The 1,093,769-nt window shown below is 43.2% G+C and overlaps 8 protein-coding genes, 1 long non-coding RNA gene, 1 other non-coding gene and 3 pseudogenes across 18 annotated transcripts; 3 read left to right on the top strand and 10 right to left on the bottom strand.

The window, feature by feature from the left end:
- The first annotated feature begins 721 nt into the window (after positions 1-721).
- Ints2 (integrator complex subunit 2) lies at positions 722-47,379 on the top strand. Of its 2 annotated transcripts, none has more exons than XM_029483658.2 (25): positions 722-789; positions 1,979-2,285; positions 2,826-2,964; positions 5,754-5,856; positions 7,199-7,312; positions 8,978-9,108; positions 9,347-9,520; positions 13,669-13,895; positions 15,234-15,359; positions 19,652-19,723; positions 19,815-19,929; positions 21,812-21,880; positions 23,633-23,767; positions 25,141-25,317; positions 26,288-26,396; positions 29,018-29,122; positions 31,527-31,691; positions 33,203-33,404; positions 36,111-36,236; positions 40,106-40,304; positions 42,273-42,524; positions 42,817-42,924; positions 43,051-43,156; positions 45,016-45,192; positions 45,282-47,379. In XM_029483658.2, exons 1-25 carry the CDS (start codon positions 771-773, stop codon positions 45,449-45,451), a joined length of 3,627 nt encoding a protein of 1,208 aa, XP_029339518.1. In that variant the 5' UTR covers positions 722-770; the 3' UTR covers positions 45,452-47,379. The 2 variants fall into 2 exon arrangements, with proteins under 2 accessions (XP_029339518.1, XP_021032121.1); XM_021176462.3 differs by having other exon boundaries at positions 746-1,107.
- A 4,161-nt stretch (positions 47,380-51,540) lies between these two features.
- Positions 51,541-55,148, bottom strand: LOC147001432 (uncharacterized). The gene is made up of 2 exons (XR_015045007.1): positions 54,952-55,148; positions 51,541-53,933 (listed from the first exon to the last, which is right to left on the bottom strand). It is a non-coding gene; the product is annotated as an uncharacterized LOC147001432 (long non-coding RNA).
- A 2,562-nt stretch (positions 55,149-57,710) lies between these two features.
- On the top strand, positions 57,711-186,060 carry Brip1 (BRCA1 interacting DNA helicase 1). The gene is made up of 19 exons (XM_021177469.2): positions 57,711-57,827; positions 58,719-58,830; positions 64,465-64,638; positions 67,622-67,749; positions 70,099-70,227; positions 91,703-91,993; positions 96,648-96,869; positions 101,035-101,234; positions 103,069-103,201; positions 105,843-105,997; positions 107,275-107,440; positions 107,551-107,691; positions 111,681-111,842; positions 140,520-140,679; positions 142,077-142,198; positions 169,434-169,546; positions 173,063-173,145; positions 182,292-182,615; positions 185,291-186,060. The coding sequence occupies exons 1-19, from the start codon at positions 57,735-57,737 to the stop codon at positions 185,905-185,907; spliced, it is 3,525 nt and encodes a 1,174-aa protein (XP_021033128.1). The 5' UTR covers positions 57,711-57,734; the 3' UTR covers positions 185,908-186,060.
- On the bottom strand, positions 71,706-71,993 carry LOC110305477 (ATP synthase F(0) complex subunit g, mitochondrial pseudogene; annotated as a pseudogene).
- Positions 186,061-338,520: 152,460 nt separating the features above from the next.
- Tbx4 (T-box transcription factor 4) lies at positions 338,521-363,377 on the bottom strand. The gene is made up of 8 exons (XM_021176896.2): positions 363,145-363,377; positions 362,456-362,550; positions 354,701-354,820; positions 353,503-353,650; positions 341,948-342,100; positions 341,206-341,294; positions 340,889-341,124; positions 338,521-339,137 (listed from the first exon to the last, which is right to left on the bottom strand). Exons 1-8 carry the CDS (start codon positions 363,343-363,345, stop codon positions 338,521-338,523), a joined length of 1,659 nt encoding a protein of 552 aa, XP_021032555.1. The 5' UTR covers positions 363,346-363,377.
- A 45,679-nt stretch (positions 363,378-409,056) lies between these two features.
- Positions 409,057-418,161, bottom strand: Tbx2 (T-box transcription factor 2). The gene is made up of 7 exons (XM_021176853.2): positions 417,465-418,161; positions 416,119-416,386; positions 415,049-415,195; positions 413,858-413,934; positions 413,598-413,761; positions 412,513-413,150; positions 409,057-410,454 (listed from the first exon to the last, which is right to left on the bottom strand). The coding sequence occupies exons 1-7, from the start codon at positions 417,857-417,859 to the stop codon at positions 410,008-410,010; spliced, it is 2,136 nt and encodes a 711-aa protein (XP_021032512.2). The 5' UTR covers positions 417,860-418,161; the 3' UTR covers positions 409,057-410,007.
- A 201-nt stretch (positions 418,162-418,362) lies between these two features.
- On the bottom strand, positions 418,363-419,800 carry LOC147001433 (uncharacterized; annotated as a pseudogene).
- A 5,054-nt stretch (positions 419,801-424,854) lies between these two features.
- Bcas3 (BCAS3 microtubule associated cell migration factor) lies at positions 424,855-906,453 on the bottom strand. 8 transcript variants are annotated; one of them, XM_021178141.3, is made up of 28 exons: positions 906,399-906,453; positions 906,008-906,235; positions 904,249-904,336; positions 899,305-899,359; positions 893,281-893,356; positions 889,108-889,214; positions 864,352-864,433; positions 845,018-845,090; positions 814,036-814,143; positions 807,497-807,573; positions 798,626-798,702; positions 794,031-794,114; positions 788,116-788,286; positions 781,932-782,025; positions 769,314-769,447; positions 756,096-756,360; positions 726,786-726,936; positions 714,784-714,828; positions 703,922-704,046; positions 700,753-700,918; positions 699,096-699,196; positions 681,565-681,665; positions 677,017-677,213; positions 674,252-674,349; positions 449,130-449,297; positions 436,784-436,849; positions 428,804-428,894; positions 424,855-425,706 (listed from the first exon to the last, which is right to left on the bottom strand). In XM_021178141.3, the coding sequence occupies exons 3-28, from the start codon at positions 904,329-904,331 to the stop codon at positions 425,670-425,672; spliced, it is 2,832 nt and encodes a 943-aa protein (XP_021033800.1). In that variant the 5' UTR covers positions 904,332-904,336; positions 906,008-906,235; positions 906,399-906,453; the 3' UTR covers positions 424,855-425,669. The 8 variants fall into 8 exon arrangements, with proteins under 8 accessions (XP_021033800.1, XP_021033799.1, XP_021033803.1 ...); XM_021178140.3 differs by lacking the exon at positions 428,804-428,894; XM_021178144.3 differs by lacking the exon at positions 714,784-714,828 and having other exon boundaries at positions 906,399-906,452.
- Positions 906,454-912,085: 5,632 nt separating this feature from the next.
- Ppm1d (protein phosphatase, Mg2+/Mn2+ dependent 1D) lies at positions 912,086-945,541 on the bottom strand. The gene is made up of 6 exons (XM_021178199.2): positions 944,857-945,541; positions 933,337-933,565; positions 927,878-928,002; positions 922,825-923,015; positions 919,903-920,145; positions 912,086-913,715 (listed from the first exon to the last, which is right to left on the bottom strand). Exons 1-6 carry the CDS (start codon positions 945,305-945,307, stop codon positions 913,158-913,160), a joined length of 1,797 nt encoding a protein of 598 aa, XP_021033858.1. The 5' UTR covers positions 945,308-945,541; the 3' UTR covers positions 912,086-913,157.
- Positions 945,542-1,015,388: 69,847 nt separating this feature from the next.
- Positions 1,015,389-1,062,362, top strand: Appbp2 (amyloid beta precursor protein binding protein 2). Its single transcript, XM_021177544.2, has 13 exons — positions 1,015,389-1,015,860; positions 1,033,147-1,033,235; positions 1,034,308-1,034,459; positions 1,035,209-1,035,332; positions 1,039,202-1,039,370; positions 1,045,536-1,045,625; positions 1,048,396-1,048,463; positions 1,048,545-1,048,650; positions 1,049,619-1,049,743; positions 1,051,655-1,051,740; positions 1,053,580-1,053,770; positions 1,055,094-1,055,259; positions 1,057,723-1,062,362. The coding sequence occupies exons 1-13, from the start codon at positions 1,015,723-1,015,725 to the stop codon at positions 1,057,974-1,057,976; spliced, it is 1,758 nt and encodes a 585-aa protein (XP_021033203.1). The 5' UTR covers positions 1,015,389-1,015,722; the 3' UTR covers positions 1,057,977-1,062,362.
- On the bottom strand, positions 1,053,739-1,053,825 carry LOC115032740 (U2 spliceosomal RNA; annotated as a pseudogene).
- Positions 1,062,363-1,068,124: 5,762 nt separating the features above from the next.
- On the bottom strand, positions 1,068,125-1,077,779 carry Chct1 (CHD1 helical C-terminal domain containing 1). Its single transcript, XM_021177974.2, has 6 exons — positions 1,077,632-1,077,779; positions 1,075,942-1,076,043; positions 1,075,513-1,075,688; positions 1,074,812-1,074,911; positions 1,070,865-1,071,060; positions 1,068,125-1,068,364 (listed from the first exon to the last, which is right to left on the bottom strand). Exons 1-6 carry the CDS (start codon positions 1,077,680-1,077,682, stop codon positions 1,068,279-1,068,281), a joined length of 711 nt encoding a protein of 236 aa, XP_021033633.1. The 5' UTR covers positions 1,077,683-1,077,779; the 3' UTR covers positions 1,068,125-1,068,278.
- A 9,417-nt stretch (positions 1,077,780-1,087,196) lies between these two features.
- Positions 1,087,197-1,087,299, bottom strand: LOC115032591 (U6 spliceosomal RNA). Its single transcript, XR_003838236.1, has one exon. It is a non-coding gene; the product is annotated as a U6 spliceosomal RNA (small nuclear RNA).
- Positions 1,087,300-1,093,769: the final 6,470 nt, after the last annotated feature.

The following is a 1,093,769-nucleotide window of genomic DNA, read 5'->3' on the forward strand; positions in this document are numbered from 1 at the left end:
AGTCATCCTTGTCTACATAATGAACTCCAGGCCAACAAGGACCACATACACCTTGTCTGAAAAACAAAACCAACTTCGAATGCAAGCCGGAAGTGGTAGCACGCGCTTGTAATTGGGGTACACACCATAAAACTAAATAATGAAAAGATATTACACTTTGGCCATAGTGTATAGACTTATGATTACATTACTTTTTTTTGTTTGTTTGTTTGTTTCAGAGACAGGGTTTCTCTGTGTAGCCCTGGCTGTCCTGGAACTCACTTTGTAGACCAGGCTGGACTTGAACTCAGAGATCTGCCTGCCTCTACCTCCCAAGTGTTGGGATTAAAGGCGTGCACCACCACTGCCTGGCTTCATTACTTTTAAAATTCCTCTACACACGGGTCTTGGGATTCTAGAACTTTCTAGACCGCACCGGTAGGGGTTTAAAGGAGGCTGCAATCGGGTTCCATTAGGCAAGTTTCTGTGGAGGAATAGAGCGGACAACTTTTGCCATTTAATACAATATTGTTATTTAAATGTCGCGATAATGGGGTCGGGATTTCGCTCTGACCATTTAGGAACTCATCTGACAAGGTTCCAAGAGGAAAGCTCTGGAAAAGAAACAAGTAAGTGTAACGCTCCACGCTTTCGGAAGCGGGGAGGGCGGTGACGGAGGAAGGGGCGGGCCTGCGCATGCGTAGAGCGGCCCTGAAGCTGGCTTTTCTGATCGCTGCGGACGTCTTCTCAGTGCTGTACGGTGGCCGGCGCGGGCCAGAAGCTTGGGATGAATGGAGGTGCAGGGTGCAGGTTGAACTAAGTCTCTGCTTTCCCCTCTCTCCTGGTTGCTTCTCCCTTTTTTTCCCTTTCCTTTTTTCTTTTTCTTTCTTTCTTTTTTTTTTTTTTTTTTTTGCAGTGTCCCCATTCTGATCCTCGGTCTGTCGACGGCACTGTTGGTCCCAGCGTCAGAGTTCTTGGTGCCTGAGTCGACTCCGGGCATTGCCTGGGTTTGGGGATCCGGATAATCACCTAGGCCCAACTTCGGACCGCGCTCTCTCTTTCTGCCTCGTCTGGCTCTCGGAGGCGGAATCCGAGTGGGTCCCTTGAGGCTGGAGGGTTGATCTTAAGGTATGAAGCGTCGGCTTCTCGGGCCCAAGTGCCGCTTTGTCTGAAGTCCGCCTGACTCTTCCAGCCCGGGCCACTCGATTCTCATTGCTGCCTGGCAGAGACCCCTTAGTCCTGTCACCTCTGCCTTGAGCTTACTCTACTGTAAAAGACCAGCGCTTACTATTGAAACAGCAGCATTTCTGCTCGCGATTCTTTGTCCACAGCTCTGCTAGGGAGTAGGTCTTAAGACTGAGTGGTCTCTATTAACTGTTCCATGTCACCTCTCTTGTCTGCTACCTCTTGAAAATTTACTCAAAACCACAGTGCCCAAGTGAGACTCTTTAACTCCCTCAGCTAACTGTACATACACATCTACCCCTATAACAATAGGGGTACAGAATAGCGTTGCGGCTTTCAGAACCATGCCTCTGACATTACTTTTGGCCCGTGAGATGATTTACCAATGTTTCCATGTAGTTGGGAGGTAGAAAGAGAAGCTCAACTGATATTTATATTTATCTGGTAGGCTTGTAAAATGAAAGAGATCAGGCTGCAGCCGTTCATTTTCTCTCCATATTTCATGGAACTCATGTAATGGGCATAATGAGGGAAGTCTTGGCTGTGTTTAGGGTAGAAGGGTTCACTGGGCCACAAAGTATTAGAGCAAATGATCTCTAAATTGAGAAGAAACTTTAATCTGCAGTTTTCCTTCTTATCTTCCAGATGTCAGTAGAAACATAGAGACAGAAAGCTGAGCTTTAATTGTGCCAACAACATTGCCAATGCAAGGACCTACTAAGTATTTAGTATACTTTGTTAGATTTTAACGAAGGTTGTCATATATGTGGGAAGTATATACCAACTTTTCATTTTGTTGTTTTTGACTCCTTAGGATCGAGAGCGATGACGCCCGAGGGTACAGGCCTGCAGTTTGTCAGCCCTTTTGCTTTTGAAGCTATGCAGAAGGTGGATGTTGTCCGCCTGGCATCCTTAAGTGATCCGGAATTAAGACTACTCTTGCCCTGCCTGGTGAGGATGGCACTCTGTGCTCCTGCTGACCAGAGCCAAAGTTGGGCACAGGATAAGAAACTTATACTTCGCCTCCTGTCTGGGGTGGAAGCTGTCAACTCCATTGTTGCACTGTTGTCTGTGGACTTCCACGCTCTAGAACAAGATGCCAGCAAAGAGCAGCAGCTTAGGTAAAGTTCACTTCTGTGTTAGGACTTGGGAGTTACTTGATATTCCAAAGGAGGGGGATGTAACGTTGCTGAGAGCTGCCAGAGCTCCTCCAGAAAAGGGAGAGTCAAGTCTGAGAGACATTTGACAGAGGTCTTTTCTAGTTAAATTCCTAAGAGCTGCTTTCTGTGTTATAAAATGTTGCTCAGAGAAGATTAGCTACATATTAGGTCAGTTACTCTGAGTGGGGACTGAGGAGGATAAAGTCTTCTAGGGTGGAAGGTTTTATGGGAATCACTGAACTTTTAAAATTACGTTGATTCCCCCCCCCCCCCCCCCAAGAGACTCCAGGCTGGTTTTGTATCCTTTCCTGTCCCTGTGTATCTGAAAGCTATTGTTACGGAAGTATAGACTAATTACTAATTTACAGTTTGTGAGCTCTTGCAATACATAGACAAACAGTGTTTCAGAGGAATGGAAACCATTTACAATGAGTGGATTATTGCAGGGAAGGATTGCCTTGCCAGTATCTTAACGTGTTTCCCGTGTTTGGACTTCACTAGGCATAAACTTGGAGGAGGCAGTGGAGAGAGCATCCTGGTATCACAGCTTCAGCATGGACTGACACTAGAGTTTGAACACAGTGATTCCCCTCGTCGATTGCGGCTTGTGCTGAGTGAATTGTTGGCAATTATGAACAAGGTGCTTTAAAAAAACCTCCCTTTTCATCTCACAATATTCATGACTTGATATCTACATCTAGAAAATAGTCAAAAAATGTCAGCAAGAAGGCAGGCAGGTTACGTGTTCTGCTAGTATTTCTGTTTGATTTGTGTTCTTTCAAAGACTGAAGTGATTTATTTTTTATTTTTAGAGATAGTTTCTCTGTATAGTTCTGACTTTCCTATAGACCAGGTTGGCCAGATCTACCTGCCTCTGCTATCCAGTACTGGGATTAAAGGTGTGTGCCACTACACCCAACTATTCAGGAATTTTTTTTTTTTTTTTTTTTTTCCAGACAGGGTTTCTCTATGTAGCTCAGGCTGTCCTGGAAATCACTCTGTAGACCAGGCTGGCCTTGAACTCAGAAATCCGCCTGCCTCTGCCTCCCAAGTGCTGGGATTATGGCGTGCGCCACCACTGCCTGGCAGGATTTTTTTTTTTGTGTGTACGGAATTGATGTAATTGCTTTTAATATCTTCAAAATAATTTTTACATTTTTATTTATTTTATGTGCATGAGTGTTTTGCTTGTATACATATCTGTGTACTCTCTGAGTGCCTGGAGTCTGCAGAGCTCAGAAGAGAACACAGGAGGACTGGAGTCCTTGATTAGGAGCCATCATTTTGGTGCCAGGACCCAAACCTAGATCCTCTGCAAGAGGGAGGAGTGCTCTTAACCACTGAGCCATGTTGTCTCTCCAGCCCCCTTAACATCTGTTAAAAAGAAACTTCACTTGTAGAAATGACGTAAGTTGGGTAGCACCTTTTTGTTGGTCTTGACTTTGAATCTCTAGAACATCTGTACATGGTGTACATCTGTAATCTAGTGGGCCATGGTAAGGTGGGAGACTAGAGAATCCTTGGAAGCTCAAGGCCAGGTAGCTTGGTGTGCACACCAAACAACAGAAAGAGGAATCCATTGGATTCGAGAGATGGTTTATCAGTTAACAGTACTAATTGTCTTACAGAGGACTCGGGCATGGTTTCCACCCCCCACCTGGGGGCTTACAATCATCCATGACACAGGTGATGCACAGACAAATACAGGAAACACACCAGTGTGAACGAAGGACACAAATACATGTACACAATAACACACACACACACACACACACACACAAAGGTAACTTAAGTCATGGACCTTTGGCTAATGGTTAATTGAAACTTTCCCACACTTAAATTTTCCCGAATCTCTTGTAAATACATCCTGGATGTGATAAGAGACATTTTTTTCTGTGGTGATTTTAATGTCTAACATATGTTTTGTTTTTTTTTTTTGTTTTTTGTTTTTTGTTTTTTGAGACAGGGTTTCTCTGTGTAGCCCAGGCTGTCCTGGAACTCACTATGTAGACCAGGCTGGCCTCGAACTCAGAAATCCACCTGCCTCTGCCCCTCTGCCTCCCGAGTGCTGGGATTAAAGGCGTGCGCCACCACCGCCCGGCTGCCTTGCTATGTGAGAAATGTTGTTACATATTACCATAGGAAATTTAAGGAACATAGAGGTCATTGTCTTGATTTTTTTTTTTTTTTTTTGTCTTTAAGTTTCTGCTCCCTCCCCCTTTGAGACCAATCTTCCTATTTTCTTCGGATGACTTCAGACTTCTAATCTTTTCTTGTCTCAGTTTTCTGTGTGCTAAGATTGCTGGGGTGTACCACTGTTCCAGGCTCAACATTGTCATTCCTTGTGGGTTTTTTGTTTGTTTGCTTTTCTGTTGTTTTTCCCTTTGTGTCTATTGATCACTAGAGCTAAATGAATTCTTTTTTTGTCATACTGCTTTAACAGTTAAAAGAGTCATTTTATTTTGGTTTTTGAATGTAGGTATGATGGTTGTGTTGGCACATATGTAGGGGTCAGAGGTTACCTTTCATGAGTTCTTTCTGTGCTTCCTTCCACTGTGGGATCTGGGAGTCACACTCAGTTTTTCAGGCTTGTGTGGCAACGTGCTTTTACCTGCTGAGGCACCTTGCAGACCAATATTGGGTTTTTTTAATCAACAGTTTATACATACAACATTTCTTTTTTTGTTGTTTTTGGTTTTTTGAGACAGGGTTTCTCTGTGTAGCCCTGGCTTTCCTGGAACTCACTTTGTAAACCAGGCTGGCCCTGAACTCAGAAATCCTCCTGCCTCTGCTTCCCAAGTGCTGGGATTAAAGGCGTGCGCCACCACGCTCAGCTCATACAACATTTCTATACTGTTTCTTGGCTGGCCTTATCTTTTAATTTTAAGTATCTCTAAAAATGTAGATTGGAATCAATTCCTCTTACCACCTCTGTCTCTGTCCCTCTCTTCTTTTTTTTGGAGGGGGGACAGAATCTTACTAGGTGCCAGGGTGGCCTTTTAACTTGAGACTTTTCTCCCTCAGCCTCTCAAATGCTGAGATTATACAGTAGCCAGCATGCAGTTCTGAGACTACTGCTACCATGTGTGGATAATAATCATGGTTAACCTGTTCAGGCTGGTAGGACCCCTCAGACTTTGCCTCCGTGTGTTAGCCATATTATACGTAGTGACTTGAGGCTGGTACGGGACAGCACACCTTCAATCCCAGCAGGAGAGAAGCAAGGACAAGATGGTGTGTTTATGCCATCGTAGGTCAATAGATTAAAGGCTAGCATTATCTTTGTACTGAGTTCAGACCAGCCATAGCTACATAGTGAGACCCCATCTCAATGGCAGCATAAACCCATGATTTCTGAGCTCAAAAAAGAAAACGATTACAGTTTACTTAAACGTGTTCTTTCTTCCTTGTTTCCTCCTTCTCCCTAAGGTGTCAGAGTGCAGTGGAGAGTTCTTTTTCAAGTCTTCTGAGCTCTTTGAGAGTGCAGTGTACTTGGAGGAAGCTGCAGATGTCCTTTGTATCTTACAAGCAGGTACTTTACGGACTGACTGCTAAGATGTAGCTCAGTACAGATACAGTGTCTTGGGAAGAGTCACTGTGTAACTACTCAGCCTGCAGAGCTGTCTGTGTCTGGGTGTGCCCTGGATGTCCTGAGACTGGAGGTACAGGCAGCTGAGCTGCCTGATGGGGATGCTGGGGCTCAGCAAGAGCAGTATTATCTCTCCAGCTCAAATTTGGTATTTTAAAGATTATCAGAATGGGGTGTGGTCCCGCATTTGGGACGTTAAGACAGGAGTATTGTGTCAAAATCTAGATCATCTTGGTCTACAGAGCGAGATGATATCTTAAATAACGGTGCTTATTCCCCCCCAAAAACCCTTAAAAATCTAAAAGTTATTTACTAAAAATATGTCTTAAAATTTTAAATTAAAGGTTGGAGGGATGGGAAGCTTGGGACCTAACAGCCTCACTTAGCCACCCACATGTGCCTCACTTCTTTTAAAACAGTTTAAATTCAGAATGACTAGCATTAGAACCGAGACCCAGTGACTTCTACTTTTTGTTTTTTGTTTTTTTTTTTTAAAGATTTATTTATTTATTATATGTAAGTACACTGTAGCTGTCTTCAGACACTCCAGAAGAGGGAGTCAGATCTTGTTACGGATGGTTGTGAACCACCATGTGGTTGCTGGGATTTGAACTCCTGACCTTCGGAAGAGCAGTTGGGTGCTCTTACCCACTGAGCCATCTCACCAGCCCGACTTCTACTTTTTGTTTAGTATGCCATGTTATATAGATGTTAGCAGTGTACATTTAATTTAATGATTTATAACTTTAATGAGCTCATAAATGTTCATAATATGTTAGATCAAAAAGCATAGGGCAGAGGGGAAAAATAAAAACTCCGTTTTAGTTAATATTAAAACTACTAATGAGGGGATTAAACTAGATATTAAATATACTTACTATTGCAACAATATTAAATACATATATGTATTATTAGAACTAACATACATTTTTTTCTTATGTACCTTTTTTGCTTTTCCAGATTCTTTTTAATAGGTATATATGGTTAAAAAAAAAAAACAAAGAAAATATAGAAATGTAAAGATTTTAATTAAAAAGCTTTTTTAGACCAGCACTATTCAGGGAAACATCTGCTGTATTCCGGATTGTGCTGTCCAGTTAGCAGTGTCCCCCCCACCCCCGCCCCCCCCTGCTCCCCTTGCCTCACGCGGCCTGTGGGTTAACTGAAGTGTAGCTACTGTGACTGAGGAACTAGTACTTAAGTTTGGTGACCTCTTGGAAATGTCTGGCTATGGAAAATAGAACACTGTGGGGTCACGTCTCAATAGTGGCTTTTTGTCTTCCAGAGCTCCCTTCCCTGCTTCCTATAGTGGATGTCGCGGAAGCCTTGCTGCATGTTAGAAATGGAGCCTGGTTCTTGTGTCTCCTGGTAGCCAATGTTCCTGATAGTTTTAACGAAGGTAAATATAAATATAATTTAAGAATGAATTATTGGAAAACTTGGATTTTGCATACTTGGGCCTTTTGTTTTTTGGACAGTCTTGCTGTGTTCTCCCAGCTGTCCTTGGGATAACCTGGGAGTCTTTTGCCTCTGCCTTCTGAGTGGGGCTGGTGTTAACAGGAGCATGGCACCATGTTTAGTGCTATGTTTTCCCTCCCTTCTGGACAAGGGTAGGACCCAGTGCCTAAGCTACAGCCCAGACCAGTCTGTCGTTTAACTGAAGTGTGTAAACACGTTATATTAGCCATTTAATACAATTATTGTGGTGGTTAGGTATGCCATGTTATTTTTATCTCTTTCCTTTGTATCATTTTTTATCATATATTTGATTAATGTGTATTATAAGTCCAAATGACATTCTTACTGCTTTTATTTTAACTAGTTAATTCTTTTTTCCTTTGATTTATTTCCTTGTTTAGTTTGTCTGTGTTTGCATATGGGTGTGCATGTGGTGCTAAGCATCTTGTCTTGCTGAGCTATGTCACCAGCACCTTTTTCTCTTTTGTTTTTAGCAGGGTCTCCCTGTGTAGCCTGGGTGACCTTGAACTTTAAGTTATCTTCCTCTTCATTGTGTTGGTATCACAGGTGTATGCTGCCATGCCCAGCTGATTTTAAGTCCTTTTTAAGATGTGGGGAAAAGCTTTATCTGTACCCTTAGTATTTCTGGTGCTCTTCATTGAGCTGCCTTCGTTTCTTGTAATGTATAGTTTATTTACATTTATTTTTATTTTGTTTTTATTTATGTGTGTTTAGGATTGGACCCAGAGCTACTTGCTCTGCCAATGAACTTTGAAGAATAGAGTTCTTGGCAACAATTTTCCCCAGGATTTTGTTGGGAAAAAACGTTTACTCTGATAAAATTTATTTTAAAAGTAAAATAACTTTTCAGTCCTGAGGATTGAGCACAGAGCCTTGTACTGGCCTGGCAAGCCCTCTGTCACTGTTGATCCTCTATATCTCTTTTAACGTCTTCATTCTGAGACAGGGACTCACGAAGATGTCCAGGCTAGACTTGAACTCACTTTGTTGCTCAAGCGGGCTTTGAACTTGTGATCTTTAGACTTGTGAGCCTCAGAGTCTGGAGTAGCTCAGATTACAGTGTTGTTACTAGGCTGCACTAATCGCTGTTTTGTTTTCTCAGCATTGTTTGCAGAGCCTCATCAGTGTTAGCCAGGTGCTCTTCTGCTGAGCTCAGCCTTAGTTTGTTGTTGTTTTCCTTGTGACACTGAATCCCTATTTAGCTCCAGTTTGCCTGGATTCTCCTATGTTGTCCAGGCTGGCCTCCAATTGGAGATTCTCCTCCAGCTCCCTAGAGCTGTGATTGGAGCTGTGTATCTTGGCCAGCTTGAGTGTACTTAGTTGTTCACTGCCTTTGTCCTTGTGGGTTTATAGTAGCAGGTGGGACTAGGTGTTGTCCTCAGGTCGTAATTTGCTAAGGACTGTTTCATTCCTTTGTTCCCGTTGACGTGGTTTTTGTTGCAATGCTATCAAATTCCCAGTGTCTTCCTTCTACACTGTTTAAGCTGCAGAAATGGTTAATTTTCAAGAATGAAGAAGTGATTTATAACACCTTACTTAAAAAAGCTTGACAAAACTTAAAATAATAGAGGCTCTTAAATGATAGTTTGTAGGGGCCTGATCAAAAACGGAGAACGGCAGGATGAAGAAAGTCTCGGAGGGAGGCGCAGGACAGACGCCCTACGCTTCCTATGCAGAATGAATCCTTCTCAGGCCCTGAAGGTTCGGGGCATGGTGGTGAGTGAGTCTCTTGTCTCTTTGTGACAGCACTTTTTATAGTAGGATTTCTCTCAAGATTGTTTGAGAATCCTTTAGAAATGGGGAACTTTATTCATATCCTGAGTATGCTGCCTCCCTCTTGGGTCTTAGGTTTTGTGAGCTCTTTTCCTCTGAACTTGAGGTGCGTTAAATTTTGAAATGTCCCAGACCTTTTCCTTATTGTATTGAGTTTAACTTATTTTTCTCTCTGTGTTAGGTGGAAGAATGTCACTTGCCAGGCCTTGGAGTAGCTTTGACATTGGATCATACTAAAACCGAAGCTTGTGAGGATGGAGTGAGCGACTTGGTTTGCTTTGTTAGTGGTTTGCTTCTTGGAACAAATGCAAAAGTCAGGACTTGGTTTGGAACCTTCATTCGAAATGGACAACAGGTGAGAGTCACATGATCGGAGGGAAGCCTCCTTAGAAGCAGCTTGTTACCCAGGCCTGGTGGCTCATACAGTAAATCCTGCTCTTGCCAGACTGAAGCAGGAGGATTACTATGATTGCCAGACTGAAGCAGGAGGATTACTATGATTGCAAGGATTACTATGATTAAAAGCCATGGGAGTCAGGCATGGTGGCACACACCTTTATTCCAGGACCCTGCAGTAGGAGACAAGTGGATCTCTAGGAATTTGAGGCCAGCCTGGTCTACATATCAACTTCCAGGCCAGCCAAAGCTACATAGAGAGACTGTACTAAAAATACCAAACAAAAGCCATGGTGGGAAGGAGGAAACAAAAGAAAGAAAAGGTATCTTTAGACCAGTGGTTGTCAGACTTAGTTTTAGGAACCTCCTGAAAGCTATATGTTTATATGGCTTTTGTCTTTTGATATTTCCCAATTAGAAATTAAAAATTTTGAAATAATCAGTTTATTAAAAATTAAAAAAACCTCAATCAAATATAAACAGGGAGAGAGAGAGAGAAAGTAAGAAAGTATGTGTGTGTGTGTGTGTGTGTGTCTACTTTTGAGCTTGGTCTTGGTATTTAGTCAAGGCTGGCCCTCAATTCTTCCTTAGACTTGTGCCTAAGCCTCCTGATTACAAAGATCATAGGAATGTCCCACCATGCTTAGTAAATATTACATTTTTAAAAAATACAAGTGTCTAAAAAACCCAAGCTATTGAATAGTAGCAGTGCTTTACAGTTTTAACTCTTCAGAGTCCAGCTTCTCAGAAGGCTTTGGAGAATGTACTGTACCCCAGTGAGAATGGGAGGGGCAAGGCACCGTCTCAATATTGTGACTTTCTGGGCCCCTGAAAGAATTTGGGGTGCTATGTTAGGGTTTTGAGAACTCTTATCATCAAAGTAAGTTATAATCTGTTTTTTTTTTTTTTTTTTTTTTTTGGTTTTTTGAGACAGGGTTTCTCTGTGTAGCTCTGGTTGTCCTGGAACTCACTCTGTCGACCAGGCTGGCCTCGAACTCAGAAATCTACCTGCCTCTGCCTCTCAAGTGCTGGGATTAAAGGTGTGTGCCACCACTGCCCGGCCTATAATCTGTAATTTAATATAGGTGTGTATGTGGTAAAATACATATCAAAGTTTGCATTTATTCATTTTTTTAGATACACTTCAGAATATTCACAGTATAGGGCTGGAGACTCAGTAGGTAAAATGCTTGCTATATAAACATAAGGACTTGACTTTAGAACCATAGTAACCATGTAAAAGTAGAGTGTGGTAGCAGTTGTCTGTACTTCCCGTGTTGGGGGAGCTGACATGTATATGTCCTGGAGGCTTCCTGGTCAGCTGGTGTAGCTGGGATGTCGTGTTTCAGGTTCAGTCTAAAGACATAATGTGGGGCAGCTGAAAGGGTGGCTCAACAATTAGAACTTCCTGCTTTTCTGGAGGACACAAGTTCTGTTCTCAGCACCTGTAGTGGGCAGCTCACAGCTGCCTGTAACTCTGCTTCCAGAGGATCTGGTGCCCTCTGCAGCCTCCCTTTCCTACATCCATATTTACATACACACAGGCAAATATAAAAGATAAATACAGCTTAAAAAATATAAAGTGAGAAGTTGGAAGACACCCAGTATTTGTTTCTGGGTTGTACATATAGCTTGTGTGTATGCACACACACACACACACACACACACACACACACACACACAGAGAGAGAGAGAGAGAGAGAGAGAGAGAGAGAGAGAGAGAAAAGGAACCTTGGCAGTGTTATGCATATATAGCCATTATCTATTTTTAGGATTTTGTTTTCTTTTTTTGTGGTCAGAGTTTATACTGGTTGGTTAAGCACTCTATCTGAGTTCTAGCCCCAGTGCTCTGCAGATTCTGAACCCATTCAACTACCTGTTCATCCTTTTTCCTGTAAACTGGTGATCAGGGCTTTATGTTGTTCTGTGTGAATTCTGGGTGCCTTTGTAAGGACCTCATATGAGTCACATTACAGGATACTTGTATGTTATTTCCTTAACATAAAGGTTTCAAGGTTCATTCTTGCAGCATGTGTCAGAATTTTCTTAGCCAGGCATTGTTACGTATACTTTTAATACTAACAGTAGCTAGAGGCAAGATTATGGGCTAGATACAGATCACATTCTTTGCCAGCTGGACTACATCCTAAGGCCTCCTCCACCATATAGAAGCCCCCCCCACCCCTGCAAAGGAATTTCCTTCCTTTTTAAGGTTAAATAATACTCCATTGTATGTATATATTCATTTTGTTTTTCTATTTACCTTTTGATATATATCAGATATTTTATTGTACATAATAATAATTTAGTGAACAATATAATGCATTATGTTTTGTGGTCCTGGGATTGAATCCAGAGCCTCTCATATCCCAGGTAAGCACTTTCCCACTGAGCTGCTAAATCTCACTAAGTTACCAAGATTGTTCTTGAACTTGGCTTCTTTCTCTAACCTGAGCAGTTGAGGTTACAGGTGTGTCTTGCAGTAGGTTTGTTCGTTTTGTATGTGTGCGTGTGATATAGGCTCTTTCTTTGTTGCCTTGGCTGTTCTGGAGTGTAGTAGCCCAGGCTGACCCAGTCTGAGTCTGAGGGAATCCTTGTGCGTTGACTGCAGGCATATAGCCTCCATTGCCAGCAGTCTTCCCCACTCAACATGGCTTTTTTTTTCCTCTTCTTTACTTTTCCATTTATTTGTTTGTTTATTTATTGTTTGTTTGTAAGCTTGCTTGCTTGTTTTTTGAGACAGGGTTTTTCTCTGTGGTCCTGGCTGTCCTGAAACTCACTCTGTAGACCAGGCTGGCCTCCAACTCACAGAGATCACCCTGCCTCTGCCTCCCCACCCCCGAGTGTTGGGATTAAAGGTGTGTGCCACCATCCCCCAGCTCCACCACTTTGAACACCTTTTTAGTGCTTCTGAGTAGAATTTGCTAGTGCAGAGTGACTTTAACAGTTCAGGTTGAAAGAGGGCAGCCTGTGTATGGGTTAGAAACTAGTTTTGTGCCAAGGTATCACATCATTCTACATTCCAGACTTACTTTCTTATAGTCCACTGCTTTGCTTTTTAAAAGTAAAGGGAACACACATGTATTGTGTGACCGGCATATGGCTGTGTGCTGAGCAGTCAGTATGCTCTTCCTATTCTCCTAGGCCTTTGTGCACCACACATGTTTCTTCTTGGAATTTAACATTGCTGTTCGGGTATGTTTATTATACTTTCCTTAACAGCAGTCTTAAAAATAATAAGCACCGATTACAGTTATCTGCCCCATACGTGGCTAAGGAAATGTCTCTCTGTAGTTTAGCATTCCGTTCTTGTATATGATCTTTCTTTGTTCGTTGGTTTCTTAGTAAGCATTGAGTGCTTGCCACTTGTCAGGAACAGTGTTAGACATGAAGAGTGAGCGACGACTAAAGTATCCCTGCCTGGAGAGCTGGGCTGGGCTGCTGCCTCTGAGGTACAGACTCTCAGTCATGGCATCTCTAAAGGCACGTAATGCCACTGTTTATTTCCTTGTCAAGAGGGAACGTGGGGTTCAGAGAGGTTACCCGATGTACCACGCCGCGCGTAACTAGTGGGAGAGCTAGAGCTTAGGACGGATGTTTGCAGGTTCTCCAAACACGTGCTTGCTGTTGTGCTGCCCTAGCATTGGAAGTACAGTGTAGGTGCTGGGAATCGAACCCAAGTCCTCTGCAAGAGCGACTGCTCTTACTTAACCCCTGAGCCATCTTGGAAGCCTTACTTTGAATTTTCTAAACAAGGTTTTATTCTGTACCCCGGCAGTTTTGGGACTTGCCATGTAGACTGGCCTGGCCTTCAGCAGCTCTCCTGCCTCTGTCTCCAGTGGACTCCCACACTCAGCCCAAGTACTGTTAATTACTGTTCACAACCTAATTATACTAAGTTAGCCTTACCTGTGCAGTCAGTTCAAACTGGGGTGAGTAGAGGAATACATTTTGAGTTTTCTTGACTTGTTAAAACAGAACTGCAGTTAGAACAGGGTCCTCATGTTGGGTCAACTGTAAGTGCTCATGTGACAAGGTCCATTTAGCTTCCTTTTAACGCAGTAACCGCTCCATGCTCTCTTCCTTTGCCGATTACGCTTCTTACAGAGAAAACGGGAGAGCAGCGGTTCCGTGCTTTGGCAGATGAGAAGGCAGCTTCTTCTGGAGTTGATGGGCATTCTTCCTACCGTGAGGAGTACCCGTATTGTGGAGGAAGCCGATGTGGAGATGGAACCCACTGTGTCGGTGTACTCGGGGCTGAAGGAAGAGCACGTCGTGAAAGCCAGTGCACTCTTACGTCTGTACTGTGCCCTGATGGGAATTGCTGGACTCAAGTACTCAATCTGATATTTCCTTCTTTATCTTTTTCTTCTTGGTTCTGATCTCAAAGATGTGGACCAAAGGCCTTTATTAAGAGGGTTCAGGTCTTAATTTTACTAGCTTATATCAAGATTGAAGGTATTAAAGCCAGCTGTCATTAGGGAATATTTTGATCTAATGTGGTCTGGTTACAAATAGAATTATGCAAATATCAGAGGGACAGGAGTAGTTTCTAAATTTTTAGTCCCAGTGTGTGAAAGTCCTGTGATTTTTACCACACTTGAGAAGATACCCCGAGTGACCTGTGAGTGATCCTCTCCCGTCCTGAGCCCCAGACTTGACAGGAACACAAGGTTTCTAAGTTACTGTACCAAATCCTTTGGACTAATGTCCTCAGCTGGTATCTGAGCATTCCTGTGTGTATCTCCCCTCATGCGCCTTTCAGGTCTGACAGGTTAGGTAAGCAAATGCTGGCCCATTAGTTTGGGGCCATAAGTCATTTACAATCCATTAACCCCATAATTGTATAAAGTGCAACTTGCCGTGAACTCTTTAGGACACATGGCTACACATAAGTAATATGTGCTCATCATGTCTAGGACCATTGCTATTACTTCCTTGGAAGTCTGTTGATCACAGAACCCTGATTATTTATTTGGTTTTTGCACAGACAACAAAGTAATTCCAGTTCCCATTCTCTGTGGTAAATCATATGCCATGTAAAAAGGAGACAATTGAAAACGGAGAATTGACCAATAAAGATGAAGGGGTTGGGGATAGGGTAATGACTCAGGGGTAAGAATGCTCACTCTAGGGCTGGAGAGATGACTCAGTGGTTAAGAGCACTGGCTATTCTTCCAGAGGTCCTGAGTTCAATTCCCAGCACCCACATGGTGGCTCACAACCATCTGTAATGAAATCTGATGCCCTATTCTGGTGTGTCTGAAGACAGCGACCGTGTACTCACATACATAAAATAAATGAATAAGTCACCAAGTGTAAATGGGAAGCAAGAGATAGAGCTTGTGGTCAGCAGGCCTAGTGCGGGGCAGCTAGCTTCTGACCGAGGCAGTAAGACAGAGCCCCTTCCTCTGGCCCTGCATGCTTACCCAGACATGAACACCCATGCCTTCATGTGTGCTACTCACCTGCAACCCTCACCCAGCACACAGCACAACACATGCCTATGCATGTGCACACACATACACAAAGTAAGTATAAGGAATTGGATGTAGGTTTGTTACAGTGAGGTTAAAAAGTTTGCATGTAAAGGGTTAAAATGTTGGAACATTTGCTTGTTTTCTTACTGAACTAAAAACAAGCAAAGAAACCAATTGTGTTTACCCTTTCAGACCAACTGAAGAAGAAGCTGAGCAGTTGCTGCAGCTGATGACCAGCCGACCTCCTGCCACGCCGGCCGGGGTGCGCTTTGTCTCCCTGTCCTTCTGTATGCTGCTGGCCTTCTCCACACTCGTCAGGTACCGTGCTCTACAAGTCACTCTGCCTTCCCAAATGGGCTCTTATCTACTTAGCTAGTTGTTCATGTATGGACGAGCGTGTAGTGTAGGTAGCATGTTCGCCTAGAAGGAGTGTTACTACCAGAAAGGGTGTATGAATAGCATATTATTAAAAGTTTACCACAGAAACTGAAATAAAAGGGAATCAGTATCTACTAATGCGAGCCATTTTATTAGTCTTTTCAATGTTTCTTCTGAACATTGTTAAAGGCCAGTAATTCTTTCTCTACTTTTTACCTTCTTTTAGTTCTCGAGTTGTTTTACAAATACTTGTAAAAATTTTTTTAGAATTTCTTTGTTTTTTTTTTTTTCAAGACAGGGTTTCTCTGTATAGCCCTGGCTGTCCTGGAACTCACTTTGTAGACCAGGCTGGCCTTGAACTCAGAAATCCACCTGCCTCTGCCATCCGAGTGCTGGGATTAAAGGCCTGTGCTACCATGCCCGGCTTAAACATTTCTTACTTGTTTATTTATTTCTTACTTGTTTATTTTTTATTATTTGTTTAGTTAGCACATTATTTGAGAGTGTGTGTGTGTGTGCGCGCGTGTGCATGTGCATGTACACGCGCATGTGCTATGGTGCATGTGTAGAAGTCAAAGAACATGTGCAGAACTCACTTCTTCTACCATATGGGCTTCAAGGATTGAACTCTGGTTATCAGGTTTGGCTGCAGTTTTGTTTTGAATTTTCTTGGTGTTCTGTGTAGTAATAATTCAACTCCAAACTAAATCTTGCTGGTTATGGTGTTTCATGCCTCTATTCTCAACCCACATGAGACCAAGGCAAGAGGACTGCCATGTGTTTGAGTCTAGCCTAAGCTACAAAGTAAGACCTTGTCTCAAAATACCAAAAAACCCACTGGCACACAAAACACAACAACAAAGAAACAAGATGAAGCTAAATCTCCTCTGGATGTGTCCTGACTCATTACACAGTTTATTGGTTTAATCTTTTTCAGAAATCTTGCCCAGAGCAGTGTTGTCTGCTCCAGTCTTGGCTGGGTCCCTCTGTACCTGGTGTTCTACAGCTGTAGACAAGACTAGTTTTTCATTTTGAATCTTTAGAAAGCAGTCATGTGGGAGGTAAATTCTTCAGAGCAGGGGTGGATTTCTGAAAATGCCACCATTCTGACATTTGGATAATGGTTTGATGGCATGTAGACGTCTAAGCGGGAAATAATTGGAGGATTTTGAAAGTCTGTCCATTTCCTTGTCTTCTAACTTCTTGCTTTGTTGTCATTGTCTAAAGTCATTCCAATTCCTTGTCCCTTTGTGTGGCCTCTTCTATCACTGTGCAAACATGTAGGCTTGGCTCTTTCTTACATGGTTTCAAAAGTTTTAGATAATATTTGGTCTTTCTCTCTTTTTTTTTTTCTTCGAGACAGGGCTTCCCTGTATATCCCTGGCAGTCCTGGAACTCACTCTGTAGACCAGTCTGGCTTCGAACTCAGAAATCCACCTGCCTCTGCCTCCCAAGTGCTGGGATTAAAGGCGTGCGCCACCACTGCCCAGCCTCTTTTTGTTGTTTTGTTTGTTTATTTGAGACGATCTTTCTGGCTGGCCTGGAATTGACCGTAGTACTCTTGCCGCAGCCCTCCAATGCTGGGATTACACAGCATTGTCATACCCTGCCCCAGTTCGTATTGATCTATCACTGGAGGTGTCCAGTGGGTCCTTTCCAGCTAGAAACCAATGCTTCAGTTGTAGGAGTTGTCCCCACACTGCCATGCTGCTAGTGTCTTCCTCTGGGGTCTCCTTGTCTCAGTCCTTTTGTGAATCTTTCAGAGCAACCAACCACTGGATTTTCTTATCTCAGTGCTTTGCTCCTTCTTTTTGAAAACTACCATAAACCAAAACAACAAATGCACTGTCCACTCGGTGTAGCTCAGGGTTCCGGGCGTGTTAGCCATTATCCCACCATGTGCCCACATCCCACACTGTGCCTCTTGGGCTGTCTGTACTGCAGCTTAATTCCAAGAGCTCTCTTTTTGTCCTTTTATTCCTTCCTTTACTTCATTTTTTTGTTGTTGTTATTTAATTTTTGTAGATGATCTTGTCTGGAACTTACTGTATTGTTAAGATTGTCCTTCAACTCCTAGTTTTGCTGCTTCCGCCTCCCATGTTTTAAGGTAGCTTGTTTGTTGACTGAGTTCTGGTACTGAACTTGCTTTGTTACAGTAGCCCTTGCTTCATTGAAGGCTACTCATTTTTCCTAAGGCCTTTTGTTAAGGAGTTTTTATTGCTTTTATTTTGTGTGTGCATGTGTATGTATGTGGCCATGCATGTGCCCTGCACGTGTGTAGAGTTCTGCCAATGACTTGTGGGAGTCAGTTCTTCCCTCACACAGGTCCCAGGCATCAAACTTGGGCGCTTTTTTTTTTTAACCTTCTGAGCCTTTTCACCAACCTAGAAATTTCTTTTAATGAAATTATAGTGCTGCTCAGGAAAGTATAATGTTAGTAAAATTAAATGTAAGTATTATGTGATAACTGTATGCTTCAGGGTTTTCCGCCAGGCCTTTGTAACCATTACCTCTAGTCCTGGTTCCGTGGAGGCGCCATGTGTACTTGGTAGGAGGGCTACAGTTCAGAAGGGTCAACTTGGGTTTCAGATCACAGCCTCAGAACTGCAGAGAAGGGATTCTCACTGAGTCTGGCAGGCCTCTAGGCACCGTCCATTATAGCACTGTCTTGCCTTAGTGCAATGACTGAAAAATAATTGAGCACAATATTATATTAGGTATAGGTACAAATGGCCTTTTAGATTTTCTCAGCTTAGTGAGAAAAGCACACTGTTGTTTTCTGTTTTACCTGCAGTGAGGTGGAAGAGAGCCGTGACATTTTTACACAAGTTAAAGTCAGAGTGCCTTTTGAGTTTTAAATATAATGATTGTTCTAAAGAAGTTAGTACTGCTGTTGGGTCAGTGAGATGACTTAGTGGGTAAAGGCACTCACTCTGGCCTTTACCAAGCCTGATAATTGAGTTGGATCTCCTGGACTTACATGGTGGAGGGGAGAACTGATTCCTGCCAGTTGACCTCTGACCTCTACACACATGTCATGCTATACACACTCTCACAAAATAAATAAGTAAATGAAGGAAAAAGAAAAACTTAGAAACTGTTATTATTGTTACATTTTTATAACCATTTAAAATATGGTGAGCTCATATTCTTAGGTTTTATGATTAGTAATAATTTCTGACTAAAATTTTAAATTCTACCCAAGATATTTCCATAAATTAAATTTGAATTAAAAGATGTATTAATTTGTTAGATTTTAGAACTTGGTTTGTGAATTTTTAGTGCTTAAGGAGTTTTTTGTTTTTTTTTTTCTCGTTTTTGTTCTTTTGAGACAGGGTCTTACCATGTAGACCAGGCTAGTATTGAATTCATAGAGATCTGCTTTCCTCTGTCTCTCACGAGCTAGGAGTTGAATCACCAAATTTGATGCTTACGCTTTAACTTTAGATTTTTAAAATGTTTTCCTATAGGAAGTAACTGGTCAGTGTTCTTAATATAGTTCTTTTAACATTTTAATCCCAGAGACCTTCCTTTGTTTTTTCAAGGAATAAGAGGGAATGTCACTCTCTTCAACTTACAAATATATAGAATTGAGGAGGTTACTAAGAATTGAGGAGGTTTTGACAGTTCAGGTTGATGAAGGCAAAACCTCATCTTTGAGTTCTCATCTTGTTTGTAGTTAATAGTCAAATTCAGCAAACCATTAATTTGAGTTGGTATTTCAAAATAGAGAAGAAAAAAAAACCCTAGAAAAAATAATTTCAGGGCTGGAGAGACGGCTCAGGGTTAAATAACAGTTCATGCTCTTGCAGAGGACCTGGGTTCAGTTCCCAGCACCAACACAGTAGCTCAGAAGCATCTGAAACTCTAGTTCCTGGGGGTCTGAGGGCAGCAGGCATGCACATGGTGCAAACAGGCAGGATTCTTGTACATATCAAATAAGAATAAATAAGTCTTTAAGAATGAGGAAAAGTTGGGTGCTGGCGAGATGGCTCAGCGGTTAAGAGCACCGACTGCTCTCCAAAGGTCCCGAGTTCAAATCCCAGCAACCACATGGTGACTCACAACCATCCATAATGAGATCTGATGCCCTCTTCTGGTGTGTCTGAAGACAGTTTCAGTGTACGTACATATAACAATAAATAAATCTTAAAAAAAAAAAGAATGAGGAAAAGCGTCTTTCAGCGTGTTGTCACCATGCTCTGGTGACGTGGTGCCATGGTGTCTTGCAGCACGCCGGAGCAGGAGCAGCTGATGGTGTTGTGGCTCAGCTGGATGATCAAGGAAGAGGCGTACTTTGAGAGGTAGGGCAAGCGGCCATTGTTCCTCTCAGTTGAGAAAGCTTTTCTTACTTATTCCTCCCTGAAACTCATAGCTTTTCTTCTGTTTTAACAGTACATCAGGTGTCTCTGCTTCTTTTGGGGAGATGTTGTTATTGGTGGCCATGTATTTCCATAGCAACCAGCTTAGTGCTATCATTGACTTAGTCTGCTCCACTTTGGGCATGAAGGTAACTGTTAATTATCTTTTTTTCTGAAAGAAAGTGTGTCTATGCTAGTTATAGTATATAACTATAATATAACTATATATATACATATATACATAAAACTAGTCTATCTATAATGTTATAAAATAAATACACTGTGTTCATTTAAGTAGTTTTAGTTGTTTGCTAGTTTGAAATTTTACACAGGAATTCCTAGAAAAATAGGAATTACATTTATTCAAATTTTGTGTATGTATGGGTGTCTGTGTGGGCATGTATACATGTGTGTAGCTGCCCACAGAAGCCAGAAGAGGGAGTAGGAGGCCCAGCTGCCAGAGTCTGGGTAACCTGACAGGGATGCCGTTTCTCCAGGCTTCTCTTTAGTTGTTGCTGTTTGAGACAGGCTGGCCTGGAATCCATGCGGGCCTCAATGTTTTTTTTTTTTTTTTTTTTAAATCTCCTGTGTAGATTTTCTAATTTATTCTAAACCTTAGATGAATAAACTCATATAAATGTAAACACAGATAGTCTCACAGCTCTATCCTTAAGCACTTAGTTTATTTAAGATAAAACTGTGGCCAAAGTTACTTAATGAGTGAGAATTTGCCAAGTGTTTATGAGTTCTATCATACTATTTTTTATAGAGATGTTTCCAGTTTCACTGTTTACACTAATGCATCAGAGCCCTTGGTTTCCTAAAGTCTTACCATGCCTAGACAGCTCCATTCTTTGTAACTTTTGGTTTTTAATTTATTTATATATTTATTTATCGAGACAAGGCCTATGTAACCCTGGCTATCTTGGAACTTGGCATGTAGACCAGGCTGACCTCAAACCATAGAGATCTGTGAGCCTCTGCCTCTGCTTCCTGAGAGCTGGGATTAAAGGCGCATACCACCGTGCCTAGCCTGCAAATTTGGTGAAGAATGGTCCCTCTTTTTTATATTTTACTGATTATTAGTAAAACTAGTTATTCCATTCTTTTGTTTGTTTTTGTTTTGTTTCTTTTACACGAGGTTTTGTTTTGTAGCCTGGAGTGGCTCATACTTTTATGTGATTTCACAGGACTGCTGGGTTGTAGGTGTGAGTCATCACACTCAGCTTACCAAACTTTTTTCTGGCTTATTTGTGGCTTTATGCTTTGCATTGAAATCTTTTTTTCTCAGTACTAAAGTACAACATAGGGTTTCACTTGTACTAGCCAAGCACCCTTGCACTATATATACTTCAGGTCTGCATTGATTTTAAGTTAGTCCATTTGAAGTACAGTTGTCTGTGTGTGTCACGTGTGTAAAATGTGTGTGTGAGCTATTTTTTTTTTTTGTCTCCATTTGTTGGATAAACCTTTTCTACCCACTAACTTAAGATGCCAATAGTTAGTACAATTTATTAAGTGGTTTTAAAGTTTTTTTTTTTTTTTTTTTTTTTTTGGTTTTTCGAGACAGGGTTTCTCTGTGTAGCCCTGGCTGTCCTGGCACTCACTCTGTAGACCAGGCTGGCCTCGAACTCAGAAATCCGCCTGCCTCTGCCTCCCGAGTGCTGGGATTAAAGCACTAAAGTCTTACCACGCCCGGCTTTAAAGTATGTTTTATCTCTTTTTTTGATAAGAGGTTTCACTATATTGCCAGGTTGCTCCTGATCTCCTGGGTTCTAGTGACCCACCAGCCTAGCCTCCCAAGTGCCTGTGACTACAGGCCTGCACATGTGTGCACTGCTCTTACTAAGTATGATTTATGTTGGTTCTACTTCAGTGTCTTAATGTCAGGCTTGAGAGGTCACTTATAAGAGAAAATTTAAGTTTCCAACATTAATATTGTACATCATACCATTTTGGGTAATAAATTCATGAGAATAAACATACTTCATATGGTTTTACATGCTACCAAAATTCTCTTAACTGTTTTAGATTGTGATTAAGCCAAGCTCCTTAAGCAGGATGAAGACCATCTTCACGCAGGAGATCTTTACAGAGCAGGTACTTCCCTCTGTCCTTAGCTCCTCACTAAACTACTGAGAAGAATAAAGGAAGTCTTTTTTTTATCACTTTCAATTTGTAGTGATAATTTATTTCATCTTTAAACTATCTGTGAATAATTCATCTATCTCGTTACAAAACGGTATGCTTTGAGTTTATAGATTCTTGAAAACTTTGAGTGGGTATGTAAGAGTGTGGCTGTAGATGTTGGTAATGTACTCTGGGTTAATGATTTGGATTGCTCTTGAGAAAACAGAGCCCTGGGTAACTCTTTGGGTTGTAAAGTATTTGCAGTTACATTACAGACTAGCCTCTGGTTCCTTACTCTTTTTGTTCACACTTACTTGGCTTCAGTACCCTTGTCTCTGAGTAAATCCAAGAATATTTTTCTTTTTTTCTTTTTCTTTCTCTTTTTCTCTTTCTTTCTTTCTTTCTTTCTTTCTTTCTTTCTTTCTTTCTTTCTTTCTTTCTTTCTTTCTTTCCGTCCGTCTGTCTGTCTGTCTGTCTGTCAGTTTTTTAAAACAAATGAGGAACCTGAGGTTTAATATAGTATGAGGGCTTTCCCACAAAACCTGTAGGCTGCCATTTTCCATAGATGTCAACTTCAGGAGGAAGCACCAAAGCTGGGCCCTGTGCTGTGGTGGGTCTGGTCCTCTGAGGGCCTCACAAGTGGCCAGACTGCTGCTGCAACCCACTCCGACTGGAGACAGTCACTGTGCTACCACAGATTCAGCCCCGAACAAAATCAAATAGTTTTCTTTTTAGTAAAGTTCTCCTAAAAGTAAAAATTCTCAAATTCATTTGCCAATTCAAATATAAATATTTCCTTCTGAGACAAGGTCTCTGGCTGGCCTGGAACTTAATATCTAGTAAACCTGTAAATTCTCTGAACTCTCTGCAGTCCTGTCTCAGCATCTTGAGGGCTGGCCCCGCTCATATAAGTACTAGGAAAAAAATTAGCATCCACAGCCACCCTTCAGGACAAGGAAGAATGTAATCTTTTATTTTATACATGTCAAAATAGATTCAAAAGGTAGACAAGACTTATCTAGACCCAATTAGCACAAATAATACATTTTATATTTGTTAGCACTTCTCATGTGTGTTTGTTTATTTATTTATTTTTATTGTAGTTTTTTTGGTGGTCATGGTAGAAACTGAACGATACACCTTTGTATGCTACACTACTGCTGTCCCACTGAGCTACACCCTTTATGTGTGTATGTGTAAAAATAAACAGGAAATTAGAGATCTTTACCAGTTCCTAGGTATATACTCCTTTTTTTTCGTTTCTTTTTTCTCTTTTTTAACTGTACTGGGGATTGAACCCAGGAATTTGCACAAGCATCTTAACCCTGAGTTCTATTCCCAGCCTGAGCTGTTCAAGAGTTAAGCATCTCACTCATCCTTTCTTGTAGCTGAGACAACAGATGAGTGCTACCACACCTAATTTACTTATCATGTAGATATTATATAGAAGTTTTCAGGTACAAGTCTGCAACTCTAACACTCCGGACAAAGAGACAGGAGGAGTAGGAGTTCAGGGTCAGCCTTAGCAGTATAGGGCCAGCCTGATCCACATGAGACCTTGTCTTAAAACAGAACAAAACAATTAAACCTTGTACCAGCTGATTCTCATTGTTCATCCTCATGGACTGCATTTAAGTGTTGATGGTCTATTTGGTAGTCTATATCTTTTTTCAAGCTAATTTTGCATTTGTTATGTGTTTTAATGCTATTTTTCTATTTCAGGTTGTCACAGCCCATGCAGTTCGAGTTCCTGTCACCAGCAACTTGAGTGCCAACATTACTGGGTTTTTGCCCATTCATTGTATTTACCAACTTCTCAGGAGTCGATCGTTTACCAAGCACAAAGTGTCAATAAAAGTATGACTTCATATTTAGATTTTAAGCTGTAACTCAGTTCTCTCCCACTAGTTCTTAGTTTGTTTACTTTATATATATGTATATACATATATATGTATGCCAGCACCCACATGGCAGCTCACAACTGTGTGTAACTCCCAGATCTGACACCCTCACACAGACATACATGCAGGCAAAACAACAATGAACATTAAAAAAAAAAAAAAACAACCCAACTTCAATTTTTTAAAACAATATTATAACTTGTAATGTTGTAAGCTAAATTACTAGGTAATAAGTTACTACTATAAGTAGCTAGTTACTAGTTATTTATATAGTTTATCATTTCTAAGAACTGAACTTGAGGTTCAGGGCTGGAGAGGTGGCTCAGTGGTTAAGAGCACTGACTGCTCTTCCAGAGAACCCAGGGGTTCAACTCAACTTCAAATTTTTAAAGCAGTATTGTAACTTTTTTACAAAGTGTATAATATTATATATCTTATAATAGCATGTTTTTACATTTTTGTTTGATACAAAATGTATCTAACAAACGCAAGCTGGTCTTGACCTTGAGTTGTAGCTGAGGCTCACAGTGAATTCTTGATCCTCTGCCTTCCCCATCCTAAGTGCTAAGGGTTATAGGTGCGCACTAATATGGCTGGCCCATTCTCTAAATTTTACTGTTGCTGTTTGCAAATTTGTCACCAGCATAGCCAGTGCCTAACTTATGTTTTCAGTTTTTTTATATTTGGTTATATCAAAGGGTTAAAAGGTCTCTTAATGAGAAATCTGAAATACAGGAGGTAAGTAAATGGTTTTTGAACCTGTTATAAAAGCCTTTTTTACTTAAAAAGAACAATGAGCAGTTTATATGTGGCATATCTTGTCAGGTGCCCTTTTGACGCTTTTGATGATTTAGTGACATTAATTTTTAGCTACGTTGCATCTTTTGCTTCTTTTTGTGCTTTTATTGAGTAAAACAGTTTTATTGATTAAGAGTCCAGATACACACCTTGAAGTTTTGCATGTCTCCTCCCCTAGGTAAGTGGTATCCCATAGTAGTTCTTTTCTAGTCTCTGGAGAAATAGCCCCTGCTACAGTCCCTCTGCTGGGAAGTCTTCCATGACACACAGAGAGTTTTAAATAGAGACAGAGTAGGGAAGGTTCAGAAACACATTAAACCCAGAGCCAGGCTGCTCACCATCTTAGGTGTATCTTTCAGTAGATAGTGTTTTGGTTAAATGATAGACTACTTAGGAAAAGAGGTAGTATATTTTAGCTCCGCAAACTACTGGTCAGTAGTACATTGACCTGAGGAACATGGCAAAGCTATATGTGTTCTACAGTGTTGATCTTTCTGTTTTTTTTAAATCGCCTCAATTTTTTTCTTGTAGGACTGGATTTACAGACAGCTATGTGAAACTTCCACTCCACTCCACCCTCAGCTCCTTCCTCTGATTGATGTGTACATAAATTCTATACTTACTCCTGCGTCTAAATCCAACCCCGAAGCGACAAACCAGCCGGTCACTGAGCAGGAGATACTAAACCTTTTCCAGGAGGTCATCGGGGTAAATAAAACAATAGTTCTTTCCCCTCTGGCACAGCTCTGCCTCCGTCCATCTTTTTTCCTTAGATGTCTTATAGGTAATTCTGATTTCAAAAGAAGATTAATATGTGGCTATGCACACTTGCACATATGCACACATAAATGAGATTAAATTTTATTAGCTTACTAATAAAAATTATATAATAACATTAGTTCCAAGTAATTTGACAAACAGTACTTTTTGAAGATTATATATATATATATATATATATATATATATATAAAATTTAAAATGATTAAATTATTCTATCTATCTATCTATCTACATAGTTTTGAGACAGTGTCTCACTTTGTAGCCTGGGTAGTCGCAAACTCATCCTTTTGCTGAATCAGCTTCCTGAATACTGGACTAACAGGCTTGCCCCATCATGCCCAGCACAAGGAGTTGTTTTGAAGCCTCCTGTTAAAGTTTAATGGGTGCCTTGAAGATAGGTATTTGCTAAAGGCCTGTGGGATATTTCAACCTGTCCAACGTGGTGGGTGCTCTTTAGCTTCCTGGAAATTGAGAATACACCTGGATTCAATTTTGGAAAGTTTGACAAAAAATTTTTCCTTATTTTGTTAGGGAAAAATAGCAGTTTTCACAGACACAGTTTAATGTACAGGATCTTTTTTGTGAATTGTTTTCTTCATAGTAATTTCAGATAGAACTTTGATTCCTGAAAGTCTTTCAGAAACAGCCTGGTGGGAGTACTACTGAGAAGTAGAAACTGAAGTCTTGTGACATTTCCCCTCATCTGAAATTGAGGAGAGGATGTTTCCTTTTGCCTGTCATGCATGCCCTTCAAGGTTCAGTGAAGCTTGAAGTTGTCTCAGACTGCAGTGAACCCAGCAGTCCTGCTCTCGGTCTAGCTGGGCTGATGCAGCAGCACTGGATAATCTGTCTTATGCTCTTGCTGTTCAGTGTTTTCACCGTTTTTGTATCACCTCAGGGAGACAGCGTCCGCCTTACCCAGCGCTTCAGTATCACAGCGCAGCTTCTGGTGCTTTACTATATCCTGTCTTACGAGGAAGCTCTCCTGGCGAACACAAAGACGCTAGGTAAGCGGCACGGGGCCGAGCCTCTCCAGTAGCTTCCTGATAGTGAGTGGGTCAGAGCCCATCCATGGAAGTCCAGTGAATAGGCAGAAGTGAGATGCTAGGACCTTCAGATGATTCGTATCATATCATGGGACTGAGGTAGTCCTTCGGTGTTTACTTTAGTGAATCAAATTTGAGAGAGAGGAAGGCTAACTTAGAGGGTTTGGACAATGGCATAAATTAGTTTGGACATTAGATAGGTTCCAAGCAATGGAGTATAGAGGATATCAAGGAGATAGGGGTTGTAGATACCAAAGGAGGTTTCCAAGAGGACTTCTTGAGGTCTGCTGTCTGAGCTCTGTTGGATGAACCTGAATGGGGAAGTAAAATGAGGACTAGTGTTCACCCAAGGGCTGCACATAGCATGTGGAGGTTTGTTTGCTGTAGAATGGCAGGATGAAGACCAAACGTAATGAATTCAGAAGGGAGCTGCGGACCCAGTGCTATAGACCATGAGAAGAGACTGCTTTGGGGAGTTGCCAAGGAAAAGAGAAGTGATGTGGTAACTGAAGTGAATAAGGTCAAGAAGCGACTTTAAAATTTGTGTGTGTGAGTGCCCGTGTATACACCACAGGTCTTCTGGAATTAAGAGTGCAAGCAGTTGTGAGTCACTGATGTGGGTGCTAATGCTCTCAATCACCTCTCCACTCTCTAGCCCTGAATTTTTTTTTTTTTTTTTTTTCTTTTTTTGGTTTTTCGAGACAGGGTTTCTCTGTGTAGTCCTGGCTGTCCTGGAGCTCACTTTGTAGACCAGGCTGGCCTCGAACACAGAAATCCGCCTGCCTCTGCCTCCCAAGTGCTGGGATTAAAGGCGTGCGCCACCACGCCCGGCTCCTGAATTTTTAAGATGAAAAGGAGACATGTTATTCTCTTGCTATTGAGAGGTGTGTCCTGCAGAGAGAGGTTGTTGAAGTCAGTCTCTGCAGTTACATCCTTGATGAATAATAGGAAGAGATGAGAGAGAAGACCTTTTCCTGGTAGGAAACACCCTGGTTAGGCGGTTTCCTCTGGTCTAGTTTTTGTCTTCCAAGGGTGTAAAGAACTTCACGCCATTGTTGAGAGGTTTTTGTCAGTAGCCAAAAGATTATTTGCCCCAAATATATTCTTACCTGTGATATTATGTTGTAATCTCAGCATTTCACTTTTGGTTTAATTCTTATAAGAAACATTAGCAGCCACCTGCTAGATATAGAAGCTAGGACAGGAACTCTGAAATCTGAGGTAGAATCACGTATTAGATTGTGATAGCTGTTAAACTACATCAGTGTATATTCATTGTTTATTTAAAAATACTTATGCACATGTGTATATTAATGTGCATGTATATGTATATTGACTCTAGTTAAATGCTCATTTAAAAATATTTTAGAGATAAAAATTGTACATATTTATATTATTTATAGATTTAACTATCCTAAAGAAGATGCATAGTAAATAAAGAATTTCCTGTTTACTTATTACTTAGTTGAAATGTGAATATTCCTTGTATATTTCAAATATTTGTACCTAAAACACTGTGCTATTAGCTGGGCATAGTGCTGCACACTTGTATCAAAATTACCTCAAAACAAGCTGCTTTCCTAGTATAAAAAGTTTCAGATGTACAATTTTTATTTGATTTTTGTTTTTGAGGCAGAGTCTCTTGTAGAGGCTGGTCTTGAACTCTCTGCCCAGCAGAATTGTGCCTGAACTCCTGATCCTCTTGCTTCTACCTCCCAAGTGCGTGCTTGAAATAGAGGTGTGAGCGTCCATGTCTGGCTCCTCCTCAGTGGCTTCCAGTCCTGGAGGGCGCTTAACTCACCCACCGGCTTCATGTCACCTAGAAGAAAGTCCCACCGCTCTCTACTCTGTCCTGTTACATGTAAAATATGCTTCTTGGTCACCAACAGAACAAGATTCATTGTTTCATTGTCTGGTACTTGGTAAACTGGTGCTCAGGTACCACCATGCCCACCCAGCGAGGCAATTTCAAGTGGCTAAGATTATAGTTGTGTGTATTTTATTTATTTATTCATTCATTCATTCATTCATAAAATTGTTTAATGATACAGTTTTATGTACATTGATGTTTTACCTGCATGTGTGTCTGGGTGAGGGTGTCAGATCCCCTCAAACTAGAGTGAGAGACAGTTGTGAGCTGCCTTATGGGTGCTAGGAATTGAACCCCAGTACTGTGGAAGAACAGCCAGTTCTCTTAATAGCTGAACCATTTCTCCAGCCCTTTTTTCTCACCCTGTGGTGTTCTATAATTTACATTAGTATCATTAAGCTCTAAGTCTGTGTTCATGACTTCTTCAGACTTCCTAAATGGATGTGGAAAAATCTCCACTGAGTTTTTTCAGTGAATTCTTCTTTGTACTAAAACCTCCCATGATTTTGTTCCAATTCCAGGCATTTCCTAGGTCTTGCCTTTGTTTTTCCTTTATAGTCACTATAACTTGGTAGTTAATTTTTATCTGTTATACTTTCATATATCAAGTGAATTAAAAGTACCTTCAAAGTGTCTTTATTCCCATTTGTTTTGAAAGTTAAGATTTGTCTCTGATACTCTTTTATTTTATACTTTTTGTTTTTACTGACAGCTTCCATGCAAAGGAAACCCAAATCATATTCTTCTTCTTTAATGGACCAAATTCCTATCAAGTTTCTTATTCGGCAGGCTCAAGGACTGCAGCAGGAGTTGGGAGGTATTCATTTTTCATTTGACTTTGCTAAGTTTTATTGATATGAAATATTTTACTGCTTCTGCTATAATTTATAGTAAGTATTCATTGTTAGAAATGTAAACAGTTGAAGACTGAAGATGCTTTTTGTTCTCTTGCTAAATCCATTACCTCATTTCCTACAGATCACCACTCCCTAGAAAACTCCAGTTGTTTTCAGTTTGACATTCATTTTAATTTTAAGTCATTTCTTTTCATATAGGATGACCCTAATATGATGGCTGATATTTGAGTGTTGGGGTACAGCTTGGTAGTAGAGTGCCTGCCTGGCATGTGTGATGCCCTGGGTTCATTCCCAGCACCACACACGACACATGGGTGCTCACCATTACATACTTCTTATTCCCTTCATCTTATTAGGAGCTTATTTGGATATAACCCTATTGCAAACTTCAGTATATCAAGTTCAAAATGCATTTGTGGTCAGGTATGGTGGCTTAGCCTTTAATCACAGCCCTTGGCAGGCTGAGGCAGTCTGGTCTACATAGTAAGTTCCAGGACAGCCAGATCTACATAGTGAGACCCTGTCTTGAAAACAGAACAAAACAAAACAAAAGGTAAAATTATTTGCCTCCTCTAAGCAACAGAATACTGAAGCTCAGCAGTGCAGTGCACTTCAGCATAGTGCCTGTTTTCTGTTGTGATTGTATGGCTGGCTCACTGAGTTGCCCACTGCTGCTGCCTGGCATAACAGGAGAGTTTCTCATATTGCTAGCCTTGTACAATTTTAGAGTAAAGCCAACTGTACTTCCACAACACTGTAAAGTTAAGAACTCATCAATCCAACTGTCTAAAGCTTCAGACTGTCTTTGACCTAGAGAATGACAAGTTCATACTGTTGAAACTAGTAGAAGCTCACATAATATTTTAAAAAGGTGGATGATATTATACACTACCTCCTTTTCCTCATGTTTCTCTTTTCATTGAGATTTGCACTCAGGGCCGTATGTGAATTAAGCTTGTACTATACCACTGACATATCTTCAGCCCTCTGCCTCTGCTGAGATATCAGCCCGTGTAGATCCACTTCATTATTTGAAACTGTTCCATAATATTCATGATATTCTAATATGTATATAATAGTTTGGTTGTAAATATTGGTAAATAGACCTGTGAGAGTTTTAGAAACTTGATGTTTCTTAATAGCCACCTTTCACGTAACAGCGTGGTTTTCCTGTCTTTCTTTGCTGTGGCTGGTTTGGAAGACGAACATGAGCCTTCATTGGACATGGTAGCCAGATAGATAGCTACATTTATTATAGCTTTACATAGTCTGTTTCTTTAAAAAAAAAAAAACCAAACAATATTTGGCAGTAACATGTTTTACTGAAAAAAGTATAATATGTAGATTGGTTTGCACTTTTCTGTGTCTGTTGGTAGTAGTTTTAGTTGTACATATGTTTAGAAATTTAAAGTTCAGTAATACTTGATTATTACAATGCCTTTTTGAATGTAGAACCATCAGTTTTAAGCAGTCTTGATGGTTAGGCATGGTGGCACATGAAAATCTTAGCACTTGAAAAGCTTTTTTCTCTTCTGAACTCCTAAAAGAATGCTGTGTTAAACAGCTTTCACGATGAGCGTCAAACACTGGGGTGAAGTAGAGGAAAGCCGAGAAAGATTAGCGCAAGGAGTGTTTTTGTTTTTGTTTTTAGGTTTTTCAAGACAGGATTTCTCTGTATAGCCCTGGCTGTCCTGGAACAAACTCTGTAGACCAGGCTGGCCTCGAACTCAGAAATCTGCCTGCCTCTGCCTCCCAAGTGCTGGGATCAAAGGCGTGCGCCACCTCCGCTTGGCGCAAGGAGTCATTCTTGACATACTGTGAAGTAGTTTTCTTGGGGACTTTTATTTAAAATACTACACAGATTTTTTTTTCTTAAAAAAATTATTTTTTGACTATTAGTATTAAACTCAGGCCCCTATACACACAAGGCAAGTCCTCTGTCATTGATCTATCCCCTCAATCCTCGTTTTGAGGTAATATCTCACTAAGTTTTCCAGGCTGGCCCTGAGCTCAGTGTGTAGCTGAAGCAAGACCTTGAATTTAGGATTGTACAGCCTCAACCTTCTGAAAAGCTTGGATTCTGCTCCAGGCCTGGCTAGAACTTCTTATACTGTGATCTACACTTGCAGAAGTGGGCGTGGCTAGAGCTGGGCATGGCATCTAGAGCCACAGTTGAGCCCTAGCTGGGCATGGCATCTTCACTATGCATGTACAGCAAGTTTCCTTAACTCCTGATGCTAGTGGGTGGACCAGTGAGGTGAGAAACACACCACTGCTCCTTATGCCTGCTGGCTGCTAAAATAAGGAGGGGGGAGATTCTGTTTTGAGAACTGAGTCCAGTTAACTTCCTGTTTTGTTTTTTAGGGCTGCATTCAGCTTTACTACGTCTTCTAGCAACTAATTATCCACATCTGTGTATTGTGGATGACTGGATCTGTGAGGAGGAGATCACAGGGACTGATGCGCTGTTAAGGCGAATGCTCCTGACTAGTAATGCCAAAACCTACTCTCCGAAACAGCTGCAGGAAGGTACAGTAACTGCTCATTCCGCCTCCCACTGCTGCTGGACAGAGGGGCTGGGCTGACTGGAATCCTATACTGTAAGCAGGTGTCTTTGGGGGCAAGGATTTCTAACCATCTCTTTGCTATGCTGGGAATTTAGTTGACATGTTTATAGCAGTTTTGTATTGTGTGTTATTATATCACTAAGAAGATGTAGAAAATTCCCAAACTGGTTAGAAATAAATGCAGTAGATCAAGGCAGTGTACTTGCTATTAATGGGTAATGTTCCAGATTAGTATCCCCAAATACAAATAGTGTGGGCTGCATATTAACATTGCATTGCTGTATTAAAACGTTCCAGGTCATACGTCTTCTGAATACAATTACACAATCCGTGTAAGGGTTGCTGTATAATCTTTACTCCTGTCTGCAGTGACAATGCAGGCCTTGGCGCCCCACCCAAACCCAACCTGAATTTTTGTTGTTGTTGCTCTTGAATTCTTTAGCTGTTATTTCTAAGTCTTTTTCTCTTTTCCCTTTGGAGCTGCAGACTGAATCTGGGCCTTTTGTGCGTTCTGGGCCTGTGCTCTGCTACTCAGCTCTACCCCCAGCTCTTGAGGTCATTGTCTTTTTGTTTTCTCTACACAACTGAAGAAATTGTGAGCCAGTTGTCTTTGTCATGTGGATTTTGGACCCAGATACAAAGTGACACGATGTTCTTTTCAGCTTTGGCTAGTTTTCTCCACATTCCTTTCAGGTTCTGTTGGTTTTCCAGGGTGATGTACATGCATGACTACCTGTTTCCCTTGAAGTATAGTTGGTTGGCCATGACCAGCTAGGTGTAGATGTAGATATAGCGTTGTTCATGATGGCAACAAAATGAATTAGCTTTCCCATTTGTTATTACTTTATGCATGTTAGCAGGATGTAATTAGTGACCATTCTAGTAGAGAGATAATTCTAGATATTTAATAACAGCAATCTGCTGGATGCTAATCTTCTGTAATTGGACACCTAGAAGAAAGTGTCAAGGAGCCTGAAACTTCCAAAGTAATAAACTACACAAGCGGTTACCCCCAAAAGTGAGGTTAGCTATTTGTGTCACTACTAGGATTTTTAAAATGAACTTTATGAAATAACATCTGTACTTCCATGGATTTTCATTTATTTTTACTACATTCTAATTTATTTGTTTAGTATATGTTTGTGTGGGGTCTTGCACATGCCATACTGTACATGTGGAAGTCAGAGGACAACATGAGGGAGCTGATTCCATCCTTCATGTGTGTGCAGGGATGGAACTCAGGTTGTCAGGCTTCACTTGCCTTGACCTGCTGGGCCATCTCACCTGCCAACTGTGAGGTTTTCTAATGGCTTTAATATTAGCTTCAGTGAAAAAGAAGCTGTGAGTAGAAGTTTTTAATTTAACACTATTGCTTTCTTGATTTGTTTCATTCCTACTTTTAAGAAAGCAGCATTTATTTCTACTTGGTAAGCATTAGAGGATTTAGGCATGACTGTAAAATGTTGTTTGTAGCATTTTCAGCGGTCCCTGTAAGTCACACTCAAGTGATGCAGGTTATGGAGCACCTGACTCTGCTCTCTGCCAGCGAACTCATTCCATATGCGGAAGTACTGACGTCCAACATGAGCCAGCTGCTGAATTCTGGGGTTCCACGGAGAATTCTTCAAACTGTCAATAAGTTATGGATGGTTCTTAATACTGTGATGCCAAGAAGGTAAATTCTGTCTACTGCTGTATGGACCAGAGAAGTGTATAGCTTTGATAATGCACGGGGAACTTAGTTGTTAGAAAAATATTCACAAGACCAGTCTTATTAATGGCTTTGAGTATGTACAATAAATTCCTTTCTGAACATGACTAAAGATATTACATTGGGGTGCAGTGGTGCTTATCTTTAATCTCATCATGGATTTGGGGAGGAAGAACAGGCAGAGCTAAGTTTGAGGAAGGCATGGTCTGTTATAGTAAGACTTGTCTCAAAAAATGGTTAAATACATTTTAAAGAAAAAAGTATACTTTAAGAAATAAAAACTGTTAGCAATTTGAGAACGTGTTTGAAGGTATTTTCCTCTTTGTAGTTATTTGTGGCTAACTGATTTGGATCATCATGTCTTACATCACTGCTGTGCTTCCAAATTCTGTTGCACCCTGAGCCATTTGGACTGGCTCTAAAACCCTGATTCTCAGGCTGCAATCTATGCAGTTAAAGCTGAGCGGTGCAGCAGGATCAAGGCATACGTTTTAAGAACAGATCCCTCTGGTGCAGCAGAGTTTGGAGAACAGGGTGTGCCTTCACTGTGGTTATCAGTTGGCTGGCTCATAGATTGTGTCAGGCCAGTCTCGAGACCAGAACCCTGGTCTGACTTACCTGAGAGCATGGTTTAGTAGGTCTGGGAACTGCGGATAGTTGTTCTTTCTAAATTCAAGGATTTTGTTGCTATGATTGTTTGTTTTGGTTTTTCAAGACAGGCTTTCTCTGTGTGGCCCTGGCTGTCCTGGAACTAACTCACTCTGTAGACCAGGCTAGCCTTGAACTCAGAGATCCTACTGCCCCTGACTCTCATGTGCTGGGATTAAAGGCGTGTGCTACCACTACCTGGCCTAAATTTAAGTTTTAATTTACATCAAATTAATAAATACACATAATAATACTTCACACTTTTCTATTTTCGAGTCTAGTTACTCAGAGGAAACCGTTATTCAGCTTAAAAAAATTCTAGCATTTACATTTTGTTCCTTATAGCTCAGGAATAGGCTTATAACAAGTACGGCTTCTTGATTTTCTAATTTAGATGTGCTTTGTGAAGTTTAGCAGCCTGACCTGCTTCCTTCCTGTGACGCTTTCCCTTAATTTTCTAGTATAGTTGTATCATTCAGCTAGAGCAATACTCAGTGTTCATCTTATGATTATGTATTTACAGTTGAGCTGTGCAGTATTACAATATTCTTTGGTTACCTTTTCTCTCTCTTTCTTGCTTCTTTTTCTCTGAGTGTGGAGGAGAATCACACTCAGGCTGTGAGCATGCTAGTCAGGTATGCTGCCCCTGAACTACACTTCATAAATGCTTCTTTCTTATACACACGTGCCATTCCCCAAAGTTAGCATTGCTATAGTACGTACCTTGTTTTCATTTGTTATGCTATCAATAACTAATAAATAGCTCATCTTAAACTCTTTATTAAGACTAGGTTTACTTAATAGGAATTACAACAGAAACTAATCTAACAGTAACATGATTTTTATAGGGACATCTCTTTCAGAGCTTTTCATCGTAAACCGCCCCCCCCCCCCCCCCCAGACATGCACGGTTGTCCTAGAATTGCTGTTGTCTCTGCTTTGCTGGGATTCCAGTTTTCTTTCTTGGTTTCTGTCCACATAGAGCACATACTAACTGCAGTGCTTCCTGAGAAAGGCTGAAAGGGGCTGGCGGAGGCTCGGGTGTTCTGTGTGTGACTTTGAAGCTTGCTTTCTTCTCACATGTGGTTGCTGATTTGCTTAAGTGGGGGTCATACATTTGAGAACACCATTCTGACTTGGACTTCACACTGGCTGTTAGTGATCTGGTGTGTTGCTGGTTCCCAGCCCTTTGTATATAGATAGCCATTGGTTTCTTCACTCATAAAAGGCTTTCCCCCTTTGTGTTCTGGAATTTAATGATGTGTTGGTTTTTTTTTTTTTTTTTTTTTTTTTGGTTTTTTCGAGACAGGGTTTCTCTGTATATCTCAGGCTGTCCTGGAACTCAATTTGTAGACCAGGCGTGCGCCACCACACCCGGCTTAATGATGTGTTTTGATGTGGAACTTTTTCTCTTTCTAGTGTGGGGTTTCATAGAGTTGGTTGATTTTCATTTATTTATTTATTTATTAAATTCTTGTGAGCATGTCTTGATTTTTAGAACTTTTTCTTTTTGGAATAAATTAAATTATGTGATTTTAAGTGTTGATATGTGCATGTGAGTAAAGGTGTCTGAAGAGGCCAGATACTGGATCTTGGGGGGTTAGAGTTACATGTGGTTGTGAGCCACCTGACTTGGGTTCTGGGAAATGAATTCCTGTCCTTTATAAGAGCAACAGATGGTCTGAAGTTCTGAACTATCTCTCCAACACACACACAAAGCCGCCTATGGTGGTACATTCTTGTGATCTCAGCACTTGGGAGGGGGATGCAGGAGAAATCAGAAGTCCTGTCATCCTTTGCTATATAGTGAGTTTGGGCCCAGCCTGAAATACATGAGAGCCTTTTTCAGAAACAAAAACAAAAAGAAACCCCAAAGTTTATTTTTATACCTGCTTTGCTTTTTTTTTTCCTTTTTCTTTTATCTTCAAAATAACATTTTTTTTTGTTAGATACAAAGGACCAAATAACTTAGATGTCAGTTATAACATAGCTATTATGAATATGTTATTGTTTCCTCACTAGGCTGTGGGTAATGACAGTTAATGCACTCCAACCTTCCATAAAGTTTATACGACAACAAAAATATACCCAGAATGATTTGATGATAGATCCTCTCATTGTCTTGAGGTGTGACCGACGGGTTCACAGGTAAGTTATGTTTTAATAGTGCTGTACTTTGGAGAATCAAAAGAAATTGAAGAAAATCATTTAAATATCTTATTGTTGTTAGAAATATATAGGTAATATAATTTATGCAGCTTTTTTCTAGGTGCATATATTCATAAATTATAGTCAGTGTAATATTAGTATGTGGATAATGAAATCTGGCTTTAGAGAAAAGGAGTTCTTAGCTGTGGTAGTCATCAGTATTGGCCCTTCTGTCCATAAAATCAAGAACAGAAAAGAATGACCATTAGCTAACCTGCTATCTCATTAAAAAGGTTCTGCTTCATTGTGTTTTATGTTGAAACAAGGTATCACTGTATAGCTGAGGGTGACCTTGAACTCCTAATTTTCCTGCCTCAGCCATTTTAGTGTTAGGATTACAGTTGTGTCGCCATATACATCTTGAAAAAATGATTTTAAAACACTGATTCATTGCAAGCCATCACAATCTTTAAAACTGTGACCCTTTTGGTACAACTTGTCATGTTAGCTTCATGAATTCCACACATGTCTCTAATTCCTAGTTAATTACTTTGAAATGCCTTTAACTCAAAAGGCAGAATTTAATTGTCTCAGACATTAATATTTGAATTTCAAATTGTCGTGATAACGAAGGTAAATAAGTTGAGGTGTCAACCTTAATGCTCACCATCTGCATGGAGAAAGAAGAGAGCTGCATGAGTAGTGTGGTCTTGTGCAGGTGAATGCTGTGCTAAAGGAGTTGTTGTTGCTTTGTTTTTGTTTCTTTGAAATGGGATCTCACAATATAGCTCTGGCTGTCCTGGAACTCACTATTTAGACCAGGCTGTCTTAAAACTACAGAAAATCATAACCAGGTAGTGTTACATAATGGCACATGCCTGTAATTCCAGCACTTTGTAAGTCTAAGCAGATATATCACGAGTTTAGGGTCATTGTCACCAACTATGTAAATGTGAAGCCAGTCTGGGCTAAAATGAATCTATAAAAAAACAAATCAAAACAAAAATGGGCTAGTGAGATGGCTGAGTGGACATAGGTGCCTGCTGCAGAGCCTAATGATCTATCTCAGTTTGACCCTCATGACACACATGGTAGAAGTGGTACACATGTACTCAAACATATACACAAATACACATGTGTATAATGTAAATGAATAAATATAAAATGTAAACAAGAATAACCTCCACCAGCCAAAAGAACAACCACTAGAGATCAAATACCATAATGATAGAGATTAGAGATACTCAAGGAACGTTCGTCGTCTGTGATTGGTCTTGGCTCTTTTGAGACATGTTTACTATCTAGCCTTGGCTGGTTGAGTAGTCCAGGTTGAGTAGTCCAGGATAGCCTTGAACTCAGGATACTTTTCCTGTGCCTCTGGAGGGCTAGGATTCCAGATGTATACCTGCATGCCCTACTCTGATGGGAAGATTCTGAGAAGAATCTTTGGAGCAGAGGGTTAAATTTTGAGAAGAGTGTGCTTTTTGACTGAGAAAATAAGTTAGACTATAGAGAGCCTTGATTGTTAGGCAAGATAGAGTAAAATGTCTGTTGTGCAAACCACAGACCCCATGTGAAAGCCAGGTGTAGCAGCAGACCTTAAACCCACTCTGATGAGGATCGGGGAAACCAGTGTGGCAGATTGATGAGTCACATACACACTAAATCTATAAAGAGGGAAACGAGCTTGCATATATATTTATGCAACTGGCTGGCATCTTACAGTTGATGGCATTCTCAAAGTAATAAAACCTAGAAAAAAATCATCTAAATATAATTTGCTGAGATCAAGATTTCATAGGAAATAGAATCATCAGAATAAATATAGTAGCTAATATATATAAACCAGCAGTTTAGTCTAGAAAGCAGGCATTTCTTTTATTCTAATTTTTACCTTTATTTGTTAGTGTGTGTGTGGGGGGGTTGGTAAGCATACCATGACATATGTATGAAGGTCAGATGACAACTTCATGAAGTTGCTTCTCTCATGCTCCATTTATGTGGGTCCCAGGTCACAGAGCTTTTATGGCAAGTGCCTTTATTTACCTGCTGAGTCACATCACTGATTGGAAATAATGCATTTGTAAAACAATGATCTGTGTTAAAAATCTACTTAGTAGATGACTTTGAATTTCCTCAGGAGATTTAGTTTTCCAAGAAAGCTGTTGAAGTATGCTATCAGAATGTACGGGCTGTTTTTGTAGCTTAAACCTTTCACTTGAGCCAGGTGTGGTGGCGCAAGCCTTTTAGCCCAGTGCTTGGGAGGCAGAGGCAGGCCGATCTCTGAGTTCAAGGCCAGCCTGGTCTACAAAGTGAGTTCCAGGACAGCCAGGGCTATACAGAGAAACCCTGTCTCTAAAAACCAAAAACAAACAAACAAACAAACAAACAAAACAAACCTTTCACTTGAGAACCTTTACTTATGTTAATAGGTGTGCATTCTTAACAATTGGCTACATAGTACTTCATTTAAAATTTGGGCTGTGCTTACCCAGTCCCCTGTGGCTGAATGTTTTAATCTATACCTATACTGTTGTGTATACTATATATTACATTATCCATGTATACTATACTGTGTGCTTCTTTCTTAGATGCTATTTTCTTAGATCAGATTGGTAAAAATAGAATTTTAACAGTGCAGTATACTCAGTTTTAAGATTTTTTTTTTTGTTTGTTTGTTTTGTTTTTGGAGACAGGGTTTCTCTGTGTAGCCCTGGCTGTCCTGGAACTCACCCTTTAGACCAGGCTGTCCTTGAACTCAGAAATCCGCCTGCCTCTGCCTCCAAAGTGCTGGGATTAAAGGTGTGTGTCACCAGTGCCTTGGCCATTTTTAAAATGTTGATTTCTGTTTTTTTTCTGCCATCTAGAAGGGCTCAACCAATTACCATTCTATTACACTGTTTTATGTTGTATATCTTCTTGTACATTTCTTTTTTATACTGTACAAGAAAGTGAAGACTAGATTCCCTTTTTTATTTTATATTTATTGGTTATTGTTATTTCTTGTTTATCTTTCAGAAAAGCTTTTCTATTGTTTTTTTTTTTATTGATTTTAAAGAGTTCTTCATCTATAACGTGTATGAAGACTGTCAAAGGCCAGGTGTGGTGGCCCATGCCTGTAATCTTAGCACTCTGGAGGCTGAGGCCGAGGGGTCATCAATTTGATTGGGCTGTGACTCTTTGTTTAATCAAGTTAGCATATAGATGAGTGCATTTCATTCTGAAGACTGTGCTTCACACACACACACACACACACACACACACACACACACACATGTGTTATCAGTTCTTCCTACATGTGTTGTAGTTTTACATGTTTGGGTGCTAGAGCTTGGGGCTCAGTGTGTCCTCTCCTTTGAGCTGCAGCCGTAGCCCTAGGGCTTTGCTTTACTTTTTTTTTTAAATCTTCGTAAAGTTTAAGTTTACTTTTACCAGGTAATCATTCTAATGGTTTTTAAAAGATATTGTACACCATACATGATGATGAGGATTTGCCTAGTGATGGTGGTAGCAATGTGTGTGGACTTAGATCTCAAATGAGCTAGCCCTGTGTAGATAACTTTGGGAGCTGAGTGAAGGAGTCTTTAAGATTCTTTACTAATATCCATTTTTCTTTGTTCTTCTGATACTTTTCATAAGTACTAGTATGCAAAAACAATGGTATACAGTGAGAACTCTCCCTCTCACAGCTGTGGTAAACCCAAAGCTTTGCTGGCAGCTTTTGAACAATTCCAGTTCTGTATCCTCTGGAGTTCTTTACGGTGTCCATATAGCCTTGTTCATCATCGGGCAGCATGCATTTCTAGTTCTGGTTGTAGCTAGTTTTTATATTTATATTCTCTCTGATACACTTTTTCTTTTTTGTTTAGGTGTCCCCCACTAATGGATGTTACTTTACACATGCTCAATGGGTATCTCCTTGCCTCTAAAGCTTACCTTAGTGCCCATCTAAAGGAAACAGCAGAGCAAGATAGACCTTCCCCGAATAATACAGTAGGCTTGGTTGGACAGACTGATGCCCCAGAAGTGACCAGAGAAGAACTGAAAAATGCATTACTGGCTGCTCAGGTAAAATTTGCTAAAGTAAAGTTTCATCAAATGTCATTTTTGTTTTTAAATAAGTAGATGTTGACATTGTGTGTTCCTTTTATTCTAGAGTCTAAAATAATATTATCTTTGCTTCCGAGTGTCAGGTAGACTCTCATTATGATAACTTAATATAGATAATATAGATTTATATTTATCAAAGTATAAACCTTTAACTAGTCTTGTTATACATCACTTGATTGACATATTACTGGACACCTGTGTGGCAGATACTGTACAAGGACTAGGGACGTGGTGGTAAAGGAGATACAACTTTTAGTTACTTGTTTTTAATGATGAAATAGAAAAAGAAATTGGATGTTGGAGACAGACTTTATAGAGAAAAATAAGTAAATACATGACATTATAAAGTGTCAGGCTGCCTTCCATATAGGAGCTGCAAACAGGTCACCTCTCAAGTCCTGCTCTGTAAAGTGAAATAGAGGGAAATGGAGTGGCACCTGCTAGAATCTTAGAAAAAGTAGGTGAGTGAGAGGAAGGAAGGGATTTAGGCTCGAGTCGGCTGTAAGTGGTAATGTTAATATAAATGTATGCAGTGACTTATTATGCTGGCTGTTTTCTTTATCCTAGCTAGGTCCCCAAGAAAGACAGAGAGACCAAGATGTATTTTCAAACTTTACCTCAATATCTGTGTAGTCAATTATCTGTTCTAATCTCCTAAACTAATCTGGCTACCCCAAGCTAATATCCTCATAATACTGGCATTTAGGGCCTTCTATGCTCCAGCTGAACTCTCCTGTTGTCTCCTTTCGTCCTTACTCCTGGCTCAGGCTGTCTTCCTCTTCTCTCTCCTCTGCCCTTGCTGGCAGAAGTCCTGCCCTGTTCTTGCTTCTGCCAGCCATTGGGTGATCAGCTTTTATTGACAAGGCAGAGAATAAAATGGTAAGAATTTACTTGAAACAGGAGATTTTTGACATAAGAATATTGTGTCTGGATCGAAACAAGATAGGAGAGCAGAGAAATCAGCATTTGATTAACACAAGTATAATTTTTTTTGTTTTGTTTTTTGTTTGTTTTTTTGAGACAGGGTTTCTCTGTATAGCACTGGCTGTCCTGGAACTCACTTTGTAGACCAGGCTGGCCTTGAACTCAGAAATCCACTTGCCTCCGCCTCCTGAGTGCTGGGATTAAAGGTGTGCACCACCACGCCTGGCTCACCACAATAATTTTTACATAGTGCACAAAAACATTATGCCTACAGTCTGCTTTGGAGGCCATTGGCTTTGATTACCTGTCAAGTAGATATTTATGAACTGAAGTCTGCACTTCTGCCTAGTGGTATACAACCCTTTAGAAGTATGTCAGATGCTAATTTACATGCTGTTTTTGTTTGTTTCTTTTGTTTTTTTTTTCAAGACAGGGTTTTTCTGTGTAGCTCTGACTGTCCTGGAATTCATTCTGTAGACCAGGCTGGCCTCGAAGTCAGAGATTCACTTGCCTCTGCCTCCCAAGTGCTGGAATTAAAGATGTATACCCTCACCTCCTGGCTACTTGCTTATTTTTATCTTATGTGTGTAGGAGTTGTACATTTATGTCTGTGCAGCATGTTTATGCAGTGGCCTTAGAAGTCAGAAGAGGGTATTAGAATCCCTGGAACTGGAGTTAGAGGACACTTAGTTGTGAGCTGTCGTGAGTGCTGGGAATTGAACCTTGGTCTTCTAGAAGAGCAGCCGTGTTGTTAACAACCAAGCCACCTCTAGTCTCCTACATATGTTTGTTTGTATGGAAAAAGTGATTTGTTTATTTCAGATACATCAGGAGTTTTTAGCCTTACAATGTGAGACCCTCTGCATTGTCAACCGATTACTTCTGCTCTAAGAATTACCACATTTATGATGTTGTGCCGTTCTGTTCATATGAAAATAGGGATTTCATCTTCAGATGAGCTTCCCCGAGGCTCCTTACATGTACCTTTTTATCTGCGTGTAGGACAGTGCTGCTGTGCAGATTCTCTTAGAAATCTGCTTGCCTACTGAAGAGGAAAAGGCAAAAGGTGCCAATTCAGACATCTCCCTCAGGAATACTCAAGGTGTCGTCACCATCAGCACTCCAAATAAAGAAACAGAAGAAGGAGAAGACAATTTGCTCTGTAACCTTCGGGAAGTTCAGTGCCTTATCTGTTGCCTGTTACACCAAATGTACATTGCAGATCCCAACATTGCTAAACTTGTTCACTTTCAGGTTTGTGTCCAAAAGAATGTGAATGTTCGGGTTTGTTCTTGAAGGCTTTATGTATTCAATTAATACTAGTCATTTGAAAATGAGAAAGGATCATGATCTTTTGCAATATTTAGAAAAATCTAAATTTTCAGTCCTGATAAAATATTCAAATACTTCCTCTCTTTTCTAATTTATCAGGAAGTTCAGTTCCTGACACATATATTTGGTGTTTGGCGCCGATTCTCTAGAAAGGAAGTGAAGCTTCCCTTTCCTCTCCCGCGGTCTTTGACGTCTCCTTTTCCTCCTGAGACAGGGTTATCCATGTGAACTTCTGCCGCTGACAGTCGCAGGGATCCCGTCTATGCACATCTGCTTGGATTTTATACCGGAGCTTATTGCCCAGCCAGAACTTGAAAAACAGGTAATGCACATTTTAAAAATTGAAGAAAATTTTGATCACTTTTCAGTGTGGCTATTAGAGGAGATATTTTATAAATTTTATCATTTAAACTTTTCAAAGATTTAACATGTGGATTTTGTATTCCAGATATTTGCTATTCAGCTGCTTTCTCACTTGTGTATCCAGTATGCATTACCAAAGTCACTTAGTGTGGCTCGATTAGCTGTCAATGTTATGGGGACTTTGCTAACAGGTGTGTAGCCAATCAACATCAACAAAAGTATCTAACACTTATTACATGTATTTTCTGAACTTTAAGACTCAGCAGCTTTGTTTTTTTTGAGATAGTGTTTCTCTGTGTAGCCCTGGCTGTCCTGGAACTCACTCTGTAGACCAGGCTGGCCTCAAACTCAGAAATCCGCCTGCCTCTGCCTCCCGAGTGCTGGGATTAAAGGCGTGCCACCACTGCCCAGCGCTTATTGGTGTTTTAATGAGTCAGTATGACACGGTATATATTGCTCTTATCGTAACCTATGCCATCATTTGAGTTACTTTTCTTTTTTTAATTCCATAACTACAAATATGACTTATAGTATAGAAGAAGCATAGACACCTTTGTTTTGAGAATGTGTATATATATCATAAGTATTTAATAAATATTATGTATTATAATACTTTTTCAATAAATGAAAATAATATCTGTAGAATTGGAATACAAATTAGAAATTACTAAGTGAGAAAAAGAGTAAAAAGAAATAATAAAAAAAAAAAGAACAAAAAATAAAAAAAAGAAATTACTAAGTGTGCTCAATTCCAGAAACAAAAATATTTGAAAATGTCTTAAATAGCTGGATGGTGGTGGTGGTGATCTATGCCTTTAATCTCAGCACTGGGAGGCAGAAGAAAGTAGATGAGGCCAGCCTGGCTACATAGTTCCAGGATAGCCAGGGCTACACATAGAAATCCTGTCTCAAAAAAAAAGTAATAAATTAATGTATACATTAGGTATTTCCTTAAATTCTACAACCTATTCCACAACTTACCCTGTATTTTACCCACCTTCTAGTTGGAAGAGTAAGTGTTATAAAAGAAAACTACTTTAAAGTTCTGAGTGCGATCCATCCTTTAGACGGTTGTGGTCTTTCTCTGTGCTCCTTTAATAGTTTGTTTGTTCATTTTCTTTCTATTGTTTTCACCTCATGTTACAGTAATTTATAGTGGTCCAGGGTTCATGTTGCATTTAGTCCTGGTGTTACCACTGTTAATGTCACCTGGAACAAGCGTTATTTTTTCCTCAGGACCTCAGATTCTTGCCTTGCATGTGCTAGACAAGAACTCTATGATAAGTACCGCTCTCCTTCCCAGCCTTGGAATTGGAATAACTTTATTTTTTTAGAAACTGGGCCTCGCGCCGAGCGTGGTGGCGCACACCTTTAATCCCAGCACTCTGGAGGCAGAGGCAGGTGAATTTTTGAGTTCAAGGCCAGCCTGGTCTACAAAGTGAGTTCCAGGACAGCCAGGGCTATACACAGAAGAAACAGGGCCTCATTATGTAGATCAGGCTGTCCTCAAACTCAGAGCTCTGCATGCCTCTGCCTCTTGGGGGCTGAGATCTTTTAGAGGCATGCACAACCACACTGGGCCTTAGAACAACTTTTACAACTTCTCTAAAGTTTTCTCATCTGCATAACCGGTGTGATCCATTTGTGAGAACTGGGTGAAATAATGCAAGCAGTGTACTTATCATAGTACAGGGTCATAATAAAAATGTGGGTCTTGGTGATGACCAATTAGTAGAGTACAGACTGTTTAAAAATTAAGAGTGGACAGCATCCTATAAAACTTCGTCTTCCAGGGGAACACCAGGGCCAAGAAGTGGGAGTGAGTGGGTAGGGGAGCAGGGCGTGGGGACGGTATAGGGAACTTTCAGGATCGCATTTGAAATGTAAATAAAGAAAATATCTAATAAAATAAAAAAAAATGAGGACCTTAAAAACAAAACAAAAAACTTAGTCTTCCTAGCACAAAGCTTAGTATTAATATGTTGTGTAGGATGCCTGTGTTGAATTTATATTTGCAACTAAACAATTGTGTTGCTTTTCTTCCCACCAGTTCTGACACAAGCTAAGCGGTACTCTTTTTTCATGCCAACTCTTCCAAGTTTGGTCTCCTTTTGTCGAGCATTTCCTCCACTGTATGAGGATATTATGTCTTTGCTAATTCAAATAGGACAAGTGTGCGCCTCTGATGTTGCCACTCAGACAAGAGACATTGATCCAATCATTACACGTAAGTGCTACCTCACTTTAATGTTTCAAACAAGACTATATTCATTTCAGAATATCTTGCCTTAATTATTTTCTCTCCTTATTTTGTAGGTCTTCAACAAATAAAGGAGAAACCTAGTGGATGGTCTCAAATTTGTAAAGATCCATCTTACAAAAATGGATCCAGGGACACTGGAAGCATGGATCCTGATGTCCAGCTCTGTCATTGTATTGAAAGCACAATAATTGAAATAATAAACATGAGTGTTAGTGGAATTTAAAACAACAGTTTTAAGTGCAGCCACTTGCTGCATTTACTGAATCTGGACTTTATGAGAGCTCTAAACTGAATGAGAATAGTGAGATCTTGGAATTGCTGAAGTGACTCAATTCAGCAGGAGGATAATTTAGAGCTCTCTGAGAATTATACTTGTTTGATTGGCATATCTTTGGATGTGCTCTGATGGTATGTTTATATTGTAGCAGCTGAACTTCTTTTCCACTGGAGACACTTTAAGAGACTTGTCACTAGAAAGGGATTGGTTCCTGTGCTTATCATTTGACGTGAGGAAAGACTGCCAGGCCTTTAGTTTAATTGCTTAAAAAATGAGCCTGTGGATATCCCTTATATGTGTGAGCTTTCAACAGAGAGGAGAGGAAGGAGAAAGAGGGATGTAGGGCAGGAATCATTTAGAAAAAATTACCTTTTAAGTACCCAGAAATCTTACAGACTTGTAATGCAAATAACAGTATTACAGGTTGAACTTCTAATTTGTTAGAGACAGTAGTAGGATGGCTTTAAAGAAAAAAGAAAAAAAAAAAAGAAAAAAAAAGGCAGGTAAGGCAGGTGTGGTGGAGCATGCTTAAATCCCAGCCTAGGGAGAAAGGGAGAGGCAGGCAGTCCTCTGACCAGGCCAGCCTGGTTCATGTAGTGAGTTCCAGGACAGTCAGAACTACATAATGGACCCTGTACAGACTACTAAATGACTGCCTTGGAATTACAGATGAAGATGCAAAGATTTCACAAATCTGCTTCAATTTTTCCCAATATATGAAGCCATATGTTTAAAGAGATACTTGAATACTTTGAAATTTTAAGATACTGATTGTAGTTACAGAAACATCTTGTGCAAAGAAGAACCTGAAAGTAAATTTCATTTATTCTTTTTAAAACTTATTTTTATAATACTGTATTATCTAGTTCTCAGAGGAGCAAAATTAAATGAACTTTAGAGCAATAAACCCCAGTAGTGCTCTTGGTTCATCAGCAGGATTATAATTCACATTTTACTTTGAGGAGATCTTTGAGTAAGAAAATACAGTATTTGAACCTCAGGAAAAATTATAATGTGGAAAATGCTGTGTTGCTGACTTTTTCAGCCCTCTGTTAGGAGCTTCACGATTAAGGAGATGCATTCAGATAACCATAATCATTTTTGTAAAATTAAGTACCTTATGTACAAGGTACTTCTTTGCTCTTTGAGAAATACCTCAACCATATGTCACCCTACTCAGAGCAGACCTCTGGTTAAAGAAGGTAGTGAGCTAAAAGGAAAGGTTTTTTTTTCCCCCCAAAAAGGAATTTAGCTTCATCCTTTCCTCTCGTACATAGTCACATCTCATTTTTCTTTGTCACTCCTGACCCTACCTCATGAAGGTGTTCTATTAAAACAAGTTTATAACTGTTTCCAATCATGAAGTGCATCGTATCATGCATGGTGGAATATATATAACTTTTTATTAGATGCTTAATGTTCAATTAATTTTGATGTGAAGAGTAAAAGAATACGCTTCAAAGATATACCACAAGAATTTTCCTATTTTTAAATGAGGCAGTTCTGTAGTCTCTTAAGATTAAATACAACTGCTCCTGTTCTGTTTGTAAATGAGACCTTTCTGGAATATTTTCTGTGAATAGTAGAATCCTTTAGGAATTCTGAATTATTTGAAGTATGTTTTGTAATGAAATACAGTACACATTTTGTGGATCAATTTTCAAAGACTAGTTATAACCTACTGTGTTAAAGTAATAACATAGCCTGTTTTTCATCCAATTTGTTGATGATGTAAATAAAATATGTAAATAATATTAGTAAATGTTAATATCCATATATCTTAAGTTAAGGTTATAAACTTTGTCACAATGTGATTTTTTTTATTCAAGTCAAAACAGATGTGTGCAACTATTTTGGATATTGATTTATAAACATTCATTCTTTACCAATGAACTGTAGTTTTTATGTTTTCTTTCACAACTGTTAATGTAAAATTACCAGGAGGGAGTTAGAATCTAGGACACCCTAGTTCTGGGGCTTTAATATATCCCTTTCCTTAAGGTCACATAAATGAAAGGAGAGTAAGACCATGGAACCCTAGGAATTGTCGTTACCGATGGCTAGGAGTCCCCATGTGGGTGTTAGGAACGTAACCTGGGTCCTGTACAAGAGAAGCAAATGCTCTTAACCACTGGTCCAGCCTCTTCAGATCCTGGAGTCTGCTTTTATAAAACCAGTGTCATAGGACATATTTTTTTCTTGGAAACAGCTTATTTTTAAAAATCATTTTATTACCCAACTCATTCTATGAAGCCACAATTACTCTGATACCTAAACCACAGAAAGATCCAACAAAGATAGACAACTTCAGACCAATTTCCCTTATGAATATTGATGCAAAAATACTCAATAAAATTCTCGCTAACCGACTCCAAGAACACATTAAAGCAATCATCCATCCTGACCAAGTAGGTTTTATTCCAGGGATGCAGGGATGGTTTAATATATGGAAATCCATCAACGTAATCCATTATATAAACAAACTCAAAGATAAAAACCACATGATCATCTCCTTAGATGCAGAAAAAGCATTCGACAAGATCCAACACCCATTCATGATAAAAGTCTTGAAAAGGTCAGGAATTCAAGGCCCATACCTAAACATGATAAAAGCAATCTACAGCAAACCAGTAGCCAACATCAAAATAAATGGTGAGAAGCTGGAAGCAATCCCACTAAAATCAGGGACTAGACAAGGCTGTCCACTCTCCCCATACCTATTCAACATTGTACTTGAAGTCCTAGCCAGAGCAATTCGACAACAAAAGGAGATCAAGGGGATACAAATTGGAAAAGATGAAGTCAAAATATCACTTTTTGCAGATGATATGATAGTATATATAAGTGACCCTAAAAATTCCACCAGAGAACTCCTAAACCTGATAAACAGCTTCGGTGAAGTAGCTGGATATAAAATTAAACAAGTCAATGGCCTTTCTCTACACAAAGAATAAACAGGCTGAGAAAGAAATTAGGGAAACAACACCCTTCTCAATAGTCACAAATAATATAAAATATCTTGGCGTGACTCTAACTAAGGAAGTGAAAGATCTCTATGATAAGAACTTCAAGTCTCTGAAGAAAGAAATTAAAGAAGATCTCAGAAGATGGAAAGATTTCATGGATCGGCAGGATCAACATTGTAAAAATGGCTATCTTGCCAAAAGCAATCTACAGATTCAATGCAATCCCCATCAAAATTCCAACTCAATTCTTCAAGAATTAGAAAGAGCAATCTGCAAATTCGTCTGGAATAACAAAAAAACGAGGATAGCAAAAACTCTTCTCAAGGATAAAAGAACCTCTGGTGGAATCACCATGCCGGACCTAAAGCTTTACTACAGAGCAATTGTGATAAAAACTGCATGGTACTGGTATAGTGACAGACAAGTAGACCAATGGAATAGAATTGAAAACCCAGAAATGAACCCACACACCTATGGTCACTTGATCTTCTACAAGGGAGGTAAAACCATACAGTGGAAGAAAGACAGCATTTTCAACAAATGGTGCTGGCACAACTGGTTGTTATCATGTAGAAGAATGGGAATCGATCCATTCCTATCTCCTTGTACTAAGGTCAAGTCTAAGTGGATCAAGGAACTTCACATAAAACCAGAGACACTGAAACTTATAGAGGAGAAAGTGGGGAAAAGCCTTGAAGATATGGGCACAGGGGAAAGATTCCTGAATAGAACAGCAATGACTTGTGTTGTAAGATCGAGAATTGACAAATGGGACCTCATGAAACTGCAAAGCTTCTGCAAGGCAAAAGACACCGTCAATAAGACAAAAAGACCACCAATAGATTGGGAAAGGATCTTTACCTATCCTAAATCAGATAGGGGACTAATATCCAATATATATAAAGAACTCAAGAAGGTGGACTCCAGAAAATCAAATAACCCCATTAAAAAATGGGGCTCAGAACTGAACAAAGAATTCTTGCCTGAGGAATACCAATGGCAGAGAAGCACCTGAAAAAATGTTCAACATCCTTAATCATCAGGGAAATGCAAATCAAAACAACCCTGAGATTCCACCTCACACCAGTCAGAATGGCTAAGATCAAAAATTCAGGTGACAGCAGATGCTGGCGAGGATGTGGAGAAAGAGGAACACTCCTCCATTATTGGTGGGATTGCAAGCTTGTACAACCACTCTGGAAATCAGTCTGGTGGTTCCTTAGAAAATTGGACATAGTACTACTGGAGGATCCAGCAATACCTCTCCTGGGCATATATCCAGAAAATGTCCCAACTGGTAAGAAGGACACATGCTCCACTATGTTCATAGCAGCCTTATTTATAATAGCCAGAAGCTGGAAAGAACCCAGATGCCCCTCAACAGAGGAATGGATACAGAAAATGTGGTACATTTACACAATGGAGTACTACTCAGCTATTAAAAGGAATGAATTTATGAAATTCCTAGGCAAATGGATGGACCTGGAGGGCATCATCCTGAGTGAGGTAATTCAATCACAAAGGAACTCACACAATATGTACTCACTGATAAGTGGATATTAGCCCAAAACTTAGGATACCCAAGATATAAGATACAGTTTGCTAAACACATGAAACTCAAGAAGAATGAAGACTGAAGTGTGGACACTATGCCCCTCCTTAGAATTGGGAACAGAACACCCATGGAAGGAGTTACAGAGACAAAGTTTGGAAGCTGTGACGAAAGGATGGACCATTTAGAGACTGCCATATCCAGAGATCCATCCCATGATCAGCCCCCAAACGCTGACACCATTGCATACACTAGCAAGATTTTGCTGAAAGGACCCAGATATAGCTGTCTCTTGTGAGACTATGCTGGGGCCTGGCAAACACAGAAGTGGATGCTCACAGTCAGCTAGTGAATGGATCACAGGGCCCCCAATGGAGGAGCTGGAGAAAGTACCCAAGGAGCTGAAGGGATCCGCAACCCTATGGGTGGAACAACATTATGAACTAACCAGTGCCCCGGAGCTCTTGACTCTAACTGAATATGTATCAAAAGATGGCCTAGTCGGCCATCACTGGAAAGAGAGGCCCATTGGACATGCAAACTTTATATGCCCCAGTACAGGGGAATGCCAGGGCCAAAAAAAAAAAAAAAAAGGGAATGGGTGGGTAGGGAAGTGTGGGGGAGCGTACGGGGGACTTTTGGGATAGCATTGGAAATGTAATTGAGGAAAAGATGTAATAATATATATATATATATATAAATCATTTTATTGAATAATCTATTGAACTGATAAATCAGAACTTGTACCCCATTACTAGACTAAAGACTATAAATTTTCAGTGTTACAACTGACACTTGTCAACTGAGGAATTCACTTTTAGAATATGCTTTTAGGATAAATTAAGGGCATTGAGCTCACTATGTCAAAGGTAATATATTTTATGATTACAAATTCCATCATTTTAGGAAGCTGCATAACCAAAAGAAAGCAGGGAAAACAACCAGTCTTGCTCTCTACTTAACTGAAGAAAAGTACTTCACAGTTTTGCCTTTTGGAGTTTCTATTAGTTGGATCAAGGTTAGGCTACAAACAACAACAACAATAATAGAATATCTATTAAAACAATCTAATGGCCAAGAAATTAGTCAAGGACGTGGTTAAACCCCTTATAATTGAGGAAATTGTACTTCTTGGCAAGGAATAAAATGTTATGTAAGTTAGGTGAACTCTTATTAGATCGATGTGATCTGGAGAGATTATCCATCTCAGATTCTATCCGAGAAAGCCTTGAACATCAAGGAAAAACATACAAAGTACCACAGGACCTTCTCACTAATTTTAGCATTGTAGTGACAATTCTGGTGCAGTCTGCATACCTCTTTCTTCGGATACTGTAACCATGGGAGGTTACTTGCATGATAGACAACAGGAAAAAGGTTTCCTTTTCATTGCAAATTAGTCTTCCAGTCATAGGGAACTAGTTGTCCAGGTTAAATCATCCATTTCCAAAAGTGGTACTGTAAGACCCTAGAGCCTTACGTCCAGGGAGTCCCATTCACAGAAACAGAGATGGAGATTGATGAAACAAGCAAGAGGTTTAATGATCCAGTGCATTGGGGCCAACCTGCAATCAGGGCAGAGGCTACCGTGAACATTTCAAGCATACATCTTTTATACAGTTCTTGGGGGCAGACTTCAGCAACAGTATGAGTTGGTTAAAGCTTATTAGTAGACCTTTCTAGGCATTGGTTGTTCTAAGTGGGGTGAAGTCTTTGTTATCTTCAAAGGGAACTGAATTATCTGCACCTGGCCCACCCTGCTCTGCAGTAAAGGCCTTCCTGTTTTTCTGGGACATTCTGGGAAGAGGAGTTAGTCATAATCCTTCTGTACCCGAAGTCTTATTTCTGGCAAGATCCTCAGTCTAGCAGCCATTTTGTGCTTCTTAAACTCTCGCATTCCCCCCTTTTTCTTGTATTTCAATCATGAAATTACTGTTCACTCTGACTTAACTCTTGATACTGCTGTCTCAGCATTACAATCTGAACTGTGCCTATGTGTTCTCTAATAAAAGCTAGCAAGCAATTTAAAATGCAGGGACCAAAAGTTAAAAGCAACATCAGGCTTAGCAATGGTCCCAGAAGGATAGAAGTCAGGGTGGTGAGCCACGGGGAAGAGTTAAACCAAGGTTAAACCACCCTTGGTTCTGTTCTCTTTCTCTCTTTTCGCCAGCCCCTCTCACACTTTGGCCATCGAATCTTTTACCACTCCAGAGTGGTCTATGTAGAAGCAGCATTCTTCTTTTAGGGCTGCACACAGATCTTGTTGGAGGAACAGGAGATCCAAGCCTTTCCTATTTTGGAGGACCGCTTCTGACAGCGAGGTCAGAGACTCCTGGAGCTTAGAGATGGAGTTTTCCATCTCTACAATATCAGCATCTATGGCAGCCCTCAGACTTTGCTAACTCTGGGTCTGCAAGGCCAGTGCAGATGATCCTGTAGCATCCCCTGCCATTCCCAGCCCCACCCCCAACAAGACTGAACTTTTCCCACACACAGTCCCTGCCCAGTTATAGCTGACAAGGTTAAGTCTGGCGCTCTGCTGCTGCCACTGGTATGTTGTGGCATCATCAGAGTGATTTGAGCATTTTTATAAATACCTTGCCTTCATAGTAAGGAGGAGCCACATCATAAACAGAGTCAACATGATTTAGTGGCTTCAGGATTGGTGCTGTTGATAACTCTGAAAGCTTCTTGAACTAGATTGAGTTAAACAAGATTGCCCAGGCAATTAAAGGGAAACAGTCTCCGTGATCCTTTTTGAAGGAGCCACAGTATCTCGAGAATTGGGTGGGGGTGTTGGCCTGGAACTAGAAGGGGGTGTTGGCCTGAGATTTATCTCATCTGGGGCCAAGACTTTGTTGGGGCCTAAAGTATTGTAGGGGGTCTCTATTTTTAATCTGATAGTGAACAATAATCCCTCATCATATCTTTCCTTGTAAAGCCTAAGACCCCAGGTGTATCCTTTTGTCCATTCTAGAGCTCTTTTCCCTGGTTCAGTGAAGGTGACACGGAGCGGATGGCACCAGTCGGTACACTCGTCTAGGTCAAATCCTCCAGGTACGTAAGACTCTAGGGAATAGTTGGCTGTTACTTTAATATAGTCCCAGCTCGAGGAGGGCTTCCAGTAGACTTCACCTGAAGTCTCGCAACCCCAGCTCTTGCAGAAGAAGTCAGTCTTACCTCCGCATTTTGAATTGAGGGACTGACTTCGGTGGGGCCCGGGGCAGACATAGAAGGGGTGGATTCGAAGCATGCTTCTATCCCTTTGGTTAGAGCAACCACCCCATGGGTCTCTCGGATGTTTTTCTACATACGGAGGGGGTGTTGAAGGTGCCCTCTGAATGTCAGAATACTCCTTCAAGTCCCAACCAGGAGGGGCTCCTATAGCCAACTTACAGACGTCAGGGAAAAGGTCAGGCCACCAGGTAGATGGAGTGGTAACCTTGGATAGACTCCAAATAGTGTCTCCAGCCCCTGATATCACCTGCCACGTTAGGTTGCGTGGCTGGAGGGGACCAAGGTCTGCAGAACATAAGGAGAAGAAACTAAGATACAGTACCAGGGGAAGGGCTTGCATTTTTGGACCCTTTGACGATCTTCACTTTCAGAGGGTTCTCCGTAGCCTGGGCCTTCCAGACAGGGTGGTCTTCTGGTCTCAGCTAAGGGGGCAGGCTTCACATGTGAGGCATGTATCCAGGCAGCAATTCCGTCCACTTTGACAGCCGTTGGAGTAGTTAGCAGTACTAGATAGGGTCCTTTCCAATGGAGCTCGAGCCTCTGGGCACGATATCGCCTTACGTAGAATGAATCTCCAACCTGGAACTGATGCGATGTCTTAGGAGTACCAGGCTCATATGCAGCTGCCGGCTGTGATCACACTTCTCTCTGCACCACCTGCAGGCCTTTTAACCTGGCATACAAATCATTGTTACTATGACAAGTGGGCCCAAGGATGTCCCCCAGGAAAGTCAGGGGAGCAGGAGTTGTCTCCACTGTCTCTGAGTCCCCTGAGCAGGTCCCTCTGACCTGGGGAGGGATGAGGGTCAGAGTTCCCCTGATTCTCTAGGCGGAATGGGCGGGGCCAAAGGCCCGGCAGCTTGAGTTGCATGAGGACAGAGAAAGAGGATAAAGGGGAGGGAGATAAAGAAGGAGAAGATCAGTATCCGTGGTGGGGAGAGCATCTTTCTTGGGCCTGTCCTGAAGGGCGAAGATTGGCACAGCCATTGGTCCTGAAGAGGAAATGGGTGAACCCAGGGAGGGGGATCGGTGACTAAATCGTCCCACACTATGATACATGGGACCTGATCAGGGTGGCTCTTTGAGCCAGCACCAAAAATGCACCTCTTGACGGCTAATATAGGAGGCAGTGAGAAAGAACCCTCAGGAGGCCATTCAATCTGGAAGGTGGGCCACTCTGATGAGCAAAGAGTAATCCATTTATTTTTCTTCACATTTACTGAGAGATTGTGAGCTCTAGTCTTAACCTCCCTCCAATGTTCTAGAGTAAAACTCGGAGGGGTGGAAGGTCCGTGTCCCATTCTGTCCAAAAATAACGTCAGTCCCAGTCTACACACAAAAAGAAAAACAAAGTAAAATACCAACGCGCCCCTGCCACGAGCGCCACAGAAGATACACTGAATAACTTGGTAGTGGTCTCTTTGCCACTGACCCCCAGATGAAGTCCAGCCCTCCTGGATCTCGTGGATCGGATCCGACTTCCCACTGAGAGTCTGGAGCGTCCTCCAGGACTCTTCGTTACCGCGGCGTTGAGGCCGCTTCTGGCAACCCCCGGCAGACAACTCCTTGGTCGAGTTGCAAACCGAAACCAAACTGACTTGCAGCCGACCCAAAATAGAGGGAACAGACGGAATAGACGCGCGGAACAGACGCACGCCGAGGGCAGACACAAAGAGACACAGCCGCGGTACCTGCTCGAACAATCCTCGGGTCTCCTGTCACTGGCCCCGCCAGCAGGACGATTCCCGGTCAATGCACCAAATGTAAGACCCGTCTAACGGCCATTTTGTGCTTCTTAAAGTCTCACAGTACAAGAATTTTTTTTTTCCCTTCAAGCAAATGTGCGGAATTTGCCCCGGTCTTTCTCGCGGGGTGGGGGGTTGGGGAGGGGCGGTGCTCATCTTCCGGTGCCGCCAAGTACTTGGGGGTTGATTTTACTTCGCGGACTCCCATTGGGCGGTACAGCGTTGGTCTCGTACGATGATTGGCTGTTTCCTTTTCCGGCCTGGCTGTGTGATTGGCTGATTGGGAACCGAGGGGCGGGAGGCGCGAATTCGTCTGTGTGGCGCTGCGGAGTGCAGCCCGGAGAAGGAGGAGTGGCTGTACCCTTGGTACCTGGCTGCGGCCGAACAGCCGGTGAGGGAGGACTTTTCGTACTCGCGAGCTTTCCTTGTAGGTCGGCTCCGCGTAGCCTTCTGTCAAACGCCAGCCCTTCCTTTTCTCTGGGAGCGGGAACCAGCCGCGGGCGAATGGAAAGGAGGGCGCGGGGAGGGGACGGGCTCCTGCGGGCTGGCGCTGGCGGGCTCTCGGGCTCTACGGTGTGGCTCCCCGTGGACGTGTGAGAACTGGGAGCTTGGGGAAGGAAAGCTGTGGGGCAGGGAGCCTGTCCTTACATTCTGTGAACGCAGGCTGGAGGTAGCCCCGGCTTCCGCCATTCTTCTGGAAGGGCGACAGATTTGTTCCCCTCCACCCCTCGTTCTCTTAAAGAGACAGGGTCTCACCCTCCAGCTCCGGCTGGGCTGGAACTTGGTGTGCAGACCTGGCTGCCCTCGATCGTTCATACAGAGATCCACCAGAGATTGTTGAGGGCCAGGAGAATTGCGCCACCACATCCGGAAGTGTGAGAGGAATGTTGCCACAGCTTCAGGCATAGATTGCCATCGATTAATTTTAGTAACACAATATTGAGTTTTTGCTTCAGAATAAGCTGTTAGTGTCCATTAAACCTCAGAGGTTTACAGATAAAAATCAGTGATTGGATACTTTTTCTAACAATATCTTTTATTTATTCTTTGATAGTTTATGCATATATACAAGGTATCTTTTTTTTAAACTATTTTTTTTAAGATTTATTTATTTATTATATGTGAGTACACTGTAGCTGTCTTAAGACACACCAGAAGAGGGCGTCAGATCTCGTTACGGATGGTTGTGAGCCACCATGTGGTTGCTGGGATTTGAACTCCGGACCTTTGGAAGAGCAGTCGGGTGCTCTTTCCCACTGAGCCATCTCACCAGCCCTATACAAGGTATCTTGACCTATCCCTAGTACACCCTTCACACTGCTTCGGAGACCCCTTCACACGCCCCTCCCACCCAATGAGTCCAATTAGTACTGCCTGATGGGATGTTGACAGGTCTCGTTGGCTTGATTTTATGCAGGTCTTGTCTGACAGAACAATATTTAGAAATGAAAAATAACTTAGAGTGGTGGGTTTTTTGGAGCACAGAAGCTGTGGTTAAATTTATTAGTGACTTCATGACCTGTTGTACCTTCTGTCTTAACCATCTCCATTCACAGACTGAGTTTACCAGATTTTCTCACCATTGTCGAAATTCTTCGGTCAATAAAAGTGTCTGGGAGGTTAGGTGATGCAAACAGTGGGATTCAAATCTATTTTCTTTCAATTATAGTCTCCTGATTTCAGAATTACTGAGCTGGCTCAGCAGGTGAAGGACTCAACCGAGCTAGCAGTGTTTAATTCCTGAGACCCACATGGTGAGAGGAGAGAACCTATTCTGGCTCCAGAACATTGTCTTCTCACTTCCACACATGTGTCATGCCATGCGGGTTCTCCTCCCCCAGTAAACTAAAAGATGATTAGAAAAAAATTAAGTGAATTTCTGTGGAAAGATACTTTCTCCCTTACAACAATTTTTAAAGTAGACATTATTGCAGAAAAGAATTTTAGACTTACAGGTGAAAAATGTTAAGTCATAGATACAGCCTGTGCTTCCTGCCCATTCATCTGCCTTTTCCTTCTAACTGGGAGAGGGCGAAAAGGGCAAACAGGAATGTACAGAATAAGAGGAAACAGTGAGGCTATGGAATAGCAGAGCTGCTTCAGAAATCTGTTGTATCTATAAGTTGATTATATGTAATCAAACTTGTCATAGGAGCTTGTGTTGCATCTGTCATGTACAGTATGTTTTTACATTATTTAACTTTTACAGCAGTCCTGTAAGGCTTGTTTCTGTTAGGACTCCTATTCTGTACCTGAGGACATGGAGTTCTAGAAAAGTCAAGTGACCTGCTTTGCATCACATAACTAATACATCATGGAGTGCCAGTCTAGACTGGTCAGACTCTAGTACATGCTCTTGACCCTGAGATTTCTTTATAAGACCAAGATTTTTTTTATTTCTATTACTTTTATATATGTGCTTATTAATTCCAGTTTTTATTATCAGACTTCAGCTCTATTGCTAGGTGTCTGGTTTTCTTTGAATGACATTATTTCGATATGTAAACTGTAATTCTTTTTATATTTGTGAGTGTATGTGTGGATGGCTATTCCAGGTAAATGCAGGTTATTGCAGAAGCCAGATAAGGGTGTGAGAGTCCTTGGAGCTGGAGTTACAGGCATTTGTAAGGTGCCTGATGTGGGCTCTGGGAATCCATCTAGCCAACCCTTCGATACTGATTTTATTGTTTCTGTTGTAGTGAAGCACCTAAAGTATAGAAGAAAGCAGAATGTCTTCAGTGTCGTCTGAATACACCATCAGTGGGGTGAAGATCCACTTTCCCTGTAGAGCCTATCCAGCACAGCTTGCGATGATGAATTCTGTAAGTCTTTTACAGCAGTTGAGTCTTTACCAAGAGGCTGTGGCTTGTGATTCCAAGTATACATTGAATTTGTGACTATTCACAGGTACAAAATGATGGCTAGGATTTGTTGGATTCATCTGGAAGAGCACCTAAGTTCTAGGAAAGTGATGTGATAACTCTGAAGCTGTGTGTATTTAGGTTAGGATGTAGCAAGAACATCTGAAAAACAGTTTCAGCTCCTTTAGAATTTTGGTTTTTATTCTTCATTTCTACTACCTTTATGTTTCTATTCAAAGTCATTATAACCCCTTTTACTAGCAGTATCTCTCATCGAGTGTTTCTCATAGATATTTATAGGTATTAGTATTGCAGTCTTTTGTTTGTTTGCTTGTTTGTGTTTTTAGATTATTTTTATGTGTATGAGTGTTTTGCCTACATGTGTATCTGTGCAACTTATGTGTGCCCGAGGCCTGAGGGGCCTAGAATAGGGCATCAGATCTCCTGGAACTGGAGTTACAGGTGGTTGTAAGTACCACGTGGTGCTGGGAATTGAACCTGGGTCTTCTGCATGAGTAACAGCTGCTCTTAAGTGCTAAACCACCTCTCTAGCACTTATCACAGTTCCTTAGAAAATGCTTGTGCTTGTATAATTAAATATAAGTTGCTTTTTAAAATTCTCATGCTTGACATGTTTATAAAACCAGCAGACTGTTCAGAAGAAATGTAAAGGAATAAAGTCTTAAATTTTAATAAAATTCTCTAGTTCTTCCCGTGCTGTAAGCGTGTTTCCTGGGGTGCATCCTGACTCTGCTGTGCTGTTCTAGTCCTGGTCCTGTTCCATGGAGAGAGATCTAATAAAGTAATCACTTATTATTTTCTTCCTTTTAAAATTGACATCTTTGTCCACAGATTGTCAGAGGACTAAACAGCAGCCAACACTGTTTGCTGGAGAGTCCCACAGGAAGTGGAAAAAGTTTAGCCTTACTTTGTTCTGCATTAGCATGGCAGCAATCTCTTAGTGGTAAGTAAAATTCTTATTTAAGAATTATTATATTTATTTTTGTATGCATATATGTGTGCACATGTGCTGTGGGGTGGAGGTCAGAGGACAAGTTGCTAGAATCACTCCTCACCTTCCACCATATGGTCAGTGCCACCTGTGTGTCTTTACTGAACCTTCAGGCCAGGCCCAGGAAATAGTTCTTGATATTTCAGACTGCTAGTTGGGACCTGAGAAAAATATAAAAAACTATACTTTATTCAGATCGGTTCAAACATTGTTCTAACTGTTAAGACATTTCCTCAAGATACCTCATCTGTGCCAGGCATGGGGGTGCACATGTATAATTCCAGCATTTAGGAGCCAAAGGCAAGATGATTGCTGCAAGTTCAAGACCAGCCTGGTCTATGTAGGAAGTTTCAGGTCAGCTAAGGCTATATAGCACCGCCCTTTGAAACATAACACAAACACACATGCATGCACGCACATTATGTCTTCCAAAAGAAATTGAATGCATCAAAATTAACTTTAATATAATTTAGTCCTTTTACTTGGTCAAGCAGAGATTGTATGAATGTTTTAGATATTTAGAGTTCTTATAAAAATAATTAGATGATAATTTGTATCTAATAGGAGATGGAGCTCTGATGGTGCTGATACATATACTAGTTGCTTGTATATATCTTGAATATATTTGCTTATATGACTCATTAAAATGTGAAATATAGGATAAAGAAAATATATGTCTTAGTTAGGGTTTTACTGCTGTGAACAGACACCACGACCAAGGCAGTTTTTACAAGGACAACATTTAATTGGGGCTGGCTTACAGGTTCAGAGATTCAGTCTAATATCATCAAGGCAGGAGCACAGCAACATCCAGGCAGGCATTGTTCAGGAGGAGCTGAGAGTTCTACATCTTCATCTGTAGAACTTCTAAGAGAAGACTGCCTCCCAGGAAGCCAGGACAAGGATATTAAAGCCCACACCCACAAGGCCACACTTACTCCAACAAGGCCACACCTCCCAACTTGCTACTCCATGGGCCAAGCATATACAAACCATCACAATGTACAGAACTAGCATAATGGTACGTGCTAGGAAGCCTAGTACTTAGGAGGACAGTGAGTTAGAGTCCAACCTGGGCTACATAGCAAGAGCCTAGTTCTAAATAAATAAATAAGATTCTGGTTGTTCTACTTGTGTGAATGCCAGATAAATAGAGGCTTGTTGTAACAATGCTTGTATAAATTTGTTATGTCCCATTCTGTTAGTTATTGCCATAGTTACACAGTAAGACTTTGTCTCAAAAAACAAACTTAGCTAGGATTTATCATATGCCTTCATTCCTAGCACTATGGAAGCTGAGGCCTGAGAACCAGGTCTTTGAAGGAAGGAAGCCTGGGAGACAGCAAGAATCTGTCTTAAAAAATAAAAAACATGGTACATTTACACAATGGAGTACTACTCAGCTATTAAAAAGAATGAATTTATGAAATTCCTAGCCAAATGGATGGACCTGGAGGGCATCATCTTGAGTGAAGTAACACAATCACAAAAGAACTCACACAATATGTATTCACTGATAAGTGGATATTAGCCCAAGATATGAGATACAATTTGCTAAACGCATGAAACTCAAGAAGAATGAAGACCAAAGTGTGGACACTGTGCCCCTTCTTAGAATTGGGAACAAAACACCCAGGGAAGGAGTTACAGAGACAAAGTTCGTAGCTGTGATGAAAGGATGGACCATTTAGAGACTGCCGTATCCAGGGATCCATCCCATAAGCAGCTTCTAAACGCTGACACCATTGCAAACACTAGCAAGATTTTGCTGAAAGGACCCAAATATAGCTGCCTCTTGTGAGACTATGCCGGGGCCTAGCAAACACAGGAGTAGATGTTCACAGTCAGCTATTGGATGTATCACAGGGCTCCCAATGGAGAAGCTAGAGAAAGTACCCAAGGAGCTAAAGGGATCTGCAACCCTATTGTTGGAACAACATGATGTACTAACCAGAACCCCGGAGCTCTTGTCTCTAGCTGCATATGTATCGAAAGATGGTCTAGTCGGCCATCAATGGAAAGAGAGGCCCATTGGACTTGCAAACTTTATATGCCCCAATATAGGGGAATGCCAGGGCCAAAAGAATGGGAATGGGTGGGTAGGGAAGTGGGGGGCGCTATGGGGGACTTTTGGGATAACATTGGAAATGTAATTGAGGAAAATATGTAATAAAAATATTAAAAATTAAAAAAAAATAAATAAAAAACAAAAATAAATTTGAGTCCTGGGCTAGGGGTGTAGCTCAGTGATTGATGTAGCTCTGTGGTGTAAGTTTTAACTAGCACGTGTAAGGTCCAGGGTTCAGTACTCAGAACTGCCAGGAAATAAACATTTAGCATTTATACCTAGATAACAAAGATACTGGAGTACTGACTCCCATCACACCCTTTTTCATGGTGAGTCCTGGACTTAGATGTTTGTAAATTCCAACAGGTGATTCTGAATTAATGCTTCTCTTTGTAAAAACCAGGGTTTTGCGGTAAAATGCACTTAATTGTTCATGTACTTGCTGATAAGTGCTTCTGTATGGTTGTTTTTATTAAAACAATCTAGGTAAACACAGAAATTGCTATTAACATTTATTTAATAAAATACTTCAATTTTTCTTAAAGGTTTATTTTCTTTTCAGTGATATATGTATAGGTATATGTAAGCTGCTCACAGAAGGCAGGAGACAGCTAGATGGCCTGGAGCTAGAGGGACCGGACTTTGAGCCTCTCAGTATCTGTGCTGGAAACTGAACTTGGGTCCTCTGGAAGAGCAGGACATGCTCTTAACTGCTGAGCCGTCTTTCTAGTCCCAAGAGTTTGTAATTTTAGTAATGAATCTGAAATATAGCATTGACTATTTCTCAGCTACATAAATAGATAAGCATTAGAATAGTGTGACATTAATCATAGGAATGTATACATGTGAATACATTCCTATGTATGTATGTATAGGAATGTATATATGTGTACATTGTTGTTTTGGCTGTTCCTGGTTGTCAACTTAACTACATCTGGAATGAGCTACAATCCAGAAATGGAGGGCACACCTGTGATACAAATCTTAAGGCTGGAAGACCTGGATCTTGACATAGGATTACAGACGCTTTTGACGGAGACCCTGAGACATAGTAGTCATGAAAGGCTTAGGTTTAAGCAAGGTAGTACAAGTCTTTAATCCCAGGAGAATGAGGCCAGCCTGGGACAGAGCAAATTCCAAATCCAGCCATGGTGGTACACACCTTTATTCCGGGCCATACATTCTCCTGAAGGCCTACATAAGGACAGTGACAGAAGGAGGCCTCCCTCTTCTTCTCCTGCTTGTACTTACTTGCCAGCACATCTGTTGGAACCCTACTTCTTCAGGATTCCAGCTTATGCAGAAGACCAGCTGAAACAACTAACCTTGTGGGACTGAGCAACTACTAGACTTCACACTCACAGCTGCCCATTGTTGGGCACGCTGGAAAACCCTGACTAATATAATTGTTAAAAGAAATGTTTGGGCTGACAAGATGACTCAATATGACTTTAGCCTTTATTTCTAAGCCTAGTGATCTGATTTCAATCATCAGAGCCCATCTGGTGGAAAGAGAGACCCGGCTATTGCAAGTTGTCCTCTGACCGCCACATGCACACTGTGGTGCACACACATAAACACATACTCATAAATAAACATAATGGAAAAGAAATGTTTGTGTTATTGATAGAGCTGGGAAGCAAGGGGTGGACAGATGGCTCAGTGGTAAGGGTGCTTGGTACTGCTCCTGATGACCTGAGATCCATCCCTGGAGCCACATGGTAGAGGGAGAAAGCTGGCTCTTGCAGATTGGCTTCTTTTCTTCCCCACTTTAAAACAGACAAGAGATCAAATAAAGAGTGTTAACAAAAAGTAAACATTTTCTGATCTGTCCGTTTTGGTTATTATTGGTGTCATTCTTTGGGGGAAAGTGACACTTCTGGTCAATAATTGAAATTTATGACAGTTATCTGGGATGTTTTTAGGTTGTAGATGAAAAGACATTGTCATCAGCATGTTCAAAAACATGTCACTTGTTTTCCTTCTGTTTTTATTAGCATATATTAATTATATGTAATGGGTTTCATTATGAGGTTATCATACATGTTTATAATATGTCTTCAAGTTGCTTCCTTTTTATCCTGAGGCAGATTTTTACTGTGTCGTCTGGGCTGGCTTTCCCCTTCCCCCGCCCCTTCTCCTCTGAGAAGATGGAGGCGTTCCCTGGGTGTCCCTCCCATGGTGACCTTTTGAGAAGGATGAGTTGTGTATTTCTGTATCATGTGAGCACACAGTGTAGACCCTGTAGTTTTCTAAAAGAGGATTTATTTTTATTATATGTGTGTGAGTGTATTTTCTTGCACTACAAGCAAGCCTGGTGCGTGAGCAGCCCAGATGAACGCATTGGAACATTTATAACTGGAGTGACAGGTGATTTGGAGCAGCCATGTGGGTGCTGGGGACTGAACCCCTTCCAGGCCATCTCTCAGCCCCCATATTACAATTTTTAAAAATTACATTTAAGTATCTTAATTACCTTTTAATAGCATTTGAATATTATTTTAAAATGTATTCTGATACTTGAATCAGATGGTGTAGGTGATACAAGGTTTCTGTTTCATTTTGTTATTGTTTGTTGAGGGAGGGTTTCTCTGTAGCCCTGGCTGTCCTGGAACCCACTGTATCCCAGGCTGACCTCTAACTCAGAGATTTGCCTGTCTCTGCCTCCTGAGTTTTGGAACTAAAGGTGTGAGCCACCACTGCTCTGGCTGGAATGTTTCTGATTGAAGTAGAAGTATAATGTGAGCCTGGATATGGTGGTGGACACCTCTAATCCCAGGCACTCAGAAGGCAGAGGCAAGTACATCTTTGTAAGTTTGAGGCCTGCATCTTCTACTTAGTGAGTGCCAGGACAGCCAGGGCTTTGTAGAGAGACCCTATCTCAAAAAAGAAATATAGTATGGATAGTGATAAGACTTGTCTTTATTACTTAGGACGCTGCAATTTCAAATTCTTCCCTTAGGGAAACAGCAGTAATGAACCATGTATTTCCCATGATTGTTTCAATCCTCTTTTTTGTTTGATTTTGAAATAAATCTGATTAAGAGCAAATACAAGAATGGTGTACCTTGAGCCGGGCGTGGTGGCACATGCCTTTAATCCCAGAACTTGGGTTTGGGAGGCAGAGGCAGGCGGATTTCTGAGTTCGAGGTCAGCCTGGTCTACAAAGTGAGTTCCAGGACAGCCAGGGCTATACAGAGAAATCCTGTCTCGAAAAACCAAAAAAAAAAAAAAAAAAAAGAGTGTACTTTTAGTTACATTATTAATCTTTATTGTTATATTTTTGTGGTTTATAAATTGGTAACATTTCTGTACATATTACAGGCATAGCCTTTCCTCCTGTTTTGATTTGATACTGTAGATAAGGTTCAGAGAGATTGTCTTTCTTAGTTTTATCTTGTAACCTGAGAAACTTCCAATCCTTGGGAACTGTGGTGGTTGCTTACTTTAGCTGGAAGGAAGGTTACTCTTCAGTCAGTTAGTTGTACTGTAAGTAGAAGGTGTCTTCTTGTTTTTAGAGAAGCCAGTGGATGAGGGCCTGAATAAAAAGCCTGAGGCACCACCTTCATGTTCGTGTGCATGCCATTCAAAGAATTTTACCTACAGCGACACAAACCTGGACACTTCACCTCATTTCAGTAGTCCAAGCAAACCATCTTCTAGAAGAAATGGAGTCTCATCACCCTGTCAAGGTCAGTTATATTTTGTTGTGTCTGTTGGAGTTATTACTGCCGTGAAGCTTAATTAGGATGGCTTTAGCTAGTATTATTATATATTTCTACCTAATTTCTCTAATATTCTTTTGTTTTAATTATTTATTTTGTTTATATGAGTATTTTGTCTGCAATGTATGTCTGTGTAGCATGTGTGTGCTGATGGCCTCAAAGGCCCTGGAACTGGACCTTCAGTCCCCCTGAAATTCTTTTTAAAATTATATATATATATATATATATTTTTTTTTTTTTTTTTTTTTTACTTTGTGTCTGTGTGGATGGGTATGTGTGCCACAGCACTCACGTGGTTGCCAGAGGACACCTTGCTGGTGTCCATTCTCCCCTCCCACCATGTGAGCCCTGGGGATTGAACTCAGGTCTTGACTGCACGTGCATTTACACACTGAGCGTCTCTGAAATCCTTTAATTTATATTACTTATTGTTGCTGCTGCTGACAGAACTTCAAGCTTCATTCATGTCAGAGGATGGGTTTTGAAATGAACAATGTGTCCTACTGGAATAATTTTTATTGTAACATTGACTGCTTAAAAACTCTTGAACTTTTTGTGTTCTCACTTTACTGAGATATTTGCTAGGTTAAACCTTTTTTTTTTCTTTCTTTTTTTCCCCAGTATTTTTTCTGTGGTGTTGTCTGTCACCATTGATGAGCTTTGCTTTTTATGGAAGTGGAATTTTACATGTGGTCTTATGTCTGTCTTTTACTTGATATTATATTGGTGAGAATATATTGTTTTTATTCTTTCACTTTTTCCTGTAAACTGTTTTCTTGTATTAATATACCAGGATGTATTCATCTAGTCTGTAGTTGTCAGATAATTGGGTTTTTTCCACTTTTGTTTAGCATGATGGACTTTCTCATTTGTATGAGTACAAACAGATATTTTCTGTTGTATTCATACTTAGGAATGGAGTGCTATAGCACACACATTCTACCAGCTGTGGTAGATAATGCTGGCAGTTTTCCCATTTTTGTGCCCTTTCCTCTAGCCCTCCCTCAGTAATGCAGGTATACCTTACTTTATTGTACTTTGTGTGGATATTGTATTCTCAAATCAAAAGTCTGTGGAACTGTTAATTGAACACATTTGTTGATTCCATGGTTTTCTAAAACCTCAGATTTTTTTTTTTATCAATAAGGTATTTTTAAAATTAAAGCATTTTAAAACTAAGTTACCTCTTTGTGGGTTCAGAAAGACCGTTCATTTGTTAAAATGTTTGCTGGGCAAGCATGAGGATCAGAATCTGATTCCCCAGCACCCACTTAAAAATCTGAGTGTGGGAGCTGGAGTGATGGCTCAGAGGTTAAGAGCAAGAACTGGTCTTCCTGGGAGCAGAGTTCAGTTCCTACCACTCATGTCCTCTGTGGGCACCTACACTCTTGTTATGTACATAATCAAAAATAATAAAACGAGTCTAAAACAAAATCTGAATTCACTGATGTGGATCTAACTCCAGCATTGAAGAGGTGAAGACAGGATTCCTGGAGCTTGCTTGTTAGTCAGTTTAGCCTACCAGTGAGCTCCACATTCAGTAATGGACACTGTATCCACACCTCCCCACGCGCCCCCCCCCCCCCCCGAGAAAAACGTCTTACTTCCATGAATATGCATATATGGGCATGTGCACATGTGTGTATCCATATGTGGATACCCACATGCATGAACATACACGTGCATTCTGACAAACACAAACAAAACCACGTGAAAAGACTTGGCATATGGTATAGATTCCATTCTGTATTTATAGGCTCAAATTCTTGGACTTGCTTCTATAGATCTTTCTACCCTGTACGTAGCCTGTAAATCTTTTCAGTCAAGGCATTGCTTCACTTACATTGATTTTCATGCTATCTGGTCATTGTGTGGACTCAGTATAATGAAGGACTGTAAAAGGGATTCAAGCCACAGAAGTTGAGAAAATGAGTACAGGAATAGAGGAAGGAGGTGCCTTTAAGAAAAGGTACAGAGGAAATGGGAAGAACTAATGTATAGGATAGTGAAAAACAGTGTTATGGGCATTGAGGAAAAGGAAATGTGTTTGCCATAGTTCCAGGAAACGGGATGCTGTGTTTGTCAGGACTGAAGTTGTAGGATGATGAAGTAAAATGGCAAATCTATTGCCCCTAAGCGCTGTAAATTATTAACTTTATGTATTGGACGACTTTCTTTAAAATTTACTCTTCACTTTTGTAAGATGGGAGTACTTTAATAATTTAGTAGTTATGAGGGTTTTGGTGGTTTTAAGAGTGAGCTTTCAGGGTTGTGAGATTAAGACATTATATTAGTTTATTCTATGAACAGTATTTTTAGCCTAATGACCCTGATGAAGCTTAGTAGGACAGGAGCATGAGGTTTTCATGGAAATGAAGTAACATTTGTGGAGTCTTGAGGGACTCAATTTGCATGTTTTGTCAGGGTCCTTTGCATTAGGCACTGAACCTAAAGCTTCCCACATGCCAGGCAACTGCTCTACTGAGTTATATTCCCAACACTTGCAGTTATATTTCTTAAACCATTAGTAGAGTATAGCCTACAAAACATGAATCAATGGGAAAGACAAATTGGCTGTTTCTTGTTAAATGTATGTTTATCAAAATGCTTGTAATTATGATAAAAATAAATTGATTGATCAAAAGTATTTTTAAAAGATACCTTGCCAGATGTCCTGTCACATATCTTTACTTTCAGAGGCAGAAGCAGGAGACTTTGAGGCTAGCCTGATCTACCTAGGGAGTCCAGGACAGCCAGGGATACATAGTGAGATCCTGTCTCAATCAGCCAATGGGAAAAAGAAAACTATAAGTTTTAAACTATCTTATCAATTTTATAGAAATGTCTTAAATCTTAGTTTTCTTCTAAAAATATTGCATAGAATAAGTTATTTAAAATACTTTCATTGTAAATTTGCCATATTAATTATAAAAATTACTTTTTATATAAGACTCTCCTGAAAAAAATACTCTGGCTGCAAAGTTATCTGCCAAGAAACAGGCATCTATACACAGAGATGAAGATGATGATTTTCAGGTAGAGAAGAAAAGAATCCGACCCTTAGAAACTACACAGCAGGTAAGCAGTTTATTGGCTGTTAAAATAATGTACTTATCTAGTTAGATATAGTGGACTATGAAGTTGGGCACTGGTAGAGAATAGTTAAATGTTATCATGGCTATAATGTAAATGGACATTTTTATTGTTACTTGTTGAAAGGAAATTATTAGTGTATTAGGTTGTTAACACGAAAAATGTCAAAGCAGCTGTGTGATGTTTTCTTCTGCATGAAGAATTTGATAGTATTTACTCAAGGCATATCTTAAACATTTAGCAACTTCAATAGTTTTTTGGTATTATTTATTTTCAAACTTGCTAACATGTCATTATATAAAATAATAGGTTTCATGGTACCATTTTTATGAGTAGGTATTATGTGTTTTGAGCATAGTGACCTGCTCCCATTTTCCCCACCCTGCTGGGCTTCTTTTCTATAATAGCTTCCCTTTTTTTTTTCACATCTGATTTTATTTTTTATTCAACTAGACCTTACATGTGAGAGAGTGTTAGGAATGCAGAAAGCTTCGTGACTCTGTGCCATCCGTGTCCAGGGGCCATGTTATTCTGTATTGTTCTGGTGTTGGTATCCATGCTGCTGAAGAGTAGTGCGCTTAAATTTTCATTTCAGTGTAGTTTTTAAATTTTATTTTATGTGAGTAAATGTTTTGCCTGTATGTATGTATGTGTGTGCACCACATGTATGCCTAGTGCAGCAGAGATCAGAAGAGGTCATCAGATTCCCTAAAACTGGATGTTTGTGATGTGCCAGCATGTGGGTGTTGGGAACTGGACTTGTGTCCTCGGCAACAAGTCCTCTTACCCACTAAGCTCTTTCTCCAGCCCCATTACTGTGCTCTTTAAACTCTTCATTACTTTTTACCTAATAACGGTATTTTCTTTTCTTTTTTTATTGGTTATTTTATTAATTTACATTTCAAATATTGTCCCCCTTCCTGGTCTCCCCTCTGCAAACCCCCATTCCATCCCCCCTCCCCTTTGTCTCTAAGAGGGTGCTACCCCCACCCACCCACTCCTGCCTCACTGCTCTAGCATCCCCAATACTGGGGCATCAAGCCTCCATAGGACCAAGGGCCTCCCCTCCCATTGATGCCGGATAAGGTCATCCTCTGCTACAGATATAGCTGGAGCCATGCACCCATCCATGTATACTCTTTGGTTGGTGGTTTAGTCAAATACCTTTGATAGGAATTGTATTAATAGTTTAAAAATAATGATGAAACTTATTCTTATTTATTGAGGTTTAATGTTGTTCTAATTGATGTTTTGGTGTTTGTGCATGTGCAGGTATTGAACCCAGGTCCTCCAGCATGCTAAGCAATGCTATGCTCTTCCCACAGAGCTTACATTTCTTAAATTTATTTTAAGACAGGATCTTGCTGAGTTGCCCAGATTGGCATTAGACTGAGATTTTTAGTATGCAACACTCCTATGTCTGGCTACGTACTTTTTAAGATCAATATTTGATAAGGCATGTATATTTCTGAAACTTATTTAAAGACCTGAATTACCAGGTACTTCATATGGAATGTACTTTTTCCCCCTGATATTTATTTATTTATTGCTTATGGAATGTACTTGTAGAGGAACACAGTCTTCTTGAAATGTATGCTACTGAGGTAGGGAGATTGGGAATTTAATATGTTTAGTTATAAATATGAAAGGGATTATTAATTAATATGTCACTTGTACTTTCCTGTGGATATACATAAATTTCTTGTGTTCTACATAGTACTTAAATTGCTTGTGTTCTAGTTGTACATAGTTTAAACATACATCAACAATTTCTAAAATTAAATCTTGTTTTTAGAAGTATAAACTAGCTTATTTTTATAAAAGTATAAATTATAAATAAAGCTGGAACCTAGAATTTGGCTGAATTATTAATGTATTTTCCAATTTGGTATGTGCTTGGACTTTGCTAAACTGCTGTATTTAATGGCTACATGGTATGACTGTTTTATAGGATGATCATTATAGTGCTGTAATTTTTGTTGTTGTTGTTTTTGGTTTTTTCGAGACAGGGTTTCTCTGTATAGCCCTGGCTGTCCTAGAACTCACTTTGTAGACCAAGCTGGCCTCAAACTCAGAAATCCGCCTGCCTCTGCCTCCTGAGTGCTGGGATTAAAGGCGTGCACCACCATGCCTGGCAGAGCTGTAATTTTTACACGTTAATACTTAAGACCCATGAGTTGTTACTATATATTCTTGACCTAAATGGTGTTATGAGGTCTATTTGTTTGGTCTTTAAGATTTTATTATTGCTAAGTAGAAATAGCTTTTTGGAAGAAGAAGGACTGTAGAAAGCTTCACAGCAAAGCTGTCTTTTATCTGGTTCTGTGTTTACAGATAAGAAAACGTCATTGTTTGGAAAAGGACGTCCACCATGTAGATGCACGACTAGCTTCAGAAAAGAGAGTAAAGCCTGAGTCTCCGATAGGAAAGTCTTTCTCCGACAGGAAAGACTCTTTTCAAAATGTATGTATTTTTGCCATTGCTTAGTTTAAAGAAGGAAAATAGAGAGTTTTATAAATCTGTTTTTGAAAGTAGAGAAGGAATGGCATGTCTTGAATAGTAGAAGAGTTCCCAGACCTAAACCGTGCTGCCCCATTTGTGGTCACTACTGTGTGATATGTCGCAGTTTTTTGTGTATACAGTGAATGAAAGAGCTCTTCTAACTGGTATCTGGAAGGTCTCATTCCTGGGTTTTTTTTTTTTTTTTTTTTTGGTTTTTCAAGACAGGGTTTCTCTGTGTAGCCCTGGCTGTCCTGGAACTCACTCTGTAGACCAGGCTGGCCTCGAACTCAGAAATCCTCCTGCCTCTGCCTCCCAAGTGTTAGGATTAAAGGCATGCGCCCCCACGCCCGGCTTTGTTCCTGTTTTGATGGTTATTGTTTCAAAGCTTCTCTCTCTCTCTTTCTCTCTCTCTCTCTCTCTCTCTCTCTGGGTGTGGGTGTGGGTGTATTGTTAGAGGTCAAAGACAGGTGTCTTCTTCTATTGCTTCTAATTACAAAAATTACATATATCCATCTGTCTACTTGTTTGTTGGGCGGGAGTCCACATATATTACTTCAAGCATGTGGGGGGGTTCTCTCTATTGTGTGGGCTCCCAAGAGTGACTGCAGAAAGATGGCATCAGAGTCTCTGGAATCGCAGTTGCAGATAGTTGTTAGCTACCATTTGTGTCCTGGGAATTGAGCCTGAGCCCTCTAGAAGAGCAGCCAGTGCTCTTAACCACTGGGCTATCTCTCTAGTTCTATTTCCATTTTTTAATACTTTTTACTTTTCTTATTTATATTTTTTGTTAACTCAGGCTAGCTTGAACTTACTGTGTAGCCCAGCCCAGCCCCTAACTCGTGATCCTTTTGCCTCGAGGAACTTGAGTTAAACACAACTCTCCTCTGAGTATATATCCTGGGTTATTTATTTTCTAACTCTTACTACAGTACTTAGCTTTCCCATTTGCTAAATGTGGATACAAGTGTCTGTCACACGAGGCAGGTGCAAAGATTAAACCATTACAGAGATGTTAGGATATTTTAGAATTTAAGCAGTCTATAGTAGAAGAAATAGTAGCAATAATGTACAGAGGGAATAGCTATTATCTGAAATGGTTGAGATCAGAATTTTAAGAATTTTTATTTATTTATTTTTCAGATTTTAAATGTTTCTTTTTAAAATTTATTTTTATTTTACGTACATCGGTGGTTTGCTTGCATGTATGTCTGTGTGAGGATGTGATCTTAGAGTTACAGAGCCACCATGTGGTCGCTGGGAACTAAATCCCGGACCTCTGGAAGAGCAGTCAGTGCTCTTACCCATGGAACCATCTCTCCAGCCCCCAGTGTTTCTTTCTTTTTTTCCAACACCTAGTATTTTATTCAGACAGCAGTCCCGTTACACATGGTCAAAGAACGTTCAAATAAGAACTCAAATCAGAAATTAAAGATTGGTCTTCAAACATCATAGCCAACAATGCCACGCTTGCCTATGATCTCTCCGATATAAAACCACATCCACACCTCAGTGGCCACCAAACCATTCAGCACAGCTTCCTTAACTGTAAGGTGTTTGAAGCTACCAGTTTTAGCACTTTGAATGATTTTTTTCACATTCTGAATAGCTGTAGGGATTTCAACAGGGGTTGGGGGAACCAGCTCAACCTTGGCGTAGTGCCAAAATGTGGCGGCAGCGGCCACCATCGATGGTGCCTTCTCCGCGAAGTTACGGATGAACTTGGCCATGGTCTAAGGTGGAAGGTATGCCTCCCCGAACCACCGGCTGAATCCCAGTGTTTCTTAATGTGTATAGATTGGATATTCCTTTTCTATCTGAAATGCTTGGTACTGAAGATGCTTCACATTTTTCAGTTTTCCTCATTTTGGAATACTCACATAGACTTTGAGTAATAAGATTTCTTAGTAATGAGACCCAAGTCTATAATCATGAAAATTGTTTCATATACATAGTATAAAGACATAAACCCAGGGTAAAAGTCTATATTTTCAGTTGTTTTGCTTTGATAGTAGCATACCACATGGGTCAGGTGTGGGGTTTACTACTTTTAATGCTGAGTCAATGTTCATGAAAATGCTAAGAACATGCTTGTGTTCTTAAGATTTGTTCTTAAGATTTGCAAGTGCTCTCAACTACTGGGCCATCGCCTCAGCCCTGTATGATAATTTTTGAAGTTAATTCATCATTAGATCTTTTTATGTAAAGTAGAAAATTAAAGTTCTGTTTTGGAACTTTACATGTTAAAAGATTATATGCCTTATCTTTCATCTGTCATATTTTAAATTGTCAGTTATTATTGCATACATGTATGACATTGGACATGCACATGATACAGAACATGTCTGACATTAGAGGACAGGATTATGGGCTCAGTTCACTACTATTTTTATATGGATTCAGGGGCTCAGTCTTAGGTTGTCATGCTTGTTACTGCATGAGATTTTTAACTATTGAGCCATCTCAACCAGCCCTCATCTTTTTTTTTTGTTTGTTTAATTTTTATTTATGTATATATATGTATGCTGATTGTGTTCAGGAGCCTATAGAAAACAGAAGAGAGCACAAAATATAGGCAAATTTGAGCCATTCAATGTGAATTCTGGAAACTGAAATCAGATCCCCTGTAAGAGCAGCAAACATGCCATCTCTCCAGCTCTCATTTTGCATCTTTTAATTTACGTGCTTGAGATGAGTATTTTATCATACATTCAGTGCTTTATATTTAGTACTGTATATTCAGTACTTCACTGTTTGATTCGGTGCCAGATGTTCTATTAGTGAGCTCCAGCCTAGCCTCTAGCTTCACTGTAGCCAAGAATGACCTTGAACTTTGATCCATCCTGGGAAATGCTGGAATTACACACATGTGTCAGTAAGCCTAGTTTATGTGGTGCTGGGGATAAGCCCAAGGCTGTGTTTATTGAACAGTACAGGAAAAGTGATATGGGAAAGGAATGAGGGAGTCTTACAGAAATCTTCAACAGAGGTTCACAGGGAGACAGGAAGAAGAGAGAAAACAAAGAAAATAGAGTCAATACCATGTTGTATTTAAATAATAGTTTGTTACCGACATCTGGTTCACTGAACATTGTAGATTGACTTTTTCATAAAGCAGAGTAAACATAGATTTATTTTTAAAGATTTACTAATTATTTATTTTGTATGTATGTATGTATATATGTATGTATGCATGCATGTATGTGTCTCTGTGTGTGCATGCAATGTGTGCAGGTCCCTGTGGAATTCAGAAGAGGGTATAAGATGCCCTAGGGTTGGAGTTACAGGAGGTTGTGAGGTGCTCCGCATAGAGGTGAGGAACTGAAGTCAGGCCCTCTGTAAGAACAAGTCCTCAAAACATCTGAGCCATCTCTCCAGCCCTAAGTGTAGATTTGTTGAAGGAAAGAAAGAACAGAGAGTGGCAGGGGGCTCCAAGTTCTTTTTCTGTTGTTGTTGATGATTGTATGTATGTGGGTGTTTTGTCTTCATCTCTATATCTGCACCATGTGTGTGCTTCACCCATAGGGGTGTGAAAAGAGAATCATCTTAAACTAGTGATAGAGTCAGCTGAGAGCTGCCATGAGGGTGCTAGGAATCTAATTTGGATTCTCTGGAAAAGAACCATGTACTTTTAACTGCTGAGCCATCTCTTCAGCCCATATTTTTTTCTTTTTTAATTTCCCTTCCCTTCCCTCCCCTTTCCCCTCCCCTCCCCTCCCCTCCCCTTTCCCCTCCCCTCCCCTTTCCCCTCCCCTCCCCTCCCCTCCCCTCCCCTCCCCTCCCCTCCCCTCCCGTCCCCTCCCCTCCCCTCCCCTCCCCTCCCCTCCCCTCCCCTCCCCTCCCCTCCCCTCCCCTCCCGGCCCTCAGTTGCTTTTGTAACTTAACAGTGACCTTGAACTTCACTAGCCTCCTGCTCCTGAGTGCAGGGTGTGTACCACCACACTTGGCTTTTAAATTCCTTTCTTGTGATAATTTATATATTAGCGATCTAGTGAGGTTTCAGTCTTCACATGGTCAGAACCTTGACAAGAGAAACACTGTTTTGGGGAATATAATGTTAATTTAATACTGCTTTGTTCCAGCATTTATGATCATTTTCTTAGGAATTGATTTACATTTTAAGTAAATCTTTATAATGAGTAAAGTATTAGTACAGACATGTTGTATACTGATTCCAGTTGTTTTTATTTGTTAAACAAATGTTAGAATCAAATACATTAATAACAGTAATTCTATTTGAGTTAGTGTAGCAAGCAGTAGCAACATTTTTGTTCAGTGTAGGAAAGACTTAGGTCCAGCAGAGTGCGCTGTTGGCCTTTGTCAAAAGCTGATGCATGGAGCCCTTGGGCTCCTCCCCCTTCCCCACCCCCTTTTGATTTTCCTGTACTCTTGTCCTTCCCTTCTCCCCATGTCCTATGTCTTGTTCTACTTAAAGATATTCTAGAATCTTATGAGAAAACTAACGAGTTTTCCTTGAAAGTGCTTATAAGTCATTTTTTTTTAATTTTAATTTTATTTAAAATGATTAGTTATTTAGCTGTATTATAACTGCATATGCATGCTAATGCTTATTTATATGATGATGCTTATTATGTATGAGGACATGTCTCTAAGTTGTTTAGAAATGTTAATTCACTTAGAAAATACAGATTTATTTGAGTGAATTTTTATTGATTATATTAATTTATCTTTGTGCTTAGTTTCAAAATCAAACAAAAGTATTTGATTTAGTTATTTTATCAGTCTTATAGGGAAGGTATTGTTTCCCTTAGTTCTACAAGAGGAAATTGGGGTACAATCTTAAGTAACTGGTTCATCTCATAAGTCTGTTGAGTAGAGAAGCCAGATTAGAATGGTTAAACTCCTGCGGAGCTGGGATAAAAATCAGTTCATATCTGTGCTGTCACAGGTCATATCTGTGCTGTCACAGGTCATATCTGTGCTGTCACAGGTCATATCTGTGCTGTCACAGGTCATAGCTGCGTTCAGGACTCTGTAAGTGTTGCTTCATGATAGTTTCTTGTTTAGTTTCCCAGCATCCTGTGTATTTTCTTTATAGTGTTTTTGCAAGCTCCCGATGGTGGGCATGTTTAAGTGCCTTGTTTGCCTTGTTGGCAGGTTGTTCATAAGAACAAGTACAATATCTATTGTCCACATTTTTTTATGCCCAGTTTCTAGCACAGTCTGTACTTAAACTCATATGGTTCTCGAATAAAGTAAATGAAAAAAAAAGACCTAAGTTAAAAACAACAACAACAACAACAACACACGATTCTCTATTATTTGTAGCTTTTGTTGTTACCTGGTAAGAAAAAGACACATTTGAACTTGAACTCATAGAGATCCACCTGCCCCTGCCTCCCAAGTGCATGAGCAACCACTGCCTAGCCATTAAAATATCTTTAGCTAGGGTAGTTCAGGCCTATAATCTCACCACTCAGGAAGCTGAAGCAGGAGGATTATGAGTTGAAGGCCAACCTGGGGGCTTCATAGCTAGTTTGAAGCCAGTCTGGTGAGACCCTATGTAGAGTAAAAAAGAAGACAGCAGAATAGAACCAACTAGTCTTTAGTTGTCAGTCTGTGGGTTAGAGAGAGCTGATCACAGTATAGGTGTGGCAGCTAGAGAATAACCTTTTTTTCTTTTTTTTTTTTTTTTTACTATTTTGTCTTATGTGTGTGGGTGCTTTGTCTATGTGTATTACTCTGTACTGCCTGTGTGCGTGGTGCCTGCAGAAGCCCAACTGGCTCTTAGTATTTAATGTGTGAGGGTAGGCTCTAACTATATGTTTTTTAAAGTAGACATCTGTTTTTCCCAGGATCATTTAAAGAATAATCTCTCTTTAAATTTTTTGCTATTTTAAGTTGTTATATACATTTGAATTGGTTTCTGGACTCTCCCAATATATGTGTATATAGTAAAAACCAAAGAGCCCAACATCGCTTCAAACAGAACCAAGAGGCCCTTCTCTGGATGGGTCCTTTGCTCGTTTTCACTCCTAAGCTTGTCTGTTCTAATAGTCATCTTTTTTTGGAATATGCTTATTTTGCTTTTCTCTTCAGTTATTAGTTTTATGTACTTTCCTTTCCGTCTATCATTACTTCTCTCCTGAGCCTTCCAGTACTTGCTGTTTTGCTATTATAATTCTAATACCACTTAAGTTTGATTAGCATCTCCTCAAACCATGATTTTTTTTTTAAATGGTTTGTCATTTTCCCAGTTCTCTGAATACTTGTAATCATCCCCAAACTCTCTGTTAGAACTTAAAATCTGTTAATTTCTTCAAGAATGTTTGTGTTTTTAGATTTTCAGTATTTACTGGAAATAATGAGAAATACTTTTTGAAATTGAACTTTTTTTTTAGCAGACCAATATAGAATAAAAGGAGTTGAGTAGGCTCTACATCCCATGAAAACCAAAGTTTCCATTCTTTGCCCTTAAGAGAAAATTGCCAATTCTTGTTCCATTTTATTTCAGTCTTAGTTACTGAAGCAAGAAGTTATTTCAGAGATCTGCCTGACTCTGCCTTTTGAATGTTTAGATTAAAAGGTGTGTGCCATTTAATTAAGGTAGATTTTTTTCTTAAGATTTAGTTTTTATTCTAATTTATTTGTATGTTTGTGTGAATGTGTGCCATGTGTAAGCATGTGCCTGTGGAGGCCAGAAGACGGAGTCAGAGCCCTGGAGTCAAGTTACAGGCAGTTGTGAACAGGGCAGCATGGGTGTCAGTGATCAGACTTGTGTCCTGTGGAAGAGCGGGAAGCAGTGCTCATGGTTGAGCCACCTCTCTAGCTCAAGATGCAAATTTTTGCAAAAAACTTATGGAAAGACGAAAGGCCAAGGTCCAGGATAAGGAGGGAATTTCTCTTGATCAGGAAAGACTGATCTATGCTGAAGAACTAATGCACTTTGACTATAACATCCAAAAGGACTTTTTATTCCATTTTGTGTGGAGACTTTATGGTCATATACCACTTATAAGAAGAATGAGCTTATGACTGAGATGTTTAGGTCGGCCGTCCTAAAATCCTATAACGTACATGACGATGACAATATCAGTCACCTTGGTTGAGCGTGCCCTCTTTATGGCCAGTGACTTTGACAGACATATGGACAATCTTATCTGACTTACTGCTTCAGTGAACCAGAAGACAAGTGAATGTGTGTGAGTTAATAAAGGCCATGAAAGACAAGGAAACAAAACAGGGCCACAGATGGATTCAGTGTTTGCAGGGCACAGTGTAGGAGGGAGCATGACACACCTCGTGCTATATCTCTTCAGCTATGCTACCTCTTTTCCATGCATAGCCACGTTACCCTAAACAAGCACACCCACAAAGGCTAATAAACTGGTTGGTGGTGCACAAACATCAGGTTCCTCCTGAGATTCGACACTCAGTGTTTTCTTCATTATGTGTGTGGCATACATATTTGTTGTTGGGAATGTGTGAAAAAGCCTGCAAATATTCCTTTGAGTCACGGTGATAAGCAAAAAAGGACGCATTTATATTTGTAGCATGAGGACTGAGGCTGTTAGAGAGTGGATGGGAGGGTGGTGGTGACTGCCACCTGAGAAGTGAAGAAACAGAAAGACTAACTGTTTAAGTTCTGTTACAAATGGAAAAGCACTCCATAAAGCTAACATGCAGATCTTGGTCGTGTATTAAAGGTATCTCTGTTAGTGTGGACACGCCACTCAGAGGTGTGCTCATAGTGAAAGATGCAAAGATGTCCTGACAAACTCCAATACTGAAAGAAGCAGTATTCTATAGGCAGACTTAAGAAAGAACAAGATGTTAAGAGTTCAAGTTTTATAAGTGCATCTGCTGAGCATAGTTTTTGCTGATTAAAATTTGACACCAGAACATGTCTATAAATGCTGATGAAACATGCCACTTTACAGCTGATAACACAACCTTCACAGGGTCCAAGAGTACCAAGGACAACTCAGCTGGATTGTGCTAATGCACTTACTGTGACAGGAAATAGCACGTGCCCGTGCTATTTAAAGGACTGAATTTCTTCCCAGTCTGTTGTTACAACAAAAAGACACAGATCACCAGGGATATCTTTCTTGAGTATTTCACAAACATACATTTCAGTGGTCTGTGCTCAGTGTAGGAAAGCTGGCTAGGATAACAACTGGCTCCTTCAGTTAATTAAACTTCACTTAGTTACACTAATTACTTTTCAAGTGCTCTGTGTTCTTATCTGGGCCAATGGCAAGTCCATTGAATAGTCAGATATCAGACCATTTATCACTAGAGAAAATTCTGTTGGGGAAGGCACTGTGTTAGAGGTTTGTGTGTCGATGATGACAACTAATTTTCACTGTCCATGATAGAAGCAAAACAATTTTGTGTGTTGTGTGTATGCATGTGTGCACCTGCAGATGTGTGTGCATGTGTGTATCATTTGTCTGATGTCATCCATCTTCACTATTGAGACAGGGTGTCTTCATTGTCTTGGAGTCCTCAGATTAGGCCAGGCTGGCTGCTTAGTGAATCCTAGTGACCATGATTTCCTCATCCCAGAACTGGGATTATATGTGCACTTCAGCTTTATTATGTGGGTTCAAGGGGTCAGACTTAGGTCCTCAGGCTTGAAAATCAACTGAGCCATCTCCCCAGCCCACAAGATGACGTTGTGTAAGTTCTGTTGATAGCATTTTGGTCAATGTATACAACAAGATGAGTTGATAGCATCATATTGCGCTCGTATTTAATTATAAACGACTCATTGATAAAGTCTGAAAGATACCAAAATGGACCTTTGAGAGAGTGTCAGCAGTTCAGAGCACTTGCTGTCCTTGTGAGGATGCAGGTTCCATTCTCACCACCTCCATGGAGACTCACAACTGCTATGACTTCAGTTCCAGGAGCCTGATGACCTCTGCTGTTCTCTGCAGGCTCCTGCATGCAGTGGTATACATACATATGTGCAGGTAAAACACTCAGACAGAAGAAATGTTTTCCTGCATTTATAGTACTCAGGTATTATAAAGTAGAAAATAAAAATCACTTCTAGTCTTGAGGGGTAGTGTTTTTAAGTACTTTGAAATGTACAGGTGTACATATCATAAATGTACAGTTTGTTCAACCATGTACAACTAAATATATTGTGTCTTTTTATCATTAATTCCCTTTCCATGTTCTTTCTCGTGCCTTGTTTGAATTTTCCTGTACTTTGATAGGTATTGAGCATGTCTCGCCTGTGCTAAACAAGCACTAATCTATAATCCTGGCCTTGATTGTTGGCTTTATAATCAAGGTGAACTCAGAACTAGGTTTCTTTTATGTGTCAGGATACATATGAGACACTTTCTGATCATTGTTTTGTGGTCAGATCTCTCTATGTAGTCTAGGCTTGCCTAGACCTTACCATGTGACCCAGACTGGCTTCAAACTTGATGTTTCTCTCTTAGCTTTCCTGAGTGTTTGGAGTATAAGCATGAATATTTGACTTATTTCAACACTGTTGATGCTGAATTTAACCACTTGGTTAAAACTTTCATAATTGTTAAAACAGGGCCTTACTATGTATGCCTGGCTGGTCTAGAACTTGCTATATGGACCAGGCTGGCCTCAAACTCACAGTCATCAATCTATCTACCTCTGCCTCCCGTGCTGGGATTAAAGGCATGTGGTACCACACACATGGCTATTTATTTATTTTATGTTTATATATATGTGCTTGCAAGTATGTATGCGCACCATGTCCTGGTGCCTGAGAAGGCCAGAAGAGTGTGTCAGATACCCTGTAACTGGAGTTTTAAATGGTCATAACCACCCAGTGTGGTTCTGAAAACCATTCTTGGGTCCTCTGCAAGAGCAGCAATTACAATTAGCTGCTGAACCATTTCTCCAGTCCCACAGTGATCTTTGAAACTATGTGCCTATATTGTTCCCCAACAGCTTTTCATTCAATAATGTCTTTGTTATTGGTGGTCTCACTATATAGCTTTGGCTGTCCTGGAACTCGCTACATAATCCACGCTGGCCTCAAACTCACCTTGGATTAGAGGTGTGGGCCACCAGGCCTAGATAACCCAATGATTTTTTTTTAATTATTTTAATTTTATTTGTATTGGTGTTTTGCCTGCTGTATGTCTGTGTGAGGGTGTTAGATCCCCTGGGACTGGAGTAACAGATACTGTGAGCTGCCATGTAGGTGCTGGGAATTCAACTCCAACCCTCTGGAAAATTAGCCAGTGCTTTTCTTTTTTTTTCTTTTTTTTTTTTTTTTTTTTAAGATTTATTTATTTATTATATGTAGGTACACTGTAGCTGTCTTCAGACACTCCAGAAGAGGGTGCCAGATCTCATTACGGATGGTTGTGAGCCACCATGTGGTTGCTGGGATTTGAACTCTGGACCTTCGGAAGAGCAGTCGGGTGCTCTTACCCACTGAGCCATCTCACCAGCCCCGCCAGTGCTTTTCTTAACCACTGAGCCATCTCTCACCCAGTGATTTTTTAACACCCACGTAGGCAGCTTGCCTGAGTCACATAATCAGTTGTGAGAGCTGCAAAGTGGTGAGCTGAGAAACTTCACTTACAGTTTTCTGTAGTCCTCTGTAAGGAATTTCATTCCCCTCCTTTTTCATTTTCTTTTTAGATAAGATCTAATGTATCCAACTTGGCCCCGAATTCCTTATCATCTTGCTATTAATTCCCCAGTGCTGGGATTATAGGTGTACATCACCATGTCTGGCTTTTGGATATCATTTCTGGTTGTGTATTCCAAGATGGCCTTGAATTTGGAATCTTTCTGCCAGTCTCTTGCATGCTGGGATTATAGGCTATGCCAGCTTTTTATTTTATTTTTTCAATAAACTTCATGAAGTCACTCAGCGGGGCTCATTGCTATTTCAGGACTTACTGCTACAGTTGTGTCTGCATATAGTGCTATCAGGAAAAGTTTATAACAGGTAAGTCTTTGTCGTATGTTTGTTAAAGTGAGACTCCTTATTGCATGAATTTTTCTTATGTAAACTTAGATAAAAATTATCCTACTTTGGATCTTTTTGATTAATTCTACCGAAACAAGACTTTTTCAGAAACTAGGGCAACTGTGTTGAGGAATTTCCATTTACACTAGGCAAGAAAGTAAACAGTAAGTGGAGAGTAAGGTAACAAACACTTACGGTATCAAAAACCAACCGTGAAAAGGATCTGTCTTAATGTGCTAGCCCATTGCAGTTTAACATATTGCTTACAACCTTCACAATAGAATTTGAGTGACTTCAGTTACACATTCCAGGAGACTGGCAGTCTGTTACAATCAGAGTCTGAACTTTAGAGCAGGCTAATTTACAGAGATGGATGAAGAAAGTTGTGGCTTTGTATTACACACTCTCACCTGACACTGTATCTGATCCCATACCTGCTGATTGACATCTTGAATGAGCTCTTTGAAGCAAGTTCCAACTTAATTAAAACGTTTGCTTGGTTAGCAGTGATCTGTGAAAGCCTGTGATAAATATTGAATCAGGTTCACCTGCTGGTTGCTGTGAGTGGATAAACAGCTGCTTTGTGCAGTTTAATCATGAAGCTGGCAGTAGAGTACTACTGTTTAATTTTTTTTTTTTTTTTAAGAATGATTGAAAAGGTATAGTTACGTCACACTTACTATCTTATTGAAGTGTGTGCTTATGTGAGATTTTGTACACCAGGCATTTGGTATCTGTTTAGATGGCATAGGGTACAGCCAATGGTTGATAAGGTTACAGCAATCCTTCTTTTTATGCCTCACAGCTTGTATTATAATTCTATGTTAATTGGCCTTTTACTAATGGCTCTTTATGTGTGTGGCTTTTTACAGTAAACCCATGGTCACACAGCCAGCCCTGGTTAGACTGAATCGATCACAAAACACAGTCCTGAGTGTGAGAGAGACTTGTAGGGAGGAGGGGTCTGCCAGGGTGAAAGGGGATGGGGGAAGTGGGGGATAAGAGTAACCAGGTGTGTGATGTACATGAGTGAAATTATCAAAGAATACATTTTTAAAAAGCAGAGCAAGGCTGGAGAGATGGCTCAGTGGTTAAGAATGCTTCCTGGCCTTTCAGAGCTCAGTTCCCAATACCAACATCAGGCCGGTCACAGTAGCCTGTAACTCCAGTTTCAAGACCACCTTTTTCTGGCCCTCCTCAGTTGCCCATCTATACATGGCATATATTCATAAACACATACAAATAAAAAATAAGTCTAAAAAAGAAAAAAAATTTTTTTGTATTTTTTTTTTTGCTGTTATTTATCTTTTTGAATTATTTATTTAATCCCAAAATGTTGCCCCTCTCCCCTGGTATACCTCCCTGGGACATCAATTCTCTACAGGATTAGGTACATCCTCTCCTACTGAGGCCAGACAAGGCAGTCCTCTGCTACATATGTGCCAGGGGCCTCGGGCCAGCCTATGTGTGCTCTTTGGTTGGTAGCTTAGTCTCTGAGAGCTCCCAGGGGTCCAGGTTAGTTGATACTTTTGGTCTCCTATGGGGTTGCCGTCTTCTTTAGTTGCTTCACTCCTTACCCTAACTTTTCCATTGGGGTCCCCAACTTCTCTCCCATGCTTGTGTGGGTATCTGCATCTGTCTCAGTCAGCTGCTGGTAGACCTCTCAGACTACAGCCATGAGAGGCTTCTGTCTGCAAGTACAACATGGCATCATTAATACTGTCAGGGATTGGTGCCCGCTCGTGGGATGGATTCCAAGTTGGGCCAGTCACTTAACATCCAATCCTCCAGTCTCTGCTCCATTTTTGTCCCTGCATTTCTTCTAGACAGGAGCAGTTTTGGGTTGAAAATGTTGTAGGTGAGTTTGTATCCCCACTCCCCCGCTGTGGTCCTGTCTGGCTACTGGAGGTGGTCTCTTTAGGTTCCATCTCCCCATGTTTGGGCATTTTGACTGAGGCCAACCACATTGAGTTCTGGGAGCCTCCCCCATCCCAGGTCTCTGGGACTTCCTGGAGATTCCCCACACCCACTCCCCAGCAGCTGCATGTTTCCATCCCTCGCCTGGTCCTCTGCTCCTCTCTCCTGCATGTTTCTCTATTTTCATTTGCTTAGATTTAAGGTTTTGACTTGACCTTTATATTTACTGTGGATTTTGAAGTGGCTTTAAGAATTCCTTTTGATGATCTTTTTGACAATAGAAAATAGAAAATAAAATACAACTAGAACACATCTCAAGTTTTCTTAGCCTTATGTTATATTAGGTAATTGATGGAATTAAAACTGAGGTGGTGCTGGGCGTGGTGGCGCACGCCTTTAGTCCCAGCACTTGGGAGGCAGAGGCAGGCGGATTTCTGAGTTCGAGGCCAGCCTGGTCTACAAAGTGAGTGCCAGGTCAGCCAGGGCTACACAGAGAAACCCTGTCTCGAAAAAAAAAAAAAAAAAAACTGAGGTGGCTTTAAAAGCAGTCAAACCTCTATGAAATTATCTTATCTTGACTATCACCTTTTTTATTCCTGTCTAGAATAAATGTTTTTGGCCAAGTTGGTTGTCAAGGAAATGCTGTTGCTATTTTATTTCCACTGTAAAGTCTGACAGATTGCGAACTAAAGCCCTCCGTTCCCCAAATTAGTCATAGTCCCCTTTGAGCACCTGATAACAGTTATGGAATCACTATTTTAAAAACTGATTTTCTAGGCCCAGCATAGGTGTTCCATACTTTTAAGCTTACTGCTAATAGGGCAGAGTCAGGAGAATCTCTGAGTTTGAGGCCAATCTGGTCTACACATAGTGACTTCCAAGCCAGTCAGGGCCACTCAGTGAAACCATGTCTCAAAAAACAGACAGACAGGGCTGGTGAGATGGCTCAGTGGGTAAGAGCACCTGACTGCTCTTCCGAAGGTCCAGAGTTCAAATCCCAGCAACCACATGGTGGCTCACAACCATCCGTAACGAGATCTGGCGCCCTCTTCTGGAGTGTCTGAAGACAGCTACAGTGTACTTATGTATAATAAATAAATCTTAAAAAAAAAAAAAAAACAAAACAGACAGACACACACACACAAAATCACTCAAACAAAAACAAAAAATCGCTCAGGATTACCCTGAAATTCTGATCCTCCTGCCTCTACTTCCCAAGCTGTACAGTTACAGATGTGTGTGCTGGAGGTTGGACCTAGAGGTTTGTCTATGCTAGGCAAGTACTCTGCCCACTGAGTTACTCCCCATATGTATTGTTTACCTGTGATTATTTACTGTAGTAGTCTTTCCTTGTTCTCTACTTAAACCTTTCACATTTTGCCAGGCGTTGGTGGTGCACACTGTTAGTCCCACCACTAGGGAGACAGAAGCAGGAGAAACCCTGAGTACAAGGCCAGCCTGGTCTACAGAGTAAGTTACAGGACAGCCAGGGCTACACAGAGAGACCCTGTCTTGTAAAAAAAACAAAACAAAAATTTCATATTTTTATCCCTTCCTTTGATTTATTTGGAATTTTTGGAGAGTTAAATTTAGGTTATACTCAACTTGTTCAACATTGATATGTTGGATATATGCTCATACATAATGTTATAGTTCATTTTTACATATGTTTTTCATTAGTTGGGGGAAACCTTATTAATTGTCTGTTCTATGAAAGATGTAACATATTTTCCTCACTATTAAAACAATGAGGTTGGACATGGTGGTTCATACCTCAGCACTAGGGAGGCTAAGACAGGAAGATTTCTATGAATATGAGGCCAGCCTATGCCAGTAGTGAGTTCCAGGCCAGCTTCTACAGAGTAAATACCCTATCTCAGAAAACAAAAACCAACGGGTCATATCATAACCCTTGTGTAACTGTCTTCGTATTTAAAGATTTATCTAACATGTGTACTGGTAGTCTCATGCTGGGTCTAAAATTATTTTATTAAATAATAATATTTTATTAAATAAAATATTTTATTAAATGTCTTCATATTTAAAGATTTATCTAACATGTGTACTGGTAGTCTCATGCTGGGACTAAAATTATTTTATTAAAGGTTTATTTATTTATTTATTTTTGGTTTTCCGAGACAGAGTTTCTCTGTGTATCCCTGGCTGTCCTGGAACTCACTCTGTAGACCAGGCTGGCCTCAAACTCAGAAATCCGCCTGCCTCTGCCTCCCAAGTGTTGGGATTAAAAGCATGAGCCACCACTGTCTGGCTAAAGATGTATTTTTAATTGCATGTATGCATGTGTGTCTGTGTGTGGACCCAGTGTGTGAAGAGAGGCTAAGAGAGGGTGTTAGATCTCTGTCTGAATCTGGAGTTACAGGCCATTGTGAGCCGACCGACCAATGTGCGTGCTGGGAACCAAATTCAGGTTGTCTGGAAGAACAGCAATCGCTGTAACCACCAAGCCATCTCTTGAGCCCCCAAAGAATTTGTGTATCTTTGATTTTACTAGTGTTTTCCACTGTATGATTTCACTGTGTTTTCCAAAGTGGATCTGTCAGTTTGTATGTGTATTCCTCCCTTATGAAAGCTGTTTCATACTCTTTCCAACACCCAGTCTGATGGGTGTAAAGAGGAAATTGTGATGTTTTCTTTGTTTTGTTTTGGTTGGTTCCTTGTAGTCCTGGATGTCCTAGAACTCACTTTGTAGGTCAGGTTGGCATCAAACTCAGAAATCTGCCTGCCTCTGCCTCCCGAGTGCTGGGAAATTGTGGTTTTAATTAGCATTTTTCTAATAAATGAGATGGGCTAAGCATTAGGTGGTTAATGTATTCAAGTACTCAACAGCCTTTCCACTTTTGTTTAGTGTGATTCCCTATTCCCTGCTGTCCACTAGGTCTGCCTTTTTAAAGTGTATTACAATTCTTGTTTTAGATACCTTTACTTATTTTTATCCATTGCAATTATCTTTTCTTAGTCTCTGCCTTCCTTTTACCTTATTTATTTACCTAGGGAGGCATCTTCTTGCTGCTGCTGCTGCTGCTGCTGCTGCTGCTTTTCTTTTTGTAATCCTGGGTGTTGTCTGTTGAACCCATGCAACTACTCTGCCACTGAACTACAGTGCCCAGATCCTTTAAAGTTTTGCTTTGAGATAAGCTATCCTTGAACCAGTCTGGATTCCTCCTGCCTCAGCTTCTGGAGTAAGTGGGATTGTAGCAGTTGTAGGCATCCAATGGCCCAAGAAAGATGTCTTTTTAAATAGAAGTTTTTACATATTAATGAGAATATGTTTTTAATCATTTTTGCTATTGGCTTATTGTTTTTAAAAAACCTTTCCTGAGACTGGAGAAATAGCTCAGCAGTTAAGAGCACTGTTCTTGCAGGGCATCCAAGTTCAATTCCCAGCACCACGTGGCAGCTCATAACCATCCATAACTCTGGTTCCAGGGGATCAGGTGACTTCCTCTGACCTCCCTGTGCAGCAGGCACACATGTGATGCATATACATATATGCAGGTAAACATTATACATATAAAAGAATGCTAAACCAACAAATGAATAAATATATTCTTTTTTTTGGGGGGGGCTCCTATAATGTCAGCATTCTAGAGGCTGAGGCAAAGGATCACGTTAAGAACCATTTTGGGTTTCAAAGACAGAATTGAGGTTAGCCTGGGCTACAAAGTGGGACCCTGCCTCAAAAAACAAAACAAAACCAACAAAATCCAAAACCCCCAAAAACCTTACTCACATATGACTCTCATGGATTTTTTTTTTTAATATAGGAGCTTATATCCTTCAAAACTTGAAATATTTATTCTCTAACCCTAGATGAAAAACATTTGCTGGTGGAAAAAAAAGCTCCCTGACTCTGTAAAGACTCTGTTAACTGAACACAGTCCTTCTCTTCCATTCTTTTGTTATACTTATCATGGATCTTGATAGACAATATCTAATTTAAAAGTAAGTTTAAGTAATTTTTACGAACTGTATACTTTAATTCATAATTTATCCTTAGGAATATTTTGTAATTGCATCAGAGAAATAATGCACATAGAACAAACTGGAAACAATTCTGTAATTCATGAAACTGGCATTGCTAAACTCTCCAAACTGCCCCTTGTAAGGCAAGTAAAGAGAGAAGCCTTTTTTGTAGATGAGGTTGGGTGGCCCTTGTCATTGTCTTCTGCTTGGCTTGGTGGAAGCAGAAGTTCTAATGTTTCTTGACTGAATGGATGGATGGAATGTGATACTGCATGTGAAGTGCCTCATCTGGGGACAGCTTTAATAAGTGGTAGTTATTAATATTGAACCTCTGAGGATATGTATGTGTTACTCACAGCAAAACCGCCACAGATATTAGCCGGGAGTAGGAAACTATCCCGTGCTTTTGCTTTAAAAAGCTGAGCGTTTGATTTTTGAAGTATCTATCATATTTAAGCCACTTTAAATTGGTACTTACATATTTGCTAGAGTTTTAAAATGTGGTATTAGGCTATAGTAGTTTGTTTTGGGACACCAAGTCATAGTCCTCCAAGGGAAACAGATTAGGTTATACTTACACACTCAGTGAATGCGTTATGGGAAGAAATGTGAGCTGCTGTCCTTAAGGAAGCTGTAGTGGGACAAAATAGCTGTACCTCTGGGAAGTCGGGGAATGAGGACTACTGTTTTCTTTCATTTATTAGTCTCCTCCATATAGTTTGCTTTTCCTTTCATGTGTGTGTGTGTGTGTGTGTGTGTGTGTGTGTGTGAGAGAGAGAGAGAGAGAGAGAGAGAGAGAGAGAGAGAAAATATGCAAGTGCACACATGAATTTGCAGACTGAGTTTCAGTCCTGACTGTCTTCGACCTCTCTTTGTAGCTGAGGATACCCTTGGAGTGCTGATACTCCTGCCTGCCTCCACTCCTCAGGTGCTGGATAGCCAGTGTGTGCCGCCACACTGTGCTTAAAATATGTTTTGTTCATAGTAAATATGCTCTTTTTGTTCGGCTTTCTCCAAAGACTATTCAATCCATAGTCTCCTTTTAGAAGTTCTGTAGTTCACAGTTCATCAGAGTAACTTGATGAATTCCATGAAAATATCATAATATGATTCGCTTCCCGTTTTCTCTGTGATCCTATTAGATATTTCAGTATATGTGACACTGACTAATGCTGTTTATTTCCTGCCTCACTGTTGGCAGGGACATTAATTTCTGTTTCCTAATTTTCCTTTTCTGAAAATTCGTGGCCTTACTCATTTTATTTTTCAAGTGGTTAGGCATACTGTTTTAAAGGGGGCGTGTTGGGAAAGTTTGCAGAGAGCTGTGGGATTTGAGCAGCTGATGTCTTAGTGTGTTACACTTGGAACTTCCTCACAGCTTTATGCAGGGAATAGTGGGAAGGCTCAGCAGCTGGCCTGTCTCTCATAATCAAACTTCTAATCCTTCCCCCTTCCAAAGAACTGATGTGTATATAGAGGAGCTGGAAACTGTTAAACATGTGGACAATTTTCTAGTAATCCTTGGTCTCTAACTCCCCAAAAACAGTATTGGCCAAGAGTTGAAAGGAATTTTCGAGCAGGTGAGTTCTGTCCTGTCCACGGGTGTCCTCTGTGTTTTTCTTTAAATGATACTGCACTTTTGCTGCTGTGGATCGTGGGTTTTCTTGCCTTCTGTTGAAGTAAAGACAGTTTCCAGATGTGAAGAGGAAGCCATTTTTACAGAGCTGGATCATAACTCATTGACATTTAAAGACCATAGAGTTGACTGTTTTGGAGAACAGGTGTTTCACCTGCTGGCCTTCAATATACTGGATGAGAGTTTATAGTTTTAAATTTTATTTTTGTACTGTCCTGATAGAAATTCTGTTAAAGAGCATAGGCAAAAACAACTATTCTATGAAACATAAGTCTATTAACAGGAGAATCAGGCAAGGAGGCTGCTAAGTTATTTTTTATTCATTTGATTGCTTCAGTACTCCCAAGTCCAAAGGTTTCAGAGAGTGGCCATAGAGTAGGAGCTATTCACAGTTCAAGGAGTGTTCTGATGTCCTGTCATTGCTATTCAGATCCTATCTCATGTATTCTTTCAGTGTTGAAAGTTAATAATTTTGGTTCAAGCAGCTCCTTTTGTTATTAGCTAAATGCTTATTGAAGAGCTTCCTTTCTGCTGTCATGCCACTTTTTCATCTTCAAACATTCTCTCAAATCCTTTAAGTAGTGACCTCGGAACTACATAGGAACAAGATTCAACTGTCTTAATTTCAGTCTTATTTTTTCCTTGCCTAACTCCCTACTGAGAACTGTCTTAAGGATCTACCTTGAATTCATAAATACAGAATCATTTCAGATCACTTTAAAAGTTAACAAACAAAACACACTTCGTATGAAAATATCCACAGTTTATACTTTTCTGAATTAATGGTGTAAAAAAATTGGTGGTATCTAAATCTATCTGTTTAAATTTTTTTTAATCGTAAACTTTTGTTAGTAGAGCTACACATAACATTTAAAGATGAGAACTGATTTATTAATGCCAAATTCACCCACCTTAACATTTAAAAATATGAATACAAAATAGCAAGTTGTAGAACTATGTGGGAGTGTTTGTTTGAAAATATTTATATGAAAAATATGTTCACATATATGTGAAGATCTATAAATTAAATGCATTTGTAGTAGTTGATTTATTTTATATATTTCTGTACCTTGTTTTTTGAAAGGTAGTCAGGAAACAGGTGAACTTAAATATTAAGTGAAATTAATGTTGAAAGTGTTCTCTCAAAAAGTTTTCTAAGCCTTGAGCGTCATTTTAATGAATTACTTTTAGGGTTCTGTTTAATGTATCCATATAGAACACAATGATTTAATGAGTCCTAGTAGTCTAATAGTCTAAATTCAACAGCATTATAGGAAGAGAAATAGTATAATTGAGTAAAAGGTCTGAAGGCATGAAAAAGTAAACTAATTCTGTACTTGCAATTACCTTAGTTTCTTAGTATGTTAATTAATTAACGTGATCGCTGTAGAAACTAAAGAAGAATCCAGTGCAAATGTCATGATATAGTTTGCATTCCGTTTTCCCTGTGAGTATGAGTTGTTAGATGTTGCATCATATGTAATATAAGCCACACGTCAGCTGCTTCCTGCTTCACTGCTGACAAGGGCCCCATTCATAACTCTTCTTTTATCCCTTCAGTGAATAAGTAATTATTCAATATAGAGGCAGGATATTTGGAACTGGCTATTTAATGTGGCAGCACTCTGTAATGAAATCTGCTGTTACTGGCAACCCGAGAGGGGAATGTAACAATTCCAGCATGACTGTAACTTTATCTGCTTTGACTGAATGTTTATTTGGCACATCAGTGAACCTTTTATCCCAGTGAGTGACAGCTCCAGAAGGGTCACATTTACATCCATTCTATCATGTATTGTAATATTTAATGGTGGACAAGGTTGAGTGAGACTAGGAGTAATTTGAACTTGCTTTTCCACTGAACTGAGGCTAAAAGACAGCTTGATCTCCAGTATTGTGGTGTAACATACTATGACTTAGCATTTGTTTATGAAGGCTAATCTTACTGATTACAATTTTTTCTAATGCAGTAAGTAGAGTATTTGTTCTACAAAACCGAATATTTCCAGTGTAAATTCTTTTAAATGGTTGTGCTGCTTACCTTTTACCCTACCCATGACCGTTTCCCTACATTTCTCTTACATGAAGCTTCAGTCTTTCTCATTTGGTGGAGGAATGAGAGCTTTGAAGGGAGTGTTTATTAAGAATCTGTGAATTCTCATAGCATTAAACTTGCAAAAAAAATGGGGTGTGGGCAGAATTTGGAAGCAGGAATTAAATCAGGTAAATTGTAGACTGTATTCTTGAGGTTCCTTTGCTGTATTTAAAGAGACATTTGTATGATTTAATTTATGATACTGAATCACTAGTGAGCCTGTCCAGGATGAGCTATTTTGGTAACAGTTTTCTGGTGGGTTTTCATTTCACACATGTAATTGGATTTCGGACATACTCGTTCCATGCAATCAGCCTGCTTCCACTCACTATAAAATGCTGATATTTTTGCATTCATTTTCTTGCCTTTGCTAGAGAATAACTTTCTTTACCTTTTGTAGTGATGCTTAACATTCAGCTTGTTCTATCTATTCTTTTGTTAACCACCTTTCAAATGCTTTTTTAAAAAAAACATGTAGCATATTTGAGCTGTTCTGTGAGAAAAATGATCAGTTTTATAATGTCACAAGTTCTCATGAGACCCAGGATAAATTGATGGTTTTTCAATCTGTCATATCATTTAAAAACTATAAATTATTGAAGAGAAGGATTAAAATGTACTTTAAACATTTGGAATTGAAGAGTCAGTATGATGTCAGAGAGACTATAAGTGTGGAAACACTGTTTCGAAGTTTGAGAAGACAGAGGACTAATTTGTATATGAGGCATAGTTTCTTCAGCCGTGAATTTAGAGACTGTAATATCTGAAAGCTTCTTGAACCATTGTGATACATTCTGAGAGATGTTCTAACGTTTGCTGTGGTGGCCCAGACAGCATCTGTTTTCTTTCCTTGTTTCAGGTGGATGGCCTTTGTTCCAGGTGCTGCTGTTCTGCTAAACAAGGAAACAACGAAGAGTCTGCAAATACTGTTAAGAAAGATCACGGGGGACAATGCAAGAGACCTAAAATTTATTTTGGGACACGGACACACAAGCAGATTGCTCAGATTACCAGGGAGCTCCGTAAGACAGCTTACTCAGGGGTCCCGATGACTATTCTTTCCAGCAGGGATCACACCTGTGTCCATCCTGAAGTGGTGGGAAACTTCAACAGAAAGGAAAAGTGCATGGAGCTGCTGGATGGCAAACATGTGAGTAAAACAACTGTGACTTCAAAGGAAAAAAATAAGGCTGAAAAGACGCAGACTGCTTGATGCATGCGCTATGTATTTTTAGTGACCATTAAGGAATATGAAAATCAAATTAATTACTGGCTTTGATATTTTTTGAAAAATATTTTGCTGTAAGAAAATCTTGACTCACATTTAAACTGATAGATTTTGGTTTTAAAACTTAGAGATATTAATTTCTGTTGTATTCAGATATAATCTTTTTTTCTTTTAAATCCCTCTATCCAAAATAGTTGAACATGGGTGATGTCATATTTAAGTATAGTTTAAACAGCAAATGTTGAAATTTTTAATATTGAGATAAATGATTATTCTAATTTCTAATTCTAATTAGTACATATTTTTTCAAAAAAATTATATGAGATTATTAAGTTTAAAACAATGTCACACATGGTCTTAAGTTTTTCCAGGGAAATTGGTATGGTATGAATTTAAGATAGGTAGAATGACATAAGACATCACTTTAATTCTGGGCAGTATTATTTTGGGAGTCTATAGTGTAGATAACGTGCTTAAAAATTGAAGTTGTAAGTATGAGATTATACTCAGGAATATTCAGCAAACCAGTGTATAAAGTGAGCAATAGCTGTATATTTTGAGAATTTTTTTGTCTGTTATTTTATCAGAGTTGATTCTACATAGAAGACTGTGAGTCCGAGTCCCAAGAGTTTTGTTTCACTGATAGTCACCTCCTACCATAGAATATGAATAAATTATGTTTTATTGTTCTTTCTCTCTCAGTGTTTTATTTTAACCAGATGAGTGTTTACTAAGGTTTTTAAGGCCTAGTGAAGACACTTTGACAGCTGTTTAGCTTTGTAGTAGAAGAGACTGTACAGTATAAGAGGGACTATGGACAAGCTTGAGAGACTTGTTCAGAGTAAGAAAGAGAACATAGACTTAATCAGAATCATTGTTGAAATTCTGTACTCGTATTTGTTGCCATTCAAGTACTTTCTCATTAGCTGAAGAATTGTGTGGAATCTCTTCACTGTTTATGTTTCAAAGGTACTCAAGAAAAAGGGTTTTGTGGTGAAACTGCAAATACCAGGTTTAAATCATTCTCTATGAGTTACTAATTGTTTTGCTAAACTCAGGTGCTGACTGCCATTGTCATTAAGACTATTTTCACTTGTTCTTGACGAAGTATGCATTTGTAGGAAATACATAAGTTAAAATATATTGGTTAAAGCAATTAAAAATTTAAGGCAGTCTTTTGTATAATCTAGAATTCTGCATTTGATCTTTTATCTTCAAGTTTGAGTCGTGTAAAAATAGTAGACTTCAATGCTCAGAATTTTCCATTGGCTTGAAATGAACATGTATTTTGTTTTTGAAGATTAGTGATGTAAGTAAACAAAGATGGTTGCTGTGGCTTTCTCTATCTTCGCTCCGTGGGTGTACATGAGCGTTCTTTTCCTTGTTCCCAAGCCCTTAGAGTAATTTGGTATTGTAATGAGGGCCAATTACAAAGTCACCATAGGTGTCTATGTTTAGTATGGCTGATTTACCAAAGCGAAATGATAAATAGATAACCGACACTGAGTGAAAGGAGTTTAAAGTGTGATAACGCTCCAGCCAGCAGACTCCTTTCTGGGTTCTGTTACAGAGCTAAAAGGGATGCGCCTTTGGCTTCACTATCAGCCTGCTCAGGGCTGTCGTTCTAAGAGCCCTTCAAGTGTAAACTTTCTGATTATTTGGCTTGATCTGAAGGCACATGTGCTTTTTGTTCACCGTCTCTTTCAAAGTGCCTCCATACTGGAAAGATAGGCACCTGCCTGCCAAAATTAATTTTTTGTTTCAGTTGAGAAAAGAAAATTAAAGTTGAGCCAGAAATGCCAATTCTTTAAAAAGTTTGAAATATAGATCATCTTGTTTTTAAAAAATTCAAATGAAGTAGTTGGAAGGATGGCTCAGAAGTTAAGAGCCCTTGCTGTTCTTTCAGAGGATCAGGGTTCAATTTCCAACACCCACATGGCAACTCAGGTATGTCTGTAAATCAGGGTTTAGGGAGTCAAATACCCTTGTGGGCACCAGAAATGCATGTAGTGCACATACATACATGCAGGCAGCACACACCAGTAAAATAATGATAAATAAATAAATAAAATCTGGGTATTATGTTGCACAGCTATAATCCCAGCCCTTGGAGACATGATACAGGAGGATTCAAATTTAAGGCTAGCCTGGGCTATATAAGAAGATCCTGCTTTCCCTCACACCCAAAAGAAAAGAAATAAAGGACATGGAATAAGAGTCAAAGCTAGCCCAAGACGAGGAGTCCTGTTGTCCAGTTCCCCTGTACTCAAACCCTTCAAGGAAACCACTGTAAAGTTGTATGTTTATTTTGCCAGAATATTTCAGAAGAAAAGTCATTATTTGCTAGAGTATATGTGCATATTTATTCTTTGAGTAAGAGCACTTTATATAAACTTAAGCATATTCTACTCTATACATTCAATGCCTATTTTTCTTATTATAATATCATTAGAGAACCTAACAAATAATTTACTCACTCAAAAGGGTATATATCATTTGGTTTGCCAGTTTTGAGACAAGTTTTATTATGTAGCTTTGGCTGGCCTGGAACTCAATCTGTAGACCAGGTTGGCCCACACAAAAGATTCACTTGCTTCTGCCTTCTGAGTGCAGAGATTAAAGGCCTATACTGTCATCTCCAGCCTTACAAGGGTATATCTTTTGTATAAATTTAATTAACATGTGTGCTGTTGGTCATAGAAAGTGAGTTTACAGATTTTTTGTTGTTGTTGTTGTTGTTTTGGCTTGGTCTTTTGCTATTAAATTCTTCCCAGTCACATTGATGATAAAAATTAGAATTTTTTTTAAACTTGCTATCTTTTTTTTTTTTTAAGATTTATTTATTTTATGAATGTGAGTACACTGTTGCTGTCTTCAGACATACCAGAAGTGTGCATCAGATCTCATTACGGATGGTTGTGAGCCACTATGTGGTTGCTGGAATTTGAACTCAGGTCCTCTGGAAGAACACTCAGTGCTCCTACCTGCTGAGCCATCTTTCCAGTCCCTAAAAATTAGAATTTTGAGGTCCTGGCAAATTGCCCATTATTCAGAGCTTAAACCGTTGTTAAATTTTTGGTTATGTGACTATTAGTTTCATACATTTTATTCATTCACCTAATTAATTAAGTTATTTATGTTAGTTGGAAAATATTGCTGTGGCACTCAGGTAGACCTACTACCTTACTGTCTCAGGCTCCCAGGTTCTGGAATTATAGATGCTGGCCACCATTCTGGGCTGATTTTACACACTGTTTATTTCTTTCTAAAATTTATGTATATGTGAGGAGCCTGCATGCACACTACTACATGGAGGCCAGGAAAGGGCATCAGGTGCCCTGAACAAGAGTTAAGATGGTTATAAGTTGCTGTGTGTGCTATAAACCAAACCCAGGTCTTCTGCAAGAACAGTAAGGTGCTTTTAACCACTAAGGCTTCACTCTTGCCCCCATTTTTATACAGTTTTTTAATATAGGACTTTCATACTTGGGGTAAGTTATTAAAATTTTAATAACTTACAAAATTGTTTTTCTTTTGATAACACAATAACAAAGACATTAATAGATAGTCATCAAAAAATAAGGATTATCGTTGGACATCTTGAATGTTCATACAAGGACTGTGACTCAGTGGTTGAGTCCTTATCTAGAATTCTCGAGGCCCTAGATTCAGTATCCATTACCACTCAAACAAGAATAGCCATTCAAAGAAATGTCATACCTTAATGGAAACTACAAAAAGTACAAGTTAAAACAGATTTTTTTCCCACATGTAAAACAGGGAAAGATGGAGACAGAATAATATGATTTTGAATCTTGGGGATATTCTTATATTTTATCCTTGTAATTATTCTTCTTTATTTTTCTCTCAAGATAGTCTTCTTCTTCCCTTTCTCCCTCCTCTCCCTATCTAGTTTCCTTATTTCCAATATTGTCACATGGCTTAAATTTGAAAAGGGACAAGAGAGTGAACAGAAATTTTCTCTTTGTTTGTTTGCTTGTTTGTTTTTTCAGACAGGGTTTCTCTGCATAGCCTTGACTGTCCTAGAACTCACTCAGTAGACTCGGCTAACCTTGAACTTCCAGAGTTATGCCTGCCTCTGCCTCCTGAGTGCTGGGATTAAAGGCGCGCTATAGCACCACCCAGCATCCTAATTCTGTTCTAAAAGCAACAAGAGATACCATTGCTTTGTCATTCCTTTCAGAAATGTTATGGCTAATGTCATGACTACATCAAACAATTTAAGAATATTTTTCTCATTTATTTTGTATTTAAGTTCTCTCTCATTCTGAGACAATTACTATAATTTAAATGGTTTTGAATATGGCCTGTAATTCCAGCTCCGTGAGATAGGAGGATCACCCGAGCCCAGAAGTTCAAGGTCGATATGGGCAACATAGTGAGATCCCTGTGTTTTGGCAGGAAGATATGATTGTGATTATAAATATGGAAGTATTTATTTTCCCTATAAAGTATTAGCTTTTGGGTTTAGTAATGTTTTTTAAGTTCTGAGATAATCTTATTTTACTCCTTTGACTCCAGAGTTGGTTCACATATCACTTATGTCTGTTTTCAGGGGAAGTCCTGCTATTTCTATCATGGTGTTCATAAAATTAGTAGCCAGCAGACACTGCAGCATCTTCAGGGGATGTCCAGAGCCTGGGACATAGAAGAACTTGTCAGCCTCGGGAGGAAACTGAAAGCTTGTCCCTACTATACAGCTCGAGAGCTGATAGATGATGCTGACATAGTTTTTTGTCCCTACAACTACCTTTTAGACGCACAAATAAGGGAAACTGTGAGTATATATAGAGATTAGAACTTGCTTACTGAGATAAGTGATGAATGGAAAAGCTTTTGGTGTTTTTTGTCTTTTTCCCCCTTTGTACTGAATGTACCTAAACGGAGAAACAAAAACATGTTCAAAGGTGAATTAAGAGGTGACTTTTAAACCCAGACTTGACTGAGTCACATCAGGCTAGAGGAATCTTGGTTGTGCTGAGCTGTTTGTGCTTTGTGATGTTTAGTGGCATCCCTGGGTCTCTGAGATGCCAATAGAATCCTCACAGTTGTTACCATCAGATATCTCTAGAAACTGCCATATGTCCCCTGTGGAGCAAAATTGTTCCCCTTATAAGACCATTAGATAACCATGGTTCTCTCCACTCATGAAGTTAAGAGTTGTTTGTTTGTTTGTTTGTTTGATTTTTGAGACAAGGTTTCTTTATGTACTCCTGGCTGTCCTGAAACTCACTCTATAGACCAGGTTGGGCTCAAACTCAGAAATCTACCTGCCTCTGCCTCCCGAGTACTGGGATCAAAGGCATGTGCCACTACCACCTGGCAAAGTTAAGAATTATTTTAAAAACATTTCTCTGGCAGGGGGAATAACTATCTTCAAGAACTTATATATGTACTATGAAAGTTGTACATTGTAAATTTTTTTAGTAATGAACTTTTATTTTTTAGTAATGAAGTTTTATTTGTTCGCCTGATTCTTATTATAATTACTACAGCCTAAGACAAAGAGTAAAGTTAGGTGTAGCTAGTTACTGCTTTCTTTTTATGTGACTGTACAGTTCATGCTTGCTTTCTACTCTTTTTTTCTGTTCCAGGGTTGTTTTGTGTTGTTTTGTCTTTGGGAGAGGATTTCATGTAGCCCAGTAAATTAGCCATGAATTTGCTATGTAGCTGAGGATGACCTTGAACTTCTGATCCTCCTGCTTCTACTGTCCAAGTGCTGGGCTTGCGGGTGCCTGCTGCCACACTCAGGTCTTGCAGTTCTAGCAATCCAGCTCAGGGCTTCATCCATGTTAGGCAAGTACTCTACCAGCTGAATGAATCGTAGCTGCAGCTCCAGTTTTTAAAGTTCAAAATTAATAGGCACTTAAATTTTTTAATATTTCATTTTTTTTATTTTATGTGTATTGGTTTGCCTGAATTTGTGTATGCCTGTGCAAAATATGTGTGAAGCGTCCATGATCCAGAAGAGGTTGTTAGACTTCCCATGAACTAAAGGTACAGACAGTTTTGAGCCCTCATATGGGTTCTGGGAACTGAATGCAGATCTTCTGGAAGAGTAGTGAGTGCTCTTATTCACAGAGCCATCTCTTCAACCTCAAAGAGGCATTTTATATGCTACCATACCGCTAACCTCTGCTACTGTACCTTTTATTGGTTAGCTCATTTTTTTAGTCACTTTACACCTGGCTCACTGCCCCCTCCCACTCACCCCCTCCCACAATCTTTTCTCCCATCCCCCTTCTTCTCCTCTGAGCAGGTGGACCTCACTTCCCAGGTATCCCCCCATGCTGGCACATCAAATCTCTGCAAGGCTAGGCACATCCTACTGAGAGGCCAGACAAGGCAGCCCAGCTAGTAGAACATATCCCATAGATAGGCAACAGTTTTTGGATAGCACCTGCTCCAGTTGTTCTACACCCACATGAAGACTAAGCTGCATATCTGCTGTATATAAGTGGGGAGGCCTAGGTCCAGCCTGTGTATGTTCTTTGATTGGTGATTCAGTCTCTGAGAGCCCCAAAGGTCCAGGTTAGTTGACTCTGTTGGTCTTCCTGTGGAGTTCCTATCCCCTTTCGGGCCCTCAATCCTTCCTCCTACTCTTCCATAGAGTCCCCAAGCTCCATTCACTGTTTGGCTGTGGGTATCTGCATCTGTCTGAGTCAGTTGCTGGGTCGAGACTCTCAGAGGACAGCCATGCTAAACTCCTGTCTGTAAGCATAACAGAGTGTCATTAATAATGCCAAGGGTTGGTGCTTGCCCATAGGATGAGTCTCAAGTTGGATCAGTTATTGGTTGTCCATCTCTCTTGTTCCTCCCTACACCTGATCCTGAACACACCCCCATTCCCTTCCTCATCTCCTCTTCTACCCAGCTCCCTCCTTCTTCCTGCCCCTTATGACTAATTTTTAAAGATTTGGTCATTTACTTATTATATGTATAGTGTTCTGCATGCATGTATACATACATGCCAAAAGAGGGCATTAGATCCCATTACAGATGGTTGTGAGCCACCATTTGGGTGCTGGGAATTGAACTCAGTGCCTCTAGAAGAACATTCAATGCTCTTAACCATTGGGCCATCTTTCCAGCCCCTCTTATGACTATTTTATTCTCTGTTCTAGGTGAGATTCAAGCATCCTTACTTGTGCCTTCTTTCTTGCTTAGTTTCTTAGGGTCTGTGGAGTGTAGCATGGGGATTCTGTATTTTATGGCTGATCTCTATTTATAAGTAAGTACATATCATGCTTGTCCTTTTGGTCTGGGTCACCTCACTCAGGGTGATATTCTCAAGTTCCATCCATTTGCCTGTACAGTTCATGATGCCTTTGTTTTTAGTTGCTGAATAGTATTCCATTGTGTAGAAGTGCCTCATTTTCTTTATCCATTCTTCATTTGAGGGACATCTAGGTTGTTTCCCGTTTCTGGCTATTATGAGTAAAGTTGAGCAAGTGTCTTTGTGGGATGGTGGAACACCTTTTGGGTATATACCCGCTGTGGTGTAGATATAACTATGTTAGTGACGGTGGTCTTTGTGTTATTTTTATTCTATCATTCCCTTACTTGAAAATTGATTTCTCCCTTTGCTCTGGCATAGGATCCATATATATGCTTTATTTTCAAGATGCTCAATAGTCTGGTATAGAACTGCCCTTCAACCCTCATTAAAACTCCTATCTGAAGGCCTTGAGTACCCTGAGAGTCTTTCAGAAATCCCCGTGTCTCTGATTACACTTGCTGAAGTGCTCTGCCTTGTCCCTGTCCTACTGGAATTTCTGCCTTTGATACTCGGTCTATTTCTGTTCTTCTGTAGTTCTTTTTCAGTCACTTCCAGACCTGTATATGTTATTACTTTCTCAAAATAATTTATTGGTGATTACTTTAATAGAAGTTCCATGTTTTTTTTTTTTTTGGTTTTTCGAGACAGAGTTTCTCTGTGTAGCCCTGGCTGTCCTGGCACTCACTTCGTAGACCAGGCTGGCCTCGAACTCAGAAATCGGCCTGCCTCTGCCTCCCGAGTGCTGGGATTAAAAGCGTGCGCCACCACACCCGGCTGAAGTTCCATATTTTATTACTCAGGATTCTCTATTGTAAATTACACAAACCCAACTTGAAAAGAGTTTTAAAAGAATTAGCTTTCTCTTCATTATGATGGCTTTGTCCTCAGAAAGTCCTTTTCTTGTGGGATCAAGAACAACCACAAGCAGTTAGCTGATCTGGAGAAAAGACCATGAGCTTGCTTTAATCCCACCAGTCACTCTGCTTGGCCCAGCCTGGATGACATATCCATTACTGTATTTGATCTGGTCTCTGACCACAGAGCCTTGGAATACTTTAACTGATGAGCCTGCTTATGAGCTGTCTTTTACCCTTATTGTAGGAAACATGATGTCACTTGATTTACAGATTCATGATTTTCCAGGTTCAAGCTGGAGAAGAAGGGTTCAAAATGAAGGGTCATAGGTCAGGCAGAAATGAGACAAACATGTATATTGTTTTAGAACTATTGAATCTGCCTTTTTGTTTCTCTTCTAAAGATTTTCTATTCAGCGATACAGATGTATCCTCATTTATTAAAGGGCTTACATAACGAGCATGAAGCCTTGTGCTTAGTCATGACACCACACACACACACACACACACACACACACACACACGGTGTTTTGGTAATCATGTTAAATTTTGTATTGAAAGCTTCCTTTTTGTACAGTTGTATACCCTCTGTGTAGCCATTGGTGCCTTGATCCAAGGCACATTTTCATTGAGAGATTGGCTGCCTGGTGTTTTAGAGTGAGAAGTGGTGGGCTCTGGCTTGAGTGTCAACTCCTTAATAGAAAGTGCACAAGCAATATTGGCCTATATTGTGAATTTTTAAATGAAATCTTTAACCTATTAAATCCACTTTATCAAATGTTTTAATAGAAAATTATTTTATCTTACAGATGGATATAAAGCTGAAAGGACAAGTTGTCATTTTAGATGAAGCTCACAACATTGAAGACTGTGCTCGGGAATCAGCAAGCTACAGTGTAACAGAAGTTCAGCTTAGGTTTGCTCGGGATGAGCTAGATAGTTTGATCAACAGTAATATAAGGAAGAAAAGCCACGAGCCCCTACGAGATGTGTGCTATAACCTCATCAAGTAAGAATTTTTGTCTGTCAGTGTGTTCATAATGTCTTTTTGTATGAAAGACATGGGTTTTTTTGTTTTGGTTTTTGTTTTTTTTTTGGTTTTTCGAGACAGGGTTTCTCTGTATAGTCCTGGATGTCCTGGAACTCACTTTGTAGACCAGGCTGGCCTTGAACTCAGAAATCCGCCTGCCTCTGCCTCCTGAGTGCTGGGATTAAAGGCGTGCCCCAGCTCTCATAATCCATTCTTCGTAGGAAGTCTGAATCATCCTTTGAACACTTAAAATACTCACTTTCTTTATTTTTTTAAAAAAGATTTTAGGGCTGGTGAGATGGCTCAGTGGGTAAGAGCACCCGACTGCTCTTCCAAAGGTCCAGAGTTCAAATCCCAGCAACCACATGGTGGCTCACAACCATCTGTAACGAGATCTGGCGCCCTCTTCTGGAGTGTCTGAAGACAGCTACAGTGTACTTACATATAATAAATAAATAAATCTAAAAAAAAAAAAAAAGATTTTATTTATTTATTTTATATATATGATGAGTACGCTGTAGCTGTCTTCAGACACCTCAGAAGAGGGTTGTGAGCCACCATGTGGTTGCTGGGAATTGAACTCAGGACCTCTGGAAGAGCAGTCAGTGCTCCTAACCACTGAGTCATCTCTCCAGCCCCCACTCACTTTCTTATTTAAAACTTTATTTCAAACTTTGGATAAATCCCAGATTTCTTGTCCTCGTGCTGACCAGTCAGTCTGTTTCCAGTTTAATTCTGTAACACTGTTTGTACCATTATCTCTACTGCCCATTGTGATTCCCACACTGGCTTTCTTTCAGGCCCTCAAACGAGCAAAGTTTAACTTTGTACCAGCTATTCTTTCTGTTTTCAAACATTTTTTTTTTTAAATCCCCTCTGGGACTGGCCACTTTTCTGCATTCCGTTGTTAGAAAATCAGTTCCAGGAGAACCTCACAGACATAAGATTACAGTAACCACCAAGATGTGATTAGCTTTATTTTCATGTGCAGGGCTCCCTGCTGTGTGCTGGGGACTGAGCCTACAGCCTCATGGGTTACGCAAACACTCTGCCCCGGGCTCTGTCTTTTACCCTGATATTCCCTTTCTTACATTTTTGTTTGTGTTTCTGACTCCTTTTAATAGACTTGGATTTCCAGAGTAGTGAGGACTTTGCTTACGTTGAGTACTGTCATCACTTTTACTCAGATCTTTGCTACAAAATGACATTCAAGCTTTTATTTTATTTTATTTTATTTTATTTTATTTTTTTAAAGATTTATTTATTTATTATATGTAAGTACACTGTAGCTGTCTTCAGACACTCCAGAAGAGGGCGCCAGATCTCCTTACGTATGGTTGTGAGCCACCATGTGGTTGCTAGGATTTGAACTCTGGACCTTCGGAAGAGCAGTCAGGTGCTCTTACCCACTGAGCCATCTCACCAGCCCCTCAAGCTTTTATTAAGTGAGTGTGCATATCAATATATAGTATTTTCAGGTAATTCTTTTGTTGTAGATGTTCACCATAAATACCTGTTTCACATTCATTTTATGTGATTTGATATAAACACCTCATACCTATGAGACTTAGTAAAGCAGTGCAAATCCACAAAAAGCTCACACTTGTTTCTTTCTTAATAAAAGCTTACTTCTACTATGTCAGTGCTTGTTTTACAGAATGAAATGTGCGTTTGTGGAGATGGGTTACTTGCTTATGTCTTAACAATGTCAATGGATGCATACAGATCCATGTATGAGTAACAGTTCACTTCTGCTAAAACAGTACAGCTAAGGATGACACTGGTTAATTGAATTGCTTTGTTTTAATTCCAGTTGGTTAGAAACAAATTCTAAGCATCTTGTAGAAAGGGATTATGAGTCGTCTTGTAAAATATGGAGTGGAAATGAGATGCTCTTAAACTTATACAGGATGGGCATCACCACTGCTACTTTTCCAGTTTTGCAGGTAAGATGCTTTTTCTCTACCCATGATGTTTATTTAGCCAACTAGGTGTCATTTAGGAGTGAGAAAAGCCATAGCATATCCAGTAAAATGTCTAGAATTTTAAAAATTAATAGTTTAAAAGTTGTTTTAAAATTTTCTTATCTAAATCTGATAGTCTTTAGGTGATGGCACAAATATATTATTCAGTTTGGACAAAGTAAGACTTTAAAGGAGTTATTCCTTTATTCACAGCTAAAAGAAAACAATATTGTAGGACCGTGAAAGGCAACCTGGTCCCTGGTTGAGCACAGGCTTGAAACCCTGGTGACCTTTCAGGAATGGTAGGCATTTTGCCACGTTCCTGGACAACAGGTCCTGGCCTGAGGCCACAGCTCTCCATAGGTTTGTGACCATCAGGCCGAAATGCCCCAAACACCTCCACAGGTAGAGGATGTGAGGTCACTTAGTCTCAAGACAGATCTCCATTTTAATGAGGTACCTAAAGGCCTGGAGGCTTAACCAGTAAACTCCTCTTCCCAGACACTCTTCTCTGCAAAAGGTGTTTGTTTAACCCTGGGCCCACCCTGAGAAAGTGGGGTACAATTTTACTCATTGCCACTGTCCTCCATGACAATAAAGAGTCATAGAATATACTTCTTATAGTTCATGAATCAGCATTAGTGTGTTATTGTCACCCAAAGGCCATGGTTTTTCTGACAGCTTAGTCCCCATGTTGTTTAGTTCAACTAGGATTTGCCTAGTCACCCACCATTAAGGCATCATACAGAATAGATTTGCTGTCCTAAAACATCCTCTATATTGTACTTCTTCATGCCTCCTGTACCCGTTGACACTCCTGAAACCCAGACAAGCTCTCATCTCCTTGCTGACTCTATAGCTTTGTCTTTTCTAGAATGCCTTGTGATTGGAATCATACTATATATAAATCTTCCCTGTAGCAATATGTAGTTAAGTTTCTTGCATGTAGGGTGTGTGCGCGCACAAGTGTGAATCTGTGTCTGCATCTGTGTCTGAAATAGGTGTTGGATAATCGATTGGTGCCCTCCTCCTTGGAAGACTATTTCTTCCCATTTTCCACAGTTCTTTGTGTAGGATTGAGGCCTTCTGCCCTGTCCTTCCACATTAGCATGCCTATTATCCTTGTTCAATTCTTGTTTAGGCCTTCATGTTGGTGAGACTTTATGGGTATGGCCTAGCACACAAAATCTCACAGCAAATTCCTGTTTCTCCAGTTTTATAGTCTTTCCACATACCCATTGTCTTCTACAGTGATCCCTGACTTAGATGCAGCAGTTACCTTGTAGATGTATCTTTTGAGATTGGGCTCCATAACTCTGCCTTTTGATTCACTGTGGTTTTCTGTGATGGTCTCTGACTGTTGCAAAGAGAAGTTTTCTTGGTGTGAGGTAAGGTCTACGTTTAATGGGCTAAACCTAGAAGAGGGATTTCAAGGAGGATTCTTTTTTTGTTATTTAAGATTTATTTATGTGTGTGTGTGTGTGTGTGTACCATGTGCATGACTGGTACCCATGGAGGCAAGAAGAAGACTTCAGATCCCCCTGAAACGAGTTACAGACAGTTGTGAGCTGCCACATGAGTGCTGGAAACTAAACCTGGGTCCTCCTCCAGCCTTGTTTCTTTTCTTTTCTGTTTTCTTAAGACTTAATAGTATTGTATATGTTCTTGTTTTCATTTTTGCAGATAAGGTCTTATGTAGTATAGTCTGTCCGTGAACTTGCTAGATCCCCCGACTAACCTGAACTCATCACTAACCATATCCTTACTTTTCCTCATGGAAAGGTTTGTATGTTGAGGAATCCTTGGGTCACTGACAGCAGTCTGTGCTTACTCTTCAATGCCTCTGCTCTTAGTTTTAGTTCCTTTTTTATTGTTTCTCTAAACTATTTAAATTTTATTTAAATTTTATTTATCAGGTGTGGCTCATTAGAGTCCCTGCCTAGTAGTCTTTTTGTTGTTATTCAGTTTTGTTTTTCAGAAAGTTTTTCTGTGTTGTCTTGGCTGTAAACCAGGCTGGCTTCAAACTCACAGAAATCCACCTGCCTCTGTCTCCTGGGTGCTGGGATGAAAGGCTCTCAATACCATGCCCTGCTCTTACTACTATTCTTGAAGACCTGGATTCATCTACCAAAATAATAGCAAGAAAAATGGATGTTAGTAAAATATGTTTATCCTGTGACAGCCTCGTACCTGAGTTACTTCCTATATGTAATCCAGGCATTGAGGGAAAAAAACTACACTATTCAGATCCACTGGTACTTTCAAATTTTAGTTCATTGCTTCTGAAAGGTATTAAAAAGCATGCTAGTTGCCTGAAGAAGTTATTCTCCTAAATGTCTTTATTAAAGTGTCTGGCTCAGAGGAATATTTGTTAACATGGAAATCCAAACTCCATTGCTGGGCTTGGGTAGGTCAGTTACAGAATGTCTAGTGTGCAGAAAGCCCTGGAGTTCCATCCTAACTACTGTGATAGGTAAAGAGGCAAGACCAGAAATGCAAAGCGATTTGAGGTTTTGCCTTCATGAGTACCTGCTTCATTTTGGTTTGTATTAATACTCTGCAAGGGATTTTCCTTCTGTCACCCCTCTACCCACTTTATGAATGATACGGTAATTTCTTACAGAGGCATCTCTCAGCTGTTCTTCAAAAAGAAGAGAAAGCCACATCAGTCCATGGTAAAGAGGAGGCAATACAAATCCCTATTATTAGTGCATCAACTCAAGTCGTGCTCAAAGGACTCTTTATGGTGCTTGACTATCTCTTTAGAGAAAATAGCAGGTAAGCCTGTTTTGTTGGGATGTTGTTGTGGTGTTTTTAGCCTTTGGTTAGTCTTAGTCAGGGTTTCTATTCTTGCACAAACATCATGACCAAGAAGCAAGTTTGGGAGGAAAGGGTTTATTCAGCTTATGCTTCCACATTGCTGTTCATCACTAAAGGAAGTCGGGACTGGAACTCAAGCAGGTCAAAAATTAGGAGCTGATGCAGAAGCCATGGAGGGATGTTCCTTACTGGCTTGCTTCCCCTGGCTTGCTCAGCCTGCTCTCTTATAGAACCAAGACTACCAGCCTAGAGATGGTACCACTGACAAGGGGACCTCCCCACTAGATCACTAATTGAGAAAATGCCTTACAGGTGGATTTCATGGAGGCATTTCCCCAAATGAAGCTCCTTTCTCTGTGATAACTCCAGCCTGTGTCAAGTTGACACAAAACTAGCCAGTACAGTCAGTAAAGTCAGTAAGATGTCTCAGCAGGCAAAGGTGTTTTTTTTTTTATATATAACATGGCAACCAGAGTTCCATCCCTAGAGCTACATAAAAGTGGAAGGAGAGAACAAGTTCTACAGGCTGTCTTCTGACTGCCACATGCATACTGTAGTACACATGCACACAGTAATAAATGAAAAAAAATTTTTTTATGGTTTTAGAGCTTTATTGTAGAAAGGCAGAGATGAAGACAGAAGGTAAAAAGAGGGAGAGAGAAGCCGGCCATGGCCATGTGGAGGGACGGGGGAAGGGAGAGAGAGAAGGAGGGCTAGAGATGAGAGTAAGAAAGGTGAGAGCTTATAGAGAACATAAATGAAATTTTTAAAAATCAGCTAGATGAGTGTTGTTTTTAACTTAGTAGGGAAATCTTAAATGTTACAGATATATACATATATATATATATATATATATATATATATATATATCTCATACAATAAAATAGCATCACTTGTCTATGACTTTCTTTAACTATAATTCCTATTTTCTACTTAGCAGATATAAGTTAAAAGGTTCTGCCATGATTTATTTTACATCATGTTTAAAAGAAATTGGAAAAGTGGCTAATGAAGTTAGCTGATTAGATTTTTAATATTTCTTGTAAGAATTTGTTGAGTCTTATGATTTCATGGCTTACTTTACGTCAGAATTCCTGAGTTAACTAGTGATGGGGACGGCATTTCCTCCTTGTGGGAAGGCAGGACACTGCTCAGTTTTGAAGTTACCAGGTTTGATGTGTGTCTAGCTTGATCATTATGTTTTGTAGTTCAATTAGCATTGTCTTTCCATTTAGATTTGCAGATGATTATAAAGTTGCTATTCAACAGACTTACTCCTGGACAAATCAGATTGCTATTTTTGATAAAACTGGAGTCTTGGCTGTACCAAAAAATAAGAAACATTCACGACAGAAAATTGGAGTTAATGCAGTAAACTTTTGGTGCTTAAATCCAGCTGTGGTAAGCTCACTCTGTCCAAAGCGCAACTTGTCTTGACTAGGACCAGAAATTAAATGGCTATGTTTAGCTTTTTAAGAAGATGATCTCATCTGTCTGGTGTTTCCTTGTAGGCCTTTTCAGATATTAATGACAAAGTACGGACCATTGTTCTAACATCAGGAACACTCTCACCCCTGAAATCCTTTTCATCTGAGCTTGGCGTCACATTTAGCATCCAACTGGAGGCTAACCATGTCATCAGTAACTCACAGGTAAGCTGTTTTGTCTACCATATTGATGCTCTCAGTCTTTTTACCTGAGTGTAATTCCATATAAATATAAAGAATACCATAAATTCTTATAAGCAAAGTCTGATAGGCGATTCCCATGTTAGTTTTAGAGTAAAAGAAAATCTTGTCAGCTGCTTAACAGACTCACAGGGTCTGTGGAAGGGCGTACTGACGATGCCCTGGAAGCGTTATTGCGTTGGAATCAATGCCTGCAGCAAATGCTTCCTTTGAGTACAGTTTGGGTTCTCTACAGGATCTCAAGACAAGAAAATATTTGCTTTTGTGTGATAGTTCCTACTTGTAATTATGTTTCTATTTTCTGTTAGACTATGGTATATATATTTCATTTATTCTTTTTTTGTTTTTTTTGAGACGGGTTTTCTCTATATAGCCCTGGCTGTCCTGGAACTCACTGTGTAGACCAGGCTGGCCTTGAACTCAGAAATCCGCCTGCCTCTGCCTCCCAAGTGCTGGGTCTAAAGGCGAGCACCACCACACCACCATGCCCGGCATATTCTTTTTTTTTTTTTAAGTTATTTTGTACTTATACCTTCATGAGTTTATGTGTGCTGTGTTCATGCAGATGCCTGCATGGAACAGAAGAGGAATCCCAGGAACTAGAGGTGCAAGCAGTTGTGAGCCAGATCATGTGGGAGCTGAGGACCAAGCTCGGGTCCTTTGTAAAACCAGTACATAGTCTTAATCAGTGAGCCACCCCTCAATCTCCGCTTTGTTTTGTTTTGTTTTGTTCTGACAGCATCTTTTATGGCCCACACTAACATCAAACTTGCTATGTGGTCAAGGGTGACTCCTGATCTTCCTACAATCACCTTTCAAATGCTGAGCTTACAGGTTTGAGCTAGTACTTCTGGCTCTGTTTTATGAGTAATTTATATACACACACACACACACACACACACACACACACATACACATATACATATATACATATACACATACATACATACAGGTTTACTTGTGGGGACATTGTAGTTGCTTGAAAACACGCTGACATTTGATGGTTGGGGCCCATAATTCTACACGTCTGTCACTAAGAATTTGCTTTCCATTTCCAATGTGCCAGAATGTGCCTTTGACAAGCATTGCTCTGAGCAGGAGTGAAGTGAGAACACAGGTTCCACATTTCATGCTGCCTCTCTTAGAAGCATAAGTAAATGCAGGCTAGCAAATTCAATATGATTTTTTTCATAAGGTGGCTAGTTTATACTCTAATTAATTATGTTTCACCCTAATGTACATGGTCCATTTATCCTGGACTGTCATTGAATCATAATAATAATGCTTATGGTGTAATTGAAGAGTGTTTTTCTTTCCCTTTTTTTTTTTTAAGATTTATTTATTTTTGTAGCTGTCTTCAGACACACCAGAAGAGGGCATCACATCTCGTTATGGATGGTTGTGAGCCACCATGTAGTTGCTGGGATTTGAACTCAGGACCTCTAGAAGAGCAGTGATCTTAACTGCTGAGCCATAGCTCCAGCCCAAGTAGTGTTTCAATATTGTCCATCAGCGTAAAAATTACTCTTAAGTCTCAATTAAAATATCCATGTAGGCCAGACATGGTGGCGCACACCTTTAATCCCAGCACTTGGGAGGCAGAGGCTGGGGGATTTCTGAGTTCGAGGCCGGCCTGGTCTACAAAGTGAGTTCCAGGACAGCTGAGGCTATACAGAGAAACCCTGTCTTGAAAAACAAAAAAATCAAACAAACAAACAAACAAAATTATCCATGTAGAATAAAATCACCATCTGACCATTTTCAAGTGCACAGCTTAATATTACATATAGTCACTTGTTGCACAGTCAATCTCAAGAACTTTTTTGTTTGTAAGCAGAATCCTTGTCTTTTTGTGATTGGCATTTTGTTTTGTTTTTGTTTTTACTTGGCATAACATTTTGAAACTTTGTTATACTGTAGATGTCTTCAGTGTTCATCTGCAGCAGCGTGTATCAAATTTTCTTGTTAGGCAACATAATATATCACTGCACTGTATGACTATACCAAAATTTGTTTAGATTTCTGTCTATTGATTTTTCTTAACTTTTTCTTTAGAAAAATTGTAAAATTTAAGGCTGTAGAGATACAGCTCAGCAGTTAAGAGAACTTACCGATTTTTCAGAGGACCCAGGTTTAGTTCCCAGCATCCACTGTAGTCGGTGGTTCTCCAACCTGTAACTCCAGCTACAAAGGGATCTGATACTCTGGCCTTCATGAAACCTACACATAAACTATATGAAATTAAAAATAGTAAAAATAAATGTTTTTAAAAATTATAAATTTAAGAAAAGTTGAAATAATGGTCTTACCATCTTTTGTTTGTTGGTTGTTAGCATTTAATAATGTTTGCTACTCTTCCCCTTCTTCCTTTGGATGTGTGTAGATGTCAATGGAGAAGAAATATATTGTCTACAGAGAGTAGGAGGTGGGTTGTGTCCTCTGTTATGGGTTGTGAAGGAAGAGTATTCCCCAAGGCTGAATAAAGCCATCAGTGTTTGAGAGCTCAGTGTCTGTCCCAAGCTGTAGGAGCTCACTTTCTTCCGACCAGTGCCCTCACTTTAACTGCCAACCCCCTTCCAGGATGGCCACACGTCTGTCTTGTTATGTCTGCCAACCCTGTAACTAGGACTTGGATTTGCTTTTGACAGCTTGATCTTTCTGGCTGAGGGAGAGAAGACTCCTCCAGACACACTTAGAAACTTTTCAATTGTTTATACTCTTCTGGAACCAGTTAATTTTATCACCAAACTTATTCTTCATTTTCACTTCACCCAAAAATGCAAGAAGCAACAGCCAGCATCATTGCTTTCTTGTTTTTCTACAAATTGTCAAAAATTTATTTGTAGAGTTATTAAATTCCTTGTTCCTCCCAGAAGGTGAGCCAGAAATATGCAGTATGTTTATCTCAGTAATTTCTTTAAATAGTACTTACTTTAGGGCTTTCTATGAAACCAGTAGTGTCTCTAGTAACTTAAGTTTCATTGAGTTAGTTAGCCACCTTCAGACACAACAAACCCACTAGAGAAATTCATCCTTAAAATTCTATTTCTCTATAACTACTCCCTACTCCTGGTGTTATAATCTGTGTTGATCGTGGTTTTCTAAAGGGAGAAAATTGCTAAGAATGAATATAAAATTTAAAGGGAGATTACAAATTGGCTTACTGATATGATCTAGGTAGTCTGACAATAACCATGTCACACCGAGAGGCTGAGAATCTGTAGTTGCTCAGCCCTCAGGGCTGGATGTCTCCATAGTCCCAATCTGAACCTGAAGGCCTAGGGAGGTCCTGGAGAGCTGCTGGCTTTAGGTCTATATTAGAAGCCCAGAGAACCTCATTTTAATCAGTGAAGGAATGCCACAGCAACAGGATAGATCCACTTGCCAACAAGATTGAAACCAAACAGGCAAAAAACCATGTTTGTTTGTTTTTTAATCTGGGCTACCACCAGAAGTTGCCATTCATATTTAGAGTGGGCCTTCCTACTTCAAATAATCTGGCCAAGCAAGTCCTTCCCTGCAGTGACCAGCACCTTGTATGTTAGTTAATTCCAGATCTAGTCAAGGAGATAACCAAGATTAACTATCACATGTACAGTTTTTTAAATTGTACATGTGTGCAAGTATTTTTTCCTGGATGTGTAAGTGTGCCCCATGCCTGCAGAGGCCAAAAGAGAGCATGGGATCCCTTGGAACTGGAGTTCCTGATGGTTATACCTTTGTAGTTACTGTGAGGATTACAGTATTATTCAAAAATTATAGTAATTTGATTTTGGATCAGTATCAACCTAATTGTACTCAATTAATTAAAGGTATTAAAGAAAATTTCTAGTTTCAATGTAAATTTCTGCTAAGTTTGTTTGATCATCTTTTTCTATAAATCACTCCCAATTAAATATTAATTTTCCTGTTTTATTTAGACATAACTCTAATACTAAGATGTTCATTTCTAGGTTTGGGTTGGTACTGTTGGCTCAGGCCCTAAGGGTCGGAATCTCTGCGCTACCTTTCAGCATACTGAAACATTTGAGTTCCAGGATGAAGTGGGAATGCTTCTGTTATCTGTGTGCCAGACTGTGAGCCAAGGAATTCTGTGCTTTTTGCCATCTTACAAGGTAAGAAATTGTTTATTGTTTTGGGGGGTTGGTTTTTTTTCTCTCTCTCTCTCTCTCTAAAAAAGATATCAGATTACCATGATTAACTTCATAGAGTGAGAAACAACAAGGTAATTATAATTCCTCCAGTATCATGTTATTTTATTTATGATGATTGTTGCCTGATTATCTTATTACTGCTTCACTTAAAATTTTAACATAACTTAGGAAAGATAAGACCTTTTTTGTTTTGCTATAAAACATGTTAGTTATATTAGAGGACTATTCATATGCGATTTTTATTCTTACAGGCAGTTTGTAACTTTCACAGGTGAAGGAGAGAGGAGTATGCTTTTTGACTTGAGGAAGTGAATCTAAGCGTCCTTTGTGCCCATTGTTTTACATCATGCCTCTCTCTGGCCAGAGGTGATTGTGATCCTTTCTCCATCTCCCCACGGCTTCGTTGTGCTGGGGGAGGGGTCAGTCTCAGAACTGTGTACATGCTAGGCAAATATTGTTCCCTTGAGCTACATCCTGGGCTTTTAGCCTTTAAGTCTCTTGATCTAACATTGATCCTTTGTCCTCACTGTACAGTTGAACCATGGTGGTTTAAGATAAACTCTTTCAATGTCTGCACTTTGGTTGAAAAGTTTACTCTGTGTATACATAAAGCATCTACTATTAAGGAAGGAGCTCTGTGTTGTGTTTTTTTTGTTTGTTTTTTTTTTTTTTCTTGAGAAACCGTCTTTGTATCCCTGGCTATCCTGAACTCTGTACCAGGCTAGCGTCATACTCACAGAGGTCTGCCTACCTCTGCCTCTCTAACCTGTGAGTAAAGGCGTGTGCCACCACAACCTGCCACTATGCCTGCCACCATGCCCAGTTGCTTCTGCCTTTGTTTTCTTGGTTTTCTCTTGCCCATCTCTATTTGCTCAATCATTGATTTTTCTTTTTTCTTTTGTACTGACATGCAGTGATTTCCTTCTTGTTTTATCTCATGTATATTTTCAGTAACTTTTTAGATTTATTTTATGTGTATGGATGCGTTGTCTGTATGTGTGTCTGTGCATTGCACGTGTGCCTTGTGCCCAAGGAGGGCAGAAGAGGGCATCAGTCTTTTGACCACTCTTCTATCGTTGGCAGCATGGATGTAGCCCATAACTTATAGAACCCTTTTCTAATAGTAGAAATGACTACACAGAGTAATGTATTCTTTTCCAGCTTTAGTAAGACAAAATACCATGTATGGGATGACTTAAACAGAAGAAATGTATTTTCTTTTAGCTTTGGAGGCTTGAAACCCTAGATCAGGCAGGTATTGGCCAGTATATTTTATTCAGAAATGTCTGACCTAGACTTGTGGTAGCTACCCTTTTGCTGGGTTCTTATACAGAACTTATCTTGTGCTTTAGTGTCCTTGGTATTTCTTAGTGTTCAAATTTCAGCCTTTTAATATCAGTTAAATTGAGTAGGATCCACCCTGAAGAACTCATTGTAAGTGGCTTAGTGTCCAAAGATGCAATCGTATCCTGAGGGAGTGGTGATTCAGGCTTCACTGTAGAAACTTACAAAAACAGTATAGCCCGTAACTGAGGAAAAAACCTGGGGGTAGAGTTGCAAATGTCTTGTATTGCAACTATGGTTGGTCATTTTAGGTGCCTTTTGTCAAAACTCACTAAGCTTAATATGAATGTATTTTCTTTTTTTTTTTTTAAGATTGATTTATTTATTATATGTAAGTACACTGTAGCTGTCTTCAGACACCCCAGAAGAGGGCATCCGATCTCATTACAGATGGTTGTGAGCCACCATGTGGTTGCTGGGATTTGAACTCAGGACCTTCAGAAGAGCAGTCAGTGCTCTTACTCACTGAGCTATCTCGCCAGCCCATGAATGTATTTTCTAATATGTAAATTATATCTTTTTTGGGTTTGTAATTTTGGCTGTCTTGGGACTTACTCTGTAGACCAGGCTGACCTCAAACTCATAGAGATCCACTTGCCTCTCCTCCCAAATGCTGATATTAAAAGCATGTAACACTACTGCCTGACTTACATTATATCTTCAGAAAGTTTTTTCAAATTGTAAAATGTCAGCCCAAATATAACAATTTTATATTGTAAACTTCATTACAATGTGTTTTTGTGGAAGGAATTTAAGGTTTTTTTACCTAGGAACATGGCACGTTCATATATCTTACTAAAGTTAAATAGTGAAACCAACAATACAGTAATATTTATCACTTCTCCTAGAAAAGTATATAGATTGGGCTGGAGAGACGGCTCAGAGTTTAAGAGTGCGTATTGCTTTTGCAGAGATGGGAGTTTGGTTCCCAGCACTCATATCTGGCAGGTTACACTCCCCTGTAATTCCAACTCCAGGGACTCTGGCATCCTTTTATGACCACAGACACCTACAGTCTTGTGCACATATCTACACATAAATGTAATCAAAAATAAGATAAGACTTAAGAAATTAAGTTTCTTTTAAAAATGTGTATGAACTAATCTTATCCTTCATTAAAATAGCTAATATCTCAGTATTGATAAATAACAAAAAAAAATAGCTTTTTGATATTATAATTTAATACACATAGATGCAGTACAAAGTGAGCCTTAAAACTAATACTGAGACTTGTACACAAGTTAACACACCTCATTTTCAGGTAGGTCAGTTTTGTAGTTTACACTCCCAGCAGTCTCCTACTTCATGAAATGTGTTTGTACAGCACACATCGGAGACAAGCGGGGGTTTAGTGAGCAAAATATGAGGAAGACTTGAAGTCATAGTGTTAAAGATTTTTAAATGGCCGGTGTTTCTAACTAGGGATAATAATATCTATCGATGACAGCTTTTCAGAATGTTCTTAACATACTGATACTAGACACCATTCCATAACTGTGGCACAATTGGAATACCTAATAAGGCATTATTCTGGTCTTTTGTCTTGTGACTCAGAGTTATAAATCCTGTTTAATCACAGTGTGGCCAGTGGAGAGGTCGGTAGCCGTGAGGGGGATACTGAGTATTAGTTTCCATGGAAGGAAGGCAGTGGCTGCATCGTACCATCTGCCTACCAGCCCAGCTGTGTCTCACTACAGACATGCTGTTAACATGCCTGCTGCTGTTGTCTGTCTTAGCCATATTTAAATGCACCCTATATTTCTAAGCAATTTTTCCTTACTCTTTTTTAAAAGGTTATTTGACTACCATTAATATTGATACTTTTATCATAAATAGACTCTTTCATGTACTTTCCCTTTATTTTCTGACCACTGAAAATTCTGAAAATGTCATACATTTTAACATGTAAGACACATGTAAGACTATAGTAAAAATATTAAAGTTTTTCACAGATACAGAACAGGAAGAGGAAAGGGCTAGAGAGAAATGATGGCCCTACACTGTAGTTAAAAAGTAAGTGCTTACTTTTTACTTTTGCATTACAAGGTTTCACAAGTTAAATACTAATTGCTGGGATACAGCATCTCAGAAGCATGCAGAGATGCCTGGGCTTCTCATGGCCTAGGCAAGTTGATATATATCATAAATACAGTTCCCAAATAAATAAAAATCAAAGTTAAGCTTATAAATATTGATTAAAATTCAATTGTACTTGTAAATTTTACTTTTAAATACATTTTTGTGTCATGTAGTTGTACAGTTGGCCCACACTATATGTTATTTTTTTCTATGTAGAAAGCTAAATGATATGCTAAAAATTAATTCATCTTTAGGCTTGAAAAATAAGAATTCAAGAAGCTTTGAGATTTTAGTGTCATATTCATAGCAGTGGCTTGTGTTTTAAGCAAAGATATTCTTTCTGTCAGGAAAAAGTTCCCTAGCTACTAGTTTTGATCACTATTAGTTTATCAAAACTTTGGATTTTTTTAAAATATAGAAAGCCTACTAATTACTTTTCCCTTAAAACATTTTTTTATATATATATCAATCTCTTGTTACAGTATGACTGGAAGTATCTGTCACAGGCTCATGTGCTGAGCCCATTTTCCAGTCACTAGGAATATTTCCAGAGGCCTTTGGGGAGTGGAGCTTAGCTGAAGGAAGGAGGACATGCTGGGGCATGTGCACAGGAAGCCAGGCAGCCTGTTGAACCATGAGCTAAAAGAAATAGTCCTCCTTTTACACCGTCGTAGATACTTGAGTCATGGCTTCATAAAATAACTAATATAGAAAAGTACTGTCAGAGATCCAGGTCGTTGCTTTGACTGACTCTGATCATGTGGTTCTTCACCTTCTGAAGTTGATTTGTAGGAGACATTTGGAAGCAGTTCAGTGAGCAATTCCAGAAGGAACTTAGAAGACCAGAATACCTAAGAGAAATAGGCAGAAATGGCTGCAGGACCTCTGTTGGTAATTAGCCTAGAGACCTTTTAAATTGTGTTCAAGATTTTTAAACATTTTTTTCACATCCTAAGACTGTCTGATTATAACAACAATGAAAAAATTAATTTGGTGAAAGAAATTTCAAGACAGAATTGTTTTCAGGCTATGTCATTTTTACTCCTGGGACCTTTCGATTGTAGAAAGATTTGAATAATACTCAGTTTGGTCAGAAAATGAACACATGTAAATTCATGAAAAGAGAGCATGATACTTGATTCCCACTGTAAAACAGGCTAAAAGTAGCTAGGGTCCAGGAAGTAGAAATTTCAACTCATCTGAAAAACTTTCTCTTGAGAAGACAGCGCACCACTCAAGAAAGAGCTGCCTCAGAAAGCACATGGCTTCTCAGAGGCCACTGCTCTCATGGTCCTTAGGGGCAGCTACCGCTTGATCTGGCAACAGATACTTCGGTTGCTGATTTGATACTCATTTTGAAGGATACAAAATACAGGAGTGCAGGGTCATTGTAAGAGTCAGTGTTGGCTCAGGACACGCCAAGACCAAGTTCTCAGCACAAAGATTCATTTGCCCCAGAGGGACGAAGTGCAGAAATAAGAGACAAAGACAGGAGATAGAGGATGAGAGAGAAGGGGAAGGGAATTATGGAGATGGGGTAGAAGTATTTGTCCCAAATAGGACAAAGGACCACCTCTGGATAGAGAAGAGACAGACATGGCCTGTAGGCAAATGACAGTTTATAAAGGCACAGGAGAGACTCTTTGTTAGGATGAGGTATTTAATTTTAATTGGGCATGTTAATTAGGTGAGCCAAGGTGGGTTTTTGGTTGCTGGACTTAAATACTTTGATAGCAGGAACTTGGTAGGTGCTACAGGAGGAGGAAGCGACAAATAAGGGAATAGACCTTGGTGGCCAGCTTTTGTAATGTGGTTTTTAGCAAGGTAGAAAGAATCAGGAAGATGGGCCAGGCCTGCCAGAGCGGAGCCTTGTTTGCCATGCTCAGGCCAGCTAGAGTCCCTTTGTTATGAAGCATTCTGTACTTGTTTCTCTTTTTCTTGCAGTGCTGGTAATTGGCCCCAGGCACTTGTGGTAGGCAAGTGTCCAGTGAGGCCCCACTATATCTTTTGAGACAGGTTTTTGCCCAAGTTGGCCTTAAACTTGTGATCCTCTTGCCTTTGTCTCCCAGATGCTAGGATTATAGGCATGAGCCACTATATCTGGCCTCTTCCATCCACCCATCTTTCAAAATAATTCCTGGAAAGTTAGGCAAATGTGAACAGAGTTGGGTCCCTTGAACAATCTCTGAGCTACGTGCAGATAAGAGCGTGGAAGCTAAGCTATAGTGGAAATTCCAGGATTTTAGGAGATTCAAAGAACAAAAATATTTTCCAAAGATAGCCATGAATGTAACCAGCCTTAGCGGGTGGCCATATCAAGTACAAGACATAGAACTACAAATTTTAACATTTGCCTTGCTAGGGATCATGGCCCTCTTTGAGTCACAATCTTTCTTCCTATGCCCAGATTCCTTCCATTTGTACTATGAATTTTAACTTAGTATTGATGGTATAGAACTTGGCTTTTAAATTTTGTGTAAGCACTTGTAGCTAAGAGTTTGATCTGACTCTCGGGGGAAACTGAATTTGAATTTTTGAACAATGTTGGAACTGTTAAGACTCTGCAGTCCCTTGGGGATGAACTAATTGCATTTTGCATTATGACACAGCCGTGAGCCTTTGAGGAATGGGAGAGGAATGTTATGATCCTCAAGTGAAATTCCCCTAAAGGCACATGTCGTGGACAGTTGGTCTCCAGTTGGAGAAGCAATCGTAGGTTTATGAAACATTAGGAGGTGGAGCCTAGTAGGTTCCTCTCTCCCTGTCTCTGTTTCCTTTCCGCTCTCATGCCACACATTCCTATTGCCGTGATGTTCTGCCCGAGTGCATGAGACCAGGCAGACATGGATTAAACCTCCTGAAACTATAAACTATAAGCCAAAATAATTATTCTTTTTAAACCATCCTTTCAGCCATTTTGATCACAGCTGCACAAAGTAACTAATAGAGTCTTCTTTTAAAATGTTTTTACAGTGTAAGTCCCAACCATATAATTCACTTGTTTAAAGTATAGCATTCTGGGCTGGAGTGGTAGTTTAATGGTTAAAGTACTTACTGCTCTTTTAAAAGACCTGCGTTCCATTCCCGGCACCTTTATCAGGAGAATATGATTCTCTGTATTTGCATGCATGTGGTGCACATAAACTTATGCAAGCACAAACACATAAATGTAAAAATAAGTCTTTGAGTCTGGAGCTGTGTCTCAGTGATTAAGGGAACCTATTGCTCTTGCAGAGGGCCTAGGTTCAGCTTCCAGTACCCACGTGGTAGCTCCCAACCTTTATAACTCAAGTTCCAGAGGATCTAATACCTTCTTCTGACCTCCATGAACACCAGACACTCACACGGTCCATAGATGTACATGCAGGGAAAACATTCCTACACATAGAAATAAATATGAAAAGTAAAGAGTAGGACTCAATAATTACTAATACATACAGTCACAAAATTGTGAGCCATCACCACTATCACAAAATATTTTTTCTTACTACAAAAAGAAATTCCTTACAATCATTAGCATATCTAATTTCACCTTCTATTCCCTGTAAATACTCTCCTATTTTCTGTCTTAACTGCCTTCTTTGGCATTTTCATATAAATGTAAATATATAGCATGTGGCCTTATATGTTTGGATTCTTGACTTAGCATGTTTGCAGAGTTCTTTGTAGTAGAATGTCAATGTATTTTTAGTGGCTGAATGATGCTTTATTCTTTCAACTTGTTAAGAACGGTAGCTATATAGCACAGCAGTAGAGCACTTACCTAGTTTCAGTGTATTCAGTTGCTACTTGTTTTCTTTGTTCCTTCTTCCTTCTGTTCTTCCCTTACTACCTTTTGTGTTAACTAGCTATTCTCTAGTATTCCGGGTAAACTTTTCTTACTATGTTTGTTTGTTTGTTTGAGACAGTTTCTCTGTGTTGTACTAGCTAGCTGTCCTAAAACTCAGAGATCCACCTCCCTCTCCCTCCTGAGTGCTGGGATCAAAGGAGGACACCAGCCCTAGCAGGCCAAGTAAATTTTTCTAATGTGCCATTTCAATTCCCTTGGCTTTGTTTCTTTGTTGTTTGTTTATTTAAGACTTGCTTTCCTTGTGTAATTCTGATCAGTTGCTACTGTCTATGTAGATGGTCTTTTCTTGCTACTGTCTATGTATAGATTGTCTGTTCTTGCAACTGTCTATGTAGATTGTCTGTTCTTAGGGCAGTCTCTGACTCAGCTTCCCAGATGCTGGGAGAGCAGGCATGTACCCAGTCTCAAACCCTTGGGGTTTTTTGTTTGTTTGTTTGTTTTATTTTGGGGGTTGTTTGTTTTTTAAGATAGGGTCTCACTATGTATCCCTCTGTCATTCTTGAACTCACTCTGTAGACCAGGCTTGTCTCGAACTCACAGAGATCTGCCTACTTCTGCCTTCCAAATACTGGTACTGAAGGCATGTATCTTGGTTTTTGTTTTGTTTTGTTTTATTAGTGTGTGTGTTTGTGTGTATGCATACTCAGGCACATGTGCATGTGACTGTATTACCTTAAAATTTAATGATATAGTTTATATTAATACTAATTACATTATTATCAGTAATATATAAAGGCTTTGATTCTACTAGCTTTGTTCTGTCCCACTTACTTGTATACTACTGTTATATGACTAAATTGACTTACACTGCCTATTAAATTTACTTAAGTACTTATCTGTGCCAGTGCTTTTAACTCTTTTTGTTTTGCTTTGTTTTTTTTTTTGTTTGTTTGTTTGTTTGGTTTTTGTTTTTCTTTTTTTTGAGGAGTTTGAAGGTTTGTTTGTTCGTTCATTTGTTTGTTTTTGAGACAGGTCTCATCATGTAGCCCTGAAAATTTCCTCACTGATCATGCTGGCCTCAAATTCTGAGAGATCTACCTGCCTCTGCCTCCTGGCTGCTTTTTAATTTTTATGAGGATTTGAGTTTCTCTATAAAGTCCCTTGATCCAGGGTCCCACATATGTACACTCCCAGGGAACCACTTCCCCAGTCCTAACGTGGGCTCTTAAGAGTCAGTCTTGTGGCAGCAGTTCAGAGCTGTTCCACTGGAGCCCAGCTGCAGTGTTGGGCATAGGGAAGAGGAGCACCGTCTGACCTCTCATTGTGCCATTTACTTGGACCATGATCCCGTGCTGTAACCTTCCGAGTGCTTCAGTGTTCTTCACTGATCTCATTAGATGACACCGGAAGTCTGGAGGAAGCTGGACTTGAGGTAATCCCCCCCCCCCCCCCCATGCTGGGTGCAGCTCTTATAAAGTCTTCCTTACTAGTGCACCACCCTTAGGTTTGGGGGATGGTTTGAGCCTATTTTAAAATGGTTAGCAGCCGGGCGTGGTGGCGCACGCCTTTAATCCCAGCACTCGGGAGGCAGAGGCAGGCGGATTTCTGAGTTCGAGGCCAGCCTGGTCTACAAAGTAAGTGCCAGGACAGCCAGGGCTATACAGAGAAACCCTGTCTCGAAAAACCAAAAAAAAAAAAAAAAAAAAAAAAAAATGGTTAGCTTCCCCCCTTTCTTGCCAGGAACAGGAAGGTTTTTCTTGGCTCTTTATTTTCAGAGCTGTGGGGTTCCAGGAAGGAATAGCTTTAAGAATGAGAGAGCCTTCCCAGACTCTAGCCCCCAGAGCTTCTTGCTTTCAGTCTACATTTGTCTCCAGCAGTTTCTCACAATCATCTTTCAGGTTGTTCCTGTCAGCTTATGGCTTTAGTTTAGTGCCCTACTAAATACAGCTCAGTGGCAGTTCTCTGTATGTGCCTTTTGCTTAGTTTCAGGATGGCAACTAGCTCTATGCCCTTATTTCTCAATTGGTATCCACTAAAAATTACTGATTTTTGGTTTGCTTAGCTTTTTTCTTTTTTCTTCTCTTTTTTTTTTTTTTTTTTTTTTTTTGTTTTTTGTTTTTGTTCTTTTGTTTGTTTGTTTGTTTCGAGACAGGGTTTCTCTGTATAGCCCTGGCTGTCCTGGAACTCACTTTGTAGACCTGGCTGGCCCTGAACTCAGAAATCCGCCTGCCTCTGCCTCCCGAGTGATGGGATTAAAGGCGTGCGCCACAGCTTTTTTTCTTATAAGGCAGGCGTTGATGACTTCAAGTTTTTTATATATTGGAGCTGAATTTGTAAATCCTAATTTTATCTTTGGGAAAAATACATTTTTTTCAGTTGAGTTTTATAATGTTCTTATAGTTTACTTGAAAGATCAGAGTGCACTTCCTCAGTCACACAGCACAGTGATTAAATTTTTTTTTTTTTTTTTTTGGTTTTTCGAGACAGTGATTAAATTTATCAAATGTACTGTCCTTCAACGGAGATTAACACTGACCATGTAGATGTACTGTCCTTCAATGGAGATTAACACTGACCATGTAGATGTACTGTCCTTCAATGGAGATTAACACTGACCATGTAGATGTACTGTCCTTCAACGGAGATTAACACTGACCTTGTAGCAGACAAAGAACGTCTGTATTAAAATTTCCTTCCGAGCAATATTAGGGACCAGATTGAAATATAAAAAAAGGAATTGTATTGGTTTTTTGTTGTTTCATAGCAAACAATCACTAGCTTAGTACTTTATTTTTTGTTTTTTTGGTTTTTTTTTTTATTATTTTTTTATCTTTTTTTTTTTAGCTTAGTACTTTAAAACAGTGTACAGTCTCTCTGAGTCAGGGGTCTGGGCATGACATGGCTATTTTCTTCTTAGCGTATCAAACGTCCATGTGTCAGAGGTCAGCTGGAGCAGCACTCTCAAGAGTTTTAACTGGGGGAAGAGTGTCACAGGCTTAATCTTTCAATGAAGAAATGATGTGGAATAAGTGTTCACTGCTACAGTAATGAGAGTGATTTTGAGGTGTTAGATAACAAAAGCTAACAGAACAATAGCTCTCCATAAATGTTTTTCAACACGTGAATGGCCAGATACTCAGTGGTCTGTATACCATGTCTCTTTGTCTTGCTTTATCTGACAGTCTTCATTTGTGGCCCAGGATGTTTAGCCTCAGCAGGCAGTTCATGCAGCCTGGTTTCTTGATCATCTTGGGGTAGCCATCACAGTGCTGAGATTTCAGGCCCACACCACCACACCAGGCCTGTTTGAAATGAGAGATATTTTTCAACTACAAACTAAAATTCTCTGTAGTTCACATCATCGATCAGTATATCTTAATTCCATATACTAATATTTATTCTATTCTAAAAAAGAACTTTTAATATTTTAATTGGATTTCTTTGAAATATTGAACTATTTATACTGAGAACTGTGTTTATAGTACTTTCTGAAAATTCTAATTTTATATCTCTCTTTTTAATTTTTTGAGGAAATAATTTTTGGTTGCATACTTTGTAGTTTGCTAAGCCCTGTTTAAGATTCAAATGTGTATTACTGGGCATGGTAGCACATGCCTTTAATCCCAGCATTTGAGAGGCAGAGAAATGTTAGAATTGTCATGGTTGGCTGCCTCCTTCTTGGTATCCATCTAGGCACCTAGTCTATTAGATGGTATGGCCCATATTTAGGGTGGGTCTTCCTACCTTAGTTATGACTCTGTGAGTGCCCTCACAGACGTGCCAAAAGGTATGCTTTACTGACCTAAGCATCTTGTAGGCATCTTGGGGAATAGGAGGATAGTATCAGAAGAGTCACAGGAAGTACTTTTAATTTAAAAATTTATTTATTATGTGTGTTTTTGTGTGCACACTCATGTGTGATATGTATGTATGGGTACATACACCATAGCATACATGTGAAGTTCAAAGGCTAACTTTTGTAGAGTCTTTTTTCTCTTTTCCCCTGACATGAGTTCTGGAGATCACACTTGGTTTACCAGGCTTAAGTGTCTTGACCTAGTCTGCCATCTCTCCAGCCCAGAGATTTATAGATTTTTGTTTTGCTTAATTTTATTTTATTTTATTTTTTTAATGGGGTTTCTCCGTGTAGCCCTGGCTGTCCTGGAATTCACTCTGTAGACCAGGCTGTCCTTGAACTCAGAGATCTACGTACCTCTGCCGCCTGAGGGCTGAGATTAAAGGTGTGTACCACCACTACTCTGTCCACAGAAAAATTTTTATAGTTACAGTTTTACTTAGCTTTTGTGAACAGAAGACGGGAATACTGGAAAGGAGATGCAGATTTTCATAAAAGAAACATAGAAGGAAGTCTAAAACTTTCAAAACAGACGTTTCAATGTAAATTTCCCCTGAATTCTAAGATGGATTACTTGTGTAAGGGTTAAGGTAAGAGGATTACTTTAAATTCTTCCCCTCCACATTGCTTTTAGAGCTTGCCGAAGTTACTAGAAATTGCAAGTTTTGTGAAGAATGTCATTCTTCCTCCAAGATAAATTTGATTTGACTCTATTGTTTAACTTGGTAGTACCACTGCCCTCGAACTCACTGAGAGATCATTTTTTATGGACTGAGTGGGCTGAAGACTTTAAACTCTTTTTATAAATGGAAGGATTCCATTGAATAATTTTGAAAAGAAATTTTATGGTGCCAAAAGAAGCTTGGAACTTTTTCTTTTTGTTACAGACTTTGATGTTCCTTTACATTTTTATGACTAAGTTAGTTGCATGACCCGTTTTCCTTGAATATCTTTTCATTTACCACTGAATGTTAGATAAAGGATAAAGTGCAGCTTTTCTGTTAAGTCTCTATTAAGAGTTTTTCTAAGTATTATTTTGCGTTAAGTTTTTACATTGAAAAGTTTGCAATGCTACTTGTTTGATGTTTTCCATTTTAAAGCTAATCTAAAGGAGAAACTAAATCACTACATCCAAGTTTCATTATTTTTATTTGGATGTTTGAAATTTCTGTAGCTAGAACACTACTTCTCCTGTATTAAGTAGAAGAAATCTGTATGGTTTTGGGATCTTGAGGTTGTGATATGGTGATTGTACAATTAGAGGTTAGGTAAATATAGTTGAACTCAACTGCTATCTAACCATGAATTTTTGCACACTTCTTCTTTCCTCTGGTCACTAGAAAATAGTTGGGGAACACATATCACATTTTGGTAGATAATTCAAATAACTTGGTGTCTTAGTTAGGGTTTCCATTTCTGTAAAGAGATACCATGACCAAAGCAACTCTTACAAAGGAAAACATTTAATTGAGGCTAACTTACAGTTTCTGAGGTTCAGTCTATTGTTATCATGGCAGGAAGCATGGCAGCATCTAGGCAGGCATGCCACTGGAGGAGCTGAGATTCTATATCTTGTTCTGAAGGCAAATGTTAGAAAACTGATTTCCAGGTATCTAGGAAGAAAATCTCAAAGCCCACCCCTACAATGAAACACTTCCTCCATCAAGACTACACCTCCTAATAGTGCCACTCCCCAGGCCAAGCACATTCAAACCACCACACTTGGTTAAGGGTCCTCTAAGATTGAACCTTTGTTCCTGGCACTTCTCACCCAGGCTGCTTGGAACTTCACTAAAACTTTATGGCACCCAGGGTCTCATCTCCCCACCTACTGAAGCTCTGGTTGTCCCCAGCCTGAGTCTGACCTGCTCTCCACCCAGACTTTCAACCAAGACTCAGAAGCAGGAACCAGGTCCTAGGTTCCTCACTCTGGGGGATGGGAGACTCTCATCTCCCATCCCCCAGGTCCCTTTCCTGAGGGTGGCTCACCAGTCTGGGTCTATTGATGGTCTCCAGTTGTTTGCTTGATTTCTTTCCCTCTTCTCCTTTTCTCTTTCTCAAATTCTTTTTTCTTTCCCTTCATCTTTTAAATTTTCTTCTCTTGTTTCCTTTCCTTCCTCTTCCCTCCCTCTTTACTTTCTTTGCTGTTGTTGCTATTGGTTACATATTTTTGATTATTAAGTTTTAATGAATATAACTTTTTCCTTCCAAATCTATGAGCTGTCTCTTCAGTCAGTAAAAAGTTCCTTTGTTTCCTTCCTTTCGTTTTAATAGATCATTGTTAGCATATAGAAATACCGCAGATGTTTTTCTTTCATTGTGTTTATGAACTAGAACCCAAGACTTTGTACATGTTAGGCAGCCAAACTTTGCCTCTGCCTACCTTTCATCCCTATACTACAAATTTCTACAAGTTGATTTTGTATCCTACAACGTTGCATTTTTAAATTACTTTTTAGCATTTGGTTTTGGTGGTAGGATTAGAGTTTTCTATGTATTACTTTATGTTCTTAGCAAATAGTAACAACTTCAGTTCTTCCTTTGAAGAATATGTCTTTGGATGTCTTTTGTTTCTTTCTCCTGACTAAATGCCCTGACAAGGACTTCCAGTACAGTGCTGAATAAATGTGACAAGAATGGAAACCTCATGTTGTTTCAGACGGGACCAGAAGCTTTCAATTCTGTCACCTATTGTCACCATGGTTTTACTGTGTGGTGGTGAATTCCTTCCATGTCTATTTTGACAAGAACTTGTATGTGTTTTCCTTATCTAATAAGATGGTCATGTGGTTATATTTGTCCTTCCATCTGTTAAAATGATGTATCCTCTCTACAAATGTGTGTATGTTGAGTCTCCCCTACTTCTCAAGGTACTTCTATGATTTTGGTGGCTAATCTTGAACTTAGGTTGCAATATTTTGTCCAGGAGTTTTACTTGTATGTTTATTAGTGATATTCATCTGTACTTTTCCTGTAATGTATTTGGCTTTGGTATCAGGGTAATGCTGTTTTGTTGAGAGTTAACAAGTACTCCCTAACTCTTTTATGAAGGATTAATATTAGTTTACTTTTGAATATTTGATCAAATTCAGCAATGAAGCTAGTGAACTCCTGGGCTTTCCTTTTGATAGAACATTTTTTTTAACCTAGTCAGTCTCCTAATAATAAGAAGACTGACGAGGTATAAATCCATCTATAGCTATAAATCTATCTGCTCAGATTTGTTCGAGTCTTCATAATTCAGTGTGAGTGTATTAAATGTGTCTAGGTTGTTATCCATTTCTTCTAGACATTTAACTGTAGACAGTAGTCTCTTGCAACCCTTGACAATGCCATCAATTTTACCTCGGGTTTTGAGTCTTCTTTCTTTATAAATTAATCAATCTAAAGTGTTATTTCTTTCTCTTTTCAACATCTCGGTTTTTTGTTTTGTTGATTTTCTTTCATAGATTCTAGCCTCTATTCATGTTTTTGTTTTTATAAGAAACATTCACTCTAATTTATTAAAATAGTTTTAGTTCACATATAATCTTAACAGAAAGTGTTCCAAAATCATTTGTGTCCTGATCACTATTACTTTCTTCTGCTAACTTGTACTTATATATCAAATAAATATCTATGCTCCTAAAAAGCAGTGTTTAGTTATTTATAGATTAGACTGTCTTCCAAGTCCCCACATCTAACCTTTTATTTGTTTTCCTTTTCTTCTTTGTGTAGATATTCATTGCTATAAGTTTGTTCTTAGGATTTTTTTCTGTCCCATAAGTTTTAGTTTGCTGTGTTTTCATTTTTGTTTGCCTGGTTATTTTTAAATTTCCTTTTTAATTTCATCATTGAACCATTGGTTGCTCAGCAGCAATCCTAAAATTCTGCTATTTGTGAATTTTCCAAAATTTTCCCTGTTGATCGATTCCCAGTTTCTTATGTCTGTGGCTGGGAGAGATCCTCCTTGATTTAATTCCATTCTTCTAAAATTGGCTAATGCTTAGTTTTTACCCTGATGTAATTTGTCCTAGGGACTCTTCCATGGGAGTTTGAGAATTATGTGTATTCTGTTAATAGATGGAATATTGTTTATCTATTGTTCCCTTGGCTCTAATGTGTTGTTCAAGCCTAATGTTCACTAATTTTCTGTCTGGATGATCTGTGCATTGTGGAGGGTTAAGTCCCCTGCTAACATTGTATTGCAAGCTATCTCTCCTTCAGATCTTTAAATATAATATATATGTTTATATATGCATACATATATATTTATCTTTTGAGACTGTGTCCCATGTACACTTTCTTCTAACTTACAGTAAATTACAGTGTAGACAAGGATAGCAGTGTACTTATAGCCCCCTGCCTCTGCCATCCAGGTAGTGAAGGATAATGGACATGCACCATCATGCCCTCTGCCATCCAGGTAGTGAAGGATAATGGACATGCACCATCATGCCTCTGCCATCCAGGTAGTGAAGGATAATGGACATGCACCATCGTGCCCTCTGCCATCCAGGTAGTGAAGGATAATGGACATGCACCATCGTGCCCTCTGCCATCCAGGTAGTGAAGGATAATGGACATGCACCATCGTGCCTCTGCCATCCAGGTAGTGAAGGATAATGGACATGCACCATCGTGCCCTCTGCCATCCAGGTAGTGAAGGATAATGGACATGCACCATCGTGCCCCTGCCATCCAGGTAGTGAAGGATAATGGACATGCACCATCGTGCCCCTGCCATCCAGGTAGTGAAGGATAATGGACATGCACCATCGTGCCTCTGCCATCCAGGTAGTGAAGGATAATGGACATGCACCATCGTGCCCCTGCCATCCAGGTAGTGAAGGATAATGGACATGCACCATCATGCCCTCTGCCATCCAGGTAGTGAAGGATAATGGACATGCACCATCGTGCCCTCTGCCATCCAGGTAGTGAAGGATAATGGACATGCACCATCGTGCCCCTGCCATCCAGGTAGTGAAGGATAATGGACATGCACCATCATGCCCTCTGCCATCCAGGTAGTGAAGGATAATGGACATGCACCATCATGCCCCTGCCATCCAGGTAGTGAAGGATAATGGACATGCACCATCATGCCTCTGCCATCCAGGTAGTGAAGGATAATGGACATGCACCATCGTGCCCTCTGCCATCCAGGTAGTGAAGGATAATGGACATGCACCATCGTGCCCTCTGCCATCCAGGTAGTGAAGGATAATGGACATGCACCATCGTGCCCTCTGCCATCCAGGTAGTGAAGGATAATGGACATGCACCATCGTGCCCTCTGCCATCCAGGTAGTGAAGGATAATGGACATGCACCATCGTGCCCTCTGCCATCCAGGTAGTGAAGGATAATGGACATGCACCATCGTGCCCTCTGCCATCCAGGTAGTGAAGGATAATGGACATGCACCATCGTGCCCTCTGCCATCCAGGTAGTGAAGGATAATGGACATGCACCATCGTGCCTCTGCCATCCAGGTAGTGAAGGATAATGGACATGCACCATCATGCCCCTGCCATCCAGGTAGTGAAGGATAATGGACATGCACCATCATGCCCCTGCCATCCAGGTAGTGAAGGATAATGGACATGCACCATCGTGCCCCTGCCATCCAGGTAGTGAAGGATAATGGACATGCACCATCGTGCCCCTGCCATCCAGGTAGTGAAGGATAATGGACATGCACCATCATGCCCTCTGCCATCCAGGTAGTGAAGGATAATGGACATGCACCATCATGCCCCTGCCATCCAGGTAGTGAAGGATAATGGACATGCACCATCGTGCCCTCTGCCATCCAGGTAGTGAAGGATAATGGACATGCACCATCGTGCCCTCTGCCATCCAGGTAGTGAAGGATAATGGACATGCACCATCGTGCCTCTGCCATCCAGGTAGTGAAGGATAATGGACATGCACCATCATGCCCCTGCCATCCAGGTAGTGAAGGATAATGGACATGCACCATCATGCCCCTGCCATCCAGGTAGTGAAGGATAATGGACATGCACCATCATGCCCCTGCCATCCAGGTAGTGAAGGATAATGGACATGCACCATCGTGCCCCTGCCATCCAGGTAGTGAAGGATAATGGACATGCACCATCATGCCCTCTGCCATCCAGGTAGTGAAGGATAATGGACATGCACCATCGTGCCCCTGCCATCCAGGTAGTGAAGGATAATGGACATGCACCATCATGCCCTCTGCCATCCAGGTAGTGAAGGATAATGGACATGCACCATCATGCCCCTGCCATCCAGGTAGTGAAGGATAATGGACATGCACCATCGTGCCCCTGCCATCCAGGTAGTGAAGGATAATGGACATGCACCATCGTGCCTCTGCCATCCAGGTAGTGAAGGATAATGGACATGCACCATCGTGCCCCTGCCATCCAGGTAGTGAAGGATAATGGACATGCACCATCGTGCCCCTGCCATCCAGGTAGTGAAGGATAATGGACATGCACCATCATGCCCTCTGCCATCCAGGTAGTGAAGGATAATGGACATGCACCATCGTGCCCCTGCCATCCAGGTAGTGAAGGATAATGGACATGCACCATCGTGCCCTCTGCCATCCAGGTAGTGAAGGATAATGGACATGCACCATCGTGCCCCTGCCATCCAGGTAGTGAAGGATAATGGACATGCACCATCATGCCTCTGCCATCCAGGTAGTGAAGGATAATGGACATGCACCATCGTGCCCCTGCCATCCAGGTAGTGAAGGATAATGGACATGCACCATCGTGCCCCTGCCATCCAGGTAGTGAAGGATAATGGACATGCACCATCGTGCCTCTGCCATCCAGGTAGTGAAGGATAATGGACATGCACCATCGTGCCTCTGCCATCCAGGTAGTGAAGGATAATGGACATGCACCATCGTGCCTCTGCCATCCAGGTAGTGAAGGATAATGGACATGCACCATCGTGCCTCTGCCATCCAGGTAGTGAAGGATAATGGACATGCACCATCGTGCCCTCTGCCATCCAGGTAGTGAAGGATAATGGACATGCACCATCGTGCCCTCTGCCATCCAGGTAGTGAAGGATAATGGACATGCACCATCATGCCCAATTTATCCAGCGCTGGTGATGGAACCCAGAGCTTTGTACATGGTAAGAAGCACTCTACAAATGAGGCACATTCATAGATCCTTACTATGTATCTCATTTTGGATGGATGGATGGATACACACACACACACACACACATGGAGAGAGAGAGAGAGAGAGAGATTAATCTATCTCCTTTTATGGTATTTTTTCTTAAAAACGTATTTTTGAGATTATATTACAATTACATCATTTTCCTCTTCCTATCCTCTCTTCAAACCTTTCTACATTCCCCCACTTGCTATCTTTCAAATTCACTGCATCTTTTTCATTAATTGTTGATATGTGCGTGTATATTTCTATCCAGCTCAATGTATAGATTTTTAATTGTACCTGTGTTTTCAGAGCTGACCAATTTGATACTGGATTACTAGTTGGTGTGCACTTTCTCTCACTCTCAGTCTTCTTTAGTTGCTTGTGGTTCTTTTTATGGGGTTGAGGCCTTGTGATCTTCCCCCGGCTTTGGCATCCCTATTGTTCTCCTTGCTAGCTCATATTGAGCACTCATGTTGGTGAGACCTTATGGGTATCGCTTCTGACATCCCTAGGAGACACAGTCTCACAGCCAGTGCTCTGATTCTCTGGCTCTTACCATAATTCCACCCCGTCTTCTGCAATGCTCTCTTAGCCGTGGGCACAGGAGTTGCTTTGTCGATGTATCCATTAAGAGTGCCCCACAGTTCTACGTTTTGATTGGTTGTGGTTTTCTATAATGGTCTCTGTTTATAATGGTCTGAGAGACTTTTTCTTGATGAAGACCACACTTATCTGTGGCTATAAGGGCAAATGTTTAGAATGCAGTTAAGTATATTCTGGCTTTGTAACTTATAGTAATTGAGTGCGTGTGCGTGTGTGTGTGTGTGTGTGTATCAGAATTTCCTACAATATGTTTTAATCCTATTTGCCCCCATCCCCACCCAGCTATTCCCAGGCATTCGCCCTTTCCTACCCACGTAAGTTTTTGCCTTGTTTTAACCCATGATGTCATTTTTCTGCTCATATATATTTGGGTATTGTGGTCTTTCTTTGGGACATGGTCACCTTACCCAGAGGCAACAGCACTCAGAGAAAACTGACTCTCCCTCTGTCAGCTGACAATAGTTGCTCAGCTAAGGGTGGGACTTTGTGTCCACTTTCCCTCTCTGTGCTGGAATTTGGTCGGGTTGAGCTTGTATGTGGCTTGTGCATGCTGTCGAAATCACTGAGTTCAAATGTGTGGCAGCCCTATGGTGTATAGAGGATACTGTTCCTTTTATTCATTCACTGCGTGTGCTACTTACATTCTTTCTGCCCCGTCTTCTGCAATGATCCCTGAGCCTTGAAAGGAGGGAATCTTTCTACATGCCTTCCTTATTTTCATATGTCCTTTAGGGGGAGGTAGGTCTCTTCTAAGGCTGGCTGGCTTGGTTCCTTCCTTCCTTCCTTCCTTCCTTCCTTCCTTCCTTCCTTCCTTCCTTCCTTCCTTCCTTCCTTCCTTCCTTCCTTCCTCTCCCTCTCTCTCTCTCTCTCTCTCTCTCTCTCTCTCTCTCTTTCTCTCTTTCTCTCTTTCTCTCTTTCTCTTTCTTCTTTTCTTTCTCTCTGTCTGTCTCTCTGTCTGTCTCTCTCGTTAACAGAGCTTTGAACTCATAGAAAGTTGCCTGTTGCTGCCTCCTGACGTGGGATTAAAAACATGCACCATCATTCTGAGCTCTGGGTCATATTTGTTATGCATCTCCTTCTATGACTTTTGAGTTGAATTCATTTGTATTCAAGATAATTATTGGTGTGTATTTGCTTTGTATCATCGTGGTGAAATACCTGAGAGACTGTTTTAAAGGAGGAAATCTGCTTTCGCCCAGTGTGCTCTTCAAGGTTGTAATAGAAGTGACCTACTTGCTTCAGCTAGGCCTTACTGCCTTACATGCTGCCGACTGAGCCTTCAACTCCTGAGTCTTAGGTGACATGTGAGTTCTGGTAGGTGAGAATCTGCTACTGTCATTTTCTGATTTGTTCTGGATATTTTGCAGAAACTGAGTCTCTTCTCTTGCTGATATCTTTTATGGCTACGATTTTCTCTATCTGTATGATGCTCTGCATGCTTCCTCGCCTGTTTTTTATCACATGATATTTTCAGTATTTTTTGGTACAGTCTTTTAGATTGTAAAATGAAGCTTTTCTCGATGGTCCCTTTAGGCTGCATAGTGTAGGTTTGCAGCAGATTCAGCCTAACAGCATCTGACAGTAGTAACTTAGGAAACATTGCAGTATTTGTTTCTCACTCATTTGATTTTCTTCACCTATAGTCTGTGTTATTTCTCACAATGTAGCTGAACTGTTTTATTCTAATTAACATTAGTTCTTGTCTTTGTACAAGACTGTAGATAAGTAGCTGATTTTCTTTTTTAGCCTCAACTTGATATCCTCACAAAATCAAACATGCAGCTGATTTTTGTGGGAATAAATGTATTCATCTAGATTTTATCCAACATTTTCTAAGCCATCACTTCTTAAAATAACAAAAATCATCAAATACATACATTTTAATCATATGTTTAGTGCATATATAGATGATTCAACAAAAGTTCAGAATCCATTTTTCAAAGAGTTAAAAGTTTCTTCCATGCATGAATAGCTATAGGTTCTAGGTTTCTGTTCAAGAAATTTCAGTTAAATAGATTGTTCCAAGAAATATATGAGTTTTACTTGTTTTTTAAGTTCACATTATAAGTATTATGCTTTCATTTATATCTGTGAGAGAGTATAAAATCAGTTGTTCTTAGAAGTACAGTTCTAACATCTTCAGACTCCTTGGTCTTTTAATGCATTAATAAGAAGAATACTTTTTTTTTCAGACTATTTCAGGATCTTTTGTTTCTGTTTAGATTGCCAAAAACTTCAGAGAATCTTATATTCACTTCAGGGTAGTATTTGCTCATATTCTTTCTCCAAGTGTACTACTGACTGTATGAGCATTCATCAACATTTAAACCTGAAATGTTGAAGTAAAAAATTCTAAGTCAAATGTAACCACATGCTTACATAAAAATGACTGGAGCCTTTTTATATTTCACATTTGAATACTGAAAAATTAAGGCTGTACTCATAGTAACTAAACATTTTATTAAGAAACACTACTAATTTTTCATTTTTATTAGTATTTAAAATACTCTTATTTCTAACATACCACCCATAGGTATATATCAACTAAAAAAAATAAAGTAAATATTTCTCATATATTAATACCTCTCGAAATGAGTGTCAAAGAATCATCTTCTGATGGAAAACTATGATTACATTTTACCTTCGAAACAAATGATATGAATAGGATTATGTGAAATAGTCTATTTAGGCAGGACCATTAAATGCATTAGGGCTTGAGTACTGGCTATTAAAGTGAGTCCATGGCAATACAGGGAGAGAAACACAGGCCAAAAAACATTTCCAAAGAGCTGGGACTGTAACAATACCAGTAACGAGGGCAAAGAGGTCTTAATGCAATTTGCACTTTCTAAAGTTTCAAAAAGAGACTCTGCGTTAGTGCGTTATTAATGTACTGAACATCTGGTGCAGCATAAAAGCTATGGACGTTGAACAAATACAGGATTCTAACTTATTGCCTCCCTAGTGGCATACTGGTTTTTAAGAAGCTTGAAAAAGTGAAATGACAATGTCCAGATAAGACACAGGCATTCCAAAATATTCTTTTAATTTGTGAGATGTGACTTTTCAAAAACTTGCCTCAAATGCTAATGAATCCAAGCAATGTGAACACCAGTTGGTAAATTGTCTCTATCATTGTGTCAGCTAGTCTCTGTATGTGACTAGTATTTACTTTTCATGATCTATAAAAATAACTCAGACATACCTTGTGGGTTTTTTTTTCTCTTGTGTGGTAGGCCTGAAAAACCGGGAGACAGGTCTGAGTAGTTTCCTTTAAGCTGTTTGAGAGAGTGAACAACTGAATTGTGTGTCCAGTCGGCAAGAGGGAATCACTTGAGCCGTGTACATGCGTTCTTTGAGTGTCACCTGCAGTTAGAACAGAAAAGCTGTAGACCTAAGGATTTGCTTAGTGAAACCGAAAATGAGGAAGAGAGAGAGTGACTGGAGGAGATAGGAAAAGGGAAAGGACTAAAAAAAGGAAAGCGAAAGGCTGATGCAGCTCACAGCAAACACCTCCAGGCTGAGTCTGTGCTTTCATGCTTCACCCCTCCTTCCTGCTCTGTTGTCATCTTACTCATCACCTGGACAGTCTTTGTTGAAGATTTTGGCCTATGCATTTGTAGTTGTGGGGTTTTTTTTGTTGTCCTCATCATTTGGTTGGTTTTTGGTTTTGCCTTTCTTTATTCTCCTTCCTGATCAGTCATTGATTTGAACTTGGTTGATTTATTAGGTTCACCTAAGTTGTTTATTGAGCATTTTCTTTGTGAAATGTGTTGTACTTACTGGACAATCATTGGCGAGCTAAACAGAAAGAAAGCTTATCACCTTCCTGCATTTCCAGGGGTGAGGGGCGGAAGTAAAGTGTAAAGATAACACCATGGACTGAGTGTGTGTGTGTGTGTGTGTGTGTGTGTGTGCTAGCAAACTTCTCCTGTGGCAACCCTAACCCCAGTGTGCTTACACTTGAGATAGGGCAGGCCTCTAAGGATATACTTAAGGTCACCTGAGGATGGGACCCTGGTTTCATAGCATTGGTGTCTTTGTACTAAGAGGCATCAGAGAGCTCATTGCCCTCCTGTGCCTAGGCACAGGCAAAAGACCATGTGAGAGTGTAGAGAAAAGAAGGCCATCTGCCTGAGAGGAAGAGAGCCCTTCTTTCTAGAAATCAAGTTAGCTAACGTCTTGATTTTGTTTTTCCCATCCTCTAAGACTGTGAAAAATACATTTTTGTTGTTCAGTTGTTTAGTCCTTTATATTTGTTATAGCAGCTCAAGGGATATAATTATGAGAAAAGAATTCTAGGGATATAGAAAGATGGTGATAGGACGATTTGGGAGTTTGAGAAGGTGACATTGAATAAAGGGAGGGAAGGAAGGAAACAGTTTTGATTGCTGGTGGAATGGTCATGAGGAAAGAACCTTGTAGTAGGAAAGGCTAGTGTGCCTGTGGCAGCATGTGAGATGAATAGAGGACTAGAGATCAGAGAAGGAGCCGAGGCAAGACCACAATGCAATAAGGGTTTGGATTTGATTCGAAGTACAATAGGAACCCTTTGGAGGCTTTGACTTGAGTTTGGGTGTTCTATTTGGAGCAGTATCATGTGTCCCTGGATGGCTTTGAACTTTTGTCTAGATAAGGATAACCTTGAACTTCAGATCTTCCTGTGCCTCTGCCTCTGAGTACTTAGATTATAGGTGTGCCTCACTATGTCTGGTTTATGTTTTGCTAGGGATAGAATCCCCAACTTGAGTGTGCTAGACAAGTTCCCTGCCACCAGAGCTCCATGCCCATCCCTACCTTAGTTGTGAAAGGGTGTACTGGATCTGTGGGGGGAAAGGGTGACTTCAGAATACATAAGAAGAAACAAGGCAACAATTTAGCAAGATCTAGTGAAACAGTGACAGATGACTGGTGACTTAGGGACATAGTAGGGGCAAAGCGCATGAGAAATGTTTAAAGCCTAGATATCATTTTAAGGTGATTTTTAGCAGGATTTGCTGGTGGCTGAAATGTACAGTGATCATGAGAAGGAAGGTTTTCTTTTCTAAGACTTATTTACTTTTATGTGTTTGGGTATTTTGCCTCCATGTGTGTGTGTGTGTGTGTGTGTGTGTGTGTGTGTGTGTGGCTGTGTCCTACCAGCATGCCTAGTGTCCTAAGAGACCAGAGAAGGGAGTCAGGAATGAGTCACACGTGGGTCCTGGGACTTGAACTTGGGTTCTAGAAGAGCAACCAGTGCTCTTAACTTCCAAGTGATCCCTCCAGCCCCAGTTTTATCTCTTAAAAATAGGTATGTAGTGGCTAGCAAAATGGCTCAGCAGATAAAGGTTCTTACTGCCAAGCCTGACAACCTAAGTTGAATCCTGTTGAATCCTCAGAACACACATGGTGTAAAGAGAGGACCAACTCATGCAGGTTGTCCTCCTACTGCACACATGTACCATGGCACCTGTATGTATGCACACACAAATGTAAAATCTAACATTTTTCTTCGTAAATAGGACTTTGTTTTCAGTGTTAAGTGTTTTAAGTAAAATCATATTATTTACTTTTTTACACAATGTGTTTAGTTTTGTTATTCGCTCTTTTGGGTTCATATTTGCTTTTTTTTTCTTTTTTCTTTTTGTTTTTTGAGACAGGGTTTCTCTGTGTAGCCCTGGCTGTCCTGGAACTCACTCTGTAGACCAGGCTGGCCTCGAACTCAGAAATCCTCCTGCCTCTGCCTCCCAAGTGCTGGGATCCAAGGCGTGCGCCATCACTGCCCAGCTGCTAATGGTTTTTAAAGAATTTTTCTTACATTTTTTCCTTACTCATTTAATCAATATGGGTGCTCTTTTTAGAAACCAACTCTCACTTTTGTTCATTTACTCAACATTTTCTTATCCTCTTTTTTTATTTCGGTTCTAATCCTTCCTTCTTTTACCTACGTTTTTACTCTGTAGTGCAGTGTGTCACACACAAGGCTTTGGACATGCTAGGTTAAGTGTCCTATCACTGAACACAGCACTTTTTCAACTCATTGTCTCACTTTGTAGCCCAGGCAGACACTGAACTTGCCATTCTCCTGCCTCAACCACCCAAGCAGCTGAAATTGCATAGCTGCACCATCGGGTTGTATTTCTCTTAATGCAGACGTTTGTGTCATCTGTACACTTCTCCTTGAGTACCCTGTTGTTGTGTTCCTCATGTTTGCTATGCTGTGTTTCATTTTTGTTGATTTCAATATAATTTCATAATTTTCTTTTTAATTTCTTCTTTTGACTCATGCTCATTGTTCGGAAGTATATTGTTTAATTTCCACATCTTTCTAAATTCCTTAGTTTTCTGTTGAATTCCAGTTTCATTCTTTTGTGATTGGAAAAAACATGTGATGTTGTTTCAATCTTGTTACATTGTATGTGTGTGTGTGTGTTTGTGTGTGTGTGTGTGTGAGAAGGCCTAAGAGCAGCATGAAGGAATCAGTTCTTTCTCTCTACCATGCAATGGAATCCAAGTCCTTGGGCTCAAAGGCAAGCGCCTTTATCTGCTGAGCCGCCTTGCTGGCTCTGGTTAAATTCATTAAGATTTGCCTTAGGACCTGACACATAATGAATATGTACATTTCAGAATGCGTGTGTCTCTTAAGCTTTGCAGACTGTGGGGTTGTTCAGGTTTGCTACTTCCTTACTGATCTCTGACTGCATTGTCTTCTGTCTGGATATCTTATGATTTGTTGAAGCTTGGGTATTTCAGTCTCCTGCTAATATTGTACTGGAATATGTTGTCAATATTCACTTGAAATACTTGGGTCTTCTTACATAAGCTTATATAAATGTGCACTTGTTGCATTTTTCTTGGGAAATTGGCCTTTTATCCTTACACAATGTCTTTCTTTTACTCTGTGATTGTTTTTAACTTATCTGTTTAGTTTGGTGTGGATTATGTTAATGCTTATTAGGAGTATTTTTTTCCAGTCTTTCACTTTGATCCTGTTTTTAACCTTAAGTCCAAAGAACGGATAAAGCAAGATGCTAGTACGATTTTCTCATTTTCTGGCTCTCTACCGTCTTTTTTCCTTTTCCCTCTTCTTACCCCCGCACCTCCCCCAAAAACAAAACCAAAAGACAGTGTAATAACTTTTTTGTTGTTTTTAGATGGTTAAAAAAAAATCCTCAGTTTGACTAAAGCAAATCTGAGTGTTATTTTCTTTTTAAGATGTTTTATGTAGTGTTTATATATGATGTTATGTAGTTTGTGTGTATATGGTGTATGTATGTGTGAGTGTGGTGTGCTATGTTGTCTAAATATGTGCACATGATGTGCTGTTTTATTCTGTGTGTGACGATTTGTATGTGTGTGTGCATGTGTGTAATGCAGTATGTGTGTACTATGTATGCTGCATGCATTACCACAGTAAGTTTATGGAGATGAGCATCCATTCTCTCCTCCTGTCCTGCTGCTGGGGCTTGGGTTCGAGCAGTCAGGCTTGCACAGGAAGCTCTTTACCCTCTCAGCCAGCTCACCAGCTCAAGAGTAATTTCTGCCGAAGGTAAAGTGTGCATAATACTTTCACCACCAATAAAGCTGGAGAAATGAGATGTGTTTGCTGTGTTGCTGTTCTCCTTTTGACTCCTCACTGAGTCTCAGAGTTACAGTCTTACTTATGTAATTAGGGTACTCTGGCAGTTTTGTTTAAAATCAAATGCAATCAATAAGCTGTGATATGTCAGTGAGCTCAGTGGCTTATTTTTCAGACAAGTCTTTAACACCACTCTCTTGTTCTGTTTTGTGATACAAGAGGTTGGACGTTGGGTCTTGGAACATGGCAGGCAAACACTGTGACTCTGAGCCTTATCCACAACCCCTCCCTTCCTTTCTTTTCCTTTCCTTTTTCCTTTCCTTTTTCCTTTCCTTTTTCCTTTCCTTTTTCCTTTCCTTTTTCCTTTCCTTTTTCCTTTCCTTTTTCCTTTCCTTTTTCCTTTCCTTTCCTTTCCTTTCCTTTCCTTTCCTTTCCTTTCCTTTCCTTTCCTTTCCTTTCCTTTTTCCTTTCCTTTCCTTCCCTTCTTCCCTCCCTCCATCCCTCCCTCCCTCCCTCTCTCTCTCTCTTTCTTTCTCTCTCTCCTTCTTTCTTTTTAAGATTTATTTATTTTATACATAATGCTCTGCCTGCATGTCAGAAGAGGGTACCAGATTTCATTATAGATGGTTGTGAGTCACCATGTGGTTGCTGGGATCCTTTCTTACTTTTTAGTTTGAGACATGACTGTACTAAGTTGCCCTATGTGCCTTCTGACCTAACTGTGCATCATGTATAAATGTCTTAGCTGAGTAGAGTGAGTTTGGTCAAGAGCTTGGAACATTTACGACCTGAAGTTTGGTTGTAGTTGTTATCTCTGAGTCAAGAAATCAATGATGAAATATTATCTTTATTTTTAAATTCAAAGAAAATGGTACGTTACCATATTAAATTCCACTAAGTGTCAGCAGCCATAGAAACCTGTCAGACGTTTCCTCTGATTCTGTTTCCTCGAGAGATGATATTTTTATCCAGCTATAGGCTAGCTCCTCAGCAGAAAAAGTTAAGTAATTTAATGCTGTTCTGTACTTCATTGATTTTTTTTTTTTTTTTTTGATTTTTCAAGACAGGGTTTCTCTGTGTAGCCCTGGCTGTCCTGGAACTCACTCTGTAGACCAGACTGGCCTCGAACTCAGAAATCCTCCTGCCTCTGCCTCCCAAGTGCTAGGATTAAAGGTGTGCGCCACCACCGCCCAGCGATTTTTTTTTTTTTTAATATCAATCTTTTCCCACCAATTAAAGACCCAGTTTGACCCCTTCATATACACTGTTTCTCTGGATTTGTCAAGATGTGTTTCCAAGTATTACTCTTGCTTTGTCACATATATTAAGCTGTAGATGCTTATATCATTCATATTTAAAGATTATTTATTATATTCTTCTCTTGTCCAGGTCTTTAAGATTGTTTTAAGGTTGAGTTTTTCACTGGCTGTTATTTATTTTTAATCTAACAATACATTATTAGAATGTGTATTCATAATATAGGTTGAATTTGATTTTTTTTTAACTTTTTACATTATTTTATTTTTCAGTTTAAATAACTTTTTTATTGCTGTGCTAGGAATTAAACTTAGAGAATCACACATGCTAGCCAAGTGTTCTACCACTGGACTATACTTCCTGCCAATACTAAACATTTTTTTAGTGGATATTTCCTTTACTTACATTTCAAATATTATCATCTTTCCCAGTCTCCCACACATACCCCTAGAGACCCCCTATCCCATTCTTCCTCTCCCTGCTTCTATGAGGGTGCTCCCCCACCCATCCACTCCTGCCTCCCTGTCCTGGCATTCCCCTATACTGGGGCATTGAGCCTTCATAGGACCAAGGGCCTCTCCTCCCATTGATGCCCAACAAAGCCATCCTCTACTGCATATGTAGCTGGAGCCATGGATCCCTCCATGTGTACTCTTTGGTCGGTGGTTTAGTCCCTGGGAACTCTGGGAGCATCTGGTTGCTTAATATTGTTCTTCCTTTAGGGTTGCAAACCCCTTTACCTCCTTCAGTCCTTCCCCTAACTCCTCCATTTGGGTCCCCACGCTCAGTCCAAATGGTTGGCTGCAAGCATCTGCCTCTGTATTTGTCAAGCTCTGACAGAGCCTATCAGGAGACAGCTATATCAGTCTCCTTTCAGCAAGCACTTCTTGCCATCCATAATAGTGTCTGGGTTTGGTGACATTTATAATTTACAAACATTAAGTCTTTGTTCAGCTAGACTGCAGAAATTAATTTTCTCCATCTCTTTTTAGCTATTAGAGAAATTAAGAGAACGTTGGATTTTCACTGGCCTATGGCATAGTTTGGAGTCAGTGAAGACAGTCATTGCAGAACCCCAAGGAGGAGAAAAAACTGATTTTGATGAATTGCTGCAAGTGTACTATGACGCCATCAAGTTCAAAGGAGAAAAGGGTAATGTGAAATAATTTCATGTCATGGCCAGCAAAAGGGCTTCTTCTTTTTTCTTTTTTCTTTTTTCTTTTTTTTCTTTTTTTTTTTTTTTTTTTTTTTTTGGTTTTTTGAGACAGGGTTTCTCTGTATAGCCCTGGCTGTCCTGGAACTCACTTTGTAGACCAGGCTGGCCTCGAACTCAGAAATCCTCCTGCCTCTGCCTCCCGAGTGCTGGGATTGAAGGCATATGCCACCACACCCGGCTCTCAAAAGGGCTTCTTAATTTATAAAGAGAGATTAGTGCTATTAAAAGGTCATTCATATTACCAGGCAGTGGTAATATGAACTCCAATTCCAGAGATCCACCTGCCTCTGCCTCCCTACTTAAACGTAAGTTTGTAAAACCCCAGGAATAGTGGTGTTTGGTGGTAATCACTGCACTCAGAAGAAGTGGAGGAAGGAGGGTGCACACTGAGGCCAGCCTAGCTTCTAATGCTGTCTCAAACAACAGAGTAGCAGCCTCAGCTGTCACATTTACAAGAGTTGGATATAAAAGCTAATTGCAGTAATTGAGGAACAATGCAGCAATGAGAACACTGTCATATGATTGTTAATCAGTTTATAAAGATCTGTTTTATGATCTTATGTATATGAGCCTGACTATATGTGTGTGCACACATGGACAAGTGTAAAAGGAGGTCAGAAGAGGGCCTTGGATCCTCTGGAACAGGACTTGTGAGCAGCTGTGAGGTACCATGTGAGGAAGAAACTGAGGCTGAGTCCTCTGCAAGAGCAGCAAGTGTAAATACAGTTGGTGACAAGGTGACAACCAAGTATGAGAGTGTGTACTTTCAGTTCCTGGGGATCCGAGGGGTAGGATTGAGAGTTCAAAGCCAGGGTGGTTTATATACTGAGATCCTGTCTCAAAACAAACAAAAACTTCGGGCACAGTGGTACATGCCTGTGATCTCAGCACTCTAGAAGCTGAGGCAGGAAGATTGTTGAAAAGAGGCCAGATTTATTTTATTTTATTTTTTGTTTGTTTGTTTTTACTTTGGGTTTTCTAGACAGGGTTTCTCTGTGTAACAACCCTGCTGACCTGGAACTTGCTTTGTAGTTTGTAGACCTGGCTGGCCACAAACTCACAGAGTATCTGCCTGCCTCTGTTTCTTTCCCACATGTTGAGCTGAAAACTGTGTGCCACCACACCTGGCTATAGGGAACTTTAAATGCACAGGTTGTTAATTGACTTGCTAACATTTCCATCTAATTTTGTTCCTTCTTTATTAAAAGATAATGAGATTTTAAAACCGTGTCTCATAAAGCAATCCACGGTTACTAAAAGAAATACTATGACAATAAGCAATTTTGGAGAATTTTAGTGCACTTTTCAAAATGTTTAATTTCTGTTGCTTAAGATGGAGCCCTTCTCATAGCAGTTTGTCGCGGCAAGGTGAGCGAGGGTCTGGATTTCTCAGATGATAACGCCCGTGCTGTCATAACCGTAGGGATTCCTTTCCCAAATGTGAAGGATCTTCAGGTAAGCCACCAAAGCCTTGAGAAGTTCTGTCTGCATGCTATGTGTAGAGTCAGTTATATGTTTTCTTGTATCCTTAGATACTCAATCTCTGGAGAATCTGAGTGGATGGAAATATTTTTGTAGGGAATGTTTACTTGTAGCATACTCTTTTGTACAACAATGAATAATTTTGAAAGTGTGGCCTCTATCAGGTTGCATCAGTATCGTCTGTGAATTTGATGAAAACACAGTGGGTTTTTTTCCCCCTCCAGTCTCTATCAGGATTTTCTGAGTTAGAAATGGCTCCGGAGAGGCCCACAGTTTGTGTGTCATCAGCTCCTAGCAGGACATTCACAGGATCCCCAAAGGATTCTAAGGTCCTTTCTATATCTCACTCTCTAGTGCTTTGCCTTGTAGATCTCACGGTTTCAGCTGCTCAGATTTCTTCCAGTCTCTTCCACTTGAGCTCAGTAGGACTGGCCTTGTACTTCAGAGCACGTGTGCTGCTGTCAGAGAACTGGTCAGACAGGGCTGGGAACAGTGAACACCACCTAATGAATTCCCCAGTCTCCTGAGCAAATCTATGCCCTGAAAATGTTGGCTTTATTTTGCTCAAATTTTATTCTTGGTTTAAGTAGAGGAGTTATTTCTAAAGCAGTTATTTCATTTAGACCAGTTATACTCAACCCCTTTGGGTCACAACCCCTTTGACAAGCCTCTATCTCCAAAAATGTTTACATTATGGTGTTTGTGTTTTCTTAGGGTCTGTATGACATCTGCCCAGGATCTTCTAGTTTTCATAGTCTCTGGTGAGAAGTCTGGTGTAATTCTGATATGTCTGCCTTTATGTTACTTGACCTTTTTCCCTTACTGCTTTTAATATTCTTTCTTTGTTTAGTGCATTTTGTGTTTTGATTATTATGTGACAGGAGGAATTTCTTTTCTGGTTCAGTCTATTTGGAGTTCTGTAGGCTTCTTATATGTTGATGGGTATCTCTTTCTTTAGGTTAGGGAAGTTTTCTTCTCTAATTTTGTTGAAGATATTTACTGGCCCTTTAAGATGGGAATCTTTGCTCTCTTCTCTACCTAGTATCCTTAGGTTTGGTCTTCTCATTGTGTCCTGAATTTCCTGGATGTTTTAGGTTAGGAACTTTTTGCTTTTTCCATTTTCTTTGACTGTTGTGACAATGTTTTTTATGGTATCTTCTGCACCTGAGATTCTCTCCTCTATCTCTTGTATTCTGTTGATGATGATTGCATCTATGACTCCTGCTCTCTTTCATAGGTTTTCTAACTAAGGGCTGTCTCCCTTTGTGATTTTTTTATTGTGATTTCTTTATTCTATTTTTAGATTTTTGTATGGTTTTGTTCATTTCCTTTGGCTGTTTGTGTTTTTCTGTAATTCTTTAAGGAATTTTTGTGTTTCCTCTTTAAGGGCTTTTAGAGCTTTACCTGTGTTCTGTATTTCTTTAAGGGAGTTATTAAAGTCCTCTATCACCATCATGAGAAGTGATTTTAGATATGAATCATAGTTTTCTGGTGTGATGGTGTATTCAGGACTTGCAATGGTGGGAGAATTGAGTTCTGATGATGCCAAGTAACCTTGGTTTATGTTGCTTATGTTCTTACCCTTGCTCGAGTGACACACTTACTCCAACAAGGCTATACTTCCAAATAGTGCCACTCCCTGGGCTAGGTGTACTCAAACCACCACACCATCTCCCTAGCTCCAGGAGTATTTCCTCGTCAGCAATATCAGGGGTAAAGGAAAGTATGTTTCACAGGGTCATTTGTCCTTACCAGTCTTGTGCAGCAAATCTAACCCTTAGTGACTTGAAATGTTAATTATTTGTTGTACGTCACGCATCTACAGAGTGTGTGTGCCTGACCAGTGCCAAGTGCTGGGAAGGATTTAATCATATGCCACATGGAGTGTAAAAGAAAAATAAAAATTTCATGTTTTGGTGAAATTATGTCAAACTACTGTTGTTTAAGGAAACTGTTACAAATCCAAAACCATGAAAAGTTTGCCACTAATATTTTCTTCTGTTTCTTTATACAAATTTTAAATGTTGACGTATGATCCTTAGTGAGTAGATTTTTCTATCCAATACAAAATAAAGTCCTTTCTTACATCAAAAGTGAGTTCTCTGTAGACAAAAAATTGTGATAGAAAAAAATTCTTTTCAATTTATTTGCCAGTCTCTGTCTTTCAGTTACAGAGTTTAACTTGTTTATATTTAAAGTGGTCACCACTGGGGAAGGACTTGCCATTGGTTGTTCTTGTCCCGTGCTTTTTGTTCTGTAGATCCTTCACCATTGCCCTTGTATGCCCAGTTGCTTTGTAGTACACCAAGAGGTTGAATGTCCTTTATCCAAAGTGCTTGGGACCAAAAGTATTTCATTTTTGAGTGTTTTAAGTTTTAGAATATTTACAGAGTTTACTATGAGCATCTTTTGTCTGAAAATCTGAAATGCTCTGAACACTGAAACTTCTTGTGTTCCATATTAATCACCATGTATTCAGACGTCAGTGCTCAGACTTCCCCCTCCTTCCTTTTGTGAGTAGGTCTCAGTCATTTTGTTAGTGTTTATGGTGAGAGTTATGACTATAGAGATTTACCTGCCTCTGCCTTCCAACTGCTGGGATTAAAAGCGTGTGCCACCATACCCAGCTATTACTTTTTAATTTTTTAAAATTAAAATATACTTACATCTTCTTCCTCCAACCCCTCAAATCTCTTTCAAATTCATGGCCTCAAATGCTTTAATTATTATTGTTTTATATGTATGCAAATAAGTATGCTAGTGTAACCTGAGCCTCTTTATGAACTTGTATGGACCTGTTTTAGGACAACCACTTAGTTTTAAAAAAAAACAAAAAACAAAAAACAGAGTCTCACTATGTAGCCCTGATGGGCCTGGAAATTTCTATGTAGACCTGACTGCCCTCAGACTCAGAGATCTGTTACCTCTGCCTTCTGAGTGCCAGAACTAAAGACGTGTGCCACCATCCCAGCCTTTATTACCTCCTAAAGCACACACCCAAGGATTCATTCATTGTGTTATTCTGTTTATGTCTGTGTGATCTGCCAGGTGGTTTGCATTGAAGATGTTGGCTTAGCTGAGTCTTCTCAGGCTTCTATAGGCTGCGTTCTCAGCTGTAGTTTGAAATTCACATCCAAGCTCATTCAGGTTAATTGACAGAATTCAGTGTCTTGTGGCTAGAGAACTGAGATTCTTTAGAACTCAGGAGCCACTAAGTTTCTTAGAAACTACTCAGTGGCACTTCTGTGGAGCCGTCTTGGAGATCCTCTCCAGCAAGGTCTGTAGAGAATGTATTGATGTGACCACTCATTAGTCACCGTGGAGTGTGCTACCATAATGAGCCTCATAACTACATCCTCTAAAACTACTTCAAATTGCTAGACTCTAAACTAGAACTTTATATTTTTGTGATAACTGTTTGTCATGAAGAAATAATGGAAGCTATCTATAGGTGAAAACTGTTTTAATATTCCAATAGAAATGAAATTGATTAATTTCTGCATTGTTTTCTGTATTACATTTGAATTCACATTTTTTAAAGTTCAGGTCCATGTCTGAGTTAGAAAAGTAATTTGAGCGAGAAGAAGGAGGCAATGACATTAATTTTATGATACTAATTTTTCTTAAGTTTAAGGAAGATTATGGAAGTAAAAAATTTAAATAGAGCTTAAAATACTGACCTAAGACTTCACTGCCTCCCTAGCGGAGCCTGGCTTTTAGACAGACAGGAAAATGGATATTAGCGCCAAAACTAGGACTTCGTTGGCTGTGACCGGGATTTCCTCTTCCCACCGTGGGGACTAGAAAGTAGAGGTAGGAAAATTTCATTTTGGAGCCAAGTGTGACTTGTTTAGTTCAAGTCATAATTTATTACTCATTCTTTAGGGACCTGGAAATAAAGAACCCCACTATGAAATGCTGATAATGGGCCACTCTGAGGGCCGAGCATTAAGCTGACTTTCCCGGTGAGAATCTTTTTTTTTTCACTTCCACCTTTCCCAGATGCTTCTGATCATTCTGTGAGAACTTTATTAATCATATGATAGTGTAAAGGAAGACTTTCTGTGCACTAGACTGAAGCACTTGTGGGGCATGAGAGGGAACCCAGGCTTTTCTGTAAGTGGAAGTCGTAGGAAAGCATACCTTTAAGAATTATCTTCTTTTAATGCAATTAAGTCACACAGAGCACAGCTGCCTTCTAAACGGTTACCTGAAACAAACCCATTAGCAAATTACAATTACAAAAGCTGCAACATTAAAATTCAGTCATCCACATCTCATATTGGTGATATAGACATAGATACCAGGTTATGACAAAACTATTCACATTATTAAGACAGGTCAGAATAATGAAACAATCTCTCTTTCTCTCTCTCTCTCTCTCTCTCTCTCTCTCTCTCTCTCTCTCTCTCTTTTAACCTAGCTAGAAGCACAAACTACTATAATAGGTTCTGGGAACACAGTAACAAAATGTCTATAGCCCCTTGTCTGAGGCAGATTACAGTGAAAGTATCCTTCCTGACGTGAAAGTAAGAAACAGTCGGCGCTGTGATGAGGGCTGTAAGAGAGCGTGCAGGAACCATGAGAACATTACAGCGGGTCTTTATGGGTCAGGAACAGCTTCCTGAGGAAGTGTTATTTAATCTGACACAGGAAAGAAGGTGAGAATGGTGTAGGTGAACAGATCGAACAGCGGTCTTCTCAGCACAGCAGCGTACGCTAGGGCCCTCATAGGTGAAAGAGGAGAGGAGACAGTTTCCAGGAATTGCAAGAGCACAGACTTGGGGAACTGGGACAATGGCCTGTGAACTCAGGCTGGGAGAAGCACTTAGAAGCCAAATCACCTAAGGCTCCGTATGCCAATTTCAGGACTTGGGATTTGATTCTGTATTATGGGAAACGTGATCCAGGAACAGAGCCTAAGGTCAGAGTAGAGTGGAGTTCTGGTTATAGTGTAGCATCTGACATAGAAACCCACCTGGATCTAGCCCCAATAACAACATATGCTTCCCCATGGGGGGTGGCCATGTATATAAACTTAAAGCACTGGAACACTAAGCTCAGTAACATGTAGGAAGCCGACAGTTTATAGTTGGAATGGCTGGAAATCCTCAGGCTGACTGAGTTGGGTCTGAATTACTTACACCGTACTTTTGCTCAGTTTTTCTAGCCTTAAAAAAAAAAATAATTATTTGACTAGAACATTGAAAAGGAATTTATAAATACATCTTAAATTAAAAAAAAAAAGTTTAAGTAAGCAACCTAAGTTGACCACTTGTATATTTGCCCTGGGCAATAAAAATGAGAAAACAACAGACTCTGAAAGACAAATAAATAAACCAAACAGAAGATCCGTAAGAAGATCCGTGGTCACTTTCTCTCCTCTCCCTACTCCAGGCTAGAAATTGGACCCAAGGATTTGCACACAATAGACAAGCACTCTGCCACAGAGCCTCATCCTCTGGATCAATTGTCTGTATTCTTTAAAGGGATAAAGACAGATAGAAGTTGATAGTTCGACATTTTCTTAATTTATTTTCTTTCATTCGCCTGGTGTTTTTGCAAACACAGGAACTTTGTATATGGGTTTTGGTCTCAAAGTTGGCCTAAGTCCTAGACTCACTTGTCACTGTGGGCACAAGTAGATTGATTGAGATTTTGTTCCCACTGATTTGTTGACACAACATAATTAGCAGCACTTCCTCAAGGGGAAGTAGGAAACTGGGCTTTGACTTCTCCAAAAATAAATGTAATCCCATTCCTCAGCAGTGAATTTGAGTTGTGGATTTCAGTTACACCGTCTTAGCCACAAGGCTGAGAGGCGATGAATTAATCCTGTTAGTTCCTGTTCATTCTGTCAGATCTCTTCTAAAACTATAAGTTGCAGACACATAGAAGGGCTTCAGGTATGTCACTCAAGTTTTCCAGTTATAAAAATCTTGAAGTATCAAATAATATAATATAATATTTACAATATTAGTTTTCCTGGTTTTGACTGAATTTAATAGTTTGATAAAAGCAAGTGTGGCACTATTTCCATAATCCTAGAATTTGGGAACTGAAGCAGGAGGATCTCAAGTTCAAGGCCAGCCTGCTCCATAAGGAGCCTTCAGTAAGTAAATAGGTAATTGTTTAAAGCCTTAGACGAGTAGTGTAAAGCTTTCTAACTATAGGACTTAAAGTCAGTATGCAAGGGTGTACAGAGGTACAGCAACTTGTAATGTCTTTTTCTACTGTATCAGTTTAGTGGATTTGTGGCCTTGATATCAGAGTTTATCAACCTTGGCACTGTTGATCTTTTGCCTACTACAGTGTACAATCTTTAGTCAAATCTCTGCCTTGTCTCACTGTATGCCAGTAACCCATCTCCTGCCCTTACCTGCCATGAGACAACACAAAAGTACATCCGTATTGCGGATAGCCCCAGAGGGTACTAGCGATCCAAACTCAGCTCCCTTAATTGTACAGCAAGTAAGCACTTTACCCTCTGAGCCATTTTCTTAGCTCCCGCATTTATATTACGTTACTTTTTACCAAGTTGGAAAACAGTCGAACAAAGCTTTTACTAAGAGTCTAGTACGTACTAAGTACAGCAGATGGCTTATTATAAAATCTCTTGGTCCCGCCCGCCGCAGTCACAGCCCCACTCCTGAGAGGTGGTGGCACTTACGTTGTTAGCTGTCTCATCACACATCTATCTACAGTTCATCGTTACTTAGGGAGTTTTAGAAATTGCTGACTTCCTATTTGAAATAAGGATTTTAGCTCAGTTAATCTACTTTTCTCTTTTATATATCCTTTCACATATCTTAACATTGCATAAAACCTCAATTGTTTTTTGAAAACAATGATTGAAAATACCGTTCATTATAGTCAACATTTTCCTTCCTGTCTTAAATTGGAGAGGTAATAATACTGTTTATCCTCTCTACTTCTTAATTTCTGACTGGTTTGTGTAGCCCAGGCTAACCTTAAACTTGGTGCCTTTCTGCCCCAACTTGCATATGTCATGTGCTAGATCTCTGGTTACCTGGGACCTTCCCTTTCTTCTATGGTTTTGGCTGCATTCTGGGAATGGAACCCAACCGTCGAGCCAGTGCTCTACCACAAGCTTTACTCACAACGCCCATAGTTTTGCCAGAAGGAACAGGGTTTTTGCTGTGTTACTAAGGCTGTCCTTGAAGTCAGAATCTTCCTGCCTCAGCCTTCCAAGTAGGCAGAACTGTTAAGTTTGTGGCACCATACCCAGCCTGTCTCTCTTCTCTGCAGGGTGCACTCTCTCATAGTTTTCCCTATTAGTTCCTCACCCTCCTGTTCGTGGAGTGTTTCTGTGCTTTTACAGGCTGAACTGGCTTGTTTTTAAGAAGAGGCTCTAAGGGTGCATCAGTTTGAACTTCTACTTTTCTGTGTAATCAGTTGCTCATCTGTGTTTTCGATGTGGGATTTGGGGTGAGATCTATTTCAACATAACTGAATTAAACACCTTGTCTCTCTTGTTCATGTTAATTTGGGAAAGTTAGAAGAGAGAGTTGTTTTTTTAAAACTTTTTAAAAGCTCCTAAGTTTCCAAAATGCTATGATTCTGTGTCTTATTCCATATGCACATGTTCACATGTGCGAAGCTTTGAGTGACACATTCCTGACAATAATAGAAAATAATAGCTTTTAAAATAAAGTTTTCAGTTACTTTGTAAAGGCCTTTTTTCCTGTTTTGGGTCTTAAAAGTGCTTTATTTTTGTGTATTGTGTGTGTGTCTTGCATGTGTGTGTGTCTTGCATGTGTGTGTCTTGCATGTGTGTGTGTCTTGCATGTGTGTGTGTGTCTTCCATGTGTGTGTGTGTCTTCCGTGTGTGTGTGTCTTGCATGTGTGTGTCTTGCATGTGTGTGTCTTCCATGTGTGTGTGTCTTCCATGTGTGTGTGTGCACCGTGGCACACATGTGGGAGGCAGAGGACAACTTTCAAAAGTTGATTCTCACCTTCCATTTTGCTGAAACAGGGTCTCTTGTTTCTGCTGCTCTGCAATGCTCTCCAAGCCAGCCAGCCTGCTAGCCTCAGGTTCTCTGCCTCCCTCCCATCTCACTGGGAGAGCACTGGGGTTACAGGTGCAAGCCACCGCATCCAACCTTGTGGGAGCTCCAGGACGTGAAGTGGTCTCTCAGGTCTTTTGACAAATGATTTCGCTCACTGAGCTGTATCTCCAGTTTATTATTTTAGGAGATAATTGGATATAATAGGGATGGAAAGCTGGAGAACAGTTACTGCATTCCTTGAACTCAGAATCCTCCTGTGTAGCCTCTAGAGCTAGACTGATGGGTTATAGGTGTGAACTCTCATGCTAGCTTCCGTGTTTTCCAGTATTCATTTAATATTTTTTTCTTACACTTCTATCTTATTGTTTGTCTTCTTAAACGTTTGATCTTGTGGGGGCTGGAGAGATGGGTCAGCAGTTAATAGCACTGACTGCTCTTTTAGAAATTCTGAGTTCAATCCCTAGCAACCACATGGTGGCTCACAACCATCTGTAATGGGATCCAATGCCCTCTTCTGGTATCTCTGAAGACAGTGACAGTGTACTCATATACATAAAATAAATCTTTAAAACACACACACACGCCCATGGACATACAAGAAGCCTACAGAACTCCAAATAGACTGGACCAGAAAAGAAGTTCCTCCCGACACATAATAATCAGAACAACAAATGCACTAAATAAAGATAGAATATTAAAAGCAGTAAGGGAAAAAGGTCAAGTAACATATAAAGGCAAGCCTATCAGAATTACACCAGATTTTTCACCAGAGACTATGAAAGCCAGAAGATCCTGGACAGATGTTATACAAACACTAAGAGAACACAAATGCCAGCCCAGACTACTATACTCAGACAAACTTTCAATTACCATAGATGGAGAAACCAAAGTATTCCACGACAAAACCAAATTCACACATTATCTTTCTATGAATCCAGCCCTTCAAAGGATAATAACAGAAAAAAAACCAATACAAGGACGGAAACCACATCCTAGAAAAAGCAAGAAAGTAATCCTTCAACAAACCTAAAAAAAGACAGCCACAAGAACAGAATGCCAACTTTAACAACAAAAATAATAGGAAGCAACAATTACTTTTCCTTAATATCTCTTAATATCAATGAACTCAACTCCCCAATAAAAAGACATAGACTAACAGACTGGCTACACAAAAAGGACCCCCTTCTGCTGCTTACAGGAAACCCATCTCAGGGGAAAAGACAGACACTACCTCAGAATGAAAGGCTGGAAAACAATTTTTCAAGCAAATGGTCTGAAGAAACAAGCTGGAATAGCCATTCTAATATCTAATAAAATCGACTTCCAACCCAAAGTCATCAAAAAAAGAAAAGGAGGGGCACTTCATACTCACCAGAGGTAAAATCTTCCAAGAGGAACTCTCAATTCTGAATATCTATGCTCCAAATACAAGGGCAGCCACATTCATTAAAGAAACTTTAGTAAAGCTCAAAGCACACATTACACCTCACACAATAATAGTGGAAGACTTCAACATACCACTTTCATCAAAGGACAGATCATGGAAGTAGAAACTAAACAGGGACACAGTGAAACTAACAGAAGTTATGAAACAAATGGACTTAACAGATACCTACAGAACATTTTATCCTAAAACAAAAGGATATACCTTGTTCTCAGCACCTCATGGTACCTTCTCCAAAATTGACCACAATTGGTCACAAAACAGGCCTCAACAGGTACAAAAATATTGAAATTGTCCCATGCATCCTATCAGATCACCATGGACTAAGGCTGATCTTCAATAACAAAATAAATAATAGAAAGCCAACATTCACATGGAAACTGAACAACACTCTTCTCAATGATACCTTGGTCAAGGAAGGAATAAAGAAAGAAATTAAGGACTTTTTAGACTTTAAATGAAAATGAAGCCACAACATACCCAAACTTATGGGGAACAATGAAAGCATTTCTAAGAGGAAAACTCACAGCACTGAGTGCCTCCAAAAAGAAACTAGAGAAAGCACACACTAGCAGCTTGACAACACACCTAAAAGCTCTAGAAAAAAAGGAAGCAAATTCACCCAGGAGGAGTAGACAGCAGGCAATAATCAAACTCAGGGGCGAAATCAACCAAGTGGAAACAAGAAGAACTATTAAAAGAATCAACCAAATGAGGAGCTGGTTCTTTGAGAAAATCAACAAGATAGATAAACCCTTAGCCAGACTCACTAGAGGGCACAGGGACAGCATCCTAATTAACAAAATCAGAAATGAAAAGTGAGACATAACAACAGATTCTGAAGAAATCCAAAACACCATCAGATCCTTCTACAAAAGGCTATAGTCAACAAAATTGGAGAGCCTGGATGAAATGGGCAAGTTTCTAGACAGATACCAGGTACCAAAGTTAAATCAAGATCAGGTTAATGATCTAAACAGTCCTATATCCCCTAAAGAAATAGAAGCAGTCATTAATAGTCTCCCAACCAAAAAAAGCCCAGGACCACATGGGTTTAGTGCAGAGTTCTATCAGACCTTCAAAGAAGATCTAATCCCAGTTCTTCACAAACTATTCTACAAAATAGAAGCAGAATGTATTCTACCCAGCTCATTCTATGAAGCCACAATTACTCTGATACCTAAACCACAGAAAGACCCAACAAAGATAGAGAACTTCAGACCAATTTTCCTTATGAATATAGATGCAAAAATCCTCAATAAAATTTTTGCTAACTGAATCCAAGAACACATCAAAACAATCATCCATCCTGAAAAAGTAGATTTCATTCCAGGGATGCAGGGATGGTTTAATATACAGAAATCCATCAACGTAATCCATTATATAAACAAACTCAAAGACAAAAACCACATGATCATCTCATTAGATACAGAGAAAGCATTTGACAAAATCCAACACCCATTCATGATAAAAGTCTTGGAAAGATCAGGAATTCAAGGCCCATACCTAAACATGATAAAAGCAATCTACAGAAAACCGGTAGCCAACATCAAAGTAAATGGTGAGAAGCTGGAAGCAATCCCACTAAAATCAGGGACTAGACAAGGCTGCCCACTTTCTCCCATCTATTCAACATTGTATTTGAAGTCCTAGCCAGAGCAATTCGACAACAAAATGAGATAAAGGGGATACAAATTGGGAAGGAAGAAGTCAAAATATCACTTTTTGCAGATGATATGATAGTATATATAAGTGACCCTAAAAATTCCACCAGAGAACTCCTAAACCTGATAAACAGGTTCAATGAAGTATCTGGATATAAAATTAACTCAAACAAGTCAATGGCCTTTCTGTACACAAAGGATAAACAGGCTGAGAAAGAAATTAGGGAAACAACACCCTTCTCAATAGTCACAAATAATATAAAATACCTTGGTGTGACTCTAACTAAGGAAGTGAAAGATCTGTATGATAAGAACTTCAAGTCTCTAAAGAAAGAAATTAAAGATCTCAGAAGATGGAAAGATCTCCCATGCTCATGGATTGGCAGGATCAATATAGTAAAAATGGCTATCTTGCCAAAAGCAATCTACAGATTCAGTGTAATCCCCATCAAAATTCCAACTCAATTCTTCAACGAATTGGAAAGGGCAATCTCTAAATTCATCTGGAATGACAAAAATCCTTGGATAGCAAAAGCTCTTCTCAAGGATAAAAGAACCTCTGGTGGAATCACCATGCCTGACCTAAAGCTGTATGTGATAAAAACTGCATGGTACTGGTATAGCGACAGACAAGTAGGCTAATGGAATAGAATTGAAGACCCAGAAATGAACCCACACACCTATGGTCACTTGATCTTTGACAAGGGAGCTAAAACCATCCAGTGGAAAAAAGACAGCATTTTCAACAAATGGTGCACTTTACATGACAAACTGGCGGTTATCATGTAGAATAATGCGAATTGATCCATTCCTATCTCCTTGTATTAAGGTCAAATCTAAGTGGATTAAGGAACTCCACATAAAACCAGAGACACTGAAACTTATAGAGGAGAAAGTGGGGAAAAGCCTCAAAGATATTGGCACAGGGGAAAAATTCCTGAATAGAACAGCAATGGCTTGTGCTGTAAGACCGAGGATTGACAAATGGGACCTCATAAAATTGCAAAGCCGCTGTAAGGCAAAAGACACTGTCAATAAGACAAAAATACCACCAACAGATTGGGAAAGGATCTTTACCTGTCCTAAATCAGATAGGGGACCAATATCCAATATATATAAAGAACTCAAGAAGGTGGACTCCAGAAAATCAAATAACCCCATTAAAAAATGGGGCTCAGAGCTAAATAAAGAATTCTTACCTGAGGAATACTGAATGGCTGAGAAGCACCAGAAAAAATGTTCAGCATCCTTAATCATCAGGGAAATGCAAATCAAAACAACCCTGAGATTCCACCTCACACCAGTCAGAATGGCTAAGATCAAAAATTCAGGTGACAGCAGATGCTGGCGAGGATGTGGAGAAAGAGGAACACTCCTCCATTGTTGGTGGGATTGCAAGCTTGTACAACCACTCTGGAAATCAGTCTGGCGGTTCCTAAAAAAATTGGACATAGTACTACCAGAGGATCCCGCAATACCTCTCCTGGGCATATATCCAGAAGATGTTCCAACCGGTAAGAAGGACACATGCTCCACTATGTTCATAGCAGCCTTATTTATAATAGCCAGAAGCTGGAAAGAACCCAGATGCCCCTCAACAGAGGAATGGATACAGAAAATGTGGTACATTTACACAATGGAGTACTACTCAGCTATTAAAAAGAATGAATTTATGAAATTCCTAGGCAAATGGATGGACCTGGAGGGCATCATCCTGAGTGAGGTAATTCAATCACAAAAGAACTCACATGCTATGTACTCACTGATAAGTGGATATTAGCCCAGAAACTTAGAATACCCAAGATATACGATATAATTTGCGAAACACATGAAGCTTGGGAAGAAGGAAGACCAAGGTGTGGATACTTTGCCCCTTCTTGGAATTGGGAGCAAGGCACCCATGGAAGGAGCTACAGAGACAGAGTTTGGAGCTGAGATGAAAGGATGGACCATCTAGAGTCTGCCATACCCGGAGATCCATCCCATAATCAGCCTCCAAACGCTGACACCATTGCATGCACTAGCAAGATTTTACTGTAAGGACCCTGATATAGCTGTCTCATGTAAGACTATGCTGGGGCCTAGCAAACACAGAAGTGGATGCTCACTGTCAGCTATTCGATGGATCACAGGGCCCCCAATGGAGGAACTGGAGGAAGTACCCAGGGAGCTGGGGGGATCTGCATCCCTATAAGTGGAACAACAATATGAACTAACCAGTTACCCCCCCCCCCCAAGAGCTCGTGTCTCTAGCTGCATATGTATCAGAAAATGGCCTGGTCAGCCATCAGTTGAAAGAGGGCCCATTGGTCGTGCAGACTTTATATGCCTCAGTACAGGGGAATGCCAGGGCCAAGAGGTGGGAGTGGGTGGGTGGGGGAGTGGATGTGAGAGGGTGTGGGGGACTTTTGGGATAGCACTGGAAATGTAAATGAAATAAATACCCAATAATTAAAAAAAATTAATATACCTGAGGATGGTAGGTGTTTCATCTACTCCTGACCACGTCCTGTCCTGCAAAATATGACCACAAAAAAAAAAAAAAAAAACCCACACACAAATTTGATCTTGCAAAATATGACTCTGAGTTTGAGTCTTTTGTCACCCAAATCTTCCAGTGTCACGCTCATTAATGTATCATATGGCTTCCACAAGCCTTCTCCATAAGAGTTCCTGCTTTTCTGCCAAGAGTTAGTAGTTGTGGACATGAGTAAACATAGATCTCTGTAGCATGCTGAATGGAGTACTGCTCATTCCCCTCAGTGAGGCCTCTTAACATAGTGCAGTCTTTAGAACTAGTGTGTGTGTGTGTGTGTGTGTGTGTGTGTGTGTGTGTGTCGCAGGGGCTAGAGAGTGAACTTACCTCAGCTAAGCATAGGCTCCACATGGAGCTTCTCCCTGCACAGAAAATATTTCATCTTGCATAGCTGTGATTTCTAGATTTCTCCCCACTAGTTGTGAGACTTCTACAAGAGAAATAGTAGAATGTAAAATACTTGAATGAAACAATATTTAAATTAACGCTGGAGTAATCATATCCTCACTCTCACATCTCTGCAATCCCATATTTTAGGTAACTACTTTAAAAAACAAATAGATTGGCTAGAGTGTAAAGTGACCCAAAAGTATTAGAAAACATACTAAAGAGTATTTATATAAGCCATAATTTTTCAGGACATTTGTTGAACAATTACAAAAGTTATTGAGAAAAGGATGTTTCAAAACTAAACAATGTTCTCTATATAGAATGCCAATGTACCTATTTTCATTTTTTTATGCAAGTGCAATCAGTTCATAAACTAAAGAACTTTATAAGTCACCTAAAATAACCTATGTTTATTCCATAGTACAGTTAAATAATTAAGTGTTAAAACCCTGATTTGGGGTGAAGAGCCTAAGGCCTTAACTATATAACCTACATAATCCTATGACTTTTTCATGTCTATGCAACAGTGTATTACAACTAAACATAAAGTTCACAGAAAATCTCTATTGGATCTTAGAAAATATGAGAAAAATAAAGACTTGAACACACTTGCTTTCCCCTCCCTTTCATTCTGGACGTGCATCCTAGGCCTTACACACACCCTAGGCAAGAGCACTAGTCCTAAAATATGTCCCCTACCCCGCCTCCTTTTCCCTCTCTTCCCTTTTCTTTTGTTGTTCGGTTCTTGCTAACTTATCTAGGCTGGCCTTGAACTTGGAATCTTCCTGCGTTAGCCTCCTGAATAGCATGGATTACTGCTGGCTTGCACCACCAAGGCCTTTGTCAACTCACTCAATATATAATGCTTTCCTGTTTCACATTCATTGACTTTTTATTCAAACAGTGGATAAGGTAAGGTTGGCAGAAATCATTTTCCTCTTTTTTTAGAGGAGAGGAATCTCAGAAAAGAAGTTTTGGGGGGAAATTGTGGTTATTCACAGTCTGCAAGCCATGTGCGTTTGCATCTGTTTCCCTCAGAATTGATGATAGCTTAAGTGGTAGAATTTTTCAAAGCTGCTAACTGAAGTATTTGCATGTTTATCTAACATCTTGGCATGGTTAGCCTAACTAAATTGCTGTAATGCCTATAACTCTATTAAAGTCTTAAACTAAGTCCTTTCCAGAATAGGAACGATATAATTTCCTTTATAACTTAAAGAATTAACTGTTTTGCTTTTAATAGAAAAATAGTAATTTCATCTTTTGCTCTATGCTCTTACCTTGACAAATTGTTTGGATAATGAAAAACAGAGACCTCACTTCCATTCTGGGTAAGATGGTTTTGTGTCATTATTATAAAAGGATTAACGTGGGGATGTTTAAGTGTAACAAAGTACCCGGGTAAGCACTCTGAGGAGTAGCCCTGGCTAAGTTGTTTTAAATAATGGTGGTGACTATGTAAACAAGGGAAGATACCCAGGTTCTCCATGGTCTCTTACCTGAGGATTGAATCTAGAGCCTTGTATGTGCGGGACAGGCATCTATCCCTGAGCCTCAGCCCAGCTGTTTCTTAAATTTCAAATGGTCAGGTGTCTTTTTCAACAGCTACAGTTTATGACACAAATTTTAATAGATTTCTCTAAAAAATTATTTTATCTAGAAGCAGTCCTGAAGGGTGTATGAAGTAAGTTATGTTGTTATTACTATGTCTTAGTTCTTGTTTCCTGTTAGATTTGTGGTTAAATCCTAATGTAACAGAAAGTAACAATTGGAAACTGTTCCTAATGTGCTTTTTTAAAAAAAAAAAAAATATTATTATTTAAAGGAGAGCCTGGCTTCTTAACTCTTGGCAAAAACTTTTTTCCCTCATTTAAAAAATGTTCTATATTTGGCTAAGTTGGTGTTTCAGAAATGTTGAAAATATGCCAAATAAATAAAACCAGTTACACTCCTTTTATCTAGCCAAAATATTCCACATTACAAGGTCTTAGGCTCAGTTGAGAGCTCCAACTGTTGGAATTTATATTGTGATACAATGATAACAGTGTTTACACTGCACTGTAACTGAGCTGTAAATGTCTCTCCTGCACAGTCTTTGTCTCCAGCTTGGGTATGCTGTAAATGCCAGGGTTTAAAGCTCTGCCTTGACCAGAGTTAGAACTAGTCTTCAGTACTTACTAGAAAAGTGTGTTTATTTTCCTCAAGGAGGCTTTCTTAATGCTATTAATTAGTGGCTTTAGATGATAGTTTGTTCTTTTTTATTTGGTTGTTTGAACTTTAAATGCTTTTAATTTAATTTGATTTTTATATAGGAAAATATTACATGTTTAACATATTTCCCCACACCTCCTACCCTGACTTTTCTCACCTGCCCTTCTATTTGTCTCCTATGTTTCTCCAGACAGTTTCACTTCTACTTTCATTTTTCATATGCATGTAACTATATATAAAAATCTAGGAATCACAAGAGAAACATACAACATCTGTCTTCCTGAGACTGGCTTAATTCATTTAATATGATTATCCATTTGCATCCATTCCCCGCAAGTAGCATAGCTTCATTCTTCTTTTTAACTGAGAGAATTGCATTGTGCACATGTACCACATTTTCTTTCTCCATTCCTGTCGGCTGACACCTAGGTGATTTGATACCTTTGCCATCGTGAGTTATGTGGTAGTTAACATTGTATACAAGTATCTCTGATGTATTGACTCAGAGCCCTTTGGGTAAATACCTAGGATATATATTTTATATATATATATATATATATATATATATATATATATATATATATATATATCACATACATTTACATACATACATAGCTGGACTTTGTGTTAGTTTGTTTGTTTGTTTGTTTGTTTGTTTTTTTAGTTTCTTGAGAAATTTCTACACTGATTTCCGTAGTGACTGAGCTGGGTAGCATTTCCACCAGCCGTGTGTAAGAACTCCCTTTTCTCCATCTCCTTGCCAGCATTTGTTGTTATTTGTATTCTTAATGACTGGCATTCTGACTGGGGTAAGATAGAATCTTGCTGTAGTTCTGATCTGCATTTCTCTGTTGGCTAGAAAGATGGACTGTTTATTGCATTCAACTTTTGAGAACTGCCTGTTCATTTCCTAAGTCTGCTTATTGACTGGGTTTTTAATTTGTTGTTTAGTTTTTTTTAATTCTTTGTGTATTCAACACATTAATCCTTGTTGGTTAGAGAGCTACAAAAGATTTTGCTCCCATTGTGTAGGCTTTTTTTTTATTTGATTGTTTCCTTGGCTGTATAGAAGGATTTTACTTTAATAAGGTCTTTGTTGTTGATTGTAGAACTTTTCTTGTTGTTTTGTTTGAGATAGGGTCTCCTGTAGTCCTGGCTCAACTCATCCTGTAGCCCAGGCTGTCCTTAAAGTCTTTCTCAGCCTCTGGAGTCCTAAGATTACAAGTTTATTCCACCACACCTCAATTGGAAGCTTGAGGCTTTAGTCCTAACAGAAAAGAAACTGCTTGAATTAATTGCTTTCATGAGGGCATATATTGCTGAAATCATAGTACACATAGCTTTGAATTTAAATAAAATTTGCTTTCATGTAGAATAGTGGTAAAGTGAAGAGATTCATTTATAGTTCTAACTCATTTTTGTCAAACCATTTTATTTCTTCAAAAACTACTTAAAACTAATAAAAGGGGGCTGGAGAGATAACTCGATATTTAAGAGCACTTCCTACTCTTTCACAAGACCAGAGTCCAGTTCCCAGCACCCAAAGGGTAGCTCACAACTATCTATAATTTTGAATCGCTCTTTACTATAACTCCAGTGCCCTGTTCTGGCCTCTGCAGGAACATACACAAACACACACAAGTGAAAATTTAGAAGTAAGTCTAAAATTTCATAGAAGATTCCTGTTACATATGGGCTATTTACTTAAGACTAATATTGTTGGGGGTTAATGGAAAATTGAAAAATAATGTAAGGTTCAAAATTGCAATATAAACTTGATATAGTATATAATCCTTTGAATATGAATAATTCCTTTTATTTCAATTAAGTGCTCTTTTGTTTTTTGTTTTTTAGATAGTGTTGCCCTGGCTGTCTTAGAACTTGTTCCGTAGACCAGGTTAGCCTTGCAAGTTCAGCCTGCCTCTGCTTTCCATGTGCAGGGATTAAAATGTGCACCACCATGCCTGGCTTCACATACATTTTTATTGTGAATTATATCTGCTTCTAATAAAATTGAGACATGGATAATTAAGGAACTTATTGTTTGGTCTCAAGTATATTATGATGTAAATCAAAATACAAAAATACAAAATCATTCAAAACAAAACTGTTTAAAAAAAAAAAAAAAAAGCCCTGCAGTGGCACATGCTTTTAATCCCAGCATTCAGGAGGCAGAGTCAGGCAGATCCCTGACTACCGAAGCAAGCCTGATCTACAGAGCAAGTTCCAGGACAGCCAGGGCTACACAGACAAAGAAACCCTGAATCAAGAAACCAGAAAAAGCAGGGCGTGGTGGCGCACGCCTTTAATCCCAGCACTCGGGAGGCAGAGGCAGGCGGATTTCTGAGTTCGAAGCCAGCCTGGTCTACAAAGTGAGTGCCAGGACAGCCAGGACTACACAGAGAAACCCTGTCTCGAAAAACCAAAAAAAAAAAAAAGAAACCAGAAAAAGAAAAGAACAAGAAATGCTCTAACGCGTGCTTGAGTGCTAGCCGTTGGCCCTTTACACGGTTTTGTAGCTACCACCCTGCCTTGGTTATAGGTACCTTCACTTGCCAACAAATCTGCAGCCGTCTCCTTGCTGTTCTCTTGCTTATATCAGTTAAAGTTTGAGAATATACATACATCTTTTTAGATACATTTTATTTCTCTAGAAACTACCAAAATAAGGATGCCTTTCGTTTTGAGGTGAATTGTGAAATCTGGTAACAATAAAAATGATGTTTTGACAGCCCGTGCAGCATCTGATCCTTGTGTGGTGCACACGTGCTCAGCTGTGATAAACAGGGCGATTTAAATGACTGGGCAAGCTGAGGGAAACAATGAAAAAGCCGAGTATTTAGATGATGGTGAAAGTCCTTCTTTTTCTAAGCCATGACTAAGAGGCACGTCGAGCATGTCCTTGGCTTTCATTTGTATCTTTTGATAAAGTAACTGCCCTCTCACTTCTGTTTACACACTTTTCCAAAATTACACATACAGTAATTTTATTATGAATGTGGAGTGGATGGTTTACACTTTTCCCAGATAGCATAGCTGATTATAGTTTTCAATTTGAGGGAAGGCTTGTAAAAAGTATTTGAAAAGTTATGGTAGATGATCTAAAAGATCATCTTTCCAGACCGTCTTGAGCCCAGTTTATGGTGTTTACTTGCTGTCAAAACTTAGAAGAAACATTCAGAGTTAACATCCATAATGTAAAATGTCTGTCTTGTTAGGCATTAAAGGCGCATTGGTCAACAGGTATAATGTTATTCAACTGTGTGGCTGATGTGCATGTGGGCATGACCTCCCAAATAGATGAAAGACTAATGGCTTTGACAGTTACTAGATGGCAGAGCTAGCCTTGGGCCCTTTGCTGCTTCATATCCAAACTGTTTGTTTGGAAAGCATGCCTGGGGAATAAGAATGTTTATAAGGATGAGCAGGTAGAAGTAAAAAGGTTGTCTTTTGACATTTCAGTAATCCCTTCCAGCCCTGGCTTTACTTAGCATTTAGGCCATTTGCTGGCAGGAGAAACTGGCTTTTTCACATATGCTATGTGTCATTTTAAATTGAGCATTGGTTTTCATGGCTGATGATCATTGTACATACAGTGAAATTCTAGAACCATTTCTCATCTAATTTAGTTTCCCAGACTCCTGTTTTTAAATAGAAAAAATAATGCAACAGACTTGACCTACCTAATTACGTTAGCGAGGGTCATTCAGAAAAGCTATGCAAGTGTTCAGCTCTGCAGCTTTCAGTCCTTAAGAATGCTAGCTCTGAACTCGACTTGATCCAAATCCCAGCCCTACTTTAGTCTTTTCACTCCCCAATTTTCTAATCTGTAATATAACGTAATATCTTCCTTGTAAAATTATTAGGAAATTATGTTATTATGGTTAAGCAATATAGATCTATAAAGAAACTCACTGGATATTCTATAGTAAAGACTTTGGTTCTCAGGCTTTCCAATTTTGAGATTTCTAGCTAATTCTTAATCTCAATTTTATTTCAAAAACTTTTTTCCTTATGTTTTTCTTGGTTTGAGACAGGGGATTGTTATTTTGGCAGACTGTCCTTAAACTCTTAGCTATCCTGCTGCTACACCCCCAGCTTAGATCGCAGGTATGCACTGCTGTGCCTGGCTTATTGTCAACTTTTACTTTTAGTTTAGACTCTAACCTGGGCTAAGTCAATTTTATCTTTTTCTTTAAATGTACTTATCTTCTCTGGTGCCTGCTGGACCCCTCTCTAGCTGAAAGTTTGAGAGCGCTTGGGCATTTTCCATCACTTGTACTCGGTGACTCAGTGCTGTAGGTTGATGCTGTTACAAGCTGGACGCTTCTGTTCCTTTCCTTCGCCAAGCCTGGCCCTCACTATTTTTGTACTACATTCACAGACTAGCTCCATTTCTAACTATGCTTGCTCCCATACCCTGTAGCTGACATTAATTTTGTAACATTATTTATGTTGTAATAACATAGCATTTATTTGATAGCCATTCGTACTTACAATCTTTTCTGTTTATTTAAATTCTTGTGAGGCAGAAAACATCTTTACCTCGCCTTTACACTCCGATTCTCTAGAACAAACAGCTACAGCTAGTCCAAACTGCATATGTTTAACTGAATTCAGTGTTTCAGTTTCCATAATTTTCCTGCACTGTTTCGATTCTCATACTTTCAATGCTTTTTAAAATATATTTTCTGTGGCATTCTTAAGAGCTACTTCAGGCTAGCTCCTTCCTTTTTTTTTCTACACTCAATTAGTATAAAAATTCTGAAATTGTAATCCAGTCAGTCACCTGTCAGCATCTGTGGCAGATTGAATCCAGAAAACACGGAGAAAAGACCATATTCAGATGGTCAGTTTCCTGTGTAAAATAGTGTAGTGTTGCATCTAATCTATGCCTATTCTCCAGTGCACTTTAAATCATCTCTAAATTATTCATAATACCTAGTATAATGTAAATGCTATAGAGTTGTTTTACTGCATGACTTAGGAAATAATGACAAAAAGTTATAAATGTTCAGGATAGCCCGGGGGGGGGGCGGGTCCTCCTCACTCCGATATTTTCCATCAGTGGTTGGTTAACTCCACTTTCTTAGAACATATTAGAATGGAGGAACAGCTGTCCACTAGAATATTTTGAACTTGAATTATTTTAAGGAGGATTTTTTGTTATGTAAAAAAGCAGTTCATTCTTAGGATGAATAAAGATTGAACAACAAACACTTATGAGGCTCTTGGGAGTGGGAATAATGGTACTGGGAATTGAATAGACAGCCTCACACATCCCAGCTAAGCACTGTACACTGAGCTGCCCTCTACCAGCCCATACATAGTAAATGCATTGGTACTATCTTTAACTCTGGCTTGTTTACACTGCCACTGAATGACAGGCTTGGAATCTTTACAGTGTCTTTTCGGCGTCCGTGCATTTACTGTGTTCTTACTGAGGTGCTGGCTGATCATTGCCTCTCTCTCTTTCTATGTTTTTCACTTGTACCATTCCCATTTGAATTTGTAAACTTTCTACTTCCAGGGTTAAAGAGATGGCTCACTGAGTAAGAGTGCTTGCTCTGCAAGCATGGGATTTTAAGTTTGAATCCCCGGATCCATCTAAAAAGCTGGGCATGGACAAGTGTAGCTGTAATCTCAACATTGTGGGGGTGTAGACAGACAAGCTATATGGCCAGCTAGTGTAGCCTGAATGGCAAACTTCAGTTCAGTAAGAGACCCTGTCCCAAGGCAATAATGCATAGAGAGCTAGAGGAAGACTCTTGAAGTCTTGCTGTGATCTGTGCATGTGTGAATATAGGTGGGTAAACCCATATACTCACCTGTTTGCAACACATGTACAACACACACACACAAATTTTAAAATAAAATAAAAATGTTCACTTCTGCCAAGATTATCCTGAGTTTAGACATTAAAGTGTGTGTCTTTTTTCTTAAGATTTGTGGTGCACGCACACACACACACACACACACACACACACACAGGTTTATTTGAACCACTTGTATGCAGGTGCTTGACATAAGGGAGATAGGTTCCCTGAAATTGGTACCACAGGAGGTTCTGAGCCACCTGATATAGGTGCTGAAAACTGAACCCAGTTTTTCTGGAAGAACAGTAAGTGCTTTTTAAACTATTGTGCCACCATCCCCCTGAACTATGTGTTTTTGTGTTACTTAAATACATTTTCAATGGCTGCTTTAAAGTCCTTGTCTGTCATCCTCAAAACTGCCGTCATGTTTCCCAACTGGTGTGTTGTTGCTGACTGCCTATTTTTCCTCTTTCCTTAATGTGTGCCATGCTTTCTTAGTAACTTTTAATTGTATATAACACATTATGGTACATTATAGAGATGTTAAGGCCTATCTCTTCTGTGGAATATTGAATTTTGTTTTTATAGGCAATTCAGTTAACATCTGGTCATCTTGAGCTTGTGTAGGTGTAGGTGTGGTTTGATTTGTTATTGAGATCTCAGAAAAACCATCTTTATATTGTTTCCTCAGGGTCTAGTCAGAGTTTGTCTTAATTCTTTGTTGGGGTTGATTGAGAATAGGCATTACTTTGAATTGCCTTTATTGATAACATAGCACATGGCCTTTTTGATATCTTAAAAGCCTGTCAGGGAGTTAAACCAGTAATTATAGCTATCACCAGTCTGGCAATTACAACATCCGTAAGCATTCTTTGACTGTTTATTTGCTGTTTTTATTCTTAACCTGAGTTAGGTGCTGTCTGATAAACCATGGGTGCGTCACTCCAAACACTCACTGTTGAACTTCAACCAGCGGCTGACAAGCTTGCCCAGCCGGCTGAGACTTCCCCTGTGGCCTCTGTGTTGTAGGCTTGCTAGGATTAGGATGACCTTTCCCACCCTGGGATTATAAAGAATTCGTTGTTTTCCTGAGGATATGTATAGGGATAGGGTTTGAATTGTCTTAAGTGTGTCTATATAAATGATACAAGGACTGTAAGTTTATTACATGTTTCTTCACGTTTCCAAAAGCTGTTCCTAACAGTATTTAATAACTTATCCTTTCTCCACTGACTTAAAATTGCCCCTCATTATGCCAACTGTTAGACAGTGGTCTGTTTCAGATCCTGTTCTATATCCTGGTGTTTGATTTATCAGGTCCAGTTTTGATATGTTCACTGACCAAATCACTAGTGCCATTGTAGAATAAAGTGGCTAAATAACTGCAATTAGAGTCTAAGAAGAGGAAAAGGTGTGGAAGCAGAAAACAATTATAGTAATGGTTAAAAGTTTTTCAGATGTTCTGGAAACCATAACCCACAGATCCTCCAGCCTACACTCAGAAGACACATACAGGTACAGGTACACTACAGCTCGACACAGAGCTAGAAAACAGCAAGGCGTCATACAGAGGACAAGAACAACAGCAGACGTCTATCTAAACCTTCACCAGTCCGAGAGTAACTTAGCACTGTGTTCACGTACTGAAAGAAAGAATGTCAGCATAGAATTCCTTGCTCAAAAATGAAGACATAGCCTATAATCCAGCACTTAGGAGGCTGAGGCAAAAAGCATGAGTGAGGCCAGCCTGAGCTACAGATTAAAGGACCCTGTGCCAAAATACACACACACACACACACACACACACACACACAAACACGGATGGCTAGCTAAAGTTAATTGCCAGCTAACCTGTTTTGAGCAATGTTTATCTCCCTTTATTTATTTATGTAGAGGTAGGGTCTCACAATGTAGGCCTGGCTGGTCTGCCTCTGTCTCCCTAGCGCTGGAATTAAAGGCACGTACTACCACTTATGGGCAGAATCCTTTTTAAAATAGTCTAGTTTCACACAGAGTAATAGATTCCCCATGGTGTCGTCACACACGAGTCATTATGTTTTGTTGTGATTTGGAAATTAAATCTATAGAAGAAAACAAGAAGTTCCAGAAACTTTAAATCCGCTAGTAATCATTTAAAGACACACACACACACACGATATTTATTACTGCAAAGGGTAAAAAGTGAGTAAAGCGCATAGACTAAAGTAATATTCCAGTACTTGTTTCTGATTTTGAAGTATGTGCCATAGTAATGTGTTAACATTGGGAGAAATTTAGTACAAAGCATCTGAAGTTTCTGTACTTTTTTTTTTTTTACTTTTATGTAAATATAAACATTCTAAAATTTAAAAATAACTTAAAATAAGTGGTATTGTTTAAAATAAGAATGTGCTATGGTTCTATACTATTTGTCAAAGTAAAATGGCATAAAATATATAAAAAGAAATTAAATTCTACTGTGTCCTCATGCCATTTGTGAAGCAATAAAGTAGTATTTTAAGGCAGATTGTGTTGTTAAGATGTGTGTTGTAAATTCTAGAGTAGTGGTTCTCAACCTATGGACCGCAACCCTTCCCCCTTCTAGGGTTGTATATCAGATATCCTGCAAATCAGGTGTTTACATTGTAGTTCAAATCAGTAGCAACACTACAGTTGGATGAAACAATGACACAGTTTTATGGCTGGGGTGTCACCTCAACACGAGGAACTGTATTAAAGGGTCACAGCATTCAGAAGGTTGAGAACCACTGGTCTAGAGCAATCTGTAAAAACAAAATGGAAACACTAAATGCTGGAGATATGGCTCAGCAGTTAAGAGCACTGACTGCTCCTTCAGAGCACCTGGGTTCAGTTCCCAGCACTGACATGGTGGCTTACAACATCTGTAACTTCATTTCCAGGGAATCGAATGCCCTCTTATGGCTTCCAAGGGCACTGTAAACATACACATAAAATTTAAAAGTAAAGAGAAAATTAGAGATGAAAACACTAGAAAAAAATTTTGATACAAAAAAACTGGAATCACAGATGGGACAAAGGAAAAATAGCACTATAGTAATTTTAAGTCTGATTATAGCAATAACTGCATTAGTATGAGTGGCATAACATTTCAAAAGCAAGGTCATGGCAGGGCCCAGACATTCCAGGAAACACTGAACCGACACCATAGGCTACATGCCCGGCCTGCACCAGGCTGGATGCAGAAGCAAGCAAGTATGGCAGAGTGATGGGAGAGAAAGTGAGCAAATAGGTGGTGGAGAGAAGAAAAACAAAGAAAAGCCAAGTGGTTTATGTGCTCTGAAAAGAGGCGAAGCTGTAGTGGAGACACAAAGGCAGTTGCTGTTCTTGCTTCTTGAGAAACAGTGAATTACACTGCCCATCAATAGATCCAGCAGCAAATGCAAGTGCCAGTGGACCTCTGCCTTCTTTCTTTGAGAAAACTGACTGTTCTGTGAGTCACTGTGACTCCCAGAACACATGTCCTAGCCCAGGAGGAATAGTACCTGCAGAGTGAAGATCCACAACTTAATACATCTACTCAATTCTAGAGCTGACATAAGTGAGCCTCCCTGAGGGTATGAGAGGAGAACTGACCCCACCCCTTATCCTGGAAGTGTGAGAGAGTTGACCCTGGTAGAAGGGGTACATGTGAGCCAGTCCCGCCTCTTGCTGGTTGCCACAGACAGAGTGTTGGCCTCACCCCTCATCTGGGCATTGTGGAAGAGCTGGCCCTCAAGGCATGGGTACAAGAGAGCCGGTGGACAGACCAGCTCAGCTACCACCTAGGCCCAGATCCAGGACTTTGAGGTAGCCTATCCCTACATCTCCATCTATGAACTGCACATGGAGGGGACAGTCTTAATGCTGCAAGATCTCAGTGACACAGGACAACAACAGAATATTCAGAGGAGTCCCAGTAAAGATCTAGTATAGAAAGTGTAGCAGAAGCTAGAGGCCTTGAACCAGACCAATGACTCACTGCAGTGAACAGTTACAAGTGAAGCGGTGTGGACAGAAGGGTGTATTTTGTGACACTGCAGCTACCACAGAAGAGATGGGGGTTTGTTTTGTTTTGTTTTGTTTTGTTTTGTTTTGTTTTGTTTTGTTCTGTCTATGGAGAGAGGTTACAGAGGTGGAAGACAGACATGGGGGGGAGGATCAGAGAAATGAGCGGGATTGGGGTACATGATGTAAAATTCACAAAGAATTAAGAAATGTGGTTTTTAAAAAGCAATAATCATGAAACTAAACTAAAACATAAGTAACATAGGTGTGTGTATTAGTCACTGATCTTTCGCTGTGAAGAGACTGTGACCAGTGCAGCTCTTTTAAAAGAAAATATTTACCTGGGGACCTGCTTACTGTTTTAAACGTTTAGTCCATTATCATGGCAGCAGGCTGCTGTGCTCCTGGGGAAGGAGCTGAGAGTTGATACACAAGCAGAGAGTGGGTCTGGTGTGGGCTTTTGAAACTTCAAAGCCCACACTCCTATGATACAGCTTTGCAACAAGGCCACACCTACCCTAACAAAGTCATACCTCCTAATCTATCTAAATGTTTCAAACAGCCCCACTCCCTGGTGAGGAAGCATTCAAACGTATGAGCCTATGAGGGCTGTTCTCATTCAAACCACCACTGTACATATTGGATATATAAATAAATGGAATATGTGTTTCATTTATGTATTTTAATATGGACAACTTCCCAAAGTAATATATAGTTTCTATAGACACAAATATATACTGTCCAATAGCACTTATTTGAAATTTCAGAAAAGGCAAAACCAAGCAAGTCTGTGGCTGCCACAGTCAATAGAAGGCAATCGACTGACAAGATAGCAGTGCTGAGGATGATCTGTGGTATCAGGATGGCAGCAGACTGTGCAGTTTCTAGGACTTACGTTATACACTGAGAATGTGTGGGTCTTAATGTGTGGAAGTGCTCTCAGCCACACGAGAGAACTGTGGAAATGTAAGAATGAACAAGACTTAAATAAGCTGAAAAACTCACACGTGCAAAACAAAATACCCTAAATCAAATGTAGAATGTTAGATATTCATATGATGTTTAAAATAAGCTTTACTCATCTACTGCACTTATAATGTTTAAATTACTAGGTGGAGCTAAAACGACAATACAATGACCACCACTCAAAATCGAGAGGCCTTCTGCCTGGCCGTCAGTGGTATGAAATTCAAGCATACCGAGCCTTGAATCAGGCTCTAGGCAGGTGAGTAAATTAAAATGGATTACGGTATTACTGTCTGTGGTTTTGTCTATGCCCAAGGAGAGGAAGTCACATTTGCTACTTTTAAAAATCAATGTGGTAAAATTATATTTATAGATCAGAAGTGGGAGTTGAAAACTGTGGCAAGGACTTTGCCAACTGAGACATCCTAGCCTGTGGAATAACAAAAAATTACTGTCTCAAAATTGAGTTTTATTGTAGGACATAAGATTCCAGTGTATAAACACAAAGTAGATTTGTGCAAACCGGTTTAAAAATTAGTACGCTCTGTATGTGACATTACAGTTATCCACGCAAGCTTTTGTTTTCTAGTGGAGCTATAAGATGTTCAGGTAATTCAAATAAAAGAAACAGAGTCCTGACAGGAGGACACTGTAACATATTTAGGGTTCATCAGGAGATCTGTAACTAACCCTTATCTGAACCAAACAGATCCGGAAAAGATTTTTCTCAGGTGTTGGGTGCACTCACATTGCACAAAGTTGACAAGATTGTGTTTGCATTCATTTACATGAAGCCAATGACATAGGACATTGGGTAGGACATTCCTGGAACACATCTCTCATGCCACTCTCAGGACTTTGTGTGAACTCTTCAGAACAATTACATTGTGAAGCTGCTGCACGGCTGCCTTCCTAGCTGGACGGTCCGTCTCCTTGGCACCCAGTCACACTGCATGTTTTTATTGAAGGCTCTCACTTTCTCTTCCCGATGACTGCCTGTTTTCATTTGAAATTACAATATTCAGCTAATAGTTTTTAGGAAAGCTTGAATGTAGATTTTTAAATTCTTAACTTTCATTTGTTACACTTATTTTTATAAAAATAGGTGTTCTTCCTCCAATGATTTTTCTATTACTTTAATATACATAACACCTGAGCTTCAAGAAAACTTGTGAAGTCCAGGTTCCCTTTGCCTTCTTATGATCTATAAACTCTTTGTACATATTATCACATTTGGTTCTTCAGTTGATAACACTAATAACAATGCAAGTTTAATTTTCTTGGTTTCTTTTCTTTTTTTTTATAGATTTATTTATTTGTTTGTTTGTTTATTTATTTTATATGAGTACACTGTAGCTGTCTTCAGACACAACAGAAGAGGGCATCGGATCACATTACAGATGGTTGTGAGCCACCATGTGGTTGCTGGAAATTGAACTCAGGACCTCTGGAAGAGCAGTCAGTGCTCTTAACTGCTGAGCCATCTCTCCAGCCCAGTTTGTTTTCAAACTGAAACTGAAACTAAATTACGTTGCTGAGCTCACATAGTTATCAAGTGGTCCTTCACATATTAGCCCCATCTGCACTTTTGAAGCTACAGACTTGCTTTTTCATCCATAACCCCTACCTCTATCCTCTAACACTTTCACCATTACACATAAATATATTATTATTAAACCTATCATATTCTGGCATGACTTTACAGTTGAAGTCATGTCCTATGTGGGTGCCTTCTGTTTCTTCCCCTGGAGCTATCTATACTCTAGCAAACACATGAGACTGTATGTTTTCCTGTTGTAGCATATATCCCATCATCAGACAGTAGCTTGTTTATGTGTTGTGTTCCTTCCCAGCATGCGTTCACACTTGCACTCTCAGCAACCTCCTGGGTCTCAGTGTGACCTGGATGCTCCAGATTTGCTCTGCACATGATGGGAATGTAATGTTTGCTGCTTTGCCACTGATCTGCAAAGGACCACAAACGTCATGCATTTGAGTATCAACATACAGTACTGTGCCATTTTTCATAAAGAGCATATACTTTTAGTAATAAAAGCTTTTAAGGGCTGGCAAGATGACTCAGTCGGTAAGAGCACTGACTGCTCTTCTGAAGGTCCTGAGTTCAAATCCCAGCAACCACATGGTGGCTCACAACCATCCATAATGAGATCTGATGATGCCCTCTTCTGGTGCATCTGAAGTCAGCTACAGTGTACTTAATAATAAATAAATCTTTGGAGCAGAGCAAGTAGGGCCAACCAGAGCGAGCAGAGGTCTTAAAAATTCAATTCCTAACACCACATGAAGGCTCACAACCATCTTACATACATTTAAAAAAAAAAAAAAAAAAGCTTTTTAATGAAAAAATAACTATCAAATGAATGTTTTGTGTCATTTCATAAAGTTCATGTGTGCTAACTGATATAACAATGCACTCTTACGAGACACATAGAAAAACCGAAGTAGCTGGAGAGATAGATGCCTGAGAGGTTAAGAATGCTGGCTGCTCTTCCAAAGGTCCTGAGTTCAATTCTGAGCAACCACATGGTGGCTCACAACCACTTGTGATGATATCTGGCGCCCTCTCCTGGCATGCAAGCGTACATACAGGCAGAATGCTGTATACATAATAAATCAAAAAGAAAAAGAAAACAAGAACCACCAACCCCCAAAAGAAAAACTGAAGTAAACAGAAACCAATTGTGTTAATGCTGTGTGTGCATATGGGGGAAGAATATGGGTTATGTGCCCATGTGGAGGCAAAGACTGACACTGGGTATCTTCCTGTCACTCTCCACTGTATGTTTTGGATGGGGGGGGGGTGTCTCTCTCATTAAATTTGGAGCATAACTTGGAGTTATTTAGACCTACTAGCCAGAGAACTCCAGGATGTTCTTGGCTCTGCCCAGCCCAGCCCAGCCCTGGGGTTACAGGACTATGCTACCATCCTGGCTTTTATGTAGGAATATCAGCTTAGGTTCTCATGCTTGCCCCCATAAACATTTTACCATCAGAGTTATCTCCCCAACCCCTTCTTGTTACCTTTTTTAAAGGCTACAATGAACATTATAATTATCTGGAGTAATAAAGTCTGAAATATAACAATAGCCTTCTGAAATATACCAGATGGTTTAACAACCAAGTCACAAGTAAGCGTTTTCTCACTCGCCTGCTTCCCTTAAAGTATAATATCATTTTTCAGGTGGTCATGATTCATTTGAGCAAGGCCATATGAAAACAATGGAAAAAATGAAATCTTCTTTCTCTTAAATGTTTTGTTAACTTAAATACCTCTACCGAAAGCTACTTTAGACATAAAGTGAACCCAAAATAGATTTCCCTGCCTTCCTGTTGGATTGTCACCACCATTCTGTAGTGGTGACAGTATAGAACCTCCTCCTGCCCTGCCTTATATTATAGGATCTGTTGTCCTGGAACCTGTAGCTTACTTTAAAATATGTGAAAGAAGAATGTCATATGAATTAAAAAATTTAACTGCAAAAGTTAAACATTTATTATCTTCATTCTCTCAAAAACCTCATCTCGGTGTAGGAGTAAAAACATCATATGACAAAGAGTGAGGGGAGAGCAGCAGTCAGAAATGTCATCACCCTTTAATACTGAAAATCAATTGAGAGACTAGATGCTTAATAGACTAAATTGATTAGTGACACATAGCTAATACACCATTTTCTTAATTATTAATTAATGTTCTTAATTTTCTCCCCAAAAATCTGGCTTTATTTTCAGTATTTTATTTCCCCCCTTTTTATAGATGTATTCGGCACAAAAATGATTGGGGAGCTCTTATTCTAGTGGACGATCGCTTCAATAACAATCCAAACCGCTATATATCAGGTAAGAATTTCAGTTTAAAGTAAAAGTGACTAATATGCTTTGTGTTTCCTTAGTGGTTTAAAAAGAAACCGCTATATGAGATCTGCTTATTTGTATAATACATAGTGTTTGTAATATAATACTAACTGTAAATAATATTGTACATTAAGTCTGTAGAACTTGAAATCTTATCCCTGAAACTTTACACTAATTGGCCATTTCACCTTCCCCCATACAGTAGCAACTGCCATTTCTCCTTTGAGTTCAGCAACTTCAGTGGCTCATGCAAAGTTGAGTCCTGCAGTATTTGTGCTGCTGTGACTATCATGTTTCACTTAGTATACCTTCCTCAAGGTTCTTTCCACCTTGAAGTATCCAATTGGACTTCTTCATTGTCTCTGGCTGCATAGTACAGTGTGTGCAGGGTACATTTCTGTCCATCTCTAAGTGGGCATGTAGGTTGCTTCTACCTCTGACATACTGGGGACTACAGCAAAGATGGGCAAGTGGACACTTTATCATATTTAAGAATGAGGTCACTAGATCCCATATAAGCTCTAGATCAACAGATATCTATGAAGAGCAATATTTTGAAGATTTCCTCTTTTTCTCCTATGATTTTTACAGTGTCAGACTTAGGCTTAATTAGAATACATTTTAAGTAAATTTTTGTGAGTGGTTAAGAATAAAGATCTAGTGGTGATGCATGCCTTTAATCCTAGCACTAGGGAGGCAGAGGCAGGAAGATCTCTGTGAGTTTAAGAACAGCCTGATCTACAAGGGTAGTTCTAGGACAGCCAGGGCTACATAGGAAACCTGTCTTGAAAAACCAAAGAAAAAAAGAAAAGAATAAAGCCCCAATCTCACTTGTTGTATATGCATGTCCTGTTTTCTCAGCATCTTTTCACCTCTTTCTTTTTGGTTTGTGTTGAGGTGCCCCCGACCAACCGCCAGCATAGCTGTAGCCATTTTGTTCCATGCCCACCATGGAACAACTATTTCATATTGTTTCTATATATGCCTGTCATTGATGCAGAAAAATAACTTGATTCAGAGGAGGGTCATGCTGACTATATGACCATCTGAGGTTTGTTACTCTTAAACTCTACAACTATAAGCTTCACATAGGACCCATCAAGTTAAAGGTCAACATGAACTGTTATGTTGAAAATAGCTTGAATCAGGGCCGACCACCAGGCACCTCATTGTGCTCATTGTGGGTTTTGCAGTTTAGCCTTTATAAGCTGGCCCTGAGAAATGTCCAGCACAACCTTTGTGCTCTTGAGCCTGAGCTGTTGCCCTGGTGGGTCAGTCGTTTAGTATGTGTTCCATACCATCCCTGTCTGACTGAGATCAGTGTTCATGTGGTCTGTGGAATGACTCCTGAACCCCAACAGTTTTTTGAGTCAGTGCCTTTTTAGGGAGCAAAAGTTGGCCTGAAACTTATATATAACCCAGCCTGACCTAAACGTGAGTTTCTCTTGCCTGAACCTCCTAGTGCTGTGATTATAGGTGTGGTGTACCATTGGGCCTCGCTGGAAATCTTGATTTTATTTTGGGTTTTTTGTTTGCTTGTTTGTTTGTTTGAGGTAGGATCTTACAATATAACTCAGACTGGTCTAGAATTTACTATATATAATTTAGGCTGGCCTGAAATTCTTGCCTTTCTACCTCTGTTCTTGGTGTACAGGGCTTATAACCATGTTTGTTACTGGCATATGGAAAAGCTATGTTTTTTATATGTTAATTATGTATCCTACTGTTGTGTGACACTATTCCTAGGAAGACATGAACAAAAATTTACTTACTCAGCCAGGCAGTGGTGGCGCACGCCTTTAATCCCAGCACTTGGGGGGCAGAGGCAGGCGGATTTCTGAGTTTGAAGCCAGCCTGGTCTACAGAGTGAGTTCCAGGACAGCCAGAGCTATACAGAGAAACCCTGTCTCGAAAAACCAAAAAAAAAAAATCTACTCACTCCAGATAGGGAACCAACAATAGGCCAAAGTAAGGATACTACCAAAGCCCAACCTAGTGAGCCACTGGGTTTACTTAGGTTATTTACAGGAGTGGGAATGACCCAAAGACCGCTGCCTCACCAAAAGCCCACCCCTGCATGGGTGGAAACCAGGCTCACTGCTCAGCCTGCAGGCACTCAACAGACTGCAGAATACATTTTCCAGGTGGCTCTGTTGGTCTGAACCTCTTCCAAGCTGATTGGCTGGAATCTGTCTCTTTGGGCAGCTCAGGCAGTCTCTGCCCCTTCCAGGCAGCTTGGCTGGTCTGAGAGTATTTTTCAATAGTTCTTACTGCTTATATACACTTGGAGGAGGAGGAAGCTGGTATATCCAGTCAGTTTCAGGAACTTCAGAAGCCTTTGAGCTGTTTGCTTCTAGAGTAGATAGGAATGTTATACCTCTCTTTAAAACAGTGGTCCTCAACCCGTGGGGCACTTTGGGGGTCCAAAGACCCTTTTACAGGGGTCGAATATCAGCTAACCCTGCACATCAGATATTTACAATTCATAACAATAGCACTGAGAATATTTTTATGGTTGGGGGTCACCACAACATTAGGAACTATGTTAAAGGGAAAGTTGAGAATCATTGCTTTAGAACATTCTGTGTTAGTGAGCTTCCCTCTTAGATGGAAGGTTTTTATCTCAGAGGAAAATGCTACACAACACTTGGCACTCTACTAAACATTTGTGTGTATGTGTGTCCAGTGTGTATGGAGGAGGGTGTTCTTGTGTGAATGTGGGCACTCACATGACATGCATGTGTAGAGGTTAGAGTACACCCTGGGATATCTGTCCTCACCTCTACCTTGTTTAAAGCAAGGTCTCCATTATCCCACTGTGTACACCAGTTTAGCTGGACCAAGGACTCCAGGGGATTCTCCTATCTCTGCCTCCCATTATCGCTGTAGGAGCACAGGGATTGCTCATCTGGTTTTCACATGGGTTCTGAGAATTAAAACTCGGTTCCTCACTGTTGTATGGTAAGTGTGTTTACCCACTGAACCATCTCCCCAACCCAAAAATTTACTTCCCTTTCACCAATGTTTATTTTAAAGTTGAAAATCATCCCTTTTAGATGGACAGTGGTGGGGCACGCCTTTAATTTCAGCATTCAGGAAATAGAGGCAGGAGGCTCTCTGAGTTTGAGGCTAGCCTACTTTACTGAGTGAGATCCAGGACAGTCAGGGCTACACAGAGAAATCCTGTCTTGAGAAAGGGGAAAAAAGGAAAGAAAGAAAGAAAGAAAGAAAGAAAGAAAGAAAGAAAGAAAGAAAAGGAAAGGAAAGGAAAGGAAAGGAAAGGAAAGGAAAGGAAAGGAAAGGAAAGGAAAGGAAAGGAAAGGAAAGGAAAGGAAAGGAAAGGAAGAAAAAAAAAGAAAGACAGACAGAAAGAACAAATTCCCCTTTTAAAATTATGTATGTATCTATATATTTTATACTAATTATTTTTTATACTTTTAGATTCTGTGCCAAAATTAAGTGATTTGTGATGCTTGGATATAGCTCAGTGGTCAACTACTTACCTAGTATAAATGGGTCCTGGGTTCAGGGGGAGGAGGCGTCATTACTATACTTAGGTATTTGCTAACCACCTACATTTACCTTCATTGGCAAGCTGTACTTGAATGCACAACTGTGTTCCTTTTGCCAGTTATGAAGAAGATCTAGTCATGAACTCCCTCCGCCTTTGTTAATCTGGGAAAGCCTTTATCTCACCTGCAGTTTGATGGACAGTTTTGTCAGATACAGCATTGCTAGTCAGTGGTTAGGGCTTTTCTTTCCAGCACTTTGAATGTGTCATCTCATTCCCTTGTAGCCTGTGAGCTTTCTCCTGGGAAATCCAGGCAGTCTTTGGAAGTTTACTTGCTTTTCTCATGCTGCTTTTAAGTTTTCTTTTGCTTTGTCCTTAGACAATTTGATTATATTTTATTTTATTGCTCCTTTTAAGAGAGAGCCTTACTCTGTGTACCAAGCTGGCCTAGAACTCGGTGTGTACTCCAAGGTGGCCCTGGACTTGTGGCAGTTTGTCTACTGTGGCTTTCCAAGTACTGGCATTACAAGCACGAAGCCATTTTGCGTCACTAAACTTTTTGTTTTGTTTTTGTTGTTTTGAGACAGCCTCTTCTTACTCTAGAGCCCAAGCTGGCCTAGAACTCACTATGTAGACCAGACTGGACTCGGAGATCTATTTACCTCTACATCTAGAATGTTCTCATTAAAGGCATGTACGTGTGTTTTGTTTTGTTTTGTTTTGTTTTGTTTTGTTTTGTTTTGCTTTGAGGGCTTCACACAGCTTAGACTGGCTGTAAACCTATGGGTTTACAAGTCAAGGTTGTTAGACTCAAATTCCTGATCCTTTCACCTTTCTATAAATGGACTTCCCAAGAGTCCCGAAGTACGTGCTCTCCTCTGCTGTTTTTTTCTCTCTGTGATGATTAATTCTCACGTGCTCTCGCTAACTCCCTCCCTCCTCTCATCCTTTTCATGGTTAGCTTGCTCCTGTGATGGAGCTATGCCCCATGTGTCTTTGTAATGTTGTATTGGTCTCTACACTTTTGATTAAAAGCAGTCAGCCACCTCTCAGTTCTTAATACACCAGCTTCACACAGAAAGACCTTCACTCATCAGCCCTGCTAGGCGTCTGGTAGCCCTTGGATCTTTTGTTTGGATCTACTGTTTCTGGACTCGCCTGTGTGCATGCCTGATCAGATGACTAGTTTCTTAGCCCTTTTCTTTTCTTTTCTTTTCTTTTCTTTTCTTTTCTTTTCTTTTCTTTTCTTTTCTTTTCTTTTTCCTTTCCTTTCCTTTCCTTTCCTTTCCTTTCCTTTCCTTTCCTTTCCTTTCCTTTCCTTTCCTTTCCTTTCCTTCTTTTTTTTTTTTTTTTTTTTTTTGAGACAGGGTTTCTCTGTGTAGCCCTGGCTGTCCTGGAACTCACTTTGTAAACCAGGCTGGCCTCGAACTCAGAAATCCGCCTGCCTCTGCCTCCCAAGTGCTGGGATTAAAGGCGTGTGCCACCACACCCGGCTTCTTAGCCCTTTTCATCTCCCTGGATATCAGAACCTCTTGTACATGCTTGTCTGCCTCTTGTGTTGTGAGGCCTCTTAAGCAGCAGCGTGCTCCCCAACCAACTCCTTTGTTCTCAGTGGCCTCTGTGTTATGTACTGTCTGTGGTCCCTAATGACTACGACCATCTAGTCCTAGGCAGTTCTCTAAAAAGCCAGCATCCCTGATACACCAGTCTCTTTCCTGAGGTACCGCTGGGCTGTACAGCCTGTCTCCTATACTGTCATTCTGGAGCAGCCGCCCGCTGTCGGCTCTTTTGTTCTTAGTTGTCTCCAGGCATGAGTCTGCCTGTTCATGTCAGCATTTCAAGACAGACAGAACAGAAGCAACGCTTCAGAACTTTGGGGTTAGTCCAGTCTTCTTCCCAGGGACGTCACTCCTAGCCTCGTGGCTCTGTTCCAGGAGAGGGACTATGGTGAGAAGGCTCCATACATTTTCCTGCTTGTGTTGATGCAGCTGGTTTTGCACTAGCCTGGGTTCCAGAACTTTTTAACTTGTTTCTGGATTTCTCATAAAGGGATTTAGTCCACGAATTATTGAATCCATAGGAGGAACGTGGGATCTGGGGTTTCCTGTTCTGCCATCATAAATCTTTTGTATTTTATGGCTTCTATTTTTATTACTTGTGTGCGCAAGTGTGTGCGTGTACATGGGGATACAAATGCACATGTGTATGGCGATACAAATGCACATGCCTCAGCTGTGGTTTCTCAGAAGCCATCAGCTTGATTTTGAAATAGGATTTCTTTCACTGGCCCGGGGCTTGCTCATTAGGCTAGACTAGCCAGCCACCGCGTCCCAGGGATCTGCCCGTTTCCACTTCCTCAGCACTGGAATTACAAGTGTGTGCCATCACTTCCAGCTTTGTTATATGAGTTCTGAGGACCACATTCAGGTCTCTGCATTTGTCAAGAAGCACTGTATTGACTGAGCCGTCTCTCCAGACCTCCATAGCTTCATGTTTAAAGATTAATAGTTGGAGTGAGCATTGAATCACGAGATCAAACATGAATAATTCCCACTACCTGGAAGACTAATCTTTGAACTTTTAGAGTCATCAACTATTAAACCAATTATTATTTTTCAGTTTATAAAATGTGATATGTAATTTAATATAGCAATATTTTGTTTACCATTGTCAAAGAAAAGATTTTTCCTCAAAAATGAATTGTTCAAAAAATTCTAAATCTTTTCACTTATGTAAGTACATCTCTTTTGGCTTCTTGACTGATTTATTTCCAAGTTTTTTATTATATTTATTTGCGTGTTTCTTTAAATATGTTCCATTATTTAGAAGTTGACTTAAGGGGCTAGGGAGATAACTCAGTTGGTAAGTGCTTGTAATGCACACTTTAGCACCAGAGTCTCCAGCACCCACATAAAAGCCTGATGCAGGGGACACTTCTGTAACTTCTGTGCTGCAGGGAAAGAGGCAGGCAGATTGCTACAGCCTCGCTTGATGGCCACGCGAGATAACCAAACTGGGAAGCTTTTGATTCAGGGAGAGACCCTGTCTCAAAAAATAAAATGGAGAACAATCTCCAATGTTCACATATATAGTCATGCATTCAGTTGTGCACGCACATATACCATACACATACACAGAAAATGAAGTTCATGTTAATCAGAGCAAGTATTTCCTAGAGGGAGATACAGAGCACACGGGCAGATAAGTGGGTGTTACTTAACCGATATTCCACGCCCATGGTTTTCATCCAGCAGTGACAGTCCCTTCAGTCGACATCAGAAACACGCTTGTTGTCGGAGCTGTAGTGCTTTTAGGGTTTTCCCCTACTGTTTTGTGTCTTAACCAAAGCAGCACCTCAGACTAAGCATAAGACAGAAACACAAAGTACTAGTGTTTAGTCAGTAGGTGGAGCTCAGACTCTGCAAGTGTTCAGAGACCAGCAAAGACAGCTTGTGCTGAAAAGACTGTCTTTGATTATAAAAAAGTCAAAATGAAGAAACTATAGTACTAAAATTTTCCAGTTTCAGAGAATTTCACATTTTCATTTTATATCATTTTTTCAAAATAAAGTTAATGTGAGTGCTTTTTTAAAAATACTCACATTTTTATTTCATAGCTCAGATTTGTTAATGTTTTAGAATCAAATCTTTCCCAATTTCTAGATTATTTTAATTTCTTTTTTAGACATTCATAAATTATAAAGTGTTTTCATAGTTTGGTAATATTAACATGATGAATAAATTTAATGGCAATTTTTGCTTAAATTCAGTTTTCATAAATAGATAACTCAGAAAAATTCTGTTTTAAGAACACAAATATACAGAAGGACTAGAGAGATGGCTCGGTGGTTCAGAGCACTGGTTGCTCTTTCAGAAGTCCTGAGTTCAATTCCCAGAACCCACATGGTGGCTCAGAACCATCGAGAATGGGATCTGATGCCCTCCCTGTTCTGTCTTTCAGACATACAGGAAGGCAGAGCACTCATATACATAAATAAATAATTTAAAAAAAAGAAATATACTTGAGATTACAATATAGTAATTTAGGTTACATGGGGCCTTGTTTTATCTTTCTGAAGTTTATAAATCCATGGTGACGTTTTAAGCAATTTGTTGCAGGGCCAGGGAGATGGCTCAGTGGATAACATGCTTGCTGTTCAAGCCTGTGGAGCGTGAGTGCGGATTCTCAGCACATGTGTAAAAGCCAACTTCAGTTGTGCACAGTTGTGATACAGAGCAGGGAAGGGGATGAGCAGATCTTGGGGACTTGCTTGGCCAACCAATGTAGCCAAAACTGTGACCTCAAGGTTCAGTGAGGAAAGGCCTTGTCTCAAAAACCCAACATCAGCCTCAGACCTTCATGAGCACACTAGCCACATTCACATGTGAATAGACAGACAGACAGACAGATAGATTTTAGAAGCCTAATTGTTAAAAAGACAGTGCTTTTTTTTTTTTTTTTTTTAGCATTATCCAAGGAACATTTATTTTATGATAATTCTGGGCATTTTTTTTATCCAAATAATTTTTATTTTGGTGTAAAACTAACCACACTACAAAACACCTTAAGCTCTTAATATGGTTCGCTTTATACAGTTTCATATACCATTATAACATCCCTGATCAAGTCATATCTCTTTCATTCACTATTGTGTAAATAAATAACAGCGTACATAGACATGATTTTTCCAGGACAGTGTTGCTTCTTCACTTCCACAGTAGTTTAAGGAGTGAGTAGAAGAAAGGACAAAAAAAGAAAAAAAAAAAAAAAAAAAAACCCAGCTTTGAGACTGGCATCTGGAATTCATTTCTGGAAAAGGAACCAGATTTTGATAGATGACATGGAAAGTTGTGTTACAACTGCTTACCCTGCATGGTACTGATAGGCAGTACTTGAGGGGTTTGGATGGTTATTCTGCCCATCATTACTGTTTAGGAACATGTATGGTGTCGTGTTAGTGAGGGTGCCATGCTACATGTGTGGATGCCAGGGCACAACTTGGCAGGGTTGGTTCTCTTCCATCTTTACATGGGTTCCAGGGGTTGAACTCAGGTTACCGGGCTTGCACAGGACTTATACACAGAGTCATATTGCCGACCCAGTTCTGATAGAACTAAATGTGTCATGTTCCCCAGCTCTCCTCACCTGAGCAGTACAGACAATTCCCAATCTACAGTGATTCAGCTTTGCAGCACTGTGAAAACAACACACATTCAGAAGAAAGGGCACTTCAGAGCGGTTTGCCCTTTTTCTGGCTGGTGATCAGTGTGTCCTGAGATGCCAGCACCAGCAGTGAGCTGCAGGTCGCCGTGTGTCCCTTGATCACAGCAGCAAACAGCTGGTGCTCTGCAGTGCACTGTGTGATTAAGCTCTGACTGTGACTTACGAACACTACCTGCATTTTCAACTTTCAATACTTTGAAACCAATGATTTATTTATCAGGCTATAATCTCTTCATAACTCTTGTGCATGAAAAGTATCATATTAAAAGATTGGAAGCTATTCCACATGTTGAAATGCAAATGAGGTTGTTTCACTAGAAAAGGTAAAGTTTGTCTTTACTACATGAATGTTTTGGTAACTGAGTAACCAGTGTCCCCCTTGGACCTGCTGTTTCAGGACTTTCTAAATGGGTGAGGCAGCAGATTCAGCACCATTCAAGCTTTGCAAGTGCCCTGGAGTCGCTGACGGAGTTCTCCAGAAGACACCAGAAAGTTACTAATAGATCCAAAAAAGACGAAAAATGTACAAAAGACAATGAGCCTACCCTGGAAGTGTCCTGTTTGGAGGATAGCACTTTTACAAGTGTGTCAGAATCAAGTCATCAGTCACCAGAAAACTCGACAGAAGAAGCAGAAGTGTGTATCCAGGAGCTGCAGTGTCCCCAGATGACTACTAAAAACCCCTCAATACCAAGTCACGGCACTTCCAGAAGGAAGAAAAGTATGTTAAATTCTGCCCATTTACAGTAGACAGAAAAATCTTCTATTATGTAACAGTGAAATGATAATGGTTTAGGTGCACATTAATTTCCTAAAATATATGGGTTTATGACATAAAGTTTTCACAAAGTAATACTAGGTATGCTTGAATGAGAACAGATTTTTTTTTTTTAGGATACCAAAGTATATTTTTGTGGTTTCCATTGGCTTTGCCACTTATATAGCGAGATTGTCAATGCCACTTAACCCTTTAAGTTATAATAGAAAAGTGGATATCCCACCTACTTGTCCCTCTGAGCTGGAAACCATCTAAACTGTCCCATAACCCCTAAAGAAATAGCCATAGTCATTAAAAGTCTCCCAACCAAAAAAAGCCCAGGACCAGATGGTTTTAGTGCAGAATTCTATCAGACCTTCAAAGAAGATCTAATAACAATTCTCTTCAAACTATTCCACAACATAGAAACAGAAGGAACACTACCCAGTGCATTCTATGAAGCCACAATTACGCCTGTACCTAAACTGCACAAAGACCCAACAAAGAAAGATAACTTCAGACCAATTTCCCTTATGAATATCAATGCAAAAATACTCAATACTCACAAACTGAATCCAAAAGCACATCAAAACAATCATCCATCGTGATTAAGTAGGCTTTATCCCAGGAATGCCAGGATGGTTCAATATATGGAAATCCATCAATGTAATCCACTATATAAACAAACTCAAAGAAAAAAAAACAACACATGATCATCTCATTAGATGCGAGAAAGCATTTGACAAAATTCAACACCCCTTCATGGTTAAAGTCTTAGAAAGATCAGGAATTCAAAGCCCACACCTAAACACAGAAAAAGCAATATACAACAAACCAGTAGCCAAACTGACTAAATGGAGAGAAACTTGAAGCAATCTCACTAAAACCAGGGACTAGACAAGGCTGCCCACTCTCTCCCTACCTATTCAATATAGTACTCGAAGTCCTAGCCAGAGCAATTAGACAACAAAGTGTGGAGCAGAAACTGAAGGAAAGGCCATCCAGAGACTGCCCTACTTGAGGATCCTTCCCATATACAGTCACCAAATCCAGACACTATCGTAGAGGCCAAGAAGTGCATGCTGACATCCTGATGTAGTTGTCTCCTGAGCAGCTCTGCCAGAGCCTGACATATACAGAGGCGGATGCTTATAGCCATCCATTGAACTGAGCACATAGTGCCAATGGAGGAGTTAGAGAAAGGACTGAAGGAACTGAATGAGTTTGTAATCCCATAGGAAGAACAATATCAACCAACCAGAGCTCCCAGGGTCTAAACCACCAACCAAAGAGTGGTCCCACATAGAGGGACCCATGGCTCCAGCTGCATATGTAGCAGAGGATGGCCTTGTTGGGCATCAATGGGAGAAGAGGCCTTGGTTCCATGAAGGCTCGATGCCCCAGTGTAGGGGAATTTGAGGACGGGGAGGCGGGAGTGAGTAGGTGGAGTGAGGCAGGAGGATGGGGTAGGGGGGATAGAGGGTTTCAGTGGGAGAAATTGAGAAGGGATAGTATTTGAAATGTAAATAAACAAAATATCCAATAAAAATGCAAAAAAGAGGAAAGAATAATGTTATAAAGTATTAGAAATCATGGTCTGTACCAGGGATTGATGAACCTGTTGGCTTGTGTTGTGTTTGAAGTTTAGTGCAACTATTCATTTGCTAATTCTAGAATAACCTACTTCAATGGTTGAAGCAGACATAATATAGACCACAAAGCCTAAAATATTTGCTATCTGACTTGTAACAACAACAACAAAAATCAAAACCTGCCATATATAGTGACTGGATATAATTTTAATTTGTGTATCAATGTAGCTTAACATACCTATTCAAATAATCTGTGCTATGTGCCTTTAAATAAATATCAGAGTGACTTCAAGGCTATTACAGTGGTGGTCTAGAAATCTAGGGTCCACTTCTGGTCTTACATGCTGACCAGCTCTGTAATTTGACAAATAGCACACATAGCTTCACAAGTATCAGTGCCCTTATTTTTCTTAACTAAGAAGGTTAGGTTACCCTTGGGCAGATTTTCTTGGTCACTAATGAGTGGATTTTTGAGGCAGATTTGTCCTTTTTCTCTTCCCTCTTTCAGTGCTGGGGTCTGGCACACGCTAAGGCATTGCTCTACACCGAAGGGCTTTCCCAGGCAGGGCCTGTTCATCCTTCACTGGGTCATCTTCCTCTTTTTATCCTTCTTCCTCTTGTGCAGTGTTGTGGTCTCCATTGTGTTTATATGATCATTTGCAAATAGCATTATAACTCAGGACAGGAAATACTGGAGACCCACTGTTCTCTTCAGGGTTAACATTCTCTCCTTTAAATTCTAAGATGAAAGTGGTAGTAGGTATTGAACTATTGCTATTAAAAAAATATTTCTAATAAAAAATACTTTGGGCCTGGCGGTGGTGGTGCATGCCTTTAATCCCAGCACTTGGGAGGCAGGAACAGGTGGATCTCTTTGAGTTTGAGACCAGCCTTGTCTACAGAGCAAGTTCTAGGATGGCCAGGACTACATAGTGAGCCTGTCTCAAACAAAAATAAAATGAAATAAATACACTTAAAATAATAGTTACTGTTACTATTATAATAGCAGCAGCACAGAGTTGACAATTTAAATTTTTGTATTCTTAGGTGATCCAGGACTAAGAGGAGAGTCTCTTCAGACAATGAAAACAGAAAAAAATGAGATTTCCCGATCTTCAAGCCCAACTTTCGGAAAGCAAACAGAGCCAGTCAACTGGCCTATCTTTAATTCTCTAAGACGGCATTTCAATAGTAAAGTAAAAAATTGCACACCAGTACTCAAGTCATCAAAGAACCATGCCCCTGGTTCTTCCACTTTCAATAAAACTGCTTTGCCACTCACAGGTAAATGTGTGCCCTCAAACGAAACAGCAGACACATCACTGGGACCTTGCCTTCAGTCAGAAGTCACAATTTCACCAGTGAAGATTAAAGCTACTCCTGCTACAAATTATTCCAAACAGGTGTTCTGCTGTGAGAAAGACCTACTCCCGGATACTGAATTGTCTCCAGGAACTGAAGAAGCCAAGTGTTCCAGCTCAAACAAAGCTGCTGAAACAGAAGTGGATGACGACTCTGAGTGTTTTACACCTGAACTTTTTGATCCTGTCGATACCAACGAAGAAAACGGTGAACTGGTTGAAACTGATAGATCAAGTCATAGTTCAGATTGTTTTTCAGCGGAAGAGCTTTTTGAAACTGCAACTGGATTTGGGCAGAAGTGAAAGTCGAAGGTTACACAGACACATAGTTGAATGGAGTCACACATAGTGGAAGAGAGCAGCGCTGGCAACTTGTATAAGTGAATTAGATCTGGGGAAACTCATGAATAGACACGAGGGCCTGTAAGCAGTGGGGGTCTCCCTGGAGTTAGCTGATGCTGGCGGGCTTTTGTTAAGCCTTGTGTAAATAATAATTTGTATACTGGATAAATGTTATCATTTTAACTTTTAAGATATATTCTTCATTGGAATTCATTATCGGATTTTAAGTATGTTATTTCAGAAATACAGGTTTTATTCTAGAGTTTTAAGTAATCGATACAAAGTACTTTCCTCTGATACTTAGTTTCCTGGGACACTGATAGTCTCACACAATTACTCATATTTTGAAGTTCACTTAATGTAGTTTCATACTGATACAGGAAAATTAATCTCAGTTAAATCGAGGCTGGAGAGATGGCTCAGTGGTTAAGAACACTGACTGCTCCTCCAAAGGTCCGGAGTTCAAATTCCAGCAACCACATGGTGGCTCACAACCATCTGTAACAAGATCTGATGCCCTCTTCTGGAGTGTCTGAAGACAGCTACAATGCACCTACATATTATAAATAAACCTTAAAAAAAAAAAAACTCAGTTAAATCTAGCCACACTTTAGCCATATGTCACTGTGTATTTTAATTCACAGGCTATGTTTTTTAAAAATCATAGTTTATCTCAATAACCTTCCTTAGATCAGGCATAGAGCACACAGCTACTATCCCAGCACGAGGAAGACAGGTTTACAGCCAGCCAGGGCTGTGGAATGAAACCGTTTTAAAGTCAAAAGAAAAAAAACTGATTAAAATTAGTTTACTAAAAAAATTAAAGGGAAGAACATTCATATTTAACTGAAGTTGGGGTTTTGTTGATGTAGTTTTTTGCTAAGACTAAAATATCAGAAACAAAATTCTATGCAGCTATAGAATACCATTTGGAATATTCTAAATAGCAGTTCTAATAATTTCACTTTACTGTCCTCATAGAAAGTGATGTGCCTCAACCTCTGGCCTCCATACACAAATACACAGATCCTAGCAGTACCAAAGACATACTGTACTGGCTGGTTTTGTGTGTCAATTTGACACAAGCTAGAGTTATCACAGAGAAAGGAGCCTCCCTTGAGGAAGTGCCTCCATGAGATCCAGCTGTAAGGCATTTTCTCAATTAGTGATCAAAGGTGGGAAGGCCCATTGTGGGTGGTGCCATCTCTGGGCTGGAAGTCTTGGGTTCTAAAAGCAAGCTAGGGAAAGCAAGCCAGTAACATCCCTCCATGGCCTCTGCATCATCTCCTGCTTCCTGACCTGCTTGAGTTCCAGTCCTGACTTCCTTTGGTGATGAACAGTAATGTGGATGTGTAAGGTGAATAAACCCTTTCCTTCCCAACTTGCTTCTTGGTCATGGTGTTTGTGCAGGAATAGAAACCCTGACTAAGACACATACATTCTAGTATAAAGTTTTAATTCCATAACTATTAAGATAGAAAACTTGCCGGGTGGTGGTGGCACATACCTTTAATCTCAGCACTCAGGGCAGAGGCAGCTCTCTATGTGTTTCAGGCCATCCTGGTCTACATAGTAAGTTCTAAGACAGCCAGGACTACACAGAGAAACTCTGTCTTGAGAAACCAAAAAAGGGAAAGGAACATTTGGTATGTACATTTAATAAATAAGTAAATGTTGCATACACACACACACATATAAAACAGACCCTGAAATAATGGTCCATTAAAGAACAAGAATCTACTGTGAATTTTGAGTGCATGTTTTAGAGAGCGAAACAATGTCTGATCAAAAATGTTTATAAATGATGGTCATCTCTGACATTCCAAAACTACACTGATTTACCCACCCCCAAAGAATGGACATTTAGACTCTTTATATGGTGATTTGAATTGAGAGTGTGGTGTAGTGTGCAAATGCAACTTTTATTGTTGTCTCGGAGGCTTACTGCCTTCGGCTGCTATCCTAGGCCTACGCCTGGAAGCGTTTAGCTTCCGTACAATCTTATCTAGTCCTAGAATATCTGCAGCCTCTGAGACTTACTGCTGAATAAGCGCACCCCTTCCTAGTTCTTTCTGCGCTCTGGCTGGCTGATTCAACTCAGCTTTTCTGGCTCAAACTCCTCTCCAAGCTGATTTAATCAGACTTCTCACTCTCAGTCTCTCCTGAATTGTTCTGTTTGGCCTCATATTAACTTTGGCAATATGTTCTAACCTTCTGACCCTTCATTTTCTAGCTCATTCTATCTTTACCTGTGTCTAGCTTGTTCTTTCTTCAACCTGTTTCTGTAGAACTTTCCTGGTGAAACCGCCTGGCTGCCGCTTCCTCACCACACTGTTCTGGTACGTAGTCTCCCTTTCTTCTCTCATGAGAGCTCTGCAGATCCTATTCTGTCAAATGTTTCTCTGATTCGTAACTTTGTCTGCCACTCAATTAGACATCACTTTCAAACATGGGTGCCTCCTTCTACAAACTAACTTTCATTATTTATGACTAAAGAAAGGTGTGTACTAAGGCCATGTTTGTATTCCAGCCAGAAGAATTAAAGGTGTGTACTAAGGGCTGAGCCATGCCAGAACTAAAAATAGGGCTTTTTAGTAAATAACACAATCTCAGGGTTCAAATTTGGTTAAATATCCTACAACATGTGTGTATGTGTAGCTGGAGATCAAGCCCAGGGCCTTGTATGCTAAGTAGGGGTTCTAACTTTAAGCTGTCTCCAGACTCTACTGAAATTTTGTAAGCTGTTTAACTACTCATGTTTTATTATCAAGTCAAAATTCCCAGTAATTCTATTTCTATGTTCATTTGAATAAGTGAATTATTAAGTCTGCACATGTTTGCTTTCATTTTAATAGCATTTAGATTTGACACATGAATTTTGAATTAATGGATTACCAAGTAAAGGATGTTTCTGTGGATTTAGAAGGTGATTTCTACATTGTTTTGAAAAAGAGAAACCATTTTTCCTATTATGAATCTTAAATCTTAGATAGGGGAGTAGTCTGGTCCTGGAACAAATTTGTGGTAGAAGAGGAAACACAGCCTCTGTCCCTGGTTGTACCTCTGACTTGCCATTTATATCACAGTACTATGCCTTTCATGGAATTGGTTTCATTTATAAAATACAGACTTTAATAATATAAAGATTTGCAAATCTCTTTAGGCAATTTAAAGAAAATCTGTTGGTATTTTTTTTTCTGAGTCAGTTTTTGTTCCAAAATACTTAGAATAAAGCGAATCATTATGTGAAAAAGGTCAGATGACTTACCTACATTCTGGGAACATAAGTACATGCAGTAACTTAGGGAGCTGAGTATTTATTTTAACTGATACGGCTTAAACATCTTTTTATATCTTTGGAGCCCCCCCCCCCATACACACACACACTTTTATTGTTTGGGTGCTCTGGCTTTGGTTTTGAGGTTGGGTCTCATATATTCCACTCTGGCCTTGAGTTCCCAGTCCTCCCATGTTCCCCTCCCTGTGTGCTATCTTACACCAGCTTGAAATTGCATTTAGAAGAATCACTAAGCTACACGAAAACATCAAGCAAATCATTTTACAGCCAGGCACCCAACTTAATCACAACTACCATTAGTCTTAGTTTAGGTTTTATTGCTGGAAGTAACATGATGATCACAGCAACTCCTATAATTAGGGCTGGCTTACAAGTTCAGAGGTTGACTATATTATCATGTAGGAAGCATGGCAGCATGCAGGCAGACATGGTGCTGGAAGAGCCAAGAGATCTACATCTTGATCCACAGGCAACAGAGAGAGACTCTGTACCACACTGGCATAGCTTGAGCATAGGAGACCTCAAAGCCCACCCTGACAGTGGCTCACTTCTTCCAACAATACCACACCTCTTAATAGTGCCACTCGAACACGTGAGTCTATGGGGGACATTCCTATTCAAACCACCAGACAATCTTTTTCCCTACATTATTTTTTCCCAAAAGCTAATACTCTCTGCATATTATTAAATAGTTCGCAGAGATGTTCCACAAGGTCTCAGTATTTCAAAAATGTTTACTTTTCAATACAATAGATCAAGGAGTCTCCTCAGATCGTCATTCTGAACAAGGTAATCTCCCAAACAAACTACTGGCCTTTCGAGAGTAAGAAACAGGTCATTCTCACTAGTGATAAAAAGATTCTTTTTGAGTTAAAATGGAAACATAGAAAGTCCCTTAAGGGAGCAGGAGAGATGGCTCAACAGTTAAGAGCACTGACTGCTCTTCCAGAGAGGTCCTGGGTTCAATTCCCAGCACCTACATGGCTGCTCACAACTGTCTGTGACTCCTGTTCCAAGGGTTCTGACACCCTCTCAGACATGCAGGCAGGCAAAACACCAGTGTAAATAAAAGAAACGAGACAAGAAAGTCATGTAAAAGTGTACCTAGCACATGGTAAGTCACAGTCATTACTGAGGTCACCCAGGCCTCTGCAGTGCACCCTGGCTTCTATGATGCCTTCCCTAACTACGGACAGATCAACTGGCAATAAGGATCTGTTAGAGACCAAAGGGAAAAGTCTCTGGCTGGTTTGTTTTTCAAACTTGATATATGTAGTAGAAATTACCACATAGTTTGTCTGAAATGTTTAATACATGTAAAGTGGTTATTTACCATTGCATTTATCCAAAGATTGAAAGTATATACAGCACATAGCCATGCACCATGGAGAATGGCCTTTGTTCATGAAAGGTAGAATTTAAACAGTAGATTCATGATTCAATAGCTGAAGAATCACAAAAAGTTTTCTCAAATTGTGTAGACCTCTTACCTATTTTCCTACTGTTCATTTTATTATTGGTTTTGAAATTGGGTATTGTTGTGAGAAATATTTTTAAAAAGCCGGCTTGTCCCTGTACTAGTGCCACTAACTCTGTCCCAGTGGCCTGGCTTGCCATGCATTGGCAGGCAATGGCCGACTTGGTTTTATCTCATGGAGACTCTGACTCAGGGCTCCAAAATCTCTCCACCCAGCTTGCTAGGTACCCACTGGCCGGTCATTACCACGCCAGCACCATGCTTCAAATCCCCCCACAGCCTTTGTGGTACACCTCAGGTAAACCCTTGCTTTACCACTGTATCTTTCTCTCTTGAACCCGGATGAGCTGCCATGTGAAGGAAGACACAACACAAACTTAGTTCTGAAACAACACTCAATCGCTGGGCACAACAAGTAAAATCCTAACTTGTAAGCCTTATTAAATCTAAATCCTCCAGTGGTGAATCCTGAGGGATCCACCATTGAACCCGGGAGACACCAGTAATTACATCTTGTCCTCAGGCTACCCCCAGCCAAAAAGAACCTCCCTCTCTCCTGCTTCCTCTCTTCCTCTGTCCAACCCGGAAGTCCCTCCTACTCGCCCAGTGATTGGCTCCTTTATTCATTAGGGATTGGTTCACATGAACAGCACCAGGCCCGTCCACAACAGGGTACTGTGGTTTCTGTGTTTCCCCAAAGCTTTATTTCTCTTCTTTCGGTCTTTATTTTCAATACATTAATTTTTTAAAAGGAGCCATTCCCACATTTTTTTTTTTCTGAAATAGGGCTTTGCCATGTTTTCTGCTTATAATAAAGCACGTTCAAAGTATTTAATCTTTCATGATTCCTTATAAATGTCTCTACAAAGTGATTGCTGTGAAATCACTTGAAGGTCTGACTATTGTAGCTATCAGAAATTAATGGTGTGATTCTTATATTGGATTGCCACACAATTCTCTTTAATTTTGGCTTTCTCAGTGAACTACACAGAAATTTGATTTTTATGAATTTTTGGTAGTCTTGGGTATTTGCATAGGAAAAGGCACTGATGTCTTTTGCAAAGAAGTATTTATAATGAAATATTAAGGTCATATCAGACAGTGCATGCTTAAGGAAGCTAAAGCCTTCTTGTGAAATATCCATACTATGAAACAACATCACAGAAAGGGTACTTAGGACAAAAGTGGTATGATCCACTCAACCTAAATGATTTCATTTTAATTTTTTAAATTTTGTATTTATTTATATTGTTTGTGGTTTTTCAAGACAGTGTTTCTCTGTATAATAGCCCTGGTTGTCCTGGACTTACTTTGTAGACCAGAATGACCTCAAACTCACAGAACTCTGTCTGCCTCTGCCTCTCATGGGATTAAAGACATGAGCCACCATGCCTAGCTTGCCATGTCTTTTTTTTGCTTTGTTTTTTGTTTTGTTTGTTTGTTTGTTTTTTCGAGACAGGGTTTCTCTGTATAGTCCTGGCTGTCCTGGAACTCACTCTGTAGACCAGGCTGGCCTCGAACTCACAAATGCGCCTGCCTCCCAAGTGCTGGGATTAAAGGTGTGTGCCACCACGCCCGGCACCATGTCTTTTTTTTAAAGAGTTGTTTAGCAAGGTTTCATTTGATAGCACAAATAGTAAGCCTGCCTTGCTGTGTCTCATTTTGGAGCTTTGCTATAATGTCAATAGGATTTGAGCTATTGGATCATCTTATTGATAAAGCCACATTTAATAACTCAGTGTTCTTGGAGTAGATCCAAATAACCCATCTTAAAACAAAGTCCACTCTAATAAACAAGTTTCCTTGCATTAGAAAAAAAAATTACATGAAATTTGCTTTTTTCCAGATACAAATAATTGAAAATCTAACAGACATAATGACTAAAGGAATATTTTTAACAATTAATACTTTTTAGCTCATTTATTTATTTATTTATGGAGATATAATATCACTAAATTGTTCTTAGGCTTGAACTCTGGATCTTCTTGTCTCAGCCTCCCAAGTGCTGGGGATCGCAGGTATGCACCATTTTCACAACTGTGTGTGTGTAGCTCGGTGGTGGAGCCCATGCTGAGTATGTGTGAAGCCCTAGGTTCAGTCTCCAGCAATGGAAAACAGTAAGAGTTATGCATATAGATACAGACAGACAGACAGACGTAGGTGCTAGAACTAGAACTCGGATCCTGTGGAAGTGCAGCCAGAGCTATTAGTCACTGAGCCATCTCTCCAGCCCAAGATTTTATTCATTACTGTTGTCAGAGTTTTTGTTTTCCCTAATGTTATAGTTGCTGACTAAATGGATTGAAGGGAGTCTTTGCTGTTGTTTTGCTGTTTTGTGGTTTGGGGCATGGTCTCATGCAGCTCCAGCTGGCTTTAAGTTTGATACATAGTTGAAACTGGTCTCGAACACCTGAGCTGCCACTGCTTTGTACCAAGTGCAGGAGTGAGAGGTGTGTGTTGCCACACCCAGCTTGAGTGGAACACCCTCCTATAATGCATTGCTTGGCCCTCACTTGGGCTCACTTCATTTGGCTGGCTTCTGGACTCTTAACTTTCTTTTTCCCAAATTCTTTTCCTAACATTTAATTCTTCTACTCCTTCTCAAGTCATATTATTAGACCTTTATCTCTTTAATGTGGGCCAGAATTTTCTTTACAATGAAGAATGTATCTTTATCAAATTTAAATATAAAAGAATTCTGGGTTCTTGCAATTTTGTTGGAGAAAAGTAGCATTAGTCTGATGTAGTTGAATTCTAAAATATGAATTGGATTTCAACTAATTGATTAGCTATGATATCAGCCTTTTGGTAAATCTCATTATCCTGCAACAAAATTAATTTTCCTTGTTTACTTACATCCAAAGAAATAATCTATTGTTTGTCATATCTTGTATATTTAAACTATATGAATGTGCAATTCATTATTTAATTTATGATATACAATTAATTGTCCTACATATTGTGACACTTCTAAAATAAGAATAGCTCTATGCCGGGTAGTGGTGGTACCTTTAATCCCAGCACTCAGGAAGAAGAGGCTGCCTCTATGAGTTCCAGGCCAGCCTGGTCTACAGAGTGAGTTCCAAGTCAGCCAGGGTTACACAGAGAAACCGTCTTGAAAAACAAAAACAACAACAACAAAATAGCTTTCCATATGACTGCCATGGATCCATCCACTCATCCAGCTAACATACTTTGTCTCCTTTGCATCTAGAGCTGTGCTGCACACAGGATGTCAAAGCTATCTCCACCAGGAATTCACATTGTAGTTCACACAGAAGTGAACATGGTGAAGGCTGTAATGGGAACATGGCACAGAACACTGTTTTGTTGAGTGTGGGCATATAGCAGTATGTATGTACTAAGATTATGCTAGATCTGTAGACAATTTTTTTTGGCGTAGGAAACATCTTAACAAATTTTCTATTTTAATTACTTTGCTACATGTTTTATCTGTGTGTGTCCAGTCAGGAGTACAGCGGTTCCAGGACAACTTACAGGAGTTAACTCTAGCCTTCCACCACGCGGGTCCTGGGATCAAACTTGGGTTGTCAGTTGGTAACAAGTACCTTCAACTACTGAGCCATCTCACCAGCCTTTGACTTATTTCCTGTATTTTTAAAATTGAATACAGTGCTTACAGCCTTGCAGTATGTTCTTGAATCCAATACAAGATGCACTGTTTTTCCTGATTCTGCCTTCAGATCTTGTAGGCCCTCTCCAGGAAGAGTTTGTGTAACTTATGAATGGGAAAGCATGAGACTGAATCTTCCCCAGGAGCTGCTGAGCCATGAGTGCTGCCATGCTGTAGAACTTTCCTGACCTTGGCTTGTTTGGTTATCTCAGCAGCCTGACAGAGCCAGTAACACACCTGAGACTTTGTTATATTAAATGACACTTTGTTATATTAAATGTGAGGTAACCAAGGCCCAGAGAGACTCATGCTTAGAGCAGAGTCAGATCACAGCAATGCCCTACATTGTTTTTAGTGTAGTTGACCTCATGCTGACTTTCTCAAACCACTGTTGGGGGAAAGTTACAACTGCAGATAACCCAAAAGTGAAAGAGCTGATAAGCTAATTAGAAAGACACAGTCACAATTTTTGGAATGGCATATAGCAGTAAGTTATTGTGGCAAGCAATAGAGTGTTAACAATAAATTGTAGTGATATTGTATCTGCCCATTTTACTGTTATCACAATAGGATTATCTTCTGATTAGTTAACAAACATCTACAAACATACCTTAACAGATTACTGTGGGGTACAAAGGTACCCGCTTATTTTGCTAACTGCTTAGGAGCCTGAGGCAACAAACAAACAAACAAAACAAAAACAACACTTGAACCCTGGAATTAAGGCCAGCCTGTCTCATGACAAAAACCCTATTGCACTCAGGACTACTTTTCAAGAAAATCAACATGATTATTTCTGTGATATGCCTTCTCTAAGTCATATTTAACCTTATTTTCAGGAATAGTCTTAAAGCTTTGTCTGAGACTATTGGGCTGATAAAAATCTAAAGTGTTCCTAAATGCTAGTTAGACTAGATTTAACAAAATCCCTTTGTCAGAGCTTAAGTGAGTCAGTACAAAGCAGAAACAAAACTGTGTGTTCTCTATGACAGTTCTGCTTACACTCTCCCAAATGACAGCAGCTCACTGGGCTTTCCTGACGATTGAACTTAAGTTAGTTGCTAAATTGCTTACAGTTTTCTGAAAATTTTAAGTGAATAAGTCCTCTTTTTCATTTTCATGGGAATTCTGAACTGAAAAGCAATATTGAAATTATTTTTAAAAATAATTTCACTGGTCTGGAGAGCTGGGTTTCAAGCACTGGCTGCTCTTCCAGAGGACCTGGGTTCGATTCCCAGCCCCCACATAGCAGCTCAAAGCTGTCTGTAACTTCAGTTCCAAGGGAACCAACACCCTTTTCCGCCTCCTCAAGAACCAAGCATGTACATGGTACACAGAGGCAGCGCAGGCAAAACACCTACCTATACAAGGAAAATCACATCTCTTAAAGAAAATTCTCACCATCCTAAGAATTTTGAATTAAAAACCAAGACAGAATCTCAAGTTCAGTTTATTCAAAACAAAGAACTGTGCAAATATCCACACCATGCTGGCACAGACAAGGCATTGATCCATCTGTTTCTGATCACCACTGCAAAGAGAACTGCGGCAAAGGCTTGGAAATCCACTCCTGTGTTAGCAGGCTCAGCCTGCAAGGAGGATGGGCAGTAACTCATGGGGACAGCTCACGGGATAAAAGGGAGGGGGTTTTAGCAGCTGTTCTGAAAAGACAATGGCGGTGCCTGTATACAAATGACCTCATCCCCTTTGTGTGGACTTACCACATTGCTTACCGCCTGTTGTGCTTTCCCAACTGATTTCCAGAAGGTTCATCATGTTCCTTTCTATCCTGCTAATATCTGTCTCTAATGTTGGCTAGCAGTGACTAGTATGTATTTACCCCAGACCTCGCGAGTACCCTGAAATACACGGCTACATTCCATGCATTTCTGGCAGCTATTATGTCCCTGTTTTCAAAACTCAGTGGATCCACTTAAACTCTCTTGGCCTGTTTAAAACAAACATAGCAAGTTCTATGATAATATCCACCAATCGACACTTTATATGAAAGACTCAGCTAAAACCTGAAGTTTTCCCTGCTGCCTTTCCTCTCAAAAGTGACCCATTCAGGACAAATTTCAATGTTTACTTTGCTTACAAATGCCTGTGGGAACATATGGTCAGATCATATGGTTCTAATCATTTTTCCCTTTCGTACTTTGCAGCTTTGCCCAATTTCAATATTTTTTCTGGAGTTGGGAATTCTTTCTTGTGGTAATGTACTCATTTATCAAAAAATGAATATGTGGTTGTAAGGAATTTCGGGCTTATTGCAATATGGAAGATTGTAAGACGTTCTTCTGAGAACTCCAACTTTACACAGTCTCATGGTTGTACACAAATCCAGTCCATGTTCAGCTGAGTACCCTTGAGGTTGAAGTGAAGGGCCGTGTTGTTACTTCTTCTCTGAGTGGCCTTGTTAGTGTCTTCTCAGTTATGGGTCTCCACTTCTCTTTGTAATCAATGCATGGTGACTTCCAGCATAACGGTAGTTCCATCCCAGATAAAGCAGAGGTGGTGGGAAGCCAGGATAAGTGAGGGAGGTTTCCTTTTTGGTCTGCTGTCTCTTCCAGGCCAAGAGCACTAAAGTTCTACATTCCACTGATTACCCGGGAAGGCTGAATCACTGAGTCATCTGGCATCTGCAGCTCTCACGTCCTCCATAAAAACTTGTAATCGAGGCTAGAGAGATGACTCAGGTTAAAAGCACTCTGAGCTCTTCTAGGGAACCTAATTTGGTTTCCAGCACTTGAGGTAGGTGGTTCACAACATCCTATAAGTATACTCTAGGGAAGCCAAGCTTAGTGATACATGCAGAGGAAGAGCTCTGTGAGTTCAAGGCCAGCCTGCTCTGCATAGTGAATACCAGGACTGCAAAGCTACATAGTTGAGACCCTGTCACAATGATGATGATGATGATGATAATTTAATATTAAACCTTCTGGACTCTTTTGGGTACCTGCTTTCACATACATATACACAATGCACACATCTACACACAAATAATATCTTTTTTTAAAAGATAACACTTTAGCAGGGCATGCCTGTAATCCTAGCTCTCTTGAGGCTAAGGTAGGAGGGTCACAAGTTAAAAACTAGTTTGAATTGCAGAGCAAGTCTTTGTCTCAAAAACAAAATAAAACTTGTAATTGCACAAATAAAAAAAAGGTGACTCTGAAGGGGAAGGGGAAGAGCTGAGATGGCTCAGTGGGTAGAATTCGTGTTTGCACACATGAAGACCTGAGTTTAATCCCCAGAACACAGAGAACACAGATGTGGTGGTATGCTTGTTATAGCCCCAGTACTGTGGAGGCAGAGGCAGACACATGCCTGAGGCTTATGGGACAGCTAGTCTACACTACTGGCAAGCTGAGGAGTGTAAGAGAGCCTGTCTCTAGAAAACAAGACTGATGGCACCTGTGGAACACCCAAAGTTGACCTCTTCCACATCCATCTCCAATTCACACATGGAAATGTCCACCTACACACACGCCCAAGCATACACAGAAAATGTGGTCCTTACGACTCGGAAACCCGAGTCATTTGATTGATTGTTCAGTTGAAGAACATGCAGAAACTTCTTGTCTTGAAACCAGATACCCAACAGCGATCCTTGTTAGTGTTGGGAATGCACTGTAGACCCCCACAGAGGTGTGGCCAGATGGACACATCAGCAAAATTACTTAGCTATTTCTAAATTCTGAGGAAATAGTTACGTTTTTAAATTTTTCTTTTAAAATAACCTTTTCTTAGATTGTATATTTTCAGGGCCTGTTGTTCCTATTACAGCCTCTATCTCCAGAAAGATTATCTTCTCTTTTTATATGATAAAGTCCTGTTTAAAAACTGCTATTAAATGTGTCTTAGTCTTTGTATATGTGAGAGCATGTTCTGGTTATGCACATGCCATGGCATGTGTGGAGATCAAAGGGCAAACTCAAGTGTCAATCATTACCATCTACCTTGTTTGAGACAGGGTCTTTTTGTTTTCGACGATACATAGACCAGGCTAGCAAGCCCATGAGCTTTAGGGAATTCTCATGCCTCTGCCTCCTGTCTCACTATAGAAGCACTGGGATGCAGGTACACACTGCCACACCCAGCTTTACAGAACATCTAGGGATTCAGGCTTACATCCTCTCACAGGCAGGGCAAGCATTTACCCACTGGGCCATCTTCCCAGTCCCTAAAACAAAGTATTGAAAGGTTCTGTAACATATTTAACCAATGTACACAAATTTTCTTATTTTAGAATATGGTAATTTTAGGATAGTTTTATTTAAAAACAAAGGTTTTTTTTTTTCCTTCTTGGAAAACAAAACAAAACAAAGCTGATTCCTAAGTCAATTAGGACTGAGTGTGAATTTTAGCTTTGTACATTGTAAGCCCAGACTAATAGTTTGTAAAGTATTTCATAGAGGAGCTGGCACGATGATTCAGCAGGTAACTGCTCTTCTGAAGGTCCTGAGTTCAAATCCCAGCAACTACATGGTGGCTCACAACCACCCGTAATGAGACCTTACACCCTCTTCTGGTGCATCTGAAGTCAGCTACAGTGTACTTATGTCTAATAATAAATCTTTGGGCTTGAGCAAGCAGGGACTGAGTGAGTGGGGCCGACTGGAGCAAGCCGAGGTCCTAAAAAAATTCAATTTCCAGCAACCACATGAAGGCTCACAACATCTGCACAGCTACAGTGTACTCACATACATAAATAAATCTTTAAAATATATTTCATAGAGCAACTGTGGGGATAAAATTTATACATCAGGCATTTTTAAGAACCCATCTATAATCTTTTGTACCATGTTAAACTCCAGACTCTTATAGCTTTTCACCAAAATAGATCAAGCTACTGCTTTTCAAAGGGTGTTTCACAGTCTTAGCATCCAATTCCACTTTCTATTAGACACTCCCAAATGGAACTGAGATGTTGAATCTAGTATGAAAAGTTTTTAAATATTTTGTAGGTGTGGAGACAGGTTTATCTTTAAATGGCACCTGGAATAGCCAGCCACTTACAGTGTAGAAATTGCATAAACCAGCTCATATTTATGTATCCTGTATCTTTTCATTGGGGCTGAAATAACTGGCCTTAGACACTACTGACTCAAGGGTGAGTTTATATATGTTTGTGGTCAAAATCGCATATGTAACTGTTTATATATAGCTATCTTATACAATAACAAGGTATAAACGTATCTCTATGCTGTGGGTTAGCATGGCCTAATTCTCTTATTGTACAATATACAATATGGTATAATATGCAAAGAAAGAGGAGTTATTATGAGCTACAGTAAGTACTTCAGTAAATATATAATTAAATCGTAACTATCATAACTAAAAAGTAACTGTCTTAGTCAGGGTTTCTATTCCTGTACAAACATCATGACCAAGAAGCAAGTTGGGGAGGAAAGGGTTTATTCGGCTTACACTTCCATGCTGCTGTTCATCACCAAAGGAAGTCAGGACTGGAACTCAGACAGGTCAGGGAGCAGGAGCTGATACAGAGGCCATGGAGGGATGTTCTTTACTGGCTTGCCTCCCCTGGCTTACTCAGCCTACTCTCTTATAGAACCAAGACTACCAGCCCAGGGATGGTCCCACCCACAAGAGGGGCCTTTCCCCCTTGATCACTAATTGAGAAAATGCCTTACAGTTGGATCTCATGGAGGCATTTCCTCAACTGAAGCTCCTTTCTCTGTGATAACTCCAGCTGTGTCAAGTTGACACAAAAATAGCCAGTACAGTAACGTTGTGAAGCAACATCAAAAGCCTACATGTGTGCCTCTGCACTGCAGTGAAACCACACTCAAAAAACTTGCACTGGTAGTTTAGACATCTCCTCCTGTGTGTTGTTAACCTGCTCCTTTAAACCTAATTAGGATTGAATATACATCAAAGACAAAGATGTGATCTCATGATTAGCTCAGTAAAATAAGAGTCGAATTTTTGACTCAATATGTATTTAGATCTAAAGTAGCAGCAGTAGTGCAAACTCTTTGGCTATAAGTATAGACCCAGCAGACAATATTTTCTATGGATAAAAAAATGGGTCTATTCTTAGAGTCTATAAATGATGACATTAAATCAAGTTAAGGGTTTTTTTAATTAAAAACAGTTATGTGTATAGTTATTTTTCCTGCATACATTTTATGCACCATCAGTGTGCCTGGTGCCCAAAACGGCAAGAAGAGGGTGTCAGATCTTCTGGAACTATATAACAGTTGGCTGTGAGCTGCCATGTAAGTGCTAGAATTCAAATCTGCATCCTCTGGAAGAGCAGCCAGTGCTCTTACCCTCTGAGCCGTCTCTCCAGCTACCACCCCCGCCCCGTGTGTGTGTGTGTGTGTGTGTGTGTGTGTGTGAGAGAGAGAGAGAGAGAGAGAGAGAGAGAGAGAGAGAATGGTGTGACATCTAACAATGTGAATAGTAAGACTGGCTGGATGTAAATGCTCACCTATGCCATTTAAATCAATCGAAAGACTTTGGGGAAGGCTGCTAACTTTTTTTGCTTTATTTTTGTGCAAATTATGGAAATTACGCCTAAGCAGAATTGTTATGTGGATTTCAAGAGTTCATTCACGCAAGCCCCTTAGAGCAGTACTGGTGCGCAGCCATTGCTCTGTAGTTATTAGCAACCGTGATTATACTGACAGGTCGTTCGTTCTTACCACTGACACTACCTTAAACTACCTTTTAGTTCTAAGAATTAGAATTCTTATTTGTCCCAGCATTAAATACTCTAAAGTTTAGAACATTTTATTGTTTGATGTTTAAATCATCTCCTGATAACAAGATGTATGAACAATTCAAAGTATAATTCTCCTATTTTAACCTCGTGCATGACATCATTGTCCCTGAGCAACAGGAAAGGCTCTGCCTTGGGGACATTTTATAAGGTGAATTTCAGTACACAGTTGGGGGAAATGCTGCTCATAAGCATATTAATTGAGTGCTCATAAGGAAGAGCATAATTAAATACTATTCCTTTGTGGGCTGATGAATTATATATTACAATTAATACCCCTCTGTGGGGAAAAAAATAGAACTTGTCTTTCTTCCCAGGAAGGAAAAATTGGCAGCGTGGGATGTTTAAAAGTTCTCCTAGTGCTGCGTGTTTTATTCTCCAAAATTTACCCTTCCCAATTGGAAATGTAATAAAGATTCCACATTAGGGTTTTGTTCTATTGTCTTGCCTGGTATAAAATTTGGATCTTAGGGTAAACATAACCTTTTCTACATGAAGATGGGTGAGAGTTGCCTTTCAATTGTGGCTTTCTCTTATTCCACTTTAAACTCACTGTTTCCTAGTTTGCTAGCTAGCGTTTGTCGAACAAATCGGCAGAGATACTCTTCCTCACGGTTGCTGAAGGTAAAGGCCTGTGATAACGTTTGGGTGGGGTTGGTTTCTTCAGAGGCGTCTTTCCTGCTGTGGGATGCTACCTTTTTCCTGTGCTCTACTGAGCCCAACCCTTGATGAGACTGCATATGTCTAGGAGTTCTGTCCATATCCCAGTTTCCTCTCATAAAGACATTGGATTAGGTCAATGACCCCAGTTTAGCTTAACTAATTCCAAAGATCCTGTGTCTGATTGCAGTCACATTCTAAGGCACTGTACATCAGGAATTCACACAGAAATTTTGTGAGCACAATTCAACATTAATTTACATCCTTTTTTATTCTTTCTAAAGAGTTCCTTGCCAGGTCAGTGTCCTGGAGACAAATTCCATCATTTCTTATTTATCTCAGGAAGAATTTATTTATCCTTTACTTGAAAAATAATTTAGCTGGGTATAGAATTCCAAGTTGGGAGTTGTTCTTTGAGCAGTTTAGATATGTCTTCTTACTTGCATGCTTCCTGAGGAGAAATTCCCCTTGCCTTTAGCAATGTACACCCTTCTCCAGGCTTCTTTGAGGGTTTTGATTTTCTGCAGTTTGGATACATTTTGTCTTAATGTACAGAGTGTACACTTTGGATACATCTTCTGTAGAAAGGATACAGGTCGGATACATTATGTCTTCATGTATACACAGTGTGAGGCTGAGATAGGTTATGTCTTACATATAGAACTTTCCATGGTACCTCAGTTATCCTCTCCTACCTTCCTGCATCTATCCTTCAGTTGGGAAAGGTCTCAGTCATTGAAGATCTCATTGTATCAAAGATTTCTTCTATTTCTTTTTTTTTAAAAGAGTTTTTAATTTAATGTATGAGTGTGTACACCTGCATGCCAGAAGAGGGCCCAAGATTTCACTATATATGGTTGTGAGCCACCATGTGGTTGCTGGGAATTGAACTCAGGACCTCTGGAAGGGCAACCAGTGCTCTTAGCCTCTGAGCCATCTCTCCAGCCCTCTTCTATTTCTTTTTTTCTTTATTTTTTCCATGTCCTCATCATATCAATATTATATCTTTTGTAGTTGTTCCATAGTTTTTGTTCCTTTATTTATTTATTATTAGCTTCTTGCATTTTGGGCACTCAGGATTGAACCCAGGCTGCTGCACACGTTAGGTGAGCACCCTTGGCCCCTTAGCTAAACCCGAGTCCCTGATTCATTCTTATCGTTGTATTTCAGGGATTTATACTTGGGATTAACACTTCTTGAGACTCGCTGATTATTTCCTCAGCTCTGTATATTGGTGAGTCAAATAAAAGCATTTTTAATTCACACTGCTCTGGGTGTCAATCATTTCCCTTTTTTCTTTAGAACATCCATCTGCATATTTTCTATCCTCACACAGTTTACTCTCCATACTACAGCCATTAGTTATGCTTTTGTTATCTTATTTTATTTTATGCATATAGCTATTTTTTTTGTATGTATGTGCACCATGTGAGTGCCTGGTGTCCAGGGAGAACAGAAGAGGATACTGGATCCTCTGGAAATTATATTACAGATACTGTGTAATGCTGGGAATTGAACCTGGGTCCTCTGGAAGAATAGCCAGTGTATTTTCTGACTTATTATTATTAATTATTATTACTATTATTACTGACCCAATGATTTCAACATCTCTCCCACATCTGAGTCCTCTTTTGATACTTTTCTGTGTGTTTTTATCATTTATCACTTTTTATTGTTTAACATTCTTTGTGATACTTTTATTACAAATTACATGTAGTATCTCCTCCTTAGGTTTTTAAATTTTTGACTCTCACTAAGTTGCAGCCTAGCCTTGATATTCCTGGATATCCCAGACAGTCTTCACACTCGGGATCTCCCTACCTCAGCTTGAGTAGCTGCTATTCCAAGTGTGTGTCCCCATGCCTGGCTTCAGACTTCTTAAATGATACATGGGATCTTTCGTTCCTATTTCCCCGTTATCAAACAGGAACTCTGCAAGTGTAGTAGCGGTATGGTCTGTAGGAGGAAAATAACTCTGTAGTTTTATGAGTCTTCATCTCTTAATAAGCCTGAGCCTCTGAGATGTATGTAACCTTTACAACTGCTCTTCAGTGTGACTTTGTTTTCTTTTCCCCAGCAGGTTAGCCAGGAAGGCTAGACCAAGTTACAGTCCAATATTTCCTCCCCATAGATCAGTTAGGCTCTAATAAAACGCCCCATGCTTTGTGCATTAAGTTACATTCTCTATAGAAAAGAACCAATGTGTGCATTATAAAAGCGACTTACTGTGTTGGCTTACATGATAGGTAACCCTGCTAATGGCTGCCTCCACACAGGACAGGCAAAGAACTAGGTGGCTGTACATTCTAAGAAGCTGGGCATCTCAGCTATCCTAACCTAGCGCCGAAGGCCTGGAGGCTCCCTGGAGAGTCCCTAGTGTGAGTCTATGCTGAAGAGTTGAAGAAGCTGAAGTCTGATGTCTTCAGACCATAGAAGCAGGCGTATATGCTGTCACTTAGTTGAGAAAGGGGCTCACTAGTGCGCATGTTCACTGCCTTCTCAGAACTTCTTTTCACTCAGGTCGCCAGCCAGCCTGTGGGAGGCACTGCTCACGTTCAAGGTGCGTCTCCCCGTCCCCCATTACTGTGCCACACATCAATCCTTTCTGGAAGGGGATTCGCTGGCACAGAGGTGTGTTTCTCTTGTAGGGTGACAACCAACCAACCAACCAACCAACACAGACTGATAAAGCGTAACGTTAGACCCTAAGAGCAGACGCCCTGAGCCTATTTCATAATGACTGTTTTCCCCTTCATCACTTGAAAACAATAGGAGTTTGTCCTAATTTTAAAACCGAAAAACTCAAACTTACTGTGTCGGCCAAGCTGATCTCAAACTTGAAATCCTCCTGCCGCAGCTTTCCAATATGCTAGGATTACAGGCATGTAATCCTAGAGCATTGTTCATCTTCATTTTTGAAGGAATTTTCAGTCTATAAAGTTCTAGATTGACGGGACTTTTCTCCCCTTAGCACTTTTTTTTTTTAAACTCTTATAAGGACATCATTTAACTGGGGCTGGCTTACAGGTTCAGAGGTTTAGTCTATTATCATCAAGGTGGGAGCATGGCAGCGTGCAGGCAGACATGGTGCTAGAGACAGAACTTAGAGTTCTATATCTTATTCTGAAGAGAACCAGGAGAAGACAGTCTCAATCAGCTAGGATGAGGGCTTGTTTGTTTGTTTGTAGAACATGATTTTAATATTTTTAGCTGTTAACAGTCAACAGACAGAATAAGTATTTTAAGATATATTTCATTGTTATGTCTCCCTTTTCATTTCTGATTTTATTAATTTGGATACTGTCTCTGAGTCCTTTGGTTAGTCTGGCTAAGGGTTTATCTATCTTGTTGATTTTCTCAAAGAACCAACTTCTGGCTTTGTTGATTCTTTATATAGTTCTTTTTGTTTCTATTTGGTTGATTCCAGCACTGGGTTTGATTATTTCCTGCCATCTATTCCTCTTGGGTGTATTTGCTTCTTTTTGTTCTAGAGCTTTCAGGTGTGCTGTTAAGCTGTTAATGTAAGTTCTCTTCAGTTTCTTTTTGGAAGCACTTAGAGCTATGAGTTTTCCTCTTACCACTGATTTCATTGTGTCCCATAAGTTTTGGTTTGATGTGTCTTCATTTCCATTAAATTCTAAAAAAGCCTTTAATTTCTTTCTTTATTTATTTCTTCCTTGAGCAAGTTATCATTGAGTAGAGCATTGTTTAGCTTCCATGTGTATGTATGCTTTCCGTATTTAAGATCAGCCTTAGTCCATGGTGATCTGATAGGGTGCATGGGATTATTTCAACCTTCTTGTATCTGTTGAGGCCTGTTTTATGACCAATTATATGGTTAATTTGGAGAAGGTACCATGAGGTGCTGAGAAGAAGGTATATTCTTTTGCTTTAGGATGAAATGTTCTATAAATACCTGTTAGATCCATTTGGTTCACAACTTTTCTTAGTTTCACTGTGTCTCTGTTTAGTTTCTGTTTCCATGATCTGGCCGTTGGTGAGAGAGGGTTGTTGAAGTCTCCCACTGTTATTGTGTGGGATGCAATGTGTGAGACCAATGAGTGGGGGTGCCCTTGCATTTGGAACATAGATGTTCAGAATTGAGAGTTCATCTTGGAGGATTTTTCCTTTGACCAGTATGAAGTGTCCTTCTTTATCTTTTTTGATAACTTTTGGTTGAAAGTCAATTTTATTCGATATTAGAATGGCTACTCCAGCTTATTTCTTGGGACCATTTGCTTGGAAAATTGTTTTCCAACCTTTTACTCTGAGGCAGTGTCTGTCTTTGCCACTTATGTGCATTTCCTGTATGCAGTAAAATGCTGGGTCCTGTTTACATATCCAGTCTGTTAGTCTATGTCTTTTGTGGGGAGTTGAGTCCATTGTTGTTAAGAGATATTAAGGAAAAGTGATTGTTGCTTCCTGTTATTTTTGTTGTTAGAGGTGGAATCATGTTTGTGTGGCTCTCTTCCTTTGGGTTTGTTGAAAGATGACTTTCTTGCTTTTTCTAGGGTGTAGTTTCCCTCCTTGTGTTGGTGTTTTCCATCTATGATCCTTTGTAGGGCTGGATTTATGGAAAGACTGTGTAAATTTGTTTTGTCATGGAATATCTTGTTTTCTCCTTCTATGGGAATTGAGTGTTTTGCTGGGTATAGTAGCTTGGGCTGGCATTTGTGTTCTCTTAGGATCTGTATGACATCTGCCCAGGATCTTCTAGCCTTTACCTGCTGAATCATCTCACCATCTCTGGTCCAAAAGTTTTGTTCTCGTTTTGTTTTTCTTTTTTGAGTTTTTCAAGATGGGATTTCACTGTGTAGTCCTGGCTGTCCTGGAACTCACTCTGTAGACCAGGCTGGCCTTGAACTCAGATTTCCCTACCTCTCCCTCCCAAATGCTGCGATTAAAAGTGTGAGCCACCACTGCCCGACTTGGTCCTAGTTTTTATGAAAGGTCTGTAGTTGTGCCTATGCTCTGTTTGTTGTATGTTATATATTTTCCTGCCTAGAAAAATTTTGTCTTTGATTTTTGTTAGTTTGGCTATGATGTTTCTAGGTATGATTTTCTGTGCAATCTCCTGTGGGACTGACTGGATTTCTTGGGTCTGAGGGTAGATATCTTACATAAAATTGGAATTTTTTTTTTCTTATTTAATCTCTCCTCCCCGCCCCTTGAAGCTCTAGTTGTGTGTGTTAGGCCAGTTGCTATCAGCCTTCGGGTCACTAAAGCCTGTTTATTTTCCCTCAGTGGGGTTTCTCTTGGAATCTCTATTACTTTGTCTGATTTGCTGATTGCTGGTTTTGCTGTGCTGTCAAAGACCACCCAATACCATGTGCACTGCAGATATTATTCATCCCTGTGGGGTGAATATTTGTTTTCTCCAAGTCTCAAATATTTCCTAAAAGTCCCCTGTCAGTTTGCTCATTATATCCATCCTTTCCTGTAAAATCTTTAACTCATTTACAGGTATTAATTTAATGCCTTTGTCAGGTAATTCTGACATTTGGTCACCCATGGGCCCCTTTCACTTTGGAGCTCATTTTCATGTTTTTATTTTATAATGAAAGTTTGGGTAATAAATTATAAGACTCTGTTCTGCTCTTTCCCTCTGAAGAGTTTGGTTTTCATTTTGAAAGGCAGTTAATTGCTGGAGGACACACTAAGGTAGAAGTTTGGTTTCTAACAGGATTTCCTTCCCTTACCGTTAGTAGCTTTCATCACTTCACATGAAGGAGTCTTGATGCTGTTTCTTTTCAGAGTCTCTAAATGCAGCATCACTACCCGTGAGCTCTGGGACCACTAAGGAAAGGAAAGGCTACTGGAACTCGGGTTCCAGGGGATCCAATGCCCTCTCCTGACTTCTGCAGGCATCAGGCATGCAGAGGGTACATGGACATACAATCAGACAGAGCATCCATATCTATAAAATAAATAAAGGCAAAACAGTTTTTAATCTAAAATAAAACAAAAACTCAAATTGTACTTAGTCACTACTTAATATAAACACATTGAGGAATTGTTATGGTTTGTCTTTGAACACAAAATGGGAATCAAAGGCACAAATGGCACTTTCATCAGGAAAATGCAAATTAAAGTCATGATACATCACTTTCCACCCACCAAAATAACTAAACTAAAAGCAGACTATTCTAAGAAATTCATAAGAATATAGAAGAATGGAATTCTCATTACTCTGTTAGTAGCAATGTGAATGTGTATAATCATTTTAAAAAACTATTTCAAACTACCTACTACAACTAGCACATGTGAATTCATGCCCTATCAATATTCTTGAATATTCCTAATAGAAACACACACACATATATACACAGAGACACACACACACACATGCACACACACACACACACACACACACACGCACACACACACATGCACATACACACACACACACACACACGCACATGCACATACACAGAGACATACACACACACACACACAGAGGCACAGGCACATGCACACACACACACTCATGCACATACACACACACACACACACTCATGCACATACACAGAGACATAAACATATACACACACATACATACACAGAGACATACACACACACACACATGCACACACACACACATGCACATACACAGAGACATACACACACACACGCACATGCACATACACACACACACACATGCATGCACATACAATTGTAGCAGCACAATTCATAATAGCAAGAAAGAAGAAACAATAATTCGAAAGCTAAGTAATAAAAAATTATTATCACCAGTATGCAAAAATTATGGTATATTGACATCTCAGAGAATAGATGAACTATGCTTACATTCAAAAACACATATGAACCTCACAATCATAATGTTGAGAAGAGTAATGGAAATGTAAAAATAGACAAAACCATGTATAGTATTTAAAGTTGGGCTACTGGGCTGTTGGGTGGGAATCTGGTGGTCAGAAATGGTTTGCAGGACACTGTGAGTGCTATTTTATTTATCTGATTATACATTAAGGGGTAAGCTCACTGAAAAAAAAATCTGTTGAATTCTTAAAATTATTTCTATACTTTGAAATGTATTTATTTTTATTTCTGTATATGAGTATTTTGCCTGCATGTATACCAGTGCACTGTGTGCCTGCAGAGGCCAGAAGAGGGCATAAGAACCCCGGGGGACTAGAATCCGACTGATTATGAACTATGATATAGGTGTTGGGAACCGAATCCATGTCCTCTGCAAGAGCAGTAAGTGCCCTTAACTGCTTCACCATCTATCTGTTTTCTGTAAAGTGTGATTAAAGTACATGGCATAGTCTCACCTAACTAGTTCTGTACCTTATTAAGCAGTGTTTATTTATAATAGGAAACCATTCTCAAATCCCATCAGACCCAGAGCACTCTAGGAATAAAAGTAACACGGTCCTTCCAAGTTGCTCACAATGTGCCATTGACGGGAAGTCTGGAGCGACGCATCCGCTAAGTCTGTGACATGGTATCACCATGCTCTCCCTGTTTGGAGATCAAGTCAAGCTATTTTAAAACTACTTTAACAATTAAATGCATGCAGCTCGTAGGAAACGTTTAGTCTGTAAACTTCACATCTGCTCAGGCATGTTAGCTACAGAAGGCAGCCCTTCTGGAGCGCTGTACAGGTTCCTGGGGGATCCACGCTAACACATTTGATGACCTTTAATACGCCTTTCTGGAATTCCAGCCTGACCCGAATCTGAACAAAGCCTTAGTTGATGGTGTTTGCAGGAGGCTGGCTCTGTCATTTTCTCTGCCTGTGTGTTTATTATTGAGTGTTAATCAGATTCATCATTAGAGATTTCATCTGCCTCACGAATGCATAATTGGCTCTGTCTGAGAGACCATCCTTTGTCTTGGGCAGATTGCTAAAACTGCCTTAAGCATCATTAGACCAAATGATGACCATATTAATTTGTCTTTTGCTTGGTTTTCAACAGATTAGGCCTCATTATTATGCAAGCACACTATGGAGAATTGTCTGCAGGAAGGCTTTTATGCTGACGGATATGTGAAATGATAACTGTTTATCATTAAACCATCCCAATTATTCTATGCATTATAAAACAGCATTAGAGGTTAGAAGTGGAAATGTGAGGAATTTGCAAGCTGGGGATTGCTTTTCCATTTTATTCTGTTACCATCTACTTAAAGGGGGAAACGTCTAACTATATTACTTGTTGGTTTTCTCATAAGATGAATCAGCGAGATCAATAATCATGGAAGTATAACTTTAAGCAGTGCATCTGTTAAGTGCTCGGTCTCCTAACGTGTGTTTTTATTAAGGTCACGTTTGCTGAGCTGTTTCAGATACGAGCCTCACAGCTAAATACTCATGGCTGAATGCTCACGTAAGGTTTGAGTTTCCCCATGAAGTTGACCTGTGACGACAACTTTCTTGCTTTATTTCTTTTGCCGCAGTTATGCAAGTCTGGTGGAAATGTAATACACAAAATTGGCTGTCACCTGCTATCTAACAATATCCAGCATAATTGGTTTGAGCAGAACATGCTTTGTGGTGACCGCCAGAACGTCTCCGCAATCTGTCTGCCCCTGAGCTGAGACTTGGCCACAGATGAAGTTATTGCAGCCTTAGCCATGAAATCCTCGCCCAGTACGGGTTCAGGTGGGCTTAGCGTTATAATCTGGCTTAAAAGCCCTGAGTAGACAGATTTAATGTTTATCCTTCTTTCCTGACCAGTAAGTCTCAAGGAAAGAAAAGGTATTTATGATTTTATACTTTATCAAGGAGCCAAATCCCCTCTCAAGTACCACAGATAAGATTTTGTCGAGAATCTTATAAAGTCTGACCGTGGGGTGTGCGATCAATCACTGTTACAGTATCCGCTTAAGCACGACTACTCACTCTCGGGATGAATTTTTTGTTGTTTTTGTAGTATCTGAACCAAGTATTCCCAGAATTGTGTTCAACAGAGCTGATGTGTGGGTGCTGTGGGTGCTGTGTTTGGTATCTAAGTGACATAGATTAGTTGTTAAAGTGCAGGAAGAACTCATTGCGGGTTAGCAAAAGGTATACGAAATTGATGAAATACTAAGATGATTAAAACAAAGCAAGTGTGATTCACTATAGCCTAAACAAAAGCCATTCAACAAAGCTAACTTGTTTCCTTTTACGGGTTTTTGGGTGTGTGATTGTTTTTGTGTAAGTTTGTCTCTGGATTATACCTTTCCTTCCATTTTGACTCTCTTGCTTTTCCTATGATGATGGTAAATTTCTTATTATTTAACTTTTTGATTATTGTTTCCTCTTTCATGCTACTATGAATCGTGCTGCTACAATTGTACATCCCCTGTCTCTTTCTGTGTGTGTGTGTGTGTTAGGAACACCCAAGAATAGATTCACCTATATCTAATTATAGTAGGTAGCTTGGATTCATTTCCTTTGTGATTTCTGCACATTTAGTAACTTAATCATGTGTAGCCTTGTATTCACTGTTTAAGTGGCTTTCTACTTCCCTTGAGAAATGGTTTCAGAAACAACTACTTGAGAATGGATGGATAAATAGGTGGGTAGGTGAGTACATGGATAGATGAAAGAGTGGGTGGATATGTAGATGGATGAATAGATAGATAGGCAGACAGATAGATGATGGTAGGTAGGTAGGTAGATAGATAGATAGATAGATAGATAGATAGATAGATAGATAGATAGATAGATAATACTCAGATAGATAATACTCAGCATGCATCAAGGTAAATTTCATACCCACTGTAAAAGTTCAGTCCTGGTTCTTTCTCCCAGCCCCATGCTCCCAAAAAATAAGACTCAGATTCAAAATATATTTACAAAGCACATTTAAAACACAAATTTACCTTGGCCATATAGCTAAGCTCTTCTCTTGCTAGAATAATAACTTATGATAACCCATTTATTTTAATTCTGCCATGTGGCTGGTTACCTGTGCTCAGGTACCATGTGTCTGTCTCCTCACATCTTCAAGGGCAAATCTCCCACACCTGGCTCTATCCCAGAATTCTCTCTGCCTCTTGGATGTCCCACCTCCCATATCCTGTCTAAGCCACAAACCATAAGCTTTTTAATTGACAGTCGATGCAGCCATACAAACATAAGGTATTTTCTCTACCCACTACAACCTCTCTTTTTTTATCTCTAAATTAGCTATACCTCAAACCTCTCATTATTTCTGGTCTTACTTCTTGGGGTTTCTTGGTTTTGTTTTTACTGACTTGCCCACCTCAAGCTTTGGAGTTAAAGCAAGTTTCCTACTTTAGCCTTCTGAGTAGCTAGGACTATGTGTCCATGGCACTGAACCTATATTTTACTGCTTAAAATGATATTTGCAAGTATAAATGTCAATCAGGTGTAGGTGGAAACCTGTATATAATATGTACACAATGTATTAGTTCACTTCTAAATGGTCCTGGCATTCAATGGGGTAATTTTGTGCATAACATTTAGTGGGTAGACAACTAGCAAGTAATGTCTGATTTTTTTTTAATCTTCATTATTGTGTGTATAGGTGTTTTGAATGCATGGGAGTCTGCGTACCAAGTACATTTTAGATATACTTTCTATAGACTTTGGCTTTTAATATATTTTTCAAATCTTCTATATGGGTATTTATGTCTACGGGTATGCCTGTGCATCGCCTGTGTGCCTTGTGCCTGCGGAGGTCAGAGAGGGCGTTAGACCCCCTGGATCTGCAGAGTTACATGTGGTTGTGAGCTACCATCTGGGTACTGGGGACCAAATTAGTTCTCTGCAAGAGCGTAAGTGCTCTTAACATCCAGCCTATCTCTCCAGCTCCTTTGTACACCTTCTTTATGAAAAACAAATACATCAAAATCCCGTATCTAACTGCCAGGAAAGTCAGCTCTAACCTGTGCTCCAGAACTGGCGAGCTTGCTAGTCCAGACCATCTATATCAACAGTTCCAAGTTATTGAGAAATATTGAGATGTCAAGCATTGTCAAAATACTAAATCAGCAGAGTATAATATTTTAGAACTATTTAAAACACAAATTTTGGAATGTTCTAAATAATTACATTTCTCCACTTCAGAACTCTAGTTTTGAAGAACTAGGCTAATTCATGGAGATTTTGATATGCTATTTTTTTTGTCTCTTAAGAAGCTTAAAGCAAATTTTGTGATATATCTCTCACTGTACAGATGTTGACAACTGAAGCTAAGAGGACTAAAATAATTTATTGATACTCTAAATATTCATTACTATCTAAACAATCTTTACTGTTTATACTCTATAGCCCAGGCATCAACACTTCTGACCAGAATTCAAAATCCTGGCAAGATCCTTTAAACGTAGATAAGTTAGGAATATGCATCAACTTATTTGGGATTGCAAAGTAAATAGATGAATATTAAACAACATTTCTAACACGATAGGTATGTAATTTTCTTTGATCATTATGTTCTAGCTGAAACTTTTAGGTTCTTTTTTTTAGCTAACATATACATCGTTGTACTTGGGGCCACCACTTGGCTTCAGCCATTAAAAATACATTTATATATAACATTTTTTATAAACTGCTCTAATGGCTCAGTGGGCAAAAGCACTGGCTGCTCTTGCAGAGGACCTGGGTTCAATTCTCAGCACCCACATGGCAGCTTGCAACTGCCTGTAGCTCCAGTTCCAGGGGATCCATGGCACCAGGCATGCATGTGGTACATATATCTATGTATGCAGGCAAAATACTCATACACATAAAATTATTAAAATAAAAAAAGAAATCTTTCTAAAAAAATAAAGAATGGTCATATGTATTTTTTGTCTTTTATTTATTTAATTTTTTTACACTCCAGATTTTATCCCCCCCACTCACCCTCCCCTCTGACTATTCCACATCCCATACCTCCTCCCTATAACCCCACCCCTGTCTCCACGAGGATGTCCCCCTCCCACCCTCTCACCCAAACAGACCTCTAAATTCCCTGGGGCCTCCAGTCTCTTGAGGGTTAGGTACATCTTCTCTAACTGAACCCAGACCTGGAAGTCCTCTGCTGTATATGTGTCGGGGGCCTTATATCAGTTGGTGTACGCTGCCTGGTTGGTGGTCCAGTGTTTGAGAGATCTCAGGGATCCAGGTTAATTGAGACTGCTGGTCTTCCTACAGGATCACCCTCTTCCTCTGCTTCTTCCAGCCTTTCCCTAATTCAACCACAGGGGTCAGCAGCTTCTGTCCATTGGTTGGGTGCAAATATCTGCATCTGACTCTTTCAGCGCTTGTTGGGTCTTCCAGAGTGGAGTCATGACAGGTCCCTTTTTGTAAGCGCTCTAAAGCCTCAGTGATAGTGTCAGGCCTTGGAGCCTCCCCTTGAGCTGGATCTCACTTTGGGCCTGTCGCTGGACCTTCTTTTCCTCAGGCTCCTCTCCATTTCCACCCCTGTAATTCTTCAGAGGTTTGACTGTGGGATGGCAGCCCCTTCCCTCACTTGATGCCCTGTCTTCCTGCTGGAGGTGGGCTCTGTAATTTCCCTCTCCCTACTGTCTGGCATTTCATCAAAGGTCCCTCCCTTTGAGTCCTGAGAATCTCTCACCTCCCAGGTCTCTGGAGGGTCCCCCCAACCTTCTACCTCCTGGGGTTCTGTTCCTGTTCTTTCTGCTGGACCTCGGGGTTTCAGCGCCTTTCCCTTGCCCAATACCAGGTCAGGTTCTCCTCTCTCCCCTCACCCCTGTTCACTTTCCCTCCCAGGTCTCTCCCTCCCTCCCCACTTGTGATTGTTTTCTTCTCTCTCCCTAGTGGGACTGAGGCGTCCTCACTTGGGCCCTTCAGCTTGTGGACCTTTTTGAGTCCTATGGAGTGTATCTTGGGTATTCTGTACTTTTTTATTTTTGATTAATATTCCACTTATTAGTGAGTACTTACAATGCACGTCCTTTTGGGTCTGAGTTACCTCACTCAGGATGATATTTTTGCATTTGTTTTAAAAAATTAAATAAACTGCTTGAAAATGAAGCTGATAAATTTTGCCTTGTAATAACTTCTTAAGTTCAAGCCTCTTCCGGTCAGAAAAGCACCGGGGTAGCTAGGGCGCAGAGTCGGCTGACACTCGCCAGCTACCCACAACACCCGCCACAGGATCTTAAGACTTCTGGTGAGTGGAACACAGCTTCTGTTCCAATCCAATTGCGCGCGGGACCTGAGACTGCATTAGTTAGGGAAGCAGAAACCGGCCTGAGTAGGGCCACAGGCCTCATCCGGCCGGAACAGCACCGGTGTAGCTAGAGCGCAGGGTCGGCTGACACCCGCCAGCTACCCACGACCCCCGCCACAGGATTTTGAGACTGCTGGTGAGTGGAACACAGCTTCTGCTCCAATCTTTAAACAGTGACAACGGCAACAACTAACCCCAGAGATTACCAGATGGCGAAAGGTAAACGTAATAATCTTACTAACATAAACCAAGACCACTCACCATCATCAGAACCCAGCACTCCCACTTCACCCAGTCCAGGGCACCCCAACACACCGGAAAAGCTAGACACGGATCTAAAAGCATATCTCCTGATGATGGTAGAGGACTTCAAGAAGGACTTTAATAACACACTTAAAGAAATACAAAGGAACACTGGTAAACAGGTAGAAGACAATAAAGAGGAAGCACAAAAATCCCTTAAAGAATTGCAGGAGAACACTGCTAAAGAGTTACAAATCCTTAAAGAAAAACAGGATAACCTAATCAAACAGGTAGAAGTCCTTAATGAAAAACAGGAAAACACATCCAAACAGATGATGGAAATGAACAAAACCATACTAGACCTAAAAAGGGAAGTAGACACAATAAAGAAAACCCAAAATGAGGCAACACTGGAGATAGAAACCCTAGGAAAGAAATCTGGAACCATAGATACCAGCATCAGCAACAGAATACAAGAGATGGAAGAGAGAATCTCAGGTGCAGAAGATTCCATAGAGAACATCGGCACAACAATCAAGGAAAATGTACAATGCAAAAAGATCCTAACTCAAAACATCCAAGAAATACAGGACACAATGAGAAGACCAAACCTACGGATAATAGGAGTGGATGAGAATGAAGATTTTCAACTCAAAGGACCAGCAAACATCTTCAACAAAATTATAGAAGAAAACTTCCCAAATCTAAAGAAAGAGATGCCCATGAACATACAAGAAGCCTACAGAACTCCAAATAGACTGGACCAGAAAAGAAATACCTCCCGACACATAATAATCAGAACAACAAATGCTCTAAATAAAGATAGAATACTAAAAGCAGTAAGAGAAAAAGGCCAAGTAACATATAAAGGCAAGCCTATCAGAATTACACCAGATTTTTCACCAGAGACTATGAAAGCCAGAAGATCCTGGACGGATGTTATACAGACACTAAAAGAACACAAATTCCAGCCCAGGCTACTATACCCAGCCAAACTCTCAATTAACATAGATGGAGAAACCAAAGTATTCCACGACAAAACCAAATTCACACATTATCTCTCCACGAATCCAGCCCTTCAAAGGATAATAACAGAAAAAAACCAATACAAGGACAGGAACCACGCCCTAGAAACTACAAGAAGGTAATCCCTCAACAAACCTAAAAGAAGACAGCCACAAGAACAGAATGCCAACTTTAACAACAAAAATAACAGGAAACAATAATTACTTTTCCTTAATATCTCTTAATATCAATGGACTCAACTCCCCGATAAAAAGACATAGACTAACAAACTGGCTACACAAACAAGACCCAACATTTTGCTGCTTACAGGAAACTCATCTCAGAGAAAAAGATAGACACTACCTCAGAATGAAAGGCTGGAAAACAATTTTCCAAGCAAATGGTATGAAGAAACAAGCTGGAGTAGCCATTCTAATATCTGATAAGATTGACTTCCAACCCAAAGTCATTAAAAAAGACAGGGAGGGACACTTCATACTCATCAAAGGTAAAATCCTCCAAGAGGAACTATCAATCCTGAATATCTATGCTCCAAATACAAAGGCAGCCACATTCATTAAAGAAACTTTAGTAAATCTCAAAGCACACATTGCACCTCATACAATAATAGTGGGAGACTTCAACACACCACTTTCACCAATGGACAGATCGTGGAAACAGAAACTAAACAGGGACACAGTGAAACTAACAGAAGTTATGAATCAAATGGATCTGGCAGATATCTACAGAACATTCTATCCTAAAACAAAAGGATATACCTTCTTCTCAGCACCTCATGGTACTGTCTCCAAAATTGACCACATAATTGGTCACAAAACAGGCCTCAACAGATACAAAAATATTGAAATTGTCCCATGCATCCTATCAGATCACCATGGACTAAGGCTGATCTTCAATAACAAAATAAATAATAGAAAGCCAACCTTCACGTGGAAACTGAACAACACTCTTCTCAATGATACCTTGGTCAAGGAAGGAATAAAGAAAGAAATTAAGGACTTTTTAGAGTTCAATGAAAATGAAGCCACAACATACCCAAACTTATGGGACGCAATGAAAGCATTTCTAAGAGGAAAACTCATAGCTCTGAGTGCCTCCAAAAGGAAACTAGAGAGAGCACACATTAGCAGCTTGACAACATACCTAAAAGCACTAGAACAAAAGGAAGCAAATTCACCCAAGAGGAGTAGACGGCAGGAAATAATCAAACTCAGGGGCGAAATCAACCAAGTGGAAACAAGAAGAACTATTCAAAGAATCAACCAATCAAGGAGCTGGTTCTTTGAGAAAATCAACAAGATAGATAAACCCTTAGCCAGACTCACTAGAGGGCACAGGGAAAGCATCTTAATTAACAAAATCAGAAATGAAAAAGGAGACATAACAACAGATCCTGAAGACATCCAAAACACCATCAGATCCTTCTACCAAAGGCTATACTCAACAAAACTGGAGAACCTGGATGAAATGGAGAAGTTCCTAGACAGATACCAGGTACCAAAGTTGAATCAAGATCAGGTTAATGATCTAAACAGCCCTATATCCCCCAAAGAAATAGAAGCAGTCATTAATAGTCTCCCAACTAAAAAAAGCCCAGGACCAGATGGGTTTAGTGCAGAGTTCTACCAGACCTTCAAAGAAGATCTAATCCCAGTTCTTCACAAACTATTCCACAAAATAGAAACAGAAGGTACTCTACCCAACTCATTCTATGAAGCCACAATTACTCTGATACCTAAACCACAAAAAGACCCAACAAAGATAGAAAACTTCAGACCAATATCCCTTATGAATATTGATGCAAAAATCCTCAATAAAGTTATTGCTAACCGAATCCAAGAACACATCAAAACAATCATCCATCCTGACCAAGTAGGTTTCATCCCAGGGATGCAGGGATGGTTCAATATACGGAAATCCATCAACGTAATCCAGTATATAAACAAACTCAAAGACAAAAACCACATGGTCATCTCGTTAGATGCGGAAAAAGCATTTGACAAGATCCAACACCCATTCATGATAAAAGTCTTGGAAAGATCAGGAATTCAAGGCCCATACCTAAACATGATAAAAGCAATCTACAGCAAACCAGTAGCCAACATCAAAGTAAATGGTGAGAAGCTTGAAGCAATCCCTCTAAAATCAGGGACTAGACAAGGCTGTCCACTTTCTCCATACCTATTCAACATTGTACTTGAAGTCCTAGCCAGAGCAATTCGACAACAAAAGGAGATCAAAGGGATACAAATTGGAAAAGATGAAGTCAAAATATCACTTTTTGCAGATGATATGATAGTATATATAAGTGACCCTAAAAATTCCACCAGAGAACTCCTAAGCCTGATAAACAGCTTCGGTGAAGTAGCTGGATATAAAATTAACTCAAACAAATCAATGGCCTTTCTCTACACAAAGGATAAACAGGCTGAGAAAGAAATTAGGGAAACAACACCCTTCTCAATAGTCACAAATAATATAAAATATCTTGGCGTGACTCTAACTAAGGAAGTGAAAGATCTGTATAATAAAAACTTCAAGTCTCTGAAGAAAGAAATTATAGAAGATCTCAGAAGATGGAAAGATCTCCCATGCTCATGGATTGGCAGGATCAACATTGTAAAAATGGCTATCTTGCCAAAAGCAATCTACAGATTCAATGCAATCCCCATCAAAATTCCAACTCAATTCTTCAACGAATTAGAAAGTGCAATCTGCAAATTCATCTGGAATAACAAAAACCCTAGGATAGCAAAAACTCTTCTCAAGGATAAAAGAACCTCTGGTGGAATCACCATGCCGGACCTAAAGCTTTACTACAGAGCAATTGTGATAAAAACTGCATGGTACTGGTATAGTGACAGACAAATAGACCAATGGAATAGAATTGAAGACCCAGAAATGAACCCACACACCTACGGTCACTTGATCTTCGACAAGGGAGTTAAAAACATCCAGTGGAAGAAAGACAGCATTTTCAACAAATGGTGCTGGCACAACTGGTTGTTAACATGTAGAAGAATGCGAATCGATCCATTCCTATCTCCTTGTACTAAGGTAAAGTCTAAGTGGATCAAGGAACTTCACATAAAACCAGAGACACTGAAACTTATAGAGGAGAAAGTGGGGAAAAACCTTGAAGATATGGGCACAGGGGAAAAATTCCTGAATAGAACAGTAATGGCTTGTGCTGTAAGATCGAGAATTGACAAGTGGGACCTCATGAAACTGCAAAGCTTCTGCAAGGCTAAAGACACCATCAATAAGACAAAAAAACCACCAACAGATTGGGAAAGGATCTTCACCTATCCTAAATCAGATAAGGGACTAATATCCAATATATATAAAGAACTCAAGAAGGTGGACTCCAGAAAGTCAAATAACCCCATTAAAAAATGGGGCTCAGAACTGAACAAAGAATTCTCACCTGAGGAATACCGAATGGCAGAGAAGCACCTGAAAAAATGTTCAACATCCTTAATCATCAGGGAAATGCAAATCAAAACAACCCTGAGATTCCACCTCACACCAGTCAGAATGGCTAAGATCAAAAATTCAGGTGACAGCAGATGCTGGCGAGGATGTGGAGAAAGAGGAACACTCCTCCATTGTTGGTGGGATTGCAAGCTTGTACAACCACTCTGGAAATCAGTTTGGCGGTTCCTCAGAAAATTGGACATAGTACTACCGGAGGATCCAGCAATACCTCTCCTGGGCATATATTCAGAAGATGTCCCAACCGGTAAAAAGGACACATGCTCCACTATGTTCATAGCAGCCCTATTTATAATAGCCAGAAGCTGGAAAGAACCCAGATGTCCCTCAACAGAGGAATGGATACAGAAATTATGGTACATTTACACAATGGAGTACTACTCAGCTATTAAAAAGAATGAATTTATGAAATTCCTAGCCAAATGGATGGACCTGGAGGGCATCATCTTGAGTGAAGTAACACAATCACAAAAGAACTCACACAATATGTATTCACTGATAAGTGGATATTAGCCCAAAACTTAGGATACCCAAGATATGAGATACAATTTGCTAAACGCATGAAACTCAAGAAGAATGAAGACCAAAGTGTGGACACTGTGCCCCTTCTTAGAATTGGGAACAAAACACCCAGGGAAAGAGTTACAGAGACAAAGTTCGTAGCTGTGATGAAAGGATGGACCATTTAGAGACTGCCGTATCCAGGAATCCATCCCATAAGCAGCTTCTAAACGCTGACACCATTGCATACACTAGCAAGATTTTGCTGAAAGGACCCAGATATAGCTGTCTCTTGTGAAACGATGCCGGGGCCTAGCAAACACAGGAGTGGATGTTCACAGTCAGCTATTGGATGTATCACAGGGCTCCCAATGGAGAAGCTAGAGAAAGTACCCAAGGAGCTAAAGGGATCTGCAACCCTATTGTTGGAACAACATGATGTACTAACCAGAACCCCGGAGCTCTTGTCTCTAGCTGCATATGTATCGAAAGATGGTCTAGTCGGCCATCAATGGAAAGAGAGGCCCATTGGACTTGCAAACTTTATATGCCCCAATATAGGGGAATGCCAGGGCCAAAAGAATGGGAATGGGTGGGTAGGGAAGTGGGGGGCGCTATGGGGGACTTTTGGGATAACATTGGAAATGTAATTGAGGAAAATATGTAATAAAAATATTAAAAATTAAAAAAAATAACTTCTTAAGTTGTGATATGATCCACTTTCAATGGATCCAAAAAGAAAGCTCTTTTTGTCTTCAAATTTCATTATACAGAATTGTCACATGCAAGTTGCAATAGAGTGCTAAAAAATTAGCATATTGTTTTTAGAAGTATTATCCCATATCTGCCGTCCTGAACTGAGATGTAGGGTTCTGTGGTCCTAAGCAAATTTTTAAAAAAGGAAAAATAGGAAATTAGGATATATTTAAATATTATAAAACAGCTGGAAAAATTAGGAATTGAACAGCCTGGTGTGCATAGTGCTGCATTCCCATAAATCCTAGCACTAAGGAATCGGAGGGAAGTGGGGAATATGACCATATTTCATCCGATGCATATATGAAATTCACACACACACACATTTAGAGTAAAGTAAATAGCAACACAAAGTTGAGGCTAGCCTGGTCTACATAGTGAGACCTTGTTAGAAGGAGAAAAATTAAGTTGAGTTAAAAATGTAAACACAGGCCGGGTGGTGGTGGCGCACACCTTTAATCCCAGCACTGGGGAGGCAGAGGCAGGCGGATTTCTGAGTTCGAGGCCAGCCTAGTCTACAGAGTGAGTTCCAGGACAGCCAGGACTACACAGAGAAACCCTGTCTCGAAAAACCAAAAAAAAAAAAAAAAAAGTAAACACAGAGTTGTTGTGTATGCTAACAAGTGTGGATCGGCCAGTGCAAAATCAGCAGGCAGTTTCTGTGGCCTCCCTTAAGTTGGGTTATTCTGATGCTGGGAGGCACAGCTAGAAGGATCACACGGAACAGTGTTCACACTGATGGAAGTCAGAGAAAGATTAGAGGTGAGGCAGGATGGAGAAGACATCTGAAGGCAGTGGGAAGTCTACTCCATCCGAAGGTTGATCAGTTAGTGATCAGTGGGATCTCTAAGAACGGCATGTGCCACCGTCCCCAGCTTTTACATCAGTCAGGAGACCTGACCTCGGGTCCTCAATGCTTGTATGGCAAACACTTTAACTCTGAGCCACCCTTACAGACTCTGCTCTCTTGCTTTTAATTGATACATAACTGTCTCATATAACCTTATGTTTAAATACTAAAGGAATTAAATATAGTTTCAGGCTTTTAAAAGTAGATAATAGGTTTATCCCAAGAATATTCGTTAATACTACACCCAAAAAACAAATCACTTGTGTGTGTGTGTGTGTGTGTGTGTGTGTGTGTGTGTGTGAGACAGACTGGTACTTGTATGCCTCAGGATCTGTATGGAGGTCAGAGGACAACTCCGTGTAGGATGGGGGATCAAACACAAGCAGTCAGGGCTGGTGTTAGCACCTCTACCCAGTGAGGCATCTCACCGCCTATGAATCACTTTTAACAACAGTTTGAATGATTCACCAAGTCAAATAGCCCCACCTGTTGACATTTCATGACAAAGGACAACTGCCACTATTTTACAGACATGCTTTCTACTACCCAGGTGTCAATGCTCCCCACACCTCCCTGCCCTAGGGACATCCCTCCTCTACTTATGTCCCTGTGGACTGCTATCCTGCCTTGTTTTCTAGTCCCTTATGGGGTTAGTGAGGCCCGCTTTCCCTTTTCTCCAACAGATGAGATGCCCCAGTTCCCACCTGCTAAGAGTTCCTGAAGGACAAAGATCACTGCTACACACTGCATATCTTATTCCCTTTTAGCCCAAGGGCAGGGGGTGGGGGGTGATCAAGCACACTGTGTGCAGGATTGCTGAGGTAATCAGCCACCTTCACTTTGTGAGCTAGTGTTGCTCCACTCTTGCCTGCAGCCAGCCCAGAGACTTCTTGGAACACTTCAGTAAGACCTACTTTTCAAGCCCCTCCTCTGGACCCAACAGTCACGCTGCCTTTGAGAGTTAGCTTGCTCCTTACCTCACAGAGAATTTTATCAGTCTGAGGTTTCCATCAGCTGCCTCCAAACTTCCACCAATTGCTTTCTAGGCAGATTCAGCAGGATTCACCCATGTCCAGTCTTTCTCACCTGTCTTGGCATCAAGGGGTTTGTTTGAAAACAGTGGCTTGGTTTTGTGCGAGGTCTTGGGTTATAACCACAAGGGACTTGAGGATGAGAATTCTCTTTGGGTTTTGTATGTTTGTGTGTTGTAGTAATAAACAACAATGGAATCAGAGGTAACTATTTAAAGAAGAGGAGGGAGCAGCAGCAGCAGCAGAAGGGTGACAAGTGACAAGAGGCAGAGTTGCGATGGTTGGTGTGACTGTCAACTGCCCTGGATTGGGGATATTCAGATGGCTGAGGAGTCGCTGCTGGTTTCCGGCGTTTCAGCAGGCCTGTGACCACCTCTCTTTCACTGGAAAGGAAATGCAGGTTTGCTTTAAGTGACAGCTGTCAGGATGCTCCGGAGAGGCGGTCTCCAATGTAGATTGGTATGTAACAGATCTGCCCTCATCGGAAACCAGTACTGTCCAAAGGGTGAGCCTGGATGAAGTGAAATGGTGGAGAGTGAGCCGTTATCTCTTCCTTCCGGAGTTCAGACACCTTCTCCTTTTGCGGTTGGACATCAGAACTCCAGGCTCTCTGCCCTTTGGATTCTAGGACTCACAGAAAATGGCCTCCCAGACTCTTAAGCCTTTGGCTCAGACTGAGAACCGGCATCAGCTTCCTTGTTATGCGGAGGCCACTGTTTCCATACTCCACTGAGCCACCATGCTCCAGCTGAGCCACGGTACACCTGCTGAGCCAGATGGAGCCTGTGAGACTTCCTCTCTGTATACGTATATGTGGATATGCACATGAGTGTGTGTACATATGTATACATATAAGTGTATTATCCAAACATATGTATCCCTTCCATGGTATATTTATTGTGCATGTGTGTCATTGGTTCTGTCTCCCTGGAGAGCCTTAAGTAAAACACACACTGTGTGAGTCTGTTTCTATGATGCTCTAGGAATGACAAAACCACTAATTTTTTAAACAATTTTTTAGAGGTCTTTGGAAATTAGAGTTGGTAGCAAGGATGGAAGTTGGTATGGCTATAAACAGGTAGCATAAAGGAGTCCTCTGTAGAATACTTCTGTGTCTTTGTTGTAATAGCAATGGTTACATGAATCTATGGAAACATCTCATGGGCCCATATTCACACTTTAAGACCATTCTCAACTTCTTGATTTTGATATTTGTGTTAGTTAGCTTTCTATCACTATAACAAATACTTGAGATAACCAGGTATTTCTCCTGATAAATAAAAAGGTTCTTTGGGCTCACAGTTTAGAGATCACAGTGTACCATTTGACCCTATGGCATTCGACAGGGTGGCACATCACTGCTGAGGAAGTACCCGGTGGAAGCAAAATGGACTCCTTGAAAGTCAAGGAAGTAAAGAAAGAAGGGGGCCAGGGATCCACAGTAGCTTTTGAGGATATGCTTAGGGTGATCTGAAGTCCCTCCACTAGACTGTCACCTCCCAGAGGCGCTACCACACCTCCCGAGAGCTCCAAGTTAGGCACCAAGCCTTTAACATGTAGAGGGAGGGATGCCAGGTTGGAATGCAGCAATAGTGCACTGTAATTATATACCCAGGACCACGGTGTGTTGATTTAGCAATTTCCACACATCTTTAACTATGTTCTTTCAGATTTTTTTATTGGATAATTTATTTATTTACATTTCAAATGTTATCCCATTTCCCGATCCTCCCCCCAGAAACTGCCTATCCCATCTTCCCTCCCTCTGCTTCTATGAGGGTGTTCCCCTACCCACCCACCCACATACTCCAGCTTCCCCGCCCTCACATTCCCCTTCACTGGCGCATCGAGCCTTCACAGGACCAAGGGCCTCTTCTCCCACCGATACCCAACAAGGCCATCCTCTGCTACATATGTGGCTGGAGCCATGGGTCCCTCCGTGTGTATATTCTTTCAGTTTTTAAATGCTTGATTAATAAAATCATATATAGTATGGCAATATATTAAGAAAAGTCATTTGGGCAGGGCAGTGATGGCGCATGCCTTTAATCCCAGCGCTTGGGAGGCAGAAGCAGGTGGATTTCTGAGTTTGAGGCCAGCCTGGTCTACAAAGTGAGTTCCAGGACAACCAGGGCTATACAAAAAAACAAAAAAACAAAAAACCCAAAAAACCAAAAAACTGTCTTGAAAACAAACAAACAAAACAAAACAAAACAAAGTCATTTGGCAAATCTACCATCCACTTACTTTCAACAAGTCAGGAAAAGGAATCTATGAACCCACAGCTAAGAGCATGTTTAGTTATGGTAGAAGAGTGCATGCTTCCTCATAGCAGAAAGAGTGAGAGCACTTTCCTAGCTACTCCTCTTCATTATTGTATGGAATGTTCTAGCCATACAATAATGTTTCCTAGGATTACAACAGACCCCACACACACACACACACAAAGCAAAACAAAACCAAAACAATAAAAAAAATCTATTCGAACTAGCAAGTGTCTTTACAAAGGTTATAGCATGAGATCAAAGTCTGTAGAAAGAAGACCTTGTGTCTGCATGAATGTGATACCTGTTGTTTAAAAAAACAGTGGTCTATAGGAAAGGGTAGAATAGAAGGTGGGACCTCTGGGAGGCAGAAAGGATTGTGGGATAGAGTGAGGTGGGGAGATTCGCCCAGGAAGATGGTGAGTAACAAGACAGACACATGATACCTGACCACAGTTAACCAGCCACATGGCAGAATGTAGATTAGAATAAATGGGATATTTTGTTATGATCTCACCAGAAAAGAGCCTAGCTGTATGATCAAGGTATTTGTAGATATATTTTGAGGCTGTTTTATTTCTGGAAGCATGGAGTTGGGAGGGAAAACCAGATGTAACTTCTACAAAACCCCAAAAGTAAATGATATTTTATAACAATACTTTAATATTAAATTGCTGGTCATGAATTCTTTCAGTGTTTAATTGTATTTTTAAAAGGCTTTATTATGTTCATTTTTTAAAAAAAAGAATATTTTCACTTAGTATAAAAGTCTAGAGTAGCATGGGGAAGGAGACTGAAGGGATGGCTCAGAGGTTAAGAGTACGTCTTGTTAGCCGGGTGTAGTGGCGCACGCCTTTAATCCCAGCACTTGGGAGGCAGAGGCAGGCGGATTTCTGAGTTCGAGGCCAGCCTGGTCTACAAAGTGAATCCCAGGACAGCCAGGGCTACACAGAGAAACCCTGTCTCAAAAAAAAAAAAAAAAAAAAAAAAAAAGCAAAAAAATCAATAACAACAAAAAAAAAGAGTACTTCTTGTTTTTGCAGAGGTCCTGAGTTTAATCCCCAGACCCACATGGTGGCTCACAGCTGTCGATAAGTCCAGTTCCAGGGGATCCAGTGTCCTCTTCAGACCTCCACAGGCACACACGTATATATACATACATACAACACATATATTTGTCACTGCTGGGAGTGGAGCAAGCCCAGATCCTTGAACAGGCTAGATAACCGCGATCCTAGGAAACAGTGCCCACCCCCCAGCTCTTGGAGCGATTCTCTTGACTTTGAGCGGCCTCCAGCGATGGCCAACTTCCGTTGTTTTCATTGGAGTGTCAAGTGACCTGTCTTCAGCTACTCACGGCTTTTTCTCTTCGCTTTTGGTTTTCAGTCCTTTTACCGTGATGTTACGACTGTCATTTATTGGCGTTTACTGCTCCTGGGGAATATACTTCTCCTGGCTGTCTACCTTGATATCTCCACTTCCAGGGGAGTCTCCGCCACCCCCATCCCCACATACTGCTTCTGACACATCCACAGTCCTCTCTTCTTCTGGAATTTCAACATGAGTCCCCAAATTTTGCACACACCCCATGCACACTAGAACAACCCATCTCACGGGTCCTTTGTCTCGCCATATTAATGCTCTAGACCATTATATCATGGCTATGTTGCATATCATAAAGGAAACAAGCCTTTACTCAAGGATGGATCCAAAGTTTCTGTACAGGAATTACAAAATTCCTTTCAAGGAATTAGTGTACAGCCTCTTTATTTGATTTTTTTTACCTTCTCGGGAATTAAATGTATGCTTCTGCTTTAAAAAGAAGAGAAGCATCAATCCCAAATGCTGCTTTCATACTTAAACTGTACTTTACAAGCACTAGCCTCTACTCACCCACACTGACGGAAAAGCCTGTATCCTCCATTTACTGCCGACAGCCAGACATCTACGGTTGTGGATGCAGATTTTCTGTTTCAGCCTTTGTTTGGACAGCTTCCAAAACATCATCCTATAGGTTTTTGGAATCTGTGCCAAGTTCAGCTCGGATTAAGTTTCTTTGTTGGAATTGCTTTTTAAAGCATCTGGACCAGAAATCATACACTGCGCTGCACAGCCGAGGAACATTTGGAAACCATCAGAGACATCATGATGAGGGGTGACTACTATTGTGTGCTGTCCTTAGGGTAGGTAAAGACTGTCTCACACACACACACACACACACACACACACACACACACACACAATGATCTCATTAAGAATTTAAGGAATGCTAGGCTCTTAGCATGTAGAAGTGAAGCCCCTCATGACTTTACTTGAAAGTGATATTATTCAACAGAATTATTTGTTTCTAAAGACTTCAGAGTAAAAAGGAGGATGTCTTTTTAAACCTCCTTTCAGCAGCATGCACGCGGGTTGCCGGCAAGATTTAGATTGTGTAGGTTAATATCATCATTTTTATTTTGCTTTCTTTTTCAAACTTCAGGTTGCATCATTTGGATAAAGAGGTTGGCTTAGATCTCTAGCCAGTAATATTCTACCCACTTTCTTAAAGATGTAGGATCATTCTTTAACTTAAAAAAAAAAGGAAACAACTCGCATTTCTCGTGCGATAACTGTGTCACACTCAGAAGGCCAAGCCAGACATTCACCATGAGCCTCTGGGCTCTTGTGCTCCTGAAAGGAACCTCGGCTATGAGTTTTAAGCTTTTCAATAGTTTCCACAGTGATTGATGGGTCTTGGAGAGATCATTTGATTATCCCGTATATCACCACAAGGAGAGACATTTTAGGTTGACATCCAAGTGATTTAGTGGCTAAGCTCTAGACCCAGAAACCAAAAGAAAAGAGTTCTTTTTCTGTTTGGAGGGCGGCCTTTGTCATTCTCTCTTTTGGGTTACTCTTGCATTTAGAAATAACTCTCCCCTCCATGTTCACTTCAAAAGGATAGTGTGAACCTATGAGCTCGTATTTCAACCTGAGTGGACCTTCTCATGCCGCATATGGGGTAATCCAAGAATCCCTTCAAAGTCCCTTCTACCAGGAAATCATCCATTGACCATTTGAGTATTAATTAAAATGTTTATAGGTTGTGTGTGCATGCCTCTCTGTATGTATATGTACATATGCATGCACACATATAAATATATGCGTGTCTATGTGTAGGTATGTGTGTATTAGATCCCTCATATGGAGGTAGTTTTTTTCTTTCAAAATCCATAGTATATGTTTATTTTTCATCATCTCATAAGCAAGAAAATATTACTGGAAAGGGAAGGTGGACAGATCCTTCAGAAAATGAGGAAATAAATTTCTGTGTCTTCACAGCCTCCCTTATCTCTGCCTCAAAGTGTGACCCTGAGCTGTATGCTGCAATGAAGTTTTTATAGATGGATGTCTATTTGGCTTTGTTCAGCTGAATGCCACTGGTAGGAGTTCCTGGAGTATGTAATACATTATCTTATTACACTCATTTTTATGGAAGCTGATCCTGAAGGGACAGTGGAAAGAGAGCTTACTCCAGCTTTCTGGAAAAGCAATTAATGCTGCCGCTCCTGCAGCAGCCATGGCCTGGCTGGGGCCAGCGTGCTGGCGCCCTCTCTCCTTTTATTAAAGCAGAGCTGCAGCTGCTGAGCAGAGGGGCAGCTCCACGTGGTACTTTCATCACCGCTAAGAGATTCCTACCCAGGGCTGACATCATTTCAGTTGTGGCCTTCTCATTATTAGAGTTTGGGGCTTCTACTTTGTTTATTAAAGATTTAAAGCTATAGGTTAAATCACCAAATTGAAATCTACTTATTTTCCTCTACTACAGTAAGTGGATAAGGTGTGCTGGGAAATGTAGTGTTCAAATCTTAGCGCCAGCTGAAATCCTTCCGAGGTGAAAATACTTGTATCAAAAAGAGGTGGAAGGCCCCATCTCTCTTTAGTGTTTCTTCACTGTAAGGAATGCTCACACCGTCTATTTTATATCCATTTTAGCAAATGCTTTAAGGCTGTTGACTATTAAATGTTAGTAAAAATAGTGGCCCGGACTTTTATTTAGCCCTTGTGGCAACTTTACTGTGTGCCTCATCTGTTTCTTATCAGCCTCTAAAATCGCTAATTCTTTAAGACTCACGGAATCCACGGTGTTTATGAAGATTTTTAATTCTCCCTATCGTCTTGTCTTCAGTGTCTCTTCACATATGAGTCAACCTTTATCATGGTTGTGCATCTTACATAGAAAAAACATAAACTAGGACAATACTTTTTTTGTCTATGTTCTAATGTAAATTCTATTTTAAGTAGAATCAACATGGCATCTGTCACAAAGACTTTTATAATGACATTCATGAAATAAGAAGTTCCTAATTTAAAACACCTCCCTCTGGGGGGTTAGAGCTTTTGCCTTCTTATTACATCATAGTAGTCTGTTCTGTTGGGCTCGACTTCTGATCATCATAAAAATTATCTTAATAAATTATTATTGTTCAATGGCTCTGTGTGTGTGTGTGTTCCTGTCCAGTGCACTCTTCATTTGTTGGTAGTTAAATGGACTTTGTTGTTGATAATTATTAATTAATTGATAAATATTGATTAAAGTTAATAACTATTCATTACATGTGAGAAAAAACATTTAGGAAAAATGGATTAGGGACTGTGATATCAAACTGATTTATTTAAAAGCCATTGCAATGTTCAGTCACCCTTCCGCTGGCCTCCCTTCATGTGCTTAACCTCCTTCAGACTCATGTGAGACCTGCCGCTGCATTGTATCCCCCAACTGTGTCTCACTACAGGGCACTCTGTAGGCCCGTGCAATTCTGCTGCCCTTAATGAATTTGTGGGCTCCCCTCCTACTCAGCTGTGTTGACAAATAAGCCATCAGCACTAGCAGTAAGCAAGAAGTTTTATTAAAGACCCAACAAGCGACGTGAGGAGCGCGCACACTGTAAAAGCACCTTCCCCCTGAGCAGGGCTTGGGTTTGTTTTTTTTACAACTGCTTGGATGTCAGGCCATGTGGACACTAGCACTGACTGCAACTTCTTACAGGAAGGGAGGGATCGGAATAACGACCTCGTCTTTTCCCCCGTGTGAGCATGCTCAGATCTGTCACGGCACTGGTGGGTGTGGGTTTCACCATTATAAGAAGCCCTGGGTCGTCCGGGGTATGAACATGAGGTCCAGACAAGATTGAGCCAGTCTGGAGCTTCCTTAGCATTTGGAACTATGTGATGGGTTGATGGGGAGGAGCTGGGGTGTTAAGTTTTCACTACCCTGCCATAACTTCCTGTAAGCAGGCAAACAGCCCGCAGAACAACGAATGGTTAGTAATCTCAGCTGGCAACAAACCCCTCCTCTCTCTGCTGTTGTTCTTGGAGGGTCATTGGGCAGTGATGGCCTATCTTCTGCTGGTTACCATCCTTTCCCAGTTAGATGGCCAAAACCTCCCCCGACTGCTTGTAGGCAGGTGTGTCATCAGGCTGTAGCTTCAGCTGTTTGTTTAGGAACATCAGTAGTGAAGAGATGGCCAATTGCCTGGGCTATCTCCCAGATGAGCAACATGCAGCCTAATGGGCTAAAAGACTATGCAGGTAAGTGCTCTACAGCTATGCTGTATCTCCACACCTGAGAGAAATATAAAGAAATAGTTAAGGATGGAAGTCCCAGGCGGCACACAAGCCTGAAGGAAGCTAAACACAACAGTGGAGGCCAGCAGAAGGGTATTTCCCAAAACTGAGGTGAGATCTGGCCAACTATTGGGAAAGGGGCGGGTATGGAGGTGAGCATAGACTCCCTGTCTGCATTCCAAGTGTTGGGATTTATTTTAAACACTGAGGCATGAGGTGGGCTCACAGGTGAAAGGCCTTTTCTCTATGAGCAAGGCTTAGGTGAAGCACCCGCAAGCCTCATGCAGGTCACCTGATGTCCTCCTGACCTACAAATGATACCAGCGTGCAACACAGGAAGCCAGAGACTCTCCTAATGGCGGCCAGGCTGCTTGAGTAGCACTTTCAATGCAGGTCAGGAATCCTGTCCATCTGGAAAAAGCTTCCGTAATTGCCAGAAGGTCCCTGGGGTTTCTGGGGACCCAGGACACAGAAGTTCAAAGTCAACTTGACAGTCTTCTCCTAGGTAAGCCCCCCTTATCTGGACAGTGAGGGTTGGTAACTGGTTTGGTATAAAGGGCAGCTCTCTGAAGCCCATTGTACTATTTCAGATGGGTTAAGGGCTGTCGTAGGTGTGTCACTTGGGAGTTCGTGTCTTTTCTATACCAAGTGTTCTGTGCTGCCTTGGTAACCTAGGTAGCTGTTGCTTAAACCCCTCACCCATGCTGGTCTTCAAACCATCCTGGGCATTGGCTGTTCCTTTAAGTCCCTGGATAGCCCTCCTTTCTTTTCAGAACATACTCACTACTTCATAGGTCAAAGGTCTCAGAGGTATAGGAACACACATACCACCAGAAAACTTTTTTTTCTGGGTAGTGTTGGCACACACCTTTAGTCCCAGCACTTGGGAGGCAGAAGCAAGAAGATCTCTGAGATCAGGCCAGCCTGGTCTACAGAATGAGTTCCAGGACAGCTAGGGCTATGCAGGTCCTTTGCAGTGCATGGTCAGCTGTTTCCCGGGAAGCTGCACCAACTCTAACCATGTTAGTACAAGAGGGAGCTGTTGTTTTCTGATACCAGCACTCCTCATCCAGATGGGCCTGTTGCATGCACATCAGAGAGGAGCCCATTAATGCTTTAGTGTGAAGGTCTCCATGGGGAGGCCTGGCTTCAGCCTTTTCCTCCAGCGCCACACCCCATATTCAGCCATCTTTGTTCTACAACATAGCTCCTCCCGTCTGTGACTCAGGCATCCTGTATGAATTGGTGGACTGTTTAAAAGATGAGGCCTATACAAACAGATTTACTCAGTAACCTCCAGGCACCTGCAAGCCACCTGGTAGAACCTAACAGGCAGTGAAGGGCTAGGTTTAGCATTGCCCATTAAGGTCATCTCTGGGTTATCCAAGAGCATTTAATTCTAGCTTTCGGAAGTTGGCGGATAGGACCTCCTCTAAACGATGCATGTAGACTCTTAAGTGGCTAGGGCAGGACCATCCTACAGAACTGATGCTTTCGGGTGAGAATGCTGAATCCTGAGAGTGAGCATCAGGCCACACAGTTTCTTTTATCTATCTATCTATCTATCTATCTATCTATCTATCTATCTATCTATCTATTTATCTATCTATCTATCTATCATTCCTGTCGTTTGTATCTCAAATGACATCCCCCTTCCCTGTTACCCCTCCACAACCCTCCTCCCCATCCCATCAGGCCACACAGTTTTAACAGCATGTTTTGAACTTGAGGAAGGGTCTCCAATGTAAGGAGTTAGCCAAACATTGCTTCATGGCCCTCTTGTAGTGGGTGTTTGGTAGGAGCAGCAGCTGCTGCAGCCTTGAGAAGCAGGCCTGGCTGTCTGGCCCAGTTCCTGTGGGAATTATGCTGCTATCCAGTCTCACAGTGCTGTTAGAGGAAGCACTCTTGGACAGTGGCTTGTCTCCCAAGACCGGGTGGGTCAAGTAGTTCAGGGAACTCAACCCCCTCCCCCAGTGCAGGAGCCGATGATTCAGCTCTTGGAAAGCTGCTTTCATGCCCCAGTCCACAGCCAGGCTCATGGTCTTTTCCCTTCAGATATTCATATGGAGTTTCTGTCATCGAGCCAAAGTGGAGAACTGTGTGCTGTGTAATCGTGCAGGGCCTGGAAACTGCTGCAGCCACTTTAGAAGGGGCTGCTGAACTGCAGACGGCCTCAGTCTATTCCACAGGACACCTCTTCATTCTGTCTCTGAGGAACCCCAAGTAAGTGACGGCTTTTTGAAATCTAGGCGTTTTAAAAGGTAGTTTATATTGACCACGCATGAGTTTGCATTTGTGAAGGTGAGAGGCCACCTTGCAGGAGTCAGTTCTCTGTGTCCATCATGCGTGTTCTAGAGATCATTAGCTCAGGTAGTCAGGCTTGGTAACAAGTGTCTTTACCAGCAGCACTGTCTCAAAAGCCCTGGGACCATGCTGCCGCCACTCCCCCGCCGCTTCTGTCCCTGTGGAACCAGGGTGGGTCACTGGCACCTCTGCGAACTCACAGGCTAGGAAACCCACCCCTCTCAAGACTGAATCATTATGAATCATTATGGAACCTGGTGGCCATTTGTTTGAGCTCCAGCTCACCTCCACAACTCCCCTACGACTGGGCTGGTTCAAAGCTTCAGCTCCTTTTGCTACAGCATCTCCGTTTGTATCCCAGGAGTTGGCCTCCAATGTGGGATGTTCCTGCCTCCGTTACAATCACAGGCATCTGCCACCATGTAGGCTTAGCTTTTGAGCCCAATGGTTAGTCTTTCCGACCACCCCTCATCCTGACGCTACCCAGCAGTCACCATATGAACACGAAAAATAGTCTGTGCCTTCTGGGGGTGAGGGGCGGTCAGAACTAGAAATTGGGAGGGGGACAGTATACATGCATTCCCTCCCACACACATTTCAAAACCATAATTTGTTGTAACAATGGCTACAGTTAGAAATACTTATTTTGGAAGAAATAAAGAGACACTATCTATAATGCAAGGAAATTTTATATGCACTGGTTATCACTAAATTAATTGTAGTTGCACTGGATAAGTCTGGAGTGAGAGATGCAATGTTTTCTACTTTAAAAGTACGTTTAAAGATCCATAAAGCCAGGGCTATGCAGAGAAACACTGTCTCAAAAAAAAAAAAATCCCCCCCCCAAATCCATTAAAAAATGCTTTTTTTGAAGTGGAAATGGCATTTTGAGTCCCAATTTCTGTTTTTTAAGACCTTAGATTTACAATAGTCACAAAACACCATTTAGGATACTTCTGTCTACTGGAAGATTTATTTATCAGTAGCCAGATCACAGCTAGGGTGTGATATTTTGAATGATAATGGCCCCCATAAACTCATGTATTTGAATATTTAGTCCCCCATTGGTAGAACTATTTAGTGATTAGGAGGTGTGGCCTTGTTGGGGGGGGATGTATCACTGGAGATAGGCTTTCATCTTTCAAAATCTCACAGTATTCGCTGGTAGCTCTCTCTCTGCCTTGTGGTAACTGTCTCAAGATGTGAGCTCTTGACTCTTGTTCCAGCGCCATGCCTACCTGTCTGCTGCCATGTTCTTTATCAAGATAACCATATACTTTACTCTCTGGAACGATAAACCCCAAATAAAGTCTTTCTTCTAAAAGTAGCCTTGACTTCATAGTACCAAAAAAGGAAAAGAAAAAAAAAGGTAACCAAAACATAGTTTTCTCACTGCAGTTTGCTAATGTAAGGTCCTGTGTTTCTTCAGGCACACATTGCTGGTGCCAGTGCCATGGTGTAAAAATTGAGCGTCCCTCCCCTCCAAGGCATGTATGTCAAAGGCTTGGTTCCCAGGATGCCACTATGGGGAGGTAGTGGAACTTTTGAGACATGAGTCCTAGAAGCAAGTGTTCCAGTCACTGGGCCTTGTCGGGATTATGTGGCTTTCTTTTTGACTTTGTTTCCTGGTCATGAGAGGGACAGCTGTGTCCTTTACAGCCTCCTGCTGTGATGTAGCCTTACTACAGGCCCAAAACAGGAAAAAACCAGCTGTGGGCTGAAACCTCCAAAGCTGTGACACCAAATGAACCTCTCTTCTCTTTAAGATCACTGTCTCAGGTCTTTTGTTACACTGACAGAAAGCCATTTAATGCAACCCAAAACTTGAATCAGAAGACCACATTGTATCAGCATATCTAAAAAGAGCTTATCAGTAGGACAGTTCCAATTTCAGAAACAATTTCAAAATACGTTTATGCTCAAATTATAGCATGATAGATTAGTGGTTTCCAGGCAGTATTCATTGTTTGCTAATATGACAACCACCACAATAGATTTCTTTTTTAATCATGAATGAATGATAGTATCCAATATTTTAGCTGCAGAAACTGAGCAACCAGGTAGGTTTTTTACTTAGGCTTATTTACCATGTGTGCATATGTCATGTCACAGCATGCATATGGAGGTCAGGGGACAGTTTATGGAAGCTGGTTCTTGTATTGGTTTCTTTGATAATGATTTCGTCAAACATGGCAATCAAGGCAATGCATAAAACAACTCATTTAATTGGGTTTAAAGTTCTAGAGGGTTGGAGTTTATAATGGCGGGCAAAGACATGGTGCCAGGTGGCTGGAACAGCAGATGAGAGCTCACATCTTGATCTACAGCCAGAAAGCAAGGGACATAATGGAAATGGCAGGAGCCTTCTCAGACCTCAACCCTACCCCCACCCCACCCCATCCTGCCCAGCAACACACCACCTCTAACAAGGCCACTTCCTAATCCTCCCTGAACATTTCAACCAACTAGGGACCAAGTATTCAAACATATGGGCCTATGGGAATCCACTTCATTCAAACCACCAGAGTGTCCTTCCACTCACAGGAGAGGCATGGGTTCTACTGAGTGAACGCGGGCTCTCAGGGTTGACAGCAGGTTGTTGTTTTCCACATCTCAGCAGCCCCACAATTCTAGGTTTAATATTGTAAAAGTATGGGTTGAATTTAGATTCCTCGAGTCCTAAGTCTCCATATGAATTTTTAGGTTAGATATGTTTTCCAAATAATCGGGAATCTCAAGTCCTGTGTTATGTGAGGGATGGCCTTAGGTTCACATAAGATTGCTAACACCACTGGTAAGAAGATGAAATAAAGAACTTTTTTTTTTTTTTTTTTTTTTGAGACAGGGTTTCTCTGTATAGCCCTGGCTGTCCTGGAACTCACTTTGTAGACCAGGCTGGCCTCGAACTCAGAAATCCACCTGCCTCTGCCTCCCGAGTGCTGGGACTAAAGGCGTGCGCCACCACGCCCGGCAGAACTTTTCTTTTTCAAGATAGGGTTTCTGTGTAGCCTTGGCTTTCCTGGAACTCTTTGTAGACCAGGCTGGCCTCAAACTCACAGAAATCTGCCTGCCTCTGCCTCCCAAGTGCTGGGATCAAAGGTGTGCACCACCATACCCGGCTCGAAATAAGAACTTTTCATTTTTTTTTTAAATTGTAGTTTAACTTGATAGCTCATCCCTGTAATTCTGGCACTCAAGAGGCTGGGGGAGGGGGAGAGATTCCATGAGTTGAGGCCAATATGGGTTCAAAAGTGAGACTGTTTCAAAACAAAACAAAGAGGAAAATCCTCATGTTGTTATCAACTGGTTTTCTTCAATGGAATTGGCAAACACATCAGCACATACTTTACAAAGAGCTAATAATATTAGACATTTTGAGTAAGGAAAGTGGCATTGATAGAATCATTGTTATGGTCTGGGATATGTAGAATAACTGTCAGAAGAAAAGATCCTCTATTTTAGGGGTGAAAATGAATTTAAGATAGCCCCCAAATAATTTGTTTAAATTTCTTCTAAAGTAGCAAAAGCAAAATATGCTCAGTGTTTATATATAAAGGCAATAATCAACTATATTGATTAGATCTTAACTAATTTTGTAAGTATGTCATACTTGATTGTGTGGGTATGTGTGTGTGTGTGTGTGTGTGTGTGTGTGTGTGTGTGTGAAGAGAAAGAAAAAGGACAAAGGCTCTGATACAGGAAAAGACAGGCGCACTTAGACAATTAGTGTATGAGAGTGGCCACATATCTAGGTTTTCAAGTAGATGAATGGCAGCAGCCTCACACTAGCTACACTCTGTGCTTAGCATGGCACTGATATGGGAACTGAAGGGAATCTAAGGCCTGAGCCTCACTTTCCAAGAATGTAAGGTGAGTAGATAGATCTGACCAGACTAAGAACTAGGAAGCAAGAGGACTGAGTTCCATAGTGCTGGGCACAGTGAGCCACATTTCAAATGAGGTACACTTGGCACACAGCTGTTCTATAATCTGCTCCTTTCTGCATCCACTTGAACATTTTAAGCCTTTTGCTTAACAAGGGTGATATGTTACAACTCCTTGTATGGAGAAGCAAGTCTGTTCCAAGGCTCTGACATCACTGTCATGTTTCCTGCCATGGAACACCTAAAGATCTGTGTATCCCTACTGGCGTGTACTCTCAGAACCAGAATGGGAAAATCAGCCTGGTGTTGTGATTTGAGCCCTGGAAGAGGAATAGACACCCTTGGTCTTTTCCCCCATATATCCATGTACATTGGACAAAGAAAAAATATTAACAGAGAGGAAGATAAATTTGCAGGGAAATTTTCCTCGAGTCACTGCAATACTATTAACATCAGACTTATACAAAGACTCAAATTAGCATCTTGATGAATGCCACTGCTTCTAGGACTGTTTAGACCAAGATTGTCTTACAACAGGGAAGTCATTTGCGGTCAGTGGTGTATGAAATGTGGGTTTCCATGCCAAAGTGTAATGAAGTCAAATTTATGTCACACTCCCTTTCTCCCTAAGAACTACCATGAATCTAATATGTTGCTTGAGTTCACATAACAGCGGGTGCTGATGAAAAGACACTGGTCTTAATATATAGTAAGGATGGTTATATAAACCCAGTACAATATGCTGAAAATGTTTATGATCCAATTCGTAATGTACATGTGAACTTGTCAAAAGAAATCAATATTTTATTGAGAGTAAATTGGGTGGAGGAACGTTCTGAGCCAGAATGGATTATTCTTTCTTTTTTTTTTTTTTTAAAAAAAAGATGTTAAAATTATATGAAGACTACATTTGTATACTTCTAACTGTTGTTTCACTTGCTTAGCAAACAAATACAAAAATTCCTTCCTAGTAATCTTGCCCCAGTCAGATGGCTCTATATGTTTAAAAAATTAGGTATGATGATATTAATTTACTGTTAACTAATGTCGTACAATGTTGCTAAATGACACTCCATCTGTCACATTAACGTCACGACCTTCTACTTGTTGTTTTAATATGCTATGAGGATGAAATGTGGTTTTTAGATATGTTTTACATTTGCACTAAGTAATGGAAAGTACAATATATTATGTGCCTGCGCCCTGAGGAAAGTTTTTAACCAAAATAATTGAAGGCAATAAATCTTCCCCACCCCTTCCCCCATGTGCCCCTCCTCCAGCATCCTTTCTGGAGTTTTCTATCTTCTAAACCCAGCAAGTCTCTTAGGTAGTGACAAAGGCTGGGCATTACTGTCCAGAGCAAAGCTGACTTTACCTGACAAAGGTTTTTGTTGCCCTGGAATGTTGATTTAACCTTCTCTATGCCACGCTGGGGGCCTGACCGGATTCCCTTTCCTAAGATCGAAGTGCATTCTCGAATGATGTTGGGAGCGAACCTGAGACAAGTTTTTCAAATAATTAGGAACATCTCCTTGCTAATAAATCTCTCCTACAGCTTTAATTTGATTGTGCACTCGGTAGGTGTTTGACTTAAGAGAGTGTGGACGGAGTGGGTGATTTATAATGTGTTTGGGGGTTTTGTGTTGAGATTGTCATAGGCAGCGGTGGTAAAATTTGGTGCAGAGAAATGAGGCAATTCGTGTTTGATATATAACTTACTGTCTTTAATTACTCCTCGCACATGCTGCCAGTCCCCAGTGTGGATTTGTCAGGTTGGGAGATGGTTCTCTTTCAGACATATTCCTGAGCAGTCTCCCTCAGAGTGTTCATTTGCACATCTGAATCTACCACGCATTTGGTTTTTTTTACGTAGCTTTTCAGACACAACGGTGGGGTCTTGAAGTCTTGTGTTACACTATGCAAAGCGTTCTCCTTCTGTGACAATATATTGTGCAAATTGAATTTTCAACTAAATGGAATGCTTTTCAACAAGAATAATGACGAGGATGTAAGCTAATGCGATATATATGAGAGTAGCTCGGGCTTGCAATATTGGTTTATCCATTAATTTTCCTAGCCCAGGTGTTTGTTTAGTAGGATGTCACCTCGAGACTCGATGATAGATGTGTTTGACTTGGGGCGGTTATATTAGTCCCACATCTTGTACTTCTTATGCTCAGACTTGTTTGTTTAAGAACTATCGCCCATAAAGCCTAAAAATTGCCATTCAAGAACATTATTTGTGGTCTCTCAGTAGAAGACACTCTGTCTAAAAGCTTTCAGTGAACAAAATAGACCATTTAAAACCCTCGGCATGAATGAATTTTACTGAAAAATTCTTATTGGATATATTAAGCCAGATTTTTTACCCCAAAATGAATTCATCTACTAACTTTTCACACTTAAAAATGATACTTTTTTTTCCCATAAAACTCATATGTTGCAGAAACTTCAAGAGTGGAAATTCCATATGCAATCTCACCATGGTTAACCCTTTACTATACATCCTGTATAAGATTTTAATTTTTTTTTCACAAAATAGTTTTCAAATTTCATTATCCTCCTGCATTATACTTGTTTTTTTGAGCCAAGATCTCTTTATCTACATAGTCCTGGCTGTCCTGGAACTCACTGTGCAGACCAGGTTGGCTTTAACTCACAGCAATCCTCCTGCCATTGCCCCCACAAGTGGCACGAGCCATGATGCCTGGCTAGTGGTACATTTTATGTACTTTTTAAATCTATTTTATGTGGATGGATGTTTTGCCTGCATGTATGCCTGTTCACCATATGTGTGCCTCGTCCCTGCAGAGGTCATAAGAGGGCATCAGATCCCCTGAGACTGTTCTGAGCCATGAGGTGCTGGACATTGCAGCGTGTCCTCTGGAGACCGGGCAGAGCTCCTAAACACTGCACCATCTCTTCAGTTCCCCCACAGCGCTTTTAAAACTATTATTTAGCACTTAATGGCTATCTTTCCATGTCAATGTGTGCAGATCTCAATTTTCTTTCTTTGTTTCGCTCTTCTTTCCTGTGCTGGGAGCTGAACCTAGGCCTGGTGCGTATAAGGCAAGTGGTCCACCACTAAACCGAAATCCTAGCCTGGGGCTCAGTAACTTTTCACGATGACATGGTAGCTCAGTCAAGATTAAACCACATATAAATAGCCACAATTTTCTTAATGAATATTTGTATTGATAGGCATTTAGGCACCCCCTTCTTTAAATAAAACTTGTATTTGGCCAGGTGTAGTGGCTTAAACTCCGCCCCCCTCCCCAGGACTCTGGAGGCAGAGGCAGGCAGAGCTCTTGTGAATTCAAGGCCAGCCTGATCTACACAGTGAGTTTCAGGTCAGCCAAGTGCGCTCCTGTCTGAAAACAAAACATACAACAAAACCTTTGTATTTAATGATTTACTTTAAGAAAAGTTTGTGAAAATTTAAATTACTTGATTTAAGTGTTGAAATATCTAAAATGTTTATAAGGTTGGACTTGGTACAGTGCTTCGCACACACGAAGCTTGGCTTCTCCACATAGCAGTGCACAGGTGGGGCGGTGCATGCATGCAGTCCCAGCCCTTAGGAGATATAGCCTGCAGAACTGGGAGTTCAAGGTCATCTGTTGCTACTTGAGACTTTGTCTCTGAGCACCAAGCTGTCTCTCCAGCCCTCCTTTCAAAACATTGTACACAGAGACCTTAAAATGCATGTATTTATATATTTTAAATACTTTGGAGTCTGTTTTAAAAACTAGAGTGGGCATGGTGGCTCACACCTGAAACTTCAACACTCATGTGGCTGAGGCAGGAGGATTATTGTGAGTACAAGGCCAGCCTGGGCTACAGAGTGAGACTCAAGTCTCTAAACAAAAGAAACTGTCTGGGAGAGATGGCTCACTGAGTACAAGCGCTAGCTGTAAAAATCCTACACGGCTGCACATGCCTGTAAGCCCTGTGTTTCCAGTAGAAGACAGGCAGACTCCAAGAGCTCACTAGCCAGCCAACCTGGCCAAACAGTGAACCCACAGCATCGAGCCAGCCTCCATCTCAAAATAACATGGCAGACGGTGATAAAGAGAGTTCCCCGCTGTCCTCCTCTGACTTCCATATAGACACATATACCTATACACTCATGTGCACGCACACGTACTCAGGCACATGCACACACAACTACAACTACAGAGTTTTACCATACATAACATTCCCCTTAATATAGAAGTCTGATACTTTCCATGTTGGTTTACAAATTAATATTCATCATAATCCAGTAAATTGATTTAACGACCAATAATGGATTGCCGTTGTTGAAAAAGGCTGTGCACGGATAATAAGGCTGAGGGATTGAGGGCCTCACTAAGTGGAGGAGTGGTGGGAAAGGGCCTGCCTGTCATGTGTAAGACTGATAGCGTTTGCTCCCCAGCACCACAGAAACAAAGGCGGGATTAGAGGTGACGTCAGAGGAGCTGTTTGGAAAGAGAATCAGATATATTTCAGAAGTGGGATGAACTGAACCAAGGCATGGAGAAAGGGGCTGAAGAAATGGCTGTTGAATTACTTATTCTTCATTCAGCAAGATACAAAACCAACTCAACTCACAGGAACAAATCAGGGATTTTTTTTTATAGAAGGAAATGAGAAAAGTCAAAAATTAAATGAAAATGTCTGAGAAGCCTGACTGGAAATGATGGGAGCAGATCAGCTGGAGCTGACTGAGAGCTGCTTCAGGCCATCACCGTGGGGATGGAAGAAGTCCAGCTGGTTATCCCTGTCTCCATCTACTTAGAGTTCAAGTTGGGAGGAAGATGAGGGTTTATAGTGTAGCAAGGAAAAAAGCTGAGTCATGACTTGTCTGGGCAGAACACAGGAAAATACTTTATAGACGTAAAGTCACTAGGATGTTGAAATTAATAGTTTTTGAACCAGGATTTCACTATGTAGCTCCTGACTGGCCTAGATCTTGCTGTGTAGACCAGACTGGCCTCAAATGCACAGGGATCTGCCTGCTTCTGCCTCTCCAGTGCTGAGATTAAATGGGCATATACCTAGAAGAAGCTCCAATTGGTAATAAGAACACATGCTCCACTATGTTCATAGCAGCCTTATTTATAATAGCCAGAAGCTGGAAAGAACCCAGATGTCTGTATCCAACAGAAGAATGGATACAGAAAATGTGGTACATTTACACAATGGAGTACTACTCAGCTATTAAAAACAATGGATTTATGAAATTCTTGGACAAATGGATGTATCTGGAGGATATCATCCTTAGTGAGGTAACCCAATCACAAAAGAAGTCATTAGATATGCACTCACTGATAAGTGGATATTAGCCCAGAAACATAGGACACCCAAGATACAATTTGCAAAACATAAGAAAATCAAGAGGGAAGACCAACGGGTGGATACTTCATTCCTCCTTAGAAGAGGGAACAAAATACCCACGAAAGAAGTTACAGAGACAAAGTTTGGAGCTAAGATGAAAGGATGGACTATCCAGAGACTACCCCACTCGGGGATCCATCCCATAATCAGCCACCAAACCCAGACACTATTGCATATGCCAGAAAGATTTTGCTGAAGGGATCCTGTTATAGCTGTCTCATATGAGGCTATGCCAGTGCCTGGCAAATACAGAAGTGGATGCTCACAGTCATCTATAGGATGGAACACAGGGCTCCCAATAGAGGCGCTAGAGAAAGCACACAAGGAGCTAAAGGGATCTGCAACCCTATAGGTGGAACAACATTATGAACTAACCAGTACCCCCTGGAGCTCGTGTCTCTAGCTGCATATGTAGCAGAAGATGGCCTAGTCGGCCATCACTGGGAAAAGAGGCCCCTTGGTCTTGCAAACTTTATATGCCTCAGTACAGGGGACCGCCAGGGCCAAGAAGTGGGAGTGGATGGGTAGGGGAGCAGGGTGGGGGGAGGGTATAGGGAACTTTCAGGATAGCATTTGAAATGTATATAAAGAAAATATCTAATAGAAAAATAAATTAAAAAAAAAAAAAAACGTGCACCACCACACTTGGCTGAAGTTCAGGTCTGGATGATCTCTCTCATTCTCTCACACTGGAGACTCAGAGATCATCATGTCCTGGTAACACTGCCTTCTCCCTCCCCCTCTCCCTCCCCCTCCCCTCTCTCTCCTCCCCTTCACCCCCCCTCCCCTCCCTCTTTCCCTGTTCCTTAAGTGTGCTTCCATTTTCATGCTACTTCAGGTCTTAACCTCCCTGGGCTGGTGAGATGGCTCGGTTGTCAGAAGTGCTTCCTACATAAGCCAGACAAGAGAGGGACAGACCTGACTCCTTAAAGTTGTCCTCTGCCTGCTACATGCCGTGGCACGCCCCTACCTATTCCCACACACAACTGATAGTAATTAATAAAATAAAACTCAAAATTAAATCCATTAATTTTATCATTAATACTATTGTTTGTCCATTTTATTAAGATTTTTCTTATTTTGTATATATGAGTACACTGTAGCTGTCTTCAGACACACCAGAAAACATCACTGATTCCCGTTACAGATGGTTGTGAGCCACTTTGTGCTTGCTGGGAATTGAACTCAGGATCTCTAGAAGAGCAATCATTGCTCTTAACCATTGAGCCCTCTCTTCAGGCCCCTTGTTTGTCCATTTTTATTATTTTGTGGTTACTCTTTTCTGGTCCCCACCATTTGACCAGGACACCCATATGGTCTTTTCTGTCATCACCCTTTGTCTATAATATGATGAACTAATTTAGTGTCTCAAAATTTTATAGGCAGATCTGAAAGAGGCCAATATTGACAACTTCCCACTGGGTGGAGTAGGAGAGGGTGGGGGTGGGGTGGAGTAGGGTGGGGTGGGGTGTGCTGTCACCATAATTAAACAGGATTGTTAAAGGATGCAGCATCTAAAAGGTGCTGTGGACATAAAGCAAACATCACAAGAGTTAGATTGAAGCTTGAGTAACAGCAGGCATTGCACGGTGCTGGGTCTTAGGTGCTCCTCTGAGTAATTACACAGTCTGACTCAGATCTAAGGACGCTAATAAACCTTCAGCTGGGCCAGGTGTGGTGGCGCACGCCTTTAATCCCAGCACTTGGGAGGCAGAGGTAGGCGAATCTCTGAGTTCGAAGCCAGCCTGGTCTCCAGAATGAGTTCCAGAACAGCCAGGGCTACACAGAGAGAAACCCTGTCTCAAAAAAACTAAAACAAACAAGCAAACAAAAAAACTAAAAAAAAAAAAAAAAAAAAACAAACTTCAGCTGAAATCACAACACAAACCTGTAATCCCAGCACCTGTGAGGCTAAGACAGAAGGACCACAAGTTCAAAGCCATTTTAGGAGAGAGAGATTATGCCTCACACACCCCAAAACAAAGCCTAAAGGGGAGGGATTAATAACATCTAAGCTATAACAAAGGGACTATCGTAAGTCACACAAAGGCCTCACTTATAAATTCTCATCTGTAAGAAAGAAGATTGAATGAATACCATTTCACTGTCAAATATGATCAGAAAAGGAATCAAGATTAGACTTGCTGGAGTGATTTCACCTACCTACAGTTATCAGCTGAAACTTATTTTTGACCAGTGTGGACCAATCATAGGTGACTTTTCCCATTCAAAGGAGATAAATTCTTCCAGGAACGTGGCTGCTTCTCTAGACACAGGGCACATACAAGAGAAGGGAAGAGACACTTTCCCCCTCATGGAAACAGGAGGGCCTAAGCCCTTGACTAGCGACAAAGCAGGAGCAGAGCCTCTATGGCAGATTCCGGAGCAGCGTAATCTCTCCATGGAGACGTGGGAAAGACCCGGCACTTGGCCATCTTACCCAAAATCCGTAAGGACCTGGCACTGGTCCATGGGTTTGATGTGACTTAAACGCATTTGATCAGATGTATTTGTAATAACCTTGCAGGTAGCTAAGGTAGCAAGAGGTAGAATAATTACTGTTAATTGCAGTTAATTTCAAATGACCTCTAACTAAGGAAACTGTCCTTTGAAAATTGGTGACAGCTTTTCCATTTACAGTGCTGAGTCCCTGTGGTGCACCAATTAAAACCAGAGGTAGATGGATATCTCTTTGGGACCACTTACATGAAATGACTAATAGGGTTAAATTTTTTTTAAAAAAAATTAAATCTAAAGACGTTTCCCAGAAGTTATGCATAAGCCTTCATTAGGTACAGTTTCCATTTTGGATTCTTGTGTTTGAGCCAATGGGCTGGCAAAGCTAGCATCACACACTGTATCATACTCAGTATTTGACTGCGAAGTGTTTGAATCTTGGGCTTTTCTGGCTGGGCATAAAGTAATGTCATTCAAGCCAAGTTTGCGTAATAAAAGAAAGGAAACTTTATGGGGAGCAAAATACTTCCCCAATTCTAATAAGATGGACCAATCTCTGAACACTTTGGTACCCAACCCAAAGTTTTTATGGCATGGAAAGATACTTTTCTTTGATGGCTTTTGTTTCTGTTCTTCAGCCTTCAGCCCTAAGTATTTTAATAAAGAAGACAGTAGAGTTAATCCATACTTCAAGTAGCTGAGAGGCTAGTTGAGAAAAACAGTGACCGAAATTAGGATGGATACAAGCTGGCTCTGATGGCTTTCCTTTTGCTTTTCTGTGGCTCCTTCTGAGAAACTGATGCCCGCAGAATGTTAGAGACCAAAGGTGAGCGGGACAGAAATCTTGTTCTTCTTAGCCAGATATCAAGACACAAGCAAAGAGAATACATGCTCTTGGTTTCCAGCTGTCTGTCCAATCTCCTCCCCTCAGAGCCCCTTATTTCTCTTCAATGGTCTCAGTGAGAGAAAAAGTATGATATTGTAGGCATACTCCAGACCTTCACTAAGTCAGACTAGGTAGTGATTGTAAATAGTGACAAATTGTTGTAGAGCAAAACAGACAAGGACTTTTTTAGATTGGAGAGATTCTCAAATGCACAGAAAGGTCTTGATGAGATTTAAGAACTAGAAAGAGCAGTCTAAAGAGATGGCTCAGTGGTTAAGAGCACTGACTGCTCTTTCAGAGGTCCCGAGTTCAATTCCCAGCAACCACATGGTGGCTCACAACCATCTATAATGGGATTCAATGCTGTCTTCTGTGTGTCTGAAGACAGTGACAGTGTACCCACATACAAGAACTAGAAACGAGCCCTTTGCAAGAATGTAGCCCTTCCTGGGGACACAGCCCTTCCTGGGGACACTCAGAGCATCTTGAAGCTCTCTGCCCCCAACAAATAAACAAGACTTTGCTGAACCCTGACCGCTTTTACTGAAATTCCTGGCACAATTTTAGATTTAGCAATTGGGACTAATTATAGATTCATGCTCATTGCCATTAGAAAACTTTGTTTCTCTGTAAAGCACAGAATTTATGTTTACCCAGAATTACAATAATCCCAACCATTAGCCAATTTGCTCTCATTACATGTAAGTCAAAATGTATCCGTGAATCACATACTTTTAGTTTGAATACAGAGTCCGTCCATGACTCAAATCTAACTTCTCAAAAGATGATGGTACCATTCAGCTTCTGCTCCTAGGACTGAAACAGGAAACCAGGCTTCATTCTGATCGCTGCAAAACTTCGGCATTTTAACTTCTGGCCATTGTAGCTTGTTTGGCTAGCCTTGGTGGACAGATAGCTTCAGGCCTCCTCCTAGCTCTGCCTCTCTATAGCTGGAGCTGTGCCCACCCACGTTCAAATAGGGTTTTAAAAGTCTATTTAAAGTTCAGATGAAGTGGATAATAATACCATAGCCATCATAGCTGAGTGTGATACAAAACAAGTAATGAGGTTGAAGTTCCGTCCCACAGAACCATCTGCGTAAAGAATCAGTCCAAAGGAAAAGGGTCGCTCCCATGCTCAAGGTACCAGACACATTCCTTGCTGCCCAAAATGCAACCTACAAATTCAATAGCGCTATTTCCCTATTTGTTAATTCTCAGCGACTCCCTGATGACTCTAAGCCCGAAACCACGCCTCATGGCATTAAACCAATCTGATGGTTACTCTCCATTCTTCCGACTCATCAGCCCCAGTGGCCTTGGTTCTGCAAGCCAGCCAGCTCTCTCCCTGCAGAGTCTTTGTAGTGCCTTTTCCTCTGTCTGCTAGGGTGTATTCTCCCTGTCATGACTCAAAACAGGAGGCGAGAGACAGCAATGCTATCTAAAGCTGGACTAAAACAGACAAGGAGGCTACCGTTAGTCCCAGCATTTGGGAGGCAGAGACAGGTGAGTCTCTGTGAGTTTGAGGCCACCATAGCCTTCATAATGAGTTCCAGGACAGCCAGAGCTATGTAATAGAGAAATCCTGTTTCAAGAAAAATTAGTAAAAATAAAACAAAGGCGGACTCCAGTTCCTGGTATGTTTCCTTGAGACTGTAACACTGAGAAAGTAAATCATGTCTCTGGGCCTCCAATTCTGTCGCAAACAGGAAATGAAATGTGTACCTCATTGAATTGCAAAAATTAAGCTAAAAGCAGATTACAATGTCAGTGACATAGGAATAATTAGCTGCCATTCATTTATTACTATTTCATAATTGTGTTTATGTGTGTGTGCAGGTTCACATGTGTATAGAGGCTGGAGGGACAGCCTTGGGTATCAGGCACTGCGCACCTTTCTTCCTTTTCTTTTAAATATAGGACTTCCTTGACCTGGAGCTCACTAAGTAGGCTGGCCTGGCAGCCAACGAGCCCTAGGGAGCCCTGTCTCCACCCCCTGAGCACCGATTCCAAGTACATGCCACAGCACCTGACTACCTTTTTTTTCCCCCAGTTAACCAGCCCTGGCTGTCCTGGACTTTGTAGACAAGAGGCTGGCCTTGAACCGAGGTTTGCCTGCCTTTGCCTCCTGAGTGCTTGGATTAAAGGTAAGCGCCATCATGCCGTGCTTTAATTCTTTTTTTTTTTTTTTTTAAGCATGGACTCTGGGGTGGAACTTGAATACTTGTGCTTACAAGACAAGCACTTTACCAAGTGAGCCCTCTTCTCAGCCTGCTATTGTTAGCTGTTTCCTGTTCCATAAACTCTTTCCTGACACCGTCAGATAGCGTTGAGGATATATCTTCACAGTGCTTTTCTCACACTCTCATAGCATAAGTAGTTAAGAGAAGTAGCTAGAGTTGTCTTTTGGTCTCTACACATGCATACAACACACACACATACACACACACACACGCACACGCACACACGCACACATGCACACGCAGCCACAGCTTGGTAAGAGCCACTGTGGCTCCTGCAGTCCCCAGCAGCTCTGTGGCAGTCATCCTTAGCTTCCTGGCTGTCATCTCTGTCTCTGTCCTTGTGGCTGTCTTCTAAGCACTCCCTGGAGCTGTCTGTTTTCACCATCACTCTCCTCTGAGTGTGTATTTGTTTGTTTGTTTTTTGTTTGTCTTTCTCATAACTGAGGCTGGTCTCAAATTTGCCTCCCTTTTCGTTCAGCCTCCAAAGTACTACAAGTGCAGGTGAGCACCATCATGCGGGCTTCCATCCTAGAGTTTTATTTAACAGCTTCCCTCCCTCTCCGCTCTCTTTTTCATTCCTCTGTAACTCTGTTTCCTTTCCTCTGCATAGGTTTCTCTCTGAGGTGGTTGTGGTCCTGGAACTCACCTGGCCTCAAACTAGCAACAATCCTCCTGCCTCAGCATTCCAAATGCTGGAATCACAGGTATGGACCACCACATTCAGCTTGCACATGTTTGCTCTGTGTGTGTGTGTGTGTGTTTGTGTACAGGTGAGTTCTTTGACTTGCCCTGTCAGGTCATATATGATCCACTCTAATCTCCCACTGTCTCCCTAAAGCTATAATCACATGTCACTTCTGTCTGTCCTGTAATACCCGTGACTCTTCTGCTCTGATATTAACATTAGAGTTTCTTCAGGGATGCTCTCCTCATCCTCAGACCAGCTTAGCTCTCTCCCTGAGAGAAATTCCTTTTGAGGCTTTTTTTTTTTCTTTTTTTTTTTTTTTTTGGTTTTTCGAGACAAGGTTTCTCTGTATAGCCCCAGCTATCCTGGAACTCACTTTGTAGACCAGGCTGGCCTCGAACTCAGAAATCCGCCTGCCTCTGCCTCCCGAGTGCTGGGATTAAAGGCGTGCGCCACCATGCCCAGCCTTGAGGCTCTTTTTGACAACTGCTCATTTATTGTTTGACTTCCTAACTGGATGAAGCCTCACTTGAGTGTGTACCCTACACACCTTGAGATCAAGTAAGGTTTCCAGTAGACAGGCACTGGACAGCGATGAGTCAATAAAGTTGTTTGCAAGAACAAATTGCCAATAGCTAGCTCTGTCATTCAGTTCTGTTGAATGAACAGTCTAAGGAACAAACAGATACCGTGGCAAGCTTACTGCCATGGGGATGCTATTCTGGTATCTAAGGTTCTACAATTCTCTATGGGACTGTCCCCAGAATATGTGATATCCTCTTCCACATCCTCTGGATAGTGGCAAGTGGGTCTTATTTTCAGATTGGGTTGTTTTCTGGAAATAGCAAAACCATTCGTAGCCAAGGGGGGTGGGGCAGGGGATCAAACTGCGTAATACTATCAGAAGTGAAAAATGGAGTCTGACTGTAAATAAGTCTGACTCTTCATACAGCTCATAAACCGGCAATCCCTCTGGAGAAACTCCTGAGCCATGGCCGGATTGCTAGCATGTTTAACTTCCCAAGGGAATGTCTTCATTCAGTTGGTCATGGTCAGGGATCGGTTAAGAATTAGTTTCCCTTAACGTGCATTCTCTGTGTACGCGTGAACGATTCCTGAAGCTTTGGGAATAGTATAATATAGTAGGCAGAGCCCAGAAATCAGTGAAAACTTGTGAAATTCAAATTAACATCATTGTAATTTGTCCAAATAGCACTACAAAGCATAGTTAACTCTAGTCTGGCCTCCCTGGACAAAGGCATGAGATAGAGACTGATCCTCTGCCAAGAACATGCTCCCTGCGGCGTAAACCTCCGTGGCATGGAATTGGTCAGCTCACTGAAGCTAATGAGAGCCCGGGGTTCACTACCCAGATGATGCCCTTCAACTGGTCAGCTATCTCAAAATATGTCTTGTGGGTCACAAGGGAAATGATGCTGGGAACAGAACTACAGAACGAGCTTTCCCATTAAGAACAACAATAATAGACGTCATTTACATCCCCTGCTGTAGGCCAGAAAACATGCTAAGTGCTTAACGCACAAGTGTTATTTTTATAGTTTGAAGCCAAAGCTCGAGAAGGTTAATGGACTTGGCTATGGTCACACAGCTAGCAGGTGGGAGAGGCAGACTGAGCGCATGTTAGGGACATGAATCCAAAGCCCTGTTCTTCCTAAGTCACTCTAAGCACTTGACCCAGAGCCATGCCATCAGCTGACAAAGATGGCAGGACAGGTCAGACCGCAACTGGATTGCTGTCTGTGGTATCTTGGTGGTCCTGAGAGTCGCCCTTCAACAGTTTTCAGTTATCTTCAACTTCTTGTTACAGAATTGAGTGTTTTCCAGATCTTACCTTGTTGTCCAAAAAAGTTGTTCTGGGACTAAGATGGACCCTGTCTTGGTCATGTGACCTGCCCTATGACTGCCAGCTTACCAGGACCTTTGCTCCTTGTATCATGGCGGCACCACTGGGAAAATTTGTTGTCTGGTTGTTTGTTACTTGCTGAGTCTGGCTTGGGAAAGGACAGAAAATGTCTGCTACTAACCCTGATGCCTGTGAGGGGCTGGATTTTGCTGCAAGGTGATACTGGTCCCCAGGGATCACAACATTTGCCATACCCCAGCTCCATCATGTCTTTATGGGTGTGATACCATATTATCATATGTAATAAACCATATTACACTACTGTTGATTTGTTTAACTTTGTGTCCTTCCTGAGGATCTATATAGAGTGCCTGAGGTGTGATTAGCAAAGAAAAGACTTGGATGCAAGGACCCTTAGTACCAACATCAGGAGATCTCCATGTAGATTCCCTGGTTCTCAGCCTTCCTCAAGCTGTGACCCTCATGTCATGGTGACCCCCACGTCATACAATTATTTTCACTACTACTTCATAAGTGTAAACTTGCTACTTTGTAAGTTGTAATGTAAATGTCCAATATGCAGGGTATTTGATATGTGACCCTGTGAAAGGATTATTTGGGACCTCTCCCCCCAAAGGAGTCACAACCCACAGGTTGAGAGCCACTGATGTAAAGGAAATGAATGAGGGGGAATCAGTAGTTTGGTTCACACAAATGAGCAATATGGGTTTGTTTTGTTCTGTTTTGTTGTTTGAGGCAGTCTCGTGTATCTCAGCTGGCTCGAACTTGCTGTGTGGCTAAGGACAACCTCATCCTCCTGCCTCTACCTCCAAAGTTCTGGGATTTTAGGGCTATTGCACCTCTATTCCTATTTATGCAGTGCTGGGATCGAACCTAGTGCTTCAGGCAGTCAGGCAAGCACCCTACCTACTAAACTAAAGCCCCAGCTCAAGCAATGCTTGTAAATATATACAAAACCACGAACCTGTTTCTTTCTACCAAATTACAAGTGGGTGCACCCCAATCTGGTCTCTTTTGTAAATCTTTTCTTGTGTTTATTCTTGATGAGTTTCTGGCATTTGCTTTAAGGTCAGTGGATTGATTGTGTTTCCAGGTTATCATACATTTTAGCTCTTCATCTATTCCTTACCACCTGCCACTTTATCTCTTGGGTTGGTTGCCTTTGTCCACAGGGCTTTGGGTGGGGGAGGGGAGCCCTAAGCTATGCTCCAGACTCTGTAGGAGCCCCCTATACCTCACTGAGAAGATGGAGCACACTCAGAACAAAACTTACCTAAGAGAGATGCTGCCAAGGCTACAGGAAACCATCGGAGGGAAACCGTACTGAGGAGAAGTCACTGAAGTCTTGTGCCCTGGCAAGGTCTCTCTCCATCCATCTATACATTTAGCCATCATGCCATTCAGATCAGATTAAAAAGTACTGTTAATCTGCTAATATCAATTTCCCAAGCATTCTAGAGCATAACTTCGAAGCAAGAATTGCTGTTCTCATCAAGTGTACATGGGAAGGAAATCACAAAGAGTTTGCACCGTGGTATTTAGGAGTCTTGAAGTTGACATTTAGAGATGCTCCGTTCACAGGTTCCTTTCTTCTCTGTGAGTGTGAGCACTGGAAACTGAATTTCACGATAGGAGAGGGTTGAGAAGCCAAGGGGTGCCAAGAAATGAACAAAAAAGGAGAAATATATATAGGCAAATGTTGAACAAGTTAGATATAATTTTGGCAGTTGTTCTAATCTTAAATCATTGTCTTTCAGACTTTCAGTCACTGTTGATAATAACAAATATGCTTTGGTAAAGGTGCGGACACACACCTGTGATTCCACACTGGGGGAAGTAGAGTCAGGAGGATCAGGAGTTTCAGGTCATCTTTGGCAATATGGCAAGTTCAAGACTAGGCTAAGATACTCGAGACTTCGTCTTAATTTTTTTTTTTTTTTTTTTTTTGCCTTACCATTAGAAGTAGACTTTGCCTTACACAGTAGTTGTCCAAGACAATGCCTTATATATGGCATGCCTTATATACATAGTCTAGTTCACTTCTTAAAATTTAGTTAGAATCCAAAAAGAATGAGTAATAAGTCATAATTTTTTTTAAAAAAAAAATCTGCTGCTCAGAGGTTAAGAGTACTGGCTGCTCTTCTAGAGGTCCTAAGTTCAATTCTCAACAACCACATGATGGCTCACAACCATCTGTAATGGGATCCCATGCCCTCTTCTGGTGTGCAGGCATACATGCAGGTGGAACACTGGATACATAGTGGGTAAATCTTTTTTAAAATTCTCATTTAAATTATTAACAGTTTTTAGTTTGTTTTGTCTTTGAGACAGGATCTTAAACAGTGACCCTGAACTTCTGCCCCTCCCCCTCTGCCTTCCAAGTGCTAGAATTACAGGTGTCCACCACCATCCACATCCACTTTAACATGCTCAAACCTGGACCTTGACACATGCTAAGCAAGCTCTATACCAACAGAGCCACATGAATATATGTTAATGATGACACAGACTGGACCAAGCCAACCTTAATAAGAGAGAGATTTACCATGATCCAAATGTGCACATTTTCTTTAAAAAGAAAACTAGTGTTCTTTGCTTAATATTTTATTATTATACTCATCTGAGAACTGAGAACATCTTGTTTGCCATTTATGGATCAGACAAGAAGCATTTTTTTCTGAATTTTACGCCCACTTTTAAACAAAGGAAATGGTGCAAATGGAATTCTAATTGCTTTTTAAAACTTTCTCAAAGGAAGGGAGCCGCATGCGCTCAGCATTGCAGCAAAGATGTGTTTATTGTTGTTGTTTAATTATTACCCCATATGGATCTTAACAGCAGAGTCTGCTTTCTCAAATACATCACTTGTATCAAATTCATGAAACCTTCTTGCATAGGACAGCCCAGGCCACACACACGTGGGGTACAGCTGGCTGCATTACTAACAAGAACTTGGACTTTACTAACAGCCTCACTGAAAGATCCCTGCCCACTCTGGGGGCTTCTTCACCACAGTACACACTGAACATGGCTTTTTGCACAATTATTTAAAGCTCTTTCAATTAGAAATTGCAAGATAGCTGTCATCAGACTTATATATTTTAGACTCGCCAAGTGTCTGACAGAATTCATATGTGCAACAGATTAAAAACATAGATTGTGTTCTCATCTTGAAGCAAATACATTGCTTTTATAGCTAACAGAAAAGTCAGAAGTATTTCCATTATCTTGGTCTTAAAAATAGACACACAACAGACCGAATATCAAAGTCAAGTGTATGGTGTTTTCTTTTTTAAAAAAAAAAATCACACTTGGAGAGTGGATAAAGTGGCTTTGTTTCCAACTGAGTGAAATTTATCATCAATTTTAAAACATAAAATATAAAAATTACGAGGGATAGGCAGCTTTTGAGAGAGTAGCATAAAGACCTTGCCTGTCTGGAAAGACCATTTAAAATTCACTCTTCTTTTAAAGAACATTATGTCATATATTAGAAGCTACCCAGGGAGGTAGAAAGGCCTGGAGGCTGGACTCAGCTCAGCAGTTCACTGACCGTGTAACCTCGGGTGATTTAATTAACCTTTCTAGGTCTTGGGTTCCTAAGTTTAAGAATGAAGACATGGAGTCGTATGATTTTTCAATCCAAAGTATCTTGGGAATGGTTAGCTTCAAGACCATTCATGACTTAGTGTATGAATGTCGGCAAACAAGAATTCTCCAAAATTATTCAGTCATCCAGTGGGAAGGGCCAGAGGTACTGAACCGAATCAGAGGGGAATACAAGAAAGTTTGAAACATTGTTTTTTACATCTCTAAGCTGTCCTAGAGGCAAATCAAAATGAGGTCCCCACCAGTCAGTCAGTGCTGGTTTTACGTGTGATGGCTTTTCTGAAAGAGTGAATCACACAGAGAAATATATTCGCAAACACGGAAGACAGTGATGTGGTAAAGCAATGTGCTCCTCTGCCCTTAGTGGGAAACGGCCATGTGCTTTTGTACAATTGAATTGAATGAAAATTATGCTCGCTTACGGATTCTAGTACTTCCAGAGGGAGGGAATGGTCGCCATCTGGAGCTAAGAAGTTTCTTCTTCATATAATCACAGTGATGACATCACTCACGAGAGGCAGAACATAGGAAAGCGGTTATCTTTCATTCCGCAAGGTGGTGTGTTTTATGTAGACGCTGGCTGCCGGCGTGGTGTTTTTCTTCTGACTCTAATGGTGTGCTTTTTAAATGGTTCCCTTATTTTTGCCTTGTTTGTACATCACTTACAATCCTGCCTCAGGGTCCAACAAACTGTCTGATACTGACGCAGATCCACGTACTTGCTCACAAATGGATAGCAGATGCCGCGATATTCTGTATTGTCCTCAAGAAACTCAACCTAGGCATGTTGTGGATCCTGGTCCCAGTGAGGACTCCAAATGTGTCCCTTTCCACAAGATCAGCTTCCTTTGTGGTTTTCCAAATGTGCTGAAGGTTTAAAAAAACAACAACTAAAACACATAGAAAAATAATATGCTCTTTTTCCTGTGACTAGTATTTGCATGGACTGAATAGGACTTCTATGGGAAAATACTGCAAAATTACTTGAAACAAAAGTTTAAAATTCACTGGAAATAAAGTTTACAAACTCAAAGAATCTACCTAAGGGGGCGCTGGAGAGATAGCTTAGTGGTTAGGCTCACACACATACAAATAGAAAATAAAATTGACTTAAATCTACCTACGGCTTTTTAAAATTTTTTAAATTGTGTGTGTGTGTGTGATATGCATGTGTGGCAGTCAGAGGACAACCTCAAGGTGTTGGCCCCACCTTCTACCTTGTTGAGACAGAGTCTCTTGTTGCTGTTAGTACCAAGCTAGCTGGCCTGTGAGTTTTGAGGGATTCTCCTGAGCCTCCACACCCTCTCTGTGGAGGAAGAGTGGGTCACAGATGGGTACTTCTGTGTCCACCCAACTTCAGTGGGTGCTGGGAATTCAAACCAGGTCCTCATGCTTCGTGGCTTTTACCCACTGGGCCATCTCCCCCGGCCCAGGCCTTCTCTTCAGACACCTAAGGATCTGCCCTTCCCTCTCCCCTACTCAGCAGTTGTTCATCCATTCTCTCTCTCATTTGTCAGATATCCCTTGTGTTGCTGAGGGCTAGCAACACAAAGGGGCTGGCTACTGATGATTAAGTCAACAAGCTGAACGAATCAGAGAGAGGTCCCTATCTCCTGTAAGGTCCTTGTTTTCTGTTTCTGAGATGGGTTGGCATTTCTTTTCTTTCTACTTCTTTGTGTCACTATAGCATAAGTTCCTTGTGTCTCACGGACTACCTCTTCCCAGGGCCAGGAACCACGGTAAATACATTGCAAAATGTTTTATGGGTTTCACTGTCACTCCATCCTAATTTCTGCTTTTAAAACATTTTATATTCTTGGTGTAGGCTTAAAGTATTTAAAAAAAAATGGAGGGGATGGGAAATGGCTTTCCCCACAGGTCCTTGGGGAACAGAGCTTGGCATTGTTTATTTAGAGGATTGTAGGAGGTAGAGCTCAGAGATCAAACTACAAGAGCAAACACACTAATAGTAATGGTAATGGAAGGTTTCACTGTGTCTACAGCAGACATAAGCAGTCATCGTCCATTCTGAGAGCGGCTGATGTTCCTGTTGAAATCAGTGCTCAAATCCTCTCCTAACCTGGAGATTAGCCCACGGCCTTTCTACCCAGAACATGAAAGATGGCATGTTAGGATGAAAGGGCTGCTCTTTGTAGGGGAGGAAACAAACTGCTAAATGGAAGAGTAAATCTTATTCAGACTGAAAATGTCTGTCTCTCACTCAGATTGAGTCATCAAAATGTATTAGGCTTAAGCCAATAAAAGGAAGAAAGAATAAGGCACTCAGAAGAAAAACATGTCCATACTTTGACAGCTTCAAGTTTGAAACAGTTGAATTATCTTACTCAGTTGTGATCCACTGTCATGCTCTGCGCAAAAACAGTGCACAAAATGACTTATAACACTCTCCAGTGTGTGTGGCTGCTGAGTTCTCAAGGGTGGAAATCCTCTGATCATTGGTGTGAGTGGCCTGGAAGACCTCCAGCAAGGTCAAGACAAACTCATTCACTAGCTGGCCCTGTTCTAGAGGTGAAACACATACTTTGGAACAATGGAGGAATAGCTCAAGATGGGGCCTCATGATTACAAAACACAATAGACCAGCAGAAAGTGGCTGGAATCTGGATCCAAGCTCCATCTTGCTGCAAAGAACTATTTTGTTTCTTTTCTTTTTTTTTTTTCTTCTTTTCTTCCTTTTTTTTTTTTTTTTTTGTGGGTTGGGGGCAGGGAGACAGGGTCTCAGATAGCCCAGGTTGGCCTTGAATTTGAACTGGACTTGTAGCCAAGAATAACCTTCCTGTCTCCGCCTCCTTAGTGCTGGGATTATGGGTACACACACTACGGCTCTGTCTGCCAGGCCAGGATTAAACCCAGGCCATGTAACTGCCGAGTTCCACCCCAGACTGTGTTTTGCTTCTCAGGGAACAGAAGGTCTCAGTGGGCTGCATTTCCTCCTATACCCTAACTGATTGGTTATGTGGAGATCGCAGGAAGGCAGGTATTTTCCTCTGCTGACTCTGAGTACATCTGTAACTGTAACAAACTATACTTTGTACTCAGAGAGCCATTGCTTCCGCAACTGAGATGGGTGGACCCTGTGTATCTTTCCTCAAAGTTAAGACAATGAAATCCATCCACCCTCCAGGAGCAGATCTCTTTTTTAAACCAATTTTGCTCATCCATCCGATTTCTAATGCATTTCTGGACATCTGGTGCAGAGCATAAAGGTACTGGATTTATTTCTGGGAAAAGGAAACCGATTCAAACAGTCCCTCTGAAATTATTCAGCGATGTCAGAAGTCAGAACTTCTTTTTTGTCACTCTGGATTCACAAAATTGCCTCAGGGGAAGACAGACGCTGAGCTGATTGCTCCCAGGCACACATTTCTCTCTTGCACCGAGGGTCTGAAATCATACAAAGACGGAAACCTTCATTCTTGCGGTTGCAGTGGCTCTCTTCCAGAAAGGGTTCCCATGGACTGTTGAGCCCCTGAGATGGTAACACATCCTAACACCATGCTCATACTGTCTAGCACCTACCACCTCAGGTAGCTCTGCGGCGAAGACAACCGGCTCTCTTGTGTTGCTTGTACCCGGTGAGGATTGGAAGGGTGAGTAGGGAAATGTGGACATGAACATATGAAAAAAATCAAAAGGACGAGCAGTCAAAATTGCTCAATAATAGACCGGTTCTGATACCACAGAGAATGGGATTCTTGTGCATTGGGATGAGCAGGGCAAGATGTAAAGCGCACTGTAATTGAATGGAGAGAAAGCCCACGCTGGACCGCTGCGGAGGACGAAGTCCAGGAAGTGTCCCTCCCACATGCATGTGTTAGCCATGCAATTAAGCAGCAGGAGACACTGTTGCACTGTGTTTGGATCCCAGCAAGAGAGGCCTGGGGATGAAATCAGAGATCGGCTGCTTGTGAATACGGGGGGAGGATCCCATTTTTACTGCCCGGATTTAATGTGATGTGATGGTGAGTGACGTGGTCACTGAAAGCAGATGCCATCTGGAGTCTCGCTGATTGATGCGCAAATCTCTGACAGCAGAAACTCGGGCTTGTCAACTTGCCTTCATGCTTGTCTCATTTAGACCTGGTCAGGAAAGGGTCCTTCGGCATTTCAAATTCGGGAGCCTGAGCCATGCTGACAGCAACAGCGTGTTCTTCTCTCGGGCCTTATTATTGCAAAGTGTACACACTAGAGGGACTTTCTCCAAAGGTGAGAGGCAGCGATTTGAAATTCCCCTTGAAAAATTTTCAAGTACATAAAGACTATTTTGGCTTAAAAGTTCAAGGGACCTTGTTTTCTTGGTCAGTGTAGTGTTTTATTAACACTTTAGACAATTCAAGGTGTTTGCTGTCATCCACACGAGGAGTGTGATCACCTCGTTTAGTATGGGGTTTTGTGGAAGAGAGGAGCTGTGGCCCTTCCTACTGTTGTGTGAGTTTAAATGCTGCCACAGCACAGGAACAAAACATGGCTGACTTAAATTAGGAAAGCCTCAGCTGGAGCAGCCCCTCTACCTGAACTGATTTTGGGAGACGTATGCAGTTTACTTTTAATTGGTACTAGCCAATGAAGCAAACCAAAGGAATTACGGATGTATTTATAAGCACAGGAGTGGATGGTATTCTGTAGGCTCTCAAAGAACTTTGTATCACCCGAGGTCTCAATCGTACCTGATTCTGTAAAGAGAAGCCTTTGGCGGCATGATGAGAAATGATGGTGTTCAGTGTGCTGTACAGAGTCCTGTGGTTATAGTTTCAGGTTTCAGTTTTGTTGTTTTGTTTTGTTTTGTTTTATGGACTGGCTGGTTCTATGTTTGTTTCAGTAATAAAAATTTATTATAAATGTTTCTATTACCAAAGCAATATATAGCCAGGCAGTGGTGGTGCATGTCTTTAATCCCAGCACTTGGGAAGCAGAAGCAGGTAGATTTCTGAGTTCAAGGACAGCCTGGTCTACAGAGTGAGTTCTAGGACAGCCAGGACTAAAGCAATATATATTTCCCATCAATAAAGGAGCTATAACAAAACTCACTCCTATTTTGATATCCTAAAACAACTACTATATTTTCCTATGTATGTTTTTACATTAAGGAAAGCACACCATGTAAATAATTTGAACATAGGGCTATAGCACACACATTTTGTATTAAAGTCTTATTTGCTGGAATAATTTCTATGGTATTCATAACTATTCCTCTATTTACCAAACTTTATGTGGGCGGTAAGCTTTGGGAGCACAGGTGGCTGCTGTCTGACCCTTTTCCTCAACCCCTCCCTCTAATCCCAAGTCCAATTGTATTGTGAAATTAATTACCAAATATCTCATGAAACTCCTGCATGAGCAAAAAGGGGTTTTTTAAATGGAAAATAGCTTACAATATTTTACATTAAAAGCACCTGTTGGACACGAAGTGATACTATATATAGTTTGTAAATTGAGAATGCCTAATGTTTTTATGGCAACACATGAAAGTCTAGAGAAGGGGTTCCCAACCTGGTGGTCGAACGACCCTCTTACAGGGCTCACCTAAGACCATCAGAAAAGACAGATATTTACATCATGATTCATAACAGTAGTAAAATTACAGTTATGAAGTAGCAACAAAAGTAATTTTATGTTTGGGGGTCAGCACAACATGAGGGACAGTTTAAAGGTCACAGCTTTAGGAAAGTGGAAAGCCACTGCTCTGGAAATTGAAAGACTGAAAAGCCAGGAAAAGTCAGGAAACAAGAGGCCTCCCCATCTCATTCCTTCATAACTTGTGACCTTTAGCAAACTACTTAACCTGTTTGGACTTTATTTCTTTACCAAGAAGGACGTTGGATTTAACTAGATCATCCCTGACTCTAACTCCCTGATCCTATCAGAACCATTTTTCCAGAATGGAATAATTCTTCTATGTGCTCCCTTTAAACTCCAAGTGGACACTGCCTGCAACTCTTATTCCAGGAGCTGTCATTTAGTCTAAATCTATTCTGTGGCATTCGGTGACTCCCATTTCTATATTATGATGAGACCATAACCCTCACCCAGTCCTTTTGTCAGTTAAACAGAAGCAGGTGACTGTCACAACAAGAAATCCTTCAAAAATATAGCTATAAGGCAGATTGGACCAAATGATAGCCTGAACTTTGCAGCGAATGGCTCTCTGGTTTCAGTGGGAATTTTCACACAAATATTTGGGATCAAAATTGGAGCTTTGTAATTACAGGTCAGAGGACTCACTACTGTAAACAGATAGTGTCATCTCCTCTGGGCTGCAATGAACACTTGTTTATTTCCCTTTTGAATATACTCTTAAATACGGTGTTAGCAAGGGGAAAATTATATGCTATTTTTCTAACAGGATTTTAGTTAGATATGTTCTTAAAAATAGTCCTATTGAGACATAGTTCACCTATCATAAAATTCCCCCCTGCAAGAGTATAATTCCATGGCCTTTGGCCTCTTCACACCACCGAAGATATATTTTTAAAACACAAAATGAAAAGTCTAGACAATGCCCTAAGTGTCTGCTTTGTTTGTTGAACTTAGCTCCATACGTGGGTTGTTTTCCATTTAAGAGCTTGTTTGGTTGTAAACTGTTCAGGGTTAGGGAAATAACTGGGTCTTCATACAGGCATTTGGGTCTAACTGCAAATCTACCACCTACCAAATCTTACCTGGAAGTCTTTGCCATTTACATTAAAAAATCAGAAATTAATGTACGTGGTTAAGATGAGCAAGATGCTGAGGAGAGCTTGTGTATTGCTGAACATATTTTAAATACAATTTAAGTAAATTGACTTGAAAGAGTTATTTGAAATTTTTGGGTTTTCTTATTATTTTAATGGATAGTTTAAAAAAAAAAACAAAAACAAAAAGCATGTCCAGGGTGGGGCGATAGGAAGCGAAACAGCAGAGTTCGTGTCTAGGATCCGTGAGGCACCAGGTTCTACCCTCAGCACAGAAAAAGAAAATCCTATCCTGGTAAAACCACCCCACAGACAAGCATCTGGGCTAAGAAGAATGCTAATTACATTTTCTCTTGAAGCCTTGCAAAGTAAAAGCAAAACAAAAAACAAAACAAACAAACAAAAACCCTGCTCATGTCTTGAAAAGCACAGAGATGATTTAAAATATAATAACTGCTGAAATATTTATATGCTATCCTAAGTATTTTATAAGATACTAATGAAAGCAGTAGCCGGATTGTTCTACTTTGCATTAAAGTTGCCAGCAAACATGTCCTTGGCGTTTTCCTTCACAGGCAAATAATTTGTATACTAAATGTCTGCCTCATAATAGGTACTTTGTATTTTAAAATGGAACAATTTTAAAATTAGACAAGACCCGTTCTCTTAATGCTAAGTAAACTGCTCAGTATATATCTCATTTTCTTATGACCATGAATGGATGCTCATAAGCTGTTTTCATTGTTTCAATGTGAGAAAATATTAGCCACTTTATAACAGATGATGGTCTGATACTCTTGATAGGAGCTAAGTACAGCCCAGAGGTGTACCTCTGCCCTTAGGTATTCCCGCAGAGCACCTGAGATGGCTATGAGGAAACTATGTAACCCATCCCTGTCTTGTCTTATTTTCTCTCAAAGAAGCATAGGCCCATGTTACATACATGTTTGCTCCAGATAGCAAACACGTGTGACATGTGTAACATCCTGTCACTACAAACATCAGTGAGCTCGGGGTCTTTTTGTAAATTTTCTGAGATCTTTATCTGAGTTTTAAAAGGTAGTCGCTTTAAAAAACAAAACAGAAAAAAATCTGGTTGTGCTTGAGTGCATGTGTGCGTGCGTGCATGTGTTTGTGTGTGTGTGTGTGTGTGTGTGTACACCAGCTCATGTGCAAGCATATGTGCACACATGCATGCGTGCAGGTCAGAGGACAACTTTGGGTGTCAGCCCTTGCCTGTTACCTTGTTTGTGACTGGGTCTCTTTTTTGTTCCCAGCTGTGGACACCAGGCTAGGAGTTCGTGGGGTTTCTCCATCTTGGAGGAGCTCTGGGATGCAAGCTACCACATCCAGCTTTGTATGGATTTGGGGGTTCTGAACTCTGGTCCTCATGCCCCTCTGGTGCGTTAGCCACTGACTGAGCCATCTCCTTCTTAGTCTAAGACACACAGGCACAAATGAGCTGACCCAAATGGTGGTGCTTTGCAGAGATCATAAACACTTAATTTTGTTATTCTTCAGTGAGCAGGGAGATATATGAGAAGCAGACTTAGCATGAAGAAAATAAGATGACCCCCAGTAAGGAGTAGGAGAAACCGTAGATGTGGGCTAGGAAATTTAAGTATGATAATTAAATTTATACAAAAAATAAAATAATTAGTAATAATAAGATAAAATACACAGGGGGCGGAGGGGAGGAGAATGGACCGGAAGCAGAGGGAATAAGTCAGAGGCTAGAAATAATAGGCATGTTATTTCTGAAAGTGTTCTGCTTCATGCATGTGATTGACAGGTCAGTCTTGTGCTCACCACTGAAGTAGCATGGCCTTCTAGAACAGTGACAAGGCCCCTCTGCTGTCCTCTTTTCCTCTGTTTGTTGTCAATTTAAGAACTGGAAAAGCTAAAACTGATGTCCAGGGAGTCGGGGATAAATTCTGACGCGTGGGTGCAGTCACCTGACTGTGCGTGACTCTTCTGTGACTGCACTCCAGCGGAAGCTACCACACAGGCTTAGCAGTGGTGTTTGTGGTCACATACCTGAGGTGGCCGCATCTTCCTGGGGTTTTCCTTACAGGGAAGTTCAGATAGTACTAGGGAATTCAGCTCCCCCCAACCCTCAACCCCCAACCCCCAACCCCCCAACACACACACACACACACACACACACACACATCCCTTGGCGAGGACTAATGAGATTAAACCTGATGCTGACTGGACAGGCCGCGGAGTGTTGCTTCTTTTTGTTGTTGATTTATCAAGGCTGTAGATGGCAGCCTCGCACTAAGGCATCCTTCCTAAAACCCCTCCCTTCCCCTCCCCTTGCCTTGCCTCACCTCCCCTCCCTGGCACTTTTGAAAGAAGGAAACTAAAGCTCTATGGTGCCTGGGGACTTTGCTCACTCACTAGAAAACAGCCAGCTTGTCTTTGTTGGGAGTGAAACTGTGAAACTGGCCCTGAAACAGTGAAACTAGCCCTGTGGTCCAGCACCTCTAAATCCACCGCGGATCAGACATCCCCCCACTGTACCCATCCTCCTCTGGGCACTCGGTTTATTAGCGCTCCCGAAAATGCCCACTGTAGGGCTTTGAAAACACAACTTTGTCGGCTCCTCACATTAATGGGCCTTTTATTTGTTTGTTTTTCTTCCTGATTTATAGACGGCACCCCATTATGCAGGCAGTCTATCTTCGTTTAAATAACTCTCCGGTTATTTATGACTAGCACTGACTTTGAGGCGGGAGCAGGTCACTTTATTTGCTTTTGTTAACGGATTCATTCTAGGGCTGTTGCTAACAGTGAGTGGAGCCTGAAAGAAAGGTGGAAGCTCTCTACGGGCCAGAATAATCTGAATTAACTGCAGGACAGATCCCAAATGCTCATGGGAAGGTTTTGGTTTTTTGTTCTTTCATTTCCGGGGATAGTCTAATGGAATGTTTATAACAACAACAAAATGAGTAATTAATAAATGAAGACTCAATGAGTGGCAGGATAGATGAAGCTAGTTTCTGTATTACTTCATTTCACCCGCCACTACATGTTCACTGTGGCTCTTTGTTTTGTACCTGAAAAAAAACAAGAGCAGAGAAACTCAAAGGCTCGCACACAATGATAAAAATTAATAGCAATATAATGTGAAGCTTGATAGAGGAAGATCCTCCCTGCTGACTTTTAACCTCCACACATATAAACATGGGCATTCATGCAAGCGTTGTGTGTGTGTGCGCGCGACCGACACACACACACACACACACACACACACACACACACACACGATCCAAAGACTTGCCTACCCTCTTCTGGTGTGTCTGAAAATAGCTACAGTGAACTCATATACATGGAATAAATAAATAAGTAAATCTTAATAAATAAGTAAATCTTTTTTTTTTTTTAAATCATCCCCTATCTGCTTGGGTTCCATTCGCACCTCCTGCTCTATACTCTCATGAAAGTAACCCTGACTTTATTTGTGACCTTAACCATTTTTTTAAACCAACATAAAGCTTTATTTAAAGAAACAGATGAAGCTAGCCAGGCCCTTATCTTAGAGGATTAACTGGCCAGAAGGAATTAGCGTTCCGCACACATTCAGGAGTGTCGTCCTGGCTCGTTTGCCTGGGCTCTAGGTGAAGGGCACACTCAGGAACCATTAGGGAGCACACAGGAGAACGACCACGCACACCACACTCAGGTGTTGGCCAGATGCTTGCGCAGAGTGCACATTTCACAGCGAACTGGAGAGAGTTAGCTGACCGTGTGCTTGTTTTTGTTGGTGTTTTAGAAGAGGGTGTCTAAAGAGAGGAGTTTGGGCTTCAGGCTCACAGGCTGTGCAGCGAGCCCAGTCTGGACTCTGTTAGATGCATACTCTCTTCTACCAAACATCACAGGGTTTTGGGGACTGACTGCTCTGGAAGATTCAACCAACACTCGTTGGAGTTCTTGCCTGAGGGATAGATCTGCTCAGGGTAGAGTTCAGCAGGCCTCACGACAGTGTCCAGCTGAGGTAATGACAGTACAGAGACTGTCACATTCTTTGACCTTTAGCGCTGTGCATACACACCTTTTCAGTGTTCAGCTTGGGGCATGAAAGTCATGAACTGTTGCTTATATACACCCAAGGTGGACACAGAATGCTTGTGAAGTGATACAGGACAGCTCTCTGAATTCACAGAGCCATCAAAGACAGTGAGCTAGACAGGGCACAGTGATGCGTGCCCATAATCCTAGCACTCCAGAGTCAGGAGGATTCTGAGTTCAAGTCTAGTCTGGGCTATATAGTAAGACCATGTCTCAAAAAAGAGAGGGAGAAAATTTGATTTCATGTTGCGATAGACATACTGAATAGAGCAAAACACGACAGCTCTCAATAAGCGAAAGCTAGCAAAGAAGGGTAAATGTTGGGCAGTGGTGGAGCACGCCTGTAACCCCAGCACTTGGGAGGCAAAGAAAGGCAGATCCCTTGAGTTTGAGGCCAGCCTGGGCTACAAAGCAAGTTCCAGAAGAGCCAGAACTCCACTGAGAAACACTGCCTCCGAAAAACAAAACAAAACAAGTAAAATGTAAATAATTTAAAATTCCATCTAGAGTTACTTATAAGAAAGTCAAGCATCCTGTTTGGTTAGGTGGACTCTGAGGTGGCCCTGGATACTACACATCCAATATGATGCTGACTACCACCACCCTGTGTCATGATGAAAGAATGTACAGTTTGTTCTATACAGCCTATTTACCTATCTGTACAGTGCTTCAGTAAAGGTACAGGCCAACACAGTCCAGATGATGCAATATATGTATATATGTTTAAATATATTTATAAATATAACTATTAATATTTGTACTATATTACATGTCAAATATATTTAAATAAATATATTTATATTTAAGTATTTAGCATATTTAATTTTTACTATATAACTAGTAGTACAGTTCAGTGTGGTTTTAAATTCTTTAATGAAAGGTATCATAGCTATGCCTCTGCAGTTCACTTTTTTCACCCAATACTTTAAGTATATTATAAATTTCATCATGCAGTTTTAAAGTAACAAAAGCCTCAAAAGGGCAGGAAAGATTGCTTAGTCAGTAAAGTGCTTGTTATAAAACCTGAATACCTGCTCTGGAGAGATGGCTCAGTGGTTAAGAGCACTAACTGCTCTTCCAGAGGTCCTGAGTTCAATTCCCAGCAACCACATGGTGGCTCACAACCATCAATATCGGGATCTGATGCCCTCTTCTGGTGTGTCTGAAGGCAGCAACAGTGTAGTCATGTAAATCAAATAAATAAATTTTTAAAAACTGAGGGCCCAAAGTAAGATCCGCAGCATTCCTATAAAAAGCTCAGCATGATGATGGGTGCCCACAGCCCACAGTTCCAGCACTCAGGAAGCAGAGGCAGGAGGATTCCTAGAGCTTGGCTAGGGGCTAGATTAGCTGAGTCAAGTTCTAGATGCAGTGAGAGACGCTGTTTCAAAAACAAGGTAGAATAGCAGTTGGAGAAGGCACCTGATGTTGATCTCTGGCCCCATTTGTATGTCTCCGAACACATTTGTACTTTTACATGTACACACACACACACACGTGCACAGGCACACACAAAAATCCATCCCAACTGTAAGATGTACTCCTGCCTGTAGTGCTCAGATTGCTACAGTGCAGCTCTGGTTCCCTACGCAGCAGGCAAAACTTACAGTTAAGGTGGTACATGGTTGCTTTTCATAACCTGTATGCTTATCAAAGACAGCCTGGCCTTTGACACAGAGTAGCCACTGCTCTGCTGTAGGATGGGGGGTGTCTCCCTGGTCTTCCTGTGTTCACACTGTCAGCAGTAAGAACTCAGAGGTTTGACAGGACTCCCTGTCGCCTGGCACCTGCGCCATTAGGCTGGCGATTGGCTTATCCACTGTTCCGGCTCACTCTTCCCCATGCTCTCATGCCCGCTGTGGCAGTGGTGCTAAAATGCAGGCTTCTTCTTTTTCCTGAGTCACTGTGTCAACACGGGTGTGGTTGGTTCAGAGAGAAATGAAGTTCACCTGAAGCTGTTGAGACACTCTGGTCTTGATGCTTAGAGAAATGGCTTGCAAACTTCTTTTGTTAATTAAACATATTCTATGACAACTTCATGCATGTCTACAACACATTTGTATTCTCTCACCGCCTACCTTTCCTACGCCCCTCCCACCCCTGAAGCTTGGTGAGGGTGATCTCTCTAGAGGGTACACCTGAAGGCAAGGACACATCTTCCCTCCCCAACACTCTTTCCCCTGAATCCTCCAGTAGTTTACATGGGATGGGATGGGATGGGAAGCCCTCCATCATCTACGACTGATGTTGCACATTTTAATGTTTTTTTTTTTTTCTGGCTCTTTTTCCATGTATTAACTATAGATGTTATTTTGAAGTTTCAAAGGTGGTTTGGGGGTAGTTGGGAGTGTTTCCCATCTCTAGTTCAAGACAGCAGAAATGAAGTTTTGCCTTTGAGTAATAACAAAAGTATGTATTAAACCCTTAAAACAAAAGGCTAGGGATTTGACTCAATTGTCACACTCCTAGGGTTCTTGGATAGCATGCAGCCAGCACAGGGTTTGATCTCCAGCACTGCATGAGCCTGGCTTCAGAGTATATGTGACTTCATAGTATATCCCAGCAAAGAGGCCCTAGAGGCTGAGGATCTGAAATTAAAGGTTATCACTGGCTAAATAGTTTGATGCCAGCCTGGGCTACATAAGACCTTGCCTAAAACAAAACAAAACCAGTTATCCAGTAGGTCTCAGGTAGATTTGCCAGTAAAACGGCATAATAATTCGCTGAATGTCCTGTCTCTTTGGACTTTTAAGTGAATGAAATCTGTGTTAATTATAACGCTTTTTCTTGGAAAATCAACAGGCCAGTCAAAACTGGGTAGAGAACTCAATCTCAGTGTAAATCTGGGGTGTCTGAAACACTCTTAACTTTGAAGTACTTTTAAAGTCTCCAGTCTCTTGGCTCCATGGAACAAAGGTGTTTGTTGAGGAAGACAAACTTTTATTACAGACTCACTGCACATTTTCATACAGATAATAATCCCTAGAGATAATTGTTCCTAGTGAACAGGCCTTTGAATGTGTGTTTGAATGGACCCAAGCCATCCACAGTTACTATAGAGTTGCTCCTATTCAGAGTAAGGGTACACCCTTACTCACCCTCGACTCAGTCTGGCCATTGTTGACATAGGTCCAAGATCAATGACTTAGCCTGACAATGCTTTGCACTTTCAAGTGTGTTTCTTGTTGGCTTACCTGGTTTTAACGTGACGGAGTCATGGCACAAGAGAAAGAAGATCCCCGACGCCCCCATTCTGGGTTACACCCATGAACACAAAAGTTGTAATGTTTTCTGAAACATCTTCATCCAATTACCACGTACCCATCAGTGTGAGTCACTAAAGTGAATGCGACTGGGTGTAGATGAGGACAAAAGAAAGAGAAGATCCAGCCTCCGGGGCAAACGGGGATTTTCAAAAGGCACAAAGAAGTAACCTTTTATTGACTCCCTATGTTAGAAGAGAAGAGCATCAGAAAAGCACGGGAGTGCTGCGCCCTGCAAGCAGACGTGGAAAACAAACAATCCAACAGGTGTGTACCACTTTGTTCCTTCATCCCAGCCACCCTTTGATGAGTCTCTGAAAAGGCTTTCCTTCCCGGACAGCATCACAATGATTTTCCTTAAAGGTACAGGGCATCAAATATGACCCAAGCATTGGTATCTACGGCTGCCTGGACTTCTATGTGGTGCTGGGTAGGCCAGGTTTCAGCATCTCAAACAAGAAGCACAGAACAGGCGGCATTGGGGCCACAGAATCAGCAAAGAGGAGACCACGCACTGGTTCCAGCAGGAGTATGATGGGATGGTTCTTCCTGGAAAATAAATTATATCCAAAAGGCCAATAAAATTTTCTTAGAAGAAAAAAAGAAAAGGTACAGTATCCTTTCCTGGAATGTCTTGGCATCCTTATTCCTTTTTGTCTTCTGGATTTAAAACCTCCATTAACAAGATTTGGGAAGTAGTCACCAGCCGTGGTGAGAATATTTGCTTTACAAATTTCTCCTATTTGCCACTTCTGCCATGAGTCTGCCATAAGCCAATAGAAAGCAATGTCATGGTCAGAGTTATACGATCATAGCATATTAATATCACCAAGCTTCACAAAGTAGCAGGTATTTATAGCATGCCTAATATCCAAGACCGGGCTATGAATTGTTACATAAACAAAAGAAAAGGTACCACCTCTAAGTGTCTTAAGGCCACAGTATCAGAGAGAGAGAGAGAGAGAGAGAGAGAGAGAGAGAGAGAGAGAGAGAGAGAGAGAGAGAGAGAGAGAGAGAGAGAATGGTAGATAAAATAGTTGTCAACAAATAGAAAAGTTTGTCTAGGCAAGCTGGCAGTGTATTCAGTATATTACTGTGTTTGAAGGCAGTTTCCACTACAGACTATTCGCCTTCCTCTAGTTTGGAGCTGAGTATGGATGTTTGTGAGCCACCATGTGGTTGCTGCGAATTGAACTCTGGAAGAGCTCTTAGCCATGGAGCTATCTCTCCAGCCCCTATCACTGAGTTTTTAAGAGATATATCATATAGTCTGGGCTAGCCTCAAACTTATAATGCTCCTGCCTCAACCTCCTGAGTGCTGGGACTACAAGTGTTCTTCATCACACTGCCTTGCCTCACAAAATATTTCTGGCAGTTTTACAGGTTCTGAGTGTCCTGTGGCCACAGCCTAAGCACAGACCTCTCCATCTCTACTATGAGCCTGTATCCTAGCCTCCCCTGTGGATAGCCAGGCTCTTACTTCCCTTTCAGCCTGCCACCTCTGTGTCACCAAGCTATATTCAGAACAACCTGCCTAAACCACCTCACAACTCTAGAGGGGTCTGGAGAGATGGCTCAGTGGTTAGGAGCAATGGCTGCTCCTCCCCGAGGTGGACTTCCATCCTGGTAACAGCAGCTCATAACCATCTGTAACTGTAGTTCCAGATCCGATGCCCTCTTCTGGCCTGTGAAGGCATCAGGAATGCCTGTGGTACATAGACACATATCTAGCCAAAAACCCAAACACACACACACACACACACACACACACACCCCAAACAAATAAACAACCACAGTGCTGACTGATTAAAATCCCAAGTTCTTTCATGTCAAAGAACTTGTGTGTGTCATGGGACATGTGCAGAGGCCAGAAGACAACTTACAAGAGTCCTGCTCTCTCCTTCCATTGTGTTAGTCCCAGAGATCAAACTCAGGTCTTGGGCTCAGCAGCAAATGCCTTTACCTGCTGAGCCATCCTGGTGGCCCTGTACCAGTCAGTAATTTTTTGCTAATTTCCTCCCCACCTCCAGAACCGCGCTTCCCATCCTTGCTTGGAGTTTTACCCATCATTTTAGGATCCATTTAGGTGTCATTGCTCCCTAGGGTTTTAGGGTGAACTTTGAAGGCCCTTTCTCTGCAATCCTATAGCAATCTCTGCAAACCTCTTTCTAGCATTATATTGAAGCTACTGATGTGTATTTAGAGAGCATGTCTTCATTTTGTACCCTTAGAAGATTTGTACATTTTGGGGGCAAAGCATGCTAAATATTTTCTCCCTTTTTAAAGCTTACCTTTTTTCTTAGCTGTGTGCTCTTGGGCTAATTACTTACCTCTTTTTAAAATTATTTTTTAATTTTATGCACATTAGTGCATATGTGTCTGTATGAGGGTGTTGGATTCCCTGAAACAGGACTTACAGATAGTTGGGAGCTACCATGTGGTTGCTGGGAATTGAACCTGAGTCCTTTGGAAGAGCAGCCAGTGCTCTTAACTGCTGAGCCATCTCTCTAGCTCCCAATCGCTTGCCTCTTTAAAAGTTGTGTTGCGGGCTGGAGAGATGGCCCAGCAGTTAAGAGCACTGACTGCTCTTCTGAAGGTCCTAAGTTCAAATCCCAGAAATCACATGGTGGCTCACAACCATCTGTAAGGAGATCTGATGCCCTCTTCTGGAGTGTCTGAAGACAGCTACAGTGTACTTACATATAAATAAATAAGTCTTAAAAAAATTTTTTTAAAAAAGTTGTGTTGCATCTTTGTGTGCACGTGTGTGGAGGTGAGTGTTTATGCTGTGGGTGGGTGGAGGTCAGAGGTCAACATTGGATGTCTATCAATTACCCTGCACCTTATATTCTGAGACAGAGTCTCGCTGAGCCTGGAACTTACCAAACAGCTAGGCTGGGTAAGCAGCAAGCTCCTTAGCATATTCTTTGTCACCTCCCAGCCTTTATTGGCTGCTGAAATCTAAACTCAGGTCTTGTGTTTGCACAACTATCTCCCCAAGTTCATTCATATATACACATAAATACATATATATATATATATATATATATATATATATATATGTACATATATATATAAAATAAAGGTAATGACGTAGCAGTAATGAGAGTTAATATTTTTTTCAGACACCTTCTATGTTAATAAATACTGGTCTAGGTACTTTTCCTATTCACAGAATAGCGTTCTGAGATAGGCAGACACTATTCCCACCTGCCTTCTAGCTAAGAAGCTAATTCATGAGAAAAGAAAAAAAAATTAGCCACTTAGCAAGGATCCGAGGTCACGCTGCCATCAGCTGTGCTACACTAAATCTCAGGAAGGAGACACACTCAGGACACTTGGAAGCACAGAGTGTCATAAGGCTGGGAGTGGCCATCTCGGAAGGCTGGTATTTTGGGCACAATATGCGCGGTAGTTCCCACATGTGTATTCATTTACTCCTCCGAAGTAACAGTCAGCCAGCCAAGTCAGTGTCTGCATGGCAGGAATTGACAGAGCCAAAACTCAAACACAGCAGAAGGGGCCTGCCACCAACACAGAACTGTGAGGCTACCCCACATCCTCCTTAGGGATGCTTTCTGTCCCCAAAACCTTGTTACTCACACTGTGTACCTAAAACTATACATGCTTTGGCCAAAGTGGGTCGAACTCATTGAGAAACAAAAGAAATGCACCTGACCCGCCAGTGAGGACAATCGGCTGGAGACCTGTAAATTACCCATTGGCTTCCTTAGTGCACAGAAATTTAAAGGGAGACATAAACTCACTCATATGTTATCCGGCAAGAACATTTCTGTTGTGTAAGAGCCAGTGTGAAGTTATAACGCCTTAAATAGGAAACAACAAGCCAGGCAGTGGTGGCGCGCGCTTTTAGTCCCGGGACTCGAGAGGCAGAGGCAGGCAGATTTCTGAGATCGAGGCCAGCCTGGTCTACAGAACGAGTTCCAGGACAGCCAGGGCTACACAGAGAAAGTCTGTCCTGAGAAGGAAGGAAGGAAAGAAGGAGAGGAAAGGAACGAACTACCTGTTTTTCTGAATCACAGCATGGGAAGCAGATCGATATCTTTTTATGATCTTAACCTGAGACCCATAGCTCAGTGGAGACCAGGTGTTGTGAACTTCACACAGCCCGACTGTGGACCGGTCGGGTGAGAATAGCAGAGTGCCCGCACTGCAGTGTTGGTTTTAACACTTGATTCCCTTTTATAAGAAGTAGTTTGACCTTTGTGGAACCGCGGAATTGTGGAAAAGCTGGGGAGATTGGGAATCCAAGATGTCCCTCCCATCCTTCTAGAACATCTCCTCCCAAGACCCTGGGAGCAAATCACAGGCTTTAGTCTGCGGCCCTCAGGCAGTGAGGCTTGTGTGTCTCGCAGCAGAGATGTTTCCTGGATCTCTGACCCTGCAGGATGACCTGCTTCTCAGCAGCCCATATTCCTGACACACACACACACACACACACACACACACACACACACACACAGAGTGGCATGTCTCCCTAATAACTCTGTGTGCTTAGGCTGCAAAGTTCTTTTTCATGTCTGTTTGTTTCTGTTGGACTGTATGTGTTTAAAAATAATATAAGGTCAAATTCCATAAGGAAGTATGGTTCTGATTGAATTTCCAGTCTCCAAATCTGGATCTGTGCCAGTGAGACCCGGCCAGCACTGTGGCGAAGATGGCTTGCCTTATGCCAGCCGAGTTTAGGAGTGGCCGCTCAGGTTGATTAACTAGGGCTGGGGATTGGCTTGGAAAGGCATTTCAACCAGGCTAATTAGAAGCGGTCAGACGTGACAGAAAGGGGGTAAAATATATGCGCCCTCTGGAAGTAAGCCCAAAGAGTGTACTGGGTAAAGATGGAAGTGAGGAAGATAAACCTCAAAGCTGAGGAAGAAAAGCTGGCATCATTTGGAGATTCCTGCCACTGGTGAATAGAATCGAGGTCCGTTAGTTCTTTTAAAATTGACACGTATGTGCGAGTGCATGCCACAGTGTGCCTGTGGAGGTCAGAGGTCAACTTTGCCTGGAGTAGTTTTCTTTCCTTTCACCCGGTTTAAGACAGGATCTCTCTTACTGTTCCTGCGTCCTCCAAGCTAAATGGCCTTGAACTTCAGGCTGATTGTCCAGTTCCAGCTCTCTGGAGGAGTGTTGAGGTGACTGCTGTGCACCTCTGCATCCGTCTTGTTACGTGGGTTCCAGGAACCAACCTCAGGTCCTTAGGCTTACATTCACACATATGCAAACACATGCAGACACCACACAGAAACAGGAAAACAGGATGAAGAGGGTTATCACTGAAAATTAACCTGCTAGCCCTGAACTTGTGATCCTCCTGCCTCAGCCTCCTTCCTGAGTGCTGGGATTGTAGGCGTGTACCAGCATACCTGATCCAAACTAGATTTTTAGCTGCAGGGTCTATGGGTCAATTCGTTATATGTAATGATGCCTATTTTAGGACACAAAAATGTAAAGTGTGTTTTCTAAAGCTATCTGATGCTCCCTAACTACTTTAGTCTCTAGTTAAGCTATGTACGGATCCGTTTGCTAGACTTTTAGTTTCCTTTGTAAAGCATGCAGCAAGATAAACACGCCTGCGCTGACTCTGGGAAGTAACCTTGAGGTTTGACAGTTAACCCACCAACACCACCTCCTATACGGTAGGTTAGTGAAGGTGGCGCCTCTCCTTGTCTGGCTCAAACAGTTAAGCGTTTGACCATTGCTTAGTCACTATTCTCCTCAGCATTTACTAATCCTAGTCCTCGGTCAACATGTAGGTTAAATGTTGTCTCCTGTGGACAGACAGTCTCTGTCCCCTGCCCTCCTTGGGCCCAGCCAGTCATTCCTTTAAATGAGGGTCCAGCAGCACTTCTATTGAGTTCTGATTAGATCCTAAATAGTTTGTCAGTGTCTCTGGCTCTATGCTGGTATTTATTTATTTATTGGCCAATTTTACATTAGCCGCAGTTCTCAGGAACCTCAGTTAGGAGACCGCCTCCATCAGATTGGCCTGTAGTAGGTAAGTGAGTCTGATGGAGATGGAGAAGCACTTTGGGTGGTTCCATCCCATGGTAGATGATCCTGGATGGTATATAAAAAGCAGGCTGAGCAAACCTTGGGGAAAGCACATAGTTTGTGGAACTTGTCCTCTGTCACTGAGTCAAGCGATCTTGACAAGAGTTTCCTTTGTCTAACCTGGATATGGCTATGAGTTCACCTACCTGTTAGGACTGCCTTTGAGCTCCAACTAACTTCAATGAATAATGTTGAATTTTAGATTATCAGGTCTCTATGGAATGTGAGAGATCACCTTCCTACTACAGGCCAAGTACACCAGCGTGAGGAAGAGATGCACAGACACGGCTTCTATGCCAGGCACTCTTCATGGATAGCTGAGTGAAAACTGAAACAGCCTTTGTCTTCTGGATCCTAGTTCTGTGTTCTAGCTGCTACCTGGCTACCTCTGGGCACAGTTTGAATATAATACTCTCCATTTTTGTTTTGTTTTTTTAAAGATTTATTTATTTATTATATGTAAGTACACTATAGCTGTCCTCAGATACTCCAGAAGAGGGCATCAGATGGTTGTGAGCCACCATGTGGTTGCTGGGATTTGAACTCGGGACCTTTGGAAGAGCAGTCAATCTTGCCAGCCCTGTTTTTGTTTTTTGGTTTTTTTGGTTTTTTTTTTTTTTTTTTGAGAAACCCTGTTTACTCACACAGTAAAAGAGACCTGACTGATTAATTAGCATAACACTGGTTTTGTCCATATTGTGATTAGTGTATTTATATATTCTCATTCTCTCTCTCTCTCTCTCTCTCTCTCTCTCTCTCTCTCTCTCTCTCTTGTTTGTTTCACCAATGGCCCAGGCTGGCCTTGAACTTTAGACCCTCTTGAGTGTGGGATTGCAGGCATGTGGCCCCTTGTTTTCCTGTTCTGTTTTCCTTTGTCTGCCTTTGATTTCTGAAATGGGTTCACACCCACCCACCCACATCCCCATGATGACATCATTTCTGTGTGATTTCTCTGGAAGATTTTTATCTGTCTCGTTTGTTAATATCAAGTTTTTAAGTTTCCTGGTTTGAATATTCAGAGTCAGCTGGGCAGTCTCATAGTGTTTATTCCTGATCTGATGAGAGCCCTGGGTGAGGCATGCGGGCCATCAGTTGGAAAAACTGGGGATTTTCCATTGAAATGACTTCTTAGAGACACTTGGTGGTGTCCCTGTTTTATGCATGAGGAAAATGAGCTGGGGTGGGGGAGAGGCTGTGTGTGACTGCACTGTTACACAGCACAAGCACAAAACCAGGGCTTGCACAGTGGTTTTCCCCTTTGGCATGTTTCTCTACTGTGTGGGAATAAGATCTCTGACCGAGGAGCTGGAGAGATAACTCAGTGGCGTAGAATGCTATCTGCTCTTTCAGTGGACCCGGGTTTGATTCCCAGCATCAGCATGGCAGATCACAACCATCTGTAACTCCAGTTCCAGTCTCCTGGCCTCCTGGGCCACAAGGCACACACACACCCATACATATTAAATAATAATAGCTTTAAAAAAATCAAAAGTGGAGGCATGCTTAAAATGGCATCAGATTAAAACCAGAAACAAAGCAAAACAAACCCCCTCTGAACAACAAGTGCTTTGCTAATTATGGAGAAGGGAACCAAAGACTTCATTGGCTGTGAAAGCCCCAAACTTCATCATCCCAACTGGTCAAACTTTTAAATAACTGGAGAATTCTGGCCATAAAAGCTGACCTTAATTTGCAACAAACCCTAGACAAGTCTTTCGAAAGCCCCAACAAGCCTTCGATCCTGTTCCAACTTACCAGATTACTCCAAAATGTATAGATTTTTTTCCTTAAGGAAAATGATTTTTATGTGACAATTTCCTGGCACTTTCTTGCCATTTTGTGTTGAAATGGCCATTTTCCTCTCTTCCTGATTCACTGTGGGGAATCTGGTGGTGCCTCACCCAACACCAGCTGAACTCACACATACCCTGTGAACTCTTTGTAATTTATTAACAAGACCCCCACCCACAGCCCGGGTTTTCTAAAGCTGGGTTCTGTGGAGCAGAGTCTTTTGCCTTGATTTAAGATACCTACCTTCAGGCTGAAACTTTCCAGGCTTGGGGGTACTCACATTTTCAGAGCTTAATTGTAAATCATCTTTCGTTGGGAAGATTTAAAGAAAGACTACAGGTCTAAATCTTTTCTAGTCACCTTTCCTGACTGGGAACAGCCCCTCCACGAATCGCCCTATGGTTTTCCCAGTGGATAAGAACCAAGGGCCCGACAGTGTTCAGGTGGGACAGATACAGCAGCAGGAGTGTAAAGTGTGATGTCATCGTTGGGCATTTGGAAGACATCTTGCGTTGCCTACGCAGGCCAATCCACCCGACTGTGATGGGCGGTAAATCAGAACCCGCAGGCCGGCGGGCAAGGCTTGTTGTGGGCTGTTTGTTTTGCCTCGTTCTGCTTGATTATTTTGGCAAGGGCTAGCTGAACCACTCGATGCACCGAAGTTCTCTGTAAACGTAGGCTTTTCTTTAGTAAGAGTCCTGTGCAGCCCTCGTCGGAGCGCTCGCTTTGCGCCTGGGATGCTATATTGCACTCTTGGCTCCGTTCTGAAAACACTTGTGGTACCCTAAACCTCAAGTAGCCATAACCCCCCCCCCCCCCAGCGTCATCTACCTGGCTGTGGTCCTGACGTACCTGACGCATGTGAACATCGCTCGGATTTCTCTGTTCATAGTTCATGATAAAAAGAAGCCAAATGCTACTTCCTAAAGCTAATAATTCCAAGTTTTTCATTTCACATAAACAGTCTTTTTTTTTTAAGGCTTTCTCTCCCCGCCCCCTGACCCCCATAAAGTCAGTATTTTCGATTCTTCTGCTAGTATTTTCTGAAATTTAGTTGACATTTGTTTTTGTAAGTGCAGTTTAAACTAACATACAGATACATTAAAAAGTTGTCAAATGATACTGCAAAGAATAGAGCTAGATGTATTTATAAAAAAAAAGTTTGACAGTCTTGAAATCAGTCTCCCATTTGCATGAGTCAATCTCTAGGGCTGGAAGAGGAGAGTGCAGATGTGGACCTGAGCGATGCACAGTTTGGGAAGGAAGCAATGATAGGACGTAATAAATAGAACAATCTCTCTGTAACTTGTGCAGTTCATTCTAGCTGCGGAAGTCTCTAAACCAACCTCCTTCTGAAATAGTAAATGCTTATTTATGAATCAGTAGCCAGAGTTAGAGGGTACTCTGCCTGTTAGAAGCTTGTCTGCTTTTAAGCCTGGAACGTAACATTATATACATTAGATAAAATGCAGCTACTCTTACGCAGATGAGCCCCGAAATATCTGCATTAATGTCCAAATAAAACAACCCCACCTCCCTCCCGCCCCAAGTAGTGTCTGCTCACTGCTGTAAACATGCCTCAGCTGATTGGTGAGGTTTTTTTTTTCCAGTGTTCTATTTGTCAGGGTTTTATTTCCTGCCACACAGATGTTCTCTTATTTTGAGATTTGTGTGATTAGGTGCACGAAATGACAAACATGGCACTTGTCTTCCCTCCTTAAGCAATGAGGTACCTTTGGATTCTGAGCTCTGTTGGTGATCAAGTCTTCCATGGTATGCTGTATCTTAGCAGCCTCAGTCTTGGGTTGAGATATCTCAGAGGATGAATTTAGTCCGGATTTGTGATGCTATTGTATACAGTTCCCCTGGTCCATAAGAGCGTCTTTCTTCCTACACAGCTCTACATCACAATCCCAACACCACTGTGTGGTCAAGATGTAGAGCTTCAGGAGAGCCAGGTGGGCCAATGCCCATCTTCTCAGAGCAGCGAGATTACTTAGAATTCAGAGCCAGTTATTCTTGAAAGAAAATGTCCACAAAGAGTACCTGAGGCGCACAGTCACCCACACCAGAGTCATTTCACATACGCCTATGTGGCTATGTGACATGCTGAAGGGATGTGCGTTTTCTAGCAGCTGTCTTCCAGGGGATGTCTGCTTCCTGGGGCTGCTGCCATCCTTATGGGAAAGGTGACTAAGATCTGTGCCACACTGTTTCAAGGAAGAATGTAGCATTTGGTGTTCAGAGTCTCCTCCTTTTGGATACAAGCCTGACTTGTCTAAAACATCTGGGTAGGAAAACTGCATTCCCAAAGCCTGCCCGAGGTGAGGTCTTGGAGACTCACTAGAAGTGTGGTTTCAGTCTCTGGTCACTTGCTCTTGTTCTTCTACCTGGTAACCCTTCGATTCCTGGTGCTGCCCCCACTTTGCTGCTCTCAGGCCAGCACACATGGGCAGGACCATGGTAACCACACCTCCCAGCAGTGGAAATAAAGGCTCCTGAGCTCACTTGAGTTCATAGTGTTCACTACATGTGTTTGACATGTTTTGTTGCTGTTGTTAAATAGCAACAGGACATTGTAACAGGATAACCTGTATCCTTCAAGTGAGGTTCCAGAGCTGTGGACTTTTTGGTTAGAGTACCTGTGGTTCCATGCAGTGGGTGTGGCAAGAGGCAGGCTCCTTGGTGTTTGGACTTTCAGGTTCTCTCGATTTCAGCTCTCAGAGGCTCTTTTCCTTCATCATGCCCTGTACTGCACTCACGGTCCACATACGATTGTTTAGTTGACCAGACCTTGGTACAAAAGTAGTTTTGTCTTTGACATCCAAGCTGCTAATAATGCCTGATTCCTTTTGTAAGTAGGTGCCCTAATTTGAGCATTTGTTGTTGTTGTTGTTGTTGTTGTTAAAAAACAAAAACAAAGATAAGACTTGGTTTGCTTCACACTTCTCTTGAATATGTGTTGTTACTAAGTAGCCCCATGTATTTTATTTTCTTTTATCTTATTTTGACAGGGTCTCATAGCCCTGGCTGGTCTTGAACTCCTGATCCTCCTGCCTCCACCTCCCGAGGACTACAGACTTGCACCATCACACCTGTCCTAAACATATTTTTAAACACAGATCTCTCTCACGTTGAATGTATTATTTCATGTGTTCGTTATTAAGTAAAGAGAAAGGAAGAGCAGAAAAAACTGAAACTCATTGAGCATTAATTTAATGCCATGCTCTCTGTATGTTTTCACAAACCCACTTTATCTAAGCTCCATAAACCCGTCAAGATAAATATTATTTTCCCTGATTTGAACAGAGATGATAATAGTGAGTCAGAGAAACTAAGCAACTTAACACAGTCCCTCGCAATCAGCTGATAAATGGCAGAGCCCAAATCTGAGCCTAGTGTCTCTGGCAATTATTAGCCAGACTCTAGCTGGAGAGGCTCATGGGTCAACCTAATGGCCGTTAACGAGCATCGTGGGAAACCTGAGCCATTTAGTTTCCTTTAAGGCATATGCTCACTGTATAGAGAGCCATGCCTGTGAAGATACTAAACACAAACACAAAATAAATATAAATCTCTCCAGCCCTGTACCCGGTGGCATTTGAGACAAGCTTCTCCCAGAGACACACGCTGCCCTTTTTAAGGAAAATACACCACAATGTCTGAGCTAACTGGAAGTACACAAGGAGAATGCCTGTCCCTGGTTTACAGGCTCGGCAGACTCGGGCATCTTTTGGATTCAGAAGTTGTAGGAGCATCTCATTATCATCTTAGAATCTATATTGTTTTGTTTTGTTTTAAACAACAGAAAATGGGAGTGTTTCCATTAGCCGGTTCTGGGCACTAGTCATCACAAACAGAACTGTTCTCTATAAGTTGTAAGTAGACAGATAAAACATAGTTAAATAGTTATATGTATTGCTGGGCAGTGGTGGCACGCATCTTTGATCCCAGCACTTGGTAGGCAGAAGCAGGCAGATCTCTGTGAGTTCAAGGCCAGCCTGGTCTACAGAGTGAGCTTAGGACAGCCAGGGCTACATAGAGAAATCCTGTCTCACCCACCTACCCCCCAAAAGTATTACATTTATTGTGCATGCAGGTGCCACAGCACTGTGTAGAGGTTAGCGGATGACTTGTAAGATTCTCTCCTTCCACCACGTGGATCCAGGGATCACATCATACCATCAGGCTTGGTGGTGAGCGCCTTCCCTTAGTGACTTTCCCGCTGGCCCCTTTGCTTACTTGCTTTCATTCTTTCTTTTTGAGACCATCTCAAGTAGCCCAGGCTGACCTTGAACTGTTTGCATAGCCAGGGATAACCTAAAACTTCTAGTTCTCCTGCCTCCATTTCCCCAGTGCTGGAGTTACAAACTTATATCATCACACCTGACTTATGTGGCAGTCAGGATACGATGCATGTTACGTAAGCACTCTACTAGCTAAGTACAGCCCTGGTCCCAAACACTTCCTTTCTAAACATCTCTAAGCATAAATGAGAGGGCAGTAATTACTATCATCTCCAACCCTCATCCATGAATTTAAACTCTGTTAATGTTCAATTGTCTTATGCGTATACTGCAAAAGAGCCTCAGAAACGCTTTCAATATCAGACCAAATAAAGACTTGAGCACGAGAGAGCTGTGGACACTGGGCACCTGCAGTGAGTAAACTGAGGGGACATAGAGACCAAACCTTGCTTTCTTAGCATCTCCAAACAGGCTCTGTTAAAATGCTAGGCGGTGTGCCTCTGAGACTATTTCTGGAGGCGAGCAGCTGGCTCCTGGCCCAAGCTTTGGGACGCTTTTCTTTCTGCCTGTTTCACCCTTACTGCGGAGCTGTTCTCCTTCTGCCCAGTAGAGGGCCTTGGTGCCACAGTTCTTCAGAGAGACTGAACCATTCCGCCCAGAGTTATTGGGCACTTAGGCTGCTTTAAGGAACTTAAGTCATTTTATGGGCACAGTTGTCTGTTTTCTGTCATTAAAAAAAATAATAATAAAATAAAGCTGTTAGTCCTCATTGTCTGATCTTGGCCTAAAATTTCACAATCTTCCATAACATCTGAAATAATGTGTCAAAAATGAGTTGAGTCAACAGAGGAATATTTGAGGGAAAAAATGTATAAGCCATTCTCTTAAAATTTAGAATAAAAAGCCCCTGAGAGAACATGTAGAGACGATTTAAAAGCTTCTTGGGATGGAGAAAAACAATGGAGGGGAGGGCTGGTCCGTTCTGGTTTTCTGGAAATGGACAATTTACTTATTGTCTATTGTATTTTGAACTACAGAGCTACAACAAGACATGTATGATTTTTTTTCCTCCTTTGGCTTTGTTTTATTTCTTGCTTTTGTTTATGGTGCTTTTATTTGAAGTTTCTGTCCCCCAAACACAATTTACTAAGACCATCTTCATTTTCTCCCTTCTCTTCTTTAAGAAAATATGAGATTGTCCTGAATATGCCCATGTCTCTTACCTCTCACCCCAACTTTCATTAGTAGGACCTCCTATGTGCTGAGTGCACAGTCCCCGTCCTTTAAGCTGTGTGTGTGTTATACATTATAACATTTTCTCGGTGTCCAGGTTCAGTCCACGCCATCCATCATGTATTTGCAAGATGGCCTTTCTTTTCTGTTTGTTTTCTTACTTTTTTTTTTTCTTCTCACTTTGGCCCCGCTCGTTCCAGCCCAAAGATTTATTTATTATTATAAATAAGTACACTGTAGCTGTCTTCAGACACACCAGAAGAGGGCGTCAGATCTCATTAAGGATGGTTGTGAGCCACCATGTGGTTGCTGGGATTTGAACTCAGGACCTTCGGAAGGACAGCCAGTGCTCTTAACCACGGAGTCATCTCTCCAGCCCCAAGATGGCCTTTCATAAAGCAGCCCACTTAGTGCTTCCAGTATGTTGCCATTACTACTGAATGAAGCACAGTTTTTAAAAATTCATTCATTCATTCATTCATTCATTCACTCATTTGTTTATTTATATTTGGGTTTTTCAAGACAGAGTTTCTCTGTGTAGCCCTGGATGTCCTGGAAGTCACTCTTCAGACCAGACAGGTCTTGAACCCAGAGTTGGCCTGCGCTGGGATCAAAGGGCTCATTTCCTTGTTTGGCCTACAGATTTCTTTACAGCCTCGTCCCTAACTGCCCTTTAGCTAAGGGGTTTCTTTGCCCTTTTATCTCAGCCTTCAGCTCTTCTCTGACCACACGGATAAGTGTCCGAATCTCACCCATTTTGTCTTTTTTTGTCTTAGCATACTATTTTTCACTTAGATACGATTGTTCTTTCCTGTCCCTGTCCCTGTCCTTGTCTATCTGACAAACACCTTAACTGTTTCCTAAGACACAGGCCAAGTATCTTCAGCTTTATTATAAGCAGGCTTCCGCAAAGAAATCATTGTTTTCTCTGTGTGGGCACTGTACTGTGCATACAGTCTGGCCCCTCCCACTTCGCCCCTCCCACTTCGCCCCTCCTGACCCCCAATGCACTCTCCACACCACATCCCCACCCTGCTGCCATTCAGTCCATGGTATGCTGTTTATCCTAACAGACCAGTGGCTCTCCATGACAGAGCAGGCTACTGAGGAAGTGTGGTCGTGCCCATGCAGAGACATTTGGCAATAGGGGCTGGGCATTTGTTATCCTCATGGTCAGTGCTTATCACTAGTGGTTTTTAGGATTTATCTTTTTAGAGTTAGAGACATGCCTGTGCCATGATATGCATGTGGAGATTAGAAGATAGTTTGTGGTATCTGGTTCTCTCCTCCTACCATGTAGGTTCTGGGGCTGGAACCCCGGTTATCAGGCTCCGTGGCAAGCATCTTTACCCGTGTGCAGAGATGCTAAGCATATGAACAATCCCCATGACAATCTCCATAGCAAGGAAGTATCTAGACAAAAGTACCAGCAAAGCTCAACACTTCAAACTTGTTCCTGATCACTCAGGTTGGTCTCTCAAGAGCTAGAACATGATGCCAAAAAGTAATTTGACACTACGTGAGTTCTGACTAAGTGAAAACATTTCCATAAGTTTCTAAGAATGGAAGCCATCCAGGCTTAGAAAAATAAGATCTTTGGGGAGGAAAAAAAAAAAAGCAAAAATAAAAGAGGAACTGAATTCATCCAATCATATTCAAGGGTGTAATTTAAAATCTATTTTTAGATGTTCTTAATATTGGATGGAGGGATTTGATCAAAATTATAAACTGATTATATGACTAATCCTCATCCCCCCCAATCCATAAAATGTCATAAAAATATAACGGTAAAACCAGAAAAGGTTAATGGGATTATGTACTTTGAATCACTCCTGAAAGCACAGAGGATATGACAGAAGAAATAATCAAAGAAACAATAGAAGAAAATGTCCAGGAGCTAAGGGAACACAGAAGATTTCAGAGTGTAAGGGCCAACAGCATCAGCATACTTTAGAATATTGAAAGAGAAAAACAAAGTATAAAATAAGATGTATTACACTGGTCGTAAATGTCTCCTTACTAAGACTAGGTACCAAAATTATATTGGAATTTAAAAAAATATCAATATAATGAAATATTTTAAAACTATAACCTTACTCATGGTTAACATTTAGCTTATACTTTATTTTATACTTAATATCTAAGTAGTGAGGCAAGATTAAGACATTTTCAGACACAGCAAGATTTGGAAGCTTGTCACACATAATCCTTGTATATAGAGAATCCCCCAAATCTCTCACTCCCAAAAGCCAGAGGAGTGCAAGAGAAAAGAAACAAATGACATGCAAAGAAACAGTCCAGGGATGCCCTGTGTCCTCAAGAGCAACCACCTGCTACTAAAGGACCAGGTGCACAATAACCACCTGCTACTGAAGGACCAGGTGCAGCAGACAGGGTAGAAGGACCGATGAGAACAGAATAATCGTGGAAGTGTTCTTACCTACACCGCTGTGTTGGGACAGAAAGTGATGAGGATACATATGGATTATGAGAAATAGGATAGAATAAAGACTAGAAATCAACTTGAGAAATAACAGTGGGGCAGAGGTGTAGAGTATTGGTCTGGTTTGTGCAAAGCCCTGGGTTTGTTCTCCAGCCCTGGGTGAGGAAAAAGTGAAAGCAATTGAGAGAAAAACCGAATACATCATTTTCTTTGTGTGTGTGTTTGAGGCACAGTTTTTCCATGTAGCCCTAGTTGTCCTGGAGCTCTCTATGTAGACCAGGCTGGCTTTGAATTCACAGAGATTCTCCTGCCTCTGCTTCCCAAGTACTGGGATTAATAGCATGGACAACCACAGCTGGCTAGCATACAACATTTTCGTGACAATAAATAAAGGGAGAACTGAATTCAGAAAAAAAAAAGAAAGAAAGAAAGAAACAAGAAATCATAATAAATTTAAAAAACTGGTGGTACAAGTGAGTCTAAATATACCAATTATTACAATAAACATACATAGTTTAAGTTTTTTCACTTGGAGGGTAGAACACCTAATTGAGGTTTCAAAGACTTTTGTCATGTGCTGTTTACAAAAGACATTCATATGTAAAAAATTTAAGTGAAAAATAGATCCCATGGAAATATTAAAAATACAGATTAGATAAAAGCCTTAATAAAATATCAGTTTCATTCTAAAATGTTTTGTTAAAAGCAACAAAAAAATTTTTTTTCAATTTGATAAAAGACACAGATCACCAAAGGGAATAAGGCTTTGGGAAACAAGAATGTGGCTTTCAAAAGTGCAGCCTTCACTAAGTGGATTCAAGTAGTCGACAAATTTATAATTAGAGTATGGTGGGTTATTTTAAATTTTTATCTTTTAAATCATACACTCAAAGATACAGGATCTTTGTGGGTTCAAAGCCAGCACGTTCTACATAGCAAGTTCCAGGCCAACCAGAACTATAGAGTGAGACCCTAACTAGCAAAAGATGGGCAGAGGGAGGGAGAAAGAAAGAAATTGAATCAACGATGAATAGCATTCCAAACAGAAGCCAACATTTCTAAACCAGTCCATGGGCGAGTTCTAGACATTACTGTGTGAATGAGGTTTGCACTGCTTTAACAAATGTCTGCTATCAACCCACTGAAGGTTTCTGTTGGCCCGCAGCTTTGACGATTTCATTCCATGGTTGGTTGGTTGGTTTCTATGCCTGTGGAGTTATGGTAGTGCATGCTGGAGGGAGGGCATGCCAGAGGAAGGACAGGACTGGGTTCTGTTGCCTCCTTTTAGAGTACACCTCTAATGGCCACTCAGCCCTACTTTTTAAAGACATCTACCACTTACTTACAGTGGCCGACTTTAAGATCTCACAGCCAACATCTTACTTAACGGTGGGAAAGCCAGAGCCTTCCCATTAAGATTCGGAGTCGAGCAAGGAATGATTGACCAAAACAATTCCCAATGCCAGGAAATGATTATAGCAGAATGCGCGGTTGCAGAATGTGACATTAAATACAAAAGCAACTTGATTTCTTACATACTAGCAGCAACAAGCTAGTGAAACTTAGAATTTAAAACACAATGCCATTTGTAGTAGCATCCTCAAAAGGAAGTACTTTGGTATAAATATAACAAAGTATAGGCCAGTTCTATGTAATTGTAATGTGAAGAAGGAAAAAAAAACCTAAATAAATGGAGAGGGGAGTCCATTCCATGAACAGGAAGATCGAGGTTATGATGACAGCAATTCTTCTCACAAGCTTTACCGAGTCGGTATGATCCCAGTTATAACTGATCCCAGCCAGTTGGGACTTGGGAAATGGCTAACTCTGAAAAGTGTTAGCTGTGCAAGATAAGGACCTGCATTTAGACCCCCAACACCCATATACAAGCCAGGCATGGTAGTGTGTGTTCATAAGCCCAGCACTGAGGAGGCAAATCCAGTCAGTTGGTGAGCGATCTCACCTCAAAAAAAAAAGAGCAGGGGGCAATTGAGAGAGCACACCCAATGCCAACCTCTGGCTTACACACACACACACACACACACACACACACACACACACACACACACAAATTCCAGAAAGTAATTTTGTGGCTGTAGTAGTTTGAATGAGATGCCTTCCATAGTCTAGGATATTTGAATGCTTCGGCCCAAGTTGGTGGTACTGTTTGGAGAAGCTTAGGGAGTATGGCCTTGTTGGGGGAATTGTCACTGCAGAGTGGGTTTTGAGACTTCAAAGTTAAATGCTTTTCCCGGTGGGCTTTCCCTGCTCTGTGTTTGTGGCTGAAGATGTGAGTCCTCGGCTTCCTGCTCCTGTCACCCACCATGCCCGCCTGCTGTAGTGCTTCCCAGCCGTGATGGACGCTCTGTAACCATGGGCCCAAATGAACTCCCCTTCTCTAAGTTACGTTTGTCACTGCGTTTCATCACAGCAATAGAAAGTACCTGACCCAGTTATAAGTCAGACTGATTATAAAGTTTATATGAAGAAGCAAAGATCCAGAATGGTTAACCAAATCGTGACTGAGAGCGAAGTTGGTGGTCTTCGCTCTCAGTCACTCTTTGGTTAACTATTTGGTTAACTCAGTCTCAGGGGATCAGTTCTTAAGCTCGAAGTCTATTATACAGCTAGACAACAGCAGTTGTCAAAGGACAACGTTGGCAAAGGACAGGGAATCTGTCAGTGGGATAGACTGGAAAGTCCAGACATGAGAGAGCCACAGAAATATAGCCAACCCACCCCTGATGAAGGTTCAAAAGCAAGAAATGGACGGCATACACAGACGAGATCTACACGCAAGCCCACTCCACTCAAGCCAATCCACTCTAAAACACCAGACCGCAATTCCTGGTTAAGAGAAAATCTACAACTTGGAACTGGCACTAACTTCTTAAATATGACAATTGCATGACAGTTTGCTGCTTTGTGCTCTGGACAGACAGCTGGACAAACTTGCCCTTAGTGGTTAGGGATGATATGGTGCAGAATGAAAGTCTCAGACTCTGGGAGCAGGTAAGAACTCAGCAGCAAGCTCATTTACTAAGTCTCTAGGAGCCCCCTTTAGACCCTCCACCCGTGTCCCATTGGTCCCAAGCAAGACTGTCTTCCAAGTGGCAGTTCCCAATTGGCTGTCATTGTCATCAATCTCTAGGCTCTCAGACAGGCTTCAGTTTGGCCCTGAGGCAGAAGTTTCCTCAACAGGAGGTGGTCACCACTTTGTCAGTGAGGCCTGACAGGTGGGTCCTCCTACAACGGTTAAAAGAATTGTTTGATTGGGTGGCATTAAAACTGAACTTTTCTGTGTTGTGAAAAACACTGTCAAGAAAGGAAAGAGACAAATCAGAGTGAAAACACGTATCAAAGACTTATCATAAAGGACTGTGGTTCAAAGTCGGGAAAGAACTCAGGACACTCACTCAGAAAGCAACCAGATTTTTAGAAAAGAGGCCATAGCAGACACCTCAGCAAACAGGATGTAGAAGTGCTGGTTGCATACATCACAAAATAAATGTTCAGAATACATGAGCAGGGGAGGACCAGGAGTGTAGTGCAGGTCCATAGCTTCAGTGCTTAGGAGCAGAAGCAGGGGGCTTGCTGCAAGTTCGAGGCTAGCCTGGGCCACATAGCAAGTTCTATGTCAGCCAGGGCTGCATGTCAGATACCCTATCTCTGAAAACCAACACACATGGAAAACACAGTGAAGTGCAACCCTTTCAGAGAAGATTCGTATCAGCACTCATTTGTAATCTCAACACTCCAGTGGCTGACGCAGGAGGATCAAGAGTTTGAGGCCAACCTGGGCAACAGTAAGACCCTGTCTCAACAAATAACAGCAAAAAGTATATAGAGAAGAGTGAGGCTCGCTCGGTTGATAAAGTATCGTGTGCCTTGCAAGCACACGAACCTGGTTTGATCTCAGAATGCGTGTAAAAGGTTGGGTGTGTTGGGATTCTTAATCCTAAGACCGGGAAAGCAGAAACAGCCGAATCCCCGGGGCTCACTGGCCCAGCATGATTGGTGAATTCCAGGCCAATAGGAGATCCTGTCTCACAGGAGGTAGACAGCACTCAAGGTTGTCCTGTGTTCCCCACAGGCACACACACATGTCTCACCTCAAATGTGCACTTGCACACACTATTGTTTATTAAACACAGAGAGAGGGGGGCTGGAGATACAGCTTCATAGAAAAGTGCTTTACCTAGTTAGTATGCTCAAGGCCCTGGGTCCCACCCCTAAGACAAAGGAAGTGTTCATTCATTTTGCTCAATCAATATTGGGGATTCCATTGTGAATGTAAGCTCAATGGGTTCTATTGCCTATTGTGGAAATGTCCACATAACTAAATGCTAGTCATGGTCATTGCCCGAGATGAGAGCCCTCTATTGCTGGCATTGCTCTTGCTGGGCCCAAGATGTTGTGCTTTTTCTAAGTCTTTGATATAAATATTGGTATTTTGTTTTCAAAAGTGCTTTTTAAAATTGCTTTTAGAGCTGGGTGGTGGTGGCGCACGCCTTTAATCCCAGCACTTGGGAGGCAGAGGCCAGCCTGGTCTACAGAGTGAGTTCCAGGACAGCCAGGGCTGTATAGAGAAACCCTGTCTCTAAAAACCAAAACCAAAAACAAACAAAAAAAAATGCTATTAGGGCTAGAGGGACAGTTCTTGGGGTTCGGTTCCTAGCACATACCTGTAGCTCACAATCATCTATAACTCCAGTGCCAGGGGATCAGATGCTCTCTTTTAACCTCCAAGAACACCAGGGATGCACACGATGTACAAACATGCAGGTAAAATATTCCAATAGAATGCAGAGATCGCTGCTGAGCATAGCGGTGTGTGACTTAATCCCAGAAGTTGGGAGACAGAGGCAGATCTCTGAGTTTGAGCAAGCCTGAGCTACAAAATGAGTGCCAGGCTAGCCAGGGCTAAGTAGTGTGAAATTGTCTCAAGAGAAAAATAAAATGAATAACTACTTAGCACTCGCCATCAGTGGCTTAGAGCACTGGCTCCCCATCACTCTGGCCAGTAATAAATGGTTTTAAAACTTGAATCTGAAAAAAATCAAATCTGAAATTCTATTTTTTGCCACTGAAGTTTTTAATTCTTGAATCACAAAGGAAGTTTAAGTGAAAGGTATTGACAAAATACAAATCGATCTTCCCAGTCCCAGATAGTGAACTGAGGTTATGTTTGATTGGTTTTGAGGTTCTGTGTGGTGCTAGTTACATAGGCATGCTACCGAGCATGGGTTGTGTGCTCTGCGTTCACATGAGACATAACACCGTGTACACACACACACACACACACAAATCCCTGTCATATTTTCTTGTGAGAAAATTGATTTATTTTTAATTTATTATTGATACCTTAAAAAGTGAAAAATCTTGAAACCCCCCTTTTTTTTTGAGAAAGAGCTTTCTTTGTGAGAAATTAAAACCTGCTTTAGTGTTTTCTGTGGATTAGGTTTTAAATTAACGTAGAAGAATAACAATATGAATCAATATGATCAAAGAAAAAGTGTCAGTAATCATTTAAACAAGACACTTACAGCAGGGGTTTAAAGGCAGAGAGACGGATTTCCCTTGCATGTGGATCGAATCAGAAGTATCCCATAATTGACTCTTTACAAGACCCCGCTTTAGCATAATGGACTAGATATTAAAGCTTTAAGTATTTAAAGCGAGTTTCCGTCCCTCTCTAAACGGAGACCGCCACTAAGAGCTATTTTACAAGCCTGACACATTAGCTGCATCCAGGGGAAATACACGGCCTGGCTTCCCTGGCCGGGAATTTGAAGTGCTTTCAATAGTTAACTGGTGTGAAATGGGTGACATTGAACCTGTGAGAAGCAATGAGCGTCTTAAAAAATAAATTCCAGATGGGAGAGTTGATAGGAAGGGATATGGATACTGTGATGATTCTTTTCAACAAATTAATTCCAAAAAGAACTCATACCTCATTCATATATATATATATATATATATATATATATATATATATTCTCCTGAGCCAACTTATTTGGTGACTTTGTGAGGGAAAATGCCATTTTTCCCCTCCTCTGATTATTTAACACGATTTGGGAACAAAGGAAGTTTTGTAAACTGTAGCTGTCAGATCAAACACAGGGGCAGAATAAGAGGCGTATACAGAATATTTTATAACTTTGTTACCACAGTGAGTCACCGGGTCAAGGCAATATCACAGATCTCCCTAACAGTGTGTATTAGACTAAACAGCCTCTTCTCTCATATTCTTGCTGCTAATGGAATTTCTGATTCCTGCCACTATAGTGATTGTGTGGGGGAACATAACTGGCCTCACCGTATCCAAATGCCTCGCCCTCCCAGTATCTTCAGATGTTCACATAGCAAACTACTCTGATGAAGTATTATAGTGTAGTAAAAAGGGCTTTAATGTTTAGCCAGATGTCAGTTCTAATCCCAAGTCTGCTTTGTGCATGTGTGGACCTGGAGCAAGTCACTAAGTCTCTGGAGACCTTGGTTCCCCCATTTAGAAAACGGGGGTTGTGTTCAAACCAGCGGGAGCGATAAGTGGGTGGGCATCACATCTGCAAAGACCAAATGGGCATCTATTTGGTAAGCTCTTGGAGATTACTGAGTGTGGTTTCTTGTTCTTTTTCTTCCCAACAATCCTAATATTAGGCTAAATGATACAAAAAGAGGCCCTGAGTTGTGCATGGTTCAGTGGATGAGGATGCTTCCTAATTGCTAAACCTAATAACCTGGGTTTAATTTCTGGGTACCACATGCTCTCTATCTATATTTCTATACCCATTTCTATGTCTATATCTATCTCTCATACACATACACACATAAGTAAATATAATATTTTAAAAAAGAGTCCAACACCCAAACACAGACCGCTGGTTCCTTTTCTGCTATGAAATTGCATGTTAGGTACTAAAATCCTCTGCTCGCTTTAATGACAACAAATAGAACTGGGGGTTAGCTCACCCCCAGAAGGGATCTCTGCTCCCTGTCTTCATATCCCCATATGCCACTCCATCAACTAATATCTCTAAGACACAGCAGCATCCCTTGTGAATGATGCTCCCACTGTCACTGGGGAGTGGGTCAGTGATGGCTGGTTTCTTAGAGCAGGGACTCTGCTGGATAAAAGGTACCCAGGTCTCCAGCTAGTGTTCCCTGTGGTTTTCTAACATGTTCTTTACTTTATTGTTCTTCTTAAGGGTTCCCTCCTGGCAATGCCTCTCACACATCTAAAAGCAGCTTTTAGCCTTGACTAGCAGTGAAGCTGCCTGCAGATGCATTTTTCTTAAAATGAGCATAGAAATGGTTTAAAAAAAAAAAAACAAAAAACCAAACCTGTCAGGCGTCAAGCAGCCTCACAAATCATTTTTACATGGCTTCCTGCATCTTTGTTTTTAGCAAATCCCTTAACGGGAGGGTGACTCATTGTGTATTTCTTCAAAGAAACGATTTTGCAGGTAGTTGACATGATTGGGAGAAAGAGTTTTAAATGAGTCGTGTGTTTATTCTGGGGGAGTTGTTGTTTGTTACCTGTGGCCATTAGCTTGATATCTAAACTGCTGGCAATCTCTGGAGTTAGCGTCTGTCTGGGCAGCCCTGTAAACCCGGCCCCACGGCCTGACTGCTCAGTGCCTGGCTGCTGCAGCGCCCCATTAGCTGTTCATAAATGCCCTTGCTCCCACTAACCCAAGAACTGATCGCACCTTAGTTTACAAACAGGAATTCTGCGGCACCACATCAGCTTCAAAAGCAGAAACCCCCACAGACACCACCAAATTATTTATCTTCCCTCCACGTTGTACTTTTGAAATAAACCCATGTAGGTGACATTTTGATGGCGAGTGCCTCCGAGTTAAAACATAAACAGATCTACACAGCCAAAAACCTCACATTTATCCTCATTTTATTAGGCAGGTGGCGTACACAGCAGCCGATTCCCGCTCAGGTTTTACACGTACTTCATGTGTGTTTCTCCAAAAAACAGGAGTTACTCTGTCAAAAGTGTGGAGGTGGGCGCTGGGTGACGGGGGGGGGGGGGGGATGCTGCAGTTTCTGCTCCCGGCAGATGTGATTTCCAGGTCCTTAAGATGCCAGGGCTCTCTTTGTCTTTTACATTGCAATTTATGGCCAAGGAATTTCCGAGTTTCCCTTCCTCTTGCTGAACAGTCTGAACAAACAAATGGTGTGCACTCGGGGTCTGTTTCCCCAGCCCACGTTCCAGGCACCGGTCTTATTTTTCCTCCCCTGACCTCATGTGTGACATAAACTGGGTTCTGCGTTGCGGTGTTTGAACCCAAAAGGCACATCGTGGAAAACTTAACTGGTGAGAATGAGCTTTTGTGTTGTTGTTGTTTTTCTTAAAACTATGCCTCAGAGCGGCCCATCTGTTAAAACCCAATATTCTCAATACAAGGGGCAAGGAGGGACTCTCAGTGCCCCACACATGCCCCACTTCCCAATACATCTTTGATACACTTAAAGAATGAAGATTTTCCTTTTTTTTTTTTTTTAGATGTTTGCCCTTGAAGTTAAAAATAAACTATATCACACCATGCAGAAAATTGTGTGGAAAAATAATAGAATGGAGGTCTCTTGCTACTGTCTAGGTGCAGGAACCCAGTAGTTCCCATTTCCAGCTGCTTCTGTATATTGTACTGTATACATACTTTAACAATATGGACTTTCAATATGTATTTTTTATATGAACGGTACAATGCTACGTATCTTCTCATGAAGCTTGCTTCGTTTCTCTCCATATTCCAACTCACGCAGATTCGACTCCTTCACTTCCTCTGTGAGACAGTATAATGTCCAGCCACCCTATGGGAACCCATGTATGAACGTCCTGTTGGTGAGGACAGCCTCCTTGCTGCCCCTTGCTACTGTGAACATTCCTGTGCCTGTGTTTCATACACACATTGTAAACATTTCTCTGGGCCATATCCTGACCAGAGACCGAATGCTCACTGCTTCTATTATCAGTGGAGTCTCCAAGGGGGAGGGACAAAGTTACTGTCCATCCTGAGGGCCTGTTTCATTATCTTCCCAACACTCTGGTTACAAGGCCTTTTTATGTTAGCTAATCTGATGCAGGGCAAGTACCTCATTTCCCTGTTTACTTAGTGAGGTTTGGTGTCTATTTCTTTATTGACCACTGTGGTTTTCATCTTTTGTGAAGTTTACGTTTGTAACTCTGTGTCTAGGTGGCATGGCCTTTTTCAGCCTTGTCTGTAGAGATTCTCTGTAAAACCGGAGCCCTTGTCCTTGACTGGGTCTCTGTGTTTCAAATATCTTTTCCTAGGTTCCTTTTCCTCTTTCCTGTGGTGTGTCACTAATAAACTTGAGCCTTTCAAAGCAGTCAAGTAAGCTTTCTCTCTTCTGTGTACACATTTGTGTCTCAATGACTTTGATTTTATGATATGTCGTCACTTCAGGTGGGACAGATGCCCCTCCCTTGTTTCCTTCAAAACGATGATGCCCTTCAATTTATGGATGTATTTCTTATTCTTGCTCCTGGCTTTTCTAGTCAGATGCCTTGGCTTTGAATATCAGTTTCTAGACATCTGATGATTTCCACAGACACACTGAAGATCTTTCTGGAGTGCAGACTGCAGCAGCCATCTCTCCCCTGACCCTGCCTCTCTTCCCTCTGTATAGCTCAGCCCCACTTCTGCCATTTCTGACTTTCAGAGTGTATTCCTCTACATAGCTGGCTAAATAACTGGTCAGAGAAAAAGATCAAAGAACTTCAACTCTGTGTGGTTGATTTTCAGTACTAGGAATCAAACCCCAGAGCCTTGAAGAGTAGGCACACACTCTACCAACCAAGCTCAACCAGCCCGGAAACCGAAACTTTTGCCGTAACCAAAGCAACGAAGATGGGAAAGTGCCTCCTGTCAAGGACAGAGAGTGCTTTAAGACAGCAGAGTTTGCCAGCTGTCTCCAGGTGTCAGGATCCCCACCTGTAGCCTTTCAAGGTTTTTATAAGGGTTATAGGCGATGCCAATAGTAAGCACCATGCTAGAGGAATCTAGGCTTTGTGGGTTGGGGACAGCTTCCCAGAGCAGGCGAGGCCTTGGCTGAGACTTTGAGATCACATAGCAGGTAAGGGTAATGAAGAAAGATGTGGGGTCTGGACAAGGAATAGGGATTGGGAGCTGTTTGGTAATTATGACATGATGTCCCTTAGGTTGTTTGCTACGGTGTCTTGTTGGCTTGGTATTTGTCTGTCTTGCATTGTTTTGCAAACAAGGTCTCTCTCCCTAGGTGTCCCAGACTAGCCTGGGACTTTAGATTGTCCTGCCCCAGCGTCCTCAGTGTTGGGAATACACGTGTGTGCCACCAAGCCCAGCTGGGGCTGTCCTAGGCTTTGGGCTTGGATTTCAGTCCCCCAAGACCCTCTCAGGGTCCCCCAAGGGCAAACCGATTTCCTTTGTAACACTATGGTGTGTTTGGCCCTCCTCAGCCTTTTAACCTTTGCCTTCATGGTTGAAGAACAAAAGCAGGTATGTTATCGCCACCAGATTATAACAGTGGCCACTGAGTTCTTCCCCCACTAACTTGGGAAAACTAGCAACAAAGGAGCAAACGCTGCAGCTGCAGCCGGTTTCCCTGCAGTGAGTCTCTGACAAAGAAGTCACAATTAGCTTAGTAAATCTCAACTCTTGCTACAAGATATTCACTTTCACTCTAAGGGCTGGAGCCAGGCCTTCCTGCATGCTAAGCTAGCCCTGGATTGGAACCATACCACTGTAGCTGTCATCTGTGACAGGATGGGAAATCCACGCATGCGTCTTCAGTCACACACCAAAGTGCACAGCCTGTGCATGGCCTCTCAAGGAAAGTTTCTCGGCAATTGTCAGCTTCTCACAGTTTTCTTCACAAGCAAGGGGGTGGGGCTGGAGAGAGAGAGATGCGCTTGCTGCCCTTACAGAAGACCAGGTTTGGTTCCCTGAGCTCACAACCGTTCACGACTTTATTTTGGCCCCCACAGATGCTGAGGACAACATGGCATACTTATGCACTCACAGGCAGAACTCTCATGCATGCTTAAAACCAACACTTTAACATGAAAGACAGATGGATAACGACACACAGGTTATGTTTACTCAGTTTGGGCCACAGTTTCTCAGGATGGAAGCCTGTCACTTTGTCAGCTACCATCATATTTGGTGCTGATGATAAGAGTTCTCCTTCTGTGTGCAATAGAATTTCGAAAACCTTTATGGAATTTTTTTTCTTAATCACACCAGTGGTCATATTACAAATTTAAATTTTCAATGAGAATTGAAGTGTGATGGACCAGGGTTTATAGGAATATTTAGTTTGGGTTCTGTAACCAGCATTCCGAATAGTAGCTTTCCTTAAGACATTTTCATATATGTTTTGTTTGGGTTGAGCCTCCACCCCTGCTCCTGCCTCCACTCCCTGCTTGAACTCCCCTGCCCTCAACATTCCCTATTCTGGACCAGTGAGATGGGTTTGTAGGTAGAAGCATTTGCCACACAAACCTGACATACTCTGAGTTCAGTCCTCAGGATGTACATGGAGGATACCCCACTGGGTATGCGTGTTGCGCCCACACACACTAATTAATAAAACAAACTTAAAATATTTTCCTTTCCACTGCATGTCATATGTGGAACCAGAACATTCCAATGATTTTCTTTTCCCACTGCTGGGTATCGAACCTGAGGCCGCATGCATACTAGGCCAGTAATCTCCCACTGAGCTGCATCCCTAGCAAAGCACTATTTTCCAAATTACTAATGAATGAAGTTGTGAAACCATTCATGAGTGAAAAACCCACTCAGAGTGCTTGAGAGAGCAGTGATCTTAAAGTCACACAGCACAAGACGCCCTTTCATAAGATTTTAGAGTCTACCCTGTAATTAACCTTTTAGACAGTACTTGACAGGCTTTCAAAAGAGCAAAACCATCTGTGGCTTTCTCCCACAGCTGCTTAGAAAACACTCTCTGCCTTTGAGTCCCACCTCTGTAGGAGGCAGCTTTCTCTTGGCACACTCCAACCAAAACCATGTTTCAAAAACAGATAAAAATGCAGAAGTGGCTATCGGAATCTAATTATTTTTCTTCAGTTATAGTTTCTAGTATTAAAAAAATAATAATGCTGGTAGCTCTAAGTCCATATAAAAGAATCCTTTGAGAGGGCTGAGGATATTCTTCAGTGATAAAATCCCTGTCTGGTACTTGGACGGCTCTAGACCCAATTTCTAGGAACATGCAAAAAAAAAAAAAAAAAAAAGTTTAAAAAAAAACCCTCCACCTCTTTGTTTTTAAAACTAAGGGTCAGGAGACAGAAAAGTTTGATAATGCTGTTTCAGAGGGAGGAATAACTGAGCCCTAAAAAGAAAGTTTGACTGAGAATGGTGGGATTAGATGTGGATGGATGGATGGATGGATGGATGCAGAGGGTACTCAAGTTATGAAGGAGCAGAGCCGTCAGGACCATGTTCAGATGAGGATGGGGATGGGTTTTACAGGTCAGAGGCAGAGTCAGGATGCTGCTGGACTGAGAGTCGATGGCTCCTCTCTCCTACGGTTCAGCTTCAAGTCAAGTAGCTGGAAGGCACTTCCTCTCAGAGTTGCCAGGTTCAGCAAATAAAAGTATAGGGCACCCATTAAGTTAGAATTCCAGATAAACAAGGAAGCGTTCGTTAGTGTGCCTCAGATACTGCATGGGATTCGGCTTTCACGGCACGTCCGTTATTTTATCTGGCAACCCCACTTCCCTTTGCAGGTCTTAATCTTCTCATGGTAAAGGCTTGGGCAAATCCCTATATGTTTATCCTTGTTCTGCTGCTGGCCTGGGATGCCAAAAAGGGAGAAATTAGGAAAACACAGTATGTTCGTGCGTATGCCTTAATAGCAGGCTGCAGCTGAATCGCTGTAGATGGGCATCTATCCTGGTGTCCACCTCTGGCACTAACCGCCTCCTCTTGTGTGAGATGGCAGTGCTTTTGTCTAATGTCCTTTCCTGGGTGACATCTGTAACTCTTAAAATTGTTTGGCAATCTGACTTGCAAATGAAATCAGTGCCTGGAAAAGGAAGCTCTAGGTGCTGTCTAAGTTGTCTCCCAATTTCCACACGCCATGGCCTTTCTGGAGCAGAGGACACAGGACACCCAGAGACTCTTTGACCTGGTGTCCCGTGTGACACTAACAGAATTTCCTCCCTGGGCACGCTCCCTCCACAGAGCGCAAGCCCTGCTCTTCTCTCTGGCTGTTATTGGAGAGCAAATGAAGTCACGTCTGGAAAACAGAGCTGAACTCTTCAGAGAAGGACCTGAAGCGGAGGAAGGAGCGGCTGCCCAGACCTTTCAGGAATACCCAGGCTTTGGGACGAGCCTGAAGGCGGATGGGATATTTAAAGTATTGTTTTTGATTTGCACATCTTTAGTTTGATCCCTAACAACATGTTTGCTCCGGCTCCAGGAATTTTGTGATCTTGGTTCAGTGTTGACATTTTACATCCTTCCCAGCACGCTAAGTACTCTTTCAGGAATGTGCGGTTAATGTTGTAGAGAGAAAAAAAAATCCAAAATTACACTGCAGCTCTGAGCCAGAGAGTCGCAGCCTGTTCGCTGGCTTCCAATGCCAACCTTAAATAAACACGCCTCCTCTTCCTGGAAACACCTGTCAGCTCACGGCGTTTGAGGAGGACAAAGCCAGAATCTTCGAGGTTCGCTGAAGAGCTAAGTCAGACATCATTTCTGTTCTTCCAAATAGTGTAACTATTATTTTTTTCATCCAGTTTCTCAGGCTAGCCTTTTACCAAGATTAAATGCATCATGTGATACCGACAGAAAACCTTTGGTCCAAAACCCCCATAGATTACCCCACAAATGCTGTATTCTCAACCAAAATAGACTTCTTTTTAAAGAGAATCCAATTTCCAATGGGTTTAACCTAGAAAAACAGCACAAAGCTAATAAAAGCTCGAAGGAAGTTCCAAGGAAAGCACATGGTGGCTGCAGGCGTGGAGCCCCGGGCCAGAGCAGAGGTTTGGAAGCTCGGCCGGCTACTCTGGTGAGTGCGCTGGTCCTGGGCTGTGGACTGGGATACTCCTGGTTAACAGATGATCCTTGGTTCCTCCCCTAGCTGCCAAAGCTTAGGCTGTGGAGATAGGAAGTCTATGGCCCTCATCTTTGGCAAGGGAGATTGAGTTCGGGATAAAGCCAGCTCCCTCCTCCTCATTCTTCAGCACCCTAGTTAAAGTTGGGTTCAGACTTCATGGGGCCTCTGACAACCAAGTTTCTTTAAATGCTTGGAATCAGGCCTGCCCTGCCCCTATTTCTTCTCTGGTTTTATATTCCATAGTCTTGGGCTATTTTTCTAAGAAGCAGAACCTCTCTCAGCCCATTCCATCCTAAAACGATTCTTCTGGTATCTGGATAACCTTAGCAACCACCAGACGAGCTTTTTTTCTCTTAAGAATATGTCATCTCTGCCGCAGGGTAGTGGTGGTGCAAGGCTTTAATCCCATGCAGAAGCAGGCAGATCTCTTGAGTTCGAGGCCAGCCTGGTCTGCAGAGTGAGTTCCAGGACAGCCAGAGCTACACAGAGGAACCTCCCCCCCCCCCAAAAAAAAAACCCCTCTCATCCCACCATTGTCACAAGCTTTGTAGAACTTATATCTACGTAAATTCTGTGTTATACAGTGCAGGGAGTTGAACTCAGGGTCTCAGGCCTGCCAGTCCAGTGCTCTAGGCCTGAGCTCAGCCACCACCCTCCCCTGCTGAGGGATGCAGCCCTTCATAGCTACATAAGTTGTGTGGTAAGTTTTATAACGACGGGCTGGTGAGATGGCTCAGTGGGTAAGAGCACCCGACTGCTCTTCCAAAGGTCCAGAGTTCAAATCCCAGCAACCACATGGTGGCTAACAACCATCCGTAACAAGATCTGGCGCCCTCTTCTGGAGTGTCTGAAGACAGCTACAGTGTACTTAGATATAATAAATAAATAAATCTTTTAAAAATAAAAAAAAAAGTTTTATAACGACATTCGTGAATATATCTCATGATCTGATTTATAATTTCTCCCTCCTGCCGGGTTTCAATCCCTTGTATGGGGAGGGGGGATACTCATAATCTTAGCACTCATAAAGCTGAGGCAGGGGGATTGTACAATCTACCTTACTTTCCTATTGTCCAACTGTATTCACTAAAGGCATAGCCATGTGCAATTGATGTCAACTCAAGATTGAGGGGGTCTGGGGAAACTGGCTTTGGGGATCTCACATGTACTGATACTCCCTTAGTATCAGGTTTCTTTGGCTGCTTGTCCACACTTTGGGAGTCAGGTCACATACAGTGATGGAAGAAAGAAGTTCTCAATACCAAGGAGCTGTAAAGCAAACAGTTATGGAGCATGGGACCCTAAGAGTATCACTTGGTTAAAAATCGCACTGTGTTAGGTGATGTGGTGGCGTTGATCTCGACACAGACTGGAAGGTCAGGGGTTCAAAGTCAGCCTCTACTATCCAGTGAGCCCAGGGTGAATTACCTGAGACCCTATCTTAGAAAGCAAGACAGCAAAACCCCACTGAAACTCCGACTGAGGCTATCTCAAGATGCTCTGCTTGTAGTGTCTGGTACCTTTGGATTCTAAGATCATCTGGGGGCCTTAGAGCTGAAAGTCAGACAAGAGAAGTCTGTTTTTGAGTACTTGGCCTCCTGGCTTAATGTTGGTCCTTAATTACTTAGACATGTGTTTAAACAGCTTGAGAAACCTTACCTGTACTGTCAGGGTGAATCTGCCGGGCTCTCCAACAATGGCAGCCATCTTCTTCTAAAACCAAATGGAAAAGGAGCCTGGTTCTTGAGAGACTCCACACAACAGTAATTAGCATGTGCTGTTCTGGCTTTCTATCTTTCTATCTATCTATCTATCTTTCTTTCTTTCTTTCTTTCTTTCTTTCTTTTGAGATGTAAATGTTTAATTTAAGTGTATGACTATTTTGGCTTTGTGTATATATGTAGAGTGTGTACAGTGTGCCTAGTAACCGGCAGGGCTAGAAGAGAACATTGGATGCCCTAGAACTGGAGTTAGAAATGCTTTGCCAAGCCCCCAATGGAGGAGCTAGAGAAAGTACCCAAGGAGCTAAAGGGAACTGCAACCCCATAGGTGGATCATTATTATGAACTAACCAGTACCCCAGAGCTCTTGTCTCTAGCTGCATTTGTATCAAAAGATGGCCTAGTAGGCCATCACTGGAAAGAGAGGCCCATGGGACTTGCCAACTTTATATGCCCCAGTACAGGGGAATGCCAGGGCCAAGGGGTGGGGGTGGGTGGGTGGGGGCCTGGGGGGGTGTATTGGGGACTTTTTGGATAGCATTGGAAATGTAATTGAGGAAATTACCTAATTAAAAAATAAATTAATTAAAAAAAAAAAAGAAAGAAATGCTTTGCCAGCTGTCTGCTGGGTGATGGGAGTCAAACCTGGCTTCTCCATTAGAGCAAACATTGCTTTTGACTGGTAAGCCACCTCTCCAGACTCCCAGGCCATTCATTCTTAACTGAAAACTACAGTATGTGGATTCCTGTTTTAAAGATAAACTTTGCTTCAGAGAGATTAAGGGATTTATTCCAGCTAGTGGGAAAATTTAGAGAATAAACCCATTGCTGTGGCCTTAGAAGTCTGCCTATCTAAACTATCCACTTGTCTACAGATAGGCACAGTGAGTCACAGAGGGCAAATGAGCTTTCCCAAGCCACATTGTGACCGGTGACTCATCACCAGGCACCAAGCACGTCATCTTAGGATCTTCATAATCTGTAGGTCAAAATAGGACCAAGAGAACCACTCACCCATAAATAAATAATGCATGTTAAAGGATAAAGATAACACAGAATATTCTACCATAATGAAATGAAATTAGCAAGCAGGGGAAAATTAGAAAGAAACTGATGTGTTTAAAAATCTATGAGACAAGATTAGAAGATACTTTGAAATGAACGAAAATGAAGGCACAGCCTACTGAATCTTGTGGGATGTAAATGAAGAAATGTTGGGGGGGGCATTTTTAGCCCATATTTTTAAAAGATCACAAAGCCATAGATACTCATCTAAAGATACTAGATGAAAGAAGAAAGCAGCGTTCCGCACATTGGCCCATGTGACTATCACATGCATGCCTTGGCACGTGTACTCATACTTTCATGTATGCATGAATAAATAGAAGTTTTTTTTTTAAATTTCCAAAATAAAAAATAAACCTTTGCTGGGCATGGTGGCGCACACCTTTAATCCCAGCACTCAGGAGGCAGAGACAGGCAGATCTCTGTGAGTACCAGGACAGCCTGGTCTACATACATACATAGAGTTTCAGGATAGGCAGGGCTACACAGAGAAATCCTGTCTCAAAATAACAAACAAACAAATAAACCTTTATCTTGATTGGCTAAGGAAAAAGAGACTCAAATTAGGAGAATCATAAATGAAAAGAGGGGGTTTATAAAGGAATACTATTAATAATTTTATACCATGAAATTAGATAACCTAAATAAAATGAAAGAATCCCAAAAGACACTAAAATTATCAACACTGAGTCAAGATGAAATCAACAATTGGAAAGAGAGAGAGAGAGAGAAAGAAAGAAAACCAAAACTATGACAAATACAAAATGAATAATTTTATAAAATTACTAACAAATTATCCGGGACCAGTTGTCTTTACTGGAGAATCCCACAAAGGTATAAAGAACTAACCTAAATTCCTTTTAGAAAACTGAAGAGAGAAGAAAGAAATCTGTGTTTGCTATTGGTCTGTGTAAAAAAAATCTAAGAAACTCCTTACGATAGAATTAGAACTGACAGATGGGTCCAAGGTGTCGAGCTACTCAGTGAAAAGGAACCATGCGGGCTTCCAAAGGAGAGAAGCAAGCAGCAGCCCTCCCCAGCTCTGATGCCCATGAGCTGCAATAATGATTCGAGAGGCACTGTAACCCAGGGGTGCACGAGTGGCACGCACACCTTGGTGGTAACCAACAGCTCTCTCACTGGAGCTACGGCCTGCTCAACAGGAAGATAAGCATGCCAAGACCTGGAAACCTAGCCAACTCCCCAGGGCTAACATAGTCATGGATCAGCATGTACAACCATCACTGTACTGAGCCAGCATGCTACCTAAGTACATTTTAAATACCATTATACCCACACATACGAATAGTGTTTGTCCCTCATCAAGGAAACTTAGGGTTTTTTTTTGCAACAGATGTAGGCCATTACAGAATGTCATAACTGATTCAAATGCGGAGTTGTGGAGCCCAGCCCCAACAGACAGCTCCTGCACCTAAGGCTCAGGGGTCTTTACAGAAAAGAGGGAGGAAAGACTCTAAGAGCCGGAAGATCAGGACATTTCTTGCGAGATTGTGTCTCATAGAAATATCAGAAGCTACCCTCATCGAAGTCTCACCAACATGGCTGCCTAAAGACCTGAACAAGGCCGATACTAACAGACCTGATAAAACGAACAGAGGAAAGCACACGGGGCCTCAGCCCTACAAAGAACTACCAGCAACTGATGACTGCTAGGAGCAGGAGAGATTGTCTTCCTCAGGGAAGAGCGCGGCAATACCGAATGTCAGTCAGCCCCGAAAACATGCTCACACAGGCAATACTACAGACTAAGATGTAGATGTAAATATATATGTATATATGAATATATTTTTTAAGTCCATGAATTTGAGAGAGGGCAGGGGAGGGACATGGGTGGGATTGGAGGGAGGAAAAGGAAGGACATGATGTAATTATATATATATATGTAATTACACACACACACACACACACATATATATATATTGCAGTCCTGGTACTTTATTTCTTTGTGTACATTAGGCCATGAATTCCTATGGAATGGGCTCCAACAGTTCAGGCTCTTTTCCGTTAGTCCTCACAAAGTGTGCTTTTCTGGGTGGCGCAGGCTGGGGCTTCAGCTGCACCCAGGTGCCCTTCTCTTTGGCTTCCTTTTTCTTCTGGTCCTTCTCCTTCACCCGCTTCAGGAAGCTCTCCCTGCTCTTTGAGTGCTTGATGTGCTCAATCCGCACATTGATCCTCTTGGCCAGAATCTTGCCCTTAATTTGCTTGTTTACAATGATGCCCACGGCATGCTGGGTGACATTGTAGAGTCTTCTGATTTTGCCGTGGTAGCACTTATAGGGCATTCCTTTTTTGTTTTGTTTTGTTTTTGTTTTTTGTTTGTTTGTTTGTTTTGGTTTTTCGAGACAGGGTTTCTCTGTGTAGCCCTGGCTGATCCTGGAACTCACTCTGTAGACCAGGCTGGCCTCGAACTCAGAAATCCACCTGCCTCTGCCTCCCGAGTGCTGTGATTAAAGGCATGCGCCACCACGCCCAGCGGGCATTCCTTTTTGAACAGTGCCCATTCCCTTGATGTCCACAATATCACTCTTCTAGTAGATCCGCATGTATGTGGCCAAAGGAAGAACTCCATGTTTCCTAAAAGGCCTAGAGAACATATACCGGGTGCCTCTCCTCTTTCCCTTTGTGTTCGTCATTTTGGTGAGTTACTGAAAGATGGCTGCAGTAGCCCGTAATTATATTATAATCTCAAAAACTTAAAGTATAAAAGAAAAGTGAACTAACACAGTCGATAAACAATGTGAAAAAGAGAATTTGTCAAGTGTTCTAAAATAGTCATTCAGCACTGGGTGTGGTCGTGTTTGGTCATAATCCCAGCACAGGGGCGATGGAGGAAGGAGAAAGAAGCATTTCAAGCCAACTTCAACCACACAGTTAATTCAAGGTCAGCATGGGCTCCATGGGACCCTGGCTTAAAAAAAAAAAAAGAAACTATTCAGAGCTTCCTGGTCCAGTACCTGCCCACAGGATCTTCCTGTGCTGTCTAGGCTATCCTTAAACTGTCACCGTTTCCCAAGTAACTGGGATTTCAGGCAAGTGTTACTAGGCTTGGATTGCAGAGCCCAGGTTTGATCTCCAAACACCACCACCACCAAAGACATAAAAATAAAATAAAGACTTAAGTAAACACCCAGCGATTCAGAAACACCGTAAAGTGTCTCAGAAGCCATAGCACTGCACTGCCCCCTAGATTCTTGATGAAAAACCACAAACTGACTCTAAATTTCATAGAGAATTTTGACAGACTTTAAAGTAACCAACACAATGTTGAAAAAGAACTCCAGACATAAACCTGCAATAACAAATTTTTCAACAGAAGCCCCAAGTCCATCCCCCAGGGAGAGTTGACTTTTCAACAATGGAAGTGTAAGTCTGAGTTGTCTGGCATGTTCAACACCCTGAGTTCCATCTCCTGCCCAGGGTGAGGGGTGTGGTTCCTGCCTGAGACCTCAGCATTCAGAACCAAAGCAGGACAGTTGCAAGTTAGAAGCCGGCCTGGGTACGTGGTGACATCCTGTCTCCATAAAATAAAATAAAAGCCCATTTGCTTCAAAGGACACTGTCAAAGACAACCCAGTTATAATTGTATTTCTGACTTGTACTTAGGGTTTATACTTAGGATATGGAAAGAATTCTAATATCTCTGGGATAAAGTGAGTAACAGCCCAGTTTTTAAGGGGCTCCAGAAATTGCTACAAAGAAAATGGACAAATGGCTGACAGAGATACTCAGCATCCTTCATTTTCAGGTAAACAGTCAAATGCTCATGTACATTTGTGTACACATGCACACACACACATGCACACGCACACACATGCACACGTGTACACATGCATGCATGCACGCACACACACTCACACACACACATACACACACACACACACACACACACACACACACACACACACACACACACACCAAGAGACTAGAATCGGAACAGTCAGATACCAGTAAGTCTCAGGCTGCGGGGGTTGTGCCAAATCAGTTCAGCCTCAGGCCTCTGGGAGAGTGGAAAACGTGCAGCCGGTTTTGGCTGACGCTCTGGAAGTTCCTCAGGCAGTTGCCATAGCTAACATACAGCCGGGCAACTCCACTCTTAGATATCTACCCAACAGCAACAAAAACATGTCCACACAGAACTTATGCTTGGCTGAGAAAGTGGCTCGGGAGCAGAGCACATGCCTGGCACGTGCAAGGCCCCTAAAGCTCGCACCCCAGCACACAGGCATGCACATGTGCACAGTACACAGGCATACGCGTGCACACATGCACACAGGCATGAGCATGTGTACATGTACACACTAGAGTTTTTAAAACTTGGACTTGAATATTCAAAACTATCACTCATAAGAGGTGAAATGTGAAAGCATTACAGATGCCGGCTTGGGTCAGGCCTATGACGATCGCTCCAGGAGTTCAGTGCCTGCTGCCCAAGCAGGAAGAGTTGAGCTGGGATCCCCAGCAGCCATGTTCGTCTCCAAGCTCAGCTTCTAGACCTATGACCCCAGTTCTGGGGGTAGGGCAGCATAGAGAGCCCCAGAGATCGCTGGCCAAATTCTCAGCGAGCTCTGGATTCACTGAGAGTCCCTGTCTCAACAACTACGGCAGAGAGTGATAGAAGAAATCCACTATCAACCTCTGGCCTCCGTGTCACATGCATGTGTGCGCACGCACACACACACACAGCATATGATAGACAGTATTATAGTTACAGCTATTAACATTAAGTACTACAACACCCAATAGGGAGCTGTCAACTAGAAGCTCTTTGAAGGTGCAGAAGAGGGACAGAGAGAGGAGAAGGGGAAGGGAAAAGAAGGAAGGGATGAGCCTTTTCTTCCTTCAGGCTCTGTCCTTTGAAGTTCATCTTTCCTTGTGTTTCAGCATCTTGGGGCTGAAGCCACGTGTGCTGGGTCACACCTGTAATCCTAGCTCCTAGGAGGCTGAAGAAAGAGGAGAGCTAGTTAGATAGAGGTCAGCCTGGTGTGTAGTATATATGCAGTGATGGGCAGAGGCTATGAGGGGGTAGAGTAGGGTGTGTGTGCATGTGGTAGAGGTATAGGAGTGTGTGGTATGTGAGTATGGTATGGGGGTCTCAAGGGCTGTATAGATGTGTGAGTCTGTGTGTGTGTGTATGTGTTTGGTAGGGGTATTGGGCTGTGTGTATGTGAGTGTGGTATGGAGGGTTCAGAGACTGTGTGTTTGTGTGGTGGGGCGAAGTTATTTAATGGTAACTATGAAAGAAGAGGGAGGTAGAAGCCTTCTGTGAGATTCCTATATGGTTTTGTGCTAGATTCGATAGTGAAAATAAAGGTGAGTAACCTAATACTTTTGCTCATAAAGGACATACAGACTCTAGGATACATATACTAGAGCATTGGGGCTGGAGAGAAAAATATCTACCATGATATTTCCTGGCAAACAAACCTCCAAGGTTTAGGAAGGAAAAATCACTGAGTGGGGTGTTCAGCTTCCAGCTCAGGACAACCTAAACTTTCCATTTAGACTTGAAGAGGAAGAGGAGCAAAAGGAGGAGGAGGAAGGAGAGGAAGAGGAGGAAGGGAGGAGGAAGAAGAGGAGGAGGAAGAAGAAGAGGAGGGAAAAGAAAAGGGGAAGAAGAAATCCACTGTGTAGATTCTCCTCTGGGCCAAATCTTTTTCTTCATCTTGCACATCTAAAGGGCCTCAGCCATCATATAGATGCTATGGAGGCCTGTCTGCATCCCCAGCCATGGATAACCCCTGGGAACCTCAAATTGGTGACTTGTTACTCTCAGGGTTTCTGTTGCTGCTTTTTTCTCTTGTTAACGGGGCCTGCGATGCTCTGATGACCCTGCGGTTAGCTCTGGACTGCCTCTGAATCTCAGTAGTTTTATTAGCTGTGTGTTTGGTTCTGGGATATTCTCTGTAGCTATTGTCGTTGTTAAGATGACTAGTGTCTCCAGTGGATGTCTCCTAAATCCCTGGTTGTTATCTGTCCCGGGTATGAGTGTCTACCAGAAGGCTACATTCTTGTCTGAGACATGTCCTGACTCTGATAGCAGCCACGGCTGACCCGACTTTACTGGGGCCTCAGATTGATATGATTAAGTTTAATGAGGTCCACTTTCTGCCCTGAACCTATTCAAGGATAAACTTGTAAATCCAATGAATTCTGAAGATGACAAGAATCTGCTTACCCTTCAACCTTTAAGGGATTTGAGGGACGATTTATAACCAGCCCTCCTTACAGTATCATTAGAAAGGGCTCCAGAAAGCCAACTGCTATTGCAGCCCACAGCTTCTTATTCATAACAAGGGTGATCTTAGGAGTAAAGTTCATGTATTTGTGCAGATCTTTCTAAAGAAGTCCTGGCCACCAAGGCAGACAGCGTGCACACACACACACACACACACACACACACACACACACACACACACACATTGTTCAAGTACTGTGAGACCCTTCCCAATGGATTTTCTTCCAACTGTGCTCCCAGACAACATGTAAGAGTATCTATAAGAAAAATACATGAAAATGATGTAACTATACTGGAGAAGGAAAGGTGCCGGGACCAGGTTTATTAACCAGCTCCCATCTTCCTGGGCATCTGGTTGCTGTGGGCAGCCAAGGTGTCTCTGGGCTGGCCACTGACGCTCACTTCCTTTCAATTCAACCAAAGCAATTGCCCTGGTTCCTCACACAGTCCTCCGTTATCTTCCTTTAATGACCCAGAGCCATCTCTGTAGATGTGAGGACTCCACTACCCTCGTGGGAACATGCTGGCTCTGGAGTCAGCAAGCCTGCCCCTTAGTCCTGGTTCCCACTGTTAAGAGCGTGTGATCCTGGGCAAACAGCTTAACACTCCAGTTTCTCATCTATAAAATAGGAATGGCAGATCATACTCGCCCATGCTGGCTCCAAGATGATATGACTGCTAATCCTGTTGTTGTTGGGGTTTTTTGTTTTGTTTTGTTTTAAGGGCTTTTCCTTCCAAACATCCTGATCAATGATATCTGCAAAGCCTCCTTGTGAATAAGTGGAAGCCCTGGCTTTTTCTGTTCCATCCGGGCAGAACACAATAGTTGGTATCTAAGCACCATCCTCCTCTGACTTCAGCTTTGCTCTGCTCATCCTGTGACTTCAGTCTGACATCTGCTTTTTAGCATGGTTCTCAGCAATACTTCCAAGCTCTCCTCTGTCCAGTCTCTACAATCAGTACCCTCATTCACAGAATGCTTTTCCCATCTTTGGGTTTTGGTTATTGGGCTTTCCTCCCTGTTTTTGTTTCGCATGCCTTTGGCAGTTCCTAGGGTTGAACCAGGACCTTGGTTTGAGCTAGGCAAATGCTCTTCCACTAAACTACACCCCAGGCAACCCTGTCTTTAGTGTGTGCCTCTTAGAAACAGACAACACATCTCAGAATTAAGTGTAAAGTAAGAGCAGCCATGTTCCACTCAGTCCATGAACAGCGTTCAGACAGCACCCGCATCTAACCATTTCCAATTGGTCGATGATGGGAAAGCCCTCTGCACCCACTAGAAACTTCAAATTTTGAACTTTGATCTTTTCTTAGGGTGGCAAAATATAGTTCAGTATTAGCTCAGGATTCTGTCACCTAGTCACAAGGGGAAAGTGTATTCTAGAGTAGGCCATGTGGCTAGCATGCATTGGACAGATATCCAGTAAAATTACCAGGGAAAGCTGATGTTGCCTTGTTCATTGGCTCCCTTAGATGAATTTACTCAAGTGTTCTCAGCATCTTTGCAGACGGCTGTGCTGAGCTAGGGTGTTGGTAGCTTTGCAGTTTTGACTTAAATCTTTTCAAACCACAATAGCCCCATTATATCTTAAGGGATGTCTCTGCACATGACCATGACATTTTGAACTATGCGTGTAATGGGAATCTTAGCTGTTCTGAGACCTTATGTGGAAGACAGTGTGACATGGTGGGATGAGTCTGAGTTTTGCAGGCAGAGCTAAGTCTGAATTTCCATTCCTGCGCTCATTCACTGTGAGACTTAGGACTTGACCACCCAGGTCTACAAACTCATCATCTGTAAATAGAGATCTGTAAACCCGGTATCACAGAATCACAGTGGTTAAGTGAACGGATCAGTGCGATGAGGCAACATAAAAACTAAAGTGTAGAATGGAGCCCTGGATGCACAGCCAGGATCAGGGACCTTCACTCCCTCTTTGTCAGCCTTCATATTTTCCTTTCCTCCTGGTTTTGAGTCTGTTTTTGGATAGAGTAAGATACTTGCCAGCTCTGGTGAGATTCGTAAATAAATGGAATAAATTATGGACTGTATTTAGAAAGAAGTAGCGATAATATAAGAATAGACTAACCTCAAGACAGGGTCTCATTATGTAACCTTGGCTGGCCTAGAACTCACTGTGGCAACCATTCTGGCCTTGAACTTGCAGCAATCCCCTGCCTCAGCCTCAAGATGCTGGAATTACCACATTCAGCTTGAGCTGTTTATATCATTGGCTAACTATTTTTTGGTGGGGGGGAGGGTTCAAGACAGGGTTTCTCTGTGTTTCCCTGGCTGTCCTGGAACTCGATCTGTAGACCAGGCTGGCCTCAAACTCAGACATCCACCTGCGTCTGCCTCCCAAGTGCTGGGATTAAAGGCGTGTGCCACTACTGCCCAGCTATCTGCTAACTTTTAACATCTAAACCTTGCCTGTCACTGAGCTCGAAGCTATCAATAGAGTAATTTGTCTGTCTGAACTCAAGGTTTCATAAAGACTCTTAAAGAATGGGACTAATCCTTTTAATGAATGGGCTAGACGTGTGACAACTGACTGTAGATCATAGCATAAGGTATACTTTATCAAATAGCTAATTTGAATGAATCTATAAGCATAGCTATGACAATAGTAAGTATCACACCTCTGAAGCCCTGCCAGTCCCCTCACTCTGAGGCTCTGTGCTTTTGTCTCCTGGACCCTGTTGACCATCTAGGTCCCATGGATCTTACACTCCCCACTGGTCCACTTCGTCCAAATGTGTTTCAGTGTTCGCAGTAAATTAGCTTCTCTATTAACTGTTGTTCAAAGTTAACTACTTCATTCTGGTCCTCTTGAGCTGTAGTTCCGCAATACCAGTGGTGCTACTGCCCTCTGCTTCTGAGCTGATCTCCTGGAGGTAGGATATACAATGTTCTCGGTTGTGCATCCTGCAAAATGCATGGTGTACCCTGACTTCCTACCTTGCATGGCATTGGCTGTCGTCTACTTTTAATGATCTTATTTCTGGTTCTTGGTTTTTGTTTGGTTTGGTTGGTTGGTTGGTTTAGAAAATAACATTTATTTGGGCATGGCGCTGTGTACCCACACTGCCAACACTAGATCAGCAGAGGAGAATCTCAAATCAAGGTCAGTCTGGACTGCCTCGTGTCAGGGGAGCAGGGAGATGGGAGGAGGGAGAAAAGGCGGCAATGAAAATGAATCTACAAGGTAGCAATGAAAATGAATATACATGAGAAAACAAGGACAATTTCCAGTTTCTGTAACAATGTACAAAATTCTCCATGTTACAGAAGACATGATGACCCCCGGATGACTCCATGTCTTCCTTTGAGATTCCAGCACACAAACACTGTCGTTCTCCAATTACATTCTGATCATGGCCTAAAGGATTTCTAAGATAACCTCAGAGAGAAAGGTAATCTCTAAAACGAACATTTGAGAAAACATAAAAGAAATGAAGCTCAGAAAAACTAGATATAATTTCTTTTTCAAACTAATACACTGACCTGGTATGTAGCTCAGGGATAGACCATTCACTTAGCATGTGGGAGGCCCTGAATGAATGTAATCCTTAGAACAGAAAAAAAAAAAAAAGCTGGAGGTGCGGGGGGTGAGATGGGGGGAGCTTATTTTCTGAATTCTCAGAGATAAAGAAAATGTGATATACTCTTTTTAGGTAGAGAGCCATTTTTAAAGGTATAAGAATCGGTTTTGTGGGGCTTAGGCTGTGGCTCCTTTGGTAGGGTACTAACTTAACATGCATGAAGACCACCATTTGACTCTCAGCACTGCATAAACAGGGGCATGGTGAGGATGGTGGTCGACATACCCAGCCCTGGGGAGGGAGAGCGGGGTGAAGGCAGGAAGAGTAACAGTTCAAGTTCATTCCTCACTATATAGCAAGTTCCAGATCAACCAAGGCTGGGTAAGACCCTGTCTATAATTAATTCATGCGTTTTTAGACTAAGTCTGTACATTAAGGAGTCATTAGGCAATCAGAACTCCAGCATCCTCACCAGCCTCTGCACTGTGGAATCTGTGAGTCAGTAGAGTGCCAGACTCGGTGCCCGGGTGCTCAGTTCTAGCCTGGGCTCCCCATTTCCTCCCCTTTTGTCCTTGGCCAGGCCACTTAGCTCCTCAGAGCCATACTCTTTAAAGTAGAGGTTAAACTCACCTCCCAGATGTGTTGGGATTCAATGGCTCCAACTGTAAACTGTAAAGCACCATGCAAACAAAACTGCTCTCTGCAGTCATCAGTGTCCAGTCCTCCCGTCCCTCTCCCTCTTGACTTCCCTCATGGGCAGGTCCCCAAGACCTGACCCCTTCAACTCCTGTCCCTTCCTCTCCCCTCCCTTCAGCTCCTGCCCCATCCTGCCTCTGGTGTCCAAGGGCCTTCCTCATCCAGGTCTTCCTAGGGAATGCCAAGCCGTTTGCCTAAATTGAACAGTAGCCCCATGAGGTTAGGTAGTGAGGTTTTGAATCTGGGCAGTATGACTCAGTCTCCATGCTTGGAGCCTGGTTAGCGCTGAGTAACTTTTCAGAGAGCAGTCATTACAGATCTCTTTGTTGCCATGAGAGAGAAAGCTTTTGATACACACTTGCCTTCTAGAGGGACACTAACTCAGTTCCAGCCAGGAGCCATTAGTGAGCCCAACCTGGATACTTTAGAGATGGCAGCTTCCTCAGAGGAAAAGTGCTGACTGGTCCTAGAAAGAACATAGATCTGCAACGTGCCTTGGAAGGCTTCAGGTTCAAAGAGGCTGGGGCCCAGCCAGTCAGGGCAGCACCAGGGAGCCTGGAAACCAGAGAGGCCCCAGCAGGCTGGCCTCTGCAGCCTGGCTGGGCCTCACCCTGAGCATCTCCAGATGGTCCTGGATCTGAGCTGCCTTTTCCAGCCAGGCCACAGTGGGGCTGGGGAGGTCTGAGAAGAGAATCAGAGGCCCCAAAGCTGGACAGGAAGTTTCCTCCTGCTGCAAGGGACTTCCCCACCCCCCACTTCCCTACAGCAGGAAGCAGAAAGCTCTGCCCCCACGGGTCCTTGACATTCTAAGACGTGCAGATTGTGTCAGCATTTCCATTTTAAACCCCTAATTTCATAGGTTTACAGCTTGAGTCGTAAAAACTCACTCTGAGCTGAAGTTTGGCACCCAGTCTCTGAGCTGTTTTTAAGCTGGGCACTCAGAAAATTGATACATTTTGTTTTTCTGTTTTAGTTTCAGACATTTGGGGGACTTCTCTGTAAACACTCCCAAAGCTTTGTTGGGTTAAAATGAGTTTCTAAATCGTTGGTGGACAACGCCACAAAGATCTGCCTCGCAAGTCTCAGTCAATGTGTTTTGAGAGAATAGTGTCAGCTCACCAGAAAGATGGATCCCCGCTACACAAAGCCAAGGCAGTACAGGCCAGCAGGACCAGTGTAATTGCAGAGCAGGGTACTTTGTAACTGGCCTGCCCCACTTCCAGGGCCCCCAGCTGCTCAGCCTTGAACCACATCTAGATTCCCAACTTCAGGCACCCTGACAGGGATGTGTAACTGATTCCAAGGCTTTTACTGTTGTTTAGTTTTCATGTGTTTTATTTTTGAGATGGAGTCTCACTATGTAGCCCCGGGCGGGGCTCGGATTCGTGATCCTCCTGATTTAGTCTCTAGAGTGCTGGGATGACAGGCATGCAACACCAAGCTTGGGCCTCTAAATCAAGTGTCACAGCTTATGTAGCCTAGACCAGTATAGACTCAAACCTCCATTTCCCTTTAAAAAAATAAAGTAGGGATAATTATCCTTTCTTGGAAGTTTAGTGTAAACAGCAACGATTCTATTCATTTACACAGCCCCTGTGCTAGACTGACGATGGGGGGGGGGGGGGGGGTTGGTGCCAAGGTGTAAGCATCAGGGAACAGGAAGACATTTCTGCAGTGGACATCAGGAAAGGATCCTGAAACACTTCAGTGAAGATTTCCACTGCCAAGCCCCACATGGTGGCACAAATCCCAGCACTTGGGAGGCAGAGGCAGGAAGATCACTGTGAATTCGAGGCCAGCCTGATCTACAAAGCAAGCCCAGCACTGCTAGGGCCAGGGCTGATTACACTGAGAAACCTTGTCTTGGAAAAACAAAACAAAACAAAAACAAAACAAAACAATCCACTGCAGATCTCTGTGAGTTCAAGGCCTGCCTGGTGTGCATAGTTCTACTATAAGCATAGCCAGAATGGCTTTCTCTGTGTAGCCCTGGCTGTCCTAGAATTCACTCTGTAGACCAGGCTGGCCTCAAACTCAGAGATCTGCCTGCTTCTGCCTCTTGAGTGCTGGAATTAAAGGCATACACCAGCACTACCCTTCAAGACCCTGCCTTTTAAAACTAAAATAAAATAATTCACCCCTTCTATATTCCCTCAAGCAACTCTCTGGCCACTGAAACCACTAAAGACTTTCAAAGCACCAGCTTACTTAAAAACAAATTGCTTATTTGTTTCTGTTTATCTCTCTGTCCCTCAAACTGTCCTGGACCCCTCAATAAGTAGTCTGGGTTGACCCTGGATTGATGCTCCTGCTGCCTTGATTTTTTTGAGTACTGGAATTACAACTGTACCACCAGACCCAACTTGGAAGAAGTCTTTTCTTCCTCCTTTTGTGTCCTCACATACAAGGCAAATGCTCTAGCATGCGGCTGAACCCATTCCTCCAAGGGCCTTTGAAGATCCCAGCATAACAAGGAGCTAGTGAATGTGTAGCTATGGCAGGGTGCCTGCGGGTATGAGAGCTGAGGGACACACACACACACACACACACACACACACATAACTCTTTGCAATTAATGCACCCTCAGATGACCTGGGTCTCGCAGTCAGCCACCTCAGCTCAAGGCCACTGAAAGAATACCATCTCCTCAAAGGTTTCAAAGGTGGCATTGTCAACTTAGGTCAAAGTTAGGACAAAGTATTGGATGAACATGAACTGACTAGGGAGAACACGAGAGAGGATCCCATTAAAGTGAGTCCTTGTGAACCCTGGATATGACTTTTGTTTGTTTGTTTTTCGAGACAGGGTTTCTCTGTGTAGCCCTGGCTGTCCTGGAACTCACTCTGTAGACCAGGCTGGCCTCGAACTCAGAAATCCGCCCGCCTCTGCCTCCCGAGTGCTGGGATTAAAGGCGTGTGCCTCCACTGCCCAGCTTGGATATGACTTTTTAATTGAGCTTTTAAATTAGTGTCCAAAGGGATATACCAATGGCACAGGTCTATAATCCTAACACTTGGGTAACTGAGGCAGGGAGGACCTTGGGTTCCAGATCAGCTGATGCTACATAATGATCCCCTATCTCTAAATAAACAAACAACCAAGGAACATAAATAATGCATCTATTAGGTGAAAGGCTAAGGAGATAAACACACGTGTTCCCCAAACAAAGGCTTAAAAAAAATTGTCGCCCATTGTCACCAAAGAGTCCTGAGCACCCCCCCCCATTCCTCTTTCCTAGTGACCTGAATCCTGTTCATTTACTTCACATGCCAGCCCCCAGCAGCACCCCACCATAGAAGTACATATCCCTAGCCTGCACTGTTCTGAGTTTTGTTTGGAGTTTCCTAAAATGATGCCATGCTGAACATATTGTCCTGAAGCTTCTAAGTGCCTGTGGTACCCATTCCCTCGAACATGAGCAGTTGGAGTTCACTTGGTTTTGCAGCTGGGCAGTGTTCCATTAGTCAACAATGCTGACGTTTATTTAACCATTGTCCATGCCCCTGCTAATCCACTGCAGATAATCCTGCTCTGAGAAGTTGCCTACCTGTCCCCCTGGCAGGAACATCAAGAGCATCTCTAGAGCCTGCTCATTAGCTTCCCAGACAGCACCACATTGGTTTCCAATAGGTCTCAGGCAGTTGCTAACAGCATAAGAGTGTATCTGTTGTCTTCATTCATATGAGTCACAGCTTCTTTTGTTCTGGGTCTGACCTGCCACTTCAGGCCCTGTTGGTCTAAGGGATGTGAAATGGTCCTGTGGGTCTAAGTTGTGTATCCATGATTTTCAGTGAGGCGGCCTACCTTTCACATTTCTTGGTCAGTTCTACTTGCTCTTCAGAGTCTGATTTCAGATGGCTTCCCTTCAGATGTGATTTTATTTATCGATTTATAGATGTCTTTGCATACTCTCCACCTTGACCAGTGCTTCCCCCTGACAGTGCTGCATCTTCTCTAACTTGAGTCTTGTTTATCTGTGCTGACCTCTGCAAAGCAGAAACCTGAGTACAGTTGTTCCCACTGCCTGCATCCTTTTCTTACATACCCGCTGCTCAAGGAACAAAAAGGAGGCTGGAATTTAGTGACCCTGAATAAGCTGCTTCTCGGCTCCCTCTAAGATACAGTCGACTGGGAGGAATCTGGAGTTGATTCTGTTTATTTTACGCATTTCTTTCTCCAAAGCTGGAGTCTTGTCTCTAGAGGCCCCCCAAAAAGTACAGGCTTTGGTTGATAACTTTCACCTGTTCTAAAGGAAATTCTGGTTAGTATCAGGTAACCAACAGAGCCCCCAAGTTTTTTTTTTCCCTAAGAGTCGGTAGGAAATTGTAAAAAGGAATTCCTAGCTTTCCTTAGGATGGTGGGCAAGTGAAGACCAGAGCTGTAAAAAGCTGGGGTCTATCTTTTTTGTGCATTTTTGAGTGTATAGTCTATGTATGACAAGCCAGAGGAGGACATTTGGGGCCCTCCTGTATCATTCTCTGCTTTATCTCTTTAACACAATCTTTTACTGAACCTAGAGCTTACTGGTTTGGGGTAGGCCAGTGGTCCAACAATCCCCAGCCATCCTCCTATCTCTATACCCCCTCCTCACCAGTGTCAGGCTTTGAAGCATAAGCAGCCATGTCTGCCTTTTTAGGTGGACGCTGGGGATTTGAACTCAAGCCATCATGCTTGCACAGAAAAAAAAAAAAGGGCTTTAACCACTGAGCCATCCTCCCAGCACCATAAACCTAGTGTGTAAACCACACCTCAATTGTGATCTACAAGCTCTTAGGCCCGTGATTGGGCCTGTCTTCCTCCCTTAGGAAACCCGTACAGATGATACAGAAAGTGATCTAATGCTCACACGGAACCCAGCTCTCCAGTCGTCCGTTCTAATCAGGTAGGAGAGGTGAGCCCTGAGCTGCAGTCACAGCTCAGGCCACCTGTGCGCTTGGCCTTCCTTCCACCAGGATCCCAGACGTGGACCGCTCGCCACTAGGCGTATGTGAAGGCTGTTATGTGGCAGCAGAGGAGTTGTGGCCACAGCTTACTGATGCTTCTCTTTAAGCACCGATGCATTTTAAACACTTACAGGAAGCTGTTTTAACTCAGCACACCACGTGTCGTATGCGTGCCCTATGAAACCCTGGCTTGTTATTTATTTTTTTGTTTTTTTGTTTTTGGGGTTTTTTTCCCAGGCAAACCTTAGGGAAGATCTCTTATGGCAAGGTACAGGAGAGCATTCTGACTCACAGACTCTACTCACAAATACCATATAGATTCTCTCTCCCTGTCATGCATAGCATACTACCAAGTACACACACACACACACACACACACACACACACACACACACACACATACACACACACACACACACACACACACACATACACACACACACACACACACACACACACGAGAGAGAGAGAGAGAGAGAGAGAGAGAGAGAGAGAGAGAGAGAGAGAGAGAGAGAGAGACCCTTGCATGGTTGGTACCACAATCTACTCTTCAATGGTGGCTGAGAATGAACTAGACTCTTTTCAGAGCTTTTAGTTCAGAGCCTCCAGCTCCACCTTCCCTACACTTTATTGCAGGCTCTGAGGGCCTTTTCCCCTGCTCAGTCTTTTCCCCCTGCCTCAGCCGGTACCACAACTGCTGATTTTGTTGTTGTCATTCGTGTGTTGGGTTCAGCTTCGCAAGAGCTGGGATTCCAGCCTGATACCACCATGTCTTCCAGATTTCCAGTCTTAACACAGTACTTACATCCACCTAGGTTCTTTGGTGTTCATTATTGAGCATTTTTCCCCAGGTCTCAAATTCTCTCCTCAAGTCATTTGTTTCTTATTTTATTCTCTCCCGATTGGTCTGTGACATCTGTTCATTTATCAGATCCCCATTCCAAGTTACTTTAACAAATTCTTCATTCATTGGTTAGCAAATACTGAGCATAAGTTGGGCTTTTGTTTTGAGATAGAGCCTTGCTGCTCAGTCTAGACAGACCTCACACTCCTGGTCCTTCTTCCTCCAGTATGCTAAGATTACAGGTGGGCACCATGGCAACCGGCTAAGTCTTCCTTTTATAAAAGCAGGGCTTGTGGGATGGTGGAGATAGCTCAGCAGGTAAAGTACTCACCATGCAAACATGAGGATATGAGTTCAAATCCTCAGCACATGCATAAATATCCGTTAGACCTGCCTATGATTCCACATTCAGAAGAAGGAGAGGAATTCCCTAGAGCAAGCTAACTTCCGTAACTGCCTGATACAGTCAGTTCTACTCACCTGAGACTCCATCTCAATGAACAGAGATGAGAGAAGAGAAAGATTCCTGTCAGCCTCTGACCTCTACAAGCATGCGCATAAACATTTGTATGCACCTCCTTGTCACATGCACCCATATATGCACATACATAGACATACATACATACACACACACACACACACACGTACGCACCACACCAACAGACACATTAAACAAAAAACAGTAGGCTGCTTGCCTAACAGGAAGTAGTCTTGAACTGGCTCTGGCCAGAGGCACTGTTAACACTTCTAACATCTCACAGCCTCCCGTGTTGGTCTGTAGGCATTATGCACTATACTTTTTCTCATATGTGGTGTTTTTCGTGTACTTCAATTTCATTTTATTTTTATTACTATTAATACTCTTTCCTGACACAGTGACTTGGTGAGTTACTGTCCTCTTCATAAGCCACCCATCCCATGGTGCTTTGCGGTATTCCCCTCTCTACTCTCCATAAACTTCTGCTCTGCCTCCACCTCAAGCCCCGCCCCAACCACAGTCCTGTTCCTTGAGGAAAGGACTCGGTCCTGAGCTGTCCTTCATGGGCTCTGGGTTGCCGCCAGACCTGCAGCCTCAAGGGAGGTGAGAGAGGTGATGTGAGGAGACCACACTTCGTTTTATTGCCTTCACCCTCAGTTTCCTTCAGCACCACCGCACCAGGCAGTTCTGCATAGTATACTTTTATGAGGGTCCCTGGGGAGTGACCTACACTGCTCCAGCAGCAGCAGAGGCGGAAGTGAGCATGGGGTGTCAATGTCCTAATGTCCCCACTGCAGAGGAGGTTTCCAAGAGAAAGAGCCTTTCTCTGTTCTGGTCTGGTTTTCTGCCATCTTCTGCCTTCATCTTTCTTGTTTCCTTTCCCATGACAACACCATCTTCCAGGTCACCCCATCCTCCATTCCTCCTGATTCTCTGCCCAAGTGCAGGTCTCCTGACTTTATCACAGGCAAAGTGAGCTCTACCAAACCTTTCAGGAGGAGAAACAATTCTGCCAAAGAGTTCTCGTAAGCAATGTTACAATGTTACTGTCTGCTCTGAAAGCCAGCTTTGCTACTTCTTTGTAGTATAATGTTTGTACTTAGTTTTGTTGGTTTTATTTCTGTCTGGGTTGGTTTGTTTTGTTTTGTTGTTTGTGGTCATTTGTTTTGCTTCTGAGACGAAGTCTGCCGTAAGTCAGGCTGACTTTGAACTCACGGTGGCACAGATAAGCTTGATTTCTAGACCCCTTTGCCTCTACATCCGAAATGTTAGGATTTCAAGCTTGCATCACCATACCCAGTTTTGGGGGGTGCTGGGGATTGAACCCAGGGTCCCACGCATGCTAAGAAAGCACTCTGCCAAATGAGCTGCCTCTCCAGCCCTGGTTTCCGTTTTGAACTGTATTTTCTCTTTTTCTGGTTTGATTTTTCAAGGCAGGGTTTCTCTGTGTAACAGAGCCCTTTGCTGTCCTGGAACTTGATTTGTAGACCAGGCTGGCCTTGAACTCACAGAGATCTGCCTGCCGCTGCCTCCCGAGTGCTGGGATTAGAGGCATGCGCCACCATGCCTGGCTTGGACTGTATTTTTGCTCTTGTTCCGATGCATGTTGGGACCATGTCACCTCCATGCCATTCATAGTGACTTGCACAGGAGGAGTTCTGGTTCTGTCCTCCTCAAGCTTTTGTCTTGTATAAAAGCACTTGCTTATCAAACTATGTAAGGAGAGGGGAGAGACAGAGAGAGACAAAGATTTCTGACTCCGATTGGCCAGGGTTAGTAAGTATATCACCAGAGTTGGCCTAGAACCTACAAGGGGAGTGACTTCCTTTGACAGGGACTGAGTTTAGCTTTGAAGGCATCCACTGTGAGTTATCTACAGCATCTCTGATAACAATGTGCACAGGGTAACAGGAATGCAGGCGTCTACGCTCGGGAGAGTAGAGGTCTCTTTATTGGACATGGACGTCATGCAAGCACAGGGTATTAGTTTAGCCATAAACGAAATCATTCAGAAAGGCAAGACAAAGGAACAGTGAGGGGAGATGGATTTTAGACAACAAGCAAATGGAAACAGATGTAATAACCACAGATGCAGTAAATGAAGGCGGAAAGATAAGGCCTTGGGAGCGAGGGGGCTGAGAGATGAGCACCTATGTCTCTAGCACCATGGAAGAGTCAGGAATGGTAGCATTCCTCTGTAGCCCCAATGCTGGGTGCAGAGAGATGGGGGCATCCCTGCTTCTTATTAGTCAGCCTAGCTGAATCAATGAGCTCCAAGTTCAGTGAGAGACCCTGTCTCAAGAGATATGATGGAGAGTGATCAAGGAAGACACGCGATGTTGACTTTTTGCCTCCACATATGTGCTCACACACCAACACGAACACCTGCATACATACCACATATATGCACAGAGAGGAAAGCACTAGAAGGATTTTAATGTAAAAGTCAGGACAAAGGACTGGAGAGCTTTGCTCAGTGGTTAAGAACACTCACTGACTGGTCTTCCAGAGGACCCAGGTTCAATTCCTACCCACATGACAGCTTACTGACGATCTGTAATCGCAGTTCCAAGAGTTCTAATTCTCTCTTCTGGTCTCCATGGGTACCTGGCACACACATGGTGTACATGCATGCATGCAGTCAAAGTATCCTGCACACAAAAAGTTTAATGGAAAAAGTCAGAATGCACAGTCTATTATTATTATTACACTTGGTTATCATTGTGGTCAAAGTCATTTTTTTTTCTAGCAACAAAAATTAGGGGATAAATGAAGGGAGACAAGTGGAACAGAGAAAGGAGAGGGTTGGAACATTACCAATGTTGTATTGTTTAATTGGAAAGGTCAAGAAAACCAAATAAGCCAGGTCTGGTGACCCATGTCTTTCAACCCAAGACTAGGAAGGTCGAGGCAGGTGGCTCTACACAGTGGCTCCCATCTCAAGAAGAAAGAAGAAAAAGAAGAAAGAGGATAGAAAATGACTACCACCAAATAAAACCTGCTGGACCTAAAGATGAATGAGTAGCCACGTTAAACTAGAAAGTGCGGTCCTACTCCATCTTAGAAACACCCACTTAGAAAACCAGAAAGGGAGCATAGTCAAAGAATGGCTTCGCACAACTTAAGCACAAAGATGAAAGCATTAAGTTTTCAGACACGTGGCCAGGGACTCACGGACACTCCTCTCTTGTGGCCCACGCTGTGGGAGATGATCATCCTGAAGGTTTGGCTTTGGTGGCACATGTGACAAAGCCCCTAGGCTGCGGACCTGTGCCCACCTTGCTTCTCAGAGCGCAGAGGAAGAAGCTGCAGCTATTTTTTCCTGGGTTTATGCATTTCTCTCTCAATGTCACTAAAGCTTAGAGTCCAAACAGTAGGGAGGCAGTCATTCTGTAGAATAATGAGAAGAGAATATCAAAAGTATTAACGTAGTTCCCTGCCCCAGCCTGAGACCTAACTGTTGCACACGACAAGATGTGGTGTCTGTTTTCCTGTTACATTTCTTTCCTTCAACTAAGTGCATGTTATTTTTAAAAAGAAAGAAAAAAAAATCTCTTCAGACGTGAATGCGGAGTTTAAGCCTTTGCAGGGTCATTGAAGCACCTGAGTTCTGCTTCCAGGTCTCTGTTCTACCTCCAGGTCTCTGCATGTGGAAACCCCTCCTTCTTGTCTGTGATCCACTGCAGCAACCACTGAAACTTTGATGTGGACATCAGAACAAGTTAGTCAAATCGAATTTCCGTTGTTTGCCTATGTTGTGATCAAAATGCTAAAATATTTGGTGCCCTGGGAGTACAAAGTGGTCAGTCTTAACTGTCAATTTGATGGGACTGAGACTCACCATAGGATCAGGGCTCTGGGGATATCTGCAAGGGCATTTCTAAATCAGGGTTAATTGAGGTATGAAGAGCCACCCAAAGTGTGAGCCGCCATTCCAAGGACTGGAGACCCTGAACTCTATAAAGTGAGAAATCAAGCTGTCCTTACCACCAGTCAGCTTTTCTCAGCTTCCTGACAGACTCAATGGGACCAGCTCCCCCAGGCTCCTGCTGCCCGTGTCTCTCCGCCACAGTGGACCGCACCCTCAAACAGTGAGCCCAAATAAACTCTCCCTTCCTTAAGTTGCCAAAACTCAAGTACAGCAATGGAAAAGGTAACCAATCCAGAATTTCACCTGGGGAAAATTTACCATTTTAAACCATGTTCTTTCTACTGAAGTATTAGAAATGTGTACCACAGTGTGACCTTCTCAAACCAAAGAAGGGAAGATGGAGGAAATATTTATCGTGAGGCAGTCTGAAGATGAAACTATCTAAGAACAACAAAACCATCACTAACATCCAGGATATTAGTGGATGAGAGAATTTCCAAGTCAGTGTAGTTAATGTCCACATTCTTAAAGGACCTCAGTAGTACCTGAAACTTCTTATCTTCCTTACCCTCAGAGATGGCTGTGGGGTGTTGGACTGGTCATGGTCTAAAGAGTAGATGTCATGATTGGTTGAGTTTTGTTGAGCATGGCTACCATAGGCCAATGTAAGAAGTTCTTAGTGCTTTATCAAGACAGTATGGACTCCACATCTGAATGGGTGATGTGTGGTATCTGGTCACATACTTACAGAGATAGGTGTGACAGGAGAAAGACCCGCCCACTGGGGCACTGCAGAATGTAGAGAACTGAAGGAAGCGGGCAAGCAGGAGTGTTCCCAAGAGGTGGCCTGGTGACACTCATCCAGATTTCCCTAAGGATACAGTTACAGATTTTAAAAGTTTGTATGTACTTTGATTAATGAAAGATATGGGGAAATTGGAAATGCCTTCTTGTCCAGTCCCAGAACTGAGGGATGGCTGTTCAAAGGTTTAAAGATACATGGGTCGAGTCCAGGGCTACTTTGAGGAGGCAGACGTATTCAGGTGGCAAGCTACAGCCACAAGTTCCGTGCTGGACATCAGTACTTGGAAACTGAATATGTTGTTTGAATTGGCAGAGAGCAACCAACAGTTGCCTGGAGGCTCTGGAAATGGATCAACCAAAGCACTATACACAAAATTCAAGGATGGCAAGGAGTAAATGAATCTGACCAGGACTGGAAAGATGGCTCAATGGTTAAGAGTACTGGTTGCTCTTCCAGGTTCATCTCCCAGCACCCACATGGCAGGCAGCTCACAACTGTGTGTAACTCCAGTTTCAGGAAATCCATGGTGTGCAAGGTGCACATATATGTACATGCAGGCAAAATAACAACACATGAACTATATCCTTTTTCTTAAAAACTTTAAATGAGTCTGACCAAGGAACTGGGGACACAGTTCAGTAGGTAAAACATCTGCTGTGTATGCCTGAGGGTCTGAGTTTAAATTTCAAACACGGATTTCAGGTTCAGAGAGGAGTAGCCCTGTCTAAGAACAAATATGGTGGACAGGGTGGGGGCAGAGGGGATGGTTTGGTGGGGAAAACACTAGCTACACGGTGTGCCTATATTCTCACATACAGGTACACACACATGAATAGGTAATAAAGTAGAGAATCAATTGAAGACATCCCAAAATCTATCATCAATTACCAATGCCATGTATGAGTCTTTTACTATTCTTCTGCATTCATTCTAGATTTGACTGTAAAGACATGTGTATGTGAATAAACATATATGTATATGTGTATATGAATAAACGTATGTGTGTTTGAATAAGCATGTATGTGTATAAGAGTAAACATGCATATGTGTTTTATGAATAAACATATGTGTACACTTATGCATGTATAACATCTTAATTGTCTTTTGTTCTGCACTGAGCTCCTTGTTGTGTTAGTGGCATATTTTAAAACACATAGTATTTTAGTTGATTATGTGTCAGTTTTTTATGGTGGTTAGTGGACTTTGTGTGACTAAGCTCGAGGTCACGGAGATGTCTTCCAAGTCTTTAAACATGCCGTTGTTTCATATCTGGACCACATCAATTGGAAATGAATGCACACAGTGTGAGTCAGGCCTCACACTTTATTTAGTTTCTTACGAGTACCCATGGGCACAACACCATCCTTCCCCACTGTGACGCTGTCCTTCTGTAGTCCAGACATCACCCATGTGGGTCTGTGTCTGAGTCTGCTCCGTGCAGCACATGGCACCAGTACTATGCCATCTGTCACCGCAGACTTCTGACAGGGTCTCTCACCTTATGTGTAAGTCCTCCACTTCTGTCTTCAGGGAGGCCAGGAGCTTGAATGCTGACTGAGGTAAGCCTAGTAGAAGAGCCGACTCGTCAGAATGGCTAAACCAAAACCAAAACCAAAACCAAAACCAAAAACTCCTACCCACAAGGAAAATCATTTTTTGCAAGTTTATCAGATTTGTGGGCTTGTGTACATGTTGGGGGGGGGTGTGGGGGGTGGAGCAGTGACTACCAGAGGACAACATGCAGGACTCAGCTCTCTCCTACCACCATTCTTGCCTGATTGCGTGGGTCTGGGGCGTGAGCTCAGATCCTCAGGCTTGGACACAATGCCTTTACCTTCTTAGCCATAGTTGTCATCTCAGGACAAAGAAAGTGTGTCCTTCATTATGTTTATGCTTTATACAAACTGAGGAGTCTAATAATCTCCAAGCTGAAAAATCAACAGAAAAGGTTTTTGTTTTATAGCAGCAGCAGCGGCCCCAGCAGCAGCCACTGAGGCCCAGGCTAGCCTTAAGCTTTGGCTTTCCTTTGCCTCCCAAGGCTGTGATTACCGGCAGGTGCCACTACACTAATAACTTTTAGTTTTTCTAATAAAATTGTTCTGAAACAAACTAGCTGTAGGTAAAATCTGGCTTAGGATGAGTTCCTACAAAACGTATAAAATAGTAGAAGGAGATATTCTGTTGCGTAGTGTCTTTTGACTCAGTAAATAGCAGACTCAGTAGTGCCCCTCCTCCCCCCAGCCTGACAGAGTAATTAGTGTCTACAGATCATTTTAAAGTATGTTTAAGAATAATTAAATGCAAAAAGGGAGAGATCGTGAACATCAGAAAAAGTGATTTTTTTTTCTTTTAAGGTTGAGCTGTCTTTAAAAGAAATCAAACTGAGTTTCAGGGGTTGAAACAATATTTCTTGAAATGAAAGTAACCATTGATTGCATGGGAATGGAAAGTCTTAGTTAAATAAATGGCTGGCTTTAACCATAGACACATGAACTTGAGTCCTCATTAATGATCCCTTCCTACTGCGGGCTTCGAGCTGCTTCCTTCCCTCTTTGCCTAATGCCAGCAGACATGAAGCAGGGAGTGCTCTCGTAAGCTACACATCTTTGCCCAGGATATGGTCCTAAACGTTAAAAGTGGTATTTTTTTAATGAGGCGCCATGGAGACAGTAATGCTCAAAAATGATCCGGTAAAGTCAAGAGCAAAAGAGAGATTTCTAGTGGTCAAACAGGTTACCTGGGAAGGGTGGTGATGGTGATGGTGATGCCACCCAAATAGGATGAGGGGCGGAGTCCATCTGAAGCTGCACGACAGAGGCTGGGTTCATGTCAACATGGCCCTGATATGGACAGCAGAGCCTGCCTAGCTTTAGAGCAGATCTAAGTTCCCACTGCTTTTCTACAGCTTACAGTTGCACATGGCTCACATCCTGACTCAGTGCTGGGGCCTCCCATCCCCCAAGCCCTGGACCCTATCTAGAAGCAGCATAATGGGGTGGCTCTCCTTCTGTATGTCAGAGTCCTGAAGTACCTCCTGAAGGCGGGAGGTCTTTGTGATGTATCAACACTAGCACCAGTCACTGAGTCCTCCTGCTGGTTGGTTGGTTTGGTTTGGTTTTAGTTTTCAGTCAAGAGATCAAACCCAGGACCCTGCTCATGCCGGGCAAGGACTGCATGTTTATATATATCAAAGGAGTCCTTAAGATTTTGGTAACAACAGTGCAATATATTCACATGTAATTTTTCTTCACATTTTATCTTATTTAATTTTTAAATATTTTTATTAACTATACAAAACAAAGGATTTCATTCCAACATTTTCATCTAAATATAATCACTCTACTCTGCTTATCTTTGCCCCAACACAATTTTCTCCATAAATATTTGTTTATGGAGATGAGGTTTCACATGCCCCAGGCTGGCCTTGAATTCCCTATGTAGGAGAGAATGACCTTAAGTTTTTTCTATCCCTGCGTGCAGCTCCTGAATCCTGGCATAGGCATGGGCTATCACACCTAATCTTATGTGATGCAGGGGAACAAACCCAAAGCTTGATGCATCGGAGGCCAGCACTGTACCAACTGAGCTACACTCCCAACCCTGAAATTCTTTTTATTTTTGAATGAACAAACTGGGGTTAGGTTTTGTTGCCATCACCTGTCTTGACGTTTGTGCATATGTGCGTGTGTTTCTGCATGTGCACATGAGTGTGCATGCATGCTCACATGCGCACACTTGTATACATGTATGTGTTCTCTTTCACAGAGTAACCTAACTTGTGACTTCCTGTACGGTCTAAATTGAGCTTCCACGTCCAAAACAACAAAATATTTTCATCAACCCTTAAACACTGTCACAGAAACATAGAACTCAGCTGATTTCCTTCGTGAGGTTTCCATGGTCTTCAGACATCCATCTTCCTAAGCAGGTCCAGTCGCTGTCTCCCACAGCTCTTCTGTAAACCCCACCTCCAGGTGACATCTTCAAAGCCAAGGCAACCGCCTGAGACGTCAGAAGTAAAAGATGGCGTTGTGGGGAGCCATCCCAGGTAGGCTATGTTTTTATGTCCTGGCACATTTGTGGGGCAAACTCGTTGCCCTGAGAAGGGCAGTTAATGAATACAGAGTTCAGTTCAGTCCTTAGTGTAAACAAGAGAGAGGGCCCGTGTCTGTAATTCTGACAGCATCAGGGTCACTTCAGAGCTGGTGGGGCTCTATTTGTCTTAGGAAATCTCGAAAACTTTTATAGGGAATTTGGAAAATATTTTTGGCCAGCAGGAAAGATAAAAATCCCTGCACACAAAGTACAGGCATGGGCCCAGAGACTGCACAGACAGACTGCTGTAAAACCCCTGTTTAATAAGGCATTAAAATGCCATCGACCTGGACACATTAAAAAAAAAAGAGAGAGGGAGAGAGAGAGAGAGCTATGAAAACAAATACCATTCAAATAATTAGGATCTTATGCCTGAGGCCAGCCTCGATGCCAAGCAGGGACTCCCCTGCAGGAATCAGAGACCAGCCTGATCCCAAAAGGAGCACTGGGCCAAGACAAAGGCAGCTCAGGCAGGGCCCTTCCCCTTCCCGGGGAGGAAGTCGGGAGAGCACAGAACCCAAGGGTGGGCACCGCTCCTTTCGGCTCGGCAAGGACAAGGAGGCATTTGAAAGCCTGCTCTAGTTGGGCAAATAGGTGCCAAATTGGGTTGAGAGTTGGCAAGTGCCCGTTTGTTTTGTTTACGAACGTAGCTGCAAGGCGAGGGGAAAAGATGTCTTTTCACAAGCTCATACAGGTACGGAAGCTGCTACGGAGAGATTTCCGCTGGGCTGCTGAGCCTTTGGAGGCCAGGTGCCTAGCAGCCCAGTTTCGTCCCCTCCCCCACCCCGCCCCCAGGTTAGTTTCCAAGGACTCAACTCTTAGGGTCTGAAAAATTAAGAATTTGTCCTCATTATTTCTGTAGGATCACCAGTGTTGTGTAGGCTTGGACGGTCCGACAGACCTGATTGAAAAGTACATTCATAAATTGGAATTTTAAATCAGAATGAGTCTCAGGTGCCACTCGAGAGAGAGCTTTGTAGTTCTGCTGTGGTTTTTGCTTTCTCGGTCTCTCTTAAAATTTGTAACAGTGCTCAGTAACACTCCTTAAGGGATCCCACAGAGAAGTTTGTGCCCGATCGGAGTAAGCGGCTTCATCCTTTTCTTCCAAGAGAGACTGTAATTCAGTGAAATTTGAAAACAAGAATGTGAAAAGGGGGAGAGAGAGAAAGAAAGAAAGAAAGAAAGAAAGAAAGAAAGAAAGAAAGAAAGAAAGAAAGAAAGAAAGAAAGAAAGAAAGAAAGAAAGAAAGAAAATTTAAAATCTATGGGGTTTTTTTTCCTGGGGTTAATTTGAATTGGGCCAGTTGGTTTCGTTTTGTAATACAAAAGAAAAATTCAGGCCTTAGGGCCCAAGATTTTCATTAAGTTCAGCTTTAGTGAGCTCTAATAATACGGTGGTTTATTAAAAGCGTGAAAAATGTCATCGCGGAGGCCTTCCCTCAACAGCAGCCGCGCCTCCGACTCTGACTCACGCTTCCTCCGTGGCAGGCTGGGCTGTAAATTTGTGGTCAGGATATTTAAGGTCCACTGAACAGGCTCCTTGAAATCTTTCTTGCCATTTGGCTGAGCTCACGTCCCAATTAGCCATCTATACGGCAGTACGGGGCAGTAGCTGGACAGCAAACTTAGTGAGCGGCTGGGTGCTCGGGGCTGTGGTGAATGATTGGTCTGAGAGAGCAGCAGAGAACTCAGAACCCAGTGCCCGGCAGGAGCCCGCTGGAGGAAATGAAAGGATCAACAGCAGGCAGGGACCGCACTGTGGCCGATTGTTCCCTGCCACAGCCGTGGGCTTTCCTGTGTGTGCCGGAAATTGACCTCCTCAGAAGCCAAGGATGCAGGCGGCTCAAGGATAACGATAAGGCAGGTGATGATGCTAAATCATCTGCCTCTTATAGCCAATGAGATTGGCCCGCACTTCAGTAATGGTTTCCCTGCCTTAAGCTTATTATAAAAAGCCACGTTTTGGGTTGGGTTGGGTTTTCCTCCCATGGAAATACAAAAATGAGCTGGTGCTAATGGGCCAGGAAGTGCCATGGTTACCGCTCTTTTGGTTATTGTTGTTTTATTTAGAAGCATCTCATTTGACCCTTAAATGAAGACTAGAAGGTTGGCTGTTTAAAATGGAAGAAACTAAGTACAAGAGAAATTTGCCTAAGGTTTCTGATCACACCGTGGTAAAGCTGGGAAGCACTTTAGCAAGGGGCGGGGAGTGAGGGTGGGGGAATATGGGAGGGGCTTGTATTTTACTGCAAGATCCCAGACAGCCCAGGCTGATCTCCAGCTTGGTCTATAGTCGGTCTATAGTCAAGACTAACCTTGAACTTCCTGATCCTCTCCCCTCTACCTCTCGAGTGCTGGAGTTATAGTTGTGTGCCACCACACCCAGCCTTCCTTAATAACCGATTTATCCCAGTGTCACCCAGTTTGCTGTGGATTTTGAATGAGAAGCAAACTTTCAAGCAGTCCCTTTCGCTCAGAAGCCTTGAAGAGGATTGGTTAGAAGCAGACCCCTCCCTTCAATATCCTGTGCCACTGAGCCTAAAGACCCAGGTAGGGAGAGGTGCTTCGGGTACTGAAAAGACCATGTGTGAGTCTTCCTTCTCAGGCTCCCCTGCCTGCTGCCTGGAGTTGGCATTGTACACCTACCTACACATGGGTCCAGATCTTGGCATCTGGTATAGGAGGCTTAACTGTGGCAGCCTCCAATAAAGTCCCCAAAAGCAATAAATAGAATTTCCCTGAAAAAAAAAAGTGTCCCACATCTTTTAAGCATCTAAAAGAAAACCGCTGTAGACTGGTATCCCAGGTTGGGGGAAGGGCAGCAACTTGGATTGTGCACATGTTTTATGTGCATTATTTCAGTGTAAGCCTAAGAGATGGGCCGTATTTATTACCCCTAATTAGCATGCCTAGCCACTGACTCACAGAGATGAGGCTCATGCCTACTAAGCGGCAGATTTCAGCTCATCCTCTGCCCCCTGCCTGGCCAGGCCTCTCCACCCAAAGCTCTGATAAACCATCCCTGGGAGGATGGCAAAGAGCCCAGAGTGTCACAGGAGTGGCAGAGAGCCTGCCTTTGCACAGAGCCCCAACTTTGCTTGCTGGTCCCTCTGGAGTCTCCACTTTGGCTCTCGGCTCCCCTGAGGAGGGACGATCATCTCCTATCAATATAGGAGTTATACATTCATCTACAATCCAGATGTGGTGGTGAACACCTGTAAGGGCCAGCACTCCAGAGGCCAAAGGGACAGTTGTTTCAGGGTAGCCTGGGCAACATATGGAGACAGTCAAATATACAAACTAAAATAAACAAGCTTATAAGATAGACAGCCGTCCTAACAAACATTAGCTTTTTGAAAAGAATGAAGTAAAATTCAAAACGTGACTTCTGTCTTTACTTTGGAAAGCACTACTGTAGATACAGAGCCTGGTCATGGCGAAGAAATGCATCACTGCAGGTCTTCTTCATAGGATTGAACTCCCGAACTGCTACAAGGGGTGGAAGAAGGAAGGTGGCTCAGGGAAAGGACAAGTCCCGCAGCCACTACCTAGCCTCATACCCGGTCCCAAGCTTTTTACTGCCTCATACTGATGATATAAAAAGGATGGGAAATGACATTCAGGTCTCCAGTCTACCAGGCCAGAGCTTAGGGCCTGAGTTGGCCATGCTGATTCTGGAGTAGATTGAAGCCCACTCCGCTACCCTGAGGAAACACCAAAACTCTTGGTCCAGGCAGCTGAGCACGTGGAGCCTAGAGAGAGGGAAGGCTGTGCCAAGCTGCATTAAATGCTATTAAATGCGGCTCACATAGTTTCCACTATCCCTAATGGAGCCATGTCATTTTACAGACCCAGCCCTCGCTCCAGGCATCTGGCTAGGAATTATGGGTATTTAAGAGAAGCAATTCCCAAACAAGTCTCTTTCAGGTCACTCTAAGGAAGTATGCTGCATCCAGGCATGGGAAAGGCACGAGAAGGCCACCCTAGCTCTGCTACCTCAGGCACATGGCTTTGAAGCCTTCTCCCAAGAGTACCTAGTTGTTTTGGAGGCATCTTGATAATTTGTCAAGTCTGCCAGTGACATCTCTGTGGAGAGAGTAATACAGCATCAGCTACCTGTATGTGTCCGTTGGGAGCTTCGGGAATAGGCAACCCCGTAGCCTGGTTGGTAGCTGAGGTTTGAGGAGGTCACTGTAAATCATCAGCCCCTAAAAGGGTAAGTTTCTGCCTCTTTGGACACTTTGAGTCATAGAACTAGATATGCATGTTTATTTCCCTGTTAGTTAATGTGAAAGCCATGGAAGTATGCACCTTTTGGACCCAGCAACCTCAGAGGAAAGATGGCAGAGTCTCGGGTAGTAACAGTTCTGTTGCTAAAAATGGCAGAAGTGTCCCAATGCTGGGACCCTTTAACACCATTCCTCATGTTATGGCGGCCCCCCACCCATAAGTTATTTTTGTTGCTATTCATTGCTACTGTAATTTTTGCTATGGTTATGAATCAATGTAAAAGATATCTGATATGTGACCTCAAAGAGGTTGCAACCAGTTGGGGCCCCAAAGCCCAGAGCCTACGGGCTGATGATTAACAAACTAAGTGGCGATTTCAGTTTTCTTCTCTCACAATACAGATGAGAACGATAAATCGCTCTCCATCATCCAACTCCACAAAGCAAAAGGGTTGTCCTTCCCTTAAGGGAAGCAGAGAAATGAGACACAGGGTTGACATCTTTCCTCCATGAACGTCAGGGGTCAGGGTCTATGCGAGGTGCTTTCACACAATGAAAATCACCAGTGGGGGGATTTTAAATTCAAGGCTAATCTGAGCTACATGGTGGAACTCTTTCACAGAGGAGAAGGAAGAGGGGAAGGGAGAAGAAGGGAAGAAACCCTCCACAATCCTAAGAAACGGGTACTTAGACATTATCTCCAAATCCCTAACATAAACAAAGAAATGCCCTTGTTGCTTAAAAACATAAGCAGAAGGTGACAGGGCCAGTCTTAAGCCCGGCATATTTGACTCACAGGTGGCAGTGTTTGGAAGGATGCACTATCTTTAGAATAGAAACAGAGAGAGCAGAGTCCTCTAGGGTAGAAAGGCTCAGTTGTCCACAAGCTGGATGCTCAGAAGGACCTTCTACAGATCGGCCAACTGTGCCAACAAAGACCACTGAGCTTTGATGGCTCAGGCCTGTAACCGTCATACTTGAGAGGCTGAAGCAGAAAGATTGCTGGGAGTTTGAGACCAGCCTTGACTACATAGCAAGTCCCAGACCAACACTCCCCCACACCCCCACCAGACCCTGTCACAACTAAAGAAAAGAAAAGAAAAACCAAAATCCCTTGGCCTCTGAACTCCTGCTTATCCCAGTTCTGAGGAACATCACCTAGACACAGTCCTACTTGGAAAGACGTGCTGGAATCCCCAGACCCAGGAGACCTCAAGCAGCCCCAAGGCCAAGCTCTTCCCCTGCTGCTCTTTCTGCCGCAAGTATTTTGTCCAATCAAAACTCAGAACCACACTTTCCACTTTCCAAACAGCGGCAAAACTCGGGGTCTCAGAGCACTCGTGAGATTTTGTTGGAAAAGTCTTCCAATTCCTTCAACCCAAAAGGTCTAGACGAGAGCCTCCTGGGCTGGGATCCATGTAGCCGCCAGCCTGTCTGAGGGAGGATGGTGGGTGATGCTTGGGCTGTTACACCCCGCCCCCCCCCTTGCACAAGAACAGGAAAGAGATCAGTCTGTGAAGGGATGATGGAGGGAAAATTGATGGCATTTTCTGAGCATGATCCCTTACATGGGGAGCCATGTTTGAATGTGTCGTGTCTTTGGTTAGCATGGATTGAGTGTGGTTCCTGCAGAATTGCCTCCTCTAAAAGAGCAGACTACTTGACATGTCTGAGGGATGAGAGGTGTAGAGGCATAGAGGATAGATACAGGAAACATCCCTGATTGAGTCTTCCTGGGCCTACTTGCCTCTAGGAAACAAGGAAGAATAGACCGGCAGCTGTCATTATGCGCACCAACTAGAGTTGGAGGCCTGTTAGGCAGGAAGGTACTCAAATAGCCCATAATAATCCTATGGGTAGCCTGTGATCAGAAACCTGGGCTCTCTTGCTTCCTATGGGATGCTACCCCTGGCTGAAGGCAGGGACAGCCATGAAGGTAGCACTCCCATCTCTGACAGCACAGTTCCATGGCTTCACAGGTCTCGGTGGCCATTACACATGGATGACACGTACAGGTCACTCAACAATAATCCCAAAGCTCTAACTGAAGGGAGCCGATAGCCCAGATGGGGGTATTTGCCAGTGGATGGAGACACTGTTAGGCCTGATGGATGGAGAGAAAGGCTCACATGGAAGAGAGTTTTGGGAGGCAGATTCTGCATCATTTAGCATGGGCTTGAAGGGAGCACAAGGACTGGGTACCACGCCCAGAACACGGATAGGAAGGTGTACTGTGCTGGCTTGGGTCAGAATAGGGTGGGGTGGAATGCCCTTTGAGTGCTTAGTAGAAATAACCCAGGAGTTGATATCAGGAGAGGAGAATGAGGGGGGACTTTTAGGGTTCATAGGCATGTTTGGTGGGAGGAGCTATACACATAGATGGAGTTGGACCAAATACTCAATGAGCTAGAAGGTTGTAGCCCTAGGCATCACCCAACAGCAGCACTGAAGGCCTGAGTGAGTTAGAAGAAAGGACAAGATGGGGCAGCTCCCAAGGCAGCCTGTCCAGTTGAGTCTCCAGCAGGGGCCTCCCAGCATTTGGGCAGTTTGTTTTAGTTCTGCAAGGAATTCTATAATTACCTTACTTTTCTTTTGTTTGTTTGTTTTTTTATTACATTTGTCATTGCAGGGGTGCTCGTGTGTTTTTTGTAACAGAGAGATGGATGAGAACTCTGAAATGGGTCCTTCTGCATCATCTACCTCTGACGCGTGCTCATTCATGTGGATGCCACACCCACATAGGTCTGATCTGGGTTCTGTGCTGTATGAAAATGGGAGACCACATCATCACTCACTTTTTTCACGTAAGAAAAGAAGCCCAACCAGGCAGTGGTGGCGCATGCCTTTAATCCCAGCACTTGGGAGGCAGAGGCAGAGGCAGGAAGATTTTTGAGTTCTACAGCCTCAGCCTGGTCTACAGAGTGAGTTCTAGGACAGCCAGGGCTACACAGAGAAGCCCAGTCTCGAAAAAAAAGAAAAAAGAAAAAAGGAAAAAGGAAAAAGGAAAAAGGAAAAAGGAAAAAGGAAAAAGAAAAAGAAAAGTGTGTTTTATTCACTTATTAATTACTACATAATGATATAGTTTGGCTACCCCAAATTTTTTATAACCTAAATATTCTGGAGACCATATTCTATTATGCCTCTCCTATTTACTTAATTATTCTGTTCTAGAGACCATATTCTATTATGCCTCTCCTATTTATTTAATTATCAGTCCATTCCCATGCCATTAAAGACTTTGTGATCATAATTCCATTGGCAGCATCATATCCCAGAATATGAAGCAATCATTATTTACCAATTTGTTTTCTGCCAGTGGGGACATTTAAAAAAATTGATAGTACAATGAACAGTATCCGACATCCCACTGTGAACTCATCTCCAGCTATTCTCTCAAGCTGCGAATACTTTTAGAGTCATTATCCAGGCTACCAAATTGCTTTTTCCAGAAAAACTAGCAGTCTGTTCCCACCAGCAATAACCATTAAAGGCTCCCCTTTCTTTTCTTTCTTTTACTAATTGTTAGACAGGAGTGGCAATCTGCCACTCTGTGCATTTTGCGTTACTATGAGGTTGGTTTAATCATCTTTGTAATTCTTGTAAGAGCTGGCACCTCTCTTTCTGGTTCTCTATGTCAGCCCTTTCTCCCTCATGCCCAGCCCAGCGGAGAGCTCTCCGCTCTAACATTGCCTCCAGAATGGCCCTTCCCCTCCTATATCTGCATCCCAGTGTCCTTGCTCACTAGCCTCATCCATTTCTCTATAGCCCTTCACTGGCTGGTCTCTTCTGGCTTCTGTGGCTATGGGCATCCCTTGTTCTGTGTCCAGAGGTCCCCATAGCAGAGACTAGAGCAACCAAATCTGAACCTAGAATGTTGCTGCTGGCTGCCATCAGGCTAGGATTAGTGTTGATAGGCAGCAGATGCAATAGGAGTCTGGTGGCTCTGACCTTGGTCCAGGAAGAGTGGGAGTGGGCACTTCCTGTGTCCTACCTGCTGAGCTCCACACAACCCTCCCATCTTTTTCTCCTCCGTGTCCCTCTCCGCCTCATTATTCTAGCGCAGGCTTTAATTTTCACAAATGATACAGTTTGGAGTTTCTGCAAGAGAATGCCTGTGATCCTCAGAGCCCTGGGGCCTGTTTGCCATTGTTGGAGAAAAGGGACCCTGGATGCTCTGCAGGCCCCATCAGACTGCGGTAATCGGCAGGGGCTGGTGGGCTGCTGTATAAAGTCGGTCCTTCGCAGTGAGACGTTGCAGAAATCCCGCTGGAGCTTTTTCTGCTCTTGCCCTGTCTACTTTCCTTCATAATGATGAATGGCTGAAAAGAAAACTATCTAATCTCCAAACTGCTGGCTTTTTCCCCCCTTCTCTTTCTTCAAGGAAAGGAGGAAGAACACGGTCACATAAAACAGAGTCCTTCATCGCCGGCTCCTCAGGAGACGTCCGTTCTCTTTTCATCCCGGGGCCTGTTTCTGATCTGTGATGGGCTCGCATTGAAAGCTCCAGGCTGGCCCTCTCTAATCGGCAGCGACAGACGCTGCAGTTGCGAGGGCTGCCCATTGAAATTGAATTGATTACCCGGCCCCTCTGCCATTTTGTTCTGCGCGCGATTGCTTAATAGCTGTCACCTTGGCTTTCAGTCCCAGCCGGCTTGGGGCTGACTGGTTCCCATTACTCAGGATAGCCAGTGCAAGTTCACCACCCTTGACAGGATGTCCCTGATTGATTCCGTATGCCTTGGAGACCTGTGAGAGATTTGCATAGGGGTTGCTTTGGGGGGCGGAGGGGAGTAGAAACCTCTGGGCCACAGAGGCTGCCAGGTTTTGGCTGTGGGGCTCACCATATTTGAATCATTACCTGAATGAGTCTGGCCTCTGCTGACATAACTGCTAATGAATTTGTAAATTTTGCAAAACTAGAAAACTTAGCCTGTTCTAACCTTGGCTGTCACCACCTGCCCCTTCCCTACACTCCCTGCCCCGGCCCCACCTCCATCATTGGGGGCCACAAGCAGTGCTTTTCTGGCCTGAGCTCTATGAAATGACAATCTCTCCCTCCCTGCCACCCCTGCCCTAGCAGGCAGGAGAGCCAGGCTTAGAGGGAGACATCTTTCAAGTAAAAATCCTTTGCACTGGGAACTCCTTCAATTAGACAGCAGGCGGAATGTTAACATGCCCTCCGGCCTTTTAAGTGGGTTTTAATTTTATGTTGTAAGATAAGACACTGCACGGCTACTCCTCTAGCAGGCTCCATTAGAGGAGCCAGCAGAGGCCTCTTGACCCTCCGAGGCCCTGCTGAGGCAAGAAATGGCTTTGGTTTTTTAACAATTTGTCAGTCTGACCCAACTTCTCCTTTGTGATTCTAGGACCTTCCGTCACAGAGGGTTGTGGGGTGGCTGCCCGAGGCCGAGGCCTTGAGCCCTTGAGCCCTTGAGCCCTTGGCTATAGTGGAACCCTGGGATTACTGGCCACAGAACGGAGCAGTAATCGGCTATTTTTTTCCTTCCCAAGCAGGGCACAGCAGAAGCAGGCAGTGTCATGTGGCAGGCTTCTGGGCCGATGATGTATGGCCTGTTGGGCTCCTGAATGGTGCTCTTTGTTCCACAGGGTCCCATGTGCACCCTTTTTTATTGAGTTGTTGATTCAGAGGGGCAGGAAAAGTTCCACAAATCTCACTGCAGGCCCTGCTCTTGCCATGCCCAGGTGGGGCAGGCAGGGTAGCTTATGCTTCCCAGAAAGTCAGGAGGACTCTGTGGGATGCTCAAAGCTGAACACCTCTTTTGGAACGATTCTCTTACTGAGCGGAGTAGGTGCTTAGAGAGAATCTAGGAACGCACACCCAGTCCTCCGAGTTCCAGGCGCGAGGGGGGAGCATCCTGGCAGGGTACCATCTTTGAAAAGATACGGGCAGGGATTTTTGTCTGTGAGGGAGTAATACAAAGCTGCCCAACCAGAGGTCCCACAGAGCCACAAGGAAGAGCCAGGGCAAGAGGCCTTAAAAGCATCCCTCTTCTGGCCTCTCTGGGCTTCATGACCATCTTAAGTGGAGACCATGGTGCTAGAGAGAACATTTTAGGGGATGGATGGACGAGCATGTGGGTGAGAGTCACATAGACACTTGTCCACGCATGGCCGTCACCTCTCTGCGGGTTCCTTTTCTTCACCTGATGTGGCAAGCCCACGTTGGAGTTCCTCTCCCTCAATCCCTCCATCCTGAGGCCAGGGTTTCTCTTCATATTTATGAGGATGAAGTTGGCTGGCAGCTTCGCACAGCCAGCTGCCCCAGGAAGTGCCAGGCTGAGGCTCAAAGCTGCAGTTACTCTTCAGAAACAAGTGCACAAAGAGCACCGAAGGCTCTCTACTTAGGAGACTGCCCCCCCCCCCCCCCGAACTGCAGGCTTGTGCTGATGTTAACAGAGATGAGAGCCACACTGCCTGCCTGTTCTGCCTCTCAGGGGTCTTTGTGAACCTAGCCCCATAACCCAGGGAGGAACACGAGATGGAGGAGACTTGGAACGAACTTCACTCTAAGGGCCCATGGTCACAAACAGAGAGGCACCGAGGCCCCACCGGGCACTTGAAAGGAAAGGCAGACACCATTCCCAGGCAGCGGCAAGATGTTAACAAAGGACAAACACACACTTCACAGTTGTAAGATGGCTTTATGTTCCAATATGCAAAACAAAATGTCCATGCTATATATCAAAAACACTTGAAGTTTCATACCGCCTGTCAGCTAGTGTGTTTTCTAATAAAGCTTTATCTGCAGTGTGCATTTATAATATATATATATATATATGTTTTATCTTTAACATCAAACGTAATAAAAATTTAAATAGATGTCTTTCCAAATACTTCCTTCAGCATTTGTTTTCAGTAAGTTTATTTGTAAAAAAAAAAAAAAAGCAAAGCTGAATTTGACATGTGGCCCGCATTTGTGAGATATATATATATTTATTTATATATTTATTTATATAATATATAAATAGCTATTCAGCATGCAAAGAGTGTAGTGATCTCCAGAGTTCATACTGGCCGCCCTGACATTCTGGTGACATGTGATGCAGATGGACCAAGGATACACCCCTCCCCACTCTGAAGGGATGATATGCTCCTCTGAGCTTGAACACTCAAGTACTTTCTCTCAGCTGTCCATTTTCTGCTGGCCGGCATCCTCGCTCCAGGCATGTATGTAGGTTTTCTGGGAGCAGAACCAGTCCAGCTGACATGTGACATCAGTCCAGTGAGATCTCCAAGGGACACTGCCAGGTAAGGGGCATCTGACTGCCCATCCTGGGATGCAGCCGGTGTCTCCCAGGCTGAGAGGGAGGCCACATGCTGGCACTGGGAGGGAGGGACTCTGTACGCATCATGAGGTGATGGGGCATGACTCCTTTTTGAAAGTCATGCTTCAGACCCTGGGGCTTCAAGAATCCAAGTCCAGGCCAACTCCACTCTCAAAATACTCTAAGGCTCAGGTAGTCTCACACAATCTCCAGAAGCTAAGGGAAGGGGGTACTTCTGTTCCCCAAAGTGGCAGCTCACCTTGCTGGTGGAAGACCAGGGAGTCTATGGTAAGCATGGATACCCCACCCCAACCCAAGCAAAAGAAAGGCCCTCCCTGTGACAGAGATCTCACTTGGCCCCTGAGTAAAATCAGAGTATATTTCAAAAAGCTCTAGGTGACTCCTGAGCCCTCTACTTCTATCCCACCCAGGGCATGCCAAGAGATGTCAGCTAATGGTGGACTCAGCTCCTGCAGTCAAAATCACTTCTTAGATAATTGCATTTTTTTTCTTGTTTTGGCCTTAGTTGCATGTCAGAAGACAGTTGCATGTCAGAAGACATGACCACATGTATGTAGAAGTTCAAGCACGCGCACACACACCACACACACATACACACACACACACCCATTCTGAAATACCTTTCTATGTTTCTTGGCAGTGCCGGCCACCCACAGAGGTTAACACTGGATTGACATGGTCCTGGGGCTGTTAAGGATACAGGTAGTCACGTCATCCATCGGTCCAGTTCTCCACAGTCCCCATCCCTGAATGATACTGTAAGGATGACTCCCGGGTCAAGGAGAAGCTCTGTGAGTAGAGAAACTCGTTGGCAGTGTTCAGGTGAGGTGAGGGTGGCTTCCTCTCACACATCGCAGGGAGGCCACGCTCTCTAGGGAAGGAAGCAGAGGGCCCCCGCTCTCGGACCTGAGACTGGGATAGCTGATTGTACACACTAAAGTGGGCATTTCCTGGTGGCTGGGCGCTCTGGGCGGCGATGGTGGGCAGCCGAGGCATCACTGTGGTGGCGGTGAAGTGTGCGGGGAAGGGCTGGTAAGGCACAGTCTCCATGGTCTGAACGCTGTAGCTGGTGTATGGCGACACCGACGTCCACATGTTACAGCTCAGTGGGGGTGGGGGCAGGTCATCCACGGCGGACACCCCTGCGATCTCAGGCCCCGAACTCGAGTACATACAGGCTTCTCTGGGGGTCACCTCACTGCAATAGGAAGGGCTCAGCATCTGCTGGTCGTAGGGAGGGGGAGAACGGAAATAGTGATCGTCCCCCACTGAAGACGGGGTTTCCAGGTAGGATCGCTTGCAGGGCAAGTCCAGGTGGCGGGCACTGTCTGCCGAAAGAGAGAGAAGTGCTCAGAAAGAGGCCGTTCCTGCCAGCCCAGGGCCTGGTGTCCTCCCCACCCCCACCCCCACCCCCTATGTGCCAGGATATCCTGCCCTTTTCACTCAGCACCCGCCCTGGTCCCCCATGTTGCCTGGCACTCCCAGAACCATTTGAATAAGCTGCAGCTTTTATAAAGTGGCAATGACCAAGGAGCGGTCAATTTATGGACCTTTGCCAAAGGCCAAGGGGGATATCACATCCCTGGACACCGAGGGATGTGCTGCATCGGGCAGCACACAGCTCTGATCCTTTGCCAGCCCGACTCTCGGGATGCGAAGGGGCCCTTGTTCACACTGGCATTTCTCAGACTAGTGCAGTCTTGGCCCAGGAAAGCAGAAGCAACTGCCAGGTCGAACCAGGCCCAGAGACCACATCTGTCAGAACTAGCCAGCAAATTAAGGCCGAGATGTTACTGCCTCAACCCTCAGTGCCTGTGGAGAGCCTCAGGAAGTGGGCGGTGGGCCAAAGAGCTTGTAAGCAAGCTTTTGCTGTTTTGAGAAGAGCAGTTTAACCCTACTATGTTCAAAGAAGACACATCAGCTGCTGTCAGGCCAATCCCCACATAACAAGTGAAAAGGCTTATATGTGCAGGCTACTTTGATGCTCTCTGGAAAGATGCCACCGGCCAACACAAACCATCCCTCTGCATCTTCCAACATCCCCCAACTGTGTGGGCTCAACTCTCTAGAGTGGCATGTCTTCTCCTGGGACCTAGGATATCGGAGGCTTGAGGGCTAGGGCGGCAGCCCTCTCAACAAATTTAAGAACACTTTCCTCTTGGCTTTTCTTGGCCGCCCTCCTGTGCTTTCTCTAGGGATCCATTCGGGGAGCCATGTATACAGAGATGGACAGCCTAGAGGAGGGAGGGGCTGAGCACCTAACCCCTCTGCAGATTGATTCAAGGCTGCCTGGGGACACCAACTCTCCTTTCTCCAACATCCTCCCCTGAGCTACATTCCTGTGATTGGCAGGTGACCTATCACTCTGGGTCAGGGAAGACCAGACAGATAGTATATAGGCTTTAAGGCCACCCAGTTTGTACCACAATTACTCACTTTTGTTGCCGGATTATGACAATGACTGTAGAACAAATATAGGTATGGCTAAACTCCAACAAAGCCTTATTTATAGATGCTAAAATATGAATTTTATATAATAACATGAGAAGCCCCCATTTTTAATATCTAGCAGCATCCAGCCTAACTAGGCCTAAAGGCCAGTCTTATGTCTAAGAGTGGGCTGAGAGAACAGTCTGGACGATGAGCAAGAGTCTCCAGACTCACTCCCAAGAGGATCTTGGGGACCCACGAAGGACCTTTGGCAAGGTAACACGAGTCAAGCCCAAATCTGTCTGTGGAAAACACAGGGCTGGCAGCTGAGCCTTGGACGCACTGGTCCCAGGTCAGTGTTGTAGAGAAGCCAAATGCCCAGGGTGTGGTCACCCGAAATCTGTTTCCAATCACTCATTTCGGCACCCAAGAACCTGTGTGCATCCTTAAGGGACCAGTAGAGAGCACCACCCTTGGCACTGTGGCTGCCCACTGCTCTGGGGCTGAGACTACCAACCATCCAGCTTCCCCCTGCCTCCCAACAGGATCAACACTACTCACGGAGGCCCCCAAATCAACCCCTGGGGCTGGCCAGCATACCGGGAACACCAAGGGCTGTTGGGGGTCATGTATCATCCCAGAACCCTACCTCTACGCTTCAGGCAGTGGTAGAAGAGGCTGGAGTCCCTCTGCGTTGGGAAGGTGTTAAGGGGCAGGTCCTGGGGCTCTGAAGCAGCAAACTGCATGTGGGCCCCATTCTCATACTGGTAGTGCTGCAGGGCCTGGTGTGCGCTGTGCAGGGGGCTGACATCCGGCTTAGCCGAGAGTTGGCTGGAAACGAGCCTCTGCCTCATGATGCTTTTGGAGATCACGGGATACTCCTTGCTGGAGGAGCAGGGAGAAAGTGAAGATGCTTTGAGGGTCCCTGGGTCTTCCCTGTCCCACCCCTGGCCAGAGCAGCCCCACCTCTGCAACCGGGCCACACGCAGGTCACTGTCGTCGCTGCCCCGGAATCCCTTGGCAAAAGGGTTGTTCTCAATTTTCAGCTGGGTGATCTGTTAGAAAAGGACACACAAAGTCATGGGAGGAGGGAGGACAAGGTGACCGGTAGCCCTCTTTCCCTAGCTCAGATCTAATGATAACTTAGAACAGCCTGGAAAAGCTACATCCCCCTCTTATGTCAGCTCAGAGCCAGGACCAACTTGGGTCTTCCTTGATCTGGGTGCTTACTGGGAGCTTGTCTTTAGCTCAGTTCTACTGCTTCACACCTTCTAGTGCTTTCTCCAGAACCCTGTGACAGCTTCCTTCCTGTGCATGTCAACCCCCTTACAGATTGTGAAAGACTGTAATCTGACTTGGGGGCTCGGCCTATAATCAGGGGTAAGAAGCAAACAGGCAGGAAAGTGATGTGGGCAGGGGGATTGGCAAACACCTCCTAATTGACAGGACCCAGGTGGCCCTCCTGGATAGGCCAGACCTGTACCTACAGGAAGATTCTAGAAGAGCCCCGCCCCAAGGCAGACTCCATGTCTCCAGGTTTCCGTTGCTGGCCATGGGCTCTGCCCTTACCAGTTAAACGGCTGTTCAGTTTAACTCGCTGGCTCTGTTTCCCAGTATGGCAGTCTCTCTGCTTTTCTGTTCCTCGATTAACGTACCCTGGGGTCACCGGGCAGGTAGGGTGGCGTTCCCGTGTGGGCTGTGGTTATACCTTGTGGTTCTGGTAGGAGGTCACAGAGATGAAGGAGGTCTCTGGGAACACGTGGGTGCAAAAGGCTGTGTTTTTGGAGCCAAAAGCATTGTTCTCGTCGGCCTTAACGATGTGCAGCCTGGGCTGGTACTTATGCATGGAGTTGAGGATGATCTGTGAGAGATGGACTCAGTCAGAGCTCCAGGCCCTGCCCAGCTTCATCCTGAAAGCCTAGGGCCCAGGCCTGAGCCCAGAAATGTCTCAAAGCTCCCAAGGAAAGGAAATGGGGTCCCAACTCCCACCTCTCACATCCCCACCTGGCCTCTTGTTCTAGAGACACCTTACCACAGCTTCTGTGGTGTGGGATTGTTTCCCTGTGACAGTGTGCCAGTCCTACACCTTCTTGGGACCTCCTCTAAGAGATGCTGATATGCAGCCTTCCCTTAAGCCTACAGGTACCCTGCCTTTCCTAGGACCGCTGCTGTAAGTGTTCAGCCACTGCCTCTCATGTCTTCAAGTAACTGCAGGGCAGAAGAAAGTGAGGACATGTCCTATGTCGCTTGGGACCTGAGGGGAGACCAGCTGCTTGCTTCCCTTAAAGCTGCTCAAGGCACTTCCTAGCCTGAGGGGAACATCATCGCAACAAGGGGAGCGCCTGTGCCACTGCCTGGGCCCACTGGAGACCTTGAGCACCCAAGAGCAGCCGGGCTGGGAAGGCAGGTCAGCCCAGCTGACAGGAGCTCAGGGAAGAGCAGACACTTGGTCATCAAAGCCCAGGCAGAAAACACACAGTAGTTATTGCCCCAGACCTGCTTCGTGTGGCTGTGCCCCCACAGTAGTGGCTGCATCACGTGCCATTAAAATGTATTTTTTATCGTTGACATTTGCCAGACGCCCTCTCATTGGAGGCCCGACCAGGAATTTGGGGCATTTTATCAGCGCTGCTCCATCTGTTAACCCTTTGCTTTCTATGTCAGCTGCTGGCCCTCAACTCCTCTTCTCCTAATGCTTCCCTCTGCCCCAGGTGCCCCTTCCAGGCTAGGCTTGCTGCTGCCTCTGCAGAATGAAATATTTAACCCTTAGGTTGCCACAGTGCTGAGAGAATAAGGCCCAGCATGAAAGCTCTTTCCTGGAAAGCCTTGCTGGGTTCTGAGTCCCAGAAGGTTCCACACGTATCCTGTGCCTGGTCAGAGGTTAGCTGTAGGCTTTAGCCTGCTCTGTCCTGCCTTCCGAAGTTCACCTTGGTGGCTTCTGGTCTCAGCCTTTCTGTCTTGTAGACCAGGGGGAAGGTGTGACCCCTGGGGGAAGGTGTGACCTCCCTTGTGACCCTGGACTGGAGCTCAACGAGGCTGAAGAACACAGTCCTTTCCCAGGATCCAGGAGTGTCCTGAGACAGCACCTCCGGATTCTGTCATTATGTACAAGTCACCAAGACACATGTATTCACTGAGGGCCACTATTCCCTGAACTCAGCAAGTGGCTCCCCCGAGGCAGCCTGGGTGTTGCCAGGAGGGCAGGGCTCTCTCACCTGCAATTCCTGCTACTCTTCCTTCTGCAAGGACCCGGCTCCTCTGGGAAATCCTCCTGGTTCTGAAGCTGCTCCCTCTGCCTTGCCCACACCATGTGGCTTCCTGTTTTCTTTTTGACTCTTCAAACTACAAACTCACCCAGGGCTGGAAATAGGGGCTCAGTTCCCAATACCACTAAAATAAGCAAACTTCTGCAAAGAAAGGGCCCTATCTTCTGTTTTTCCGCACCTCGAGCTTCTTGAGTACAGAGTCAGGCTAGGCCTTCATGCCTCTTCTCTGTAAGATCTTGCTTCGCTCACTAGAGACAAGTTAAGCTGGGCATTTATTTCCAGGCAGAATTTAAAAGTGAACATGTATACACTCTTTCTATGGCACTCTCGTGCTGCAGCTCCCCGCAAATGCTGGCAGGACCCCAGGCTTTCTGGTTCTCCTAAGCTGGCATTACAAAGGCAGACCAGCCAGAACCCTAGACCACAGCCCTTGTGCCCACACCCCAGGGACAGACTGCAGCAGCCACAGGCTATTCATGAGTACAAGTTCCTTCTTTTCCCTTCTCCCAGGGCCACTTCTAGCAGCTACTTGACTCTTATGTTCAGAATGCCACCACTTCAGCCTACAAGACAGTGTCCTGGATGACTTGGGTTGAGACTGCCAAAGACACCTTCCAAAGAACAGAACCTGCTGTACCTGCAGAGGCAGGTAGGAACTGCCACGAGAGTAGTGGTTCTCAACTTGTGGGTTGTGATCCCTTTAGGGATCTCACCACTCTTTCACAGGGGTCTTCTAAGGCCATTGGAAAAATGGCCAATCTTTATGATTCATAACGGTAGCAAAATTACAGTTATAAAGTAGAAACAATAATTTTATGGTGGGGGTCACCACAGCTTGAGGAACTGTGTTAAAGGGTCGCAGCATTAGGAAACTTGAGAACCACTGCACTAGAGGGTACAACCAAGGCCATAGAGAAGTCCAGAAGAGTGAAGATGTCTCCATGGTCTCCACCATACCCCAAGTCCTGAGCAAGCTCTTCTCTAGACACAGGAGTCTGCATCTGTTGAAGGACAGCCCTCAACCAGGTGGTCCCATACACCCTTCAAGCTCCTGACAGTCTGGCACCTGTCTAGAGGGAAACCCACCCATCAAACCAATGCCCGTGTAAACCTGAACCCTGGTCCTACCAGCCTGAGAGAAGATGAAAGCAACTAAGTGGCTCACACACCTGGCTTTGGTCACAAGTTCCACGGGCACCATGTTCAACTAATCTGCCAGAGTCTCATGCTTACATCTGTTACAGAGTGATACTGCGCCAAATGGGCTAGCCATGTCAGCCACCCTACTACATGACGAGTCCCATCATCATCATCGTTCCGCAGAAATGGGATTCATTATGTCCTGGCCACAATTCAGAAGCCTGCTCTGTTTTAACAGTTGTAATAGCGCCAAGCATCCGTCTCCCCGAGAGCTTGCCAGGGCATGCTTTGCCACCGAGGTCCAGATTTATCCCTGTTAGAATCCAAGAACTGAAAGACAGAGTGCAGAGAGTGCTCTGACCCAACCCCCTGGATCCGGGTCGACAATGAGGAACAGAAGGTCTGGAGTGGAAACGTGACTCGCCCAAGGACACACAGCTGGATGAAGACAGGCGGCCTGGCGGAAACCAAATGGCCTTGGAAGAGGCAACCCCACCCCCACCCCGCTCTCAATGAACTTCATGGCTAATACTAAGGTGTCTGCTAGACACTGCAAGGGACATGGACTTCTATTCATGTCTGGACACTAGCCATACAATGGTAGACTAACGTACATTTATTCATATGGTAAAACCAGATCTACCCAGCATCAGGCTCTCACTAAGGACACTTCTCTAATCTGTCGAAATTAGAATAGAACAGAGGTGGCATCTGCAGCAGAGTGGATGTGGTACCTCGCACCTGTAACCCCAGGACTTGGGAGTCTGGGGCAAGAGGGACCCCAAAAAATCAAGGCCAGCCTAGGCTGCAGAATGAAATAACCATCAAAAAGAAAGGGGCCGGGCGTGGTGGCGCACGCCTTTAATCCCAGCACTCGGGAGGCAGAGGCAGGCGGATTTCTGAGTTCGAGGCCAGCCTGGTCTACAAAGTGAGTGCCAGGACAGCCAGGGCTACACAGAGAAACCCTGTCTCGAAAAACCAAAAACCAAAAACCAAAAAAAAAAAAAAAAAAAAGAAAGAAAGGGAAGAGAAATGGGAGGACAAGAGAAAGAACTGAATAGAGTCAGGCAAATCTCCAGCCCATTCAAGAAGCCTTGATAAGCCTTGGACCTCACTCCCTGGACAGCAACCTGGGTCTCTCACACATAGCCAGGAACGTTTTGTTTGTTGCTTTTGCCTTCTTCCATGGCAACGGCACTGGCAGTCAAGGGTCAGAAGAATATAAGAATTCATGCCAGGCCTGGGCTAGGTATTTTACATACATCATAATCAATCTTAGCAATGTCTTTACAAAGTCAATATCAAGGCCACTCTCATTTTAACAGACCATGGGTTGAACATTGGAAGACATCTGGACATCTGACAGCAATCTGAGGCAGAGTCAGTACTAACTCCTAAGCTGACATCCCTTTATACAGGCTGTGGAGGGGTGGCCTGATCGGGGGTTGCTGAGGTTCACTATTAGTCAGAAAATGGGGGCCACAAAGAGGGAACACAGAGCTACAGGGGAGGGGAGGGCAGCAGCCACTGGCACAGAAATGGCTGCCTGTCTAAACACCACCCCTCGTGTGGGTTCATTACTCACGTGCTGTCTACCAGCACCCACTGGCTTTCCAGGCGTTCAGACACAATGTGAGTCATGTCATCACCAAGACTCAAGTGAAAATAAGCATCGAGAAAAAAATGGTGGAAGAATTGTAATGGTAGCGGTGGCGGCTGCACAAAAATATGTAGTGCCTTCAGGTGACACCTGAACCTGAATGTGTAGTGCTCCAGAGGGCAGAGAGGTGACTCCAGCAAAGAGGGCATCCCTTGCAATCTTCCCAAAGCCAGTTTATAATTTAGAGGAATTACAGTAGAAACACAAGATTCTTTTTCAGCTCTACATGCTGAGCCTACAGTTCAAATGAAACACACACACATACACAACTCACCAAGAGGACAAGCCCTGCCAAACACTTAATGCATCGAGAAGTCTCAGCAGTTAAAGCAACTGGCATGTGAATAGACAAATTCACATGGGGACCAAAACGCAGAAGGCATCCTACCACAGGAAAAGAGGGCTCTCCTCTACTGATGTTGGAATAACCGGGTAGCTCTCTCAAAAACAGAAAAAAATCAGGATTGACACCTCCCATCAAATGCCAGCATAGTGCTAAAAGGATTCTCATTTTATATTTAAAAATAAATCAAGGGGCTAGCAAGATGGCTCAGTGGTTAAAGGTATCTGCTGCCAAGCCTGACCACGTGAGTGATCATTAGAGTCCACATAATGCATAAAACAGACTCATCAAGGCACTGGGGAAGCTGAAGCAGAAGGGTCGTGAGTTTGAGGTTAACCTGGGCCACTCAGAAAGATTCTGAAAAGCACTGTTCCCTCTCAAAGAAGAAATGACTGAGGCCCTTCCAGAACCTATAAAGGAAGAAAGGATAAATTCAATCAAAAACTTCTTCCAAGGAAAACCACTACTACCGTGGGCCGGATCAAGTGACAAACTGGCAAGCACATTAGACAAGGCTTAAATCTTCCAAATTTATAAAGGTTCCTAAAATTGATGAACTCAAAAATCTGAGAGGAAAATGAAGAATCACAACGGTTCACAGAAAAGGAGATTTGTGTGAAAAGATGTGCGTGCTCACGGGGAAGGAGACGTGAATTAAAACTAAAATTGGTATATGCAGTTCACTGTCAAACTATCCGGAATCTGACAAGCTGGAGTGGGGGGGGGTGGCTCCATCAGTGCAACCCTGAGGACCCACTTTAACCCCCAGTACACAGGTTAAAAGCCAGGCACGCCCAATGCTTGTGATCTCCAAGACCTCTTGTGAGGCAGAGACAGGAGGATCCCTGAGGTTGGCAGCCAGGCTTAGTCAGACCAATGAGCTCCAGGACCAGTGAGAGCCAGTCTCAGCCAAAAAGGCAGATGGGTTCTAAGGGATAACAACCCAGACCAGCTGACCTCTGACCTCCACGTGCGTGTGCACACAAGTGTAAATATACCACAAAAAAAGTTAAGAGAACAAAGTCTGCCATCCCACCCTGCTGGTCAGGCCAAGGTGGGCACACACACACACACACACACACACGTTTGGCACAGTGCAAAACGACACCCATCTAAGCTGAATCAAAAGAATGAAAAGAGTCTGAGAACATCCTGGTCTATATAGCAAGGACCAGGCTAGCCAGAGCTACATAGCGAAGGCAGGAGGATACCAAGTTCAAGACCAGCCTGGGATACCATATCTCAGAAAACAAAAACAAAACCAAAAAACCCTGAAACACATGATAATAAAATACCCAATCCTTTCAGTAAAGACCAGCAAAGTGATTCATGGGACAACAAAAAAGTGGAACTCTGCTAGGGAGAGGAAGGGCTCTCTGGGTGAAGGGCTTCCAGGCTACCTTGTTCCCAGGGCAAGGTCTAAAAGGTGTTGCTGTAGCAGCCTATTCGGCCTCCATGCGCCAACAAGAATGGCTGACCACATCCCAGCAAAGACACTTTAATTCAGTGACTAATTCCTTGTGTGCTGTGCTGTATGAGTGTGTGTGTGTGTGTGTGTGTGTGTGTGTGTGCGCAGTATCCAGTGTCTACCTCGGTTCTTCTTCACCTTACTCTGAGACAGGGTTCCTCACTGAAAATGAACAAATGAATGAATGAATCTGGAGCTCATTCATCTGGTAATTATCCAGTGAGTTCCAGGGGTGCACCTGTCTCTACACCATAGCACTGGGGCTGACTGATACATGGCACTGTGCGGGGCTTTTTGAGATGAATGCTGTGGACCTAGAGCAGGTCCCTCAGGCTTACGGGGGCGGGGGGTGGGGGCAAGGGGAGAGTTGAACCATCTCCCCAGTCTACTTGGTGGCTTATTTTTAAACCATGTGAGTGTATTTCTGATTGAAAAATTAATTGTAGAGGTATAAACACTCAGTTATAACGTTGTTAGCAGAGGATGGAAAGATGTGAGTGCCAAAAGCACACAGAGAACCCACACTTCTGTCCCCAGAGGGACTGCATTTGACCTCAGAACCAAGAATAAGAAATGACGAAGGGTGAAGAGATGGGACAGTCATCCAAGCCTGGAGTGGTGGTGGTGGTGGTGATGGTTTGAATAGGTTTGGCCCCCATAGATTCATGTGTTTGAATGTTTGGCACTATTAGGAGTTGTGTCCTTATTGGAGTTGGTATGGCCTTGTTGAAGGAAGTGTGTCCCTGTGAAGGTGGGCTTTGAGGTCTTAGATATCCTCAAGATCTATGTGACACAGTCTCCTGCTGCCTGAGGATCAAGATCTCGGCTCCTCTAGCACCACATCTGCCTACACTCTGCCGTGCTTCCTGCCATGAAGATAATGAACTGAACCTCTGAAACTATAAGCCAGCCCCAATTAAATGGTGTCCTTTATAAGAATTTCCCTGGTCATGGTGTCTCATCACAGCAATAGAAACCCTAAGACAGGGTGGCAGGATGTTAGGCAGGCACAGTGCTGTATAGGACTGCCCTCTGAGCCAAACTGCCACCATCTTCATGGGCTCAGCTGTGTCTGCTTGCAAAAGATCCTGGCTGGGTTTGTTGACTGTTGAGTCATGGGACCCCCCCCAGCCTGCTGTATGCAATTCTGTCCTAACTGCATGTGGCCTCTGGGGGTGGGGGGTGGGGAGGGAGAGAGAAGATTCCATCTATGAAGCTATGGGGAAGCCATCATACTGATTCAGTATAGATTTTTCCAGGTGTTCTGGGGGTGCAGCACCCACATTCCTGTCAGTAATCCACATCTGTGCTAAGTAAGCCAATCTCACTTTCTCCTCAGGACGCACACTGAGGGACCCGTACCTTGTTATGTCACTGGGAGGGTGAGAAGAGGGGAAGACATCATTGATGCTTCCATCCTTCACCCGCAGTGTACCCTGTCTCCTTAAGAAACCCAGATGAGGGCTAACTCAGTCCCTCCAGTCAGATTTACCCTGTGAGATGGCCCTTTCTCCTCAGCCAGCTGAAAGGCCTGGCACACAGATGGCACTAACCATCTTTCTAACACATATGGATACACAACCTACACGTCTGCTTCCTGCCTCCGGATGAGCAGAAAAGGCAGACCCGAGTGCCAGCCATTGAGGACCCAGTTCAGCCCTACTTGACTTCTTGAAGCCCAAGTATTGCTCGACTCTTCGGAGACTAGGAAAGAGGGGGAGAGGCCGCTTTCTGCCATGTGGTCACCTAACGCGAGCTGCTGGAGGGTCAGGGGTAGGAAGGGAGACGGACAGTTCTGATGTCATCAGATTAACTGGAGCGGGGCTGAAGGTATGCCATGCTGATGCAATGGCTGTCCTGCTTCCCTCCCATGATCCTTTCTGTTCCTGCTTCCTGTTCTTCCTCTAACAAAATCCATACCCTGCACCTGCCCTGCCCTCCTAAGCCGCCTCCTCCACTGTTCTTATGAGAAATTTCCTTGTGGGATTTTACTGCAGATCCCTACAACTTGAGACTGGAGAGACAGCAGCAATTAACATGGCACTCGCTGCTCTTCCAGAAGATTTGGGTTCCGTTCCCAGCACCCACATGACAGCTTACAATAATTTGTAACTTCAGTTCTGGGAGAGCTAACACCTTTAAAAAAAAAGATTTATTTATTAAACACTATAGCTGTCTTCAGAAGAGGGCATCAGATCTCATTATGGATGGGTGTGAGCCACCATGTGGTTGCTGGGATTCGAATTCAGGACCTTCATAGGAAGAGCAGTCAGTGCTCTTAACCGATGAGCCATCTCTTCAGCCCCACCCCACCCCCTTTTTTTTAAGCTCCTCTGGTACCAGACATGTACCCTCAACACCTACATACATTTTTTTTAAAGTTTTTTTTTTTTTTAAACCCCACAGGTCCTCCAACCCTGAATTTGGAAGCATGTAGCCACATGGTCTGAGAGAGAGTCCTGTTTTCAATTCCATCTGCTACATAAGACCACTGCCAAACCCAAACCCTCACACCTGGTTCTAGTCCCCTTTCTTGGTCCTCAGAGAATTAAGAGTTGGGGGCATGGGCAAGATGATTGCCCACCACATACAATGCCCTTCATCCCATTTGAAGAGGAAGAAGAAGAGGGGGAGGAAAGGGGAAGGAGGGGAAGGAAAAAGGGGGAAAGGAGGAAGAGGAGGAGAAGAAAGAAGAGGAAGAGGAGGAGGAAGATGGAAAGGTGAGGAAAGAGGAAGGAAGATGGGGGGAAGGAAAGAAAAGAGGAGGGGGGAGAAGATACCAAAATGAGCATCATGGAGGGAGGAAGTCCCGAAGATGAAGAATCTAAATAAAACAGATAATCCAAAATGGCTGCTAAACACTTCCTACACTCGAGACTCTCTTCTTGCTTTTATACTATGGCAGACACGTGCCCAACCAGTTGGCCACTTCTGAAGTGAGGGGATGGGGTGGGTTGGCCCAGAGGCTTTCTAAGCTAGAGTTCCTAAGCCCACATCGAGGTCCCCAGGGTAATTCACACCACTGGCACTAGCTGTGTCCACCTCTAAGACGGGGCAGTCCCATCTCGTTGTTCAGCTGGTCCTTTCCCAAGGAGAGGTGCCAGCCACGTTGGTGACAGTGGAAAAGACTAAGTAGACCTGCTAGAGGTCTGAGAATCTCAGGAATAAGTCTCCCAGGTCCAATGGGCTGGGGAAAGTTCCTTCAGGACTGGAAGCTTTTAAGTTTGAGTGTGTGAGTTTTGCAGAACAAAGGGCATGTTTGAGGCAAATTCATAGTACAAGATGGCTTTCCCAGGCTCCCAGACTGAGGAGCCAAGAACGATGACTTCTCCTCCTTTCCTGGAAGCTCACAACTCCCTCCCTCTGGCACAAGTCAAGGTTAGAAATCTATAGTCATAAGGGATGCCCTGCCCTAAGGCAGCCAGAAAGTGAACCTGCATAGCACACCCCGTGTCTACACGGCCACAGCCTGCTCCCTCTACAGCAATACTACCAATACCAAAGAAAGATGGCCCGAGCCCTGGATCCAAGCACCTACCCTCTCTACACTTGGCTCCTCAGACATTCTCATCTCCTTGGGACTAACAATGTAACAATGTACCATTGGTGTGGTAGCCAATGAAGTGCCAAGTGCTGGGCACAAGACAGACATAAGGTAGACAGATGCACTTCATCTATCCCTAGGGGGTGAAAGCTGAAGTAAACAGGTAAAATTTCTATTGCCAAAGAAATAAACCTCAGTGGGCAGGACCAGTGGATCCAGTAGCCCCCACAGCCTTACAACCCTGCAAAGTAGCCCTACTGACCCTAACTTTAAAAAGTATGCAGGGTTAGAGAGCTTGAAGGACCTCCAGGAAGATAGGTGGAGAAAGCACAGTCCTCTCTCCTACTTATAAAGAAGGCCCACCTCGGGCACCCTCTCCTCTCACCTTCTGCAGGGACAAGAGAGGCAGAAATGTCTTGGCAAGCATCCTTGCATCTGGAAGCCATGGTAACAGTCAAGTGCACCCAAAATCCCATCCAAACTCTTAATCTCAAGGTCCTTTCAGATGCCCAAAGAGGCTACACCTGCCAAGCTCTGGACTCACCCCACCCTGCCAGGGCAGCACGATACTGCAGGTGTAGTTAGAGGCTGCCTGTCTCTCCATCCCCCGCTGGCCTCAGAAGCCTCATGAGCCTGATACCACAATCCAGCCAGGCAAAGTCCAGCAGGAGTCAAGTGTGGGCAGAGACCTGGCTAAGATTTGCTCTAGGAGCTGGGGCTTGTCTGCCCCTCTCTCCACGGGGATCTTCATGCCCTGCGTGGGGAACTTGTGAAACAGTCAGAGAAGGGTTAATTTAGTCACGTTGGCGTTCTAGGTGCAAACTCACATCACCAATAACCAAGAAGGAAACCGAACAGACGCAGAACCTGAAACCAAGAGCTTGATTGATCAGGATAGAGTGCTTCTGGCATTTTTGCATAGGGAACTTCTCAGAAAAGTTCTGACTACTCCACAGCCTCCTGCCCCGGGGGCTGATCTATGCCATCAAGTCACACCTACACACTCGTCCCTGTCTTCACCCTCAGTGTTGGGTGTGCAGCATATTGAACACCTGGCAGCCCTGCTGGGCTCCCCAGCACCCCTGCCCTAAACTACCAAAGACTCACAGGAGTCCTTGGAGGCAGGGTGGAAGCCCTGGAAGAAAATACCAGCTGCTAGGCTTCTGTTTACAACACATTTGAGCTCAAGATTTCCACATGAAAAGCTCCTTTTTGTGGGCCTGCTAGAACCAGATGGGGAAAGAATGAGCCTGGGAAGCTGGAGTTAGGATGCTCACAGTGGCTACCACTGCCACCTCCTACCACTGTCCTGAGCTGTGAACAAGACCCCAGGAAGCCAGGCAGAGGCTGAGTTAGGAGGCAGAGAGAATATGCCCTTCCAGAGGTCAGAAGGGCAGACCATGCAAAAAGGGACTTCAGAATTCACATCGGTAGAGCCTACCAGGCTTTGGAGAACCAGACATGAGAGATTTAATCTGCTATCCCCATGATCCTGTTTATCACCAGTGTGGTCCTAACCATCCCCATCCCCATTTTCATCTCCATTGACATCACCATCAAAGTTGTCATCGGCATCATTTTCCATCAATGCTCTCCAATCCCCCTCTTCCCCATCAGCATCTCCATTGCCACATCTGCCCTCACTTAGCTCCTCTCTGTAAGGTTCTTCCTGTTTAGTCTCTCATCTAGGCTTCACAGCCACAAAGAGTACTAGTCAACTCCATTCTCTATACAAGGAAAGGAAGACAGAAGATGCTTGCCCAGGCTCACTAGTGAGGAGGAGAGGGGTGTATACAGCTGATCTGCAGGATCAGCTCCCACCACTAAAACCCCCGTTCTTACATGGCCAAAGGGGTCCAGGTGGTTGTTTGTCAGCTTCAGCTTCTGGAAAGAGACCAACTGCCGCATCCAGTGAGCCCCCGTGGCAGGAGAATCCGGGTGCACATAAAGTCTCCCTGGCATGGCCGGCTCAGCCTTCCCTGCGACCATCCTGCCAAAGAAGTAGACAGCAGGAACAGGTGAGTACACCAGGGTCTGTCCCCTCTGAGAGCAAACCAAGGCCCACTGGAATAATAGCTGGTTTTCTATCCAGTACTAATGCAGAGAGGAGGGGAGGGGAGGGAGGAGAGCAGAGAGGGGGAGTCGCACTTCTCAGCTTCTTCCCTGGAAGGCAAGAGGGAGATGCAGGAAAGCAAGATCATCTACTTCCCAGACTGAGGCTGTTTGTGAAGATGCTCCTGGGAGAGTCGGGCACTTCTGTGGGTTTTACTTATGAGTTGTATTTATTTACTGTCAGTGCTTTAACCCCGGAGCTACCCTCACAACCGCCACCCCATGTGTATGTGTGTGTGTATACATACATATATGTGTGTGTGTGTGTGTGTAAATGTATATATATATATATATATATATATATATATGTATATATATATATACTCTAAATGTGTCCACTGGAACTTCTCAAAGAACCTAAACAACTTTTCCAACCCAGAGCTTGTTCTGGCTTCTAATTTAGCTTCTGCTTCTATGACCTCCACCACGGAGCCCAGGGCCCCAGCCCCATGTTCGAGGAACAAGTACAGTTTTAAGGTGTGACACCCACTTGCCCCTCCAACCTGCCCATCTCTTCCCCAGATCCTTTAGCAAACCCCTCAGTCTGAGAAGGTCAGACTCTGAAGCCAGGCAGAGAAACAAAAGAGCCTCAAACCAAGTAAGATCACTAAACTTTTAGTTTCTCAAGAAAAAAAAAAAGGTGGCCACTTTGCACCCCAGTGAGGCATTGCCAGTGTTAGTACCAGATGTTAGTGTTCCTGCCACCAGACAGCACCAGGCTGCCTGTGACTGAGAGAGTATGGCCCCTTGAGGTCCAGCAAGCCTGCGCATCTGCTATAGACAGTGCTGATGCTAAAAGCATCTGGGTCGAGTCTCAGCCCCTGCCCAGGTGCAGGCAGGGGACCAGCGAAGTGAATCTGGGCAGAAGCAGATTGGCTGGGGACAGGAGTACCAATAGCAGCTGAGGAGGAACAGGCCCGGCTCTCACCATTTGTTGTCACAGAACTTGTAGCGGTGGTCGTCTGCGGGGACGATGTCGATGAGAAGTATGTACTTGGTCTTGGGGTTCATGCCTGTGACTTTTACCTTGTAGCTGGGGAACATCCTCCTGAAGGAGTCAAGAGTTGAGGTGGTACACCAGGAGAAGTGTCAAGAGTAAAGCAAGGGCAGACAGCGGAGCCCTTTGACCCATAGGTCCTGACCCATTTCTCTCTTGTCTTCGCTGTACCACAGGACAGAGCTATACCGGACTCCACCAGCTCTCAGTCGACATCCAGAAAGACAATGTATGCCTTTTCCCAAATTTCCAGCTCTAGAAATCCACCCCCAAGATTAGGAGACCCTGGTCAGGATGGTGAGGGAGGAAATCAGTAGCCATCTGCTCGCTTTAAATTGCCCCCAGTCCTTAGTCAGCTTACAATGTGCAGCTAAAATTCTGAGATGCCACCATAGGGTGCTAGAGCAGCTGACCTGGAAGTCCCAGTCAGCTACTCCTATAAACAGTAAGATGCCTCTCTCATGGAAAAGAGAGCTTCCTTGACTAGGAATCAAGGAAGTCAGTGGAGAAGCCTCGTGGATGAGAAATCAGCCTGCCATCCGTAGTTCATAGCCAGGTCCACCAGGGACCACCTAAGGCCTCAGGCCACCTGCCTGGGTCTCCTGTGCCTTGGTGTCTCTGCCTCTCAAGTGAGGATAAGTTAACTCCCACTGCCTCCAGCTCCCCCTCTGTCCCACCTTCCACAGGCCAGTGGTGTGGCCTCCAGCTCCCCCTCTGCCCCACCTTCCACAGGCCAGTGGTGTGGCCTATTTCTAGGAAAGCAGACACAACAAGCACAGTCTTCCGGTTCCCGTAGCTTGTGATGAAGCTGTCTAGAACATTCTAGAGAAGAACTTCCCACGGCCCTCAGCACATACATGCAAGCCTGCAGTGCATAAGTCCCTTGGCTCCTGCTTAACCAGAGGCAGGCAGAGAGAACAGCCACACCCACTCCACACCCCACTCCCACGCGGGTGCCTCTGGTCCCTCCCCAGCTGACTTCCAACAAATAATGGCTGGAGATGGAAGCTCAGATGTAGACCATTTGCCTAGCCTGTGCTGGGTTAGATCACCAATTATACAAGTCACATACTCTGTTTAAACTCAGTAAGACCATGCTGACTTATAATTCTAGTGCTCAGGGAGGCTGAAGCAGGATTGTTGATTTGAGGCCAATCTAGACTACATATCAAAACCTTGTCTGAAAAAAAAAAAAAGGCAAAAACAAAACCAAAAATGGCAGAGTGATGGTGGTGCACACCTTTAACTTGGGAGGCAGAAGCAGGCTGATCTCTGAGTTCGAGGCCAGACTAGTCTACAGAGTGAATTCCAGGGCAACCAGGGCTACACAACGAAACCCTGTCTCTTAAAACAAAAACAAAAACACACTCCAGAAGAGAAGCAGGGTCCAAAGCTGTCTGAAGCTATAAAACGGGGGAACCTCAATCTGCCCTCCACTGTTAGTACTGTGAATCAAGTCAACACCAGGAAGCTGCTCACTGAGCCAAAGTAGGACAGAGAACCTCACGAGAAGCTGCTCTAAACATATTAAACACTTTGGACGCCTCCTCCCCTATTTTGTTATCAATATTAGCTTACCTGAGTAGGGCAGGACTTCCTGAAAGAATAAAGGTCTCCACAAGCTGGCAGACCCCACAGCAAGCTGGGACCCTGAGCAGAAGGGTTCCGGAAAGCTTGGTTCCCTCCAGGACCTGCCTAGCCCGACCAAACCCCTCTCCAGCCCGACCAAACCCCTCTCCAGCTACAGGAGAGCCTGGTACACACGGTGCAGAAAGAAAGGGCCGCTATGCTGGCCCAAGCACCAGGCGCATGTGCATGAGCATGTGGGGGGGAGTGCGCATGTGTGCCTGTATGCGTGCCTGGAGGGCGGGGAGGGGGGGGGTCGGCACAGTTTTAGCTGCAAGTCTAGGGACTTATAAACCGTGTGGAAGAATTTGTCTCAGATGTCAATTGAAAGCGTTTTTCAAATATCCACCCCACCCCCTCTCCAAGGATGAGGAGGAAAGCCAGAGGACTCAGGAACCCAACCCAGCCTCCTCCTTCCACCAAACCCTCTGCTCAGCATAGGGGCACAGCTGGCGTGGGCGCCACCCTGTTTCCTGGCCCTGCCTCACTCCTAGTGGGCCTAAAAACTAAAGGAGGAGGGCAGCAGCTGCTTGGCCTCACCCTCCCTGGGGGAAGCCAAGAACCCTGTCCCCCTTCAGGCCATTTCACAACCGCTAGAGAAACAGCAACAAAATGGGGGCGGCCCTGCTGAATTCGGGCTAGCTAGGCCCAGGTAGTAGCTACAGGTGGCAACAGCAGAGGTCGGCCCAAGCCTCCTTCCAGGGCCAGTGCTCACATAAAAGGACCAGGAAGAAATGCCTAACTTCCACTACAACCTTGTGTAGAGCCTGGGCAGAAAAAAACGGACTGGAGGGCCCTGACCATCCAATTCTCCTCTGTGTCGCACTGGGCCTCAGCAGCTCAGAGAGCCAGGCAGACACTGAGTGCTCCTCAGACACCCTCCACCCACCCCCGCTCCCAGATGCTCAGGGCCTGGGTCTGTCCCCTTCCAGAGGGAGACCACTTTAGGGAGGTCTTGAGGCCCTGGTGTGTAGGGAAAGAAGAATATCTCCTGGCCTCTGCCTCTTCTGTCCACTGATGCCCCTCTTCTGAGGGCAGCAGCCCTCACAAGCCAAGAGGGCAGCCAGGATATCTGGGGTGGGTCCCTCAGCCAACCAAGCCTCTTAGGGCTTGCTTGCTTCAAGGACCTGAAGTTCTGGGGTAGGGGGTAGGGGGAAGGCCTAAATGCTGCCACTCACCCCCATCCAGGCACCCAGTAGTCTGTCCAAGGTGAAAATACTGCTGCGTGAGAAGAGGAAGGTATACCACCCCCAAATGCAAAAGGCTAATGATGGAACCCAAAGGTCCAGCTCACCCGCCTGGTCATCAGGAGAGCAGGCCTCCAAGCAGAGGCCAGACTGAGTTTGGGAGCTATGACTTCCTCTACTGGCAAAGTAAAGGATCCTCCCTAATCAAACACAGGGGCCTATCGAGTGAGCTATAAGTTATTTCTGACTTACAACATTAAAAAACATGAAACGTACCTGAAAACCAACACCCTATAGTGGGTGGGGGGCTGAGGAAGGCGGAGCAGGAGGGGAGGTCGTCACTAGCTCTAGCTCTCGCAGCACCCCACTCGGCCGGCTCCCTTGGCTCCCTTCCACACCCTTCTGCACTTGCCCCGGCGTCTTCTCTGTCCCCTCTGCCCTGGGTCCCCACACCCGCTCAGTCCCCAGACAGCTGCGGCGGCCAGCTCGCTCGGAAGCGGCTCCGCCAGGGGAATAAACACGCCGGCCGCCTGGCCGCCCGCCGGGAGCAGATGAAAGCCCGGACCTCCCCTCTGGTCAGCAGCGGGCTCTGAGAGGGTACAGGCTCCGAGCCTTTATCTTCTTCATACTCGGAAATGGCTTTAGAATGAGCTGCTAGGATAAGCTTCCTCCATGGTGCAGGCCCAAGGCTTGGGGGTCGTTGAGATTTTGGCCACAGATCTGTAACCGTGAACTCCCTGCCGGGAGGGGACGTACTGGGGATGGGATGGGCTCTTAGATCTCAAGGTTGTCAATCCAAGGAGCCTAATTAGTGCACAACTCCTATCCCGAGGACGAGGACGGAGTGGAAATCAAGATCCTAGAACCCACCAGCCTCTCCCTACCTAGCTGGATCCCATCGCAGCCCCAGCTTCCCTGATGGAGGCCTGAAGCAGTTCCGTGTGCCTTCGCTTAAACACAGGCATTAGAACCACCGAGGCAGGCGGGAAGTGTGGAAAGTGGTTTTCAGGGTGGCAGCCTTGGTGACCTGCAGGGCATGCATGAGGAATGCTAAGGAGGTTCTCCCTCATCTGGATGGCAGCTACACCCTGGGTTCGAGTTTTCTATAGGGCTGTAAACTTCAGATGCCCAGTATTCTCTTACAGAAATATTCCACTTCAAAGAAGAAATCTACATTTAGATGATGTAAGCTTTTACGTGTACACACACACACACACACACACACACAGAGTTCCTATCTTAAAACCTTCAAGGGAAACGAAGTGCAAAATGAGTTTCAGGGGAAAGGCGGGGATCACTCGAGAACCCACCAATCATTGTGTTCTTAAAATCTTAAAATTCTGGGGTCTTGCTGGGAAGGGGTGGGCAGCAACCAAAGCTGGGGCACTGCCTAGATTCAGGCCAGATCTTTTGGAGCCAAATGATTTCTGAAAACACAACTAAGAGACTCACTCAGTCACAGAGAGAGAGAGAGAGAGAGAGAGAGAGAGAGAGAGAGAGAGAGAGAGAGAGAGATTGAGCCTTTTTAATATATCTAAAGCATTTTTAAAGACGTGTTCTCCCAGAAGGGAGGGTGGCTGAAATGGATGCTGTTTGGGTCCGGGTTTTTGCCTTTTTTTTTTTTTTTTTTTTAAAGGCACTTCCTTCTGATAGACTTTTGCTTTCAGAAAATACTTTAAGAAGAGATCAAAGCGCTCTCTCTCCGACCCACTTTCCCAGTGTCTTCAACCCTTACTTCTCTTATCATCCACGCCACTGGGCTCTGACGCTCTGTATACAGAGCAAAGGCAATTGGCTTTGAAGCCCGGGATTAAGCCGGGCCAAATCCTTGCCTCAGAATAACAAACAATACAGGTTCAACAGGAGTTCTCATCGGTAGTTCATTTTTCAAACGCAAATTCACTGTCACTAACACAAGCAACATTGAACTCCACAGGCTGTGAAGGCTGATAGTGGAGATTTATCTGGTGGCAAAACCGCGACCCAGGAGTAGGGCAGTCAGATGGGTAGGAAATGTTCATTTTAGGAAGGTTTATATTTAATTTTTTGTGAAGCTCGCTTTTATCTGTGTTTGGGAGAAAAATGCAGTTTCTCACATGTATCAAGAAAAGACAGAAATCCGTTCTCTGCCAACAAGAGCACTCTGGGTACAAGGGTCTGAGAGGAATTGAAACTGCCCAGGGAGGGTTTGGCTCTCCTGTGACAGACACCTGGCATCACAGGTTCTTGAGCATTTTAGTCAAAGCCACCATCCAATGAGGCTGATTCTTTTTCCTTTGGCCTTTGGATTTTTTCAAGAACCTAATGGGCAGGAGACCTGTGAAACCAGGACCTCAAACAGACTTGAGAACACTCTGGTTCCCTCCATTCCCTCCCTTCCCTTCACTCCCTGACTAGACAGCAGTTACCATGCCCTAAGCAGCCAGTCTCTAGCACCTAACAAAGCTCACACTGCACAGGGCCTCCGTTTAAAGGGATTAAAACAAAAAACAAACAAAAACAAAACAAAACAAAACAAAACAAAAACACTGAAAATTTTCAAAGTTAGGGTCTTGTTCTGGAGGGTGGGAGGATATATGAGTTGCTTGGCTTGCATAATCCTGGCAATTCCCTTCTCTGGGGGGTTGGTTTGTTCTTTCTGGTTTTTGTTTTTGTTTTCCAATATTTACATCTATGATGCAGAGTGCAGGAAAAAGTAGCAGGCCATTTGCTGAGAACTGTACACATCCCAGGAAGGGTACTAGTAGACTTGCAGAGTTAGGGAAGCACCAAGTGGAGTGCGGAAAGAGTCCTGAGCTCACACTACCTGGGCACAGTGAGCTGGCAATGAAGGTGGTCTCTGAAGACAGTGGGGGTCGAGGAGTGTAGCTCAGCTCCTTAGCAGCCTGTTTACCACGTTCAGGATGGGGGTGGTGGATCCTAGCACCCTAGGATCCTAGTGGCTGAAGCTAGTGAGTTTTTCCAATTATACTTGGCATATGCTTTCACTGGAGAAATGAAAGGATGTGAGAACCACATCGCTGACCAGCATCCTCACGGTCATTTTTAAACTCTTAGCACCATCCCCAAGCTCCACCCCTGGCCGGAAGGAGGGAGGGAGGAGGGCCCACACAGGTATAGAAAGCCCACTGAGCACCACAAACTCACATACCCAGCGGTATATGCTTCCAAGATGCTAAAAACTACAAATGTCAATTCTGAGGTGTTCCTTATTGTTTTACTCCCCTCCATATCAGCAGGCACAAAGGAACATCCCCCTTCCTCCACTCCTGTAACGCACCTGACATTTTTACCAGCGCCATTCACAGGAACCCCTGGTTTGAGTCCCATAGTTAAGGGGGACAGCAGGTACACCTGCTTCAAACATCTGGTACCACAGAGGCAGGACAGTAGCTACTTAGTGAAGTGCACCCAGCTGGAAAAGGACCATGACTAGCTCACAAGGTCACTCTGCCAGGAATACTAAAGCGTCCTTTTTTTCCATCCCCCAAATGCAGCAAACTTGGACCCTAAAAACAGCCTTCCCCCGCCCCTGATAGAAGCCCTGGGTGACCACACCATTTTTTTTTTTTGACGGAGACAAGAGGGTGGCCAAGTGTCCACGTTTCCAAGTTCAACAGCGAACCAAGTTCACATTGCCTGCCAGGGACCCCTGCACCTGTGCACCGTGCACACAACACAAAACAAGCCCTGGTTTCTTTTGAAACGAAATTTTGTCACGTGCTTTATGGGCAGCTGAGTGATGTGGGACCTTTTCTCTTGTGGGTGAAATGGAAGCAGGTAGAGACCCGCTATGGCTCCTATCTGAGGGTTGCACAGATGGAAACAGTTGCATTGGTAAGAGAACACTCTTCCTACGTTCTAGTCTGACTTCGTAACTCTGTCCCTTGATGGTTTACCCTCTTCTTTCTCCAAACAAATTCTGGGGGAATGGACGTTTCTCATCTAACTTGTCCCTAGAGACCAAAACCAAGTGTGTGGATGCAGAAAGGGCTGAGGACCAACAAGTTTCCTAAACCTTAACTCTCCTGTGTCTGCAGCCTTCTCCTTCACCTGACAACTGCTCTATTGGGCCACGACTGTCCCATGTCAGAAACTGCAGCACAGCCAATGTCTGCTTTACACACACTCACAGGCATGTGACTACTGGAGCATAGCATACATACACACACACACACACACACACACACACACTGCTCTGTCTTTCTCTTCTCACCCTCTCCTCCCTCTTCTCTCCCACAGACACTAGTGCATTTTAAAGATGTTTCCACTTTATAAATCACCCTTCCCTGGCAGCCGCTGAGAGCTAGGGAGGCTCCCCAGCAACACACAAAACCGCCGGCGCCTTCCCCTAGGTTGAGGAGGGTGTTGCCCTGGGATAAGTATCTTGGGGTTCACTCAGCTACCAAAAAGTTAGGGCAATTGAGACACACAACCTCATCCCTTCTAGCAACGGAAGGCAGATCAAACCAGAGAAATTCACCGGAGGGCAAGCATCCCGGCAGGTGGCCCCTGGGCTGTGGCTGCCCTTATTTGCATCAGCCTTTGTCAACAGCATAATATAGCCTTTCTTTTTGAGCCTTCAGAACCTCCTCCCCACTCCCGGGTCCTCGGAAGGTGTAAAAACACTTGAGGGCCCTGACCGCTGCTGTAGGATGTGGTGCGGGGATTCCAGTGGCAGATAAATTTCCCAGTGATCCCCAGACCAGGAACCCAGAGGACCCCAGCCCCTTCAGATCCTCCTGGCTCCCACCTCCGCCCTCCCTGTGTCACTCTCCCCGAGTGACCTGCCTACCTACCGCTGTCCCCGCATCACTCTACCCGGGTGACCTGCCCACCTGCCGCCCTCCCCACGGCACGCTCCCCGGCTGACCTGCCGGCCTTGGTGATGATCATCTCCGTGCCTGCCTCGTGGAACTTCTTCCACAGCTCCTTCTCATGCAGCCCCACCTTGATGTTCTCGATGGTCTGAGGATGGGAGGGAGGGAAACTGGTATGTCTAGCTGGCCCACGGCTGGGCTCCACGCGGAGCCTGCATAGACCAACCAAGCGTGCAGATCTTGCCTGCCCCAGAGCCCACTCCTCAAGATTTCGTTTCACAAAATTATTTTGAACCGTTGGCGAATTGGAAGTCAGATTCAAACTCCCTCCTTTGGGGCTTCACCTACGGATAGGCCTACAGAGGAGTAGAGGCGACACCGCTGGCCCGAGGGACACCGAAAAAGGCTCGGAGGATGTAGGTTGTGGTCGTGTGCAGGGTAGCGGCTCCAAAGCCGCCTCAGTGCCGCTTCTGTGGCCTTCCTGTCTGTCTCCCTCCCTGGCTTTCGCCCTCTCGGGGTCCTCAGAGCTGGACATTGGTTTGGGTTGGTCCCCTGAAGCAAAGATCTCCCTACCTGGGCTGCGGCAGAGTCAGCCCCGAGGGTTCGAGGTGGAGAAGGGCTCTCCCTTGAAAGCAAGACCCATGCCCCGCAGAGAATTAAAGAGCCATAAGACTCTGACCCCTTGAGTCCTGTCTGCGATCCAGGACCCGACCCGCACAAGCAGACAGCCCAATGGCCCTACCTGCTCCGCGGCGGCAGCGGCGGAGGCGGTGACGTCGGCGCCCTGGCCCGGTGGGCTGCTGAGCGCTGCTCCACTAAGGCCCGGCGTGGCCAGTGCGGGTTCGGGAGCGTTGGTGGTGCTGGTGTTGCTGGCCTCCCCGAGAGCTGGGCCCGGGGCCCTGAAGGCCTCCTCGCTCTCGGACAGGCCCTTATCCTGCAGCATCTCCTTCGGGCACAGCACACGCCGAGTCACTCGGCCAGATCCACACTGGCTAGAGGCCCTGTGGCCCTGTGAAGAGTCCCCCAGGCTTTGAGTGGGCACCCCTGCACACGTGGACCCCGCCCCCTTCTGAGCTGGGGGAGGGAGCATGCTGGAGGGCAGGACCCTAGCCTCCTCCCTCCAAGTTCTGGACCGGGGAGGGTCTACGTGCAGTTTAAGGTATGACTGCCCCCAAGGCTTGGGGCTGTATGAGGAGTAGGTCTTGAAGAAAGACCGCCTTCTAGGCATGGTCTCAGCTCATTCGGGATCCCTCCCTCTTGCTCAACTACAGTCTAAGGCCTGGGTCTTCTTGTCCATTCGGAAATAGCTAGGGTCTCACTTTTGGCCCAGGGTATCCAGGACACTCCTGGGACTTACAAGAGAGGAGACCTAGGCCTGAAATTAGGAACCGGGTTCCTGCAGCCCCATATCCGAGGGCCCCCACCCCCGAACTGTGGTGCTTCAGGCCTGCGCTCAGCCAGCACCCCATTCCAGGTTCTCGGAATAAGATGCGCTGAAGCAAAGGCTTCTAAACCTCACACCACATTCTCCTCACCCAAGAAGCACCCTCTCTCTTGGTGATCCAGATCCTGAACTCTGCCAGGGGGCTCCCCAACCTGTCCTCACATTCGCACAAGCTGGCTCACACATTCCCTCTTTAATTCCAAAAAAGAAATCTTCCTTGGGCCAAAGGATTCAAAACCTTGTTAGCTAACCACTAGGCCAGTAGGGCGGGTCCATTTCACAGAGTCTGGTCTTGCCTCAGGGCACAGCTAAAATTTCCCCCTAAGAATCCCTGCCTCTTCACCTGCCTGCCCATGTGCACGGTATGATCTTGGGAGCACCAAAGGAGAACTCTAGCTTACAAGAACCAGCCCGTCCTGCATCCCTCGGAGTCCAGCCATGTACTGTTCTGAGTTTCCCTTCCCGCCGCCACCCCCTACTCTTCCTCCTGGACCTGGCCAAGTTTTAGTAGGTTTTGTGTATCTTGGCTAACTAAATCTCTCCCTTTTCTCCTCCCACAAGCTTTCTGTTCTACCCCAGATCTCTTTGGCTATCCCCAGACTCAGGCCTCTTGCCTACCCAGCTCACCAGCCTCTGCGCCCAGGTTTAGACTCCCAGGGCCTCCAAAGTAAACAAGCCAAGTGCAACTGAGGAGATAAAAGGGGGCCGGGGCCAGCCAGGGCTGGGAAAAGCCCATAAAGATAAGGCTGACAGCCCAGCCGGTCTCGGCCACAGCCCGCCTTGAACAAGCCAGACTCGATGGACCTGGCCTGCCCCTGCACCCGCCTTGAGCCACGTGCTGGTTCCCCAGCGAGCTTCAAAAATCCAGGATTCTCACAAACAGGGACGCTGCAGGGTCCCGGCAAATGCACTGGCTTCCACCCTGTTTGGGCGCCAACCAACGCCCGCCCCAGGTGCGGAGTCTTGTGGGACCAGGAGCAGGGTCTGCCTGCTGCTCCTCGGAGGTCTCCTATCACCCAGAGCCTAGCAGCAGCCTTGCAACTCTTCACCCAGCCTGCGCTGAGCGGGCTGCCCTCCTGCGCCTGCTGGCAGAGTTACTCTGCGCTTTCCTTCCCGACCGTCGTCGTTTTCCTCTGCCTATGAGCTGAGCTACCACTGAGAGACGCCCCTAGATTCCCCTTTTCTCCTTGCCCCTCTGGGCGCTCCTCTATGTCCCTGCATGCTCCAATACTGAGATCTTGGGTCCCACGCTCGCCCCCATCTCGGCACCAGGGCCCTTCACGTCTACCCTTTGCAGAGTGACCCGCGGGCGAGCTCCGCTGCCTCTAAGCCTAGGATGGTCGCTTTGAGCAACTTAATTTTCCGGAGGGGAACAAAAGGAGGTAGCGTTTTTCTTTTCATATTTGTTACTAGTGATTTTTTTTCCTTACACTAAGGGAGTTTTTAATTTGTCTTTCTTTTTTTTTTTTTTTAGTGCTTTGACTGTTATTATTTAAGTAAAACTCTGGTCAGTTTAGTAATTTTATCCCTAGTTCTGGGATTATTCGTGATTTTAACACTGTAAGGGTAAAGCGGAAGGTTTGATTATCATTGTAGACTATGCTGTTGCTTTGCTGTTACTGTTTCGCCCTTCAGGGCTCCCCTGGCACATTAGTAACACTTTTAACAATATCTAGACAATTGGATGCAGTGTTCAGTTAGTCCTGGTAATCAAACACTGTTTTACATCCCATTCCTGTTCCCACTTCTAGCTCTTCAGACTATCTAAATTTTCATACGATGTTATTTAGCTTAGTTGTAATATTACTGTCCCAGATATCTCTCAGGTTAATTTTCTTTATATCATTATAATCGTTCTTGTTATCTTACCACAATTCGTCTTGTTAGGATTGTTTATGATATTCTAGGCATCATTATTCATCGTATCTCCCCGTAACTCTGTCATTATTTGCCACGGTATGGATCTTAATTTGCCTGCTATTTTTTTCATCACATCATGGCTGCCTGTTACTTTGTCACCATCTGTGATACTGCCGTAGCCTTTAATATTCTGGTTATTTTTCAGCGCGTTGGTATAATACTCATTACTTGGACATTATTTACAATGTTATGACTACTAATACTTGCTCATAAATTGTCATTACTCCAGCAATCCTCATCAATGTGTCTCTACAAGCATTAAGGTTACTTGTTAATGTTCTGATTAACATATAATATTGATATGAGATCAACAATGCATATGTGATAGTCTCGCAATGTTACAGAAGGAGCGTCCCATGATATATATGTTGTTCATCTTTTCCCTAGCTCATTTCCCACAGTTCTTCAGTTCAGTAATTTGCTATATCAGTATTATTTCTTATATACTACGGATAGTGACTTTACCGTTACTTTTTCTCCGTATTTGAAGTTATTTTGACTTCAACCCTTTTCAAATTGCTATTACTATTTTCATTTGATCCTGAAAAAAATAAAAACTATTGTTCTGACAAAAATCCTAAGGATTTCATCAGTTAACGGTTTCGTTCTTTCTTTGGTAACTGTTCACATTGTGGTCATTTTGAGCTACTGTTACTTAAGTAACGGCCACTGATTTAAACCTGACGAGCCTGTGGTATCAAACAGCCCACAATTCTGATTACCCACATTTCTGCGTGGATTTTTCAGTTTGCACCGCCAGTCCCAAGACTTTTTCCCCCCTTTCTTATTCTGTAAATTCGAATTTCAAGGCCACAGCTCTTGTCCCTAGAAAGCCGTTTCTTAAGCGATAATACTCTTAGTTCCCTAGACCCATTTAGTCCCATTACTCTAGACAGGGGGCTTGTGCCCTTGCTACTGGGTGTCGGCCGGGGCAAGTACCTGGCTACCGAGGCACGGTCGCGATCCTCCTGCGACTTTTGACTACCCCAGGCCCTTACCCTAGTTGCCCGCTATTTAGCTCATTCCTCTGGATCCTGCTGCTTAAACCTAAGCTGGATGACCCCAGCCCCGCACCCTGCTCACCCGCGACGGGCTGGAGCCCACACTCACCCTAACTGCGCCGCAGCATGCGGAGGCTCCTGCGGCCCCAGGTCTGCAACCAGCTCAGGTCCTAGAGGAGTGGGACAGCAGGGAATCTGCCTGGGCCTCTGGGTCACCGTCCGGCTGCCTGCTGCGCCCTGGGGGCCCGGCACATCCCGGGTGTGGAGCGGGCCCTTGATCTCCGAGGCTGCTCTTTGGGGCCTCTGCTCCCTCCTCCTGGTCCTCCCTCCCTCCCGGGCCGCCCCCCCCCCTCCGTGCTGACGTCGCAACTGTCAATCAGTTCTCGCCTGCCGCCCCCCTGGAGAGGGGGAATTCTAGGGTCCTGGGACTCTTCGGTCCTCCCAGACCCCAAGCCTCAATTGGGCTGCGGGATTCTCAGCAGTACAAAAGGGTGTCCTCGCCTTGGTCCTAGGGCTGGGCAGGGGCCTGGAGCCCCGCATGGTTTAGATTAGAGAGGAGGGAAGAGGGGACGGGCAGCCGGGTCGCTGTGTCCTGTTCCCACTGAGGCTGGACAGCCCGGCCTGCTCCTAGGTCTGGGCCTGGCTACTTGCCGGGTCACCTCCCTACACCGGCTCTCCCATAGCCCCGCCTGCACCCAGTGGATTTAGGAGCCCTGTGACCGAGGGCATATATGCCCTGTACGGGCCCCTGATCACCCGTGCTTACACCTACAGCCCTGCGCCCTAGATCTGGCCAGAGGACCACGGGCTGCCGGCAGGCCTATGAGTCCACAGCAGGGGAGTGCAAGGAGGAGGTTGGATGGCTGAACCTGGCCTGATACCAGAGAGATGCTTAACTAGCCTCAGTGGGAGCTTGGCCCCTAACCTAGTCACAGCTGGATTTGAGGGTTCGGAATAGCTGAACCCTTTGAGGAAACTGCAGCTGAGAGGCAGGCTTGGGCCAGGAGGTCCCCAAGATCCAACTCAATGCATACTTCAGCCTGCAGCACTGAGATGGCAGATGGTGCCTTCTGCTCTGAGCCAGAAAAAGTGAGGCCTGCTTAGTAGTCTAGACCTTGAGACTGCCTGCCTCCCTCTTGATCCACTGACCTTTCTTTTTCTTTACCTCTATGTATACCTCCTACAGCCTCTGAGGTCCAGACTCCTGTGGCCTTGGCCCCATCTCTGTCTGGACTTCATAGCCTGCTACATACCCAGGAAACTTGGTCAAGAATATGCCTATCCAATCATCTCCAAAGGTCCCCCAAATCTGTTAGTGGGGATCCCGGCCATTAGTTTTTAGTTCTCAGCGGGGTCTGTGTCCCTTGACACACTGGGTCATCGCCTGATCATCACCTTCCCAATCCGTTTAGGATTTGTCCTCAGAAGCAGATTGAAGGCACACTACTACCAAGAAGATTTCCTGAAGGGACTTGCCCCCTTTTCAAAGTTGAAAGGCAAGCCAGCATCTGTGCCTCCTTGGCTCAAAAAAGAAGCAAAACAGTGGTCTTGGGAAAAACAAACTGTAGAGAGTATATCTTATGTCTGTATGGACAGGACTGGGAAGAAGAACCAGACTGAACTCCTACAACCAACACCCACTGCTGTTAGGAGCCAATGGCCCAGCTTAGGAGTGGTCTATTATCATCTATGGATGCAATCCTTCCCCCCATAAACCAGACCCTCTTGGCTCACCTTTAATCCCACCACTCCAGGAGGCAGAGACAGCAGATATATGGGAATTAAAGGCTAGCCTGGTCTACAGCGCCAGTTCCAGGGCAGCCAGGGCTACACAGAGAAACCTTGTCTCAAAAAACGAAACAACAACAAAAATTCCTCCCATAGAATCCCAAACTGAGGAGAGGAAGCAAGCTCTAAGAGGGCCAGAGATGCTTTGTTCCAGCACTCTGTCTCCTGGAGTGAAGAAAGAAAAGGCCCTGGTGTTTCAGAGTATGCCCGGGAGCCATGTTTCCTGTGCTAGAGAAAACTGGATGACAGTCCCGCAGCTTCCGCCCCCAGGCCCACACTTGTCTTCTTCAACAGCCTGCCTGTAGGGAAATCTTTCCCATGTCCATAGGCAGGCTGACCAAGCAACTGTGTGGGGTAGGCAAACAGTGCTGGTGGTGAATTAGCAGGCACTGTAGGAAGACCAGAGTTAGGCCAGACCCTGGAGAGAATTTGTTGACAGTCACCCGGAGGAAGTTCCTAATGACACACCATGTAGTGAGGCTCTTAAATAATTAGGCTCTGGTCTTCCTATAAGTGCATGTCTTTCTGGAGACTCATGGGAGATGGTCTAAATCAGTATCAACTGGTTCATGATGATGTGGAGACATGAGATATGGAAGAGACAGGCAAGGTTTTGGCACTGAAAATAAAGCAGCAAACTAGCCAGCAAGGAAGTGACTGAGTGGGAAAGAAAAAGCTCTCTCTCTCTCTCTTTCTCTCTCTCTCTCTCTCTCTCTTTCACACACACATACACACATCATCGTCATCATCATCAAAAGAATAGAATAATTCCTACACACACATTTGTTTTATATTACTGTGAAACTGGGATGTTCCTTATAGTCAATGTTGTGTGATAGTTTAGTGAACTGTGTGGGTTCACAAATATGTTAGCCTATAGTGGATGAAGTACAGTGCTCATCAATGAACATACAGAAAGTGTCTTTACCTTCTCTTTTCTTCTAAATCAGCTTTCAGAAGTTCCAAATACAGGCAAATACACACACACACACACACACTACATCTCAACTAACTAAACAATATCATTATATCCAACAAGCATTAGCACACTGGTTTGGACTGGCTTAGGGGAAAGTTCTCAGGTTTGGTGTTAGGCTAGCCTTGGTTTTGAGCCAGGCTTGAATCTTGAACCAGCAATTAGCAGCTGTGTGACCTTAGGCAAGTCTCTAAACACCCACATCAATGGGGTGATCATGGCCTACCAGCTATGGCAATGACTGGCTGAGTCTGTGCTTGTAGATGCCTGACCTGTGATAGGCGGCCACTTCATAAAGTGCCCAATTTCTAAATTTTACCTCATTCCCTCTTTCTCTAAAGCCCAAGGTGTTTTATAACAAACATAAGCCAGTGAAAATACAAATAGGAAGACAAATTAGGGCCAAGGCAAAGGAGAAAGTGTGTATGTTCTCTTAAGGACAGAAGAGCCGTAATTAAAGCCAAATCTAGCTTACCAGCAGAGAAGAGCAGGGAAGAATGGAGTTACTCCACTGCAGAAATGTATGAGCAATACTTCCTTCTCATTTTTATTTTTTATTTTGTATATGTGCCTGTGTGTGTGTGTATGTGTGAGTGTGTAGGTATACGTGTGTATAAGAGCACATGTGTGAGAATATGTGTATGTGAGTTTGTGTATGTGTGTATGAATGTATATGTATGTGTGTGTGAGTGTATGTGTATGAGTGTGTGAGTGATGTATGTGTGTGTTAGTGTGTGCATTAGTGTGTATGTATATGTGTGTAAGTGAGTGTGTGTGTGTGTGGTCACTGCATTTGTTTGTTGTTTGTTTTGCAATAGGATCTCTCACCGCCCTGGGCTCTTCACATAGGCTAGGCTGGTTGGCCATTGGGCTCCAGGGATTCCCTGTCTCTAGCACTGGGATTACAAATATGTCAGCTTTTTTACATGGATTCTGGAGCTGAAATTTAGTTCCTCAGGTGTGCAAGGCAGACACTCACTGACAGGGCTCTCCCAGCCCAGAGGCAGCAATTCTCTGGTGAAGGATGTAGGAACAGATTTTTTTCCAGCCCTACCTAACTTTTGAAAGTCGTTATTTCCCATGAAAATGTTTATTTTTCTATTTGCACAGAATTTGGTTAAAAAGTGGTTGGTGGCTGCACTCTCATTTGATGCTGGATTAGGACTCCATTTTTTTTTTTTTTTTTTTTTTTGGTTTTTCGAGACAGGGTTTCTCTGTGTAGCCCTGGCTGTCCTGGCACTCACTTTGTAGACCAGGCTGACCTCGAACTCAGAAATCCGCCTGCCTCTGCCTCCTGAGTGCTGGGACTAAAGGCGTGCGCCACCACGCCCGGCTTAGGACTCCATTTTTAATGTTTATTCTATGAATTTACTCTAAATATTTACCCGGTGCTTAATGTGTACCACGTTCATAAATAAGAACGAAAGCTAAGCCATAGTCCTATTTGCTAGCCAGCTAATTACCTGCAAATCATTAAGAAATAACCCATAAGCTCAATCATTCCTGTATCAAAACTTGTGGAGGCGGGGCCTAGCAAACACAGGAGTGGATGCTCACAGTCAGCTATTGGATGTATCACAGGGCTCCCAATGGAGAAGCTAGAGAAAGTACCCAAGGAGCCAAAGGGATCGGCAACCCTATTGTTGGAACAACATGATGTACTAACCAGAACCCCGGAGCTCTTGTCTCTAGCTGCATATGTATCGAAAGATGGCCTAGTCGGCCATCATTGGAAAGAGAGGCCCATTGGACTTGCAAACTTTATATGCCCCAATATAGGGGAATGCCAGGGCCAAAAGAATGGGAATGGGTGGGTAGGGAAGTGGGGGGCACTATGGGGGACTTGTGGGATAGCATTGGAAATGTAATTGAGGAAAATATGTAATAAAAATATTAAAAATCAAAAAAAAAAAAAAACAACTTGTGGAGGGTGTGGGACTCCAGGAAGGGTAGGGGAGCCTCGGCTGGCATACTACGGAGACCTGCCTAAAACCTGAGGTAGATGTGGTCATGGCTGACCACTTGAGCCTGCATTATGGTGTAGTTGTTACAATTTTCGTTTGTTTACTTTACGTGTCTGGGGATTTTGCCTGTATGTCTGTGAACCATGCCTGTGCCCAAGGAACCCTGAAGAGGGCATCGGATTCCCTAGAACTGGCCTTTCAGACAATGTAAACCACCATGTGTATGTAGGGAACCTAACCCCAATCCTCTGGGAAAGCATTTGATGTTCTTAACAACTGAGCCATCTCTCTAGTCCCCTATTTTGCTTTAAAAAAAAAAAAAAAAAGTCCTATGTAGCCATGGCTGATCTTGAACGAATCCTTCTGCCTTCACCTCCCAAGTGATGGGATTATACTATGTGCACTACACCCAGTTAGCTAGCCACTGCAATTTAAAAAAAAAAAAAAAAAACAAATCTGGGCTGGGTTGTAGCTCAGTTAGTAAAGTGCCTGGGTAGCCTGCAGGAAAGCCTGGTTCTGTAGCCTCAGAAGTCTATAGGTAAAGACAGGATGACCAGGAGGTCAAAGTCCTCCTCTTATACACGAGGAATTTAAAGGAGGCATGAGCTACGCAAGACCCCACCTCAAAAAGAAAAGTGGTTTGGGCAACATTTAATAAATGCCTAAGACCAACCCAGTCACATTCTGTGAGCAAAGTCCAAGCGGGAACTGTCCCTCTAAGCCAGGAGGTCCTGATGTCCACTCTCCTCCGATACCCTGCAGCTGGAAATGACACATACATGACCCCTTCACTGGCCAAGGACACCTAAGCAGAAGACTGGAGGAATGACTATTATGAACATCATTTATTTTTTCTTTACAGCAGGGAACAAAGTGAAGCCCTCCATGCTCAACCCCCTCTGCTCCATTCCTTGTGGGTGAGATCCTCAGAGCTCCCATACTTCAGAGAAGGATGAACACTGTTCCGCTGAGGATGTCAGAGCTAATTCAGTGGGTGACTGTGGCATCCCTAAAGGGGAATCCTGATCCAGTTGCCACTTGTGATGAGAGAGACCTAAGCCCCGTTTCTTTCCATCATTGCTCATCTGGACCTGTACTTTTTGGCCAAAGAAACTTGTAAGACCCGTAACTAGGTCCCAGCGCAGCACTGAGCTGTTAGGCACTGTAACAGGGAAAGACCTGTCTGAAGGTCTGAGTGGCCCTTACACGTGTAACATGCCTTCCCACCCAAGACCAGGAAAACAAAGCCCTCCTACCCCTCCTCTCAGTCACCTCAAGTTGTGTGTGCTGGGATCCAAGGCCTGGGATCCTTATCAAGTCTCTCAAGGGAAAGGATGGATGAGGTCATGGGGCTTTACCCATCCCCTGAGGTTTTAGTATCTCCTAGTGGCCCAGGCTCTTGGTTCCAGGGTCCTCAGCCCACATCCCATTGGGGATAGCAAACTCCTGCAGCTGTGTGGGGGCAGGGATTTGAGCCCACTCTAGAGGGTGGGGGATGGGGGACAGGAGAAGGTGGCAGCAGCTGCAGGTGCTTCCCCTTGCTTCCCAGATGAGGGCTGCTCACTGACCTCTCACCCCAGTCTCCCCAGGGCCTTCTTCCACTAGTGAGAATTAGGAAACTTCCAGTTAGAAGAAAGGGAGGCCTGGATGGCTGGATCCCTGAGCCAGTATGTCAGGCTAGGCGGTCTTCTCGGGAGTGAGGTGGTTGTGGTATCTTCCACAGATACACTGCAAAGCCAAAGCCCAATGTGGATTGTGCTATGTGGACCTCAGCTTTCTATGTCCATAGTACCCCACTCATCTAAAATCCCACTTCCTTCTGTTCGCACCAAAAAGGCTTCTCTGAAATACAAGAGTCTTTCACTGTCTGAGGAACGTTTGGGTACTAGGCTTGGGTGAGCTTACAAGTATTCTGAGTTAGAGAAATTAATTAATTAGTTTATTAATTAAATTTTGTTTTGTTTTTCACAACAAGGTCTCACTATGTAACTCTGACTGTCCTAGAACTCACTATGCGAATCAGGCTACTCACAGGAATCCTCCTGCCTCTACGAGAGTGTTAGGACTAAAGGCAATGAGCCACCAAGGCCAGAAGGCTACAAAATTCTTTTCCATTCCATTTTTCTTAAGCACGAATAATCCAAAAAGTCCTCGGGCTCAGAAATGCAAAACACTCAGAATACAGAGCTGTCCGGTTAAAAGCCCTGAGCTCAATTCCTAACGGTGCAATAAATAAATAAATAAATAAATAAATAAATAAATAAATAGTAGGTAAAACCCAGGATTTAGAGCTGGACATGGTGGCATGCCTTTAGCCCTAGCCTAAGAAAGACTGAGGCAGGGAGATCACTTGAGCTGAGGGGTTCAAGCCCAACCTGGGCCATTGAGTAAGACCCAATTTCAGAACAAAGAAATCCAGCCTGATTTAATGCCCTCGACAAGCTGTTTGCAGAGCCGGGGAGCCAGAATACCTTTGAGGCCATTCCTCATCCACAGAGTGAATTTGATAACAATGTCCCAGAACAGCTGAAGGGAAACAATGACTTCCCACAAAGGTGCTTTGAGGTCTCATCAAATAGTTTGCATGTCCTGGGCACCTACACCATGACATCCGAATTCAGGGTACAGTGTCTCCGTTCACCCCTATCATCCTATCAGGTGGGTACTATCATTAACCTCACTTTACAGATAAAGAAACTGAAGTCAGTTTCTTGCCAAAGGTCAGACAGGCAGGAAATGAATTCAGGACTGGAAGTCAATTAGTCTGACTCTTTGCCACCACGCTCTGAGACATATTGCTCTGAGCTCACTTTTACCATTTGCATGGGAAGTATCTCCCCCAGAAAGGCCCACACATTGAAGACTCCCCCTCCCCAGCTGGTGAGATTATCATTACAAGGTGAGCTGCCCAGGATGGCTCTGTCCTGATGAATGGATGGATCGCTGATGAATTCATAATTTAATAGAGTCTGAAGTGGAGGATGGCTAGACAATCATTAGGGCATGTCCTTGGGGGTCTACATCTTGTCCCAAGTACCTCTCTGTCTCTCTTCTTTTCTGCAACCTGGCTGCTATCTGGTGACCAGCTCTGCTCCATTAAACCCTCTCCACTATATGTCCTTTCTTACCATAGGCCTAGAAAAAAATAAAGCCAGTGACCATGATCTTAAGCCCTTGAGACCATGAGTCAAAAAAACAACAAACAAACAAACAAAACTCTCCCTTTTTCAAATAATTTCTCTCGGCTAAGTTGTCATAGCAGCAAAAAGCAAAACATTAACACAGTCACTTAACACAGTTGTTTTACTTATTAGCAGAGGACAACAGTACCTTTTTCACACTCCTGCTGTCAGAGTAACAGGCATGGCACCCTCTACCTTGAGTCCCAATTACTCAGGAGACCAAGGCAGGAGAATCACTTGAACACTGGAGTTTAGAGCCTTTCTGGACAGCACAGGGAGGCTTTGCCACTGGGGTGGGGGGAGACAGTGACTGTGCCTTACACACAGGAACCCTCTAGGACTGGTATCTCCATTACAAGTAAGACTTGCCCAGGGTCTCATGTGAAGGATCATTAGAGTAATAGAACTCAAGAAACAACAACTTAACCTACCAAACTGTTTTATGGTTCATTTTGTTTGAAGTGTTGGGTATCAAACCCAGGTTTTTATAGATACTACATTTTCTTCCTTTTCTTTCTTTCCCTTTTGATGTTTGAGACAAGGTCTCACTTTATAAGTCAGGCTGCTTGGAACTCACTATGTAGCCCAGGTTACCCTCAAGCACTTAGTGACCCTCTACCTCAGCCTCCTATGTGCTGTTAGTACAGGCATAGTAAGTCTCACACCTAGATATGCTAAATTCGCTAATAAAAAAAAAATCTATCCAGAGACCAAAACTTTCCTCTCCTGTTAGACTCCCAGAAGAGAGCCACCTCTTGGGACTGTCAAGGTGGCTCATCAGGTAAAGACGTTTGCTGCACAAGCCTGCAGGCACAAGGTTCAATTCTCAGAACCCATGGAGGTAGGGGAGGAGGGGAGTTCACAAAGCTGTCCTCTGACATCCACATGACCATGAAAAAAGTAAGTGGGGAGACAGAGAGAGGCAAATAGAGAGGAAGAAATCGGGAGAGGTAGGGGGAGGGGAAGGGATGGAGAGGGGAGAGAGAGAGAGAGAGAATGAGAATATGAATCCTTCATGGGCCCAAAAGTATCATGTTCTGTAACCATGCTGATGCCACCAAGCCAGCTGTTCAAGAGAACAGACTGTTCTGTCTCTGGGCCCTGTTGTTGGCAGGAGGAGAGGTTAACACACACGTGCTCTATAGCAAAGTTGCGTGGGGAGAGATGACGTAGAGGGGCCCTTTCTAGTGGGACATTAGCCTTGACTCAGAAGTTAAAATTGTATTGTACCAAACACAAGCAAGGGAAGATGTGCCCACATTGGGTTGAATCCTTCATCACAGGCCATGGAGGGCTACACCCTATATCCTTGGGCCCAGACCTGATACCCCAGAGGAAATCCATCTCTGGACCCAGAGGGACTCAGAAGGTTTGCAAAGAGCTCTGATCGCCCCGCCCCCCTTCTAATATGATTGGCTAGCACAAAGACACCATAGCTATTCAACCAAGGAAAGTGTCCGGGCCTCATTCTAGAAGAGTACTTAAGAATGCCTGATGTAGACATTGGTGGGAAGAGCTGGAAGAAACTGGAAACGGGCGCTTGCTCAGTGTTCAGTGAAGGACAACTTTCTCTAGCATATTACCTGATGAGAAGATGTTGGGCTGGAAGCCTAGTTGAGAAAATGGACCTTGCCTCCAGGACCCATAGGTGTATCCATCTAATGTTTGGGGAAACGCCTTCTAACATCCAGCCCCAACCCACTCGCTGCCGTTAGTCTTTTCCCTAAGGAATCAAGAGGCAAGCTGGAGTTCGGTTAACGGGTTAGACTTCCACAGTAAGAGTTTCCATTCCCTCATTCGATCCCAGAGCCGGGGGTGGGGGTGGGAGGAATGGAGCTGTCCGAGGAATGCCATGCCTCAAAGCTAAGCCAATGCTGGCACAGCAAAGGGTACAGATTCTAGGTTGTAGGCTGGGACTGTGACTTCTCCAAGAGGCGACAGGCCCTAGGCTGGACTCTGCCTCTTCGCATTTTCTGAAGCTCGTTCAGAAACATGTCCTTTTATTTATTGGGCTTCGTTTAACCTCAGCCATGTCCTTCTGGGATCATTTATCTGGTAACTGTCACTCAAACGGCTCTGGCATTAACCTCATAATCCTATCGATTTCTTCCAAGATAGTTGGAGGTTTTCCTATCTTCTCGATGGTCTGGCTAGAGATCGAATCCCAGTTCGGATCACAATCATAGCAGACACCCCAGGTTAAGAAAGGCATCTGCCCAGAAGATATCTGGGGGTCCCTGCTTTCACTTTTGCTCTTCCCAGCCTCAGAAGGCCTCAGTTGCTTACGTCCAAGAGTAGGTGGGTGAGCTTACAGCCATCTCGGCAGCTGTCCACCGCCATCACTAGGAGTGCGCTGAGTGGCTGCTGAGTCTGTCCTTCAGTTCAAAGGGACCTAGATTCACCAATCACAGCACTAATCTTTCAGGAAGGTTGAGAGAGCCAATCACTGAGAACAAAAAGGCAGAGAGGGTGGAGCGGAGGCCCAGGCGTGCGCCACCACGTGGCCTCAGGCCCGTGTCTTCCCGCCACCTGCGGCTGGTAGTCTGGCCCCTGTCGAGCTGCAGCTGCAGCTCCCAGACGCCACCCCAGCCCGTCGCCAGGGGATTAGTGCCCGTCTGTTGGTGGGGACAGCCTCAGTGGGGGTTGTCCCGGCCAGACAAGGGTCGCCATTTCGCCCTTCCATAGACTTCCTTCTTTCAGACCAGTATGGAGGAGGGGGATTGCTTTGAGGAGGAGGAGGGTCTCACTGACTGGGGGTGGGAGGTGCAGATCACTTCTAGAGTGGGGGTGACTGGAGACCCCCACCCTCCCTGTCACGCCTGGGCCACATGTGCTGGGAAGTTCATTTCCCCTTGTCTTGCAGCACAGGCTCTGGGATTGACCCTGAGAGTGACCCCGGTGTCAGGAGGCATTAATGATCTCCATACGGGCAATAAACAGGCAGCCCGGCTGGCTTGGTGTGGAGGGACCCTGCAATGGGGCCGCCTTATTAGCCTCACATTCGCTTGTGGGTATAGGCTTAATTAGCTGGGTTCCCTCGCTTCGGCCTCCTCCCCCAAGCAGCCTGGAGCTCCATGGGAATATAGCTGGAGACCTGGAGTCTTCAGCTAGGTTCCTCTGTTCCTGGTGGACTCCCTCAAAAGGCAATGTCTCCCCAGGTTGGATCAGCCATTTGCCTACCTCGAATAGAACCTGAAAGTCTCCCGGATAGACACCATCTTGGGTTTTAAAGCCTCCTGTGAGCCAAGTCCTCAGGCATTTCAAGTCAACACCCTTTTGTCTACCCAGACCCAGGAACAAGACGGTCTTCCTCATAGTTAAATGAAAGCCCTCCTCCCACCTGGGTTTTTGAGTCAGCTGAACCTTATTTTCCCACTAAGAAAGTGGCTGGTGACCACCCTTCCCCTCCAGTGTCTACCAACTTCCCAGGCTATTACATAGCACAATCTGATTTATCAGTACGTTCTCAGAATCCATTTCCACGGATGAAGTGGCTGGTCCCTAAGTGTGTGACTTGACCTCTTAGGGCTCCAGTTTCCTTGTCTGGACAGCTCATTGGACCTACAAGCTACTCACAGTGCTAAACACTAGAGCTGGGGAAGGCTGAGAAAACAGGCTGCAGTCGGGGGGGTCCCCTAGCTCCAGAAGGAACCGGATTCCTTGTGAGTGTATGCTGCTCAAGGCTAAAATCAGATCCCTACTGAAGAGAGCAAGGGAGAAGGACTGGCCAGTTCATCCTGGCTGGCCGAGGCGGGTTTCTTGAGAGAAGATCATTTGGATAGAATCCTGTGAGGCAGAGAATAGTGAAGGACATTGGGAGAAAGATTGTGTGCAAACCAGGGAGAGTCACGTTTAAGGAGCGAGCAGGGGGGAGCCAGGAAGAAGAGGCAAAGACTTGAGATTTGTGTTTTAGAAGACTTCTGTTGGTGAGGAAGGTCTGTGTGTTCATGTGTTCGTAGGGACTGGAGCTGTGAAAGCAGGAAATCACCAGACAGATGTTTAAAGTAGAGTATTAAGCGGCAGGAAATAAGGATGCCTCTGGACTTGTAGGATGGATTGTGGCATTCAGGGTCTGTTCCCCTTCTTCATGTTCCGTGTGGGTAGTGGTTTGAAGGAGGATGGGCCTCTGTCTGGCTAGTTTTATGTAAACTTGACACAAGCTAAAGTCATCTGAGAGGAGGGAACTTCACTGGGAAAAAAACACCTCTTATGAAGGCTGCAGGCAAACCTATAGGGCATTTTCTTAAGTAGTGATTCATAGGGATGGGCCTGGCCCATTGTGGGTGGCGCCATCCTTGGGCTGGTGGTCCTAGGTTCTATAAGACTGAACCAAAGCCATGTGAAACAAGCCAGTAAGTGACACCCCTCCATGGCTTCTGCATCAGTTCCTGCCTCCAGGTTCCTGCCCTGTTTGAGTTCTTTCAATAATGAACAGTAATGTGGAAGTGTAAGCCAAATAAACCCTTTCCCCCCAACTTGCTTTAGATTATGGTATTCCATCACAGCAAGGATACCCCCATAGGTTCATATGTTTGAATACTTGGTCTCCAGTGAGTGGAACTCTTTGGGAAGGATTAGGGGGTGTGGCCTAGTTGGTGGGGGGTGTGCCACTGCAAGGTGGGGGCTTTGAGATGTCAAGACTCCTGTGATTCCTAGATGCCTCTCTGCCTCCTACTTGCAGATCAAGATGTGAATGCTTAGCAGTTCCTACTGCCATGCCATGCCTTTGCTGGATCATCAGTCTATAAGCTTGTAAAAACATAAACCCAATTAAATGCTTTCTTTTATAAGTTGCCTTGGTCATGAGGTTTTGTCACAGCAATAGAAAAATAGCTAAGTCACCTAGTATAGTTTTAAGAGAGAAAATTGTTCCTAATGAGTACAATTTAGTCAAACCGTCAATGCAGGAGGTCTGCCTGGCCTTAGCCAAGACATGTGACTCACATGTTCCCTTCCTAGAATTCTGATCTTGTTCATCATGAAAGAAAGAAGTTGAGCCATCCTCCTTTGGCTAAGCCGATACAGTTTATTTTAGACTCAGCAAAAGCACTACACCGTTAGTAGCATTCTTTTACTGTGTTCTCTGTGTCCTAAAGAAGCTGTATGGGTGTGCCCAGTGCTCAGCTCTCCCTTTCTAGGCCTGAATCCTCATCTTTCCAATAAGTCCCGCCCTGGTAAGGTCAACCAAGGGCGTCTGCAGAGCTTTGACAACGGAACCCTACCTAGTCATGGAAACTTTAAGTGAGACAGTGAGTGTGGGCAAAAAAGGTAAGTTTCACGTTGGTCACGGTGCCACTAAAGTTAGAACTGTCGGGGCTGTGGATCCTGATTTAAGGCACTTAAGTACATGGTAGGAGTTTATACTGGTCATGGAGAGGCCTCTACGGGTGAATTCGTAGAAAGAGGAAAAGAACCCCAAGAATAGATCCTTTGGAGATGTGGAAAAGGAAAACAGAAGAAAAGTTAAGGTGAGCCAAGAAAGAATGCAGTCCTGCAGAGCGAGGGAACCCTGTAAACTACGGATAGGATGTGAAGGAGTGAAGTGGATGCAATTAGGGGAGGGGGCCATTGGAGGCCAGTCAGAGCAGACTGCAGGCAGGGGGATCACAGTTCATCTCCTTCCCACACGGCTGGTCCAGGTGCAGTTGCTACCAAACATTAGGATCAGCCCCCATCAGAAAGGCTCCGACTCTTGATTTCCTTGGACTTCTGGATAGCCCCTCCCCTTGTGGGCGTGGCTGAGACTTAGCAACAGACTCCTGCAGATCTCTGGAGTCCTCACCTGCCTCAGAGGGGTTATATATCATGAACCTAGGCCCAATAGAGAAACTAAGATAAAGCTAAGAAGAAAACTAGACATCCACACAAAAGAAAGAAACCAGACCGTCATACTCCAGCCTGTATAAAACTAATTCAAGGGGCTGATGGGATGAGTCGACAGGTAAAAGCACTGGCCACCAAGACTGGTGACCTGAGTACAATCCTGGGACCCACACAGTAGAGAGAGAAAACTGAGTCCCCAAATTACCCTCTGATCTCCACACATGTACCATAGTGTGTCCACCCCCATGCCTGACACAATGAATAAACGTAATAAAAAGCTTTAAAGTAACTTAAAAATGGATTAAATTCATAAATGTGAGATATGAAACCAAAGATAGCCTAGAGGTTAACCCAGGAGAAATCTTTGATACTGGCAACAGTTTCTTTGGAAGACCCCACCAAATGCAGAGGCAACCAACACTAAAAGAAACAAATAGAACTCTCTCAAGTTAAGCCTTCTACACAACAAAGGAGACAATAAAAATGAAAAGGGAAGCCTGAAGAGTGGGAGAAAATATTTGCAAACCATGTAAGGGAGTTAGGAGGTTAATAAACAAATATAATAAACTCACACCACACAATAGCAAGGTTTGAAACATAAGGCAAAAGGACTGTTTGCTTGTTTGGTTGGTTTTGGTGCTGTTGGTTTTTGTTTTGTTTTGTTTTAGTTGTTCAAGACAGGGGGTTTCTCTGTGTAGACATTTTTATAAAGAAGATATACAGAGGGCCAGCAAGATGGCCCAGCGGGTAAAAGCGCTTGCCCTGTGCCTCGCTTTGATCACGGGAACCCATATAAAAGTTCAAATGAAGTGGCTCCCATCTGTAATCCCAGCCAGATGAGAGAGGAATCGTCCAGACGGACACATTGGCAGAAAGGAGGAAAGAGACCCTTCCTCAGAAACAAGGTAACAGGAAAGAGCTCCCACAAAGTGTCCCCAGCCAAAAGTGCACACAATCTTTTTGAAAAAGAAGATAAATGGATAATGACTACATTGCTTAACATGGGTAATCAGAGAAATGCAAATCAAAGTCACAATTAGGAACTCCCTCACACCTTGAGAACGGCTTGCTTTATTTGCATAGGGGCTTGGTTTTGAGACAGTGTCTCCTGAGCCCAGGCTGGCCTTGAACTCACGGTTATAGCTAAGAATGACCTTGAACTCCTGTTTGTTTGTTTGTTTTTGTTTGTGGAGACACAGTTTCTCTGTGTAGCCTTGGCTGTCTCAGAATTAGTTCTGTAGACCAGGCTGGCCTCCAACTTGGAGATACATCTGCCTCTGCCTCTGAGGGCTGGGATTAAAGGCATGCAACACCACACCCAATTTACAGGGGTTTTTTTTAGGTTTTTTTTTTTTGTTGTTGTTTTTTTGTTTTTCAAGACAGGGATTCTCTGTGTAGCCCTGCCTGTCCTGGAGCTCACTTTATAGACAGTACTTTTTAAAATATCAAGATAGGCGGGTGGTGGCTCACACCTTAATATTACCACAGTAGTAATAGTAAGCACTCAGGAGGCAGAGCAGGCAGATCTCTGTGAGTTCAAGGCCAGCCAGCCTGGTGTCTGGTGTGTGTGTGTGTGTATGTGTGTGTACTGTGTTGCTGAGGATATAGAAAGGGGAAATTTTATGCCACATGGGAATATAAATTTATTCAGCTGCTATGCTAAGTAGTATGGCGGTGCCTCTGTAATTAATGGAACCACCGGCAAGCTCCCTCCTGAATCCAAAGGAGTTGAAATCAGATTTTTTGTTTTGTTTTGTTTTGTTTTTTTCAAGATAGGATTTCTCTGTGTAGCCCTGACTGTCCAGGAACTCAACTGTAGACCAGGCTGACCTTGAACTCAGAGATCTGCCTGTCTCTGTCTCCTGTGTTTAATATCACTACTGCCACCACCCAGCGGAAATCAGATATGAAAGTGAATCCTGCTGGAATAGTCTCCATGAGAGACTACTAATGGTTTGAATGTGCTTGGCCCAGGAAGTGGCACTATTAAGAGGTGTGGTCTTGTAAGAGTAGATGTGGCCTTGTTGGAGGAAGTGTGTCACTTTGGGGGGTGGGCTAAGAGACCCTTCTCCTAGCTGTCTGGAAGACTGTCTTCTCCTTCTCCTTCAGATCAAGATGTAGAACTTTCAGCTCCTTCTGAGGTGTACCTGCCTGGACATTGCTATGCTCCCACCTTGACGTTAAAGGAGTGAACCTCCCAACCTGTAAGTCAGGCCCAATTAAATATCCTTTATAAGAGTTGCTGTGGGCATGGTGTCTCTTCATAGCAGTGGAAACTCTAAGACAACCACTGTGGTAATATTAAAAAGTAGGTCTCCACCTAAAACCTCACCTCTCTGGTATAGCTGAGGCAGGAGAAAAACAAGTGGGGACCTAGGGGAATCGATTAAATCCTAAAGGGTCAGCTGCCACAGGTGGCTCCCATCAAAGGCTGGCTTTCTGCTCTTCTTTCACTACTCGAGGCTAGTGCTTGTTTCCCCCCACCCCCACGTTCTGTTCTGTATACCGTTAATGGGCCTTACAGTGACTCTGCTGGCACCTTGACCTCAGATATCCAGCCTCCAGGACTGTGACAGAAACCTCTCTGTTCTTTGTTACCCAGTCTCATGGATTTTGTTGTAGGAAGCACAAACAAGGGAAAACACGAGCAGCCCTGTGCTCACGGTGGTATTTGTCACAAACAACCTAAGTGTTCATCAATAGATTGGTAGGTTAAATCAGATGTGATTGTGTGCATGTGGATGTATAAGCACAATAAAATAGTTCTTAGCTTTAAGAGACGAAAACCATGCCAGTCACAACAGGATGAACGGATCGGGAGGGCATGATGCTAAGCAGAACAAGAAAGGCACAGAAAGACGTGAACTATATCATCTCACTTAATGAGTGGAATTTGAAATGGTCAAACTTACAGAAGCAGAGAATGGACTCTAGAGGAGAGGAAACAGGGAGGTTTTGGTCAAGTAGTTAAAAAATGTAGCTATGCCAGATGAATATATTCTGGAGCTCTAGTGTGTATTGTGATTTGGAAACAATACTGTATTGTGTAGTAGTTGACATTTATGAAGAAGGTAGATCTTCAGTATTCTCTCTCTCACACACACACACACACAAGTAATGGCTATGTAAGATGACAAATATGCTAATTAGTTTTTTTAATTTACTGTAGTGATTTCCATTATATAGAATATATGACATATAATATATAATACATGTCATATATTTAATATATATTTGTATATATACACATATATGTATATATGTATACCTTCCATACACACCATTCTATTCTAAAAGATAAACTGGGAACAGCACTCTGTGAGTTCAAGGACAGCCTGGTCTACAGAGGATTAAAGAATTCCAGGACAGCCAAGATTATTCAGAGAAACCCTGTCTTAAAAAAAAAAAAATATATATATATATATATATATATATGTCGAGGTGGAGGAGGAAAAGAAGATGAAGAAGGAAGATGACAGTGGCTTGAAGAGATGGCTCAGTAGTTAAAAGCACTTGTTGCCCTCTTGAAGGACTGACAACTGTCTGTGACTCCAGTTCTGTGGAATCTGACACCATCTTCTGAATCTCTGCAGGCACAAAGCACACACACACACACACACACACACACACACACACACACACACACACGGGTCACACACACAGGCAAAACACTAATATACTTCAAATAAATAACTACATCTCTCAAAGAACAAAAGGTGGAATGATAAGCTGGCCGTTTTGGTGCACACTTACATAATCTCAGGACTCAATAGGTTTAGGAAGGAAAATCCCTGCAAGTTCAAGGCTACCCTGGGACACACAGTGAGATCTAGGCAAGTCTGGGCCTGGGTCACACAGTGAAATCAAGGTCTGCCTGGGATACAGAACCTATCCTAGAGACAAGTAAACAAAATGGTGAAATGCCTAGAAATACAAGATAAAATAACACCTTAAAATAAATAAATATGGCTGTGCACTTGCCTGGGACACAGAAAAGAAAATAATTACAAAAGAATGAACAAGTAGGAAGAAAAGCCCACACAATTCCTCCACTGAGCAGTTTCATGTCTTTCCCACAATCCTCACAATCCATCAGTGAAATGGAGTGGTCATCTTCTGAAAAAGACTCGGCAGGCAAAGGCCTTGCCATCCAGGCAAGGGCCTGATGTTCCCCAGGACCCACATGGTGGAAGGGGAGAACCAACTCCAGCAAGTTGTCCTCTAACCGCTGGTGGCATATTTGAGTGTCCATGTGTGCATCCGCACATGAACAAAATAAGTATATTTTAAACAAAACTTATGATTCTATTTTTTAAAGATTTATTTTATGTATAATTACAGATGGATGTGAGCCACCATGCTGTTGCTGGGAACTGAGCTCAGAAAGCAGTCAGTGCTCTTAACTGCTGGGCCATCTCTCCAGCCCAGATTCTATATTCTTTTTCTTTACTCTTGTTTTGTTTTGTTTCAAGACAAGGTCTCTCTGTGCAGCCCTGGCTGTCCTGGAACTCAGTTTGTAAACCAGGCTGGCTTCAAACTCAGAAATCTGCCTGCCTCTGCTTCCCAAGTACTGGGACTAAAGGTGTGTGCCAGCAAAAGTATTTTCTTAAATATTAGACAGAATTGGTACAGGTCATGGTGGTGGTGCACACCTTTAACCCCAGCACTCAGGAGGCAGAGGCAGGCAGATCTCTGAGTTCAAGGCCAGCTTGGTTTATAGAGTTCCAGGATAGCCAGGACTACACAGAGAAACCCTGTCTCAAAAAAACAAAAACAACAACAAAAAAAAAACTAAACGAAAAGTACATTTACTCTTTCTGAACCTGGCTATTCAGAAAGCCTCGTAAGGAGAGTTTCATTGGTGGGGACACGGATGGAGAGACTTTAGTGCTTACACAAAGAACTACCCCGGAGTTGTTGGACAATCTGCTCAAGGTCTGGCCAGATGAATCAGTCCCATCTTCAACCACAATGTTTGGGAGAGATTGTCTGTGTGTCACATCAACCTACCAACTGCAGTTCTGTTCCAGATAACCCCAAAGGAGAGACTCTGTCCCTGAATTAAAGTGGCTGTGGGTCACTGACAGTGTACAGATCAGAAGGAGCCCAGACAGCAGGAGTGGTCCTGTACCCAGCATCCTTAAGGGCTGGACAGCTCAGCTTCACCAACTGCTTGTGGAGTTTCCCCCAGGCCTGAGGGACCACCCAGCTCTATGGGCCTTGAAAGAGCTAAGAGGTGAGGGACTCTGCATTTCAGCAAGGCCCCAGTGTTTGGCACAGCCATGGCAATCCCTATATCCACTCAAGGGCTGGAAGTTCTAAATTCAGGCTACCTAGCTAACAGCAGCTAAAAAATCTAGCTGGGGACTTTACACTAGAAGATGTCTGGCAGGCTAGCAAGATGGTGTGGCAGGTAAAGGTGCTTGCCACCCAAGCCTGGCCACCTGAGTTTGATTCCTGGAACTCACACAGGTGGAAAAAGAGAGCAGATTTACAGAGTTGTCCCCTAACTTCTACAGCATGGCACACACACACACACACACAGAGAGAGAGAGAGAGAGAGAGAGAGAGAGAGAGAGAGAGAGAACTTCATGATAGTAAAGATTTGGGGATGCTAAAAATAAATCTTCTAATTTTAAAATAAATTACAGATCATACACAGAATTAACCATGCTTCTTCTTTCTGGGGTCCTAACCAAGCTAGCACATACTTAGTCACCGTGTCTCCTTAGGCTCCTCTCCTCTGTAACAGTTTCTCACTTTCTCAGATTGTCTTGTGTTTGTTTTTGACTGTTTTGAGACAGGATCTCCTGTAACCCAGGCTGGCCTCCAACTCTCTGTATGGGTGAGGATGATCTTGACAATTTATTTTATTTTATTTCTTATTTTATATGCATCGATGGTGTGCCTGTATTTGTCTGTATGAGGGTATCCAATTCCTCGGAACTGTAGTTACAGTCAGTTGTGAGTGCTGGGAATTGAACCTGGGTCCTCTTGAAGGGCAGCCAGTGCTCTTAACCACTGAGCCATCTTTCCAGCCCCGACCTGACAATTTTAAAGAGGGCTGGCCACATATTTTGGAGAATGTCCCTTGGTTGGGGGTTTTGTTTGATTTCTGCTGCTTTTATGATTAGCTTGGGGTTGTGGTAGAGGGAAGAAGACCCCAGACGAGATGCATCATCTCCCCTCGTAGCAGAAGTCTGACAGCCTGGCTGTGCTGTCCTCTGCCGGCTCATTTGTACCTGCCTAGACACTGATGTTATCCCGAAGACTCACTGTTGCACAGCCTCACAGGTGAGGGGGAGAGTTGGTCTCTGCCTCATGTGACAGAGGCCTGTGCAAACACCTGGGATTCTCCCCACCACCGATGTCTTCTTAGTCACTTATTTACATCAGTGTAGCCTTGGATACTTTTCTATCTTTAACTTAAAATCCAGTACCATGATTTTGTTACCCAAGGATTCTATTTTGTCCACTAAGTGCTCTTCTGGGTGACTTCTGCCTCCCTTGTATAAAATGTCACTATCATCCTCCTTTTACAGATGACAAACTAAAGTTGAAGTGGAAAAGCCACCCAAGGATCACACTGAGGACTGCTATGCGGCAGCAGGTGTGACCACTGTAGACACTGCTCCTTCTAACACACACGGGCATGAAAAGGAAATCACAGTCAAAGATTAGGGATTAAAATAAATTATAAGAACCGGAAGTAGCTTAGTTGGTAGAATGCTTGGTTAGCATGCATAACACTATTGATACTTGGTACAGACAGGCAGATAGCCAGACAGATAGAAAGAAAACAAGGCTGAGGGGCTTATAGCCCAAGGATAGAATACTTGCCTAACGTATACCTAGAATCATATAATAAATAAATAAATCTTTGGGCCAGAATGAGCGGGACTGTTGCAAAAAGAAAAAAAAAATTAAAACAAAACAAACAAACAAACAAAAAACCCAAAGTTTCAAACTCCTGAGATATTAAAAATATGGTAGTGTGTGTATGTGAGTGTGTGTGTGCGCGAGCATACGAGCACTGTATTCCTGCAAGTCTTCACTGTTGGGTATTTCATTTTGTTCTAACAGTCTTTTTTTTTTTGTAGCATTTTTAAAAAAAGATTTATTTATTATTATACATAAGTTCACTGTAGCTGACTTCAGACGCACCAGAAGGGGGCATCAGATCTCATTGCTGGTGGTGTGAGCCATCCATCATGTGGTTGTGGGGATTTGAACTCAGGACCTATTGGAAGAGCAGTCAGACCCACTGAGCCATCTCACCAGTCCTCAACAAAGTCTTAATTCCTGGTCAGGGTTGTATTTTATAAAACTGCAGTATAGGGCTGGAGAGATGGCTCAGCAGGTAAGAGCACCCGACTGCTCTTCCGAAGGTCCGGAGTTCAAATCCCAGCAACCACATGGTGGCTCACAACCATTCGTAACAAGATCTGACTCCCTCTTCTGCTGTGTCTGAAGACAGCTACAGTGTACTTACATATAATAAATAGATAAATAAATAAATCTTTAAAAAAAAAAACAAAAAACTGCAGTATAGTGTGGCAGGAGGGAACGCCTCAGCGGGCCTAACCAAGGTGTTTCTCTGATGAATCATCACCTAGTACAAAAGGAAGTTTACCAGGGGAAGGGAAGGGGACTTGGAGAAGGGGTAGAAGCAGAGAAAGGAGGGGGCCTGAGAAGGACAGACAGAGACAGGGGTGGGGAGGTTGGGGGGAGAGAGAGAGAGAGAGAGAGAGAAGGGCGAGAGAGGGGAAAGAGGAGATGAGGGAGGGAGACTGAGAGAGGGGAGAAGAATCGGGGGAGGGGGAGAGCATACTGTGTGCAAGTATGCACTGCCCTTCTTAAATGCCATGTTGGTTCACACCTGGCAGGTGGCTACCAAAGCTGTTGCTAGGTAACTGTTGGGCAGAGCCTAGAGGAATGCCAACAGTCAGTCCAAGTTTTTGCTAATTTACACAAAAGAATTAAAAAAGATTAAAAAAAATCGCCCGGCAGTGGTGGCACACACCTTTAATCCCAGCACTTAGGAGCCAGAGGCAGGCAGATTTCTGAGTTCGAGGCCAGCCTGGTCTACAAAGTGAGTTCCAGGACAGCCAGGGCTATACAGAGAAACCCTATCTCGAAAAAAACCAAACCAAACCAAACCAAACCAAACCAAACAAACAAACAAAAAAGGGTCCTACTTTAATTCCAGCATTTCTTAGACTGAGGCCGGTTGGAGCTCTGTGATTTCAAACCAGCATGCTTTACCCAGAGAGTTCAGACCAGCCAAGACTGCACAGTGAGACCCTGACTCAACCACCACCAACAAAAACAACAAACTAGGGCAGGTGGGGTGGGGTGGGGTTGAAACTTTGGGGAGGTTTAAGAACATTTAAGTGTTTAAGAGCATTTCTTGCCCTTCCAGTAGACCTAAGTTTGGTTCCGAGGACCCAGGTCAGGCTGCGTCCAGGGCCTCAGACGCCCTCTTCTGGCCTCTCCTGGAACTTGCGTACATATGGCATACAGTCACACAGACATGCATATACAAAAATAAAAATATTTTTAAACGTTAAAATGTGTTTTAAAGCCGGGCAGTGGTGGTGCACACCTTTAATCCCAACACTTGAGAGGCAGAGGCAGGTGTATTTCTGAGTTTGAGGCCAGCCTGGTCTACAGAGTGAGTTCCAGGACAGCCAGGGCTACACAAAGAAACCCTGTCTTGAAAACACCAAAAATATATAAATATTTTTTAATGTGTTTTAAACACCTTGAAAAGGTAAAAAGAAATAGTTAAAGGCACACAAAGAGCCCTTTTCATAGGAAACTTAAAGTATCAATACTTTCAAAACCAGAGCTGGAAGTATCTCTCTCTGTGGCTTCCCAGGTCCCACGCGATTTATCAGTCAGCATGTAGCGGTGGATACAGGTTCGGACTGCTCCAGCCTCTCCGCGCAACTCTCACCTCCGCAGGGGAGCTACCTTGATCCTGCACCCTGGCTCCCTGTGTCGCGCCCCCCCCCCCCCCCCCAGCAAGTAAAGCAACCTCCTCAGGCACAAGGCTCCACCTGCTGCCCAGCCGTGGACAGCCTGCTGCTCCTCTCTGCACAGCCCAAACCCGGCGGTTGGTTAAGTCTCTGGAACTACAGAAGGAACACAGAATGGATTATGGTATCTGTTCTGATCAAAACGACCTTCCTGCCTGCCAACCCACCGAGGAAACTTCTGCCAGCATAACGCTTGGTAACTGTTGCTTCCCAGTCTCCGTGCTTTCTGCCTGCCTGTCACAGGCCTCATCTCCCCTAAGCTCCACTAGCCTATGAGGCAGGCAGGGAGCCTCTACGCTGAAACACAAAGGAGGCATCTGAGTTAGAGATTAAATGGGCAGATAGAAGCAGCCGGCCTTTCCCTCTGACCTGGCAGTCTTCCTGTATAGCAGGCTGTATCCAGTATCTTCTGGGGAGTATGTTCTCTCAGCACCTCTTTCCAGGCTTGGCTTGAGACCTGGGAACCTCTTTTGGGGCAGTTCTCTTTGCACCTGCCTATAGAGGAAGGAGCTGTGGGCCTGGGGATGCAGCTAATGGGTAGTGGGGTTGTGTAGTTGGTGCAAAAACTGGGGGTTGGTCAAGGAGAAGAGGAGGAGAGGGAAAGGAGGAAGGAGGGAGGAATAAAGAGGCCCAAGCTCCTTTCCACTAATGGCAACAGCAAGGCCAAGCCCACTACAGATGCAAGGAAAAGTCCGTCCAACATTGACACCCAGAGGCCCACGCAGCACCCACACGCCAGGGGTTCTCAAGCTCACTGCTGTCAGTCTTGACCCCACTAGGAATTTGGGGTGCCGACCCTAGGTGGTGGGGGCACCCTGTGTATTGCAGTAGGTTCAGCATGATCCCTTTGCCCCCTAGATGGCAGAGGCAGCCTCCACCCCAGGTTATGAAAAAGACATAGGTCTCCAAACACTGTCAAATGTCCCCAAACCTCCCCCAGTTAGACCAGTCCATTGTAGGTTGTCTGGTGTGATATCTAACTTACTTGTGTTCCTTTCCAGGAATGGGAAGTCATTAATATATACTTCATTAATATATACTTCATTGATATATAGGCTGAGGGGTTTATAGCCCAGGGATAGAATACTTGCCTAGCATATACTTGGCCCCAGATTCTATCTCTTCCTAGAATCACAAAGCAAATCTTTGAGTAAACAAATAATGAAGAAGTTTCAAGGGCTGGTAAGATGGCTCAGTGGTTAAGAGCACTGACGGCTCTTCCGGAGGTCCTGAATTCAAATCCCAGCAACCACATGGTGGCTCACAACCATCCATAATGAGAAACAAATAAAAAAACCTATGGGCTGGAGCGAGTGGGGACTTAGAGAGAGAGGGAAAAAAGGAAAGGGGGGAGGGGCGAGAAAGTTTCAAACTCCTGAGGTATTGTATCAGACTATATACAGCTATCCCTTTTTAATCTGCCGCGGACTATTGAGAAAACTGCTTCCCCAGGAAGGTGTAAGCAATACCTACCCACTTCATAAGGCTCCAGGGACAAACCCAAGTACAATCCCACCAAAGTTCATTTGAAGGAACTAATGCGTCAATGGTGAGTCCCACAGACTATGGGTGAGGTGAGGTAGGTGATCCCAGAGCTGCCACACTGGAAAGTCTTCAGCCCACGCAGATGACGGCTTCCTCATAGCTGCATAGATGGCCTCTCCTTCTAGTACCTTCCCCAGCTTTTGTTCCCTAACACCTCCAGAGACACCTACCTGTCCCCACCCCCACCCCACCCCCACCTCCGCCAGTGCAATTTCGGCAGAGTAACCTACAAATGCCTGGGGGGAGTGGTTGGATTCTCATATGTGGATCCAAGAATCATGTTGCTACTCTAGAGAACGTCAACAGAACAGTCAAGAAGCCATTGTGGACGCCTGAGAGAGGACAGAGCTGCTGAGGAAGCCAACAGCTGTTTTACCAGGAAGGCTGCATTCTGCTAGAGGAACTTACCCCAGGGTCTCAAAGATATCCAGATCTGCAAGTGTCCAGTGTCTCATATAGAATGGGGCCACGTTTGCATAGGCCCTGCATCTACCTCTGTGCACCTCTGATCATCTCTGTATCGCTTATACCACCTATGGCAGATAGTGGGGGGCTATGCATGTTCTTACATTGTGAGGGCTTGGGATTTTTTTATCTACTTTATTTTCTATGTATGTGTGAGCTTGCACGTGCACATGTATATGTGGGCAACCACGCAGTCCAGAGGTGGCCATCAGATCCTTTGGATCTGGAGTTAACTGTCCCACGTGGGTGCTGGAATCTCCGGTCCTATGGCAGAGTAGCAGGCACTCTTAACTGCGGTCTCTCCAGCCCCTCGGATTGCTTTCATTTTGCTTTTTGAGATAGGTTCTTACCATGCAGCTCAGACTGACCTTAAAGTCGCCATTTCCTTCCTTGGCCCCTCAAGTTCTGGTTTTGCAAACGTGCACTGCCATGCCCAGCTTTCTTACCCTGTTTAGGGAGTAATGATAAGAGGAAAGTCTGCATATATTCAGTGTAGACACATTCTTCATTGGGTGATATATTAGTTAGGGTCTTACTGTTGTGAACAGATACCATGACCAAGGCAACTCTTACAAGGACAACATTTAATTGGGGCTGGCTTACAGGTTCAGTCCATTATCATCAAAGCAGGAGCTTGGCAGCATCCAGGCAGGCGTGGTGCAGGAGGAGCTGAGAGTTCTACATCTTCATCTGAAGGCTGCTAAGAGAAGACTGGCTCCCACTGTGGTTAGGAGGAGGGTCTTAAAGTCCACGCCCACAGTGACACACTTCCTCCAACAAAGCCACACCTCCAAATAGTGCCATTCCCTGGACCAAGCCTATTTGAACCACTCAGGTGATGCTCTAACTTGTAATATTAAAATCTGGTCTCATGGCATATACCTAGAGCACAGTTGTCCACTTCTATGGAAGAGGAGGGCATCAAAGACATGAAGCCCTGGGCTAAGGGAAGCCCCTTGGTCCATTGCCTGGTTTGTAAAAAGTCCCAAATTCAATCCCTAGTACTCAAACATGGGGAGGGTAGCTACTGGAAAATCTGAATACTTGTCCCCCAGCCAAAGCCTGTTGTGTGTCTGCGGTGCTCTCTCCCAGTCTTCGCAGAGGACTTAGCTGCTGACTCTGCAGCGCCCTGGCTAAGGGACACTCTTTCCCTCACCATCTCTCATCATCAACAAGCTTAACTCATGAGAACAAAATGGCTGCCTGCAGTTCAGGAGGTGCCATGGTCCCGTTTATCTCCAGTAAACAAAAGCTGGTTTCCCTAAATACCCATATACTCACCATTCTCATCCCGTGCACTTCCTAGATGAGCCTGGAGTCCTCAGGCCAAGGGAGCAAAAGCTTGGTCAACTCAAAGGACCCCATGGGAGCCAGGTCTACAGAGCCACGTCCTCGACCTTTGCCCTCTGAAGACAAGGAGGGATGAAGAGGGAGGGCTCTGTTCTAGCTGAGCATGGACTCAGGGTGTGATCGTTCCCTGGAGGAAATTTAAGTAGCCTGGGCAGCTCTTGGCAGCCAGGGTATGAGGCTGTGATTGTGGAGAGAAGAGATGTTGGATTCCTTTTGGTGGAGTGTGGATGCGTGACCCTGACCACTCGAGAGGTTCGAAGGTCTCTCTTTGACTTTGGACAATGACCGTGATCTAGGCCTGAGTTGGAGACATAGCCACACTCTTCCTGACTCTGTTGGTCTAGGGAGGAGGCCAGGTGCGTCAGTTACTGTAACTAGCATCCTGGGCAAGGTTGAAAACATGGAGGACCCAGATCAACCTTTGGCTTTGGCATGTCCTCCTCACCTCAGCTCCCCTGACTCAGAACTTGGCATGTTCTGCTGCAGTGTTGGCCCTTCTGAGACCACCTGTGTTACCACCCCCCGCTATGCCAACCAGAGCTTGCCTTAAACTGTGCTTAATGCATATGTGTTGGCAAAACAGGTTGTCAGATCGCTTGCCAAATGCTCGTCCTTTTGAAAAGAAAAAAAAAAATTTTTTTTTTTTGAGACAAGGGTCTCATGTGTCCCACACTAGCCTCCAACTTACTGTGTGGCTAATAGCTGTGAACTTCTGATTCTCCTGCTTCCACGTTCCAAGTACAGAGATTACGAGCATGTGCCACTGAGCCCAGTTTATATTGTGCTGGGGAATATACCCAGGGTTTTGTATATGCTAAGCAAGCATGTTACCAAATGAAGTACACCCCCAGTTTTTATTATAAATAATATGTATATATAAAATGTTTAGTGGATTTCTGAGTTTGAGGACAGCCTGGTCTACAAAGTGAGTTCCAGGACAGCCAGGGCTATACAGAGAAACCCTGTCTCAAAAAAAAAAAAACCCTCAAAAAAGTTTATATAATAATAATGTTTATATGTAAGTACACTGTCACTATCTTCAGATGCACCAGAAGAGGGCACCGGACCCCATTACTAATGGTTATAAGCCACCATGTGGTTGTTGAGAATTGAACTCAGGACCTTTGGAAGAGCAGTCAGTGCTCTTAACCGCTGAGCCATCTCTCCAGCCCTTACACCACCAGTTTCAAGTTGATACCAAATGAAAGAAAAATGCAGACATGCCTTCCCAATCATCAGTGTCAATCACCACAGTCCTGTCCTATTTGTACTGAAATGGCAGGCAGAGTATGTAGAGTCCATGGGTTTACAGGGTTTTTTCCTTTTTAATAATAATAATAATGACGACACCATTATTTGTGTGTGGTATATGCACATGTTTATGTGTGCACATATGTGTGTGTGCATGTGTGTCTACCTTGATCACTACTTTTTTAAAAAAAAGATTTATTTATTAACATTGTAGCTGACTTCAGACGCACCAGAAGAGGGCATCAGATCTCATTACAGGTGGTTGTGGGCCACCATGTGGTTGCTGGGACTTGAGCTCAGAACCTTCGGAAGGGCAGTCAGTGCTCTTACTCGCTGAGCCATCTTGCCAGCCCCCTTGATCACTAACTTACCTTACTCTTTGAGACAGGGTGTCTCAGTGAGCCTGGCATTCACAGACTTGGCTGGATTAGCCAAATGAGCTCTCTGGGTCTGCCTGTCTCTGCCCTCCATTCTCTAGTGCAGAGCTTCAGGTGTGCATTGCCGCGCCCAGCTTTTTCTCCAGTGCAGGGCTTGGGTCTTGACTGACTGAGCCATCTCACCAGCCCCTTATTCATTTAAAAAATAGCCTTTAGTTTAGGTTAACCATATTCATTGGTATCAATTGAATGAGTTTTGAGAAATGTATTACCTGGTATAACCATGATTCCATTGGTGACAGAATATTCCCATCATCCCCAGGAGTCCCATGTCTCTTTGCCGTCACTCCCTACTTCCCAAATCCCCAGACAGCCTCTGATCCTCCAGTCCTCGTAGCCTAATTTGCATGGTGGAGAACTTCAGGCAAACAGCCTCACCATGGTGGTGTGTGTTTCTTTGTGTCTGTCTGCTTGTCTGCTTCCTGAGCACTTCTGCATAATGACTTCAGCCTTCATTCCTCCTGAGGGGCAGAGCTGTCCTTCCCCCCTGACGTGCAGTATTCCACTGTGCAGAGACACTGAATATTTGTTCATTCACCTGTTGGTGGCCTTCTATAAACATCTGTGTCCCAGTCTTCTTGTGGACCTATATTTTCAATTTTCACAGAATTTTCTAGACCAAGGACCAAGACTGGCGCATCAGGAAAAACAAAACAACAGCCCTCCAAGAAACTCACTCAGTAAGTCAATAAATATTCATTAGGACAAGTGGGCGTGAGGCTTGCAGTTCAGGCTACAGAAAGCCAGAACAAAGCCAGCTCTCATCATGGCTGCCTGTGTGGTCAGCCTGACTGAAGAGCTGCTGCCCTCTGTGGTGGAGCCTGCCTAGCCAGGGAGACCACCAGGGAGTCAGGAATCTTCGCCTTCCACTCCACCAGCTCCACATTCTGAAGACAGGTGTGAGGGAAAGGTTTCAGTGGCTCCAAAGGAGAGAATGTTACCTAAATTATCACCCCCCCACACACTCCACACACACACACCCACACCCACACACCCACACACACACACCCACACACACACACCTCTTAACCCCAAGGTTGGCTTCTCTGAGCATGGGACCTCCGATTGTGGGGAAGGGAGCTACACCTACAATCCCAGCACTCCTGAGAAGGCGGCTTTGGCCTTCCAACCTTGACCGAAGACCAGCTCGCTAGCAATCCGCTGGCCTTCAGGACCAGTTGGCAATACTTGATATCCTCAAGGACGGAGCAGTTACTGGGGTCTCAGCCCTGCTCAGTAAGGACAGCTATTGTTACACTCCCAAGACAGCATCATGCAAGCTGGTCTGGTAAATCCCTCTAGGATGTGTATCAGTCCATGGGCCTTGCTCCTCTAGAGACTCCTGACTAATACAGAATTTTACTTTTAATGTTTGTACATCATATAAGGTGAGGCTCCAACTTCATTCTTTGGCATATACAGTTTTCCCAGCACCATTTGTTGAAAGGGGTGTCTGTCCTTTCCTCCATGGGATATTCTTGTCACTACTGCCAAAAACCAAACCCCAGGGATGGAGAGAAGGCTCAGTTATTAAGAAAACAAATTGTTCTTCCACAGGACTGAGTTTGGCTTCCGGCACCCACATTGCAATTCATAACCAACCATTTCTCCAATCCCGGGGTCCAATGCCCTCTTCTGGCCTCTGTGAGGCTTTATACACACATGGTATATACACACTTACACACACACACACACACACAGAGAGAGAGAGAGAGAGAGAGAGAGAGAGAGAGAGAGAGAGAGAGAGAGAGAGAGAGACTAAATCTTTAAAATTATATAACCAGAGAGCAGTTCAGTAGTTAAGAGCATTTGCTGCAGGGGACCCAGGTTCAGTTCCAAGCATACTCACAGTGGCTCACAACTGTCTATAACTCCAGTTCCAGGGGATCCAAGGTCCTCTTCTGGACCCCACAGGCACCATGTGGTACATATACATACATGCAGACAAAACACTTATACATATAAAAAGTTAACAAATCTTTTTAAAAAGTTTTAAGTACTCAAGTCTCTAAAATTAAAAAAAAAAAAAGATCAAATCCTGTAATCTTAGAATTTAGAGAGCCGAGGAAGGAGGGTAACAAGTCAAGGCTAGCCTGGGCTATATAGCATGATTTTGTGTGTGTGTGTACCTGTGCGTGTGTGCATGTACCTGCGTGTAAAATCAGTGTGGAGTGACAGACCACTGAGTAAGAGCCTTGCTGTATAAGCATGAGAATCTGAGTGTGGAGCTCAGCATCCGGGTAAATAGCCCAGTGTGGACAGGTGCACTTAGAACCCCAGCACTTTGTGGGGTAGAGACAGGAGGATTGCCGGGGCTACCAGGCTGCCAGCCTAGCTCCAGGTTCAGTGAGAGACCCTGTCCCAAATGAATAACACAGAAAGTGATAGAGTGGGACACCAAATGTTCTTCTCCAGCCTCCATAGGCACACATGCGCATACACACACAGAGAGACACATATATACATACATGCATACATACATACATAGACACTCATACAGATACACACAGAGACACATATATACATACATGCATACATACATACATACATACATACATACATAGACACAGACACTCATACAGACAGACACACACACAGAGACACATATATACATGCATGCATACATACATACATACATAGACACTCATACAGATACACACACACACATATATATACATACATGCATACATACATACATAGACACAGACACTCATATAGACACACACACACACAGAGACACATATATACATGCATGCATACATACATACATAGACACAGACACTCATATAGACACACACACACAGAGACACATATATACATGCATGCATACATACATACATAGACACAGACACTCATACAGACACACACACACAGAGACACATATATACATGCATGCATACATACATACATAGACACAGACACTCATACAGATACACACACAGACACATATATACATGCATGCATACATACATACATAGACACAGACACTCATACAGATACACACACACATATATATACATACATGCATACATACATATATAGACACAGACACTCATATAGACACACACACACAGACACATATATACATGCATATATACATACATAGACACAGACACTCATACAGACACACACACAGATATACATACATGCATACATACATACATACATACATAGACACAGACACTCATACAGACACACACAGACACATATATACATGCATGCATACATAGACACAGACACTCATACAGATACACACACACACATATATACATACATGCATACATACATACATAGACACAGACACTCATATAGACACACACACAGACACATATATACATGCATATATACATACATAGACACAGACACTCATACAGACACACACACACAGATATACATACATGCATACATACATACATACATACATACATAGACACAGACACTCATACAGACACACACACACACAGACACATATATACATGCATGCATACATAGACACAGACACTCATACAGATACACACACACATATATATACATACATGCATACATACATACATAGACACAGACACTCATACAGATACACACACACAGACACATATATACATACATGCATACATACATACATACATACATAGACACAGACACTCATACAGACACACACACACACAGAGAGACACATATATACATGCATGCATACATACATACATAGACACAGACACTCATACAGATACACACACACACATATATATACATACATGCATACATACATACATACATACATAGACACAGACACTCATACAGATACACACACCAAACATTGTGTAGATTATTAGTTCAAATGGACAGTGGAGTCAGTAGCCTTAAAGACCCTTTCTGGCACAGAGAAGAACGGACAGGACCTTTGAGAGACCATCCTTTCTGTGACAAGGGGCACAGTAATGTGGCTTGACTGTGAAGTGTCCCCCAGAGGCTCACTTGTTTGAACACCCGGAGTCCGAACGCTTGCTGTTTTAGAGGTTGTGGAACTTTTAGGAGGCAGGGCCTTGCTGGAAAAAGTGGCTCATGGGAGCCCTGCCTTGAAGTTTTATAGCCCAACCTCATTTCCTGTCCACTCTCTGCTTCCTGACTGCAGATGCGTGTGATCGGCCGCTTCACACTCAGGCTGCCGGGCCTTCCCCACCATGAGTGACTGCGTTCCTTCTTAAAGTGCAGGCCAAAACAAACCCCTCTCTCCTTAAAATATGATATTTTAAACGTTTTTAAATGTAAATGTCTCCTTAAAATAAAATATAATAAATGAATAGAAGTAAAAGCAAGCAAGGCAGAGTTCTGGGAGGAGCCGGTGGACCTGCATTTAAGGTTCTGTCACTCTGTGCCTCAGCAAGTGACCTAGCTCTTTGTACCACATTCTCCAGGCCTGGAGAAGAAAATTCAGGCCAGCTAGAGATGGCCATATGCCATCTGTCTGTCCCTTCCCTGCTCTGGCAGCCAACCCCCCACAGCCTGTTTCTCAGCCTCTTACCTGAAGGGTGGATAGATGACCCAGCCTGACCAATTTTCCTGTCTCTCAAGGGAATATATGACCCTCACTGGGGCCAACAAGTCCTCAAGTGATTTGTTCTATTCACAGAGAGCAGGGGACTTTCTCACCCCATGAGAATGTGTGTGTGTGTGTGTATATGTGTGCTTGTATATGTATATGTATATGTATATGTGTATATATATATATATATATATATATATATATATATATATACTCTTGCTTTTCTCATTCATGTAGAAGAACACATTCCACTTTTGACTTAGGTTCATTTGAGTTGGGCTTTGATGACCAAGAATCCACCCATCCCTGACCGGTACATCTCTCTAGTGACACTGTGGAATATCTGGCTCTGACCAAACCTGGCTTTGTGGCATAGCCATCCCTGACCGCAGTGATGGAAAGGGGGTTGTTTGTGTGGAAGTAGGTGGGATGTAGGCATGTGACTACAGAGGGGCCATCGCTCTGGGATTGTCAAGGTGGGGCTAGAGAGAGATCCCCTTCCCTCTCAGCCCCTCAGCTGAGTTCCATAGCTCCCAACTGTCTGCAGCCAGACTCCCTGTCCCGAGAGGTTCATCTGGGGTTGGAGAGAGTGACACCAAAACAGAAAAGAGCAGGAGAAGGCATGAAGGTCAGAGCCCAGGACACACGTGGCTGGGCCCCCAGCCCTCTGCAGGCCACTCCCCCTCCCAGCCACTCCCCCTCCCAGCCACTCCCCCTCCCAGCCACTCCTCCTTCCAGGGGTGTGAATGATGCCCTGGATCTTCTCAATAGCTGGGACTTTCTGTCCTGGTGCACGACATGGAAAAGGCCAGCATCTCTCTGGCCACATGGCTCTCGATGCCAGGTGTCTGAAGGAGACCAAGTCTTCGACAGAAGGAGGTAAAGCCGAAGTGCATTTGGGACCCTTCTCTGCCACCTTACTGAGCACTTACTATGTACCAAGCTCTGTCACATGAGCCACAATTCACTAGTAGACAAAGTAACACTAGCGTTGTGGTGGGAGAGGCGTGCAAACAAGCAAATAGAGCACAACATGACTAAACGGGAAGGCAGGGCAGGCATGCAGATGCTGAAGTGATGATCAAGGACACCATCCCCAAGAGACAAAGCTGGGACCAAGGAGGAGTGTGCATTCCTGGCAGGATCAGGAAGTGCAGGGTTGGAAAAATCACAGTGGTTCCTGCCAGGAAGCGAATCCCAGGGGGTGGAGAGATGGCTCAGTGGTGAAGACCCAGGTTCCCTGCCCAGTACCCACAGGGCTGCTCACACACACCATCTGCAAACACTCGCAGCTTTAGCGGCTCTGACGCCCCCTTCTGGCCTTCTCAGGCTCCTGCATGTCTGTAGTACATGCAGATTAACTCCTGAAGGGTTCCTGCATACATACACCAAAAACAAAACAAAAATCGTCTTACAAGCCAAAAAAAAAAAAAAAAAAAAAAAGCATAGGAAAGAAAAGGGCCTCTGGGAGAGAATGTGCACTCTTGGTGTAGCTGCATCAGGGCCTATGGTGGTGGTAATACACAGCCAGCTTGTTACCATGGGAATAGAGAACCATAGAAAAGGGGCTGCCTCTGGGTGAAGCAAGCACATGAAGCCTTCCACTTAGATGTACGTGAGCCTGAGTCTTCATCAAGGACACCCGACATGAAGGAACAATCCCAGGTGCCTTCCCTGTGCCCCAACACTACCACCACTTCCCTCGAGTCACCCTTTATAGAACCTGCCCTGGATCTGGGTTTTCCCTGCCTGGAATAGGGAGAAGGAGAGACCTGAGCACTGGCCCAGGGTATCACAGAGAACCATTACCCTGGCAGTGGGAGAGGGCCTAGAAACATTCTGAGCTTCTAGAATGTTGTCAGGAACCCAGACATTTGTCTGATCGCCACAGGCACTGATGGGAGCCAGAAGGCGAGCACCTGGAAAGAACATATATCAATGAGGAGAAGGAGTCCCTTTATCAGCAAGACCTGGAGAACTGGATTGTTGATAGGTCAGTGTGCCCCAGCAAAGGACAGGATAGGATAGGAAGGTTCCCAGAAAAGGTCTGCAGGGAGTGCAGGGCACAGAAAAGGACACAGGCCACCCAGAGGTTGAGCCCAGAAGAAAGACAGCTGCCCTGTGAAGGTGACAGTGGAGGACTGGGTACACCAGGGACACTGTGCAGGGAACAGCAAGTACAGAGATCTCTCAGACTTAGCTGTCTGCTCCACAGCAGAAGGACACAGCATCCTGATGAAGCGAAGTGGTTGCTTCACTATCTACACACTAGCAGACTTCTCCCTTGGCCCTCTTCAAACTAAGGAGATATAGTCTATTCCCAGACAAGAACACTTTTTGAGGCTCAAGACAGTTAAGACACAAGTCGGGTGTGGTGTTAGTCCCAACACTTAAGAGGCAGAGACAGGAGGATCTCTGTGAGTTCAAGGTCAGCCTGATCTACAATTCCGGGACAACCAGAGTTACATAAGCAGACCTTATCCCAAAAAAAGAAGAAAGAAAAGAAAAAAAAAAAAAGAAAAGAAAAGAAAAGAAAAAAGAAAGGAAGGAGAGAGAGAAAGAATGAATGAAAAGGAGGAGGAGGAGGAGGAGGAAGGGATTTGAACCAGGGTATCACTGGCTGCCGCACAAGGCCCGTGCATGTAGTCACGTCCTGCAGCACTGCTAAGCAGAATGTGGAGGGAGGCACCTAGAGAGGGCCAGACCAGGGTAGGCAAGGAAACCTTGGTTTTTGCCTGTGACAAGACAGATAGCGACTGTCTGGACGACCCTAGATCCCCACCTAGTGGTCGGAAAGAGCCATTGTTTTTAATGGCTGGCGATACCGATCCAGGCAGGTCATTTCACCCACCGGCAAAGGAACACATTGGCCTGAGCCCGGAGTTCAGGAGAAAGAGTTCTTCCAGCCGGCGCAGGCGCACACGCACTAACACTCGTAATCTTCCTTCTGGGAGGTGGCGAGGAATTTATTAACTTCTAGATTTTGTCCCCCAGTCTTCCACGCAGGCTTGCCCTTCATGAGAGGCAGTGCGCCCCCAGGCATTATACACAGAATCGCCTGATCTAATGTGATCTCTGCTGAAGTAACTGAGGATGGTAAAATGACACAGTCAATGACAGCTATCTGCAAAACATTGTGCTAGGTACCCAGCTCAGAACAAAGGTGGCCAGAAGAACCCTGGAGGAACCCAGTTTTGAAGAAAGACAGCCCAGCACTTTGCAGAAGAAGGCCCTGAGACAAGGTCACTAAGAGTAGGCTAGAGCAGAGCCTGGAACACGGTTCTGGGAGTAGGCAGGACCCACAAGGACCCCATTGCTAGGCTAAAGGGCCAGGACCACCCTGAAAATTCTATAGCCTTTGAAGGGCTTCCTCATCTCAGGATATGCAGGGAAGGCTTAACCAGCAGACAGCAGGGAGGCTTCCCAAAGGTGGCCGGCAGAGACACATGCCCTGGGTGGCAGGAGCAAAGTTTTTGCTCCAAAACACATAGGGTACCAAACTCCCAGGGGACAGAGAATTATCAGCCTTGCTGGAGAGCACGGTTGAAAGACTAGTCGTACATGTAGATAGCCTGGAACCTTCTATAGCAGAAAGACGTCCTCTGGGACACGCACACGCAATCACCCAACCTGAGCCTTGGTTCTGAGGAGGCCTTGTCTGGCTAGGACTGAAGCTGAAGGCTAAGAGGAATTCTCTACAACTTACTCCAAGTGGGCTTGGAAGACGACCTTTGGTCTAGGGCTTGAACAGGGATGTCCTGTAGGCCCTGCTTCCAGATGGTAAAATTCATTCATTGGTTCATTCACTCATTCATTTCTTCTTTGAATGCTTTCTGTAGCCCTCTTCTTTGTTTGAGCAGTTTTCAGTCTGGGGTCTGAGCAATGAGCAAAAGAAACACCAACTTGGGCTGGAGAGATGGCTCAGTGGGTAAGAGCACCGACTGCTCTTCCAAAGGTCCTGAGTTCAAATCCCAGCAGCCACATGGTGGCTCACAACCATCCGTCTGACTCCTGGAGTGTCTGAAGATGGCTACAGTGTTCTTACATATAATAAGCAAGTAAATCTTTTTTTAAAAAATAGAAAAGTTAAAAAAAAAAGAAAGAAAGAAACACCAACTCTGCCTTAAGGGAGTCAATGATCTTGTAGGTCACAGAGATTTGATGAAATATCTGCCCTCCCCAGAGGAGACATGGCAGACATGGGGTCTGGTAGAAAAGACTGAGCCTCAGAAGGCAGGGGCAGGAGAGAGCCTGCCTGTCTGTCTTTAAGACAGGATATCATTATATTGTACAGGGTAGCCTAGTGCTCCCCCAACCCCAGTCTCTCTCTCCTCTCTCTCTCTCTCTCTCTCTCTGTGTGTGTGTGTGTGTGTGTGTATTGTTGTTGTTGTTGGAGGAGGGAGTTTGTTCTTTGAGATAGGAATGTCACTGAGTAACCAGGCTTTCATCTATTGGCAATCCTCCTGCCTCAGCCTTCTAAATGCTGGGATTACAGGCATGAGGCACCACACACAACTAACCTCAAACCTTGTACTCTCCTGTCTCTGCTTCCTCTATGCCTAAGTGTATGCAAACAAGACTGTGTTTGCATATGGTCCAGCGGGAAGGGGCACCTGTACAGATGTATACTTATGGCTATTGGTGTGCATGTGGTCTCTCCATGCGCCTGTGTGCACAGGTGACTGTGGAGGTGTGGGGGATGGGTGAGGGATGACTTGCTCCGACCTAAAAGGTGTCTATTGCACAGGATATCAGTGATGCGACCAGAAATCTTATGGGCAAACCTGGAAAGCCTAAGGGCAGACACAGCTGCTCTGAGAAGGGAGGAAGACCCTGGGTGGGGACAAGAAGGAAGGACTGCGCATGTGCTCTGCGACTAGATAAAAATTACCCAATGACATCTGTCATGTCCAGAGACCACGGAGCAGGAACCCTCGAGGCTCTGGGAAAGAACACTGGCTTGGGAAGATTCTGTGACCTCTCTTCACCCGGAACAGGTCTAAGCCTTGGTTTTTCTCTCTGGAACGGAAGTTCCCATTCCAAGAATGAGAAGGAAATGTGTTTGGCATGGGGTGGGTGGCCCACAGCTCCTCTTGTCAAGCTGAGGAGCAGCTGCCATGGAGCCAGAGGACATCCTGTTCTCAAGAAATAAAAACAAGAGTGAAGACGGGCCATGGCTAAGTTCCCCTGCTAGACTGATGTGAAGCCAGCAGCCATCTTGGTCTCCTGGGCTTGTCTCTAAATCAGGCTACTTCTCCCACAGCCAGACCCTGGCCAGGACACCAGGGCTCAGCATCCGGCAGTCAGCAGAGGTCATGCACCCAGCCCTTTTGTCCCTTCCCAGCTGGGAGCCTGACTTATACCCACCATCACCTCATTAGCTGCTGCTGCCAAGGGCCCTGCCCACTGAATTGTGAAAGAGCCTTTTCCTTTATTTACTGGAAATCCCGGAGCCCTTCATTTCTCTGAACCCCAATGTCATCTCCCATGGTTCATGGTCACTATACTGCCCCTGACTTGGCCTTCACTGAGAGCGAGCAAGCCCTCATGAGAGAGTACTCTGAATGCCATCAAGCCTTCAGTTCAGGGAAGGATTGAGCCCATGTAAATAGCCCAGATCTAGGGGATACCCTTTAAGAAGGGGCCTCAGAAGACCCTCCACCGGTACCGTTTTCTCTCCTTGGGGAGAACCTGCATTCAGTCTGTCAGCAACCCCATGGTGCTGGAGGCCAGAGTCACCTCACAACCCATAGGATGTGCCCCCTCCCAACTGTGCTTGGTGGGAAGGTTGAACTGTGACAGCCACATCCCACAGGGACTGGAGGCAGCTGGAGCCAGCTGGTTCCCTGAGGGTTTCAGAACCTGGAATGTTATTTCCTAATCGGGAATTCATCCAGGCCACCAATCCTGACCCCAGTCCAAGAAGCTTAGCAACAGTCAAAGTTCCCAAGGTCTGTGAGTGGCTCTGCCTATGTCTCAGGCCTAGGTTCCTCAAGGGTTAGGCCCTTGTTCAGGAGCCGTTGAGGTCGGGGAGGGGAACGCTTCAACTAGTCTCTCACACATCACTTTGGGTTTGGTCCACACCATTTACTTTGCCAATGGAGCTCAGAAAAGAAAGTCGTACTGTTCAGGATTTCATGGCTAGAGGCAAAGGTTGGCTTTGAACTTCTCTCTCATTCAGTTTTCCTACTGAACATCTGCTTTGCAATAGATGGGCATCAAGTGACTGTTAGATTACCAAAGGTTTCATCCTATCCTCTGGCATGCCTTGAAGGGGAAAGGTGCTGAGACTCTGGCTGGGGGGAGGCAACAAGTTGCTGGCTAAGGAAGAGAGGCAAGACTGATGGAAACTGGGCAGGTTTCTATCCGTGTGCTCTTAAAGAGCATATGTAGACTTATTCTGCCCGTGCGTCGAGCTGCTGGCATCTTTGGTACTTAGCTCCCAAAAATTTTCCCCACTCTGAGTGTGCCATTTGTTAGTGACCGGGTTTCCCCTCTTTACCCATGAGCGTCCAACTCAAACCTGACTCAAAGTCTGGTGGCTCACCTCAGAGTCGTTCTTAGCATCTTCGGGAACTACTGAAGACCCAAAGCCTCCTCAGGACCTTTGGTTGTCTTGTAAGATTTAACCCTTGGTCCTCAAGTGCACTGGTCCCTGGTGCATACCTAACAGTCTCTTCATGTGACCTTGACGAGCTGAGGAGGTGGAGGTAGGAGCTGAGGAATGTCTTAGCCAACACTTACACCCAAGCTTGCATGGTTCAGTGGAGCCTCACACTCCAGAAGGGCCAGAGGCGTGTTTTCCAGTGCTCATAGCCCTGACTGTGTTTCCAAGAGGCCAGGAAAGCCAGAGGCAAGCTCCTTCCCTGTCCCAAGAAGAATCTGAGTCCAGCCAGGCACATCGAAGGCCATAGCTTCTAGGAGCTGGCACTGCAGGGCAGCTCCAAGAGAAAACCCCACATTAAGTTTTGAGCTCCCTCGTCGGTGCCCGCAGTCGGCAGCCCACTCAAGTCCCTGGGCCTGGACCTACAGTGGATCTGAGATCCCTCTCCGTGCCCATTTCCCTGGACTCACTGCACCTCGGGCTCTGGCAGGGAGTGCTGGCCGGCTGCTTGACCGGGCCCTGTCCTGGAGCGCCATCTCGTGGGAACCTGGGGAGTCCTGAGCAGCCAAGTGAGTTCGGGGTCCTTAGCCCAGCAAACCAGATGGACAGACACGCACTCCAAGGGGCCTAAAAGAAACTCGGAGGGGAAAACAGTCCTCCGGGCACCAACACTTTCCCTGGTGGGTAACCTATCTGCTCTCCAGAGGACGCGGCACAATGCCCTGAGATCACCCAGAGCGCCCAGCCCCCTCCAACGCACGGGGTCGTTCTCCCCGCTGACTCTTGATGGTTGGCTGGACTCAGCCTACCGGGAGAGTATTCCAAACTTCTCGGTCAAGGGCGGAGAGGCGGAAGGAGGATGGGAAAGGAAACGAAATTGGATTTAGGGTCGCTCCCAAGGTGGGAAGGAGGGCTCAGAGTAGCAATTCTGATCTCTCCCAAAACCTTCCCTCCGCAGCGGCCTTCGCCTAGAGAAGCAGGGGGCGTGGCCAGAGCCCAGGCGGGGCGGGGCCCGAGCTCAGCCGGGGCGGGACCGCTGTTCGGGAGATCCCGCGGCTGCTTGCTCCTCCCCGCGTCCGTGAGTCCGCAGCCGCCTGGGGAGGCTGAACCGGGTTCCACGCCCTCCGGGAGGGCAGGGCCTTCTGCCGAGGCTCAGAAGCCCTGCACCGCAGCGGGAAGTTTGGAGGAAAGAAATGGCTCGAGGGTTCGGAAGCCTCGGATTAACCGCGTGGAAAATGCAGTGTCCAACATCTCGGGATCCATTCAGTTGCGCTGCTAGGGGTCTCAAGGAGGCTCCAAATTCTGAATCTTCGAGTTCTCGGGTGGATCACACCCAGTCCTAATACAGCGCACACAGTTCTCTCAGACCCCACACTCCCCCATTGAGTCTCTTGGCGACACGCTTGGTCATCCACTTAACAGACCTCAGAGGCCCCTTGGTCACCCACTTAACAGACCTCAGAGGCCCCTCGATACCCATCGCTCACACACTCCTCTCTGCTGACGGATTTGCCATCCAAGGGCCCTGGTGGCAGGTCCTGAAGGGTTAAGGCAGCGGGTACACGGGCGCTTGAGCTAATTGGCGACCCCCAGAGACAATGAAGGCTGGAAGGCTGGGAAGGCTGGTGGCTTAATTGGGCCTGGGAGTGGCCAGGCCTTTGTCTGGGACAAGGCCCAGCCCGTCGGCTGCAGGATTCCCCAAGCCGCACTTGGCCTTGCAGCTGGGGCCCAGCGGAGCACTGGGGCGGCAATCTCGGGAGGGGGTGTGTACGGCCGAAAGCAGGGGAACGGGAGGATTTTCCAAACCTCGCTGCAGGCTCGGAAATAACACCCTACCCGAGTTGCTGCGGCCCTGCCCACCACCTCGTGTGCTGCCCCCTGGTGTCCGCAGGCCGAGGGGGGCCCACAGCCAAACTCTCGGCATTCTTTCCTGGTTGAAAGCGAGAGGCAGCAAGATGCCAGTGCACACGTTGCTTTTTTTTTTTTTTTTTTTTTTTTTACGGGGAGTTTCAACCCAAAGTGACCTCAAATAAACGTAGAGATAGGGAGAGATTCTATGCGAAGTAGGGAGGGACTTTCCTTGTTCCTGCTTGGTTCGTGAACCACATTGCCTAGTCAGTCCAAGCTGAGCAGAACAGGGGAGTCATAGCTCACCTAGGGTTGGGATGAGACCATCTACACACAGGCACGCACACGCACGCGCGCGCACACTCCACACTCTCTACCGAGGGAAACTTGAGGCAGCCCTCTCTCAGAGGAGTTGGACAAAGTTTTTTCCTCGTAAGTGTGTCAGCCCAGGAAGGTGTCCGGAGCATTTGGAGTTCCTGAAACTTTCAAGTCTACCTACATCTTCACTCTGCCCTTCAAATCATTCCTGATGTCCCTGGGCGAGTGGAAAGTCAGACACGCCTCAGAGGTTCACAGTGTCTAACAAGGCAATCTTTTGGGTTGGACGTCAAAACCTCCTGGACTTAAAGGGATGAAGACGGGGTGCTCAACGACCACAAATCAGCTCCTCTTTACCGACTGCTTCGGTTGAGGACAGAGGCACCTGCCAGCTGGATGAGATTACTAGCTGTGGCCTTCTGGAGCGACGTGGATGGAAGAACCCAGCTCTCCTTAACAGAGGGGGTCTTAGGGAAGCACCAGCCCAATGGGACCAGTGGGACACAGTGGGATTTCCTTGAAAGTCGCCAGCAAGTTGATGCAAGGAGGGGACTGGAGATAAACGAGCTGTAAGGAGGGATTTTTAGGCCAGATTTTCCCAGCAGCCCAAACACCGAGTGATTCCAGAAGGCTGGGTGATGGGACAGAATTCTGGAGTTGGTGGTACTGAAGAAAGATGGCCGCTACCTCCTCCCCAACACACACACACACACACACACGAAAGGAGAAAGAGAAGAGAGCAGGGCCCGGTTCCCCGGATCATGTACCCAGGAAGGTTGAAAGGAGGGGTGATGAGCAGGTCCACAGTGTCCTAGAGAGGGAGTCCGGGAGTCCAGGCCACTCTGTTTTGCGTTAATCCTGTGACTAGGTGCGGGGAGTGGCAGGAGCTGCGGTCACATAGAGTGACCAGCAGGGGGAGCCCGGGCCGCGGGCCTGGGTCGCGGGGGCTGGGGGCGGAGTGGCGCCTCCAGGCCGGACCTGAGCCGGGCGCCGACGTCGGCGCCTCGGAGCCTCGCGGATCTGCTCGCGGCCGGGCTGCGCAGCCGCCGTCGCCCAGGTGCAGCTGCGGGCCAGAAAGGGGCACCCGTGTCCCCGCCTCAGTCCCTTCTTCAGCGCCCACAGAGCCCCAGCCCCGCGCGGCCCACAGAGCGCACAGCGCGGGTCACTTCGCATGATAGCGTTTTTATTATTTTCTCGCTTCGTTCTCCCTCTGGAGCAAAAAGTGAAAACCTGAGGTGGGGCCCGTGGGCCGGGCGGGCAAAACCGGGGTGCAGAGGCTGAGGGGTCCGCAGGGTGGGCCTTCCCTGGGGTTCGGTGCCTCCCCCTTCCCCAGCAGCCAAGGATCCTGGGGCCCTGTACAATATAGATGCTCATGTAAAATGAAAAAAATTAAATGCTATGAGTTAATCTCTAAATATATGTACACAGCAATGTACACCTTCGAATAAATTAATACGAATTTGTATCTTCTGGGAACCTTAAAGCTTATTTACACAAATTACCATTTATTTCATAAATATCTTTTGCCCCCTGGGGACTCAAAGAAGAAGTGCAACTTCCTCCGCTGATCCAGAAGTGGACGTAGGAATGGCGCCTGTCTTTTGTGGGGTAGAGGTGGGAAGACCAAGCGGACAGGACTCCTCCTAGCTCAAGTCTACGCTGACTTCAGGCTCCCCAGGTTCCAGCATCCTCCACACCAGTTTCTCAACGACATTCAAGCCCAAGGCCAGGGATCCTGGGATGCTTTCCGAAGGAACACCTCTACCCTATGCACCTTTTGGCTTCCAAAGGGACCGCTGGAAAGAGGCCACCCCCACAGTGTTGAAAGAAGGAGGTACCCTGGTAGTTGACTCTCGAACAGAAATTTGCATCAAATCCAGGGACTCCAGAGTGACTTGTGTTCCGGATAGACTGACTCCTCATTTAGACCCCAGGGTAGCGGCCCAGATCCCCGACCTGCCACGCGAGGCTCTATTCTGACCGCTGAAGCCTGCTTTTGCTTCTTTATTTAAATAAATACCCATTCTGTGCTGTACACGTCCCAGACAGCCGAGGCAGAGAGCCCAGCCCGGGAGGCTCGTGTGGCAGCGCAGCAGCCAAGCAGCCCCTCACTTGGGCGACTCCCGGCCGGGGGAGAGGGCTCGCTGACTCTCTAGCCCACTCACCAGTCTCTGGATGCTCTGCAGTTCACTGGCCACCTCTTTGGCTGAGCCGCTGGGCGATAGGGCCCCGCGGGATGGGCCCCCCACTTTTCGGAGAGCCAGCTCAGGCAGTGGACTGGGCTCACGGCTATTTCCGCCCTTGGAGCCCTCCGCCGCCAGCCCGGTGGTAAGGAGGCTAGTGCTAGGTGGGATGGTGACAGGGATCTGGTAAGGGCTGAAGCGCAGGCGGGGCCGGGCACTGCCCAGAAATGGGCTCCGTGATAATGAACCAGCGGCTGCTGCGGCGGCAGCTGCAGCGCTGGTGGCGGGTAAAGCGGAGGCGGCGGCGGCGGCTGCTGCCATGTAAGTGTACGGGTAGGGAAAGAGGCCTCCGAAAGTGGGCATTGGGATTCCCTGGAAGAAACAGAAGGCAAGAAGGGTTAGACATCTGTCCGAAGTGTCTTTAAAGGTGGTAGCCTGAATACTGCAGATAACCTTTGCCTTACACCTTTAGGCTATAAAGCCAGAATTCACATAGCTATAAAACCTCATGCTCACATGAGGAGATAAATGAGCCAGCGTGCCAGGGCCAAATCCAGTGAGTGTGTCCATCACCTAGGGTGAGATGCAAAGGCCTGGTGTCTCCCTGCTCTGTGCTGTTTGGTGCAGTAGGGATAAGGGAATAAGCAGCAGTTGGCTGAACTAGTATGGGCCTAGAGAGAAAAACCAAGACAGGCATGGGGCCAGGTGGCAAGCAGGCAGCTGGGACTGTCATATGAGGTCCTGCTCATTTAGGACAGCAGTTCTTCCATGCCTTAGAAACACAGGCTTAGAAAACAGGATGATCAAGTCTCTTGCTTGCTCGCCTGTCCAGGGGTCTCCTGCCTCAGCTGGGATCAAGTCACAAGTGACAACCAGTTCATAAACTGGCCTGAACGTTTGACAGAGAACTGGCAGGACTTCTGTGGCAGCTGAGGACGGAATGCAGGCTTTACTGGTGGATAGCAGAGCAGCCAGGACACCCTGGACACAGGACACTCAGTTCATAAGGCCCCGATTGCTACAGTTTGACCTTCGAGATAATGGCTTATATTCTAGAATGTGTGCCTGTGGAATGGGTGATACCCCTCCACCCCCAACAGTGCTAGAGACAGAGGAAGCCCAAGTCCTGGTTCAAACAGGGAGAGCCCAAGAAGCAGCTTAGTCTGTAGGAATAGAAATGCTTGCAAGCCCCACTGTGTACTTCAGACCTGGCACCTCAGGTTGGAAGGAGGGGAGGAAACGTCAACTTTCCCAAAATTTGGCTTTACCTGACATACAACTATGGCCTTATCACCTAACAATTATACCAATTGATTTCTCATGAGTTCTGGGGTACTCTTTCCCTGGATTTCTGCCTATTGACCAGGCCAGAAGCCCCAGGCTTCCCCATGTCCTCTGTAATGACTATGGTTTATTGGGAAAGAGGCATTCACATCCATAGAAAGCCAGAGCTGCAGCTCAACCCTCCAGCCCAGAGTCATGGGGATTCGTGTATCACAGGCATTACACAGACCCAGATGATAAGCTCTGTTCAAAACTCATTTCAGACTCCCCCTTACACACATATTCACTTCTGAACCAAAGCCATTTTCTCAAAAAAAAAAAAATCTAAACTCCTGTTTTCCTTCCCTGGAGATATGATCTCAAGGGTTCAATTTGCCAGAAACCTCAGAGGGAAGAAACCGAATGAAGGGATTCCAAATCTTTCCGCAGGGAATATTCCACCCAAGTAACTAAAGAGGTTGCTGTGCGCATCCGATCTCCTTATGCCTCTGGCCACAGTTTCATAAACTCTCCCCTGGGAATTTAGAATTTCAGTAGGAGGTTGTGGGGGAGCTAAGGCCCCTTCCCTGGATGTGGCGGGAGAGTTAGGGACTCGGAGTAGGGCAAAGACCAGTCTTGTCACTTGTCACTAGACAAGTGGTCCTAGAGGACCTCATAGGGGCCAGGAATATCTGAGAGGTGAGTCATTTGGGGAGTCAACTGTCCAGAAAATAACTCAAAATTCCCTCCTTCGTTCGTCCAGCCTACAGTTTTTCAGAGCCAATCATGAGATAAAGATTTTTCTTTCTCAAAAATTTCCTAAGACCAGAAAAGTGAACCCCATAAAACCCAGGAGCAACCCTCATTGGTCATTCAGAAGAGTTTTTGAAATGTGCTCTCTCACTTCTTGCTGGGGTTATAGAGGAGCAAACAGGTCCAGAGAGGACGAGGAACATTCTTAAGGTCACACAGGGCTCAGAAACAATGTCTTGGTTAGATCGTGGGCAGTTTTAACCTTTCAGGTCTAGATGGCTTTCCTGCCTATAGGTTTTGGTTTCTCGGAGGATCTGAGTACCTATAACCTCTCTCAAGTTCTCCCGCGCACCTCAGCCACCAACAAGCCGCTGCGCCCCCCTCCTTCGGCTGCCGGCAAATCACAGGCCTTACCTGAGATGCCAGCATATGCTGGGAGAGGTGGAACGGGAAGGGAGCCGCGGTGCTTGCTGCGCTGGCTGCGGGACCCAGCCCGCCTGCGTCCAGCCCCGTCGCGGTTCCAGGCGCGGCGCCTCCGCTACTGCCACCGCCGCCTGCCACCGAGGCTAGCAGATGACCCATGCCCATGGCGGAGAAGGCTCCGGGGCCCATGGCGAATTGTCCTGGGTGCAGGAAGAGGGGCTGGCCAGCTCCCAGCGGCCCAAAGAACTGCTGCCCATGCAGGTGGCTGGAGAAGGCCAGGCCGGGCAGATGGCCCGCACCCAGGGGGGACGCACTGTCTGTCTGCACCACCAGCGGCGCCAGGCTGGACTCCTTGCCCTCACCCACGTCCTTGCGCCCCTCGTCCTTCCTCCGGGCCTCAGCACGCTCCTTCTCCAGGCTCCGCAGGCTAAACGGGCCGTCCCCACCGCCCTCCGTCGGTTCCTTGCTGCCCCTCTCCGGGCTGCGCCGCTCCCGGGAACGTTCGGGTTCGGTCAAGCGAGCGGGGCTGGCATCCCGCGAAGGGCTGCGGCCCAGGGACGCTGCGGAGCGCTCCTCGCCCGGTCGCTCCGGCTCAGGATCGCTGTCGGCTGCGCCCGGCTTCTCCTCCGCTACAGAGAGGGAGGGAGGGATCACGGGTTATCCGGACGCCGCCGGAGACCGACGTGGCGCCCAGTCCCTGGGAACCTGGACCTGGTCACCGCTACTTTAGACAGACCAGCTGTTAGGAAGGTCAAGTTGGGAGAGCTTCTAGGGGCAGCTGCAGGTCACATAAATCAAGACCCCATTCTTACACTGGAAGAAAACGAGCCCTGGAGGAGAAAGCTTATTTCCGACCACATATCCCACAAGGGGTCCAGCTCAAAATTCTACCAAATGTCCTGGCTGCCAGGGAAAGTCCTTATATGGGAGTACCAGTTTGGAAGTCCTAGCCACATTCCGGTAACTTTTATCCAGGACTTTGAGATTAGCTGAGCAAAAGACCGACTTTAAGGCGCACCCTAAGGAGACACTTCCTTGGTCCTTCCCTCCAGACTCGGATCAACTATGCCGCTCACCTCGGGCCCGGTGCAGGCGCAGAGGGCTGGGCGCTGCGCTGGGGGAGGGCAGTGGTTCTCGCGCAGGCGGAGGGTCGCAGGACGAGGCATCGGATTCAGCGCCATCACGTTCAGGCTTACAGTGCTCCTCATACAAACGGAGAGTGGGCAGCGTTAGCTGCTTCCTGTGGGCGAGCAGAGGGAGCGGTCAGCCACCATTGCATCCTCCCTGCTTCCTGCGACCAGGGGTACGCGCAACAGGCCATCGGCTCCTGTCTCACCTTTTCTCCCGACGGCCGTTCCCAGTGTCCCGGAAGCCCTTGGCAAAGGGGTTGTTGTCGATCTTCAGCTGTGTAATCTGTGGGGCCGAGGAAGCAGTACTAAGTCAAGACCTGATTCTTCAAAGCTGGCCGGGGGCACCCCGAGGTCAGCAGCTACAAGCTACACAGTAGAGAGCCGGGGTTGGGGGTGGGGTCGTGCCACCCGCCTGGGATAGTACGCAGAGAGGTGAGGCTGGCAGGCAAGCATCTAGGAAAATGACGGGATCTCTGCATCTCCAAAAGCCTTATTCAAGAAATAATCCCTCAACACGTACACACAGGCCAGAGCAAGCAAAAAGGCTCACGTAGTCACAAAGGTTAAACTATTCCTCACTGAACACAGACAAACACAGTGCCCGCACACCCAAGTCCGCAGGTCTAGGCAAAGTCAAGTCATTGAACCACTCACAGGCCCAGAAGGGCAAGTTCGCAAAAAAAATTAAAAATAAACAAACAAGCTTGTATAGAATTCAACGAATTCACTTGCTTCCACATAGAGCTAAGACACTCCATACAATGTACCTGGCCAGGCAGACCCCTGGTTTACAAAGACACAACCAAAGACACTGGGACCCTCTCATTTAATCCATGGAGATCTATGAGACCATTTCACCTAAAGGAGAATTCTCTCAGCCTCCCCCAAAGGGCCTAGGGCCTGGATGGACCCAGACAAGTGGCTTAGAGGAGCTCGCCAGGGCTGTGCCACCTGTCCCACTCTTTGGCTCCCTTGGAGAATAAAATTTGGACCCTGAGTTCCTAGCATCTGTAGAGCTTGGGCAGATTGCCCCAGGCGCCCTCTTTTCATTTAGATTCCCAGTCCTGAGCCAAGAAATGAAGGAATAAAATGTAAAAATGTCAGCGGGAGCCTGAGTCTCTACTAATTGCTAAGTAAACATCTCCACTCCAACTATGGCCCAGCTGTGTTGAGTGCCTCGGGGGAGTATGTGTGTCTGTGTGGGTATGAGTGGGAACCCGGGGGATTTATGTGGGTGCTGCTCTTCTGAATCTGAGTGGGTGGTGAGTTCTTGAAGCTCTCTGCAATGCTGCTGCTATCAGGTGGGTTTGAATGGAGGGTTGGTGTCTGCAAATGTTGGGGGGATAGAGACAGAGGGGAGGTAGGGGCCAAGTCCACTCCCCACTCCCACAGCACACCTTGTCATTCTGGTAGGCAGTGACAGCGATGAAGTCAGTCTCTGGGAAGACATAGGTGCGGAAGGTGCTGTATGGGAGCTTCAAGATGTCATTGGCTCGCACAATGTGGAAGCGCGGCTGGTACTTGTGCATGGAGTTCAGGATGGTCTGTGAGGAGCAAGGATTCAGCCAGCAGTTCCGTGCTATTGAACCGACAGCTCTCTCTCTCTCTCTCTCTCTCTCTCTCTCTCTCTCTCTCTCTCTCTCTCTCATTTTTTTGTTGGTTCACCTGCACTTCATTTTATATTTTCTCATGCTTCCCCCCTCCCTTCTTCACAGCTATTCTTTCTTTCTTTGTCGCTGCCCAGTTGGAAAAAGAAATGAAACAAAACGGAAAGAGACAAATAACACCGCCTCCGTTCTTTGACTTCACTGTCCCCTAGCATTTCTGGGTCCTGAGATACAAGGGAAAAAAAGTGTGTGTGGAGGGGTGCTTGAGGAATGGCTATAATACACTGGGAGGTTCTCTTTGTCCAAGGAACCCCCCATCATTTGCTAGGAACTTGGCTCAGGTAGAAATGAGGAGTTCCTCATTACGTTCCCTGGCTGGACATCTGCCTTAATAGAGCAGAGATCTCCAGAAGGCCGGAGGAGAGCAGATTTAATGTCTGGATTCCCTCACCATAGGGTAAGGGTTAGCTACAGGAGACAGGCAGGTGTCCAAGCTGCATATCTCCAAGTCCTTAGCAGGGTGACCTCCACAAGACCCGGGCGGCTTGACCCATTCCTTACAGTGCCTGCTTTACCCTTGATTCTAGGAGGGGGCTCTCAAAATTCTTTCAGAAAAGAACTGAGATTGAGAGCAACCCCCCCCCCCCCCCGGAGCTTTCCACAAACAGTCGACATACTTTTCCTCAGGCTTGCAGAACAGGGCTCTGGAAGCCTAGGCCCAGTTTGCCTGGGCCACAGACAGGGGCACTGGGGGAGGGGGCTCAACTAATGATCCCCTCTAGAAATCCTCTAGCTTCCTTCCACCCACTCGACTGTGGGGGCCCAGGCTCTCAACACCTTCCCAACCTGCCCACACTCACAAAGCCATGCTTGTCAGAAATGTTGTTGGTCAGCTTCAGTTTGTGGAAGGCCACAGGCTTGGCCATCCACTGTTCCCCTGTGGCCGGACTGTCCGGGTGGATGTACATGCGTTTAGGCATCTCAGGGTCAGCTTTGCCTGCCACCATCCAGCGGGAGTTGTGAAACTTATAGCGGCAGTCATCAGCAGCCACGATGTCCATTAGTAGGATGTATTTGGCTTTCTTGTCCAGGCCGCTGACTCGCACCTTGAAGGGGGGGAACATCCGCCTCGGAGGGAGGGAAGGGGGACATGCCATTGGGACCCGGCTCTTCTTTGTCCCTTTACCTTCCCGACAACGACGCGACATCCCACCTGAAGCTTCCCTATCTACGTTTGTCACAATGTCCTCCACTTGTGCTGTGTTCCTACTGCTACCCGGAAAGACCCAACCTGTGCTTCTTACTCCCTAGACATCCTATTTCTGCCGGCCAGAGCCTGTTTTATAAAGCTTTGATGCGTTTTGCACTCAGTCTGGAGACCTTTCCTCCACTCTGATCTGAGATGAGGGTTGATGCCCAGGAAAGGAAACTAGGCCCTTTAGAGATACGCTGGGCTTTTCTGAATTGCCTTGAAATTCGTTGAGAGGAAACAAACTCTTGGGACAGGAGTTTAGCAAGGTCTTTGTCTGGGGGAAACGATTTAGAGGCTTAATCAGGGAACCCTAGCCTAGAATTTCGGGGGAACAGGGTGAACCTGAGGCCTGGACTTTCAGAGACTGATGTGCTGGGAAGATTGGGGATTTTATTTTTCTTCTGGCTTTAAGGCCTCAAGAGGTGGCTGGTCCAGTGCTCCAAGCTCCAAGGACAAGCAAGAATCTCTCCAAGGCCTAGCTGTGGGCTCAACAACTCTGCCGGAACCAAGTGGTCAGCCTGGAGCTAGCAGGAGGCGGGATGCTAGTCCCACTATGGACTCTGGTGATCGGAGCGGAGAATCCGGGAAAGGTCCCTTTTCTTAGGAACTTCCAGACCGTCCAGGAGACGGAAAAAAAAAAAAGTGAGACTGCAAGGGGCTGTGGAGACCCGCCAGAGTCTCCGGGGCTTTGAGACTCAGAACGGTTGGGACTATTCTTTAGGAACGTGTTTTCGTTTTATTTCAATCGAGAGATGTTTGCTTTTCTTTTTCTTTTTTAATTCGCTCCGGAGCCAAACGAAAAAAAAAAAAAAGTCAGCTTGCTTGTCTGTGGAGAGGAGTGTGGCGCCAGGGCCGGAGCGGGGGCAATCCGAGAGAGCATCGGCCCAGCGGTGGTGGGTGCTGTGCGGTCCCCGAGCCCGCCCGCCCAGCCGTTGGCCGCCCGGCCCGTCCTACCTCCCGGACTTGGTGATGACCATCTCGGTGCCCAGCTTGTGGAACTGGTCCCACAGCTCCTTGGCCTCCAGCGTCACCTTGGGGTCGTCCTCCACCTCGTCCTCGGGTTCCAGGCTCTTGAGCGAGCGCAGATGCGCGGCGGGCGGGTGCGGGCCGAGTGCCGAGACGTGCAGCCCCGCCTCGGCCGCCGCCGCCGCCGCTGCTGCCGCGGCCGCCGCCCCCGCTAGGCCCGGGTCCGGCAGAGGCTTGGCTAGCGCGCCGGGCGGCAGCGCTAGCGCCGGGAAGAAGGAGGGCTGCGCTGCCGCCAGGAAGGCGGACATGGGGAAGTCGGCGGGCCGTGGCGCGTGGAACGGGTGGTAAGCCATGGCGCTGGCTGCCAGCGCCGGCTCTCTCATCGGGACATCCGGCCCAGGCTCCTGGGAGCCGGGGCCGGGGCCGGGGGCGCGCGCCTCGGACCCCCGGCCCGGGCGGCGGCGCGCGCGGAGGACGGACGGCCCGGGCGGCGGGCGCGGCAGCGGCTTCTCCCGGCTCCCCGTCCCGCGCACCTCAAGGGGCGCGGGGCTCTGGACGCGGGGGCGGAGGGGGTGCTGCGCGGGGCTGGGCTGGGCTGGGCTGGGCTGGCTTGGCCGGCTCCGGCGCCGGGGACCACGCGCGACTGGTTAGATCTTGTCCTGATCTCTGGAAAACTGTGACTATCTCACATGTCCTGCCCTGTTCGGATCCCCTGCGCTAACGAGCCAGGCCCCCCTTGATTGCTGATTTTACGCTTTTTGGACCAATTGTGGGTCTCCGGGGGCGGGGTTTTGACAGCTCAGGCCAAGCTCTGGACGGGAGGGGAGGCCGGGGAGAAGGTGTCGGAAGCCTCAGCAGTAAGAAAACATGTCAACAGAATAAAATATTAACCAATGACGGGCCAGCGGGCCTCGAGACCCCTCCCCCTGGCCTGGCCCCCACCTCGCCGCCCGCGCCCGCCGCTGCCTGGGCGAGGGCTGGAAAGCGCAGAGGACCGATCTGACCCGCCGTAAGGGCCTGAGGCAGGGGGCGCCCGGGTCCCGGGGCCTTGGGGAAGGACCCCCTAGCCGCATGCTGTCCCCAAGTGCAAAGCATTGACACGTTCCGGAGAGGAGAGGGGGCGCCCTTTCCCTCCCGCGCCGGGAGGCCCGGCCGCTCTTGCCTGCGCCCCAGCCTGGCCTCCCACCCCACTCCCGGTCACCGCCCCGGGTCCATGCACTTCAGAGGGAGGCTGCGGGCACTGGAAAGCGAGGCCGGTGGGCGGGCAAGTCAGGAGGCTCGGGCGGCCGAGGTCCGGGAGCCGAATCAGGTGGCCGGAGCCGGTGAGTGGGGAGCCATGGCAGAACCCTGATGGGGCCGGCACGGGCGGGAACGGGACGCCGCCTTGCGCTGGGGAAACGAAGGCCGCCCCCCCCCGCCCTCACCTGCTCCTCCCCTCGTAGACTCAGGAACCTGGGGTTCCAGAAGGGCCCTGCATTTAGCCTAAAGAAGGTCTGAGTCAGGTCACTAAGCCAAAACCTTCTGGCGAGTGGGAAAATGGATCCTTGGGACCAGGTAGGTGAGCGCACCTTCTACAGAGCCCAAGGCGGTGCCGCGCTAGTTGATCCTAGAACTCAGATTTTCCACACGCGCCCGAAGGAATTTTCGCCGCATCCGGTACTGGAGATGCAAGCCCATCTCTTCCTAAACTCCCGGCATCTTTTCTTCACGTCCAGTCACTTCTCTAGAGATTGTTTCCGTCCCTTGGAAGCTCAAGGCTCCCTAGTTCAGGAATGCTGAGTAATGCGGGTGGGAATCGAGGTGTTTGCCAGCAAGTGTGAACACCCCCTTCGACGATCAGTCTTCGTTATCTCTCTGGCAACAGCCCCAATGCATCTTCGTGTGTGTGTGTGTGTGTGTGTGTGTGCGTGTGCGTGTGCGTGTGTGGCGTGTTTTGCGCCCAGGGAGGTGTCCTCGGTACACATTGAGAACCATAATCAGTTGTGTCCAGAGTAAAAAGATCATACACTTGCCTATTTAGGGTTGAGGCTCGCACCCTGGTGCTTGTTGGGGAGGGGAGGCAGAGTGTGAACTAGCCACAGTGGATACTCCCACCCTCCCAACCAGTATAAGCGAATTCTGCAGCTCCAGCCCTATGTCCCCGTGGTAGGCACCTACATCCGTGTAAGTGGCCCAGGCAGCTTGCCCCTCCGCTGCATACACCAGGTCTTCAGACCCTTGGTAGCTGACCGCCCAGAAAGGCGTTTAAAAGCTAGTCGCCCCAGGCAGTACGGGGTTGAGACCAGCAGGAGTCGTTTGGCCTCCACGACCTTTTTTCCTATACATCTGAGCCAACACCAGGCGCTTGTAATTCTTCATAACCCTGTGCGCGCCTGCCTCACTGGGTTTTTCTTCAGGACCTTACTCCTAGGTCGCTTTTCTCACTCTTTTCTCTGCCCACAGTGAATCTTCAGCTCTAGCTTCGCGGTGTTCGCAGCCAGGGTGAGATTCATTACATCTTTGCACTGCTTCCAATTCAGACAGGATGTGGCTCCTCCAGGAGAGGTGTGTCTGAACACACTTGGACAGTTAGTGAGGTGAGCAAGAAGTAGTCAGGTCAGCTTTCCGAATTGGCAGGACATTTGCTAAGTTGTGTGTATGGGGACAGGCACTTTTTAGTACCTTGTAAAAATGTGTATGTATCGAAGTATGTATTTTGGTCATTTTCCTGGGTAGCATATAGTAGCTGGTCTACCCGTTTAGGCCTGAGAGTTGAAACATGAAGGTCTGAGTTATTGGCCCACGAAATCGGACAGCTGTCGCCCAGTGGCTACATTAGGGGATCTGAATCCTACCTATAGAGCTAAGGACCTGACCTGCGACTGGTCAGAGACGTTTTCAGGGCAGGTTGAGTTTCCACCAACCGCTCCAGCCACCCCACCCCCCACCCCCATCACGTAGTCACCTGGAAGACCTGCTTTAGCCGCTCCTACGATTCTTTATCGACCCATCCCCAATAAAACTTTCTTAGAATATCCTTGTATCATCGAAAACTGGTGCTGGGCGGCCTAAGCAGTCTCTGGAGCGGCGCCTTGCGGCTCCCAGCGCCTGCTTCGCCCTACCCCCGCCTGGGTCTACCCCCACTCATCTCCCCTTCCCAGGAACAGGCGCTCCTGGGGGAGTACCCCAGGCAGAGTGTGCGTGTCTCTTTAAGAGGCCCCGGGGGGCGCCTCGCGGGCCGCCCGGGGCTGGAGGGGGAGGGCACGGACGAGGGCGCCTGGCGCCAGGCGGCCGAGGCTCCACAACAAAGCTCCGGCCCCTGTCACTTCGCATCGGCCGGGACCCGCAGACGGGTGGGGGACGCGCGCTCAGCCGCCCCTCCTTTTCCCAGGCAGTCCTGGGCGGGGGCGTCGGGCAGGCGCTGGCTTCGTGGTCCCAGGCCCCTTTCACGTGGTCTGTAGTCTTAGCTTCCCGCAACAATCAAATCCAGCACCAGTAGCCTGGGCCGGAGGAGACTGCCCTCCCAAGCCTGGCAGGGCTGCGGGGTCCGTCTTTTGGCCGAGTTACATCGAGAATGGTCAAGAGATAAGGCTAAGTCCTCTCTCAAGAGTTGATCTCTAAATCGCATAGGTCCCTGCGGATGTCTGCATGCATGTAGATTTGCCTGGGCCCTCATAGAATGGATGCGGGAAGGCTGGGGAATGTGTAGTCCTGTGGCAGAGTTGAGTGAGGGCACGTGAGCACCAACAACTGGGTACTAAGCGCGCCTTGATTTATAAATGTGCCCGGGAAAAGCTGGGGTGACATGTGTGGCCCTATGCTTAGGAAAAGTGGTCGGTAGAAGACACTAGGCGCATTCGTTGTTCCCATCCATGGCTTCTCCACCGGACCCGCGCCTCCCGGAGCCTTGGCGCCAGCTAGCCCGGTTAAGCAGTAGGGCTGGGCTCCCCCGCGGTCCTGGGTCTGGCCAGGCTGGGGGCCGCGGCCTCGGTGACCCCAGCCCCTGGCGGCCCAGCCTGTCCCGTCCACTTAAACAAATTGTGGCTGACAGGCTTGCAGTCTCCCTGGAGCCGCTCGCCGGCCGGCTCTCTTCGTCCCAATTACCCAGCGCAGGGTCTGGCCAACAGGCTGGTGGGGTGCGGCAGGCGGCCCGGGAAGAGTGGGCTGCCCGACCTTCTTCCTGGTGACGGTGTGGCCCTAGTCTGGTGCCAGGACCAGCCGCGGGACCACTTCCTCGTCAGGCTCTGGAAAGTATTGGAACAGTTACCTCCTGTATGGCCACTGCCTTCTAGATTAATGCAAAGGCGAGGCCCAACTAAACTCTGTCAGGGACACACTTGCTCCGGTGGGCGGGCATTTCTTTGCATAGTGAGAGATCACACCATTAGGAAGATAGGTTATAGTCGATTCGGGGGAGCTTTAGGAATCCTATAACTCCTCGAAACTGCTAAATACTCGCTACCCTGAGCCTTGGTTCCAGGAGGTGCAGCTGTTGCTCTTGGTACACACCGGGTGGCAAAAGTGAGGTGCCAGTCTTGAACTTGAGCCTGGACGTGGTGCGTGTTTGGGATCTCACAAGAGCGAACCGAATTGAGAAGGGTCCCCAATATAGGCCCACCTACAACAGTGGGGCGGGGCTGGTCTGTGGGCACTGCAGGGTGGTTCTCAAGAGTACCTGGGGAACAGCGCGGTCACAATCTGTGGGTGTCCCCGCAATCCCACCCCTACCAAAGAGCTACGGGGCAGTAGCCTCTAAGCACCTTTCTGACCCTCAGCGGTCCCTTTTCATCTGCCATGCCAGTCTCTGCTGCTCTTCACAGTCCCTCTCCTTACAGACGAGAATCCGAAGCCTACCTAGAGGTTAATTTGCCTAAGGTCACATGGCTCCAGGTGGAAAAGCCAGAATGGAATCCCACATCCACTCCTTAGAAAAGGTGGTATTGCTGTCCTGCTCAGAGAGCAAAGCCACACTGGCATTCCAGAACCTCCACTGGTTCTGGCTTTACGGACCAGGTCTGCGGGAGGGTCTGCAGGTGTGTGTGTGTGTGTGTGTGTGTGTGTGTGTGTGTGTGTGTGTGTGAAGATGGCTATTCAGGGAGCAGCTTCATAGTGATATGAGTCTGGGAATGTCGTGGGGGCACCAGAGAGAGAGCGAGCGATCAGCTGGGATTCAGGTGGCTGAACAGGAACAAGACAGAGCTCAAGGGGTAGCAAGGTGCAGACAGGGGTCAGCTGACTAGCTGTGACTCCATGACCTTGGGAAAGTCCCTGCCCTTCTGGGGGCTCAGGCTTGTCATCAATAAAAGGAGGGTGGAATGAGTGGGGTTAGTCTCCGATCTTTAACATTTAGAACCGATCACTGGGAAATTATCCTCAGTTACAGCCCAGTGGCTGTCTTCTGCATGCTCCGGGCAGAGTCGGCCCTCGTGTCTGTGTTTTATGTGATTTTTGCTCTTGGACCACTGGGCTTTTTACTGAATCACTCCCAGACAGTGCCATACCTTTTGAGTAGCCAGTTCCCAGCAGCCTCTTCCACCCAGATTGAAAGGGAGCCCTGTAAGTGGGTAGTACTGTGAGAAGTAGGAGGTCACTTGCCTTCCTCAAGGTCACCTGGCCCAGTCACAATTAGATTCATGTTCTGATGGCTTTCTGAGTGATGGTATCATGAGGTCTAGGGGTTAAGGGGGGGGGAGGCTGAGGTTGTTTTGGATGTTATCTGTAGAGGATAAGAGGCTGGCCCCTCTAGGGTTAGTGGCAGCAAGGTCCCCAGTCTAGCTCTCACCTTCAGCTGATTACAGGCTGTGGCTGGGTCCCTAACCTTCCCAATTAGCTGGAGGCCAGGCCCAGGGCCTTTCAGATAACCTGAACTGCAACCGGCAGCCGCTATGGGGCCGGCTTATCTAAGCTCTCTGATCCTCACCCTTCCCCCATTTACTTAGACTTGCCCTGACTGCAAGCAGATGAATAACCAGATTGTCCTGCAAGCTCAGCCAGCACATCCAGCGCTACACCCACTGCTTTCCCTGACTGGAGGAGGCCACATCTGTTTTTTTGCCCACTGTAAAGGGCTGGGCCAGGGTCCTTAGGTCCCCTGCGGGGCTGAGAAAGGTCCCATCTTTGTGTAGCAGAAGGGTGGGTGCAGGGGTCATGCTTTGCAGAGCTTCTCTACCATCTCTGATCAGCCAAGCCACCAGCTCTGTGCACAGAGCAGCCCATGGCACCCTCCTTTTGTCCTCTGTTGACTAAAGAGCTGCTCCAGCTGGGGACAGGGGCTGTGCCAGACATATCTATGTTGAATGCTCCTCAAATGGGAAAAGCTGCTCCCCTGGGGAGTCCCAGCTTGCTGGGCCTAGGTCTTGGGTTGTCACTCCTGTCTTTCTCCCAAGCTTTCTTCTGACACAGGGTTTCTCAGCTCCCAGGAGCCCAGGTAGGAGCAAAGTGTGATTTCAGATCTGGTGAAAGAGCCTAAATATTAAATTTTCTCTTCAGGTATTAGGGGTTGAATGCGGGCTATGGAGAGGACAGGGGCCCAGACGCTGGCCCTGCTCTGACTGGGAGGCTGCTTGTCTGTGAACTTAACCCTTCCATTAAAAACTCCACCTTAAAGCACACCTGGCTCAGTGGGTTTCTTTCCGTCCTTCCAGGACTTCTCTGGGGTCTCTGGGAGGTGCAGGTGAAGGAAGAGGGGCCAGAACTGCATTAGCCTCTTTCCTGATCACCATGCTTTTCTGTTGACAGCTGTCTCTCTGTCCACTCAGGTCCACAATAGGAGGGAGGGAACAGAAGCAAGAACTTAGGTATATGGTGGCTCATGCCTCAAATCTCAGCCCTCGAGGGATGCCAGCACAGGAGGTAGCAAGATCAGGAGTTCAGGGTTATACTTGGCTGCACAGAGGTTAGCCTGAGCTACCTGAGGTTAGCCTGAGCTACCTGAAACCTGGGCTCAGAAGCAAAACAAAACAACAAAACCCAAGAACTTGGAACACCCAAGTTGGTGTTCAAACTTTCAGAGGATACCCAGCTTTAGTCAACAGGCTCTCCATCTTCTGGGAGTGAGAGAGAGGTCCTCAAATGCACTAAGACAAGGCCACAGGCAAGGGCAAGCTCTCTTCCTTGAGCAACCCACCACATAGCAGGGGCAGGACTTGGAAGGAGGTCCAAGCTTGGCTCCTCCAGAAGTCAAAGGCTCTGGTAATAGGCAAGAATCTTAGAGACTGGACTTCAGTGAGGCCACACCTAAATTCCAGTGGGAAGGTTTTCCTCCCCTTTTCTTCCCAAGACAGGCTCCCCAGACACTTGTGTATAGTGAGGGTGTGGGTGTTGGGAGCCAGTGCCACGGTCAGACCTACAGGACTTTGCTCCGTGTTTGGATAGGACCCTGACCCCAGCAACTCAGGAATGAACACCAATTGCAGCGAGATTTATTGGACAAGACGTGCACTTTTGACACGGCCTCGGTAACTGCACTTCCCTTCATGGAACAGTACAGGACCAGGGGACAAGGGCTTAAAGATAAGACAGACAAATCTCCCCATGAGCCAACAGGGAAGCAAGGGGCAAGGGGAGGCCTCTTTCCTTCTTCCTCCCTATCGCTCTAGGTCTCAGTTCACTCCTGTTTTAGAACTGAGCAGGGGTACCTGGGGGCAATATGCAGCCTGAACTAGGTTAGGGCTGATGTCCATCAAAATGCTTGGCTGGATCTTTCAACTCTCCCCTACCAGAGATCCTAAGATCTGGCCCCTGTTCCAGTCCCCTGTGAGTAGTTAGAAAATACAAAAGCGGATCCAGTGCGGGATGTTGTGTGCAAAGAGAGAAGGGACTGAGTTTCTGCAGTCTCTTTGGGCCACAGCCCCCACTGACAGGAGTGGGGGAGGTCAGGGTGTACCAAGGTGTTCTGAAGGTCTCTTCTCGTCCAGTTAGGGATGAACAGCTGTTGTCACTAAGCTTAGGGAAGGTGGGATTGAGGAGACTGAAAAGGGTGGGACCAGAGGCGTGCGGGACGGGGTGGTGGTGGTGGTGTAGGGAGATGGGGGTACTCCCCCCTCCCAGTCAGTCCCTCTAGGGGTGAGCGGGCCAGCCAGTCAGAAGCAGGTGGCTGGTGCCTAGGGGAAGCCCGTGGGGAAGAGGCTGAGCGGCTGGCTCTCGTTGGTAGGGAGCGGAGATCGGTAGCCATCGAAGTTTCTTGGGATGCTGCCACTGGTGGAGCCTGAGCTGTTACTCAGAGTCTCGATGCTTCCCTCTCGCTGAAGTTCTGCAAAACAGAGGAGAGGACCAGGCTTGGTCAGAGTCAGCTGGAGATGGGGGCACACCCTGGACTTGGCCTCTCACTATGAGGCCCCATTGTGGGTCCATCCATGTGCTTTTGTAGGGAGGCTCCTCCCACCTGCTCTCCATGTGGGCCAAGTGGCAGCTCAGGTCACAAGGGGCTCAGTTGGGAGAAGAAGCCCCCCTTGGCTAGCAGCCTCTAGCTTTTTACCTGGGTGTTTCTTTCACTGTGGGGAAGTCTTCAGGCCATTAGTATAAAGCCCTATGCGATGACACTGCTTCTCATGGGGTGCTCCTGCTCATGCACTCATGCTTGGCCAGCATTCTGCCTCAACCCTTAGTCACACTATCCAGAATCAGTAGGTGGGCACAAACCAGGACAAGAGAGGAGACAGTATGCCTGTCTGCTCTGTCCCGACTGCTCTTCCAGCTGACTTGTCTCGAGCTCCGTCCCAGCTTAGCCCCACTGTTCCCTTGCTCTCACTCACAAGTTCCACCTGCTAGCAGAGCTTGAGCTTGTAGAAACTGTGTGGCTTCTCTGTATAACGGGATCCTTTGTGGGAGTCTCTTCCACTGAAGAGAGAGGCCCTTACTTGCCTCAGTCTTTCCTCTTAGCCTTACCCCACCGCAGCCAAGTTTCCTGGGGACCCACAGAATTTATATGCTGAGTTGGTCTGTAGAGTAGCAAGGCCTGCTGCCCTGGTTCTTGTACCTCCACACTGCTATTTTGGATATGGAAGCCAGATCTATTTACCTATGATAATCTTAACTGATTTACCATCTCTTCAACCAACTGGGGTGGGCAGAGGGCTGGGAATAGGAGACCCTACTTGCTGGATCCATTCCCTGGCTTTCTAAGGTAGTCCGTTCCTGCTCTCTCTTTGCTTTGAGCTGTTGCCTCTAAAACATGGGCAAGCACAGGCATAGACATTTCTGGCGTCTTCTCCAAACTCAGATGTGACCTACAGCTTAGCTTCTTCCTCTGCAGTCTGTCTGTCTGTGTTTTACAGTTTTGCTTGCCGACCTCAGGAAAACAGAACCTTAAGAAGTTACTCGAAACATCAAGGTATATTCAGCGATACACTCATCTGGTTTCAGAGCTCAGTATCCAGCCTGTACCTGCCCCAGTCCCCTGCCACCAAACACATGCAGCACAGCTGGCTTTGGTTAGGGAGTGAGGGTCATGGCCCCCACTAGGCTGGCCATCACCATCCAGCCATTCCTGCCCTCTGAAGGCCACACTGTAGCCCAAGTTGGGCTGCCCAGAAGCAGCAGCCGCCGCCACGGAATGGGTCAGGGAAATGCTAACCATGCCAGTCATGTCTGGGCCTAGCCCAGTTGGATGGGTACACAGCATTATCACTCCTAGCAGGTTGGGACTGTTGTGAGGAGGAGGAGGAGGAGGAGGACTGTGGATACAGGCTGAGGGACTGGCTGTGGTGCCTGATCCCCAAGAGACACTGGCTTCCTGCGGGGGCCTTGGCTCTGGGAAAGCCATGAGATAACTATATGGACAGAAAGATGAGGCAGAGAGCTGCTCAGATCTTTTCCTCCAGCTTGCTTTCGGGTTCAACTTCATCTGGGGACAGGAGCATTGTTCCGCTTGAGGGAGAAGGCTAGAGAGCAAAGGGAGGCCCTAAGCATCAGCGAGCAGAAGGGCTTCCCAGGAGGAACCGCCAATAGCGTCCATTTTCTCTCCTCCTTTCCCCACAAGCAAGCCCAGGAGTGCCCCAGAGAGACCCGAAGGACCTGAGAGGCTTGCAGAGGCCATGCCCTCCCGCGCAGCCATCCTAGCACTAGGGGGCGCTGACAGCAGGGCCAGAAGGGCAGGAGAGGAGCAGGCAGTAGTAGCAAGAAAAGCAGGGGCCTCTTAGTGATACAGATAGGATGGATGCAGGCCCAAGGAAAGATGCCCCAGATAAAGGAGCAGGAGAGGCCATCAGTGAGGGAAAAGGGGCTTCTTTGCTGAGCAGAGAGAGAGTCCCAGCAGTCTTGATACAAATGCAACATATCCACACTGCCAAGAAAGCTAAGAAATCCACAGCCCAGGCCCCAGCTCCGCACCCCACTGTCCCTCTGCACAGGCCCCAGCAACATCCCCAGCCATCCTGGTGACCCCACCACATGAGTCTGAGTGAACGCACCCCATCCATCAAGTGACACTGCAGGGACAGTTGCCAAGGGGTTACAAGATGGAGGCCAGGTGTGGCTGAGCTGCCTGGCCCATTCTTTCTCTTGGTTGCTTAGGCCTGGGAGAGATGGGGCCGGACAGGAGCGTTTAGCGGCCCCACATCTCAGGGTGCCTAAGATTTTGCTGACTGTCTTCTTTACACATTGCACTGGTTAGTCTGAAATGGCCGCTGGGTCCCAAGATCTCCATATTCTCACTCCAAGCCAGGAAACTGTGAACCTCATCTTGTTATCCCTCTAAAGACATCCATTCATGCCTTATGGTCCCCAGGTATAAATTCCCTGGCACTACCAATGGCTGTTCACAGCCTGCCACCCTGTCTGACCTCACTGGTGTTTCCTATTTGAATGAGGAGCTTGCTGTGGACAGCTTTAGGCTGCCAAGCTCCAACATGTCTGCTTCTCTTCCTGAGCTTTCCACGAGTGTCTGCTCTTCTGCGAACCACAGTGTCCACTGCAGAGCCCTAGGCTTGGAACTTCTCACTTGACTCCTAGTTAGCTCTCAGGAAGACAGGCCCTGCTCGGGAATGTGTGCTTCGTCCCTGCTTCTCCAGTCACAATCCCCAGGCCTGAAAAGTAGCTTGTGCTGAAAAATAATTTCTGGAATGAATTAATGGTGTGGTGGGAGACATAGGACCTCTCTCCAGCATGGACAGTCAGTGAGAGGCCCAGGGGCCCTGCTGGTCCTGCCGGGACGGTTTCTTTGGCGCTTTTCTAGCGACTTCTATCAAACCCAATCTCTTTCTATTCCTCCAAAGACACCAGAGTGAGAGTGTGTGTTTTGTGGGGCGTGAACATGGAGGAGGGCAGATGCACACGGGATCCCCACTTGAGTCACCCCCCAGCCCTGGAGCAAGCGGCGAGTAGAACCGCGTGGAAGTGCGTGGCCTTACCTTCCTCCGTCTCGAACGCACGCTTTGTTACTGTTGGGCTGTTCACGCACGCTGGGCTGTTGGCATTGTTTTTTTTTTCCTTTTTTTTTCCCTTTTGGAAAGAAAAGCATTGAGGAATCTTTTTCTGTGTTTTCTTTGAGAGATCTGGACAATGCTCCAGAAGTACACGGAGCTCCACAAGCAGGAGGAGGAGGTGGAGGGAGGTGCAGGGGTGACACACGGGCAAAGGGCGGTCTTGCAGGGACACTCTGCTGTCCAGGACACTGACATGCACGTGAGGCGGCAGGAGGCTGACTGGTCATGGAGGGGCGGGCCCAGAGGCAGAAGTGTTGTGAATCTTTCAGTATGGGGGTAGGGGAAGAGGAGTCACACAGTAAGCACAGAACACATAAAAAGACGGTTTCTAGAAGGGGATAAACAGGGACCTATGGCCCATGCAGTGACAGACAGGGCCCCATGCAGGTGGGTTGCTGGGAGAGGAAGAGGAAGGAGGCAGGCTGACAAGTTTTCGGAGGGAACCCTGGACATTTTAACATAGTAGCCTGGTTTTGGTTCACCATTGCCCTCCCTCTGTCCCCGCCTCCCCAACCCCACCTTCCCTAAGTCCCAGCAGCTTACTGCAGTATAAGTAGACACCAGATAAAGCCTAGCAGAACCAGCTAGGGCCAGTCAACTAGGGAGGTTCTCCAAGCAACACGGAGTCTGGCCCATGCTTTAAGAAAGCTTGTTCTCCTATCCCCAGCCCTCCCGATAGCAGGGCAGCACATAAGGAGGAGCCTCAAGCAAGTTCTCAGACTCAGGCTGTGCCCTCGCATTCTCCAGGGACTTGGTGACCCTGAGCTCACCGGAGGGAGAACTGGTCCTAGGGCAGGCCACTAATACTTACTACTGCCCATGATCCCACACCACACTGGTCTTACGAGAAACCAGGCTTGTTACCATAGCTGATCCCCAGTGGCAGAGACTAGGCAGGCCACAGGGGACAGGAGTGGACAGCAGGGCCAGCAATGAGAAGGGCGAGGCCTCTGCTTTCATGAAATAAATAAGCCTGAAGCAGAGGAGGCCTTGTCTGCATGTTACCCCAATTCTACACTGTGCCTGTCAAATTCCTAAGGCATATGAGGGACAAAGAGGTGGCTGGCCTCTCAGAAGGTCTCTGGCTACTTGGGAACATCTGCGAGGAACAAGAAAAGGAGCCACAGTCAATCTCTGAAGAGATAGGTACAGCTGCCCCTGTTCCTTATCCTAGAGTGGGCACAGCCCTTTGGCCAGGCATGAATTGCTGTGCCTGGCTCTTGGAAGCTCTAGGAGGGAGCTGATGAGTGAAGGGGTGTGTATGGGGGGGGGTGTACAATGACTTCATGCATCATGAGGTCTGACTTCCCATTCCCTGAGGAGGGAGGGAGACACTGAAGATACCAGGCCTTAGTGAGGCCTGAGACTGCTGTGGAAGACTTAGTAGGAAGAAGGCTTCAGCAGAAGGCTGAAGTAAATTCTGCTGTGGGCTGGGTAGTTTTCAGGTCTGTCTAGTCTAGGGATCCTGGGCAGTACAGCACTGTAGGGACCCCAAGTCTCCAGGATCGAGAAGGACCCCAGGGACCTGCAAAGGTAATGCTGTGTGTGTTTGGAAGAGGGTGCCTGGGGCCCAGGCTCAGTTTTGGAGCAGCCCTGGGACTTCTGCCACCATTAATCCATCAGCATCTACTGCCTGCCCCAGCCAACCTTGCTGTGTGCATGAGTGCCAAGATGCTGCTCATTAAAAGGATTAGCAGAGCGTTTTTATTAGGTCCTGGCTGTAGCAGCATACCCTACTCCTAAACTAACCACCCAAGCAGCCCAGTAGGCCTGGGATTAGACCTGGTGGGAGGGGGAGTCTGCCCCTGCTGAGGCTCTGACCATTTCCTGCGGTGAAGAGGGGGTAAGCCTTCCCTAAATGTCTGACTTAGAATTTCAACCTGAAAAGACAGGTAGGATGGAGCGAGCAGTCTAGGCAAGCTGTTAAGAGCACAGGCTCTGGCCACCTGCTTCCTGGGTGACTTTGGGCAGGGTGCTTTGGGTTCCTGAGCACGAGGATAACGATGTCTGTTTTATAGTCTGGCTGTAGGAATGAAATTAAATAATGCATGGGGAGCCCGTCCCAGAGTGCTCAAAGCTTCCAGTCAGCAAATGTGAGTTACTATTATTGTTGCAATCGAATTAGTCACTGTGATTATCCCCAGGACTTCAGGGGCCCTCTGCAGCCTCCTCCCCAGCAGGTGGCCCTGCCACCCAGGCCCCTACCAGCTCTGCCTCCGTTGCAACCTGGGCAAAAAGTCTTTTAAATCAAGAAATGGCCCAGGGCGGTTGGCAGATGCCCGTTCACAGGTTTGCATTTCCTGCCTTCCCTCTTTCCAAACACCCTCTCCCAAGATGGAGAATAAATCCCCAACCCTGTTGACACGCATTGATTTCTCTCTCCTCCTGCATCTACCTCCCAGTCCTCCTTTCTTGGGGTTGGCTTGGTGGGGAGCTCAGGGCAATGAATGGATACAGAGAAGCCAGCCAAATGCCCTGTCTTACCCAGTGCCTAACATAGGAAAGATTTGTAAAGAATAAAACAGTTTTCAGTTCCTTTCTTCTTGAAGGTTCTTGGGTGGGAAGTCAGGTATGTGATGGGTGGGGGTGGGGGTGTTCTCTCATTAAGAAGTCAGGGTGATTTTCCCTTGAAGGGATAAAAATAATGAGGAGACCAGATGACCACAGGACAGTGAAAAGTTCAGTAAATTGGTTCAGAAGAGGTCTGTCCCAAGCAAGCCATTTTATTAATAAGAAGCTTACACACAGGGGCAAAACAGTACAGAAAGGAAGAGGGGGAAAAACGGAGTGGGGGAGGGAGGAGGGAGAAGGAGGGAAAACCAGATACACAGAGAGACAGACAAACACAGAGAAACAAACACAGACAGACACAGGGATAAATGAGAGTCCTGAGTGCTTCCTGGGGCTAAGACCTGCGCAGCTGGCCCTGATGTCACCTGGGAGGTGGCTGGGCCTGGCAGACATGGTCAGGGCCTGTATGAGGCCATTCCCTGAGTGTGGTGAGGAGGTAGGGGCATGTTCAGTGGGGACATGGGGATATGGATGGTGTTGGCTGAGATCCCTGAGACTGTGACCATCATCAGAGACCATACTCTGGGCTGGAGGTAGCCTCAGCCTCTGGGGCCTTTTCTTAGGAGGTTAAAAGTCCTGCAGTTAAAGGGAGCATCCTGGGAGAGATGGCGTCCCTTGGCATTTAACACACCTCTCAGCTCTAGGGTTGGCTGCCTGGCTCTCTAGACCTTCCCTCTGTGCCCTCTCCAGCCTTCCCTCCCCTCAGGCTTCTAAGCTTGTAAGGATGCCAGTAGTCAAAGGGCTTCTGATCCTGGGGAGGTCTGGAAAAACTGGGGGCTAAAGCTAGTGGAGACAGAGACAGGAGTCACCTTAGTCACCTTGCTCCTCCAGCAGGGCCTCTGGGACCTTGCCAGGCTCACCCTCAGAAGCTGCAAGGCAAAGGCTGAAAAGGCTCCACCCACTCAGATCACAGGAATCCTGGTTTGGAGATGAAAAGCAGGGCTAGCTCTGGCCTGCTCTTATCTCTGGGGCTTAACACCTATGTCTGAACCCAGATCCCTGGCTGGCTGACGCCAGTCTTCTGGTGTCTTACACTACACACATGCCTGGCGCCCTGAGTGCTTTCAGAATGGAGCTGCCTGGGGCAACAGAAACCTCCTTCCTGGACAGGTCAGCCCTCCAGACCCCATCAACACACTTCCCCTTCTCTCTGCTCAGCTTTTGTCCCGACTCAGATACACAAAGGGACACAGTCCACCATGAGAAAATGAGGCTATTTTTCTAGGGCCTATCCTGACTCCCCAGCTGCCAGCTGCCAGTGGTAAAGGCAGATCTCAGGTGCTTTCAGCTCAGGGAGCCTTGGTCACAGGGCCATGCAGGGTGACTAAGAGCCTCAGCTACCACTGAGGAGAGACCCAGGCCTAGAAGAACCTAAATGCTCCTGCATATGCAGTTAGACCTTGAGAGTGGTGGTCAGTACGCAGGAAAACAGGTGGAGCAGCAGAGCTGGGCTTTACCTTCAACCCAAATACCTGGCATAGAGCCCCTGAGAACTTGGTTCTCAACAGCAGGCCAGGGTGGTGCCAACACCATGGCTTGGGGCCTGAGGCAGACCAGACAGTTTAAGCCCTCCCTGGTGGGTCTATGTGAGAGGCACATGGTGACAGGAGACATGTGCATGGGAAACCAGAGGTAGGAGAATAAAGAAGCTGGGGAGGGGAGGAGTTCTCAGAAGGAGACCTCTTGCAGAGTCCTATGCCATGGCCACTCGGTCTCTAGCCTCTCTGCTAGAGCTGACTAAATGTGTCTGTGCATGCACATGCGTATCCTTATGTGTGTGGTGGGGGCAGGGCACTGAAGTTCCAGGCAGAGCTGATTACAGCATGGCCCCACATCTATACAGCTTTTGACATGTCATGAGAACCGCTGGTCGGGCTGGGGGCTGGAGCCTAACCCACCCAGGCAGTCATAGTCTTGAACCATCAAGTATGGGTACTTTCAGAAACTGATTCCCAGGAAACCCACAACATCAGAACCTCCCTAAGTCTTAGCTTCCAAGGACAAGGCAGAACAACTAGCAACATGCTACATCACTCAACACTCGGTGACCCTCTCAGCACCCACCATATTAAAACAACACTAAATGTTGACCAAGGCCAAATCCATCCAGTCACAGGAATCTGTGAAGGGACAGAAAATGTGGAGTTGACCTGGCTCACACTTCCTCTCTGAGGTGTTTGATGACTGGCTAAAACTAAATTTTAGTTGGCCCTGACTGAGCTCCATATAGAAAGCCATGAGGAAAAAGGGGTGTAAGAGGGTCATTGTTCTGGCCCTAGGACATCAGAGAGTGCTCAGTAACCTGGGAAAGCCATTTGCATCTGCAGACCATGAGGGGAGGGAGGGAGGGAAGATGCCATGGGCTGTGTAAGGCTGTCAGGCAATAGGGTGCTAGGGGCCTTCGTCAGAGAGTACCCCTTAGATGCCTGGGAACGGGACCTAGAGTAGACACCTCACAGGGGGAACACTAGATCCTGGTGCCATTTAAGGCTGACTCAGAGTTGAGCAGCATGGCAGATACCTCTTTGGAGATGGAGAATGCCAGGCCTGGTGCTATGGCATAACCTCTTCATGTAGGCACTAACAAGGGGCTGGGATGAGTCTTGTGGGCTGGGCACGTGGGTCCCATTTCACACAGTCCTAAAGAAGACACAGGGCTGCAAGACCTATCTTAAGCCCCAGTCAGGGTATATCACAAGTTAGTCTCCAGTCTTATGAGATAGCAGAGCCTGCAGACCACAGGAGAGATGCTATTGACCGGTGGGGGCTGGAGCCACATCTGGTCCTCATTCAAATGTCCAAGCGTAATTAAATTCTCTACGACGCAGCGGAAGAGTTTGCTAAGATGTGGCTTACCCCTTTTCCATGAGGGCTAAGAAATCACAGTTCTTGTTCTATCAAGAGACTCACCCTCTTTCCTGCCACTATCCTGTCCTAAACAGAGAGGGCAAAGGCCTACCCCACCCTCATCTGTTTGTCTCTATGCTTCCTTCTCTCCCTGTCTCCTTCCTTCCTTCCTTTCCTCCCTCCCTCCTCTCTTTTCCTTCCTTTGGCACACAGGCTCTTACTATGTTAAAAAGGCTGGTCTTGAACCCTTACATTTAAGGGATCCTCCTGCCTTGGCTTCTTGAGTAGCTTGAACTACTGGTATGTGTTTGGCCTCTCTTTCTGTTTTGTAGAATGGACAGGCTGGGGCCAGCATTAGGTATGTGATTTACAGGAGACCCTCTTCCCCCTCAACCATGCTGTCTACCCATCTGAGAGGACTAAACCGGAGACCGAGACCAAGCAAGTGTCCACTGGGGCTTGTGGGAGGGGGAGGCTACTGTCACCATTCCTCTTGTGAGGCTCTTCCCTGGACCTGAGGAGGCAGACCCTGTAAGAATGACTTACTTCAGTGATGCCCATCTCCGTCCATGGGATATACGGGGTGTCCTATAAGGCTGTGCTAAGGGAGTACTAATGACAGTGACTGAGAAGGACACTTCTGGAGGGCTGAGACAAGAGACTCTTCCTACCCTGGCCCTAGAGCCCAGAGCAGGGTGAGCGTGCTGCCCTAGTACACTACCTGTCCCTCACTCTGTCTCTCAAGACTGCTGCTTGGTGAGGGAGTGCCCCTTCCCCAGCTTTCCATGCCCTCATCAGAGGCATCCATCTGCAGATGAGGCCAAGGGTGATCTCCTGAAAGGAGAGCCTAAGAGTGTGGAACAGCAGGGACAGCAGGGCCTGAGGAGACTGCCCAGCTCCCTTCCACAGCTTCAGGCAACTTCCTTCCAGGCTCCCCTCAGTACCTCCTTACAGCCAAACAGAAGGCTCCTGGGATGGCTACTTCCCCAGCCTCCCTGCCCACCCGAGCATCTTCGGTTTACAGTGTCTTTTTACTCAGGGATTTATGGCTTTCATGGTAATGGCTTCCATTCTATTTCCTCCATGCTGATATTTTGACTCATTATGGTGCAGGCTTTATGAGTGTTTCTTAATACGTAGAGGTATTTTGTTTCCCCTTTGAAACAAACTGTCCTGTGAGTTAATGACTTGTGGGTGTGGGTGCAACCCAGAGACAAGCAGGAGTTGGGGAGAGGATGACAAGGTCGGGGCCATGCAGAACCCTCTAGATTTAAAAACAAAGCTCTGTCGAGGTCCTTTAAGTCTCACTAAGCACTCACAAGCGACCAGGACCACTCAGTCAGTGGGCTGGACAGCACTTCCCTGGAGGATGGGCAGCTACACAAATACCTGGGTAGGAACCCATCAATCTCAGTGTTTTTGTGAGAGTTGATTTAACTTTTTGGTGGCATTTAGCTTAGGGCCGCATGTTTGCTAGCCTTTTCATTGATGAATAAAGTTTTAAGGAAACTGACCAAATTCCCTGTCCGGCAGTCCTATGCTAAATCTGACAAAAGATACACGTCAGGATAAGGCCTCTGTGGCCTCTGTTACGGTCTCAGGCTGTACTGTAGAGCCTGTGCGCCTGTGCCATGATGAGCGGGGTAGGTGGGGTGGGGGTGGGGTCTCATGTAACTGCGGTGGTGCCACCCTTCCCTGACTGCAGCCCAGGCTGGGCTGGTATGGCTCCCTCTGCCTCTGTGTTGATCTCACAGACAGGCTGCTGGTGCCGGACCCTATTCATTATTCAATTCAGCTGGCTCGGACTTTGAGCCTTTCCATTTGCTCCTCCAGGAGGGATAACAAATCTAGAAATGCAATTCCACTTTGGTGTATTAAGATATTGATTTGCCTGTCGAGCAGAAGTGCATTTGTTCTGCCAGCCCTCCCATGGGTAGGAAGGGGTTAACCAAATGTTTATCACAAGGCTGGCTTCAGAGTTGAAAGTAATGTGATCAGTAATGAATTTTGTGTTACATTAGGTTGTATAAATGGACAGACAAGCGCAGACAACAAGTGGCCAGGAGTCGGGGCTAATCTAATGATGTAAAAATAGAGACAGCACCAATTATACTAGGGGCCAGCTCCAGGCTCCTGCAGGGACTGCAAATGAATAGGTACAAATCAAATTACTCACTAATAGACGCACTACAAGAGGGGCAGTCAATGGTAAATGCATTAGAGCCCAGTGACCTCTCTGCTCTGCACAGCAGAGTCCCAAAATTTGACTTGCATCTTCAGAGTGGGGGGCAGGGAGTGGCACTCTCAAAGAAACTCTTGTTGGGTGAAAGATGGCCACCACTCCCCATCCCAGTCCCCTGCAGAAGAGACCTCCTGTCCTAACTGACTGAGGCCTGAGTTCTGGGGGCAGAGGACACCCACGTGAGGGGATGGGAGCAGTGGGACCAAGCCTTCTTTCTGTGTAGGCAAAGACAGGAAGTTACATACCCAAACACTTCACAGCCATGGGTCTCTCGGGGGTGCTGATTTTGACTGCTACGTCAAGGGCTGTGTCTGCATTGGAAATAAAATAATTCTTTAAAGAGCATCAGACAACGGACCTTCTAAGAGTCCAACAAGAGCTGAGATCGAACTGAGTAGATATCAAATCTGGTTTGACCACTCATATTTGTAGGGGAGAATTCTGGGGTGTGTTCCAAGGTCCAGCACATCTAGATTTTTCATTAGCCAAAGCTAGCAGTCTCCATCTCTTCCTTCTTCCTCCCCGGTCTCCATGGACTGAGTTCCTCTATTCCTGCCTGCTATTGGGGGTGGGGAGGGAAGGATGAGGATGTAGGCTCATGTTGGGGCAGCTCCTTGGATTTTCTTTAATGGTTCTGCGGATTTCGACGCCAGGCCTGAAGTCCAAAGCTGCTTGACAATGTGGGGGCTGCTTTGCTTTGTGGAGATATGCTCAGAGCTAGCCTGGTATCCCCAACAGCAGTTCTTAGTGGCTTGTGCACGACTGAACAACAAAGCTCTTAGACTTCTGAGGACCGTCCAAGCTCCACGGAGGTGTGGCCCCAGAGGCTTGGTTCACACTACCCAGCCACCCCCACCCTAAGGCCAGCACCACACAGTCGTACACAGAGTGGAGATGGTATGCTGGTCCTGGCCAGGGAGGCCTAGAGACACAGGGAATGTGCCAATATAATGGGCACAGGGGAGGTAAGGGGAAAGAATGGAAAAAGTCGTCCTGAATGAATGAAGCAATTGGAAGGCCAGTCTCTCCAAACTTGATTAATTACAGAGGGGTAAACTACAAGCTACTTAGCTACAGTAACAGGACATATGTGGGGATGAGGAAGGAGACAGCTATGAGAACTGCTGGAGGATTCAGCCCCCAGACTTAAGTTGTCTCAGGCAGTGGGACCTGCAAGTTCCTGGGGCCAGGGTCGTACAGGAAGAGCAAGCAGCAACAAAATCAGCCAAGGCTGGAGACGCATCCACTATCTTTGCTATGGGCAATCCACAATGTCTCATATTTAGTGTAACCAAGGGCCATGTCTAACCTTTCTTTCCTGTGGGTGTACCTGTTTTGTAGCCCATAGCTCCTTGCCATCTGAAAAGTTGGGCACCTAAGCCACTGTGTGCTGGTGCTCCGCTTTGCTGGGCCTCACACCTTACACAAGGGCCAGTGATTAAAGGTGAAGTCAGGCAGAGGAGGAGGCACCAAGGAGAATCCTCCCTTGGGTTAACCATTTACCCATTGTAACGATCTAGGGAAGGCCCCTGGCAACTGTCCTGCAGCCCGCCACCCTCTGCTCAAGCCCGCACACGCTCCACAGTTGCTTTACTTGGGCAGCCCGTGGAAAGGGTATGCCAAAGAGTCACCAAAGAGTCACCAAAGCGGCCACACCAGCACTTCCTCTTTGTGGACAAGAATCAGCATGCTATGCAATGGGCATACATGGAAAAAAATGTATTAGCCTGGACGTCTACTGTGGCTCCTCCTCTGGATGCAGCTCCGGAGGGGGCAGAGGAGAGGGGCAGAGACAGAATCTAGCTGGAGCTGGATCCAAGCCTTGGCCTGGAACTAAGAAGTATGTCTTTTAAGCATGAAAATTATTCCCATGGCTCTGGCTGCCTTTCATTTACCTCTCAGAGGCCACAAAAACCCAATCAGTCATTCAACAAACATTAACTGAGGTTCAGCTTGGCATTCATCCCAGGGCTGGATGCTGGGCAAGGAGAACTGGTGGTTGAAGGTAACAAAGAGGAATCAGGTTGGGTCCAAGGAACAAGAACTGGGTCAAGATGCACTCTAGGCTATGGATGAGGGAGGAGCTGAAGGGCCCACGGAGCTGGCCCTTCCCTAAGTGGCATGAGAAGGATGTCAGCCGTGGCTCGTTAATGGGAAAGTAAGATCCTTGTCTGGGGCCAAGCATCCTAGATGCAGTTGGCTCAGGGACACTATGTGAATGAGGAAGTTGAGTCACAGAGGACACTATGAATGTGGTCTGGAGAAATGACCTTGCCCAGAGAGTGGTCAGCTTTAGGGTGGTCCAGCGTGCTGGCAGGGTTGGGAAGCTGGAGTCACATGCTTACAAAGGAAGTGGTGGGATCTGAAGTGGGATGGGGAAGGTCAGTCAGGCAGGAGAGGTCACAGACATTGAAAAAAAAACACAACAACAACATGGTAAAAACCTGGGTTGGGCTATGAAGGCAGCTAGCATTTCTAAGTAGGGAAGTGACCTCGGCCTCCCTGGGGATGGGGTCCCCTTCCTCTATGGGAGTCCCTGTTTTGAATAAAAGGCAGGTCACATTCTGAGTAGGTGAGGCTAGCAAGATGGTCAGCATTCGGTACTCCTATTTGAGCAATAATGTTTCCTTTGGTGATGCTGGAGACTGAACTCAGAACCCTGTGCACTGTGGACCAGCACTCTATAGTGAGCTCCATCCCTACCCCCTTTAGTGCCTGTCTTAATTCCTTTTAAAAAGATATTTCAAGCATGTCATCTCTTGCTTTGGAAGCTGAAGGGAAGACTACCTCCCAGCCAGGTAGAACGTTCTGAGAGGACACTGCCACAGCAGGCGGGGTCTCCAGCACAGGAGTCCTTAAGGATCCGTTCTCCTGTTCAGAGGAGGGTGATAAAGACCACTGTGTGCAGTGATCAGGGTGGGCACAGTAGGAGAGGAAGCACGTGCTCTGGATTTCCCGTTTCACTCCTACTAGCAGAGGAGAAGGAAAGGCCCGGGGGCCACATGCTTTCCTCTATTTCTTGAATCCAAATCTTGTCAGAAGAGAAACTGACTTTTCCCAGCAGTAGCAATTGGCACTGGAAGATGAAGGGACTCAAGGCTTGGTCTTTGCTCCTGCTGGAAAATAGCTGGGGACAGGCGCTAGGACACTGAGCTGGGGGCAGGCGCTAGGATACTGAGCAGGGACACTAATAGCAACACCCATGGCCACCCTTGAGGCTGTAGCTCTCCACAACCCCACAGCTGTGCTCCCTCACTGTACAGGGCCCTGGCCTTTGGAAGCTATTTCTTCCCTCACTCTTAGCAATCAAGGTATTGGACCCGTTGTGGTTTGCATGTGAAATGTCCCCAAAAGGCTCTCATTTTGGGCATGTGGTTCTCCAGCCAGTGGTACTGTTTGGGGAGGTGGAAGTGGTTCATTCTGCTCTTCTGTCTGACAGGAGGTTAAGATGCTTCTCTGCCATCCACTCCGGGAGCAAGCGTGGACTGACCCCTCTGACACCAGGAGCCAAAATGAACCTTTGCTTTATTTAATTTGTTCTCCCGAATCTCTCATAGCAGTCAGAAAACTAAGACAGCGTGATGATTATGTTTATGAACCGACAGTTTTGAAATCACCTGGACTCCATCTGGGCATGTCTGTCAGGGCGTTTCTAGGGAGCTTTAGTTGAGGAGGGATCCTTCCCATGGCCTGGGGCTCCGGAAAGAATAAAAAGGAGGAAGGAGCAGCTGCCAGCACTTCATCCCACTCTCTGCTTCCACAGATATAACGTGATCAGCTGCCTAAGGCTCCTGTCTGTCACTATCCCGCCACGATGATGTTCCTCCCCCTTACACCATGAGCCCAGATCAATCCTTCTTGCCATTAGTTGCTTCTGTCACAGCAGTGAGAACACTGACCATGACATAAATGCTCTAGAAAGACCATGCACACCCTGTGGCTAGGGAGAGAAGCCAGAGAGGAAAAGACCACAGCTCAGTGCCACTACCTCCCCTGGGGCTTTTGTCAATTCCAAGAAAGGAATTGTGGCTTACCTATTCTCGCCTACTCTTGTAAGAGATGTGACAGATGCTTAGAGAGCCAGCCTGCCTATCGCAACCACAGAGAGGGTGTGTGGGGCCACCAAAGAGGCCGCTGAGAGAAGACACTAAAACCATTCTTTGTGTGTGTGTGTGTGAATGCTATAGAAGGAAAAACCCTGGGTCCATACAGATAAAGCAGAGGAGAAGGCCCAGACACCTGGCTAAATTAGCTTGATGATAATGGCATCTTCCAAGGAACCTGTTACTGAGAGGAACAGGCAATAGTGGGCACTGAGACCAGAGATGCTCAGAGTCCTTGGTAAGGGAGCAAGGCCCAGCCTAGAGAATGGTGGGTTAGATAGATCACACTCTTCCATCTGGATAAAGGAGAGGAAGAGAGGTAAGAGAGTGAGAACGTAAGAAAAGACTGGAGACTGGGCCATATGCACTTCTACACTGGTGGTCGGGGGAGGAGAGATATTGTCGTTCTCAAGAGACCAGAAAGAAGCCCAGAGAGATGGCTCAGTAGGTGAAGGCAACTGCCAACAAGTCTAACAACCTGCATTCAGTTTTCAGGACCCACATGGTGGAAGGAGAGACTAGTTTCTTCAAGCTGTCCAGTACTTCTATATGCACCTCACTCTTAAATAAAAAATAAATAAAGTCATTTAAAATATTTTTAACGAAGAGGGTGAAGATGGAAACCTTTCCCTGGGTACTTTGGAGATAACCACTGAAACGCAGAGGGGCTGAGGAGAAGGAGGGGACAGGAAGATTATATGGGGTGATCAATCAGAGCAGCTTGGTGGTCATGCATGGCAGATAGCGCATGTGACCTATGGTGCAAGGAGCCACCCTGGCCTTGTATCTTGAGCCTGCTCAGGATAAGGATAGGTTGGCTAACCTGGGACTGGAGAAAGGCCCAACCTTCACTAATATCATCTCAGTGTTGTTTGTCTCTGTCTTCTCTTACATGTTCCTATGTGGGTGGTATGTATGTGTGCATGTGTGCATGTTTGTTGTGTTTAGGCACACGTGTGTGCACATGCTCATGGAGGCCCAAGACTGATATCAGGAGTCTTCCCTAAATCACTGTCCATCTAGTTTTTGAGGCAGTGTCTCTCAATATGGCTAGTCTCCTAGCAGCTTGCTTCAGGGCTCCTTCTATGCTCTTTCCCAGTGCTGAAACTGTGGCTACGCCACCATGCCATCTGGAATTTACATTTTACACAGGTTCTGGGATTTACACTTTAGTTCTCACATTTGCATGAACAAGCACTTTGTCCACTGAGCCTTCTCTGCAGGCCCAGCACTGGTCATCCCTGCCTCTGTCTACCACAAGGTAAGCATTCTCATTTTGCCTGATGCTCTGCCGCACCACAGTTTAGAAACAACAGACCCATGAGATCACGCATGGGAACTTCTGAACTCTAAGTCCCAATGTCTGTTTCTTCTTTTAAGAATGAAAAAGAAGAGAGAGAGGAAAAGAGAAGAGAATGAACCACAGCACTGGAAAAGGAACACGAGGGACCCATACACCATACTGCTAGCTCCTGCACCACTGGCAAGGAGAGTGCTCCAGGTCATAGCATTCTCCCGAGTTGTAACTTTTTCTGAGGTATATCAAAAAGAAAATATTTTATTTAAAATATTTAAATAGAAAATATATTTAAAAAGAAAACATTTTATTTATTTTTATCCATGTATATGAATATTACCTACTTGTATGTATGTGTACCACATACATTCCTGGTGCACACAGTTGCCAGAAAGAGATGTTGGATTTCCAGGAACTTGGATTTACAGATGGTTATGAGTCACCATGTGCGTGTGGTAGGTCCTATACAGAAGCAGCGAGTGCTGTTAACCACTAAGCCATCTCTGCAGCCCTCTACCTGTACAAGCATGACAAGATCTCATGTAGCCCAGATGGGCCTTGAACTCACTACGTAGCAGAGAATGACCCTGTACTTCTGATCCTCTTGCCTGTACCTTCTGGGATGTACAGATATGCACACCAACATTTTTCTATAAATTCTTCACCTTCTGATTGTCTACAAAGTCCAAAATGAGTAGCTAGATTTATTGAAGAACACTGATGACCCAATTACCTGCTTTGAATATGGGGTAAAGCAACAAGTTGGATCACGTGAAGCTTGGCAAATGAATTCACTATCTGAGGACTTGTAATTGTCACGACCTGTGCAGTACCTTGTGATGTGATGGGGTTGTCTCCTCCCAGAAATATAAGGAACGATCTCTAGTCATCAGCAGGGGGACAAGCAAGAGGCCCATGGCCTACTGGGATTGCCAATCTTCATGGCAGCATTGGGCTGCAACACACAGAATTAGTATAGACACTTAACCATCTCTTCACAAAAGCTCCCATTCATTTTTATTTACTAATTAAAAAACCCAGTATGGGTGTTTTGCCTGCATGTGTACCTAACTGTGCATTGTGTGTGTGTGTGTGTGTGAGTGTGTGTCATGTGCAGAAAAAAGAGGGTATCAGATCTTCTGGGACTGGAGTCACAGACACAGATATGCGAGCTATGTATGAGTGCTGGGATCTGAACATGGGTTCTCGGAAGGGGTATCCAGTCCTCTGAACCACTGCGCTCTCTCTGAGACTTACCTTGCACAGCCCAGAGTGAAGGTCAGCAGTGAAGCATGTGCTCTCCACGTGCACACCGAGCTTATTAAAATCATCGTTTGCAAAGCATGGGAAATCACAGACAGTTGTTAATGAACTGACTGAAACTTCCTGTAACCATCGAAAACTTATGTGATACTCAAAATATGCTTCTCATATTAAGAAGGGGGAGGGGGGTGAGAACAGTCCTTTCAATAAATAAAAGTTAACTGAAAATAGTTTTTCAGGCTTGGATGCCGGGTCACTGATATACAGATAGGGAACTTGGAGGATCTAGCAGAATCAACTACAGCCTTGGTTTTCAAGTAGCAAATCTTAATTCAGTGAAGTATCATGAAATCAAAGCAGTGTGCCTAGCGTGCACATCTGGGGCACTGTACTGTGAAAGCCTGAGTGTTTGGCAAACTGGGTCAGGGTGTGATCCGTATTTACAGCAGAAAGTGTCAGGTGGAGCTTCAGCATTTCTGGATAGAGTTAAGGCGATGGTGGATGGAATAAGACGGCGCCTCTCCTTGACTGATAATTTAGTAGGGACTGGAAAGGAGACTAGAATGTCACAGGCAAAGACAGCCCTTCTTGGCCTCGAGAGCTGCTTGTGGATCTACAATACTTAAACTGTGGTCTGTGTAAGTGGCTTGGGCTTCTGATGTTAGGTGTTGGAGAAGACAAGAAAGAATGAGGGTTTGAATTAGTGATCAGAAGAGCTTAAGTTTAAAATGGACTCTACATATATCCAGGCGTTTATTTAAATTCTCCCTTTAGGGGGCTGGTGAGATGGCTCAGTGGGTAAGAGCACCCGACTGCTCTTCCGAAGGTCCAGAGTTCTAATCCCAGCAACCACATGGTGGCTCACAACCATCCGTAGCGAGATCTGGCGCCCTCTTCTGGAGTGTCTGAAGACAGCTACAGTGTACTTACATGTAATAAATAAATAAATCTTTAAAAAAAAAATAAATTCTCCCTTTAATAGGGAGTAGTAAATTATATATTTACCTAGCCAGAAAACAATTGTGATAAGTCCATATTTTGTTTATTTAAAGAGTGCTGCTGGGTGTGGTGGCGCACACCTTTAATCCCAGCACTTGGGAGGCAGAGACAGGTGGATTTCTGAGTTCGAGGCCAGCCTGGTCTACAAAGTGTATTCCAGGACAGCCAGGGCTATACAGAGGAACTCTGTCTCAAACCCTCACCCCCCAATTCCCCCCCAAAAAAGAGTGCTATGTTTTTGAAGTAAAGGCAGTATCAAATGGAATGTCTGCTAAGCAGCAATTAGTTCAGTAATTTTGGGGGAGACAGTTGAGAGGGAAGAGGGCTCAGGGAGACAACATTCCAGACAGGAGGAAAAGGATATGCAGAGAGCCTTACATGTGTTCAGGGTCCCAGCCTGACTAGCTCAGAGGCAGTGGGGATAGGTCTGGAGAGAGAGTCGCCTAGTCAGGATGGCTTTGTATACATGGAGTAGAGAAGGAACAGCTAAGGCTGTGGGTTAGCTCTCAGAAGTGTGGATTTACCAGCAAGTGACTGGATAGACTGTTCTGGATATCAGGTGAGAGGCTGGCTTGGAAGCCAAAGAAGCAGAGATTGTCACGTGCTGAAGGAGAAGGAAAGGGCCTTTAGAAGCATTCTGAAAGATGGGAAGTGATAAAGGACAGTCAGAGGCAGCAGAAGAGCTAGGAGCTGGAGAAAGATGGAGCCAGCCCTGGAAGGGTGGGGGCTCACAGGCCCAGATACAGGCACCCCAGATGTCCAGTGATGACTCCAGGGGGAGCAGTGCTGGGCTGGGGTCAGAGAATGCTCCTCTTTGGCAAGAGGGATAGTTAGGATCTGGGTGGTAGGAAGTTGACAAAATTCTCAAATGATAACCATTCTCTGACAGTGTGACTTGAAGAGAGTGGGGCAGCTGGGTGGTGGTGGGCGGGCTGAAACAGTGTCACTGCAGAAGGAAAGCGGCTGATGTTAAGGTGGAGACTGAGTATTGGACTAAACAAACAGCAGTGACAGGATCAGGGAGCTGCTGGGGCTGTCTGCAAGAAGGGAAAGGCCAGAAACCCCATGAACAAGGAGGGGCTGTGTAGAGCTTCAGGAACCTAGGTGGGCATAGATGCCCATTAGTAAGCAACTGACACCTAGCTGGGTGCAGACCTCAGTAAACAGCATTCAGGTGGAGGCAGACCTCAGTCAGTAAACAGTATCTAGGTGGAGGCAGACCTCATCAGTCAGTTGGCATACAGGTGGGTGTAGACCCTCCTTAGTAAGCAACTGGCACTAGGTAGATGTAGACCTCAGGAAACAGTGGGCAGACAGGTGCTGTATCTGTGATAAGCACGATTCTTTTCCAGGTACTGGTGTCTGCAGCAGACAGGTGCCAACTGAGAATGGAAGAGGGGACACTATGAACTGCTCAGCTCAGCTCAGTGGCAGGGAACCACTGTGCAGGCCTAAGCGAACAAGAGCAGGGCTAGATGGCCCTCAAGCTGGCACATTATAGAAAGGATGATGCAGAGGTGGGTAAGATGGGCGCTGGGCGATCGATCAGCAAGAAAGCCATTTGGCCAATTACATCACAGATGGACTTGCAAATCACATGTGGAAGCTAGTCAGATCAACTGGCCAGCAGCCACCACAGAGGGCTGAGCTGACATCTGCAGTTCATGTTCACCACATTTTAAACAGATCTTCTCAAACGTTAATATATGCATGTTAAGATGCAGATGCTGGGCTGGAGTTACAGCTTAGTGGTAAAGTGCTTGCCTAGTGTGTGTGAGGCTCTGGGTTCAACCCCCAGCACTGGAAGAAAAAAAGACAAGTGTTGATGCTGATAGACCAGGGCTGGATTCTGCCTTTCTCCTCTTCCCTCTTTGGCTCTGAGGATCAAACCGAAGGATTTGTACAGGCTACACCCTTGACCAACTTTGCAAACTTCATCAGCTCCTGGGCAAGTATGGTACTGCCTTCTGCAGAGCACTTTAGAAAATGATTTGAATAAAACAAGTACATTCCCATTATGTACAGCATGATGTTTGTAACACACAGACATTGTGGAATGACTAAACAGAGCTAATTAACACGCATTACCTTACATACTTACCTTGGCTTTTGGTGGTGAGGACATTTAACATATTTGACTCGCCATTTTAAGAACATGGCACGTTATTATTCTCAATGGCTAACACATGGTGCAACAGCCCTCAATGCACTTGTCCTATTTAACCAAAGTTTTGCTTCCTTGATCAACAGCTCTCCACCTCCTGGCATTGGACAGGAGGTCTTTCCTTTCCTTTGTGAGAGCTCATTTGTCCTATGGCTCTTCGGGAGATCCTGGAGCCAGCGACTGTTGACTGTTACGCTTTCAGGCACCCAGTGACCTGTCTGACATGCTGATAGCTTTTAATAAACAACGATAATAGGAGTTTTCACACTGCTGATATCTACAAGTCAGGGTGCTGTCTGTTTGGGGGAGGGTTGCTCTTTGCATCCCTTTGGAGAGCTGGGTGTTAGGCAGTTTGTATACCCAGTGCAGGCCAACCCAGCCTTGACAGTGTTAACACGACAGGAGGGCCACTGTGTGAGAGGTCTGGAGAGCAAGCTCTGAGATGGCCTCAGTCACAAGCAGATAAGGGGTAAATTTAGTCACATGACATAAATCAACACGAAGGTGCCTGGGAAGGCACAGGAGGCCCAACTTATCTAGTGCCAGACTACCCAACAGAGGCACGCACCCAGGACTGCCCTATCTGTGTGCTGGTGAGTCACCAAGAGAAGCAGAGCTGGGGTGGAAGAAGACCAGAGGAGTGGTGGGCCCAGGGACTCGCTGGAAATTCTCATCTACAGGCACTGCACTGTCTTGCCTTTGTTGTACCAGGTGGACACATCAGCAAAGAAGGGGGGGCGGTGCATGGCAGCCACAGAGAAGCAATGAGATAGTTTTTATCTGATTTGCTTACTGACCTAAAAAATGGAGGCAAGTTAAAACCAAACCAAACCAACCAACCAACCAAAAATTCATCTAATATGGCCAAGGAAAACCAACAGAATCCCTTTTGGTAACTATGTGAGGAAAACAATGGGAAGCTAGCTGGAATAAATAAGGGGGCAGGGGCGGGAAATCTATTTTTTTTAACCTGCCCTCTGCCTTTTTTCTTTAAATTCTTTTAAATTTCACATCCTAGTTATTAAGATCACAAACTCCTGTCCCTCAGCTATCTGACAGATGAATCAGGTTACTCTCTGAGAAGCAGAAGCGCCTGTGACTAAATTTACCTGCTAAACTGCCCACAGATGCTGCTGAGGTGTCCATGAGACTTTGAAGAAGGTGGTGGCAGTCGGGGTCATCCCAGGAGCTCCCAGCCCCTAGAAGAGGGAGGCTCCTGGTGGTGGGGGAGCTGTGGGACAGAGACTCTAGTTCTTGGGAACCATGGCTGACCAGAAGTGCTGACATAACAATACTGTTACTGGGTTAGCTCCCAGGGTGATATCTGGGAAGGGGATGAGCTGCTATCTCTGGGATTAGAGGGAGGACAGAGGCCTTGGGATAAATCTGATAAGCATTTGGGGTGTGAGGATGCAGGTGGTCTATGCATGAATGTGTCTGATGGAGGGGGTACAGTTTGCTGTAGCTTTGGAGGTCCACATCTCCTTTTCCTGCAGGGAAGATGGGGTTTAGGGTACACTAGGCCTCTGAGATAGCTGTCATCCAGGACCTAGTAAGTACTCCCTATCTCTAGCTTAACCCCTAGTGGGGGCATCCACTGCACTCTGCAGGAGCCAATGGCTATCTAGGCAGGAGCCACTAAGCTATACAGATGCTACACTCTGTCCTCCTAGTAAAGGAACAGAAGAACTAGACCAGAGGTGTGTGTCTGTGTGTGTACATGTGTGTGTGTGTACGTGTCTGTGTGTGTGTACGTGTCTGTGTGTGTGTGTAGGCTCACTGTTGAACCCCAGAACCCACAGAAACAGCAGGACAGATTAACAATGTCAGGCATGTCACACCCAGCCACCCAGGGATTCTAAGTTTCTCTTTACTAGGACCCTCTTCTATAGTAGAGTGGGGCCAGGATGGGACAGGTCACAGTGGAGATGATGCTCTTAGAGGACTCAGGGGAGAGAGAGAAGGCCTGAAATCAGGGAACCAGAGTATATTTAACCCATCCACTCCAGCAAACTGGACAGGGCCTGTTAGGTGGGTGTGAATGTAGGGATGGAGCATTAGTAATGAGAGAGAGAGAGAGAGAGAGAGAGAGAGAGAGAGAGAGAGAGGAAGGACACAGAAGAATCCTGTATATAGTTGAATAGTGATGGATGACTTCGGTGTGTGTGTGCGTGTGTGTGCGTGCGCACTTACGTGGGGTAGAGCTCATTTCTAGTCAAAGGATGTCTTATAATTAGCATATGGATGCAGGAAGCCACTTTGGACTTGCTGGACTCTCAGGTACTAGTCCTGGGTTAAAGGGATATGAAAAAAAAAGCTGTGTGTGGGTGTGGGTGTGGGTGTGGGTGTGCACTTGAGCTTGCTCTGCCTGCTTGCTGGCAGGTCCTGGTCTGTAGAGACTGGAGCATGAAGGAAAGCTATGCTACTTCTTAGGTCTTTTTTTCCCTTGGAGATGGTTTTGGGAATGACTAATAAGTACAATTGTCTGTCTGTCTGTCTGTCTGTCTGTCTGTCTGTCTTGTGGTGTTAGGGACCATGCACGCCATGCTTTGTATTTCCCCAGGTATCTTTGTATGCTGCTCTAGGTAGGAGAGGCGGTTCTGCTGGGATTTCCCAGTAGCAGAGGTTTCTATAATGGGCAGCACTCAGGCTGCCTAGCCATGGAAACATGGTTAAAAACCAACAGATGTCCTCTCCCCTCCAGCTCAATGCCAATGGGTTCCAGTCACAACCAAGTCAGGCTACAAGTCTGTTGACGCCTTTACCTGTTCCAGATCCCACAACGTCTCGGCTTGGTGACTCGGCCATGGCATCTGCAAGCCGTTCCCGGAGGCCCTCCTCTGTGTGCTCCATGGAGGACATATGCCGCAGCCCGAAGCCCTCGGGCCAGCTCCCGCACACCTCCAGCAGGGTCACGCTCCGGTCAAAGGTACCTGTGATACAGGCAGGACAGGTGATGTTGAGTCTGTACCTTCAGAGGGCAGGCTGTTCTCTGTCTACCCACCCTTGTGGCCTGTCGTGTCCAGGGCCACTAAGTCTTTCCACCAGAAGAATGAGGGGTGTGTGTGTTCCCCAGGCACAGGAATGTGTATGTGGAGTCCAGCAGCCTGTGCCGCTGGATCTGAGAGTACACGCGTAGGGCTGACTGCTACATCAGAGAGTACACATGTAGGGCTGACTGCTATATCACAGGAATGCGTATGTGAAGTCCAACAGCCTGTGACAGCAGATCGAAGTACACACGTAGGGCCGACTGCTGCACAGTCTGAGGAATTATGGGAGTCAGAGACTGAAAGCTAAGGCAGAGGAAAGGAACCCTCCCCGGTTCAACCCAAACAACCCCGCTTTTCTCTGACATGATCGCTCTCCATTTACAACCTTGAATGGTTACAGGTTACAGGCGAGAGATGTAGCTCAGCTCAAGGAATGCTCTCCTAGCATGCATGAGGTCATACAGTTTCCCCCACCAAATTCAGATATGGAGACCTGGTGGCACACCAGCACCTGGGAGGCTGAGGCCAGAGGATCAGAAGTCCAAGGTCATCTTCAGCTCTACAGTGAGGTTTAGGCCAGACTCTGATACTCTATGACACTTTAGACATTGTCTAAAATAAAAGAAGGCCTGGGAGGATGGCTCAGTGGCTAGAACCCTTGAACTCAAGTGTAAGTACCCAGGTTTGGATCTCCAGAACTTGGATAGAGCTGGGTGCAGTAGAGCAAGCACCTTTAATCTCAGGACTCCTATGGTGAGACAAGAGGCAGAGACAGGAGAGTTCCTAGAAACTTGTGGGCTGGCTAACACAGTGAGCAACAAAGACACTCTATATCAAGCAAAGTGGAAGGTGACGACTGTCCTGTGAAATACATGTAAGTGTGTACACACACACACACACACACACACACACCCACCCCACCACTATCAAGATCAATAATGAAGGGGATGTTTGCACAGACTAACTTAAAAGCAGAAATCTTCCTAAGCCACTGTCCTTTATAACCTATCCCCAGCCTCATTTAAGGTGAGGCTTAGAGAGGTCAAGGGCTTAGCATGAACAGCAGGCCATGACAGACCTGGTGCCAGGACGCAGATGTGCTGATGCCTAGGTCTGGAACTCGTTCTGCTTCACTGCAGCTTGGCTCCTAGCCGTCAGGGACATAGGCATATCCGGGATACCGTTTCAGGGATGTGAGCGATACAGCTGGGTGATAGCATCTTCAACAAGGATCCTTCCTTAATCCAAACCTGGTTCCCAAGTTCCAGAAAGTACACGGTGTTCCGCTGGATGCCAAGATTAGATGTTACGTGCAAGGTCACTTCAAAGACTGAACTGAAGTGATTTGACTTTATTCTACGGCAAGTTCACTGGGAAATCTTATTTCATCCAGTCTCTCTTGGAAAGAGATTATGGTCATGGTCTGCTGCTTTAAGCACATACCATTTCCCCAGCGATTAGGTAACTGAATCCACTACATTTATTGAGCTTGGTTCCTGCCAGCACCAGGAAGACCAGAAAAAAATGCAAATGCCGATGTTTCCCCAAAGTTAAAAGTACACGAAACGCACACTCTTTATCAGGTCTTGTTTCTTCTCTTTGATCAGCCGTCAGAAACTATCTTTCCTTGCCGGGCAGGACTGGGCAGTGTCAGCGCACACTCGCGGCCACTGACAGGTGGTAATAGAGAGGGTGCGAGCCTCGGCCCCGGCGGGCGGCCCTGCCTGTGATAACGGCCAAAGCATGGAGGTGATAACCGTTAGTAAACACTCCGACAGCCGGTGCCTCCATACATCAGCAAAGTGGGCCTGATAATCCTGAACTCTTTGACCAGACAAAGGCCCTTGGCCAGCCTGCTGGGATTTATATGTGTGGCAAGGGTCACTGCTGGCTCCTGAATTTCATCAGGCAACTTTGGCTTTGATTTATTTCTCACCTAATTGTGAGGTAGATTCCTGGCACAGGGCGAGTGGACAGCATCTACCGATAAACCTCCTCAGGAAGGAGCCTGACGCGAGGGCGTGGTACTTGTGCTCAGCTTATCAGGTGGGCCCTTAACATGCAGAGCTGCCCTCCACTGGGCAGGGTTAGAATGGGGGGCTGAGGAACCACGCACTGGACTTGGGGGGTGGGGAATGAGTGTCACTGGATCCTCAAAGAGCCTAAGCTGAACTATAGCTATGCACTAGCAGGAGCCAGGGCCCCAGCTGACACTCCAGTGTTAGCAACTGCTCCCAGGAGTGTGTCCTCAAGGACACCTGGCTAAGGCAGGGATTAAGCTTGCAGATGTAGTCCTACTCCACTAGCTGCTTCATCCATGTCTGAGGTGGCAGCCATGACTCTTTGGGACTGACAGGAGAGGTACTCTCTACTCCTGTCTCAAGAAACACACTCAACAAGGCTCTCCTGAGGAAGCTGAGCTCTTCTATGCTCTAGTGAGAAGATCCAAAGAGTCAACCTGGGGCATCTACACTTAGTAACATCAGAAGAAAAGGTGGCCATTCTTTCTCTGTTTACCTAGCTTCCTTTCAGAGCTTGGAAGCCTAGGCAAGGAGTGACCCACTCTCCTGTCACAAGCGCAGGGTGCCTGCCTCTAGAAGGGTGTCCACACATGCTGTGTTTGCAGGTCAGGGAAGGGAGCTAGAAGTAGGGACAAGAGGACTGAAGTTAAGAAGGGGAAAAGAAAAAAAAAATCAGAAAAAAAGTTATAGCGAGAAGGGTTGGGAGAGAGGGCCCAGTCCACAGAGGGTAAAAGCCACAGCAGAGTGTACTCTTTTGGTGTCTTTGAGACCGGCTCTTACTTGGTAGCCCAGGCTGGTCTTGCACTAGCAACCTCAGCCTCCTATGGGATGAGGTTGTGGGGCTGGAAACTGACCTTGGCTAGAACACTCATTCAGCTGTACTAGCTGCCTAACTTAAGAGCCTCGGAATCCTCACCCTGCAGAGCACAAAAGGACCCGAGCCTCAGAGCTGTGGCAGGGATTGTACTCGTTAAAAGAAAGCACCTGGCACATGAGGGTGCCACACAGAATGGGTGTGTCTGCAGGCATGTTAATACCATGGGGTATGGCTCAGTGGCAGGGTCTTGGCATAGCATGTGGGAGGCCCTGGGTTTGATTCCCAGCACTGCAAGCAATGACAACAGTACCTGTCTTGATGGTAACAGTGCCAAGTAAGTACACCTTTCACCACTGGAGGCAGCGCCATACATTCTGACCATCACAATGACCCCGGGTGTGGTACAGGTATTGCCTTAATTTATAGGGGAGTTGAAGCATGGGAAGCTTAAGTGACACATTTGGAGTCTGTAAATGACAGATCTGGAACACATCTCTTAATTCTTAGTGTGGAGCTTGTCCCATTAGCTCCCATAGCGCTTCTTTTAGTGGCATCTGCTGTGGAAAAGTTATATGTAAAAATCAACTCCATCTTCCCTAATGTGTGTTGAAAATACATGTCACCTTCAACGGATGCCTTTCAAAAGCCTGCACACCCTGAGACCAGTCCACGTTCCTTACAATATTGTAGTCACAGCGATGAGTCACCCTGTCTACCTGATGGCACTCAGGAGAACACAAACCAATAGATCTAGTCTCTTAACACAGGCATAGCTAAGGAGCCGAGGGCAGGGTGTGGGGGAACCCAAGAGTGCTCAGTGATGGAGCTCTCAGCGCTTTCCATTGTCCTGAGATGCTGCAGAGAAGAAACAGCCTCCCTCATCCTGCTAGGAGGAGGCCCTAAGGAGGCTCTGAGACCCTTTCTTGGGGCAGCCCTAGTCTGATGAGCCTCCCACAGTGGAATGTGAGCAGGGTTGCAGGCATGTAGGGATCAGCAGGTGCTGGGTGAAGAGGCTAAGCCCTTGGAGGATGAGGTCACTTCTGGCGCTTAGGAAACTGCCCATCTTGTCAGCATTGTCGTTTGATTAGCCCAAGACACTCCTTTGGACAGGGGATGTTTGTGTCCCATTATGGAGACAGGACTGTTTCAGGGAGCCAGGAAATGCTCACCTAGAGCAGGCTATTTGGAAAATTCAGAGTACACTGCTTAGCAACAGTGTTGGTTCATAGCCTGGTGCTGAAGCTGTTTACAGACTCTCTCATGCCCGCTGTTCCATCTGACTCACATTCATCAAACATTGATTAGTGTCCACTCTGATATGAGTCAAGCCTTGTTCTGAGGAATGGGGAAATAGTGTAAGGGGGAAAGGAGCTGAGTTCACAGGACTCTGGGAAGCAGCAGCTACTAATATCTGAGCCAGAGAGACAAAGGTTAACTGGCTTTAATTGGTCTTCATTTGGGAAATGTTCCCTCTCGGGTTGCCTTCTCTGCTATAATTCTCGAAATCTCATTTTCTAAGGTTGGGTTCGAGTCTGACCTGCTCGGGGAGACCCTGGGCAATGACCCAAGGGGCAGTAAGCACAGAGCCCCAGAGTCTGACAGTGCAGAAGGTGACTTTATCTTTCGGAGTAGAGCTGGTGAAAGCTATGCATTTACCAATTAAAATTTGTAACTGGGTCTGAGGGTACAGCTCAGGGGTAGGATGCCTTCCCAGCTTACTTGAAGCTCTACATTCAACCCCCCACCTCTCCCACACACAGATGAGGGGGAGACAGACATGTACCTGTAAGGGCTGGGATGTGGCTCAGTGGCAGGATGCCTGGCTAATACATGTGAACTACAGGAGACTCTGGGGTTTGGTCTCTAGCACTGGGGAAAAGTATGTTTGCATATAAAAATTATGCAAGTGATTTCAGGGTGTTTAGGGATGGTTTGAAGCTCATGTGTGGACTCAGGCTAATCTGGGGAGCCAACCGATCATCCCCATCCATGTCCCCATGCTGTTTACACACTTGGCCCTTCCGGATAGCTCAGAAGTTCCTCGGGGGCTTGAATTCCTCTAGGGTCCAAGGAGTCCAGACTTCACTGGTCATGCTCACTCCAACAGATCTGGGAAATGAGTGATCATGTTCACCTGGGAAAGGTGACAGTCACTTGAGTAGGGAGCCACTGGACTAAGTGCCAGAACCTAGTCATCCGGGGCCAAGACAGGCAGAAGACAAAACTAAGATGAAAAAAGAGGAAGGAGTAAGATGATAAGTGGGCAGGAAGGGAAAGCAGTCTCCTCCCCTGCTCCCTGTGCACTTAGGAGTTGATGCTGAGATTCAGAAAGCACCAGGCCTGGGGTGGTCCAGTGTCTGTAGCTCCCAGCTTGGCAGCCTGTGCTAGCCACTCTTTCCAGGTTCTTGAGTTTCATAAGCTCAGGGTGGCCTATCCATCTATAGAACCCCCAGTGGCTCTATCCCCCAGAGGACTGTGACTAATATGACTGGTTACTAGCTGTCCTGTGTCCCCAAGCACACCGTTAACAAGTCAGCAGTATGTTACCTATACCAGCGTGGCTCCTGATAGAAGGGTAGGTAGGGTGAGAGGATGTGAAGATTTCATCTTCTCCTCTCCATCCTCTAGGCTGGCTCCCAAAGTAACTCCATTCACATGCCACACAACATAGAAGATGGTGTTCCACGAGTTAATGGAATTGGACAGCCCATCATCAAGTGACACACAGCCATTATCCCAGGGTAACGCATCACGGACAGGTCTGTGGGATGTCAGTAAAAGCACAGCCCCCCACCTCCCACCCAACCCCCGGCCCCATGCTTTCAGTCACCCAGGAGCATGATTTGAGCAGGGCTCATGCCTGTAGCTCCAGTACTCAGGAGGCTGAAATAAGAGGACTGCCATGACTTCCTGGCCAGCCTAGGCTACAGAACAAAGCCCGTCTAAGTATATTATATGCATGTACTGCAACATCCTTCTATAACCCAGTACCATGTACAATGAAGATACTTCAAGGAAGGACAACTGTTAATTGTGTGCAGTATACTTGGTAGTGATAATGAGCAGCTGTTACTAGTTTATATATCATTGCTACTTTAGAGAGCATACTTCTATTTATTAAAAAGAAGTTGACTATATAATAGTTTACTGGGTTCCACAAGCAGCAGCCTCCCATAGCTTGTGTTTACTGTATCTCCTAATTCCAAGAGATATCAGAGCTTGTGCCTGTAATCCTGATACTTGAGAGGCTGAAGCCAGTGGTCACTGTGAACTCCAGGCCTCTCTGCACCACATATCAAAATCCTGCCATACAACAAACCAAACCCAACCAACCGACCGACCGACCAAAGGGGGGGGGGGGCAACACCAGTGAGTGGCTTGTGTGTGCTATTTTGACTTGTACCAGAAAGTAGGGTTAGGATATTCAAACAACAAACTTCCAGACGGTGAACCTACCTCTGTGACAAATGCCTGTATGATCCACACACAGACAGATGTGCTACAGAGAAAAGGGGCCTGGACTCCAGCAATCTGCCACGACTTGTGAATGTATGTATGACATACACATATTTTTACTCAGATTATTTAATGATTTATGACAATCAGTACGCCATGCTAGTCCCATGCACAGCCACTTGATTGTGGGGTTTGGGCTATGGCCATTAGGTTATTTTGAAAAGAAAGTCTTCCAGCTTTGGAAGTGAACTGAGAGAAAAGAAAAGAAAAACACAAAATAAAACAAAACAAACAACCCCCCAAGCACCAGCATGATAAAGGAACACCAGCACTAACACTGACTGCCAGGTATGTTGGTGGCACATCCTCCTGCTTTGCACAGGTCCTTATAACTGCTGTGAGAAAGGGGCGGGTTGCTGGTCAGAGGCTCATGGACCAGCGAGCCACGTGTGGCCATGTTTATGGGGTTGGGTTTGGGGTTGCTGAATTGAACACGGGAAATTACCAGGCACTGTTAAACAGTGACGGATGCACTAAGCACTTCGTGGTGAATTAACACAGCATAGTCACCAGGACAATCAAGCTATGTTTATAATTTGTAATATCATTGACAACGCACATGTTAAAAGTTAGACTAGAGATTGTGAATCAAAATGTTACAACCAGAATTCCTCCATAACTTTTCTGGTTACTCTAGACAAGTCACCCAGGTCTGGTGGGTGAATGTCACCATATGAATATAAGGGAGTGACTCCCACTTAAGGGATTCCATCTGCACTAATGGCTTCAATGTCATTGTCAATAATACAGTAAGGGAGCAATGGTGAGAGGATGTCCAAGGTATCTTAGGGTAATAGCCACCAAATCTCATTTCCTACGAGGCAGATAACAACATAACCAAGCACAATGGGGCTGCAGTCATGTTCTTAACAAATTAAAGGCACACGATAAGCAGAGGACCTGGGTTCCAATGCCAATTCTTGTTACTTTCTCACTTTGTGACCTGGGGGAAATCATCTCCCCAGTGGCAGCGACCTTGGTAGCTTTACCTACTGCAGATTTACCTTCCCAAACACATGTCCAGCTGCAGACTCTAGAGGTGACCTTATTTAGAAAGAACATCTTTGTGTTGGGGAGATGGCTCAGTGGGAAGAACATTTGCCATGCAAATAATACACTGTGGGGTTCTGAGCTTGGTTTGGGCTCCCAGAGCCCGGGTAAGAAGCTGCACACATTTGCAATTCCTACGGGAAGAAAAGGGAGACAGAGCTAGGAGAATGGAGGACAACTCATGGGCCAGGTAGTCTGGCTCAGCCTCAACATGATGGAGAGTGAGGACAGACAGATATCTGAGCAGACACACATACACTCCCACACCCCTCAGGTGAGAAGACAAGTAGTTTGAGGAACAGTCTTGAGGCAGGTGGTACCCATATCAGCCTCTGGCCTGGGAATCCCTGCACTGAAGGTGATTGCTGAGGTGTGAGGTGCACAGCAGGAGCCTTGGACGTGGGAGGTGGGTATGTCTACCCCACTTCACTAAGACTATCTGCCTGGGGCTCAAAAGGTAGGTGAAGTGGCTCCAATGAAGGCCATGTCTCTCACATCCAATGGTCATCCACACCTGAGGGTGGGAACATAAATTCCCAAGTCTTTTAGTTATATTTAAAGGCAGGCCTCACTATGTAGCCCTGGCTTGCCTGGAACTCACTGGCCTTAAACTGGCAGAGAACCAACCAACCGTCTCTGCCTCCCAAGTGCTGGGATTAAAAGTGTGCACCAGCACACCCGACAGCTTTAAATAAAGAAGTAAGTAAGTAAGTAAACAGAACTCGGGACTGAGGCTAGAAATGGCTCAGGGATTGGGAACACAGGCTGCTTTTCCACAGGACGTATGTCCACGCTCCAGTATCTACATGGTGGCTCGCAATTGTCTGTAACTATACTTTCAGGGGTTCTGGTCTTCTGAGAATACCTTGGAACATGAAAATGTGTGCTTGTGCGGAGGAGGGGGGGGTGGGACACACACGTAATTAAAACAATATGAATTAACAGATAATAAAAACTTAAGACAAATGTTAAGCACGTTTGCCTCTGGGCAGGTTGGGTTCTAGGACATCCTTTTGCTATTTGCTTTCCACCGTCTTACATGTGTTTCCTATAGTTTTTATAATCAGGGGAAGAATGGTTGAAGAGAGAATGGGCCTGAGAAAAGCATACAGGCTGGGTCAGGAGGCTGCTAAGCACTGGAGGGAGCCTGGACCTGCCCAGCTGGCTCCCTGGTAGTTCCTGCACAGGGCTTGCCTCAGTGGGAGGCAGGTGAGCTCGCAGCTCCGTGGCTGACTCTTCTCCCAGTGGCCACGGCTGGCTGCACGCAACGTTGACTCACCCCTGTGTACACACATTATTTCTCTTTAAAGTGTGTCAGGAATGTGAACCAACTTGCACTGAAGGATGGCGAAAACTGTTTTACCTTTGAACAAACTTCATATGCCAGATCAGGAAGCACCAGCACAACCCTGGAAGGAGTCTGTCCATCCCCCCACCTCAATCCTCTGTCTGTTCAGGCACAGCTACTAAGGAACCATCCTTCGATGACCAGCCAGGGACACGGGCCCTTTACACATCACTAGGTCACTTACCAGAGCCCCTGTTGTCTGCCTGTGGGTCTGAGACCAATCATCAGTAAGGCCCCAACACAGGCAGTTCCCATGGCTCTATAGTCACACAGTCCGGGGCTGCAGAGAACAGGCGAGCTCTGCAGACCAGGCAGTTGCTGGCTGTTTCCTGAGTTGGAAGCAATGATCTCCGTAGCTAGATTGCAACGGCACCATTTCCTCCTGTATGCTCTGGTCTGCTGCTGAGATCGCGGGTCAGTGTCCACCATGTGCCATGTCACAGGTTCCTATGTAGCAAGGCTGAACTCTCTGCTATGCCAACTTAGGAACCTAGCAACTCCCTGGATAGAAAAACTTCTCAGAACTATGTATTCCCAGGACAGTAAGTATCCATGCTGGTTTCCCTAGGACAGTTCTCATAACAAAGAATAAGGTCTGGGATCAGAGGGGTATCAAATGAAGAGAATAGACATTGGCTGAGCCTGTTGTGGGGCAGATACAGGCAGCTGCTTTATGTAGACTGTCTCTCAATCAGAGGCTGCCCACAGCTGAGACCGACTCTATGACTTCCTTTACATACTGAAGAATGGAGGCAGAGAGAGGCAGAAGGTGATGGCGTGAGGGTATAGCCAGGATTCTGGCTCCAGGTCCACCCAGAGCCAAACCCTGTACTTTTCCCCACTAAGACCTTTGATTGGATTCAGTTTGGATGAAACCGGAGCATACCCACTAAAAATACAGCTGTGACATACAGCTGCAGTGCCAGCAAGGGGCTTGATTTCCTCTTCTGGCAGCAAGCATTTCCCACTGAGCCACACCCCTAGAGTTTTCAAACTACTCCAGAGTTTGAAAGTGGTTCTTGCAGCTGGGCAATGGGAGTATGATTTCTGTTCCCTATAGCAAAGCTGATGTGAAGTGCTCACCTGGGAACTCTGAGGTAAAACCTGGAGCTGAGAAGTCTTCTGCTTGCAAACTCAAGGATGATGTTTTAAAACCATCAGTATCGGCAGGGAAAGATGGCCCAGCAGGTTAAGGTGCTTGCTGTCAAGCCTGATAAACTGAGTTCAATGCCCACATGGTAGAAGGAAAGAATCCACTTCTATTAATTGGTCTCTGACCTCTACATAAGCATTCCATGGCACTCCCCCAACTCCCAAATAAAATGTTAAAAAGAAAAAGGTTTTTACGACAACTTCAGGTGTGAAGGCAACATACACAGACACAGTGGCTTGTCCTTTAGGACTGTACTTGACTGTTGGCTCTCTTTTCTGAGAACTCTCACTTCCTCAGGTGAGAAGCCTTTATTTCCTCAGTATGCCAAGGGTGTTTGCAGGCCTGGCTTTGCAAGGCCCGGTTGCTGCCTGACCTGAATGGTTTTCAAAGGCCTGGGAGGGACAGCGGGCAAACTGGCTGCTGAAATGGAGGGAAGGTCACTTGCTCCTGTAAGCTTGCAGCAAGCAGTGTTTGTGAAAAGGAAGGGAGGAACCTGTCTTGCAGGAAGGGGCAGGTCCTGGATGCTGCTGAAGGTACTAGAGTTGACTGGTTTGAGGCCCAGCCATTCTTTAATTACACTAATCTTAATAGTTACCTAATTATAAAACAGACTTTAAAAATTGTGTTCTCAGCTAGATGTTATGGCGCATGCCTGTGACCCCAGCAGACAGATCTCTGTGAGTTTGAGGACAGCATGGTCTACATAGTGAGTTTCAGGCTAGTCAGGACTATGCAGCGAGACCCTGCCAACAAAACAAACGATTTTCTTTTGAACCTGGGTTTTGGTCTGTTGATCAGGCTGGCCTTAGATCTCCTGGGCTCAAGTAATCCTCCTGCCTGACTTTCACATACCCTCACAAACCAGTATTACTTTTGTCTGTAGTGTGGTCAGCTGTCCCCTTCTGCCTGCCATCTGAACCCATAGATGCTCTCACTCTTAGGTGAAGCAAACCTGGTGTTAGGGTTGAGGTTTAGCTGGGAAAGTGCATGCCTTGATTGCAAGAAGCCCTGAGAGTGACCCCCGCCCTGCATAGACTGGGCTCAGTGGCCATGCCTGTGACCCTAGGGCTTGGGATGCAGAGCAAGAGGATCAAGCGTTTGAGCTCATCCTTGCTACACAGGGAATTTTAGAGTTTGAGGCTAGTCTTGGCCAAAGATTCTGTTTCAAAACAAATAAGCAAGCAAGCAAGCAACAGGAACAGCAGCAAGGGAAGCAGATTCTGAGTGGCAGTGAAGGGTTTTGGAGGAAGAAGGTCTGGCCTGGTCTGCTATCCACATGCCAAGTGCAGTATATTAGAGCAGCTCTTTGCTTCTGAGACTGCAAAGGGGTGGTACCAGGGCCTGTGCAGAGATAACCACAGGCAGCTCTGTTTGCACAGATGGGTGTTCCCCGGGGCTGGGGTGACTGGGGCAGAAAGTTGGGACAGAGTGGGTAAGAGGCGTCTGGAACCAATGCTGCTCACAACAGCTCACACTCTGACATAATAACTTCACCTGGACTACAGAATCACTGCTGCTTCCTCCACAGGCCGACCCTGCTAACAGCTCCATTTTGCACCTTAGGATACTAAGGTCCTGGGCAGTCTCTCACCTACCATGGCAGTTCAGAAATCACCTGTGAGGCCCCCAGTGGCCGCCTGAGGTAGGCAGAAGTTGGATCACTGGGTAGATTGATGACTGACAGGTACCTGCTTGGACCCTTGTCTTACAGGGACTTTGCTGACAGCCTCACCTCTTGGGCTTGGTCACATATGGGTATGGCATGGGGCTCAGCCTGGGACTTTCTTGAATTATCACACGAGCAGTGTTCCAGGCCCTTCCGTGCTTGAAACGGCTAGTACCTGGGAACTGTCATTTCCTGTCCTGACATGTCAAAGCTTTCTGGCCGGTCACACTGACTCAGCTAGCGAGGCATGGAAGCCAAGGAGGGTGTACGGAAAAGCTGAGAACCGTTAACAAAGGCAACCCTCAAGCCTGTGCCCTTCACCGAGCACTTTCCCAGGCCTGGGGAGAGAAACCAGGAAGCTGTCTTCAGTTCCCACCTCAGGCCTGGGGAAGCTCAGGGAATTGAAGGGTGGAGCGGGATCTAGGATGAAGAACTCAGTCTTGTGCTGCCCACCTTTGCTATTCGGCGTGTGCTCCATCCACTGCAGAGGGATCTGTGGTGGTTGGAGGTTGGTTAGACAAGTTTCAAGCCAGGCATGGAGGTGATTATCTGTAATTCTGGCAGTTTGGAGGCAGAAATGGGGGAGGACTGTATGTCTGAGGCCAGCCTAGGCTACAAAGTGAGATCTGTGGTCGAAACCAACCAACAACCAACCAACAACCAAACAAACAACCAAACAACCAAACACCCTTGGGGGTAAAGAGGGAAGAACCACCTCAGATCCTACCCAGGTTTACTGCACATGAACCTGCATCTCATAAGATCTCTGGGACAGAGGCTGGGGACGTAACCTAGTAGAGTGTTTGCCTGGTATGCAAAGAGTCCTACCCTGGGTTGAATCCTCAGCATCACATAAACTGGGTGTGATGACACAGACCTCTAAGCCTAGCATCTGGGAGGTAGAGGCAGGAGGACCGGACGTCCAAGGTCATCCTTGGCTACATGGTGATTTTGAGGTGAGCCTCGGCTATATGAGTTCCTGTCTTCAGAAAAATAAAAATACTTCCAGGGCACATAGCACACACTAAAACTGGAGAGTCACTGCATATCTCACCATAGCCTGGTTTTCCCATAAAGTAATTACCAGCTGTTGGTCTCTTAGGGTTGGTCTGGTTCTCAGAACTCTTAAAAACAAGGCCTATGTTAGGGGTGGGGCATGGGCTGAGACAGAAGCAAGACAGGTATGTTTGTCTTGAGAGCAGACCTGGGTCTGTCCCATTGGCTGCTCTCAATGGGTCTCCCTTCCCGTCCTCCCCACTCTATGCTCAGGTTCAACTTCTGGCTCCCCGTTGCAGATTGCCCTCAGTGTTGTGTCTTAACCCAGGTTTCAGGGACCTCAATTAACACTCTCTTTAGGCAAACCAGGGAACTTCCAGCCTTGTGCTCCAATATAAGCTTCGGATAGGGCTCCTGGGCTGTCTGCATACACACAGGGCAAGCCAAGGCTCCTGTCATTTCTTTTCCTTCTCAGGCCTTCTTGCTTAGAGGGGAGACTTTAGTAACCCCAGCTAATATTCACAGGCCTGTTGAGAGCCTTTTAAAAAGTTTACTTCATGAGTAAGTGTGAAAAATGCCCAAACTACAGTGTGAACCTGGTTATGATTTCCTGGGGCCATTCGCCTCACGGTGCCAAGTTTGATGTCTGTGGGTAAAGAGATTTTTTTTTTTAGGCCAGAGCCTGCCCCTGCCTCCAACTGCTTCCCCTCACTTCTATCCCATGGAGGCCAATCAGGATGTTATTCATATTCCTCTCTAAGAGGCCAGTTCAAAAAGGCCAGAAGATACCCCCTCCCATTCCTTGTTAAAAAAAAAAAATGCCAGTTCCTCCCATGAGGAGGAAGCAACATATTTTGTTTTTGCTACATCTAGGCAAAGATCAGATTTATAGTCAGCCCAGAATGACTGTTGGTACATGCAGCTACCTATCTATCTTTGCATCTTTGGATCTGAGGTATGCCATGGTTTAGAGGAAGAACAGATTTATGTAAGGAGAGGGGCACCAAGGCATCCCAGGAGGGGCCTGGAGACCTCATGCTACTCTATCGGACACAGGCCTGACATCTAACCGTGAATTAGGGGGAACAGCTGGGTGAAGAAATTAACTTCCTGTATTCATTTGAGTTTTAGAAATGCCGTTAGGGTTAAAAGCTACTAAAATAGCTTCCTGCTATCCCTCAGCCTGAGGGTAGAGAAGCATGTAAAAGTGTGTTTGTAGTAGAAATACTCCACCACTGGCTCAATGAACCTGCAAACTCACCCCCTCCTTCCTTGGCCAGCCATTAATTCCTTCCAGGCAGCCCTTTAGGAGGCCTGGCACCAGCACTGGAATCCTGATGCCGGAGGTAGCTCCCTCTTCTCAGGATGCACAGTTGTGGGGAACATCCCTGTCTGCCCAGTCCTGCTTTGGAGCCTGCCCTTGGGGCTTATGGAAGCTGCCTGGAGCCTATGGATCTGGCTGGAACCACTTGTCTTCACTAGGCACCTTCTTAGACCTTGCCTCTGAAGCCACCGGAGTGGAGGTGGACCCTCTGCGGAGATGAGAGATGGTGATGAGGCCACAGGCTTGCTGCTCTGCACAGTCCTCAGGTCAGGACAGGAGGAAAAAGGGGAATGCTAATCTTATGGGAGCTGGTGTAAAATAGCCTCCTGGAACCTTTGATTTCTCCGCTGGGTAAAAAGAACAATAATGCTAGTTGTTCATAAGTCTAAATCACACTGACATTTAAGTGCATGTGTATGCTGCGGAACCTTCAAGACTAACATGGTTATCGGAGTGTAGCAGGCTAGGTGGCCTTAGGCTCATTCTTGAGACAGTCTATTCGAGCTTCTTTGACACACAAGGAATACACTTAGCTGCTCCTTAGACTCTCTTTGTTCTTTATTTTTGAGAGGGTCTCACTAAGTAGCTCAGGCTGTCCTCCAATTTACAAATCTGCCTGCCTCAGCCTCTCAGGTGCAGGAATTACAGGCATGTGATCCTGGAAATCCTTACATCGCATTAGGGGTATATTCCTGAGTTTTCTATTCCATAGGTCCAGTCTTCCCGATATATTAAAATAAGTAAAACGTATGCCTCTGTGCATCTTGGAAGGGTAAGATTCTAGTTGTTTGGAAAGGATTATTTAGGCCAACTATTAAAAATACATGGCAGTATATGAACTTTACAAATTGCAGTTCCAAACACTGGGCACGTCTTCCAGACTGTTTACTTATTTATTTTTGAGATGTCTTCTTGCTTTGCAGTACAAGCTTGCCTGAAATCCACTCTGTAGCCCCTGGCTATGAAGATCCTCCAGTTCTTGCCTCTGGGTGCTATGATTACAGTGTGAGCTGGCCCTCTGAACCACCTCTAGGCCTAGTAAAGACAAAGACTTTATTTACACAGGAGTCCTGAGAGTGTATGAATAAGGCATACATCATGAACTCACCACTAGGGACACTGAGCACATTAGGCCTGAAACATGTAAACAAACTGAGCCTGGGTTTTCCATGGCAACAACCCAAAAGTGTCCTTTGTCTGCATATGGTACTTCATCTGCACTTCTCTTACAGTTAGTTTCTAAACATATGGTGCCTTGGTTTTGAAATGCTGGATCATGTTCAGATTTGTTACTCCAAAGACAAAGTGGACAAGCAGACTGTCTACAGCAGAGGGCAGTGAGAGGCACCAGCCCAGGCCAGTCAGTACGTGTGCCCATCTCTGCTGTACTCCTGAATGTCTCCTCTCTCTGGAACTCTCATGCAGGTCAGCAGCTGAGCATGTCCGTCTCCAGGTGTCTAAGGGACTCACAACACCAGCCTTATCAGGTACACTGGTACAGGCCATGAGAAGTATCCATAACTTGGATGGGATCTAACTTTGGAAAGGTCAGGTGGTGTCTGTGTGCACACTGGAGAGCAGGAGTGACCTGGGTGGTTGACGGGGGCCCCAGATTACTGTAAAATGACCCTAGTTCAGGGCATCTTTCCTAGACTTCCTTAAAGAGAAAAGCCAAGCCACAGGGCATGGTGATGTATGACTGCAATCCCAGCACTTGGGAGGCAGAGGCAGAAAGATCAGGAATACACGCTGATCCTCAGCTACATAGTGAATTTGAGGCCATTGTGGGCCACACAAGATTTTGTACAATAGAAAGAAAATCCAAGATAGGAAAAAAAAAATCACTGAGGCTAGAAAAGCCTGTGGGTGTTTGTTCACAGTCACGGCAGCTTAGGGGACAATGGGGTCCCTTGAGGAGCTGCATACTACAGAGAAAAGCAGGCTTTTTCGGGGGTCCTGTGAACTATCTCACCTCTCTTCTGTGCCATCTGGCTCTCTTCTCCTCTCTCACTGCCCTTAAGCCTCTGTGAAGCCTTGTTTCTGCGATTCTAGGGACCCAAACTTGTCTGGCTAATACAGCAACTAGGAGACATCAGAGTTCCCTAGGGAGAAACTTGTGGGCGTGTCTGTGAAGGAATGTGTAGGCTTGCTGACTGAGGTGAGAAGACCCACCTTAAGTGTGGGTAGCCTAACAGCAGCCTTCACTGCGCTGGTTCCTGACTATGGGTACAGAGTAACCAGCTGCTTCATGCTCCTGCCTCTGCCTTTCTTATTATGATGGACCTTGGAGCTGTGTGCCAAAATGAATCTTTCTTTCCTTAAGTTGATTCTGTCAGGCATTTTGCCGGAGCAGTAAGAAAAGCAATTAATACGGATCTCTTCTCTTTCCTCCTTTGCACACTTTTCCTGGATGGGCTCCCCAGCCGTTATGTCACAACAACAATCACTTACATGCAAGAGACTTCCCAAACTGTCTCATGAGCTTCTCCTTCGGGCTCCAAGTACATCCCTGTAGGAGCAAATGCCTTCCTGTGAATGCCCACAGGCACCTCCAACCTGGAGGCCTCAGGGCAGTTTCACCATTGCCCTTCCCCCTTGGGTGACTGGCAGTGTTCTTCTCACTGTTCCCACGGGCTTATCCCTTCCTGTTTAGGCTTCTCTTGAGTCTATCTCTTGCTCTCCACAGCCCTGGCCTTAAATGCTGGTCCTCACTGGGATCATTTTAAGCCAGCCTCCTGCTGTGTTCATAGGGTTCCCTCCGATCTCTTCCTTCAGCAACGACACTGACCTTCTCTGTGATGCAAATCTGAACACTTTGCTCCTCTGTCCTTAGGAAGAAGACCTCGCAGAACAGCCACCACCTTACCCCACTGGCTCTCCAAACTCTACCTCTTCCTTGCCTCTGCATCTGGAATGTTCTTCCCTGACCAAGTCCTATCCATTCTTGATAACCTGGATGGACACAGGCTTTCCAACAGCCCCCTAGTACCATAGCCTCGATTTCTACTTTGTACCATAGATGAATCAGGGTAAACACCGAAGGTGCCTAGTGGGATGCTGATAAGGATTTTGATAAAAGTCACAGATTTGGAACAGGAGCAAGAACCATAAAATAGTTTCTGCTCCATCCTTCCCAGGAGATTATGAGTCCCTGAAGGGCAACATCTGTTCGTTCTTTCTTTTTTTAGGACTGTGTCTCCCATGCAGGCTTGTTTCCTGGCAGCTGACAGAGGGAGAGCAAGGAAGAAATCAAGGTTGTCACCCTGAAGAAGAGGGTAAGAACATTGTGACACCAGGATCCAAATAGTTATCATGTGAAGAACAGCCTTATAGAGAAGGAAACAGCTTTGATTGTTTGTTTGTGTGGCTTGAGACAGTGCACAGTGAGGAGACTAGAGTTTCAGATCAGTGTGAGAGGGGGTGCCAGGTGAGCAGACGGGTACCCCCTGCAGCTTCAAGGCTCAGTCCCAGCACCAGCTCCTTGGGAAGTCTTTCTGGGGGCCCACTGCCACTTGCCTACAGCATGGTCCTACCTACTGCCTTCTATGTGGCACAAGTTGGGTTCGGGGAATGATCCACTTGACTTCAGTTCTGTAGACCCTGGCAGAACATTCCATGAAATGGTGAATGGGCTTCCCGGTCCCTTGTTCTATCACTTATGAATCGTGTAACTAGAACAAGTTCCTTACCTCTCAGGGCTCGCTTTTGTCATCTATAAAATGGGAATAGCAAAATATACTAGAGCTTAGATACATGGGCTCATAAAAGTGTCTGGAATCTAGTAAATATTCCATTGTGCCCCTCCTCGTTGGTCTGCATGGTAACCTGTGATACTACTCCTCTGTCTCAGGTCTGCAGAGACTGGACTCAGAGGCCAAGCCTATGGGCATTTCAGACAATTTTCTCCCTGGTTTTTCAATTACACTAAAAATAATCCATCAATCAAAGGACTTGCTTCTCCAAGGGAATATAAATGCACTGTGAATTACACCACCTCTTCCTGAGGGATGGTCTGCCAATCGGGAGAGAAGATCAGTGCTCACATCTGCAAGGGACCAGTGCTTCCCTTCTTTGCCACTGGCCTTGGTAGATCTTCTAAGTCAGTCTCTGACTTCAGTGAGGACTATGGTACCTCCACGACAGTCACCTCCTCAACCATCCCTGACAACTGCCAGGGAAGTGTGATGCTCAGGTGCAGGACTAACTTTGGCTTCAACTGGTGAGATGCTCAGTAGGGAAAGGCGCTCGCTGCCAAGCCTGATGCCCTGAGTTTGAGCCCTGGAACTTGCGTGGTATGAAGAGAGAACTGGCTCCTAGGAGTTCTTCTCTGACACAATGTGTGGTGTGTGGTGCATGTGCTTGTTTGCAGTCACATCTACAATGCATACTCACAATAAAGAAAGTGCAATAAAAATCAATGAACTTGACCATGAACCCCACACACTAATGCCTGTCACCTCCACTCCAGCAGGCCATTTACCTGGATCTTGACATGTGCAATCGGCACACTTAGTTATTGTAAGTTTAGAAATCCCATATTTTCTCATGAACTTCCTACTGGTCCAGCTCTGTTGCTTCCTTACTCTTAGTAATAAGACTGTCTGACCTCACTGAACTAGCTCGCTCCTAGAGCCCTCCCCACAATCCATTGGCTTTCTCTTTTTGACAGTTTTTCAATCTGTGCTGGCTAGTTTTATGTCAACTTGACACAAGCTAGAGTCACTGGAGAAGAGGGAATCTTAATTGAGAGAATGCCTCCATAAGACTGGGCTGTGGCAAGCTTGTCGGGCTTTTTCTTTTCTTTTTGGTTTTTTGGAGATAGGGTTTCTCTGTGTAGCCCTGGCTGTCCTGGAACTCACTTTGTAGACCAGGCTGGCCTCGAACTTAGAAATCTGCTTGCCTCTGCCTCCCAAGTGCTGGGATTAAAGTTGTGAGCCACCATGCCTGGCATAGGGCATTTTCTTAATTAGTGATTAATGTGGGAAGGCCTGGCCCACTGACATTGGGGCCAGCCATGGGCAGGTGGTCCTGGGTTCTATAAGAAAGCAGACTGAGTAAGCCATGGGGAGCAAGGCAGTAAGCAGCACCCCTCCATGGCCTCTGCATCAGCTCCTGCCTCCAGGTTCCTGCCATGTTTGAGCTCCTGTTCTGACTTCCTTCAGGATGAACAGAAGTGTAAGCCTAATCAACTCCTTCCTCCCCACGTTGTTTTGGTCATGGTGTTTTCAACGTAGCAATCGTATAACCTTAACCATACCCAGAGTTCAGGCCTTGTAAGGATCCACTGGAACCACCTGGTTGCATCCTTTCCCCCTCGTGGTGTGTTTGCCATGCCTGGGGTTTGCCACCCAACCACACATTCCCACACTGCTCAGCTCCAGGGCTCCAGGGCTGTGAGGCAGGAAAACTGCACTTAGGTCAACCGGCACCATGAGAAATTTATCAGATGGACCCTGCTTGCTCCCAACCTTTATTTAGTCCTTCCATTTGTTTCTGGCCAGTTCCCTCCTGTATTTCCCCCCTCTTTCCAAGGCCCCCAAACCTGTCACTGCTCTCTCTTCATTCTTGGCAGATGACCTACTAACTGCCTTTGGGATTTCTTTTCTAGTTCTTTCTTTTAAAGATTCAGAAGTCCGTGCATCTTAAAAGCGACTCAATGTAGGAGTGACAAACCCGGAACACAGCCCCTGAACAATGTCCCAGCAACCAACTGGGCATGACGGAGTCACCTCTGATGATGAGGAGGAGGTGGGGGAAGGAGGCAGGGCACCACAGGGCTTCTCTGCCCGCCTCTTCTTCCCACTGAACACGCTCTGCAGAGGTTTGGGTTTTGCCCTTGTCACTTCCGTTCTGTATCAAATAGCGGGTGCTGTGTGAAGCCAAGTGGCATCCTAAGATGGTGACAATAATGGCAGCAGGCAAGCCCCTGACCTAGGCAGAGGGTTCATAATCCAGTTTACCCTGAGTCTTCTCTAAATGAGAAGGGGTAGACTAGCCATGGCTTCTGAAAGGGGTGTAAGAGTGTATGTGTTCAGTTTATGAGAAAATACCCATCCTGGGTGGCAAACACGAGATTGGAGTGACAGCCCATCTTGGCCATGGCCACTAGCTTTGTTGGTAACATGGGCCCTGGAACTCCACCAGACTCATCTTTCACACTCTTTGCCTTTTGGTAAGCCCCCAAAACACCGTGCTTCCTTCCACCTTGGACCTTACAGTTCCTCATAGCTCTTCTTTTGATCCCAGGCAAACAGTTGCTTCTGGGAGGCCATCTCTGACCGGCCGCATTTGGGTTAGGTCAGGTGTGCATGTCAGTGAACACACAGTCTGCTGGCCCCACTGGCTTACCTTCTGTTCTAGAACATCAACCTCACGAGAGCAGAGAGATCACCTGCCATGTTCTCTGCAGTAGCCCCAAAACTTAGCAGCTGCTGCCTTTCATGTCTGGGTATTGGTTTCAGAGAATTAGTTTCTACAAGTCAATATAACAATCATATCCATGCACAGAGGGAAGAAAGTCTCGGTGAGGTCACAACGGAGCCTGAGAGAGTTGCAGAATCACACTTGGTGTCACATGTATGGCTGCAGCTCTCAGCACAGGAGCTTGAAGGAAGAAGTAGCAGCTGGTGAGCGGCTGGGCTTTTTTAAACCATCAGAGTGATCAGTGCAGGTGAGCAGGCTCCTTTAAGTGGAGAAGGCTTGCTGGCTTCACTAGGTTTATTATAGAGAGGCTCCTTGGGAGGGTCCTCTAGGCTTCACCAAAAAGTTCATTTGGATTGGAGCTTTGTGCCATTCCTCAGTTTCCTCTACTTGCCCCCTAGGCTTCCAGCTCAGGTCATCTTAGCAAGTGACCTTACTACTGACTCTTGCCCGACAGCCCAGGCAGGGTTTTCTTCCCACACACATTTCAACTGGCCAACTGCATATGTGCCTGCATCCAAGTCGGGGTAGAATGACCTTACTTCTGCACCCAGGTACCCCAGAGCCCCAAACCTTGTGGAAGGGGAAGGATTGGGGTGGGGTGGTCTAGAGAGGCGTTCATGGAGGCTGAGCTGAACACACACACTGACACAGATTCACTTCTTTTTCTAGGCAGAACGCCCAACTGGCACTGTTTTTAGAGGAATTAAGCAGCTTTTGACTTAGACAGAGGATAATCACAAGTTCCTGGAGGATAATGCCGAGAAGGGAATCTGTCAGGGGAGACATCTGATCACACTCAGAACCAGGAGTGTGGAATGTTAGTGCTCTTGTAGCCATTTGCTGGGCACAACCTCTGCATGTGCCTGCACAACTGGTACTCTGTTTTGTTTTTATTTTGTAGCACAGGTTAGCCTTAAACTCCTGGTGACTCCCCTACCTCAGCTCTAAAGTGCTTCGATTGTAAGCATGAGCTACCATAATTGCCTTTAATTAGTACTTCTTGTACTCTATAATTACTTTTAGTTAGTAATATTAGTGATTAGTAATAACTACTAGTTATTACTATGATAGCAGTACTATGGATTGAGACAGAGACTTGCCCAGCGTTCTACCACTGAGATACAGCTCGAGGCCTCTCCGCCTGTACCGCTCACGTGGGGCTATCCGTCAGCTGGGGAGCTTTCGTAATCGTTTGTTTTGTAGTCGGAGACAGGGTAGTGCTGTGTAGCACAGGCTTTGCTTGTCTCGAGCTTGGGAGCCCTCTCACTCAGCCTTTTAAGAGTTGGTATTCCAGGTGTGCACTTTCATATCCAGGGAGCTTTTCAAATCTATGGGCTAGAGCACAATCAGGATTAGGTTTAAGCCTGGGGCTCTGGCACCCAAGTCTGTAAAAGGCTCAGCAGGTGCTTGTCTCTGTCACCTGAAACCAGGCCCAGATCTCAGTCCTGTTAAGTTGGGGCATCACTGTCTTGGTTCATTAGTACACAGAGACAGGGGCAATCCTGTAAATGTCTATCTGAGGCCACCATGGCACCATATACAATGGTGGGTTCAATAGAAGGGCTCATTCTGCTGGTCTGAATGGCATTTTCTAGAAACATTACCATCCCTAGCCTGTAGAGCACTGGCCCTGGCCAGTGTGCCAGGAAGAATCACAGAGGCCATGCTGTCCTATATACTGAGTACAGCTAGGGCTTTCATCGAGAGACCTTGTCTCAAAGCAATCATCATCAACAACAATTTTGACCCCAATTTGACCCTCATGTTGTGAGATTATACCACCTACTACCACTCCTAGTTAGGGTCTAGTTCCCCACCTCGGTGACCTCTCCACTGATGCACTAGGCTCTGCCCACTATGCACTAGGCCATCAATATACTAGTATCCTTTCCATTAATAAAAAGAGACTTTCTAGACCCAATTGCCACATCCTCTAGCCACTGCCTCATGTCTCTTCTGCCTCTAATGAAAATTGGAAAGAAAAAGCTGGCCTTGATGTCTAAGATTTCTTTTTCCTTTCCCTTTTCTCTTTGAATCCGATCCAACCAGGTTTTTGCCTCTCCCTCTCCTGAATCTACTCTTCCTAAGTCACTGGTTGCTATGTTTTAAATCCCCCCAGCAGTTTCTCACCTGACTGGGTGTATTAGCAGGCCACGTGTGCATCTGAAAGTGGACTCCTTGCTAGGATTCGACATTTACCCACTACTCCTCCAATCCACACCTACCTCATTATCTATCACTTATTTCTTCTCTATGCCTGTAGCACCTCCTATCCCCAGGCGGCCTCCATTCCAGGCTAAGGAAGTTTGATCTGTTTTGCTTCCGTGGCCAGCCCAAACTGGGCATAGTCACCGAGTATAGTGCATCAGTGGAGTGGTCGGCATGGTGGGGAAAGGTGGGGAATACAGACTCCAAATCCCTTCTCCCCTCCTTGTCCCTTCCTATTCTTGGTGAAGTCATGGTCTAAGCCCTCAGCTGAAAGTGAGAATGGCCGAGAGGTGAGAGATGCCAATCTTCAGGTGCTAAGATTCCCAAGTTCCCATGACAAGCTGTGGTCAGTCGACACGGTATCAGAAACCCACAGGTGTTTGAGCTACGTGAGTAGAGTGCAGTGATAGTCAGGAAGATGAGGCATTTATAACAACAAACAAACAAACAAACAACCTAACATTACACAAAAGAGGAAGAATCTGAATGCCCAGGACTCTGAGACCCTGTAGACTGTCTCTCCCATCACGTCTTCTGATGTGACCCAGTGTCTGGTTCTTACTCACTGAGCCCCAGCCTTTCCTTCACTGGCTTCTTAGGGTACCCTAGGGATGGAAGATGGGTGGACACCAGGAGTGTGGCAGTAAACCAGACCAAGGGCAAAGGGGTAACTGCCACCACTGGTGTGTGGGCTCAGGCCAAGTACTACGGATGCCTATCTGATGCAAGTTCTTCAGAACGACTGTACCAGGAGGCAGTGCACAAAAGGACACAAGGAAATGGGAGAGTCAGACCAGCTTTTGCAATGTTCTGTTTGGAGATCAAGATATTAGACTCTGGCTGGAACTGTGGTGTGAAGAGGCCTGGTGGTAGAGACAAGGGTTTGTTCTTTTGCTAAGGGCCCCAGTCAGCCTTTCCATTCTGAAGACTGATAATGGTGCACAACTTTGTCAATGTCCCAGAGGAAAACTGTACCCTTCCTGGGGAAGGAAAAAAATCATAAATCAGGATGTGGATGGCTGGTGCTATGCCTCCCCCCTCCAGGCCCCCTTTGCCAGGGCTATGGTGATGGTAGCCTCCTACTCTGGGAAGAGCCTTCGCCTTTAGCCTGGGTGGAGTCCAACTCAGCTCAGCAAGCCCTACCTCCACTCAGCCAACAATGCTAGAGAAACATCTGCTACCCCTAACCTTCTCCTTCCCCAAAGAAATGATTAAAAAGTTAAAGAAACACTTCCATCTGGAAGACTCCAACCCCAACAGGTCACCACAGATGCTTCAAACACAATAAAACAGGAAGAGCTGAAAAAAAAAAAAAAAAAAAGAAAAAAGAAAAAAGCAGAGAGAACCCACATGATCTTTTATATAAGAAAAAAGAACAAAATAAAGCACTGGGTAACTGGGTAACTTTACACAGTTCAGAACACCATTTGGCAGTTAAGTATGTCCTTAATCTGCCCAATTTGCTTATTACAGTCAAGGTTTAAAGGAACGAGAGCCTTGGCCAAAAATGCTGCACTAACTTCTATTCCTAAAGTAAACTCACAAAGTGAATTAACTTGTTCGTCTGAAATACTTCAAAGTTGAAAGTGTTCCTTTCCCCCTCCCCAGCATGCCCCTGACAGAGACTGTCCTAGGAAACACAGAGTCCTTTTAACATCAGAACCACTTGAGTGGATTGATGGGTATTCATCCAACATCCACTTACTGGGGGCCCCTGTAATAAGCGGGATCCAGGGCTGGTCGTTGTGGTACCACATCAAGGGTGACTCTCGGACTAGCTTTGAGGGGCTTAGACATGGGGAAGACACTGTGGTTCCCAGGTCAAAACTCAGACCAAACATATAAGCAGAGTTTGAGTGCAGGAGGGGAGAGGCTGCCCGGAGCCAGACCTGGCTGACTCAGTCTTAGTTCTGAACCAGCTAAGGACTGAAGCCAGTGAATCACATCATCTCCAGTTCCCCCTGGGCATTCTGACAGCTGTGAACTTTAATCCCAATCTCTCTCTCTCTCTCTCTCTGGCATATGTAACAAGCTTCATCATAAACACTGTGAACATTTTAAAACCAAAGGGGGCAGGGAGAGATTGGATCATCAAGAACTTTTAAGGAATGAGCAAAAAAGAAGAAAACGAAAAGAAAGACAGCACCTCCCCCCAGATTTCAGCTGTCTTCACCCTAGAAGTAATGGTGGTCTTCTTCAGAGAGGAAGCAGCTCACACAGAGCCTGGCGAGTCAAAGGCCAGCGGGGAGTCTGTCAAGAATTGGCAGAGAGATGGCTATGAGTTTTCTGCTGCTCCAGGGGGAAGTCCTGGGGCATTGGCATTCCATGGGCAGAGGTGAGCCTCCTATCCTGGAGGCTGCAAGCTGACTTCTCTGGCCACCTCCCCTGGGCCTTAAATTGCTTCCTGAGGTGAGGACCCTGGCTAATGGTTTATTTACAACAGGAAGAAGCAATTACCTTGGGGAACACTGAGTCATCTGTCCCACCATCAGCCAGGACACCGGCACTCTTTACCAATAACCCCCAAGATATATGAACCAGTAATGGCCTCACTTAAAGACCTGACCACGGCTCCCTCCTCCTCCTCCCCCCACTCAGGTGAGAGGTTTAAATAAAGCATAAGAAGGGCAACAGAGCCAGCTTTGAGTGTGGCTGTCTTCCATCTGCTGAGGCCTTTTTTGTTGGGCAACATGATGTGGTTGGTGTATTCCTGCTTGCAAAGAACGGTCAGGGATGCTAAACTAAAAAGCGGGTGCAGGAGACCCTTGCAAATGGACCTAACAGCACAAAATACTAAGTGCATAGGGTAGGGTGATGTGTATTTTCCTCATTAGACTAAGACTGTCTGTTAGGTAAGAATTACCACGGCTGATACCAGGATGGCTGGGCTGGGGATGGAGATAGGGGGAAAACTTCTGGGAAGAGCATGGAAATTAGGAGAACCTGAAGTGCTTGGAGGGAGAAGGCTGACAAGCCCAATGACAAGGAAGCTTGAGAGCACGCAGGCTGTCTGTCCCGATATTTAACACACGGAAACTAAAGGCAGAAGAGGTGCAAAAAGCTTAATAGTATTTGTAGTTTAAATTAAAGTGTTCAGAGCCCGTTATAGAGCAGGGTAATGTACGCAATGACATCTGGGGCTGTAATCAGCGGAGCGCTTTCAAGAGCTGCCAAAGCAAACAGCCAAATAACAAATCCACTTTACAGATCATCAATCCGGCCCTGGACTTGCCAAGGTAAATAGTAAAAGGCTGAAGTTTGCTTTGCAAACCGGGGAGCTGGGAGTTGAGCAGGGCCCTGATCCACAGCTTCACCGCTGGGGCAGGGCCCCTGGAGCTCCAGGCATGGAAGAAGGCCAACAAGCCAGGCAGCCCAGCTTCTTGAGGTGGAGGCTGCCATAGGTCTGGATACCTATCAACCCAGAAGATAGATAGACATGGCTGCCCGGTGAGGTGGGCACTCTCCATCCAGCCCAGAGATAGGGTCAGGGCTTGGCAGTTTATGGACTTTGGAGAAGAGAGCATAACCCAAAGCTGCTGTCTTCCTGCTTGCTGCCAGGCTTCATGAAAGGGAATTAATTAAAGCTCCTGGCCAGAAAGGTATTTTTCTGAGAAGCCAGTCAGTGTCCAGAGGAGAAGGTGCAGGCCGAAGGATAGCTGCTGTCCCGTAGATCCAAGTGCCTGGAGATGGACACTGGCTGCTTCTGAGTCCAGGACTTTCCAGAAGGAATGAGGGTTATGGTTACTGTAGGGTCATTGTGAGATTCTTAAAACCTGAAGTGCTAAAGCCTTTGGTTAATCCCCAGCATTCTGGGTTGATACAGGGAGGAAGGCTTGCTCTGAGAATATCAGTGTCCTGGCAAAAGGCAGGTGTGAGCCAGCTGGAAGAGTAGAACTTTGCATGTTTAGGCCAGAGAGGAACGTTCCCTCTATACCCTGGAAAGAAACACTTGCTTTGATTTTCTATCACAGACATAAGACCGCAGGGCTTTAAGGGAAGCATAGCCACAGAGTGGGGCTCCCTAAAGGGCAGTTTGCCTGTGTCACATGGGTGAGAAAAGGGAAGAGCAGAAAATGATGCAAGGCTGAAGGAAGAGGCACCCTCTGGCTTGTTCTGAGTGCCCCAGGGTAATGACTGAGCCTCTGGGCTGGATGCTGGAGCCTCTGGGCTCTCTATACCTACAGACTGACACTGTTTAGGAAGACTGTGCAGAAAAAGCCCCAGCCTCAGGGCCTGGGAGCCACAGGCTATGAATGAGTCACATATCTACTTGCACTAATTAACTCTAACTGCTGTTGTAATTAGTTGTCGCTGTCACATTTTTTTTTAAAGATTTATTTATTTATTTTATTATATGTAAGTACACTGTAGCTGTCTTCAGACATTCCAGAAGAGGGCACCAGATCTCGTTGCGGATGGTTGTGAGCCACCATGTGGTTGCTGGGATTTGAACTCTGGACCTTCGGAAGAGCAGTCGGGTGCTCTTACCCACTGAGCCATCTCACCAGCCCTCGCTGTCACATTTATTCGTTGACTTTTTTAGCATACATATGTGTAAAACAGTATTTTTTGGTGGTTCTTTTGCCCTGTCATGTGTAAGGCTCAATGACTGAATTTGTTGTTGCCCTTACATTTTAACTATTCAAGGCTTATATCATCCCATTTTACAGGTACAGAAACTGAGGGTTCATAAAAGTTCTGTAACTTGACCCATGTTGTCTAGCTCAGTACTATCCCCTACGTGATTTTCTTTGAAGTCTAAAGGATAAAATATTGATCCCCACATCCTCTTTCTACCAAGGGCTTTCCCAGGAAACAGTTGGCACGTGCAGGGAAGCCCTCTATTGATGTCCCTATTGTACCCTGAGCCTCTGTTTACACATCTGTCTTCCCTGTTAGACCTCGGACATCTGGAGATTATGTCTAATTACCCTCCCGAATCTGAGGCTTCTGTTGGGGGATTCCCTACACTGTATGTTGAAGAAATGTGCACGAGAGGATGATCTGATGAACACATGCACGCAGGCTCATCACCCCAGCAGAAAAGAAAGGACCCGAAAGGGTCAAGAACACGCTAAAACTTTAGAGCTAGCAGAGTGGTCAAAGCCTGGGCTCCTGGGCTCAGAAAGACAATGAGAGCTGAGAACACTGTGTGAAATCCACAGGATGGCAAGTGCTGGGTGTGGGAAAGAGGGTGGTGAGAGGGGGTATGACTGATGTTGATGAGGGGCAGGACCCATCTCCCTTACAAATGTCTCCATTTTGTCCTTGCTCTGGCTTGAGGTCATGGTCAGTTCATTCCAGTAACAGATGGTGTCTGTTCTGTTAAGATTACAGTTGGATTTAATCCTAGTAGCTAGAAAGCTGAGGCAGGAGGATTGCCCTAGTTTGAGGCAAACTTAGACTACACAGTGAGTTACAGGGCACCTGGTATATAGTGTTAGACCCTATCTCTCTAAAAAAAAAAAAAAAAAAAAAAAATTTAAGTGGGAACCAGCGTGAACACAAAGGCCTCTGCCCCGACTCCTTCAGTCTGTTGCCACAGAAGCTGCCAATGACCTCTCTGTCCCTCACAAACATGGCATGCAGGAATTCCCAGGAGGAGGAGAAGGAGAAACATGTAACCACATGAGCAGGAAGTTCCTTCCTGGTATAAGGGTCACCTTACTTGAGAGCTGAATAGACCTTAGCCACACTGTGCTAGAAGTGGGCTCCTAGGCAGGATCTGTTCAAACAGATTTCTCACACCCACAAAGGCTCGAGGAGAGACCACCTGGGTGTTCCTCCGCAGAGGCTTCTGGCAAGAGAGGTGGTAAGAGGCAGATTTCCCCTGCAAAGAGTGGCCAGAGGCTTGGCTCAAGCATCAGTGGGATGATGGGTGGCTACTCTGACTCCACACTCGTCTGAGGCAGCCTCTCCTTGCTCATGGGAGGTCAGGACCCACATGCCAAGCCAGACATACATATGGAAAAGATTAGCCCAAACATGCAAACAGGCCGACAAGCACAGGATGATACATGGAAAAGGATGGTTTGGGACAGACCAAAAAGCACACCACCCAAACCCATGTGCTTAATTATAGGCAGACAACGCTTCTGTCAGCCCTAGTGAGGGGCTGAGGGTGTGGAAGGGTGGGCACCTTGAGCCAACAAGTATAAGCTGCACACCTGCCACATGGCCCTGCATCCACAGCGGGAAGCCCACAGCAGACTGAAATGATGCTAAGACATGCTCTTTGATCACTGGCTTTCTTTACAGGGATTCTTTTCTCTTGCCCTCACCTCTAGAGCAGGAGGCAAAAACAGCTACATCGTTTGGTTCTTTCCCTGTCTTAAGAGAATGTAGGCTTACTCCGGGCAACCTTCTCTGCCCAGGTGGGCAGTTAGGGTTTTCTTTGGAATAAAGGTATGGGGGACTGTGGCTAATTTCCAACCTTCTCTACCCTTCCAAGAGGATTTCAGAATTACCAGTGTCCACACCTTGCAGACGCTGTAACAGAGAATGCGGCATCCTGGATGAAAAAGGGGACAGAGCTGGCCATACACCTCATGAAAGTGCATCTCCCAGGGTCAGCCAGCACCCTTAGAAATCTCCCTAAGAGACCATCTCCTAGTCCTCACCCCCAGTCTCCACCATGCAAACCCTTTGTTGTTCTAAGATGGCTACCATTTGATGAGTTCTTCCCAAGCCTTGTCCTGCTGTGACACTCAGCACACACAATAAGTTTACAGCAAGGACTCAAGAGCCTGCAGGTGTTACTGTGCTATGTGCCCAGCATGGTTCTAGGCTCTGTGCACTCCCAGGACTTAGTATTCACTTTTAACCAAGAGGGGCCCATGGGAAATGGCAGGCTTATCTCTCCATGATTATCAGATGTCAAAACTGACAAAGTGGGAGTAGGAGGAGAAAGAGAGACTATATGAATATAGTTTTTTTTTCCAGGTCAGGCTATGAGCAGAGTGGTAATGCTGGTGTTAGCAGTTGGGTTTCTTCCCTATATGCTCCTTGGCATGTGTTACTGGAGTAATTGGGAAGAGTGGGGGCCTCTTCAGGGTAGAAGGCCTGTGGGGAAGGAACGCTGATCTTGGCTTTATCACCAGATTAGCCAATTGGCTACATATCCCTTGGGGCTTCCTCCATGAGGTCCCCCTGTAATACAGCCCCATCACACTTGAAAAACATAACAGATTTGTAATACACTAGTTGGTAAATGTCTCCTTGACTTTGCAGTCTTATTACCTTTTCATATGTGTGTGTATACATGCATATAATACATACATACATACATCTATATCTATATCTATATCTATATCTATATCTATATCTATATCTTGAGTCAGTGTGGGACCATGAAAGGCAATCTGGTTCTCTGTTGCACTAAGGCTAGAAACCCCGGTGACCCTGAAGGGACGGTAGGTGCTCCTGATTCCGGGGCACCAGGCTCCTGTCACTAGCCGCAGCCCTCCATAGGTTGTAGCCATCAGTCATGTAAAGGTAATTCCCCAAGCCTCTCCACAGGTAGAGGATGTGACCACAGCTCACTTAGGCTCAAGACAGATCTCCATTTTAATGAGGTACCTGAAGGCCTGGAGGCTTGGCCAATAAGCTTTTCTTCCCAGACATTCCTCCCTGCAAAAGGTGTTTAACCTCAGGCCCACCCTGAGAAGTGGGGTATGGTTTCACTCATCCACTTTACTGTCATTGACAGTAAATGCCTTAAAATCATGGACTGCCTCTTTTCGTCGGGATCTGCCGTGGGGAACCATGGAGATGGCCTTTGCCTATAGAGCTGCTGTCTTATCTTCTGCAGAAAGCCTCTCTGTGCTCCCAGTCATGACTGCCACCAAGCCAAGCACAAACCTATTGCCATCAAACCAAGGAATCCCCCAGTGGAACCAGCCAGAGCTCCTCCCTTCTCCGCCTCACCCTAGCCCCCGTTAGATCCAGCCCGAAGGCCCCTACTGCATTCATTCTCAGCCCTTCTGAGGCTCCTCCCAGCAGCGCCTCAGTGTCCAAGAGCCTGAGAACCAGATGGCCCCGGCCTCCTTGTAGGCTCGGGGGACCCCTGAGCCAGCTCCAGCTGTCCCACACCTCAGACTGTGCTTCCCCACCCCGGAGCAGAGTGGTGCCCTGTGGCTGCCTGATACCTGCCCGGCATGGGGTAAGCGCAGTCAACTTCTAGTGTCCTGTCTCTCCGAGGGGCCGAACCCTGAGGGGGAGCAGATTCAGGACCCATAACCCTCCAAGAAAGGGTTTATCATGTCACCCAATCCTCCCGAGCACTGAAAATAATCATCTTTTTTTTTTATCCTCTTCCTTCCCAAGGAAACACCTAGCCCAAATGCCTCTGCTGTTCTGCAGACCCCTGGATCCAACTGTGGCTTCACCACTTCATCTTCACTGGCAGCTGTCAGTGAATGAGGAGGACCACCCTCAATACCTCCTCCCCTTCCATACAGGCATCTCCTCTCAGTGTCTTCATGGCCATAGATTTCTTTTTTTTTTCTTTTTGATTTTTCAAGACAGGGTTTCTCTGTATAGCCCTGGCTGTCCTGGAACTCACTCTGTAGACCAGGCTGGCCTCGAACTCAGAAATCCGCCTGCCTCTGCCTCCCGAGTGCTGGGATTAAAGGCATGCGCCACGCCGGGCTTGGCCATAGATTTCTATCCGTGGGTGATACCAGTCTAATCCTCTCCAGCATCTTTTCTGCTGGACTTTCAGAGTCGTCCTCTGCCATGCTGTTACTAAAGTGATCTTTAAAACCCACTAGGACCAAGATATCACCTTCAGATCAGAGAGTACATCTCCTTGTTCTCAGTGTAAGATTCAGATACAGTGGCCTACAGTTTATGAGACCAAGATAGAAGGACTGCTGAAACGAGGGCAGCATGGGATACACAGTGAGTTCAAGGCTAGCCTGGGTAACCATGAGAGACTTTATCAAAACAAAACAAAATGAAACACAACACAACACAACAGTGAGATCCAGGTGATCAGAGAGTCCCCAGTGTTCAGCTCCTGACACTGTCCCTTGGGTAACACAGACACTTCTGGACCATTTAATTTCTGTTCGCTCTGTACCCTGTTCCCTCAGCTTGCATGTTACTGCCTCAGAGAAATTCCCTAAGCATTCCTTTCAGACTGCATGGACATGTTTTTCTTTACAATATTTCACATATTTTATAATTTGAATAATGTATTTTACCCTCCCTTATCCACCCACTCCACATTTCCACTGTCTGAGCACAGCTGTATCACACAGGGGTACCTAACAGACACTAGTTGGCTGCTGAACGGATGATATTTTCAGCTATTATTACGGTATTTCCAGACACTGAACTTTTGATGAGAGAGGCACTCATGGATGGCAATGGGGTCCAAATGACAGCCTCCAGGGCCGACCCTATTTTGTTTATTCTGTCAGAGAAGAAACAAGATGCTCTTCAGAGCTCCCTCCTTGCAAGATCCTCTATGGAACCAGTACGCTGTCATGGTCAAGCTGGTCCTTCCAGAGTTTAGCCAGTCATTTTCTGAGAAAGAAACCCTTGTCACTTTAAGATTTCAGTCCCTTGTTGGGGTCATATATCAATGCTCCCTGTGGTCATGGCTGTGCTGCCTGCTGTTCAAATTTGTCCAATTAGACACAGTCCCGTGTGCTAAAATTCAGTGTGAGATGTGCCTGCCACTGAGCCAGTGCAGGTCTGCTGGGCAAGGACCTTCACCTTGGGGCCATGTCTCCTGAGGCTTGATAACTGCTAGGGCCAAGTCCCGCAGAAGCTGCCCTGAGCATGGGTGGGTTGGGGTAGAACTTGAGAACTAGCCTTCACACATAGGGAAGGGTCATATGCTACACGTATGGGGGGACGGTGTCTGGTAACGGTCGCTATAGACCTCAGAAACCTGCTTTAAATGTGACAATGATACAGCCAATGGCTAGTGCTGTGAACCACAGAGACAGTTATGAGGTCAGAAGTGACCAAAAGAAACTCAGCTGACAGCACAGGGGAGTGGCTTCTGTAACAGGCAGACTGTTTGTATATGCGGGAGGTGGGTTTATTTAGACAAGCTTTATTTAATCTGTCCCTTGGGCTCGTGTCATGAACCTGATATATAGCTCTAGCTGGCCTCAAACTTTTGGTGACTCTCCTGCCTCAGTCTCCTAAGGGCTGAGATTACAGGTGTGCACCACCAAGTCTGGCTATGGGGTTTAAGATAAAAAAAAAATTTTGCCGGGCGTGGTGGCGCACGCCTTTAATCCCAGCACTCGGGAGGCAGAGGCAGGCGGATTTCTGAGTTCGAGGCCAGCCTGGTCTACAAAGTGAGTGCCAGGACAGCCAGGGCTACACAGAGAAACCCTGTCTCGAAAAACCAAAAAAAAAAAAAAAAAAAAAAAAAAAAAATTTTAATAACTTTATCAAAAACTATTTTTTGCAGTCTCTCTCTCTCTCTCTCCCTCCCCTTCCCTCCCTCTTCCACTCTGTGCATGTGTGTGTATATGGGGGGCTATCATGTATTTCAAGATGACACAGAATTCACTACATAGTGAAAAAGGACCTTGGTTTCCACCTCCTGAGTGCTGAGATTATAGGTGTGTGTGCCTGCAGGCTGGGTCCATGCTGGAGATCAGATGCAGGGCTTCATGTGTCTGTCCTCTCTTTGTTTTTAAATGTTCTATTTCTCCTCAAGAAGCTCAACTTTGTCCAGGACAGCCAGGGCTATACAGAGAAACCCTGTCTCAAAAACCAAAAAAAAAAAAAAAAAGAAGCTCAACTTTGATATCTGTAGAACATCAGACTTTGGAACATAGAAAACTCGCTAGAGCATGTCATCGAAACCCTAATTTCATAAATGAGGCGGAAGAGGCTGTGATTAATGGAGGCCACAGACTTGGTCAGTCAGCACAGGGCTGTCAGCAGCGGGGTTACACTCCAGGCTAGTTCTTGCTTTACTGTTGAAAGGCTGCTCTTCTTTGGAAGGTAATTGATTAATTAACTAATTCCTTTTTGAAACAGTTTTACTCTGTAGCCCAGGCTGGCTTTAAACTCACAGCAATCCTCCTGTCTCAGGCTCCTAAGTATTGTCATTACAGGCATGAACTACTCTACTCTGTCACCCTCACTTTACTTTTAGAAAACATTTATTTATTTTATTTATGTGTGTGAGTGTTTTGCCTTCATGCGCCTATGTATGTGTACCATGTGGGTGCCTGGTGCCTGTGGAGGCCAGAAGCAGGCATGAGATCCCCTAGTGTCACGAGAGGATGCTGGGGATTAGAACTGTGTTAACTATTGTCTCTAGCCCCTCACTATATATTTTTTTCCTAAGCAGGAGAGCTAATTCTCTGCTCTAATTTTCTCTGTGGTCAGTTCCCATGTCAGCTTTGGGCTTGGGATCTGCTGATGTATACAGTGGAGGAGGCTGGGCCCTTCTCATATCCATCTATCCACTGTCCTGAGCATTATGGAGTACTGAGCCATAATGTGACAACTGTTCTCATCACTACAGGGCGCTTGCCCTGTGCCCATTGCTCTGGAAGCCAGGGTGAAGGAATGTTCTTCACCTTGCAGACACTAAGGGTCTCATCTTTCCTCCCCTATCCTTTCACAGGGAACCATCACTTTCTTCCAGGGAAAACATAAAATGAGAATGGAGAAGTGCCTAGGAAAGAGGAGGGAGAAACCCACCCGGGCACACAGGAGCTCCGAGGATAAGTGAGGGGTTGCCCCACTAGCTGGGCAGCACCACAGGTCAATCACAGCCTTGGCATCAGGAATGATTAATCTGGGTCCTGGGAGGAAAGGGCACATTCAGGAGGCTGAGACCCACCATCTAGACTGAGGTCACCAGTTCCCTCTCCATACTCATCAACCCTGCACATCTGTAAGACCGTAACTTGGAGAAGATCTTCGCTGCTTCTCACGGTACTCTGACATTCCCAACTAACCTTTCCTTCCAAATCAATCTTCCCGTTTCAGTTCTCAAGGGAGAAGAGTAAGGTTGGGCTCGCTCCTGGACGGGGCAGCTTTCTGGGTAAGGTCATATCTTCAACCAGAACCCTGGGCTAGGCCTCTCATGCCAGTCTCTCGTGGCTCTATATTTCCACAGTGTAGCCCAAGGCTGCACAGTGAACTTGTGAGGCTTAGGAGGAAAAGACTCATCAGAACGGGTTATAAATGAGTCCTCCCTCATCAGAACGGGTTATACATGAGTCCTCCCCCTGGGGAAGTTTAGGCTCTAGACAAAAGTCTTCTCAGCTTTAAGAGACTCTCCTTTGTAAAATGAACAATCTGGCCTGTGGTCATCTGCTGTCTGAAAGGCTGTGGGCTCACAGTGAATCTCCCCTTGTGATGCTAAGTCCATGTGACTATTATCCTCTCTTTCTCTCCTCCTTTTTCCAGAGCCAAGTGCTTAGCAGCTCAATCAAATTAACTGTGGCACTTTCAAAAGCATCAAAATAGCTACAAGTCTCCCTAAAAAGAAGGCAGGCGCCTTGTTTTCAAGAAAAGATACGAAGTCATCACCCGGAGATCAGGAAACAAATGTTCATTCTATGCCGGCACACATCCCCCCCCCCCCCCTCCATGGTCCCCTCTCCCCCTGAAAAAAAGAAAAGGTTTAAAAATATCAGCACCAACGCTTACTTCTGGCCAAATTTATTTCCAGCTTTGAGTAACTGGGTGTTCTTTATGGTCAAGGACAAAAAACCCAAGAGGCTGGAAAAACCTCATTAAAAAATCCACAAACACAACTCATTTGTTTGAAATGAAGTGGAGGCAGGAGGGAAGGAAAAGAACAGGGAGTAGGAGGGAGAGTGAACCCTCCTTCTTAGCCAAGCCTCAGTTCTGAAGAACTGTCACAGCCGAATAGTGGCCAAAGTACAATTTCACTCCTAAGAAGATGGTGGAGGCTTGGCCGGATGGGTGGGAACCACAATCAGTAACACGTCTCCTCACAGGAGAGAGGAGACAAAGGAATTCTTTCTGATCTAAAGAACTGCTCAGTTTGGCAGTCTGTGTGAAACCGCCTCAGGCTGAAGGAGTAGCCAATGGTGGAGCTCTGGCCTAGAGTGCATCAAGTCCTGGGTTAGATCCTGAAGTGGGAACACGAGGGAGGAGTCTAGATGCCCAGAGCCTTGCAGTTACACAGAACGGGTCTGCAGACTTCAGCAATCAGCAAATTGCCTCCATACAAGAGCTCAACCTGAGAAATGAGCAATGACTGGTACAGCTACACACACTGCATCTCAGATGAGAGCAGGCTAAAGCTAGGAGATCAAAGGATTCACCTAAGGTCACAGAGTCTGAAAGCACTAAAGTCTAGGCCACCAGGGTTTTCCAAAAGCTTTTCTCTTGTCTCACAGCTAAAGTTTGGGCCAGTGTGGACATACTCTAATCTCAAGAGTCCAGGGTAGCGGCCACATTTGACACAAGCCTATGGCTTGTTCCAGTGGGAACAATTCCTGATGACAGGGACCAAATATCAACCTAAGTGACAGTCAGGTTCCCTGAAGTCAAAGGAATAAGGACACGAAGAGCCCTGGCTTGCAGGGCTATCCAGACAGTCTTGAGGAGGAAAGCCCCTGACCTTCCTCAACCAGGGGCCTCTTCTCAGGGCCCTCCACCACTCACCAGCCCTGCTTTTGCGCCTGCATTTCCTCCCAGTCCAGACTCACAACCAGGCTCTGAAGACAGAGGTCAGGAGCTTCCCTCCAAGAAGTCAGAGGACAGGAGGATAAGGAAGAGCTGAGGTGGGTACATACAGCACCATGACATACATAAACAATTTAAAAATAATAAAAATACACTACCAAGCCTGATTTTTAAAAATTGACAGAAGTCAGAAATAAGAGATATATGCCTTTAATTATGTTTGTAAGACTCATGGGGGTAGGAAGGGGACTAAAAAGAACCAGGTTAAAGTCTTTGAAGATGTGAGCTCTAGCCTCAGTGTTACTATTTACTATTGTGTGATATAAAAAATACCTTAAATTCTCTGAACCTCTTTTGCCACAACCCAGCATTTGTTAAGGATCATTCGAGCTCCGTGTGAAGGCTAAAACATTTAAACATGTGATCTATGGTTATTATGGCTGAAGAGCTGATAACATGTGTTTCAGGCAGCCGAGGAAACCCTCTTGCCAATTAGGAAAACATAAGAAACATCCAAAACAAATACTCAAAAGGTCTAATTGCACCCTCTGGGTCTTGTCATTAAAGTCAGTAAATGTTTTGTGACTTGAGAAAACTGAAGAGAAACTGGCTGGAAAATGTATCGTTAAATATATTCCTTCAGCAGCATTCCCTGCTAGGAACCTAGGGGATGAATCAGGGAACCTAAATCTTTTTGGTTCACCACACACCTCTCTGGGAATAGTTTATCCTACAAAGAAGAAAGACAGAGCTTGACAGTGAAGGTCCCACACTCAAAACCCACCAGAAAAATTATATAATAAATGTACACGAAAAAGAACCCTGACTGCTCTCTGAAAAACTGTGAGGTTTTGCATAGAAAAGGAACTTTTAAATCTGCCTTCAGAGAGTCATCCCATGCCTCCCTCTAATGTCATTACAGCTACTTAGTCTGAGCAAAGGCTAAATACAGATTTAGGGAGAAAAAGAAATTACTTTAGTCAATGTCAAAATGACAAACCATCAAAAAAAAAGTGTGGTTTATTCAGGAAAAAAAATCTCTTAAATGAACTTAGATGGCTTGGCAAACTTTTGATTTTAATCTTGTGATACAGTATAACAACAGAAGGCCACTGCGGCATATCAAGCAAATGTATAAGGATATGATCAATATACTTGACATATTATTTAATTACAATCTTTAGTGACAGAGACAGTATGGGAACCTAGCATCAACATTCTGACAGTAGAATGAATAGATAGGATTATTCTTCTTACTAATACAGCAGAATTGTAAGCTATCAAGCCGGACTGTAGATGTGAGCCCCAAGGTCACCTCAGTATAGTAAGTTTGATGCAGGGTGCCAGAGCACCATTGCCATGCCCTTTGTAAAGAACTAGAAGCCGAGGGTTACAAGTTCAAATGTTTAGCAGGTCCTTATTCCTACCTGTCTCTCCAAAGTCTCCTGTAGCCCAGGATGACCTTAAACCGGCTATGTAGTCAGAATAACTTTGAAGTTCTGGTCGTTCCCACTCAGCCATCCATGCGCTGGCACTAGAGTCAAGTGCCAGCATGGTTTTTACATGTTAGGAATCACACACCAGGTTCTGTTCATGCTAGAATAGCACTCTATTCCAGGAGCTGATTCTCAGTGCACTGCTTTCATGCCCAGATCCCCTTGAGCTACTGGGGCTTACGGAGATGAGTAAATGTGTGTCCTCTAACTCTTGGGACCACAGCTTACATATGCAACAGTTTCAGAGCTCTGTGAGTCCTATGCTTCCCTTCACAGTGCAGGGCAATGAGGACCAGAGGAGAGAAAAGACATGCACAAGATCACATGGCTTCCCAGTACAAGCAGGTCAAGACCCAGGTTTCAGGATGCCTGGTACAAAGCTCTTTCTGTGCTGAGGTGGTCAGCTAGAACACAGCCAATATAGCTGTGGTGATTATCATGCCAACAGCAAGGAATGCACTCTCCAGCATGGGCCAAGGGAATGATGGTTAACATTTAACATCATGGAAACAACTTCAAAGACACTGCAGCTGGACTCTAATAATGGGGATGAAAATGCTGAGACGAGCAGAAAGCTGCAGGTGGACATCTTCGGCTGGAAATAGCATATGGCCCCAGAGCAGGAGTTCTCAGAAGCCCGAACTGGTCCTTACCATGGGGTCAGGGGATGGGAACTGTCCCACAGTCTGTGGTTAATGTGCTCTTAAGCTGTGTACCCCTTACTAAGGCCACAGGAAACTGATGAATGTCTATGCCTGCCATCTAGAGGAGAGTGTGGCTGCAGTGGACAAGGTGGGGGAAGGAGGGGAGAGATGGCGCTTCCTGGGTGGGCTTCTAGAAAGGCCAAGGATGGCAGGAAGGCTGGGATCAGAGCCTTTCTCATAAAAGCCTAGCAATGACATGCACCAATTAATCAAATATAGGGGTAGGAGTGGGGAGACAGGACAGGGAAACTGAATGCAATACTGATGTACAGTCGCCCCTGTGTTCTGCAAGGTATCGGATCCAGGCCCCACTGAAGATACCAAAATGAGTGCTGTGCAAGACCCTTGTATAACACAGTATAGTATGTGCATGTAACCTCTGCATACACTCCTGCAACTCACACATCTCCATGGCCTCTGATACCTAATACAGCATGAATGGCATGTAAATAGTTGTTAAGTTGTATTACTTAGGAAATAATTACTACAAGAAAAGTCTTTAAAACTTCTATATAGATGCATTTTCCCTGAATATGTCCACCCACCCACCCACCCATCCACCCACCTACCCACCCTTTCATCTATCTAGATAGGGTCTTTTTATGTACACTGGCTGTCCTGGAACACCCTATGTAAAACAGGTCATTTTCTTTTGAGACGGGGTCTTATGATGAATCCCAGGCTAGCCTTGAGCTCATGACAGTCCTCTTACCTCAGTCTTCTAGTGCCTAACTGCAGGCATGCACTAATGCCCAATTTTTTTTGAATAAATTAGATTCCGAGATAAGACAGTAGTCTTTAGATTCTTAGAATTCTCCAAAGTACAGTGGCACATATGTCTATAACCCTAGTACTCAGAAGGTTGAGGCAGGAGAGTTGCTAAAAGCTTGAAGCCAGCCTGGTCTATATGTAGCTCTGTGTCAAAACCAAACTAGTGGAGTGTGGTGAGGCACCTCTGTAATTCTGAAACCTTGGGAGGCTTGCGCAGAGGAACTGCTTCAATTGTAGCCTCAGACGAAGAGAAGGGAGCTCAGAGTTTTTAAGAACGCAAAGCAGTGAAAAGAAGTACGCACACGATATTCACCTCGGGACTGCGGAAGGGGTTCCCAAACGACACCAGCATTATCAGAGTCTTGTGTGGAAAAAGGCATTTTGTATCATGTGATAGCAGTTTCATAAAAGGGCCAGCAGTAGTTGGCGTGAGCTTCTTGCTATTGAACACATGAGAAAATTCCTTCTAGGGAAAATGGTGAAACATAATTTAAGTTGAAACTGTTAATGTGCTAATCTTAAATAGCAGAACTGTTGAACGTTTCCAGAGGAGCCTAGCCCAGTGCGTAGTCCCTTGCATGCAGTTTAGCAGATGGATGCTGGGGAGAGAAGGAACTGCAACTATTCTATTCATCTCCTCCTTCCATCTCAGAAACCAATGAAGTACAGCTCTAAGAGCAGCCTTGTGATCATGGCCTCTGCAGCTCTAAGAATGGCAGCTGAGATCCTTGTCAAAGTGTACCTCCCACTGGGGCAAGGAGCTGTGGGGCTTTAAATCAGACATTATTCTAGGGAGCAGAGGATAGCAAATATAAAAGGAAAAACCCTAGCCTTGAAGTACTCAGAGAAGAAGAGACAGGGGACCCTCCGTGACTAAGAAGGTGGCACCAAAGTGGTGGTACTTAGGGTGATACAGGAAGGAGAAGTGAGTGGCATCTGGCAATGGAAGACAAGGTGTGGTCTAGGACACAACAAGGGACATCCTAGGAACTGGTGTGAGCAAAGGCATGGGTACCAAGCAGGGTCGTGGTAAGAACACAGGCTCCATGTCAGGGAGGGTGGAGAATGGAAGCTGCAGAATCCTCGATGTGAGGGTGGAGGCTGCACAGGATCCCAGGAGTTGGGAGCTTGGAATCCTGCTTTGTCATTAATAGGTGGCACTGGGCCACCTTTCCTAGGGGCTTCTTTGCTCTCTGGGAAGCCCACTAACTGAGGAGAGAACAGAGGCTACACAGTTGAGGCAGGTGAGTCTGTGAACACAGAGTGTGTGCCAAGCAGGTGGGCAGGAGTGCAGAGGGCAGCACGGGGATGCTTGGGATTAAACGCATGTCCTCACAGAAGGAAGCTGAGGTCCAACAGCAGCAGACAGATGTGGTGGCTTCTGACAGTGTTTGCATCTGGAATCCCCTCCCCCACATAGTGGCTCTAATCAGTAATGTCTCCTAAAGGGAACCCAGATGAAGATGGTGTGTGAAGAGGATTATCTCCTCCCTGTCTATAATTTATTGGTCCTGAATATCAGGTTAGCAAGCTGAAGCAATTAAACATCAGGCCAGCTGTTTCAGGCAATTAGGTAACATTTTTCATTTAGAAGACCACACAACAGAGAAAAGACTACAGAGATAAGACCTGTGTTTTGATTTGCTAAGTCTCTGCTGCAGATAAAACCCAGCTTTTTGGAACCCTTCAGGCAATTACTATTTCAGGCTTGGCAGGAACTGGAGTCTGAAAGTAACTATTGGGCTTCTCTTGGCAAGGCTCAAAGCCACTGTAGCTGTGTGAATGTCCTAGGCAGTGGTAGAAGGGCAGGAGGAACCCAGGAGCCATAGAGCTATTAGGATGGCCGCTGCAGGCCCCATGGCTCAGAGGAGGCCAAACTGGGCCCTCCCACATGTTCTTAGAGAGGGAGTGTGGTCGGATGGTGGAGGCCTAGCCTGCTCATGGGGATTCTGTGGCTGGCTGCCTGGCATGTGCTCTCGGCAATGCTGTGGGCCCTGCCTCCCCTCCCAGCCTTAGCTTCTTTTCTTTCAGAAGAAGACTGAGGAGAATTCTTCTGCCTGAGGTGGGGGTGAGGGGTGTCAGAGGAAACAGGGGTGACTGGCAAGGTGCCAACTGGTACAGGCTTAGTACAAAAGTGGAGGAGGTAAAGGGTGGTGGAATTTGATGTCATCTCTGCCACTACTCGACAGGGGTACGTTTTTCTAGCCGCTTGCCCTGAGTGGACCTCAGTTTCCACAAAATCAAAGTGTGAGGGGCTGGACCAGCACAGCTGGATTCTTAAGGAGCCTTCGAGTTTTGATATTCTCCTATTCTGAGATGCCAAGAGAGATAAATCAGCAGGCTGAAGGCAAGCAGGCTTTTCTTTGAATGGAAAAGGGGGACAGGCTTTATGCTGCCAGCTGACTTCCCCACAGGATTCTGGGGCTGGCCCGGAGCAGGGAGACAGGGGCAGCTCAAGGAGACAGAGGGCCGCGTGCGGTTGCAGGCTGCCCTGCCTTGGAACCTCTCTTGCCTGAGCTCTTCCACTTAATTGGGAGCTTGCCTTCCCAGCTGTGTATTTTTATCCTGGGCCCCAGAACCCAAACCCTGAGGTTTGTAGCCAGAGGCCGCTGCTTGTTTTCTCGTTAACCGCCTCAGCTCTGAGGTGCTTCGCAGGAAGTCATCGCCCCGATGCAAGGCCTCTCCAGCAAGCAGGCCTCCAGGGAGGATGCTGAGTGAGAGGCACTGGAATCCAAGAGCTGTCCTCCAGCCTCGGAAATAAATCCCCCACACTGTCTGGCCCACACAAATCCCAGTTCAGCCCGGCCTCTCCTGTGGGGTTATTCTGGTAACAAAATGCTTGAGATCAGCAATTCTTTTCTACTCTTACCCACTCCCAGAGAGGAGCCAACCGGGCTATTCCTTAGGCTCTACTTTCTGTGTCTGAAATGTGGTTGAAAACTAATATTCCAGATGTTTCCTCAGATTTTAAGTTGAACCACAGATTAAGCTTCCTATAGGAAGACGGTCTGGCACAGGCTGGGAGGACAGTAAGTCTTCACGGCTGGGCGTTTAAGCCACTCCACCCTTTGCCAGCTGCCTCGCCTTCAGAAGGTGCTGTAGAGTTTTTTTTTTTCCAACCCCAGTTTCTTCTAGCAAAATAACAGCCTTTCCCTTTCTACCACACAGTAACCACTGTGAGCCCAAGGACTGCTTAGTTCAACACTGTGCAGTCTAATGTTGATGGCTTCCTTAGCTGCTGAACCAGTGAGATCAATAAGACCAGAGGTGCCAAGTGTCCAGCATCTTAGGGAAATCCATTTCTTTTCCCCAAGTGGTGGCTTCTCAGTGAAGAAGGAATTCCTTCCTGTGACTATGGAAGTTACAGAAGGGCCATCACATGGGAGAAAAGATAGTTAAATTTCTTTCTTCCTCCTCTTTCTTTCTTTCTTTCTTTCTTTCCTTTTTTTTTTTTTTTTTGTGGTGTTAAGAACAGAGCCCAAGGACTTCTATGTTAAACCAGCTTTCTACCACTGAGTACATCTCTTGGCGCCTATTATTTATTATTTTATTTTGAGACAAGATCTTACAAAGTTGCTCAATTGGCCTTGAGCTTGCTTGATAGCCCAGGCTACAAATTCCAACTTGCAAACTTCCTGCCTCAGCCTCCTGAGTACCTGGGATTACAGGCCCATACTGTTACATCAAGCTTTAGAGAGCCCCTTGACTGGGTAGTGTTATCTGCCCATGTCAGTGCTGACTCTGCAGCTATGGCTAGAGCCTATGCTGGCAGTGGAAAAGGCTGATCATGGACTGATATTACACAGGGTGGCAGGAGCGTCTTCATTAGACCAATGGCTTCCTGGCCTTAGGGTCTTCCAAAGAGACTCACACAACCAGACTCGGGCACGGAACCCGGATTCTCGAAGGCTGCCAACACACTGGGCCATTGTTCTTGGACAGCAGCAACTCAGATCAAACTGGTGAGTGGGATTTTCCTTGCATTGGCTACAATACACATGTTTGTTCAAGAAAAAACAGTTGGAGCAAGAAGGCATGAATGTCTGCTGTGAAAGAAAAGCCGGTTTGTGTCAATTACAGTGGCAGATTATTCAGAGAGTTCATCCTGAAAGTCCAATTACTCCCCAAAGCATGAGCAAGGTCAGTGTCACTCTGCAGGGCACCAACCATTCCAGCCACTTAGGCACAGATGTAAACTACACAGATATGCCTGTTGGGAGAGGAGAGCGGTGGCCCACTAGCTTCCTAGCCATTCTCTTTATTCCTGGGAGGATTTATCTGTCCAAGGAGGATCTCTGCAATGTGTAGATCTGGGACTCATCTTATTGCACTGTATCCACTGTTACTGGTGTGTGTGTGTGTAAGCTTCAGGAGCAAAAGGTCAAAGATCTGTCCCTGTTTTATTTTGAGCAGCACACCCCAAGCCATAGCCATTAGTAGATGAGGTGTGAAATGATCTATTTACCTTATACTAGACTGAACTATGGCTAGGAAGCCCTAGGGATCTGCTTACCTTCACCCCCCCCCCCACCCCCGAGTGCTGGGATTGTAATGGTGTGCTACTATGCCTTGCCTTTCTAATGGAGATTCGCCTAGGGTCTTTGTGTTAGCAAGGCAAGTGATGACTGAGCCATGTTCCCAGTCCCCTTTTAGGGAGATTTAAGAGCAGCATTCCCCCATACCTGCTACTTCTTCAAGCAACACAGAAATTATTATACAATAAGTTTCTCAAAACAGTGAACAGCATATCCTAATATGGACTTCAAAACAAATATGTAATATTTTCACAAGCCAGACAGCTTCAATAGAGATTCTAAATTTAGACAGTGAAGGATCCATCCATCAACCACAGCAAGATCTAGTCTTTGAGATATGCTATTGTATAGAATCTCTCTCCTCTGCTAGAGTTAGCTGTTAAATTCCCCAGGACAGAGTCACTATTTTAATCAGAATCTAACCTCTATGTATAATATCTCAAATATGAGGAAAATTTGTATATTCATAAAGTAGGAATAAAATAGTTAACACTACTGAGAGCTAAACATTAAAAAAAATAGCTTTATTTATTTTTATGTGTATGAGTGTTCTGCCTTCATACCTAGTGTCCTCAGAGGTGGGAAGGGGGGTCAGACCTGAGACTGGGGTCCGAGATGGTGGCAAGCCATATGTAAGTGCTGGGAACTGAACCTGCGAGTGTTCAAGAAAAACAAATATTCCTCACAGCTGAGCCATCTCTCCAGCTCTGCAAATAAAGTTCTTATAGGTGGCTCCAGGCAATATTTTAAGTGTTCTACACATAGGAACCCACTGATCATCCTAACAATGCTAGAAGGAAGGTATGCTATGTCACAGATGCAAACAGGGAAGCAGAAGTAGACACACATAAGGACCCCAAGCCATGCAAGGGAGAGAACCAAGGATACAATTTTAAAGATAGACAAATGACCCAAATCTGACACTGCTTAAAAGAAAACATACCAGTGAGCAGTGAATGCAATCCAAACCACTACGGAGTCATCATCTCACCCTGGTGAGGATAGAGAGATGCTGGTGAGGGTAAGAAGGGAGCTCCCACACACGGTGGGGAGAAGGTGGGGTTCCCACACACGGTGGGGAGAAAGTGGACTCCCACACACTATGGGGGGGGATAGTTTGGTATCACTGTGAAAATAATATGAAGGTTCAGAAAAAACAACCAAACAACCACCATCACATCATGTGGTGATTCTACCACTGGGTTTGTAGCCAAAGGAAATGAAGTTAGCATATAAAGAGGTATTTACACTCTCATCTTTACTATAGCCAAGACAGAATCAACCAGGGTGTCCACCGATGGGTGAACGGATGAAGGTATGTTGTATTCTAAAAAACTGATCTCATAAAAGAGTAGAATAAAGGCCAGTGGAGTCTAGGAAGGAGAGGGAGATGGAGGATGCAAAGGGGGTTGCAATAGAGAGCAAACTACAGTTAGGTGGGAGGAACCAGTTTAAAGTCTAATTAATACTTTCCTAAAGATTTCCAACAGAGAAAATTATAAATGCTAATTACTCAGAATTGATCATTACATTTACATATATCTAATTGCCATAATTTACCCATGAATACATATATGTCATTTAAAAAAAAAAAAGTCAGAGATGGGAACTGAAGTCCAGGGTCCAGGTGTTGTCCACTGAGGAGCCAGACGGTCCTCACAGGTCACTTGGATCTTAGCCCTTTCTCTTGGAGACACCTCCCTCCTCCTGGCTGCCCTGCTCTAGACACAGGGCCCACAGCCTTGACAGCCCACCCTCTGGAAGAGGCTAATGCACCACACGACTCTGCTCAGACGCCAGCGTCTGGAACGAGACTGAGAGCGTTGTCAGGTAGCACAGGCTTGTTCCGTCTTCTAAGCCATTCACGCCTCAAGAGTTTGGTCAATTCCTTGACTCCATAACTGAGTTGGAAATATTAATTCCTAAGAGATACAGGCTAGACAGGCAAGCAGGAGTCAGGAGAGGAAGAAGGCCAAGGACATAGTTCTATGCCGTGTCCTTCCTGTCACCATGTCGGGCCCACAAGTCTAACCCTTTGAATGGTTCCTGATATCTCCTTGAGAAAAGGCAAACTTAGAGAAGTGACACTGAGGTTAGCATTCAAATGTCCTATCTGCCCATACTTTCTCTAGACATTCCTACTACCCGTCACGCATCCCTTATTATCCTGTTCTGAATGGGCAGGAAGATGGAGGCTGCCTTATGTCTTGAAAACTCTGAGAGATGCTTACAAATCAGTGAAGAATCAGTCGAGCCCTTTCTGTCCAACCCACACAAGCTAAGGCTCTCTCCCCCTTACACTCAAGGCAAAGCTAAGAAAAACATCATTTCTTACAGTGGGGAGAGGATGAGGGTAGGTGGAACTAACCCTGTTTGAATCATGAATCCAAAGGCAATAGGATTCCACACTGAAAACCCTTAGAGGACAGGGTGGGAAAAGTCCCCAGGATCTGCCTGAAGCCACATGGACAGAGGGAGTCATGCACAGTACTTCCCCAGCCTACTAACACTTTGGTACATAAACTTTATAAGTATAATGTTGGCAGATTCTAGTGCATAAAAAAGTAGCTAAAAAAACTCAAACCATAAATAATGCCAAGTAATAAAGGAGGTGAATGTTTCTGTTATTAGATTCTTTCATTGTATAAATCTATTTAATAAGCTGGCTTGGAATCTCTGATAGAAAACAGACTTAGTGTGGTGTTACAGACCAATCTGTTCTAGAAGGCTAGCACAGGGGACTCATGCCAAGTTATACTTCTCTGTTCTTAACCATTGCAACTTAAAATGTAATTGTTGTTTCCTTGCTCAGAAATGGAAAATGTCCTGGGAGGCTGCGCTTGCAGGGAGAGAGCATGCTCTGTGGGTGTCACAGAGCGCTCACTCCTGCTTTCTCCCTCTCGATGCCATCTGCAGCCGCATCCTTGAAAGCACTGTACTGTATTTATAGATCCTGCTGCCTTTTGTCTTACTCACCGAGAGGGGCCGGGAGTTTGTGGATGCCTCCTGGTTTTTAGAGTGTGCTTTCTCAACATTTAATAGAATGTGTTTAGAAAAGTTCCTCCAAATAGCCTCCTTTGACCCAAGACCCATGACAACCACTTTGGGTAGAAAAATTCACTGAATGTGTGAGGGGGGTGGGGGAGTGGGGAGAAGGGGATGGGATGGGGCCTCTGGGGTCACATCCATCTTCTGACACCATAGTTTCTAACGGCTTGTTGATGTTTGCTGGGGTTACTATCATTATGATGGGCTGTAAAATGAAATGCTATAAACCAACCGAAGGCCTGAGTAGAAATATTTGCCGAATGGCATAAGCGACACCTTCAAGAGCCCCCACATACTCAGCCATGCTTCAGGGCTTGGCTGGTTATATCCACTGCTGTTTATAGCACTAGGATGCACAAATTCTATCACCTGGCCAGCTTCTGACCCAAATACCCTGGTCCCACACCACACTCTCCCAAGTGGTTGTTAAACAGGTAAAACAAAAATCAATGAGACAAAACACCTTACTTATTTGCTCAATTTTACCCCTGTCTGGAAGCTGTAAGACACCATGGTATAAAGCTGCATTATTTAGCATTTGTGTCACATCTGTCTGTAAATAGCTGACGTTTTGCAATACACTTTATCTAGAGAGTGTTAACAATAGCGTTTGGTGACTCTTGCCCACGGTCTCAGCACTCGGGAGGGAAAGGAAAGAGGACCTGGGTTCAAGGACAACTACAGAGCAAGTCAGAGCCCAGCCTGGCACACAGGGGACCTTGTCCAAAAAGGAGAAGAGAGAAGAAAGAGTGCTGGAGAGATGGAAGGCTCTACAGTTAAGAGTGCAGTCTGCACTGGGCGGTGGTGGAGCACGCCTTTAATCCCAGCACTTGGGAGGTAGAGGCAGGCGGATTTCTGAGTTCGAGGCCAGCCTGGTCTACACAGTGAGTTCCAGGACAGCCAGGGCTACACAGAGAAACCCTGTCTCAGAAAACCCCCCCCCCAAAAAAAGGTATATTCTGCTTTTGTTGAGGACCTAAGTTCAGTTCTCTTGTTGTGTGATTCCAGCTCCAGGGGATACAGTGCCCTCTTCTGGCCTCCACAGGCACTGCACTCCTATGCACAAATCCATACACAGATACACTCTTTTTAAGAATAAAAAGTCTTAAAAATCTGTAATTTTTAAGACAGTGGTAGCGCACGCCTTTAATCCCAGCACTTGGGAGGCAGAGGCAGGCAGATTTCTGAGTTCGAGGTCAGCCTGGTCTACAGAGTGAGTTCCAGGATAGCCAGGGCTACACAGAGAAACCCTGTCTCAAAAAAACCAAAAAGACAAAAACAAATCTGTAATAGAAGGTCATATAAAATTAATCACAAGTTTGAATTAGATACTTTATCTAGTTATTTCCTGAATTAGTTATTAAGTCCTTATCCAGGAATGTTTGGGGAAATGTAGAACACTTAGACATGAAATTAGCCAGAGGTCCCTCCACGGTTTCTCAGGATCATAGTCTCTTTTATTTCTGAATACTTCACTAATGTACTCTGGCACACTCCCACTGAGGAAGAACGGGATTATTTCTGTCTTATACAACTAGAAAGACATCAAATAGAAGAAGATGTAGTTCAAAGGGACTGCTTGCATCTTAGCTGGAGGCCAGACAGAGGCCAGGCAGCTCTGGTTAGGCTCTCTGTTGTTGTGAACCCCGTGGGAAGGGAAAGCTGGACCACACCAAGCCCCCAAGTATTCAAGCAAACTCCAGTATCTTTTGTAATAGAAGCAAGGAATGGGAAGGCTCCTTTGTTCCTCAAAAAGGAACCTGAAGACAGTCAGAGACATCCCTTAGGGTGTAGCTCCAAGGGAGCCCCAGAACCAAGGCAAAGAACACTGAAGCTGGGAGGCACAAGGGTGGGCACCACTGAGCCAGGCCCTGGACTTGGCCCCTTCTTCTCTCTGATCAAGCCAGCTGGTCTTTGAGAGAATCACAAAGCTGGTGAAACTGGCCCAACGATATCAAGCCTAGAACTGTTCTAGAAAGATCTGAGGCAGGAAAAATGACAGATTTGGAAATAATCATCTAATTGAAGCCTGAAGAAAAACCCAGAGTTCCACTAAATAGCAGTTAGCAAAAGTCCCTAGGCTTTCCTGCAGGGCAGTGTCTTAGAGAGCAGCCTTCTCAGGTCGGGTTCATGCTGCCTGTGCTAATACTTAGCCCAAAACTTGTTTTCCTTTAAAAGCCAAGAGGCAACAAGTCAATGGCCTTTCTCTACACAAAGAATAAACAGGCTGAGAAAGAAATTAGGGAAACAACACCCTTCTCAAAAGTCACAAATAATATAAAATATCTTGGCGTGACTCTAACTAAGAAAGTGAAAGATCTGTATGATAAAAACTTCAAGTCTCTGAAGAAAGAAATTAAAGAAGATCTCAGAAGATGGAAAGATCTCCCGTGCTCATAGATTGGCAGGATCAACATTGTAAAAATGGCTATCTTGCCAAAAGCAATCTACAGATTCAATGCAATCCCCATCAAAATTCCAACTCAATTCTTCAACGAATTAGAAAGGGCAATCTGCAAATTCATCTGGAATAACAAAAAACCTAGGATAGCAAAAACTCTTCTCAAGGATAAAAGAACCTCTGGTGGAATCACCATGCCTGACCTAAAGCTTTACTACAGAGCAATTGTGATAAAAACTGCATGGTACTGGTATAGTGACAGACAAGTAGACCAATGGAATAGAATTGAAGACCCAGAAATGAACCCACACACCTATGGTCACTAGATCTTCGACAAGGGAGCTAAAACCATCCAGTGGAAGAAAGACAGCATTTTCAACAAATGGTGCTGGCACAACTAGTTGTTATCATGTAGAAGAATGCGAATTGATCCATTCCTATCTCCTTGTACTAAGGTCAAATCTAAGTGGATCAAGGAACTTCACATAAAACCAGAGACACTGAAACTTATAGAGGAGAAAGTGGGGAAAAGCCTTGAAGATATGGGCACAGGGGAAAAATTCCTGAATAGAACAGCAATGGCTTGTGCTGTAAGATCGAGAATTGACAAATGGGACCTCATGAAACTGCAAAGCTTCTGCAAGGCAAAAGACACAGTCAATACGACAAAAAGACCACCAACAGATTGGGAAAGGATCTTTACCTATCCTAAATCAGATAGGGGACTAATATCCAATATATATAAAGAACTCAAGAAGGTGGACTCCAGAAAATCAAATAACCCCATTAAAAACTGGGGCTCAGAACTGAACAAAGAATTCTCACCTGAGGAATACCGAATGGCAGAGAAGCACCTGAAAGAATGTTCAACATCCTTAATCATCAGGGAAATGCAACTCAAAACAACCCTGAGATTCCACCTCACACCAGTCAGAATGGCTAAGATCAAAAATTCGGGTGACAGCAGATGCTGGCGAGGATGTGGAGAAAGAGGAACACTCCTCCATTATTGGTGGGATTGCAAGCTTGTACAACCACTCTGGAAATCAGTCTGGTGGTTCCTTAGAAAATTGGACATAGTACTACCGGAGGATCCAGCAATACCTCTCCTGGGCATAAATCCAGAAGGTGTTCCAACAGGTAAGAAGGACACATGCTCCACTATGTTCATAGCAGCCTTATTTATAATAGCCAGAAGCTGGAAAGAACCCAGATGCCCCTCAACAGAGGAATGGATACAGAAAATGTGGTACATTTATACAATGGAGTACTACTCAGCTATTAAAAAGAATGAATTTATGAAATTCCTAGGCAAATGGATGGACCTGGAGGGCATCATCCTGAGTGAGGTAACACAATCACAAAGGAACTCACACAATTTGTACTCACTGATAAGTGGATATTAGCCCAAAACTTAGGATACCCAAGATATAAGATACAATTTGCTAAACGCATGAAACTCAAGAAGAATGAAGACCAAAGTGTGGACACTGTGCCCCTTCTTAGAACTGGGAACAAAACACCCATGGAAGGAGTTACAGAGACAAAGTTTGGAGCTGTGACAAAAGGATGGACCATTTAGAGACTGCCATATTCAGGGATCCATCCCATAATCAGCTTCCAAACGCTGACACCATTGCATACACTAGCAAGATTTTGCTGAAAGGACCCAGATATAGCTGTCTCTTGTGAGACTATGCCGGGGCCTAGCAAACACAGAAGTGGATGCTCACAGTCAGCTACTGGATGGATCACAGGGCCCCCAATGGAGGAGCTGGAGGAAGTACCCAGGGAGCTGGGGGGATCTGCAATCCTATAGGTGGAACAACATTATGAACTAACCAGTACTCCCCAGAGCTCGTGTCTCTAGCTGCATATGTATCAGAAGATGGCCTGGTCGGCCATCAGTGGAAAGAAAGGCCCATTGGTCATGCAGACTTTATATGCCTCAGTACAGGGGAATGCCAGGGCCAAGAGGTGGGAGTGGGTGGGTGGGGGAGTGGGTGTGGGAAGGTGTGGGGGACTTTTGGGATAGCATTGGAAATGTAATTGAGGAAAATACGTAGTAAAAAAATATTTAAAATAATATTAAAAAAAATCTTAACTAAAGGTAGTCTGGAGACTATCAAAATAAAGTGATAATTCCTAGAGAAAAAAAAAAAAAAGCCAAGAGGCAGGCAGGGGAATGGTCAATGGTTTGCTGCTCTTCCAGAAGACCTGGGTTCGATGCCTAGCAACCACATGGGGACTCTAGATGACCCCTCTTCTGGCCTCTGTGGGCACCATGTATGCACACTGTGCACAGGCATCCATACGGACAAAATACCTATACACAGAAAATAAAAATAAGTGAAAAAAGACAAAGAGTCTGCAGTTTTTCAACAGCTATATGTCAGACTATATTCCAACTAACAGAGTTGCAGACAGAGTACCACACCAGTGCCAAGGCACTACAATCTGAAGTAAAATGTCCATAGGGTGGACTTGCGGGCATGAGCCTCAGGGCCAAGTTCAGAGTTCACAAACCCAAGGAATATTCTTATTTTATTCACTGTATCAAGACAGGGAAAATTGTACCAAATACAGCCATCACACGTAATCTGGTTTGTAGTTCACTGTGTTAGACAGTATGCACATTAACACACTGGAAGATGGCTTAAGAAGTTAACTCAAGTTTACATGCAAAGCGAGAAAATATGGCTTTGAACCCATGTTTGTCAGTCTTTCAGAGTCAGTGTCATGGAACCGGTAAGTGGAATCCAATGTGAAGGTCAGAAGACAGTCACACTGCCACTCACAGTGAGGCTCATAACTCTAGTCCCAGGGGATCTGATCCCTTGCATGCACATGATGTGCACACACATGCTAGTGAAACACCCATACACACTAAATACAAAATCAAGTTGTGTGTGTGGGGAGTGGGAATGGGAGGAAAGGAAAAAGACCTAATATGAGAAGTATCTGAAGTGTAATTATCCTTTGACATCGAGACATTAGTGTTGTTATCTCCAAAGAACTGCACACAAAACTACAAACATGAAACAAACTCACAATTTTTTAAATTAAGGGTATAATTGTGTTGGGCTGTATTCATAGCTACCCTGGGTGCAAAAACCCAGAGGCTGAAGGTTGGGTACCCGGAGAGGGTGGAAAAGGTAGCAGGAACTGGGGGCTTGTCTTATGGAGACACGGAGGAGAACGGGGCAATGTCAGTGTCATCAGCTGGGCCTGGGATTCAGACCTAACCCACAGGGCTCTGAGGAGGCGTAGGTAATGATTAGAATAGAGAAGTCAGGGACATTATGCCTCCCCCATTCACCTACTGAAAATGGTCCTGGGTAGTCTCAGCTTTCTAGGAGTTTAGGATCCAGGAGGTCAGAGACATTCACAGGAAACCCCAGCACAGGCTCCATCGGCCCAACCCAGGAGAACCGAAATGGACTGGAATGACACTGCTGCTTCAAGCTGTGCCAGTCGGACACTGGCAACTCGAGAGGAAATGCTCACGTGTACCTGCGCCCTCTTTTTCGGGGCTGGCCAGGTCCCACTCTCCCACTCCCAGAAAAGGAAGTCAGGGGCAGTAATGAGAGATGACAGCGGGAGGAGAGAACACAGGCATCCAATGAACAACAGGTGGGAAGGCTGTCAGTTGAAATCAGCATCCTGAAGCGGGGCAGGGCTGGAGCCACAGCGAGATGGCTCTCAGATAAAAGTGGATCAGTGACACTCACTGCTCAGAGAGCTTAGTGGGCTTCTGCCTACCCACTGCAGCCCAGGGCAGCCCAGACGGCACAGGCTGTTGGCACCCCAAGCACAGGCTTGCATTCTTTCCCCACTCTCAGATGTGAGGAATTGTGTTGGGCTTGTGTCTTTCCACTTGTGTTTAGGCGCATACAAGATGTCAACAGATCGGGGCTCCTGCAGCAGCAGCCTGCAGCTCTAGCTTCCCATCAATCCTCTTTATTTGATCTCAGTGAGATGACATTCAAATACTATCTGGAAAATCAATACTCTCTGAGCTTTGCTGCATCAGCAGGATCACTCGGTGTCTGGGAGAATGGCCACTGACCCATCTCAGGGGCCCACTATCTGGCAAGGGTTGCTTTCCTAGGCAGTCTGAAAGCTGGGTAAGTTTCTACAAGTTGGGTTGTCTCAGATATCTGAGGATCGCAGCTGATCACATGGCCCTGGGAGGGATCTTATGGGGGTTTTCCCTCTACAAGTCCTTAATTCATTGAAATGAGAGGAAGGAAGCAACGAAGACCCTAGATCTCTCAGTCAACGGTCAGAGCCGGTCCATCTCACTGCCTTCTCCACAGGGCTTAAGCTACAGGATCCTCTGAGGAAGCACAGCCAAGGATGACAGCTGATCCTGGAAATGAAGGCTGAGGTGAAAGTAAGACTGGCTTTTTTTTCCTGAAAGCTGGGGAAAATGAATTCTAGAATCCCAGCACGCATCACTGTCATCTAAACTCCTGGCACCTTCCTCTTCTGAGCAGCACAATAGGAGCAGTAATAGCAGGGACCTTGTAGATTAAACCAGATACTGGTTTAATGGGGCTATCTGTTGTAGTCTGGATGTAGGACAGGAGGGTGGCCACGTGGGAGGTATGGAATCTGTAGGAGGAGGTCCTTAGGTCATTATGGTCAAAACCCTAATCTCTGTTCTCTCTCCCTATTTCACAGCTCCTGTATGAACACTTATGTCTATGCATTCCCACCACAGCTCCAAAGCAATGGGGCTGGTTTATTATTAAAACTAGATCCCTCAAACTGGTCCAGGCTGTACCTTTTTGCTTTACAAGTTCCTGTGTGTTATACTGATGTAACTACACTGATATGGCTGATTACCACACTAAAGTTAGTTGTCAGGTATGGCAACAGATAACTATAGTCCCTAGTCTTGAGAGGTTAGGGCAGGAGAAAAGACTTTGGGTCAGGCCAGGCTAATCTACATAGTAGTACCTTATCTAAAAACAAAACAAAACAAGGGGCTGGAGAGATGGCTTAGAAGCTAAGAGCATGCACTGCTTTTTCAGAGGACACAGCGCCAGGGACTCTGACCTCTTCTGGCCTTCATGGGTACCCGCACTCAAGCGCAGACAAACACACACCTCTATTCGAAAATAAAATATATCTTAAAATAACAAAAAAAAATCAAAATAAAATAAAATTAGCATAAGAATATTCTGAATCAACTTTTGGCTCTAAATTTACATTAAAGAGAATATTCTAATAGCCAAGAGTTTAAAATGTGCTAGCCAAATGCGCACATGGGTGCAATGTTGGTATGTCTGCTCTCTGGTGACCAACTGCTTTCTCTCTGGATCTAAGGCCTGCTCCACAGGAAGGAATCCATGTCTGGCACTGGGAACCCGGTCTAAAGTCACAGCTGGAGGGGACACATGCCCTTGCAGAGGAATCTGCCATGGTTGTTTTCATAAGTGGATATGCTGTTTTCAACCTTCATTAGGGTAGCTAGCGTCTTTATGTAGTGGGCAGAGTTGATGCAGAGATGCGTAACTTGTCAAAGTGCAGAGAATAAGAAACTGTTGGGCGCTCAGCCCTAAGCAGAACATCTCCATCAATTCATACAAGGCTCAGGGAACCATGAAAGAGGGAGTAGAAAGAACCTAAGAGCTATGACATTCTGTCTTCTGGGGACATGCCAGGCCCTTTTCAGGTATGACGTCACTACAGCAGTTCCAGTCTCCTTCAGAAATGCACACCAGATCAAGCCAGTCAAGAATTCCAACATGGATTCTGGAGGAGCACCTGTGGCTCCACATCTGAAACCTGGAGGCTGTTGGGTGGGTGGGTGTGGTCAGGGTAAGGTAGCCATGCTCAGGAAGGGAGCACTGATTGGACCCAGTAGATTACAGAGGAAACAAAGGACACAAAGATGGGAGAGACCCAGGGAAGGGGAAGGAGATGTGGGATGGATATAATCAAGATATACTGTATATATGTACAACATTGTCAAATAATTTTTAAAGAGTCTAAAACAATCACATTATGAAAGCAGACAAATTTGCATTTTATTAGTGAAATGGTGTGGTTAGCATGTTGAAGGTTCTATTAGATGGTACCAATTTTCACATTAGGTGGACATGAGTTATTGCTGATTACTAGAAACATTCCTGGAGAAAAAAAAGACATCAGAGCCACCACATAAATGGAAAGCCAGGTTCTGTGGTACATCTCGATGTGACATTAAAAAGCAAGATGAGAAAAACCAAGTTCTATATCAGAGAGCAAAGAGCAGCCTGGGAAAATTCTGTCCTTGTATCCTGGCATGGGAGGAACAGGGGGTTGTTGTTAATAACTATTTGTGTAAAGAGGAATCTCAGGGCTATTCTGTGTGTGTTATATGTGTTCCTGTGCATGCACATGTGTGTTGGTACATGTGTATTTGGTTGAAAAAGCCAGGGGCTCATGTTGGATATCTTTCTCAATCCTATTTTTAAGACTGGATCTCTCGGTGATTCTGAGACTGACTGACCAGTGAGCTTTGGGGATGCCTGACTTTGCTCCCACAGTGCTGGGATTATAGGAGCAAGCTCAGGTTCTCATGATTGTGTGGCAAGCACCTTGGTTACTGAGCCAGCTCTCCAGTCCCAAAACTCAAATTTTCTATATGTTAGATGGCAGAACTGGACTTCTTTAAGCACGACAGCATTGTTGTGGCATAGAGCATACATGCAGACGTTGCTGCTCACCTAATCCTAGAGAAGACTTGACTTCTCTTTGACTTACTACCTAAAGCTCCTTTATATAAAAATATGCTGAACAGAGAGGAATGCAAAGGTGCAGGTGTTTTACATGTCAGAGGCATGACCGACTTCCTTCTGCGAAAACATCTACTCAACTTTAATTCCATTCAGAAATCCCTAACCCGGGACCACAGGCCTCTAAGGGATGCCTGAATGGAATTCAGGTGGTCTCAGATGGAAAACAAATCACACCTCTATTTTCACAAGCTTCTCACTGTAGCTGAGCATTTATATCATTGATTAATGTGGGGGAAACCCAGTAGCTAGCAGGTCCTGTGACTGTCAGCAATAAAAATTGGTATGTTTATTGCGAACTATTATTGTTGCAATTTAAACCAAGGATTGAAAGGGTTTTTCTCTGTGAGTCCAGATGGCAAATATCTTAGGGTTTGGGGACCATACTGAACTCTGCTCCTGAAGAATGAACGCAGATCTGATAATATACAGAGATGTGTACATGGCTGCATCCCAGTAAAACTTTATTTATAAAAGCAAACTGTGGATTATTGTTTGCTCATTCTTGGGTGTTCACAAATTACAGCTTTGAAACTATGGATATAATTCTGTTCATTTACTAAGTTAAAAAAAGTGTATATATTAATACTTCATAAATATGTGGTTATTTAAAATGTTACTAATTATGTTCCTAAAATTTTATTTTATTCATTTAAAAAATTCTGAAAGGCTAAGGATATAGCTCACCTGAAGGAGAGCTTGCCTAGCAGGCACAAAACTCTGGCTTTGACCTCTACCATTACATAACCGGGTATATGCCATTACCCCAAGACTCGAGAGGCAGAGAGGCAAGGGGATCAAGAGCTCAGTGTTATCCTCGGATGAAACCCTAGTCTGAGGAGAGCCTAGGAGAGGTAAAAATCTGCCTCAAAAATCAATAACCAGCCGGGCATGGTGGCCCATGCCTTTAATCGGGAGGCAGAGGCAGGTGGATTTCTGAGTTCGAGGCCAGCCTGGTCTACAGAGAGAGTTCCAGGACAGCCAGGGCTACGGAGAAACCCTGTCTCGAAACCCTCCCCCCAAATAAATAAATAAAATGAAAATCAATAACCAATTAGGGGCTAGAAAATTAGCAGCTAAAAGCTCCTACCGCTTTTGTGGAGGACCTGAGTATTCCTACAACCCACCCCAGGTAGCTCAGAGCACTCGAAACTCCAGCTCTGAGAAACTGACACCTCTGCCCCATAGGCACCTACACGCACGCCCTCATGTCCTCCCCACCATGCAATCATAAAAAAATAAAAATAAAAAAAGTGCCAGATACGGTGGCACAGCTTTAATATCAGTTCTTGAGAAGCAGAAACAGGAGGATCTCTGTAAGTTTGAGGCCAGCCTGGTCTACAAAGTGAGATCATGTCTCAAAAGCAACAGACAGACAGACAGACAGACAGACAGACACTATTCCAAGTATGAGGATGCCTTGTGTCATCACAGCAACAAGGCTGATTTATGAAAGACTGCAGACAGAGAAGGGATGAGGGAGAGCACAACAAGATCCCCGTGGCCTGAGCTGAGCCAGCTGAAGCTAATTAGACCGGAAGTAGAAACTTGGCCAGACTCTCTGCGGCAGTTGACAGACTGAGGAGAGCAGGCCTTCTCTCCTCCGTTTCAGCAGCTGCATAAGCTCCAGCCTTTGCGCATTTCTTCTCCCATCCTGCCTCCCCGTGCCATGCTGTGGTCCTGAGATCTCCCAGCCGCTTCCTCCATGCTGTTACACACCATGCCCTACAGATCCCAAATCAAAATCCACCATGCTGATCCTCTCCTGCCTCAAGAGTCACCTGAATAATGTCTCCTGCAGCCTGGTGGGAGCTGAGCGAGCCAGCCTGCTCTTTGAAGGCGTCAGGAAGGAATTGCAGGGGTGGAAGGCAGGCATGGGGACCAGACCCTGTGTATGCCTGATCAAGGCACATGGAAACATGGACAGCAGAGCCCTGTGGGATGGCAGCTAGTGAGCCCCATCTTTCTCCCTGAAGCCCGGTTCTTTTGTCTTTAGCTGTCTTTACTTCTAATAATGTGAAGGCAAAGTCTAATGGGAGGAGAAAGGCGCCTCCTGCTTGGAGCTGTACTAAACAGCTCTGGGTTACATTTACAGTTTTAATAAACTGATTTGTCAAGACTGTCAGAATCAAGGGGGATCATCTGGATACCAGATGAACGAAAATATCTGTAATTATAAGTTGTCCATTTTTCTCTTTCATCTTCTATATATGTATCTGTGAGCGGCCACATATTTTCATGCACGTACATATACATAAATTTTACATCATTTAAAAAAAAAAAACCCAAAGCTGTCATACTAGAATTCAGGAAAGTAGAAAATACAGTTCCCCTGGGAGAGCAAGGGGACCTGGAGGTGATGCTGCATGCCCCTTTTGTGGACTGACATCCTTTTCCTGAACTGTGCTGTCAGAGTCCAAACATTTCAGTTTTGCTACCACCTGGATCCTGTCTGATGCTTTCTGATCACTTGCTGTGTGACCACAGGCCTGTAACGCAACCTCTCTGGATCTCTGATCTATGTGAGAGAAACAAAAATTTGATACAGGGCAGTTGCCACCAGAAGATGACAATGGCTTCCCCTGAAAAGAATCCCAGGCCCTCTAAAGATGGAAATGGCCTGTTATATGAATTAACTCAAATGCTATCTCAATCTTACTCAGACTCCCATCTTTTTCAATGTAAGATGGTTTTTGTTTCTCTCCCCGCCTTACTCCATGGCCCAGCCCTTAAGAAATGGTTTCATAGATCCCAGACTGCCCTCAATTTACTATGTAGCTAAGGATGACATCTGAGCTTCCCGTCTCTATTGAGGACTGGGATTCTAAGTGTCTACAGCTATGCCCTGTTTGCAATGTTAAGTCTTAAACTATGTGACTTTCAAATGGCCTGCATTTTGAGGGCACTAAGCTGCCTGTTGCCATAGAAGCAGGGGAGCCATAGGAATAAATATGGAGGAGGCACCCTTAGCTGCAAAAGGTGACAGGGCACGGGGACCACATCTCAGGTCTCTCTCTGGGGAGGTCTGGGTTCTGAGTCTCCTTTGGAGGAACGTGGAAAAACTGTACCTCGTCATCCACTGTCTCCATCGACACCACTCCCGGGGGGGGGGGGAGTGAAAACCACGGGCGTTCACATGGACACAGGCACATGCTTTGGGCATTGTTCCCCTATACTGGATACTACATTCTGTTCACTTGTTTTTATTTAAGCCTGGTCTACAGAGTGAGTTCCAGGACAGCCAGGGCTAAACAGAGAAACCCTGTCTCGGAAAAAAAAAAAAAAAAAAAAAGATTATAAAGCAATACATAGACAAAACCGATTCAAAGTCTGACTATCTGTTGTTGTTATTGTTGGTTATTATGGGGGGATGGTCTGCAGTTGATGTTTAGTCCTAGCGTCCTCTATGAACCCCAGTGGATTCAGACCTGGTGACTTCCCAGCCCCAGTACTTACACCTGCACAGCATGTACACGGTCACTGCAGTGGTCTGCTGCTGTCCAGGCCTGCATCTCTGGTGAGAACGGAGAATCTTACTATCTTAAGCAGGACTCCTGGGCTTTTCAAACCACAAGTGGACAGATATGAATGAAAGTGCTGAATTCGACCCTAGACATCTGCTAGGATGGGTGGTTAACTTTGAGGATAATTTACTTGCCCATGCCCTACCTGAAGTTATAGGTTTATTTTGCTTTGACTAAATGTCATCCATTGCTTCTCTGCAGCACTTGGAGACTATTGGTTTTTGGAGGTTTGACAAGGCCTTACTTTATAGCCCAGACTGTCTTACAAATTTGATCCTAGTGTCTGTTCTCCAAAATGTTAGGACTACACCAAACACATTTAGCCACATCCACCTTGAACACATTAGAAATATTTAACTTTTTTTTTTATTCTCTGTGTATGTGTTCTGCACGTGTGTGTGCATATGGCTGTTTTACTGTTTGCTTCTCTGTGGCTCACCAACTTGTATGCCAGGCAAGCCTCTGCAAGTCTCCTGCCTCTATCTCCCATCTCCAGGTAGGAAGGCTGGAATTATAGACACCCAACTGTGTGTGGGTTCTAGGGCTCTGAACTTAGGTCTTCACCCTTCTGTGGCAAACACTTCACCCATGGTACCATCTCGCAAGCACAAATACCATCTTTTAAAGTACTGAACTAGCTTACAATGTGTTACTAACTATGGATGGAACAACTAGCCCCTGGGCAGATGAGATCCTTAGAGTGAACACAACACTGGTACTCCTTCTATCCTCCCTGATCGGCCCTTTCCTGATCCAGCTTCCCTGGATTTGGCTCTGCCCATCCACCTTCAGGGACCCCTGGCAGACTAAGCTCTCTACCCGTGAGAACACCAGGGCAAGGCTCTCTCTTAGTCTTGCATCTCTGCTGATTCCCACAGGGGTCTAGGTCTAAGCCGACTGCTGCTTTAATCATTTGCTAATTTGCTTAAACATCTGGTCAAATTTTGGAAAATAGTCTCAACAAGAGGATTTATGCTAACTTCTCTTAGATGCTGAAGAGTTCCCACATGCCCTTCTCCACGTCCCCACCCCCAACAAAGCATTACATAGTCTACATGAATAAAGAAAAGTCAAAAAAGGTGCATGAACCTGCCCTCTATTTCTCTTAGTAGAGATGATGGTACCCCCTCCCTTCCTTCTCAGATTTTTCAGAGCTGGGTGAAGAAGCCACTGCCCATGAATCTCATACATACTAAGTGCTCTGTCACTGGGCTGCACTCCTAGTTCTCCTTTAAGCTCCCTAGATCCACTGTGTTCCAAAGTCTTCCCTCCACCCTCCTCCTCTGTGCACACCTCTGCTCTCTACTGAGCTGTGAAGCCAGAACCTAACTTTCCAGGTTTCTTGCTTCCTCTGGCCTCCACATGTACATCCGCCCCTAAGCACATAACGTGGACTGCTGATCTTCACTGTGCAGACTCCCAAGCACACACACACAAATGTGAAGAATTAGACAAAGAACTTTCTTCTTTGTCTGAAGGTGCGCCCAGGCACAGGACTGACACAATAGCTTCCCCCAGAGAGACACATTTGGTCATGCAACAGAACTCTCACCCTGTCCTTCGCCTTGAGGACAGTGCTAAGCAATGGCAGTCTCAATGACAGAGCTCTCCATCCTTGTTCTCCCCTACAGAGTCAGACTGCTCTGAGGAAGCTCCTGTCACACACACCTCTGGCTGTGATCACCTGCTCCTTAGATCACAAGCCCTTTACCTGAGACTTAGGTTTCAGGAAGGATGGGATGACTGCACCATCACTCCAGATGTCGGGACCACTTCAAGGATGTTCCCTGTCCAGACATCCTGGGAGAACTGTGGTCTCCTATTTAAAAGGTGGGATTCTCAGCCTATCTCTTCCCTAAAGTAGCAGCCCCTCAGCAAGAACTACGGCATTGGCCACATGGGTGTTTTTAACTCTATCACCACGATGGCTGAATGCTTAACTGCTCTGCCATTCTGTAGACTCCGATGGAGCAGAGTGGACTAGCCTGGGGCAAAGGACTCAAATGCAAGAAACCATTTCAAAAGAAACATCTGTTTGGGAAAGTCTCCTATCTTTCAAGCTTTATCAAATGCAGGCTAAACCCCAAGGGCAGGCCTGGATGGTGCAGGCTAAATCCTAATGGGTAGGGGGATGCCCCACTCCATTTTGTTACTCTTATTCCAGAATCTTGACAAACTGTGGGGCAGGAAAGACGAACCACAGGACTACCTAGTGGGACCCACCACTGCTGCCACCCAACCTGGGTCTGAGAGCCATCTGTGCTTCTCAAGGTCTTTCAAAGCCAGCTTGTCCAACACCTGAAGCGGTTCATTAAAACAGCACCAGACAAAAGCCCCACTTCTTATCCCTGCTCAGGCTTCCTGAACCCAAACGACCAGTGTGGAATTTTTTAATAACAAAAGGAATTCTGAATGCCATGCTGTGGCTAACATAACTCTGCTCATTCCTCATTGGGCTTAGTCTGATGTTTAAAGAGACTTGGGATGGGTGAGCTTTCCCAGGCAGGGAGGATGTTCTCTGTCCTCCCGACAGGTACAACCTCTGTGAGGGTAGGGCACTATGGTCCTACTGCACAGCTCGGAGCAAAATGAAAACACAGGCATTCTATTTTAGGAGTTGGTTCTTCTTCTATACAGTCATTGTCTTCATTTATTTAATTAAAAAGACAAGAAATGATCTATTATAGAAGATTTATTTTATGTGTATGAGTGTTTGTCTGCCAGAAGAGGGTGTTAGAGTCCCTAGGACTGGAATTACTGACAGTTGTGAGCCACTATGTGGGTGCTGGGAATAGAAATCTTGGTCTTTTGGTCTTACCCCAGGCATCTCTCCCGTCTCTCCAGTTTATTGAGCTTTACATAGCCCAGGTTGACTTCAAATTTATAATCCTCCTGGCATAGCTCTCAAGTAGCTGGGATTCATTAAAAGTACATATTTCTGTGCTTACTTTCTTCTTCTTCTTCTTTTTTTTCAAACAGGCCTTAAGTTTGGTGGTCGGAATTCTGTAGGGAACCACTACGTTGCCTTGGTCACAGACACTGTGACCCACCAAAGTACAATTTCTAGTTGATCTCCTGAATCCTACTGCACAGGATGGAATGGAAGCATATGGCCATGTGCAGTTCTATAACTCGGTCTACCAAAACCGGTGGCCTTGACCATTGTTGATCCCTGACCACATGGTAATGGCCTGAGGGCATGTGAGCAGTGAAAATCTCCAGCCCACATGTAAAAGCCAGGTAACCTGTAACCCTAGTGGTAGGTGACAAAGACAGGTAGAACTTGGGAGATCACAGGCCAGGCAGCCTATCAGTAATGGTAAGCTTCAGGCTTTAGTGACATTAACAGAGAAAGACCCCAGACATCCTCCTGTGGTTTCTGCCTGCACATGCACGAAGATGCACACCTACATATTCATGTGTGTATACACTATACCACACCTACCGCACAGCAAAAGGAATTCAAAGTCATCTTTGACCATATAGGAAGTTTGAAGTCAGATTGGCTTACTTGAGACCCTGCCACAAACAAACAAACAAACAAACAAACAAACAAACAAACAAACAGCTAGAAGAAAGTGACCATGTATCTATGCTCGAATAAATAACCGTTAACTCTTGTTCATGTAAGCAGTCAGTTATTCAACTCAGTGAGTCATGTATACACAAAGACTTGAAAGTGGTGGGAGGAGGGCCTGTTGGAAAAAGGGCTTCCAAGATGGGGGTTGGGTGATGAGAGAGGGTAACAGGGTAAACATGACTAAGACTCACTGTACATGCTTGACACCGCTATGGGGGTGGGGGCGGGGGATGTTAAAGGACAGTTCTTGACTTGTCTCTCCATCTTAACATGGCTGAAGTATGCCCAGCTCTCCAAGGAGTTGGAATGGGGATGGCTTTTAAACTGTATAGACCAAAAAAAGGAGGAGAAATGTGACCAGCCTCCCTGGAGTTAGATGCACAGAAACGGTTCCTCAGGCTATGAGAAGAGTACCTTCTAAATATGCATTGTGACTGTTACCACACCCACCTCCTAGCCCTCCCCCACCCTGTCCTCTGCCCATAAGGCTGGGGCCCCATCACTTCCAGAGTCCCATCAGCAGTCACGGACATGCCGCTGGTCTCTGAGCATGCTCACAGCTCACAAGAATTCTCCCAGCCAACAACCTTCATTCTTTGGCATTGGCTCTTTGAGAAAGCGTTATCAAAATTTTTTACATACATATCAAATAATGCATTTGTCAAGAATAACCCATCGTAAATAACTTTTCTTCTGGCTTATGTGAACAATGCTTATTGCTTGACTTTATAGGATTTAATTGGAGAAATTTAAAGTTGAGGGGTTCAACTTTGCAAGTACTCTCCATGTGCTGATGAGAAACAGACATGCCAGGTAGATTTCACAAAAAGAAACTCACACACTTTGTTACTTTCATGACATCATGCAAGCAATGGTCTGCAAACTAAGGCAACTTATTAAGTGTAGGCACTGTGGGCAAGAGTGGGGCGGGTCCCTGAGTTCTCCCAACCCAGTCTTACCTGCCCAACCCCCAAGCATGCAAGATCTTTCTTTTCTCTTTAAATCACACTAGGGGGCTGTCCGTTTCTAATTCTCTCAAACCTACCTGAAAACAAAAGAGAATGAATACAGGAACCGCAGTGAGAGCAGGGTAGGAACTTATCTAAAGAAAACACTGGTGACCCTAGAGTCCCACTGCTGTGGGAGTGGGTGCCAAGTTCTGCGTCTCCACTGAAGGATCCCAGCAGCTGCAGTGTGTTACTTGTGGCAACTCTTCTAGGATCGCAAAGGGTTTCAAAGTCATCTTGGCAGCTGCCTCCTGTCGCCCACTCTGTAATGATTGAACCTCTTGTTCCTTTTATAGACTTGTTCTCTCCTAATAAAACACTAAATGCTGCTCTGAGCAACTGTTCCAAGATGGTTAGGTGCAGGTCTCCCCCTCTTCCTCCTCGCCCTCCACACCAGGCATTTGCTCTCACAATGGATCCTGTGTAAATGGTCCTATGGAGCACACACACAGTCACATGAGTACCCACACAGGCATGCAAGTGAGCACACATGCAAGCGCCTGCAAATCCCTTTAACTAAACCTGAACTCCGCATCCATTTCCAGCTATTTTAAGAGCAGCTACTTTAAGACTGGGCAGCCATCCTAGACCCATGAAAGCTCGTGTGCAGCACAGCCCGCCATGAACGAAGAACCATGTGGATTCACTGTGGCAGGACTCTGCAGAAACAGCATCTCCAGACTGTCTCTCAGAAGAAAGCCCTTCGACCTGTGAGGTCGTGGATGGGAAATGCTGCAAAACAGGCTGGTTTCCCCACTTGGCAAATGTGAACCACATTTTAAAGGTGTGAACCCCTTTTACAGCTGAAAATGCAGAAGGGAATCACATCATACCAGAACAATGCAAGACTCGGCTCAAACAGGTTCATTAGATCTAAACACATTGTATTCATGTATGAAATACCAAATATTAAATAAAATAAAAACTGAAGAATAGAAATTCCTAGCCCCTCTCAAATCTCACACTTTTCCCTTAACTCGTACTCTGGCAGCTCTACAAACAGAGTTGATATCTCCCTTCAGTTGAGTACAACAACATTTGAAACTGACCCTTACTCTTCAAGCTTCACTGTGACTTTACGTTTCATCTACATTCCATTTTTCTCGCCTTTGAAACAGAATCTTCCTTATGTAGCTCAGGCTGGTCTTGAGCTTGGGTCTCCTCTCTCAGCCTCCTGAGCTTACAGGCACCAATCATCACAACCAGACTCATTCATATTTTTACCGGCCTGCTGAAGCTTGCAAGCTCCTCACACAGCGGGAGCTCTGCTGGCATAGCTGTTGTTAGTCAATCGTTTGTTGAATAAACAAAAGAAACTTTAAAAACAAAATGCTCTTGGCTAAAACAGGCAAGCTAACAAAATCCCTTGAACACTTTTTGTTCCTTAGACTCTGAAGGCTTTTAATGAGGAATCCTACCCTCTTGAAATAATTCTGCTTAAGTAATTGCCATTTGACTGAAAGAGACAAATACAAGGAACCTTTAGACTCTAACTAATAGAAAGTTAGAGGCAACCAAATTCTTTGTGAGGCTTTTGTTCATCCTAAGACCTCTCTGAAAGTATAAATTAAAATGCTGTAATTGGTGATTTAAGATGTTAGCTCAAGTCAAGTTTATTTTTGCATTTAGTGCTAAGTATTTTACTCAAACTGATTTGTTTTTCTGTCATAACAGTTTAACAAATCCGTAAGCAGAGAGAATGGCGTAATGAGGGCCATACACTCAGCATTACCTTTACAAATTAGCAGCTCTCGCCACTCTGATTTCACCTTTAGAAACTGGTTCCGACTTCAGCTTTGTGACAATCAGATTGCTGCCAGTGCTAGCCAATTAGTTTATAATTACTATGGACTTCTAGGTCTCAAGAAACCTCCCACTTGGAAGGTGGAAGTTTTGAGCCAAAATATGACATCTGACATGGTTGCAGCTGCTTGAAATATGTCTTCATTAAAGTCAGATGAAGGAGATAAGCCTAGCCTCAAACCAACACAGTCTGCATTTTTTCTTTTAAGTACAAAAGTAGAACTCTTTCCCTGACTGTACTCCCTCCTGAGCCCCCTCCTCTTCTCCTCTCCTCGCCCTTCCTAATTCTAAAACATTTAGCCACAAAAGTGTATTCCCAGACTCGCTCTTGCTCTCACTAATGTTCACGCCATTTTCCCAGGGCCTCAGCTCAGCCTTTGAAGAAGCTAGAAGGCAAGGACACAGGGTGACATAAACTCTCCAGCAAGTTGATTCTAAGGAATGGACCTTTATACTTCTCTCTTGCTCTCTCTTTTATGGCTTAAGATGGTGCAAAAATGTTACTTATTCCCTAAACAGTTATTAGTCTCCGTAATGTAACCTAACAGATACTTTCTAAATCCTTTTAGCCTTCTCCCCCTTACTGGAAAGATCATCTTTTATATATATATATATATTTCAAAGTGGATTTAATAAAGAAAGGAGTGCTGTTAAAGTAATGCGTGAGGCTTTGACATTAAGCAGTGCAACCCCGCGGAGTCGGCAAGAACAGGGCCTCTAATCTCCAGTGATTTATAGAGGCTCTTCCTTCATCTCTGTACTTGGGGAGGGCCAAAAAGTTTAGAGACAGCCTGGCGTCCCTTGTACTCCACACTACTAACTCCTGCTGGCCAGTCTGCCTGCTAAAACTTTTAACCCTGGAGCTGCCGCTGTAGCTGAACACCCATTAAAGCCAGTTTATTTGCTGTCAGAAGACAGAGCGGTTTCGTGTTGCAGTAATGTACAGGGAGGTAAACATCCACGCTGGAGGTTGAGAAGTTACAAATAAAGAGCAGAAGGGAAGCTCAGAATCAAATGGGGGCTGGAGATGATCAGAAATCCTAGCCAGACTGAGAGGGACTGGCTCGTCGTGACCACCCCACAATCTCAAGGAGCCAGCTGAGACATGGAGACACATCCTCTCCTCCACAACATTTAGAAATATAACTCAAGGTCGAAGTTAAAGTTCCAAAATGACATTAGAGAGGCAGGAGAACATGGACAGTCAGAAACAACTTGTTCTACCATTGGGACTAAAGGGTGGGAAAATGGCAAGCTTGCCCTGTGTGGTTCATCTAGCAGGAGAGATGGCTGAGTGGGGAGAGGGGTGGCTTTAAATGTTTTGTTGGTTGGCAAATACTATGAGCGTGTTTCTTTCTCCACCTCACCCATATCCTTCAAGATCCTAATGTGGCCCAGGCCCTTTAACACCAAGGCACCACCAAACTTCCAGTAACCACCTGAGCGTCACCAGGATCTGGTAGTTCACAGCACAGCACAAGGCCTGCTGTGAGGACTGGCATCCATAGTCCCCTCTCCGAGCTCTGCATCTTGATGGTTGGGTCGATCCTATGTTGTGATTGCTGTCTGTGCACCTCGTCTTCCCACCCCCCCCCCTTTCATGGGTCTAACACAGGCTGGCCTTGCAGGTGTGCATGGGCCGCCTCTACAGTTAAATGAACATTCACACCTCCTTCCTAATCCACCAGGAAAGAGAAACTTACCTTAGCAAGGCCTTAGCCTGAAGAGCATCTCTTAAAAGATGACAGTGCTACTTCAGCCATTACGACCTGGGGTTTGAAGGAGGTGCAGGCTGGCTTGAGGCTAGGGCAGTCTGTGGCAGAGATGGCCCTGGATCAAAGCTCTTGAACTTGATAACTTGGGCCTCACTGCTTAGTCTATTTCTGACAAGAAAAGACACTGAGTCCTTTTAAAGAGGCTTTCTGGAATCAAGTACACAGGTCAAGAAGACGAACAAAGATCAATATTGCCCTTAGGCCAGGCAGAAGGCAGGCTGAGGTCACAAAACTCAGAGCTGCAGCACCAAGGGCAAGCAGTGAAAGGCCCTCACAGCCTAGCCAAGGCCTCATCTGAAGAGGGAACCCGGGCAGAGACTGGGAGTGACTTTCTCAAGAGGTCATAGCCAGGGCCTGGGATTTCTGGGATCACTCCTCCACTAAGGAAAGCGATTTCCAGGCGCACCTGTAAGAGCTGAGTTCACATTCCTGCTCCTACACATATGTGAGATCACTGGCGAGGTACTCATCAATTCTGACATCACTGGACCCCTTGAAACAGGAATAACTACATGGTCTAATGCTCTGAAGTCATGGGCGAGAAAGAAAGTGCTAAAAACATTATCCGACATATCTGCACACTAAATAGATGCTAGGATAGTGTTTTATGAACTTTCGGAGACAAGATGGAGCCACTCAAGGACTAGCAAGTGCACTCTTCTGGAATAGCACATGGTCCTGAGCTGACTCTGAAATGCTTTGAACCTGTGACGTATGACAGACAACAGCCCATTACCACAAGCTCCTGACTTCTGCCACACACCACACACCACACTCAATTGTCAGAGCATATTCCTAGCTATATCTCTAGGTTGTGGCTCAGTAGGTAGCTCATGAGTAGCCCCTGAATGAGAAAGAAATGGATGGAGTTTGGTGGGCCTGCAAAGCATCCCCGTCTTGTACCAGCTCTGGCCAGCATCTCTGCAGTGTAACTTGTCTAAATAGGCTCTGCCTTCTCACTCCAAGCCCAGGGCAGAGTTTAGAGACCCAACATATTTATGGTTGAATGTCCTCTGAAGGTGACACACTCAAGGAACCCTCTGGTTGCTCTGGGCGCCACTTTCATAGGGTGTGAACTGAGTAGTTAACTCGCCCTGCTAACAGCATTCCCACCGGGGCTGGCAACTGTTAGCACTCTTGCCTGGTGTGAAAATCCCTCTGCCATGCTGGGTTTCTGGGTCCACACCAAGCAGTAGCATGCTAATGTGCAAGATAAACCTGGAGAAACCCCACCTAGAGCTAATTGTGAAAGGTCTCCAGGGTCATAAACACCAAGTCCAACCCTGCTCTTACTTCCCAGGCCTTTCATGGAACCAATCTTCCCCAGGACAGAAAGAGCCAATACACATGCAGCTATTGCTGCTTTGATCTGCCACAAATGCAAATTCAGAGACCTTGGGGATTAGATGAAATGCACAGTATTCCAGGCTCGCCAACGCAAAGACCCACCCTTGAACTTGTGCAAAGCCATCCTGCAGGAAGCGTTGAGAGGAAGCTGTTCTGAGCAATTTGTTGATTCACACCACCCACTGGGAACTTTTCTGGGGGGTGATCTTCCCATCAGTTGTTTGCCTTTTTAAAATGTTTCTGGTTTCTCACGAAAAGAAGGTGCCGTGCTATTCTGACAGCCAGTGACTGGTGCTGGTTTAGTCTCCAAGGTCTCACGAGGCAGACTTCAATGTGCCAATGATCCACTTATTTATTTATGTACTCATTTTAATTTTTTTGCAGACAGGGCCTCAAGTAGCCCAGGCATCCTAGCTGAGGATGCCCGTGAACTTCATGATCCCCTGCCTTTCAGGCATGCACCACTACACTGGGCTTTAATTTATGTGGTGCTGAGGATAGAACCCAGGGCTTCTTTATTCATTGCTGGGCAAGCATTCCTCCAACTGAGCTCAGCCAGAGGTGAGACCAGAAGTAGGAAGGGAGCCGTCAAGAGTGTCAGCTCCAGACTCTCCACCTTTGGGAAACTGCAGATCCCAGCTTCAGCCTCAGCTCCTGGGTAAACAAACCTTATCGGCCACCCAGGGTACTTCAGTTTGTAAAAGGGCTTAGGAATGTAAATCACACAGGAGTGAAGTGTGATCCTAATTTGCACTTAATCAAAGCCAATTAGAGGTACATTATTTACACAAAGCCCATGCATCTCAATTATACATAGCATAGGCCTAGACAGTTTGGAGCTCAGGCCTTAATTCTGCTTAATTAGAGAAGTAAACATTTTCACTGCATGATCCCTCAGTCTGGTCTAGAGTCCTTGGGTAAATGCAACCAAGTTTGCAGGGTTTCACTTCAGGGCCAAGGAAGCATTCCCACCGGGAATGCTCCACTGTCCTGTCATGTGCACCTCTGGCTTGCACTGAATGTTAATGTTTAGTTCCGCTTCCTCCTCTGCATTTTAGGTTTTGTCATTTGCCAGGAAGGTAGGCGAATCAAAGAACCCAACTGGCTTGATCAGTGCTAACAATCCATTTCCCAGAGTAAAGTAGCCCCTGGCCAACACTTTCAGGGCAGCTGGTTTGGATCACTAGGTGGCAGAAGATGCCCTGAGGTCAGTGCCACCTATAGGCCTCAGGGCCACAGTACATTAATGGGGACAAGAATTCAGGGTAGCAAAGCTCTGGGAACACAAAATCCCATAGCCTGCTGAGGGCTTCGGTTACAACTGCTTCAAAACCTCTCTCACACTCCATTTAGCAAATGGACATTAGCTAGGAGCTAGGAGAGCTCCTGCTACCCCTCAGAACAGGCTCTGGGTCCCTGGGAGGCCTGGCCAGGCAGAGTTCCTCTCTGGAGACTGAGACCCAGACAGATGGACTATTCTCCTCAGGCTGCAACCATCACCATGGCCTTGGGGACAAGTGAGCACGGCTGGCTGACTGAAGAGCCTGTGAGAGTGAAGCCATGACCTGCACTGCTAACTGCAGAGCCCAAATGTGCGTCGTGCCACTCCATCAGGTCTCCAGATCTTCCCACCAGTCCTACAGTTAAAGATGCCAGGGAACAGTGACTTCTTACTTCTATGACCACATCTGAACATAGGTGTCCTCTAAATCCATCTAGCCATCCCTCAGTCACCCCATTTCTTCCCAAGGAGGAACAGTGGGACTCTGAAAATAAATCATTGAAAAGTGCCTGGTGGTCTGGAGAGATGGCTCAGCGGTTAAGAACACTGACTGCCTTTCTAGAGATCCTGAGTTCAATTCCCAGCAACCACATGGTGACTCACAACCATCTGTAATGGGATCTGATGCCCTCTTCTGGTGTGTCTGAAGAAAGTAACAGTGTACTCACATAAAATAAATAAATAAAATCTAAGAAAAAAATGCCTAGCATAGGGTGAGTTAAGTATTTGGCAGTGAATTATTGGAAATGGAGACTTTGGACTCAATAGTACTTTTCCAGCATGGATTATCACAGTTGTATTAAGATATAAATGGAACAGTATGACTTCTCTCTCTCTCTCTCTCTCTCTCTCTCTCTCTCTCTCTCTCTCTCTCTCTTTTACGAGACAGGGTTTCTCTGTATAGCCCTGGCTGTCCTGGAACTCACTCTGTAGACCAGGCTGGCCTTGAACTCAGAAATCCACCTGCCTCTGCCTCCCAAGTGCTGGGATTAAAGGTGTGCACCACCACTGCCTGGCACAGTATGATTTCTAAAGGTAGTGCCATGTCCTGGCTGTCCAAAGGGTTCTACTATACAACAGAATAGAGTGCAGCAAGATAACCCCAATTCCCATACTACAGTGCTGTTTCCACACAGCTTTTTCAGGAGGGCAAGACATTTGGGATTAGTTTGGTTGGCAGAGTGCTTATCTAGCATGTCCAATCACTTACGACACATCCAACTGGGAGCATGGTAACACTGGTCTGTAATACCAGGTCTTTCAAGTTGGAGGCAGGTAGATCAGAAATTCAAGGTTGTCCTTAGCTACACAGTGAGTTTGAGGCTAATCAGGATTAGAAACCCTTATAAAGAGGGGAGCATGAAGGCAAAATCACATACATTTCAGCTTGTTAGAATGTATTCAATAAAGTTTTAATTCAGCCAGATGCTTAAAATGCACATTTTTGGTAGATAATGATTCAATGTAATTTGAACAACTCATTGATCTGAATGATCAATAAATATGAATGATGCTCCCAAAGTGAGAGCTGAAAGACTTGTAAAAGGGCCTGTTCCATGATCTACTGTGTTGTGACCTCCTCCTTCTCTAGTTAATTATTTTGTTTTCTGTCTTTCTACGCAGCTCAGGTTGGCTTGTGATCTTTCTGCCTCAGCCTCCCATCCTTCCTTTATGATACTTACTTACAAGGGCCAATCCAAACACAGAGTTTAGCTTGGATGTTCAAGCCATCTTTGAAATCCCCACAGGTCAAGCTGTAGAATGTTCCCTCACTGACACAGGAAGTCCCATCTCAGAGTGACCAACTTCCCAAGATTCTGCCTTTGAACTCTTTCAGCAAAATACAAACAAACTGGGCTCTCTGATCCTGAATAGTTTCCAAATGTCCCGCCTACTTTTCCTGACTTCCTCCAACTGTGAAGAGGCTCAGCTCTCAGGGAAAGTCTCTGCAGGCTCATTCGCTCCTCATTTTTCAGCTCCCACCCAGGGCTCAGGAAACCCTCTTATTGATAAGGGAGTCCTATGAAAACAATAGAAGAAATTCAACATTTGTGAGATTTGCTCTTTTATAAAGACAGATTTTACTTCAAACCTGAGACCGATTATGGCAAAAAATAACAAAATCATGTGTGAATGTGTTCACTAAAAAATGGTTCCAAGTTATGCATTATACGTTAACAGGACTTTCTCATATACAACTTTTGAGATCTTACAAGTATGTACAGAAATAGAAGAGGCAGAGCATGGTGTGTGAGTGTGTGTGTATGTGTGTTCATCAGTGAAGACTTCAGAATTCAAATTTAATGTGTCTTTTCCTAGACCGAGTTGGAATGGAAATTGGAAACGAGTCTTTGACTCTCTACTACAAGTGCAAGGTTCATGTACAAAGGAAGAGGGAAGGAAAGACACACACAAAAGCAATCTTTCAACAATAGAAAAATGGAAAATGACATTCCAAATGTGAGGCAAACCCCAGAAACCATTATAGTTACTGAAAATTTAAAATGCTGTGTGGCAAAAATCTTAGAAATATACTCTAGGATAGTGACCAACTTGAATGAATATAATTATGTCGAGCAAATTAAGAGCCAATTTGAAGAGAACTCCTTTAAATCGATGAAAGTCCAATAAACCCACAGATAAACGGGCAGGGGCTAGAGGGATGGCTCAGTGGTTAAAAGCACCACAGTCTACTGTTTAGGGGAATATAAATTAATATAGCTAATATCTAGTATCTGATGGGAAACTGATGTTATGTGAATTACAAAAACATTTTGTGGTCACATATCTTTTACCTTGTGGATTCTGCTTCCAAGAACTAATTGTAGCAGTGACTAGATGTTTATAAGTTTGTTATGAATAACACAAGTACTCAGATCTAAATAATGACATATTTGCCAAGCTATGGCTATAATGATACCCATTTAGCCCTATTATAAAAACAAAAGACCAAAAGACTGAGCACTCCCTGTATGTCCAATAAGATGTGCTAAGTGAATCTTGAAAAACCACAATTCTCTTTAAAAATAAGAAGAAAAATCTTATAAATATTAAGAAAAGTAAACATTTCTAACACATACATACACACACACACACTGAAACAGTGTTCCTAGGTATGGAGGGTGGTTCATGTCAATATTCCCAACATTCAGGGAACTGAGGTAAGAAGATCACCACGGGCTACAGAGTGAGTGCTGATCAGCCTGAGTGTGAGACACTTGGTCTTAAAAAACAAGGAAAGAGAAGATATATACTAGGATGCCCTTTTAATGTAAAATGTAACAGTGATTCAGTATGTGGTGGGTACTAGAGAGGTGGGTTTTTGGTTTTTTGCTACTTAGTCTTTAAAATTTCAAAAGCTGAGAAAACATAGGAATCAAATAAGCAAACGAGTTGGGAGTCCCCTCAGAAAAACTTCAGCTCCATCTTTAATGCCCACATTAATGAGTCTGGTAGACCCCTTTGCTCTGGCACTGCCCATTTAAGAATTCATCTCTACTTGGAGGAGACCCCTCTCGATGGGCGCACGCACACACACACACACACACACACACACACACACACACGACACCATGTGAACAAGCTTTTCATTTCAGGTAACAAAAAGTTTGTACAGCCATCCGTTCATCAAATCCATAAACACTTTCCAAAGTAAGTACAGCACCCCTCCCTGTCACAAAGATCTGACAAGTCATCACCTAAGGTATAAAATCGTGGCAGAGCTGTGACTTGAGCATGTACAATATCAGATTCAAACCTTGTGTTCTCTTCCAGAGACAAATCTGGTTACTCCCTGGTAGCCAGTCAGTGGTATCCAACAGGCCTTGGCACAAGAAACATAACTGCCTGTGAGGGGTGCTACTGCCTGTCCTTATCTTCAGGGACACTTCCAAGTGGTGGGAGCATGCCCACTTTTAGACAAAGTCTCATGTAGCCCAGGGTAGTCTTGAAACCCACTATGTACCCGAAGGCAACATTGTCCTTCTGACCCTCTTGTCTCCACCTCCCAAGTGCTATTCCAGGCTTGTGCCAACCCACACATGCTTTTATGTGGTGCTAGGCACTCAATTTAGTATTTTATGTGAACTAGGCAAGCACACTACCAAATTCCCAGTCCCAAATTCTGCTTCTTAATAGAGTGTGCATCTTTTTTTTGGAGGTGGTCCGTGTTTAGCATGTGCAAGGCCCAGGGTCTAATTCTCAAGAGGTCTATTAAGACAAAGTGCCTAGGTACTATTCACTCATGTGGGGAGACAAAGCAGCAGAAGACAGAGCCAGAATTAACAGCACCAACCTCAGTTTTACCTTAACTTGCTGGGTAAATCTGATGTGCAAAGTAGTCTGCATGGACGGTTTGGACCGAGAGGGTTCTGAGGTCCCTCACAACTTGCTCTTTGTTAAGCCTGAGTGTTTGAGTTCTGCTGACAGTGGAGAGTGAATTACCAAAGAGATGAACATTTCACTAAAGGGAAGTACCCAAGCTCTAGGGCCAAGCTAAATAAAGAGTTAATGTGGGGAGAAAGACGGGGGAGGACTTGAGCCAAAGGAGGCTTAATGGTCTTGCCCTGCCACCGCCAGCCAGGAAGCTGAAACAGCCAAGCCCAACTTGGCTTGTGGTGACCTGCCTGGTTCTTTTTTCCTTCTTCACAACTCAAGCAGAAGGGACCAGTGCCACCTCACCATGGAGGCCTGACAGCTGGGCCCACTACTTTAAGCATGGTTTGTGGTCTACACCAGGACGGACTGAACAACAACACTGTGTGCTCCAGGATTAGGACTGAATGTAATGTATGCTTATCCCAGTGGCAGCAATGGGCACTAATAAACAGACACAGGCCACATCAAAATTAGAACCACAGTTTTTCCTAAGAATAACCTCCACTAAAGCTCTGGGAGAGACACTGCTGAACTGTGAAGCCATTTGTGGATGTCCTAGTCGCTAAGGCTATGAAGAAGCACCTTCAAGAAGCCGACTGACAGGGGTCAGAACTTACCATTCACATCCATGCACACAAAGCATCAGTGAAGAAATAAGCAAGAGCTTTTATGATGGTAGGTATGCAACATTAAACCCCATGCCCCCAGACTTCCTAAGATACACCTTACCTATCACACACTTCATCTATTTAAAACAGCAATTCTCAACAGGTGGAATACAATCCCTTTGGGGTTGCACATCAGATAGCCTTCATATCAGATATTTACACTACAGTCCATAACAGTAGCAAAATTATAGTTATGAAGTAGCAACAAAAGAATTTGATAGTTAGGGGTCATCATAGCATAAGAAACTATAGGAAAGGGCCATAGCATTGGGAAGGTCGAGAACCACTGATTTAAAAGATATAATTCAATGGTGTTTCAGCATTTTTTGGAATTGAACAAAGATTATTATAATCTAGCTCTGACCATTGTGCATACTTTCAGGAGCTCTGTACTCCTCTGCTGGCACCTCCTCATCTCCCTGTGCTCCTAGCTGTGGGAGTACAGTCTCTCACTCTTCCTATATCTTCCATCTATAAGATGGAACCGTATAACATGGAGTCCTTTGTGACCAACTTCTCATTACAGATGTTTACACAGTGCATCTATGAAGTGGTTTGTGTGAGAACTTCATTCCTAGCAGAATGTGATGGTGCACACCTGCAATCTCACCCACTCAGGAAGCTGATGCTAGAGAGGACCTTCAGTTTGAGGCCAGACTAGACAACTTACTGAAAGTGTGGTTGAAAACAAAATTAGGGGTGGAAATGCACCTTGCTAGTAAGTGCTTGCCATGGATATGCAAGGCACTGAGATTAACCCTCCTTACCACATATAAAAACATCAAAGTCAAACCAAAACCTTAAGCACTGAGCTTCATTTCTTTGTATGTAATAATGGTCCATTGTAGAGACATAGCACATTTTGTTTCATCTGTTGACAGATATTTGGGTTGGTTCTATCGTTTGGCTACTTCAATGATACTGAAACAAATATCCTTGTACACACACATACAACCCCCCCTCCCACCTCACATACATATACCTTCCCACCTCCCACACCATACACACCACACACACACACACACACACACACACACACACACACACACACCACATACACCACAAACTACAACATACCACACACACACACACACACATTCACACTCACCACACACATGATTTCTATGTCTATTTTCAATTCCTTTGGGTATTTCCATTTGCCAATTGATAGGTCTGCGTTAATTCTTTGGGGTTCATACAAGAGTCTGTGTGGCTATGTGGCATGTTTTTGGATTGTTGTATAATTTGGTAACACCCCCCCCTTACCCGTTTTAAGAATTCTCAGAGTTTGCTCCAGAGGCAGCACCATCTCATATTTCTGCCAGTAAACCATGAGGGTCACAACTTCCTTGCCATTGACCACATCTGCCACCATCATCGATCAGACACCTGGGTGCCAAGCTATGGTAACTCAAGGGAGTCTTGAGCTGAACAGCACCAATGGCTAATCATGTTAGAGTCATCTTTTCTTTTGTCATTTAATTTTGAGAACTTCACAGATTGTTCTATTTCAAGTTTTATTTTTATGTGTTTGAGCATTGTCTATATGTATCTATTATGCATAGGTGTAATATTTGTGATAATTTTTTATTCTATATTCTTAAATTCTCATGTTATATATGCTACTAGAAATGGTATTGCTTGTTAAATGTACTATGCATTATGACAACAAATGGCTTTAAGGACTCACTGTGCCAAAATGTGCCATAACTAATGTTACTGATTTCTGCAACATGTGCTGTGATTTTCAGTGTTAAATCTTTGTCATGTACATAAACACATGTTATTATATATTAATTTTTATACACAGACACAAACATGTAGGTACATATTTCAAATTGATGTAAAGTTGACACCAATTTTATTAAAAGTATATGCATGAAAAAAAGAAATGGTATTGCTTTTAAATTTCTATTTCAGATGGCTGATATATATATATATATATATATCTGATAAGTTTTATTAGTTATAATAACTTTTAAGTATCTGTTCCATAAGATCTTCTATTTAGGTAAACTGTTATCTATGTATAAGACCAGCTTCATTTCTTCCCTGCCAGTTGAGTCTTTGTCTCCCCTTTCTGTCAGAATATCCAGCACATGACTGGTGAGGTGTGGGGGCTGGAGAAGCAGCTTAGTTGTTAAGAGCACTAGCTGCTCTTCCAGAGGACCAGGGTTTCACTTCTAGCACCCCCATGATGGCTCACAATGGTCTATAAATCTAGTTCCAGGGGATCCAGCACTCTCTTCCCTCTTCTGTGAGCACCAGGCACTCACATAGGGTACAGACATACATACAGGAAAAATACCCATACCCATAAGAGGAAATTAAATATTTTTAACATGAAGAAAGAAAGAGAAAAAAAAGGAAGGAAGGAAGGAAGGAAGGAAGGAAGGGAGGGAGGGAGGGAGGGAGGGAGGAAGGGAGGGAGGAAGGTGGTAGCCAAGCAGTTGTGGCACACATCTTTAATCCTAGCACTCAGGAGGCTGAGGCAGGTATCTCTAAGTTCGAGGCCAGCCTGGTCTACAGAGCAAGTTCCAGGGCAGCCAGGGTTGCATGGAGAAACCCTGTCTCAAAAAGAAACAAAGAAAGGAAGGAAGGAGTGACAGTGAACATTACTACATCTTTCCTGACCATAGAGAAAACATTCAAATTCTCTTCATTATGTATAATGCTTACTATAGAATTTTCATAAAATGAGGTTCTAATAGTATTTAATACATGTTCAGAGATTTACAAGGACACAATGAAGATATATAGGAGATATAAAATGTGAAGAGTTCACTGTATAGAGTCAACAACTGATTAAGCACTGTAGAGACCTACAGACATAAAGACACATGCAAACAGACTCAAAGAGACATAGACCAGCCCACAAATAAACAGACAAGAGGAATGAAAGACCTGGCGATGGCACAGTAGCCTAAGCCATGAAACTGGACTCTTCGGAAAAGTGTTAAGTATGAATAATACTTGGAAAAATAGCCATACGAATGTAAAACTTGATGAAAATTATAAACTCAAAAACTTAAGTTCAACAAGTTGAGAAAGGGGATAGATACACATAAATAAGACAGTGCCAGGGCATGTTGTCAGAATGAGAAATAACAGATTAGAAACAAATTTTAAGAGAAGCCACAGACAACAAAGAGATAATAGTACACACTGTCTACGGTTCGGTCAGAATCCATCATGTCTGTAAAAACAGACATGTTTTTCACTCTAACAGAAGTGTCCCGAATGCTGGATGTACAGTGCTCTAGACCTAACAAGTAGCAAATATAACGAGCAACTTGCACTGTGAGACAATAGCCTAATGTTTTGTTCCCAATTGTTCAAATAGAGTCTATTAATTTCATTTCCCTGTATTTCTGGCCACACACTCATCAACTGTCTCTGTATAAACCAGGACATTTACAATAATTTCTACAGAAAACAAAGATATTTTAGTTTTTTCTAAACAACAGTCTGAAGAGGATCTCTCCCGTCAACAGTATGGGCAAAAACTGGCTGCCACCTATTAAGTTCCATGTTTTCCCTATACCATGGGCAAAGACCATCTTAAAATGGATGAAAGACATAAATTTGAATTGGCAAAGTGACTAGAAACTTCCCCAAAGAGAAGCTTTCTATCATAAGATTTCTGATGTCTTCTGAAATACGACATCAAAAGTATGGGTAACACAAGAAAACTAGAAAATGGGTCACATGACGTTCAAAAGCCATGCAGTCAAGGAGTGAAACCCCATGGGGTGTGAGGAAACACTTTAAGCCTCAAGGATGACGACGAGCTAAGGGTAGAGAATCTAGAAAGACCTAGCACTTAGCAGCACAGCCCACTCCCAAGTAACTATTAAAAAACAAGCAAGCAATTCCAGTGGCCTGGTGTGGGCGTGCATCTATAATCCCAGCACTAGAGAATCGGGGGCAGGAGAACTTCAGTCCAGGAACCTCACTACACAGCAAGGAAGAGGCCAGCCTGGACTACATGAGATTCTGTCACAAAGACTCGAAAAGATATTTACATGAAGAATATAAATAAATAGGCAACAGGAATATAAAAAGACACTTAGCACTAATTACCAGGGAAATACAAGTTAAAACCACAAAGATATATCATTTCCCACCAATATCAAAATATATACAAGCAAAACCCAGGAACAGAAAGTACCCATGCACATTAGAGAAAGTGAAACCCTTATGCACTGTTGTTAAGAATATAAAATACTTCCAGCACAGGTCCTGTGGAAAACAGTATCAAAAACCACAGAACTATCATATAATCCAATGCAAGCCTATTACTGGGCAAATAGTTGAAAGAACTAAAATTGAATTTCAAAGAAATAACTGTATACTTGCACAGGGCAGCATTACTCAAGATAAAGAAACCACCTACTGTGTAAGTGAAATATCTCACACCGTAAGAGGGAAATCCTGCCCTAAAGTACAGCGCGAATGAACAAACCCCATGGACGTTATACAAAGTGAACTAAGCCAGTCACAAGAGCGCCAGCACTATCAGTCACTTCTATATGGGATCTAGTCACAGCTATAGAACTATAAAGCAGCACCAGAGTGCTGGGACTGAGGGGTGCGGAAGGGGTGGGGTTAGGTACTGAGTAGTAGGTACCGAGTTCTTATGGGCAGAAAATATGATGAGCATCGTCTGTCACCCTCCACCTTATCTTCAGAGAGAGAGACAGACAGACAGACAGACAGACAGACAGACAGACAGACTCTCACTGAGGCTTACTGATTGGCCAGACTGGCCAGCAAATGAGCTCCTGGGATTCTGCTGCCACTGTGTGTCAGCACTGGGGTTACAGTATGCACCGCCATGCACAGCTTCTTCTTATATGCATGCTGGGGATCTAAACTCAAGTCCTCATGCTAAGAGAATCTTCAGCTTATAAGAGAATGAAGAATGAATGAATGAATGAATGAATGAATGACAAAATACAAGACAGCCAAGAGTGGAAGGAGTTGAGTTATAGAAAGAACTCAAGAGTAAATATAACTGAAGACACTGAATCTGTAGCCAATGACAACACAGCTGAGACCCAAGTGACGTCTACAAGGCACAAAATGTAGGCCATGACATTAAGTATTCAAGAGCCCCGTGGCCTACATTTTAGCTTGGTGAGAGTCGGGTGTGGACTTCCAACTAGCTTTAAGCACAGGCACACCTATGTAGGACAGGGTCTCCTCACAGAGGAGGAGAACCAGGGGAGAGCAGAGTCTTTCGTCCCATGGGTCAGGTTTCAGGTCAAATATCTCTTTCTGGTATAATCCTTCTCAATTTTGTTCTGGAAAATTCCACGTATCACTTCCTTGCCACCTTCCCTTGAGTTCTGAATCCAACTGTAAACCTAGAGTCTTACATGGCATTCAGTCAGTCGCTTGTTCTCCCACAGGAACTGAGATAGAGGAGCCGCGGTCACTGCAGCTGGTGGGGTCTGGATGTGTCTGTGGCCAGATGATCACTGTTTATTTCCAAAGAAACGAAAGCCTTCACATCACCACCCACTGTGGCAATGGAAAAATCAGCCTTCCCGCCTTCCCGCCTTCCCTGAAAGGGGACAAGAAGACAAGGACCCTGCTTTTGTTAATTCTGGGCCATCTTTAGCAGTGCGGAGTGTGCGTGTGAGAACACTGTTTATTCTGGCCCTTCTCAAAATTTACAAATTGAAACAAATAATAGTGGAGACATTTGCAACTATGGAAAAAGGGTGTTTACAGAGTGGGAGAAAACAGACTAAATAGGCTTAGATTACCGACAATTTCTAACACGGCATGGATGGGCTGCACAAGCGGAGGTGCAGAGGGCACTGAGTCAGCTCCCTGCAGCAGCCAGACGCCAGCATCCGCATGTGACGTTGGCTGGGTAACCCCGGGGACATGGACAGGAATATTTTCCTAAGCCTCCTGTTTCATCGCCCCTCTCTTAGATACTACTTCTCGGATGCCCGTCCTAGTGGAATGTTAAATCATTCAGGCCCGGGCGCTTCTCACACTTGCCCCTGGAAACTAAGTCTCCAACCTTTTCTGCAAATGAGATTGCTCGGGAGAACGTCCCTGGTTCCAGGAGCCAATAAGGACAGTGACCACTCTTTTCAAATACCCACCTGCGGCCATTTCTTTGCTCACTTATGGGTCAACAGTAACCAAACACTGCTTTAGTGAGCCTCTGTGAAAGCACATGGGCTTCCACAAGATGCAGACCTGGCCATCACAGAGGAAAAGGACATGTGCACAGTTAGCAAGTGAAGGTGCATGTTTACAAGTGCTTATTATGAAAATCTGTGAGGATGAAGGTACAGGCCATAGATACTTTAGACTTTTATACAGAGAGGCACTAGCAACACTACATCAAACACAGGGAACACAAACTTACTAGGCAATGATGGCTTTATATGGTATGATCCTGAAGTTCATTCCTTTTTTTTTTCCTGGTGATTGTGGTGTGTGTTTGTGTGTGACTATGATGTGTGTATGTGTGTGACTGTGGTGTGTGTGTGTGTGTGTGTGTGTGACTGTGATGTGTGTATGTGTGAGACTGTGGTGTGTATGTATCTAGGAGCACACTGGAAGACCCGCTCAAGCACTCACTATCTTAGTCCTTTGAGACAGGGTCTCACACTGAACCTGAACTAAGACAATGGTTAGTAATGGTTAGTAAACCCCAGATATCCTGTTGTCTCATTAGGGTCACACTCAAATGACCACATCTGGCCGCCCTCACTGGGGCTAGGAATGGAACCTGAACTAAATCTAGGCATGGGTCATAATCCTCACATGAGGTCCACATGCATCCTAGCCCAGCAGACCACACTATCGAATTGCTGACTGGTTCAGGAAGGAAAGGAAAGAAACAATTGCTAGGTATCTGTTACCTTTGGTGACATGCATTGCCTCAGCTAATCTTCAAAATGTCCCAGTGAGGTACCCAACATTAAGGAACGAAGTGGACCATTGAGATGGTTCAGTGGGTAAAGGTGCACACTGCCAAGCCTGACCACCTGAATCGTTAGAACCCACAGGTGGACGAGGAGAATTAACTCCTACAGGATGTTCTCTGACCTCTACACATGCGATGGTGTGAACAAATGCAGACCCATATGTACTTACAAAAAATAATAAATAGCCGGACATGGTGGCACACGCCTTTAATCCCAGCACTCGGGAGGCAGAGGCAGGCGGATTTCTGAGTTCAAGCCCAGCCTGGTCTACAAAGTGAGTTCCAGGACAGCCAGGGCTATAAAGAGAAACCCTGTCTCAAAAAAACAAAAAACAAAAAACAAAACAAAACAAAAATAATAATAATAAATAAATCTACAATTAAAGTATAGCTGTCCCCTGAGAGGCTTTGCCAGAGAGGCTTTGCCAGATAGAAAGGCTCTCAGCCAACCACAGACTGAGCACAGGGACCTCAGTGGAGGAGTTAGGGGAAGGACTGAAGGAGCTGAAGGTGTTTGCAACCCCATATGAAGAACAACAATACCAACTAACCAGATCCCCCACCCCCAGGTCCCAGGGATTAAACCACCAACCAGAGTACACATGGAGGGACCCAAAGCTCCAGCTGCATATGTAGCAGAGGATTGCCTTATCTGGCCATCAATGGGAGGTGAGGCCCTTGGTCCTGTGAAGGCTTGATGTCCCAGCATAGGGAAGAGGGTGAGTGGGTGGGTGGTGACCCCCTCGTAGAAGCAGGGAGGTCTCCTCTTTTCCCTTTCCTATAGGATTATCATTTGATTATAGAGTAACTGCTGAATTACTTACTCTATTGGGTTTATCCTTTTATTTCTCATCACTGCCGACTTAGGTACAGACTGAAACCAGGGCTTCATGTGCTCAGCAAGTGCTTGGCAGCTGAGCTACACACCCAGTCTGCATTCTCCCAGACTTTCCAAACAGCAGCTACATGGCCTCTAGAGAGGCCAAGGCAGAAAGATGAGAGTTCAGCTTTGCCCTTTCAATTTATTTTTTTTTGTCTTCTGTTTTTGAGACTGGGTCTCACTTTGTAGCCATGGCTGGCCTAAAACTCATTATGTATATAGGGGCTGGCCTTGAATTCATAGAGATCTGCCTGCTTCTGCTTCCTGAGGGCTGGGATTCAAGTCCCCATACCTGGCTTTGTCTCTCTCCATTTCTTATCTTTTCTCAATATACTGTATAGCTCGCATAGAAATGGTGTGAATAGACACCCTTGTTTCATTTCTCTCACGTGACAGGTGGTGGCACACACCGTTAATATTAGTGCTCAGGAGGCAGAGGCATAGGGCCAAGGCTACTGAGGGAAACCAGGTCTTGGAAAACCAACAAAACAACCCCCCTAAAAAACAAAACCACTTCTGGCTTCATAAAACCAAAACAAAGCCCACCCTAAACACCAGGGCTCTGCCTGTTTCCTTCTATCTTCAAATCGTTAAACTAAGCCTAAAGTGCCGAGGAGTCATGCTAACTCCACACCAGTCGCTGGGCCATCTCCGGATGCCTCCTAAAGAACACATTCGAGGTGTTGGTAGCCCAGGCTAGCCTTAGAACACTCGAGGTAGCCAAGGTGCTCTTAAAATTCTGGTCCTCCTGTCTCAGCCTTCCAAGTTCAAGGGTGATTAAGCATGAACCTCTGTGCCCAGATTCTAGAACCAGAAGCCTGCCAAGCTCCGGCCCAGCTCTGACCCCTGACTCAGGCATAGCTAGTTCAAACAAGAAGGTTCAATCTATTCCTGTGCATTTATGCGAAGACCAGCATGTCCGCCTGAGATCATGAAGATGGTCCCATCCAACAGCACATCAGTTACCATTTTAGGGTTTGAAACTCGAGGGGAAAACATGCAGGGAAGAAATAAACAGCTTTTTTTTTTTTTTAAATGAATGTAATAACTGAAGAGTAATGAGGTTGGAAAACAGATGTGGACAGAGGGGAAATCTTGCTACAGTGTGGCCCACACAATCTGGGGAGGAATGATAAAAAGAAAAAACAACACAACTTTACAAGCTGTTTTGAGCCTGGAATTAAAAGGAGTAATCAAGCAAGGCTGCCTTATAAAGGGTCAAGGGGTAGCATCCTGCAGCGGAGAATAAGCAGAGCCCCTGCTCCTGGCCGGCTCCGGGCCTCAGCCTGGGAAGAAAGGCTTCCCGGGGCAGCAGCTTTGCAGAGCAGATTCTTGATTCAGTGTTTAATAACTGCCATCTAACCTCCTTCCCCTGCCCACCCGCTCCCCAGGGAGGTACTTCCCTAATGGGTTAGCCCTTTTTAGTCTGGTTTTAGTCTCTGGCTCTTTATATTCTGAGTCGGGCAAGGGGGGTGGGGTGGGGACCTCAGTCTATTCCTGTGACTTCCAGGCAAAATGTGTCAAATTAGATAAATGTGTAGGAGGCTGGGTTGGGAGCAGAGCACACTCACTCTTTAAACGGTCTCTTCCCACACCCCTTTCACCATGTCTGCCTCTCAGAGTCTATTCAAATGTATGAAACAATTCCAACTGAATCTTCACATGGGGTGTCTGTTTTTTTTTTGTTTTTTGTTTGTTTTTTTATTAGCTTAGTATACATCACATTTGGGGAGCAACAGAGAGATGTGAATACAGAGACCCCAAGCCTGCCCCTGTTTCTGAGGTTACCCACAGGAAGGTAACTCCCTTCTACGCCTGTGGGCATTGTTTTGTTTATTAGGCAGCGACTGTCAGGACACTTATCAGTTTACTAAACTGTGTTAGTCTGTACAGAGTGCCTCCTGATGTGGGACTGTGAGAGAGCAGCCCTTGCAGTTGTCTGACTTGGCTTCTGAAAGCCTTCAACTACTGAAGTCCAGCCAGCATCTAATTTTACCCGTGAGTTCCAGGAGAGAAGAAAGCTGGTGGGAAGATTACAGAGTTCCTTGAAGCCCTGACCTACAACAGGAAGAGAGTTGTCAGCCGTCATGTCTCTCACCCTAAATTCCAAGGCAAACAACAGTGGCTGAACATTTTATAACACGTTCCCATTGTAAAATTGCATATTCCAGAAACCCGATGCTGGCTCCCTCATTTTCCATAGACCTCATGTAAGTACCAGCGCATGATCTTAAACTGAATACTTTTACTTGAGCTTTTCACTTCCAATTTGTCGAATGTACTTTGGCTTCTCTGACTTTCTTGTAAGGTGGTGGCAATCTGTTTTCACACTGACTAATTCTTATACGCATTCGGCTCATATCACTGAATTGGCGACCTGGGAATCTTATACGCATTCGGCTCATATCACTGAATTGGCGACTGGTGTAAACGAATCGCCACAGGGATCTCAGGGGCTTTTTGTAAAGAGGGAGAAAAGGAGACTTTGCAGTTCTTTTGGCTGACCCTCAGCGAGTTACTTCACTTCTCCTACACTCACCTGTGAAACGGTGAACAGCCAGCAGGGCTGTTGTGAGGACTGACCACAGCCTACTTTGAGGGAGCTGCACAGTGCTTAACACAGAGAGGTATTGTCAAGTCTGTCCAAAGCAACGGGGAGAGTACCCACAGTCCCGCTTGGTGAGATGCCACAATGGCACTCCTTTGGACAAAAGATGACCTCAAGTGCCCTAGAAGCACTAAGGAGATCAGCCAACAGGAGAGTTGGAGAGATAGGGAATATCTGGTGTCTACGGGAGATCTCCAACCTGATTGCCCTAGGCCAGGAATGGACAAGTGCCCACTCGAAGGCTGGTGCCCTTGGAACAGAACATGAGCCTCTTCTTAGAAGTAGGTTGATGGAAAGGAAAAAAACAAAATGGCTGGAAAAGTTCAACAGGATCATTGAGCTCCAGATGCTAACCAACCTGCTTTCAGGGGTAGCACTTCCCATTGTTGCCAGAGACTGGTAAAGGACGGTAACAGACAACCTCAGCTTGGCCGGTGAGACAGATCACCTGGGCCCAAGCCCTGCAGCAATTACTGTGCTATGAAAGGCAGAGCTGGACTCTAATAAGTGAGAACAAAGAGCCAACCACCCTGGAACATTTAGCAGACCTCTGGGTCATTATCTGGCTCAGTTTCAGTGTTCTCAAATTCTGTGTGCTCTCGAGAAGAACGGAGATCCACAGATTAGTCCTCTGGGCACCCCTTATTATCCTCAGGTCCCTTCAAAATAAAAACACAAGTAAAAGTAAAACCCATATACCAGCTGCTACCACTTCAGCACTGACAGCATACTGGGTGCTACCTTTGCAAGAGGTTAGAAAGGGCTCAGATATAGAAAAGTGATATCCAGTACCAGCCAGAGAACAGCAAAGTTCTTTCTGGCACCCAAACAAGCTCTTTAGGAGAGAAGGGCTGTGCATACATAGACCCTTGGGTTTAAGAAGCAAACTCATCATCTAATCAGAAATGAAACAAGAATCCTCAAGAGCTCAAGGCTCATGGCAACATCTGTCAGTCTAGAATGGATTAATAAAATTACAAGGGATGGTAAAAATCTTATCTCAGAGGAATTACAAACACAAGTCCATATGCTACAACAGGATGGGACAGTCAATGGTCAATATTTGGCCAGTGTTCTGTGTTTCCTCCCCTGTAAGACCAGGCTTCCTAAACACATGACAGAGGGCATATCCCAGGCCCATCACCCTTATTAGAAGGCCAGGGCATAAGGAGTGCACATCTTTCTGCTATAATACTTAATCCATTCTGTGATGTGTTCATGGGAATTTAGGGGAAGACCCTGCTGGAAGGAGGGCTCGTCAGAGACGAGGGGCATGAGCACATGAATGAAGCTGAGAAGGTAAGGCATGCTAGGGAGATGCTTAGTAACAAGTCTGTCACACGCACAGAGCTCCTCTAGGCAAGAAGTGGGAGTCGAGACAGAAAGCATCAGTTAGAACTGAAGTGGAAACAAGGGTTTGAGAAGTGTCTCCCAGGTCCCCACTAGGAGTGTGCACACAGCATGTACATTTCACTGAACAGTCATGAGCCCCCTGAGCAGCTTGTTGCTTGTGTTTGAACAGACTAAGTCACAGGCTAAATGAAGGCCTCATATTTGTTGCAAGGCTGTCACTTCTCGGATTATATGATGGGTGGTCCCAGATCCATTTCTTCCATCATACCTCAACCGAGACATTATTTAAAGGCAGCAACATATAAGTCAACTGTCTTTCATCTCTAGGATGGAACCCCAGGGTCCTGAACATGTTGCGCAAACCTTTACCACTGAATTATGTTCCTAACCCTTGGCTTTGAAAGACAGTATATGTTAGACTTGAACTTGCTAAAAGCCCTGAATGGCCTTGAGCTGACAATCCTCCACCTCCAACTCTAGAATGCTAGGCTCACAGGTGTGTACCACCATCTGGTTCATTAAGGTTTTTGAGGAGAAAAATGCGTTGACATGAGAAAACTTCAGTTATTTTGGTTAAGACTCTTGCATGACTACTGGAGTATTCTAGTTAGGAGAGATTGAGTATATTTGTAAAGAAATGATTGAGTGCATGTGAAGAAATGACTGAAGATGTGTCAAAAGCCAGGATCCTTCTCTTTATCAGCTATATCATTTTAGTGCTGTTTTCTAAGCTTTAAGGCAAACATCTAGAGGTTTTTGAGAGGACCTGATGACTTTCATGGAACCATACTTAAGAACTACACCGAGTTCTTGCCTTTCTGCAGGTTGAGGCCTGGGGTTGCTAGTAGGTCTTGGGCCATAGGACAGAAATAACCCTAAACCCCTTAGGTTCCTTATGAAGTGACTGTTTTATGTGGCCCTGTCTCCAGCTGGCATTACCATCTAACTCCTCTGTGCCTTCCTGGCAGTCTTCAGCTGGCATTACCATCTAACTCCTCTGTGCCTTCCTGACTCAGTGTCTTCAAAGGAACCAGGCAGACATTGATCTCTGACACCTTGAACTCCCCAGACAAAGACATCCACAGAAAGCCAACCAGAGAAGAAACTGCTTAGGGCTTGATGGCAAGAGACTTAATGACCTCTGTAGGGTGGTCTAGGCCAGGGCCTCTGAAAGTAAATCTACAGCTTTCCTGTCAAAAAGTGCCTCCATCGCATAAAGCCACTGGGCCACTTGGCTTATGCCTACCAGCAGAGGTTGAGGGTGTGGTGGGTAACATGCAGTCACTATGAAAGGTTTAAGAAAAAGTCAGAAAGTAAAATATAAAGGATATAATTGTGATTTGGAGGTTCAGAAATCTGTTTAACCAGGATCCATTTTTAAGGGGAAAGAGTGGTACAGTCCTTAAAAGTCTAGGAGGAAATATGTATACAGTAGCTTGCCAAGAAAACCATCAAGAACTCAAGTTTCCTTCAAGTTAAACCATATCACTTAATAAAATAATAAGGTATCATTCACTGAACATCTAAACAAATTGCTAGGATGTTACCACAAACAGCTCAGGGAAAAGAACACTGTGGTGAGCTTCCCACATAAGCAGCTACATCAGAAATCCTCTAAACCCTACACACAGTATGGCTAAAACAGTCTATAAAAGAATTCCGAAGAACGACCTTTCTGTTGGAAAAGCTTCACACTCAGCAGACACAGCAGTAAAGCCAGCTACCCAGAGAGAGGTGCGGAGCCAAGTCTCCTCTGATTTCAGGGCTGACACCTACTCCTTGCTCATGAGGACATGCCCACTGTGGTGCAGGAGTCTCTGCCTCCTTGGTAGCTGCATGTGATGCTTTGGCAACAGTGGCATGGAGAGGAAACAGGAAAGCAGAATGCAGAACCAAATAGAGCATGGCTGGGGAAAGCAGTTTAGTCCTGCTCATCCAACTGCCCTCCTTCCTCCCTCCCGCTCCCCCGATTCTCTGAGACAGTATCTCAGTCCACACCTGGGGCAAGCTTGTAACCTGTGATCCAAGGCTTCTGTCTCCCAGCTGCTGGGGTTACACACCCACTCCAGTGCATCCAGCCTCAGGTTCTTTGCGGCACATCTAACCTCAAGGTCTCTTCTTACCTTGTCCGAAGTAACCCAGAGGTGAGTAGTGACCCCCTGTGCTTTGGTTCTGATCCTTGGCAAATCCTATGTGAGATTAGCTTGGGAAAGTATTTGTGACAAGTGACAGAAGACGGAAACCGCTGATATTTTCATCCACTTCTGGGGTGGAGAAAAAGGTGAAGGATCTTTGCTGATCTCTGGTAGTTGAGAGCAAGCAACATACGAAGCTTCAGTAAGTCATTGTGCTCCTTCTGAGGCAATTACAGCTTTTTGAGAAAAATGTCCCCCAGTGCCTTCAGAACAAACTCAGATTAATGTAATGAAACAAGAGGCCCACAGAGGAAGGTATCAGGAAAAAAAAGTGAGGTGACAAAATAGGTCATTTCACAGTGACCAGGCAAAATACAGAAGCTGAATAAGTTGGAAAAAAAAAGTTCTCACTGAAGTCACATGAGCTTGCAGTTGAATTTTTTTAGGTAAAAATGATGGCTTTGTTATAGCCCTGCTGTCGGGTGGTGGCAGAGGGATAGGAGCGCAAAGGGAAGGTCACCGAGGCACCGGCTGAGGTAACAATTCTACTTCCTAAACCCATGAGTCTTGTATTTAAAAAGAAATAAGCTGCTCATTGCTGCGTAGGCAGTTAGAAAGTTAGGCCTGCTTCAGAGTCTTATTAGCGCAGGCCTCCAGGTCCTGCTGAGGGAGGCCGGCGGCAACCCAGCAGGGCTAAGCCTCTTCAAGGTTTTCAATGAAAAACATCCACTTAACTTTTATAGGGGATTGTTCCCTAATAACACACGAGGAAGGCGGCTGGCTCTCTTGAGTTTTCCAGCAGGGTTGTCTCTATGTTGACTAAGGAACAAGGGTACAACTGCCATTTTAACTAGGGTCCCAGTGGGCCAAACAGAGAAGAAAACCTAAAGGATTTAGGTCTCTGGCAAATTAGCTGAAGGCTCTTTCTCCCACAGAGTTCCTTTTATATGTAAATTAGACAAGATTCCATCCAATGACTACGCTAGGCTAGCAGAAGTAAAGCCAGGCTAGGTCTGAGCCTCAATTTTCCCAGGGAAGCCAAGGAGAATGAATTACAAAAGATACTCCACAACTCCGGAGGAACAAAGTTAACCCAGGAACCAAACAGAACAGCAACAAGGAGGAGCCCTGGGGACTTGGGTTCCACAACTGGCATCTGATCGCAGGATTCCCGGCAGCCTTGGGCTAGACTTTTGGTGGCTTATGACCTCTTTACTCTCTCTGTCTTAGGCAACCCTGGTTCTGACAGTCTACTCACAAGGCCACATTCCTAACAGTGACTCTGAATACAGCAACTGCACAAGTTAACAGTAGTGGAAAACACAAACGTGGCACAACCTGAATGGTATTACTAACAACAGACTCACATCGAGCCAGGTGCTGGAGTATGTCTGTCACACGTACTTATTTAACCGTCCTGATGACGGTGAAGCAGAGGCTCACAGGATGGTTTGTAGAAGCAGCAGCTGAGGCTGAGTCTCAGAGAAGTTACAAAGTTTGTAGGTACAACATGGGGTGGACCCCTAGAGTCAAAACCAAGAGGGAGAGGATGGAAGACAATGAGGCTGGCCCCGAGAGCACTCTGGAGCACACAGGACACCAGGCTGAAGCCAGTGACAGTGAGTCTAGCAGCCAGAGAGCTCAGGGATAGGGACTTCAGGGCTGCTCCCATGCCACTGCCAAGGAATGAGGACAGAGAATGAGATAACCTTTAGGGCCCTTTTACCCCTAACACTTGGCACAGGGGACCCTGTTCTGTAAGGATCCAGGAACTGTTTAATTCCCAGGCTTAAAAAAAAAAAGTTCTTCATTTCTATTTTAAAAATTGCTTGTTCCCGTGGCCCCGGAATGCCTGCCTCTGGCCCCTCTGGAGCTCTGGGTTATGTGAAAGCCGCTGTGCCCAGCTGGCCCAGGGGCGGGGCTAAGCCTCCCTGGCTGGCTTGTGACATGCTCCTGACGTACTGTGTGGTCAAGGAGCTGGAACTGGGGGGGGCTGAATAAGGGCCAAGCCTTGCACTTCAGCTTCCTGACCTGGCAGCCATTCAGAGAGACCCTGCTAAGTGCTATTTCCTAAATACACTCTCTTTTCATAACAATCTTACCACATTGCTTTCCTTTACAAGCGCTCTTAAAAAAGGGAACTGGACTCCTTCTGGTTAATCTACACAGACTACATTTGGAAACCATCAGAAACTGAACTCTAAACAAAACGTTATTAATGTGTTGTAATCTGCCCTCTATGTTGCAGATGAAAAGAAAATGTTTTATAGTTTTGGAGCATACGTTTTAATTGCCTTTTAAGAGTGCATATACTTTTAGTACTTCATGTTATAAAACTGTAGTATCTGTTTCTTGATAACTGTTGAGTGATCTCAGCTATTTTTATTAGTTGTCCCGCCCCCCTCCATTTCTCATCCTTTGCTCCCTTTTTCTCCTAAACTGCCACCCATGGGAAGTTCCTTTAGATCAAACTTAATATGAAGCTCACGTATTTGGGGTCTTCATTATAAATAGCTTCTTTACAGCCTCCGCCTCGCTATAAAACACGTGTGCCTGAAAACGAGTTCCATAAACAAAGATGGACCCGGTGGCTTTGTACAGTAATCCAGCCGCGCTGGGAAGGCAGCAGTCTAGCCTGTTCCCCCGTGCGATGGCTGTTTTATGGGGGCCAGGTGACCTGTGGAGATCTGATGCTCCTGCTACTTTTCTCAACTGTGCAGCCGTGTCCCGGGAGACTACACATCAGTCAGCAATGCCAAGTCTTGGATGCACCAGGATCCAGTCTTTTTTCCAGCAGTGAATCCCAAATTCATCCACAAAATCTCCGCCAGCCTGCCACTAGGCTGACAGATCCTTGGAAAGTCAGGTCACATGCCAGCGTCTGCGGGAGCCGAGACTTTAGTTGTTTTTTCCTCCAAGTGGGCTTACAATACCTAGACCTAGCACTAGTGATCTGTGACTGGTGTATAGGAAATGACATGGCTGTTCTGGGCTAAGAGTTTGCTGGGGTAGGGCCAGGGCATGGAGGCAGTGGTGGAATTGTTGTGTTGAGCTCCTGAGTCATCTCTAGCATGAAGAGTGCCTACCGCTCTGAAGCATCTCAAGGTAGCCATCAGTCACAAAAGCCTTCGGAGATCAGCCAATATAGGACTCATTTTCAAAGGCCAGATTCACAGACTCCTTGAACCAGAAAGACATTCCTAGTAGTTATCTGGCCCACCTCGCTTTTGGTTAGGGAGCAGAAGCTGAGGTCAGTAACTCTTAAAGAGCTCTGAGTGTTTCTTACTATCTAGAGCTCAGCTGAGAAGCCTGGCTTCCAGGTCTCCCCACCAGCTCTCGGCCCAACCCATGTGCTCATGGGAACTCCTTGCTGAGAGTGCCCTGCAGTGGTCTTAAAATGGGAGGCTGCTTTCTTTCTCTTTCTTGGTTGTACCATCACCCTTATTCTTCTGAGGTCTCTGGCACTCCCTCGTGCTTTCTGAGCCACTGGGCATTAGGCACTGACACTGAAGAGAGGTACTTAGCTATGGCCTAGTTCTCTGAAGCAGAGCCTCTTCTCTCTTCCTATCTCACAAAAGCACTAGAATTTGCCCAACAGCTCAGCAGACCTGATGGCTATACTCATTCATAAGGAGCTCATAAGGGGCGCTTGTTTATAGATCTAGGTTTGAAATCACTAGAACTTGTGTTTACTTATATTAGTTTTAGTGTTGGTGTTTTGAGGCAGAGTCTCATGCTACCAAGCCTGCCAAACTTAACCTGTACCCAAGGCTACTTCCTCCCTCCTGCTGGGATTACAGGCCTGCAGCCAGCACCTTTTAAGTTAGATTTTCATCTCTTCCTTTCTTTTAGTGACCCATTACTTTACATACACACTGGAGAAGACAAATTAATTAGAAATACATTCAGCCAAGAAGACACATCTCTCTCCAGGGCCCAGGCTATGAGCTCTCCACAAAGCTTCTCCCACCAACCCAAGGAGAACAGCAGTTCATTTCATAACCTTCTTCCCTTCTACAGTGGCCGCTGCTGCTCATATTAATTACCTTGATTTGTGTGTGTGTGTGTGTGGGGGGCGCTTTTCAAACTTTCCTCATTTAATTTCAGTTGAGAATCTTTGTGGCAGTGATATTTGAATGCCTTGGGTCATCCCAAAAGAAAGCTTCAAGAACTTTAAGTGTGGTTGTGTGTGTATGTATATGTGTGTATACACACATATACAGAGTTTTGCATCTATCGGCTAGATATAGAAAGGACTTTTTCTTTTGGACACATAACAAGTTAGTTATAAAAACACTGGGAGCTGGGTACGGTAGATCCTAGTTCTAGGGAGGCTGAGGTGAGAGGAATTTTATGAATTCAAGGCCAGCCTGGGCTACATAGTGAGGCTTTATCTCAAAAATCCTAAAACCAAGATATCAGGCAGAGAGAACAGCTACCCAGAGACTCTTGGCCATAACACACCATCATTTTATAAAGTCTTGAGGCCCCCAATGGAGGAGCTAGAGAAAGTACCCAAGGAGCCAAAGGGATCTGCAACCCTATAGGTGGAACAACATTATGAACTAACCAGTACACCCGGAGCTCTTGACTCTAGCTGCATATGTATCAAAAGATGGCCTAGTCAGCCATCACTGGAAAGAGAGGCCCATTGGACTTGCAAACTTTATATGCCCCAGTACAGGGGAATGCCAGGGCCAAAAAGTGGGAGTGGGTGGGTACGGGGGTGGGGGTGGGGTATGGGGGACTTTTAGGATAGCATTGGAAATGTAAATAAGGAAAATACCTAATTAAAAAAAATAATAAAGTCTTGAAAAGAACTATCTTCTGAAACTCCTGAAATAATAAGGGTTTGGGTGGGGGCTTCCCCTTACATCAGTAAGGGAGACTGCTTCCATTCCATAACTTTTGGATTAATGGGGTTTCTGAGAGAGACTCAACAGTTCTGTTGAGACTCTGCTAACATGTCTGCTTAAGACTTCAGCAATACCATTTTGGGGTGTGTGTTTCATGACCTTTTGTGCTAGCGAATAAGCCCTTGGAGGATTAAAATTAACGTTTCTCATCCCTATTTAAGAAGAGCTCGGTGTGGGAACAGAATCCAGTGGGGGAGGGCAGGCCCGAGTCAGATACCAGTGCAGCAGGGAATGCAGCCACTGCTTTAAGGTCTGTATTTTTAAAATACAATTTTAAAGGAGTAGTAGAAAAAAAGAGGAAAATATTAATCTGAAAAAGGTCATGGAAGAATGAACCTTTACGCTTCTAGCGTTCGTATGTATACATTTTTTTGAGGTCATTGGTGGAGCTTGAACACAGGGGTCTCGTTCTTGCTGAGCTGCATCCCCAACCCTCATGAAAACATTCGGAAAAGCGAATGTTCGACTTGAAACTTCTTGACCTATGCACTCAACATATCCTATGCCCCTTGTGCAGACCACACAGAACAGTCAATGAGGTTCTGGTGTCCGGTGCGGTGAGAAGCCTTATTACTGGGCTATCAGAAAGCTGGTCAGATCAATTCCCACAGTGACATGCTCTGGAACTGAGTGTCACTAACACTTCCTGTCTGCTGAAGAACCACAGACCAGGCACATTCTCACATGGCCTCTGCCCTCTGATCTTGTATCTGACCTTTCCTCCCAAGGCCCGAGGCGCTGTGGGAATGTATGCCATGCTTATACCCTCAGCTGCTACTATCTTGCTTTTCTGAAAAGTTCCTGGGAAACAGTCTACAATTATTGAGAATTCTCTCCCTCCTCCTCCTCCTCCACCACCACCACCGTCTTCCCCCACTCCTCTGCTAGGTAGGGGCTTACTAAATAGCTCCCACTGTCCTGGAGCTTGCTCTGTAGCCTAGGTTGGCCCAGAACATCAAACTCAAGGTCTTCCTGGGATCTGGATGTGGCTGGACCTTTCTGCCTTCCTCCTACTGTTGTAAAGTATCAGCTACAATTCACAGAATCATCCCTTTATCCAGGGACAAAGGACTCACAATAAGCATGTCAGAGCAGAAGCAGACCTTTGAATTGCCAGTGTCAAAAGGACCCCCAGAGATCTCACTTAACAGACACTGTCTTAGACTATATCATTTTCTTCAGGGCCTCTACAAGCAAGATTTAAGAAGTGCCCAGAGAGCCAGAGAGGTCTCCAAAAGAAGCTAATTCAAGAGAGATTTCCAAGCCCTCATCCAAACCAGACGAGATGTGGAACTCAGGAAAGTGTCCTAACAAAACAGCCCAACAAGGCGCCCTTGCTCCCTTTGTCAACCCGCAGAAGGGAGAGCAAAGTGCCAACTCAACAGCCTTTCAGAGCAGCCAGTCGCAACCGCAAGTGCGGCTCCTCTTCCAGTACATGGGTGGCTAGGGAAGCAAACCCGACACAGCTCCCGTAGACAAGCCCTGAAGCCTGCCAAGTGAGATGCACATGCCCTACGGGTTGGGCCCGTGGGCAGCCCAGACAGATCCAATGGTGTTGTACAAAGTGGCTGGGATCTCCAGCCATCCTCAGGTAGAATATGCTGCCCTGTATTTGCAAAACTGCTCAATAAAATTTTACTGCCAAGGCGAAAGGAGAAACATCTGCTCTGCTCAGGAGCAGCTGTGGTCAGCAATAAGGCAGCTGGTCTAGGGCCAAGGCCACCGCTGCCCCCCTTAGGTGGTATTGTGGTCACCAGTAATTAGTTTGGAGAATTTCATGGAGTCAAGGTTAACTAAATGGACAAGGAAGATTTTATTTCATCTTTGAGCTTCAGTCTCTAAAGAAGAAAACGGTGACAAGAAATCGGAAGCCCAATGCAGTCTGTACTCTTCATGGATGAACTTCTCATGTTAAGTGCAAGTATTTACATGGTACATGTCTGACAAAGGAAGCCTTACTGCAATCGTTCCTGACTGGACAGCTCCTATAGACAGCATCCGTTTATAAGTGTTTCCTTTCTGATATACGTTATAGAATACTGTAAAGAAATTATGAAAATTATATTGAACAAATCAAGAAGTGGTTCAAGTTTTTGAAAACCTCAATGTAAAGTTTACATATTTTCAAAGTTGAATAATTTTACACTGGGGTGGGAAGTGAAGTATAAATAAACTGAGTTGTGATAATTTTTCATGGAATGAGACTGTCAGGCAGGAGCAGTTAAATTAATATATACTGTACTTTAAAAATTAAACACTTGAGAAATAACCTTTTTAGCCACTGGAAAATGGCAAAGTCTAAGACATTTCAATCAAGTTAATTTGGGTATCAGAGAAATGCATTTTCCCACCAGAAACTATGTGAAGAAACAAATTAAACAAAATGGCCCTCCGGATGCTGGGGTAGCCCTGGGCAAGGAGCGGCACCATTGCTTGTCAATTAGGTTATTATACACACACATTCCCTCATTTTAAATCACGCCAAAGCTGAACAGTCGATGGTATATCAAAATGAAGCATGACTTGCAATTTAAATGTTTTTTTGTTTCTTTGTTTTAACTTTCTTTTTACTCCTGGACAAAGGGTCCTGCTGGGTTTCTCAGGTTGGGTTGGCTAATTTCTTAGCTCCAAAGAGCCTCCTGCCTCAGTCCCCGGCACAGCAGCTGAGACTACAGGCTTGAACGCACTGTAGTAGGCTCAGAATTTCTCTTTGACAAGCACTGACCTGGAGCAACTAGTCTAATTCATCTATGTGTTCCAGGATCTTTCCCTTGCTCACCCTGGCATGCTAAAGTTCCTGGAACAAATTTGAGCAGTCTTGGAAGTAGAAGAGGAGGCCAGGAGGACACTTTAACCAGCTCTGACGTTACCTCAAAGACACCAGCATGGAGACAGATCAGCTTTTCTGGCCACACTAGCTGCAGGGCTCAGTCTCAGACTTCCCAAGACAGGACAGTGGCAATCTGGACAGGTTGCTTAACTCCCCCACCCCACCCCAACTTCTGTTTCTTTTGCATGTCAAGGTCTAGCCTTGGACTGGGTCCCCAACAAATATGCAACAGACCCTGAGAGCTGCTCATGAGCCCCACTACACTGCAGAAGGCGGGGAAGGCAGGCAGGCTGTCCTTATGCTTTTGTTTTCAACACCACCTTGAGACTAAGAAACAACAGAGGTAACTTTAGGATTCCCTTAGGAGCTGAGTGTTTTTGTTAAATTATTTATTTTATTTATATGAGTACACTGTCACTGACACGTCAGAAAAGGGCATCAAATACCATTACAGATGGTGGTGAGCCACTGTGTGGTTGTTAGAAATTGAACTCAGAAACTCTGGAAGAGCAGTCAGTGCTCTTAACCACTTAGCCATCTCTCCAGTCACGGAGCTGAGTTTTTTAAGGGCGAGGTTAAAGCCCTTCATCTAAAACCACTGAACGTAGGCAGGCACAGAAGACCCCGATGACTTCAGTTTGGGCACATAAAATTTTCTACTAAAGAGAAAATTCCACTGACACCAGAGGGGGCAACTTTTTAAAATAAGCAATGTTATATAGATCAATAATATTTGATTAGATACTTCCTTATAGTTGACCAGGCTCCACCAAGAAAGATGAATAGCAAATCAGAAACACCACCAAATGGGAAGTAGATCTAACATCCTGTTGCCTCTTGGTACAGTCTATTGCCTGTTCAAAATGGAGTCTCATAAAGTCAGGTTACCTTGAAATTCTCACATTGAAATGTTGGAATTTATAATCATGAGCCATCAAATCTAACTTAGTCTCTTTTTCTCCTACATGCTCAGTGGGTAAGAGCTTGTTGCTCTTGCAGAGGACCAGCACCCACATGGTGGCTCTCAACTGTCTGTAACTCCAATTTCTGGGGATCTGACGCCCTCTCCTGGACTGCACAGGCACTGCATTCATATAACATACATCCATGCACTCAGGTGGTTTTTTTTTTTTTTTTTAAGGAAGAATAAGTAAAGGATATAAGAATGAGGCAATTTTCCCCGCTGTTCTTGGATGATGTAATTTTTTAACAACTCCTAGTCACTCTGTCTCCAGGCTCATCTTATTCACACCGTCTCTTGAGACTGAATGGGTTTCTCTATCACTTTTCATCTTAACCCACTGAAAACCAATTTCTTTGTCTTTTAGTTAATGCCTTTTAAAAGACTGGCAAAGTAGATCTACAGTTGGAGTATGTGCTTGTTACTAATGATGTTAAACAACAATGGCAAAGGAATTGTAAGTAGTTTCAACTTCCTTCTATTTGTCTTATGTTTTTCCTATAATAAATGCAGCTTGGGAGGAAAAGCGGCTTTTAGATGCTCTGCGTTTGAAGTTCCTATGTAACTGAGGATGGCCTGGAGCTCCTTACCCTCTGCCTCTGCCTCTGCCTCCTAGGGCTGGGACTGCAGGCAAGTGCCATGTGTCGCCTTAACCAGGACATGGGATGCTGGGATTCAAAACCAAGAATTCCTGCACAGCGGGCAAGCGTTCGCATTCCACCAACTGAACGACATTCTCATCCTGACACACTCTTTCTGGGGGTTGAAGCAAACAGTGGCCTGACATCTCCTAGCTCCCCACACAATGAGCAATTAAATTACTCCTTTCGGTTTCTCAAGTTTCAGCCAGTATCCACTCAGGTAAAGGAAAACCCTGAAGGTCCCGACAACGGTGCTCACTCTAGTCAGGAAGTATCTGTGGTTTTGTTGTTGCTGGGTGTGCTGGAATTTTATGTCAAGTTGTCACTAGCTGTAGTCACTTTAGAGGAGGGAATCTCAATTGACAAAATACCTCTATACAGTGATGCTACAGGCAGGCAAGCCTGTGGGGCAATTTCTTAATTAGTGATTGACTGGGGAGGGCCCAGCCCATTGTGAGTGGTGCCATCTCTGAGCAAGGGTCCTGGGTTCTATAAGAAAGCAGACTGAGCAAGCCACGGGAGCAAGCCAATAAGTAAGCAGCACTTCTCCATGGCCGCTGCATCAGCTCCCGCCTCCAGGTTCCTGCCCTCTCTTCCTTCAGTGATAGATTACAATGAGGAATTATAAACCAAATGACTTTCCTCCAGTTGCTCCTGGTCACGTGTTTTGTCACAGCAATAGTAACCCTAAGAAGACATTGCTTGTGCTACTGGAAATGGAACCTAGCACCTTACTCAGGCTAAGCACACACACTGTGCCCTGAGCTGCATCTCGAGAGTCTGCGATTTCTTGAGATGGAACTCTGTAGAAGTCAAAGTCTGTGTGACAAACTGAACAGACATCAGAATTCAGGACTCAGAATTTGGGTCTGGGTTTCTACTCCTAGAGGAGTTTCATGGAACATAATTTCTTGTCTGCTGTGAAGTTTAGGGAAAACCTGCAACAAATAACCTGCAGTTAAAGATAAAGATTATAAATTAATTTCTCAGTAAGAATGAAATTGAGGCAGGCTTGGTGGTACACGCCTTTAATCCTAGCACTAGGGAGGGCAGTGGTAGGCAAATGTCTTCTGAGGTGAGCCTGGTCTACACGGTGAGTTTCTAGCCAAAAAGGAAATTAGGACTCTCACTATGTACCATGCACTCCCCCCACCCACACACAAAGCCTGCCTTTGGTATAGGGCCTGAAAAGGTGAAAGTCGTAAAAGGAAACCAGAAGAGGCAATGGCGCTGGCCTGAGCAATGGCTCTTGGATGTTGGCGATAGAAGCAGGAGCCACAATGAAGGAGGCCCAGCAAAGCCTTGGTCTTTCAGAGTGCAGATGCTGCGGACATTAGCTTGCTTGGGACATGCTCTTAACACATTTACACACTTATAGGTGTGTGGCACCACGTTCAGCTTGTCTGATTCTGTAATTCTACACGCTGAAGGCTGAAGTGGGAGGACGGTGAGCTCTAGGCCAGCCTGGACTACATAGTGAAACCCAGCCTAAAGAAGAAAAAATGGCCAATAAATGTTGGGATGGGATTCAAGGATGGATTCATGGGAGGTCAATTCTTAGTGCTTGTGAGAAAGCTACAAGAAAACAAGACAAGTCTTGTGACCTCAGTTTCTTCAAATGACAGAACTGTTCTTGTACTGTTTCTGTGCTCCTCCCAGGTGTCTTGGAGAAAACTGAGTTTCCAGCAGCTGGTACTCATGTCCTTGTGACTCAGACAGCTTGGGCTCATGAGCTCTACTCAGCTGACCTGTCGTAATCGTCTGGGTATAAATTGTCTGATGTTCTGAATACAGGTGGGTATTGAAGGAGACGTCAGTTGTTTTTGGCACCCCCCATCTCCTAGGTTCATGCAGTAGGTAAATAAGTATTAAAATGTGCTCAGTATCACTAACCAAGGAAACCCAAAGCCAAAGCACAATTACTGCCTCTTATCTGTTATGGCTATTACAAAAACCATAAGAGTAACAAATACTGACACGTGTGCATAGAAAAGGGACTCAAGTGTAGACTGAGAGTGGACTGTGAACTGGTGCAGTCACGTGAAAAACAGTACAAAGCACCTTTTTTTCAAATTGAAAATCTAGTAACTATACTTCTGGGCACCTATGAAAAAAGAACAGAAATCTGGATCTTGGTGAGAGACCAGTCTTCCTGTCTTCACCCTAGCATTTGTCAGTCATCAAACACACAAGCAAAATGAACAGGGGAGAATGGATAATGAAAATACAATATATAGATCCAATGAAATATCCATCTCTAAAAAAGAAATATTTCCAGTTATGACAAACTGGATGTAAGGTAAATGAAATGAAGTGAGCTAGTTACAGAAGGGTGAATCCTACCCGATTCCATTTATATAATAAATCTAAAATCTACGTGGTGGTTACCTGGGACCTAGGAAAGGGATGTTTAGGAGGCATTACTCAGAGGGCACAAAACGTTGGCTATAAAAGATGAGTAAGGAATGAGATGTGGAAACATACACAGAGTGGGAGAGCGGGAGAGCAGGAGAGAGGGGGGAGAAAAGAAGGAGACAGAGAGGGGGAGGGGGAGGGGAGAGAGAGGGAGAGGGGAAAGATTATGGTATGGAGCCCTGCTTCTTAAGCTGATTTAAGAATCCCACATGGAGCTTGGCGTAGTGGCACACACCTTTAATCCCAGCACTCAGGAGGCAGAGGCAGGCGGATTTCTGAGTTCGAGGCCAGCCTGGTCTACAAATTGAGTTCCAGGACAGCCAGGGCTATACAGAGAAACCCTGTCTCCAAAAACCAAAAAAAAAAAAAAGAATCCTACATGGGGTTCCATTTGTCAATTCTTGATCGTACAGCACAAGCCATTGCTGTTCTGTTTAGGAATTTTCCCCCTGTGCTCATATCTTCAATGCTTTTCCCCACTTTCTCCTCTATTAATTTCAGTGTCTCTGGTTTTATGTGGAGGTCTTTGATCCACTTAGACTTGAGCTTTGTACAAGGAGATAAAAATGGATCAATTCGCATTCTTCTACATGATAACTGTCAGTTGTGCCAGCACCATTTGTTGAAAATGCTGTCTTTTTTTCCACTGGATGGTTTTAGCTCCCTTGTCAAAGATCAAGTGACCATAGGTGTGTGGATTCATTTCTAGGTCTTCAATTCTATTCCATTGATCTAGCTGTCTGTCACTGTACCAGTACCATGCAGTTTTTTTTTTTTTTTTTTTTAATCACAATTGCTCTGTAGTCAGGCATGGTGATTCCACCAGAGGTTCTTTTATTGTTGAGAATAGTTTTTGCTATCCTAGGTTTTTTATTATTCCAGATGGTGGTTAGGGGAGCAGGGCAGGGGGAGGGTATAGGGAACTTTCAGGATAGCATTTGAAATTTGAAATGTATATAAAGAAAATAGCTAGTAAAAAAAAGAGAGAAAAAAAAACATTCCAAAGCAATTTTATCTCATGAGAAATAATAATAATAATAAAAAAGGAATCCCACATGGGGATCACGTAAATGAATATAGGGGCTGTGAGATCTTCAGGAACAGTAAAAGGCTTCTGAATGTGTAAAACTTAAGATTTAATTTCATGTCAAGCACAGAATGAATCTGGTGTTTTCTGTCAGCACTCTCCTGTGGTGCACAGTGAGATTTCACTGAGAATTTGCTTCTGAACAGAAGCCAAGGCACCAAGGAACCCTGCCTGAAAACTTCAGCTCGGACTTCAGACAACTGTGTTACAGCACGTACCAATTTTACTACACATCTGACACGTTCTGCTCTTATAGAAACATAATTGTTTAATTAGAGAAAATAAATGTTTTAATATTTTCCTACTATCATTCTTTAACATACAAGTACAAATTAATCTGTGTTTAAACTGTGTTATGTTAGAACATTCATTTTTAAGTGAATATTTTCAAATAATAAATATTTTCATTTTGAAAGGAAAAATTTAAAAATTAAAGGTGCTGAATTGAACCAAATTAAAAAATTATTTAATGAGTTTTTGTTTTAGGATTAGATCAGAACTTCTACCAATATTTAAAATTGCCCTGTATTGTGTGTGTGTATGTGTGTGTATGGTGTTTATTAGAACAGCTTACAGGTTGTGGTACAGCTAGCCCAACTATGGCTGTCTATCAACAGAAGATCCAACAATCTAGCAGTTGTTGGGGCCAGGAAGCTGGGTGTCTCAGCTGGTCTTCTGTATATGCAGGAGTCCCCAAAACGTAGGCTCTAACGCTAGTGAAGGAATGAGAGCAAGCAGGCAAAAAGAAAGCCAGCTTCCGTCTTCCATGTCCCTCACAGAGGCTGCCAGCAGAAGGTGTAGCCCAGATTAAATGTCTTCCTACCTCAAAGATCCAGATTAGAAGTTGGTCTTTCCACTTTGAATGATTTAATTAAGGAAAAATAAAATCTCTAGGACTGGAGCACTGGCTGCTTTTCCAGAGGACCTGGGTTCAATCTCCAGTACTTACACGATGGTTCACACCTGTCTATTACTCCAGTTCCAGGGCTTCTGACACCCTAACAGACACACATGAAGGCAAAACACCAGTGAACATAAAAAAATAAATTATATACTAAAAAGAAATTCCTCACAGGTGTGCCTAGCTATTTGGGTTTTAGTTAGTTCCAGATTGTAATCAAGCTGACGAACAAAATAGCCATCACAGGCCTAATATAGTTCTGCCATTCTGTACTAGAACAGCATTCTCCGCACTGACGATTTAAAATTAAAATATGATGAACTCTGAAAAGTGTTGCATATGCCTGATAGTCTTTAGAGTCACATACTCAGGCAAGACTTAGTTGTTTTATAAAAATTAAAAGGCACATTGATCGAACTCATATGGAAATTTGATTTAAAAATTTTTGAGATACAGTTTCCTGTATTCCAGGCTGGCCTCAAACAACCCTGAACTTCTGATCCTACTGTGCAGACTTACAGGTGTGCACCAGGCTTTACGTGGAACTCAAACCAAAGCCAGGGCTATGCATACAAAGCAAACACTCTAGTAACTGGGCTACTTCCTGCAGGCTTCTTTCATCTTTAATAAATTATAAAATGTATGCATACCAAAGAAGCATTGGGTGTATATTTACTGCTAAACTCATTAAGGTATATACATTAAAAATGTACATCTTGCCAAGTCTTTCATCCCAGCACTCAGGAGGCAGAGGGACACAGACCTCTGTGAGTTCCAGGCCACCCTGTTTCACACAGCAAGTTTTGGTCCAGGCAGAGCTATGTAGTGAGACCCTGCCTAAAAGATGCCTCACAAATCCCCCCACAAAAACCCAAAAATTAATAAAACAATCCTGTCTCTATAAAGCAGTGGAGATTTTTCAAAAACTGTTTTGTCTACACATTGTCTTCAGAAGATATTATTTGTGTCCTTTCCGCTGAGGTAACAGTCCATGCCTAAAAGCCACTTAAGAAGAAGAGAGTTTATTTTGGCTTATGGGACGAGTTCACCATGGTAGGGAGGCGTGGCAGCAAGGGCAGACATGGCGGCAGGAGAGGGAGACTGAGAGACCAATGCTTAGCCACAAGCAGGAGGCGGAGAGTGCTCTGGAAGAGCGATGGACTTTAAACTCTCCAAGGCCACCTACAGTGATGTGCATCTCTCCCAATGGCATCACTAACTAGGGACTAAGTGCTCAAATGCTGAAGCCTACAGGGACATTCTCACTCAAAGCACCATAGAAGAAACTGAGGCTACCCAAAGGAGACGGGGGGGGGGGGGGGGAGCAAGGCTCTGTGCAGGGAAAAGGACAAGTACAGATCTTAAACTGCCTGTCTACTTTTAAATGATTATTGTTGTTGTTTTCTGAGGCAGGGTGTAACCCTGTGTAACCCTGGCTTTCCTGAAACTCACAGAGATCCATCCACCTGCTTCTGCCTCCCGAGTGCAGAGATTAAAAGATATGTGCCACCACTGCCCAACAAGGCTTATTGACTATCACATTTCATCCACCATTAACAGACAGTTGGCTGTGGCTGATGGCTACAATTTAAATTGTAGCAGGAAACAACAAGCAGATAGGCTGGTCCTGGGCTCCTGACTTCTTGCCTCAACCTCCCCGTCCAACCAAAGCCCATATATCTTCCTTCTCCTCCTCGGTTTTTTTCTTTATATCCTAAGCCTCTTGCTTTAGTCTCCTGAGTGCTGAGATGACAGATGTGAGGCACCACCTGGCACTACAGAGCTTAAAGAACAGCAGCTCAAATGTGTTCCTTTCAGTGTCATAGTGTAGCGAAAAGCCTATGGATCTGAGTCTCTAGAACCCAGCTTCAAAGTCGGTCCTTACTATGCATCCTTTATAGGCTCAGCCTTCTTATCTATGGTACAAAAACATTAATCTACCGGCAGGATTACTGTGAAAAGAAGAAACTACACAATGAGGGCGGGGGTCTGCTATGTGTGCGCGCGTGTGTGTGTGCATGTGTGTGTGTGTCTCATGGTGTGCATTGCTTTGGTGGCATGCTCAAAGGTCCCTGACACCCAGACGGTATTCTTAACTTCCCCCAAGTTATCAGGAGAACTTGATCTTCACACTCAACCCCAAGTGAAACACACTTTCCAAAAAATATTTAAGATGCAAGGAAAGGCTTTTAGGGCTGTGAACTTTCAACACAGGAATGATGGTGCCCACTCTTTAAGAAGCAGACTCCCATTTCAAAGGTCGCACTGTGAGCTACCTGATTAACATAGGAGCACCGAGTAACCATTAACCACAGCCCCTCCTTGGTCTTTACTATTCCAAGTGTGTCACCCAGAGTAAGTTGCACCTTAAGACATTTTAGGATTATCTTGATTAAAATCTCTGCGTTCTTAGTTTTAAGTAGGAAAAAGCTAATCTCTGAAAGCCAAGTTTAATACTTTTAGCATGATCGAGATCTTAACAGTTGCATGTTACCCTCTGTTACTCCTGAGGGACGCGCTGAAACATGATCACCAGAGGGAATGAAGTCCTTTCTGTGTTAATCTTGGAGTCACTGATAACAGAGAGATGATTAACATCAGACAGGGAAGGTAACTCACCCTTAGACCACCACACTCGTCAGAGCACTGCAGGACACAGAAAGCGGCTCCCTGCCCTTTTAATAGCTTCTCTGAGGGGCTCAGTGCTTTCGGCTAAAAACTTTGAGGACCGAGTAAAACCAAAAACCCAAAACCGGGAAATCTGTAGAGCTACAGTCAGCTCACAGCCAGGCTTTCCTCTAGGGTAAATGGGTATCTTCCACAGGCCTACCATCGAAACTCCATGCAGGGAGCTGTCCCCTCAGCTAATCAAAGATGGTGGTGTCGATTAACCACATCTATCAATTCTATGGTGGCTTGCACCTTCACATTCCAAAACTGAGCAGACAAAATTAGCTTGGGAGAACTGTATCCCCACCATGTCTACTGCTCAGAGGAGAAGCTGACTTGGAGGTGTACTAGCTTGCTTCAATTGTGAAAAACCAAAAAAAAAAAAAAAAAAAACTACCAATAAAAATGTAAAGTCTTAGGTTTCCAAGCATTTGGATTTCTTGTTTGTGTGTCTGGACTCTGCAATCTCCATTTTGATTTTGCTATTTCTAGCCCATAAAGCCGTCACGGGAGCTTGGCCTCGGCGCCCTGAGAGGAAATCTGGCTTCCACCTCTGGGACACACGTCTCAGTGCTTAAGTCTCTCTGACCCTGCCAATCACTCCTCCCAGAAGCCACAGCCTGGCTTACAATAACAGAGTATATCAAAGAAGACAGGAAAGAAAACAAGACAGTGGCAAGGTCAACAGAGGACAAGAACATGGTGCCGATACCCCACGGAATCTGGGAAGCAGAGAGCCATACGCTAACGGCATCAGATGTATTTCCCAGAAAAGGCAAAGCCATAAAGGCCGATACCTCGCCAAAGGCGGCTCTTGGCTGCTTTCAAAGCTCTGTGGGAAGTAACTATAAGACCGGACTGTGACAGAGTCAGTCAAATGGCAGGGCCATTTGCAGAGTTTCATTGCAGCCCACAAGTTTAAACCAGTGCAGGGTGGCAATTGTCACACCCATGTCCTCTCCAGTATGGCAGTCACCCGTGCACAGAAATCCTCTCACAATTGCCATTCTACACGGAGGCCTCTACATGAAAGCACATCTAGTCCATGATCATAAAGTCAGCAAGATAAAGGGGGAGAGCCTGGTGCTAAGAAGTTGGGATCTGAAGTTAGCTAGGTTTAAAACACCATTCTTGCTGCATGGACTTGGGAAAGTCACTAGGATTCTCTGAGTCTCTCAGAGAGTTATTTTGAGAATTTAGTGTCCTGGCGTATGGTACAGTCCCAATATGTGTTAGTTTATTAAAGATAGCAACTTCAAAAAAGAAGGGGAACTGTGGATGGCCGCTTCCTCTTTTACGGGAAGCAGCTTTCTTCTGACCCCCTGACCTTGATGCAGGCTCTCAGCTACTCTCTCACACTGCCTTCTGTATTTCCTGCCTAAGTTCCTTTGCCCTTATCTGGCCCACCTTGAAGGTTGGTCCATACACAGTGACTAAATCACTCCACAGATGCTCATCTTCACTGACACCAAATCACTAAGGCAACCTTTGCTTAATGGAAGTCTCATTATGCCACTCTCACTGGCCTAGAAATTGCTGTGCAAGACCACGTTAGCTTTGAACTCAGATACCTTCCTGCCTCTGCCTCCCAAGGGCTAAGATTAAAGAAGTGCATCACCACTGCCCAGTTTTTGTAAGCTTTATCCAGCATGGGGCTTTCTCAATCATAGCACTTAATAAAATCAGTTAATGGAATAAATGAGTATCAGCTATTCTCTCTCTAGTATAAGATCTAAGGAAAGGAATCTCTTGCTCTTGCCCTCCTGCCTTCTCACAGAGCAGCAGCAAAATGCGGCTGGTCACCACCTCAGGTACCGAAGGACGCGGAAGTTGCCAGCACTCCAAACTATGATAGTTGGCACACTGCTCTTTGCATCCAAGGAGTTAAATGGAGTCCTGGGGAGATAGAAATCTCTGGTTTTATTGTTTAGTGAGGCTGCCTGACAAATGAAGATCCAGCTGCAATTGGGACATTCCAAGCTCACAAGGCGCCAAGTTTTACTAACTATAATTTAACTGGTCCAACTGCTGCAGTCCAAATTCTTGTTTGGATAATCAGCCTTTGTTTGAATACGCTCACAAACAGCACAGGCTAGCATTAGCCTCTGAGTATGTCATGTGAGCTGATTACCCCAGCTCGCAGTAGCAGAAACTCATACACAGAGGAGGATTATTTTCCTGGTATTACTGTTAGCTAACATATAATCAGTACCCCCACCCCAGTCTGCATCTCTCTTCCATAGTCTTCCCTAACCAACCAACCAACCTCTCCCCCACCTCTCCCCACACTCCCCTCTCCCCACACCCTCCTCTCTTCAAAAGTCTTCCAAGTTCAAACAAAGTTGAAGGGTGAAAAGGTCAGGAAAGTTTCGTGGCTGTGGCTGTTTAGAGAGAGGTAGGTTGAGCCAGGGTCTCGCACTCAACATCCACTAAAAGCTCAAGACTCTCATATTTCACTGTATTCCACAGTGCACGGGCGCCTTGACACAATCTGTTTGGAATGAAATTAAGCCCTTGTTAATAAATTTTAACATAATAGAATAACTCCACCTGCCAAACCATCAAATCCGTGCATGAGCAACTCAAGTGGCTAACTCATTTGTCAAAAATGCCAAATTCTCAAACTTGTCCATTTGAGACAAAAGATACTCATTTGGGACCAGCGCAGTCTGCCTGTCTGCAAGCCACTGGCTATAAATACCTGAGGAAGACCGTGGAAACCCCGTACCTATTCTGTCTTCCAGCCTTTACCTGGCCAGTCACAGAGTCTGGAAGAATCAACACATCTGAAGTGCCTGGGACAGAGCGGGGCTGACTTAGAAAACAGTATTCCTTTTCGGTGGGAAGTTTTGAGTCTGATGTGTGGTTCTCACAATCAGTGCAAAAGTTGTTGGCTAGTCAACACCACAGCTCACGGTGAGCCGGAGGCATCAGCCAAAGGAACGTGGTTGATAACAGTGATGCAATCCAGGAAACTGTGAGTGAGACTGCAAGGCAGTCTGGACGTGGAGGTGCCCGTCCCTCCCAGCAGCCACTGTGACGGCAGCCACAGGACACCCCAGGGAAGGACAGCCCTTTCCTTTGTAGGGAAGCCTGCGATTGATTTATTCCGCAGTCTACAAGAGTCTGCAAGTTCTTTATTGAGAAGACGGGTAGGAATCGAAACATGCCAGCCTGCTCATAGTCCGAGATGGGGGGAGCATGGGGAAGCAAGGCAATCCCTTCCAGCTCCAAAGGCCAAAGCTTTCGTGTGCTCGGTCACGGGGCCTTGGGCAGACAAAGGAGGGAGCTGGCAACTAGGACCAGTGGGCAGAGCCCAGCAAATCCCAGGGTATCTGTCTCCTCTCTCTTCACAGAGATGAGGGTTTCCGCTGTAAATCTGTGATTTCCACATGCTTAGACCCATGCTAGTTCTTTGTGTTGATGAATTACAGTGATTACTACCTTAAGTCACACAGTACAGCTCAAGACATCTCTCCCTCTCCCTGATGTGAGTAGAGAACAAAAAGAAAAAAATATAACTAAGACTCAGTTCACATTAATCAGAATTATGGACTGCCACAGCTGGAAGAAAGCTCACCTAAACTGGAGCAAGAAAGCACCCAGAGCTAGCAGCAGAGCTAGAGAGGGATTCTCCCAGCACCCGCGTTAACCAAAGTGTCTTCTCTCACGTCTGTTTGGGATCCTGCAGAAAATTTTATCAGAAAATAGCATCTGCTGTTCGGAGAGATAGAATGAGAGGCAGGTTCAAAAGTGAAAGAACTTGCCAATATTTCATTTTTAAGTTACACAAAAACAAAACAAAAACTAGAGGGGCAGGGGGACAAAGGCTGCGGCATGGCCAGAGTCCCTGGGTAAACTGGGGAGGATTCCTAGAACCCATTCGGGCTTCAGATCTGGAGCAGGGGGCTTAGCCCTTGTCTTGGTCCTCTCTTTACTCAACCTGGACAGGGAAGATACAGTTAAAATAGAAGCATTCCTAGGGATATTTACCTTGCACAGGGGGCCACACTGACGTTCTATTTTAGAACTGGATGATGACCTATGAGGAGCTGGGCTGATTGGCTGGCTTCAGCTAGAAACTTGTTTCTGCAAAAGCCATTAGCCACACCAGGGTCTGGGAAACTCAGATTTTACTAGGAAATCTGAAAAAGCTTGGGGGTCAAAACTCTTCCCTGGGGCACAAAGGTGTGAAGCTTCTGAGAGGAGACTTGAGCTTTCAGGACCTGCTCTAACCTTCATTGCCCCACCCCACCCCACCCCTCATTTCCACTGCTCCCTTAAGAGTACAGCCAGATAATACAGAGGGGCGGAGGAAGTATTTTCAGAGCCTTCTTAAGTAGTAATGAAGTTTATCACACTCCTACTCCAAATAGCCACTCCTTTAGTCCCCAGGGAGTGTCACTCAGCTGCAGATCCTTGCAAAGCAATGACTTCTTCTAGGCTTGAAACAAACACAGGGGCACAGGGCTCCATCTGGAAACACAGTCAGACTGAGGCAAACTCCATGAAATCCAACTGAGACAGACAAAGCACTTTTACTAGCTCAAATCTTGCAGTAGTGATATGTTAAGCAGATACCTGATTCTCAAACAGCAATAAGAAAGATACTGTAATAATGATAATAACCATCCTTTCTGCAGGTGGCACCACAGGGGATCAAAACATGCATAAGGCAGGAAGAGGAACACTTAACCCAGACTGAAGTAGGTCTTGAAGGAACTGTCCATCACTCTGGTCCCAGACCCCTTTTCTTAAGATAAAGTCTCACATAAACCAGGTTGGCCTCAGATTTACTCTGCAGCCAACTGGACTGTCCTGTTTCCATTTTCCAGTTGCTGAAGTTATAGGTATTGCGTCACCAGGCCTGGTTTATGTAGTGTTAGGGACTGAACCTACAGCTTTGTACATGCTAGGCACCCAAAGGCCTTTATCCACTTAAGAAAACACTGGTCCTGGGTTGACAGAAGTTAGGGGTGTATACCAGGGACTGTGAAAAAATGTAATATTCTCAGGAGTTCCAAAACTAAAAGAAAAATAATCCCCGACTCTGTTAGATAATAATATTTAGGAAAGTGACCCTTTTGTTGATGTGTCTCTAATTCTAAACTACTACCTTCAGTCCCCACAGTTATACAGGATACACTCAGAATAAAGAGCCCCTAGGCTGTACGGAACACACAGCACGGTGCAAGACAACCCACAGCCACCACTGCCTCCTTGCCTTTCCTGAGGACACAGTTCCAACATGCCTAGCATGGGTCTGCATCTCAGCTCTAGACCTGAAGGAGGGACCAGCTTAAATGGCTTTGCCACATGTAGGACACTAAGGCAGTTCTAAAATCTGTATAAACCTGGTTTTGCTCTGTGAAATGGGGCAACAACAGAAAGGTAATTCCTATGTGTGTGTGTGTGTGTGTGTGTGTGTGTGTGTGTGTATAATATAGGATCAACAGGAATTTTTTTAAGAAACCCGGTAGCAGGTTGTGGTCTGGTCACATGGGACACAGTTAGCAGCTCTCTGCTACTGCTCCTCTGCACTGGTGAAATGAGCCAATGTAACTCAGATTAGATTACATTAAAGGCATGTTTATTGGGAAGCTGTTTCACTGGCCCCAAAGATGATTCCAGGGAAGTCGCCATGAGGGGGGCGTGGCAGGGGAGAAGAGAAAGAAAGAAAGGGCAAGGGAGTAGAGAGAGAAGGAGGAAGACAGACCAACCCGTGGGTGGGAAGTTCAGGGCTGGAGGAAGGATATGTATGCCAGGGAGGGCCTGAGGGAGGCTGGGGGGACCTGGAGGCCAGGTCTGCTTTGATGAGTAAAATATGTGCCTCAGTCCCTTGTCCCAGGGTCTGAAACCAAACAGCGGTATTTAAAAGAATAATTTAGAAGCGTAAGAAAGTGATTCACAAATTTGGACTGGGCCTGCCTCAAAACCATGATAAATTATAGTTTCCTGTGCAGGCAGCATCAGTTTAGAGATTTCAGAATGCCTACAGTCTCCATAGGTTTTCAGTATAATTGGGCTTAAGAGAATCTCAAAGAAAAACAGTAAAGGATTTCCCTCTCACTAAACAGTTCAGCTAAAGCCCAAGGCCTTCCAAATAGGAGTCAAGTCTGTTAGAGGGGGGAGGAGAAGGGCCAGAAAAGAAGAGGAAAGGAGGGGAGAAGCCGAGTAGGAGCTGGAGAAAGAGCTTGGATTTTACCGGCTTGCATGCATGTACACCACATGGAGGCCTAGGCCTAGGGATTAGAAGGAGTGAGATCCCCCAGGGTTGGGGACAGGTGGTTTTGAGCCTCCATGTGGGTGGGTGCTGGGAACTAAATTCCAGTCCTCTGTAAGAGCAACGAGTTCTCTGAACTGATGACCCATCTCCCTTACTCCAGGTTAAAATATTTTTGAAATTACGTGAAAGTTTCTTTTCCAACTATGAAAATAAAAGCCCAAACTATTGGCATAGTTTAAATTCTTCCAATATTGCTCCGTTTAGTGGAGGAACGAGCTGGATTTACTTGAAAAGCAGGTAGCAAAGAACTAGTATTTCCTGAATTCTCTACAGAATATTTTGAAAGTGGGGCCTAGGTACACGCAATTGTAGAAGCAGTCCTGTTAGGGCAGTTCACTGTATCTGAACACAGATGATCAAAGTAGGAGCAATATGTGATGTAGAAAATGTGAACCTGTTTCTAGTGTGTAATCTAATACATCTGATAGCTAAGAACAAGATGGCTTATCTGCTTTTTTAAAATTATTATTATAATTCCACACATAAGGAAAATAATGGAGTGTGGTAAAATGCACCTTTAATCTCAGGGTGGGGGGTGGGGGGGCAGAGTCAGGCAGATCTCTGTGAGTTCAAGGCCAACCTTGGCTACAAAGCAAGTCACAGGCTAATCAGAGCTACATGGTGAGTCTGACTTTAAAAATAATAATAAAAGTAGTAAATTCTTTGAGCTATTGCTAATAACTGATCTATACTCTCTCTGCCTGGGTTTCCCTCTTTTAAAATAAGAATTAGTATCTTCTTCAGCACCACACTAGACTGAATGAAACTTTTAGGTCAAAAAATGACACAGAGAGAGCAAACTGCCATCAGGACCATCAAACAGAAGGACACATGAGTGTCTCCAAATGACTCTGGCTAGGATGCCCTGAGCTTACCGCTGCTTCTTGATCCAGAGATTAGGAATCTGTTTTCAATTAAAAGCTCTAAGCTGGTAAAATATCATCCATGAAGACACAGTTATAGAAAGACTTAAGAATAATCAAGATGCCAAGGACGCTGAGGCTGTTCCTCTTGGTTCTCCTCTCCCCCAACTGCTGTTACTGAAATAATAAAGCCCCTTTGAATTTATGAGCAGATCAGTGGCAGCAGAATCAAACAAGCTGACACAGAACCATCTTGGCGCCTGGACACCCTACTGAGAATCTCTGTGAGGAAGTGGACAAGTTCATGACCTCTGACACAATAGCCACCGGCTAAAACCAACACAAGCGTCAAAGGTAAACTTTAGAAGTGACTGGAATTAGATCAGTTCGGGCAATTCGGAAGGTCACGTGCTAAGTGAAGAGAGGTAACATATTCAGCATGTAGTCTGTGCTCCTCCAAGGTCATTAGACCCGAATTCGAAGGCAGGCATGGCCAGGGAGGAAAGGAGAAAGTCCTAGCACTATAAAGAAAGGAAATGGCCGAACAAAGTTCCGGAGGAGAGACTTGCTGCGTGCATTGGCTTCCTCACTATGGAATGCCTTACAAATCTCACACAAATAATGGTGAGCACCTTTTATGTGAATTAACACCTGCCATGTCAGAACATCTATAAATGGTCAACAGAGCTATCAGCAAGCCAGGACTGAGTTCAAGCCTCGTGTTTCCCTTTGCATTCATAAAAGCAAAGCAGGAGACCAAAACGTGGGGTCTGTGTTCCAGCTCTGTGCTAATCAATACAGTAGCTACAAAGCTTTTGGAACAGGCCAGTCTGAGGGAAATGTACTGTAAATCTTAAATATATAGTGGGCTAGAAAACTGAGCATGAAAAAATTCAACATACTCATGCATCATTTTTATATTGATGAGATCTCAACATGACAGCATTTGAGATATGCCGTGTTAAATGAAATACATTCTTAAAATTCACTTTGCTTAAGCTGGGTACATGTCTATAACCACAGCACCCAAGAACAACGTAGAAAGACCCTGCCTTACTCCCACCCACTCAAGGAACAAAACACTCAACCACCACCAATTCCCCCCCTCCCCCGCCCCCAAACGCACGTTAAGTGTATACAGAGAAACTGAAGCACACAGGCAACCTGCAACAAAACCATGACCAACAGGCGGCACATGCCTTCAATCCCAGCACTCAGGAGGCAAAGGAGAACAGATCTCTGTGAGTTTGATGCCAGGCTGGTCTATCCAGTGAGTTTCAGAACAGCTAGAGCTACACAGTGAGACCTTGTCTCATCAACAAACAAACAAACTTCCTATCAACTGATTCCAGAGCTGTAAGAACTTTCAAAGCTATATATTCTCCATTTGACTTCCCAAACCTTCCCTCTGGTCCTTGACACACCCTGTAGAACAGGCAAAAACAACCACACACCTTTTCTGTCTATCTCAGAGTTTAGGCTCTGTCAGTTATCTACTTTAGTACTCAAAGTTCAAAGCAGAAAGAAGGGCTAAATATTCCCATGTCCACTTAATAATGACCATGGTTAATGACAGTTTTCACCTGGACACCCGCAAGTGGTGAATAAAACAGGAGAATGCCAGACTCGAGGGCACAGCACCCCAGGAAATACTGGAGAGGGATGAGGTTGACTGTCCAGAACTTGATGAAAAATGCTTATCAACTTTGTAATGTTTTAAGTATTTCTATTTTTAAAAAGCTTTGTACCCTGTCATATATTGGAAGGAAAATTAACCTTAGCAAGAAACATGTCCCACAATTGTCAAATCCAGTTGTAAAAGGGAAGGCTGCTACACTGTATTCTTCACATCTGGAAATTGTACTAATTCAATGGGGAAGCACCTAGCTAGCATCAGGGAACACCGGTGTGGTGGGACACCGCTACCAAGGGAAATCTAGAGACTCACAGGGCCAGAGATGTTTCTCTCTCAGAGAGGGAGCAAACAGGAAAGCCGTGGGAATCTACTGGGGCACTGTGACTGAAGTGACCCTCAAAACACAGCACAGCCAGGCACACACCTGTAACCCCAGCAGCTGGGAGGTTCAGTGAAAACTCAAGGTTGGTACTAAGATCAAAACCAAAATAAAGAAAGTCAACCAAAACCAAACATCTACCAGGCAGAGGAATCTGCCTGGGGCCATGAAGTGCCCTGCTTCCCCTTATCCAAGAACACTAGGCCACCCTTGTGGAGTTACATGAGGCAGGAGACTGACATATCAAGCCTGCACTGGTTGATGTATGTTATGAACATGTAAGGACAGAGCTTCTCAGAAGGGAACTCTGTCTGACAAGCCTCCGTATGCTCTTAGGCTTACAGGTCCTCAGTTCTCATCCTCTGGCTCCCCACTGCGGTCTCTTGGTCTGCAGGAGTCACGGTGCCACCCATCATTTCCTCTTTTCTTCATGGATCTGTTATTTCCGCCCCACTCATTTATTAGTTCAATTCAACACTCATCCCATTAACAACATTACAATGGGTGAAACCTCTGCCACTTTCTAGAGAATGCTACAGAAGAGGGAGCTGAGAGAGTGTAGGAGCTGCACCATGAGCACCGCGGTCAGTAGCACACTGCAGCCTCGGCTGCTGGATAGCCCCTTGAGAGTCAGGATGTGCTAGAGGGATGTGCTAGGAGGTCTACATGACTTGGAAAGATCTTGTTCTTGGGTGGGTGAGTAGGCTTAGAGGTTCATATTTTAATAAAGGGGTTCTTGCTTTAATCATTTTCTCCCTAAGTTCAGCAGGGAGGAGTACTGAGATGGATTCAGTTGCTTCTGTAATGTTCGTCACTCCAGTGGTGGGGACGGCTAGGATAGGAGAGCCCAAACCAGCCTGACAGCTAGCAATTTCCCTAAAATTCATATTTAGTGAATGCCAGTCTCATGTACACAATGGCTTCAGCCCCTCAAATTAGGGTCTTACTATGTAGCTCTGGCTGGCCTGAAACTAAGTAGACCAGGCTAGCTTTCAATTTACAGAGATCTGCCTGCCTCTGCCTCCTGACTGTTGAGGTTAAACAAGTACGCACCATAGCAGCTGGCTTGTTTTCCTTATAGAGTTTCTTGCAAAAAAATCCCAAGCCAGGCACACCTCACAGGCCCTTTTCCATGATCATAGTTAGGGGTAACAGTTCTAGAAGTGCCCTATGATCAGTACACCAGCTTCAGAAGGGGTGCTCAATCTAAGATAGCAACATTGCAAACAAGGCTTAGGCTTCCCAAGAATCTAGGAACAGCCCCCAGAGGTGTAATGGCTTCTTTTGCTCTCCAGTCTCGATAATCAGATTTATCTCTTAATAGCTAAAGTCATGCCTCTGCTGGTGACAACAGTTAAGAATCTTAAATCTCCAAAGGGCAGACGATAACCCAAGACTGTCAGCGTGCTTTAGAACGAGGATGCTGTGAAATGGCCCTAAGTGTCTGACAGGAGCCTTTTCTCAGGCAGCCTGAAAACACTGCCAAGAGTGATAACGATGAGGGAAAAAAAAAAAAAATTTCTAAGTAGGTAGAGCTTGAAGGGAAGGGTCTGGCTCTGACACTAGGAGGGAATATTCTTAGGTCTCCTTGAAAAACAGCCAGCCAGTGAGAAGGAAAGCAATGCAGAGAAACAATGGCAGTCATGGGGTCTGCTCCAAGGGACCTCCCAGCTCCCAACCCACAGTGAGTACAATACCCCCTAGAGGGAGGACACACCCCTTTCTTCCAGAGGCCCTCTTGACTAGGCTTTGCCACTGTTTTCTTCCATTTTCCCCTGGACTCCTTGGTGTCTGCTCTGCTATTCTTTGGTGCAGGTATGAGAACTCCGGTGTGGCTGGCAGGGAGTCAGCCTCAGTCACTCTCACCTCATTTCACTATGCCATTGTTTGGTAAGGAGGATCCTAGGAGAGTGGCAACTCACCACTCTTCATCCTGTGACATGGCATTGCTGACCCAGATAACAGAATCCAAGTGGGCACAGCTATATTGGTTCACCATGCTTTAACTCTCGGGACTGGATCTAAGATCAGAGAATTATTTTTCCAGTATTTTATGATAAACAAACAAACAAACAAACAAACCAAAAAAACCCCCAAACCTCCATGTGTGGATAGGTAGCTTTCCTCCGTTGCATGCCTACCAGCCATTAAATAAACACTGAAACTGGGTGAGCTACAGAATGGGATTTAAGAATGACAGTCTCTAGATCTCTGTGACCCCATCAAATATGGAAACTGCAGTTGTAATAACACACCAAGATTGTTCTCTGAAAGTTCTGGGAACAGCAGATGTATTTCTAACTAGACCATATTTCTTGCCCTATGTGTACCCCATGTGACCCCCCCTTTTTCCTGCCTTCATCAGGATGGGAAGAAATTGTCCTTAGCAGACCTTTCCTTTTTTATATTACACTCTCATTGCTGGAATTTGAGTCCTAGCCCTCTACAGCCCAAATAAGAAGTGCTTGTCACCAGGAAGGAGACCATCTAAATAAGCCGTTGGATGGATGAGAAAAGAGGGCATGTCAGCCCAGAACAGCGGAGATGGTTTCTCACGGCAGCTATTTGCAACCCTCCAAGGATCTACAGGGGCTGCCCATTAAAACCCTGTTAAAACACTTCTGATGTTGTCAGCAGCAGAAAGCTGAAATAGCCCAGCCATTGCAGAGATGCTATCTGCCTCCAGCAATTCCAGTGCTGTCAATACTATGAGCAGGAAGGTACAAGATAAGCAACAACCTAATTTCTACATCAAAATTTCATAGGCTCTCTGAGTTGGCAGCACTGCTGATGTGGGTATGCAGGGACCAAGGCAGGGACCCCCTTCCAGAGAGAAACATCTGGGTCAAGAGTTGACCCCTAAGTCTTCAATTTACACACTGAGTGACTCAAAACTCCTGCTCTATACACCTCGTGAAGAACTATAGGAATGTTCTTATTCAGGACACTGCTGGGTACCACTTGAAGTGTGTCATTTCTGAATAGAGTTGGATTTTGTTGTTGTTGTTTTGTTTTGTTTTTAAAGAAATATCTAGAAGACAAGCTGTGTGTGCATCACCTATCTAACCTTTACCACCCATGAGAAAAGCCCACTATCACTGAAGGGTTTATAACCCACCTGATTTTTATACTTTGATGTTTCCGATTATCTATTAAAATTTCATTACAGACCTCAGAATTGTAATTCTAGATACCTGCTGTGGGTAAACAAAGAATGAGGAAGATGTCTGTTACTGTAGTCATGTGACACGCTGTACTGAGCAATAGGACGCACATGGTATGTGCAAGGAGCTTGGTATTATTGTAATGACCTCCATAGACACATAGCTTAGAACACCCAGCTCCCCAGCTGGTGGCACTACTGGTGGCAAAGTTATGGAATATTTAGGAGGCAGACACATTGGTTTGATGTGTCAGAACCTTGCCTTACTGCCTGTTCTCACTGTCTTGTGTGCTGATGGAATGTGACCAGTCACTTCCTGCCCCTCCTTCCGGGCCTTCCTTGCCATTGCAGACATTACACCTCTGGCACAGTGAAGCAAAATAAACCCTCTTCCTCAAGCTACCTAACCAAAAATGCCAGGCTTTCTGAAACACTGTGTAGATATGATGCTGACCCTCTTTAGTGAGACGTGATCCAGCAGCAAAATAAAGAAAATGCAACACAATTTCTCCATGCAGCTTTGCCTACAGGAGTGCATTTCCATATACTAATTAGACACCGAGCACGTGGAGGTTTTAGACGACTCCTCTTGGGCTGGGTGGTGCAGCTCATCGGTTAGAACACCTGCACAGCATGTGAGAGATCCTGAGTTCAATGCCCAGCACTGTAAAAATCCCCTTTCTCTGGCTCTAAGAACAGACAGACTGGGGTGGGTTATTTTCTATTTTGTTACAAGAATTTAAACTAATCCCAACAATCTGAAAAAAATCCTCAGTCTTAAGTCTCCGAGACCTAACGCTCTGCCTGACTTTCTGAATGTTACTAGTAGTAGCCACAGTAGTAATGGATTCACAGTGGCCCACCCACAGGGAAATAGGAGAGGACAGAGATGGAGAAAGGCTTGATGAGCCAATGAGGGTCCCAGTTTTAATCTCACAAAGCCAACATTGGACATTTCCTCCTTTAATTGCCTGGGCTCTCCTTGTCCTGGGTGTCTCAATACTGCAATGTCATAAATGGACTGAAACCACAATATTAAAGGGGGAGCTACTTGGACAGGGTCAGATAATCCACAAATTCTACCGAAATTACCAGGAACTTCTTAAGGCACCATTCACACAAAACCGTGAAAGTCTCTCAGTGATATCATGAAGTTTGCCACTGACATATGTTTAAAGAAGCCTGACATTTGAACATCTAACTAGGATTTTTTTTTTAACAACCACATTGAGGAACAGAAGGGAGGGAAAGCATAGGTGAATACAGGCAAAGCAGCCTGGGTGGCACACGATGAAGGAAAACCTTTCTCGGCAGACCAACCCTCCCGAGGAGTCTGGCTAACGGCACCAAGTCAGAAAACCAAACAAAACAAAACCAAACCTAATGGAATAAAACATGGAATTCTGGAGTGCATCCAGGATTTGCCCATCCCTTTAGTGGGTCAAATAACCATGATGGGGTGAAGAATGCTTCCACTCTTACTTCCTGTTTATCTTTTTCAAGAGAGGTTGCATATAATTTACATTATGGGGGCAAGCCAAACTGTCTAAGCCACAGTAACTTCTGAGCCACAGTATTCCTCACAAATGCTTCCAAACCATTATAGAGACTGGAAGCTGTCCAGGTGGAAAAGCAATCTATTCTTTTTAGGAATCTAGACTTTTCCCTATCATAAAAGTAGAAGACATTGTTAAAAGCTAATGGTAGCTTTGCACCATACACACGTGGTAAACATGCAGGCAAAACACCAAACACATGGTAGCTTTCCACCGCACACACGTGGTAAACATGCAGGCAAACACCAAACACATGAAGTAAACAAACCATCCGCAGTGCAGACAGGAATGGGGGCTTTCTGGAATCTTTAAGAATTCCTGTGTAGAGTCCAGGTTAAAAATTATTGCTTTTAGAGAATGACATTTGCAATGAATGGAGTCTGAGTGAAAAGAACTGACGGGCTAGTGGAAGAAGAAGCAACAATGCGCAGAGATGGAGAGCAGAAGTTTCATGTCCATCTTTACCTTAGTCTGCGATCAAGTACCCTAAACCCATGCAAAGAAGCGTCTCTCAGCATCACCAGCACAATGGATGCAGGTTCTCACTCGATGCAGGTATCTGATGCTTCAAGGGGTCTCAAGTGATACATCAACAAAATTTCTATAGACCTAGAAGGGAACTGGGTGTCATCTAGTTTAGATGCTTCCTTCATAAAACAGAGACCGAAAAGAGACAGGAAGCTGGGCACAGTGAAGTCTCAAGTGTTCAGGAGGCTGAGATGGGAAGACCACCCATGCCAAGGAGTTGAAGGCCAACTTGGACAACATAGCAAGACCCCATCCCAAAAATAAAATAAACAAAAATGCAAATAAAAATACAAATAATGGAGATAGGAAGTGTCAAATGGACAGAGGCTGTAGGTGGCAGACAGGAAAGTCAGATATGTAGACTCCCCACTCCGAGCAAAAGCCCCAAGCGAGTTATTGTACTTGGCCCAGTGATCCTAGTGACTCCAGACATTGCCTATCCTGTCAATGTGCTCCAAAAGTTGCCTCCTTCTCTCTCACTAGAGTTAAAGCACTGGGCATGGGTGAAATTTATCCCTGTCCCCAATTCTCAGGGAGCTCAGCCAGCTCCCTAAGCTGAAAAGAATTAGATCAACTCAAGGACTGATTAAGGGAACAAGAATAATAGACAATATGTGAAATTAATCCTGGTTACTTATATTTTCTGCTTATCTGCTCCGGTTCTCGAGAGATCCCGATTAGTCTGTTAATTTCCATCTGTTACTGGCGAAGGCGCTCCATCGTTGTGCAGGCTGTTTCTTGAGGGTGGGCTGTGCCTTAAGTACATGCAAGTGGAAAGTTTGAGATGAAGCCAGCGCGTTGGCTACTGCTAGATGCTGCTCAGCACTGTTAGCACAGTCGGCAGGGCGCATTCTTCTGAGTACTTATCTCTCAGTCTTCCCTAGAAAAGCCACTAATGAGTTAATTCTAAAGACAGAGTCTATTAAAATGTTCCTCTAGTTGGAATGAGCCTCAGAACTGGCTTTAGAAGGAGCGTGAGAGGTTAACGAATTTCTTAAAGCACCACATGAGCCCAGCCATCACTGGCAGCCCTCACTCTCCTTGCCTTCCAGTCTGGGAGACTCTGGCTGCCCTCACTCCGCACTGATCCTTGCTTTGTGCCACATTACTACAGGCCTTTCTGTGCAACCCCGGGGCAGTTACAGAAGGGCAGAAGCAGACTTGAGTACCTCATTCAATTCTTTTCTGGCGTTTCCTTCGAGCTTGCTGGGAGTTGAGATTTGATACACTTCCCGCACTAAACCATAACCTGAAAACCCTAAATCTGTGAACTTTAATCTCTTCTCTGCCCCTCTGTCTATAATGATGATTTTTCTAACGATCATTACTTTAAAAAAACAACCTCGAGACACTGGAGAGACTGAGCTATGAGTTTCACAGCAGCATGGGCCACATAATGGATGTGAAGCCAGTGTGGGGCTAACAAAGTAAGACCCCTGTTTCACATAAAGAAAAGTAAGACAACAACAGACCCTCCAGAAACATGAGGTAGGATGCCATGGCTCTGGTCTGCTTCACGTTCCCCAGGGTTAGACAAGTGGTAAACTGTTCTTCAAGGCTCACTTTACTACATGGAAGGCAGCCTGCTAAGGAAGGGAAAGTAACATGTGTGCTACAGAGTGCTATATGTTTCTGAGGAAAATAGAAGAGCTGTGACCTGGGTCCTGCATCAAAGATGTTTCTACTGAGCTGAGATTCTGTTCTGAAATGTAAGGGCACTTATATGCATATAGTAAAACAGGAATTATCCATCTAGAAAAGGATGGAGACAAGAAGGGCGTGAAGAACATAGAGATAGAGGCAACATTCTTGCAGGGTGCCTAGAGAAACAAGGCTAGCCAAAACACTGCTGGCTAGAAAGGGGCATCCACAAAGCCAATGCATTTCCCATGGCGGTTTACAAGAGGTGCTGAGACAGAACCTGGACACGCACTAAACACTGCAGGCAAAGCTGGCACGGCCTCACTGTGACACAGTAGTAAAGTTTACATTCCGGCCACCTCCCAGTGCTCATGCTCCTATGCCACAGCCAATCCAGGCTGCTCAAGACAAATGACTTTCTCCTCTATAGACTGTTGGTTTCATTGATACACCTTCTTAGGTTAGAACTACTTTAGTGTCAACAAAGAGTGCCTTTCCAATAGAACAGATCTCTTCCCAGGTTTCCATGTATACAATCTTTAAGGAGCAAGTTGAGAATATAAATCTGTCAAGTCTGGAATATTCCTATTGAGTATCCTCCACAAGTGGTGGAGAACAACAGTATCCCAGTTCTTACAACATAAGCTACTTTGTTTCTCCTCGTGGTCTCAGAGAGTATTCACAGTCTTCACATCCCTACAAAATATTCAGACTCCTCAATGAAGTGACTTTCCCACATTGTGAAAACACCCACACAGCAAACTGCACCAGTGAATGAAACGGATTATAGTCAAGTCTCTGGCAACACTCTTTATGCCAAAGCCCTGCTCTGGTGGGCAGCTTTCTCCCTAAACCTATGCCTGGACATTTAACCCAGCAAACATACCCTGCATCCGTCATAAGGAACTGTTTAGGAGTTGATCACAGCATTTCCTGTGTGGGAGCAGATGGCAGTGAAGACAATGATAGCTCCTTGGCTAAAATGTCAGGGGCATCTCGGGGGGGTGGGGGGGGATGGCCTGGGCTCAGCGAGAACATCTTCAGTCTAATGCTGCAGATTCCTACTAGGCCAAGGCCTTTATGCAAGACCGGCCTTGGAGAGCCTGCCGGCTCTCCCCAGCCACCTTTACTCCTGCACAGCATGCTCTTCAGTCCGGCACTCTTACTGGGAGCAACACTCAATTCACATTAGCTTTCCAGAAGTTACTCATCCGAGGGAGGCCAACAGAAAGCGGGGTCAACTTAGACACCAGGATAATTGCAGTCAGAGACATGAGGAATGAAGTCAAAGAGACCAGAAAAGAGGTTCTCAGTACTGACCATAGCTATCGATATATCAATCTATAATCCATTCATCCATCCATCCAGCTGTGTGTATGTATGTATATATGTATGTATGTATTCATGCATGTACATATTCTCTCTCTCTCTCTCTCTCTCTCTCTCTCTCTCTCTCTCTCTCTCTCTCTCTCTCTCTCTCTTGTCTTTTTAGAAAGGGTTTCCTTGTATATTGCTGGCAGTCCTAGAACTAGCTTTGTAGACTAGGCTGGCATTGAGCTTACAGAGATCCACCTGCCTCTGATTCCTGAGTTCTGAGATTAAAGGCATGTACTACCACCACCTGGCTGTATTTTATTTTTAACATAGACTGATTTGCATGTGTGTACATGCACATTTGTGTGTGCAGAGGTCAGATGGCAACCTTGTTCCTAAGGGATTGAACAGTCTACCTATATTTTGTTCTGTATTTGGGACAGCCTTTCGTTGGCCCGGAACTCACTGATTATGCTACGATGGCTGGCTAGGAAGCCACAGAGATCTGTTTCGGCTTCCCCTATGCTGGGATTACTACAAACACTCGGCATTTCACACATGGGCTATGGGGACTGAACACATGTCCTTGGCAAGTATAACCTCTGGGCGTTCTTTGGAGCACCTTAAACACATACACACACACACACACACACACATCTAACAATATCCTTACAATGTATGCATATGTATGTGGTATATATGTGTGTATGAGGATATAAACATACACATGTCATACATTCGCCAAGAGGAAGAAACTGAAAGTATTTACTGGCTGTTCTTTGCCTTGTTCCCTATGGAGTCTCTCACTGAATCAGAAGCTTGCCAGTTTGGGGCAAGGCTAGTGGCTAGAAAGCCCCAGCAATCCCCCTATGTATGCCACTTCACTTCGTTGCTGGGATTACAGGGCTGAGCTGCCACAGCAAGGTTTGTCCATGGCTGCTGGGAAATTGGATTCACATCCTATGTTTGTGCAACCATCTCTTTCATACCCTAAAACTGTATTCCAACAGCCTTCAATCACAAATACAATGAGTGACCAACTGTATCACAGCCAAAGCCTTTGATTACAGAGAAGAGAAAGCACAGGGGGAGCTGAGGGGATGTTAAAATCATTCCCTGTCCTCTGAGGACACGAGAAGGTCTCCTCACTGACCCTTCCCCTCTCTCCTTCAGGGTAAGGAGGCCTGAAGGCAGGGAGCCAATGACCCATGATAGGCAGTGAGAAAATCCTTTTGGTTTTGGGGAATGAGGGCCACACACCCCTTCATCCACCTGTGAGGAACCCGTCTTGACCAGGAAAGAAGGAAGTCCTGGAAAGTGGAGTCTCCATGTCCCTCAGTACTTCTGGATGAGGGACGACTCGGGGCACTAGGAGCTGAGAAGGTCCTTTGGCTCCAGGCAGTATGTAATTACTCAGCTAGAAAAACACCTTATGATCCTCTTTAACAGCAGCTGCTGGCCGGGGAGAACGTTCAGTGACTAGTTAGTGTTCAACACCCTGATTTAGTGGCATTGAGGCTTTTGCTTATCTGACTCTTGGCCACAAGGCATAAAGACATTCAGATTTTTCCTCTTTTAATTCTCTACTACACTGCATGTATATATGTACGTACATAAGCATGCACACACACCACAGCAGTGTTACAGTTGAGGTCAGAGGACAACTTGCAGGAGTCCCAGATATCAAATTGAGCTCACCAGGCATGGTGGCATGTGCTTCTACCCAACTAACCCATCTCTCTCTCTCTCTCTCTCTCTCTCTGACACAAGGTTTCTCTGGGAACTCAGTGAACTCACTCTATAGACTGGGCTGCTCTCAAACTTGGCCATTTACCTTCCTATGCCTCCTGAATGCTGGGTGATGCACTATTACCTCTTGGCTTTTTTTTCTCTTGAGAATAGGTCTTCTTTTGTAGCTTAGGCTGTCTTTGAACTTATAATACTCCTGCCTTCCCCTCTCTACTAGCTAGGTTATAGGTTCATGATATTGTACATATTTATAAGTGTTGCCTTTCTAATGCTAGCTCTTTCTTTCAAAGCTTGTCCCCAGCATTCACTCTTTAAAGAGTACTGAATATAGCTGAGCACACTCTGAAGGAACATTTCTATATGGCTCCCTGAGGGACACTTCAAGAATCAACAAGCCACCATAAGAGAGACACTGAACATGCCTTTGTACAAAGAGACCCCTCCTCTTCCTGGCCATTTCCTTCCCCGTAGCAATGACTTGACACTGAATCAATGGGAGCTGATAGTTCTGATGAGGCAGGGCTACAGTTTAGCCTTTCTACTATTTATTCTATATTTTGGCAAAATCTGACTCTTTCTTCTTGAAACTGACAGGGACAGCTCCCAACCCTGGGTCTCATTAGCACCCGTCCTGCCTCAAATGCAGGCTGCATCGCTTTCACCCCAGCTCAGCCTCTTTAAGAAGGAACCATGCAGTAGTTCCACTACAAAATGGTGCAAGGGAGCCACCTAAAAGGGTGGGCGGTCTTCGTAAATGGACAGGAAACAGAAGATGAATATTGGGCGGATGACAGACCCCTTCACTGGCCTTCAAAATACAAGCTGTTCTATTAAACATAGGGCCATTATGCTGGCTGGCCATCCACTTTAAACCCCACAGTGATTAAAATGCTGGCAGGAAATGAAAGCTCTCTATTGAAGGTCCTTCCCTGAGGTCCTAATTTCAAACCAACTTTTACAGCACCGCACAGGAACAAAGGGAGCCCAGTCTTCTCAGCCCTCTCCTTGTCACTTTGGACAAAGACACCCCCTCATACTCCTCAAGGAACAATGGCCTCTGTAGAGCCATAGCCACGCCAAGAATGGGCACAAACCATACAGCAACACATTTTAAAAATACATTTTACACTGCCCTTGACATTTCAGATAAATAGAAACCACTGCGTTGAAATTCCAACTATTCCATCCTTTCCCTCCACCCTTCGTCTTTATAATGAAAATTTTCCTATTTTCCCAATCTACTTGATCTTTGGCATTCTGGCCTCTGTGACTGGAGGACACAGACGAGTGGTCAAATAAATGAATTATTCAGATAATTACATTCTATTAAATAATCACCATAACTGAGACAATCGCATGGTTTTTCAGTAAGGAGACAAGGTCGCCTCCAAACCTTTTAAAATTGATGTCACTCTGGGGCCATCTGTACTCCACAGCACAACATAAGCAAGGCAGGAAAACATGCTTATCGGAATGGAATTTTCTTTTTCTTCACTAGTTGTTGTTTCGGGGTGGCCTTTTGTTGTTGTTACAATTTTTTTTCCTGCTTCTTCCTCAAACAGCTTTTGGGTTTTTACTTAACCTCCTCAGACTCACCCTTCTACACAGCAATGTTTACTTGGGGTTGGCAAGCTGGGAGCAGCTGCTGGTTTCCGAGGATGGAACAGGAGCCCACATGTTTAACACGGCTGCAGTCTGGAAGGTGAGGTATTACTCGGGGTATCCCTTGTTGAGACCACACATTAAATATCCAAAGGATCGACCCGGGGGTCCATGGGAGATGCCATGTGGTGTTTCTCTGCTGTTTCTTTCTTTCTGTTTCTTTTAGCACTTTGTCTTTAGCAACAAAACTGCTCTTGGAGCACTTCCGTCCGATGTGTGCCATGCGTCTGCAGAGAGAACTCAGTAGGCTGACAAGGTCACTGCCTCAGGGACATTTTAAACAGGAAAGGATAGCTACAAGCACTTTTTCTATATAATCTATTTGGGACCACGGCCTGTCTGAAGCCCACTCTAGCGAATATCAACAACATGCATGCCTGTTTCCCCCAAAGAAGCATGGGCTTCCGAAGTTTATTAAGAGTGTCTGTCTGTCCATCTGATAGGCTATCTCTTAATGGCTCAGGGGTTGGATGAAGTGCTTGCTGCACAAGCCTTAGGACCCCAAGTTCAACCCCGGAATCCCACAGGAGAGGGGGAGAACCTGACTCCTCTGAGCTCCATGAGTGTGTCTGAACATTAAGTCTATGAATTCAATGAATGAATTTAAGTACATAGGTTCAATTGGTTTTCATGAAACAGGGGTTCTCTGTGTAGCCCAAACTATCACAGAACTCACTCTATAGACCAAGCTGGTGTCAAATCCACAGAGATCTACCTCCTGAGTGCTGCAATTAAAGGCGTGTGCCACCACTGCCTGCTCAAGTTAATAACTTTTTAAAAAACTAGTTTTTAAAGCATTTTATTTACTTAATTTATGTATAGTGTTTTGCTTACATGTATGTCTGTGTGCCTCATGCATGCCATGTATCTGTAGAGGCCAGAGGCGGGCATTGAACCCCTTGGAACTGGAGTCAGAGATGGCTGGGAGTTGCCATGTGGGTGCTGGGAATTGAACCCAGATCCTCTGGAAGAGCAGCCAGTGCTTTTAACCCCTAGCAGTCATCTGCCCATCCAGATCTATGCTTTTTAAGGCAAAAGAAAAGCACACAGGGCTGGCAAGATGGATCAGAGGGTAAGGGCACTGACTGCTCTTCCAAAGGTTCTGAGTTCAAACCCCAGCAACCACATAGTGGCTCACAACCACCCGTAATGAGATCTTACGCCCTCCTCTGGTGTGCCTGAAGTCAGCTACAGTGTACTTATGTACAATAATAAATAAATCCTTTTAAAAAAGAAGGAAAAAGCCACAAGGAAATATCCCTGAGGGTGGTCACTGTAATTTTGTTTATGAAGCACAAGGATGAACAGCACTCTACAGAACAGAGGACTGTGGGTGCTCCTGGGCTAGCAATCGGGAATAAGACTGAGGGCCACGTGCTGTCCATATTCATCATCTTAGTTTGGATTGGCTCCCATCTGTCAGAGCAGAAGAGTAACAATGACTACTACATTCAGTGCTATGATGAGCAGTCGATGACTGGACACGCCTGTGCCTGTGCGTTACCCATTACTGCTGATGAGCAGAGCAGACGTGTGCACTGAAGAGCAGGGATGAGGAACACAGGAGACAGAACCACTGATACAACAGGGTGAGGATAGGGAAAGAAGCAGGACTGAGCTCTTTGTGCATGGAACAGTTTGGGGTCCTGTTTTAGAAGCAGCGATTCTGTTGTAATTATTTGGAGTCTGGCTAAGATGGCATCTTGATCTACACAGGACTCACCTGTTTAGTCACCTGGTCATCTGACACATTTAGGAAGTGCCTACCATTAGGATGAACTACACAAATGCAGGAAAGTGGACACATCCTACAGAAGCTAAAGGGAGCCAGAAGTTAGGATTGTACTAGGTGCACATCTCAACTGACACTTCAGTGGGGAAGAAGTCCAAATTCTATTGGTCTGCTGGGGAGAGATTGCCAGGAGCTTTGGGGGCGTAACTACTTTCTCCTTTGATCCTCAGCTCCCAAATATGAGCACAGGCTGAGGGCTCAGGGACCATGAACCCACTCAGCTATGGGTTAAGAAGAGGTGAGCGTAGAGCACTAGCAACTTTCCATTGCCCACTTTAATACTGGGCAGAACAGGCTGTGCCTGCTTGCCAAGGGCTTAAGAACAGGAAAGAGGCATAGCCTGGCTCTCACTGGGCCCAAAGCGGGGCAGGCCTGACAGCATGTGGGAGTAATCACCAACAGCAATTTGTTCCCTGTATGTCAAGGTCATCAACATTCCTGCTGGGGAGCTGTTTCGGCCACTGCACCAGTTCCTGAGGATCACACAGGATCACCTATGGTGTTTGTCTGCCACTTCCCTCTGCTGGCCTTCTCCAGAACGTGTTCTTTCTTCCGTCTGTCCATCCGTCCGTCCTTCCTCCCCCCCCCCCCTTGTTGGCCAATGGACAGTTCTATAGCTGCTCACTGTGTGGGGCCCACCAGAAGACCAGCTGGATTTGTTGAAATAAAACAAATTTTTCTTCCTTCCTAAACCACTTTTCCCCTCTAGCTGCATGGCTCTTAGGCAACACTACTCTGCCTTGGGAAGGCGGGAAGACAGAATTTGATGTTGGTTTTGTTGCTTGCCCCTCCCTCCCCACTTTAAGGCAGAAAGGAGGAAAACATCACACTTCTTTTTATATTTCCCAGTTTTGTAAATTGAAGAGAAAGCCAGGTGTAGCTGATGCTTTTGGAACAGTGGCCTGAGGAGCTGAGGCAGGTGACTGGCAGACTATGTCACAGTGCCCACTCCCTCCTTTCAGGCTTGGGCCTTGATTTCAGAGCGACTCAGTATTCCTAATACTCTCTTCTATCAGCCTGACTTTTTTTTCAAATTTAAAAAATTTACTAGTTTCCACGCTCAGCTGACGAAAAGACGAAGTGATATGGTGGGAAGTAGACCTGAAGGGAGGAAACAAGCCACTGTGTTTTCAAAGCAATTATATTCTAGAAATATTTAATGAAACAGCTATAAATCCTGCTTTTAAGAAAGTCACAGCAACCAATCTTGTTATTTTTAACATGGGTATTTTGGGTTTGAAAGATTCCACTTCAAGTTTCCCAAATTCAAGTTTTTCACATAATGCTTGGTCTGATACGTGTGGGAAAAAGGGACAAATCCAAACATGGAATATTATTTTTGAAAAACCCTGCACTATATGTAAAGGTCCCGTAACATGGGATATCTGAGTCTTCTGAACTGTTCACATGACCTCCCTTCTATTTATAGGCCGCAGCAATTCCCATTTGAATATGGAGGGATACCTTGTAGGAGAGCTTGGCTTAGTGCAAATAAACTTGAGCAAAGTGTTGACTTAAAAATAAAATGCTGGAGAGCATGGAGCGCTTCTTCCCCTCTGTGAAAATTTCTGTTATAGCTGTAAACAAAGGCAGGTTTGGCTCCCGAGGCTCGGCTCGGCTGAGCTGAGGAGGGCTAGGAGCACATCAAACCTCCCAGGGTGAGGAAATGTTTGTAAAACAGTTAGTAAATCACAGGCTGCTTGGGTCACCGTGCTGAACAGCCGGGGACAGACTGCCAAAAGCCCAGCTGGGAACCAAGGGGGCTAGGCACGGCTGCACAGCCTGAACCCCTACTCCTAATGGTCTACTGGTTCCATCCCTCTGCCTCATTAGAGCTTCTGTGGCCATGGCTCATCACTGCTGTCCCCTATGGAAAGCCAAGATGGGACTTCTCCAGAGGGACACTAACTTAGCCCTTGGGTCCTAGGGACAAGACTGAGGGTTCCAGCTGGAAGAAGAACAACCACCAGTGAAAAGAGGAGCAGTTGGCAGAGATGGAGCTAGAGTTGCTGGGAATTACAAACTACCTTTTAAGTGTGTATACTCACTACTTCCCCACAGAGGCCATGCGGTTTCCCTCGGTTCTTCTGCAGATTTTCTAGGAATGTGGAACCAGTAAGCTGTTCACAAGCTCACTGGGCCTCCTCTTCCCCACAAAGAACTGCCCAACGAATACACTCTAAAGTCTTGCTGCAGTGGGGTTTGATGACTAACATTCAGTTCTCTTCCTCCAAAAATACTTTCTTAAAACTGTGTATTTGTTTTCTACAGTGAAAGCAGTCTGCCCACGAGCTGCTACTGTGTACTAAAGCTAGGTTATGAATGCAGAATAAAAAGCAGCCTTCAAAGGAGGATCGTGTAGATAAAATGAATGTGGGATAGACAGAAGGATGTACCCTTTAAAAAAATGAAGGAGAGGGGAAGGGAAGGAAGGGGGAGCAGAGATGGGAAAAGGGAGGGCAGTTCAGATAGGAGGGAAGGAGGGAAGATGACAGAAGGGAGAAAAAGAAAGGGAGAGAGTCATCTTGAAATTGTGAAGAAAAGCCCTCTTCCTAGGAGCTGCCTAAAAAGTAAGCTTTGTTTTTACAGAGTGTGGATAATAGGTACAGGTACAGGTACAGGCACAGGCACAGGCACAGCAGGCACAGCAGGCACAGCAGGCACAGCAGGCACAGCAGGCACAGGTAACTCTTCACAAGCACAGTTCACACCAAGTTCACACAGCATCACGCTTGTGAGGCCACCCATGCTGTTCCCATTCAGAGAAAATTCAGTACCTTGATTTTCCCAAATTGCAACATGACAAACACTGGTCTGTCACCTCTGATAGAGGTGAATGAATCTATCTCTCCCCAGTAGACAACAAGCACAATCAGGGATTACTTGGGGATCTTGTTAGCCCAGGGCCAGCCTGTATCCCAGCACCTCCTATAAGGCAGCCTTCTCAACTGGCATCTAAAAGTTAACCTGCTCTATCCAGAGATCAAATGAGATTTGGGGTCCAATAGGATCATATTCTAATCTAGGCAGGTTCAGTCTGAGAAAAACAATGAGATCCAGAAGCAAATCGAACTTATTACTAGGAAGAAAAAATGAGGAAAGACTAGTATTTTTGAAATTTCTAATAAATGCTTCAGGGCAGGTGACGAAAGGCATAAGGTGACAGACTTGGGACCAGATCTTGACTCAGCCTCTATCATGTTCCAGTCTGGGTTGTTTGTGTTGGACGGGGCTGATCATTTCAGATATATTTGCTTCTGCAAATTGGGGCAAACTCATCACCTTAGGAACTGCTGCCTTACCTCTCTTCCCCGGACCGAGAAGCACAGAGATGAATGTTTTCTATGGGTTTCAGCTGACGCAGCAGAGGAAGTGTACCTACCCACCCTGCACTATGAACCACACCCCAAGCAGAAGAATGTGAACCTCACACAATGGATGGACTTGACTCCGAGTTTGGACATTTAGCAACTCAAACATGTTGCTCACAGCTCATGTTCCCAGTGTCAGGAATTCCTCTTGGATCCTCTCTGCAGGAGCAAATGATGGTTTCCACATTACATGGATCACACCATTATTCAGCTGGCAGCCAAAACAAGTTCAGAACACACACACTTCAATGGGCTTGTGAGTCAAAATGTGGGTGATTAACACTGGGTGGAACAATGACTTTTCCCTAGTCCGATTTGTCACTGGTAGGCACTTGAAATATAGAAGAAACATTGCCCCCACTGATTTTGACACAGAGTTAAATGAATTTATTTATATGTTATATAAAGTTTAAAAAGAAAGAACCTATAATTTTATTGGAACTAAAAGACAATTGAATAATGTCCTATAATTTAAAAAGCTATCAGTCCTCTTTTGTTCAGTTTGGTAGATGATAAAGACATTTAAGTAAGAATACTAAGTGCCTATTTTGCTCAGAGTTCAAAAGTTGTCTCCACAACATATAAGGGCTCTCTAGGTTTTTGAACCAGGGCCTCATGTAACCTGGTTGCTATCAAATTTGCTATGTAGTGAAAATGACTTCGAATTTAGTGTGTGTCACACTACAGTGTGTCAGCCACACCTAGTTTGTTTGTTTGTTTATTTTAGACAACTTGCAGCCCTGGCTGGCCTTGAACTCATAGAGAACTGCCTGCCTCTGTCCCATTCTACTGGGAATGGAGGTCTGTGTGCCACCATACCTGTCTCACACCTAGTTTTATGTAGTTCTGGAGATTAAATCCAAGGTTTTACACATATAGATAAGTGCTAACCAACTAACATGCACAGCAAGCCCCCAGCACTGTGGTTCCCATCCACCCTTTTCTTCTCAGAGAGGTCTTATCATGTTGCCTGGACTGGCATTGGGCTCAAAAGTATTTTACTTCTGCCTCTGAAAAAAGTGCTACTGTTACAGGTATGCACCAGTACACCTGGCTATGTTTTCTACTTATATTTTTCATTATTCAGCTAGAGTGGTGAACTGTACTTGTCTGTAGGCTTATGCAAAGAAATAAAACCCAAATAACTGCCGAAATAAAAGCAATGTGGTAGTAAAAGACAACAGGGCAGTGAGCAAGCTGAGGTGGTCTAGCTCCAAGGCACAGAGCACCTGTCTACACATGTGTGCTGGGTGTGGTTCCTAGCATCTGTGACACGTACAGCAGCAGCAAGGGAGGGTGACAATGCAAAATAAAGACCAGCCAGCTAAACTAAAGATAAAACCACTATGGTTATGAATCAGAAAGGGGTGAGGGAATCAGATCGTTTGTAAAACACCTGCTTGGCACGCACAAAGACCTGAGTTCTATCCCCAGAATCCATGTACAAAAGATGGGCACAGTGGTACAGACTGGTACTGAGGAACTCTGATTGGCCAGGAACTAGCTGACCAGTTCCAGGTCAACCAGAGACACTGTCTCAAAATACAGGGTGGACAGCTCCTGAAGAATGACACGTGAGGTTGTCCTCTGACTTTCACACATATCTGTGGATGTATGTGGACATAGAGGACACACACAGACACATACAAAAGTAATCTGCTCCAATAAGGATCAGGATTAAGGCCAGCGTTCCGTACCAGTACTGCTCTTGGTTTACACAGTCTTAGCACATCCAGAGTGTCTGTGAAACCCAGGTTCTAGTGTTATGAAATGAAGACGGCAATCTCTCTGCATTACTGTGCCTAGAAGATCATAAATGTGGAGACATTTTACCCATAGTGTGTGCCACATTACTATCACGAACAAAATATAACTGGCTGCTAAAGAAGCAAAGACCAAGTAGAGTAAACTGTTCAGTTCATGGGTTTAGTTCTCATTTTCTTAGACTCTGACTTCTTCTAATATCCTGAGCAGGTCACACTGGAGTCTGTATAAAAACATTCTAACTTAAGTCAACAGTGTGATCTCAGTGGTTTTGTTTGTTTGCCTGCTCACTTATTTTAAAAGAGAATATAAGACATAAAGAATCAGTTTCAAACTGGCTCACATGGAAGCCAAAGTTAGTTTTGTTCATTTTTTGACAAAGTGTGTTTCCATTTAAAGTCATCTTTTTGTATTATTCTAGGAGGCAAGTTAACTTATCTCATCCAAAATGGTGTTTCCAATTTCCTTATATAACAAGGCTTGAATGTTTAGGAGGAAGTAGGTAAAAACTAAGGAACCAAGAGAGATCAAAAGGCAAAAGACCTCTAACCTGTAAGGTTAGGAGGTCATGACCCTAGTGCCCTCCACTATGGTGGATGTCTGAAAAGACATCCTCAGGTAGTTTTTAGCAAACCAACTTTCCAGGGCTTTTGAAAGGAGATGGAGATAGGATCTAACACCAAGCACATGACTGGCATGAACACATTTACAAAGATCACAGGATCCAGGGGAAGCAGCTGCCACTGTTGCTGGGGAGGCAAGGATAATGCGAGGAAGCCATTGGCCCTGGAGATTACTGAGAAAATGAACATCTGTGCACACCAAAAGAACTCCCTTTGACTTATTCACTGAAGTTACTGTTATCCCTGACCTAAACCTTTGACAAGGTGCAGTCAAGCCACAAATGTGAGTATGTAATTGCAGGGAATCACAGACACTGAAGGAACAGTGCCAATCGAAGCCTTGCTTTGACTCTGATAGCTAAAGTGACCTCTGAACTAAAAAACGGAAGCAAGGCCTGCCATTACTGTCAAGCCACATGCTGGGGTCTTCCTTGTTTTTCCAGTGTCTGTAAGGGATGCAGCTAGTGCAGTATGGGGAAGAAAGGGCATGGAAGGTGGGGAGCATGTTTGACATGGACAACAGAACAGACCCAATGTCTACATTTTGTGTCTATATATGGCATATGGAAATCTGTAAGAAGAGGGAAAAGTAGAGAGAGGACAGGGAGTGTGTTCTGGCATATCTAAGCACACATGTCTCTTAGGAAGGGGAAATTAGAAAATCAGGTAAAGAGAGGCCTACTTTTAAGTTGAGGGAAGTGCTGACTTTTAAATTTTTTCCTCTTTATGGATCTCAAAGCAGAGAACTTGCTTGCTTCAGTTATGTTATTTCTGGTAATCAAAGTGAGATACATTAAAGATCGTGGAACATATAAGTATGGATGAAAGATACCAGTCCTTAGGGAAGCATCACTGAGCTCTGAGCTTTACCATCTTAAAAGCATCAGGGGCATAGGCCTATCAAACTTTCTCATGACGGAAAACTAGTCAGCAGCACTCTGACCAGAAACAAGTGGTTTCAGGGTCATGTGAGTGGATGGGTGGAGGTCCTATGTGTGGACACATGGGCATGTGTATAGACACAGGGCCAGGGAATGAACCAGTTTTCAAGTTCTGAGCACATTCCTGAACCTGCCTTATTTCCACATTCAAAGTATGTAGTAGATACATGCCAAAGTGCTTGTGGCAAATTGGACAATGTTTTAAAGCCAAATAGGTCGACTGAAATAAAGGCATAGGAAATCAGAGAGATGGCCAGGTGATAGGAGAATGCAGAAAGCATGCTAGTGGGAACCATTTTTGTCTCACACTCCTGCAAAATAACAGACCTACTGTGTAAACTGAGATAATAGATCTGTGGAGGGAGGGGATTTCCTGGTATTGGTATACAATGATGTAACAACAGAAGACCGTACTTAGTTTAAAATGTCCCATGCTTACATCACACCAAGCATTCTTGAGTCGCTCTTACTTGCCAGCATTAGCAGCTACCACATCAGTAATCCTACCTCTCTTGTTCTACAGAAGGTTAAAATCTAGAACCAGATTAAGACTCTCTGACCAGCACCTACTATATTAATCTATAATTTACCCATGAAGTTACCTATCTAACCATTACCTAGAAGCCATCATAATTTCTACTAAAACACTGGGGTGTGAGCAGTATTTGCTTTGCTACTAAAGAACAGAATAAAGCAGCAAGAGAAGCAGATACAAGAACAGAACAAAGCAGCAAGAGAAGCAGATACAACCTTGTTGTAAGCCTGAGGCTGCCAGGAAGCAGTGCGCACATACAGTTATGTATGTCCCACAGGCTCTACACCATTTCTCTTAGCATCTCAGGGAGCAGATGCACATCCGATTTAAAAGTCCATTCCTCCCCAAGTCATACTTACTAATATCTCTCCCATCACCACTACTCTGGATGTAAGCATTCGTGGGGGTTGCGGGGTGGGAGAGGGTGTTTGCTCTCTGACAAGATCATATCTCCTCTGGTCTTGACAGACTGAGAGTAAGGCTCCCTGTTTCAGGGAGAAGACAAATGCATTATTTAACTCCTATGTCAGAGTAGCAGTCTCTAAGGCTGCCTCAACCTTGGGGCATAAGACCCAGCTTATGTCTCTTTCTGGATTCTGACTGACGAGCTCATCCTACAGCTACAAATGCTCTCGTTATGTAAGTGTTCCTCAAGCAAACGCAAGGGCAAGGGGAGGAGAAGCTCCGCTGCTCCATTCGCCTTCTGCAGAGCTCTCAAACATGCGGACAGGCAGTCTGTTTTTTGATAATGAAAATTTTTCCGAACCACTGTGGTCCCTTTTATTTCCCAGCATCACTTCAGAGCCAGAGAGCCCAGGGCTCTCACCTTTGCCTTTCAGAGCATCGGCAGCTTACAAAGATAACACGTGCTTGTGGTGTGCAACCTTAAGGTGAACCCAGGAAAGTGGCCCTTGTTATTCCTCTGGATATATTAGATGTACTATAACGATGCATTATAAAAGCAAATCAAATTACAAAAATGAACCCTATCCTTTGGATAAAATTCTGGGAGTCAGCCAGCACCGCAATTATTATCTTCTCTAGCATTGAATGTTCTACATAAGTGTTTGGAAGATGTAAACAGGACATAAATCTGAGATTGGTTCTTCAATCTGTCTACAAATAACCATGACATTATATATAAACTATACTTTACAGCATATATGCTTTCTGTTTAAGCAGTTAAGGAGTGTATCCGACGCTACGATAAACAGAAAAAACGGAGCGTGAATACCGATAAATGCAAGCCTTCCGTCTCGGAAAGTCTCCGCTTATTTGATTAAGTTAGGTGAAAAACAGAGCAGTCATGCTTGTAGCCTTTCTTCCTTTTCCCTTTCCTCTCCTCTTTTCATTTCTAATGCGAATCGGAAGTCTATGTGGAGCAGCCTGGCTAGCCCCAGTCTAACCTCCCCATCTGGAAGGGGACTAACCAGCCTCGGGGCTACTTCCAACCCTTCCCAGCTGTTGGGTTGGGGTTTTTTGTTTTTGTGGGCTTGAGAAAGCATATTTATATAAATGATTGCCATATCCTTTGCCAGCTGTTGACCCTGCTCTTGTCCCGGTTGGGGCATGGTTTTCATTTTTAGCGGCCACAGACTGGAACTGACCCTGATAGAGTTAGCACGCTATGCAAACAGCTTTACGCGCTATTCTTGTGACAGTTCAGACAATGGCTGCACAGTGCAATCCGTGGGACCGGTGTTTCCCTTTGGGCAAATGTCACCGAATCCAGAACTGGAAGTATCAGTTGAAAAAATAAATTCTGAGATTCACTATGCTATGGAATTGCTTCTCTTCGGACTTCCCTGTTTCAGGGAGGATCGGAGCAGGGCTCAGTCAGCAGCAAGAAATGATACTTGCCTACGTGACTTGTTTCTGTACTTTGGAGAAGGAGAAAAGAATTGAAACTATGTTTCTGGTATCACTGTCTAGCAAGAAACAAATTAGATCCTCATTCCTTAACAGGACACCAAGTTAAAAACAATCAGTCTAGGCTTTGACCATTACTGCTGATTGTAAACACTGCTGCCTAGAGTCAGATCATTACTTCTGCTCAAAGTAGTGAGGGCAAGTCCACCATCAAGCTGCAGAGAGCTGTAATCACTCTGAATCAGAAGCTTCCAAAACAGCTTTGGAGAAAGCATGGGGGCAGGGGTGGGGGTGGGGGAAGGATCGGAAAGAATGGTATAATAAATACTCCATTAGGGACGAATTATCCTGGATGACTTACATTTTATCTGCAGTTAAATGGGAATAAGAAAATAAATAGCACATCTTCACAACTTTCATATATTGTCCTTTTGGCCCAAAGTGCAATTGACATTTATGAAGAAGGAAGAAATGTAATTAAAAGTAAATTTGTTAGTGTGTACAATGTAGTACCTACACCAAAGACTTATTGTATTCATTCATTCATTCTCAGAATCATTCAGTCACTGGCGCCACTCTGAAAGTCTGAGACAGAGAGTTGGTAAGCTGGTTTGTGACAGAAAGGCAACCTTCAACTCTTTCCTCCTCATTTCCCAGCTGGCAGGCTGACTAGTCATGGCTGAGGGAGACTCTCATCCACAACTGTACTTAAAAATGTGAACCCCATCTTAGAGGTCAGAACAGCTGAGAAACAGGGTGGGGATGGGGGGCTGCTCGATGGAAAGTGAAGGTATTTCCTGACACAGGCATTTTCCATCTTTGAAAGCAATCCAAAAGGAAATTTAGCTAAGAGTTAAGAGGCACATACACGGTACAGCGTTAAACCCTCAGAAGCTGAGGTCTGGAAATGCTTGAAAGGCAGCTCCAAAGTCTAGGCTGCTCTCCCAGGAGATGGGAATGTTATCTACTGAGGAGTTCACTGATGGGATCTTTGAAGCCTCTATGAACTCTGATTAGCGAACGATGAACTTGGTGAAACTCCAAGGCTGTGTTTTCTTAATCTAACTCCATGTGCTCATAATAGTGAAGAAAAGAAGATGACTATTTGCTGCTAACAGAACATGCCTCAAAATTTCCAACCACAGTATAAGCAAATGGCATTGCCTGAAGACCTCTTTCCTAAGGTCAGAATTTAAAACTCTATAATGTTATGGACCCTTTGTTACTAATAAATTGGGACAATGTCTATCATGTGATTTTATAGTATCTCCTGCTTTTCACTCTACTACTTGCCTCTACTCATCTTTTGTCTGTGCTTATAAACCCTGCAAGTGATTCCCTTCAATAGCCATTACAGTACACCAGTACACTTCAGCCACCATGCCCAAGTCCCCAGGTTACTCAGCATCTATTTGTTCTTGAGTATGCTTCCACTGTCACTGAGCATCCCCACATCTTCCTCACCATTAATGTCATGGCTGAATAAATTATAACACTGAAGCTACTACTACTGTTATTATAACACTTAAAGTTAATCCTCAATATAGTTCTATAATCTGCACATCAGATTTTTTACACTTATATTTTCATAGTGAAGTATGCCTTTAAAAGATCTCTAGCTGGTACTGGAGTAGTACTAAAGTCCTAGAAGTCTTGCTTCCTTAGAAGGCTGAAGCAAGAGCATGACTTAATCCCAGAGTTGCATATCAGACTAGGCGACAAATATACAGTCTCACAAAAACAAAACACACAAATAGCTTCTTGAGAAAAAGTACAATAGTTGTCAGTTCTTGCCACTGTGTGAAAGAACTGAATGATTATGTTAGCTGGGTATAGAACCGCAACAAAGATTCTTTATCAATAAGTCCCATATATTAACATTTTAATAAGGACTAGGGTTCTTAGCATTCACAAAACCCTAGGTTCAATCCCTCGCCCCTCTCTTTCTGTGAATTCATTCATCTCAGGGCTCCCCTCTGACAAGCTGAACATTAAGCATCGTTTCTTGCTTGTACACACACTGCACACATTATGTGCTTAGTCACAAGGTAAGATGTGCATTCTGCTGAGATTATACAGAGAAAGGAAATCACCAAGAATTGTTAAAGATATATAAAAATTCAAGTAATCAAAAAAGCTGAGATCTAAGAGGAAGACTGTTGGTATAAAAGACCTAAAATCCACTTAGTTCTTCATAGGGCGGCTATACATGCACAAAGTGGGCACTGTCTGCAAGTTCTCTTGTGAGGAAATAGCAGAGAATATACACAATACAAGGAGCCTCTTTCCATTCAGACAGCTTTCAAAGGCAAATGTATTTTAAGAGAGGACACCTCTCCTTGCAGAATAGTTAGAAGAGCTTCCCTACAGTCAGGGCCCAAACAAATAGATCATTAAAGTTAAACTGCAACAGAAGCTGCCAGTCTAAGAGCTGGAGACTATTTAAACTAAGATGAACTGTCCTGGACAAAGACACATAAATGTAACCCTGAAATTTTGCTCTGCACTGGCAATTTGGTGTGGAAGTGCAGAGAAAATCCAGAATGATGACTACATTTGAACACTAGCATCTGGTGCCAAAGAGAGGAAAGATTTTAAGCCTTAGCGCCAGCACAGCTTTATGACCTAGGACATTTGCTAGAAAGGGACTTGGATAGGAAAGAAAAATACCTTGATGATAAAAACTCAGGCCAGAAAGGAGAAACAGTTTACAACTGGGCAAGATTAATTAATTCAGCACGTCACTAAAATAGGAAGAAATCTGTTAAGAAAAACAACATCACAGGCAAGAAACCCCCACAAACTTCTAACCTCAGGTTAATAGCAAGTGACCCATCTACTCTTAACCTCAAAGTCTGACCTCTTGACCCACAGCCAGTGGCCCTATTCAGAAACATGTTGCCACCAGAGTAAATAAAAAAGAATGTAATGTGCTGAAATTGTTACTGCTAATGACAAGTGACACACACTTCATACTGCCCATAGCAAAATCATCAATAAATAACCCAAAACATGTCAGCCCATGGTATCGTTTCCTGCCCTGGGTCTAAAACTCTATTTATTTATTACAGTGAAAGGGGGAAAAAAACATTCCCTTCAGCTCCAGGAACTGAAAGATGAAAAATTTTCAGGCAGAAAAATAAGGGGAAATATCAAGTGTGACTGTGCTGGCAAGCAGTGCTCCTCAATAATTCATATTCATGCTCTCTGTCCCTTGTAAAGGACAATGACAAGAGACTTCCACAGATAGCCCAGAAACCTTTCTGAGAATTAATGCACACCAGAGGCACAGGCCCAACACAGGAGGCTCTGAAGAGCTGATATCGGGAGTATTTTGAGTGACTTCTTAAAATATCTTAGTGAAGGGTCTATCCTGATGTCCTGATAACTTTTCAAATCTTAAGAGTTGGTTATCAAGTTGAGTCTGCAAAGAATTCACATGTAGAAAGCAAAAGCACTTAGAAACTTCCAAGGGCTTGAACAAGTAAGGCTTGTTTCACTCACCCTGACCCTAGCCAAATGTATTCCACATAAACACTTCTGGAAAAAATTCAGAGCAACAAATAGAACGAATTATGAGCATATCTATGACCGAATTTAAACAGCAGGAAAAACCATGGACACATAGGAAAAGGTATAAACAGAGCGGGCTCTGGGCAATGCAGGTTAAAGCTGTGTGCATATACAGAAAAACAAAGTGAAGGTACGGGGACAGGCAGGTATTTCAAATAACAAACACCTTAAAACAAAACTAACTTATACAATGTGTGACTTCATAAAAAAACCTACAGTACATAACATACAAGAAAGAAAACAGACTGTCTCTCAAAGTATCTGGGTTAAGGTGTGCATACGCACAAACACATGCTCTGTCTTCCTATCACATCTCTCATCAAGAAATACTATTTAGGGAAAGACAATAGAGAGGCAAACTATACATCTGTGAAATAGGCTATTTGCTATTCAACTTGAAGATGAGATGGAAAATCAAGGGAATTTGTTTGGCACAAGGCTAATACTTGTAGTCAAATGGAAACACAGAATATAAACTAACCACAATTCAAACAGATGATACTAAATTGTGTTTAACTGTAAAAGTTAAGTAATTTTTCATCGAGGCATGTAATTTTTTTTTTTTTTTACAAATACTTCTGAGCTAAAACTTCTCAAGAGTCAAAGATGCTGTGATATGCTTTTAATTGATTCGTTTTACACTCAGAGGGAGAATAACAGTGATTTGTGAAAGGACCTTTTTCCTTGCCTTGCACACATCTCTCATTTGTCCATCTTAATTCAATTAAAGGAAATAAGGACAGTTTGACCGATGAATGAACCATATTTTAACCGAGGACACTTCTATTTAAACTGGAGTGTATCAGCCACTGTAATTGTCAGTTAGTTACTTCCGTTCCCTAACTTTTGTTTTTTGAGGTCACAGCATGGTCACAGGAGAGAAGAACATGGTGCGATATGGATCACTACTCCAACCATTAGCCTGTTAGCCTGTATTCAAAAAGAGAGAACCTCAGGGAGGATTGCTGCCTTATAGAGAAGGCTCAGCCCTGACCACACCAATGCCCTTGGAAGCCAACTCAATCGTTCTTTATTGGTCTTTTGGTGATACAACTCTTGCCTCTACAGCACTGCTTTTTCTAGACTTTCACAGGGATGGAATTATACATGTTATAGTCCTTTATGTGTAGCTTGTCATTTTGGCACAATGTTTTAAATTTATCTACATTTATGGACATATAAGCATTCCTCCCCCTTTCTACATATGCATAGATCTCACCCAGGCTTAGGATACTACATCCATCACAGCTGGAATTCAATAGTTCCAAGGTTTCATAAGAAATAAGGTGAAAAAAGCCAAGGTTATAGGCAAGGCAGGCTCTGAAAATGTGAGGACATCTCAAACTGTCAGCAAGGTGTTGCCCAAGAAGAGACTCTGTGGAGGAGAGCTTCCATATAAATCCAGGCATGCACAGATCTCAGAGCGTTTGTTCATCCCTTGAGCATGGATGAAATGTTGAGATATTTTCAGTGTGTGACCAAGGCTAACAGGAACGCTAATGTACAAATTCATATACATGCAGATACTTATCCCGCAAGAAAACACAAACTATTTTGTTGTTGGTGGTGGTGTTTTTTTCAGAGATGAGGACCAAACCCAGGGCCTTGTGCTTGCTAGATAAGCTCTCTACAATTGATCCCCAATCCCAACACAAACTATTTTTAAAGGAGATATACCATTCAAAACCTCAAAGATTCTCCCCACCTTACCCACTTTTGGTGCTATCAGGCTCGGACAGTGGCATCTAGTGTCATTTGTCCTAACAACAAGTGACAGAGCATCACTTTCCTTGTGATCTTAAAAATCTTCTCAGTGATTACTGTATCATCACTGAGTTATAAAACTCCTTTCACAATCTACATACAATTTGTTCATGAATATGGTCATCTCTTGTTCTCTGAGGAAGGATGTCATACAAAGTCAGTGAAGGTGAATGTCAATACTCAGGTTTTCCACAGAAAAGACTGGGCTTGCTTTCTTCAAGACTCTGGCCAGACACTCTGTTAACTATTTACATCATATTGGTTTCTCTGCCAATGTCTGATCAGCAAGGAACACGACCAGTCCCAACACTACTAAATTAAGACCCTTTTTTCCATATAGTTTCTTCCATATGGTTTTGGGTAACACCTTGCTGACAGTTTGAGATGTCCTCACATTTTCAGAACCTGTCTTGCTTATAACCTTGGCATTTCTTATGAAATAAGGTAACCTTGGAACCAGCGAGCTCTGGCTGAGAAGGACAAGTGTTTTCCTGAGCCTGGGTCATGTAACTGGCCATGAATCGGCTTCCTGCCCCCAACAATGTGGTTCATTATGTTTTTCTGAAATCAGCTGTTATCTCATGAATCCACAGATTTAGCTGCTCTGCAGTCTTATCAAGTTCTAGACATTTCCCTAACATGCCCCCCATGGTCCCACATGCATTCTGTCAAAGGTCCCTTTACAGACACTGCGGAATCACTAACATCTAATCCACTGCCAACAGCTACACAAAGAGGATACTAACACGTGTAGTTCTCTCCCAGCTTCAGCCAATGAGATACAGAAATTACAGAAATAAGAGCAAATTTCTCATTAATTTAAAACTACATGGACTTGAAAGCAAAGTTACCTAAATATTATACTAAGTGAAGGTCTAGTTCATGATTCTAGCAAGGTCTTTTCCTTTATTGTACTGAGACAAGCTCTGTCTCTATGAATCCCAGGCCAGCCTCAGTTCATGGTCCTCCTACCTCCAGCTCTTAAGTGCAGGGCACTGTGCCTGGCCATAATGAACTATTGATAATGAACTTGGACCCACGAAAACCGAAACATGGAAAAGAAGATGGTTAAAAGTTTCTTTTCGCCGGGCAGTGGTGGCGCACGCCTTTAATCCCAGCCCTTGGGAGGCAGAGGCAGGGGAATTTCTGAGTTCGAGGACAGCCTGGTCAACAAAGTGAGTTCCAGGACATCCAGGGGAACACAGAGAAACCCTGTCTCAAAAAAAAAAAAAAAAAAAAAAAAAAAAAAAAAACAGCTCTTCCGGTCTGACCAGCAACTGGGTAGCTAGGGCGCAGGGTCGGCTGACACTTGCCAGCTGCCCACGACACCCGCCACAGGATCTTGGGACTTCTGGTGGGTGGAACACAGCTTCTGCTCCAACCCAATCGCGCGGGACCTGAGACTGCTTTAGTTAGGGAAGCAGAAAGCCGGCCTGAGTGGGGCCACAGGCCTCTTCCTGTCTGACCAGCACCGGGGTAGCTAGGGCGCAGGGTCGGCTGACACTTGCCAGCTACCCACAACACCCGCCACAGGATCTTAAAACTTCTGGTGAGTGGAACACAGCTTCTGCTCCAATCCAATTGTGTGCAGGACCTGAGACTGCATTAGTTAGGGAAGCAGAAAACCAGCCTGAGTAGGGCCACAAGCCTCTTCCGGTCTGACCAGCACCGGGGAAGCTAGGGCGCAGGGTCAGCTGACACCCGCCAGCTACCCACGACACCCGCCACAGGATCTTAAGACTTCTGGTGAGTGGACACAGCATCTGCTCCAATCTTTAAATAGTGACAACGATAACAACTAACCCCAGAGATTACCAGATGGCGAAAGGTAAACGTAATAATCTTACTAACAGAAACCAAGACCACTCACCATCATCAGAACCCAGCACTCCCACTTTGCCCAGTCCAGGGCACCCCAACACACCGGAGAAGCTAGACCCAGATCTAAAAGCATATCTCATGATGATGGTAGAGGACATCAAGAAGGACTTTAATAACACACTTAAAGAAATACAGGAGAACACTGCTAAACAGGTAGAAGACATTAAAGAGGAAGCACAAAAACCCCTTAAAGAATTGCAGGAGAACACTGCTAAACAGGTAGAAGACATTAAAGAGGAAGCACAAAAATCCCTTAAAGAATTGCAGGAGAACACTGCTAAACAGGTAGAAGACATTAAAGAGGAAGCACAAAAATCCCTTAAAGAATTGCAGGAGAACACTGCTAAACAGGTAGAAGACATTAAAGAGGAAGCACAAAAATCCCTTAAAGAATTGCAGGAAAACCAGACCAAACAGGTGATGGAATTGAATAAAACCATCCAAGACATAAAAAGGGAAGTAGAGACAATGAAGAAAACCCAAATTGAGGCAACGCTGGAGATAGAAACCCTAGGAAAGAAATCTGGAACCATAGATGAGAGCATCAGCAACAGAATACAAGAGATGGAAGAGAGAATCTCAGGTGCAGAAGACTCCATAGAGAACATCGGCACGACAATCAAAGAAAATACAAAATCCAAAAAGATCCTAACTCAAAACATCCAGGAAACCCAGGACAAAATGAGAAGACCAAACCTACGGATAATAGGAGTAGATGAGAATGAAGATTTTCAACTCAAAGGACCACCAAATATCTTCAACAAAATTATAGAAGAAAACTTCCCAAACCTAAAGAAAGAGATGTCCATGAACATACAAGAAGCTTACAGAACTCCAAATAAACTGGACCAGAAAAGAAATTCCTTCTGACACATAATAATCAGAACAAAAAATGCACTAAATAAAGATAGAATACTAAAAGCAGTAAGGGAAAAAGGTCAAGTAACATATAAAGGCAAGCCTATCAGAATTACACCGGATTTTTCACCGGTGACTATGAAAGCCAGACGGGTCTGGACAGATGTTATACAGAAACTAAGAGAACACAATTTCCAGCCCAGGCTACTATACCCAGCCAAACTCTCAATTACCATAGATGGAGAAACCAAAGTATTCCACGACAAAACCAAATTCACACGTTATCTTTCCACGAATCCAGCCCTTCAAAGGATAATAACAGAAAAAAACCAATACAAGGACGGAAACCACGTCCTAGAAAAAGCAAGAAGGTAATCCCTCAACAAACCTAAAAGAAGACAGCCACAAGAACAGAACACCAACTCTAACAACAAAAATAAAAGGAAGCAACACTTACTTCTCCCTAATATCTCTTAATATCAATGGACTCAACTCCCCAATAAAAAGACATAGACTAACAGGCTGGCTACAGAAACAGGACCCAACATTTTGCTGCTTACAGGAAACTCATCTCAGAGAAAAAGATAGACACTACCTCAGAATGAAAGGCTGGAAAATAATTTTCCAAGCAAATGGTAGGAAGAAACAAGCTGGAGTAGCCATTATAATATCTGATAAGATTGAATTCCAACCCAAAGTCATCAAAAAAGACAAGGAAGGGCACTTCATTCTCATCAAAGGTAAAATCCTCCAAGAGGAACTATCAATTCTGAATATCTATGCTCCAAATACAAGGGCAGCTTCATTCGTTAAAGATACTTTAGTAAAGCTCAAAGCACACATTGCACCTCACACAATAATAGTGGGAGACTTCAACACACCACTTTCACCAATGGACAGATCATGGAAGCAGAAACTAAACAGGGACACAGTGAAACTAACAGAGGTTATGAAACAAATGGATCTGACAGATATCTACAGAACATTTTATCCTAAAACAAAAGGATATACCTTCTTCTCAGTACCTCACGGTACCTTCTCCAAAATTGACCACATAATTGGTTACAAAACAGCCCTCAACATATACAAAAATATTGAAATTGTCCCATGCATCCTATCAGATCACCATGGACTAAGACTGATCTTCAATAACAAAATAAATAATAGAAAGCCAACACACACGTGGAAACTGAACAACACTCTTCTCAATGATACCTTGGTCAAGGAAGGAATAAAGAAAGAAATTAAGGACTTTCTGGAGTTTAATGAAAATGAAGCCACAACATACCCAAACTTATGGGACACATTGAAAGCATTTCTAAGAGGAAAACTCATAGCTCTGAGTGCCTCCAAAAACAAACTAGAGAGAGCACACATTAGCAGCTTTACAACACACCTAAAAGCTCTAGAACGAAAGGAAGCAAATTCACCCAAGAGGAGTAGATGGCAAGAAATAATCAAACTCAGGGGTGAAATCAACCAAGTGGAAACAAGAAGAACAATTCAAAGAATCAACCAATCGAGGAGCTGGTTCTTTGAGAAAATCAACAAGATAGATAAACCCTTAGCCAGACTCACTAGAGGGCATAGGGAAAATATTCTAATTAACAAAATCAGAAATGAAAAGGGAGACATAACAACAGACCCTGAAGAAATCCAAAACACCATCAGATCCTTCTACAAAAGGCTATACTCAACAAAACTGGAGAACCTGGATGAAATGGACAAGTTTCCAGACAGATACCAGGTACCAAAGTTAAATCAAGATCAGGTTAATGATCTAAACAGTCCCATATCCCCTAAAGAAATAGAAGCAGTCATTAATAGTCTCCCAACCAAGAAAAGCCCAGGACCAGATGGGTTTAGTGCAGAGTTCTATCAAACCTTCAAAGAAGATCTAATCCCAGTTCTTCACAAACTATTCCACAAAATAGAATCAGAAGGTACTCTACCCAACTCATTCTATGAAGCCACAATTACTCTGATACCTAAACCACATAAAGACCCAACAAAGATAGAGAACTTCAGACCAATTTCCCTTATAAATATTGATGCAAAAATCCTCAATAAAGTTCTCGCAAACCGAATTCAAGAACACATCAAAACAATCATCCATCCTGACCAAGTAGGTTTCATCCCAGGGATGCAAGGATGGTTCAATATACGGAAATCCATCAATGTAATCCATTATATAAACAAACTCAAAGACAAAAACCACATGATCATCTCGTTAGATGCTGAAAAAGCATTTGACAAGATCCAACACCCATTCATGATAAAAGTCTTGGAAAGATCAGGAATTCAAGGCCCATACCTAACCATGATAAAAGCAATATACAGCAAACCAGTAGCCAACATCAAAGTAAATGGTGAGAAGCTGGAAGAAATCCCACTAAAATCAGGGACTAGACAAGGCTGCCCACTCTCTGCCTACCTATTCAACATTGTACTTGAATTCCTAGCCAGAGCAATTAGACAACAAAAGGAGATCAAGGGGATACAAATCGGAAAAGAAGAAATCAAAATATCGCTTTTTGCAGATGATAAGATAGTATACATAAGTGACCCTAAAAATTCCACCAGAGAACTCCTAAGCCTGATAAATAGCTTCGGTGAAGTAGCTGGATATAAAATTAACTCAAGGAAGTCAATGGCCTTTCTGTACACAAAGGATAAACAGGCAGAGAAGGAAATTAGGGAAACAACACCCTTCTCAATAGTCACAAACAATATAAAATACCTTGGCGTGACTCTAACTAAGGAAGTGAAAGATCTGTATGACAAGAACTTCAAGTCCCTGAAGAAAGAAATTAAAGAAGATCTCAGAAGATGGAAAGACCTCCCATGCTCATGGATTGGCAGGATCAACATTGTAAAAATGGCTATCTTACCAAAAGCAATCTACAGATTCAATGCAATCCCCATCAAAATTCCAACTCAATTCTTCAACGAATTAGAAAGGGCAATCTGCAAATTCATCTGGAACAACAAAAAACCTAGGATAGCAAAAACTCTTCTCAAGGATAAAAGAACCTCTGGTGGAATCACCATGCCTGACCTAAAGCTGTACTACAGAGCAATTGTGATAAAAACTGCATGGTACTGGTATAACGACAGACAAGTAGACCAATGAAACAGAATTGAAGACCCTGAGATCAACCCACATACCTATGGTCACTTGATCTTTGACAAGGGAGCAAAAACCATCCAGTGGAAAAAAGACAGCATTTTCAACAAATGGTGCTGGCACAACTGGCGGTTATCATGTAGAAGAATGCGAATCGATCCATTCCTATCTCCTTGTACTAAGGTCAAATCTAAGTGGCTTAAGGAACTCCACATAAAACCAGAGACACTGAAACTTATAGAGGAGAAAGTAGGGAAAAGCCTCGAAGATATGGGTACAGGGGAAAAATTCCTGAATAGAACAGCAAAGGCTTGTGCTGTAAGATCGAGAATCGATAAATGGGACCTCATAAAGTTGCAAAGCTCCTGCAAGGCAAAAGACACCGTCAATAAGACAAAAAGACCACCAACAGATTGGGAAAGGATCTTTTTTTTTTTTTTTTGGTTTTTTGAGACAGGGTTTCTCTGTGTAGCCCTGGCTGTCCTGGAACTCACTTTGTAGACCAGGCTGGCCTCGAACTCAGAAATCCGCCTGCCTCTGCCTCCCGAGTGCTGGGATTAAAGGCGTGCGCCACTATGCCTGGCGGGAAAGGATCTTTACCTATCCTAAATCAGATAGGGAACTAATATCCAATATATATAAAGAACTCAAGAAGGTGGACTCTAGAAAATCAAATAACCCCGTTAAAAATGGGGCTCAGAACTGAACAAAGAATTCTCACCTGAGGAATACCGAATGGCAGAGAAGCACCTGAAAAAATGTTCAATATCCTTAATCATCAGGGAAATGCAACTCAAAACAACCCTGAGATTCCACCTCACACCAGTCAGAATGGCTAAGATCAAAAATTCAGGTGACAGCAGATGCTGGGGAGGATGTGGAGAAAGAGGAACACTCCTCCATTGTTGGTGGGATTGCAAGCTGGTACAACCACTCTGGAAATCAGTTTGGCGGTTCCTCAGAAAATTGGACATAATACTACCAGAGGATCCAGCAATACCTCTCCTGGGCATATATCCAGAAGATGTTCCAACCGGTAAGAAGGACACATGCTCCACTATGTTCATAGCAGCCTTATTTATAATAGCCAGAAGCTGGAAAGAACCCAGATGCCCCTCAACAGAGGAATGGATACAGAAAATGTGGTACATTTACACAATGGAGTACTACTGAGCTATTAAAAGGAATGAATTTATGAAATTCCTAGGCAAATGGATGGATCTGGAGGGCATCATCCTGAGTGAGGTAATTCAATCACAAAAGAACTCACATGCTATGTACTCACTGATAAGTGGATATTAGCCCAGAAACTTAGGATACCCAAGATATAAGATACAATTTGTTAAACACATGAAACTCAAGAAGAACGAAGACCAAAGTGTGGACACTGTGCCCCTTCTTGGAATTGGGAACAAAATACCCATGAAAAGAGTTACAGAGATAAAGTTTGGAGTTGTGAGGAAAGGATGGACCATCTAAAGACTGCCATATCCAGGGATCCATCCCATAATCAGCTTCCAAACGCTGACACCATTGCATACACTAGCAAGATTTTGCTGAAAGGACCCAGATATAGCTGTCTCTTGTGAGACTATGCCGGGGCCTAGCAAACACAGAAGTGGATGCTCACAGTCAGCTATTGGATGGATCACAGGGCCCCCAATGGTGGAGCTAGAGAAAGTACCCAAGGAGCTAAAGGGATCTGCAACCCTATAGGTGGAACAACATTATGAACTAACCAGTACCCCAGAGCTCTTGACTCTAGTTGCATTTGTATCAAAAGATGGCCTAGTCGGCCATCACTGGAAAGAGAGGCCCATTGGACTTGCCAACTTTATATGCCCCAGTACAGGGGAATGCCAGGGCCAAGGGGTGGGGGTGGGTGGGTGGGGGACAGGGGGGGAGTGTATTGGGGACTTTTTGGATAGCACTGGAAATGAAATTGAGGAAAATACCTAATAAAAAAAACAAAAAAAAAGTTTCTTTTCTAAAGACAAGATATTACACATTTTTAATTAAAGAAAAATTTCTTTTTGTAAAAGTGTAATGACAATTAAAAAAAAAAAACTTCTATCTAAGAACCCTAGAAGAATGACAGGAGAACACTCAGTTATTTTCCACCCAGGATCACAACTAAAAGGTGAGTAGGAGACAAACTGTGACAGCTCATCTTCAGGTCACCCTGCCTGGACTCAGAAGAGCCAGGAGACAGTCACGGGTGTGTCTGTGAGGGCATTCCTTCATAATTAACAGTTAGCAGGAAGTCCTGCTCTGAATGTAGGCAGAATTGTCTCATGGGATAGGGTCCCAGACTCAATACATGAGAGAAGATTCTGGAAAAGCCACTAGACACCAGCATTCTTTGGTTTTGCTTCTTGTTCTCCCAGTCAGGAATCCTGGGACCATGGACTCTGCCATCCCCTCCCTGCCCCGTGAGTTCTATCCTCACCTGTACAGTCTTCCCCCAAGAGGTTTCCCTCAGATTATTTGGCCACAACAATGACCAAAGTAATTAACAATTCCTCTACAAGGGAGATATGTCCTTAAACAATGAAACTTTCAGTGTGAACTCACAGGAAATAAGCCATGGAAATACTTATGTCCTTAAATTGATATTGAAAGTAAAAGGAAAGGTATTCAGAACACAGCCTACAAATTCCAGCTACATTTAAAGGCCAAGGACGCTAAGCTGATGGGATCCTCAGCGGAAGCAGAAAATGCTATAAGGCACTCTGCACTCTACAGCGTGGGAAAAGCCAGAAGCAGAAGACTGAAATGGTGTAGGTCCACAGACCAAAAGTGTCTGGGAAATGACAGAGTGACAAACAGGGCCAGAAATCCTCGCAGTGTCTGCCCAGGGAGGGGCAGGTGTAAGGCTTTGTGGTCCAGGGCGCAGGGGAACGCGGTGCGAAAGGAACGTACTCAGACTCTGTCTGTTGTGTGGTCACATGATGCTGAAGGGTTAGGGATAAATACAACTGGGCACTTTGAGTGATTACTGTTATGTACTTACAAAAGATTATTAGAATAAAATAATTATTAAAAATGAAGTAAAATTAAAAAATTGAGCAAAATAAAAAATAATCAGTGAGGTGAAGGGTCAAAACCAAGAAAGAAACAGTCCTTCCCCCTCCACAAGCGACACACTTTCACACACATAGCAATACAATTTACAAAGTTAAACCAAATCATCATGGGCTGGGCATAGTTCCCACTGTTGTCCATACTGTGACAGGTGAGGGCCTGGCCTCACCAGTCACCTTAAAATTATCCCATTGTCTCCTGGAAGCAGTGGGTACAGAAGCAGTTTGTTTGACAAAGGAAGCAAACATCACCTGCCACAATGTTTCTCACTTGCTACCAGACACCTGCTCTGCAGGTGACCTGAAGATCAACCCCAGGATTCTCCCAGAACCTGGCTGCTTCTTTCCCTCTAACTACAGTGCCCACGTGTTAGCTGGGTTTGTCTCTACCTATTGGCTCCCAGTGTAATATAAAATTGGCTCTGTGTTTATTTTTTTATGGCAGCTTGTTGGCTGAACAGTTTGATCTCATCTGTAGGCATAATCATTTTCTGTCTTCCAGGATTTTAAAATATGAAATACTATATCATCTCCTCAGACTCCTCATTAGAAAGAGAAAAGAGAACACTGGGAAGCCCGTGAGATTAACATAAAAACTGTACACGGGCTTTTCTGAGCTCTTAATCGGTCTTTCACAACAAGTCCTCACACTAATGACTTAATAGTGTTTGGCAAAATGGGGAACACGCAATCTGGTCTCTGACTCCATCTCAATACCGAGAATGAATTACACAGAAAATCTGTGTGCATGTTTCACAAGGAATTCCACCCTGCCACAGCTTGCAGGTCCATTTTAATAAAATATGGCATAGCATACACAAAGGGCTCTACAGGAACTTCGGGCAAACATTGTCCTGGATGTGTCTAAAGTGAGCTGTTCCTCGTGGCTACGCCCCCGAGGTGAGAAGTAGGCAGTGACACTTGACGGTGGCTTTGTCCTAACAACAGGACCAGCCTGCCCGGTGGAGGCCATGAGGATATTCTTGGGGTAATGATCACACACCGCAGTCTCTGCTTTTCTGTCATGCAGGGTGATTTCTCTAAAGCCAGTGGTGGGCAAGATGCCACTAATACTGCCATAAAGCCCCTGAGACATTGGGCGGGAGAGGGGTTGGGGGCAATCAAGCTTACAGATTAAGCCTCAGTAAAGCTACAAGATGAACACAGCTCTTGGTGTTGAGCTCTGAGGGTTCCTCCCCCAAACTCTCTGCACCCAGCACAGACATGTCTGTCAAAGGGTCTCAAAGCCTGGCCACTTTAGCCTTTGGCTTCCAGAGGCACAGTTCCCACTGAGAATATCTCCATTACCCTCCTCTGGGGCCCAGAGGAGTCCTCAAGCTCTGCTGTCCCACCTCACGTCATGCACTTGTTCAGACAACATAAACACTCTCCCGACAGGCAGGGTAGTATCTACAACGTACTCCAGACTAAATTAAAAAGCAACATGGTATTTTTTTTCTGTGCCTATAGGATGTGGAAGGTGAAGAAAAAAAAACAAAGCTAAAGGCAAAGAGAATCAAGCTGGAGTGCCACTCACAAGCAGCCCCGCCTGGAGTGACACTCACAGGCGTCCCCAGCACCATGCTTATGTTGCCACTCCACGGATGTTTTGGAAGGGTTGATTTATGCAGACATAAAATACACATATATGCTTTAAAATAAAAGATGCTAATGTTTGGCTGACTGACCTAATATTTCCAGTGATGACACCTTAGCCATGTAGCAATTAAACCAAGTGAGCAGGTTTCTAGCTCTTCAACTCCCCAAGTCCAGATAAAAAACAGTATTATTTAAAGCAAGGACCACCTGTGGGGCCCATAATAAGCTGCACTTAACTATTTGTAGCTTCAACCTCTTTCTATAGGTGATTTAAACATCATTTATCATTTTTACTTTTTTATATCTTAAAAAGCCATACTGAGGTCAATACATTTGGTGATACTAAGATACTAAGTCCTAGGAGACAGTTGACATACTTCTTTGATAAATTATATTCTTTCATTTTACAACTAACTTAAAACAATTCTGTATTGTAACAAATTTGTCTTGTAACATTGTTAAGCAAATGAGCTAACAATGACTACAGCTTCCCAATCATAGCCTGAGACAGATGAATCTCTGCTTCACTGACAGTCGGCACATGGAGGTCTAATAGCGGCACGCTGGCACAGCCTGCCTTCTGTAGGCTAATGACCCTTCTCTACATTCATAACAACAATCTCATTCATCATAATTCACATTTTAAAAAAAAGAAGAAGAAGAACTCAAGTCAAGCTAATGGAGGAAATGTGTGAAAAGTGATTGGCTGGGGGAAGTCAGAACGCAGCTGCAGGGTCCTAATTGATTACACTGTGCGGCAACTCAGCCTCCTGCCTTGGGCCTCAGATCTTCATCTAACTACATTTCAATTGATTTTCACTGATAGTCTTCTTTTTTATGTCTCGGGCTTAAAGTACTAAACCAATAAAAGGATAAAAGACCTTGCAATTACAGATTTCAAAACACAATGTCTGAGCAGAATACATGGAATACAATAGCAGATTGGGTAGGGTGGCTCACAGAGCAGAGCCTGCACATTTGGGGGAGTAATTGAAAAAATTGACTGGAATTTATATCTGCATTTGAAGAGTCCAAAGCAAAGCAAACTGAAACATTCAAAGACACATACCCAATGTCTGTCTTATAATGTACTGACAGAGGGCAAAAGGCTGCCCATATACTAATTGTAATATGCAGAGATTATTGTGTTCATCTTTATTTTTTTCTTGTTTTTAAAACATGCTATACATTCCCAGGATGGCTTCAAAAGAAGTTTCTCCCGCCCCTGCCCTTTGAATGAAGGGATTTGGGTACATACTGTCATACTTTAAAAATATATATTTTTATATTCTCTCTCTCTCTCTCTTTCTCTCTCCCTCCCTCCCTCCCTCCCTCCCCCTCCCTATCTCACTCTACCCCCCCCCCCAGTGTATGCATATAAGAGCAGGTGCCCTCAGATGGCAGTTGTCAGACTTGGAAGAGGAGAACCAGGAGGATGGGAGTCAGCTTCTTTAGATGCAGGAAATGAACCCAGGTCCTCTGGAAGAACATACGTGATGTTGGCCAACTCCAGCCCTCAAACACTTATACTAATTATTTATTCTGAATTCAAATTTCTGTAGTTTTACTTGTCCTATGATGGATGGGTTTCCTCTCAAGTCAGGCACCATGGCTAGACACTACTGAATATAAGCTGAAAGACCTCCCTGGTCAATTGGTCCAAAAAAGCTTCAAGTCTTAAAACAGCATTTCAGTTTAACAGATCTACTGTATACATTTAAAGTGTACAGTTTACACAATTCACCACGAAACCATCACCACTATAAAGACAATGAGCATGCCCATGGCCTTCTTTCCTGATGGCCACAGTGACCTCTCCCCTGATCTGTATATCCAGGAGCCATTCATCTGTTTCCATTATCATGGACTAGTTCCCTTCTTCCAGTACTTCATAGAAATGCAACCAGATGGCACATATCCAGGCCCCTTAATCATTTGACAGCCGTGTATGCTGTTGTGTCCGTCACAAGTTCTTTCTTCAGCAGGAACATCAAAGTCCAAGACCAGCCTGCCACAAACCATGAGACCATCCCAAAAATATCTCTATGCCATCGTAAAGATCTGAGTTGCTCTAAGTCTTGACTACTACAGATAGGTCAGATGGGACCCTTTCACACACCGTATTATTCTTTGGTTATAGACTAGGGAGTGTAATGGCTAGAGCCCATACAAGGTGCATGTCTAATGTTTTCAGACACGTATAGATCTGGCTGAGTAGCGTATGGGTAGAAGATGTTTCACATATGTATGAGACTTAGCTACTTGGGGGTTAGGTTTTCTTTCTCTTTTAGATTTTTCTTGCAAACTTTTTTGCTATCAGGAAAGAACAGTAAAAGCTGTCACTGAATAACAAGGGAATAAATAAGGAGTGTGCACAATTTTGTTGACATTACCATCTCTTCCTTAAATGGTCAGCATACTAGGCTTTCATCCTATTGTTGACTGGTTTGTTTCTATTGTTGTTATAATTGTAGTGGTCACTGTTTCCCTCTGATGGAGTTTTGTATATGCATTTTTCTGCATTATGGTTTGGATATAAACAGTTCCTCACCAGCCAATTCTTCATGCCCAGAAGGGACACTATTTTGGGAGGTTGTTGAAACTTTAAAAGCTAAGGTTCTTACTGAATGGCAGAGGTCATCTGGCAAATCCCCTTGGAGGTTATGTCCGTATCCTCAGCTCCTCACCCCTCTGCTTTACGTGCACTCTCAGGTGACCTGACCAGCCTGCCACCATAGGATGGACAGAACCCCTGCAGCTACAGCTAAAGGAAACAATTCCTCTCCCAGGTGCTTTCAGAGATTCAGGCACGGCGAGGAGAAAAGCGCTGTGGACCTAATCCTTAATCAGATAAGTGGTTTCAAAATATTTTCTCTCAAGAGTTTGTCTTGTGTTAGTAACTTCTTCCAGGACACGCAGAGACATTATTGGTGGAGATACAAGTTAACCCAGTGTAGAAGCACCACGAAAAGAAGAAATACTTCATCACTTGTGAAATGGTTCCAAACACACATGTTACCTGAATGACACGGGCTTTGGTGTGATATGTAGATGGGGTGGGGTATCAAATATTCCTCTCCTTAAGAATTCTGCACCATGTATAATCACACCACTTATGTGAATTACTGGCCTTAGGTGCTGGCTTCCAAAACAAGTATAAACCCAAGATTCCGACACAACACACTGACAGCTTCAGCCACAGAGGGCCACTCTGTGAGGCTTTCAGCCACCTTCCAAACCATCAAGAGATCTGATATGCCTGGGAGCCACATGGCGCTTATCAAAGCATCTTTGCCAAAGACTTCTTGCAGACTCCATGTCCATCGAGGCCTGCTACCAACCTAATTGAGCAACTGGATTTTAAAAATTGGAGGCTAAATGAAATTAGGACTCACTGAATGTGCTTAATATGCCTCATCTATCAGCGGGCTCCTCATAAGGCTTGTTCTCATTATTCCCCGTCCTTTGAACACAGAAAGAAAGAATATTGTTATGGCAATAAGCTAAATGCTCATAATATCTTACTTTGATCATGTCCTTAATTTTAAACATACAAAAACAATACCACAACTGCATACATATCCAGAGAAAATGAAATTAGTGTTGAAGAGGTATGCACACTCCTATATTTGGGGGCAGTGCTAGCTCCCACAGCCAAGCTAAGCACCCATCAATGCATAGACGGATAAAGAAAATGCCCTGTCATTTGCAGCGACATGGATGAGTAAAGAAGACATTATGCTAAGTGAAACAAGCTAGACAGGAAGAGAAAACCACCTGATCTTAGACACGCAATCTACAGGTCAGAGAAGCAAGGAGCATGGTGGCTATGCTGACCCAGGAGGACAAAGTTTCAGGCAGCATGGTAACTGTTAATGCTGTATTAGATACTGCAAAGGTTTCCATTAAACACACAAAGTCATGCTGCATACAAGTGTGACATCCTATTACTAGTACTAAATCACTAGGAGATAATGTTTTTAAAATTGATGAAATTTAATTTCACATGTGTGTGTGCAACAAGATATAGATACCTTGATCTTCATTTTAGATGTTTAAAATTCTGTTCTAGAGATTGAACCCAGAGTCTGCCATGCATCAAGCACAGCGAGCTGATAGCCAGCACCTATTCTAGCCGTTTAAGACATGAGCTGAGGCTGCCCTTGAGACCTGTCTTCTTGTATGAGAGCAGCTTTTAGTGCACAAATTTTCTCCAGGTTCTGTTTTACTATATCTGGCAAACTTTACTTTTTGTTTTCATTTCATTTTTTTGGTCCTGAATTTATTTTCACTTCATTGTAGTCTGAGAATTCTTTTATTCCAATCCTTCCTTTAAATACATCATGGCTGCTCGGCTCAGGAAAGAAATTCCTGTGGAAAAAAAATCTGTGTGCCCCTCAAAAAAGGACGTGACTTTGCTGATTGATTGTAGTGAGCGGGGCTTTATTTTATTTTATTTTATTTTATTTTTTGTTGGTTTTTAATAAATGTTACTTCATTAGGCTGGTGCTTGGAGTGGCTAAAACATCTTTTCTCCTTCAAATTTTGTTAGTCCAATCAAATATTGAGAAAAGGACATTGAAGTCTCTGACAGTAATTAAGCATTTACCTAATTTTATGTACAGCTCCATGAGTTTGCCTCACATTCTACAGTTGTGTTAGCAGAGCACAGATATGCAGTGCTGACATCTCTGTCATGGTCTGACAGCTCTGTACTTATGAAGTGCCTCCTTGTTCTTTGATAATAGTCTTGGTTCTAGAGACTGTCTTTAAGTATCACTATACTTGCTTTCTTAAAGTTGGTATTAGCACATACTCCAGCCTTTCCATACCTTTTTCCTCTTTTTATTTAAGTGGATTTCTTACAGGAAGCATATAGTTGGATACTAATGTTTTGTATCCAATTGACACTTCTTGCCTTTTAGCTGGGAAGTGAGGTTACCTATGTAAAGCATGATTTTTCATATAGCTGGGTTTATATCTGCCATCTTGCTGTTTCCTCTTTGTACATAAGCTCTGTGCTTCCTTTTTCTTTGAGCCCTTTCCAAATCAACTTTTGAGGAACAGGCTTGTACATGGGGTTTTGTGTGCACATGTGGTGTGTGTGTGTGTGTGTGTGTGTGAGAGAGAGAGACAGACAGAGAGAGAAAGAGAGAGAGAGAGAGAGAGAGAGAGAGAGAGAGAGAGAGAGAGAGAGATTGCATGTACATTTGTGTAAGGGTTTTGAAGTTTCCTTTAACACAAGTTGGCTTATGAGCCTTTATCTACACACGGATAGTCTTTCTTAGACTTCTAGAACACTTGTGTAATTTATCAACTCTTTTGTGGGATGTATGGGAATACAGACCTTATGAGATGCTTACATTTCCACTTCATTATTAGTTTAGATGAATTTAATTATGATGTCTTCCTTCTAAGTTAGGGAAAACTGAAAGAAATTTGGCCCATTTTGTGACATAAATCTTCTCTCTGTTTGTCTATAAACCACGAAATTTTCTATTCTGGATGGTGTGACAGAAATGACAGTCCTGAAAGCTGGGCAGTGGTGGCACATGTCTTTAATCCCAGCACTTGGGAGGCACAGGCAGGTGGATTTCTGAGTTCAAGGCCAGCCTGGTCCATGGAGTGAGTTCCAGAACAGCCAGGGCTACACAGAGAAACCCTGTCTCGAAAAAAACCAAAAAAAAAAAAAACCAAAAAAAAAAAAAAAAACAAAGGAAGAAAGAAAAAAAAGAAAGAAATGACAGTCAATCCTGTCTGACAGCCAGTGAATGCTGAATGTCTCCTCTGATATTCTACAGTAAGAGTTCTCTCCTAGGCCTTGGGCAGTTTCCCACGTGCTGAACCACGATCAGTGCTTAGCTGAAGGCTATAGGATCCTTGTTGTCTGTGACTCTCTAGAGATTGATTTTTTATTTATTTATTTATTTATTTTCGAGACAGGGTTCCTCTGTATAGCCCTGGCTGTCCTGGAACTCACTTTGTAGACCAGGCTGGCTTGGAGCACTGATTCTTAACCTTCTTTATACCCTGACACGTATACACTTCCTCATGTTGTAGTGATCCCCAACATAAAATTATTTCTGTTGCTACTTCAACTGTTATGTTGCTACTGTTATACATCATAATGTAAATATCTGTCAATTCTTATAGACTTAGACAAGCCCTCCAAAAGAGTCCTCTGACCCACAGGCTGAGAACCACTGTTCTAGAACATGCATGAGAGTCTGCTCTTGCCTACATTCTTTCCCAGTTTTTTCATATGCACTTTGCTCACGAACAATTTTTTTTCTTTTCTTTTTTTAAAAAAAGATTTATTTATTATTAAATATAAGTACACTGTAATTGTCTTCAGGCACACCAGAAGAGGGCATCAGATCTCATTACAGATGGTTGTGAGCTACCATGTGGTTGCTGGGATTTGAACTCAGAACCTCTAGAAGAGCAGTCAGTGCTCTTAATCATCTCTCCAGCCCGGCTCACGAACTCTTAAGACACCCTGGAACACCAGCCTCCCTTTGTCTATTCAGGGCCCACTTCATCTAATTCCCATCTTATGGTGGTTGGGGGTCATTAGTTGTTAGACATCCAATACTTTCCAAATCATTATTACCTTATAATTATCTAGATTTGTTCTTTAACCAGGTGGAAAGGCCAGCCCCATACCTGCACTTGTTGAAGGTCTCATACAATTTTGTGTATAAAGCAATACATGCTTAGAAAATGCACAGTAGTAATTTCACTTTAGAAAAACTAACATACAAACTGGGAGGAGCAAAGTGCACTGTGAGTGTGACCAGGAAATGGTCACACAAGACTTCTTGGTGTACCAGCATGAATACATTACCTAGCTTCACCACTACTGCCCATTACTCAAACAGTTTTTAACATGTAGCTAACAAATGGAAAAAATGATTTTGAGATTCGGAATTTACTTACAAAAATTAGCATGGAGAGTCTCCTACAAGGAAGAATGCTTACATAAAGAAGTCCCACAGCACAGTTAGCTTATCTAGACACAAAAACAACAAAAAGCTATGCCTCTAGGTAAGGAACTGAGCACAAATATAGTAACTATTTTCATTCTGGATTTTAAAAAAGTATTAAGATTATATTTATGTCATATTGCTTGAAGTGAAATATTCCAAAGGTCTTTTAAAAGTAGACTTATTAGTAAATAATGTCAAAATAGTTTACAGTACTATTTGAGAAGAACAAAAGTAGTATCAGAATTGTTGAGAAAATAGATTTTTAGTAGTTCGGTATTTACATTTACTATGAAATATATTCCAGTTTTAAGTGATGTGTTACCTGAAAGAAGAATGGGGACCTCTGTATATTCATCTTCAAAAAAGATGAATTTGAAATACTGAATTAGACCTAGGCCCTATCTAATTTTAGAATGAAGGGAAGTATTTTCCTACACATAAACCTTTGAAGGTGAGATTATTTTTTTCTTTAAATCCAGTTATGAACAGTAAGAAACTAGGCAAAAAAGCCAGGAATCAGCTAAATGTTATAGGTCATTCAGCATCCGACACATTTCAAGACATAAGTGACATGAACTAAGTCGTCCCATAAGCGTATCATACTGTAATTGCAATATAAGGTATGAGTGGTTATATTTACAATGACCATAAGCCTTTAGGAGTTAATGAACTGAGACTGACCTTGATCACTGACTCAGATCCTACAGCACAGGGCAGTACCCGCTCCCTCGCCCGCATTTGCCAACCTTTGCTACAACAGTAATCAATTTGCCGTCTTGATCTTTCAAGCATAGCAGGCATTTTTTGATCTACCATTAGGCCTCAAACTTGTGGTCTAATTAAATTACTGAGGGAAAAAACACTCTGGAATTCTAGAGTTTGGCAGGAGGAAAAACTTAACATAAATATTTGAAAGAGTGAGAATATTAAGATCTAATCTGTGTACGTTCAAAGTTGCTGTTAAAAAGAAATTAACTTTGATTTGATTGCTTTCTAATAGAATATGATACAAACTCATCTAGAAGCATGGTGAATGCAGACAAAAGGCAAACATGTGTGGGAAGGGAGAGACAGAAAAGGCTGAAGGAACAAACCTGGTGTAGATACAAACAGACACAGGGAGTGGTGTCAGCGTCATCAAAAGGACCTCGAAGTGTGGGAGAGTTACAGATGAGAAACTATGGTAGGGTAGAAGGCCCAAGTTAGAGAGAGAACAGGAAACCTGGGTGAAACAAGGTGACAGTGAGGAGCTCTGTGTGAGCTAAGTTCTTCCTGCTATAAAGGCAGGCAGGGTTACATTATACCAAAAAGGAGGGAACATGTGAGAGCCTGATGAAATGTCTAAGAAGGTTTAAAAAGAGAGAGACACACAGAAAACAGGAGACTAGAGGGAGGGGTGAAGAGACATAGTGCTAAAGAAGAAAGCAGGGCCGGGCGGTGCTGGTGCACGCCTTCAATCCCAGCACTTGGGAGGCAGAAGCAGGCGGATTTCTGAGTTCGAGGCCAGCCTGATCTACAAAGCGAGTTCCAGGATTGCCAGGGCTATACAGAGAGACCCTGTCTCAGGGAAAAAAAAAAGAAAGAAAGAAAAAAAAAAGAGAGAGAGAAGAAAAAAATCAACGAAGAAAGCAACTGACGGGTGAAACTCCTGCCTGCGCCCAAGCTGGGGAATGGCTCCTGGAGAAGCCCTAGGCCTCATAAGCCATTAGACTATAAAATAGTTACACTGGGGAATACTTTGTATAGAGAGAGCCTAGGCCCTGACATCCTGGGCACTGCAGGAGGTCCCGAAGCTAGCCCGTTTAAAAGTTTAGAGGTTTAAAACTACTCATAGCGATATTTAAGTCTCAAAAATGGAAGATTCTACAGGTGGTAGAGGTAGTTCAGGAGAGGCGCCAAGAACAGCTTGTTTGTGGGTGGTGCTGTCTTTACCTGTGTGTGTGTGTGTGTGTGTGTGTGTGTGTGTGTGTGTGTGTGTAAACACCTCTTGCTTGGATGCAAATTACTTACTAGTACTGCAGCATGCTGGGCTATTTCTTCAACAACTAAGTGATGCAAATGCCTTCATGTCTTAAGTTGACAAACATACACTGTCATCACTTCCCATATGATGAAGAGCACAGTAAGCATTTGACAAATATTTATCTATTTCATAAGATGAATGTATGTTCACAGGGCTGTAAGCTAGGGGACCAGGCTCTCTGGTGCAAGCACACTCTTACCTAGTAGGTGAGAGGATCGACTTTGTGAGAGCTATCAGTTATATGAGCTCCTTTATGGTGTAGAAATATGACACAGGGGAATATAAGGCATAAGGAACATGGATGTTGATGTTCCAGCAGAAGGAGCTGCAGAAAAGGCATTTTGTCTTTGCAGAGACAGAAGTAACCATAATGGAGGAAACTTATCACTTAGCTTCATCAGGAAACCAATGTTAGAGCAATGTTAGGACCCCTCCTAAGGACTATAACGTGCAGGAGGTCCACGGCACCTCAGTGGGAGGGACTTCCAGTAGCCTGTCACTCTGTACCTGGGCTAGAGTTAGTTAACACCTTTAGACCTCAGTTTAAAATCATGCAGGTGTTCTGAGTGGCCATTCTCAATGGTGGCAGGGACTACATCATCCCGTGGAGAGGATCTTGAATTGTTAGGTGAATTCTTCTAATTGCTTTGGATCCCAAGGGTTTACCTTTTCTCTGGGAGAGAAGATTCTAACTTAAGAACATTTGTTTCTAACAGGACTAATTTGGAAAATCTCAGGTAACCAGCTTACAGAGGAGTAAGACCTTAAGGGCAGAAACCATTACTGCGTGCATTTTCCTAGGCGGCTCAGCTCAGACACCACCCATAGAGAACCAACTAGGGACTATGACTTTTTCATCCAAATACCCAGTGTGGGGACTTTAGGTTCAGCTTCCTCTTAATGGTCCATGAAACTATTCTAACCGCCCCCTCCCCCCCTAACACACACACACACACATACACACACACCCCGTCTGTCTGTTTGTCTGTCTTTTAAGATAGGGTCAGAAACTCCATGCAGACCAAGCTGTTCTCACAAAGATCCTCCCACCTTTGTCTTACAAACGCTAGGGTTAAAAGGAGTGTCCCATTGCCACCTTTAATCCCAGCACTGGGAGGCAAAGGCAGGTAGATTTCTGTGAATTTGAGAGCAGAGATGGTCTACAGAGCAATTTCCCAGACAGCCAGGGTAGTTATGTGGAGAAATCCTGTCTCAAAAAAAACCAAAAAACAAAAAGCAAAACAAAACAAACAAAAGAGTCTATCATCACACTGGACCTAGCAAACGTTCTAATGGCATATCTTCCCTATTAGATGGGGCTACTAATTCACAGGAACTAGAAAATGATGAAACATCCTTAATACAGAACCCATACTGCGTATCATGTAACACATCTTTAGTGATGTAGACTACACTTCAACATCCTGGTGTCCCAGATTATCCATGTGTATGATTTCATGGTACCCTTATCGCCTAGTTTCAAGTTCTATAAATTCATCAATATTGATGTTTTTCAAAGTTACCATTTTGTTGCTAGATCAACTGCCAGACAATATTAACACGATGATTAGAACTTTTATTTTTTCTGTCTTTTTATTTGGAACCTGGATAAACAGAGTATCACTAATTTTTAAGTCTCTCTCTCCAAAGGACTTTGGAACAAAATAATCTTAATTAGGAGAGTTGCCCATTAGGAAGTTATAATCTCTAGTTATATCTTCAAACTTAAAGGGTTGAGATTACTCAAATGTTAAGAAAATAGAAGTTGGGGGCTGGAGAGATGGCTCAGTGGATAAGAGCACTGACTGCTCTTCCGAAGGTCCTGAGTTCAAATCCCAGCAACCACATGGTGGCTCACAACCACCTGTAATGAGATCTGATGCCCTCTTCTGGTGTGTCTGAAGACAGTGACAGTGTGCTTAGATATAATAATAGTAACTTTAGTGCAGAAGAAGATTTTATTGAATACGATTCCCATATGTGCAGCAGCATTCACTCACACAATGGAAACACTGAGCGTGGCAAATCTATTTTGGGTACTGCCATGTTTCTAGGTACTCAAGAAACACTTGCTAAAGCAATGTAAGCAGTGTGATGGGTGTGACTACGTTCAGAGAGAGATGCTCAACACTTGTGGAGAGGCTCCTGTCTACACAATGTTAAAGAACAATTCTAACACACCTTGGTTCTATTGATGTCCTAAATAACAAGAAAGGGGAGGCACATTAAGAGCATAACACCCTCCTCTCCTCTGGCATTCCACAGGAGCCCTCACTGCTTCTCCCACGCCCCCCACCCCCACCCTCCAGCAGGGCACTAGGACACACAGTCAGTTGCACAAAGAAACAGAGCCCTGGACTGGTTTACTTATTATTTGTCTTTCCAACACAAATAGCTGAAAGCTGCAAAATGCTATCAGAGAAGTCTGCTAAAATAAATGCAGAGTCCAAAAAACCCACTGAACCATACCAATGAGGTCTATTACTGGGATGACCCTGGTCACCTGCAGCCTGAGAAAAAGGCATAAACAGTCTGTCAGGACGTCTCCAAAAAGACACAGACCAGTCTGTCTTTGCTGTCTTCTGCCACAGTGAAAGCTTCCCAAACATTCATTTGTTGGGGATAAGAAGAAACTTACCCGGCAAGAACACTTCAGTGCTTTCGGAGTATCCTCTCCTCAGGTGGCTCTCCACCTGCTGTGCCCTCTTGTCAGGACTTCCCATTCCAAAAGACATCTACATGCCTCTGTACCAGGCATGGCTCCATATGCATTTCATTCACATGACCAGGAAAGTTACTAAGAGGAGCTTCAATTTTTACCTAAGCAGGAATAAAAATGTCACAGACCCAGGATCCAAGTTTCATTTAGGATGGTAAACCGTCTACATATAGACCCTATTTCATACTCTATCGGATACACAGCCAGTCTGTAAATGCAAATCAGCTCTGCAGTAAGCTGGCTGCTGAACATAAATTTAGGGGTTTTTAGTACTGAGGATAAATTCAGTTATGGCATCAAATGTGTGCCTTTCCCCTTCTGGGAGAGTAATGTAATTGGATTGTTCCCGTCACAGCAGACGCTCATGTTTTTCTAGCCCAAGAAGGCAAAACTGATGCTCCCCAGCCCAAGCGGCTAGTTAACTATCAGCTGGGGAGGACGAGTTCAACCAGCCAGAGAGCAGCTCAGGCACCGTGACGCTACATCTGCAGAAGTGGTGGAGGGTGGCTGGCCACCAACCTGCCACACCCTTGCCTCTGCTGATGTCACCTTCAGGTGGCCCTCTAACCCATTACTGCTGTGTCTACACCGGGAATATCTATCTTTCCATTCAGAACTACGCACACTGGAACAAAATGGAAGAAAATAAAATACTGTCTGAACCCACAGTACACTCTGTGCTGCCACCTCTGCCTTTTCCAAGAGTAAAATAGAAAATACTATGGTCTGTGGTAACGAAAGTAAGACAACTGTTTTACATTAAATACAACAAGTGGACCTTGTAACGTGATCAAAATCCACCCCAGGACCTTTTCTAAACTCCAAATGCAAATATAACTGTGCTTGAAACAATATTTGATAAGAAATGTTTAGCACATTTCATGTATTTCCTGTAATTATATATTTATGACAAACTGAGGATTGACGTGGTAGCCAAACCCTAGTGCTCATATGGCTGAGGCTGCAGCCTGTCTGCTGAGGTGCAGATTCCAAATGTGAAATAACAGCCATTTGAATGTGTTCTAAGCTTCCTGCTAGGCTGCCGCCTGATGGAGACCTCTGATGTTAACTCTAAGACTTGCTATCTATCCCTCAGCAGCTGCAGTGTTCCAACTGTAGCTTTCTCACCCTTCCCAGAGTTGACAGAGGGGAGGGGGCAGGGTGGGGAGAGAAAGGCCACTTTATCAAAGTCAGTGGAAATACAAGGTATTAATTACGTTAAATGAAGAAATATGGGCACTTGGTTACTTTCGTGGGTCAGAAGTATTTTAATCTGTGGCTGCCAGTCAGTCACCTCTCCCAGACACCCCTACTGCCGTTTATATCAGCTGCAGGGAAACATCAAAGCTCCAAAAAGTGAGAAACGCAGACCAGGAAGGTCTTTCCCACCAGAAGCCCCTTTTTAAGGTCACAGTTTTAACCAGAGTGATCTCAGTGCTATCTGTTAAGAGTCAGTAGTAAGGCCCTTTTTTAATGTCTATATTTTGGAGGCTTAGATGTCTGAAACACTGGTAAACCTCAGCCTAAGGCAATTAAAAAAAAAAAAAAGGAGGCTCTAGTGAATGGCCAATAAAACTTTGGTGATATTTAGAAATGAAAGCAAGGGCTATACTGCATTGCTCTCGGTCAAAGCAGGCTGCACTGCACAGAAGGCTGATGTCTGTGTTAGCTATGTGCAGGCCTGTGTGGTGCACCGTAGCAGAGAGGGAGACACAGGAGACTGCCATGATGGACGGCTCAGCAAGCTTCTCCCAAAGCAGTGCTCAAAAAGCCCATGTTAGAAACAGGGAACGCAGCAATAGCAGGAGCAGAAATGAAATATACTAGGGCAAAGTCACTTAAAAATTCTTTCTAAAAATCTACTCAGAATATTTCTAATATTTTTCTGATCAAGGAGGAAAGAAATATGTTAAGAAGTCAGATAACTGAAACATTCAACTATTTCTACAAAAAAACCCAAACAAACAAAAACAGCTTTAGATAATAAAAGGCAATTTATCGATGACAAGTAATTTTTCTACACTTAACTGAAATCTGATTCTAGTAATAGAAAGATTTTTCATGACTATAGGAGATTTCATTTTAACCTTTTTTTTAAATTCTTTACTTAAAGATAACAACCACATACTTCCTTTTACTTCTATTGCATAAAACGTCTCAGCTGGGCTGCTTAAATCATGGCACTCATCTATGGAGACCCACATACAAGGCATCAGAAATGACCTGCTCTAGGACTGCTCTGATAATTCTTATGGCAATTTTTATTTAGAACATGGGAATAATTCAGAATGAGGCATGGATGAACCACGTTGGTCTCGAACAGTACGATGATTTTCAGGTAGAAAGAGGCATGCTTTAGGGAAAAATAGAATAAGGAAAACATAAAGCACGAGTTACGAGTGGAGACACAAAGGCCTCCCTGAGAAGCCTTCAAAGCAACAGTCTAGGACAGAAGGCCTCGTCACGGCCTCAGAGCTGGAGTCTGCATCCCCCCCCCATCGACTGACTCAGCCGAGGCTGGCCACCCTCCCTCCACACTTCCTCAGTGATGCACAAGGCTTCTCCCACTCTCCGTTACTGCAGTTTCCATCATCGTAACAATCCACTGAATGCGTGCACACGTGTGGGTTTACTTACAAGTGCTTTGAAAGTCAGAATAACAGGCTTTAGGAGATGTTCCCTTGAAATCACCCCAGAAACTAAGCTCTCATTTCATGCATTACTTCTTATGTGTGTGTAAATTTTACTTTTGTTGATGATTAATTCCTGTTTAAAGTAACTCCCACACGTATAAGGAATGTAAAAATAAGCCAAACACAATCTCTCAAAGCTGACAGTGGGTATAGGCTCTCTGATATCAAACCACAGCAACATTTAATTTTGAAAATGAGTAGAGGAAAACATATTGATTTTCTGTTCCTATGTGTAATTCTTACTGAGTAATCAGAGGCTAAAGGAAAAAGACTACTACTCATGGTTGCGAACGCGAGCACTGTAACTCCTTCTTGGACTTTAAAGGGCACAGATTATGAATACATATTAATTCACAGGCTTGTCCTTGTAGTAGAAAGTTATGGGAACATATTTTAATTTGTTAAATTGTGCCGAGAAAATATATAAGCTGACATATGAATTCCCTCTATACACACAGAGAGGGATGCATTTCTAACAATAAAATGTGAACTTCACGTGAAATATCTGAGCTTAGAATTTGGTCATTTCCTGGCTTTTGTATTTTGGTTATCATTATTTAAAAAAGCATAAGCACCTCTCTTTGAACAGGCTAAGCTGTCCACTGTCTACAAAGGATTCCTTCTGAAAAGCGGCCTTTCCCTCTTTTGTGGGCTGCTTTCCCTCTTCAAACAAATAGCAGTGTTAGTTAACTGGCTCTTTGTGCGACTTGAGTGTTGAAAATACTTAGAAGTCTGGTTGCAGATAACCTGATATTTGATATAATATTAATGTGATCTGCCTAATCTCAAAGATTCACTTCCTAAATTCCCAACAACTGTATCAGCTCCACAAATTCAGTAAAACACTTTGGAGAGGGTGGCAGCCCTGCTAAGTCTAATTTGATTTTAAAAATGACTCAGAGATTTAGTTTAACTACATTATAGCGGTTGATGGTGGGTTAAATCAAAAAACAAATATCAACCACAGAAAGTCATGTGCACACTCTATCACTCTCTCTGAGACATGACTGAAACCCTTGGGCAAAACATGGCACAAAAGGCAACGCACTAACACAATGAGACATTTGATGGGCTCTGCAGAGGATGAGAAATTATCTCTCAGATGTCCGTAAAATGTGGAAACAAATCTTCTCATAGATGTTAGAAAATAAATAAATCAAGCATATAAACAAAATATTCATGATTAAATAAAATTTTAGGTGATTGAAACTGACTAGCATTTTACAATATTAATGCTAATGGAATATTGTAGGCTAATTTACATATTTAACAGCTCCCATTAAAAAAGAAAAAAGGAGCAGAATGCAGGAAGGAGAAGTAAGTGGAAAAGTCCAGCCACACACGATAAGGAGTCAGGACAGGAGAGACATCAAATCAGTCAGAAATACACAAGAGCAGTTGCTAATGCTGCGTCAGGAAATAAGGTAGTTAGAGAAAGGTTGCAATCTAAAGAGAAAACACTTTTAGGAAATGGCAAAATTAAAACAGAAGTAGATATGTAAAATAGATGAATGAAGACAAGGTCTTCCTGCACCAAGGGAGTTGTTTAGGAGAAACAGTGTCCGTTTGTGGCCAGCGATAATACTTTCCATTCAATAGAGTTTGCAGCTTGCTGATTCATATGATTGCAGGCTGGCGCCCTGCTGGCGAGCCTCTCCACTGAAATTAAATCCACTCTCTTCAGTTATAAATTATAATGCTCTATAAACAACACTCCCATTGGGAATGGGGGAGGGAGAGAGAGGGGGAGGGAGGGAGGGAGGGAGAGAGAAAGAGAGGAAGAGAATGAGAGGAACAAGTGAGACAGAAGAGGCAGGCAGGGAGGGAGGCAGGGAGGGAGGGCAAGCTTGCTTTCTGCACAGCCCACTCACTGTTTCATGTCCTGCTCTTCAGCAACAAACAAGGCGAGCAGTCCTCCACACGGCAGGCACTCTGCTGTAATTCATACACTGTTTGATGTGGCGCCCAGAAAGGAACATGGGATAGTAACGCGAGTCTAGAGGGAAAGCACTTAGGAGGCGGTGAGTACTCCCGCACAAGGAGAGAAAGCCCGTTTCATATATGGATTTTTTTCAAATATATTATTGAATAGATCTTTGGAGTCTCCTGGGACAGCCAAAATGAATAAAATCCTGAATTCTACTTAGATAAATCAGACCACCACGTTGGGCATCTTTTCATATCCAAATCAATAGGAGATAGATGTCCCCTCCCCATAAGATGCACAAGAAAAGCAAAGAAGGAGGAACACAGAGTTAAAAATAATCAATCCCAAATGGCTTCAGACGCAGAGTCCAGAGCAAAGACGATGGTCAATGATCTATCTGATCACCATCGCAGCCAGAGATGGACATGTCTGTCGTCTTGTTAGGACATCTACTTCAGAACTCAATGCTCAATTAGTGTGTGATGGTATAGCTGCTTAGAAACTTCAGAGACTATTTCTTCCAGAGAGAGTTTTCAGATGGGGTGGGAGGAACAACCCCACAAAGACTAAATCAGCCAAGTACTCTGTGAAGGGACCTACTGCTGACCTGTCCGCATGCAACCAGTTCCCAGGCTAACCTGGAGCCACAGACCACATTCTTCAATGCAGCATGTGAGCCTTCAAAGGGTTATATATGCTCCAATGAAGGGAAAAGAATAATCCATTAGCTGCCACCTAGTACCCCAAGTTTTACTCCACAACATTACTCATCAACTACAAAAAACACATTTGCAGATTTAAAAAAAAAATCAGCCCTGCAATCCCTTCCCAAATGCTGAAGCTGGACATAAAAATAAAGGTGGGGGAAGGAGCTAGAGAGAGGGAGTGGGAGGGGCAAGCTGTCAAACACAGGTATAAGGATGGCCTGGGAAAGGGGCCATCGACAGAGATGCCACCACCAGTGGGGATACAGGAAGCAGGCCTCCACAAGCTACAGCTCCCATTTCTCCACTTTTATGTGTGTACAGAGCAGACACTGCTCTAAGTTTACCCCAAAGAAGCAGACAGAAGAGATGTCACCTTCCCTGAAGCCACAGAATAAAAAAAGAAAAAGAAAAGAAAAAGGACAGGCAACTGCCATTCCAAGTTTTGGCTGGAAGTATTTTTACCTGGTTAAATTCCAATCCCTGGATAGAAGACTTTAAAATTAATATCACTGACCCAAACCTTAATCAGAGAATTAAGACTTGGTAAAAACTCTAGGTTTCTTCTTTTTGATATTCTCTCTCTCTCTCTCCTCCCCCCTCTCTCCCCCTCCCCCTCCCCGTTTTAAACATGTCTGGCTGACTGACTGTCTCTGCTTTGTCTGTGGCGCACACCAAGTAAATGATTTGCTGACAGGTGAGGTTCAGCGGCTGCCTTTCCCTCTGAGCCTGGTGAGCATGTTGGGAAGAGTCATTTAAGTCACTTAAGACAATCCCATGAAAAGTAAAGCTCCATTCTGAAATAAGAGTATAAGTTAGAGTTTAAAAATAAATTAAATAAAGGAAACATTAAAAGATAAATGGCGCAGGATGCTCTGTGGCTGAGGTAATCGGAGTGGAGAGGGGAGGAGGGTTACGTTAATAAATGATTAAAAGGCCTTAACAAGGGCCTATCAGGTTGACCAGGAAAGCATTCCTCTGCCCTGCTCCTCCCCCAGACCACCTTTTTTACATTTGTTCTCAATGCAGATCAATATGGTTTTCATTTGCTGATTTCCATAATGCCGTATGTGATCTGCCAGCCTGACATAATGAAGCTGGAAAGAGCTGAAGTCATTCGAACGTTCTCGCTTGCATGACTGTCGCCAGTTCTCCAAATGCCTGTTATCCGAGAGCCAATATCTCCCTCCTGCTTATTGACAAATACCAGAAAGGTTTGCCTTGGGGCAGACATCAGAATCCAGTCCTGGGTGGCAGATCTATGTTGAAATTCAGCTAAAAAGCACCCTTCCTCAGTAGCTCCTTTTACCTCATCACGTTAACTGCGGCTTAGCTTGGTTAAATGAGGAAAAAAAAGATTTAAGTGTGAATTATCCATTTCTAAATGCAAATGCTCTGTTTCTTGATCAAATAATAAATCTATAAAAAGAAAGCATGAATACTTGACAGGGGGTGGGGGAGGGGTGGTAACCAAAGCCCAGGGACTAGTGACTGCTCCAGGCCACGTTTTCCAGGAGAAACAGCATAAGAACCTTCGTTAAACTTTATGTAAAAACTAACAATTATAAGTTTTTTCACACTTTGCTAAACCCAAAGTGTGGTTTATGCATGGAACCACATTCTTAACTCTAACACACACACACACACACACACACACACACACACACACACAGTCTCTGTCTCTCTTTCTCTCTCTCTCTCTCTCTCTCTCTCTCTCTCTCGCTCTCTCTCTCTCTCTCTGTAGGTCTCCTATACCTTCTTCATCATACAGTAACATGGGTTTGCTGAAGTCATCCCACGAATCACTTGTATATTCTTTAATTTCCTATTAAAAATCCTCTCATTGTTTGTTGATCACCTTTCGAGGCTGGGAAGACAATTCCTTCAAATGGTACACTTCTGAAATGAACTCTTTTGTCTTTTGCAAACTAAAACCCATAGCAAATGAAACTAGTAAGTGCGCAAGGTAAGGACAATGGGTCAACATTCCCACTGCAGGGACGGAGATGCATTCAGTGCCAGTGTCTGCATTTATGACACAAGTCACTTCTTCTAACTTGAACACATTGAATAAGAAGCTGGGCTGTGGTGGCGCACACCTTTAACCCCAGCATTCAGAGGCAGGTGGGTCTCTGTGATTTCAAGGCCAGCCTTGTCTACAGAGAGGGTTCCAGGACAGCTAGAGTTATGTAAAAAGCTACACAGTCACTCCTTTTTTAAAACAACAACAACGAAGACAACAAAGCCCAAAAGCCAATGGTGGCAGTTAGATCCTACACTGGTTTTAAAAAAAACAACAACTCTACACCAAGTTTTTTTTTGTTTTTTTGTTTTTGTTTTTGTGTTTTTCGAGTCAGGGTTTCTCTGTGTAGCCCTGGCTGTCCTGGAACTCACTCTGTAGACCAGGCTGGCCTTGAACTCAGAAATCCACCTGCCTCTGCCTCCCAAATGCTGGCATTAAAGGCGTGTGCTACCATGCCCAGCTTCACACCAAGTTTTAAAATCAGTTAGGTTTCCAAATATTAAGTGCATTCCAACCTCTGCTCATGTCAGCAACATGAATTTTTCTCTTTCTTTCCCCCTCTTCTCTCTTCCTTCCTTCTTAGCTTCCTTCCTCTTTCCATCTGACGTCAAGCTGTCTCAAGGAAAAAAAAAAAGGCAGTGTGATAAATATGTTAGGAGACCAGGGTGGTCCATGGAGAAGAGCAGTCCCTGAGCTTCCACAAGTGGATGAGAGTGTTGCTGTTATCAAAAGCTTAAAGCAGACTAACAATGAAGCATGTAAAACAGTTATTTTTAGAGCAGGGACTGTCCAGTTTTGGTGTTGGTTGCTCATTTTCCTGGAAAATAGCAGCAGATTCTGCCCCCAAATGGGAGAAGAGCAGTTGACATTACCACAACAATTTACTGTAGAAGCTGACGAGTTGCCTGTGAGGTTTAGGAAAATGAATCAAAAGGAAAAAAAGGAGGAAGGAAAGCGAAGGAAGATTGCAAAGGCACAAGATGCCAGCCAACCAGCACTTGGGAGGTTGAGGCTGGAGGGCGTGGGCTCGAGGAGTTGAGGCTATCCAGGAACAATATTGTCATGGCTGGGGTCCAGGGGCACAGAGATGCTGGAGAGAACACATTTCAGGGAACCTCTGCCATTTCGAAACTGAGTGAATAGAAGTTGCTGTTAACACTGGGGCTTGGTGAGGCTGGGAATGTTTTCGGGGTAGCATCTTTTAAGCACATTGAGCCCCCTCTTCCTGAGGCTCAGAATAAAAACAATGATTAAAATAGCATGAAGGAGAGGTAAGATGGCTTAGCAACAGATAAAGGTGCTTGCTGCCAAGTCTGACAACCTGACACCCTGAGCTCAATCCCCAGAATCCCAGGGTGGAAGGAGAGAACCAGGTTCTGCAAGCTATCATCCGACATCCCCACCTGTGCCTCAACTCTGGTGCTGCACTCCCCCTCCCTGGACAAATAAATGAATGGAAAAAGGGTTTCCAGGAAAATGAGCAACCAACATCAAGTATGTCTTAGAACTCACTCTGTAGACCATGCTGGCCTTGAACTTAGAGAATTCTGCCTGACTCTGACTTATGAGTGCTGGGACTAAAGGTGTGTGTCACCACCACCTAGCTAGGGAAAAAAATGTAAAACTAAGAAAAGAGAGAGAGAAAGTTCTATTGCCGATCGATGAACCAGGATGAAAGGTTCCTGTGGCGCCCTTGAGACCAGTGGAGCTGGAGCGGGGTTCCTTAGAAGAGAAACCCTGATTGCCATGATCAGAGAGGGGCTCCTAGGGGATGGCAATGGTGTCAGGAAGGAAAGACCTGCTATTCTGTGAAACAAGGATGGAGAAAACACTGAAAGTTCTTTCCAGAAGAAAACAACAACAACAACAACAAAAACAAAAACAGAAGGAAAAAAAACCAAAAAAACCCCAAAAAACTCGATATAGAAGGACAGAGGTGTTTTATTTTATTTATTCTATATGCAGCCTAGGCTAGCCCAAACTTGTCATTCTCTTGCTTCAGTCTCCCAAGTGCTAGAATTGTGGAGTGTCTACCATGCCTGATCAGAAAGTGTTTTTAAAAAGGAATGAGGAAAGGTATGGATCCCATGTGGTATTAAAACAACAACAACAATAATAACGCCAGGCCAACAACCAATGGTTTCCTGCAGAGGGCATCTATGCTGAGAGGAGGCAGGCCTGCCTCAACCAGGCTGTCACTCAGCACTCTGTATGGAGACAGGATGCTGTGGAAAGACCCATGAGTTTGGAAGTTATAGCTTCCTCTCTTTTGTTTTTCTGAAAGATAACTTCAATATTTTACTGCTATCTTAAATTTTAAACAAACAAACAAACAAAAAAGCACAGGGGAGGCTGTGGCACTATAGTGCTCACTCAGGGATGTGGCACTGTAGAGTGTGCTCCCTAGAGATGTAGCACTGTGAGTGTGCTCCCTCAGAGATGTGGCACTGTAGAGTGTGCTCCCTCAGAGATGTGGCACTGTAGAGTGTGCTCCCTCAGAGATGTGGTACTGTAGAGTGTGCTCCCTCAGGGATGTGGCACTGTAGAGTGTGCTCCCTCAGAGATGTGGCACTGTAGAGTGTGCTCCCTCAGGGATGTGGCACTGTAGAGTGTGCTCCCTCCGAGATGTGGTACTGTGAGTGTGCTCCCTCAGGGATGTGGCACTGTGGAGTGTGCTCCCTCAGGGATGTGGCACTGTAGAGTGTGCTCCCTCAGAGATGTGGTACTGTGAGTGTGCTCCCTCAGAGATGTGGCACTGTAGAGTGTGCTCCCTCAGAGATGTGGCACTGTGAGTGTGCTCCCTCAGAGATGTAGCACTGTAGAGTGTGCTCCCTCAGAGATGTGGCACTGTAGAGTGTGCTCCCTCAGAGATGTGGCACTGTAGAGTGTGCTCCCTCAGAGATGTGGCACTGTGGAGTGTGCTCCCTCAGGGATGTGGCACTGTAGAGTGCTCCCTCGGGCTGTGATCCTGGCAAGGCCAGGACAATGACAGTGAAGTTTAGGGTTATCTGCCTTTCTCCTCTGCTCATCATCTACTGCTCATGTGATGTCATGGTCAGCATTCTTTAGACATGTAGATGGCAGCCACATCTTCTTCCTGGTTTTAGAACCCTCCTTACCAGTGGTTTTCAAGCTTCTTAATGCTGCGGCCCTTTAGTACAGTTTCTCATGTGGTGATCCCAACCATAAAATTATTTCTTTGATACATTTTAACTGTAATTTTGCTACCGTTAAGAATCATAATGTAGCCCAGCGGTGGTGGTGCACGCCTTTAATCCCAGCACTTGGAGGCAGAGGCAGGCGGATTTCTGAGTTCGAGGCCAGCCTGGTCTACAGAGTTCCAGGACAGCCAGGGCTATACTGAGAAACCCTGCCTCGAAAAACAAAAAACAAAGCAAAACAAAAGAATCATAATGTAAGTATCTTATGTCTGACTTCTGAAAAAGGGTCTCTCAGCCTCAACGGGGGCGTCGACCATTTGTTGGTACAGAGGATCTCTGACCTTGTTGAACTATGTTGCCTGGATGGCTGGGACTTGCCACACTTCCTACAGAAAGAGTTCCTTGTCTTGCACGGGAATCCTGTGGTCCAGCCCATGAGCTCTGCATCCACAGGTGCTAAACAGTGGGTCCCTGGAGGCAATGAGGAGGTGTGCACAAGTTCTTAACCTTTAAACTAACAGTGGTAATGTAAGACTTAGGAAGAGTTAGTAAGAGCAGGAACAAACTGTTGTCACTTTCATTTTCAGGGACACACTAGAAGGGCAGGTGAAAGCTTATGGTCTCGAGGTGACTCCACTGAAAGCTCTTGCTTGAGGGCCACATCTGAGATTCGCTCCCCTTTCGCCAGGCTCCCAGAGAACTCAACTACAAAAGGAGGTTTGAGCAAGGGGAAAGAACCAATATCAGGAGCTCATGGAAGGATTTCTAGTCACGGTCAGTGAGTGAAATGAAATCATGAGGTAAGAGACGTATTAGTGATGCTAAGGTCAGGACCAGGTCAGGATGTGTTAAGACAGAGGAGGCCTGTCATGGGATCAGAGGCAGCCTCGTGACTCAAAAACATTTTGAATTTGGCCTCAGTTTCCTTAACTCTAAATATACCTGCCACCAAATCTAATTATTATTAATTACACGAAGAGGAACTGAAGTCTAGTGTCTGGAGGGGCAGATCCAAGGCAGACTGCAGACCTTTTCCATCTTCGGGGATGGCACTGGTGGCAGCGCTGCTTGACCCAGAGCAGGGAGAACTCCGTCTCACACATCTCCGACTGTTCCCACTTTCCACTTGGGTGGTGGTTATTATTTTTAATGTATTCCTACTGCAGTAAGTCATAAATAAGCTTACCTATTCAAATGACCACAATAAATGATGCGGAGTAGCACACAGGCCGTGAGCAGCAAAGACCCAGAAGGCAACACTTAAAACATAAACTGCCAACAGTAACCTGATCAGGTTTCATAAATCAGAGCAGCAATGGCCCTAAAGAGTGGCAATGAGCGCTCCAGTAATTGCAGCCTCCTGTCTAGGAGCATACTGTAAAAATAGCCACAGTAAGCAATCCTCCTGGCCAATCAATAGACTCCTATTAACCTCCTGGCCAATTACAGGATGATTGCCTAAGCAAACAAAGAATTATTGGCTGTTTAGTTGGGACTTTATTCAGGCCCCCTCTTCCCCTGTTTCTCATTCTGTTCCGCCTCTCCTACCCACCCCCTTTCCTGTTAGGAAAAAACATCTGCAAACACCTGATATTCATCTAAGTCCCTGCAGTTGTACAGTCTTGTTAAATTGTTACCACCTTTTCCACAAGCAGTTTTGGCAATTAACCTCGTGGCCAGAGACTTCAAAGAAAACAACTGTTGAGTTTAACCTCTCTGAGCTACCATAGATTCTTTTATGATTTTTCCTGAGACACTTTCATCCACAGAGGAAAAATGCAGACTGATAAAAATTAATGTTTATTTTAATATTTGCTTAATTTATTAAGAAGGCAAATGCCACAGACGTTGGGCCACAGCAGGATTCACTGAGTCTCCTCGCTACCACAGAATGGGGGCTTATTTTAATTTACATTCCCAGAGCATGTGTGTGCTCCTTTGCTCTTCCACAAAGCCTACGCTTGCTGGAACCCAAGGATTTGATACATTTGACCCCCTCTTGCCCTTGTTCACAAATCTCTCATATGTTTTTCAAAACTGTTTAAAAGTTCAGGATGAAAAATGCATGTGAAATGAATGCTAAGAACCCCAGTTGCCATTAAAAATCTATTTTCATTTTATATTTTTACCCTCGCAGATACACTTTTTACCTTAAAAGCAGGGCTAATCCCCCAATTCTCATGAGAATAAACTACTTGCAATAAAGATCAAAATATATGACTGGGCAAGCAACACAATTCTTCTCCAGTAATCGTGGAGCCTGTGTATTTCTACCCAATTTATGCTGTGTAACCAGCCCTGTCCAGCTGTGGACAACAGCAGCCATGGGCCTATTCTACCAGCTGAAGGCAGGCTTGTGGAGGTAGGGTGTATTAACTCCTTCAGGCTACAGAGTTCATTTAGGATTTTAATAAAAGTGATTAAATATTTAGTAGAATCTGAGAACTACGGAAGCCTCCTCTCTCCCTGGCAATGTGAAGCCTTGGAAAATTGCCACTCTTATGAAATCTGAAGAACTCTGCTAATGATGTGGAATATTCATACTGAGATCTAGACATGAACATGAGGTTGACAGAACAAAAGTGTAGCAAAGTTGAAAGAGCTTTTGTTTGATATTTACGGTCACCAACATCGATATGCTTATAATTAGTTCCACCAAAGCTATATGTAACTGCTTCTCAAAAGATGACACTCTGTGGTGCAATACCGTCTGATCTGACAATCCAGTTAAGGGCCTCCATAGGACAAAACAGCAGGTACTACAAGAGCACCCAAGCATTGAAGAGCGGAGATGGAGGCACAGTAGTCTGCAGGGAGTCAGAACAATGTAGATTCCCCATGAAGTTCCTCGTTCACTGGTCTGTGAGCAGCCAAGCATAGCACTGGGCCTATAAGGGAGACTGGGAGAATAGAATGGAGTTGTGTGCATAAGACAAAAACCACTGAACTATTTTTAAAATGGGAACCATCTATAAAAATGTGAATCCCCTGTCTCTCTTGACTAATAAAGGGTCTGGCAAAAATGGGTCTACAAATCCACACCAGTACTGTGGGATGGATGAGGAGCAAGCTGGAGCCCCTGCCACTAAGCCTGGCCTACCCTGCTCTAACTCTCTTATACATGCTAGAAGAACTGTCTAGCACATAGCATTCAGTACATGGTACTCAAAAGGGGTCTTCAATAGCTGCAATGCCAACTCTATTTGAGGAAAGCATAGAGATGGTTAGGATATTTGCAAGGCAGAGAATGTACCACCTTCTGGACACAGTGGAATGTGTGAGGCACATATAAGGTCTCATTTTATTTGATACTACTTTTTTGAGACAGGATCTGTGCTGTCAAGTTTTATGTCCATTTGACATAAGCTAGAGTCATCAGAGTGGAGGGGGCCTCATTTGAGAAAATGCAACTAGGCTATAGGCTAGACAGTACAGCATTTTCCTAATTTACGATTGATGGGGGAGGCCAGCCTACTGTGGATGGGACCCTCCCTGGGCTGATGGTTCTGGGTTCTATAAGAAAGCAGGCTGATCAAGTCATGAGGAGCAGGCCAGTAAGCAGCACCCCTCCATGGCCGATGCATCAGCTCCTACCTCCAAGTCTCTGCCTTGCTTGAGTTCCTGTCCTGGCTTCCTTCAATGATGAATAGTGATACAGTGTAAGCCCAAAAAACCTTTTCCTGCCCAGTTGCTTTGACTGTGATGTTTTATTGAGCAATAGTAATCCTAACTAGGACAGGGTCTCACCCTGTAGATCAAGCTAGTCTTAAACCTCCTGCCTCAGCTTCTTGAGTCTAAGGGGGAAATACATGAGCCATGATGCCCAGCTCTATACCCAAGAATTTCCTAAAACTTCCATGTTCCCTAGCTAAAATTCCCATAGCAATAAGAATGTTACAATGTTTCTTGTGGAATTTGGTAAACCTAGAATTGGTTTTGGATAAGGACTCTTAGCCCTCAGGTGTGTCTCTTCAGACAACTGGGAAATGGCTAGTCTGAACCAGGGAACCAGGTGAGTGACATTGAAGACCAAGGCCTGAGAAGTAGGTGCCATTAGCTCTGCCTTGATAAGGACAGGGCTGGAGGTAAGAGAGCTTGTTGCTCTTTTAGAAGATCTAAGGCTGGCTCCCACAGACCATGTTCAGTGACTCAGAGCATCCTTTAACCACCATTCTGGAAGTCCAATACACTCTTGGGACATAATCCCTCCATAGCATACAACCACACAAACATGCACACGTGCATCTTGTCATAGGCGCACAACTGTGCAGTTTCCTTTCCTTCAGTTGGTTTCCCTTAGAAATAGTGTTTCTCAGTCACAGTTCACACATTCTCAACATGTGGGTTCCAAAATGGGGGCTTGGTTGTCCATTGCTGACAGTTCCATCCTTGTATTGGATGTGAGGAAGGAGAAAGAAGAACACTAGTGTACACGCAGTCTAGAATCCAGTCTGTCCCCAACCTCGGGTTTCTTTCATGTCAGCCTTTCTAAGCCCCCTCTGCCAGTGGAGCTCAGGAGTCAAGGGTAGCACTAAGGGGATAACCGGGAATGTTGTGAGGACGTGGGCTGCACTGTATCAGGGACTGAGACATTAGAAAATATGTTTTGGAAAGCAGGTTTCCCGGAAGCCCAAACTGGTAAAGTAAGCCACCCTGGAGCTGAACCTCCACAGCTTTGTGGTGATTACACACAGGGTCAGTCTTTCCTGGAGGGAAAGTCCAGCTGCAGGAGGATATAAGGTTCTGGTACTCATGAGGCAGAGGCAGGTGGATCTGTGTGAGTTTGAAGCCAGCCTGGTCAACACAGGGTGTTTCCTATGCAAACAAATATCATCCAAAAGCCAAGAAGAAAAGAACAGGCAGTCTTGTTGAGGAGTAGCCTGGAAGAAGACAGTTGGTGGTTTGTGCAAACTAGTGGCCGGGGCAAGAAAAATAGGTCTCATATATACATGAAGTTCAATCAAATCTAAAACTTCCTCTGTCTACTCTTGTTAGAAAGTTCTTTCAATAATCAACTGACCTCTCTAGGGAACACAATTCCTGGTTATTCTCATGGTAACATGTAGCAGTATGATTCCCTCTTAATTTTCATATTCTTGTTTGACCCTCAGTCGAGGGGAGGGCTATTTGTGCTGAACATTTAAGCACCATTTTTAAAAGCAACATTAAATGACACGAGGGCCTGGTGCTATGCTACACAGTTGAGTGAACTCCTGCACAGATCAGCGAGATGGCTGGAGATGCCTCTCTCCGTCTGTTTTTCATCTCCAAAGTCTATGTATTCAGCAGAGTGTGAAGAGAGCCTCTCTTCCCCTCCCAACCCTCTCCCCACGGTCCTCCCCAGCCCCCACCTCTCTCCAGAGCCCCGCAGCAGAAAGCAGGAACTAGAGCAAATGCTTTTGTGAATTAAGAGATCTCGTGAGCGTAAATTTGGTCAGGCTGCTCCCTTCTGCAGGCCAGCCCCTGCTGCTGCCCCAGGATGTGAACTGTCAGTTTGCATAGCTGGTGATGAGTTGCAGAGCCATCAGCAAAGGTGAGGACGGCAGGAACAAGAAGGATGCAAGACTGGTGGAAATCATTTCACAAGGAAAATTTCAGCCATCAGTGGGAGGAAGCTTTGAAAAATGCTGCCATTTCCGAGTCAGAATGAAGGAAAAATTAAATTACTGCCGGTGAGGCGAGCCAAAGATGCATCTTCCTCCAGGGAGAGGTTTGATAATGGTAAACACTTGACAGCTGGCCTGAGTTGTTATCTTGTTCTAACAGTTGTTATGGTCTAAATGAATATTTCTGATAAGGGAAGAGAAGGAAAAATTTAAACACTTAAATATTTTTAAGTTTTAAAACATACAGTGCTGAGCCAAACAGGTTTGGGTCACTTTGTCACTAGCCACTACTGTCAAGGCTGTGATGACAAGACTGGAGTTTTACCGATAACAGGATCTCAGCTAATCCATAAGAAACAATTCTTTGATGTAAATCAACTTACTAAGAAAATATTTTTAACCTTTGGCTGCCTCAACAACCAGTAAGAAGCACTTCCAAGGGGGCATGAAAATGTCAAGAAAATAAAGTTATTTAAAACAGCTACAGGTGCTACATTAACAAACAGGTAGAAAATACTGTATTGTTGGATGAGCTTTGTAAGCTACTGACAACTGACAATCATCAGATTTCAAACTTTCACAGATCTTATTTTATTTCTTATAAAAGAATTAATCCATATACCTCAGAAAAATAACAGATTAAGGAACCAACATTTTAAATGTTCAAAAACAAAACGAAACAAAACAAAAAATCCTATTTATTGGGTCACTGGCAATTCCACAATCTCCCCCCCCCCAAATTTAGAAATCCTGGAGGGACGTCTTGTTTTAAATCTCCTGCTTTGCTCCTATAGATAGCAAATGAAAAGAGGTCTGAGTTGCTGCCCCGAGTCTTCCCAGCACAGGATCAGCCACAGTGTCTAGACATCTGTGGACGGTCACTGGACAGGTGGAGTCCCTTGCCTTCCTTATACGAGTTGCTATTATGTCTTTACAAAGAGAAGTGGAGTCCTGAGAGTGCCCTCAGGACCCTCAATCTACTGAAACAGTGACAGTCCTAACTTATCCTGCCTTGTGCACTCCACTAGACTTGAGATGGCCAGTGGCCAAGAAACGAAACAGGGTGGGGGGAGGGCGATGCAGAAATGCTGGAGAGGAAGGGCTAGGAAATCTTGCACAGAAGATTATTAAAAAATTAATTTTCATGTCTTTCTTCAACATGATTTGATTGTTAATTGCCTAAAATAGAATCAGCATAAGTAAGGGACTTCATTATTTAATATGTAGAAAAACTCCATGGAGTCCTAACTTGGTGTTCCACATTCGGTGTCTAGCCCATCAGTTTGGGGACATTTTGTATCTTTTTGTGACAGAGTACACTTTAGCATGCATTTGTAAGCACTATGCTCTGTCCAGAGGAAAACTTTAGCCGAATCCTTTCCCCTAAGTATCTTTGCAAACCAAAATCAGAGGATGTATCTTTACTTTGTATTAGTGGAAGTCAGAATTTCATCCCCTCCCCAACTTCATCCCTGACCTGCCTTAATATGAAAGTATATAAATTGATATTAAAGTATGGTATTTTAAGAATGTTTCAAAGTAAGGTCAAACTGGTGTTAAGAACCCTACTGGTGAAGGCTGAAACAACAGTCTGGCTGAGCAGTCTTAAGTGCAGCTGCCTCCAATTACTAAGCACATCTTAGCCTTGCTTTCTACTGAGGAAACAATGCAACCAAGGCCTGCAGTCAAAAAGTAAAGTCAGAGAACTTACTAACAAGACAAATTGGACAAGTGTCAGGGTGCTGTGGCCGTCCCAGCCAGACACTGTTACCTGACTCTCACCAAGGATGAAGCCAAGAGCAAATACTAGAGAGAATGCTTCTGACAGCAATCTCTAAGAACCTGTAACACTACACCAATGCAGACACCCCTACAGCATCAAAGGTTGCTCACAAATACATTGATAGAAACAAAACAAGATAAAGCATATAGTCTATCCTGACACCAACAGCCGCCACACTGGGCCATCCTGCTGCATCCATACCCCTATTTCCAGTCTCCAAATCCACATATCATCAAGTCCATTTTGTCCAGTCCAGTACACAAAACACCATAGATCATCCAAGCACACTATTTCATATCGACTGCCCCTTCCTGCCTTCACTTGCATTCCAAACTCCCTCATGACAACACCCTATCCCAAGTGAAAAATCTTTGGCTAGTACAAACTTGTATCCCTGGAAACACAAAAACGGAGGCCATTTAACTGATATGCCAAATTTTAATTTTATACAAAGGTTGATAATGTCCATGACCCTTCCATTCCTAAAATTCTCTAAGGGCCAAAATGCATTTCAGTTTTCCCTTACCTAGTGCCATGTAAAGACAAACAGGAGGCAAGGCGCCAGCTTCAGTCACTCATGTCTGAGTGACATCTGGTCCTGCTGATGACTAACCCTGTCTTCTTAGTCAGACTATACATCCCTCTAGAGTCTTTTTTCTACAATGAACTTAATCCTCTAACTTCAAAAACTGAGCAGGCAAGAGGATTAAATGAGATAACCTATACAAATGTAATATCACTTCTTTCTCAAGGCTGCCCAACCTTCTGACATAGAAACCTGACATTGTCATTGTCTGAATTGGGGTTTCTATTGCTGCAACAACACACCATGATCAAGCCACTCAGGTGTAACCTGTGGGGTGCCAAATGTCACACAGATGTTTCACAGTAAAAGAATGGATATAAATTTTGTCCAAGAATTATCTACCTAGCTACTAATTTAAAAATCACAAACTAAAAGGTCTCCATTGACTAATAAGAAAGTTCATTTCTGTTTTGTTGTTGTTGTTGTTCTTTGGTTTTTTTTGTACATTTTAACTTTCAGAGATGGCTGAACACCAAAATACAAAATTGGAAAAAAGGAACTAGTATGTGGCTTTAACAAACTGTGACTAGAGAGCTTTGGTTATCTGGTAACTTAGTACACCAAGCTCTTAAATGGACATTCTTTCTTGACATCTTTCCCACATGTACTCCATCCTGTCACTAGGATATGCCACATTTCCAAACCTTCCTCTCTCCTCCCTTGTCCCCACGCTTCCAGCACTTCCCATCCAGTCTAGTCCTAACCTCCCCCGACATTCGGATCTCACCCCTCATCTTCTCTGATATGTATACAAAGCAGGCCTGTCCTTCCCCCAAATTAGTCCAGTATGTGTGGCTCTCGCCAGCAGGAGTTCTCCTCAATCTTCATTTTTACCTGTCAACATCCTCCATCCCTCACAGTCAGCTCTCAGTGGCGCCCTCTTCCCACTGAGGAAACTGACCAGCCATTCCTTCCCTTGCTGAGAGAGATCTGTCAGCCTGTTCTATGCTGAGAACTCTGTCAGCTTGTTCTATGGTTACCAGGATTTTGTTGCCAGCCACTGTGCCCTCTTCTCTTTTTTGTTGCCTCCCAGAGCAAGGAGCATGGCTCTGTGACTCACTGACCTGTGCTCTGCTACTCCTATGACACTGGGAAAGTTAATCAGTGGAACCATTCACACCTCTGTTCAGGCTGAGTAAACACGGGGACTCACTTAATGGAGCCCCTACATCAGCTTTGCCAACAAGAGGCCATTATGGTTCAGATTACAGACAAGGCTTGCACGCACCTCGGATGATATGAGTCCAGAATAGAAACGGGCAGCCAATCTCCCTCCTTTCTTAATTTTTTTTATTGAAAACAGATTTTTTTTTTCAATTCGGTATATTCTGATTATGGTTCCCCTCCTCCAAACCCTCCCCAATCACTCTGATCCGAAACTTATTTGCTCTCATTAGAATACTGCCAATGAGCAAAGACACAATCCCCACAAATACAGAGATGGTATTAGAAACCTCTCAGGCCAACTGCAGCCACTTATAACCTCCTGGCTTTACTGCAAAGGAAGAAGGGTCTTTGTACTTTCTCTCCTCTGTCTCTTAACAGTCTTGCTATGTAATGCTGGCTGACCTCAAACTCAGCAATTCCCCTGATTTAGCCTTCCAAGAGCTGCAATTCTATAATCCCATGAGACACCACACCTGCTTTATACATAGATTTCCCCCCCTTAATTTGGATCAAACGACCTATTAGTTTAAGGGAAAATGTGTACTGTTTAGATAAAAAAATATAACATATCCATAATCCAGAATTTGAAGCACAAGTAACTTATATGAAGTCAGCCTGGGAGAAAATATAAGTAAAAGGAAGATTATTCTTGAGAATCTAAGACTCAAAACCTAACATGTTTTCATTATACTTTAGTTGCTTTTTTTTTCTAGGCATAATAATTTAATGCGTACTTGTAAGCAAAAATATATATCGAGTGTCCATGTAACAAGCAGCTGGGTGAGGGGCCGCACACTTTCCAGCACTCAGGAGGTGGAGCTAGGGTGATCACTGAGCTCAAGGCCAGCCTGGGACATACAATTAGTCCCTACCTTTAAAAAAATCAAAATTCAAAGATTATAGTGAAAGTAGGACAATGCCTAATTTTATATATATATATATATATATATATATAAATATATATATATAATATATGGTTCCCCTCCTCCATATATATATATATATATATATATATATATATATCTCCTTTTCTGCTTGTAAGCCTGTAGTACTGACAAAAGCATATCAGCTACGGTCCCTTTCCATTCACTTTTGTGGAATAAATAATATGGGCATGAAAAGAATGTTCCAAGGTATTGGAACTTTTTTTCCCTGAAATTCTTCAGGGGGAAAAAAGGTCCAATAAGAAAAACTGCTAGTTTCCCACTGAATGCATAAACAGCCACCACATGTGCCGAGAGGCCAGAAGAAACAAATGTTCAAGCAACATACTTTTAGCTTCAAATAAGGAATTCTCTATGCCAACAACATTTCTTACTTGTCTCATAAATCATACCTATCATATAATCCAGATTCTCTTCAATGTCTTAACGCTTCCACTAAGCAGACCATTACTTTGTATTAATAATCAAATACAAAGACACACAAGACTTTTACTCAAAGAAGCTAAAAACTGTTGGAGAAACCCTAGACATGAACTTGCCGTGGCCAGAGAGGCCTGGTCTCCATGAGCAGGTCCAATCAGTCGTGTGTATCGAGGTAGCTCCACACGTTCCCAATACTCAGCACCACTATCTGTTCTTTGTACAGTATGGATGTGTCCAGCCTCTAACATACTAAGGTTATTAGAACTAAGGTTTGTGGTTTTATTGACATAGAGATCTGAACACTTATGTTGTCTAATATGATAGCTATTAGCAACTTATGGCTAAATGTAATTACAATGATATTAACCTGCTCCATAGATCCAGCACTCACCAGGTGTGTGGCACTGTCACAGAGGACAGTGCAGACAGCAGAGTGTTCCCATCATTACAGAAAGTTCCAGGAGACAGAGACACCCCAATTACCAGTTGCAGAGGTTTCATCTTAGCACCATTGTCTCAAAGCGCCACTGATAATGCCATGGACTCATTGTCTTTTAAGTTTTGTACACTGAGTATAAGACTGCTTATTCTCTACCACCTAAGCAGATGAAGACATGTGAGAGAAAATCAGCCCTGAGGACTCAAAACAAACTGCCATGTCAGCAATGAACCCATCTCCATTGTCCTAGCTTGGGTGGCGATGTCCCCAAGACTATTTGCTAAAAGCTAGGTTCTTGGAGGTGGTAGCACCTTCAAAAGATGGAGACTTATGTGATGGGCTTCCCTGTGGACATGTGCTCAAAGGTGACCCTGAAACCCGGACTCTTCCTGTTGTGCTCCCTAGCAAGGAGGCTTTGTCTTGCCAAATGCTCCACCCACAGGCCAGCCTTGCCATAGGCCTAAAGCAAAGGCTCCTGAGTGCTCCAAAACTGTGAGCCCCAGTAAACTTGTCTCTTTAGGAGTTGGTTTTCTTGGGCACTTTGCTCCTGGAATGGAAATCCAAGTGACAGAACTATTTACAGAACATGTGCAGAGTTGTCATGGTAAGAAATGGCATTTCACATTTTGAACAAAATCAATACAACTGTAGTTTGGGACACGAGTTGCTCAGATCTGCTATGTACATATACCATTTTAAGTAGGTACATGCATTTTTACCTAAAAAGGTTTACTGCATGGCAAACATCTGACCAATGTGTAACAGGGTTAAGCAGATGCGGGCTGTGGAAACAAGCACTAAGTCCTTTGAGCCTTGGTAGATGCTTGCTAGTTGTGTGCCATTTGAACAATATACTGGATTGTGTGATTTCTCCCCCCAAAGAAACAATAATTAGGTCATCTTTCATAGCCTACATTCATACTCAGGCTGAGAAACCTCATTCTAGAGAGAGACAGACAGACAAAACACGCTCCCAATCTTGAAATGCTCACAGCCAAAAGCAAAATGTAGCCAGGATGCTGTTTAGGGATGCACAGAGTAAGTGATGCTCGTGCCAAAAATTGGAAGCCATAATACAGGAAGGGATGGCATGGGCAGACATACAGAGAGTGTGCCGGAGTCTGGGATGAACCAGTTATTCAGAATGGCAAGAGGGAGAAAAGGAGGGAGGACAAGGAAGAGGCTTTGTACATCAAGTGTGGAGCTAACCTTTGCTTGGCAAGCACTTTCCATAAAGAGCCAGATAGAAAGACTAGCTGGGCCATATGGTGTCTGTTAACATTGCTCAACTCTGCACGTGGAGAGCGGCCGCAGATACGGACAGCACAAGGATGCCAACTGTGTGGCTGCCATCACCAAACCTTTGGGGATGAGCACAGACATGTGATCTCCGAGAATCGTCAGGGCTTATGAAACTCTTCTTCCTTTGATTTCTTTCCCTATCCTGTTCTTAGCCTCTGGGCTAAATATGAACTTGTGGTAGCAGTAGCTTGCCAGCCCCTGCTAGAGTGTGCACACAGGACTTCAAGGTGACAACTTCACTGGTCAAATAATAAATACAGCAGTGCAGCTGCCCTCAGAGCTCTGGAAGCACCGGGTATCTCGCAGCTATTTTGTGCTGAAGAACAAATGAGCATGACACATGACCTGTCATTATCTTCTCTGTGATACTTACAATGAGATGGGATGCTACTCAGGGGAATAAAAAGGCTTATTTCAGGCCACTGTGGTGAAATGACATTTACCTAATGCAGATACAAATTTTGTGTTAATTAGTGGGCACTTGACATTGATGTGATCTGATTAGTGGGGCAAAGTCAGCCTTAAACTAGCTCGACAGAACTAACATAGTATAGTATGCCCTTGAATTGTGAGAGTTAGAGAAGTGTCAAAAAGCACCAGCCAATGAGAAACCACTCAGAGTCACCTGCTCTACTCTGAGAATACTAACCACCTTAGAATGACCAACTAGTGTCCCCATGCGAATCCTGACACAGGGCATCTGACACATCATTTAAGAGCCTCAGTGCTCTTACCATATCACACAGCCCAGTCTTTATTAGGGACACAATGATGTAAGAAAATGGTATTAGATAAGATGTTTATACATTTATTTACAATTAACTATACATAAGTATATACTCAACTAATGTTAGCTCTCATTAACTTATAATGTAAGCACACGATCTCAGCTCCTTCCTCTTTCTAAAATGTTTCTCCCATGACGGTTTCCCCAACTTTGTAATATTTCTCTATAATTCTAGAACCAAAAAAAATCCAGAACTTTGTCTAGTCCAAATTTCTCATTTTAAGGATTAATTTTCTTTGTAATTACATATTTGAGTGCTACTGTCCTTGGCAGCTAGAAGAGGGTGCCAGGTGCCCTGGAGCTGGAGTTACGAGCAGCTGTGAGCTCCTTTACATGGGTGCTTGAAATCAGTCTCAGGCCCTTGCTAAGAGCAATACATGCTCTTAGCCATTTAGCCATCTCTTCAGACGAAGAGAAAATAATTGGCAAATTCATAGAGGAGGTGACACAACCTGGTCTTAAAGGTAAAGGCCTGGTTTGGAAAGTCTGGTAGAGGAGGAGGAAGAGAGCAGTCAGTGGGTTACGGCTTGGCTGAATAGCAGGAACAACTTGCAGTGTTCTACTGAACAAGAAGGTAAATGGTTGACAGTGACTGCTTGAAAATATCAAACTAGCAAGCAGGATTTTGAATGCTGCCTACACAAAGAGAGATCAATGGAAGAGGTGATGGATAAGATGGTTACCTGAGCATTACATGGAGTGTTTACTTAAAGTCATGCCATCTCCTTACCTGTTTATTACTACGTGACAACTAACCTTGTTCCTTTCTTTTAAACAGGATGTAGAGTGGCCTGTGGAGTTCTGGGTCCTGCCTCTATCAGTCTCAGTGGTCATCATCTAGGCACAAGGCTTCCCAAAGTTCCTCAGAGCATCTGATTCTTCATTTATTAAACGAAGATTAAATTAGAAGTGCCCAGAGAACAAAAACTACTGTACTTAACAAATATTTTTAAAATCATACATGTTCCTGTTACTACCAATCTAACTTATATTGATATTCTATGTCTTCCATTTCCCAAAGGAAGACATGTGTGTGTATATAGCACCTATGTTAATTCATAACATTGCTCTAACCTGTACTTGCCTCACTAAATCTAAAACTACTTTTTTTCCAATTAAGGCAAAAATCTCTCCCTTCGTGAGATAACTCCCCCTTCTTTGCTATATCCCTCAGTTTAAAATACCTTGTGGTCTTTAAATGCTTTCTTTAGGATGCCAGGTCATGGGCCAGTGTTGGGCATTTTCCTGTCTGTGGTTGACAGTGTCTCTTCACAGTGGATGGAGGGGTGGACTATGTCTTTTATTGATCTTTCCTTTGTCTATCTCCACTATGCCTTTTACAAAGGTGCTTAACAAAGTATGCAAAGGTGCTATACAGGTGTATTCATCTTTCTCCTTAGAGTACCGCCAGGCTTCCAGGTCACATACACTCTTCCCCAAGTGTAGCTATCGGTGAAATTTTGACCATTCAATGAAATCTTCTGATTCACTGTGCAAATGTAGCATAATTAATCTCTATTAGCATTGACCTTGCCATGTATACCATTGTTAGAGAACATTCCTAAAGAAAACAGAGTCTGGTGTTCACTTGGTGAGTGGTAGGTAGGCGGTCATCCATGTACAGACTTGAAATGACTGATTTATGAGATGCCCAAAGGCCAAGCTCAAGAAATGGTACTTCTCTGAGAAGTTCTCATTCGTGTTCTCAACTGTGGAATGGTGTCACTAGTCATGGGCATACTGTTACCTGCAAAGCTTTGACCCAGTCACGCTGAAAACTGTCAGTGGACCAGAATTGGTTTCTTTCTTTTTCCTCTGTCAGCATTCTCTCTTGTAAAAATACTAAGAAGGGAAAGTGATTATGGGCATCTAACATCAGATTTAGTAAAAATCACTAGAGAAAATATAAAGAGCAGTGTGATTTAATGATCTGAGAAAGTAGGCGAAAGTGTCAAGTCTAAAGAATTTTCAGTGGTTATAGGTTGGGGATGGAGCAGCTTGGAGGGGAGGGGAACACAGCAAGGCATCTGCCAGGGGTTAATCACAACCCTGCATGAAAAGCAGTTAACAAGTGAGAATCAGAACACCCAGGAGGAAAGGAAAGCCGGCTAGATCACCAGGAGAAATAAACAACAAAGAAGAAATATTTCCTTTGGCTACCACTACCTCCTTTTCAAAAGCTCAGAGGGGCTGCGGGGAATGCCAAGGACTGGTTTTCTCTCAACTCCCTCTGAAGCATTTGTCTTCATTACCACTCTTTTTAATCAGGGGTCCTTCATGAGTGTTGCTGCTCAGCCCCTGAGGGGCAGCTCTGCTCTGTGATAAATCAGAACCCACACCGCAAGTCACTACTCAGCACTCTCGGGGAAAGAAAAACAGACAAGTGCCCACCACAGGCTGAAAAGGCCCAGAGGTCGCAAGAAGGAAAGGCCCCAGTGCAGGAAAAAGGCGGGCAGGGGCAGCAGGACGCCAAGGCAAACAGAGAATGGATAGACTTAATTACAGGAGTCTGGAATATCATTTCATTTTAACTACAAATGATCATGAATTTGTTTAATAGATTGTAATTTGTAGCCTTAATAATTTCATACCTAAATCAAAACTTGGTAGCCCCAATGGAACCTCAGGTAAATTACACTATTACCATCAAAACTTCCTACTTACCTGTATTCAATGACACCACTAAGAAAGAAGCCATTCTGGCCTAAGAACCTTCTAGTATTTACTTTATGTAAGTGGAATCAGCATCATAAAGTTATAAAGATGTAGTATTATCCCCCACTAAAAAGTATCTTGGAGATAACCCAAGTTAACTATAATTGGTTAAAGATCATTGATGATTTCTTTATTCAAGTTAACTGAGCTGGCTAGGGGCAGAAGATTGTTTAGAACGGATGGTTCTCAACCTTCCCAATGCTGTGGCCTTCAACCTTCCCAATGCTGTGACCCCTTAATACAGTTGCTCATGTTGTGGTGACACCCTCATAAAATTATTTTTCCTGCTACTTCATAACTGTAATTTTGTTACTATTATGAATCATAATGATAGTATCTGATATGCAGGTACCTCATATGTGACCCCAAATGGGTCCCAAACCCCAGGTTGAAAACTGCTACTCTAGAGCCTAGAATTCTATTCCCCATATAAACAACCTCAGGTCTTAGGAATGGTTTAAAAGCTGGAAGAACACCAATTATGGAGAAGGTGCAGGCAGAAAGTAGAATATGAGTTATTTATTAACCTGATTTTCTGGCTTTCCCTGTGTAGCCCAGGCTGGATCTCACCCTCATAATCCTCCTACCTATGCCTCCCACACGCTAGCATCACAGACTTGCCCCAACCTGCCAGGTTCTAATGCCCCAGTTCTTTATCTCTAAAACACACTTCATTTATTTCTTATGCATGCTATTGAGTTGCTAAGACTCCCCTAAATTCAGGGAATTTTTAATTTCTGAACATTTTTTTCTAAGTGTCTTAATGGGTTGGAGTGCTAAAAAGATTTATGTAAATACAGAAACTAACTTCCTTTATTTTTAGAAGGAAAATAGTCTAGTATAGTGGTAAGTTCTTCTAGGACACTAGAAAGCAAATTCTTCTATAAACCAACCGAGACGGGGATTCTGCAACGGAACAAGCTAAGAGCTGAGGCCATGACTCCCAAAAGAAAAGTCAGCTTTCCTAATGTGAAATTTAAAACGCCCTTAACCTATCCACCTGTTAAAGACTGTACACAGGTCGGGCTATTCAAAGACATCACAGGTAGCCCCCAGCCAAAGACCTACTGTTTATGTCACACATCTGCTCAGGAGCCAAGACTCACTGTTCCAACTACACTGTACTCTGCTCCTTCGTGTCTGTAAGGTTTCATGGGGGTGACATTTCCCACATGGTTAGGTGCCCCATAGACCTTGCCCTCCATACCGAGGGGCTCGATTCCATGCCAGCCAACTGTGGTTTATAGGCACAAGTATGTGTGTCATTAAATTTTACTGAAGACCCTACAACAACAAAGAGCAAAGGACCCAAAATCATGAAAGCAAGGCCTACCTTCTAATCTATATAAAAAAAAAAACCAGCCCCCACTTTCCTCTTTGGAACTGAAACTCTCACCTGTTGTGATTCTGGGATGAAAAACTCTGCCAAGATCTTAGGATGCTGGGACGGGTGTAAAGCAAGCACCATCTACATCCCCTCTCCAAACATGTCAGGTTGTAAAATAGCAGGCAAGCAAAGGTCCTCGAGGGCAGAAGTGAGATGGAAAAAACTACATTATGGCTAGGGTTTTTGGGGGGCTATACTGGAGAAAGCGGCAGGGTTACAGAGACTAATGGCCTTGGGACCAGTCTGGATACAGTGCTCCAGGCAACAAGTAATTAAGAATCAGTTGTGTGGTATTCTGATGAATGGGGTCTAAGGGTTGTATTAATTATTCTTTTGGATATAAGAGAGTTAAAATGACAAGGAAATTGTAGTGAATAGTTTCCCATAATTACCTGGGAAGACATTTTGTTTGCTGGGTTTTTAGGAGCCCTGTGAGACAGAATTCAACTACTTGTGTGATAAGCAATTGAGTGAGCTTTATACTGAGGTGCCACAAGCATTTAAAAAACGGGCATAGAAACTTGGTAAAGGTGAAGGCTGTTTTTTAGCTATCTCCCAAGTATGTGGCTTTATCTTGCAGATCCCATGGGCCAGCACTAACATACACTCCATGAGGGAAATACCAGCTGTCTACAGAAGGGCAGCCTCAGTGTGGGTGATGAGGCTGTGGGATACGGCAGTACCTCTTATGAACAAACGTAACAAAGCAAGAGGCGCTGCTGGTCTAAGCAGAGCTGCACATACCCCTGCCAACAGAAGGGGATTTTCTTTCTCCTTTTCAGTCTGCAACAGTGCCTTACACAACTGAAACGTTGGCTGTGAGCAACAGCTAGGTCTGGCTCCTGCAGACTCTGAAAGATTGGGATGAATCAAAGAGTCATTTCCAAGGAGAGACAGTACAAAATAATAATAATTTTTAAAAAGTCCGTGGGTGAAAAAAACGTGGGCAAGAAGCTCTTCTCCAACAAGATCCCTAAGAACAGCACAGCCCCTCTATGCTGCCAGAGGGCTTCAGCGATGTCGAAAATCCTAGAAGCTGAAACTCCAATCTGGCTGCTATAAAGCAGCCTGACTCCGACGTATTCTCATTCTTGACAAATACCCACCCACCGACAGGGCTAGGAGACACATGGCGGCCAGGCCAGGTTGTCAAAATCGATCATTATAAAATGTCTATCTTCCAAAAGTACAACCTTTGTTCAGTGTGCTGTTTCCCTTGGAAGAGTGATCTTCCGAGAGCTATAGAAAGGTGGTCGGAAAGGATGGGGCTTGCACTTGTTTTCTAGGTTAACAACCATGTTAAGAATGGAAGGAAAGGTGAACGGTGGCCTTGGAATGTTGAACAGCAAACAAGAAATGAATCATCTAGTAAGGTCCTCTACTTCAAAGAAATTTGTAAATTTTAAGACTCCCCAGAAAATTTCCTAGGCCTTTAGCTCCTTTGATTTCCTTTCCTTCCCTCTCCCCTCAGGTCCCCAGCACAGTGCTGCAAGGCCTAGGCAACATGGAAAGTTCACAGCTAGTCGCCTGATCTCATGATCCTCTATCAAAACAGCACTTTCAAAAGTGCTTCCTGTCTAGCTCTGCACTTGCAGGAGTGTTTCCTTGGCTCAATCAGCTGCCAAACCAAATCCCCTCGGTGCAGAACTGGCAAGCACTCAGCACAGCCCCGTCCCCTCTCCACCTTGGGCCTGACATCCGGAAGTGACTTAGGAAGCACTCTAATGGTTACCAAATTTTTGGAAACCGACTTAGCTTTCCTGGGCACGTCATGTGTTTAGGGGAGATGGAATCACTAATCATCACTTGACCCTGTGACAGACCAAAAGTTGCCCTTTCCCCCCGGGAAACAAAGAAAAGAAATGTACCAGCTAGAACAATGATGCACACGCACAACCATGCTGGAGGAGACGGCAGACATGCCGCCGCCTTCCAGATGTCGGACATGATGGTGCACAGGCAACACAAAGAAGCCAAGAGGTTCTGCTGCACACTCTGCACACTCGCTGGCTTGCTCTTTTTCTACATCCTTTCTTCAAGTGCTGGAACTTTCTATGGCCATCCAGGGACTCAGAACACAGAAGAACTGAAGATCTGACCATCACTTCTCTGTCTCTGAAATACAACTGCATGGTTGTAAGCAGTGACAGAGGCAGTGTGATTTGTCTGAATGCCTCCTGGTGCCCCACACACTCTGCACTTCACTACCTTGTGTATCACTGAGTCAAGCCTGGACCTAAAGGAGACTCTGCACACCCACTAAAGTCACCTCCTGCTTCTGAGCCATGCACAGAACCTGAGTGAAGCCGAAGCTGACTCCACTCAGGCCTCCTGTAGGATTGCTTCTATGTGCTTATTCTTGCTCACACTTCTACTGGTGGAAGGGTTCCCAAAGAAAACCGGATTTAGCTGTCAGACTTAGATTATCAGGGAATCTCTAAGATGAATGGGTCCTTTAAAAGAAAAGCCAAACTTGGGGTAATTAAGTTCGAATTCTTTAATCACTTTTTCCAAGCTCAGGGGGAATTGTGGTGTTTCTCTGAGGAGTGTCTTCCACAATGCCACACAAATGCGCTGCAGGTTCCTCCTTCAGAGGGGTACCGAATAGAAGGGCGTCCCCTGCACAGTGTTCAGGAGTGTGCTTCTTGGCTTATCCTTTTTGGATAGCAGAGGTTGTGTGTGAATGTGCAATTATCAATACAATTCTCATTTTGTCTCCTTTCTTCAACAATAAAGCAATAAGAAACAGGAAGGGAGACGGGAGGGGGGCGGGAGGGAGGGAGGGAGAAAAGGAGGGAGGGAGGAAGGGAGGGACACTTAAGCAAGTACTGAACATGGGTTTCATACCATACCAGCCTTAACAGACCTCATCTAAACTGCTCAGGGTCAGAGTAGCTTGCATTCTAGAATATATATGCAGGCTTAATTAAATATTCCTAATCAAAACCTCCTAAATATTCCAATACCCCAATGTATTGAGTGGTAGATTTCAGATTAGGGATCAGTCTACTCTGTACTATGGTAACTTGTTCATTTCCATCTCTGGGAAATTCAACAAGTGGACCTTGGAATCCCTGTGAAACTGGAGTTCCACTGTATCCCACAGGGCTCTGCATACACTGTGTTGCTCATCATTAGGACATGATATGGTATCATGATAAGATAATGTTGCTGGCGCAATTGGGGAATTAATTACAAGTAGACAATGTAGCTGGAAGCCATTCATTGTACAGCACTACTAGAACAGGAGCAATGGACAGAGATAATCACCAAGGCCACCCTGTCATAGTCATCTGAGATAACTGAACACTAAATTGTCCATCAACCCAGGCCCTTGTATAGAGATAGAGCCCAAAATAGACAAGATTTAACAAAAGCTTGGCCAGAGAGGTCACTAAGTGTACAAGAGAAAATCTAGCAAGCACTGAACTTTGTCCGTGCACCATGGGTCAAATATCACCCATGAAAACGTCAAAGAGCTTCTACCTCATGTGTGGTGGTTAGACAGGGAGAGAGGCAGGACATACGGCTGTTCAAGTGGACTGACCTAGTCTCTAAAGGTATGCATTAATATAAAACTTAAGAGCCTATGATAACGGAGGCTAATCCAGGGTGTTTTACTGACTGCTTGGGAAAATAGCCCAGAAAAAAATCTTAACACATTTGACAATATTGGTGTCATGCAAATAACATACTTCTGCATGCAAAGTGATAACATGAATTTGTATTACTTCCTACAAAGGAAAAGGCCCGGTCCTGAAAGAGTTAAGAGAGACCAAAATTAGACACAGTTCATGTTAAAGGTTAGAAGAATAATCAGTCACTTGAAAAAACGCTACATAAACATTTTTCCGGATGCAATTTTCAGTCCAAGGATACATTTCCCAGTAGAAATCAACAGCTAAAAAGGAAATCATTTCGTCTCCGTAAGTGCCAAATTGTATCCTGATTTTCCCTGGCCTGGCTCAACTTTCAAAACCAGTGGTTCAACTTCTGCAATCTTTCACCCAATGACTATATAAACACATCTTACAAGACAGACATAATCCTTGGGTGGGCCAATTTATGTTGGATTATGAAAATACTTAAAATACAAAATCGTATAATGACTGTTGTCCTTCAGTTTTTCACTAAAGAAAGGGGGTGGAGACATTTAATAAAAGGCCATGGTTTGCACACAGATAACGGGCCACCATCACTTTCTTTTCTTTTTCTCCCCCTCAGAAGGTAAATAATACTAAAGGATGGTGTTCTGGCCTGGTGATGGTCTGGAGTCTATGAATGCAATTCTGATGCACGCAAGGCAGTCACCGGCACAACTGGAATGAGTTACGCTGCTTGCAACAGGCGAGGGAAAATTTCACCCTTGGAAGTATGTTGGATCTTCTGTACTTGGTCAGAGGTTACAGAAACATTAGTTTTAAGGATAAAGTAATCTTAAGTAAAAACCAAAAGATTCATTCAGAATTTATTACTGCTTCACTCCATACATATCTCACAATATACACAAGTCTCCATAGCACCAGTCGAGCAGACGCTCAAGCCCCTAACTAGAGAAATCATAAATTTTGAACATTCATGCAAAGGTGAACTCTGTTTTTCTACTGCTTCCTTGAAATTCCAGAGATTTTAAGGCAGCTACGGAAGCACACAGAAAAGCTCACCCCCAGCATTAGATGGGGAGGGCAAGAATTTTAACTTTTCCTCCAATGGATAAAGCTATGTAAAAGAAGATGTTCTGGAAGTCTTTGGAGAGATCGTAGAATAAATCATAGCTGTAAGATCTGGAAAAGCTTGGTTGGACATAAAGAGAGTTTCACATCTGTGCCTGTACATTTTTGCCTTGGGGATAATGGCTCTTCTAAGCCATTCACAGAACAATGCTGTAATGCCCCATCCTTAACCAGCAAAACGTAAGAGTTGCATTTGCAACTGTGCAAACTCAATGGTGGACTACTCAAATTTGCGTTTTTGGTTCAGATATTTTGCATTCCTTTCTCATTTAAGACACTCGCTCATGAAAGCCACCATTATTTAAAAGTGAAGAAAGAAAAGGGAATTGGTCTCCCTTTTCTGCTGGACCTGCTATTATCACCTGTATCTGTTTCCAGGAAGCCAATCTTCATTAGGGTTAATCTGCCTACTAAATGAATAAACAAAGGATTTCTCTGTCACTTGGAGGCCAGGTGAGCCGATAGCATCTTCTAACACAGAAAAGCATCTGTACTTGACTGCTGAGGAAATTACCTGCTGCAACCCCACACCTGAGGATCACTTGGCAGGCAGATCAGTGATGCTGAGCAACATACAGAAAATGGACTAGAACTATAATGTTCAAAGCATTAAAACCTGCCCTTGTTTTTAAAATGAAGAACAATTTTATGTAAGTTTTCACTAAGGAACACTAGACAAAAAAAAAAAAAAAAAAAAAATCAAGTAATTAAGGTAATTTCCCATTCTGTTCCACTTCTACCCTCCAGCCTCAATAACCTAGGAGATGTGAAAGTCACACCCCAACATCAACACAATGAACAATATAAAGAATTGAAACATCTCTATGTCAAGTACTTGACAGTAACATTCTAAACACTATGACATTAACAAACTAAGGTGTCCTGTTAGATTATCATTCCTTTGCTAGGCTGATAATTTCAGACCAAGAAAACTATATGACCTTAGTAGTTAAACATAGCAAAACAAAGATCCAAGACCAACCATTGTTGACTTATTAAATTATTAATAAGACTATCCCTTGTTTTAACTTGTGGAGCAAAATCTTATTGCCCTGAGAAATGATTTTGCTATCTAAATAATCCAACAGGAAACCAGTGGTGTTAAATAAATAAAGACAAACAACGTGAAAGAAATGAGGTCAAAGATATCTGACCTGGCTCCAGACTGAGTGTGCAGATGTGTGTGTGTGTGTGGGGGGGGGGGGATACAGGCGCAGATACAAGTTAACAGCAACATCTGACAGACTGAAAACACCAGCACACCCATTCCTAAAGCCTGCAAACCAACCATCCTTAGAGATGCTGGACTCAGAAGGACCAGGGTGTGATGCAGAATGAAATAAGAGCAATCCACCAAAACGCTACCCTTGGCTCAGGGCCCCCTAAGTTGCTGACACAGGGGTTGCTACTCTATTTGGCTTCTAATAATAAACATGTAGAGGAAGAAGTCAAACTACCAGGCAGGTTACGCTTGGTTCTCTGGAGGGATCAGGAACTAAAGAATGAGGCAAGAGAGGAGAAAGGTCAGTCGACATTTAATGAGTGCCTACTGTGCGTCAAGTCCCCTGTGAGAATGGCTGGGCTTGCTCAAGAGTGATAAAAGACAGATTGACTCTTTACATGCACTACGTCATCATCGCCTATGGAAGCAGGAGCCTTTCAGGTGCACAAGGGCATCCTAGCAGTTTTCACAGGGCATGGGTAAGATGGATCTCAGAGACAAGAAAAACACTAAGAGGTGTGTTCACCTGGAGGACATCATCAATGGAGAAGTTGCTTGTACACACTGCACTTCCGGAGGTGCACAGGAGAAAAAGCAGAAAGGACGGGCTGAGAATATGCAATCGTTCATGGTCTTCATCTGTCAGGCCAGGTTTTCAAAGATAAGCCATTTAAACATAAATGCAAACTGCTTGTGATCCCCACCAGCCACCGGCCTGCACTGGAACACTGACGACAGATGCTATACACGAATGTCACATATGTATTCTGAAATCTATTTTCACTGAGTGATTTTGGAGTACGTGGGGAAATTCAGCATGTCAGTTTAAGGAAATAGGTAAGGTTTCCCTTTTAAGACCCTAAAAAAACCATATGGGAGCAAGATAATGTTTGCCCTGACCTGCCAAGATTCTGTGGCATTCATCCCAGCCAGTCCGTATTGCATTCCTGAGTACTAAGGCTCACTCTGGGGCCTGGCCAGGTGCAGATGTGTGAAAATGCATGTACTCAGAGAACTCCCTCACAGCTCCACATCTGAGGATGCTCCTCATAAGGCTATTGGAGCCAACAGCCACAGGATGCTTCCAGGTCCACTATACTGTCCTTTAAGCTAGTCTGGACACAGGAATCCAGAGAAGGCTTTGTTACCTGGCTCAAAGAGAAGAGGAGACTCCTGTGCTCTGCCTGCACTTCTCAAGCCACATCACACTCTGCTAACTCTTTCCTTACTCACCAGGCCATTTCAAAAGCACCAAAATTTGTCTGCTCGGAATGAGTCACATACATGATTTCTAACTATTTATAATCATGACCATATTAAATGTGGAGGAGAAAAAAAAGGATAACTAGAAATGCTAAAAAGCAGAGCTGGAGAAATGGCTTAGTGGTTAAGAATGTTTCTCAAGCACCCTTATAGGTAGGTAGCTCACAACTGCCTTATAGGTAAGTCTAGCTCCAGAGGACCTGATGCCCTTTTCTGGCCTCTGATGGTACTGCACTCGTGCAAAAGTCTCTCCCCACTACCCCCATCAACACAAACAAATAAATTATTTTTAAAAATAGCTAAGAGTATTCACATAAAAATATTTAGTATATATTATATAGAAATAACAAAAAAGAAAAAGAAAAAATAGATTAGTAGGGAGAAGTTCTACTTCAATTTTAAATTTTGCTGTCTTGTTAAACAGATCAAACCAGTTGGGAACCTGTGGTCCTTCTGTTTTAGCCTTCAAAGTATGGGCAGTACTGTGAGTATAGGTGCAAAGTCCTACCCAGATCACACTAATGCAGGATGAGCTGTGTGTGTGTGTGTGTGTGTGTGTGAGACACCAGAGGTTGTTGATTATATTCATGACATTATTAGTGACATTGAAAATATACCTCATAATTCATTCATTCATAAATTTAAGTTCTATTCTGAGGATATATCATACAAAGCTACAGCCTTGAATCTTGTGAGCTCACAGACTGTACTATACACAGGTTTTTTTATTGTTGTTGTTCTGTTTTTATTTGTTTGTGTTTGTAGATGAAATTATTTGACATAAAATGTTGGAAAATAAATGTCCTCTTCACTGTCATGCTATTAATTGCTAGCTATTTATACCTTTAGATGCATAGAGGATTCTCAGAATTCATTCATTCATTCATTCATTCATTTATTTATTTATTTATTTATTTATGTACACTGTAGCTGTCCTCAGACACTCCAGAAGAGAGCATCAGATTTCGTTATGGATGGTTGTGAGCCACCATGTGGTTGCTGGGATTTGAACTCAGGACCTTTGGAAGAGCAGTCGGCACTCTTAACCACTGAGCCATCTCACCAGCCCCAATTCTCAGAATTCTAAATATGGTATTTTCATAGGGACTGCATTAAAGTTCTAAATTAAGAAATACCTGCATAAGCCGGGCAGTGGTGGTGCACGCCTTTAATCCCAGCACCTGGGAGGCAGAGGCAGGTGGATTTCTGAGTTTGAGGCCAGCCTGGTCTACACAGTGAGTTCCAGGACAGCCAGGGCTACACAGAGAAACCTGTCTCCAAATAAAATAAAATAAAATAAAATAAAATAAAATAAAATAAAATAAAATAAAGTCTGTATATTCAGAATGTACTATATACATATATATGACTTTGAAGAGATGTGAGGGTTCATTAGTATTTATTTGTATTTCCTTATTGTGCTTACTAGTTTTTACAGCAACATGACACAAACTAAAGTCGTCTGAGAAGTGGAACCTCCAAAAGAGGTGACATTTTCTAATTCAGTGAGTGATGGAGTGATCGTGGAGGGTCCTGTCCATTAGGGGCTACCCTGGGCTGGTAGTAATGGGTTCTGGAAGAAGACAGGCTAAGCAAGCCACGAGGAACAAGCCAGTAAGCATGTTCCTCCTTCATGGCCTCTTTGTCAGCTTCTATATACATCCCTGTGGGGCTGGTTTGAGTTCCAGCCTAGGCTTCCCTTAGTGAACTGTGATTTGGGATAGGAACACTAAATAACCCCTTTCTTCCCCGAGTTGCTGTGGGGCAATATTTCATCACAGCAATATTCATTCTAAGGCATGTACGTTATTGGGCTGGGATTCTAACTCATTGTGTAGCCCAGGCTGGCCTTGAATTCATGATCCTATCTCAATTTCCCAGTGCTAGAACAAACTAGCATACAATTATAAGCTATATGTAGTTTCCTTATACGGTCTCTGGTTTCCTTCTCAGGACCATTCCTAAGGATGATGGTCTTCTGATACTATCGAGCTGAGATCATAAAGATTAGAGTATCTAGTCTTATGTGGAAAAATGATAAGATGATAAGTTTTAAAAGTTGATGGTCTGGAACGTTTAAGGTAAAAATAATGTTTTGTCTATAAATGATGAGTTTTGTAGTTATATCTTTTGTTTTTTAAAAAGTTTATTACTTACCTCTGTGTGGGAATGCATGAGTTTATGTGCACCATGTGTATGTAGATACCCAGAGACCAGATCCTCTGAACTGGGGTTACAGATGAATGTGGGTGCCTTGTGGGTACTGGGAACCTAAGTCAGGTCCTCCACAAGAGCTATCTCTCTAGCATTCTCTATGTTTTATATATTAATACATTGTCTGTAGCATCCACAGTAATTATATAATAACAGCTTTCCTATAATTTTGAAGAGCTTGCTGACAGGAGCCTGATATAGCTGTCTCCTGAGAGGCTCTGCCAGTACCTGGCAAATACAGAAGTGGATGCTCACAGTCATCCATTAGACAGAGCACAGGGTCCCCAAAGAAGGAGCTAGAGAAAGGACCCAAGGAGCTGAAGGGGTTTGCAACCCCATAGGAGGAACATCAATATGAACTAACCAGTACCCCTAGAGCTCCCTGGGACTAAACCACCAATCAAAGAAAACACATGGTAGGACTTGTGACTCTAGCTGCACATGTAGCAGAGGATGGCCTAGTTGGTCATGAATGGAAGGAGAGGCTCTAGGTCCTGTGAAGGGTCTATGCCCCAGTATAGGGGAAAGCCAGGGATGTCAGGAATGGGAGTGGGTGGGTTGGGAAGCAGGAGGATGGGGGGGAGGGGATAGGGGATTTTCGGAGGGGAAACTAGGAAAGGGGATAACATTTGAAATGTAAATAAAGAAAATATCTAATTTAAAAAAGTAAAAAGAATAAATCCAAACAGATCTCCCATTAAATCCAATATTGATCTGTGTCTTAATATAGCAAGTCTTCATTAGGAATACAAGATTCTATCTCTAGTTATCTCAGGTAACTTACAGGAAGAAGTGCTAATCTTAGCAAAGCATATTTTAGCATTGAGAATAATACATTTTTCTTATTGTATCAACTAACAGTGATATAGTATAGTAACAGGAAATATGAAAAACTCCTATTTGATCATGGTAGATAGGACTTTTATTACAGTGTTGGATTTGGTTAAAACTGTATTTGGGTTTCTAGATGGAAATCCATATAAGATTGGTGTATAGCTCCCTTTTTTGTTTTCTAGGACTCTGGCTTGTTTTTAAAAGCCTTGCTTAGAGTGAATTAGGGACACGGGTTGTCAATAGGTGTTGAAAAGTTCCTCAGAGCTGACACTGTTTATTATGGAACAGGAAAAGGCCACAGGCTGTGCACACAGAGGTGAGATAATGGCTTCTGCCTCACTTCACTGTCGGTCTCACTCAGCCTGAAGTGCTGTGTCTGGAGACTCCCAGCCAAGCATCATTTAAGGGCAGAGAATACTGAAGTTACTGTCAACACTCGAGCAGATAATACCAAAGCCATGCTGAACTTCTATAGGGCTAATGTAGACTAAGAAACAGGACAGGTAAGAGAGCAACTGCAAGGTTTATCTCAAACGCTGGCACTAGAGGCTCAAGAAGGTGATCCCAAGAATAGACGGCCATTCTAGGGCTCCCACTCCGCTATGGTTTTGCTGCCATCAACAAAAGGTCACCTAGTCACGTGTGACAGCACAGGCTATAATCCCAAGACTCAGAAAGCTGAGGCAGGACGATAGCAAATTCTTTTCTGAGGTAGAGAAAGATACATACATTTTCAAATTGACATCTTAGAATGAAAAGACAGCACATGCTCGCTCCTGTACTCATGACTACTTGGAAGGTTGAGGCAGGAGAATCATCATTCAGTGCAGGAGTCACAGGCCAGCAGAATGGAGGAACACAATGAAGAACTGGCAAATTAAAACACAAAACAAAGGAAGCAACAAAACAGTCCAAGTTATCTGTCACCACAGGCATGGCAGGAGTTAAGGAAGGATGCAGGGTAAAAAGATATGAGGAAACCAAGGATGGACAATTACCCTACTTCACAATAGATGGGAATCTACATATTGAAGAAGCCCAACAGACCCTCACACACACACACACACACACAAAGCCCATTAGAAGATACAGAGGAATTCTAATTAGTTTCTCTTTTTAAACTACACATATGGGTGTGTGGATGTGTACATGCCAGTGCAGGTGTCTGCAGACACGCTCAATCTCCTGTAAGCTGCCTGATAGAGATGGGGAATTGAACCCGGGTCCTCTGCAAGAGCAGCCAGGGTCATCCTGAGCCATCTCTCCAGCTGCATAGGCTTACTCTACTAGCTTTAGTTTATGGCTGTACTGAGGATCGAACCCAGGGCACTGTGTAAGTTAGGCAAGAGCTGAACACTGAGCCACAGCCTCAGCCCAGGGCTGAACTTCTGAAGACCAAAAACAAGGAAAGAGTCTGGAAGGCAGAGAGGAGACAGGTGCAGATGGGCACATTCTGAATGCTATCAGACTCTTATCAGAAAGGGCAGGATAAAAGGAAGCCACAGCATGTATATTTCAATGCTTTATTTTTTCCCACACATACTTGTATGTATTTGTGGGGTACCGAGTGATGCTTAGATATGACAACATTTTTTGAGTGCTGAGAGGCAAGAACTGTAGACTGTGAACTCACACCCAGCTGGAACATCCTCCAGGAATGAATGCCACATTGGGGGCTTCTCAGATAAAGAAAAATTAGGTGAGTTTACTCCCAGAATAGCTGTTGTAGAAGAATGACTATAGAAGTTCTCCTGACACAAGGAAACCAAAGGAAGAAGCCCGGAGGGCCTGGGGGGAGGGGTGGGGGGAGTAGAGAAGCCAGAGAGGCCAAGGTTAATAAAAACAAGCTTTCCTCTCATGCTTCAATTTCTAAATTATGTGTGACATCACTCGCTGATGCCATCCAAGTTTATATAAGGTAATTTAAAAGATAACTACATTAGAAATATGGAAGAAAGAACCATAGAGGAGAAAATATTACCAAAATTGGTGAATAATGAATAGTAGAGAAAAAATAGGTATTTATACTATAATACCCATAACTACAAAGAAATGCAACATAAACACTGGATAAACATACTGTATCTGCATGCCTAAATAACAAAGCTGCACAGTCATGGGTAATGTACACAGGGCTGGGAGGAGGAGAAGAAGGATCATGGGTAATGTACAAAGGGCAGGAAGGAGGAGGAAAAGGATCATGGGTAATGTACAAAGGGCTGGAAGGAGGAGGAAAAGGATCATGGGTAATGCACACAGGGCTGAAAGGAGGTGGAAGATCATAGGTAATGTACACAGGGCTGGGAGGAGGAGGAGGAGGATCATGGGTAATGTACACAGGGCTGGGAGGAGGAGGAGGAGGATCATGGGTAATGCATACAGGGCTGAAAGGAGGTGGAGAATCATGGGTAATGTACACAGGGGTGGAAGGAGGTGGAGGATCATGGGTAATGTATACAGGGGTGGAAGGAGGAGGAGGATCATGGGTAATGTACACAGGGCTGGAAGGAGGAGGAGGATCATGGGTAATGTACACAGGGCTGGAAGGAGGAGGAGGATCATGGGTAACATACACAGGGCTGGAAGGAGGTGGAGGATCATGGGTAATGTACACAGGACTGGAAGGAGGAGGTGGAGGATCATGGGTAATGTATACAGGGGTGGAAGGAGGAGGAGGATCATGGGTAATGTACACAGGGCTGGAAGGAGGAGGAGGATCATGGGTAACGTACACAGGGCTGGAAGGAGGAGGAGGATGATCATGGGTAATGTACACAGGGCTGGAAGGAGGAGGAGGAGGATCATGGGTAACGTACACAGGGCTGGAAGGAGGAGGAATGCACATGGCTTCTGCTGGAGAACCCATTTCAATAAGCCTCATGCAACATCTGGAACTCCCACATTGCTGATGGGAACAGAAGATGATAGAGCCACTATGATGGTTAGGCAACTTTGTGGAAATTAAACACACAGTCACAAATCAGGTGGCTGTTCAGAGCAATGTTACTGCAAATTGCAATGAACTGAAGACAACAATGTCCAAATGTCCTCCAACAGGTGAAACTTCCGTGGTCCATCAGTGTCACAGAATACCAGTCATCAGTGAAAAGGAAAACTGGGGTATGTGTCCCAGGATTAAACCTATGGTCCAACACATGCTTAACACGTGCCTCCCTCTCCCCAGCCATAAGAATTAATATATGGAAAACATAGATTTACCTCAAAGGCATTATGTTCAGCTATTAAAAAAACAAAAAGGAAGTATCAAAGGCCATATATGGTATGATCTAATTTATTTAACATCCTCAAAATAATAAAATTGTACAAATGCAGACTAGCTAAGTAGTTGCTATGGACTAGGACAGGTTGTAGGGAGGGAACTGAGTATTGTTATAAGGGGGCATATATGAACCTACATGTGTCAAAGATGCTTGTGCTCCATAGCCCAGCGCCAACCTCATTTCACCCTGCCCACATAATTTAGATACTATGGGCTCCACAAAAGAACAACCTTTTATTTTGATCTCCGGACATCAGTTTTTAAATCTCGCAAGCTAAATGGTATCCTTGAAAGCTTGAGGCTGGTGCTGAAGAGCTGAAGCCTCTGGATCCCAGCTCTGTCACTGAATGCAGAGGTGGCAAAGAGGGATCATCTCCCCATGTCAGCTCCCTGCATCAAAGAGGATCCTTGTAGAGAAAAGCGAGACTCGCCTGCCTCCTGCAGTCCTTCCAGCCTGGGCTGGGCATGACTCCTTTGGATAGTGCTCCATAGCACCAATGACTGCCGTCAAACTTTATACAGGAAGGTTAATTAAAATTGAGGTCAGGGTACATAATTTGTAGTACATGCATCAAGAAAAACAGTACATTCATGAAACTAATGGTTTGGAAGGAGGTTTGTGGTGTATTTGGAATAATCACATCTGGAAGGGTCACCTTTAGGGACTGAATTTCATGCCTTTTGACATATTCAGTTCCAGTACCCTCTTCATTTTGTCTTTTCTAGGCATTACACAAACTCTTCTAAGGACAGCCATGGCTCATCAGCAACACCAACAAGTGCACCAAAGGATACAACTCATGTGTGCCTTAGACCAGCAAGGGAAGGAAAAACAGCAAAGCATGATGGCCAATGGTGAACTGGTGAGCCCTTCCTTCCTTTCTTCCTTCCTTCCTTCCTCTTTCTTTCTTTCTTTCTTTCTTTCTTTCTTTCTTTCTTTCTTTCTTTCTTTCTGTCTGTCTGTCTTTCTTTCTCTCTCTTTCTTTCTTCCTTTCTCTTTCTTTCTTTCTCTCTCTTCCTTTCTTCCTTCCTTTCTTTCTTCCTTCCTTCCTTCCTTCCTTTCTTTCTTTCTTTCTTCCTTTCTCTCTCTCTCTCTCTCTCTCTTTCTCTCTCTCTCTCTCTCTCTCTCTCTCTCTCTTTCTTTCTTTCTTTCTTTCTTTCTTTCTTATTTTAGTTTTTTTGAGATAGGGTTTCTGACTGTCCTGGAACACACTTTGTAGACCAGGCTGGCCTTGAATTTAGAGTTCCATCTGGCTCTGCCTCCTGACTGTTGAGATTAATAGATTAAAGGTGTGTGCCACCCATAGCCAGTGAACTGCTATATATTTCAATGTTAAAATCCAATGGAAATAAAATAAATCTCTAAACTAAAATGACTTTCTCCACTAAAGGCAACTTATATATTTTTAATTTGAGGTTAACATAGTATAAAACAAACAAACAAACATATGCTAAAGTTTACTTATTTTAAAAAGGCAGGGTATCATGAGGCCTAGGCCGGGTTGGTATATTACTGTCTATGTAAGCAAGGAAAGCCTTGAGCTCCTGATTTCCTGGCCTTCACACTCTGTACCATCATATAGAAAGTCTGGACACTAAACTCAGGGATTTCTGTATTCCACGCAAGTACACTACCAACTGAGTTGTATCCCTACCCCAAAGTTTATAACACAAACACACACACACACACACACACCTCTTCCACTAATAAATAAAAATAAAATCCCATGAGTATGTAACAAACTCACCACACTAGCTCAGTTTGCCTCTGTCTCCATGAGTCCAGGATGGACCAAAGCACCGCCTCCATTTAATTTTGTCCCAACTCTGAACCCACAAGGTGTAAGAGGCCTGTAGGTTTTCCTCTGGTGTCAGCACAGTCGCCACTTTTCCTGGCTTTGGTTTTCTACCCACGCTCCACTTTGGTTTTATTGAAAACCTCACACATGAAACTAGGCTCCACCCAGGTTCGGCTATGATCATTTGGTTTAAAAGAACTGCAGGCCTAAAGGATGCCAAGTTCAGATTTGGGTTAAACACTTGGTTGGAAAAGCAAGCTGGAGCAAGGCAGTTTTCCAAAAAGCTGTGCCCTACGGTAGGCAGCTTTCAATAAATATTATTAAACACTACCGAACTCATTGTTTTATTTTCATGAGAAGTGGGGAAAGAAAGAGATGGAGGGAAAGAACAGCTCTGTACTGCTGAACCATCTCCTTAGACCTAAGGTGTAAGTTTTTTGTTTTATTTCTTTACTTGCTTTCTCTCGAGCCCAAGAGTAGAAGAATAGTTTGGAGCACTTTAAACATCTGTTTTGAAGGTCATGACGCTAACATGAATCCTAAGTTACCAAGACCTTAAGTCAGTCCAATAATTCAAGTATGAGATTAAGTGCAGATCTGAAGGACACAGATCTCAGTAGCATCAAGGTTTCCTGAAGCTGCCACCACTGCTGCCACAGGGACCTTCCTTCTCACTAAATGTTTTCCTTTATTCAGTTATATAAAGTGGGAACATTCTAGTGATTTATATTTTTAAAATGTTTCTTTAAACAAAAGCAAAAATTTATGACTTGATTACTCCTTCTCAGAGTTCTGCCTATCCCAAACGTGGAATAAAGTCCTTAGCATCTGTCAGTGCAGATGTGGGCTGGGAGGTGGAGGGTGAGAGAGGACACCAAGCCCACAAATCTCCTGAAGTTTCTTCAGAAAAGACAAAACTTTCCAAGTGAAATCGTCATTTTGGTAAATGAAACCAGTTGTAAATTTAGACAAGTTTTCTTTCTTTCATTCCAAAGGATCACAAGAAAATGGTACCCTGTGCTTTAAAGGCCATAAAGCTCTGGCTTAGAGCAGGGTCAACAAGAGCTGAAACCACTAATGTCATACTCTCACCAGCAAGAACAAAGGGCACTGACGCCTCAGCAGCACTGGGACACCCCCCCCAGCAGCCCCGCCCAGGCAAAAACCATGCGCCAAGAACATGCCAGGAACAGAGTTTTACAGCCCAGGGAAAATATGTCCATTTAGGGACCATAATAAACATCCAACATCCTCAAGAGACATAAAACAAGAATATCAAAATAGGAAGAGAGGCACTGGGAATGCAGAAAGGGATAAACAAGGCTGGGACAAAGGTAGACATAGAAATACAAGCAGTGCATCCGGAGAGCGGTCGCTTCTCCAGTCATCTTAATGGCGTCCTAGATTTTACTTGTTGTAGGATGAGAAAACTGTGTTTATCTTTAAAAACGTGTATGACAAAAAAAAAAAAAAAAAAAAAAAAAAGTGTATGACTTGAATCCAGTCTCCTCTGACTGGAAGACATATACAAATGACAAGGATTAACTCTGGCTCTGGGACAGAACTCCAGGATTAGCTGGGACAACAGTATAGTTCGTATTATACACATATGATGCCTGAGAAATGGAAGACTATCCCTTAGCCCTTTAGGTGTTTGAACTGTGAACAAAAGCATTTACATGTCATATTCCAATAATCATCACAACACAGGAGACAGACATTTAGTATTTTTAAAAAATATGTATTTTATGTATGTATGTCTGTTAGTGCATGAACTTATTCTCCACATGCATGCCTGGTGGCCCTCAGGCCACAAGAGGAGGTCAGAGCCTTTGAGACTGGAGTCACAGCGGTTGTCAACTGCCATTGATTTGCATTCTTAAGAACTAAGATCCTGAACTTCATCAGGTATGAGAACAGAAATCAAACCTACACTTAATTACAGAAATCACACATTCTCAGGACAGATCTGACCATTCTAAAAGTGCATTCATCAACAATATTTTCAATGACAACCTGGGTAAAGACATTCAGGGGAAATAAATTATGATGTCTTTGAATTCAGAACTGTCTTTGAAGAACAGAACTAATAACAGCGCCGTTAACTCATGGGATTTTATAAGGATGGAGGGAAATAATGTGGGGAGATGCTTGGCAAAACTTGATAGTGTTTGCTATTGTGAGCTATTTGCATAATTATCATGCATAATTTAATATGTAAATCAGAACTAAGACTTAGAAGCAAGGTACTAATATCTTATTTAGTAAGCCAGCCCAAATCATTTTTCATGAACATGAAAAGATAATAAAAGCTTTAAAAAACTTTAAAAACCAAGCAGTATTTTCCTTTTTAAAAGAACATCTACTAACTTGCATATATCAATAGGTACTTTTTATTGGATTGCTTGTTTGTTTGTTTGTTTGTGTGTTGAGGCAGGGTTTCTCTGTGTAGCCTGGCTGTCCTGGAACTCACTCTTTAGACCAACCTGGTCTTGACCTCCACCTGCCTCTGCCTCTCAAGTGATAGGATTAAAGGTGTGCACTTCCATGCCTGGCTTTTTTGTTTGTTTGTTTTTTAAAGATAGAGTCTCCTGCATCCTGGGCTGGCCAGGAACTAACTATGAAGACAAGAATGACCTTGAACTTCTGAACCTTCTCCTTGGACCATACACAGTTTCTTTAGTTCTGGGAATCAGGGCCATGGCTTTCTGCACTCTAGGGAACAACTCTACAAACTCAGCTACATCTGAGGCCACAAGAGCTTCTTCAACACAATTATTCTTGAAACTATATGTGTTAAAGCAAACTGTAGTGGGATTGCACCAGCAGTAACAATGACGGTTGAAGACATTACCACAGAGCCCTTAGACTTACTAATATTTTGAACACATCAACCAAGCAGTTAGCTTTTTGCAAACATAAAAAAGTGGAGAACTTAAAATTGACTAGGAGTTGCCAAACGTCAATGATCAGGAAATGGAAAATTAATCCATTTGTGTCTTAGGTTTATTTTCAGTTTCTTTTGAGAGGGTATTACTCTCTAGCCCGTGCTGCCAGATAGACCCAAGTTAGCCTTGAACTCAGAGAGCAATGTCTACCTCTGTTCGAAAATGATGAGATTAAACTCATACACACAACTCAGGTACACTTTCCTCTCAGGTTTCTTTTTTAAGCTTATTGAAAAGCTAAGCATTATCACTTATTCTGAGGATGAGGTAGAAGAACAGGTCTGAATAGACACTACAACAAGACAAAAAGCAACCATCATTTTAACATGTGAAAACACAGGTCGAGAGGATGGGATCTGAAGAGCCTTTACACATTTCCAAGTGGCTAAGAGCTCTGCGATCTTTACAGTGATAAATATTGTAGGGGCTGGCAGTCCACGGGGACGCCCCACTCATACGCTATTCCACAATTGAGGAGCAAGGTGTCAGTTCCATTTAGGATCACTGTGCGTTTGGCTTTTTTGAAAGCTTTAACACATATTCTGAAAAAGCAATTAATACTTCTCAGGGAAGCAGCATTCCTTTGCCTCCCTTGCCCTCAGCTCTTGCTAGAAAGAATGAGCTGCGAGCTTCAGACACCTTATTTCTTTTAGTTTTCATTCTCACGCTGGGTGACAGAGAAGACATGTGACCTTGAGTGAGCACTACTTTAGTGGGAAATCTTTTCTGAGTGAAGAGCCCTTACATGTAACCGTGCTAACTGGAATTAGGAACTGTTCATAACTTAAAGATCTCTCTGTGACCTGCATGTGAACCCAGGTGAGCCACTAGTACAGGAGTCTGACATCATCAGGACTATATTAGGGAGGTTTGTCAATGGCTGTCTGAGGTGATACTGATATGACTTTTTCCTTCTAGGATATACACACTCACTATATAATAGTGAATATAAGTATACTGGGAGGCTAAGGCCATGAGAAGTTGGGTAACAAAATGGTGTGTGGGGCTGGAGAGGTGGTGCAGCAGTTAAAAGCACTGGATGCTTTTCCAGAGGACTCAGGTTGTATTTCCAGCATGGTACATAGCGGTTTACAACCCTCTGTTACTACAGTTCCAGGGGATCCAATGTCTTCTCTAGCTTCTTTGGGCATCTTCAGATATCAGTCATTCATGATGTGCACAGACATACACTCAAGGAAAACATCCATTCACATGTAATAAAAATAAAAGAATATTTAAAAGTGTTTATGTGTGTGTGTGTGTATAACACACACTTCCTAGGTCACACACATACCCACACTCCCTGATTACTTCAGGAATATAAAATTGGCAGTCTCAATCAACACATTAGCCAAGATCCTAGAGGATGCAAGGAAGTCCCAGAAGCACACTAGTGAACAACCAATCCTACAGAACTACAGAACAGCAGGCAACAGTCATTGATCTTGACCTTGGCTGCTTTTTTTTTTTTTTTTTTTTTTTGGTAAAACATAATAAAGAAAAATCTGTAAGCACTTAAAATTTTTTCAAATTTTGTTTTTCAAAAATATGATATGTATGTAGTCTAAAAGACTCCAAGGGAAGAAAAATTTCCACGTCTAGCTGCTGCACAGTAGTCTCTCAGTTCCTCTTCTAGAGGTAAGTACTATTTGCATCAAATATAAATATGTGGTTCCAATGTTCTATTTGGAAATGTTGAATTCATTACCCTTACTGTATTGTGGGAACAATTTAGAGGTCAACAGAACATAAAGAGGTGATGATCCAGTTACTTTAATATTTATTTGATAAGTGCTAAGAGTAGATGTTTAAGAAGAGAGGAAGAGGCAACCAAGGCAGCAGAGTAGCAAGAGAGGCCGCAGATAGATGGCCTCCAACACCACAGCAAGTTCTCACTCAGGACCCGGCCCTTGTTTTTTTTGTTGTTGTTGTTTGTTTGTTTGTTTGTTTTCTTTTCTTTCTTTTTTTTTTTTGTTTTTTTTTTTTTGTTTTTTCGAGACAGGTTTTCTCAGCCCTGGCTGTCCTGGAACTCACTTTGAGGACCAGGCTAGCCTCAACCTCAGAAATCCACCTGCCTCTGCCTCCCAAGTGCCCAGCCCTTCTCATGTTATAAAATCAGACATTTCAGACACAGGGGTGGTCGAGGTGGGTGTAAAGGGGTTTTCTGAGACCTCTGCATGCTGAGAAAACCATGGATAAAAGCAGTCTTTTCTTTGGCATGCACACAGTCTACATTTTAAATAATATGGTCTAGAGAAGATGTAATTGGGGAACCGTGCTGAAATTTCAAGCTTAGCTTGCAAGGTTATGTGTCCACATCTATCTGTATGGAAATTTCTCTTTGAGGCAGAGTGTCCCCATGCTGTCCGTGTGAGCTTGAGGAGCCAAGGAGACACCATCGTAATTTTCTTGGACAAGTCTTAACCAGGAGCAACAGTACTTTCCAGATTAGCCAAAGATTTCATACCACACAAAACCCAGCCACACCCTCTCTTGGTGTTGCCTAAAACAAAAGCATGTGCTGATAAATATAATTTTGCAATTTTATTACTAATTCTGGAACATTCTTAATAGTTCTTTTTTTTTTCTCTTTTCTTTTTGGTTTCTCTGTGTAGCCCTGGCTGCACTTGAACTCACTCTGTAGACCAGGCTGGCCTCGAACTCAGAAATCCACCTGCCTCTGCCTCCCAAGTGCTGGGATTAAAGGCGTGTGCCACCACCGCCCAGCTTGAAATAATAGTTCTTTAAACTCCCTCAAGGAAAGCTGAAGTCAAGTTAGTACATCCAGAAAAGCTACATCAAGTATTTTACTGTATGCTTGCTAGCCCTGACCACAGATCCTAGCAAGCAGAAGTGTGTTCGTGTCAATGAGGTACAAAGGTAAATCCAATCCACTGAGCACAGTGCTCTAAAACCTTAAGTTTTATTGTTGCTTGCAATAGGAAACAGTCTGGGTAAACATATGCAGATTTTTTTCTAACTTTAAAATTTTACTTATTTACTTTATGTTTACAAGTGTTTTCCCTACATGTGTATGTATATATGTACTATATGTGTACCTAGTGTCCATGGAATTAAGAAGGTGTCAGATTCCCTAGAACTGTGATCCACTCTATGGTGCTGTGAACTGAAAACAGGCCTCTAAAGGAACAGCAAGAGCTTTTAATAGCCAAGCTACCTGTCCAGTCCCAACACATGCATTTTTAAAAGAATGATATAAAATCTAACTTGAAACATTCTGAACTTTTGTTGTACATGAAGGAACAATGACCATAGTAAAATGACAAGCCTAATTAATAAAGGAATATAAGCCAAGAAAGTTTTCCAGGCTTAGTCATATAATGGAGCTAAAGACTCAGTATACAAACTTCTTACCACTTGATGGTAGAATGCCTCATGTGTGCTTGAGAATCAGTGATTCTGCTCGAACAATCTTTGTTCTGTAGTGTGTAAAGTATGTATGAAGAGATTTTTAGTCTCTTAGACCTTCTTGTTTGTAAAAATTAGATGTATCATGTATTGCCAGATGTATGGAAGTGGGAGATAACTGCCCACTTTCACCATGTGTTCTCTGGGGATCAAACTCCGGCCTTTATCCACTCAACCATCTTGGTAGCCCAGAGAGCCCATTACAAGGCATGGCTTGGCCATTGCCCAAGGTTGGATCATAAGATCCAACAGAACAGAATCCATACCTGCAACTCCCTCTCCACCCACTTCTTTCTGCCTATACTCCACTATTTCATGAGGCGCAGTGGTCCACAGAACAAGGAACCCCATCCTTAACCTTGTGGCTGCCCTTGGATCACACCACAGATTCCGATTTCTCAACTCACTTTCTCAGCGTGGTATTTGATGGTACAGAGAGTGCCAAATCTAAAGTATTATTAAAACCTCCACTCAAATCTAGCTATTTGGCTCAATGAAATTTGAAAACTTCACAACCACAAGCTGTTCATTAAGATTATAACTTGTGCAAGAGTCAAGATGGTTTCAGAGCAGATGCATAAACTTCCTTCTGCACCCGATGTCCTGAAGGTACAATGTTCTAATCTCATCTAATCTAACACTGCCACCCCAAAGCCTCTTAAATGTAATGAAGAACACAGACACAAAGGGTTTTTTTGGTTGTTTTGTTTTGTTTTTTGTTTTGTTTTGTTTTTGTCTCCATGCACAACTGAGCACCACGACTCTGAATGTGAGGGGTTTTGTGTGTGTGTGTATAAATGCCCAAATAATTATAGGTTCAGGTCAAGAACTCCAGACCTCCAGACCATATTGCTTACATCTCCATGGAGGAAGGACCCTCCAGCATAGTTTTTATCCACCCTAACAGGGATGGCTTTTAAGTATCTGTGACACAAAGAATTTCATTCCTATAAGTGCCAGAACTAGAAAGCCAATGACCAGTCAGGCCTGTCAGTTGTTGCCCAAAGCAACAAGGACAAGATGGGAATTCATTGTTCTGGAATGTCATCTGCCAGCTGTGTTCACACATTTTCACCACCCGAATAGCTGATTCTCTTGGCTCCCACATGGCTCATTTCAGCACACATGAATTTGAAATGAATATTTGATCAAGTAGGACAGAAAGAGATTTAGACTTACTGAGGTGTCACCATAATGCACTTTTAAGTAATTCCAAGCACCAGGAGCAAGGTGTCTTAGGATTTATTCTTGGGATATTTGGGAAATGGACCTGTGATCCTAAATGAGGAGATTAAATGAGATAAGACATGTGAAGACACTGAATACAATTTTGAGCATCTTGCTGCCTATAAACTGCTTCCTGATAGTGTTTCCTTCTGTAGGCTGACGAAGATCCTACAAACGTCTCACAAAGCCTGATCTACTATGAGACAGGAGTCTCATGCTGACAGGGAAAGTTGAAAAATCAGCTCCTCTTTCCAATGTCCAGTTTTATCAAAACTGAAAGCCATCACCCAAACCTGGGGAAAGAAAAATACAGTTGGTTCACACCTGGGAAGAGAGAGTGGTGCATTCACACCTGGGGGAAGAGAGAGAGTGGTGCATTCAGACCTGTGGGGGGGAGTGCATTCATACCTGTGGAGGGAGAGAGAGACACACACACAGTGGTGCATTCACACCTGTGGAGGAAGAGAGAGAGAGAGACAATGGTGCGTTCACACCTGTGGAGGGGGGAGAGCATGGTGCATTCACACCTGTGGGGGGAGAGACAGTGGTGCATTCACACCTGGGGAAAGAGACAGGTGGATTCACATTTCTTTCTAGCAATTGCTCTCAGAATTGTGCGTTGATAGCCTCCAGTAGCTCAGTAAAATTCACAGCCCTTCATATATTTCTTTTAACCTTGTAAAAGCCCCTCCCTACCATGTCTGCAAGGCTTAGATGGCTACTGGCAACCACAAACCTGCTGGTGAAGCTGCTCCATTTCTGGTCTACTCTCTTCATCGTTTTGCTAAGTTTTGACCTGTTTTTGAAGGCCTGGTTCTTTCAACTACCTTGGTATGCTACCTTCAATTATTTTTCTTGATTTCTGAGACAGGGTGTTTCAGTTACTTTTCACTTTCTGCATGGAGACACCATGATCAAGGCTACTTATAAAATAAAGCATTTAATTGAGGGCTGGATTACTGCTTCTGAGGGTTAATCAGTGACCATCATGGCGGGAGGCATTGCACCAGGCATGACTGGTGCTAGAGCAGGTAGCTAAGGAATACATCTTTTGGGGGGGGAGGGGGGTCAAGACAGGATTTCTCTGTGTAGCCCTGGCTGTCCTAGAACTCACTCTGTAGACCAGGCTGGCCTCAAACTCAGAAAGCCGCCTGCCTCTGCCTCCCAAGTGCTGAGATTAAGGGTGTGTGCCACCACTGCCTGGGGATCTTATTCACAAGTTGGAGGCAGGGAACAATGGGACTGGGACTGGGACTGGGACTGGTGTAGGCTTTTGAAACTGACACACCTCCTCCAACAAAGCCATACCTCCTAATCTTCCCGAAACAGTTTCTCCAGCTAGGGACCAAGCATCCAATCCCATGAGGCTATGAGGGCCAATCTCATCCAAACTATCACACAGGACTCATGTAGACAGAACTGGCCTGGAACTCCTAATCACCCTGCCCCAGCCTCCCTAGTCACAGTCATGCCTGGCTCAATGAAATATCTCTTGTAACATAGTTATACATTATACTTTTGACTCACAAAATATATAAAAAGTACTTCATTATAGATAATGAAGACTGAAAATAAAATATGCTAACATGTTAGCATCAGGGACATTAATAAATAAGTTGTATTAATGATATAGAAACATACCAGGTAACAGGGAGATTGAAGAAGGTCTAAAAAAGGCATAGCTCTGAGGGGCTGGAGACATGGCTCAGTGGTTAAGAGCACTGGCTGCTATGCATTTAACAATCTGACTTCTTTCAGTACAGGCTCAGGGACCCCTCCTGTCTTGGCCTCCTATACTGTTGTAACTACAGCATGTCTGGCTACATTCAGTATCTTTTTGTGTTTCGTTTTGTTGTGTGTGTTTGTTTTTTGAGAAAGGGTTTCTCTGTATAGTCCTGGCTGTCCTGGAACTCACTCTGTAGACCAGGCTGGCCTCGAACTCAGAAATTCACCTGCCTCTGCCTCCCAAGTGCTGGGATTAAAGGCATGCGCCACCACGCCTGGCTACATTCAATATCTTAAAGATGGCTGCTCTACAAAAGTACAGACATGATGAAACCTCGAGCAAATGTCATCTGAATTTCAGGTCGAGTATTCAGTGTGTGTGTGTGAATTCATACATAGCAGTGATTTACAATCAGTTTTTGTCAGAATTCCTTTGTATTGATCCACAAACCACCCATAGAAGTTTCATTTATGCATCTTACACCAGTCAGCATTTAAAATACTTATGTAATATTTAATCTTAAGGTTAATAAAATCTTTTATGACAGTTTTTTTTAAAATTTTTTTTTGGTTTTTCGAGGCAGGCAGGGTTTCTCTGTGTAGCCCTGGCTGTCCTGGAACTCTCTCTGTAGACCAGGCTGGCCTCAAACTCAGAAATCTATCTGCCTCTGCTTCCCTAGTGCTTTAATCCTCCAAGTGGATTAAAGGCAGGGGCCACCAATGTCTGGCATGACAGTTATTTTTATGTAGCTAGGGCTGACCCTGAATTTACAATTCTCCAACCTCAGCCTCCTTATGGCTAAGACCACAAGATACATGCCACTACACATAGCTAAAATTCTTATAGATTAAAACAGCCTTTGGTTGAACCATGTCAAGAAAAGTTGGCTACACTCAGGCCTGTGATGGAAAGAACAGATCACTAGCAGCATCTTAAATGTTGGATGCTCTATTGATGTGAAGCTGACACCTTAGCTCCAGTGTGGAATCCAACTACCAGTTACTTTTCCTTCCTTATAACATTAAATTGTTTGGGAAGAAATACATAAAAACCTACTACAGAACAACATGAATTTGATCATTTGAAAAGAGCTGCATCTTTCATAACAATGTATGCTTTACTATATGATCTGAGAAATTATACTAGTTAATATTATCACACATTTAACTAGAAATCTCCTCAAGTATTGGGTCCTAAAGGGAGGACAGTAAGATACAAGGTTCTCAGTTTTCTAATTTTCAGTAGAAAGGTCTAATTTGATTTTTAAAATTATTATTATTGGGGGCTGGTGAGATGGCTCAGCAGATAAGAGCAGTGACTGCTCTTCCGAAGGTCCGGAGTTCAAATCCCAGCAACCACATGGTGGCTCACAACCATCTGTAACTAGATCTGATGCCCTCTTCTGTAGCTACAGTGTACCTACATATAATAAATAAATAAATTATTATGATTATGATTAATCATCTTTCTCAAAGTGAAAGAAACATATTTTTAAAAAAATCACCAGCCAGGCATGGTGACGTATGCCTTTAACCCCAGCACTCAGGAGGCAGAGGCAGGCGGATTTCTGAGTTTGATGCCAGCCTGGTCTACAGAATGATTCCAGGACAGCCTGGGCTACACAGAGAAACCCTGTCTCGAAAAAACAAAACAAAACAAAACAAAACAAAGCATCACCAAAACACTCACACACTGTTAACTGGCCTTTCAAGGAGAATTGTATTCTTCAAAAACACTTGCCAAGTCCAAATCAACTCTAATAATTAAATTATTATAGTAGTTTCTATCAGTACAATAGCTAGGTGCATTCATTCTTGCATTAACTAGTGATAAAAGTACAAGAATCTCAAATCATTAACCAAAATGCTTTAAGTATATGTGTGAAATGATTCAATTACATCAAGTTCCAAAAAAGCAAAGCTAATTAGGTGCATTAGAGTCAGTGCTGACATGGTAACTCCTTTATTGATAGAAATATTCTACTGTTGGTCTGAATGGTCTTTATATGATTGTAAAGATTCACTGGGCTGTATGATTAGCATATGTAAAAAGTAGGAAATTGTACAGTAAACTTAAAAATGCCTCCAAGTTGACCCAAAGCAAGTCAGATTTCCAAGCTGAAACAGACTGTATAAACCTAGCTCAGTTCTTCCTTTAAGAAAGGATACTTTAACAAGGGTTTTGTTCATTTATTTGCCACTGGGTCACGCTAGCTGTCCAGGATCCGCTCATATTCATGGGTTCAAGCAATCCTCCTGCTTTACCGTCACAGGGAGCTGTGGGGACACACACCTCGGAAGTGCTTTAATTATGAAATCACTTATTTATAGGTAGAGCTGTGAAAGGAGTCCCAGCGGCCCTTGTTCTTGGCACCACAGCTTCCAGAACTAGTCTTTTCTCAGGGACAACCATTTTCATTTTGATTATTTCCTTTAGCCTTTTCTGTGGCCATTCTCAAGCACGTGCAGTAGAGTATCAGGAGACCAGGTCCCAGCATGTTGTCTTGGACACAACTGAGAACAGCATCACACTAACAATTTAACACTCATGTCACTGAACAGTCTCACTATCGGGGTGGCACTACTGCCTCAGGCCTCCAACTCCATGAATATTCCAACCTCATGCTTTCCTTAGGCTCAAACAGAGGTTTATATTTTGTTTTTGTTTGACCTAGTCTCTAAAACTTACTTTTACATTTTATACAGATGATAGTGTTCAAAGAATGAGAGCAGATATATTGCCCATACTTGAGCATCTCTGATTTAAAACACTAGTCTTAATAACTGAGTTTGGTACATTCCTCCTCAGAAGGGCTGCTCACAGGTCAGCACTGAGCCTTCTCATTTCACCTTAATTCTCATTTCTCCTTAATCCTCTTATTGTTCCAACACAAGCTTTGAAGACCTAAGAGACAAGCTTAGAGTTTTCGTCACTTTATAATCACTCGCAATGTCTGGAACTTGCAAGCCTTATCATTTTTTCAAAAAAACTACCTTTGTATTTCTAAAGAACGTTATATATTTTATATTTGGAAATCACCTTAGGAAATTACTGGAATACATCTCTTAGAAGAGAATCCAAAGTCTGTGTAGGAATTCTCATTTTCCACTTGAGAGCTCAGAGAACAAGAAGCTAGGTAAGAAAAGAGAACTTATTGAAGATTTGAGCATGAATATAAAAATCCCAGCTTCTCAGTCAGCTGTAGTTTTGTAGCCACTGACCCACACTGCTGCACCAGGTAGACCTTCTAGTCAGCACCTTAAATGGTTTAGGATTATGATGGCTAAGAAGGTCTACCTCTGATCCGAATGGCAATTGTGGATCAACTTATAAGCTCTGTCTCCTCCGAATGCAGATCCGGAATATCTGTCCTTTAATCTCAGTCCTTTGAATTTGTTGGTAAGCATCAACCTCTAGGCAAACTAGGACACAATCAGGGTGACCTGGATCTCCAGAAGCTCTTCAATTTAATTATGCAAATCAAGAAACTATGACACCACACTGACTTTAAAACAAGATGGACAAACCAAGGAACAAACAAGCGCATGTCTGTGCTCCCTGCATTGGGAGGGCTGCAGCAGGACCGCTGGCTCTACATGGGAAGACTGACTATAGGAGGGGGAACGGAGAAGCTAAGTTCAAATGAGACACCAATTAAAATAATAGGTATAAACAATGAGAAAAGTAGGGTGTTAAAAGTGAAAAAATTTATAGAGAAAATGTGAAGAAATTAACCTAAGGCTTTGCTCAAAAATATTATTTATTATTTAAAACCACAGTTTCTTAAATTATTTGGGTGTGTGTGAATATGAGCAATCAGGGCAGACCTATCTGCATTGGGTGGCTTGTGCCGTAGGGTAAAAGTGCACAGATTTTGCTCCATAATGGTGCTCTTAAGATGGAAACAGCTCACAACCAAACACAATGTCTGCTATCAGTCACCTGTGGCCCCAGTGAGACGCTAACATGCACATGCGTGCAGAGACAGGGTTCCCTGTGCTTAAACCACGGAAGTTCACAGGCTTTGTGTGTGTGTGTGTGTGTGTGTGTGTGTGTGTGTGTGTGTGTTCTACATGTTTCTCTACATGAAGGAATGAAATGGCAATAAGTACGTGGCAAACTGTGAAAGAAAACTCTTGAGCGAATTGGAATAACATCCAGCTTATCTCTTTTGGTGTCAACATATTGTCCTTTGTGCGGTGCCACATCACACACAAGACAGCCAAAATAAAAATTTCACATACAAGGTTTAAGACTCTTCCCCCTTTATTACTTTACTTTGTGTGTATGAGGTTTTGGCTGCCTGCATGTCTATGAACCACATCTGTGCAGTGTTCACAGAGGCCTGAAGAGAACTCTAGATCCCTTGGTACTGATGGTGGTTGTGAGATGGCATGTGAGTGCTGCAAACTTAACCCATGTCCTCAGGAAGAGCAGCAAGGGCTGCTAAGAGAAGAGACATCTTTCCAGCTCCCAATTACAAGGTTTAAATAAGGTATTTTCACTTTGAAATTTACTGTCAGAAAAGTGTCTCGTGTGTGTGTCTTTGTAAGGTTTTTATATAAAAAGGTTTCCCACCGCGAGTCAGATAGAGAAGGTTCTGTCCCAGAAACTGAAGGCCAGCTCTAACACATGCCATAGGAGAAATATAAATCCATCCCGTGAAGCAGTATAAAATGGAAGAAGGAAATGCAGAGCAATGAAGTCTAAAGGAGGAGCTCCCATGCTGTGGATGTTCTGTACGTAACAGTTCACCAAGCTTCAGGACACAACTCATTGTGTGGGCTGCACTGAAATCTGCACTTCCTGGTTCAGGGACACGTTCAACAAATTTATTGCCTTAAAAAAAAAATGATGGCCAGGCTCTTCATCTTCAGCATCGTCTTCTTGCACATGAAGGAGAAGTCTGACTGAGCCAGAACCTGGGATCCACACAGCACAGCCAAGGCCATCACGAATGGATTGGATGGGTTCTGTTTTATTTTGTAAAGGCCATGGGAAAATGGCACAGCCTTACCTCAGAGGGCGAGGACTATGGGGTGGGGAGCAGGGAACATTTTTTTTTTCTGTAAGTTTTCCAAGTTTGAATCACTCTGTGGCAATTTTTGAATGTGCAGCCACCCCCATTTCTAAAATAAAGAGAATCACTACCCTAAAAAAAAAAAAAAAAAAAAAAAGGATTAAAAAAAATTAAAGTATTTGGGATGGAGAGATGGCTCAGCAGTTAAGAGCACCAACTGCTCTTCCAGAGGTCCTGAGTTCAATTCCCAGCAACTACATGGTGGCCCACAACCATCTGTAATGGGATCTGATGCCCTCTTCTGGTGTGTCTGAAGACAGCAACAGTGTCATGTACATAAATAAATCTTTTTTTAAAAAAATAGGATCTATTCGAATTTACTCACAAATGTCTTTCCACAAAGAACTATAATCATTTAGTCTCACTGTGTTAAACATTTGCAGGACAGTAGTTCTGTTAATAGCAGTGGTCTGACTCAAGAAGATGGAGGCTGGATACAGAATATTATATACTCAACCAAAGTAATGAACAATACAGACTCTTTATCAAAAGGGGCCGAACCATGTGAGGTGTCCCAGGAGAATAACACAGAAATCTGATTCCCCACGGCTAAGGTCTCTTTGCTCACTGTCCTGCTGGTTCATGAAGGAAACAGATTTCAAAAGGAAAAATGGGCCGAGAATAAAAACAGGGCTTAGGCACGGAAAGGTTGCAATTTCAGAGGGTCAAGGCCACAGAACAACAACCCACAAACTCTCAGGCTTTGTCAGTGGTGGAAGCAGATCAAGTGTGAAAACCTACTACTCAGTGCTACTCAAAAATCAACCTAAATTCTGTTTTTGCTACATAAACAAACAAACAACAATACCTAATACAATGTATGAAATGGTTCACTGAACTTTTTCTGTATTCATGAAACAACTTAACCTAGAGCAAAAATTATTTTATGATCAACATAATATGTATTATTACCTCAGGTTATCATATCAAATATGCCTAACACAAGGTAATCACTTTATCAACACATATTACAAGTACCTAATAGTTTGAGAGCAAAATTAATAATATTGTAGAGTTTAAGAATATAACAAAGGCCAAATAAGGCCTCATCTTTTTTTTAAAGATTTATTTATTTATTTTATGCATATAAACATCTATACACTGTAGCTATACAGATGGTTGTGAGCCTTTATGTGGTTGTTGCGAATCGAATTTAGGACCTCTGCTCAACTCTGCTTCCTCAGTCCCTGCTCACTCTGGCCCAAAGATTTATTTATTATTATAAATAAGTACACTGCAGCTGTATTTAGACACATCAGAAGATGGCATCAGATCTCACTATGGGTGGTTGTGAGCCACCATGTGGTTGCTGGGATTTGAACTCAGGACCTTCGGAAGAACAGTCAGTATGCTTACCCACTGAGCCATCTCACCAGCCCATAAGGCCTCATCTTAATCAGCACTCTCTGTTAGCACTGGCAGATCAAGGCTACCCAAATGTTTGTTCCTTATTGATCTCCAAAGTCCGATCTGATGATCTGATGCAGAAACGCCAGTATGGCTCTCACTCACCTCCCTGCCTGTTGCATGTGACAGCCATATTTTCAACTTAGAGCAGAAAAACAAGAAAGAACTTTCTAATAGAAAACCCTACATTAAAGTTAAGGTATAAACCTGGATATAGACAGTTTGATAAGATCTAACGTACAATCAATGAACCCAAATGAGCAAATAACATTAGAAAACAGGCAAAGCCTTTGCATGCTGAGCTAGAGTCAAGCAGCAGTTTTTAACGGTTCCCTCTCTCTTTCAGTTTAAGCCTCAATCAAATCAGCCATTTGTGGGGATTTTGAAACCACCAAAAGATTAAAATTTGCTCTAATTCAACCCTTTTGACTACTGTGGAATTACTGATGAATGCACTTGTGGGAAACTTGGGACACACCCCTCCTGTGAGATCTTTAGATGTTCCCCACTACAGCAATGTTCTCCCTTTCTAACTGATCTTAGACACACAAAAGCTCATTACCACAAACAACTCAGGGATTCACCAGGCTTTGCTGAGAACACCTCTATAATTCAAAGGATGCAACTGTCACCGAAAAAAATCAGAAATTAATGCAACACATGCACAGGCTGATTGCAAGGCTAGGAAATGAATAACTGTACTAGATATAGCAGGGTTAAGCTAATGAATTTCTAGGCTTCATGATCTCCACAGTGAAACTAGCTAAGACAGCATTTGGACTGTCTCCACTGCCACACATCAGGCACGCTGATACTCCACAGGTTGAGTCAATTGAATCCATACATTGTATTTACGCTCTCTGTGGAGGTTGCTGCTTGACATTCCAAGTGATCAAAGGCAAACAGTCATCAACCCCCTAGCCTTCGGTACCATGTTCATTACATTTAATCAAGGGCCAGTTCCACGGCCCACCCCCCACTCACAGACACCAGGAATGTTTGAGTGCCCGGCAGTTTTCAGTAGCAAACAGAGGCACACTGCTGTAAAAAGACATAGAGAACTCCAAACAACAAAACAAAGGAGGAAAGAAAATAAGCATCATCCTCTATAATGTATAAGAAAATAAATTTCAAGAGCAAAGAAATGCTGTGTAAGCATCCTACCTGAGGCAGCGTCGGTCACTGTGGAAACTCCCCTTCGATCAGAGACAGCACGGGATGACCCTGGCATGCTGACTGGGTCAGAGCGGACAGGCTGGATCCTGCAATGCAATTTAATTTAGTTCACATATGTTACTGGCAAGGAAACTGTCACTTCCTACAACAGACCTTAAATCATGAATGCTGGTATGGCTCCATCCATTCAAGAACCCTACCCTTTACTAACAGACAGAAAAAGGAGTCTCAGCCCCAAACTCACACACAAAAGTAAAGTGCCAAGAGCCTGCCATTCTCCTGCCCACCCCACTCCAACCTATTGTTAACTCGTGGTGTTTGGTGGCTTAAGAAAGGAGTTGAAAAGTTAAAACCGAAGTAAAAAAAAGTAATAGAACTGAAAAAGAAGCAAGATACTTTACAGTGAATATTTTCCAAAGCAAACATGCAAACAGCTCTGATACTCTTCAGTTTCATGAACAACATCAAAGAGAACAGCAAAAGTTCAGGAATGTGTGTGTGTGTGTGGTCTCTTTATGTAGTGTAGCCCTATCCTGGAACTCAATGTAGACCAGGCTGGCCTCAAACTCATTGAGATTATTCTGACTCTGCCTCCCCCCAGGGGTTGGGATTAAAGATGTGCACAACCACATTCTGCCATAATTTAAAAAAATCTGAGATACGCCCCCCCCATCATCACTGATAGTTACTTTATTTAGAAGGATAAGACAGGGTAACAGGCTGTGTTATGCCTGTTATCACAGAGGTCAGACCATCAGCTATTAAATAACTTCCTTAAAATTATCAATAATAATGTAATAATCAACTTGAACCTCAGCAAACTGACTTATTAAACACAATTATCAAAAGGCTATCAAAAGAAAGATAATATATAAATGCTGAGTCTCCAGCGGCTTCAGAACAAACACTATTAAGATAATAACTACAATTGAAAGGTCTGCGCACCAGGCAATGTAGAAGAATAATGCATGTATGTACTTCTGACAATTCACACGGTGAGGGTTTACTGCATATATGCATAGTGCTATTTTACAAGCAACAGAATGAAATGTAAAATATGAAGAAGAGAGATGATAGACTGTGGTGAATCAGATCACACTACACTGTGGCAATATACTGTTCACAACAACAGAGTCATCACACGACAATTTGGCACCAAGGAATCCATTACTGCTCACATTAGATGGGCTTCTCTTAGAGGCAAGGCAGGATCTGGATCTGTTCTGCTATGCAGACCAGGCTGGGTTTGAGAAATCTACTGCATTTCTGCTGCGATTAAATGTAACTATACCTTTAGAATTAGAAGTAAATGGGCAACCACACCCAGCACAACACCAACCTTAATGGTATATGAAGCAAAGGATGGTGTAATGAACAAGAAGAATGTATTGTGATTTTTAAAAAATGGATGTCATAGTTTTAAACAAACAGTGAAGCCAATGTCCTGCCATGTGACCAGCGAGGCCAGAAGGACTGAAAGCACACATGATTTCCACGGTGCCCACAGGGGACAGAGTCTCAAATTCCCAGATATACTGTGGGATATAAATGGCATAACTCAATGAACACATGTTCTGGGAGAAAAGAGAAGTGAAGAATAAGCCTAGGCCAGGTGAACTATATCACACCCCAAATCCCAGCATTCAACAGGAGGCTGAGGCAGGAAGACATCCACAAGTTCAAAACCATGTGGACCACACAGTGAATTCCAAGATAACCTGGGCTACAGAATCAGTTTCTAAACAAAGAGGCAAATAAAAATTTAAAAATTAAGAAGACACCCTGGATTCTGACTTCAGCAGCATCTGAGTGGTTAGTGAAGGCAAGACAGCCGGGGGGATGAGAGAGAGAGCTAATGCTTAGACAGTTAAGTGGCCAATGCTCTGGAGACCACCAGAAGGAAAGTCAGGAGGGCTTTTATGTCTCCGCCCCTCTAGACATGGATCCCATTTAAATTTTTGAGAGTCTAATTTAATTTAGCCTGGCAACAATTTTGTTTGTTTTGTTTTGAGAAAGAGTCTCTAGCACAAAGTCCTGCTAGCATCAAACTCACAGAGATTCAGGTGACTCAGTTTCCCGTGTTTGAATTGAAGCTGTGTGCCATCACAGCTAGCTTAGCTTTATTATTTTTAAAAACTGTTATTGCTGTTGACAAAGATAAAGCCATTTTGTCATGTGATTAGAATATAATTTCCTATAATTTTATTGTAAAAGATATACAAGGAAGGTCAGAAGGCTATTTTAAAGCCAAATCTCGATGTATAACAGGTATTTTTAAATTTTGCACAGGATGTTCTTATGCCCTTGTACTCACAAACCACGAGTCGTGACTGCTGAGATTAAAGATGTGGGCAACTACACCAAGTCAAAGCTTATGAACTGACTGGTAATTCTGCTGACGGAGACACAGACTGGACTCATTTAAGGTAACCCACTACCACCTAGCCATATTCCACTCTGATTTGAACAAGAAGATAAGTAGATATTGTATTACATTAAAATGAGCCCCTCAGCACATTCACACATATGCACAAAGCATAAATTGGCTGGCTTTTTAAAGTGTTCCATTTAAGAACTAAAATATGTGTTGCACTGATCAGCTCCTAATCGGTGACAACAAATGACAGGTAACATATGGAGTCAGCAACAGGACACTGTGTCAAAAGGAGATGTGTGAACACTGACAGGACACTCATCTCAAAGGAAGACTTGAATCCTGTCTTGCACGCAACTTCCTGTTTCCCCTCTCCTACCTGAGGCTGTTAAGATCTAGATCATCCGTATCAAAGTCCAAGAGCGGCTGTGGTGTGTCGCTAGGTCCATGCGACTGCAACACAGAAGAACTAGTTGATGAGACTGTGGTCTGTCCTGAGGATTGGATGGTTTTGAAATGAAATTGTGGGCCCATCCACAGGCGCCTATGGGGTCCGGTATGTGTCACAATTTCAACCTGAAAAAGAGACACAGTCATGGTTTCAAGGTACTATGGCCTTAACACCTACTTTCCATCTGAGTGAAATAAAGACAGTCAGAACGCCCAGAGCAAAATACAATCAACATTATGGCCTACATGGGCATTTCTGAAATCTTTTGACCGGATTTCATGGACATTAAGAATAAACCGTAGGAGGCTCGAGAAACGGCTCAGTGGTTTAGAGCATGCACTGTTCTTACAGAGGACTTCAGTTAGTTCCCGATACCCACAGTGGGTGCCTTCCAATGGCGCAAATTCTAGATGACGCAGAACTCTTTCTGAATTCTCAAGTATATAACCCCATACACAAGCATATTAAATTATTTAAAATTAAATCTTAAAATAATCAAACTGTTCCCACAAGAGCCATATATAGTAGGACAAAAACCCCAATACCAGGGATGAGAAGCCTTTTGAATCCTTGGTCAGCGTTCTCTAGGAGACTCACAAAACATTATAGACTATGGCTATTGCCCTGGTATGTGATCAGATGTGAAAGGAAGACACCATGTACTTCAGACATAGAACCCACAGGGTCTGAGCTTGATTTGACCTGAAGGTGAGTACCCGAGGACCAGCTTTAATGCACCAAATTTGTCACGTGAGATCCCAGCTACACAAACCAGCTATGATATTTATGAACCACAATTAATGACCAGCATGTTACAAAACATTAAGGGCACACTAGTGGCACCTTTGCCTTGGTGGTAAGCAATAGCTTGCTAATTGGACCAAGACCTGCTTAAAAAGGAACATCATTCCTGGTACTGAAAGCCCAGCCAACCATCTGGGACTACACCAGGCATACAACTGTGAGGTCAACCTACAGCCTCCACTTTACTAGGCCAGCACAATCCCTAACTATACTTTCAATATTTATCATTATACCTACAGGTAAGTTACTTCTCAACTTTCATCAAGGAAACTTCTCTTTGCAACGGAAGAAAGACCATTACAGAAAACTATAAAATATCAAAATGCAGAGTTGGAGAGCCCAGTCCCAATGAATATATATCTACAACAAAGGCTCAGGGATGATTATGGAAGAGGAAACTGAATGATTCTAAGAGCCAGAGGTACAGGAAGTTTGCTGTGAGATTGTGTCTTCTACAAAGGGTATGCCCATGAAGTCTCACCAATATGGCTGCCTAACATAACCTAGACAAGGATAATACCAACAGGCAAGCTAGTATGGAAAGGGGAATATTCATAAAGCCTCAAATCTACACAAAATACTACAAGCAACTAAGGACTACCGAGGGGGGGAAACAAAATAGTCTTTCCTAAGGAAGAGCACACAAATGACTGCCAATACTAAATGGTCAGCCTGGAAAAGATACAAGTAACATTATACAGATTGAGCAGGCTGTATTCATATTTTTGTGAATAAACATGCACTACCATCACCACCACCACCACCACCAACAACAATTAAAGAGAAAGAGGCCATGGAGTTTAAAGACAATGGAAGGTGGGGGACTTGTACATAGGAAGGCTTGAAAGGAGGGAAAAGAAAGGGAAAATAATGTAATTATATTATTATCTCAAGAAACATTTAACCCCAAATTGTAGAAATATAAACACATTAACATGCCCACAATATACATACCACATCATGTATCCAAAACCACAAAAATCCCATGAAAGGAAAAGGAGCTATAGATTTGAAAATGTGGGTTGTCTGTCTCATGGAACTACTATGAGGTCCTTAGGGACTGACAAATTTGTAGATTTAGCTAAGTCAGTAGTTACCCCATGTGGGCATGCAATGACAGTGACTAAAAGCAATCCTTTCAAGTTCTTGAAAACTGTGCAGTTATTTTTGGCTCTCCAATGCTAAGGTAAGGAATCTAATAATTCCACATATGAAGCTGCTTCCCATATATAATACTGTAATGTATTGATGTTGCTCTCAATTATTCTTATATCTAATTTTATGTAAGTTTTATTTATGTGTATGGATCTGTGTGAGGACATGTCACATGTGTGAACATGCCTAGGGAGGGCAAAAGATAGCACAGGATCCCTAGGAACACAGTTACAGGCAGCTGTGAGCCACCTGATGTGGGAGCTGGGGACTCAGGTCCTCTGGAAGAGTCAGTGCTCTTAACCACTAAGCTGTCTCTCCATCCCTCACATCTATTTTTACATAAAGGAGCTGTTATGTTTTCTCTCATGTAACCGACACTTGATCACAATGTTTTCTCAACTGTCATAAACATTGACAGAGGGATTTACCCACAGTAAAACAGTAATTCAAACTTTTATAAGCATCACGCTCCATGTAAAGGGTAGGGGAGTTGCTAGGATTATACTCAACAGTGTGAGAAAAAAAGCAAATTGAAGACGGGGGGTGGGGGACGACCCAAATATCACTACAAATGATCTTTTGAATAACAGTTTAAACAAATCTTCAGGAAAAATCAACCAACAATACTTCTGCCAAACTTGACAGCGCTGTATTCACCTCTGTGAAAAGGCTTTATGAAGTGGCTTCCCACATTCCTTGAGTCCTTGTCCTGATTGTTTATATTTAATTATGTTTCTCAGATTATGACAATTGAGTCTGAACAAAAACACAACTGACAAGGTTTGGAATGCGGTTGTGTGCAAGGCTGAGAGGGTGCAGGCTCCCAATCGAAAGTAGGGAAAGACAATGCAGATCAAGGACAGTGGTTTCTGGGAGTTGCATTCAGCAATGTAAATTAGGCCACAGATAAAGAACTGTGTGTATTTTAAGCTCCAAACCATGAGTGTCACAGAGCCGAGAGGTAAACAGATGCCTGTGCAATCTCACTGAGGCCAATAGCCAGATGTTGCCATGCTCACGCTCCTGTTGTGTGCAGGACGAACATATTGTATACACTTTCACACTGACAGCACACATTACCCCTGCTTCTAACGGAAAAGCTGAAGTGAAGGACAGTGGTTTCTTTGACAGAGCTCTTGGACCAAGCCTGTGCACAATGGGATATTTTGTCTTGAGATCACAAGGAGAGGAAGGGCCTCAGCATGTGGGGAACTGGACCGCTGATTACAGAGCATCTGTGAGAATAGCTGCAGTCATGGAATAAATACACGCTATGTAGAAATGGTTTATTCCTCCAGTTTCTAGAGTCACTTGAGCTTTCAGGCTATCTTCCCTGAGCCCACCACAAAGGGTTCCACTTCTCAGAGGCACCTGTCTGATAAAAGCTGTCACACTGGTAATGTGATACAGGTCATTATCCTCCCCTGTGATGTCAGACTGGAGACAGACACAACAGCATCTGTAAAGAAGTCACTGTAATCGCTCCCCTGTGAAATCTGCCCAAGTCTCTTTTATTTCAAAGTGCTTCACTTGAAGACCCAGTCACCTGGTAAGGGAAGGAGTGGCTGGCTGAAGCTGTTTTAGGAATGGTTTAGAGGCCAATGATCACAGCACGTCAAGGACAGGAATCCCAGCAGGAACTATGCACAAAATAATGTTCAACTTCCCTTACAAACACATTTGGACATTTGTATGCGCTACGGCAAAGCAAACACTGGAGATAAATGTCAATAAAATCCAATGTGTGGAAACTTACAGCAACATTTCTGAGACATTATTTTTCTCATTAATTTATTTATTCACTACATGTGGATTGCAGACCCTACCTTCTCTTAGTTCTCTCTTCCCCTTCTCCTCTAAGAAAAGGAGGGCCCCTGTGAGTATCAACCAACCCTGATACATCAAGTCACCACGTGTTTATGCACATCCTTTCCCACTGACGCCAGACAAGGCAGCCCAGCTGGGGGAACAGGATCCACAGGCAGGCAACATAGTTGGAGGAGGCAGTGACAGCCCCCTCTCCAGTTGTTAGGGGGCCCACATGAAAACCAAGCTGCATATCTACTATATTAAGTGTGGAGGACCTAGGTCCAGCCCATGTATGCTCTTTGGTTGGTGGTTTAGTCTCTGGGAACACCAAAGAGTCCAGGTTAGTTGACTCTGTTGGTTTTCTTATAGAGTCCCTGTCACCTCCTGGTCCCTCAAACCTTCCCCCAACTTGAGACATTCTTTTTTTTTTTTTTTTTGGTTTTTTGGAGACAGGGCTTCTCTGTATAACCCTGGCTGTCCTGGAACTCACTTTGTAGACCAAGCTGGCCTCAAACTCAGAAATCCGCCTGCCTCTGCCTCCCAAGTGCTGGGACTAAAGGCATGCGTCACCACGCCCGGCAATTTGAGACATTCTTAATATGGAAATACTCATAATACCCAGTGACCAATTCTTTTCGTTTTCCAGTAAGGAAAAGAATAAACACAGATTTCTGTTCTCCCTTATTGTAGTAGCCCCGATATGTTTACCTGGGAAAGCCATTCTTCATCTTCCTGTCCACTATGGTCAGAGGCTAAGCTGTCATAGGACCCATGTCGAGTAATGGGGCCAGGACTTCCAGGGGGAAGAGCTACAGGAGAAAGAAAAAAAAAAAAAAAAAAGAAAGAACTTAGACCTTTGTGCACTGGAGATACAAATAATAACATAATCAGCTCAGATAGATTCTATAACATAAAACACAGGAGCAATTCAAAGAACTAAATGATCACACAAGTTCATAGAAATATTTCCCAGTTAACAGTAAATGCTGGCCAGGCATGCTGGTAAATGCTACTCAGCTACTCAGAAGGCTGCTGGAGAGGATCTCCTGAGGTTGGCTGGGGCAACAGGAGGAGGATTCATTAAAACAAACAAACAAACAAACAACAGTTGTGGAGACTGAGTGACAGGAAGAGCAGAAAAGAGCAACTAAATCCATCGGAACACCCACAACCTCAGTTCACTGAGGTGACACACCTGCCTGCTGGAGGGTGGCCGGCTATGGATTCAAAGAACCCAGAACCCATTCATAAAAATGCATGACATTTGATTGAGAAACACTTTCAATCACAGCAAAAACTCATTTATTCAGATATTGTCTTTCTCGGCTATTTCAAGTAATTTCCAATAATCTTCAGCACTAAGATACAGTTGAAACTAGTCTGTATTCTTCTACAAAGGGAACCTTTAGTTAGTAAAAGCAATAGACTTCTTTTTTTCATTTACTGGTCTCTGCTTGTTGGAAACAGACTTTTAAAATGCAGCCCAGGATGGCCTCAAAGTCACTATGCAGCTAAAGTAAGCATGAATTTTGAACTACACAGGATCTTACTGTGTACCTGTGGCTGGTCTAAAACTCATAGAGAACCTCCTGCCTCTGCCTTCTGAATGTCAGACCCAGGCTTGACTTTTTGCTGGGACTACAGCATCTGAACCAACACTAGGATTCTGCAGTGCTAGGAATCCAACCAAGGGCTTCCTGCACACTAAACAAGCACTGCACGTGCAACCAAACATTTCTAACAGTCCCTGAGTTTACGTGTCCACAACCTCACTGCTCTTCTTGAAGGTACCATTATTCCTGATTTCTATGCATCTCTCTCCATCCCTACTTTAAGAAAAGACTTCATTTCAGGTTCACAGTAAAACTGGATTTCTCCCTCCAGAGAAAACAAGCAATGGGGTTAACTGGGAACAGAACAAAAGAGAAGATATGGGGTACAGGGGAGGGAAGGCAGGAGATGGGTAATAAAGAGTCACAGATTATGACAGGAAACAATCTCACCCAAAATTTCCTTAGGCTAAACTGCTAAAAAGAAAATGAGCAATTTAAATATTCTTCGTACAAATTCCATGAAATACTTAATACATACTCCCAAGTAATACATACTCCCAGTAAAGGTGATGCCAATCTTATTTGATGATGCCAGATAAGGTATGGAGAGAACAAACTCAAGAAATAGATAGAGGAGGAGGAAGAGGAGGAGGGTGAGAAGGATGAGGAGGAGGAGGAAGAGGAGGATGAGGAGGGAGAGGAGGAGGAGGAGAAAAAGACAATGACGATAAATGACAAGATATGACTCAAGGCAAGATTTTAAAAAGCCCATAAGACTTTATCTGAACTTGTTTCAAGAAAAGAAGTAAGATCTAATTTAGTAGTTATGGCCAAGCATGAACATAGTGTTGAAATGTAAGATTTGCAATCATCCAAACCATGAACTGCTAGCTCTTCAAGATCGTGGCTCTCTAGCACAGTCATGCTGATGTTTAGCAAGAAGCCCAAATGATCACAAAGCCACAGAGCCACATCGTTTATGAGGGCAAACAAAAGAGTAACATAACAATTTTCCATTATTTTCCATTGTTCCAACATTCTTCTGGAGCTAATTCTGTTATATACTGCCCAGATGTTAAGTCGACTGATGTTCTCAAGAACAATGCTCCTGAATCATTCATCACCTTTGTTTGATGTTTGTTTGATTCTTGTCACAGACAGAACCAAGAGGAACCCTCAATTTCCTGTCCTCCATTAAGTGTAAGGCTGAAGCTTTCTATTCTAGATAAAGTAAGTGACAGCAACAGATGGTTTGGCACTTCCTAGGACTTATGAAGGTGGCAGGGACGGACTTTGGGCCTGGCTGCAGTGGAACCACAGCCAGAAGGACAGGGGCCTTGAGCTGGCAGTTTATTGGTTTACTGTACTATTGTTATCTGGATATGGGTATGCTTGGAATTTCCCACAGGGGTGGGGAAGGATGAGGAAGTGGGGTGGAGGAGGAGCCTCTCTGTCCTGTCTGCTTTACAAAGGAAGTAGTAAATATTCCAAATATACAACTCAGAAATGAATTCTTTGTATATGTGAAACAGTGACAATAAATAAGTCTCCTTTAAACTGCCAGAAAGACAAGGAAATCATGAATTTGAATCTCCTTCATGGAGATTTTAAGAAGGCCTTTTGCTCACCAGTTTACTCTGGAAATATCACAATATAGAAAATTAAAATAAAGTGTATTTTTCATATTAAATGAGTATCTGGGCTGGAGAGATGGCTCAGCTGTTGAGAGCATTGGATGCTCTTCCTAAAGTCTGGGGTTCAATTCCCAGGACCCACATGGCAGCTCATAGCTGTATTAGCACCTGTTCCAGGGATCCAACACCCTCATACAGACATACCCAAAGGTAAAACACCAATGTATATACAAAATAAAAATAAATATATTAGAAAAACTAAATGAATATCCTTTTTTCTCCCCTAGACTTATTGACATTTTAAATGTTCTCCAATCCCAGCAGGGAGGGTATTCAACATTTATGTCTTAGGGAGGGAATTAACACAGGAGACATTTATCTCTTAGGAGGGAGGTCACATGGAAAAATAACTGCAAACGCTGAAGCTAGTAAGAAGGGAAAACAAAAGTCAAAAGGAAATGAACTTGGACTATACACTTTCGTTAGAAATGAACCCAATCCTATGCTGAGTGATATGGAATGTGCTTGGGAGTTGACAGAATCTCAACCACTCTGTTAGAAACTGCATCACTGCTGAATGGATTTAGGAAAGCAAGACAAACATCTGGTCTATCACCATGTCAAGATGCTCACTTCAGCAGGCAGAGCATTTCCTACACATTTAAAAGTAGCAGGCAAAGTTCAGAGGAGCAAAAAACAAGGAGCAGAGACTGGTTGCTAGGGAACACTGTGTATTGATAACCAATAATCTCATTAGAAACTAGCTGATACCAAAAGGGATGAAATGTCACCAAACCTTATGTTACAGCTTTTTTTATACAAAGTTGAGATGCAACGTTAGAAAGGATTGCAGTGAGTCATTGTTCACATTTTTAATAATGTACACATAAAGAACTACTGTAATTTCAAAATGAGAGTCTTCCTTTAATTCATTTTTATGTATGTGTGTATTCTTGAGTGTATGTTCATATATAAGCCTCACACATTCAAGGGCCTACAGAGGTAAAAAGGGGCTTATAGATCTTTAGGAACTAGAGCTATAGGCTACAAGGGATGCCATGTGGGTGCTAAGAACTGAAACCAGGTCCTCTACAAGGGCAATAAGCAGTGTTATCTACCAAGCCATCTCTGCAGCACCAAAAATGAGACTATTCTTGATCCTACTTAATACTTTGTGTATCTTGCAAGCCCAACCTGAAAGAAACAAGACACAGACCAACTACCTGAAGAAAAATCTTTAGCCCCTTTACAAACATTTATCAGCCTTATTCTTTTCCTAGATTTATTTTATGTATATGAGTGTGTTGCTTGCACGTATCTATGTGTACCACATGCTGTGCCCGTTACCTTCCCACGGAGGTAAGAAAAGAGAGTAAGACCTCCTGGAATCAGAGTCACAGCTGTAAGCCAACATGGAATGCTGGAACCTCTACGAGAGCAGCAAGCGCTCTTAACACAAGCAGCCTTTCTAGTCTCTTATCAGCTATTTTTAGATAATAAACAAAGAAAAGGAGAAGGAACTTCAAGATATACAGCTCACCATTTATATCCCTACTGTAGCTATAGGGGTTAACAGTGCGTCTTATCAAGCTACACGCAAAGGAAATACTGTCAAGTTACTTTAAAATAGCACCAGGCAGACACAGGATGAGCACATGGTTACATGGTAACTGTGAAGCAGACTGTTTACAGTGTGTGTTCTCAGAGAAGCAAACATGCAGAGAGCAAGTAAACAGAAACAACAACAACAAACCTCACCTAGTGTATTTTGATGTCACACATTGACTAATTGCAAGAGACTGAGATAAGGAAGGACTGCTCACAAACACAGCTGACCTCACCCAACCTCCCTTCCCAGGTGACAGAGTCCTTCCTATTTTAAAGCTATGCTGAAAAACTGAACAAAATTTAGATCTACTTAAGAACACAACCAACAATTAGAAATGCACGTCAAGGTCGGGCCAGCAGTGGACTGTTGTGAGTACACTTTAGATTCAGGGTCAGAGCGTTTGTTTTCCATACCCTGTGAAATCCCCACCCCACAGAAAACGATGAAAAGCCCCTTGAAGCTGAAGTCCTTAATGAAGACCTAAGAAGCCAATAATGTGCCAGCAGTTTTGAGTCCTTTAGGTTATTTCAGGGAACAATGAGTCTTTTTCTAGCTACAGAGAACTTTGTGAATTCGATGACATCATGCTGCCCTGAATGAAGCAGCTCCCACTGAAGGTTCACCCAAAGGGCAACAGTGATAAACTCTCATTCAAGGACAAACTTTCACATATATTTGGTTCTTATTAAAAGCAGCATTTCTTTAGTGCGCCTACAATGTGAGTGTGCTTTGAAGCAAACTCTGCTTCCAATGAGAAAGCAGCACTTCAGCCTCCAGGGAGAACTGGTGGGCAATGCAGCTTCTTCTTGTAGAAATGAAAATCTGCCTCTATAAACTAAGTCTCCAGAGCAGACAACCAGCAAAGTGAACACGCCATTCCCAATGAGCCAAGCATCCCAGAAGGAAACACGACCACCGTCTGTGCCTAAAGTAGTAAAGAGTCCAAACACCTAAACGAGCCATTTTATACCTATCAACGTAACAACATTTGTTAATTTTCAATGACTATGAAAAAAAGGAGAAAGTTATCATCTAAAAAGATAACACGCCTAGAATCCCTGAAAGCATTGTTAGTATCAGACTCCACTGCTATAGACACCATGGATGGAGCACCAGCAGCGCACTGAATCTGTGAGGTTGCAACCTCATTTCCGGCCTGCTTATTAGCAGGCATGCTTTGCAACAGCCCAACAGTGGTGTGACAATACATACTGAAACAAGCATCTCCAAGGTTTATATTAAATGGATCAATGATCTTCCCTGCACCTAGGCCCTAGGGTACCATAGATGCTCACTAATTAATTATTAAAGTTTTCTAGCATTCACTCATTGCCCATCTCTGGTTTCACTTTCCTTTTCTTCCACATTCCCAGAAGAACAGTCACCAGCAATGTATAATTAGAAAAATGACATATACTTATTGTCTGCAAGAGAATACACTTCCCTGAATAGCCTTCAAATTCGGGTACATCTTATCCCTCTCTCGCCAGTTTCCTTTTCCAGATTCCCAAAGTCTCATTCAACCACATGACTAAGAATCTTTCATTTGTTATTCTTGTTGCCCTAGAGGTCATTTTGCATTGTGTGTCTGGACAAGTGATATCTGGAGGCAGCCTGGCAGGGCTCAGTACGACCGACCGTAAAGATCTCATAAAGTGAAGTACATAACAGCCTAATGGACTGCCTGCCGTTCTGGCCAGATCAGCAACTCTGCTGAACAAAAGTTCAAAACCATCCCAACTTGGAACTGAACAGACTTTGGCAATGTCTTCAAGACATCTGCAACTAAGGTCAAGGAAGAGCTAGATACAACCACATGTCCATAATGCCAACTTAATATGTGCATCTGCAACTCACTCAGCAGAAGACTTCAACACACACACATGTGCAATGACAGCATGGGAACTAAAAAGTAAGTCCTCCCTTACCGAAGGGTCTACAAAATCTTGCTGAGAACTTCTGAATTAACACTATCAAGTTACAGTGTGGGCACATACAAAGGGGCATGGGTAGGGGGTGGGGGATGGGGCACTGGGAGGTGAGCAGTGGGGAAAGGAGGCTTAGGGTGCAGCTCAACAGTAAAGTGTTGCTCTAGCACATGCAAAGATCTGCATCCAGGCCCCAGGGATTGAAATTAAAGAGAAGAGGGGACAGAGGCAAAGGGAGGAAGAGGGAGGGAGGGAGGGAGGGAGGGAGGGAGGGAGGAAGAGAGGGAGGAGAGAGAGGAGAGAGACATAGACTGATCTGAGTTGATCAGTAACAGAAGCTACAACCTTACAACCAATTACTTTAATTCACATACATGCATTATAGTTGTACTTCTTACACCAATAATCAGGTCTTTATTTTACAGTCAAAGATTATAAATGTGCCAGACTTTATAAAAGAATAACGTAAGAAAGGGTATATACTTTGAACTAATGAAAAATGAAAGAAACACTCATTTGGCTCTTTAATAATCGGACATCAAGATTTTGTACAAAAAACAAAACAAATTCTGGGGTGACAGAACTTGTCTGGAAACTCCGTGGCCTGGGCCTGATCACCAGCACCACGAAACACACCCACAAAACCAAAAGGGACCATTTACAAAAGCAAAAATCATTTTGCACAGAGTTAATGCAGTGTCTTCCATACTTTACTTGTTTATTGCTGAATATTATTCTAGGAAAGTCTAGGTCATTATACAGCAGAAAGAAAGAAAGAGATATTTTCTCTTGCATAAGCGAAAGAGGCAAAGTTATCTTGGCATGAAAAGAGAAAAGCTTTTAGACTCTGGAAGACACCAACATTTTTAACCCATACAAAGGAACACATTTCAGAATCCTTATAAATAATCATTAAAGATACACAACGTGTTCCTTTAGGTCCAAATAGATCAGTTAAAAACACAGAAGCAAGAATCACTAACAACCACCTAAGGGCTCTGTCCAAAAACAAAAGAACACTCTCCAAAGCTGACCTTCTACTGTGACACAAGGCCAGCCGCCAGGAGCTCTCCAGACCACTGTGTCCACCGCACCTATAGTTATAGAGTTTAATCAGCAGATGCACAGTGAAGTGCTCAGGGGAAAGGCACAGTAAAAGGCTGCCCTCTTACACCTTGTGCACGCGCACGAAGAAACAAAACCAAGGACAGGTACCCGGTAGATCCATAAAACAATCTGCTGTATTTTGTGAATTCTTGACCATTTCTATTATTTTCCCTAACTTTATTTTATTCTTTTTCCAATGCTGGGGATCAAGCAGAGAACCTGAGAGGCATCCCCATTCCCAACATTTGAAAAGAACTGAATCTGTGACTTCTCATGGGAAGACTGACCATCATCTTGACTCCTTTCTTAGCTAAGGGGTGAGCTATACGAACGAGGCTAGATTATTCAAAGAGCCACAATTGAACTAATTCAGAACAACGTCTTTCTAAAACATTTCTTTGTGTAACCCTCACTATTGTGTACCTTCCATGTCTTTATGTGAAGACCCCGTGAGCTCTGATCCCCATGCCTGCTGTCTGATGGTGGCGATCCCCATGCCTGCTGTCTGATGGTGGCGATCCCCATGCCTGCTGTCTGATGGTGGCGATCCCCATGCCTGCTGTCTGATGGTGGCGATCCCCATGCCTGCTGTCTGATGGTGGCGATCCCCATGCCTGCTGTCTGACTCTGGCGATCCCCATGCCTGCTGTCTGACTCTGGTGATCCCCATGCCTGTCTGACGTTTAGTGATCTCCATGCCTGCTGTCTGACAGTTGGTTTCTGTCCTCTAACAACCTACTTTTTCCCTCCTCCTCCTCCATCATGCCTGTCCTGTTCTTTACTTCATGTTTACTGTTTCTCATGCATTTCCTTTTTACTTCATAAAACTTTAATTTTCTTGGAAAAAATAAGTTATTAGTGCAGTATGACTTTATTCATTGTTAACTTAAAAATATTGAATTAAAAATGAAAGCTGTTCCAAACCCCCTCAACTCAATGAAACAAATGTTCTTCTTACACTTCAGAACTTTTCTTTTCTTTTTAATATTTATGGGCTGGAGAGATATCTCAGTGGTTTAGAGCACCAACTGCTCTTCCAGAGGTCCTGAGTTCAAATCCAGGAACCACATGGTGGCTCACAACCATCTGTAACAGGATATGATGCACACTGCTGATGTGTCTGAAGACAACTGAAGTATACTCATATACATAAAATAAAATAAATCTTCATTCCACAAAATAGAATAAGACTTCACTCCATTGTGGCTTGTAACAGCAGCCACAATGTTTTAAATGAACAGCCTCACTTAATCTAACAAACCTCTAACAGAGGCCTCACTAATTCCCATTTGATAAAAGGATGCAAGAAGACAGCAAAGTTTTAAGTTAGCTATTGTTATCATTACTTTGGCATTATTAGGGGGATGGAAGCAGGGGTTTGCGTCTGTTAAGCAAGTGCTTAACTCCTTCTGGCCTATACAATGCTAGCAACATTTCCACTTTAATTTGGAAAAGAAGGAACTAATACTAGGAATCCTAGGAATAAAAGAAAGTATGAAAATATTGTTTAAAATGTACAGCAGTTACCTTTGAGTCACTAAATCAAAGTTATATCAATTTTTGGTTAGAAAATAAAAGGTGGCTGATCAGGCACTGTTTATGGTGTTATGTCCTTCTCTTTTGTATATGGCTGCTCTCTGCCTGTATACCTGAATGCACACCCTGTAATTGGTATGCATGATTGGGAGCTGCCATGTGGGGGTGCTGGGACCCAACCCCCAGTCCCATACAAAAACAGTAAATGCTCTTAACTGCCGAGCTTGCTCTCCAGCCTCCTAGGCTCTGAGTTTTTATGAGTTTCAGGATAAGTTACAAAAATCTTGGGTAAGGATTGTACAAGTTATAGAGTTGTCAAGGAGTTTTCATTTCCTAATTATAAAGATGAGAAGCCCAAGGCACAGAAAACATTAACTCAAAGTAACCACTGAAGGAAAATGGAACTACCTCCTTCCAAATTTTCTGTTCCCAAAAGGAAGGCCCTACCTTCTGTGCAGAGTTAAACAAGAACAGACACTAACGTAGAACAGGGCACAACTGAGAATGGAGACCAAGAGCTGAGCTACAATGGTTCTCCTGTAGTCTCCTGGAGCAACAGAAGAAAAAAAAAAAGAGTACTATGGTGGTAGTCAAGAGAGCATTATAGTGTTCACACAGCAGGAAAATGTTTTCATCCACAGGACAGGAGCTGAGAGAAGCGGCTCTGTTAATGGCACAGAGGCGTGGATGCACACGGAAGAAGCACTGCTGGGAGAGGAGAGCTGGGCTGTAGCGAGATCCATATTTATATGATTACCTTTCCCATAGTTGAGAGCAGCTATAATTAATGGCTTTCCCTCCCCTTCTTAATGCAGCCATTTGTCAATTCAAAAACAGAATGCCCAATCAATTTTGATGTATTTAGTAAGCAGTTTGTCAAACAGTGCTATAATCTAGTTAATATATTAATTCATACCATGGAGAGAATGCTAACAACTATTAGGTTTTCTATAACTGGTTTGGGGAGAAAAATCTGTGCCTGGATTCATGGCCATGCTTAAGCCAAAATCAAATCACTCTTCTATCTCCTTCATGATCCATGTCTGTCTCTGAACCGTGAACTAGAAGCAAAACCATTAGCTGTGCAGTGCTTCTTGGGGGCTGCTCCAAATTCACAGCACAAAAGAAACCCGAAGTTGGGCAAAAGACTGGCTTTCCAGTGTCACCAATGATCTCAAGAGCAATCCTGAGTCTATAAAGTTCATTCACTACATCTAAGACAGTGTATATTTCTGCACCAGTAAACGTGAAATTACAGAGGAAGCAAACCACTTCTAGGAGACAAAATTTTCTGAATTGGAATAAAAGAGAGCAACACTGAAGACTACGCTCATGTTCCTTTTATTAGGTCCTCACTGGCCCCTTTCTGAATCAGCGAAGACCAAGGAAGGAAACCGACCTTACTGACTTTGTGCAAGGTTGTGGATTCATCAAAACCTGCAGTGTAAACTAGTCCTCCAGACTATCAGATACGCCAGTGCTTTATGTCTGCTGAGAACGGTGCCCTATGTGTCAGAAAAGCACACTGAATATTCTTCTATGACCCAGAGGGCAGAGGTCACCTATTATAAATGGATAATGAGACCTAATGCAGTGCTCTGAGGATGGACAAAGAAAGGGTCTATCCATAGCCCCTGGTGGATTGGTTGTTGAGGCTTTTATTTCCTCTGCACACTTAATGGAGTCAAACAATTGACAGAAATTCTATAGAGAGGGCTGAAACTGAGAGAAACGACTGTATTCTAAGTCTGACAGACACATACAAATAGTGATCCTGAAACGGCGCCAGAGCTCCTGCTACCACTAACAGAGCAGACAGCTGAAGCATTCCCCTAAATTCCCATTTAGCCATTTCTTAGCAATTAACCGCACTGATGGAGGTACCAGCACATCAAACCATGAGGTCCTGCCAATACCAACCCATTACGTCACTGCAGGTAAGCCAAGCCCTGCCTTTATATTCCAGCCCATGGTTTTTTTTTTTTTTTTTTTTTTTTTTTTTTTTGGAGAAAATGGTGAGCATGTATTGCTAGTACCCTCTCTCTTCTATCCTCCTACCCACCTATGAGAAAGTACAATCCACAGCAGAAGGATCTACTTAAGAACCATAAATGTCACTTGAACAGAGTAAATGACATCAGATGCACAGAGCTTAATGGCCTACAGTCTTCTGACCAATAGTTTCTTTTCTCTCGATCAATATCCTGTACCATTGAAATCTGCCGAGTCACTGCAATAAATATTAACATCATCAATAGAAAAGAGCCTACTCTGAACTATACTTGGAGACATCACAGGTTGTAAAACAATCAGAAAGGATTCTGAGATACTGTAAGAGCACAGGAAGAATACTGTAAGGTTAACAGATGCTTGCAGGATAGACACCTCTTGTAGACACTTTCCCTCTGTTTCATTCAGTTTCAGAGAGAGAGAGAGAGAGAGAGAGAGAGAGAGTGATTTGTGTGTACAAAGATTAATTTGATGCTCCAGGTAAAAATGGGAAATGAATGGAAGCATAGGTGCCAAGTCCAGGGGCTGATATAATCCAAACTGTTAAACTTACATAGTTTAAGTTACCCGTTTCATACCATTTTCATAATGGGAATTAATAATTTCATAAGGGTCATCAGGCCATAGAGCACACGCAGTTCAAATGAGACCCTGTAGGTCTCCACCTTAGTTCCTCACAGAAAAGACACCATTGTATGAAAATAACCTCTCTGTTGGGACAACATATGCCAATTAGACGGTTTGAATAAGTGAAATATTGCAAGGTAATTTACGATTAAGAGTCAAACTGTACAGGGCACCATGACACACCCTGTGGCCAACAATGGACTATAAACACTCTGTAAATAAACCACATTACAAGTTTCCTCTGCAAGAGAAAAACACTCCACTCTTCCTTTTCCACCTCTGCCCAGGACTGGGCAAACATTTATAATGAACAATGTAAGGAAATACTGCCGAGTGCCTCCTCCACACTCCATATTCTACCCCATATACCACACCGTAAGGCAAGGCAAGCCAGGGTGTCAGACCAGCACAACATGACACTGAGGGAAGAAGAAAACCCAGGAGAAAGGCAGCACAGAAGAAAACTGATGCATTTAGATGGTTTCCCATGGCACTGATGTCATGCATGGACAAGAGGGATGTATGTGTGGGGGTGTGCATGCGTGTGTGTGCATGTGCATGTGTGTGTGTGTGTCATCTGTGTGTGTGCATGTGTGTCTATGTGCACATGCATGAAGGCAGAGCCAACCACTCTGTGTCTGGAGTAGTAGTATTCAAAAAGGATATCTCTATTCAATTGCAAAAAAAGTGGAAAGAAATTCACCCAAATACATAAATTAGAACTTGAATGAAAATAGTGATGCTTTGTAGTCTAAGAATTTTATGTGTCAGACAAGCAAAATATAATTTATTGGGAATAAAGATGCTTAAAATGCAATGATTCCTGATTTTTTTTTATTTCATTCATCCTACATATACAGTCTTCATCCAGTAAAAACTATCTTTGTCCCAAATCCAAGATATTACTTATCTGGTGACTACCTCTTTTGTTTTGAAATTTGATAAATGATATGTGTCTGTGTGTATATATATACACATACATATATATACACACACATATACACATGTGTATATGTATATTAAAGCAAAATGAAGCTCAATATTAGATCTGAAGAAAACATTTTTTACAAGCAGACCAAGCAGCAGCAGCACGGGTAGGAGGCCTCAGTGCATACAATGCATGTCATGTAAGCAGGACAATTCTAGCACCTGCGGAGAGAACGCCAGCCTCTCACAGCAGGGCCAACCTTTAAGGAAACAATTTCTCAATAGAGACTCCCTGGTCTCGTGTATGTTATGATGGCAACAAAGATTAGCCATAACACCCTCACACACATAAATATTCACAAAGCTACATAAAGCCACTGATGAGTATGTAGCCACAATTTTAGTAGAGATGCCATGATATTGGCACTGTCAGGACAATGGGATGTCCACACTAAGGAGAGTGGCAAGTGTGGAGTATAGCTGACCTGGGCATACAAGAGAAGGGGTGTGTGTGTGTGTGTGTGTGTGTGTGTGTGTGTGTATGTTGCAAGTGGCAGAACAAGAAAATAGGAGCTGCCCAAGCCCTTTGGAGCCTGAAATATCATGAAAGAGTCCCAGATATTAAATGTGTTGCCTTTTACACCATTAAATTTTGGGTTTGATTTGATCTGAGTGTATCAGAAGAATTGCACTCCCATTCTTCACTTTTGAAAAAAAGATTTATTTATTTTGTTTATATGAGTACATTATAGCTGTCTTCAGACACACCAGAAGAGGGCATCAGATCCCAATACAGATGGTTGTGAGCTACCAAGTGGTTTTTGGGAAAAGCAAGCAGTCAGTGCTCTTAATCACTAAAACATCTCTCCAGTCCCATTTTTCACTTTTTAAATAAGAAACTACATGGCTTAATTTTATTTTATAAGAACCCATAAGAGATATTTTGAAGAGCATTCAACTTTTAAAGCATTGGAATGCTCAAAGGCTAGGGGACACATTTAAAATTATATCTCTTTATATTATAATATAAACATGAGATAATGGGGATCAACAAGAAAAGAAAGGTTACAGCTTAGTCGGGCATATCAATGTGTCACACACAGAAGGCTTAAACTTATAATGGCTAAACTTGGCTGTCGCACTAAAATACCTAAGAAGTGTGTCACAATTGAGAAATTGCCTCCGCCAGACTGGCCTGCAGATGTGACATTTTCATCACTGCTAACTGATACAGAGCTCCTAAGCACCACCAAGGCCAGCAGGCCTGAGCTGTATAAAGACAGCCGAGCAGGACCGTAAGCAGTGCTTCCTGTCTCAGCTTCTCCCAATGGTGGCCTGTAATCTTGGAGATGATATGAACTGTTCCTTTCATGTTGTTTATGATTATGGTATTTATCACAGCAACTCACATTCAAGTTGTACAAATTTGTTTTCAAATCCATGGGTGAATATATAGATTTGTGGTTAAGAACTTGCAGTTCTTTCAAGAGGTACTAAGCTTGGTTCCTAGTACCTACACGTGGTGACTCACACAACCTGCAACATCAGTGACAGTGAATCCAACACCTTCTAGGCTCTTCATGTAATTGTGAAAATGCACAGGCTTATACAAATACACACACACACACAGTGACACTTACTTTTTATTAAAAAAAGGATATTAAATTGTTCCATCAAAATGAAGAGTTACAATGTACCAAGCTTCCAGAAATAAATTCTTCTTTCTTCTACCCCACACAAAGAGAGCCCCATAGAGCTATCAACAGTGAAAATTTTGAGGTTGCTTTTTTTTCTTCTCTCTTTTGCATAATTTCCTTGAGAGTTATCAAACTATGGCATGTACTAACGATTAATTAAGCCTTTCATTTAAAAGAGAAATTCTATTATATGGATATGCTCTCGTTTAAATGTCACTCAGTTCAATACGCTTTATAATCTTTATGACTTTTCCATGGAATATGGGTTCCCATGGGATGATACGGCCATGGACTATTTAGGAAGTGGTCCAAAGTCTGACAGGGACCCAGGGCTGTGGCTGAACGATGCTTTAAGCACTACTTGTCCTCTAGCAAGCTTTCAAAACACTACCCCAGATACTGCTTTACATTTACAAATTAGAAGGGGGAGAGCAGACTAAGGACAAGTTACTAAGTCTTTTCAACTGGTACTCAAATCTGATAGATGGCTACTGGGCACTTTAAGGGCTAGTTTCAGTTTTGGCAAAGAAATATACTACAATGAAATGAGCTTGATTTTGGGAAAAGAAAAACATAGTATGAACAATAAATCCCTTGTCTCTATAATAATTTTATTTTTTATAAATTTATTTATTTATATTTAAGTAACACACACACACACACACACACCATATATAGGTACTTTTGGAAGCCAAAAGAGGGTGTCAGACCCCCAGGCATTTATGATGCCTGACGAGGGTGATGGGATTTGAACTCAGGTCCTATCAAACAGCAGTGAGTGCTTTTCACTACTGAGTGGCCTCTCCCGCTCAGAATACACAGTCTGGATTTCTACCTCTGCTATCTATAAACCTTTTGTTGTGTTTTGTTTTTCGAGATAGGGTTGCTCTTGTAGCTTTGGCTGTCCTGGAAGTCACTCTGTAGAACAGGCTGGCCTCGAACTCAGAGAAATCTGCCTGCCTCTGTCTCCTGAGTGCTAAGATCAAAGGTGTGCACCACCATTATCTGGCTTATATTACGCTTTTTTAAATTATTAAAAACAGCAATCTTCAATGGTCCAACAAAGCAACTTGATGTCCTCTCAGCCTCCAGTGTGACACCTGAATGAACCATTTGAATGTATGTGATCCTGTCCTCCACTGTCAGGGCCCCTCAACATTTTGGTATTCTCCTAAATGCAGAGGGGACAGCGACAAAGGTGAGGCTTTGCTTGCTTCGTCTCAGAGGTGGGTGAGACATCATCGGGATGCAGGGCAGGTCTCCAGTCTCTGCCCTAAGCTGCATCCATGCTTCAGTGTGGAACAAACTGTTTATGAGAACAGTGTATGTGTTGTGCTAACATCCTGCTGTACTGCTCTCTTCCCCAAGACAGTCTCTTTCCTATTTATATTTACATCAGCCTTGCCTATTGCTGTATCATTTCCTGATTTTCTGGAAGTTTGCTACACTTTTTCTACAAACACAAGAAGAACAAAAAACCCAAAATAACCCTGCAACATTTATGAAGTTTATAAACTTCATAATATATTAGAGTACAAAGTTCAATCAAAAATAGTTTTAAAAAGATATTTAAGTGAAAAATGAAGGGTAATTCCTCCCCATCACCTGGTCATTGCTAAGGACCAATCACAGAGTCTAGCACATTGAAGATGAGGATTCTACCAGACATCAAAAGCCCCCGGCTCAAAGGTGATTTTAAACTTGGGTAAGTAAAACACAATAAATACACCCAAAGAACCAGAAATAATAAACATGGTTGTGTGAGGTAGACTATCTTTCCAGAGGGCTTCTGTATCTTTGTATCTTTTTTTTTCTGTATCTTATATCTTTGCAGATGAAGATAGTCACAGCAGCTCCTGAATGAGATTCTCACAGGGGTAAATGGTGTGTGTGTGTGTGAAGGCATGGTTTAAACTGACACTGTACTGCCTGTACTGCACTGGAGACCCAATGTCCATAATCTGCAACTAGTAGCTTCAGTTGCGTAAAACAGTGGCAGACCCAGAACTCTTTGGCAAATACCTTGAGTGTGCATGTAAAACTTTAAAATCCAGGTTGATCCTGTATCATTTCCATCAATGTTGAGAGGCAATAGAAGCATCAGAGATGGTTCACTTGGCAAAGGTCTCTTGGTGTAAGACTGCCTTCAGCATCTCACAGGCCTTCACAGTTGAAGATCTCGTCTTACTTCAGGAGTATTTGCTCCAATCACTGTCTTTTAAGTGTCTGACAGCCAGGAGTGAGCTTTATAAAAATGCCATCCACTGGTGGCAGAGGGAGACTTGGTAGTGAAACACTCATTACTACTATGTGCAAGGCCTTAGGCTCAACCTCCAGTACACGCACAGTAACTTTGATGGTGTCGTTACTGTGCATGAAAGCACTGGATGGGCCCAGTTATCGCCAGCAGAGATAGGTTTTGTTGAATGGGACAAAAGTGTCAGGGGGAGCTACAGTTGAAGGATATCAACTAGCTTACTCTAGTATGAAAAATGAAGAGATGTAGTTGTGGTTTTTAGCTTAGCTTTCCTTTATCTTCTTGATACTTATCACAGTTGTCAGCTAATCAGAACTAACAGGTACCAAATCAACAAGACCAACCCAGATTAACTGAGCCAACCACACTTCATTCAATAACGAGGCTTTTGACTTTTATAAATAAGGAATAAAGCTGGATGGTGGTCGTGGTGCACACCTTGAATCCCAGTACACCAGGGAGGCAGAGAAGGAGGATCTCTGTGAATTTGAAGCCAGCCTGGCCTATAGAGTGAGTCCCAGGACAGCCAGGGCTACACAGAGAAACTCATTCTCAAACAAACCAAAAAACAAAAATGTCATTGTTGATTTACAGGAAATTTCTAAAAGTATTCAGTACTCAGAGCCCTCCAGTTCAATTAGGATTCATTGTATTCTACAAAAAAGTAATAATAATTGTAAAGCATTTTTAAGTCTATGAAGACTGAGTACTAAGTATTAAATTGTCTCTTCATGCCTCTCACATAATGTCTCCATCTGGTTGGGTGAACCTCTATCATTATCTACAAATGGCAAAAGGAACACAAAGCCCCATTTAGAGTGCTTGTACAAAACCCTGTTCTAATCCCAGCATCACATCTTGTCCCAATGAAGCTAGGAGCATGAGCTACGAGTCCAAACGAAGCTGCACCACAGGAAGAGGCTGCTGTCTTGGTGTCCTGTGATGAAGAGCTTGTTCTTGTTCTCTCAGAAACAGGTCCCAGGCTCTGCAAAGCTGTTCTCCATATCCAGCTAGGCCACATATTACAGGTATTTTGTTTGTTTAATGGTTTTTGATTTTGTTTTGGAAAATGCTAGCTGAAGACACACAAGCTATGGCCCTCGCTTGGTGTTGGTGACCCACACCTTTAATCTCAGCACTGAGAAGGCAGAGGCAGATGGATCTGAGTTCAGGATGAGTCTGGTCTATAGAGTAAGTTCCAGGACAGCCAGGGCTACACAGAGAACCCCTGTCTGGAAAAATAGACAAAACAAACAAATACCTTACAGCCTATGAACTGGCTCTATGGCCATTTACTCAGCAAGTTCTGAGATGATCATATAGAAGAAAGCATAATCTGATGAGAAGTACTCACAGCCGGCCAGCAGGAGCTGGTAATACTGCACTGCTTCTGCAGCGAGGAGCAGAGGGTGATTCGCATTGAATGGCGGCTGCAGTTCATTCCACTGAGGCGTTCTAAGGAAACAGCAGAAGAATATTAATATTCAATCTTCAGAGATGGGGTGTAAATCACCACAGAGCCTGACAGAGACTTGCACAAATCAATGTGTAACCATTAAAACCAATGCTCTTTAACCTGACACGTAAATCCAGGAAAACGTTATACACTAAAGTTGTGGTGATGTGCTGCACAGGTAATGTAGATCCTCAGTGAAACAGACAGTTATCAGCTTGGTAAGACAGCCAGAGAAAAGGAACATCAGCGACAGGGAGGCCATCTTATCTCATTGTTGACCAACATCAGACATTGTCAACATGAAACAAAGTAGCTAAAAGTGGTGGGAAGACAAAAGGAATTGCTTAAACAGACAACTTCCTTTGGATCTAATTAGCTACTTCAACAGTGAGACTGCCAAAGTTTAATCACATCTGCCCAATTTTGAATAAGCTTGCTAAATCAGATATGGACCAGATCAATCCAGCACATTGAGTACTAGTAAAGAATGCTGGGGCTTCCAGAAAATCAATAGGCTATTTTAAAATGTCAAAGGAGAGGAGTCGTTTTCATATCCATTTTTATCTGTTTCCTCTCATACATGCTGGGTGATTGCTTTTTTTTTTTCTCTCCCTTGTACAATTCATTATATTAAATGGGCTTTATTCTAGGTTTCCTTTCTTCCTCTTTCTGCTAGCTTATAAAAATTCTGCTCATTGGATCCATTCTTAAACATTTCAAGAGTGCTTAGCCATTGGATCCTGGATTATCACTTAAAGGAGACTGTAGGCTCTCTTTGTATTAGTTTATATTTCCCTTAGTGGAATTCTTTACAAGGAGCATGTGGCACTACAATAAGGGAAACACAAACCAAGAAATGGATACATAGAGAGACAACAAAAAGTTCAAAAGGCTGGAGAGGTAAAGCAAGGCTCACAACCACAAATACAGAACGCTCAAACAGAGATACTTTCTGATTTCATTCCTGAGACAATGCAAAATATCACCATGCACAGTTATGCATGTGAATATTTGCAGCAACAATATTAGTGACAGCTACAGAGTGGAAAAGTCCTCCACCACCTACATAACACACTGCACTAATATGAATCTTCAAAATATGAAAGGAAGAAATCAGATACGAAAGATAGCATAGCACATGATTCCATCATTTAGTGGCCAGAGCAGGCAAAGGCAGGTAATACAGAGTAAGCTGTGGTTGGCTACAGCTCGAGGGGAAATGGAAAGCAAGGGAGCATGATTTCTTTACCTGACAAGGAAAAGTGATTCAGGGGGTGCACACAGGACTTGCAGTGCTTACCTTTCACTGATGTAGACCCTACCCAATAGAAACAAAATGGACTAGAGGCTTCCCAGGTTACAAAGCCAGGAAATACAGTATAATCCCATTTGCACAAGATTCTAAAACCAACGTCAAGAATCAAGGTCAATATATGCAAGGAAGTATATCCTTGTGGATGAATATACTTCAGAGCCAGGTATTTATACTGAGATTTCACAAAGGGCACATTATCTTTTTGCAGCAGGGGTTGGGGGAGGTAGGATGGAGAACTACCTAACAAGTGTCCAGCTGGCACGCGGTGACGTCATTATCTCCAGTGGTGTGTCGTCACTTATCTTGGGAGCAGTACTGATCGGCCGGGGCTCAATCATGTGCTCCACTAAGGTCCCGTAGCAGCTGATGATGTAAAGAGATTCAACTACAACTTGTTTGGATTGATCTGCAAACAGAGAATCAAAATGAGACTTGGAAAGATGTCAGGGAAAGGTCTCAGTGGGACTGCTACTTTCCTGACCCTACTGTCTGACATGGAAAGGTGAAGAGAAAGGGAAGAGCTTTGTCCCACCGCATTAGTTCGTCCTCAGAGGGTGCCCAGCATAAGCAGCTGCCAGTGAACATGCCACCAACATTATGGGATATACATCAATTGGTTTCAACAATTATACCATGATGTTCAAAACTGTATTGTAGATAAACACTATGTTGTAAAATTTTGTATTTCTATACTATGGATTTTTGCATATTTTATGAAAAATATAAGGCATTGGTAGGACGGGAAATGACTACCTGAAAATGAATAATCTAGCCAACAAAATTTCATTACCCTGGCTTAAATAATGAACTTTTCCTTAAATAAGGAAAAGTTATGTGTGGAACTAAGTTGTCTGAAAAGTTCAACTATGTTTTCTTGGTAGAATTAAGTTTGGCAGCTGGGGAGATAAGAATGTTTACTAGGTAAACTCTAGAGCATGAATTTAAATTCTCTAACACAACAAAAAAAAAAAAAAACAAGCCACACCCAAAAAACAAACAAACAAAGGCCAAACCACCAACAGGCACAGTCAACACAAGTCTGTAATCCCAATGCTGAAAAGGGGAAGAAAATGCAGAGAAAAACAGAGCTGGACACTCTGGGATCTGTGCACACACACGCACACGCAGCACACACTCATTAAACATGTAGATAAAAACATACAAGCAAACAACACAAAAACACATTTGTCTGTGGAAGGTCATCAGTTGAAATACAACTAAAACCAAGTGGGACAAGAAGCAAACCGAAATTCTCCAGTAAACAGGGACCAACATGGAAAAAAAAAAAAAAAAAAAGGAAAGGTCCCTCCTCCAATAGTTAGTTCCTAATCCATTTCTCAATGAGATTACGGGCTCCAGTAGTGAAGGAAGGGCAGCCATCCTCAGAGATATCAGTGCTGGGTTTGAATGTCATTGAATGACTTTAAGGAATGCACATGTACTCGTTGCCCAAACAGGCTCAGTGCTAAATCTCACGTTTTACAGTAAACCAAGGAGACTGTCTTATGAAACCTGTGTGGGTCATCTTATCTCTGTGTCAGACGAATCAATTACAGCTGATCTGAGAAAATGCCCAATGACCAGCCAGAGGGACATAAAGGAGTAGCAAGCTAAAGGGGTAATTAGGACAGATGGGAGAAGTATTTGAAATCGAGCTTTGCAGAAGGTTTGAATGAATAACAAAAAGTCCTTTCGATAGCATCATCAAACCAAAGGCAGTAACAAAAAAATAAAGATTGGATAAGAAAATGGGAAACTTGCCTGCTCCACAAACCCTTCCCATGGGAAGGGACTAGCTGTGCTAAGGTCCGATTACAAGGGAGTGGTCATGAAAGGTGATAGCAAGGGAAGAGGCTGAGATCTGACTGCCAATCAGGAGTGGGGAGGAGAGCCACTCACTTTTGCCAAGAACAAAACCAACTGTGGAACATCAGGGGAAAGCCAGTGCATGACCTAATTGAATCACAATAAAGTAATCAGGGGAAAACCCTAACATAGCTATATACTTGGTGTATAAATGTAGACATTCTCTTCTATACAGAGACCACAGACCCTAGTTTCAAGCTCTGTAACTGGAAAAAGAAAAAAAAAAAAAACTCTCTTCCTCTTTCCTCCATCCCTCCCCCCCCTTCCTCTCTCCATATATGCATGACAAAGAATCACAGACTGAAAGAATAGTTACACAAACATTCTAGGTAGTGATTCTGATGATCAGAGCAGGGATGAAAAACAGCAAATGGGGCTAAAGAATGGACTCAGTGGTTAGGAGCATGCACTTGTCCTGCACAGGCCTCAAGTTCAAGTCCCAGCACCCACATGGTGGCTCACTCCTGTTTAGGGACCCAAAGCCCTCTCCTAACTGCCATGATTACCAGTTACACGCTTGGTGTACATGTGCACACACTTAAATTAGAGAAAAACTTCTTAAAAATTTACACTTGATAAATAAATAAATGTAAACATCGTAGTACCAATGACTCAGAGGCCCAGTGATAACCACGGGCAGCGGCACTTATCTCTCAGGAACAGTCTGCCCCCCCCCCTTTTTTTATTTTGGAGCTCAGGGGAGGTTGTTTGTTTTGTTTTCTTTTACCATGTTATTGTTTCTGTTTTTGATTTTAAGTGTGGTATAGCCCAGCAGTTGAGAGCAATTGCCACACTTGCAAAGAGTTGAACTCAGTACCCAGAACAAACAATCTGCAGGTCACAAGCCTTGCCTCTAGGGGATCAGCCAGGGTCCACAGGCAAATGCATTCACGCACGCATGTACATGTACACACACACACACACACACACACACACACTCTCTCCCGTGTGTATAAATTAGCTAACATTAGCGAGACTGGTTGATTCCAAGTCTCCCATGAAAGGCAGAGGTTACAACAACTTTCTCCTTCCGAGATCAGAGGCAACAATGTGAAATTAGCTTGTGCAGAGGTAGAAGAAATGGAGTGGGCACAGCACAGTCAGCCCTGAGATCAATATGTGAATATAATTAGGAATAAGAAGTGAAAGGCAAAAATCAGTCAATGCACCTAGGTGTGGTGGTACACAAATTTAAATGCCAGCACTGGAGAGGCAGAGGATGGAATTCAAGGGCAGCCTTGGCTACTTGTTGAATTTAAAAACAAGGTACAGAGACTTTGTTTTGAAAATAAATGAAAATATCAGTTGATAGCAAATTTATTTCCCTTTTGTGTGAGAAAATAGTTGTAATTCTTTGAGAAACTTGACTAGTGAAGGCCACTAGTGTTTATTTATTTTATTAGTTTTTATCTTAGTAAAAACCACTAGGTTATTAGATATAAAATTATTCTAATATATATATTCATTCTAGAGGAACTCTCAGCGCCGTGCCCTCAGTGGTGAAACACTGCACAGCAAATTTGAGCATCAACAAAGGACATACCTTTTTCCCCTTTCAGGCCAGCGTTGTTTGCAAACCATGACCTGGAAGTCCCAAACACTGCAGCCACGCAAAACTCGCCGCCCATCGATTTGCTTGGAGAAATTTGTGGAGGTGGTTTAACTTTGCTTAAAAAGTAAAAGGACATTTAGAAATTACCATGTGAACCCTCAAGTCTTCCAAATCATGAATGACTTTCCCAAAATTAAGATCTAAGGCACAGTCATGCACATCCCTTCAAAGAATGGTTGGCCAGTGACATGAGATGACACCAATGGGTAAAATTTCAATGATAACAATGTTAAAAAGGTCTTGCTACGGGAGCTGGGAACACTGGCACATTCCTGTGGTCCTGGCTACAGAAGAGCCCAGGCAGGAAGGACACCTTTTTTGGGGCCCAAGTTCCAGTTCTATCCTAGGCAACAAAGTAAGACAGTGAGTGTGTCAACAAAATAAACCAAGTTCTTCGGCACTAGGTGCTGGTTTTGGAATTACAGTCAATCCTTTCAGATGGCTAACATTTTACTGCATAAAGATGGAGTAAAAGAAGGGGCAGACACACCTCCAGCATGAAAAGTTCATTCTGACATCAAGACAAGAGACTACCCACAGAGCACATGGAGGCAGCATGCATGAAATGGCGATGACTCGAAATGCAGACGTGGCAGTGCCTGATGCTCCGAGGCTACAGTGTCAGCACGCTACAAGTTCTAATGCAGTGACCTCCTGCAATGAATCAGCCACATTCCTGGCTCTCCTTTCTTGTCTTCCTGGACTCCTGATTTAACCATTTTGTTCATGGAAAACACTAAAACAGAGTTAAATACTCACAGCTTATCAAACGCATATCTGTTCTCTCTTTGCTGTGGCGGAGGACATGCTAACTGAGGTTGCCAAACGACTTCCGTAAGAACCTGCTTTCCAGAGGGCCCTCCCAACCTTCTATTTCCTGAGGTTACCTGTTTCCTTCCATTCTTTCTGCTGGCCTTCAGGGATTCAGTCCTTTTCCCTCACCCAATACTATATCAGGTTCCCCTCTCTCCACCACTCCCACCCCCACCCTGTCCACTTTCCCTCCCAGGTCCCTCCCTCCCTCCCCACTTGCGATTGCTTTCTTCTCTCTCCCAAGTGGGACTAAGGCGTCCTCAGTTAGGCACATCAGCTAGTTGACCTTTTTGAGTTCTGTGGACTGTATCTTGGGTATTCATTCTATACTTTCAGGTTTTTTTGTTTTGTTTTGTTTTTTTGGCTAATATCCACTTATTAGTGAGTAGATACCATGCACACATCCTTTTGGGTCTGAGTTAACCTCACTCAGGATGATATTTTCTAGTTCCACACATTTGCCTGCAAGACTCAGGATGTCCTCGTTCTTAACAGCTGAGTAGTATTGCATCGTGTAAATGAACCACATTTTCTGTATCAGTTCTGTCCTGGGACATCTAGGCTGTTTATAGCTTCTGGCTATCACAAACAAGGCCACTATGAGCATAGTGGAACATGTGCCCCTGTGGCATGGTGGGGTATCTTTTGGGTATATTCCCAAGAGTCATATAGCTGGGTCTTCAGGTAGATCTATTTCCAATTTTCTGAGGAACCTCCAGATTGATTTCCAGAGTGGTTGTACCAATCCCACCAGCAATGGAGGAGTGTTCCTTTCTCCACATACTCTCCAACATGTGCTGTCACTGAGGATTTGATCTTAGCCATTCTGATTGGTGTAAGGTAGAATTTCAGGATCGTTTTGATTTGCATTTCTATGATCACTAAGGACTCTGAACATTTCTTTAGGTGCTTCTCAGCCATTTGCGATTCTTCATTTGTGAATTCTTGGTTTAGTTCTATACCCCATTTTTTGAGTGGGTTCTTTGGTTTTTTTGGTGATTCTTTTGGTGACTTCTTGAGTTCTTTAAATACTTTGGATATTAGACCTCTATCAGATGTGGGGTTAATGAAGATTTTTTTTCCCATTCTGTACGTTGCTGATTTGTCTTGTTGACTATGTCCTTTGCCTTACAGAGCTTTCCACTTTCATGAGGTCCCATTTATAATTCTTGATCTTAGAGCATGAGCCACTGGAGTTCTATTTAGGAAACTTCCCCCTGTGCCAATGAGTTCAAGGCTCTTTCCCACTTTCTCTTCTATTAGATTCAGTGTATCTGGCTTTATGTTGAGACCCTTGATCCACTTGGACTTGAGCTTTGTACAAGGTGGCAAATATGGGTCTATTTTCATGCTTTTACATACAGACAGCCAGTTAGACCAGAACCATTTATTGAAGATGCTTTCTTTTTTCCATCGTATATTTTTGGCATCTTTGTCAAAGATCAAGTGACCGTAAGTGTGTGGTTTTATTTCTAGGTCTTCAATTCTATTCCATCGATCAACATGTCTGTCTCTGTACCAATACCATGCAGTTTTTATCACTATTGCTCTGTAGTAACGATTCAGATGCAGGATGGTGATTCCCCCAGACGTTCTTTAAGAGACTCTCAGGAATTAAAAAGAGGGACCTTAGATGAAATGTCTGACAGTAGGGAGAGTAACTTATAGAGCCCACCTCCAGCAGGAAGACAGGGCATCAAGTGAAGGATGGGGCTGCCATCCCATAGTCACACCTCTGACCCATAATTGTTCCTATCTGAAAGAATTACAGGGATGGAAATGGAGAGGAGCCTGAGGAAAAGAAGATCCAGCAACAGCCCCAAAGTAGAATCCAGCTCAAGAGGAGGTTCCAAGCTCTGACTCTATCACTGAGGCTATGGAGAGCTTACAAAAAGAGACCTACCATGACCGCACTCTGGAAGACCCAGCAAGCAGCTCAAAGAGTCAGATGCAGATGTTTGCACTCAACCAATTGAGAGAAGCAGCTGACCCCTGTTGTTGAATTAGGGAAAGCTGAAAGAAGCTGAGGAGAAGGGTGATCCTATAGGAGAACCAGCAGTCTCAATCTGGACACCCCCCCCAGATCTCCCAAATACGGGACCACCAAACACACAGCACACACTAGCTGATATGAGACCCTCAACACACATACGGTAGAGGGCTTCCAGGTCTGTGTTCATTCAGAGATGATGCACCTAACCCTCAAGAGACTGGAGGCCCCAGGGAGTTTAGAGTTCAGGTGGGGTGTGGTGTGGGGACATCCACGTGGAGACGGGGAATGGGGAGTGGGGAGGTGGGAAGAGGTGTGGGATATGGAGCATTCAGAGGGTGGATGGGGGTGCAGGGAATGGAATATGGAGTATAAAAATTTAATTAATTTAAAAAAATGAATTTAAAAAATTCTACTTTCCTCTGTTGTCCACGACAGGTTCTCATATCCTTAGTGTTATACTTTCGAGCTTTCATCTTCTGCCAAATCTTGAATTTCTGTTCTCTTGTGGATTATCAAATTTCTCAAAGCTAAATAGAAATTATGTAGCCACCTTCCATAGATTGTCTCTCTAATTCCTTGCCCAGAAAACCACCTCACTGGCAAGAGCATAGGCCTGGATTGATACTATGAGGGTAGCTCTCTGAGCCTCGGCTGTAGTGGGTCCTACTGTGAGCCAGAGTGCCTGCTACTCCTTCTGTTGCCTTTCTTCATCTTCTTATCTCTCACAAGCTGTGCTGGGAAGGGAAGGTTGTTTCTTGAGTTGAGAAGAAACCTGAAATGGAATGTCCCACGCTGCAGTTCTTTGGTCATGATGCTGTTAAGCAGGTACCTTCCCACTCAGAGCTCAGACTCTAGAATGCATAATACAAAAGGGAAGGCCTAGTGTGCACAGTTATGGGCGTATTTGTTCTCACAGTATGATCTCCCAACAGTACAACCACTGAGAATTTCTCAGATACTTGAGTAAATCCTAATCAGTCCACATTCCAGATGTCATAAAGCAGAACTTTACAACGATTTCTGCAAATATAATTCTCTGAGCACCTCCTTATCCCCTTCTTGTGTGTTTAAGATTAAGAACCTACTATGTTAGAGAAAGCAAGCCAGGCTCCCAGGGGTGGACCTCCAGGGTTGTAGAACTCAAGACACATTTCACCTACAGCTAACAGGTGTGTGTGTTTGTGTGTGTGATTGGCCCACCTGGCCTTCCATTTTGAACCATATCCATGGTGATACACACTGCAGTGTATAAAAAGTCTTTCACCCACTATTAATATTCACAGAACACATCGTTCCCACAATATCCAAAGAAAATGTAAAAATCAATTGTGGTCAGACTCACAGAGAAGAAAAAACATTGTGTCCATCGTTGAAGAACAATTTCTGAGACGTCATGGGTATGGTCCTACACTTTCTCTTCTACACAGCTGTTCTGCTAGAGTGACCCACCAGACAGGCAATCACATATGTGCCCATGTACCCTCCTCTGCTATCTTGATCACCAATCTTCTGGCTGCACTTCTCATGAATTACCTTAGAGTGTGGGCTGCCCTCCAACACTTCTCACCTGTCACTGAATCACAAACACTGAACTGACAAGCTCCTGTAACTGCCATCTGTGACAAGCCCCTGGCCACTGTCGCCCTTAGGGGCTTCAAAGGCTAGCAGGAAGAGGAGAGAGAAACCAATCGGAGTTTTTCATTTATTTGAATTAGTGTATTGTACCGGCTATTTTTGTGTCAACTTGACACAGCTGGAGTTATCACAGAGAAAGGAGCTTCAGTTGAGGAGATGCCTCCATGAGATCTAGCTGTAAGGCATTTTCTCAATTAGTGATCAAGGGGGAAAGGCCCCTTGTGGGTGGGACCATCCCTGGGCTGGTAGTCTCGGTTCTATAAGCGAGTAGGCTGAGCAAGCCAGAGGAGGCAAGCCAGTAAAGAACATCCCTCCATGGCCTCTGTATCAGCTCCTGCTTCCTGACCTGCTTGAGTTCCAGTCCTGACTTCCTTTGGTGATGAACAGCAGCATGGAAGTGTAAGCTGAATAAACCCTTTCCTCCCCAACTTGCTTCTTGGTCATGATGTTTGTGCAGGAATAGAAACCCTGACTAAGACATGTATATATAGGTGTATATACATTTGAGGACACCAGAAGCCCACATCAGGAGTCTTCCTTCCTCTATTGTTCCCTACAATGCTGCTGCTGCTGCTGCTGCTGCTGCTGTTGTCAAGACAGTTCTCTCACTGAGCCTAAGCCTACCAACTCAACAGTGGACTAGCAAGATGCAGAGATCCACATATTTGCCTCACCTCCACTCTACCCCCATCCCCAAGCTGGAATTACAGTTATCTGAAAACATGCTTTACTTTTTATACAGGTGCTGGGAAACTAAATTCTGGTCCTCTTGCTTGCACTAAATCCCCAGCCTCCACTAAAGAGTTTCTTAGCAGAGTATCTGCAGTTTTAGGACTACAGCATCAGGCACCCATGAAGCTACAGTGCATGAGCATGTATCCCAGAGACAAGTTCAAATTTGCAAATCACTGGATAAGATTTTGCTGTGGTCAGTGTTATTTAACCCTGCAATAATATCAAGTAGCCATGCCGTCCTGAGAAAAGTTACTATAGATCTTCTAAAGTACCTTTTAAAAAAGATTTATTTATTTTATATATGTAAGTATACTATCACTGTCTTCGGACATGCCAGATGAGAGCATCAGATCCCATTACAGATGGTTGTGAGCCACCATGTGGTTGCTGGGAACTGAACTCAGGACCTCTGAAAGGGCAGTCAGTGGTCTTAACCACTCAGCCATCTCTCCAACCCTAAATAGACTCAAAAATAGAAAGACTGGCTTCCTAACAGAATCATGAGAAGTGGAAAAATGATTGAGTATCAGTGTATTCTTTAGACATTCTATACATTTGTCGTCGTCTTACATTCCACAAGGCCTGGCCACAGCCAAACCTTAATCCCTCCCACAGGCTTCACAGCGCTCCACTGGGAAAGTCAGCACCAATGAGCAGCATTTCATACAAACTCATGTGTGCTATGAGAAAGTATTTTATGGTAAAAATTATGTTGAATTTAAGAAAAAACCTATAACTTTATTCATATATTTCACCATTTATCCTTTATCCACTGATATAGCACCACACAATCTCATGACTTAAGATGTCAAGTTGAATAAAGATCTTTTTCCCCCGATGCATGCTGCACACGAAGGTAGCATATTGGAGGGCACGCAGTCCTTCCTACCAACATATTTCCACCATCAGTCTACATCTGGCATGGTTTTGTCGTTTATGCAAAACAGAAACAGAAAATATGTACATGTATAAATCTTCTAGAGAAATAAAAGATAATGTAATAAAAAAGACTGCTACTTGGAAAACATTTCTGATGTGATCTACTCAAAAGTTAGAAATTCTAACCCTGGCTTTGCTTGTTCCTAATCTTAATTTTAAAAAACTCTGTGCTAGAAAGCCTTGCAGGAGCAAAATAGTCTTTCTCTTCCGTGTCTTCAACAGGCTGCACATGAACCTCTCTACAAGAAGCCAGAGCCTCTCTATCACAAAATGACCTTCTGTTGACAGGAGAATAAGGCACAGAAAGACGTTATGTCAGTAACAGGACAATAAGACGCTGCCCTGTAAACCGAGCAGCAGTACAGCCTGCTGGCCTGACCCACACAGCAGTCTCTACAGGAACCTCATTTCTTGTTTGCTCTCAACATCTTTCTCCTCAGTGAGGGGTATCAACAAGTCCCAGTAGAAAACACTGGACTCTTGTGTGTGTATAACGAACTTAATTTATTTAACCTTATTATACTTATTATACTGAAACACAATGATATCAAATACTACTTCCATTTTAATTGTTGCATAGAAGTTTAACTGGATTGATTATGTGGATTCCTTCATGAGTTTAAAAGAGACCTAGAATAGAACACAACATGCATGCTGATAATTTATAGAGACATATGGGAGAACACAGCACACAGACAGTCCCTCAGATGCCATCCTACTGATATGTCCTGCCTCTTTACTACATCGAGCGCTTAGATTAACTTTTTAGCAAAGCATGAAAGAAAAATAAAACGAACACATTTGCCAATCATGACAAAATAATAGTCATAAAATTCCACATGCAACAAGCCCTTCCTAAGAAACCCATGAGAAAAACAGAACACAAGCACAGAGCAAAATAAACACGTGGCAAATAAAAAGCAGGATTTAATTCTGTCACATCCTCTGAGAAAGCTTCAGAATGGGAACCAGTCTTGCCACCAGCTCACCAATATCTCACCATTTCCCAATTTTTTGTTTGTTTGTTTTGTTTTTTTGTTTTTCGAGACAGGGTTTCTCTGTGTAGCCCTGGCTGTCCTGGAACTCACTCTGTAGACCAGGCTGGCCTCAAACTCTGAAATCCACCTGCCTCTGCTTCCCAAGTGCTGGGATTAAAGGCGTGCACTACCACGCCCCGACATTTCCCAAATATTTGAAGCCTCCATCACTATCAAATTCAATTTCTCTTGTCTGCTTTACAATGGAGTGTCCATGAAAAGAAAGAAGAAAACCCTCACTTCTAGAGACACCTGCTTTATACGAAATAAACGGCAATGATTGCCACCTGGACAACTGTGCCGGGTGGCACCACTCAGCTGCAAGGAAGCCCCAGGTGCTGAGAGAGGGCACATCATGGCAGGAGCTGAGCGACTGCATCTCTTTTTATTTTCAGACAAAAGTGAACTGTCAGTATTAGAGTCTGAATGGTAACAAACATTAGGAACTTCAACAGATACAAAAAGGACTGAAAATTAGTTTCCTTTGTGAGCCTTATTAGTTTCTATGTGATAAATCTTTACAAAGGAATTTGGAAATTTTCTCTATTTTTTTCCCTTCAAATTAGACTTGAGAGGCAATCAGAACTATTTTATTTAAATAATTAAAAACATTAATAATCCACCCAAATCGAATTATGTTGTGAAATCATAGTTATCCTCAAAGGTGTAAGAGATACAGGGAATAAGAGATCTCCCTTACACAAACACTACCTTTCAAAGAGTGAAGCTGTAAAATATTGTCAAAGAACAGGGCTACAGTTCAGCCAAGCACTTTCAGAGAATGGTTACCAAACCAAACAAAAACTGACTACAATTCTATACATAAATTTCACTTCTTTAAATTCTTCTTCATAAATAATACACAAGACATTCATAAATAATGGCAATTTTCCCAGAATATAACCATGACTGTCTGCTACGTAAACATACAGCTTTTGAAAAGCACTTTAGAAACAGAAGCTAATACCTAGCACTACACACACACTAATAGAATACTGTTAACATGAAAATTAAAATCACATTTTAAATGTCCCAACAAGCTGAGGCAGGTGAACTTTCAAATCATTTAGGCCAGCCTGGGCTACATGGTAATTTCTAGGCCAGCATAGGCTATTATAGTATGGGATAGATTTTTGTCTCAAAAATGTTTTTCTATAGTAATTAAAAAATTTTCTACATAAACATAGAAAGTACTGGAAACTCCTAGGTTGCCTACTGATGTCAAAGGTGGCCTGTACCATTTAATTGCCAGCCTGCTGTGATATCAAAGGGGAAATGCTATTTTAAAATGGACTCCTCTGAAAGTGCATTTATCTAAAGACTTTGGAAAGTCCTTTACTGAAGAATAAAGAATTAGTGCAAACTGTGGTATATCAAAAGCAAAAACCTTAACTAGGTACAAATGTTGTAACCCCAAACTAATTTTTGAAAATTGTAAGAAATTTACATTTTAAAAGAAGCTGTAAAGATTTCATGTTCATCCAACATATATGTATTGCCTTACAACTGAAAGTACTATAAACATACTTATTTAGCATAATGTTTTGTTTTAGACCAGTAAATAAAAACATTCCCTAGTTGAATGTGAAGTATCATGGAAAACAGCAAGCACTGCAGAAACAAAGCAGCTCTTATAAACAACATGGAAGAAGTTGTCAAATCTATATTCATTTTGCTGCCTTAATTTGAGGTTTCATTAAGATCTTAATGGAAAAAACATGCACCCTGGTAATGTAACATATTTAAAAGGAGGACCTTTCAGTCTAGTGTAAGTGACTAAAAACGAGTTTCCTGTGGGCTAACGACGGCATCAAACAAACCACAGAGCCGTCCTCTGAAGGACGGGCAGGGATTTAAAAGTCGACCGTATTTCATAGATCCCCTTCTTTAATCTGGCTCTTTTAATCTTGTTTCAACCTCAAATCATTTCTGGTTGACAAGTGCTTTTGCTTAAATGTGAGGAACACATAAGCTGTTGGGGGATGGACTTTTCCTAGTTAACATGCATTTGTTACTCCATCTTTAGTTGCATGTCGAAACTTCAATCTTTATTAACATGCTAAAACTCTGCTTTGTACTCAGAGTGTGGAATTTATCCTCAAATGGAATTTAATTCCACATTTACTACACAAAGACATTTAATACTATTTTGGATGTGGCATTTAAAATGACCTATTCACTCTGAGCCAACAAAATCCATGTATCTTACTTAGTTTTGAGAAGAAATCTGGCTTATAAAAAGCAAGATCAACTTTCAAAGGATCTGTCTCTGTTTACTCTGAATTTGTTAAGAATAGTTTTGTTGACGTTCTTCCAATTATGATGCTGAACAAAAGGTGAATATTTGATGGAAATTCATTTTTCTATTAACTAGCCCTACGTGATCATGAGAGCTGCCATTCCCAGAGTACAGGAACGCTGAATGCATTCTGTGAAACAACAGTCACTGTAAAAGACTGGTTGGTTGTAGAAACAGAATCTCACTACACGCCTCAAGCTGGACTTGAACTCGCTGTCTTACCACCTCAGCTTCCTCCTGGATGCTGCAATCACATGCATGCAGCACATGCCTACATAAAACATGGTTCAAAATACAAAGGCACAGTGAAGACAACCAGACAAAAGTTCACATACCTTACATTTCTACAAATTTACTCTGGCCTCATATGTTCTTAAAAAATAAAGATAGGTGGACATGCTGGCACATGCCTTAGGTCACAGCACTCAGGAAGCTGAGGCAGGAGGACTCTGGTTTATGTAGGAGTTCTAGCAAGGCAGGACTACATGATGAAACCCTGTCTAGAGGGAAAGCCCGTGATCTGCTTTTCAGACAGTGTCTACCCCAAGCACTGAAGTTCTCAGGGCAGTTATTATCTAGTGAGTGGCTACTATGAACACTGTCATTATGGACAGCAATGCATTTATACATTACATTTTATTACATATATTTATAAAAAAAACAGGAAACAGAAAGTTCTAAGTATCTGAGATCACAGCGCTCATAAACGTGTAAGCTGACATGGAAGGGCGAGACAGCTCTTTTCTAGAACCCAGACTCAAAATTAGTAAAGCATTTGATATCAGATTTTAAACCCATCCTAATTGGTATCTTCAAATGAAACTATGAAATATACTCTGTCTTTTCTAGAGTTATCATGCTTTACGCTGACAACAGAACGGCATGGAAAGATCTGTATCAAAATATGTTGACTTTGCATTTTCTTAAATACCTAATCTATTCAAACAGAGTTCAACAGTCTTTGTGACCAAATAAAATACACTGCAGCTTTGCCCTCAATACAGTTGCATTTAAAAACAAACTTCCTACCAGTCTCAACCAGTGCATGTAAGGAACTTCCTATTAAACTCTCAACCTGGGGCCAGACGTGCCGTATAACTCACCAGCATGGTGAGAGAATTCTTCTGCCTTCTTTCAAAGCAAAGCAAAGCAAATCTAATTTTTGTTTTGATTCAAGTAAGACCAAAGAAACTGCTTTTTAAAGATTTAAATATGTCTATTTGTCTGGAAACTCAGTGCATCTATCTGTGATCAGGTCATGCAACTGGAAACAAACTATAGAACAGTTATTCTTTGAGAGTACAGCAAATGAATTAGGCATGCGGGACTGAACGGGACTCACCATGGAGCCTTTATGGAAAAACACCCCGCTCCAAAGAGATAAGGCCTTGGTGGAAAAGGGGGGAAAATGCACAAAAAATTAGAGGAAAACTCATTCAACATTAGTAAATACATGTATATTGTACTGTTATAGAGTATGATAAAAATAACGCAAATTAATATTCATTTGCAATTCTGCCACATATACTGTGATAGAACCAATATATATAGATATATGAGGTACAGAAACAAGGCCCTTAGTTTCCATACAAATGTAGATTTGATTTTTTTCTATTTCTCCCCCTTTTCTGGAGCACCCCCGTTGCACTTCCAGTTTAAAATGAAGTTCATGGCTGAGCCCTTAGACCTGAAGTACACATTAATTAGAGGGATGATCAGAGGGAGAATAATACATACTATATGCCACACAAAGTATCCAGTGTCAGCTGAAGACAACTGCACCATGACATGACAATGTGTACCCAGCGGCTGTCTCTCAGCCACACAGTTGTCATGCTGCTTATCAGCAGTGAGCTGAGCTGCTTGCTATTCTGTGGGTCACTAGCAAAAACAATGGAATGATTTCTAATTCTCGTCACATTCCAGAAAACGAGTACAAGAGTACAGCCTCCTCTACCTGACTGCAAGTGGCGATGATAGACAACATGTTTAGGGATACAAAGTCAGAATTCAATGATACACGTATTTCTGCTTAAAATTCCCAGTTACTTAAGACATGCTATGCACAAATAAACCTTGGTGATTTAATTATATTCATAAAAATTTTTTCCTATGGAATCTGACAATTGAAAGACAAGAAATTGAAGAGGAACACATATTCATAAGCCATGGTTATTTCCTTTTCCAAAACTAGAGACTGGAATATTAAGAAGAAACATAATCCTGCTAATTAGCATTAATTTCCAAACAAACAGAATACATTCCAGAACAAATCAAAGGTTGAGCAAAATGTTCTCATAACAGTGAGCATGATTCTGGGATTCAAAATGCAACAGATACAAAGATAGACAGAAACGTGGGCAGTTACTGGAGGGAGGGAGAGAGACAGGAGCATGAACCATGCATGACAATAGGAAAAAGGTAGGGGGAGGTGGGGGGAGAGGGAGAGAGAGGGAGGGGCACACTAACCTGCCCACACTGAGCAAGATTTAAAGGGTTAGTTACAGACACCTGATGCCTTTAATCCTAGCACTCAAGAGGCAGAGGCAAGGGGAACTCTGTGAGACCTCATCTACAAAGTTACATAGAAAAAACAAAAATAGAAACAAAAAACAAAAACAAACAGACAAAGGTGTAGTTAACTGTCCACCGAAGCAGGAAGATCAACAGTGTGGCCTTGCACTGATTTCCTCAGTGACCCACAGAACATTATCTTTTAGCTGCATTAAAATATCACTGTAGGCCAGGCGTGGTGGCTCACTCCTTTAATCCCAGCACTTGGGAGGCAGAGGCAGAGGCAGAGGCAGGCTTATTTATGAGTTCGAGGCCAGCCTGGTCTACAAAGTGAGTTCCAAGACAGCCGGGGCTATGCAGAGAAACCCTGTCTCGGGAAAAAAAAAAAAAAAAAAAAAAAAAAAAAAAAAAAAAAAAAAAATCACTGTAAGTATCAACATACTGCTGATCTAAATATTGACGAGGCACACTGAATACTCGAATATTCACAGATATACTGCAAAGAAAAGAATTTGAAACTTTGTTTTGAAATTATCCACTCATTCCTCTATACCTCAAGACTTCTTCAAGTGTCAAACAAAAAACAAAACAAAAACAAAAACAATCAAAAATGGAACAAAAACTATCTGTTCCTAACATTTAGAGTTTTAAGTTTCCTGATTTATAAAACAGAAACATACTTCATCCCAAAAAGTGATGAGTAAACTTTAAAACACACTGACCGACCGACCGACCCCCTTGATAATTTCCCAGGAAGTTACACCATGTTCCTAGCTAGCGTCTCCAGTCATATACTCGCCCACCAGGCACAGTGACACCGAGTGAGCAGACCCTTGGTCAGTATCAGCACAGTGTGGCCTGGCTGCTTTAGTTGAAAGATATCCTGGCCAACAGCTCCACAGAAAGGATGATGCTGGGCTGGGGACAGGGCGAGGACCTATTCTGGCATGTAGACCTAGCATGCATCTGACTCTCATTTGCCCACTCCTTGCCCAGTCTGGCAAACTGGACCTCTGCCACACACATGTGAAAGATCTCCCAACTCCACAGGCGCAGAGACTCACATCACTGCTGACTGAGGGTAGTGCCAGCTGCTCTTTTGAAATGCTGCTGCTTAATCTTTCTTCAAGAGCAAAAGAATGAAAAAATGAAGTCACAAAGTCCGGGTCCATGATGCAGCTGTCTTCACCTGTGACTGTCCTCACACACCCGCCTCTGAAAGCCACAGCTGTGGTTCCCACTGGAGTGCAGGAAGGGAGGAGATCACAGAGTGAACTAGTGGGAGTGTTGGGTGGAATAAAGAAAGTCACAAGTCAGCTCAGAGTACTAGAGACAGCTCTGAAGAATCTGCAGTCACTATCAGTTTTTCAGCCTTAACAATCCGATCACAGAAAACAGGCTCCATGTCAATAACATGTTCCCATGGGTCTGGATTCCAACCGACAAACCGAAAGCAAAAATAACTATTCAATGAATGAAAAACCCAGCAGTGGTTATTAGAGAAATATAATCCTTTAGAGACTAATATAAAATTACCTATTAATTCTAAGGGAATTTTCAGAGAATCTCACAAACGGTAATGAAAAGTACTTTAAAGAGAGGCTGGAGGGGTTGTTCAGTGGTTAGAGAACTACTGTTCTTCCTGGGGACTTGGATTCAGTTCACAGCACTCACAGCGGCTCCCAGCTGCCTGTAACTCCAGTTCCAACAGATCTCATTTGAACATAATCCTCTATAATCTGGTTTCAGTGGTAAAAGGTAACTATTAAGATTTGATCAGTAATCAACAGGCTCTAGTGGAGTCCTTGAGAGAGTGGCTTTCTATGATTCCTCGGCTGTTTTCAAGTTTGTGATCCTTCTGCCTCAGCTTCCTGAGTTCTGAGACTATAGAGTGTACTACCAGCCTACCCAAGCCTGTCTGTCCCGCTTCAGAGCTAAAGCAGAAACTGGAATTTACAAGATGAATCTATACACATACTCCATCGTGCTATTCTTTAGCTGATCAAGTTCTGTAATCAACTGAAAAAGCAGGGCTCACAATGATGTGATGATCAGCACACAGAGATGAAGGGTAAACAGAAGGGGAAGGCTAGAAAACACTAGTATGACACTTCAGTGACATGATACTTAAAGCGTCTACTGCCTCTGTGTACCTTCTCTTAAGCAAATGATGTGACCAAATATTTCCTCTCCCAGTCCTGCAAATTAGCCCCAACATTTAATTTGTTCATTAATGGAATTTTAATTTCTTCCTAGCAGACAGGTCTATGGCATTGGTGGTTTTCAATCTGTAGATCTGTAGGACAAACTGAAGCCGAACCAGACAGCTGACTAATTTGAGACATATTTGGCATGCCAATTTAAATTACAAACTCAAGATGTAAAAGATTTTCATTAGAAAAAGATAGATAATGTTGAAGTTCTTCCATATGCAACAGAAGAGAGACTGGCATAGCATAAATAATGTCAAACTTCTGTCGACTGCTATGCCTGCTGACTTTCAATATGGTATATAGTAGACGTCTTTCAAATAAGGAATCCCCAGATTTACAGCAAAATGCAATAAACTATCGTATGGTTTAAGTACTCTACTTATTTGGCGCAAAAACTAGAAACTGAAACTATGGTAAATACATTACACATGTAGACAAAGCACACACACTCAAATGAACACACACTCTATTATCTTATATCTGGAACCAAACACACAGAGTTTAATTAAGCAACCTAATGGCTACAGAAGAAAAAGACAGAGGTGGCGAAATTTCCATAGCTATGATATCCAGGAGACTTCTGTCCACTCTTCCATCCTTACTTCTCTGAACTTGGCCTGTAAGGTTCCAGGCTCAGATGCAAAGGTCAAGGGGAACTGAATTGAACTGAATCAAAATAAGGAATGGACTTTTTCATTTACTAGATGAAAATGACATTTACTGTGAAAAGAAGAATTAATGATAAACCTGCCTTACAAATATCAACTTGAAATGTTCATATAAATGCTATTAAGTGCTTCAATGTATGTGAGAACCACACACCTGTTTACTAAGTGTGGCTCACCAGTCAGGTTTACACAAGGCAATGAGATCAAGAGCCTACATCCACACACTGGCATTCTTGTCATATGAGAAAACTTGCTTAGGACACCGATAATAAGCCCAAGTGCAACACCAGAAGCCAAAGCTACCCAATACTCACTGTTTTACAAGGACATGGCCCTAGGTTTCCAGACACTCACAGAGCAATGAGTACAATGGGGGGTGGGGGGCGCAGAACTGAATCATTAAGAATAAGTCATACTTCTAGTCACTTCCAACAGGGTCCAGCCAGCTACGAGTAAGGAATAACTTCTCTATGAATCTTTATGCCTTCGTCCAAAACTGTTCAACCTCATTCTAGCATCTTCTGTTCTCCTCCTGTGACCACAGGATTTCCATATATCATGTTAGACATAAAGAAAATACGTCTTAATTATTATTCAGCACTTAGATTTTTCTCATTTGATACAACTGAAACAAATGACTGTGAAATGCTGCTCATATATTCTACCGCAAAAAAACTAACCTCCAAACAACAATCCCTAATGCTGGTTCATTTAATGGAGAACCATTCTTCCTTCCTTCCTTCCCTCCCTCCCTCCCTCCCTCCCTCCCTCCCATTCTCCTTCTCATCCTTCCTTCCTTCCTTCCCTGTGGTGCACAGAACTGAACACAGAGACTCATACATGCAAGGAAAATACCATTCCACTGAGCTCAAGGTTTTCTTCTTTATTGAGCTCTATAAAAACCCGGTGATGTGGTGAGGGGCTTTCCAGGCCTCCTGTATTAGACCAACAGAAAATGGACCCTGTTTACATGAGTGATCTCTGAAGCCAAATAATTCCTTGCACTGCTTTTGCCTTCATCCAAGCTCAGCCTCAGAGCTAAGCAGCAGCTGTTGCCATCAGAGGCTGTCCTTCCTCCAAGAGATGCTGTGAGGTATTCAACAGGAAGGTGTAAATACAGCTGTCTTCTGCCATTTGTAGTTATACTGGCCTCATGTGTGCTGAGGAGTGAGACAGATGGTCCCCAAAACTGCACAGGCTTTCAGGGACATGGATTTGCAAAAATAAAAGGGCAGATGTTAAGTGTGGTAAAGACCTATTTTGTACCCTGAAGAGTTAAGCTGAGGTTTGTACATCAACTCGGATGTCTGAACTCTTGAGTCCTAGGCACTCTTCATAATTCTGCACAAAATTCTAATACTTTGTGGCTATCTTATGCCTTCACACAAAATACCAACACAAGACAAATGGCAGGTGCTCCAGGAAACAACAATAACATTACCAGGAGTATCTGAAAGTCACAGCATTTACAGGGCTGCAATAGGTGAGCTCTGAGTGGTCTTTGTAAATCATCTATGGGAAGGAAAGGCACGGGTAATTCAGCATTTTAGGAATGAAGAAAATTGGAAAATAAAAACTCTGCTTGCTTATTACAGTGGTTACCTTCATGAGAAAAATCAAATTTCCCAGTAAATAAAACAAAATGGAGTAGAAATAATTAAGGGTAAATAGCCAGCTGCAATGTTGAGTGTTAGTCACAGTTAGGAAAATGTTTCAAAAGAATAAATAAATCCGTCTGTACACGCTAGCGAGTATAAAATCTAAGGGATGAAACTGTATCTGGCATTGACTTCAAAACAGCCTGTGACAAACTGAGCATTGCATTCTCAAGTCTTCTGTTCATTGGGGGGGCTGCGATGGGACTGAGGCCTCACACATGCTAGGCAAGACAACCAGGCTCTGTGAATCTGACCTTGGCTAGCTTTGAACCTGAGATCCTCTGCTGGGATTAAGATTACAAGTCTGCACCACCAAGCCCAGACAGAAAATATATTCTTATGAATCAAACATTAATCTTGACAAGGCAAAATTTACATTTTAATAAATTCCTTTAAGACAAAAATTAAAAATCACATTCAGAAAACTATCCACAAATAGGTGGCTAGCATGCAGTATAAGAATAAGAAAAGTGACAAGAGCACGTTCTGAGTGTAGTCAACAAACATTTCAGACATTGGCACATAAAGGAGCTACAATGGAAGCTGGATGGATGGCTCAGCATCTAGAGCATGCGACCACCAGTTTGGATCCTAGGACCCAAGTCAGACACTGTAACTCCAGCTCAGGGGATCGGATTCCACCTGCACCCATGCACACCCACACTCCCCGCAACACACAGACACACAGACACACAGAGTATTAATAAAAAGTAGTTGTGATGATGGCGACCGTTTGTAATGTCAGAACTCAGTACTAGGGTGCAGAATCCCAAGCTCAAGGCCAGTTTCAGACAGTTAACAAGACATTGTGAACAAAAATTAGATGGATAGATAGGAAGGAAGGAAGGAAGGAAGGAAGGAAGGAAGGAAGGAAGGAAGGAAGGAAGGAAGAAGGGAGGGAGGGAGGGAGGGAGGGAGGGAGGGAGGGAGGGAGGGAGGGAGGGAGGGAGGGAGGGAGGGAAAAAGGAAAAAAAGAACCAAGTGTCTTCGGTGAACTAACTTGCAATCTGCAAATGGTCAGACATAAACTACAATCAAAGTGCCTATCAGTCACTCTCAGCTGTCACTATCAGGAAACCTGTGCTAACTCAGAGCTCTGCTACAGAAGTAAATAACTCATTACAGACTGCAATTCCCTATAATTATTAAAAATAATGAATAAGAATTCCCCTGAAAGCACACCCAACAACTGTAAACTTTACCTGTACCCTGTGCTCAATTTCCTGCCCCACAAGTCTGCCTCCTTTCAAGATAAGACAACCGCCCCTCCAAGTCTTGCACACCAACTCCCCTGAAAGCACACACACCAGTGGTCCTCTGCAGCCCATACCCAGCCAGGAAACGGAAACAATCTAGACGTCTTTCAACCAAAGAAAAGACAAAGATAATTTATAATTTATAAAATGAAATATCACTCAGCTATTAAAAATAATGCCACCATGAAACTTGCAAGCAAATAGATGGAACTAGAAAAGACCATCCTGAGTAAGAAAACCTAGACCCAGAAAGACAAACATGGTGTGTACCAAGTGGCTAGCTATTAGCCATAAAGTACAAGATAACCATTCTACAATCCATAGACCCAAAGAAAATAAGTAACAAGGAGGAAGATACTTGGATCTTACTGAGAATGAAAAATAGAATAAACATCAGGAGTGGATGGAGTAAGGAGACTAGGTAGGGGAGGAGATGGGGATCAAGTAGAGGGAGGAGAGGGGGGAGACTACTGAGAAAGAAAACTGGAACCCTTAGAACATTTCTGGGACAAGCTAGAAACCTAGGACAAACTCCCAGGACCCTAGCTGGTGACCCACTGAGGTTACCCTAGCTAAGAGGCTATGGAACCTAAAATGGCCTCTCCTATAACCAATCAAGACTTCCAATAGAGGAATTGGGATACCAACCCAGCCACAAAACCTTTGACCCTGCCTACAAGATATGCAGGGGTAAAAGACTGAGCAGAGCTTGAAGGAACAGTCAACCTATGCCTAGCCCAGCTTAAGACCCATGCCATGAGAGGGAACCCACTCCTGACACTATTAATGACATTCTGCTATACTTGCACACAGAAGCTGAACATAACTGTCATTAGAGAGGCTTCACCCAGCAACTGATGGAAACAGATGCAGAGATCCATAGCCAAACATTAGGCAGAGCCTGAGGATTCAAATGGAAGAAGGGGTGGGGGGAAGGAGCCAGAGATATTAAGGACACTATATAAGAGAATCTACAGAATCAACTAACCTGGGCTCATAGGGCCCGGCAGAAAGTGAATGACCAACCAGAAAGCATGCATAGGATGGAGCTAGGCCCTCTGCACATATGTAACAGTTGTATCATTTGGTCTTCATGAAGGTCTCCTAACAGCAGGAACAGGGGCTATCTCTTACTCTGTTGTCTGTCTTTGGATCCTTTCTCCCCAGCTGGGATGCCTTGTCTAGCCTCAATGGGAAAAGATGTACCTAGTCCCACTGCGACTTGATATGCCAAAGCAGGCTGATATACCTGGGAAGCCTCCCCTTTTCTGAGGCAAAAGAGAGGAAGAGGAATGGAGGGGAGGAGAGGAGTGTCTTAGTTAGGTTTCTGCTGCTATGAAAAGACACCATGATCATGGCAATTCTTATAAAGGACAACATGGAGCTTGGTTATAGGTTCAAAGGTTCAGCCCATTATCGTCAAGGCAGGAGCATGGCTGTGTCCAGGCAGGCATCACACTGGAGGAGCTGAGAGTTCTATATCTTCATATGAAGGCCAATAGGAGGAGACTGCCTCTTCTGCACTGGGTGGAACTTCAAAGCCCACCCTCATAGTGACACACTTCCTCCAACAAAGCCATACCTATTAACAGTACCCTCCCTGGAACAAGCATATTCAAATCACCGCACAGGGGAATCTGTGATTGTGACTGAGGTGTAAAGTAAATAATTAATAAATAAGGTATAAGTAAAATGAGGTATAAGGTGAATAATGACTAAAATTCTTCTTTTGATGTTTTCAGTGTAGCCATGTAGCAGAGTGCCTCCTCCAAGTTTAAGATGGAAGACAAAGGGGGAAAGGGTCATTAACCTGAAAGTTATTCTAAAACAATTAGAAAAGTATCATGTTTTGATGCATGAAAAATGTCAATGATAAATTTAGCATTTTAAACATTGGAAGATTTGGGAATACAAGAATTTTTGTTATCAGACTTTGCTATATTGCTGAAATGGAAGCTATGTCAAAAATATTAGAACCAAAGGTTCATTTTGAGACAAGTCTAAAATTATTTGGCAACACTACCTGAAGACAGCACATTCTGAAAGGAATTTGAAATTCCTTTTAACATTCATCAAGTTAAAGGAAAACTGATGAAGTTCTGAGCCTGCTGAAAATCCAAGCATCCCACACCTGTGGTGTCTGAATGAGAATTCTGCCCACGCCCTGCTTAGTCCCCAAGTGGGTCCTTGTTGGAGTGGGTGTGTCTATGGAGGTGTCCTCGAGATTTCAAAAGCCCAAGCCAAGCCCACTGTGTCCTTTTCCTTGCAGATTAGGATGTGAGACTCTCAGCTACTGCTACAGCACCTTCATGCCAGCCTGTCTGTCAGCATCCTCCCTGACAGGAGTGATCAGGAACTAATTCTCTAAAACTGTGAAGCAGCCCCAATTAAATGTTTTCTTTAATTAGAGTTGCCTTGGCCATAGCTGTCACTTCACAGCAGCAGCACAGTGACTGGGGCATATATACTAACACTGGTTTCAAGGCACATAACATTATTCAGATTCCCAATGCATTCATCAATAACTGTTAAAGGAATCTAGGAGGGAGCACAGGGCCAGCCTGCACTGAGTGGTAGAATACTTTGCATGCCTGCATGCAGCCCCATGTACAGTCTGACACTGCAGGGGTAATAGTAAATAATCATGATGAGACACGTAGGGTGTATAGGCTATAAGTCTGAGACTTTAAAGAAACATATTTGATTTGTCTCACTACATAGCCCTGGCTGTCTACAAACTCACAAGGATCCTCTACCTGGGCCTGTTAGTGCTGGGATTAAATAAAGGTGTTCCTTTTATAGGGATGGGTGTTTTGCCTGAATGTACGTTTGTGTACCACAGGAGCGTAGAAGAGGTTGCTGGGTATCCCAACTGGAGTTACAAATGGCTTTGAGGATCTGGGAACGCAAATGCTGAGTAATGATCTCATGTTCTCTGAAAGAGCAGTCAGTGCTCCTAACCATTGAGCTCTCTCCAGCCAAGAAAGTTTTTAAAAGGAAAGGAGATGTAGAATCTTCTAACATCATCTACACCTGCCACTGTGCTGGCAGAGAGCGGGAGAGAGCACAGTGTATCATCAGGGAACTTTCAAATTCTGAGAAAGGAAAATGTACATCCCAACACCAGGCATAAATATGTGTAATTAAACGCTAACATCTGCCCTTGTGTGTCTAACACATCTGCACCAATCTCAGAGCTGTTTAAAAAGCCTATGGGAGAAGAGAGCTAAGTCTTTGTAGTGGATACAGTATGTCCTGTGCTAATAACAACAAGAACTAAGTCTCCAGAGACAAACAACAGAATGTGCTGTGTGTCCCCAGGAAGCTCCTAGGGCGTCTTCTCAGACAGCCCCGCACTCTGAACGGGCAGTCGAATGAGAGGAACATTTTAAAATGTGCTCTCACTGAGATCCAGAAAAATAGATTTCTACCTACACCTATATATTGCTGAAGTAAATAACATAAAATAACATTCAGGCACACTTCAGTGTGTCAAAAATACACTTTAAAATTGTTTTTCGGCCGGGTGTGGTAGTGCACGCCTTTAATCCCAGCGCTCGGGAGGCAGAGGCAGGCAGATTTCTGAGTTGGAGGCCAGCCTGGTCTACAAAGTAAGTTCCAGGACAGCCAGGGCTATACAGAGAAACCCTGTCTCAAAAACAAACAAACAAAAAAAATGTTTTTCAAGGCTAAGAACCATTTTTACTTGATACTACACACAGAGAGGACACTGGTTCAAAGCTTAGGGGAGGAGGGGACATCATGGTCAACATCTCTAAAACCAACAAAAAATAACACTAACACACCACTTAAAATTACATTTCTACTGAGCACAAATAGTTAAACTACATGGCACCCAGGTCTAAGGATGGTGCAATGAGCTGTCATTTGGGAAGTTGGTTTTCAGGAATTTTTTTTCCCTTTTATTCTCCTTAAAATGTTATAAACTCAGCCTACTTCTGTCAACAGGCCTGCCTCACTCATAAACACCATGTCAACTAGGCTGAGAGCCTATGTGACAGTACAATCTGGTACCTGGGAACCATAATAGTTCTAAGAAAAGTGACTTCTATAAGCACTTTTACATTAGCAGTGTATCAGTGCAGTGGCCAGATATTTTAGTCTATCTTTTTCAGGGGGGAAAACTAAGGACTATTTGGGGCCAAGACAGGGCTTTCTCTATATTATTTTAATACAGAATTTAAATATACAGCTTGTCCCACTTCCAACACAATTAAATACTGGTATTGTATGTTGAGTAAAACAAATAATTTGGCTATAGACATGACTACAGAAATACAAATTCAATAGTCCAAAATGGATAGTCAGTATCACCATAATACAGAATATCTAATAACATCATATGTCAGTGAATGCTGTAATTCATTTATAAACTCAAATCTACATATTCCAAGCAGGTAGAGAACAGCTAAAATGAACACTGGAAAGAATTCAAGAATGCTATGGAGGGTCTTTAAGAGTGTCAGGGAATAATCTTGTACTGGTTTAAGTTATGTGCAATAGCACAGTCTCTAGACTCTAACAATAGATGAGGAATGTAAATATGTGGGGGAGGGGTAATACACCCACACCAAATGAGTAGGTGAGTCTCATAAACTTCAGTTGTCATCTAGAAAACTTTTCTTAATATTTGACTCTATCAAAATGCATTGTGCTGTGGGCAGTGTGTTGGCAAGGGCCAAGAAAATCAAACTGTACAATCAGACAATGCCATGCCACAAAGCAGAAAGCATGGCTGCTTGGAGGAGCCTGTTTTTCATTAGCCAATACTGGTTTTCAAAACTTTGTCGCTGCTATAGATCCGTGTACACAGCTGAGTGTGAGCATGTCTGTGTGTGTAAACATGTTTTTGTGCATTCTGAACTCTGTACTAACTCAGTTGCCATTGAGACTCGTGTGGGCTGGAAATGAAGGACATAATCAAAAACACACAATGAAAAGAAAGCACATTCAACTCCTATCCATCCCCGCCTTTCCAGTGGCTGTGGAAACAGCACCAAGCTTGAAGACTTACCCTGTTCGCTTCGTGATGGTCCCCAATGTCATTGGCTGTTTGATTTGTGCAAGAGGCGTCACTACCATCAAGCTGGGGAGGGGAGAAAGCCGGGGATTGCCAGGGTTGTTGTTGGTAAAGTTATTGTAAGAGTCTTGGCTGGTCAGCTTCCCTACAAAAAGAAACAGAAAGCGGAGCATCAGGAATGGAAGCACACCTCCCTCTGAAAAGGGTTTTGTTTATGAAAGAAATCAAGAGCTGGTGTATGGCTAAGTGGGGAATGGCATTGCTCCCGAGTCCCAATAACCTGAGTGGTCTCCAGAGTCACATGGTAAAAGAAATCAACTTCCTACACGTTGTCATCTAGTATCTACACACATACAAATGAATGTATGAACAAATGAATGAAAAAAAAAAGCAAGATAAAATTTAAAGGAAATTGGTACAAGTATTATGAAACTTCATACAGACTGAAAGCAACCAACATTACAGGTCACTGACGTAACCATAGCAAGTAGATTGCAGATGGATTTTTGTTTTTCACTTTGTTGTGTACATGTGCACAAAGGTACACGCATGCATGTGTGCACATGAAGGTCCATGTCAGGTATTTCCTTAGTCACTCTTCACTTTACTCTCTAAGACAGGGCATTGGACTGAACCTAACCCATGCACTGATTCGGGTAAGTAGGCTGGATAGGGAGCTCTCAGGTAGGTTTCAGCCGTCAACCTGGGAAGATATGTGCTGTTGGACATGGCTTTTTAGATGAGTGCTACAGACCGAAACTCAGGTTTTCACACTTATATATCAGCAATTTACCATGTTTCGGAGTCCCCAGAATCTCTAAATGCAGTATGGTTTCTTGTTCATCCTTAGAGAGGCCACTGTTTTGATAAAAATTCACGATTTCACCTTATTATGAGAACTGTAAAAGAAGCGGGTTTGCCTTTTGATGGCACTGAGAAGTAAGGATAGTTTTCCCTTTTTTGTACCACAAATACAGATTCAATTAAAACATAGTGTCAGGAAGAGAATTCCAGAAAGTTCCATGTCCTAAAACTTGATTATATACAATTCAATGAGCACCACCTGAAGACACGTCAATGGGGTGGAATGTAGACACAGCCTGTGGTACGCTCCCACAATTTTAGAGTGTCTCTCTACTATTGCTAAGCATGACCTTGTTTGTGCAGTTAGGCCAAGAGGCTATGACTATATCAATGCTCAGACTAACTATGCAGCCCTGAAAGACAAGAACAGCCATTTTCTAATCCTACCAGGAAGATGCTGACTTCAAAAGCAGACAAGGGTGGCAAAGTGCTGCTCTTCAAGGACACAGGTCCAACAGCTTGTATCATTCCCTGGAATTAATTAGTTAAGCTATGCTAGGGCTGATAAGAAACTCAAGCACAACAATCTCTGACTCCCCATACTAGCAAATTCCAATTTCATAAAAGTAGTTGAAGCACAACAATCTCTGATTCCCCATACTAGCAAATTCCAATTTCATAAAAGTAGTCGAAGCAATTCACACCTTAGCTGTGATACAAAAGGTAGCAGTTACAATACACACAGACAGACTGTGTTACACACACACACAGACTGTGTTACACACACACAGACAGACTGTGTTACACACACACACAGACAGACTGTGTTACACACACACACACAGACTGTGTTACACACACACACACACAGACAGACTGTGTTACACTCACACACAGACTGTTACACACACACAGAGACAGACTGTGTTACACACAGACAGACTGTGTTACACACACACACACACACAGACTGTGTTACACACACACACAGACAGACTGTGTTACACTCACACACAGACTGTTACACACACACAGAGACAGACTGTGTTACACACAGACAAGACTGTGTTACACACACACACACAGACTGTGTTACACACACATAGGAGAGAGTCTTAAGGAAAAGATGAATGGATATTTGTAATACAATAAAGGAGAAAATGTTTTAATAGTTGAGTCACTGAGTGACTTAGAGTCTCAAGGTCAGTAGAGACAATAGTTGACAATTCATTATCAGATGACTGTGACTGTATTGAAATGAGGATCCAACATTAATATGTCACAAGCTAATAAAACTCAGGATGTGTCTGTCATATCCATTTATCAGCTACTAAGCACAGATCTGATGAGTGTCCCAGCCTAAGATAAGGCTCTGTGGGGGCTCTTATCACTCTTATCACAAACCTTACAGCACACAGAATGAAGATAAGTACATGTGGCAACTACTACTTGGAAATGGGTTCAGAGACCACATGGGAAGTAACCTGGGTAGACAGTGGGAGGACAGGGCAGCTCAGAGCCTGAAGGACAACATAAAGGAAAGAAGTGTGCAGGGATGCCATTGTGGGAGTAAAAGTAGTGTCTAAATACTACTGCTCAGGTGTACCATGACACTGAGGGGAGATAAATTTATTTCCCTTTTAGAATCATCCTCCCTCCCTCCCTCCCTCCCTCCCTCCCTCCCTCCCTCTCTCCCTCCCTCCCTCCCTCCCTCCCTTCCTCTCTCCCTCCCTCCCTCCCTCCCTCCCTCCACTATGCATCCTAGGCTGGCCTTTAGCTCAAGGTCCTGCTGCTTTAGCCATCCTAACACTGCAGTTACAAATGTGTCCTATGTCGGCAGGCAGGCTTAGGAAAAACAGTACACACTAACAAAAGTTCTTGAGCAAGCAAACAGCACATAGACGGTGAGTTCACTGAACAGTACTGATCAGACTTTTTTGTTTTGTTTTGTTTTTTCGAGACAGGGTTTCTCTGTGTGTCCTCCTGGCTGTCCTGGAACTCACTCTATAGACCAGGCTGGCCTCAAACTTGGAAATTCACCTGCCTCTGCCTCCCAAATGCTGGGATTATAGGCATGCACCACCACTGCCCCGCTCTGATCAGACATTTTTAAGCTTTGGAATACACCTTAGTGGCAAAGCCCTTGCCTGGCACAGAACTCTACAACAGGAAATAAAAGAAAGACAAGTAAATAATGAGTGAGAGAGGCACAATGTGATTCCATGGGGGTGTTCCCAATGGGATGCTTTCAGTGGCCAGCACTCAGCAGCTTCACTGCCTCCCTAGGAGACAGAACAGCACAGAAGGGTCTAGCCTCTCCTCAGCCTGCTCCTGCATTCTCGAGCACTATTTGTCTGTAGTCTCCTCCTCCTGTACTGTGTGTTTAAGATGTAGCCTCCATCTGCAACACAGTCTGCAGGGGCATGTAAAGCTGTGAAGACTTTATGTTTGTGTTTATGTTAACGGGGCAGGAAGAGTGGTAATGTCTTTCTTACAAAGTACTAGATTTGGCAAGAAGTTTATAAACAGATCTCCTTAATAGCATGGCTTAAATATGTTCTACAAAAGCTCAGTAATTCTCTTTTACATAATTATCAAATAGACTGCCTGAACTCGAATCAGTATATTAACCAGAAATCCTATTTATAATAGCTGTTAAAGAAATAGCTAAAGGCTGGGAATGGAGTTCAACTGGTAGAGAATCACCTCACATTACCAAAACCCTAGGCTTGCTCCCATCACCACATAAGCCAGACAAGGCATACATAACTGTGATCACACCATTGGAAAAGGATACAGGAAGACCAGAATGTCTAAAGCTGTTCTTAGCTATATATTAAGTTCAAAGTTAACCTGGGCTATATAACACTATCAGAAAACACAGAAATGAAGAGGGAATAAAAGGGAGAAGGAATGGGGAAAGGGAAAGAGGGAAGGAGGGAGGGAGGGATAAGAAAAAAAAAGGAGAGTGAAAGAAAAAATTAAAAGAATAAATTTAGCTAGAGAGAAGAAAGATCTCTCAGATGGAATGTGCCTAAGACACAGTATGCTAGGGATTTAAAAAGGAAACAAAAAAAATTTTAGGAAAGCAATCTATTCTTGTGATTTAAAACATTCATCATCATTAAAATGCCCTGCTTCCCAAAGCAAATTTAATACAATGCTTATTAAGTATCTATGACCTCCTTCTCAGAGCTAGGAATGAGAATTCCAATACTAAGGATTCTCAGAAAACAAAGAATATCCAATAGCTTCTTAAGCAAAACCAACCTAGTAGAAAGCGATGCAAAGCTAGGGTGTGCAAACAAGGAAGCCGTCTGGATGCTAATATGACAAGGTGGCTCACAAACACCTATAACTCTACATTCAAAGGATCTAACACCCTCTTCTGGCCTCTTTGGGTACCAGGCATACGCATGGTACACATACAAATACGCAGGAAAAATACTCATAAAAATACATATGAAGTAATAAATAAAAAGCCAAGCTCTACCTGGCACCTGTAAATATGCATAACTTTTATATTTTCATGGACTTGGAGGTAGCTCTGTGCAGAAAGTATGAAGACCTCAGTTCAATTCCTTGAAACCATGAAAAAAAAAAAGGGGGGGGGGTGAGGGTAATGGCCAGGGCTTAAGATCTCAGCACAGGGGAAGCAGAGGCAGGAAGATTACTGGAACACAGTGGTCATTCTGACCTAATTGCTGGGTTCTAAGCCAATGAGAGATACTCAAAGGGTATATTGTGTTCCTCAAGACAGACTGATGGCCACGCACACCATCCACCACCATGTGTACACGGAAACACAAATGAATACAATTTCAACTAAGAAAGAAGACTATGTAAGTTACCAAATGAACCATTAATGAGGCAACCTAGTATCTGGTAAGCTTCCATTGGAAAGTCACACTACACCAGTGGAGAAGCCAACTGTTATGGAAGAGAAACCTTGGATCAGAGATGCCCTGTAACTGGTGTAGACACGAGATTAAATGACTGTGACTGCAAAGAAGACACTAACAAGAGAGACAATGAGTCTCTGGTATCCTTGCCTCTTTAACTCCACAGCAGGAGGCTGACTGGGATCACAGCCTGAGCTCAGCCCTGATCAGCAAGTCCATGGTGGTGGAGTGGGGGGAGGGAGGAGAAGAAAATGAACAGATGATGGGAAAAACATGTTACCACTGACATCTGAGAAACCGCTCGGAGACAAAGAGAAGGAGTTACTGTTATTGTTTTAAAGGACAACTTAAAAAGGGAGATGAAGCACATAAATTTTGCACACACAGGAGTTTCCTTGTCAAATAGAAACTGAAGGATAAAAAGAAAGAATCATGAATGATGGTATCAAGTTAGTAATCGAGGGACAGCACAGACAAGCTTCAGTAGCAGACACAGCGATCAACAGTTCAATAAGCATTGCCAAATGAATTTTCCAGGGGAGGAAGGGGAGAGGAGCTGACAGCCCCCCCCCCGCCCCCCAACAATAGGGAAAAATACACTTTTGGAGAGATCTCAAAATACCTCAGAAAAGACCAAACATGGTAGCATAGGCAAAAATCTCAGCAATTGAAAGGCCCAGGTAGAGGCTCAAAACCAGCAAAAGCTATGTAATGGACCCTGTCACAATTAACAGGGGAGGGAATAAAAAGACAAGTGAGCAAGCCAATGGATTTGTGCCCTGCTCAGACTCATGCTGATCTGGAAAAGGAGTGGCAACTCTATACCTTTAGGAAGACATGGAGACACTTGTCGGTAGTACAGAGGCTAGCTCTCTGTGTCACAGTCTCACAGTGAGAGTGAGCACAAAGGTGTTCTAAGTATAGTGTCTATGGACTTGGAGTCCATCTTCCCTACCCTTTCTTTGTGCCAACTCCAGGAAATAGTTTAGGAAAACTGAAGAATTCAAGAAGATGCCACCGCACGAATGCTTACATCAGCTAGGCGCCTCTCTTCCTGTCCCTGTCTCTCTTCACCACAGAACAGACACTGCCTAACTGCAGCTTCAGAGAAAGACTTCATGAAGCCTTAAGACCCATAAAACACTTCCACACAATCATACTTTCCCATCCCGGCAGACACGAGACCTGCAAGTGAAAAATGCAGTGAGAAAGAATGGATATTCTCACAGGATTCCTGGCACGACCAGACAGAGGAAGTCCCAAAAATCTCCTGAGAAAATGAGCTCTTCTAAGACTCCCATCCAGCTTTCCAGGGTTAGGCTATATAGATAAACTTGCATAAGCCTTCAGGCTTTTGGGTCTTTACCCAAATCCACCAGAGCTTTGATCCCTTAGAGGGAAACCAGTCTGCATGATAGATGGGCATCTTATTGGGGGATGGGGGAGGAAAGACCAAATTCCAATAAGATGGTTTCTTGACAAATTAAAGCAGAAATTCTACGGCAAAACAGGATCATTTAAAAATCTGAATTGAAAGGAAAAAAAAAATCTCATCATGCTGAAAGCTCTGATTCTTCGGTTTGACCTGTTTTCAGTTGTGTTTACTGTCATTGATCTTACAGTGGAAAGTGAAATAGAATCGTGGGCTTCAGGATTCCAGCACTGCCTTACTAAGCGTATCTGAAACAAATTTCTATCTCTGGAAAGAAAACCACCTCACATGGTCTTTCCTGGCTCCTGCCACTTGCACAGAAAGACATGGCTTATGCTTCATACGGACACAAGGTCCCACAGACACAGGTAAGGTGGGCTAGGAACCACATGTTCTTATCACTGTCCCTTACAGCACTTCCTCAAACATTTTATACTACAAAACTCACAGGCAAATGGATTACGTTGAGGATGAAAATGGACAGAGGGGGAAGCACCAGTGTGTTTTGTGGCTGCTCTGGAGGAGCGGCATCCCAGGTCAGGTTTGCAGAGCGTCATATTCCCAAACCAGTCATCATTAACGGACTCACTTCCACAGGAAAGGAAAAAAAAAGCCAAGAGTCTGAAAACTCCGGACAAAAGAAATCCCTGCAGACAGAGTAAAAACAAATTAAAAGACCCATTATAAAACACAGATGCTACAAGGAAAATAAACTTTCCAAGATTTACTGGGCTTTGACAAACCCGGACATTTGTGGAAAAGCCATCAACAGCAACTCCCAGGTAACGTGGGAGGAAGCTTGGCTCCTTTCTGCTTTATCTTTAGCCTCTGTGCAGAAGCTGCCAGGACTGGATTCCCAGCTTCTGGATGCAGGGAAGTGAGAACATGTGAACGAGGCAAACTGCCAAGCACGAGACATTTCTAAGGGAAGCAAGACCCCGAAAGTGCTGAGCACTTCACATTCTGCTGAACGCTAGAGCTACTATCAGCACACTCTGTGCATGGACTTCTTCAGGACACGTGAGAGGAAACAAATGAACAAATGAATGAACAAATGAATGAGGCCATCCCTCCTCCTGATCCTCTTTGCTGCCCAATCACACCATGAAGTAAGGAAACGAAAACCACCAAACATGATGTGCAGCTCTGGAATCTCCTGCAAGGGGGAACTCAGAGTGGGAGACAGACGAGAAAACCCGTGTCAGGCTGACAGAAGCATGAGATACACGTGGTCATGAGTGGGAGCCTTAGAAAGACTCCTTAAGGAGGAGAGCTGTGAGAAAGAACACAGACAACGAACAATGGGGTGTCCAGTGAGACTCTTAGGAGGTCATTGGGGATCTGAGGACAAACAGGCATAGAGATGTTAAGATTCCTTTACAAGAGCAAATTAGTGTACCCATGGGACAGCATAGTTAGGAGGTCTCCTGTGCTCCTTGGACATAGGGCCCTAACCCACATCAGGCAGGCTATTTAAAAGGGCTTATGACAGACACCATCCACGTCTCAGCAAACCAGATGCCTCAGTCCAGTCCGTTTTCATCAATCTCCACACACTAAAGGAATCTGCGACAGTTGAGGGGCTCTGCTTCTCACCCCGTCAAGCTCCTGGCTGCAAGTAATGGAAATTGTATTTGGAAATTAAAATAACAAGGGTACCCCTCAAACCCAAACTTGTGGGTTCCTGGCACTCTACAAACCTATAGAAACACCCTTTCTCCTAATATTTCCTTATCTCCATCCTCCTCCCAACACTCTCCCTACTCTGAGGACATCGTCCAAGTGTCCTCCTGCCTACCCATTCACAGAGGAAAGCTGGGTAAGAAGCTCTCAGAGGCTCTCAGAGCCTCTGCGCATGTGCACAGTCCATCCCAAAAAAAAAAAATATCAAAACTGCCGGTCTGCTTTTACTATCCCGCCCTGGACAGCAAAATTTACCAAGGAGTTTTAAGTTAATTCTGGAGTTGAAAAGTTGACTTCTTGACTCTGTTAAAAAGAGTACAATGGTAGCTTGTTCTAAAACAATCACTGGATAGCTGGGCTCTGCAGAGCTAGAAAGCATGCTTAGCTCTTGCTTGTGGTCTAATTTAACAGTAAGGCATCCTCAACTAAATCTCAACGATTATTTAATCAAAATCAAATAAAATCCTTTAAAACATATATATGTTTTTTTAAGTGCTCAGTGCAAACTGGAATTTCTAGTATACGGGTTGCTTTTGATCAGAACTAGAGTGTCTGTCCCTTGCTCGCTCACTCGCTGGCTTGCTCGCTTGCACCCTCCCTCCCTCAGGCCACTAGCCCGCCTCCTTTCCCTCATAGATGAGGATGACAAGCTTCCCAGCTGCAGTTCCTGGACTCTCAGCCTCCTTTCTGACCTTTTCTCAGGCATGTTCCAGTATATTCTGCAATCTACTCAGTAGGAAAAGGAAACAGCAGCGCCCTGGTGGGAGACAGTGCCTTCTGACCCACAGACCAGGCTGCACAGGCCTGGGATCTCAGCAGGAGATGGAAGGAAAGAAAATTAGCTCTGGACATGGAGGCTGGACACACTTTACCAACTTAAACAGAGGCAGAATATCCAAGGATGATCCCAACTGCAGTTCTTATTGCAGTGATTGTTGCTTCTTGGGAAGGCAGCAGATGACAAAACACTGCAACAGAAATCTAGCAAAAGCATTGGTTGCTTTTTCTAAGAAAGCTTCCTGGTACCCCAGTAACCAGCATGGGTACTTAGGAGGAAAACAATCCATGTTTTTCAGGTGGAGACAGTTATTAGTGATATTCTGCTACTGCACAAAGAACTCACCATCTGGTGTTCTCCAGTGTCAAGGAAAATTAAAAGTATACCTCCAAGAGAACTGGTGGTCTGCCATCATGTGACTGTTTTGAACATATATTTATACACAACACATTATACTTGTGTCAATAGGGCAACAGGTAATTCTCTAGCTGTTCTCTCCTGATTCTCAGAATATCCTCACCCGCTCCTTACTCTTAAAGTACTGCATGCTATTTTAATATGTAATACAAGCACTTCCTGGAAGCTAAAATGAATTTTGGATTTAGGAGCCTGATTTATAAGAATAAAATGTAAAAAGAAAGTCACTATTACAAAGCTTGTATGTACAGTAAGTATAATTTACTCCAAAAGGGCAGTTTGTGGCTAGAATGAGGGGTGAGGGGAAATAGGGAGAAATAAGGCTGCCAGGGGGTTGTACCAAGGAGCTGGGATGGCTGCATGGCTCTAGTACACAGAGGGAGAAAAAGAGCACAAAAGAGAAAATGGGAGAAATTCTACTGAATTTAAAAAAAAAAAATTGAACAACATTTTAACATTAATAAAAAAACTTTCTTTCTTTCTTTCTTTCTTTATTTATTTTGGTTTTACGAGACAGGGTTTCTCTGTGTAGCCCTGGCTGTCCTGGAACTCACTCTGGAGACGAGGCTGGCCTCGAACTCAGAGATCCGCCAGCCTCTGCCTCCAGAGTGCTGGGATTAAAGGTGTGCGCCACCACGCCTGGCTAATAAAAAACATTTTAAGTAAATGTTCTATCCATGACCACACAAACAAACAAGTTAATACCAAATGAATAAAAGCTGTGGCACGTTCCTTCACTCCTTCAGTTTATTATCTCAGAGCACCCTATACTATGCAGCCAGAGAAATGGTTTAAGAGCTCACACTCACTGTTTAACATTAAGACTAGACTATGGTGCTCACTCAACAGAGTTCATTGAAAACCCAGAAAATGACAAATATTTATATGGATATTCATGGAAAAAGTGAGACAGACAGAGATTGATTATACATCCTCTAAACATGATGCATATTCTTCACATAAATATAGAACAAAGAGAAAAGATTCTGAGCCTTTTCCCCTAAGATTCAAATTCCTGCCCCAAGTTGTAGTTCCAACATATCACACCAGCACTTGAAAGGCTGAGGCAGACTTGCCTTGAAATTGAAGCAAGCAATGGCTAAACAGCCAGGGCTACACAGCAATAATCCATCTTGAAATAACCAAAAAGAGCACCCTGGGACTCTCGAAATAACCAAAAAGAGCACTCTCCTCTGAAGCAAGCTCCGTTCAAAGATAAAAACTGTATTATTTCAAAACATCAGAGTCTGACATCCCTGAGAGCAGTCGGGCACAAGCATGGCACAGGCGCAGCATCCCACCTCAGCAGCCCACCTCAGCATCCCACCTCAGCAGACTGCCTCAGCATCCCACCTCAGCATCCCACCTCAGCATCCCACCTCAGCAGCCCGCCTCAGCAGCCCACCTCAGCATCCCACCTCAGCATCCCACCTCAGCATCCCACCTCAGCAGACTGCCTCAGCATCCCACCTCAGCAGACTGCCTCAGCATCCCACCTCAGCATCCCGCCTCAGCAGCCCGCCTCAGCAGACTGCCTCAGCATCCCACCTCAGCAGACTGCCTCAGCATCCCACCTCAGCAGCCCTGAGCACCTACTCCTCATCCTTATCTCACAATTGATTTGTACCATGACACAGAGGAGGTAGATTTACCAAACACTACCTCATTTACACGGGTACACATATGATGTATAAAAGTATCAGGAATTCAGTCAGAAACAAAAACCAACAAACAAACAAGCAACCACACTGTGCACTGAATTAGCTGCAATCCATAAAATATACCTTGTTTTTCTTTATGTAGTTAGCAAGTTTGTTTGAACATTTTCCCAGTAAAACCTTGAATTCATGGAAACCCTCCTTTCTCTATTACCCAAGTTCAGAGAATGCAGAGAAGTACCAGCATAAAACCCTATAAAAAAACAGTACTAAGTAACACGTGGAAAACTAATATGAACGATATGAGTTTTTTTTTTTTAACCATTCCTTCTGAGGGACAATCACATTTTAAAATCAGAAGTTTTACACGGTGACAACACCTGAATCCTGGTACTCCTCGGGAGGAAGCTGGTGGATCAAAGATTGAGGTCAACCTTGGCTACAAGGGAATGTTAAGGACAGCCTGGGCTACAAGACAATTTATTAAAAATAATTTTTAAAAATAGTAAATACATATGTTGTGTTGAATAACAAATATAACTAAAAAATATAACCAACTTTCTTAATAATAAAAAAATTAAAGATTCAAAATTAAAATGGTAGCCTTTCTTTTCCTCACACCCCCCAGGCCCCAGGCACTACTGTTCTCTGGCCCTTCACCCTCCTCCACTGCTAACGGAAGCCTTCCTGCTTATTACCCATGACTGTTAAGAATATTTTCTGGCTCTATTTCAGCATCATGACTCAGGTCATGAGAAGTGTCAAAGATGCATTTCCTTCAGCTGGGAACGAGCACCAGATCTCAAGGGCACAGAGAGGCTGGAGCGTGGTGCAGAAGGCCACATCAGCAGTTCCTGATGAGGAAGAGAAACCCTTTGTACTCGAGTACATTTTCATTCTCAGCTTGAAAACAGGTGCTTACACACACCAGTTAAGGAAAAGAAAACAAACAGGAAACTAATGCTCAATATAGCTCCCTAAATAACTAACAAATCCTGAAATAAAACTGTAAGCAAAAAAAAAAAAAAGATATAAATTTAGCACATTTTACAAATATTAGAATTAAGTCAAGATCTAGATGGCTAGCTCCAAGTTTGCAAAGGTGCATTTATGAATTAACCACTGTGCACTAAAGCCCTTTCTATAGAATATCCTTGAGCACTAGAAGAATGGGGTGCTTCAATAAGAGCCTTGGACACAGCACAGGGAGCAAGCCCTCGTCTCCCTGGCACCCTCGACTGTGAGGGCCTGGGTGACTGCAGGAACGCCATATTCATTTATCTATACGACAGACACCTGATCTTTTTCCCACATCTATGACTTTTATAAAAGGTGACGCTGTTTCATCCTGTGCCATGTCGATGCTAGAATGAAAAGCGATAAATCGTTTGCTACCCAGGATAGACCTTGACACTGAACATGAAAAGCTGGTCTCTGCTGCAGTCACCAGGAGGAGCCATGCCCACAAGACTCCTCTGTCCACTCTGAAATACTTCTCTCTGGTGTCTCATTGTGGCTTGAAAACTTCTCACCTGCACAAACACTTGAGCCAAAGTGAGCAGCTCTTCCAGTGAACCAGAAATCCCTTTCCTTTCCTCGTCACCTCCCAGCTCCCACGCCATCCACCGTGGAACGCGGGGACCCCTCCCACCTCCCACGTGCATATAACCCGGACGCAGTGTGAACCCACTCTTCTTTTTCTCTTGCCTTTCTCATCTTTTAACCATTTTGTAAACTCACATTACCAACACCAGCTTTACAATTCCTCTTCAGATAGTCAAACCGAAATACTACTCCGCTCAGCTCCAACTTGTCACTTGGGCGTCTTAGTAACTAACAGCTCTAAGAGGCATCTGTGCTGAGAAGGTTACTGACTCTCACTGCCTTCTGGACTTTCTTCAAGACGAAGACTAAAAACATTGCTTCCAAATGTCTTTCTCAGGAGTACAAAGGGAACAACCTTCCTGGTCTCCTCTGGGATGAGTTCTCTATCTAACATTTTATCTTTCATGTAAACAACTAAAATGTCTTCCTCTGTGATTCACAGAAATCTCTCTAGAGCAACAGAACTAGGACAGAGTACTTACTCACAGAAAAGGAAAGGATAAGAACAGAATCCATACTTACTCAGAGAAAAGGAAATAACAGTTTTCCAGATCTTTTTTTTTTTTTCATTCTAAACACTGAAATATTTTACCTTCCAAAATTATCAAAACCAGCTTCAGTGTTTGTAGCCTTTTTTTTTTTTTTCTTTTCTTTTCGAGACAGGATTTCTCTGTGTAGCCCTGGCCGTCCTGGAACTCACTTTGTAGACCAAGCTGTCCTCGAACTCAGAAATAAGCCTGCCTCTGCCTATGCCTCCCAAGTGCTAGGATTAAAGGCGTGCACCACCACACCTGGCTCAGAGTTTGTAGTCTTAATCCTGTTTTTGTGCCTGAAATGGAAGATAGACTGATCCTTCACAGGAAAAACAATCAATCAATTTTTATTGACCTTTACTTCACAGGTGTGAGTGTTTACATGCATGAGTTTGAGTGTGAGTGTGTGTGTGTACCACCTGCAATGACATTAAATTCCTGGGAACTGAACTTACAGACAATTGTGAGTCAACATGTAGGTAATAGGAGTTGAACATAGGTACTCTGGAAGATCAGACAGTGCTCATAACGACAGAGTTGGAGGGGCTGGAGAGAAGGCTCAACAATAAAAAAAATTAAATAATGAAATAAAAGCAAATTAGTAAGTAATAAAACTAAAGACTGAAACAGTAATTTTTATGTAGTGGTCAAGGATATTTTGGTTTCATCACAGCAATGAGGTCTAGGTACTATCCAGTCTGAGTACAATGTCAGTCAGGACTACAATGACAAAGAAGAAAATTAAACAATGGAGATACCAGCTTAAAAAAAAAGACAAAAACCTGTAAAAACATTAAACAATAGAAAACAAATAACATAAGAAAAAGACTTGATAGTAAGAGAAATGTTCAAAGAAAAGTCTCTTGATAGAACACACTGTGGGGACAAGAATGCAGTAGGACATGGGACGGTGGCAATGGGGAATCCCTCACAAATACAAAAACACAATCACAAACAGGAGCTCCAGGCCCAGACAGGAGAGCCAAGATTCATCTCACAGCAGCTCTAGAAAGGGGCATACAGGAAAACAGTGGAGAAGAAACAAGAAGTGCAAAGCAGAGGCCACTGGGGAATAGATAAGGGAAGGAAGGACAGAGCCAATCAGTGGTAAGAACAGAGAGATGAGCTGACAGTACTAACAGTGCCTAAATCATGGCATCCAGACAACTGCTGGTTTACAAAAAAGCAGGACACACATGCTCCAGGACAGGAGGGCTGGGACCACACTGACGGCACTTAGGAAATAACACAACTAAAACGTTTCCATCCACAGCAGTCGTCAGGAGTCACACATAGGAAATGAACATCTGCACAAAGTACTCAAAAGAGCTGTAAGTTGGTGGTAATACAGAGTCCACATCCTTGTGAAGAATTTGGAGAAGAAAACACAAGAAAACCAAGAGATGCCATGGCTGTATCTGCTCCCAAGGTACCCAGGTTCAAGCCCTGATGACAGGAACAGAAAAGCTGAGAGCACACTGCCCTCTAGAGGTGGCATGTTTCATTAATGCTATACCCAAACTGTTCATGATTTGCAAATGCAAATTTGTATTCATAAGCAAAAAAAGCAAAATGAAAGATTGTATTTGCATCAAGTGATAATTACATTAAATTGATATTTATTTTCTATTTTCTTGTTGCATTTATTTTAAAGGAGTTTATCTAAACAACATAAAAGATTACAGTAGTTAAATTGGGTTTAATTTTGTGTTTAAAACACTTTTAGTGTGCACAGCACTGTACACTACAGGCTCCTGAGGGTTCTCAGAGCTTACTTTACTTCTCTCACACGTGGGATACGTACGCCTCCATCTGGCTGCTGTGAGTAGCGCCTGTGCATGTGTGTGCACGCAGACCTTCCATGCCATATTTCTTGTTCTAGTGCTTCCCCGCTCAGAGTCTCTCACAGACCCCAGAGCTTTGCAGGCCCAAGACTGGCTACCCAGCCAGCTTGCTCCGGGGATCCTCGTGACTACTCCTCCCAAGTGCTGGAACTAGAGGCAGCTCCTGCAAGATAAACGTCCATGTGTGTAGCAAAACTACACACTGAGCCATCTCCTTAGGCACTATATGTCCCTCCTAATACTTCTGTGAACTACACACCGCTATAAAGATTATGAGCTACAAGAGGCGCTATCTTTCTTTAATAGTTTTTTTTTTTCAATTAGTGACTTAAAAAGGATAATTTGAGATGGGATATCACCTATGAGCATAGGCTGGTCTCAAATTCATGACATTCCTCCTGCCTCAGCCTCCAGAGTACTTAAAACACAGACTTGTGTCATATCTTGGCTTCTTATGTGGTTTTTAAATTAGACATCTTGCTGTGTGAGGCCACACTTTCCCAAATATTTGCATAAAGAACTCATCCTCTATCTCTGCACAATTACAGAAAATGACATGAAAATATTTAAAATGTGGGTGGTGTTGGTGTATAGTAAATGTCAAAATGAGCATAGAGTTATGCCTCGGGAGCCAGGAAAACATTAGGTTTTTACAACAACAGATTAGAAGCAAGGCTGCACTGACCTCAGGCAACAGGCTACAAGGAGAGAGCAAACTCCAGGTGCTAAGCGACCCAAGGAGGGCTCTCCCACATGATGTGTCTGCGCCATTTATATACTCTGTGTCAGATGAGGCATGAAATTTAAAGCAGAACTTCAGTGCACACGATTGATTTTTCTTGGCAAAAATTAAAACACTTATGGAAACTCCACTCCACAAGTAAACAGTGACTAGAAGAACAGTCAGGACACGGCACACTGGTGCTGCTGACTCCCAAGGAGGTGAAGCTATGTGAAGCGGAGCTGGGTGGCTGCTACATATTTATAATAGGGTGCGGTCTGTATCAAGAAAACTCCCTATCGACCAAAGTAAATAACTACAATAAACCATCAAATGAAGGCTGTAAACAGTCTCCAAGTGGTAAGACGGGAGTGCCGTACACACAGATGCTAAAAAGACAGAAAGACTGCTGAACTTGTAAGCCTTTTGCTGAAATATAGCAGTTCTGGGTCCAAGAAATGAGAGGCCTCCTTCAAAGTCCTCAAACCTCAGGTTGGGAGGGAGCAGGGTCTGGAATTCAGTTGTCAGATGCTGCAGGCTTGGCACAACTCCTTCTCCAGACCAAGCCAGAAAGAAGCTGGGTTAGGGGACATACTCAAACCTTGGGAGGTGGAGGCAAGAAGGGGGATCAGTGATAAAGGGTAGCCTTGGCTACCTAATGAGTCACATAGTTACACATAACTACATAGTGAGGTCAGCCTGGGTTATCCAGTGAGACTTAGGAAGAACAGAGGGAGGGAAAAAGAGAGGGACAAGGGGGCAAAGGGAGGTCAGTGAGTCTTTAAAAATCTCAGGACAGGGTAGACACCATATTCTTAAACCTAAAAGGAAAACCTATTTCACAAAATAAAGAAACAGGAAAAGTAAGCAGGGCCAGTGCAGTGGGTGAGCAAGGGCTTACAGCCAAAGTCTGACTCTTCATTTGAGCTCAATCCCTAGGCCCAGACAGTGAAGGGAAGACAGGCAACTCCCAAAGATTGTCAGAAACACGTATATACACACATACAACCATGCACACAAACACACACGCACACACACACCTAAAGAAACAATTGTAAAAAGCAGGTGTGCACATCTATCAACTATGTGAGCTCACGTGTGGAACCGTGACTAGTGTCACTTTCAACTGTGGATTTGTATCATCTCCCACTTCAGAAATACTCACAAGCTAATGTCCATACTGAAAGCAATTAAAAGCAAAGAAATAAATTCAAATTTTTATTTCATTCAGTAATATTGTTTACTTACACTGTTTTGTTAAAAAAAAAAAATAAGAAATGAGCCAATCCTGCACACTGCCGACAAACAGCAGCACAGTTTGAGTGACAGCAGTTGATCCATATGCACTAAGCACTATTCTAAACGCTGAAATTTCAATGGTAACCGTGCAAGACTGGGTATATTATTACCCCTGCTTCATAGGTAGAGAAAACCAGGTCTCAGTAGGGAGACGAAGCAATTTGTCTAAGATTACAGCCCAGAGGAAGTCTAACCCTAGGTCCTCTATTACCTTATCCACACACAGCTCAGTCACAGAGACTAGGAAAGTCATCAGCAGGAAGGTGAAAGGCCCTGGGTTTGATCTCAGCATCACAAATAAACGGAAAAGCCAGATGGAGGTGCTGAGCAATTGATGCAGGAAACAGAACAGAAAAGACAGCTTTTCTTAGGAAAAAGCAGGACTGTAGAACTGCAGGAGGTAAGAGTGAAACTCCAGGTGTAGCAGGACAGACAGACAGACAGACAGACAGAAAGACAGTAAAGCTAGCTGGAAGGCAGTGCCACATCATAATTTAAGTAAGTGGTGAACCTACAGTCTACATCCCACCTTGGTCTTGATCAGCTCCACTGGCCATCATCCATTGTCAGCACCTACATCTGGGAAAAACAGACCACGTCTCCTGCGGCCCCTAACTTTCTCCCACTATCTTGCCCCTGTTAATATTACATTCTAAAAGAAGGAATAAAAACATGACACAATCAATACTTGTGGTGCCAATTTTCTAACTAAAATCCCCTTAGACAAATTCCTTATACCCCAGCAAACTGTTCTGGCTGTCTTCGCTGTTACTAAACTGAATGTCAGCTCCAACCTTCACTTAACCAGATGCTGGAACTTAGCACAGTCACCACCATCCTCCCGGCTACTTCCTGTATATGGTTTCCCACTTCGTGTCACTTGCTAGTAACTTCTGGATGACACTTCTTACCAGGAGCTCCAATTCTGCAGGTGCTGTCGACTGAAGCCTTCCTCCCAGCCACTATCCCCATGCAGATGCATTCCCAGTGATTCCAGCCATGCTAGGAACACAAGAAGCCTTACCCAGTGTCCAGATACACACAGGTCATCCCAGCATGCCACCTGGGGCTACAATAGGAGACCCTGTCTCCCAAGAGAAGACAGGATAGAAAGACCCCGTCTCCACTCTCAGAGTGCGCTCTCCTCTATACAAATCCTCCCTCAGAGCACCCAAACCAGTTTTCTCTCACTCCTGTTTCCAAAACCCACCACTGAGTTCCCATCAACTAGGTACATACATCACTACATGGGGCCCTCTGTGACCAGAGCAGCTGTCTTACTGTCCCCTGAGTACAGCAGGTGTATTCTCAGCTCAGCATTTAGAAGCACTGCTTTCCACTCATAGCCATTAGATCTTTCCTCAATGTCACTGCGGTGACATCCACAAACAGGATGGTAATTTAAAGTTGAAATCATTTCAAGATATTTCCTAACTTCTATTCTTTTTGAGACAGGGTCTAAGGATATATACCTGACTGGCCTTGAACCCACATACATCTGTCTCTAACTCGGGAATTCAAGTATTAAAGGTATGCAATACCACAGACTATATTCCCTCCCCTTCTTTAAATTTGTCAATAGCTGCAAGAAAACAGACTTATTTTGATTGGTCACTATATTTACTTGCTCTTAGAAGAGCTTCAACACATATATTAAAAAATAATAATAATTAATTCACAGTGGCTGAATAAGTGACCATCTTACATGCATCAAATGAAAAGCAATGTTACTATGAATAAAAATCTCTTCAATTTGACAAGTTATTATTTAAATCCAAATTGGTATTTAACACATAAGTGAAAATGCCATAATACAACTGTTTGTGTCAACTTAAAGCATAACTTAGAAAAATATCAAAATACACTGTTTCTCTGGGAATAACTTCTTTGATTCTACATGGTACACAAGGGGCCAAGATAACAGGTGGAAATGCAAAGATTCTGCCATCCCCTGGGTTTGATTTCCAGGATTCACTTGATAAAAGTGATTCACAGCTTGTCTTTTAGCCTCCACACAAATGCAGTGGGGCACATGTGCACACATGCATACAGTATTGCATACATTAAAAATAGAGGGCTGACCCCACTTTGTTAAGGATTATTTTGTTATAGGAATGGTCACACTGGGGAAATGGAGGTTAAGCTTGGCCTTTAAGCAGTTGCTGATACTAGCTGATGGAGGTGGGCTCGGGCAAAGATTACTGCTCAGAAAAAGGCACTGTAGCTGTTAGTTGGTTCAAGTTGTCTAGCCATTGGTTGGGTGTGCATTTCAGTTAATGTTGCCAGGTAGTAGAGGTAAGTCCCAGTGCCTAAAGGATGTTAGAAATAGCAAAAGAGTCACTAAAGGCCAGGCTAATCTTTGGGGAGGGCTGTCGTTTGGGCGTGGCCTTGGTTAATCCTCTCACTAGCATCATCTTCACTTAGGAGTTGTGCAGGGAAGAGGAAGGCTGAGGGAAAGGCTGCTAGTGCCTCTTTCCAGAGGACAGCTGTACCCAGGGGCCCTATGTGCATCTTGGTAAAATCTTGTCTTCATTATTCATAGCTGTCATCTGAATGTTATATCCTAAAGGAGAGCACATGGTTAAGAGCAGAGCTAATGGCTATGGTGGAATTGACAAAAGGGTTCCTCTTGAACATGGAACTGCTAAGCCATGTCTGGACAGTGTGGAGAAATTCATGTTGCTAGGCTGACTGGAGGGACAGAGAAGTTCACAGGGCAAGGTCTGCAGGTGTGTTGAGACTGACATCCTGAGAGCCCCTGCCGTAGGTACGTCTCCGAGCTGTTCCGTGTGGAATACATTTGTTGAGTGGGAAGATCCCTTCTACATATACTACTATATAGATCTGATGATAAGCTTAGGAATGCTATACTTAGTGTGGTCTGTTGCTCTGTGTTTCCTTGTAAGCTGAAACTGAGTGAATGCAGAATTTAATTGTAACTTTGCCAGTACATCTATCTAGAGGCCTGCTGCCATTTTTGTCTTCTATGAAATTTCTGTTGCCAAGGAAGACAGGATTACAATTTTGTCTGACAGATTGAGATGGCATGGTACATACTGTATAATCTCAATTACCCAAGTGTGTGGACGCTTGCAGGATCTAGAACTGCTTATGACTGGTGGCTTTGTTCTTGCTTTCTTGTGTTTTGTTTCCTGTAATGCATATACTAAAAGAATAAGTGAAAGCTTCTTTAAAGAAGAAAAAAGATTCTGCCATCCTTAACATCATTAAGAGATACCAACATGTCAATAATTAATTCCTATATTCAAAAAAGAGCAACACTGAGACTTACACCTGCAATAGCACTAAATAGTACTTGAGAAATGCAGTTGTAAATGGAGTTTGATAAGCAGCAGACCTGCAGAGACATCTGGAGGTAAGGAAACACAAAATGAGGGAGCTTCCATGGGTGACTGCCATATGGACTGAATCCTTGGTAAGGTGCGGTGGAAATCAGATTTGGGACATTCTCTACCCTAACCAGCTAACAGCTTGATGAGACAATTTCCACCAGAGTTAGAGAATCATAATATGGTTCATGAAGAGACCAGTTTCATTAGTTTCTTCCAAATAAGGGTAGAGGTAACTAGCCGGGCGTGGTGGAGCTCGCCTTTAATCCCAGCACTTAGGAGGCAGAGGCAGGCAGATTTCTGAGTTCGAGGCCAGCCTGGTCTACAGAGTGAGTTCCAGGACAGCCATGGCTACACAGAGAAACCCTGTCTCAAAAAACAAAAAACAAAAACAAAAACAAAAAAAGGATAGAGGTAACTGAAATGGGTGAGAAGAAAAAGTCAAAGAGTCACTATTTCTGAATGACAGACCATTTGCAAATCTAGAAAAGGCTGTGTCCTCTGAGAATAATAATTATCAATTATAAATAAATGTAACTATTAAGGAAAACGGCACTCTGGTACAGGCATTCTATGTTTTACCGTGGTGTCACAGTGGTACGTGAGTCACATTAAAGTCAAAGATAACTGCAAAGCCGTGGTAACCTTTACACTCAGTAACTGCAGCCCCTCCATGTATTACCCCAGATATAACGGTTAATGTGAGAAGGGACTAGGGCTCTTGCCGCCGGCCACTGCTCTTGTCACTGTCATGTGTTTCCCACAGTTAGAGTGAAAGCTGAAGACTGCTATGCCTCATGGATCTCAACCTGAGAGAGAGATTTATAAAGAATATACTTCAAGTAAATAAACATCCTCTGGAAAATTAAAAAAAAAAAGAAGATAACATAATCCTAACCTAAACTGGATTGGCTCCAAAGAACAAAAAGGAAATGCCCTATATCAATTGTTATTTAACAGTTTCCTTTACTTTGCTAAAGTGAGCACAGACAAACAACGCAATGCAGCCAAAACATGATTCATTTTCAAGATTAATCCCTCCCTGCTCCAAGGTTTACATTGTTTTTAACCATCATCAGACTGTTTACCCACACAAACTGTAAATACATCATTTTTAGAACTAACCAACAACAATGCCCATTTTGTTTTGACATGAAAGACACAAAGAGAACATGAAGAGAAACAACCACTGATTGAGGTCTGTTCCTCTAAGACAAGATATCCCCAAAAGAGTAAGGGTGAGCTACAAGAAAACGTCATGCCGTGTTGCCAGGAGAAAAGGAGGCATGGAAAGGCAACTGACCAGCTAAGAGGCACAGAAAAAGCAGGGGCGGGGTCTGGGGTTAAGAATAAAAAGGAAGAGAATTCTTGAAGCATAAACGCTCCCTGCTGCGGACGGAGATGTTTGAGAGATGGGGATAGCAGCTGACAGAATGAGTTCACATTTAAATGATATTCTATTTTATAGGAGTCTTTACTGTGGTTGTCATAATCTCTCCATGTAAACTACCTCTCAGTCTTAAAATTGGGCACTCCTAAGGAGACTACGAAACTCTCCAGAAAATAAGTATCAACGAACGAAGTCCTCCTGGAGGACTGAAATGTCACAGCCAGACTCAGGTCGCCTTGGCTGGGGATGCTGCAGCACATCTGTGACATAGCTCTCCAGAGGGAAAGGCAGGAGGGCTATGAGTTCCAGGCCACTGTGTGCTGTCTGTGTGAGACCTTATAAACATGCAACAGAAAAAGAAAATACCATAAAAGCTCCACAGATGGAATGACTGAGAATTTCCTATCCAAAATGAATATATATTTTTAACAAGAAACATTAGAAAATGATCATTGTATCATCAGAATTAATAATTTCCAACTAGAAACCACATGAGTGTACTTTAGTAATGTCAGGCACATTAACCAACAGCCAGTGGCAGCATGTCTGCATACAGAAATGAGGGAGCTGCTGAAGCAGAACCTTTCAAAAGGGTTAGCCTCGAACACTTCAAAACCGACTGAGCTAACTGTCAGCCACACAAAACAACTCAGCACGGGAAGGGGGCAGAGCAGAGTCTAAGGTGGAAAGCACAAACTCAAAGTTAGCCAAGGCTACAATTTGAAGAGTAACCATCTTCCAACATGAACAGAACTTATAAAATGACATTACAGAAACAAAACACATATACACCATAAAGTCCATTTACATCAAATGGAACGTACTTACTTAAGGGCTGCTCTGGAGTAAAAGTATTTTTCAATTTCAAGTGAATACCATAAAAGCCAGAACTATGGTTTAGTATTTTAAAGAAGTAGACAGGGGGACTCCGCTGAACTTAGGAACTTAGTCTGCACAGGTGAGAGTGTGCACCACAGAGGCAGACAGCTTCTGGGACAGGCGGGAGCCACAGAGCTGCTGAGGCAGCACCCTTTTGGAGCGCAGACATCTGGCACCCTCCCAGCCGGAGGACAGTGGTCCACCCTGCACGGGAGCCCTCTGCTTCAGGAGCAGGGAGCGCCATCTTGGTTCCGGGACTCCGCCGAATTTAGGAACTTAGTCTGCACAGGTGAGAGTGTGCACCACAGAAGCTGAGAGCTTCTGTGACCTGCCAAAGCAACACAGTATCTGGGAAAGGTCCTGTTTTGGGCCTTCTTCTTCGGCCAGGAGGAGGTCCAAACACCAGATATCTGTACACCTTCCCTGTAAGAGGAGAGCTTGCCAGCAGAGAGTGCTCTAACCACTGAAACTCAGAGGAGAGAGCCTGTCTCCCAGGTCTGCTGATAGACGTTAATCAGAATCACCAGAAAAACAATCTCTAAACAGAGACAACTATAACAACTAACTCCAGAGATTACCAGATGGCGAAAGGTAAACGTAAGAATCTTACTAACAGAAACCAAGACCACTCACCATCATCAGAACCCAGCACTCCCACTTCACCCAGTCCAGGGCATCCCAACACACCCGAAAAGCTAGACCTGGATTTAAAAGCATATCTCATGATGATGGTAGAGGACATCAAGAAGGACTTTAATAACTTACTTAAAGAATTACAGGAGAACATTGCTAAAGAGTTACAAGTCCTTAAAGAAAAACAGGAAAACACATCCAAACAGGTGATGGAAATGAACAAAACCATACTAGACCTAAAAAGGGAAGTAGACACAATAAAGAAAACCCAAAATGAGACAACACTGGAGATAGAAACCCTAGGAAAGAAATCTGGAACCATAGATGCGAGCATCAGCAACAGAATAAAAGAGATGGAAGAGAGAATCTCAGGTGCAGAAGATTCCATAGAGAACATCGGCACAACAATCAAAGATAATGGAAAATGCAAAAAGACCCTAACTCAAAACATCCAGGAAATCCAGGACACAATGAGAAGACCAAACCTACGGATAATAGGAGTGGATGAGAATGAAGATTTTCAACTCAAAGGATCAGCAAACATCTTCAACAAAATTATAGAAGAAAACTTCCCAAATCTAAAGAAAGAGATGCCCATGAATATACAAGAAGCCTACAGAACTCCAAATGACTGGAACAGAAAAGAAATACCTCCCGACATATAATAATAAGAACAACAAATGCACTAAATAAAGATAGAATACTAAAAGCAGTAAGAAAAAAAGGCCAAGTAACATATAAAGGCAAGCCTATCAGAATTACACCAGATTTTTCACCAGAGACTATAAAAGTCAGAAGATCCTGGACAGATGTTATACAGACACTAAAAAAACACAAATTCCAGCCCAGGCTACTATACCCAGCCAAACTCTCAATTAACATAGATGGAGAAACCAAAGTATTCCACGACAAAACCAAATTCACACATTATCTTTCCACGAATCCAGCTCTTGAAAGGATAATAACAGAAAAAAAAAATACAAGGACGGGAACCACGCCCTAGAAAAAACAAGAAGGTAATCCCTCAACAAACCTAAAAGAAGACAGCCACAAGAACAGAATGCCAACTTTAACAACAAAAATAACAGGAAGCAACAATTACTTTTCCTTAATATCTCTTAATATCAATGGACTCAACTCCCCAATAAAAAGACATAGACTAATAAACTGGCTACACAAACAAGACCCAACATTTTGCTGCTTTTTGTTTCTCTGAGGAAACTCATCTCAGAGAAAAAGATAGACACTACCTCACAATGAAAGGCTGGAAAACAATTTTCCAAGCAAATGGTATGAAGAAACAAGCTGGAGTAGCCATTCTAATATCTGATAAGATTTACTTCCAACCCAAAGTCATCAAAAAAGACAGGGAGGGGCACTTCATACTCATCAAAGGTAAAATCCTCCAAGAGGAACTATCAATTCTGAATATCTATGCTCCAAATACAAAGGCAGCCACATTCATTAAAGAAATTTAGTAAAGCTCAAAGCACACATTGCACCTCACACAATAATAGTGGGAGACTTCAACACACCACTTTCACCAATGGACAGATCATGGAAACAGAAACTAAACAGGGACACAGTGAAACTAACAGAAGTTATGAATCGAATGGATCTGGCAGATATCTACAGAACATTCTATCCTAAAACAAAAGGATATAACTTCTTCTCAGCACCTCATGGTACCTTCTCCAAAATTGACCACATAATTGGTCACAAAACAGCCCTCAACAGATACAAAAATATTGAAATTGTCCCATGCATCCTATCAGATCACCATAGACTAAGGCTGATCTTCAATAACAAAATAAATAATAGAAAGCCAACATTCACGTGGAAACTGAACAACACTCTTCTCAATGATACCTTGGTCAAGGAAGGAATAAAGAAAGAAATTAAGGACTTTTTAGAGTTCAATGAAAATGAAGCCACAACATACCCAAACTTATGGGACGCAATGAAAGCATTTCTAAGAGGAAAACTCATAGCTCTGAGTGCCTCCAAAAAGAAACTAGAGACAGCACACATTAGCAGCTTGACAACACTCCTAAAAGCACTAGAACAAAAGGAAGCAAGTTCACCCAAGAGGAGTAGACAGCAGGAAATAATCAAACTCAGGGGCGAAATCAACCAAGTGAAAACAAGAAGAACTATTCAAAGAATCAACCAATCAAGGAGCTGGTTCTTTGAGAAAATCAACAAGATAGATAAACCCTTAGCCAGACTCACTAGAGGGCACAGGGTAAGCATTCTAATTAACAAAATCAGAAATGAAAAAGTAGACATAACAACAGATGCTGAAGACATCCAAAACACCATCAGATCCTTCTACAAAAGGCTATATTCAACAAAACTGGAGAACCTGGATGAAATGGAGAAGTTTCTAGACAGATACCAGGTACCAAAGTTGAATCAAGATCAGGTTAATGATCTAAACAGCCCTATATCCCCCAAAGAAATAGAAGCAGTCATTAATAGTTTCCCAACCAAAAAAAAAGCCCAGGACCAGATGGGTTTAGTGCAGAGTACTATCAGACCTTCAAAGAAGATATAATCCCAGTTCTTCACAAACTATTCCACAAAATAGAATCAGAAGGTACTCTACCCAACTCATTCTATGAAATCACAATTACTCTGATACCTAAACCACAAAAAGACCCAACAAAGATAGAAAACTTCAGACCAATATCCCTTATGAATATTGATGCAAAAATCCTCAAAAAAGTTCTTGCTAACTGAATCCAAGAACACATCAAAACAATCATCCATCCTGACCAAGTAGGTTTCATCCCAGGGATGCAGGGATGGTTCAATATATGGAAATCCATCAACGTAATCCAGTATATAAACAAACTCAAAGACAAAAACCACATGATCATCTCGTTAGATGTGGAAAAAGCATTTGACAAGATCCAACACCCATTCATGATAAAAGTCTTGGAAAGATCAGGAATTCAAGGCCCATACCTAAACATGATAAAAGCAATCTACAGCAAACCAGTAGCCAACATCAAAGTAAATGGTGAGAAGCTTGAAGCAATCCCTCTAAAATCAGGGACTAGACAAGGCTGTCCACTTTCTCCATACCTATTCAACATTGTACTTTAAGTCCTAGCCAGAGCAATTCGACAACAAAAGGAGATCAAAGGGATACAAATTGGAAAAGATGAAGTCAAAATATCACTTTTTGCAGATGATATGATAGTATATATATAAGTGACCCTAAAAATTCCACCAGAGAACTCCTAAACCTGATAAACAGCTTCGGTGAAGGAGCTGGATATAAAATTAACTCAAACAAATCAATGGCCTTTCTCTACACAAAGAATAAACAGGCTGAGAAAGAAATTAGGGAAACAACACCCTTTCAATAGTCACAAATAATATAAAATATCTTGGCATGACTCTAACTAAGGAAGTGAAAGATCTGTATAATAAAAACTTCAAGTCTCTGAAGAAAGAAATTATAGAAGATCTCAGAAGATGGAAAGATCTCCCATGCTCATGGATTGGCAGGATCAACATTGTAAAAATGGCTATCTTGCCAAAAGCAATCTACAGATTCAATGCAATCCCCATCAAAATTCCAAATCAATTCTTCAACGAATTAGAAAGTGCAATCTGCAAATTCATCTGGAATAACAAAAAACCTAGGATAGCAAAAACTCTTCTCAAGGATAAAAGAACCTCTGGTGGAATCACCATGCCGGACCTAAAGCTTTACTACAGAGCAATTGTGATAAAAACTGTGTGGTACTGGTATAGTGACAGACAAGTAGACCAATGGAATAGAATTGAAGACCCAGAAATGAACCCACACACCTATGGTCACTTGATCTTCGACAAGGGAGCTAAAACCATCCAGTGGAAGAAAGACAGCATTTTCAACAAATGGTGCTGGCACAACTGATTGTTATCATGTAGAAGAATGCGAATCGATCCATTCCTATCTCCTTGTACTAAGATCAAGTCTAAGTGGATCAAGGAATTTCACATAAAACCAGAGACACTGAAACTTATAGAGGAGAAAGTGGGGAAAAAAGCCTTGAAGATATGGGAACAGGGGAAAGATTCCTGAATAGAACAGCAATGGCTTGTGCTGTAAGATCGAGAATTGACAAGTGGGACCTCATGAAACTGCAAAGCTTCTGCAAGGCAAATGACACCATCAATAAGACAAAAAAACCACCAACAGATTGGCAAAGGATCTTCACCTATCCTAAATCAGATAAGGGACTAATATCCAATATATATAAAGAACTCAAGAAGGTGGACTCCAGAAAATCAAATAACCCCATTAAAAAATGGGGCTCAGAACTGAACAAAGAATTCTCACCTGAGGAATACCGAATAGCAGAGAAGCACCTGAAAAAATGTTCAACATCCTTAATCATCAGGGAAATGCAAATCAAAACAACCCTGAGATTCCACCTCACACCAGTCAGAATGGCTAAGATCAAAAATTCAGGTGACAGCAGATGCTGGCGAGGATGTGGAGAAAGAGGAAAAGCCAACATTCACGTGGAAACTGAACAACACTCTTCTCAATGATACCTTGGTCAAGGAAGGAATAAAGAAAGAAATTAAGGACTTTTTAGAGTTCAATGAAAATGAAGCCACAACATACCCAAACTTATGGGACGCAATGAAAGCATTTCTAAGAGGAAAACTCATAGCTCTGAGTGCCTCCAAAAAGAAACTAGAGACAGCACACATTAGCAGCTTGACAACACTCCTAAAAGCACTAGAACAAAAGGAAGCAAGTTCACCCAAGAGGAGTAGACAGCAGGAAATAATCAAACTCAGGGGCGAAATCAACATGTCCACATGTCCATTGTTGGTGGGATTGCAAGCTGGTACAACCACTCTGGAAATCAGTCTGGCGGTTCCTCATAAAATTGGACATAGTACTACAGGAGGATCCAGCAATACCTCTCCTGGGCATATATCCAGAAGATGTCCCAACCGGTAAGAAGGACACATGCTCCACTATGTTCATAGCAGCCTTATTTATAATAGCCAGAAGCTGGAAAGAATCCAGATGCCCCTCAACAGAGGAATGGATACAGAAATTATGGTACATTTACACAATGGAGTACTACTCAGCTATTAAAAAGAATGAATTTATGAAATTCCTAGCCAAATGGATGGACCTGGAGGGCATCATCTTGAGTGAGGTAACACAATCACAAAGGAACTCACACAATATGTATTCACTGATAAGTGGATATTAGCCCAAAACTTAGGATACCCAAGATATAAGATACAATTTGCTAAACGCATGAAACTCAAGAAGAATGAAGACCAAAGTGTGGACACTATGCCCCTTCTTACAAGTGGGAACAAAACACCCAGGTAAGGAGTTACAGAGACAAAGTTTGGAGCTGTGATGAAAGGATGGACCATCTAGAGACTGCCATATCCAGGGATCCATCCCATAATCAGCTTCCAAACGCTGACACCATTGCATACACTAGCAAGATTTTGCTGAAAGGACCCAGATATAGCTGTCTCTTGTGAGACTATGCCGGGGCCTAGCAAACACAGAAGTGGATGCTCACAGTCAGCTATTGGATGGATCACAGGGCTCCCAATGGAGAAGCTAGAGAAAGTACCCAAGGAGTTAAAGGGATCTGCAACCCTATAGGGGGAACAACATGATGAACTAACCAGTACCCCGGAGCTCTTGTCTCTAGCTGCATATGTATCGAAAGATGGCCTAGTCGGCCATCACTGGAAAGAGAGGCCCATTGGACTTGCAAACTTTATATGGGGGGGGAATGCCAGGGCCAAAAGAATGGGAATGGGTAGGTAGGGGAGGGGGGGGGGTGGGGGACCTTTGGGATAGCATTGGAAATGTAATTGAGGAAAATACGTAATAAAAAAATATTAAAAATTAAAAAAAAATAAAGAAGTAGACAGGGAATGATTTTGGTGATGTTTCATTTACTGACCAGGATGATGACATTGGGGTAGGAAATTTTGCCCTGCGATACCATATGAGAGGAATCCCAGAGAACTTTACATAAACATGAAGTACAAGTACAGAGAAAATGACAGGCCCACTGGAGGAAGAACAAATATTTCTCACTGAACGGCAGTACCAGGCCACGACATTAAGAATGTTCTGAAATACATACTTCAAATGCTATGAAAACAGACTCAATCTAAATATCCCTTCCATACTGAGAAAGAAAAGCAGTTAAAATACCATGAAAAAGATCACCGTGATCACTGTGGATCATACTTATTAATTCATTTAATAAATGTGAACTTCTTAACTATGCTCAGCACAAACAGTAAAAATTTGCATCTGATCCCATGTGATAGAGCAAGAATCTACTGGAAAGCAGCATGAGAGGAAAGTGTTTACCATGTAGTGGGGAGCCAGAAGGGCTGCTGGACAGGCCTGGAACAGGACTACAGCGGCCGCCTTGCTTAGATGTCAGCTCTTGTTCAATCTCTTCCAGCCCAGCACTTTTCTGGAAACGGCTCATGCGATTGACTACTCGTGGTGACATGTGTGTTCGGACACAAGGCTGGCCACCATAAGGATTGATGGGGAAAACGTGGGACGTACCCCGGAGGGTACTGACCACCACCCAACGACAATCATGGCTGAAACAGATGTCCTGAACCTAGGAAGGAGGAAAGAGACAAAAACAGCTGTAGTCACTCGGGTGTACCTAAGGACAGGCATAAATGGAAATGCAAATAGAAATGGTTGACTCCTTAGCAGATTTACATAAGAATAGATGACAAACGTATAAAATATTTTATAGGTCACCAGGACTCCATGTGGGGATCAGATAAAACCTGGAGTGAAGGGTTCTATTTCCTGCTGTTCAAAGTGAGAGGCAAGAATTAGGACCTCCATGTCTCCCGCACCTGACCCACAGAGCTTTGTAAAATAGATACTGCATGTTTCAAGGTAGGGCACTGGCTCTGAGTAATGGCCCTGCCACAAAGAATATGAGAGCCTGGGCTCAGAGCACCAGAAGCATTAAAATAAAGTCAGGCATAGCGGTATATAGCTATAACCAAAGTGCTACAGTCGGGAGGAGGGGCCTGGGTGGGTCCCAGAGCTTGCTGGTAACAAATCAGAGCACAACAGCTCAGTGGGGCCTCTCATCTCAAATGGTAAGAGGGAGAAAGAAGGTAGGTGGAGTCTTAACTCTGGCCTACACAGGAGTAAAGACTATACACACTCACTCATATGACACATGCTCCCAAAAGGATTTCTATTAAGTACAAAAAAGTAGATAATGCAGTCAATGTTACTAATTCGATCACTTGCTTAAATACTAATGGCCTACCAAACAATTCACCAGGAATGAAGAGATGAGTGTTTGTGGATACGGTTCTCAGGAGACATGAGTCCTTGTCTCAATAAATAAAACAAGACGAAAGGCCTGAGATGTCCTGTGTATCAATACAAGACACATCAACATAGTTGGGTGTGTGTGGTGTTCAAGAACTGAGGCTGGAGGACTGCAGTGGTTTCTATGTCACATAGACCTACACAGCAAGATTACTTCAAAGTAAAACTTTTTAAATCCAACAAATGTATTTAAAAACTAATGGATTCCTTAGAGACCACTGTTTTCACAGTGAAAATTCTGGTTCCATCTCTGAAGACAGCTTATGAGTCTGTGGTGATTTAGGAAACAATATTTCTATGACTAAAAGAGTCACTGTGCACCTCCTAACTCAGGGCCTAAGTATCACTGCATAGCAGGAAATAAACTATGTTCTTGGTACCACATTCCTCAATGCTATTAAGAATTCGGTATGGTGGTATATACTCCTGGGACTCCAACACTGTGAAGAGGCTGCAGCCAGTGGGATTTCTCCATCAAAGTGAGACCCTATCTCAAAACAACAACACAAGCCCCACAATAAAAAACCAAAACCCTGACTGCTACAGAAATTCAGCGGAGAAAGAATGCTTCTGTGAGTACAAGTCCTTTGCACCTGAGGTCAACAAGTTTGGCCATAGCAAGCTCTGTGTGTAACAGGCCGGACAGTTAACATTTCCCTCTATAGAGGCATTGTGTAAGTGCTTGCCAAAACACAGAAGAGAGTAAGTTATGGCTGACAGAAGAGTTTGGGCTGTTAGATCATCTTCATTATGATCACTGAGGAACTGAAAGTAGAAAAGGCCTCAGAACTTTACATTAAACAGTCAGGGCTTGAGGTGGCTGTAGTTTAGAAGATTCACCACAGCTTGCATGTATACACACACACACACACACACACACACACACATACACACACACACACATATACAATTCACAGAAAGTTTTGGCAGGAAGACCTGCAAAGAGTTAGAACAGGAGGCTTGATGACATGAAGGCTACAAGTTCAACAGCAATAAATGCTTTGTAGTGAAGGTGTAAGATGGCGCATCCTGACTTTAAATGATGGGATACACCACAGGCTGTGTCTAGGAGGATGTTTGCAGAGATGGTTAACTGACACAGAGAGAGAACCATAGGGAATGTGGGTGGTACCAGTCTGGGGTCCAGACTTATAAACAGGAGAAGAAGGGTGAAGTACCCGTGCTCAGTCTCTGATTCCTCTGAGGTCACACTGTGACCAGTCATATCCCACTCCTGCTACCCTGACTTTCCCACCATGGTCTCCACCCACTGTCAACTGTCAGGCAAAACAAGTTTCTGAGTTACTTCTGGTCAGGCGTTTCATCACAGCAGTGAGAAACGTAACTCATACTTGGTAAGAACACATGATATCTATGGAAAATTACATTAAAGGCACACTTAAATCCAACACCCAGAGATGACTACTACTTATTATCTAGAAATACAAGTATTTCTTAATGCATGTGTATGTATAAATACATACCACATAAAACATGAGACTCTAAAAGTAATCCAAAAAAATAACCAGTTAGCCCCCCCCAAAAAAAAAGTTTATGCCCCCTTTTGCCTAATTTTCAGACAGGCCTAAAAGAAAGTTCACCTTCACTGCCTCGCCAACCGGGGCAGATGCTTAGGAACAGCCTGCCCTGCATCTCCTCTCCTACAAGTGTGTGTGGTGACCTCAGAGTCGGTATCAGGTTGGGCTACTGATTCTGGGAAAGTCTCAGAAAATAATAGCACTGGGGTTTGGGATGACAAGACTGAGACAGGGTGGGGTAGCATGCACATGTATGCACGGTAGTATAGTAGAGGCTGAGTCAGAAGATGGAGCCCCCCAAAAGTAAGAGGAGCACATGAAGAAATACAGCAGAAGACTTACATTCTGATGAGAACAACCCAACTTTTGAAAAGAATCTATTGCCTCTGTTCCCTGCTCACTGTAAAAAGCAGAGTATTAGGCTAATGGCTGAACTGGCGACCCCATGAGAGAAGGAGTGAGGCGGGAGAGAGAATGCTCGGGTACCAATTCTAAAGATCAAAAAACCTCAACTCTTAGATGCCCCTGAAAAGGACAACTTTAAAAAACTAAAAATAAAAATAACAAAAAAGAACTCTAAGGCAGCATGGGTTGGAGAGGCAGAAGGATCTCAGGAGGATCTGAATTTGAGGCTAACTTCCTGGAAAAAGTCAGTTCCAGGAAAGCAGGGCTACACAGAGAGAACTATCTCAAAGAACAAACAGATGGAAAAGACAGGAGTTACTCAATACTAAAGAACCCGAATCTAAACCATCAGAGGACATGACATTTATTTAGGGAAATCAGATGAAAGTAGAGAGTGGATATATTGGTATGAGAACTGAAATACAAATTCAGGTCCCAACTACACATTTGAGCTTTTTAAAAATTTATTTATTTATCAATTGGAATCAAGAAAAACACCTTTCCCCCATAAGGCTATATATGCACAAAAATTATGACCAATTTAATTGAAATAAAGGCATGTTTAATGAGAACATTATTGTCATATGAGTAAATGGAGTTTGGAGTTTGATACATAAATGTTTTATTTATTATTTGTATTTCTTTTCTCCTAACTTTATTTGTTCAATATAGGACAGAAAGACCACTGGGTGATTCATAGGTTGGTTTTTTTCCATGTAAAAATTGATATGTAAGTAGTAAATGACTTGAAGCAGAAAAGGGAAGTGGCACTTGGTGTACGACCTCCCCTGTCCTGCAGAGGCGTGCAACCTTCTAAGTGGATACTGACAAAATACTGCACAACTCTAAGACAGTGTTGGCAGAGTTAGCAAGCTTATATTTATGCAAAGCACACAGAAAAATTATACCTGGCTGTCTTCAGTGGTCTGGTGGTGAGTGGTATGGTATGATTATGTCACTGTAACAGACATGTTGGTACACATAAACGTCAAAGTTCAAAATACTTCCTAGGAATGAAGTCGGTGTGCTAAGTGACAGGCTTGGATTATTTTTAATTCATAAGTAGAGATTTCAAAATTAACTGAGATGCTAATTCTGTTTGGTCTTGAAGACTTTTAGCAGAGCTTCAAATAAGGAACTCACTTTGTTAGCTACTTTTCTGTCCCTGTATTTAATGAAAGAGATGAAAACCAATCCTAGGAAGGGTTGGGGAGGCATATCAAATAAGAAATAGGAAAGAGGGAAAAGACAATTTCACCACAGTGCAGACCAGGATCTCAACATTCTCACATTTCTAAGTTGGAAATATGAGCTTAGCCCCCCCCAAGGATGTTAAATATTTGACATTAATTTATTTGAAAAAACCATTATAAAAAGCAGTGACATTAAATTATCTTTAGTACAACTATTAAAATTTTCTTCATCAAAGACATGAAATCCTCCATGTTTTCTGACAATAATCTAACCCCAAATTAACAGAAATAAAGGAATGGGGGGGGGGCTAGCATGGTCATTAAACAACTCATTATTAAGTCACCCACAGATCAAAGCAAAAGCCTCACAAACACTGACAGACACATGGGGACAAATGAAGATGAATCAGAATATACAGCGACCCCAGTGCAGTGTGGGAGAGTCACAGCCAGAGTCTGTTTACCTAGGAAGGACTCAGTGAGCAAGCTCTTACACCCAAGGAATCAGAAGAAGGAAAGAGAGACAACAAGAGTTCAAGTAGGAGAGCGGCCAGGATGAGAGTGAAAAACCAATGGTATGCAAAACAAACAAAACCAAACAAATCAAGAACTATTCAAAACTGGAAGGAAAGGAAAAAGGAAGGGAAAGGGAAAGGGAAAGGGAAAGGGAAAGGGAAAGGGAAAGGGAAAGGGAAAAAGGGAAAAAGGGAAAAAGTGAAAAAGGGAAAGGGAAAGGGAAGGGAAGGGAAGGGAAGGGAAGGGAAGGGAAGGGAAGGGAAGGGAAGGGAAGGGAGAAGAGGGGAGATGGGACAGGGGAGAGGAGGGGAGAAGGGACAGGGGAGAGGAGAGAGGAAAAGAGAGAAGAGGAGGGGAGAGGGGAGGCGAGGGGAGAAGATTCCAAAGAGAAGGGCACTCACAACTAAAGGACAGTGTAGGGGTGAGAGCCACACCCAGCAGGCACTGTGCATGGAAAACAGCCATAACCTGAACATTTGTACCTAAGTAAACGAACAAACTCAGAAAAAATACAGCAGTTCAAAAGCTATAAACTGTCAGGTACAGGAAAGGAACTTAGAGCTCATAACTTCTATTTGAGACATAGAACAGTCCCCACAGTGATTTTTCTGAAGCAACTACACCCTGACTGTGTAAATGTACAGGAGAAAAAGCCTTCAGGTTTGAGGTCAGGTAACCATTCTCCATCCTACTAACATGAGAAGGGTACACTCACAATCTGTGCACATCAAACTAAGTTTTACTCTGAGTTAACATCAGAAAAAGGTAAGAGATGGGCTACTGGGGGGAGGGGAGAGACTGCAAATCACTTGCTTTACACTGCTGGAGAAAGTGAAGAAATCTCATCAAAAACAAAAGCAAGGACTGGGGAGACAAATCAGCCAGACACACACATTCATTGTCTGCCTGTCTGTCTGTCTGTCTGTTTGTGTGCATGTGAATAAATGTAATAATAACTAAAATTTAAGAAGTTATAACAAGAGAATTCCTGGTATTCCTGATCTGCAACTGAGTCTCAGGACTGCACAGTGAGACACTGTCTTTAAAAAAAATAATAATAAAATAAGCCAGGTGTGGTGGCATAAAACATATAATCAGCATTTATGAGGTGGAGACAAGACAAGATTCAAAGACAGCCTGGGCTACAGAAAGCCCTGTCTCAAACACATCAACAAATTCAACAAAAGACCCCAAAACACCATTAAGAGGTAAGCATTCCAACAAACTGAGCAAGGTAGGTAGGACAAGAGATAAGCCTGCCAATCCCAGCACTCGGGAGTCAGAGGCAGGTGGATTTCTGAGTTCGAGGCCAGCCTGGTCTACAAAGTGAGTTCCAGGACAGCCAGGGCTATACAGAGAAACCCTGTCTCAAAAAACAAAAAACAAAAAAAAAAACAAAAAAAAGAAAGAAGCCTGCCACAATGAGGGATCAGGTATTTTAAAATTGGTGGTACAGACAACCTACACATACAAAAATTTTGCTACAAAATTGAATATACACACATTAGAACAATAACTCCATGTAAATCTGGTTTATCTAAAAGAGAATGGTAGAATCAATCAAATGTTGTATAATATTGTGGAACATTTTTCTCTGAAGTTGTGAAAATTATCGGGGCATATTAAAAGGTTTATGGAATCTTCTAATATTTTCTGTAGAAGTGCATGTAAAACTATAATCATTTCAATTTAAAAACAGAATGTGTTGCCATGGACCTGGCTCCTGTGACCAACTATCCACTCATGATAGACATGAAGGAAGGGCAGACAGAAATGCCAGAGAGTGAGGTTGAATAACATTGCTTCTAGAAAGAAGGTATATCCTGTTGTGTGTGGATGCTCCCTGGACCCCACCACAACATCTTGGAGCTGTGGCTCTGAGACCAAAGTTCTCAACCTATCCACAAGTTTGATTCACTTGCCACCCACGGAGTGGATAGCACCACCTCATTACAGTTGTCACTGGTATGAAGGCTAAGGCTCACACTGAATATGCGGTGTTTCCATAAGGGACACACACAGGAACATGTAGGTAGAAGGGTGGGATCACATCGCTCAGATCAAGCAGCTACACACCACTGACGAAGACTGAACTGGTTTAAACGCTTGTTTCAGAAATCTTCACCACCTACAGGCTCACCACTGACCACCAACCAGCCTTCCAGTTCTTTCCTGTGCTGTCCAGCAAGACCAATGTATAGTTCCATAAGGAACTCTGGGTGAGATTAAGGCTACTGAGACCTTGAGGCACTATCTCAGCGCAACATCGCCACCTGCCAGAGGGAGAGGCTAAGTACACATAGATTTTTTTTGTTGTTGTTTTGTTTTGAGGTTAGCTATTTAAAGAGTTGCTTAGTTCTAACCAGGACTGAAGAACTGACCCAAGGAGGACAGGGGCATGCTGGTTCCACTTTGGGATGGGCAACTGTGAAGGTGAAAGAGGTCAGAGAAGTGAGTGGGATCAAAGGCTCCAAGAGGAGAGTGTGATCTCAAGGTCCAGGCTCCTACATCATCTTCTCTGCCATGGGTTCAATAGCCACTTGACCCACAGAGCTCCTTCCCAAAGCTCCTGATGCCTTGACTAAGATGGACATGATGGTTCCCCATGGCCAGGAGAGCTGTGTAGCCTCAATAACCCAGGAAGACAGAGGTAAGCAGCAATTGGCACTGGGGAACCAAAAATGGACGTATGTCTTGCCTATCTGAATCAGAGAAAGACAAACAGTGAACCTGGGCCAAGCATGCCAGCTCACTTAATACTGTCTACAAAGGCTATTGGTTAACAAAATGAGCCAGTCCAAAGGCAGAGACGAGCAAAGATGTGCAAATTAAGTCCAGTAAAATGTATCTAGACACAAAATTAAGAAGGGAAGACGACCCAGACTGGGAAGACCCACAATGACCCCACCGGTAGAACTGGAGAGAATTGCAAGGAATGGCTCCTTGATCATAACCTGTGTGTTTGGACTTCTATGAACGGTATGATCATGGCAACATACATCTCATGTCCCAGCACACAAGCGGTGAGGGTAAAAGGATCAGGAGGAGCCTGTGGTCATCTACACATGGTTCCAAAGTCAAGGAGGTCCAAAGAGGTCCAAGATAGATGGTTTAGCAGTCAAGACACTTTCTACCAACTCTGATGGAAAAACTGGGACAGAAGGAGAGAACTCACTCTAATTTCTACAAGAGCAAGTGTGTGAAAGCACATGCCCACACACATATGCACATGCGCTACACACACACACACACACACACACACACACACACACACAAACACTTTTTACACTGAGCACAGGCATTCATTCCTCCCTGCTCTCTGTGGACACAGGAGCAGATGCCTCTATCTCCTGAGACCATCGCTCTCCTATCATGATGGATTGTCCTCCAGAACTTCCAGACAAAAACGAAGCCTTCCTTCCTCAAGTTTCTTTTGTCAGTGTTCTGTCACACCTACAGGGGTAACTGACCCACTAGGCAAGCACTCTGCCAACCGAACTTGCTGATGGTTCTTAAACGGAATCACAGATGCAAGACAGTCTTCTCCTTCTAATTGCTTCCTTCAGAAGACAAGTGTTTTACTTTAATGAGCCTAAGTTTATAAATTGCATGCTTTAATGGATTTTACTATTAGTGTCACATTTTAAAAAATCTGTGGCAAACCTAAGCGACATTAGTTTCTTTGCTTTCCTTATAAAAGCTATGTGGTCATTGGTTTCACACTTGTCCATCACTCCCCTGAGTTGACAATCAAGTGCCAAAATCCCTCCCAATTATTTGTATTTGTTTGGTGGTTTTTGATTTGTAGTGAGACAGAGTCTCACTACAAATCCTGGAGGGCCTTGAACTCACTATGAAGACTAGGGTGAACTTGCTGTTTTCTCTGTCTTTCCCTTCTGAGTGCTGCAATTCTAGGCATGCATCATCATACCAGACTGGATTCAAGTAAATTCAATAAGGCTTTCTATAAGGTATATACTACAGAAGAAAAAAATCTCACTGAGATTTCCATAGAAATTACAAATAAACTCAGAGGAAACTAATACTATAATGCTATAATGTATTCCAGAGTCAGGCATTTATTGATTTTCAGCAGTGCTTTCTAGCTCTCCCAGGATGGATATAATGTAGTATTTTAGACACTGAGATATATTTAAATTATCAACTAATTGTTAGGAGAGAGTGAGAGAGAAACAGAGAGACAAAGAGAGACAGAGAGTGAGCCCATCCATAACAGTAAGTGAACTCAGGGTTTGGCCCATGCTAGGCAAATACTGTAACTGCTAACCTCCATCCCAGCTCCTTTTTCAGCTTTTAAGGCAGGGTCTTTCTGTTTTGTATTCCTAAATCACTGGGATTTTAGGCCTTCAGATTGGTCTTTATGCTCTAACTTTTACCTTCTAACGTTTTTTAAAATAACTTACTGTGTGCTATTTTAAAAGAGAAATTTATATTTTCTGCCAAGGCATTCATGTCTTCCTTGCATATAGCTTTATTCGCTCATTTCCTGATGACAGATGTGCCTTTCACATTTTCAGATGTCCCTGGCACATCTCTGGCATGTTCCTTCTTTCCAGTTCTCTGTCCTGAGAATCTGTGACTTTGGATGCCTAGAGTTGAATCTCATTAACACAGGGAGACAGCAAACCCAACAGGAGTTCCCTTGCCTGTCCTCAGTAAGCCCCAGTGAACCATCACGTACAGACTACCACTTTTCTAGATAATTAACCTGAAGTTTAAAGAAAGTAATCTGCTTATCTCAGCAAAATACACAGGGCAGCTGGAGGCACGGGATGCAGAAGGAGGGCTATGACGGAGTGTGTGTTTTCAGAGACGAGAAAGGGACAGAAACCAAACACAGATGGCAGTCTAGACTACTGATAATATACTAAGGTGCCTGGGAACTGTATACTTCAATAGTCTGTGAACAATATCTTAATAAAATGGGGGGTTGGCGGATCTATATGAATGACTGGGATAACCAGTAAATCACAGGCTTACCGTGATTCCAAACCACAACAAAGTGGCATTTCTGCACAAGCAGAAGCACACAGTGTTTGGAACATATAGACACTAAAAATTACCTTTTATCTCAAACACAAATAATTTAAAATAATAATATAGTTAGGTTCATTTCAACTTCAGAACTAAAAAGGTATTAATCGTACTACATTGTAAATCTTTTAACATGAAAATATTTACATGTTTCAAAAATGATATTGCTACTTAACAAATAAATTACAAAATGGCAACAGTGGGCTTGAGTGAGACATGATGTAGTCTATGAAAAAGGTCTTGGTATGGAGGGTTGAGCAAGCCAGGCTGGAGCCTACTGACAAGGAATCTGTATAGAGGACCTGAGCAAGCCATACTGGAGCCTACTGACAAGGTATCAGTGAGACTCAAGCCGCTGCTAGAACAAGGGCATTCTCCTCAGAGCATATGTGCTTCAAGGGGAAAATTACTGTCAGATGCAGAGGATATCCCCAGTCAAAGACCACAAAACAACTTAATTCATCGTAATTAGATCCATATACTTTTTTTATTCCCTTGCCTGATTAAAGTGCCCTTGGAGTTCTTGGAAGAATTCAGAATAATATGATTTTTCAAGTACTAAAAGATGGCCAGATAAATCATGTGCCAGACAGATTTCATGATCGGTATTAAATTTTATCAGTTCAAAATAATTTCAGTAGACTTTATAACAATTAATTTTATGGTTACCAACTTAGGTCCTTATAACTTTATGTTTGGTTTTTAGAAATTCCAAATTACAGGGTAGGCCCTGAGCAAAATCATTGTTAGCAATTTCTAGTTCATTTGCCTACCTGATCAATGGACAAATGGCTGGAAATACCAGATATCAAGGAGGGCGGCACTGCCCTAAGACTTACAAGATCATGATTCCTCACGGAATGCCTAGGGTTTAAGTTAAATAGCAAATAATACTCAGAGAAACAAGGCATTAAAAACAGGGGCAGGTGCTGAAACATTCACAGTCTCAATGGTTTTGATGAGGCTGGGAGATGCCTTAAGGCAAAGCAGGTTTTAAAACAGGAGAATAGAACTGTGTCAAGAGATATGAAATAAACACACAGGATGCCTGTCTCACACTGCACCACTGAACAAAGTAAAGCATGACGCTGGACATAAAGAAGTCAGCTCCTTAGCAAAGAATGCTCAAGACATGACAGGTATGTCAAGACATGACAGGTATGTCAAGACAAGTCTGAGATACATTCGGGGCCATGTCAATAGCTGCCCACTTTCCACATCTGGACCACTCTAAATGCTAAAATAACTATCGAGCAAGGATATGCCTTCTAAAGAAGAAAGAAAAATTAAAATATTGGTATCCTGACCAAACAATTAGCAGAACTGAAGACCTGTTATCCCAACAGAGAAAAGAGGAAGGAGGCTTCCAAGCCAGCCTAGAGAACAAAATGAGACCCTATCTCAAAAGTCACAGTCTACCTCAGAATAGAGTGAGGATACAGACATCTGTCACTACTGAGGAAGACACCACAGAAGAAATGGGCTGTAACATTCAATGTGCGGAAATCATAAATGGCTGAGAAATAATGAGCAGTTCCTGAAAGAAACAGACTTAAAATATGACAGCTCACTTTTCTGAGTTAGATCCTTCTGCTACTTTTTGGAACAACAACAAATGACATTGAGCTGGGGTTTGACAGTTAAAAGGTCAGAATTATTTTTACTTAGTCTTTTAGAAGCTCCTTATGGCTATGAGAGAAGATGTTCTCATTTGCAGTAGATGCAGGCTCACAGAGGGAGCCAGGACCATGCTGACCATTAAGAGCTGAGCTGGGCCGCAGCTCAGGGGTACAAGTGCTTGCCAAACATTGTAAGAGGTCCTGAGTTTGACTGCTGGTCCAGCAATAATAAAAATAAATAAAAACCTGAGAGAAAATTATGCCTGGTTTACTGAAAGCCTAAAATATACAGGAATCCTTAAGGAACAACTTATTTTTAAAATAAAATTCCAGAGATACTTGATACTTGAGATAGACAAGTATCATAAAGTTAAAACAGTTTGCCATATTACAAAATAAAGCGCCTCTGGCTGTGCCTCTTCACCTCCTTTCACATGCACATTAACAAGCAAGTGTCACCAGGTGTGGTGGCGCACGCCTTTAATACCAGCACTTGGGAGGCAGAGGCAGGTAGATTTCTGAGTTCGAGGCCAGCCTGGTCTACAAAGTGAGTTCCAGGACAGCCAGGGCTACACAGAGAAACCCTGTCTCAAAAAACCAAAAAAGAAAAAAAAAAAAAACAAAAAAAACAACCAAGCTGGTGTCAAAACACATCATGGAGCCTCAGCTGGTTCCCTTTGCTTTCACCATATCTAGTATTTTAACAATGATGAATTCTAAAATGTAGCTTTAAGTGGTGATGGCTGGGATGCGCAGAGCCACCAGCTTGAGGGAAATAAATCACCATGAGATTTTATGAGAAGAAGAAAACATGGTGCCGGCATTGTGATGTTACAAATATTGGCCAGACATGTTGGTGGTGCATGTCTTTATTACCAGCACTTAGGAGGCAGAGGCAGACGGATCTCCATGAGTTCAAGAACAGACTGATCCACAGAGTAAGTTCCAGAACAGCCAAAGCAAGCCAGTGAAACCCAGTCTCGAAAAAACAAAATGAACAAAAACCAAATCTGAGTACATGTAAGAATCCCGGTACCCTACCTAATAAGATAACCATTAGATTTTATAAAGGAAAGTATTGTGAAATGCATGCTTGCATAGCATTTACATATCTGTATCCATAAGTGTTTAAAAATTAACTCCTGCATACTATGGTGGTACACAGCTGTAATCCAAGCACTGGAGAAGTGGAGACAGGAGGACCTGGAGATCAAGGCTATGCATAGCTACACAGCAAGTTCAAAGCCTATCTGTGTAATGAGACCCTGTCTCAAAATGAAACTGAAAACACACTCTTAAAAGAAAATATGTATGTATCTACAATACTGGCCAATTTACATAAAAAAGCTTAAAAAACACAAAGTGCCTAGCAAAAAGGCCCTCAGAAACAGACCTCGAAGCAGGGTTTCCTTTGGAGCAAAAAAAGGGAGACAGGATAAAGAATAAGGTCAGGCTGATTACTCACATGTCAGCATTTTTAAAAAGAAAACTTCATTATTTAACTGTGTGGATGTTTATGAGTGTCACATGAGTGTGTGCAGATGCCCACAGTTAGTTAAAGAGAACACTGGCTCTCCTTGATCTTCTCCTGTGGCTGCAGGAGGTTGTGAGCTGCTTGGTGTAGGTTCTAGGATTTGAACATAGGTCCAACTGAAGAACAGCAAGAACCATTTCTCTAGTCCTCAATAACAATGAGGTAGGGTTTATTCCTTATGATTCATTAGGTAGACTAGGTATCTTTCCACAATTTACTAGAACTTACTCTAATACAGAGAATATTGTTTTCTCATAAATACTAATCTCCAAATTGATATGAATCTCCAATTACCTCAACTGCCATACTGCACCAAGAAATCAATCCCTTCAGGGAGAGCGCACACTTACTTTGGCCTCGGTCTCTCCCCTGTGAAGTGTGTACAGATGATGGACAGCACACTGTGATGATGACCAAGGATGAGTCAGGATTTGGAAGACATGAAAGTCATGGCCAAGAGTATCTGTTGTGACTAAAAGCATTCCTGGAAGATAAAAAAGTAAAGGATAAAAATAAAAGTGATTATGTATGTGGATAAGATATTTACAGAACAACCAGTACTATTCTTAAGTATTAAGAATGGGGAAAAGGATATTAGTTATAAAATAAAATAATTAAAATAAAGCACATTCTTTCTATAATCTCACACCAGTACCAACAGAGAAGCTACTAAACAGAGGAAGCAGGATGCCCTTTATGAGCAGCAGGAAGAAATTTTATATCCAAAAATTACCAAGTTTTCAGCAATTGTCAGAACATGCTGAGGTTTGGGAAGATGGCTGGGCTGGTGTGGTGATATGATGGTTTTACGTGGATGAAATCAAACCTTTAGAATTCATGTAAAAGTGCCCACCCTGGTGGTGCACACTGAAGACATAGAATAGGAGGATCCCAAACCCACTAGCCAGTCTAGCCTAAGTGGTGAACTCCAGGCCAACGAGAGACCCTGCCTCAATTAATACAGGAGTCCCTGTATTAATTGCTAACCTTAGTTCTGAAATTCAATCCTCCTGCCTGGGAGGACAGGAAAAGCTACTGCGTGGTGCCGCTTCGTCAAATTACGGACCACTGGCATCTCTCTATAATTCAATATGACTTTAATTATTTCATTCCCTACATTCTCATGTAGTACATTAATTAGTGGAGTGAAATATAACTTCATGTTGATTAATTTATCTGCTGTCTGCTTACTTTTTCTTTGCTTGAGTAGAAGAACCTTTATTTTTACTTTGGCTTCTTATTATACTACTACTATTACTACTTGTACTATCCTCCTCTTCCTTTTCCTCCTCTTCCTCCTCCCCCTCCTCCTCCTCCTCCTCATCATCATCGTTTTTTGAGACAAGGTTTCTCTGTGTAGCCCTGGCTGTCCTGGAAATCACTCTATGGACCAGGCTGGCTTCCAACTCAGAGATCCTCCTGCCTCTGCATCATCCCCAAAGCACATAAATCTTTAGACTAATGACACAAGAATGCAGGGGGAAAGGCATGTACCACCACAGGCAGGCTCTTTAGAATTATTTTTTTTTTAAGATTTATTTATTTATTATTATATGTAAGTACACTGTAGCTGTCTTCAGACACATCAGAAGAGGGCGTCAGATCTCATTACGGATGGTTGTGAGCCACCATGTGGTTGCTGGGATTTGAACTCCAGACCTTCAGAAGAGCAGTCGGGTGTTCTTACCCACTGAGCCATCTCACCAGCCCTAGAATTATTTTTAAATGGGCTGGGGAAGAATGAGAACACAGTTTCCAGCTACCATAAATTAGCAGTTGAGTTTCCCGTTTTTGAGGAAATCCCAGGGTTAGCAGAGCCATAGTGCAACAGATGAAAACGGCCTTCTTGGTCATGCTATCTCCTCTTCTAGGGAAATAAGAAAATTTTCTTTTTAATATTGAGCTTTAAGCTGTTGTTCTGAGAAATAATCCCTTTTTATTCTAAATTGACTGTTCCATAGTGCATGCTGCACACACCTAACTTCCAAGGTCTGTTCTTTTCTTTTATTGTGTTGAGTGTTTTGTTGACACACGGTAATAAAGGGCATGAGTAAGTGGCACAGAAGTAAGGGCTATCACTAACATGGGAGGATACAGTCCATCTAAAGGTGACATTTCCCTGGCTAACCATTTTTCTGGCTATATACATTTTAATCAATGAAAAGTAGCAACTATTATATTAATTTAATAATGGGTAATAATTAATAGACACATTAGGTTCTCTCCCACCATATCTAGGTATGGCCATGAGGCGCCCTCACATGCCTGTCTTCCTGAGAGCCACCCTGTGTGTGTCTATGCTCCGTCCCAGCCATGCTGGGACTCAAGGCTTGCATGCTGTTCCCACTCCTGCTTTCTGCTCAGTCACAGGAAGTCTGAATAACCCAACGCAGCTGCCGACTTCTGATTCTACCTTTCCACAAAAATCAGTTTGGGGCACTTAACAAACAACAGAAACATTATTGTAATGGGAGGGAGGGAGGGAGGGAGGGAGGGAGGGAGGGAGGGAGGGAGAGAGAGAGAGAGAGAGAGAGAGCGAGAGAGAGAGACTGTGTGTGTGTGTGTGTGTGTGTGTGTGTGTGTGTGTGTATAAATGTACACTCACAACATTCTCCTCAGAATGAGCAAGTAAATGAAAGGCTGACTGAATCAGGCCACTACTGTTCTACATGTGAGTGGCAATCACAGTTGAGCATTTTAAATATGGTCTTTCTGGTTGTTTCTAAGTCAACCTCTCTTGTAGAGCAATAGTCCTTACCATCTGCACCTCTATAAGCACACAAATCCTACCTCAGATGCTGTCCTCTTCCATTCATCCAAATTTGGCTTCCTAGTCTGTAAATGAGTTTATACGCTCCACAAAACGTTTAGAACATAAACACTTGAAAAGGCAGAGAAAAGGAAGAAACAGCTAGTGCATTTCTACAGAATCAAGTGCCTTTTTTAATGTACAATTTCCTCTTTTACATACATACTGAAAACAGTAAGCTCTTTTTTTTTTCTGGAAAACAAGTTTTAAAGCACATATACATAAAAGGAAAAAGTCATACAGCATAGACTGCGGCTTGAGAACTATTTATGCAGCATCAGAAGACTAAACCAGACGCTGGCCTGGCCATAAACTAAACCCACGCCCCAAATGAGGTGCCAAGCCACAAAAAGCATTTGCGTCATCTGGGAATACAAGGAAAAGAAGGGCTTCTAATTATAGGGCCTGGAAGCGGAAGCCCAGAGTGATTAGCTATTTAGGCGCTGCTGTGTGTTTATCTGGAAGCTTCCTCTCGCTCACTTGAAGCCTCAAGTTTGATAGATGAGCTTCAGTGTTGGCGGGCGGGGGCTGACGCCCTGATAGTACTCGGTGTTCTCTAGAGTCTGAGGGGGCTGCAGAAGAGTGAGCTTAGTTGAGGCTGTTGTGGCTTCTGCAGAGCTAAGTCTTTTCACATGGGCAAAGCTGGTCAGACCAAAGAATGAAATTAAAGACTAGCAAAACAGCAGTGAACACAGGCTATAAAATCTTGGAAACATGATTTGTCTTTTTTTCCAAAGTCCTATTTATAACACCTATCTAATTGAATGGTTCTTCATCATGTACACACACGAGAATTCAAAGACAAATTACCAGTTATTCACACTCTCTTCCAAAGAGTCATAAGCAGAGGACAGGGTCAGACACAAGTCTTAATGGAACAACACACTGTAGTACTCATAAAACAAGGTTTACCAATTATATTTTATCATTAATTTTTGCAAGGTATTATATCTGACCTATACTTGTAAACTTTCAGTGGCATAGAGTCAAATGTGTAAAATAAATAAATAAATAAATAAAAAGTAGAATCTCAGTATTGATAGAAAATCAGCTCAAGTTCACAACAGTGGTCTCAAAGCTCAAAGTCCCCAAGTACAGAGTCCACTTCTGAATTGCTTTTCTTCCACCACCACAGTTGTCTGTCTGTCTCTCTGTCTCTGTCTCTCCCCCTCTCGGAGGCTTTGGTTTTGTTGTTGTTGTTTGTTTGTTTTTGTTTGCCATGTTGTGGCTAGAGCCACATAATGCAAGCTCCCCATTTCTGGCCTAAGCATCTAACCCTAGAGCATGAATTTCTCCAGCAGTTACTTAGGCTTTTTAAAGACACTGATAATCAACCCGGTCATCAATGTACTCTTCCGATTTAGGAGACAAGAATGTAAATCTTTATAAAATGCACTACAAAATATCCTGTGAGAAACACTGAAGGAAACAGCGCTAAGAAAACAAAAGAGATGATTGTGTTGATGTCGTTCCTAGAGTTGTCTATATCTGTAACCAACATAGGTTCAAAAGAAAGACGATATTACACACATACATTGCACTTCTGACTCATTTTTTTCTTTAACATACATCCAGCCACCTAACCTCAGCAGTTAGAGAATAAAAGATTGAACTCTGAGGTTTTTAGGATTATGGAAGTGCCTCTGGCTCTCTCCCTCAGGTTTCAGTGTTGAACACTGTGACCTGGGCATGCCTGCGCAAACAAAACGCCAGGCCTCAGGCCTGAGCTGCACAACAGAGCCTATGTCATAACCCCCAAAATAATTACTGTAACGTTACAATCTGCAGTAGGCCTGTGTTATCAAATAGAAATTGCAGTATACTTATATTTAAGTATATGTTTATAAGTCCCTTATTTTTCCAAATGTTTGTTATTCTTATTATACATCAGAATATATTCCTAATTTCTTGAGCCTTATTACAATGAATGTATTCATTTTTAAAAGGTCATTTTTATGAGTCTAATACATCAACACAGTTGTTATCAAAACTAAGACAGAGGTGTCAGAAATGTATCCCTAATGTGTGCAACTGTCCATCACCTACCTCCCCATCACCAGGCTAACCACAGACCTCTTTCCTAAAATGAATTCATACTGCCTGCTTTAGAACTGAGATGGTATGTAAGACCTTGTCAAAAAGCACTCACACAGGAGTTCTGGGTCTGTTCACCAGAAGTAACTGCAGTTTGTTGACTTGCTTACATCACAGAATAGGACATGCTGCCGTCTCTGTATCCATTCTCCAGTGGTCCCCGTTTTCTGAACACTGTCACTCAAACTGCTATTTATTCAGTATTCAACACTACTTTCTGTGTGGCTGCTTTATTTCTATGAGTTGATTATGGAAAGGCAAGATGCTGTGGTCAGATATTAAATGCTTGACAATGCCAAACTGTTTTGAAAATGACAATCATCTTTTCCCAGATGCTTACAAATTTCAACCATTGTCTATCCTTTGAAATTGTAATCATCCCAGTGGCCAATCTGTTATGTTTCCTGGTTTTACTTTGCATGTTGCTCCACTCTACAGATATTTACATCGTGACTTTCACAAATTTCAAACTGAGTTTTCTTTTCACATATCTGTGTTTGCTTAGAATTTATTTTACTATTTCTAACTCTGAGCGAGCAGAGACACGTGAGTGAGGGCAGTCACACCCCCTCTGAGTCCAGGGGAGAGCACTGGAGCCGCTGGAGCTGCCCTTAGTTTTGGATGACAGCTAATTCTTTAAGAGCGAGAGGCATTTTTCCCTTCTCTGAGTTAAGAGCTATATAACCTGCACTCTCTTTTTTGAAGTTTCCCTGTCTTAGATTTAAAATTCTGTGATCTATTCCAAGTTGATTGTGTGTATGTTTTTAATTAAAGGAATATCCTGTTTTCCCAGCCAAATTCACTAAGAACATTATACTTGTCTTGATAAATTAATTCTATTTTTCTTTAAAAAATTAATAGATTATTCTATTCCTGCCTGTGTTTAACTATACAGTCTTTTATTTTGTAATATAAACAGTTTTATTCATCTTTTACATGATTAGTTTGACTAATTTTATATTCTTTGCAACTCCATATAAGACCAGACATTATCAGCCAGACATTATGCCACATGCCAGCAATCCCAGGATGTGCAGAGGCACAGAGCTCTGTGGATTCAAGGCTGACTCAGTCTACAAAGCAAGTTCCAAGCCAGCCAAGGCTGCACAATGAGACCCTGTCAGAGACTGAGGAGGAGGGAGAAAGAGGTGAGAGGAGGGAAGAAAGAGGTGAAAGGAGGAAAGACAGAGCAGAGGCGGGGAGTGGGAAGACAGAGTCGATTATATTCAGCATAAAAACTCACTCTCAAAAATTAACCATTAGCAAAAAGTAAAGACAGAAAAAAAAAAAAAAACCCTACAAGTGCAACAAGGGATAAACTTGATAAAAGCGTCCCTATCCTACCATTACTAAAGGAAAGCTGATGAGAGGGCAGCAATATTAAATCATAGAAAAGGTGAATCCAGGGAGGTAACTATGGCATAGGAAGGTGGGGATAAATTATAACCTGGTTGACAAATGAGTGGAAACGTCTCAAAGTTTATCTCTGTAAAACCTGAGGAACAGCATGCTTAGCTGCCATCAACATTCAGAAGCATGGAAACCCAGGCAGCAAGCAATATATGTTCTGAAGTCTAAGGAGAAAACCATTTGTGTCCTCTATAAATATGGAACAAAGTAATACTAAGTCCTCAAGATCTATAAGTGGCCAGACCTGGGGAGATTAGACCTCTAAACCCATAGCTTGTATGTTGAATGCATAGCAATTTTATCCCATGGAAAATTATACACAGACATATACTCAACTACAGCTAAGTTAATATCTCAACTAATATTTAATTTATAGCAAGAAAATAGACTAATCTGAACGAGGCAAGCTCCAGGCTGAAGCCCCTCACTGGAGAGCAGAGAGGCAAAGCAAGAGACCAGGTACAGAGTGAGGGCCCAGGTGCTTTAACACACAGGTGGAGTGCACAAGCAGATCATCAAATAAATCTTGGGGTTTTTTTATGTTAATGTATGTATTTGAATATATTTGGGTACACCCCCTCTTTAGGTTCAATAATATGTGTTATAGGTACATCTAGATAGTTACATAATATTGTTCTCTCTCTCTCTCTCTCTCTCTCTCTCTCTCTCTCTCTCTCTCTCTCTCTCGTATGTGTTTACTTATAGAGGTTTTATTTGGTTATCTTTGAACTTAAATCAGTTTCTCTCTATTTTTTGAGACAGTGTCTCTCACTGAATCTAGAGTCCAGCAATTCACGAAGCTGCCTCCCAGCAATCCACACGTATCCTGTGTCTGCCCTCCCAGTAGCAGGATTCTAGACACACTGACTGCCACACTCAGCTTTACCCATATGGGTGGTGGGGATCCAAACTCGATCCTTCATATTTTTGTGGCAAACATTTCACTGACGGAGCCATCCACCTGTGCCTTGTAGGTCCAAGTCTACACAGTACCCACTGCAAACATCCCCACTGCCTACTAATTCAGAGTTACAAAACCATAGCCACTCAATCAAGTAAGAATGGGCTATTGCAAATTCAGAGTTGCTTTAGAATTTGCATAGCACTAACATGAAAAGATATTTGAAATTATGTTATATAGATGTTTTATCATGTTACTTAATATAATAAAATATTTACATTGTATAATGTATCCATGTACATTATGTAATGTATAAGATGTGTAAAACAAAACTACAATTTCTTCTTTTCAAAGTATCAGGTACTACACTCATTAATCCTAATCCCCACTAAGCTTTCTCTCTCTCATAGGATGACACTATGACAACTGAAAAGGAGCAAAAATAACTGGAGTAAGTCTAACCTGATTAAACATAGCACTTTGCAAGATGATGAAACCAGACAGCATATGCAAATTTGTAACAGAATAACAACCCCACACCAGGGTATAGTGGTAGTGCAGGTAATATTCTTCGGCTGCCTTTGCAATGTTAAAGTATTGATGAACAGTGCTGTTAGAAGAAAGTTCTCAGACCTTATTACACTGTAAATTCCTGTGACACAGTAAGTGTGGTGGCTTGTGACTGTTACACTAACCCTTGAGGGATTAAGATAAAAAGACATAATATATGTGTATATGAAAGGAGCAGGGGAGGGGGAGGGGATAGGAGGCTTGCAGAGGGGAAACCAGGAAAGGAGATAACATTTGAAATGTAAATAAATAAAATAACCAATTAAAAATATATAAAAAAGAAGACATAACGCATGTGTATATGCAATCATCAAAGAATAGATAGTTTTAAAGAATAACCTTTTAAACCATGAGTTTGAGATGAGGCTAGGTTTGGGGTACAAAGTAGCTTAGACTATACAGTAAAACTATAAACTATGACTTGAAAATACAACTGTGAGTCTTTATTGTTATTAGTAAAAATAAAGACAGGGAGTCTCATGACACTTTGCATCGATCAATAGGAATAGCTTCCGTGGGGAAAATACCCAATTAAAACCTCTTTAACAATTAGCTGCCAAATGGCCACCTCCTCTCAAAACACAGCATTAGAGTAACGAGGAGAACTTCTATTCTGTTAAAGACTCAGCTAACCGTCCAGAGGCGGAATGTTTAATCTACTTTGCTGGAGCCCTAACATTCATGTTCCCCTTGTTAATGCATGGAAAAGCAGCATGCCTGCTGAGGAGGAATCATTGACATGTCACTGTGCTTCACTTCATAGCCCCAGCAGCTCAGCTGGCAGAAGTGACACCTCTGCAGAGCATGACACTCTGCAATGAAGAAGACTTTTCTGGACTTTTCACTGAATGCCAGTGAGGAGGTTTAGCCCACAGGTGTCCTCAGTGCTGCACCCAGTCGAGGAACTCACTTTCATTTCTGCTTCCCAATTTAGTAAAGAGTACATCTGTCTTGACATCTAAGCCGAGACAGTGTGCAACATACTCACCTACTGTTTTTATTTCTCAAATAAAATGTAGTTTTCACAGGATATTTATAATTCCTATCTATTATAGAGTTTAATTTTGAATATCTTTATAATGTCTACATGCCAGCATGGACCACCCAAACAATTCAGATGAGGCAATAACTGCTACTTAAGGAATAACTTAGAAATGAGTGGATTTTATTCAACCCATGAATTGAAAATAACTTAACTTGGCAGTGCTAGAGTTTTTCATGATTATGAAAAACTCTAATGGAATTAATAAATTTAGTTTTTCAGTGTAAATTCATGAAGAACTAAACAGCTCAGTAAGCAAAGTAAGTGCTTACTTCTACTCAGAACGCGTAAGGAAATATCCTTATCGGTGAAAACCTCAAAACACCACAGAGAAGGGGGGAAAAAAGAGGAGCGAAGAACACCTGGTGGGGTGTCACTATGTGTTCAGATACTGTTTGAGATGGCAATTTTATACCCTCTTTTATTGATTAGAAAAGGGAGGAAGTATTGATGCAGGGCCACGAAGATACAGTAATTGTTCACGTGAACTGAAATGGGAAGGGATGCGGAGGACATAACATTTCATGAGCTTCAGAGAAGGCTTCTTATATATCACCTAACATGAGGCCAGACAACATGGCGCCACATGGGGCGGTGCGAAGCTGAACTTGGTTGCCTCTGTTCCTCTACACTTTACTTTTTTAAAAACAGGGTCTCTCATGGGATTCCTAGACTGAAGCAGGAAGATACCAAGTTACAGCTGAAATTTGGCAAAAGTGGGAGGTGGGGAGAAAGACTAGACAAATACAAACTTCAAGTGGCACACGTCTTTAATCCCAGCACTCGGGAGGCAGAGGCAGGCAGATTTCTGATTTCGAGGCCAGCCTGGTCTACAAAGTGAGTTCCAGGACAGCCAGGGCTACACAGAGAAACCCTGTCTCCAAAAAACCAAAAATAAAAAATAAAAGTTAAAAATAATAAAAAATAAAAAGAAAAAAAAACCTGATTTTTTTTCCTCTGAAAAAAACCATTAAGAGGAAAGAAATGCAATTTCTTACTGAATGGATAAGAAAACTATGTCCATAACAAAAATGAAAGGAGAAGAACACTCTTCACTAAGCAGAGAGGACTGACTAAAGGTGGAACATTGAGGGAGGGAGGGACAGAGGGAGGGACGGGGAGCAAAGAGCAAAACAAAAATGAATCAAGTCCTGACCATAGGTTGACCTGACACAGAAGTTCAGAGACCAAGCTCACAGGGCCTCTTAGACCTGTGAGCACAAAGCAGGGTTCTGTAACCTCCCAGAGGCTACAGCTCACACATATGAGCAGAATATAGTAAGAGACAACAGCTCAGTGGCTGCAGACATGGCTCCGAGGACCAGAATTAGGTTTCCAGCATCCATACTTTGGCCAAAAACTGTCCCTAACGGCAGATCTGGGGGATCAGACACCTTGTCCTGGCTTCTGTGAGCATCAGTCACTCAAGGTACACACAGATATAGACCAAGCACATATATATACATATATATATATATATATATATATATGTATATATATATAAACACATCTATTTTTTTAAAGCAACAGCTTAAAAGTTCTGAATTTGGTAAGAATAAGTGGGCCATACACTAAACTGGAGGGTGGGTGCTGATCTGGGAAAGGGCCAAGTCCTGTCCCCGAATGCTCCCTGAGATACAGAAGGACTTCAGGAAGGGGAGCGCTCATGGGGAGAATGGCCCTGTGCAGACTCGACTTCTTGCTCAACTGTGCTAAAAACCTAAAACTGTCCTGAAAAGTAGAACACAAAAGTTCTCTAGAAAATGTTACTCATTTTATACCTAAATAATTGAAAGCAAAAGACATATACCACCCATATTGAACCTACAAGGTCTCAGCAAGGCATCTCCAAACAAATCATAAACACTACCATTAAAATATTTGTTTTGATTCTGGACTCAGAGTCTCAGCTAATAAACAAGTGTGGGAACGCTAAATTAAAAAGCAAACTGAACACAGCTGCTCAACAAGAAGTTTCACAAGCCTGTTTACTGGCATCCCTTAATTTTGTTTCTGAAAGGTCCCACAGAACACAAAGGCAGCAGTAATGCACCATGGGTCCACTTGCCCTGCTAACCCTCACAGTGGTGGTGGTAGGCCACCAAGCATAGCTTACAGAATTTGAACATTGCCCAGGAGATGGCCAAAGGTCTGGTTTTTTTCTTACCTCTATTGTCCAGACATATTATAACATATAACTGTCATCTAAGACTATGTCTCTTTTTAAAGAAAAAGACTAAAACAAGTTATATTTATCATATCCTTAAGTATAATATGATTCATAAAGTAAGCGGGCCTGAGAAGGCCCAGCTTTAGAAACAAAATGCCAAAAACTTATTTTATGTGTCTTGATTGTTTAAGAACCCCTCCTAACTGCAATATTCCAACAAGCACTATTGTTATCTATTACAATTCCCATAAAAATATCACTTTTAAATAGCAAGGCATGATTAGTGGGCTAATATAGGTAAAAATCTCATGATATAAATGAAACATCCTTGGGAAAAGATGAACTGCTTCATTTAGTAAAGAATCTAAAACTTACTGTACAATAAAAACCCATCAATTGAAATGAAAGACTCAAATACATCAACTATGTCAATTTGAATACAAAAGGTGCATATTGCATTAAGATCCACTCAAATTATACAACTCAAGACCTAACAATATAATTCTGCCAGTGAACGGGGAAAAACTCATTTCATATCCTCATGCTTAATACCCAGCTTAGTAATGAATCTGTAAAGTAGAATTCAAATGGAAAGTAACAAAAAAATCTCTCTGCTACCCTGAACACTGAAACTAAAGAAACTAAAAGGAATCACAGTCATTGGTTTAGACACCTGTGCAGGAGGGCACTGTGCATGCACACACACCTAAATGCAATTAGGAACAGAACACACTGAGAAGCCAGACAAAACACTAATGAAATTTGGGAATAGTGGACCAAGCCAATGTCCCACCATCCCAGACTAAGGATGGAGGCCAGCCTGGGCTACATATGCGAGAGAAAAAAGATCACCCAATGACAAGTACTTAAGTGACAGTAATGAGATAAGAATGATAAAACTCTCAGATACATCCCCCAAATGAGCAGGACCTGAAGCCTGTACATTAGCAAAGGCAGAGCCAGCGTTGAAACAAACAGTGGTTTCATCTTCTGTTTAGAAACCAAGCAGTCAGTATTATCCTGGGCAGAACTCAAACCAAGAAACTGGCATTCATTCTGTTCATGCAAACAGTGAAAACTGGCTTTTCTTGCTAGGTGAGAACTCTTCCTAACAGTGGGTGGCTAGAAAACTACTGTTCTATCTAACAGGTCAATATTTTCTTTATTAAAAAGAAAGTTTAAAGGAAAAGCGGATAATAGGGCATTCCACATGACAGGGTTTCTCTGTGTCACCCTGGTTGTCCTGGAACTCACTCTGTAGACCAGGCTGTCCTTGAACTCAGAAATCTGCCTGCCTCTGCCTCCCGAGTGCTGGGATTAAAGGCGTGCGTCACCACTGCCCAGCCACATTTTTGTTAAATTAGTCATCATCACATGCTTTAGGAGCAACAAGAAGGCAGAACAGTGAGGGAAACAGAGAAAACTAAAAGTAAGTTATTACACTGTCATGTGAAAAAACAACTCTCATAACAAATAACACATGTCTCTGATATATTAAAATTCAAGTTAGCAATAATGGAATTTGAGGCATGGCTATAAGGCAAAAATTAATGCTACCTCAGGAACACTGCTTGCCAACTGCTGCATTTCAAACATCCTTTTACAGATGATGAAACTTTGGATGGGTGAGGTGGAATGAAATTGAAGCCTGAGTCACTCACAGACCACTTACTGGCCCTATTATTATCTATGATACACATGCACTATGTGTTTTCTCCATGTGGGTTTGTGTGCATGGATGCAGTGCCCATGGAGACCAGAAGAGGGTATCAGATCCCTTGGAGCTAGAGATACAGCCACTTGGTAAGTCTACATGTGGGTGCTAGCAGCTGAATCCAGGGCCTCTGCAAGCACAGCAAGGGCTTTAACTGTTGGGCTCTCTCTCCAATCCCCAGCCCCATTATACATTTTCAATGTCCAAACTTATTTCCTAGAAAACTATGAGATACATGGTTTTTACAAAAAAACTTACCACTAGTATTAAAAGCCATACAGCATACTGGCTTCTCGTGGGCAGGGAAGTGGGCCACAATGCCATCACTGTCTGAGTCCTCACTTACAAGCACCTGCAGAAAAAGACAGACTGGTTAACCCTAGTCACTAACAGCATGCAGCCACAACACACATTCCTCAATCCCTTAAAGAAAATGCCCACACTACACTGAAAGGTATTCTCATCCAATTGACCTCAACTTCATCAATCCATATATGCCCCTCCCAGACGGTTTATAAACTCCAAAACAAACACTTGACATGACTATAGATAGAGACTTCGTTAGGAAAAAAAAAAAATCACTTTTTCCCCTGTTATTAAAGAGGTCAGAGAGTGAAAAATACAAATAAAGCAAATAATATTAGAGTAATTATTAATTGCAATTTATATTATGTTTAATGTTTTACACTCTTATTATACACTTGTGTGTCCACTCAAGTGGAAGTCAGAGCATAACTTGCAAAAGTCAGTTCTTTTCTATCAAGTAGATCTCCAGTCAGCAGGCTTTGGCAGCAGGCACCTTTACCAGCTGAGCCATCTTGGATTTGGAAATATACTGTTCTATGGTGTTACAGACACACAAGAAGATGAGGCAGTAAGATTCCTGGCCAGCCTGAGAACAAAACAGGAATCTAGACTGTAAGGATGTTGGTAATGTCCTATGAGCATTTACCTAAGTAATGCCTGCCTTGAAAGACAAAGTAAATTCTTTGCCTAATAGGCACAACAAGGACTGCACTGTGGCCAGGCAGGTCTACTTGGGTTCAATTCACATGCCATAAAAGTCACTGATTTCAACCTCATAGTTCAATGATTTAAATAATACTAAACTGTCATAATAAGCTGTTACATAAAATGTATTCAATTGTTACCATAAATTTTCTTGTCATATTGCTTAGACAAACCTCCAACTCATTCTTTGAATATAATCATTCTGTTATCTTTTCAAAGACTTCTAAGATTTTTATTATTTTTTTTCTGATTTTTGTTCATCTTATTATTTTTTTGCTTCATGTTTTAGAGGATGTCCTTCTGCTCTCTGCGCTATTTATTTCCTTAAGGAAGAGGTGTCTCCTCTCCTAACAAGCTGGAGTCTACTCACTTTGTTCTACCCACTACCAGAAAGTTCAGGACTGTTTATCTCCATCAAGTTCAAAACACTTCCTAATTTTATTAAGTGTCTTTGATCTGCCTGTGATTTATTTACAAATCCACTGCTTATTAACAATTATTTAGAGATTTCCTAAGTTTGTTTATTTTGTATGTGCAAAGAAAACAAAAACTATCGAGAAGACTAAGTAGGTAAAAATCCTTGCCCCACAAACCTGACTACCTGAGGTCCAGCCCTGGAACCCACAACAGAAAAAAGAACTGCCACCTCTAAATTGTCTTCTGACGCCTACAGGTATGACATTGGCAGGCCTGCATTTGTGTGTGTGTGTGTAAGTGCAAGAAGACAGACAGAAGGCAGACAGATACTCTCCATAGAATAGCATGAATATAAACATTCAAATACTATTGTTGTTTTCATGGTGTTTGTACTTTAATAAAATGTTAGCTTTCAATCTAATCTTAATCTAGATACCTTTGAATTTGATTCTACTTATAGTAGTAACAGAGAGATTACTGATATTGTTAAACTTAAATATGCTACAAATTTTAATATATCAAAACTAGTTGTTATCCCAATTGTCCTCTTTTGTGTTTTTTTTTTAAAAAATAGCTTTAGCCAGGGATCCTACTACAAACCAATAATCCCTAGGATCATGAAGCTAAGGCAGAAAGATTTCAAATATAAGACAAGTTTGGGCTATACAAAGACACCTTGTCTCAAACTCTGTGTGTGTGCGCGCATGCTTGTATGTGTTACTATTTCTTAGTAGTCCCTGGGTAGACCATGATATGTATACCAACATATATTTTCATTGATATTGAATGAATTTTAGTAAAATGTAGACCTTTATTCAATGGCACATTTCCACCAGAGATATAACACTCATGTGTAATATCAACTCAAAAAGTGGCCAATATACCCCTTTTCAGATATTAATATTAAGTAAATGAAGGAGCTAGAAAGATGGCTCAGGAGTCAGAAACTCTGGCTGCTCTTTCAGAGGTCGTGAGTTCAATTCCCAGAAACCACAAAGTGGCTCACAAACATCTATAAGGAAATCTGATGCCCTCTTTCCATGCAGGTGTATATGCAGACAACTCTATATAAACTATAGTTTACATGTAACTAAAATAAATATTTAAAAAGAAGAAATACAGCATAGGGAAGCATGTATGTGTATGTATAGATCTTGCTTTCTGATTCATAGATGATTACTGTTGTTCTATCTGTGCTTAGAGACAAAAGTCTTGCTGTGTAACTCAGAGTCAATCTGTTTTAAGCTAAGAATCACCTTGAAATTCTGATCCTCCTGACTCCACCTTGTGACTCTTGCACTGCAACTAGTGTGTTTCTTCTAATATTGTTTTTGTCCTTCTCTTTCACATTCTTCAAGATTTCAAATGCATGTGCCTACTTGCATGGCATCATTCCAAAGGCTTCCAGGTTGACACTTGCATGTGTCAGAGATGACCTGCACCTCACAATGCCAGTACTGAACAGCATCTACACACTTTACCTGCCAATTCTGAATATAACAAACAACTTGGGGCGGGGGGTGTCATTAATCCAACTAAAGTAAGAGTCTCTCTAGCAGAAATCTCTTAATTCTACAGTCAGAAAGAAATTGTGGAAAAGAATCTTTTTTTTTTTTTGGTTTTTTTTTGAGACAGGGTTTCTCTGTGTAGCCCTGGCTTGTCCTGGAACTCACTTTGTAGACCAGGCTGGCCTCGAACTCAGAAATCCGCCTGCCTCTGCCTCCCAAGTGCTGGGATTAAAGGCGTGCGCCACCACGCCCGGCTGTGGAAAAGAATCTTGACAAATGTTCTAGAAGTATACATCAAACACTTGACTCGGTTTATGTGAGATGTTCAAAAATCACACTATGGAGAAGTATCTTCATAGTTGTGAAGAAAAGGAGGTGACAGAAGCAATGGCACAAAAGTCAGTCAGGACATGGGAGACAGAAGCAGGCAGTCTCCCATGGACAGCCTGGTCTAGAAACATAGAAAGTTCAGGGCCAGCCAAGGCTACAAAGTCAGACATGAAGAGAATGAGGTGGAGTTAGAGTTGAGGTATGGGAGTGAATTATTTTTAAAATAATAGAAACATATTGAATATATTGACAAACTTTTGAGCTTCTCAGACTCTAGTATGTAGTTTTAACTTGAAAATTTCTGACGATGAGTTGTGAAGATTTCATTTATGGATTATTTTTCTGTGAAATGTTTGTCATCTGTTCATTTTCTGTGTTAAATATTATAAATCCTCATCACATTATACCCTAGCCCCTAAACATGTCCTTGGGAGGCAGTTAATACTGCATGCTCAACTAGTTATCAATAATAAAAACAAAGCAAAAAAAGACATTAGTGTTGACATGTAGCAAACTCAAGCTATGCTATAGAAAACTATGACTGTTCTACATACAGAATGCACAAAAATAAACACTAATATGCTCTTGGAAGGGTTCTCCGTATTGTTTCATTACCATGCCTAAAGCTTCAAATCACTAAACCATCATTAGTGCAGGATAGTTTTCCTACAATAGGAGCTGACTACTTATCTAAGCAGGATGAAGTCATAATTTGCATCAAAAACTGTACTAAGCGACACAGCACAAATTACCTAATAAAGGCTGTATGAGGATACCTGGTCAGAGGCGAAGCCCGCTCAGTTTTAGAAAGCCAGTCTGAGGGATCGGACTTCATTTATTGGTTCTGCCACATTGCTGACTTCGATTACATAAATGTGTAAAAGGCAAATCATACCACTTAACTTCTCCAGTCAAGAAATGCTTTTAAATAAACCATGAAAGTAACAAAGATGAAAATGGACACAAAGTCAATTAAATCCATTCCTCCTTAATGCAGTTCCCATGCGATGATCCCATCGCCATAAAATCAAATTAATCAATACAGCAACAGAAAGATGGTGAATCAGATTTTATATGCTGCCAGAGTGAAAGTGAAACTCTATTAAAGTCTCAGTGGATTTAAATCAGAGGACAGTGTGCAACTGCTGAGATGTACGTGGGAGGGAAGAGCATGGCAGAGATGGGCACAAAGCAACACAACTTGTTAGAACCGGTGCTGCGTTCCCTCTCATGCTCTGCAGTACGATGGAAAGCAGTCTGCTTCTCCAAACTATCTCAGACAAAGCTGTCTTGCCGAAAAAAAGAGGATTCATGTAAATGAACAAAAGAGGCAGCATTGTACTACAGGATTCTGATTGCTTTGAAAAACATAGTTCTGTGAAATTGGCATACTATTTATTCCTGTCCTAGAAATTAGACAGATGATAGATAGATAGATAGATAGATAGATAGACAGACAGACAGATAGATGACAGACAGACAGAAAAACTGTGGTGTTCCCTGAACTACAGTGATAAAAACAAATAATCTTTCTGGTAAGACTTCTCAATAAGCACCCTTGGTTCACGAATGACCCATTTGTTCACCATAGAACAATAATATCCATATCCCTTGACTATTTTACAGAGTGGCCCCTGAAATCCAGGACTCAGGCAGACAGACAGACAGACAGACAGACAAAAACAGATATGCCAGTTCACATTAAGTTTTTTTCTATCTCTCTAAATATTTTTCTCTAATAGTCAATAGAAAAACACATACAAAACATTAATACAAACAATGTATTTAGTTAAGTTCAATGTTAAGAAGGAAGAAGCAGAAAATTACTATTATTTAAAATTTAACACAACCAATCTTAACATAAAATTTCAAAGAATTTTTTGTTTTAATTGCATCGAAGTCTACTCTTTCTCAAAGTGCCTTTTGATCCTTCTACAGCACTCAAGTAGCTGCCAAAAGTAATTTTTCACCAAGATGCTGACCCATATACTGTGGACGCAGACATCTCAACAAACTATGCAATATTAAAGTCAATACTTTAGAAACTCATTTTCTGAATGTAATATAAATACATACTCTGTATTAACAGTGTTTTTAATAAACTTACTACCTTTTGTTCTAGAAATATCTAGTATTTGTTATAATTATAACCTTAAGTAATAAGATTTTAAAATTATGCCATTACAGAAATATTTTAACTACAATATGAAAGAAACTGAAAAGGAGAGAAATGTGGGAGGTGTTTTGCCAAAAACATCTCATGATCAACAATACAAAGGCAAATCCTCTTTTGTGTTTCATTGAGTCACCTTCTAAATGATTCTAACTAGATTTATTGTCTGTAGATATGGGATTTTATAGCAGGAAATTGTCTTATATATTTTCTGGCTTGAGATTTCAATTTTCTATGTTTGTAATGTGTTATCTGGGCACGGTAGCTCTTGCCTGTAAGCCCAGCACATGGAACACTGAGGAAGAAGGACTGTCAAACACCCTGGGGGACAGTGAGACCTTGTCCTTCAAAAGCTAAAAATATAAAATCCTTTCAAAATTTCAAACAATACACTAAACTAAGGGAACTACTGTTACTTAGTTTCTTATTTCCATCATATATGTAAGTTTTTCAGAATGCTTTCCTATCTTTCCATGTCTTTAGGAGAAATGTATTAATTTGGTGGTATAGATTATACCATGACATTATACCAAAACCCAGTTTAAACATAATACTGCTATTAGGTGCAAAGTATTTATAAAACACATGTAGGTAAGAGGCAATTTCTTCAGCTTTAGGTTTTAAACATTCATGACTGAAAATAACATTTGCTTTCCTAGAATGGGTGAGAAAAATCAGGCAAGAAATGATTTATAAAACTACAAATCGGGGGCTGGTGATATGGCTCAGTGGGTAAGAGCACCTGACTGCTCTTCCGAAGGTCCGGAGTTCAAATCCCAGCAACCACATGGTGGCTCACAACCATCTGTAACGAGATCTGACTCCCTCTTCTAGAGTCTCTGAAGACAGCTACAATGTACTTACATATAATAAACAAACAAACAAACAAACAAACAAACAAGCAAACTACAAATCGCTTTGGGCAAAGTACCTTTGGGTTGACTCTAGCACGGGCTCCACCTTTCAGATAACACAATATCTTTCGACTGGGGTGCTTGCTTACCTGGCCCTCTCCAACCGTCTCAGTGTCTATGACTGTGATGATGCCTGGAACCAAGGGGCTCCGTCTTGAGTTGCAGTGTAGGGCAACGTCATCTTCTGTCACCCCTGAGGGCAGTGTACCTGTCAGTTGAGTTACCACTTTCCCAACCATCGTCAGGCCACTTTTCAGTGTCTACATAACAAGAGACAAAACATTAAGACTTACAACAAAATGTGAGGTCTAAACAGGAATATGTACTTGAATCAATTTCCTAGCCTCAAGCCCTTACAATAGCTTACATAGAAATAAACACCACAGATGTTCAGTTAGCCATTCAACGTGATTGGAAATGTCAGCAAAAACAGCACCAACGTTACTATGCTGCAATAATACCATAAGTAAGTGATAATAATTACAAGAACAGAGTTATTTCACTTACTAGGGGTATATATTTACAAAACTTTATATTTACAAAAATATTTCTTTTATTGTATCCTCTTAATGTACATATTTTAGAACATATGATTTAGAACAGAGCAGGACATGTGACAATGTTTTTTAAGTATTGTAATTCAATATCTAAGTGGGAAAAGATTCTAACTCTAAAATAGACCTGTGCCGTTATAAAAGACTACACATTGAGAGCAATGATAGTAACTATACTTATTTCTATAGAGAAAACTATACAAGTAACAGATTATTGAAAGAGATAATCTTCACAGGAGCCAGAACAGGCAGTCTAGACTACAATATTAAAGACCAGTTCTTCTGACTGTGGTGCTGATGAAAGCCTGGCATTACGGGGAAAATAACCTTACCTGGAATATGGAATATATTCTCTCATTCATTCATACTCTCTCTCTCCCTCCCTCTCTCCCTCCCTCCCTCCCTCCCATTTCATCCCTCCTGTGGGTGGGTGTGAGTGCCCATGTTTCTTAGTGGTCACTTACTTAGTTTAGTGCTCTTTGCCTCTTTTTTGTTGTTTGTTTTTTTTGTTTTTTGTCTTACTAGATTACTATAAAGATAAACATATTATTTCATAGGTACTTAGAGCCCCAATATGGAAATAAGACTTTCTACATTTTCTTGATTTCAGAGCAGCTCTCAAGACCAAATTTTATACTTTTAGATTTTTTCCCTCTGAATTCCTTATAAATTTCCATCTGAATTTCCTTATGTAGACAGAAAAAAAGTTAATTTTCCATGCTAGGGCTAAGGAAGAAGTTGTGCAAATGAGATTCTCTGATTACAATTATAAAATCTTGACTTGTGTTTACCAGTTCTCTCCTCACAGACTTATATCCATGTGTTTTCTCCCCACTGTGGTCAATTGATTTAATAAAAATTCCCAGGGTTTCTTCTTGTTATCTGATAACTTAACGCCAACAGTCTTAACAGAGCAACACCATTAGCACTAATGGATATAGGATAACTGATAGGGCAGGAAAGGTTCAAAACGGCCGGGGAGCCTGCGGCAGACCTGCCTGCAACGCAAGAGAACATATAATGTGTCTACACTTTTTTACAATCACATGGTCAGCTGCCTTGCTGCTACAATACTGTTCTGTGAGAGCACTTTTACAAAATAATCCGGGATTGAAGGAAATTTAAATATATTAACTATACTCCAGATTGTACAAAAATGCCATCCAATTTATCATCTCTATTCCTAGGTTGTACCTTGCTCTAACTATATTTTTGTAGCAAGTCTTTGTGCCTCTTACCTACTTGGATAAAGTGGGAAGACAGACAGACCACCAGTGTCCAAGGACTATAGAATCCTATCTGCTACCCTCGGGAACAAGTGCTTAACGATGTACTTCATTCTCATAGGATATGGATGTCACGAAAGACTGCTAAAATTTTACTTGAGTTATTTCTAAAGCAAAGTCTTCCTTGGTGCAGAAAGCACTCACCTCCCCTGGTTTCCTTACAGCTAATTTAATGGCTTCATCACACACTTGATGACTATAAAATTCAGGGGTGCATTTTGCTTTAAAGATGGTTTTATCAAGTCATTGTTCATTCCAACGACACACACATTCTTCGGGCCCTCGTGGATAAGGAACACCGCTTTCCTCTGTCTTCGTGCTGACTCTTCGTCTACCTTCTGCCCTGCTCCCCTGCACTTCTTTGCACTTTTTACATGCCCCAGTTCTAGTGCTATTCATTGCCATAAAAGCGTGAGCTGATACGCTCAGGGGCAAACACAGAGGATATACAACCAGACACGTTCACACTGAAAGGCTTGCTTGATAAGGCTTGGCTGCCTCTGCCCGGGAACAGCTCCATTAGCACTGATGGCGTGAGAGCGGCAGCTGAGGCATCTCAGAGGTTAACAGGCTTCCTGCTCTGCTCTCACATCAATACACTGGCGCCGGGTTCCCTTGGTCCTTCAGAGGCTTACTCAACAACACTAACAGAATTGGTGTAAGTCATTTCTTGTGAATTATTGAAACAAACATTTGGCTGCTAATTGAGGAACACTAATGTGTTTTATAATCACTGCAGTTTGAGATTTTAGCACAAAACAAAACAGTTGCAATTGATTTGTGGGTTTGTGCCCCCCTTGGCTTTGGTTCTTTGTGCTAGAATTCAGCAGAGAGAACTTTGCTGGTCATCTTATTCATGTATATTTTACTATGGAACTTTTGAGACCTGGGGCCACTCCTCAGCCACAGATGAGTTAGAATAAAAGAATCAAAGAAATCCAGGCCCCCTGGTGGGGTACCCAGGCCTAGGGATAATCTGTTCTTCTAGAAAGGTTCTAAAGATACTACGTGACACACCACATTTTTAGAATTAGGAAGTCATGTATTGTAATTACCCTTGCCAGAAACTACCATCTGATTAGTCTCCTCCCATTGTTTGGATTGAAACATAAAGGGCCTGCAAGGTGGCCGGGTATTGGCACCTGCCTGAAGTCTTAGCAGTTTGGGGACTGAGGTATGACGATACCCTTGAGTTCAGTGAAATGTTGGTGGGTTTCAGGAAACCATGTGACTGTAATACTAATGTGATTAGGGTTCTGCCTCTTCAGGGGTGGAGGGTACAACAGAAGAGCTAACCTCTTTTTGTATGCAATAGAGCTTTTAAACAAATCTTAGGATAACTTCTGAAAAATATGGAGGTAAACTTCGTAAGTGAGAACCTGAGGGCGTATTCAACACAACCAGGACTAACAAGCTTGATTTGCTCAAAGAGTTCAGCTATTCAACATGTAATCATTTTCAAAATTAGGCATAACCTTATTGCTCTTATTCTTATTAACTGCACTATGTATTCAGTCTTGTTTATTTTTGTATTTGTGTGTCTGAGCAAGATAGAGACAGACAGACAGACAGAAACAGACATGGTATTGCCATGTTGCACGGGAAGTCTCAAGCATATGAGCTCAAATGAGCCTACCAAACAGCTGAGACAACAGGTATACGAGCACCATACCTGCCGCATAATTATTTATCCTTAAATTACAGAAAGAACACTAAAGTAATCTTTGGAAGTTATGTCTCTTTGTGTGTATAGAGGCATGCAGAGAACATGGTGAGGCGAACTCAGATGGAGGCCAGAGGCTGATTCAGTTATCTTCCTCTACTGCAGCCCACCTTCCTTTAAAGTTGAAATGGAATCTCCCACTTGAGTCTAGAGCTTGCTGTTTGTCCAAAATGCCCAACAAGCAAGCCCCCAGGAGCCTTCTGTTTCCAAATCTCCCCGGCAATAGAATACATACCAGGCCATCAAACTTCTGTGTGAGTGGGAGTTGGGGTAAAGCACCTCATCTACCGAGCTGTCTCCTTAGCCCCTTTATTTCAAATAAATTTAATACACTCTGAACCGAAAAGTACACTGCTCATACCAACAATACAACAGCAATAAGAAAAGGAGGATTCTGGATTATACTAATTCATATAGTTACTATGCAAAATTGGAACTACTGCATTTCTTGGAAGGTCAGTTTTACAATAGATAATATGCCGTACCTTACAAGGAAAAACTAGCATCTGGAATAGAAATTACTGCAACACTGCAATTCTGTCTATGTACAAAAATCCACAGAACAGATATAAATTAAAATCACTCTGTGTCTGGGAGGTGGAGGCAGAAGAAAAAGAATTTTGTGGTCATCTTCAGCCATACTAAGTTTGAGACTAGCAGGGGCTACATGAAAGCCTATCTTAAAAATAATAAAAATACCATTAAATGAATTTTTAATGATTGGACAATATTTTAAAGGAACTTTAAAATATTCATGCTTTCAGATATAAATCCAAATAAATAGATGCTATATATGGATTTTTTCTGTTCAGTTTTCAAAACTAATGACAGACATTTAAGTTGGTTATAAATATAACTTAACTCAGGATTTAATATATGATTGAATGAAAAGTATACCTATAAATTTAACCTGTAGAGCTGTGGATACAGAACAGGAATGGAATACATGCTTATCACACATAAATTCAATAATAAATGCCCCTTTGAAATAAAAGTATTTTAAATTTAGTATCTTCAGGGAGACCAACAGTGTATACTCAGTGTCACATTCTGTAGCCTAGGCTGGCCTTGGTCTCACTGTGTACCCTAGACTAACCTGAATTTGCAGCAACTCTCCTGCCTCAGCCTCCCAAGTGTAACGATTACAATTGTAAGGCAACAGGACATGTTAAACTTAATTTCTTAGAGCCTAAATCAGGAAGCCCTGAACACACACCTCATATCCCAGTGTCGAGGTGTGGGATGTACAGGGTTCAGACTTGTCATTTTGAATTCATTACATCAAGCCTCATTTCTATATACCCACAACAAAACATTTTCTTAATGAACGCAGGCCCCTTCCCAGAACAAAAAAGAAAAGAGGAAAAAAAAAAAGAAAAAAAGAAATTAAATCCTCTAGAAACAAAGTACTAAACTGCAGCCCTAGGTCACTAAAAGTGATGTACAACCAGATCCACTAGGACAGACAGTTGAGTTCAAGAATTCAACATTCAAAACAGTATCCCTTTGTTAAATGCAGGGGGGCGGGGGGACACTCATGCGTCTGCCTAATTACTGTCTTTCTATATAAGAAAAGTAGAAATATAAACATACAGTGCTGTAAGTGTAAAGACATTTCCTTACTTTGCTTTCGACTGGAAAGTATGTAACGGTTCTCATCGAGCCCAGGGACATATTCTAATGCACATCATGCAAGCATTTGTGACAATCTTGAAGTATTTTTGTATTTAACATGAAACAGTGTGACCTTTGATTCCTTCTCTGTGGTCGACTTAGACTGTTGTCCTCTGAGCAGTTGTGCTTTTGATTACATGCTGTCATTCAGATTCACTCTGTCATCCCTATTATTAGAATTGTTCTGTTGTAGACTTCACAATTCAAAAGAATGGTGGTTGTAAGAAACCTTATAATCAGCTCAAAGTTTCACAGGCACCATCAAAATTAACCCTCACACGCACAGAGAGAATTCACTGGGCAAACATCAAGAGGGCCAGCCTCTAGATATGAAAGAATCTTTGAATGTGTCAGGGGACCAACTCAAGTTTTCATTAGGAATTTTTGGAGCCAAGAAATTCAAAACTAGTCAAAGATGCACAGGGATGTCCATGAGCCTGTCAGTGTAGTGGACAATGCACATCACAGAAGAACCCAAGTCTCTAGCTCAACCATGTACAGTCTGTTGCAAGATGGGATTAATTAGTTACCAGACCTGAATCCAGTTGCAATACACCTAACTTTTTAATGGAGTAAGTACAAACCATACAATCTTCACAATAAAACTATTAACCTCAAAAGATTAATTCTCACAGTTGGCAAAACATTCTGACTTCGCACATGTATTCGACACTTGTGAATGAGAGCAGATCTCCTCACGATTCAGCAGTCGAACCTGGCAATTGTTGCACACGATCACAACTTGTAGAAACTCGTGAGGTACTCACTTTAGCAGCACTAAGGACAGTGGCAGTGTAAGACTGAATGTTGTCTCCACAGGCTCCTCCACGGGACTGGTGACAGCGAATCAGCTGTGATGAGGAGGGGAGAACACATAGTCATTTTCTATTAAGCTGTTTAACTCTGTGTGCTATTAGACAGCAGCTATTTACCATGCATATTAAGGACACTGGGTGGGAATGTTTGCACTGAGTGTATTGCAGACAAAACAGCTAAAAGCCCTGCTGAGACACATTTACCCCTTTTTATATAATCTTCTGGTGCCACTAAGGCAGTTTCATGCTCAACTGTGGTTTTAATTACATGATGAACAGGCTTTAAGAATTCATAAACTCTGAAATGGTAGGATTCAGGGTCTGGCAGCCTTTCCATAAATAAATTTTAAAAACATAATCAAAGGACTTACATATAACTTCCTAACATTAAATATTTGACATACTAGCAAATTGGATGTTTTCTCCTCTTAATTCCTTACAAAAATTATAAAAAGAAACAACAAGCAAATATTTTAGGATATTTGCATATCCAATTGTGTCTGTGGGAAAGTGGACAGAATGTGCAGAAACCAAGCGCACACACGCACGCAAACTGTCCATGTCTAAGAGGACTTGGAACAGACTGAGCTTCCAATTATCAATGGTAATCGCAATTTTAATTCTCATGTGCTCAACAGAAACTCGGGTTCTAACTCTTCACTGGCAACAACATGCTTGTATTTGCCAAAAATGATTATAATTAAGATTCAGGTGAACATTTTTAAAGTTGGGTCAACATCAGAGAATTAGGACAGCATGATATTGTGATAGTTATTTTCAAGACCTATGAAATTAATTCAAGAAAAAAATATCAGCCTTATATGACCTGTATCAAATTTACATATAATCCTTTTATTCCTCACATTAATATGAATATAACAGACTAGAACACCTGGTACATGAAGCTAAGCTATTATTGAATCACGATGAGTAGATTGCAAGGTGTCTGATCGGTAAACATATCTGTCACAAATTACAATGTGGAAAGTGACTATTTTAGCTAATAGAAAGAATGGCTTCTTCATTCAACTACAGATCCACATTCAAAAATTATGAAAATTATTCCTCTGCTGCCTCCTGCTGCTTAAAAAGAGAAAGGCAGGATTGCAAAGGCTGAAACCTGCTCCCTGCAACAAGGTATTAGAGTACTCTTGGACAGCAAACATCCTTGCCCACTAAACCATCTCACCATTGGAACAAGAGCAAAGCAAATACATATATTTTAATAAATACATAAAAAGTAAAAATAAATGATCTCATATTAAAAGTAGACTTAAAATATTTAAAGTCAAATGGAAAAATAACCAATATAGTCAGAAACACAGTATACAAAAATTTATATTCACAACATTTTTTAAACTAAATTAGCATAGAGGTGGACATAAAATAATCTTAAGCAACATGGCCATTAATGAGCAAATAAACTATTTTATGTTTGTAAAAGGAAAATAAATAGCTACATGAACATTTTATATATATATATGCATATATATATATTGGTATAGAAAATATGAATATATAAGGAAATATACACATTAACTCATAGTCCAAGTAAAGTGGAGGAAGACCAGAAGAAAAAGATGACCAAAAAATAAATAAATAAGACGAGATGGTGACACAGCTCAGCAGATGAGGGCATTTGTTGCCACACCTGAGTTCAATGTCCAGAAACCACATGGTAAAGGGGAAAAGATGACTCCTCTAGGTTGTTCTCTGCTCCATACATGCTTGTGTACATGTATACATGCAAATAAACACACACACACACCCCATAACAAATTGTACCCTATGAAGACAGCTGAACTGTGCACCTGCAGTTTCAGGCAGTAGTGGCAGTGGGCATGCCTGTTGAGGTGGAACAGGTGAGCAATTCTGTACTACTTTTGAAATACAGGAACTGAATAAAAGATGCTGACATCCAAGTCTCCGATGCAAAGGAAAGGAAGAAACTATGAAATGGGGAACGTGGGGCCAGTATGAACACAAACACTTTATATTTATATCATGAGAATGTGCGTATATAGATGAACAAATATGTACACTTTCCCATTTTCTGTATGTAAGTAGCACGTATGTATATACTAGATGTTTCCATTGAAGAGTTCTATAAAGACACACACTGGAGCACAAAGACCCACAGAACAAAGCTGACTTTCTCAAAAGAACCAGACAGAGATGGAGGGGGGGATGGAACCTACCAAGTAACTCCCAGCTTCCTGTGATTGCTCCAGGAAGACGTGACAGCTCTGGCCTCCGAGGGCACTTGCAGATATGCACATTCCCACACAGAGACAGATACACACAGCACACAAGCAACTCACAAACAAATAAAAACAATAAAACCTTTAATAAGTGCAAGGTGAAAGAAGATCCAGGAAAATGGTTCTGTGGATAAGAGCATTTGCAGCTGTGCACACGTGAATGAGGATCTTCAGGGAAGCACAAAAGTGCCCAGCAGGGCCACACATGCCTCTGTGAAACAGATTGTGAGGAGCCAAGACAGGAAGCATGCTGGCCACCAGCCTACCTTCAGGTTCAGTGAAACCTTTGTCTCAAAAAAGAATAAGAGAAGATGGCACCTGACACCAACCACACACACATGCACTCAAACACACTCATGGCCCAAGTACCCAAAACTCCATGTAAGTAACTGTTCTGTGCAGCTCTTTCTGTCCACCATGCACATACATACACTGCTTCACATTATGTGACAGGAAACATTCAAGTGTGTGTCTGCAAAGGCCACGCAACTATCAAGGGAGTTGCTTCTCCACAAAACCAGTATGTAACTAATTGTAGCTCCAACTGCAAATGTGCAGCTTCCCACACGTGCCAAGGGACAGTTTACACACTTTCTTCATGCATGTCTCCAGCACTCAAGGGAAACGCATGACGAATATAAACACTAGGAGACACCATTATGTCACCCTATTTAACTGTAAGAAGAGAATCGTTTGAAAAGAATCGTTTGAAAAGAGCTATTTTTATGGGAAAATAAAGAGACCAAAAGAGAAGGAGTATAAATAGAGCACTCAGTAACATGCAAAATATCTTAATTTTTGCAGACAGGCTTTTGGAAAAGGAATTAAGGACTTCATCTAGAAAAATGGTATTTGTGAGCCCATTCTTGATTCTATGCATTCCGGAGGCCAGTTGATTTATGAGTTCTGTGGCTTTACCAAGTGCTTACTTACTGCACCACATCCTGATTTTGTCAAGAACTGTTTTGTATTATTTCATAATATTCTCAAGACACAATAACCATGTAACCAAGAAAAATGAAGCAAGAATGTTAATCCTTAAAACCAACAGGACTTTTTAGACTTTATTCTACATTTACAGGTGGAGTCCTAAATGGTATAAGATTTATACCTTATTTTGTAATTTAAAATTTATGATTTACTGGACTATATATAAAGCTTTAAGATATTAAAAATACATGTGGCAACCTTTAATATTATAGCAAATATATATAGTTATATCCATGTAAATACATATAAATACACACACACAGAGATATATATGTATATATATGCATTTGTATGTCCTACAAGGCCTTGTGTGTGCTTTAATTATTAAAACAAATATAGAATCTAGTTGTTGACCATATAGGGGCAATAAAATTGTCCCGTATCATATGATTCCAATCTAGTCAAGACAAAAGGCTTCACAATTATTCCTGGAAACTGCTGTCTTTTAGCAAGCATTGCTAGGATAAGCTATCTCAATGTTTTAATTAATACTAAATAATCTCTGGGCAAAAGTTCCGTGAAGAAGCCAGACTAGAACAACAAAGGCTCTACAAAGCCTTTATTTAAGGACAGCTACCATGTGGTGACACATGCTGCTAGTCCCATTACTTCAGGATATCAAGTTCAGCCTGAGCTGAAAAGAACCTGTCACAACAACAAAGGAAGAAAATAGGATTTTTCTGTTTTAGGACAATACCTAATCTCTAATTAGGTAATGGACTGTTTTAGGGCTTACAATATAAGGCTGGCCTGGGCACCCCAGGTATGGTGGTAAGAATATGCTTGGCCCAAGGTGTGGCCATGTTGGAGCAGATGTGGCCTTGTTGGAAGAAGTGTGCCACTGTGTGGATGGGCTTTGAGAGCCTCCTCCGAACTGCCTGGAAGTTAGTCATATTAGCCTTCAGATGAAGATGTAGAACTCTCAGCTCCTCCTGTACCATACCAGCCTGTATGCTGCCATGCTCCCACCTTGATGATAATGGACTGAACCTCTGAACCTATATGCCAGCCCCTTGTAAGAGTTGCCTAGTTCATGGTGTCTGTTAACAGCAATAAAACTCTAACTAAGACACCAGGTGAGCCCTGTCTTGAGGTGACCATCCTGACTATGACTTCCAAGTGCTACATACACAGCTATGTGCCACCAGACACAGCTATGAATCCTTAACAGTCAGAGTAGCAGTGTATAAATAAAGGCAAACAAAATAAAACATTCACAACTAGTATTCACCAACAGTATCAATATTCAGCATCAATAGTCAACCAAAACTAACCCACATCTGCGCCAAGTCTTACCTTATTTTCTGCATAAGCAAGCCAGCGGCTCCCAAGAGCAATGGGATTCATGTTTGGCCCAGGACAAGGATAACAACCTGCAAGTTCCAAAAAACAGTATTAAGAATTTCTATAATACCTTTTCCATGAATGTATCACTTCTTGGGGAAAATAAAAAAAAAATTTAAAACTTCTTAAAATTCAAATAATAGTATTCATTGATTTGTTTTGCTTTGGGACAGGGTCTCTCTATGTACTCCTAGCTGTCATGAAACTCACTACATAGACCAAGTAGGCTTGAACTCATACCAATCTGCCTGTTTCTGCCTCCCAAGTGCTGGGGTCAAATGCGTGCATGACATGCCCAGCCCAGTATTCCTTATTATAATACTTAAATACTTATACTTTCCCCACTTCTCTAGAGACTCTCCTGCAACTAAAGCAGGAAGACCTGGAAGTCACTTCATTAACTAAAGCCTCTATACTGTAATTCCTGAAGAACAAGATGAAGTTACAAGGAAATGACTCAAGTTCCTAAGTAAAGTTCACAAATTTAAGAAGACGTTTTGGAAATCATTATTTCCACAATAATACTAGGAGATTCCACATGGGATCCAAGCTCGTATCTCTTTCTCAGTAGCCACACAACTCTTCAAAATGTCCTCAAATTTTCAAAAAATTAAAAAAAAAAAAAAGAAGACTTTTTGGAGAGGACAGAAAGTCTAAAATGGTAGGAAGGGCGAAAAAGCAATTATATCCATGTGCAAACGTATCAGAAAGAAAATGATGCTACAACGGTGGAAAGGGAGGGTGAAGAAACGTGGGCAGTGAGCAACATCAAAGGATGCCTCTGTAGCAGGATGCAGGAAAACCAGATGATGTCATATGTCTTCTCCCAGTGCCAGCTGCTGAAACCAACAAGTGAAATTAATAGGATGTGTCTACTATTGTTACTTCTGAATTCTTAGTCAGGGGCTCACAGGGATCTGCCCTCTTCTCTTTATGTTGGATCTCTCCTGCCTATCAGGGTGTCTAGGGAATCAGGATGGTGCTATCACTGCTAAAGGCATGTTGTGTTGGCACACAGAAAACAAGGGCATCCTGAAGACTGTACAAAGACAACACACACAAACAGAAGTGCCCTACTGTGTAGTATGAAGTACTTGGAGATTTGAAATTCACATCATTTCTGTTATAATGAGACATCTAAATGCTAAAATCACATTAGAGGTAGTTATTCTCCAGAATTAGCTTTAAAAACCAAAAAGGAAGGTTTAAGAGAGAACACCAGGACATATAGGCCATGCTAAGACTAGAGATTGAACTAAGACCAAGAAAGATTGCCTCAAAAAAAAAAAAAAAAAAACTAAACTAAAAATCTAAACAATCTAATTTTAAATCAACTCCCATAACCATTCCCACTGATACTAGATGCTTCTACATCTCTTCTTTGATTCTAACCTAAGGAAGACACCTCCTGGCTCCAGGGTCTCATAGAGTGGAGTACAAGCAAATCGTTTTCAGAACACTATTTTACAGCTAGTATCAGCCGCAGATCATTATCCCAGACGAATAGGCATAACGCCTCTAACAATTAACTGTGACCTCTAACTAACTATAAAAACAAGTGAACTGTGTCGAGAGTAGAGATTTAAAACTCTGAAATATTACAAGGAATTCAAAGATGTTTACAATGCCATTTAAAAAAGTAAACAGAGGCAACTGGGCATTAGCAAAACTGGGGCTTTCAAATTAAAATCAAGATAGAAGGAATCCAAGAGCCCCATATCAACTCCTATTCCACAGAAGACAATTGTAGTGACCACTAAGGGCACTGAGGAAGGAGGTTGCAGGGAGATTGGCCTAATTTCTTGTTCAGGTAAAGAATCTTAAAGGCACAAGAAAATGATGCAATTTTACCAGAAACCAGGCCAGAAAGCTGTTCCGAACAGAAGTATAACTTGAACATAGTTGGAAAACAAGACTTCAATACTCTCAGGCCTATAAGCCTGAGAGGACCAGAAAGGCCTCAAACTCTGCGGATCTGCTTACCTCTTCCTCCCAAAAGCCAACACAGAGGCTAAAGGTAACACTACCCCATCATGCCCACCTCAGTCCACTAACCTTTAACAAACATACCCGAGCAAATCAATGGTCAAAGTTACCTATATACTAATGAACCTGGACACCACATACAAAATGTCCTTCAGAGCTATAAAAATGATGAGCAGTTAAGAGCACTTCTTGTTCTTGCAAGGGACCCAGCCTCAGTTCCACCCCGTATCCCCATGGCATCCCTCAGCCTTCTGCAACCCCAGTTACAGGGGATCGGAAGCTTTCTTCTGACCTTTAAGGACATCAGGCTATGGACTCATAAACATAAAAATAGTAAAATAAATGAATCTTAAAAAAACTGTTTAATTTGTTCAGAAAAGATGATATTTAAAAGTACAACATGAAGCCAGGTGTGACCTGCACGCCTTTAGTCCTAGCACTAGGGAGGCAGAGGTAGATGGACCTCTGATTGGAGGCAAACCTGGTCTACAGTTTAAGTTACAGAGCAGCCAAGGCTAAACAGAGAAACCTTGTCTCTAAAACAAAACAAATAAAAACCAAAATGAGGAACTCTGCATGTGTCCTCAGGTTTAGAATAACAGTTTCATACATTTGACAATACACAGCTTTGGCTGAAAAAAAAATTTTAAAGAACCCCATCAATATGAAAAACAGGCACTGGAGAGATGGCCCAGTGGTTAAAACATTTGCTGCTCTTGCAGAGGAGTTCGGTTCAATACCAGTACCCACATGGCTTACAATCTCCTATAAACTCCAGTGTCAGAGATCCAATCCTTGCTCTGGCATCTGTATGCAGAAGGTACATATATGACACAAATATACAGATACAGTCAAAACACTCACAACATAATCAGGAAGCAAAAGGACAAGCAGCAGAATGGAGGGACATATCTGTAACCTATAAGTGACAGGTGACACATTTTAGAAAACAAGAAAACAATTCAATAATGAGTTACTTTTAAATTAAAAATGAACTAAGGCATAAATTATCAAAGGTATGAAAAGTAACCAGAATAACTGACCATCAGGAAAAAATATATAATAACAAAAACTTGCAATCAAATGTTCATAGACAAGAAAACAGAAAGCACACACACACACATTAAAAGCTGGAATGTTCTCAGGTTCACACGAATGTCACCCATAACATTCCAGAAGGATACAGAAAGTAATTTCTGTTAACCGATTTACAGATACATGTCTAATACCCATGAAATTTAGGATTATTAAACAAGAACTAAGAACTGGTGCTCAGGTATGATGATGGGTGTGTCTATAAACCACCCTTGGGAAGCAAAGGCAGGAGTATAAGGACTTCAGAGTCCACCTGGGCTACATAAACCCAGGCTAAGGGGTTTGAAAGGGGAGTGGAAGGAGGGAGGGAGGTGAGGCGGAGAGGGAGGACACAGACAGTGAGAGGGTGGAGGGATAATGAAGGCTGCAAACAGGGCCGAAGGATATCTCTAAGCTCTGTTAGACAGCAGCCATAAGATCCAATGTTAGATCAGAGTACTCTGAGCGCAACCCAGAAATATGCACACAATTTGGGAGCTGACTGAGACATCATACCTATGATTAATGGCCTTTTAAGGTTCTATGGGCTTAGAGAAACTTTGTATTTTATTCTCTGTTCCTCTGTGTGTATATGAAACATATGATTTTGAGCACTTTGCCATCCAAAACCTCAAGAGGTGGGAATAACGTGCAGTGAACAGAAAGCGACAGTTTAGGTCACCGCACATATACACATGTGCAGAATTTTCTGCACAGGACCAAGAAACATCAGAGAAGCCTCTTGCCTTATGAATAACCCAAAGCCATGGAGGTAAATTTAACATATAAACTGACCCAGAAGGCAGGGCTTACCAATCCTTCATGATTCATATTACAAACGTAGGGAGTGGTAGTTACAAGGCAGCCTGAAAAATATATAAATCAAGCAAGCTTCTCTTACCCAAAATTATAACTTTGCATTTTAAAGCTACTTTAAACTCATTTCCATGTGTTCCATGTGTTGCTCATCATTAACATAAACAAAGAACAGACATTCTAACACTAATAACATTAGGACTGCACAAAGTAACTTTCCTTCTCAAACTGAAAACACAGGCAGATGCAAGGAGACTGTTTATCAGACACTCTGGTCTCTCTGGAGACTCTGTATCTGCCTTTCAACTTCAAAGGATCCTTAAAATGACTACTAATGACATCTATCAGTCTTTGTCTTTTGTTTTCCTAATCATCCCTGGGTTTTAGATTTCCACACTGGACAGCTGCTTAAGTCCAACTTCTCTGTACATCCGAACAAAGGTGTCTCCTTTCTCGTCCTGTTGGATGCGCTCTGTTACCAGTTCTCTATCAGCTCCCTTTACCCCGCCCATCCACTCTTTGGCACAAATCCCCATGATGCCCGCTCTGATGGGCACCGAAGACTCTGCTCATTTTACAATAGTCGCATTGTATTCATGCATAACTAAGGCCTTCAGCTAAGAATGCATTATGCAAAAGCTTCCCATTCTACTTCAGAAGCTAAATGTCTGCACGAACAAAATGACATCCTCACTAAGTAGAGATCTTGTAACTCTTCACAGGGTACAATCTTACTTCTTTCTGAACAGAGTACCAGGCTGGAGATGCAGCTGAGTTGGTATATGCCTTCCCTGTCTCATACCAAACTACAGGCTCCATCTACAGCACTGTAAAACTAGGCATGACTGACCTATAATCCCAGCACTCCAAAAATGGAGGCATGGAGATAAAAGATGAGGCCACCCTGAACTACATGAAACTCTTTTTAACAAACAAACTACCACAGTGGGTATAATAAATGAAGAGCAGACACATGCTACAGGCAAATGTGCTACCTCAAAACCCAATGCAGCGTGCCCACCTCCCAACACTTCTGTCAATCTCTGCATCAATCAAAATTAAAGCATAGAAAAATATGTGAGATCTGTATCAACTTAAACACAGTTAAGAAATTACCTGAAAGTTTGGAATAGTGCAGAAACTGGAGAAAAACAAGGCTCAATAATGTTATGGAGTGGCACTGTTTGCCAGCTGCATATGAATTTAATCACACTGAATTTGGTTTGAAATGTTTTTATTAGTGGTGAGGGTATGTTAAATTTTGCTTTACTTGAAATAGAGTCTCAATAGCTAAAGCTGTCCTGGAACACACTTATGTAGCCAGGCTTCAAATTCACAGCAATTATCTTGTTTCTGCTTCCGAAATGCTAGAATTTCAGGTAGAAGCCACCACCATGCCAGAAATCATGACTTAAATCTATTGAATGATGGTGTGATGCAGTGATCCTAATTCTTGCTGATGATGACATTCATCATCAAGCTTTGTTAACTACAAGTCACTTGGATAAAACTCAATCCCTGGAGTTCAGAACTGAGACCGGTAAGTCCTAGAGGAGGGTACAACAGGGACAGGGACTGACTAAATAAGGAAGCTCCACACTGCAGAGACTGCAACAGGTATTACTTATGGTAGGAAGCAAGAAATCAAGGGTTTCTATTGTTGTTTTCTAAACACTTGATGATTTCTTTGTTTTTTGTTTGTTTGCTTGGTTTAGATTGGTTTGGTTTGGTTTGGACTGGGGACTGAGCCCAGTGCCTCACACAAGCTACACAAGGACCCTAATATATCCAACCCCAGTTCCTTTTTACTTTTTATTGAAAAAGTTTCTCACTAAATTACATGGACATGACTTGAACTTGAAATCCTCCTGCCTCATCTCTCTAGTAGTTTGTCAGGATGACTGCAATCTCTACTAATAGAGGCTTTAAGGCATCCCCAGTACATGAGTCATTGCACATATTCTGAGAGAGTATGTGAGAATCCCCTGGTGGTGGAATACAAGACAATGATGGCTTAGCTGTCAGTTGTATGTCACTTACAAGGGACCAGAAATACTGTAGACACTTGCTGATCTCTGAACAATTCACACACTATGCAAGGGTACAGAAACACAAGGTTAAATATTTAGAAATATTCAGTAAAGAACACCCACTGAGACACACACACAGGGATGGTAAAAGACAGAGAAATAAAGACTAGAGAGGGAAAAAAACAGTAAGGAATGCCTATTACCCTAGCACTCGGGGGCTGAGGCAGAAGGATAACAAATTTACTATCATTGTGGGTACAAACTGAGAAAGATTCTGTTGAAAGGGAAGAAACAGAACAAGACAAGAGAGAAAGGGAGGGAGGAGAGTGGAGGAGGAAGGACAGGAGGGGAAAGGATAATAAATAAGTAAATAAATAAATCTATGCTATTATACTAACATTAATACAAAGAAATTTCATTGAAATATAGAGTGCAAAGCACCAACTCTACCTTCAGTGCATCCAAAATATTAAGTATAAAATATTAATCCAATGCTAATAAAATTATATATTTTTGTTTTAATTTGAATGTTACAAAATAATTAAGCCTCTGTGTTCTTTAAGTCAAACAGTACAGATAATATAAAAATGTAATTAATGTAATTATGTATGTGTTGCTAGCACTCATGAAAAGGCTGCATGTATTTGCTAACTAAGTTGCTAACTAAATACCATACCAATAAAACATGCCCTAAGCCTACCTGGCTTAATTATTTGTCCATAATGAAAGTATATTTTAAAGTGTATGTTAAATGAATTGCTGATTTTGCAGCTAAATATCCACTTAAAAAGTAAATTATAACTCAGTAAGTTAGGTCAGGAAGTCAGCTGGAGATGTCTGAGTTCAAGTCAAGCCTGACTCTGTCATATGCATGAGGATAAAAAAATTTAAAAAGGCCCAGCAGTGGTGGCGCACGCCTTTGATCCCAGCACTTGGGAGGCAGAGGATTTCTGAGTTCGAGGCCAGTCAGAGTGAATTCCAGGACAGCCAGGGCTACACAGAGAAACCCTGTCTCAAGAAAAAAGAAAGAAAAGAAAAGAAGAGAAGAGAAGAGAAGAGAAGAGAAGAGAAGAGAAGAGAAGAGAAGAGAAGAGAAGAGAAGAGAAGAGAAGAGAAGAGAAGAGAAGAGAAGAAAAAAGAAAAGAATTTTAAAAAGGAGGAGGAAGAGGAGGACAATGACTGGAAGTAAGGTATGGGTAGTTAGGTAAGGGTGTTCTTTCAAGGAATTGAGCAGTGTGAGTACACTGTATAAAATTTCCAAAGAATTAATAAAAATATCATAAATACTGTAAATAGGCTCTATAAGGAAATTATCTCAAAAAGATACATATCCCAGGCTGGCAAGATGTCTCAGCCGGTAAGAGCACTGACTGCTCTTCCAAAGGTCCTGAGTTCAAATCCCAGCACCACATGGTGGCTCACAACCATCTGTACAGCTATATCTGACACCCTCTTCTGGCGCATCTAAAGACAGCTACAGTGTACTTATGTATAATAATAAATAAATCTTTGGGCTGGATCAAGCAGGGACTGAAGTGAGCAGGGCCAACTGAAGCAAGCAGAGGTCCTAAAATTCAATTCCCAACAACCATATAAAGGCTCACAACCATCTGTACAGCTACAGTGCACTCGCATACATTAAATAAATAAATAAATATTTAAACAACAACAACAAAAAAAGATACATATCTCAATCATTGCTCAAAAGGAACCTCACAGGCCCAGCGCAGAACACCCTCTTCTTGCATCTGAGTGTACATATACATACATATACATTTTTATGAACAAATAAACCTTTAAAAGAAAACCAATCATGTTAGTCTCCACCACTCCATTTTAATGTTGTAAGACCCTGAATTGATAGAGAAATAACAACCAGGAAATATATGCTGGAGTCAAGTTAGAAGGGACTCGACAGAGACTCCTAGCACTGAAAATAATAATAGTCACAAAATCAGAGAAAACAATTAAGGGCATAAGGGGATAGGACAGTCTTACAATTCTTTATGGTCCACAAAATGTGACACATGCACTGTACTGAATTGTCACATCTTACTGCATGTAGTACCAGATGCATGTAATTATCTGTAATATATAATGAAGTTATAACAAAGAAATTGCCCAATAAGTAAAGGAACAATATCGACATACACTACTACCTGAAGCCTAACATAGGGTAGCTACTCAGCAAACATCTTGTAAGTCTGTACTGTATTTCAAGTTCATTGCAAAATGGAGACCCACTAAACTATTTCTGTAAGATATACGTATCAGACTCGTTGGGGAAAACTATTAACTTAGTTGGCTGCAGGAAAAACGAAATTAAAAAACTGCTCTGTCACAGACTCACTAGGGTACAGGACAGCTAGCTGACCCTGGTTGGCATGTCCGGATTGTCTCTGTCCTGTACAAATGAGTATGGCAAGCCTGCATATTGCAGCTCTCAATATTATCAATCTATCCCTTACTTCCCACCCTCCCGTTTCAATCCTCTGCTTCTCTTTAAAACCTAGCACTAAATTCGTGTTTGAAAACAGCTTGAAACTAGATTCTATGCTAATTTCTGCGCTCCTGACAGCAGTGAAAGTCATGGAGCAAGACAGGGGAGAGTGAAAAGTGCAAATGGAAAACCCTTCCCACAGCACCGCCAGTCACTTTTTTAAGTATGCAAAATGTTTAGTGATGGGACAGCAGCTTCATAAAAACAGCTACAGCAACCAGTGAGAACCACTCAGTTCAAGTGCAGGAGAAAACCTTACACCATGTACAGAAAGACCAGGAAAGCCTCTGCCTTATAAGTAATGGTGCCCACAAGAATCACAGGATGAGGCTGTGTCGAAACTCATGGCTGACAGAATCAAGTCAGCAACAGAGACACAAACACACAAGACACAAAGTAAAAGGATTTGGTACGTACTTGTGACAAAAAATTTTTTTGTGAAAGTACAGCTATCAAAGGCAGCAATTTTCTCCTGCAAGACTACGACGAGGATCCTAAAAGTAGAGAGGAAAAAACCAGAATAGGGACGTGAGTAAACGTGAGATTCTATGAACTGAGTCATAAATAATTAAATTATACGTTTAAAACATTTTAATACATAGAATAAAAAAAGCAAACTAAAAATCTTAAAAGTAAAAACAATGAAATTTTTCATATAAACAAAGAAAGTGACAGTTATTCTACAGCTGAAAAGTGGCCTACGAACACTTTCATTTTCATATTCTCAAATTAAACAGACAGCATTGAGAATGAATAATATTAACCAGTTGGGTACTTACTAAAAGTAGTAATCAATGATATTTAAAGGCAGCATTAAATATAAAATGGCTTTATGTAATCTATCGCTCTAAAGATTGTAGAATTTCTCAGCACATCCAACAAAACCGGAGACATTTGCAGTGAGCATAAGTCAGCATTTCTCGGTGAGTCAGTATATTAGAATTTAGTAACAATCGGCATAAACCGTAATTTCAGAGAACAAAGTTTACAAATAATCAGGGTAATAATTTATAAAATAAAGAATGCATAATTCCACTAATACTTTGATGTAAGGTAAAATTGCTAAAATACATCACAAATATTGAATTAAGAGTTTACTATTTCTTGCAGAAATACAAAAACACAAACTTAATGATTACTTTAAAAAATCATCCTTAATATTAGATAATCCAAATAAATCTTATTTTAACTTAACATGCAAATCTAATTGACAAATGCTAAAAACTGATCAGGAAAATATTATGATTTATTGTGTAAAAACACACCAAACAAGTCTTGTAAAAGTAGAAAACTTCCACTTACTGATGCAGAAGAATTCTAAATACTATTACTCCTATTATGCCATTGCTATTATTATTCAGCTGTCTGTTGAAAACTCATCTGGTGTTTGTTAGCTGTTTTATTGTTACTAATCACATAATCTGTGGAATGTTCTATATATTATACACTTGTGCATATAATAGACAGAGACACTGTCCCCATAAAGTACACAATAAACTTCATTTGTGTCCTATCTGTAAAGACTGTCCCAAGCCCTCTCACAGCCTTCCTCAATTCCTCACACTCCCAGCGCCTTACAGAGGCAGGATCAAGGTTCCTGTTGTTCCCTCAGACAATATCCATCACTTAAAAAAAAAAAGTCAAATAATGGAGTGCACAAAAAAATTAGAAAACAAACAAACAAATAAATCCAGAACCTATTCAGGCAGCAGAACCTTCCCCAGGCATGGTGAAGCATGCCTGTGGTCTCAGCAACCCAGCAGGCTGAGGAAGGACGATCAAAAGCTCGAGAGCACCTCAAACTATATATATAGTAAGATCATATCTGAGGATAAGTACATAAAGACAGTGAGACACACACAAACAGGATTACCAGAACCAAAGAAAGAGTTCTGCATTCTCTATGTGTGAGTGTTGAAAGGGGCTTGGGTGTTTTCTCTCCTCTTAAATTCTCTTTTAAAAAATCCTTTGTGTGCTAGATGCAACTCAGAACCTTCCGCCGTCTAGCAGAAACACTCTGGCTGAGCTACATTACATTCTTTCTTCATTTTCTAATAAAAATCATGAAATCAAGAGACAATGAAACTACAAAATAATCAAGTTAAATTATACGTAAATCGATATATAAAAACACAGATAATTTCAAGTATCCTATTTTTAAAAGTACCTTAAATCTGTAAAGTGGAAGAATAAGAATATAAATAGTAACCAACCAAGATAAGGTAAACACTAAGAGCATGCAAGTCACTGTAGTACTTGCCACTAGTCACAAAGTCAGTGCATAAAATAGTGACATAATCAGAAAACATAACCAAACATATATACATGGGACCAATAACCAGAAACTCAAAGTAAGCAAATGGGCACTAGAATTAAAAAAAAAAAAAAAAAAGGAGGAGGAGGAGGGGGAAGAGGAGGAAGGAGTCATGCATTCCACCAACTCCACTTAAAAATAAACCTGGCAGGACTGATGAAAGAAAGGAGAAAGAGCTCCGTCCTCACCCATCGCCCGACACTCCAGTCATCACACAGACCAAACACAATCGCTACAAACAGCCTAGTGCCCAGGGGTCAACAAAGACAAAGATAATTGAAACTATACCAGCAAAATGTAATGTCTATGAATAAAATGCTAAACAAAACGTACCAAAAAGAATTTTTAATACTAACTAGCCTGGGCTCTGGTCCTAGATCTGGATCTGGCAATAAATTGCTCTGCTTGCCTTCTCCCCACCACACTCCACCCTGTCATCCATCAGAAATCATGAAAATCGCCTAACTAAAACCCCAGTGTATATACAATTCTGAGGTAGAAAAGTTTTACATTTACAAGAAACAGGACACCAAATAGCAAGGAAGAAACTCTCAGTAGATAAAGTCAGGTAAGCAGGGAGCAAAAAGGTGTGACACACATTACTGTCAGCTACAGGAATGAGTGCACAGGAGAATTTAGAGCAGAGAGAACTCATGTCCACCTTAAACTTGAGGGATAAATTTTGGTACTATAATAAAAGTGGGTGTGCCTGGTGGAATACAGACATTGAAACAGCATACAGCCAGCGGGTTAGAACAGGATAGAAGCAGGTGTAGTGAGAACTGATCAAGCTCTATATGCAATAGGAAAGAAGAGGTGGGTGGAACAATGGTTTTAGAAGATGGGTTCAGTGAGTTGAATGTGAAGACTGACCCTGCTACATCAAATCACAGGAACTACGGTTAAATAGAACAGAAACAGAGGTCAACCAAGGACAAATGACAGCTCCTATTTTCAGACCTTGAGGTGGTACCTGGAAGGACATATCTAATAAGGATGGAAATATATGGATGACAGCTAGGCCCCTGGGGCAGACTTATAATCCCAGGTACTCAGAGGCAAACACAGAAGAATAGGGTATTCAAGATGAGCCTAATTTACACATTGAAGAGGAAAGGTGTGGCCAGGACCCTAATGGTAACAGGATATGTAGCACCTGTGAGGCCATGGGTTCAATCCCAAGCACTGAAAATTACTAACAAGGGTAAAGACGACGATGATGCGAGTTTTATGGAAGCAAAGGAAATCTGTCATACATGCTCCAGTTCGGGTACAAGGATAAAAGGGCATTCCCCAGAGTGGGCAGCCACACATGGTAGCCTGCAATCCTGCACCACTGAAACCACATTAAAGCACATGTTACATAAGAAGTGGAATTAGACTGCAAGGGTGGGAAGCAGAGACCCACAGCTCCAGTGCACAGCACTCCGTTGCCCACTGCCCAGAATGCACTCTCTCGGGACATATTGTCAGCCATTGGCCTCCGGTTTTACCTGAAAATAGTTTTGTCTCTTGGGCTCTGTATACATAAATTTATGCTCTTCAGGAAATGTATAGATCCATCTGGCTTCCTGTTAAACTTTCTACTCTTCTTTCATATGCTCATGGGCTCCAGTAACTTTTTCTTATTTTTAGTATCTTTTTCTTCTTCCCCTCTTGATTTTATGAGACTGTGTCATGTATCACAGACTAGCCTCAAGCTGGCTACTTAGAAGAGGATGTCCTCCTGCCTTATCTCTCATGTTCTGGAATTACATGGCTCTGTCACCATACCCAGCAAACTGCATAATCTCTACAGACCAATATTAATTCTTCCTGCACTGAGTTAACTTGGTACACCCAATCAGAAGTGCTTGGTGGGCCAAGCGTGGTGGCAAAAGGACAGCCAGGGCTCGTTACATCAAGGAACCCTGCGTTGAAAGACCAGATGTGCTTGGTGCATGCCACTCTCAACCCCTTTCAGCATCAAGGGGGCTAGGCCTTGAGCACATTGCTATCTGTGCTTTCGGTGTACGTCTATCCACTAGCAGGACTGACATGCCTGGTCTCTGCTCCTCTTCACACTGTGGGTAGTGGAGAGGCTAGAGGGCTTCTTCCCCTGCTCCCCAGTGCTGTACGCTGCATCTCTTATCTCAGCCCATCTAAAGCTGGCCTCACCCCAGCACAGGATCCTTCTGACCTCCTGTCCTCACATCACCTTAACCCAGTCAGGTGGCAAACAGGAGGGCCTGCTCTGTGAACTGCTACTGGCACTCTCACACTGTTCTAGTCACCTGCGTGTGTGAGCAACCTGACACTCGGGGTGGAGGAACTCAATTCTGACAGCAGAAAGGAAAATGTGTAACAGCATCAAGAATATTTTAAGTCACAATAGTTGCTTTACTTAAATTACGTAATTACTGAAATGACTTCACAGAAACAGTGTTTGCACTTCCTCTCCCATGACTTTATAGTACCAGACTAAGGTCTCATCATCAAATCAAGTGGAGATGACAATAGCAGGTCATTCTGAGAACTCCCTGAATAAACCTCCTCGTGAACAGTCTTGGAAGTACACACTGAGATACCTAGTCAGCCCTCAAAAGGTCCAGAGTCCCTGGTGAAGCAGCCCAGAATAGCCCCCAGGCTCTGAGTGCAGAGTGCTGGGGGAAGCAGAAGGGTCCTCTGTGTTAGTGCCGCTACCCTGAACCACAGGACTGTGCTCACCTACCCTCTGCACACTTTTGCCCGGAAAATGATCCGGGCAAAAAAAAAAAAAAAAGGAGTTTGCATACACGGGCCCATCTGGTCATCCACACATCCCGAGTCTCTGAGGATTCCCTCAGGCCATAACATACACTTCTGAGTAAACTCAGGTTTGCTCAAATCTACCCTCTGCTGGTCATCACTATTCGTGCCAGACACCACACCTGTCAGCTATATACCTGCCAATCACCTCCTAAAAGGTCTCCTGAACCCTTGTTGCGATCTCACAATTGTCCTGTGTAGTTACAGCATTCACTCCTGAATCAATGTGTAATACAGCTGTGGTGATTTTGTGCGCAGCTGTTAAGGATCTGTGTGCTTTCTGAAGAAAGGCAGGTCCAGACCCAGGTGACTATGAAGATTTGGGGGTAATCAGGAGCTTTACCGTGACGCTCTTGGCTACACATACACTATGGTATTAATATTTAAACAGCAATTATATATTGTTGATTTCCTCTCTAGTTTAAGCTCAGCAAACAATTTAAACAAAAAAGAGTCAGCGTTTTGCTGCTCTGTGTGAATGTTCATGAATTTATAATATAAATAAAGAATGTATATTCTAATGTTGCATTCTAATAAATCCATTTGGGAAAGCTTGGAAAGTTCCTGGCTGCAAACCATTCCACACACAGCTCTGAGACAGGGTGAACACAGTGCACTGTTTCTAGTTCACTAAGTCTTTCCTCAGCATCTACAACTTGCAACTTGAGTTTGAGTGTACTCACAGACACAGAATTGAATTCAGGGCTTCCCACATACAAAAGACAAATTTCTTATGCCCCATGTTTGGGGCTTTTTTGTAAGATTTACTTATTTACACTCATTTGTGAGAATGTGGGTTGGCATGGACATATTGTCAGAATGTGTGTGGATGTGTGTGGAGCTCAAAAGACAATGTCAGATATCCTCCTCATGCTCCACCTCCTTAGAGGCATCTTGTACCCAGACTAGCGGGCCCATGAGCATCCCGGGATTCCGCTGGCCCTGCCTCCCACCTTGCCTTAGGATTGTTAGGGCAACAGGTGCCTGTGGTTCCTCCCTGGGTTCTTGGGGTTGAATTCCTGGAGCTTTTTATCACAGAGCCACTCCCCAATCTTATGTGTCTGCTCTTAGTGGCAGAAGATTTACACTTGGTGTCTCTGACTCTGATCGAGGTATTTCTCATCCCACAAGTTCAGCCTTCCCTCCTATGAAGTGAAGTGCCACACAGACTGGATTCCTAAGATTCTTTCTTCTCTAACAGCTTGTGTAAAAATGTTATTATTACTAGAATTCACACAGCTTAATCTACATTTGAATATTTTCTCATAATTTTTAAGAAAGAAAACTGACCACAACCACTATTGCGAAATGTTAAGGAATAAAAAAAGCATACTAAATCATTAGGCAAAATGCAGTCATGCTTGCTTAAAATCCCAACACTGAAGACACTAAGCCAAGAGGACAACAAGACCAAGGAGAGCCTGGGCAACCTGGCAAGACTTTGTAACAAAATAATATAAAGTTAGACGGGGCAGAGGGCAGCCCAGTCCTCAAACTAATGCTTAAGGGCTCAGGTTGAAGTTTTATGCATGAATATTTTCGTATGCAACATCCAGGTTTGACCTCACCACTGAAAAGGAAGAGACACGCCCCATTCCAATACTTGATTTCCTGTACTCTCAAGAACACTGCCTGTGATCCTCCATTTATATAAATTCCACTCATATCTCTCTACACTGAATCACAACTCTTGGCTAGATCAGGAGGCTGGAAAGTACTCAATATGAAATCTTAACTGTTTCACTGGGAGGAAATTTGAACTTATTTTCAAATTCAGTGACTGGAAATCGTAGTGCCTTCTACATGTCAAGGAGACACATTACAATTTGAACGTAAGCATATGAAAAACACTTACCGCTTATTACAGTGAAGATCATAAATGGGTGTTTTAAACTGAATGGACTTGACCATTTCCCCAGTACGGAGTGAATACAGATCCACACAGCAGTATGGTGGTGTCGTGCTAAAAAACAAACATTACTTTAAGTTAAGGAGAAAAGACAGCACAATAACATTTTCTCAGCACATGATACCAAGAAATATATTTAGTGGTGATCACACAGAATAAAAATAATACAGCCAGGCAACTCATTTTTTAAAATGTAGCATCAGGTCCAGGAGGGTGACCCATGCCTTTATTTCCAACACTGCAGAGGCAGAGGCAGGCAGAACTGAGAGCTCCACAACAGGAACGGCTGTAGAACTAATGCTGTGAAAGAGAACATCTCGATTTTGTAAATAGATTAGTAACATGCTCATGGTAAGAAATGCTTCCTAAATTTGATTAAAGGATTAAAATGATTTCAAAATGAACAAATAAAATTGGTAGATAATGTATATGGATGTAAAAGTACTGCAGAGTATGATGCAAAAATTAAGTGGTAGAGAAAAGGCTCATTGTCTCAGTTGAGCTCAGCACAGGAAGTCAGTTCTGTGCATAACTGAAAACCCAGTTTACAGGGAAGAAAGCTGCCTGTATTTACCATAAACTTGGTTTTGTATGTGTATAAAGCTCAAAGGTGTGAAGAGAAGGACACAGATTATGTCCCTGAATGTTAAAGAAAACTGCTGTGGCTGATACATACTTGCCACCCGAGCTCCAGCCCTAGTTATCTCTCACCTATACCTACACCATGTACCCCAAGAGACCCAAGATACTGTTTAAACACACACACACACACACAGAAAATTAAAATTGTAAAACAAATACCATTTTAAAGCATAAAACAGTAAGATTCATTAGAAACTGGCTTCCTCTCTGTATAAAAATACACAACAGTGGTGTGACAGCAGGGAGCAGTGTGGCACAGAGCACTTAAGTGGGCTGAGCAACCCCTGGTGTTGGGGAACTGTTGTCCTCCATGACAGTAAGATATTACCTTGCATGTACACAGAGCAACTCAAGAGAGAGAAATTTTCTGAAATTCTGAAATTTACTTTCTAAAATTAACAAAAGTAAAATATTACACCCAAAATTAATCTGACCCTCTACTGCTAAGAGAACAAGTTAGCAACCAATGAAACTACCAGGGGGAAGCAGTGTGTCCTTTCCAGTGAAGTGCTCATGGCAGTGGAAGCCAACCGCTTCACTGGTCCCATGCAAAGGATTCTTTTCCAAAATCCCCAGACAGGAGGAGAACTGCCACAAAGCCTCACTTCAATCCTAACTGAACTAACAAGACAACACAATAAACTATGGACATACTGGGGAACCACTTAAGCATTAGTAAACAGAAGTAAAAAAAATCTTCCGGACACATTCTCTTGTTCAGTGATTGACTCTATTTACAGATAGCTGAAGAGAAAGTTCCCATGAAACTTGGGGTCTATGTATCTCACAACTTGCTACGCTGCAAGACAAGCTCTGCTCTGTCCTGCCACACACACCCCCAACACATGTGCCACAGAAGCCAATACCATAATAAAGTTATATATATAATAAAGTTGTCCAGGTTCTACAAAGCTCAGTGATTGGGCCACTGGAACAGACCTCATATCAAAATGATGCTGATTTTTAAAGAAACCCAAGGATGTAACTAGTTCATTTCGAGTGAAGGGCTGAGTCTATAGGATCAACAGATTGGATACAACTAAATTAGCAAATGAGTGCATAAAATCCTCTGAATCAGGCCAGAGAGACTGTCTTTTAACACACATGTATCAAAATGAACAATAAATATAGTTTGTAATTTTTATGATAAATACAGTGATGGATGTAATTCGGCTCAATTGAATTTCCTTATATAAATGAGGTGTTTTATAGTAAGTTACGAAGCAACAATCAGTTAGCAGTTGTACATGACTCATATCCATAACAGGGGTTATTAATATTTCATAGGGAAAGGCCCAATTTTCATATATTATGATAGCCAAAGGAATGGAATTTCTAGACATTTAAGTGAGAAAGGTTGATTATGTCTAGTTAAAGACAAAGGCTTTTTTCCTTACTAATGAAAAAGTTTTCTCTAAAAGCAATTGTAAACCACAGGACAACCTGGATTCCATGATGAGAAAATATTGAAAATATAATGAATACAGAAAACAGGCATCAATAAGAACCCAGCAACATTATCATTTAAATGAATATATGGTTGAAATTACCCCAGGCAAGCAAAAATAACTGTACTTACCAACTCTGAATAATCATATACAATAAAGCCAGGCCTAACCTCTCCAATTCAGAATTAACTGTGAAAACCTACTTCCAGCTTTATTCCCTACAGTCTTTCCTTCACATTCTCCTTGATAATTAGGTGTTTCCAGTATAACTTCTGTGTGTTGACTCTTATGTGAACTTGACACGGGCTAGAGTCATCTGAGAAGAGGGAACCACAATTAAGAAAATGCCTCCATGACCATCCAGAGACTGCCCTATCTGGGGATCCATCCCATAAACAACCACCAAACCCAGACACTATTGCAGATACCAACAAGAGCCTGCTGACAGGTGCCTAATAAAGCTGTCTCCTGAGAGGCTCTGCCAGTGCCTGACAAATACAGAAGTGGGTGCTCACAACCATCCATTGGATGGAGCACAGGTCCCCAATAAAGGAGCTAGAGAAAGTACCCAAGGAGCTGAAGGGGCTTGCAGCCCTCTAGGAGAAACAACAATATGAACTAACCAGTAACCTCAGAGCTCCCTGGGACTAAACCACCAACCAAAGAAAACACATGGTGGGACCCATCGCTCTAGCTGCATATGTAGCAGAGGATGGCCTAGTCAGTCATCAATGGGAGGAGAGGCCCTTAATCCTGTGAAGGTCCTATGCCCCAGTATAGGGCAACCCCAGCGTCAGGAAGCAGGAGTAGGTGGGCTAGTGAGCAAGGGGAGGGGAGTGGGGGATAGGGGACTTTCAGAGGGGAAACTAAGAAAGGGGAGAACACTTAAAATAATAATAATAATAAAAGGATAAATGCAAAAAGGGGGGATGGAATTCCTGTTGTCAGGTTTGCAGGACAAACACATTTATCCATAAGACATCCCATGACCTAAATGACTGATTCTGGATAATAAATCACTTACTTATAAAGAAAAAGAAGAAAATGCCTCCATAAGACCAGGCTGTAGGCAATACTGTAGAGCATTCTCTTCATTAGTGAATGATGTGGAAGGAAGCAGCCTTGCTGTGGGTGGTGTCATCCCTAGGCTGGTGGTACTGGGGTCTCTAAGGAAGCAGGCTGAGGCGGCTAGTAAGCACTCCTCCTGTGTGGGCTCTGCACTGTGCCCACTTCCAGGGACCTGCCCTGACTAACTTTGGTGTAAACCTTTCCTCTTCAACTTCCCTTTGGTCTTTGTGTTTCATCTCAACAAGAGAAACCCTGCTGTGTTGAGAGCTCACTTGGCTGTTCAAAAGGTTTTTGTTTTTGTTTTTTTAATTAACTAGGCAAAGATCTTGTCTCAAAACAATAAAATGGGCACAATGTCACTCTAATTAGATTGGGCACAAAAGTAAAAATAAAGAAAAAAAACTCTCAGAGAAACTGGAAATCTGCCCCACGGGTATTGGTAATGTAGTTGGAATTTGAAATGGCCTCCATATGATCTCTGTTCAGAGTACCTGGTTTCTACCCTGTGCCAATATGCTCATGTACATATACTTCCTATGTGTGTGTGCACATGTGCACACTTGCATGTGGAATATCTACCTCAGTCATCCTCCCCATTTTTTTTGCCAGGATAGGTCTTTTAGTGAACCTATGGCTCACCAATTTGGCTAGCCTGCATGTCAGTGAACATTCAGAATAAGCTTGCCTCTACTTCTCAGCCCTGATCCTTCACCCCACTTTTACATGGGTGCTGGGGTCTAAACCCAGGTCTTCACCTTTACACAACACCTTCTGAGCCATCGTCACAACCCCACCATCCTATCTGGGAAGCTGTGGGTGGGGCCTCCAGCTGGAATCAAGTCACTGGCAGCTGTGCCTCTGAAGGGTATTTATTCCTCACCCTCCTTCTGCCCTTGGGTCTGGGCTTGCAGGTGGTATGCTGTGAAGAGTCACGTGCTCCCATCTCTGACTCTCCTGCCACCACAGATGCCACAAACCACACACTTCCTAGCAGAGGGACTGAAACCCCTCTGCTAACATGAAGCACTAAGCAGCTTCCAACAAGTGCTGTGAAACAGTACAGAAGTGACTCTCACAGGTAGAAATCCAGGATGGTGGACCGCCTGTGGGAGACAGGCTGGCAGACCTCAACATAAGGCAGTATCATCCGAGGTCTGACAACTCCACTCCTAACCTACACCCAGGAGAAGTGAAAGCATATGTCTATGCAAATGTTGGTACATTAATACCCACAAGAGCATTATTCATAATAACTGAAGTGGAAGCACACTCATGGCCATAACACACAAATAACAATGGGATAAGCACAGACAAGACTATTCTCCAATAAAAGTAAAAGTACTGACATGTTCTGCCATGTGGATGAACCTCAAAAACATTATATTAAGTGAAATTAGCAGAGACTTGCATGGCCTCATCCTGTAAAAATGCATTTGTCTAAGGTGTCCTGAGGGGGAAATCCATTGAGACGAGAGCAGGCTGGGGGCTGCCTTGACCAGAGAGAGGAGGAAATGAGGAGTGACTTTGTAATGGGTGTGCTTTCCATCAGTGTGAGGAACGTGGGCTGCTAACAGGTAACTGTTCTGCAACATTTCCAATGAATTACAGTTTAGCAGTGTATGTTGTTTTTTATGAATTCAATTTTAGCAAAAGAAAGCAGGCAGAGTGCATGCCTGACAGAGTAATAAAACCACAGAGCTAATAAAATCTATAGAAACTGGGGGTGGGGACATAATGGCAAGTCTTCAATATTAGGAAAGACACAGACAACTAAACCAAACAACAGAGATCTAAGACATGAGGCAAAACCTAGAAAGTGAGAATGACATAATATACTAGATTTGAACGTGACAATCAAACGGGAAACCCAGGAGAGAAGAAATGGAAGACAGAAGGATCTATGGAAGGCCATATGGAGACATACTTTCTCACAACTCAACTAAAACTTAAATCCTAGGACGGGACATGGTAGCATACACCTTTATTCCCAGCCCTTACACAGACAAACAGATCTCTGAGTCTGAATGGGGGCAAGACCTACATTGTGAGATCTTTTCTTTTTAAAAGTCATATACATACCTAAATAAACAAGAGGGGCTAATGTGCATGACAGAACAAAGGGCAGGGATAACGTTCTGGTTAAAGGGCGGGGCCAGAGGAATAAGAGTTAGAAGAGAGATGGAGAAGTGGACCCCTACATGAGAGGACATTGTTGCTCCCAGAAGTCATGAGTTGTCAATGCCCAGTCACTGAAACCTTTGTATGCATTATTGGCCAGGAAGGAACCAGAGGCTACTGCCGCTGCTCTCAATTACCACCATAAATAGAAGAAGATAAGTGGGCCTATTGTCAATGATGCATGCAGCCAAAAAAAAAAGAAAAAATCTCAACCAACCAGGAAACTTCCTACCATCTTGCAGGCTATTGTTCAATACTAACCTACAAGGCAAGATATGCCAACTGGCACAATGGTGGCATGACTGATAGATAGTAACCAACAACGGTCTGATTACATTTGAAGCCTGTTCCAAGGGAAGGAATGCATGCTTGGTTCCTCCTCCTCCTCCTCCTCCTCCTCCTCCTCCTCCTCCTTCTTCTTCTCATTTCTTTTTTTTATTAGATATTTTTTATATACATTTCAAATTTCAAATACTATTCCGAAAGTTCCCTATACCCTCCCCCCGCCCTGCTCCCCTACCCACCCACTCCTGCTTCTTGGCCCTGGCGTTCCTCTGTACTGGGGCATATAAAGTTTGCAATACCAAGGGGCCTCTCTTCCCAGTGATGGCCGACGAGGCCATCCTCTGCTACATATGCAGCTAGAGACATGAGCTCCAGGGGTACTGGTTAGTTCATATTGTTGTTCCACCTATAGGGTTGCTTGGTACTTTCAATCTGGTCAATAGTCCATAGCCCTAACGGGTGCTGAGGAAGGACAAGTTTTGACATGTCAAACTGCCTTCTAAATACGTATGTTTAAATCTTAATACACTGGTCATGGTTAAGCCGGTGATCATCTATTTTGTGTACTTATGAAATGTGTCTAGAATATAATAAGCTGTTAATAAAGAAAAAAACTACTCCTGAATAAGATGCAATGCCCATAATTAAGAATAAGAGTATGGAAACATCTAGACCATCTACTGAATTATATCACACTCAAAATCATCACTGGTTAAGAGCATGTACTGCTCTTTAAGGACCTGCGTTCAGTGCCCAGCACCCATGCCAAAATGGAAAACCTACAGGGCACTGGCAGCTGCTGAGAGGCACATTTAAAATACGTACAAAACAAGGAGTGCACAGGGGTGTATTTTAATAAAACATAAAGTGCAGAGAAAAAAATACATTTGCAGGATCTTGAAATTTGTTCTCACACCCTAAAAGGCTCTCACCAGACTCATTTTGTGGTGCCAAAGGATGTATGTGGGAAATTCCCCATGAAGGCACTGCAGATAACAATTCTAGACACTACAAGTAGCCTCTAGATCATAGGACAACAACGTCTTCCATAATTGTTTAAGGAAAATAAACTAAGTTAAAAATTTTTCTCCCAGATGAATCTTGGACAAGCTGACTGCAGCCTATGAAGCTTAAAACCCTGTAAGCTGGCATGGACCCCTCACAGAGAAAGTAATAAGACTGACCAACTCTGAGCTAACAGGCTGCCCAGCACTAGGTAGCCATGCAGTGCTCCCTCTTCTGAGCAAAACAATCTTTAGATGCATGTCAATCTCCAGTGAGGGCAGAGGTCTTAGAGTGATAGTCAGCAACATTTAAATTCTTGTTATTAAGCCACGTCCCAAGCATGGGGGGAGGGGGGGAGACTTGCTTGCTCAGATGGCCACATTTGATGAGAAGAATAATCTAAGCATACAATTAAGGTTAGACTTAATTACTCATCAAAAACTATTAATAAACACTACTTTAGAAATAAAATGTATTCTCAAAGTACCTAAGCAGACTTATATCATTAAAGCTATTTTTTAAAAAACTGAATTTTTTCCCTAAGTGCACATTTTCTGTAACAATAAAAAAACAATTTCAAAGGAAAGGGGGCATGCTTATTGGGCTCTAAGCAATTCCACCTTGTTTGATATTTCTCAGGTAGTGCCAGAAATTAAACCTGGATCCTAGTGCACACTACACAGGAGTTCTACTATGGACCAAACTCACGAAACAGGAAACGATTTTCATCCAAAGTCATTTTACTTTTTGAAAGTCATACCAGCAACATATTATTAATTAATTGAAGATAATCAGTTCAATAATTTTATCAAACATATATGAGATAACATTTAGATAAGTTGTACACATAAAATATACGACAGTTTCCAGTTTAAGTGAAAGATGATGGTGAGGATTAAATCAAAGAACCCAAAATGGGAAAAGACCAAAAGCTAGAAATTATATAGGAGTTTAAGTAAGGCACACTATACACTTGAGAATTCTTGTGCAATAATTTTTTAGAAGGCTTGAAAATCTATTCTCTAGGTCATAAACTAGGCTTCAAGAATCCACAGAACAAGGACTCACTAAGACTGCAAACATTATTACTGTGCTGAGGATCTCAGCAATTTTTTCTTGTAATATATGAAGTCATCCATGGTAACTAATACTGTATCTTCAAATTTTAAATATTACACAAAGAAGAGGCAGCAGACAAATGTAAAAAGACATTTTAAGCCTAAGAAAGAGGCAGGCAAGACAGCTCAGCAAGCCAGATAACCTCATGTCAATCCTGGGACAGAAGGGATAAAAGGGAGGAAACAACTCCCACAAGTTGTCTTCTGCCACTACTGACAGTCTACGGTGCATGTGCCCCACCGCAAGAGCACATACAATTACTAGACAAAGAGATAAAAGTAAATAATTTAAAGCATGATGGGAATAGGAATAACAACTCATTGCATATTACATTTAATTCCTAAATTCAATAAAATACATAAACTTTATCTCAAGTCTGTTTTTGAATTACTAAGACACCATAAGTTCAGGTGAGATGAGAGTTAAGAGTCATGTTGAAACCTGGAAGGTGTTTTCCAAACAGCTTTAAAAAAAAAAGGAACACAATGACCATCACCTTAATGCCAAGTGAAATATGGCTTTTATGATTTCAAAATCCTAAACATTAATACCATTTCCTTTACAAAGACCATCATTATTTCCATTCATGATATTTAACAGATTGAAAAGAAATTAGGAAAAGTGCAACAAAGTATCTGAGAAACTGACATTTTCCAAGAATGTGCAATGTTTAAGAAAAATACAAAATAGCAAAGACATTTAAAATCTACCAGGAATTGTAAGAAGCATGGAAACACTTATTTTTAAATAAGAAAAAGCCGCACAATCCTCAACATGTGTTACTAAATCTAATCCTTTAACTGTAAAGGGAATTTTGATAGCATTATATATAGTATTGTAGTCTCATTCAGAGCTTGAAGAACAAAAGCATGTTGGTCTTATTCTTTATTAACTAGTACTTTTTTTAAAAAAGGAAAATGGAAACTTAGTCATATTAAAAGCTAAGGCTGTGATTAGCTTACTTAGTAATTCTTTATTCTCTCTGAGTAAGAGCAGGTGATTCCAATGCGTGCTAATAAGGATGCTGTCACAGGGAAGACATGAGCCAAGGAAAGAGCAACACCATCTTCACAAACAGGAGGGGAGTTAGAAGTGAAACCAGAGTCAAGACAGTCCTTTTCTTGTTTTGTTTGGAAAGGGGGTGTTCTATGTCACCCTCTACATAGGCCACCTCTGACTCCCATGTACTGAGATTGAAAGCCTGCACAGCCACACCTGAATTCTGATAGTTTTCTGGAAATAACTTGGTACCACAGTTGGAAAATACCACACCACACTGGTTACCATCAAATATAATTTTAAAAGTATAAAAACTGGAGGCTAAGGATGGCTCATTGGAAGCTCATAGGAATAGCTTGTTCCTCTTCCATAGGAACTGAGTTCAGTTCCTAGCAACCGCTTGATGGCTCACAACCACATGTAACTACAATTCCAAGGGACTTCTTTCTCTTTAGGCCTCCTGATGCTCTATGCATGATTGCACATACACACACACATACATACATACATACATACATACATACATACATACACATGAATAAATAATTTTTAAAACTTACAAGTATTACATACCAATTATATGTATGATATGTACATTAAATAAAATTAACATATGAATATAAAATATAGCACATTTTAAAACCTTTCACCTGATTTTAGACCAATAAAGTACAAGTAAAATATTATACAGCAGGAAGGAGTAAACAAGAGTAGTAAGGAAAGTGAAATTGTAACTAAGATTTACAACATTGTAGTCTTTTCTGTTCTCAGTAAAGCATTTCCAATCCATGGGTCCATGCGTTACAGAATACATCACAATTCAGTAATCAAGGAGACCATGTAACAGTGATGAGGATGCCCAGTGATAAAAAGCCCCAACATTCTGAAGAGCAACAAATCAGGCGAGTTCAAGCTGTTCCATCAAATAACTGCTATCAAAACGGACATGTTTTATCTTATGCAGAAGTCATTAAAACATTCTCAGTGATAAAATGTAATCAAACAGATTAAACAAATCCCGTTAGTACCATTGGTACATTTCTCAGATTTATAGGGCCTTACACTAAATTTTGGGCTTTCAGAGGTTCCCTGTTTTTTCTTAGACATAGTATTGCTCAATGAATGAATGAAGAATGTTTTATGTGAGCTGAGAGAAAGGATTAAAGTCAAGAATCTTATAAGATGTCAGCTGCTCTCTCTGTCTGACACATTTCTGGCCATACCATGCCACTACACTTTCATCCTAACTCAGAGAAAGTGCACTGTAGGAGCAAGAGGGGCCCTGATGTGAACTACAGATTGTGGGTAAGAAAGAAATGTCACTGGAGGCTGGGGAGATAGAGCCTACCGCATCATTCTTTAATCAAGGAAACGCCTCCACAGACTTGCCTACAAACCAATCGGATGGAGGCATTTTCTCAATTCAGATTCCCAATCCCCACATGGCACTAGCTAATGGCAAGCTGACAAAAAGCTAAGCAGCACAATCTTCAATTCACTTTTTCTGGTGTTCTGAAATTGCCTTTCAAATAAATCTCTTTTTATTGGGCATGGCAATACATGCCTAAAATCGAAGCACTTCCGCTGAGGCTGGGTAATTCCAGGTAAAGGCCATCATGAGCTACACAGTATGATGATCTCTCAAGACCACAGTGAACAGAACACGATCTTTAAAGACCTATTTTGAAGTCGACCTTAGAACTGATGAACGAATGAAGTCAAGATAGCTGCTCTGTAAATGTCCATCCATGAAACAAATACCCTGATATTTTAAATCTTTCCCCTGGTGATCCTGACTTCTCTCATAATCCTTCTGATATTCTATATTCCTTTTGTTAATCATGAAAACTGTGCACTTGAATTGCTCCAGATATCACCATAAAGCCTTTACATGTATAGTAAAATTTTCTATCAGAAAGCTTTTCTTTAAATATCAGATTCATTCTTCATCACTGAGAACTGTGATCTATAATTTTCTGCATCAAATATCCTGAAAATTCTGACAAGAGCATAAATTTTAGTTCCTCAGCATGGAATATTTATTTAAATTGCTGATATTCATCTAATGGTGATAAACACAGCAAAAAAAAACTTTTCATAAAAAGACTAAACTTTTAGATTTGCAATAATGGTGTGTGTCTATAATCCTAGAACTGGGAGACTGAAGCAGGAGGATTACTTTAAGTTTGGAGCTACCCTGGGCTAAATAACAAGTACTAGACCAACCACTGATACAGAGAAGGAAACTGTAGCCCTAGCTTCATTAGCATCAATTTTCCAAATAACCAGAGAAAACTCATGCATTGCCAGGGAGTCAGGTAGTGAATATTGCAATGAATAACACTTAACAGTGCTTGTAGTTTAAATTTGGAACACTAAGATTTCCCTTTGCTAAATTCCTTCAGTAAACAAAGATAAGTTCACACTAGTAATAGAGGGAGGGAGACTGGTATTAGGATGTGATGTGAATAAAAATAATAAAGTATGGGGAAAAAAGGAAAAAAGTAAGATTACATGAGTAATAAAAATATGAATTAGCACGAAATCCTACACATGTGCCCCCAGGAAGAACAGATCTAGGAAATTCAGTTGAATTTCCTTCATCCCAAATAAAATGAACCAGTACAATGCATTTATCAGGAAGTTGTATCAGAATGTTCACTTAAGCAGCACATATACTTTAGAAAAAGCTAGAAAACATAAACAGTTCTATTTATTTTCCCATTTTATTAGATAATTCTAATTATTAGACAACAAAATATGGAAAACCAATAGTGAGAGATTTAGGAAAAAGAAAACAACGACTATGGCTCAGCTATTAAAGAGTATGAAGGGGCTGCTATTCCAGAAGACAAAACTTAGCCGGGCATGGCGGTGCACGCCTTTAATCCCAGCACTCGGGAGGCAGAGGCAGGCGGATTTCTGAGTTCGAGGCCAGCCTGGTCTACAAAGTGAGTTCCAGGACAGCCAGGGCTACACAGAGAAACCCTGTCTCAAAAAACAAACAAACAAAAAAAAACAAACAAACAAACAAAAAAAGACTTCCCACCTGGTGGAAGCACATAACCCTCTGTACCTCCAGTTCCAGGGAACTGATGCCCTCTTCAGGCCTCTGGGGGCATGAGACATGCATGTGGTCCACAGACATCCATGCAGGCAAAATATTCATACACATAAACAAGTAAAATAAAAGAATCTGGATATAGGATCCCAACACATTGGGAGGCTAAAGTAGAAGCATCATGACAAGTCTGGGGCAGCCTGGGCTATCTAGTGAGACTATGTAAGGGAGATTTGAAAGATGTCTCAGTCTGTGAAGGTCATTTGCCATACAGACAGACTGCCCAGGCTCAAATCACAGAACCTCAAGGTGGAACATGACAACCCATCTCCAAAAGTCTTCATAAGTAAAAAATACAATATAGAACAAAGAGCATAGGCCAGTACTTGTCTAACAAGCAGTAAGACATGACTGCCTCACAGTTTAAGGTTCAGGGGTTTTGAGGATCTCATTGTATGGATTCCTGTGAGTGCTAAAATTGCAGGTGTGTACTACTACATCCAGGTAGGATACTGGCATACTAATTTGGAGTCATGGAATTTTAAAGAAACAGTGAAAAGTAATAAAATACAATGAGAAAAATATAAGAATTGGTTATAGTGAAAGAACTCTCATACACATGTACACAGATTATTGTTCAGATTTATTTTCCTAAAAGCAAGAGAACTTATAACTGCTTCTCTATTATTATAAATAAAAACCAGAAATCCTTTTGCTCATCAACAGTCTTGTATTTCCATAGTTTAATAAGAAAAAAACATTATAAAGCTGAAATGAGAATATTTATGGCTGGCTCAACCACCAAAAGCACCTAATGATACAAACAAAGCAAGCTTAGAGACCACAAGTAGAATCCACCATGGAACAATCTGCCTACTTTTCTTACTCCACTGTCACTGAAAAATCCAGAATCTATTACTGTGTGTGACATTTAAGTATAAATGAAATCAACATACACCAGGTCCTGCTCCCGGGCATCTGGACTCAGTGCCAGCGGGTCCCAGACCTCCTCAGGCTCTACCAGGCATCAGGCACACACCCATGAACATTAACAATAAAATAATTTTCAACTGTTTACACAAGGAGTGGGTCAGGGGCCAGTTGTGCCTTACTTCTATTTTGGGTGTGATTCAAACCTCTCACTATCTACACCTTCTGCATGGCCTAACAGACTCGCTCGCTCTTCTGTTCCAAGAGCCTCAGACTAGACTTGACTCCCCTGATTCTCCCGAGTGCAGAGATTATTCTTAGCATCTGTGCCACGATACCGGAATAACACTATTCAGCTTGTAGAACCTGAACCAGTGCTACTGAACAGTACTGAATACACAAATGTTAGCTGTCTGCTACCGAGGAACAGCCAGGTAGAATGCTAAACCGAGTTACTCTTCATGAAACTATTGTGCACCTGGCACAGCTGTGCACACCTGTATCCCAGCACTCCAGGCAGAGGCTGGAGATCTCTGTGGTCTAGTCTGGTCTATACAATGAGTTTCAGACCAACAGGACTATGTATGTACTAAGATTGTCTAAAAATAAAGTTTTATAATTATTTTAAAATTTATAGAAACAGACATATAAGTGAATATAAAGCTTGTTAAAATGTCTTGACAATACCATTACTTATTAGACAGACACATAAACAGTTTGACTCACTATCTCTTGTAAGGACAGGTAGAACGGAGCAAAGCAAGGGAAGGTAAAATAACAAGGGGACTGTAAGTTGCATATTGCCTTTAACATGAGCAATTTAATTCTGAAGTAATCCATTATATGTGAACACATATCATTGTCTTGTGACTGAATACAACTTACCGTGGGTAGAGAAGAAAACAGTAATTATTTGTAACATGATTTGAAATTTGGGAGTTCACAGAAATACCCTCATACACAAAACCATGCAGTTGCATGGTCACAGGTGAAAAATGCCACCGTTACACTGGAGCAATTAGTGACCATAGCCTAATCACACAAGGATGTGGGTCTCAGCACAGCCTTGAATAAAATTTAATATTCTGTTACAAGGAATAAAAATTCACTTTACTGCCCAGGATCAAAAAAAAAAAAAAATTCACAGCATCCGAACTGTAAAAATTATAGCCGTCCTTTCTGGCTGCCAAACCAGGTTTCTCCCTGAAGTGATGACTTCCATGGCTTTAAGAAGCCACCGAGCTGCTGCCCTTCCTTCTGCCATGAATTACCTAAAAAGTCCTTCAGGAAGACTGGGAAAGACTGGAACTGGAGATCCGAGGTCACAGAGACCTGGACACCAGGCTGGATAATATTCTATCTTGGCACGTACACCTGTGGCTACAGCACAGAAATGCTCTCTGCAGAGAATTTTCCACACATGTATACAGGAGGCCAGCAATCCTCTGCAAGACTGACGAATCCTCTGGACCTCAGGGGATACTGGGAGCTTTCCCTCTGCTCCTCCTTCTCAGTCACCAGAGCACTAACAATGGAGTCTACAAATTCCCATCTCTGCTTCGAGGACTAAGCCAGTAAACTGTGGTCACACTGACACTAAACGTCTTCAGAATTCATTTCATAAAGCACGGGTTAGGGCCTGAGTTCTCCTTTTTAAAAGGGGGTGGAATACTTACACACACACACACACACACACACACAAAGCGTCTTTATATTTTTGGACCTAAATCTTAAAGTAGGAACTTTGAAAAGGAAAAAAAAAATGAAAATAAAAACCTAAGTCTAGCAAGCCTCAGCTCACTGGCTCTCTGTCACATTGATTTATGACAGTTATTTCTTAGGGGAAAGGAAGACACAGATGCAAACAATTACTCTATTTTTGCAGGCAACAAGTGAGGTGGGTGGTAACTGAGAAATTTTTTTTTAATTCTGTCACAATATTCTGCTTTTTCTTAAGAAACCCTCCTCACACAACAAACGTTCGCCACATCAGAGAATTTCCAGGGCCTGAAGCGCCGCTTTGATTCCAGACCGCTGCAGGCATTAGCAGGAGGTAATTAGGGTAAAAAGTTCAGCCACAGTTCCATGGCTAGAGTCCTGCCAGAAATAAATTTCCTCCCTGTTCACTGTACCCCTCCCTACAGATCATATTGAAAACACATTTATCTTTGTAGAGCTTGTTCCTCTTCTAATTAACTTTATGGCGTTTACAGCATTTAATAATTTAAAATGGCTGCGATCGCAGCAGTTTTATCTTTCATGGTAGATGAGTGTGTTATCATTTCTCCCACACTGCTGTTTGACGAGTGACTCACAGACCTGCACTGCAGCTGTTGATCCCACTCTCTGATTCTTCCTAACCAAAGCTTTACTTTTCCCTTGGTAGAGAAAGAAAGAAAGCTGACAAACCTATTCAGAAGGTAGCCTTTCCATTCTCACGAAAACTGAGAATGATTCGGGAGTAAACTGAATTTACAGTCAAGGCAAAGAGATATCTCACTGTTTTTCACAGTGTTTCACATTTTTCACACAGAGAAATATAGACTGTTATATTCAAGACATAAAAGACATATTAGACATGTGAGTTTCAATAATTTAAAACTGCAGGGCAATCAAAGCCCCTTTGCCATCTCGGTGTTCCAAGTGCCTTCTCCTACACCCACATCAGGACAGTTAGCTCTCTGCTTTAACCCTCACTGAACTTGCTGTTTGAAAAATACAATGCTAATAGAGTCTGAGCCATGGCCCTCACCACCATGATTTTGTGACAGAATAAAATCAGTATCAAGAACTCAATCCAATGCCTTTGTAAACAATGAACTTAAGGGGAATAAAACTGCCTTATGATAGGATAACAGTAATAACCCTTGAATACAAAAATATATTTTTAAATAATATCCGTTTGTTTATGAGCACAAAACAATAATACTTTGAATGGGATTATGAAGTTGTCAGTGTTTTCCAAGAAAATAAGAAAAAATACAAAAGAATTCTTTTTCAAAAACCAAACTACTTGGTCCACACTACTGTGCAGTATGAATAAGAGCTACCCAGGCATAAAGGGGCAGCATGGCTCCACGGAGCACACAGCAGAGCGAACTTCCAGGGGCCCTGCAAAACAGGGCCGCCTCACTTCATGCCAGATGACTTTTCCTAAGTGACTATGCACAACTTCCTGTCTCACCTCTTTCCCATTCATGGTCTAAAAGACACTGGGGACGTAGGCGGCCATCTAGGGTCTGTTCTACCCAGGCCTATGCCAAAAAATCATGTTTTGTGCTATTACAGTTGAACTGACATTTCTCAAACATAAAGAGACACTAATTGACAGCACTCAGTAGCTGGAATGCCAGTAGGGGACAGCAAAGGTAATTGATTCTAAGTGACTACAAATGGGAAGATGTGATCTCAGAACCCAGCCTCATGGGAAACCTCCTGGAACAGAGGCAAGGAAGGACACATACTCCCTACCTGTCCTGGCTACTGGAATCCCATACTGATCTACAGAGGTTCCTAGAATGCATAAAACTACCTGCACACATCTAAAGCAGCGTCACCCAGCAATTCTGCTCCTAGTTATCAAAGCCAAAGAATCAGAAATGAACACTGTGTGTGAGGAAGTATGTGTATGTGCACTTGTTCGTATGTGCATGCGTGTATCCAGAGATTAGCACTCAAAGACACTGGAAGAAATAAAAAAAAGATGGTACTTGAAAGCTAGGAAGTGGTTCATACCACTATTTGTTTTTATTAGTTTTAGCCCCTACTAACTTTTTATCTCTTCACAGCTTGTTGCGTGCAAAGATGAGGGTGTCTTTAACCCTAATGACACTAGCACATGTAATTCTTTGCTCTCCAGGGCTGATCTGCACTTTTTAGGACGTTTCTCAGCACCCTTGATTCCATCCATTATAGAAGCCACATGCCTCCTCCTGCCCTCCCACACAACTGTCACAAGACACTGCCAAGCAACCTGTGAGAACAGCCTTTCCTTCTTCTCCCCATGTGGAAGCAGTGCCTTGTCTTACTACTGCAGAAGTAGATGGGAGAGGCCCCAGTGTGCCACGAAAACACATTAAAAGCCCCTTCTTAGAATAAAAAGAGCAAGCATTTGAATCAGGCAGTTCTTTGAGATTGCTATCTAAATGGCATGCTAGGTGACCTACAACAAGCATCTTAAAATCATATACACAATGTATGATTAACCCAGTAGCAAACAAAGATCCCTTATATTTTACTGTGTCTGTGTTATAATTTACTCAGTAAATTACATCCATATAGTCTTTGATTATAACAGATTTCAACCTTAGTTAAAGCAAATTACCTTCCTAGAAACCTCAGTTCTCTAATACAATAAAATCATCAAGTAACACAATTAGTGACATTTGGAAAGCTTTTATTCTGGTTAAATACCATATACTATATCAGCACAAGATCTGGCTGGAAGTGACGCTGCAGGCACTCATATTGTTCCAGATATTCAAGAGAACTACTAGAGCCTGGGAGTTCGAGACCAATCAGGACACCAAAGAGGGCCTTCATCACAACAAAACACACACACACACACGTCTTCCTGGAATATGGCTTTAAAACTAAGCCATGTGAAAACCCCATGTTGCTCATGTTAACTGCTGGTCTCTCTCCACTGCATCCTTAAGATAATCACAGCAGAGCAGTGATCTCTTTGCAGAATTACTCACTGCACACATGCTCTGTTCTGCCAGCAGAGTAAGCGTGCCTGGGTGGAATTCCACAAAGTCAGAATCTATGCAGATGTTCCTTCCCGTTTGGTTTCCTTTAATTTGCAAATCTTGTAATCTAAGCCTGAAGTTGACTGAACCAACATTTAAACCAGCAGAGCAATATCAGCCAAAAACTCAATCTGTTTTCTATTTAAATGTCAAGACTGCATCCTTTTTGGTGGCTGAAAAAAAACTGTTGTTTTGAAATGATTACACAGTGGAACTGCAAGCCCTTTAGTAGTTTTATGAACTGCTTCTAAAAGGAAAGCTATGCTTTTAAAAGCCTTGAGGTTATGGAGCGGAAGGGAAACGTGGAACACAGAGATGCTTACTTCTATATTTCTAACTACCCATTGAAGGTCCCTTAAACTAGACAACAGCAAAGAAGCTTTCTGAAAGTTCATCACTGAGTCGAGGCTGAAGTGCTACCCTGAGCCTTACTCTCTTGAAGCAAGCTTCTTCTACCAAGAGGAGGGACAGACAAGGATGCATTACAGCTGGGCATGAGAAAACTAATGTGGGGGTGGCCATGCTCATTATCTTGATTGGAGTGATGGTTTCATGGGTATATACAGATGTCAAAATGTATCAAACTGCACACATTAAGGAGGTGCAGTTAATCATGTTTCAATTATGCCTCAATAAAGATATATGTACAGCATTATACACATGAGCTTCTGTAGGGAATATAAACAAATTACAATTTTTCCATGGAAGTAAAGATCCCTAAAAGCAGTCCTGGCGTAGCCCACAAGGACTGGCAAAACAGAACAACAACAGCAGAGGTGAACAGGCTCCACTCCCCAAAAGCTTTTATCCCAACCCATAATCAGATAACTACATCAATATACAGAAAAGGCATTCCCAACAGTGAATTCTCTCTACTGTTCCTATCCTCGGATTCAAATCAACGACTATGTGCCCCGCCTAATACATACCAGACTGCAGTGAAAACTCGCTCACCTCATCCTCACAGGAATCAGCATGGCACCCCTGGGTCACTACCACGTTTCAAGGTTACGGATCCCAAGAACAAGAACTGACAAGAACTGTGCTCTTCATCTGCAATTTACTTCTGAATCTTTTCTCTAAAGTCTTCATTGTTTCTATTATTCCTATACATTTAGCCATAGCATGGAGACTAACTATAAAGCATCAATTTTAGGTTAATCCTTAGTGAAGAAAACTATAGAACAAGGAACAAGCAGAAATGAAACAAGATTCACCATTGATGGGTCAGCATCTTGTGTCATTACATCCAAGTTTCCTTCAAAAATATCTTTATTCAAATCTTGAGTTCAGTACCTAGAACGTACTTAAAAAAAAAAAAAAAGTAGCAGTAGCATTCTTACAGTGCAACAGGAGGCAAACACAGGACTTGTGAGAAGCTTCCTGACCAGTACCACACAGGCCACACAGGGTAGAAAGGACAAGAAGGAGCCTGTCTGAACGGGGAGTGGGGGAAAGGTGACAACAAGTGGTGTCATCTGACTCACACACATACACTGTGGCGTGCACCTAAATATACATGCAACATATATACTAACAATTAATTAGTGACTTAGTCAGTCAGTCAGTTAAAGGGGTGTGCCTTAAATGCCAGCATTCAAGAGGCAGGAGGCAGGAGAATATCTAAATTCAAGGCAGTCTGATCTACATAACAAGTTTCAGACCAACATGTGTGACCTGTCTTTAAAAAAAAAGAAGAAAAAAGACGAAGAGGATCCTCTTAGATACCACACAATAAAAACATGAGCAACAGCATAATTACTTGAGGCTCTACATAGTGACTAGAATCCTATTCTTTAAAATGTCTGTAAATGAAGAGAGATTAAATAGAAAATCAGGGCTGGAGAGATAGCTCAGCGGTTAAGAGCTGACTCTCTTCCAAGGGTCCTGAGTTCAATTCCCAGCAACCACATGGTGGCTCACAACCATCTGTCTGTAACGAGATCTGATACCCTCTTCTGGTATGTCTAAAGGCAGTGTGCCCACATACATGAAATAAATAAATAAATCTTTTTAAAAATAGAAAAGTTTTCCACGAGAATCTTAATTTAATTGTATTCCAACTCAAACTTTTCTCAGAGAAAAAAATATTAGCTGCATGCCAAACTGACATTGTATGGTAAATATAAATTAAGAAGGAAATATGAAGTCAGGCATGGTGGCACACACCTATAATCCCAGAAAAATCAGGAGGCTAAAAAAAGGACTGCCACAAGTTCAAAGCCACCCTGGGCTACAAAATAAGTTTTGGGCTGGCCAGAACATGACCGGGCCATACCTCAAGACAAAAATATAATAAAACCTGATTCTATTTCCCACATTCACCGCAAGTACTCAAAAGAGACAAGTAAGTCTGAGTTTGAGCCTAGCCTGATCTACACAGAGTCCAGGCCAGATGGGGATACACAGTTTGAACCCTGTCTGTATGTGTCTATGGGGGGAGGGGCTTAGGCAGGGAGAGGGAAAGGGAGAGATGAAGAGAGGGAAAGAGGAGGGAGGGAAAGGAGAAAAAGAAAAAAAAGAGAGCGGAGGGGGAAAGGGAGGGAGTTAGAGAGAAAAGGAATTAAAGGGGGAGAGAGGGAGGGAGGGAAGGAGGTCGAAAGGAAGGAAGGGAGGGGAAGTCTGTCCTTCTTATAATGCACAGCCTAATTGTTGTTGGGGGTGGAGAAAGGGTGCTTGGGAAGCCCTCTGTGAAGTGTGAATCACATGATCCGCTGTGTAGCAGACTTTCAGTATCAGCATCACAGGAGTCTGGTGAGCAGCTGATGGGAGCAGATCACCAACAGAGGCAGAGAGAACCCAAACTAGAAATCTCCACCGGATCCATGGCAGTTGGAGCTCAGTGAACCCCATGGAAGAGGGGAAGGAAGAGTCATAGGAGAAAGAGGGGCCAACAACAGCAGAAGAACACAGCCCACACAAAAATCAACTAAGCAGGACTCACAGAGCCTATGAGGGTCTGAGCTAGGTCCTCTGCATGTTGTTATGGTTGTTAGCTTGGTGTTTTTGTAGGACTCCTAACAGTGAGAGTTGTGTTGTCTCTAACTCTTTCACCTGCTCTTTAGACCATTTTCCTGCTACTGGGTGGCCTCACCCAGCCTTAATATGCAGGTCTGGGCCTTCTTCGGTGGATGGCCCTGGGAGGCCTGTTCTTTTCTGCAGGGAGAAGAAGGAGTGAATCTGGTGGAGATGGGAATTGGAGGAGGGAGACTGAGAGGAGGGAGGGAAAACTGCAGTTAGCATGGATTGTATGAAAAAATAATTCATTTGAAAAATGTTTTGATTGTCCTGATTCCAAAACTACCATGTGCGCGCGCACGCACGCACACACACACACACACACACACACACACATGCACTTGCACACAAGAATGCAAAGGCATACACACACACTACATAACCACAAACAATTTTCCAGTGAAATCAGCACAATATAAAAGACTAAAGTCCTCTCAGATGATAATGCCGATGTACCATTGGTTATGATATCCATTTAGTGTACTACAAATATTTTGTGTTTCTTAAATATCATTGGTGACCTCAAGACAATTTTCTAGATCCCACAAAGAGCTCTGTAAAGTCCGTCAACGCTCCAGTCAATTTCCTTCCTGTTCTAGGTGCAATTTCCATCCTGGACAGGGTCCCTTTTGCTCAGCCTTTTTCCCTCCTCGTTTTTCTTCTGCACCATTCTTGCTCCTTCATGACCCCCTCACCCACAACCTACATAATGGCTTAGACAAAATGTAAGCTAAAATCAAGAATGCTCAGAAACACATGCAATCAGTAAGTTCAAGAACTGTGATATCAACCATCCACCCTTTTGGGGCAGACAGAAGCAAGCTGCTATTTTTAGTTTCAATACAAACAGTTACTGAATGAAAAACCACTAGAGTCGCAATGGCTTAGAACAACCACCACTCACTTCTGCTCAATGGACAGGATGGGTAGTTCTTGTGAGCACTCCTTCACACACTTAAACATCCATACTCCCCTTTGGGGGTCCGGCTCTCTTTTTAAGTGATCTTCTACCCTCATATGACCATGACAGAGGTGGCCAAGCTCCTGTTTAAGAACACTGTAAAAGTGCTGGGCTTGCCACAAAACTGAGAACCTGAGTTCTAATCTAAGCACATGTGTGATGCTGGTAATCACTGACGAGCATGGCTAGCCCAGTCAAAGAGCTCCAGATTCAGGCCAAAGCAAGAGATCCAACCTCAACTTCTGCCCAGTAAGCAAACAGACAAAGAAGGGAATGTCCCTGTAACATGAGTGTGAGGACACTGACATGCATATACCATACACACACAGGGTGAAGCCATGAATCAAGCATCCATTTGTGGTGTCAAGCAAGTCTTCCCGGCAAGTGCAAGGACAAGGAAGGATTGCCAGCAAAAACTGAAGCAGAGCACATTTCACAATACTATGCTATGACATTATCTAACAAAAAGCTGAGATGTTTATTAAAATGCCAATAATGAGTCTGGGGAGATGGATCAATAAGTGTCTGCCACACAAGCATTAGAAGCTGAGCCTGACTCACAAGCCATGGTGTGGTGCATGTATTTGGTTGCTATGTTGTGGACCAGATAGCCTAGCATCCACAGCACAAAAGACAATGCATCTCAAAACAAGACAGAATCCCAATGACAGAGACTGAAGGGTGTCCTCTGACTTATGTACGTTCACACACACACACACACACACACACACACACACTACTGTTCTAAGAACAGTCCTACATATGATTTTATTAAAATGATGTCAATTTGCAGACATGTGTGAAGGCCTACACTGAACTTTCCCCTACCTGGGATACCTCTACCCTGCTCATCTTTCATTCTTTGTTTTGGCACAGGGTTTCACTTCTTTGTATTTATTTATGCACCTTGCTTCCCTGGGCAATCATCATGTCGACTGCATCACTACCCAAACTCAACTTTACAACGGAGACCAGGCGAGTGGCTGGCAGAGGAATGGGAATGTGTAGAACACCCACGGTGCCTTGCCATCCTCCTGAGTCCCCCCTGAAGCCACTCTCCATCCAGCACATTCTGGTGATGGTTCTTCCTCACTGAGAAGACAACAGACTTCATGTGTGATTTTTTTAAAACTCCTCTGAAACTGCTGACTGTGAATGTTTTATATGATCCAGCCAAGTCTCCGAAAGCACTAAATATATACTACCGTATTATAGCAAGTGAGACCTACCTTTAAAAAATAAAGCCAAGGCTGAGACGATGGCTCAGAGTACTAGCTGCTCTCCTTGAGAATCAGGGTTCAGTTCCAAGCACCAGTATGGTGGCTCATAATCACCTTTAATTCCAACTCCAGGGGCTCCAAGGCCTCTTCTCACTTCCAGTTACCAGAAATGTATGTGGCACACACATATACATATGGGTAAACCTCTCACAGGCTAAAATAAAAATCTTAAATTTTTAAAAATAAATAAATAATAAAGTAAATATCTACTATATGATCGCTATCAAATATTCTGTCAGGAAATTTGAGCAAACTTATTAGGTGTGCTTATAATTTAAACTTTTGATCTTAATTTTTTTACTTTATCTACATTGATGTTCTGCCTCCATGCATGTCTCTGTAAGGGTATGAAATCCCCTGGCACTAGAATTGCGGACAGTTGTGAGCTGCCATGTGGGTGCAGGGATTTGAACCTTGATCCTTTGGAAGAGCAGCCAGTGCTCTTCCTGCTTCCTGTCCCCATAACTCTAGGTTCTGCTGGCTTAGAAGTTTTGGCTCCAGAGAGGGGAGTGCTCCTACCAGGAGCTACAACAAACATTCCATTGAACTGGAAGCTCAGACTTCCCCCTGGCCATTTTGGGCTTCTAATGCCCTTAAACCAACAGGCTAAAAAAGGAATAACAGTGTTAGGAGGGGTGATAGATCCAGATTACCATGGGGAAATTGGATTACCTCTTCACAATGGTGGTAAGCAAGATTATGTCTGGAGTGTAGGAGATCCCTTAGGGCGTCTCCTAGTACTACCATGTCCTGTGATTAAAGTCAATGGGAAACTACAGCAGCCTAATCCAAGCAGGATGACAAATGACACAGACCCATCAGGAATGAAGGTATGTGTCAATCCTCCAGGAAAAGAGCCAAGACCTGCTGAGGTGCTGGCTGAAGGTGAAGGAAATACAGAATGGGTAGTAGAGGAAGGTAGTTAAAAATACCAATTAAGGCCACGTAACCAGTTGCAGAAACGAGGATTATAAAGTAATATGAATGCCTCATTGTAAATTTACAAATGCGTTTGCGATTGTACGAGGGATAGTTTTATATATATATAACTGCTGAACCAGTGCTCCAGCCTCCATTCTAATTTATTTTTATTTTTCCCCCAGTTTATTCTATTTTAATACACATTGGTGTTTTGTAAGTAGGTAGGTAGGTATGTAGGCAGAAGGGTGTTAGAAACTGAAGTTACAGAGAATTGTGAGCTGCCCTGTGGGTCCTAGGAACTGAATCTGGGTCCGCTAGAAGAGCAGTCAGTGTTCTTAACCACTGAGACATCTCCTTAACCACTAAATTTATAATTTTAGACAAATAAAAACAATTGAGGTTGCAGTGTAGTGTAACAGTAATTCTCAGTTTACACTAACACACACTCTTGCCACAGACTAAGACCTGTCCACCGGGTATTGTAGAGCTATATTAAGCATAAGTCAAGTGTATAATGTACTAGCTCTCTGCCTTACCCTCTCATGGAAACTATAATTATTTCTTAAATGATAAAGAGAACTCAAGTCATGATAAACATTGTCTATATACATTTATGCTTTCTCGTTTATTAATAGAACTTTTCGAGATCTATAAAGACCATATCTTAGGGCATGAGAAAAAGTAATAGCACTGCCCTCTTCTTTTCTCAAGGTCTCCTGACTTCCACAGTTAGGATTACTGTGATCACATCTCCTGTAAGATGACTTGAAGGTCAAAGGCTACACCATCTTAGAAGTGTTTCACACTCAGTATTCATGAAGCAATATTGGCATAGACTTTACCAATCTATAATCTAAAATCAGAAATTGGTTTATTTAATTATTCATTAATTTACTAATATATAAGTTTTTTGTTTGTTGTTGTTTGTAGTGCTAAGGGTCAAATCTAGGGTTTTGCACATACTAGACAATCACTCTACAGCATAGCTATGAGCCCAAAACAAAATTCCAAAAATGTAAGCATCATATTGGTTCTTTTCTACTAAAATTGAATTTTCTTTATCATCTTATAACCTCTTCTCCTTCCTACCCCTTACCCAGACACACACCACCATAACAATACAAAAGACAGGACCCATAGTCTTTACTTTGCAAGCTAGCTACACTAAGCTAAATCCCTAGTCCTCACCCCTGTACTAGAATCTAGGTCTCAAAGCACCCATCAGTCTGCTGGCCAGTACCATCATCATACCTGCCATGCTAGTGCTTGGCATATGCTATACCAAAAATAAGTAAGCCCAGTCTTTGAAGGGTAAAAAGAGGCAGAAATCCAAGGGCAAAGAGCTAGGGGCAGAGTCCCTACAAGAGGCCTTTTCTGATTCTAGACAGACAGAAAAGTGGAGGAGCTAAGGTCTAGCAAAAAGCTCTTACCTATAAGCAGCAAAACTAGTGGAGTTCTCCTGTGTTGCCTGCAGAAGTAATACTATCTAATCTGTGATTCCATCAGACCTCACAAAAACAATTCAAGAAGAATTAAAAGTGGCAGGCATTATTTGTAAAGGGCACTTCGTGGCAAAAAAAAAGAAAAGTCACATTCCTGTTATAGCAAGGATCTCCAACCTCTAATGAATCTTTATTAAGATGACATAAAACACTGTGATGAAACTCAGGCAGTAAGATTACTGTGAATTCAAGGCCAGCCTGAGCTACAGAACTCAGCTCAGACCAATGTTAATTTGGAGCTGGAGAGATGGCTCCAGCTTTAAAGTATCGGGTGTTCTTCCAGAGGATCTGAGTTTGATGCTCAGCATGGCCAGAAGTCAGCTCCCAACCCCTGTTACTCTAACTACAGTCACTCTATTACCTCTCCTGGCTGCCAAGGGCACATACAGACAGAAGCATGCATATACATAAGCTGTGCACATCCAAAGAACCCCTCAAATCACAAGGTTTAGATTACTCATTCTATTTCTCTGAAGGGTCCTGAGAAGCCCGCCCCTTATCATCAAATTCACTCCTCAGTAAATTACCTCATCACAGAATACGGCACACTGCTCTCCCTCTAGGACATTCATTCTCTTATGACAAATGATACTGGCATCAATGAATTGGGTTAACAACAAATTCTTTAATCACCACATTGGCAATGTTTATAAGGAAAGGAAAATACTTTTTAAATTGGAAAAGAAGACAACGTTTCTTGAGAGCTCAGTTACACACACAGGTGAACCTGTGCGCACCCACCCATACCACACACACACACACACACACACCTTCATCTGGAAATTCCACGTCTCTATAAAAATCTGTAAAGCAAAAGCCACACACTCCACCCCAGGTTCACCTTCAGCTATCCTGTAAAGTTTTTTGTTTGTTTTTTCTTTTTATGCTACTCTGAATATAGTGCTGAGTAACTCTCCTGAGTTTATTTTCTTATAAATCCTTTTTTTTTTGATTTGTTGAATTGTTGCTCTTTTCCCTTTAAATTTTAAGTGCAGTTCATGTAATTTTTAGAAAATATTTAGATTAACTGTTATAAAATATTTGCAAGATTTAACATCTCAAAACACACAACCATGTTACTCTTGCTTTATCTTAAGGCCTGGCTTTCAGGGAACTGCCTCTGTATTTAAGTAACTGGTTGATCCATTAAGGAGTCAACAGAAACTTTGTCTAAACTCATGAGTCAGCCAAGGTTATGCCTTTGACAAAGCTCCACGGCCTCCTGCTTTTTCTGTTCCCCTAGACTGCTCTCAGCCCTGCACCCTTGTATGACTCTTCACCACAGTCGGGAAGCCTGCTCTAGTGACAGCCTTAAGCTGTGCCTCCATGGGCTCTGGACACTCACATGCCCAAAAGTTAGTAGTTTTCAGCAGTTTCAGTGCTTGGGCCTTGACCACCTGACACATAAAGCCAAGTGTCTCAGAGGAGAAGGGGCCTGGTAGAACCTTTTCACCAACCATCAGGAAAGGCTTAGCTGGGGACAGGAGAAGCTTCAGGTGTGAATCCCTCACAATCCCATTAGTACTGTTAGTTTGGCAGCTGCTCAGACTGCCTGATATCTCTGTTGATTTCCTCAGCAATCGATGTCTCACCTGTTGTGCAGATGGCTAGGCTCTACCTCACAGACTCTTAATCATTTTGAATTCATTCACTCTGGTTTGTCCACCTGTAATGCCATGACCCTCTACAGAGGTAACTCAATCTTCAGCATCTACCCCACACTCTTCAATCTGACGGCCTAGCTTCACGGCTCCTTTCCCAAGGCTTCTGCCACTAACCTACCTTCACCACCTCTCTCTTCTCTTAGCTACACCCCATGGCAATATTCTAGTTATTTGCATACACTGTGCTCTGGATTTTACATAACAGCTGCATGTCTGTGGACAAAGGGGTTGGGTTTTCATGCTTTTTACCTGGCATAGTGCAGCATACAAGTAACTCCCCAAAGCCTATCCCCTTTTTTTTTTTTTGATGTAATATCCATCTTTATTGTTAAAAGTTGTTGACACACTGGGCAGGTGAGATGGCATGACTTTGGTAATATTAATAAGTGCTTTTGGATTGTTCTCTTAAGTTGTAACCAACTATTCCTCCCCTTCAATTTTTTTCTTAGATATTAGATATTTTCTTTATTTACATTTCAAATGTTATCCCCTTTCCTAGTTTCCCCTCCAAAACCCCCTAACCCCTACCCCCTCCCCCTGCTCCCCAACCCACCCACTCCCATTCCCAGTCCTGGCCTTCCCCTATACTGGGGCATAGAACCTTCACAGGACCGAGGGTCTCTCCTTCTATTGATGAACAACTTGGCCATCCTCTGCTACATATATAGCTAGAGCCACATGTCCCACCATGTGTATTCTTTGATTTGTCGTTTAGTTCCAAGGAGCTCTGGGGGTACTGGTTAGTTCATATTGATGTTCCTCCTATGGGACTGCAAACCCCTTCAGCTCCTTGGGTACTTTCTCTAGCTCCCTCATTGGGGACCTTGTGCTCTGTCCAGTGGATGATTGTGAGCATCCACTTCTGTATTTGCCAGACACTGGCAAAGGCCCTCAGTAGACAGTTATATCAGGCTCCTGTCAGCAGGCTCTTGTTGGCATCTGCCATAGTGTCTGGGTTTGGTGGTTGTTTATGGGATGGATCCCCAAGTGGGGCAGTCTCTGGATGGTCATTCCTTCAGTCTCTGCTCCGAATACTGTCCCTGTAACTCCTTCCATGGGTATTTTGTTCCCCGTTCTAAGAAGGATTCTGAGCTTCTGGGTTAATATCCACTTATCAGTGAGTGCATATCATTTGTGTTCTTTTGTGATTGGGTTATCTCACTCAAGATGATATCCTCCAGATCCATCCATTTGTCTAAGAATTTCATAAACTCATTGTTTTTAATAGCTGAGTAGTACTCCATTGTGTAAAGGTACCACATTTTCTGTATCGATTCCTCTGTTAAGGGACATCTGGGTTCTTCTGACTACTATAAATAAGGCTGCTATGAACATAGTGGAGCATGTGTCCTTATATGTTGGAGCATCTTCTGGGTTTATGCCCAGGAGTGGTATTGCTGGGTCTTCTGGTAGAACTACGTCCAATTTTCTGAGGGACCACCAAACTTATTTCCAGAGTGGTTGTACCAGTTTGCAGTCCCACCAGCAATGGAGGAGTGTTCCTCTTTCTCCACATCCTCTCCAGCATCTGCTGTCACCCTGAGTTTTTGATCTAAAGAAGTTTAAACTTCTAGAAATGCACTAGTTCTCAACCTGACTAGATCTGGAATCAACTAAACAGCAAGCTGCTGGACACAACTGTGAGAGATTTTCTTAATCAGGTTACTTGAAGTGAGAAGACCCACCCAAAATGTGGGTGGCACCTTCCAGTGGCAGCACAAATTAATGGAGGTCAAAGAAAGAAAGAAAGGCTTTGCTGTTGCCTGCTTGCTGCTGCTCTCCCTGACTGTCCACCCTGTCAACGCTGTAGTTTCTGCCTGTGGTTCCAATTCCTTTTATAATGTCTCCAAACACATACCTATGGCCTCACCGGGTGTGCCCTGTGAATGGCTGACTGAAGATGAAGAAGACAAGAGCCTGGTTTACAGACCACCCTAAATACTTTGCAGGCAACACCCAGAAATGGAGAGGTGAAGCATTTACAGTTACTTCCTGGGACAACCCTGAAGGGCACTCACTGGTGCGCGGGTATCTTCACAGGAAAGAACTCTGGACTGTGCACATGGTGGTACGTTTTCCTTGGTTTGGCTGGATGGTCAGGACATGGAAGACCGATCCATGGAAACTGGTGAGAACAATGTCTAGGGAAGAGGTGGTGCAAAGATCATTGATGGGTAGAAGATGGAAAGATATTTGTGTTCCATATAAATTCTCATCAGAAGGCAAGTTAGCAGAGAGAGTCAACAATCCAGTAGACAAGACAACCCTTTCTTTGAGCAGACAGTCTCTCTCCAGCCATCCTTGCCACAGCCCAACAGGCCCATGAACAAAGGGAACTAATGGTGTGGAGGTGAAGACTGTGCATGAGCTCAACAACATAGATATCCAGTCACAAGGCTGACCCAACTATGGCTGCTGCTAAGTCTCCCAGCAGAGACCAAAACTAAGCCCATTCCTACACTACCATTCCTGGAGTGACCAACCAGCAACCTTGTGGCTGGCTAACTACACTGGACCACTTCCACCAAGGAAAAGGCAGCACTTTGTCCTTACTGGAATAGATGATCCAAACTGGGCTTATATCCCCTGAACAGAGGCACAGAGTAGGACATGAGACTTTCAGAGGAAGGAGTTTTAGCAAGATATGTACAAAGACTGCTTTCTCCAAAACTGGTCTCCTGTGGACTTACAGAATGCTTTATCCATCATCACAGAATTCTACACAGCAATTCATATTGTGCAAGCCAGTCTAACAAATGTCTTCCTAGTATACACTTACTTATTATCAGTACTACAGCTCTAGTGAACCCTAGCACATATTCCACAATGTCAACCATATTCATAAGTAATAATAATCAAGACTTCATTATATGGCTGGATATGATGGCTCAAGACTGTAATCCCAATCCAGGATGTTATCACAGGAAGCTTTTAGGAGCTACACAGTGAGTTCATAGCCAGCCTAAACTACAAACATGTCTTGAAAGGGAGAGGGACTGGAGAGATGTCTGTACTGACTGCTCTTCCAGAAGACCCAGGTTTGAGTCCCCAGCACCCATAAGTAACTACAGCTCTAGTTCCACGAGATCTGACACCATCTTCAAGCCTCCTCAGGCACCAGGTACAAAGTGGTACACAGACACACATGTAAGCAAAACACACATACACATAAAATAATTAAAATTTTTATCTGGACATAATTCCATGTCTAAAAATGTATGTCATTAGAAGAGCTTCCTTTTCCAAAGCCCATAAAGTGTACACCATTCACTGGAAGCACATGGCAGAAACTACCAGCTGCCTGTCTAATATTCATCAGACCATCTTCCTACCAACACAGGAACAAATACTTCTCAACTCTGCTTGCAAATGAGAGTCCCAAGTGAACACGTTGGGCATTTCAGGGATTATGAAAGAAAACAGCTTTGAACAAATGACAAAGTTATAGAGAAGGTAGGTCACTGGAGCATCCTGAGAAGACTGCACTAGCTCTAAGCTGTCTACCTACAGACTTCTCCCTAACTCTGTACAGCTCTGCAGCTTTACTAAACGTATTCCTAACTGGAATTATGCAGAGGGTTAAAGCTCAAGGAACACAATGGATAGTTAATTGAAAGAAAGAGTATGGCTCCCATTTAATACCTGCAAGAAGCATATAAACTCCTGAAAATAGCCCCCTCATTCACAGTAATCAACATGAACATGACAGCATTTGATTCACAGCTGGATGAGGTCAGCAAATCAGTCCTCTGAATGTGGGAAGAGGACGAACAGTACTCAAGGAATCATAAGGGATTAGAGAGAGAACCCAGCAATGCCTCTAGAGCAGCCTCAGGCACAAACCCCAGCAACAATACACTGCCAGAAATTAATAATATGATGAAATGCCATTGTTACTATTAACATTTGATAGTGACTTCTGCAGTAAAAGCATGCGTATTAATAATGAATGTACAACAATTGACCTCTTTTCTTGATGCTGACAATGTTTTACTCCGAGATAGCACTGTGATTTATCATCACATATGAAAAGAGGAAGGAAGGTAATCCATACATCACAGCTACATGTTTCAAGCTTCAACTTAAATATCCTTACCCTGAAGATCCAATGCTCTTACAAACACCAAGAAGAGGTCTTTTCTCAGCAAAGTTATCACACTTTTGAGCACCTGTTAGAAAGCATAAAACAAAATGTATGTTGAGAAACTCTTGAATATTTCCCATTATTTGAAAATATTTCCAATAGAGGATAAATTGGATGGGTGGAAGATCACTTGTCTGCAATGTACAGAATGTATATGTGTGTGTATATCTATACAGGTTTGTGTACATTTGTATACACACAACAGAAATGTATTCAGTATAACATTCAATCTACACATTTAGCTGTACAAAATGAAAAATATTTTAAACATTAAAAATAGTGGCAGGCATCTTATTGAAGAAGTTTTGTTTAACTGGCACCTGTTTCAATCTTACCAACACTGTGAGATCAGAAAAAAAAAAAAAAAAACCTTATCCTACAGTGATGACAAGCTCCTTAAGACTGGTGCACACTTTTGAGTCTAGAACTCAAGAGACAGAGGCGGGAGGATCTCAGAGTTTGAGGCCAGAGTTTTAGGATTGTCAGGGTCGCACAGAGAAACCTTTTTTCAACAAACCAAAAAGAAAAAAAGAAAGAAAACTGTGTTCACCAAGTAAGAAAGAAAACTATGTTCACCAAGTAAACTCTACATAAAATCACCTAAGAAATTAGACCAACCCTTGCTAGTTCAACCACACAAGAGAAATTCCTGATTTTAATGTAAGTCGCCTAAAGGACAGAAAGCTATGAGGACAGTCAGACTATCCTCTTCATATTTCCTGAAAAGAGGGAAACTCCACATGGCAGACTTTCTTTCCCTCACTTCACTGGGAGGAAAGAATGAAAGACAAGCAAACCTGAGTGAGTGCAGTTAAGTCAATTCTTGACTCCACAGAGGCCAACAGAACTGTCAGCTTAGCCACTTTTTGTCTCTACTTTCCTGGGGAGATGCCAACACTCATGCAAAACTCTGTCACACACCATGTGCAAGTTTCTCTACCATGCCTGTCTCTCACACCATCCTAATCTGCAGTCACCAACTATGTGAGGTCAGGAGGTCAGAAGAGAAACTTTTTGCTCCTTCACAATATAGTTGCTAAATTTTAAGGTGTTGGTATGTTTGTATTAGGTATGTATGTGTGTATTTTGGATGCAAGGTCTTTCACTGTATAGCTTGGGCTGGCCTAGAATTTGCTTTGTAGACCAGCCTAGCAGGCCTTGAGCTCAAAGAAATCTGCCTGCCTCTGTCTACTGAGTGCCACTGACCTGGTCAAGATTTTTTAGATCAAAAATAAATAAATAAAACCATCCAGAATGATCTCATAGGAGAGAAATTGATAGTGATTCAAACAAATGGATCATCACCTGATCCATCTTATAGATTATTCCTAAAACTTTGGATAAAAGTCTGTTTGCTGGGCAAGAACTGACATCCTGAGTTAAATCCCCAGAACCCACAAAAGGAGAGAACAAATTCCCACGAGTTGTCCTCTGACCTCCATATGTACTTCCAAGGGACATATATGCACCCCTCCTTCCTCTTCCTCTCTCACATACACACACATACACACACACACACACGTACACAGTGTCATAAACACAATCATACAAATAATATATAAAATAAATCTCTTAAATAATTTCCACTTAAAATGTAATTATAGTCCTATGAAATTATGTTCATCAAACACAAGATTTAAATTTTGATAGATTTATCAAATTTAATTAATCAAAATTATAAATTCAAAAAGTATTGAATGCACAAATATTGCCCCTGCAATTTTATCCTACGGGTACACTCAGAGATGAGAGAGAACTCACATACATGATTACTTACTCCAGCAATGTTTAAAATAGTGAAGGAAGAAAGAGTCAAATGTGCAGGGAAATGTCCATGCCCCACAGCTGCAGACAAGCCGTGCTGAATGTAAACACTGGCAAGGCAGCAGCTAGAATGGGGAAGAGGGAACACACAACAGTGGGAAGATGCAAACCCACACAGCATCTATGCTGATGTCCACACTTCCCGAGGCACATAAAAGTCATAGTCACTGTTGACAGGAGAGGCAACGGAAATTAGAACATGGGAAGTGGAAAGAAACAGTTTCTGCCTTCTGGTTTTTAGCCCGTTTGATACATAAATTTACTATAAAATGTCTGTGTTCACTTTAAACAAGAAGCCAAGAAGTGGGAGTGGGTGGGTAGGGGAGCAGGGTGGAGGGAGGGTATAGGGAACTTTCGGGATAGCATTTGAAATGTATATAAAGAAAATATATTTTAAAAAAACAAAAAACAAACAAACAAACAAAAACAAGAAGCCAAACGCCAGGAGACAAGCTAGTGTTTGTTTTAAATAGGAACACAAGCTGGGGGGAAGAAAACATGCACTTAAGTTATTCTCTCTAAAAATTCTAGAAAAGCAATTACTAAATAGAGTTTTAAAATATGTAATAACCCCAACAAATTTTACAAAAGATGAGTACTGGCGAATTTAGCAGCCCTAGGTAACAGCTGAAGGCCTCAGTGGTGGAAAAACACCCAGAGACTAAAGAGACTTTATCTACAGGGCTATAAAAGGCACAGTAAGTGATTGTACCAGGTACACTTGGGACTGGCTGTGAAGGAACCCATCTAAATAAAATAAAAAGGGCTGGCTTGCCATCGGCTACTTGAGAGACTCTCAGATGGCAAAACCTTTACTTCCAGACAACTTAACTCACCCTCCCCATTCCCAACTGACTGAAAGGCAGCTCTCCAGAGAGCTGAGCCCAAAGCTCCAGGTGAGCAAGGATTAAATGACAGCATTAATGCTTAATATTGAACCCGCCTTTCCCATGCCTGGGACTCCTCCATCTCTGAGCTTCCCAAACACCGTGTCAGATCTTTATCATGCGTGTCTCCTCTGGGAAACAGAACAGCCCCAGGCCGAAGGACAGACTGAAGAGCACTATCCACCTGAAGACTCCAGGAAACAAGCTCCACAGGGCGATGAAGGTGAGGCTTCAGAGCTGGTAGTCAACTGTGAGTTTGGCGAGGACAACTATATACAGCCAAGGCTCTACAGTAGTTTAAAAAAGTATCTCAAAAGGGAGAATTATATCATCTTTACTGATTTCCAGGAAATGGGCAGATAGTGATGACAAGAAAAACTGAAATGGATGCAGAAGCCTTGAAGGGAGCTCTGGGAGAGCAGAAGCTCAGCCAAGCAGTGCCTACCCAGAGGCTGAAGGCCCGAAGTTCCATTCCTAGTACTGTGGAAACCAAGCTTGGCAGCTCATGGCTGTAGACCTAGCACTCTGGACGTAGAGGCAGGAGGATTGGATCAAGGTCATCCTCAGCTACAAAATAAAAACAGGAAAGGAGAGGAATGAAGGGAGCATGTAGGGAGGAGAGGAGGCAGAGGGGGGAGAAGAAATTTCTGAGAAATTTCAAACGGTAGATATTATTTTTAAACTTGAAAAAATGCACCAGAGATATACTGAAGAAAACTTTTCAGAATACTATAAACTATGCACAAGAAATCTTCAAAGTCTGAGTTCAAAGACTCAACGTGGAAGTGGAACCAAAAAGAAAAACCAAAAGTCAGGTGTGCTAGGCACCTCTCAGGCTCAGCACAGGGAAGGCTGAGGCAGGAGGAACGCAGCAAATTAAGGGCCTGACTCTGTCTCCAAAGCTAAAAAGGAACAAACAAAAAAGAATATTTGTTCAAGATCCAAACATTACATGGTACTCCAAAATACATGGTTTTTGTTACTATATAAAAAAATTTTAAATAAAATGTCTGTTCAAACATATTTTAGAATGGATTATTTCTGCTTCTGCTACAAATCGGATTTAACAATTAATAATCTGACTTTTAAATCCAAGCATGAGTTGAAATTTAACTGATCCAAAGCCTACACTATTTCTATACAAAATTAATTACAATTGAAGTCCATCTACACAGAGCCAATCCTTCACTCCTTCAACACTGGATCTACTTCCTGGTCTTTCCGGTTTGCAGCTGTCATTTCAATAGAGGAAACATCAGGTTTAAATAGTACAACACTGGCAAAACTGGCTTGCTGATTCTCTCTTCTAAGATGCAACTGAAGAACTCCTCTGGTGTCTACTGGCCACAGTGTAGCAGGTTTAACCACAACACTTCCCTAAGATTTATGCTCTTTGCCCTATAGGAGGAACAACAATATGAACTAACCATTACCCCCAGAGCTCATGTCTCTATCTGCATATATAGCAAAGAATGTCCTAGTTAGCCATCAATGGGAGGCTCTTGGTCTTGGGAAGATTCTATGCCCCAGTATAAGGGAATGCCAGGGCCAGGAAATGGGTGTGGGTGGGTTGGGGAGCAGGGAGAAGGGGGAAGGTATAGGGGATTTTCAGAGAGGAAACTAAGAAAGGGGATAGCATTTGAAATGTAAATTTAAAAAAAAAGAATGGCTATGAAAATATATTTTTTTTTAATTTATGCTCTTTTTGAACAGTCAGAAGCCAAATTTGTAAGACTCAGAAGAGAAGTTTACCTCGGGCACAGTGCCCACCAGGTGCCCACTACAAAAGTTAATGCGAGCTAAAATAACTGGACCACAAGTTACAAAGATCACAAAATATCTAAATGCATTGGAGGCAAAACCCTCTACAAACTGTAGAAGTGCAAGCATATAAATTCTACACACTCAGAAACAGTGCAGTATTCACTTGGGGATTGTTGTTGTTGTTGTTGTTGTGTTGTTGTTGTATGGGTATAAATAGCAGCCTGCACTCTTCCTAAAGCCTAATGGAGCCATCGCCCTCCGGTAATGTAATCCTCTAAATTGGAGCGGATTAACTTTTTATATATAAATTCTGTGTGTATTTGCATGCACAATGGAGAGAATGACGTGACACACACCTGCTCCACAGCACTTGACAGAATGTACGATGATTGAAATGAAATGCGGCTCACTAAATCCATCAAATACAAGAACTACCGCAATCCTGTTGCAAAGTCCTTTTGTTAAACTCCTTTTATTCTAAATCCTTTTAATTCTGTTCTATAACACTAAAACATTTATAAAAAGCTTAAAATCCTAATAAATCACACAATTAAAGTAATGAAAGTGGGCCTGCACACCAAGTCACCAACTCCTCCACCACTCAACAAAATTCAAAACAGTTTGCTTGTCAGAAAATGTTAACTAATATCCCCCATCACGAATACCACTGTAAACTCATTTAAACCAAAGAGCTTAAGCTCATAAATCAGCCTTGAGATTTCAAGACATCAACTAGAAACAGCTTCTACCTTAGTCTGAAAGCAGATCCAGAGGCAAATAAAACCCCAACTGGTGATGAAATATTACGCCTCTCCCTTTTGATATTGAAGATGATGCCCTGCATATAAAGACTTTATACAACAGTATGTCCTCGCTAATAAATTTTTACTGTGAAAATCTTTTCCAGAAGTATTTCTTTGAACAACTAAATTCATTTAAACCATTCAGCTAAAACATCTTAAAACCTCCCTACCTCCTCTCTTAAAGACAGGGTTTCATGTTGTCCAGGCTGTCTTCAACCTCAACTCCATAGCTGACAGTGATGCTGGAACACGAATCCTCTTGCCCTCACCTCCCACACTCTGAGGGCTCTTTTAATTTTAGCTGAAAATTCATTCTCTTTATAACAGACATCACTGACTTGTCCTTGTAGTTCTCACAGAGTGCCTCACTGGGAGCATTTCGGACATGGACAGGATGTCCAACTTAAGGTGACTACTGTCAAAAAATTTCATGTCAGTTTGGAGGCTCTCAAGATTTTTACATGGCACAATTTCTATTTCTTACCAGATTTTCCATAAATAATCTCCAGCATAAATTGGATAATCCTCTTATTTCTTTTTGTCTTATCTAAACAGGAAGCTGATGAGTGAGCAACTTTTTTCAACAGAGAGAAGAGGGATGACACATGGAGGAAAAGGACCCGGTGGCTCCATGGATCAGGACCAGGCACAGGAGAGCCTTCCACTATGCAACCTAAAAATGATCACAAAACCTCCTTGGCATTGCCCTCAATACTCGAAACACACGCACAGACTTTAGCCTCCCAGTGAACTCCAACACCGTACTAAAGCAGACACAGACTTCTAAGTCTAAGGCTGAAGTGAGGGTCTCACGTGCTGTTGCTCATGTCCCCCTCAGTCCCTAAGCATCACTCTAGCCCAAAACATCATCTGTTTGAACACAGCATGTTGTCCTTTAACCCACCCAGTATTTCACACTGACAACCAGACCTTCCTCCACAGGCGAAGGAACTTGTTACAAATTCAAAGCCACCAAATCCACCCACTGTTCTATGGAGGACTTAGCTGATCGTGAGAAGGTTAAAGAGTTTCTGCACATTGTTGTACAATAACCACCATATCTGACCCTGAACAGCTCAGCTCTGGCCTCTGACTACTGAGAAAAACAGGGAAGATGAAGAGGAAAATGTATGTCAAACTGCTCTACTAGCACTGTAAGCCACGTCACTGACAAAGGCTAATTACTCAACTCATTACTGCTCTTGTACAAGGGAATGACCACCAATATACTACAGAGGCTCACTATGATTGTTGAAAGAGGACACATGCCGGGAGTGAAGGGTGGGACTGTGTGATGCCAGCCCTGCTCCTGCTCTGACCAGCACCGTGATCCTTTGATGCCTATCCACTACTCACTCTGCACACACTGGGCTTTCCCAGGCTCTCCTGCTTCACAGTGCAGCCCTTTCTACTCTCTACTCAACAACACTCTAACTTATGTCCTACACATCTTGGCCAAAACATCCCCGAGTCAGAGAGGCCTCCCTGTCTCCCATCTTTCACCACATTCTATCTCTGAACCTCAATTTATTTCTTCATGGCACCTGTACGTCATTACATTGTTTATCTACTTCTCTGTGCAGCACACCCATGTCACAATATTCACACCTAAAAAAAAACCCATGTTCAAGCACATCCCAAGGGGTAAGGGCATCATAACCATTCAGTGGAAAACCACTTGGTAATAGAAAGGAAAACTGTCTAAATAGGAAAAGCAGTTTCCTCTAATATGAAAGATATCAGAAAACAAAAGAAAGCAAACACTGGAGAAGAGTTGGGTGGGAAAAGCAAACAACTGAGAAAGATCTGGGTTGTTGTAAATTCTGTCTTCACAGAGATATGGACTACAAAGGGGACACCTGCTGTGGTGGTTTGAACATGCTTAACCTAGGGAGTGGCGCTGTTGGAAGGTGTGGCCTTGTTCCTAGAAGTGTGTCACTGTGGGATTGGGCTTTGAGACCCTCCTCCTAGATGCCTGAAAGACAGCAGTCTTCTCCTGTTTGACTTTGGAACAAGATGTAGAACTGTCAGCAACTCCAGTGCCATGCCTGCCTGGACACTCCCATGTTTGATAATAATGGGCAGAACCTCTGAACCTGTAAGCTACCCCTAATTAAATGCTGTCATCTGTAAGAGTTGCCTTGGTCATGGTGTCTCTTCACAGCAATGGGAACCCTAAGACACCTGTCAAAATTCAGACTGAAGCCAGGCATGGTGGCTTACAAGGGCCAGCTTATGTTCCCCTCCTCAAAACAAGCTTGAAACACACAAAGCTTTGTGTCTGCATGCTACAAAGTACAGTTAAAGTAAGCAGGTAAGAAATGCCCTCAGTAGTCGGGGACTCTAACAGCAGGTGAATATGCTAACAGAGCTGAGCACTCTGCCAGCAGGAGCTGTGCCAGAACAAAGGCTAGGAAGCCTGAAGCTCTAGCAAGAGAAACGAGAGCATCTATGAAGTGGACAGAGCACAAAACATGACCAGAGTCACATTCAGGTAAAGGGGAAAAATGATTTAACATGCTCTGTAAAGTACACTATTAAAAACACCAGACTATGAGAAAACACGTGCAGAAAACACAGCAGACATAGGACCAGTGATCAAAACACACAGGAACTGGAGTCTGGGAATTACTGTTTAGTTGGCTGGTTTGGTGTTTTCTTTGTTTTGGGTTTTTTCTGGGTTTTGGAAGTAACAGTCTTGCACATACCTTCTACTACAAGGCTAAGCCCCTAGAATCAACACTTTAAATCAACAACAACAAAAAAATACGCTATTTAAAAATGGGCAAAAGACCTGAAAAGTCCACAACTTTGACCCCAGCACTTAGGAAACAGGAGGAGAGGGAACTATAGGCCATCCAAGGCTACATAGCAAGATCTTCAAAGCAAGGCTTCATGTCATTGTGGAACTGCCTATCACAACTGTAAGGTGCCCAACACAGCTCTTTCAGGGGACAACACTGACAGCAGCAGGTGGGCAGGACATGCAGCAACAACACTCTCATTCATTACCATACAACTAAAAAGATGGAAGACAGTGTGACAGTTCCTTCAAAACTAAACATGCTCTACCACACGATGACCACAGCTTCCTGGATACTTACGTAGAAGTTTGAATGCCCATGGGAGTTTTATTTACTTCTAACAGACATACTGAGCTAAACATGGATGAAACCAGCATGTCCTCCTGTAGGTGAATGGATAAACCACCCTTGCTTGTGGTAAAATATTATTCAGAACTGAAAGGAAAGGAATGAGCTATCAAATATGAAGCAAATTTAACTACATTTCACTCTGTGAAAGAAGCCGAGAAGAAAGCCAGTGTACTGACCGAGTCCTGCCACGTGACATTCAGAGAAAGGCAAGGCAAGAACTTATAAACACAAGGAAGAAAAACTAGTCAAGTACTTTGATTTCTTTAGAGATTTATGTTTACTAAAGTGTATGTGTTTACTGTACCCCATGTGTGAGAAAAGAGCCTCCACAATGGGAGTCTTCATGTATCCCAAATGCTCTCAAGGCTGGGACAGAAAAATCACAAATTCAAGACTTACTGGAGTACAGAAGCAGCTCAACTCTGAACTGGGCATAAAGCTCAAAGGTATAGATAGCACTCACCCAGATCACAAAGCCAGAAAGAACTCAACGGCATTGAGTAAAGAAACACTGCTGGAAATTAACAAGATTTGCAATATAGTTTATCAATATCTAATAAAACCAAGCATATGCTTACACATCCCAGAAATCACACTTGTAAATAAAGACCCATGAGAAATCAATACATACATCACACAGTACTAAGGGCAGTTTAACATAACCACTAAACTGGAAATAACCAAAATACTATGGCAAGTACAACACAGCCAAACAGTGGGAAGGAATTCCCAAAACTGAAATGGGAGTTATAATCTAACCCAGGACTAGGGAGATGGCTCAGTCAGTAATAGTGCTTGCTTGTACTTCAAGAAGGAGGATGAGCGGTTACTAAGTCATGGCTGTGTCTGCAGGTAATACCAGCATGTGCAGGGTTGGGAGAACAGCCAAGACAAGTGACTCCTGGGAACTCAGTAACCAGTCAGCCTAACTGAACATGCAGCTTCTGGTTCAGTGACAAACCCTATCTTTAAAGGAGTAAGCTGAAGCAAGACGAGAAAAACACCGAACGACCTTCTCCAGGCCAGCGTGGCAATGTGCAAGCACACATCACAACTATTAAAATTAAGGTTTCTGAATAGTATGACACAGATGACTCTCAAAAGCATGACACAAAATTTAGACAAGCATGATAACGTACACCTGCCATCTTTTGACTTGAAAAGCTGAGGCAACAGGGAACAAAGAACAACAGGGAAAGGAAAGAAGGCAGCAGAAGTGGAGGAGAAGCGAGGGGAAGGAAAAGAAGAGGAAAGGAGGAGACATGACTCAGCCGCTGGTAACTCATAGCAGAACTTTGGTTAGTCCCGAAATGAGACTCTATGGTAGAGTGCTTTACTAGAACCTGAAGCCAGACAAAAAACTACTAAACAAAACCAAGTAGAAACCCATTCAATGACCAGGTAATGGGCCAAAGAACAGACTGTGTGAATATACCACAGTCTACCAACTGATAAATACTTGGATAATTTCCATATTCGTATAATGTTGCTATGAAACTCATGTATACATTCTTGAATGGACATATATTTTCAATCTTATATGGACATTATTACATTTCATTTCTTGGTTGTATACCTAGGAACAGAATTGCTGGGTTCATGTGGTAACTCTATATATAACATTTTAAGGAACTTCAAACTAGTTTTCAACATAACTACACTAATGATACATTCCCAAGGACCATGATTGAAGGTTCCAATTTTTCCACATCCTTCCCACATGTGTTTTATTCTGCTGTGTGTTGTAACTGTCCTAGGGCATTCCAGGTTGACAGTGGGGCTCTCTGAAATCATGACAGGCCTGCATGCTGAATGTGGTAGCAGTGACATAACTACAGCTACTTGTTTGCTCATCAAACAATGCTCCTCAAATTCATTAATTTTGAGGTAAATAAGTTTTATTTCAATAAAGGTAAATTTTACTTATCTTATACAAGCTATTACTTAGCAAATGTCGAGTTTCAGGATTCATGCCAAGGAATATGTCATAAATACAGATTTTAGGCACAATGAGATGTCCATGAAGAGCCAGTCTCAGTGAGAGCATTTAACCCGTGACAGTCATCTGTTTATCTGGGTCACTATCATTAAGCCCACAGTAAGTTCACAGCCACTCCTTATACCTGTTTTCCTAAACCTGGACTGAGATATCACATGTTGTGAGTTCATTTCAAGCCACAAAAAAACAATCAAACATTTCTTCTAAAGACTTATTAAAAACATACAAAACTCACTGCTGTATTTGTTACAATTAAATGCAGTAATGGAAGAAAATGGGCTCTCTGCGTGTCCCCGTGTCCTTTTTTTTTTTTTAAGATTTATTTATTTATTTTAAGTATATGAGTACACTGTAGTTGTGAGCCTTCATGTGGTTGTTGGGAACTGAACTCGGGACCTCTGCTTGCTCCAGTCAACCCTGCTCGCTCCAGCCCAAAGATTTATTATTATACATAAGTACACTGTAGCTAACTTCAGACACACCAAAAGAGGGCATCAGATCTCATTACTGGTGGTTATGAGCCACCATGTGGTTGCTGGGATTTGAACTCAGGACCTTCAGAAGGGCAGTCAGTGCTCTTACCCTCTGTCATCTTGCCAGCCTGTCCCCATGTCTGTTATGTTCACATCCCTCCAAATGTGACAGAGACACTGAAGGTATTTTATATCTTCACAGTGAAAAATAAATACAGACTAAGATAAAAAGACACAATTCTCTACATGGAGGCCCAGTTAGCCTGTAACTTGCTAAGTAGACTAAGCAGGACTTGAATTCAGAGGTCCACCAGGATCAGTATACCAACTGCTAAGATCAAGATACTACTATATCTGGCCTCAAAGTAAAACCACACTAATAGGTAAGTACACAGTTCTTAGAGCCTAGAAACACCTTGATTTGATAAAAATATATCCTGACATTAAAACCAAACTAATGAGGATGCTGACATGGAGGTAACGTGCAAATGCAGCTTTCAACCAGAAAAGCATTCACACAGGTCACTAAGTTAGAATCCTCTTCTAGATCCCTTCTGGGGGGGGGGGGGGGCGGGGGCATTTACACAGCATTTACATGCGTTGTACCATACATCAAAGCACATACCACGCCCCACCAAAAACAGAATTGGCAGACATCGAGGATGAACAGAGCCACCTAAAGCATAGGCTTGGAAAACAGATCATCCTAAATTACTCCAATCAGCATGGCTTCCATGCTAAAGAGGAGGTATTAGAAACAAACACACACCACCCATGGATACAGAGAAGTAAATAGAGCAGAAAACAGGAGGGAAGCCCCAAATCTCAGAGTTCAGCCATTTAAAATGTCAATAAGCCCGTTCCTCTTCTGTGTAACATAGTGCTGATAACTGTGAGCAAATGGCAGCTGGCCTACTGCTGGAGGTGCGTGCGTGTGTCTGTGTGTGTGTCTGTGTGTGTGTGTGTGTGTGTGTGTGTGTGTGTGTGTGTGTGTTTGCATGCACTCATGTCTTTAACCACATTTGTTTAACCACAGCCATAAAAATGTTACATCAAAAATATCACACCAGCATTTCTTTAGAATTTAGTCATAAATTCTGACTTCATACAGCTGAACAAATCAAATGATTCTCCTTTGAACATGACAAAAACCAGATTTAACTTATAACTAATACAGCTGTATGTATATGGAAGTTTGTGAGATCAGAAAACTACAGTAAGGAAAAAGTTAAAAACAATGAGCTGTATGAAAGATGAAATGTAACAGTTTTTAGAAACAATGAAAAAATTCTAGGTTTTAAAAGAGTTTTAAAACTCAGCATGCACGTTGGTGTACGTGTACACACACTCAAGCCACACATATAAAGAACATAAAGCAGGTCTGTGGTTAGGAACATGAATTAGTTTTACATATGCATGAATGGTAGGGGAAATGCAGCCACTTTACACATGTTCTGCTCGGGCTCTGAACACCCATCTCCTCCCCCAGATAACTCACTGAGTCACTGTTTTAATTTTTGTTTTTTCTTTTTTGTTTGGTGTGTGTGTGTGTGTGTGTGTGTGTGTATACTTATGTGTGTACATGTACTTGTATAGAGTTCTTGTAGAACCCAGAAGGCACGAGATCCCTAGAGCTGGCATTTGTGATCCTAAATACTGGAACCTCCGCAAGATCAGCACAGCCCTCAACCCCTGAGCCACTGCTTCAGCACCATCACTTTCTCTCTTTCTTTTCCTTCCTTCTTTCCTTCCTCAAAATAGTAACAGTAAGCTAGCCAATAGGGATCCTAGGAACTAAATCGAGGTCCTCTGCAAGGTCAGCAGATGCTGTCAAACACGAAACCATCTCTCCAGCCCCCGATTTTGTTTTCTGAGATAGGGTCTCAAGTAGCCCAGGGCTGCCTCATATTCACCATACAGCCACTACAGAGCCTCCATGATGGTTACTATCGACTGTCAACCTGAAAGGATCATAATCACCTAGCAAACAGGCCTGTGGGTGGGCCAGTGAGGGGCTACCTAGGTTAGCCTTGAAGCATATCTGCCATGGAACATGGAGAGCAGGTTAATGGAGGCAGGAAGACCTACTCTGAATGCAGTTAGCAATATCCTGTTTGCTGGGACCCCAGACAGCACAGAAAGGAAAGGAATAGCTGAGCAATAGCATGGTGCTCTGCTTCCTGCAGATGCAATGTGCTGTCTGCTTCAAGCTCCTCCTTCACTACTCTGGGAATTCCAACCTTCAACCACAGCCAAAAGGAATGTTTTCTTGAAGTTTGTTTTTTCAGGTATTTTATTAAGCAGTAAGGAAAGTCACTATAAGAAATAGTGTCTCCAGGGCTGGAGACATGCATGGCTCAGTGTTTAAGAGCACTGGCTGCTCTTCCAGAGGTCCTGAGTTCAATTCTCAGCAAGTAAATGGTGGCTCACAACCATCTCTAATGATTCGATGTCCTCTTCTGGTGTGTCTGAGACAGCTACAGTGTATTCACATACAAAAAAATAATAATAATAAATTTTTTAAAAAGAATGAGAGAGTGCCTCTACCTCCTGTTTCTCCTGCCTTCACCTCCCAATGCTGAGGAAAGTTATCAACACCACTAAAAGTTGAATTTATATCCAGACAGGGGCTCAACATGTAGCCCACGCTGTGCTCAACCTCTACAGCCAACACAACTAGCAACTCACCTGCCTCAGCCTCCAAAGTGCTGGGATAACAGATGTTAGTCACCAAGCTCAGATTAAAGAAATTATCATAAACTCAAACACAATAACCACATAAAAATCATCACTTATATTAAAATACACAGGATGCATTCAACTGTACAAGTGAGTTTCCAAAACTAAACTCACTACTTAGATTAATACAAAAAATTGAATTGTTACGTCTCAAGACAAATGTTCAAGGAATATCAGCATCAAGTTTCCTTTTTGTATTATTATTACCTTTATGTGAACCTTAAGAGTCTTTTTAATCATTTTAAATTAGCATGTAAGATCTTAAATCATTAAAGTATTTTTTGTTTGTTTGTTTTTTAGATTTCTCTGTGTATCCCTGGCTGTCCTGGAACCCACTCTGTAGACCCAGCTGGCCTCCAATCTGCCTGCCTTTGCCCTCCAAGTACTGCTTTAAAGGTGAGCACCACTACCACCCAGCGTCATTAAAACATTTTCAAACAGATGATGTTTTAGCAGTTTCTTCTTCCCCCTTACTTCCCACCTACTTCAAATTTTTATTGATATAAAAACTGATTGATTGGTTATAGCTTTTTACATTTCTTTGACAGATGATCTCATGCACCCAGGCTGGCATACAACTTTCTAGAGAACTGAAGATCACTCTGAACTCCCTACACTTCCTGAATGCTGGGATTACAAGTATGTAAACCGTATCTGGTTTTGCAGGACCTAGGGCCCCACACATGCTGGACAAACTCACCACCAACAGACTACACTACAGTCTTGTTTTATAAGACCTTCAATTGAAAAAGATTCTAATGATTTAGATTCACTAAGAATGTACTGAGGGGCTGGATAGTAGCTCAGTGAAGAGCACTGACTGCTTTGTCCAGAGGAGCCTGGTTTGATTCCCAGCACCAACAAGTTAGCTCAAAACTGTCTATAACTACAGTTCCAGGGGATTCAACCCTTTCACACAGACATTTATACAGGCAAACAACAATGCACAGAAAAACAAATTATTAAAAACTATTAGTTTAAAAAAATGTGATAGCCACATGTGGTGGCGCACACCTTTAATCCCAGCACTCGGGAGGCAGAGGCAGGCAGATTTCTGAGTTCCAGGCCAGCCTGGTCTACAAAGTGAGTTCCAGGACAGCCAGAGCTACACAGAGAAACCCTGTCTCGAAAAAAAAAAAAAAAAAAAAAGTATTGCTAGGTGGTAGTGATGCACTCCAGAGGCAGAGACAGATGGATCTCTGAGTTCAAGGCCAACTTGATCTACAGAGTATGTTTTAGGACAGCCAGAGCTGCACAGAGAAACCTTGTCTTTCTTGAAACGAGAGAGAGAGAGAGAGAGAGAGAGAGAGAGAGAGAGAGAGAGAGAGAGAGAGAGAGAGAGAGAGAATGAGAAGAGAGAGAGTGAGAGAGAGAGAGAATGAGAGAATGAGAGAGAGAGAGAGAGAGAGAGAGAGAGAGAGAGAATGAGAGAGAGAGAGAGAGGAGGAGGAGGGGAGGGGGAGGGAAGGGGAGAGGGAGGGGGAGGGGGAAGGGGGAGGGGAAGGGAAGGAGAAGGGGAGACAAGGCAAGGCACTGGAGCACAGGAGCCAGGAGAAATGCTCAGTGGCTGAGAGTGCTTGCTGCTCCTTCAAAGGGCAGCTCCAAGCACCCACATCAGTCAGACTGCCCACAGCTCCAGGAAATCTGACAACATCTTCTGGCATTTGTAAATACTTACACACGCATGGATATGCATATGTTTACACATAGACATAGCACACATAAACATAAACAATAAGTCATTCAAAGAATATACTGAAACCCTGATAATGTCCAAATAAGCAGAGAACCATACTGTACCAGCACAGAGAGATACCCACCTACTGCACCATTACATCACCATAGTGCTGATCATACACATCACACATCACCCCCCCCACAATAGCACCACAGTGCTGACCATTAGCTGTTACACCCTTACACCACCAGTGCTGATCTCCTACAGGATAAAACCACATTCAACTTGCTCAGATTCTTTTTTGTTTTTGTTTTTAACCAGAGGGCAGATTTACCAAAAAAATTAGGCCTTAACTTCCAAGAGCACAGCATATAACAATATTCAACAAATATTCATTAGGACTTCATAACAAGCACTCTAATGAAGCACAGAGTGTATTCAGGCTGGCAAGATGACTCAATGGACAAAGCATTTACCACACAAAACAACTCGAGGACCTGGACCCTGTAAAAAGAGAAAACCAACTCCGACCTCTCCATCTATGCTATGGCACATACATCATATGCATGTTCACATACACACACGATACAATGACAAGTCTACAAGTGTACACTGAAGAGCAGCAGCACGGTGAGAACACACACTTCACAGAGTGCGGGGTCAGGAGGGTCAGTGGAGGAACGTCACCAGGTCTAGTGACTATACCTGTAAGGCTGAAGCAAGAAGAGGCAGCCTGGGCTGCAGAGATGAGACTCTGATCAGCATCCTGAATTCAATCCCAAAGGACAGAAAGTAGTCTCTACAAAGTTTTCCATTAACCTTCACACACACATTAGGGCAGACATACCCACACATTCACATACACACACACACACACACACACACACACACACACACCTGAGCACGGCTGAGCATACCTTTCATCCTATCATTCAGGAAACAGAGGCAGGCAGGCAAATCTCCAAGTTAAGAGGACAGTCTGGTCTACATACCAAGTTGTAGGACAGCCAGAGCTACAAAGTTAGAAATTGTAACAAAGGGGCTGGAGAGATAGCTCAGTGGTTAAGAGCACTGACTGCTCTTCCAGAGGTCCTGAGTTCAATTCCCATCAACCACATGGTAGCTCATACAACCATCTGTAATAGGATCTGATGCCCTCTTCTGGAGACAGCTACAGTGTTTACTCATATAAATAAAATAAATAAATCTTTTAAAAAAAAATGGGCTGGAGAGATGGCTCAGCAATTAAGAGCACTGACTACTCTTCCAAAGGTCCTGAGTTCAAATCCCAGCAACCACACAGTTGAGATCTGACGGCCTCTTCTGGTGTGTCTGAAGACAGCTACAGTGTACTTAGATATAATAATAAATAAATCTTCAGGCTGGTCAGAGCGAGTAGGGCTAACTGGAACAAGCAACCTTCAGTCCTAGCAACCACATGATGGCTCACAACCATCAGTACAGCTACAGTGTACCCATATACATTAAGTAAATAAATCTTAGAAAGAAAGAAAGAAAGAAAGAAAGAAAGAAAGAAAGAAAGAAAGAAAGAAAGAAAGGAAGAAAGGAAGGAAGGAAGAAAGAAAAAAGTAAATTGTAACAAAAAACAAAAAGATGCAGACTAGCTGACTGGATTTTAAAAGTCCATGTCAGCAGAAAGGAATTGCTCGGGGTGTCAAGGATCTGAGTCAATGGGAGAGTGCTTGCCTAAAAAGCACAAGGCCCTGAGTGTCAGTCTTTAGTCCTGGAAGATTAGAAAATAAAATTAAGAATATAAATTACAGAAACAGAGAGCAAACAAACCTCACCAGGACTACAAGCCCAGCATGGGCAATTTGGGGAGCCTCTGCCTCAGAATGCAAAGGTGACAGGACAACTGGGCACACAGCCCAGTGGCGCAGTACTTGCCCAACATGACTGAGCCCCTGAGTTTAGACCCTACTGCATATATAGGATTTAAATAAAACTTAGGTGACAAAAACATGCACCCCAATTGAAGGCAGTTCCCACAACTATAGGCTCCACATCAGTACACTGAAGGTGCCCCTAACACTACAAAGTATATGAACACAGGGAACAAAGCCCACATTCCTGACAGAGTAACAGGATACATAAAAAGAAAAAGATGTCAAAATGTCTTCAGACTCTTCCACATAACTCAAAACTAATGCCTACAAAACTCGGAAATAATGTGATGATAACCAAGCAGTTTCTGGGCAGCCAAGCATTCAGAGAGAATAAAGACATTTCACACAATGGGTACGAGCTCTCCCTAATTCGTGTTTGCAGGAAGCTACAGAAGGACCACCCCCAAAATGTACGAGTGAAGCATGATGGGACAACCCCAGGAGGACTGTTTATTTTTTAACATAAATTTTATGAGTTCTGTCCCATGTATTACATTTAATAAAAACAAATATTAAAACTTAACCAAATACATTAAGATGACATATAAAGAGGTTTTATCCTGTAAAACTGTACTTTAAATCTAAAAGAGTCTATTAGTGGAAGAAATAATTTATTGGCTAACAAAGCAATTTAAAGCGACTTTAATACAAGTAAAAGTTGAGAAATATTGATTAGTAACTTAATAAGCAAAAGAACTTCATAAATAAAATGAAAAAGTCAGAAATCTGCTTCTGTTAATTACACCTGAGAGAAAGAACAGTCTGTTATTGTTACAAGTCCTTGTGGACAACCCTAAGTATCCCAAAACAGAGAAGGCGCGTCTGTTAGAACCTTCTATGTCAAAACACTGCACAAAAATATAAACGCAACACAAGAAAAATACCCATGAAAATCCAGGGCAAGTAGCAAGTGTAGGGAGAACAGAGGGAGAGGGGAAAGGGAGATGGGGGGTGGGGGGAGCTGTACAGATGAGGCTTTGAGGGGCACACAGCTGAACTGCAAGGGGAAAACCACATGACTGTGGGGTAGTGTCCAGTTGTCCTTCCCAATTCATTAAAGAAAATCTAATTACATTATCCCTAAAATTACGTATGCAGAATCAAGCTCTAAGTTTTAGTAAGCATCACTCTCACTAATTTAGAGAATTAACAGCTACATGAAGTCTTAATGAGATACTTAATTTCAGGATAATCTTTCAGATGGTAATAGAATTAAGATATTTTATATCCTTATTTTAAAGAAACTTTAAAGTGTCCCATGTGATTAATATAATTATTTGCAACACATGTAAAATGTACTTTAGTGAAGATATGAAACAAGGAAAAATAACTTTCTCTGATCTCATAATATGAAAGACTCAGAAAATTAAATATGAACATACATTGGGACCTTTCTACATAAATACAGCATACGTAATATTTAGCAGTATTTGCAGGAAACATGGAGGGAGAATAGATTCAAAGAACACTGTATACACAAAGATGTCAAAAAGTTTCATTCTTTTCTACAATGACTATACACTAATATAATATTTTAAAGAAGCAGTTGCCATAAAAGCAAGAGTTACAAGGTTAAAAGCCCACAACACCTTTCTGCCACAGTGAAGGCTCTGACCCACAGCAGAGACAATACTGAAAAGCAAGCTCTCTGAGGCAGCAAGTCCAACTGAGAAGGGAGAGGCGTGCAGGGGAGACCTGGGGAATACCCACAGAAGGAAGGACGCCAGCAGCAGAACAAAGGCAGCCCAGAAGGATGCCCACAAAGCCAGGAGAGAAGACGGCTTGGAGAAATAGCTAGCAAAGGCACAGGCCAAATCGAGATCAAAGAGGATGGAGATAAATCAAAACCACAACAGAAAGTGAATAGCCATATTGAAATGGTTAAGATTACCTATTTCCCTGCAACTGAGAGCACTAAGGGTTTGTCTTGGGGGAGGAGAGAGGCAGAATGGACCTTTGCAGCAAAGCAGTCCTGGGTTATCATGCTTGCTGTCTGTGGTCCAAAACCAACAAAAAAGAAACCGTGTGACTTGCTTTTTCTTAAGGGCTACACTCACCCAACTGTGGAGCAGGCAAGATTCTAGCTGCTCGGACTGGACCATGTCGTACAGAGAAGAGCTCCTGGGCTTCCCCGCTGATCTGCATAAGGGAAAGCAGAAAATATCTCAGCATATTAAACTGTGGGTCACAACGCTATTAGGGAAAAACAACATCTACATTTTGTTGTGATTAGCTAGAAACACACATACAATACTTTAGGATTATAGGTTCCTCATGCACATCAAATACATCACTGTCTTAAATCATCATAAGCATTTTCAGGAAAACATTCGAATTCTTTCTTAGTATGAACTTGAAAAAAAGTCTGTTCTGTAAGTCTGTAAGTTCTCTCCATTAAGCCATGAGGAGTCCGTGCAGTCCCTGGGCTCACTCTCCATGTTAGGGCCAGGGAGCTACAAGACTGTTCTGCAATATTCAAGTTTGGTCATTACAGGCAATTATCTTTCCAGAACTGTTCGTCTCAGTAAATCATTCAAATCTATCAGCTACATTCTTTTGTGATTACAAAAATGGCTACTAAAAACAACAAAAACAAACAAACAAAAAACCAGGACCTCCCCGACTGCAATATTCTGTAAATAAGGGAATAATAAAGTTGTAAGCAACTTTGGAAGTCATCTCTTCTAATATAAACAAAGATCAACCACTTTGTCCATTCCCTTGGTAAGGTCAGATTCAATGCTTGGACATAAAGACAACAGTATTCTGTTTCTCCAGGGGTATGTTAGTGTGCATCAAGTTTTAAAAAAAATGCCTTTCAACTACTGGTTGATCTGCCGAGCAGATTAAAATAGAATTAGCAAGTAACAATTTTCTAGACTGACTGTGGGAGGTGTTATTAATAGGGTCTCTAACACACTGCAGTAACTACCCAATGTTTGATGGAAAAAATATACAGTATCATAAAAAACTGTACACATTATAAAACTGGTCCTAAAGACTCAAGAAATCTAATAGACATAAGAAGTATCTCATAGAGGATACACACTGTTGATTTTCTAATAGGCTTTCCTCAACAAGTGGCTTAGAATTCCAAGAATCTAACCATTATAAAGGGCTGGCCAACCTTCCAAAGTAAACATATATTCAGAGGAGCTCTTACAGAGAGAAAGAACTCACATCTTCCGAGGCTCTCCTATGTACCCTTTAGAGCTGTGAGCTGCAGGGTTTTCCTTTCCTGTAAATATTCCCATGAGGAACCCCAGCCCAGACAGTGCTACAACAGCACCACCTACCCAAAGGCTCTAAGAAGTCAGAAAGCAGGCCTGGGTTCCAGGGCTCCACAAGCCTTCCATTTCAGTAACAAAACCCATGAGCAAAACACAGTGGGGCTCAAGTCTCCATCTTATAACAACAGATGAGAAGGAAACTGTTTAATGAAAAACTGGAAGAAATTATTTGGTGAAATCTTCCACCCAATGCAGCAATCATACATTTTTCTGAAATCTTAAAATGTACCACTTCTTTGGTTTCTAGACACACATATATGAATGGACTAAGAAATGGTATTGTCTACTTCTATTAAAAATGTGTTAAGTTCTGAGTCTCCACCTCTTGAGAATAAACAAAGAAGGGCAAAGCAGAGAATGTTGAGTAAGCAATTAATTTTGAAAATACAGTAAAGATAAAAAATAATTAAGTCTATTTTCATATAATTAAAAATAAGGTAAAACTTAAAGTTATAATAATAAGGGTAATGAAAAATCCCACTTGTGAAATTTATACACATAACAAATTACAATGTGAACACGAAATCTCCTGTTCTGTACTATCATTTCCATGTGCCTGAGCAGGCATTTACTTTCTGGCTCGATCTAACAAAATTCTAATGTTAAAAAATATGATCTTATTTCCCTGAGCCTCTGTGCTCCAATATACTATTGTTTTAAAATCTCTCAACATAATTACAATATGTTTGTCCTCACTGAATTTAATACACTAGAGCAGAAAACAGAAAAAATCCAAACACATGAAGCTTTACAATAAAACAATTTTCAAAACGAAGCAACCTCCTTATTCTAACCTGAACACATCTTTACATGTACAGCAACAGGTGAGAACAAAAACCAGGAGGAGTAACAAAAATGCACCCCCACATTCACTGCCGGAGCCCACACTGAGTTGGGGAGCTGAGCTAGAATCCTCAGGTACCGAAAAGGAAAGGGAAAGGAGGAGGCACTGTGTCATATACAGAGACCTGGGGACATCCTAGACGCCTGACTCTCCTGCTGAAATCAGAAGCATAATTCTAACTGCGGAACATAAGTCACAAGTATCAGCCTCCCGGGAAAGAATCCTCCAAACCGTCCATGAAAATCCTCCATGAGAACAACACTGAGAGCAGACAGCACTACTCCGCATAGCCAGACACAGAGCCTTCACATCAGAAAGCACACAGACAGACGGGGATGGCTCCCAGCTGCCTCTAATACTTTCATCCAGCATGTTCATGGGTAACTTTGCTTTCAAATAAATACCAAAACAATGTTAACTAAGTCAAAACTACTTTTGGGCTTCCCAGAAAAAAAGATCTTAGAAAATGGCAAAGAATCTCAATGACGGAGAGCGTGTGGCCTGAAAAGTGAGCTGCAAGCTTACTTCTAAACTGAACAACAAGGGCAGGAGTGAATGGACCCAGGACTCTAGGCTGGAGAGGAGGGTACACAGGAGGCTGCTCCCTCCCAGAGTTCCTCCTGGTCTCCGCCTTTGTCCTGCTGGCATTTAATTTCTGATGACAGACTTTTGTTGTTTAGGGCATAAACCGGACGTACCAGTTTGAAGGCACAATAAGGAGAACAAAGAATGATTTGTTCACACTGTAGGAAAAAAAATCTTTTCCAACCATAGAAAATAGCTTTCGCATGGTGAAAATATGCAAATTACATACCAAACTGGAAGGGAGTAGGGGAATACAAGTTTAGAATCTCACAACTCAATCTAAGGAAAAAGAAATTACAGCGCAAAAGACAGCAATCCACACACAGAATGATCCAGGAGACCTTTGAGAGCCAGCCTGCTCTGAAATCCTGGTGTGTCATGGACAACAGAATGGCTCCCAGGTGAGCCCCAGGACACACACGGTGCTCTGCCCTGCAGAGACAGAGAACTAGAATCGAAAAGACTTTTTTGGCAAACTCCACTGACAGACAACTTTCTATTTAAAATGTACGTGTCATCAGTTATACATGTACAGGCTGATGAATAAAGCATCTATGCTACTGACATACACCTCAAAAAAATGAGTTAGGCTGGTAACAAATGCAGAGGCAGGAGAATCTTGACCACATCTTGGAAGCCAAGCTTGCCTATACAAGAAATTTCACACCAGCTCAGACTAAAAAGTGACACAAAAATTAATAAATAAACAACAAAAAGTTACAAGGCTTCAGAAGGCTTGTCACATCCCTCCCCAGTTATAACCACATCTTAACTTCCAAGAGTGGGCACACATTTTAATTACTGGACACAGTGTAACTGGGGTCATATACTATACTCTTGTAGAACCTCTCCCACATTACTATGATTATAAATTAATTCAATGAATGTGATTACAAGTCTTTCTTTCATTGGATGAAAACACTATGATTTTCCATATCCCACCACTGACAGGCCTCGAATACATTTCTAGTTTGGAACCAGCAGAGTTCCAGCCTCCTGGCCACCACAGTGACACGAGAGAAAGTTGGACATAATGGTTGGTACACACCTACAACCCAGCACCTGGATGCTGAAACCTTTGAAATTACAGTTTCAAGCGCAACCTAGGCTGTGGATCAAAATCTTGTCTCAAAAAACGAAAACCAAACAAAGGCAGCTGGGCTGATGAGCATTACTGTGATCTCACTCAGAAGACCCAGGTCTTGTGTTTCTTGGTCACAGGTTCAGGCTCTGCCTGCTGGACTATACAAAGTGGCGTCAAAAATCACCAAGGCGACTTAGTGAGAACCTATCTCAAAAACAACATTGTTTTTTTGTTTTTTTGTTTTTTTGTTTTTTTTTTTAGAATGAGGGTTTTGGGTTTCTTTTTTTTTTTTTTTTAGGATTTATTTATTTATTATATGTAAGTACACTGTAGCTGTCTTCAGACACTCCAGAAGAGGGCACCAGATCTCGTTACGGATGGTTGTGAGCCACCATGTGGTTGCTGGGATTTGAACTCTGGACCTTCGGAAGAGCAGTCGGGTGCTCTTACCCACTGAGCCATCTCACCAGCCCAAAAACAACATTGTTAATAAACAGTGAGAGGATACAGCGCAGTGTGGGGATGCTTATGTAACGTGAGGCCCTAGGATCAATATCCAATTCCACCAAACAATCGTACAAACAAATCAAGAAAAATTATATAAGAATTCACTAATTCTTCCAGTGGACTACCTGCCAGGCCACCATGATATCATCTAATTTACAGCAATCTATACCATTTTATTTGTGCTATTTTACAATACTGTACAATACTAAATATCAAAAACTGACAGTAATGGTTCTTTGAGTTTTTAGAAATTGAACCCAGGACCTTGTACACACCAAGAAGGACTCAACCATGAGCCACATCTCTCGCCCTGCAACTTCTTGCTAAACAGAAACGCAAATAAACTTTGGTAAAAAGACAACTGAATCTGCTCTGTAGAAAGTGGTTCCAAGCCAGGAGCAGTGCCTGCACCTGTAGCAATCGAGAGGCTGGAACAGGAGAATCTCTTACATATAAGCTAAAAAACATCTTTGGCGACACAGGAAGACCAGGGTACAAAAAGCTTACTGTTGTTAGTATTTTTTAGCCTGCTTTAACCTTTAACGGGGAAGGGAGGACACTGGAGACTGATCCCAGATAGGAAGGCAAGCCCACTGCTCCTGCCGGGCAGTCACTGTCCAGTGAGCTACTTTCCAGCCCAAACATGTGTTATTACAGAGGATATTAATGAGATTTGCATTTATTAGAGTGAATGCCTGCACCCCTAACTGCCTCCAGATCTTCACACTGTCCTCTATAACAAGTTCCCTCTATAACTATAACAAGTTCCCAATTTGTTCCTTAGTTACAGTTAAATAAGATCTAGGTCTTCTGTACTGTTTCACAGTCGTATCTAGTACACAGATTACACAACTGTGATATTACTGCAGATAGCTCCAGTGAATATGTGTATGTAGCCCTCTGCAGAGACCTATCAATATAGTTGCTTCCATTTTCAAGATGACCAAGGGGCTGGAGAGACCTCTCAGGAATTAAGACCACTTATTGCTCTTGCAGAAGACCAGAGTTTCATTCCCAGCACTCATACACAGTTCTTGTAATAGAATATCTGATGCCTTTTGTTGACTTTGTGGATATCACTATGTATATACAAATACAGAGATGCTCAAATAAAAATTAAAAATATGTCGGGCATGGTAAAACATGCCATTAATCTCAGCACTCAAGAGGCAGACGCAGGTGAACCATTGAGTTCCAGGCCAGCCAGGGTTACATAGTGAGCCCTGTCTCAATGTAAAAATAAAATAAAATAAAAAGGAGGGGCTGGAGAGATGGCTCAGCAGTTAAGAGTACTGACTACTCTTCCAGAGGTCCTGAGTTCAAATCCCAGCAACCACAGGGTGGCTCACAATCATCTGTAATGGGATCCGATGTCCTCTTCTGGTGTGTCTGAGGACAGCTACATACTCATATAAATAAAACAAATCTTTTGAAAATAAAGATCAGAGCACGGGACAAGGCTCCAGTTTAAAATCACTGACTGCTCTCAAAGAGGACCTAGGTTTGATCCCCAACACCAACATGATTTCTCACAACCATCTGTAATCTCAGTCCCGGGGATCCAATGCCCTCTATGAGCACGAGTTTGTACAAATGATGTATACACATACAAGCAGGCAGGATACACAACACAAATCAATAGTGTTTTTAAAACACAGAGGTAGGCATAAACACAGCTTTCATAGATTAGCAAGACTGTTTTCCAACGTTGTCACATCACTTCACAAGTCCACTAGCAAAGTATGAGGGTTCTTTTTGTTCCCACTCTGCTCAGCCACTGATGTGAGCCAATCTAATAGAGAGCTGAAATAAGAGATTTATGTAGCTCATGAATGAAAAGCATGAAGGCAACCTGTGCATATGCCAGTCAGCCCCAAACCAAGTATATAAGTTAACAGCATTTACTATGAGTTTGTGACGCCAGATGATTCTCAAGTGTGATCCTGAATGTGTCGTGTGCAGAGGCAGATTGACAGCACAGAACACCAATTAGATGCAGAGACTCATCTCAGCACCTCTGAGGAAGACAAATCCTTAACTTAATTCTAAATACAGTAAGAACCAATCTCCTGCCACCCTGACATTTGGTTTTGTGACACTGTGCTTGATAAAGAAACTGTGAAACCTGAGGTATTCACCTTATAGATGATAAATACACCTAAACAAGCTTAAAGGAACAGAAACCCTCTTACAACAATGGAACTACATAAGAAATTAGTAACAGCAGGACATCTGGAAAATAACAAAACACTAGTGAGATTAAGCAACCAAATTATAAACAACACAAAGTTCAAAGAAGAAAGTTTCAAATTTTTTAAAAAATATTTTGTTTATGGTTTATTTTCTCTGTTTTTATTTGAGCCAGAGTCTAATGTAACCCACACTGTCCTCGAACTCCTGACCCTCACAAGTGCTGGGATTATAAGCATGTGTCACCAAGCTGAGCTTGAAAACATTTTTAACTAAATGAAAATAAAAACCCAACTGAAGCTAGTGGTATGCAGTTCACAGAGTGAAATCCATACCACTAAATGCACAGAGCTGAAAAAGAGGCTCTAACTGTGAAACTTAAAACTACCTATGAAACGAGAAAAGAACCAAATCAAAGCAAGTAGGCACAAGTAAACATCAATTAGAAATGAAATCAATAAAACTGAAAAAAGGAAATCAATGGGGGGGGGGGAAATCAATGAAATCAAAAGCTGGTTCTGAGAAAAGATCGATAAAATCCTAAAGACTGTAGCAGGTATAAGAAACAGGCAAGGGTGTCACACAACTAAACCTAGCACGTGAGAGGCAGGTGGAGAAAGATGCAGAGCTCGGCGCCACCCAGGGATTCAGAATGGCTTCTGGCATGGTGACATATCATTATAACCCCAATACTGAGAAGGTGAGGTAGGAAGACTGACACAGTATTAAAACCAGATTGAGATACACAGAGAATCCAAGGTAATCCTAAACTGAGCTAGCGCCCAGGCCCCACCCTCTGATGGGTATGGGTTGGGGGAGAGTGTGGCTAGGCTGGCCACTGAGCCTAAGATCCAGGATCTGCCTTTCTCTGCCTACGCAACACAAGAACTACAAGTAGTTCAAGGCAGTTTTTCACATGGGTGCCTGGGATTTAACTCGGGGCCTCTTGCTTACATAGAAAATCCTGAGCTATTTTCCCAACATCCAAAATCTGAATTTTTATGTGAGCCATGAGACTTGGAACACAGAATTTCTAAGGTTATCTCAAGCACATTTTGCCTTTAAATCAAAAACTCCATTTGTCTCAGAGTGGTCTAGTGAAGTGAACAGCTCTAACTCCACCTGGGAAAGTCGTGGACAGCAAAACAGCGAACATCTGTGTTCCTTACAGAGTTTTACTCTTACTGCCCAAATCACACACAGCAAGGTCAGCACTCAAACAACTCGACTATGTTTATTAAATATATGAATTTGCTATCAGAATAGCCTTGAAGTAAGCAAAATAACATCTATAGCAATGTGACTATTATAAGACTGTGTGTTTAAAGCATATAGTACATAATTAATCCTAAATGAGACGTAACCAAGGATCTGGTTTTTGTGGGAATAAAAGACAAATGACTGCACTTATATATCTTAGTGTTTATCAGGTTGTGACTTTAAGTCGCTATTCTTAAATCTTGTCGTAAATATCTTATAGATGTATCCAAATATATGAAAGAACACATTATTAAGACCAACCTAATTCATGGAATCATAGGACTGTTATCACCTATACTTTATAGCCCTGGTTTTAAAAACATCCATACTAGGTCAGGTGTGGTAGTACATGCCTCTAATCTCAGGGGAGCCAAAGGCAGGAAGATCTGTCAGTTCCAGGTCAGCCTAGTCTACATGGCAAGTTCCAGCCAATCTTGTCTCAAAGAACAAAAGACCACTGCCAGAGAATTTACTCAGTGTTTAAAAGCATCAGCTGTTCTTCCAAAAGACCTGAGTTCATGTCCCATCACCTACATGGTGGCTCACAGCATTTTGTTAACATCAGTACAAGGGGACCCAAAACCCTTTTCTGGCCTCTAAAAGCACCAGGCACTCAGTGGTGCACAGACATACATTTGGCAAAACAGCCATACAAAATAAAAATATGAAAATTCTTTAAGAAAACAAAGTAAACATTGGCTCATCTACTGGAACAGGCACAGCACAGTCATTGGAGATGTTACTAACAGAAAGATGGAGTGAGGAATTAAACTCTTTCAGTTTAATTCCTGTGTAAACCTAAAACTACTTGAAAACTATAATTTAAATGTATATAGAATACATGAGAAATCATTATAAACCCCAAAATTAATGTTTCCCTAATAGCAAAGGGGGAAGGACATAAAAAAGCAAAAACTAGAGAGGAAAGGAAAGAGTGCAAAGAAAATTTGATATTTCAGAACTTCATTTCTGGGGCTGCAGAGATGAAGACCACTGGCTCTTCCAGGGGGCACAGGTTCAGTTCCCTGCATCCACATGGTGAGTCAACTCTGGTTCCAAAGGACTGGATGCCCTCTTCTCAACTCTATAGGCACACCAGGCATTTACATGGTGCATATAGAAACATGCAGGCAAAACAACCATAAACATAAAGTAAAAAATAAACCTAAAAATATTTTTACTTAAATCCATAAAGCAACAAAAAGTCTCATAAACTCCATATAGACTACTGTGCCATTATCAATTTACAAACTGCTAACAATGATGCACTGTTTGAACTGAATAAAATTGCTTAAAAGGAAAACTATAACATTATAGTTTACCTTGAAAAGTAACAACAAAAATCTTTTGCATTAAGGAGAAATGGTTACCAGGCAGTGGTGGCGCACGCCTATAATCCCAGCACTTGGGAGGCAGAGGCAGGCGGATTTCTGAGTTCAAGGCTTAGCCTGGTCTACAAAGTGAGTTCTAGGACAGCCAGGACTACACAGAGAAACCCTGTCTCCAAAAAAAAAATTTAAAAAAGGAAAAGTGGATTTATATCACGACGGGGCAAGGCAATGGTGGGCATCATCATAGCTCCATAACTCAGTAAAGAAGCCAAAATGGCCACGCATGAGCTAGCACATAGCTACAATGACAGCTCTAAGGAGTCGAGGCAGACTGACCAGTTATTCAGTACCACAGACGCAAGGAGATTTTAATTAGCTATTATGTAGCCAGAGCAATCACAAAGCAAATAATAGTAGCTCACAGACTCTGCTTGGAATACCCTGTGCCCCTTGCTGCTGTGCAGTCAGCCCTGTGTGGCCACAGCATCATCTGCATTCCAACACCATCCCAAAGCAGGTGTGGACACATCTGTACTGACCACAAATAACTTCTTTGTTATTACTGAAACATTACACCTAATAGCTGTTAATATAGGCTTGACATTGTACTAGGTATAAAAACATAGAAGTGACCTAAAGAACACAGGGTAATGTGGCTGAGCTATATGCACATGCCACAGTCTGCCAGACAGGGGTGGTGCAGGCCTTTAATCCCAGCTCTGGAGAGCAGACACAGATGAATTTCTGAGTTCAAGGCCTGCCTGCTCTACAGAATAAATTCTAGGACAGCCAGTGCTGCACGGAGAAACCCTGTCTCAAAGCAAACAAACAAACAAAACATATCCTGCACAGTTTTATAAAGAAGGCAGAGGTATCTACACATTTTATATATATTGGAAGGAGTGTGGATTCTTGCAACCAATCCTTGCATGGACCATGGGATCATACTTTTACTATAAAAATTAAGGGAAAAAAGAAGAAAAACTACCCAAAACTTTCAACCTCAAAAGACACCAGCATCTCCTACAGTTCTCAGCCAGGCATATACACATAACTGTAATACCCAGCTAGGGAGGCGGAGGCTGAGGCAGGAGGATCACCACAGCTGAAGAATTTATGATGCCTTGGCATCACAGTGAGAAACCACCTTGAAGGGAAACCTAATTGATAGCTTTTATTTGGGAGGCTTTCTGCTCTAACCAGGTGTGGCCAGTGTTCCATGTTACAGCTCTGCCTGACGATTTCAGAGCCTTAAGATGGCACGGTTGGGGAGCTGGTGAGATGGCTCAGTGGGTAAGAGCACCCGACTGCTCTTCCGAAGGTCCAGAGTTCAACTCCCAGCAACCACATGGTGGCTCACAACCATCCGTAACGAGATCTGGCGCCCTCTTCTGGACTGTCTGAAGACAGCTATAGTGTACTTACATATAATAAATAAATAAATCTTTAAAAAAAAAAAAAAAAAAAAAGATGGCACGGTTGAGGAATGCATCCCTGCAGGACAAGGGCAGTCCTTCAAGCTCCTACAATAGGGGACAAGAGGAGAATACATTTTCTATTTTATTTCTGCTGCCCAACCACAAATGATTTGGCTGATGCCAGAGTGTCAGTGTCTCCACAGCAGACTCTGTGCCAGTAAGAAAGAAAACACAAACCACAAAAACCACCTAAAATGTGTATTTGTGAGAACTTACAACTTAAAGAACAGATATTTGCTGACCACATGAAGGAGACAGCAAGCCAGTCTGTATTTTGGTCTTGACACTAACAACAAAACACAAAACTCGAAGCAAGAAGGAAGTGAGTCTCAGGAACAGTATGAAAACCACAGAACATAAATAATGAATGGAACGGTTACTCATACTTTCGTACTTCCAAATTTTCACACACACTGAGAAAGCACTGAGGCAGCTCTGACCTTGCCCCTCCAGCCTGCTTTTCCAGAGGAGGAAAGCAGAGCGGCATGTAGCCCTTGGCTAAGCACGCACGGCTGATCCAGACCTCACAGCCCCAGCCATGACTTCAGCACACACCAATCTAAGTATCGGGCCTTTGAAGCTGCTCTAATGGTATCTTCCATTTGCAACTAACACTTGTGTAGTCAAAAGATCTTCCTTGGGGTAGATGTTAATGCAAAAGCACTCAGACAGCCTGACATGTGTGCCAGGAGGCAGACTGGAAGGTGCTCAGAAGTCAATGTAACACCATTACAGAGGGTGTTGGCCTAAGCAGCTGTCATAAACACTTCACAGTCACTCAAGCACACAAACTTCATTGCCTCTAATTCATTCTTTGTACTACAGCTTGAATGGGTTGAATCTAAAATATACACTGAGCAAAAGACGACAGACAAGACAAGGAAGACTCCATACTGCATAAATTTAAATTGTTTAAAACTGCCAAGCTAATCTGTGGTCAGGACAATGACTGTTTTACCCATGGGGGGAGGGAACTACATGAGAAAGAAAAGGATCCTTAAATGTCATCCAGTGTGTTTGTTCCACTTACTTGTCTGTGTGCGTTCGTGCACACTCACACATACACAAGGAAAAAGTCAAACTATAAACATGAGCTTTATATAGCTTGTGGTATTATAAACTATATTTACAATGGTATATGACATCTATAAACTATCAATTCATGAAAGAAGAAACAGAGGATGCTTGCCTGCATATTCAATATAACAGAAACCAATCTGAAATAGTCACTCCAAGTATGGCAAATGACATTTGCCAAATACAATATCAAGTAATGAGAAAAATGATGGCCTCTATTCAAGGTGTGGGGAGATAAGTGAACAATGCTCAGTGACTCATGTCATGGCACATCTGTCAAAGCCCCTCATACAGCACTGAAATGAACCCTGACTATGGGTGGCAATAACATGTGAACCACATCACTCTGCTGTAGACTGTTGGTAAACAGGAGTCACGAGTACGCATGGGACATACAGCAACTCCGTCCTCCTCCTCCAGTCTACTTTTTCAAGACGTATTTACTTCTGCCCAACAGTGAGAGGCAGACACAGGCAGCTGTGGAGACCACCCTGGCCAGACAGTAGAGCTGAAACTGCAGTTTCTGGTTTAAAAAAGAGACCCTTTCTCAGGGCAATTAAGACAGAGAAACAACTGAGAAAAAGAGCCCATGCCTTTTTTCTCCTCATGGAAACACACACTCATGCACATTCAAGAACATGCACCACAGCCGGGAGTGGTGGCGCACGCCTTTAATCCCAGCACTTGGGAGCCAGAGGCAGGCGGATTTCTGAGTTCGAGGCCAGCCTGGTCTACAAAGTGAGTTCCAGGAGAGCCAGGGCTATACAGAGAAACCCTGTCTCGAAAAACCAAAAACAATAATCAACTATACATACATATTCTTAGAAAGCAAGAAAAGGGGGGGCTCTCATTTAAGAAAGATCCCAACTTAGGATAAACTTCAATTATGAAGTAACAACCAGCCTACAAATTAGCAACATTTGCATAATGCTATTAGAATACACAGGTGGGTTTGTCTAAAAGGCTGCCTTAGGAATCATACTACAGGGGAAGGAAGGAATGAGAGCAAGGACAAATATCTAAAGATGCCAGAAATGACATTCATTACTTTGTATGTTTATCTTAATGTCAATAAAAGAAACTAATAAAAATTTTAAGAATGTATTATAGAGTCAGACACAGTGACACACGCCTATAACCCCAGCTCTTGGGAGGCTACACAGGACGACTGCCAAAAGTTTGAGACCAGTATGGGTTAGAGGGAAAGTCTGACTCAAAAAAATAAAAGAAAGAAAAATATAGAAAAACTTTCAGTTCAATAATCTGGGCAGATTCAACATGTTCCTTAGTCTATGCTGTTATCCTATCTGACACCCAGTACAGACCTGCCCATCACTTCTCCTTCCTGTAAGGAAAGCAGAGAACAAACACAATAAGCCCTGTGCTCAACAACAGCATAGGCGGCCTGAATGGACTCCAAACCTCTGCTTACCAATGCACTCAAATCACCAACTTAATATTATTCCCAAATGAAACCTATAAAAACGTTTCCTGGCTAACAATCTCAATGTGGCAAGGTCTACTGGCATATAGCTTCTAATAAATAATGGACTAATTGCTTTCTACCTCAAATATGCCCTCATGTGTTTGCTCTGCAGGTTTTGGTATGCAAAGCTTAACGTGAGTTAAGCTTCAGGTCCTGCTTTCTGGAGATCGGTGTGGCAGTGCCACCTAGTGTCCAACATCGGAAGCACACGCAGACAGAACCAGGCACAGTGACACAAGGACAGCTATGCAGGACAACTGCCAAGTTTGAGAGTAGTTTCGGTTAAATGGAAACTCTGGCTCAAACCAAAAAAGAAAAGTTCAATAACATTTGCAAACCCAGAAGGTTTTATTTTTATAATGATTTATTTATTTTTTGTGTTATGTACATTGGTGTTTTACCTGCATGTATGTCTGTGTGAAGATGTCAGATCCCCTAAAATGCAGTTATAGACAGTTGTGAGCTGCCATGTGAGTGCTAGGAATTGAACCCCAGACCTCTGGAAAAGCAACCAGTGGTCTTAACCACAGAGGCATCTGTCTAGCCTCTTGTTGGCTTTCTTTTTTTTTTTTTTTTTTTTTTTTTTTTTTTTGGTGGTTTTTCGAGACAGGGTTTCTCTGTGTAGCTCTGGCTGTCCTGGAACTCACTTTGTAGACCAGGCTGGCCTCGAACTCAGAAATCCGCCTGCCTCTGTCTCCCGAGTGCTGGGATTAAAGGCGTGCGCCACCACGCCCGGCTTGTTGGCTTTCTTGTTTTGGTTTGTTTGTTTGTATTATAACAGGCTTGACAATCTAACTGTGGCTGGTCTTAAACTCACAATCCTCTGCCACACCACCATAAGTTGGGATCACCTGTGTATACCATACATCCCACCCTACATAGATTAAAAAAAAAAAAAAAAAAAAAAAAGAACAAAACTCTCAAACTCTGAGCCTTCCAGTCCTGGCTTCCTGAGTAGCTGGGATCACAGGCGCTCAAATTTTATTTCTTCAAAAGTGATGCAAAGACTAAGGAGATGGCCCAGAGTAGACAGGAACACTGGCTCTACAAGCATGAAGACCTGAGTTCAAATCCCCAGTACTCACTGGAAAAGCCAGGTATGATGTGTGACTGTATTGTAGGCCGAGAGCTCACTGACCAACAAGTCTATCCGAAATGTACAGTTCCAATTAGTGAGATATCCTGGCTAACACCAAAAGTCCTGCTCTGGCTTCTGAATGCAGACATGGATACGAGCACTTGCACACTCACTCACTCACTCACATGCACACTCATGTACACACACATGTACCCACAACACATGTGCATACTTAACACAACAAACACACACATACATGCACTTGCATGTACACATTATTTTTGGTATTATTATTGCTATTATCATTATTATCATGCCAACTCATATCACACAGCACCAATGCTAGCCAAGAAATTGGAGAAACTGACTTCTAAATCTCAGGGTTTTCATAATCCTCTCACAACAAACCCCCAACCAAATGTTTGGTCAATGAAAACTGTTGACAGACTACACAACACATTGAGCTATTGGGGTGGAGGCGTTCGGTTTAGTTTATTGAGGCACAGTCTCACCTGTAATCTAAGACAGCCTGGAACTTGCAGCACTCCTCCTTCCTCAGCCCCTCAATGCTGAGATTATAGGTCTGAGCCATGTGGCTCGGCTAGAATGATTTTAATTTTTCTTATTTTTTACTTTTGACACTACAAAATCATACTCTACTAATAACAGCATCTTAGTTACTTTTCTACTGCTGTGGCAAAATACCATGACCATGGCAACATATTTAAAAAAAAAAAAATTTAATTTTGAGTTTACAGTTCCATTGGTGAGCCCTTGAAAATTAGAGCAGAGAGCATGGAAGCAGGTAGGCAGGCAAGTGCTGGAGCAAAAGCTGAGAGCTTACATCTGATCCACAAATTCCCATTCCCACAATTAACTTTTAACTGCAAATATGTTTCAATAGACATAAGGGAGTTCTCTGCCTTAGACAAAATAAAACAAGAGCTAGAAATGTCCCTCCATGATATGCAAGGCATCCACCAGGTCCTGGATTCATATCCAAGAACACAAATGGGAACTGGGGTACAATTCAGTTGGTAGAATGTTGGCCTAGCATGCAAAAGCCCTAGTGGCATTCCCAATACTGCATAGTGATCAGACCTGCAATCTCAGTTCAAGGCCATCCACAGAAATAAAACCAGCCCGAGCTATATGTGGTCCTGTCTACCAATAAGTTCCCAATAAGAAAAAGAAACAAGGAGGCTGGAAAGGTGGCTCAGCGGTTAAGAGCACTGACTGCTCTTCCAAAGGTCCTGAGTTCATATCCCAGCAACCACATGGTGGCTCACAACATCAATAATGGGATCTGGTGCCCTCTTCTGTTGTGTCTGAAGACAGCTACAGTGTACTTAGACATAACAATAAATAAATCTTAAAAAAAAAAAACACTTAAATTATTCTAAGATGCCTACAACATATTCACAATCTCTTCACACCCTTTTTATAACGCAGAAATATGGAAATGCTTCCTCTCCTACCTAGCACAGACACTTCTAAAACCCACAAATAAAGTCAGATGCTGTGCAGCAGCAGAGATACAAGTCTCCAGATAGAGCAGGTACTGTTTTCTGCACTGTTGCGATCAATACCAAGCAAGTCACTCACCAGACTGTGGCCCACGCATTTAAATCAAACTCACTATCCTGTCCCTGAAATCTGCTCTGCCCATAGCTTTCTCACTCTTAGAATTAGCAGTGTCTTCCTCTCTTCAAAATCCTGCAATATCCTCTAAGACCCAGTGTGGATGGGGACCCTTAGGTCAGTAGTAAAAGGAAAACACATTTCTTTTTTTCTTTTTAATAATTTATGTTCACTGGTGTTTTGCCTGCATGGATGTCTGTGTGAGGGTGCCAGAAGCATTGGAACAGGATTACAGACAGGTGGGAGCCACCATTGGGTGTTGGGAATTGAATCCCAGTACTCTGGAAGAGGAGTCAGTTCTCTTAACCACTGAGCCATGTCTAGCCCCCCAAAAACATTTCTTGATGGGAAAATTTTGTGCAGAATATTACTAAAAGACACATGAGGAAAAACACACAAAAAGTGCTCATTATCAGTCATCAGGGAAACAGTAAATTAAATTCTCAAGTTTCCTCATCCGTCAGAATACTCACATTCTGAAGATAGATGACATCAAACATCGGGAGGATGTGGAACAATTCATACACTGTTATAAGAAGTGTAAAAATGGTAGCAACCACATTCCAAGCACATGACTCAGCAAACCCACACATAGGCAGTTTCAAAGAGAGATGGGTGCATACACGTAAGTCTAGGATTCCCCAAGACTTCATATATTCTTCATATATTCATAACAACCAGAAACTGAAAACCAGTAAGAGTGGGCAGGAGGTGTGGGCGGCGGGTGTGGCTCCGTGCTGTGGACTGGGGGCTGGAGAGGGTGCTAGGTGGTGGGTGCTGTGGTGGAGTACCTGGCATATGGTTCTAGGGTCAATGTCCAACATACAAATATTTTTTCTTTTTAGTAATCAGAGTGAGAAACTTTAATAGAATTAAAAGAAACAACATGACAGACTCTCAGAAACAACATGTAGAGAAAAAAAAAAACTCGCAGAGGAAATAATCCATAAGGGTGTAAGAATCTCTACAACAGGCAAAAGGAATCTACAGTGGGGTGCACTTGAGTACAGTAAGGACGAGCAGACAGAGTGGAACCTACGTTCATTGGGGACAGGTAATTTCCTTGAGCAATGTCATGGTCACCATCTTTTTCTTCCATGAAACAGTATCTCCTTATTAGTAGCCCAGAATAGGCTCAGATTTCCCGGGATCCTTCTGCCTCTGCCTCCCAAGTGCTGGATTAGAGATGAGCATCATCACCTGCCTCTGCCTCCCAAGTGCTGGATTGGAGATGAGCATCATCACCTGCCTCTGCCTCCCAAGTGCTGGATTAGAGATGAGCATCATCACCTGCCTCTGCCTCCGAAGTGCTGGATTAGAGATGAGCATCATCACCTGCCTCTGCCTCCCAAGTGCTGGATTAGAGATGAGCATCATCACCTGCCTCTGCCTCCCAAGTGCTGGATTAGAGATGAGCATCATCACCTGCCTCTGCCTCCCAAGTGCTGGATTACAGTTGAGCATCATCACCTGCCTCTGCCTCCCAAGTGCTGGATTGGAGATGAGCATCATCACCCAGCTTACTCTTCCTCTGGACAGAGACTTGGGATTCCTAGGTACGAGAACCTGTCAGAACTCAGAAAAAGTTGTACCTGAGTTGTGGAGAGAGCCAGGAAAAGTGTGTATTCCTGTAATCCCAACATGTGGCAGGTTTAGGCAAAGGGATCATAAGTTAGAAGGTAGCCTGTTAAGTCTAAGAAAACACTGTCTTTAAAAAAAAAAAAAAGGTGGGGAGGCAGGATTCATGTATTTATATGTAAATTTTACTTAAGAAACTTAAGCTAAATACTAAATACTGGAAAATACACAAGATCCCAATCCTATGGACTCAGCTGATGTCTTTCAGACACTGAGTAAGATAAATAAGAATAAACTAGGGCAGGAGGTGTGACTCAGTCATAAGAGAACTGACTTCCAGGACTTTGTAGCACCAGCACAGCAACTCACAGCCACCTGTGACCTCAGCCCCAGGGTCTCTGACACCCTCTCCTGGCCTCACAGACACACCTACAGACAAGAATTAGTAATATAAGCTAGAAAGCCTGGCAATTGGTTCAGCGGGTGAAGATACTCTTGCCACCAAGCCTGATGACTTGCGTTTCATCTCTGAGACCCACATTACAGGACAAAGCTCCTCCTACAAGCTATCTTCTGACCTCCACAGGCACACTGTAGTATATGCATACACACGTGTACAGACACACATAAGTAAATAAAACATAAGGTACAGAAAACATAGTAATTTGTTTAACTTGAATGTGTGTATATATGTTACCTGTGTGATATTATATGCACCATATGTGTGGAAGATTCCAACCCCCTTGGAATTGGAATTATAAGCAATTATGAGCAAGAGAACCAAAGGGGTTTTTCTGAAAGAACAGTAAGCACCTTTATGCCCTGAGCCATCTCTCTAGCCCCAGTATAGTAAAATTTCAGTGAGCTTATCCAGATGTTAGATATGCATCTTTCAACTTAGATCTATATGCAAATTTTTTGAAGTCCTTGCCAAAGCCCTAATCCACTATAACCACTTGGGTTTAACACCCTCTCTCAAAACAGAGTTTTGCTATATACAGCACAGGCTAGCTGGAACTCACTAGCTTCCTGCCTCCTACCTCATGGGTACCACCACTTCTTGCTCATGGCCTCCTCTTGACCTTCACATTGCCACAGAGCTCCAGATAAGACCACGCCTTACTGTTCTAATCTGAAGCATATTGCCAGCAGCTTGCACTGCCTTGGAATGACCCTTCTGCAAATACTCACCTTCGTCACTGTTCATGAGACTCCGAGAGCCTGTGCACACCTAGCATCACTCTGGTCAGCATCTACACAGAACGCACAATGGCTAACTCTCTTCCTCATTTTCCAGGTACCAAGAATAGAAATTCCAAAAACAGAACGACTTTGTTTTGCTCGTCTTGTTTTCCCAGCACCTTTTCAATGCAGTCTGGCATGTTATGGACAATCAATAAATCTTTGCTAAGTAAATGAGTTAATGAATGAGCAGGACATATAAATGGCATGGCTTTACAAGAATACAATTTGGCAAAACTAACAAGAGCCTTAGTTGTATTGATCTCCCAAAATTATATAAACATGGAGATATTTATCTCAATATTCCTGAAATTAAAATAACAAAATTAGAAATCTTAATCGATGTTTCATTATAAAGAGAAGTCTGTTTCTGGAGACGGGGCTATTTATAGCCCCTGGACCTTGAACTCCTGATTCTCCTGCTTCCTCCTGAGTGGTGGGATCACTGGCATGACCCACCAAACCTGAGGTTTTGGGCATATGGCTTTTTAAATAAGCTGGTTCACAGAACTCAAGAAGTAGCCAGGGATGACTTTAAATCCTGATATTACATCTCTATCTCCCAAGTGGTAAGATTACCGTACAAGTCACCTGACCCATCTCTCATCATATCTCAGCTCATTATAACTTTCAGGGGGCACCAGGCAAGTGTTAAACAACAGATCTGCGTCCCTGGCCGTTTCATAAATTTAATCTAGATACAGGGTCTCCTCATTTCCCACAGTTAACCTTGATCTCATGATCCTCCTGTCCCAGCCTCCTGAAACATCTGGAAATACGTTATCTGAGCCATCATGTACATCTTAACTGAAAAAACTCTATTTCTTTATATTATAAATTGTGTCAATTTGTGTTTATTAAAGTCTTTCTCCAAGCTCTGCAATTACAAAGACAAAAATTACATGTTCCTTTTTCTGCGTTGCTTTTGTTTTTAAAAGGCAGTACTCAATCTAGTAATGTAGCAAGGTAAAGAAGCCCTTCCTGATCTTCCTGCTTCTACCTCCCTCAGTGCCAAGTATGGCCACCATTTCTTCAGGTGTGGTGCACAATCATGCATGTAGGCAAAACACTCATATTCATAAAATAAATTCTGAAAAGTGAAGTTTAACCTGATGTTTGGTGATGGTCGACTCAGAGTAGACCCTGTGCCTGCCATGCTGCCCTCTCCCATCAGGCAGTCCTCAGTCCTACAGTCTCCATGGAGAGACTCACACTTAGAGAATGAAAAAGCCAGGCAGTGGTGGCACATGCCTTTAATCCCAGCACTTTGGGGGCAGATGCAGGCGGATTTCTGAGTTCGAGACCAGCCTGGTCTACAGAGTGAGTTCCTGGACAGCCAGAGCTACACAGAGAAACCCTGTCTAGAAAAACAAAGAGAAAAACAAAGAGAAAGAGAAAGAGAAAGAGAAAGAGAGAGAGAATGAAATAAAATCAGGCAACAGCTGCCAGAGACACAGGTCAGTGAGTGGGTCCCTACCAAGCATCCATGAGGCCCTGACAGTCATAAAATCATTGACTAAAATCAACAAACGGTAGTGGTGTGCACACAGTAGGCACAGTGACCCACAGTCTGGATGTAGTTTGAAAAGCATCAGCTGGTATCAGCTAAGATCTGTGAAAGCCACTTTCTGACCAACATAAGCTCCCCACTGTGTAGGTTAGGACTGTTGAACAAATAAGCTGTCTCCATGCTGAGACTGTGTAGTAACTGAAGGGACTGCGTGCTAGTCTAGCCCAGCCCTTCAGAGGTGGCACAAGATCATCAGTAGAGGCCTGCCTTGCAGACAGGAAGCCCTCATCAACCTCCAGTGCTGTCAAAAAATAAAAAGGTTTACAAATGAAAATAAGAACTACTTTATTGCCATGGTCTATTTTCTGCTGTCCTACTTGGGAAGTAATGACGGACAGCTGTTGGATTGGGCTAAACTAGATTAAAAACTATAATGTCCCACTCACAAGCAGAGGAACCTTCCCACTCAGATGAGAAACTAACCTCACCAGATTGGGATAATGCCTGAGAAGGCCCCAAAATCTCTGCACAAACCAAGTGAACGCTCTTCTTTCTCACCAGCATGCAACTGGTCAGGGGCAAGTCCATCAAGAAGACACTCTAGCCTCCCCAAATACAACTGGAGAAGTGGAGGATTAAATACTTTCAAGATATCCAGAGATGATACAAACTAGCTTTGAAACTATTCAGAGTAATACCTGTAATTATAACCAAAACAAGTGGGCGTCAAAGCCAACTAAGTCCCAACAAAAGAATGTGCTCCATCCAGTCAGCACCACTAAGCCGACTGGACCATCATGTCAATATGATGTCATCATGCATCATCAGCACCCCTCATTCTACCTGTAAACAAACAGCATGTGGAGCAGAATGCAGTCACTTCCCTACTAATACAGAAGGCACACTGATCTCCCTGTGTGTTTCCTCTTGACAGAGTTAAAAACAAGGCAAGACCTTGAACACGTGAACTAAAGACAAGACTGGAGCTGCTTTACACCCAGAACACCTGCCCCCCATGAAAGAGGCCCAGGATTTATCCACATCACACGGGAGCACACGAGGAAACTACTTGCTCCTGGCGGCAGCAGCATTCTCCTGCCCCACAAACTCTTCAACATGATACTCCTATAGCCAGAATGGTACATAAACAGTTCATGGAACAAGTTTTAAAATTGCTATTACATTTATTTATTTATTGCATTGGCATTTATGTGGGGTCAAGGACAACTAGCGGGAGGTGCTTCTCTCCTTCACCGTGAGGGGTGTGGCAGAAAGCACTTTTTCCTGATGCGCAATCTTACTGGCCCTTAAACAAATACTTTACATCAAAATATTAAAGAAATATGAGTGTAATGTGTTTGTTACCATAATGTTTTTGGGCCAAATTCTATACTCTAGAGCAGCAGTTCTCAGCCTTCCTAATACGGAGACCCTTTTATACAGTTCCTCATGTTGTGCTGACCCCCAAGCATTGAATTATTTTTGACCCCTGTGAAAAGGTTGTTCAACCCCAAAAGGGGTCACAACACACAGGCTGAGAACCGCTGCTCTAGAGTATTCCCACTTCCATTACATCTACAGTGAAAAAGTTATGGCTAATGAATGTTTTTATGAAAGATCATGTTACCTATGGGAACAATAGACAAAATAAAAATGCCAGGCCCAGTGGCATATGCCTTTGATCCCAGCACTTTTCTAAAAACCATCTGTTGGTGACAAAAAGCCCTTGGAGGTTGAGGACCAAACTTACTCAGTACTGGGCCATTTCCTGTCTTACTTTACATGTCATTTTCCCACCTACATTAGAGAGGTGACCATCATTACCCTCAAGAACCTCCGTATATTTAGCAAGAAAAGGAGTTAGAGAGCTGGAGATGTACAGTTCAGAGGTAGAATTGTTGCCTGCCCCGCATCCAAGTACAACCCTCACATCATAAAAAGCAACAACAAAAATATAAATATATCCTCCTGGTAGGGCTAGAGGGAGGGGCAGCTCAGGTTAAGAGTACTTGCTACTTGATATTCCTCCAGGACCCAAGTTCAAATACAGGCACCCTTCTGGGCAGCTCACAACCACCCGGAACTCCAGCTCCAATGGCTCCAACACCATTTTCTAGCCTCCAAGAACACGGACCCACACACAGCAGGCACCCATGCACAAGAGTGAAAAACAAAAAAGCAAAAAAAGTCTAAGCCACAAATGCATGCAGCATTGAGGCAGCAACTCCACATACAGAATTTACCTAAGCAAAGCAGGTCAATGTGTTTGCAGAGCAGTAACCAAAGCACTGAGCTGGCTGAGCAGGACTGCTGTGAGTTCAAAGCCAACCTAAGAGTCACAATAAAATCCTATTTCAAAGATGAGAAGGGACGTTTCTACAAAAATATGCAGGCATAAAATATAGTTTCGGGAGCCGGGTGTGGTGGTGCACACCTTTAATCCCAGCATTGGGGAGGCAGAGGCAGGCGGATTTCTGAGTTCGAGGCCAGCCTGGTCTACAAAGTGAGTTCCAGGACAGTCAGGGCTATACAGAGAAACCCTGTCTCAAAAAAAAAAAAAAAAAAAATATATATATATATATATATTATATATATATAGTTTTGGAGCCAGGCTGAGTGGCCCACATTAGAGATACAGAACTCCAAGCAAAGACAGAAAGAGCACCCACAAGCCTGAGCCAGGTGAGCCTCAACAAGATTGCCAAGATGATCAGCATCACAAAGGTAGTCTCAAAATACCAAAGCTACATATAGATAGGTAGACAGAAAGGCAAACACACACACACACATCTTCAAGTTCATTACAACACTGTGTTGTTTTGAGACACTATCTCACTAAGTTGCTTAGGTAGTCCCTGAACTTACCATCCATCTGCCTCAGACAAGTAAGTAACTGGGGTTACAAACCTGTAACATCTAGCCCCAACACTTTAATATCAAATTTATAGACATTTATGGTATTCGTACTATTCAAAAACACTGTTAATTTTTAAAAATCAGAATAATAGAGATACTAATATCAAAGTCCATCAAAAAGCTCATGAACAGCACCATATGAAATAAACAGCGAACCTCTCAGAAACAGTGACAGTGAGCGTTTTCATTCGTGTACATAAAATCCAGCCGCAAGAATACCCCACAAAACAAGTGATTTAAATTTAAAGATCATTACTTCCCATATATGAATATTTGCTTGCATGCATGTTTATCTGCACACTAGATGTGTGCCTGGTACCCTCAGAGGCCAGAAGAGAATGTCAGGGTCCCTGGAACTGGAATTACAGATGGTTGTGAACTGCCATGTGGGTGCTGGAACCCAGGTCCTCTGGAAGAGCAGCCTGTGCTCTTAACTGCTAAGCCATCTGTCCACCACCTAAAAGCTTTATTTTAATTCACTTGGTAAAAATTCAAGTGGTAACAGAGTAAGATTGCTGCGGTCTGCTGCTGACCTCTGTTCCTCCTACCTTGAGGAATCAGGTTTCTACTTTGGGGGGTGGTATTTCTTTAATCATTTATTTATATTTCTTTTGAGACAGGGTTTCTCTGTGTACCCCTAGCTGTCCAGGAACTATGTAGCCCAGGCTTGCCTTGAACCCAAAGAGATCCTCCTGACTCTGCCTGGGATTAAAGGCATAGAACACTATGTGGGGCTCTTTCTTTTAAACTATCTTCATTATTTTTATCTGTCTATGTTTGAAGGCAGGAGTGCATGTGTGCTAGCATGTGCATGTCACACTGTATAACTGTCAAAGGACAACTCTCGGGAGTTAACTAACTCTTCTGTAGGTATTAGGGCAGGGGCTGCACTCAAGTTTTGAGGCTTGCCAGTCAGTGGTGGTGCACACCTTTAATTCCAGTACTTAGGAGGTAGAGGCAGGTGGATTTCTGAGTTCGAGGCCAGCCAGGTCTACAGAGTGAGTTCCAGGACAGCCAGGGCTACACAGAGAAACACTGGCTCAAAAAAAACAAAACAAAAAAAAAAGTTGTGAGGCTTAACAACAACTTTACCTGCTGAGCCATCTTGTTGTTCCCAGTAGATTCTTTAACATACACAAAACAATTGATATATTGTTAACATTTGCTATGGTTGCACATGCCTTTAATCCCAGCACTCAGAAGGCAAAGGCAGGTGAATCTCTGTGAGTTTGAATATAGCCTGCCTTACAGAGTCCAGGATAGCCAAGGCTACAAAGAGAAATCCTGTCTCAAAAAAAAAAAAACCAAAAAAACAAAAAACCAACTTTTCTCCCAAGTCTCGGTTTACTCCTCTGTAAATTAGAAAACAGAGAAACAACCCCATTGAACAGGATCACGTTGAATAAAACTGAGGCCTGCTGCTTGAATCCCACAACTGCTGCTACTTGCCTCTCATTCTACCTAACTCTCAATAAGGCCGTAATAATGTGTAAAGATTACTAACCCCAGCACTGAGGAGGCAGAGACAGGTGGGTCTCTGTGAGTTTAAGGCCAGCTGATCTACATAGGGAGTTCCAGGACAGCCAGGGCTACAAAGAGAAACCCTGTCTCAAAAAACATAACAATAATAATAACAATAGTAGGAGGAGTAGAAGTGTATAAACACATCTGCAGAGCGCATGCTGGGCAGTAAGGTTGCCCCTTCTGTATACTCACAGGGATGCCCCAGACCTGCATTCCATCACTGTAGCCGATCATAACCAGCAGAGGAGGCTCATTTCCAGTGCTATGCAGTTCATGAAATTCTAGATTCCGTGATGTGTCTGCATTAGGATTAACAAAGAAACAAAATAAAAAGACAGCATGAACCAAGAAAACAATTTTTTAGCCCTACTCATGTTTAGCTTGGATTAAGAGAATAGAAAGCACGGACAGCACTGTGGTTAAGAGCACATGCTGCTCTTCCAGAGTTGGGGTCCCAGCACCCACATCAGCCAGCCAGTAACTGCACCCACAGAGCATCCAAAGCCTCTGAAAGGAGTAATTCACTTGTGATGTCTTCCCACCTTTCTAGTCTCTGTTCTGGCCACTTGAACATTTTTTACTTTATGAATGAAGAAATAAATCCTACTGAAACCTTTAATTGTATCTCATACATATTAATAAAATAAAAATAAGACAAAAATACTAGGAAAAAATACAGTAGACCAGCATGACAAAAAGAAAGTAAAACCACAGTGTCCTTTCAAAACTCAGATCAGGCCGGGCGTGGTGGCGCACGCCTTTAATCCCAGCACTTGGGAGGCAGAGGCAGGCGGATTTCTGAGTTCGAGGCCAGCCTGGTCTACAAAGTGAGTGCCAGGACAGCCAAGGCTACACAGAGAAACCCTGTCTCGAAAAACCAAAAAAAAAAAAAACTCAGATCAGGCCAGGCAGTGGTGGCACAGGCTTTTAATCCCAGCACTTGGGAGGCAGAGGCAGGCGGATTTCTAAGTTCGAGGCCAGCCTGGTCTACAAAGTGAGTTCCAGAACAGCCAGAGCTATACAGAGAAACCCTGTCTCAAAAAAAAACAAAAAAAAACACACAAAAAAGCCACTGAGCTCAGGGCTGTAACACCATTCCAGAGGACCTGCAGAGCTTGCTGATTCAGCTGCTAGGGGCAATGACTGCCCACACAGCAGCCCCCACACGGCAGTCCCCACATGGCAGCCCCCACATGGCAGCTCACAACCTTTTATAACTCCAGCCCCAGGGGATCCGATGCCCTCTTCTGGCCACTTGGCCTTTCGCGCTAGTGCTGCAGGGACAGAGATTCAGGCAACACTCATACACATAAATCTAAAGAAAACCTTTAGGAGGACAATCCAAAATCCTCACACAGGACCTGCACAGACAGTTCTCTAAAGACATCCATGAGACACCTCCTTTGATGTAGCCAAGCTCAGCACCAAACCCGTGACTGAATGTCTGTGAGCACATGTCACCAAGTCACAACTATGCAGCTTGAGGTGTTAGGGCGAATTTAGAACAATTCGGCAGAATTTCATGGGAATTTTAAGAATTTCACTTTTTTTTTTTTAAAGATTTATTTATTATATGTAAGTACACTGTAGCTGTCTTCAGACACACCAGAAGAGGGTGACAGATCTCATTTCAGGTGGTTGTGTGCCACCATGTGGTTGCTGGGATTTGAACTCTGGACCTTCGGAAGAGCAGTCGGGTGCTCTTACCCACTGAGCCATCTCACCAGCCCCTTTTTTGGTTTTTCGAGACAGGGTTTCTCTGTGTAGCCCTGGCTGTCCTGGAACTCACTCTGTAGATCAGGCTGGCCTCGAACTCAGAAATCTGCCTGCCTCTGCCTCCCTCTGGGATTAAAGGCCCTGCTTGGCAGCTGAGAGCAGCAGCACACTACCCTCCCTCTAGAGACCCCAAGGTTACTTGAACTCCAGCCCTGCAGTGCTCTACAGGGATCAGTGCACCAGGAAGCTACTGTGTGACTAACAGGCTGAGGCAAGCAGTGTGGATATGGAGACAACGGGTGACTCACAGCTCAGGCAGAAGAGAAAAGGCAAGATGGCACAAGATTCCATCAGCCTACTCAAACCAGCACACAATTGTAAAGGCTACACTTTTTGCTTCAGGAATACACTACTGAATACCTTTAGACCTTGGTAGCTGAAATCTTGGAGAGCAATGTCACACATAAGAGAAGGTGCTCTGCATACAAGTAAGCAGTATGCACTCGGTATTGTTCACAAAGGAAACAAATCAAAACTACAGCTCAAACCCTGTAAGATGGCTTCATTATAAAACAGCACATGTGAGGGGGCTGGAGAATTAGTACTGGCTGCTTTTCCAAAGGACCCAGGTTCAATTCCCAGCACCCACATGACAGCTCCCAACTGTCTATAACAGCAGTTCCAGGGGATCTGACACCCTCACACACACATACAAGAATAACAATGTATATAAAATAAATAGGTCATTTAAAATAAATAAATAAATAAAATAGTACATGCGGAATGTACTGAAATCTGAGGAGCTAGCAGTGCAGGGCACTTACATACCAGACTGTGCCTCTCTTACTTAATGACCTGGAGATTCAATCACCAATGTCAAGAAAATATCCTTGTGCACTGCCATTAGGAACCTACTATACTGGACAGGCACTATAGCATAGTGGTTCCTTTAAGAATTAACATTGGAATTACCACATGGATTCCAGCAATTTCCCTTCTAGTTATAAGCCAGACAGAAGCAGTCTTGAAACAGACACCAATGGCTATTCACATAATTACAAGCTGGGGAGAGCCTTGTGAACAAGTCTATTCCACTAGCTGCTCTGGGGATGGAGAATGGACGACTGTACCAGGTTAAAGGCCAGCCTGGACAACAATGTGAGTTATGGCCAATGGACAATTTAGTGAGACCTTTCCTCAAAATGAAAAATCAGTCCAGTGCTGAAGATGTACCTCAGTTGTTAAATGGTTGGCTGGCACAGAGACGTCTAACATCCATTCCTTGCACCCCAAGAAGGGGGCAGAAGAATCAAAAGTTCAAGGTAATCAACTACTTTTCTCCAGTTCCAGGATAGTCTGGGCCACACCTGTCTCAACAACAGTCTGTCCACTTGGAACACATGTTTACTTCCTGTACTAGAGAAGTACAGTTAGGTGAAACTCTGTGACTTGCTGGCCAGAACACACTACATACTGAGTCCCAAACCAACCAGCAAATTCAGTACTTGGGAAATAGAGGCTTGAGGAGCAGGAGGCCAAACCCAGGCTGATCCATATGAGACCCTGCCTCAAAAAATGAAGAAGTAAAAGGAAATCTGGGGCACAGTCAGTGTGGTCCACCACACAGCATGCACACTGCTCTTGGTTCACTGACCAACAGTTTTTAAAAAATGGCACGTAACTCAGGTTTCTGAGGAGGTCAGGGAAAGAGACTTGTTTGTTTGAGGTCAGGAGTCTAATATTATCCTGAGCAATCCCAGTTTACTATAATAAGTGGATGGTGGCATGCACACAGTGGGATATTAGTCAACCTTTAAAAAGAAACAAGGACATTCTGACATATGCTCCATTGTGGGTGAACAGTGAACATGAAACCATTTCTATGAGATGCCAGTCAGTCATAAAGAAAGTAGAAGGGCTGGAGAGATGGCTCAGGGTCTAATAGGACAGGCTGCTCTTTCAGGGAACTGAGGTCTTATTCCCAGCATTCACTTGGTAGCTGACAACATCTGTTACTCTACTTAGAGGGGATCACACTCCCTCTTCTAGCCTCCATGGTGCACAGACACACATGAAGGAAAACACACACCCACAGAAAATAACTTTCCTTAAAGAAGAAAATAGGATGGTGGTTAGAAGGACTGGGCATGAGGATCCAGAACACACTTTAAGAAATCTAGTTTAGGCCGGCGTGGTGGCGCACGCCTTTATTCCCAGCACTCTGGAGGCAGAGGCAGGCGGATTTCTGAGTCCGAGGCCAGCCTGGTCTACAAATTGAGTTCCAAGACAGCCAGGGCTATGCAGAGAAACCCTATCTCGCGGGGGGGGAAAAAAAAAAGGAAATCTAGTTTATTCCCCAGATGAAAATGCTCTAAGACTGATGACCAACGACTGCAATGGTTCTACACTATAGCACGGTTGGTTTCCAGACGGGTCCTACTATATGCCCCAGACTCACCTCCAACTAGGAATCCTCCTACCTCAGCCTTGTGAGCCCTGAGATTATAAGCATGTGCTCTATTCCCAACCAAAGATGAATTTATTTAGTATAAGCAAAATAGCCTGACTGAACTTGGGGTTCCCTTTCTAAAAATCAGGTCAGCCCCAAAAGAGCATTTAATATACACATCCCAGAAAAGTTAGTCATACCATTCAGATCTGCATTCTCAAATCTGACCCAGACTATCTTCTCCTTTTCTTCTGTCAGGGGAGACCCACTGTAAGCCTGCAAATTAAACAGAAATGTTTTCATTAAAATACAGTACATCTCTAAAACCACAGAAGTTCAAAGCAAAAGATGACATCAACTCAACTAATTCTATCCCTCTCTGTCCCTCCTTGATGCTGACCAGCACAGTCTGGAATGTCATTACTCCAAGAATGCCTGTCCAGGAATAATATCAAAGACAAGTTCTTAACCTCCACAGAATCACAGATGCCTAAATACACTGATCATAATAAGCCATCCATTACCATCTCTCCTCATCAATAAGGCTTACAGAGTAACCAAACTTTACCCAACACCTACACTTCTCAAGAATATGGCTTTTTTAGTCAGCTACCTGGCTTTCTCAACCAAAGAATCAGTTAATTCTTGTAAGCCTGCTAGAATCAGGAAGATAAGCATTCATGGATACAGAGTGGTGTCAATAACCATCAGTGTACCAAAGAACTCATCTCTCCACATACAGCACATTGCCATTTACAATGTTCAGGAGGGCTGGAGATGTAGGTGCTTATCTATCTTCCAGGAAGCTTGAAAGTCAAGCTGGGCTTGACTCCTGCTGCTACATAAAACAGGGCTGGGCAGGGGTGGCACACACCTTTAATCCCAGAACTCGGGAGGCAGAGGCAGGTGGATTTCTGAGTTCGAGGCCAGCCTGGTCTACAGTGAGTTCCAGGACAGCCTGGGCTACACAGAGAAACCCCATTTCAAAAAACAAAACAAAAACAAAATGAAAACTTGCCAGAGATAAACAAGACCCTAGGTTGATCCCTAGTACAAGAAAATAAACTGTGTGTCTGTGCATGTGGGTATGCATTCGTCTTCCTCGCGAGCCACCTTATTTGTTTTTTAAATTTTTTTAAATAATTAATTTTACACTCCATTATATTTTATCCCCCACCTCACCCCATCCACCCTCCCACTGTTCCACATCCCACACCTCCTCCCCACCCCCCTTGTCACCACATGGATGCCCCCACCCCCACCCCACCTGACCTCTAAACTCCCTGGGGCCTCCAGTCTCTTGAGTTAGGTGCATCATCGCTAAATGAACACAGAGCTCTGCTGTATATGTGTTGGGGGCCTCACATCAGCTGGTGTATGCTGCCTATTTGGTGGTCCAGTGTTTGAGAGATCTTGGGGGTCCAGATTAATTGAAACTGCTGGTTCTCCTACAGGGTGGCCCTTCTCCTCAGCTTCTTTCAGTCTTCCCTAATTCAACAACAGGGGTCAGCTGCTTCTGTCCATTGGTTGGGTGCAAATATCTGCATCTGACTCTTTCAGCTGCTTGTTCGGTCTTCCGGGGCGCAGTCATGCTAGGTCCCTGTGCGTATGTGCATGCGGGTGTGCATTTGTCTTCCTCAGGAGGCGCCTTAGTTGATTTTAGGTACAGGGCCTCTCACTAAGCTGGAGCTCACCAATCAGGGAAGGCTAGGCTATCAAACCCTTGATATCCTCAGTCTTCACTTCCCCATGCTGGGTCTAAAGTGCTTGCCCCCAAGCCTGCCATCATGCCTGTCCTTTTAACGTGGGTCCTGGGCCAAACTCAGGTTCTCATGCTTGCATGACAAGCACTTTACCAAGTGAGCTATCTCCCCAGATAATTTGGTTTGGAGCTCAGGCTGAAACAAATTTGAAAGCCTTAGATTCCCAGTGATGGGATTCCAGGCACAGCTGTGGTTGTCATCTTGACACCGGGGAAAAGGGAACTTCAGCTGAGCAATTGCCCTGGGAGACTGCCCAGTGAGCTTGCCTGAGAAGCAGTTTCGTGATGACTAGTTGATGTAAGAGGGTCCAGCCCACTGTGAGCAGGTGAGACTGGACTGCTTAAGAAAGGTAGCTGAACGGAAGCCAGGAAGCAAGCCAGTGAGCAGCCTTCCTCCACAGCTTCTGCCTCCAGTTTCCTGCCTTGGCTTCCCTCGATGGCAGACTTCAACCTGTAAGTCAAGTAAACCCTTCCTCCCCAAGTTGCCTTTGGTCGGTGTTCCGGTGTTCCACCACAGCAACAGAAAACACACTAGGAGCCGGGCGTGGTGGTGCACGCCTTTAATCCCAGCACTTGGGAGGCAGAGGCAGGCGGATTTCTGAGTTCGAGGCCAGCCTGGTCTACAGAGTGAGTTCCAGGACAGCCAGGGCTACACAGAGAAACCCTGTCTCGAAAAACCAAAAAAAAAAAAAAAAAAAAAAGAAAACACACTAGGACAGCAGTTTTCAGCTGAGGGGAGGGGTGTGGCTCAGGAAGAGAATGACCTCTGTGTGTAAGGCCTAGTGTAATGCCTAGCACTGAGGCACTAGAACTAAGCAAGGGTGTAGTGGCTCACAAATGTCGAGAGGGAGGACTGAGGCCACTGGGACACACAGCGACATTCAGGCCTGGTTGTGCAGGCCTGTAAACCCAGATGCTTACAAGACTGAGACAAATAGATCCCAAAGTTAAGGCTACAGAGTTCCTTCAAGTAAAGTAAAAAGAGGCCAGGGACATAGGTCAGGATAAACGAACCTGCAGGAGACACTTGACAGTCTGAGTCAAGGCTACTGCTCACTGACATTTGGCTGACTACAATTTTACATTGAAAATATGAAAAATTTTATTACACACAGAAGTAAAAGTGTAGCACATCTCTGAATTGCATTTAAAATAAGTATTCCTAACTGAAATGAGCAGATCAAGGGCACAGCAAAGGGCTCCTCCTAGTAAGCAACACAACTCCATGAGTGGTGACAACGGACCTAGTATGTAGTAACACACTGCCCTCTGTACAGGACATCTGCACATGCAAAGGCCTTTCTAGACTCTGCCTTTACTCCCCAGTATTCTGGAGATCCTTTCTCAAAATAAATAAATTTTAAAATCTCACAAAAAAAAAAAACTATTAGTATTCAAGGGACAGTAAGATCGATCACCTGGATCCTTGGGACGCACTGGTGGAAGGAGAAAAAAAACTCCTGAAAGTTCTTTTCTGACCTCTCTGCATGCCCTCTGAGCTCCCTGCAGACCCAAGCATAAACACACGATAAATACATGTAAAAAACTGTGATGCTCAGATCCTGTAACCAAGCCTCTAGGAGGCTAAGTGGGGAAGGGCTGAGAATTTGAAGCCAGCCGGGAATACAAAGACTCTATGTTAGGAACAGAAGAGGGAGAGGAAGGGAGGGAGAGGGAGGAGAAGGAAAGGGGGGAAATGAAGCAGAAGTGGGGAGAGGGGAGAGGGCTCTCCGGATTGGGCTCATCTGACTGCTGCAGCCACTTACATAAAACCATAAACCTCTATCTCCGACTTCAGATCCTCAGTCTCCTGAGGCTCCCTCAAAGAGAAACAACTTAATATTTGTTTTGATTTCTTTTATCCTATATGTACATAGCTTCCTTTAAACCTCACACAAGCCCACAGTGAACACAATGAGCTGTCGGACAAACTAGGACAGTGAGTTGAAAGAAGGCTCAATAACTTGCCCAGCGATAGGAACACACCCACCTGCGATGGAAAGCTGTCCACACCAGGGACAGCTCTTCAGTCACTAAGACACGCTCAGCCTGAAACAACCATACTGTCCCTATTTCCTACCCAAATTCACCAAGGCTGCAGTATGGTCTTCCTTATTCCTCAATTCAAACAACATCTGATTATTTAGACCTGGTTGTCTACTTGCTAGTTTCTCTCACTATGCAACCCAGGCTAGCCTTAAACTTTGTTTGTTTGTTTGTTTGTTTTTTGAGACAGGGTTCTCTGTATAGCCCTGGCTGTCCTTAAACTCACTGTAGACCGGCCTGGCCTCGAACTCAAAAATCCGCCTGCCTCTGCCGCCTAAATGCTAGGATTAAAGGCGTGTGCCACTAATGCCAGGCTAGCCTTAAACTCTTGGTCAGGGTGCCTGAGCCTCCCCAAGTACAAAAACAAAAGGCATGTGACCCACACCCAGCCTCCAGGCTCAGATGAACTGAATTCCTTCCCTCTGTGTTACAAGGGTGTAACCAGGCACTTTATCCTTTTACTACTGGCCATTTAACTCAGCTGGGGATTCTGTATTCTATGGAGACCCGGTAGAGGAATCAAAAACCACGCTGGTTCCTTTATACAGAGTGCTAAGTAGCTTGACGGGAAAACTTAGCTTTAGGGCTGGACAGATGGTTCAGCAGTTAAGAGCAGTGACTTAACTTCCACAGGTCCTAGGTTCAATTTCCAGCAACCACACGGTGACTCACAACTGTCTGTGATGGGATCTGATGGCCTATTCTGGTGTGTCTGAAGACAGCAACAGTGTACTCACTTATATAAAATAAATAAATAAGTAAATCTTTAAAAAGAAGAAAAACCTTAGCTTTAGTTTAGAGGAAAGAACAGAAATCTGAAGAACAGATTGAGATTCTTCACCTCAGCCCAGGGCCTGGCCTGAAAGCCCAGGTAAATGCTATCTGCTCAAGTTTCACCTTCAACATGGACAGAGCACAAACAACATAGAATTTCTGGCTGGATATTGTAATTAGATCAATGTCTTAGAGTTTCCTCTCATAGTGCAATGAGCCACATTTTTACAGCCAGCTTCACAGAATCTCCTTCCTAACATATGTTCAGAAAACCTAGAATTTTTGTCATTTTCTCCATCAGCTCAGCTTCCTATTTTCTCTGTTCCTGTCCCATTCCAACCGCTCACACGAGAAAAGAGTCCTCAAAGATTCTGATCACAGCATGTCCCCTCCAACCAAAAACATAAACCTACCTCCTTGTTACACAGGGCTCTTGACCACACATAAGACACCTGTATAATATTTGATAAATTTGACAAATGTTTGATAAATGCTGTAGAAATACCAAACAAAATGTAAAAATAAATAAATTCAGTCACTTTTTGTGATCTGAGCCTCACGCCAGGGCTCACCAGTCCCACTACCCGCCCTGTCCCTCAGCCTGGCCAACACAGGCACCAAACCCTCCACTGCCACGCTGACCAGGTGCCCCATTCCCTCACTGCCACTAGCAATGTTTCTACAGTGCTTCCAAAGCCCCTCCCTTCTCTCTGCATCCCCTCACCAATCCAACATTCCGTGTGCTCTAGCTACATGGCAACAGTGCTGATTTGTTGCTATGAATAATCTCTGCTTGGTTCAAGCAATTTGACTTACTAAGCAAGTGCCTTGGGAAAGGAGAGCACTTTTCCTCACATGCACCACAGACCTCAATACTGGGGCTTGTTTTCATTCAAATTAACTAAATATAATAAAGCAGTACCAACAGTCCTCACTTGAAGAATACATTTTGCAAACACAAAGAAAACTCTAGACTCTGGGCCTTTCTGGGGTATTCCTGTAAAACTGGTATAAGGGTCCATGAAAGGTCCTCTCCAAGCAGCTCAGGTGCAGGCGATGTGGCAGTCTGTCTGGGAGGACTGTCTGTCTGTCAGGGAGGACTGTCATCCACTTGGAAAAAAATAAGCAAGCTTGCCTTTAAGTCCCACCAGAACAGCATTGCCCACCCGTGTCCCACAGCAAACACCTCCTACAATACAGGTGCCATACAGGCAAGTCAAATAACACTTAGGTGAATTAAATGTGGGCGTTACTACATACTACGGAATACACTAGATTCCTGCGAGGCTACTTGCTGTCTTTAAAAGAGTATCATGGGAAAATGGCCTATCGTGAGCTACATTTCAAGCCCCAGAGTCTCTTATCTTACACAGGAACAATATTTAGGAAATGGAAAGGGTTGTGAGGTCACCCACTGGTGAGGTATGTGACCAGAACTTACGAAGCCACGGGTTTGATTCCTAGCACTGCCAGAAAAGTGAGTCACATCTCACAACCACAGCACAGCTCCACACTACTGACCCTCAGCATGCCAAAACAAAACTTCCAAAACCACTCACCCTTACTCAAGCGTAGGAACCAAGACTCCAGTGCTTCCTGACTCAAATGTGAAGCAACCATTTCTGTGCTCACACCTGCTTACCTGTGGCACAACATCCTGCAGAAAAGTCACGACGCTCTCCATGTAGGACTGCTCCCTGGCAAAGGACAGACAGACAAAAACAGTCAGGAGAGAAGCACAGCCTACAAAGTCTAATAAGTTCACTATCACAGAAAAATGATGGGGAAGATGCAGACGATCTTATGTATTGGCTGGGAGGCAGAACCAAGAATAACTTCAACAGGAAAAAAAAAAAGACACAAGGCCAGCTCTCATCCTGTGAGCTTGCTCACCCATTGTCTCATCCACCAGTCTGCACACATCCTATCTTCTGCAGTCTCCACATAAAACACCTCTTGCTAAAGGTTTGAATACAGGGAACTGTGGAGGACTGGTAGCAGAAGACCCAACTAAAGCAGGGCTGGATGATCATGCCCCAGCCAGAGAGAGTAAACTTGCTAACTCAAAATGTCCTGGCCTCTCTTTAAATTGGCTATGAACCTTGTCCCTTATCTCTGTGTGGCAAAGTGAATGGACTTCCCTACAGATGCAGACATTAGAACAAGCACTCAAAAGCCCATCATCTTAGAGCAGCTGGGGAGATGGCTTACTGCACTTAGACCTGTTCAAATCTTCAGAACCCACATTAAAAAAAAAAAGTTGGCAAGGTAGTGCAGGCATAGAATCCCAGACTGGAGGAGAGACAGGAGGGTCTCTAGAGCTCACCCGTCAGCCCCTGCAGCAGACTCAGGTAGGTCCAGGATAGTATAAGCCTGTCTCAAAACAGGAGGGCAGCAGGAAAGGGCAGGTAGCATGTCAGGTGCTGTAACCCTAGCACTTGGAAAGCTGGCACATGAGGATCATGAGTTCCAGGCTAGCCTGGCCTATATAACTAAACCTTGTATCAAAAACAAAAAGTCAGGAATGATAACACATGCCGTTAGTCCCAGCCCTGGGGAGGCAGAAGCAGGCAGATTTCTGTGAGTTCAAGGTAGCCTGGTCTATATTGTAAGCTCCAGGACAGCCAGGACTGTATAGAGAGACCCTGTCTCCAAAAAAAAGGCAAGCATAAGATGGTAGAGCTCTTCCCTAGCATGTATGAGGCCTTAGGGCTAACATCCAGCATTGGAGGGAGACAGGGGGAGGGAGGCAGGCAGACAGGCAAGGGGAAGGAAATAATCATGTTGGGCTGGAGAGATGGCTCAGCGGTTAAGAGTACTGACTGTTCTTCTAGAGGTCCTGAGTTCAATTCCTAGCAATCACATGGTGGCTCACAACCATCTGTAATGGGATTGATGCTTCTGGTGTGTCTGAGACAGCTACAATGTACTCACATACATTAAATAAGTAAATCTTAATAATAATACAGCCGGGCAGTAGTGGCACACGCCTTTAATCCCAGCACTTGGGAGGCAGAGGCAGGTCGATTTCTGAGTTCGAGGCCAGCCTGGTCTACAAAGTGAGTTCCAGGACAGCCAGGGCTATACAGAGAAACCCTGTCTCAAAAACCAAAAATAATAATAATAATAATAATAATACTGTTAAGGACACTAAATGATGATATTTTGTTTCCCTTTTTGCAGTCCTAGGGATGGACCCAGAGCCATCACAGCTAGGAAAATAGACAACAGACTATCACAAAATAAAACCCCCAGCTTTGAAGTTACTTGAAATAGTAAGTATATGGATGTAAGTAAAGAGAGAAAATGACTTCCTCAAAATACTAAAACTTTCTGAAAGACGTGAATAATTGTCACTGAAAAGGATAAGGCTCGGTTTAATGTAACGGCTTATGCCTACAATCTCAGCACTGAGGGAGGCTGGCCATTACTTTGCAGGCCAGTCTTGGCTACATAGTGAGATCCTGTTTCAAAGAACCAAATTTAAAAAAAAAAAAAAAATGGGGCTGGAGGGAGAACTCAAAGGTTAAGAGCACCCCGCACTCGGCAGGTAACGGCCATCTGTAACTTCAGCTCTGAGGAATCCCACACCCTCATACACACAGGCAAAGCACCAATGCATGTGGAATAAAAAAATAAAAAATGTTTACATGTCGGACATGTAGGTTAGGTGTCCATCCCGGCACTGTATAAAGCAAGCATGATGATTCACACTTGTTATGTCAGCACTCAGAGGTAGAAGCAGGGGTCAGAGGTTCAGGAAGGCCAGCCTGGGCTACAAGGCCTTACCTCAGAAAAAAAAAAAATAAGAATTTTTCCTAAACCCTTCAAAAACAAAACAAAATGCCCTCGAGACCTATAAAAGTAGGCCAAGAAAAAACAAAATAAAAAAAAATCACTGGGGGCTGGTGAGATGGCTCAGTTGGTAAGAGCACCCGACTGCTCTTCTGAAGGTCCGAAGTTCAAATCCCAGCAACCACATGGTGGCTCACAACCATCCATAACGAGATCTGACTCCCTCTTCTGGAGTGTCTGAAGACAGCTACAGTGTACTTACATATAATAATAAATAAATCTAAAAAAAAAAAAAAAAAAAAAAAATCACTGAGTCAACTCTGCCAGACGCATTCTTCATCACCACCCTCCTTGTCCTCAGTCACAGACAGCTCCAATTCCTACACCTTGCCACCCTCTGTGCCAAGTCAGGGTCTTATGCCATCCTTCGTCCTTCGTCCCATCCGCTCCTTTTCTTCTAACACCCTTCCTCCCACCCACATTTCCAGCTTCTGTGTGGCTTCCTCAAGTCACCCTTGCACATACATTCCCTTCCACCCTCCACCAAGGCTCAGACAGCATCCTTATCTATTTCCCCAAGCAGAGTATAGGCTCCCGTAAGGGAAGTAACCTATCTCTCATATTTACCTTTCACATCAGAACCTGCTAACCAGTACAAGTGAGAAATTGGTTTTCAAGCATTATTTTTCAAAAGAACACAGGATGCTGTACCCAAAATTATTTTTTCTAACCCTAAAAACATCTATGCAACAAAAATAATTACTATGGTGTAAACACCATACGGTGGGGTTGCAGAGAAAACCAAATGGGAATACAAGATGCTGCAGACCCACTAACTGGAATCCATCCTGGCTCCCACCCTGGCTATTCCCATGACAAGTTAACTCCTCTCTGCTTTGTTTCTCTCACCTATAAAGGCAGATAAAAATAGTAGCCTAACTCACAGCTAATAACATGTTTAACTTGATAACACAGCAAATGTCACAAAGAAACTCAGCTCTAGAGAATACAGAAGGGGGAAGGCAACACTGTGATATCACTGTGCACATTGCTGTTTTAGTCTGCAAAGACTGTCCCTAAGATATAAATACCAAAGGAAACCATCTAAAATATATTCCCTCCAAGCAACTTTTCTGAGGCAGCATCTTGCTGCATGGCTCAGACGGGCCTGGAACTCACTCTCTCTAGTCCAATATGTCCTCAAACTCACTACACAGCCTCCCAAGTACTAGAACTACAGGTCTGAGCCACTGTCCCTTGCTTGCTAAGAGAATTTTGAAACACACAAGATATGGCCTGCATTTGTAACCCCAGCTCTATAGATGCAGAAGACAGATACCTAGTGTGAGTTTGAAGACACTGTGGACTATATCCTAAAACAGTTAAAACGTAAAAGCCAAATGAACATAATGGCCCACGCCTTTAACCTCAGCACTCAGGAGGCAGAGGCAGGGGCATCGCTGCCAGCACGGTCTACATAGAGTTCTAGGACAGTCAGAGCTACATAGTGAGACGCTGGCTTGAAAAACACAAGATGAACAAATAACAACGACAACAAAAAGTCAGAAGGCACAGCACATGTCAATAATCCCAGCAGCACCTGGAAGGCCAAGCCAGGACTGCCACTGGTTCAAGGACAGCCTAGGCTAAGTCAGTGTCAGGTCAGCTAGGACCACACAGAAAACACCTCTCAAAAGAAAAAAAAAAAGGCCGGGCGTGGTAGTGCACGCCTTTAATCCCAGCACTTGGGAGGCAGAGGCAGGCGGATTTCTGAGTTCAAGGCCAGCCTGGTCTACAAAGTGAGTTCCAGGACAGCCAGGGCTATACAGAGAAACCCTGTCTGGAAAAACCAAGGAAAAAAAAAAAAAAAAGGTTGGACATGGCAATGCATGTCTTTAATCCCAGCAATTGGAGGTAGGGATAGGTGAACCTCTGTGAGACCAGCCTGAACAATACAGTGTGTTTCAGACTAACCAGAGCTACATAGAAAGAACCTGTCTCAAAAAAAAAAAAAAAAAATTTTGGGGAGTGAACCTGGGAGTGGGGATTGGCAGCACATACTTGGAATCTCAGCTTTGAAGGATGGAGGCAGGATCTGTTCTGCTATATAACAATTGTTAAAACAAATATGAACTTGTCTCAAAATCCCAAAGAAAAAGCAGTTTGCCTGTTTCTTATATTATTCTATTGTCTTTGCTGAGTCCAAATATCCAAAGTCTAGCCTTTAAAGATAAACTCAAAATGTAAACCTTCTTTTAAATTTTTTAAATTATACTATTTTTTTATTTATTTATCTACTTATTTAGTGGTGCATGTGTGTCTGGGGGGGCATGGGCCATGTACCTGGAGGTCAGAGGACAACTTGGAGTTGGTCCCCTCCTCCTAACATGTGGGACCCAGGGATCAAACTCAGCCCCTCAGGCTTACGGCAAGCTCAGACCCACTGAGATCGCTTAACAACCCCCTTCTTGTGTTCCCTTCTTGTGAAGCCTTCTTACTACTACTACATCCCTCGAAATACACAAAAAGTACAAAGTGTCTATAGAAGCAACCACTATCCAAATGGACATTCTGGGAGCTCTGGAGGACAGTCTGGTTGTTTTCAGACAGGGTTTCTTTATGTAGTCCCAGTGGTCCTAGAACTTGTTTTGTAGACCAAGCAGGCCTCAAACTCAGAGATCTGCTTCTGCCTCCAAAGTGCTGGGACTAAAGACGTGTGCTACTACCACCCAGCTCAAACAGATATTCTGAGTGGGAACTGTTTTCTAGAATACTGTTTTCTTCAGCTTACGTGACGGCCTGAGGGCGGACGACGACTCCACCAGTACAACGACTGGGTCTCCGAGGAGAATCTGTAGCCATTGTTTCATTCATGAGACCTGTTTCCAGAAGAAAAGAAAAGTGTCAGAAGGAGAGGTTTAGGATTATTCAGTAAATATCCCTTTGCCAAACTGTGACAAACCATGAATTTTCCCAGAAACTTTTGGCCTAGCTCTCTCAGAGACCTGCCAGCCCAACTGATAGGATCATAGGTGTGTACACACCACAACCAGGAAGTTACTTTTCTTTTTTTAAGATAGGGTCTTACCCGGTAATTGAGGCTGACCTTGAACTACGCAATATCTGAAAGTCAAGACAGTTCAGTCTTTGGCTGAATCTTCCTATAATTTATAACTAGAAGGAAAAGAGACAGAGAACTAAATGGGAACTATCTAACACAGAATCACTTAGAAAAACAAATACAGGGCTGAAGAGATGGTTCAGGGGTTAAGAGCACTGACTGCTCTTCCACAGGTCCTGAGTTCAATTCCCAGCAACCACATGGTGGCTCACAACCATCTGTAATGGGTTATGAAGCCCTCTTCTGGTATGTCTGAAGACAGCGACAGTGTACTTACATATATAAAAATAAATCTTTAAAAAAAGAAAGAGAAAGAAATGCAAGTATAAAGCTCAGTGGGACATAACATACCAGCAATCCCAGTACCCAGGAGGCTGAGGCAAGGAAATTGCCATGAGTTCAAGGGCAATGTAAGCCTGAGATTCTTAGTATTTTATTTTTAAAAATATAATAATAATAATAAAAGCTGGCCACAGGTGGTGATGCATATGCATGCCTGAGAGGCAGAGGCAGGAGGATCAGGAGTTCAAAGTCAACCTTAAGGGCACAGCCCATATAAAGACCAGATGGCCCATGTGAGCCTCAGAACAAATACGCGTAACACGATACCACTCTGCCTTCAGATAAATCTGTTGAGGACAGATAAAACTGTGTAGCCACATTTAAATAATAATTTAACCTCCAGCTATTGTAACATAACCAACAGTGTGTAAACAAATATGGAATATAAACTTGTAATATAAACTTGGAATATAAGGAGTAATATAAACTTGGAATATAAGGAGCCCCTGGATTTTCCCACGATCTAAGTGAGTCCCAGACCTTGACTATCTAATGAGTTTCTGAATCATAGAGGTGGTTTGGAGAGTACAGAGTATGCTTCATTAAGGTTAAAGGGGGACTGACAACAGAACTAAAGATGTCTTACAAGGCTCAGGAAAGCCCACAGCCTAAAAGCATCACTTTTAAGAAGGGTTCACTGTACCACCTCATTTGAAAAACCCCAAACAGTTGATCCCCACATTCCTATACAACCTAAACAACCCATTGTCCCAACTAGTCCAGCTACCCCTTTCTTAGGCAGTACCTTTCACCAGACCCCTCAGTACTCTCATCTTCATTCCACCCTCTATTACCCGAACCATTCTCCCCACCTCTGTCCTTTAAAGGCCTTGTCACTTGAGAACAGCTCCTCGAAAGCCCCTCGGGCCCCACTCTCCCCAAAGTCACGGGAACAACACTCCACACTTCACCTCCAAAGCCCTACCACCACTGCCCCCGGCCGCCCTCTGGCCTCTTGCCCAGCTCTCCTCCAGTTTCAGCACCTTTCCCCGTCAACTGGGGCTGGTCAAGGCCTGTTCCCTCATGCTGCCTGTCCCTTTCCCTCTCCAAACCTCCCCCTAAGCCAAAGCCCCGCCAGCCCTCTCACCGGCCGCTCCGCCGGTAAACGCTGTTCTCCAGCTCCAGGCTCACTGTTTGGAGTCTCCCTCGTGATTGACGGCTAGCACTTCCTACCACGCCTCGGCGGAACCACCGCATCAGCCAATCCCAGGAGCAAACTGGCCCCGGCGCGGCACCGCCCTTGGAGGTCAGCTTCGCCAACCAGCAAGTAGGAAAGAGGCGGGCCCGCCTTCAGAATCCATCCAATCCGCTGGGGCTGGAGGGAAAACACAACAGTATGGAAGTTCGGGTGAAGCGGGTGGGTCAGGTTCGGTTGTGAATGCAGGCGGCAGGGCAGAAAAGGCAGGCGTGTCTGCGGGCCTGGAAGAGGCACCTTGGTGGATTTTCTGTTTTAAGGAAACGCTACATGCACCAAATACCTGCGGATCTCAGCCAGAAGTCTCCAGCGAGGAGCCCGAAGCCAGGTACACTGGTGTGTTTACATCGAATTCTCGCGACAGCTGATTCGAAGCTAAAAGCACGTGGACGTGGCAGCTGCCAATCACTTTTACCTGACCACTCAGGCTGCCCGAGCCCGCCCTCCACCCCGCCCGCGGCGCTGTGTTTACCTTCCGGGAGTCTAGGCTTGCAGTCCGTGTTCAGTCCCCTGCTGAGTACCTCTTGCTCTGAATAAGGGAGCCTGTACGAAATTTTGTTGGGGCCCTTAATGGTTACTGTCATAGGAATGGATGTTCGTGAACATCTGGAAATGGAGGGACCCCAGACTTTGGAAGGGGGAACTTGTTGCACAATATAGGGATCCACAGAGAGTCTAAGAAGACTGACTACCTGGGGCATTGGAAACGGCTTAAGGGTTCATGGAGTCTCAAGTAGTCGTAGGCCGGGAGCTCTTGCTTAAAGAAACCCACACTCACACTCCTAGCTTTCCCATATATCTTTCTCCTGAGCACCTAGTAACCCTGTACCTAAATCACTTTTTATGGGATTCCGGTAGCACATGCCTATATTCCCAGCACTGGTGTACATAGCAAGTTCTAAGCCACTCCAGTGCCACCAAGTTTGAAAACACTGTCCCTTCCAAAATATCTTTTTTAATAAGATATAATTCTTTTAAAAATCATAAACGGGGGCTGGTGAGATGGCTCAGTGGGTAAGAGCACCCGACTGCTCTTCCGAAGGTCCAGAGTTCAAATCCCAGCCAACCACATGGTGGCTCACAACCATCCGTAACGAGATCTGGCGCCCTCTTCTGGAGTGTCTGAAGACAGCTACAGTGTACTTACATATAATAAATAAATAAATCTTTAAAAAATAATAATAAATAGCCGGGCGTGGTGGCGCACGCCTTTAAAAAAAAAAATCATAAACGGGCCTGGAATTTAGACATGATGCTCCTGCCTAGATGTGGACTAGGCGGCTAGGTATGACCAACAAGGAATGCGTAAAAGGACCTTTGCCTATCATACAGGTTAAAGTAGACTTTTTAGGCATGTCATGAGTGTCAAGAGTTGGGGGCTGGAGGTCGTGGTCAAGGCCAAAAAACTCATTTCCATGTCCATATGTCTTAGGGTTTCTATTGCTGTGATGAAACACCAAGGCCAAAAGAAACTCGCTGGGCTGGGCAATGGTGGGGCACTCCGAGCACTTGGGAGGCAGAGGCAGGCGGATTTTTGAGTTCGAGGCCAGCCTGGTCTACAGAGTGAGTTCCAGGACAGCCAGGGCTACAAAGAGAAATCCTGTCTCAAAAAAATAAGCAAACAAAAAACTTGTTGAAGAAAGGTTTTATTTGACATACAGATCCTAACTCCACTGAGGGAAGCCAAGACAGAAATTTAAACCAGGCAGAAACCTTGAGGCAGGAGCTGGAAAAAGGCCGAGAAAAAGTATTGCTTACTGGCTTACTGCTCATGGCTTGCTCAGCCTGATTTTTTATAGACTCCAGGACCACCACTCCAGATATAGCACTATCCACCATGGCCTCAATCACTAATTAAAATGCCCTACAGGCCCACCTAAGAGCCAGATCTCATCTTGTGGAAGCATTTTTTTCAACTGAGGTTACCTCCCCAAAAATGACCTTATCATTCACCCAAATGATAAGGGATGTTTTTCCTTATTGAGCTCTTCATAGCTTAGAATCAAAAGGAGAGGGGATGAATGGGAATGTTTATGAATAAGAATATTGCTTCTATCCATCTCCAACTTGCAGTGTGAACATGGAACCAAGGGAGACATACAGCCCAGTGGCTACGAACATTCCCGACTTAAATGTCTTAGTGGACCAAGGTAGCAACAGGAAAGGATTGATTTTTTTTTTTTCCTCTTCTGGTTCTCTCAGACAAATTGTCTCTGGACGAGGCTCTAGGGTTTCCTGAGATAGGCAGAAAATGGGCAGGTGCTGTAGCCATGTGTTGAACTGCTACAACTGTCTTCTAGTTTTAACCCTTTGTGGCCTCAAACCTCCTCTCAGGGCTTGTGAGATGGTTTAGCAGGTAGAGGTCCTTGCTGCCAAGCCTGACTATCCGAGTTCACTCCCCAGGACTTACATGGAAAAAGAAATTAAGTTGTCCTCTGACCCCACCCCCAAACATGTAACATAGCATCCCCCCACACCCACAAATAGTGATTTTAAAAAATTAAAGGCCTCTTAGTCGTTATTAGCAGATGGGAAAAAATAACCCATATGTTCAGGGCCATTCTTCCCTACATAGGGGATTCAAGACAATCTCTGCTATACAAGGAAGGCCTTAATATACATAACTATATATAAATGAAAAGGGCAATCATGTGCTTATAGCAGACAGGAGGAAAGGAACATGAGCCTAAGCGGTGCTCAGGTCTCCTGCAAAGGAACATCTTTTCCAAATGAAGATTGTGTCATTATCAGTACTCAGAGCTGGGAACAGAGGTACAGGCTAGAGAAGGGTAGCGGTGGAGAGGCTATAGTGGTGGAGAGGCTAGGTGTTGAACCCTGGGTTATGCAGGTTGGAAGCCAGCCTGGGCTACATGAGGTTCAATCTGAATAAACAAACGTCATAGCTTAGTCTTGGTAGTTCACTTGTATTTAACCACTGCACTTAGGTTGAGGTCTGAGTGAATCTGATGTCACAGTCAGATCCTCAGTGAATTTAAAGCCAGCCTGTGACATCTGGTGAGACATTAGCCCAAAAAAGAAAAGGGAAGGGAAAACCTAGAATAGACACTCACTCTTCATTTGCTTTGGTATTTGCTTTCATCACCAATCTGAGAAAACGCCCATCTTTGTCCTGTCCATCACAGGACAAAGAGCATTGTCCTATGATAGATAATGGTTGGTCCAACTAATCCACTTTGGTCCGTCCCAGTGAGCATGGTGACCTCACTGAAGGGCTGAGGATGAACTTGAACCCCTGACCTTGTCTCACCCCACATAGGTAAGCATTACACCATATCTAGATACTTCCTTCTTAACCTTGACTATGGTGTTCATTTTCAGTGGAAGAGTTCTTTGTTCTGATTGTTACCAAGTATTATTTTAACAAATTACTAGCTGACCATGTGTAAGATTTATTAGTGTGTTAGATTACCTTTCAAATGACTACAAATCAAAGCCCTAAAGTTCCCACCTGTTGTGGTAGTTCATGCCTATAACCCAGCATTCCAGGGACTGAGGCAGGTTGGTAGCAAGTCCAAGGTGAGTCTGGCCTACATACCAAGACTGTCTCAAAGAACAGAATAAGAAAATGAATTAAAAGCAGATGAAAATTTTAAACCTAAAAAAATATATCAAAGAAAAGTAAAGGAAAATTAAAACACAAAAATGTGGTATTAAATTGGAAGGTCAGAGGTGCACCTCACCTGGGCAACAGTGGAGCTGGCCCTGATGGTGAAGGCAGCGGTGAGCCAGCCCCAAGGGCATGAGAGCAGGAGAGCTGACCCTGCCTCCTACATAGCTCACCCTGGTGATACAGATAAGGGAAAGCCCACACACTAACCACCCCAGCTAATACCCAGGCCCAGATGCAGAGCCTTGAATTGGCCCATCCAAAATCCCAACCATCTGCAAACGGTTGGGATGTGTAAAAGGGCCAGTCCTGCTGATCTGAAGGGGCAGGATCTCCATAGCACAGACACAGGGTAGCAACAAGATAACCAGAAGGCCCAATGAGAATCCAATATCGATGGTGTCACAGAAGCCAGAGATCTTGAACCAGACCAATGGCTCATTGAACACTTGCAAGTGAAGATGTGGACAGAGTGGTATCCTGTGGGACACACTGACATACTACAGCTTCCACGGTGAGATGGTTTCTATGCTTTGGGGGGTTTGTTTGTTTTTTTATCTGTGGGGGAAGTTGTAAGTTTGAAGAGCAAACATGAGGGGCCTGGGAGATGAGCCAGACTGGGGTGCATGGTGTTCAACTGTAAAGAGTCAATAAAGAGGACGGTGTTAAAAAAAAGTTGATAATAGCTAAAAGACTCCTCAATTTGGTAAAGAATACAAACCTAAGCCGGGTGTGGTGGCACACGCCTTTAATCCCAGCACTCGGGAGGCAGAGGCAGGTAGATTTCTGAGTTTGAAGCCAGCCTGGTCTACAAAGTGAGTTCCAGGACAGCCAGGGGCTACACAGAGAAACCCTGTCTCAGGGGAAAAAAAAAAATACAAACCTACAGATCCAAGGCCAGGCAACCAAAAGAATTTAACTCAGGAACTATTCAGGACTGGGCAGAGGCAGATATGAGAAGGAAAGACAGTTGAAAGATAGACCTAAAGTTGCAGGGTAGCCTCATGAGACATGTCGATGAAACCAATTTATACAATTTACATATTTAATAATTATCAGAAGGGTCCTATAACTCCCTTTAAGTGCATTCCCAAAGTCATCCTAGTGGGTCCACTTCCTAAAAGTTTCAGTATTTCAACGGCGCCATCCCAGGAGTCAGTACTGAAATGTAGTAGGCCGCAGAGCATATCCAAATCAGTCTTTATTTTGCTAGTGTTACAGATCAAATACCAGGCATTATGGCCAGAGAGATGGCTCAGAAGAACACTAACTGGTCTTCCTGAAAGTCTCTTTTTGATTTCTAGTACCCACTTACTGGTTTACAACCTGCCTTTACAGGCTGGAGAGATATGGCTCAGTGGTTAAGAACACTGACTGCTCTACCAGAGATCCTGAGTTCAATTCCCAGCAACCACATGGTGGCTCACAACCATCTGTAATGGGTTCTGATGCCCTCTTCTGGAATGTCTAAAGACAGTGACTGTGTACTCATATATAAAATAAATCTTTAAAAATAATAAATAAAATAAGTACATGTAAAAAATTACTTAAAAAAAAAACCAAAAGCCTGGTGTGGTGGCACATGCCTTTAATCCCAGCACTTGGGAGGCAGAGGCAGGCAGATTTCTGAGTTCGAGGCCAGCCTGGTCTACAAAGTGAGTTCCAGGACAGCCAGGGCTATACAGAGAAACCCTGTCTCAAAAAACCAAAAGCCAAAAGCCAAAAAAAAAAAAAAAAAAAAAAAACTTGCCTTTAAATCCAGTTCCAGGAGATATGACACCCTCTTAGGCCTCTAAGTGCACTAAGTATATATGTAGTACATGTACTTACATGCAAGCAAAATGATCATACACATAAAATACTAATGAATTTCTCTTCCTTCACCTTACTTCACCAGAGCTGAGGACCAAACCCAGGGCCTTAAGCACTTTACCAACAAGCTAACTCCCTAACCCCTAACTATATTTTTAAATACAGGGCCTTGCACCTGTTGAGCAAACCCTCCCACTAAACCACTAGTCCTTCTCTTAGTTCTCCTGAGCCTCGTTTCTCTCTCTGGTTTTGTTTTATCCACTACAGTTTTGAGGCACTGTCTCATGATTCTCGGGTTGACCTAAAACTTTGTAACTGGGGATGACTTTGGATCCCTGATCCTCCTGCCTCTAGTTTATGCAATGCTGGGATCAAGCCTAGGGCTTCCTGTGTGTAAGGCACTCACTTTTCCAACTCAGGCACACCCAAAGCCCTCAATGAGACTGCTTGTTCCAAATCAAGAGCTTAGGATGTTTCTTAAGAGCACAATTGCACACATAGCACATTTATAGAATTTCAGAGATTCAGTATTTCCCTTCAGGTTTTATTGTATTACCAAGGAATGGAGCCAGAGCTTTACCGAACACTTAGAAGCTGTAACTGAATTGTGTTGTTAGATATTTAGTTTGTTTCTAGGTGTTCTGTATTAAAATAAAAAATGAGCACTGTATGTATTTCAAGTCAAGAAAGCACAGTTACATTACATATCTACCTGATGGTACCTACCATGAAGAGTCACCAACAAAACGCCAGCAACATAAGTTCAGTGATTTATTGTGTAGACATACTCAGATAACCAATGAAAACTGTATGATAGAAAATAATTTAGGAAATGTTGGGTGTTAGCAGCACCATTTGTTATTGAAATAGCAAGAAAAACTTCACATATTTTAAGCAAACACTAGAAGAGCGTATATGGTGTGTGAGGCAAACACACTTCCTTCTGTGCCAGAGATTTCAGTAAATACAGCACATGTACTGTTCTAGCAGAGTGCACTGAAGTTAGGAGATACTGCATAGTGTAAGTGGGACAAGGAGACTAAAATCAGCTACATTAGCACAGCTCAGTATTTCCCCTATGAAAGGTTTACTTCTGAATTATGAAATGTGAAATAAAATGTAATTTTAAAAAGACACTAATGGTCCCTAGGAAACATTAAGTGGAGCACAGATCACTATGAAAATACTTCACTTTTCCAGTTTGCTTAGTAATTTTCTTTAAAAAGTCATGTGTTCTCACAAGGGGTGTATACAAGTATGTAGTAAGCATTTTAAAAACTTTAAAGACATTTTTAAAATCTTAAAGATTCTTCTGACTTTTCTTCAACATTAGCCCTGTTGTCACAATTACTATGTGTCAGAGTAAGAGACTAAACTTGTGTAAAGGATACAAATTTACACACATTTTACAGCAACTTATTCCCTACATCTACAAAATTCACATTATAATACAGGCAAGTACAAGGCCAAAATAAAACTGTTAAATTCCAAAAAGTCAAACTGTATATTCTTTATTTTATCCCCTTAAAAAAGTTCAACTTCGCACCAAGTTTAAAAAGCCCTCAGTCGTAGGTAGGGAGATCCCCACTTCCCAGGCCCATCTCAGCACACACACACAGTTTTCCGGTGCTGGTGTAGAAGAGGATTTCCCATCTTCCTCTGGCCCCTGAGTCTGCGCCTCAGGGTCAGTTTGACAGAGTGCCTGCGCTGGGATGCTGTAGGGAGACTGGAAGCCTGGGCCCCGCTACTTCGACTTAAGCCATTCCGTCGGTGCTTCTTCATAAGGGGGCCAGAGTTGGATTCCTCTAATGTCCTCTTAAAATTGGCTGGAGGGGTTCTTTCAACTTCTTGAGCTTTCATTTGACCAGGAGTTGACATCTTTAAGTTTTTTTGGTCCATGATAGTATTTGTTGAATTGGTTGGAATGAGGCCGACTGACAGAGTATTATTCAAAGAATCATGAATCCTTAAAGCCAGGGCTTTGGGGCAATTTTCTTCAAGTGTCTCTGAGTCTTTTGAGGTCATCACTACAGTCTGGATACTCCCTCGAGCTATCTCAGCTGGGACCTCTAAAAGCTTCTCTGAGAAGGCATTACTACGAACAAGGGCAGGGATATGGTCCTTAGAGCTCAGCCTTGGCCATGCATCTTCTTCCGGTGACTGGGGGGTGGGAGGGAAGGAAAAATAAATGTTTATCCTATGCACAATAAACTGACACTGACAGTAAGTTCTTTTTAAGACATTGTTAAGATAGTAAAACCAGCTGGGCAGCGGTGGCACACACCTTTAGTCCCAGCACTCAGGAGACAGAGGCAAGTGGATCTCTGTGAGTCTGAGGCCAGCCTGGTATGCAAAGCAAATTCAGGACAGCCAGGGCTCCAGAGAGAAACCTTATCTCAAACACAAACAAACAGATGGCAAAAGCATGGCACGCATTCACTTCCTCACCCTAAGTTGGGGGTGGGGGAATTGCAAAGAAGGCAGTCGATACAAAGGATTCACAGAAGGAACCCATCTCATCACAAGAGAGGGCATCACGCACCCAAGGGGAGAAGACCATGGGCTCACAGGCATTTCCCAACCACAGCTGGGACCAAGGAAAATACTTTAAGGCTTCAAAAAAGACCCATTAAAATAGCCACAAGCACACACTCCATCAAGACATTCACTCTGTGCCCAGATGCAGAAAAGGGCAAAATTACTGCTTTTGATATTTTAATTTCTTTATCAAAACTCTACATTACTTTGTTTTTTTACTCATTGTTTGTTTTTAATGAGACAGAATTTTTCACTATAGCCCTGGCTGTCCTGAATCTGGCTATGTAGACCAGGCTGGTTTCAAACTCTAAGATCTGCCTGCTTCTGTCTCCCCAGTGCTAAAATTAAAGTTATATATAACCACTGCCAGCTGAAACTCTGTGTTTTAATTTTATGTGGAATAATATACTACTGATGAACTAGCACTAATTATTTTACATAAAATCCCTATTTTTTGACATAAGCCCATGAAAAACATAAGCTGACATACCAACTTTATGGTAAATCAAATAATGCCTACCTACATAAACTCGTTTTCAATTTTAACTGAAATATGACATATGTGACAAAATGATGACATAATTAGGGTGAAAAAGAGTAAATTCCTCTTCAATGCATTAAGAACCACAGGCTTATATTATTGTCCTGCCACGGCATGTGTGTGGGAAATACAAACACACAAAATAAATGCAATTCAAAATTGTTAATTAACAATTTTCAAAAACGTCTATATGTGAGAGTGCACACACAACAATATGCATATGCAGAGGTCAGGGGGCAAGTTACATATGACCTCTCCTAACATCATGAAGATCCTAGGAATGAATCAGGCAGCAAACAAACTATCTCGATGCCTCTCAATGGCCTTTTTAGAAAAACATTTGATCATGTAACCCAGTCTGGCTTTGAACTTGCTATATAACTAGGGATGATCACAGCTTTGACTCTCCTGCCTCTACTTTATAGTGCTAGATTACAGACAGAGGCCGATACTCAGCTTATATAGTACAGGGAATCAAGCCCAGGGCTTCGTGCATGCTGGGCAAGCAAGCTCTCTATCACCTGAACTCTAGATCTCCAGTCCTATAAATGGCTTCTTGACAAAAACTAATTAAAACTATAAGTGAAGATTTTTCAGAGTGTTCTTTTAAAAATTGTCACTTTCCTAAATTCTAATTTGTGACTATTATCCATCTAGGAACTGTGAAGTACAACAGTAAAGCAATCATGTCATAATGGAAAGATAGATGTAATTCCCCACCCCATGAACATTAGACACCAGACATCACCTGAGAAAACAGGTTACTAAGGACTTCCATAAGAACAGTAATAGATCCCCTTCTTTTTTTAGAGACAGGGTTTCACTATGTAGCCTACAATTATCTCAGACTCTCCATATTACCCTTGAATTTGAGATTTCCACTATCTCAGCTTCCCAAGCACTAGGATTACAGGTGCACAACACTTCTGAGTGGGTATGTGTGTATATAACAAGTATGTTGTGAAAGCAGGTATTAGAATGCCATAACATGGATGAAGGTCAGAGGATAATCTTGGGTGTTAGTCCTAGTCTTGTTTGAGATAAGGTCACTTTGTTTTTGTTGTCTGTGGTGTATGCCGGCTAAACTGCCCATGATCTTCCATGAATTCCCTCCCTGTACTGGCTATTTTTGTGTCAACTTGACACAGCTGGAGTTATCACAGAGAAAGGAGCTTCAGTTGAGGAAATGCCTCCATGAGATCCAACTGTAAGGCATTTTCTCAATTTGTGATCAAGGGGGAAAGGCCCCTTGTGAGTGAGACCATCTCTGGGCTGGTAGTCTTGGGCTCTATTAGAGAGCAGGCTGAGCAAGCCAGGGGAGGCAAGCCAGTAAAGAACATCCCTCCATGGCCTCTGCATCAGCTCCTGCTTTCTGACCTGCTTGAGTTCCAGTCCTGACTTCCTTTGGTGATGAACAGCAGTATGGAAGTGTAAGCTGAATAAACCCTTTCCTCCCCAACTTGCTTCTTGGTCATGATGTTTGTGCAGGAATAGAAACCCTGACTAAGACACTCCCCTTTCTCTAGATGCCATCTCCCACAGGTGTGCTAGGATTACAAATGCTTCTGCTGTATGCCCGGCTCACACATGGATTCTGGGGATTAGGAGATGAGTGATCCTGCTTGCACATCACCCATTACCCATTAGACATATCTGCAGCCCCTCCCTTCTCTTTCTAGGACAGGGTCTTGATAATATTACCCAGTATCTCACTCTGTAGTCCAGGCTGCTCTAAGACTTGCAGTGATCCTCCTGTCTAAGCCTCCCAGATCTTGAGATTACAGTAGGAATCACTTTGTGCCTGGATCCCTAACCCTAAGAGATCCTCTCTATTTGCCTAAATGGCAACTCCATAAGCACATTAGGGAACAAGTAAGTAATTAACATAGTCACTAGTCACAAATAGGTACAAAGCTTCGAAACCTTAAATAAATGAAACTGTAACAGTTACCATTCTGTACTATTATTTTATTTTATTTTTTTTTTTTTTTTTGGTTTTTCAAGACAGGGTTTCTCTGTGTAGCCCTGGCTGTCCTGGCACTCACTTTGTAGACCAGGCTGGCCTCGAACTCAGAAATCCGCCTGCCTCTGCCTCCCGAGTGCTGGGATTAAAGGCGTGCGCCACCACGCCCGGCGTATTATTTTAAACTTTTCAATGAAAAGTCTTTTTTTTTTTTCTTTCTGAGCTATAACTTCAATATGTAGCTACCCATATTAATCTGTTAGCTCTGCATGCTCTAATTAAGCCAGGCTCATGGCAGTCTTCCTGAGGAAGAGTCTTGCTATTAGCTCAAGGTAGCCTTGAATCCAGGATCCTTCTACCCCAGCTGTCAGAGAGGCACACACAACCATACCTGGCTTGAAAAGAAACCTCTAACATTAAGTTTCTTTTAAGAAAGCCATGTGTACAAGTGCATACCTGTAACTTCAGCACTTGGAAGATGAAGGCAAAACAATCATGAGGTCACGGCCAGCTTCGGATATATAAAGAGTTTGAAGCCAGCCTGTGGTACAGAAGACCCTATTTCAAAACACTAACATCAAATAAACACAAATTTTATTTTAAGTACTGTGGGCTGTTGAGACGTTCAATCTGTAAGATAAAGATGCTTCCAACATGAGTCTGGCAAACTGAGCTCAATCCCCAGCACCCACATAAAAGCAAGAGGAGAAAACGGCCTAACGTTGTCCTCTGACATCCACATGAACGCTGTGGCATACACACCCACACTCACATAGCAGGGAATTCAAAAGAAGCTGGGCATGGTGTTACACATGTTTAATCAACATTTGGAGGCAGAGGCAGAGAGATCTCTGTGAGTTCAAGGCCAGCTTGGTCCACATTGTAAATTTCAGGACAGCCAGAACTATATATAGAAAGTCACTGTCTCAAAAAACCAAAAAGAAAATAAAATTAGAATGGGGAACAAGGGTGTGACTCTGTGGCTTGATAACCAACACAGAAAACTTTATGCTATGAATCAGCTCTAACTATGAAACAAACCTGTGATCATAGCTACTCAGGCGTCTAAGGCAAGAGGACCACAAAGTCAAGGTGAACCTAGGCTATACATTAAGTTCAAGGCTAACCAAAAGTAATGAACTAGTATATAACTTATTAGTAGAGTGCTTATGCTTCATTCATTAGACCCCGAGGTCTATCCCAGTACAAAATCAAGCAAACTAAACCAAGAGGTGAAGAAAGGAAAAAAAAAAAAAACCTCACTGTCAATTACTGCTGACAGACTACACTTCTTCTCCTTGCATGTATATTTTTGCCATCTGTGTGAACTAAGAGATAGCATAGTAATGATAAATTCCAGTCATTGCCTTACACAACCACAGTATCCAAATTAAAAGTCCTTCCAAATCCTTTATCTAGAACAGGCCTGTAATCCCCGGAGTTCAAGGCTTGCCTGGGCTACATGACGCCTGTCTAAAAGCAAAACAGTTCACTGGCCCTTTGAAAATTTACTTAATTGATGATGTAGCATAATGCTTTATTTCCTACTTTAATTGCCAGTCTCCTAAAAAATAAACTCTTAACAAAGCCAGGTTAACTGAGTTCTAAATAAATCAGGAAACAGAAATGCTGTACTCACTTAAGTGTGCTCCTCAGCTTACATTTTTTATTAAAAGATTTAATTTGTTTGTATTTATGTGTGTCTATGTGTGTGGGGATACCCTAGGAATCCACAAGAGGGAATCAGACCCACTTGTGCTAGAGTCACACATGGTTTTGTGCGGCCTGGTATGGATGCTGGGAACCAGACTCAAGTCCTCTGAAGCTTTTCAGATAAGTACGTGTAACCAGTGAGCTGTTTCTCTCTAGCCTCCGCTCAGCACAACTCAAACACATTCCATTTTCATTTACACTAAGAAATTGAATAGTCAGCCATGGTGGCATACTTCTGTAATCCTGGCACTCTGATAGGAGAATCAGGTTGGAGGCCTGAAATTGTGTGTCAAATAAGAAGATAATGCTGTTTCTTACCCATGCTAATTTAAAAAACAACAACAACAAAAAAACATGTCTACGGTCCAATATCCTAAGGGCCAGTTCAATCTTAATTCTGTATGACTTGGCTCAAAATATTTAATCTCTCAGTGTCGTTACTGATAACATGGATCCTATCAGGATAGCTCTGTTTTATAGGTTTAAATTAACTATTATGTATATACATGGCTCACAGACTTATAAATGTTTTACAAATGTCCATAGATTCATAAAAGGGATCAATAAGTTTCCCATATTAATAGTTTTCAGTGGCCAAAATAATTTTTCTATTAAGTTATATCCATACACCTGACTTCAGAGTGGTCCTGTGTGAAGATGGAGCTTTGAAGAACTGAGACTATGGTTTATCTGGGCAGAGGGGAAAAGGATTCTTTCCAGCAACGAATTAGAGAGCAAAGATCCATCATTTTCTCGAACTTAATTCAAATCCAAAATTCTGTCTTAATTAACCAATTATGACTGTAAATACTGTAATCTCAACATGTGGGAGATAAAAGTAGAAAGATCAGGAATTCAAGATCATCCTTGTCACCATGGGCCATACCATGAGACCTCATCTCAAAAGCAAACAAGATGTGCTGGAATGAATGAGAACAACCCTGCTCCCAGACATCTGAACACTTGCTCCCTAACTGGTACAACTGTTGGCAAAGAATTAGGAGGAGTGGCCTTTGTTGAGGGAGGTGTGTGTCTGAGAGTAGGCTTTGCCGTTTCAAAAGACTTGAGACTCCCAGTGCATGCTCGCTCTCTCGCGCTCTCTCTCTCTCTCTCTCTCTCTCTCTCTCTCTCTCTCTCTCTCTCTCTCTCTCTCTCTCTCTCTCTCTCTCAGTTTTGGATCAAGATATGAGCTGTCAGGGCTGGCAAAACGGCTCAGCAGTTAAGAGTACTTGTGCTTGCAGAGGAGCCAGGTTCACGACCCAATACCACACGGCAGCTCACAACTGTCCATATGTCCAGCTCCAGGGGATTTACTCCTTACCTCAACCAGCACCAGACATGCACATGGTAAGCAGACTTACATTCCAGCAAAACACTCATACACATAAAATGAAATCTTAGAGAGAGAGATCTCAGCTGTTTTTTCATTGTCCTCAGACTCCAACCCTCTGAAACCACAAGCCAGATTAACAAAGTAAACACTTTCTTGTATACGTTAGTCTTGGTCATGGTGCTTTATCACACACACACACACACACACACACACACACACGCACACACACACACACCCCTACCCCTGTAGTACTGTATACCTTGATTGGGGGTGTAGAACTTGGAGAAGGAGTCATCACACAGGTCTCCTGGCTGTTGTAAGTAGGGCTATCAGTCAGGTTCAGAAAGAGCTCATCTTCATTGGTGAAGTTCCCTTGGTTGTCTACTTCTGGAGAGATGCAGATTACGATGGCACTTGTGTTATCTGCCCGAAGCATACGCTGCCTCCAGCGGCCAAGTGCTCGATTCACAAGCATTTTGGCACAGGACTGTCCTTGCTCACCCTATATTTAAAAGAACAAGAAGGAAGAACATTAACTCTCAATTACTTACCATTGCATATGATTCAAATTAAAGACCTGGTGGATCTGGTGAGATGGCTCAGTAGGTAAGGGTGCTGCCAAGCCTGATGACTCAAGGTTTCCAGTTCAATCCACTAGACTTACATGATAGGAGTCACCAGCTCCTCTTCAAACTGCCCTCTGACCAACACACATGCATACACACCACATGCATGCAGAAACACAATAAAACAAAAATTTAAAAATAAAAAGGCTACAGTGTGGCCAAAGAAGTTAATAAAACTCAGATTCTCAAGCATGATCTAAAATTTTTATAATCACGTTAAACTAATGCACCTCTAAATTTATTTTAAAAATACAGTTTGGGGCAGGGCATGGTGGTGCAAGCCTTTAATTTAAGCATTCCAAGACAGAGAGAGATGCATCTCTGTGAGTTCAAAGCCTACATCTCGAGTTCCAGCACAGCCAGCACTTACAGTCCCTGCCTCAGGAGGGAGGGAGGGAAGGAGGGAGGAAGGGAGGGAGGGAGGGAGGGAGGGAGGGAGGGAGGGAGGGAGGGAGCAGAAGGAAGGAAGGAAGGAAGGAAGGAAGGAAGGAAGGAAGGAAGGAAGGAAGGAAGGAAGGAAGGTAGGTAGATAGAGGCTGAAGCAGGAGGATCAACCAGTATGGAATATAAAGAATGTGTTTTTATCTCTTAATCAAGAAATTTGGTCTACTCTAAAGAAAGGTACAGAGAAGTCTTTTTTTTTTTTTTTGGTAACTCTGAAGCCAGGCCTGAGTGAGGCCCCTTCTCAAACACCTCTCCTAAAGGGGAGGAGGCCTGGCCCCTTTATTCTAGGCTCTGCTGAGGGGAAGGAGAAGTCTTCTTTAAGAGGAAGTAAATTATTATAAATATAATTAACAAATAAGACAATTAGTCATGGTAGGAAAAAAAACCCCTGCAGGGCTGACTTCCACACAACTGAGGCCCCCACCACAGTGACCTGGCCCAGTAGTGCCAGCTACCCGGGAAACCATAAGGAAGATCACTGGTGCCCAAGAACAGGGAACCACACTGACAATACAGAGATAGCCCAGAACAGCCTAGTGCTCACTGTGTAGCCCAGGCTGGTCTGGAACTGGTGGTCCTCCTGCCTCACATCCTAGGTACTATAATTTCAGATACGGACTATCATGAGCTCTGAGTTATAGAAATAACATTTTGTGTGCCATAAAAGAAAAATCACTGTCAAATTATAATACACCATTTGGAAAAAGGATTCTGATTTTAGTGACGTTAAAAGAAGAGCCATACATGAGGATGCACACCTATAATCTACCACTTGTGAAGTTTAGACACAAGGATCAAGAGTTCAAGGCTAGCCTCAGCTGCCTAAGTGTAAAACCAGAGGGCTCCAGGAGAGCCTGTCTCAAAAAGCCCAAACATAACAAAAAGTGGAAAGTATGCATCGAAACTGACTGAGTGCACTGTCCATGTTTCCTGCTAATTACTGACTCTCTCTCGCAACCTCTTCTGGGCACATGGTTCACACAGCAGCACCAGCCATCAGGACTCAGTGTGAAGCACTCCTTTGGCCTTCTCTTTTTCAGCATATCTGCTTTGTTTCTCAGCAAAGCTCCATGGAGAAAAATAATTCCATACAAGCTATTTCTTTCATCTGTTCTTTTTGTCTTTGTTTCTGGAGACAGAGTCTTACTATATACATATATAGCTCTGGTTCTCCTGAAATTCACTATGTAGATCAGGCTGGTCTCCAACTCAGAGATCTACCTCTCTCTGCCTCCCGAGTGCTGGGATCAAAGGTATGCGCCACCACCACCCAGCACGTTATTTCATCTCTGTTATTATCTGATAATCACTAACTACAAAACATTAAGTCTGGGTAATAAGACTGAATGTTGAAATAACAACTCTTAGCCGGGCATGGTGGTGCACGCCTTTAATCCCAGCACTCGGGAGGCAGAGGCAGGCGGATTTCTGAGTTCGAGGCCAGCCTGGTCTACAAAGTGAGCTCCAGGACAGCCAGAGCTATAAAGAGAAACCCTGTCTCGAAAAACAAAAAAAAAAAAAACAAAAAAAAAAAAAAAAAAAAACAACTCTTAGCTTTAACACACTCGGAGTTTGATGGGATTGACATTGATAGTCTTGCTTTCAGATTAGGTGCTGAGGACTGAGCAGGAGGCAAGGTGATACATGTCTGTCATCTCTACTATCAGGAAGTAAGACAGGAGAATGAATTCCAAAATTTAGGTCAGCCTATGCAATCTAGAAGACATGCAATCTTAAAGGGAGGAAAAAGAAAAGACTGAAGGTATATATAGCTCAGAGCTTATGTATTTGCCTAGCATCTGTTAAATTCTGAGTTCAATGCTCAGTGCCAGAAAACAAACATTACTTCACATGTTATGCTAAGTGAATGCTAGATTTAAAAGGCCATTTGGTATATGATCATATGTATAGGAAAAATCCAAAGTAGGCAAGTCCATAGAAACAGAAAAGTCCAGAGGTTGCAAGGCATATGGGAAAGGAGAAAAGTCACTGGGAATGGTTATGAGTTTGTTCAGAGCAATGATACGACACAAGACAAACCTCCTTAGCTAGACTCACAGCCATGGACAACAAGACCGCAACACTCCAGACAACGTCAAACCACTTCTCACCATCAAGTATTTTTTCTCCTCTTGGTCTTGGCACATGGAGATGGCATCTTGAGGTGGAACCATATTCCAAAGTCCATCACTTCCCAGGATAATATACTTGTGCTTCCGGGGGTCAAGAGTGTGGACGCTGGTGTCTGGTTCAGGTGACACCACAAACTTACCACTGAAGAAATCATAGCTCCACAAGTCACCTGGGGAAAGGGGGCAGAAGAAGCACTAACTATTACTTGCAAGAGAGGCACATCGCTGACTAAAGGACAGAGTCCCTAGTCTGTTCCTATAGGTGCACAACAGCTGACAATACTTAAAACCCATACAATCACACTAGGGACAAGAGAATTCCCTCGACATGCTCAAGAACCAGCATGGGGATTTGCAGCAAACGCCCTCCATAACCTTCAAGTAGGGCTAAAGAAAACTGCAAAGCGAACTAAGCACTCTCAGAATACCCGTGCTTTCTCTCATTTGTGGTTCTGAGATTTTAGGCAGATATGTAAGTTCATGTATTTATAGAATGAAATTAGAAATGAAACTATCTAGGGGAAACACTGGGGACTAGTGAAAGAGGGATGTCAGGAATAAGACAGGAGGACATGCTGGACAATATACCCATACACTTAAATAAAAATGATCTTCTGTAAGTTAGGGTCAGGGCTTGTCACCTAGCACCATGTACAATTTAAATACCAATGAAAAAATATAAATCAAAACTATGCCGTGGGGTAGAGCTATGCATGAGAAATAAGAGTGCTTGCATAGAACGTACAAAGGCATAGGTGTGAGCCCCAGACTCAGGGAAACAATTGAGGACATAACTCTTCTTGAACAACAACAGAAGAATACCATGTCGTGACTGCCACTCTTCTTCCAATGCTAAGCTGGAGTTCTTTCTCAGCCCAGTAGGATGATTAAAAATACAGATGAATTGACCAGGAGGAAATTATTCATGGGTAATTTCATTGCACAAAGAAAACCAAGTACGTTATTAAAGCTAAGTATAGTAGCACACACTCGGCACCCCACTCTTCTGAGGAATGGGGGAGGAGGGTTGGTTCCAAGTTTGAGCCAGCCATGGCAACTCAGTAGGACCCTATTATGAAATTAAAAAGGACTCACAGTGCAGCTCAGCAGCGGAATGCTTGCTAGCATATGAGGACCTGGGTTCAAACCCCACAAACAGTCCTGCAAGCTTGTTAAACCCAAGAGAGAAGTCAATATATACATGTATACATATATGTTTTTCGAGACAGGGTCTCTCTGTATAGCCTGGCTGTCCTGGCACTCACTTTGCAGACCAAGATGGCATCAAACTCAGAGATTTGCCTTGCCTCTCCCTCCCAAGTACACACACCAACAAGTTTAGAATAAATATTTTTAAAATGAAGCACGGTTGAAATTTGCTTTTGAATGACTATCTTCTTCTCAGCCCACTTCCATCCCTAGAGAATGCCTTTTTCTTTCTTAATTAAATATAGAGAATATAGATTTAATAGGCACTGGGCCAGTGAGAAGGTTCAGTAGCTAAGGGTGACTGATGCTAAGCCTGACATCCTGAGCTTGATCCTCTGGACCCACATACTAGAAGGATAGAACTGTCTCTCAGAAGTTGTCCTCTGACCTCTGCATGTATGCGGTGGCATGAATGCATACACACAAATGCATAAGTAAATGAAAAAATGATAAAGAACAGGCATTAAGAAGACAGAAAGAGGGGTTGGAGAGTAGGCTCAGTAGTCAAGAACACACTGGCTGTTCTTCCAGAGGATCATAGTTCAAGTCCCAGTATCCACATGATGGCTCACAACCAACAATAACTCTAGTCTCATGGGATCTGAAACCCTCTTCTGGCCTCTAAGGGCACACTGCACATATACATGTTGCAGAGACGTATGTGTAAGGAAAATACCCATACACATAAAATTTTTTAAAAAGAAAGAAATTTAAAGCAGACTAAAGAAGAGGCACTTAGGAAAAGGGCAGAACACACATTCCCAAGACACAGATGACAAGCTAAGAGAGTTATCTGAAAAGTACTTGAGATGGGGTTTGAAATTGCTTTGAATTTATTAGTAAAAATCCCTAGAGTCTAAAATTTTAAATTCATCACGACATACTTATAGCCAGCTCCCTAACAGCATCACAGGATGTCTTTTCTGTAGATCAAAGGGGGAGCCTTGGGGACTGGCAGCTGCTTGCCTGCTGGCGGTCATGCCCCTTTGCATCAGTAGAGGGTGCTGAAAGGACACCAGGAGCAGTTCCTCTGGTTCCAGGGCTTGCTCCCAGAACACCTGACAGCTCGCTCACAAGTCCAAGTATCAGCAACTGTCAGACCACTAACCAACTTCCCCAAAACGGTCATCAATTCTGTGGCCACTGGCCTCCCCCTGTGGCTGACCTACCACAAGGATTCCCAATACCTGCTTCAGTGATCTAGTATCAAAACTATAATCAAAATAACCTTTTAAGACATAAATCTTGAGGTGGGTCATGGTGAATAGTCACTGACTATAATAGCAGCACTTGTGAGGTAGAGGCAGGAGAATCAGGAGTTTAAAGACAGCTCAGGGGCTGGAGAAATGGCTCAGTGGTTAAGAGCACCGACTGTTCTTCCAGGGGTTCGGAGTTCAAATTCCAGCAACCAGAGGGTGGCTCACAACCATCTGTAATGGGATCCAATGCCCTCTTCTGGTATATATGAAGAGAGCAATGGTGTACTCATATACAAGAAACGAAGAAAGAAATAAGAGAGGAGAGAGTGAGCTCAGCTACATACCCAATTCTTCACATCAGCCTGTGCTATAAGAGACCCCATCTAAAATTTTTTTTTTAATTTTTTATAAAATGACTTGAGAGAATGGGTCGGTGAGTGATTTGGTGGTAAAAGGACTTGCACCAAGCCTGACATCCTAAAATAAATCCCCAGCACACAAATGATGGGAAAGAATTCTTGAAGATGGCCTCACACCTCCTTAAGAGCACTGTGGCATGCGTACAGCTGCATAATTGTCATTCCCAGACTAAAGACCAGGATACTCTTAGTACACCTGTGTCTTGAAACTCATCATGGCTACCTAACCAACTCAAGCCTTTTTGCTTATTTTTGAGACAGGGTATCTTGTATGCCAAGAGATCTTGACTCAGAGTCATTATGTAGTTGAAGAAGACCTTAAACTTCTGATCCTTCTGCCTCCACCTCCCAAGTCCTGGGATTGCATGTGTGCACTATGACAGCTAGTTTATTCAGTACTGGGATGTAACACAGGCTATGTGATGCTGGGCAGGTACTCTAGCATCTGAGCCACATGCCCAGCCTAATTCCAGCAATGTGATAATTTCTGATAACACTATATGATCTTTCCCACATTGGGATCCACTTCTGAAATATTTCTCACAAAACTAGTCCACTCTCCACTTTCCAGATGCAGCTAACACAATACTCTCTAAAAGTGGCATTTCTATCACAATGTATAAAGTATTTTTTTTTCTTTCTAAAAAAATTTTTTTTGAAAATCAGCACTGTCTCTTTCTTTCAAGGGATTTCCTGATGTAAAATTACTTCATGTACTTCTTCCCTGCCTACTGCTCCCAGCTGCAAGGCATTATTCCATGACAGCAGTCTTCTGCATTACACAGCCAAGGCTTACCAAAACACCTGACACCAGGAGACTCAGCTATCTACCTAAAGAAAACAAACTTATCTCCTCAGAGAATTTTTTTATTCATTTTTATTTTATGTGCATTGGTGTTTTGCCTCCATATATATCTGTATGAGGATGTAATATCCCCTGAAACTGGAGTTACAGACAGTTGTGAGCTGTCGTATGGATTCTGGGAATTGAAATAGGGTTTTTGGAAGAGCAGGCAATGCTCTTAACTGCTAAGCCGTATCCCAGCCCCAAGAGTTTTCTTTAGAAAAACTACCCCTATGGAGAAGGGGCAAAGCAGGTATTTCATTAGTTCTGACTCAGGAGTATCAGCTACACATCGTGATCACACCTGTAGTCCCAGGCAGTTGGGAAAGAGACACAGGATGTTCATTATGAGGACAAGGCTACCGGGGCTGTACATTTATATCAGGCCAGCCTGGGCTACAATGAGATCTCAAGAATAAAACAAAACAAGAATATTTCTCCCATGGAGTCCCCCCTACTCTTAGGAGTTCTCTCTCAATTTTCCATAATAAATCAATGTTCATTCTGTTCAAAAAAAAATTCTAGTCATTCTAAAACCAGAAGACTAGGAAAAAAATTATTTTCATTTTGGCATGAACAATTTATTTTGCTAAAGAAAAACAAACAAACAACAAACAAACAAAAAACTTCTGAAGCTTAAGAATACTAAGGGCAGCCGGGCGTGGTGGCGCACGCCTTTAGTCCCAGCACTCGGGAGGCAGAGGCAGGCGGATTTCTGAGTTCGAGGCCAGCCTGGTCTACAAAGTGAGTGCCAGGACAGCCAGGGCTACACAGAGAAACCCTGTCTCGAAAAACCAAAAAAAAAAAAAAAAAAAAAAAAAGAATACTAAGGGCTAGCCAGGCAGTGGTGGCACAAGCCTTTAATCCCAGCACTTGGGGGGCAGAGGCAGGTGGATTTCTGAGTTCGAGGCCAGCCTGGTCTACAGAGTGAGTTCCAGGACAGTCAGGGAAACACAGAGAAACCCTGTCTCAGAAAAGAAAAAAGAAAAAGAAACAAAAAAGGAATACTAAGGGCTGACATAAACAAGAATATTGAAACTGGTTTATAACCATAGCATGAAGCCTGGACAGGCATAAAGGTATGTATGTGTCTGATGAGTACTGGCAGACTCTGAGATCTCTGAGTATTCCTAAGCACAGAGGAAAACGAGTAAGACCGCAGACAGTAATCATAAGAAAGAGCAAGTGGTGCTGAAGTACAGGCTTTACCTCTTCCCTCGCATTTAAAATACTGTCATGCAGTTTCATCATCTCTAATCTCACCATGTAAGGTCTCATCTCTCCATAGCATCTTTTCTCTCACCACTGTATAGAGCAGAAATAAATACAACATGATTTTACCAAATGTAAGTCCATCTTACCAAGCGCTCTCGCTACAGCCAGAAAAGGAATCTGGTCAATGACTGTGCTCCTTCTGACAGGTCCACTGTGAGTGAGCCGGGGCCTTTTCCAAACTACACGGTTTACTCCAGACTTGTTCATCACACTAGAAAGTGAATAGAGTGCGTAAGCAGTGGAAGTGATTAAAATACAACTAAACCTGACATGTTAGGAATTCATACAATGATACTATAGTATCACAAAATAATGACACATATTCAAGTACAAAGATATAATAAGCCAAGGTTCTTGCTATAAAAAGACAGACAAAGCAGGGTAAGATTTACATGAGAGGAATTTGACTAGCTTAGGCCAAACAGAACCAACTGCAAATAACATGAAAATAAAGAGACAGGTCAAAGAAAAGCACAGGACGACAGGACTCAGACAATAAGGCAGGTGAAAGAGCCTTGATAAGTGGACAACACTTATATACAACAAATTTAAAAGGGTTTTCTGGTTTCGTTGGGGGATGAGGGAAACAGAAGAAGTCAGCTGCACTGTTTCTGGTTTGAAGCAACAGGAGCCGGGCGTGCAGAATCTGACATCTGGGCCCCTGGAAGGTTGTGGCAGAAGGCTCAGCGCCTCTTTGGAGTACAGATTCCTATTTATGTAGATGGTTCTGTAATTCAAAGCATGAAACTAGACGTGGAGAACACAACAACTGTATAGATACATATCTGGGAGTTACAGGATAGGAAAATTCTCCTACAACTTTGCCAAAGAAGCAATAAAAATCTTTATAAAGGAGTTAGTCACCTCAGAGTACCTAAAACTTTTGTAAATATGGTTAATTATTTTTTTAAAAATCAAAGTAAAATGAAGATGATTGCTAATTCTGTGTTTGGTGTGACTGAATGGGACTTACTTAAAAGAAACTGACCCTTATTTCAAAGTAACCATGGTTTCTCTGTGTCATGCCCTCCAACACACACACACACATACACACACACACACACATACACACACACACACACACACACACACACATACACACACACATACACACACACACACATACACACACACACACATACACACACACACACACACACACATACACACACATACACACACACACACATACACACACACATACACACACACATACACACACACACATACACACACACACACATACACACACACACACACATACACACACACACACATACACACACACACACACATACACACACACACATACACACACACACACATACACACACACACACATACACACACACACACACATACACACACACACACACATACACACACACACACACATACACACACACACACACATATACACACACACACATACACACACACACATACACACACACATACACACACATACACACACACACACACACATACACACACACACACACACACACACACAGCTGCTTCTCTGGTATTTTTTTTTTAATGTCAATAGAGGTGCTAGAGAGATGGCTGAGTCTGTACAGTGCCTGCCCTGAAAACAGGGGATCTTTAGGTATGCTGGGGCTGCTGGTGCATGCTAAGATGAATGCAGGCTGAGGAGGCAGGCACAAGGGTCCCTGGAGCTCAGCCTACACAAGGCAGCAAGGCCAGGCCAAAGAAAGAGACATCTCAAACACCAGGTGAACAAACCAGTTCCCGAGGTGTGGTGACATAGGTGCCTGTAATCACACCTACTAAGAAGCCTGGGTGGGAGGATCATGAAATTTCAGGTCACCTGGACAACATAATGAGAACCCCATCTCCAACTCTAACCAAAGGGAGCAGCAAGATATTCTGCTTGCCACCAAGCCTGAAGACTTAAGCTCAATCCACTGGGCCCACATATTAGAAGGAAAAGGCTGGTTCTGCAAGGTGTTCTCTGACCTTTATGCATGCCTAAACACACAAATAAATAAATGTAATAAAAAAAATTAGACGTAGACAGAAGATATGCAAACCAGATGATATGAAGCCTTTCCAGTCCCCATTGCTGAGAACTGAACACTGAGCCTTGGGCATGGCATCCACCAGATTTGCCTCTTGCCCAACATACAGATTTGCCAGATAGTCTCACTATTCATAAGAAATCTGACAAACTGCTACATGTGTCACCTTCTTATTAGTTTACTGTATGTGAGCAGCAGGACTCTATCTCCCTAAACAAAATGAACATTAACTGGCTTCACAGCCTGGAAAACTAGATTAGGGATACAGCTCAGTTGTAGAACACTTGGCTAGCATACATGAGCCCTTAGGTTCAATATCCAGTACTACAGAATAAAAGAAAAAAAAAAAGAACCTATCCCGAGGACAGGATAGTAGTGACGGCTGGACACACTGAAGCACTTGACGATGCAAACCTGTCAACCTGAACTCAGATCTCCAGGACTTATGTAAAGCCAGACATAAATGCAGGGACATCTGTAATGCCAGCACTCCTCCTCCAGGGAGATAGAAGACAGAGAAGGGAGAATCCTTGGAAGCTTTCTGGTCATCTAGCGCGGAGAATTCAGCAGGAAAACAGCAAAGAAACCCTGTGTTACACGGGAGAAGGCAGGGGCAATGGCCTAGTTGTCCTTTGACCTCCACACGTAGCCGGGCACACACACTCCCAGACAAGACTGACAGGGAGAGAATACGCAGACAAGGTCACCTAAAGCGAGAAAGCAATAAGAACAAAGGCCACACCAGGAGAGCCGAGCAGCTGTAGGAAATGGTCAATCTGCCCTGTCCTCCATTAACACAGGGCTAGGAAACTGGTTCTATGGCTTAATTAAACTTAAGCAGTCACATGTGGCCAGTGGTTATCACTGATACGGTGACAGTTGAGTTGAAACACATTAAAACAGAGTATCCAAAAATGTCAATATAGAGCAGAATTGCACAAAGTCCCTTGTTCACCTTCCTTTTGGAGAATAAGTTCATCTTTCAGTACTAACACCAAGGAGAGGTGGAAGACAAATGGCGGTTGCTTTCTTACTTTTCTTCAAAGCTGAAGCTCAGTGGGTAGAATGAAGTCAACTGGCCATTCACAAGAACATCGTCACACAGGAGAAACGCATAGAGGATGAATGCCAGCATTCTGTCTTCCAACCACCTTAAAGCCCAAGTGTTCTCTCTAAACAACTAACATGACAGGTGAGCCTCAGCACAGAGCAATTCCAGTAGCTGTCCCCAATACAAATGTACTGAGAGGTCCCCTGATATTTTATTGGCAAGGATATTATGGTCTTTGTGTGTCTGAGAAACAAGACAAATAATGGTACTGTTTACTTAAGAAAAGAAGTCTAAAACCAAAGCAATGTTACAAGACACTACTTTTCCTGCACACTCTGTTGTTGTTCTGTATTAAAAGGCAAATGGAGAGGAACAGCCTGCCATGCAGAGAGCTGACTGCGCATCAACAGAAGGCTACAAAAACAAGAGTGCTGGCCAACAGCCTAGGCTGGGTCTGAGGGAAGACAGGAAATAACTTATCATAAAATGGCTCAATTTTTGCAAAAATACACCTGCTCCCAAATGGCAAAAGGCATGTGTCCAACTGTCCAGATGGTATTTTTAAGTGAAAAGGCAAAAACTATAAACTCTTTCTTTTTAATGAGATTAAAAATCAAAGAAAAAAGAAAAAAATCAAATAAAATAACTTTAAAAATTCAAGTTAAAAAGATAAGAAACTACTCAAGAAAAAAAATCTTAAGAATATAATGAAAAAGCAAAAGGCCTTCCAATATTAAACATGTACAGGAAGAGACCAGTGGCACAATTAAATGGCAGAGATTGCCTACACATGCAAGGACTGGGTCTTATCTCCAGAAATGTCGAAAAAGAAAATAATGCCTCAATTTAAAAGATTGTGAGGGCCAGGTATGGAGGCCCAATCAGGAAGCATTCACATACAATCTCTGTAAGATCGGAGCCAACCTGGTCTACAGCCAGAGCTACATAGTGAGACCCTGTCTCAAAAAATAATCAGCAGAGCCGGGCGTGGTGGCGCACGCCTTTAATCCCAGCACTCGGGAGGCAGAGGCAGGCGGATTTCTGAGTTCGAGGCCAGCCTGGGCTACAGAGTGAGTTCCAGGACAGCCACAACTACAGAGAAACCCTGTCTCGAAAAACAAAAAACAAAAAAAAAACAAAAACAAAAAAATAATAATAAGCAGGCTGGAGAGATGGCTCACTGACTGCTCTTTTGAAGGTGCTGAGTTCAAATCCCAGCAACCACATGGTGGCTCACAACCATCCATAATGAGATCTGACACCCTCTTCTGGTGCATCTGAAAACAGCTACAGTATATTTACATATGATTGACTGATAGATAGATAGATAGATAGATAGATAGATAGATAGATAGATAGATTATGGGGAACTGGGAATCCAAGTCAGCAGGAGGTGCTTGCTTAGCATGCATTAGACTCTCAGTTCAATCCCAAGTAACACACACAATCTACCACAAAGAAAGAGAGAGGGAGGGGCTTGGTGGCACATACTTTGTCCCAGTACAAGTAGGAGGACCTCTATGAGTTTGAGGCTGGCCCACACTTTGTCTCAAAATAAATAAATAAATAAATAAATAAATAAATAAATAAACAAACAATTACATTAAAATGTGTGTATAACCAGCTATTGCAACCAAAGGTAACATTCCATGACAGTCTAAAGACAGAAGATATGAGAGACTAGCTGTCACCTACTAAACACTGCTAGTTCTGCAAAAATGCCAAAGCATACCAGTTCTGTCAATGAAGAATTTTCTCTCACTGTAGACACATACATACATACATACATACATACATGTCCCAAGAGACTTAAAAATGAGAATGCTTTTCTAAATATTTAGGATTATGATAAACTGTAAGAACATGCCAGGCACATGGCATAGTCTAACTGTTCTGCTCCATCCAGATTCTGAAGGTCTTACGTCAGTATTTATTTGAAAGGCTTTCAATAAAATTTTACCTATTGTTACTTGAGATATTACTTCTCATTTAGAGCCATTTTCATCAATAAAGCAATTCAAAATAATAATGTAAATATGATATTTTTATAACAAGCAAATAAAAACTCATAATACTAGAAGATTAACTGCTTTAAAAAGGAAAACAGAACAAGTATAGTTGCCCATGCATGTAATCCCAGCAAAGCACTTGGGAGGAAGAGGCAGGAAGATCAGAGTTCCAGGTGTCAGGCTCAGCTATATAAGATTCTATCTCAAAAAGAGAGTGGAAGGCAAGAGGAAGGATTCATGTATAATCCCAGACCTGTGGAAACTACAGCAGAGGATAACAAGCTGAAGACCAGCCTAGGCTACACAGTGAGTTACAGACCAGGCTGGCCTACACAACTAAACCTTGCCTCAATGAAAAGGGAGTAGGGGGGAGATGTACAAAGACAGAGTAGACACAGTTAGCTACACAGAACCTAAATCAGACAGACAAAACAAATGATCACCTGCCGCCAAGTCCTTCGATTCTTTCTCTTTCCTTGGGAAGTTCTGGCTTGTGATCTTGTGTCACCTCCACAGCTCTCACAAAATCATCCTTTGGGTCATCCTGAATTCCAAGGACCACCCCAGAGTCACCTACATGAGCTACATACATCTTCATGCCCCGTATTATAACCACACTGGCAGTTGTCCCGGACGTGCTGGGAAGACCTGTCATAGTCTTTGGCCATTCTGCTGTAATGAGGAAGAAAACATTTTATATTTTACTTCTCCACATTAGAACAGTTATCAGAATATAAAAAGCAACCTATCTTGAATTAGCATGTTAACACTTGAGTTTGAACAGCAAAAAATTTAAGAAAAAAATCTTGAACTGGAGGGAGGGGAAAGGAGGGAAGGAGAAGAAGGTTTAGAATCGATTTGGCTGAGGTAGGGTTTCTGTTGCTATGATAAAACACCATGACCAGCGGTGGCGCACGCCTATAATCCTAGCACTTGGGAGGCAGAGGCAGGCAGATTTCTGAGTGCAAGGCCAGCCTAGTCTACAGAGTGAGTTCCAGGACAGCCAGGATGACATACAGAGAAACTGTCTCAAGGGAAAAACAAAAACAAAAACAACAACAAAAAACCACCATGACCAAAACAAGCATTGGGAGAAAAGAAAGGGCTTTAAAAAAATGATTTATTTATTTATTGTGTACAGTGTTCTGTCTGCACACCAGAAGAGGGCATCAGATCTCATTACGGATGGTTGTGAGCCACCATGTGGTTGCTGGGAATTGACCTCAGAACCTTTGGAAGAGCAGTCAGTGCTCTCAACCTCTGAGCCATCTCTCCAGCCCCAAGAGAGGGCTTATTTCATCTTACATTTCCACATTATATTCTATCATCAAAGCCAGGGCAGGTAAGAACTGATGGCAGAGACCATGGAGGAGGTCTTGCTCCTCATGGCTTTCCCACCCTACCTTCTTAGATAACCCTGGACTACCAGTGCCCTCTGAACTTCCTAAGCTGCTGTACCACATGTATCCATACACGTACACAAAATACATACACAGATAAATGTAAAAGAACCCCATGGAGCCGGGTGTGGTGGCGCACGCCTTTAATCCCAGCACTCGGAAGGCAGAGGCAGGCGGATTTCTGAGTTCGAGGCCAGCCTGGTCTACAAAGTGAATGCCAGGACAGCCAGGGCTACACAGAGAAACCCTGTCTCGAAAAAACCAAAAAAAAAAAAAAGAACCCCATGAGCAAATTGGATGAACAAATAGATATTCTGCAATGGACTAAAAATAATGAAATTCACTTGAAATGCCACTTTTATCATGTTATAATTTGTCTCAGATGTAGTACTGAATTTAAACTAATCTACTTATAGCATTTGATAACTGAGTTAAAGCAATCCTACACCTGTTTGTTAATATTCTCTTACATATGTTTAAAACAAACAAACAAACCTATAAACTTGTTTTTTAGTGTTTTGTGAAGGTTTTGTTGTTTGTAAGGTGAAGTTCCTCACTGTTTTCCAGATTACAGGGAACACACAATCGTTCTACCTCATCCAAACAAATGAAATCGGATCATGGGCTATGCACCACTGCACCAGACCCAGGATAAATATTGAACATAACTAGCTTCACACCTATATGGGTGACTAAGGCAGGAAGATCACCAGAGTCCCTGAGTTCAAGGCTGTACTATGCTATGCTGACCAAGTGTGTGCACTTGCAAAGAAGCCTGTCCTTCAGTTCGAGTATCCCAGCAGTGAGGCATGGGGGTGGGGGTGGGGGGGGTTATTATTGCTGTTGTTTTATTAACCAGACTGGGAACCACCACCAAATCATCTTGCCTCAACCTCCCTGCAAACCGGAACTTCAGTCTTACCCTGAACCAGGTAAGACTCCTTACCTCGCTTGTTTTTATTCATTTATTTTTAAACATTTGTTTGTTTTGGTGGTGCTGGAGAATGAACCCGAGATCTTACGCATCCTAGGCAAGCGAGCCACCTCCAGTGTCTTTTTATTTGTTTTCTAAGGGTTTTTCATTTTTATGTATGTGTGGGTGTCTGCATGCATGTCTGTGAATTACATATATGCCCCATGCCTGTGCGGGCAGAAAAAAAGGGCCTTTGGATTCCCTAGAACTGGAAACCTGGGTCCCTTGCAGGAGCAGTGAATACCCTTAACTGCTGAACCATCATTATAGCCCCAATTTTTGAGATAGGACTTCATTATATAGCACTGGCTGGCTATGCAACTCATAGCAATCCTACTGTCTCAGCCTTTGGAGTTTCGGGGATTACATTCCCAAGCCATCTTGCTCAGCTAAAACTCAGTCTTCTAAAAAAATTAATAATTTTTTGAATTTGGAATGGTGACATACACCTGTAATCTAAGCTCCTGGGAAGTAGAGTCAGGGAATCATTCATGTTCAAGCAGGGTCTGAGTTATGTGAGATAAATGAAAGGAAGCGAGCAAGAGAGGAAAGGGGGAAGAGAATGATTTTAATAAAGAAAAAATTAGCAGGACATGGTGGTGCATGCCTTTAATCCCAACACTCGGGAGGCAGAGGCAGGCGGATTTCTGAGTTCGAGGCAAGCCTGGTCTACAGAGTGAGTTCGAGGACAGCCTGGGCTATACAGAGAAACCCTGTCTCAAAAAACCACACAAAAAAAAAAAAATACAAATAAGCAAAAATTGTATGTGTACTTTGTGGCAAATATAAAACTTGGGGCACACATTGTATACCTGCTGCCAATATACTCATTCAATCTTAGGAGGTGGACAGTACTGTCATCAGCTCCACCTTACAGATAAGGACACTCTGGCACAATAGTCATATGCAAATTCACAGCACAAGTGAGAAAAGCTTGGATTAAGAACAAGCCAAAAATCCCTCCCTAGCTCTTGCCATGCTTGGAAGCCTATTATGGGGAGAATAGATTGTGCATAGGTCTTTGGGGTGTGGTGAAAGTAATACTCACCTCCACAAAACATACTGGAAGCAATTATCGCAATTTCTCTAGAAATCATAAAGACTGGCACAGATAGTAAAACACAAAAGAGCAGAGCAGATGAGCATATATATTTGTATAAAGTTTATTCATTGCAACAATATGAGAGAGGTAGCCAAGCATAGCAGCTCAACTGTGTAGTCCAGCACTTGGGAGTCTGAGGCAGAAAGGTGACCATGTGAATTCAAGGCTAGCCTAGGATGTATAGTGAGGTCCAGGCCAGCCCAAACTCCAGAGTGAATGCTTGTCTCCAAAAGAAAAAAGAAAGTTTGAAAACCCTTGGAAAATGACACAATTATAAATGAAATGATTCTTAGAAAATGAAATGAGGCTGCAATTTCTGATTCATATTCTTTATTGAAATAAATATAGACTGTTACAGCAAAAAGACCTTAACAAAACTATCCTAGAATCTGGCCAAGTCCCTGGGTTTTTGACCTTTCTGAGATCTGTTGCTTGGTTTTGCATTTTCCTTTCTGCTCTGGCAAAGAGCTGACTTATTTTCTTGAACGAATACTGAGCTATTACTCAGAGTACCTAATTCCTACGAACAGGGGACTTCTACATCATTAATCCTAAACTGGTTTCCACTGCTATAAAAATACTTAATTAAGATTGGGTAATTTGTTATTTATTGCATTTTGAAACAAGGTGTCACTCCTTACCCCAAAAGTGGCTCAAACTTCTAGTGACCCTTGAGCTAGGATTACAGGCATTAACCAACAAACACAGCCACACAGTGAGACGCTATTTAAAAAATAAATCCACTTTAAAAAATTTAAACCACTGCTATATTTGATAACTTAAGAGGTATTTGTCAGGTTTTCCATTGAGGTCTATTTCCTTTGGAATTAACTATTTGGGGGGAAGGTATCTGAGGAGATAGAAATACATTTTTAGTGGGCTGTTATCCTTCGGAAACCAGTGACAACGGCTTTTTTTTTTTTTTCCAGAAAGGGGTCTTTGCAAATGAATGTAGGTTAAGATCCTTAAAAAGAGATCATCCTGGATTAGAGTGGGCACTTAGAGAAGGGAAGACAATGCAGAGAAGGGAATAGAAAAAGAAGAGGCTGAGATACAGAGATGCATCCATCTTCAAGCCAAAAAACAGCAAAAGATGGCTGACAGCTACCAGAGGCAGGTGCAGAACAGATTCTCCCCAAGGAACCCACTCTCATGACTGCTTGATTTCCAACTTTTGACATCCAAAGCCATAAAAGCCTAAGTCTCTATTGTTTCAAATCACCCAGTTATTGGTTGACAGAGCATTCCTAGGAAGCTAACATAACTCTGTTGCATAAATTTTCATTAATGAGTTTTGTTTTTTATGCTTGCTTATTTATTTTGTGGGCAGGAGGAGATGTGAGCCACAGTTTACAGGAGTCCGTTCTCTCATTCCACCAAGTGTTTGATTCCTAGAAAGGGATCAAACCCAAGCAATGAGGTTTCCCAGCAAGCGTCGCTATCCACTGAGTCATCTTGCTGTCCCAATTCACAACTAGTTTTGTATGTCTAGGTACACATGTGCAGTACACAGGCATGTGTGTGTACACACGAACATATGTAGGAGACAGGTCTGGTCCCTAGCAGCCTAGGAAGGCGCTGCTAACACTCCCCGGCTTTCCTCCCCAGCACAGTGCACCTGTTCCACAGGCAGAGGTGCCGACAGCCCTGACAACCTGAACTGTCGTCAGGGCTCAGATACCACAGAGGATCAAGAACCCATTCCTACCAATTGTCTGTCCTCTGACCTATGCCACACCCCACACATAATAGTGAAGTAACAACGGGTCCATGTGTTTATTAAGATATAAAGGAGCTGACTCATTTCATCACTGTACTGGACAGAAATTCAACTATTCTGCTGACTGTTGAGTGGCTGCATTACTTCAGGGCGACATGGACAACCCTAGTCTTAGTTACAAGTAAGGCAATTGCAGCCAAAAACCTCAAGCTTCAGCTAAGAGGCAGACAGAAGGACATGCTGGTCTCTCAGTGGCCAACATGATCTTTCCAGCAGCTCCTCCTAATAATTCTAAGAGCTCAGCTGCCCTCTGGGCTGTGTTGACTCATGCACTGGTGGTACAAAGCAATGCTTGGTAAAACTTGGAGTGCCTGATCAGTGGTCATGGCAGAGCCTCAAAGTAAGCTAGTTGCCACTGTATTCTTCATAGCTACACCCTTATAAGCTGGGCTCAGGAGAAGACTTGGTAAGGCATACCTGTAAACCTAGCATAGAAAAGGTAAAACAACAGTATGAAAATTTCATAACCAGGGGGCTGAGATGGCTCGGAGGTTAAGAGCACCGACTGATCTTCCAAAAGCCCTGAGTTCAAATCCCAGCAACACATGGTGGCTCACAACCATCCGTAACAAAAATCTGATGCCCTCTTCTGGAGTGTCTGAAGACAGCTACAGTGTACACACATATAATAAGTAAATAAATAAATAAATAAATAAATCTTTAAAAAAAAATGTCATAACCAAGGGACTGGGAAGATAGTCAGTTGGTAAAGTAATGCAAGACCTACATAAAAAGTCAGGTGCAGAAGGAAGCTAGAGAGATGGCTCAGCAGGTAAGGGGATTGGCTGTTCTTCCAGAGGTCCTGAGTTCAATTCCCAGCAACCACATGGTGGCTCACAACCATCTGTAATGGGATCTGATGTCCTCTTCTACCATACAGGCACATACACAGATAGAGTGCTCCTAAACATGAAAATAAATAAACCTTTTCATTAAAAAAAAAAAAGAAGAAAAGAAAAGTCGCCGGGCAGTGGTGGCACACGCCTTTAGTCCAAGCACTTGGGAGGCAGAGGCAGGCAGATTTCCGAGTTCGAGACCAGCCTGGTCTACAAAGTGAAACCCTGTCTCAAAAAAAAAAAAAAAGTCAGGTGTGGGGCTAGAGAGATGGCTCAGTGGTTAAGAACACTGACTACTCTTCCAAGGTCCTGAGTTCAAATCCCAGCAACCACATGGTGGCTCACAACCATCCATAATGAGATCTGACACCTTCTTCTGGTGCATCTGGAAACAGCTACAGTGTACTTAGATATAATAAATAAATCTTTAGAACAGAGTGAGCAGGATCCAATGGGGCCAACTGGAATGAGAAGAGGTCCTGAATTCAAATTCCCATCAAGCACATGATGGCTCACAACCATCAGTACAGCTACATTGTACTCATATATACATAAAATAAGTAAATAAATTAAAAAAAAAAGTCAGGTGCACTAAGAGCTTGTGATCCCATTCCTAGAGAGACAGAAAAAGATGCCTAGGGTCTATGGTAGCTCTAGCCTAGTTAGTGAGCTTTACCTTAGCAAGAAACCCTGTCTTTAAAAAAAAAAAAAAAAGGAACAGTGGGCAGACAGTACACCTGAGGAATGATACCAAAGGTTATCCTCTAGTCCACACATGCACAGAGATTTCAAAGGTAGCCTAGGCTACATACTGTAGCCCTATCTCTTTTTACTTTGTTTAAAAAAAAAAAAAAAAAAGTCGGGCGTGGTGGCACACGCATTTAATCCCAGCACTTGAGAAGCAGAGACAGACAAAATTCTGAGTTCGAGGCCAGCCTGGTCTACAGAGTGAGTTCTGGGACAGCCAGGGCTACACAGAAAAACCCTGTCTTGAAAAACCAAGAAAAAAAAAAACAAAAAACTTATGTGGTAGCACAGGGCTGTAATCCCAACTTTGGGAAGTGAATACAAGAGGACCAGAAATTCATGTGCAGCAAAATTGAGATACCCACCACCCCCTCCCCCAACTATTTGAAACCATGGCTCAGGAGGAAAAAGGAAACAAGACAGAAAAGATGAACAGACCAATGGTGGTGGAGATTCATGCCTGAAATCCCAGCACCCCAGAGCCTTAGAAAGGAAGAGCAAGGCTCCTGGGCTGTGTGGCAGATAAGATCCTAGCAGAGAACAGAAAGCTTGGTTATTTGATATGTGCTGTCCTCAAAGAAAAGCATGATGGATTTCTAATTGCCATTTAGAAGGCTCAAATGCCTATCTAGCAGGGTAGTAGCCTTCAGCTTCCCAATAAAATCTTTTCTCATGACATCAATAAAAATAGTCTACTTATTTTTTGTATCACATGCTGAAATGTACCAATATTCAGAAGATATTAACTCACGGTACCATTACACCGTGTCAAAATCACACATAGGCAAAAACTGATTCAAACCCCAGGAGAAGGCTGGGCCTCGAACCCAGTAGCAGACTTGCCTACCATATACAAGACCCCAAGTCTGGTAAGGGGAAAGAATGTTTTGTTTATTTTGGTTTTAGAAGATGGGACAGATGATTTCCAGGGGTCACTTCATGAGGAGCTATAAACAAGACATGTTGGAGGAGGAGTCATTCTTTCAGTAACTTTTTTATTTTCATTTTTAGATTATAGTTTAATTACATCATCTCTCCCTTCCCTTCCTTCCTCCAAAACCTCCCATGGACGCACACCCTCAAACTCATGGGGCTAGGATCTTAATACAAGACTACAAAGCTTTCATTACTGAGGTTTCAGACCACAATTCAACTGAACTTAAAATGCAACGACTTGACACAGACTACTCAATGATCTGAAAACACTAATACAATATTCCTTTTCCTACTACACCTGTATATAAAAGGCCCTTTTTTTTTTTTAATCTACTTCAACCAACTAGTAGAAGAAACTAAGTGCAGAAACAGATGGGAACTAAGATGTCTTCTATTAAGCCATACATTAAGAGATTTGCAAAAAAAAAAAATTATATATATGTGTGTGTGTGTGTGTGTGTGTGCAATGCCATTCTTTACATTAGGAATTCTTATTTGGAAATAATATATACTTTGGAATGATATTGTTCTTATTTTTTTACTTTTTAAAGAAGACTGAATTAGCCGTAACTAAGTACATATGTGTCTAGGCTGTGTGGATGTGTACATACGAGTACTGGTGCCTGTGAGGGTTGGAGGTATTGGATCCTCCCGGAGCTGAAGTAACAAGTGGTTGGCCTGGTTAGTATCACTTTACTTAGACAGGTTCTCACTGTGTAACCTGGAGTGGCCCAGAACTAGTAAGGAAGACCAGGCTGCCTCAAACTGACAAAGATCCAACTGCATCCCGAGCACTGGAAGTAACAACCTTTTTAAGTAGGACTTTTATCTACACTGATAGATGCTGCCCACATAAACAGTAGCTCTTGGGTCACTAGTGACTTAACAGTACAGGAGCCTGGAGTAATAGCTCAGCACTAGAGCCATACATAACGAATGAGGCTCTAAGTTTAATCTCCAGCACAAAGAAATAGCTGTCTAAAAAGCAAATAGTTGCTGGGGGGGGGGGGGGGGTGCACGCCTTTAATCCCAGCACTTGGGAGGCAGAGGCAGGCGGATTTCTGAGTTTGAGGCCAGCCTGGTCTACAGAGTGAGTTCCAGGACAGTCAGGGCTACACAGAGAAACCCTATCTCTCGAAAAACCAAAAAAAAAAAAAAAAAAGTTAAGAACTGATATTAACCCAGTGAGTATAACAGAGAAACGTGAATGCTCGATTTCAAAAGAAACTGTAGTGTCACATAAGAAAATACTGTCTGGCAGTCTATATGATCAATATAGTTTTAGCTTAGGGGGGCAATAAGCCTAAAAATGAAAAATGTTTTAGTTATTTGTTTGAGTTTTCTTTGCATGTACATTTGTGCATCGTGTGTGCCTGGTGCCCAGGAAGATCAGAAGAGGGTGCTGAATCCACTGTAAATGAAGTTTCAGATGGCTGGGGGTGCTATGTGGGTGCTGGGAACAGAACCCAGGTCTTCTGAAGCAGTAGCAAGCGCTTTTAACCACTGACCCATCTGTGCAGTTGCCCTAATCCCTGAAATATATGTGTGTTGTTTTCTAGATGTGCATATATGTCTTGTTTTGTTTTGCTTTGCTTTGCTTTGTTTTACACACGTCTCATTATGAAACCCCAACTGACCAGAAACTCGCTCTGTACACCAGACTGGCCTTGAACTCAGAGATTCGCCAGTTTCTGCCTCCCATTGGTTAGTATTAAAGACATGAGCCACCATGCCAATCAAAAGTGAAATATTTTAATGTGCCTTGGAAAAGGTGTCTTGTCAAAGATGACAGGAAAAAAATGCTAATTAACACAAGTGCAGAGGGAGGGTGAACAGGGACTGAAAGGACCTTGGCCTGAGGATGGATGACAGGCTGCAAACACTAACTCTGTTTAATTGGTAGAAAACCAAGAGCTGAACAAAAATTAAGAACTGTAATTTTTTTAATTTGTATTTCCTATATCATGGTTCTCAAAATACTTTAATTCTTTTAAATCTAAGTTTTGAATATGGAGTTCATTTAAGGTTTCACCCAGTAAAAAAAAAAAGCATGACTCAAAAAGTATTTGTATGTAGGGCTGGAGAGGTGGCACACAGGGTTAGAGCATGGTTTCTTCTTCTAAAATACCCAAGTGCCCGAGAGCTCATTCCCCAGACGCCACAGCCCACATCCCACAACCACCTGTATTGTAACCTTAGCCCTCAGGAGAGCTCATGTCTCTGACTTTTTTTTTCAGGCATGTGCACTCACATGCATACATCCACACATAATTTAAAAATACAAAATGTCTTTGGAAGCTTTTGAAGTATGTGCATGTATAAAAACACATTTACAATTAACAGCGTGACCCCTGCTTTATTAAAGGGACGCTCAGGCATCACAGAGGTAGGGCTTGTGCTTATGTGAGAGACCCTGAGTTCAATTCAACACCAGCACAAGTCAGATTAAAATAAACCAAATATAAAGTTCAAGTTGCTGCTTCCCTTTGTGATAGTCTTGCTGTCCTGGCCCTAAACTTGCACCGATCCTCCTGGCCTGCCACCCAAGTGCTAGGATGACCAGCATTAGCTACCATTCTCCAATATGAAGTGTCAATCTTTTTTTTTTTATTCTTTTTTTTTCCGTTTAAAGAAAGGGTCTCTTTACTAGGCATGGCTGTCCTGAAACTCTCTCTGTAGAATAGACCAGGCTGGCCTCAAACTCAGAGATATCCGCCTACCTTGGCCTCTCAAGGACTAGTATTAAAGGCATGTACCACCACACCTAGTTAAAGTTCAAATATTAAAGGCTTTTGATTTTTAAAGCATATGGGAAATTCATATGCCCCAAGTGTACTGCAAAATAAATGAACTCTGTAATAGGTCTTTGTGTCTAACCTTAATCCTCTTTGTCTCCCTATCCACTTTTCCTTCCTCTCCAGCCAATAATATAGTGCATTTCTAGAGCAAACTACAATGCTTTCAGCTCTACTCTGCCCACACGAAAACAAAATAAATCCATGATAGGGGCCCAAGGGATTTGCTGGGACCTGCCTCCAAAACCCTCAGTGGCTGGTCTTCAAGTCAATCAAATACTTGGCAAAAGGCCCAACAGATGGAAAACAGATTTGAAACCAGCTAGCCTATACTGTATGACAATGCCTTTCTAAAAATACTGTGTATTTTACAAATCTGTAACAGCACTGAGTCTCTGTCTCTTTAATGAAAATAGAGTGACTTTCTTACACCACTATAAACAAAGGGTTTTTAGTGGCAGGAGCATAAATTCTTTTCTGTAACAAAGATATGCACCATATACCCAGGGCAAAATAAGCAGCCATATAACCCTCGGGCATTTCTGTTATCTACAGAAGTATTGTCTGTCTCGCAGAGATTCAAAATTTAGATGGGCGACAATCACACTTAACTTTTAGGAACTAAGATACCTGTTACCAAAATCTACTTTGATGAGTAGTTACACAAGTGCTTTTCACTATGAACTTTTGGAAAACTGAATGCAATTCTAAGTATCTGACACACACACACACACACACCAAGAAGTTAACACATGCCCCTAACATGGAGCCAATTTAATATTTAACACGTTGCACACCTCTCTCATAAACAATTCAAGGGATTACCCCAAAACACTATCACAAAAGTAAGTTGCCTATGTTAAGCCCTTCTAAATTGACTTACATAGAGCCATTCGGGTCAATCTGAAGAAGTGACACCACCGGTAGGAGGCAACCAAGAGGGAGGGACAAGCCCAACAAGAATAAAATTATGACAGATGCTAGGGGAACGCTCCAATTCTTGCCACCTCCTGCTTCCTTCACCTGGCCTGCGTAGAAACGTTTCTTAAATGTATCCCTCAGTTACAATCTGGCGCCGGCATTCAAACACTTCTGAGCGTGCTGCTACCAAAGTGAATTAGTGAAGGGAGAGGGGACTGTTGCCCCCTGATCGTAGGAGGGAGGAGATAATGCAAGGAGCGGTTGCTGGGAGACAAGCCATCCTAGCGTTTCCGAGGCCACTCGGTGTGCCTAGAACTCCAACCATGACAGTCTTCACTCGCATCCCTTGTTGGACAGCGTCGCTTGATGGATAGCGCTCTTGGTACCGGGGAGGCCCACGCGGTGCTGATGCTATAAAAAGCCCAGGGGGGTAAGGGGAGAAAAGAAAAAAAAGAGGCGGGCGGGGAACTTACCCAGTTTCTTCCACATGGCGAGGTGACAGGCGAGGAAACCTTTGCGGATGGCAGCGCACACCTTGGCGGGCTCGGACGAGGTGAAGCCTTTCTGCTTCTTGATGAAACCCCACAAGTGCTCCCGGGCAAACTGTGCCGCCTCCCGCCCGCCGTGCCCGTCGCACACTGCAAAGAAGGCCACCGAAGAGCGGCGGCGACAGCAGCGGCCAGCGGGTAGCGAGGCCACGGCGTCCGGGGCAGGGTCGCGGGCCGCCGCCGGGCCTTTTCCCGATGGCCCGACGCCGGCGAGAGTGGGGGTCGCCGGCAACCCGAGCGCCCGCCGCGGTACCGGCGCCGGCTTGTCCTCCGCAGCCGGCTCGGGCTCCACCACGATCTGAGTTACGTCCTCCATGTACTTCCTCCCGCCCTGGTCCGAGAAGACGCTCACTCCCAGCGAGTACAACCCCGCCATGGCTGGCTGCCCGGGATCCCGCCGTTCCCACGCAGCCCGCCGAATTCCGAGGCGGGAGACACACTCGCCGCTCGCCGGCCAACTATTGTTTATCTTCGACGAAGCCGAGAGTGAGGAGGAGGCGGTCCCCGCGGCGGGGGGGGGCGCGTGATGTCGGGACTTGTCCGCGAGAGCTGGGCCGGTCGAGTCGCGGGCGAGAGGAGCCGAGCAGCTGCGCCTGCGCACTGAACTCGCTCCCCGCCCGCCCGCGCCCACCAAACAAATCAGACGTTCTTTTTCCCCCCCTTCGCCTGCTGACGTCACTCGGCTCGCTGAGACAGACCAATCAGGAGTCGAGAAGAGCAAACTCGCCCCCGCCCTCCTCCCACCCCCGCATCTCTCTGCAACTGCTGCTCTCGCTCGGCCCGCCGCTCCGGTGAGCGCGCTTCTGGCCGGGTTTGTTTTCTCCAGCCTAGGGCTTCTGTACCCTGGGGGTTTTCCGCTGTTACTAAGCGGCTGAAGCCTCAACCTGTCACCTTTTTTTTCCCCTTAAATCCCTAACGTGAGACTTCTGGCTTCTCCCCTTTGATCCTTTTGCAGAGCCAGCTTTGCCTCTCGCGATTGTGGAAAATTTGCAGAGGTCAGGGTAGACTTGACCTTCCACTTACTTCAAGTGAAATGGCGCGAAAATGCCCTGCAAAGTCGTTGGTCCGTGCGCTGGACCAGCGTAGCACTGGCTTAGGTGGGACTAGTCCGGCTGGGAGTTAAGGGAAGCAGTCAGGTTTACTTAAGAAGACTTGGAATTTTCCACCGCCAGTTGCGCAGCCCTGTTTTCCGCGATAACGTTAGGTCAGAGACCAGTCGGCGAGTTTAATTCCTAACCCTTTACAGCACTTTTTTAAAAAGTATTTTTGCGTATTTCTTCCTCTTTTTCAGCGTCGTTAATACATTTTCGGACTAGTCTTGAATACAGCTATTACTGCAGAATCTAAGTTACCGTTTGGAAAAGGAGCATACAACACCATGCCCTAAAGACGCAGGTTATTTCCCTCCGTTCACAGAAGTTGACAGTCCCAACAACAAAATGCTTGCTTTTAGACTGATTTCCACGAAATTGAAATAAGTTCTCGAGTGATCAACTTAATAGTTTCTTAGCACCATATTCTTTTGAAGGAGTCAACTTAAAGTTAACGTGTTCATTTATTATTTTCTGTACAGCCTTTGAGATTTCACAAAAAGCGTGATGGAAACTTATTTACAGCAGCATGGGAAATGAAAACACAAGGAAAGTCTTTACGCTGGCCTGCCTTTGAACAAGTTTCTATACCTTCCAAGACAATTCCTTTTAAGATTTTCATTAAATATTTATTTCATTTTCATTATGTGTGTATCTCTGTGGATGTTGTGTGGAAGCCCAATGCTCCGCCTACAACTGGAGTTACAGGTGGTTGTGAGCCAGATGATAGTCAGGTGCTCCAAACCAAAAAGCAGTGCAGGCCCTTAACCACTGAGCCATCTCTCCACTCCCCTAAAACAGCATTCTGAAATAATTGGGCCTTAACTTTTTCTAATTACTTTTTTTTTTTTTAATGTACATTGGTGTTTTGCCTGTATGTGTGAGGGAGTCAGATTCCCTGGAACAGAAGTTACATACAGTTGTGAGCTGCCATTGTAGGTGCTGAAAATTGAACCTGGGTCCTCTGGAAAACCAGCCAGTGCTTCCAACCACCATCTAATTCCCCGGTCCCTTTAACAGTTTTTAATTCATTTATTTGTTAGAATGAACAGAACCCTTAACATGTTTAACAATTATTGGAGCAATTTTGTGTGTTGGGGGGTCGGGGAGATGTTGAGACAGGGATTCTCTGTGTAGCCCTGGCTGTCCTGGACCACACTCTGTAGACCAGGATGGCCTCGAAGTCAGATTTGCCTACTCAGCCCCTGGAGTACTAGAATTAAAAGCCTGTGCCAACACTGACCAGCAGGGGCAACTAACTATTTTAAACTACAATTTTAAGACATCTCACAGTGTAGCCCTGGCAACGATAGAGGCCTGGCAGGTTTCAAACTCATTGCTTCCCGAGTGCAGGGAATAAAAGGGTATGACACACCTAATTAAAGACTGGGGCAATTTTTTTTTTTAAACCAGGAGTAAAGCTGGGAACCAGCAAAGTGGCTCAGCTAGTAAAGACGCTTGGTGACAAACCTGGCCACCTAAGTGTTGTCCCCACAACACACACAGTAGAAGAGAATAGCACATGTAAGTTGTCCTCAGACATCCAGATTCAGAACAGGGCATTCTCAAGCCTACATACATACAATAAAATTATTGGGAAGCAGAGGCAGGAGGATCTCTGGGAGGCCAGCTTGGTCTACAGAGAAAGTTTCAGAGCAGTCAGGGATACACAGAACCCCTGTCTCAAAAAAAAAGAAAAAAAAAAAGAGGAGGAAGAGGAGGAGGAGGAAAGAAAGAAAGAGTATATATACACATACTGACATCGTTTATTGTTTTTAAATTAAATATAATTACATCATTTTCCTCTTCTTTTCTTCCCTTTAACCCCTCCTATGTGTCACATCCACTAACTTATGGCCTCTGGCTGCATATATATATATATATATATATATATATATATGTACATGTATATATATGTACATATACATATATATTCATATGCAAGATCAGTTTAAGAACATACAGAAAAAGGTCTAAGTAGATAGTCTAGGCATGGCCATACAGATCTATAATTATAGTATTTGGAAAGCAGAGGCAAGAGAATCAAGAGTTCAAGATCAGGCTTGGAGAGATGGCTCAGTGCTGACTGACTGCTCTTCCAGAGATCCTGAGTTCAATTCCCAGCAACCACATAGTGACTCACAACCATCTGTAATGGGATCTGATGTCCTCTTCTGGTGTGTCTGAAGACAGTGACAGTGTACTTACATAAAACAAATAAATAGAGGCAGGCAGTGTTGGCACACACCTTTAATTCCAGTGCTTGTTTTTTGGGGGTTTTGTTTTGTTTTGTTTTTTCAAGACAGGGTTTCTCTGTGTAGCCCTGGCTGTCCTGGAACTCACTTTGTAGACCAGGCTGGCCTCGAACTCAGAAATTCGCCTGCCTCTGCCTCCCAAGTGCTGGGATTAAAGGAGTGTGCCACCAGCCCGGCTAATTCCAGTGCTTGGGAGGCAGAGGCAGGCAGATTTTGAGTTCGAGGCTAGCCTGGTCTACAGAGTGAGTTCCAGGACAGCCAGGGCTATGCAGAGAAACCCTGTATTTAAAAAAAATTATATATATATATATATATATATATATATATATATATATATATATATAGAGAGAGAGAGAGAGAGAGAGAGAGAGAGAAGAGAGAAGAGAGAGAGTTCAAGGTATCTTCCTCTTCAGTTACTTCAGAAAAAGCCCTTTTCACCAACTCTCTAAATTCAATCCCTGGAATCCACTCACAGAGTGGTAGAGGAGAACCAACCCTGCACATTTCTCCTCAGGAGAAATGTGGACCATCACAGGAGGCCCTGACCATCCATACACACACTCGGGATTCTAATACACCAAAATAAAATTAAAATGCCATCCAAAATAACACCTGGTAACAAAGTGGCTGGGGTGGGGGACCCTTCAATCCCAGCATTCAGAAGAGGCTTGTGGGTGGATCTCCTGGTCAGAAGCTAGTGTACTCTACATAGTGAGTTCCAGGCCAGCCCCTCCCTCTGTAGTGAGACCTTGTTTTAAAGAAGTAAACAAAACACTTGGGTCCAAGAAGGAATCTCATCTTCTTTCAATCAGTAATCATAACATTATCATAACCTTAGCATAACCTAATCTGGCCAATGTATAGGCCAGATTTTATAACTGAATTATTTAAATTCCAAATGAGATGGTGGCAGTGATCCTTCAGCAGCTTCTATCCCACAAGACCTACAAAAAAAGAACTGTGTATTTACTCCCCCTTAGATTAGTCACCTTAGTTCACCTACCTTTGCCCTAAGAGAACACCAAAAGGCAATTCCCTCACGAACCTTGACGCATTTCCTCCCAGGCTCAGCCCACCGGCTCCAGTCAACCATTATCTCTAGACTAAACTCCAACTCCACGGCTTTCATTCCACAGTCTGCCTAAGTGTTCAACTTCTGTTGCCAAAGATTTCCACGTTATTCAAGCCTCATCTGGAAACGTTTGAATCAACTAACTTCCTGTCCCAGACACTTTTCAAGTATGGGATGGTGTTTTCTTCCATCACAGTAGACTGCTATCTCCTTCTCCTCTTAGCGCCTCCCCATCCCCACCTCCTTTGTAAATCACTGAAGCTCTGACTCAGTCTTCATCCCTCCTAGCTCTTTTACTCATGGCCTCCTATCTGTCTCAGGCTGCCTCTCTGTTGCTGTGATAAAACACTGACTGACCAACCTGAGGAGGAAACAGGCAGGTCAGAACTCAAGGCAGGAACTGAAGGGCTGGACTGAAGCGACCACTGAGGAGTACTGCTTATTGGCTTGCTCAGATATTTTTTTTTTATTTAATTTTTTTAATTTACTCATTTTATGTGTATGAGTTTCATGGTATGTCTATGTACCATGTGTGTGCCTGGTACCAGAGGAAGCCAGAAGAGGACATTGGATCCCTTGAGAATGGAGTCATAAATGGTTATGAGCCTCCACGTGGATACTGGAAATGGAAGAGCAGCCAGTGCTCTTAACTTCTGAATCAACACTCCAGCCCCATTCTCTTCTTAATCTCTGCCTGAGGAATGTATCTTAGTTAGTAGGGTGTTACTCTAGCATAAATGAAGCCCCGGGCTTGATCCCCAGCACCTACTAAACTAGTTGTAATCCCAACACTTGGAAGATAGAGGCTGGACGATCAGAAAGTCTAGGTCATCCTTTGTACATCCTGGGATACAGGAAACTCTACCTCAGAAACCATCAACTGTTAAGTCATTCTTGTTCCTGCCATTTATGTTCTCCAGTTTATCAGTTTTGGTGGGTTGGTTGGGTTTGATGTTGGTTTGGTTTGATTTTGTTTTTTTTTTTTTTTTTAAGAAAGGATTTCTCTGTCTATCTCTGGCTGTCTTGGAAGTCACTCTTTAGACTGGGCTGACCTCAGACTTGGAGATGCATGCCTCTGCCTCCCAAGTCCTGAGACTAAAGATGCGTGCCACCACTGCCCAGCAATTTCTTGTTTTGTTTTTTGTTTTGTTTTTAAATAAATCTTCTCCATTTGTTTTTTTTTTTTTTTGTTATGTTTTTTTGTTTTTCGAGACAGGGTTTCTCTGTGTAGCCTTGGCTGTCCTGGAACTCACTTTGTAGACCAGGCTGGCCTCGAACTCAGAAATCCGCCTGCCTCTGCCTCCCGAGTGCTGGGATTAAAGGCGTGCGCCACCACGCCCGGCTCAATCTTCTCCATTTGTATGCAAGCATGGTTTCAGCCTAGTATGGTGGCACACACCTGAAGACCTAATACTCAAGAGATTGAAGCAAGAGAATTGCCACAAGTTCAAGTCCAGCCTGGACTATACAGTGAGATTGAGAGCAGCCTGTACAACAGAGTGAGGTCTGCGTTAAAAAGATCAACAATAAATAAATACCACCATGTTTTGTTTTATATAACACACACACACACAAATACTTTAACATACCCTGCACACTCTCTTTCTCCCACAAGCTCTTTCTCTGTGGACCTGATTGGCCTAGAGCTCTCTGTAGTCCAAGTTGGCTCAAACTCATTGAGACCTATCTTGTGTCTCTCGAGTGCTGAGTTCAAAGGCCTGTGCCACAATGCCTGACTTACTTCTCTTTCTTAAAAGACAGTGTCTTTCTGTGTAGCCCAGGCTGGCCTTAAACTCAGGACCTTCCTGCTCAAGCTCAGCTCCTGGGATTACAAGTTGCACCACCACCCAGACTTACCTCTTTTTTAAAAAAAGATTTATTTATTTTTATTTATATGAGTACACTGTAGCTGTCTTCAGGCACATCAGAAGAGGACATCAGATCCCATTACAGATGGTTTTGAGGCACCATGTGGTTGCTGGGAATTGAACTCAGGATCTCTGGAAGAGCAGTCAGTGCTCTTAACTGCTGAGCCATCTCTACAGCCTCCTAGACTTACCTCTCTATATCAGCTCATTTTTTGTGTTCCTCTTTAGAGGTAAAAAGAGGAATTTTAAAAAAAGTCTTGTATCTAATTGTCCTTTCCAATGACAAAGTCATAGCTGACTCCACACTACTTCCAATCAAGCAACCACTGCATTAAACCACGAAGGTTGCTTTTATGACAGCCAGATCTGCCTGGCTCCATAACTAATCATAGTGTTTATGGTTTGGTTTGGCTTGCCTTGGATTTTTGTTTCTTCTTGTTTTGTATTCAAGTTCTGGGCGTGAGAAGTGGGCGTGGCTGTGGATGTCGCTGTGCACTCTAGTGCTCTAGTGCAGAGATCAAAAGAGAAAGTCTGGCATCCTTCTCCAGCATTCTCCACCATATTCCTTAGAAACAGGGTCTTATCCACTGGTTGTGACATTTTTTCTATTGGGATCTACTTCAGGATTAGGTGCCTCATTCTATTGGTTGGGTGATTTTGAAGTCATATCTTGCGTTTAATGACCTGTTAGTATGTTCCTATTAGCATACAAAATTGGCAAACATGCTTTCTCTCTCTCTCTCTCTCTTTCTTTTTTCTTTCCTTTTTTTAACTTGTTGCTAGCCAGGTGAGAGGTTCTCACTGCTTGCAGGCAGGTGGTGTGGGGGCCATGGAAGGAGCGTACCCGCCACAGAATTTTTGTTTGTTTTTAAACACACTTTTCTTAAACATGTACTTTAAGAATCAATTTTAATATAAGAATCTAATCAAAGCTGCCATAGCAGCATAAACCTTTAATGCCAGCACTTGGGAAGCAGAGATGGACCTCTTATGAGTTCAAGATCAGTCTATTCTACATATTGAGTTTCAGGACAACCAGAACTACATACAGAGAGACCCTGTCTCAAAACAAAAACAAAACATTCTAATCTGTTTGCTACTATTGATTTCTGTAAGTCTATAGTCTAGTTCATCTACTAGAGCCACCTGCATATTAAGAAGGGCAGATAAGTGAGATAAATGTGTCTCGAGACGCTAAGTTCTGTATGTCTGCCTTTACTGTAACACTGCTGTGTCTGTAACTCAGGGTTTAACAAAATAGTCTAATATGGTCACTGCTGTCACGTGCCTAAACCAGTGGGAGACACAGAACTGCTGTGGCCAGACTGGCAAAGGTGCCAGCCCTGTATGTGCTCCTAATTAGGGAAAATCAATGTCGTGTGTCCTACAGATAGCCGGGTTGAGTCAAGAATATGAGAACATTCATGCCTTCTCTCTTCTGATAGCTTGAGTTACACACCTGCGAATTAAAGGCTTGTTCTCCTATGCCTTACTTGATTGGTTTTTTGTTTGTTTGTTTGTTTATTTTTGTTTTTGTTTTTCTCAAAGTAGTATAGGTTAGACTGTAGCCCAGGATGGCCTTGAACCCACAGCAATCCTCCTGCATCTTCCTCCAAAGAGCTAGGATTACAGGCCTGGCTAAATTTATTGTTTTTCCTTAGTGATATGTTTTTTGTTTTTTCATTTCCTAAGAAGTTAAACAAAAGTTTTATTTTCTAATGGGCAGCTGAGATAAGAGATTCTGCAAACAACTCAGGGAACACAGTGGGAACCCCAAATCTCAAGCCAAGTGTAGTGTGGGGCAGGCCTGTAATCCCAGCATGTAGCCAGTGAAAAACAGTTTTCAGTTGGCATTGGCTACCTGTGACCCATGGGAGTAACTCGGTGGTAGTGCACTTGACAAGTGTGTGCTGGGTTCCAGCTTTAGTCTCCAGCACTGGGATACTGAAAGGTTGGTTGGTTGGTTGGTTTTTAATAATTTGAAAGTAAGACTTGGTGGTAGGAACCTGCAATCAGGAAAAGTGGAGACAGGAACTCCTAGAATTCAAGGCCATCCTTGACTACATATTGAGCTTGCTTAGGCTGTGTGAGAACCTGTCTCAAAAGGGAAAAACAAATCCAAAACCAAAAACCAAACAAACAAAAACCAGAAACAAGTGAGAAGTATTTTCTTAAAGTAATTACTACATTTCTTTTTTTTAATTTTTTAAAGATTTATTTATTTATTATATGTAAGTACACTGTAGCTGTCTTTAGATACACCAGAAGAGGGGGTCAGATCTCATTACGGGTGGTTGTGAGCCACCATGTGGTTGCTGGGATTTGAACTCAGGACCTTCAGAAGAGCAGTCAGTGCTCTTAACCTCTGAGCCATCTCTCCAGCCCTACATTTCTTTTTTTAAAAAGTTTATACATATGAAGTTTGTGTACATTAAATGTAGGCACCAGAGGAGTTCAGAAAAGGGAGCCCGATCCCCTGGAAATGAATTTACAGGAGATGGTAAGCTGCCTGTTACACGTGATGGGACCCCAAAACGAGTCTTCTACAGGAGCAGAAAATGCTCTTGACAGTTGAGCTGTCTCTCCAGCTGTACTATTATGTAGCATTTTAACTCAGCAGTATAATTCATTAAACAAGACATCTTAACACAGAAGAGGTAGTGAGTAGTCGGAAATGACCTGTTTCTATAGTAGTTCAGAAACAGACTTGCAGAGTTGACACCTTAAAGCAAATGCTAGCCTAAATTTGACAACAGCTGGGTGTGGCTGGTACACCTGCAGTCACCTTGAAGGAGGATGTAGGAAGACCACCCAACCACAAAAGCTGACTTATGCAACCCAGGGAGCCTTTTCTGCTCCCATCCAATTTGTGAGACCTGGGTGAACTTAAGAATGGACTTCCCCAGCTACAGTGTACTTACATATAATAAATAAATAAATCTTTTAAAAAAAAAAAAAAAAAAAAAAAAAAGAATGGACTTCCCTAAGCCGGGCATGGTGATGAACACCTTTAATCCCAGCACTCAGGAGGCAGAGGCAGGCAGATTTCTGAGTTCGAGGCCAGCCTGGTCTACAAAGTGAGTTCCAGGACAGCCAGGGCTATACAGAGAAACCCTGTCTTGGGGGGGAAAAAAAAAAAGAATGGACTTCCCTGAGGGTGTGATGCTCCACAGGTAAAGGCTTGATACACCTGAGTCTGGTAACAAGTTCAAAACCCAGAACCCACCTAAAGGTTGAAGGCGAGAACCAGTTCCAAAGTATGTTTTCCTTTGATGGCCCGGGTGCTCCTCTCTCTCTCTGTCTCTCTGTCTCTCTGTCTCTCTGTCTCTCTGTCTCTCTGTCTCTCTGTCTCTCTGTCTCTCTGTCTCTCTGTCTCTCTGTCTCTGTCTCTGTCTCTGTCTCTCTCTCTCTCTCTCTCTCACACACACACACATACACACACACACTTTTATTTTTTTTTAAAGAAGGAACTTCAAGTTGGGTGATGGTGTGCAGAAAAGGAACTTGCTATTTAGCCCAGGCTGGCCCTAAACTCGTGGTCTTCCTGCCTCCTCCTCCCAAATGCTGAGATTAGTGTCACTGAGCTCATCTGCCCTTCACCTTCTAAATCTGGCCTAGGTAAATGCAGGGAGGATGGAACTATCCATGGTGCTGCATGCTTTAACCTCCACACTCGGGAAAAAGAGGCAGACAAAATGTCTGTCAGCTGGAGGCTAACCTGGGCTACAGAGTGAGACCTTGTCTAGAAACAAACAAACAAACAAACAAAAGAAAACTCAGCCTACCATAGTGCCCATATACAATAAGCTGCGTCAGCTTGTCTCATTTTTTTATGAGTGTTTTGCCCGCCTGTATATCTGTGTACTCAGCTCTGCTGAGACTGGAGTGGAGACACTTATGAACCACCATGTGGGTGTTGGCAACTAAACCCAGGTTCTCCAGAAAAGCAGCCAGTTCTCTGAACCACAGAGCCACCTCTCAGCCCCAGCTCTTATCATTAGTAATAGCTTTTTTCTACTACCTTTTTAAATTAAATTTTCTCAAGAGCTTTATTTTTTTTATTCCCCTATGATAGGACCTCCACATCCTCTGTTCTAATTTGACAGATGCTATCTCCTGATTTTTTGAACTTACCTCCTATGTCCTAACCCTTTGCCATCTGTTTTTCATTTGACAGTTCTCGAAATACAGATTTTTTTTTTTTTTTTTTTTTTTTTTTTTTTTGGTTTTCCGAGACAGGGTTTCTCTGTGTAGCCCTGGCTGGCCTGGAACTCAGAAATCCTCCTGCCTCTGCCTCCCGAGTGCTGGGATCAAAGGCGTGCGCCACCACACCCGGATGTCATACAGATTTTTAGGTGTCTCATTTTATTTTAACTAACAGTACCAACACATGGACTTGCCAATCTCCTGCTGTTGACCAACACCTTTGCTTCAGATGCGTCTCCTGTTAGGTGTTCAGCAACCCCTTCCTGCTGTAAACTGTGCCAGTAGAGAGTTGTCTACATCTTTCAGCTTTGATCTCTTTAAATTAGAATAAGAGCTTTAAAAACACCATGTGCTTCCAACACAAACTCACTCAATGGATTTTATGGTTCCCTTATTCTTTTAAAAATATTATATATATATTATAATATATATAATATATATTATACATTATATATATATATTTTAAAAGATTATATATATATATGTATGTATATATATATATATATATATATATATATATATATATGCAGGAAATTGAACTCAGGACCCAGGACCTCTGGAAGAGCACTTAGAGCTCTTAACCACTGAGCCAAGTCTTCAGCCCCCTGATTTCCCTATTCTACCAACAATGACTTATAGGTAGCCTCAGCTGAACCTAAGCAGCTGCACTCGAGTGTGTGTGTGTGTGTGTGTGTGTGTGTGTGTGTGTGTGTGTGTGTGTGTTACATGTGTGCAGTATATGCACAGGGATGTGGGCTGCAGAGGAGGTGCTGAGTGTCTTGCTAAGTTGAGGTCCTTCCCTATCACTCTTCTCCTCACTCCCCTGAGGCATGCTCTCTCCTGGAGGAGCCTGGAACTAGGCCAGTGGCAAGCAAGCTCCGTCAGTCCTCTACTCTCTGCCTCTTCTATAGTGCTGGGGCTACAGGTGGAGGTGCCATGCATGGCCTTTTTACAAGTCTGAGAAATTGAATTTAGGTCTTCCCGATTTCAAAACAAACTCTCCCCTGCTGAGCTATCAGATCAGTGCTTCTTTTATTTTTCTATTAAACGGCAAGTGGATTAGGAATTCAGTTATTCTTAGTTCCATAATAATCTCAAGGTCAACCTAGACTTGATTGAAAAAAATGGGGGAGATAGATAGGGTCTTGCTACGTTGCCTATATTGGCCTTGAACTTACTCTGTAACCCAGACAGGCTTTGAACTTTCAATTATCATGTCTCCACCTCCTGAAGAGCTGGGACTACAGGCTTGTACCACCAACCCTGACTCTCAATTGCATTTAAAAAAAAAAAAATTGAGCCGGGTGGTGGTGGCATATGCCTTTAATCCCAGCACTTGGGAGGCAGAGGCAGGCAGATTTCTGAGTTCAAGGCCAGCCTGGTCTACAGAGTGAGTTCCAGGACAGCCAGGGCTACACAGAGAAACCTTGTCTTGAAAAAAAAAATTGATTTGCCTTGGGTCTTTTTTTTTGTTTTGTTTTTTTTGTTTTTGTTTTTTCGAGACAGGGTTTCTCTGTGTAGCCCTGGCTGTCCTGGAACTCACTTTGTAGACCAGGCTGGCCTCGAACTCAGAAATCCGCCTGCCTCTGCCTCCCGAGTGCTGGGACTAAAGGCGTGCGCCACCACGCCCGGCTGCCTTGGGTCTTAAAGATGACTTACCAGTGAAGAGAACTTGTTACTCTTTCAGAGGACCCAGTTCAGCTCCCAGCATCAACATGGTGGCTCACAACCATCCATTACTCCAGTTCCAGGGATCAATTGGCCTCTTCTGACCTTCAAAGGCATGCACACACATAAGGAAATCTAAACTTTTTTGAATAAAAAGACTGCTTTGGCTTTATGGAGTCTCTCTAAAATATTCAATTTATTTTTTCATAAAGAGAAATAATTTTCCTATATTCATATTGTACATGTTATGTAACATTTAATTAAATATCCACTTAAAACAAGAATAACTAGAATAAACCGGTTTGTGCACAAGCACTGACGGAGCACGTGGGATAGTATGTAGGTTTATCTCAGCTAAAGTCTGTTCCCAGGGGTTCAGCGTGTTCTGGGGTTCAGTGTCACCTTTGAGGCAGTGAAGAGAGAGCATTGTTGAGTCAGGTATATCATCCAAGTAGTGACTCGTTAAAGGAGCTTCGATTGGATTGCTTCCAGATGGGCTTCAAATACTAATGAGGTGCAGCAGTCAAGATCACTGCAAGTTCTAAGCCAACCTGGTCTACACAGCTGGAAGTTCCAGAACAGTCAGGACCACACAGAGAGACCCTATGTGGGTCTTAACATCCCCATGAGCCCTCCCCAAGCTCCCCAAAAGAATTCCAGAAAATATAAGACAATATGTCTTAAAACAAAGATTAGGGGGCTGGTGAGATGGCTCAGCAGGCAAGAGCACTGACTGCTCTTCCAGAGGTCCTGAGTTCAAATCCCAGAAACCACATGGTGGCTCACAACTACCTATAATGAAATCTGACGCCCTCTTTTGGTGTGTCTGAAGACAGCTACAGTGTGTTTGTGTATAATAATAAACAAATATTTAAAAAAAAGATTAGAGAAAAGGAAGGAAGGAAGACAGAGAAAAAGAGAGAGAGAAAAAGAGAAAGAGGGGAGAGAGGGAGACAGAGAGGGGGGAGAGGGAAAGAGAGAGAGAGAGAGACTGAAAAGAAAAAAGATAGCATCTTTTTCCTCCATGAAGCTCTGAGGGGAGACCGAGAAGCATCTCTCCCCTGCCGAGCCCAGTAACAAATAGAGAAGGCCCAGGCTGAGAACCAAGATAAGGAAAATACCCCGTTCAGTCAGAAGCCTCTGAAGTCAAGGCAAACAGCTTCAGGGCGCAGGCACTCTGTCCTCCTACGTCATCCAGAAAGAGTTTACACCGCCTGCACCTGGTGCTGTGCCTGCATAATGGCGCCACCCAGTCGCCCTTCCTCCACCTCGACCAGAACAAGTGACAAAAGTGGCCTTCTGCAAAATTTACAGGCGCCTGCATTCCTGAGCTGTGAAGCCACACAAGGAACGAGGGTGCACACAATCTCCAAGAATAGGGTCGAAGCAGAGAACTGCCTGCAGGCCCATGACCCTGGAGCCTTTAAACAAAAAAGAGCCAGAAGTAGGCCTAAACTTGCAAGTCCAGCATTCAAGATCTGGATCAAGTGGATCTGGAGTTGAAAGCCATCCTTAGTTAGCTACACAACTGGTTCAAAACCAGCCTGTAATCTGTAAGATTCTTTTTCAAACAACACATGTGTGAGGGCAATCTGGAGTGCCAACCCCATTCATTGGCAGAGCTGATCTGGCAGCTGATCGGGCTGGCTAGGCGGGTATCCCCCCTCTTCCCTCACCACTGTCTTACACACACACACACACACACACACACACACACCCCAGAATGCCGGGCTGCATCCAAGACAGCCATCTTCCCTGAACAGAAGAGGACCAGTCTTCAGTGAGGATATCCTGGTGTCTGTGCTTCCTGTAGAACCTGTAAAGTCCCATAAAACAAACACCAGCTGAGCATGGTGGCACATGCCTTTGGTTCCAGCACTTGGGAGGCAGAGGCCCTGATTTACAAAGGTTCCAGGACAACCAGGGCTGTTACACAGAGAAAGCCTGTGTCAAACAGACAAACAAAAGCAAAAGACAAACACAGCACCACCACCAGCAGCAGCACAAATCAGAAGATTCACAGATAGCGACTAACAATGCATTTGTAATGAGAATACTATGCTTTCCTCTGCCTACTTACATAAATTAAAACTTAACATAAAGTATGTTCTACTCTGATGGCCCCTTTTATTCTCCTGTATGGTGTCTAGTCATCTATTTTCTTCTAGGTGAGCATTCCCTGTCCCACTCTGAGGCCAAGAGGCTGAGGAGTAATGGGCCCACATCCAGCTTTGGAAAACAGCTCAGTCTTGGGTCAGTCCACACTTCCATCTCCGTGGTTTTAGAGATCGGTTCACTAATGAACCAGAAGCCGTTGAGGCGTAAGAGCTGTGCTCGAGGGAACAGGGGACTCATTCCTACCAGCAGAGCTACTGACAGAGAAATAGGCTTCTCAGGACTCTGGGATCCAGGGTTGTAAAACTGACCCCTGCCACCATCCTGCTACCAGAGGTGAGAGGTGAACCTGTGTCAGGAGGAAGCCCTGTGTCCCCCGTGGCCCAGGCTGGCCTCAGACTTGTCGTGGTTCTGCTGCTGTCTTCCTAGTTGGTGTGTGTGTGTGCGTGTGTGTGTGTGTGTGTGTGTGTGTGTGCGCGCGTGTGTTACAGGAATTTGCCTCCTCCAGTGTTGCTTGCATTCCGCTTGGCCTCTCTGATCTGTTCTAGCCTTGCTTACTTGTGCAACATCAGCATAAAGTTATTTTTGTTTGCTTACTGCTGCTACTGTTTTTTGTTACTGAAAAATATCTCCTGTCTCCTACAGTGATCTGGAACTCATGGAATCCAGGCTGATCTCAAACGAGTGGCACTCCTCCTGCCTCAGCCTCCTCGGTGCTAAGGTTGCAGGCATGAGGAAACACGCCCAGCCTCTTAAACTCTTAAGTGTTCGTTACTGCTTTCGCTCTTTTTCTTGGGCTTACCAGTTTGCACACTCGGACTGTCTACCGCCCTGTGACTCTTCTCTCTCTTGCTTGTGTTTAGGCCCCAGGAGAATAAGGATGTTAAATGTTCAGCTTTTTGTTTCAAAACTCTTGATCTCACCGTTAGCCCACCAGGCAAATGCAAATAAAAACTCCAATGAGATTCTATTTCATGTATTCTGTCGGAATAACTATTACAAACAAATAAATGCTAGCACAGATCTGGGGAGAAGGGGAAAACCTTATTACTGTTGGTGAGAATGTTATAGAGTAAAACAGGATAGGAGATTCATTAAATAAATAAATAATAAATGTCGTAGGATCCATACAGTGGTTTGAATATGGCTGACCCAAGGAGTGGCACTGTTAGGAGATGTGGCCTTTTTAGAGGAAGCATGTCATTGTGGGAGTGGGCAATGAGAGCCTCCTCCTAACCACGTGAGAGCCAGTCTTCTCCTATTGCCTTCAGATGAAGATGTAGAACTCTCAGCAGCTCCTGCACCATGCCTGCCTGGATGCTGCCATACTCCTGCCTTGATATTAATGGACTGAACCTCTGAACCTGTCAGGCAGCCCCAGTTAAATGCTGTCCTTTATGACACCATGGTCACAACAGTAAAATCCTAAAACAATCCAGCTATATCAATCACACACACACACACACACACACACACACACAGAGGAAATCAGCATACATAAAAACATGCACATGTTCACTGCAATGGCGATCACAACAACCAAGTAGGAGTCCAACCTCAGATGAACAGATTAGGAGAATTTGGTGTGCACCCACAAAGGAAAATCTTGAGCCATAAAGAAGAAGAAAGTTCCTTTAATCCCAGCACTTGGGAGGCAGAGGCAGGTGGATTTCTGAGTTCGAGGCCAGCCTGGTCTACAAAAAAAACAAAAAAAGAAGAAGAAGAAGAAGAAGAAGAAGAAGAAGAAGAAGAAGAAGAAGAAGAAGAAGAAGAAGAAGAAGAAGAAGAAGGGAGAAGAAGAAAGGAGAAGGAGAAGAAGAAGAAGAAGGTTACTTGCAAGAAAATATTGGAATATATATATGTGTGGTAGAGTTTACCTCAAATGTGCCAGGCCCTGGATTCAATACCTAGTACCATTTTTAAAAATAATCAGCCGGGCATGGTGGCTCATGCCTTTAATCCCAGCACTTGGGAGGCAGAGGCAGGCGGATTTCTGAGTTCGAGGCCAGCCTGGTCTACAAAGTGAGCTCCAGGACAGCCAGGGCTATACAGAGAAACCCTGTCTCGAAAAACCAAAATAAAAAAAAATAATAATAATCAATAAGCTGCAGGTTATTTTAAAAAGTTCTCAGTGCCAGCAATTTGCCAAGGAGACCCCAAAGCCTCCAATATAATACAGGCAACTGCCACCGGTTTAGGTTGCCCACCAGAACCCAGAACCAGCTAGTAAGATCTTATTGCCTTGTTTGAAGGATGTGGTGGTTTGACTGACTGAGAGTGGCCCCACAGGTGCACATTGTCGTGCCTGTTTGAAAGCCCCAAAAGACCATAAAGGAGCCAATAGCCAACGCCGATGTAACCTCATTGGAGCCAACACCGATGTAACGTGTAAGGTGAGCGCCACCACTGCCCGGCAGGTGGGTGCTTTGAAACAAAACCATGAACAATCACAAACAGGCTGAAAGTAAATCTGAAACAATGTACTTTGATTGACTGTTAGCTAGGGAGTAACTCTGGCAAAGGACAAGCAGTGGAGTCCTTCCTGGTAGCTTGGAGCTCAGCTGCAGGTCAAATTCTCAGGCTCTTTTTTTTAAATGAATATTGGTGTCCACATGGAGTAGGTTTGGCTTCTCAATATACCTGAGTGCTGAATCACCAGAGAGTGGAATTCTTTGAAATGCTTAGAAGGATTGGAGGTGTGGCCTTGTTAGAGGAAGTGTGTCACTAGGGTGCACTTTGAGGTTTCAAAAGCCCATAGCAGGCCTGGCCTGTCTATTTTCCTTTCTGTTCCTCTCCCCATCCTCTGCTTACAGATTAGGATATGTAGCTCTCAGCCACCTCTCCAACATCATGCTTGCCTGCAACTGTGCTCCTCGCCATGATGATAAAGGACTAAGCGTCTGAACCTGAAAGCCAGCCTCCAGTTACATGATTTCTTTTATAAGAGTTTCCTTTGTTAAGGGAAAATCAGGGAGAAGGGCTGAAAGGGGAAAAGGGTGATAAAGGAATAAGATAAAGGGTGGGTTATTGAATCTACTTTTAGACCAAAGAGCATTAATAAGATAAATATTTTACATTTGGTATGGGCTTTGTATACTGATACAGATTTAAGATGATATTTTGTTACTACATACTGTATTTATGTTTCAACTCTTGTATAATCTACTTAATGCAACTCATTGATAAATACAATGTGAAGTTCTGGTCCTTTTGAAAGTTGCTATTACAAACTGTTTTAGGATAATTAAGAGATTCAAGTTAGGGCTGGTGAGATGATTCAGTGGGTAAGAGTACCGACTGCTCTTCCAAAGGTACTGGGTTCAAATCCCAGCAACCACATGGTGGCTCACAACCCCCCATAATGAGATCTGATACCCTCTTCTGGTGCGTTTGAAGACAGCTACAGTGAACTTATACTAATAAATAAATCTTTGAAAAAAAAAAGAGAATCAAGTTAGTAGTCAATCAAACTCACGATCATATTAGATACTAGTTTAGTTAATTACAGAAATATGTTTTCCTAGAAACAAGCAATGTTTATCTTTTCAGATATACTATGTATAGACAGATGGTCTTCAACAAACCTCACAGATCTACAGAATATGGCATTTAAAGATGTTTTATTAATAAAAAGACTTTTCATGACAGAGATATGTCAGCTCCTAGAAGCACCCCTATTCTACTTCAAAGATGATAAGCATCAAAGAACCTCTTTTTGGAGTTAGCTTCAAATGTAGCAAGCTAGCTGACAGGCAAAAAACTACCCTTGCCTCAACCACAGACAGAATGCTATCCAAGCTGTGGACAAACATGGTCACAAGGAAGTCTATTGTCGAGATTTGCCAAGACAAGGTAAGTAGTCCATCTTAATTCCTGCTTCACAAAATAGTCTGTCAAATATTCTGAGCAAGAAGGCTAAAGATGATGCTCTGATGACACAGAGAAATTTTGGGGGACTGTCCAGGCAGCCTGCACCTCTGTTATTGCTGTAGTTTTGGAAGCTGCTTGCTCTGCACTTCCTGCACACTCAGGTAATATTTATTCCTTCTCCGGTCTCTAATGGGGGCTCATAATTATTCTTAATGTATATAATTCATTAATATAAGAAAAAGAACATTTTAGCCAGGCATGGTGGTGCACGCCTTTAATCCCAGCACTCGGGAGGCAGAGGCAGGCGGATTTCTGAGTTCGAGGCCAGCCTGGTCTACAGAGTGAGTTCCAGACAGCCAGGGCTATACAGAGAAACCCTGTCTCGAAAAAAAAAAAGAAAAAAGAAAAAAAAAAGAAAAAAGAAAGGAAAAAAAGAAAAGAAAAGAAAAGAAAAGAAAAAGGAAAAAGAACCTTTTATTGGACTAAAAGGGGGGAATTGGGGAATGGTTTTTTGAGCCCTGTGTATTCAAATGCTGATTTCTATGCCCAGACATCTGTTTGCAGTCCAGATGATGGCATGATCAAACATCTCTGATCTCAGTGTTAGGTAAAAATGATCAGTCAATTAACTGGGCAGAAGAGCATAGGGCAGGACTTCCAATCACAGAGAGGGGGTCTCAGAGAGACCAGAGTAGAGGGGGAGAAGAGGAAGAGAGGAAAAAGGTGTGGAGAGATCTTATGGATGAACCAGAAGGTTTTGCCATGCAGTCTCGATGAGAGAGCAGCCATGAGGACACACATGGGATCAGGGCAAGCCACAGCAAGATTCAGATCACAGATTAAGGACTATGTGGCCAGGTAGTAGCAGCCTAGATGAGTTAGAATAGCTCAGAACCTGCTCAGCTAGTGCTTGAAGCTTGTTAATAAAACCACCAGGTCTCCATGTCTTTATTCAGGAGCTAGAATGGAATAGAGCAGGCATAGAAACATCCTGCCGTCATTTGAGAGCAAAGGGGGCTTAAGAAAACCCCCAAGAATTACCCCCCACGTGCCTTGGTCATGGTGTCACTTCACAGAAACAGAACAGTGACTAATACACAAGACACAGAAAAAAAAACAAGCTGAGATAAAAGTCTCCTCCCTGCCTCCCCTCTCATAGTGCTGCATGGATCTCAGAAGGAGAGATGTGTCATCCATTAACAGTCTTACTTAGCTGTGGGCCCTGCCGGCAGCAAGACAGCAATACCAACTGACGAAGCAAGATGCGAGCCTTACCAGTGGCCACACTGACTTCCAGGATGACCAGGTCATTGTGCTCTGGAGCTCAGAGAAGCTGCACAAGATATTGCTAATATTGCCCGTTAATATTGTGCCAGGGAAGGGGGAAGGGCCATGGGACCCCACACTTTCCTGAAGCGTTATATGCAGATAATGGTTGCTCAAGGAAAGGACTTTTTCCTCACTAGTGTAGGCACTGGAAAGGAACTCATGTCCTATAAACAAATTCCTTCCCACGTACCTGTAAACAACTCTAGTGAAGCTATTGAGTCACAAAAAAAGTGTGGGTACATCAAAGTAGAAGAGGGGGGCTGGTAACTGGGAAGAGGAAAGGGTAACAGTGGGAGGGAGACAAGGTGAGGGTTAGGGGGGTTGAATATGTTCTAAATATATCATGTACATGTATGAAAATGTCATAATAAAACTTACTATCATGTATCATTAACTTGATAGTTTCCTTCACACATGTGATCTAGGGGGGAAATGGCAATGATCTGAAGGCAGAGGAAGGAAAGGAAGGAGAGGGGATGGAAGTGGGGCGGGAAGGAAGAGAGGAGGAAGAAAGTATGATTCATAGATGTATAAAATTAGCACTGAGGAAACCCATTATTCTATACAACTGATAAGAGTTAATTTGAAAAATAAAAGTTTGTTCTTATTATTCAAAAACAGCAACTCATGAGGCTGGAGAGATGGCTCAGGAGTTAGTAGCACTGACTGCTCTTCCAGAGGTCCCAGGTTCAATACCAGCAACCACACAGCAGCTTACAACTGTCTGTAACGCCAATTCTAGGGCATCTAATGATCTCTTTCACTCTGTAGGATCCTGCATGCATAAGCTCACACACACACCAAAGATAAATAAATGTTTAAAAATTTAAAGTGAAGCTGAGTGGTGGTGGCGGCAGAGGAGCACGCTTTTGATCCCAGCTCTTGAGAGGCAGCAGCAGGCAAATCTTTGAGTTTGAGGCCAGCCTGGATTACAGAGTGAGTTTCAGGGCAGCCAGAGCCACTCAGAGAAACCCTGTCTTGAGAAATCAAACTAAATTACTAACTGAAAGAAAAAGGCAGTCCACGAGAAGGTTCAGATGGTAATGTGCTTGCCTTGCCAGCATGAGAATCTAAGTTCAGTCCTCAGAACGAATGTAAAAAACCAAGGTACTTCAGCATCCATAGCACTGTGGTGAGGGCTGGGAGGAAGAGACAGGAGGATCCCAGAGACTCTCCAGCCTAACAGACAGTCTAACGTAATTAATCTGCAAGCTCCCAGTTCAGGGAGAATCCCTGTCTCAAAAAATTATGTGGGAAACTACTGAGATCACCTGATGTCAAGTACTGGCTTCCACTCATACACATGAACACACACACACACACACACACACACACACACGAGTTTCAAAAGTTAATAGGCAGGTGGTGGTATGGCTCAGTGGTTAAGAGCACATACTGCTCTTACAGAGAACCCAAGTTCAGTTCCCAGCACTAACAGGTGGCTCACAACCATATATAATTGGAGCTCAATGAGATCCAGTAATACCTTCTGTACTCCACGCTCCGCCTCATATAAATAATAAAAATAAAACCCCTAAAACAGTGGAACCAATAGGAGAGTATGGCACACACACACACTGTGAGAGAGGCCAAGCAATAAAATGCTCAGCACTTCAATAAACCCACTATCATGTTCTTCCTGCTTTGAGGAGACAGGGCACACAGAGATGGGGACTGAGCAGTAACTCCTATTTTAAATGTCCTTTTCTTTTTTTTGGTTTTCAGAAATTTTTAAGACAGGGTCTCACTATGTAGCCCAGGCTATCCTCAAACTCTCCCCAATCCTCCTGCCTCAGCCTCTCCAGTTCTAAGATTACAGGTAGTGCCCTTTCCTTGTATTTTCTTGTGCTGGAGAGTCTTGGTGGTGGTTGTCATGGATGCCTATAGTTTATCCAGATTCTGAGTAAGGTTTCTAGAGATGATTTAAATGATACTGAGAATATAGACAAATAACAAGATTGAAAAGTAATAATGCTGAACAAGGCATCATTCCTCAAGGAGGATAGTCATTTGCTAACCATAAATTCTCTATAGGCAGCAAGGATGGGTGTTGTAGTCTCAGCAGGAAGTGTACGGCTTGGGCATCTTTGATTATCCATGTCACGTGGCAGGTGGGCCAATGCAATTCTGTGGCTGGAGAGCAATGGCCTTAGAGAGTCTTCAGGAAGAAAGTCCTGTCATGCATACAGGTTCAGGAAACTGCTAAAGACATGAAACACCAGGCAAAGCGTACTGAGAAAGTTTAGAAGAAAAACATCAGCAGAATGGTCACAGCCCGCCAAGCTCCTAACCCTACGCAGAGGCAAGCCCGAGTCAGACACAGCCAGGGGTTGGACGGACAGTACTGCGGAAAAGAATCTGACCTCAGGCTGCCCCGTGTGTGTGTGTGTGTGTGTGTGTGTGTGTGTGTGTGTGCGCGCGCGTGTGTGTGTGTGTGTGTGTGTGTGCGCGCGTGTGTGTGTGTGTGTGTGTGTGTGTGTGTGAAACACTCATCAATCCGTTTTCTGGTGTGTGGATTGGCATGGATATGAGGGACTTGTGGGGACCAAGGGACTCAAATCCTAAAGCTTTATCAGTTAGTGACCCTTCTTCTATGAGTTCTCTATGAGTTCGCTCTTTGTTAAACTACTCAGAGACAGAAGAGCCCACCCTAGCCACCCAGTGCCCCACACCTTTGTTTTTCTTTGGTGGTGCTGAGGTTCAAGCCTCTTTGTCTTTGTTACTGAGCTGCACCGACCCCAGCCCCTCTCCCTCTTCTCTTTTCTCCTCTTCTATTTGCTTGTTTGTTTTTTCATTTGTTTTATCGAGATCCCATCTCCCTCACTCTCATGTGAGTCTCTGAGCCTGGCCTTTACCCTTTTCTGTTTTTGAGGCAGGGTCTTCATACTGAGCTCAAGCTGGCTTTGGACTCACAGCAATCCTCCTGCTTCAGCTTCCCAAGCACTGCACCACACCAACTTCTTTCCTCCCTCCCTCCCTCCCTCCCTCCCTCCCTCTCTCCCTTCCTTCCTTCCTTCCTTCCTTCCTTCCTTCCTTCCTCCCTCCCTCCCTCCCTCCCTCCCTCCCTCCCTCCCTCCCTTCCTTCCTTCCTTCCTTCCTTCCTTCCTTCCGGGGATAACCTCAGATCTCAGATCCTTCAGCTTCCAAGGTGCTGGGATTACAAGTGTGAGTCTCTGTGCCTGTCTTCCTTCAGTTTAGACGGAGTTTAAATGGAAGCAATGGTTAGAAAGCAATGGACCACACACATGGCAGTGGCTTGGCAGTGATTGGTGAGGGACAGATGAGGTCAGGAATTAAAATGTGCACTGCAAGGACAACATGAGAAACATAGGGGTGTGTGGCCTCTGAGGATTCTAAGGATCTTTGGCTCCCAGTTTCTTCGTCTTTGAGAACCAGGGATCCCCAGGTGTCTTGGTTACTTTTCTGGTGCCATGGTAAAATGAAGGGTTTATTTTGACTCACAATTCAAAACTCTCTAGTCTGTCTCTGGGAAAGTGACACTGGCAGGAGCTTGTGGTAGCTGGTCACACTGCTTCCGAAGCCAAGAGGCAGAGAGGGATGAGAACACGCCTTCGGCTTTCTCCTTTGTCTACCCAGGAAGGGCACTGCCTAGTTTTAGATTTCTGTCCTCCCACCTCAAGGATCCTAGTCAGCACACACTCTCATAGGCGCCCAAAGAGGCTAAATAGTTCCTTGAAGGGATGCTTCTAGGCTTTACTTCTGGAGAGGGGTTGGGGATTCCAGACCAATCAAGTTGCTAGTTAACACTAGCCACCCTGCCAGGTTGATCTTTAAGCCATGTGCAGCTATTCGAGTGGCGTCTAACATATGTACGACTTGTAGAACCAGCCCAGAAAACTTCTGCTTAGATTCTGTTGACCAGATCTTAATCACATGACCATATCTAATTTACAGAAAGCTAAGAAATTAATTCATTTGTGCAAGTGGGCCATATGCTCAGATTAAGACCTTTGTTGCTCTCTGAAAAGACTGGCAATGTATGCTAAACCTCTCAGATAGTACAAACAAAATGGAACCTGTTATTCTGATTCCTGAGTGTCCCATGGAACTTAGTGGTCAGGAAGCCAGCCATGCTCAATGAGAACCTTGACAGGACTGGTCAGGGACTAAGGAAGTTACTCTCCTCATCTCTTTAGGCACATGGAAAGGCTCAACTATGCCATCCTTGGCAGACTAGGTTTTGCTTGCCCGTTGGCTCACATCCATCCACTCAGCAAGTATTTACTGACCACCTCCTGTGGGCTAGGACTTTTCCAGGCACTGGGAGCAGAGAAGGGAGGGAATCAGACAAAAATTACATGTCTGAGTCCCTGGAGCCTTCCGGTCCTTTCAATTCCAAAGACTTGTCCCGTCTGAATTTCCTATTTCTGCTTCTCAATCTAGTTCCTCAACAGGAGAGTCTGGTGCTACAGCCAGCTACAAGGTTTAGGTTGGGATTATTCCAGCTCCTGACCTAAAAACAGCTCCAGGGACCACTGTGCCACAGGTGACGGGACTGTACCCCAGCAAAATAGTGTCTCTTCTTCTGTGCTCCAGGGACCCCTCAGCTGTGCAGAGATGTTTGTAAGATATCAGGTGGACACAGAGAGCTGGGCTATCCTGACAGTGGTGACAGTCCTGGCCCCCATGCTGAATTTGGAGAAGGAAAGAGTTAAAGTCAGTATCCTCTGGGGAAACTAAGGCAGAAAGCCAAGGAGTATGAGTGCAACATCCCTCTAAAAAGAGGGACACAGGAGAACACAAGGCACCCGGAAACAAGGAGACAAGTCAGGAAGGTGGATTAGTGAAGATGGAATCCAGAGAAAGCCCAGCAGTGGGGCTGGTAGGGCCATTGATCCAGTGACACTATCAGAATGCATCCAGTGTCAAATGTCAAATGTCACCTATAGCACCACCACTAGGTGCCTCTCCAGGTGGGGTGAGAGAAACAGCCCCTCAGCTTCGGTTTTTTTGAGGCCCTGGCTATCCTAGAACTCTCTCTCTCTCTGTAGAGCAAGATGGCCTCGAACTCACAGACATCCACCTACCTCTGCCTCTGCCTCCCAAGTGCTGGAATTAAAGGCATGCACCACCACCTCCTGGCCCCCCAGCTCTTTCTAAAGTAAAGAACTTTCTTAGAAACCCTTGCCAAGCCTGTGTGTCTGTCAAGCTAGTCAAATGGATTCTTTCTTTCTGTTTTTCTGCAGTACTGGGGAGAGAATCCCGGGTCTCACACATGGACAGCAAGGGCTCTGCCACTAAGCTACAATCTCAAGCCACATCTTTTGTTTGTTTGCTTCTCCCTCTCCCTCTCCCTCTCCCTCTCCCTCTCCCTCTCCCTCTCCCTCTCCCTCTCCCTCTCCCTCTCTCCCCCCCCCCTCTCTCTCTCTCTCTCTCTCTCTCACACACACACACACACACACACACACACACACACACACTCTATAGATCTGGATGTCCTCAAACTCAGAGATTCACCTACCTAGTGGTGGGATCAAAGGCATGCACCACCACTGCCTGCCTTCAACCCACATCTTTTTTGTTTTGTTTTGGTTTGGTTTTTTGTTTTTTGGTTTTTTGTTTGTTTGTTTGTTTGTTTGTTTTTTCGAGACAGGGTTTCTCTGTATAGCCCTGGCTGTCCTGGAACTCACTTTGTAGACCAGGCTGGCCTAGAACTCAGAAATCCGCCTACCTCTGCCTCCCAAGTGCTGGGATTAAAGATGTACGCCACCACGCCCAGCTTTCAACCCACATCTTAAAGCAAACAGTTCTCAACTACAGGCAGTGTTTCCCCCAAAGGGACAATTAGCAACATCTAGAGACAGCAGTGGCTGTCAAAATTGGGAGAAACAGCTACTGACTGGCATCTAGTGGGTAGATGCTGGAGTAACTGCTAACCATGGTTGAGTGCAGGGGCAATCTCCCACAGTGGAGAGAGGATGGATACTGAGACTAGAAAATGGATCTTGACAGTAAACCTTCTCTCTGCTGTGGCCTTCCACAGGATGAGACCCTGGGTGAAACCAGAAGTTGGTCATGAGTGTCTAGAAAGGCAGAAAAAAAAAGTCCTTCTCAAAGCCAGAGGAAGATTCTCAGAAGCACACGTGATCGAGAGTGTCAAGTGATACAAAGAGAACTCATCAAATCAAATCACCTGTTATGGGGCCGTGGCTCAGCGGTAGAGGGCTTATCTAGCATGCACTAAGGCCCGGGGTTCAGCTCCAGAGCCACAGCACTGCAGAAGGCAGCAATATCATCCAGTGAATGTATGCAAAGGGGATACAACTTATCTTTTACCCAGGATGTTCCAGGAGAGCAGTGTGGATGAATCATAGGTGAGGAAGTGAGGTCTGTGGGAAGTGACAAGGAACAGGCTGTGATTCCAACACAGGCAGGTCCTGTGGGACCCGTGTCTGTGAACAGGAGAAGGGCAGTAAAGGGCTGTTCCAGGAGAGCAGTGCAGATGAGTCATAGGTGAGGAAGTGAGGTCTGTGGGAAGTGACAAGGAACAGGCTGTGATTCCAACACAGGCAGGTCCTGTGGGACCTGTGTCTGTGGACAGGAGAAGGGCAGTAAAGGGCGACCAGAACAGAGACTGATCTTAATTATGTGCATGTGTGCACTTGTGTGCTGGTATGTGAAGGTGAGGGTGCCCATGTTCTCGGAGCACAGATAAAGGTGGCAGATCACCCTGGAGTTGGACTTAGTGCTACTTGTGAGCTACCCAATGTGGTTACAGGGAACCCATTTGGGTCCCACGAGTCCTCTTAATCCCTGAGCTGTCTCTCCAGCCCAGCGGCCATCTTTTAAAATTGCTGAAATACAGAGAAGATGGAGAACGATAAAAAAAAAACAGAGAAGGGAAGTATGGGGTGGACCCCGAGAAAAGCCTTTTATATAAAATGCTATAAAGCATCTGGGAACCTTGACCCCATCAAGGACCCCCCCTGAGTGCAGATTCTGACTTTTTAGGTCTGGAGGAAGAGTACCCAAGACCTGCTGTGTCGTTCCACTTGAAAGGGAGCCTTGTGGTGCTGCTCAGCCTGCGCTCAAACTCACTGCGCTCCCATGATCTTGCTTTAACTCACCCCCCAGCTGGAGCCTTCAGGAATGCGGCACCATTCTCACCACCACAACGACATTCCTGTCTGTATGTTATCTGATAAGAGTTTGCTGTGGAGCTTAGGCCTTGAGCTCACAATGCCCCTGTCTCAGCCTCCTGAGTACTGAGATTGTAGGTATGCACCACCGTATCTGGCTCACAGTCTTTGTTGCTTTGTTTTGGAGGCAGGGTCTCCTATAGCCCAGGCTGGTCTCAAACTGTTCAAACTTACTGCGGAGCCAAGGCCAGCCTTGAAATCATGGTAGTTTTCCTTCTAAGTGGTAGAAATATTCCAGTGAGCCTCCACCATGCCAGCTGTGTCTACGCTATGTATATGTTATTACCCTCCTCCCCCCCCCTCCTCCTCTTCTTCCTCCCTCCTTCCTCTTCCTGAAAGAGGGAGTAGAAATCTTCTTTCATGTTAGGGACCTGCCCTTGGAGCCTTATACATGCTATGCAAGGCCCCAACCATTCATCTACATCTCCAGTCCTGTATTTTTTCTTTCTGTCTCAGAATCACAGACCCCTTGTAGCCTCATTATTTGTGTCTGTCTGGAAGGACAAAGCTACAATGAGTCAACAAACAGCATCCCAGAAGGCAAACCCGGCCTAGCAGCTGCAGGTTATGTTTTTATTTTTTTAATTTTACTTTCTGTGCCTACAAGTTAAGAACAGTTTTTATATCTTTAACATATTACATTTTAAAACAGGTGGATAGCTACACAGGAACCCTGTTTGTGCCTGTTGACCCACAAAACCTAAGCTATTCACCTATTTTTCTTTATAAAAATTATGTTTCCATTTCCTGATTAGATTGGTATGATAGCTATAAACACTCTGGATCTGTTTTCCAGGGCCTCGCACGCTGACCTGAATGAGGATGGAGTCTTTCATTACATGGCCTGTAATAACCAGTTCACCAATTCACCATCCTACACAGAGTTCAAAGGAAACCAGAGGCATGGGTCACTACCTCTGGAAGTTTGCCAGTGTGGGCTTCTTCCGATTGTTTGTTCAAATCGCTGGTCTATTTGTGCGGAGTGGAGAGACTCACACACCTGTAATCCCAGCACTTAGGTAGTGGAGACAGAAAGAGCACATGAGTTCAACTCCAGTTCCCGGACTGCCGGAGCTACCGAAAAACTTGTTTCTTTTTGGGGGGGTGGGGTGGGGTTGAGACAGGGTTTCTCTGTAAAGCCCTGGCTATCCTAGAACTCACTTTGTAGACCAGGCTGGCCTTGAACTCAGAAATCCGCCTGCCTCTGCCTCCCAAGTGCTGGGATCTTTCTTTCTTTCTTTCTTTCTTTCTTTCTTTCTTTCTTTCTTTCTTTCTTTCTTTCTTTCTCTTTCTTTCTTTCTTTCTTTCTTTCTTTCTCCCTCTCTCTCTTTCTTTCTCTCTCTCTTTTCTCTCTTTCTTTCTTTCTTTCTTTCTTTCTTTCTTTCTTTCTTTCTATGATTGATTGATTATATGTAAGTACACTGTAGCTGTCTTCAGCTACACACCAAAAGAGGGCATCCAATCTCATTACAAATGGTTGTGAGCCACCATGTGGTTGCTGGGATTTGAACTCAGGACCTCCAGAAGAGCAATCAGTGCTCTTATCTGTTAAGCCATCTCTCTAGCCTGGAGAACTTGTTTTGATAAATAAATGAATAAAGAAATGCCAACTTGGGCTGGGGAGGTGGCTCAGCAGGTAAAGCTCTTGGTGGGGGAAAGGATATGCGTTCGGATTTCTAGAATGCACAGACAGCCAACCCCAGTGAATGCATTCCTAAGTCCAGCATATGAGGCAGAGGGGAGGATTCCTGGAGGCTTGTGGGCCAGCCAGCTTTGGAAGCAAGGACCAACACGTAGGGCCTCTGACATCACAGATTGCTGTGTATTTATGCATGAACACACATATACATGTCTTTGTTAAAACAAGGCTAAATTGTTGTGATACTGTGAATACATTTTCTTGTTGGGATTTTCTGGTGTGTGCTTCAGCATCGTGAGCATCCCTGAGTCATTACTGGTGTTGTAAGCCGAGTTGCGGGAAACTACCCTTGAGATAAGGAGTCTTCTCAGAGTGTTGCAATGAGCTCCCGGCTCTAATGAGATGTTTCATCAGGGAAGGACTTTACCATAAATATTTCTGCTTTCGTGGCCTCCATGTCTTCTGTCCTCAACTCCATAATTATTTACCTTCAGGAGCGATCAGTTGCAGCATCAAGAGAGATCATAGGGGTGGAAGAGATGGCTTAGTGGTTAAGAGCCCTGGCTGCTCTTCAGAGGACTCGGGTTCAATTCCCAGTACTCACACGGTGGCTCACAACCATCCTAACTTCAGTTCCAGTGCATCTGATGCCCTTTTCTGACTTTTGGGGGCACCAGACACATACAAGGTGCACACACACCTATATGCAGGCAAACATTCATACCCATCAAATAAATCAAAGAGAAGCATTTTAATTTAAGAGAAATCCCAGGGACTGGAGAAATAGCTCAGCAGTTAGGATCACGGCCTACTCCTCTAGAGGAGCCAGGTTCAATTCCCAGCACCCATGTAATGGATCATTACTGTCATAACTGTCTATGATTCCTGTCCCAGGGGATCTATGGCACTAGGCATGTGCATGGTGCACATATATATGCATGCAGGCAAAATATCCACACACATAAAATGTATCATTAAAAAAAACAGGGGGGGGGGTGAGAGAGAGAGAGAGAGAGAGAGAGAGGAGATAAAATGGCCATGCACCCCTTCAAATAATAGCTGCTTCTTCTTCTTCTTCTTCTTCTTCTTCTTCTTCTTCTTCTTCTTCTTCTTCTTCTTCTTCTCCTTTTCTGGAAGACCTTGCTCCTGTGATTGGTACACATTGGCAGGGCATGTGCCAGGGTTTCCTGCACTCAGTTCTCAAGAAAGCACACCCCACTCTTAGGAACAGGTACAGAGTCACGTGGTGTTAATGAGAGGCTGTGAGAACTACATTGTTGGGCGACTCTGTCATGTGAACATCGTGGAGTGGGACTGTACAGACTCAGAAGGTACCTGTCAGCCCTGGGTGATTCAGCCTCTCGACGCAATCCACAGATGAGGTGTAACCCGAGAGATGAGGCTGCTCTTGGTTTCCTGTGGCGTACTACTCCATGATAAACATTTTTCTACAAGGGGAGTGCACCCTAAAATAAAGATGCTGATGAAAATAACCAAACTAACACTTGCCAAGTCTGTGTGGGGCTCGAGGTTTAATCTCCAACCTGGGTAAAAGTTTAAAGTGTACAAACTAATAAAGCTAGCAGGAGTCATTGGTTACCACCATCGGGTATCAGGTATGGTGCATGCCTGTGCCTGCTATACTTGTGTATGACTAGCAGTCCAGCAGGTTTATTCATACCAGCGTCACTTCATATGCAAGAGCGATGCACACTGCAAATAAATAGCTTGACAGGGATATTATTTGGAGAGTGGGGCCCTTTCAGCTCAGTCACAATCTTACAGAGTCGCCATTGTACAGTGGTCTGTCTTTGTCTAAAGTGTTAGCTAGTGCATGACTGTATATCAGGTTTGCTGTAGCATTTGACATAGGATGACAGTTATCAAGCAAAAGTTCCCACTGCGATCTACACCCTGCCCCCACATCATCTCTGATGCTTATTCTCATGGATTTTAGTTTTCCTTTGATCGTTTTAACTTCGGAGAGGCGGAGTCTTTTTCCTCATCTCTGCTCAACCCGTAGAGGATAACAAAACATATTAAATATCATAGAAGGGGGCTGGAGAAATAGTTCAGTGGTTAGAACACTTGTTGCTCTTCCAAAGGACCGAGATTTGTCTCCCAGCACCTACAGCTCACAAGCTCACAATGATCTGTAACTCCAGTTCCAGAGGATCTGATGCCCTCTTCTGGCCTCCGTGGGCACTTGATGCCCATGATGCAGAGACATACACGTGCACATAATACTCATACACATAAAATAAAAATAGATAAATAAACAGATATTATAGAAAGTATATTTCGAGCTGAATGGATATGATACTGTATACCTGTAATCCCAGCAAGGGGATGGAGGCAGAAAGATCAAGAGTTCAAGGTTAGACTTAATGTAAGTGAGACCTGTCTCAATAGCTCAAAAAGGATGGGGTGGGGAACAGACTTCATGTTAGATTCCACCTGGACCCCAAATAGGAACAGTACAAGTCTCAGTGGTAAAGCCATGAAATGACTGGACAGTGTAAACTGGTTCTCGGAGTACAGAGGACAAGCATTATTGACTGACTCCACTAAATGCAGGGAAGAATGAAAGGCAAGAGCCAGGCATGGTGTTGCTGGCCTTTAATCCCAGCACTCTGGAAGCAGAGGCAGGCAGATGTCTGTGAGTTCAAGGCCAGTCTTGTCTACAAATGGAGTTCCAGGGTACATCCAGGGCTACCCAGAGAAATCTTGTCTCAAGAATTTAAAAACAAAACAACAGCCAAAAAGGCAAGAACTAAGTTGAATACATTAGCATTTCACCCAAGTGAAAAAAGCCCACAATGCTTTTTTTTTTCTTCCTAACACTAATGATGGTTTAAGAAGTAATACACCCTGGGGCTGGGATGTAGCTCAACGATGCTTGAAATGCACAAAGCACTGGGCTCCATCCCTAGCACTGAAACCAACCAACCAAGCAAAAACTAAATAAACCCAGAGCCAATGGGGCAAGAATCTCATCTATTTTGAATGTTGAAGCTGGAGGAATACAAGTTCAATGCTAGCCTGGAATATATAGATCAGCCACTTACCATATTCTTCCTCGACATTTAAAAAGGGTGAAGGCATTGGCTGAGGTTAGTGGTTGAGTACTTACCTAGCAAGAGTGAGACTCTGGGCTCAGTTCCCAGTACAATATATAATTTTTAAATTGAGGACTAAGAATATAGACTCGTTGGTAGAATGGTTGCCTTGCATGCATTGAGGCCCTGGGCTTGATTCTCAGTACTGCTTAGACCCAGGCAGGGTAATACATACCTGTAATACAAGACCTGTAATCTGGGTCATCCTCAGATTCGCCAGAACTTGAAAGTTAGCCTGGGCTACATAGACTCAGTTTCAAAAACAAACAACACCTCCCACCCATCCACCCAGTAGTATCGCTATGGTTTGTTTCAGATAACCCTGTTGTACAGAGAACTTGACAGTACTTAGGACCATGGATTCTGTTCTGGGATTGATTTTAAGTTACCTGCCTTGTGCAACAAGGATGTTTTCCAGCTGGGTCAGCACATGTGCACACACACACACACATACACAAATACACACACATATTTACACAGAGAAACACACACAAATAAAGAGATAAATGTAATCACTTTTTTTCAAAGATTCATCATGGTCTTTGGCAAAGCCTTTTGGGGTTACCTCCTTGCTTTGGGGAGCTGTTCCTCTAACCTTTCAAACCATGTTGCTTATAGCCTGAGTCAAGTTAGATACAAACTGGACAAGCTTTAGGTCAGACCTTTCTCTGGAGCTCTAGGAAAACCAGGAGATTAATTTCCATCAGAGCCCAGTGGGATCCTTGGTGGAAACACACTCTCCCACAAAAACAATAAAACTACCCACAAGGCCTTTGACATCTGCTTGGGAACTTTGAAAATCAACCAAAGCCAAAGAACAAACTGAAAACTGTCTGACCTTGGTAATTTTTGACCTTTGGTAACCCAGGGAGTCTGCGCTGTGTTAGCTTTTGGGGGGTGCTGAGGTCCAGCACCTCCTCCTCAGCAGCTCTGCAGGGACAGCCTCAAAGCCACAGGGGCTGGGCCAGACATCTTGTGACTTACTTAAAAGAAAAAAATGTGAGCACAGTCAATATTTTGTTCAAACTTGCAGCTGCTTGGAACTTTTCTATTCCTTGGGAGTTGTAACTATTTGATTTGACTCAGAACTCAGCTGAACTGGAGAAAGGGCAGGGGAAGGGGAATGGTAGTGTATGCCTTCAGTGCCATCACTTAAGAGGCAAAGTCAGGTGGGTCTCTGTGAGTTTGAGGCCAGCCTGGTCTACAGAGAGACTTTCAGGACGGCCAGGGAAGTTATACAGAGAAACCCTGTCTCGAAAAAAACAAACAAAACAACACAAACAAAAAAGTTTTCCTTAGCTGGGCAGTGGTGGCGCAGGCCTTTAATCCCAGCATTTGGGAGGCAGAGGCAGGTGGATTTCTGAGTTCGAGGCCCGCCTGGTCTACAGAGTGAGTTACAGGACAGGCAGGGCTACACAGAGAAACCCTGTCTCGAAAAACAAAAACAAAAACAAAAAGTTTTCCTTGAGTCATTGAGACTGGGAAGATGAACCACACATTTCAAAACCTGACAACCAGGAGCTTTCAAAAGCCTCGGCATGGATTCTGGAACTTGGCTGGTCTTCCAGGGAATCCATGTTTCATCCCTAGCACACACACATGAAGGCTTTCAATGTAACCTTACTCCAGTCCCGAGGAGATATGATGCCCTCTTCTGGCCTTTTATGGTACTGCATGCTTCTGATACATAAGACAGGAAAAACACAGCCATATACATATAAAGTAATTAAAAATTAAAAGCAAAGATACTGGAGAGATGGCTCAGCATTTAAGAGCACTGACTGCTCTTCCAGAGGTCCTGAGTTCAATTCCCAGCAACCACATGGTGGCTCACAACCATCTGTAATGGAATCTGAAGCCCTTTTTTAGTGTGTCTGAAGACAGTGACAGTGTACTCATATACATAAAATAAATAAATAAATCTTTGGGCTGGAGCAAGAGGGGTGGAGAGAGAAGAAAAAGTGTCTGAAGAAAGCTACAGTGTACTTACATATAATAAATAAATAAATCTTTTTTAAAAAGAAAAAATAAGGGGCTGGTGAGATGGCTCAACAGGTAAGAGCACCTGACTGCTCTTCCAAAGGTCCTGAGTTCAAATCCCAGCAACCACATGGTGGCTCACAACCATCCGTAACAAGAGCTGACTCCCTCTTCTGGAGTGTCTGAAGACAGCTACAGTGTACTTACATATAATAAATAAATAAATCTTTAAAAACGATAAATAAAAAAATAAAAAATAAGATGCTGAGAATAAAAGTTATTTTTAAAATGAAAAAAATAATAAAAATGAATGGTCACAGAGAACTCAGTTGCCACAGAATTAGTTCAAGGAAACCATCAAACAAAAAATACAAGAAACAAAAACACATCTTGGAAAGCATGTCGCACGCATAGGGCCAAAAACTAGATGGAAAGTGTCCGAGAGGGCTCTAGATTTTGGGCCCACAAACTTCAGCTGTTCCAAAACCATTCAGAGAACACAAAGGAACTGCAGTGACAGAGGTACAGGAGCACAGGACACATGTCACTGGAGAGACCCAGCTCACAGGGCTGGAGAGATGCTAAGGACCTGAGTTCCGTTCCCAGCACCCACCTGGTGGCTTGAAAACATCCATAGCTCCAGGTCTAAGGGATCTAACACCCTCTTCTGGCCTCTGTGGACTCCTTCATGAAAGTGATGCACACACACACACACACACACACACACACAGAGAGAGAGAGAGAGAGAAATCTGCTCACAATAGAACTTTCAGAATTCATATAATTACAAACATGAAAGGTCACTAAAGGTAGGCAACAGGTTTGAACTGTCAGAAGAAACAGCAAGCTTACCTTGCATTTAGAATAATCTACCCAGCAGCCAGGAGAGGCAGGAAAGGTGGAAGGGGTAGAAAAGGGTATTGGGAGGAGCTGAAGTTACTGCCCAAATTCCAAGAATTTGTCTCTCACAAAGTCTCTTTATGCAGCCCAGACTAGCCTGAACTCAAAATCCTGGCCAGGCTACAATTCCTGGCTTTGCTCTTTAACTATGTTTTGGACATAATATTCCTGTATAGGGATTAGAAGCTCCAAAAGCATGCAAAGACACATAAGGAAAGGTTTAGTGTAACTTTCATTTTTTTCAAACCTTATTTTAAAAAAAATGATTTATAGGGGTTGGGGATTTAGCTCAGTGGTAGAGCGCTTGCCTAGCAAGTGCAAGGCCCTGGGTTCAGTCCTCAGCTCTGGAAAAAAAAAAAGATTTATTTATTGAGTTTATATATGTGAGCACACTGTCACTCTCTTCAGACACCCCTGAAGAGGGCATCAGATCGCATTGCAGATGGCTGTGAGCCACCATGTGGTTGCTGGGAACTGAACTCAGGACCTCTGGAAAAGCAATCAATGCTCTTAACCACTGAGCCATCTCTCCAGTCCTCAAACTTTATTTTTAATGATGGTTCTTAAACGCTTTAACCTCCTTTGCAGCCCACCACCCACCAGAGGTAGTAGAAAAGGATGGGGGCGGCGGTGGAAGGGAGTGGACCTGTTTAGTAAGGTTCTTTGGAGCAACTCCCATCTCTGTTGTCTGGAAATCGGCAGTTTGGTTCACAAGTTAGCAGACAGTGGCAGCTCGATCTGCTCGCAACACTGCACGGATACACCAGCTGTCCAGTTCGGTCGAGTCAGGATAGCAGCGGTGACTCAGTCAAGCAGAGACAGCTCGGCCTCAGCCTAGGGCAGCAGGAGGAACCAACAGGAACACCAGGAAAAGTTCTCGGCTGTGCGTCTCTCAGGGAAGCGAAGATCATCAAAGACACGAGACCCACAAGTGTTGCACAGCTAGCTGTACCAGCAAGGCAAACTCTAGCTCTGTTGGGTCCTATTTATACCCCGCAAACATCACGCGTCCTCCACAGGCCTTGCCTCAGCACAGGTCTGGCCTCAGCACACGCATCTGAGTCTGAGGAAGCACAAAGAAACTGCAGTCCACCACCAGACAGTTTTTGGTGTGTTTCTCTCTGTGGAGTCCGAAAAAAATGCAGCTCAACTACAAAATGTAAGGCAGACCAATTCATGCATGTCACTAGCAAAGAGTCCTTCATGATGTGTCCTTTCACGTGTTTGTTTTAGCAGAACATCCTCTCCTGTGTCTGCTTCAGTGACACGTTCCTTCCCGAGTCTGCCTCTCATACCTGTGCCCACTTTAAGGTGACGTTCCTTCACATGGTTTCCCTAGCAAAACACCAGCCGACCGACTTTCCAAAGAACTCCACTCCAGTTTCAGTGTCTCCTCGCATCTCCACCATTCAGTCATTCAGTTCCCCTCCCTACAGGCCACGGTAATGAATTGTTTTATGTGTCCTTTCCAGAATATTTTAATTTACAAAAAACAAAAACAAAAACCCTCTTCAATATGGGCCAGGAAGATGCTTCAGTGGGTAAAGACACTTTGCTGTGTGAGGCTGACCACCAGAGTTTGATTCTCGGAACATAAGGGTGGAAGGGGTGAACTGGTTCTATGAAAGTTTAGATCTCATGGGGGCGCTGTAGCAAGCTCCCACACTCCCACCCCATCCATCCATCCATCCATCCATCCATCCATCTTTCTGTCTTTCTATCCATCTATCTACTGTTAAACCTGAAAGCCCCGATGAGAAAGACCAGTTCCACAACTGTTCAATTAAAGCAAGCTGTATTCTGAGACACACCCAGGACTGGACAGATGGCTACCTTAACCCTAAATCCAGCCTTAAGAGAGCAACCTGTCCTGGTCTCCTGAAGCCATTTTCTAGGAGCTGTAAAGGCCAGAGACTTGGCTGTTATACACTGTGAGAAAGATACAATAAAAGGGGAGGAACAAAGCAAGGATTACATCATGCGAATGGGGTTGCAAGCAGTTTACATCAGCTCTAACTTATTCTTAATTACAAACAGAAACCTTATTTTGCAAGGTTTTAACACAAGACAAACAAGGACTTATTCTTTAACTAGAACTTGGGACAGGACAAACAGGAACTTCTTAATTACAAATATAAACCTTAACTTGCAAGGACTTAACATAGGACAAGCAGGGATTTGTTTTGTTTTGTTTTGTTTTCTGAGACAGGGTTTCTCTGTATCGCCCTGGCAGTCCAGGAACTCACTCTGTAGACCAGGCTGGCCTTGAATTCAGAACTCTGCCTGCTTCTGCCTCCCAAATGCTGGGATTAAAGCCGTGTGCTACCACGCCCAGCTAGGGATTTATTTTTAACTGTCTTAACTGCAAGCAGAACTCTTAACATTGCAAGATATATTTTTTTCTTGTTTTGGTCTCCTGTTAATTTGCAAAGTATACAGCTCCTGTTCCCCCCACCACCACCACACACACACCAACATACACACACACACACCAACATACACATGCTCAAATAACACAGCATCTCCATATGGCTCTTTGAGGAAGCTGTGTTACAGATGCTGTGGGACTCTGTCTGTCTACTCTTGCCCCTGGAACCACTGTTGGCCACTGCTGAGGAACAGGTTGGTCACAAAGCCACAGCTCAGTCATGGCTCTTTCTTTAGAAGACACTCCTGGGTCTAGAGGCTGTTATTTTAGCTTATTAGCGTTACCCTAAACTGAGTGTGGTATCTCATGCCTTTAATCCCAGTACTTGGGAGGCAGAGGCAGGTGGATCTCTGAGTTTGAGGCCAGCCTGGTCTCGGGAATGAATTCCAGGACAGCCAGGTCCAGACAAAGAAACCCCGTTTTGCAAAACACAATTAACAAACCAAAAAAAAGCTACCCTATCAAGGTGTGGTAACCTGATCAGAGGCACAAAGGAAATTATCTCTGAGTGAACCAGGGCAGCTCACATCAGACTCAAATAAAAATAGTGACCTTGCTGAGGACAAACCAAAAACAAACCCCAAAACCCCAAACAGCAAAAACTCAGAACCAAACCTAGCAAGTTCTCCAACCCTAAAGCCACAAAGCTCCTCTGTCAACAACGTACGGAATGGGCATGCACCTGTCCCTTATCACCAGAGGAGGAAAAAATCCACCAGGTGCAAGACAGGGCCAGGAAGTCTCCAAAAGCAATCTGCTCACTGATTGCATGGGAGAACCTCCTCTAACTATGAGGAAGAAGTGCCTTAAAAATACCATCCTCATGATTCACATAATGACCTCTCTGACAACCAGATGCAAGGACTGCTCTGTCCCTGTGAGGGACAGCTGCACCTCCCCTGCTGGTGCTGTCCCGATCCCATGACCCTTTTTCCTTACAATTACGTCTTCCCCTCAAAGTTTGTTATCTACTTTCCAGACTCTTTCTTTGTCTCATTTCTCTCTCTCTCTCTCTCTCTCTCTCTCTCTCTCTCTCTCTCTCTCTCTCTCTCTCTCTCTGTGTGTGTGTGTGTGTGTGTATGTATGTTTCACACATGATCTCCAACCTGGAGTCCTCCTGTTTCAAGACTGGGGTTGGAGGCATCACCACCATGCCCATCTTAGGAAGGGCAAAGCACTTTTCTCTTTTCTTTAAAAAACTAAGTTCATTTTTCATTGTGTATGTTTGTGCACCTAAGTGCTGGTGCCCTGGGAGGTAGATTCCCCTGGAGCTAGAGCTACAGCTGCCTGCTCAACACCCAACAGGAGGGCTGGAAATTGAACTCCAGTCCCCTGGAAGAGCGGCATTCTTAAGCAATGAGCCCCCAAGGGCACAGATCTTAACCCTCCCCCAACAGTTGTTTTTCCATTCATAACCACACACAGGCTCGTGCACACACACACACACACACACACACCGAGCAGTCACACAGGGAACAAACACTCTGCTCCACCCTGAACCAGACATCTTTCTAGCTCCTCATCTGAAAACAGGCACATTTGTAGAATGTATCTCACCTCAGCCATAAATTACAGGTTGCCATCCTGTAACCTGGAACACCCTGTACACTGGATAGTTATCACATTTGTCTTTGAGGTACTAGTTCTTCAGACAGAAGGTGGCTCACACCTTTAAAATCTTAGCACTGAGGCTGGACAGTGGTGGCACACGCCTGTAGTCCCAGCACTTGGGAGGCAGAGGCAGGCAGTTCGAGGCCAACCTGGTCTACAGAGTGAATTCCAGGACATCCAGGGCTACACAGAGAAAGCCTGTCTCGAAAAAAAAAAAAAAATCTTATCACTGAGAAGCAGAGGCAGTCAGATCTCTGAGTTCGAGACCAGCCTGGACTACAGAGTTCCAGGACAGGCGGGGCTACACAGAGAAAAACCTGTCTCAAAAATACAAAAAAGCAAAGCCAAACAAACAAATAAAAACCCCCACAAGCAACCCAACAGAAGAGCTATGGAACACAGTCCAGATTCACTCATCTGAGCAGCCAGGGATGGACCATTTCTAGTGGAGGGGAATCCAAGAATGAGAGGCCACTGGCCGGTACAACCATGACCACTGAACTGGTGTGGTGAGAGAATGGATTCTGGTAAGAGGAAAGAAATTCCTACATAGACTGGAACCATGGGTGTCAGAGGTCGAGCTGAGTTCTCAACTGCCAGGACCAGGCCTCCACAGCCTTAGCCACAGACAGACGGAGATGACAGACCAGGCAGCTTGCCGGCCCCACCCTTCCCCCTTCCTTCCCCTCCTTCTTCCTTGTGTGTAACCCAGGAACAGCACACTCTCTCAGTAACCCTCCCACCCTGCCTGTCAGCAGCCTGAAAGTCCACAGAACTACCCAGGCATTCATGCATGCTGGGGAATGGCTGTCTTTAGTCAATATTCAAAATGAGTCATGGTTGGACAGACAAACTTTTCCCACGTATCAAGATTATGTTATTTAAAAATAATTTTTTAAGCTGTGTGCAAAAGAGTTGGAGAGGCACCAGTGGAGGCCAGAAGAGGGCGTTGGACCCCTGTGGAGAGGAGTTACAAGCAGTTGAAAGTGCTCTTAACAACTGGGCTGGTTTTTTCTGCCCCAAATATTTGGGGCAGGGGTTCTTTGTTTGTTTGGTTTTCTTTTTTTTTCTTTTTTTTTTTTTCAGTTTTTTTCCTCTTTGGCCTGGAACTACCTATGTAAACTAATCTGGCCTTTTAAAAAATTAATTAATTAATTATATATAAGCACACTATAGCTGTCATCCAGAAGAGGGTGTCAGATCCCATTACAGATGGTTTTGAGCCACCACTTGGTTGCTGGGATTTGAACTCAGGACCTTTGGAAAAGCAGTCAGTGCCCTTAACCGCTGAGCCATCTCTGCAGCCCTAAACTCTTAAAGATCATCCTGACTCTACCTTTCAAGTATATTATAAAAGTTGTGCACCATCATGCCGAGGTCAAGTTATTGGTCTTTAAAAAGTTCTTTAATTGTTTCAGGATGTGCCACAGGGTCAGAAGCGACAAAATAACTTAAGTAAACCAGCACTCCAAAATGTAGCACTTCCTCCATCAACATCACTGGTCATTCAACCCCACAACAAAGCAAGATTCGTATTTGGACAGTTTCCATTTAATTTACAGGAGCAGACTGGAATTGATAACGTCATCCCGCGCAGGAGACACGGACAAGAGTGAAGAGTGCAGGCTGCTTTTCCAGAGGGCCTGCGTTCAGATGCCGCCCTCAGGTGTGGGAGCACACACCTGTAATGTAAGCAGAAGGACATGAAGGTCAACGTCGGCGTTGATGACATGGTAAGTTACAGGCCAGCCTGGGCTACAAAAGACCCTGCCACAAGTAAAAACAAAACAGACACACAAAACCAAAACAACAACAAGGAAAAAAACAAAACCAAGGCCCCAGCAGGGTGGCTCATAAGGTACCTGGTACCCACTATCAAGCCTGATGGCCGGAGTGTCATCCCTGGGTCACACAGAATAGGAGAGAACCAACTCCCAAAAGTTGTTCTCTGACCTTCACATTCACATCCCACACCCCACATAACAAATTAATTCTAGGTGCTGGGCAGTGGTGGCACACGCCTTTAATCCCAGCACTTGGGAGGCAGAGGCAAGCGGATTTATGAGTTCGAGGCCAGCCTGGTCTACAAAGTGAGTTCCAGGACAGCCAGAAACCCTGTCTCGAAAAACAAAAAAAGAAAGAAAGAAAAAAGAATTTTAGATAGATAGATAGATAGATAGATAGATAGATAGATAGATAGGATTACAAAATATAGACGGGGCTGATTGTTTGGGGAATTGGCCTAGCATGTTTCTGATCCTGTATTTAATCTCCAATATGACAACCCCCTTCCCCACTGTGCTAGCTAGTTTTATATCAACTTGACACAAGCTAAAAAACTCTGAAAGGAGGAAACCTCAGTAGAGAAAATGCTTGTATACATCAGGCTGCGGGTAGGCCTGTAGAGCATTTTCCTAACTACTGACTGATGGAGGAGGGCCAGCTCATTGATGGATGGTGCCATCCTTGGGCTGGTGGTGATCCTGGATTCTATAAGAAAGCAGGCTGAGCATGCCATGAGACACAAGCCAGTAAGCACCCCACCCCCACCATGATACTTGCATCAGCTCCTATCCCCAGGTTCCTGCCCTGCTTGGGTTCCAGTCCTGACTTCCTTCAATGATGGACTATAATGTCAAAGTAGAGTCCGGTACTGGTGAGATGGCTCAGCGGTTAAGAGCACCAACTGCTCTTCCTAAGGTCCTGAGTTCAAATCCCAGCAACCACATGGTGGCTGACGACCATCTGTAATGAGATCTGACTCCCTCTTCTGGAGTGTCTGAAGACAGTTACAGTGTAATAAATAAATATTTTTTTAAAAAGTATAAGCCAAATAAGTTCTTTCCTCCCCTACTTGCTTTTGGTCATGACATTTCTTCATAGCAGTAGTGACCCTAGCTAAAGCACCCACCTAATGAGAGGGCTGGTGTGCAGCCAAGTGGTACAGTACTTGTCTAAGAACCACAGGTTCTGGATTTGATCCCCAGCAAGCAAATGAAAACAACTTTCTCACTGGAAATCATTGTCTATGAAATAACTTTTTCTTTTTCTCCTTCTCCTTCATCTTCTTGATGGGATTTGAACCTAGGACTTCATGAATAATAGGCATGTGCTCTATCATTAAGCTACCACAACCCCACCAGATAAATTCTGGTATCTGTCTATCTGTGTTCCTTCCATAAGCTGACATTCAATGTACATCTCGTGGGTAGACAAGAAAGGGAGATGTGGTATTTCACCAAACCACAGACAGAACAAGAAGGGAAGAATGACAAAGTCTATACTATGCCCCATGGCTCAGTAGAGGTGATAATTCAAAATTCCAATATTTGAACATTACTTTCGGTCTAAACTCAGAAATGGGGATTTCAGTTTAGCTCTCACATTTCTCAAGACAAGAGTTCATGTGTGGGAATGAAAGGATGGTTCAGCTCGGCAGTGGTGGCGCACGCCTTTAATCCTAGCACTTGGGAGGCAGAGGCAGGCAGATTTCTGAGTTCGAGGCCAGCCTGGTCTACAGAGTGAATTCCAGGACAGCCAGGGCTACACAGAGAAACCCTGTCTCAGAAAACAAACAAACAAACAAAAACCAACCAAACAAAAAAGAATCCTTCTGCAGTGTGGGGCTACCACTTAATTAGGGGACCATGACTTCAAAAGTAACCCCACAGTCACCTAAAAAGAAACAACAAATCAGCCATTACCTGGCTTACCTGCATTAACATCTGTGAAGTCTCCCTTCTTTGAGACATACACACAGCCAGGGAGCCTGACGTTGGCCCTGGATAGGGCCTGTCACATGCTCATTGTCCTATAGCTTAGTTCAGATGTCTCAGATGACATGGTCATATGAGATGTGAACAGCAGTCACCATGCCCTCGGCTTTCCCAAAGGCACCCTGCATTCCTGAATGGAGCCACGATTAGGAAAGGCACCTATATGTAGCTTACTACGTAGCTTAGGATAGCCTTGACTTCCTGATTCTCCTGCTCCCACCTGTAAGTGTTGGGATTACAGGCATTTGCCACCACGACCAATGATCCCTGGAATATCATCACACAAGGAAAGCAGCAAAGAACATGGGTAGCAAAATAAGAAGAACTGGAGGGATGAACACTTTTTTTTTTAAGTTAATGATTGTATCGTGATTAAAATTTGTAGGTAAGGAAGCAAGAAAAGACATGGTGGCATTAAGACAGTAGATTACGGCTGGTTTGCTTAACAAAGTGAACCTTGCTGGAGGGTCTGTTAACCCCTGAGCTCCCTTGTGACTTCCTTGGTTAACATTAGAAGCAACACTGAATGTGTCCACCAGGGGGCGCTTCCAGAGTACAATACATAAAGTTATGCAGCTAGATGTATTCTTTGGAAAATGAGCCAAAGGTTGAGTGCTCGTTTTAGAAACCTTCACGAAAAAACCATCCTTTTAAGACTTGTTACAGAGTGTCAGTAAAGTGCTTACTTCGGTTTCCCAATCCTGGGTGTGGTAGTTAAACTCGACTGTGAAGTAGATGGGATTTAGAGTCACCATGGAGACAGGTCCATGAACGAAGCTGCAGGGAGGGGATTTCAAGAGTAGGTTAAGTGAGGTGGGAAGACCCATCCTAAATGTGGGTAGCACTACTCCATGGGCTAGGGGCCTGGAGTACATTCAAATGAGGGTCTCTACCTGGTAGAGGACACAATGTGAGCCGCCAGCTCACACTTCTGCTGTCAAACCTTTCCCTCCCATGGTAGACTGGCTTCCCTGAAACTGTGAGCCAAAATGACCTTCCTTAAGCTGCTTCTGTCGGGTATTTTGTTACAGTAACGAGACAAGTAACTAGCACACCATCGTGATGTTAATAATAACTAATACACTGGCTGCTGGAGAGATGGCTCAGCGGTTAAGAGCACTGACTGCTCTTCCAGAGGTCCTGAGTTCAATTCCCAGCAACCACATGGTGGCTCACAACCATCTGTAATAGAATCGGATCCCTCTTCTGGTGTGTCTGAAGACAGCTACAGTGTACTTACATACATAATTAAATAAATTAAAAAAAATAACTAATACACCATGGTGATATTAATGGTAACAGGGACTTTCTGGCCAGGCAGTACTTATCTGGTTAATGAACTCTGGGCCAGTGAGAGACCTTGTCTCAAAGGAAATAGATGGTGTTTCTGAAGACCACACCCAAGGCTGTATACACACACACACACACACACACACATGCACATACACACACACAGGCACATACACACATACACACACTACTTGCAAGTATACACACATGCACACGTTGTTTGAATGAAAGGGGTTTTTGTTACCAGCCATCAAAGAGAAAGGGATGTAAGAAGAAATGTCCACTTGGATCTAACAGCCATGAAAATAGCCAACAGAGAGGCTTCCAGGGACCTAGACAGGAACTCACAGAGTAGGTCAGGTCGTTTGTGATGAAGCTGGATGTCCCTGAGGAAAAGCCAAAGGGAATGTTGAAAGGTTCCCTGTGTAAACAGCAAATAAAGATGGAGATGAGGGAGACCTAGGAAGAGCAGTGTTACAGAGCTAGAGGCCAGCAGGATGGCTCAGTGTCGAGGGCACTTGCCTCTAAGTGAGGTGGGTTCAATCCCGAGGCTGCACATGGGAGGTCTAAAGAAAACATGTTTCCTGAACAGTCTCCTCTCACCTTGACATGTGCATAGTGACCCACACACAATAAAAAAAAGCAGATACAATGTAATATAAAGTGTTTTAAAGGGGAGAGGGCAAGAAAGCACAAGAGGTAAAGGCACTGCTGCCAAGCCTGAAGACCCGAGTTCAATCCCCAGGATTCTTCACGTGGTGGAAGGAGAAACACACACACACAAGCTAACTAATTGAAGTTTAATGTATTTTTTAAAGTCCCCATTCAAGGGTCTGCAAGGGCCAGCATCTACACAATGTAACTTTTCTAACAATTTAATCTTATATTTTTGTTCTTGAGTCCCATGTTGATACAGAAAACAATCTCACTAATTTATTACAAATTCAACTCCATCCCAAACCAGGCTGAAAATGCATTGTGAACCCAGCAGTAGTGGCATATGACTTTAATCTCAGCACTTCCAGGAGGCAGAGGCAGGCAAAGCAGGAGTTTGAGGCCGGCCTGGTCTGCAGAGTGAGTTCTAGGACAATCAAGGCCACACAGAGAAACCCTGCCTTGAAAAACCAACCAACCAACCAACTAACCAAATAAAACAAAACAAAGACAGACAGACAGACAGACAGGGCATTGTGTTTAGGTTTGGTGCCTTTTCACTTGGGTTGGGGAAGTAGGGGGGAGAGAGATCAAATTCTTAATCTCCTTTTCTGAAGATAAGAACCAAAATTTGGGGGGCTGGTGAGATGGCTCAGTGGGTAAGAGCACCCGACTGCTCTTCCAAAGGTCCAGAGTTCAAATCCCAGCAACCACATGGTGGCTCACAACCATCTGTAATGAGATCTGACGCCCTCTTCTGGTGTGTTTGAGGACAGCTACAGTGTACTTACATATAATAAATAGATAAATCTTTAAAAAAAAAAAAAAAAAAAGAACCAAAATTTGTTCTCTTTCATTCCAGACATTCCCAAAACAATGGGAAATTCAGAATTCTGAGTTTTGGGAGAGTTCTGCAAAGAGACAAACAACCGCCTATGGAGAAGGAAAGGAACTATGCATTCATGTTGAAAATTGAGTATGGCCCCTCCCTCCACACACAAAGGCCAGCTCTTCTCTGTGTGCAGTCTTCCTTGGCTGGAGCTGAAAAGCAAGCTCTTCCTTAGCTCCAGTTCCTAGTGTTTGCTGAAGTCCTTGGCTTGCCTTGTTTTAGATGGAAAACTCCAGTATCGGTCTTTGTCAGCACATGGTGTTCTTGTTGGCCTGTCTCTCTGCCTAATTTCCAGGCACAAATGACTTGTCTCTAGAGGAGGGCCTCCACTAAGCCATTGTGACCTTGGCTTGGCTTGATTGCTTCTGTTCCTAAGTTAGATCACATTCTGAAATACTGGTGGAAAGAATTGCAACATACGCGAGGACTGCGGAGAGAATAGTCCTTGGACTTCCAGCCAAAGATCCACAGCATTGCCACAGGCTGCCCTTTCATAGGTCTGTGCGCTGAGCTCTGTAGTTCAGCAACATAGAGCTGTCCTTTGCAACGGTCTCATCGTCACTTCCAAGACCTTCAAACCTTCGGATTTCTAAGTGTTATTTATTACAGGAGACAGGACATAAACATGCCCCAGCCCACATGTGGACGTCAGAGTTGGTTCTGTCACTATCATCAGTTGACAGGGATCCACCTCAGGTGGTCAGATTTGCTGGCTATGTTGACTAGTTTTGGGGGGTTTTTTGGTTTTGTTTTCTCAGCCTGATGAAAGAAAAGGACATTTGATGAGAGGGAACCTCAACTGAGAAAACGTGCTCATCAGTCTAGCCTGAGGGGCATTTTTTTCTTAATATCTGATGCAGGAGGGCCCAGCACACTGTGAGTCAAGCAAACTCCAAGCAGGTGGTCCTGAGGAGCACAAGAAAGCAGGCTGAGGAAGCAGTGAGGAGCAAGACAATAAGCAGCTCTCTTCTATGGCTCTGTATCTTGCTTCCAGGTTTCTGCCTTGAGCTCCTGGCCTGGCTTCTCTCAGTGATGGAGTGTGACCACAGTTGTAAACTGAAATAAACCCTTTGGTTCCCAAGGAACACTAAGGAAGACACTGGGCAAGCTCTGACTCCCCAGAGCTACCTCACAACCTTCCAGATTTCTGATAAGGACAAGAAAGGTCAGACACAAACATATAGGTTGTCTTGAATTTTGGTTTTTCTTCTGGGCATCATAAATTTAGAACTTTGTAAGATAAGAACTTGCAATGAGCTGTGGTGGTTTACATTTCTACTCCTAGGACTTTGGGAGTTTGAGGCAAAAGAATTGCCATGATTTTCAGGCCAATCTAGGCTATGCAATAAGTTCCAGGCCACCTTGAAATTAGAAGGTGAGATTATAAGCTGTTGCAAAAATACAAACTACATGGGGCTGGAGAGGTGGCTCAGCAGTTAAGAATATTGGCAGCTCGGGGCTGGTGAGATGGCTCAGTGGGTAAGAGCACCTAACTGCTCTTCCGAAGGTCCAGAGTTCAAATCCCAGCAACCACATGGTGGCTCACAACCATCCACAACGAGATCTGGCGCCCTCTTCTGGAGTGTCTGAAGACAGCTACAGTGTACTTATATATAATAAATAAATCTTTAAAAAAAAAAAAAAAGAATATTGGCAGCTCTTCCGAAGGACCAAGATTCAAATCCCAGCACTCACATGGCAGTTCACAACTGTCTGTAATTCCAGTTCCAGGGCATCCAACCCTCACACAGACATACCTGGAAGCAGAGTATAATGTAAATAAAAATTTAAGGGGGCTGGAGAGATGGCTCAGTGGTTAAGAGCAGTGACTGCTCTTTTGAAGGCCTTGAGTTCAAATCCCAGCAAACACATGGTGACTCACAACCATCCATAATGAGATATCTGCGATATAATAATAAATAAAGCTTTTAAAAAATTTAAAATACAAATTACAGGGTAAAGAGATGGCTGTTAAAGCACATGGTAGTTGTTTGTTTGTTTGTTTTTAATTTTCCGAGGCAGGGTTTCTCTGTGTAGCCCTAGCTGTCCTGGAACTCACTCTGTAGACCAGGCTGGCTTTGAACTCAGGGGTCCACCTGCCTTGTTTCCCAGGTGCTGGGATTAAAGGTGTGGCCCATCATGGCTGGCTTTCATCTCTGATTTTTTAAATTTGAGTCTTCTTTCTTTTGTTGGTTCGTTTGGCTAAGGTTTTGAGTGTCTTCTTTATATTTTCACAGAACTAAGTCTGCATTTTATTGATTCTTTGTATTGCTTCTTTTGTTTCCATTTCATCAATTTCTGCCCTAATCTTAATGATTCCTTTGCATCTTGTGATTTGACTTTGGCTTTGTTCTTCCTTGTCTAGAGCTCTGAGGTGTATCATTAAGTTACTTACTGATTTGAGCTTTCTTTCCGACTCCCCTGACTGACTGGAACCACCACCAAAAATGACTGTTTGCATTTGTGTTTCATAGAGTCTGCTTGGTGTGTTGTTATTTTTAGTTGGTTTTAGTGTTTTTATTATTTCAAGGATCCACTCATTGCTGAATAGTGTGTTGTTTAATCTCCATGAGTTTGTGTGTGGTCCAGGGCTTTTCTTGCTATTGATTTGTAGTCTGATTCCATTGCGATCAGAGAGAATAGAGGAAATTATTTTATGTTGTTGAATTCCTCTTTCAGATCATTTATCATTTTCCTTCTTTCGGGCAGCTCTGTGTCTTTGACATACTTATAACTATTATAAATTCTCTTTTGGGGATTTAATGTAACTCATTTTCACTAGATGCCATTACTGTAGGGTTATTGATTTTTTTAAAGGGCATATATATAATGTCTTGATTTTTTTTTCATGTTTCCTATGTTACTGTATTGGGATTTAAACATGTTACTTTGTTGCTCAACTTTTTTCTTCTCTGCCATATTCTTTTAGCTGAAACATTTGCAGTGTTTAAGGGAGACTTGAATATGTAGTCTTGCGTGTGTAATCAGAGAACGATCCCTCAGCTCAGGAACTTGAGAGTGCCTGGGTTAGTTCTACAGTATCCCTGAGATGGCTATCAAGTGGAAGAACAACCACGGCTGCTTGCTATCACTGCTCTGCAAACGTACTAACCCAGCAACAACAGTGGCCCTTTCAGCCTCAGTAACTGTCAGAGGTTAAATAATCAAGGAGACTATGGGGTTTGCGTACATTTCAGTTAATAAGATTAGAAGTGGGAAGAAAGCAGGGTGGGTAAAGCTAAGGATTAAATATTAATCAACTTTGAAAAGAAAAGAAAAAAAAATCAAGGTGGGTAAAGTATTTGGTAAGGGAGTTGGGATGCCCATAGGGCCAACAGGTTTTAAAGATTGTGAACTCTGTGGAAGATTTAATTACGAAGTAAAATGAGCACAGCTGGGGGTAGGTGCACGCTTTGAATCCTAGCACTGGGGAAGCAGAGGCAGGTTGATCTCTGAGTTCCAGGCCAGCCTGGTCTATTACCGTATGAGTTTCAGAACAGTTAGGGCTGCACAGAGAAACCCTGTCTTGGAGAAAAAAATAAAATAAAATAGAGATAAGGATAAGAGAAAGAAGAAAGATTGGGGAAAAGAGCATATGAGATGTGGCTGAAGAGGGACGAATGCTATATGGTAAACAAGATGGAGAAAAGAACCAGCCCTAACATCTTAAAGAGGCCAGAAACACGTGTGCAGGGTTGGAATCTAAATAGTAGGAACTGTGAGATAAAACAGATCCCCAGGTATTGACCTGCTGCTGCACTGAGCCGAAAGGTTAAATTCTCAGATCCCCCTGGTACTAGCAAATTCCATGTTGGGGGCAGGGGACCCTGTGACCTCTGTAGCCTCAGGGTTCTTAGGCATCTGGTGTTTGAGGGAGAGGTGGTTGCAAGTCCTTTTCTGGTAGTTCCCAGAGCGCCTGTTTGCTCTGGTCCTACAGGTCTGGTGTGTGTGAGGACCAGCCACCACTCCTGCAGATTCCACAGCTATCTTTTAGCAAGAGGTATTTCCCCTTCATTCCCTCGTGTGAATGGATCCTGACCTGCAGTTCGTCTCCACAACACTCTTGCAACAGGATGATTCCAGTGGAGGACCCTGTGTTTGGTCTTGTGAAGTTCTGGCTGCTGGGGCGGGGTGGGGTTGGGTGAGGGGTGGCTTTGCTGGGTTTTTGTTGTTGTTGTTGGATTTTGTTTTTGTAGTGTGTGCTGAACACTCCCCATGGAAAAGGTTGGATGATAAGAATTTAACAAAAACTTATATTATTTTTGTCTGTATGCACAAGTGGTACAGTGTATGTTTGTACACACACACACACACACACACACACACAGATCAGAGAACAACTTTCAGGAGTCAAGATTCTCTTCTACCATGAGGGTCTTGGAGATGGAAAGTTGTCAGGTTTAACCACAAGAGCCTTTACACTAAACCATCTTTACCGGCTGACGGTGGGTTGTTTAAACACACAGCAGACCATGGGTGAGAGAGTTTTAGGAATAAATGTTTTCAATTTCTTTAATTTTTTTTTCTTTTTCGATTTTGATTTTTCAACACAGGGTTTCTCTGATTAACTCATTTTTGCAAAGACACAAAAGTTGAGTCTAGGAATGTAGTTTAGTGACAGACAACTTGCCTGATACTCACAGGGTCCTGTGTTCTACCCCTGCATTTTATTTTATTTTGTTTTTAAGATGTATTTATTTATATTTAAGTACAGTGTAGCTATCTTCAGACACACCAGAAGAGGGCATCAGATCTCATTACAGATGGTTGTGAGCCACCATGTGGTTGCTGGAAATTTAACTCAGAACTCTGAAAGAACTCTGGAAGAACAGTCAGTGCTCTTAACCACTGAGTCATCTCTCCACCCCAACCCCCGAATTTTAAAAGAAAACTCCAAGTGCCACTGTGAAAGAAGTAGAGGTTTACTGTCAGTATAAACTAAACGCTGCGTCTGCACTTTACTGTTTAGGAACGCTACACTGCACTGTTACGCCTCCTCTCTCCCATGAGGAGCACTGTGTCTGCACTTTACTGTTTAGGAACGCTACACTGTACTGTTACGCTTCCTCTCTCCCATGAGGAGCACTGCGCTGCACATGTGATTGTGGATATCCTCTCTCCAGTTGACTTATTTTTATTTATTTGTCCATTAATTTTGTGGTGTTGTGATTGAACCCAGAACTCTGCCCAAGCCAGAGCTCTACAATCAAGCACTATATATATTCAATATGTTATATAAGTTAATATATTAAATGCAAAATATAATTTATCAATATATAAATTACATTAGTATATTTATACAGTACTATATGTTATATATATATATATATCTGTTGTTATTTTGTGTTATTTTTTTTGAGATAGGGTTTCTCTATGTAGCCCTGGCTGTCCTGCAACTTGCTCTATAGACCGGGCTGGCCTTGAACTCTGAAAGGTGTGCTCCAATACTGCTTCACTCTAAATATTCTTTTTCCCTCTCAATGGAACTGTTTCGGAGCAGCGTCTCAGTAGCCTAAGCAGGCCTGAAACTTGCCACGTAGCCTAGGTTGACTTCTGCCTCCTGATTCTCCTATCTCCACCTCTGAGGTTCTGGGATAACAGGCAGGTACCGGGTCTCAGTTGAATTTTAACTTCTTGTGTGGCAAGCTCTCACAAGCCACAAGGAACAGACACCACTCCCTGCAAATCTAAAACAAAGACCATTTGTCTCTTTGTCTCTTTTCTCCCTCCAACAACATGGCTTCTACTGATGAACAATGATTGGCATCTCGCCCGTGGACTCGATGGTCCTACTTGGTTACAGAAAATCAGGACTGCTTGGGAAAGGAAGCTTTGTGGGCGAGGATGTTTTGCTAGCTCGCTGTCCTGACTCCTTTTAGAATTCAGAAAAGTGCAGAATTGGGATGGAACATCCCACGGAAAGATGGAGGAACCATCTACATTGGTCAGGAGATAGACAAAGGCACTACTATCTAGAAGGAAGGACCACCTCCAGCTATCCTCCCGTGAAAGAAGAGCTGAGAATGTGGAAGCTGACAGATTATAATGTTTCTTTGAGGGGGGAAAAAAAGTAGAGAGGTAGATCAATTGGGAAACATAAATTTTCCTTTAAACATAAAGGGGAAAAACATGCTATTGAATTTCAAATGTTAACGTTTCACAAAACGGGCGTTGTGTCACCCCAGTGGCAGCCAATAAATTAAATGTGAAAAATGTGGCTGAGAAAAAGAAGTGGTGAGTGCCCACTCTGGGCAGAACGAGGTTAATGAATACAACAGAAGTGAGTGTTCTCCTGGATTGTCTGCAAAGTTTTGTGTCAAAGCAGCATTCACGACAGGCCTGAGAAGCTAGTGTGCTCATCTTAGTGTCCCTGGCCAGAGCCAGGAAGGCTGACCCAAGGAGTGTGGGAAGGGCTTGTCTGATATGACCCTGATCATCTCCTCCCCAGGATCCTCGCTGAGTACACAGTGTTCCTGGGAGAACCGATACACAAGTTCTGAAAATGTTGCCTATTGATTCAAGTCTAAAAAGATAGCAGGAAACATTAGAAACAAGACTGTAACATACATTTTTAAACATTTTTTAAGATCCCCTCCCCCCAATTAGCCACAAAATAAAGATAAGTTCCGAAGAATAACCCAGGGAAAATACATGGGAGTAGGGGGGACAAACCCAAAGAAGGAGGCCATCAAGGGCCACGTGTGGTGGCGCACAACTTTATTTCCAGCACTGGACGGCAGAGGCAGGTGGATCACTGTGAGTTTGAGGTTGGGATGGTCTACAGAGTGAGTTCCAGGACAGCCAAGGCTACACAGAGAATCCCTGTCTTGAAGAAACAAACCAAACAGCAACAAGAGGTTGACAAGATGAGTCGGAAGTTAAAAGCATTTGTTGCTCTTGCAGAGAAGACCCAGGTTTAGTTCCCAGCATCTGTATATGATCTCAAAACTGTCCATAAACTCCAGTTGCAAAGGATCTGACATTCACTTCTGACCTCCTTGTGCACAAAGCATGTATGTGATACATTCATACATACATACATGCATGCATGCATGTAAACACACACACACAACCAAACAACCACCACCAGCAACAACCAAAAACAGCGGATACACAAGATTCTCAAATTCATTCATGGTTTAAAAACATGAATGAAAGCCGGGCGGTGGTGGCACAAGCCTTTAATCCCAGCACTTGGGAGGCAGAGGCAGGCAGATTTCTGAGTTTGAGGCCAGCCTGGTCTACAAAGTGAGTTCCAGGACAGCCAGGACTATACAGAGAAACCCTGTCTCGAAAAACCAAAAAAAAAAAAAAAAAAAGTTATTCTTGAGATAGAGCTTCCTATGGTGCCTTTGTTGGCCTGGAGTTTTTAAAGAGTTTTTAAGGGGGCTGGTGAGATGGCTCAGAGGGTAAGAGCACTGACTGCTCTTCCGAAGGTCCTGAGTTCAAATCCCAGCAACCACATGGTGGCTCACAACCACCCGTAGTGAGATCTTACGCCCTCTTCTGGTGTGTCTGAAGACAGCTACAGTGTACTTATTTATAATAAATAAATGTTTCTAAAAAAACCTCACTGTCAATTTACAGATTTGTTTCCCTTTTTAATTATTTGTAGGTGTTTGCTGCATGTGAATGGAGGTGCCCATGGAGACCAGAGGTGTCAGATCCTGTGGAGCTGGAGTCACAAATGCCTGTAAGCCACCTGATGAGGGCTCTTCCAGTACAGTACACTGTAGCTGTCATCAGACACTCCAGAAAGAAGAAGTCAGATCTCCTTATGGTTGTAAGCCACCATGTGGTTGCTGGGATTTGAACTCGGGACTTTGGGAAGAGCAGTTGGGTGCTCTTACCCACTGAGCCATCTCACCAGCCCCTCACCTCCTCCTTCTTTAACCTCCTAATTGCTGGGACTACCGTTGTGTGCTACCACACCTGGCTGTCATTAAGCATTAATTTTAAAAATTTTAGATAAAAATAATTTTTGTTCAATTGTGGTTTTGTTTTAGACAGGCTCTATGTAACCCATACCTACTTCTGATTTGCTAGGTAGCTAAGGATAACTTGGAACTCCTGATTCTCCCTTCCAAGGGATTACAGGCATTTGCCATTTTGTCCAGCAAAACTCATTCTGTAGACCAGGCTGGCTTCAAACTCAGAAATCCGCCTGCCTCTGCCTCCCAAGTGCTGGGATTACAGGCGTGCACCACCACTGCCCGGCTTAAATTCCTTTTTCTTTCTTCCTTCCTTCCTTCCTTCCTTCCTTCCTTCCTTCCTTCCTTCCTTTCTTTCTTTCTTTCTTTCTTTCTTTCTTTCTTTCTTTCTTTCTCTCTCTCTCTCTCTCTCTCTCTCTCTTTCTTTCTTTCTCTTTCTTTTTTCTTGAGGCATGGCTTCATTGACATGTATCCTTGTGTGGCCTTGGCCTGGGACTCGTCATACAACTCTGAAGGTCTCAAACTTGCTTCAGTTCAAAGAAATGGAAGAAGATAAAAATTCGGCGAGTAAGAATGACTACACAACAAGCATGAGCTTGGGTTACCTAGTAACCCGGGCAGGACACACCCTGAGTAATTCAGGGTACAAAGGACTTGTCAGTATTGATAACAAGTGTGGAGAGTGGAGGGAGATGATTTGTGCCGAGAGCTGTGTGGTTAGGCAGTGACTAGGCATGTGTGTTTAATATAGTTGGACAGGTTACAAAAAAAAAAAAAAAGCTACTGTTGCAAGATGCAAACACTGCAATTTGGGCATCAATGAATCACCCACCAGACATCTTTAAGCAGGGAAGTAAACTGGTTTAGAAGTACTGCTTCCTCTCCTGTGTCCAGATCTTGAACTCCCAATGCGGCTGAAGATGACTGCGGTTTTCTGATTTCCTTGCTTCTGCTTCTCCAGCATTAGAGTTGCAGACCTGAGCCACCACAGTTGATTTACCGTGTCCTGGGAACTGAACCTATGGTTTCATGCTTGAGAGGCAAGCACTCTAACTACTGAACCACACTCCCACCCCCTCACTAGTGTTTGTAGATTTCAAAGTTTAAGATATTCTCCAGAAAGGTGAAAAGAACTAAAGTCTAAAAGAAGAGGGAATAAAGGACCAGGCTGGGAGAGATAATGTTTTCTTTTCTTTTTTTTTTCTTGTTTGTTTTTTGAGACAGGGTTTCTCTGTGTAGCCCTGACTGTCCTGGAGCTCACTCTATAGACCAGGCTGGCCTCGAACTCAGAAATCTGCCTGCCTCTGCCTCCCGAGTGCTGGGATTAAAGGCTTGTGCCACCACACCCAGCTTAACATTTTCAAATATGATCCCTAAAAGGCAAAGCATGGTAGAGTATATCTTCCATCTTACCACACAAGAGGCTAGACGATCTCTGGGGGTTCAAAGCCATGAACTATGTAGGGAGTTCCAGATCAGCTATGTCTTCCTAGGGAGACCCTGCTCAAAACAAACCAAACCCAAGAAACAAGAAAGGATTAGTCCCTAAGACATCAAACTTCATAGAAGGACATCTGCTAGTAGAAGTGTTAATGTATAGACTCCAGAAGTCAAGTTAAGAAAACATTATTTACACCTTTTGTGGGTGGGGATGATGTTCAGTCGATGGCCAAGCAAGCACAAAACCCTGGTACAACAACTGAATGGCATCTCCAGACCTCTGATCATATTCTAAGTTCCAAGAATGCCTTTGCTCTCCAAGTTTAAGTATTTCCTTATAAAACAACTTCTCTTCTTCCTCTTCCTCCTTTAGTTGAAGAAATATCTCTGAACGTGTCTCACTGGGAGTTACTATTCTTGTGATGAAACACCATGACCAAAAGCAAGTTGAGGAGGAAAGGGTGTGTTTGGATTACACATCATTGGAGGAAGTCAGGACAGGAACTCAAGCAGGGACAGAATCTGGAGGCGAGAGCTGATGCAGAGGCCATGGAAGGGTGCTGCTTACTGGCTTGTTTGTCATGGCTTGCCCAGCTTGCGTTCATATAGAACCTAGGACTACCAGCCTAGTGGTGGCCCCCACACTGGGCTAGGCCCTTCCATGTCAATCACTAGTTAAGAAAATGTCCATCTGTGTGTGGTGGTCCACAGAGGCAAGAGGATCTCTGAAAATTCCAAGACAGCCGGGACTATACAGAGAAACCCTATCTTTAAAAGAAAAAGAAAAGAAAAGAAAAAAAAAAAAGGAAAAAGAAAATGGCCACAGGCTTGCCCATAGCTCCATCCTTTAGAGGCATTTTCTCAACTGAAACCCCCTTTTCTCTGCTAACTCTAGCTTGTGTGTGTCAAATTGACATAAAATTCAGCCAGAAAGTATGAGTGATATTTGCTTGCTGTCTTCACTCTTGGGATACAGACTCCTTACCTTTGCTTCTTCTGGTTTTGTTTGTTTGTTGTTGTTTTGTTTGCTTCTTATATCCCGGGACCCTTCATGCATGTGAGATGGCACCTGGCCAAGTGCTCCCATATAATCCCAAGATGTCTGTAGGGTCCACATGCTGACAAAGTGGGGAAGCTAAAGACATCCCTTTCTTTAGCTCTTATTGGCTGCTCAGACTCCGTCAGGAAGCTGCTTCCTGGAGCATGCAAGTCTGGTTGTTACCATTTTAGGAGCTGAGGCAGGAAGGTTTCAGGAGTGGAACATCTCAGCACTAGAGCCAAGATACATACTGTCACCAGTCCCTCGGGCGTTTTTAAAAATAAGCTTAGTAAGGTCTTTATGTGTTTAGTAATACATATCAACTCTATCCTTTCCATTATTGTCTTAAATGTGTGTGTGTGTGTGTGACCAAGGCAGCTCTTATAAGGATGACTTTAATTGGGGCTGGCTTACAGGCTCAGAGGTTCAGTCCATTATCATCAAGGAAGGAGCATGGCAGTGTCCAGGTAGACGTGGAGCTGGAGGAGCAGAGAGTTCCACCTCTTGTTCTGAAGGCAGCTAGGAGAAGACTGGCTTCCAGGCAGCTAGGACACACACTTCCTCCGGCAAGGCCACACCTTTCCAACAAAGCCACATCTCCAAATTGTGCCACTCCCTGGGTTACGCATATTCAAACCACCACAGTAAGTCTGTCTATAATACACAGTCTGTGTGCAGAAGCCAGACATCAACACTGGGTATCCTCTTCACCTGAGACACACAGGTTCTCTCACTGGACATGAGCACACTGATTCAGCTAGAATGGCTAGTGGTCCTCTGTTGTCTCCACCTCCCCAGTGCTGGGATCGCAGGTGCCTGTTTCTATGCCCAACTTTTTAAGTGGGTAAGGGAACTGAGCTCATGGTCTTCAAGCACTTCACCAACTGAGCCTTCTCCCCAGGCCCAAGTCTGTGCTTTTCTAGGTCTATTAAGACAGTTGAGACTGGGGCTAGGGCGATGGCTCAGCAGTCAGAAGCATCTGCCATCCTTTCAGAGGAGTAAGACTCAGTTCCCTGCACCTACGTGGGGCAGCTCACAGTCACCTCTGGTAACTCCAGTTCCAGAGGATCAGACATCCCCTTGTGGCCTATCTATACAAATACATATAATATACATACAATACAAACACATACAATACATATAATCCAAACACACATATAAAAGAAATACATAATTAAATTTAAAGGACCAGTTAATGGGGCCAGAGAATTGGATCAGTGGTTAAGAGTCCCCATTGCTCTTATAGAGGACCTAGGCTTGATTCCCAGCACCCACATGGCACCCGCATGGCAGCACATACACGCATACATGCAGGTAAGACACTCAAACACATAAAATAAATTTAACAGTTTTCTAAAATAAATAAGAGTTAATATCCAGCCATCCACATTCCAACTGGGGACAGTTTGTTACTTTGTTTTCATTCCTTCTTTTCTTTATCTTATCAATTCATATAAGAAAACAAAAACCTTGACTGTTGTTATTCTGTAGTTTGGCAAGGAAGGACATTTTTGGCAGTAAAACACAGTGGTTGAAACTACCTTTTTTATTGTTGTTTGTTTTTAACTAAAAGCCAGGACTATTTTAAATACTATTTTGTACGAAATAAAAAAAACAGCACAAGTTGGTCACAGCAGGGAAAGCATTGCTCAGCTCCACTTCCTGTCTCCCCAAAGTCTCCATGAAGTCCTTGTAAAAAGAAAAGATTTCCCTTGCAGCTAAAAACTGAAGAGGAGGGCTGGAGAGATGGCTCAGCGGTTAAGAGCACCAAGGTCTTCTGAAGGTATTGAATTCAAATCCCAGCAACCACATGGTGGCTCACAACCATCAGTAATGAGATCTGATACCCTCTTCTGGGGTGTCTGAAGACAGCTACAGTGTATATACATATAATAAATTAATAAATCTTTTCTTTCTCGCTCTCTTTTTTTTTTTTTTTTTCGAGACAGGGTTTCTCTGTATAGCTCTGGCTGTCCTGGAACTCACTTTGTAGACCAGGCTGCCCTCGAACTCAGGAATCCACCTGCCTCTGCCTCCCAAGTGCTGAGATTAAAGGCATTCGCCACCACACCCAGCTAAATTAATAAATCTTAAGGGAAAAAAAAAATGAAGAAGAACCCATCTCACAGTTTCAGGGTCAAAAAATTTCCATGAAGCTGGGTCAGATAAAAGGCTTAGACGGGAGAACCCCCTGACAAGGTCCCTCTTTTCTCTTTCTCTTTTTTTCTTTCTTTCTTTTCTTTCTTTCTTTCTTTCTTTCAAGACAGGGCCTCTTTACATAGCCCTAGCTGTCCGCAAACTCACTCTGTAGACGAGGCTGGCCTCAAATTCACAGAGATCTGCCTGCCTCTGCCTCCTGAGTGCTGAGATTAAAGGTGTGCATCACCACATTCAGTTTATTTTTACTATTTCATTTATTGTTTTATTTAGTGAAGCAGTTTCTTAGTTTGACATAATTATATTTGGAGGCTGCTCACTAATACCTTTTGCACAGTTGACCTCTACTTGGGGAAAAACAAAAGAATGACACCGTATAAATTTTGGGTACCCAAACAGAGAAGCCAGGAAGTTAAATAGCATTAGTAGCCCTGATATTAGTGTCAGAGGCACCTGTATGCCCTGTTGACTCAGTTTGGCACACACTTACTGAGCCGCCCCATACTGGGACTCTTCTACTCACAGGATCCTGAGAAGTAAATCAAAAAGGGCAAAACTCCCTACTGTTGGGGAACCTCTGTAAGAGCTGTAGAGAGGCAGTAAAAAGTAAATGTAATAGCTGGGGGTGTAGCTCAGTAGGAGAGTGCCTGGCTACCAGGTATGAAGTCCTGGGTTCAAGTCTTCTCAGTACTGCAGTAACAACAACAACAACCACAACCACACTACAACAACTAGTTTATTTGAAATGTTAGAAAGTGTATGTGAAGCCAGGCGGTGGTAGCGCACGCCTTTAATCCCAGCACTCAGGAGGCAGAGGCAAGCGGATTTCTGAGTTCGAGGCCAGCCTGGTCTACAGAGTGAGTCCCAGGACAGAAAAGACTACACAGAGAAACCCTGTCTCAAAAAGAAAGAAAGAAAAGAAAAAAGAGAAAATAAAAAGCGGGGGCCGTGGAGGAGGGTTTAAAACAGCGGCATTTGAAACACTGAGGAAACTGATGTGTGAGGACTTGGAGCTAGACAGGAAGAGGGACAGGGCTCTGAGGCAGCTACAGCAGGCTGTCCGGCCTCCTGAAGCCCTGGAGGAATAAGCCTAAGGTACTTTCGGATAGCACTGACTCGAATACAGTAAACAGGCAGACTAGATTGTAAGTAAAGATATAAGTAAAGATGGCTTCTAATAAGTTTCCATTTAGGAGACCACCCTATGAACACAGAGCCACAAGTGAAGTAACTCCTTAGCCACCTCTTGGCATCTGAGATAGAGTTAACTATCAGCTACAAACTGTCCTGTAGATATGAGAACGGAGAACTTAGTGTAATAGCCAGCACACCTGTCCTCCACACAATGGTTCCCTCCTTTTTCTCAGAAACCCCTTCCCAACTCGCAGGAATTCCTTTCGCTTTTCCTTAATTTCTCACTTTTCCTCAGTTTCTATTCTGTTAAATATACACATTTCCATGTTATTGTTCATCATCACAGGGTAAAGGACCTATCAGCAGGGGCTGATGCAGAGGCCATGGAGGGGTGCTGCTTACTGGCTTGCTCCTCATAGCTTGCTCAGCCTGCTTTCCTGTAGAATCCAAGACCAGCAGCTGCCCAGGCATGGCATCACTCACAGCGTACTGCGCCCTTCTCCACCAATCATTAATTAGGAAAATGTCCTACAGCATTGCCTTCAGCCTGATCTTATGGAAACACTTTTTTTTTTTTGGTTTTTGAGACAGGGTTTCTCTGTGTAGCCCTGGCTGTCCTGGCACTCACTTTGTAGACCAGGCTGGCCTCGAACTCAGAAATCCGCCTGCCTCTGCCTCCCGAGTGCTGGGATTAAAGGCGTGCGCCACCACGCCCGGCCACTTTTTTTTTTTTTAAATTGAGCTTCCCTCCACTCAGATAACTTTAGCTTGTGTCAAGTTGGCATAAAACTACCCAGCATGATAGACCCCTCTGTCGACTTGACACAAACATATCACAATAAAGGTACAACATTTCCATCCCATCATCCCCAAGACTCCCCATTAAAACATAAATAACATTAAAAGTCCCAAGATAGCCCTGGGCTAATTATATTTGATGTTAATTCCGTTCTCCAGTGTGGGGCTGCAAACAAGACATGAGTCAGCACTCAGGTGATTTCCTGTAAACCTGCTTCCCACCTTAATGTATAAAATAAAGGCTAGAGCCGGTGATTGAACGGAGAAAAAGGGGAAGGTGGAGATGAAGGTTTTGGGAGAGAAAGAGAAAGGGAGTGAGGACTACGGAGGACAGAGGAGGAGGAAGGAAAGCGGAGCAGAAGCACATGGCCTGGAGAAACCGAAAGTTATAAGGGGTCTCACAGATGGGGAAGATGGCAGTGTAGTGGTAGATCTGCCCAATCTAGGCGTACAGCTTGTATTCATATTAATTGAGTTGTGTTTCATTGCCGGGGCATATTTCTGCTGCAGATTTACTGCGACAGTTTAGTTTCTTTAAAATACCAGTCTCTTAAAATCTAAATTCTCCATAAAACTCCAAAATCGCTCAACTGTGGGCTCCTATAAAATAAAAAATAAATTAAGCACCTTTTTACTTCAAAATGGAAGACCTGATCTGTACTGGCTGGTTTTGTGTGTCAACTTGTCACAGCTGGAGTTATCACAGAGAAAGGAGCCTCCCTTGAGGAAATGACTCCATGAGATCCAGCTGTAAGGCATTTTCTCAATTAGTGATCAAGAGTGGGAAGGCCCCTTGTGGGTGATGCCAACCCTGGGCTGGAAGTCTTGGGTTCTATAAGAGAGCAGGCTGAGCAAGCCAGGGGAAGCAAGCCAGTAAGAAACATCCCTCCATGGCCCCTGCATCAGTTCCTGATTCCTGACTTCCTTGGTGATGAACAGCAGTATGGATGTGTAAGCTGAATAAACCCTTCCCTCCCCAACTTACTTCTTGGTCATGATGTTTGTGCAGGAATAGAAGCCCTGACTAAGACATGATCTCTTCTTAATCACTGCTAATCTCTCAGCTCCAGCAAAGAGAAGGTTTCCTTGTAGTAGTTCTGGTATCTTGTTATTAACAGATGATTATTCAGCCCCAGTTATCCAGAACCACCAAGTTATCCAGAACCACAGAATCTTAATTCAAAATAACGAAAGGCCCCAAGGAGTCTTTACTCTTCCCTCTGAGACTTCTCAGGTGAGGCCTTCACGGTCTTCACTGCTCTCAACTTCTCTTCCAAGCTCACTGAGCTCTCAAACACTCAATGGCCTTGCTAGCCCAAAGTTCCAAAGTCTTTCCTCTATCTCATCCAGAACAACATGCTTAGACCTGCCACAGCAATACCCTGTATCAACTTGCCTTAGTTAGGGTTACTACTGCTGTGATGAAAGACCACGACCAACGAAACTTGGGGAGAAGAGGGTTTATTCAGCTTTGCTTCTTCATCACTGTCTACTAAAGGAAGTCAGAACAGGAACTCAAGCAGGGCAGGAGGAGGAGTGCTGCCTACTGGTTCGCTCCCCCTGCTTTCTTATGGAGATTTCCTCCCTCCTCTCTCATGGGCCCTCTCTGACACTGCAACATTATCAGACTTTGTGGTGACAGAGTGCCAATCTAAAGTCCTTCGACATAGAAATTATTCTGAAAACTCTGAGGAGGTCACAGAAATGTCACAGAGGCTGGTTACCTGCCAGTCTCCAATAGTCTATGCACCATGTTAGCAGAATGCTGTGGAGTCTGGGGTGTTGTCTAAGGCCCTATGCCCTCCTGTCTCACTAGCTCTGCTCTGTGGTCTGATTTCATACCACACTATCTGAGTTATGAGTGTTCCCTGTGTGTGCAAGCTTCTTGCAAATCTCTATCTTCCTCAGCTTCACTCTCTGCCCCTCAGGACTGAGACAGTGTGGCAATGAGGGAATAGGATGAATGTGTGCACTTCCTCTACAGTTTTCAGTTTTCCTGTGCGAGCTTTGCTCCATCTTCCTTCTCTGCAGGGAAACTGGCTGCTCTCAAAATCTGGGAAACCTCTATTTCAGTCCTGGGTCTACTGTGCTGTGCTGTTTGTGCCCTCAGACTGTTATTCCTTCAGAACAAAGTTTTGAATGCAAAAGCAAGAAAAAAAATCTAAATTTCTTTCACTTAAAACATGTTTTCACATAGAACCAGGCTGTGGTTGGATGTGAGTCCAAGGTCTGGAGCTTATTATGTAGATCAGGCTGGTTTTGAACTCAGAAATCTGCTTGCCTCTGCCTCTTGAGTGCTTGGAATAAAGGCATGTGCCACCATGTCCAGATCCTCTAAGGTAAATTTTTATGACATATCAAAATATTTCCAAAGCCCTTCACACACATTAGAATGGCTATAATATTTTTTTCAAAAATGGAAAATAACTAGTACTGACCAGGCTGTAGAGAGCCTGGGACCCTCCTGCATGGCCTGCGTGGATGGAATGTGGACGTGCACATGCGTGGAAAATAGTTTGGCAGTTCTTCAAAAACTTACACATAGCCAGGTGGTGGTGGCACACACCTTTAATCCCAGCACTTGGGAGGCAGAGGCAGGGGGATTTCTGAATTCGAGGCCAGCCTGGTCTACAAAGTGAGTTCCAGGACAGCCAAGGCTACACAGAGAAACCCTGTCTCGAAAAACCAAAAAAAAAAAAAAAAAAAAAAAAAAAAAAAGTTACACATAGAATTAGCATATGGTCTAGCAGTTCTACTTCTGAGTATATTCTCCAGACATCTGAAAGTAAGGGTGCAAACAGATCAATGAGCTTTTTGCTCATAGCAATGGTAGTCTCACTTGCCAAAAGGTAGAACAACCCAAATGTTCATCAAGACAGGAATATTCAAAATAAACAAAATAAGCAAAACCAGGGAATGCATACACAGTGGAATATTAGTAAGTCTTAAAAAATAATCTGGGTTGGTGAGATGGCTCAGTGGGTAAGAGCACTGAGTGCTCTTCCGAAGGTCCTGAGTTCAAATCCCAGCAACCACATGATGGCTCACAACCATCTATACAGCTATAGTGTACTCATATACATAAAATAAATAAATCTTTAAAAAAAAAAAGAATCTGAGCTGGAGACGTGGCTCAGTTACATGCTTACAGTGGAAGCATAAGGACCTGACCACGCCTGCTCAGTCAGTCAACAGGTTCTCCATCATGGGAGTGAGGATTAAAAAGAAAAAAAAGACGGTTACGACAACATTGTAGTATGACCCCAGTCAATTCTGAGACTGAAGGCAGGTTTAATTTTTTCCAATCCACTTTTTATACCATTTTAATTACATGGAAGTATTAAGGGTGAGTAGCACAATGAGGAATCCAGCAAGACAATAGTCAAGGAACAAGCAAGACAATAAATACAAAGCCCCATGATCACTCTGGTGATAGCAGTTTCTAAGGATGATCAAGATATCTGAGCCTACTTTGTTCTACCTAAAATCAGATTCTTACTTCCTTGTCCTTGGCCAATGTCAGGTCCCTGCCTGAACTTACTTCACTGTCATGCCCTAATGTCAGATTCCTGTCAAGCTGCACCCCAAAAGGCTCTCCACAAGAACCTGAGTCTTCTGAACACAGGTTAAAAACAAGACAAACAAACAGCAAGAACAATGACCAGGTGCGGTAGCACATGCCTTCAAGCCCAGCACTGGGGAGGCAGGCATACCTGAGGCTCATGAGCCAGCAAGCCTTGGTTACTTGGAAAGCTCCAGGCCAACAAGACACTCTGCCTCAGAAAATAACAGAAAAATGAGGCTGATGTGTTCCTGAGAATAACACATGAAGTTGCTTTCTGGCCTCCAAATGCATGGGCACAGATTCAGGTTCACATACATACACCCACACACAACAATGCAAGTCTGATGATAACATGGATGTTACTTGAAAACATCTTAACAATCCCCCTGCTTTACACCCCTGGGTTGAGACTGAAGGCTCCAGTCACACAGCCAGCTATATTAGGTATCTAGAACAGGCAAAGTCAGAGACAGACAGTAGGAGAATGTGGAGTTAGAAGCTTAGCTTCCGAATGTTTTATTAGGATGATGATAAAATTCTGGAAACATATCTGATAATGATTGCACAACACCAACCATGTAATCTATGCTAATGTTGTAGTAATTATTTAATCTCAACTGGGGCTTTCTTCTCTACCTTAGACCATTCAGTTCCCAGATAAAAGATACAAAACCTTTATATTTATGATAAGCCTTTAAAGCACTAGAGCTGGGCAGATATCAACCCTCTAAGCTATTAGTATCTACTTCCCTATCAATAACCCTGAGTTATAACGCGTCGTATTCCACCTGGGCCGCTCTTCACTCTAATTGGCCAGTCCTCAAGGCCAAGCTTTCAAGATCCGCCTATCCCATTATGTCGGTTCCTCTCTCTTCCTTCTTTCTTGGAAGGTTCTCCTGCCTCAGACCCCAAGCCTGGGAACTAAAACTCCACCTATCTATCTCTCTCTGCCCAGCTATAGGCTACAGGCATCTTTATTGACCAATCAGGGATAACTTCGGGGGCAAGGTTACCTAGCATCACTCAGGGTATCTGAGGATCTTCTCAAAGGCAGGCAACCAGGACTAGTATTTAGCATTACAATACCTCAACAGTTTTAAATTAAGGAGCAAGGTTTGCCCAACAGAGTCTGGTAGATGTGTGAATTCACCTTTGGGTACAGAATTCAGTATTACAATACACAGCAACAGACCAAGCCTCAATAACCTGTCCATTTAAAAACAGTGAAAGATGGCTCAGCAGGTAAAGATGCTAACACTCAAGTCAGCCAAGCAGCCTTGGTTCCCAGGTGATAACACTGGCTGTTAGGTTCTCAAGATGCTTATGGAGGAAAAGATGTGAAAGAACAGAGCAGACACAGCGGCAGACAGACTTGAAACATCTGGCTTGCTTTGTTTCTCTAAGTATTAACTCAAGGAACAGAGATATGGGTCCATATACTGAAATTTAATCTTATTCTAGACAACAGACCTTCTCAGCCCACCCTTCCTTGTTCTCTCCAGATGACATAGGATCAATGTTAAGAAACAAACGGGGCTGGAGAGATGGATGCCTCAGTGGTTACGAGAACTGACTGCTTTTCAGAGGACCCAGGTTTGAGTGCCCTTAGCTTTAATGTTAACTGTTACTCACTGGCCAGTGTTTCTACCCCACACCAGGCAGTTCTCAACTTCCTGTAACTCTAGCTGCAGGAGGATCCAACGAAGGTACCAAAGGTACTGCACTTAGGTACATGGGCATACCCAGATCTTGAATTTCTGACCTACTGTAGAACAACCATTTTAAGCTTATCCCTGACTGCTGGCTTACAAATAAATGAGATTCAGACTATGGTTATTTTATTTGACTTTGACAAATTACTGGTGGAAGGGGGTTAGCCCCTAATATACTCTTCTCCTTCCTTCTCTTTCTCCTTCTCCTTTTTTTTTTCAAGACAGGGTTTCTCTGTATGATTCTGGCTGTCCTGGAACTCACTTTATAGACCAGGCTGGCCTCGAATTCAGAAATCTGCCTGCCTCTGCCTCCCAAGTGCAGATCAAAGGCGTGCACCACCACGGCCTGGCTTAATTTACTTTTCTCACGGTGGACCTGGTCACCTCCCCAATGGTATACCCCAGATACTTGCTGTTTCTCCTGGCCTCATGCTCATGGACCAACTCCACTCATGGTGGCTTCCTCTGCTCCTCTCACTCTCCTCCTTCTTTCCTGTTCCTCTCTCTTCTCGACCTCCCAAAAGCTTGTAAATGTGAGAATTGGCTTGTAGGCCTAGGCCTTTGGGTACAGAGTTTAGCACTACAACACCTAACAACAGACCAAGCCTCAGCACCTTCCTCCCTCTCCAGTGCCACCACGTTACATTCATTTGGTTCCTACCATATTTATGTGGTTCTGGGAATTAAACCCAAGGCTTCATAAATAAGTACTCTATTAAATGAGCTGGAGTGCTAGCCCAATAGGTCTTGATTAATAGAATGTTATGTGTATTAATCAGGGAGAATATAAAGAAGAAAAAAAAATCTATGGGACAGTAGTTGTAAACATGTCCAGAAATTTCATTTTCTGTAGACGTAGGTGAGAGGTAAGAATGAGACTTTTCTATATGCAGCTTTCCCTAGTGGGTAGAACTTGAGCCCCATTGGTCACTTATGGTGTAGCTTCTATGATGTGATGACATGTGGCACCCTAGCTATGTCTTGAAAACTCAGCTTTCGGATCCATGCAGCCATTTCTCCATGGTGGATCAGTCTTGAATATGTGGATTTAGACTTGGTCTTCAGGAAAATACTTCAGATTTAAGACAAAAACGGTCACTGTGACCATTTCAATATTCCTGCGTGTAACAGAGGCAAGGATGGAAGTGCAGGGCTGGAGTGGCAATAACTGTGAGGCCAGGGCAGGAAGATGTGATTTCAAGGCCAGCATATGCTACAAAGCAACATCCCTATCACAAAAGAATAAGGTCAATAGCAGAAAATTGTCCTGCTCAGGCCACCATATTGTATGTACCACTTTAATTTTCATTAATTTTGATATATTGGGGATTGAGTCCAAGACCTCTCAGCTGCGAGGCACTAGAACTCCGCAACTGAGCCCATTCCCATCTCTACTTCTATCGGTTTGTTTTGTTAAAATTTAAGACAGTCTAAGTTGCTCACTGCATGGCTCTGGCAGGTCTGAATCTGTGATGCTCATGCTTCATCCTCAGTAGCTGGGATGACAGGCCTGTGCCGCTCGTTCCAGCATGTCTCCTTCTCCTGAGGAAATTCACACGTTTATTACATGTAGCCATGAGAGACATGAGGGTCATTACGGAGTCTAAAGCGATAAGTACCTGGCAACCCTAGGGGGCTGAAGTGGGGTTTTCCTTTTCTTTTTCTTTTTTTTTTTTTTTTAAGATTTATTTATTTTATGTATGTGAGTACACTGTAGCTGTCCTCAGACACACTAGAAGAAGGCATCAGATCCCATTACAGATGGTTGTGAGCCACCATGTGGTTTCTGGGAATCGAACTCAGGACCTCTGGAAGAGCAGTCAGTGCTCTTAACCTCTGAGCCACCTCTCCAGCCCCTGGGGTTTTCTAGTTATCTATGGTATGTGTATAATAAACCACTTCGACCCTAGTGATTGTAATATGTGGTGAGAATTTGGTTTCTTTATAAACATAGAAATAGTAATTGAGGAAAATACGTAATAAAATATATTAAAAAAATAGAAATATTATAAGAATGTGTTTTCATTTTAATCCCCAGTGTGGTATGTGGGGTTGCCCACCGCAGCTGGCTATGATTTGCCTCATGCTCTAGCCAGGGTGCCATTTTGCCAGCTGCAGGTAGTCTTGGCAAGTGTGTGCTGTTTGGAATTCTAGGGACTTTTCTGAGCGTGTATAAATGCTATGGCCCCGAGAGGGAGAGGTGGAGTTGGTGGTGGTGGGTTGCTGTTTGCTAGGTAGTTGTGGGAAGAGAAGAAACAACAAGAAGAAATCAGATATCCTGGTGGCAAAGATCAAACTTGTCCCAAGGAACTTGATGCTCCTACTACTCACCCCGCCTGTGACCCAGGCTGTGTCCTCTTGACCAAGGCTCCCAAGGACATCTTTCATATTTTAATAACTTCTTCTGTTTCAAAGCCATAAAGGAATCAAGAGGTCTGTTCCCAAATTAAAGACAGAGTTCAAATGCAGGGCTTCTGTATGCCCATGCTTCTCTGCCAAGCTGCTCCCAGCCCTCTTTTTAAATCTCTAACTTTGACTATCAGCATCTAAGATTTTACCGCGATGGATATGTTTGTCTGACACCTTTCATCTACTCACAGAATCTGCATCCCAGTTCTGATTCTGATGAAATATCCTAAGAGATCTGCATTCTTTCATGTATCCCTTGAATATAGATGCTGGATAAAATATAGGTATTCATTTAAACTGGAATTGAGAAAGATAATAATGTTTTAATAGGTCACAATGAATAGTTATATAGTTTTATAACTATATCGTTTTATATATTGGAAAGGGCTCCAAAAATATATTTGAGCCCGAAAACTAATGTAGGACTTGCTAAAGGAACTATGTTTTTTTCTTTTTCTTTCCTTTGTTGTTGTTTTGTTTTGTTTTGTTTTTTTCAGGACAGAATTTTTCTGTGTAACCCTGGCTGTGCTGGAACTCCCTTTGGAGACCAGGCTGGCCTTGATATCTGCCTGCCTCTGCCTCTCTATGCTGGGATTAAAGGTGAGTGGCACCACAGCCCAGCAGGAACTATGTTCTTTATGATCTTAAAGGGATAGGTAGAGCTGGTGAGATGGCTCAGTGGTTAAGAGTGCCGACTGCTCTTCCGAAGGTCCTGAGTTCAAATCCCAGCAACTATATGGTGGCTCACAACCATCCGTAACAAAATCTGATGCCTTCTTCTGGAGTGTCTGAAGACAGCTACAGTGTACTTACATATAATAAATAAATAAATAAATAAATAAATAAATCTTTAAAAAAAAAGGGATAGGTAAAACCTCGTCATGGCTCATACATTTTAAAAACTTTCAACAGAGCATGGCTGCAGGGGCCTGTAATCCTAGCTCTCAGTAGACTGAGTCAAGATTCCCTGTTCCATGTCAGTTTGGACTCAAAAGCAAAACTCCAGTTCTACTTCTAAAAAACAAACAAATAACGCGCCCCAAATCGTTCCCCAATACAAAAACAACCAAACAACAGAAATTTGAGTTCACTGATACCCACCAGCCCCCACCCCCATCCCCTGTCTTGGGAGATAGAGAATCAGTGCAAGTTTAAATCCAAAGCTAACAAGTTATTGTTCCAGGCCAGCCATGCCCATAAGTGGAACCCTGACTCAAAATCAATCATCAATCAATCAATCAATCAATCAAAGGGTGTTTTAGAGGTTTCTATGTATTTTTTTTTAACTTGATAAATCTGTCAACCCTATTTTTGAGGCTGACTACAGCTCTCCCAGGTTTGTCAATTACAGCCTAAGAAATCACAGGACTGAAGATGTTTAAATGTGTGTACAGTTAATCAGTTTTGCTGGATTTAAAGTGCATCCCTCCATTTGTTTGACATTCTCAGACTACTAGAAGAATTTGGTAGGCAAGCCAAAACATTTAGTAGAGTCTTTTTTTTTTTTTCACTGCAAAATGGGGAAACGGGGCTCGAGTGATTGCTCAGTGGTTAAAAAAGTGCTGGCAACTACCTTTGATCCCAGCACTAGTGAGGCAGAGGCAGCAGATCTCTGTGACTTGAGGCTAGCCTGGTCTACAGATAAAGTTCTAGGAGAGCCAAGGCATGTTAGACAAATTTTACTTCTTTTTTTTTTTTTTTTTTTTTTTTGGTTTTTCGAGACAGGGTTTCTCTGTGTAGCCCTGGCTGTCCTGGCACTCACTTTGTAGACCAGGCTGGCCTCGAACTCAGAAATCCGCCTGCCTCTGCCTCCCAAGAGCTGGGATTAAAGGCGTGCGCCACCACGCCCGGCTCAAATTTTACTTCTTAAAAAAAAAAAAAAATTGGGCTGGAGAGATGGCTCAGCGGGTAAGAGCATTGACTGCTCTTCCGAAGGTCCTGAGTTCAAATCCCAGCAACCACATGGTGGCTCACAACCATCCGTAATGAGATCTGATGCCCTCTTTTGGTGTGTCTGAAAACAGCTATAGTGTACGTATTTATAATAATAAGTCTTTGGGCTGGAGCGAACAGGGCCAGAGCAAGTGGGATTGACCAGATCGAACGGGACTGGAGCAAGCAGAGGTCCTAACTTTAATTCCCAGCAACCACATGAAGGCTCACAACCATCTGTACAGTTACAGTGTACTTATATACATAAAATAAATAAATAAATCTTAAAAAAAAAAATTGTCCCAGAACTGGGGAAGCAGATTTCTGAGTTCGAGGCCAGCCTGGTCTACAAAGTGAGTTCCAAGACAGCCAGGGCTATACAGAGAAACCCTGTCTCGAAAAACCAAAAAAAATAAAATAAAATAAAATTGGATAGGGTCTGGTGAGATGGCTCAGTAGGTTAAGAGCACTGACCGCTCTTCCAGAGGTCATGAGTTCAAATCCCAGCAACCACATGGTGGCTCACAACCATCCCCAATGAAAAAGAATCTATGAGCCAGGGCTGAGCGAGTAGTGCAGGAGAGAGCAAGGTCAGAGCAAGAGGGAGAAAGGGAAGGGGAGAAAAATTGGATAAATGAACATACTAAAAAGTTACAATGTAAATGGTTTTACAATGAAATCCAAACTTTCCCTCCTTAGTGAGGGGCCAGAACAAGGGGCTTAATAAAACTTAAGTGGGGGGGGGGGGGTTGGGGCTGGAGGGACTGGGCCTAACAAAGGATTTATAGCGTTAAGTGAATTCCTTGAATATGTAATTTTTCAATATTCAGACTACCATGCATTTTTCTTTTCTTTCTTTCTTTCTTTCTTTTTTGAGACCCGGTCTCCCTATCGTCCTGACAGGCCTGGAACTCACACTGTAGACCAGGCTGGCCTGGAGCTCACAGAAATCCACCTGCCTCTGCCTCTGCAGTGCTGGGATAAAAGTGATGGGCTACCACATCCCTCATATAGGTTTTCTTTGTTTGCGACAGGGTCTCACTCCATAGACCTTGACCTCAGGAGATACCCCTGCCTCTGCCTCCCAAGCGATCCATTCCAAGTGCACCATGCCCTGGCCCTGCTGTGCACTTTTGTGAAAAACAGATCAGTCCTAAAGTTCGTTGATCTAAAAGATCAATTCTTAAAGTTCAAGAGGGCTGTCGTCGAAAAACTCACTGAAACGAGACTGTGCTGGAGAGCCACAGCACGCTGGATAAAACACCACTCCAACTACCGCCCAGCCTCCCCGGTGTCTCGTCCTTTAGGAACAAGCACCCAGCGGCCCTCAGACGCTCCGCGCTCTTTCTCCGCAAGTTTTCCGCCTGCCGCATTCCTTCCCGGGCGCGTCGGCGCATCGCGCGTTGACGTCATGACGCCACACACGCAGCCCCGCCCATGCAGAGCTGAGAGCCTGGACGGAACTGGGCTCGCTCTCCTGTTGGGAATGTGAGGCTCTCAGTACGGTCCTGCTCTGCGTTCGTCCGGATCTTCCGTGGCGGCCTCTACCTCCGCCGCCGCCGCCGCTATCGCCAGCACCATCTGCCCTCAGGCCCCGCGCGCACGCAGAGGCCCGGCAGCCCGGTACGAGAGGCGCGCGCCGGCCCGCTCGCCCGCGTGGTCGCCGCCCCTCGGAAGCCTCCGGAGCCTCACACGGGTTCGCTACGGAGGGAGGCGGAGGCCTGCGGGAGGAGGCGGAGGAGGAGCGAGGGAAGATGGCGGCCGTGGAGCTCGAGTGGATCCCGGAGACGCTCTACAACACCGCCATCTCCGCTGTCGTGGACAACTACATCCGCTCGCGCCGCGACATCCGCTCCTTGCCGGAGAATATCCAGTTCGACGTTTACTACAAGGTACAGCGGATCTGCTCTATCCGATCCCGCCGCTGCTCCCGGGCCGCACCCCCTTCCACGTCCACGGCCCGGCCCGTAGCTCTCCAGGCAGCGTCGGCTGCGGTGGCCGCTTTCCGATACGCCGCCACCCCCGCGTCTGCCTCCCGGTCTGTGCGGCCCGGGGGGGTTCTTGTGTGAGAGCTATCCGCCATCCCCTTAGGGGCCCCAGGGTAGGCCTGCGGGAATGCCTGGCCCAGCGGAGTCCCACCCGGTCCTCTAATCGCTGGGGTATTTTCTGCCTTCTCTAGTGTTTGTATCAGCTGGACTTTTTTGTTCCGCTCCACCCCTAATTCTCCCTACTTTGTCATCTCGTCGATCCTCTTTACCCGAGTAACTGCTTTCTTTCTTTCTTTCTTTTTCTTTTTTTTTTTTTTCTTTTTTCCCCCTCCCTTCGCCGGTCCGAGTTTCGTCTCTTTCCTTTCTTTCAATCCGAAATGATTTAGTTAGGGCTTATTGAAAATGATCTGTGGGCTTCATTTGCATATCCTTGAAAGCTTTTTTGTGTGGTTTCTGGGTTTGTTTTGGTTTTTCGGTTTACACTTTGGGTTAAATTGGGAATTTTATTAATAGATTAGTAATAGACTGGATCTTTAGAAAGGACGCAGTGAAATTCCCTGAAAGCAAGAAGTAGAAATCTGAATTATACCAATGTGTATGAAAAGTGCGATTTTGCAGCATTCTTGCGTCGCTCCCTCTCAAAAATCTGCATAGAAAGTCCCAAGTTGCTCTCCAAGGAGTTTCAAGGGTAAGTGTTCTTAGATGTGGACAATTTTTGCAGTGTTCTGAGAGGGAGGAGAACTTTATGGACTCGGAGCCTCCCTTTTCCTCTCCCCCACATTTGAGTGTGAACACTGGCCTTATTCAGGGATCCTTGCTTTGAGTCAGCGAGAACTTCAGTTTCCAGTAGCCACTTTTGCAAAATATGACCAGTAGAGCTTTTATTTTTAGATCTTTAGTATTACTTCATTAGTTAGTTGTCTCCCAGCAGTGTAATTTGATGTTTACCAGATTTGTATATTCTTATATTTGTTCGGTGTTTTAGGGCGTTTGTTTTATAAGAGAGATTGTCTGCTTTTTCCAGCTTGAGAACATTCTTTCAGAATTAGCAACTGACATGCTGCAGTCTATAAACCCTGCTGCTGCTTTGCACCAACCCTTACTTAACAGGTAAACTCATTTCCCTCCTAAATATCTGGAGAAGATTCATCTTGACAGCACGTGTTAAATTTTTTAGATTTAGAAGGAGACCTCCCTCCATTCCAGACGGTTTTGATACATTGATTACTTGTGTGTGACTAATGTTAGTTTTATGCATTTAGGCTACATCTGTACCAAGGACAAATTAATTGGCTTTGCTCAACCTGGAAAACTGCTGCAGTATGTGCTATTTCTGTTGATTTTATTAAGTCATATGTATAGTGTACACCTTCTAGAGGAAGTCCCTGGGAATCTAACCAGTAAAAATACCCTTAATCTCTGAATTCTGTCAAAATGCTTTTAGTATCTTTTAGTACCTTCCACTAAAATTAAAGCCTTTCCTTTGAAGGTTATTGTTAGTGAGTGTGCTTTTGGCCTGTGTCCTGTCTCTGTGTAGGTCAGAGTTTTCATATTGCTTTTTTGGGAACATTTTATTTTTTAGTAAGATAACTTGATGTGGACCTTGGTGCAGGGCTTGGAGCTGGGTTAAATACGGTCATCTGTTACTTTGTTTACGTCTTATAACTAAATTCACCTGTATAGTAGAGTATAAACCTGGTAAAACTTGCTTCCTTTTTTTTTTTTTTTAATAAGAATTACTTGTTTTATTTATGAGTACACACTGTAGCTATCTTCAGACACACCGGAAGAGGGCATCAGATCCAATTACAGATGGTTGTGAGCCACCATGTGGTTGCTGGGATTTGAACTCAGGACCTGGAAGAACAGTCCGTGTTCTTAACTGCTCAGCTATCTCTCCAGCCCTTCTTTGTCTTATTTATGCATTTACTGTTCTGGAAGTTGAATCTAGTGTCTAGTTCATGCTACACAAGCAGTCTACTACACTACATCCCCAGATTTCTCTTAACTTTTTTTTTTAAGAGATGTATTTATTTATTTATTTTATGTATGTGAATACATTGTAGCTGAACAGATGGCTGTAAGCCTTCATGTGGTTGTTGAGAATTGAATTTTTAGGACCTCTGCCTGCTCCGGTTGGCCCCGCCATTCTGGTCAACTCTGCTCGCTCAGTCCCTGCTGGCTCCGGCCCAAAGATTTATTATTATACATGAGTACACTGTAGCTGACTTCAGATGCACCAGAAGAGGAGGGGGTCAGATCTCATTATGGGTGGTTGTGAACCACCATGTGGTTGCTGGGATTTGAACTCAGGACCTTCGAAAGAGCAGTCAGTGCTCTTACCCGCTGAGCCATCTCACCAGCCCTTCTCTTAACTTTTTATGTATTTCTTTTTTTTTTTTTTTTTTTTTTAGGTTTTTCGAGACAGGGTTTCTCTGTATAGCCCTGGCTGTCCTGGCACTCACTTTGTAGACCAGGCTGGCCTCGAACTCAGAAATCCGCCTGCCTCTGCCTCCCGAGTGCTGGGATTAAAGGCGTGCGCCACCACGCCCGGCTTTGTATTTCTTTTAAGACAGAATTTTTTTTGGCTGGCCTGGAACTCTATGAAGACCAGACTGGTTTCTTGACTCAGAGATAGACACCTGCCTTTGCCTCCTGGTGCTGAGATTTAAGGGCCTTAGTGCCAGACAAATCTCTGTGAGTTGAGGCCAGCCTGGTCTATATATATGTGAGGAGTTCCAAGCTAGTCAGAACTATGCAGAGAGACCTTGTCTTAAAACATAAAGTAAATAAAAATAAAGGCCTAAGCCACTACCATGGCAACTTTTTATTTTGATATAGTGTTTCATTAAGTTGCTTGGTATGGCCTTGAATTAACTCAGTAGCCCTACCATGGCTTGAAATGCTTCAGCCTCCCAAGTCGCTAGGCTTACAGGTATATACCACCATGCCCAGTTCAGGTTGCTTTTTAAAATAGTGTGTATTCTGGCTTTAGAGATGGCGAAGTGGTTAAGAGCCCTTGGTGGGAACCAGCTATGGTGTTGTCTTTAATCCTAGCACCTGGACTGGGGAAGCAGTCAGATCTCTGCCAGTCTGATCTAGACAGCAAGTTCTAGGACAGTCAAAGTTACACAGAAAAACCCTGTTTCAAAACAAACAAAAAAACCCAATCCAACCAACCAAAGATTTTACTTAGTATAAGACACATTAAATTATCTTGGGAACATGGGAACATGAGCCAAGAAACATTTGAGGCACAGTGGCTTAGAGAAGTGCACTTTAGGATCCCTGGGTATATTGGAAAGCTACACGTTAATACTTGATGACACTACTGGCCCAGTAACAGCAGAGTGAGAGGTTGAGTACAGGACAGCCCAAAAGAAATGAAAACAGTTTGAAGTTTCATAACATAAGGAAGTTAAGAGACAGTGCTGTATTTCACATCAAATGGGAAAAGAGTTTTTGAGATGCTTTATTTAGATGACTGGCTGTTTGGTAAGTTAGACCACTACCTCAGATCATGTACCAAAATGAACTCCATGAGGTTATATATATATTTTAAAGATTTTATTTAAAGATTTTATTTATTTTATGTATATGAGAACACTATAGCTGCCTTCAGACACAGCAGAAGAGGGCATCAGATCCCAGTACAGATGGTTGTGAGCCACCATGTGGTTGCTGGGATTTGAACTCAGGACCTTTGGAGAGCATCAGTGCTCTTAACCACTGAGCCATCTCTCCAGCCCGAGGTTATACTTTTAAATATACCTATTAGAATCGACTGAATAAGTTATCAGGTCAATATCTTACTAAAATTTATTACTTAAAAATAATTTTAAAGGTAATTTACAAATTACAAAAGTATTGCATAAAAATAAATGAGAGGTAATGGTTGCTTTTCTTGCCAACAAAGCCATCTTGGCATGGAGAAGAACTTTTTTTTTTTCCCCTGAGACAGGGTTTCTCTGTATAGCCTTGGGTGTCCTGGAACTCACTCTGCAGACCAGGCTGGCCTCGAACTCAGAAATTCACCTGCCTCTGTCAACTCAGAAATTCACCTGCCTCTGCCTCCCAAGTGCTGGGATTAAAGGCTTGCACCACCACTGCCTGGTGAGAAGACTTTTCTAAGTGTGAAGCCAGAAGCCATATGACCCTGCTTCAAGAGAATGAGGTGGTCAGTGTCCTGAGGAACAACACTCAATATTGTCCTCTGTGTCCCTTGTGCCCAGTCAAAATACAACCTGAGAGAAAAAAAAGAATATTAATTAATAGAAGCTTCTACCGTGCTTATAGAGTACAAACTGACATATCTTTGTTGTTGTTTTTGTTTTGTTTTTTTTGGTTTTTTTTTTTTTTTTTTGGTTTTTTCGAGACAGGGTTTCTCTGTGTAGCCCTGGCTGTCCTGGAGCTCACTTTGTAGACCAGGCTGGCCTCGAACTCAGAAATCCGCCTGCCTCTGCCTCCCGAGTGCTGGGATTAAAGGCGTGGGCCACCACGCCCGGCTGTTTTTGTTTTTTTGAGACATGGTTTCATTGTATAGTCCTGGCTGTCCTGGAATTCAAAACTCTGCCTGCCTCTGCCTCCTGAGTGCTGGGATTAAAGGCATGCACTACCACTGCCTAGCTGGCAACATATCTTTTTGGTTTTTCAAGGCAGGGTTTCTCTGCTGTCTTGGAACTCTGCAGACCAGGTTGGCCTTGAACTCAGAAATCCGCCTGTCTCTGCTTCCCAAGTGCTGGGATTAAAGGCATGTGCCATCACTACCCGGCTAACATATCATTTTTAATGTTTAAAGTTTATACTTGTGTGTGTTCCATGTATCCATATATACACCTGAGTATGGAGGCCAGAGAACAACCTAGGGTATCATCCTCAAGATGACCACCCATCTCTTTGGACACAGTGTCTCATTGGCTAGACTAGCTGACTACAGTGTCTCAGGGATCTTACTGTCTCCACCTTCAAGTGCTTTGATTATTCAGCAGAGTGCCTTACTTGGATGCTAGGGTTTAACTCTGGTCTTCATGCTTACAAGCAAGCAAGCACTTCATTGATGAAGCTAATTCCCTTGCCTCCATTTCCTTCCTCCCTCTGCTTCCCTACCTACCTTTCCCTTCTCTTCCCAGCCTCTGATGTTGTTGATTCATAGTCTCCTGTAGCCAGTGCTGCCATAAAACTCATGAGCTTCTAGCCCAGTGGTTCTCAACCTGTGTGTTGAAATCCTTTTTTGATTTCATATCAGATATCCTATATATTATATTAGACAGTAGCAAAATAACAGTTATGAAGTAACAGTAACTTATTGGTTGGAGTCACTACAAGATGAGGGATTAAAGGGTTATTATTATTAAAGGGTTTAGCATTAGGAAGGTTGAGAACTGCTGATTTAGCCTCTTCATCCTAAGTGGTAGGATTGTGATTGTGTGTACATACTACCATGTTTAGTTTTGTTTTGGGTTTTTTGGTTTTGGTTTTTTTGTTTGTTTGTTTGTTGTTATTGTTGTTTTTTCCGAGACAGGGTTTCTCTGAATAGCCCCAGCTGTCCTGGAACTTACTCTGTAGGTCAGGCTGGCCTGATCTACTCAGAAATCTTACTGCCACTGCCTGGCTTCTCTTCCATTTGTGAGCCTCAGAGAGCAAATTCAGGTCAGGCTTGGTGGCGAGAATCTTCAGCTGCTGAGCTGCATTGCCTGCCACTCTTTATTCCTATTTTACTTTTTTTTTTTTTAAAGATTTATTTATTTATTATATGTAAGTACACTGTAGCTGTCTTCTGACACTCCAGAAGAGGGTGTCAGAGCTCATTAGGGATGGTTGTGAGCCACCATGTGGTTGCTAGTATTTGAACTCAGGACCTCTGGAAGAGCAGTCGGTGCTTTTAACCACTGAGCCATCTCTCTACCCCTGCCCCCCCATTTTACTTTTTAAATGATGCAGATGATACAGGTAAACTTGGAGAGCAGAAGTGTGGCATCCCCTGAAGCTGGGAGTTAGGTGTGGTTATAAATGAACTTGTGTCCTCTGTAAGAACAGTGTGTGCGTCTAACTACTAAGCCATCTTCAGCTTCTCTTCCCTGCTAGAAGTAGAGTGCTTGCCAGCATGTTGAGGTCTTCTCTAGCCTGATCCGTACCACCATAAAATAAACTTTTCATGTTAAATTAAACACATACATAGAATAGGGTGATGGATGGACCTGCATGTGTCTTGTACACAGCGCTAAAAGTGACCATTTCATTCATATATGTGTGTGTGTTTGTGTGTATGTATACATACATACATAGGTATATGTTAGCATGGTAGCATATGCCAAACTTCCAGCAGTCAGTAGGCTAAGACGGGGTGGGAGTCAAGAAATTAAAGGCCTACCTTGTAGCCTGATGTAAATAGTGAGATCCTGGTATTATTGTCATGTCCTCATTTTTATTATAGAATCTAATTTCTCACCCATTTTATCCCGTCTTGTATTTGGATACAAATCTAGATATTATTTCACCTATGATATTTTAATAACTAATACTTGAGCATAATGCGTGTCTGATTTCAAATTGCTTGTTTCAATTAGGACCTTGAGTTCTACTACTTAGTAATGGACCTTATTTGGAGATAGAATCTCATATATCATATAGCCTATGGTTGCCTTGAACTTCATATGTGGCTAATAATGGTCCTGTTCTGGGCTGGAGAGATGGCTCAGTGGTTAAGAGCACTGACTGCTCTTCCAGAGGTCCTGAGTTCAAATCCCAGTAACCACATGGTGCCTCACAACCATCCATAACAACATCTGATGCTCTCTTACGGGGTGTCTGAAGACAGCTACAGTGTACTTACATATAATAAATAAGTAAATCTTAAAATAAAAAAGAATGGTCCTGTTTTGATCCTTCTGCATCTTACGTAGTGGGATTACAGACATGTACCATCATACACAGTTCTGCCAAACACACTATTGAGCAGGTCTGTCAAACACACTATTGAGCTACAGCCCCAGTGGTCCTGGAATATATCTTTTGTGTGCTTGTATTGAATGTATGTAACATGTAGTGATATGTAATATATGTGCACACATGTGTACACCAAGACACTGGAGGTCCTACTTTGTTACTATGCCTTATTATCTTTAGAGTTTGTCACTAGACCCGGAGCCAGGCTATTAGCCAGCAAGTTGCAGTGGTACAACTGTCTACACTCCCACAGTGATGGTGTTATACTCACATGTGCCAAGTCTTATATTAGAGATGGCAATCTGAATTTAGGTCCTCTTGCTTGGGCAGTAGGTACTCTTACCCACTGAGCAGTCTCCTCAGACCAGATCTCTCTCTTAAGTCTCTTTTTAGCTGTAAGTTCATTTTCTTTTTTTTTCTTTTCATTTCTTTTTTCCTTTTTTAGAAATGGGTTATTTTGTTCTGTGAACAGAATTTTATGTATTCTGGAGGGTTTTTTGTTTTTGTGTTTTTGTTTTTTATTCTGGAGTTTTGATGGTTACTATATGATAAATGTCATCTCCCCACCTGGGTGCTTTTACATTTGTCTCTGAGAACTTCATGAGTTTCAATGGTTCATAACAGATTTGTTTGGTTTTGTGTGGAAGTGTGGTTGTAGGTATGCAGTTAAGGTGTGGTGTATATGTGGAGGCCAGAGGTATGTATGGTAGTCCTCAGGCCTTGTGGTCCTTGGTCCTTTTGTTTGTTTCAGACAGGGTCTTACTATTTAGACCAGTCTGGCCTTGAACTCAGAGATATGCCTGCCTCTGCCTCCCACATGCTTGGTTTAAAGATGTGGGCCACCATGCCCGCTCCACCTTGGTTTTTGAGAATGGGTCTCTCATAGCCATGTGCACAAATGCATGGGTGTGTGCTTGCCTGAGTGTGTGCTTGTATGAATGTGTATGTGTGCATTTCAGACCAGCCAGCTAGGGCTTTGAAATCTTGTTTCAAGAAAGGGGTGTGGGGGCACTGGGGGAAGTGGGACTAGCTGGCCAGGAGCTCCAGCTGCCCCCACCGCCCCCAGCCTCCCCAGTGCTGGGATTAGAGGAGATGTTGGGCATTGAACTCAGGGCGACATGCTTGCTCTGCAACTGTTTTTGATGACTGAGCTATCTCTTGAGCTCCTTTTTCTTTTTTTTTTTTTTTAAAGATTTATTTATTTATTATATGTAAGTACACTGTAGCTGTCTTCAGACACTCCAGAAGAGGGCGCCAGATCTCGTTACGGATGGTTGTGAGCCACCATGTGGTTGCTGGGATTTGAACTCTGGACCTTCGGAAGAGCAGTCGGGTGCTCTTACCCACTGAGCCATCTCACCAGCCCCTTGAGCTCCTTTTTCAATTTTTTGTTTATGTTTTTCTGTGACAGCGTCATTAATTCAGAGTGTCCTGGAATTGGAATCTTCCCATCTCAGCCTCCGGTCTGATACCGGAGTTACAGATGTGTACTACTGCACTTTGCTTGTAGGCCAGGTTTTTGTTTTGTAGCCCCGACTCTCCTGGAACTTACTATGTAAAACTCAAGAGATCCATCTGCTTCTGTTTCCCATGTGCTGGGCTTAACCACCACCAGCTCAAGTTTTATCTTCTTAATTTTTGGCAACTGTAGATTTTCTGTGTTCAAAAGCTTCAAACCAGCCAGCCAGTGGTGGTTCAACACCTTTAATTTCAGTGCTCAGGAGTCAGATCTCTATGAGTTTGAGGCCAACCTAGTCTACAGAGTGAGTTTTAGACAGCCAGGGCTACAAAGAGAGACCCTGTCTTAGGAGGGGAAAAAAGAAACATATTTTTGTCTATAAATTAAAGCAGCCATATTCAGAATTTGTTTTCAAGTTTTCCATCTTTGTTATATTCTCTATATTCTATAGTAGAAACCTGAGGCTGCTGTTCACCAGCTACTAGCACCTTGCTCTAAAAAGGTTAGATCACATATGGCAAATAACACAGAGACCCACAACTGGTTAAGGTGTAGAGACTAAGGCTATGGGATACTTAGTCCCCTCTTCCCAAAAAGTGGAGTAAGGAACTGAAGCCTGTGAGAGTCAGAGGGAGGAGATGGCCACAGTGAGACAGCAGGGCAGCTGCACGTGTGAACTTGCAGCATCTGTGACAGCATGCACAAGTCCTGCATCCAGCCAGATGGGAGCCACTGGGAGAGGAAGAGTCACTTCTCTTTGAGGATGTGGCCCTTGGAGAGCAACCCAAGCACCAGTGGATGGCCTACAATCAAGAGGGTGTGGACACCGCAAACTGAATTCTGTGTTTTGTTTTGTTTTCAGTTTTCTTTGAAGAGGGCACAGAATTGGTGTTGACAAGTAAGGAAGCTGGATCTGAAAGGAACTGGGCGAGGAAGAATTGAATATGATCAAAATACATTGTATAATAATGTCAAAGAATTAATAAACATTTTTAAGGGGGATGGAGAGATGGCTCAGTGGTTAGGTTAAGAGAATTTACTGTTTTTGCAGAGGACCAAGGCTCAGTTCCCAGAATCCACTTGATGGCTCAGAATGGCCTGTAACTCCAGTTCCAGGGGCTGTGATGCCGCCTTCTAAGCTCTGTGGGCTCCTGTATGGATGTGGTTCATGCACACACATGCGCACACACACCACATTAAGGCCCATACACATAGTCACATAATATAGTATTTTAAAATACTTTTTAAAAAAAAGAAAACAATAAAGCCAAGTACTTAGAAAAATTTTGGAAGTTACTGTGAAAACTTGAGCATGTGAGATTCACTGTTAGATCTTTCTTATAAATTGTTCATAACATGGTTGGGATGACATATCTATGTGTAAAAATTGGGGTTTTCCTTAGGATCATATTTACCAACTTCTGAACTATTTCAAAAAATAATAGAATAACAGTACTGAATACTTGGTTGCTAATTATAAACTATAGAATAGAGACCATCTTGAGTTTGTCTCTTCTGAGTTTCAAGTTCATCCAAAGTTGGGAACTACCAAAATTATTCATTCCAAAAATTTAAATGCATATCTAGTACCAGGAATCATGCTAAAGATTGGGAATATAGTAGTGACTGAAGCCACTTCATAGGTTATAGGATGTCATAAAGTAATGGTTAACAAATACCTTCTCCTCATTTCTTCTTTGAAATATAAATATACTTTTTTTTTCATTTTTTCTCCTCACTTCCCCTCTCTCCCAGATCAACTCCTCCTCTGTTTCCCTTAAAAAAAAAAAAAAAAAAGAACAGAAAGAAACAGTGGGCCTGCAGGGATATCCACCACACAAGGCCTAAAAAGATACAACGAGGGGCTGGCGAGATGGCTCAGTGGGTAAGAGCACCCGACTGCTCTTCCGAAGGTCCAGAGTTCAAATCCCAGCAACCACATGGTGGCTCACAACCATCCGTAACGAGATCTGACTCCCTCTTCTAGAGTGTCTGAAGACAGCTACAGTGTACTTACATATAATAAATAAATAAAAATTAAATAAATAAATAAATAAATCTTAAAAAAAAAGATACGACTGGGCTCAAACCCATATCACAGCTGGATGAGGCGACCTAGGAGGAAAAGGGTCCCAAGCACAGGCAAAAGAGCCAGAGACACCCTCACTCTCATTGTCGGGAGTCCCACAGGAACACCAAGCTACATAGCTAGAGGGTATATACGGAAGACCCGGTTCAGACCCATACAGAGCCCCTGTTTGTTACTTCATTTTCCGTGAGCCCCATGACCCCTGATTAGTTGCTTCAGTGGTGTGTGTTCTTGTAGTATCCTCTGGCTCCGCCAAGCCTTCCTCCCCCTCTTCTGAGCCTGCTTGAAAGAAAGCACACTGTATCATAGGGAGAATATAATGAATGGAATTTGAATTGAGAACTCTGAAAGAGCTCCATGAGGAAGTAACATGTTAGTAGAGACAACTTAAGTTATAAATTAACCAAAGAATTCTGGCCAACCACAGGATTGGCGGCTAGAAGATCACTGCACAGTGAGTTCAAGGCCAGTCTGGGTTATATGAGACTTAGTCTCAAAAGACAACAAAACCCAAAAATCACCTCTTAATCAGGCATGTTTTTTTAGACTGATAATTTATCAAGCAATTATCTATATATAGGCATACCCTACTTTGGAAACTAAAACATCAGGGATGTTGTTTATTCCTGGGATCTTGGATGAGAAGAAAGAGAGGAAACTTGGGAAAAACAGGCCAGGAACAGGATACACCCAGTGAAGGAACAGATTGGATAGTGCAAACTTACGTAGGTAGGTAGAGATAGATTTTGTTCTACTTACATGTATGTCTATGAGGGAGTCAGATCCCTGGAATTGGAATTACAAAAGTTGTGAGCTGTCACATGGGTGCCGGGAACTGAGCCCAGGTCCTTTGGAAGAGTTTTCTTTATAATTTTCTTTAAAGAGAAAAGAGCTCATTTATAAGGGCTTTAGGGCAGCTGGAGGAGATGAAGGCCTTGGGAGAAAAGGAGGAGTCGAGTAGAAGGTTCTTGTATTTCTATCCCCCGTCCTCCTTTCTCTTCCCTCCTCACATCTCGTTAGAGTCTGTTTAAAAGTCCACTACAGCATTGAGATTGGTAATGGAGTGCCTAGAGGTTGGAGGTAAGGATTCATTACCTCTGCCCTTTGTTCCTGGGGTCTATCTGCAGCAAAAGCTTAATGGGCTATAGCCCCATTTCCAGCTCCACTTGGGACTCTGGATGGATGTGGAGGGTGGTTGGGGGCCTCAGAAAAGTGACATCAGGCACCTGCCGATGGGGATAATGAGGCTCACAGTCATGTTGTGTGTTATTGTGCCCATATCCCCCCAGGACCTCAAGTGAGGAAGGTGCTTTGCTGAAGTGTTAGATGATAAGGTCACCAGGATTGAAACTGAAGAGGGGTCAGAGAAGTGAGCATTTGCTGAGGAGCTGAGACTCTACAGTTTATCAAAGAAGCTGTTGACCTGGGCTTCTAGTAAGGAGAGCCTTGAGTCAGCTATGGGCTCCAGAAGAGCCAGGTGGCTTTGTACAGGCATGACCCTTGATGTTGGAGAACTTAAAATCTGTGTAGTTGGAGTTCATCTTCCAGATTTATTCTTGGGTTGGTGTTCCTAGTACCATCATCTCTATGAGAAATAGTTTACATACTGTCCCCAGGGAGCATGAGCTGTCCAAGTAGAGGGCAGTCAGTGTTTAGCCAGTATTCAGCCTCTGACCACATAATAGAGACAAGGCTTAATCATTGACCCCAAAGATGAGCTCTGGAGAGCAGTAGTACCAAAAACAAATGCAGGAAACCCCGGACTTCACAGGGAGACAGTAGTGTTGAGATCCACCAGTATGTTCTGGACTGATAGGTGACATGTACCGTGTGAATTGATGTAGCCAATTTCGAAAACTGGTAAACTGTAAACCTTAACCTGGTATAAGGATAATCAGCTCAGCCTTTGGCCCTCCTCTGAACTCTCTCAGCCATGTGACCCCATACCAGATTAAAGTACAGCTCATCTTTTTGGAGAGCAAAGATGTCTTGATTAGGGTTTTATTGCTATGAAGAGACACCATGACCAAGGCAACTTTTTATAAAGGACAACATTTAGTTGGGGCTGGCTTACAGTTTCAGAGGTTCAGTCCATTATCACTCTGGTGAGAAGCATGGCAGCAGCTAGGCAGACATGATGCAGCCAGGAAGGAGGACTGGTCTCTGTGCTTGGCAGAAAGCCTGAGCATAGGACTTTAAAACCCACCCCCCACAGTGACAGGACTTTCTCCCAACAAGGCCACACCTCCTAATAGTGCCACTTCCTATGGGCCAAGCATATTCAAACTACCACAAAAAGGAGAGATGTGAGAAAAAAGCAAGGCAGAGGCTGGGAAGGTGTGTAGAGAATAGTGAGAGAGGAACTGGGCCTTATTGGAAAGGCAGGCAAGAAAACATGGGATTAGAGTGGAGCAGTCTACACATCCCTGGGTACCCTAAGGACTTAACGCCTTCCCACTGGAGTGGAAAAAGTGCCATGGCCTCACAGTGTGGCAGTGGTTCATCTTGAACATAACCATAAACTTGTTGATGGGGACCAGTTCCCTTGTGCCTAGTATATTCCAAATGAGCCATGTCACTTTGATATCTGAGCCACCTCTTAGGAGTGCTTTAGGTTTTGGTCTAGGGTGAATACCACTGTGGTCACCTTTCCACTGTCACAGGCAGCCCTACTCTGACAGGAAATTGGTAGGTTTAAGGTTTTCATGCCTGCAGCCATGTCCCTCAGCTAATGCTTCTGCCACCTAGCTCTGCTAGTGGCTCAACCCACCCTCCCCCCAAACACACCACACATGCACACCCCTATGACCTACCAACACCTTGGCTACAGGGCTTAGCTGCTAGGCTCGTGCTTCTTCCAGGTTCCCCCTGTCAGGCTCCCCAGTTCATCTTTTTATTGGCTCTCCATGTAACTAATTCTCATGTCTGTTACTCATTAGTGTTATGGGTTTTTTTTTTTTTTTTTTTGGTAGTATTGTAGTGTTTTATATTCATGAATATTTTAGGTTTTTGGTTTTTGAGATAAAAGAGTCTTAGACTGTAGCCCAGATTGACCCAGAACTTACTAACTTGCTTTGACTAGCTTTGAACTTGTGACAGTTGTCCTGCCTCAGCTTTTTGAGTGCTGAGATTACAGGTATAAGCTACCACGCCTGTTACATTTTAGAATTTTATGTGATCATTTAACTCCTTGATATTTTTGACTGGGATATAATGGTTGCAAAGTCAATGTTGCTAGGTTGCTTTTAATATCCTGATGTGTTTATATGTTCATATATATAGGTTGCATGTATCTGCACAAAGTGGAAACCAGAGGTCTGTTTCAACTTTCTAACCTTGGTTTTGTATTTTTTGTTTTGGTTTTGGTTTGATTTTTCCAGACAGGGTTTCTCTGTATAGCCCTGGCTGTCCTGGAACTCACTGTGTAGACCAGGCTGGCCTTGAACTCAGAAATTTTCCTGCCTTTGCCTCCCAAGTGCTGGGATTAAAGGTGTGCGCCACCACTGCCCAGCCCCTAACTTTGGGGTTTTGTTCTTTGTTGAGACAGGGTTTCTTCACTGGCCTGGAGCTCACTAAGCAGGTCAGATAGACTGGCTAGCCTGTGAGTCCCAAAGTATCCTCCAGTCCCCGTCTGTCCCGTGCTGGGATTACAGGCACTTATCCCCACCCTTGTCTTTCTCAGGGCTTCTGAAGTTAGAGCTCAGGCTCTCGTGCTTGCACTAGCTACCACCACTCTACAGTGGAGCTCACCCCCCAGGCCTAATTTAATTTTTAACATTTAAAAATTTGGAGTTGTTGAGTTAGCCCAGTGGATAAAAGCCTTCCGTGCAAGCCTGGTGTTCAGTCTCCAGAACCTGTAGTGGAAGGAGAAAATGTTCAAGAAAGAAGAAAATCTTCCTAGAAGATGTTCTTGCAATCACACCAGTAATTATGAATAAGATTAAGAAGTAAAAACATTTTTTAGGGATCAGATAATATTTTTATCAAAAGTTCATATCTCTAACAATCTTTTGGTCTGCCAACTGCATTAATTTTTACTTTGGGATAAACTTAAGGGTGAAACAGAATGCAACTGTTAAGTCATTACCCTGTCTGATAATTTAAATATGAATCACTGAGACAGGTTTTCAAACTCATAGAAGCAGCTCCTTAAATTGGTTTCAAATCCTACATAGTAGGTTAGACCAATTTTCAGTTAAAGGATATTGAGAACTGCACAATCTATACAATTGAGATTGTTTTTATTTAACTGCCAAGTACAGGCAAAATGGTTATATAACTAGTTTTCATTTTCTCTATTTTATAAAAGAAAGTCTAAGTGATAATGATGAGTCAGTTGTTTTGGCGAGGGTTAAGGGGGAACATGTTAATATATGACAAGCATGTATGAACGTTCATTTGTGTGTGAATGTGCATATGTGCAGTGGGACACTTGTTGCAGAGTGTATATGGAAGTCTGAGGATAACCTTGGGTGTCAGTCCTTCCTCACCATCCTTCTTGCTTTCCTGCTGTGTGCTATTCTCCTGTCTCCACCTCCTATCTTCCCCATAGGGTTGTTGTAATTACAGTCTGGGGATTCAAACTCACCTTCACGCTTGTGTGGCAAATGCTTTAGCCATGGAGCCATTGGAAAAAGATTTTTGTCGTAGTGTTTGTTTGTTTGTTTCTTGTGGGGAAATGTCTGAGTATCTTGGTTAGTAGTTTTGTTTTTTTGTTTTTTTTTAAAGATTTATTTATTATTATATGTAAGTACACTATAGCTGTCTTCACACACTCCAGAAGAGGGAGTCAGATCTCATTACTGATGGTTGTGAGCCACCATGTGGTTGCTGGGATTTGAACTCTGGACCTTCGGAAGAGCAGTCGGGTGCTCTTACCCACTGAGCCATCTCACCAGCCCCAGTTAGTAGTTTTTTGGTTCTGCTTTACATTATTTTGCCCATAAAATTGTAATTTGGTTATAAATTCTCAGCTTTATTTCTCCTTAATTATTCTATAATTCTTAATTGACAAGTAAGTATAACTGATTATTGGTACTAGCTCTGAGTACAAAAGTCATTTCCAAGATTAGCAGTTTTCTACTTATGAGACAGGTTTTTTTTTTGTTGGTTTTTTTGTTTTTGTTTTTAAAAGACTTATTTATTTGTATGTGAGTACACTGTTATCTTCAGACACACCAGAAGAGGGCAGCAGATCCCATTATAGATGGTTGTGAGCCACCATGTGGTTGCTGGGATTTGAACTCAGGACCTCTGGAAGAGCAGTCCTCTGAGCCATCTCTGCAGCACATGATCCAGGTTTTAATGGTAACTTGAAAGCTCATCATTCCACAGGCATCACAGTCTGCTCCCCGTCCTGAGCATGTGCTCCCTCCCCTCCCCAGCGCTGGCTGGGTCTGCAGAAATATGCACCTGTTTCTCTTCCCTCTCTCATGGTGGAAATGGAACCTAGGGCTTAATCTGGCCTTTTTGTGTTACTGATAATCTTAAGTCCAAGAGTATGCTTAATTTGTAGTTTGCTTTCCTGAGCAGAGTAAACTGCCTTCCTTATTTATTTATTTATTTATTTGCAACTAATGTTCTCATCAATTGAGTTAAATATTAAGGAGCTGTAAATACAAAATGAACTATTCTGTTTTTGTTTTTATTTTGCTTTTGTATGAATGTTTTGACTGCTTATATATCTGTGTATCATGTGTTTGGCTGGTGCCAAGGAAGCCAGAAGAATGAGTTATATTCTACTACGCCGTTGGAGTTACAGACAGTTGAGAGCCACCATATGGGTGCTAGGACTCAAACCTGGGTCCCCTGAAGAACAGTCAGTCTTTTAAGCCATCTCTCCAGCCCTTTTTCATATGTGTTTCTCTTTAAAGGAATTACTAGTTATTTTTACTGTTTTTACATTTGTGCACATATGTGGAGCTCAGAAGACAGTTGAAGGAGTCCGATCTCTCCTTCCACCCTGTGGGTCCCTGTGACTGAGTTCCCATTATCAGATTTAGGTACAAAGCTCCTCACCCACTAAGCCATCTTGGCAGTTCCTAAATTGTTCTTTTAAAAAACCAGTTCTAACAAGGCAGACTCTATGAATCCTGTCATCCCTGGATCTATAGATAGATGTACTATATAAAGCTAGTGCTTGTGAAACTTATGCAGAACTAAACTGAGGATTTGAAATGGGCTGAAGGGCCCAGTGTATCTTCTCGACAGGCTGTTTTCTAGATGCTGGCCTTGCTGTTAGTGACTTAAAATTATCTAGTTTTGGTTAAAGAAAAAAAGAGGCAGATTTAAGTTTCTCAAATTATAGGTTTACTTAGGCTAGTACTTATATACCACTTCCTGGTACTTTACCATGTTCCAGGTGCTTCTGTTTCACAGTAGTAATCCTGAGCAGTTATGTGCAATTGTTAACGTTGTTGATATGTCACAGAAATTTATTCATTATATACTTCTTTATGGAGCTGGGCAGTAGTTACGCATTGCGAATATCTTTAATCCTGGCATAGGCAGATGGATCTGTGACTTCAAGGCCCAGTTGGTCTAGACTTGAGTTCTAGGACACCCAGGACTACAGACAGACCCTGTCTAAAGTAGTAATAGTAATAATAATTCCTTTATTATGATCCAGTTTTTTTTTATCACAAAGTTGAAAGTTAAAACGTTTGAAATAATTTTTTCTTTTTTACTATTATTGCAGCTTTACCAACAGGGACGCTTATGTCAGCTGGGCAGTGAATTCTGTGAATTGGAAGTTTTTGCTAAAGTTTTGAGAGCTTTGGATAAAAGGTAAATTTGTGTTTATGTGTATAAGCTTTCTTGCTTGTTTGCTTGCTTCCTTCCTTGTCTCATGTGGATCAAGATGGCCTTGAACTTGTTAGACTTCTGGTCCTCCTGCCTCTGTTTGAATGCTTGGATTATAGATAATGGACAGGGTCACCCCCTTGCTCCCAAAATATCTACCACCACTACAACAAAAACCTACTAAAATGTATATAACATAAAATTTGCCACTTACATCATTTAAAAATGTATAATTGTCTTAGTGGTTAGGAGCACTGGCTGTTCTTCCTGCAGACCTGGATTCAATCCCCAGTATCACTTGTCAGCTCACACCTCTCTGCAGTTCCAGTTCCAGGGCTTCTGACACCCTTATGCAGATATACATGCAGGCAAAACACCAATGGACATAAAAATAAATTATTAAAAATACATACAATTCAATAATATTAAATATACTTCCCTTGTTTGACCATTAGTAATAGACATTGCCAGAATGTTTTCACTGTCAAGACAAAAGTTATGAGTAGACAAGCCCACCACTGAATGCTATGACAGCAAATGCCATGGCATGGGAAGTAGAGCTCAATGATAAGTCTTGAAGAACAGAATGATGATAGCCACACTTTCTCTATAGTGGGAGTGAGTCAGAGAGCATGCTTTACTTTATAAATGCACAGAACACTTGCTGAGGGATCAGGCAGTTTTGCTTTGTTCTGAAGCAAGGGGCTCATGTGTGGGCATTGGTCCTCGCCTTACACCTTACTTGAGCCAATATTTCTCTTCGTGTTCTCTGCTGCATTTGCCAGGCTGGCTGACCTGTGAGCCTCTAGGAAGTCTGTTGTTCAAGCCTCCCATGTTCTTCTAGGGTACACTGGGATTACTGCTGCTTGTGCTGCTGTGTCCAGCTCTGTGTGCTCTGCAGTGAGGACTCAGGTTGTCAGGCTTGTGAGGCAAGGATGAGCCATTTCCCTAGCCCATTGTCTTTTTATTTTGGAATGTATGTGAGGAGGAGCAGCTAGCTCTAAAGGGATACATACCATCAGTGACTTCTCAAGAACTGCTTTTCTTTTTTCTGCAGACATTTGCTCCACCACTGTTTTCAGGCTCTGATGGACCATGGCGTTAAGGTAGCTTCCGTCTTGGCCTACTCCTTCAGTAGACGGTGCTCTTACATAGCAGAGTCTGACGCTGCAGTAAAGGAGAAGGCCATCCAGGTTGGCTTTGTCTTAGGTGAGTAATGGCAAAGGAGAGGGCATTTGACTCTGCAGTGGGCCTGTAGTTAAACCTTCTAAGCAGAAGGCTTCTTCCAAGAGTTCCCAGGCTGTACAGGCAGGTTGTGAGCAGCGTCATACCTGTGGCCTACTCACGGTCAGTCTAAGTCCTAAACCTTTCTGGCATTCTATCCTAGGGAGAAAACGTAACAGCATTTACATATGAGGAAGTAGATGTAGAGAAGCTGAATAAGTGAAGCTTTGAGTGAGCTTTGAGTGAGCTATGTTTAGCATGAGTTATGTCTGTGATCCCAAGCATGCCATTCAGCAGTGTCAGGGCAGCACCATCCTAAACTCCTTAGCTACTGACTACTTACTGTATGCTGTGGCGTGAGGCATACATTTTCTCAGGGACCGGTTTTGGTTTTCATTTCTAAAAGTAGTTATTTTTAATTTTGGGCGAGCTACTGCAAGGATAGCAGAAACATCACTTTATAATATCCTAGAAAGATTTTTACATATAGAAAAATACTGTTTCATAACTTTGTAGTGAGTAGTTTCACAACTGTACAGAGTTAAAAAGTATGTTTTAGGCAATTATTTATTCAAATTATTATTTCCTCCTTCTGTCCAGATCATACTTTTTAAAAGTTAACTATATATGATGTAAATATTACGGAGTTTTTAGCTCAGTGATTTAGTGTAAGCGTGTCTCTAACTTTCAGGCAGTTTACTGAGTCATTTAATGCTGCTGCTTTTGTTCTTCAGGTGGCTTTCTTTCTGATGCAGGCTGGTACAGTGATGCTGAAAAGGTTTTTCTGTCCTGCCTTCAGTTGTGTACGCTACATGATGAGATGCTCCACTGGTTCCGAGCAGTGGAGTGTTGTGTGAGGTAAGCTGAGCAAATCCTGTGATTAAGTGCTACTTAGTTATAGAGGTACTTAGTGCTAGTGATGCTTAGTTATAGTGGTACTTAGTTATAGTGGTACTTAGTGCTAGTGCTTTGGGCTTAGAATTCTGCCCTTGTTTCCAACAGTTGATTACATCTTTACATCATGGTCTCATTAGTCTAATCTCGCATCTCCAAAACACACACACACACACACACAAAACGTGTCACCTACACACATGCATAGTCCAGGCTGCCCTCGAACTCTGCCTCCCAAGTACTGGAATTAAAGTGTGCAACACCATGCCTAGCCTATTTTGTTTTTTATTAAAGTAAAAACTTCCTTGAATGTTGGGCAAGAAACTTTTTTTTTTTTTTTTTTTTTTTTTGGGTTTTCAAGACAGGGTTTCTCTGTATAGTCCTGGCTGTCCTGGAACTCACTTTGTAGACTAGGCTGGCCTCGAACTCAGAAATCCGCCTGCTTCTGCCTCCCGAGTGCTGGAATTAAAGGCGTGCACCACCACGCCTGGCTAGGAAACAATTTTGACATGGATTTAAAGAGAATCAGAATTTCATATCTGAATTTCCTGAAGTTCAAAGGTAAATAGAAATGAGAAGCTAAAAGAAAATAGTGGTATCTCAGTGTTTGAAAGAAAATAGTATATATACCTCACTGAATTTTTAGGACAAAGGAAAATATTTTTAAATCCAAGATCCAGCAGGTCCTAGTGTGTACAGGTAGATACCCCGTGAGTCTTAGAAGGCAAACCCTCTGAGTCAGTCACGAGCACGGCGCGTGGCATCCTTACTGTGATACTGCTTAAGGTTAATCCCGGCTTACCTACCCCTCAGTCCTGTGCAGTTGTTAGTGCCTCCGCTCAGGCTCTCTCATCAAGCAGGAGGAATAGGAATGGCTGACAGAGAGCTGACTGTGTGCTACATCGCACAGTGGTTTCTTTATTAGCTTAAATCCAACTAAGTGAAACAGGGACAGAATCAGAATTGAGCCATGGCTGCTGACCTAGAGGTTAAAGTCTCATATGGGAATCTTATGAAAAGTTGTACATTATCAGTCGGAAATTTAGAATAAAGGAACAAATTTCTAGAAATGTACAAACTATCCAAATGATGATAGGAAAAAAATTGAACGTCTCAACAGACCCATAACAGGTAGAGATTGCAAGTTTGTATTAACAAGTAGAAATTGCAAATTTTCTTATATCAAAGTCAATCCAGGACAGAAGATTTTGCTGGTGAATTGTAAGAGTTAGCTCTGGTCCATTCCAAACTACTAGAATACCGAAGAAGAATTCCTTTCCAACTCATTTTATGAGGTCATTATGACCTCATTAATGAAAGCCCAGGAAACACATAAGAAAAGACACTTAGAGACTAGTGCCTCCTTAAATACAGATCAGAAATCCTTAAGAAAATATTAACAAATAAAACCTAAAAAAATATCTAGAACAATTTATTGAGTGATCTTAATTAAAGTGAGGTCTAAACCAAGAATGCAAGAGTACTTTGACATATGAAAATCAAGAAATACACTATACCGTTATAATATAGACTGAATAAGAAGTATGATAAGTTTCCAACAGTGGACGTTGAAAAGTATTTGACAAAATCCGCTATCCTTATTTAGTAAAAACATGTAGAAAGCTAGGACTAGAAGAGAACCTCCTTGCTTTGACAAAGAACATTTATGATAGACGTACAGGGCATCATGGTATATGCCTGTAACACTAGCCTGAGCTACATAGCAGGACACTGTCTCAAAGAAAGAAATAGGGTGGTACTACGGGAGGGAGTTCGGGATGGGGAAAGAGAGAACAGTTAACTTGGTAATACGCTGGATGGTTTTTCTCATTGGATCAAGAGAAAGGTAAAGGATGTCTTCTACTAGAGGTCGTCAATATTATGTTGTAATTTTTAGTCAAAGTAGGCAAGAAAAAGAAATAAAGAACATCTGTATTGGAAATGGGAAAAGGACTGCATTCATTGAGCTCAGAGACTTGTGACTAGGTGTAGTGGTGCACATCTGTAATCCCTGCAATCGGGAGATAGAGAACAACCCAAACCCCTGGAAACTTTGCAGAGGACATTATCGAGACAGTGCTTTATTTTTGTAATCTGGGCACTCAGGGGACATTCCTTCCTGTCCTTGCACCCAGCTTGTTCTTACTTATTTCCTTTCAGATAGGATCTCAGTATATATCCAAGGCTGGCCAGAAACTCAGGTCTCTTACCCAAGCCTTCTGAATGTCAGAACAGGGGTACACCATCATTCTCACTCATCCTGACTCAAATAAAGACAGCTTGCAGAATGGGAAATGGTATTTACAAATCAGGTATTGGACAAGGGTCCAGTATCCGGAGTGTATCAAGTAGTACAACTCAACAGCAAATGATCCAAGTTTTTAAAAAGACAGGGACTTGAATAGACCCTTTCCAAAGAACCTGTGTCGATTGCTGTTGTGCATGTGAAGAAATGTTAGTGATAGACCTGTGCGTCTGTGACTTAGGGAACTCTAAGTTACACATGTCCCATACCACTTCACAGGGACCAAAGCCATGTAGGATTTTTTTTTGTTTTATTGTTTTTTTCTGTTTCATTTTGTTTTGTTTTTTAGATTTATTTATTGATTTTATGTATATGAGTACACTGTAGCTGTCTTCTGGAACAAGCAGAGGTCCTAAAATTCAACTTCATGTGGCTTCTCAACAGCCGCATGAAGGCTCACAACCATTTGTACAGCTACAGTGAACTCATACATTAAATAAATAAATCTTTAAAAAAAAAAATCCAAGTCTATCTGCAGATAAAAAGATACTTGTTCCGTGTATACATGAGATCACTCCATTACCCAGGCTGACCTTGAACTCATCTGTAATCCAGGCAAGTTACTGTGCAAGCCTTGAGCAAATTGCCTCATTTAATTATCTGTTGAGTTTTACTCTTGTGTGCTCCTTCATACTTGAGTTCCCTGCTCAAAAACATTCATTCCACCTACCATTCTAGAGCAGTGTAATTAATTATCCCTCTCTCTCTTCGTCTTCTGCAGAGTGGTAGGTAACGAACGTAGGGCCTCACATATGGTAGGCAAAGGTCCTACCACCTAGTTATGCCTGCCTCTTAGGTGGTTTTGTTTATTCTTAGTTTCATTATCTAGGCGTAGCTTTGTGTCTAGAGTGCTGGTATAAATGCCATGCTCTGTTTTCTTTGAGATGTCTTTTATGCTTTTATTGCCTCTAAGCATTTTCAAAAAATTATATTGGCCCTATAGATGATTGCGGCATTCAACCAGCAGTGTAATAAATGAGTATTTGTTCTAATAACTATCCTTCCTGTTTCATATAGTCTGTAGATGTATAGTCTACTACTGCCTAGCGTTTAGTCTGATCTAAAGCATGTTGATACTCTTTCATAATTTGATTGTTAGCAGGCTACACTTTATTTTGTGTAGCATACTCAGGATTTTCTGCCACAGGGGGTAGAAGACAAATAGGTCTCCCAGTTGTATCATTGACTTTACCTTAGTGGGCAGGCAGCAGAAATGAGCACTTCCTTAGGAAGCAGCCTGACCGGGAGCAGCGGCAAGTGCTGAAGTGACGGCAGGAGGGACTGGTCACATTCATCTGTCTTCACTATTTTCTGTGTTAGATCTGAATTTTAGAGAAATTGGACGAGATTAATCACAGAAAGCTTTCAGCACTATCAGTGCCTCTCTAGAGAAAATGGTTCTTTCAAATACAGAAATGGGTCCTGTCTCTCTGTCTCTGCCTGGTTGGGTGCTGCTGCATCTTTTTAAGAGGTGGTCAGGGTCACTGTCCTGGCAGCACCCAAAGTAAAGGACTTTTGTTTTCTACAGGTTGCTTCATGTGCGAAATGGAAATTGTAAATATCATCTAGGTGAAGAAACATTTAAATTAGCTCAGACATACATGGATAAGCTGTCTAAACATGGCCAGCAAGCAAATAGAGCTGCTCTCTACGGAGAACTATGTGCACTCCTGTTTGCAAAAAGCCACTATGATGAGGTAAGTTGGCTTTTTGTTTTGAGACAGGGCCTGTTTGTAGCCCACACTGGCCTTGAAAATGTGATGTTCTCACACCAGCCTCTAAAGTGCTGGGACTGCAGGCACGTGCCACACAGTGGAATAAGCCCCTCTTTTACACGTCTTCTAAATTGCATTTCATGTATTGGGTCAGGGTTATTTTTCTGTTTAGTTTTTCAAATAAGACATAGACCAGGTAGCCCAGACCAAGTGCAGGCTCATGATCCTTCTGTTTCTGCCTCTTGAGTGCTTCAATCAGGTTCAAGGCCTGAACCACTATTCCCAGCTTTCACGTATTAGGTTCATGTAATAGATTTTTATTGTACTGGGCAGTGGTGATGCATGCCTTTCATCCCAGCACTTGGGAGGCAGAGGCAGGTGGATCTCTGAGTTCGAGGCCAGCCAGATCTGCAGAGTGAGTTCTAGGACAGCCAGGGCTACACAGAGAAACCCTGTCTCAAAAAACCAAAAAAAAAAAAGAGAGATTTTTATTGCAAAGTGAAAAAATACTTAATTTTCTAATGAAATCTATAACAACCAAGCAAGAATGTTTGTGAGATGGACCTTAAGTACTGCAAGTAAAATATATGGCTTTTGGGCTGGAGAGATGGCTCAGCGGTTAAGAGCACTGACTGCTCTTCCGAAGGTCCTGAGTTCAGTTCCCGGCAACCACATGATGGCTCACAACCATCTGTAATGAGATCTGGCACCCTCTTCTGGAGTGTGTGAAGACAGCTACAGTGTACTTACATATAATAAATAAATAAATCAATATATATATATGGCTTTTAAAGGTTTTGTATGGGTGTTTGTCTGCCCAACTTGCTTTATGGGAAATCCTGGTGAATCGTAATGCATTTGGTTATATGTCATTCTGAGTTAAGTATTTAAACATGAGTTCGAACATAAGTATTTAATTTGCCAGGCACCCTGCCACAGAAATGTTTTAAAACTTCATTATATTTAACATAGTTCTAAAAATGTTTTTGTACTACTTTGAGACAAAATTAGCGGTCTTAGCCTTTCTATTGCTGTGATAAAATGCCATGACCAAGAAACAACTTTATTTTATCTTAACATCAGGGTAAGAACTCAAGGCAGAAGCCTGGAGGTCTCACCCACATCAGTCATCAGTCAAGCAAACGCACCATAGGCTTGCTCACAGGCCAATCAAGTTGGGCATTTTATTAAATTTTCTTCCTCTCAGATGACTTACTGTCAAACTGACTTGAAAACTAGATAGCACAGTCTCTTAAAATTGCAAACCAGGTTTTGGAATCCAAGTCTGGTGAAGTTAGTAGCTCTTATTTTTACATTAGTTATTTTGAATAGCATTGCTTCTTAAGTGAAATAGAAAAAACCAGAACTTTCAGAAGATAACAAATAATTCTCTTTCTCCATCCTTTTTGTGGGTGTGTTGTGAAGGGGGTGCATAAGCACATGAATGGAGGCTGGAGGTTAGTCGTGGGGTGTTCTTCGGGCTGTCTGCCTTGAGTGGATTTCTTCTTACGTGTTGCATGTATGTATGTCTGTTGCTATGTGCACACGAGTACAGAGATTCCAGAGGAGGCTAGAAGAGTTTGTTGGACCCTTGTTACAGTAGGCAGTTGTGAGCAATCTAATCTGGATGCTGGGAACTGAATTTGTTCGTATGAAAGAGCAGCAGGTGCTCTTAACCACTATGACATCATGTGTGCATGTTTAGTATACATGAGTGTACATGTATGTATTCACATGGGTGTGAGAGCATGTATGTGGGCAAGTACACGTGCAGGCATGCATGTGGAAGTCCAGGGTTTAGACAGGAAATCTCAATCCCTGTTCCACCTTGAGATAGGCCCTCTCAGTTAAACCCAGGCTTTATCAATATGGGTAGTCTAGTCAGTCAGATTGATGGGGCAGAAATCCCCTAGCTCCACCTCCTGAGGCTTACCCCCACCCCACCCCACCCCCAGCATTTAAGACAAATTCTCTCATGGGTACCTGGTGCTCCATGAGCAGGCCCAGGTAAGTGCATACCACCTCAGTGAACGTTTTGCCTGGGGTTGGGAGATGAGACTCTCAGGTCCTCAACTGCGCAGTATACACTTTACTGAAGTATCTCCCTGTCCCCAGATTCTTTTCTTGATATAATAGCAATTGTCACTATCCAGGATAATTTATTTTTCCTTTATTTTTAACCTAATAATCACTAAGAAAAGGTCCTTTTTGTTTATTTCGCCTCACATTACATAGATGCTAGCTCATTGCCTGCCACTTGACCTCTATGCCGGAGGCCAGCTCCGGCATTCTGGTTTGCTCTTGAAAGATTGTCAGCAGGGGGAGAATTGGTCTTGTGAGAAATTAGGGTTGCTTTTTAATAATAAAACAGTTACCTATCTTAAGTCTAAATTACTTTGCCGTGAGAGCCTACGTGTCTGAATTCCTCCTAGTCCCAAAACTGCAGAATCTTTGGTGTTTAGCACTTTATTGTAAACAGTGGGGGATCAAGTAAAGGGTTAATTGTTAGGATTTCTTTTTTCTTGTCGGGAACAGAGAAGGAGGTTTGGAGCAATAAACTTTTTTTTTTTTTTTTTTTTTTTTTTTTTTTTTTTTTTTTGGTTTTTTTCGAGACAGGGTTTCTCTTTATAGCTCTGGCTGTCCTGGAACTCACTTTGTAGACCAGGCTGGCCTCGAACTCAGAAATCCGCCTGCCTCTGCCTCCCGAGTGCTGGGATTAAAGGCATGCGCCCCCACGCCCGGCTAATAAACTTTTTTTTTTTAAGATTTATTTACTATTATTCATAAGTACACTGTAGCTGACTTCAGATGCAGCAGAAGAGGGCGTCAGATCTCATTACGGGTGGTTGTGAGGCACCATGTGGTTGCTGGGATTTGAACTCAGGACCTTGGAAGAGCAGTCAGTGCTCTTACCTGCTGAACCATCTCACCAGCCCAGCAATAAACTTAATTGAACCAAGAGAAGAGAGTCAATTGCAGAAGGAAAAACTTTTACATAAGCAAATACGCATAAACTCATGTTCATAGACAAATTTATGAACACACACTCAAACACCTTCATGCAATCCAGTTGGGTCCACCTACTTACTTATCTCATAATTACATACCTATACACACATTCATCCATTCCTACATGTGCATATGGAGCCCAAGCACCAGTGCAGAAAGGACTCACTTATTCTGAATGGAAAGTGAGCTCCAGTCTTTACTGCATAGAGAAAGAAAACTTCTCTACACTTTTATTGCTAAATGAATTTAACCCACGTTTGTAAGAAAAAAAGCTTTGTCCTCTTTAGTAAGACTAATCCCCCTTTGCTGTTAAGAAAAGACCTGTCTGTCCCACGGTGAAGGAAAGCCTGCCTGCTGCTTCTGCTCTCTGCAGCTTCTTCTCTGCCCCTCTTTCTCTGCATTCTGTGTATTGTTCTCTTCTGCTCCTGCTCCAATGTCCTCTTTATTTTTAAGGGAAGTAAAGGGGGAAAACCTCTCAGGCTATATATGCTCGCTAGATTTCTCTAGTTACTCTATGCTGCTGTCTTCCCTGTCCCAGTGCCATACAGTATAATTGCTCCTAGTTTTTTGTACCCTTTCTAGGAGAATAGATAATGTTTTTTTTTCAAGCATCCTTTTTTTTTTTTTTAAACAAAAGTTCACTAAAACTTCAAACATAAATTCAAATCATAAATTAAATAAGAATATTACAACAGATATATACATGTGTTTATATTAAGACTAGACATAAAAAAAACAGAAAAAAAAAGACTAGACATTATCTCACTAGCTTCATGGAGAGTTAAAGATCTTAATTTTTGTATCTAAGTTGACACTGAAGTTTTGCATAGATAAACCCAGTCAATATTTTATCTTCTGTAGTTCCCCTTTATGACATTTGGTTAATTGTTTTACAGCCTCTCCTAAGTTGTAAATGCCTGCTTTCTATCTCAGAAGCAATTCACTCTTGACTCTTGAAGACCATTAGAGTTCTAACTACAGTATTCATATCTTAGAAGACTTACAATAGCAGTCCTATTACAAAGGGCTTAATAACTACTAGTATAATTTTTAAAAATTCTTTAAAAGGATCATCATTAAGAATTAAGAAATCTAAGTTTCTGGGCTAATATCTACTTATCAGTCAGTACATATCATGTGAGTTCTTTTGTGATTGGGTTACCTCACTCAGGATGGTGCCCTCCAGGTCCATCCAGTTGCCTAGGAATTTCATAAATTCATTCTTTTTAATAGCTGAGTAGTACTCCATTGTACCCCCTGGAGCTTGTGTCTTTAGCTGCATATGTATCAGAAGATGGCCTAGTTGACCATCATTGGAAAGAGAGGCCCATTGGTATTGCAAACTTTATATGCCTCAGTACAGGGGAATGCCAGGGCCAAGAAGTGGGAGTGGGTGGGTAGGGGAGTGGGGAGCTGGGTATGGGGGACTTTTGGGATAGTATTGGAAATGTAAATGAAGAAAATACCTAATTAAAAAAATTATATCATCTATTTATTTAGCATCACTACAAGCCATTAATCTTCATTAATACACAGAAATCTGCCTAATAGAGTAAGCTAACACCTAGTGATTATTCTATATATTTAATAATAACAGGAAGGCGTATTAATAGTAGGAATATTTCTTAAGATAACGGCCTTGCTCGGCCTTGCCTAGAATGGCTCATCCATCGTGCTGTTATAGTGCATGGTGAATCGTCTCAGAAAGATCACCTCCTAGTTTTCAGCCTCTTTAGATAGCTCCTGGCACCTTTCTACCCCATTTTTGTTATTTCTTTGTGTAGCCCTCGCTATCTTGGAACTCATTCTGTAGACCAGGCTGACCTCAAACTCAGAGATTTGCCTGCCTCTGTTGGGATTAAAGGTGTGTGCTACCACTGCCTAGCTGTACCTTAGTTGTTTGTTTGTTTGTTTGTTTTTAATAATAATAATAATAATAATAGTGCATGTCATGATGCTGTGGTATCAATTAAATGCATTAATGAACATGAATTGCTTATTAGAACAATAGCATAAAGGAGGCACTACTAAACAGACAATAGTAGCTGGGTATAATAGCACATACCTTTAATCCTCACACCTAGGAGACAGGCCAGTTGGTTTGGATTTCTCTGAGTCTATATAGCAAGCTCCAGGCTAACCAGGGCTACATAGTGAACGCTGTCTCAGATATAAAGGAGAGAGTGAGTAGAAGAGTGGGAGATGGGGGGAGGGGAGAGAATGATAAAGTGTTTCAGAAGGGAAAGGAAAACACAGGAAACAATCTAGGACTGACATCTAAAAGATGAGCTTGGGGGCTGGAGAGATGGCTCAGCGGTTGAGAGCACTGACTGCTCTTCCGAAGGTCCTGAGTTCAAATCCCAGCAACCACATGGTGGCTCACAACCATCTGTAACGAGATCTGGCGCCCTCTTCTGTAGTGTCTGAAGACAGCTACAGTGGGGTTTTTTTTTTTTTTTTTTTTTTTTTTTTTTTTTTTTTTTTTTTTGGTTTTTCGAGACAGGGTTTCTCTGTATAGCCCTGGCTGTCCTGGAACTCACTTTGTAGACCAGGCTGGCCTCGAACTCAGAAATCCGCCTTCCTCTGCCTCCCGAGTGCTGGGATTAAAGGCGTGCGCCACCACGCCCGGCACTACAGTGTTCTTACATATAATAAATAAATCTTAAAAAAACAAAAAGTTCCTTTAAAAAAAAAAAAAAAAGATGAGCTTGGTAGACTAAGGGGCTGGAAGAAGGGGAATGGTTCCCAAGGCAGTAGGGGATCCTATATACCGAGGCCTCTGGGAAAACTAGCATGTGTCTGTAATACTGTAATTTAGGAAAACTGTGGTTTTGAGGGGGAGTGTTTCATAGGACTCCTAGGCTCACCTCCATTGAACACGGGAACATCCTTCCTCTGCCTCCCTGATTTTGAAATTACAAGTCTGCACCACCACACTTGGCTTCAGAAAACTTGTGGATGTAAAAATACAAATAGGGTGATCAGCTCATACTTCCAAAAAATGTCTCAGAGAATTTCAGTTGTAAATATTTTGTGTGTGTATTTAAGTAGTTGAAGTCATGTGGGGTAACTTCACAGTTTTATTAAAGACGGTCATTAACTGCGTCGCTGTTCTTTCGCTTTTCAATTCTTTTAAAGGCATACAAGTGGTGCGTTGAGGCAATGAAGGAAATTACAGCAGGCTTACCAGTCAAAGTTGTGGTGGATGTTTTAAGACAAGCTTCTAAGGTGAGTATGATGTTTATAACATTAAATGTACCATAGCACTTATCTGGCTTTAAATAGTTAATCAAGTCTTCATAATAACTTACTTAGTTGATCTATTAACTAGATCTGTTTTCTAAGCTTCTCTGCTTAGTTTTAGAAACTTAGTTTCTAATCTAAACTGTCTTATGGCTCTGTAGTGCCTTTAATCCCAATACTTGGGAGACAGAGATAAGTTGGTCTCTGGGGTTAACCTGGTCTACATAGTGAGTTCTAGGACAGCCAAGGCTGCATAGAGAAACCCTATCCCAAAAAACAAGCTTACAAAAAGAAAACTATCTCATCTGTTTTATTTAATTTTCCTTTATAAAAGAAACCTGAGAAAATAGTTATGAAGTTCACATGACTGTAGTATTTGGTGCTAATTTGGCTTGAATGCTTGTTTTTCCTAAATCTGTGTGGGGACCGCAATTCCTCATTCAGAAGTCATGTGGGACCTGATGACATTTCTGTAGGCTGCAGGCTGGAACTTCTAGTGTGTTTAACTTTCTCCTAAGATTGTGTTTCACTCAAGATAGCTTGTTACATTCGACCTGCTAGACTGTCTTTGTTTCTTTTCCCCCTGTAGTTTCTTTTTCTGTAAATGAGTATATGAATGTTTTGAAGCTGTTTATTAGTACCTCAAAGTTACTGCTTCAGTGTGTAATAGTTAAAGCTTTGGTGAACTTTCACACACTCTTTGTCTAGAAGTTTCTCACATGTGAATAGTCCATTTTGGTTGGTATAATCTTAGTTCAAATTTTTGGATTAGAAGACACTATTGTTTTTGTGAAATACTAGAAAGTTGTTTATTGGTCTGTAACCTTGGCTAGCCTTCAGCTTGCTACATAGTTATAATTGTCCTCCAATTGTAACTCTCCTTAGACTTCAGACTTGTCCCAGTCATTCACTTTAGAAGGAGAATAGCAGCATAGTCAGGTAGCATCTTTCTGAGAAAAAATGTTAGCATGCTTAATTAAAACATTAAATATGTGTTTGTATGAAATAATAGCATGCAAATTTCATATATGCACATGATATTAGAGTTTAGAAACTGGTAGTCTGGCTGGAGAGATGGCTCAGTGGTTAAGAGCACCGACTGTTCTTCCGAAGGTCCTGAGTTCAAATCCCAGGAACCACATGGTGGCTCACAACCATCCGTAATGAGATCTAACGCCCTCTTGTGGTGTGTCTGAAGACAGCTACAGTGTACTTACATATAATAATAAATAAATCTTTTTAAAAAAAGAGAAAAGAATAGAAACTGGTAATCTTCATGGTTCAAAATATTTTTTAAATAATTGAAAACTTGAATTTCTTCTGTACATATAAAAATTATCGTGTGAACCTGTGGCCATGATAACCATATGTCCCAGATCTTGTTTGATCTCATAAGCTGGTGGGGAAAGCCCTGAATAGCATAAGCTGTAAACAGCAGGTGGCAGGTAACAAAAAGGTCTGGTCAGATGATTCGGTGGGTAGAGACACCAAGCATGGCAGCTGAGTTGAACCCTGCATTGGTAGAAGGGAAGAAACAGCTGCTGCAAGCTGGCCTCTCACCTTCACAGATTCTCTTCAGCTGTGCTTATGTGCACGTGTGCACTTTAAATAATTAATAAGTAATGTTAAAGTGTGGGACCAGAGAGGCAGCTCAGCAGTTAGGCACTGGCTGCTTCTCCAGAGGAGCTAGGTCTGATTTTCAGTACCCACATGGCAGCTCACAAACACCAGATCCAGGAGCTCAACGTCTAGCATGCTGTGGGCATAGTACCTACACACACATAAAGACAGTGAAAAAGTTTATTAGAATTCATCCCATAAATGGAATGTGTGTGTATGTGTGTACACTTACAAATACTATGCTTTATATGCCCCAGTACTGGGGAACGCCAGGGCCAAAAAGTGGGGATGGGTGGGTAGGGGAGCGGGGGGTGGTGGGGGAGGAGGGTATGGGGGACTTTTGGGATAGCATTGGAAATGTAATTGAGGAAAATACGTAATATACATACATACATACATATATATATATATATATATATATATATATATATATATATATATATATATATACTATGCTGAGTCCTCTCCACAACATTTTATTTTAATATTATAAAATGCACTAGCTTGTGGATTACCTTTGTACATCATGGTTATTTTTTGGAGTGGTTTGGTTTGATTTTTTTTTTTTTTTCTTTTCTTTTTTCTGAGGCAAGGTTTCTTTCCTAGTTCCTAGTTCCAGTTGTCCTGGGGCTTGCCCTTTTAGACCACTATAGGTTGGCCTTGATCTGAGAAATCAGCCTGCCTCTGCCTTCTGAGTGCTGGTGTGTGCACCATGACAGCCTGGCTGTTACAACAGGTTTATACTGGAAATGTCTCAGAATTTTCCCAAATTGTTTACATAAAATTACTAGAGATTTGGAAAGAAACTACAAATTGAAAGAATCCCTGAAGGTTTTGGGTTTTTTGTTTGTTTGTTTGTTTGTTTGTTTGTTTGTTTTGGTTTTTGAGACAGGGTTTCTCTGTATAGCCCTGGCTGTCTTGGAACTCACACTGTAGACCAGGCTGGCCTCGAACTCAGAAATCCGCCTGCCTCTGCCTCCCAAGTGCTGGGATTAAAGTTGTGTGCCACCACCGCCCGACAAAGTTGTTTTTTTTTTTTTTTTTTTAATTATTAACTATTACATAGTGAACTCAAACTATAACACACTAATGAAGCATTTGAGAGTTATTTAATAATTTCCCTCTTTATTTTTAGGCTTGTGTAGTCAAACGTGAATTTAAGAAGGCAGAACAGTTAATTAAACATGCAGTGTATTTGGCACGGTAAGTGATTGTTACTCAAGGTGCTGTTTTAATGTGTTTCTCAACATTAGATGCTAATACTTCTTCTATATCTTTTCATAGAGATCATTTCGGATCCAAACACCCAAAATACTCTGACACACTGCTAGATTATGGGTTCTACTTACTCAATGTAGACAATATCTGTCAGTCTGTTGCAATTTACCAGGTATGTTAATAGTTATCTCTCTTTGCTTTTACCCTAAGTTGACTTGTTTGTCATCTGTAAATCATATGTAAGATAACTCTTGGAGGAACTGGAGAGATGGCTCAGCAGTTAACGACACTGGCTGTTCTTCCAAAGGGCCAGGTTCAGTTCCCAGCACCCAATTACCACTTCAAAACTGTCTGTCACGGAGGTGGGGGGGGGGGGGGTCTGGGGACTTTTGGGATAGCATTTGAAATGTAAATGAAGAAAATACCTAATTTTAAAAAAATGTAGATTATAGGACATTTATCTGGGAAAAAAAACTGTCACTGCAATCTGACAGGATCACACAGACATACATGCAGGCAAAACATCAATACATATTTTTAAAAAGCAATACCAGATCAATTTAAAAAAATAAATAACTCTGTGAGCCCCCCCTTTCTTTCTCCTGTAGGCCCCACCATTACTTTACTAAGTGTTCCTCCATAGAAGGCTTCAGAGTCAAATGTCTTAAGAATCGTTCAGGACTGAAACCATCAGGCAGCAAGCAGATCTGGGTTCCACTGGACTTCCTGTCTGTAATTTGCCCAGATGATGGCTTAACTTTGTGGAGGATTTATAAACTGTCAATCTAGCAGTAATTTTAGATCTTGCAGTTGTTATTTCAGGTAAAAGTCCTCTACCATGACACTAGACAGGATGTCACTGACTTTACAGTTGTTTATTAAAGAAGGGTGTTAGAAGAAGCTGTTAGGACCGAGGCCGTGACGCTGTGGTGGAACTAACTTACTGCAGAAAAGTAGCCAGTGTGGTTTCTCAGACAGTGTCTTCACAGAACCAGGTCTTTCAGGGCAACTTTGAGGTTCTGCCCTTCTGGCAGGACTGTCCTGTTTGAAATTTAAGGGATTAGGTACATAGAGTGTGTGTATAGTTTGTTGAACTTAGGTAGTGTACCATATTACTAAATGTCTTTATGATTCTTTTAGGCAGCCCTGGACATTCGACAGTCAGTGTTTGGTGGCAAAAATATTCATGTAGCAACAGCTCATGAAGACCTGGCCTACTCTTCCTACGTTCACCAGTACAGCTCTGGAAAATTCGACAATGCACTGTAAGTTCCAACTTTTTCTCTGCGAAGGGTAATGCTGTTCTCTAGGACAGTAGTCCTTAAGGATTTGTGTGGATAACTTTGTCTTCCTGGCGGGATACAATGTTTTTGAAGTCATTTAAAAACCATCCTAATTTTTAAGACATACATTTATGCTTGTCTTGGTTTCATACTAAGATTTACGCACTTCTCTATCAGAATGAGCTATTTCTTTCAGTATTTTCTTCATATGTTTGTGTTTGTTTATTTGTTTGTTTGTTTGTTGAGTAATTAGTAGCCTTTGTGTCAATGATAAATTTAACAACCTACAAACTTATTGCTAGAGAAAAAACCCCGAAAAGTGGGTCAGACATGCTCATTTATTCCTGTTTCCTACGTCTGTTTCATGCCGTAACAGCAGAGTTAAATAGTTGTGAAAGACTATTGCCAATGTTAACAAAGTATTCACTGTATAGCCCCTAACAAATTAGCTTTCTGGATCTGATAAAAATGAAACTTGTAATATTTTGGAGGAAAATTGAAGCCAAAAATAGGCCAAGCATTATAGGACAGAGCCATAATCCTAGCCCTAATGCTGGGTCTGGAAGACCAAGAACTCCAGGTACTTGGTGTCAAGTATGACTGCCTGGGTTCCATCCTTGAGACAACCCATATGTGGAAGGAGAAAACTGACTCCAGCTAGCTCTCTTCTAACAGGGCCAGCTTGGGCTACACAGTGAGTTCCAGGACAACTTAGGCTATACAGCAAGACACCTTTCTCCAGAAAAACCCAAACATTTCCAAAGGCAGACTTGACTTTTTCACAGGGGTTCTAGCTGTTACCAAGGCTGGCCTTATTCTCTGGGCTCACACAGTCTCCTTGCTTCCTCTTCAGAGCTGGGAATTTTAAACAAAACAAGATAAAAAGGATCAGATTCTATGTGGTTTAATCTGTTTAAGTCCATAGCGACAAATCTATAGCCAGAAAGGGAATGATTCTCAGAGGTGGGGTGTTGGAAGGATTTGGGAATTGCTGGGTATATATATTTAGATGTTACTGTGGACAGACAGTTAGAGAGGAGAGGGATTTGGGGACTTGGTGTGCTCTGGTTAGTGACTGAACCACCAGCATGTGGAGGGGGAAATCCCACAGAGAAGGAAGAGCAGATGCTGGAGCTGTGTGTGGCTCGGGGCTAAGAGGGTTGCTATGGGGATGGCGGGAAATGATGTCAGAGAGGTGGCAGGGAGACTGAGTTTTATAGACTATAATGAGGACTTTTATCTTGAGGGAGGTGAGAATACATTGGTGTTAAAAGTTAATTCATGGGCTGGCGAGATGGCTTAGCAGTAAAGAGCACTTCCAGAGGTCCTGAGTTCAATTCCCAACAATCACATGCTGGCTCACAACCATCTGTAATAGGATCCGATGTCCTCTTCTGGTGTGTCTGAAGACAGTGACAGTGTACTCATATACATTAAATAAATTAATAAATATTTTTTTAAAAATTGAATTCACAACAAAATGAAGTTTTGGCAGTGAGAATGAAGTCATGTTTGCTAGCATGTGTGAGATCCTGAGTTTGGTTTTTAGTCCATCAAAACAAAACTGATTCTTAAAACTTTTTTTTTTTTTTTAAGATTTATGTGGATTTGTGGTGTGTGTGTAGATGATTGATTGTAAATGCCCATGGAGGCTAGAAAAGGATGCCATCCTCTGGAGCTGAAGTTAGAGCCATTTGTGAGCCACCCAATCAGTGTGCATGCTGGGACCTGAACTTGGGTCCTATGGGAGAGTAACAAGTGTTTTTAATTGCTGAACCATCTTCTGGCCCAAAAACTCTTCATCATTTTTATAGTTTTATTAGTACTTTCTGTTAATGTCATAACATGTGTTGTTTAACTAAAGAGAGACACTAAACTCTATGTGTATTGCAGATTTCATGCAGAAAGAGCCATTGGTATCATTACTCACATCCTACCTGAAGATCATCTTCTTCTGGCTTCTTCAAAGAGGGTGAAAGGTACCTTTGTGATCCAGTCTCCAATGATTGTAAAGTGATATGCGGCATAAATAAAATAAGGCTGTTAGATTGTTTGCATATATGACTAAAATAGTTCCCTCAACTCTGCTTCACGTGATACAGCGTTGTTGTTTGTTCATCTGTCTTCCTCCTGCCTCTGAGTAAGGCTGAGAGTAATGCAGGTGATTTTACAGGCTTGCTTACAGTGCGGCATCCTTTTACCTCAACTTGTAACTTTATTGCTAATTCTCATCTACGCTTTCTCTTAATGCGTTGATTCTGTTTTGACTGCATCACCCTTGTGGTCCTTGTGTGCATGTGATGGGTCTAACCCTAATTCTGGGTTTCCTTGGTTCAGTTTAACACTAGCACATAAGTGAGATAGGAAAGAGAAAGAGTAAAGTTACCAAAGCCTCACTAATACTAATCACAGTTTTGTTGATTAGTCTGTCCTTCCTTCCCTCCCTCTCTCCCTCTCTCCCTCTCTCCTTCTCTCCTTCTCTCCCTTTCTTCCTTCCTTCCTTTCTTTCTTTCTTTCTTTCTTTCTTTCTTTCTTTCTTTCTTTCTTTCTACCTACCTACCTACCTACCTACCTACCTACCTACCTACCTACAAGTTAAATTAAGGTCCAGTGATATGGCTAAAGGTGACTGGGCAGCTGCCAGGCTTATACTCTAAGTCAGTCCCTACCACATACAGGTGGCAGAGAGAGCTCTCACACACATACACACAAATAAATGTTGGGGGGAAAATTAGTAACTCTTCCAGCTTTATAACTTGATATTTTTCACACTCTTACATCATGAGTGTTTTTTCATTTCAATACACGTACTTTTCCTCTAGGCTCCTTAATCTGTTCTCTGGTATTAAAACTGTTTTAAACCTTCTTTTAAAAAAATGCTGCCAGGAGGTAGCTTTCTGTTCACTACCTTTATACAAGTCGGTGCTAAGAAATAAAATTAGTTGATAATATCTATATTCTTAAGGTTTTATATTGGGTTTGAAATCCTTGAATGGAACTTTGAAATTAAAATGTCTCCTGGCCTGATTGGGTTGTTCAAATAAGTAAGAGGAAAGAAGCTGGGGTTTTTTTGTTTGTTTGTTTTTGGTTATGTTTGGTTAGAGATTTTGTTTTATAAAGACTGGTTACAGAATTGTAAGAATTACTGAAAGCACTCCTTGGCAGTTGGATAACTTTAACTTTCATGTCTCCTATCATTTTACTCTTTGTTTCTTGTTTATGTATTTGGTTGGCTTGGTTTTTTGAGACAAGGTCTCATATACTCTAGGCTGCCCTTGAATTCGTCTTGCATCCAAGGCTTCTAGTCCTGCTGCCTTGGCCTCCCAGTTGCTTACATAGGCATTCACCACCATTCCCAGGTGACCATTCTCTTTTAAAAGCTAATTTCCATCTATAAAAGGTAGCAGGTTAATACAGTAGAGGCTGATTCTGCAAAATAATTTAAGGTACACCATTTTCCCCTTAATTAAAATGAATATTTTATATGAATAGAACAACTTTCCCAAAAGTGTACTGTTGAAGAAGTCATGGGGTGGACCACAACTGCACACACATGGAATCCTAGCACTAGTTGAAGCAGGAGGATTGCCATGAATTGAAAGCCAGCCTGGGCTACAGATCAAGAGCCCAGTTCAAAAACAAAGAAAACAAACCCCACAAATGTGGAAAGCTTTGACCTTGGCCAGTTCTTAACTACAGTCAGTTATGTCTTCAGTACTCAGTAAATACTACAGTCCTTAATTTTCAGTTAAGTGTTGGGCCCTGGGATGTGCGTTTTAGGTCTGTTGATATGTCGCTCGCCTGCTCTCTCTGTGCAGCACTTATTCTAGAGGAGATTGCGATTGACTGTCACAACAAGGAGACAGAGCAGCGGCTGCTTCAGGAGGCACACGACTTGCACTTGTCCTCGCTGCAGCTGGCTAAGAAAGCATTTGGGGAATTTAATGTACAGACCGCAAAGCACTATGGGAACCTCGGAAGGCTCTATCAGTCAATGAGAAAATTTAAGGTAAAAAAGGTTTTATATTCTACACTTGATCTTAGCCAAAAGGCTGAGAAGCAATAAGGTTTTATATTCTTTGTCTCTGAATAATTAGTAAATTTAATGATAAATTTTCAGTAATCTTAAATAATACCCCAAAGGAGCTGAGAGAAAACTGAGCTAGTGTAAAAACCCTGTAGTGAACTTATAAGTGAGATTACAGAGACAGACCATAAAGCTGGTGTTACTGTAGACAGCTCAGTCACAGCTCTCAGCTCAGTCGTTTAGGTTTAACCAAATGTCTGACCTACAGTGGGGTTCAGTGAGACTACAGTTAATTTACAGTTACCAAGAATTAGGAGCTACAAAGTTTAACAATACACTTACACTCATTTTTTTTGGAATTTTCAGTTCTAGTTAATTGTAGTAGTACATTCCTTTAAGTTTAATACTTGGAAGGCTGAGGCAAGGGGATTATTAGTTTGGTGCCAGCCTGGGCTATATAGGAACTCTCAACAATCCCCTCCCCCTTTGTCTCTGCATGTCACCACTGCTCATGCATTGGGCATGTAAGATCATTAGGCAGTAAGATCAAAGAACATCATTTGCCTTTTCTGAAAGCTGCTGCTGAGAAATATTACTGGTTTTGGTAAACTGCACCAAGTTGATGACAGTGATGGTCCTAAAGCCTAAAATGGTAAAGGTAGAAACTATACGGCATTCTAAGCTAGGTGTGGGGATACATGTCTGCATAAGTCAACACCACCTTAACAAGTTTAAGTTAATTTTGGGGATGTAGTAATTCAGATTATTATTATTATGTTGTTTGTTTTTCAGACAGGGTCTCACTATATAGCTCTGACTATCCTAGAAGTCACTATACAGACCAGGCTGGCCTCAAACTTAGACTGGTCTGCCTCTGCTGGAATTGAAGGTGTGTGCAGTCACGCCCATCTTTATGTTCATTTCAGCAAACTCTTTACTGCTCTTTTTTATTTTGATGGTTTTGTTGTTTTTGAGACAGCATCTTCTCTATGTAGCCTAGGTTGGCTTTGAACTGTCAGTCCTGCTGCCTCTGCCTGCCTGCTGTTGGAAATACAGACATGTATTCCCACACCTAGCTTAGAATGCCTTAGCCTTTAGGACCATCGCTGTCATCAGCTTGGCACAGTTTACCAAAACCAGTAATGTTTTGCAGCAGCAGCTTTTGGAAAAGGCAGATGGTGTTCTTTGATCTTACTGCCTAATGATATGCATAAGCTGTGGTGATATTTAGAACAAACTCTTTCATTGAGTAGAATTGTCCTAAGAAAAAGTGCAATCTAATATTCCACTTGGCCTGTTTTTCAGGAAGCTGAAGAAATGCACATAAAAGCAATTCAGATTAAGGAGCAGCTCCTTGGTCAAGAAGATTATGAAGTGGCCCTTTCAGTGGGACACCTGGCATCTCTGTATAATTATGACATGAATCAGTATGAAAATGCTGAGAAACTGTACCTGCGGTCGATAGCGATCGGTATGTTGCCTTTCTGTCTTCCTTAGTCGAGGTCTAGAGAACTTGTCTGTGCTCCTAGATCCTGCTGACAAGTAAGTGCCGCTCGCACGAGGCAGCCATAGCAGAGCAGAGCACAGTGCTCTCTGCGCCACTCCTCTCAGGCTCTTCCTCGGCACTGAAGCCAACAGGCACAGCCTGTGACACAAGCCACCATTTAAGGTGCCTGTCCTGCTGCTGCCCCCGAGCCTCCTGCCACCTGGAGGTCTTACATCCTCACCTCTGTGTATTGCTGCATCACAGTCGATGGTAGCTTCCATGACTGAGGAGTGTTTTACTGGATTTGTGTGTCATCATCATCTAGTCTATGTTGAATGAACACAGAGCATTGAACTGTTGTCATTTAACAGTATTACTTCATTGCATGAAAGTTTTGTGGTTCATGCCCATTTTGAATTGTCTGGCATTTAGGAAATTGTGTGCATATATATATATATATATATATATGGTTCCAGGTCAACTATATACATAGTAAAAGTAAAGTTTCTTCTAAGATGAACAAGCTAATTTTAGTCTTGGTCACCTGTGCGTCAAGGTCTCTCATCCTGTGGCTTGTTTTCTTGAGAGCACCTGGATAGGACAGTTCATTTCACTTCATTTTATTTTGGTTAGTTGGTGTTGACACAGGGACTTGTAGCTCCTGCTTCCTCCTAATGCTGGGTCCTAGGATGTACTACCACACCCTGCCCGAGGATGCCTGCGTTTCTATAGAATGCCTTGATGTCTTTAATTTATCACCAGTACTTTTTAAATTTTGTTTGAGGAATTTTGGTTTTCCTACCAGTTATGAAGGTACTCTGCTAAAATATCATCTTCTAGACACTTTACTTACAATCATGTTTTGATCTGCAAGACTAAAATTAGCTTGTCCATCTTAGAAGAAACTTGACTTTTACTGTGTATATAGTTGACCTGGAACCATTTCTTCAATACTCTGTCCTTTCCCCTTTGCTGTCTTTGTTACAAAGTGGTCCATATATTTGTGTGTTAGTCAATTATACATTGACTTACTTGATAAATCCGAGTATTGGAAATACTAATGTTCTTAAAATCAAAAATTCATAGGCACACTTTCCTTGTGATGTGTAGTTTCCTTAATTTTCTTCTACCTAATTCTCAACACTTGTTTGTTTATAGCTTATTTTTCTATATATGATTTTACACAAAGGCACATGCATAAGTATTTTCTTATATTTCCTTTTCATACAAAATGAGCTTATTGTGGCTGTCCACTATGCTTTTGTTTTTCTGCTGCTGTGACAGAAACATCGTGACTAAAGACAACTTCACCATGGAGAAACCCTGCTTGCTGGCTCACCATGGCCAGCTAGTTTTCTTTCATAGCCCCAGATACTGCCCGCCTAAGGTATTGCCCACTATGGTCAGGCTTTCCCAGATCAGTCATCAATCTACATCTCTCATAGGCAGTGACCACAGGCCAACCTGGTCCAAGCAGTTCCTCAGTTAAGCTTTCTTCTTCTTGCCCGTGACTATAAAGTTGTATCAACTTGGGGGGGATGGGGAAATAATTGCTTTAAAAACAAAATTTACTGGGTGGTAGTGGAATACAACTTTAATCCCTCTGAGGAGGCAGAGACAGACAGATCTCTGTGAGTTGGGAGTCCAGTGTGGTCTACAGATTGAGTTCCAGAACAACCAGGGCTACATAGTGAAACCCTGCCTTGAAAAGCCAAACACCAAAACAAAATTTGTCAGAAATGATGTCGCACCCCTTTAATCCCAGCACTGGGAGGCAGAGGCTGTGATAGCATGTGAGTTTGAGGTCTGTGTAGTGAGTTCCAAAACAGGCAGGGCTACACATAAAGATTCTACAAATCTTCCATATTATTTTAAAATATCTTTAAAAACATTAGTCCTAAACCTGAACTTTTGGACTGGTAGGTGGCTCATCACCCTAGATGACTTGAAGTCTTTCTTGAGAACTCTCATGATAGGAGGGAAGGAGACTCCTGAAAGGCGGGATCCCCAGGCCTCCACACGTGCAGTAGCTCGAGTGTGTGAGTACACACAAACACACATGTATAATAAGTACAACCTTTTTTTAAACTGGTGAAATTTAGCGTTTTAGTAAAGCCAGTTCCTTGAAGTCTTTAGAGACATTGCAGGGATGAAAGTAGGTAAGAGCAGTGATAGAGGGACTGCACCTCTTTCCTTCCATAGGACTAAAACCAAGTCAGCCTACTGAAAGAGGAGAACCTGTACCAGGTGGTGATGGCTCATGCCTTTAATCCCAGCACTTGGGAGGCAGAGGCGGGAGGATCTCTTTGAGTTCCAGGTCAGCCTGGTCTAGAATGGCTACACAGAGAAACCCTGTCTCAAACAAACAAACAAACAAACCAATTGTATTGAAATCTAAACAAAAAACTATTGTAATTACTTGATCTAAGTCTTTTTGTGTTGCTTCAGGGAAGAAACTGTTTGGTGAAGGCTACAGTGGACTAGAATATGATTACCGGGGCCTCATTAAACTTTACAACTCCATTGGGAATTATGAGAAAGTGTTCGAGTATCACAACGTTCTGTCTAACTGGAACCGGTTGCGAGATCGACAGTATTCAGTGACCGATGCCCTTGAAGACGTCAGCAGCAGCCCCCAGTCCACTGAAGAAGTGGTACAGTCCTTTCTGACGGCTCAGAATGCTGAGGGACCAAGCTGCTGAGGGACAGCCTCAGCTAACAATTACCTTTCCCAGATTCCGGGGAATTCATACTGTGAAATCAAACCATGTTGTTTTTAGGGCTGGCATTTGCATTGAAACACTGGTCCAGTCCACCCAAGACCCTATTTCGGGTAGTCCTGTATTGCAGTTCCTGTAGAATAAGCATATATTGAGTTATATCAGCATGTGCCGCGTGTATAAGTAGTCCCACATTCTCACCCCAGTAGAACAACAGGAAACCGTTTTTTTTTTTTTTTTTTTTCTTTTTAAAAAATAATTCGTTTTTCAGAAAGTCTGAAAGAAAAAAAAAAAAAGAACCCCTAAATAAAACTATTTAAGAGTTTAAAGGAGTTGCATTCTTATTATGTAAGGATGATTTCAAAACCTTTTTAACATATAATTAATTCTTCCATGTGGAGGTATTCAATACTGTATTGTAAGGAAATCTTATGGAAAACTCTTTATATGCAGTATAGAAAAGTAACATAGATACTAGTAAGAGGGGAGGGGCACCCTGACCTAGACTTGGCTGTCTTTTCCAGATCAGGGCATTCAGCCATTCCAGAACTGTGTTTCAGTGACGGACTGTCAGGTTCATCTGACTGGACCAACGTTGATCTGTCGGTCGGTCTCAGAACCCCACATAGACCAGCAGTTGTAACTCTGTGTTTGGTACCATGGTGAGATGCTCTAAAGTGTTTGCTGACAGGACCAGAAGGACTAAAAGGACCAGGCAGCCGTGGACGGTGTGACTTGGACCAGCTGCTTTCAGTTGTGGCTTTAGTGACTGCAGTTGCCTTGCCCAGTAGAATGCAGAGTACTAATGCAAGAGCCTCATTTGCACCAGAGATACCAAACTGTGGGATGTGGGCAATGCCAGTGGCAAATATTTAGTCCTGGTACATGATGGCAATGTCATAAGCACACCAATGTCTAACCATCTCTGCAGCCACCCCCATTTCATCTTTGCCCTGAATCTCCATGTAGTTAAAAACATACTGGCTAAGAGTCATGAAATCAGTCATGTTCAGATGAGAATTTTAGGTTTACTGTATGGTGTGTGGGGATTAAAAAGATGAATGCACACAAAAAGAAATCTTGGAAAATTCGTTGTTGTTGAAAATAATTGTACAAATAGTCGTTTTAACTGAAATCTCGGACTCCAATGGGAAGGTCCTTCAGTTGCAATGTTTCACTGATTGGGGCTTTGATTTTTCTAAGCTTTTCAAGCTAGCCAGTTACTCAATGTGGAGCTAATACTCAGTTCCTAAGTTGTGACAAAAGAAAAAGACCTTCTGTTGTTACCTCAATTCTTAGCACAGTGGCCCCTCTTCTGGCACCTCTGTGCTTAAGAATCTGGGTTTCTCCCCTATTTTCAGGGGCTCTGACTTGGCTGTTAGCTACACTGCTCCCGGCAGTGCGTGGTGGTGTGAGTGAATGGGTATGTGTCAGATTCTGTTCTGTTAGCATGTTTGTATGTTGGTGAGGGGAAAACAAAGCTATCATGGAGAGTGCAGAAACATTACTTAAGATTTATCTGAACTTTTTGTTTTAACTTCCCCTTTTTTGTGTTTTGGTTTTTTTTTTTTGTTTGTTTGTTTGTTTTTTTTTTTTTTTTGGAGACAGGGTTTCTCTGTGTCACAGCCCTGGCTGTCCTGGAACTCTCTTTGTAGACCAGGCTGGCCTCGAACTCAGAAATTTGCCTGCTTCTGCCTCCTGAGTGCTGGGATTAAAGGCGTGCGCCTCCGCGCCTGGCTAACTTCCCAATGTTTAACTTGGTTTGAAACTGCTCTTTGCGGACTTAGTGGTAAGCCAGTGTGGTGTGGCCTTTAGAAGGGACTTTGGTGGAGATGCACCCCGCAGATGAGGCAGGCTCTCTGTCATCCTGACACAACCACTCAAACTTATTCCTCTAACTGAATTTCCTTTAAAATTCTTCAAAGAACTCAATTTGGCACACTTGCAGTTTATGCAGCTGGCTCTCCCCTTCCCCCTTAATTACCGTCTTGTGAGAGTCACCTTTATTTCCACATAGTCTGTGTGACCAAGGAGTAGCATCCGGTTACTCAGCTGGAGCCCCACAGCCTATATAGTTAATCCCTCCAAAGACAGTTCCAGGAGAGGCTTCTGGTACACTTTTATTGGATATTTAGCGTCCTGTGGTATAGGAATGTCGTGGTAAATTGTTTTTCAATAAATGTTTTAAAACTTAAGTTTCCACATGAATTATTTGTATTTAATCTTCATTTTTGGTGGTGTGCACATACAGTGTTTTGTATAGTCAGATAACTTCCATGCTCATCTTCCTTAGCTCAGTTCAAACTGAACTCATACTCAGTGATAAAGTAACATGGTCTTAGAAGCCTTGACTACAGGGTGATAATGTCAGATGGCAGCCAGCCCCCACCGCCAGCAGCAGCTCTGTCAGCTGCTCCATCTGACTATTCCTTATTATTGTTCTCTGTAAGTTACTAAAGGCTGATCTAATGCCTACACTCTAGCACTCCATCTTCTTAGCGATACGACTTTATATGTTCTGATTCTAGTGAAAAAACTGCCCTGATCTTTTCAAGGGTGGGATTCATCCCTCAGCAAGGGTGATGTAGTGAGAGAACGCCACCGTAATTTTATTTTAAACATTATTAAAGCAGGGAGTGGCACATATCTATAATGTCAGTATTCAGGAGACTGAGTGAGGTAAGAGACTGAGTTCCAGGCAGCCTGGGCTACAAAGGGAGATTGTCTCCAAACTCTCAAAGGAAAAACTGAATAAAATTTACCTCAGAATAATCAGTGGCTTGCATGTGATTTTAAACAAGGGCCTCTGCTCTCCCCCTCCCCTGGATTCTCGTGTTCTTAAAGTCTGGTGCTATTCCATCTGGGGGCATGAGGAGCCTGCGCATGTCACCCAGGGAGTCACTCGTTCGGTGTAATAGCGCCAACTGGGTAAAAGCTCAGTGCACAATATTTATGGTCCTCAAACTAGGCTTTGCCCTGAGGATTTAAACCCTTCCTTTCTCCATCCATGTACATTCATTTATATAAACAACTCACCAGCACCCTGCCCGGGTATTGCTGCCTGTGAGAATCAATGATTTGAATGGAGCCCTTTGTCCTAGACCATGGGAATGTCTTGTGAGCAGGGAACTGCACGTGCTGGCACAAGTTCAATCCCAACTCCATGGGAGGCTGAGACGGGAGAATCACTTGAGATGCCCCAGGATGGCCTAGTGATAAGACCCTGTCTCAAGAAATGCAGTGGTGCACCAGCTGCCAGCCTGGAAGTCTGAGCAGCCATTGAACTTGTTTGTCTTTATAGGCGAAATGCGATGCAAGCTTTTGGCCAAAATTTTGCAAATTCAAAGAATGGTTTGCTGAGTTACAGGTGTTGTTAACCGCCATCTTTTTACTTTATATATATATATGTTTTCCCCTAGGGTTTTTAGCCTTGCTGCTTCCAGTCTTCTTTTTCTGGATGGCAAAGTTACTACTGGAAAAAAATTATTTATAATTACTGAATTTTAAGAGTTTTATTTTGTTTTAAAAATTAACACTTTTCACCTCTTGGCTTTAGAGGACTTCAGATTAGCTGGAAAAAAAAAGATTTAAGTAGAACATTTGGATTAGTGTACAGATCTTAACACTAGTATTTCTTTTGTCCCCAAATCTCAGGAATGTTTTAGGCAGAAAACTGGCTTTTCCCCCGATGGTGATTGAAGGAGAGGGCTTTAGGATTAAATAACTCTGTTGTTGAGTGCAGTTCTAGGTATCTATAGCATGAGTGGCCTTAATGAGTTTGTTGAAGTGCACATGTTTTTCAGAAGTAAAATTTAAGATTATATATGCTATATAGAGATATCTAGAAAACTTGGTTGTGGTGCACAAAGTGTTGAATCACTGAATCGCAGGTACCATTTGTATAACATCACTTGTTTCTGTATCTTCCTTTTATGGGAAAATATGTTGCCATGGTGACTAAAAACTTTTCAATTTAGTTTTACTTTTATGTGAATGCTACATTTTATTAAATATTACCAGGTCAGTACTATTTTTATACCTTATTAAGTAATGGGTTTTAGTTTAATAGGCTCAAAATAAAAAGAAAAACCCTTAATGGAATAATTACAAATGAATCACTAACATTCTTTACAGGAAAATCCCCACTACTAGTGCCACAGTAATTTCTATAGTAATATTTCTGGTCATTAATAAATTATGAAGACAGCTCATTGAGTCAGAACAGCCTTTCATATCATTCTCACTTGTAGTGCCCACCGTTATTTGTAATTATTAAACCACACTAAGTATGTTTGTAACCAGCATTGTGATATATTCTGTACTTGTATTGCTAAATGAATTATTGACCTAATAAATAGTGTTCCTGCATTCGTAGTGTATGTTTCCGATTGAATTGTGATTGCTTTGGGTTAGAATTTTGGTTTTTAGTTTGTAGACTGTGTGAGAGAAACTTGAAGCTAGAACAAAAGTGTGGTCAAGAAAAGGAAGCTGTGCTGCAGAGGCTCATGGAGACAGATCTCTAACCGTGCCCTCGGCAGCCCTTGGAAATGACAGCTTTAGAGGAAAGTGACCATCTCTCTTCAGTCGCCTTCCTAGTACAAAAAGCTGTGGATGGTTAAGAGACTTGGTGGAGGTCAGTTAAAAGGATGACAGAATTCTCCGGTCTCCACATGTCTGGGTTTCAGTGCCAACTGCCCCTTAACTGTAAGGATTTTAACCCTCTTTTCCACATGTAAAGTAGGTCTTTTAAAGAGAACTATACCATGAAACAACCAGTCAAAAGAATTACAGAAAATGAGGCCATATTTTAAATGGTTTGGTTTGGTTTGGTTTTTTGAGACAGGGTTTCTCTGTGTAGCTCTGGCTGTCCTGGAACTCTGTAGACCAGGATTAAAGGCATGCGCCACTACCTCCTGGTGTAACAGGATCTGATGACCTCTTCTGGTGTGTCTGAAGAGAGTGACAGTGTGCTCATATACATAAAATAATTAAATATTTTTAAAAAAGATTTATGTATATATCTATATAGATACATGTATGTATATATCTATATGTATATATGTGTGTATATATGTATACACATATATGTGTGTGTGTGTGTATACATACATACATATAATGACTATTGTAACATGCATGGACTTCAATATACTAAGAAGCCAAACAGCTGAGCGAGAGTCGGGAGACATGAGGATCCTTGGCTGCATACCAAGTTGGAAGCCAGTCTAGCCTACATGAGACTGTCTCAAAATGACAACAAAGACAAATAAAATGACCATATAATTTTAGTGTTACATTCACAGAAGCTGTGGGGAAGGGAAAATGGGAAATGATTGCTTAACGGTTTCCATTTTACACCATGAAGAAGTTATGGAGATTAGCTGCACAGTAAATGGAAACGTAATTGCAGTAAAAATGGTCAAGATGCAACACATTGAAGGCAGGAGGATAGTATGGTAAATCTTCTGTATATTTAGAACTTCGTTTTTAACATTTAGGTGGTTTTTTGTTTTTGTTTTTTTAATGCTTTCAGTCTCTAGGCAGGGCTGGCAGAGATGGCTCAGTGGGTACAGACCCTTTTCATGAAGCCTGCTGGCTGATTACAGCCTCCAGTTCTCACATAGAAAGAGAAGTAACTCCTGTAAGGCGTCCTCTGACCTCCAAGCATGCCCTTGTAAGTGTGGGCATGCAGCCACTAAAGTACAAAACATTTCTCTTTAACACTTGCCTGGCAGTTAAGTCCGCCATGATGCTGCGTTTGGAAGAATGGCCGTGAGGACCAGGGATAGGTGTGCACTCTAAGTCCTGGAGAAACAGGAGCAGGGCTGGGCTGGGATTGGCTGTCTATGCCAGTTTGGTCCACATAGTTTCAGAGCAGGCCAGAGCTACACATGCAAATAAATGTAAACCAACTATAGCAACAACACAATTTCTTTCCAAATCCCTTACTTCCGATTTGTTAGGATTTGTGCTCACTCTTTCTCATTAAATTTCAACACAAAATACAGAACTAATCCACAAAATAGGACAGAAAATTCAGGAAACAGACCCAAGTAAGCCAGAAATGTGATAGAAGAGCTACGTCTAAAACTGGCCATAGAAAAGATGGCTTTGCCCCAAATGCTACAGTCTAGAAATACACTCACACACACACACACACACACACACACACACCTACATATACAGACACACCCATGGACAAGTGTTGAACCAATTGAAAAGCACACACACTAAGGCTCCGAGTGAGACACAGAAATCTGATTAGAAACACAGAGCGCTCCCCCTTCTCCTGAACTACAAGTGTAGACACTAGAGTTGCTATGCAGAGACTGGAGCAGCCATGCGGGCTGGGGTCAGAGTGGGCTGGGCAATGAGCCATCACAGTTCTGGTTGGGAGCCTTTTCCACTTTGTTTTAGGGAGGAGCTGGAAGTCCAGCTGAGTTGTAATAGTGCACACCTAGCATTCATGAAGCCATGGGTCTCATCTCTAGCACTGCTTAAACTAGGCATGAATAGGATGCCTATAAGCCCAGAGCTAGGGAGGTAGGGGCAGAAGGATCAGAAACCCAGGTTCAATCTTGACCACTTCGGGATTTCAAGGTCATGCTATTGCAGTTCCATCTACTTGGGAGGCTAAAGCAAGAGGACCAACTGAACTAGGCTGTCAAAGGCTGGTCTGAACACTTAAACCAAATCTCACCCCCCCACACACACACCCCAAAAATCCTTCAGAGAAGACCTCTTCTCTGGAAGGTCCCCTCTTGAGGCCTGCTGCCAGGACACTGATAAGGCTTTTTTGTTTTTGTTTTCTCCTTGGGGTTAGTTTTATCATAAGAGCATAGAGCAACATACTATGTCAACAGCTGACTCCTCTTCCCTGCAGCTTCCCTAGCTTCTCTCTGACATCCTTACTCCCACTCCAAGGCCATCCATTGGGTTGGAGACACCTTAGCTGAGAATGTGCAACTAACTTTAGGAATAATGCATTCGAGGACTGAAGCAGTGGCTTGGCAGCTAAGTAGAAGACCTGAGTTCAGTTCCCAGCATCTACATAGCTGCTCACACCCTAACTAGTTAGTTCTTATTCTAGGGGATTTGGCGCCATCTTCTGGTCACGGAAGGCACAAGGTACACATACCTTGGACTTGGAATCAGACCTAAGCTAACTACTTAAAGTAACCAATCAACCTATCAATCAAGAACACATTAGTCTCCCAATTGTTTACATGTCATGAAAAATGTCTGGCTGGCCAAGATCAGGAGTCATAGTGTCACTGTGTACTGTCATTTGCAGCCAGTAGGTCATCAGCCCTAATCCCTACACCGACTTCCAGTACAGGAGACATTGCCTTTATTCTTGGGGCTGTCTTTTCTCCTCTAGACAGTAGTTGAAAAAATGCTGTTTGGGTATGCTCTTTCTTTTGTTAATGCAACAGAATGCTAAGTGACTAATATGGGCTGTGCACTATTATAATTGCTTAGTATATACCGATAAGCAAGTTAGTTGTCTTCTGGCCATGTGAAAATATAATTTACAAATTTAAAACAAATTTTAAAAAGAGGAAACTCTTTGTAAGCTTATTCTCTCATGTGTTTTGTCACAGTAATATACAATTGAAACGGCGCCAGGCCTGACGGGCTCGGGGAAAGCAAGGGTTGGAGGAGCTGTGGGAGTGGATCAGACAGGACCTAGCAGATAACTTAGGCGTTCTTTGTATTGTTTAGCTGATTTTGAGACTGGCTAAATTATGTCGCTCAAGCTGTCCTCCTGCCTTACCTCCCCATCGCTGAGATTAGAGGTGTGCACCACACCAGGGCAGAGCGACACTGACTTCAGATGAATTGAGGAACGTTGGAGTTTTAAGCAGAGAAACCTGAGATCTGCCGTTTTAGAATTCTAAGATCCTACTGCGTGTGAGAAAAGAGTTAAGAGGACACCAAACCCAGCTTCCGCTGTTGCCTTAAGGAGAGCTCCCCAGCCCCTCTACCCGGGGTTTTGCGCGCGGCAGCCAGGTTGGAAGGCAGCGGTACTCCCCACAGTTCCTGTAGGTGGCGGTGCTGCCCCACGGACCAGCACCCTATTTTGCTGGGAGCCCCTCCGCATCACGCAGTTTCCGGTAGGCCGCCCCTCTCTCCCTGGTCCTCCTGCTTTGTCAAAATTGTTGTGATCCAGCCAGGCAAGGGTTAAAGGAAAAGAGCGAGCTGCTCCCTCACCACGTGACCCTCCTGCTTCACACGTTTACCCTGGCCCTAAAGTACCTGGTTCCCATTTGCCTTGGGCAGGGTCCTCATGACTTGTCGCTTGTGTTGAGGGGGCGGGGGGGGGGGAAGAGGGGGGAGAGGAAAAATATAAAGGAAAGCTGAAGTGAGTGGTGCATGCCTTGAAGAGGCAAAGGCAGACAACCCTCTGAGTTCGAGGCCAGCCTGGTCTACAGAGAGTTAGGACAGCCAGAGATACACAGATAAACTCTGTCTCATAAAACAAACAAAATCGTTGGGCCTTGGAGGCTGGAGAGAGAAGGCTATCCGCGATAACCTGTGCTTCTTGCCTTTCCAGAGGAAGATGTGGGTATTCCCAGCACCCACATCAGTTGGCTCAAAACCACTTATGAAACTACAGTTCCAGAGAATCCCACATGCTCCATATATTCACACACACACACACACACACACACACACTTAGAGAGAAAATCACCAAGCCCACTTCCTTACTTGGAGACTCCAGGTAAATGGTTTCTGGAGCTGGAAGCAATGTGTATTTTTTTAAGTCTCTAGTTTCCTCTTTTCCTTTCTTGCCTCTCATGGGTATCATCCAGACCCATCAACTGACTGCTGAGGGTGTGACTCATGTTGTCTGGAATGTGCAAGGCCCTAGTTTTGATTTCCAGCACTGTATAACAAAAGAGGACTGACTGACAAGAGGGCTTAGCAGGTAAAGGTGCTCGCCTTCCAGCCTGACGATCTGGGTTCCATCTTGGGTCCATTTGGTGGTGGAAGGAAAGAACTGATTCCCTAATGTCCTCACCCTGTCTTCACAGTGGACCCTCATAGTATCCACTGACACAGAGGCACACACAATAAATAAATGAACAAATTAAAAATGAATGAATGAATGAATGAATGTAGCCAAGTGTTTTTGAACCTAAGTTTGTCATTTTTGTTGCATACCTGTGTTGCTTCTGTGTACTTTGGGGATATCAAATAACAACGGCCCCAAGAGTTGCACAGGAGTTGTAGATGTGTGAAGTCCATTGTTCAAGGCACGAGGGTTGGGAGGAGCCACCGTAAACTAGGAAGCATATCAGAGAAACCAATGGAACTGCTCCTCCACTCCAGCACCTGCCACATAGGACGCAATTCAAAAGTGGGTAGCTGTACGAGAGGCTAGAAGTTTGACTTTTCATTTAGTGGGAAATGACAGTTATAATATTGGCAACCAATATTTTTAAAATGATGTGTGCAAGTAGAACTCCTCGTTGGGAATTAAATGCATTAGTAGCTGCCAAACTTTGATCACTGACCCAACTCACCATTCTGCTAAGACTTTTGGTATTTCTTCTCCGGGATTCTATTTCTAGCCTCTCGCGCGCACTATACTCTGCTCACAGTCATCTGGAAATCTCTCCAATACCCGAGCGGCATCGGTTCATTCCATTGTACCTCTCCTCCCTTGGCACTGCCTGCCCCACGCTACAGAGAAGATGGAGTCTAGATGATTCAGAGGCTGCTAGACTTGTCACTGACTGGCCCGGTTCAATCAGTTATCCCGTCCTATGCTTTCCTGTGGCTAATATTGATAAAAATCCTTCGTTCTTTTCCCCCATTGGACTCTGATAATCCTCCACACAGGTGACCACAACTATTTACATTGCAAAAAAAAAAAAAAAAAAAAGGTGCTACCTGCCACTTAGGAAGTGGCTCTAAACATTTTTTTCCTTTGTAACAGGGTCTTATTGTATAGCTTTGGCTGGCCTGGAACTCCTTGTGTAGACCAGGCTGGACTTAAGACACACAGAAACCCAACTGCCTCTGCTGAGATTAAAGGAGGGACCACCAAGTCTGGCTTCAAATGTTTTTAAGCAAATGAAAGATGAATGAAGTTCAGGCAATTAAAGTGCCATTGTCTTAAGGATTATTATTTCCCATTTATTTATAATTAGAAATTGAGTATCCTTTTGATGAAGTAAACCTTCTTTACCCTCTTCGACCCCTTCATCCTCCAGAGTATACATGCAAGTGCCCAAGGGAGCCAGGGAGAGCTGGCCTCCACCGCTGTGGCTCTTCTTAGGAGCAGCTCTTGGGAGATTCTGGTCTTTCCTTAATCCTCTTTTTCTTCAGCTTTGGTTTTTGAGGAAGTTTCCTTAAAGAATCTGAAAGAAGAAAAGGCAGAGAGGGTCCCAATGACACCGCAGCTTGTAAGAAACATCTGCAGCGTAGCAAGGAGAGAGCAATCAGGAAAGTTTGTCTCCCTGCTCACTGTGTCCCTTGCTCTTTCTTTCACTGAGCCCTGTGAGGTGGCGAGATGATATCACCCTCTGTGTACAGATGAGGATGCTCACCCAAGCAGAGAGCAAGCATGTGGCATGTCCGAAGCTTTATAACAAGCTAGAGCTGCAGCTCGACTTCCCCTGTGCCCCTCTCAGTTCTCACCACCAATTCCAAGTGCTTTGAGAACACATGTCTGTAAGCAAACGACACTGCCAAGTTTTAATCAATTTATGAACACAGTGCCAAAGAAACACCATACCTGTCACTGTAACGTAGACTCTGAACTGGTGGATTACAAATGACGGGCCTGCCGGTGTTATATGCCTTCCTTGTGTAACATGCGGAGAGGGCATCCTACATCTTCTCTAACCTCTAACATTTTCACCAGGCAAGTGTGTGTGTGTGTGTGTGTGTGTGTGTGTGTGTGTGTGTGTGTTACTGGGGATTGAACCCAGGTCTTCACATATGCTACACTTGATCTTAGCGAAAAGGCCGAGAAGCGATAGTCTTCACATATGCCACAAGCATTCTACCTGAGCTATGTTCACAGCCCTTATCTCCAAGCTCCAACATCAAGAAACACACACACACACACTGAGAGAGACAGAGACTCCTCCAACAGGTCAGGTTAAAAAGACAGCAAGTTTGTCAAACTGAGGTGTGACCAGGTGGGACACCTGGTGTGAGCAGCCCGTGCAGCAGTTGCCGCTGAAACTTGAATATGGATTCTTTGATTCTACAAAGAGAGCACATTGCCCCGGAAAGGCTGATGCCATTCATTAAAAAAAAAAAAAAAAAAAAAAAAGCAAGTTTAGAGGGCTGGAGATGTGCTTCAGAGGTTAAAAGCACAAGCTGCTCTCCAGACAGCCTGGGTTTGGTTCCCAACATCCACATGGTGGCTTATAACTGCTTGTAACTGCAGCTCCAGGGGATTTGATGCCCTCTTTTGACCTCCATAAGCTCTAAGATGTATATGGTACATAAAAGCTCATGCAGGTACTCACACAAACAGAAATAAATAGCAAAGAAATAAAGAGCAAGTTCAGAGATGGGAGGTGGCTCAGTCTAAAAGAATTTGCCATGCAAGAATAAAGCCTATGATTGAGTCCTCAGCAGGCACACATCTGTGATGCCATTCTGGGGAGGCTGGGACTGGGCGAACAGCTTAGCTTAGTCAGGCTAGCCAGCCAGAGCTCCAGATTCAGTGAGAGTCCCTTAGCTTCAAAAATAAGGTTGGGGAAGTAACTGGGACGATTCATCTCCTACTGGTATCCCCCAGCCCCAGACATGAAGCAAGTTATCTGCAGGTATATAAAGTGTTAATCGTGCAATAGTGGATGATGATAATGTGATGTTTATATCTTCCTATTTTTATTTATGTTTTTAATGTTCTGTTTATAATAATTAAAAGTAGGCTTAGCTGGGTGTGGTGGCACATGCTTTTAATCCCAGCACTCGGGAAGCAGAGGCAGGCAGATTTCTGGGTTCAAGGCCACCCTGGTCTACAAAGTGAGTTCCAGGACAGCCAGGGCTATGCAGAGAAACCCTGTCTCGGAAAAAGAAAAAAAAAAAAAAAAAAAAAAAAAAAAGGTAGGCTGGAGGCATAGTTCAGTTGGTAGACTCCTTGAGTGCACAAAGCCTTGGATTTGATCACCAGCACCCAGCACCACATAAATAAGGTGGCTTTAATCCTAATTCTTACAAGGCGGGGGCAGTTGATCAGAGTTTGAGGCCAGCTTGGACTACATGAGACCCTGTCTCAAAAAAATTGTTTTTATTGTTTTAAATTCTTAAAATTACATTTATTTATGGGCCATCACTATGGAGATCATAGGACAATTTGTGGGAAGAATTGGTTCTGTCCTTCTACCCCATGGATCCCAGATATCAAATTGAGGTCATCAGGCTTAAGAACAAGGTCTTTACCCACTGAGCCTATTTGTTAGCCCATGTTTGCTCTCCAATAAGGTCTCACACACTGTAGCCGAGGTTGGCCTGGTAACTATGTAGTATGGGCTGATCTGAAACTCATGGTAACTGTCCTGACTCAGGCTTCGAAAAAGTGCTGGGATTACAGGCACAAGCCGCCACGGGTGACTACTTATGTTAATCCATGCTTGAAGATGCTGGGAATGTTGCTCGAGGATGTAGTACTTACTCAGCACCCGTGACACCCTTGGTTACCTCCAGCTTCTCAGTCCACTGTCCAAGGCTTTCCCCCGGTGTCCCTGACATATACCTAACCTCTCCAATTTGCACTGTGTCACTCACGGCCAGGAGGGAAGAGAGCTGTCAGGCTCAGACTGAGAGAGGAGGCTGCAGCCTGTTCCAGAGAAACCCTCAGACTCTTCCACAGCCCCTTATTCAGGTAGTGGGCATCACCTCCTCTGGGGTAGTGTGAGGACCTTGGCTCCTCCAGCATGACAACTTCTTGGCCAGGGGCTTGCATCTTGGACAACCTCTCCTTCATGCCGCTGATATTTCCATGCAAGCCCCAGGCACTGCAGAGCCTGGGAAGACAGTCCTCCTGGTTGGCAAGCAGTGATCTCTCCGGTGCATCCAAGGGGCAGAGTGCGGCCTGAAATGGGATCCATTGTTGAGGAGACACTAGAGCAGAGATGGGCCATAGTGCTACAGTAGCAGGCTTACCCAACCGCACCCCCAGCTGCTGAGGAACGATGAGATCTTCCTTTTGCCTAAAATGAGGTGAGAGTCACGGGAAGCCGGATGATGTGGGTGAGCCAGGCTGCCACCTGTGTAGTCCAGGTAAGTCTCTCCTGCTAAGTCATCTCAGCACAGCCCATGGAATGCAGTGACCACTGCGCCCAGGGACGTCACTTCCTTTGCTTCCTGCAGTGCTGAGGATGGACACCAGGGCTTCATGTGTGGCAAGCAAGTGTTCTGCTGCCCTCACAGACAGAGCACCTTTGATTTTATGACCGCTTGAGAGTGTGGTTGTCTTGTTTGCTTCTTGTAATGAGACAGTTATGCTTGCTTTGTTTTTAAAATACGAACTCAAAAATTTTAATCTGAGATCCTGAAGCTATATTTTGCAGTTTTTCTGGCCAGTGAAGCCAAGAAAGGCAGGAGTCACTATAATGGCAACTTGTGTGTGTATGTGTGTGTGTTGTTTGAGACAGGCTTTCTTTGTGTGGCCCTGGCTATCCTGGCACTCACTCTGTAGACCAGGCTGGCCTTGAACTCAGAGATCCACCTGCCCCTGCCTCCCAAATGCTGGGATTAAAAGCGTGCGCCACCACTGCCCAGCAAATGGCAACACAGCAGGACCCCCTCCCTTCTCTTAAAGAAAAGATGGGGCTATGTCAGTAAACCTGTAGTGGGACTTGTCTACTTGTGTAAGGCCCTGAGTTCAGTCTCAGCATTGCAAAAATAAAATAAATAAGAGGAAAGGAAAGAAAAAGGATTAACAAAACGATCCAAGTATTCATGTTCAAGAGCAGCAGAGATGCAGAGATGGGGAGGGGCCGACAAAGCAGGTCAGGAGGGCAGTCACCAGGCAGCCTGAGGTTTAGTCTTCCCACTGTGTACTCTGACACAGTTACCTCACCTCCCTGTGCTTGGATGTTTCCTTTACAAATTGTGGGTAATAATTCTAATTGCTACTTAGAGTTACTTGTGAAGATCACAGGAAGGAGCAGAAAGTACTTGACACAAAGGCAATTTTCACTGTTGTTACTTAGGGTATTTGAGTGTGTGTGTGTGTGTGTGTGTGTGTGTGTGTGTGTGTGTGTGTGTGTGTTTTCCAGACAGGGTTCTCTGTGTAGCCCTTGCTTGTCACAAGTAGGCAAGTGTGCACTACAGATTTACCAACATAGCCCCATCTTTTCTTTAAGTGAAGGGGAAGGGGTCCTGTTGTGTTGCCCTGGTCTCTAGACTAGTCTGGCCTAGAACTCAGCAATCAGCCTGCCTCTGCCTCTGGAGTGCTAGGATTGAAGGCATTTGCCTCCATGCCTGGCAGGCTTCTTATTTTGAACCAGAGACTCAAATCAAAATCTGTACTGAAGCTTTGAGCGAGGCCTGAAAGTGAGGTCTGTTTAACATGCAAAAGATTGAGCAATGGATTCTGAGGAAACAGTAAAGAGTTCATTGGCAGATCTCTGCCAAGGTGTGTACTGTACGTCTGCAGCGATGAGAGGCTCTGGAAGGTAAAACTGTGAGTCACTGAGTAGAGCAGTTTGCCAAGAGCTCGGAGGAAGGAAGGAAGGAGAGAGTGGGCAAGGGGATCACACAAAATTGGCAAAGGGCACCTATTCTGGAAGACACTGTAATGGTTGGGACATCCACCAAACACATCAAATCCTGTAACATGAGCTGGGTGTGGTGGTGCATGCCTATAATCCTACCACTTGGGAGACTGAGGCAGGGGCATTATAAGTTTGAGGTCAACCAGGACTCAACAGCAAGATCCCATTTAAAAGAAAAAACAGGGGAGGATCTCACAAGGCCTCCCCTCCCTTGAGGGGCTATAGACTGTCAGTGGCTGCTAGAGAGGGAGGGGCACTTTTCCATCCCATCGGTGTCACTGATAAGGTACCCAAGCTCTTCAAATAACCCCTTACCATGTAGCTATAAGCAACCCTAATTACATTACACACACACACACACACACACACACACACACACACACACGAGAGAGAGAGAGAGAGAGAGAGAGAGAGAGAGAGAGAGAGAGAGAGAGAAGAGTAGAAAGAGTGAGTTGGGAAAAGATCAGTTGGAGACTGCTGCTGGGGTCAGAGAACAGTGTGGAGAGAGAATGTGATCATAACAAAAAAACTCAATGTATAATTAATATGTTAATTTTAAAAGTTTTAGAAATTAAATAGAGACTATAGAATATGTACAACATAAAGCCTAAATCCTGATGTAAACTATCGGCCTTCTCTATTAAGAATCTATTGATGTCTTACAAGTCTTGACAAGGGTTGGAGAGAGGGCTCAGCGGTTGAGAGCACTGAGTGCTCTTCCAGAGGTCCTGAGTTCAGTTCCCAGCAACCCCATGATGGCTCACAACCATCTGTAATGGGATCCAATGCCCTCTTCCGGTGTGGCTGAAGACAGCTACAGTGTACTTATAGCTGGGCAGTGGTGGCGCATGCCTTTAATCTCAGCACTTGGGAGGCAGAGGCAGGTGGATCTCTGAGTTCAAGGCCAGCCTGGTCTACAGAGTGAGTTCTAGGACAGCCAGGGCTACCCAGAGAAATCCTGTCTCAAAAAACAAACAAACAAAAACAAGTCTTGACAAATGTGCCTAAAGACAGCCTCTATGGATGGGGAAGAGCTTTGCATTGACTGTCCTTTAAAGTGGTTTTAAGTCTATTATTACTATTATTGTTGTTGTTGCTTTAGACCTTGTTATGTAGACAAGGGTGTCCTCAAACTCACAGATCACAAAACTCTGCTGGCTTCTGCTTCTTGGTGCTAGGATTAAAGATGTGACCAGCATACCTGGCTAAAAGCCTTTTTTTTTTTTTTTTTTTTTTTTTTAGCTGATCATAGTAGCACACTCCCTGGATCCTAGCACCCTAAGTCTAAGGCAGGCAGACTGCAGATCTGACACCAGTCTATACGATACAGAGTAGGTTCAAGTGAGACCTTCTCTCAAAACAAATAATCAAAGCCTATTAATTTTTAAAAGTTTATCAATCTGGTTCAAATTCCACATCACAATTAAGAAACTACTATTTGTTGTAATTTTGGTATGACAGCAAAGAAAAATATCTGTTCTTTTGTAGATAAGAGACTGACTATGGAAGCTGACCTAAGAGTGCAGCTCCTTCCCTGAGCCAGATGCTAGAAAAAGCTCAAAATATAACATTATTACTTTCTGATTTTTTTGAAAAGCAGTTACTTTTTCATAAATATTTTTTCATAGAATATCTGTGTATAAAATAGATATTTTAATTTTCTTTCTTTTTTTTTCTTTCTTTTTTTTTTTTTGGTTTTTCGAGACAGAGTTTCTCTGTATAGCTCTGGCTGTCCTGGCACTCACTTTGTAGACCAGGCTGGCCTCGAACTCAGAAATCCGCCTGCCTCTGCCTCCTGAGTGCTGGGACTAAAGGCGTGCGCCACCACGCCTGAGAAGATATTTTAATTTTCAAAGAGTTTAATAAATACATGCTTAAAATTTCCTTATCTAAAATCTTTAGTAAATATTAATAGCTATAATATAATCACATCTTTTGGAGTTCTTTCTGATTTCAAGAAGGAAACATGTCCAAGAGCAGGGTATCTGAGAGCCACTGTATGAGCTAAAAGTACATTAATCAAACTCCTACTGGACCTCAGAGGAGTTTTCTGGAAGGCCTCACCAGGAACTTGGCCGTCTGGTTCGTCTTGGTGTACTTATAGAGCCGGCGAAGCTGCTTTGCTTCCAGCTCTGAGAAGAGGGAGACAAACCGCCACAGCATTCTGCAGAGAGAAACCAGTGTGAGAGAGGCTGACTAGGACCTGTTCTTCCTAAGCACTGTCCTGTGACCAGGATCTGCCTGGCAGAAATAGGCTACAAGGTGCTTCCTCAGTTTCAGGTTGAGGGGATAGGGATGGAGACCAGAACAGAAATACCATGTGCTGGTATCAAATGCCTGCACACAGCAGCTCTTCATCTAAAGGTGAAAGGGCTCTTAGGAGAAGCTTAAAAATTGTGTGTATGTGTGTGTGTGTGTGTGTCTGTCTGTCTATGTGTATGTCTGCCACAGTGCATGTGTGGAGGTCAGAGGACAACCAATAGGAGTGGATTTCTCCTTCTACCATGTGAGTATAAGGGATAGAACTCAGATAATCTGGCTTAGTAACAAATGCCTTACCCACTGAGGCACTTGGAGGTTCTTGGGAACGGCTTTTGTCTACTGTGTGTACAGCTAAGGTACAATCAGTGCTATCCTGATGGCTAGAGGGACCTATTCTTTAAACATCAGCTATCTCCCAGGATCTTAACCCTCTTCATGCCTGGAGAATCTTGACAATAGCATAATCTTGAATGGAGGTGGGATAAGGCAAGGAAGCTGCCTACTTTTTCCAGTGCTTGATCTCCCAGGCTCGGCAGTAATGCTGCAGAAAGGTGTTAATATGGTCCCCTAGGGCCTCAAGGCTCTGCTTCGCGTGCTTTATCCTTTTCTTCTGGGGAAGGTCCTTGGGCAGGTTCAACTTTCGAAGGAACTTCTTCAGAGGCCTCAGGTATTCTTTACACTGAGGAGGTCACAGGCAAGGTGAGGGGCTGAGGGGTGTGGAGGAGAGGCAGGTGGACAGACCCCAGGGCCTGACAAGTTGGCCTGACTACAGTTCTTAATGGACCACAAAGGGCTGTGTGCTCACAAGGCTCCAGTGGATCCCCACCCCATTTCCATCCTGACTGTGACAGATCAGGTGGTGGAATAGGAGGGTCAGAAGCCTCCTGATTCCTCCCAGGTTAGGGGGACAAGGTTTCAGGCTGGCTCCTTACAATTTTGAAGGTATCCTGGCTCAGGCCCTTGGCATGACGGACCAGAGCGTCTCCGGCAGGTACGGTGCTGGAACTCCTCTCTAAACAGGGAACGCTCCCCACCTGGAAGGAGGGGGCACAGTCAGAGAGGGGCTTGGGCCTGAGGACCAGTGCTGGGCAGATACTGGCAAATGACAACCAAGGCCTTCTTTATTTTCCCTATGATCTCTCTCTCGTTCGCTCTCTCTCTCTCTCCCTCTCTCAAAACGTTGCCAGGCCAGTGAGTCTGGCCCAAAAAACCCCATCTTTGAAAACCTCTCCTTGAGAAACCTAAAATATTTTACCTATTTCTTTCATAATAATTCTTGGCTATACTGAGAAACGTTGTAAAGCTCTTGATAAACATTTACTAATTTTCTTTTCCCACAAGGACTGTGAAGTTAGCTATCATTTCCTCTGGTTATAACTGAGAACTCCCAGGCACAGAAAGAATTCTGTGACTCCTCAGGGGGATGGGCAGCAACCACATCTCTTTTCTTTTCTTTTCTTTTCTTTTCTTTTCTTTTCTTTTCTTTTCTTTTCTTTTCTTTTCTTTTCTTTTCTTTTTTCTTTTCTCCTCTTTTCTTTCTTTCTTTTTTTCTCTGTGTAGCCCTGGCTGTCCTGGAACTCACTCTGTAGACCAGGCTGGCCTCGAACTCAGAGATCTGCCTGCCTCTGCCTCCCGAGTGCTGGGATTAAAGGCGTGTGCCACCATGCCCAGCCCACATCTCCTTTCATTTGGACATACCGAGGTGTCAGGCCAATGTCTATGCATCTCTAAATGTTAGCATCATGACCTGCATCTGAAGGGCACCCAGTAAAGGGTGGTGGTGGTAACAGGGGACTTGTGACACAAAGTGAAGCAAAGGGAACTGAAAACTAGTGGTGACAAAGGGTCTGAAATATTACAGGATTATTAGACTGGTGTTACTGGGTTTGAAACTTAAAGTTTCTTTTCTTTTTTTGTTTTTGTTTGCTTGTGTTTTGGGATTTTGTTTGTTGTTTAGGGTTTTTTTGTTTGTTTGCTTTTTTTCCTCCCTCAAACAATGAAACCACGTTCTCTGTGTAGCCCTAGCCATCCCAGAACTCACTCTGTAGACCAGGCTAGGCTTGAATTCACAGAGCTCCATCTGCCTCTGCCTTCTAAGTGCTGGGGTTAAATTCACTTGCACCTCATATTTTCAAAGCCTCTCAGAACAGTTGGATTACTTGCCGTTCGTGCTCAGGAGAGGCAGAGCCACACTCAGCACTCTGAGGGAAGCTATGTAAAGAAGGTACAGGACAGGTTCCTCCCAACGGTAGAGAGTGGGGACTTTGGCTAACGCCATAAACACAGCCACATAACTGAACACAGACCGTAACACATACGTGTGCTCACATGGACATGGCTAACCCTTTATAACTAATGATCAAATGGGACTTCTCACTGTCTTGGCAGAAAAATAAGCATGTTTCCTATTTACTCATCCCTGCTTTGTGGGTCTGGGGAGTCAAACCCAGGACCAGGGCAGGCCCAACTGTCTGAAGGAATCGTGTTCTCTTGTTCTTTGGGGCTTTTGCCAACTCACATACTCCATCATTTTCTCTTCTTGTCTCCTTCCTTGAATTTCATGTTCGTGGCTTTCTAAAACCAGCCCTTCCCTGGTTCCCTCACATCCCAGCCTCACTTCACCTTCTCTAGTGGCTTGTCTCCTTCACCCCCTTGCCAATCTGAGGCTTCCATCTCAACAGCTGGGCGGGCAGACTCCAGGATAGCACAGTCTCAGGTACCCCACAGACTTCTAACTTACTGCTTCTGTGACCTGAGTGCCCCAGGTAGTGGGCAGGTTGGCTCCAGAACTCGGAGCAAAACCATGGCAACTGCCAACACAGAGCTCAGGCCCCTCTCTACCCTGTTCACTCATGCCTCAGGGTGGCAGCCAACTATCTCCTTCAGCTGGGATCTGGACTAGGTAAGTCAGTGGGCCACGTGTGCTGCCCCCCACCCCACTTTTTTTTGGGGGGGGTGGTCAGTGCTCACAGCTGACTAGGACCAAATGGCACACCTCTGGCCAGAAGCTATTGATTTTAAACCCCGGTAAAGTTTCTGAAGTAATTTTCCTGGATGGACAACACTCGGCAGTTATTCTGGAGGCTTATTGAGAGAGAGTGTGTGTGTGTTGGGGGCGCGGGGGCGGGGAGGGGAGAGTTGTAACAGTCTTTTCCAGAATAAAGGACTAAAAGGTGTGCTGAAAGAGAGAATGGAATATAATAAATCTCTACTGAAATACACTGCTAGCGCCCTGTAGCCATCTAGTTAATAAATGATTGTGCGGAGTGATGTTTGGGTTGCTTTAAGGGTATTTACAAAAGTACCAGCCGGCATGTATTTCATTAATCTCACCAAAACCTTCCTGGGAGTAGGTGTCAAGTAGTGACCCTGTTTCATAATGAGCCTGGGTAGCCGAGGTCCTATCACTTGCCTTAAGTCAGTGGCCACTGAAACAGGAGTAAGGCTTTTGGTTGGATTCGGAGTGCTCTGGCTTCTCCAGCATGCCAGCGGGAGGCCGGGGCGACAGAGCAAACACTTATCAGTAGTGTCTTGAGCTGCAGGCATGGTTTCCCGCTGGTGGGTGCTCAGACGCTCGGTCAGGACAAGCTTTGTCCCTAGCAGGGCACTACCGCCCCCTCGTGTCTTTCACCAGCTAGCGTAGCGAGTTGCCCGGTGTAAAAGACCGTTGCAGCTGCAGTTTATCCATTTAAGCCCGTGTTTCCCCTGGAATGCTGTGTTCCATCTCCCGGGCCTCTTGGATGTCGCTCAGTTTGATCATGTTCTCCCTCTTCTTTGGTGGCCTCTAGGTCAGCCAATAGAACTTCCCTCTGTCCATCTAGCCTCACAGGTCAGGACATGGCAGCTCTTACCAGCTCCAAGGCTGGACAGGCCAGGAGGCCCTGGGGTTTTGGGTGAGTTCCTTTTCTGTCCAGAAATAAACTATTCTCTGTACTATTATGTTTAGCAAATTGTGGGGAGGAGATGGGGACAATCAAAGTCCCTACTTCTCTGCCTTCCCTTTGGAAGACCTGCTCCCCGAGGATTATTTCACAGCTAAGGACAACTATGTTGGTAAGAGGAAGGCAAAAGAAAGCCTCCAAACACTCTATAAAATAGTCTGTCAGTAAACAATGTGTTTGAAAATGTAGAACATGCATTACCTCTGTCCATTCTGGGGATAGCCTTAAGGAGAAAAAAAGTGACAGTAGTGGCATTCTGAAAATGTCACTAGGATAAATAAAATGCTATGTCACATATCTGTCCCCCATGTCCCAGTGCTATTCTGTGCCTAAAGCTCCTGAGCTGAGAGCAGCAGCATGTGCACACGGTTCCGTTTTTGAATATGCACTAAAAAAGGTGTTGGAGTATATGCTCCAAAAGCCCCCAGAGGATGGCCCTCGTTCTGCTTCCTCTGTACGGCTAAGCTGGCCAAGGCGGGATCTTGTAATAATAGTGTCCAGGAAGGCAGAAGACCTCGGACTGTTGTAAGTTCAAGGCCAGTCTGGACCACACAGTACAATTCTGTCTCAAAAACCAAAATTTAAAAATGTATCATGAAGAGACAGTGGAAAGACTGGAATGGGAGGACAAACTGGGAGGGGGATGGGAGAGAGGAGGAAAGACAGGGATGGACAGTCAATACTAAGACCCACTGAAGGGCCAAATGAAAGCCTGCTACTGTTAAAGTAGTATACACACATGAAAGGAACCCAAATGGAGTCACTAAGAAGTGGGGGAGACAGTACTCTAACTAGACATCTTTTTTTTTTTTTTTTTCGAGACAGGGTTTCTCTGTATAGCCCTGGCTGTCCTGGAACTCACTTTGTAGACATCTTTTTAAAAAGCAATGCATGAGAACTAACCAGCATTATTAAAAGATTTAAAACCTAACGCAGGATTCAGGAAGTCGCTTAGTTGGCAGAGTGCTTTCTTGTCACGCAGAATGTCCTGGGTTTCATGGCCAGCACTACAGAAACCAGATGCACATGCCTGTAATCTCAGCACTCTGGAGAAGCAAGGAGGAAGACTGTTACAAGTTCAAGTCCAGCCTGGCCTATTATCAGTACAGACTCAGTTTTAGTCACCCAGGCTACATGGGTATTCCGTCTCAACAAACAAATGAACAAACAAACAAAACCCCAAGCCCCCAAAATTGTCACATACATCATCCAAAAGTGACATGAGATATGAAATAACACTGAAAAAAAAACATTAAAAAGATTTGAATAAACACGTACATGTGTATATTACTTGTATATACACACACCTACATTTGAAAAGAAACAGACGTTTTAAAAACAAAAGGCTTAGCCATTCTGGTCTCTTCATTCTCTCTCTTCTCCAACCCCTTTCACTCCCAAAGCCTCCATTAAGTCCCAAGCTCTGCATGGCTGCCCTATTTACATAATGGCTTACTATCAAGCCTGGGGAGTAGCCTGAACAGACAATTGATAACAGCCGGAGACGTGGCTCAAATACAACAGTAAGTAAAACCAAACATAAATCCATTGCTTCTGGGAAACATTCAAAATTCAATTGGTCAGAATAAAATTACTCTGTTGAGCAAGTGAACTCATCTAACAATGTTATTCATTGCAACATATATTTCTAAAAGCTATAAATCATGGGATAGTGAGATGGCTCAGTGGATAAGGGCTTTGCCTCCAAGTCTGATGACAGCCTGATCACTAGGACCCACATGAGCAAGCAAAGAATCAACTCTCAAAATTGTCCTTTGGCCAGATGGTGGTGGCACATGCCTTTAATCCCAGCACTTGGGAGACAGAGGCAGGAGGATCTCTATCTTTGAACCCAGCCAGGTCTACAAATCAAGTTCCAGGACAGCCAGTGATGCACAGAGAAACTCTGTCTCAAAAAACAAAACCAAAATTGTCCTCTGATCTATACACAGACACAGACACACACACACACACACACACACACACACCTCCCCACAAAATGTTTTTTTGAAGCTACTCACCAGGTTTATTAGATATCTGTGAGGTGGGTGAGAGCGGAGGCCTGTTAGTTTGCCCACAGTTCATTTTATACAGGTTGGCATTCTTTACTACATAGACCGGCCTCATAGTAATTATATGTTACTCCCTACCATAGGTCCACAAAACAGAGCTTCCAATTTTCTTGTTATATTATTTGAATTAAGCATAGAAAACAGTTCTTAGTATCTCCTTGAACTTTGCATCACAGATCTGAAGATCTGTCTCTCTCCTCTTCTAAGTGGCACAGAAACTTTTTATTCCTGCACAGAACTCTTCTCTATCTTTTTCCTTAATGAGAAACTCAAGGGTATCTTTAGAATTGCTAAAGAAGGTGTTTTGATTATAAGGCAAATTATTCAATTGTGTAACTAAAGTTTTATCAAAACCCCTAGAAAAGGAAGGCATTCAGTTCTTATCACGGTTGTAGTACTGTATCAGCAAACATTGTGGACTGCTCCCAGACAAGGCCTTGGCACCCCTACTCCAAGGTCACCAGGGTCTGAATCATTACTTAAGATAGGGCTTGAGGGAATCAAGAAAGCTCTGAAACTGTATGTGAGAACTCATTAAAGACTTAGGAAGCAGGCTCCAACAGCTATAATCTAGGTGTGTGCACCTTTCAACAGTGGTTTGGAGGGTTAGGTAGGTCTTTAAGTCTAAGCCATGGAAGCCCTCAAACAGAGGAACTGAAGAGTGCCCGATTCAGGCTAGTGTTGAGAGGAGAGGTGCAGGAGAAGACTGAAAGATTGGCAGTCTAACTAACCATAGTTCAGGCTCAAATCAAGTATCTGGGGATTAAAGTAAGTCCAGAGCTTTCATGACCACATACAGAGAAGTTCAAATGTCATAGGCTTTCCTTGAGCTGTGCACAGGGGATTAGCTTTGCCTGGGCCAATCTAAGGCATCTGGGCCTGTCAAAACTGGCTGTAAGGTTAGGGCTTTAGCTCCCTGGCTCACAGGATAAAGATCCCTCCAAACACACAGGGCATAAACAACTCTTTACCCCTGATACTGCACTCCCCAAACAGTTCTCCACGCATATTTTGTAGTTATTTCCCCTGCTTTTAGCTGAACTTCTGCTGTAGTTTTCCATTTAATGAAGGTTTACTTAATTTTACCTTTTTTTGTCATAATGTTTTAATTTCAGCTTCTTGCTCTAAAAATATCTTGTTGAGGTATCAAAATAACATGGCAGAACGGCAACCTCAGAATTTCAGAGCATGTTTCTAAATAGTCTAATAAAATGCAAAGGGATAGGATGCTGTCAAACTGCTGGGCCTAAAGATTTCTAATCTTTTACAGGAAGATTTTCTTTCTTGAGATGAGATTTAGGGACATGAGTCAGAATGAATGCAGTGAGCCAACACTTGAGTTGGGAATGTTTTTAGAGAGAGAGAAAAAAATCATCTACAAATTTGTAACCATTTTTCCCAGGCACTCACTTTTGCCTCCTCTCTATCAGGGTACTGGATTTTCTCTACCTCCTATCCAAGCCCAGATTGGTGGTTCTAGAAGCAGTGCTAATATCAAAGTTTTCTAGACTGTGAAAAAGAAATCACCTTGTGGGCTGGAGAGATGGCTCAGAGGTTAAGAGCACTGACCCCTCTTCTAAAGGTCCTGAGTTCAAATCCCAGCAACCACTTGGTGGTTCACAACCATCCATAATGAAATCTGACATCCTCTTCTGGTGTGTCTGAAGACAGCTACAGTGAACTTACATATAATAATAAATAAATCTTTAAAAAAAAAAAGGAACCACCTTGTAAACCACTGGGGGATAGAATCCTAGTTAAATCAGCAATCCATGATCCTAGTTTCTAGCCCAGAGCTCAACAGATATTTGTTGAATTGAATGAGTGATTGAATGAATAGATGTTCCTGGTATTAATGAAGAAAACGGTGTTAACAGCTGGTTCCAGGACTCCTTGTAGGAAAGGAAACAGCTTCAAAAGCTGCCAAGGCAGAAGATGCCTGAGCTCACGGCCAAAGAGAGCCAGCTGAGCTAATCTGAAGTAGGAAATGAGAAACTGGGCTAGGTTTTTTTGTTTGATCTGGAAAGTTTTCAGAAGAGACAATTCCAGAGAAAGTTTCCCAAAGAGCTAGATGGGCTCTGTAGAGATAAAAGATTTCCAAGCAGATAGGATGAGAAACTGTGGGGAAGCTGAGAACACGTTGGGTAAAACATTCATGGAGCTTAGGTAACTGAACATATTTTTTTTTTAGATTTATTTATTTATTTATTTATTTATTTATTTATTTATTTATTATATGTAAGTACACTGTAGCTGTCTTCAGACACACCAGAAGAGGGCATCAGATCTCGTTACAGGTGGTTGTGAGCCACCATGTGGTTGCTGGGATTTGAACTCAAGACCTCTGGAAGAGCAGTCAGTGCTCTTAATCGCTGAGCCATCTCTCCAGCCCCCTGAACATATTATTAATGTGGATTGTATGTGTTAATGTGTGATATAAGATACATCATTCATACACAAATATTCAGTAACTCTCCCAGTCTAGTAGAAAGCCTTGGATGTATGTTTGGTTTGGAATGGGATGAGTTAACTTCCATCTAAGAGATAAAATGGGTAATAGCAGTGGCGGGTGGGGGGTGCAGACAGGGAGAACTCTATAGCAGAGGCCTGCAGGGTACAGATGGTATAAAGAGGTAAATGAGAAAATAGGAGGGGGCTTTAACTAGGGAATCAGTGTAATATGAGAGGAGAAGCCAGGCGTGGTGGCGCACACCCATAATCCCAGTACTTGGGAGGCAGAGGCAGGCAGATTTCTGAGTTTGAGGCCAGCCTGGTCTACAAAGTGAGTGCCAGGACAGCCAGGGCTACACAGAGAAACCCTGTCTTGAAAAAACAAAAACAAAACAAAAAAAAAAAAAAAAACAAGAGAGGAGGAAGAAAGAAGCAATAAATAATACTAGGGATGTTTGGAAAAGCCATATAGGAACACATTATTTAATAAATTGAAGTGAATATATATTATGTCTATAACATACATATATTATGTCTATAACAACACATATATACATAACATTCATATGTATAGACACACACATACATATATGTGACTATCAATAGTGAGACCCAGCATAAATTATATGAAGAATAACAACAAAGAGTCCAGAAAGACACCCTCGATGGTGCTTTATCTTTAGGATAAACAACAGTTGTCTACCTAGACTCAAGGCCCACTCACTCGAAGGGAATTCATGTCTGGTATTATTAGCTAGCCAACCATCCTATGTTAGAATATAGCACTGCCATTTTTCTATCAGTCCATCTTCATGTCCATGATTAGTGTGACACTTGCCTTTCACCAAGGAAGCTTCTTTTTTTTTTGCAGCAGGTAGAGATTATTACAGAACTCTACAACAGGTCAAAATGCAGAGAATAAGCAACCAGTGGGGGTGTTCAGCTCCAAATGTTACAGTGCAACTACTACACTTAAGGCTCAGAGGGCAGAAAAATCATAAGAGCCAAAGGACCAAACTGTACGATTTCAAGAGCCAGAGGACCATGACTCCTGCTGCTAGAGTCTCCTACTCATGACAGGGAAACTGCACCCATGAAATCTCAACAATATGGCTGTCTAAACAAGACCTGCATAATGACGTCCCAGTGTTGATGGGGAAAATTGACACGGCCCCATGCTTAGATGAAGAGCTATTATGAAATCAGTGGCTGCTGAGAGGGAGAATCAGTCTTCTCTAAGGATGAGTCCCCTGATAGGTTATCCACTCCCAAGTGGTCATCCCTAAATATATGCATATGAGCAACACTAAATGGACTCAGTAGGTGACTATCTTCATATCTGCCTGTCTGCCTGTCTGTCTGTCTATCCATCCATCCATCTATCTATAAAGAAGAGTAGGTTATAAATTTGAGAGGAAGTAGAGGTAGATGCAAGAGAAGTCACATTGAAAGGGAGGGGTAGAGATAATATAGTAGTAATAAAAGAAATACTAAAAATTTTAAATTTAAAAGGCAATAAAAGGACAATGATAAAAAATAGTGATACAGAGTAAAACAAAGCAGGCATCAAAAAAGCTAAGGCAGAAGCAGGAAACAATTAGAAGACACCATTATAATGAGATAAGTTTCTAAGAATTTAGAGACACCCTGAGAAGCACTTTAAACTTCCATGGTCTATGGGTTGGTGACCCAACTCAATTTCTCTACAATTTAAGGAGCTGGGGAACCCAGGAACTAAAAGGTTACATTTCATTATCTTGAAAATTTCAGAGCTATATAATGTTCCATTGCTAACCAGTGTGTCTTAATACACTGGCTCATTCTTTGGTTCAGTGAGAGGATTCTTTGTCTTTTTGAACTCCAGGTATGAATTAAGTGTCCTGAGTAAATCCATAAGCCCAAGGTCATCATAGTGTCAAATCAGTATTCTCTCCTTTGAAATGGCTTTTGATGCCCACCAAAATCTGATGCTGGATATAGTGGCACATACATTTAACTGCATCACTTGGAAGTAGAGGCAAGCAGTTGGCTGTGAGTTTCAGGTCAGGCTGGTCTACATAGTGAGTTCCAGCTAAAGCTACATAGTGAGCGTCTGTGTCAAAAACCAAACCAAATCAAACAAACAAACAAACACCCAACAACAACAAAAGTCAGAGCTATATAGCACCTGTGGGCACAGCTCATTGGTGGAGCATCTAACTAACATATACAAGACCCAAGTGTAAGCCTGGCAATGGTGTGGCATGCCTTTAATCCCAGCACTTGGGGGGCAGAGTCAGGCAGATCTCTGGGAGTTTGAGGTCAGGCTGGTCTACAGAGTGAGTTCCAGGACAACAGGGGCTACACAGAGAAAACCCGTCTTTAAAAAAAACGAAACTAAAACCAAAAGAACAGCAACAACAAAACTATCCAAAGAACAGAGTAGGAAAGGGGAAGTACAGTAATTGTGAATGGAGAAATGGAAAATACTACAGCAACCAAGTGACAGAGACAACACTGCCAACCACATCTTTGGACACTCTGTACTCACATAATGTCAAAAACAGATGAGGACACTTCTGCCCTAGTTGTCTAATAGAAACACACACACACACACACACACACACACACACACCTAAATGAAATAAAAAACCATTGCCCTAGTCTAACTATGAGAGAAACATTAGATAAATGCAAGTTAGGAGACAGCCTGGTCAATCCTACTTGAGACAATAAAGGACATAAAAATAAGAAAAGAGAATAAATTGTTGCAAAGAAAAGACAGGGAAACACAATGGCTAAGCTACAAGGCAGTACCCTGAAGTGGAACAGAAAACAAGGCTCAGTAGAAAAAGTTGTGAAATCCGGAAGAACCATGAGTTACTTAATAATATTCCAATGTATAAATCTAGCTTTAAAAATTGTATCATGCTGGGCAGTGGTGGCTCATGCCTTTAATCCCAGCACTTGGGAGGCAGAGGCAGGTGGATTTCTAAGTTCGAGGCCAGCCTGATCTACAGAGTGAGTTCCAGGACAGCCAGAGTTACACAGAGAAACCCTGTCTGGAAAAACAAAAAACAAAACAAACAAACAAAAATTGTATCACGATACTATATTAACAGTGGATTAAATGACTAAGGCATATTACAGGAACTCTATATATAATCTTTATACTTTTTTTTTTACAAAAATCTAACATTTTTGTAAACCTAGAATTATTTCAAAATTTAAGAAATTGGAAATGAAAACTAGCTATGTCATATAATCTAGCTATTCCAGTCTTGGGAAACATCCAAAGGAATAAAAATCAGCTTGTAATAGAGATGCCTGTGGACTCATGAGAATGGCAGCACTGTTCCCAGTGAGTGTTACAATCAGCCTGCATACCTATCAAGAAATGAACTGATAACAAAAATGTATCTATACACAATGGAGTATTTATCAGCCAAAAGCCTATATGGAAAAATGGATGGAACTGGAGATCATCATGTGAACAAAATAAACCAAACCCAGAAGGACAGCCATCACATTTCTCTCACATGTGGGATCTTGATGTTAAAAGCAACACACTGGGCTGGAGAGATGGCTCAGCAGGTAAGAGCACTGACTGCTCTTCCAAAGGTCCTGAGTTCAAATCCCAGCAACCACATGGTGGCTCACAACCATCAGTAATGAGATCTGGTGCCCTCTTCTGGAGTGTTTGAAGACAGCTACAGTGTTTTGTTTTGTTTTCTTTTCTTTTTCAAAATTATGGAACGCTTCACAAATTTGTGTGTCATCCTTGCGCAGGGGCCATGCTAATCTTCTCTGTATCATTCCAATGTTAGTCTATCTGCTGCTGAAGCGAGAACTACAGTGTACTTATGGTTTTTTGTTTGTTTGTTTGTTTGGTTGGTTGGTTGGGTGGTTGGTTTTTTTCGAGACAGGGTTTCTCTGTGTAGCACTGGCTGTCCTGGCACTCACTTTGTAGACCAGGCTGGCCTCGAACTCAGAAATCTGCCTGCCTCTGCCTCCCAAGTGCTGGGATTAAAGGCATGGCCACCACTGCCCAGCAGTGTACTTATTTATGATAATAAATAAATCTTTGGGCTGGAGCAAGTGGGGCTGACTGGAGTGAGCAGAGGTCCTAGATTCAACCACATGAAGGTTCACAACCATCAGTACAACTACAGTTTACTCATTGCCGGGCGTGGTGGCGCACGCCTTTAATCCCAGCATTTGGGAGGCAGAGGCAGGCGGATTTCTGAGTTCGAGGCCAGCCTGGTCTACAAAGTGAGTGCCAGGACAGCCAAGGCTACACAGAGGAAACCCTGTCTCGAAAAACAAAAACAAAAACAAAAACAAACAGTTTACTCATATACCTAAAATAAATAAATAAAAAGTAAATAAAATAAAATAAATAAAAACAACACACACACACACACCTGTGCAAGCATAAGTAGAAGGGAACTAGGGAAGGAAGGGAGATAAGTACAATGGAAGCAAGATGTGATTAAAGCATATTATATGCATGTAGGAAAATGAATATAACATCACACAAATACATTTTTATGTGTAATTAATATGTGCAATTAAAAATTTTTACGAAGCTGGGTGTGGTGGCGCACGCCTTTAATCCCAGCACTCGAGAGGCAGAGGCAGGCAGATTTCTGAGTTCGAGGCCAGCCTGGTCTACAAAGTGAGTTCCAGGATAGCCAGGGCTTTACAGAAAAACCCTGTCTCGAACCCGCCCCTCCCCCCCAAAAAAAATTATTACGAATTTGGAATTGGGTTCAGCTCAGTGGTGGAGGAGCTTGAATAGTACGTTCGAGGTCCTAGGTTTAATCCTCGGCACCGCAGATACCCAAAATAAATAAAACCTGAGTTGTATGGCCTTTGGTCAGACACAGAGAGAACATATACCATATGATCTGAACTTTTCTGCTTTAAGGGGCAGTAATCATACTGGTTTGTTTGTGCTATGTGACAGAGTAGGTTTGAAGGAATCTTAATTGACAAAGAAACAAGACCCTTTCCTCCTAGATTCTCAGACTACAAGAAGATTTGGGGCTCAGGGTAAAGCCCAGTTGTAGATTTCTTGCTCATCCATCCAAGTGTCCTAAGCTTGATTTTAAGTGTAAGAGAGAGGGACAGAAATAGGTAGGAAGGTGTCTCATCCCTGTGCCAAGGAAAATGCTCTCTTTTGTTTTTGTTTTTGTTTTGTTTTTCGAGACAGGGTTTCTCTGTATAGCCCTGGCTGTCCTGGAACTCACTTTGTAGACCAGACTGGCCTCTAAAACTCTGAAATCCTCCTGCCTCTGCCTCCCCAGTGCTGGGATTAAAGGCGTGAGCCACCACAGCTCTCCGCAGATGCTCTTATTTAAGGAGTTAAACCTGGTCTCCTTGCTGCACTCTGAAGGAATTACCCACAGATGTTTGATTTGTATATCAACTTCATATTGAGATAGCTCTCGAGGCTGTAACTCTATCCAGAGTAGCTGAACAAAAAGAAATTGATGCACCAGACAGAGGCTAACAGACTCCATCTGGGGGAGTTTAGAGTTGGTGGAAAGTATCATAATTACATACGAATCTGTTATGATACAAGTGAGTAGCACAGTTAGAAATGTGAAGTCCTTGTGCCTTATGTTGGATGGATTCAAAGGTCTGGGAGAAGCACAGCACATGGAGGTTAAGGGGTGTTAGCCAAGGATGTTTTCCTAAAATAAAACACAGAACAGCCAAATATGGTGGGATAGGGTGGGGAGAACATGATCACTTTTCTGGTGGAAGGAATGACATCATTAAATTAAAGAGGTGGTGTGGTGAGAAGAATTGTGTGGAGGAAGTGGAATCTCCATATTTTCACTAGAGTGGAGAAACCAGATCAGAAAATAATAAGAATATCAAGGAAGGAGGTCCCAAGCTGAGTCTTAATTTCATCTCTAGGTAAAGGATTTACTCCCAGGGGTTATAGCAGAAAGATGGGTTATGGAAGAGAAGTGAGAAGGCTAAAGGAAGAAAGAAAGGAACACACACAAGGACTTGACAGAGTTATGTGCTTGGGGACAAGTGGTTTTGTAGCCATTTGATTCAAGGAAAGGTTTTTTTTTTTTTTTTTCCACTTGCGAAAGGAAACCAGACTTTGTTTATAAGCTTAGTCCGTGACCCTTATATACCTTGGAGAATTCATTCATCAAATATATATTGACGGGATACACACCCCCAGGGATATAGAAGTGAGTGGCAAGCTGTTATTTGAAACAGTTACCCCTGGAGGAAGGAGGGAGGTTCCTAAGACTCAGGAAACAAAGAACCTTATCAGGCTTAGAGAGCCCAAGAACCTTATAGGACTGGGGTAGTTATAGGAGCTTCAAGACCAGTCTCACAGGCCACATGGGCATCATAGCGATTGCTGGAAGAGAGGAGACTCTCGGTGGAGTTGCCTACAAGTTGAGTAGGGAACTTCAGCATGGTAGATGTGCAGGTTATCATCTATGCTGGGTGATATTTTTTGGTGGCAGAGCTGCCTTTGAGTCACACATGCTGAAATGACCACTTGTTGATGTTTGTGTAAGTAACCTTAGTAGGTTTGTCAGCTCATCAAGGTAAACTTTGGTGGAACTGTTTCTTTGTCTGACATTGCTATCTTCCCTGGAGTGAAAAAGATTTTCAGATCTCCCCAGAAAGTGTCAAAACCCTGGCACCGGACAGAATGACAGAAGGCTGGTTGTTAGGAGCACGTGCATGGCTCCGATGATGGAGATAAGGCATGGGACTGAGGCTGATCTATCTTGGGTAGAGTATCAACGGGGGTAACTTCAGCACAGTTACCTTTCCTCACGTGGTATGGGATGGTGTATGTCTTTGTTGTAGTGGCACTTGCACATTCTTTGGGTCATGTAGCGAAGGCTGAGTCATCTGAGAATGGAGCATTCATTAAATGTTCACTTTTCTCTGCAAGCATGGTGAATGGAATCTGCCATGGGAGTATGGGGATGCTCCATGATGGCTGATGGAATAGTGGGTATATTGCAATCCCTGAAAGCATCGTGGATAAAGACGGGACAGGATCATTAGCAGGCTGTGGCAGCAGTTGTGTGGCCTTTGCTGTGGGTGATAAGGCATGGAACTAAGGCCCAGCTGTCAGTCCAGAAAGCACTTTCCTGTATTAGGGAGGAATCACAAAGATAAAAGAACAGATGCTGATATCTTCATTAACCCCTGATTTGGCAGGAAAAATGGGAGAAGGGGAGGATGAAAGGGAGGTGTTGGCTTGATATTTCTCATAGCTTAGCAGAAGTATGGGAAAGAAACTACAAATTAGATCTACAAAGTCCTCCCTGAGTATGGCATCCCCCATACTCCCATCTCCCTGAGATCCAAGACTTAGAACCCGTGGGAAGAATCAGAGGAAGAAGCACTAAGCAGAAATGATAGGATATATCCCTCAGGGCTACCTTTAATAGAGGGGTGGGGGGAGCATGACTTAGCACACACTGTGGGCTGCAATAATGATCCAGTACAGGAAACTTTTGTAATCATGGAATGCTCTACATCTGAGAAATTGGAGAACAAGGGATCAAAGAGCCCTTACTACCTGGTTCGTGATGCTGTGGGACACGGGGTGGAAGACTGAGTGGCTCCTTGAGACAATGATTACATAATCTGAGGTAGTATGAGGATAATCAGTACCTGATGAGCTGGCTCAAATGAGTAGTTAGGCACACTGGGTTATCAGCAGCTGAAGTCTTTGTGTATGTAAGTGTGACAGGCAGTCAAAAGACAGGCAGGAACAACAGGACTGGACATATGAGTAGAAATGTTGGTGCCTACTTCATCAAAATTGGTAGGATTATGTTCACAGAATAATTAAGAAAACTTGGTTCAGTGTGAACTCTGGGACTGGTGTAGGACTGCAGTGGCTTTTCTAAGTCCCATGGTGGGACATGATCTTTATGAGGTATGGCTCTAGGAGATCTTAGAGATGTTGAGAGGCAAACCAAAAGGGTTCATAAGGTGCTAAACATTCAAGAGGTTATAAGGATGGTGGAAAAGGCTGAACAGACAAAAAGATATCTGGTTCATTCAAAGGCAAATGTAGTAAGGTTAGTGTTGAGTTAGAGTTTCTAGAGAAAAATCTGATGGAAAGCCAAAGGTTGTGCTTCTGGGTCTGTGAAATACTTTAGAGCCCGGACAAGAGTGCACCAGAGGACTGAAAGGAGTAAGTGATAGAGGTACACAGGAAAAGATGTAAGATTCTTACAATTACACATTCAGAGGGTTCTTATATACATTCTCTCCTGCAAGAAAGTATACAGGGGCCAGGCATTGTTCACCCAGCTGAGTGCTCTTTGCAAAGCCAGGAGTGACCTGTAGAGAGAAGGTGACCCTTGCACAGGAGTCTATTAGACCCCTGGAGCAGGTTCTAGCAACACGCACAGTAGTCACAAACATAGTCTTCCTTCTTTTCGGCCCTGGGCCAGGCCAAGCAGTGTTAGCAGGCTGTGGTGACATCATTAGGTCTGGGGCACTGTGCAGAAGCTGCATAGCAGTGCTCTGGGGCAAGGAAGCTAGATGACTAATTTAAAATGACTGTGACTTGGGGAGGACCTTGTGATTTAAAACAACAACAACAACCGTCCTCCTGAAGCTGATGAATTCCAAGATCAACCGACAGTTTCTTGGAACTTTAAAAGAATATTTATGAATTGTGTGTGCATTTTATATTTCATGTGCCACGGAGCCAGAAAACAGCCGTGGCAGCTGCCTCTCCCCCTTCACCATGTGAGCTCTGGGAACTGAATTCAGATCATCAGGCTTAGGGCTTGGAGGCGGCTGCCTCTCCCCCTTCACCATGTGAGCTCTGGGAACTGAATTCAGATCACCAGGCTTAGGGCTTGGAGGCAAGCCCTTCACCTGCTGAGTCACCTTACAAACCCTTCCCCTGCAGCTAGAAGGTAAGCCACACACTCTGTACAAAGGTTTCAGTGCTAACTCTTGATCGAATACCTTACAGATTTGGAAAAACGTTGGAAAGAACTGGTGAAAATATCAGTTAAAGAATTTAAAAGAAGATATCATGCTTGGATGGAAAAAAAAAACAGCCAAACAAAAAACAAAACCCCAACCTCCCACGAGCCATAGATTATTGGGTACAATCCAAAAAGGAAGAACTTCCTGTAAGTCGTTGGTCAAGGATCCCTGAAGTGCCCAAAACAATTGCCCCTGCTGTTGTATACCAGACCTAGAATATTAGACTCAGTTCCTGAAGATACCACACTATATGCTTTGGTTAAAGAGAAGGGAGAAAAAGCTGGGATGAGCTGTAAGCTCTCTCTCTCTCTCCCTTGTTGGCTGGTTTCCATGGGCTGGAAGGTGCTCTGTAGGCTGCTGGGAAGAGTTGATGGCAAACCTTCTCGGTTATGAACCCTGGATTCTCTCCTCTCGAACTTCTAGGCAAGATGTGCTTACTGGCTAGACAGTGACACAACCACTATGGATGTGAGCTTGTTTTGTAGTTGGACCTGAGGTTCATTCATGCCACAGGAGGAAAATTATGATACAAAATCATGATAGAACACCATGACCAAAAGCAACTTGGGAAGGAAAGGGTTTATTTCAACCTCTAGGTCCCAAACACAGTCCATCATGAAGAGAAGTGAGGGTCAGAACTCAAGGCAGGAACCTGGAGTCAGGAGCTACTACAGAGGCCATGGGGAGTTCTCCTTGCCAGCTTGCTTCCATGGCTTCTTCAGCTTGCTTTCTTATAGAATCCAGGACCACCAGCCCAGAGGTGGCACTGTCCACAGTGAGCTGGGCCCTTCCACATCAATGGGAATCAAGAAAATGCACTATAGGCTTGCCCGCAAAACAATCTGGTGGGTGTAATTTTCTCAGTTGAAGTTCCCTCTTCCTTAATGACTCTGACTCATGTCAAGTTGACAAAAAAACTAGCCAGGTACTCTAAGCCAGGACTAAATCTTGTAACTGGGAAGGTCACAGGTCCTAGCAGGGAAGTTACTATTGTTGTTTTGCTTAACATATGGTATGATGTCAAATTATATTCTAAATATATGCTTATGCCCATAGACTACTGCTGCCATCAGGTTTCTTCATAGAGAATAACATTTCACTTTGGTTGATGGTTATTACCGAGACTTATACCTGGGCAAGCTATTGTGAAAAAGTGACTTGTTATGACAGAGGGGCTCAATGCAAACCTTCGTAAATGAAGAAAATATTCAGATATCTGTATCACCTCCTCCAGGTGCCAGGGACATAGTATAAGAGGTGGCAAACAGAAAGAAAGAGGTGGAAGAAAGAGTATTGTATGGT

This window comes from Mus caroli, unplaced genomic scaffold (genome assembly GCF_978045245.1).
Source record: "Mus caroli unplaced genomic scaffold, Mus_caroli_1 scaffold_13, whole genome shotgun sequence".
Taxonomy (NCBI): Eukaryota; Metazoa; Chordata; class Mammalia; order Rodentia; family Muridae; genus Mus; species Mus caroli.

Bases quoted from the DNA above. Each gene is read 5' to 3' on its own strand.
- Chct1 (XM_021177974.2), bottom strand. From the start codon at position 1,077,682: ATGGAAGCCTCAGATTGGCAAGGGGGTGAAGGAGACAAGCCACTAGAG. The intron at 1,075,689-1,075,941 runs GTAAGGAGCCAG...TGACCTCCTCAG, and splicing joins GCCAGGATACCTTCAAAATT to TGTAAAGAATACCTGAGGCC. The intron at 1,071,061-1,074,811 runs GTGAGGCCTTCC...ATCCCATTTCAG, and splicing joins ACCAGACGGCCAAGTTCCTG to GCCGCACTCTGCCCCTTGGA.
- Ppm1d (XM_021178199.2), bottom strand. From the start codon at position 945,307: ATGGCGGGGTTGTACTCGCTGGGAGTGAGCGTCTTCTCGGACCAGGGC. The intron at 933,566-944,856 runs GTAAGTTCCCCG...TCCTCATTACAG, and splicing joins CGCCATGTGGAAGAAACTGG to CAGAATGGCCAAAGACTATG. The intron at 923,016-927,877 runs GTAAGATGGACT...CCCTTTCCCCAG, and splicing joins GGCTGTAGCGAGAGCGCTTG to GTGACTTGTGGAGCTATGAT.
- Bcas3 (XM_021178140.3), bottom strand. From the start codon at position 904,331: ATGAATGAAACAATGGCTACAGATTCTCCTCGGAGACCCAGTCGTTGT. The intron at 794,115-798,625 runs GTAAGACTTGGC...TCCTCATCACAG, and splicing joins TTGCTTATGCAGAAAATAAG to CTGATTCGCTGTCACCAGTC. The intron at 714,829-726,785 runs GTAAGTCTTCAA...TTTTCCACCAAG, and splicing joins ACCATCACGAAGCGAACAGG to GCCTTATCTCTTTGGAGCGG.
- Appbp2 (XM_021177544.2), top strand. From the start codon at position 1,015,723: ATGGCGGCCGTGGAGCTCGAGTGGATCCCGGAGACGCTCTACAACACC. The intron at 1,035,333-1,039,201 runs GTAAGCTGAGCA...TGTTTTCTACAG, and splicing joins GCAGTGGAGTGTTGTGTGAG to GTTGCTTCATGTGCGAAATG. The intron at 1,055,260-1,057,722 runs GTATGTTGCCTT...GTGTTGCTTCAG, and splicing joins CCTGCGGTCGATAGCGATCG to GGAAGAAACTGTTTGGTGAA.
- Tbx4 (XM_021176896.2), bottom strand. From the start codon at position 363,345: ATGCTGCAGGATAAGGGCCTGTCCGAGAGCGAGGAGGCCTTCAGGGCC. The intron at 341,295-341,947 runs GTATAACCACAG...CTTTTCTAACAG, and splicing joins CCTCCTACCAGAACCACAAG to ATCACCCAGCTGAAAATTGA. The intron at 339,138-340,888 runs GTAGGGTTCTGG...CTCTTTCGGCAG, and splicing joins CCACTGCCTGAAGCGTAGAG to ACAGTGCCCGCCACCTGGAC.
- Brip1 (XM_021177469.2), top strand. From the start codon at position 57,735: ATGTCTTCAGTGTCGTCTGAATACACCATCAGTGGGGTGAAGATCCAC. The intron at 70,228-91,702 runs GTATGTATTTTT...TCCTTGTTTCAG, and splicing joins GGAAAGACTCTTTTCAAAAT to GTGGATGGCCTTTGTTCCAG. The intron at 91,994-96,647 runs GTGAGTAAAACA...GTCTGTTTTCAG, and splicing joins AGCTGCTGGATGGCAAACAT to GGGAAGTCCTGCTATTTCTA.
- Tbx2 (XM_021176853.2), bottom strand. From the start codon at position 417,859: ATGAGAGAGCCGGCGCTGGCAGCCAGCGCCATGGCTTACCACCCGTTC. The intron at 416,387-417,464 runs GTAGGACGGGCC...CCTCCCTCCGAG, and splicing joins GTCATCACCAAGTCCGGGAG to GCGGATGTTCCCCCCCTTCA. The intron at 413,935-415,048 runs GTGTGCTGTGGG...TCGGCCCCACAG, and splicing joins CTGCCTACCAGAATGACAAG to ATTACACAGCTGAAGATCGA.
- Ints2 (XM_029483658.2), top strand. The intron at 15,360-19,651 runs GTACCGTGCTCT...GGTGTCTTGCAG, and splicing joins GCCTTCTCCACACTCGTCAG to CACGCCGGAGCAGGAGCAGC. The intron at 25,318-26,287 runs GTAAATAAAACA...GTATCACCTCAG, and splicing joins TTTTCCAGGAGGTCATCGGG to GGAGACAGCGTCCGCCTTAC.